This window comes from Carcharodon carcharias, chromosome 2 (assembly GCF_017639515.1).
Source record: "Carcharodon carcharias isolate sCarCar2 chromosome 2, sCarCar2.pri, whole genome shotgun sequence".
In the NCBI taxonomy this organism is placed as follows: Eukaryota; Metazoa; Chordata; class Chondrichthyes; order Lamniformes; family Lamnidae; genus Carcharodon; species Carcharodon carcharias.
The window spans coordinates 218829139-219982571 of NC_054468.1; the positions used below are offsets into that span (position 1 = coordinate 218829139).

Here is a 1153433-nt window from a genome sequence, read left to right on the forward strand (position 1 = left end):
GGTGTAAGGGTATGAAACTGAGTCCTTTGCTGAGCACTGAACGTTCAGCATCGGAGAGGGGAAGGTCAGGGGGTATAGTGAATACACGGCCGGGGCTGGGATAGGAAGACGAGATGGGGTCAGCGGGACGGGCAGGGGTGGAGGGTCCTGGATGGGCGTTGGTGTCGATGAGTTGTTGGAGCTTGTGTTCCTTTGCACCTGAAAGAAAGAGACAAAGTTTCTTGTTGAGCCATCGGCTGAGACGAAGAATAAAATGAAACGAGGGGCAAGGACGGCTTAGAGATAGGGTGAGTTGGTGCTGCTGGAGGGAGAGGTCGAGTGTGTTCAAATGGCAGCGCGTGGCACTGAGTCCGAATCTCAGGATGTGACGAGAACAGCAGTCCGAGGAGCATTGTATGTCCCGGAGATACCTGTAATCCTGGGTGGGTTTGAAACATGAGGGCTGAAACTTCAGCTGGAATCCACGTGGGGTAAGTCGGAGATGGAGACAGTCACTGAGGAAGGAAATATGACTGTGAAAGCGAGTCTTAGTAAACACCTTGTCAAACACCAGGAGAGAAATGGAAAGTAATGAAGGTGAACAGGACAGAAGAGACAAGCGGAAATATTGCTGGAGAGAAGAACAGTACTTCTTCAAGGTAGGCATTCCTGGAAGAGAAGTGGCAGTCAATTAAACACTAAGATAAAAGCAAAATACTGCGGATGCTAGAAATCTGAAACAAAAACAAAAATAGCTGGAAAAACTCAGCAGGTCTGACAGCATCTGCGGAGAGGAACACAGTAAATGTTTCGAGTCCGTATGACTCTTCATCAGAACTAAAGAAATATCGAAATGTGGTGAAATATAAACTGGTTGAGGCGGGCTGGGACAGGTAGAGCTGGATAGAGGGCCAGCGATAGATGGGGACAAAGAAGAGATTGCCAAAGATGTCATAGACAAAAGAATAAAGGAGTGTTGACAGTTATTATCTAAGGAATGTGCTAATGGTGACATTAAGGCTAGAAAACAGGACAAGCAAGTGCCAGGTGCTCCTAGTGGGGGTGGGGTGGGGGCAAGGGATCGAAATGGGCTAAGAGGTGGAGATAAAATGATAGATCAAAATTAATTTAAAAATAGGTGGGAAAAAAAAGATATATTTAAAAGATATATATCACCGTCCAAGGGCCCAAACACTCCTTTCAAGTGAAGCAGCACTTCACTTGCACTTCCCTCGATTTAGTCTACTGCATTCGCTGCTCCCAATGTGGTCTCCTCTGCATTAGAAAGACCAAACGCAGACTGGGTGACCGCTTTGCGGAACACCTTCGGTCTGTCCGCAAACATGACCCAGACCTCCATGTCGCTTGCCATTTCAACACTCCACCCTGCTCTCATGCCCACATGTCTGTCCTTGGCCTACTACAATGTCCCAGTGAAGCTCAACGCAAACTGGAGGAACAGCACATCATCTTCCGACTAGGCACTTTACAGCCTTCCGGACTTAAAATTGAGTTCAACAACTTCAGATCATGAACTCTCTTCTCCATCCCCACCCCCTTTCCAATTCCCCTTTTTCCAATAATTTATAATTTTTAAAATATATCTTTCATTTCCCACCTGTTTTTAAATCTATCGTTTTATCTTCACCTTTTAGCCCATTTCGATCCCTTCCCCCCACCCCACCCCCACTAGGGCCATCTGGCACTTGCTTGTCCTTAATGTCACCATTAGCACATTCCTTAGCTGATATCACCACCATCAACACCCCTTTTTTCTATTTGACATCTTGGGCAATCCCTTCTTTGCCTCCACCTGTCATTGGCCCTCTATCCAGCTCCACCTGTCCCACCCCCCTCAACCAGCTTACATTTCACCACATTCCTACATTTCTTTAGTTCTGATGAAGAGTCATACGGACTCGAAACGTTAACTGTGTTCCTCTCCGCAGATGCTGCCAGGCTTGCTGAGTTTTTCCAGCTCTTTTTGTTTTTGTTTCAGATTTCCAGCATCCGCAGTATTTTGCTTTTACATTAACATGGGAGATCCCCACAATGTTAAAAGGAGCATGTTCGGAACACATTGAGGACCATGCTGCTGCTACTAGACAGATATCCCTAATTGTTTATCAGTGAGTGAACTTGAAGAAAAAGTAAGTGAAGAAATTAAAGGAAGTGTTCATTCCGTTGGTGTCACCGAGCTCCACCTGGCCCATACCCACTATTTGCATGCTGTACAGCCTGCCTCCTCACTGTGCTTCAATCTTTTGAGTTTGGCAGGTTTGCTGGAATTCCCATTTCTCTCGGTGATTTTGTGCATCCTTTGCCTTTTCAAGCAACTGCTCAATATTTGGAAGTAAATGTTATCAGGACCTGATCTGCAACTTTTTCTAGAGATCTGAGCAAGGGGAACCAAGTGACAGCTTCTCCATCGGGCCAAACCTGTCGGAAGCTGGGCCGTGGGCCAGAGGTGGTCTAGCAGGCATGGTTCACCAACTTAACTTAAAGTTTGGAGAGACCAAACGTAATCTGGGCGACTGCTTTGCAGAACACCTGCGGTCTGTCCGCAAGAATGACCCAAATCTCCCTGTCGCTTGCCATTTTAACACTCCACCTTGCTCTCTTGCCCACATGTCTGTCCTTGGCTTGCTGCATTGTTCCAGTGAAGCCCAACGCAAACTGGAGGAACAACACCTCATCTTCCGACTAGGCACTTTACAGCCTTCTGGACTGAATATTGAATTCAACAACTTTAGGTCGTGAGCTCCCTCCCCCATTCCCACCCCCTTTCTGTTTCCCCCTTCCTTTTTTTTCCAATAAATTATAAAGATTTTCCTTTTCCCACCTATTTCCATTATATAAAAAAAAACACCCCCACTAGAGCTATACCTTGAGTGCCCTACCATCCATTCTTAATTAGCACATTCGTTTAGATAATATCACCAACTTTAACTTTAACACCTATGAGTTCTATTGTACTATTGTCGTTGACATCTTTTGATGATCTGCTTCTATCACTGCTTGTTTATCCCTACAACCACACCTCCCCCCTCCACCTCTCTCTCTCTCTATCTCTCCGTCCCCCACACACACACCTTAAACCAGCTTATATTTCAACTCTTTCTTGGACTCGAACTCAAGTTCTGTCGAAGGGTCATGAGGACTCGAAACGTCAACTCTTTTCTTCTCCGCCGATGCTGCCAGACCTGCTGAGTTTTTCCAGGTAATTCTGTTTTTGTTTTGGATTTCCAGCATCCGCAGCTTTTTGTTTTTATAACTTAAAGTTTCCTTGTTGGACGTGAAGAGCAGGAGGTCTCTCGCCTGTGAATGAAAGAATTCCAGAAACTTGAGCACAAAATTCAGGCAGTACTGTGCTGTTGAAGGTGGCATTTTTCACTTGAGATGTTAAAATGAGACCTGTTCTGTCCTACAGGTGGATCCCCATGAAAAGCAGCCAAAGAAGAGCACCTCCCTTGAGTACGGCTTGTTGCTGGGAGCACAGGATCTCTGGATTTACCCGTCCATTTTGTTCTACCGACTTTCCTTTTCATAGGTTTTATTAAAAGACGTTTGGTTTTTACCCCTGCCTAATAGAACCTGGCAAAGTGATGCTGAAGATGGCAGAGTTCCATGACTTCGTTATAAGTGAGGAATAGATTCAAAAAATGCTAGCAGCCGGATTTTCTAAGCCAAGAGTGACAATCCCCAGGGAGCTCCCACCACATTGGGTAAAGTTATTTTCTGAAAGGATAGATGAAAATAACGTTTTGCAAGATTCTTAAATGGTCATTTTGAGGCAGGAAGTGGAATGGGTTATTTCTGTTCTTGCAAACCCTGTGGTATGTCATGACATCTTTTTGATGTGGATTATTTCACCACATATGCTTGACAAATCTTTTTCTCACTTGATTTGCTAACATGCTTTATTGCTGGAAAAGGAGACATTTTTTGTCGAAGCTCTTCGTCTTGCACTCATCAGGACAATTCTCAAGAATACCAAATGTGAAGGGAACAACAATTTACACTATATGGGTGAAAGTGCTGATTGATTGGCAAGTGGACTCTGATTGGTAGAAGTGTTGCCATGGAGAATGCATCATGTTAACATGTTTTACTAGTGATGATGCTCACCAGATGTTGTAGAGGAAAAGAGGAAGGACAAGAAAAAAAGGGAAGGCAATAATTCTGCTATTCTCATTAATACCTCCTCTAGACGCATCTTTTGTTTCTTTACTTGAACCATTACCACCCCCTTTTGTCATTTAATCTTTCCCACATTCTACCTTATCACAGACCTTCCTTTTTGTTCTTTCCATCTTTCCACCTTTTCCTGCCTCTGGGATTGCTTGAGATCTGTGACCTCTCTAACTTCTTCCAGTTCTGATGAACGGTTGTTGAGCTGAAATGTTAACACTGGGTTGAATTTTTCGGAGGACCTCAAAATTCCGTCGCCAAGCCTGAAAGCAGGAGCCACATCCCCGCTTTCAGTGGTCATAGGACTCTCTTTCCCCCTAGAGCTACCAGCCTGATCAGATGGCCAGCAGCTCAGCAGGGCCATCGCTGGTTGCAGTTCCAGGATGAGTGTTTATTGCTGAGGTGCTATCAAAGAATGCTGAGTTTGGTTTGGAGAAGCCAAGAGGTGGGACCTGGTGTGATCAGTGGGGTGTGGGCTGGGGTTGTTGAGGTGCACCCTCCATCAGCGTGGGCACCCCCCATCACCCCCATCCCTCCGAACCTGCTTGGGCGGCTGCCAGGATTTACCTGGCAGTCTCCCCAGGTGATTGTGGGCATTCCCCACGTGGGCAATATGCCCATAGGAGTATAAGTTGCCCTTAATTGGCCACTGAAATGCCTCAACTGGATATCCAGAAGGAGACCATGCCACTGCGGAGCCCACTGCTGGCAACATGCCATGGCGGCATGAAGACTTCGAGCTCCCCTCCCAAAGCCTTCCTCCACCATCTTGCCAACCCACCTCTTTCCTGACCTGACCCCAACGGGCCAAGGAAATTCAGCCTCTGTTTGTCGCTCCACCAACCTGCTGAGGGTTTCACACATTTTCTGAATTTAAACCGGGTCTGCAATGGCTTTATGTTTTCTCCTAGGATTTCCAGGAAATCCTGGAATACTGAGATCCAAACACTGCTAGAAGTTAATAGCAGGAGAGTCGCACAATTGATTTATTTTCTTGCCCAACATTCTGCATCCAAGATAATCAGTTCAACTGATACAAAACAAGCTAGGCTTAAGGGTTTTCCTCTGTCCTCCAATAGCATGAGAACCCCATTGTACCTGGAAGACTGTAAGTTACTGAATGCTTTCCACATTACGTTTTAGAAAATCTGATTATGTTTTTCAAAGAAAAATATAAATGTTCCATTTTAAAGGAAGGGAGAGATATTGTGAATGCAACCCAACACTAGAGGGAGAACTAGTTGTATACCATTGGAACAAGGACCTTGTGGTGATTGTATCAGTTGCAATAAACAAAGCAAAAACAAAGGCTATTCCTGCAAAGAAATAATCAGTGTTTGCAAAGAGAAAAGTGCAACACTGCCCAGGGAGAAATCAATAGCGGGTGGCAGAGGTGGATTGGAGGATAATGCAGCAGGTGAAGTCGATGAGGGGAGCCAATTAGGAAAGGAGGGATGGTTCGCTCACGTTGAACGCAGTCAAGTTGATTTGTGTCACAGGTATAGTCGAATGACTTAAACATGATTATGCAAGTCTGCGATTTGGCTCTTTGAACTTTGTGAACACTTCAGGACCAAATTGGTAATCCACTAAGTCCAGGACTGTGGGTGGTTTTAGAAGGAAGAACAACTGAAGCCTGACAGCTAGTGGTCAATGAAAACCTGGGTGGCCCAAGCAGCCCATGGTAATTGAGAAAGTGTACGCTGGCAACCATTGCCATTTTTCCCAAAACCTCCACCTCACAGCTTGGTCTTGGACCTCACACACAAACAACACACAAGAATAGAATATTTATACCTGAGGAATTGCACAGCTTAACTAAGTATTGTCAGAATTCATGCCTTAGGTTTTTAGACCCATGCTGTGATGTAATGCAGTTATGAATGTAACAAAGAGTTCACAACATATTTATTATCTCCTACACTGTGCCCTGGGCAATATTTATCCCCCAACCAAGACCTGATAATACTTTCTGGTTATTATCACATTGCTGCTTGTGGGGCCTTGTTGTGCCAGGTTTTCCCATTGATTACGAGTCATTAACAGTGAGTACAAGGCAGGAGTGAGCACACTTTAAAAGGACTTTGGCTGTAAACTGCTTTGGGACGTGCTGAGGTCACGAAAGGTCCTTTTTTCGAGGTCTCTGTTGGTCTTCCATCAAAGCTATGGTGGGTGACTGGGAGAACTCTGCAGACATTCATCCTTTCACCCTCTGGCTTTTACCAACTATCAGACCAATTACACTGGCTGGGTACCGCTGGCAGAATAGAATGGCTTTCTAGTTATTCCTTTTGCCTCAAGATGGACAGAAAGCAGCAACACCCTTTGTAGCTGTAGGTGGAGATATTTAGTTCTTGTTCTCTCTCCCTCATTCTCTAAAGATTCCTCTGTGGGGCAGCACATGTACCTCCAAGCCCAGAGTGTCATTTTGTACAGGATCATTCATGCCCTCCAAATAAATGTCATTCTTTTCTTTTTTATGTGAGTTTTAGGGTATGCATTCAGGTCCAGAAAGTAAGACAGTGGGAAATCAGAGCAATGAGCAAAATGAGCTATCATGGCAGTTTTCTTTCATGCACCTGAGTGAGTGAGTGTATGAGTGAGTGCGTGAGTGAAGGTTGGCATGGCAAACTCCATTCGTGTCCTCAGGTCCCAGCAGCTGTTCCCCTTAGTTGAAGGGCCAGTTATGAGGGGACATAAGTTCAAGGTGAGGGGCAGGAGGTTTAGGGGGGATGTGAGGAAAAACTTTTTTACCCAGAGGGTTGTGACGGTCTGGAATGCACTGCCTGGGAGGGCGGTGGAGGCGGATTGCCTCACATCCTTTAAGAAGTACCTGGATGAGCACTTGGCACGTCATAACATTCAAGGCTAAGGGCCAAGTGCTGGTAAATGGGATTAGGTAGATAGGTCGGGTGTTTTTCACGTGTCGGTGCAGACTCGATGGGCCGAAGGGCCTCTTCTGCACTGTGAGATTCTGTGAACCAACAGGATATAATCACCTAAAAACAGAAGGTGCTGGGAAAACTCAACAGGTCTGGCAGCATCTGTAGAGAGAAAAACAGCTAACGTCTCGAGTCAATTATGACTTCTTTGGAGTTGAAAGAAGGAGAAATGTGATGGGTTTGATTCTGCTCGAAAGGGGGAAGTGGGGAGGAAGAACAAAAGGAAAGGTCTGGGATAGTATAGAGGGTGGGAGGGATTCAATGACAAAGATGTCATGGAACAAAAGGCAAAGGGAGTGGTAATGGTTATCGTGAAGAAACAAAGCATTTGTCCAGGGTGAGTGTGAATGGCAGAATAATGGACAGCTCTGAGTGAAAGCAAAAACATGAAAAACAAATTCAGACCAGCACATGGCAAAAAAATGGAATCAAAATGAGGGACAGAGTTCATGGCTTCAAATTGTTGAACTAAATATTGCAGGAAGAATAAAAAAGGAAGCTTATTATCTAAATGGTGAGGGATTGTAGAGCTCTGAGATTCAGAGGGATCTAGCTGTCACGAAAGGTTAGTATGCAGGTACAGCAAGTAATTAGGAAAGTTAATAGAATGCTATTGTTTATTGTGAGGTGAATGGAATATAAAAGTAGGGAGCTTAAGCTTCAGTTGTACAGGACACTGGTGAAACCACATCTGGAGTTCTGTGTACAATATTGGTCTCCTTATTTAAGGAAGAATGTAAATACATTAGAAGCAGTTCAGAGAAGAGTGACTGAACTAATGTCTGGAATGGGTGGGTTGTCTTATGAGGGAAGATTGGACAGGTTAGGCTTGTATCCGCTGGAGTTTAGAGGAGTAGAGGTGACTTCATTGAAATATATAAGATCCTGAGGGGTCTTGACAGTGTGGACGTGGAGCGGATGTTTCCTCTTGTGGGAGAATCTAGAACTAGGGGTCACTGTTTAAAAATAAGGGGTCGCTCATTTAAGACAGAGATGAGAAGAATTTTTTTCTCTCAGAGGATAGTGAGCCTTTGAAACTCCCATCCTCAAAAGTTAGTGGAAGCAGAGTCTTTGAATGTTTTCCAGGCAGAGGTAGATAGATTCTTGATTATCAAGGGGGTGAAAGGTTACTGGGGTAGGCTGGAGGTTACAGTCAGATCAGCTATGATCTTCTTGAATGGCAGAGCAGACTTAAAGGACCAGACGGCTTATTCCTGCTCCTAGTTCGCATGTTCATATGTATGAGTCCAGAAAGCTGTAAAGAGCCTAATCGGAAGGTGAGGTGCTGTTCCTCAAGCTTGCACTGAGCTTCACTGGAACGCAGCAGCAGGGCTGAAGATAGAAACGTGGGCACAAGGTGCTGACTTAAAATAGCAAGCAACTAGAAGCTCAGGGTCATGCTTGTGGACTGAGCGAAGGTGTTCCACAAAGCGGTCACCCAGTCTGTGTTTAGTCTTCCCAGTGTCGAGGACACCACATTGTGAACAGTGAATACAGTAGACTAAGTTGAAAGAAATACAAGTAAATCGCTGGTTCAGCTGGAAGGAGTGTCTGGGGCCTTGGACAGTGAGGAGAGAGCAAGTAAAAAGGCAGGCATTACACCTCCTGTGATTGCATGGTAAGGTGCCGCAGGAAGAGGACAAGGTGTTGGGGATGATAGAGGAGTGGACCAGGGTGTCAAGGAGGGAACGGTCCCTTTGGAATGTTGACATGGAGGGGAGGGGAAGATGTGTTTGGTGGTGGCATCATGCTGAAGGTGGCGGAAATGGCGGAGGATGATCCTCTTTGAATGTGGGGGCTGGTGGGATGGTAAATGTGGACTAGGCAAACCCTATCACGCTTCTGGGAGAGAGGGAAAATAGGGAGTGCAGAATTGTGGGAAATGGGTCACACACAGTTGAGGGCCCTGTCAACTATGGTGGTGGTGGGGGGTGGGTGGAGGATGGAATCCTCAATTGAGGAAAAAGGAAGACATAATAAGCATTGTTGAGAAGAGTTGCATCATAACAGAAGCAACAGAAACTGAGAACCTGGGGGAATGGAACGGAGTCCTCACAGGAAGCAGATTGTGAGGAAGTGTAGTCCAGGTAGCTGTGGGAGCTGGTGGACTTACAATGGATATTAATAGACAATCTAAGATTAGGAAGGAAAAACTGGTAAAACTTGGAAATGACTGGCATGATCCGAACTGGAGTTCCATTTTAAGAAATACAAGACCAGGTTGGACCAGTATCAGTCATTTCCCACGTCTTACTAGTTTTTCCTTCTGACAGAGAGGTCGAGGAAGGGAAGTGTCAGAGATGGACCATGTGGAGGCGAGAGAAGGGTGGAATTTGGAAGCAAAGTTGAAGTAGTTTTTCTTTTCCAGGTGAGAGCAGGAGGTGGCACCGACACAGTCATCAATGTACTGAAAAAAGAGTTGGGGGAGGGGGCCTGAGTAGGACATAACCACCTGCTTCGTGCATCAGTAAGCTGCAGATGGATTCACATTACTGATGTTCACTGCTCCACCTTAGAGCTAATGGAATAGAAAATCAGCTGGAATATAAAACAGATGGCTGATATGCTATCAGCCATTATGTACCACTGCCAAAGATCGATTTTGCTCCTGAGGTGTTTGTTTTTAAGAGGCAGGCGATGAAGCACCTAGTTGACAGAATTTCCTTAGTCTTTCCACCTTATTTATATACAAAACTTATACCATTCATTTTTCTCCGATATTATTATTATTTCCGTTTTACTCTCTTTTCACAATACTCTTGGGCAGTCAAACTGTTCCCAAGCTCTGCTGAGTTCTCTCTGAAATCACCACTAGATGGCGTATTAAGAATGGACAACCCTCTGTCCAATGTTCCTTTCCCTTCTGAGGAGAAATGTTTAAGGCTGCATTTGCTGCCAATGCCGTACACGCACACTTGTACTGTTTTACTCCGTCACGTCATTGGGAGCAATGGAGGAGGCAGTGGCCAGGAGCCGAGATGCTAATCAAATAGTTATTAAGGACAATGATTTAAAAAGCTTCACCTTCTCCGAGTCACTGAGGCGGAGCGGAGGAATGGAGCCGGGGATCGGGATGGGAGGCTTCTGATCTAACCGGTGACAGCCGCGCTTCCGGAATACACCTCCATATCCCACATTTGCAGCTCCGGGGCCTCTTCCGGTTCACCCAGTTTCTGAGCCCCGTGGCAGGGGGTCAGTTTCTGAATCTCCCGCTCCAGAGCCTCTTTTCCTCAACCCAGGCCTGTCACTGCCGGGAGGCCCTGACTGCCTGCCCACCACGGGGGCTCAGAAACTGGGTAAACGGCTTCAGGATCCAAATAAGATCCAACCGGCACTGAGTCTCCTGCAAATAATATCATTGGTTTCCTGCACAAGTGCGGACAAGTGCGTATGCGCAGACAGTTATCGGTGACCATCTTGTACAGCCATTTTGCATTGACAGGAGACACAGTGAATGTTAAAAGCCTCACTTACAGCACCGGCTTCTCTTCAGTAACATCACAATGAAGAACCTTCTACAGAGTGAGGCTTCTGCAAATACAAACTCTACTGTAAGTCAAATTTACAATGCAAATTTATTTTAGTTATTTAGTAGATACATGTTGCATTTCTTTTGAATATCCTGAATACAATTTGCAGCCACAATGTACAGCTTGCCTACATGTCTTAGTATTCAAGGTTTCCAACTTTACTGTTTACTTTCTTACACCTCTGTCAGAAATGCCTCAATTCTCTCTCTATGTCAACAGCAAATCATGTAAAAAGGTAATGCACGTTAAATGTGAAAAATGGTACAGCCATTAAAAAAAGGCTAATTTTATATTGGAAGAATTAACATGATGTGGTCGTTTGCATTCCTCTGTAAAACCATTTGTGCCTTCCACACATGCACCTGTGGGCATGACTTTGTTTGGTTGCTCTGTATTCGTGAAATTGTAAACATGGTGGAAGGATTTCCCTCGATCACAGTTACCATTAAAACCACGGGCTGGATCCTTAGTCCCTGCTGGGAGGTTTGGAGGTGGGGGGGTGGTGGCGGCATGGTGGAGGGGCGCGATGGTGGTGGTGGGAGTGGAAGTGGATGGGTGCGGAATTCTGTGCCGCTGGTGTGCTTGCCAGTTCCCCAGTTCCATTTCCCCCCCTCCCCCCCCCACTCCAGGCCATTTTCCCAGAGTGGTGGGGATGGCAGGGGGGCAGAAGCCCACATGAAAAATCTGCCTCTCTGCCTGATTTTCCTCTTGGTACTACACACACACAATCTTTGTACTAAAACACGTTGGGGATAATTTGCCCTGAAATCACCTCACCACATTTACACTGCAATGAGTGATAGTGACCACAGGACTTCTCTCCACGTTTACACCACAACCAGTGATCGTAACCAGAGGAAATCTACCCATTATGCTTAATCTGTAATTTACAGCACTGAAGGCAGCAAGCCTCCACACTGTGGTTACATTATAACTAGTGTTTCTTTCTCTAGTAAGTGACCAAATGGTGCCTGCCACATTCCAGACCTAGCCACAGCACTGGACTGTATAGCATCAAGTGTAACGTATTCTGATTTGTAATCTGATGAACTCCAACACCTGATTTGCCTTATTGATAATTGCTTCACACTGATTAGATGACTTTAGGGTATTATCAATGAGCACTACCCAACCCTTTTTCTTTATTTGTCAATGTTATACAAGCTATATTGAAACTAGCTGCTTCTATTCGTCTTGCCCCGTCTTATCTTTATCCTCATGCAAACCCGTCTGTCAAAACTTGGGTTACCTATATAATTAGTACAAGTCTCTTTGAAAATAACCATCTTCCTTTTTTACTCATTAGCTTTGCAAGTTCACAGGGACAGGACATTCTGTACGGTGACTCTATAAGTATCTTTAACATGGGACAAGATACGAGCAGCTGCACTTGGAAGGCATAGGTATTTAAGGAATATGTCAATGGAAGACTAACAAGGACAGCACTGGATAAATTATGTCTGGAGATCACTAAAATGCTCAGTAGCTGTGATGGACACTGCCACCCAAAATAAAATCCCAGGTCCAAATCATAATAAACCTCCTTAAATAAATATCAATTTATATTCTAAAAAGAAATCGGCTCACTATAGTGACATCAGGGCAGTTATTTTGGATTCAGAAGTAATTATAAGCTCAGATGTTTTACAGATCTGCTTTATGATTAGATTCCATTCTAGTAGTCACTCCTGGGTATCTTATATTTCCCCAGTAATTTATTCCTATTAATACATTATTTTCAAATGGAAAATCCAATGTAATAGATTACAGAGTGTATGGGGTAGAAATTAGTATTTTCAATGCCTCCAGCACTTGATGCTCTGGCAGCACGTTGTGTTACGTAGGGATAAAGATAGATATTTGCAGGATTTATCCAGTAGTTCTATTCTGACCTCTGACGCATCCCTAATTTTCATCTTTCCACCATTGGTGGCCATGCCTTCAGCTGCCTTGGTCCTATGTTCTGGAGTTCCCTCCCTAAACCTTTCCACCTCCCTCTCTCCCTTTAAGACACTCCTTAAAACCTATTTCTTTGGCCAAGCTTTTAGTCACCTGTTCTAATATTTCCTTATGTGGCTCAGTGTCAAATTTTCTTCTGTGAAACGATTTGCTACATTAAAGGTGCTATATAAATGCAAGCTTTTGTTGTTGTTGATTTGTTAATGGCTATCTCGCTCAGTAAATTAGTAGCTATTGTGCTTTTCAGAGTTGAATAGGTCCAACATTTTTACTTTCTATCTCTTAGGTTTGAATGCTCATGCTCAATTAAGCAATAGAGGAGATATTGCCCCTCTCGAATCCAACAGCGACCAACTAGCATGACCAAGCTGCTTTGTGACAGAAGTTTTGATCTCTTTTCACTGTTTATAGAATATAACCATAATTCCACACATGCCTGTGGATACAGAAGCAGCAATACAGGCAAAAAGTATTGCTCTTGTTAAATATCTCTATAGGTTTCATGCAGTATTCTCATGCAGTGGGTTACAGGAACTGCACTATACTTGAGATCCATTTTATATGCAGTGATCAATATGAACCAGGTACAAATTTTGCATTTATCTATTTGGTTTTAAACACAGCAGAGAATGATGATTAAATCCACTTTTCACTGTACATTGGAAATATTTGACTTTTGCTCCTATAGTGGTATTCAGATTTTTCATGCCTGTGGCTTATTAAATTTTCTGCAGTGCCTACTTGTTTGAATGGATACTGTTGAGATTGAGTTGCAACCCATAATAGTCATCCAGTGAGACTGATTTTTATCTGATCAGTCAGTAGTCTCTAGGGTAGAATACTTGTACACCAAAGACCTACCGCCAACACAATCCTGGAAGTTTATCTATGCAGATGACATCTGCTGCAGCATACACATCAGGCTTTCCCAGTGCTGGAAGATGCACTAAACAACAACAATGCAAAGCTGGCTGACTCCTGCAAGACATGGCACCCAAAACCGAGCACCAGTAAAACAGTCTCTAGCACATTCCACCTTTACAATGCCAGTGCGAAGATGGAACTGAACATCACCCTGGATGGCCAGAGACTGAAGCAGGATCCTCGCCCTGTTTATCTAGGCATCGCCTTTGACAGGCCCCTTGTGCACAGACAGCATCTCATCAAGAGAGCAGAAAAAAATTAAAACCCACAATAACTACCTCAGTAAACTGGCTGATACCTCATGGGGATCACAGGCCAAGGCCCCAAGCATCTCTCCTCTTGCCAGCACATACTCAACTGTAGAATACTGTGCCCCAGTGTGGCACCAACCTGCTCAGACTAAACTTATCGATATGCAACTCAACTCAACAATGCACATCATCACAGGTACTCTCTGACAAACTCACCTTCCCTGGCTCCCTGAGCAACATTGCCCCACTCCATCCCCTCTCCCCCACCCCACATCAGGACTGTAATTGCAATAGGCAAACTGCTCAAGAAGGTCTACTCTAATCTAAGCCTTACTCAAGGACCTCCTCAACCCACCAGCAGTACCCCATCCTTCACACCACCCCCATATGGGTTAAACACATTATGCTGGGGACCTACAGCAGGAGGATTGGCAGGAGAAAACATCCACCAGAAATCGCTCTCTCATTGTAGACCCCCACTGCTTGTCCGCCCGGCTTTGATCTCCCATGGCAACAGTGGGCCCTTTGAAACTGTTTCTGGCTGGCCAAAGCCTCTGTGCAGCCACCCAACATCCAGACGGCAGCTGTACTGCAGTCCAAACATGACTCACATTGTCAAGAAGTGTCCACTAACTAAAACTGAAGGTGGGCTTAAAGAATTCCATCTAGCCACTGACAAGATTATTGCTTGGCTCTGTTACTATGCCCGCACTAAATAAATAAATAGTAAAAGCTTCTGTTGGGTACTTATTTGGAGGTTTAATTGAGCTAAAGAAGTGAAGCACTGACTCATTAGGTGTATTTTACCTCTGGGCACTGGTACTGATGATATCAAATTAGCTGCACATTAGAAACTCCACCCTAATTGCCCTACTGTTAACTGCAATGGCACAGAGAATCAGGTAGGATTAATAATGGGTGGCTAATTTGATATTGCTAGACTTAGTTGAGGTGAACAGCATAGATGTGTTTAAGGAGAAGCTAGATAAGCACATGAGGAAGAAAAAAATAGGATATATTGATAGGGTCAGAGGAGGTCCATGTGGAGCATAAACACCAGCAAAGACTAGTTGGACCAAATGTTTTTGCACTGTAATTCCTATGAAATTCTATGCAATACACCAGCACTCAAACTAAATTCCACTGCCTGGATAGCTGAGATCAAAATCCTTTCAAGGATACTATACCGAGCAATATTCTTAATGAATGCATGGTTGTGCTTGCATCAGTTGCCTCTGTGCATTATCCTAATATATTTGTGAACTCATTTACTGTAAACAGGATAATCAATACGATTAAAGATATCACGGAGTTGAAGTTTCAACTGAGCACTAAGCTCATTGGTTACAAATGTCAGTGTCAGCAACTTGACCTCAAAACTCACTAAACCTTTGAAGTACAGACTGACTGACTGATTAACTGAGATCTAACTTTCACTAGCTCTCTGAACAGCTAATGGATCCATTAGACCAACATAGAAAGCAGATTGGCTTTTGAGAATCATTAAACTGGTGGTATCATTTTCGTGAGTGTACTGTGAGGAGACAACATTCTTTACCACAGTGCATGCTGTGTATCTTTATGGCTCGTCTTTTTCTTAAACAATGGGAATGCTGTATGTAAACATTGTATCGAGGCTGCCTTCTTATTTTGACAATTTTCCAATAAAAGCTGCTTAATAAAAAGAAAACCTCAAATACTATGATTCTGAAATTGAAACCAAGTGCCTGAAAAAGCACAGGGTGTCAGTGTCTGAAAGAAAAAGGAACGTTAATTATTCTGGTAGGACATTTATCGCAACACTCCGATCCTAAATAACCTACTGTGCATTTCTACTATTTTCCATTCTAATGCCTGGTAAAATATTTAAAGGGGAAAAAAGCTGCAGGGTTATGGGGAAACAGCGGGGAAATGAATGTAACCAGATTGTTCTTTGAAAAAGCCAGTGGTAGATGGAATGTCCTCCTCCTAATGTGATATCTTATTCTATGGTTCTATTCTATGAAAAGCTATCACTTCAGACATATACTATGCAGGTCTCAGTGTCCGCTCCTGTGGATTTGCATTATAATTTCAGTGTAAATTATGTGCTCCTGGAGTAACACAGTTTATTAAGCCAGGTTGTCAGGCAATGCTTTCAAACAGCAAGGTTGAAAACAAAAATAAACCCGTAACTGTATGATCTCAACATATTTTAACATTCCTACATCTCCCATCTGAACCCATTGTTTTATTACAACAGCAGCAGCATTGGTGTTGGAGGAACCTGTATTAATTTGGCTCCTGCAGCTCCGTTCAAGGTAAGGCAATGTGACAATGGATGGATAATTTGATTTTTTTTGTGACTTAGGTTGGGTGATAAATATTGGCCAGGGCAGGAAGGAGTTTGATTCATGTGAAACCAGCCTGCCTGCTGGGTGCACTCATTGGGAATTCCTAAGCACTCTCTGCAGTTCCTGAATGAGATGCTTGTAACAAATGTAAAGTGCATGTGTGACACATATACCAGTGGCTATTTTGACATGGTGTGAACTGTTGCCAGGCAAGATGTAATCTGATTTGCAAACATTAAAGAATGAGGGAGGAAGGGATGAAGAGGAGGAAGAAAAGAAGGAAAAGAAAGGCAGCAGCCAATCTGTGCGCAGCATGGTGCCACAAACAGCAATGTGACAATGGATGGATAATTTGATTTTTTTTTGTGACTTAGGTTGGGTGATAAATATTGGCCAGGGCAGGAAGGAGTTTGATTCATGTGAAACCAGCCTGCCCGCTGGGTGCGTTCATTGGGAATTCATAAGCATTCTCCTCATGATGTCCCAGCATGTGTTCCTGATGGGCTAAGCTCCACGCCAGGGCACACAATGGGAAAATTGGAACTTAAGTAGTTTCAGCTTTGCATCAACTAGACTGTATGCTGTAATTCGCTTAAGAGCACTTAGCCAAGGGCCTAGGACTACCCTAAGAGTTAGGCTCACATTGGGTACACTTTGTCACAATATAATGGTGCACGTGTTGGTCAGCAAAGTTTGTCATGTGCAGAAGTCTGCTTGGACTGACCATAGAGGTGAGAAAAACATTCCTCCGATCTAGTTACTCTGTATTAGTCTCAGCAGCCACTAGTCTCAGGCCAGTACATAGGATCATACAGCAGTGAAGGACACAATTGGGTCTATCGTGCCTATGCCAGTTTCTTGAAAATGGCCTCCTTCTAGTCCCATCAATATTCTTTCCCCAGTGCCCTTCCTTTTCAAGTATTCATTGATTTTCGATAGTTACTATTGAATCTGTTTCCACCACCTTTCCAGGCAATTCTAGACAGTAACTACTTGCTGCATTAAAACATTCTCCTTACCTCCCCTCTGGTTCTTTTGCCAATTATTTCAAGCGTGTCCTTTGGTTACTGATCTACCACCAGAGAAGCAGCCTCACTTTATACATTCCATCAAAGTCTCTCACAACTTTGAACAACTATATTAAAACTTCCCCTTCATTGTTTCTGCTTAAAGGAGAAGAAGCCCAGCTTTGATAATCTTTCCACGTAACTTAAGTCCCATTTTCAACATTTCTATAACTAAGGAAAAGTATTCAAAGAGCATGAAAAAAATGTAATTTTCTGTAAAGTGATTGTCCTCCTGGGTTGCTCTCATCGGTATTTAGGAGGCTAACCTTCAATTCTAGAACACTCCAGGGCAATCCTGGAGGACGGCAACTCTACTCGCTGAATTAGAAATCAGTTAGTCTTGCCCCCATTTTCTTGGTGGTAAACAGGGACACAACATACCACTTTTGAGGGGTGGGAGGGGCAGTGGGGCTATGCCATTGTCCCCAAGGTCACCTGAAATACGGAAGATCCCATTTTGTGTTGGGTGATGTTCCAGGCATTGGTGGTGGCTATCTGGGAAATTGGACTGCTTTGCTCAGGTTTCCCTGCTGTGGATGTGGCCTAGCAAGTGGCCGCCACTAAAATGGTAAGAACAGCACTTTTTCTACCGCTTGATTGGGAGCCAGGAGGAGCTGAATGCCACTGAAATGGATGTTTCATTTCTGTTTTTCATTTTTGGGATCATCAGTTAATTGCAGTGACAAGGGGCTGAATTTTTTTCATTCAGGGCAGGTAAACAGGAGCTGGGACTGTTTATAGATCCCAAAACCTGCCTGCACCACCACCCTCCCCCTCCAACCTAGTTGGGGGGGGGCAGGAGCAGTCACTTGGTGGAATTTTGACCAGGATGACCCCTTAATTGACATCGAGATAAGTTACCTGCCCAATTAAGGGTGGTAGGTGGGCTCTTGAAGCTGGAAGGCGAACCAGAGGCCTTCCAGCTTGAGAGAAGCAGCAGGCTGTAATAAAGGGTAAGTAACTCAGTGGGCACTTCAACATGAAGGTGACCTTTAACCTAACTTTAAAAAAAAAATCAACTCTGGGGAGGAGGGGATGGGGTGGGCCACGTAGGCCTGCCTGGTGCACTGCCCCCGCCCCAGCCTGCTGCTGAGGGCCCATTGCCAGGCAAATGAACTGCCCCCTGACATGTCAGGAAAACCCTCAGTCGGCCTCCCTTAACAAGGCTCTTAATGAGCCTAATCGGCAAGGCCCTAAAATCCTGCCCAAGTTGTAACTACATTTTTATATTCCACACCCATGTCTTTCCCCGCCCCCCCCCCACCCCTGCCCCCCCCACTCCCACCCCCACCAAACATCCCTGGCAGGCGTCTTCAGGTTAAAACCAATGGGGCGAGGGTGGCCCAAAACTGATCCGTTAGAATAGGTCTGTGAATGCATGAAACCTGCCGTCAGCTCACACAAAGTATTTGAATGGGGTCTGGGGATGAATTTTAGGATGAGACCTGGGCTCGTTGCTTTGGTCACAGACTGACAGGGGTTTCCGGTCACGGGGGATGTGGCAGGTCAGCCAAAAGTCCATTGCCTTCCGGCGGGACTGGAAGACGCCAGTGGCAGGCGGGGCTGAAAAATCCCAGCCACCCAACTGCAAGGCCATTGGTTATGCGCTCAACAGCTTGCTTGGGGACCAGTCTCAGGACTCTTCCAATAGGCTACATTAAAAGAAATCTTGTGCAGTGAGCTCCTGATTTCAATCATGTTGCAGGATCAGGCTGCCTACTGCCATTTACACTTAGGCTATGGATGCTGCAATAATGTAATCTACCAGTAGCGTGCATGTTCTCTTGTTGAAGCACAGGAAAGGAGAGGAAGCAGCAATACATGCCAGTTCTGTTGACACCACTCAGCCAGGAAAGCCTTGAGGCAAGGTCCATGGAGCAACAGGGGCTGAATTTCGCCACAGCCCCCCCCCCACCCCACACCCGATCGGGGATGTGCCACCATTTTACTTGGGCCAATTAAGGCCCACTCAGCGTGACGCTCGCCCGGTCCCTGTGCGGGCTGAGGGGGGAATCCCTGAGTCGTTCGCACATGCAAGCCAAAGAGCACAGAGATCTCCCTGAAGCACGGAGGTGCCTCATGGAGATCGGTTTGACGTGTGTAAATTTAAACAAAGGGAAATAAAAACTTTTAAAACATGTCCCCTCATGTGACACTGTCACATGAACTGGGACATGTGAAAGAGTTATTTTAAAAATTTTTACTGACTTATGAAACACTCCATGAAACCTCATTCCTCACCGTGGGTGAGGTTTCATGAAAAATGCGAAGGTCGCCTGGGCTCTTCGCCTGCCCGCCAACCTTAAGGTTGAACGGGCAGCTCAGCTAAGTGCATTAATTACTATTTAAATGGCCGTAATAGGCCTTTTGACAGCCGACTTGGCTGCCCGCCTGCCGAACTGAAAATCTAAATGACGCAGAGTGACATCGGGACGCCCGCCCAGCGTCACCATGCGTCATTTTACACATCGGAGAGTGGGCCCTGCCCCCGCTCGCCGACCAGAGAATTCTGCCCCAGATCTTTTGAGGACCTTACAGTGTAAATGAAGGCATCTGTTGGTGCCCCCAAGTCATGTTAAAAGTGGTACTAGATGCAGAGAAAAGCCCCATTTCCCTTGCACCAACTATGTGCATTACTTGGTTCAGAGATTTAAATTGGCTGGCCTCCCAACATTCTGTGCAAAACAGACAGACAGATAGACCGACTTGTATTTATATCGCACTTTTCACAACCACCAGATGTCTGCAAGTGCTTTGTAACCAATGAAGTGCTTTTTGAGTGCAGACACTGCTGCAATGTAGGAAACATGGTAGCCAATTTGCAAACAGCAAACTCCTACAAGAAGCAATGTGATAATGACTAGATAATCTAGTTTTGTGATGTTGACTGAGGAATAAATATTGGCCAGGACATTGGGGATAACCCTGCTCTTCTTTGAAATAGAAGCATGGGATCTTTCTACATCTACTTGAGTAGACCTCAGTTTAACATCTCATCCAAGATGGCATCTCCAACTATGAGTTTTGTGCTCAAGTCCTGGGGTGGGACTTGAACCCAGAGGCTCAGAGGCAAAAGCACTACCAACTAAGCCACAGCTTGACAATGTTATTGACAATCTAATGCTACTTTGATGCTGGGTTATCGGTTGCCATGTGCTCTAAACTTACATGCCTTAGAAAATAGATCGATAATCTGTACTGAAAGCAGAGTGTTATTTTATTCAGCTTCTATTTATTGGGGGCTAATCTACTTAGATAAAAAACTGGAATAATAACTGTGTAACAGATGGCAACTGGAGTGTAATTGCATTTAGCAGCCAGCACAAAATAGGCCAGTCGCCAATCCACCCTCATGGACAGCGGAGAAAACAGGAGAAAAATATACAGAGGGAAGCTATTCTTGAATTATCATTTCAAAATTGGGGACAGGGAGCTTCACTTTGGCTTCATAGGGGTTGAAATGGTGCTGTGTAATGTTAGTAAAACAGACTTCAATCCATTTAAACAAATGCCTGGGTTATAGCAATGAACAAAGGAATCCGCTATCAGCATGTTAAGTTTTTGTTAACATTGATCAGTGAGACTTAAACTCATTTAATTTTGATTGTTCCATTACACATGGAGTTTTGTAGCTGCTTCTATGGTTACAGTATAGTGCAGGGACTCCTCCGTGACAACTACTGAGTTACCTAATCTACCTTGCTTCAAGGGTGGCGTGGATACTTGGCCCCATAAGACCATTGAAAGATTGCTCGTTTTATATTATCATTTGAATACTTTGGTTATTTTTTTATAAATGGGTCAGACAAGATGGTTATCCTTAACCCAAAGCTAAAGCGAAAACTTCCAGTACTTTTCATCAGGGTAAATCTCTTTCCCCCCATCATCTCAAAGAAATAGGAATGTTTCACCCAGATAAAATTAAGATGGTTTGGGTTGATATGTTTGAAGTTTCAAGCATTCTGGAAAAGTGTTTATTTCTAAGTTTCGGGCATATTTGGAGTTCCAGTCTCTCATAAACACCGCCTTTAGCTCCTCGAGAATGGTGGCTTTGCTCATCCCACTCCTGCTCTGTTTGTGCTCAACGACCAGGCTCACACCCGTGTTATCCACAAAGTCGTCCCCAACCCAGTCAGAGGTACCTGAAAAGTAGCACAAAAGAAGTCTCAATTAGTAACTCCATTCACCCATCTGATAATCTGGGCCAAGCTTCAAGCTGCAAAGAGGGTGAGGCAGTGAAGGTGTGACCCGGGCTTCATTTATGGTGAATTTTTGCAATAAAAGAATGTAACAACTTGCGACTAAAGCTACTTTTACACTGATCAGAAAGGAAAGGAGCTGCATTTTTGTTTGGCACTTTTCACTACCATAGGACATCTCAAAGTATTTACGGCCAATGAAATTTTGAAGCGTAGTAAAGATGATCTTTGCAAACCCTTCAGTGGCAAAGGGAAAGGAGCACAGCAGCTTCTAAACTGAAAGAACTTATAAAAATAACAATATTTAACTGACACAAGGACTGACTTAGTCTACTTTTCCACAAGGAGTATCTGGACAATGGTCTCCAAGGTGATGGACCAAGTTAGGAAGCAAACTTCGATACTTAGACACAGTGAATTGCTTGGATGAGTGCAAGAAGCTACAAAGGCACAAAGACACCTGTGTGATTTTCAAAAATTGTCTAGGTTCTGGAATGGTCCCAGTGGATTGGAGGTTAACAAATATAACACCACTACTTAGGAAAGGAGGGAGAGAGAAAACAGGGAACTATAGGCCAATTACCCTATTATCAGTCTTTGGGAAAATGCTGGAATCAATCCTGAAGTGAGAGGTAACCAGCCACTTAGAAAACCATAATTTGATTAGGCAGAGCCAATACTGTTTTCTGAAAGGAAAATCATGTTTAACAAATCTACTAAAGCTTTTTGAGAATATAACTAGCAAGGTAGATTAAGGGGAACCAATGTATGTCATTTATTTGGATTTCAAAAAGCATATGTTAAGATGCCATATGAAAGATTGTTGCACAATATAAGGGCTAATGCAGTTGGCGGTAATATGTTAGAATAGACAGAGGATTGGTAAAAGGACAGAAAACAGGAAGTCAGAACAAACGGACCTTTTCTTGGTTTGGCAGACCATTGCTATTGAGGTACTGCAAAGATCAGTTTGGGGCCTCAGTTATTTACAATCTATATTAATGACCTAGATGAAGGGACCAAGTGTAATGTATCCAAGTTTGCTGACAATACAAAACTAGGTGGGCATGTAAGTTGCGAGGAGAATACTAAGGGCCTGCATAGGGGTATGGATAGGTCAGGTCTGTGGGTAAGAGGGCAGCACATGGAGTTTAATGTGGGGAACTGTGAGGTTATTCACTTTGGTAGTGAGAACAAATAAAAATGTTTTAACTGGTGAGAAACCATTAAATGTTGGTGTTCAGAGGGATTTGGGTGTCCTTGTATGTAAAACATAATAATTAACATGCAGGTACAGCAAGCAATGAGGAAGGCAAATGGCAAGTTTGCCTTTATTGCTTTATTGGCGGGAGCCCACCAACGAAAAGGCAAGCTGCCCGGCAGCCATTTTATGATTGGAGAGGCGTTAATTGGCCCAGGGTAGGACTTCCAGCCCCATCTGGAGAGGAGGTCCCGCCTTAGAGAGCTTCCAGCCATTCTGATTGGCTGGCAGCTCTGTAGTCCCAACAGCACCAGGGTGGCCATTGCTGGAATGACAGGCAGTCCCCAAGAACAGGTGGTTATGGAGCCGGACTTCAGTCTGGGGCATTGTTGGGGGCTGGCTGGCAGGTTCCAGTGAGGAGGGTGCAGAGGTGGGGTGGGTTAAGGGGGGTATAACTTAGGGAGGCACCAGGGGATACCTCCCATAGGCACACGGGATTTCCCGAAAGGAGGTTCACCCTTTTCTTGCCCGACATTAGCTTGCCGACTTAAACCTGCCAGACGACGCACTTAGCCTTGCACCCTCTCCCGCCCCCCCCACCCTCTCCCCCCCACCACCCAAGGCCTCAACAGGCCCAAGAGTGAGCAGGCCACCCAACGCCTCCATCAAAATGGCGGCCAGGCCACATGCTGCATTTTATGAGCCCCCCTGCCTTAAAACATACTGGTGGGCCATAAAACCCAGCCCATCAACTCTTGTTTCTCTCTCGGCTGATACTGCCAGACATGCTGAGCATTTATAGCATCTTCTGTTTTTATTTCAGAATTCCTGCACCTGCTATCTATTGCTTTTTATTTCAAAGGAATTTTTCTTTTCATTCTTTCATGGGGCGTGGGCATCGCTGGCAAGGCCAGCATTTGTTGCTCATCCCTAATTGCTAGGTCATTTCAGAGGGCAGTTAAGAGTCAACCACATAGCTGTGGGTCTGGAATCACATGTAGACCAGACCGAGCACAGATGGCAGACTTCCTTCTCTAAAGGACATTAGTGAATCAGACGGGTTTTTACAACAATCAATGATGGATTCATGGCCACCATTACTGAGAGTAGTTTTATATTCCAGATTTAAATTCCACCAGCTGCCTCCATGTTCAGGTGCCCCTGAATAGAAGGCAAGTTTGTTTAAATATAGTGTCCTATGCCTACTCCTATTTTTATGTTCTTATTAGTCTAGTCATCAGACTTTGACTCCAAATGTCATGAATCTTCAATGATAGATAACTGACTACAGGTACTGCACTCTGAGAATCTCATATCTGATTAAGTGCAGTCCACGTTTTGTAAACTGATTTCACTGCAGAGAAAACAAAGCAATCCTTTGATGACATCCGCACAAGGTATGGCACAAATAGTGTGCTATTTGCTTTGAATCTTTTCATCTATTGGAAGGCTGGAGGGAGAACAATTCTCTCCAAATATCAAAAAACAATTAAGATTATTTTATCATCAATGTCATTGGTACAATTGAACTCTCACGAAGGGCTTGCTTTCAACTGCAAACTTGGATTGAGAATTCTGTCAATACCGTATCTAAATTGGAAATTTTCAGGTGGTTTTAAAAACCACTTAATTCTTCCTTCACTGACTGCACTTGGACAAAAATTAATCTAACCTAAGTGAGATTAAGTCAATACTCTGCACAAACCATGTGCCAACGTCAATGAGTCTCGCAGCAAGAGGCAAGGTGAAAGGGTTGAGTCCCAGCAGATAGGGAGAGGTCCAGGGTCACATGGATTAGCAGGTCCCCTCAAGAGGAAGAGAAACCCTCAGTTCATATTAACAACACTGTCTAAACAACAGCAATACTGTTTACTGATATGACTAAACTCTTAAAGCAAATCAATGTGAAAACCATTTTGAGACATTTCAGAGGTAAGATACTGTACTAGTCCCATGTATTTCTTTCTAATATAATCACAGAATGGTTATAGCACAAAAGGAGGCCATTCAGCCCATCATGACCATGCCAGCTCTCTGCAAGAACAACTCACTTAGTCTCACTCATCCCCCTTTTCCCTGTAGCCCTGCAAATCTTTCCTCTTCAGATAATTATCCAATTCTCTTTTGAAAGCCTCGATTGAATCTGCCTCCACCACATTCTCAGGCAATACATTCCAGATCCCAACTATTCACTGCATAAAAAAAAAGTTATTCCTCATATCACCTCTGCTTCTTTTGCCAATCATCTTAAATTGGTGGCCTCTGGTTCTGGATGTTTATGCCAATAGGAGCAGTTTGCCCTATTTCCTTTGTCTATGCCCCTCATGATTTTAAGCATTTCTATCAGATCTCCCCTCAACCTTCTCTTCTCCAAGAAGAACAGACCCATCTTCTTCAATCTATCCTTGTAACTTGTCTTTGGACTGGATTAATAGGTTGAAGACTGGGCGTGAAGCTCAGCCCTACTTAATACAGGGGAATTTCATAGAACTAGGGTTCCAAATTCCATTAGCGCTCAAAATGCACCCCCAGCTGAGGTTGGCCAGGAGTTAGGCATCATGGTAGCAAATTCATGCGGGACTTGAAAACGGAAGATCTCTGCCCAGGTGGCTTACTGCAGGCAGCTTCCGATGGTGGTGGACGGAATTTCTGTCTGTCCTTTCATTGTCCATGGGAGAAGGTGGAGCTGGATGGAAGAGTTTTCTACAGCGGAATTTCCTGACTCTTCTTCAAGAAGAACCGGTCCCTCTACCGGCTGATGTGGGGTCCATTAGGATGTCCAAGCCAAGAGCATGAGCTGAAAAACTCTGGAAATGTTGTAAGGGCATGTTTTATGCACTAGTATAAATTTCATTATCTGGGGCCTAACATGTTTGGGTGATGAGGACAGTAGAATTCTCTCCCTGAGTACCATCCAGTACCATATTTCCTGCCTCCACAAAGCAGGAATACTGACACGGGCAACTGCCAGAGACATAATAAATGAGCTGACCCCACCATGACTCCAGCAAGGGCAGGTGTGGATTCTCCAGCTCAGAATCATTTGATACTCACATTTTGTGCATATTTTATTTGGAAGTTTGTATATTGGAAGCAGATATGAAGCAGTGTGGTTCATTGTAATTCTGCACAATGAGAGGCGTGTGTTGAGAGTTAAATGTGGTAAGTTCTATACATTGGGAGTGAGTGGGAGTCAGTTCAGTTTATTGGAATTCTGCAGAAAGCAGTTTTGTACTTGGAAATATGCAGAATGGCAATGAAAGTGAAACTGGTTAGTTGATTAAACTAATGGGTCAGAACTATGGTGGGATCAAGAAAGTGCCAACCTCTATAAAAGTTATATTTAGGGGGAGATGATGGTGTAGTGCTGATGCCACTGGAGCAGTAAATCCAGAGGCCCAGGCTAATGCCCAGGGCCCATGGGTTCAAATCCCACCATGGCAGTTGGTGGAACTGAAATTCAATTAATAAGACCTAGAATTATAAAGTTAAGTCTCAGTGATGGTGACCATGAATTGGTTGCCATAAAAACCCATCTGGTTCATTATTGCCCTTTAGGGCCAGGAATCTGCCATCCTTACCTGGTCTGGCCTACAGGTGTTGTCAGACCCACAGCAATGTGGTTGGCTCAACCTCTGAAATGGCCTAGCAAGCCACCAGTTCAAGGGCAGTTAAGGATGGGCAACAAATGCCAGCTTTACCAGTGAGGCCGACATCCCAATAAAGAAACAAAAAATAAGTTAACATAGCGATTATGCTATTGGTCTAGTAATCTAGAGGCCTGGACTAATGATCCAAATAACAGTTCAAATCCCAGCACACTAGCTGGGAAATATAAACTCAATTAATTAAATAAAACGGAAATAAAAAGGGAAAAAAAAAGGTAGCATCAATGATGGCAACCATAAAACAACCATATTGTCTATAAAGCCATCTGGTTCACTAATGTCCTTCAGGGGAGGAAATCTGCCCTCCTCACCATATTTGGCCTCCAGACCCACAGCCATGTTGTTAACCCTTTATGAAATCGCCTAGCAACTCTGACAGTTGTATAGGGGTGCATACTAAATGCTGACTTTGCCAACGACACCCACATCCTGTGAATGAACAATAAAAAAATATATTTTGCGTTCTGAATCTACTGTGCACTTTACAGAACGTACTGAGAATTATTCTTGCAAGTACCAACTGAAGCAAAAAGAGCCTCCAATTCATAAAAGCTTAAACATTGAAATCTCTCCCTCTCCATTTTTAAAAATGATTTTTTACCACCTTTTACAAAATGGTAGTTCAAACCCTTCAGAAAAACATTAGGTTAAGGAAGTGTAAAATTTGAAAAAGGAAAGAGGCATTATCAAAAATTTATTCATAACAAGATGAAAGATGGCCCAAAAGAAGGTTCCAGAGATTTCCTCCACTTTAATTACCTTGATGAAATGGGAATAGCAAATGGTTTGGGAGAGGAAAATAAATCACAATGCAGATTAAAAATGTAAATGTGTGTCTGAAATATTAGACACAATCCTACATTTGATGATGATTGAGGGCTCCCAACCTCTTTCCTGCTACAATATTTTATCAAGCAGTTCACGTTTCTTGGAGGAGAGAATGCTTTTTGCCCGTTTCAATGTAGCTAATGCAAATGAGTAATATGAAATAGGCAGCCGATATCCATCTATCACCTAAATTAACCTCTGGCAGAACAAATTTGCCTCATCTTTCAAGAAACAATTTTTAACTTGACAAAAATGAAAACATATACTTAGAGTTTTGCACTGGCACAGTCCAACTTACCCACGTGTTGCGGGGAAGCGATGCCGCTACATTGCAAAACATTGGCCGCCTTTTAGCAAATGCGAAATTTTTGTCAATCCGAAAAGGCCGAGCTACTCAGAACATACACGGTGCACTTCACTATCTCAAAACAAAATTGCATTCAGGAAAAAGCCTTTAGATGTCATTCCTTTTAAATCTGGTCTTCCCATTGCTATAGCACTCCAGCTATGAACATTTTGGTCCCTAACTGCTCTTAACCATTTCAAGGATCTGCTTTTCTTTTACTATTCCCAGCTCAGCAGTTTGGTTTCTTCAATCTCCTATTACCAGGGTCAGAGGCAGCGGAAAGTATAGGCTTCCTTCCCACAGGCCAAGCAATCAAACTGGTCAAATGGAACCGGGTGGATGGTGCTGGGAGAATATGGGCTGGATTTCTGGTCCCACAGAAGGCAGTAGGAGCATCACCTCGCTTTCTTATCCTTTATTACACCTTGCTGCTTCTCCCAAGCTGGAAGAAGGTCTCTCTCTGATTGGGCCTCCAGCTTCCAGAGCCTCCCCCACCATCCTTAACTGGATGACGAGGCCATCTTCAGGCCAATTAAAAGGACTCACCCAGTAGAATCACTGCATGACTGCTTCCCTCCTTGTCTCAGATCGACACAGTTCCGACCTCAATTTTCCACCCCTGCTGGGAAAACTCAGCCCTTTACGGTTCTGCTTGGTCGCTGCTCCTCTGGTGCCTCAGCATCAATATAAAAGCCCGTCATGATGGCAGTGCATACTACAAGCATTCACTGTAGTGCCAGATTCACTAGTGGAAACACATAGTCATACTGAAATGAAAGGTTACAGGTTTTCACCCCTACCCATGGCCAGGTGATGAAAGGGAGTATTCACCAGGAACTCCTCATGAACAGTAAGATAAGCAGCACAGCCCATTATAAAATGTGCAAAGGCATTGCCATCAGCTTTTTGACTGTCATGTGGGCATATACCATCGCCTAGTGAATGTGATCCCAACAGCTGGTTTCTACTCCAGCAGCGAGTTTGGTTCCGTTAGTAGCAGACATGTCTCTGAACCAGAAGGTTCATGGATCCAGGCCTTTCTGGAGGGCTTGACCATGTAGCCTAGGCTTATAATTAAGTGCTGTTGTGAGGTACTGCTGCAATGTTTGAGGTGCCGTCTTTCAGATGAAACCTATCTATTCAGATGGATGTAAAAAAATCCTAGCCACTACCTGAAGATAAGCAGTGTCATTCTCCCAGTGATCTGGCCAATATTTAGCCTGCAACCAACATTACCAAAACAGATTAATTGGACACTGATCTCACCGCTCGTGAGACTTTGCTATGTGTACAGTGTCTGCCAACATAACTCACAAAATTAATTGGCTAATGTGCATTTTGGGATGTCCTTAGGCCATGAAATGTGTAATGTAAACACAAGCTCTTCCTTGTCTAAATTGGAATGATGTATTCTCAAGTACCCTTAGAGCTTTGTGGTGTTCAGAGTGCACATGAATGGATACCGATGATAGCTGATTGAATATTTACCTTGCCAGGTTACCACCCACATGGTGAACACAATAATTTACCCCATCACCTCCAGGTCTAAGGTTTTGGGAAAAGCTGATAAATGGTAAATATATTAATTGAAAGACACTAAAAGACAAATTCAACAGAATCATGTTATTGTGAAGTGAGTCAACCTTTTAAAAAGTTATTTAATTAAAAAACTTATTGTTGGACAATTAGAAGTAGTTCAGAGAATGGTTACTGGACTAATACCAGGAATGGACAGGTTGTCTTATGAGGAAAGGCTGGACAGGTTAGGTTTGTATCCACTGGAACTTAGAAGAGTAAGAGACAACTTAGTTGAAACCTTTAAGATCCTGAGGGGTCTTGACAGGGCAGATGTGGGGAGGAGATTTCCTCTTGTGGGAGAATCTAGAACTAGGTGGCACTGTTTAAAAATAAGGGGTTGCTAATTTAAGAGCGAGATGAGGAGAATTTTTTTCTCTCAGAGGGTAGTGAGTCTTTGGAACTCTTCCTCAAAAGGCGGTGTAAGCAGTGTCTTTGAATGTTTTTAAGGCAGAGCTAGATAGATTCTTGATTAACAAGGGGGTGAAAGGTTATCGGGGTAGGCAGGAATGTGGGGTTGAGGTTACAATCAGATCAGCCATGATCTTATTGAATGACGGAGCAGGCTCGAGGGGCCGAGTGGCCTACTCCTAATTCGTATGTTCATACATTCGTAAATTTCAGTTGTTGAGTGAAAAGAAATTTTTCAGGATCATTTTAAGTGATTTGTGAGTGAGTTACAGGAAGTCAATGACAGGCAGTTAAAAATCTTATTTGAGTGCAGAACATTTTACATTGTAAAGGTTTCCTACGGGAAATCCATTGTAGTTTTCAGGGACCTACATAATATATTGCCAGAAGCTGTGACAATAAATGGATCAAGACAACCTGATCTCACTGAGACAGCTATTGACCATTTTAGAATGAAACATTTGCCTTAGCAATGGATTAGCCAGCCTCTGCCACGAGTAGTGAAAATGTGAGAAAACGCCTTGTTAAATTTAAAACATTTTTAAAAAGCATTACTGATGGCATTAAGGGAATGCCACAGTGGTGGAGTGTGGATTTTCTGAAGGGCTTTGATAGATTTTAATTTAATGCTGAAGCTGGGAAAGTAAAATAGCCTGATGTGGGATGAGGACATTTTTTCTTTAAATGCAACAAGTTATGATTTTGAATTCACTGTCTGAAAAGGTAGCGGATGATGATTCAATAGGAACTTTTAACAGGAAATTGAATAAACACGAAGGGGACAAAATTGCAAAGCGATGGAAAAAAGGGCAGGGGAATGAGCTTAATTGTTCAATTCTTTCAAAGGACTGGGACAGGTAAGATGGGCCAAATGGTCCCCTTCCATGTTGTAATATTCCATGAGTAAATAGGTTAACTGTCCAGCGCTATCACATTGACTGCTATCATTGCCAGGTGCTGTGGTGCTCCTGAAATACTTACATTCATTCTGATTCATTAGATGACCTGTTTGTCATTTCAAAATTAAAATAGGCAACACAAGTAAGTTCACAATTGAATCTGGATTCAGAAATAAGCAGATACTAGGGGTAAGATCTCTAATATGCATTCTGTGAAACTTATGTAAATCTGTGGAAGCCAGACCTTTGTCGTCCTGGCTCCCTTTGGGACTCAGAAGTGGAGCATTCATTGAGGTTAATGTAGCAGTAACCTTTGACTGGCTTTCCTGTTTAAAATTCAGCTGCAAAGTTTGTCTCCTTCCCATTGCTATCTCATATCAGCCCAGGTCGATAATCAGACACAGGCTGGCAGTCCGACTGCTGATCAAGCAGGTGGGACAGCTGATGGGGTTAAAATGTTACATTCAAAATGGCAGCGATATAAAATCTTATGCTTCTACAAAAGCCGTAACCAGTCTAGCATGGGAGTCACAATTGCATTTTAATGATATTTTGGCTGCACAAGCTGAATATATGAATATTTCTTCCAGGCTTCTGCCCATATTTAATTGAAAAATCTCACATTAGCACTTGTTGATGAATTCTTTGAACATAGAGCAATGCCCAGAGTGGTAAAAGAATCATATTCCTAAGAATAATTTCAAATGTTATTTTATACTTGTTAAAAAGACATAGAAGGACCCAGTGGCACTATTTGAAAGAAGAGCAGTGGAGTTCTCCCCAGTGTCCTGGCCAATATTCACTCCCTCATTACAACAGTAACTATAATTCAAAAGTACTTCATTGGCTGTAAAGTGCTTTGAAACATCCAGTGGTCATGAAAAGCTCTATAAAAATAGGAGTCTTTCTCAGTCAACACCATTAAAACAGATTATCTGGCCACTCTAACGGTGCTATTTGTGGGATCTTACATTTGTCATATGAGACCAAATTGGCAGCCACATTTGCTACAACAGTAACTACACTTCTAAAGTACTTCATTAGCTGTACAGTGCTTTGGGGCATCTTGAGGTCATGAAAAGGGCTATCTAAATACTATCTTTTCTTTCCATAGCCTTATAATGTAATTAGTATGTACCTCTGTAACTCAGTGGCTGCTGTTATTTCTTACCTACAATGCTAGTATGCCCTCTGAGAAGCTGTCTTACCATAGTTCGTTAAACAGTGTCACACCGCAATCTCACTGTTTGAGAGTTCTTTACAATGCCCAAGCTTGCAATGAAAATACAAGTTTTTAAAGTAACTAATTGAATTTAATTCAATTCTAGGATTAGTGGTTGAAGAAGAAACTATGTCAACATTCAGAATCAGAGTAGATAGATGAAGCAAAAGGTGTTGAAGAGATAAAGTGGAAAAACGTAATTAGAACTATATACTCATGTATAGAGTAAAAGCCAAATGAGTGACCTGTTTCTATGTATTTTACATATATATTTATACATAGCAATCCTCTTTCATGTCTATGGCCATGTAATCAAACCAGATTGTAACTTTGACAATTCTCACTTCCTTCTAATATATTTGACCTGTGGGGATATGAATGATCAGAGTATTTGAACTTTAGAAACATTTATCAAGCTAAGCTGTAAGCAAGAAACAACTTTAGTAAAAGTCATAATAAATCTTAATGCATTGTATCACACATCTCATTAATAGCTACCTTACTGACAGCAGATTACAAACCAGGCAGAGTAGTGAGACAAAAGCAAAATACAGCAGATGCTGGAAATCTGAAACAAAAACAAAAAATAGCTGGAAAAACTCAGCAGGTCTGACAGCATCTGCAGAGAGGAATACAGTTAACGTTTCGAGTCTGTATGACTCTTCATCAGAACTGAGGGAATATAGAAATGAGGTGAAATATAAGCTGGTTGAGAGGGGTGGGACAGGTAGAGCTGGGTAGAGGGCCAGTGATAGGTGGAGGCAAAGGAGAGCTTGCCAAAGGTGTCATAGACAAAAGGACAAAGGGGTGTTAACGGTGGTGATATTAGATAAGAAATGTGCTAATGGTGACATTAAGGGTAGAAAGCAGGACGAGCAAGGTACAGATAGCCCTAGTGGGGGTGGGGTGGGGGGTAGAGATCGAAATAAGCTAAAAGGTGGAGATGAAACAATGAATGGAAATACATTTAAAAATAATGGAAATAGATGGGAAAAGAAAAATATATTTAAAAAATATAAATTATTGGAAAAAGGAGGATCGGAAAGGAGGTGGGTATGGAGGAGAGAGTTCATGATCTGAAGTTGTTGAACTCAATGTTAAGTCCAGAAGGCTGCAAAGTGCCTAATCGGAAGATGAGGTGCTGTTCCTTCAGTTTGTGTTGAGCTTCACTGGAACATTGCAGCAGGCCAAGGACGGACATGTGGGCATGAGAGCAGGTTGGAGTGTTGAAATGGCAAGCGACAGGGAGGTCTGGGTCATGCTTGCGGATAGACTGAAGGTGTTCCACAAAGCAGTCACCCATTCTGCATTTGGTCTCTCCAGTGTAGAGGAGACTAAAAGGGAAGTGCAAGTGAAGTGCTGCTTCACTTGAAAGGAGTGTTTGGGCCCTTGGACAGTGAAGACAGCGGAAGTAAAGGGGCAGGTGTTGCACCTTCTATGGTTGCATGGGAAGGTGCCATGGGAGCGGGTTGAGGTGTTGGGGGTGATGGAGGAGTGGACCAGGGTGTCCAGGGGGGAATGATCCCTGCGGAATGCCGCCAGGGGGAAGATGTGTTTGGTGGTGGCATCATGCTGGAGTTGGCGGAAATGGTGGAGGATGATCCTTTGAATGTGGAGGCTGGTGGGGTGATAGGTGAGGATAAGGGGGAACCCTATCAAGGTTCTGGGAGGGAGAGGAAGGAGTGAGGGTGGATGCGCAGGAGATGGGCCAGACACGGTTGAGGGCCCTGTCAACCACCATGGGTGGAAAACCTTGGTTAAGGAAGAAGGAAGACATGTCAGAGGAACTGGTTTAGAAAGTGGCATCATCAGAACAGATGCAACGGAGGCGAAGGAACTGAGAGAATGGGATGGAGTCCTTAAAGGAAGCGGGGTGTGAAGAGCTGTAGTCGAGGTAGCTGTGGGAGTTGGTAAGCTTGTAATGAATATTGGTGGACAGTCTATCACCAGAAATTGAGACAGAGGGGTCAAGGAAAGGAAGGGAAGTGTCAGAGATGGACCATGTGAAAATGATGGAAGGCTGGAAATTGGAAGCAAAATTAATAAATTTTTTAAATTAGTAGTGGGACTATGGGTTAAGTCCTTTCACATGTCCCATGGATTGAATTTTGATTCTTGCCACTGAGTTGCAGAAGAGTTTTACATTAGGCTGGATTACACACTGAGGATGGGCTCCCCATACCGGAGTGTAAATTTTGGGGGCGAGCCCACGTCCACTTGGCAGGTGCACCCTGCTTTAAGTTTTCGGGTGATGGTCCTTTAATTAGTATGAGATGGATCTTCAATGATTTTGCGCAAAGGCACTCCATTCCGCCCATTATCACCAGTGCCATTGATGAGGCACTGGGAAGTAACCATGAAACGGCATCCCAGTAGTAATCAATGACTTAGTCGAGGAAACTGGAGGGTGGGAATTGATGTTTTGCGCCAAGAAATTTGGGGTTGCCTTGATACAAATTCATTCTAAATAAAGTTTTAAAGTACTTCCAGGTAAGGACACTCATTGAAACACTCATTTGCCCCAAATGGCACAAACACTAGTGCAACACTCCCTCAGTACTGCACTAAAATATCAGCCTGGATTACATTGCCAGATCTCAGGTGTCAGCCTTGAACCCATCACACTCTGGCTTAAAGCCAAAAAAAGTGTCACCAATGAGCCAAGGCTCATGGTATTTACCTTTGACTGGCTGATTGCCAGGGCCAGGTTCCAGAAGCCCTAAAATTATTGCCTCGATACCCTTATAAACATCAATCCCATTCCTAATCTGACATTTTTCCAGCTCTTCTCCTTTGGTTCAGTTTAAGAACATGAGCAATATGATAAAGCCATCAAGGGTTAACTTTACAGAAGTGAAAAAGAAAAGCAACGTGGAATTAAAATTCATTAGGGTTTGTGGCTGCAATGTTTGTATGACTGACATAGGATCCAGATGCAATTATCAAGTACAACACTCATTGGTCACTGGCGTAGAACAGCCTACCCAGCAGTCCTAAAACAACAAGCAACACTTTTTAAATGATTTTTTTGAGGGATCGGGAAGAACATTTAATGCTCCATCTGGTCCACTCAGTTCCCTCTCTGTGGAATGTTTCCCACCACCACCCCACCCTCCCACCACCTTCAAAGTTGCATATCTTGCTCGGCTCTTAGGAGGAACTGCCTCAATCATACCCAAATCCCTGGCAGCCTGCCTCACCCTCCGTCACAATGAGTAAGTTGCCTGTCAGTGCTAGTTCACCACTGGAAGCTCACTGGGGTCACTCAAATGACACCTGGCCACAAAAGTGGTTCCAGACTCTCACGGGTTCCACCTGGATTTTCAACATTAGACTTCTGTTCAACGGTCATGGTCACATGAAAATCCACCCCACTGAAAGCCCACCCACTCACCGCCACTGCCATGCTCAATGGAACATCAGCTATTTATTACATTACAGGTACCCTTTGTTACCTGTAAATTTGCAGGTACTGGGCCCCAATGTATAGGGCTTCAGTGCTCCTAATCGCTAATTCCTAGCCAGAAGAGCATGGGTGAAAGGTTCACTACAGGAATTGCAGGATATTCATAGAATTGTTACAGTGCAGAAGGAGGCCATTCAGCCCATTGTGTCTGCACCAGCTCTCCGAATGAGCATGACTCATTGCCATTCTCCTGCCTTTTCCCCGTAACCCTGATCATTGTTTCTATTTAAATAATCAGTTAATGCCCTCTTGAATGCCTCGACTGAAACTGCCTCCACCACACTTCCAAGCTGTGCATTCCAGACCTGAACCACTCGCTGTGTGAAAAAGTTTCTTCTCATATCGCATTTGCTTCTTTCGCAAATCACTTTAAATCGGTGCCCTCTCGTTCTCGATCCTTTTACTTGCGGGAACAGCTTCACCCTAATTATTCTGTCCAGCCCATTCATGATTGTGAACACCTGCATCAAATCTCCTCTCAGCCGTCTCCTCTCCAAGGAGAACAGTCCCAACTTCTCCATTCTATCTTCATAACTGAAATTTCACATCCCTGGAACCATTTTCGTTAACCGCTGCTGCACTCTCTCCAATGCATTTACATCCTTCCTAAAGTGTGGTGCCCAAAACTGTAGACAATACGCCAGCTGAGGTCTAACTCATGTCCTATACAAGTTCAGCATAACCTCCTTCATTTTGTGTTCTGTGCCGGTATCAATAAAGCCTAGGATACTGTATGCTTTATTAACTGCTCTCTCCACCTGTCCTGCCACCTTTAATGACTTATGCACATATACACACAGGGCCCTCTGCTCCTGCACACCTTTTAGAGTTGTACCCCTTATTTAATATGGTCTCTCCATGTTCTTCCTATCAAAATTAATCACCTCACACTTCTCCACATTGAATTTCATCTGCTATCTGCCCAATCCACCAACTTGTCTACATCCTTTTGAAGTTCTATACTGTCCTCCTCACAGTTTACAATGCTTCCAAGTTTTGTATCATCTGCAAATTTTGAAATTGCCTCCTGCACACCAAGATCTAGATCATTAATATATATCATGAAAAGCAAGGGTCCCAATACCGACCCCTGGGGAACTCCAATACAAATTTTCCTCCAGCCCGAAAAATATCCATTAACCATTACTCACTGTTTCCTATTACTCAGGCAATTTTGTATCCACTTTGATGCTGTCTCTTTTATTCCATGAACTATAGCTTTTCTCATAGATCAGTTGTGTGGCACAGCACTGTATTGAATGCCTTTTGGAAGTCCATATACATCACAACAACAGCATTACCCTCATCAACCCTCTCTGTTAACTCGTCAAAAAAACTCCAGCAAGTTAGTTCATGCGACTATTAATTCTATCCCGAATAACTGTTTCTAGAAGCTTCCACAACAGTGAAATTAAACTGACTGGCCTGTAATTGCTGGGCTTATCCTTACAACCTTTTATGAACAAGGGCATAATGTTTGCAATTCTCCAGTCCTCTGGCACCTCCCCTGAGTCTAGAGAAGTCTGAAAAATTATGGCCAGTGCCCCTGCAATTTCCACACTCACTTCCTTCAATATCCTTGGATGTATCTCATCCAGTCTTAGTACCATGTCAACTTTAAGTACCGATGGTTTATCCAATACTTCCTCCTTATCAATTTTGAACCAGCATATAGAAGACCTTGGGATTCCCTTTTATGTTGGCTGCCAGTCTTTTCTCATAATCCCTCTTCGCTTCTCGTATTTGCTTCTTCACCTCCCCTCTGAACCTTCTGTATTCAGCTTGGTTCTCAATTGTATTTTCTACCCAACACCTGTCCTAAGCAGACCTTTTCTTCTTTATCTTGATTTCTATCTCCTTTTTCATCCAGGGAGCTCCAGATTTTTTTGCCCTACCTTTCCCTTTTGATGGAATATATCTTGATGGTGCCCAAACCATTTCTTCTTTGAAGGTAGCCCATTGTTCAGCTAGAGTTTTTCCCTGCCAACCTTTGGTTCCAGTCTATCCGGCCCAGCTCCTTTCTTGCCCCACTGAAGTCAGCTCTCCCCCAGTTAATTATTCTTACTCTAGATTGCCCATCGTCCTTTTCTACCATCATCCCAAACCTTACGATACAATGATCACAGTCTCCTAAGCGTTCCCCCACTGATACTTGACCCACCTCATTTCCAAGAATCAGATCTAGCAGTGCCTCCTTTCTTGTTGGATTGGACACAAACTGCTGTAGAAAATTCTCCTGAACACAATCTAGGAACACTTGCCCCTCTCCACCCTTTACACTACCACTGTCCCAGTCTACATTCGAGTAATTAAAGTACCTCATTATAACTACTCTATCATGTTTGCATCTCTCTGTAATCTCGCTGCAGATTCGTTCCTCTACATCCTTCTCACTAGTTGGCAGTCTATAAACTACACCAAGCAATGTAATTGCACCCTTTTTGTTCCTTAGCCCTAGCTAAGTTGATTCTGTCCTTGAACAGTCTGGGACATCCTCTTTCTCCAGCACTGCAATGTTCTCCTTAACCAATACGGCCACCTTTTTCTATCTCTTCTGAACACCTTGTACCCAGGAATATCTAACACCCAGTCCTGACCTTCCTTGAGCCGGGTCTCTGTTATCGCCACATCATCATATTTCCGCAAGGCAATCTGCGCCTGTAACTCACCAAACTTCTTTACTATACTCCGTGTATTCACATACATGCATAGTAACCCTGATTTAGAGTTTATTACTTTCTCTCTTACTCCAACTCTACCTATTAATTTAGTATTCTCTATTCTAGCGCTATCTCCCAGTCTCTCCCAGTATTTTGTGGACCTTGGTGTTACTCGCTAATATTCTCTCCTGGTTCCCACACTCTTGCCGAGTTAGTTTAAAGCCCTCCCAACAGCACTAGCAAAATGCCCCGCAAGGAGCTCAGTCCTGGCTCTGTTCAGATGCAACCCACCCGGCTTGTACAGGTGCCATCTCCCCCAGATCCAGTCCCAGTGTTCCAGGAATCTAAAGCCCTCCCTCCTGCACCATCTTTCCAGCCACGCATTCATCTGCCTTATCCACTTATTTCTGTATTCACTTGCATATGGCACTGGGAGTAATCTGGAGATTACTACTTTTGAGGTCCTGCCTGTGAATTTTCTACCTAGCTTCCTAAATTCTATCTGGAGGACCACGTCTCCCTTCCTACCTAAAGTATTGGTACCAATGTGGGCTATGACCTCCAGCTGTTCACTCTACCCCAGAAGAAAGATTTTCTCCAATTCATCAAGGCATCCTCGATAAATGGAAGAGGCATTGCAGTAGTTATAACTACCCCCAAGCTAACAAGCAGGTCGCCCTCTGCAATAGAAGGAACTATCAGAAAGAATGGTCATAGGCTGTTAGGTAATGGAATAATTAAGCCACAAGCACTTAGGCAATTCCCATTGGCTTGGTTAGGCTTGAATGATGTTACAATAAAGACTCATACATTTCAAAAGAATGGTTTTGTAGATGGCTGCTGTCTTATTTCATAGAAACATAGAAAAGAGGAGTAGCTCATTCGGCCCTTTGAGCCTGCTCCGCCATTCAATATGATCATGGCTGATCCTCTATCTCAACGTCATACTCAGCGCTCTCCCCATACTCCTTGATGCCATTAGAGTCCAGGAATCTATTTTCTTCTTAAACATATTCAGTGACTTGGCCTCCACAGCCCTGTGGTAGAGAATTCCATAGATTCACCACCCTCTGAGTGAAGAAGTTGCTCCTCATCTCAGTCATAAATGGCCTACTCTGTATCTTGAGACTGTGGCCCACTGTTCTAGACCCCTCCCGCACGCCCCCCCCCAACCACCACCGCACACCCCCCCCACCCCACCCCCCCACCCCCCCCGCCCCCACAAACCCACCCAGCCAGAGGAAATACCATCCCTGCGTCCAATCTGTCCATCCCTGTCAAAATTTTATACGTTTCAATGAGATCTCCTCTCATTCTTCTGAACTCCAGTGAATAGAGGCCTAGTCAGCCCAATCTCTCATCCCTGTCATCCCAGGAATCAATCTGGTGAACCTTCGCTGCACTCCCGCTATTTCAAGTATATCCAACATCAGATCTATGCAGTAGTTGTTGACAAATGGGACCCACTGAGGGTGATCAATCAAAAACTACTTTAGTTATTGGAATTGGTCCCTATTAGTCCATCATTGTGTCAGCCGAATGCTTTAATGGCTGAACGATATTTGAAACCCTTCAATGAGACATGGAAAGGTCTCCCTGGTAAACAGGACTTTGTTTTACACAAACGGCATCCCTGGTTTTGCCAGTAAGTTTTTGCTGTGTAATTACAAGGGCTTCAGGAGCCATCCGGCAGGTTGAAGCAAGTGATGCTCTATTTATAGTGCAGAACCAGGTCCAATTGGACATTGAACATAGCATCATTCGATCAGTGTGAGAAGTTTTCTCTAATCCATCGCTGTTATTCACACCTCCCCGAATATTTGAGCAGAATACGTGATCCACTCCAAAGAAAATTAAAAATGGAAGTCGGATTATTGACCTGGGAATTTTAAAAGTCCATGGGCGGAATTTTCTGCTCTGGAGACTAAATGCAGTGGCAGGCGGGAAAGTCGGAATGTCTCCCGTTTGCCGGTGGGGCGGATTGCCGTGCCAGATTGTGCGCTTTTCACCTCATTATTTACGCATAAGCTAAGCAGCTTGTTGCATCTCGTGGTGAAGCAGGCTGGGGTTCTATCTACCCTGCTATTACCTCATCAGGTCAAAGTTCCGGGCGTCATCTCGAAGTGGCGCCCACACACACACGTTCACTCTCTGCAGCCTAGGACTTGTTGTGGCGAGTGATGGCCCCAAGAAGAAACAAGTCCTCGGTCCCCAAGTTCAGTGACAGGTGCCTGGAGAGACTCCTCCAGACAGTGCAGGACCGGCAGGAGGTCCGCTACCCCCATAAAGGAAGCTGGAGTTCCACCAACCCCACCACGCAGGCTTGGGAGGAGGTTGCAAGGGTGATCAGCCGCTGTGGACCTCAGGAGAAAGACTGCCCTCCAGTGCCAAGAAAAGATGAGCGATCTCATCCGCTCCTCCAGGATAAGTCAACCTCCTCCTCACTCTCAACTCACACTCTCATGAGCCAAGCAGGCACTTGGAGGGTTACCGTCCACAGGGATCTCTCACACTACCAGCAGAAGGGGCATCACCACTGAATCTCTCTCACACACATCAACATTTTCATCTCTTGTGACGTCCCACACAAGTCGTGTCTTCAGCTCTTACACGGGTCCACTCGGCACACACTGAAGGCATGCACGCTTATCATCTGCTCTTGCATCCGTCCTCATCACAACTTATCCATCTGTCTTATTTGAAGGACAAGATCACCCACAACAAGAGGGAGAGATCCCAGAACCGGGGGGGACGAGGTGCCAGAGCTCAGGCCCTTTGGAGGAGCAGGCGACAGAGGACAGGGACTATTCCTGCACCAAAGGCGAGATCGGCATCTCCCAACAAGCCAGCGAGAGTCTACCTAGTCGGCAATACCCACCTGCTGATACTGGGAGGAAATTTCCGGTCCCTCTGCAGCGGGTTTAATGGCCCACGGTGGTGGTGGGGGGCTGGGGGAGGGGTGGTGGTGGAAAAATTGGTTTCCCACCAATGTAAAATGAGGGCAGGGAGTTGCTTTCCTGTCCGCCACAGTGGCTCCCCATTCCCACCAGAACATCAGCCACGTGGATCTTCTCTGTGCAGCAGTGGCCTGGAGGTGGTTGGTCTCGGCACAGCAATTTCTTCCAGGGTTTGGATCTTCAAGCAGCAGGTGGGCAGCTGCAGGAGGTACTGATGGTCTGTGCTGGGGTTGGGTGAGGGGGGGGGGGGGGGGGGGGGGAGGTGGGGAATGAAGAGGTGGCGGGGGGAGGGGGGCACATGTGCAGGTCCAGAGGGTGGGTGGGGGAGGTTGGGGTGGTAGGAGAAAGGGAGAGATTCTGCAGGGGTGGTGGAATGGGTGAGTTGGTATGGAGCAGGAGGGTGGGAAGGGTGGTGCAGGAATGTGGGTGGAGGTGTGCAGGGCCATGGGGGTTGTGCAGGTGATAATGGGCATGCGGGGCGTGTTGAGGTGTGGACAGGCACAGGGGCAGAGGGGAAAGGGATTCAGAGGGAAGGGTCAGTGGGGTCAATGGAAGAGTCCTGGGGGGGGCACACTGAGGGTACTAGTGATAGGACGGAATGATGATGATTAAAGGGGGCAATGGGAGAGCCAGTAGGGTGGGAGGGTGAGGGTTCAGCAATGGCAGTTGAAAGGGCGCTGAGGGTTGTTGGTGGGGATACGAAAGCTAATAAGGATTTGGGGGGGGGGGTGGGCATGTCCGTTGCAACAGGGATGAGCTGTTCAGGAGGATAGAGGGCTTCAACATTAATCTGCAAGGGATGGAAAGTGATCGGGGAGGGTTGAAGGATGACCTTGGGGAGGTCAAAAGTGATTTCTGAGCAGGTGGGGGGTTCAAGGGTTATGGTGGGGGGGGGGGCGGGTGCAGGGTGGGGAGGTGTGGGTGATGGGAGGAAGGGAAAAGGTATTAGACTCTACCTTGAAGGTGACAACAACAAAGCTACTCGCAACTATGCAGAGCCTTGTGGTGGAGATCTCGAGATGCTGCATGAGAGTTGGGTCATCGGGGGTGGTCGGAGATGCAGGTCATCTCAACTGGACAACTGAAGGGGAACCTGCAGCATGTAGTACTTACAATGCTAGGGCATTGCAATAGATGAGATGTGAAGGACAAAGGCTCAGTGTGTGTGTGGGGGTCTCCTTGCACATGGCTCACAAGGGCCCTGGTGAATACCTTTGCCTCTCTGCAAATTCCTGATTCTGGGGGACACTATAGCAAATAAACCACATTAGACATGATTAAAGTGAAAGTGGACTATGTTTACAAAAGTGTCATAAGATTAACCATCATAGTGCACCCGTGCAACCACACGTGAAATCAAAACTTTTCTTTCCCTGCTATTTCTTCCAAGTGCTCCCCCAACATCTGCAGCAGGGGTGGAGGCAGCCTGCTGAGCAGCTGGCCCTGTTGCCTTAGATGACCTTGGCAGCCGTTCTCTTGAAGACCCAAGGCCTGGAGGGCCCCAGCTTACTTTGGCAGTCCTGCTGTGGGACAGCTGCCCTCTCTGCAGTCACAGAGGATGACGTTGAAGGTGTCACAGGCAGAGGGGATTTGGAAGGGCCTGACTCCCACCGAGAGTCCTGAGGGGAGGTCTCAGGGGTGTCCAACTGCCGCTCCTCCTCTCTTTGGGTGCCCGAGGGCCCCTACCTGACTCGTTGAGGGGATGGGGCACCTGGAGGAAGGTGCCCCACCTCCCTCTCACATAGCCACAAAGCTCACCCATGGCTACAGTGATGGAGTGCAGGTCTGCGCGCATCTCTGGCAGAATCTGCTGGACGAGGTTCTCCATGGAGTTCACCACCCTTCCCATGGAGACCCCCATGGTGCACAGGTTGGCACCACTTCATCAGCCAGCAGGCGGACAGACTCCTCCACTTCACATTCCGCTCTGTTGAGGGCCTCTGACTTCTCTGCCTGATGTTCCCTGTCTCTTGCTGCCTCTCCAGCCTCTCTTGGAAGGCCAATTCCAGAGGATTGCCATTGGGCGCGAGCCTTGCAGAGGCCTCTTCCCCAGCACTCCTCCAAGCCCCAGTACTGGATTAGTATTCCAGAGACCCAGAGTAATACTCTGGGGACCCGGGCTCGAATCGCACCACAGCAGATGGTGAAATATTAATTCAATAAAAATCTGGAATTAAAAGTCTGATGGCAGCCATGGATCCATTGCTGATTGTCATAAAAATCCATCTGGTTCACTAATGTCCCTTTAGAGAAGGAAATCTGCCATCCTAATATAAAAACAAAAAAACTGCGGATGCTGGAAATCCAAAACAAAAACAGAATTACCTGGAAAAACTCAGCAGGTCTGGCAGCATCGGCGGAGAAGAAAAGAGTTGACGTTTCGAGTCCTCATGACCCTTCGACAGAACTTGAGTTCGAGTCCAGGAAAGAGCTGAAATATAAGCTGGTTTAAGGTGTGTGTGTGGGGGGCGGAGAGATAGAGGTGGAGGGGGGGGGGTGTGGTTGTAGGGCAAACCCTGCCGTCCTTATTTGGTCTGGCCTACATGTGACTCCAGACCCACAGCATTTTAGTTGACTCTTAAAAAATGCCCTATGAACAAGGGCAATTCAGGATGGGCAATAAATGCTGGCAATGCCCACAGCCCATGAACGAATAAAAAAAGCCCATCTCTCCATCTCCGCAGACTCTGACCCGCTCCTCTCCTACCAGCTGGGCTGCCCACTCCTCGAAGTCATTGAGGCCTTTGAAGTATGGCCGGACCCTCACCCATCTTCTCCCTCTCTTTCCTATTATGGTTTAACTTATCCTGCACAAAGAGACTAGATGGGGTTGAGAACAGTTGGGTTTCAGGCAATAACCCACTGGATGCAGTGCTCCCAGGGTACCTCACACAAACCTGCACAATCTGCTTTCGGTGATCAGCTGCACGTTGAGAGAGCGAAAGCCTTTTCTATTGATAAATCAGAGTGGCTACAACCAGGCAGCTCTTAACGCCATGTGTGTGCAGTCGATGACACTGCAAATCCCACTGCTCTGGCAGCCTGGCTGGCTTCATCCAGGGAGAACTAGACATCATTGCGTACATTACTGAATAGGGCATCAGTGACCTCTTGTCTGCATTTATAAGTGGAGGATTGTGATATTCTGCAGAAGTCCCCAGTGGAGCCCTAGAACGAGTCACCCACAAAAAAGTCAAGTGCAATGGTCACCTTTAGAACCAGTGACAATGGATGGCCTCCCTGTCCGTGCGGCATCAGATCCTCCTGAAGAATGAATCAAACGTGGGCCACCACATCCCTTGATAGGTGAAAGCATCTCCAGCACTGTCTCTTGCTATTCTGTAAGTGTGAGAGGCATCTTCAGCACACGCTGGGTCGTGACAAACATCTCCATGGAAGTGGTGTCTCCTCCTCAGCTTGTGGGTCTTCATGGGGCCCCGCTGGCCCATGTTCCTCAGGGTGAGGCTCTTCCCTTTGCTCTGCCTGATGGCGATGAGCCTCCCTTTTCCTCCTCAGTTGCATGAGAGCCATGAAGGAGGCAGGTTGCCAGCTGCCTACGTTCTGCACTCCTCTTCCTGTCTGTGGAAGAATTGAGCATGAGTGAACATCACCCTGCGATGATCAACATCCATCGACAAGCCAGGGAGTCATTGTAAAGCCCTTGGGCTGCCCTCATTCCAGACATTCTATCCCCAGATCCTCCCTTGCAACTGTAGCACAGCCTTACGGATCCCTGGTAGCTGAGTTTCTCCACCATTCCCCTTGCCCAACCACCACCACCCCCGCCCCCACCGCACCCTTTGCCATGCTCCCCCCAAGCTAATGATTATAAAGGCCTTTTCTTCCCCCTTCATCAATCTTGGTTTTCACCGCAATTGCTGGGAAAAAAATGAGAAATCAAATTACTCTTCGCTTGAAAATCATTCAATTAAAAAAACCCCACAAAAATACCTTCCATCCATTTGAGAAGTAATTTAAATGTTGCTGGAGTTGCAATATGTTGAGATTGCCTGTAGCCCAGTCGTCTTTTTTTTTATGGTATATATAGAACAAAACTTAAGATGTAAACAAAGTTCAAACAGGTCCATTGCAGCGGCAGTGTGAGTTCCGGTCCCCCTCATTATTTCTGCTGCATGACAATGTGTACACTCAACCTACGAAGTTGATCACCACTAGATGAAGGATGGTGCTGGCAAAGAGGAAGTCTGCAAATGCTCACTCAGGTGAGATGCCAATGAAATCTCCTTTGTTCTGAGCGTTAATCTGTATCTGCAAGCAAACTGCCAGCACAAAGACCCCCCACACAGGCGATGAATCCGGACAGGAAGGAGATGAAGGGGAAAGTACCGACCAGGGCGTAAAAAAGGAACTGAGCTACTCCGCTCAGCGCCATGTCCAGCAGGTACAAGTCCAGCAGGTACAAGTCCAGCAGGTACAAGTCCAGCAGCTTCAGCCGGAGCGCAGACCCCATCACGTATTCCTGAGAGAAGCAGCTGAGCACTGACAACATCCGAACCATTATTACATCATTACAGGGAGGCCGAGCCAGGTCTGTTTTCACCTCTAGAGCTCCACTTCAATAGGCATTTGAGTCTTCCTAGCATGCCTCAGCTGAGCCTTGTTCTCCATGTCCTGAAATGGTAATTGTTAGGGTGCCCTTTCAATTGGCCCTAGAGTGCAGAAGTCGACTCCTCCCACAAGTCCTGAGGTCTCTCCCCGAGTGATTTGTTTTCCAAGGTTATTTTTCAACTACGTCATTGCATCGGTTGTCAAATGGTGTTGCTCCGCTTCTACCTACTCCAACCAGCTTCCAACCCACTCCTGTCACCATCCAAGTCCCTCCTACCATCCTGGAAGAGCATCATGTGCAGTTTCCCTCCATCCAATCACTCTTCTGCCTCCCCCTTTAAGCCTGAAGCCCATCATTATTCTACTAGATATCCCTGTCCTCACCCCCAAACCATTTTTTCTGGATGCCCCCATGTCAAACACACCTCTCCATATCGAGGCCCTGTACACAGTGACCTACCGGGCCCCCGCCCCCTGCAATGAAACCACCGAATGCCCCCCTCATAGTTACCAGTTCCCCATTTACAGGCTGTAGGTGCTTCCCCTGAGTTAGCTGTGGCTGTGCTATCTGCCACCCAGTACCAAGCCACCAACCCCTGGACCCAAATGTGAGAGAGACTGACCACACCCTGACCATCATGCCATGCATGACCGACAGAGCACAGATAGGCCCACCCCCTCCCTGGACTGGGACCAACAATGTGTGCCAGACATAGCCTTGTAGCATACCCCTGGACTGCCTTTACTTTCTGGCCCCGACTACGTGGTGCACATTGTTGCGGACTATCTCAGAGTTATCTCCTCTCTTCTTTTAAACCACCATTCACAGTCATGTGTCTCTGTCCGCCCCTTCTGTCAGAGGCTCCTTCCCACCCCCCAACTCCCCAACTTCCCTTCCCCCTGAGCAGCCTTGGCACGGATACAGAGCAGCCACAAGAGCAGCGCAGTGTAATGCAGACAAACGCTGTGCGTACAAACTTCAAAGTCGCGAGTGAAGTGCAGTCCGCCAGGTGCATGCCACTCATGTCTGGTCGTGAATCAGACCGGTCTAATTATCTACTGATGGGGCAATTAAATTAGGAGGGTGAGCGTGATTCCGGCGAGCTGGGTTTTTTAAGAGCATTCATGAGATGCAAAGGCGTTTTCTGACAGGACACAGCGGGAAGCCTGACAACCAAAGGGGAAAATTGCAAGCTAGTTTCCTGCCAGCGGAAAACTGACTTTTGGCCGCACTCCGAATTTTCTGTTCCTGCCCATCGCTGGCGGGACAGGAAAATCCCTCCCGCCCTACCTTTCTGGCGTCTGGAATGATATAGTTAAGGTTAAAAATTCTCCAAGGTAAATTTTCAGCTTCACCACCTTTTCTTTTAATTCATGCATGGGATGTGGGTGATGCTGGCTGGGCCTTTGTTCAGAGGGCATTTTTAAGAACCAACCACATTGCTGTGGGTCTGGAGTCACACGTAGGCCAGCAGATTTCCTTCCCTAAAGGGCATTTGTGTGCCAAATGGGTTTTTACGACAATGGTTTCATGGTCATCATTAGACTTTTAATTCTAGGTTTTTATTGAATTCAATACCACTACGCCATCACCTCCCCTCACCTGGATGGGGATCTCACATGGATCTTTCAAGTTAAAGCCAAGAGGCTCCACTTCAATACTAGCCCAGGTGGTGAAGATAAAAACTCATCCCGCTGTGGTCCCCCACAGCATAAGGAGCTGTAAGGAAAGAGCAGCCGTGTGATGAAAAGAACAACTACCCTTCAAATCTGAATGGGGCTCATTTGCATTATTTGCATAGCCGAGTTTCAATTAGAAGCTTTCCAATCAGCACTGCCAGCTTGATGGAGACAGGCTCCTCACTGCAGAAGGGAGATAAACCTTGAGTGAATACTGTACATCGACTGAAATGAAAGAATTAGAAAGAAACGGACTTGTCTATATAACACCTTTCACACCCACAAGACACCCCAAAGTGCCTCGCTGCCAAATTAAGTACTTTTGAACCACAGTCATTGTTGTAATACTGGAAACGTGGCAATCAATTAGGGCACAATTTGTTCCACAGACAGCAATGTGATAATGACCAGGTAATCTTGTTTTTTAGTGATGCTGTTTGAAGGATAAATATTGCCCAAAATTCTGGGGTTTAATTCCCTTTGAAATAGTGCCATGGGCCCTTTCACATCCGCCAAGGGGGCAGATGGGGCCTCAGTTTAACATCTCATCTGAAAGACCTCGTGTCCAACAGTGTAGCATGCCCTCAGTACTACACTGGGAGTGTCAGTCAACACTTTTGCTTTCAAGTCTCTGGAGTGGAACTTAAACCCAGAACCTCAGACTCCAAGGCGAGAGCGCTACCCATTGAGCCACAGCCAACACACAATGGGCTGAATGGCCTTTCCTCATTGCTATTTTACTAGGTTGGCACTGTGTCCCAGGGATACATAATTAACTGCCAAGCATTGAGCCAATCAATCGGGACATCAAGAAAGTCTTTGGGAAGAACGGAGTGTCACTGACCAGACTGCATGAAATTCATGACAGAAACCCTTGGTTGGAGCAACACCAATATAAAAGCAACTACAGTTCCTGGACAGTTATTGATTTGATCTTCCCAAATTTAATACACTATGGGGTTAACTTTAACTTTGTGCGATAGTGTCTAACAGGTGAAGTAAATGGAAATGAAAGTCAAGAGAGATGTAAGGCGAGCTGTTGATTTACTATCACCTGGTTAAACCAGCCCCCACAGTCACACGTCTCTTTCAGCCCTTTCCCTCCAAGGCTCCAGTCAACCATCCCCCGCCCCCAGTCAAGCATGTGCCTTGTGCCTCCCCCCCTGCAACTTCCTTTTCCGCTGGACTTGCCTGAGCAGCCTTGGCACAGAGACGGAGCAGCTGCAAGAGCAGCGCAGCGTAAGGTAGGCAAATACTGCACGTACAAACCTCAAAGTCACGAGTGAAGTGCAGTCCGCCAGGTGCATGCCACTCATATCTAGTTGTGAATCAAATTGGTCTAATTATTTGCTGACGGGGCAATTAAATTCAGAGAGTGAACGTCATTCCAGCAAGCTGGGTTTTTACATGAGCATTCAGGAGATGCAAAGGCATGCAAAGTTCTCTCCCCCATCCTGCAATTTGTCCAGCCACTATCTGGAGATCCTGATGACTTTTAACACAAGGACAAAATTCAGGATTTAAAAAAAATTTCTATTTCTAATGGTTCTAATCCATAAAGTAGGCTTTGTGGAGACCCATGCACACTGTGCAGGAGTTATTAAGTCCTGCTGCAGCTGTTTCAAGAGCTGCAGCAGCTGTTTTTAGTGCTTCCAATGAAAATAAACAGAAGAGGGACATTTGAGGAGGATAGTTTAAATCTATTGGACTAAAGGCTACTCATAGATAGAATTAGGCACTGCTAAATCTGGCTCCATTCTCTTGCTGACACCCTCATAGAATAAGTTTTTCATGGGTCTACAAGTCTATTGTCGGGATATGAAAGGTGGAATTTTCAGCATAAATGCCAGGAGCTGGTTCATGTTTGCGAGGCTTTCAGAATCCAAATTAAATGGGGGCCAATATAAAATCCATTCACATTGGCTCCCATCTCTGTCTAACAGAGCCAAATTGGAAACATATTGTTAGTGCTAAAATCAAATAATTCACTAGTTAGATTGAAGTTAGAATATAAATTAGGATTTTCCTGGGTGTACCCCCAAGTGCACTGGGAACAGCGATTATTGGGAAAAATGGCAGGTTGGAGCGCACTCTTGAAGAAAAGCAGCATACTTTCCTGTGTTTAAATGGAAGGAATAATGGTGCAGTTTTCTTTGCTAATGTGTCCTCTAATCCATCCAATATTTCAATTATTTGAGCCTATCCATTGTGACAGGGTGGAGAGCCAGGAAATCTCCCATTTTGCATCCAGATGTGGACATTTCCCTTATGGAGGGGGTACAGAAGAGATTCACAAAAACGATTCCGGCAGTGAGAAGCTTTAGTGATGAACATAGACTAGAGAAACGAAGGCTCTATTCCTTAGAACAGCAGAGGGCAAGAAAAGATCTGACAGAGGCATCAGAAATAATGAGGGGTTCAAAAGGTACATTGGAAAACAAAATCCTGTAGCCAGTGAGTCAGTAATTAGAGGGCATGCATTTAATATCATCCTTAAGAGAGCAAAAAGGATTTCTAAAGATGGTTATGGGGAAATGGATTGACAGTAAGTAAATAGCTTTTTCAAAGAGCTGACACAGGTGAGATGGGCTGAATGGCCTCCTTCAGTGCTGTCATATTCTATGGTTCTATGAATGAACTTCCAGTTTCTTGGTCTAGTAGTCACATATAGGCTTCATTGCACCAAATAAAAAATGGCAAAGAGAACTAGAAAAGCTAGTCAGATGTACCTTATACCATTTGCAGCTTCAGTGTTTTACTCAATCTTTTGGTGACCATAAGACTTATGTCGTAGACCTGTTTGGCAGCATGACACTTATTCTTGGATTACAGTCCAATCCCCTCCCAATTGTACTTAATGGGCATGGTCTTCCAGTGCCAGATTCCATCCTCTGCAGTTTGATAGTGATGAGATGAGATGAGCTATGAGATGAGACAATACTGTTAGTCTAGTAAAAGAGGATGACTTAAATCACGCACATGTTGTCCGTGCTTAAGACAACCCTCTTTGCCTGTACCAGAAGCAGATGAGCTGCTTTAGCAGTGTCATATTCTTCTACAGAATGACACAAAATGCCAACTAGAAACCTTTGTACAAAGCTTCTCCTTTCTGTGGATTTCTCCCTCCCAGTCTGTCAAACTCCATCTCGTATATACAGATATATAAATGCATCGTTTATTGATCTTGGGTTGCTGAACTACATATTGTCCATTAGTAGATAACATAATTTTCTAAGTCCTCACCAGGATCTAACCTGTAGCAAATTCTGCACTGCTTTGCTTGGTTCCACTACACTCCCTTATCAAGGTATTTAGTAAATAATCTTAATTGCCTTGATAGTGCTTCATCATAATAATGGAATAGGGAACTGTGTATCATTGAAAACTCAGTGAGTCTATTAGTATTTCAGCAAGGCTCAACATTAATCATCAAATCAGTGTTAGATTCAGCCCACTTTTTTGTCTTAAAAAGTCCCTCCTTCCAATCAGTCTCCATTCTGATAAAAACAAAAAAACTGCGGATGCTGGAAATCCAAAACAAAAACAGAATTACCTGGAAAAACTCAGCAGGTCTGGCAGCATCGGCGGAGAAGAAAAGAGTTGACGTTTCGAGTCCTCATGACCCTTCGACAGAACTTAGGGTCATGAGGACTCGAAACGTCAACTCTTTTCTGCTCCGCCGATGCTGCCAGACCTGCTGAGTTTTTCCAGGTAATTCTGTCTCCATTCTGGGTTGTGCATAGCTCATAGCACTGCAGCTCATAGCATTTGTAGCACTGCAGGAGATCCTGCTGACTTTGAATACAAAGACCAAATTCAGGGTTTAAATATGTTTTCTATTCCTAGCAGGTTTTTGCCCATAAACTGAGCCGTCATTGGAAAAACACACACATTGCTGCAACTCTTGAAAGCAGCTATTTTAAAACTTCCAATTAAAATCAACAGAAGAGTGATGTTGGGGGAGTATGATATGGCTGATTGAATAAAAGGCTGCAGCGAGAGATCAATGAGGGAAAATGTACCACCACTCACAGTCACACCAAAACCTGACTGGGGAAATTCAAGCAGGTGAGTTAGATGTGCATTTGGTAGGTGAGGACACGTTCAAATACTTTGAATTGGAAACGGAATTTAGGATTAATGTTCTTTCTTAGCTGAAAGTGATTGCAAGGACTGAGGCGAAGTGTGTTTTTTTGATGAGGGTTTTGATAGAAGTAGTTGTGAAAGGGTGTCAGTCATCTGTTTGATACGGTTCTGGGCCGCAAATTGTCTGACATTGCAGATGTTAGCCTGGAAGAAGACAAGGGGGCAAATGGCCTTTACTGCTACTGGTACTTCCATACCTATGGTGGAGATTGTCTGTAGATCTCCTTACAATGCATAAAGCATCTCTAAACTCAAGTCTGTGGAGACAGCCCTCCCCTATCATTGCCAAGTAGCTGCGCTTGGGTGTGTAGACACAGTTTGTATGTCTAATGTTTACTTTTTTAAAGCATAATCTGGCCTGGCTTGAGACCTAGAGAAAAGACACTGATCAGTTACTTACTGATATACGCTGCCTTGTCTGTCACCATATATTTGTTGCGGTTAACACTGGAAAACATAGCCTTCTCATCCCGTTCAGAAGCAGGAATTACAAAATATTTCTGCAAAAGATAAGCATATAACAAATTCTTGAAAAAAACCCATCAACACAACTTTGAATATAAAACTCAGCAGGTCTGACAACATCAGTAGAGAGAGAAACAAAATTGATGTTTCAAGTCTGTATGGCTGTTCTTCAAGCAGCAAGACCTGCTGAGTTTTTCCAGCATTTTCTGCTTTTGTTTCAGATTTCCAGATCTGCAGTATTTTGCTTTTATATTTGAATATAAAATGCTTTCCTATCCACTCAACGAGGAGAGAAAATTAAGCTGCTTAGTCTCCCTGAATACAAGTAAAATACCATCACCAACAAAATTACAGTAAGTGATGCTGAAGAATAACTAATAATTCACATAAATGCTGATTACTCACTTGAATGAATTATAGCTTAGCCATGCTGTTTATTCTCACAGTATCAATTACACTATTTTAATGATGTTGAAATGGGTCCAAGTATGTGCAAAAATGATTCGACTTCAGATGGAAAGTCAAGGTAAAAATAAAAGCCAGTTGATCCAGGAAACTTCATCACCCTAATTTCCTCATCACTATTTCTAATGCTCCAATTCCTTTCACGCGACCTTCTGCTTGGTAGACCATTCCTATGGGTCTGTAGGGATTGTCCCAATAGCTTAGGGCACTTGCCCTGGAGAAACTGCATTAATGCTGTTTTGCCAAATTTACAGCAGGAGATTGGGAGCGTCTTGTGGAAATTCTCCCACTGCCATTTGTCACACTCCAAAAGAACCCAGTTCTCTTGATTTCTGTTTTCAATTTCTCACCCATTTCAATCTTCACTGGGCACCTAAACATTCAATATGGCAAACAGGGATTCCACACTCATCACATGCTGCAAGTGTGCACCCCAGCAAGCTGGTGAAGACAAAAGAGATGATCCCAGGACTGTGCCTGAAACAGGCATTAGAGTCTCTATGCATGTCCCGGCCATAATCATTGCCTGATCTCCAGGAAATAAAAATTATCAGATGCTATAATTGAATCTGCACAATAAAATTACCACGGCCCCAGGTTTGATCCCCAGTTTGCACAGTGTTAAAATATATCCAATGTTTACAGCAAATATATTGTACAAATAAAAAAGTGCTCTGAAGCAAACTTCAAGATTATAATCTCATCTCAGGTTTTAGATGGCTGCAATAAACATTTATATAGCACAATCACAAAATGACCCCGAGCACATTGAAGTCAATGAAGTATTTTTAAAGTGTACTCACTGCTGTAATTCAAGGAAATACAACAGCCAATTTGCACAAAGCAAAGACCCAGCACAAACAACAAAACATTGTTTCAATAATCTGTTAATCTGTTTTTATTTTTGTTTGAGGGATGTGTATTGGCTAGGACTTCATTACTCTGCTTTGAAATAAGCCATGGATCTTGGATATTCACCTGAGAGGGCAGACAAGATCTTAATTTAACATCTCATTAAAGTCAGCACCTATGACAGTGCAGCATTCCCTTGGCGCAGCACTGAAGTGTCAGCCTAGATTAAGTGCAGTCCGAGACTGTAATCTGCAACATCTGACTCAAAGGTCAAGATTTGCCAAGGCTGATAAACCCTCATGCAAAACCTCCATTCATGAGATCATCTAAATTCCTCAATTGCAGCCCTGCAATCACTACACAATATCCTATTTTTCTCTATGCAATAAATACAATTAAGAAATTACACAGGAGAAATTCAGTTAAAGAATACAATTGTGAGAGTGGTTTATAGTATTATCAGCTAATCCGTCAACTAAATTAGTGCCTTACATTCAGTTCCAGGTGCCTGTTTTACTGAACCTGCTGCAAAGAGCTCAAGTGTTTTACTGTCCTGGCAAAATGCCATTTCCAAACACTCAGTTTGAGCTTTTCAATTTGTTTTACTGCTGTTTCAAATAGCCTGCTACATGTATTTAACTTTCTCAAAATAACCAATTAATGATGCTATGTTTTAAAGTAATTTTAATTAAAATGCATTATTTTAGATATTAAGGATTATAGGCCATTTTAATTTACAGACTGAGTCTATGGAGAGCAACCTTCAGGCTTCCATGTCAAAACTGCAGCTGCGTCAAAGGTCTCACTTTGAATCGAGGCAAAGTGCATTCCGGGTGCCTGGATTTTATGCGGCACTGTAGATGTCCCCCTCCATGGCTCCCCAGGTGGGGGAGGGGTCATGCCTGATGCTCGGAACAGGTGCCCTGCATCAATTAAATGGCTAATTGGCTATTGAGTGAGTTAAAGCGGAACTCTTGCCCCTCAGGAATAGGAAATCCCAGCTCAGAGAGCTACCAATGAGAGGCCGGCAGCTCTCCAGTTCTGGCCATACCACTGGGACCGGTGGCCACTGCTAGTACTGCACTTGGGGCTTGATGAGGCATTCAGCACTGGATCAGGTTGTGGTAAATGTTTAGGGGTGCAAAATTTAGCCCACGAATTCAGTAGAGCTGTGACTGATTTGTCTATGCCAATGCATAATTACATCATGATGCGGTCAACAGATGATATCATGGCATGCAAAAGGCCTCAGACATTTTTTGGGCACTTCACATCATGAAGTGGAGGTAGAGCGTGTGTAGGAGTGAGGAGGTTGGTTGCTTTCACGATGATGCCACATTGAGAAATTTTTAATGCAAACTCACTTCACTTCTGGAATTAGTTTAGCTGCAGGTTTGAGGCTGAATATTAAACCAAGTGCATTCATTATTCGTGCATACAGCTCCCACAAACAGTAGGTGTTTAGAAACTAGATATAGTTTTGAGTTTATACCTTTTTTATTTATGTGTTAAGAAAGTTAAGAAAGTTGAAACCTGGGTTTGGTTTTACTTTAGTCTTTTTTGAAATGGAGTCAGGAAGTCTCCAGGCTTTATTTGTAAACATGCATTCATCTCAGCCTCCTCCAGAGGTCCCCAGCATCACAGATGCCAGTCTTTAGCCAATTCAATTCATTCCATGTGATATCAAGAAATGGCTGAAGGCACTGGATACTGCAAAGGCTTCTGACCCTGACAATATTCTGGCAATAGTACTGAAGACTTGTGCCCCAGAACCTGTCAAGCCCCTAGCCAAGCCGTTCCAGAACAGCTACAACACTGACATCTACACGTCAAATGGAAAATTGCCCAGGTATGTCCTGTACATAAAAAGCAGGAGAAATCCAACCTGGCCAATTACCACCCCATCAGTTTACTCTCTATCATAGTAAAGTAATGGAGGGGATCATTAACAATGCTATTAAGTAGTGCTTGCTTAGCAATAACCTGCTCACTGACACCTAGTTTGGGTTTCACCAGGGCCACTCAGCTCCTGACCTCTTTACAGCCTTAGTTCAAACATGGACTAAAGAGCTGAACTCCCGGGGTGAGGTGAGAGTGACTGCCCTTGACATCAAGGCAGCATTTGACCAAGCGTGGCATCAAGGAGCCCTAGCAAAATTGGAGTCAATGGGAATCAAGGGGAAAATTCTCTGCTGGTTGGAGTCATACCCAACACAAAGGATTATGGTTGTAGTTGTTGGAGGTCAGTCATCTCAGTTCCAGGATGTCACTGCAAGAGTTCCTCAGGGTAGTGTCCTTGGCCCAACCATCTTCAGCTGCTTCATCAATGACCTTCCTTCCCTCATAAGGTCAGAAGTGAGGAGGTTCACTGATGATTGCACAATGTTCAGTACCATTCGCGACTCCTCAGATACTGAAGCAGTCCATCTCTAAATGCAGCAAAACCTGGACAATATCCAGGCTTGGGCTGACAAGTGACAAGTAACATTTGTGCCACACAAATGCCAGGCAATGATTATCTCCAACAAGAAAGAATCTAACCATCACCTCTTGATGTACAATGGCATTACCAGCACTAAATCCCCCATTATCAACATCCTGAGGGTTACCATTGACCAGAAATTGAACTGGATTAGCCATATAAATACTGTGGCTACAAGAGCGGTCATAGGCTAGGAATCCTGCGACGAATAACTCACCTCCTGACGCCCCAAATTCTGTCCACCATTTACAAGGTACAAGTCAGGAGTGTGATGGAATACTCCCCACTTGAGTGCAGCTCCCACAACACTCAAGAAGCCTGACACCATCTAGGACAAAGCAGCCTGCTTGATTGGCACCTCAACCACAAACATTCACTCCCTCCACCACCAATACACAGAAGCAGCAGTGTGTATTATCTACAGGATGCACAGCAGGAACTCACTAAGGTTCCTTAGACAGCATCTTCCAAACCCATGGCCACTACCATCCAGAAGGACAAGGGCTACAGAAAGTTGCGAATACCACCACCTGGAATTTCCCCTCCAAGTCACTCATCATCCTGACTTGGAAATAAATCGCCTTTCCTTTACTGTCACCCTGTCAAAATCCTGGATCTCCCTCCCTAACAGCACCATGGGTGTACCTACAGCACATGGACTGCACCAGTTCAAGGCGGCAGCTCACCACCACCTTCACACGGGCAACAAGGGATGGGCAATAAATGCTGGCCCAGCCAGCGAAGCACACATCCCATGAATGAATTTTAAAAAATGATGTTTTCTTGAAGTGAAAAGGTGGGTTACCAAGGGGTCAGTAGGCTTGAAAAGTTAAAACAAACACAAAAAGCAGGGGGGGAGAAAAACCATGCTGTTGCCTAGCAACCGGGAATGAGTGAGTGACTCAGTGACATGGAGAGGCAGAAAGGCAGATTTTAGTTCAGTTATTACGTGTATACCACACAGAGAAGACAGAAAAGGTCTAAGACTCTCTCTAGCTGGAAACGGTAACAGACTGCTGAGGATATGAGTTTAAGGAACTCATATATATTGCTCTACAATTAAAGTGACAGTGAATTTAGAGTGAGTTTTCTGGTTATCTCAAGGGAGATACGAATGATGAAGGACTTCTAGTGAATGTTCAGAAATCTACAGGAAAAGAAACCTCTTTGCAACTGAACCAGCTTTACCCTCGGTGAGGAAATAGTGGTATCTCTTCACTGGAGTGTTGGGTCTGTAAGGGTATTGATGGGATAAAAGGGATAGTGCAAGTTGAATCAATGTTGAAATCTTTCCAACCTTTCTGTTGTTTAGTGTAATATAGTTAATGTTTCTTGTTTAATATCTTTTTGTTAAAAAGTCAACTGCAAACTCCTGTGAATTGTTAGTACTCTCCACGGTTTAAAAAAAAATTATGGTCTATCAAGCCAGGTTCCATTCTGGGATCAGATGTGTCCAGTAATAACATCAGCTGGGATCATAACATAGGCCCAGAACTGCCTGATGACAGTGGGCACAAATGCAGGATGATGTTTATTTTTCTGGCTGAAACAGAGAGTGTTGATTTAATCGAATGCAAATTGGTCAGATTTCTTTCAGAAAGTATTTTGGAATATGTGTAATTTAGGAAATGTTACATTAAGGGCCTGTGTAGTAGACCTAATGCAAACTGAGCATGACAGTGGAAGGAGCTACATTGTTCCTTGCATTGTGAGCACACAGTCCTGGAGATTATAAGATAAACAGGCATGCATTCTTGGGAGGAACAGGTGACCATGGATCGATAGATCCCAAAGCTTTCTACCACTGGGTGTTTCCTCACCTCATGTCTGGGTCAATTGTAGACTAATTGATAAAGATTGATTGCTACACTATAGATTCATAGAATGGTTACAGCACAAAAGTGAGCCATTCAGCCCTTCATATCCATGATAGATCTCTGCAAAAGTGACTTGGCTATTCCTACTTCCCCACCTTTTCCTCGTAGCCCTGCAAATTTTTTCTCTTCACATAACTGCCCTTTTGAAAGCCACAATTAAATTACTGTTGTATCATCAACCGCCAGGAACGTAGAAGGCAAACCAGATGAACCTTGGGTCTCTTACTACCTGGCCACTTCAATGTTACTATTTACATCTCTGCATGTCTGTATATCTTATAACCTCCAGGATTGTGTGCTCACAATGCAAGGAGCAATGTAGCTCCTTCCACCATCATGCTCAGTTTGCATTAGGTCTACTACACAGGCCCTTAATCTCCTTCCTACTCTTTCAGTGGACAATTCCCACAATACCTGGTCCCTTGGTGAGCAGTTTCATCCTTGCCATCTGTTGCCCCCTTCCCATTCAGGGCCTGTTTAGTCTCCTATATTTAATAGTGCACCTGATCCTACAGCCAGATTACTTGCCATTCTGTACAGGGGTAGGGTTTCCTAAACATTTTAGGTCTTGGTGAGTCATGTTTTCCCCCTCCACTTCACATCATGCACAATTTTCTGTTCCATTATCTTAAAATTGTGAAAGGTTCACTACTGCCTGTTTCTCGTCAGCTGACTGGAGTTAAAATTACTCTCCTGTTGGACTAAGCTTTCATCTATACCACCTGGGCACAAAACCTTGCCTGGGTGGGACACAGAATGGAAAATCCAGCTGGGGTAGATTCCGTACACATAGCATATCCTGCCCAATCACAATTTGCATTTTTATACAGTGCATTTAACTTTGAAAAACATCCCCAAAAAATTCTGCGCCAAGCCACATAAGGAGATATTAGGACGAGTGACCTAAAGCTTGGTCAAAGAGATGGACTTTAAGAAATGTCTTAAAGGAGGGGAGAGAAGTGGACAGGCGGAGAGGTTTAAGGAGGGAATTCCAGAGTGTTGTGCTTAGATAGCCAGAGGTAAGGCAGCCAATGGTAGAACAATGAAAATCATTGATGCGGAAGAGACCATGAACTTGCAACCCCCAGTCCCCATCCCCCAGTCCCCCAATTGCACTCACCACGTCAAAGCTGCAGTTGATGGGCTCACCACAGAACATTTTCAGGGACCACAGGAAGTTGAGCATTGGTGCATAGGTTCCCTTCCAGCAGCTGACCAACATTCGCACTCTCACTTTCCGCAGAAAGAGAGCTTCCCGTAGCCCATTATCTATCAAAGGCCAGTACCTGAAACACAATTAAATTATTGCTTGCCTTGAACGGAACAAATGGAACAGATATTCTGACTATTAACTCTGGTGGTCTCTATTTCCAGTCTCAGCTGGCACAGTGCTTTCTGGACTCTAAGGGAAGAGATAGAAGTGAAAGATGTGAAGGTATTGTTATGGTCCACGTAGAGACCAATAACTTTTAAAAAGAAATTCAAATTCCCAGTGAATAGCTGAAAAGACAAGATTTCACCTTTTAAGACATTTACTGTAATAAATAAACTAACAGCAACATTGACCAAGCACTATTTCAGTAGGCATCTTATACTTTAAACTACAGAATTTTTCCCTTTTACTTTTAACACAATCGAAAATTCCACTCCACGGTTATACTTTACACTGTCCCTAAAGTAGACATTCAGTTCTCCTGGAACCAGTCCAAAGTGCTCCTTAGCTTCTGAAAGTTTACTTCTGTTCTTTTCCTTTTCCACCTGATAACTTTTTATTCCAGAACTCTTTCATAGCAAGGTTTTCCTGGAAATTCTCCCTCTAGCTCAAGCTAGGTGAATCTTCCAGCCTCATTTCAAATCCTCATGAGATTGGTACTTTCAATCCAGGTGAGAAGTCCCACCTGCATGGCAAACCATAGAGACTTACCACCTCTATCTGCTTCCTCTCTCTCTTTCTCAGGTCCTGGCAGACAGACCTCTCTGTGAAATTCAAGGATATCTTTCAGAAGAACCTTGTAATCCAATCCCACAATGGCCTCTTATGTATCCTTCCCCTCTCAAAGCTCATCTCCATGGTAACATGAATCACATGGGCCTTGTATCCAGGTAGACATGCCAATTAGCTATCCTTTGGACCCCAGCTTCATTATATCTTGAAATTAGTAGACAGTTACAGTATAACAGTTTACAAAACTTGACATTCTTAAAACCTTCCCAGGACTTTGGAGACTAACAGTCTACCCACTGTCAGCACAGAGGCTTTTGCTATTATCTACAAGTATGAACATCCTGAACTTGCTTCCCAGTAAAATAAACTGGTACCCCTTTAAACTTTAGCAATCAAACCACTCAAATTTGCTGTCAGTGAACCCAGAACAGATCACACGACCCCCTTCATTCCTCCATTTCACCCAATGTTAAAACACAGTCCCAAAACATAACCATCCTATAAAACCTCACATTTGTTACAGTATGTGGTCGACAGTTAAAGGACTGAGTTTAAAAGGACTCTGAATTGCAACCAGCTTTGCTATTTAAACACAATTTTCTTGAAATTGGGAAATGAATTCTAATACCAAGTTCTGAATGACAACAGGGATCAAAATATTTCCTTTTTCCAACTGAAATAGGTTTATTCCTTACCTAACAAGTCTCTATTGTACATCAAGATTCAACCAGTGCTCAAGGAATCTTCATCAACAAAGGTCTTTCAACTGCAGAACACTATATCTACCTTCATTGTATTCAGGTTCTAAGAGGCAACCAATAGGTTAGGTATGTTTATTATGAAATTTCACATCCCCTAAAGATGATTTTAGGGATAAAGAGAGCACAAGGGTGATTATCCATACAGTTGTTCAGCAATATAGAGGCAACACAAGCAGCTAAGAACAAACTTGCATTTCTGCAGCATCTTTTACAGCCTCAGGATGTCCCAACGCACTTTACAGTCAGTGAAGTACATTTTGAAATGTTGGTGCTGTTCCGAGCAACAACTTTACCATGGCCTTCTAACCAAGAACGTTGGTAAATCAAGCCGAGGTCGATTTTTTGATGGCCACTCTGTAGGACTGACCAAATGGAATGGTGACGAGCTGCTCTACCCAATCATGTACACAATGTGTTTTTAATAGCCTAGAAATTATTGTTTTGTCTATTAGCAGATAAACATAGAATCATAGAAAAATAGCGCACAGTGAGGCCATTTAGCCCATTGTGTTTATTAGGTTACTGGCTCTTTGGAAAAGCTATTCAATTAATCCTGTTATGGAAACATCTGTGATAGAAACAGGTTACATCATCAACTATTTTAATACAGTTGAGAATCATTTATTTTAATTAAGTTGATGTCTCTGTAAAATAGCAATGTAATACTTTTAAGACAACACCCTTAAGCTGCAGTAATTCCCTACTTTTCATGTATGCTGAGCAGTAAATAGTGGTTTCCTCAATCTCAGTGTTAAGACACTCCATTGTTATTGAACAGCATCACTTACTGCCCCAAGTTTTTCACAAAAGACTTCAACCTGAGGCACCGTCTGCCCTCTCAGGTATGATATAAAAGATTCCTCGGCACTATTTCAGAGGAACAGGGAAATTCTCCCCTGGCCAATAATTATCCCTCTATCGACATCACTAGAACAGATTATCTGCTCATTATGGCATTGCTGTTTGTGGGAACTTTCTGTGTGCAAATCAGCTGCTGCGTTTCCCAAATTACAACGGTGACTGTCCTTCCAAAGTACTCCATTGGTTTTAAAGTGCTTTGCTGATGTCCTCAGCTTGTGACAGGTGCTCTGTAAATGTAAATTCTTCCTTTACAGAACAAACTGGCTATCATTTTATTTGTTCCATTTTTCCGACATCTTCACTAGCCAGCATCTACTTCCTCAGCTGTTTCAACTCATGCGCTATTCTTACCCCCACAGTGTGTCTATGTGCCTTATTCGTTCACCTAAGTCTCTGAATTTCTAAACCTCCACCAGAAAGATTGCTAGATGTCCCTTGAGCCCAGATTTCGGTGGCAGGAGGGTTGCGATTAATGACAAACTATCAGTATTCACTGTCATGGCCTCTCCGAAACGGACCGCAGCTTCAAAAAGCAATACGGGAATCCTGAAGTTGCAGTCTGTCACTCAATGCTCCACCATCGTCCCTCCCACATTCCCTCAGAGCCAGCAATCACTGAAATCAACAGGATCATCCCCTTTTCTGTGCTGACGTTGGTTTTAGAATCCCCATAAAATGTTATACCTTGTTCAATCAGGTTTAACTGGGTTTTTAAACAGAGACGTGAGTGTTGTTAAACGTCACAATTATGATTGATTCGATTTTTTAAACTGAATTCGAATTTTATTCAAAATAAAATTTGCTTGATATAAACATGTTCGAAAACAATTTTATTTTACTGTTTTGTTTCCGCGTTGGCTGCCCATGGAAATCCTTTAATGCTATTGCCTATTTGACAGCTTGATGACAATATTGCAATTCCACACTCAGAATCCCCAGTAAAGAATGTTACAATTAGTTGCAATACCACAGCAGGGCGATAAAGAGTTAAATTTCTCACCACAGAGTTTGCTAGATTTCTCAGCAAGGTTTACTTTGCTAACTTTACTCCAGGCCAATAGTCTTAACCACACAGTCCCAGTTCCAGCCCCAAGAGTGCCCAGCACATAAAAGCATAATCAACCTCATTACAAACTCATCTCTCTCCGTGTTTTGTTCGAGATCTGTTCTACGTTCCAGTATAAGCTTTCATTTTCTTGAGGCAGTGATGGGGACAATGGGCTGAAATTGTGTTAGATGTTTATACTTTTAGCCTTGTGTTATAACTGACATTTAGAGTGATTGGCGAAATTACCCAGAAAATGAAAGTAAATCAAGTAATTGCCAGGATTAACCAAACTGTCACTCCAAGCACTTGTGTGGGCTGAAAGGTCATTTGCTGTTATACCCAATTTGTCAAGCTGTTTGAGCTCTTCTCTACTCCCAGCCCATGGGATTGATAAAATGACCACAGCTAAGTTCAAATAGAATAAATCGTAAAGACAAAAATACTAATAAAATGTTTTAGAGGTGATGAATTAAAGGAAAAATATATATATATATTTATTACTTTCAGCTTTTATAATCAGGAAAGAGGGGAGAGATGCATTTCTGTCGCACCTTTCATTATTTCAGGATATCCCAGAGCGTTTTACAGCCAATGAAGTACTTTTTGAAGTGTAGTCACTGTTGTAATGTAGGAAGTGTGGCAGCTTCTTTTGCACACAGCAAGGTCCCACAAACAGCAACTGATAAAGGTCAGAAAATCTGTTTTTGTGAGGTTAGTTGAGGGATAAGTATTATCCAGGGCACCAGGGAGAACTTTCCTGCTGTTTATCTGGTATTTAGCACACTGCTGTTTGTGCGAGCTTGTTGTTGGCATATTGGCTGCAGCTTCATTACAGCAGCAACTACAATTCAGAAAGTATTTCATTTGCTGCTAAGAGCTATGGAAATGCCCTGGGGCATCTGTGGAGAGAGAAACAGTTATATGACTCCTCTACCTCTCTTTAGCTCTGAAGAAATGAGATGAATTTTATACTGTTTAAGAGGGGGTGGAGCAAGTGGAGCAAAATAGAAGGTCAAGGATATAGATGAGAGCTCAGGGGAGATTGACAAAGATGTCATGGACACAAGACAAAGGGAGTGTTAATGGTAGTGTTAAGGACTAAAGAAGGTGCTGATAGTGGCATAAAGGTAAGATAGCAGATTGTGTTAATAGCAGAACAAGGGCAGGACACCATCTGCTCTCTTAGTTACTGAGCAATGTGTAATGGGGAGGGAGGAGACGAGCCAGATGGAGGACAAGATAGTGTGTAGAAGTGAGGGGAACATTTGCAAACAGGAAGACTTCAGGAATATAAAATCTGGAAGGTTAAATCTCATAGTTTGGATGAAAATAAACAGTATTGTTTGCATACACAAGCATTAGGGAATAATGAAAGTCTTGATCGTAAGAGTCCAAATTATTCTCCATTATTTATTTATGAAATTGGATATCTAGTCCGCCAGTTCCCAGAAAGCTTTACTGCACTTACAGTACACCAGACTGCATTTAGTGTCATGTAGCTTCCTGCTACATCTAAAAAGCATCTTGTATTTATACCACATTAAAGTGCTGTCCAAAGACAGGAGAGAATGCACGCTTACATTTCTGTCCATTTACTAAACAAGTTAAGCCAAATGTCGGAAACCTCATGACAGAACATGTTGGTAAAATGTCTGGGCTCGATTTGAAAACTGTTCAAAAAAAGTGGATTGAATGAAGGCGGGGGCACTGAGGGAGGGGAGCTGCTTTTAACCTTTACCCCAGCATGTAATGGGCAGTTAAAACTGAGCAGGTCACTGACCTGTTCACAACCCGATCCTTCCTTCCTGTTTTTGATATTAACTTGCAGGGTTCAGCAGGTGGATGAGGTGACCACCTAAAGCAGGCTTGAGCCACAGGTTTATGTAAATTGGTGTTGTGTTATGTTTTTGGGACTCTAGTGGAATTTTAACTAGGATCGGAGTGCAGTGGCCTTCCCAGAAGGCTGGCAATTAACGGGGGAAAACAATGGGCTTGGAAAAACTTGCATTTACCTCACAGGGTCCCACAGGCAGAAATACAATAAGGACCAGATGTTCTGTTTTTAGGTGTTGCTTGAGGGATAAACATTGGTCAGAATGCCAGTGAGAAGTCCCCTGCCCTTCCCAACAGTGCCATAGGATCTTTTTCATCCATATGAAAAGGCAGACAGTTTAACGTTTCATACAAAAGGTGGTAGCTTCAACCGTGCAGCATTTCCTCAATGCTGCACTAGAGTGTCAGCTAGGTTTCACACTCGGGTTTCTGATCTCTGGAGTGGGACTTGAATCTACAACCTCAGCGTGCCAGCCACTGAGCCACAGCTGAAGGACAGAGGGGCCCTCCATATATGGACAAAACTTTCCTTTTCAAGGCCCAGAGGAGCAGGTGTGCTGCTCTGAGCCCAAGGAGGAAAGTTGCAGCCTATCCTATCCCTGACTCTTCCTCCCCAACCAGGCCAGAAGACCTTCCCAAAACACCCTCACCGTTTCTTTTCTGGAAACTGGTGAGTGATCCGATTATTTCCCATCAGCAGTTCTCTGTATCCTCTTCTCAACCAGGAATAGACCAGCAGAATTTAAATGAGACCAAATGTTAAACGGTTTCCTGCTGCCTCAGATTACATTAACACCGCACTGTGATCCAATACATAGAATCGTAGAGCACAGGAGGAGGCCATTCAGCTCATCATTCCTGTGCTGGATCTTTGAAAGAGCTTTCCATGTGATCTCTCTCTCTCTGTTCTTTCCCAATAGCCCTTCAAATTGTTTTCCTTCAGGCAGTTAACCTACTCCCTTTAAGATCTTCAGTACTTCAATAAGATCTTCAGTACTTCAATAAGATCACATCTAAGCCAGTGTAAACATTCTTGCAATTTATCTTCATAACACAGGTACCCAAATCTATTTTACAACTCAATTGCCCTTTTGTGTGTTCCCTCCAGGCCCTGACATCCAATATTCGGGGTTATGCTTACAGTTTGTATGTAATATTTAAAGGCAGAGGGCTGGACCAGTGCTTTGTAGAAACTAATTATGACTTCCTCTGATGTATGTCAATTAGCTTTCTATCATGTGTATCCGTCACTGTTAAATGCACACAAAGGCTTTATGGATAAACTTTATGGGCAAAAGAATAGAATTTGAAAAGGACCAACTTTTATTGACAGGGGCATTTCCTCAGACCTTACCTGATTCCCAATGCATACAAACTGGTATTAACTGAGAAATGGAACAACTTCATTCTACCCAAACTTGCTGATTAATCTTGCTTAAATGTTTCGACTGGCTTGTGAATCTTTGTGAATTGATTTAATTGGCATGTGAACATTAGGGTTAACTACCATAATTTATTATAAAACATTGTTTACAGCAAAACAGCCATATCGTATGTGAGCTACATACTTGGAAGATTTCCGTTCTTATAGGAGTGAATAGAAAATGTGTGCTTTCTAATTTATCTATTGTCTGTATAAGGAAATACGCTTAGCAAGGACACAAGAATAGAATGTAAAAGGCCATCTGGTCTATCAAATCTATTCCACAAATGTTTGTTACCTTCAATCTAATAACATCAATGTTTTAGTAGAGGTTAGATTACTCATCAAGACATGAAAGGGAAACCATTTAGAGGGCTAAAGAGAAAAGAGTAGATGAATGGGATTAATAGGCTAGCTGTACCAAGAAACCAGCACAGGCACAATGGGGCGATCAGCCCCCTTCTGTGCCATATCCTTCTATGATTCTAGCAAAAATGGAAGAAAATTTACAGCAATGTTAATCAATTCCCTGCCCCTATTCATGGTGTAGTGGTAATGTCACTAGTAATTCAGAGACCCAGGTTAATGCTCTGGGGACATGGGTTCAAATCCCACCATGGCAGCTGGTAGAATTTAAATTCAGTTGACTAATGCCCTTTAGGGAAGGAAATCTGCTCTACATGTGACTCTAGACCCACAGTAATGTGGTTTACTCTTAACTGCACTCTGCAACAGCCAAGCAAGCCACTCAGCTCAAGGGTGATTAGGATAGGGATTACCAACATTGCCCAAATCTCATTAATGAATAAAGGGAAAAAAAAGTTCTGGTGATGCACAGGCAAATTAAAAAGTTTACTCAACTCATTAATGACAGCCAAATCATACAGGAAAGCAGTGCAGAAGATAATTTGATGAACACTGGCTTTCCAATATGAGAGAAGACTGTCTGGAATCAATTTTTTTTAATGACAGCCGATCACTGTACTGTGATCAGTGACCTTGTGCCATCAGATACTGTATTATCCTTGGCACAGCTGCTATTAGGTTTCAGAATGCACTCAATGAGAAATATAAAAACCAGCTTTAAAAATGATGCATTAAGAATGTGGGCTGATCAAAAGATTTCAACTATAATGTCTCAAAAGCCTCCAAAATTAGATATTATCTTTGCAAATTACTTTCTAAATAATGTAGTTCTTTTATCAGTAAGCTATCTGGCTTTTGAGTATCTTGGTTTCCTGTGTACTATTATCATAATGAGAATTCAATTGTTTAGTCTCCCTGCAGCACCCGCAACTAACGAAGTAATTTCAGACTGGAAATGAGCAGTAAATTGCATTGATTTGTTGAACCTGTGTACAAAGCAGATCCAAGTTCACATTGCCAGTTTTATGAACCATGGCTCTTGTATATTAACAATAAGGGATACTACACTGTACAGTACACTTGTATTAACTTCACTGCTAGGTTTGTAAACTGTCTTTATTTCTTAATCTTCCACTCTCACCCCCACCCCATTCTCTGTTGAAGGAATGGTCTGATGCTGGGGTATGACTGCATGATGCTGCCTGTACCCTCTACCATTCTTTCATCTGTGAGCAGCAACAGGCACCTTAAGCATTGCAATCAAGTCCAATCCACATGTCCAAACAGTCATACTTTTGAACGAAAGAGATCAGGAGCAACGAGTCTGTTTGCCTTTTGCCGTCTCTATTCCAGATTGGTAATTGTGGTATTCAACAGCTACTCTTGACTGTTAACTCAGCACCCACTGGGAACCAAAATCAAAACTTAGTGTGAGCACCGATGACATATTTAGTTACAGGAACATTGGGAGCCAATGGAATCCCATGGAAAATGTGAGAGTTCCAAAAATAAATTGCACATTTCTGCTGGTAAAATATCTAAATTAATGCAGATAGTGAACAAGTCTTACTGACCTCTGAACATTAGTGCGGTTGATAAGAGGCAGAAAATCCATGACAGCCACATGAATGAACCTCTGAGCATTGGCAATAACCTTGAGAACAGCATCAGTATCTTTGGTGCGGCCACTGGGGCATAAAGGTGCAGGAGAAGTCTATCAAGAAAGAAAATGTGAATTAGCAGGCATCAAGCAAGGTTACAACAATTCTTTGCAGTCATTTGCTCTGGTCTCATTCACTTTTCTCAAAAGTGACCATGGCTAGTCTTGGACAGCTGGCCATGATGTATTAAGTACTCTCTCTCCCTCGGCAAAGCAGAGCTTTATCTCTTGAATGCTAGCACCTCCAGAGTTCTAGTGCACCAATGTGGCTCACATCCTTCACCATGAGCTGCAATGCAACATGCACAAAGATGGATGTCTCTAGTGGATTGTGTGTTGACCATGGCAAAGGGAGCAGGAACCAACACGAAAACTAAGCCAGCTGCACTCAGTGCTTAACACTTACTTCTGGGATTAACGAGTGGTCTCACAAAGTGTAAAACTACTCCATTCTCTGAAAAAGCCGCCAATACAGGAGCATCAAAATGAAACTTTACTCACAGCCAGATAGACCTCAGCCTCCATCCCATTCAGCTGTAATTTGAGAGGGGAATGCAAGCTAGAGATACCGAATAGCTTCTTCGACCAGATTTCGGGTGCAGAGTCCCGGTATTCCAGCTGCCAATACACAGAGAAGACTTTATGCAGGTCCAAGCCAAGGCAGCTGCAGTTGTACATGATGATTCCCAACTCTTTCATCTGTGGAATTGAAGTGAATTCTGCTCAAGGCAAAGCAGCAAATGGGAATTGTCAAACTTGCTCCCTCCAATGACATGTGCTACAACTAAAAGCCTGCAAGTGTATTGAACTTCTCTGGCTGAATATCTCAACTGAAATGGTTCTGAGATGGGGAGCCTCCAGTCTGGACAATATTGGACCTGGCAGTGCTTCAGAATGAAAAGGACTCACATTTATACAGTGACTTTTATGAACTCAGGACATCCCAAAGTGCTTTACAGCCAACCAAGTACTCTTAAAGTGTGGTCACTGTTATAATGTAGGAAATGCAGCAGCCAATTTATGCACAGCAAACTTCCATAAAGGGCAATGTGATTTTTGTTATTATTCGTTCACAGGATGTGGGCACTGCTGGCTGGGCCAGCGTTTATCGCCCATCCCTAATTGCTCTTGAAAAGGTGGTGGTGAGCTACCTTCTTGAACCGCTGCAGTCCATGTGGTATAGGTATACCCACAGTGCTGTTAGGGAGGGAGTTCCAGGATTTTGACCCAACGACAGTGAAGGAATTGCTATATATTTCCAAGTCAGGATGGTGAGTGGCTTGGGGGGTGCAGTTGGTGGTGTTCCCATGCATCTGGATAGCTCCTTGAGTGTTGTTGGAGCTGCATTCATCCAGTGGAGAGTATTCTATCACACTACTGACTTGCACCTTGTGGATGGTGGACAAGCTTTGGGGATGTCAGAAGGTTAGTTATTCACTGCAGAATTCCCAGCCTCTGACTTGCTCTTGTAGCCACAGTATTTATATGACTGTTCCAGTTCAGTTTCTGATCAATGGTAATCCCCAAGATGTTGACAGTGGGGGATTCAGCCATGGTAATGCCACTGAATGTCCTGGGGCGATGGTTAGATTCTATCCTGTTGGAGGTGGTCATTGCCTGGCACTTGTGTGGCACAAATGTTACTTGCCACTTATCAGCCCAAGCCTGAATGTTGTTCAGATCTTGCTGCTTATGGGCATGGACTACTTTACTATCTGAGGGAGTCGCGAATGGTGCTGAACATTGTTCAATCATCTGCAAACATCTTCACTTCTGACCTTATGACGGACAGTAGGTCATTGATGAAACAGCTGAAGATGGTTGGGCCGAGTACACTACCCTGAGGAACTCCTGCAGTGATGACCTAGAATGGAGATGATTGGCCTCCAACAACCGCAACCAATCATCTCAGTTTGTGCTAGGTATGACTTCAACCAGCAGAGAGTTTTCCCCCCGATTCCTATCGACTTCAGTTTTGCTAGCGCTCCTTGATGCTACACTTGGTCAAAAGCTGCCCTGATGTCAAGAGCAGCGACTCTCATTTCACCTCAAGTTCAGTTCTTTTGTCCATGCATGGTCCAAGACTGTGATAAGGTCAGGAGCTGAGAGGCCCTGGCAGAGCCCAAACTGGGCATGTCAGCTGGATATTGCTGAGTAAATGCTGCTTGATATCACTGTTGATGACCCCTTGCATGACTTTGCTGATGATTGAGAGTAGAGGATGGGGTGATCATTGGCTGGGTTGGATTTGTGCTGCTTTTTGTGGACAGGACATACCTGCGCAATTTTTCACATTGCTGATTAGATGATAGTGTTGTAGCTGTACCGGAACAGCTTTTCTAGGGGCATGACAAGTTCTGGAGCACAAGGCTTCAGTACTATTACCGGAATATTGTCAGGGCCCATAGCCTTTGCAGTATCCTGTGCCTTCAGCCATTTCTTAATATCATATGGAGTGAATCAATTGGCTGAAGCCTGGCATCTGTGACATTGGGGACCTCAGGAGGAGGTCAAGCTGATCATCCACTCGACACTTCTGGCTGAAGATTGCAGCAAATGCTTCAGCCTTCTCTTTTGCCCTGATGTGCTGGGCTCCCCCACCATTGTGGATGGGAATATTTGTGGAGCTGCTCCTCCAGTGAGTTATTTAATTGTCCACCACCATTCACGACTGAATGTGGCAGGACTGCAGAGCTTAGATCTGATCCGTTGGTTGTAGGATCGCTTACTCTGTCTGTCACATACTGCTTTCGCTGTTTGGCATTCAAGTAACCCTGTGTTGTATCTTCACCAGGCTGACATGTCATTTTTAGCTACGCCTGGTGCTGCTCCTGGCAAGCCCTCCTACATGCTTCATTGAATCAGGGTTGATTCCCCTGGCTTGATGGTAATGGTTGAGTAGGGAACATGCTAGGCCTTGAAATTTCAGATAGCGGTTGAACACAATTCTGCTGCTGCTGAGGCCCAGATAATCCGTTTTTGTGATGCTTATAGAGAAATAACTATTGGCCAGGTCATTGGGGATATCTCTCCTGCTCTTCTTGAAAACACCACCTTAGAAAGCAAACAGGCCTCAGGTCACCAGGAGTCCTCGGGTTTAGGTGCTTAATTATAACAATATTAGGCAGAAACTGAGGAATCTAGACTGGAGGCAGATGTTTGAGGGCAAATCAACAACTGACATGTGGGGGGCTTTCAAATGTCAGTTGATAAGAATTCAGGACCGGCACATTCCTGCTAGGATGAAGGATAAGTATGGCAAGTTTCAGGAACCTTGGATGATGAAGGATATTGTGAGATTAGTCAAAAAGCAAAGGGAAGCATTCGTAAGGGCTAGAAGGCTGGGAACAGATGAAGCCTGCGGAGAATATAAAGAAAGTAGGAAGAAACTTAAGCAAGGAGTCAGGAGGACTAAAAAGGGTCATGAAAAGTAATTGGCAACCAGGATTAAGGAAAATCCCAAGGCCTTTTATACATATGTGAAAAGCAAGAGGGTAGCCAGGGAAAGGGTAGGCCCACTCAGGGACAGAGGTGGGAATCTGTGTGTGGAGCCAGAAGAAATGCGAGAGATACTAAATAAGTACTTCTCATCAGTATTCACCCAAGAGAAGGACTTAGCAGTTGATTTGTCTAGGGAAGAGTGTGTAGATAGCCTGGATCATGTTGAGATCAAAAAAGAGGTGTTAGGCGTCTTGAAGAATATTAAGGTGGATAAGTTCCCAGGGCCAGATGGGATCTACCCCAGAGTACTGAGGGAGGCAAGGGAGGAGATTGCTGGGGCCTTGACAGAAATCTTTGTATCCTCACTGGCTACAGGTGAGGTCACAGAGGACTGGCGAATGGCCAATGTTGTTCCATTGTTTAAGAAGGGTAGCAGGGATAATCCAGGAAATTACAGGCCAGTGAGCCTTATGTCAGTGGTAGGGAAATTATTGGAGAAGATTCTTCGTGACAGGGTTTACTATCATTTGGAAGCAAATGGGCGTATTAGTGAGAGGCAGCATGGTTTTGTGAAGGGGAGGTTGTGTCTCACTAACTTGATCGAGTTTTTTGAGTAAGTGACAAAGATGATCGATGATGGAAGGGCAGTGGATGTTATATACATGGATTTCAGTAAGGCTTTTGACAAGGTCCTTCATGGCAGACTGGTACAGAAGGTAAAGTCGCACGGGATCAGAGATGAGCTGGCAAGATGGCTTGGTCATAGAAGACAGAGGGTAGCAGTGGAAGGGTGCTTTTCTGAATGGAGAGCTGTGACTAGTGGAGTTCCGGAGGGATCAGTGCTGGGACCTTTGCTGTTTGTAGTACACATAAATGATTTGGAGGAAAATGTAACTGGGCTAATTAGTAAGTTTGCAGACGACACTAAGGTTGGAGGAGTTGCAGATAGTGAAGAGGGTTGTCAAAGGATACAATGGGATATAGATCGGTTGGAGACTTGGGCAGAGAAATGGCAGATGGAGTTTAATCTGGACAAATGCAAGGTATGCATTTTGGAAGGTCTAATACAGGTAGGAATTATACAGTAAATGATAGAACCCTTAAGTGCATCGACGGGCAGAGGGATCTGGGTGTACAGGTCTACAGATCACTGAAAGTGGCAACGCAGGTGGATAAGGTAGTCAGGAAGGCATATGGCATGCTTACCTTCATTGGCAGGGGTATTGAGTATAAAAGCTGGGAAGTCATGCTGCAACTGTATAGAACCTTGGTTAGGCCACGCTTGGAATATTGCATGCAATTCTGGTCACCACATTACCAGAAGGATATGGAGGCATTGGAGAGGGTGCAGAAGAGGTTTATCAGGATGCTGCCTGGTCTGGAGGTTATTAGCTAGGAGAGGTTGGAGAAACTCGGATAGTTCTCACTAGAGTGATGACTTGATAGAAGTTTACAAAATTATGAGTGGCATGGACAGAGTAGGTAGTCAGAAGCTTTTTCCCAGGGTGGAAGAGTCAATTACTAGGGGACACAGATTTAAGGTGAGAGGAGAAAACTTTAGAAGAGATTGCGGGGCAAGTTTTTTACGCAGAGGGTAGTGAGTGTCTGGAATTCGCTGCCAGAGGAGGTGGTGGAAGCAGGTACGATAGTGGTGTTTAAGAGGCAGCTTGACAAATACATGAATAGGATGGGAATAGAGGGATACGGACCCCGGAAGTGCAAAATGTTTTAGTTTGACAGGCAAAATGATCGGCGCAGGCTTGGAGGGCCGAAGGGCCTGTTCCTGTGCTGTACTTTTCTTTGTTCTTTGCTCTTTGTCACCGTTTCATCCAGAAGATGACACCTCCAGCAGTCTCTCAGTTCTGCCCCTAGGGTGCCAATGCTAAGTGGGGTTTGACCCACAACTTTCTGAATCAGAGACAGAAGTGAGTCATAGCAGACACAAGAAGGCACAAGAATGCATGCCTCCCAAAATTGGACCAAAAAACACACTTAAGAGAAAGTGAAATGATTTTTGAATGACTAATTAAAAAAAAGTACACAGGGATATTATGTTAGGGACATGGTAATGGCACTTAGAAAATCAGAATATGATTAAGTAGAATCAGGATAGATTTAGGAAAGGGAAATGATAGTTGACAAATTTGTTAAATTTTTAAATAATAGGATGGATAAGAGGAACCATAGTGCATTTGGATTTTCAAGAGTCATTTAATAAGGTGAAATATATTTGCATGGATTCAGGATTGATTAACGGACAGAAAACCGACAGTAGGAATAAATAGGACATTTCCAGGTTGGCAAGTTGTAACTACCGAGATACCACAAGGTATATGGGCCTCAGCTATTTACAATCTATATTAATGATTTAAGTGAAAGGACTGAGTAAAACATATCCAAGTTTGCTAACAATTTGTTTTATTCCTTCACTGATGTGAGCATTGCTGGCAAGGCGGATATTTATTGCCCATCCCTAATTGCCCTTGAACGAGATGGCTTGCCACACCATTTCAGAGGGCAGTTAAGTACACCAGATTGCTGTGGGCCGGGAGTCACATGCAGGCCCGACCAGGTAAGAATGGCAGATTTCCCCCCTTACAGGGCACTGGTGAGCCAGGTGGGGTTTGAAAACAATTGATGATAGTCTCATGGTCACCATCACTGAGACTAGCTTTCAATCCGAGATTTGTTTGAATTTTAATTCCAACAGCTGCTGTGATGGGACTTGAACCCATATCTCCAAAGCCTGGCCCTATGGATGAGCAATCCAGTGACATCACCACTATGCCACCACCTCCCATGCACATTTAGCAGGTGGTAAACAGTGAGGAGGATGCAAGAGAGATTATAGGTGGGTTGGGCAGATGGAATATAAGGCAGCAAAGTGTAATATTATCCACTTTGGTCAGAAGAATTTTAAAAAGCAGAATGTTTTTTGAACGGTGAGAAGCTGGGTAACCTCGCATTCAAAGACATCAGGGTATTCCTGTACATCAATCACAGAAAGTTAACATGCAGGTACAGCAAGCAAGACAAATGGTATGTTGCCTTTTGTCACAAAGGGGTTACAGTACAAGAGTAAAAAAGGTTTTACTACAGTTATATAAGGCATTGATGATGTCATACCTGGAGTAGTGTGTGTACTTTTGGACTCCTTACCTAAGGGACAACATACTCGCCCCAGAGGAAGGGCAACTAAAGTGGTTCCTGGGATTAAGGGATTGTCCTACGAGGACAGATTGAGTAGACAAAACGAATATTCTCAGTTTAGAAGGAGAGCTAATCTAATTAAAACATAAAACATGCTTCAGGTGCTTGACAGTATAGATGCTGAGAAAATGCTCCCTTGGCTGGGGAATCTAGATGACGGGGGTGACGGTCTCAGGATAAGGGGTTGGCCATTTAGAACTGTGATGAGGAGAAACTTCCTCAGTCAAGGGGTTGTGAATCTTTGCTGCATCCAGAAAGCTGTGGATGCTCTGTCACTGTGCATATTTAAGAGAGAGAGGCTGAATTAAGGAAAGGGAATTAGGGCAAATCTGGATGCTGCAGGAAGGTGGAATTGAGTTAGAAGATCAGCCATGACTTTATTGAATGGCAGAGCAGGCTCAAAGGGCCAAATGACTTACTATTGCTCCTATTTCTTATGTCCTTGTGTTCCAAGAAAACACAAAGCCATAAAGGACAATATATATTCGTGGTAAACTTGAACAGGCAATGGATCATTTTTATGGGAATACAATTGGATACAGACCAGAAATTCTCATCTGGCATCTGGGGCTTAAATAAAAATGAAATATTAAACTTCAATCTCATTTAATTACATTCTCTGTGGATTGTTTCAAATAGCTTACAAAAAAGAAAATGAGCTCAGTTTGTGTTAATACGTTAGCTGGAAGTATTACATTAACTGAAAGGCTGATCTGTCTTAAGCAGCCTGTGACGAATGTAGAATTTTAATTTCAGGAGACTCATATCTAAATGAATTTTAAAAGCAATAGTCAAGCATTTTCATAATGAAAAATAGGAGACAATTGTGCTGCATGAAAAAAAGCAGATTCTTTTTAAGATGAATTAGTTAGTTAAAGCTGTTTGGACTATACTATATAGTAAGAGGGAATTGGCAGTTGGGTTACCAACCCTCCAGGATTAGCCTGAAGTCTGCAGGATTTGAAGATTAATCTCCAGAATGCTGCTGGAAGCAACCCAAGAGAAAAAGCATAGGGACATTAAAAAATATTGTGTCGAAAAGAGAGACATGTTGCCGAAGCTCTTTGTCTTGCACTCATCAGGACAAACACTAGAATGCCAAATTTCAAACAATCACAACAATTTATACTACAGGAGAAAAGGGTGCTGATTGGTTGGTGAGTTGACTAATTGTACCTTTTTAAAATTTTCTTTGAAGATTTAATATTGGAGATGGGATGAAAGGCTGTTTGAGTGATGGTGTGTTGGGTGACTGATGGCAGCAGTATGAGGATGGGGCAGTGACTAAACCTCCAGGAATATGTCCAACCAGAGTAGCCAACCCCATATGGTGGGTTTTGAGACTTTGGATCCAGCCAACATATGGTTGTCCAGTGGTTATGGTGCTGGACTAGCTAATCAAGGGTCATGGAGCTCATCTTCCATTTCCACCTGGATCGAGCATGGCCACTGAGACAGCCACAAGGCTTACCCGAAGCCAACACAGAAGCCTGGAGTGAAGGACTAAATTATTTTCTGTTCACGCCTCATCTGAAAGACTGCTTGCAAGTTCTGGGCCCACCAAAAACTCACCAGCTATAGAAAGGGTGGGAAAATGGAGAGAGCAGAGCTGACCTGGAGGGAGGGCCTCGCATGAGTCAGCAACAAGCTGACGGTTTGCTATATGGCCTCAGGAGGAGCAGCTTTACCAGTAAACTTTAACCACACCACTGAAGGCATCTCAAACTCCTAGTGCAGATGAGCAGAGTGTACACAGTTACACGCTCCAGCCATTTCTATTTGATGATTGCTGTACTGGTCGTACCAATCGGCATTGGACTCCAATGTGCAAATTTAAGTAGACTCCCATTGGAAACAGGTGGGCAAGCTAAGTTGCATCAGACAGGCCTTGGGCAATGGGACAGCCATTGTTCCCAAATTTTCAAAAGTCACTGCATGGTGGTGTAGCAGTAATTTCACTGGACTAATAATCCAAAGGCCAAGCTAATGTTCTGGGAACACAGGTTCAAATCCCACCACCTCAAACCGGTGGAATTTAAATTCAATTAATAAAATCTCAAACTGAACACTAGTCTTGGTAATGGTGACTATGAAACTATCATTGATTGTCATAAAAACCCATCTGGTTCACTAATGCCCTTGAGGGAAGGGAATCTGCCATTTTTACCCAGTCTGGTCCACATGCAACTTCAGACCCACAGCAATTTGGTTGACTTTTAACTGCTCTCTGAAATGGCTTAGCAAACCACTCAGTTCGAGGACAATTAGAGATGGGCAGCAAATGCTGGCCTTGCCAGTGACACCCACAGCCCATGAAAGAACACATTTTTAAAAATCTTCAGGAGAAGGTGACTAGTTAAAAATCACCTTTGCCCATCCCCACCTCACGTGAGTTTATAATGCTACCGTAGCCTGCTTTGAAATAAAACTATAAAAATCTGGTAATTTGTGAGCTGACCAGAAAGTGTCTGTGAAAGCCACAAGTTGGTCATTAAAAACCCAATTGATTTACTAATATCTCGCAAGGGAGGTAACCTGCCACCCATTGTCGGGCCTTGATGCATCTGTGGGATTTAGTCTTAATGTCGCCAGCGTAACTAGGGTATTAAATATTGCCTTTCCAGCATCAATTACATCCCAAGAATAAATATTCTAAAACAAAGTAAGGTAGTTCTCCCATTCAAACATTACATTGTCTAATAATTTGGTTTTATTCTTTTCTGCTTCCAAGAATCATTCCTAATCGCAAATAATTAGTGACTAACCTGCTTTTAAAATTGTAATATCTTCTCTTATTTGATCTGACAGGAGATAAACTACATATCCTACATGCTCTCCAGTAGAAAATGAACTACCTCGATGTTAATTCTTAGACCCAAACTATGCTACACTACCTCAGTAGCAGAGAATAAAAGTTATAGGCTTCAGTTCTTAAGAGTCACTGTATGCTTATAGCCAACTCTGCCAAGCTACTTTCATTTGGAAACAATGTTGTACAAGGCAAAATGTAACACATTCATCATTCTCTTATTTGGCCAAATTTGTTAATGTGTTTTCTTCCCTTCTAGGCCTCCACACACACAGTGCAGAGAATCTGAGCAAAGTACAGTAATTGCCCCTTCCATACAGGAGGAGAGGGGAACTTCTATGGAATGGCATGGTTCAAGGGGGGGCCAAAATTTTCTGAATCTTAGAGCCACATATGATAACCTTCAGACATCTGAGAGCTGCCAAGACCGGGACAAGCTTCACAGACACATTTTTATTACTATTGCGCACACTTTTGTGAGGAAACCTCCAGCTTTTTCTTCTCTAATCCTCCAGGCTTCCTTCACACACCATTCAGATAGTGGCAAAAACAAATCTGCTTCACTGACGCACATCAGAGCTAACACATGCTCAATGCTTAACTAAAAGATTGATTTTACTTGGAAAAAATAACATTGTAGCCTCCTACTGAAACAAGAAATTTGAATCAGAGTAATTGTGTCCCAATACAGTACATTCTTACATTTCCGTTCTGTATTAAACCATTCCCTCCCTTCCTAGACAGAGGCCACAGGTTGAAGGGTCAGCAGCGAGAGGATGGGTTAGGGAACCAGAGAAAATGATGCCAAGGGTCACACAACCCAATGAGAGACCGGTGAGAAACCACAAAAGAAATCTCACCGCAGCGCTGGAACAATTCGTTGATCTTAACCCTCCTCCCTCTCTCCACCCAGAGCTGCTGCCTGTTCTCTGGTTCTCTCCCTCTATGAAGCTGTTCATGGCCAAAGCTGCACCAGCTGTTTACCTCCCTCCAATGCAACAGTTTAACAGCTTTCACAGCACCAGGAATGAGCCGTCAAACTCAATGTGTGTCAAACAGCCACATGTGGCTCCGTGAGCTGCAGTTTGGCCAGCCGCTCAAGTCACAAAGTCACTGTAGAGTAATTGACTTGCAGTGCAATCTGTCAAACCACTCCTGCTACACCAAGAAGAAACTTCCAAAATCGCCCAGTGAGCTTACACAGTGATTCACTGATCTCTGCGGATCAGGCATGATTTGATTCCCAGTCAGTGCTGAGTTAACTGATCTCAGTCATGGCAATACGAGGGATATGCTACAACTGGCCTCCACACTTTGATATGGGGACGTGGAGGGAGGGATAAATTAGCCGAGGTTCCCACTTCAGATCGCTATCTGACGACGGCTGCTCAAAGTGCATCAGGCTGGACGACAAAGAGGACAGCTTCACACTTGCATGATGAGTCACTAGAACAAGGGACTGAAGAACAACCAACACCCTTGGAATTGTCTCCATCAAGTGCCCAATGCCTTCCAGGGAGGGGAGGTGATGGGTGGAAATGAAAGGAGAGAAAATTGGTGAAAAACCCTAGATGAAAACAGTAGCTTTTCTTGGTGTGACATTGTGGAGAACTATGGCCTCAGTATTGTATCATCTGGATCTCCATAACTCTGCAAACACTCCTCTGAACTCAGAAGTTATTTCCCCATCAATTCTCCCAAGAGCGTTGTGTGTCAGCCTTGCTTCAGTAGAGGCATTCTTCCCTACTAGTCAGAAGCTAGTGGTTTGAAGCCAATTGAGAGATTCGAGCAAAGAATCCAGGCTGACACTTAAGTATTGAGGAAATGTTCGGTGCCATACTTCAGAAGTATTAAACTGGAGCACTGTTTGCTTTCTCAGGTTGAGTGTAGTACTATTCACATAAGAGCAGGAGAGTTCTCCCCAATGTCCTGGCCAATATCCTCTTGTCCTCTTAACCAACAGCAAAAACAGGAGATCTGGTCATTTATTTCATTGCTATCTGTGGTATCTTGCTGTGCGCAATTTGGTTGCCACATTTTCTTCCTAGAATGGCAGCAATGGTTAATCATAGGCTTGGTTAATATGTTACTGTTGTAAGACATGCCAGATACGGTTATAAAACATTGACAATGATTGGCCGTCTGCAGAAGTAATAGGATTTGATCGATATCATATTTTGTTATTGATCCAACGCTGCAGGTGTCAGGAATTCTCCAAATTACTGCTCAGTTTTGCCAGAGGTTAGGTTTTTTGGCTGATTTAGTTTTGTCGGGCCTATTTCCAATGCTGTGTGAAATGTGATAATTACACAGTTTTAACCACTTATCAATGCATGGGTCCAATTTACATTTGACTTTTACAATCATTCATTATTACTACATGGACAGAATTTAGACAGTATCAGGCCAGATTTTAAAAGAAAATCCAGACTGTAAAACTGAGAGACTTTTGTAAAACAATTCACTATAAAAAGTAAGTTATGACTTTTTCTCATTATGAGTGACAAAAACATTAAATGCATGAATTATGAATGCTTGCTAAAATTTCACAATGTAAATCTCATCACAACAGTTAAATTACATTGCCACAAAGAACGATAGTCTTTGGAATACCTACTTCTGAAAATTTATGGGTATCACGTGTGTGTGTGTGTGTGTGTGTGTGTGTGTGTGTGTGTGTGTGTGTGTGTGTGTGTGAGAGAGAGAGTGAGTGAGATAGTCAGGAGTCTGATGGAATACTCTCTACTTGCCTGCATTTATGCCATTCTAATGCCCCATCCAAGAGAAAGCAGACTGTTTGATTAGTACCCCGTCCACCACCTTAAACATCTATTCCCTTCACCGGTGCTGCAAAGTGTGTATCATCTACAAGATGCAACGCAACGACTCACCAAGACTTCTTCAACCACACCTTTCAAACCTGTGGCTGCTGCTGTCTAGAGGAACAAGGGCAGAAGATGCATGAGAATGCCATCAAGTATCCCTTCCAAGTTACACCCCAGTCTGACTTCCTTCACTGTGGCTGGGTCAAAATCCTGGAAACCCCCCCCCCCCCCCCCCCCCCCCACACCCCCACCCACCCCCCGACACCCCTCTCCACCCCTGCCCTGTGGCCCCCGCCAACACACAAACTGCGCTGTGGGTGTACCTACACCCAATGGACTGCAGCGGTTCAAGAAAGTGGCTCACAACCAGTTTTACAAGGGCAACTAGGGATGGGCAATAAGTGTTGAACTTGCTACTGACACGCATGTCCCATGAATGAAGAAAAAAAGTAAAAAAAAAGAAATTTGGATGAGCTCAATTTATGGAGGATGGGAGGCCAGCCTGGAAAGCATTGAAATAGTTAACTCTAGAGATGACAAAGGTAGTGTAAGTGAGTTTTGGCCGATGAGCTGAAACAGGAGTAGAGTTTGGTGATTTTACATAGTTGGAAGTAGTTGGCTTGGTGTTTGACTGGGTGTGAGATTAGAAGCTCATCCTAGGGTTAAATGTGAAACCAAGTTTGGCAACGGTTTGGTTCAGTTTCAGGCAATTGTCAGGGAGAAGAATGGAGTCGGTGACCAAGGAATGGAGTTGCTGACAGGGACTGAAGAGCAAATTTTTGGCTCATCCAATATTGGATCTCAGACAAGCAGTTTGAGGGACCGAGCGAAGTGGTGGTGAGACAGAGCTTGGCGGTGCAGTTGAGTCTAATCCTGCTCTTATTAATGACTATGTGTGCGCTGCAGCAACTCACTAAGGCTTCTTTGACAAACCTGCAACCACAACTGCCTAGAAGGATAAGGGCAGCAGGTACACGGAAATACCATCACCTCTAACAAGTCATACACCATTCCAACTGGGAAATATAATGTCGTGCCTTCATCATTGCTGGGTCAAAATGTTGGAACTCCCTCCCTAACAGCACTGTGGGTGTCCTACACCACATGCATGGACTGCAGCAGTTCAGGAAGGCCGCTTAACACCATCTTCTCAAGGGCAATTAGGGATGGACAATAAACAATCAAAACAAAAAATGCTGGAAATACTCAGCAGGCTAGGCAGCACCTGTGGAGAGAGAAGTAGAGTTAATGTTTCAAGTCTAGATGATCTTACATTTCTATCTTTCTTCAGTTCTGATGAAAGAGCTTTTAAGATAGTGGAAGGGGTGAGGGGGCAAGAAGAACAAATGGGAAGGTCTGTGATAGGGTGGAGGGCAGAGGAGATTAAATAACAAAAGATTTCATGATGCAACGGCCAAAGAAAGTAGTAATGGGTATAGTACAGAACAAAAGATGTTTCCAAATGAGGCATGAATGATTTCATAGCAACCACCTGAATGCAGCATGAAAGGCAAGAAACAAGACAAGGCCAAACCTGCAAAACAACGAAAAAAAGACAAAAGAAAAAGAAAAAAAACCGCACAGAACAAGATGGAGGCAGAGGTTATGATCTAAAGTTGTTGAACTGCCAATGTGGAGTTTAGAAAGCTGTACAGTGCCGAGCTAAAAGATAAAGTGCTTTCCTTGAGCTTGCATTGAGCTTCACTGGAACACTGTAGCAGGCCAAGGACAAAAAGGTCAGTGTGGGAGCAAGGTGGAGAATTAAAATGACAAGCAACTGGAAGCTCGGGGTCATGTTCGCGGACTGAACGGAGGTGTTCCACAAAGCGGACAGCCAGTCTGCATTTGGCACCCCCCCCCCCCAGCATAGAGGAGGCCATGTTGTGAACAGTGTCCGCAGTATACTAAATTGAAAGTAGTACAAGTAAATCGCTGTTTCGCATGGAAGGAGTATTTGGGGTCTTGGACGGCGAGAAAGGCGCAGACGAAAGGACAGGTGCTGCATCTCCTATGCTTGTGCAGGTAGGTGTCATAGAGAGGGGAGAGTTGTTAGGGGTGACTGAGGAGTGGACTACGGTATCACAGAGGGATTGGTCCCTTTTGAATGCTGAAAGGGGAGGGGAAAAAGTGCTTGGTGGGGGCATCACACTGGAGTTGGTGGAAATAGCAGAGGATAATCCAGCAAAAAGGGAGGCTGATAGGGTGGGATGGGATATCGTGATTCTTGGAGGGACAGGAAGGGGCGAGAGTAGAGGTGCATGAAATGAACTGGACACATTGGAGGGCCCTTTCAACCACACTGGGTGGGAATCCTCAGATGAGGAAAACCAAATATCAGAAATACTGGTGTGGAAGGTTGCATCATGTGCAACAGAGACAGAATGAAATGGAATTGTTGGTTGTAAGGAAGTGATGAAAGGTCATCTCAACCTGAAAGGTTAACTCTGTTTCTCACCACAGATGCTGCCTGATCCGCTGAGTATTTCCAGCATTGTTTTTATTTCCGATTTCCAGCATCTTTCCAGTATTTTGCTTTTGTTATTTTGATGGACAATAAATGCTGGCCTAGCCAGTGACGCCCACATCCCATAAACGAATAACACAAAATAGCTAAATGTTGGCCTTGCCAACAACCTCCACATCCTGTGAATGAATATGTGTATATTTGCAAGATGGTAAAATCCATGAAATACCATCTAAACAAAACACAGAGCTCAAAGAATGAAGTAGGGTTATTGGGGAGAGATGATTCAAGGCCACATCAATGTAATAAATGTTCAACTTCTTCCATTACAAATAGATACAAAAAGCAGAAAACTAGTGCATCTCAAACACTTTGAGTGTAAAGATGTCATAATATAAACCTTGCCCTTATAATTAAAGCAATGCATTCCTACAATGAATATTGTTGCCAAATGCACTCAGAGATTTATGGATATAACCACACTTTATAATTCTATGAAACAAGACGATCTCAATCACATGGCACTGTACGTGAATATGTACATGAGAGTAGGAGCAGCATGACAAAAGGTGGATGCCTGAAACATGGGATTCCTGCAGTAGTTCAACAGACATGGCTCCATGGCCAAGACAGGAATGATATTCAACTTTATGAAATGGAACTTTCAAAACACATCTGTAATATCAGCAATAAATCCTCTTGTGGATCAATTTTTTTTAAGTGCTTTGGAGTGCTGTTGTATAAACCTGTGGAACATGAACATTTGTAAGAGTGGAGCTTTATATTAAGGTCTCCTTGAATAACAGTGTACAACACAAGTTCCTTTATACAATTAACTCAAAAGTGCCCAAATGCCAACCTACTTCATCTTCGCTGTGTTTCTCCTGGGCAATGCCATTCTGTCTCCTACTGCTTCCCCTCAGGGCAACGTGTGGGCAAGTATGACAAGACATAGAGGGTTCATCATATCAGGCTGAACGCTGAATAAACTGAGCTTGACCTCCCCTGGAGGCAGCTTGCTCCTGCAAGAGACTTTGCTTGCCTCCTCTCTAGAGTTTGAGTTTGGGCATGCGAGTGTCACTTTCCATGTGCCACCTGTGTAGCATTCTGACAGGGAAGGCGAGAGGTGTGACTGGTGCTACTATCCTGGGAAACAGCAGCAACCTGCAAGTCTCTTCCAGCTACTGCCATCGGGCCCTGAATCTGTGTTTCCACTGATCAATCCACTGGCTGACCCAACTCTGCGAGCCTTGAGAGACAGCAGTCTACAAGTTGACCTCTAGAGTATGAAAGTTAGTACAAAGGGTACTGTTTAATCTAACCCTTACTGTAGAGCTGCAGCCTGTGCTTCCTTGGAGATGATGTCACTCACTGGCCTCTAGCTGTTTTTTAGATGGAGGCTGTTTACTGGTCCCAGGGGAGCTCCCACAAGCTCCAATGATCTATATATTGATGGTTGCAGAGTCAGAGTTACTATATGCTTCAGATGTTCAGAGGCTGACTTCAAAGCCTGCACCTAAACATGATATTCCTTCAACGTCCTTCTTCTCAGCTGAATGCTCATGAGATGTAGATCCCACAGTGCCAGGAGCATGGATTCCTCAGCCTTTGCTGGAAAGGTACCACATTCTCACCCACCTTTTCAGCTTCCTTCTGGCTCTGTGAATCACCTGGTGTTTAATATCCTTACTAATTCTATTGAATTTGCCTTGGGTGATCACATTCGAGCTAATGTGTGAGAGTGAAGAAGTGAGTGACACAGGATGCGAGATCAAGAGGTTTGTTATTAATTGTGTTTAATTGGATGTAGATATTAACAGGGGATTCACATGTGTTCCTTTAGATAGGAACAGACTAAAACTGTGACGGTTGGGTTAGGAGGTGCATGTTTGTAAAATGTCACTCTGTGAACAAATGTTTATAAAAGTGTGTAAAGATAGGCTCCAGGTCTGTATTCCACCACCAGGTTTTCTGGAATATAACACTTGAGGCAGAGGATCCTGCAACAGAATCTTGCTCTTGGGACTTAAGTGTTGCCCTGTCCTCAATATCCTTTTCCTCCTCATCATCACAGTTTACGAAGAATGAGTTTCTTCTCTCTAATTCCCCTCATCATCATTATCATCCTTTTTATCATCATCCTCTGTTCCCATCCCTTCCCATTGCTCTGAAGATCTACGGAAAAGGAGGGTATAAGCTAAGAAAGGTTGGAAATATCCCTCTTGGGAACAAGGAGACAGAAAAGGATGTGGGAGTTTAGGCTGTTTGCTGCTTCACAAGCATGTCATGGCTACTTTGAAGGTGCGCACCCATGAACCTGCTGCCTATACAGGTCCCATCAATCTCATTATCTCCCATGGCTACAGCACAGTGCATCCCCCACAGCTCCATGGCTTGATCCTCATAGGAAGGTCTGGCTTCTAATGTTTAGAATGCCCCACAAACCCATACATCGGAAAAATACAGAGTGCTGCAAAGAACAGATGGTACAGTAAGCTTGGTCACAGATCAAAAACTTCATCTTTCTTGACCCGTCACAACTTGCACTCCTCAAAAACTCAAATGCCTGCATCCGAACTCACAACAATTTGCCCATCAGCTCTGTGCTCATTGACCTATGTTGGCTCCCAGTCTAATATGCCTCAATTTTAAGATTCTCAACCTTGTTTTCAAACATCTGCATGGCCTCACAATGCCAGCCAACTCCCTCCCTCTATTTACCCCCACCCCACCATCCCCCCACCCCAGCCCCTGAATCTCTGCAACATCCTCCAGCCCTAGAACCCTCCATAATTTTTGCGCTCCTCCAATTCTGGCCTCTTGTGTATCCTCAATTTTCAAGGCCTTCATCTACCCAAAACACTCGAATTCCATTTCTCTCTCTCTCTCTATTTCATTCCTCTTTTACTTTGTTCTTTAAATCCTTCCTCTTCAGCCAAGCTTTTGGTCACCTTTCCTGATACCTCTTTATTTGACTCAGCCTCAAATTTTGTCTGATAAATTTTGTCTGAACAGCGCACTTTTCCTTTCAATGTGTTCAGCAAAACTGCATGATTCTTAAATCCTTAACAATGGCTTGTTTTTGCCCCATTAATCACTTCAGCAAGGCTTAATTCTCACCCTTCTTTCTAGCAGAGGTAGTTATAAACTAAATAGATCAGAGCCCTGCCATCTGGATATTGGAAACATAATATGGCAGACACTAGAGAAACAATATGATTATCCATTTTGTGGCTGATTGGATTGAAAGCTAATAGGATCCTAATACCATCAGCAAGAGCATAACTAGGTCTGTTGGACTGCACAAATAAAGTCAGCTGAGAGTGGGAGCTATCCTTGAGTACTAATTTCAATGATTTGTGACAAGCATCCTACATTAGACCTGTCTTCGGGTCAGACAGTGGAAGTGTCAGACATTATTTTCCCCAATGCAAGAAAAACTCTGTCCAAGTTTCAATTCAGAGAATGGTGATCTGGTTTTAATGCTGCCACCTAATTCACATCTTATTGATAATGGCAGCTGATGACATAGGGAAAATTGCATTTTCATTTCCCATTGCGAATATAACATACTTCAATTGTGTTCATGTCACAAACAGTGCTGGTTGTGTTTAATAGAAAAATACCGTGTCTAATACGTAGTCCTTCCAAGGGATAATTCTGCTTTTTGTAACAGGGCCCCCACACCGGCACTGCACATCTCTCCAACAATAACTTGGCCTTGCCCTCCACTATATATTGATCTTGTTAATTTCTATGATTAATTATAGCGCTGTGATTGAGAGAGAATGGGACCTTTCAAACACAAACGTAAATCATGCCCAGACGCTTTGTACCTACTTGTTCAACTGCAGGAACTAACAGCCTTATTTCTCCAAATTGGGTCAGGTGGGCCAAACTGAGACAAGTCAATTTGCAGTTTTAATCTTTCACTGGAAGCCAGGAGTGACAGCACATTTTCTTTTTCAGCCATTTGTCAACACTAGTCCATTCCATATAGCTGCAGCTTGCACTGTTCATTGCGCATGTGCATGTTTTGTCCAAAGGTTCGCATTCAATACTGATGAGACGTGCATACTATAGCATTATTATTTCTCAATGGGATGCTGCATACATTCAAACCATGTAAGTATCAAGCTTGAAAATACGACACAATTATCTTTATATCAGCCTGTTGGGTATAAATTACCTGAGACAGAGAACGCCAATCCATGTGGGCACTGCCAATGTAAATGTGCTTCTTGTCCACCACCCAAAAAGAAGAATGAAGCTTGCCACCAATAATAGGAGTCATGTTGATGTATTTCACCAGTGCACCTGGATGTTAAACAGCCAATAACTTAACCATTAGCTGCTACTTATCAACATCTTCAAGCTATACCATGAAACACATAGGACACAATATGAAGATCTCTCACCACTGAGTCAAAAGGTTGTGGGTTTGATGTTGGAGTAAGTTATCAATATTATCGCATAAACATTCTTTAAAAATTGAGCAGGCATAGGGGTAGAAATATTATAACTGGTGGTGCTCGAAAAAAATCTTGTGCCCTCTAGTCTTCTAGTGAATTCAAAACTCTCTCTTTATTGGTCGGTACGCTGTTTGATAAGGTCAGCAGTTTGACCTGACTAACACTATTACCTGACTATGTATTTTCAGTTGGAGTTGTATTTAAACCTGCTCCTTTCAGGCCACAAAGTCCAATTGCTGTAAGTGAACCAAGCCTGAAGCCAAAGTTTAATTGCAGTTCAGTGAAGGAAGTTTGCAAATTAGGAGATGGTTGTAAATTTCTGACTCCAAGTCAGAAAAGAAAGCACAAAATTGTACATATTTTTGACACTTCGAACATTCACAGCTGAAGGGTGGCATGTGAAGTATGATGAGACTCTGAACGTTTGCATAGACCAATGCAAAACCTATTGGTTTATTCAAAGCAATTGAATACTATAATGTCAGACACAATGTATTATATGGAATTCTGTCCCTTTAAGGACACAAATTCACCGAACACCCTCATTGTTTCCAGTATTTCACACTGGAGGTGATAAGGGACGCACAATCTGGTTGCTCATGAAATGAGTAGGTGTACTGTAATACTATACATGTAAACATTTTCCATTATTTGTGCCACAGTAATGCTGGGTGCAACGAACGCCTTCATTCGTCCGCTATTCTTCCTGTATAGCTATGGGCAATGAAGGGAAGCTTTTTAGAATTTAAGTAGGCAAAAAAAAACAGTTCATGCACACTGCTGCAGAGTAAGTGAGGCATTAGTTGGCATAAGAAATGATAAGTCAGCAGCTTGAAATGACTGCTCAAGGGTTAAAACCATCTGAACAATTACAACCCCTTACTGAAACCCAGCACTATACTGCAAATGTAAGCAGAGTCACTGAATTATGAGCCAGCTCCAGATTTTGGAAACAAAAGAAGAGGCTTAACAGAACGCTATTACTCCTTACTATAATTGGTGGTGGTGCTGTTAATGTGTACATCATATATGGCAGATAATCTTAAGGACGTGCAGGAAGTCAGAGAAAACCATTGCAAATGAGTAAACAGACAGCCTGCCCGTTTCAGGTGTATGGCTGCTTGAATAATAAAAGGTAAAAATTTATGGAGCACCTTTCATGACCTCTGGACAGTCCCTAAATACTTCACAGCCACTGAAGTACCTCTGTAGTATAGTCACTGTTCTAATGTAGGAAACACAGCAGCCAATTTGCATAAAGCAAAGTCCTACGAAAAGCCCTGGCATAATCGTCAAATAATCTTTTTTTGAAATCGTGTTGTCTGAAGACAAGGGTTAAGCCAGTTTTAGGAGCCTGTTTACAATTTTCTGGTACAAACGTGCAGGGAGTATGCAACTCATGCTCTGACTGTTTGTACACAGGAGTTCAGAAGAATCAATTCCATGTGCTCTGAATATGAAAGTATCATTACAGCTGGTGACTGAATCATACAGAGCCAGGGGATGCAGGTTCAATTCCTAATCTGTTATGAAGTAATCTCACATGGCCAATATCTATGACTGGCTTTCATGGTCATTGTTAGGGAGGAGACATCTGGTCAGAGTTTTCTCTCTTCCCGATTCCCTGCAGGAAGTCTGGGCCCCTGTAGATATCAGGGGAAGGAGATGATACAACTCCACTGTGACGTTCCCTGTGGACAAACAGCCCCTCAAGATTGGGAAGGTCCTTTACCAGCTAAATGCTAAGCTTCTCCTAGGCAAAATGCCGAGAGAAACATCAGGCAGGGAGGATTGCGTGTAATTAGCAGAGGCCAACTGATCTTCCTTCTATTTAAGTTAATGGAGAGACATTCCATTGTGATCTGTGAGGAGGTGTGACTCCCTCCACTCAGTGGTATAGACAAAAATGTACCACCCATCCCCTCCCCTGCCCTCCCGACTATCTACATATTGAGGAGCACTAAGTGCCAGTGGAACCAAACCCCAACAAGGTGCCAACACCATCATGGCAGGAGAACGAGAGGTGTGGAGAATTGATGGAAAGAGAAGAAAGTAACGAAGAAAATACCTAAAGGACACTGACACTAACTCCTAAATACATCCCCAACAGGAAACGAGACAGCTGCTGGTTTCATCAGATTGATCATAAAACTTTCACCAAATATATTAATATAGGAAGGGGACAGTTAATTAACTAATTATTGGAATATATGGTGCTTAGCTTTAGCATGCAGAATGTTACATAGAAAATGTCAGGAAGTATTTCCAAAAAAATAAACAGACAGCAGCTACAGTATTGCCCTGTGAGAGCAAAAACCCAAGGCAAAATGATGGTAACAGTACAGAATGCAATTATCTATCAATCTGGAGCAATTATAACCCTTAAGTTTGAGAGGAACACAAATAAGTCTTTGCTTAGTCAGCTTTTGATGGCATTATCATAAATGTCACAGGGGAACTACCTGGCTGTCTGCAGGGAAATTAAATCTCAGAGTTACTCCACATTATGGGAATGGGTGTGAGCTTGGAAAGGACATAGTCCTCTTGTCCTTTAGTTCCAACAACCAGAGAATTAATCTGAGGAAGCAAACGGGGGTTTTCATGATCTGCTTCTATCACTGCTTGTTTGTCCCTACAACCACACACCCCCACACCCCCCTCCACCTCTTTGTCTCTCTATCTCTCCGCCCCCCACACACACACCTTAAACCAGCTTATATTTCAACTCTTGGACTCGAACGCAAGTTCTGTCGAAGGGTCATGAGGACTCGAAACGTCAACTCTTTTCTTCTCCGCCGATGCTGCCAGACCTGCTGAGTTTTTCCAGGTAATTCTGTTTTTGTTTTGGGGGTTTAATTATGCCTATCAAGGATCACAATTAAAATGAGGTCCGATCAATTGTTCTCTTGCTCAGGCAGTTAGTCTTGTGTCAGCCATGACTCAGAGGTAACAATTCTCACCTCTGTCGAAACGCTGAGGGCTGAAGTCCCATTCCAGGAACTTGAGTAGCAAAGTTAGGCTGAGGAAATGCTTACCCTGTCAGGGGCATTGTCCTTCAGATGAGATACCGTATCAGACAGAGGCTCCACTTGCCCGCTCAGGTGATTGCATCCAATGGCACTATTTAAAAGTAGAGCAGGGGAATTCTCCCTAGGCGTCCTCATCAATGTTTATATCTTGCATAGCATCACTAAAACAGATTTACCTGGATATTATCTCACAGCTGTCCGAGGGACCTAGCTGTGCACTAATAAGCTGCCATGTTCCTTATGTAACAGCAATAACTACACTGCAAAGTGTTTCATTTGGTGTAAAATGCTTTAGGACATCCAGAGGCCATAAAAGGTGCTATATAAATGCACCTTCTTCCTTTCCCTGATGGTTAAGCAAATTTAAGTTCTTCAAGGAACTTCAATTTTAACTTGGAGGAAATGAATATTGGGTTCTAACTGGGCAATATGTTCCACCCAGGACAATGTTAACCAATGCTACGGGCAGAATTGTTTGTCCGGCAGGCGAGCGAGCGCGTGCCTGACCGAACGGGAGTGCAATAGCGTGTGATCTTTTGGTCGGCGGGCAATCCCGAGAGGTGGCAGCACGACTGCCAACAATTAAGAGGCCTGTTAAGGGCCTTAAGTAATTAATTAAGCTGTACATTTCACTGCCCGCTCAACTGTTCACTTGGCGGGCGGGCGAATGGGCCAGGCGGCCTTGGCATTTTTAACGAAGCCTCATCCACAGCTGGGATGAGGTTTCCGGCGCTTACCAAGAAAGAAAATCAAAAAATTTTTTAACATCCTTTTTCACACGTCCTTCTTCATGTGACTGTTTATTTTTGTATTTAAAATCTGTCAGCTCCCAGGGGCAGCTTGGTGCCCTCAGGAAGCTGTCAGTGGGCAGTCAGAGCCCGGTCACAGGCGGCGGTCATTCTCACGGCCGTTCCCAAGCCCACCCACCAGACGAGGGAAGAATTCTGCCCTAAGCATCAGCAGCTCCAAGCGCTTCTGAAACATCTTTTCACCTTGGCGGTTACTAGTGATTGTCAAGAAATAGGCTTTCAAAATCTTTAAAAGAAACATTTCAGCGTCAGTTCCACAGAGAACTCACACATAAATTTAACTTTCCATCAACGGTGTCCTTTATATACTCACTCTATTCCCATTTGTTCACACGCGGGAGGGAATGGTTCGTTCCATCGACATCTCCACAGATCCGAACAATTCCATGCCTCAGTAAACCTACTGCGAGATTCCAATCTCTCCCTCCCTCTCTCCACTATCCTGCTCTCCTCATCACACGCAGCAAAGGTTACCGTATTGGGGAAAATTGAGAAGGAAATCAGGATTTAAAACTCAGACCTCATAGTTGGCACTGAATTTTAGGGGGAGAGGGCCGGCAGCTCTCACTACCCCAGCACTCAGTAGTGGGCACTGCAAGCGCTCCCTCGCTTGGGGAAAGCATGGATTCTGGAGAGAGGCAGGTCTGAGATAATGGATGGGTAGGGATGAGGGAGGATAGTGGGGAAGGGGTGAAGGGGGGCGGTGGCAGTTTTCGGAGGCCAGCCCAGTGGTTGGGTGGGGGAGGGGGTGTAAAGAAAGGGAGGGGTTGCCCCAGGGCACCCTCCAAAGGACATACCCGACTTCCTTTCCGCCTTTTAAGCAGTTTCCTGAAAAAGGTAGTCTGCCCACACCAACCACATGACAACATGGGCGGCCCATTATTCCACTCAACTGGATTGCAACAAGTTTAACTGACCATCAATTAGTTATTTAGAAACGGCAGGCAGGCTGCGGATTTCGGTGCCGGCTCACCTGCCATGTTATAGGGGACAGCTCGGGGGGTGGGCAGCAAGTTGGTGGGCTTGCCACCCCTCGTATTTCGTATGACCCCCACCGAAGACACACCTGGTGGGGGAGGCCCTAAAATCCAGCCCTTGCAAATTTAAATGTTTTAACATTAAAGCAACATGTCGACTAAATTGGAAACATGAATTTGTTTTTTTGGGGCAAGTATTTAAAATGTTCCTGATTGAGGAGCTCCATTAGTTTCAAACCTAGAAATTCTTTTTGAACAGTTTTAGTCCAGACAGAGGTTACTGGAGACCAATGTTGACCAGTAACAGTGGATGAGCAGTGTCAATTACTAGTTGATGGACCACTTGATTAGCCACAATCTTAAGGTGAAATATCTACTCACCGTTGGCTTTCAGATTTGTTGCATCCTGGGACCCATATTGGAATTTATTAATTGGGATTCTCAGACCAATGTTGCGAGTTTTCAATTCCTGTAGCTTCTCAAATACCTTTTCACCCTGGTAAGGATCATTTATAGACAAAATAAAATTGGTTTTCCAAACATTAAAAGGAATATTTCAGTCTCCTTTCTATCTGCTCCATTTGTCAAAGCGCAATTTTCTAACGTGTACTGCATTTTACTGAAAAAGACATCTTGTCGAAGCTTTTCACCATCACCTTTTCGTCTTGCACTCACCAGGACAATTGCAAGAGTACCAATGTCAAGGGAAGCAACAACTTTAAAGTTCTTGCTCCCCCTGACATTGATATTCTTGCGACTGTCCTGATGAGTGCAAGATGAAAAGCTTTGACAAAATGTATTTTTCAGCAATACTCAAGTTCTGTACTACATTACCATATTTTTATATTTTCCTCCTTTTGAGGTAAATTTTTAGGTTGACCTCTTCCTATTTGTGAGGAGCTTCTGTCCATCAAACTGGCCAGATGCATTTGGGTTCCCTCTGGTAGGATTGGTGCTTTACAAATCCAATAATGCTGCCCACCAGAAGCCATTCACTATCTGCACTAAGTTCATTCTCACAAATGCACAAGAGGTTAACCAGCTGCTTAGTTGCCAATTCTTGCATAATCTATAAACATGATCCTTCTTGATATCGCCCGTAAAAGATAAGATAGGATGGCTTTTTTGACCAGAAGCTCACTTCACTGAGATAATCCTACTGCTTTAGAAACACAACCCCATGTAAAGCTGTGCACAAAAGGACCATTACTTGAAGACAACCATCAAGGCACTGCAGAAATGAAACTACAAATGCTTTACTACATTAAACAGTTTAAAGTACTGAAAATATTGTCATTGAAACCCACATTTACTAAAGCCACATATGTCACTGTATAAACTTATCATGGTAAAAGTGTTTTTTTTTAATTGGGTACAACATCATCTCCACTACATATCTTCCAATCCCATGATCTATCAACTAGAAGAGCAAGGGCAGCAGGCACAAGGGAACACCACCCCTTGCAAGTTCCCCAAGCCATACACCATTCTCACTAGGAAATATATTGCCATTCCCTCAGTCACTGGGTAAAAACGATAGACCTCCCTCCCTAACAACACTGTGGGTGTATCATCACAGGTGGCAGTAGCTTAACATCCTGACAACAGTTTCCATAAGTAAAACATACCCACCCCAATCTGAAATGTGCGTCCTTTCACTTCCTACCCTGTAGAGAGAATTGACTCAAGCATTATCAATGATCCCACTGTAATATTGCTTCATGGCTAGGTGACACCTAAAAAAGTAGCTCACCATCACCTTCACAAGGCAATTAAAAAATACGTATTACAACTCTGCTTGCTTTTTTTCAAATGTGATTTTATTTTTTAATCTTTCTAATCTGTGTGTGTAATATTTTCTATAGAGGAACAATGGAACAGGAGTAGGCCATTTAGCCTTCCCACCCCCGCAGCAGCACTGTAGGTGTTCCTATAACACACGGACTGCAGCAGTTCACCATCACCTTCTTAAGAACAATTAGGGACAGGCAATAAATGCAGGTCCAGACAGAGACGGTCACATCCCATGAACGAATAAATAATTTTTACAAAGACCCTTGAGCCTGGTCCAACATTTAATGAAGTTACAGCTGTCCCACAACCTAACTCCATATTCTCTATCTGCAGTGAGTGTGGGAATAACCTGTCGCCTAGCCTTGAAGCAATATTACAGTGGGATCATTGGTAATGCTTGAATCAATTCTCTCTACAGGGTAGGAAGTGAAAGGATGCATATTTCAGATTGGGGTGGATATGTTTCACTTATGGAAACTGTTGTCAGGGTGTTAAGCTACAAAACAGCGTAAAGGAGCCTGGCATGCAAAGTGGAGAGAGGACATCTGAAGTGGTATTTAATGTGTCATGGTTAATTGACCCTGCTAATAATGTTCCACAGAAAAAGGCAGTGTACAGCAACATGTCCTATGGTGGTACCAGTGATGGGCAGCCGGGAGAGGGAAGCAACAAAATGAAATCCATTTGGAAAGATCATGTTGGTCTATATAAGATGGAAGTAACCTTCTGTTGCAGAGCTTCGAGGAGACGTGCCTTTCTGCAAGTATCAGGTGCTACCGGATTCCCCGAGCAGCTAACATGAACAAGTGAATGCACAGAGAACATAAATTTTCCACATCATTACATTCAAAATATTGCCCTAAGTCACTTGTAAGCCTCTGCCTCAGAAGATCATGAGTTCAAGCCTCTTTATCAAGACTTGAACACAATCTAAGCTGACATTTCAGTGCAGTACTGGAGAGGTGCTGCACTGTCAGATGAGACAAGATGCCATTTGGCCTTTGTTTTTACAGCTGTTGCATTTAATTTCTAGCCCAAAGGATTAAAATGAGTTGATGGTCAACGTACCAATTTTTGTAAGGAAAACTAGATCCCAGAAGTAGGCTTTCATGCCACAATAGGTGAAAAGTATCTGTGAAGGCCAGAGTTTGTCTGCTTTGATGCCAAAATTCTTTTGTGTTAGCATGATGAGATAACTTTATTTGCAGATACACAGCCTTTCTTTAAAACATCATGTTTTAATGTCGTTGAAACATTAACCTCAGAATTCACGCTTTGTTGATCGCTATTACATTTTATGGTTTAAAATGTCTTCCACAAATTGTAAAATGCAATTTTCTGCCTCTACTTGCTGATTTGGTTGTGTCACTTACCCAGTGGGTTAGTGAATGATTTTGGTCCTGGTTACCATTTCTTAGAGCCCAGTTGGAAGAGACAATATCAACACTGCGCAAAGCCGCATCCAGCAAGTCCATCCAACCTTGGAACAAGGAGATGCACTTAGTCGTGTTCTCTGTATCGTCCAGCCCATCTGGAATGTTTTCAACAAGATGGACCCTGAAAAGGAATGCAGAATTGCTTCAGGACTTTCTTACAAGATTCAAGGAATGACTGACAAAAATGCTTACCTTCCACTTGGCTGGAAAAAAACCACTGTTCAATACATTCCCAAGTTCATTTTTAGCTATATATAAATACCGTCAGAATTGGGTACATCAACATTTAATTTTTAATCAGCCATACACATTGGTGTATGATAAAATATATACGCACACATATCATTGAACATTAAATATTGGTTAAAAAAGCCATGTACTGCGAAGAACACTCTCTCATGAGAAGACAAGGACTGAAATACAGACCAGAAAAATGCCTGAAGTTACAGATATTTGTATTTTATGGATTGAGTGGTATCGCCATTGGAACAAAATATATGAGTGAGCGAACTTAACCAGTGGAAAGTAAGCAGGAGGATTGTTTTATAAATCGCTCAAGTTACTTACCCATGGTAAAGCAAACAGGTTCCAGTTGAGTGAACAGTGCTAATGAATTTGACTGTAGCACCTGTCAGATTAGATTTACAGATTGGCAGTGTACATGTATAATGCAATTATCCAAACAGACAAAGTGTAGCCTGTGAAGTCATTTGCCAAATCTAAGGCTACGGGCTCACCCATCACCTGCAACCCTTAAAGAACAAGAAGTTCAATACCATTTGTCATTGTTTTAAAAATATAAGTTAAGGTCTTGGCCCCAGTTTTATCCCAGAGACTGTTTTGGGAGTCATTTTTACATTTGTTTTTAGGGAGGAGCAGGAATTCGCATATTTCGCCATTTGGGAAGCAGGAAAGATCTCTCCCGTGTCCTGGCCAATATTTTTATCCTCAATCAATATCATGAAAGAACAGACAATCTTGTTGTAATCACATTACTGTTTTGTGGGAGCTGGCTGTGCACAAATTGGCTGCCACGTTCCCTATGTTACAGCAGTAATGACAGCTACACTTTAGAAGTACTTCAATGGCCGTAAAGAGCCTCACGACATCAGGAGGATGTGTAATGCGCTATAGAAATGCATGTTTTTCTGTTTTTAGTCTCCCCTGCTGCACTCTTGCCAATTTTGAGCGGCACCCACACAGAAGCTGCATGGCAGCCGGACCCTGCACTTAACAACCCAGGAGGGAAGTCAGTCAGTGGGATTAAAATAACGCTCGGGAGTTAGAAGTGCTTGGGTTTCATATCTGGAGCAGCAGATGTGTTTTCCATCTGTAACCTCTGCTCAGGCATCCAAAACAGTATCTGGGATAAAACTGGGGCCAAGACTTTAGCTTATATTTTTAAAACAATGACAAATGACTTCTTGTTCTTTAAGGGTTGCAGGCGATGGGTGAACCTGTAGCCTAAGATTTGGCAAATGACTTCACAGGCTACACTTTGTCTGTTTGATAATTGCATTATACACTGCCAATCTGTAAATCTAATCTGACAGGTGCTACAGTCAAATTCATTAGCACTGGTCACTTAGCAGCAAGATTCACTTAATAAGGAAGGGTTCTTTGACATGAGCATAAGTCTTTTGGAGCAATCAGTTCGCAGATATGAACCTTGAACTGAGTCCAAGATAATGAGTGGGGCAGGCAGGACTTCCACTGATGGAATTGCCACTGTTCCCAGTCACCTCTTTGCAGTCAGCTCCACCGGAATATTTTGGGCAGGCTCGCACAGCAGTGTTACTGTTTGCAATTGCCACTCCACAGGAGAGAAACAGAGGAGAAGCTACTTCAAGTACCAGCTACCTCCAGAAGCAACTTTAATAAAAACAGAAAAATTCTGGAAATATTCAGCAGCATCCGTTGAGACAGAAAAAGAGCTGATGTTTCAGACAGCAGGCAGGGTTTTGACCTTTCATCAGAGCTGGTAAAAGTTAGAAATGTAATTAGTTTTGAGCAAGTGAAAGGTGGCGTTTTTTGTTGTCTGGTGTACTGATCTCTACCTAGCAGGGGCTGAATGCCAATTTTCTGACACTTCCTCCTACTTCCTCCTGGACCATGACCCCACCACCAAACATCAAGTCACTGTTTCCAGGGAGGTCACTGATCTCATCTCCTCTGGAGATATTTCTTCCACAATCACCACCCTCATAGTCCCCCAACCCTGAACAGCCCACTTCCACCTCCATACCCCAAAATCCACAAACAGGAATGCCCCAGTTGACCCATCATTTTAATATCTTCCTGCCCCACTGAACTGATTTTACATAGATACATAGGATTAAATACTAGGATACATGATGCAGAAACAGGCCATTCGGCCCAACAAGCCTCAGTGTTTATGCTCCACTCGAGCCTCCTCCCATCTTTCCTCATCCAAATCTACCATTGTAACCCTCTATTCCCTTATTGCTTCCTATCTCAATGTTATTTTTATCTTCTCTTCTCTAGTTTCTTTCCACCTACGTCCATGGCTCTTCTGATGCCCTCCATCACTGGGGGAGGTGGTGGCGTTGTGGTATTGTCACTAGATTAGTAAACCAGAGACCCAGGGTAATGCTCTGGGGACCCAGGTTCAAATCCAATAAAATTTGATTTCAATCAAAATCTGGAATTAAAAGTCTAATAATGATTATGAAACCATTGTCAATTGATGTAAAAACCCATCTGGTTCGCTAATGTCATTTAGAGAAGGAAATCTGCCATCCTTACCTGGTCTGACCTATTTGTGACTCCCAGACCCACAGCAATGTGGTTGACTCTTAACTGCCCTCTGAAATGGCCTATCAAACTGCTAAAAGGTCAATAAAAAGGAATGAAACCACATGGACCACCTGTCATCAATCTAAAGAGCAAACTCAGCCCCGTTGGCTCTGCAAAATCCTCCTTACTGGGGGTTAGTGCCAAAATTAGGGTGACCTGACTCACTGACTAGTCAAGCAACAGCCTGACATAGTCATACTTATGGAATCATATCTTACAGATAATGTCCCAGACACCACCATCAGAGGTGGCAGCACAGCAGTATACAGTCAGAAGTGAGTTGCCCTGGGAGTCTTCAACATCAACTCTGGACCCCATGAAGTCTCATGGCATCAGGTCAAACACGGGTAAGGAAACCTCTTGCTGATTACCACATATCACTGATGAATCAGTACTCCTCCATGTTGAACACCAATTGGAGGGTGCAAAATGTACTCTGGGTGGGTGACCTCAATGTCCATCACCAAGAGTGGCTCAGTAGCATTTCCATTGCTGAATCCCCCACTGTCAACATCCTGGGGGTTACCATTGACCAGAAACTGAACTGGACTAGCCATATAAATACTGTGGCTACAAGAACAGGTCAGAGGCTAGGAATGCTGTGATGAGGAACTCACCTCCTGACTCCCCAAAGCCTGTCCACCATCTACAAGGCACAAGTCAGGAGTGTGATGGAATACTCCCCACTTGCTTGGATGAGTGCAGTTCCAACAACACTCAAGAAGCTCGACATCAACCAGGACAAAGCAGCCCATTTGATTGGCACCCCATCCACAAACGTTCATTCCCTCCACCACTGATGCACAGTGGCAGCAGTGTCTACCATCCACAAGATGCACTGGATGAATTCACCAAGGCTCCTTAGACTGCCCCTTTCTCACCCATGACCACTACCATCCCAGCTGCCATGATAGGGTTTGACCTTTTATATTCTACAAACTACAGCAACTATTTACGTCTGTAGAACAATATCCTAAAGCACTTCACAGAAGCATCAATTTCAAGCTAACTTTGTCGAGCTTACAGCCCATCACCCACTTGCTGTCCTTATAAAATTGTGCTGCAAGTCCTGCTTTTTGACCTTTACTTTACTACCGAATGGGTTCTGACTAGAGTTCCAAAGAAGAGTCATATTTGACTCAAAACGTTAATTCTGGTTCTTTCTCCACAGATGCTGCCAGACCTGCTGAGCTTTTCCAGCACTTGGTAATTATTTTAGAATTTTACTCTCCTGAGCTGAAGTCCATAATCTGTGACTTCTGGGTCACATAGCAGCCTCCAACATTGCCACACTTTTTCCACCCCATGAGTGACTGTGTGCACCAAAGCTCCTTAGACAGCATCTTCCAAACCCACAACCACTACTGTCTAAAAAGACAAGGGCAGAAGACACATGGGAACACCACCACCTGGAAGTTTCCCTCCAAGCCACTCATCATCCTGACTTGGAAATATATTGCTATTTCTTCACTGCTGCTGGGTCAAAATCCTGGGACTCCTTCCCTAACAGCACTGTGGGTGTATTTACACCACATAGACTGCAACGGTTCAAGAAGGCAGCTCACCGCCATTTTCTCAAGGGCAATTAGGGATGGGCCATAAATGTTGGCTTAACCAGTGACGTCCACATCCCATGAATGAATTTTTTGAAAAGTTTGGCCTAGCAGTTATCTTGTCACCATGGACATGCAACCCCTCCATGCCTCCAATCCCAGCAGGATAGTCTGAGAGCTCTCTGCTTCTTCCTTGAACAGAAACCCAACTAGTCCCCATCCACCACCAACTGGCTAACTTGTTCTTCTCCGATTCCACTCACTACTGTTAACTAAAATGTGTTGTTATGGGTGCCCACATGAAGCTCTGTCTGCCTTTTTGTGGCATACGTGAAACATTTTTTGTTCCAGTCCTCCTCAGGCTCCTTCCCTCAACTTTTATTCCAGTACATTGATGACTGTATCAATGCTGTTTCTGCTGTCACCCTGAACTGGAAAATGACTTTGCTTCTAATTTCCATCCTTCCCTTGCCTTCACATGGTCTGTCTTTTACTCTTCCTTGTTTTCAATATCTCCATTACTGGCAAAATTCACTATCGGCCCACTGACTCCCACAGTTACCATGACTACAATTCCTCACACCCCACTTCCTGTATTAATTCCATTCCATTCTCCCCAGTTTCTCTGTCTCCATCACATCTGTTCAGATGATGCAACCATCCATACTATATTTCCAATATGTCTTCCTTTGTCCTCAACCAAGGATTTCACCCCATCATGGTAGATAGGGCCATCACCATGTCCCATCCATTTCCTGTGCTTTTGCTCTCGCCCCTGCCCCTCCCTCCCAGAACCACGCAGGATCCCCTTGTCCTCACCTTCCACCCCACATTCAGTGGAACGTCCTCTTACATTTCTGTTACCTCCAGCGTGAAGCCACCATCAAACAAATCTACCCCTCCCTTCTCAGCATTTTGATGGGTCCATTCCCTGCATGAGGCCCTCACAGACCTGATACATCAACTCCATTTCTCTCTCCACAGATGCTGAGCATTTCCAGCATTTTGTGTTTTTATTTCAGATTTCCAGCATCCACAGATTTCTGCTCTAGTTCAGAAGCAGCTTCATTGCGTCGCAGGCGAGAGTTCGAGCAGAATGGCAGCAAGGGTACTTTCAGCACGCATATCCCTGAAACCTTTAGAACCTAAGATAATGGTTAAACTGGCCCAAATCAGGATGAGTATTGACATGTTATGGACACTGAGTAGGTCAACCAACGGAACAGTCCAGGTCCCTATAGAAAGAGTTTGCTTTGGAAGCAAACCTCACCTCTGGATGCCCTCTCCAATTACAGTAGTCAGGCTCAACACTGAGTCTGCCATTAACAAGACCTGGGAAGTTGAGCGTGTTGTAGTCCTTCCTTCCAAGAGACATATACAACATAGCCTGATACCAAACACCACATCAACCCGATTACATTGTTTCTTGGAGGGGATGATTTGCAGGATCTTTCTTCAAATTTTCAATTCACTCCTACAGAGGCCCATTAAAATGGGCAAATACCTTTGAATTAATGATTACAATTGATTTTGAGGCAGCCCAATGGCATGCTCCATAAAGCGCCATGCCAAATGACAACTTGGACAGCACTCAGCACTGCTCAGATCTCGCCAAAATACATAAACTAGGCTTGTTTTCCCTATAATATATAAAGTAGTAGAATGTGGAATTCTCTCCCCCAGAAGTAGTACATGCTAGCTCCATTAATAATTTTCAATCTGAGACTGACAGATTTTTGACAGGATATGTTACAATCCCTGTGGGGATCCATAAACCCAAAGAACCAAATTTACCCAACAATCCCCAAATTAAGAAATTACCAAAGGAGGTTTTTTTTTGTAACATTTACTTTAACATGAATCAGAATCAATGTATATTAAACATAAATTAACAGCAAAATCACAGGAGGTACGAGCTATAAATTACACATGGAGTAGCAGATACACCAAAGATAGATCCCGGGGATTTTCTACCCTGCCTGTTTGGCACCAATTTCAGCCTCAAGAGTTCTTCCAAGCTCAGATCATCTTTGGGCAGAATTCCAGTCCTTTTTCTTCAAGGACTTAGCTGATTCTCTGCTGGCAACAGCTTCCACATAAACAGGGTTATGCCTGTGCAATCATTTCTACCCCCTGTCACGCTCCTTTCCAGAACTTTCTCAGCTCTCAGCTCCTTTCGGTTGTGGGAGTATGGATCTACCAGAATCACCTTTACCTTCACATGGTATGGCCAATTCTGGGCATTCATTCACTTGGAAGTGGAAGAAACAGCAGCAGCAGTCCTATAAATGTTTTCTGACCACTCAGGAATCCATCTCTTGGTTTATTCTCTCTCTCTTCTCTTTCTGTCTTCCATGTGGTCTCCATATTTTAACTTCCTTCTTGTTGGTACTGCTCCATGGTCACAGGTCGCCAGGTCACATGGACCAGTAATGATTATCCAAAAATTACAATTAATCCTTTTACAATTGATATAAACTCTTAAAAGTCCTTTCCAAACATTAAAAAATAAATTACATACTCCCCAAACATTTTAACCATCATGATAATGAAAGAAAAACACCAAATTGCGTCCAGAAATACTGGACTTTACAAATAATACTTGCGTTTTTAAAAATACACACAAGCCACTGGCTGGAATGTTGCAGGGTGACTCCCTAAGAGGTAATGGAACCCCACCCTGTTGCCAGACAAGGTACTTCTAAAGCCATCCAGAAACAAATTGCTCCCTCCAGTAGAGACAATGGGACATAATGGGAGATGAGTATCATCTCATCAAGAAATCCTGTGAGCAATGCCCAGACAGATTTATGAATTTGCTTCCCACTTTGAATATACAAAGAAGGGGTTAAAAGTGAGCTGAAAAGACAACCCGGTGTCTGTCTTTTGGCGGATGTTCTGAGAAAAAGTAAGTGCTGAAAGTTTGACTCAGAAGTAACAGCCACGCACATTACCCCTGCAAATCGCCATTTTGCAGGTATCCTGATTTCTCTCCCTCTCTACCAAATTCAACACTACTGGGACCTCAAAAGCGACTATTCATCTACTGGAGTCAATTCTACTGGAATCTCAAATCACAACAGCCACAATGCTCAATCATCTACTCCCCATGAGTCAGGGACTGGTCCGTTACCTTTTTTTTTTAATATTCACTTACTTCAAGCTGAATTTTATTTTTTATTTGTATGACCATATACGCATGTGTTTTATTCTTTCTTGCCTTTAGTAGTTAATAAACTTGCTCTTACCTTTAACTCAAGAAAGTCTGGCTCAGTTGGCTCCTTCAAAACCAGGACGATTGGGTCTGAGAAAAAGGTATCCGCAAAAGGGATCCTTATTAGATTAAAATTGTGTTGAAACCAACAAGGGGGGGTGGGGGGAGGTGGCTGAACAAAGACAGGGAGCCAGTTCATCCCTCCTCACCCAGGGTATAACAATTTGGAGATGTCCCATCCAGACGGTGACAAATTGAGGTGTCTCGCCTGGATCAAAAACTCTGGAGAAACTCACCCGGGAGTGGGTCATAACAAAGCAATTACAAACTTTCCTTACTGTTACCATTTCCAGGTCAAAGGCCAGTGCAGATATAAAAGGATTTGGAGTAAAAGCAGGTGGATGGAGTTAGGATGCAGATCAGCCATGCTCTGATTAAATGGTGAACAAGCTCGAGGGACTGAATGGTCTACTCCTATTCTTATGTCTTATGTTTCAGCTGGGTTAGTAAGTGTTACACAACAGTAGAAGGGAAGGGGTTAAAAACATGAATATGGCTGAAGAGAGAGACATATTGCTGAAGCTATTCATCTTGCACTCATCAAGGCAAATGCCAAACTTCAAACAATCACAATAATTCATATTACAGGAGAAAGGGTGCTGTTTGGTTTGCAAGTCAACTCTGATTGGCTGAGGTGTTGCCATGGAGAAAGCAACAGTGAACTACAGGCTCCCCATGCTTCCAGGTAATTCAAGGCACAAGGCTTGAAAGTATTCCTTTTATTTACAGAGAACAGGACTCGGCATATGAATTAACGTATGTAGCTTCTAACAAGCGTAAATGAGCCACTTGACTGATTATCTTCAGCTGGTTGTTCAGTGTAGCTATTAGCACACTCAGGATTATCGAGCAAGTATATCGCAGAATCACATCTAACAGTTGATGTTTTGTTGTGAGTTTTGCAAACATGGGCTGGCCAAGTAAGGTCTGTACTCTGCCTATCACAAACAACCTGAGGAACATGTTTGATTCAAATAGTCATTTGGTAGTACAGAACTTGAGTATTGCTGAAAAAAAGAGGCTTTATGTCAAAGCTAATTGTCTTGTACTCGTCAGGAGAATTCCCAAGAATACCAATGTATGAGAAGAGAATACTGATGGGTAGCAAGTGGATTCTGATTGGTGGAGGCATTGCCATGGAGAGTGCATCAGTTGATGGTGACTGATAGTTAACTGCCAAGCATTGAAGTTTAAACCAAGTAGCTTGAGTCTGATTGATCAAGGCATTACCCAGAGGAATGAACCAGTGAATGGCTGTCACTGAGTTTTGCAAGCATGGGCCAGTTGGGTACAGTGTGTACCTTGCCTATTGCGAACAGCAGAAGGGACAGGCTGTTTGATATGATCTGCCAGTCTCTGGGACATACGACCTAAATACCTAGCATCACACTGGCACTGAAATTCATATTGCACATTACTTATTTGTGTGATAGTCAGAACTCGCAGCTCAAATTCACCTTTGAAATGAAGCAGTCAAATGAACTCCCTTTGCTTGATGTGCTAGTTGAGAAATCTTCCAGGGGTTCTCTACGACGGTCTACCGTAAGCCTAGCTTCACTGGTCAATATATGCATTGGGATTGTTACAGTTCCACAAGCTATAATATTGGCCTTACTGGCAACTACATAAGTAGGGCCTGAGCCATTTGCTCAACATGCAAGCTTGATGCTGCAATAGGCGCATCAAAGGTATCCTGCAAGATAATGGCTACCCTGATCAGATCATTTTGCACTGTATTTTGCACAAACTCATGAATGAAGGGCAAGGTATCTCAAAAACTTGAGCAACAGGTGAACAGGTTTCAGTCTGGTACCATGCAGCAGCAACACAAGTGGTAATCGCCACTAACTGGATGCTCTCATCAAGCCAAAAAGACGTTCTACATATCACACAAATGTGTAATGTGCTATATGAATTTTAGTACCAGCGTGATGCTAGGTATGTAGGTTGTATGTCCCAAGGCATGCCCCTTCTGCTGTCGCAACGGGCAAGGTACAGACTGCACCCAACCAGACCACACTTGCAAAACTCAAAACAGTGTCCAACATTAAATGTGATTCCGTGATTGGACAAGATTTGCTAAATAGCCCTCAGTGTGCTAAGAATTACGCTGACAACCAATTTAAGATAGTGTGTCAGCCTCAAGTGTGGCGCATTTGCGTGTATTGGAAGCTGCATATATTAATACACAGGGCCCTTGCTCTTTGCAGACAGAAAGAGCATGTACACACATTGCATCTGTTTCAGCTAAGCAAAATCAATGACAGCCATTTGCTGGTTCATTCCTCTGGGCAATGCCCTGACCAGAGCCTGGCTTAAATTTCAAACAATGTTTGGTAGTTAACTGTCAGTCACCATCAGTCACTGGTGCATTCCCAATGGCCACGCCTCTACCAATCAGAGTCCACTTGCCAACCAATCAACACTTTCTTCTCAAACAGTATAAATTTGTTGGTTTCCCTCGCATTGGTATTCCTGCAAATTGTTCTGATGAGTGCAAGATGAAAAGATTCAACAAAATGTCTCTTTGTTCAGCAATGTAGTTTGATTTAATCAGCCAATTCTTGGGGTTTACAGTCTATATACAATGGCACTGGCACTGAAATTTATACACAATGTTGCTCAGCTGTGTGATAGATAAAATATCTTTTTAGACTTCGGCAGGATCATGTTAATGGAAAGTACCACTTGCGTAGCCACTGCACAGTAGCAGCGAGAAACGGCTTGCTTAACCAGTTGGCCAGTTCAATTGTTGAGATACTTAGCCTTTCCAGGGTAGAAATACCTACTGTTGGAGTGGGTCACAGAATCACATCTAATTTTGAATGTCAACAGAGTTCCTACCTCAAACGCTAACCCTAGGAGTGAGTTCTAGGGGGAGATGATGACGTAGTGGTAATGTCACTGGCCAAGTAATCCAGAGACCCAGGTTAACGTTCTGGCGACATGGGTTCAGATCCCACATCAGCAACTCGAGGAGTTTGAATTCAATTAAATCTGGAACTGAAAGTTAGTTTAATACCATTACTGGAACTGCCATTAATTGTCGTAAAAACTCATCTGGTTCCCTAATGTCCTTCAGGGAAGGAAATCTACTGTCCTTACCTGATCTGCCCTCGATGTGATTCCAGGCCCACAGCCATGTGGTTGACTCCTAACTGCCCTCTGAAATGGCTGAACAATCCATTCAGTTCAAGGGCAATTAAGGATGGGCAACAAATGCTAGCCCTGCCAGCAAAGCCCACATCCTATGGAAGAATAATCTACTGCCTCGCGACTGGCATCAAGAAGTATGTTCTGTCCTCTCTTCTTAATCTTTAAGATCTAATTTGTATCTATGGCCCCCTGTTCTTAACATCTCAATTACTAAAAACAATGGGCTACCCAGGAGCAGGTGGGAAAGCTCAAGGTGGACAGCCTGACCCCACCGTCCCCCACCCCCCCCCCCCCCCCCCCCCACCCACCCCCCACCACCACCCCCCTCACCCCCCGCCCAATTATGTTAGGGGCAGGGAAGGTCACAGGTCATCAGCCTTACAACCTGGAGGCCAATTGAGCCCTTAAGAGGCTATTGGCAGGCAGAGGTGGGGGTGGGGTAGCCTGGGCCCCTTTGGCAACACTCCTCCTCCTCCCACCCTTTGCTAAAAGAACCCACCGTGTCCTCCACAGCTCCAATCTAATTCTCGCCAGGCCTCCTTGACTACCCTGACGAACCCGCCCCACCCACCTCTCCTGGGGTCTCCAACGATGATACTGGTCAGGGGGCTGCTGCAATCCTGCCAGTGGCCACCTCTCCCAGTGGCACTGCTGGGACTGAAGAGCTGCCAACCCTCTGATTTGCCAGCCGCTCTTAGAGTGGTCTCTTTGTCTTTAAAGGTGTGGAAGCCCGGACGGCAAGCAGTTACCTGCCAGATGGGTGTTTGGTTCTGGCGGGGCTCCCAGAACTGGCCACGATGTGGTTGCCACCAGCTTTCCGGCTGGTGGACGCGACCCGTGCCACGACCGTTAAACTCAGCCCTGCGTACTTCCATCTATCCCCTGCGTACTTCCATCTATCCCCTGCGTACTTCCATCTATCATGTCCCATTCCTTCATCATATCAAGCACCCTATTCTATTCATACCATTGAAGTTACGTGTGTCTGGAGTGTCTGGTTGGCACAGAACAATCATATTTTAACAAGTTGTTGAATGTTATTGTTGACATTTACACAAGACAAAGTTTAAAAATCAATGGAATCAAAAGACAGATAAGCAAGCACAAGGAAACATTTCATTACTAAAATGTCACATCCTAGCTGGCCAAATAGGCCACGACCAGTTGGCAAAAGCTGAATGCAATCCAAACTTGCATCAATAGCAGAGGAGAAAGGGTGGAACACACTGCATCACTGCTGACTCTGTGGCTACACTTTCCTGCACAGAGCGGTGCTGAGCCTTTTGGCCGTAAACCTTCCAGTTTTAAATTCCAACTCAAGCTGTATTATCAAATTATGGTTATGGCAACCTTAGTAGGGCTGTGAAACAAAAACAGGATTACTTGGAAAAACTCAGCAGGTCTGGCAGTATCGGCGGAGAAGAAAAATGTTGACGTTTCGAGTCCTCATGACCCTTCAACAGAACTGAGAAAAATTAGGAGAGGGGTGAAATATAAGCAGTTTTTTGTTTTTATCTTAGTAGGGCTGTGATTGTTCTCAACATGCATGGGTGTGGAGGATGAGAAATGAACAGGTGTCCTGCTTATGATCACTGACCCATGTCCTGAGCCGTAGAGGGTACAGGCAGGCTCGACTGTGATACTTCCCATAAACAGAAGCGTGTCACTTGGAGAAAGTACATGAACGTCTGGAACCAAACCTGATGTATGGAGCCATATTGGTGATGCAATTCTGCGCTTTCAAGGGAAGAAGGGAAAAGATGAGAAGGAAATTTAGAGGCAATGTATTGATGCAAGCGCCTCAAGCAAACTCATTCTTACCGGCAATCCCTGTTGCAGTTATCCTCTGTAATGTCTTCTGTGTCACTGCTGCTGCCTGGAATGTCCACAGCTGAAAATATTAGTGCAACAGAGATGGCGAAACAACACACCAGGGCAAAGCCTACGATGCACTTCTGCTGTGACTAAGGTGGAGAAAACAAAACAGAGTTGTATGAATATTGGCTCAGTTAGAGCAAAGTAAAGAACAACTTAAGGATTTTTTTTATCGTTGTTATGGCACAGCCAATGGTAAATGCTGAGTTGTTCAAATCCCAAAGGGAAACTTGAAACAACTGCCAGAACTTGTTTTGCAATTTGTATAAATTCTGAGATGCATACCTTGAATTCAGTATTAATAAGACCACCTAGTCTTATAGGTTTTCTACAAAACTAGATTAAACATTTATTAAGAAAAATGAGTTTTAAGCACACACATAGATCTACAAATTACTACTATGATAACTTCTAAATCCCTTACTTAATCTGGCTCCCAGTTACTCTTTTGTTAAAGCAACAGTAAAACACATAGATTTTAAAAGACCCAGCAAAGGTGGCACACAACGCCCTGAGCCAGGCGAGTTCAAGTGAGCTTCCTTAACTTCAATTCTTTGTAGACAGCAGCTTGAGGCGTAGATGCTGAAGGCTTTTCACACCTGTTAGATCTTAAAAATGCCCACCCTTACACACAACCTTTGCTCCTTTATACATATTTTCCCCTTTGAATGTAAATTCACATTGTTTCACTATGTTTTTGGACTTTACCTTTATGGTAATAAAAATCACTCATAGTACTAAATTTTACCAGTACTCTTTGGGAAAAATAAACACACTGTTTCTAAACTTCACCTGGCTAGGTGACACATTTCAATTCTCCTTTGAAAACAATATAGTCTGGTTTATTTTAAAATGCAAATGTCCATTTACACCTTGCATTCTAAACTTCCCCCATATTTACTATGTTTACATCAAAGCCTTCAGACCAGCTGCCTTTAATCCAATTAGTCTCTCACACACATCAACACACACAGATGCCACTATTTTACAATAAACCTCAATAACATTATTAGAATTATATATTCCTGACAACCGTTAAAAGAAAAGAAAGCAAGGAATGAGAGGAGGCCATTTGTCCCATCAATCCGGCTCCTTATAAAAGCCATGTACACATTTACCCCACCTATTTAATCTTACAAAAGGAGGCACTGCATAAATAAACCAAAGTGAATCAAGCATATTGATTTTCTTATTGCCACTAATCAGCCCTGTCTTTCCACAGATCCCATTTCCACAGTCCCAAAAACAAGCCTATTCAATGGGTTAGCAACAATTTGCCTTTGTATAGCACCTTTAACAAGGGAAAAGAGACCAAGACACCTCTTGATCATCTTCAATTCTATAGCGTTTGGAGTTTGTTAGAGACGTGGGCATTTTATGCGGGTGATTAGTGTTCATCAAGATGTTAAAACCAGTTAAAAATCAATTAAATGTAACTTTATTTTCTGATTGCTGTTTGTACCGACTTTGTAAAGAGCCATTTATGGAAGGCTCAGTCCAGGAACCAGAAACTCAACCCCTCTCCCACAATTCTTTCAGCTGCTGCTGCAAAAAAGTACCATCTGCTACAGGGCAAATCTTGGAAGCACAGTCTCTAATTCTTCCATAACAAAGCACAATAATTCAAGCAGTAAGTGTCAGAAGTAGTATTGAACTACACGCATCATACAGGCAGATCCTCAGCTCAATTGCCAGTTTTAACTGATTTCGGCCCAGGCAGCAGTAGTGATGGTACAACTGGCCTTGGTGTCTCTCGGGAATAAATGGGGACAGTAGGGTAATGAGGGGAAAATCAACCAGAGTTCCTACCATTAATAAAAATATACAGGAACCACTGCTGAAAAACTGTGGCTATCTACATTAAACAAGCTAAAGCATCAAGTAGCAGCAGACCCAGGCTTTGCTGTATTGCCTCCCCCGGCCCATTCCAATGGTCTTTCATTTATTATTACATCATTCAAGTTTGAGGGTTGAGTCTATGCTTTCAGCAGGTAGCAGTAGTCGAAGGGGGAAAATGGCGGGAAATCATGGGCACACAGCCACTCAATGAAGTTAAAACTTCCCAGAATGGAAGTGCCTCTCTATGTTGGGAAAGAGTTCTATATCAGAAATTATCACTGAAATCACCGAGCAAAGAGCTAACCTCGATTGAATCGGTGTAGCTCCCTACACATTCATTCATTGCCTTGTAATCAACGGCTCATGTGCCATCTTGCAATGTGCTCTCCTGACTACTCAGCATCTATCTGTCACTGAGCATCACCCACTGACTGCCTTCAGTTTTATTAAAAGCAAACCCACAGATTGTACAGCGCCAGCTAGGAATGTAAGACATATCAAAATCTAAAAAGTGTATAAATGTATATCTTTCGTTAAGCTCACAAATATTTGAAGAAATCAAATCATATAATGCACACGATGATTAGTATTTGACCATTAGGCATTTAACAGGTACATTTCTAGTTCCCTTTTTTTAACTTTACCATGCCTTGCTCACGCACTCAAAGAAAATTCAGGAAATATCGATATTTGCTGAAAAAGACATGTCCAAGCTTTTCATCTTGCACCCATCAGGAAAGGTACATGAATGCCAAATTTCAAAGGGAGCAACAATCGACACTGCATGAGAAAAGGGTGCTGACTGGTTGGTAGGACGACTCTGATTGGTTGAAGCATTGCCATGGAGAATGCACCATAGAACTATTATTCCCTACACTTTTGGTTTAACTTTTTAAAAAAATTACGATGTCTGGACATGTTCCTTTTGCCTGCAGAGGACAGGTCCCTGTGTATGAATATATGCAGCTTCTAGCAAGCATAAGTGAGCCACGCTCAACTAGTGTCTCTTTTTGATAAATGCCCTCATGATTCTCCAAGAAATAGACATTAGCTGATTACTAAAAGTTTCATGAATGTGTTCATTCCATCAAACCTGTTCCAGTTTAACAGCCCTTCTTTTTGCTGTTATTAAACACTGAACAGTAATTTTTGTCATGTCAGACAACAAGAGTAGAGAAAGATCAGAGAAAAAGAAACTCTCTTTCAAACAATTATGTAGCCTGCAATGGACAGCACATTCTGATGCCGTTGGACAATGAGCTTTATTCAGAATCCCTCAAGAACTACTTCTTAAGAGTAATGGAACTCGAAAGCATCCTTCAATCCTTTTAAAGTAAACTGTCCCACACTTTGCAGACCTTGCTCCTCGCATTTCAGAGTTAAATCCAACCAATGATTGATATTCTTCCATTGGCAAATAACAACAGTGCAAGTGGATCATTTACGCTATCCCAGAGATTTTCTTGTGCCCATTAATTCGAATAGAACATACAGATATGAAGAGTTCCTTCCTTCCAGGCAAAATAATTCTCAAAGCACTGTGTGTTATAGGAATCTAGGAGGGCAACTCACTTGTCAGGGGTCTTCTTTCATGTCATTTTTCACCCACTCTCGTCATTCCTTTAATCGGGTATACTCATACCTGTCAAGAACGATTATTGGTTCTTTCCAAAAATGGAACTAGAGATGTCAAAACTATTTTAGATAGCTACATTGAAACCCAATCTGAAAAACAGAAACTCTACAGAGACAATAAGGTGTTTGCAGAATTATCATTCAATGTAACTATCGCTGCACACACTGATTGAAGTGCTACGTTGGCCACAATTCACAATTATGAAATATGCGTGTGTCTGACAAAAGCATCAATGATTTCCCTATAAATGGTGGACAGTGAAAATCTCCCCTTTTAGGAGTCACAATAAAGTGCTGACATTGGCAAATGGCGAAATCGCAAATGGTGAACATGCTTTACAATGGGAGTCAATTAGATAGGTTCCAGCAATGCAAGGGAAACATTGATTTGTGCACTGCTGGCCACAACAGCCCTGCTATCAATTTCTCATTTTCAATCCCATACCGATATTTTTGTACCTGTATGCCTGTGCATAATAGCAATCTACTCAGCACAGAATGAGCCACCTTTGCAACTGTGGCACCTCAATTTCACCTGTGTGTAAGGAGGCACAAATCCTTTGAGTCTGGTAAGATGTGTTACTTTTAAGACATCTTGCTTTTTTTAAATTCATTAATGGGTGCAGGAATCACTGACCACCAGTATTTATTGCCCACCCATCCCTAATTGCCCTTGTTCAGGAGGCATTTAAAAGTCAACCACATTGCTGTGGATCTGGAGTCACATGTAGGCCAGACCAGGTAAAGACATTAGTGAACCAGAAGGGTTTTTGCGACACTCGGCAATGGTTTCAGACTCTTAATTCAAGATTTTTATTGACTTCAAATTTCACCATGTGCCGTGGTGGGTTTCGATCCCCGGTCTGGAATGATTGTCCAGTGGTAATACCACTATGCCACTGCCTCCTTTGTGTCTTCAGCAAGAAAGGGAAAAATTTAAACCTCTAACTTTAGGAACAGTGACAGTCTGTTGTCAGACTAGCTTGCTTAGCATTTAAAGTGTGCCTTTAATCCAAGTTGAATTAAAAACGAAGCAAGTCCTGCCCATTTCAAGTGGGGCATGTTGATTAAAATTGAGCCCCATGAGTAAAGAATTTAAGGCAACTATGAGACTACAAGGGCAATTTTTATTTCCAGTGTAAATCAGGTTTAAAACCGCAGATAAGTGAACAGTCGGGCCTGCAATGGGCAACCTGGTGTACAAAGGCTTTAGCGTGGGTAAATTAATATGCAAAGACAGAACTTTACTGTAACAAAAACAAAAATATCTGGAAAAGCTCAACAGGTCTGACAGCATCTGTGGAGAGGAACACAGTTAACCTTTTGAGTCCGTATGACTCTTCATCAGAACTAAGGAAAACTAGAAATGAGGTAAGGTATAAGCTGGTTGAGGCGGGGTTGGACAGGTGGAGCTGGATAGAGGGCCAGTGATAGGCGGAGGCAAAGAAGAGATTGCCAAAGATGTCATAGACAAAAGGACAAAGGGGTGTTGATGGTGGTGATATTAGCTAAGGAATGTGCTAATGGTGACATTAAGGGTAGAAAGCAGGATGAGCAAGTGACAGACGACCCTAGTGGTGGTGGAGTTGGGGGAAGGGATTGAAACAGGCTAAAAGGTGGGGATGAAACAATGGATGGAACTTTACTGTATGTTCCTCCATGAGATGGGATTTTAGCACATTAGTTGATGCACTATTTTATTGCAGTCTTGTACCTGTTTATTGTAAATGTGCTCTGTTAAAGTAGTTTGGAAGAGAATTCATCATAAACATTTAACCAGTGTGCTAAAAATAACACAGAGTAAGGTAAACCCAATAGAATAATAACTTTGCATTGCTCCACAATGACACACAGTTTGGTGGAGTCTCGTACCAAACTACGTCCCAGGTTTGTTCCCCAGTCTGTGTTCGTGTTCATTGAGGCTCTACCATTGAGGCTTTATAAAAACAAATCCTTCCTGGGATGTGGATGCTGCTGGCAAGACTGGCATTTATTGCATATTCCTAATTGCTCTGAGACGCTAGTAGTTGGCTTTCTTTAATTGTAGCAATTTGAAATAAGCGAGTACCTTTTGCTAGGCCACTTCAGAGAAAGTTCACCAATTGATGTGGGACTGGAGTTCCATCTAAGCCAGACCAGGTAAGGCTGACGGGTTTCCTTCCCTAAATGAACATTAGCAAATGGTTGGGATTACACAATAAATGGGAATATACTAAGAGGGGTAGATGAAGTGAGAGATCTTGGCGTACATGTACGCAGGTCCCTGAAGGCAGCAGTTCAAGTAGACAAAGTTGTAAAGAAGGCATATGAAATGCTCTCCTTCATTGGCAGAGGTATAGAATATAAAAGTAAGGAATAATGTTGGAATTGTATAAAACACTGGTGAGGCCACAACTGGAATATTGTGCGCAGTTCTGGCCACCACATTACAGGAAGGACGTAATAGCTCTGGAGAGAGTGCAGAGGAGGTTTACAAGAATGTTGCCAGGGTTAGAAAAGTATAGCTACGAGGAGAGATTGGATAGATTGGGGTTATTTTCCTTAGAACAAAGAAGGCTGAGAGGTGACTTGATTGAGGTGTACAAAATTTTGAGGGGAATAGATAAAATGGACAGGATAAAATTGTTTCCCTTGGTGGAGAATTCTAGAACCAGGGGACATAGATTCAAGATAAGTGGCAGAAGGTGTAGAGGGCACATGAGGAAGAATTTTTTTTATGCAGAGGGTAGTGGGTGCCTGGAATTCGCTGCCCAAGTTGGTGGTAGAGGCAGAAACTCTAAATTCTTTTAAAAAGTACCTGGATCTGCACCTTAAGTCCTATAAGCTGCAGGACAATAGGCCAGGTGCAGGAAGGTGGGATTAGAAAGGACACCTGGGTGTCCTTGGGCTGGCATGGACAAGATGGGCTGAATGGCTTCCCTCTGTGGTGTAACTTTTCTATGGTTCTAAGGTGGTTGCAAACTACCCTTTTAAAACACTGCAGCCTGAGTGCCCTGGGTACTCCCAGGGATATTAAGTAGGCAGTTCCAGGATTTTGACCAAGCAATAATGAAGGACCAGAGATACCTTCTCAATTCAGGATGGTGTGTAGTTTGGAAGGCAACTTGCAGATGGTGGCGTTTCCGTGTACCTGCTGCCCTTGTCCTTTGAGGCAACAAAGGGCACAGGTTTGGAAGATGCTGTCAAAGGCTTGACGAATGCATCTTGTAGATGGTACACACTGCAGCCAGTGTGTGCCAGTGATGGAGGAAGTGAATATTTAGGTTGGTGGATGGGGTTCCAATCAAGTGGCTGCTTTGTCTTGGATGGTGCCGAGCTTCTTCAGTGCTATTGGCATCGCATTCCTCCAAGCTAGTGGAGAGTATTCCATCAAACTCTTACTCTGTGCTTTGTAGATGGTGGAAAATGTTTGGGGAATCAAGAGGTGAGTCACATGCTGCAGAATTCCTTGTAGCTACAGTATTTATGTGGTTGGTCCAGTTAAGTTTCTGGTCAACGGAAAGGCCCAGGATTTTGATAGTGGGGGATTCAGTGATGGTAACGCTGTTAAATGTTAAGGGGCGATGGTTAGATTCTCTTTTGTTGGAGATGATCACTACTGGCACTTGTGTGGCATGAATGTTATTTGCCACGTATGAGCCCAAGCCTGAATATTGTCCAGGTTTACTAAATGCGGACCTGAACTATTTCATTGTCTGAGGAGTTGCAAATTCAACTGCACATTGTTCACTGATGACCTTGTGAATAAGGAAAGGTCATTGATGACGCAGCTGAAGATGGTTGGGCCTAGGGTATGACCCCGTGGGACTCCTGCAGTGATGTCCTGGGGCTGAGATGACTGACCTCCAACCATCACAACTATATTTCTCTGTGCTAGATATAACTCAAACAAGTGTTTTCCCCATGATTTCCATTGACTCCAATTTTGCTGGGGCTCTTTGATGCTTGGTCAAATGTTGCCTTGGTGTCGAGGGTGGTCATTCTCAGTCTCACCTCTGGATTTCAGCTCTTTTGGGCCAAGACTGTAATGAGGTCTGGAACCAAGCGGCCCTGCCGGAACCCAAACTGAGCATCAGAGAGCAGGTTACTGCTGTGCAAGTGCCACTCAACAGCACTGTCAATAATACCTGCCAGCACTTTACCAATGATTGAGAGTAGACTGATGTAGCAGTAACTGACCCTAATTGGGGTTTGTCCTGTCATTGTGGACAGGACACACCTGGGCAATATTCCACATTGTCAGGTAGATGCCAGTGTTACAGCTGTACTGGACCAGCTGAGTCAGAGGTGTAGCTAGTTCTAGAGCACAAGTGCTACAGTGGGGATGTTGTCAGGAGAAATAGGTTGAAGAAAACTCACTTTGAATTGGATTGTTCAGGGTATCCTGTTTCTTTACCTGGGTCTTTTAAAACCTGTGTGTCTTACTGTTGCCTTAACAAAAGTGTAACTGGGAGTCAGATTAATTAGGGGATTTAGAAGTTATCATCGTAGTAATCTGTAGAAGTAAGCCTTCACTGTATCCGGTATGCTCAGCCATATATGTCCTCTGACCTCCTGCTCCCCTCCATTTTTTTAACTGAAATACTGATTACTCAACTTCTCTTACAGGTTGATACTCTTAATGGTTCCCTTGTTCAGGTACCATCCCCACCCTTGCCCCTTTCAAAGCTGCCTTCATCACTCCTCTCCTCAAAGAACCTACCCTTGACCTCTCTGCACCTGCATAATACTGCCCCTTCTCCAACATCTGCTTCCTCTACAAAATCCTTTAACGTGTTGTCATTTTCCAAATTTGTGTCTGTTCTGGCACAGCTGATGGTAAATGCTGAGTTGCTCAAATCTCAAAGGGAAACTTGAAACAACTGCCACAACTTGTTTTGCAATTTGTATAAATTTCGAGATGCGTGCCTTGAATTCAGCAGTAATAAAACCACCAAGTCTTACAGGTTTCTTACCAAACTAAATAAAACCTTTATTAATAGAAGAAATGATTTAGAAATATATATAGATCTACAAATTACAACTATGATAACTTCTAAATCCCCTAGTTAATCTAACTCCCAGTTACACTTTTGTTAAGGCAACAGTAAGACACAAAGTGAGTTACCTTAACTTCAGTTCTTTGCAGACAGCAGCTTGAGGCTTATATGCTGAAGGTGTTTCACACTTGTTACATCTTAGGATGCCTGCCTTTACACACAGCCTTCTCTCCTTAATACATTTTTTCCCCTTTGAATGCAATTCCCATTGTTTCACTATGTCTTTGGACTTTACCTCTCTGATCATAAAAATTTATCATAGAACCAATTTTACCAGCAATCTTTAGGGAAAATAAACACACTGGGCTGAATTTTGCATTTGTCGGGCGGGCAGGCCCGACCAAATCAGGGGGGGGAGGGGAGCCAATCCCCGCCGCCGAAATGGGCCTTAATTGGCCCACCCAGCGCGTTTCAGTCTCCTGTGTTCATCGGGAAAATTAAATCGGTGGCGGACGTGTTCAGACCACTGGTTCCAATGTATAAACAACGGCCAGGCAGCCCCCTTTAGGCTGTCGATTATGGCCAGCGACCAGGTACCACAAGAGGTGAGGGCAGAGGAGGAGATGGGGGGCAGGCTGCAGGGTAGGCCAGCGGGGGGTCCACTGTGCCCCTCGGTTCTCCGATGCCTGCCTTGCTGTCCTCTTCCAAGAGATGTCCAGCCATCGGGAGGTGTTGTTTCCGGAGGATGGGAGGAGGGGGGCCCCCCACGTGACCAGGCAGGCGTGGCAGGAGGTGGCAGAGGCTGTTAGCTCTCGAGATGCTGTGCGGTGCACAGGAACACAGTGCCACAAGCGCTTTAATGATTTGTTGCGCTCTGGAAGGGTGAGCACCATGTCAGCCTTCGCCATTTTACCCAGCAGGTAGCCTCAGCCTTTGAGACCACCCCCCCCCCCCCCCCGCCTCATGTCTTAGTGCTGTTACTGCATTGGGCAGTTGGCGCATGCTGGGTGGGCAGACAGATAGTGACCATGTTTACATCAGCCTTAGTGGTTGAGGAGAAGATGGGTTCTCCCCGCAGCATATGTTGGTGTTTGTCGCATTTGAGTAGTCTGGGGGCAACCTGCAGGGGAGGCAGCTAGACACATACTCAGAACTCCAACACATGTCTTATTGATGGTGATGAGATGGTGGAAACGGAGCCTCAAGGTGTCGTGGCCAAGAGCCATCTGCTGGCCTCAGCGCCATACCTAGTTGCGCCTCCTTGCCATGGGCACTAAGACCCGTGTGTTATTCAAAGTGAGGATGCTGAATGTGTCCAAGGTGGCCATTGGAGGAGGGGGTTGGGAGCAGCCATACTATCTTCTGGGGACTGATCCCCAGTAGTGTGGACAGGAGCCGCTGAAGGCCTCAGATGGTTGGGATGCGGTGTGCACGTGCAGAGTACATGAGTGATCAGCCCCAATAAATGCTCTTCTCTGTTTTGCAGGCATAAACTGAGAGCAATATCCCGGAGTGTCAGCGGACTGGTGGTGGGCACGCCGTGCTGCAGCACCTCACCATGTATGAGGAGCAGGTCATGGAGCTGGGGAAGAGGCAGGCGACCAGGTTGGCAGGTGTCGGCGAGGCTGGGGTGCAGCAGCCAGGTATTTGAGGGCCACAGTCCCATCCACTCTGTCTCCCCACCATCCAAAACACTGATGATTACTGCAATTGTTAATGCTGCAACACTGCTCATTCACAGACTGATACAGTCAGATGCACGGATCATACACAAAGGTTCCGCGGCCCCTTGAGGATGCGCGTCTCTAGCGCCTTCCAAAGTCGCCTTATTCCATTTGTGACCACTATCCCCATGGCCTAACATGCCATGGCATCGCTGCTGCACATCCAAAGACTTATTGCATCTTAGGAGGGTTTGTACCTCCACCACCCTTTCAGCCAGTGGGTCCCACATTACTCTGTCCAGAGTACCTCACCTGTCAACCTCATGGCACTCAACTTAAATAAATGCCACCACGTTAGTCATCCCTGCCCCAAGGGGAAATGTTGCCTTCTGTCCACCCGTTCTATGCTCCTCCTAATGGTATGAAGGTCAATAATGTGACCTGTCAATATCCTGTGCTCCACAGCAAATGTCACAAGTGTCTGCAATGTTTCCTCATAACTCCAACTCTCCAGGCCAGCATGCATCCAGGTCAGGAATCTCTGCACTCTCCCCACTCCAATGACATCCCTCCCATGAAGTGCAGGTCACAACTGAATGCAGAAGCGTAGATGTGGCCTCGACAGTGTTTTCTGCACTTGCAACATGACCTCCCTTTTCCTACATTCTATTCCTCGGCTAATAAAGGCAAGTCTGGCTTCGACCTTGTTAAACGCCTTACGTTCCTGTTCTGCTACCTTATCGGGCCTGCCCAGCAAGGTCCCTGTAATCGTCGTGACTTCCCACGGTCCTACCATTACTCATGTATTCCCGTACCTTGCTAGTCTTGCCCAAGTGCTTAACTGCACACTTATCCACATAACATTCCATGTGGCATTCCTTAAACCATCTGACCAGCCTGTCTGTATGCGCGTGTAACGTTTCGGTCTCCTCTAGATAATTTACCACCCCACCAATGTTCGTCTCCTTAGGCTCTTGAAGGGTGAGCGACTTATGAGGCTGGGGTGGGGGGGAAGGGATGAAAGGTGTTACTGACTGAACGCTAACTGATGCACTGTCCTTGTTATTAATTTCAGCATCATTACTGCATGGCCACCAGGAACAAGTCCAGAGCCCCCCTCCACACCTGAGAGCCAACACTTGCAACTTGTGTCACATCCTTTCAGCGAGCCAGGCACCAACGCAGTGACAAACACTTCAGTGGGGATTATGACGTCGGCTAGGGTCCCGGGGCACATTGGAGAGGGCACTTCACAATCGCTGGAGGAGATGGTACGGACAGAGAGTGCCGATGGCACCAGCAGCCGAAGGACTGCAGGGGACCAAGCATATGCTGAGTGATGATGTGGCTCTGGAGATGTCAGCCAAGCAGCAGCTGCAGGGCAAGCGGCAGGGTGCGGGGGAGCATCTGCCAGGGTTGCATGAGGGTCTCTTGGTCTCTGTGGTGGAGAAATCCAGGCAGAGTGTCAGTGATGGCATGAACCTCAGGTCAGAGCTTCAGGCTTCCTCCATTGAGAGATTCGCGACTCTCATGGAGAGGGGCTTCCAGCAGATTGAGAATCTTCTGATTGGGTTACGCTCTGACCTGCAAGCCCTCACAGCGCTAATGCTAAGGTGGTCATTCGCAATGTGGAAGATGTTATGGGCACCAAGTGTCTCAGTTCAGTGCCCATTCATCTGCGGTGAGCAGGGAGGTCCAATGTGACCTTAGGTTGGCGCAGCAGCTGCCTGTCATCGCTGCGAATTCCTCTCAGGGCGCTCCGGATGAGGGCAGCAGCTCCTCCGCCCCTCTGCCAGTGACCATTGCACCCGTTGAGGCTGCGACAACTGGGCAGGTGCCAGTTCTGGAACTGGTCACTCCCTCCCAGGCACAGCCAGCACAGGCGCAATGGGCCAGAGGACGGCCGCCAAGGTCATCGAGGCCAATAGGACAGCAGAATCTGCACGCTCTCTCACAAGCCACTCTGAGCGATGGGGCGGCACCAGCAAATGTAAGCATAAGGCACATTAGGCACTCCATGGGTTTGTCACTGGTGATTTTGTGTTGGCCCTAGATTAGGGAATATATCATTATGTACGTCTGAGTGACATTTGTGCTTTATTTTGGTGGGAATAAAGTCCAGTTTTCTGACCATGTCTGAGGGTGTTTCCTTTATGCTGCATTTGTACGTTTCACAGACATCTCATGAGTGTTTGAGTAGACATTGATGTTTCTGCACTAAGCCCTTAGTTGCAGCTGACAAGGTGGAAGATGTAGCACCCAAGTGCTATGTGTGGAAGCGCCAGGCAATGCTAGTCCTGCTGATCCATGTGTGTGGAGCTAGCTGAAGTTTTGCTGGATTAAAGTGTCCCGGATGTCCCTGCCTCCTTGGTGTAGTAGCGGGTCAGCGTGCTGCCCCTCATCATTGCCCTGTGCTTCCTCATCCTCTGAGCCACTGCTGGATTCATCATGCGCAGCCGCATCCACTGCATCAAGATCTTCATCATCAAATACATCCCCCCTTTCCAGCGCAAGATTGTGCAGAGCGCAGCATGCTACCACTATCAAAGAGACGCGATCTGGGGGGTACTGGAATGCGCCCCCTGAGCGGTCCAGGCAACGGAAGCGCATCTTGAGAAGACCGATGGCTCTCTCCACCACAGCCCTTCTGGTGCCATGGCTCCTATTGTAGCGCTCCTCAGCTTCTGTTCTTGGGTGGCGGAGAGGCGTCATGAGCCACCTTCGGAGGGGATAGCCCTTATCACCCACCAGTCAACCATCCAGCTGAGACGGAGCACTAAAGAGCACCTGCACCTGGGAGTATCTGAGCTGCTTGGGTACCTTGCACAGACTTGCAAAATCTGCATCCTGTGATCACACACTAACTGCACGTTCATGGAGTGGAAGCCCTTCCTGTTGACGAAGGCACCAAGCTCACCTGCTGGCGCCACGATGGCCACATGTGTGCAGCCTATAGCACCCTGGACGCGGGGAAGCCAGCAATCACCGCAAAGCCTCTGGCTCGCTGTGTCTGACTTGCCTGGTCGCAGCAGAAGTGGATGAAGGTCAATGCCCGTCTGAACATGCTTGACACAAGTGTGGACAGCTGATTGGGAGACACCGCAAAGATCACCCACCAAGCCCTGGAAGGAGCCAGATGCATAGAAGTGGAGGGCAACTGTGACCTTCAGAGCCGCTGGCATGGGGTGTCCACCCGCACAGTTAGGGGAGATCTCAGGGCCAATCATCTGACAGGTACAGTTGACTGTCCCCCTTGACAGCCGGAACCTCCTTCGGCACTGCACCTCAGTCATACTGAGGTAGCTGCTTCACCGCCTGAATACCCTGGCAGCAGGATAGTGGCTTCTTCTGCGGCCCCTTCCACCTTGGACAACCTCTTGGGCCTGCGGCTCTGGTGCCTGCGCCTGGCCTCCCAAAGGTGGCTCCCCTGGAGGCTGATTGTCCACTCCTGGCCCCCTCCTTATTCTATCCCTCCCTTCCTCCTCGGAGTAGCTGCCTCCAGTGGAGATGTCAGAATCCATACCCAGGCTAAATGAGAGCCTCCAGAAAGCTGCAGGCCCGATAAAGATTACTGTCTGCAGACAGCTGAGCTGAAGCTTCAAAGCACAGAGAAAGCTATCGGAAACCGATCTGAACTGCTAACAATCACAGAGGCAAGTTTAAAACACTTTCTGCATTAAATACTTCAGAAAAAACATTAACAACCCCTCTGAGACCCACATACCCCGCATTTGGATGAGGTTTGTGCGCTGAGGCGAAGATCGCTTCAATTGCTGAGTTAAGGGCCTTAACAAGGCTTTTAATTAATGGCGGGCGCGCGTCACACTTCATAGCGCCCGCCCACCTAAATATCGCGATGCTGCGTGCTGACGTCTGGACACTCGCGCGACATTTTAAGCGCTGGTGTGAGGGTTCCACTACCCACACGTCAGCCGTAAAATTCTGCCCACAGCTTCTGAGCTTCGCTCGGCTTGGTGACACATTTCACCCCTCCTTTGAAAACAAGCTATTCTGGTTTATTTAAAAATGCAAGTGTTCTTTTACACCTTACATCTACCTGCTTAACATTTCAAACCTGGCTTATCTTCTGACACATCGAAGCCTTCAGACCAGCTGCCTTTAATCCAATTAAGTCACACACACATGACTTTTTTTTTACAGTAAATTCCAATAACGTTATTATATCTTCCTGAAAATGCCGATTTTTTTCCACAATTTTATATTCAAATTCCTCTAATCAGATTTCTGGCTTGACCACAGTATTGAGATAGCCCTTGTTAACGTCGCAAATTAGGTTCTTTGGACGATGACCATGAAAAGCTATTCCTCCTCGTCCTTCTTGACCTGTCTGCAGCTTTTGATGCAGGTGCTCATATTGTTTCCCTCCAATGCCTCTCCTCCAGGTGAGTGGAACGTCCCTATAACGTGGTCCCATTCTTACTTTTCTATAATCGTAGTCACCGAATGGGGAGGGGGGTGCTGGTCAGGGGCATAGTGGTAATGTCACTCGACTAATAATCCAGAATCCCAGGCTAATGCTCTTGGGACACAGGTTGAAATCTCACCATGGCAGCAGGTGGAATTTAATTTCAATTAATACATCAAGAATTAAAAGCTAGCCTCAGTAATGGGGACCATGAAACCACTGTCGATTGTCGTAAAAACCCATCTGCTTCACTAATGTCCTTCAGGGAAGGAAATCTGCCCTCCTTACCTGTTCTGGCCTACATGTGACTTCAGACCCACTGCAATGTGGTTCACTCTTAAATGCCCTCTGAAACTCATTTGTATCAAACTGCTACAAAGCAACCCGTACCATCAAGAAGGCCAAGGACAGCAGAAGCATGGGAACACCATCACCTGCAAGTTCCCCTCCAGGCCACACACCATTTCACTGTTCCTTCACTATCACTGGGTCAAAATCCTGGAACTCCCTTCCTAAGGGCACTGTGGGTGTTCCAAAACAATGGACTGCAGCAGTTCAAGGCACCTCACCACCACCCTCTCAATGGCAATTAGGGATGGGAAATAAATGCTGGCCTTGCCATCAATGCTCACATCCTGTGAACAAATAGCTGTCCTTCTCACTCTCATTGTTACCTCTAGAGTTCATCAAAGATCTTCTTTGGCCCCTATCCCTTTCTCATTTACATTCTACTCCACATCGAGAATATCTGAAAACACATCAGTTTCCACATATATGCCGACACCACTTTGCTCTATCTCACCACCAACTCTTGGACTCCTCCACTGCCTCAGTGCGGTCAGACTGCTTGTCTGACCTCCAATATTAGAGGAGTAGAAATTTCCTCCAACTAAATATCAGGAAAACCGAAACCACTGGGGAGCCAGTGGGTAGCGAACCTCCTTTTGGCTCAGAAACACCCGGTCCGTGTCTCACCCCAGGACTTGATGGCAATGGAAGGTGCATTTATAACATGGCCAAACAGGTTGGTTATCAATCTGTAATTCCTTCCAATATGCCTATGGCTAGCAGTAAGAGCGGGAGAATCTCCTGGTCAGCCATGCTTGCTGTGAAGTGGTGCCCCTCAAGCTATAGGTTCCAGGCAACAGGTTCCAGGAAAAACTAGCTCCGGAAATAGACATAAGCATGTGCTTTGGCTGCCTCATGTGTCACTAGACATGGAAAGCTTCTAAGTCTAAGAAGCAACTGGACTGAATTTTCCAGTCTCATGGAGGTGGATTAGGAAGTGGAACTGGGAGCAAGATTGGAAGAGCACGTGCGTCAGCCATCTGATGCATTCCTGCCTCTGTGGAATTTTGCTGGATGTAATTAGCAGAATAGATAAGGGAGAACCAGTGGATGTGGTGTATTTGGATTTTCAGAAAGCTTTTGATAAGGTCCCACGTAAGAGGTTAGTGTGCAAAATTAAAGCACATGGGATTGGGGGTAATATATTGGCATGGATTGAGAATTGATTAGCAGGTAAGGAACAGAGAGTAGGAATAAGTGGGTCTTTTTCGGAGCGGCAGGCGGTGACTAGTGGGGTGCCACAGGGATCAGTGCTTGGGCCCCAGCTATTCACAATATATATCAATGATTTGGATGAGGGAACCAAACGTAATATTTCCAAGTTTGCTGATGACACAAAACTAGGTGGGAATGTGAGCAATGAGGAGGATGTTAAGAGGCTGCAAGGTGATTCAGACAAATTGAAGGAGTGGGCAAATACATGGCAGATGCAGTATAAACATGGATAAGTGTGAAATTATCCTCTTTGGTTGGAAAACAGGAAAAACAGGAATGGCAGAGTATTATTTAAATGGTGATAGATTGGGAAATGCTGATGTACAAAGTGACCTGGGTATCGTTGTACATCAATCACTGAAAATGAGCATGCAGGTGCAGCAAGCAGGTAAGAAGGCAAATGGTATATTGGCCTTCACTGCAAGAGGACTCAAGTACAGGAGTAAGGATGTCTTACTTCAGCTGTACAGGGCCTTGGTGAGACCACACCTGGAGCATTGTGCGCAGTTTTGGTCTCCTTACCTAAGAAAGGATATACTTGTCATAGGGGGAGTGCAGCGAAGGTTCACCAGACTGATTCCTGGGATGGCAGGATTGTCGTATGAGGAGAAACTGGGCCAACCATGCCTGTATTCACTGGAATTTATAAGAATGAGAGGAGATCTCATCGAAACGTATAAAATTCTGACAAGGCTGGACAGACTGGATGAAGGGATGATGTTTCCTCTGGCTGGGAGGGGTGGGGGGGTCTAGAACAAGGGGTTACAATTGCAGGATACAGGGTAGGCCATTTAGCACTGAGATTAGGAGAAACTTCCTCACTCAGGGGGTGGTGAACCTGAGGAATTCTCTATGACAGAAGGCTGTGGAGGCCAAGTCACTGAATATAGATGAAGAAGGAAATAGATTTCTAGACCTTAAAGGCATCAAGGGGTATGGGGAGAGAGCCGGAGTATGGTGTTGAGATAGAGGATCAGCCGTGATCATATTGAAACACGGAACAGGCTCAAAGGGCCAAATGACCTATTCCTGCTTCTATTTTCTATGTTTCTATGAAATGAATGTGGCAGAGACTATCTAGTCAGCAGTGGCATGTAGCCAATTAGGCCCATTCTTCGGCCAATTGTGGGAGGGATGCCACCACTGCCAGGATCCTCACAACGGTGAAAGGGTTCCCGCTTAGGCCGCAGCCAATCATTTAACTTGAGGCAACACCCTGAGGGCAGGCCCAGGACACCACGGCCCCCCTCCATCAGCCCAGCATGGACTCACTGGGATGCAATGGTCACAGATATGGATGGATCCCCCTCCACACTGATCACCCTGACAGCTGTGATTATAAGGAATTTTTAACTTATATAAGAAAGCACCTCCATTTTGAGGCACCCTCATGGTCTCCTGCCTGTCTCAGCAGCGCACACCTCTCACGGTGGAGCTGCCACTTGGACCTTGCTCTGGGCTCTTCCATTGGCTCTCCCACTTCACTGGTCTGCCCACTGTCCTTAATCAGATGAAGTTTTCAGCAGCAACTTCTCAACTGACTGTTGCCGGGAAGATGGCGAGTCACATCCTGCCATAGCCACTGCCAGGACCCAGACCTGGAATTGAAGCCAGCATCAGAATCGCAACGCAACCAGGAAAATCCTGTCCCATCTTGTGTTCCATTCCCTGCCCACCATTTCCATTTCTAGGAACTGCCCTAAGGTGAGTAATACTATTTTCAATCTTGGTGCTCTATATGACCTTGAATTGAGTCGATGACGGCACTCCTGTACCATCACCAGGACTGCCTATTTCCATCTCCCTAACACTTGACTCTGACCTTCCCAAAGCTCATCTGCTGCTGAAACCATCATCCATATTTTTATTACCACTAGACTTGACTTCTATGTGCTCCTTACTGGCTTCCCATCCTCCACCATACCTAAATCTGTGTTCATTCAAAAAACTCTGCTATTCCCGTATCTCAGCCTGCTCCAAATCTCAATCCCGAATCACTCCTGTGCTTGTTGGATTTCATGGTCACTGTTCAAAAACACCTCAACTTTAAATCCTCATCCTCATTTTCAAATCCCACCATGTCCTGGCCTCTCTCTATCTATGTAGCTACCACCAGCCCTACATGCTTTTGTGATCTTTGTGCTCCTCCAATCCTGGCCTACTCAAGTATCCCTGATTTTAATTGCTCCACCAAGCTTTCAAATGTATGACCCTAAATTCTGGATATCTGTCCCTAAACCTCTCTTCTCTTAAAGATGCCCCTAAAGAATGTACCTCTTTGATCAAGCTTTTGGTCATCTTTCCCGATTTCTCCTTCTATGGCTCAGGTGACAAAAAATATCAAAAATATTTTTAAAATTGATGTTGCTCTCATTAATTGCCTTGGAATGTTTTACATTTATATAGCACCTTTAACATGGTAAGTTGTTGTTATTTCCCCCCCTCGTGTTGGTTCTGTCACCACTTGCCACAAGCCTAGTCTGTAGCCAGTGCTGCTACTGAACCATTCTTGGTGTTGGACATTCTGTGCCCTTGGTACTCTGTGTTTCTTCAAAATGGTATTCAATATGGAGGAGCACTGTTTCAGCTGAGGAGGGTGGTAGGTGCTAATCGGCAGGAAGTTTCCTTGCCTATTTGACCTGATGCCATGAGATTCATGGGGTCTAGAGTCAACATTGATGACTCCCAGGGCCACTCCCATCCGATTGGTATACCATGGTGCTGCCACCTCTGGCGAGTCTATCTTGTCCCACCAGACATACCCAGGGATAGTGATGGAGTCTAGGACATTGGCTAAAAGGTATGATTCTGTATGACTATATTAGGCTGCTGCTTTCTAGTCTATGGGACATTTCTCCAAATTTTGGCAAAAATCCTCAGGTATTAGTGAGGAGAACTTTACAGGGTTGACTGGGCACGTCTGGTAACTATGCTGATGCATTTTTATGCTTTTTGTAGCAGATTGGTACAACAATGGCTTGCCAAGATATTTTAAAGGATAGTTAAGATTCAACCACATTGCTGTGGGTCTGGTGTTACATCCAGCACGTTACATCTTTCCTAAAAGACATAAGTGAACAAGATGAGTTTTTACAAGACTCCAGTTGTTTCGCCATCACCTGAGTTGGTTTTTATTTCATTGACAGAATTTAAATTCCCCAGTTACCATGGTGGGATTTGAACTCATGTCTGGATCATTAGCCTCTGGATTACTGGTCCTGTAACATAACCGGTATGCTACTTTATCCATAATTATCAGATTGTGATCTCATTGCTGTTTGCGGGACCTTGAACACAAATTTGGCTGCACTGTTGCTTGAGATGGGCTGCTCCCAGCTCTCAAAAATAAGTCAAATATGGTACACAGCAAACAATGGACAATAGAGGTCAGAGATTTCATCCCATAAATTGAGAATGGATGAGGTGCTCCCAGAATATAATCACATTGTGTCTAATTAAGAATGCCTGCTTGTGTTCAGTTTGGAGACTGTGAAAGTCAAATAATCTCTTTATTTAGTCCTGAAGCTGCCAGTAAATGAGACTTGTGAATCTCAGCTTCAGATTGTAATACTAACATACCAACCTCTTTTGCTACGAATGCTGGACTTTACAAGGCAATTATGTTTGAAAATATCTTCTTTCACTGAATATAAAATTGGCAATTCCAGAAGCATCCCAGCTCAGAGACAGGCCTATGTGGTCTGGTTGCCAGGGGTGAAACGCAAGCAGAAACCTACTGAAATCGAACGACAGTTTTCACACCTGACCACAGTGGGAAGAATTTTCGGGTCAGCGAGGGCGGGGCCAGCTTGCCGATGCATAAGATGACACGCGGTGACGTCAGGCGTGCATTCCGACGTCACCACGCGTCATTTAGATTGTTAGTTCAGCAGGCATGCAGCCGAGTCGGCTGTGCACCTGCCAAAATGTCAAAGGCCTATTAAGGCCATTAAGAAAGTAATTAAAGCTGTTAAGAATGCTGCCCGTCCAACCTTAAGGTTTGCAGGCAGGCGAAGAGCCCAGGCGGCCTTCACATTTTTCATGAAACCTCATCCACGGGTGGGATGAGGTTTGATGAAAGGTTTATTAATGAAAAATTTTTGAAAAAATTAATGGACATGTCCCAGCTTATGTGACAGTTTCTCGTGAGGGGGCATGTCCTTAAATTTTTTTTTTAACCTTTCTTCAATGTTTCATAAGCGAAAGTAATGTCCCTAAGGCACCTCTGTGCCTCAGGGAGATTTCTGCGCTCTTTTGCACACATGCATGAAAGAGTGTAGGCCCCGACTCAGGGAATCCGCCTCCACCCCCCCACCCCCACCCCGCACAGGGAGCGCACAGTGCTTCTGGGTGTGCATCACGCTGGGCAGGCCTTAATTGGCCTGCCCACGTAAAATGGCGGCACTGATCGGGTTCTCGCCTGACCCTCACAACCCCCACACCCCCCCCTCGAAGGGGGTAAATTTCTGCCCAGTAACTCATAGTAAAGGGACAGCTGCTTTGGGAGATACAGGGAGAGTGAATAAGCAACTACTACTGTGTGGAGGAACAAAGCAGCTACTGTTGTGGGGAAGCAGCATCTTTGTAAGAGTTTGTTTTCTCTCCAAAAGGAAGGGCCCAGAGCAGATGGGCCTTCTAGAGATTTAAGGAGTTGCCGAGCTGGGCCTTGTTGTTAGAAGTCAGATCTGAAAGACTCAGAAATAATTGTAGGGGAATCATTTTACCAACATCTACTAACAGATATATTAAAAGCCTAAAAATACCACCACACTTGTCTAAGAACAGCAAAAGGGACTGCTTATGCCCCCTCATGACAAACTGTCACATGAGCTTGGACATGTCCATTGATTTTTTCAAAAATTTTTAATTAATAAACCTTTCATCAAACCTCATCCCGCCCGTGGATGAGGTTTCATGAAAAATGTGAAGTCCGCCTGGGCTCTTCGCCTGCCTGCAAACCTCAAGGTTGGACGGGCAGCATTCTTAACAGCTTTAATTACTTTCTTAACGGCCTTAATAGGCCTTTGACAGTTTGGCAGGCGCACAGCCGACTCGGCTGCGTGCCTGCCGAACTGACAATCCTAACCGACATCACCGCCTGTCATTTTACACATCGGCAAGCTGGCCCCACCCCCGCCAACCCAAAAATTCTTCCCACTGTGGTCACGTGTGAAAACTGTCATTCGATTTCAGTGGGTTTCTGCTTGAGTTTCACCCCATGGCAACCAGACCACATAGGCCTGTCTCTGAGCTGGGATGCTTCTGGAATTGCCAATTTTATATTAAGTGAAAGAAGACATTTTCAAACATAATCACACCAGGCCGAGTGGAAGGACACTGGTAGCTTTGACCTAGCATGGCAGAGAGAAGTGAGCCTGCTGGAGAGTGGGAGAAACACTGGACTTGTCCTTGTAATGTTACATATCTGCTACAAATGCTGTGCACAACAAAATGGAATTGTAATACGTATCTTGATTGAGTCAGTTAGTTAATGCAAAAGCACCTTTTCTTTAGTTGCCTGTTAATTAATGTTTGACTAAGTTGATTTTAGCTTGTTTGTTACAGTAAAAGTTTTAGAATGTGCAATCTTATTCTTCGGTTATTTCCATTGGTTGTTTTGGAAATTCATTTCGTTTTTAAAAAGTTATTTGTTTCTACAGGGATCATAACACTTTGTGTGTTTAAGTTTAATTTTTCTGCTACCAACCACCTACTTAAACCCCTCTCCTCTACAACTCATTGCTGTTTGTGGGAGTTTGCTGAATGCATATTGGCTGCCATGTTTCTTACATTACAACCGTGACTACACTTCAAAAAAAGCTTCATTGACAGTAAAGCACTTTGTGCTGACAGTGGCCATGAAAAATGCTACATAAATGTAAGTTTTTTTCACATCAAACAACAAAGAGAATGACCTCTTGGATTTTTGCATTAGCATCAAGATAGAGACAATCCATTCAGCTGCCTCTGCTGCTTCTATCCTTTCCCTTTACCCACTAATCTGAATCTCTCCCCTGCCCACTAACACTAGCCTTCAGTCCCTATCTTCTTTCTAGTCTCTTTCACCTCTCTCTCTCTCACCTCCGTTCTCAGCTCATTTCATCTATTCCCTGCTCCCTCAAACCCATTCCCACTGACCTCCTGATCATCCAGCTTATCTTCTTCGCCCGCACGTGAGCTGTCACTGTAAATGGTTCCCTCTCCTCAGGTACTGTTCCCCTCCATTTCAAAAGCACAGCTGATACCTCTATGCTTAAAAAACAAACCTCTAGCAAACATCTCCAATCTATTTTTTCCCCCTTTCCAAAGACTTTGAACATACATACAAATTAGGAGCAGGAGTAGGAGTGGGCCATTCAGCCCCTCGAGCCTGGTCCTCCATTCAGTAAGGTCTTAGCTGATCTGATTGCAGCCTCAACTCCACATTCTGCCTACCCTCAATGACGTTAGATTCTTGACTAACAAGGAAGTCAATCTACCTCAGCCTTCAAAATATTCAATGACCCTGCCTCCACCACTTTCTGGGGGAAGAGCATTTCAAAGACTCAACCCTCAGAAAAAATTTCTCCTCATCTCCACCTTAAATGGGAGACTCCTTATTTTTAAACTGTGTCCCCTAGTTCTAAGCTCTCCCTGCCAAGTGCCCTCAGGATCTTACATGTTGCAGCAAGATCACCTCTCATTCTTCTAAACTCCAACGGACAGGCCCAACCTGTCCAACCTTTCCTCATAAGATAACCACCCCTGTCCCAGATATCAGTCAGGTGAACCTTCTCTCAATTGCTTCTACTGCATTTATGTCCTTTCTTAATAAGGAGACCAAAACTGTACACAGTACTCCAGACGTGATCTCACCAGCATCTGGTCAAACTGTAGCAAAACTTCCCTACTTTTATATTTCATTCCCCTCTCAATAAACAACATTCCATTTGCCTTCCTGATCACTTGCTGTACCTGCATACTAACTTTTTGTCATCATCTTCCAGGTGCATGCCTGTCTCTCCTGAAACATCCTGTATGAATCCCCTGTAACCAGTTTCCTTGCTTGCAATAGTACAAAATTGTCCTAACCAAAGTTACAAACAACATTTTCTATGACTATTACCATGTTATATTATCCCTCCTTGTCTTTCTCAACCCCTTTCCAACTTTTGACACAACTGACATTCAATGCATTTCTTTTGTATCCTGGTTCACTGGGACTCCCCTTGCTTGATTATACACTTGCCTACCTGATTGTAGCCAATGAGTGTTCAGCATTTGCAAGTTTTCCCATCACCTCAAGGCCAGCGAGGACATATTCTTGGTCCCTTCCTTTCTCATTTACATGCGCTCCCTTGGTGACATCATCTGCAAACACAGGGTCGACCTTCATGTTCACATTGATGACACCAAGTTCTACGTCTCCAGCATCTCTCCCTCAAACTCACCACTGCCTCTGTGCAGGGGTGCTCTTTATCCAATATTGTTTAGCTGGAGGAAACTGCTGCTCCAATGGGAAGACTGAAAAGATCAGAACAGATGGTGGTGAAGTGGTAATGCCACTGGACTAGTAAAACAGAGACCCAGGTAGAATGCTCTGGGAGCACAGGTTCAAGTCCCACCTCAGTAGCTGGTGGAATTTTAATTCAATTAATCAAATCTGGAATTAAAAGGTAGTCTCGGTGATGATGACCATGAAACTATTGTTTTAAAAAAAAAACAGCTGGTTCACTATTTCCATCGAGGGAAGGAAATGTGTTGCCCTCAAGGTCTGGCCTACATGTGACTTCAGACACACAGCAATGTGACTGAGTCTTAACTGCCCACAAGCCATTCAGTTCAAGGGCAATTAGGGATGGCCAACAAATGCTATCCTTGTCAGCGACACCCACATTCCAAGAAAGAATAAATAAAAATAATTTTCAGCCGCTGGCACAAATTTCAAGCCCTTGCCCATGACCCCACAAGACTGTTTCCAGTTCCATGGTTCCAACCTCATATCCTGCCCATAAAAAAGACCACCTGTTTCCAATCGTGTAACATCAAATACCTCTGCTCCTACTTCAGCCCATCTGCTTCCCAAACCCTCAACCTTGGCACCGCCATCGACAGACTTGACTATTCCAATACTCTTGTTGTCAGCATCCCAACCTTTGCCCTCAATGAACCAGCTCATCCAAAACTTTGCCGCCTCTTTCCTATCTCACATCAAGTCCCACTTACCCATCATCCTCAATCCTCCACCTGGTCCTCCAATGTCTCAAATTGAATATCTTTCATTCTTCTTTTTAAACCACTCAAAGGCCTTGCCTCTCCAAATCTGTAAACTCCTCCTACAAAACTCATCTAAACTCACCCTATTCCTCTGGACTTTTGCACATGCCCTCCCTTTGCTCCACCATTTGTGACCTTGCTTTCAACCACCTAAGCATTATGTTCAGAACCCCTCCGCCCTGAACACCTTCTTAAAACTCATCTCTTTGACCAAGCTTCTAATATCTCCTTTTGCTCAGTATTCATCTTTCCCCCTTTCAGCTCTGCAAAGTGCCTTAAAAATCTCCTTTTTACTTTAAAGAAGTAAGTTATTAATCAGAATTTTCATTTTATTTGCTTCCTTTCTATAGATGTCCTCTAGAGTTTCCAACTGTGATTAAAATTATTCCTGGGGATTATCACATGACTTGCCCCCATGCTCCAGCCATTAGTCAGCTAACACATCCATCCTTGTGACTTACTGGCTTCCTACACCAATTGGAAAGCAAAAAGACTCATTACCCAATTGGATGATGCTTGACTGTCAGCCAAATAGCTGTTGTGTTTTTCCATTTTCAATATTTTTATATCTGCTAAAGAGAAATGTTCAACTATCTTTTTTAGTGCCCTGATGATTTTTCTTCAAGGTTGCACACAGCAGCATCCTGGAGATTGATACTGAATTCCTGGATACCCCAAACCAATCCTGGAGAGTTGGCAAACCTAGTCTCCTCAGATGGGTGACCTTCACCAGAGCCCAGAGGACATTATTGACCAAAGTGTGACTCAGTCTCTGATTTTCATCCCTCTCTCTGGGAAATGAGTCCAGAAGCTCACTTAATATGATGGACAAGAGTGAGAACTACATGCATGAGGAAATCACAGGCAAGATCCCATGGTCCACCTGAATGGTATAGGATGTGTCGTGTAGAAAGCTGATGATTAGCTAAGAACAACAAACAGGATATTCACTTAATGCAACTGGACAGTATGGAGCAGCTACCTGGCTTGAAATTCACTGAGTTATAGCCCAGTGAATAGCCTGCCAATAGAATAAAATTTTGCTCTTGTGTATTGGAAAGAAGAGCTTGTACCTACCACATACTAATGTAATTAGTGGACGCTTCCATTCAAGTAAGTCACCAAATATGCCACTGATCAATATTTTTGTCCCAACATGGGTAAATTTAAATGCCACTCACTCCAACTCAGCATGAGGTAATATTACCAGGCTAAAAGTTCACTCCCATCAGTTTGTCTTCTGAACACCTACACCCCACCCCCAACTGCCTTCCCTCCCCTCACCCAAATAAAATCTGGTATCATCAACTACTGCACGTTTTCCCACTCATTCTAGGAATTTGCAGGGATTACATTGGTAAGGACTGCTGCTCTGTGTTAAAACAAGCCTCTGAACTGACTCTACCTGGGGAATTCCTCTTCACCTGACTTACATTTGCCACTTGGTGTTTTAAAAACACTTCAGTCTTCAACAGCAACCGGAAGTCTACTATTCCCTGGCTGCTTGCATAAGGCCACTGTTAAAAGTTCCATATCATAAGTAACTTTAGTTCAGGGGCTTTGAGCTATCCTGGATATATTTAGGCATAATTGCAAGTAAAAACAAAGAGAACCTGAAACTTTGCGGTCAGTAAAACACAGATTTCATTGTTATTATCATCTACTGTGCTTCCATACCATGCACAGAAATTTAATTATTTAAAGCATTTCAATTATTTATCAAATATTGCATGCTTCAATCCAATAGCCCCTCAACCCCCTTATATTACCTCTGCAAATCTCCCCTTTACCTTAAACCAAAAATAGGACAAATGGCTTACATGCTCGCTTTTCCCCCTGTTATTGAGATAGACTGAAACAGTATAATCCTTCTTCTTGGTAGCACTGTACAAGTTAGAAGCCCCTCGAGTAGGGTTCTGAGACGCCTCCTTCGGTCCTGTTTTTAATTTCAGCTGATCGTACGGTTCCTCTGGCAGTCGGTCGTGCTTAACTTCCATTTTTCAGAGAGAGAAAAAAAATAAATAAATCCCAATCAGTGATTTCTGAGCGTTCGCATTTGGGAACGGGGGAGGCGGCGGGACAGGACACTGGAAGTGTCTCGGCTGACAACTCAGGTACGCGTGGTGGTGGTGGTGGTGCTGCTGCTGCTGCAGCTCATGCCTGTTGAGGAGATGCAGCAACAGCAGCAGCACCGATCGAAGGGCTATGTACAGCTTAGTGGGAGGGGCACACGTTTTGTGTATGTGTGGCGCAGTGAGCTGCAGGAGAAGGGGGGGCGGGGGGTGGAATTTAATACAGCCACATTATCCAGGAACGGTGTGGTGAAATGAAGTGTCAAATGAGCAGCTCTCATCATGTTATTCGGTGCCAACTAGGATGTGCTTATGGCTAAGGTGGAATTCAGTTAAAAGCAACATCCTCACAGAGTTACTGGGTGATCAATTAAGGGACAACAATCAAAAGAAAATAAGTAAGGAGATTGACTGATTGTGATGCAGGCAAGCTCCAGAAATGTTAATAAAGAAGCAAGTTGAGGCCAAATGATCCTCTCACTTAGCAGCTGGCCGTTAAGTTCATGCTCTCTTTTGCCTCGACATAATATGTCACTGAAGTGCCAAGAGGAACATGATGTGGAATGCTACAGCCCAGACATAGGGCCGTAGTTGCTATGACACAACAGTGAAGAAACACTGGTACAAGGGGCACAGGCGAGCATATATCAACGCACACATTCTTACACTGTGGCATAACATTGCTTAAATAATTTTTATTTGGACTTCATAGGGGTATTTGGTGAAGTTTTAAAATCATTTTTAAAATCCTTTATTCTTTGCTCGTTTGGCAGAGAGTGTATGTAAACTCCCAATGCCACTTGTATATTTAACTATTGCCACAAATGACTAAAGCAGAAAATGCTGGCAATACTCAGCAGCTCAGGCAGCACCTGTGGAGAGAGAAACAAAGCGAATGTTTCAGGTTGATGACTTTTCAACTGTGCTTCACTCTTCACAGAAGCTGCCAGACCTGCTGCGTATTTCCAACATTTTCCTGCTTTTATTTCCAGCATCTTCAGTATTTTATTTTTGTATTAGTCACGGATGGCATCCTCTCCAACTGCATTATCTCTCCCCATCCTCCTCAACTTCCCTCAGTCTTTGGAATGATTGATCACACCATCCTCCTCCAACACCTCTGCCCTGTTACTTAGCTCAGTGAAACTGTCTTTATTTAGGTCTACTCATACCTATCCAATCATTGCCAGGACATCTCCAGCAATTGCTTCTTTTCCCTCCTTATCACCATGATATCTGGAGTACCCCAAGCACCTACCAATGGTCCCCTCCTCTTCTCATTTTCATGCAGGCCCTTGGCAAAGTCATCTTCACACTTGGGGTCAGCTTCCACATGTGCCCTGATGAAACCCAGCTTTAGCCCTTCACCACTTCCCTCGCTTGTGCTTCTCACCACTGCTTCCGTGGTGTCAGACTTCTTGTTTGGCATTCAACCTTCGATGAGGCACAAGTTCAAACTTTGTCACTGGCACCTCAGTTCCCCATTTTCAAACTATATTCCTCCTTGACTTGAAGCTAATTTAAAAAAGAATTATGTCCCTTGAGTGGGCACTATATTGCCTTGAGTGGACCATCGCAAAATTCCTGAACCTCCTCACCAACCTAGTCAACTAACATCAGGAACATAAATTGCTCCAGAAGTAATAATGAGCGATGGGCATTTCATCCCTTATGAAGTCAAACCTTAATGTCATTTGGAGACATAATGCAAAACCTAAGTTTATTATTACATTGACATTGGCATATAGATATAAAAGAAAGACTTCCGTTTGTATAGCATGACCACAAGATGTCTCAAAACACTTTACGGCCATATTAAATACTTTTGAAACGTGGTCACTGTTGTAGGAAATATTGTGCATAGTAAGGTCCCACGAATAGCGACGAGTTAATGACCAGATAACCTGACATTTGCAATGTCAATCAAGGGATGAATATTGGACACTGCCCTGGGAAGAACTGCCCTGCTTTTTTTTGAAACAATGCAATAGGATTTTTTTGCGTCCACCTAAAAAGGACAGGCGTGTCTCATCCGAAAGACTTTCAACAGTGTAGCATGCTTTCAGTACTGCACTGGAATGTTAGCATAGATCTTGTGCTCAAGTGTCTGGAGTAGGTATCACAATTTTCTGACTCAGAGGCGAGATTGCTGCTCACTAAGACATGGCTGTCACCATATTTAACTCATTCATTTACACAGAGTAAAATCAGGCCCAGTATATGCAACGTACAATGTCTTATTCCCATTTAATAAATCTGTTATTAATGACACATTTAAACAATAATCAAATTGCTTAGCATCCCTCTAGTGCCAAATGTGTTTTTTCTTTGCAGACTGACTGTATGTCCAGCATTCCAGTATTCATTGTAGACCTGATTTGCAGGTTTTCTATGTTTTTTTTCAAATTTCCCTTATTTTTATTCATTTGTAGGATGTGGGCATTGCTTTCAAAGCTAGCACTTACTGCCCATCCCTAATTGTCCTTAAGAAGGTGGTGGTGAGTCAACCTCTTGACTGTAGCCCACATGGTTTAGGTACTCCCACAGTGCTGTTAGGGAGGGAGTTCCGGGGTTTTAACCCAGTGATGATGAAGGAATGGTAATAGTTCCAAAACACTATAATATGTGGCTTGAGGGGGACTTGCCAGTGGTTGTGTTCTCTTCTGTCTGCTGCCTTTGTCGTTCTAGGCAGTAGAGGTTTTGGGTGCTGTCAAAGAAGCTTTGGCAAGTTGCTGTAGCGCATCTTGTAGATAGAATATACTGTTGCCACTGTGCACTGGTAATGGAGTGAATATTTAAAGTGGTAGATGAGACGCCAATCAAGCAGTCTGCTTTGTCCTGGATGGTGTCAAGCTTCTTGAGTTTTGTTGGAATTGCACTCATCCAAGCAAGTCAGGAGTATTCCATCACGCTTCCTGACTTGTGCCTTGTAGATAGTGAAAACAATTTGGGGAGTCAGGAGGTGAATCACTTGCCACAGAATACCAAGTCTCTGGTCTGCTTCTGTAGCCACAGTATTTGTGTAACTGGTTCAGTTAAGTTTCTAACCAATGGTGACCTCCCATCCCAGGATGTTAATAGTGGGGAATTTGTCAAAGTGAGGTGGTTAGATTCTTAGAGATGGTCAATGCCTGGCACTTGTGTGGTGTAAATGTTACTTGCCACTTATCAGCCCAAACATGATTACATACATATGAACATACGAACTAGGAGCAGGAGTAGGCCACTCAGCCCTCCAAGCCTGCTATGCAATTCAGTAAGATCATGGCTGATCTGACTGTAACCTCCCGTCTATGCCCAATAACATTTCACCCCATTCTTAATGTTTCCAGTTCTTGATACATAACGGCACAGACAGCTTCATTACCTGCGGAGTTGTGAATGGTACTGAACACTGTGCAATCATTCCCGCATTTCCCCAATCCTGATCTTATGATGGTGGGAAGGTCATTGATGAAGCAGCTGAAACTGGTTTAGCCAAGGACAATGCCTTGACGAATTTCCACAGGGCTAAGATGATTGGCTTCTTACAACCACAACTAATTTCCTTTGTGATATGTATGACTCTAACAAATGGAGAGTTTTCACCCTGATTCCTATTGACTTCAATTTTACTCAGGAATCTTGATACCACATTCAGTGAAATGCTGCCTTGACATCACAAACAATCACTCTGACCTCACCAGTGGAACTCAACTCTTCTGTCCATTTTTAGACCAACGCTATAATGAGGACTCGAGCTGAGTTGTCTTGACGGAAGCCAAACTGAACATCAGTCGGCAGGTTACTGATGAATGAGTGCTGCTTGATAGCACTGTCAATGATACCTTCTGCTGATTGAGAGTAGACAGATGGGATAGGATGGAGAGGTGGTGGGGGTAATTGGCTGCATTGTGGACAAGACATACTTGAGCAATTTTCCACTTTGTTGGGTAGATGCTGGTGTTGTAGCTGTACTGGAACAGCTTGACTAGATGTACAGCTATTTCTGGAGCCCAAGTCATCAGCACTATACAGTGGGAATGTTGCCGAGACCCATAGCTACTGCTATGTCCAATGTACTCAGCTGATTCTTGATTTCATATGGGGTGAATCAAATTGGCTGAAGGTTGGTTTCGGTTATGGAAGGGTCCTCAGGAAAAGGTCGAGATGGATCATCCAATCAGCACTTCTGACTGAAGATGGTTGCAAATGCTTTTGCACTCACATGATGGGCTCTGCCATCATTGAGGATGGGGTTGTTCAATGAGCCTCCTCCTTCAGTTAGTTGTTTAGTTGACTACCAGCACTCACAACTGGATGTTGCAGGACTGCAGAGGTTTAATTTAATCTGTTAGTTGTGGGAACGCTGAGCTCTGTCCATAGCATGCTGCTTCCGCTATTTGGCATCTTGTGTTTTAGCTTCACCCGATTGACGCAACTACATTGACATGCTTGGAGTTGAGCCTCTAGCTTATCTGCCCACTCAAACAACGCAGAGGCATGAAAATGCCACCAAGTGCTCCAGAGCTTTTCACCCCTCAGGCACAGACTGCAAACCAATGATTGTTTTAGTGGACCACAGAACAGTTGGATGACTGCACACATTGTACAAACACCTTGCAAAAGCTGGACGTGGAGCAGTCACTGGTGGAGGCGCTCACAGCCATTTGCAACGTCATCATTCTGGTTTAGTCCAGTCTCCCCCATGGTTCAAGCTAACAGTGCAGCCTTGCAGTGCAGGTTAGGAGAATACCTGCACCTGAGCTGAGAGCACAGCATGCAGTCCAATGGGCAAAGCTGCTGCCAATCAGTCAGGTGGAGTGGGCAGAGGAGGGTGGGATTTTGGGCAGCCATGCAGTGCACTAAACTCTGGCTATCCAACTGATGGCCAGCAGTCTCCGGGATGTGTTAAGGGGCCTTCAGACTTAACCAAGAGAGGTTCTTAGAACACCCAAGCTAACTCAGATGTCTATCTCCTTCATCCTGCAGGAGGAGTACATCAGGAGCATGGAGCATGGTATACTAGCTATAAGCCTCATGGCATACAGACAGCAGAGACGGCAGAAAAGAGAGTGGCGCAGGCACCTGGCTGCACTGAGAGAGGAGCAGCACCCTCAGGAAGAAGGGGTGGCTGGGGCTCCTGCGCATGCCGCTGAAGAGCCACAGCGAGCTGTTGCTGGTTGGCACCTAGCTAGACCCAGTGTCTACAGATGCTGCCTTTCATTCCTGCAGATGACCAAGGACCAGTGTCACCGAAGACTGCGCATGCCTAGGGAAGTGGTTGGTCTCATCTGTCAGCTGCTGCAGGATTTGGCACCATGGGGATTTAGAGGGCATCCTCTGCCTGTGGCCGTGAAAGTGACAACGGCGCTCAATTTTTACGCCAGTGGCTCCTTTCAGGGCTCCACAGGTGACCTCTGTGGGATATCACATGCCTCCACCCACAAATGCATCCATGATGTTATGGACATTTTTATACACGGCTGATCCGGCTCTTGCATGCTCTTCTACATTCCTCATTGTACTAGGGTAAGTTCTCAGGCTTGATGTTAATAGCGGAGTGAGGGATATTCTAGGCCATGAAGTTACAGAGTGTGGTGGAGTATAATTTTCACACCAATTTATTTTGGTTGTTCTGTCACTGATGTCTCTATTCACACATTTTTTTATTTTTTAAATGTCACTTTGTTGTTGCACTGAAGTGACCTTTTATATAATTGCAACATGCCAGCAATTAGATGGAACTGAATTGACATTCAGAGCTTTGTATTAATTTTTTTTTTGTAGCTGCTTGGCTAAGATAATTAGAGCGTGGCACTAATAACACAAGGTCGCAGGTTCGATTCCCCCATGCTGGTCAACGTGCCTGTTCTGAAAGAAATCTTATCAAATCTTCACATTAATTATTCTTCCTGCTTATAACCAGGAAAATCCCCAGATTCCATCCAAATTTTAATAAATTAAATAATTCACAATTTTAATGTCAATAAATGTACAAGAGATAGATAGGTGCCCTGTAATATTAAGCAGGGCAGGATGATCTTCTGGTACTAGTTTTGATCGACTAAGGTGATCGGGAGAGGAATTTTCCAACCACCCTCTGCCCCCCCACCCCTCAATTTGCCTGGGTTTTTAACTGGTTTTTCATCTCCCCCAGGAGATTATCATAAGATCATTAGAAATGGGAGCAGGAGTAGGCCATTTGGTTCCTCAAGCCTGCTCTGCCATTTAATAAGATAATGGCTTGTCTGATTGTGGCCTTAACTCCACTTTCCTGCTTGTCCTCCATAACCCTTGACTCCCTTGTAGGTCAAAAATCTAACTCAGCCTTGGATATATTCAATTTCCCAGCCTCCACTGCTCTCTAGGGAAGAGAATTACAAAGGTTAACAAGCTTCTGAGAGAAGGAATACCTCATCATCTCCATCTTAAATGGGAGACCACTTATTTTTAAATTGTGGCCCTTTGATCTTGACACCCCCAGGGGTGGAAAATCCTCTCAGCATCTACCCTGTCAAGCCCCCTTAGAATCATATGTTTCAACAAAATCACCTCCTATTCTTCTAAACCCGAATGAGTATAGGCCTAACCTGCCCAATCTTTCCTCATAAAATAACTCCTTAATTCATCCCTGCAATCAGTCTCCCTAGTCCTACTCCCACTCCTTTTCCCCGTAGCCCTGTAAACTTTTTCTCATCAGATAATTATCCAATTCCCTTTGAAAAGCGATTGAACCTGCCTCCATCACACTCTCAGACAATACATTCTAGACCCTATCCATTCGCTGCATAAAAAAGTTTTTCCTCATGTCATCATTGCTTCTTTAGCCAATTGCCTTAAAACTGGTTCTCGACCCTTCTGCCATTGGGAACATTTTCTCCCTATCTACTCTGTTCAGACCCCTCATGATTTTGAACACCTCTATCAAATCTCCTCTTAATCTCCCTTCTCCAAGAAGAATAGGCCCAACATCTCCAATCTACCTACGTAACTGAGGTCCAAAGCTCATCACAGGATCAAATGTGACATCAAGGTGGTGGACAGACTGGTTTAATCTCAGACTGATCTCTGCTTTAAAGACAGCCCATTGTTCTGTTACAGTTTTGCCTGCCAATCTTTGATTCCATTTTACCAGATACGTTCTCACCCTATTGAAGTTGCCCCTTCCCAATTAAATTATTTTTGTTCTGGATTGCTCCTTGCCCTTTTCCACAGCTAACCAACACCTTATGATACTAAGATCACTGTCGCCTAAGTATTACCCTACAGACACTTAATCTACTTGACCTGCCTCATTCCCAAGAACCAGATCCAGCAATGCCTCCTTCTTCGTTGGACTGGAAACATGTTGATGTAGAGGGTGAGTTCAATTTCCCCATTACCAAATACCAGGAGTAAACAAAACGGGGGTTTCCACCTGGACTCTTAACGTTAGCATTTTTTTGTTTAAGGATCCTCATCCCCCATATCTGAATTTCTTTCACACTGAAGTCAACTGGAGCAGGTTTGAGACAAAGGCAAGAAAAGTCTTTAGTTATGTTTTCATAGGTTAAAAAAATTCTCACTCTAAGCCTAACTATTTAAGGTTTCATTAACTCCTCTGTGAGGTCAAAAGATATTCATTGTAATGTATAAAAATGTAATGTTATCGCACCCATTTTATGGGTTTAAAACAATAAGCTTAGCAGGCCAGGGTTGACATGTCTATATCTGTGTGTGTCATAAGGATGTATAATCTGAGAGTGCGTGAGTGTGACACAGGACAGGAGATTGGAGAAAATATTATAGATTGCAACAGATGTTATCTCCAACTACATGAGATAATGAGAAACCTCAGGTTGCCAATGTTGATTTTCAGATGCAAAGCTGAAAGCATAAATATATTAGGTGTCATGATTTTCTACCACTGCATCCTGTTTTAACTTTTTGAATATTGTAACAACATCTGAGAACAGAATTCCAGTCAAAATATAGGAGCAGGTGTCTAAGTGTTTGTACTTACTATCAGTTGTGATATTTGGTACTTAATTGATTGAGAAGGCTAAGTAAAAGCCAAGAACCATAATGTAGCACATCACCCTGAACTTAATAACATGATGATAGGCAGGGGCAGGGCACAATTTTAACAGTCAATTGCACTCCATGGGCTGAATAATAGGGAGGGGTGGGTGGTGGCGGACAGTTCTCCCCCAGCACGGAAGCAATGTCAACATGGATTCAGCATGTTCCATGCCAGCCCGCTCCACAGCCATAAAGCACTGTGGGGCAGCTAAATGAGGGTTAGGTGGGGATGAATTCCTGCTCTCTTGAGCTGCCAGCCAATCCGATTGGCCTGCACCTTAGACAGCATCTTCCAAACCCACAACTGCTACCATCTAGAAGGATAAGGGCAGCAGACACATAGGAACACCACCAACTGGATGTTCCCCTCCAAGTCACTCACCATCCTGACTTGGAAATATATCACCATTCCTTCACTATCACTGGGTCAAAATCCTGGAGCTCCCTTCCTAATAGCACTGTGGGTGTACCTACACCACAGGGACTATAGCGGTTCAAAAAGGCAGCTCATCACCACCTCCTCAAGGGCATTTAGGGATGGGCAATAAATGCTGGCCTAGCAAGCAATGCCCACATCCCAAGAATGAATTTAAAAGTGCAGCTCCGTCAATCCCAGCAGCACCAAGAGCAAGGAGTAAGAAGAAGAAGACCCATGGATCTCCAGTGCAGGTAAGCCCGGGGTCTTGGGCAGGGAGGGTTTGGGCAGGTCAGGGAGGGGGCGGAGGTACTGGGTTTAAGGCTGTGAGTGGGTAGGAAGGAAGCGGGGTTCAATCTTAGGGAGGCCTCTCTGCCCCCCACGTCTGGGAAAGGGAAGCCCCCGTAGATCGAACCCCCTTCCTTCCTGCCCTTTGAAGAATTTGGTTAAAAATAAATCGGGCTGCCCACTCCTACCTGACTGCCCAGGCCAAATGCTCTATGGAATGGGCAGCATATTATTGGGATCAATTGGCTTGGCAACAAACCTAATTGACTTTTGATTACTTATTGAATATGATGGATGGGCTGTGGATTTTGGCACCCGCTCACTCCTCCCTCGTATCGTGGGGGTGAGCTCAGGGGTGGGCGGGAAGGAGGTGGGTGGGCACCCGCCCGATTTTACGTGCCCTTCCCACCCCCTGCCAAAATACACACCTGGTGGGGTGCACATAAAATGCAGCCCTATAAAACTAAAGGGGAAAAGGAGAAATAATGAGTAGGGAATGCTATACTTTTGATGTTATAGAATGACCAGATGCCCAGTTAATTTTACAATGTTGAGAACAATATTGCTTCTGGCAGCAACAATTGACTGCATTAAAATATAGGCTAACTTGCCAAATTATCTGAAAAATAAGAAGAGAATATTATACAGCCATTCTTTAGGTTTTACCATCTGTTGTGCTCAGATTGCAAAGTTTTGCAAAATTAAAGGAAGATCTTGTTACATAAAGTCAATGGTTCAAAAGGAAGGAAAGAGGAAAGAAGTGCTTAAAATGAATACAACGACTTTCCCTACATTACTACAGTGCCTGCACTTCATTGGCTGTAAAAAGTTTGGGACATTCTGAGATTGTGAAAAACACTGTAAATGCGAGCCTTCCATTTACATAAAAAACTACAGTATGCATAGTGAGCAGTAATAGATTATTGACAAGTGCTACAAACCTCAGGTAGATTGCTGAAATACATTATGTTAGATCCATATGCATGTTTAGGCTGATAAGATTCAGTTAGGCTGGCCAATATGCTGTTGTACTGCCATCCATTATTAATATGAGTAATGTCTCTCTGTGGATCTTATAACAGCCTAACATCATTACTCATGTCCGATGTAATTACATAGAAATGGGATGCGTAAACAGATGATCTTTGTGTGAAGAAGTAAATCAGATTAAACAATAACAACAAAGTAGCCTTGTGATCATTGTCAAAGCAATTCATAGTTGTTCTTTTTGATTATGGTTGGAACCAGGACAGGTCGTAATGTAGTCAGTACATTGAGTATAGATATAGGTAGCATAGCTGTCTTCTGTTAGAACAGACCTGTGAAGAAGTGAGCTTTGTAGCCACTGTCATTCTTGATAAATACTTCGTCTGCATCTTTGAAATCATTAAATTAACTTACTAGTGAGCCGGGTTATCTGGTGTCCAAAACCATAAGAGCTATCCCTAGTCATTGGAATATGTGAATATAAAAACAAGAGTAGGCCATCCAGCCCCTTGAGCCAGTTCTACCATTCAATTAGGAACATAGAACTTAGAAGCAGGAGTAGACCACTTGACCCTTCGAGTCTTCTCTGCCATTCAACAAGATCATGGTTGATCTGGTTGTGGTCTTAACTCCACTTTCCTGTCTTCCCCCCATAACCCTTGACTCCCTTGCCTATCAAAAATCTATCTAACTCAGCCTTGGATAAATTCAATGACTCAGCTAACCTCCACTGCTCTTTGGGGAAGAGAATTCCATATACTAACCACCCTCTGAGAGAAAAAAATTGCCCCCCCTACAAGTGGAAACATGCTCCTGGTATCTATCCCATCAAGTCCCCTCAGGATCTTACTACAGCTGTACAGGGCATTTAGTTAGGTCAAGACTGATCTGTACCTCTCATCTTCGCTCCATATGCCTTGATACTCTTACCTAACAAAAATCTAGTGATCTCCAGCTACAACCATTGGTGTGAGAGAATTCCAAGTTTCCACTACCCTTTGTGAAAACGTACTTCTGATGTCATTCCTGAACAGCCTAGCTCTAATTTTAAGATGTGGGGATAAAGGGAACCTTCTCTGATTGGCAGGAGGTGCCAAGTGCAGTTTCCCAGGAAGCTGAACTGTCTCCTCATAAATGTCAATGACATGGATGAAATTCTGCAGGTGACACTAAGTTAGGAGTCATAGCAGGTGATGCAGACAGAAACAGAAAGTTACCGAGGGTCATAGGCAGATTAAGTGAGTGGCAAAAATGATACCAGCTGGAGTTCAACATGGGGATGTGTGAGGTCATTCACTCTAGATCTCAGATGAGAAGTCAAAATATTTTCTTAATGGGGTAAGTTAAGAACTATAGAATATTAGAGTCGTGGAGGTCTACAGCACAGAAAAATGCCCTTTGGCCCACTGAGTCTGCACCGGTCAGACAAGTACCTAACTATTCTAATCCCATTTTCCAGCACTAGACCCATAGCCTTGTATGCCATGGCACTGCAAATGCACATCCAAATATTTCTTAAATGTTATGAAGGTTTCTGCTTCTATCACCCATTCACGCAGTGAGTTCCAGATTCCCACCACCCTCTGGGTGAAAAGATTCTTCCTCACATCCCGTCTAACCCTCCTGCCCCATACCTTAAATCTATGCCCCCTAGATTTTGATCCCTTCACCAGGGGGAATAGTTCCTTCCTGCCTAGCCTATCTATGCCCCTCATAATTTTATACACCTCAATCATGCCTCCCCCCTCAATCTCCTCTGCTGCAGGGAAAATAACCTCAGTCTATCCAATCTCTCCTCATAACTAAAACTCTTCAGCCCAGGCAACATCCTGGTAAATCTCCTCTGCACTCTCTCTAGTGCAATCACATCCTTCCTATAATGCAGACTCCAGAACTGCATGCAATACTCTAGCTGTGGCTTAACCAGCGTTTTATACAGTTCCAACATAACCTCCCTGCTCTTATATTCTATGCCTCAGCTAATAAAGGCAAGTATCCCATATGCCTTCTTAACCACCTTATCTACCTGTCTCGCTACTTTAAAGGACCGGTGGACATGCACACCAAGGTCCTTCGATCCTCGGTACTTCCCAGGGTCCTACCAATCATAGGGTGTTCCCGTACCTTGTTTGTCCTGCCCAAGTGCTGTGGAGGAGCAAAGGGACTTAGGTGTCCACATTCACAAACCACTAAAAACTAGGGCAGAGGTACTAAAAGTAATTGAAAAGGCTGATGGAATGCTGGCCTTTATTTTTGAATGAAAAACAGGAAGTCATGCTTCTGTTGTGCAGAGAGTTGACCAGATCCCATCTTGGGTATGGTCATTTTTGGGCACTGAACTTCAGGAAATATATATTGGACTTGGAAGGTATAATAGAATGACACCAAGGGTTAAATTATGAGGCCAGGTTGCACAAACTTGGCTTGTGTCCCCTAGAGTTTAAAACATTGAGGGATGATCTAATCAAGGTTATAAAATGATTTTTTAAAAAGCAATTCCATGGAATAGAGACAGATAAGTTATTTCCTCTGGTGAGGTTATCTGGTGTCCAAAACCATAAGAGCCATCCCTAGTCATTGGAATATGTGAACATAAAAACAAGAGTAGGCCATCCAGCCCCTTGAGGGGCAGGTGGTTTAGAGGGGATGTGAGGAAGAATCTTTTCACCCAGAGGGTGGTGGGAATCTGGAACTCACTGCGTGAATGGGTGATAGAAGCAGAAACCTTCATAACATTTAAGAAATATTTTTAATGTGCATTTGCAGTGCCATGGCATACAAGGCTATGGGTCTAGTGCTGGAAAATGGGATTAGAATAGTTAGGTACCTGTTTGACTGGCGCACAATCAGTGGGCCGAAGGGCCTTTTGCTGTGCTGTAGACCTCCACAACTCTATGATTCTATAATTCTTAACTTTCCCCATTAAGAAAATATTTTGACTTCTCATCTGAGATCCAGAGTGAATGACCTCACACATCCCCATGTTGAACTCCAGTTGGTATCATTTTTGCCACTCACTTAATCTGCCTATGACCCTCTGTAACTTTCTGTTTCTGTCTGCATCACCTGCTATGACTCCTAACTTAGTGTCACCTGCAGAATTTCATCCATGTCATTGACATTTATGAGGAGACAGTTCAGCTTCCTGGGAAACTGCACTTGGCACCTCCTGCCAATCAGAGAAGGTTCTCTTTATCTCCACTCTCTGAACGCAATTTTATGTGGTGGTAGGAGGGGGGTGGTGGGTGAGGGAGCACCCAATGTCTACATTGGGACCACATGCGATTCTCCAAGCCTCCTAATTGGCCATTGCTGGATCCACTGTCCAATTAAGGACATTGGGCAGGTTCCAATTGGGGGCTGGAAGTTCCAGAGTCCCAGCAGCACCACCAGGAGAGTTGGCTGCTGCTGAAACAGGCTGTACAGCATGAGGCGGCCTCAAAAGGGAGACACCCTGCTAAGGTAATTTAGTTTAAAAACATTAGGTAGCCCTGGGTGGTGGGTCCCATCAATCGGAGGGGAAACTCCCCCAGCAGCAGTGTTGGAGCTGCAGGGTTGAATAGATCCCAGCCTCTGTCTCCTATCTGCTAATCCTTTCCAGGCCTATGTTACAAGGTTACCTCCAATTCTATGCTCTCTTGCTTTTGTTAATAAACTATGCATCATAAATCCACGTTTTCTTTGATCAGATACTTGTCGAAGTGCTCAGTTCCTGATGATTGATTCTTTTATCCTTATGCTTTATAAGAATTTCATCATATAACCAGTTCATCACAAGAGGAAAGGTAACTTCACATGGGACTGACAGTGGACTGTGCTCACTGAGAACAGTAAACCTGGCAAACATTGACAAACTACACCGTCTGTTCAGCAGCTGATAAACCTCACTGAGCTCATGGGTCAAGGTAATTTTCGCACGTCAGGAATGGCTTGAAAAGGAAGATACAAATTCAAATTAACATATAAATGCACGAAATCAATGACTAATATTTAGCCCTTAGTTCTAATCTTGTGAAGAAGGTTCATAGACAGTGCAGTGGATCATGGTGAATCCAGATTTTTAAAAAAACATATCTTTAGAAGAAAGTGAAATTAGGTTGACAGCACCAAGATTACAGCCCGAAGGTCATGAGGAAGTTGGGGACGGAGCATGTTATTAGAGCAACTGGGAAACACGCTAACCTGGACAATGTGGAGCGGCGGGATCACATTTAAATTTAGAGGCTGACTGGCTTTTGGGGGGGAAAGCCTCTACTGGAAGATACTAAGTTGAGGGACAGGGAGGAGGGATGGAGATCTCTGCAGGTTGAAACATTGTGCCTGTGGTGGGGAGCGGAGGGGGCAGCCACAAGGCAAAATGGTTGAGATAACCGTGGGGATTTGGAGATATTGCGGGTGGGGTAAGATTGTGAATTGAGGGGAGATCACAGATTGGGGATCACAGATTGGGAAAATCATGGATCCACGTGTTTGTGGAGCGCAGGTTGAAGGGACTTTGAGTTAGGGGATCATGGGTTGGAGAATTGAGGGTTGGGTTGTAGTTTGGTGATTGTGGATGTATCGCAGATTAGGTGTTATGTGGATTGGGGATCATGGATTTGGGGATCACGGATTGTGGGGGGCACGGATTAGGGGGGGTCACGGATTGGGGGACCAAGATTGGGGGGATTGCGGATTGGGGGATTGTGGATTGGGAGGATTATGGATTGGGGATTTCAGATTGAGGGATCATGGTAGCATGGATTGCAGGCTGGCAGAGATTGTTAGTTTGGGGGATTGCTGACCGATAGAGATTATGGGTGGTAGGACCTTGGATCATGGTTTGGTGGGTTCTCGAATTAGGGGAATCATGGATTGGGAAGGTTGCGGATTGGGATAATTATGATTTAGAGAATTGTAGTTGGGGAAATAATGGATTGGGAGAGAGCATGGGCCAAGCTTTTAAAAAGCCAGAGGTTGATTGGGAAGAGGAAAGCATGTTAGCTTAGCGGGTGGTGGGGGGGCTTGCTGGGTGGGGTGGATTGGGTGGTGATGTGGGAGCACCCCAGGCCCACAGCAGTGCCGAAAAAGCACTGACTTGCTGGATTCAGCAGCTCTTGTCTCCCTTCAGCTGCCAGGTTTTCCAAACCCTGGGAAATCTGGCCAGCAGCTAATAAATCCACAAGGCTGCTAAAATCCAAGTCATACAGCCTCATTAGTGTACTTGGATAACGGACCTGCCTCTCGAGGGGCTGTCAGTCACTGGAGTTGAAACAAGAAGAGGGTGTGTTCAAGGTGAATTGGGATTGTGTTTCAGATTTTTGAAATTCTTAACACAACCCCATGCCTCCGCATCCTTTTCCCGCACTTTGGGGCAGGGAGGGAATATTACCCTCTACATTTTAGTGTTACTTCCTCAGATTTTTCTGATGTAGCTTGGACGCCAGATTAATAAGTCTCCGAAGAAGTGTCACATTTGGCTTGAAACATTAACTCCAGTCTCTCTCTGCAAATGCTGTCAGACATGCTGAGTATTTCCAGCACTTTCTGTTTTTATCTCAGGTTTCCAGCATCCGAAGTATTTTGCTTTTATCATGATAAATCCCTCTGCTTGTGTAGAACCTTGGTGTGTGTTATGTAGTGAGGGTGCAGGGGGATTGTGACAGTGAGGCAGGAACAGACTCAACTGCTGGGACAGTGAAGTACAAGGTGGATGATAGAAAGCATCAGTATGAAAACAGAATGTGAAACACGTATTTCATAGAAAATGCCTAGAGCACTGGGATAGTGCAGTAGTAATTAGATTTTTAATGGCTGGGTCATTTGTCATTTTGCCAACCAGGCATCACATAACACACTCCTCTTTTAAAAAAATAAATCCTCACTCTCTTGAAGACATGGACTCATATTCAGGTACAGTTGCACTGGTACAAGCTTCTCTCTAGCATCTCCCTGTTTGAGTCTAGAATGTGAATTTTTGTCAGACTGTTCAATAAAGGGACACATCACATTAGTGACCAGCATTGTCCTCACCTGAGCATTTCCCAGCAGATAGCAGGAACCCCACCTGGCAATTCCTCATCATAGTCCAAAAGGCATCGATGGCAACTATAATGTCTTCTTGACCACCTTGACTGAGATCTGCTAATTTAACACAGACTGAGGATTCACGCCAGGATCTTCTTGCCTCAGCCCAGTGCTGAACACAACAATTTTGTATTCAGCCACTTGCAAAGTCCCTACAGATTACTCCTCTCAGTCAGTTATATTTACATTATGGTATTACAGAATTCCTACAAACTAGGTTTTATCACGGATCCTCATATTTTAACTGCAGAGACAACCCATCCTCAGCTGAAGAGCATTTGCATCTCAGAAATGATTATACTCCTCCACAAACCATGCTTTAGGTAAACCCAAATTATGTACTTATCTGCACATCATCCAAAATGCACACTTTGAAAATGTAAAGAGTAATTTAGAATCATAGACTCTTACAACATGGAAGTGTTACATTGTCAAGGTTTGTTAATTGCATTGTTAAGGTTAAGAGGAACAAATTATGGTATTAATAGTCTTCGAGCACATATAAAATAGGGGGTGTGCCCCACCAGGGGCTGTCACCCCTCATTGATTTTTAGCTTAAGTTATTGATTTTGTTTCTAAAAAGAGTCTATAAATAGGGGCTAGTTGGGACAATGGGGTGAGTTGGAGGAGAGCTATGAGACTGAACAAGTAAATAAACTCTCTCAATAAAGTAAAGCTCTGTGTCTCGGTTTCTGCTGCACCAGATGGCTTATTAACAAGAAGGGGGCCATTTGGCCCACTGTGCCCGTGTTTGGCTCTTTGAAAGAACTATCCAATTAGCCCCACTCCCCTGCTCTTTCCCCAAAGCACTGCAATTTACGATCCTATATAAATAAATATATATCTAGTACTGTAATCAATGTTAATTCAAAGCTGCAGGTCACACAAGGGACATGCACAGGACATGTGCCATTTCAGTGTACATTAACATGCAGTGGCATTTTAACTATATGTTATATTATACATGCACCATTACAGTATTGAGCAATTCAAATCTGTAAGATTTGATTTGCAAGAGTTTCCTGCTGAGTTTGTTAAAAATAGTTCAGGGCTACAGTGAGTTAGCTAGGTCAAAGTGCTGGAACTTCCTTCCTAACTATGAGGGGACCTTCACCACATGGGCTGCAGCAGTTCAAGATGATGGGTCATCACCAGCTTCTCGTGGGTCACTGGGCACGGGTAATAAATGTTAGCCTTGCTGCTGACGTCACAGCCTGAGAATGAATAAAGATTTTTGAAGTTTTTTGCAGCACCCTAAGATAGGTAGAGGGAGAGCTCCCCCTATTTCCTGCTCCTGATGCCTATACAATCATGCTTGGGTTTAGAAACATAACCAAAATACTGAGGATGCTGGAAATCTGAAGGAAAAAATAGAAAATGCTAGAAATACTCAGCAAGGTAATGGCAGCATCTGTGGGAAGAGAAACAGAAAATTGAATAATTATCTGAAGAGAGAAAATTTGTTGAGCTATAGGGTAGGGTTGGGGGGTGAGGTTGGGACTAGCTGAGTTGCTCTTGCAGAGGGCCAGCATGGAAAAACGGGCTGAATGGTCTCCTGTGCTATATACACTCTAGGATTCAATTATTCTATAGGTCATTGACCTGCCTCTAGAACACTTGGGACTAGATTTGATTTCTGTTGCATAATCCGCCATAATTTCCGAGTCTAGGCTTAAATGGTGATTTGGATGAGATATGAGAAAAAATGCTCATATATTTGAACAATGGCCAGGAATTTTCTGAGGTGGCAGATGTCCTGCTGCTGTGACAGGAAGCAGGGGCGACCCCACTTTGACAGGAGCCCGGGCCACATTTTACAGTAGCCCCTCCATCCAATTACGGATGACGACCTTCCTGTACCCACACCACCACACACACACACACCCTCCCCCACCAACCCCCTGCCCCGCATCAAAAAGCTGCTGAGCCAATTAGAGGACTGGCAATTCAGCAGCCTCAACTGTGCCACCAGGACAGGAGGCCTTTGCTTGAGCTGCATCTGGAGGCTGAGGGCACCCTCACAGCCAGGTAAGTCAGGTCTAGGGGCATCAGTAGGTAGTCACTGTGAATGTTCATGGGATGTGGGATCACTGGCCAGGTTAGCATTTATTACCCATCCCTAGTTCAGAGAGCATTTATGAGTCAACCACATTGCTGTGGGTCTAGAGTCTCTGGAGTTACATGTAGGCCAGACCAGGTAAGGACAGCAGATTTCCCTAAAGGGAATTAGTGAACCAGATGGGCTTTTAATAACAATTATTTTAAAGACCATTTCCAGATTTTTATTGAATTCAAATTCCACCATCTGCCATGGCAGGATTCAAACCAAGGTCCCCAAATCATTACCCTGTCTCTCTGAATTACCAGTCCAGCTACAATACCACTATGCCATTGCCTCCTCTGATGCTGTTGCTGTGGTAAAATGCCAGCGGAAGCAGAAAGAGGTTACTTAGGTGGCTTATTGTGCTCTGGGCGGGTGTGACATCTACCACCCTTTCTGCCACTGGCAATATGGCTTGGCAGCGGAAAGATTTTGGGCACCACAATCAACGCCTACCATGCCATTTTGCCAGCCATTTCGCCTCCTATTCTGCCCTCAAAAGGTCCAGAAAATCGCAGTCATGATTTCAAGATAGCTGACGTCACTACCAGTTTAGGAAACAAATGACCATTTCTGAACACAGAAATTTCACTTTGTCGATACTGCAAGAAGTGTGATTTGTAATCTGAATTTCCTTTCACACATGATCCAATTTTGTTTCCCATTGAAGTTTGTGGGCAAATGCACTATCTTGTGCAGTATTGAGAAACTCAGGCTTGTAAGGTTTGATTTTCAGCTCTGCCTGCTGAGTTAGCTGAAAATATCTGTGGACTCTCGATGTGCTTCTGCAATGTCAAATTTCACCCCCATAATTATCCTTTTAGTTTTTAAAACAGCAAACTTCTAACTGAATTTAGACAACTGTGGGTTTCCATAACTGCAGCACAAATTGGCATTTGAAAGCAATTACCTTTTAGCAGTGCAGCCATATGCATTGCTTTCCAAAAGATGTCAGGGGAACTGGAAAAAGGAATTCTCTCCACCGGACCACAACTCAACTGCAAAATGGGAAAAATTGGACATCTGTTTCGAGATATCCTGAAGGCAGGCTGGGAAGGATGGACTGTCACGCACTGGTGTAAAAGTGTACAGATAAGAAAATATTCCGACCACACTGAAGTATAAAAGCTACATGGCTTGTGTCTGGTATATTGGATTTGATGAGCTACTCACTTTCTCTTTACTAGTAATCAGGTTTGTCACATCTTGGCCAGGTCAAAAGGAATAACTCTGTTGCAAAATAGTTCTGTAGGGTCTTGAACATCCACCTGAAAGAACAGACAGGGCCTCAGTACAGCACCTTATATGAAACTTTCAACAGTATAGCACTCCCTTAGTACTACCATTTGGAAGCAAATGGGCGTATTAGTGAGAGGCAGCATGGTTTTGTGAAGGGGAGGTCGTATCTCACTAACTTGATCGAGTTTTTCGAGTAAGTGACAAAGATGATCGACGATGGAAGGGCAGTGGATGTTATATACATGGATTTCAGTAAGGCCTTTGACAAGGTCCCTCATGGCAGACTGGTACAGAAGGTAAAGTCTCACAGAATCAGAGGTAAGCTGGCAGGATGGATACAGAATTGGCTTGGTCATAGAAGACAGATGGTAGCAGTGGAAGGGTGCTATTCTGAATGGAGAGCTGTGACTAGTGGAGGTCCGCAGGGATCAGTGCTGGGACCTTTGCTGTTTGTGGTATACATAAATGAGGAAAATGTAACTGGGCTAATTAGTAAGCTTGCAGATGACACTAAAGTTGGAGGAGTTGAAGATAGTGAAGAGGATTGTCAAAGGATACAACGGCATATAGATTGGTTGGAGACTTGGGTGGAGAAATGGCAGATGGAGTTTAATCAGGACAAATGCGAGGTAATGCATTTTGGAAGGTCTAATACAGGCAGGAATTATACAGTAAATGACAGAACTCTTAAGTGCATCGACGGGCAGAGGGATCTGGGTGTATAGGTCTACAGGTCACTGAAAGTGGCAACGCAGGTGGATAAGGTAGTCAGGAAGGCATAAGGCATGCTTGCCTTCATTGGCAGGGGTATTGAGTATAAAAGCTGGGAAGTCATGCTGCAGCTGTATAGAACCTTGGTTAGGCCACACTTGGAATATTGCATGCAATTCTGGTCACCACATTACCAGAAGGATATGGAGGCATTGGAGAGGGTGCAGAGGAGGTTTACTAGGATGCTGCCTGGTCTGGAAGTTACTAGCTATGAGGAGAGGTTGGAAAAACTCGGATTGTTCTCACTAGAGCAACGGAGATTGAGAGGCGACTTGATAGAAGTTTACAAAATTATGAGTGGCATGTACAGAGTAGATAGTCAGAAGCTTTTTCCCAGGGTGCAAGAGTCAATTACCAGGGGACATAGATTTAAGGTGAGAGGAGAAAACTATAGAGGAGATGTGCGGGGCAAGTTTTTTTACGCAGAGGGTCATGAGTGTCTGGAATTCGCTGCCAGAGGAGGTGGTGGAAGCAGGTACAATAGTGGTGTTTAAGAGGCAGCTTGACAAATACATGAATAGAATGGGAATAGAGGGATATGGACCCCAGAAGTGCAAAATATTTTAGTTGACGGGCAATATGATCGGCGCAGGCTTGGAGGGCCGAAGGGCCTGTTCCTGTGCTGTACCTTTCTTTGTTCTTTGTTCTTTGTACTGCACTGGGGTGTCAGCCTGGATTTTTGAGCTCAAGTCTCTGAAATGGGACTCAGGGCTTAGGTAATAACATTGATAGCCACACCAAAATGCAGGAATGAATAAACAGTCTTACTGATTGGGTAGGTAAGTGGAAAATAAAGTTCAACTTAGTTAAGTGTGAGATGGTTCGTTTTGATTGGAGGAATAAGGAGGTCACTTATTCCTTGGGTAGAGGAGCAAAGATATTTGGGAATATGGATGTATTGATCCCTGGAAGTAACAACAGGTGTTGACAAGTAAGGCATAAAGAGTGCAAACAGGGTACTGCGGTTTATTTTTAGAGCAATAGAATACAATTACAAGCACATAATGTTAGATTTCTAAAGAACTTTGGTTAGACCGCACTAGGAGTACTGTATGGAGCTCTGGTCTTCATATTACAGAAAGAAGAAAGTGCAGCAAATATTTACAAGGCTGTTACCAATATTGACAGGATGCAACAATTGAAGCACATCGGGATGTTTTATTAAGTTAAAGATGCTATATAAATGCATGTTGTTGCTTGATACCCTGGAAAAGGGGAAACTAAGAGCAAACATGTTGAGGTCTTTAAAGTCACGACAAGGTTGGATGTGGAGGAACTGCTTCTATTTGTTAGTGAGCCTAGGATAAAAGGGGAATATTTATAATACAGTCGCTAATAGAGGAATTTCTTTATGCTTCAAGTAGTGGGAATATGGAACTTGCTGCCAAATGGAGTGATTGAAGCAGACAGCTTTGATTCATTTAAGGCGAGATGATGTATATATGAAGGAGAAGGGACGAGCGGGAATATGGGGCAGAGTTGGAAGTGGTAATTAAGGGACGTATAGTATAAACACCAGCAGTTAAGCCAAATAGCATGCTCAATGCAGTAATTCCACATTAATCCTATGTAATTCTGGGTCAATCTGTACTGTGATTTACTGAAATATATATCATGTGCTGCATTGACTTTGGGAAAACAAAAAAGATAAGTCCACAGCTCAGGCTACAAATCACTCAACAATTTCATTGATTGTCTTTAAAACTGTTCTTTTACAAATTTTACAACAGCGCACTTAAAGGAATTCCTACTAATCTATTCAAAATGCCAAAACACAAGATATAAGCCCAGCATTAAGCTCCAGTACAAAAGTGATTTTTGAAATGTTGTTTCTTACATGGATGTCACCCTGGGAGAAATTGCCAAGTCCAAAGAGCCATCAAGAATCTGAAGATCAATAAGGCACCTGGGATTGATGAGATACCAGCAGAGCTATTGAAATATCACAGCAGAGCTCACTGATCTGTTCAACAAGATCTGGGCTGTGGAGAATGTCCCGAATGACTGGAGGCAAGGAGTAATCATCAAGTTGCCAAAGAAAGGGCAGTCAGTACCTGGCAAGATCTTCAGCACAGGGCTCCTCAACAAATTTCTGGGGTGGCAGATCATGCTGTGGGCAGATTTTTACGCGCAGGAACATCATAGAGCAGATCCTAGAGGATCAGAAGCCACTTGTTATCAACTTCATTGATTTCAAGAAAGCTTTCAATAGCATCTATTGGCAGTCACTCTAGTACATCGCAAGACAGTATGGCATTCCGGAGCAGTATATTAACATCTTCAAAGTCTTACACTGTGACTCCAGTTGCTGCATCAAGACTAGCATGGACTACTTCAAACATTGTCACAGGAGTACAGCAAGGCTGCATACTCTCCCATTCCTTTTGCTCTTGGTTATCAATTTCATCATGAGGAAGTTGATGTGGGGTAGGGGTAGGGGAGCACAGTCTTTGGCATCCCAGGGCAACACTGCCGGTTGATGACCCTGAATTTCGCAGATGATATTGCCTTACCAGCTGAAGGATGGCACGTGCCCCAAGACATGATCACCAACCTTGAGAGTAGCAACTCTAAGGTTGATCTATGCATCAGCTATGAAAAGACCACGATAGCGACAATGGGATGGCAATGTGGCTCCCCCATCACCATCAAGCAACAGAACATTGAGGATTATGACCACTTCCCCTACTTAGGAAGCAACATCTCTGGGGAGGGCAATGTAGAGATTGATGTCCATATAAGAATCAAGAAAGCTCCGTGCTCTCTAGTCATCCAATATCATCGACTTGGCCATGAAGCTGCAACTCTACATGTCCATAGTAATGCCATCTGCAATCTATGTCAGCAAGACATGGAATAAAACAGCAAAGGTTTCACATAAGTTGGACATCTTTCACTAGCGTTGCCTACATAAGAGCCTGGGCATCACATGGAGAGACAACATCAAAAGCGAAGAAGTGCTACAGATGACAGGTCAGAGGTGCCTGCACGACATCATGATGGAGAGACGGCTGAGACTGGCAGAACACATATTTCGCCTCCTGGATGTACAGTAGAATGGACACCACCAGATGGAAAAAGATGAGGCTGGTCAAAGAAGATCTAGTGAAGTACATTTAAGGAGGACCATCAAGAACAGTCTTGATGGCTATTGTCTCACACAGGACCAGAGGAACTAAGTCCACATCTAAGTAAGTTTCTTACATGACTAAAAACAGTTATGGGGTTCTATTATTAGGCTTAGGCCCCTGACTGAGCAATTCCACTTCAGTACTTGAGTGAAAAAATAAAGGTTGACACTGTAGTGCAGTACTGAGGCAGTGCTGTACTATTTGAAGTGGGTCTTTTGTCTGAGATGTTAAAGCTCTTTCAGGTGGATGTAAAAATCCCAATGCACTATTTGAAAGAGCATGGGAATTCTCCCCAGTGTCTTAATACTTACCACTCAATCAACAATACAAAAACAGATTAATTGGTTGTTATCACAATGCTGTTTGTGGGTGAATGCTGTGCTTCCTACATCACAACAATGAGAACTGTTCAAAATGCACTTTGTTGGCTGTAAAGCCCTTTGGGACGTTCTGTGGTCAGAGTGCCAGTGATCAAATATAAACCCACAAATACTCTTGTCATCAATCAGCCAAAAGCTGAGCTGGCACATTGGAGGCGATGATAAATTTTGTTGTCTATGTTTGCCCCCATTAAGAAGTGGCTCTCAAGATATTGGAAGTGGTTCACATTTTCCAGGATCTCAATCAGTGGGTGTTGCTGTGGTGCTGTGGGAGCTGGCTGGAAGTGGACCTTAGTTTTCCAGTTGTTCAGTGAAAGGCCCATATTTTTTGGAGAAGGAGCTCAGTTTCTGAGCAAGGGTGCACACAAGCATCATCTACATACTGGAGCGCAATGACTGAAGTTGGAGTGACTTTGGTTTTGGATTGAAGGAGTATAGGGTGAACAGTTTCCTGTCAGTTGTGTAAATTATCTTCACATTTGGGGGTAGCTTGCTGGAAGTGAGGTGCAGTATTGTAGCGAGGGAAACTGAGAAGAGGGTTCGTGCGATGAGCCAGCATTGATTAACCCCGGTCTTCACTGAGATAGGGACTGTGGTGGTTCTGTTGGTGAAGATCATCGCTTTCATGTCCTCGTGGAGTATATAAAGGATGGCAAAAAATTTCTGAGGGCAGCCAAGTTTGAGGAGGATACTCCATAAAGGTCCGCAATTGACAGAGTCAAAGGTCTTTATGAAGTCGAGAAAAGTAATGTACAGTGGTTGGTCCTGTTCCTTGCATTTTTCTTGGATTTGCTACACATTGAAGATGACATCTGTGGTGTTTCTCTATGAGTGAAAAACACACTGCGACTCTGCAAGGAGCTCTTTGGCAATGGGGAGGAGGAAATTAAGGAGAATCCTTGCAATAATCAGACTTGTCTCCCATCTTGAATACAGACACGATCACAGCATCTCCGAGATACCCCGGTGTGCACTTCTCTTCCCAGATGACGTACATGAAATTATGCGACCATATCAGGAGTGTACCTCTGAAGTGTTTCAGAATTTCGGCAGGGTCCCCATCTACTCAAGGTAAACCGAAGAAGTGTCATATCGGCCTAGAACATTTAGTCTGTTTCTCTTTCCTGAGATGCTGCCAGACCTGCTGAGCTTTTCCTGCACTTGCTGTTTTTATATCAAAAAATTAATTATTTCTTCTAACACTGGTCCGTGACACAGTAATCGCACTTCAAAGCATTCAATAACTTGCGACTTCATTTGCCAAAAAGTCCCTGGCCCAATTTGCTTTTAGAACAACGTTCATTCTATAGAACAAGCAGTCATGAAAGTACACAGTTTTGTCCTAATTTCAAAATTTGACATATTTTACTGAACTCAGGTTTGCTCTCAAAGTCAGAAACATTTAGGGGCAGAATTTTGAAGACATCAGGCAGGCGCGTTGGGCGGGCCTGGGAGCGGCTGGGAAACAGTCCTCTGCCCCGATCGGCTCCCAAACTCAATTTCACACTGGCGGGCCAATTAAGGCCCACCGAGCACGAATGCTGGCTCCTCAATGGTTGGGAAGATGCAGGCAGGGGCCTGTCGGCTGCTGGGTCCAATGGTGACCTGGCGACCGGTTTAAAACTGGCACAGTCAGGCCCTTGAAAGGTTGCTGGTGATGAGGACAACTCCAGTGTTATGACATGGAGAGTATAAATTATGGAGAGTAATGCAGCTGCAGACACTAGACGGGAGGGCAAGTTGGGTGGACACTCGGCCCACTAGTTTTCTGATTGGTACCTCACGTTCCTCCTGGAGGAGGTGGCTGCCAGGAGGGACACCCTTGTCCCCAGAGATGGAAGGAGGAGGCCACTGCACCTAACAAAAAGAGCTTGGGAGGAGGTGGCAGTGCTGGTCAGCAGCCAAGATGTGGAGCGGCGCACCTGGGTCCAGTGTTGCAAAAGGTTTAACGACCTGCTGCACTCAGGAAGGGTGAGTACCGTGTTGGCATGGATCAGTGCGTTGAAGTGTTAACGGCCGGCCCTCACCCCACCCACCGTGGAGCTCAGGGGTGTCGGAGTGTGAGTGCCAATTGTCAGTGATGCCGGAGCTGGCCAAGGGGGTGAGCCCTGGCTGCTTGGACTGAGTGCCTTGCAGCTTGAAGGCCATGACTTGGGCGTGCCCTTGGGTGTTCCTCAGGTGGGGTTGACCAGGCTGCAATGGTGCTGCAGGTAGAGAGGGGACTAATCTATGCTCCTCTATCCTTTCAGGAGAAGACGGCCCACAACAACATTGAAAAGTCGCAGAACGGTGGAGGCCCTCCCAATCCTTTCCAAATACGAGCAGGATATCTTGGACCTGGAGAGGCACCACGCGCCTCAGTCAACCGGCCGCAGAGAGGCTGGAGTGTCAGTTGAAGGTAGGAGTGCAGTGCAATGCACAGAGGTGAGTTTCAGATGCTGCAAACATTCTTGTGTAGTCTCATCATTGATGGGAGCCACAAAACTGCATTCCTCAATGATCATTGAAAGAGGATGGCACCGTGATGCAGATCTCCATGGGCTTACCAGGGTACCTGGCATGCACAGTGACACTGTGATGACTTAAACTAATGACGTCGTTGTTTTCCCTTAGATTTGCCACCAAGCACCCAATCACAGGACGCTGAAGACCCACTCCTGATGCCAGAGGCTCGCCAGGCTCCAGAAGCACCTACATCACACCTGCTCTCTGAACCAGGCACCAGCACAGATACCAGCATCTCATTGACGTTAAATCTTCAGCTGGAGTGTTGGTGCACAGTAGTGAGGGCATTTCACGCTCGTTTGAGCAGCAGGCGGAGGCAGAGAGTGCCCAGGGCGCAGGCAGTCGGAGGACTGCTGGAGACCAGGACAATGCTGAACCAAAGGCAGATGATGAACCTCTGGAGTTGTCCATTAGGTGGCAGATGCTGGATGTCCAGCGAGAAGTCTGGGAGGATCTGATGGAGATCCAAGAGGGTATGCGTGGCATGGTCTCTGTTATGGAGGAGTCCATGTGGAGCATGAGCACTACAGTGACCCTCATGGCTGAGCACACTTTCCTCCTCCATTGAGGGAGTGGAACTCTCATGCAGAAGCAGCTCCAGGAACAGAATCAGGTGTTCCAGGGGTTGCGCTTGGACCTGCAAGCCCTCACACAGGCAATGACAACTGGTCAGTGTCAGTGTGGGAGATGGATTGGTCACCTAGTATCCCAGCTAGGTGTCCGTCCATCAATGGCGAGCAGGGAAGTCCAAAGCGACCTCACATTGGCGCATGAGCTGCTTGTCATCTCTGCGGGCTCCTCTCAGGGCACTCTGGATTATGGCAGCAGCTCTTCCACCCTTCTGCCAGTGGCCGTGGTATCTGATGAAGCTGCAATGGCTGGGGAGACGCCAGCCGTGGCACTGGCTGCTCCATCCCAGGCGGGGCCAACACAGGCTCCACTGGCTAGAGGACAACTGCCAAAGCTCATCAAGTCCAACAAGACACCAGAGTCAGCAGGCTGCCTCCAATGCTGGTGCCAGCGAGGGGGCAGCACCAAGGCCCAGCACTCGCAAACGTAAGTTTAAGGCACCATGAGGCACAAGAGAGCCTAGTCACGGGTGATCTTTTGTTGCGCAATGTTTTGTTTATTTAACTGGTCTGGTGTTGAATAACAGAGAAGGTTCTGTTAATTTGTTGAGAGTCAACCTGAGATAAATTTTCTTTTGTTGATAATGGCCTGAATATGCTTTACCTTTTTTAGTTAATGTGGTGCAGAGTCTGCCAGTAGGGAATGCTGGATGTGGGTGGCTCGAAACATTATTGCACAGGCACTGAATGGACTTTGGACGCAAATGAAAGGGTCATTTCAGCCATCTGGGATGGAGGCGGCAGCCCTGGCGTGAGGAAGAAGCTGACCTTTGGTAGCCCGGCTGAAGGAGCATTGGATCAAGGCATCCCTAGTGTCCCCGCCTCCCTGGAGATTACTGAGGTCTGCCTCCATGCCTTAAGCCTTCTCTTCACTGTGCTCGTCTTTTGACTCACTACTGGACTCATCATCTGTGGCCTGTGCAGTTGCGTCAGGATCCTCTTCCTCCAGTGGGTCCCTCCTTGCCAATGCCAGATTGTGGAGATCGCAGCATGCAATCACTATCAGTGACCTGCCCTGAGGGGTGTTGCACTGCTCCCCTTGAACGGTCTAGGCATCGGAAGCGAGTGTTGAGAAGACCCATGGTCCTCTCTATCACCGCCCTTGTGGAGGCATAACTCATTTTGTAACACTTCTCTAGCTCTGATCTTGGGTGGCGGACAGGCGTCATGAGCCAATCTTCAATGGATAGCCTTTGTCACTCAGCAGCCATCCATCCAGTCGGACTGGAGCACTGAAGAGGCTTGGGACCTTGGAGTGTCTCAGGACGTAAGCGTCATGGGGGCTGCCAGGGTACCTTGCACAGACTTGTAGAATCTGCATCTCGTGGTCACACATTATCTGCACGTTCATGGAGTAGAATCCCTTCCTGTTGACGAAGGCACCCGGCGACCCACTGGTGCTTTGATGGCCATGTGTGCAGTCAATTGCACCCTGGACGTGGGGGAACCCAGCAATCGCTGCAAACCCTCTGGCTTGCTCAGCCTGGCTGGCCTTGTCTGTACGGTAAAGAATAAAAGGTCAGTACCCGCCTGAACAGATCTTCTGTCACCAGTTTGATGCATTTATGGGCCGCAGATTGGGAGACTCCACAAAGAGCCCCCATTGACCCCTGGAAAGAGCCAGAGACATGGAGGTTGAGGGCCACTGTGACCTTCAGAGTCACTGGCATGGGATGTCCACCCACACAGTCGGTGCTGACCTCAGGCCCAATCATCTGACAAATGGACGTCACTGTTTCCCTTGAGAGACGGAGTCTCCTTCGGCATTGCACCTCGGACATATTGAGGTAGCTGCATCGCCGCCTGAAAACACTGGCAACAAGATATGGCGTCTTCTGTGGCCCCTTCTGCCCTGGACTTCCTGCTGGCCCTGCGCCCCTTGTGCCTGCGCCTCTCCTCCCACACGTCCCTCCCTGGAAGCTGAATTGGGACATCTGGCCTCCTCTCCCTTCTGCCCCTCTCTTCCTCCTCAGAGGAGGTGCCACCAGCAAAGACCACAATCCCCATTACCAGGGTAACGGAAGGCTGTCTGATACCTGTAAGGGCCCACATGGTCCAATTCTTCCGGGGGCCTTTGGAGACACCAAGGAGTCCTGAAATGAAGCCTGGCAATGCTAACAATGAAGCCCTGAACAGAGTTGAAGCTGCCAAGTGCCAATAAGTTACCAGCAGCAAACTATCTACCAAGCTCCTTACTACTCACACTGGCAATGCTGCTGTCCCTTTTTATCCCACCCTTGGATAAGGTTTTTGAAATTGTGGGCTGCCCACCTGCCCATTTTGCCCGTGCAACGAGCACGAAATCGCACGGGCAACAAAAAAAATGTCAATTGGTTTTTTAATGGCCTTAAGTGTCTTGTTAATTAATGGCGGGTGCCGCTCTGGCAGTCGCTCGTGCCCACCGACCGAAATATCGCACGAGTGCATGATGACGTCGGGACGCTCGCCCGACGTTATTGCGCATTATCTTATGCCCGACTGGGTCGGGCGCGCTCCCATCTGTGGGGAGTAAAATTCTGCCCTTAGTTTTAAGAATTATTAATGGCATTTTGTACTTTGAAAACAAGAACATTTTTCACTGGAAACTTACCTCATCTTCGGATTATGTCGTGAAAGGGCAGCGAGGAGATGGGTAAGAGCAGAGGGGCAGAGAATGGATCCTTGGGGTACTCCTGAGGTAACAGCATGTGGGCATGTGTAGAAATCCTTACTAGAGATGCTTTGCCAAAGATAGGTTAGGTAAAAGCGAAAATAAGTGAGAGCAATATCATTGAACGGGACAACAAAAGAGAACAGTTGTATGTGGATGCCTTGGTGATTCACGTCAAAGACTTCAGAGAAGTCAAGAAGATTGAGGTTGGATAGTACGCCATAGTGACAGTCACATAGGATGTGGTCTGTGTCTTTGATTAGGGTTGTTTCAGTGCTGCAACATGAGGCAGTGGTAGTGGAAAAAAATAAGTGGGGGAAAAAAAAACTAAGTTAACCCTGGAGTTGTGACCAGTTTTGTAGAGAGTACTAAAGGCTAATAGCACTTGATGTGGCTCAACCAGATCTGTTGATGGATTTCTAAACCAGCTATGCTCCAGATATGCTTAAGCCTGCACCTCTTAGACCTGAGGAAGCAAAGATGGAGGTCTACCAGGAATGGCAAGGAATAGATAGTGAAGATTTTGCTTGGAGCAAGGGCATCAAAGGTGGATATGAAGAAATATCATGACTGCTATGCATGCTACACCCATATTGTTAACTTAACACTACTGTTTACTTTGTTATTCTTTGACAGAACATTCTAGGTGGTCTGGAATTAAAAAGGCAACTAGCTGAGTTTATTTGGATATAATAGTGGCAAATGAAAAGCCAAAGCCTAGGCAGCTGGGAGGTTGAAAATGCAATTACAAGTGGCACAATTTGAACTATGGCCACAGCAGAATCATGAAGGCAGAATGCACGTTGACCAGAAGTAACCATTTGAATTAATGTTTGAATTCACTGGTCCTGACGAAAGGTCATCTCTATCTGAAATGTCAACTCTGTTGCTCTCCACACATGCTGCCTGACCTGCTAAGCCTATCCAGCATTTTTCTGTTTTTGTTTCAGAGTTCCAGCGTGCACAGTATTTTGCTTTTGTATTTGAATTCACTGTCACAAATTCCAGAATGGAGCCAGTCACAATTAAATGCTCTCTCCAAAAACTATTTTACCTCTGGCCTACACAAAAAATCCACTGCCCACCTAGAAATGTGATGTTAATATTCCGACATCCAGTACTAGACGTGCAGAAATTTTCTTCCAATTAAATATTGGGAAGTCTGAAACCATTGGTCTTGGTCCCTGCTCCAAACCCAGTTCCCTATAAATTCCATTCCTCTCCCTGGCAACAATCTGAGATTAAGCCAGTCTATTTGCACCCTTGGTGTCATAGTTGATCCTGAGATGAACTTCCAATATCACACACGTATCATTTCTAAGACCATCTATTTTCCATAATAATAAGTTCATAACATTACTCGACTTTTCCTATCTCAGCTCACCTGGGTACTAAAATCATCATCCATGCCTTTGTTACCTCTAGGTTCGACTGATCCAACGTACTCCTTTCTGGTATCACACTGTCTACCCTCGGTAAACTTGAGGTCATCCAAAACTCTGCTGCCTGCGTCTTAACTCGCAGTAAGTCCAGTACTCACTGACTTACATTGGCTCCTGGCCAAGCAACATCTTGATTTTAAAACTCTCATCCTTATTTACCAAATCCTTCCATGGTTTTGCATCTCCCTATCTCTGTAATCTCCTCCAACCCCCAACTCTTCAGGAAATCTGTGCTCCTCTAATTCTGGCCTCTCCTCCATTATAATTGTGTCACAATTGGTGGCTGTGTCTTTGGTTGTCTAGGCCCAAGCTCTGGATTACCCTCCCTGTACCTCTCCACCTTGCTTTCTTCTTTCAAGAAACTTAAAACCTATCCTTTTGACTAAGTTTTTGAACATCTGACCTAATATCTCCTTATGTGGCATGGTATTATACTTTGGTTTTAAATTGCTCCTGCGAAGCACCTTGGGATGCTTCATTACATTAAAGGCACTATATAAATTTAATGGTTGTTATTGTTTCCTTATGTAAACTGGAATAGGGTGCTACCAAGCATGGAATCTTTTCACTGTTGCTAAGTACACCATTGCTGTTGGCAAAAAAAAAGTCATAGACCACGATTCAGGTTGAAATTACAATCAGAAACAAAATAGACCAATGAGCAGAAGAGGGATTGTAATGGAAGTTAATTTCTTACTATAAATCAATTCTAAACCAATAGACACTTCAGTTTTCCTCAAAGCATGAAATTAGATTTTAAAATTTTGACACATATGAATGACTCCCATAATGCCGGTTATCTCCAATCAGTATTGTGGTAATGCAGGATGAGGCTCAAGTTAAATTTATATATCTCCATTTCGAGAAAAAAGAGAACACACAAGTACCTTCACCATATTTGAAACAAGAACTTGTGATTATATTGCCTTTTGTTCAGAATCATCTTACAGCCAATGGCTTGCTTTCAATGGAGCTGCTGAAGTAACAGTCAATTTATGCACAGCCAGGACCCATGAACAGAAAATGAATAAGTAATGTTTTTTAAAAAATGTTGTCTGGGACGCCGGGAGATCTCCTATAAGAGAATTGTTTTTCATACCTTTGATGTATTAATACCCTTTATTTACCTTACATTTGCCCAGTGGTTCAACAAATAAGTCGTTGGCAATATCCTCCAGGAGTTTTAAACTGACTGAAGTCCAACAATTTGCAGGATCAAATTGCACACAATCAACACAAGTTCCACTCACAGTACAACATGGTCTTTTCCTCAAGTTGTTAGCATTATTTCACTCTTATTCCTCCAATAGGAAACGCACCTTTTAGGCATTGTGTTTATTTCAAGTGAGGAGCAAGGGTTCTTTAGGTTATATATTTGAATTTTTTTCAAAGAAACCGCAATATTGGATCATTTATGATCATCATTCCATTTATTACGAGTTAGCTCGACAGCGATAGCGTTGGGATTTTTTTCGTATAAATTGTACACTGTCACTTCTTGATTTCTGCAATGGGCAGCGTGTAAAAATTAAAACTGCAGGGTTAGAAATTTGCTTCGAGTGCTGGAGCAATCCAGGTGCGATCAGGTTGGCCGTCTAGCCCATTACATGCAGCATCTGAAATGCAATTCCATTGCAGTCAATGGAATTAAATTTCAAGTGCTGCTTGTAACAGGCGACCGATCCGATACCACCTGTTTTGCGCTACCATCCAAGACGAATTTCAATCCTGTAGATTCTTGAAACACTAGGTGATGCACTAAGCTGCGGAAGAGAAAATAGCAAAATGAAACGACATTGTCTTAGGAATTAATTGCCCAATATTAGGTGTTAATTTTTTTAATTACTTTTTCCAAAAAATTATAGTCACAAACCAAACCCTTTCAGTTGAATCCTGTAAATCAATACTACTAACTTTCCATTTAGGTGAAATTTAGGAGAAGAAAAGAGTTGACGTTTCGAGTCCTCATGACCCTTCCACAGAACTTTTCTTCTCCGCCGATGCTGCCAGACCTGCTGTGTTTTTCCAGGTAATTCTGTTTTTGTTTCAGATTTCCAGCATCCGCAGTTTTTTGTTTTTATCTTAGGTTAGCAGTAGTTAAATCTACAATGTACAGCTTTTAGAAATGTGGATTACAATTTGCACTGACGTGACGAACCCAGATGCAGAAATGGTGTTTCCTACATACCATATCAGCTTGCGACAATGGGCATTCATTAAAATTGTTCCAATATATATATTCAAACATGTCAAAATGGTCTCTTTCCGCTCAGCACAATAGATACCTCATTGAACCAGTCAGGTAAGCTCAATGCGAGGAGTGATTTCTGTCCTAGGTTGTAATGTTGATTGGCAACTTAACTAACCAATAGCTAAAACAAAAGCAGAATTACCTGGAAAAACTCAGCAGGTCTGGCAGCATCGGCGGAGAAGAGGAGAGTTGACGTTTCGAGTCCTCATGACCCTTCAACAGAACTAGGTGAATCCAAGGAAGGGGTGAAATATAAGCTGGTTTAAGGTAGGTGTGTGTGTGGGGGGAGGGGGGGGCGGATGTAGTTGTAGGGACAAGCAGGCAGTGATAGAAGCAGATCATCAAAAGATGTCACAGACAACAGAACAAAAGAACACATAGGTGTTGGAGTTGGTGATATATATCTAAATGAATGTGCTAATTAAGAATGGATGGTTGGGGCATTAAGATATAGCTCTAGTGGGGGTGGGGGGAGCATAAAAGATTTAAAAATATTTAAAAATAATGGAAATAGGTGGGAAAAGAAAAATCTATATAATTTATTGGAAAAAACAAAAGGAAGGGGGAAGAAACAGAAAGGGGGTGGGGATGGAGGAGAGGGTTCAACACCCAAAGTTATTGAATTCAATATTCAGTCCGGAAGGCTGTAAAGTGCCTAGTCGGAAGATGAGGTGTTGTTCCTCCAGTTCGTGTTGGGTTTCACTGGAACAATGCAGCAAGCCAAGGACAGACATGTGGGCAAGAGAGCAGGGTGGAGTGTTAAAATGGCAAGCGACAGGGAGGTTTGGGTCATTCTTGCGGACAGACCGCAGGTGTTCTGCAAAGCGGTCGCCCAGTTTACGTTTGGTCTCTCCAATGTAGAGGAGACCGCAATAACCAATAGCTAGATGTGTAGAACTGGGGTGGGTGGCAGGGTGATATGGAAATCAAGCCTTTAGCTTCCTGTTCAGCTAAAGGAAGTTCGAAACAAATGATCAAGGGATCTGGTATCAGGGTTGCCAACACTCCAGGATTGGCCTGGAGTCTCCAGGAACTTAAGATCAATCTCCAGGGCACTGCTGTGTGCAACCCTGGAGAAAAATCATATGGACAATTAAAATTGTTTTTTTTGTTATTTTTTTCATTCCCATTACCAGATATTGATATATTGAAAATAAGACTGTTTGGCTGACAGTTAAGCATCATCCAAATGGGTAATGAACCTTCTTACTTTCCAATTAGCATATGAAGGCAGTTTTCACAAGGATGGATGCATTGAACGACAAATGGCTGGGGCATGGGGCAAGTCATGTGATGAATCGTTTATCCACAGGTGGCAACCCAACTGGCACTCATGCCTGTCAAAGAAAGTGAGGGTCCCCTGCTTAACCTTAGTGCCATCCAGTTAAGAAATTATTGGTCAGAAAAATGTTTTTAGTGCACTAACTGGGTTAGCATGCTTCAGTATGGTACAAAACACGCAACAGACCTACTCATTTACGTATTATTTGCAAAATAGTCTATTCATTTACAAGCGTCTGCCTCTTAGGTCAGTCATGGCTCAGTTGAAAGCACACTTGTCTCTGAGGTTGGAGGGCTGTGGGTTCAAGTTCCACTCCAGTACTTGAGCACAACAATCTGGGCTGATATTCTGGCACAGCACTGAAAGAACATTGCACTGTCAACAGCTGTTATCTTTCAAATTAGACATGTTCCCATCTGCCCTCATAGATGGACGTAAAAGATCCCGTGGCACTATTTTGCAGGGGAGTCAGACCTCATGCCCTGCCAAAATTTATCCTTCATCACCAAAACTGATTATCTGGTCATTATAACATTGCTGCTGTAGGAGCCTGCTGTGTGCAAATTGGCTGCCACATTTCCTATGTTACAAAATCGACTACATTTCAAAGTTCTGTAAAGCACTTAAGGATGTCCTGTGGCTGTGAAAAGCACTATAGAAATGCAGCTTTTTTCTCTAGATGAGATTACAGTGGGCAATTCAGATAAGAGGTTTTCAGTGCCTGGGTCTTAAGGCTGAGACACTAAATTGGGCATTCCTGATAATTGGCAGAGGGTCCACTAGATTTCGACCAATAAAGTTGAAACAGATTATCAAATGTTGACCATAAGTTTTTAATTGCTAAGTTTACACTTTTTAAAAAAGTCTGGTACCTTCTTAACTTTCAACATTCTGCAGTCAAAGTCAGAAGCGGAAGACAGATAACTTGCGTTCAAGCTTTGGCTCACTCTGCTCATGAGCTGCCCATTGACAATATTCCTTCCACTTTTGTCTCCACATGAATAAATGCCCACAATCCAATTTGTGACATTCTATAAAAATGAGGCTCACGACTAGGAACTAGGCAAAAAGCCAATGCAGTGTGGAGGCAAGATAGGAGAGATCAAGAGAACTAGCTCAGGAGCTATTGTATTTGAAGCCTGGTGTTCACTTTGTTGTATATCAGCTTGCAGTCATCAATGCTTCTATGAACTTATTCATCGTTGGTATTGTAATTCAAGCATCTGAAGGACGCACCAATGTGGGCAAATAAAACCTGCATTTTATCACTAACAAGTCATGACACCCATCACATATCAGTCAGTGATGACCTTTTTAATTTTGTAACAAACATTCTTTGTGGTAAAGATCTGGGAAAAGAACTTTATTTGAACACATTAGAAATGTAAAAATACAAATTAACATACATAACCAAATAAAAATAAATAGAGCCAATATGTTCGTACAAAATCAGGAGAAAATTATATAACTGCAAAACAAAGACAATATTACAAATTACAACACAAATGTGTAAACACATGAACCAACACAAGAAAGTGAAGTGCTTAGCTAGCATGTTTAGAAGTTGGAAAACTCACTTCATTGCTATTTACTATAGAAGCTCTGTAGTATACCATCTCATACTTGTCCATCTATGGGGTAAAAGTCTGCTTTTGCTATTGTAATAGCTTCTAGCCAAAGAGAGAGAAGGGTGGGGAAGAAAAAAATATAGGCAACATTTCGTAGTCTCATTATCCCTTTCTCAAAATTCAGAAAAAACAAGCACTTATTTCAATCCATGGGCTGACATTGGTTTAATATTGCACAGTGTTTTGCATCACTGAATTCACACCATTAATTGGTATGTGGTAAGCTCCCACCTAGTTTACATTAGCTAGAATATCCAGATCAATTTTGCTGATCAAAGTGATGGAATATTGCAAATTAAACTTGAGAAATATACATATTCGCACCACAGGTAGCTCATAATACAACAATGTTGTAATTGAACAGAGATGTTTGAGAAAAATGATATGTCAATGCAAACATTCCTCATAAATATTCACCTTGATTATTGCTTAGTGTTCAACTACTGTTATGTTTTTGAGTAAAAGCTCCAGTGTTAGAATGCCAGTTAGTGGACTGGGGTAATCTGGACCAATGCAGAGTCTGGTAGAAGCTACAATAACAATGAATTGAAGACTTTTTAAAGAAGGCCTATCCTGCTTGTATGCAAAGCTGTTGGCACTCAACTCAAAAAAACTTCTATGCTTTGTGAACAACAAAATGCCTGGGGTTATTCTTTTTTGTAGTATTTGAATCAGTTTAATATATAAAATGAAATTAGGACTGAAGGTACTACTTTTTTAGTACACCTTTGGATTATCCACACTTACAAGTATGATATTGCATGAAACCCAAATGGAGTTGGTGTTGCTCTCTCTCTTTAACTTCCTTTCTACAATTCTCCTGCATCACTGCACAACTGATGCTGGATCATACAGCACTCTTTACTGCAGCCCCCCACCCCCGCCCCCCCCCCCCCCGCCCCCACCCCCAACCAAAACTACACCATAAAGGCAGAATTTGTAGAAAAAGCAATCAACTTTTAGACCCTTCAGTAACAAAGCCAGGCAGTACTAACTGAATTATCACCACTACTCAAAACAAGACCCAGCATCAACATTGATTTATACAGCATTCAGTCTGTCAGTTTCATTTAGTATACTACAATTTAAAAGCAAGTTTGCTGGGCATTCTATGGTTGCAGTGCACTCAGTGCCAAGAATGTATGGCTCAGAAAGGCGTGATACAGATCTGAGTTTCTGCCACTGCCAAGTTCAATTGCAATTAGATTGTTAGACGGACCAAAAAAAGTAAATAGGAGACTAGGCTATGCTCATAGCAGCAAAGTCACAGCAACATTAATGAAAAGCCTGAAGTATATAACGTGTCTTTCTGAACACAGAGTGCATGATTCAGGGAGGGAGCAAGGAACTGGTTGGAGTAAAGGAATTGGTTCCACCAAAATACAAAGATTAATTTAAACTAGTCAAGGCATTACTAAACAGATATAAATTATTAAACTTTAAATGGGTTAAAATTATTGTTTTCTTTAATGACAAATATGGAACTTTAATTTGTTTTGATCAACACAGATAACACCAGTTATGGAGAATACAGCTTACCTTTGCTACCCAGTTTTGACATCAAAAGCTCTCAGGAAAGACATTGTTTGGATCTCTAACATCTTCCAACTACATATCCTAAACCCAGCCTCAGAATTACACATCCTATTTGCATAATTCAGGCTTCATTTTCACTGGAGTTATTTATGCAGCTTCTGAGTGACACTACAAAGTAAAAGTGAGTCACAAACTGTTCTGCACTGTGATTTTGTGATTAGGAAATGGATTGATATTGACAAAGCTAATTTTACTTGGGGGAGCAGGATGAGGTTCTTCCCACTGCTTTTTTGGATGAGTGTGAAGCTAGGAGGGAGATTTTCTATTCCCTTCAATAATAATAATTAAGGTAAGGGACATCACTGATGTAGAATTGGGCACTTTTGCCACCAACTCAGCATCAAAACACAGCTGGATATGGAGTAAACTTATCTCTAAAGTACACTGCTGAGTAGTGTAATCAGAATCCCAGTATGATATTATTCCCTCTATGCTTGAATGGACTGCCCATTATGGGCAATTTTATCATCTTGACTTATGACCAAAAAAAGCTGCATTGAGAATGCCCTAAACAAATTTGACATTTTTGAGGCAAGTTCACAAGTGAAGACTTTCCTCCATCAGGTTACATTAGATGCAAAGCTATGCCAGAGAAGTGAAAGTATGTGCTGCCTCACAGTGCCCACTTAATCCATTAACAGTTTGTTTTAATACTTCATATGCACTGATGCTGTACAACTAAAGTTGGGTGACTGAGATTTTGCTAGGAGTGAATCACTTATAGGACATTGATTTGAAAGTGGCCCTCCAACAGGTTGATCAATGCAGAACAATGGAAAACATCTCAATTATTCTTCTGAAGAACTGGCTAATCCTGTGCGTAACCCTGTAGCCAAATTCTACAAAGTTAATACAATTATTATACCAATTTTTGCTGGTTTATGATTGTTTAAATCTGATAGGTAAAGAAAACCAAAACTCAATTGTCAATGTAATGCTCCCATCCTTTAGCTCACATGTTGTTGCTAATAGTGCAATCATGTATAATGCTAAAAATGTTGCAATCAACAGGACTTTTTAGCATTACATGTCATCAACCTACTTCTGACCATAGCATAAAGCAGAGATTTTTTTCCAATATTACAATAATTGCTGAATATGTTTTCTACTTTGTACAGTTAAGCAATATCCTATGTAGGGTCTGTGGTTTACATACTAAACACAGATAAATAACAAACAGCAGCTCTCTGATTCAACAGAATGTTGTTCAACTGACCAATATACTGAGCAGTTTGGCACCGATGATTTTGTTTTTGATATTCTTAGCTTGTGTTGCCTATACATTAGTCCATTTTACACAGTGCTTAAAACACAATATTTCTATTCCAGTTTCAATAATAATGCCAATTTGCTTCTCCATTTTGTTTTGAAGATGACACATGAAGGCTAGGACAGCTGTCGATGTGGTTCACATTTCAATGCACACATCTGACAATGTGACTTTTCTTCTCCCTAATGTTTCATTATTGGATGGATGCAATGCTTATAGCTGCAGCAAAAGTAACGTGGTGAGGAAAGCACCACAGAAAGCAGGAAAATACCTCAAGGCTAGTTAAGTGGCAAGCAAACTGTTCTCAATAACACAGGCCAGATGAAAAATGCTGAGCCTGTTGATACATGCTATGCCACTTTAAAGAGACTACAAAAAATAGTGTTACTCATGCAAAGAATTATCTTTGTCCTCCCCATTGTGTTCATATTGGCTAAAATGGTTGCTGTAGTCAGAGTTAGAGGCTGTGATCTGAAGACTTCTGGTTGAACTGGTCTTGTGCTTGGCTTGTTCAGGCAAACTGGGACTTGAAAGTTTCAGGCCACATGCTGAATCCAATGCGCCATCTGGATCAATCATCACACTGATGGCTAAAAAGGAAGAACGCAGTGACTGTTAAATAGGTGTGATTTCAATGGATCACAAGTAACAATGATAAAGCTGTCAGATTTTTTTTTTCCCCACACTTTTCTCTCAATTTGCATTTCATGTAAAATTAATGCTCACTATCATTGCCGGAGAGCATTAATTTTCTAAATACACATTCCAGCTTCATAACACTATTCTTGCAGTGGATCCACAAGTTGGCTAGCCTCACTAAAATATATTCAGAAAGGCATTTAAGATATTTCTTAGGTCCAGAAAATTTTATTGAAACAAGAGGTCATATGACACAGCAGTAACTAAGTTATGCCAAACTCGCTCTGAGTGGGTTGAGAAGTCTTTTGAACTGATTTTCAATGACAGAGGCTGAGGAAAACCGGTATATTTTAAATTATGTAAAATGCACAGTTAGACTAAGGCATAATAGAAATCAAATATAAATTCAAAGTATATAGAAAGAAAGAAGTAGGGAGAATAGATGTAGCATGTTTATTCTTTAACTTTTAATTGCACAGCATATTTTCAATACTACATTAATAAAATTACACCCAAGTAGCCTTATTTCTGTAATATTTGGTTATGCTTCAGTAATAATTTATGGCTTGAAAGCCTTAAAAATGGCCTGGAAAATTGGAATATCTAGATCTGCCAGCTCACCGGGCTCTGTAGAATGTGAAGATTATTTGGCTTGCAATATTGGACCAAGATGATTACAAAAAATATGAAACAACCAATAACAGAAGACATTTTTCTCGCATTTCTAAATTACGTTGAATCATGTCTGAAACATAGCTAGTATTTTGCAGAATGCCAATGAGATGCCTGATGGAAAAAATTGAAAACTGTAATGCAACTTACCTTGAAGCTGTTTCTCTACCTTTTTCAACTCCTGCAGGATTGATGAAATCTCCTTCAAAAAAAATTAAGGCGTGTAATTCATGTGTTGTGAACTTCTGAAACAAACTTAATATATTAACTATTTTAATTCAGGTCTCAATACAGAGACAAACTGATCAGTTGCAAGACTGAACACGGTACTCTTCTGGAAAAGATTACAAAGAGAAACTATACTGTAAGCGAGAGGGAATGAAATAATAATTCAGCTGTGGTTCTCAGATCTGAATAAAGATTCAGTGCCAAAATTTCTTGAGATTCAGGGGCAGGAATCATTTTCAGATTTTATAAGTATGCTACTGCTAAGCAGTGGGCTAGGTATTGCCTGTTATAAAAGAAGAAATGTAGCTGTTTAGATGATATAGGTGTTATACTATGAGATCCAATTCCATTACAATACACTTTGTTTTATTCATTCATAGTATGTGAGCATCGCTGGCAAGGCCAGCATTTGTGGCCATCTCCAGCTGCCAGAGAAGGTGCTGCTAAGTTGTCTTCTTGAACCACTGCAGTCCATATGGTGTAGGGACACCCACAGTGCGGCTAGGAAGGAGGTTCCCAAATTTTGGCCAGTGATGGTGAAGGAGCAGCAATATGATTCCAAGTCAGGATGACGCATGGCTTGGAAGGGAACTTGCAAGTAGTGGTGCATCCGTGCATCTGCTACCTTGTCTTTCAAGGTAGGAGAGGTCATAGGCCTGGAAGGTGCTATCAATGGAGCTTTGACGAGTTGCTGCCCTATGCACTGTGATGAACAGAAAGGTTTAAGGTGGTGGATGGGGTGCCAATCAGCAGACTGCTTTTTCTTGCATAATGTCATTGAAGTTGCACTCATCCAAGCTAGTGGAAAGTATTTCATCACGTTCCTGACTTGTGCCTTAAAGATGGTGGACAGCTTCAGGGAGTCAGAAGATGAGTTACTCACTGCAGGATTCCCAACGTCTGATCTGCTGTTGTAGCCATAGTATTTATATAACAAAATTCGTAACTACCAACTGTACTTATATACTAGAGAATGCACTTCATCTTACAGTAAGAGAATGATTTAGATTATTTCTGCCATACTGAAAATAGTTGAATTTAATTATTGACCAAACATGATTAATGAAACTAATTGTAGGTCTGTAATACTAATGAGGGATCTCACCCAAGTACATACGCCTTCATAAATAAGATAGATTGCTTCATTTTCAGCTTACCTTAAGATCGTGTGTTTTTTTAAAATAAAATTTTATAGGAACAGTAATTTTCCATTCTTGCCATTTTCGGCAAGTGATAATAGAGCAGCAGAGGCTTCTTCTCCCCCACAATTAAAGCAGCTGGGGATGGATGTATTACATTGGAGATTAAGATAGAGGAAGAGAACAAAAACACAAAAAGCTTACCAAAGTATGTTTCGTCTGAATGATCAAACCAGTTCTTTACCCTGTCCATACTACAATTCTGATACCATGTCCACATTTGAGTGCAAATAAACTACACGTGGATCTTTCAGGTTTACTACTGTTACAGAAGCATCTCTCAATCTCAACATGGTTAAAATGATGCAAGTCATTGTGTGTTAAAATTAAAAGAACAACACTTCGATATTGGGGAGATGGAGAAGGACTGAAATCGGATAATCATTCGTGGCTTCAAATTTATTAGCCCAACTAACAGATTGTTGGGAAGTTTTAACTTGTATCTATAAAAATAAATAAAATATTTTCTGAATATTATGTAATCAACTGAATGTGAGCACACAGAATCACCCCTACTTTAGCGATAGAAGTATGGCAGTAATATTTCACACTGCTGCAAAGTTCTTTTCAGCTACACAGTAATTCATGGTAATGGCTTTTTTATTGCTGTATTTGACAAGTGTCATCAATCTACTGAAACTTAAAGTCTAAATTATTGCTATTATTGCTAGTCTAACTCTTGCAATCCCTTGTCTAAGTCATGATGAAATCTCTTCAATCCAGTCAGTACAGTACCAATGGGACAAATCTGTTCTGAACCAGATAAGAGTTTCCATGATAAAAACAGAAAATGCTGGAACTACTCAGAAGCCTGGCAGCATCTTCAGAGAGAGAAACAAAGATAATGGTTCTGATGAAAGCTCTGAAAGAACTGATGAAAGGTCATCAACTAAAGACATTAACTCATTTCTCTCTCCACAGATGTGGCCAGACCTACTGAGTATTTTCTGTTTTTATTTCAGATTTCCAGCATTTGCATTATTTTGCATTAGAGTTTCTATGAACTATTTAAAGAGCAAAAAGTGGTGCAACGTTGAAGTGGAAATTTTTAGGCAATCTATACAGATCCGAACCCACACTATCAGCCAAGCACACACCAGAATGTCACTGGGACACAACTAAGTATATAGGTTAAACATAAACATGTCACTCATACACAAGAAAGGCAAGCCCACAATAAAACGTTCTCTACAGACCCATCTGTTCATTAAATCCTGGTGCCTTGCCATAGCATCTCACTCCCACCTGGTGCTCAAAGACCAAGTGGGCTTGCCTAACATAAGTAGGAGTATCCAGCTTTTTAAATAAAAATAAAATACTGCAGATGCTGGAAATCAGCAATAAAAACACAAAGTGTTAGAAAAACTCAAAGCGTGGTAATGGTTGTGGCTTTGTTTCTTTACTACAACCATTACCACTCCCTTTGCCTTTTGTTCCATGACATCTTGTCATTTAATCTCTCCCACCTTCTAACTTATCCCTAACCTTCCTTTTTGTTCTACTTGACCCTTTTCAACAGCATAAAAAAGTCAGCCCCTTTTTCAACAGCATAAAACCCATCACATTTCTACTCTCCAGTTCTGAAGAGTCATACTGGACTCAAAACATTAACTATGTTTCTCTCCCCACAGACGTTGCCAGATCTGAGTTTTTCCAGCACTTTCCATTTTTACTCCAGCTTCTTTACATCCAGCACCAGAGAACTCAGCCCTTGCACTATCCTTGTTGCAGAAAAAACAAAATGACATGGTCTACTGAAGGGCAAAAGGAAAAGGTTTTGCCAAGTGGTTCATAAACACCAAATCGAACCTCTTATCTACAGTTAACCAACAACTACTTAATTCCCACAACCTGTAATCTCACTACAGAAACAAAAATAGTTGTGCCACCTCTCACCATTTCTCTTAGTTTTGGCTGTCACACAGTGCACGATAGATATCTGCACCAAATAATCATGAGGTCACCATGAGAGAGGTTGTGCATAAAATTTCACTTTTAAATGCAGGCTGTGTCCATGCATCCATCAAGTGTATTAAAAGATTCAGAGTCCTCATGACATAAACCTTTGTAAAAAGATGGTTCAATAGACCTACACTCATCACTACCAATGCACTTGTTTAAAATGATAACTTGACAAGAAACTTCCAAATCTATTCCAAATGGTCCCAATCAAAATCGCTGGATCAATCTTTACTAAACCAGATTAAAAAAAGGCCATCAGATTCCTTGGGAAGGACAAGGAAATTTCAAATACAAGATACAGAGATAGTTTTTTGTTAGATTTTCACAATGCACACATTATAGTCCTTCAGATGGCAACAAGTTTCATATTCCTTCAAACATTCTGAGCATACTACAAAACTCCCCCATTCAAGTGTGAATCATTTAACCATATTGTTCAGTGAATATCACAATAGTTTCTCAGTGTGGGTAATTCTACCCATGTATTTAACAGTAATATTCCCCTACATCTTACAATCTGGTCAGTTTCAGCCTTAGCTTGTGGCAGCGCTCTTACCGTGGAATCAGAAAGCGAGGGAATGCTGCGCCGTCAGTGGTGCAATTGTTTAGATGATACATTAAACTGAGGCCCATCTGGCCTCTTAGGTAGTGTAAAAGATCCCATGAAACAATTCAAAGGAAAGCAGGAGAATTCTCCTGATTTCCTGGACAATGTTTATACCTCAACCAGCTCTCAAAATAGATGATCTGGTCATCTATCATATTGCTGTTGTGAGGCCCTAAATTACACAATGTAGGAAACACAGCTTCCAATTGTAACAGTGATTACACTTCAAAAGAAGGTAATAGTTAAGAACTTTGGGATTTATGAAGTCATGAAAGGCCCTATATAAATACATGCTCTTTCTTTGCTTGGCACCTTCATTTTCAAAGATCTACCTGGGATTGTGAACAAGGCAAGTGGGAAATCATGAACACAAATGCAATGCCTTACCATTCAATTTGTAACAGTGCAAAATTGTTGAATGTTAGAGTCATAGAGGTCTACAGGATAGAAAAAGGCCCTTCGGCCCAATGAGTCGGAGCCGGTCAAACAAGTACCTAACTATTCTAATCCCATTTTCCAGCACTAGGCCCATAGCTTTGTATGTCATGGCATCATAAGTGCACATCCAAAAACCTCTTAAATGTTATGAGGGTTTCTGCCTCTACCATCCTTTCAGGCAGTGACTTCCAAATTCTCACCACCCTCTGAGTGAAAAAATTCTTCATCACAGCCTTTCTAAACCTCCTGCCCCTTACCTTAAATCTATGCCTCCTGGTTATTGATCCCTCCATCAAGGAGAAAAGTTCCTTCCTGTCTACCCTATCTATGCCACTCATAATTTTATACACCTCAATTATGTCCCCTCTCAATCTCCTCTGCTCCAAGGAAAATGACCCCAGTCTATCCAATCCCTCCTCTTAACTAAAATTCTCCAGCCCAGGCAACATCTTGGTAAATCTCCTCTGAACTCTCTCTAGTGCAAACACATCCCTCCTATAATGTGGATTCCAGAATTGCATGCAATACTGTAGCTGTGGCTTAACTAGCAACTTATACAGTTCCAGCATAAACTCCCTGCTCTTATATTCTATGCCTTGGCTAATAAAGGCAAGTATCCTATATGCCTTCTTAACCACCTTATATACCTGTCCTGCTACCTTAAGGGACCGGTGGACATGCACACCAAGGTCCCTCTGATCCTCGGTACTTCCCGTGCCTTGTTTGTCCTGCCTAAGTGCATCACCTCACACTTATCCGGATTAAATTCCATTTGCCACTGATCAGCCCATCTGACCAGCCCATTTATATCCTCCTGTAATCCAAGGCTATCCTCCTCACTATATACCACCCCACCAATTTTTGTGTTATCCACGAACTTACTGGTTAACCCTCCTACATTCAAGTCTAAATCATTTATATGTAACACAAACAGTAAGGGACCCAACACCGATCCCTGTGGAACCTCACCAGTCACAAAAACACACCTTGCTCATCATCCTTTGCTTCCTGCCACTTAGCCAATTCTGGATCCAATTTGCCAAATTGCCTTGGATCTCATGGGCTCTTACCTTCGTTACCAGTCTCCCATGTGGGACCTTATCAAAAGTCTTGCTAAGCCCAAGTAGGCTCAGTCAAATGCACTGCCCTCATCTACACACCCGGTCACCTCTTCGAAAAATTCAATCAATGTGGTCAGATATGACCTCCCCTTAACAAAACCATACTGACTGTCCTTGATTAATCCCTGTCTCTCCAAGTGCAGATTAATTCTGTCCCTCAGAATTGCTTCCAATAGTTTCCCCACCACTGAGGTTAGGACTGACTGTAATCCCTGCCTCCCTTCTTGAATAATAGTACCACATCAGCTGTCCTCCAGTCCTCTGGCACCTTTCCTGTGGCCTGCGAGGTAATGAAAATTATTGCCAGTGCCCCTGCTATCTCTTCTTCACTTGCCTCACTCATCAGCCTGGGATACATTTCATCCGGTTATCTACTTTTAAGCCTGCCAGACCTGTTGCGTGGCTAGGATTGGGAATAGAGATAGCAAGATAAAGATGTTTATCAATTGTTGAAATTAATGTGATTTATTATAACTACTCTAAATGTTAATTGACTACATCAATATTATCTATATATAAATTACTGGCATGAAATGAGGTTTTGGTTAACAGGGTTACCCTCCTAAAATTACACTAAATAATTCTGTGCAGTGGAGCAGCAAGCATCTGAACCAAGTGTTGTAATTCTACCATGAACAGTTGAAAAATGAATAGTGATGCATTTTTGAGTGCTTAATGGCCAATTTAAAACACAGGAAATTCAATTTGTAGCTGCAATTATCCTGGACTATAAACTAACTTTCGATCCCTCATTTTGGGCATATTAAATTTCCTTGCTAAACTGTCTCTTAGCAAGTGTTCAATATGTCTTGTCCATTGTGACAACTGAATCACTATCACTGAGTCATAATTTATTAAAATAATTCCAAGCACTAACAGCATCCTTTATAAATCCTGTTGAACCAATCTGTCCAAAAACGCTATAATACTAATTATCTTCCTTAAATTTAATTTCAAAATTGTTCCCAATGTTAAGAATTACGACTGGCACAATTGGCATTAAAGGAAAACTCCAAGATCCCCTTTGCAGCTTAAACTGCACTTACTACTTTTTAAAGACTGTCTATTTTTCAAATTTGCTGCTTTACTGTTTAGAAATTAAACTTTAAATGACCCATGCAACACCATAACTATCTGTTTTACATCTATAGCCATTGCAAGTTTACTGATATTAGGAGGCTCCAGTCTGATAACACAGCTTCATGGTCAGTAAGCAAGCTAAGAGCAGTGATTACTCAATGGAATGAGAGAAAAAAGCAAAGAGCCAAAACACAATTATAAACAGCCCAGGCTATTCAGGGTAAACTATTCTTTTCTCAATAATTATTTGCTTTTAAAACCTTGAAACAAGATTTTTCTCTGAAAAATCTTATTTCTGTTTGTTCTCTTGTGAGGCCAAAATATCAATTCATTTTTACGTAGGGAAAATGCATAAGAGTATTTGACAGGATTGTATTAATATAAACAGCATTGGGATCATATGGAATAGTCAGCAGGAATTTAAAAGCAAATCACATATTCTTACATGTAATGTAAATTTACCCATCATTTTTGGGTGTGAAAATGAAAAAAAAATCAAGACTAACTTTCCAAAACTTCAGGAGACTAAATTAATTGGATGGAGTTCATTAAGAAAGCACTTCCTCATAAGTGAATAAGCGTTCTTACATTGTTAATATCACAATGTCATTCCAAGATCAATGAGACTCTGCTCCAACACATCTAAGGTGAATGCGAACTATCAAGATCATGGATCTTCTGTAATCTCAATTCTTGAGTCTTGTTCAAGGGATGATATTGAGTTGCTTGAAGGCAGAGTTCAGCAAGAGATATTTATCAAGAAAGCAGAGGGTTGTTGGTATAATGGGATGCACAGCACAGCCATAAACCATTCTAGCTTTGCTCTTATGCATCAAGTTTAAACTCTGATAGTTATAGGGGCAGCATTATTACTACTGAAAATTAACCTGCAGTTATACAAAGAAACTGCCTACAGTCTAGCTGAAAAAAGGATAAAGAATGGTTGTCTTCTGCAAAGCTGCAAACATAACAGCCTAGAAATTAGTTTGCAACCAAATCTAGAGGTCAGAGGATGATTGAAAGTTGGTTCTCAGGCCTCATTAGCACTAACAGCTCAGCCAAGTATGTTGAGTGCACCTCTACCAACAGCTTCCTGCAGCAAAGACATCAATGCAGAGCCACATACCTCACTGGCAGTGGCCCTCAGGCAAGGTACAGAGAGGGAGCAGTAGAGACTCCTGCAGCTAATGAATCTCTAACCCAGGTTATCAATGACTAATTTCTCAATGTGAACCTTGAGCAGGGATGAAGTCCCTAATTTACATAATTAAATTTAGCAGTGGGATTAACACTGCACAAATGGACATGAAGTATTCCATTGACAAACTGGAACACTATGTCCTTTTTATGCCTGAGAAACAGGCATTACACAAACCAATTTCTAGTATTAAACTTCTTTCACCAACGTTAAAGTGCATTCACACATCCTACAATAGTTCCACAGGGTGAAAACCCAATATCCACACACTAAATTTGCTCACAGCAAATATTCAGCAAGCAAGGCTCTGGTGACATTTTCAACTGGAGCCTAGCCAGAAAAAGACTGTAAAGCACAGGTTTACAAATTAACAAGGAAGCAATTATCAGGTACACTGAAGTGGTGTGTCTCCTTCCCCACCTTATTTGACGTTTTCAAAATAGGAACTTCACTCTCAGATCGCATTTTGTTTTCAATTTCTTCCCAGTTTCTGTCTTCATTCTTGAACAAAATCCTACAAACAGAAAGTGTAAAGTTTTGAGTACAAAAAGTGGAGGAAAAGAAATGAACAATTAATTTTTCCCTAGTATTGTCATTTACATACATGCTTATAAATGATTATCCTTAGCAACACAAAGCAACCTCATCTCAAACAGCACCCAGAAAAAGGGGAGGAAAATGGTGGCTGAATTTGCTAACTTGACTGGGTGGATTAGTGGTGCTTTTTCACTATTGATTACAAGTTTTCATATCTGTTTAGAATGGAACTGTGTATCTAAGGCACTAACAACTTTCCTTTTGACCTATTTGTGATATTTCCGAAGCCACATTTTCAGGTGTGATGTCTTTGAGAGGTACAACACTGCAGAAGAACACCAAGTTAATGATATAGATGCTGCAAGGTAAACTGTTCAAAGGGTTTTCATATTGATTATTTTGCTGCAATTGCTTTGCCACGGAGATCAATTGTGCAACTCAAGCATGAAATACATTTTTTTATTCTTTTGTGGGATGTGAGCGTCGCCACTTAAGCCAGCATTTGTTGCCATCCTTCACTGCCTTGAACTTAGGGTCTTGCTAGGCCATTGCAGAGGGCAGTTAAAAGTCAACCATCACATGTAGGACAGGCCAGGTAAGGTTGACCTGATGGGTTTTTATGGCAATCGACACCAGTTTCATGGGCACTATTATTCGGACTAGCTTTTTTTATATTCCAAATTTTTGACTAATTGAATTTAAATTTCATCAGCTGCCATGGAGGGATTTGAACCCATGTCCCCAGAGCATTAGCCTGGGTCTCTGGGTTACTAGTCTAATGACATTACCACTAAGCCAGTCTCCCCACTGCATTACTGTCTCTCCTTGTAACATAAACAGACTTGAGGGCATACCCTATTGTGGGAATTCCCTCTGGATCTTTCAGTTACACATATTGATTTTCAAAGGTGCAAATGAAAGATAAGTTCCACTGCAATGCATTAGCAACCACTGAAACTGCTCATCTACTTAGGGTCAGTGCAATGGACAAGCACTGCTTGGTACTCTGGAGACTTCAATGTAAGAGCAAGAGCATTTCACAATTCTATAAATAATGGGTGCATGAACTAGTAAACAGTTACAGATTAGGCCAGGTCGAATGCTCTGTTAAGCCATACACTATTCTTGCTACTGTAATATGTTTGCTTAATAGATGTCTTATGTAGTTATACTATTGCAATGTTGTAAAATTAATTTTTGAATATCACAAATCACTTCATTCATTCTATTATTCTATTCACTTAATTAAATATTCTATACTAAAATTTACGATGCAAGGTTCATTGGTGACATCTCCAGGGTGCATAATCTTCAGAATATTTACCCTACTGTACAATGTTAGTTTATAATTTGATCCATGGATGATTTATAATATAGGAGGAGCTAGAGCCATCCAAAACTAATCCTACTGATATGTTAGATCAAAAGTTCAGTATTGACCAAGGTTTTAAAATGATCATTTTTTTTAATAACACCCCTGTGAGATGTGGAGAGATATTTTACGATATTAAAGAGACGATAAAATGCAAGTTATTGTTGTTTGTGAAACATATGGAGCTTCAATTAATAGGTGTGCCAGCGTCTACAGCATAGCACTTAATCACCAGAAAATAGGAGGTACCATAAATTGCATGACCTGTGCTCAATTCGACAGTTGTAGAAGACTTCACCTTGCAAAATGTATTCTTGCTAGGTATCCCCAAGACACTGATTATAGAAAGAGCCTGGGTAAGCTGAGGCCTAAAATTAGTTGGCTTAAAAGAATAGAGGGCAGATTGGGTAGACAGACTGAGGGCTGAAATTAGGCTGCCACAAATGGGTTGGGCAGGCAGGAAGGAAGCCTGCAATTGTAATTACAATATGGCATATCCTAACAATAAAGTAAAATTAGTTCAGAATAAAACTGAATATTCTAAGAAGCACCTCTATTTAGAAACAATCTGGAAAATGTAAACAAGCTACAGACTGCTGTAAAAATACCAGTTTTTAAAAGGAAAAACACTGCTTTGTTCACCTCCTTGTGTAGTTGCATTTTACACATACTGGCAAAGCTACTTTACTGGCTCGTATTTCCTCAGCAGTAGAAGATTTATGATTCTGTGCAAATTCAAGGAGGTGCAGATCTGTTAGAATTGAAGTGGAAATCAATCCTGCTAACCTGAACTGCAAAAGCCCTTCAAATCAATAATCTAAATAAACAGAACATGAAAAACACTTGCTTCTGCTGAAAATCACTTACATTTTAAAACCAGTACATTTATGGCAACTAGAAAATTCACACAGGGCAATTCTGGCAGCTATGCACTTCAGGTCTTGGTCAGCTCAGTTGGTGGTGTGCTCCTGAGCTACTTTTGGTGGTGGACATGGAAAGCCCCCTGTTTATTCTATTCCCTTGTTGCCATTAGAGCTCCCTCCAAGCAATATTATGCATGGAGCAACACTGTTTTGTCAGTAGTGAATGGTCATGTTAAACTTAAAACAAGAGACATCATGGGGTCCAGGGCCAACGGTGAACTGGACAAAATGAATGGACAGCGAGCTCACTATCCTGTCAGTGTGCCAGGAAATATTCAAAGATGTAAATGAAACAGTCTGGAATGTTGGCCAAGGGCAATTATCAAAAGATATTGCTTGACCAATCTATAGGCCAATTTTTGGAAATGATCCTTGGATCATCTGTGAGGAGGATTTCACAAGTACAACTAGTCTGAGACTACCTAAGCCTCGCCTAGATATGATGCTCAGGGCATTGCCAATACGTTGGTTTATATTTAAAATATACTTATTTGAATTTAGCAGTAATATTTACTAAGTTACTTCAGAGAGAGAGGGTGGGGGGTGGGGGGTGGTGGTGGTGGTGGTGTTGCGTGAGAGTTGGGGGGTAGCACTCGAGTGGGGGAGGTGGAGTGTGGCGAGGGGACGGGGCTGTGAGGGGGTCGGGAGCATGAGAGGGAGAGTGTGAAAGAGAGAGATCACATACAGGCTGCATGATGTAAACATGGCATGTTCCCTTCTCTGAAGAATATTTGTGAACCAATCTGTCCAGCCGCCAAATTCAAATTCATTGTCCATATAAAAAGGGGTTCCTTTTTATTCATGAAATCAGGATGGGATTTTCCCTGGCTGGTGGAAGCAGAGGGGGGCCTGGGAAAATTTCAAAAATGCCATCAACCTGGTATCTTGATGCCCTCCCACCTCCTTCTGTCTTTCCCGGTGGGGGGGGTTAAGGAACCCCCATGGCTGAGGTGGGACACCAATGAATGTTGTTAAGCAGGGAATTAAGAGGGATTTTGTGCATAGACAACTCCTTTCCCAACAGGGGATCAGTCCCATGTTGTGTCTCCAACCTAGCAGGGGGAAGGAGGTGAAAGCACAGTGGCTGGGACTTCCTCTTTGTAACTGACAAGCTGGGTAGGCATTGATCAGTTACTCTGAAGAGCTGCATGCTTGGCCAGGTGAGAGGCTACTTTGTAAAGCACTCCTTCTGCCATTGTGCTTTCACTGCAAGGTAATTACCAGCTCATATGAACATTACGAAATAGGAGCAGAAGTAGGCCATTCGGCCCCTCGAGCCTGTTCCGCCATTCAATAAGATTATGGCTGATCCTTTTGTTTTGAATTCCACATTCCCATCCACCCCCGATAATCTTTGATTTCCTCGCCTAACAAGAATTTATCTACCTCTGCCTTGAAAATATTCAGTAAACCCGCTTCGACCACCTTCTGAGGCAGAGTTCCAAAGTCGCACAACCCTCAGAAAAAATTTCTCCTCATCTTTGTCCTAAAAGGGTGACCCCTAATTTTAAAACAGTGCCCCCTAGTTCTGGGCTCACCCACAAGAGGAAACATTCTTTCCACATCCACCTTGCCAAGACCATTCAGGGTTTTATTTACTTCAGTCAAGTCACCCCTCACACGTGTAAATGCCAGTGGAAACAAGCCCAGCCTGTTCAACCTCTAATCATAAGACAATCTGCTCATTCCAGGTATCAACCTAGTAAACCTCCTCTGAACCGCCTCCAACGCATTAACATCCTTCCTTAAATAAGGAGCCCAATATTGCTTATGCTATTCAAGATGAGGTCTCACCAATGCCCTGTATAACTGAAGCATAACATTCTTAGTTTTACAAAATACTGTGGATGCTGGAAATCTGAAATAAAAACAGAAAATGCTAGAAAAACTCAGGTCTGACAGCATCTGTGGATAGAGAAACAAAGTTAACTTTTTGAGTCCATATGACTCCTCTTCAGAGCTGAAGCATAATATCCTTACTTTTATGTTCAATTCCTCTCGTAATAAAAAATAGCATTCCATTAGCCTTTTGAATACATGCTGTACCCGCATACTAACTTTTTGTGACTTGTGCACTGGAACACCTTGATCCTTCTGAATCTCGGAATTCTGCAGTCGTTTAAATAATGCTTTTTATACTTCTTGCCAAAATAAACAACTTCACATTTTCTCACATTATACTGCATCTGCCAGATTTTTCCCCACTCACTCACTCAACCTACCTACATCAGTCTGCAAACTCATTGTCTTTTTCACAACATAATTTGTGTCTTGTGTAAGTTTAGCCATCATGCCTTTGCTCCCCTCATCCAAGTTGTTGATATAAATTGTAAAAAGTTAAGACCCCAGTGGGACTCCACTCATCACATCATGCCAATCAGACAAAGACCCATTTATGATACTCTGTTCTCGGCCAGCCAATCTTCTATCCACGCTAATATGTTACCCCCATGCCATGAGCTGTTATTTTCCACAATAACCTTTGATGTGGTACCTAATCAAGTGCCTTCTGGAAATCCAAGTATAGCACATCTATAGGCTCTCCTTTATCCACTGCGCATGTTACTCCTTCAAAGAAGTCTAATAAATTAATTAAACATGATTTCCCTTTCATAAAATCATGCTGACTCTTCCCGATTACCTCAAGTTTTCTTAAGTGCCCAGCTATAACACCTTGCTCACAACAGACATCAGGCTGATAGTTTCATGTTTTTTGCCTCCCTCCTTTCTTGAATAGAGGGGTTATATTTGCTACTTTCCAGTCTGATGGAACCTTTCCAGAATCTAGCGAATTTTGGTAAATTAACATCAACATATTTACTACCTCATTTAGCCACCTCTTTTACAACCCTAGGATGAAATCCATCTGGACCCAGAGACTTGTTAGCCTACAGCTCCATTAGTTTGCTCAGTACCACTTCCCTAGTGAGCGTAATTACACAAAGTTCCTTTCTCCCTTCCACCTCCTGATTGACAGCTATTACTGGAATGCTTTTTGTATTCGCTATCATGAGGAAAGAAGCAAAATATGTTCATTTCATCTGCCATTTCTTTATTATCTATTGACTCCCCATTCTCACTCTAGAGGATCAATGCTCATTATACTTACTCTTTTCCTTTTAAATACCAGTAGAAACTCATGCTGTTTTTACATTTCTATCTAGCTAGTTAGCTTCCTCTCATGCTCTAATTTTTTTCTCCTAATGAACCTTTTAGTCATTCTCTGCCATTCTTTATATTCTGACCAATCATCTGACCTGTCACTTATCTTTACACAGTTATATGCTTTCTCCTCAAGCTTGATGCTTTCCTCAGCTTTAGTTAACCACGGATGGTGGGTCCTCCCTTTAGAATTTTTCTTTATAGCAAGAATATACGTATTCTGAAATATCCCCTTAAATGTCTGCCACTGCTTCTTTATTTATCTATCCCCTAGCCTAGTATCCCAGTTCACTTCAGCTAGCTCAGCCCACATAGTTGGCATTTGAGTTTAAAATACTAATCTTAGGCCCACTCTTCTCCTGTTCAAACTGGATGTAAAATTCAATCATATTGTGGTCGCTGCAATCTCAGGGTGCCTTTGCTCTGTTGTCATTAATTAATCCTGTCACATTACACAATACCAAGTCTAATATAACCTGCTCCCTGGTAGGTTCCAGAATGTGATGCTCTAAGAAACTACCTCAAAAGTATTCTATGAACTCTTCATCTAGGCTACTACTGCTAATCTGGTTTTTCCAGTTTATATGTAAATTTAAATCACCCATGATTATTGCTGTCCTTTTATCACAAGCACCCAATATTATTTCTCATATGTTTTGTCCTACATTGTCGTTGCTGTTACGATGCCTGTAGGCTACTCCCGCTAGTGGCTTCTTTCCCCTACTATTCCTCATCTCCATCCAGATCGATTCTATATCCTGATCTTCTGAACCAATGCAGAGGAATCAGTGTGTCTTCGTGCATGACTCGCAAAAGGCTAGTATGCAGATACAGCAGGTATTTAGGAAAGCAAATAGAATGCTATCATTTATTGTGAGGGGAATTGAATACACAAGTAGGGAGATTATGCTTCAGTTATACAGAGCACTAGTGAGAACACATCTGAAGTACTGTGTACAGTATTGATCACTTTATTTAAGGAAGGACGTACATGCGTTGGAAGCAGTTCAGAGAAGGTTTACCAGACTAATGCCAGAAATTAATCTGCACCTTAAGTGCTGTAAACTGCAGGGCTATGGGCCGGGTGGGATTAAAAAGGGCACCTGGGTGTCCTCGGGCTGGCACGGACAAGATGGGCCGAATGGCCTCCTTCTGTGCTGTAACCTTTCTATGGTTCTATGGAATGGGCGGGTTGCCTTATGAGGTAAGGTTGGACAGGCTTGGCTTGTATTCACTGGAGTTTAGAAGAGTAAGAGGCAGCTTGATTGAAACAACAAAGATCCTGAGGGTCTTCACAGGATGGATGGGAAAGGATGTTTCTTCTTGTGGGAGAATCTGGAACTAGGGGTTCTAGGGGGTCACTTATCTAAAAATAAGGGGTTGCCCATTTAAAACAGAGATGAGGCGACATTTTTTCACTCACTCAGAGGGTCGTGAATCTTTGGAACTCTGCTTCCACTACCTTTTCAGGAAGAGAGTCTTTGAATTTTTTTTAAGGCAGAGGTGGATCGATTCTTGGTAAGCAAGGGGGTGATAGGTTATCAGGGGTAGGCGGGATGCAGATTCGAGGTTACTATCAAATTAGCCATGATCTTATTAAATGATGGAGCAGGCTCAAGGGCCGAATGACTTACCCCTGCTCCTTGTTCATGTGTACCAAAGTCATCTCTAACTATTGCACAAATGCCATCCTTGATTAACAGTGCCATCCCTTCACCTTTATCTAACTTCCTATTCTTCTGGAATGTCATAGACTCCTCAATATTCAGGACCCATCCTCGTCACCCTGCAGTCAGGTCTCTGTAATGGTTATCAGATCATATTTATTTACTTCACTGCGCGTTATTTATTTACTTTGTTATGAATGCTATGCACAGATAAAGCCTTTAGTTTAGTCTGTTATCTATGTAATATCTAATGTTGATTGTTGGTGCATTAAGTTTTCTTGTGTCCCTTCCTGCCATTGTCTGGCCGTCATTTCCCATATTACTATTTTCTTCTCTTACCTTGCTTCTACTCTTTGATATACTACATCTTGACACATTTGATAACTCTCTACTTCCCTAGTCATACGGTTCGCAAGAACACTGGTCCCAGCACAGTGCAGGTATAGACCATACCAACAATACAACCCCCACCGCCCCCAACTTTTCCCAATACCGGTGCCAGTGCTCCACAGCTCCTTGGAAGATATCTGACCAGCTGGCTCCTCAACCACATTCAGCTGTACTGTTCTGCCTCCAGCCTTCAGACAGGCATGGGAACATCTTATGTAGCTCCACTGTCCAAGTTCTGAGGATCTAGGGCAGGGGGCTCACCATTGCAACTCGCTCCAGCTCCAACAGGAGCAACATCTGCAGAAGCACCAGCTGCCTTCACCTCAGCAACATGACTCTCCACATGGTGGGGGCAGATGGCCAAGGAGTTTCTCCTGGAGGGAGATGTGACCCTGACCAAGTGTTTGCAGGCAGTGGACCAACAATCCCGAGATGGAGGGTGGGCATGCATTGTCAGTAGCTGACAAGGTGCCTGCCTGTCACTGAAGGCTGCCACACCCACCAACCATGTATCTCTCTCTCTCACCAAGTTGTATGCTCTCTTCTGCAAGGAGAGAAAGCAGAGAAATGACAGTGGTCATAATGGCTTGTGCGTAGAGCCCTTAAAGCGACCATTTGCAGAGAGCAACTCTGAAGCATGGTCACAAGCGTTCTGATATCACTAAGGTAATATGCAAATGAGAAAGTAACCAGGATGTACAGCAGCATGTGACCAGCAGCTAGCAGCAGTTAGTGTAGGAATTGAAGCTGTGCTGTCCCTGTGAACAGTTGCTAATTCTGGTGAGCTATCCTGTAATGTTTCTTCAAATAAACTGAACCTACATATAGTTTACCAGTCTTGGTGTGAGATTGGTGAGTTTGTGTAAAGTAGACCTCGAAACACGACGGTGAGAGGGCAATATGGCTGAAGATGACTGAGTGTTGCCTGTTCAATTTAGCTGAACTGACGGCAGGGGATGGAGTAAGTGGCAAGGTGTGCTGACCTGAGGTCTGCTTTGCAGGAGAATGTTGGGCAAGTCAATGTGGGACTTGGTAAAGGTGCTGTGCCACTCGTGTCATTGTTCTCCTGAGGTCCTAGATGCTCTTGGCACATGGTATCCAGGTTAGAGGGGGGACACACTGTTGCTTTCCACTTCTTTAGCCAATTCCATCCATTTTGACTTGGTTGGAGAGTCATTCTTCTTCCTACCATCCTTGTGATAGCTCATCTTGTTCCAGTGCCTCAGCTGGATCTCCAGGTAAAAAAGGAAGACCTAGGGTGCAGCCTTAAAAACCAACTACTAGTAATTTTCTCTGCAAACACTTAAAATACTGAAGTTCCTAACCAGTTCCAAGATTTTTTTTTAAAAGTTTGCACCGCAGACAGCGCCAAGTAAAGGTGCAGGATTTCCTCAAAGGTTGTCTGCTGCCACTTGCTGACATTCAATCTGGCCAATTTATACCCCACTCCAGTCCTGACATTTTTTTTTAATTCATTCTTGGGAGCTGGGCTTCGCTGGCTTGGCCAGCATTTATTGCCCATCCCTAGTTGCTCGAGAAGGTGGTGGTGAGCTGCCTTCTTGAACCACTGTAGTCCGTGTGGTGGAGGTACACCCACAGTGCTGTTAGGAAGGGAGTTCCAGGATTTTGACCCAGCAACAGTGAAGGAACAGTGATATATTTCCAAGTCAGGATGGTGAGTGACTTGGAAGAGAATTTCCAGGTGGTGGTGTTTCCATTTACCTGCTGCCCTTGTCCTTCTAGATGTTAGTGGTCATGGGTTTGGAAGGTGCTGTCGAAGGAACCTTGGTAAATTTCTACAATGCATCTTGTAGATAGTACACACTGCTGCTACTGTGTGTTGGTAGTGGAGGGATTGAATGTTTGTGGATGTGGTGCCAATCAAGCAGACTGCTTCGCCCTGGACAATGTCAAGCTTCTTGAGTGTTGTAGGAGCTGCACTCAGCAGGCAACAGGGGAGCATTCTATCACACTCCTGACTTGTGCCCTGTAGGTGGAGGACAGGTTTTGGAGAATCAGGTGGTGAGCTGCTCGTCACATAATTATTAGCCTCTGACCTGCTCTTGTAGCCACAGTATTTATATGGCTAGTCCAATTCAGTTTCTGGTCAATGGTAACCCCCAGGATGTTGATAGTGGGGGATTCAGTGATGGTAATGCTATTGAACCTCAAGGGGTGATGGTTAGATTCTCTCCTGTTGGAGATAGTTATTGCCTGACACTTGTGTGGCACGAAGGTTACTTACTACTTGTCAGCCCAAGCCTGGATATTGTCCAGGTCTTGCTGCATTTTGACATGGATTGCTTCAGTATTTGGGGTGTCGCGGATCAGCAAACATCCCCACTTCTGACCTTATGATGGAAGGAAAGTCACTGATGAAGCAGCTATAGATCGTTGGGCAAAGTATACTGCCCTGGGGAACTCCTGCAGTGATGTCATAGAGCTGAGATGACAGACCTCCAATAACCACAACCATCTTCCTTTGTGCTAGTTATCACTCCAACCAGCGGAGAGTTATCACTCCTACCAGATTCCTGTTGACTCCAGTTTTGCCAGGGCTCCTTGATGCCACACTCGGTCAAATGCGGCCTTGATGTCACCTCACCTCAGGAGTTCAGCTCTTTTGTCTATGTTTGAACCAAGGCTGTGATGAGATCAGGAGCTGAATGGCCCTGGTGGAACCCAAACTAGGTGTCAGTGAGCAGGTTATTGCAAAGCAAGTGCCGCTTGATAGCACTATTGCTGACCCCTTCCATTACTTTACTGATGATCAAGTGTAGACTAATGGGGCAGTAATTGGCCAGGTTGGATTTGTCCTGCTTTTTATGTACAGGACATACCTGGGCAATTTTCCACATAGCTGGGTAGATGCCAGTGTTGTAGATGTACTGGAACAGTTTGGCTAGGGGCGCGGCAAGTTCTGGGGCACAAGGCTTCAGTACTATTGCCGGAATATTGTCAGGGCCCATAGTCTTTGCACTATCCAGTGCTTTCAGCCGTTTCTTGATATATGGAGTGAATTGAATTGGCTGAAGACTGCAACAAAAACAAAAATTGCTGGAAAAACTCAACAGATCTGACAGCATCTGTAGAGAGAAAGAGTTAATGTTTTGAGTCCAGACGACGTCTTCAGAACTAAAGAGAGGTAGAAATGTGGTGAAATATAGACTGTATAAGGGGGATGGGACTGATGAAGTTGGATAGAAGGCCAGTAATAGGTGGAGGCAAAGGAGAGTTTGCAAAAGATATGATAAACAAAAGGTTGAAGGGGTGTTGATACTGGCTAAAGGAAGTGTTAATGGCGACATTAACAGTAGAAAGTAGGATCAGCCAGTTATAGATGGCCCTAGTGGGAGTGTGGTGGGGGGAGCGGAGAGTAGAAGGGTCGAGGGTAGAGGGCTGAAGACTGCCATCTGTATGCTGGGGACCTCTGAAGGATGACGGATGGATCATCCACTTGGCACTCTGACTGAAGATTGTAGCAAATGCTTCAGCCTTATCTTTTGCACTGATGTGCTGGACTCTTCCTTCATTGAGGATGGGGATATTTGTGCAGCCTCCTCCTCTAGTGAGTTGTTTAATTGTCCCCCGCCACTCACGACTGGATGTGGCAGGGCTGCAGAGCTTAGACCTGATCCAATGGGTTTTTTTTTTGCAAAAATATATTTTATTCATAAAATATCTTCAACCACATTCCAAACCATTTCAAAATCACCATTACAAAAGTACAATCAGGTTCAACTTTTACAACATGTATCACAAGGTGCATCAGTACAAACAATGAGTATTACAATCATTTGCAGACATTCATTTTGAGCTGTACAGTCCAAGGGGCTCTACATAGTTCCCAGTCCCTTGGTGCACTGTGGCAGAAATGTCTTAGGCAGCGACCCTTCCCCATTGCACCTTTGCGGCAGCTGCCCCAAGCTTTAGTGCATCCCTCCGCACGTAGTCCTGGACTTTGGAATGTGCCAGTCTGCAACACTCAGTCAGGGACAACTCTTTGCGCTGGAAGACCAACAAGTTTTGGGCAGACCAAAGAGCGTCTTTCACCAAGTTGATGATCCTCCAGCTGCAGTTGATGTTTGTCTCAGCGTGTGTCCCTGGGAACAGCTTGTAGAGCAGAGTCCTGTGTCACAGAACTGCTCAGGATGAACCTCGACAGAAACCACTGCATCTCTCTCCAGACCTTCTTTGCAAAGGCACAATCTACAAGGAGGTGAACAACGGTCTCTTCCCCACCACATCCACCTCGAGGGCAACGTGCCGAGGGGGTGAGACTCCTGGCATGTAGGAAGGATCTGATGGGGAGGGCCTTTCTCACCACCAGCCAAGCTACGTCTTGGTGCTTGTTGGAAAGTTCTGGCAATGAGGCATTCTGCCAAATGACTGACAGTATGCTCGGGGAACCATCACACCGGATCCACCCTCTCCTTTTCCCTCAGGGCCTCTAAGACGTTACGTGCTGACCACTGCCTGATGGACTTGTGGTCAAAGGTGTTTCTCTGCAAAAATTTTCCCACGAGGGACAGGTGGTGCAGCACGGTCCAACTACTTGGAGCATTCCGCGGCAGCGTGGCCAGACCCATCCTTCGCAACACCGGGGACAGGTAGAACCTCAACATGTAGTGACACTTGGTGTTTGCATACTGAGGGTCTACGCACCGCCTGACGCAGTCACACATAAAGGTGGCCATCGGTATGAGGGCAATGTTGGGCACCTTTTTTTCCCCTTTATCTAGAGGCTTGTATGTTGTGTCTTCCATTTTCGACCTCCAGATAAAGCGGAAAATGGCCCAGGTGATCGCCACCACGCAGGAGTGTGGAATGGGCCAGACCTGCGCCACGTACAGCAACAGCAAGAGTGCCTCACACCTGATGACCAGGTTCTTACCCGCAATGGAGAGGAAGCGTCGCTCCCACATGCCCAGTTTCCTTTTCACCATAGATACTCGCTCCTTCCAGTTTCTAACGCATGCCCTGGTCCCTCCGAACCATATTCCCAGCACCTTCAGGCCGTCAGCCCTGACAGTGAAGGGGACAAAGGATCGGTCAGCCCAGTTCCCAAAGAATATGGCCTCGCTCTTCCCATGATTTACCTTGGCTCCCGAGGCCAGTTCAAACTGGTTGCAGATGTGGATCAGTCTGCACACCGACAGCGGATCCGAGCAAAAGATGGCGACATCGTCCATGTACAGGGAGGCTTTGATCTGAGTGCTTCCACTGCCTGGGATCGTCACTCCTCTTATGCCCGGATCCTTCCTGATGGACTCAGCAAAGGGTTCTATGCAACACACGAAAAGAACAGGCAAGAGAGGACAGCCCTGCCTGACTCCAGATTTAATCAGAAAGCTATCTGATTCCCACCCATTGATTGAGACTATGTTACTGATGTTAGTGTAGAGCAGTTGGATCCGATTGCAAATTCTCTCCCCAAATCCCATTTTGGAGAGCACATCCACCATGTAGGTGTGCGATATTCTGTCAAAGGCCTTCTCCTGATCCAGGCTGATGAGGCAGGTATCCACACCCCTGTCCTGTACATAGGCAATCGTATCTCTGAGCAGCGCGAGGCTGTCCGAGATCTTCCTGCCCGGCATAGTGCAGGTCTGGTCGGGGTGGATCACCAATTCCAGAGCGGATTTGACCCAACTGGCGATGACCTTGGACAGAATCTTATAGTCCACATTCAACAATGAAATGGGTCGCCAATTTCTAATTTCCTCCCCTTCCCCCTTGTGCTTGTAGATGAGGGTGATAATGCCTTTCCTCATGGATTCTGACATACTGCCGGCCAGGAGCATACTCTCTTACACTTCTAGTAGGTCTGGGCCGATCCAGTCCCATAGAGCCGAATACAACTCCGCCGGCAAGCCGTCGCTTCTGGGAGTTTTACTCTTCTTGAAGGACTCAAGGGCCTCAGTCAGTTCGTCAGGAGTTAGCGCTTTGTCCAGGCTCTCCCGTGTACTGTCGTCTAAGACCTCCATGATAGAGGACAGGAAGGACTGGGAGGCCGAGCTATCTGTGGGCTTCACGTCATACAATCCGGCATAAAAGGATTTGTTGATCCTCAAAACGTCGGACTGTGACGACATTACTGAGCCGTCTTCTTCCTTTAGGCTGCTGATCACAGAGCTCTGTGTGTGTACCTTTTGGAAGAAGAAACGTGAGCATGTCTCATCCTGCTTCACGGAACAGACTCTGGAACGGAAGATGATCTTGGAGGCCTCCGAGGCAAAGAGCGAGGCTTGCTGGCTCTTCACCTCTTGGAGTTCCTCCTTGACATCAACCCCCATCGACAGCAGCTGAAGCGGGTTCTGCATGTTTTTCTGAAGTCAGGACATTTCCCTCTGTTCCTTTCTAGCTTTCTGGGTGCCTTTGAGGATGAAAAACCTCTTGATGTTTCCCTTGATCGCTTCCCACCAGTGTGTCAGGGACTCAGAGGGATTTCACGGTTCCCCAACTTTTGTAATCCCTCTTGAGCTCCTCAATGTTCTCTGGGGTTAGCAGTTGCATGTTTAGCTTCCATGCCCCCCTGCCCGCCCTCTGGTCCTTCTCTAAGTGGCAGTCAGCCAGTAGGAGGCAGTGGGCAGAGAAGAACACCGGCTTGACGTCGGTGGATCTGACTGCGAATGCATGGGACACAAACAGGAAGTCTATCCTGGAACGGACGGACCCGTCAGGCTGCGACCAGGTGTATCTACGCTGCGCACTGTCTGCAGGGTTGCTGAAGACGTCATGCAGCTTGGCATCCTTAACTGTTTCCATCAGGGATCTGGATGTAGCATCCAATCTGCTGTTGGCCCTGCTGGATCATCCAGCCTCATTGATGATGCAGTTGAAGTCACCGCCCAGAATGACCGGCCTGGAGGTCGCCAGCAGCAGTGGGAACTGCTGAAAAACCTCCAGCCGTTCAGCCCCTTGTGACGGGGCGTACACGTTATTAACTGGAGTGGAGCGAGCGTTCACGTACATTACGTCTGCTACGAGGAGGCGCCCGCCCACCACTTCCTTAACCTCGGAGACAGTGAAGTTGCCTCCCCGCAGCAGACTACCCAAGCTGGAGGAACGAGAGTTGTTTCCTCCCGACTAGATCGATGGCCCGTGGGACCACCATCGTGACCATTGCCTGTAGGAGCTGAGGTGCGGTATCGCACACTCCTGCAGAAACAATAGGTCAGCTTTGACCTTGGCAAGGTAGTCCAAGGTCACAACACATCGCGCAGTAGATTTAATGCTACGCACATTTATGGATACAATCTTTAAACCCATTTTAAAGCATTTATTCTCTTACCAAACCTGTTGTCTCTGAGAGTCCCAGACCTTTAGTCTGCTCCTTCATACCCATAGTGTGCTCAAATTACCTCACTTTGGATGGTCTGAGGAAACTGTCCTGAAACTCCCCATTGGCAGTGTTCTGCTCGGGTGACATCTGGGGGTCCATGCAGAGAGCGGGGTTTGAAATGACCTTTGTTGGAAAAGCTTCTCCAATCCTCTCCCCCTCTGGGGCGTTGCTGCCCCTGGCTTCCCGGAGCTGGGGTGCGCTGAGCATCTCACTGCTCCCAGATTCCTGGAGCTGGGGTGCGCTGAGCGTCTCACTGCTCCCAGATTCCTGGGGCTGTGGTGCACTGGCCTCTTCGGGTTGTAGGTAAAGTTGGAGTGCGCTGGTCTCCTCATTGTCTTCAATGTTCTGGAGCTCGGGTGTCTCGTCCTCCAACTCCCTAGAGCTTTGCTGCTTCTTCTGTCAGTGCAGCCCTGGCACTTCTTCGTCCGAAGAGCTGCTGCCCTTGTCATCCGTGTCAGATGGGAGACGCCTCTTGCCACTTGTCTGGGAAATGGCTTAGTTCCTTCTTAGCCCCTTCCTCCTTTTGACTCTCTTCACCAGGTGCCAGTCCCCCTGCTGCTTTTCCACTGCTGCCTCCTCCTCCTCCATTGATTCGCTCTCCTGGAGGACTAGGAGGTTCAGGGGGCAGTGCTGTTGATTGGCTGTCTGTTGCCTCAATCTTTTCCTCCACCTTGTTTCTCTCTGTGTCTTCCTTTGTCCCGTTGTACTCACTGTGGGCCTTGGTGGTTGGAGTGTTGCAAATGTCCTTGGTAGTAGTGACACACAGCATTTCCTCTGCTTCCCCCTCATTGGCTTTGGCTGCCTGTGCATAAGTGAGGCAGTGTTTGGGGCAGGTCCTGTAGACCTGATCCATTGGTTGTGGGATCGCTTAGCTGTCTATCACTTGCTTCTTATGTTGTTTGGCATGTGTTATAGCTTCATTAGGTTGACACCACATTTTTAGGTATGCCTGGTGCTGCTCCTGGCATGCCCTCCTTCACTCTTCATTGAACCAGAGTTGATCCCCTGGTTTGATGGTAATGGTAGAGTGGTGGGATATGCCAGGCCATGAGGTTACAGATTGTGTTCACGTACAGTTCTGCTGCTGCTGATGGCCCACAGTGCCTCATGGGTGCCCAGTCTTGAGTTGCTAGTGTCACAACTCGCTGGGGATAGTGCACTCTAATATCAAGCCCCACAGTTCCCTGAGCCATGACAAATGTGAAAAGTTTGATCAGACCACCAAATTGCCCCAATTCTGCCTAACCGTTTAATTTAGGTTAACAGAATATGAGCACCAGGTTTGTAAACTGAATATGTAAATAATTGTTTATTGAACAAACTGTCGTTAACCAGTGGCAACAGAAAGAAATATGAACTGCTAACTTCTAACTCTATAACTTAAAACTCTACCCCTTCTTAAACCCCTATATATACACACACTCGTGCCACACATCATGATGGAGGGTATCCTCAATGTGATTATGTTGATGTGAATCTAACCATTTTGAATTGAAGCAAACTGCACAAGTATACAACTTTAACGTGTCTGTAATTGTCTCCCTCTTCACTTTTTCCCTTCCATTAACAAAAAAACATATGTAAAGTTCTTTGGTTACCTGATCTTCAGAGCAGTTTTCTCCATTGCGTGCCTTATTTTTTGTGACAGCTGGGATACAGAGGTCAGCATCAAACTGTCTAGAACCGCCTAAAATATAAAACATATCAAAGAGGGAATATGGTTGTAAAATCAAAGAAAATTGTTATTCAAATGTGACTGGAGCCCAATTACTTCATTACATTAGATCAAACATTACATTTTTATACCAATATCTCACTAGTCTTGTTGGTACTCAAAGATGCAAGTAGTAAAAAATAAAGAGGTTACTGTCAAAAGGTGTGGACTTAGGAGCTATTTTTTCATTTTCCCACTACAATTGTTCGGATCGCCTCTATGGATTAATAATAATCAATTGCCTGGATTTTGCAGTCAACAGTGAAAAGAAGGTGCTTGTCTTTGACTTGAAAAAAGCTGCCCACAAAGACCTAGCAATCTCTGTGGCGCCCATGTCACCTTTCATGATATTAGTTTGAATTTGGCGCATGTCAAAGGGGTCTCCATATGTCCAGCAACACTGATGTCATTAAGCATGATAAGCAACCAAACACATTGGAGAATTTTCACAGACAACAAATCAGCAAGTTAAAAGAATGGATAATCCTTCACTTTTTACTCACTGTATTTACAATCTATATCAATGATTTGAATGAAGAGACCAAATATAAGGTACCTCAATTTTCCAATGGTGCCAAGATAGGTAGGAAAGTAAGTTGTCAAGAGAAGGTAAAGAGTTTACGAAGGGATAGAGCTAAGTTAAGTGAGTGGCAAAATTTTGGCAGATGGAGCAAAATGTGAGAAATGTGAATTTGTCCACTTTGGCAGGAAAAATAGAAAAGCAGCATACTATTTAAATGGAGAGAAATTGCAGAATTCAGTGGTAGAGGGATCTGAGTGTCCTGGTGCTTGAATCACAAAAAGTTAGTACATAGGTACAGCAAGTGATTTAGAAGGCAAATAGAGAGTTGACTTCTGTTGCAAGGGGAATGGAAGATAAAAGTAGAGATGTTTTCCTGCAGCTGTACAGGGTCTTGTTTAAACCACATTTGGAGTACTGTGTACAGTTTTGGTCTCATTTTTTAAAAAAAGGGTATAAAATTGTGTTAGCAGTTCAGAGAAGGTTCACTCAACTCACTTCTAGGATACCTTATGAAAAATGTTGGACAGGCTGGGCCAGTACCTATGCATTGGAGTTTAGAAGAATGAGAGGTGATCTCATTGAAACATATAAGATCCTGAGGGATTTGTTGGATGAATACCAGGAGGATTTTTCCTCTTGCTGGGGAGGCTAGAATTAGACACCACAGTTTAAGAATAAAAGTCTCCCTTTTAAAATGGGAATGAAGAGATTTTGTTTTCTCTGAGGGTCATTAGTCTGTGGAATTCTTTTCCCCAGAAAGCAGTGGAGGCTGGGTGACTGAATTTATTCAGGGCCGAGTTAGATTTTTGATAGTCAAGGGAGTCAATGATTATGGGGGGTTTTTGGATGAGCTTAAGTTTAGAGGGCGGAGGTTCAGTTAGAAGAGATTAGTGGTTGAGTCTGGAGATGACAAAGTTTTGTAGGAGGGTTTTAGCCTGAGTTGGGCTGAGAAGGGGCATAGGCAAATGATAGCATGAGATGGAAGTCGGCAATATTTGTGAAGCAGAGTACATGTGGCTCAGCAATCATTCCTTAAATTTTTATTTCCTATTTCAATGAATCAGGAAGCACCCCCCACCCCCCCCACACACACACACACACACACACACACACACACACACACACACACACACACACACACACACACACACACACACACACACACACCACAAAGCATCAAAGAAATCTAGAACTCTCTCTGCCAATTGGAGACAATTTCAAAGTTTGCAGACAACACGAAACTTGGGAGAATTGTAAATTGTGAGGAAGACAATGTAGAACTTCAAAAGGATAGCCACATTGGAGTGGGCAGATAGGTGCCAAATGAAGTTCAATGCAGAGAAGTGTGAAGTAATACACTTTGGTACAAAGAACATGGAGGGACAGTATAAAATAAAGGATACTATTCTAAAGGGTGTGCAGGAGCAGAGAGACCTGGGTGTATATGTACATAAGTCATTAAAAGGTGGCAGGGCAGGTAGAGAGCTGTTATTAAAGCATACGGTATTCTAGGCTTCATTAAAAGGGGCATAGAGTACAACAGCAGGGAGGTTATGACGGACTTACATAAGACATTGGTTAGACTTCAGTATTGCGTTCAGATTTGGGCACCACATTATAGGAAGGATGTGAACGCATTGGAGAGTGCAGAAGAGGTTTACGAGAATGGATTCCGGGGATGAGGCACTTCAGTTATGAGGGGAGGCTGAAGAAGTTGGGACTGTTTTCCTTGAAGAGGAGAAGTCTGAGAGGAGACTTGATAGAAGTCTTCAAAATCATGAGAACTGCATCACTTGTTGGACAGAGTAGATAGGGGGAAACTATTCCTGCTTGTAAACGGATTGAGAACCAGAGGGCACAGTTTTAAAGCGTTTTCCAAAGGAAGCAAATGTGAGGTGAGAAAAACTTTTTCACACAGCGAGTAGTTAGGGTTTGGAATGCACTGCCTGGAAGTGTGGTGTAGGCAGGCTCAAGAGGGCATTGGATGATTATTTAAATAGAAACAATGTGCAGGGTTACAGGGAAAAGGCAGGAGAATGGCACTAAGTTAAAATGCTCAGAGAGCCAGTGCAGATGCAATGGGCTAAATGGCCTCCCTCCTTATACGCCTTAACAATTCTGTGATTCTGTGAAATGACTGTGGATGCTGTGTCAATTGAAATCTTTTGAGGTGAAGATCAACACATTTTTGCTAGTTAAGGTTATCATGGGATATTGAGAAAAGAAGTAAAGGTATGGTTCAACTGTGAATTAACAATGTTAGAACATGTTCAAGCAGCTGAACGGCCTACTCCTGTTTCCATCTCTATAATAGCAAGACAATGTTCCTTAATTAAGATCAATTGCTACACTACAATTCTTACCTCATCCCTACTCCATGTCTTTCTTTTTGTAGCCTGATCAGCAACTTCTAAAATCCGAGATCTGGAGTCACTTGGTCTGCCATTTCCAGCTGGTAGTTTTATACATGGCACTGGAGGGATTTTTCTAAAATTCAAACTTTCATCAAAAACTCGATCAACCAACTGATCAGGAAAAAATGAAAATAAAGGTTATTGCACTTCCTTTTACATGAAAGGTAAAAATTATTTTTTTAGTTTAAAAACACTATGCAAACTTATATTTTGCACCAGAAACGTCTGAAGGATTCCAAACCCACTCTCCACCACTGCTGGAATTAGCAGCTCTGCATTTGGCCAGCAACAATGTCCGACTCTCTAGCTAAAGGTGATTCAACAATCCCACTGTTTCACAAGTCCAAGCTCTGGAATGTTGAAATAATAATTACACCAATTTCTACTTGTATTAAGTGCACAGCAGGATTAACTTTCTGGTCCTTCAAACTTTTCCAGTTAATGTTAGTAGTGAAACCTGGACTGAGTTCATTTAATGACAGCTGGTAGTGGCATTCAGAATTTTATTTGTATCAAAACTGTAATGAAATTAAATCTTCATATTTATATAGATGATCAAATTGAAATGGACATAAATTCAACTCAACCACTCAAAGGGTAAATTGACATTAAGTTATGGAATCATATATTTTGGTTAGTTCACCTAATAACTAATCAGCATAAGTTTCACTAATTTAAATAGTAAAATGCAAAATATAGCAAGCAAACTGAAGGATAATTGATTTTTGTTATATATGGCTTTATATAATTGCAGTGCTACATGACAGGTTTCCAGGAAAATAAAAACTTGCTTTAAACAGCTAATATTTAGAAGTAGTTCTCTTTTTCTCCAAACTCCTTAAGTGGAAAACATTGTAAAAAAAAATTCCAAAATATGACACAGCATGTGATGCAGTCTTATGGCATAATTTTTTAAAGCAGATATCAAGTAATTTGTCCAGCTTATAATCATATTATTTAGCAGAATTAGCAACAGTCTTGACAGCAGCTGGTATGAACAACACACCATTTGTGCGTCACAACACTTGTACAATTAAATTTAGTACATTTGAGAAATTAAATCTCTTTAACATCCAAGATTACAACTGGAAAGCAACATATTGCTCACATCAAGTGACCACAAGTACAAACACATCAAGATGCATGCTCTTGTATCTGATTCTGGAATTCTATTTGCAGGAATCCAATTACAATCCACAGAAGGTTAAAGTACTTTGTTGCAAAGCATGATTTACAATCAGTAATAGTTCAGACCTTAAGAAGATTGCAGTTTTTATGGTTTTGTTTAAAATTGTGTTTACAGGAGAGGGTTATGCATAAGGTTATAACAGCAAATTATAACCTCATTCTTCCACATAGCCATTAAAAAACTTTTTCATTTAGCACCACATATATAGCCTAAGATCCCAAATAGACACCATCAGGATTGGGAACATGTAGAATGGAGTCTAAAATTTACAGCTTGTAAAGCAAATTTTAATTAGAAATATTACATTTACAATTATTTTATAGTTATAAAATAGTTTAGCTGCTATATTACTGCAATTTGTAGATCATGAAATGTTTTGTAAAATTTCCAATGTAAAAAGGCACTATATTTTAGTCCTATTAAAAACTATTACACAAATATTACACAAAACAATCACCAAGATTTCAACAACTTGATGAGAACCTATAAAAGCCAACACTCTTACAAATGCTAAGATGAATAGTTAATCTAATTAGTGAGGGATAAGACAAAACAAATGTATCTAATGTTTAAATGTTAAATGAAAAATACAATAAACACTTTAATTTTGCCAATTTTCTAACTTTTCACTTGAGCAACTGAGTTTTAGTTTTAAAAATTTCATGTTGAACAGCAATTACAAAAATTAATGTAATCGTACATCAACAATTGTCCATCAAACAATTGAACCAAATGGCTAAGAAAAGCTAAGGAAAATGAAATGTGTTTATAGTACTCAGGATGGAAAGCTAGAACTAAAAGGAAATAAAAAAAAGCAAGAACCTTAGGCATTCCTTCATGAAGGTCTCCTACCTCTTCCCTTGTGTCAATGGTTGAACCAGGGGTGGTGGCAGCAGTGCTTACTGTGGTACTAGGGGCAGTGCCCGATGAACTCACAGAATCTATCTCACCTGCCACGTCATGGATTTCACGTGCAAGGATGGCCAGGTCCTTGGCCAGATCTTGACTGATCCTGATCATGAGAAAAGAAATGCACACCAAATCCTGAAGAATTACCCATTACAAAGATTACCAGCATTAAAAATAAACTATTACTGAGTTAAGAATCACAAGTCAGTTTGATCTTCAGAAATACTGTACTCAATTGAATAGAGAGCAACCCTGGATTGTTTTTACAGCAATTGCCTCATTTATGTAATGCAAACAGTTTAGATTCTTCCCAAGTCTTTGAAAGAAATTTAAGCTCCACTTATAATTAGGAACTGCCACCCTGTTAAGGATGTTGGCTTTTAAGTAAATTCACATCCAGTCACCAAATGATTTCTCTCCCACTATGCTGAACATAAAACAAAGTTGGTACAAAGGAATAAGGCTAGTAAAACTGAGCTGTGTTAAACCACAAAGCCAACAAGAAATAGGTTAGAACGGAGCTCATATATAGAAGCTGAACATCTTTCAAAGAATGGGAAAGTTTGAAACAGAAAAGCATCAGTTATCCTGTTAAATGCCAATTGTTAGCCCAACCTGGGATATCATTCATGCTGTAGGTTGAAATGATGGTCCTACACCAAGTCAGTGGACAAATGCATAAAATTTGTATAAATTTCCAAAACAAAGATTTTCCTTAATGCCAATAACAATTGATTACTGTAACTTCAGTTGCCCCAATCTGGCGCATTCAAGGACCATGTCATCAAACAGAAGTCCAGGACGTTACAGTGCTAGACTACATTATTCAGGATCAGCAGATGTTGTCTTCACAGATTCTGAGTGGGTCAAACATTTATTGGCCCAACAACCAGTGTTCAGGGGCTAGTAACAGGTGACTAGAAGGACCAACCTTGTCTTCTCCTAAATTATATGTTTTTTTAAAATTCATTTACAGGATGTGGATGTTGCTGTCTAGGCCAGCATTTATTGTCTGACCCTATGTGCCCTTGAGAAGGTGGTGGTGAGCTCCTCCTTGAACCGTTGCAGTCCATGTGGTGTATACACAGAGTGCTTTTAGGGAGGGAGTTCCAGGATTTTGACCTAGCAACAGTAAAGAAATGGCGATATATTTCCAAGTCAGGATGGTGAGTGGCTTGGAGGGGAATTTCTAGGTGATGGTGTTCCCATGTATCTGCTGCCAATGTCCTAGATGGCAGTGTCGTGGGTTTGGAAGGTGCTGCCTAAGGAGCCTTGGTGAGTTCCTGTAGTGCATTTCATATATGGTACACACTGTTGCCACTGCTCGTCAGTGGTGGAGGGAGTGAATGTTTGTGGAAGAGGTGCCAGTCAAGTGGGCTGCTTAGTCCAGGATGGTGTCAAGCTTCTTCAGTGTTGTAGGAGCTGCACTAATCCAAGCAAGTGGGGAGTATTCCATCACACTCCTGACTTGTGCCTTGTAGATGGTGGACAGGCTTTGGGGAATCAGGAGGTGAGTTATTTGTTGCAAGATTCCTAGCCTCTGACCTGCTCTTGTACCCACAGTATTTATATGGCTAGTCCAGTTCAGTTTCTGGTCACTAATAACCCCCAGGATGTTGATAATGGCGGATTCCGCTATGGTAATGCTATTGAATGTCAGGGATGATGATTAGATTTTTTCTTGTTGGAGATGGTCATTGCTTGACACTTGTGTGGTGTGAATGCTACTTGCTGCTTGTCAGCCCTAGCCTGGATATTGTTCAGGTCTTGCTGCATTTGGACATGGGCTGTTTCAGTATCTGAGGAGTCATGAATGGTGCTGAATATTCATCAGTGAACATCCCCACTTCTGACCTTATGATGGAAGGAAGGTGTTTGATGAAGCAGCTGAAGATGGTTGGGCCAAGGACACTACCCTGCATTGATGTCCTGGAGCCGAGATGACTGACCTCCAACAACCACAACCATGTTCCTTTGTGCTAGGTATAACTCCAACCAGTGAGAGTTTTCCCCGATTCTCATCGACTCCAGTTTTGCTAGAGTTCCTTGATGCCACATTTTGTCAAATGCTGCCTTGAAGTCAAGGGCAGTCACTCTCACCTTTTGTTCTATGAATGAAAGAACAGGAATCTCTGTTGCCAGAGCACTGGTATACCATCTAGGGGCATAGTTGTTACATTCTGCAATTCTGAACAAGCCCACAGTAGCCTCTGGTTGCACAATGCTGATGTGGAATGACCACCTGTGGGTAGCCCTAGCTATTAACAGTCGGATTGATTGGTCAAATGGAATCTTCATTGATGCAGTTGCATTTTTCTCCTAATGGGAGTACTGCAACCTCATTTTACACCCTTGAAAAGTTCTGGGCTTCAAGTTCAGACTGCACCCCCGAGGATGATATCTGTAGTGCATTGACTTACTGGACACATGAAAGACTAATTGGTTTACATCTTCAGGTACAGCTTAATGTTTGGTTCCTGAAGGAGTTTGCTGTTAACTTAGCTCAAATTTGTTTGTATCCCTTAACAAATTGGAAGATCCCAGACTTCCATTATTCAGGTTCTTCAGATACACTTACTACCCTGAGGGAGAGATGGTCATCAAGGCTACTTCTGGAATCAAAACTAAGTTTTTGTATGATGTCAACCCATTAAATCTAAAGAAAGTGTAAATTTTGCAGCGAAGATGAACTCCAATAGCTGAATTTCATTTTTTTTTCTTTAGTCTTGCCTTCTGATGAGCTTTACAATTAATTTGGGTGAAATATAACTAGATTGTTTTTTCACTGCTTGAGGAGGCATAATAGTGCAATGGTCTTCTTTCTGGACTAGTAACCCAGGAGCCCAATAATAATCCAGACAGAGTGACTTCAATTCCACCATGGCAATTTGAGAACCTGAATTTAGGTTGTTTAAAAATCTAGAATCTAAAAAACTATTATTATTAAAAGGTGACCATCACTGAATCCCCCCACTATCAACATCCTGGGGTTACCATTGATCAGAAGCTGAACTGTTCTAGCCATATAAATACGTGGCTACAAGGGCAGGTCAGAGGCTAGGAATCCTGTGGTGAGTAACTCACCTCCTGACTCCCCAAAGCCTGTCCACCATCTTTCTACAAGGTACAAGTCGGGAGTGTGATGGAATACTCTCCACTTGTCTGAAGAGTGCAGCTCTCACAACATTCAAGCAGCTTTACACTGTCCAGGACAAAGCAGCGTGCTTAATTGGCACTACACCAACAAACATTTACTCCCTCCACCACTGACGCACAGTAGCAGCAGTATACACCACCTACAAGGTACATTGCAGAAATTCACCAAGGCTCCTTAGACAGCACCTTCAAACCTATGACCACTACCATCTAGAAGGGCAAGGGCAGCAGGTGGATCAGAAGTTCCCCTCCAAGACATTCACCATCCTGACTTGGAAATATATCACCATTCCTTCACTATCGTTGGGTCAAAATCCTAGAACTCCCTTCCTAACAGCACTATGGGTGTACCTACACTGTATGGACTGCAGAGGTTCAAGTAGGCAGCTCACCACCACCTTCTCAAGGGCACCTAGGGATGGGCAATAAATGCTAGGCCATCTCGTGAATGAATTTTAAAAAAGCTGTTGGATTGTTGTTAAAAATCCAAATACTAATTGTCCTTTAAGGAAACCTGCTGTCCTTACCCAGTCTGACCTGTGTGTGATTCCAGATGTAGTTGGCTCTTAAATACCCTTTGAAGTGGCTTGGCAATCACACTGTATCTAAACCACATAATTAGTTCAAGGTCCACCTTCACCCTCTCAAAGGTACTAGGGATGGGCAATAAAATGCTGGCACTGTGATAAACAGGCATGCAGCATTCAAAATACTTTTAAGATACTGGGAGGATTCAGTGATGCAATAGGATATAACATAGTAGTCTTACAGATGTTAAACTCATACCAGACTGATGGGATTAGTGGGTGTTGGCTTACAACAGAAAATATGTCACAACATGGTAGTCTCAGTTCAGACAGGCTATAAAGATACCTTGTGTGGACAGAAAAATTAATTCACATATATCCTAATATTAGGTTAGAGCATGAAGGACAAAAAAAAATCAGTAATGCACTCTAGTACCACATAATTCAATAAACCAATAATCTACAACTGCTATATTTTTCTTCATTTCTTTAATGACAGTCACCAACATTCCTTAAAAAAGAGCAGTTAGAGGAACTTTTAAAGCAGAAATTTCACACCTGAAAATGTTGCATTATATAACCTGGAAAATACGGAGTGATGTTAAAATAAATTGATTAATGTCTCGGAGAGAAGAATTAATAGGAACACATTCAGCATCCATATGATAGCATCTTTTGAATTAACCAGGCACAATCACAGCTTGGAAAACTTTGGCTTCTAAATAAAGAGGATAAAAATTTCTATCAGGTAGGTAGAATGGCCGTATGGGAAATATACTTTTCTGTCTATTAAAAACAAAAAACTGCGGATGCTGGAAATCCAAAACAAAAACAGAATTACCTGGAAAAACTCAGCAGGTCTGGCAGCATCAGCGGAGAAGAAAAGAGTTGCCGTTTCGAGTCCTCATGACCCTTCAGCAGAACTGGGTGAATCCAAGGAGAGGGGTGAAACGTAAACTGGTTTAAGGTGGGCGGGGGGTGGGGGGGGTTGGGTCAGGAGAGAGAAGTGGAGGGGGGTGGTGTGGTTGTAGGGACAAGCAAGCAGTGATAGGAGCAGATCATCAAAAGATGTCACAGACAAAAGAACACAGGTGTTGAAGGTGGTGATATTATCTAAACTAATGTGCTAATTAAGAATGGATGGTAGGGCACTCAAGGTACAGCTCTAGTGGGGGTAGGGGGGGTATAAAAGATTTTAAAAAATGGAAATAGGTGGGAAAAGAAAAATCTATATAAATTATTGGAAAAAACAAAAGGAAGGGGGAAGAAACGGAAAGGGGATGGGGAAGGAGGAGGGAGTTCAACATCGAAAGTTGTTGAATTCAATATTCAGTCCGGAAAGCTGTAAAGTGCCTAGTCGGAAGATGAGGTACTGTTGCTCCAGTTTGCATTGGGCTTCAGTGGAACAATGCAGCAAGCCAAGGACAGACATGTGGGCAAGAGAGCAGGGTGGAGTGTTAAAATGGCAAGCAACAGGGAGGTTTGGGTCATTCTTGCGGACAGACCGCAGGTGTTCTGCAAAGCGGTCGCCCAGTTTACGTTTGGTCTCTCCAATGTAGAGGAGACCGCATTGGGAGCAACGAATGCAGTAGATTAAATTGGGGGAAATGCAAGTGAAATGCTGCTTCACTTGAAAGGAGTGTTTGGGCCCTTGGACGGTGAGGAGAGAGCAAGTGAAGGGGCAGGTGTTGCATCTTTTGCGTGGGCATGGGGAGGTGCCATAGGTGGGGGTTGAGGAGTAGGGGGCAATGGAGGAGTGGACCAAGGTGTCCCGGAGGGAACGATCCCTACGTAATGCCACCAGGGGGTGTGAAGGGAAGATGTGTTTGGTGGTGGCATCATGCTGGAGTTGGCGGAAATGGCAGAGGATGATCCTTTGAATGCGGAGGCTGGTGGGGTGATAAGTGAGGACAAGGGGGACCCTATCATGTTTCTGGGAGGGAGGAGAAGGAGTGAGGGCGGATGCGCGGGAGATGGGCCGGACACGGTTGAGGGCCCTGTCAACGACCGTGGGTGGAAAACCTCGGTTAAGGAAGAAGGAGGACATGTCAGAGGAACTGTTTTTGAAGGTAGCATCATCAGAACAGATGCGACAGAGGCGAAGGAACTGAGAGAATGGGATGGAGTCCTTACAGGAAGCGGGGTGTGAGGAGCTGTAGTCGAGGTAGCTGTGGGAGTCGGTAGGCTTGTAATGGATATTGGTGGACAGTCTATCACCAGAGATTGACACAGAAAGGTCAAGGAAGGGAAGGGAAGTGTCAGAGATGGAGCACGTGAAAATGATGGAGGGGTGGAGATTGGAAGCAAAATTAATAAATTTTTCCAAGTCCCGACGAGAGCATGATGCAGCACCGAAGTAATCATCGATCTACCGGAGAAAGAGTTGTGGATGCAGGCCGGAGTAGGACTGGATCAAGGAATGTTCCACATACCCCATAAAGAGACAGGCATAGCTGGGGCCCATGCGGGTACCCATAGCCACACCTTTTATTTGGAGGAAATGAGAGGAGTTGAAGGAGAACTTGTTCAGCGTGAGAACAAGTTCAGCCAGACGGAGGAGAGTAGTAGTGGATGGGGATTGTTCAGGCCTCTGTTCGAGGAAGAAGCTAAGGGCCCTCAGACCATCCTGGCAGGGGATGGAGGTGTAGAGGGATTGGACGTCCATGGTGAAGAGGAAGCGGTTGGGGCCAGGGAACTGGAAATTGTTGATGTGACGTAAAGTGTTAGAGGAATCACAGATGTAGGTGGGAAGGGACTGGACAAGGGGAGAGAGAAGGGAGTCAAGATAACGAGAAATGAGTTCCGTTGGGCAGGAGCAAACTGACATGATCGGTCTACTGGGACAGTCCTGTTTGTGGAATTTGGGTAGGAGGTGGAAGTGGGCTGTCCGAGGTTCGGCAACTATCAGGTTGGAAGCTGTGGGAGGAAGATCTCTAGCGTAGATGAGGTCAGTGACAGTCCTGGAAAAAATGGTTTGATGTAGACCGATCGTGTCAGCTTGCTCGTGCCCCACGGAACTCATTTCTCGTTATCTTGACTCCCTTCTCTCTCCCCTTGTCCAGTCCCTTCCCACTACATCCGTGATTCCTTTGACACCTTACGTCACATTAACAATTTCCAGTTCCCTGGCAACAACTGCTTCCTCTTCACCATGGACATCCAATCCCTCTACACCTCCATGCCCCACCAGGATGGTCTGAGGGCCCTTAGCTTCTTCCTCGAACAGAGGCCCGAACAATCCCCATCCACTACTACTCTCCTCCGTCTGGCTGAACTTGTTCTCACACTGAACAATTTCTCCTTCAACTCCTCTCATTTCCTCCAAACAAAAGGTGTGGCTATGGGTACCCGCATGGGCCTCAGCCATGCCTGTCTCTTTATGGGGTACGTGGAACATTCCTTGTTCCAGTCCTACTCCGGCCCCCTTCCACAACTCTTTCTCCGGTACATCGATGATTACTACGATGCTGCTTCATGCACTCGTCGGGACTTGGAAAAATTTATTAATTTTGCTTCCAATTTCCACCCCTCCATCATTTTCACATGGTCCATCTCTGACACTTCCCTTCCCTTCCTTGACCTCTCTGTCTCAATCTCTGGTGATAGACTGTCCACCAATATCCATTACAAGCCTGGAAAAACTCAGCAGGTCTGGCAGCATCGGCGGAGAAGAAAAGAGTTGACGTTTCGAGTCCTCATGACCCTTCGACAGAACAAGTTCTGTCGAAGGGTCATGAGGACTCGAAACGTCAACTCTTTTCTTCTCCGCCGATGCTGCCAGACCTGCTGAGTTTTTCCAGGTAATTCTGTTTTTGTTTTGGATTTCCAGCATCCGCAGTTTTTTTGTTTTTATCCATTACAAGCCTACTGATTCCCACAGCTACCTCGACTACAGCTTCTCACACCCCGCTTCCTGTAAGGACTCCATCCCATTCTCTCAGTTCCTTTGCCTCCATCGCATCTGTTCTGATGATGCTACCTGCAAAAACAGTTCCTCTGACATGTCCTCCTTCTTCCTTAACCGAGGTTTTCCACCCACGGTCATTGACAGGGCCCTCAACCGTGTCCGGCTCATCTCCCGCGCATCCGCCCTAACTCCTCCTCCTCCCTCCCAGAAACATGATAGGGTCCCCCTTGTCCTCACTTATCACCCCACCAGCCACAACATTCAAAGGATCATCCTCCGCCAACTCCAGCATGATGCCACCATCAAACACATCTTCGCTTCACACCCCCTGGTGGCATTCCGTAGGGATCGTTCCCTCCGGGACATCCTGGTCCATTCCTCCATCACCCCCTACTCCTCAACCCCCACCTATGGCACCACCCCATGCCCACGCAAAAGATGCAACACCTGCCCCTTCACTTGCTCTCTCCTCACCGTCCAAGGGCCCAAACACTCCTTTCAAGTGAAGCAGCATTTCACTGGCATTTCCCCCAACTTAGTCTACTGTATTCGTTGCTCCCAATGCGGTCTCCTCTACATTGGAGAGACCAAACGTAAACTGGGCGACCGCTTTGCAGAACACCTGCGGTCTGTCCGCAAGAATGACCCAAACCTCCCTGTTGCTTGCCATTTTAACACTCCACCCTGCTCTCTTGCCCACATGTCTGTCCTTGGCTTGCTGCATTGTTCCGGTGAAGCCCAATGCAAACTGGAGCAACAGCACCTCATCTTCTGACTAGGCACTTTACAGCCTTCCGGACTGAATATTGAATTCAACAACTTTAGATCTTGAACTCCCTCCTCCTTCCCCACCCCCTTCCTGTTTCTTCCCCCTTCCTTTTGTTTTTTTCCAATAATTTATATAGATTTTTCTTTTTCCAACTATTTCCATTATTTTTCAATCTTTTATGCCCCCCACCCCCACTAGAGCTGTACCTTGAGTGCCCTACCATCCATTCTTAATTAGCACATTAGTTTAGATAATATCACCAACTTCAACACCTCTGTGTTCTTTTGTCTGTGACATCTTTTGATGATCTGCTCCTATCACTGCTTGCTTGTCCCTATAACCACACCACCCCCCTCCACTTCTCCCACCACCCCCACACTTTAAACCAGCTTATATTTCACCCCTCTTCTTGGATTCACCCAGTTCTGCTGAAGGGTCATGAGGACTCGAAACGTCAACTCCTTTCTTTTCCGCTGATGCTGCCAGACCTGAGTTTTTCCAGGTAATTCTGTTTTTGTTTTACTTTTCTGTCCAGTTCAGTTCTTTTCTTTTCATTTACAGAAGTTAAATTAGAATCTTTTATGAAATGGACTTCAAAATTACACACTATATAATCTTGTCATTTTACAAGCAAGTTTTAAATTTATATTTGCAATATAGATTATTTTTGCCTCCAGTTTGCTCAACAGGCAATTGCTATCATTCTAAGCCATGAACCCAGCAAAAAAAGCCTCCAAATTAAATCAATGATCTGTGTGCTTGCTTATCTGATCTCAATCTGGATGACTATGGAGATGCTATAACTGGCTTCAGGAAAGAAAATGTAGCAAAGGGCAGAGCTTTTTTTCCTCAATGACTGCTATTCAGTCTTCTCTGCTGAAAATGAATGCTGTAAAGACAAAGACAAGGTCTGATTCAGCTGTGACAGCACTCACGATCAACTTGCTCAGCTAGTGTAACTGCTCACACCAACATGTATAAAATGACTAAGTAGCTAAGGTATCACTGGGATATCACTATCCACAGATTCAATCCTTACTTGGAAATTCAGAGCAGATGAGTAAAAGATTGGGATTGAACTAATTAACAATGGTTGATTAATGGTTCAAATTATAAAAATGAAAATACTAGCAGCCCAAACTAGAACATTCCAATTCGTAATTACATCACAAGTTTATGAACAAAATTAGAACACAGAGCACCTACTTTGATATTGAAAGATACCTGGCAATTTCCTCACTGTGAGCAGTCCAATCTCTTATGTAGTCATCTTGCTCCTTCATTTTGTTTTTCAGGAGCATGTTGGTTGATGATGTTACATTACTGTTTGGTAGTTTAGCGCTCCTCAGTGCCGTACTGGTTCGTAAGCGGCTATGTTTAGGCGAACTACGATTCGACCCAAATTCATCTTCGGAAGTTGAAGCATAATCTGTAGGGAAGCGTCTCCATCGTGGACCTTGCAAAACAACTAAATGTATAAGTAGCAAGGACAATTTTGGTACACAAGTGTATACAAGGAAATGAATGTTCAACAAAAAATGCAGTTACAAACATCGTGATACATAGTTTAATCATGGAGCTACAGGATTACAAAATCTCCAAAAGTAAAAGCCAAATTACTTAAATGACATAGCATGCAACATAAAATGCATAAGAAATATTTATTTATTCAATGCAATAATTAAGAGAAAATACTTAATTAGTAAATGATTTAAAAAATTGTCGTAGAGATGGTTTTACTTTACAAAAACATCCCTTTTCTATTCAGAGGAAATAAAAATCTCACTTTTGTAAGTAGCAAAGACATTAACTGTTTCTTCCTTCATTTGGTAAATTACCAAAAGTTCTTACTAGAATTGCATGGAGTTTACCTGATGGAGAACCGTGTCCAGCTATTGATGCTTTAGCTTTAGAAGAATCAGGCATTCTTGAAATGCTGTTAGCACGAAGTCTAGGAGAAACTTTGCTATCAATTGCCGATGTGCCACGTAAGTTACTCCGAATGGAGAAGTCTCCACTTCGATTAACATTACTCCGAGTTATTGTTGCTTCAGAGTCACTGCGAGCTGATATAGAACCCAGCCGGTTGCGACGCGGTTGTGCAAGGAGATCTAATCTAGAGGGTGTTTTCCTGCCAGAGGGTGGCTTTGATGTAGTTGAACTGGTTGTCGATACTTCGGACACGACTGAAACTTTATCCACATCTGCCAGTTCATTATCTGATACATCGCCAAGACGTGCCCGACGTAAAATAGATGCTCTGGTTGGGCGAGGCTTGGGTAAAGTGGTTGATTTGCTAGCTGAGCCAATAGCAGTAGTTTTTGTTTTGGATAACTTATTTCCCTCTAGTTTGGAATGTAACAGGTCATCTGTGGATGTAAACGACGTCCGCCCTTGTGATCGGCTGGAATATGCCTCTTGGTCGGAAGATAGAAAATCAGAGATAGTCGATTGAGGAAAGCTTGATGTTTGGTCATCATCTGTCAAGTCAAAAGAGGCCTGTCTTGCTCTGCCAGTCGGTTGTACAGGTTTGCGAGGTTCGGATCTAATGCTAAGGTCAGAAGCACGACCTTTGATTTTTCTGTCGGCAAGTTTATCTCTAGCATTGGTTACAGTAGTCTTAGACGAATCCTTGGGAGATTTTGTGAAGCTTTTCTCCTTGTGAAGGTTACTGAGAGTTCTTCGCTTTTGAAGAGACTTCTTTTCTGCATCTCCACTAACTAAGCTAATAGTACTAGCAGTGTCAACATCTGATTCAGGGGAAATGGAATCGTCCCTGTGGTAGCTTGGGGTTTCATCTCCACCATCTACCCTGTTCTCATCCTTCAGCTTTGCCTCAAGAAAAGCCATCACTGATTCTGTATCTTTCAACAAAATAGTAGTGTCAATGGTGGAGTCAGTTCCATTAGAATTACTTCTCTCTCCACTCCGTGTGGATGCGTCACCTGGTGACCCAGATTGCCTACTAATACGAGGTATAAGCTCTAAAGGTACATTACTACTTGGTTTTTCTATGGTGAAGCTTCCCTGTCTGACCAAAGGCCTGGGAGAGTCCTTTTTCTCTGTGTCTCCACCTTTGGAAGCGTGTCTTCTAACAGACTCTTCTGACTTCTTCTGTTTCGCTTCAGGTTGAACCTCTGCTTTGTCCAAAGTGCTTATTGCAATGGCCTGCCTGGACTCCCGTACATCATTAGCTTTCTGCGAAGCCACTTGTCTTGGTGATACTTCTCTGCTTTTGTCAACCAGGTTAGTAGAGTTAACTAGAGGCTTACTGGCAGATGTTGTTTTAGAAGAGCTCCGTTGATACTGCTGTTGAGTTGTAGGTGAAGACTGCCTTGCTGCTGATATTCCTTTGAGTGTTTCAGCTTTCGCTTTAGTAGGCTGAGTGTAGCTGCTGGATTGAAACACTACACCTTCCTTGCTATTCATTGTTTCACTGCAAATATCTCCAGCACCATCAGCTTTGATGGCAGAGCCACCTTTTGACCGGCCAGTCTTTGAAAAGCTTCTAATGTGCTCCTTTTGTTTGTCTTTCTGGTGAGGTGGAGTTGTAGTTTCTTTCTCAGGAAGCTCAGTGTCTTGTTTTTCATCTATTTCACGTCTTGGTTTTGCTAGGTTTAAAGTAAGGGAACCTTTTGATCTTAGGCCCTCAGCCGTTTTATCCTCTGTTGGAAGCTGTGGAAGTGTTCTTCTCTTTCTCTCACCCACACTGGCTGATGCAGTTTCTGATGTGGTTGATGCGCTTTTTGCTGAGATACCAGATTCACTAATATCTGCATCTAACAAAAGAAAAACTCATTTTTTACTGCAATGAATTTAACACTTTTTTCAAACAACAGCTAGTCCTTGGAAAAATAACCTTCAATAGACCTTCGCTTCCTATCCATCAAGCGTTGCAATTAATTGTTTCCCTCTGAGATGTGTTCAGCAAGTGTAACTCTTTCGAGTACAAACACGTTTCCATCTGTTTTTTAGATGAAGTTACATTGTTTCATAGTTTGCCATTGTGAGATTTGAACTCTTGATTCATAGTTTGCCATTGTGAGATTTGAACTCTTGATCTTGGGGTTACAAACCCAGTACCATAACCACTTAGCTATTTAGGCCAAGCTAAATTGTAACTCTTTCGAGTACAAACATGTTTCCATCTGTTCCTATTCAGATGAAGTCACATTGTTTGATAGTTTACCATTGTGAGATTTGAACTCTTGATCTTGGGGTTGCAAGCCCAGTACCATAACCACTTGGCTATTTAGGCCAAGCCTAATATTTTTGCCATTGTGAGATTTGAACTCTTGATACTCTTTCGAGTACAAACCTGTTTCCATCTGTTTTAGATGAAGTTACATGTTTCATAGTTTGCCATTGTGAGATTTGAACTCTTGATCTTGGGGTTACAAACCCAGTACCATAACCACTTGGTTAAAAAAAATGATGTAACTCTTTTGAGTACAAACCCATTTCCATCTGTTTCAGATGAAATTACATTGTTTCATAGTTTGCCATTGTGAGATTTGAACTCTTGATACTCTTTTGAGTAAACCTGTTTCCATCTGTTTCAGATGAAGTTACATTGTTTCATAGTTTGCCATTGTGAGATTTGAACTCTTGATCTGCGGGTTACAAACCCAGTACCATAACCACTTGGCTATTTAGGCCAAGCCAAGTGTACTTGCTGCAAATTTACAAATTAGCATTTGGATTAATCCTGGTTACTAATCAGGAGGTATGAGTGTCAAGAAATGTAGTAATTGTTCAATAAAAAAACCAGCAGCTGAATTCATTCCTAAATTAACTGGTGGAATAATCAATTGGTATGCAAACAAGAGAACATTACTTGAATCACCTGCAAAATAAAACTTCTTTCAGAGAATATGTATAAACATAGTGATTGGCCATTTTCTTCTCCCTCGTTGGTCATGCCTTTTCTTTCCCATTGTTTTGTATGCTTTATTACCTCTGCCACTGAAGATGGGAAAAGTAAATGTTTTTGCCCCTGTTTGTAAATTATATATCTCAAACATGGGCAAGGAAACCTTCTGCCGATTACCACGTACTACCCTCCCCTCAGCTGATGAATCAGTGCTCCTCCATGTTAATCATCACTTGGAGGAAGCACTGAGGGTGGCAAGGGTGCAGAATGTTCTCTGGGTGGGGGACTTCAAAGTCCATCACCAAGAGTGGCTCGGTAGCACCACTACTGATCAAGCCCTAAATGATTTTGCTGCTAGACTAGGTCTGCGGCAGGTGGTGAGGGAACCAACAAGAGGGAAAAACATACTTGACCTCATCCTCACCAACCTGCCTGCCGCAGATGTGTCTGTCCATGACAGTATAGATAGGAATGACCACCACACAGCCAGTGGAGATGGTTCCGCCTTCACATTGAGGATACCCTCCATCGTGTTGTGTGGCACTACCACCATGCTAAATGGGCTGGATTTCAAACAGATCTAGCAACTCAAACTGGGCATCCATGAGGCGCTGTGGGCCAAGAGCAACAGCAGAATTGTACTCGAACACAATCTGTAACCTCATGGCCCGGCATATCCACATTGTACCATTACCATCAAGCCAGGGGATCAACTCTGGTTCAATGAAAAAGGGCATTACCATCACCAAATCCCCCACTATCAATATCTTGGGGATTACCATTGACCAGAAACTGAAATGGACTAGCCAGTATAAATACTGTGGCTACAAGGCACACAGGCTACTGTGCCAACTGCATTGAAGACTTGTGCTCCAGAACTTGCTGTATCTCTCGGCAAGTTGTTCCAGCACTGCTACAACACTGGCATCTGCCCAACAATGTGAAAAATTGTTGCTCCTGCTCTCTACCCTTAATTAGCACATTCCTTTAGTTAATATCACCATCTTCAACACTCTTTGCCCTTTTGTCTGTGACATTTCTTGGTTACCTCCACCTATCATTAGTCCTCGTGTCAGCCTGTTCCTGCCCCATGGAACTCATTTCTCGTTATCTTGACTCCATTCTCTCTCCCCTTGTCCTGTCCCTTCCCACCTACAACCGTGATTCCTCTGACATCATACATCATATCAACAATTTCCAGTTCCCTGGCCCCAACCACCTCCTCTTCACCATGGACGACCAATCCCTCTACACCTCCATCCCCCACCAGGATGGCCTGATGGCTCTCCTCTTCTTCCTCAAACAGAGGCCCGAGCAATCCCCATCCACCACTACTCTCCTCCGTCTGGCTGAACTTGTTTTCACACTGAACAATTTCTCCTTCAACTCCTCTCACTTCCTCCAAATAAAAGGTGTGGCTATGGGTACCTGCATGGGCCCCAGCTATGCCTGTCTCTTTATGGGGTATGTGGAACATTCCTTGTTCCAGTCCTACTCTGGCCCCCTCGCACAACTCTTTCTCCGGTACATCAATGATTACTTCGGTGCTGCTTCATGCTCTTGTCTGGACCTAGAAAAATTTATTAATTTTGCTTCCAATTTCCACTCCTCCATCATTTTCACGTGCTCCATCTCTGACACTTCCCTTCCTTGACCTCTCTGTCTCAATTTCTGGTGATAGACTGTCCACCAATATCCATTACAAGCCTACTGACTCCCACAGCTACCTCGACTATAGCTCCTCACACCCCGCTTCCTGTAAGGACTCCATCCCATTCTCTCAGTTCCTTCACTTCCATCGCATCTGTTCTGATGATGCCACTTTCAAAAACAGTTCCTCTGACATGTCCTCCTTCTTCCTTAACCGAGGTTTTCCACCCACGGTGGTTGACAGGGCCCTCAACTGTGTCCGGCCCATCTCCCGCGCATCCACCCACACACCTTCTTCTCCCTCCCAGAAACATGATAGGTCCCCCTTGTCCTCACTTATCACCCCACCAGCTTCTGCATTCAAAGGATCATCCTCCGCCATTTCTGCAACTCCAGCATGATGCCACCACCAAACACATCTTCCCTTCACCCCTCTGTCAGCATTCTGTAGGGATCGTTCCCTCCATGACACCCTGGTCCACTCCCCCATCACCCCACTACACCTCAACCCCTTCCCATGGCACCTTCCCATGCAACCGCAGAAGATGCAACACCTGCCCCTTCACTTCCCCTCTCCTCACCATCCAAGGGCCAAAACACTCATTTCAAGTGAAGCAGCATTTCACTTGCACTTCCCTCAACTTAGTCTACTGCATTCGTAGTTCCCAATGTGGTTTCTTATACTTTGGAGAAACCAAACGCAGACTGGGTGACTGCTTTGCAGAATACCTTCGGTCTGTCCGCAAGCATTACCCAGACCTCCCTGTCGCTTGCCATTTCAACACTCCACCCTGCTCTCATGCCCACATGTCCGTCCTTGGCTTGCTGCATTGTTCTAGTGAAGCTCAACGCATAATGGAGGAACAGCACCTCATCTTCCGACTAGGCACTTTACAGCCTTCTGGTCTGAATATTGAGTTCAACAATTTTAGATCATGAACTCTCTCCTCCGTCCCCACCCCCTTTCCGATTTTTCCCTCTCCTTTTTTGTTTTTTCCAATAATTTATATAGATTTTTCTTTTCCCACCTATTTCCATTATTTTTAAAAGTATTTCCATCCATTGTTTTATCTATACCTTTTAGCCTTTTTCAATTCCTTCACCCCACCCCCACTAGGGCTATCTGTACCTTGCTTGTCCTGCTTTCTATCCTTAATTAGCACATTCCTTTAGATAATATCACCACCTTCAACACCTCTTTGTCCTTTTGTCTGTGACATCTTTTGGTTATCTCCACCTATCACTGGCCCTCTATCCAGCTCTTCTTGTCCCACCCCCCTTTTCTATTTTTCCTTAGTTCTGTTGAAGAGTCATGTGGAATTGAAATGTTATCTGTGCTCCTGTCCACAGATGCTGCCAGACCTGCTGAGTTTTTCCAGGTATTTTTGTTTTTGTAATGTGAAAAATTGCATCAGTATATCCCATCCACAAAGAGCAGGACAAATCCAAGCCAGTCAATTATGGCCCCATCAGTCTACCCTCAATCATCAGTAATGGAAGGGGTCATCAACAGTGCTACCAAATGGCACTTGCTTAGCAATAACCTGCTCACTGACGCTCAGATTCGATTCTGCTAGAATCATTCAGCTCCTGACCTCATTACAGCCTTTGTTCAAACATGGGCAGAAGAGCTGAACTCCAGAGGCGAGGTGAGAGTGACAGCCCTTGACATCAAGACAGCATTTGACCGACTATGGCATCAAGGAGCCCTAGAAAAACTGGAATCAATGGGAATCGGGGACAACTCTCTGCTGGTTAGAGTAATACCTAGCACAAAGACAAATGCTTGTGGTCGCCAGACGTCAATCACCTCAGTTCCAGGACATCAGTTTAGGAGTTCCCCAAGGTAGTGTCCTCAGGTCAACTATCTTCAGCTGCTTCACCACTGACCTTCCTTCCATAAGGTCAGAAGTGGGAAAGGTTACAATGTCCAGCAACATTCATGGCTCCTTACACTGAAGCAGTCCATGTCCAAATGCAGCAAGACCTGGACAATATCCAGGCTTGGGCTGACGAGTGGCAAGTAACATTCGCACCACACAAGTGCCAGACAATGACCATCTCCAACAAGTGAGAATCTAATCATCGCCCCTTCACATTCAATGATATTACCATTGCTGATTCCCCTATCATCAACATCCTGAGGGCTACCATTAACCAGAAACTGAACTGGACTAGCCATATAAATACCGTGGCTACAAGAACAGGTTAGAAGCTAGGAATCCTGCAATGAGTAATTCACCTCCTGACTCCCCAAAGCCTGTGCATAATCTACGAGGTACAAGTCAGGAGCGTGATGGAATACTCTCCACTTGCTTGGATGAGTGCAGCTCCAACAACACTTGAGAAGCTCGACATCATCCAGGACAAAGCAGCCTGCTTGTTTGGCACCCCATCCACTACCTTAAACATTTATTCGCTCCTCCACTGATGCACAGTGGCAGCAGTGTGCACCATGTATAAGATGCACTGCAGTAACTCACCCAAGCTCCTTCGACAGCACCTTCCAGAACCCCCACCGTCTACCAGGGGCAGCGGCTGCACGGGAACAGGGGCAGCGGCTGCACGGGAACAGGGGCAGCGGCTGCACGGGAACAGGGGCAGCGGCTGCACGGGAACAGGGGCAGCGGCTGCACGGGAACAGGGGCAGCGGCTGCACGGGAACAGGGGCAGCGGCTGCACGGGAACAGGGGCAGCGGCTGCACGGGAACAGGGGCAGCGGCTGCACGGGAACAGGGGCAGCGGCTGCACGGGAACAGGGGCAGCGGCTGCACGGGAACAGGGGCAGCGGCTGCACGGGAACAGGGGCAGCGGCTGCACGGGAACAGGGGCAGCGGCTGCACGGGAACAGGGGCAGCGGCTGCACGGGAACAGGGGCAGCGGCTGCACGGGAACAGGGGCAGCGGCTGCACGGGAACAGGGGCAGCGGCTGCACGGGAACAGGGGCAGCGGCTGCACGGGAACAGGGGCAGCGGCTGCACGGGAACAGGGGCAGCGGCTGCACGGGAACAGGGGCAGCGGCTGCACGGGAACAGGGGCAGCGGCTGCACGGGAACAGGGGCAGCGGCTGCACGGGAACAGGGGCAGCGGCTGCGCGGGAACAGGGGCAGCGGCTGCAGGTTCCCCTCCAGACCACACTCCATCCTGACTTGGAACTATATCACCGTTCTTTCACTGTCTTTGGGTCAAACTCCTGGATCTCCCTTCCTAACAGCACTGTGGGTGTACATAAACATTATGGACTGCAGTGGTTCAAGAAGGCAGCTCACCATTACCTTCTGAAGGGCAATTAGGGATGGGCAATAAATGCTGGCCTAGCCAGCAACACCTGCAACCCATGAACATATAAATGTAAGAAAAAGCTTTATTTGGCATCTTGTTCCTCAGTATTGCCACAAGTAAAATGTAGGGCTCTGTAAAACAACTGTTATTCTGAAAAACATATTGTTAGATAAAGCCAGATTCAACAGGCGGCCTGTGAGCCAGAATCCAGCATGCCACGCCACCAAAAATATGCGGTCCACTAAACATTGTCCAAAGTACGCCGAAGAAAAACCAAGTAGATTTGAAAGGTGCTATAGTGAGCCTATCAGCAGCAAGCATGGGGAGAAAACAGCCCGTGACTGGACGAGCAGCAAGCAGTGGAAAGGTAAGTAGCAGTGATCAGTTCCCAGTTTCCAAGGCACTGCAGTGAGTCTACAGGTGTGTGATGCACTGGGGAAATAGCGAAGCCTGCCAGCCATTGGCTGGAGAAATATTGTGGGGAAGGGGGTGGAGGTATGGAGGGGTTGGGCAGAGAGAGGCCCACTAGCTGCAGGCTGGTGAAATGCGGTGTAAGGGGTCAGAGAGAAGCTTCCACAAGGAATAAATTGAAATATAGTCCCTCTGGTGTAAAGGATTGATAAAATAAAGATTACTCCTGACAGATGGGCATCTGCCTGGAATACTTTGCAGTGCCACATCAAGTGTATGGGCAGGCATCGACTTCTTATGCAAGCAAAAACAATGCCAGATGTCATCAGTGTTCATTATGATGCGGAGAAGGTAAGGCGATAATTTAGTTCTCATCTGAAGATTGTTCATAAAGATGCAGATTTTTGTTGTTTGGATTCATAGCAAGATAAATTTCCATTCATCTGTTTCCTTTTCTTCTTAAAGCTTGCACACCAGTCCCCCCAAGTGAAAAAAAATTGAAAAGCGGCCCCTCACGTGAAAAGGTTGGACAAGCCTGATTAAGATCATAAAAATTAGTAGTGTTTAAATAACACTTTATAAACTACATAAAACACAACCAGCACTTAATTCCTCAATTCTTAATTCCTTAATTAATGCTGGAACCAGAGCTGCTCTTCAACCAGCTAAGATATACATTACAAATACATTAAACAGGAGCAATATAACTAATTTGTCCACTGAGTTTCTTTCATGATTGGTTTTAGAAGAGGGAAGGCGGAAAACATAGTGCATACCTTGACAGTAATGTTGAGATCAGTAACTTATGGAATGGGAATTCGTTAATCAAACCTATTACACTGACTATGTTGCGCCAATAACATACTACAAACTGTAATTTTTATTCTATTATTAAAAGCTCATTGTATCCAACTTCAGGATTATCAATACATGGACAGATGGCGAAGGAATGTCTGCTGAATAGTTACCTTGGTCATGAGCACCAAAAGTCGTTGGTGTCAGGTCATTGGCAGCTAAATTTGCCCATTGGGACAGCCACCTGGGGCTGCTGGATGTAAAGGAGCCTTCTTGACGAGTCTGTGAAAAATAAATGCATCAATAAAATTAATCAAAAATGATTTTAAATTGCAAAAACATCTGTGAAAAATATCTTCTGCAAATTTCTAATTCATTGATTCAACAAATATATTACAATTGAAAGCACATTTCACATGTTCACAATATTTCAATTCAGGGTAAGCCTTTCTGAAATTATTCTTCAATGCTTATCACTTTGTAATGGCACATGGTCAATTTTCAGTAGAAACGCTTCATAAGAGACACCATAAGACACAACCTTCACTTAAAATCTCTAAAGGCCAAAATTAAAGGTTGCTCAGAACTTAGTATCCACCAAAACATCACAGTCCTCAAAACAGGTTATTACATTTTCTCCTCAGTTCTTGTTCATTAATTATATGGATTCTTTTTGCAATAGTTACTGACAACATCTTGATAACCATCAAGTTGTCATTATTTGAGATATAAAATACTGTGGAGTCTTGACAGGGTGGATGTGGAAAGGGTCTTTCCTCTAGGGGTCACTATTTAAAAATAAGGGGCTGCCTGTTTAAGACAGACGAGGAGAAATCTTTTTCTCTTCAGGGTCGTGGATCTTTGGAACTCTCTTCCTTAAAAGGCAGAGTCTGAATATTTTTAAGGTAGAGGTAGATAGATTCTTGATAAGCAAGGGAGTGAAAGTTTACCAAGGGTAGGCCGGAATGTGGAGTTGAGGTTAAAATCAGCTTAGTCATGAATTGCTGGGTAGGTTCAAGGGGCCAAGTGGCCCACTCCTGCTCCTAATTCCTATGTTCCTAAGAGTGAGCCTTGACAATGGCCATTTGACCATGAAAGGTGTTGGCTGGGTAAGGAAAATAAAAGCATAGCTGAGCCGACCTGTTCCTCACCTGGCAGCTGCACATGTTGAACCGAAGTCGTTATCATTAGACAGCACTGGGATACCCAGAAAACTTACGACAGCAGCCAAAACAGTAGGTGAAAGGGACTGCCATTTAACTCCTTAAAATATCACATACTAGGCCTGATCAACCATTTCAAAAAATGGTTTGTTCATCATGGCAGACTCCTAGGTCTTGATTCACAGAACAACTGGCCCTTGAATGCAGTTCTTAGCTAATGGCCATTTCTTTTCCCCCCATCTGCAAACCCCAGGAAATTAAGTAAATGGCATGCTGAACTACAAGACTAGCTAATCACAAAATAATTCAAAGTCAATGGAATGCATGGAAATAGTCGAGGCTAGAGATAGCAAAGACATAGATGAGAGTTACAGCAGATGAAATGGGGCAGGGGCAGAGTTGGACGATGTTACCAAGGTGGAAATCAACATCCTTAGGTGATAACATGGTTATTTGGCTGGAAGCGCATCTCTGGGTCAGGTATGACATCAAGATTGCTGACCATCTGGTTCAGCCTCAGTCAATTGCAAAAGAGAGAAACGCTGAACCTGAGAACATTTTGAAAAGTTACAGATTCTTCCTTCCTGATGCAATAATTTGCTTGGTGATAATTAACTTTCTCATTCATCACATACAAAAAATGAACAAAACATCAAATTTAAAAAAAAATTGTTATTGGGTTATAGCAAAGCTGGCAAGGCCACATTTATTGGCCATCTCTAGTTGCCTGAAGGATATGTTTTGACTTTTCTCGGGAGCAGTAATTGATTGTACAATTGACTGTCTTGCTAGATTACTTCAGAGAACAGTAAGAGTTAACCACACAATGTGGATGAGTGTTTATATGTTGGCAGACTAAGGGGGTAGCATCTGCTCTTCTCTGCAGACATTAGTGAACCGGTTGTGCTTTTAGACAAATCTGGAAACTTCAATGGTCAGTTTTCTCTGTAGGTTTCTATTTTATCTCAGTTTTCTTTTATAGCACATATCAATTTGCAAAACGGTCCAGAACATTGTGAAGAAAATATAGCAATTCAGCAACTTATTCTGATCTAGACTGTGCTTCAGTGATGTCACTCAAAATGGTTGCTTACTTTCGACGACCCAGATTTTTAGGAGCAAAACCACCCACTGATAGTTTTGCAAAACTATCACAGTCTCTGCATCCAAACTGCCAGCTGTCATTTGTTTTCAGACTTCATTAAGTAAACGCATCATTTGTCAGGTTAAAAAATGAAATAGCAATTAGTCATGTTGAAATGAATTAAGAATTCGTAATTGGGTCTAAAAATTAATGCCCATTTATGATAGTGATTGCTGTTCTTTAATGGGAACTGACAAAGTTTGCTTTGTAATGGTTCCCTCCAATAGTCAAAAGAACAATTCTTCACCCAAACTAATTGCAGATCCTTAAACTGGGACATCATGTTGCACCAAAAGTCATTTGATTTACTTATTGGTTACTATCATGCAAATTGATTTAGGTACTTCTTGTTTGACTTTTTTTTAAAGTCTCCTGCAGTGATCCAACAGTTCAAGTTAAAACTAATAGTGCTTATAAAATAAACATAAGTGAAACATGTGTACTCATTTTCAAATTACATTTAGTACATTATTTCTACCCTTAGACAAAATTTCAGGTACCTATAACTATAATTGTGTTATTGCATTAAAGCAAAGAAAAATAGATAAAGCAGCAGTAAGCTTTTCCAAAAATTAAATCTAATTAGACAGAAAAATATATTATTTATTTTGAGCCCCCCTTCAATAATTTATTAGCAACATAGATGCTCCTCAGGATATCATCCATGGCCTGACCATCTTCAGCTGCTACGTCAATGACCCTCTCTTGATCATAAGGTCAGCAGTAGCACTCTTCACTGATTCCACACCATTTAGCTTTATTCACAACGCCTCTAATAATGAAACAGCCTATGCCAGACTGTTGGACAACCAGAGATCATCCAGGTTTGAGCCAACAATGGCAGGTAACATTTGTGCCAAGTAAATGCCAGATACTTGTCTTCAACAAGAAAAGTCCAACAATCTAACCCTAACTTTCAGCAGCTTCACCACTGCCACATCAAGACCATCCAGAGAAGAATAGGATGAATGGCAGATGGGGAAGTAGGCAGAAGGAATAGATATCAAAATTGAATTTTAGTTTGTCTATATAAATTATTTAAAAATGAATAAGCGTATAGTATCTTTGCTTGCAGTTTCATTCTTGTCTACCGAGAAAAGTTTACTTGTTGAACTTTCAATCAATTTTCAAGCATTAGTCCTAAAATAAAATGTATTTTTGATCATTTAAAAAGTAGAATGCTGTAAAACTAAAGACTTCATGGAGTAGGCAGTGAAATACATCCAAAAGTCCTCTAGAGACTGCCTTTTATTAAACTAATCACTCATTCTTTGATATCTGCCACACAAATCTACCTAATACACTTTAGCCAATTCCCATGGTGTATAACAGAGTACTTAAAGTATCCATTAGATCTATTACCCACCATTCCATTTATCAGAAAAAAAATCTAAAGAATCAAACTCATCTACTTAAATCGGAGTTATATACTTTTACGTTTGCATGAACCTTTCAATTGGATACAGAAGTTAGTTCAGCATAGCAAATGCAGGTGAAATGCAATTTTGAAGAACAATCATACTTGACCCAAAACATCAACTTTGTTTCTTTCTCCACAGATGCTACCAGAGCGGCTGAGTTTTTCTAGCACTTTTTGCTTTTTTTAAAAAGATTTCCAACATCTAGAGTATTTTATTTTTATTATATAAATGGAGGGGTTTGCTTTAGGTGCAATATATCTTTTGGCAAAACAATTTCTAACAAACAATTAGGAATGCAAATGTTGACCTTCATATGGTAATAGCCTGGTAAAAGAACTTGGTCACTGTCGCTGCTCGAAGATAATATTTTGTGATGGGAAATGATTCCGTTTAGCTCAATAGAAAAGTATTCAGTGTGTGTCATTAGCAGGCATTCCAATTTCCAATATTCATGCTTTATGAAAAAGCAATTTGTAATCTTCACAAAAGGTCACAAACAGTATTAGCTGTAGGCAAATGAATATCTAATTTATTGAAAGTATATCTTCTAACTGAATGATGCATGGTGAAGAGGATTCCTATCAAGCAACAGCCACATTTAAATTCCTGCAGCACCACCTTCTCCAGAATGAACCAAAATGGTTATGAATTCAGTATCAACTGCAAGAAATGGGGAATACTTCATAAAATTGTAAACATCTGTGGGCTTTATTTACTTTAATTATATTGATCATTGATAACTGTGGATATGATATCCATCACCCCATGTTTTGAGTCCATTGCATTTTGTCTCAGATGCAAATTAATTCTTATATTTAAAATTGAATGAAAACAGTGCAGAGAACCGAGAACCTGAAACTCTGTAGCTTTTTGCCTTCTAATTGATCTGAGGAATTCACTAGTATCTACAATTATCTACATTCTGACAGCCTGCTAGTTTAGCCTCAAAGATACACACCAGGTGAACACTAAAATGTCACAATCATGCTCCAGCAACCAGGGTAACCATTGAGCAACACCACAGGAGATGCACAAAATTCTTCTATCCACCATACAACAATCGCGTCACAACTAGTAAGCAAATATTTACAGGGTACTGGATCAAATTTCTAATTTACATGCAATAAACCACAAGCTGAGGGGTAGGGGACAAAAAGATCAATTATGTGGAAAACAAGTAGAAAAGCTACAAATAAGGATCTAACAGCAGCATATGAAAACAAATGTAGCATGAGTAGTCAGCAATGCTTTTCAAGTTACAAGAACCTGATTTAAATTTACTCTGGTTGGTAAAATGGGTTGGTAATATTTGTGCCACACAAGTGCCAGATAATAACCATCTTGAACAAGGGAAAAATCCAACCATCTCACGTCCGTCAACAGCATCACCATCACTAAAACCCCATCATCAAAACCTGAAGGACCACTGAGATATATTAACACCATGGCTACAAAAGCAGGGCAGAGGCTAGGTACTCTGCAACCAGGTGGCTCATTTTCTGACTCTTCACCATTTATCAGGCTCAGTTCAAGGCAGTGATGAAATACTCATCAATTACCTGGATACATCAGCAGCATCATTCAAGAAGCTCCATACCATTCAGGGCACAGTACTTAATTTGACGGATGACCCTTGGACTCAATATCCATCACTTCATCACACATGCACTGACGATAGCATACATAACAGGGCACACCAAAAATTCACTAAATTTTGCTATGATAGCACTTCCTCCTCTTACAACCTCAAACAGACAAAAGTAGCAATGTCATTGCATATTACCTCCAATTCAGATGCTGTTTTGACTTAGGTAGGAACATTACCAATTTCATCATTATTGGGTCAAGTTACTGGAATTCATTATCTAACAGCATTGATGACATGGTCCCATTATAACCAAGTCTGCTCCCACCATCCTTGACATCTTTACTAGTAGTAACCTTAAACATGACGTTAAAGGCACTTTCCATAATCAACATTCTTAGTTAACGGTCATGAAATGTTGGTGGTCATCATAACCACAACTGAAGCATTTTAGAGATACATGAGTGCATAATAAAACAGAGAACTGAGAGAAAAAAGCATATGGTTTACATCCTCTCCATGAATGAAATGGATCTACAACTCCACTGGGGAAATCACTATTCCATTTTAAAAAATTCTATCTAGTTACCAATTGATAAAATGTTAATTCATCAATATTTTACTTCTCATTAGTTGGTAATTGAAATTGAAAATGTATTGTCATTTCAAAATAAAACTATAGGAGTCAATAATGTAGATCAATAAGAAACGTTGAAAATATTGATTTGAGGTCTGATTTTCAGGATGTGCAAGCAATATTTGGCAAAAGTGGAAAAAGTATATATTTAAAGTAAAACTTGAAAAATGTACGTTTAAGTTCTTTGTCAAAAATATATCTCAAATCAACATTAGAAATTGGATCTTGATTACACATGCACAATTGATTCCTGATAATCCTGCAAATTTGCCAATAAATTTGTTTATTCATATCTTTCTAAAGCTCACAGTGCCCTCTGTTGGGAAGTACCATACCATACAATAAGATTAAGAATCAAAACTGAGAAAACATCTGATTTGGTAACAAAGGTAGCTTTTACACTGATAAGCCAGAGTGGTATGGTGAGATTGTACTTACATTCAGAATAAACACTATTAATGTTTATCTAATATTGCTCAGAGAAATGTTGTTGAAGCTCTTCACCTTGCACTCATCAGGACAAATGCAAAAATGCCAAAACTTCAAAAGATCATAATCTATAGTGCGCATGTCCACCAGTCCCTTAAGGCAGCAGGACAAGTAGATAAGGTGGTTAAGAAGGCATATGGGATACTTGCCGTTATTTGCTGAGGCATAGAATATAAAAGCAGGGAGATTATGCTGGAATTGTATAAAACGCTGGTTAAGCCACTGCTAGAGTATTGCGTATAGTTCTGGAATCCGCATTATAGGAAGGATGCGATTGTACTAGAGTGCAGAGGAGATTTACCAGGATGTTGCCTGGGCTGGAAAGTTTTAGTTATGAGGAGAGATTGGATAGACTGGGGTTATTTTCCTTGGAGCAGAGGAAATTGAGGGGGGACATGATTGAGGTGTATAAAATTATGAGGGGCATAGTTAGTGTAGACAAGAAGGAACTTTTCCCCTTGGTGGAAGGATCTGTAATCAAGGGTCATAGATTTAAGGTATGGGGCGGGAGGTTTAGAGGGGATGTGATGAAGATTTTTTTCACCCAGAGGGGGATGGGAATCTGGAACTCACTGCCTGAAGGGTGGTAAAGGCAGAAACCCTCAACATTTAAGAAGAATTTGGATGTGCACTTGTGATGTCATGGCATACAAGGCTATGGGCCTAGTGCTAGAAAATGGGATTAGAATAGTTAGGCCCTTGTTTGACCAGTACAGACTCGATGGGTTGAAGGGCCTTTTTCTGTGGTGTAGACCTCTGGACTATACTACGGGAAGAGAAAAGGGTGCTGCTTGGTTGGCAAGTCCACTCTGATTGTCCGAGGCATTGTCATGGAGAAAGTAACAGGCAAGTATAGACTCCCGGCTAATTCAAAAAAGATGTGAGGCTTAAATGTATTCCTTTATTACAGAGAACAGATCCCGGTTTATAAATGTATGTTTCTTCTAGCAAGCGTAAACGAGCCACGTTACAAGCTTGACTAATTATCTTAAATTGGGGTTGTTAGTGCAGCTATTAACGCACTCAGGCTTGTTCCCCGTTGCTTTCTCCATGTCAATGCTACGGCCAAAGTTGAATCAGTAACCCTTTCTCTTATGGTGCAAGTTGCTATGACTGTTTGAACTTTGGCAGTCTTGGCATATTTGTCCTGGTAAGTGCAAGACCTAAAGCTTTGGCAACGTGTCTCTGTTCTCAACAATGTTCAAGTTCTCTACTACTAAGCAACTAATTATCTCACAGCTCATATCAGCTGCTCAAGAACTCATGCCAAAAAACTGTATACAATAATGCTAATATGTTAATCTAAGTAAACACTTCTCTCCCAAGCTATGTTCTATGTTAGAGAGTCTATAGTTCTTCTATTCTTAGATTGCCCAAGTAGTAGGAGATTAAAATGGTAATTGAAATCAAATTAGGTTTAAACAATGTACAAAGGATCTTGCAGAATGACACTTAAAACATAAATTAACCATAAATTTGAATTGAATCACAATTTTCATTGTTTTGGAATACAAATACATGCTTCAAACCTGAAGTACTTACCCTAACTGAGCATTCTTGTAAGATAGAATATATAGCATAGAAGCAGGCCACGTGGTCCAACAAGTCCAAGCTGGCATTTATGCTCCACTTAAGACTCTTCCCATTATTTCTCATCTAATGCTCAGCGTAGATTTCTATTCCCTTCTTCCTCATGTGCTTATGTAGCTTCCCCTCAAATGCATCTATACTATTTGCTTCAACTACTTATTTTTTCCATGGGATGTGGCTAGGCCAGCATTCACTGCCCACCCCTAAGAGCCCTTGTGAATAATTCCTGGAACTTCCTTCCTAACAGCACTGACAGTGTACCTACACCACATGTACTGGAGCAGTTCAAGGCAACGGCTCACCATCACCTTCACAAGAGCAATTAGGGATTGCAATAAATGCTGGCCTAGCCAGCAACGCTCACATCTCATGAAAGGATAAATAAATAAATAACACAGTGATAGCAAGTTCCACATCCTCACCACTTTCTGGGTAAAGTAGTTTCTTATGAATTCCCTGTTTGATTTCACCGTGACTATCTTATATTGATGGCCTCTCGTTTCACTCTTACCCACAAGTGGAAACACCCACTCTGTGTCTACCCTATCAAAATCTTTCAGAATTTTAAAGATCTTTATGAGGTCGCTCCTCAGCCTTCTCTTTTCAAGGAAGGGAACTCAGCCTATTTATCCTTTGTGAATGGCTATAACCTATATCGTAAATTATTTTTTGTCAGAGGCAGATTTATTCCTTGAATCAAAGAATGCATGCATCTGATTATTACATTTACAAAGCAACTAGAGATCTTCTGGAATCGTCAGCTGAAACACCACAAAATAATTCGACTATTCAACTTTAGCACAAATCTCAGGGGTGAAGAGAGGTTGACGGGGCAGTGACAGCTTCTAGTTCAACAATTAGATTAGTCTCAAAAGTACAGTACAACACACCTTTTAATGTAATGATCTGTTTCTGCCCAATTTTAATCTAATGCAGATTGCTTACACTAAGCTTTGCATTAGGAGTACCATTAACAAAAGCAGTCTTATTTCTATATCACTTTGAACTGAGGGGTAGAAAGGACCTTTCAACCTCAATGGAAACCCTAATTGTTTCAAAGATGAGGTACTGTTTACTTTTAATGACCATCTGGAACCATTTTCCAAGATAGTTTTTAAGGTTCTGCAGGTGTCTATTGAAACTTCCAGGATTTCTCAATTCCCACTAGCACTGTTTAAAATGGATCTCAAGAAAATGGATCTCAAGGTCAACAAGAAAACACAAAATTCCTAGCTGGCTTGCTTGCAGAGCATAAATACCATGGGCAGTAAACTTTAGTGTGTAGTGTTCTACAGGTGAGTATCTCTCCAATCTGTAAATCTTGTGCTTTTTTGAACTTTTAAATGTGAAGTGCAGTCTGATGGCTAACTTGTGGATGATGAAAAAAAAAACAACTAACACCTCCTGGGATTATAACATGCCATCCTTGAAAGCTTGGGACGAACCTTGTGACACAAGTAGTTTCCAGATAGCTTCCAGCACTGGCTGTTCTTTGTATTGCGAGAAATATGTAGTGAGATGAAACAAGTGGATGTGGTGCAGTATACCAGTGCCCATAACACATAGTGGTAGAATGGAGCTTTGTTATTCTCTGTTGAGCTTCAGACCTTGAGAAAGTTTCAGGTGCAAGTGGAAGCCTGAAACAATGGGTCTTCTCAGCAAAGAAAACGGATTGATTTAGATTAGCTCCTTTTTGTAATATAGGGAAATAGGGAACTGAAGGAGGTAAAGTATACAGTTTGCATTGATGGGAATGAGAGAGTACTAAATATTAAAAATATCCAGATATACTTCCATTATTCGTGATTTTTTGTAATTGAGACATAACAGTTTAATAAATCCATTTTTTTTTCTTTTGAAACTCAGTGCACAGATGAAAGTCAACAGAAGGTGTCTTATTAACTCCACAAGAGGGCACTTGCACAACATGCACTAATAAAGAACTGCACTACAACATTATATAAAAGCAGAAAATGTTAACAGTCAACAAGGTCAGACAGCATCTGTGGAGTGAAGAAACTAGGATTAACATTTCTGGTTGATGTCCTTTTATTAGAACCCATGACTTTGAATGTCTATAAATATGAATTTAGAAAGGAGGAATTACAAACAAAAGAAATATTAGCCATCTTTGCAATGAGCTACGCAAGGTTGAGCAACCTCTAGCACATGGGCAGGTAGGCATGTAATAGAAGTTTGAATAAAGAGACTAGTATGTTTACATGGAATGCTGCTCACAATTGGAAAAGTAAATTAACCATCAGCAGCAAAAACACTACTGGGCAAGGGCTGCTACTAATCCAAATGGTACATGGACTTCAGTTTACAACTATGTTACACCATACATGAAAACAGTATTCCACATTTTTAATAATGTGGCTGCAGACTGCATTGTCTACACATACATCATAAATGGATAAAGAAAATCATCTAAAGCAATCTTTGGAATTTGCAAGGTTAAAAAAGAACTTGCTGAGCAATGTTCCTCACTAAACCATTTTTATGGATTCTATTTGCTCTGTACAACATGATAAAGTTAGAAAGGTCTATGATGATCAAAGCCAAAGAAATGTGAATATGCCTTAAGTCAAAGCATTCATAACATTCTCTGGCCTTTGATAAAAATAATTTCAGCTTCCTGTTATAAATAGTGCAAATTTGAAAGGATGTCATGAACAAGAGTGGTTAGTGAGTTATACCTCTATTCTATTTGAAAGTTATGATCTCAAAATTTGGCATTAGTGTTGTAGAGCCAGCTGCTAACAGGAGTCACAGTAAAACTAACAGTACAGCCAAGATAAAGAACATGAGATGTAGTGGGTATTTTTTTTTTTTAATTGAATGTTGCCCCAAGGCCTTAGGTTCCAACCCTGGTCTCGGCCTGGATGGTGTAAGGACAACAGAAACTTCAAATTCAGACCTCCGTACCATTGGGTGAGGGAAGGAGGAAAAAGTCACTATTCTCGTCTCTAATTGCCAAAGATTTCGCTGTGTGTTTATGGATAGGATTGGGCTTGACTGTGATGCTTAAAGCTTGTAAAACCTGCAGACACTGGATGTCTTCTCAAATTAAAGCATTAACAGAAGCTCCTAGAAGAACTTATCAAGAAATCAATAGCTTCAAGGAAAGAGGAGTTCGGAAATTGGCAGAAATAAGAAAGAGCTAAAAAGCGAAAGTAGAACCCACAAGACTATTCCTAATTGTATTGTATGTAATGTACTCGTCCAAGTTAATTTGCAATTCTTGGAGGTCTAACAGAGTAAATAAGAAACTGTTTCCACTGACCAGAGGACACAGGTTTAAGATATTGACAAAAAAAAACCCAATTTATTTTTACACAATGAATTATAATTGGGAATGCACTTCCTGATAGGATTATGGCAACAAATTCAATAGTAACTTTTAAAACCGTACATACTTAAAAAGAACTAGAGAAGAACAGTGAGACAAGTGGGTGAACATCTTCCAGCAAGAGAGAGAGAGAGATTGAGAAAGGCAGATAGAGGCAGCTGACGAAACTAATACAGTCTGAAAACTCCCAATCAGTATACAGTTCTGAATACATATAAGAACAGCAGCTCTGCAGAGCAATCACAAGGAAAATCACAGCACTGTGGTGTGCACTTACACAAGTAGATAGAAAAATAGATACTCAACAGCAGGAGCAAGAGTGCAATAGCAGAGTTTGTAAATATAAAGCAGAGTTCAAATAGTGTGTTGCTTCCTGGGTGCCAGGGTTAAGAAGACATAACGGAGCACAGGTCCATAAACTCTTGGGGAATTAGCTGGAAGATGTTATGTCAAAACCAATGGCTTATGGGAGAACAGGTTTTAAGTTCAGAGAGGAAATTTCCTGGGGTGTGGAGGTATATTAAGTAAGAGATAAAAGTAGTGCGACATGCTGGCCATTATGGGAACTGCCAGATTAGAAAGATAAATAAACGTATGGCTTGCAGTGTGGATAGGAGAGTTCTGATTCCTGGAGCATTGATCTCAGTTGTACCATAGCACAGAATTGTGGTGAATAGAACTAGGACCAAGATTCTTGCAAGGAGATTAACTTGAGATGTGAAGAGAGGTCAAAACAGTTGAGTTGATAGCTTGAGAAGAAAAATAAAATGTGAATACACAAGTAGAAAGGTTGAAGAAATTAAACATGACAAGACAGTCAGAAAAAAAAATACCCAGGGAAATATAAAAAGGAAAGGCTGCCAAACCAGGGGTATCCAGAGTAAAATGCATGTACATTAATGCACAGAATACAATGAACAAAATTGGAGATGTGGAATGCAGTTGGTCCAGGGTTAGAATTAAATGCAGCTGTGTGTAATACTTTCAAAAAGGGTAGAGAAGGGAGAAAAGTATGAGTATTTGTCATACCTGCAGAACTTTGCACAAGTGACATGAATTTTGCATGCGTGACAGGCATTTCCTCAACCTCTGGGCATGTGTTAGATATAAGATTTTCATATAGTATAACATCACTAGCTTCACTGCTGACCTATCATTGCTTGGGATGCATGACTATTTGTTTCCGTGTCAGTGCTGCTTTTGAAGAAAATGTCATTACTTCAGCTAAGTAAAATTATTTCCATAAAACAAGTTGACAGCTTACTTAAAAGTGTTAATTAAGTTATAATTATTGAATGTTATCTTTACTAATTAGATGTGACAAATAAATTAAATGCATAAAATTTACAAAATAGGACCTGAAACAAATGGCAAGGAGTATTACACAACCACCTCACCCTATAGTCCAATCGTTATAGAGAAACTAAGATAAATGTAGCAAATTAAGAATGCTTTGGTACCAATGTACTAAAATCACTCGGCACAGAAAGACATTCAACCATGTCAGTGATGATTCTTCAAAAGAACTATCAAATTAGTCCCATTCCCCTGCTCTTTTCCCCCCAGTTCTGCTCTGGGGAAATGTTCTCAAGAAGCACTCTGGCCTTGGTCAATGAGTTGAAAATGATCCAGTGAAAATGCACACCTTTCGTGTAAGCAGCAACTTTTTGAGATTGCATCAAGTTTTTTGAAAAAAATGTCAGCAGAGCAGTGCATCTCAACAGCGGCAACAACATTAACTGACTGATAAAAGAATTGTCAAAGTATCCTTTAGCCACCCTCCAAGTCAACACCATAATAATCGACCCATTGCAGCTAATTCAGTTTGACCATCCAGCTAACTATTAAGTCAAGAATTAGACAGCAGGCATTGACGATATCAGAGACTGCACTTCCCAGGGCACTGGAGATATCAGAGAGTGCACCTCTAAGGGTGGAGAAACAGAAAAAAACAATTCTTGTGGACGCTGGAGAACCATTCAGTGGTTTTCTGGAAACTTTCCAATACCAAGTGAGTAATTTCATCTCTGCCAGTGAGTAAATACAGATTTTTTTTTTTAAGTTCTGGGGAGGAAAGTCAGCCAACGACAAGCATCCAAACTGCATTTGCAAACTGTGGGCAATGTCACATGATAAAACCTTCAGAAAGACATCCAACTAGTGTTAGCACACTTGCATCTGAGCAGGATTGCCAACACTCAGCTAAGGCTGACAGAAGGCTCTCAGATGGATGTAAAATATTCCATGGCACTATATCGAAGAGCAAGGAGCTATCCCTGGTTTCCCAGCCAACATCTACCCCTCAAATCAACATCACTAAAATCAGATTATCTGACCATTAACACATTGCTGTTTGTGGGAGTTTGCTGTGTGCAGATTGGTTGCTACATTACAACAGTGACTACATTTCAAAAAGAAAGCATTTTGGGACATTCTGCAGTCATGAAAGAAGTTATGTAAATGCAATTTTTTAAGGCAAAGATTTAGTATATGTACTTTCACAAAACCATTAACTCAGGTCATCTGAAGGATTTAGCTCTATATCTGTAAATTTGTCTGCCTCACAATAATATAGCTAGCAATTCAGTTAGTTCCTTAAGTAATGATTATTTGTCGTAGAAGCAGAACATAGTGGAAGCCAGAATGATCTGTGGTATCTGTTGTGGCTATTTTTATATATATATATACATACAGGGACATAAGCATTGCTTGACACCAAAGACTGACACAAAACAAAGTGCTGAAAATACCCAGCACATCTAGCAATATGTGTGGCGAGAGAAACAGAGTTAACATTTCAGGTCAATGACCTTTCAGCAGAACTCAGATTTCCAGCAACTGCAGTATTTTACGTTGGATTACTCAGAAAATAAAGCACAGAAACAGGTTATTCAACCCAACCAGTCCATGCCAATGTTTATGCTCCACTCAATCCTCCTCTAAACCTACCATCATAACCATCTATTCCCTTCTCCCTCAAATGCTGGTCTAGTTGCCTCTTAAGTGCATCTAAACTATTTGTTTCAATTTTGCTCTTGTACCAGTGATTGGCACTTTTTGCAATTAATTTTTTTTCCAAATTCATTAATGGGGTGTGGGTGTCACTGGCCAGGCCAGCATTTATTGCACATCCCTAATTGCCCTTGAGAAGATGGTGGTGAGCTGCTTTCTTGAACTGCTGCAGTCCCTATGGTGTACGTACACCCACAGTGCAGTCAGGGAGGGAGTTACAGGATTTTGACCCAGTGACAGTGATGGAACAGCGTTTTTTTCTAAGTCAGGATAGTGTGGGGCTAGGAGGGGAACTTCCAGGTGGATGTGTTCCCGTGAATTTGCTGCCTTTGTCCTTCTAGACGGTAGCGGTCATGGGTTTGGAAGGTGCTGCCTAAGGAGCCTTGGTGAGTTCCTGTAGTGCATCTTGTAGATGGTGCACACTGCTGCCACTGTTCATTGGTGGTGGAGGGAGTGAATATTTGGATGGGGTGCCAAGCAGGCTACTTTGTCCTGGATGGTGTTGAGCTTCTTGAGTGTTGTTGGAGCTGCATTCATCCAGGCAAGTGGAGAGTATTCCATCAAACTCCTGACTTTGCCTTGTAGATGGTGGACAGGCTTTGGGGAGTCAGGTGGTGAGTTACTTGTCACAGGACTCCTAACCTCTGACCTGCTCTTGTAGCCACAGTATGTATATGGATCGTCCAGTTCAGTTTCTGGTCAATGGTAACCCTCAGGATGTTGATAGTGGGGGAGCTCAGCGATGGTAATGCTATTGAATTTCAAGGGGCGATGGTTAGATTCTCTCTTATTGGAGATGGTAATTGTCTGGCACTTGTGCGGCGTGAATGATACTTGCCACTTGTCAGCCCAAGCCTAGATATTGTCCAAGTCTTGCTACATTTGGACATGAACTGTTTCAGTATCTGAGGGAGCCATAAATGGTGCTGAACATTGTGCAATCATCAGCGACATCCCCTCTTCGGACCTTATGATGGAAGGAAAGTCATTGATGAAGCAGTTGAAGATGGTTGGGCCTAGGACACTACCCTGAGGAACTCTTACAGCAATGTCCTGGTACTGAAATGATTGACCTCCAACAACCACAACCATCTTCTTTTGTGCTAGGTATGACTCCAACCAGCAGAGTTTTCCCCGATTCTCACTGACTCCAGTTTTTCTAGAGCTCATTGATGCAACGCTCTGTCAAATGCTGCCTTGATCTCAAGGGCAGTCACTCTCACCTCACCTCGAGTTCAGCTCTTTTGTCCATGTTTGAACAAAGGCTGTAATGAGATCAGGAGCTGAGTGATCCTGGCGGAGACCAAACTTGAGCGTCAGTGAGCAGGGTAGTCATGACTGCCTGTTATAAATGTGTAGTTATGACATTATAGGATTTTTAAGGACAACTGTTTGAAAAGTACATGCTCACTAAAAAAAAACTTTTAAAAAACAAAGGGATGTATGGACAGACAACTTGGCACCTGTGTTGGTTCTAAAACCTTATCAAACTGCTTATCTCAAGAAGAATCACAAAATACCTTAAGATAAAAGCAAAAAACTGCAGATGCTGGAAATCCAAAACAAAAATAAAAATACCTGGAAAAACTCAGCAGGTCTGGCAGCATCTGCAGAGAGGAACACAGTTAATGTTTCGAGGTGTATGACTCTTCAACAGAACTAAGTAAAAATAGAAAAGACGTGAAATATAAGCTGGTTTAAGGGGGGGTGGGACAGGTAGAGCTGGATAGCGGGCCAGTGATAGGTGGAGATAGCCAAAAGATGTCATAGACAAAAGGACAAAGAGGTACAAAATACCTTATTCAATGAGTGTTGCACAAGTGTAAATGAGATCCTTCCACTTGCTGGTCTTCTTTCAGAATAAAGATCTGATAAAGACCTTAATGAAAAGCTTAAAAACCCAGGTGGGAGAAAGGCTGTTTGAATGGCCAATATCCAACATGGAAGCATGATTCATCAGTATGGGGACAGCCATCTTTGGATTCATAAGGCTGTAAGCTGCCTAAAGAAAGGACCATCTTGATCGTCATGAGAGAGACACCTTGAAACAGAAACTGCTTCTCAACATGGAGACACCAAGGAAGGTTTCCCGAAACAACTACTGGACTGCTGTCCTAAATCAGGCTACCAAAAGCAAACACCTGCAGTGATGTAAGTGAAAACAGGAGCCTTCACTCACTCCCAGGACCTGTTCTGCTTATTGAGTCCACCTGCAAAGGCAAACTCCAATTATTCAACTGCAGAAGCCATTGTAGCTGCTAAAGCAAACCTCGAGTTTCAACTGCTTCACTTCAAAAAGATGGAATTCAAGCAATGGGCTTGCAACAATTTCCCAGAGACCGATTTGAAATCTCCCCTTTAAGTTTATTTTACTTTATCGGTATTTTAAACTTTGAATCTGTACTTTACTTAACTTTATCACTTTTACCCAAGTAACTTGAAGCAGTAGTTTTTGCAATAAACTAATCTTCATCTCGTTTGAGACCAAGACTTGTCCGCTGGGTTATTTTTTTAATTGAACCACTCAAATTACAAGGGGGTTACAGACATACACACAAATTCTTACCTCACGAACCACTTTAAGAAAACGCCTTTTTACGTGGTTGTGACACTGCTCAAGTCACCAACCGATAGGACCTAAAAATTTCAGTTTTTATCTGGAACTCTCAGATGTGCAAAATGATACTCCTGTTTACAACAGAGGTAACAGGTGGTATACTTAATAGAACAAAAACAGAAAATGCTGGAAAAACTCAGCAGGTCTAACAGCCTACGGACTCGAAACGTTAACTGTCTTTCTCTCCACAGATGCTGTTAGACCTGCTGAGTTTTTCCAACATTTTCTGTTTTTGTTTCAGATTTACAGCATCCGCAGTATTTTGCTTTTATACTTAACAGACTTGGGTTACGAACATACACATGAGGAGTAGGCTAGTCAGCCCTTCGAGCCTGCTCCACCATTCAATAGGACCATGACTGATCTGATTTCAACCTCAACTTCACATTCCTGCCTACCCCTGATAACCTTTCACCTCTTTGCTTATGGAGAATTTACATACCTCTGCCTTAAAGTTATTCAATGGCTCTGCCTCAACCATCTTTTGAGGAAGAGAATTCCAAAGTCATTCAACCCTCAAAAAGTTATTCCGCATCTCTATCCTAAATGGGTGACCCCTTATTTTGAGGCAGTGACCCCTAATTCTAGATTCCCCCACAAGAGGAAACATCCTTTCAACATTCATCCTGTCAAGTCCACTCAGGATCTTTCATGCTTCAATCAAGTCGCCTCTTACTCTTCTAAACTCCAGCGGGTACAAGGCTAGTCTGCCCAGCCCTTCCTCATAAAACAACCTGCCCAATCCAGGTATTAATCCAATAACCCTTCTCGGAACTGCTTCCAACGCATTTACATCTTTCCTTAAATAAGACGACCAATACTGTACACAGTACTCCAGATGCTGTCTCACCAATGCCCTCTTGAACTGAAGCATAACCTCCCTAGTCTTGTATTCAATTCCCCTTGCAATAAACAAAAACATTCTATTAGCTTCTACAAGCTGCACCTGCATACTAACCTTTTGTGATTCATGCATGAGGACACACAGATCCTTTTGCATATCAGAGCTCTTCAATCTCTCACCGTTTAGATAATGTGCCTCTTTTTATCTGTCCTGTCAAAATGCACAACCTCACATTTTCCCACATTATATTCCATTTGCCAGATTTTTGCCCACTCACCTAACCTATCTATATTCTTTTGTAGCCTCATGTCCTCTTCACAACTCACATTCCTACTTATCTTGCCTCATCAGCAAATTTAGCAACCATACCATCAAGCTCCTCATCCAAAACATTGATTTAAATTGTAAAGAGTTGAGGCCCCAGCACTGATCCCTATGGCACATCACTTGTCACAGTCTGCCAACCAGAAAGTGAGCCATTTATGCCTTCTGTTTCCTGTTATCTAGCCAATCTTTTACCCATTCCAATATGTTAGCCCATGCTTGCCTGATTATATGGACCAACTATTTCATGCCGTAATGTTTCACATTTTCTTCACTAGCCGTGTAAAGAATAGGTTTTTCTAAACATATACACAGATCAGAAAGGGCAGTCTAGACTTTGATCAAGGTTAACATTTGCTTTCGTCAAGTCAGTGCATATTTGGCGCTGCCTTGAAAATTTTCTTTCCTCCCCTCTTGGTATTTACTCCTCTTCAGGGTATGGTTCCATTGTGTTGGTTGCCCTCTAGTGCCTTTAGTAGTAACTGTTGACAAACTGCTTGACTGTGGAAAGCATCAACAACTTGCATTTTTATAGCACCTTCAGTAAGTAAAACGTCCAAAGGTCCTTCACAGAAGCATTAACAAACACAATTTGACACAGTCACATAAGGAAACATTAGGACAAATGACCAAATGATTGATCAAAGAGGTGGATTTTAAGGAGCCTCCCAAAGGAGGAAAGAGAGGTAGGGAAATGGGATCAAACTCCAGAGCTTAGGGCCCAGGTAGCTGAAGGCATGACAGCCAATGAAGCAATTAAAATCAGGGATGTGCAAGTAGTCAGAATTGGAGGAGCGCAGATATCTGAGAGGATTGTAGGGCTATAGAGGTAGGAGGATGAGGCCATAGAGGAATTTGAAAACAAGAATGAAAAGTTTAAAGTCAAGGTGTTGCTGGGTGGTGAGCCAATGTAACTCTTTCGAGTACAAACCCGTTTCCATCTGTTTCAGATGAAATTACATTGTTTCATAGTTTGCCATTGTGAGATTTGAACTCTTGATCTTGGGGTTACAAACCCAGTACCATAACCACTTGGCTATTTAGGCCAAGCCTGGTGAGCCAATGTAGGTCAGCATGTCAGGGTGTTAGGTCAATGAGATGGTGCAAGTTAAGATACAGCAGCAGGTGGCCAAATCCTGGAGGACATAGCTGCCGGACTGCGTCTGTGACAGATGCTGAGAACAAGCAACAGGGAAAAATTGACTTGACCTCATCCTCACTGAACCATCTACCATAAAGGCAACTGTTCAAGACAACTGGTAGGAGCGATCACCACACAGTCCTTGTGAGAAATCCTGTCTTCACAGAAGACGCCCTTCATCGTATGTGTGGTAGTGAGCTAAATGGGGTAGATTCAGAACAGATCTAGCAGCTCAAAACTGGGTATCCTGAGGCACTGTGGGCCATCAGCAGCAGAATTGTCTTCAAACACAATTTTTAATCTTATGGCTCCACATATCCCTCAGTTTACCATTACCATAAAGCCAGGATCAACCTTAGTTCAGTGAGGATTGCAAGAGAGCATGCCAGAAGCAGCACCAGGCATACCTAAAAAATGAGATGCCAGCCTGGTGAAGCAACAATGCAAGACTACAGGCATGTTAAACTGCAGAAGCAGCGTGCAATAAACAGAGCTGAGTATTCCCACAACTAACAAATCAGATAAAAGCTCTGCAGTCCTGCAGCATTTCAGTTGTGAATGTTGGTAGACATTTAAACAACTAACCAGATGAAGAAACTCTACAAACATGCCCATCTTCAATGATGGGGAAGCCAGGCAAAACAGCGCAGAAGACAAGGCTGAAGCATTTGCAAACATTTTCAGCCACAAATGCCAAGTGGATGAGCCATCTTAGCCTCCTCTTGAGATCTCAAGCATTACAAATGTCATGTTTTAAACCAATTTGATTAAGTCCACATGGTATCAAGAACAGGCTGAAGGTACTGGATATAGGGAAGGCTAAGGGCCCTAACAATACCTTAGTGTTTTACTGAAGAATTGTGCTGCAGAGCTCTTCCTGTAAAGCTACAACAGTGGCATGTACCAGACAATGTGGAAAATTCCCCAGGTATGCCCTGGCCACAAAACGCGGTACAAATTTAATTGCTGCCCCAGTCTACTCTCAATCATTGGTAAAGTGATGGAAGGTGTCGTTGAGTGTGCTGTCAAGTGGCACTTATTCAGCCATACCTGCTCACTGATGCTCAGTTTGGGTTCTGCCAGGGCCAATAGGTTCCAGAGGTCATTACATCATTGGTCCAAACATGAACAAAACAGCTGAATACCAGAGGAGATGAGAGTGGCTACCCTTGACATCAAGGCAGCAATTGACAGGACATGGCATCAAAGAGCACTAGCAAAATTGAAATCAATGGGAATCTGAGGAAACTTTCTACTGGCTTGGGTCATACCTATCACAAAGAAAGATCACAGAATCCCTACAGCACCGGTGGTGGTAATTGGGTCCATCAGGTTTGTGCTCACCCTCTGAAGGAGCAATCTGCCTCGTGCCACTACCTACCCACATTGCCTTTTCCTCTACATTGTGGTCTCCTCTACATTGGAGAGGCCAAACGTAAACTGTGTGACCGCTTTGCAGAACACCTGCGGTCTGTCCGCAAGAATGACCCAAACCTCCTTGTCACTTGCCATTTCAACACTCCACCCTGCTCTCTTGCCCACATGTCTGTCCTTGGCTTGCTGCATTGTTCCAGTGAAGCCCAATGCAAACTGGAGGAACAACACCTCATCTTCCGGCTAGGCACTTTACAGCCTTCCGGACTGAATATTGAATTCAACAACTTTAGGTCTTGACCTCCCTCCTCCATCCCCACCCCCTTTCTGTTTCTTCCCCCTTCCTTTTGTTTTTTTCCAATAAATTATATAGATTTTTTTTTCCCACCTATTTCCATTATTTTTAAATATTTTTAAATCTTTTATGCTCCCCCACCCCCACTAGAGCTATACCTTGAGTGCCCTACCATCCATTCTTAATTAGCACATTCGTTTAGATATATATCACCAACTTCAACACCTATGTGTTCTTTTGTTCTGTTGTCTGTGACAGCTTTTGATGATCTGCTTCTATCACTGCTTGCTTGTCCCTACAACCACACCCCCCATCCACTTCTCTCCCCCCACCCAACCCAACTACCCCCCCCGACACACACACGTTAAACCAGCTTATATTTCACCCCTTCCTTGGATTCACCTAGTTCTGTCGAAGGGTCATGAGGACTCGAAACGTCAACCCTTTTCTTCTCCGCCGATGCTGCCAGACCTGCTGAGTTTTTCCAGGTAATTCTGTTTTTGTTTTGCCTTTTCCCCTGTAGCCCTGCAAATGTTTTCATTTCAGATAATGATCCAATTCCTCTTTGAAAGCCCCAGTTGACCCCATCTCCACCACACTCTCAAGTAGAGCATTCCAGATCCTAACCACTTGATTTTTCTCATGTCACAATTGCTTCTTTTGCAAATTACCTTAACTCTATGCCCTCTGGTTCTCGATCCTTCTACAAATGGGAACAGTTTCTCCCTCTCTACTCGGGCAAATTTTGAATTTGAATACCTTTTCAAATCTCCTCTCAACCTTCTCTTCTCCAAGGAAAAGAGTCCCAACTTCTCCAATCTTTCTACAAATGAAGTTCCTGGGATCCCTGAAGCCATTCTCCTAAATCTTTTCTGGACCCTGTCTAATGCCTTCACGTCCTTCTAAAGTATGGTGCCCAGGAGTGGATGCAATGCCGAAGTTGAGGCTGAACAGTGTTTTATGGCTGTTGTTGCAGGTCAATTATCTCAGCCCCAAGGCATCCCTGCAGGACTTCTTTGGGCAAGTGTCTAAGTCCAACCATCTTCACCTGTTTCATCAGTGACATTCCCTCCAACATAAAGTTCAGAAGTGGGGATGTCCACAGAGTGTTCAGTACCATTTGCAATTCCTCAGATACTGAAGCAGTCAGTGCCCATATGCAGAATGACCTAGACAACATCCAGGCTTGGGCTGATAAGTGATAAGTAACACTTGTGCCATACAAATGCAAGGCAATGGTCATCTCCAATAACAGGAGAAGCTAACCACCTCCTCCTAATGTTCACTGGAATTGCTAACGCTGAATCCACCACCATCAACATCCTGCAAGGGGCGGGGATGGGGCGCTACCATTGACCAAAGGCTTAACTGGACCAGCCATATAAATACTGTGGTTACAAAAGCAGGTTGGAAGATGGCAATTGTGGTGGGGAACTCATCTCCTGACTTCCTAAAATCTATCCACTAACTACAAGGCACAATTTAAGAGTGTGATGGCAAAAGGACAAAACCTGAAATGTTAATTCTGTTTCTCTTTCTACAGGTGAAGCTGGACCTGAGTATTTCCAGAATTTTTTGTTTCTATCTCCAATTGCCTAGATGAGTGCAGCTCCAACAACACTCAAGAAACTCAACACCATCCAAATAAAAGCAGTCTGCTTGATCGGCATCTCATCCACCACCTTAAATATTCATTTCTTCCACCACTGGCGTACAGTGGAAGCAGTATGTACCATTTACTAGATGCACTGTAGCAACTCAAAGGGTCCTTCAACAGCAGCTTCCAAATGAGCAACCTCTAAAACAAAGGCAGCAAACACATGGAAACACCTCAAAGATGCACAACATCCTGACTTGGCACTAACTCGCCATTGCTTCACTGTTGTTAGGTCAAGATCCTGGAATGTCCTCCCCAACAGCGCTGTAGGTGTACCTATACCAAGTGGTCTGTAGCAGTTGAAGGCTGCAACTCACTCAGCCTTCTCAAGGGCAACTAATAAATGCTGGCCTTTTCAGTGACGCTCAAATTCCATGGACAAATAAAAAGAAAAAGCAGAGGCTTGGACAAGTTCAATTTGTGGGGGTGAAAATGGGAGGCCAGCCAGAAAAGCATTGGAACAGTTAGCTCGAGAGATAACAAAAGTAGTGTAAGAGAGTTTTGGCAGATGAGCTGAGGCAGGGGCAGAGTTTGGTGATTTTATATTAGATGGAAGTAATCAGCTTAGCGTTTGATTGAAAGTCTGGTTGGAAGCTCATCGCAGGGTTAAATATGAAATTACGTATGCCAACTGTTGTTTCAGCTTCAGACAATTGCCTGGGAGGGGGATGGGAGTTGGTGATGAGGGAATGTAGTTGCTGACAGACTGAAGAGGAAATTTCTGCTCATCTAATACTGCAAGTTGGATAAGTAGTTTGAGAGACAGAGAGGTGGTGATAAGGCAGAGATTGGTGGTACAGTTGAGTCTAATCCTATACTCACTAATTACACATACACACCTCTAGCGGGTCAGTGAATAGCAAGCAAGAGCAGTGGAATTTTTTCCTTTATGGTTGCTTAACACACATTGGGAATAAAACCTGGGATCATCCTGGACTACATGGTCTGGCTGCTTACTGAATAAAGTTTCAGCATTCAGGGACGCAGCAAGACTTGCTTTTAACTGGCATAAAAGGTGCTTATGGACAGCGCCTTATTTTCAAAAATTCTCCTGATGTTTGAAATATTTGGGACAAATGTATTCATGAAAATGGTAGAAATTTGTCAATGTTTCTTCAGATGACTCACCTCTGAGTCATTCAAAAGTTCTTTACTAAGTTCTCCATTTCTTGCATCAGTTGCTTGTTCAGTAGAATTTGGCTGCCACTTGATCTTTTGTTCAGCAATGACTGGCCTTGTTATACCACAGCCAGAGTAATTGGGGGAATCTACTACTCCAAATACCTATTGTAAGAATAAGCAAAATTTATTAGAAGCATAAACTGCACAAATAAAGCTAATCAAAAAATAAGGGCTGAGAAGTTGTTCCTTGTCCCAAATGGTTTTTAAAATACAAAATAAACAGCACAGTACTATATGCTACTAAAATCAGACCAATTAAAAATTAAATAGGATACAGTTAGCGTTTGTGTGCCTTTTTTACATATAAGCAATGCAACTGAATAAAAGGAAAGAATGGAATATTCAATTTAAGTGCAAAGCTTCCCATCATTATAAAATTTAGAGTGTCCCGCAACACTCAAATAATAATCTAATTTCTCACCACTTACAATTTCCTAATGACAAGAGAGGATGTGATATAATCAATCTTTTGGGAAATTGAGATGTTCCTTTCCATTAGCACGTCAAATCCATCAACCTCAAAATCCTCAACTCCAGAATAGAAAGAATCAATCTGATGGGTGCAGCTGCTGACCTGAGCCATTAGCAGGTATTGAGACAACCAACACAACAAAATAACCTTAGTGATTGTTCCCTTACCAAACTATCACAGATATATCTAAATACAAAAGTTTTGGTAGGACTATCCACCTTTCAGTCCTTCAAAATCAAAATCTCATCTTTATATTGAGAAGATCCTTCAACATATCTTGTGGCACTACAACTGTGCTAAGTCAGACTAGAAAGGTATAGATCTAGCAACCCCAAGCTGGACATTCGCATGTGACCAATAAACACCAGAATTATACACCACAGTTTATAAATTAATGCTCCAGCATATTCCTCATTCATCATCATTAAGCCAGGAGATTAACTCTGGTTTAATGCAGAATGTACAATGATGTGCTAGGAAAGTACCACACATATATTAGATTGAGACACTGACATAATGAAGATTTTATAGTGTTATCTGCATGCTAAACAACAAAAACATATCTATATGCTACCACAGTCAGAGAACCAAAACAAGGTTTACCATATCCTGTCAACAACAGTGGTAGACAATCCAGCAACAGAAAGGGGAAGGAGGCTTCATGAACAGCCCAATCCTCAATCATGGTGTAGCCCAGCCTGAGGGTGCAAGAAACAATGCTGAAGTGTTTGCAAATCTTTTCAGCCAAAAGTGCCAAGTGGATATTTCTATCAGGCCTCTCCCAAGATGCCCATCTTTGTTGATGCCAACGTCTGATCCATTTAGTTCACTTAACATTTCTTTCAGAAGTTGCACACTACAATGGCGATGTCAGAGGCTTTAGGTACTGTTAATACTCCAACTATGGTGCTATGGTACACCAAAATTAGCCAGTTTCCTAGTCAAACTGTTTTAGTACAGCTAGGAAACTGTCATCTACCTGATAATGTATATGTCCTATTTACAAATGGCAGGCCAAAATTAACCCAGTTAAATACCACCCCAGCAGTTTTTTAATCAAGTATCAGTAAAGCAATGGAAGAAATCATCAGTAGCGCAATCAAGCAACACCTACTCACTGATGATCTGCTTGTTGAGACAGTTCAAGCTCTATCATAATCAGTTCACATCTGGAATCCATGAAGCAGATCGAGTTACCACCTTGATCCAGAAATAGGCACAACAGCAGAATGCCAGGAGAGTGGTGACAGTAGTTGCTTCTGATATCAAGGCAGCATTTGACCTGGTATGACTGTCGAGGCTAATCATTACAACACCAGGATATTACTACAGGATTTCCTCAAGACAGCATCGTAATCCCAGCGATCATTAGCTGCTTCATCGATGATGATTCTACTGTTTAACTGCACATCCCTCCTCCAACACACTACTCTACAGCAGGCCATTCAGGTTTGAGCAGACAGCCAGCCAAGTAATTTGTGTGGCAAGAATAAGTTCCATTCAGAGAAGATCTAACCACATTCCTGATCTTCAACAGGATCTCCATCATGGTCTCCCCTACCATCAACATCCTGAGGTTCACCACTGACCAGAAGCTTAACAAGGCTAATCATATCAATAACATAGCTACAGGAATAAAGTAGAGGCAGGAAACTCTGTGGATCATTTTCTAATCCTTTAATGGCTTTATCCTCTACAAAGCCTATGCACAAGTCAGCCATCAATGTAGCCTGCTGTAAATGCCATGTGTGAAGATCCCATGAGATCAATGTTAAGTCATTATGAGATTTTTCTCTTCAAATGAGTTCTGAAAAGTTCTTTAAAATTTGACAAGTTGTCTATGGTCAAACAGTTGAGTAAAAAAGGAAAAAAAATGTTTGCATAGTGCTGCTTCAAGCAATTCTAAGCAAACTACGTTGATTCCCTAGGTGTTGGCAATGACACCAATGAAGTAACCCATGTAGACCATATAGCTGGCAGCATAGTCTGTGTAGTACCATTTGAAATAGCTGTGCGTGAATAAATTTCCCCACAAACTTTTTGACAATTTTGTTTCAATGTGTTATCTTAAAAAGTTACAAAGTATTTACAGTACAGAAACAGATAATTCGAACCAACAGACCCACAGCAGTGTATATACACCACAGAGGCGACCTCCTGCCCTTCTTCATCCACCCCCATCAATGCATCCTTTTGCCCCTTTCATCTTCACATGATTATCTAGGCTCCTCTTAAATGTAGCTATGCCCTTTAACTACTTCAAGTTACCAAGTTCCACATTCTAACTATTCTGTGTAAAGAAATTTCTCCTGAATTCTCTACTGGATTTATTAGTGACTACCTTATATTTATGGTTCCTGGTTCAGTTTTTAACTAAGAAGTAAAAACCCTTTCATAACCTTAAAGACCTTTGTCAGGTCACCCTTCAGCCTTCTCTTTTCTAGGAAAAAAAAGCCCAGCTTGTTGAGTTTTCTTGATGGGTATTACCACTGAGACACTGGAAAGGTGCGAAAAAGACTTACCAGAATGTTACTGGAACAATGTCCTTGTTATAATAGACCAAATCTGTTCACAGTATTCCAAATGTGGTCTAACCAAGGTTTGATACAAGTTTAACATCATTTCTCTATTTTAATTCTCTACACAAATCAATCTTTAAAGACTTTATTAACCTGTTTTTATGGTCTTAATGTGTGCAGTTGTAATGTTTAATTTCATTGAGGATAAAGTACAAAACATAACTAATACAATGACTAAACATACGTTTTTGAAGGAAGCCTGGTGATGTAGAAAATTACAACATGTCAAACCAAAGAATGGGAAGTGAAAAAGAGACTTCACCAACTCACATCAAGTTTCTGATTGAAATCTAAATTGGCAACAGGAAAAATTGAAGTGATTGCATGCAAAGAAGGAGGTTTTCTGCTGCACAAGTTTTGAAAATAAACTTAAGCTTTTTTGACAATTGATAAACATGTTATTATTTGGTGGATGAAAGACAAAGGGAAGAAGGGAAATGGGAACAAGCCTAATAAGTGATTAGGGCCATATGCTTGCATGCTGACACAACTGGTTGAAGCGTTGCCATGTTGTAACTTCTAATGCATGTATTTCACTATTAATTTTTTTTTCATTCATTCATGGGATGTGGGTGTCACTGGTCAGCATTTATTGTCCATCCCTAATTGGCCCTGTTCTGGAGTGCATGTAGGCCACACCAGGTAAAGACAGTAGATTTCCTTTCCGAAAGGACATTAGCGAACCAGGTGGGTTTTTACAACAATTGACAATGGTTTCATGGTCATTATTAGACTTTAAGTCCAGATTTTTATTGAATTCAAATTCCACCATCCGCCATGGCAGGATTCAAACCCGTTACCCTGGGTCTCTGGATTACTAGTCCAGCAATAAACCCACTACACCATTGCCTTTCCCTAACAGAAATCAAAAAAAATACCAGCATTGAATTTAGTGATCAGGTGTTTATTCCTTTTGCTTTGATTAAATTGTCAGGACTATAGCTGTGCAAATGGAGCAATCTGAAGTCTACCAAAAATAAGTTAAGAATTTGTAATTGCAAAAAGTCAAAGAAATTTCAAATGGGGCCTTAGTGAAGTTGGTGAATATCAGGCAAGCCAAAAAGAGATCAAACCCAAAGCCTAAAAAAGGGAAACTGAATCAAAAGAACAATTTCAGCATTGCCAAATATATCAATGTACTGTCTTTTCAATTTTCACAAAATAAATTATGATTGGAAGATATGAACCGAAGCATCAGCAAAAATTCTGGCAGCAAACCCATTGATTTTTTTGTTTTCAATACCGTAAGAGGAATCCGTAAATGGAAGGTAAGTGAGTGCAGCTGAGGGACTGAGTGAATACCTAAGAGTTTGGTGAGTGGAAAGTGTTGGTTTCCTTTTGCTTTTTCTACCTTTCTCACCCTGTAGGAATTGGTTCTTAGTCTACTACAGGGAAAGGAGCTAGCTGTTTGCTGAGTATCTGGTAAGTGGTTAAGGTCTGCTCCATTCCTAAAGTTTAAAATAGTATGCAAACTGGTGGTAAACTTAATAAAATATGTAAAAAAAGGCAACATAAATAAGTCAATAATATTACTAATTAATTAAAACACATTACCTGTCTTGCCATCCATCCTTAATGCGTCAAGGCTGCAACATGTGGGAGCTCATGGATGCCAGTGTGATCCAGGTCAAACATGTCTGCAGTAAGTGTTTGCAGCTCAAGGAGTTTTAGCTCAGAGTCATTGAGCTCGAGGCTGAGCTGCAGACACTGCAACACATCAGGGAGTGGGGGGAAGATACCTGGATGTTTTGTACCAGGAGGCAGTTACGCCACTTAGGATAGGGTCTTCTGATTTGGTCAGTGGTCAGGGAGAGGAGGGTGTGATTGCGAATGAGGCTGGTAAGGTGACCCAGAGGGCAGGGTGGCAAGAGTGTCTGTCCCAGAAATTGTCCAATAGGTTTGAGGTTCTTTCAGCTTGTCTGGATGAGAGTGGGGGCTACAAGGCGGATGAGTAAACTGACCATGGCACTATGGTACAGGAAACTAGTCAACTGACTTCGGGACATCTGCTCAGGGCTGGAGAGGAACTTGCAGTGGGAGGGGGAGGATCCAATTGTCCTGGTCCATATAGGTACCAATGGCATAAGTAGGACCAGGAAAGAGGTTTTGCATAAGAGTATGAAGAGCTGGGTACTAAATTAAAAAGCAGAACATCAAAGGTCACAATCTCTGGATTATTACCTGAGCCACATGCAAAATGGCATCAGGTACTTAAAATTAGAGAGATGAGTACATGGCTCAAAGACTGGTGTGGGAGACGTGGGTTCCTGTTTATGGGGCGCTGGCACCAGTACTGGGGAAAGTGGGGACCATACTGTTGCAATGGTGCACACCTGCACCATGCATAATTAGGGAAGTAGAGAGGGTTTTAAACTAAATAGTGGGGGCAAGGAATCAAATGTGAGTAAATTTGGTAAATCAGAGAGTAGAGATAAGGGAATAGAAGGAGGCTTAATATAGGAAATATTAAACAGGCTGACAGGAAGGGACAGAGTACATGTCTAAGACTAAGTCAAGGCTAGAGGTTACAAAACTAATAAAAAGACAAAACTTAAGGCTCTGTATCTGAACGCACATAGCATTCTAAACAAAACAGTTGAATTGATAGTGTGAATAGGAATTAATAAGTACGATCTAACAGCCATTACAGAGGTGGCTGCAGGATGACATAGATTGGTACCTGAATATTGAAGGGTATGTGACTTTTAGGAAGGACAGGAAGTTAGGATAAGGTGGGGGAGGGTTGCGGTTCTGTTAATTAAAGACGACATTAACACAATAGAGAGGATGACCTAAGTTCATGAAACCAGGATATAGAAGTGGTTTGGGTAGAGATGAGGAATGATAAAGTCAAGAAGTCACTTGTGGAAGTGGGTGTGCAGGTCCCCTAACAGTAAACTCACGGTATGGCAGGATATCAAAGAAGAAATAGTGGAAGCTTGTCAGAAAGTATGGCGATTATCATGGGGGATTTTAATGTCCATATCGATTGGAATAGTCAGATGGGCAAAAGTAGTCCAGATGACAAATTCATAATGTTTTCAGGATAATTTCTTATAACACCACATTCTGGAGCCAGCCAGGGAGGAGGCTATGCTAGAACTGGCATTGTGGCAATAGGATTAATTAATGGCCTCATAGTGAAGGCACCCCTAGGTAACAGTGATCATATGATTGAATTTTGCTTTCAGTTTGAGTGACAGAGAAAAGCGGGTCAAAGACTAGTATTTTAAACTTAAATAAGGGCCATTATGAGGGCATGAAAGCAGAGCTAGTGAAAGTGAACTGCTAATTTAGGTTAAGGGATAGGTCAATAGAGGTGCAGTGGCAGACATTTAAGGGGCTATTTCAGAATACACAGAATAAATACATCCCAAATGAGAAAGAAAAATTCCAAGCAGAGGACCCACCGCCCTTGGTTATCTAAAAAAAAGTTAAAGGTAGTATCAAACTTCAAGAAAAAGCATATAATTGCGCAAAGATGGGTGGCAGATTAGAAGATTGGACAGGATATAAAAATCAGCAAAGAATGACCAAAAGATTGACAAGGAAGGAAAAAGAATGCGAGAGAAGGCTTGCTAGAAATATAAAGACAGGTAATAAGAGTTTCTATAATATTTAAAAAGTTAACAAAGTGAGCGTTGGTCCTGCAGAAAGCTAGTCAGGGGGTGGGGGGGGTGGGTGGGGGGGGTGGTGGTGGTGTAATCAATGGAAATGAGGAGACGGCAGATGAATTGAACAGATATTTTGCATGGGTCTTCACCACAGTGTATACAAGCAACATCCCAGAAGTGGCTGAGAGTCAAGAATTGGAAGGGATGGAGTAACTCAGGAAAATTACAAATCACCAGGGAAGTGGTACTTAGCAAATTATTGGAGATAAAGTTGCAAATTGACAAGTCCCCAGGTCCTGAAAAATTTCATCCTATGATATGAAAAGAAGTGGCTAGTGAGATAGTTCATGTGCTGGTTTTAATTTTCCAAAATTTGCTAGATTCAAGAAAGGTTCCATTAGATTGGAAAATAGCTAACGTAACTCCTTTATTCAAAAAGAGAGGGAGACAGAAAGCAGGAAACTATAGGCCAGCTAGCTCAACATCTATCATAGAGAAAATGTTAGAAGAACACTGCACTTAGATAAATTCAAGGTAATCAGGCAGGGTAAACATGTTTTTATGAAAGAGAAATCATGGTTAACCAATTTACTGGAATTTTTTGAACAACTAACAGATGATGTGGATAAAGGGGATCTGGTGAATGTATTGTACATGCATTTTCAGAAGGCATTTGATAAGCTGCCTCACCAAAGGTTATTGCAGAAAATTAAAGCTGATGCAATGAGAGTGACATACTAGCATGGATAGAATATTGGCTAACAGGAAACAGGGGGTAGGCATAAATGGTCATTTTCTGGTTGGCAGGATGTGACAAATGCTGTGCCACAGGCATCAGTGCTGGGGCATCGACTCTTTACAATTTATATAATTGATTTGGATGAAGGGACCGGTGGTATGGTTGCTAAATTTGCTGATGGCACAAAGATAGGAAGGAAAGTAAGTTGTGAAAAGGTCATATTGAAGCTACAAAAGGATATAGATAGGCTAGGTGAATGGGCGAAGAACCGGCAAATGGAGTACAATGTGGGAAAAATGTTTGGTTGTTTATTTTGGCAGGACAAATAAAAAAAGAAGCATATTATCTAAATGGTGAGAGATTATAGAGCTTGCAGACGCAAAATGATTGGGGTGTCCTCACGCATGATTCGCAAAAGGTTTGTATGCAGGTGCAGCAAATAATTAGCCATGCCAATAGAATGTTATTGTTTATTGCAAGGAGAATTGAACACAAGAGTACAGAGGTTATGCTAAGGCATTAGTGAGACCATATCTGGAGTACTGTGTACAGTATTGATCTCCTTACTTAAAGGGAAGGTGTAAAAGCATTGGAAGTTCAGAGGAAGTTTACTAGATTAATACCTTGAATGGGTGGGTTGTCTTATGGAGGAAAGGTTGAGCAAGCTAGGCTTGTATCTGCTGGAGTTTAGAAGAGTAAGAAGTGACTTGATTGAAACATACAAGATTCTGAAGGGTCTTGACAAGGTGGATGTGGAAAGGATATTTCCTCTTCTGGGAGAATCTGGAACTCGAGGTCACGATTTAAAAATAAGGGGTTGCCCATTTAAAACGAGACAGAGATGAGGTAAAAATTTCTCTGAGGGTTGAGACACCATGTAATTTTCAACCATTGGATGATATGAAGGAAAAAGGTGTTACTATTAAATGGATTTAATTAATACACTCGAGTAACTTTACCATTCATTTACACTTGATAAAAAATTTATAAGAAGTGAAATTTCCAAGGAAATTTTCTGGAAATTCCAGAAAGATGGACTGTCACATGAACTGGGGGCAGGTGGAGCAAACCAAAACACTACCTTTAAGATTTGGTCACCATACAGAAACTGTAACAAATCCTACTAAACGGAACTTACAACCTTACTCTGCAAACATATTTTAATTCTTTTGAAGGAGAAACAAGTAGCTGAAAAGGCACTTAAGAGAACCAATTGTAGGGAGGAAACTGACTTGTGCCACTGAAAAATGAGGAAGCCAATACCAGAGATAATCTAACGCTATACTTGATTGGTTTCGCCTTTACTTAGAAATGAATTATGTCCAATTAGTAGAGGAAGGCCATCTTGTGCACCGCAGTACCATTAGAATTGACAAACCAAACCAAAGATGCTTTATATATGCATGCAAATTAAACCAAGCAGCAGTTTTGCATCAAAATAAACCCCCTCCCTGACCTAATGTGTGGCCATTGCATCAGCAGAATCAATTTAAGCTTTTTCAGGTGAATTGCTAGCTGAAAAACAGCACCATACAGGCCACTCACGCTTGGCCTAAATAGCCAAGTGGTTATGGTACTGGGTTTGCAACCCCAAGATCAAGTGTTCAAATCTCACAATGGCAAACTATGAAACAATGTAACTTCATCTGAAACAGATGGAAACAGGTTTGTACTCGAAAGAGATACAGGCCACTCACTAAGCCGAAATATACTCAAATAGCTTTGGTTACATGACTACAAAATAAAACAGCTGAGATGGTATTAAATTTGCGATCTACACTGAGAAACAAAGCAATTCACACAAAATAACTTCTCACAGAATATTCATTGAGTGGTAGGTAAAATTTCAACACTGCATTTCCTGAGACAAATGAAGTTATGGTTTAAACAGCAAACGAAACTAATAATGTAAAAATACATTGCAATACCATAAGTTGGCAACAATAATTATCTACCAGTACCAGTCAAAAAAAAAATCAACTAAAACTTTAGAAGTTTTTTTTAAACATACCATGCAAAGGGTTTTGAAAAAAATATTGATAACAGTAAACAGAAGTTGACAATGTAAGGCTAAGCTGAACTATAAAGAAGCCTTTCATGATTTCCTTGTAATAGAATGATTTGGTGCTGAGATCAGGAGTGAATCAATCTGTGTACACGCCCAGAATGAAGCCCTACAAACATGAGTAGAGAAAGAATATTTGATTTGCATAGCTACAATTTTAGTGTTCAACAAGCGGCCACTGTCCTTGTGGTGGCCCTACACTGAGATTTACATGTACATATTTATAAATAAGGAAGAAACAGCAATCACACACTATTAAACATTGTACAGCAATATGTTGCAGTATTTATTAACTGCTTCCCAGATTTAGAGGGTAGTTGAAGGAAGTCACAAAGATAATCTGATTTTATTCATGCCAGACATGACTATGATCCAGGACAAGGCTGCAATGATAATTGTTCAGAAACTACAGAAGAAAGCAAGTTTTCAAAATGTAATTTCCAGTGGAATGAAGGGAACACAGGAAGAGAAGTAGGGCATTTAGCTCCTCACTTCTCTTCCTCCATTCAATGAGATCATGGCTGATTTGCGACCTAAGTCCACATGCCTGTCTTTGCCCCATATCCCTAATACCTTTGACTAACAAAAATTCTATCCATCTCAGATTTTAAATTAACAAATTGATCTAGCATCAATTACCATTTGCACAAGAGAGTTCCAAACTTCTACCACCCTTTGCATACAGGATTGTTTCCTAACTTCATTTCTGAAAGATTTGGCTCTAATTTTTTGACTGTGTTCCCAAGTCCTTGACTCCCCAACCAGTGGAAAAAATTTCTCTCCATCTACCCTATCTGTTCCCCTGAATCAATTGACCCCTCACCCTTCCAAATTCGAGGGACTACAACCCCAGTTTATGTGATCTCTTCTAGTACTTTGATTTTTGATGTCCGGGTATTAATAAGCTGTGCTCCCTCAGGTGTGGTGGAAAATTTGCTCAGAATAACCAGTGCTTTGTATAACTGAAGCAGGAGTTCTCTACCCTTGTATTCCAGTCCTCTAGATAAAAAAGTCAACATTCCATTAGCCTATTTCATCTCATTATTTTCTATACCTGTTCATGACATCTTAACAATCCTCAAGTATCTTTGGACTCAACTGTATTCTAGCTTGGCCATGAAATTAGAAGAGAATTAAAGACTGTATATTAAAGAGAAGAGAAAAGCATGTTCAGGGCACATTCAATTATTTTTAAACAGCCATGATCTAAAAAAGTTCAAAAAATCAAATGCAAGTTGACATCACAGATATCAACAAACAAACAGGATAACTCCCAATGCATAGGTAGAACTGAATCCTCTAACTTCCAAGTTGTTCCAAGAAAAATAAAAGCCCCTACAATTGTGTTTTTCTTATGTGCTTTTCACTTTAACCTATCATATCTCCAAATATGTGCTTTGATTAAATAGGAAATTCACTAAGTACATCTAAAAAAATGTTTAACAATACTGAAGGTGCCATGTTACTTTGCTAAGCACCATCTGCAATCACCACCTTACTGAATTAATCTCATGTCACTCCCATGTCAGAGTACTCGCTCACTGAGAGGCTTCAAAACAGATATTTGGCAAAGCAATTTCTTTTGCATTTAATGCAAGAGTTATTGGAATTGGAGAATGGAACATTTCAGACAGTCTCTCTGACCAAGATCACTAACTTTTTGCAATTGGTGAACCCAACCTGTGCTGTGCTCAGGCCCAACTAGGTTGAGAGTAAGATCGCCTATTCAGAATGCTGCTAGAACATTCTGCCATATAACAGACTGATAAGCCCATGTAGATACAGGTATGTAAAAAAAAAAATTGTCCTCAGGAGGTAAGCGAGGCAGCATTTATTGCCCACTCTTGTCAGGCAATTGAGAATAACAAGGATTACCCGGAGCTACATTTATCCTCAACTTCACCAAAAGCGGATTACACGAGGCAAAATTTTTAGCTGAGCGGGCGGGCGTCCGACCTGCTCGAGCATAAAATGATGCACAATGACGTCGGGCAAGCGTCCCAATGCCAATGTGCAGTCGCATGATATTTCGCTCAGCAGCATGCCCAGCAATAAACATGTTTTATTACATTTTTCATATCTTTATTTTTTTTTAAACTCTTAATCTCTGAGGCAGCTCTGTTCCTCAGGGAGATTATCAAGCGCGCACATGCCAAGTTTGCGCTCGCCACAGCTCACCCTCTTTCCCCCGCCCACACAGGCAGCGCTGAGTGCTAAAAACAAAGATAAAAACAAAAAAACTGCAGACGCTGGAAATCTAAAACAAAAACAGAATTACCTGGAAAAACTCAGGTCTGGCAGCATCGGCGGAGAAGAAAAGAGTTGACGTTTCGAGCTGCCGCTCATGATTCATGAAGGGCGGGTCTTAATGGGCCTGCCAGTGTAAAATCGCCTTCAGGCCTCAATCGCGGGCAGCGGTCGGCTTCCCAACCGCCCCCACTCAATAAGGGCTAAATTCTGCCCATGGTCTTTTACCTCATTGCTGCTTGTGGGACATGGCTGCATTCCCCTGCAACAGTGACTGAACTGCAAACGAGTACTTGAACAAAAGCAAAATGCTGTGAATGCTGGAAATTGGACTCAAAAATAGAAAATTTGGTGCCACGCTCAGGTTAGGTAACAAGAGAAATAGTGCAAATGTGGTGAATTTCTACCCCCCTAAAACAGTAGGTTGGAGTCAGGTGGGATATTAAAATTTAAAAAGTCTCAAATCTAACCCTTTTCCAACTCACCCATTTCTGGGTTAAATGGAGGTGAAACAGGATGTCAACCCACTCCCAGAAGGCGGGTTAGCAACTTAAATATTTAGCAGGCTGGCAACCTCTGATTTAACCCACTTTTCTGGATTTCTTCGGTCCAAGTTCACCAATCACACAAAGTTCGTAATCTCAGTCAGAGAGACTGCATGATGGTTTGGGAACAAAAAACTGTCACACTGGTGCAGTGGAGTTGCTCTTCCATAGTTGATGTGGCTGAAGGGAGGCTAGGACAACTTCAGGAAGATGATTATTGGTTTTGCTTTACTGCCTGAAGCAGCAGGAATACTCCACCCGTCATACAAAGATCCCAGGGGTTGAAGATCACAATCTCTCCCCTCCTCCCCATCCCAGGTCAGGGATCAACTGCCTCTACCACATCAAACTCCACCCCCAATCACACTCTTTAGCAGTAGATGTAGGCTCCCTATGTGCTCCTATGGCTTGCTCCAGACAATTCCATGTTCAGGCTGACTTTCGACAGCGAACCTGTTCTGGAGAACAATTGCAAACTGCCAGGAAATCTGAACTTGCAGGTACCCTGTCTGATACTCAACACACTCTGTCTACATAATATCCGGGCCAAAGTTTCAGGTCAATGGCTTATGGTTAGAACTAGTAAAAGTTACAGATTTAGCAGGTTTAAGCAAGTACAGAGTGGTTGAGAGGTGGTGTGGCAAAGTACAAAAGGGAAGATGTGATAAGTGGAAAGCAGGAGTAATTAAATGACAAAAAGGCTGATGGTGTAAGACAACAAAGGGGCGGTACAGAGACAGGCAAGTAAATAAATAAAAGAAGGGTCTAGAAGGGATGCAAACGGCAACTGCGTAACCATTACCAGCACCTGCTGCCCAAAAACATAAATGGGAGCAGTGGTTATGATTCAATCAATCATACCTTTGACCCTATCAGACCTGGACTTCGGTTTTTTCCTTCCCCTACTCTCCTCGACTCTTTCCCTGCTGTTGTACATACTTAAAACCTATTATAACTCTAACTTTTGCCATTTATGACATCTGGAACGCATTGGTTGAAAGGATGGTGGAATCAGATTCAATAACTTTCAGTAAAAGGGCACGTTAGGAAACAGGCAACTATGTCGGAGTAAGACTGAGACCGAGCAAGTAGTGAATTAGGTTCAAGTGGGAAGCTCTGATTAGTCCATAAGTAACAATGGCAGGACACGTGTTACGCTGCAGCTGTGGAATGTGGCAGCTTTTGGACGCCAAGGTGGGCCACGACAAACACATCTGCAGAAAGTGTAAGCAGGTAGAGAAATTCTGGATCAGGATTATTGATCTTGAAGCCGAATTGCAGACATAGATACAGGAAGGGGAGAAATGCCTGGGCACTTTGTTCCAGAAGATGGTCACACTTCAGAAAAGGGTTGTCTGTTTTGGTCAGCAGTGAGAGACAGGAGGATGTGACCATGAGTGAGGCAGTTAAGTGGACCGAGCAGACAGTGGAGGAGGAGCCTCAGATTTGCAATTGTCAATGCTCACAACCTGTGTGGACGAAAGCGAGGTCTGCAAGGTGGTAATGAGCAGGCTGGTCATGGCACAGGGTGCCGTTCAAGCAGGGGGAGCAAACAAATGTAGTGGTAGTAGGGGACAGTATAGTGAGGGGGATTGACACTGTTTTCTGCACCAAGAGCGAGAGTCCAGAAGACTGTGTTGCCAGGGTTCAGGACATGAGCTCAGGGCTAGAGAGAAAGTTGCTGTGGGAAGGAGAGGTCATGGTCCATGAAGGTACCAATGACATAGGCAAGACAAGGAAAGAGGTTCTGCAGAGTTAGTATGAGAGGCTATGCACCAGATTAAGAAGAAACTCAAAGGTAAGAATCTCTGGATTATTACCCGAACCACATGCAAATTGGCATGGGCAAATAAGAGTAGAGACATGACTATGTGACTCAAAAACTAGTGTGGGAGAAATAGGTTCCAGTTCGTGGGGTACTGGCACCAATACTGGGAAATGTGGGCTCTGTACCATTAGGGCAGCTTACACCTAAACCCTGCTGGGATGAGTGTTCTTGCGAATCGCATAACCAGGAAAGTAGAGAGGGCTTTAAACTAAATGGTTGGGGCGGGGAGTGAGGGAACAAGCTTGGGTACATATGGCAAATCAAGGGGTAGGGTACATTGAAGGCAGGAAACTATATTAGTGATATGGGACAAGAGGGTCATAGAATAGCGAGAAGGGACAGATAAAACCTAAGAACACACTAAGAGTCCAGACTAGATGTTACAAACATAATAAAAAGACAAAACTAAAAGCTCCGTACCTGAATGCTCGTAGCATTCATAACAAAATCAATGAATTGATAGCATACACTGAAGTAAATAAATATGATCTGATAGCCATTACAGAGACATGGCTGCAGGATGACAAGGATTGGGTCCTGAAATTTGAGGGATATATGACATTCAAGAAGAATAGGAAGGTTAGGTAAAGGTGGAGAGGTTACACTGTTGATTAAGGATGGCATTGGTGCAATAGTCAGAAATGACCTTGGATCAGGAGATAAGGATGTAGAATCAGTTTGGGTGATGAGGAGGAATAGTAGGGGAAAGAAGTCACTAGTTGGAGTGGTCCACAGATCCCCTAACAGTAAGCACAACGGAGGACAAAACAAACAAGAAGAAATACTGGTTCATTGTGATAAATGGACAGCAATAATCATGAGTCATTTCAATCTACATATAAGACTTTGTGGGGAAGGTGTTAGAATCAATCATTAAAGAGGTTATAGCTGGGCACTTAGAGAAACTCAAGGTAATCAGGAACAGTCAGCATGGTTTTGAGAAAGAGATATCATGTTTAGATCATTTATTGCAGTTCTTTGAAGGAGTAACATGTGCAGTGGATAAAGGGGGGCCTGTAGATGTGCTATACTTGGATTTCCAGAAGGCATTTGTTAAGTTGCCACATCAAAGATTATTGCGGAAAAAAGCAGCTCATGGTGTATGGGGTAACATATTACCATGGATAGAAGATTGGCTGGATGGAAGAAAACAGAGTATGCATAAATGACTCTTTCTGATTAGCAGGATGTGACAAGTGGAGTCCCATAGAGATCTGTGCTGGGGCCGCAACTTTTTGACAAATAGATGAGGGGAGCGAAGGCATGGTAGCTAAATTTGCAGATGACACAAAGATAGGTAGGAAAGTATGTTGTGAAGAGGACATAAGAAGGTCGCAGACGTTTATAGATAGGTTGAGTGAGTGGGCAAAAATTGAGCAAAAGGAATATAATGTGGGAAAATGTGAAGTACTTCACTTTGACAGGAAGAATAAAAAAAAAGCAAAGTATTACTTAAATGGGGAACAGCTGCAGAATCCCGAGGTGCAGAGAGATCTAGGCATTCTAGTGCAGGAGTCCCAAAAAGTTAGAATGCAGGCACAGCAAGTAATTAAGGCGGCCAATGGAATGCTATCCTTTATTACGAGAGGAATCGAACACAAAAGTAAGGATGTTATGCTTCAGTTACACAGGGCATTGGTGAGACCGCATCTCAAATACTTTGTACAGTATTGGTCTCCTTATTTAAGGAAGGATGTAAATGCGTTGGAGGCAGTTCAGAGGAGGTTTACTAGATTGATACTAGAAATGAGCGGGTTGTTTTACGAGGAAAGGTTAGACAGGCTGGCTTGTTTCCACTGAAGTTTAGAAGAGTGAGGAGTGACTTGATTGAAGTATACAAGATGCTGAATGGTCTTGACAAGGTGGACATGGAAAGGATGTTTCCTCTTGTGGGATAGATGGGAATGTGGAATTCGAAACACAAACAGAAGTCATGATCTTATTGAATGCAGGAGAAGGCTTGAGGGGGCCAAATGGCCTACTTATGCTTCTATTTCATATGTTTGTAAAAGGGAAGTTGATAAACATTTGAAGAGTAAAACATCGTAGAGTAATGGGGAAAGAACAGGGGAGTTGAACTAATCAGCTAGCTCTTTCAAATAGCTGACAGATCTGATGGGCCGAATAGCCTCCTTCTGTCCTGTATCTTTCTATGATTCTATGAATTCAGTTTCACTATCCACAAATGTTTCCAATATTTTATCTCAAAAATACTTAATTGGTTATAAAGTGCTGTAAAGCATCCTGTGGTCACGAAACGTGTTACATAAGTCCAATTTATGCCCATCTTGCTTTATTTCTGATGTCAGCTTTGAAATTGCCAGATTTATTAAATTCAATTTCACAAATTGATTTGACACCTAGTCCACTACGCTACAGTACCCAACATTGAGAAAAAGTGTGTGTCCACCTTCAATTAATGACAGCAAAGGTGATTGGTTTTAAATTAGGCTATCATGAGAGCTTCTGGAGAAATGAACATTGACCTGGGTAATTCAGTGCTAGTGCTTACGCAGAAGTACAGCACTGAAAAAATATTTTTTGGGTGATATAAAATGGCATTGCACAGTGGCCCCAATGGAAATGGATGATGCTCACAATACTCTGGACTGTGAGAAAGTTAGGTTTATTTAATGGTTTTACCCTCTCATGTTGGTCACTAGCAAGTGTAGAGCCATTCTCTCTCCTTAATAATGGGCCTTTGATCAAGCTGTGGGGACCACATTGAACACCTTGTTAGTTTGAGTGTGTATGGTGTTTTACCATCAAGTGCCGAACCTTCTACTTAATAGGCCTTTCATACAAATTGGCTTTAGTAGCATTCAACCTATGCATTTGTGCTACAATTTATATCAGATGGGCATTGGATTATAAAAACAGCTATGCCAAAACAACTTACATTTATATAGTATTTCACAAAGATATATTTAGGAAAAAAGTTATAGCCCAGATTCCTTTCTTTTTGGAATGTTATGAATCCCAACATTGTAAACAAGTTAATGGAGATGCATAGTGTTTTTGTGAATATCTAAAAATCTATAACAAAGGCATTCCTCCCATGCCAGTCATATCAATTTGCAAAAATCTTTACACGGTTATGGTAGTTCTGTGGGGAAGAATGAAATAGCACTTTTAATGTGTTTCATTGTATTATAATTTGAAACAAACATTGCATAACTTTTGCAGTCTAAAAATGATCTCAATTCAATGAAAAATATAATCCTACCTTTTGGATCATAGAAATCTTTTATTCAGTATTGAAAATTTTGTTTATTTTGCCATACTAATTCAAATATTCCCTTCTCAAACAGCTCTCAAGATAGGAAGCAATTTGTATAAAGATATGTTGCTGTCAATGATGTATTGTTCTTGGGTAGTTTCCTGACTCTCCACTTTCCAGATGCTATCTCACATTGTCACTAATTTTCCTCACTTACTCCTTACTACTTAAATTCTCATTAGCTCTTACTACGACCATCAAAATAATTTTTTCTTGATTGTTCTTGATTTGTTCTCCGAGAAGAGTGACCTCCTCATTCTTGGCATGATAAAACCATACAAGTCAGGGAACTGTTTAATCAGTATTAAATTGGATTCCATAGGAACTTTCAAAAGGCAAATGAACATGCACTTGGAAGAGGGCACAAATTTGCAAGGTCATAGGAAAAAGCGGAAGAATGGAACTAATTGAATTGCTCTTCAAAAAGCCAGCGTTGGCATGATGTTCTCTAACTATGATTCTAAGAGCTTTAACTGTTATGTCTTGTGAAGAAGCAGAAACACTAAAAGGAAATGGCAAGTATGAGTAAAGGAAAAGGTTGGGTAAGGCAAGAGTTCAATCTACTAAGTGAAAGCAGAAAAAAATCTCAAATTTAGTAGGCTAGTGTAGTGATCAGGCTTTGTTTATTATATTTGGAGTCAGAGATTCTGAGACCATCCTTAAGACTTATGCAGTAGCACAACGGTCATTAATACCTTTGTCTTGATATTCTGAGAAAGCAACGGTAAACAGTGGCTCAAGTATGACTAAAAAAGTTGTTGTAAAACATGTTGCAATAACTATCTTATACTAATTTTAAAATCCAATTATTGGATGCATAGAATAGTTGCCGAGTATATCGCAAATAAATTCAAGTCTTCCTGATGCTCAGATCTTACGAACAAATAAAAACAGAAATGTCTCACTCAAAATAATTTGCAGGACACAATATGCATTCTTTACTCTTACCGTGTCAATCATTCTACGAGCTTCCTCTTCTTCTGTATTGGAATTTTCAAGCTCAATAGTGTATGTTCCTTTATCACTTTGATCATCGTCATTTTCCTTTGTGGCTGCCGGTGAAATTATTTGTTGTTCCAGCTGTTGACTATAGTTCTGTCTGTGCCCAGTGCTACCAGAACTTCTCAGCTGTGTTATTTGAGCAGATACTAAAGGAACGGATGGTACATCAGGTTTGTGTTTTTGCAAGTGTTTGGTTTGATGAAGCTCATGTACACTGTGTGATGATTTAGCATGAAGAGGACTAGGCTGATGTGTTAAAGAAGTTGTCTTTGATTCAGCTGCAATACCTTTTGGCCTGTCTGGTTTTGCAGGTGGAAATGGATGAGGACCTTCTTGGGGTATAGCTGCTGCAATTTGTGTGAAAGAATAGGATCGTCGCTTGCGTGGATTATCCTCATCAAAGAACTCTATCATAAAGGCAGTCCTACTCATTGAAGGAACCTCATGGGCCTTTTCTGAAGTTGCAGTCTTTTGGTGATGAAGCCTCTGTTGTTCTGCACGATACATTCTCAATTGACCTTCAAGTGAAGCAGGTTTGTGAGCACGCCTTTGACCATTTCCGTTTTCTGTATCACTTTGCGTTCCATCGTCATGTTTACTTCCTAAACAAGAAACCAAGCATGAGAATATAATTTCTAAAAAACGCATAGAAATATTTGCGCGTGTCTTATGTTCAGTGAAAGAAGACCATGGCAAGATAACATTTAGCAATTCCTCACAAATATGCAATGTCAGATTTGGTGTGTGCTGCAGTGATGGTCACAAACATTACGTAACATAGTCCAAACAATAAACCTTTAAATAAGTGAACAATGGCTTGTGGGTAGAACTGAGTTGCTATTATTCTCCAAACTCTTGCTTTTGCCCAAGTAACAAACCAAGTTGCTGTCCTAGCACAGATGAGCCAGGAAGTACAGCTGTGCTATTCTTGCTTTGTGTATCATGCTTACCAAGCCAAGGCTAATTCATTACTTTGTTTTCAAAAGGAAAAATGCTAAATGCTACAACAAAATATATGTATCTTGTTAAGAGACACTTACTATAATAAAAACTACATTTACAAAGGGAGAAGTAGCAATTTCAAAACAAATGATAACAAAGTTTGCCAAATACTTTTTTTGCTCTTGATGACCATGCTATTTAAAGAAATCCCACTAATAATTGTTTGAAATGTTCTTCTCTGCCCATTAGTAATAATTCCTTGACTCTACCTAAAAATGTTAACTCAGCAGTTAATAAGCACTGAAATATAAAAAAACTAATCAAAAAGCACTTAAGTCTACAGGCTGTCTCCCCATTTTGAAAAAGTGACGGCCGCAAGATACTTTTAAAAAAGGTAGAGGAAGCAAAACAAAGGCATACACTTTAAAATAAACTGAGAGGAACAAGAACAAGTAGCATATGGATTGCAAATTAACAGCACTGATTGCGTGTTCAAAAGGGCCCAAACATACTGGAGACAGTAAAGAAGTCAGTTGTTTGATTTATACTGCTGAAAAGGAATAAGTGACTTTACTTGATCCGAATATCAATTTTTCTATGGAATATGCAACAATCCTCACTCAAAAACATGTCAAAATATTAAATCTAACTGTTCAGCAGAAGTTCTGAAGAAACGTTCTTGACCTGAAATGTTAACTGTTTCTCTCTCCACAGATGCTGCTGGACCTGCTATTTCCAGCATTTGTTTTTATTTCACAAGGGATGGTCAAACTTTAGGAATTCAAAAAGAATGGGAGGTCTTCCAGGTATCAGATAAATAATGTCTAACTGTGTATTAATTTAACAAAATGAATTTGGAGTTGCTAAGTGATAAATAAATAATCCAATTTAATTCTTGCATGCAACAACTCTGACATCTTAAAACTCACCCATCAAGCTCTGGGCATGTGGTCTCTTGTGCTGCTGCTCTAAATATTCTTCTGGGTTTACTTCCTCTATTATATACTTTCATAAAGCATCCTCAGAGACCCTTCTTTCTCTCTCTATCTCTTTGAGACTAAGGAACACTGGATTATCACATGGTTTCTCAAAGCTGGAAGTGGGCAAACAGTATTTTGCAAAAGTGCACACATCTCTTTAGCAACTGAAATCACAGTTGCTTGAATGCTCTGTTTAGTATCCTTGCTCATGCGCTCAGTTCTCATCTAGCAATAGCAAAGAACAAGACCAGAGTAAAAACTGACAGGCTCCTCCTAATGGAAATATGAATTGTATACTCAGTTTCCATCTTCCCAAAATATAAAACTTTTCTTTTTGGACAAATTCATCAGTTAGTGAACAGACTTGAGCCCTGAAACATGTGGATGGGCACCAGACTTGTTCATCTGAATTTCCTCTCTCCACCATGCCAGAGAAGATGATTCATCTACTTTAAACTGGCTAAAATCAAACAAAGAAAAGGCCAAATAGATATGACAAGCATTCATATACCATTATACTTCTGAACAATTTTGGAGCCCTTTTGTGCTTAAATGCTCCCACCACCTGCCACATCATGAGTTTGTGTAAGTTGCAATATTTTTCATCTTAGCTATGGGTGACGACCTTCCTAACTTTAGGAAGGAAGCATGGATTTCTTGCAGGTTGAAACAAGGTTAAATTTAGAAAAAATGGTTGTTATAACTTGATTTTTTACTGGAGGGAGAATATAATCTTGAATGTAGAGTTATTGAATATTAATGTTCATTAATGAGTTTGACTTTAGATTTCACTTTCTGTATTGTGAACCAGCACACCCAAGTTTCTCAAATTGGCTGCCACAGACATCAGAGTTGTGCTTTCTCTGCCTAAGCCCTTTCCTCTCTCCATCTATTAGTTATAAAAATACATTGGGTATGTCTTTTTTCCATAATAAACTGGATTGGTACCAACTGAAGAAAAAGTTTGGTCATTTAAGTTTAGGATGTTCCATTCTTCATGCTTTGATAATATTGATAGGATAAGGTGTTTTTATTTTAACTAAGTGAAAGCAATAAACCAAGTTCATTCCCTGCTACAAATGTCATTAGGGCGCGTATTCCCTTTCTTTTAGATGCATTGTTTGCCTTGCAGAAATTTTCTTTTAAAAATGGACCTCATTTTGAAATCTAAATCTTTCCATATTCCGCACTTTTCTTCAAACATCCCTCATGCCTACCCTGGCCTTGTTGTTAGTGACCTCAAGATTTATTTTGTTACCCTCCTATTTTGACAAAGCATTGAACATTTCACCCTATGTGTGATACTAAATATACCTTTAAGGTAACTTAGGAGATTGTCCTGATGAAGAGTCATCATGATCTAAAACATTAAATCTTGTTTCTCTCCACAGATGCTGTCTGACCTGAAAATTTCCAGCATTTCCCCTTTTTATTTAGTATAAACCAAATTGCAATTTCCCAAATTGACTATTCTACATCACAGGTTAGGAAAGAGATGAAACACCTCAGTATTTCCTGTTTCTAACTAGTAAGGCATTTGAGACACTGTTTGTCTCAGCATTTTTTGGCCTATAATATTAACGGAAAATAACTCATTCTCAGTTCCTCATTCAGTATTAGAAGAATGGGTATGATTATATGGACATGTCACAAGATACTTAAAGGTACAATTTCAACAAGCAGCTTAACTGTATTCTGACATTTTTGATATATACATGCACCTAGTTATGTTGAAATATTTTGAAGCCAAGCCATCTGTTTCAATTTGTAGATAACCAAACCATGGAAAGCTAAACTTTTAATTTTAACAGGGTCAATTAACTAATTATTGTTCTGTGATATATCTATATACCCTTGACATTTTATAATTGCCTGGCCTTCAAAATATATTGCAAAAGGTGATCTTTCAAAAAAAAAATCAACATTAAAAATGATACATTTAGTTATTAATCACACTAGATGGTGTTCTTACATAGAAACCAAACATATTTAAGTTATTTAATGCACTGGATTAACTGCATCAAAATAGTAACTAAGTACAAACTACTTAATGGGTGTACATGAGGAGAGATAGATAAAATAAACGAACATCCATTAACTGGGGGAATTAGTAGTCCTTTCAAATTTCACACTCTTATGAAGCAATAAATCAATAAACCAGTCCTTCAAAAAGTAAACAACTTGCATTAAAATAATGCTTTTAATTTAGAAAACTGTTGCAAGTTACTTTGAGATGTAATCAGCTCAACATGGATGCCAGAGAAGGGTACATCAAGAAGACCAACAAAAATCTTGGATTATAAATTGGATCTTAAAAAAAGATGGTCATGGAGTTTAGGGGAAAAAAATCTAGACCATGGGTCTTCAAAGACTGAAGGCACAGCCTCCAATGTTGAGACCAAGATAGGGTGAATGCACAAAAGGAAGGGTTGAAAGAACAAAGAACTCTGAGTTGCTGTATGGCTGGAAGAAATCACCAAGACGGGAGAAGCAAGGCCAGAAGGAATGAAAACATGAAAATTTTAAATTGGAAGGCTGAGGCCGCAGGTAAATCAGTATGGACACTGGTGAAGGGTCAGCAGTATTTGGCACGGGATAGGATAAAGGTAGCAGTGTTTTAGATAAAATGAAGTTTACATAGTGTTGAAGATAGGTGGTCAGCCAAGAGAACTCTGCCTCCTTGACGTTCAACTATTGCAAATAATGATTCAGTGTTTCTACAGCCAATAGACATAGGCAAGATGTGTTATGGAGATGGTAGAAGATGATCTGTGTGATAGTGAAGATATAGGACTGAAAGTTCAGTTTGGCATTGAGTAGGATGCAGAGGCCGCAAACAAAGTCAGATTCAAGCTGAGACAGTGGTTGGGGGAAGCAACGGGTTCCCAAAGTTTAATTGGAAGAAACTGCAATTCATCCAAAACTTGATGTCAGATAAGCGGTTGACAACATAGTGCATGCACTGAGGCAGCTTGTGGGGAGACAGAGTGGAGTGCAATCATTATACATGTTGACATTTACCCCATCTCTTTATATAGTGTTACGAATGGACAACATGTAGATGAAGAAAAGGAAGGCAACAATTATAGATCCTTGCAGAACTCTAGAGTTAATTCCAGAGGGACAGAAAGAAAAACCATTCTGCTATGAATGAACAGGTAAGACTGGAATCAAATAAAGGCAGTCCCATTGAAATGGACAATAGAAGGACAATATCAGAAGACGATGATGCAGTCATCCATGTCAAAGATTATAGTGAATTAAAGGACACCAATGGGAAAAGCACCAGTCATGGGATTTGCAACTTTGATTAGGGCCAATGCCGTGCTGTAATTGTAGCTTTGGAAAGGACAGGGAGGTTTGAGACAGTGAAATGGATGGTCTCAATATTAGTGAGAAAGTAGTTCATGAGCTTAATATTTGTGGTTTGACATGGGAGTTGAAGGGATATGATAAAGGGTTTTACTGTGACAACTGATGAAAAGTGAAGTTGGGGTTATCTTAGCCCTTCAGGATGATTGGTAGTTGGCATTTTTAGAAGAGCGGAATGAGGTCTAAAAGCACTTGATATGGCCCAGTCAGGTATGATGATGGGCAGTTAACTCAGACATCAAAATTAACAGGTAACCTTTTTAAAAGGGTGCACATCAGATTTTTGATAACTACTAAGAATTTTACCTTTTAATCGTCTCATCTGAACTGTGAGGTCACTCTTTATGCTTTTGCAATCATCATCCATTGACTCCCGTCTCATTCTAGGTGGATCGTTTTGTGCCAACCAATCAGCCACTTTACTTTCTGCTGCTTTCATTGCAGCCTGGAGTCCAGACAGCTCTTTGGTGGCTGGGGGAGATTTTTTCTGCTTGTGACGCTGGTCAGGAGTGAATTTAGTGACGTGGTCTTTGATTGTCACTTTGCCTGGAGTATGATCATCAAATTCAATAGTAAACGAAGCATGCCCTTGAACGACTGCACGAGAGGTTTCTGTATCCTTTGTAGGAATTTCATGAATTGAGCTTTCCACTGCTAGAGCAGGCTGATGAAATTCTTTCGTAGGGATTTCAAAATAGCTTGGCTCTCTACACAATGGATAAATTACTTCCTCTCCCAAGTCTTTGCTATCATTGCCAGGTTTACTGACTTCCTTGGCATCTTCTGAAAAAAAACATTAGGCCAGTGAAATTCATTTCTTAAGGGCTGAAGTCAAAAAAAATCCACAAGAATTAAATCTTTCATGGAGTAGCTGTCAAAAGCATTTCTTTCAAAGCTGTACCATTTCCCATACAGAATCAGAAGTGACAACATTAATACTGTTCAAGGTTTGAGTGAAGCATGACTGATGACGTACAATTTACAAACAAAAATCTAATTCTTTATTTTTCAGTGGAATTGTGCCTATGCAGCTTTCTTCAGCTTTTATTCATGAAATTTCTTGTCAATTGTCTAAATACAAAACCAAGTACAACAAAGTTTATCCAAATTCTAGTTCATATTAATGAAAGAGTTTAAAATCAATTATCTTGCATTAATTAGAATAATAATGTAGCAACCTAATCTTGCAACATGATACATTAGAAGTTGACACTCTTAATTCCCCACATGAATTCTTTTCTTCAAATGGGAGAGGTTTCAATGGAAGCCTAGCATTTGTGGGAGGGAAACAAAACAAACAAAAATCTTTTCCGAAGTTTTATTTTATATAGCCAGGATGCAAGCGTGGGAAAATACCTATAGCAAGTGGAGGAGAAATCAACAGCACAACACAAGTTGAATGTTAATTAAAAACAAAGTACAGCAAAAACTCAGGAGGTCTGGCAGCATCTGTGGAAATGAGCCGAGTGTTCTCACCCGAAATTTCTTGAAATATTGTTGGCGGATGCACCATATCTGTGACATCATTACAATTCCCGAACATCCTTCAAGAAGCCTACAGATAATGGCTCAGTTGCAAACTATTTTACTCGTAGAATTTTCCTGCAAAAGCAACTGAAATGTACGTCTGTCACGGTTACTCTATAAATAGCTGCCTACAAGTTAGTACTGTAGAGACTCACCACTTGGGCTCCCACCACCTGTAGCACTACTTTCCATCTTCACACTCCTGGGCTTGGGATCTTGCTTGCTTGAATTTTCATCATCTGCATCATCTTCACCCCACCAAGCAGGCTGTCCATATAGAGGGGTACCACGGGCTACAGGCAGAGCAGAAATATCTACTGGACATTAGGAAAAAACACCAAGGGGTATTAGTTCTCATGAACCATGTCTGCCAGCAAAGAAAATTGAGCGTGAATCAAAATGTAAATAACATAATGAATTTGCGGAGAAACAATTCAATAAGCTGAATTACAGGATCATTCAGTTTGAATCACAAAAAGCACACTTTCCCTGTGATAATATTCTCTTCAAGCAAGTTCAGCAAAAGGTTAAATCTATACTTACTAAATTTGTATTCCCTTGCTGATCAGCAGGACCTGTCTTATTACTTACTACAGAGGTACAGTAATCTTCTACGACACATAAAAACAGTCCTATCACAGAAGTAAATATCTGAGCTTTTCTATGATATATTTTGAAGAGTTTAACACTGACTGAAGTTTGTTCACACTTGCATTGGCCACCTTGTGCAAATTGAGAACCATTACATCATTCAGCAGATTGCTTACAGCAAAGTGGCTGAAAAAGCTTTAGGCAGCTGACCACTTTTGAAACTCTAGCTCACAGCTACAACAGCAGTTTCAGTCCATGAAGCGTATCTTCATTATTGTAAACATTCTGCCAGTTAAAATTAGGACCTTGTGCAAATAAAGCACAGTTCGAATCAGTAAAGGTTGAAACAGAAAAGCTTCAATGGAAAAAAAAAGGGAAATAAATGCAAGAAGAATTGATAAATGTTCATTAAAAGGATAGAAAATTTTAGAAGGAAGAAAATGAAACCAGGAAATTTAAAAAGTAATTGCAGTGCATCTCAACTCTAAAAAAAAAACTGTGCTGGCTACAGAATGTAATGCTATCAGCTACAAATTATTACATGTAATAAGTATAAAATTGGAGAAGCTGAAGTTTTGTCCTTAGAGTACAGAAACCTAAGGGGAAATGTGATAGAAGAATTTCAAATCAGGAAGAGTTTACACAGAATAAATAAAGGAAACTGTTTCCAATGGTAAAAAGATCGATAACCAGAGACCACAAATTGGAGGTGACTGGCAAAAGAACGAAAGGTGACATGAGGAAAAGGCTACTTGCTCATCGAGTAACTCAGAAATGGAAAGCACTGCCGCATAGGGTAGTAGATATAAATTCAATAGCAGCCCTCAAAAGGGAATTAGACAAATATCTGAAAAGAAATATTTGCAGGGTTATGAAGAAAGAGTGGGACAGTGGGACCAACTGGGTTACTCTTTAAAAGGGCTAGTAGACTTGATGGCCTGAATGGTCCTCCTTTTGTGCTGTAACATTATATGAAAATCACAATTCTTAGCTCTATAGTGTGAATGTCCTCTATGCAGAGAGCATGGATGGGTGCAGGTAATAATCAGCAGCAACAGCAGCTGCTTGCAAAAAAAAAATAATGCATTTGATAACTGCATTTTTAAGGTTTCAACTGTTTTAAAACCTTAGGAAATGATTTCAAGGATGTAATCTAGTCTCAGAATTCAGATAATGTTTTAAGCCACTCCAGATCCACTCATGCTTCTTTTGATTAAAACTCGTTTGAATGTGTTTGAGGCAAAACAGCTGACAATTCTCTCAGTGCGGAGACCCTGACAAAACGTGGAAGAGGAGATTGCATATTTTTGGTACGTGATCTGCATTGTCAAGGTCAATTTGTAACATATATTATGTATCATAGCTGAATTTTGTATTGTATAATGTAGTTATACTTTGTATTTTCAGAATATATTGGTGAAAGTTAGCTGTGAACTGCAAAAATCCACGAAACATGCAACCCTGGTAATAAGTAGTAACAAAACTAGTAACATACTTAATCTAAAAGCTTTTTAGAAACAACCTTGAAGGGTAAACTGCAGTCTTCAACACGTGGCTGAACAGATGGCATAGGAGGGAGGGTTTCCGATATCTGGAGCATTGGGATCTCTTCCGGGGAAGGTGGAACCTGTACAAGAAGGACGGGTTGCATCTAAACTGGAGGGGCACCAATATCCTGGCTGCGAGGTTTGCTAGTGTCACTCGGGAGGGTTTAAACTAGTATGGCAGGGGGGTGGGAACCAGAGCAATAGGTCAGCAGGTGAAATAAATGACTGGGAACCAGTGAATATGGCCATTGGACTAAGAGGAAGAGCAGGCAGGGAGAAATTACTGAACACAGTGGAACTGGGAGTCTGAAATGCATTTGTTTCAATGCGAAAAGTATAACAGGCAAGGCAGATGAGCTTAGAGCTTGGATTAGTACTTGGGACTATGATGTTATTGTTATTACAGAGACTTGGTTGAAGGATGGACAGGATTGGCAGATAAACGTTCTAGGATTTAGATGTTTCAGGCAGGATAGAAAGAGTTGTAGAAGAGGTGGGGGAGTTGCACTGCTGGTTAAGGGGAATATCACAGCTGTTCGACAGGAGGACACCTTGGTGGGCTCATGCAGTGAAGCAATATGGGTAGAGCTCTGGAATAGGAAGGGTGCAGTCACAATGTTGGGGGTTTACTATAGGCCTCCCAACTGCCGGCGGGAAATTGAGGAACAGTTATGTAGGCAGATTTTTGGAAAGATGTAAAAGCAATAGGGTTATTGTGGTGGGTGATTTTAACTTTCCCTATATTGACTGGGAATCACTTAGTGCTAGATGGTGCAGAATTTGTAAGGTGCATCCAGGAGGGCTTCCTGAGGCAATATGTAGATAGCCCAACAAGGGAAGGGGCAATACTGGACTTGGTATTAGGGAATGAACACGGCCAGGTGGTCTAAGTTTCAGTAGGAGAGCATTTCAGGAAAAGTGACTATAATTCATTAAGTTTCAAGGTCCTGGTGGATAAGGATAACAGGAGTCCTCGGGTTAAGGTGCTTAATTGGGGGAAGGCTAATTATAACAATATTAGGCAGGAACTGAGGAATCTAGACTGGAGGCGGATGTTTGAGGGCAAATCAACAACTGACATGTGGGGCACTTTCAAACGTCAGTTGATAAGAATTCAGGACCAGCATGTTCCTGCTAGGATGAAGGAGAAGCATGGCAAGTTTCAGAAACCTTGGATAACGAAGGATATTGTGAGATTAGTCAAAAAGAAAAGGGAAACATTCGTAAGGGCTGGAAGGCTGGGAACAGATGAAGCCCGTGGAGAATATAAAGAAAGTAGGAAGAAACTTAAGCAAAGAGTCAGGAGGGCTAAAAAGGGTCATGAAAAGTCACTGGCAACCAGGATTAAGGAAAATCCCAAGGCCTTTTTTACATATGTGAAAAGCAAGAGAGTAGCCAGGGAAAGGGTAGGCCCACTCAGGGACAGAGGTAGGAATCTGTGTGTGGAGCCAGAAGAAATGGGAGGGATATTAAATGAATACTTCTCATCAGTATTCACCAAAGAGAAGGACTTAGCAGTCGATTTGTCTAGGGAAGAGTGTGTAGATAGCCTGGATCGTGCTGAGATCAAAAAAGAGGTGTTAGGCGTCTTGAAGAATACTAAGGTGGATAAGTCCCCAGGGCTGGATGGGATCTACCCCAGAGTACTGAGGGAGCCAAGGGAGGAGATTGCTGGGGTCTTGACAGAAATCTTTGTATCCTCACTGGCTAGAGGTGAGGTCCCAGAGGACTGGAGAATGGCCAATGTTGTTCCATTGTTTAAGAAGAGTAGCAGGGATAATCCAGGAAATTACAGGCCGGTGAGCCTTACGTCAGTGGTAGGGAAATTATTGGAGAAGATTATTCATGACAGGATTTACTACCATTTGGAAGCAAATGGGGGTATTAGTGAGAGGCAGCATAGTTTTGAGAGAGGGAGGTCGTGTCTCACTAACTTGAGCGGGTTTTGAGGAAGTAACAAAGATGATCGACGATGGAAGGGCAGTGGATGTTATATACATGGATTTCAGTAAGGCCTTTGACAAGGTCCCTCATGGCAGACTGGTACAGAAGGTAAAGTTGCACAAGATCAGAAGTGAGCTGGCAAGATGGATACAGAATTGGCTTGGTCATAGAAGACAAAGGGTAGCAGTGGAAGGATGCTTTTCTGAATGGAGAGCTGTGACTAATGGAGTTCCACAGGGATCAATGCTAGGACCTTTGCTGTTTGTACATACATAAATGATTTGGAGGAAAATGTAACTGGGCTAATTAGTAAGTTTGCAGACAACACTAAGGCTGGAGGAGTTGCAGATAGTGAAGAGGATTGTCAAAGGATACAACGGGATATAAACCGGTTGGAGACTTGGGCAGAGAAATGGCAGATGGAGTTTAATCCAGAAAAATGCGAGGTAATGCATTTTGGAAGGTCTAATACAGGCAGGAATTATACAGTAAATGGCAGAACCTTTAAATACATCGACGGGCAGAGGGATCTGGGTGTACAGGTCCACAGGTCACTGAAAGTGGCAACGCAGGTGGATAAGGTAGTCAGGAAGGCATATGGCATGCTTGCCTTCATTGGCAGGGGTATTCAGTATAAAAGCTGGGAAGTCATGCTGCAGCTGTATAGAACCTTGGTTAGGCCACACTTGGAATATTGTGTGCAATTCTGGTCGCCACATTCCCAGAAGGATATGGAGGCATTAGAGAGGGTGCAGAGGAGGTTTACCAGGATGCTGCCTGGTCTGGAGGTTAGTAGCTATGAGGAGAGGTTGGAGAAACTCAGATTGTTCTCACTAGAGCGGCGGAGATTGAGGGGCGACTTGATAAAGTTTACAAAATTATGAGTGGCATGGATAGAGTAGATAGTCAGAAGCTTTTTCCCAGGTGGAAGAGTCAATTACTAGGGGACATAGATTTAAGGTGAAAGGAGAAAATTATAGAGGAGATGTGCGGGGCAAGTATTTTACGCAGAGGGTAGTGAGTGTCTGGAATTCGCTGCCAGAGGAGTGGTGGAAGCAGATACGATAGTGGTGTTTAAGAGGCAACTTGACAAATGCATGAATAGGATGGGAATAGAGGGATACGGATCCCGGAAGTGCAAAATGTTTTAGTTGAAGGGCAATATGATCAGCGCAGGCTTGGAGAGCCAAAGGGCCTGTTTCTGTGCTGTACTTTGTTCTTTGTTCAATACGGTGCCCAACCCCCCTCCCCCACTGCACCACACACACACACACAAACAAATAAACTTCATATGTACTCTTCCCAACATTTCCATCCCCCTCTCTGACCCGTGTCTCAGGCTAAACGTATTGTTCTTAACCTCAATCTCACTTCTAATTAAAATTAGTGCTTACTGTGAATTTCTCTGTTTATTAATTAGTGAAACAAGTATAACTAGCCTTTACATAACATAGCTAAAACATCCCAAGCCACTTCACAGGAGCAAGAGAGGACAAAATTTGACAGTCTCTGCTTACTCATTCAATATCACATGCACGAACAACAAATACATTTGAATAACTTTACAGATGCAAGGGTATCAAGGCTTTTTACATACCACTTTTAGCCAAGTTATCAAAGTTTGATACATAAAACAAAATATTTTTCTATTTAATGAGCAAGTGTCTAGTGTTACTGTATACACTGAAATTTAAAAAATTCAACTTCATATGCCAGAAATTCTAACACATGGACAAAACAGCAGCTGAGCATAGTGAATTGTGTAATTTTAATTTGGCTGAGGTCACATTCAGCTGCAAGCATCTGATTTATTAACAACCTTTACTAAGTAAACTGATTTGGTTATGGAATCTACTACAGCTCATCATAGTGGATGATTGAGATAATTATAAAGATATACAAGACTTAAGTTTGTATGTGTTCAAAACTAGTAAAGAATTAAATTACTATTCATTACTTTGGTATATTATTCACCCCAAGTACTTTCTTATTCCCATTTCTGGTTCCTGAAAAATGGATGGCAACAAAGCAAAGTGAACTCACTGCATAGGCAGAGCCCTTCAATAATGAACAGATGTGATAGCACAGATGGAACAACACAACATGCAGCTAACAGGAGTTACAAAAGACATTTCAATACAGCAATGTTTAAGTGACCAAAGGTATATAGTTAAAATTATAAAAATAAAACTTATTCAATAATGTTAATGTAATATTTAGCAAATTACCTGAAGCTTTATGCATTTCTACTACACTAGCCATCAATTCAGCTTTGGCCTCCACAGAGCCGTCTGGTGCCTCCTTTGATCCTTCAGCCTCTGGAGGTTTCTGCGGTAACTGCAACTGGCTCGTAAACTTTTCATGCTAAAAACAAGATTTAATTATTTCTGAAAACTCTGCTTTAAGGGTTCAGATGTTGTATTTTCTAAGAAATACTTAACGTCCAATGCCAAAAAATAAATGCAAAATATTTTATCATATAATTTCACACAGGCAGTTTTCAGGCAACCTTCGCTAGCCTTACCTTAAGTGCTTCCTCTGGGACCCGCAGTTCCCCTCTTGCCACAGTAAACAAATTGGTATGTAAGGCATGTTAAGGAAAAGAAGGAGAAAACAGCAGCATTGCGAAATAAAATATATGTAAGCATTGAATCGTAAATGTCAAATTTTATGATTGTTGCTAGAGATGTGGCAGGGAAACTAGCTGAGGACATTCAGCAAATGTGCCCACCATTCTAAATGATGACTTGCGGAATCCTACTGATGGTCTGCCAGGTTAAACTATATATCCAATAAATATAATGATTGCATAACACGCAATGATTTCATACAGCGCATCAGTGAAAGTCTTAACGGTTAGAAAGCTTTTTGAAAAGAGGAGGAGGAATCAAGTAGGATTTCTGTTGCTCATCACTATCCAATGATCCTTGCTGGCAAGTATGCACGAGGGAAGGATCAAGTTCAGCTGTGATGACTTTCCATTGTCATATAACCTGTTGAAACATGAAGATCAACCACAACTAGTATTGAGGGTCTGTTGGGACCCAACGAACCACAATACAGAAATCATCACCTTCAAGACAGGAGGGGAGAAAATTAGGAGTAAAAATAAAATCAAAGTGGAAAATCTCCTTGCATACCCCTCAAGCCCACTAAATTATACCAATTATATTTACAACAAATAGTAATTTAAGAAATGGCATTTAAGAGAAGCTAGAGAACCACAACAAGAAGAAAAGATTAGAAGGAAATATGAATTCTGTTGGAAGAGGGGTGGGAGGCACTTTTTGTGGAGCATCAATGCCAGTGTAGACAGGTTGGACCGAATGGCTTGTTTCTGTGCTGTAGGCTCGATGTAACTCTATTTGCAACATTTTATTGTTTACTAACTAGATAGCTTTTTTTTGGAAAGGATATCATACCCAAATCGAAGTTTATCATCAATCTTCAAAGTGATATAGGTTTGTTCTGGTATTCGGACTTCATTTACAAATGTCTGAAAACAAAGGCACCTTGGTCAGGAATTAATGAAAGATTCCCTACTTCATCAATCTGAAATTTTAACTACATTTCTGTCTTGGCAAATTTTATTTAGTGTGGTTCTCTGAATCTTTTAAAGAGTAAGCATTAGAAATTGCAATATTTTCCAAGTGTTACATATATGCATTTTGTATAGTGTTAAAAATATAATAAAAAACTTCAAAAATAAGCTCAAACAAAAATGGTGTCAAAATCACTGACCAATAAGCAATGGCTTGTCACATACCCCATTTAGACTGCCAAGATCCTTTACTTTATGCTCATCTTCAGCAGCGTTATAGTTGACAACAGCATGCTGCTTGTCCACACTGCGGGACTGTAAAAGAAAACAATTCCCCACTTTTGTTTTATTCAGAGGGCAAATGAAAAGACACAAATGAGAAAACACATTAAAAATTTACCAACTTCTACTAACCGAGTGGAATCTTTTTTTCTCACTTAGCTTTTGAAGAGTGCTCAACACAGCACCGAGTTCAAATTGCAGCACGCTTTATTATATTAATTTTACAGCTCCTGGTTTAAATTATCTTCATTTGAAATATTAAGTTATCTTCATTTGAAATATTATTTCACCAAGGAGATTACAGAAAGCATTGTTAATGGCTCATCAACTTCATTTACATCCACCTTGCCTCCTCCCCGGATAATTTTAAACTCCTTCTCAAAACCTCTCTCTTTCACTGTGCCATGTTCTTGATTTTTCCTTTTGCCCTCCAGCTTGGAATCTTCCTTAATCTAAAGTACTTTGAGATGTTTTCTTGGATGTGATGACATCAGAGAATTATTTGCATGGACCAGGCCGCTCATCTAGTCTATAGGTTAGGATCTTGATCATTAATTGTATAGTCAGGGAAGATCTATGTCTCCTGTACATAATGGAGGAATTTCAATAGTACTGGAAGCCTTGCAAAACTCAGATTAACTATTCTGCCCTGAGGCTTCCAGAAATTGGAATTTTTCACCATATGCTGTCTAAAACTGGGGCTTCAAATGCCTGTGCAATTGGAGAGTTTGAGAGTTAGAAGAGGAGATTGGTTAGGTATTGTGAAGCTTTTCATTGCAAAGCTTTGAGGAATAACACCAAGTTGCTATTCAAACTGGCAGACAACTGTAATAGCCTGCCCCGGTACTCTTTCTGCCCATTCTTGCAGGCTCACTCAGTGCCCCTTTCCCCAAGTACAACAACACATCCACTGATAGTGAATGATAGCTGCAACCAACTTGACATTAGTAAGGAGGGACTTTGCATCCTGTCCTCATTTCAGCCCAAAACTAATACCCCAAACTAAGCCTATTTTCAATGCCCTGGACACAAGCACATCATGCCAGTATTAAATGTTTTAAAAAATAAATTGAAGGAATTCTATACTACTGCTGTTAGTAGAAGTGACCTACAATCTCCCAGGCCACAACTGACACCAGCTTTTGATTAACATAATTATATCAATGTAATCCCACTCAGTTAAAAGCAAAATACTGCAGATGCTTGAAATCTTAAATAAAAACAGAAAATGCTGGAAAAACTCAGCAGGTCTGGCAGCATTTGTGGAGAGAGAAACAGAGTTAACATTTTGAGTCCATATGACTCTTCTTCAAAGCTAAAGAGAAATGGAAATGTGATGGAATTTATACTGTTTAAGGGAGGTAGAGCCGGTAAAGCAGGATAGAAGGTCAGCAATAGGCGGGGCCCAAGGAGAGATTGACAAAGATGTCATGGACAAAAGACAAAGGGAGTGTTAATGATAGTGGTAAGGGCTAAAGGAGGTTCTGATAGTGGCATAAATGTAAGAATGTGTGAATAGCAGAGCAAGGGTCAACAGTCTGTGAAAGAACAGCATTGAACATGCGATATATGGCCCTTTTGGAGGGGACTGGGGGGGGCATTGGTTGGGGAAAAAGTATTGAAAAAAAGGGATGAAAAAGGAATTAAAGGGATAAAACAATGAATAAAAATTTTAAAAAGGGGTGAAGATAGAGGAGAGGGTTCATAGCCTGAAGTTGTTGAATTCAACGTAAAGTCCAGAAGGCTGTAAAGTGCCTAATCAGAAGATGAGGTGCTGTTCCTCCGGCTTGTGTTGGGCTTCACTGGAACACGGCAGCAGGCCAAAGATGGCCATGTGGACATAGGAGCAAGATGGTGTGTTGAAACAGCAAGCAACGGGAAGGTCTGAGTCATGCTTGCAGACTGAGTGAAGGTGTTCCACAAAGTGGTCACCTATTCTGCATTTGGTCTCTCCGATGTAGAGGAGACCACCTTGGGAGCTGCAAATGCAGTAGACCAAATTGAAGGAGGTGCGCATAAAGCACTGCTTCACCTGAAAGGAGCGTTTGGACCCTTGGACAGTGAGAAGGGAGGAGGTAAAGGGGCAGGTGTTGCACCTTCTGCAATTGTATGGGAAGGGGATGAGATGTTGGGGGTGATGGAAGAGTGGACCAGGGTGTCCCAGAGGGAATGGTCACTACAGAATGCTGACATGGGGGAGAGTGAGGGAAAGATGTGTTTGGTGGTGGCATCATGTTGGAGTTGGCGGAAATGGCAGAAGATGACCCTTTGGATGCGGAAGCTGGTGGGGTGAAAAGTTAATGCAAGGGGGACCCTATCACATGGTCCTGGGAGGGAAGGGAAGAGGTGAGGGAAGAGGCATGGGAGATGGGTCGGACACAGTTGAGGGCCCTGTCAACCACAGTAGGAGGGAAACCTCCATTAAAGGAAAAAAGAAGACATGTCAGTGCTCCCAGTCAGTGCTCAGTTATAACACTGGCTGTTCGGCTGGGTTCAAAGGCCTAAGTTAGAAAAGGCAAAGGGTGCAGAGCACCACAGGAGACACTTCAGATGATTTAAACAGAGCAGCAGAATGTCAGAAAGAAAAAGATAAAAAAAAAGACACCTATGGTGACATCACACATGGGAGAGAGTTGGTTATTCCTGGTGCCACAGGTCAGTGAATACAGAAGTAGGAGGAGAGTGCAGATGAATGCATGGCTGGAGAGATGATGCAAGATGGAGGACTTTAGATGCCTGGGGCATTGGGACCAGTTCAGGGAAGCTGGGGCTGTATAAACCAGAAGACAACAATATGCACCTCAACTGAGCCAGGGATAATATTGAGGTAGCTAGATTGGCTAGTACTGTCCAGGAGAGTTTGCCAGCTTGGCAGGGAGAGAGGGGCTTGAGCGAAGATTAAGAAGGGAGAGAAGCAAGCAGGAAATGAAAGACAGAAAATTAGTAAAGCAGAGGAAACAAAGGGTAGAAAACAGGTAAAGGAGTCTAACAGTGCTTAATGGTATATACTTCACTGCAAGTAGTCTCTTGAATAAGGCAGAAGAACAGAGGGCACAGATAGACCGTTGGAAGTTTGATATCATTGCCATTACCAAAAAATGGCTTAAAGGTGGGCAGGAATGGCAGCTCAACACTTTTGGTTACAGAGTTTTCAAACGCATCAGAGGCGTTAAACAAGGGGGGGGGGGGGGTGGAAATCACACTATTGGTTAAAGAAACAATTACAGCTGAGACAATGGATTAATAGGTTAGAAAGATCATGAAATGAGGCCATATGGGCTGAACTGAAAAACAAAGATGGCAAGAACAAAGGACAATCACATGGCTGAGAGTGTACAATAATGTCCTGAACATCCAAAGGGGAAATAGTAGAATAAATATGTAGGCAAATTTCTGAGAAGTGTGCACAACTGGGCTGTAATAGTAGGGGATTTCAACTACCCTAACTGGGATGGTGTAAAAGGTATAGAGGGTGCAGAATTTTTAAAATGCATTCAAGAGAAATCCTTTAAAAATCAGTATATAGCAAGCCTAACAAGATAAGCTGTTCTGGACTTAGTATTTGGGAATGAAACTGGGCAGGTGGAAGGGGTATCAGTGGGAGGGATCATAATTCAGTTAGATTTAGCATAGTTATGGAAAAGGCCAAAGATTGATCAGGTGCGAGAGTCCTCAATTGAGGAAAGGCCAATTTTATGGAGTTGAGATGGGATTTTGCAAAAGTGGACTGGATACAGCTAAAGCAATCAGTGTCACAGCAGTGGGAGACATTCAAGGAAGAGATATTGAGGGTTCAGAACAAGTATGTTTCCACAAAGAAAAAGAGTGGGACTTCCCAATCTAGAGTCCTCTTCTGCATTAAGGAGATACAGGGTGGGAAAAGGCAAAAAATGCAAGCTTATGTCACATACAGAGAACTAAATAATACAGAAAGCCTAGAGTACAGAAAGTGCAGGGATGAAATTACAAATGAGATCACAATATTAGTTACATAAACTATTACAGCTGTGAGGAGAGAGAATATGCCAGCTAGAACAATCATCAAACGAAGCCAACTTTAACTTTGTTTCTCTCTCCACAGATGCTGCTGTATTTCCAGTATTTTCTGCTTTTATATCAAATGAGACCTTATGGTTTGAACTGAAGAACAAAACGTTTCAGAAATCCATAGAGAGCCAGAGGATGACTAAAGATAAAAAGTAGAATTTGGAGGCGACGGCCCTGGTTCTCAAGAAATTACTTAGTATCTGTCTTGACAAAAGATGGGGATGATGCAGATCCTGTAGTTAAAGAAGTGGGTGTGAAATATTGGACGGGATAAACATACTGACAGAGAAAATATTAAGGGGTTTAGCTTCTTTAAAAGTAGAAGAATCACCAGGCCCAGACCTCCTTCTGTGACATAAGCTTCTATGAGAATGAGTACTGTTAATGGGATTTAGCAATTCACCCAAATGTGTTTGGCTGAATATTATCTGCCATGTCCTATTTTTACCTGTGTTAGTTTTACATTGTGTTCAGGGTGCTTTGTGTAAATCAGTAATACAAGGAGAAGTTGGCATTCCTGATTTTTAAGATTTGTGTCTGGAGCCAAAGAATGTATTCACACAGAGATCCTCACAAAATAGCCCCTCATGGTTTTTAACCCTTGCATCATACATGCAGATTTGAGCAATACTTATTCAGTATATCACATGGTTTTGGATGGTATGGGACATATATGGATTATGATTCACAAGGACTGCAATTGTGGGGGCAGTCTGAGTGGACCAGAGGTTCTTTACCCGTCCATCATTGTTCATAAGTTTATATATATCCAGCAATTTAGTATGAACTGCAGCTCTCTGCCCCAGGATTTTTATTATGTTCTACTATTAAGCATGATTGTCCAAAGTATTCAGTAGCTTAGTGTCTAATTTTGGTAAAACAAAATTGGACATGGTTGAATAAGATTTGCTGCTGGAATAAAATAAATTTAAAAGGACTATTGTTATTCCAATAAGAGCAATGAAAGTAAAGAAAAAACATTTTTAGAAAATACTAAGTGTTCAAGAGCTCATATGGAGCGAAATTCAGTTGTACTGAATGGTCTATTTCTGGGCTGTAGGATTCTATACATGTTCAACTGTATCAATAAGTCTGGAGCACATTTCATACTTTCAAGTAAATTCACACAATGACAAAATTTGCCTTTGTAGTAAGCATGCAATGCTTTGTTTAAATTTAAAAACAAGAATCAATTCAGAATACTTGTACAGACTCATGTTGATAGGTAAAAAAGTCTTGGTGAATGTCAGTTTTATTGTTTTATATGCATAAGCCCAAACTGCAAGGCACTATTTTCTTTTGAATCCTTTAAGTAGTTAGTCAGTTGCATTTTGCACTGAGGTAAATGGACAGTTAAAGCATTCATTTGTAAAACAGCTTAGGATCAATCTCATAATTGCAGTATTGTAGACTATTTCTGGTGAAAGGACAGCCCATTAGGAAAGTAAAGCTGCATGCATTGTTAGGCAACAATCTGGTCAAGGTGTCTCCCCCATGCTTCTGAATCAAGCTTCCCATAAGTCAATGAATGAACAGTGCAACTGGAATCTTTAGAGCTGCTTTTTCTGATGTAGTCCAATTGTTTAAGTACAAGTTGAAAAGTCCCAGGAATTCCCAAGTAGAAAAACATCCACGCGTACAAAAGCAAAAAGCAATATGCTAGTAACAGTGACATTAAGAGATTTTTAGCTAAGAGCTCCTAATTTGACTTTGCAAATGCTTCTGCTCACATTTAGACAACAAGCAGTAAAATTAGGTTAACTTAAAAGAGCTACTCCAATCCATCCAAAACACAGGTGATATGGTCTAAAAGCCGAAACAGAAGATACCTCTTCAGGCTTGCTATACTGGCACATTTAGTGGTCTGGATTTTCCTCCTTACAGCAAAGCAGCAGCATTCCACCCTTGCTTCCCCCCAAAAAAATCTGTACTTATCTCTTCAGTAGACTGCAGTGAAAATCTCCCCTTCTTCCTGCAGCGGAGCCTAGCATCAGGACAAGCAGTGAGGGCTTCCAGCACAACGCTTTGTCAGTAAACCACACCCACTTTTGGTAACAAGCTGAAGACAAGCCTCTTAAGGTCAGTCTTCAGCTCAATGACAGTAAATTTTTTCTAATGATTAATATTTTCAAACATCTGGGGCACTTTTAAAAATCTTATAAACTTTAAATACTTTAACACTTTTATAACAGTTTTTAAAAGTTTGCCAGTTATGTACTTTGGCTTTTCTTCAGCACCCCAACTCTAGGAAAGTTTATTCCCCTCCAAGTTCTGTTTCTGTCATCGGTGAAACTGAAGAGCTGGATGGGTGTGGTAGCTAGAGGAGCGAGGGGAAGTCAAGGGCAGGTAGAAGGGATTGGGCGGGGGGGGGGGGGGGGGGGGGGGGGGTGGGATGATAATGAAAGCCATTTTTATTCACAATTAACAGCCATCTGTTTATTTTGTGGATGGGTTCATAAACATTTGGAGAACTGAGTCCTGGATTTACATCCCTGATTATCAGTCCTAACTACTTGCACAAAAAAATTCATCCTAGTTGAAGGCAACAGGAAAAGCTTTAAAAATAGACACGGTGGGACAGGAACTGCTTAAGGTGCACTGCGATTCCAAATTTTAGTGTAAGTGAGCACGCCAGAAGTTGCGGTACTATCGCATCCCTCAACAGCGCTAACTTCTTAGCTCTCGCCGCTACTGAGAAAAGAAAATCAGGCCGTTACACTTTATAAATCATGGTATTTAAATGATTCAACAAAAGACATTAATAGCTCTGAAATTGTTATAGTGTAAGTTTTCAATTGGACATCCAAGTGTTGTTAATTTCATATACAAAGAAGCTAAATCAGACCAAGTGCAGAAGCTTCAGGTATTTTAGGTGCAAAGCTACAAACATAGAGCAGGAATTCAAGAACAGCAGCAATTTCTAAAGTTACACAAACATCTAAATTGGACAGTTGCTCAGAAGAAAAGGTAAACATTTAGGTTAGATCACTTTAGTCATTGAAGCAAACCACACAACTCTCTGCAAGACTCAAATTCCAACCACATTCTCACTACATCACAGAATCACAATTGTTAAAGTGCAGGAAGGAGACCATTTGGCCTATTGTGTCAGCACCAGCCCTCTGAATGAGCAACCCTTCCTGTGCCTTCTCCCCATAACCCTGCACAGTCTTCTTTTATAGATAACAGCCTAATTCCCTTTTGAATGTTTCAGCTTCAGCTTAATCTGCCTCCACCAGACACTCAGGCGGTGCATTCTAAACCCTTACCACTCACTGCTTAAAAAATTCTCGCGTCATATCACTTTTGCTTCTCTTATTAATTACTTTAAATCAGTGCAGTGCCCTCACGATCATTTTACGAGTTTCTCCCTATCTGCTCTGTCCAGACCCCTCATGTATTTGAATATATCTATTAAATCTCCTTTCAACTTTCTTTTCTCCAATAAAACAAGCCTAACTTCTCCAATTTATCATCATAACTGAAGTTCATCATCACTGGAACCATTCTTGAGAATCTTTTCTGCACCCTCTCTAATACCTTCACATCCTTCCAAAAGTACGGCACCCAGAACTGAAGGCAATACATGAGCTGAGACTGAACTAGTGACCAAAATGGGCGGAATTGTGAGGAGGATGCAAGGAGGATTCAGGGCGATTTAGACAAGTTGTGTGTGTGGGCAAACATATGGCAGATGCAGTATAACGTGGATAAATGTGAAGTTATATATTTTGGTGTGAAAAACAGAAAGGCAGAGTATTATTTAAATGATGATATATTGGGAATGTGGAGGTACAAAGGGATCTGGGTGTCCTTGTACACCAGCCAATCAATGAAAGCAAAAGAGGCAGGTGCAGCAAGCAATTAGGAAGGCAAATGGTATGTTGGCCTTCATTGCAAGAGGATTTGAGTTCAGAAGCAGGGATGTCTTACTGCAGTAACACAAGTCCTTGGTGAGACCACACCTGGAGTACTGTGTTTTGGTCTCCCTACATAAGAAAGGATATACTTGCATTAGAGGGAGTGCAGCGAAGGTTCACTAGGCTGATACTGGGAATGGCAGGTCTGTCATATGAGGAGAGATTGGTTCGATTGGCCCTGTATTCATTAGAGTTTAGAAGAATGAGAGGGGATCTGACTGAAACATAGCTTGGCCTAAATAGCCAAGTGGTTATGGTACTGGGTTTGTAACCCCAAGATGAAGAGTTCAACTCTCACAATGGCAAACTATGAAACAATGTAACTTCATCTGAAACAGATGGAAATGGGTTTGTACTCAAAAGAGCTGACTGAAACATATAAAATTATAACAGGGCTAGACAGGCTGGATGCAGGGAGGATGCTTCCCCTGGTTGGGGAGGCTAGAACCAGGGGCCACAGTCTCACGATACGATGCAGATCATTTAGGGCTGAGATGAGGAAAAGTTTCTTCAGTCAGAGGGTGGTCAACCTGTGGAATTCTCTACCACAGAAGGCTATGGAGGCCGGGTCACTGGGCATATTCAAGAAAGAAATTGATAACTTTTTGGATATTAGGGGCATCAACAGGTATGGAGAGAAAGTGGGACTATGGCATTGAGATAGAGGATCAGCCATGATCATATTGAATGACAGAGCAGGCTCGAAGGGCCAAATGGCCTACTCCTGCCCCTAGTTTCGATGTTTCTTATACATATTCAACATAAGCTCCTTGCTCTTGCACTCTGAGCCCCTAATAATAAAGCCCAGGATACTGTATGCTTTATTAACTGTTCTCTCAACCTGTCCTGCCACCTTCAATGATTTATGCACATTTACACCCAGGTCCCTCTGCTCTCCACCCCCTTTAGAGTTGTAGTCCTTATTTTAGAGTTGTACCCTTTATTTTACACTGTCTCTCATGTTCTTCCTACCAAAATGGACCACTTCACATTTCTCTGCATTGAATTTATCTGCCACCTGTCCACGCATTCCACTAAGTTGTCTACATCCTCTTGAAGTTCTACACTATCCTCCTCAGAGTTCACAATGCTTCCAAGTTTTGTGTCGTCCGCAATTTTGAAGTTGCGCCCTGTACACAAAGGTGTAGGTCATTAAGGAAATGCAAGAGTCCCAACACTGAACCCTGGGGAACTCCACTACAAACCTTCCTCCATCATGAAAAATATCCAATTTTTATCAGCCAATTCCCATATCCATGTTGCTACTATCCCTTTTATTCTATGAGCTATAACTTTGCTCACAAGACAGTTGTGTGGCACTGCATCAAACGCCTTTTGGCAGTCTATGTACACCACACCAACAGTCATGACCTCTTTAATCCTCTGTTAACTCTTCAAAAAACTCCAGCAAGTTAGTCATGATTTTCCTTTAGGAATTTCCTCTGCAATTTCCACACTCACTTCTCTGTGTCCTTGGATGCATCTCATCCGGTCCCAGTGCTCTAACAACTTTAAGTACAGATAACCTATCTAATGCCAACTCCCTTTCAATTTTAAATCCATCTATGCCTGAATTGTCCCATCTTTCATGGCCTGGGTTGCATAATCTTCTTTCGTAAAAACAGGTGCAAAGTATTCATGTAGTACCTCACATCCTAATAACCCCCATTGCAATTTATTTATATTCCTTCAGCATACACAAGGTGCTGCATTGCAAACAGTATGCAAACATTGAGTTTGGGTGACCTTTATAACCCACATCTATTAATTCAAATTAGCTTAATCAGATAGACTGCATTATTTGAATATGCTTAACTGTATTGCAATTGCTTATTTGGAATTACTGGACTGAAGAAAAACAACTGGATTAAACAGTAGACTATGTTCTGTTTATACAATGAGATTACAATAAAGATTTACTAAGAAGTGGTAGGAGGGCCAAAAAATTTTGCATAGGCAGGTCACCCAGCTATTGGAAATTTTTAACTGCATTATTCTTTTCATACCTTAGTGTAGTGACTATATTTCAGCAAACAACGCATGACTGAGAAGACCACAATGCGATCCTCACTTCAGTTTCAGCATTAAACACTTCCAAGTCAGGTGTAGCATAGCACCACCAGTCAAAGTAAACCCTCCCTTTAATTAATTCAAGAATATACTGAGAAGAGCATTGCATTCTGCAACAATAAAGCATTTAGGATTAATTGATTAGCTCAGTGAAGGTACCGCTGGGTTGTAGTGATCGTAATATGATTGAAGTTTACATTGTTTTGAGGGAGAAAAGAGTGGTCCAAGACAAGTATTTTAAACTTAAATAAGGGCAATTATGTGAAAATGAAAGCAGAGCTAACTAAAGTGAACTGGGAAATGAGGTTAAGGGATAGGTCAATAGAGATGCAGTCACAGACATTTAAAAAGATATTTCAGAATTCACATTCCAACGCGAAAGAAAAATTCCGAGAGAAGGACCCACCATCCGCAGTTAACTAAAAATATTAAAGAGAGCATCAAATTTAAAGAAAAAGCATATAATTGCGCAAAGATGGTGGCAGGTCAGAAGACTGGACAGAATATAAAGAACAGCAAAGGATGACAAAAAGATAAATAAGGAGGGAAACATTAGAGTATGAGGAAAGGTTAACTAGAAACATAAAGATGGATAGTAAGAGTTTCTATAGGTACCTAAATAAGAAAAGTGTTAATAAAGTGAGCATTAGCCCCATAGAAACTGAGTCTGGGGAATTAATAATGGAAAATAAGGAGATGGCAGATGAACTGAACAGGTATTTTGTGTCCTCTAGTAAAGACTGATGCAAGTAACATCCCAGAAATAGCTGTAAATCGGGAACTGGAAGGGAGGGGGTAACTCAGGAAAATTACAATCACCAGGGAAGTGGTACTTAGCAAACTGTTGGAGCTGCAGGCTGGCAAATCCCTGGGTCCTGATGGATTTCATTCCTAGGGTATCAAATGAAGTGGCTAGCTAGTGAGATAACTGATGTGTTGGTTTTAATTTTCCAAAATTCTCTGGATTCAGGGAAGGTTCCGTTAGATTGGAAAATAGCAGATGTAACTCTTTTATTCGGAAAAAGGGTGAGACAGAAAGCAGGAAACTACAGGCCAGTTAGCTTAACTCTTGTCATAGAGAAAATGTTGGAAGCTATTATATGTTATTGCAGGAATCTTGGCAAAATTCAAGGCAATCAGGCAGAGTCAACATGATTTTGTGAAAGGAAAATCATGTTTAACCAATTTATTGGAGTTCTTTGAAGGAGCCAGATTTTCTGTGGATAAAGGGGAACTGGTGGATGTACTGTACTTAGATTACCAGAAGGCATTTGATAAGTTGCCACGTCAAAGGTTATTAGAAAATAAAAGCTAATAGTGTGGGGGGTAATATATTGGCATAGATAGAAGATTGACTAGCTAACAGGAAGCAGAGGGTAGCCATAAATGGGTCTTTTTCTGGTTGGCGGGAAGTAACGAGTGGTGTGCCACAAAAATCAGGCCTGGACCCTCAACTTTTTACAATTTATATAAATGACTTGGATGAAGAGATCGAAGGTATGGTTGCTAAATTTGCTGATGATACAAAGATGGGTAGGAATCTAAGTTGTAAAGAGGACGTAAGGAGGCTATAAGAGGACATAGGTTAAGCGAATGGGCAAAGATCTGGTGAATGGAGTATAAAGCAGGAAAATGTGAAATTGTCCATTTTGGCAGGAAGAATAAAAAAAAGCATATTAACTAAATGGTGAAAAATTGCAGAACTCTGAGGGAGATCTGGGTGTCCTAGTGCATGAATCACATGGCGCACATTTGAGGGATAAAACGGTGTGTGTTTGGGGGGTAAAAAGGCATGAGTGGAGACATAGTTGGGAAATTGAAAACAGTGTGAGTACAGAAATGTAAATTTCTAAACAAGCGCAGGGAAAATAAGAATTTATAGGTACAGGAGGGGGAGCTGATTTGTAAGGGCGAAGAATTTCCACTTTCTACTGGTTGCCAGTTTATAGTTAATAGTACAAAAGTAAGTTTAAAGTAAGTTAAAGTAAGTAAAAGTAACTAAAATTAAAGTAAGTAAAGTGATTTAAAAGTTTAAGGCATGGCAGGACAGTTCAGCCAAGCGGAATGCCTGTCCTGTGGCATGTGGGGAGTCATGGACACTTCTCGTGACCCAGGCAATTCCATGTGCAGGAAGTGTCACCGGCTGCACAAACTTGAGCTCCACGTTTCAGAGCTTGAGCAGCGGCTGGAGTCACTGAGGTGCATCCATGAAGAAGAGAACTATGTGGGCAGCACGTTCAGAGAGGTGGTCACAGCACAAGTTAGGGGCAAGCAGGCAGAGAGGGAATGGGTGACAGCCAGGCAATCCAAGAGAAACCAACAGGTAGTGTAGGAGTCCCCCAATGGCTCACTAACCAGTTTTCCATTCTGGATTTCAGGTGAGGGCAATGGATCCTTGGAGGAGTGCAGCAAGAGCCAAGCCCATAGCACCATGGATAGCCCAGCTGTACAGGAGGGGAGGAAGAGTGGTAGGGCAGTACTGATAGGGGATTCTTTAGTTAAGGGAGCAGACAGATGTTTCTGCGGCCGTCAAGGTGACTCCAGGATGGTTTGTTGCCTGCCTGGTGTTAGGGTCAAGGATGTGACAGAACGGCTGCAGGACATTCTAGTGGTGGTTTGGGCAGGGGGGGGGGGGGGCACGTGAACAGCCAGAGGTCATGGTCTACCTTGGTACTAACAATATAGGTAGGAAGACAGATGTGGTCCTGCATTCAGAATTTAAGGAGAGGGTAGAAAATTAGCAAGCAGGGCCTCAAAAGTAATCATCTCTGGATTACTCCCAGTGCCAAGTGTAATTGAGTACAGAAATAAGAAGGTAAGATAGATGAATGCGTGGCTGTAAAGATGGTGCAGGAGGGATGGCTTTAAATTCCTGGGACAGACTCTGGGAGAGATGGCACCTGTACAAGCCAGACAGGTTGCATCTGAACAGAGCTGGGACTGAGTTCCTTGTGGTTTTTGCTAGTGCTGTTGAGGAGGGTTTAAACTAACTCAGCAGGGGTGTGGTGAAAATATTTGAAAGTAATATCAGGGTGCATGGAATTCTGGGAGAGGCAGATATCACTAAAATAGAGAACAGTAAATTAATAGATGGAGTTAGAGTAAGGGAGCAAGTAATGAAGGGTTACACTGTGTGTATGTTAATGCATGGAGTATAGTTAATAAAAGTGAGGAGTTACAGGCACAGATTGCCTTGTGGGATAATGATGCTGTGGCAATAATGGAGACTCGGCTTAAGGATGGGCAGATCTGGGTGTTAAATATTCCTGGTTACAAGGTATTCAGAAAAGATAGGAAAGGGAAAAAAGATGGGAGGGTTGGCATTTTTGGTTAAGGAGAGTATTGAACTACTGGAGAAAGAGGATGTGTCAGAGGACTCAAGGACAAAATCAATTTGGCTAGTGCCAAGGAATAAGAAGGAATTACATTGCTCGGTGCAGAGGGACAAATCTGCAAGGAAATTGCAGGGACATGTAAACACCAGAGTAGTTATAATGGGGGACTTTAATTACCCGTATATAGGCTGAGATAGTGGCAGTGTAAGGGGCAGTGAGGGACGAGCGTTCCTAGATTGTGGTCAGGAGAATTTCCTACAGTAGTATGTGTCCAGTCCAACAAGAAAGGAAGCACTGATAGACCTAGTTCTTGGGAATGAGGTGGGCCAAGTAGATCAAGTGACAGTGGGGGAACTCTTAGGGGACAGTGATCATTGTATCATAAGGTTTAGGATGACGGTGGAAAAGGACATTGGTCAATCTAGAGTAAGAATAATCAACTGGCAGAGAGTGGACTTCAGTGGGGCAAGAATGGAGCTGGGCCAGATAGACTGGAACCAAAGGTTGGTGGGAAAAACAGTAACTGAACAATGGGCTACCTTCAAAGGAGGAGATGGTTTGGGCACAGTTAATGTATGTTCTCTCAAAAGGGGAGGGTAGGACAAACAAATTCAGAGCTCCCTGGATGACAAAGGAGATAGAAATTAAGTTAAAGAAGAAAATGTGTGCTTACGACAGGTGTCAGGTAGCAAATACAATTGAGAACCAAGCCAAATATAGAAGGTTCAGAAGGGATGTGAAAAAGCAAGTATGAGAAGCAAAGAGGGATTATGAAAAAAGACTGGCAGCTAACATGAAAGGGAATCCCAAAGTATTCTATAAGCGCATCAATAGTAAAGAGGAGGAGTAGGGCCGATTAGGCACCAAAAATGGGATTTACACATGGCTGAGGTGTTAAATGAATACCTCTGCATCTGTCTTTACCTGTCAGGCAGATACCAGGCCATGGTGACAGAGGAGGAAACTCAGTCACCAGAAGGGTTTAAAATTGATAAGCAGGTAGTATTGGATAAGCTGTCGCTATTAAAGTTGATAAGGCACCGGGACCGATGAGATGCATCCAAGAATATTGAAAGTAGTGAGAGTGGAAATTGCAGAGGCACTGGCAATAATCTTTCAATATTCCCTGGATTCAGGGGAGGAGCTGAAAGGCTGGAGAATTGCAAACATTTTGCACTTGTTCAAAAATGGTTGCAAAGGTCTGCCCTGCAAGTGCAGACCAGTCAGTTTAACTTTGGTGGTGGGGAAGCTTCTAGAAACAATTATTCGGGATAGAATTAATAGTCACATGGAAAAATGTGGATGCAGAAGAGTCAGCATGGATTTAAGGGAAATAGTGTTTAACTAACTTGCTGGAGTTTTTTAAAGGGGTAACAGAGATGGTTGATGAGGGCAAGGCCGTTGATATGGACTTCCAAAAGGCGTTTGATACAGTGCTACACAACAGACTTGAGGAAAAATCATGGAATAAAAGGGACAGTAACAACATGAATACAAAATTGGCTGAGGGATAGGAAACAGGGAGTAATGGTTAGTGGGTATTTTTCAGGCTGGAAGAAGGTTTGTAGTGGAGTTCCCCAGGGGTCAGTATTGGGACTCTTGCTCTTTCTGATATTTATGAATGATCTCGATCTTGGTGTGCAGGGGACAATTTCAACATTTGTGGATGACACAAAATTTGGGAGAATTGTAAACTGTGAGGAGGACAGTGTAGAACTTCAAAAGGACATTGACACATTGGTGGAGTGGACAGGTAGGTGGCAGATGAAGCTCAATGTGGAGAAGAGCGAGGTGATAAACTTTGGTACAAAGAACTTGGAGACACGGTATAAAATAAAGGATACTATTCTAATGGGTGTGCAGGAGAAGAGAGACCTGGGCATATATGTACAAAAGTCATTAGAGGTGGCAAGACAGGTAGGGAGAGCTGTTTCTAAAGCATACAGTATTCTAGGCTTCATTAATAGGGGCATAGAGTACAAGAGCAGGGAGATTGTGATGAATTTATATAAGACATGGGTTAGATCTCACCTGGGGTACTGTGTACAGTTCTGGGCACCACACTATAGAAAGGATGTGAACACATTTTAGAGAGTGCAGAAGAGGTTCACAAGAATGGTTCCAGGGATGAGACACTTCAGTTACAAGGAGAGATTGGAGAAGTTGGGACAGTTTTCCTTGAAGAGGAGAAGGCTAAGAGGAGACGTGATAGAAGTTTTCAAAATCATGGAGGGGTCTGGACAGAGAAGATAGGGAGAAACATATCCCCGCTCGTAAATGGATCAAGAACCAGAGGGTACAGTTTTAAAGTGCTTTACAAAAGAAGCAAATGCGAGGTGTGAAAAAACTTTTTCACACAGCGAGTAGTTAAGGTTTGGAATGCACTGCCTGAAAGTGTGGTGGAGGCAGGTTCAATTGAGGCGCTCAAGAGGGCATTGGATGATTATTTAAACAGAAACAATGTACGAGTTACAGGGAAAAGGGAGGAGATTGGCACTAAGTTAAAATCCTCAGAGAACCGGTGCAGACACGATGGGCCGAACAGCCTCCACCTACACCGTAACAATTCTGTGATTCTGTGAAAAGGCTAGTATGCAGATGCAGCAAATAATTAGGAAAGTTAATAGAATGTTAGCATTTATTTCAAGGGGAATTAAATACAAAAGTAGGGAGGTTATGCTTCAGTTGTACAGGACATTGGTGAGACTACATCTGGAATACTGTGTACAGTATTGGTCTCCTTATTTAAGGAAGGATGTAAATGCAATAGCAGTTCAGAGAAGGCTTGCTCAACTAATACCAGGGATGGGCAGGTTATCTTATGAGGAAAGATTGGACAGGCTAGGCTTGCAGTTGCTGGAGTTTAGAAGAGTAAGAGGCGACTTGATTTAAATATATAAGATCCTGGGGATTCCTGACAGGGTCAATTTTGAGAGGATGTTTCCTCTTGTGGGAGAATCTAGAACTCAGGGTCACAGTTTAAAAATAAGGGGTCACCCATTTAAAACAAATGAGAAGAAATTTTTTCTCTCAGAGGGTAGAGTGTCTTTGGGACTCCCTTCCTCAAAAGGCAGTGAAAGCAGAGTCTTTGGATGCTTTCAAGGCGAGGTCATAGATTCTTGATAAACGGGGTTGGGGGGGTGGGGGGGCAAAGGGTTCCCAGGAGTAGGTAGGCAGTTACAGTTAAATCAGCCATGATTTTACTGAATGGCAGAGCAAGCTGGAAGGGCTGACTGACCTGCTCCAAGTCCCTCCGTCCATATGTTCACCTTTCACATCAAGTTTCCTTTGGCTTGTTTGAGTAAGACTGCCAGTGTAATGCCAAATTAGTATCAGATTTTGACTATAAGCCTATGTCCACTAGAAACTGGATTGACAGTTCCTAGCCTCTTTTTACTTACAAATCCTTCTGAGAGAATAGATATTTATCCCAGCTGAGTTTGACTGAAATCCAGGGCAATCGTTCCAAGGCACACTACACCACCCAATTCCTCCTCTAGAACATTTAGACAAACTTGAATACTTTGGACTAGAAGGTTTCAAAAATTATCCTTTAAATGTTGCAAAAAGAATTATGTATTAAAAAGTGAAGCACAATGAATAAAACATGCAACCTTACAAAGGTTGAGTAATAATTTCCTCTAATCATTCATTTTAAACTAAAAAAGGTTCATGCCTGCACATGTTTGTGCTGAGGGAGGAGAAGGAATACAAGAGAAGTGTAAATGCTAATTCACACCGCACTAAATCCTTGTGACAACGTTTTTTTAATATGAAGTTCTATTCCACTAAAATGTGATACACAACTTTAGGAAACAAATTCCAATCCTAAAAGAACTTTTATATTCTTCCTACTCACTCGTATCGGCAGGACTTTGCACACTTTGGCCATCTGGAAAAAATTTAAACACGCAGTTATCCAAAATAAAAATGCATAAAGAGGAGGGGAAAGAAAACAAAAGCTTTAGAAATGCTGGCAAACACTTGGGGGTTAACTCTTTTGGAAAATCATAAAAACAGAAATGAACTTGTGTGGCATACATAGAAATGATAATGAATCCATGTTGAAAAAAAACTACACCACGAGCCTAATTAAATTTGAAGTCAGGAAAGTTGGATTTCAGACAAATATTAGATGTGGCAGTCATAAAGCATTTAATTTTGGATTCATTCAAATCTGCTGCTTTCCTCTTCCAAGCTGTATACAGAGAAGAAATCATATTCAGTGTCAAGTCATTGTCTAAAGAGTTTCAATTCCTTACTGGCTGATACGGTCTACTGTAAATGGTATAAATTATTTTAGTAAATGCCTTCAAGAGATTCAGACAAAAAGAAAAATCGGTTAAACTGAACCATTTGCTGGCAGTTTGAGTTCCATTGTGTATACAGCTTCATCAAAAGCTATAAGACTGTCCTAGCGAGGCTTTAGATGCACTTTCCTTAAGCAAGTTACCTGTAACATCAATTCACAGTCATCCCGGCCTACGAAGATCATCTCACGTGGCAGCCGGTGACGTGTGCCTCCGCTGCTCACCAAAAACCAGGATGTTAAGCTCATTTTCTGCCGTTACTAAATGCTGTTTCAAGGCTACGTCATCCTACGGAGAGAAAAAATATATATTAGGTTCACATATCCTTCACAGTACTACTAGAAGCATATTATGCATCCTTCCATAAACATTGGTGGATTCTGTGTGCTGATTAAAGCCAGATGTCAGAAGCCATCACAGGAAATGACAGACTCTGCAGGATTGAAGATGGCTGGAAATTTATATACAAGCCACCAGCTGTTATGAAGTGCAGCTGCTTGATACTTGCAGCCTCTGAAAATTAACAGCCAATGAAAAAAACAACAGAAAAAGCAATTAATTTTTTTATAAACACTGCTCTGATCTCCTGTGGAGTTATGTTGTATGTTGCATTACTCTTCCCACATAACGTTTAAGACTCTTTTGTAAACTGAATCATTTCATTACATCACAACAGATGCATAGCTTTGAACCACTTAAATAGTGGCTTTATTGTTTGACATTTGTGAATGTGCTGTATGACAGACTCTGAATGGCTATTATATGAATGCATCATTGCTGCAGCAGAAAAAGACTGCCTCAGAGGGAGTTGTTTTAAGGTCTTGTGGAAGAGTAGAAATATTCAGCCTTCTTTAACAAAATACTAAAGTTCCAGAATTACTTTGCAATATCTGTTCCTTAAAAAACATGAATATTATTAGGATAACAGTTTATAGTATATGTTTCGCTTTAAATGTGTGCGTAACATAAATCTAAGTGCTGGGAATCGTCATTTCCTAATTTTTGTACGAAGAAAAATGGAACCCATAAATTGACACCCATTTCCTTCTATAGCAAAGGGTCTGTTGAAATATCTCTGAAATCCCAGGACACCCTGCAGTTCACAAACATGAAGAGCAAACATATGAATAGCAAACATGGACTGCACCAGTTCAAGGCAGATGCTCACCACCACCATCACCTTCTCAAGGGCAATTAGGGATGGGCAATAAACGAAAGCCTAACCAGTGACACCTAGATCCCATGAATGAATAAAAAAAGCTTCTTTTCACACTGATCTTATCAGCTTCACTTGTCATTTTTCTCTAGATGGTGTTCACACTCTACTAAAACTCAGTACACTAGAACGATACTACTGATAATTTTCCTATTTGGCCACCAAATTAAGAGGCTGATAATTTCAGTTTTAATAAAACGCTAAGAAAATTGAAAGCACTATGGAAAAGTTTACAAATAGTGCAACAATATTTCAGTTCTTGAAATTCAAGTTCAAACAGGCAGGTCATCATGCTAGATGAAACATAGTTGACTGATCACATAAACCTAACTCTTCGTTATCCATCCAACAGAAGCCAGTGCCACAAAAGTTAATGTGCAAAATAAGCGTTTCAGTATGAACTAAAAAGTTAAGGAAATATACACAAGTTTATGAACTTCAATAGAACCTAATATAAATGAAAATTGCATATAAAGTTTCAGTAAATTGGAATTTGATTCCTTTGTGTACAATACAGACCAATTCAATTTACTGCACATATATTACAGTATCAAATAGACACACGATAAAGTTGTTACGTGCACCAAATTGGGAGACATGGCTCTCTGTGAGGAACAGTGAAGGCGATTGTAGGAGGATAGCCAAGTCAGCAAAGAGGTAGATAGGTAGCACTGCAATTCGATTAAGTAAAAGTAAGAAAAATATCAGCGAGGGGAATTATACTGTACCCTAAACAGTAAGATCACTAGGAAGGTGGAGGAAAACATCTGAGTGCATATGCAGGGTTCTTAAAAATGCAAGCACAGGTAGAAAGGATATTAAAAAAAACAAGTGGAATTGTGCGTTTTATTGATTCTGCTAATGTGCATACAGCAATTCTGGGAACCTCATCACAAGAAGGATTTGAAAGCCACAAAGTAGGCAGCAAAGATTCATTAAAATATCATAGGACGATACGAATGCACTGCAATAAAGCTAGAAAAGAATATGAGAGAAGGAAAGAGAAGGATATGTTGATTGGATGAGATGAAGGAAATAGAGTGGGAGGAGGTTTGTGCACAGCATCAAGACTAAGGGTAGAATTTAGCCCTTGGCTGGCGGGCGGACCCCACCGGCTCGGTGGCAGGTGAGCCGCCGAACCCTGCCACCGAAATGGGGCCCGTCGCCATTTTGAGTGGGCAGGCCAATTAAGGTCCGCCCAACAGGATGCGCTATGCGCTTCCTTGCGGAGGTGGAGGGAATCCCCATCGGTCAAAGTGCGCTCATTCACATTTGTGTGAAAGAGCGCATTGCTCCCTGAGGCAAACTCGTGTCTCAGGGAGATTCGAGAGTGGTAAGTAAACTCTAAAAATAGATAAATATTAAAATTAACATGTCCCCCTCATGTGACAATGTCACACAAGGTGGGACATGTTAATAATAAACACACAATTTATTAAATTTTTAAAACTTCATCCCGCCAGTGGTTGGCTGGGCCAGGTGTTTAATAAGGTTAATTAGCCTGTCAATGGCCTTAATTGGCCATTGACACGTCGGCGGGTGGACAGCTGATTGCGCTATCCACCTGCCTTCCTGAATATTTAAAGGGACTGAGATGACATCGGGGGTTCGTCCTGATGTCAACTTCCCCTCGGTGAGCAGGCCCCGCCCCCAAATCGCCGAGGGGAAAATCCTGGCCTAAGAAACAGAATTTACAGCATGTAAAATGGTCTACATAATTCTACGTAAGACCTTACATAGAATTCTATGCAAGAACTAGATTAGGCCACTTTGATCCATTTGGGCCTCTACAGAGGAAACGTCAGTAATGAGGAGTTATGGTTGAGAAGAAAGTTTTGAAAAATCAGGCTTCCTTCAACTGGACCAGTTAATATAATGGAAATTCCAGAAGATGTTTTCAAAAACCTGAAAGATCTTGTGAAGGTACTGATCGTTTCAACTGTTTGGTAAATTGGCATCAAGGTCTAAATTTAATACCATTACCAGAAAAATGAAAGATGAAGATAAAATAATTCTTTCCCCTGGAAAAAAGGGTTATTGGAACAGTGAATGTTTTACCAGTGAATGTAACAAACAAATTAGATAGGTATTTGAAATGAAGAATGAGAAAAAAAATGGGGCAAAAGCTGGGAAATGGACCTCATAGATAACTGCAGTTAAAGATCTGACATGATTACAATAGCCAGACACTTCCTTCTAACTATAGTCAGGCCCTATAATTCTACATCATATTATTCAACTTAAACCAAAATTGCAGTAAATACCACATGCTTTACATTCCTGACATTCAGAAGTACTGGATTGGCAGTAGTATTTCAAGGACTTCTTGAGATTACAACAAGTACGTATATTGAAGGTTTTTCTTTAATGCACAGGAATGAGTTTAGCAAATTCACATTTTAAGGAATAATAAAAGGAAAATAATTTGGATAAGACTTCCACACCCCTCTTATGGTAAGTTATAAAAGGTGAATTTTTGATGAATGTATTATCATCAATATTAATGCCCAAATCTCTTTACGAGCTGGGCGTTACTTTTCATAAAGAATTAAGGGGGAGTTTTCAAATTTGTAACTCTAAAAGAAGATTCTATATTTAAAAAGGAATCCTATCTTCATTTTTCACTAGCATTCATGCTAACATTAAGCGCCAAAGTGACATAGATCTGGAGTTTTATTCCAACCATTGGTTGGAATGTTGAATTGTTACTGCAATAAGCTTTGACATTCATTTGGTTCCCCATGTATTTATCCATGACACTACAAATGAGAATAGCCTTCCTTCTCATTTGTCGTATTTATCTCCATTATGATCAAACAGTAGAAGCCATTTCATAGAGAATTTGTTATGACACAGCAGTTGGTAAGATGTTTAAATCCCAGAGGGAACCCTGAACAACTGTCATAACCTATATTTTCAATTGGTACGTTTGAAATGCAGCTCTGAATTCAGGACTAAGACCACCGAGCCTTGCAGTTTTTTTTACATAAAACTAAATTAAACATTTATTAATTTAATAAATTAAACACATACACATCTACAAATTACTACAATAACTTATAAACAAATCCCCAAATTAATCACTCCCAGATAAATCTCCAACAAGGCAACAGTAACCCTTAGACTTTAAACAGACATGAGGCAAAGCACATTTGACCTTTCAAATTCAAAATGAGGTTCCTTGAAATTTGGTTCCTTTTCAGACACAGTTGTAGGCTTACAGGCTGGTTAGATCTTAAATGCCTCTGCCTTATACACACAAACTTCTTTCAGTTTACATCTAGCTTTTCCTTTGAATGTAGATTTTCCATTGTATACTAGGCTTTTAACATCACATTTTCCAACAATAATATTTTCATCCCACTTTTTTTTAGTAATAGAAACACATTGCTTGGCATCTCCCAGCTAGGTGCAAGATTTTACTCCCACTCTTGAATGCTTTATTCAAGAAATGAAAACGTACACTTAACCTTTTTATCCTCCTTACTGTTGACCCAATTAACGTCTCAAACTATGAGACATCAAAGCACCCAGACTAGCTGGCTTTAATCCAATTAAGACACACAGACATAGACCCCACTACAATTCTAATTTAAAAGTAATTTCCAATAACATTATAGACATTAATAACTCTTCATGACATTTGTGAAGAGTCACGCTCACTATCTGTTGCATCAGAAGTCTATTGCTGCAAACCTACAGATCACGGTGTTAATGCATATCAAGTTTGGCATTCTGGGCCTATTTTTGAAGGTCAAAACCTTGGACCTTAACTTTCTACCATTCAGAAGCTGGAAAGTGTTGCAGCTTTCCAAAGGCTATAGCACCAGGACATAAGGCAATTCAGACAAGTCTGACTGACATGTTCTAGTTCATATTTGACATCTGAGGAAAATAGCATGTCAGAGATAAATCACTACTTAGTGTTACATGGATGAGTTTCCAACTGAAATCAGGGAGAAAGAGTTGCTATGATTGCTATTCATCTGTCAGGTTAATAACAATGAAGATTCTTCAAATCTAAACCCAGCAGAGGTGTGTCTCAGCACCAAAATGGTAATCCTCAACATTTTAGCAGATACCCTTTACATGGCACTAGAAGGAAAAGTCTTAGGGTCCAAATCCCAGAACTGAACTATACTCTTGTGATTTCCCTAGTTGTCAAATGTAGAATATTTCTGTTATGCATTCATCTAATGAAGTGGATTAAGACACTGGGCATGGAAGTGTGTTTTGGTGCACAAAATGTCACATTTAGTTGCTTTTGGAGGAAACCCAATTTTCCTCCACATTCCCAATCCCATGCCGTTTTTTGTAGGTCCAGAATGCCTGGTGCATAAAACACATGCCTGCCTCCCTTGAGGTCGGGTTCCCCATTTTAAAATGGAGTGCAAAAATCTGATTTTCTCCCACACACCATTTTCATCTGGTGGTCTTGGGTTTTGAAAGCCAATTAAAAGCACATGATGTTTGACAGTTCGTGAGGGAAAGCTTGTTGAGGAGTCTGGAACATTTTCTCACTTTCGAGCATCGCTATTAAGTGCTGTGCTGTAATGCAATATGTTTTTAATACAGTAATTCATGATAGGGATCCGTCTTTCAAAGGTAATTTGACCCTTAAATTGACCAAACTTGTACGTTTGTTCACATGCCTTACAGTGCTTGTCAAATGGAGAAAGCACCTTAATAGTGAAAAATATTACAAAATGTCCTGTCAGCCTGTGCTGTCGTCTTTTCCACTGTGATTTAAATGGCTCTGGCTGATTAAAAAAATCTGGTTTTGACACTTGAAAAAAATCTAACCATCCATACACTGATTGACAGGCACCCTGCTTTGAAACTGAAATAAGCATCTGCTATCTTTCCTTACCAGAGAAAAGATTACTAATGGATAGCTGTGACTATTATCAATACTTCACTGAATTTCAAGTCCTAATGGGTTTCAGCATAGTAGGTCTTCCATTCAGCTGAGAATGAATGACAGTTCAAGAAGTTGTAATAATATTTTGTCCCCGAGGTGGTTCCTTGTTGACAAAAGCAAATAGGATTACAAGTATTAGAAGATTTTTTCAACATAGCAGAGTGCAATATTTTCACTATGATATGGTGTTTTTTTCAATCGGATGGTGAGAAGTTTATTCCCTCCCCCCAGCAACGGATGTGAAATACTTTCCATTGATACTGCATGGAATTTGAGGACCGTACGTAGCCAATCACCAAGTATGCATTATGGAGGATACATGAGGGACACAGGTGGCATGGGTGATTTGAGGGGGCATGAGCTAGCATGAGGGATGGGTGGGGAGGTGAGGCCGGTGAGAAGTGAGGTTTAGGGGGTCTTCAAACACTGTTGGGAGCTGGAACAGTGTTGGAGAACCAAAGCAGGCCTTCTACGTGACCCCCCACTCCCCCCCTCCACACCCATCCTCGTCACATAATCCAACGAGGCTCGTAAACTGCACTCTGAACCTGGCCCCAGTGTGAAAAGACAAAAATGGTTTGTGAAGTCACACATGGGTCAGGTGTGCAGGTTGCGAACTGCATAGGAGCACAAGGTGGGTCTTTCCAAGCCTAGAGGAAGATTCCGTTTAAAGATAATCTCATTCAAGGCCAAAAAGAACACAGAATACAATGCTGCTTCTCATAAATTATTTTGATTCTACTGTTTTTCCTCCCTTAAAATTTACCTAGTCCTTAAAACTGTGACTAAGAAATTTCATAACGTTGCAATTTTTCTATACTACTGCCTGCTGGAGTTAGTCAGATGGCTTTCACCATGTTAAAAAAATTAAGTCATCTAAGACAACTCCTCCACAATTCAGATCATAGTTAATTTTAAAAACAGAAATGAATGTTACTCCCTTAGAATTCCAGTTCCTCTTAATGTCCAAGCACAAAGGCAGTCTTGTTTCTATGGTTTAAAAAAACAGTATAGTCCACATAAAAGAATTGCATCAGCTGAATAATATGGCTCTCACCAATCTGAAAAGCTGATAATCTTTAAATTATTTTTTGAATAAAAGTAATTTTCTCCTGCCATTTATAGGCCTGCAAATGTTTTTGTGTCACCATTGTTTAATCATAAAAGTTGCACTTCTTAGATGCTTATGGGGTTAGTTTACTGAAAGTTTAAGAGCTTCAACAAGTCTGCACATATTAATTTTATACAATAAATTTGCACTGTGACTACAGCTGTACAGTTATATCAAATAATAACTGACTATGTTGAAAGTAAAGCCAGCATCATTAATTCGTTCTCCAACAATTGTTTTAGCTTCATAAAATCAGTGCAAGCTGAGAAAAATATTAAACAGCAATATCTTTGGATAAAATTGTACAGTCACAGGATGATGCAAGAGCTTGTAACTGGCCAACATCATCATTACTTCATTGTTCACCCATAAGCCAGTGCATTGCACAATTTTACAGTAGTATTCAGCCAGAAATTAAAGATCAATGTTGCTGCAGGATTCTGCAGCTCACCTGTGTGACATTCTATTTTTCCTTTATTGTTTGATGAGATGTGGGTGTTGCTGGCAAGGCCGGCACTTGATAACCATTTCTGATCACCCTTGAATGGAGAGCAGTTAAGTGTGAATGACATTGCTGTTGGACTGGAGTCCCATGTAGGCCAAACCAGGTAAGGATTTGTTCCCGAAAGGGCATTAGTGACCCAGTTGGGTTTTTACATCACGATCACCATTACTGAGACTAGCTTCATATTCCAGTTTTATTTACTGAATTTAAATTCCACCAGCTGCCATGGTGTGGTTTGAACCATGTCCCCAGAGTGTTAGGCTGGGCTTCTGATTTACTAGTTTAGTGACACTACCAATATGTCATCGTTTCTCCCCTCTCTGAAGAAGAAATGCTTCATAAGAATACAGTGTGGTCCAAAGACTGGAAATATGCCATTTAGCAGCAAGTATTTATCAGATTGATAATCAAATAAAAAGGACATGAATGAAAATAACAAGGCACCATGGGTTACTCTTTCACACCAAGCAACTTCAAAAGTGCACTGGAAGGGCCTATCTACAACTTGCCAGCCTTTCCATCTTGACCAAGGAGTGGTAGGTCAGGAAAAATGAAATGTTGTCATAAAATTCAGCAAGGAACAAGGTCAAATAGTAAGTGTAAACATTTACAACATATTTTATTCTTAGTACAGTAGATTTTAAATTATGCTTAATTCACTGAAGCAGACTTGCCATAGGACAAAAAGGGGAATTTCTAAAAATGCAGGTTTTTGGGGGATTTATCTAATGTGAGCAAATCAATTCCATCCAACGGATTATAACTCATGACAGCCACAAGTGACCATAACATAATTAAGTTCAGTATAAAAATTGAACAAGACAGCCAAAGATAAAAGATACTTGATGAGAACAAGGCTAATTTCAGTAACATTTAAAAAAAACTATCCTAGGAAAATTAAAAAGAAAAACTGGCAGATAAAAGAGATTGGACAAACAATGGTAATCAATGAGGTTGACCTCAATAGGGGGTGCGGGGTACACATGGCATTTGCAGTGTCAGGGATGCATGCCAGAAACAAGCCAAAGGGAAAATAACATGATGTCCAGCTGGTTTTAGCTTCCAGGTCTTATTTAAATAACCCAGGAATGTCTTCCACCCAAAACCAGCAGTGGTAGCATCAAGGTTGGCAGACCGGCGTGAGGATGTCAGGGATCTAAGGAAATAGCTCCCACCATAAAGTTAGCACAATGCAGGGCATTTGACATTCAATGCAAACACTAGGAGGGAAAGGCATTGGATCAAGGATGTCCAATGCCACCAACTTGCACTTTTGTGTGTTTAACACAGCAAAACACCCCAAGATACTTCACAGAAAATGAGTTATTAAACAAAATTTGGCACCAAGTCACATAAGGAAATATTAAGACATATGGCTAAAAGTTTGGCCAAAGCAGACTTTAAGCAGTGGCTTAAAAGGAAGGTTTAGGGAAGAAAATTCCAGATCTTACAATCCTGGCAGCTGATGGCACCATCACCAATAGTGGCATATTTAAAATCATGGGTGCCTGAAAGAACAAAATTGGAGGTATGTAAAGACTGGAAGAGATTACAGAGATTGGGAGGGCAAGAAAACAAGGATGAGAATTTTAAAGCAAAATACTGAGAATGCTGGAAATCTGAAATAAAAATTGAAAATACCAAGCATGTCTGGCATTATCCATAGAGAGAATCAGAGCCAAAAGTTCAGGTTTGTGACTTTTCATCATAAGTCTTGTTACAAAGGTCACTTTACATTCTCATAGAGAGCAGAAGTTGGGAACTCCAAGTTCGACAGTCCTCAGGGTTTCCACGCAACTGGGAGCGGACTGCACATGCACAATTCAGCAATCTAAGTTCTTCTGGCCAAGAATGGGCCCTATCATACCCGTGCAGAAAGGGAAAATGGCATGTGACCAGGAACAGAGCACCATTGCGGGCAAGTGTCCCAGATAATGGATAGAGATAGGTTCCAGTTAAGTTAAAAAGAGAGGAGCACAGAAAGAAGCTCCAAGCAGTTAGCAGGCTCTAAGTGGCAAGGGCTCAGGAGAAGCTGTGGTGTTCGAAGAATGTGGCAGAATGTTGGTGGCTCTGTGCTCCGGGCTGTCGCAGCAAAGGTACCTTTAATGGAGCAGTAGCGCTCTTCCCAGTGTGGCTGAAGAGTTGAAGTCGTGCTTGTGAGTTGGTGTTTGAGTGCAGATTTGGGAATTCAGGGGAACAGAATCTCAGGAAACAAGATTGAAACCCTCCGAGGTGGGCCATTGTTGATGCCGGCTGAGTTGGAGCAACTTTTGGAGAGAATACCAAGGTTAGATCTTTGTAGGTGAAGACTGGAATCCCTCGTGCAAGAAACAGAGTTTCACTTAAGTTGGTTGACTCAGCGTTTTCTGATGTCTGGGTGAGTTATTGAGAAATCCATGGACTCTGCCTTGGTTGCAGTTGCCATTTAGTGTGCAGTGTGGTGTGTTCGACCACAATTTGCCTGTTTATTCACGTGTGCTTCATGTCAACCCTGCGTTAGGAAACAGAGATAGCTTAATTAAGTTATATTTCATATTTGTGGTTGTTAGGAATGTGTTTTAGCTTTAATGTTTAAATTTGATTTATATTTCTGTATTTGTGCATTAAGGTCAAATCGAATTTTAGTTTCACTTTAAAAGGTGCCTGCATTTTATAACTGCTGTAGCTAAATTAAACAATCATGAGTAGAGAAACTAGGCTGTTGCCTAGCGGCAGGAGTCTAGAGAGGCAGGTCCCTCCTGCAGACACACACAGAAGAAACTAGAAACAGCAGTTTTATTTGGAAGCTGTTTCAGTTCAGTTGGTTTTGAAAGTAGCTGTCAGGAGAGACTGGAGCAAAGGGGGCAGATAGCCAGTGAAAAAAGTTCCTGAATCCAGAGGAATGGAGCAGGAGAAAGTCCCAAGCAAACCATCTAGTCAAAGAAATGGCAACAGGACCTTGTGAAGAGTAAAGAGCAGACAGAAAGGTTCCAAGCTTCAGGTTTAAAGAGCCAAAAGCTGCAAAAAGCAGGTTTAAAGCGAGAATAGCTGGCAAGAGGCAAGAAAGTCCAGAGAGATGGTTGATGGTCTATAACTCTTTGTTATGGGTATGTGAAGCAGTGGTGTAGTATTGACGGCTGAGTCAGTGCATGGAAGTCAGCTTGAATACATGTGGTGACCCAGGGGAGAGGAACATCGACAGGAGAGTTCAAACCCTGGAGGTGAACCCTTGCGGAAAGCATCTGAGAGAAAGCAACAATTTGGGAGAAGATTCCAAAACAAGTTATTGAAGAGGGGAGATTGGAAATCATCATGTGACAGATAGAGTTCAGCAAGTCTGCTTGTCTCATGGTGGGACAAGTGTCTGGGGGGGGGAGTTGATGAGAGATCCATAGCATCTGGTTGAGGTGGCATCTGTCACTTGGTTTCAGAGTGTGGTGTGTCTGACCACAGGATGTCTATTGGTTTAGATGGACTATGTACTTATTGTGGACATTAGAATACAAGATACTTGAATCTCAAACTTTGTCTACTTCAAACAAAATATTATTGGTCCCTAACAAACTTTTAAAACCTGGGTATGTGGTCTTGGATCATAACAGTCTTCATATCCTTCCTAAAGTGTTCTGCCCAGAATTGGACAATACTCCAACTGGGGCTGAACTATCATGCATAACATCCTGGCTTTTGTACTCTATGCCTCTATTTCTGAAGTCCATGATCCCATATGCTTTATTAACTACTTTGTTAATCTGCCCTGCCACCTGCAAAGATTTGTGCATAAACAGTTAGAAACACTATAAAGCCTTACAGCATAGAAAGCAGCCATTTAGCCCATTGTGTCCATGTTGTGCTTGTATCGTCTCCCCTCATTCTTCCTTCCAAAATCCATCATTTCACACTTTTGAATTTTAATTTAATCTTCCAAACGTCCACCAATTCCACCAGACCAGCCTATGTCCTTTTCAAAGTTTTTTTCTATCTTCCTTCCTGTTTATTACACTTGCAGGCTCCATGTCATATAAAAATTTCAGAATTGTGCCCTGTCCATCCTAAGTTTGAGTCATTAATGCATATCAAAAACTGCAATGGTCCTCTTTTTAAAACTTAATCATCACTGTATATCACCCTCCAGTCCAAAAATAGCCATTCAACATTATGCCTTCTATCCCTTTCTATAATTCTACTGCTGAGCTAATTTTATATCTGTGCTACTAGTTCCCCTTTTGTCACATGGGCTTCAAATTTGCTAACAAGCTTATAAAGTGTTTGGCAAAGTACCCCCCTTTTGAAAGGCCACATATATTTGCTGTATAATAACTTATATTTATGTAGTGCCCTTAACATAATGAAACACCCCAAGGCTCTTCACAGGAGCATTATAAGACACAGTATTACACTGAGCCACATAAAGAGAACCAAAAGCTTGGTCAAAGAGGTAGGTTTTAAGGAGCGTCTTAAAAGGGTGAAAGTGAGGTAGAGAGCCAGAGAGGTGTAAGGGGGGCATTCCAAAGTTTATAAAGGAATTATTTATAGCTTTATTGAACAAAACACACTTTTCCCTTCTCGTGATATAACCAGAAATGACCATTAATAAGATTTGAACACTATAATGACAGTGATTAATGAAGATCATGGAAAATAAAGCTGCAAATGGAAGTCTCAAGACACAAAAGTGCTTTTCAAAGAACTCAACTCATGTCAGAAAATAAAAATCTCCACTAGTACTTTCAAGGTTTTGATAACTGCATAAACCATTTCATCTTTAGTCTGAGTTCATAATGTCAAACAGTAGGTCTTGTGTTTTCTCCTCACCATCCCCAATCCCTCCACCCCATCCAATTTTCTTTCCTCTTCTCCTGAGGAATTTGTCTGATTCATGCTGGGCTCCATGGCCGCTCTCAGGGAGCACTGTAGGCATGAATGGTTTTTTCCAGCATGCTAAGGCTAGCTATTATAGCACAGCAACAATTGATTTTCACTGTCCCCAATATTGTCATCACATGAAAGAACACTGACTGCATTTTTTCCCTTCCATAGTCCAGAGGTGCTCAGGCCAATTGCAGCACCCAGGCTAGTTCCGTAGTCAGGACCTGTGAATGAAACACGTTTTATGCATATTTATCAAATGAGCATTTTCACAGACTCTCAACACTATCGCAACCATTTCTTATAATTCATTCATCAAATGTGGGTATCATTGGCTAGGCCAGCATTTATTATCCATCCTTAAGTGCCTTTGAGAAGGTGATGGCAAGCTACCTTCTTGAACCGCTGCAGTCCATATGGTGTAGGTACACCCACAGTGCTGTTAGGGAGGGAGTTCTAGGATTTTGACCCAGCAACAGTGAAAGAACAGCAACATATTTCCAAGTCAGGATGGTGAGTGGCTTGGAGGGAAACTTCCAGGTGGTGGTGTTTCCGTGCGTCTACTGTCCTTGACCTTCTAGGTGGTAGTGGTCATGGGTTTGGAAGGTGCTGCCTAAGGAGCTTTGCTAAGTTTCTGCAGTGCATCTTGCAGATGGTACACACTGCTACCACTACATCGGTGGTGGAGGGAGTGAATATTTGTGGAAGGGGTGCCAAACAAGTGAGCTGCTTTGTCCTGGATGGTGTCAAGCTTCTTGAGTGTTGTTGGAGTTGCACTCATCTAGGCAAGTGGAGAGTATTCCATCACACTCTGACTTGTGCTTTGCAGATGGTGGACAGACCTTGGAGGTTCAGGAGGGTTCGCAGGATTCCTAGCCTCTGACCTGCTGTTGTACCCATGGTATTTATATGGCTAGTCCACTTCAGTTTCTGGTCAATGATAACCCCCAGGCTGTTGACAGTAAGAGATTCAGCGATGGCAATGCCATTTCTAACTTAACTTCAATCATTGACAGATATCAAGCCAGGAAAAAATACCACGATCATCACTGGTAAACAATAATATCCACTGAATTATTTTTCTCATTAAAAAACTGAAATATCAATAATAGATTCCTTCCATCTGTTCATAACCTTTATAGCTCTATAAAATGCATTTGTATGAAACTACTATCTTAGCACCATATCATGGCAAAAGCCCAAGCTATTTGCACCAATAGAAGCTCTGCTTTATATTCATAAGGCAAATTACTTTCAAAATATCCAGCTTTAAATTCAATTTGTACCAGAATTGGAAAGCACAAGAGACAAATGAACTCAGATTTTGAATTATGGCATGACTCTGCAAACATTTAAGCTGAACACACCACCAGCTTTGCCACATGTAAGAGAAGCACGGGAATGGTTTAACTTAAAGCATGGTACTTTGTAATACACAACTAATGACACATTTTCATGCTTGAATAGGAGTGAGATCTATTATGGAAACCATACTGAATACTATTAATTTTACCAAACAATTATTGTCTCAAAATGTGTTGTTCACATACTGAAGTTGAAAAATCTTTACAGATGTATTAAAGCACATCAGTTTCTTAAACTTAATTTGGCATTTAACTGTGCAGACTTCCTGCCTCAAAGGTTATGCATAACTTTCACTGTTCAGTTCCAATAGAATTATTTGCAGCCTTCATGCTACAGATTTTAGAAAATCTGATTTATATCCCTTCTGTTTTCATGACTTTACTTTCTGATCTTGCTTCCTTACCTGCCAGACTCTGCTTCCACTTTCTCATCTACCTGATATTAATCTCACATCAATTTCAAACTTGCCAATGACATCTTCACTCAACAGCCTACTGGCCAAGGCCAAAATGTATCCAGTGATAAGTACAATTACTTCTCTTGACATCAAATCTACATTGAACTGTGCAGAAGGGGAAAATCTAAATGGAATGTTATTCCCATTTTAATAAATTGAAATCTGTGCTACTTTTAAGTATCACCAAATGTTAGGAAAAAAAAACTTCTGCTGTGTTTCGAAACAACAACTTATATAGCACCTTTAATGTAATAAAATGTCCCAAGGTGCTTGACAGAGGCATTATAGAACAAAGTCTGAAACTGAGCACGTAGGATATATTAGGACAGATGACCATTAGCTTGGTCATAGAGGTAGGTTTTAAGGAGTGCCTTAAAGGAGGAAAGCGAGTTAGAGAAGTTAAGGGAGTGAATTTCGGAGCTTAAAACCATAGCCATTAGGAGGCAACACCAACAATGCTGGAGCAATTAAAATCAGGGATGCGCAAAGGCTGGAATTAGAGGAGTGCAGATATCTCAGAGGATTGTAGGGTTGGAGGAAATTACAGAGATAGGGATGGGCGAAGCCAGGGAGGATTTTGAAAACAAAGGTGAGAATTTTAAAATTCAGGCACTGTTTAATCTGAAGCCAACGTAGATCAGCAAGGATAGGAGTATGAATGGGATGTGATGCAAGTTAGGACACGGGCAGCAGAGTTTTGGATTACCTCAAATTTACAAGAGGGTAGAATATGGGAGGCCAGCCAAAAGAGAGTTAAAATAGTCTACTCTAAAAAGTATTAGGTTCGATACATGGCTACTGTGTACTCACATAACACAAATCAGTGTCGCACAAAGTATCACTCTGAAGATGGAAAAATACAAGAAAATCAATTCAAGGTGTTTAAGGGAACTGAAACTACAGAAAATGTCAGAGCTCAGGAAGTCAAATTTCTGTTAACGAACATATAGAATATAAACTGTATAATAAAACAAATCTACTATTTCAAGAGCATCAAGAACTTGGCTCATATTTCTATTCATTTTATACTGTATGATTCACGTTAAACAAAACTATTGACTTCAAAGCGGTAGGTTATGAGGGTGAACCACAAAGAAATAGTTAACTTTCAAGAAACATATTTCTTTGTTCCACTGATCTAATTTGGCATTAAATAGAAAGGAAAATAGAATATTATAGTCACAGTTTTTGCGAGGTAAAATAGCTACATTATATGCAATCTAATTAGTGCTGTCACAGATTAAGTAAATTGAATAAGATTTGTACCTGTAAGGATTACATTTGTAAGTCATATCTGAAAACAGGCAGTGGTTTCACTAAAAAAACAAATTTTAAAGCATAGCTTCCTGCTGGTAAATTAATACTTCCAATTACAGCTTTTATATCAGGAGTCGCCATTTCAAACAATATGCATCCAGATGTATACCACTACCTACATAATTGGTACATTAAGGCACTGCACCATTGAGTTCTTGACAGTAATTTGCCATCCACTAAGTTCGAGACCCCAGAGAACACCGACAAAACAGCCTTATGGAAAGAGCATACTGAACCAAATTTAAGATAATTGTTAGAATCTTCCACATTTTAATAGGTTAACACTGCCACTATAATGAATATTTTTACGCAACTAAGAAACATGTATTGCAACATGTTCTACAGATTTTTGTAGCATGTGTGGGTGTAACTCGTCAAATGTGGGTTTACACTCAATTCAAAACCTTTTATATGGCATAAAGTGTACTAAGATGTTTCACAGAAGCGTAATCAGAAATCAACATTGTACCAAAGGAGTTATTAGGTGTGACCAGCAGCTTAGCCAAAGAGGTGGGTTTGAAGGAGTTTTAAGGTAAGGCAGAAAGGATTAGTGAAAAGATGCCACAGTTTAGGGAACAGCAGCAGGAAATGGTTGAACAAGGGGAGCAGTGGATGCAGAGTCACCAAAGGACTGCGGAGCTGGAGGTTTTAGAGATTACAAAGGGTGATGCCATGATGAGATTTAAACTCAAGATGCAAATTCTAAATCCGAGGCAATACTTAATGGGAAACAATTTAGATCAGTGAGCACAAGGGTAATGTGCAAGTAGGAATTGGTGCAGGATAAGATAATTCACCATATTAAAAGTTTTCAATTTTTAAATATAGAGCATTGAGCGAATAACAGAAATTTCGAGTTTACATTCTGGTTTTAGAAAAGTAGAAATGTCAAATTAAAGAAAATATCAATTATTTCCTGCAATCTAACTAAGATTCTTGGAGAGCAGTGGGAAAGAGAGAGGAAAGATGAGGGAAGAAAAATAAGGATAACCAAAGATCAGGTGAATGCAGAGAATATTGATGGTGCTTGAACTGAACCAAAGAATACATGGAATAAATCTAAATCAAAAAGCATTCATTCACTATTTCAAAGAACATTGAGGTACTTTTGAAAATTATTTAAACTAAAAAGTTGGCAGGGGGAAGGGTCTGGATGGAAATCAGATCCTAAACAATGATGAAAACATGGATGCTAACAGGTGTGAATGAGTTCAGTAACTCAAGAATATATTGGAATCAGTTATTAGTAATTGATAGAAAAAGCAAAAGGTGGAGGCAAATCTACAATAAACTCCTACATTAGAGGTAGTTCGATAGCAAAATCCTTCGCTGAGAGTTCTAATGCTACAATGGCGATGAGGCCTGAAGCCCAATTACTGGTAAGGATTAGGCCTCACTAGTCAGGCACAGGGAAAGTTCCCTGCACCTGAATTTTGACCATGGAGTTCAGGAAATGGAATTGTCTAGCTCTAGTAGATCAGGATAGACTGGGAGTCTCAAGAAGTAGATCATGTATGAAGTAGAACACTATAAGTAAACTATTCTTAATATAAGTTTTCATGTGAAAGAAAAAAATATATAAAATTAGGAAAATGCCATTAACTAGTAAAGTCAAAATAACATGAGAAATGGACAGATAAAAACAATGTGAAACCAGGAAACACACCTTAATAGGAGAATCTCAATTGACCGAATTAAAAATTGGAATGGCAGAGTCGTACAGAGTCTGAGTCAGAAATCAAGTGCATGACTGCTTCATTACCCAGTGTTCAGGGAAATGTGATGCAATATACATTTCAATTTCATACTAAGTGAATAAATAACATACAGGAAATGGAAGTTATTCCACCTCCAAGTGATCACTAAAATAATCAAGTTCCATTCATTTCCTATACTTCAAAGTACCACTCCACCCTGCTCTCTTGCCCACATGTCTGACCTTGGCTTGCTGCATTGCTCCAGTGAAGCTCAATGCAAACTGGAGGAACAGCACCTCATCTTCCGACTAGGCACTTTACAGCCTTCCGGACTGAATATTGAGTTTAACAACTTTAGATCTTGAACTCTCTCCTCCATCCCCACCCCCTTTCCGTTTCTTCCCCCTCCCTTTTGTTTTTTCTAATAATTTATATAGATTTTTCTTTTCCCACCTATTTCCATTATTTTTAAATGTATTCCACCCTGTTTATTTCACCCCACCCCCACTAGAGCTACCTTGCTTGTCCACTCTTAATTAGCACATTCTTTTAGATAATATCACCACCTTCAACACCTCTTTGTTCTTTTGTCTGTGACATCTTTTGGTTATCTCCTATCACTGCTTGCTTGTCCCAACAACCCTCCCCCCCACCCCCCTCCAAACCAGCTTATATTTTACCCCTTTCCTATTTCTACTTAGTTCTGTTGAAAGGTCATAAGGACTCGAAACGTCAACTTTGCTCTTCTCCGCCGATGCTGCCAGACCTGCTGAGTTTTTCCAGGTATTTCTGTTTTGTTTAGGGTCCAACAGTGTTACTCACAATAAGTGCTTGTCATGGAAGAACGAGTCCAAAGCTGATCTTTTACCTTGAACAGGTTTATTCTAAAAATGGCTCTGCAGTGTAGCAGACTCTCCCAGTCCCTTCCTGTTACAGCCATTTATAACTCTTGAGAGTCAAAACCAAATAAGCTAAATTAGCATTGATGAATCAATGGCCATCACCTGTTTTAACAAGCAGTTGTCTTAACAATATAATTGCTATACAATGGAATTGCTAGTCAACAAGATGATTATTAGACCTTGACAATGTAATAACTGATACATTGACACACAGCATGTTAATAATTTTTAAAATTGCAACTTTAACCAAAAGAGAGGAGAACTTAAGAAAATTGGCTATTATTTAACAGCACTTCAACACAGGGCAAACAAAATAACTTTACAGGCATACGTGTTGATCATGCAGGATAAGTGCAAACTGAACAAGTGTAATCCGAAATGGACCAAAACAATCAGAAGTAAGGAAAGTAAGTCAAACCATAAAACTCCTCCTTCCTTCCTTCCAGGAAGGTGAGGTGAAACAAACAAGGTGAAGATAACTTTCAGAAACATGTTAAAAAGGTGGCCAAAGGAGAGAAGAAAAACTTGAAAATTAATCTAACTGCAGGTGTGAAACAGAATGTTGAGAAATTTCTCCAGTAGTTTCACAGCAATGAGCAACCATAGTCAAAATGGGAGAGCCCTAAAGAATGCAAATTGGCCAAAATGGAAGATGAACAATAAAATAATTAACGTACAAAGTAATCCACATAAGATTAAAGACTGATGAAAAAGTAATCGACCTAATACATTAACTCAGTTTCTAACTCCACGTATGCTTCCTGATCTGTTAAGGATTAGCGGCATTTTGAGTTTTTATTTCAGGATTAAAGAAATTCAATTTTAATCAATGTGGAGATCCAAGAAGAGTTAAAAGAGCTGGATGGAATTTATCCTGTGGAAGTGCAACAGAATTTCATCTACATTGTATTTTAATGTGGCTTATTTTATTACTGGAAGCAGCATTTGAGGTTAAAAACAAATAGTCGTTTGCTAGTATGGAATTTGAGTATTGCTAAAAAGAGACATGCTAAGTTTTTCATCTTGCATTCGTCAGGACAACTCGCAAGAAAATAACAGTAAAGGGAACAACAATTTATATGCAGGAGAAAAGTGTGCTAATTGGTTGCCAAGTAGATTGATTGGTAGAAGTGTTGCCGTGGGGAATGCAGCAGTAAACAGTTAACTGCCAAACTTTTTGTTCAAATTCAAACCAGGCAGGTTGACTCTGAGGTCAAGGCATTGACATGGGGAAAGAACCAGCGAATGACTATCCCCCGAGCTTTTGTTTATACAGAAGGAGCATATCCACACATTGTGCCTTTTTCAACTAAAGTTTGGGGGAAATTGCCATTCTCTGGCTCTTTCTTCATGGCAATGCCTTGATCAGAGTTGACCTGCCTGGTTTGGCAGTTAACTGTTTCCTGCTGCATTCCCTGTGGCAACGCCTCTTCCAATCAGCAATCACTTCTCAAGCACTATGCTGTTGTATTTTCCTGTGAGCTTTCATGAGTGCGAGGCAAAAAGCTTTGATAGCATGTCTCTTTTTTCAACAATACTCAAGTTAAAAACAATTCATACATAGGTATGATTGGCCATTTTACGTTGTTTTCTGCAAGAGTGAAACAGTTTACATTAATATCTGCCATGCAGAAGGATCAATTCAAAAGTAAAGTTAAAACAAAAAATGCTGGAAATATTCAATAGATCAGGGAGTATCTGTGGAAGAAAAACAGAGTTAATGTTTCAGGTCAATGCCCATTCACCAGAATTACACATCAGAGAGGCACTGTTCTTAAGAAACACTTTGTCAAAACGTCCTTCATAGAATAATACAGCGCAGGATGAGGCCATGTGGCACAATGCGACTGTATCAGGTTCTTGAAAAGGTTGTGTTTATTTGTGTCGCAACATTAGGGGAAGCGTTTCCTGCACATACAGTGTCAGCTGCTACATTAAAACAAACAAGGTTGCTTGACACAGACTAACAATATAGTGCAATCCTTGACCAATTGCAAGTTCTTGTATCCATTTTACCTATCATTTATCAGCTATCCCCTCTTTAAAACAAGCTTCTGATGATTCAGTGAATGAAGATGAAATATAATTGGAAATTGCAGTAAATGGGATTCCCAACTTACAATGAACTCAGACTGTGGAGAATTCACTAATATTTTTGTTAAAAATCAATAAAAAATATATTTTATAAAATTCTGAAGAAATTTATTATCTCATATAGGACTCAATTAATTGGATTAAGAGTCCAATTATCATCCAACTGAACTATCTGACCTGTGAGGGGCTCCCTTCACAAAGCCTTAGCATGCCAGGGGAAAAATAGCATTTAAATAAACATATTTATTTTGTTTATTTTCATGGTCTGAAACTATCTCAAAATATTAAAATCTTGAGTAGATCGCACAACCATGAAACATTTTACAGATGTAGTTGAGAGTACTATCCTTTTTAAATGCTCTTTGTACTGTTGTCTGAGAAAAGTTGACTCTAAGGGTTGTTGAACCAGACTGAAAGGATATTTGATGAGTGATCTCTCTTGATGAAATCTGTTCTCAAAGAATCTTGCCGAAAGTAAAGAGTACTATGAACAGTGAGAATCACCCCTTGGCTCAGTATTACTGCTGGATGCGTTCAGGGAAAAGGTTAAAATCTCTCAGATGCAGGACAAAATGGTTTTTGAACTCACTCGTGCTTTTCTCCACAAGAACTTTCAACAGATGCTGATGAATGGATGATGATTTACCCTCATGATGGGACTAATTTTTCCTATTCCTTACTCCTTGTCAATTTTATGGTTTTACTGTGTCATTCATTATTTTAATGTGCAGGAATAATTTTTTAAACATATTTAATCAAAGTTAGACTTTTGTGATGGGGCAATTTTCTATTGTTATTATTCACACGTAACTTTTTCATAAATGAGCAATGCACCCAAAATGAATTTCCAATGGACAACAAACTGAATTTGCATTTTGTCTGATTTTTTTTAAAGGATTGTGGCAAGTCACTGACGTTCTATGTGGGATGTTTGATCTCTGTGTAGATGTAGCCATTTTACCACCTCAATATCATTGCACATCTTTTGCCATCGGTGTCAGGAACAGTTGGCATGCACCAGCAGCCAGTGTGGATTGAGTGTGCATGTGCAACTGTTCCAGCCACACTTCTGGTCGGTAACAGTGTTTTCAAAACATTGTAATCGCTATCTGATTATTCCCACTCTTTTCCCACAGCCCTGTAAAATTTTCCTTTCAAATATTTATCCAATTTCTTTTTCAAAGTTATTACTGAATCTGCTGCCACCACCCTTTCGGACAGTGCATTCCAAATCACGACAACTCAGTGCATACATTTTTTCCCTTGTGTCCTCTGGCTTTTTAAAGGTAGTTGGCAGCTTTTTAAAGGTAGTTGGCAATCGGTCTCCTTTGGTTACCAACGCTACTGCCAGTGGAAGTAGTTTCCCTTTGTTTACTCAACACCTCTTTCAAATCTCCTTTATCAAATTTAGTCTATTCTATTCAATTTGCTTAGCTTAACATGTTGCTTGCAGATAGTTAGGTTAGAAAATATCTCAATTTTTCCCTGGAAATTGCAATTCCATTTATTGGATGAGAAAGTAACTGACAGCCCGAACATGGCTTTATAACTTCAAAGAGATTTAAATTGCATTTCTGTTATCCTGCTTACTTATTTACAGTTTTCAGCATTCCAGTCAATAGAATGGTTCTGGAAAAGCTAGGCCAGTTTCAAACCAGTTTACTTCACAGCAAAAGAAATGAGTTTCTGTTTTGAAGTTTAATTAAGGGGAGAAAGCAAGCGGCAGCTTTACTATATGAATAAAAAGTCTTCCATTTATATAGTGCTTCTCATGACCACTGGACATCTCAAAAGGCTTCACAGCCAATGAAGTACTTTTTGAAATGTAATCACTGCTGTAATGTAGGAAATGCAGCAGCTAATATGCACTCAAACTCCCAGAGACAGCGATATGGTGATGACCAGACAATCTGCTCTTGGTGATGTTGATTGAGGAATCAATATTAGCAAGGACACTGGGAATAATTCCCCTGCTCTTCTTCCAGAAATGCCAAGGGATCGTTAACATCAGCCAAGCAGACAGATGGGGCCTTGAAACTAGAAAAACACCCAGGTAACATACAAACATGTAATACAAACATAATGTTTGGTTCATTGTATAATTTTATCTAAACAGTTTAATTTAAATAAAAAGATTTCCAGGTCCTGTTTATCAAAATGTGACAAAGATTTTGTACTGGATTTTCAATTACTGCGATGGCAACTTTGAGCCTCTTGCTCAGGCTTCAAAGTGGTCTATCTGCCTCATTTAGAAAAAAAGGATATCACAGCAGTGCAACATTGTAAAATCACGTGTCCTGCAAAATCTACCAAATGGACTTAATTTACAAATATACTTCAGACAAGAATATACATGCCAATTGCTGTCATAAGTTAAAAACGACTTGTCGATATTCAAGAAAGACATATATGGGGAGTTCTGATTCCACAATCAGCCCATATTTGCAAAACCCAAAACAAATGTCTGCTATTAGATGTGATTATATGATTGGGCAGCACTTGCTGAACAATCCTGAGTGAGTTAATCACTACTCTATCAAGTAAATTAAGATAATCAGCTGAGCTTGTAATGTGGCTCATTTGTGGTTGGTTTAAGTGACATATATTCAGATGCAGGAACTAGTTCTCTGTAAACAAAAGAAACATGTTCAAGCCTTGCACCTTCATCGAATTACCTGGAAGCCTGTAGCTCCCCATTGCTTTCTCCATGGCATCGCCTCGCCAACTAATCAGCACCCTTTTCTCCTGTAGTATAAATTCCTGCAATTGTTTGAAATTTGGCATTCATGCATTTGTCTTGAGTGCAAGACCAAAAGCTTCGGCAACATGTCTATCAGCAAGATTTTAGATTGCAAGAAAAAAAAAAACAGTTCACTTATACAGACAGTCATCAGGGCATCTGAATGATAAAAGAGTGTTTTAAAAGCCTGAATTACAACGGTGCCATATGGTTGGCTGAATCCTGCACTTGTCAGGTAAAGGGACCTTCATTGCTCATCCATCTAAACCATTGATACATTTGTATAAGTTACATGATTAATCTATTTTCAAAATTACATTTTAACTTTAAAAAAAACAAATTTTTGAAAGGTTTGAATACAGGATTTTGTGGGCACCTAAAATTTACTGGACCTTGCATTCAAGAATTGAGAAAAAGTAAAGTTGTAATTGTGAAACTCTTATAGATAAATAATTTATTCAGGCTGACAGAACAGGAAGGTAAATAAACTATTACATTAGTACTTTGTTGTGTATTAAACTTACATGGTAGAGATAAAAGTGTCTTCAGGCACTGATTGGAAAACAATTCCACTCCCCATCCCCACACCAACCCACCACCCACACACCCCCCCCCCCAGCCCCACCCCCGCCTTTCCATTTTCCTTCAGTGAGTAAAATTACTAAATTTACTTGTTCTCTTTCCATCTTTACTGCCATGAGTATAGTGTTTTAGATTGGTAGCATCCAAAATCTTGCAGGGGAACCAACTCAAAATGTTCACCTACGATAATCAATGGAAGTATAATTTTTCAAACCCATATGCAATCTAGATCATTACTGAATAAGTAGTCTGCCAATTAATGGAATATATTAAGTTAAAAATTGTAAAATGTTCTAGTTAAATATGAAGATGACAACCACAAAATTGTAACTGTACTATGAGATTGTTGTGTTTTGGAACTTTGATCTTTAAAGATCAATGGGAGGCCCAGGTCGATTTGCCGGGGCAATGGTGTAAGGTTTTCACAGTTGGAGACAATGGCAGTAGCCTCTGAATTCACAATAAGCAGACTCGGAGTCTCCCAAAGTCACAGTGTTAGGAAATAAGAGATGGTTTAAGTAAGTTATATTTGTAGGTGTTAGGAATGAGTTTTAGCTTTAAAGTTTAAGTTTGATTTGTGTCTCTGTATTTGTGTGTTAAGAAAAGGTCAAATTGAGTTTTAGTTTCACTTTAAAAGGTGCTTGCATTTCTAATAAGAGTTTTACGACTTAAAAAGTTAAGCACACACAAGAGTAGAAAAAAAAGAGTGCTGTAGCCAAGCAACAGGGGTCCAGAGAGGCAGGTCCCTCCCACAGACATACACGGAAAAATAAAGAAACAGCAGTTTTGAGTTCAGTTTGAAGCTAGGACTCCAGAGAGACTGGACATTGGGAGAGGGAACTGCAGGTTGAAAACAGATTTCCCAAAAGAATCTAAAGGTCCCAAGGCCAAAGGAGTGAGACAGAAACAGGGGAAAGGCCAAAGCAGACCTTCTAGTTAAAGAAAGGACAGGAACCTGGAAAAGGTCCTGTTAAGTGAAATTAAGAGTGAAGGGCAGAGAGAAAGGCTCCAAGCTTCAGATTTAAAGAGACAAAAGCTGCAGAAAGCAGATTTAAAACAATAATTGAGAACAGCTTGCAAGAGGCCAGAAGGTCCAAAGAAACGGCTAAAGGTCTGTAACTCTTTGCTATGGGCACATAAAGCAGTGATGCGCTGTTGATGGCTGAGTCAGTGATAGAACATGGAAGACAGCTTGGTGACCCAGGGGAAAGGAACATTGGATGGAGAGTTCAAAACCCTGAAGGTGAACCCTTGCAGAGAAAGCATTGATTTGGGAGCAGATTCCAAAGCAAGTTCTTAGAGAGTGGAGATTGGAAACCCTCGTGTGAAAGACGGAGTTCAGTGAGACTGGTTGGCTCATAGTGTAACAAGAGTCTGGGGAGAGTTGAAGAGAGATCCATAGCATCTGTCTGGGGTAGCATCTGTCACTTGGTTTCAGAGTGTGGTATCTGACCACAGGTTGCAAATTGGTTTGCATGGACTATGTACTTTTTGTGAACATTAGAATATAAAATAGCTTGTGTAATTTGTGTTACCCTTACACATCTGTGTAAATGTGAAAAGGTATAGATGTTGGTGAAGGAGTATTGTGAAATAGTTCTTTGTTTCTTATTTAATAAATGTTTTATTCTTTTGTTAAAAGTTCATTAGCTAACTCTGTTCAGTAGCGCCTCTCCACGTATCTAAACAAACAAATAAAAGTTAGGATCTGTCAAGCTGGGTTCCACCCTGGGATCAAGCTTGTTCAGTCATAACCTCAGCTGGGGATCATAACAGAAAAATGTTACAAGTATTGTCAGGAAGAGATATTAATTGTACATTGTATATAATGTTACTGGAATTTTTTTAAAATAGATGTTTAGTCTGTGTGTGTTAATTGGATTAAAGCCAGTTAGTCTGGGTGTTTTGATGTATAGTAGTTTTGAGGTGTAAACAGTAAGGTAGAGGTACATTTGCATTTTGTTGAATAGAGCATTCAAAAATGGGAGTGAAATCTTGCACCTAGCTAGGAGACACCCAGCAATGTTTATATTGCTAATAAAATTGGTACTATGAAAGGAGTTTTATTGTTTGAAGAGGTAGAGTTCAAAGGCCTGGTGATACAATGAGAATTTGCATTCAATGGGAAGGCTAGGTATAACTTGAGGGGAGTGTGTGTGCAGGTCAGAGGCATGTAAGATCTAAGCTTGTAAGCCTACAACTGTCTGCAAACAAACCAAATTGAAAGGAACCTCATTCTGAATTCCTAAGGTGAAAAATGCTTTGCCTGGTGTCTGGTAAGTCTATTGGTTATTGTTGCCTTAGTGGAGATTAATTTGGGAATTTGTTAAAAAATTATAATAGTAATTTGTGGCCATATGTGTTTAATTTGTTGTAAATTAATAAAAATTTCATTTAGTTTAATATAGAAATCGAGAGCTGGTGGTCTTATTCCTGAATTCAGAGTTGCATCTCAAACAAACCAACTGAAAATATAGGTTATGACAGCTGTTTAAAATTTCTCTCTGGGATTTTAAATAACTCAGTCTTTATCAACTGCTGTGTCATAACAGTGCTGAGTTGTAAACTGTTGTACTATAAAGTGTCGATTTACTTCTAAGTTAAAAGAAAGTTGGAGTCAAAAATTGATAATCAGCATTTCTATCTGGAGTCAAGGCTAATGTGTTTCATGTTACTAAAAGGAAAAAGTGCAGAGGAAGCCAGTTTTAAGGTCAGGTTACAGACTTCCCTACAAATCAATGAATATCACAGACAGAGCAGTTTTGAGTGGTCAGCAGAGAGGAAAGGCTGCTTTGTTTTGCAAACTACCAGAGCCTGTGAAAGGGAGATGTTTTCTAGTCCAAGAGATGCATCCTGCAGCAATCTAAGGATTCTGGGAGATTTGTCTTGTCATGGCCAGAGGGGAAGAATCATCAGGATAAGCTTTACTGCTGGTGGTGCATTTAGGAAAGTCTCCTGAAACTGAGAAAATACAAACCCATCGGAAGCTGGGAGCAACTGTGGACTGTTTGCTATAAGTATAAAGATTGTAATTCTGTGGAGAATGCGATGTGTGATAAGTATAAAAGGGGAACAATCCTTTGTGGTTTAAAGTATGAATTGCCTTCAAAAATAGTGTTTATTTAACAGTGTTTTCAGTCATCTGTTACAGTAAATGTCTTAAAACGCGAAATCTTTGTCATTCCTTCAGCAATTAACTGGACGTTTAATTTTTTTGAAAGAATTATTGGTCTCTGCAGAGATCGTAACATTGTGCTAATCAACTACTAGAATCTTGAATGGAATCCTGCTGATTCAGCATCTGAAATAAGTTGTCTGGGCAATACAAACATCATTGCTAGGTCTTGCAGTATCCGTAGGGAGAGAAACAAAGTTAACATTTCAAGTCTGTGACCTTTCATAAGAACCCATCCAAATGAAACATTGGCTCTGTTTCTTTCTCCACAGATGCTGTCAGACTTGAGTATTTCCAGCATTTACTGCCTATATTTCAAATTTCCAGTAATCGCAGTATTTTCCTTTTTAGGTGTTTATAAGTCAGTTAACAAAAAATGGTTATTTACTTTTATAAATAATAATTATCCCACATAAATTAGAAAAACTGCAAATGATATACCCCTGCCTGTAAAACCCTCATAGAAACTTCTACAGTGCACTCCTTAACGACTATGCTGCTCTTTTTTGGGGTGGTTTATCAATAAAAACTTTGAGTACATTATTTTCTGACTAAAAATTACACTTGAAGATGCAGTCACTTCACATACATAATGCTCCTAGACGTTGAAGAGCCTTTGTAATGGTTACTAGGTTAATAAAATGGATACAATACATACAACCTCAGTCTATTCACCACTTAAATCCTCATCCAAACCTTTGTCACCTCAAAAATTTCAATGCTCCCCTAGTGGGTTTCACATCCTGCACCCTTGGTAAATTTCAGTTTATCTAAAAACTCAGTTCCTCATAACCTCTCCAACTCCAGAACCTGGTCAAAAAGAAAGTCAAGCATTTATATAACATCTTTGATGACAACAGGATGTCCGAAAGTGCTTCACTGTCAATGAAGTCATTCCTGTTTAGGAATCACAGCAGCCAATTTGCACACAGTAAGTTCCCACAAACAGTAAATGTGATAAAGACCTGTTTGTGTAATGTTGGCCAGATCACCAAGAATAACACTCTGCCCTTCTTTGAAATCATGTTATAGATCTTTTATGTCCACCTGAGGGGACAGATGGGTCAATATTTTGATGTCTCATCTGAATGATGGCCATTCATGGATTCCTGGTCCCCCAATTCAAATTTCTTATCCTCTTGTTTCTCAAACATTCTTTCTGCTGATTCTGACTTTTTATGCGTTCCCCTTCTCCTGGTTTTTGTGTCAACAATAAAACTGAAAAAATTTAAAATCCAGGCTTAAAAATGGGCAACAATAGTGAGTTAAAGTCTCCACTTTGAACTAAGGATTAGTTAAATGTATTAGAAGTACAAAAAGCAAAAAAGAATTAGAGCAATAAGTAAAATGCACTAGATCTTATTCTGTTATGCAGAAGATGTTAAATGTGCATGATATTCTTTGGTTTATGGGAATGCCCAAGCTTTTTATCTTCTCAGACCACAAAGTTGCATACAGCAAGAGTCTTGAGTCTGTATTTCATATTTCAATCTATGATACTAAGGTAGTGCCGTAGTGATATTGTCACTGCACTAGTAATCTGGGGACCAGGGTTCGAATCCCTTGGAATTGCCTCTGGAATTAAAAGACCATAAAAACTAGGGAAGGAAATCTGCTGTCCTTACCTGGTCTGGCCTGCATGTGACTCCAGACCCACAGGAAAATGCTCTCTGAAACAGCCTAGCAAACCACTCAGTTGTGTCAAAACGCTACAAAGCCTAAATGGTCTGTACCAAGCTAGCAAAGTCCTAAAGAACGTAGCTGCAAGACTAGCAGGTGGTGAGGGAACCTATAAGAGAGAAAGCATGCCTGACCTCATCCTTACCAACCTGCCTGCTGCACTTGATGCATCTGTCCATCATGCAGTCCTTGTGGAGACGAAGTCTTGACTTCCCATTGAGGATACCCTCTATAGTGTTGTGTGGCCCACTATGACCGTGCTAAGTAGGATAGATTTCTAACAGATCTAGCAACTCAAGATTGGGCAACCATGAGGTGCTGTGGGCCATCAGCAGCAGAACTGCACTCAACCACAATCTGTAACCTCATGGCCTGGCATATTCCTCACTCTACCAGTACCAGCAAGCTTGGTTCAAAGAAGAATGCAGGAGGGCATGCCAGGAGCAGCACGAGGAACACCTAAAAATGAGGTGTCAACCTGGTGAAGCTACAACAGAGAGCTACTTGCAGGCCATACAGCATAAGCAGCAAGAGACAGACAGTGCTAAGCAATTCCAGTGGATCAGGTCTAGGCTCTGCAGTCCTGCCACATCCAGTCATGAATGGTGGTGGACAATTAAACAACTCACTGGAGGCGGTTCCACAAATATCTCCATCCTCAATGATTGAGGAGCCCAGCACATCAGTGCAAAAAATAAGGCTGAAGCATTTGCAACAATGTCAGAAGTGCCAAGTGGATGATCCACCTTGGCCTCCTCTGGAAATCTCCAACAGAAGAGATGCCAGTCTGCAGCCAATTCAATTCACTCCATGTGATATCAAGAAGTGGCTGAGGGCCATGGATACTGCAAAGGCTATGGGCCCTGATAATATTCCAGCAACAGTACAGAAAACTTGTGTTCCAGAACTTGCCACACCCCTAGCCAAGCTGTTCCAGTACAACTACAACACTGTCATCTACCCAGCAACATGGAAAATTGCCCAGGTATGTCCTATACACAACAGGAAAAATCCAACACAGCCAATTACCACCCCAACAGTCCACTCTTGATCATCGATAAAGTGATGGAAGGGGTGATCAACAGTGCTATCAAGCAGCACTTGCTTAGCAGTAACCTGTTCACTGATGTTTAGTTTGGGTTCCACCAGGGCCACTCAGCTTCTGACCTCATTACAGCCTTGGTTCAAACATGGACAAAACAGCAGAACTCCAGAGGTGAGGAGAGAGTGACTGGACTTGACATCAAGGCAGCATTTGACAAAGTGTGGTATCAAGGAGCCCTGGCAAAACTGGGGTGGATAGGAATCAGAGGGAAAACTCTCCGCTGGTTTGAGTCACACCTAGCACAAAGATGGTTGTGGTTGTTGAAGGTCAGTCATCTCAGTTCCAGGACATCACTGCATAAGTTCCTCAGGGTAGTGACATCGTCTCAACCATCTTCAGCTGCTTCATCAATGACCTTCCTTCCATCATTAAGTCAGAAGTGGGGATGTTCACCAATTGCACAATTTTCAGCACCATTCGCAGTACTGAAGCAGTCCACATCCAAATGCAGTAAGACCTGGGCAATATCCAGACTTGAGCTGACAAGTGGCAAGTAACATCACGCCACAAGAGTGCCAGGCAATGACCATCTCCAACAAGAGAGAATCTAACCATCACCCCTTGGCATTCAATGGTATCACCATCATTGAATCACCCCACTATCAACATCCTGGGGTTACCATTGACCAGAAACTAAACTGGACTAGCCATATAAATATTGTGGCTACGAGAGCAGGTCAGAGGCTTGGAATCCTGCAGTTAGTAACTCATCTCCTGACTCCCCAAAGCTTGTCCACCATATACAAGACACAAGTCAAGAGTGTGATGGAATACTCTCCACTTGCCTGGACAACTGCAGCTCCCAAAACATTCAAGAGCTTGACACCATCCAGGGCAAAGCAGCCCACTTGAATGGCACCTCTTCGACAAACATTCACTCCCTCCACCATCAACGAACAGTGGCAGCAGTGTACACCATCTACAAGATGCACTGCAGGAACTCACCAAGCCTCCTTAGGCAGCACCTTCCAAACCCACGACCACTACCAAGTAAAAGGACAAGGGCAGCAGACACATGGAAACATCACCACCTGGAAATTCCCCTCCAAGCCACTTACCATTCTGACTTGGAAATATATTGCCATTTCTTCACCATAGCTGGGTCAAAATCCTGGAACTCCCTCTCCAACAACACTGTGGCTGTCCCTATACCACATAGGCTGCAGCAGTTCAAGAAGGCAGCTCACCACTACCTTTTCAAGGCCAATTAAGGGTGGACATTAAATGCTGGCCTGGCCAATGATGCCCACATTAGGTGAATGAATAAAACAAACTATGAATTTGTATACATTTCAAGTTACTGATACAAACAGATCTTGGCAATTGAATTTAGAATTTAACATTTTATCTAAACCTTTGGGTTTACAAAATTCAAACAGGACAAACCAACAAGTTAAGACTTAGTTGACTGGACTTGAATGACTAGGCTATCACAGCTTGGCTTATTTGTGGCTCAAGACAATTTTTGATATGCATATTGGTGAGTCCTTATCATTTTCAATTACCACTGTCAACGAATGGCTGTTCCATCCAACTACTTATACTCTTTAGTAACATTCCAATTAACTTTTTCTCTAAAAAAAATCAAATACTAAAAAGTCCCACCATGACCACTAACTTTTCTTCCATCTTATATGACTGAAGTTTTTTTCCTTGCCCCTTCCCTTGAAACCACGGCACAATAATGCATTGTTTCACTGTCAAAAATACTGATGTCCGCCTGACTGAAATAAGTGGGACCCAGCCTACTTGAAAAGTGGCTCGAGAGAAGGCACACACAGGAAAGGAACACATTGCTGAAATGAAAGCCGAAAAGGAAACACTCCAGCCAGTTTCATGTGATCCTATTCCTTAGCGGGAACGCACAGGAAGGGGAAACATTTCCTGTGAAACGTTTCTGAAGAATTTTGTAGATGAAATGTACTCTGTTTCTAATGCAGTATAATACTTTTGAGTGTTTTTTTAAATATAAAGGCCAATGATTCAATACAATACGATCTAATTACAATGTTTCAAAATAACAGTGGCGAAAAATCTGTTCCATAACATTTGCCATGTCCCTACTATTGCTGGCAGTCTGCCAGAAATGTGCTAATAGTCGCTACCCAGCTATGCTATCAATGCACGACTGTATTTTTCGAACAATCCAAATGGATTCGGTTAAAAGATCATCGATTAGGATGCGTCTGCTGAAATCAAAAGCCTTGACTTTCTATAGATATTCAATGCCCCGAATGGTCGACAAAAAAAAACATTGATGCAGACCTTAGGAATTCCGTGGTATAACCCAAAGCTTCCTTTGTTCGGAGGGGGGGGGGGGGGGGGCAACAACAAAAAAACCAAGAAAATAGCCAATACAATGGCAATTTACCGGGTTTCTGTTTCTGAATTTCGGATCTCCTGATATGGTTAAAGGGAAACTATGCAAATTTAACCAAAAAAATAATAATCATGATTTAAAAACCCGTTAAATTGAAGGAGAGGAGAGGAGGAAAATACAAAAGAAAATCAAAGCTCGGCATAGCTTTTGGACTAAATTCAAGCAGACCGATTGCACACAGCTTACAAAAAGGAACGAATAATAAATAAATTTGGGGGGTGGGCGAAGGGTAGGTGGAGAACTGTCCTGTTTGCAAAATAAAGTAACGGTTTGCCATCGGAACCCTTCAAACGCCTTTTCCCTTCCTGACACATCCCTTCGTCTCAATGGAAAAAAAAAACGGTAGGAAAGTCGACGATCCAAAAAAACATAATTTGAAAGAGAAGCAAATTAAAAAGTCAACGCACCGCGGACCTGTCATCGGTGATTGCGGGGACGGCCGCGTCCATATCAGACACCCCTCGGCCCGCCCGCCCGGCCGGCCGGCCGCCGGCCGGCTCCCCCCCGCCCACCGAGGCCGGCGGCATTTCATACACAGTCCTCGGAACAGCTCTTTGATTTTTTTAAAAAAAAATATTATAACCTGCTCCAAAGGCGTGCGCTCAGCCACAGCCGTTAATTGTCCCTGTGAATGTATGAGGCGGACTCACCCTAACAGTGCAGCCGCCCTGCCCAGGCTCTGACAAACATCATCATCCCTCCCGTTGCTCGGCTATAACGTTATTCCACATAGCGGCCGCGCTGATGGGGATGGGGGCGGGGTGGGGATAAAGAATGGGAGATTGATTAACGCATGCGCGAGGCGTGAGGGAGGGGGCGGGGCAGCCACTGGGAAAAAAGCAGAGCCCTCAACGGGCGGGGATTTGAACTGTTCCCTTGATTGACAGGACATCCGACCAACCGTGAATGTTTATGTGACGTCAAAGGCACCAACGGCGCTGGTCGGCAGCCGAGGGTAGAGCACGCGACGTCGGCGCGAGAACAGATGGGAGGGCGGGAGGAAATGGTGCCGGGCGTCCCTCCCCTTCGCAAGCATATCTGGGAATTGTAGTTCTGCCTGGCAGCGACCGCTATTTTATTAAATGTGCGTACCCACGCACGCTGAACTACAATTTCCATCATCCACTGCGGCGATGCGTCCGTCGGCTGGATGTCTCTATGGTGAAAGGAAGCCGAAAGTTTAATTTGAAATCGGTGCCGATTGGTGTAGGGGCGGCGTCCTGTCAGCGGCGCTGGAGTTTAACCAAAGCCGTACAGAGCGTTTTAAATTATCGACCCGTTTTACTGTAAACATTTTTCTTTTGATTGAAAGGTATCTTTAACGTTTCGTTGTTAATTCGGCCACATGAAGACCTCCTGTGAGTCCGACGTCGAGGAGGATTTGGACACGTATTTGAAAGGTTTGAGAGGTGAGCGACTTGACGGTGGAAGGTTCGTTTGTAAGTGAAGACAGCTGACGGTTAAAAGGCTCTGATAAGCAAGGCCGAGGTCGGTCTGCCGGGAGCAGTGAGCATCTTTATGCGCTGATAAGTTGCATGTTGAATTAAACAAATCTTGTGTATTCGCATTGCATCAAAGTGTTGACCATGCAGAGATGAAAGTTTGCCCGGTGAATTTTCTGGAGTTCCTACCGGCTCAGCTGGTAAAACCTACTGGAATGTGAATTTTAATTAAATTACTGTGCTGTGATTAAATCACTTTGTTTATAAGAAATAAACTTTTACCACTTTTCTATTTGTTTACAAATATGTATCAGGACGAAACCCAACAATGGTTTATCAACCACTTTCAGTACTCATTATAGATTCATCATCCAAAGTACACAATATAGATTGTGGCTTTGCGGGAAAAAATGTCGAGTTGGTTTCATTTGAGCTATTTTGGGTTATTTTACAACGATGGTAATGGAGTAAAGAAAAAAATAAAAATGCACTTTCAAAAATGTGCATTAACAAACAACTTGTATTTATATGACATTAGAATAGCAGCCCAACAAGCCACTGCATCAACCCAGGAGTGCCTTATCCAGAATGCTCTCCCACTCTCATTTGGAGCTCCCCTTTTGATGTCGCCATTCTCTGTGGCCTCCCTGTGTTCCTCACCTCCCACTTCTCCCCATTGCTTTCCAATCCCAAAACTTTCTATATCTGTTCCTGGGAAAAACTATATTCCAAGTTGTTTACGACTGCACTTTGTAAATCCTCACTGTCATCATTGTGCTGCTGTAGCCACCGACTTGCTTAACCTGTATCTCACGTCTGACTTTTCAACCTATCTAGCACCTCTCTCCCTTGCCACATTCCCACCATTCACATTCGAACAGTAGCCAGATTGTGCTAGGTGTAGGACTGAGATAAAATGGATCTAATCCATGCTGATATTTGTCAGCAAACTGACAGTGCCCCCAAAATGCATTATTGGTATGCAATGCTAATGGTTGGCACCACTCATTATGCTAGTCCAACATTCAGCACTGGATGAGCAGGAACTTCCTCCAATTATATATTGGGAAGACTTCAGGCGGTGGAAGGTCAGAAGATTGGGCAGAATATAAAGAACAGCAAAGAATGACAAAATGATTAATAAGGAGGGAAAAATTAGAATACGAGAGAAAGCTAGCTAGTAATATAAAGACGGATAGCAAGAGTTTCTCTAGATATTTAAATAAGCAAAAAGTTAACAAAGTGAGCATTGGTCCTGTAGAAAATGCGTTTAGGAAATTGATAGTGGAAAGTAGGAGGATTTGGTGCACAAAACACTAAAGGGCTGGTGTGCAGGTACAGCAAGTCATTAGAAAAGCCAGTAAAATGTTATCCTTTATTGTGAGGAGAATTGATTATGAAAGTAGGGAGGTTATGCTTCAGTTGTACAGGGCACTGGTGAGACCATATCTGAAGTATTGTATACAATAGTGGTATCCTTATTTAAGGAAAGATGTAAATGCGTTAGAAGCAGTTCCGAGAAGGTTTACTAGACTAATACCAGGAATGGGCAGGATGTCTTATGAGGAAAGGTTGGAGATAGGCTTGCACCTTTGGAATTTAGAAGAGTAAGAGGCGACTTGATTGAAACCTTTTAAGATTTTGAGGGGTCTTGACGGAGTGGATGTGGAGACGATGTTTCCTCTTGTAGGAGAATCTAGAATTAGGGGTCACTGTTTAAAAATAAGGGATCACTCATTTAAGACAGAGATGAGAAATTTTTTCTCTCTGAGGGTAGTGAGCCTTTGGAACTCTTCCTCAAAAGAAGATGGAAGCAGCGTCTTTGAATATTTTTAAGGCAGAGCTAGATAGAACCTTTCACCCCCTTGTTAATCAAGAATATTGGGAGTAGGCAGGAATGTGCGGTTGAGGTTAGAATCAGATCAGCCTTGATCTTATTGAATGGCAAAGCAGGCTCGAGTCGCCTACTCCGCCTAATTCGTACTTTCGTATGTAATACTCCGATACGATCCATTCCATAGAGAAAGAAACACTCTACAAAAAAGATGCACCATCCATGACTAACTAAGGAAGTCAAAGATAGTACCAAATGAAAGAAGAAGTGTTTTATTCCACAAAGATGAATGGTAGGTTAGAAGATTGGACAAAATTTAAAGAACAACAAGGAATTACTAAAAGATTATGAAGGTGGGAGAAATTAGAGTACTAGAGAAAGCTAGCTAGAAATATAAAAACAGACAGTAAGATTTTCTACAGGTATTTGAAAAGAAAAGGAGTAATTAAAGTGAGCATTGGTTCTCTAGCGATTGAGCCTGGGGAACTAATATTGGGAAATTAAAAAATGGTGGATGAATTGAACAGGTATTTTGGGTTTGTCTTCACTGTAGAGGATATACATAACATCCCAGAAATAAGTGTGAATCATGAAGCGAAAGGGAAGGAGAAACTAAAAACAATTACAGTCACCAGGGAAAGGGTACTAAGAAAATTATTGGAATTAAAAACTGATAAATCCCCAGGCCCTGATGGACTTCATCCTGAAGTTTTTTTAAAACAAAATGTGGATTGTGTAGATGCGTTTGTTTTGGTTTTCCAGAATTCCCTCGATCTTGGCAAGGTCCCATCAGATTAGAAAATAGCAAATGTGACTCCTCTAATCAAGAAAGAAGGGAAACGGAAAGGAGGAAACTACAGACCATTTAGCTTAACATCTGTCATAGGAAAACTGCAGAACTCTGAGGTATAAAGGAATCTGGGTGTCCTGGTACATGAATCACAAAAAGTTAGCATGCAGGTGCAGCAAGTGAATAGGAAGGCAAAGGGAGTGTTGTATATTGCAAGGGGAATGGAATATAAAAGTTGGGATGTTTTGCTACAGGGCGTTGGTGAGACCACATCTAGAATGCTGTGCACAGTTATGGTTGTCTTATTTAAGAAAAGATATAAATGCATTCCAAGCAGTTCAGAGAAGTTTCACTCAGCTGATACCTGAGATGAAGGACTTGTCTGCTGAGGAGAGGTTGGACAGGTTGGGCCTGTATCCATTGGAGTTTAGAAGAATGAGAGGTGATCTTAATGAAACATGTAAGATCCTGAGGGGACTTAGGGTGGATACTGAAAAGATGTTTCCTCTTGTGGGAGAGTCTAGAATTAGCAGACACAATTTAAAAATAAGGAGTTTCCCATTTAAGATGGAGATGAGGAGAAATTTTTTTCTCTCAAGGGAATCATAATTCTTTGGAACTCTTATTCCCTGCGGAGCGGTGGAGGCAAGGTCATTGAATATTCTTAAGGCAGAGATAAATTCTTGACTAACAAGGGAGTCAAAGGATATCCGGTGTAGGTGGGGATGTGGAGTTGAGGTCACAATCAGATCAGCCATGATCTTATTGAATAGTGGAGCAGGCTTGAGGGGCCAAATGGCCTTTTCCTGCTACTAATTCATATGTGCTATTGAAATACAAGTTGTTCTTGCTTGGCCTAAATAGCCAAGTGGTTATGGTACTGGGTTTGTAACCCCAAGATCAAGAGTTCAAATCTCACAATGGCAAACTATGAAACAATGTAACTTCATTTGAAACAGATGGAAACGTGTTTGTACTCGAAAGAGTTACAAGTTGTTCTTGTAGGAATAAAGACAGAATCTGACTGTCTTGTCATTAATATTCATTACTTTTCTCAAAGGGTTGTGAGCCTGTGGAATTCACTACCTCAGAGTGCAGTGGATGCTGGGACACTGAATAAATTTGAGAAGATAGACAGATTTAGTAATGGGTTGAAAGGTTATGGGGAGAGGGTGGGAAATTAGAGTTGAGGCCAAAATGAGATCAGCCATGATCATATTGAATGGCGGGGCAGGCTCGAGGGGCTGAATTGCCTACTCCTGCTCCAAGTTCTTATGTTCTTATCACATTTAAATGCAAGTTGTTGTTGACTACTATTATATAAGCTCATCTATTCTTTTCAACATTTGAATTTACACGGTCACCATGGTATGATGAAGAATAGTGACAGAAGAGCAAAGTCCTTTCATAATTTGCAAACACATTTTCTTTATTTGTAAATGGCAGTGCTCATAAAGATATTTTGCAGATCATGTCTATTTGTCCATTCTGTCTTTCTTAAATTACCATTTTGCTACCATTACTTGCAGAAAGAGCTAACAAAAGTATCCAGAAGCTGAAATGTACTCTAGAAGAAAAACACCACTCAGAATACTCTGAACCATCTCCAGTGGATGACACTGTCCAGCCAAAATCAATAAGTCCCCCAGGGAGGAGAGAAAGTCATGGTGAAGTGGCATGGCAAGAGCTACAACACAGTCATGCAGGTGACCACTGATTAATGTTTATTAACTCTGTCGCTAAAGGTGAGAGGAAGTAATGTTTTCACCCATGTTTGTTAGTCTGTTTGCCTGTAAAAATATATCACAAAAACTAATAGATGGATTTCAATGAAACTTGATATATAGATAGGGTATTGGCCAAGGAAGAACTGATTGGTTTTTGGCAAGATATGGATCTGGATCCTGGAATGTTTTTTAAAGGATTCATTAACATTGAGAGGGAGGGTGAATTGACTCTTTTTTAAAATATTGTGGATTTTTTAATTTAGAATGGTATTGTTTGTTTTGCAATATTGAGAATTGTTTGAGGCTACAGTGGAATTTGTCACAGCTGTCAAAATTGAGTAGAGTTTTTAGAGCAGGTTGTTGAATGTGGGTTTGCCTGAAGTCTCCTTAATAAAAAGATTTATTTTTTCAGTTTTAAGTTATAAAGCATCAAATAGACAGGAAAAAACCTCCAGTAAGAGCTGTGCAATTGTAATAACATTGAGCAAACAAATTGTGTTGGAGGTATGCACTCTATTGAGTGCCCTCTTCACTTGTTACAGAGTTTGTTTCTCTTGTCTGAACTCAAGTTTTAGCTTTGAGCTTGAAGCTTTGTTCTTTTGTGGAATTATTGTCTACCTCTATAATTTGTTTTTGTGGACTGTGATATGTCTTTGGGTGGATTGTAGTTATTGCCTGTATCAGTGCCTAGCAGCAACAGTTATGCGTCCAAGTGTGCAAGTTTTACAAGGGTCTGTTGCTGGGACAGCTAAACTGATATTTTTCTTGCTGTTTTAAAAAGTTTTACTTTCCTTTTTATTTTTTTGGTTCAAGGGATGTGAGCTTCACTGACAAGGCTAGCATTTGTTGCTCATCCCTCATTGCCTTTTAGAAGGCGGCGGTGAGTCACCTTCTTGAACTGCTGTAGTCCATGTGGAAGTATGTTGTTAGGAAGGGAATTCCAGATTTTTGACCCAGTGACAGTGAAACATCAATATAATTTCAAGTCATGGTTTGTGGCTTGATGGGGAACTTGCAGATGGTGGTGTTACCATGCATCTGCTGTTCTTGTAGAGGTTGTGGGTTTGGAAGGTGCTATCTTAGGAGACTTGGCAAGTTGCTGCAGTGCATCTTGTAGATAGTACACAATGCAGCCATCGTGTGCTGGTGCTGAAGGGAGTGAGGGGTTAAGGTGGTGGATGGGGTGCTGATCAAGCAGGCTGCTTTATCCTGGATGGTGTCAAGCTTCATGAGTATTATTGAAACTGCACTTATTCGGGCAAGTTTAGAGTGTTCCATCACCCTTCTGACTTGTGCCTTGTAGATGATGCTCAGGCTGAGGGGAGTCAAGAGGTGAGTAACTCTCTGCAGAATTTCCAGCCTCCGATGGTATTTACATGGCTGGTCAAGTTAAATTTCGTTGGTCAATAGCACCCCCAGGATGTTGCCTTTTAGTGTACTTTGAAGTTCATTTATGTCATACAATCACGGAATGCTTACAGCACAGAAGTAGACCATTCAGCCTATGGTGTCTGTGCAAGCTTTCTGCAAGAGCAACTGAGCTAGTCCCACCCTCCTGCCTTATCCCCTTCAACCTTCATGTGCTTTTCCAAAACTCTCTCGAAAGCCACAATTGAATCTGCCTCCTCCGCACACTCGGGGGCATTGCATTTCAGATCCTAACCATTCCATAGAAACCATAAAAGCATAGTAAAGTAACAGCACAGAAGGAGGCCATTCGGCCCATCTTGTCCATGCCAGCCCGAGGACACCCAGGTGCCCTTTCTAATCCCTGCACCTGGCCCATAACCCTGCTCGCTGCACAAAAAGTTATTCGTCATGTTGCCATTGGGTTCTTTTCATAATAACTTAAAGCAGTGTCTTCTGGTGCTTGACCCTTCTTCCAATGGGAACAGTTTCTCTCCATGTACTCTGTCTAGACCTCTCATGATATTGAACACCTCTATCAAATCTATTCTCAGCTTTCTCTCCTTTAAGGAGAACAGCCATAGGTTCTCCAATCTCTTCACATAACTCAAGGTCCCTCATTTCCATCAATTTTTTTCTGCAGCTTCTCTTATAGCCTTCACATCCTCCTTGAAGTGTGGTGCCCAGAATGAGAAGCAATACTCCAATTGTGGCTAAACCAGTGTTTTATAACGGTTCTTCATAACTGGGGAGCTATGTGAAGCAGGTGAACATCATTGTGAAGAGACTGGAAGGAGTGTGAAGCAGGTCAGCAGCACCAAAGAGAGAGAGACGGAAACAAAATCAAACTGTGACCTCACTGGAAAGTTATGAGTTGATTGGCTGATGAGTATTGTTATTGCTTTTCCTTTCACCAAAGTTAGACTTGGTGAAAGGAAATAGCGAGAGCTGAGCGAAGTATCCGCTGCCACTAGGAGCCAGTCTGTGTTCAGAAAGAAAAATCGAGGTGTGACATCACAGGGACGCAGGTAGGTGATCGACTAGCAAGTATTTCCTATTTATCTTGTCTAAACAAGGGAATAAACTGGTGTCTTTTTTTAAAGTAAGGTTTATTCCTGCTAGTAGGATATATTAAGTATTATTAGGGTTTATCAGTATTAGTAAGGTTTATTATTAGTAAAGGTTTATTAGCAGTAATAAGGTTATTAACTACCAGATAGAGGAATTGCAGGGCTGCTCCAACCTCTAGAGTACACATCTTGTGCAATGTGAGAACTCCAGGATACTTCTCGTGTCCTGAGTAACCATTTGTGTAGGAAGTGTCACCAGTTGCAGCAGCTTGAGCTCTGGGTTTTGGAACTTGAGCTGCAGCTGGTCTCACTGCAGTGCATGCATGAGGTTGAGAGCTTTGTAGATAGTACATTTATAGATGCAGTCATCCTGCAGCGTAAGACTATGCAGGGAGAGAGGGAATGGGTGACCACCAGACAATCAAGTAGAAACAGGCAGGTTGTCCCTGAGTCCCCTGCATGCACCCCACTCTCCAACCAGTATTCAGTCCTGAATACAGATGAGAATGATGGTTCATGTGGGGACTGCAGCCAAAGCCAAGTCAGTGGCACCACAGGTGACTCAATTGTACAGGGGGATACAAGGAAGACTGGAAGAGCAATGGTGATAGGTGATTTGACAGGCAGGGGAATGGACAGGCATTTTCTGTGGCCACAGATGTGAATTCAGGATGGTGTGTTGCCTCCCTGGTACTCCAGAGCGCCCTGATGAGAAAGGGTGAACAGCTAGTATTCATAGTACACATTGGTATGAATGACATAGGCAGAAAGTGGGTTGTGGACCTGCAGTCAGCAATCAGGACCTGAAAAGTAGCATCATCCAGATTACTCCCAGTACCACACGCAAGTGTGTATAAAAGTAGGAGGATGAAGCAGATGATTGCGTGGCTGGAGAGATAAGCAAGAGGGAGGGCTTGAGATTCTTGAGAAATTGGGACTGGCTCTGGGGGAGGTGGGATCTGTACAGGCCAGATGGGTTGCACCTAAATAGAGTCAGGACTGAGTTTCTTGCAGAGCGATTTACTAGTGCTATTGGAGAGGGTTTAAACTAACTTGGCAAGGGCATGGGAACCAGGAGAAACTATTAGAGAAGAATACCAAGGTGCACAGAATACTGGAAGTGATAGATAACACTTGAGTAAGAAATAGTAAGTTAATAGGTGGGGTCAGAACAAAGGAAAAAGTAATAAAGTCTAAATCTGGGTTAATGTGCATCTATGTGAATGTATGGTTAATAAGATTGGTGACTTACAGGTGCAGATTGACATTTGGAAATATAATGTTGTGGCTATAACAGAGACCTGGCTCGAAGAAGGGCAGGACTGCTTGTTAAATATACCTGGATATTAAAAGTTCAGGAATGATAGGAAAGAAAGGAAAGGGGAAGGAGGGGACAAAGTTATTATTACCAGAGAGAGGAATAGCAGGGTTGCTCCAACCTCTAGAGTGCATATCCCATGCTATGTGGGAGGTCCAGGATGCTTCCCATATTGTGGATAACCATTTGTGCTGGAAATGTCATCAGTTGCAGCAGCTTGAGTTCCTTGAGTTTTGGAACTTGAGCTGCAGCTAGTGTCATTGTGGTGCATGCATGAGGTTGAGAGGTTTGTGGATAACACATTTATAGATGCAGTCACCCCGCAGCTTCAAGAGAACATTGCAGTCTTGAAGAGACAGGATATCTCAGAGGGGTAAAGGACAAAATCTATTTAGTTAGAGCTAAGGAACAAAAATGTGAAATTTCATTGCTCAGTGTAGTCTGAAGGCCATCAACTAGTGGAAAGGATGTAGAGGAACATATTTGCAAGGAAATTACAGAAAGGTGCAAGAATTATGGAGTAATTACATTGGGAGACTTTAATTATCTGAATATAGACTGAGGTAGGAGTAGTGTAAAGGACAGAGAGGGATAAGTGTTCCTAGAGTGTGTTTACAAAAATTTTCTACAGCAATGTATTTCCAGTCCAACAAGAAGGGAGGCACTGCTTGCCTGATTTTTGGGAATGAGGTGGGCCAAGTGGGTCAAATATCAGGAGGAGACCATTTAGAGGACAGCGATCATTGTATCATAAGATTCCGGTTGGCTAGGGAAAAGGACAAAGAACAATCCAGAGTAAGAATAATTAACTGGGGGAAAGCTGACTTTAATGAGGTAATGGGCTTCACTTGCACCTCTTTCAATTTAGTCTACTGTATTTGCTGTTCCCAATGCGATCCCCTCTACACTGGGGAGACTAAAAGCAGGCTGGGTGATCGCTTTGTGGAATGCCTTCACTCAGTCTGCAAACATGACCCAGGCCGCCTTGTTGCTTGACATTTCAACACCTTTTTAAATCCAATTGGATTTTTTTTTAATTTTACTTTTTATTTTCATTATTTATTTATTTATTGATTTAATTTTTTTTTTACCTTTTTCCCCAATACCACCTGCAGCCCCCCCGCCCACCATCCTCTCCTCCACAGGGCCATCTATCACTGGTTTCTATGTTGTGCTTTCACAGCACTGATCCCTGTTGAGCTATTAACGCATTCTGCTCTTATCTTTATCTCACTTTCAGCACTTTCTTTAGTCTTTATCACTACTGTTAACACTCCCTTTGTCTTGTGTCCATGACGCCTTTGTCAATCTCTCCTTAGCTCCCACCTACCCTGATCTTCTATCTTGCCCCACCTGCTCCATCCCCCCCCACTTAAACAGTATAAAATCCATCACATTTCTACTTCTCTTTAGCTCTGAAGAAGTCATACAGACTCAAAAATTTAAATCTGTTTCTCTCCCCACAGATGCTGCTAGACCCGCTGAGTTTCTCCATCATTTTTTGTTTCTATTTAAGAATGGATCTGGGCTGAATAAGTTGGAATTCAAGGTTGGCAGCAAAAATGGTAGCTGTGCAATAGGTTACCTTCAAAAAAAAGATAGATAATTTGGGCATAATCAAGGTATATCCACTCAAAAGAGAAAGGTTGAGTAAACAAATCCAGAGCTCTCTGGATGACAAAAGAGATAAAGATTAAGATGAAGACAAAGTATGCTTATGACTGATATTAGGTGGATACTACAATGGAGAACCAGGTTGATTATAGAAGGTTCAGAGGGGAAGTGAAAAAGCAAATAAAGAAACAAGGCAGGATTATGGCAAAGACTGGCAGCCAACATAAAGGGGAATCCCAAAGTCTTCTATAGGCATATAAACAGTGAAAGGTTGGTAAAAGGAGGAGAAGGGCAGATTAGGAACCAAAAAGGGGATTTTAGCTTGGAGGCATGGGGAATAGCTGAAGTCTTATATGAATATTTTGCATCTGTCTTTCAAGAAAGAAGATGCTACCCAGGCCACAGTGAAAGGGGAGATAATTAATACATTAGAAGGATTCAATATTGATAAGAGGTGTTATATAGGCTGTCTATATTTAAAGTTGACAAAGTACCTGGATCAGATGACATGCATCCAAGGGTAATGAGGGAAGTGAGATTTGAAATTGCGGAGGCACTGGCCATAATTTTCCAGTCTTCCTTAGATTCGGGGGTGGTTCCAGAAGACTGGAGAATTGCAAATGTTACAGCCTTGTTCAAAAAAGGGTGTAAAGATAAACCCAGCAACTATAAGCCAGACAGTTTAATTTTGGTGGGGATACTTCTAGAAACAATCATTTGGGACAAAATTACTAGTAGCATGGACAAATCAGATTAATTAAGAAAAGCTAGCATAGATTTGTTAAGGGAAAATTGTGTTTAATTAACCTGCTAGAGTTTTTTTTGAAGAGGTAGCAGAGAGGGTTGATGAGGCCAATGCTGTCGATGTGGTGTGTATGGACTTCCAAAAGGTATTTGATATGGTGTCGCACAACAGACCTGTGAGCAAAGTTATAGCTCATGGAATAAAAGGGCTAGTAGCAACATGTATACAAAATTGGGTGATGAGAGGAAACAGAGAGCAGTGGTTAATAGATGCTTTTTGGACATGAGGAAGGTTTGTGGCGGAATTCCCAAGGGGCCGATGTTGGGACCCTTGTTCTCCCTGATATATATTAATAACCCAGACCTTGGTGGTTAGAGCACAATTTAAACATTTGCGGATGATACAAAACTTGAAAGCATTGTGAACTGCGAGGCGAATAATGTGGAACCTCAAAAGAACATAGACAAATTGGTGGAATGGGTGGACAACCTTGAAGTGGGTGCAGGAGCAGAGGGACCTTTGGTGTATCAGTCATTGAAATTGGAAGCACAGCTTGAGAGAACTGTTAATAAAGCAGTAGGTATCCCAGGCTTTAATAATAAGGGCATGGAGTACAAGAGCAAGGAGGTCATGTTGAACTTAAAAAAGACACTAGTTCAGTCTCAGCTAGAAAGTTGCATCCAGTTCCGGGTGCCACACTCTAGGAAAGATATGAAGACATTGCAGAGCATGCAGAAAATATTCACAAGAATGGTTCCAGTGATGAGGAACTTCAGTAATGAAGATAGATTGGACAAGTTGGGACTGATCTCCTTGAAGAAACAAAGGCTAAGAGGAAATTTGATAGAGGTATCCAAAATCATGAGAGGTCAGGACAGAGTAGATGGGGAGAAACTGTTCCTACTCGTGAAAGGATCAAGAATAAGAGGATATTGATTTAAAGTAATTAGCAAGTGAAGCAAAATGGCTGGGGTCTGGAATGCATTGCCTGAAAACATGCTGGAGGTAGGTTCTATCGAGGCATTCAAAAGGGAATTAGACTGTTATCTGAAAAGAAAGAATATGCAGGGTTATGGGGACTAGGTGGGGGAATAGCATTCGGTATCTATAAAGCCCAGGATCATGTATGCCTTTTTAACCACTCTCAATCTGTCTGCCATCTTCAACAATATATGCACATATAAGTCCTATGACATTTGAAATGGTTAGGATAACATTTCAAAAGTTCGCGAGGTGGCAATGGGCTGTTCATTATTTTAAAAGCAGTTTGAGGGGGTGGGTAGAGGAGGCAAGGCAGGCCTTTGCTTCTCAGGATAATTTTGTATTAGGTGATTTGGCAGAGGAAAATGAGTTATAGTAGAGCTTGACATGGTGGAGCCAAATCTGACAATTGACAACCAAGCTAGTTGTGCAGTGGGCATACTTGTTTGTAGCACTCTGATCTGAGGGAGCAAAGATAGATGTGTAGTGAGGAAATGATGAGTGGGGGGATGGGGGGATATTGCTTTATTTTCCACAAACAAAGGTTTTAGAAGTTGGCAATGAAGGAATTGTTTAGTAGGTTGACAACAACAGTAATGAGTGGAGGGCTAAAGGCAAGTAAACTGGGAGTTACAGAGAGTTAGTGAAGGATGTAGGGGAAACATTTTTTCCAAAAATAAATGTTGACAGTAGTGGGTTTGGAGGGTGATAGCTGGGACAAGCAAGTGATCAAGACCTTGCACCAAAGCAATAGGATACAAGATTCACCTGATAAGAGGGTTAAGGTAGGATTAAATGAAGTATAGGATAGCAGAGATGTACAGGCTAGGAGAGTTCAGGTGTAAGTTACTAAGTCACTTGATGCCAAACCAAAGGGAGGATATCTCCATGGAGAAGTCAGCATGGGACTTGGAGAAGGGATACCCAGCAGGATTTTGAATGAGAGGTGGAAGGATCGAACAAAGTGAATGCTTGAAGGCAAAGCAGAAGAATGACATGGAAGATAGAGAGTTCTTGTCACTCAAATGTTTCATAGCATTTATTAGGTAATGCTAACCTGATATGCAATATCGTATTTCAGGTCTCTGAACTTTCATCAGAACGTTCTGATGAAAGGTTATTGATATGAAATGTTAATTGTTTCTCTCTGCTAATCCCACTATTTCCAGCATTTTCTGTTTTATTTCGGATTTCTATCATCCGCAGTATTTTGTTTTTGATAAAAACATAATACCCTGCCGGCTACAAAAGTGACAAGCCTTTGTATGAGTCTTTTCCTAATAACTAGAAAGCTATTGTAGGATCATTTTAGTTGTGGGCCAAATATTACTTTTATCCTAAATTACACTGCAACTGAAAATCACTTAAATTGTATTATGTTGGTATCAATGGCAAAAAGCCCTGTTAGATAATCAATTTCATGTTTGCCATTATTCAGGCTGGTGTTGTGTTTAACTGGTTGTGAGTGTATGTCCACTTATTTATTTTTCATGTACAAAGTACATTTTGTGTTCAATGAGCTTTGCGATTAAACCAGACCATGTTAAATCTTATCATTCCCTTGATACAGTTAATGAGCTCAGAGCCCTGTTGCGACATCAGGAAACGGAAGAAAGGACAAGTTCAGCATCTGTGACCAGGAAATGTCTCATGGTAATAAGCAAGTAACTTTGAACATGCAGTTGTTTATTTAAGCTTTAATAATTTTTTACAGCAGTTTCACTTGGGTTTTAGACTGCAAGTTTTCTATACTTTCCAAGTGCAAAGCTATCAGTTTACATTTACATAATTAGCTTAAGACAGAAAAGCCTAAAATTTGTTCAGTGCTGGCATAGTTGCTTTAGTTGTGGAATACTGGATTTCCAATCAAGAAGGTCATGAGCACACCTTTAACTATCATTTAGATTGACACATTGCATTAGTGGTCCATTAGTTCTAAAGCAAGTCAACAGAATAATGTGCAGCAAAAGAGCATTCCACGTTGGGGATTTTCTGTTTGTCCATGGCCACCTGCATCCCAGCCTTGCTAAAGGAAGGAATACAATAGTGAAATGTAAGAATGGAGGAGCCAAAATGTTTCACCAAATTTTCAGTAGACCGTTGTGCAGGGTTTCTCAACTGTATGAAAAAAGTTATCTCATGCATACATATTTTGTGGTGCTAGCACTGTCAAAATAGTCTCTTGCCAATTGACCATGGACCTCCATCAACAATGATCACAGTCGGGTCTCTTGTCTGGAATATCCCTGATGACATGAGACCCATAGTGAAGAGAATTGGAAGAAAATAAAGAACAGGGGCCTCCAGTGCAAGAACTTCCTCATAGACTTGACTTGTCAGCAACCTAATGTTTAAACCGATTTGATTTCTCTTTTTAAATCATGACCACAATTATAACTTGTACACAGTGGTTGATGCCTCTGAGGCAGGCAAGAATGTTTTGAGACAGAGGCAAGTAGTTGGGAACAACAGCATGTGCACTCCAGCATGTGATGTTGAAGGGAAATAAGATGTTTAGGCATTATTTAATTAGAAGTTGATAGAATTATGTAGTAGATTGCTAGAAAGAATGATGGAAACCGAAAGCCAAGTGCTCTTGTGTGGAAGCAAACACAGTGGTCAACTGGTAGACACCAAGACCCGATGAACAAAAAATAAATGAATGACCAGATAATCTATTTTTGGCGATGTTAGATTTTGGTGAAGGATTTTGGTCAGAACTCCCTTACTATCTTTGAGTAATGCCATGGATGCCTTCAAATCCAGTTGAGCTGACTAACAAGACTTCGACTTAACATTTCACCCCATAATGCAGCACTCTCTGATCTTTCGTCCTAGATTGTGTGTTCAAGTCCATAGATATCTTTGAACCTACAGCCTTCAGAAGAGGAGGTGACAGTGCAACCAACTGTCGTTCACTTTGTACCAATGTATTACATCCAATATTATATCTGAGTTTCTATGCATTTTATTATCAGCAATATACATACTTTAAATCTTCAGTTTGTCAAATGTGTGTTGGGTTTCTGACAAGTCAAGCCTATGAGGAGGTTCTTGCACTGGAGGGCTCTTCTTTATTTTGTACTTTAGTTCATTCACTGCGGCCATTGTGGTTTCATATTTTCTGCTTGAAAGTATTATAGTAATTTTCCCTATAGAACCATCTTCTTCAAACAACAAACCCATTGGATTATTTGTGTAAACTAGATCTCTGAATGCATTCACTTAAAAGTATTTAACATTACCATTACCTCTGCACGAAGCTACAGTTCAATTGAATTTCAGTACATTTTGTGCCCCTACACAGTCCCTACACCCACTGAAAACAGAGCCTTATACCACTGAATTTCTCACTTGCATCTTCTTTAGCCAACAATATTATCAGCAATTGAAGAGGATTATGCCATTGTTAAGTATGATAGCTGAGAGTAATTTATTATCACAGTCAGTAATTTGTTACTTATTTCGATATTCCACTATCACGAGCAAAATACTTACATTTATTTTCAAAATGTACAGTATATAATTGTTACTTTTTTCTATCATATTGTTAGCATCAGAACTGGCAATGGGTCCCCCATGTGGTTAACAATAGTACTGAATTAGCTAATCATTCATATTTGACTGGATTTGCAATTATGAGAAATTAATTCCCATTTTCAATCTCTTTTATGTTATTTATATATATTTGATTTAAGCTTGTAACTCTAAGTGCATTAAATTTGGTAAGAATATTAATTTGAACTTTGATCGGAACACACAACTTTTGCAACTAAATATAAATGCATGCCATAGTGAAATGCTTTTACAAAACTTCCACTTTGCTTTCTGCATGGGAGATAATGATCTGCTTAACTGCTAACAGTGACTAGCTATGATGAAGCATTAGGATTTATTTAGAGTTGCAAGAGAATACGGACAAGATGAAAATCGTCAGAATAATAATAAACTGTCTTTGTGCAGAAATTTAAGAGTTGATACATTTCAGACTGGTGTATTGTTACAACAAGAATTGCTCTACTTTTATTGTGATCTTGAGAAGAGGGCATGTTTATGATGCAAGATGAAAATTATTCAGTAGTTTTTTATTGGTGACGGAACAAATTTAGATCAACACCAGGCTTTGCAGGAACTGAGAAAATAAATGACCTACATCATGATATACAGTGAATTAAGGATATATTTTTATAAAGATTTGACCATTTCTTTTCATGTATAGAGATCAAGAAATGATTCAGATTGCTCACCATCTATTGAAGATCTTGTACCTATTATTAATGACCAATCAGAATATATCCAACATTTGGAGGCAGAAGTCAAACTTTTCAAGGTTGGTTGCATGCATACTTATTCTTCAAATGAATTATTCCTTGAGGAGGTTGGGGAAGGGACTTAATATGTGAACTTGGCAAATTTTAGCATGTTCATCAGAAAGTAAAAGCTCACAATTATTCTTTTCTTAGACATGATGCTCCCGAAATTGCTTGTGGCCATTACCCTGAATATTTATTCTCATTTTGTGAACTGGAAGTCCCACTAAATATTTATTAATTTAGGAGTAATTAACAGTTCTTCAGAATGTAAGATAAAAAGCTATTATGAGTAGAAAAAGACCATTAGGCCCAAAATTGAGCATACTGCATCTGAAATGGCAACTCGTAATTGTACAAAATCTTTAACACAGAAAACTTTCCAAGCTGCTTTGCAGAAGGGGAGAGAGAAGTTTAAAATGATTAATGAACCATAGTGTACAAGTTATAACCGAAAGCTTGGTCAGAAGGGCAGGCCGAAAATCGAGGGAAGAATAATGAAGTGAGCAGCCTTTTAAATAACAATTATGACAAAATTAAGATTTTTAAAAATCTGTATTAGGTTATTGATTTGTTTTCTCTATTGCTGGCTACAATAAACACAATTAATATTAATATTGAGGTCTTGCTCAGTACTTTTAACTCAGAGTCACTTAATTCTAATTATTGGATAATTCATTTTTTATAAGTGGGTAACTGACATTGAATTGTCAGGAGTAGAAAGCATTATTTAATCTGCCAGGCTGAATTAATAATATTATAGATTTGGTTTCTGTCAAACAAAGGTCGTTCAGTGTGCTAATGTCTGTTCAAGTCTTGGGTTCCACTATTGTTTTCTCATCAATTTGGAAGGTAAAAAGCACACTACAGTTTGCAGCAAATGGGAGATTTGCTTATGAAATCATCAGTGATGCTGAACCTGATCACAACACCCATTGTAAAACACACAAAAGAGTAAATTGAATAATTGGTGACACCTGAATGGAATCAATATCCTGATTCAGAAATGAACCCAATACATTGACAATTATTTCTGATATTTACAAGAAATGGAAACATCTCTAAATAAGCCTGTTTAAATTGAGAGAGTATGCATAGCATGACCCATTCTGCTGCATAAACCACTATGCTTTGTCCCTTCTAGGCATTGATTTGAAATTTGAAAATCAATGTTTCTTTTGTTTCAGTAATTTCTTGAAAATTAAAAATATCAAGATAAAAGAGGATGGAATGTGCTTCTTTGTGTAAATATTCTATGGGACTATTTATACTCCCCAGCACGTTCATCAGAAAGTAAAGGCTCACAATTATTCTTTTCTTAGACAGGATGCTCCAGGAATTGCTTGTGGCCAGTACCCTGAATATTTATTCTCATTTTGTGAACTGGAAGTCCCACTAAATATTTATTAATTTAGGAGTAATTAACAGTTCTTCAGAATGTAAGATAAAAGGCTATTATGAGTAGAAAAGTCTTGAGTACTGTGGTGATACTTGGCGTTTAGCTATTGATATTTTGAATTGCCAGGTTTCATGGTGTATTCTCTATTTTGCGAATGATATTGTTTTTTAGGTTACTTGATTACATTTCTTTAATATTTTGCCATTCATCTGATAAAGGCTGTTCAGGCTATTTTTAATTCTGTCCCTTTCTTCTGAACCTCCTACTTCTCTAGGACCCTCTGCTGATTGCAAATTTAGATTTTCAGTATTGATTTTGTGTAAATGGTAAAACTTCCAGAAAAACCTATTTTTCAGCAATTTATTATCCAATTTGCAGCATCTTTTTCATCTGGTTATTTATTGCATGTACAGTGTAAGAATTGTACAAATTATATTAGTAATGACGTGCATGATTAATGTTTTAAATTCTTGAGATTAGATGCAAGAGTTGTCATGTGATTGGAAGAAAGCCCTTGTTTGATTGGAAAAGGCGGTCTGGCTTTTCTGTTTTATAGAAGTTATGTGGTGTTGAGATGATGTGCACAAATGTGTTCATTTGCCAAGGAGGTTGTGATATGGTGACGGGTTATTTGCTAAGATCCAGTTCTGAATCCTTTAGCATCAGAGAGTCTACATAGGGTGATTTCCTGGTTCCCTGCTAATATACATGGGGATGATATCTGTGTAACTTGCTCTTACATTAATGAATTGTTGTTAATGCAGTAAAGTGACCATCCTATTCCTTTTTTTCCCCAGTTTCACCCAGCCCTGCTTGTGAGGAAGGCCTTGGACCTTTGTCTATTGTCTTCCCAAAATGACAGAGTTGAGGGCAATACTTCATTGAGAATTTGCATTCTACCAGTCAAGTACTATACTGCTCTAAATGCAGACACCGTGAACTGCTTGCCACAGATCACTTAGATGTATCACCTCCCATGATAGATCAGTTGGCTTATCCAATGAGTAGCTGACCAATATATGCAAGAAGATCACACAGGTTTGATTCCCAGCCAGTGCAGTAGAGCTGCTCATAAGAAATAGGAATAGAAATAGACCACTCAGCCCATCAAGCCTGCTCTGCCATTCAGTAAGGTGGTGACTAATCTGATTGCGGCCTTAACTCCACTTTCCTGCCTGGTCATCATAACCCTTGACTCCCTTAACAATCAAAATTCTGTCTAATTCAGCCTCAAATGTGTTCAATGACCCAGCCTCCACTACTATCCGTGGAAGAGAATTCCAAAGACTAAAGATCCTTTGAGTGAAGAAATTCCTCTTCAGGCCTGTCTTGAATGGAAGACTGCTTATTTTGAAACTGTTCCCTAACTCTAGATTCCCCCACAAGGGGAAGCATTCTCTCATCCTTTCAAATCCCCTCAGTATCTTATGTTTCAATAACGTAAGTATTGGCCCACCTGCACAACCTTTCCTCATAAGCTTCATCCCAGGAATCAGCCTAGTGAGGATAGGGAGTGGAGTTATAATAGGAGGTGATGCACATACAAGTATGGAAGGAAAAACCAAGTCAGTCTGGAAGGCAGAGCGTATATAATCAAGTTAAAGCACAAGGGAGCATGGCATGGCTGGATGGCATTTAATTTAATGCAAGGATGCTTGCAACTAAGGCAGATGAGTTGAGGGTGTTGATTAACACAAGGGGATACTGAATGGCAGAGCAGGCTTGATCTGCTGAATGGTCTATTTCTGTTCCTATTTCTTATGAGCAGCTCTACTGCACTGGCTGGGAATCAAACCTGTGTGATCTTCTTGTATATATTGGTCAGCTACTCATTGGATAAGCCAACTGATCTATCATGGGCGGTGATACATCTAAGTGATCTGTGGCAAGCAGTTCACGGTGTCTGCATTTAGAGCAGTACAGTACTAGACTGGTAGAATGCAAATTCCCAATGAGTTATTGCCCTCAGCTCTGTCATTTTGGGAAGACAATAGACAAAGGTCCAAGGCCTTCCTCACAAGCAGAGCTGGGTGAAACTGGGGAAATAAAGGAATAGGATGGTCACTTTACTGCATTAACAGCAATTCATTAATGTAAGAGCAAGTTATGCTTGCTATCACAGAGACATGGTTGAGGGAGGGGCAGGACTGGTAGCTTAATATTCCAGAGAATAGAATCTTCAGACAAGACAGGGGAGGGGTGTAAAAGAGGAGATGGGGTCACAATATTGATCAAGGAGTCAAGTACTGTAATAAGGAGGGATGATATTTTAGAAGGTTCCTCGAATGAGGCCATATGGGTAGAATTTCAAAACAAAGAGGGGACAATCACCTTGCTGGGGGTATGCTATAGACACCCAAACACAGTGAGTGATAGAAGGGCTGATGTATAGGCAAATCTCAGAAGTGTAAAAGTAACAGGGTAATAGGGGATTTCAACTTGCCCGATACTAACAGGGATACACAAAGTTTGAAAGGCTTAGAGGGGGTGGAATTCTTAAAATGTATGCAAGAGAGCTTTTTAAGCCAGTACATAGAAAATCCTAAAAGAGAGGGGGTGGTGCTGGACCTAATTTTAGGGAACAAAGTCAGGCAAGTGATAGAAGTGTCAGTGGGAGAGCATTTCGGTGATAGTGACCATAACTCAGTAAGATTTAAGGTAGTTATGGAAAAGAAGAAGATGGACCGGAAATCAAGGTTCTGAATTGGGTGAAAGCCGATTTTAATATGATAAAGATAGGATCGGGTCAAAGTGGACTGGGAGCAGCTACCTGTAAGAAAATCTACATCGGGGCAATGGGAATCATTCTAAAAGGAAATAGTGAGGGTGCAGGGCCAACATGTTCCCATTAGAGTGAAGGGTGGGACCAACAAGTCCGGAGAACACTGGATGTCGAGGAGTATACAGGATTGTTTAAGGAAAAAAAGGGAAGCTTATGGTAGATACCAAGGACGCAAAACAGCGGAAGGCATAGATGAGTATAAAAAGTGCAGGGGGTTACTTAAAAAAGAAATTAGGAGAGAGAAGAGGGGGCATGAAAAAACACGCGGGTAAAATAAAGGAAAATCCAAAGACATTTTATAAGTATATTATGGGCAAGAGGATAACCAGGGAAAGAGTAGGGCCCATTAAGGACCAAAATGGCAATCTCTGAGAGGAGCAGGAAGACTTAGGTGAGGTTTTAAATAAGTACTTTACATCTGTATTCACTATAGAGAAAGACGGTGTAGGTATAGAAATTAGGGAGGGGGACCGTGATATACTTAAACAAATTAGCATTGAAAGGGAGAACAAATTAGCATTGAGAGGGAGGAGGTATTAGCGGTTTTAGTGGGCTGAAAAGTGGACTCCCAGGCCCAGATGAGATATATCCCAGGCTGCTGTGGGAGGCAAGGGAGGAGATTGCAGGGGCCCTGCCATTAATTTTCATATCCTCTAAAGCCACAGGAGAGGTGCCAGAGGAATGGAGGACAACTAATATCATACCATTATTCAAGAAGGGATAAACCAGGGAACTATAGGCCAGTGAGTCTAACATCAGTGGTAGGGAAACTTCTGAAAAAATTGAGGGACAGAATTAATCTCCACTTGGAGAAGCAAGGATTAATCAAGAATAGTTAGCATGGGTTTGTCAGAGGGAGATCATGTCTAACAAATTTGATTGAATTTTTCGAGGAGGTGACTAGGTGTGTGGATGAGCTTGGTGCAGTTGATGTAGTCTACATTGACTTCAGTAAGACTTTTGACATGGTCGCACATGGGAGACTGGTCAAGAAAATAAGAGCCCATGGGATCCAGGGCAATTTGGCAAATTGGATCCAAAATTGGCTTAGTGGCAGGAGGCAGAGGGTGATGGTCGAAGGTTGTTTTTGTGACTGGAAGCCTGTGTCCAATGGCATACCGCAGGGTTCGGTGTTGGGTCCCTTGCTGTTTGTAGTGTACAATAATAATCTGGACATGAATGTAGGAGGTATGATCAGTAAGTTCGCAGATAACACCAAAATTGGTGATGTAAATAGCGAGGAGGAAAGCCTTAGACTACAGGACGATATAGATGGGCTGGTCAGATGGGCAGAACTGTGGCAAATGGAATTTAATCCTGAAAGGTGCTAGGTGATGCATTTTTGGAGGACCAACAAAGCAAGGGAGTACATGATGAATGGTAGGACCCTAGGAAGTACAGAGGATCAGAGGGACCTTGGTGTGCATGTCCACAGATCCTTGAAGGCAGCAGGACAGGTAGATAAGGTGGTTAGGAAGGCATATGGGATACCTGCCTTTATTAGTCAAGTCATTGAACACGAGCTGGGAGGTTATGATGGAGCTGTATAAAATGTTAGTTAGGCCACATCTGGAATACTGTGTGCAGTTCTGGTCGCTGCACTACAGGATGGATGTGATTGCACTGGAGAGGGCGCAGAGGAGATTCATCAGGATGTTGCCTGGTCTGGAGCATTTCAGCTATGAAGAGAGACTAGATAGGTTGGGGTTGTTTTCCTTTAGAGCAGAGAAGGCTGAGGGGAGACCTGATTGAAGTGTGTAAAATTGAGGGGCATAGATAGGGTAGATAGGAAGAAACTTATCCCCTTAGTGGAGGGTTCAATATCCAAGGGGCATAGACTTAAGGTAAGGGGCAGGAGGTTTAGAGGGGATTTGAGGAAAAGTTTTTTCATTCAGAGGGTGGGGGGGCGGGTGGAGGGTAATTTGGAACTCGCTGTCTGAAAAGGTGGTAGAGGCGGGAACCCTCACAACATTTATGAAGCATTTCGATGAACATTTGAAATGCCATAGCATAGAAGACCACAGGCCAAGTGCTGGAAAATGGAATTAGAGTAGATAGGTGCTTGATGGCTGGCACAGACACGATGGGCTGAAGGGCCTCTTTCCATGCTGTAAAACTATGACTCTATGAACCTTCTCTGAACTGCTTCCAATATAAGTATATCCTTAAGTAAGTATATACTTGGGTTACTCCTTAAGTAACAAGACCAAAATTCACAGTACTGTCATTACTCTACTCTCACCAATACCCTGTACAGTTGCAATTTGACTTCCCTATTTTTACTCTCCTTCCCCCTTGCAATAAAGGCCAACATTCCATTTACCTTCTGTTATGAGTACAGCCGATGTTAATTGCTGTGCAAACCAAATCCCAGAGGGAAATTTGGCTTACGGGTCATACTTTTTAAATTCGTATTCTGAAAACAAGAAGGGAATGTACTGATCTCAGCAGTAAGTAGTCCAGTAACACTTTTTGGGATTTTAAAAATTAAAAGTAAAAATCTTATTAACAAGAACAAAAGAAAACTTAAGCATACAATATTACAGTTATACAGTTAAACCTAGTTTTATGAAACATTCCATCTGAAAGACACTCTACTTGGTCAGACCCATAAGGAAACAGCTTCTGGGCAACACTCCCTTATAGATGTTTAATTATAAAAATCCAGTAATATTACCCATGGCAAACTTTTGTGGCTCTAATAAAGGCATACCACATGACCTGTAACTCTCTTCCAATCTGCTGTGAAAATCTAAACTTCAGAATAAAACTGCATTTTATAGCCCAAGACTTTTCTGGCTTGACTGAATGGCTGTTTCACACCTGCATCTTCTCCCAACTCAGCGCCACAGCTCAGCAGCAATATCTCACAGCTCCAGCTCAACCACCCAACAACTCAAATAGCTCTCCACAGTAACTCTAAAATATCTTTTTTCCCTTTTATCTCAGGTTCCATTGTTCTCACACCTCTTTGAAACTCAAATCCTTTAAAATATAAGATCTCTCATGTTTCCATCTTGTCCTTGCTTTCGGGTCAATAAAATATAATACCTCCTTTCTCTTTCCCTGCGGAACTTCTGCAAGATGCAAACATGTTTCTTATCACCTCCAACTTCCCTTTGATATTCAGTCAAACTCTCAACTTATCTAAAAATACAAATGTTAGATCCAACCTATTTACTTGTACCTCAAACCTAACACCTCTATCCTTTTTCATGTTTTAAAGCTACTCCCCAGACAACCTGTTTCCAATTAATTTGTGCCCAGCTTAATTAAGTCTCTCACAAACAGACACACACACACTCAGCCCTTTTCACAGAATAACAGTATTCTGCAAAAATATTTTAAAAACATCCTTTTCTCACACTTCCTAATTACTTGCTATACCCCCATGCTAATTTTTCGTGATTCATATACAAGGAGACCCAGATCCCTATGTCCCGCAGCATTCTGCAGTCTCTCTACATTTAATAATAATCTGCTTTTTGATTCTTCCTGCCAAAGTGGACAATCTTACATTTTCCCACATTATATTCCATCTGCCAATTTTTTGCCCGTTCATTTAACCTGTCCATATCCTTTTGCAGAGTCCTTGGGCTGGATTTTCATCCTCAAGCCAGGTAGCAGGAGTCAGGAAAATTCCCAGCTCAACCAACCCGCACTGGGAGAAAAGACAGTGAAAGATGGGATTTTCATTATGGGGTGCAGGCGCAGGCTACAGTTGGGCCTGCTGATCCAGAAAAAGGATTGGAGGCAGCCGTGGGCTGTCGGGTGCCGAGGCGAGCCATTTAAAAGGCCTGCCTCAGTGCTGTAGGACTTTGTCCCAGTTATAATGAAAAGAGTAAAGCCAATAGCTGTCAACCCTTACCTCCCCCATATACTTCCCATGTACCATCCATGCCATCTCATGCTCCATAAGTGCTAACTGAGGGAAACAGAAGTTGAATTTTATGCTGGAGGCTGAGGTTCCAGCCCTCATGGAAAAGTTAGGGGTGTACCAGCTTGCGCTTGGCTAGCTTGCCCAATAGACATTAAACAACCAACAGCCCTTTCATTGACTTGAGGTGGGACATCTGTCCCTTACCAAGAGGAAGTGCTGTCTCAAAGAGCTGCTGGCCAGTTGGAGAGTTGGCAGCTCTCATGTTCTAGCAGCACCACCAGAGTGGGGTATTGCAGGGACTGCAGCGAAGCTGAGATGAAGGCATTCAACACTGGGGCCGGGATGTAAGGTGAGTCTGTGGTTTTGCTGGGGCAGTCTGGCAGGCTCCAGTGGGGGTAGGGGGTGGTGCAGCATGGTTGGAGGTTGGAAACAAGTGGGGCAACGGGATAGCCTCCAGTGGGTATGGGTGCCCATTAAGGAGACATCCTGCCACCCCACTGGCAGCCTGGTAACCAGGCATGGACCTCTCCTGCTGTGGGTAAAATCCCAGTGACAGTGGGAGGAGGTCCTTAAGTGACCATTAATTGGTTACTTAAGGGCTGTGAGCAGGCTACCCGATGCCACCTCGACTATTGGTAAAATTGCAGCAGGGGCATGTAGACAACGGGAACATTTGGTATGCTGCCCATTTGACAAGGGAACTAAGATTCTGGCCAGAGCATCTATGGCCTAAGTGAGGAGGGCAACTAACCAGGTATTCCCTTAACCAATGAGATTTAACGATGGGGAAACTAACAGTGAAAGGAGTGAGAGAAAGGGTGAATTCAATGTAAAGTCAGGCACAGAAAGAAGAATAAAGGAAGTTCAAGATTGTACAGAGAGAGAGAGAAAAAGAGACAAAAGAAAAATGGGGGGGGTTGAAAATATCCTTCAAAAATTTGAAAACTAGAATAATGAGAATCCACATTTGTAAGTCATTAATAATTGGCAGTAATTAACAATTATCCTGTCATCAAAATGATACTTAATAATCGCTAGTCCTAAATATCTGCACTAGCTTTAGTTCATATCCACTGCAAATTATACAATGGCTGTACCACAGAAGGAGGCCATTTGGCCCCTCATGTCTGTGTCCTGTACTGCAACTTCATGATATTTAATGTAAGTTAATAGTGAAACAGGCAGAAAAATGCCATTTTTGTGTATCTGGTACTGGAGTGGTGCAATTCGGACCACGTCTTGGTATAAAAATTTAAATGCATATCTGCCACTCTTAAGTTGCTGTACCATTTACACAAATAACATGGAGCGCCATTAGCATCACAATTTTTGACAGTAAATTCTAGTCTATTATTTCATAAAACCTGCTTTGAAACAGAAGAGTATTGAGGTACAAATTTATGATTGTTAAAGGGAATTTATAATTAGGCTTGCAGCCCTCATTCTGCTGGTATTTCCCATACTGATGACTCTTTGCTGAACAAATATAAACAAAGAGAGGAATTTTTAGGAACACAAAAGCCATCAGATCCTACAGATAATGTCATTTAACTGGCTACTGTAGCAAGAATAGTAAAATTGTAAACAAAATTACAATATGATTGTGGAGAGGAATCCTTGTCCCATGTGGCAATTTTGAAGTCATAAAGCTCAAACTGAAATTATAATGGAATGGATGGGGTACCTGTTATCTACAGGTACTGTAAATCGAGGCGTTTGACCCAGCGTATAAGCTTTTTGCCAGCCCTAAAATTTTATGATTTTACATATACTTCACATATAAGTTGAACCTTCCTTTGTAGCCAGGACATGCTATATTCGCATTAGTAGTCAGCCTCAATCTTTCACCCCACAAATGCAAGTTTTAATTATTGGTACCTTAAAACTGAGTATAAGGGATAAAGCAGGTTATAAGTGCTGTGTTGCGTAGATATGTGGGATTTAATATACATTCTTTCTTTGCGTCGGATGCTGATGACATTTCAAAATGGCAACCACCCAGACCCATGCTGGCGGTTCACTTTTATACTCAGTGTATAAATCGAACCCCATTTTTGGAGGGATTTTGAAGCCTGCAGAGGTTGATTTATAAGCCAACATTTATGGTACCTACCAAACATAGGTCTCCTTGAACACCACACAATGCCTACTTTCAAGAAGGGCTTATTTCTTGTGTGCTGTGCTATTTCTGTAAAATCAGGCACATTTTAACTTGCTCTTTTGTAGAAACAAAAGAATGCCAGGAATTTAATCTTCATGTGTTTCTCTGTTTAAAAGAAAATAAAGGAAGTGTTCAGAGATGGCTCGAGACATGAAAAATTGTACATTGAGTTACCTATATCACAAGGAACAATTAAATCTCAAATTTATGTTGACTACATATGCATTAGATTAACAAAGGACCTAGTTTTTTTCTGTCCTTGGAATCCATACAGTCAAGTAATGCCACAATTAACACTTGTTGTCTAACTTCTGCTCACTCTGAATATAGTTATGTGTCCTCCAGTCCACCAAACCCTTGCTTCAGCTTCCTTCTCCATTTCAGCCTTGACATTCCTCTGATCAGCCCTGTCTTTGAGCCTTAGGATCAGAGTTGAGCTTGACCTATTTTAAGAGCTGTGATGGTACTCAGGGTTAACTCTTATCATGGAATGTCAAAATAATAAAAAATACATATTAAGACCTAATGTGGCAGCAATAGAATGATATTGGCACTGCCATGAAATCACAAACAAAGCTGCAATTCAGTATTATTAGTATTTTAAGATGATTTGGTCTTAATACATTGCAGAAAATAACCAGCAGTATTTGACTCTGTATTTGGTATTTGAAAACAATGTCAATGTCCTTGATGAGTCACATGAACCTTATTATTATAAAGAGCACATCCTCTAGCATTGCAATGACAATGGCATTCCTACACCCACAGAACAATGGTTAGCAGTAGTGGGGAATTAATTCCCCAGGAAATAAAATACATCACTTAAAGGAGAAGTATCTTGTTAGGTAAAGGCCATGATAAATGTACTGGACACAGATTTTTCATCTGCCATAAAATTGGAATTTAAAAAAATTATATATATTTTTAAGAGTATTGTACATTGACAAGAGGTTCTGGACAGCTGTTTCATTAAAAGGCTTTCTTTGTCTTTGTGTCAAGGGAGCGACCAAGCAAAGGCCTAACTGATAAATATAAAGTTTCAACAGGAGTCACCCAACTTCCTGATCATATTCGTGAATGAAAAATCTGGTCCGTTATCCATGTCCTAACACAATTAAATCTCATACTTATGATGACTACATATTATGCATTAGATTAACAAAGGACCTAGTTTTTTTCTGTCCTTGGAATCCATACAGTCAAGTGGTGATACACAACGGTGATACAGTCCATTGTCAAACATAAGTTATTCCATTGTGAAAGAAAGACTTTACAATAAGGGCGCCCCATCGTGGCCAACCAAGGAAGTTAAGAATGGCATGAAATTGAAAGAAAAGATGTACAATGCTGCAAAGTATAGCTATAATCCAGAGGATTGAGAAAATTTTCGAAACCTGTAAAGGATCACTTTTTAAAAAAAAAAGTAAAAACGGAGAAATTGGGAGTATAAGAGAAAAAGAAAAATATAAATCCAGATAGCTAAAAACTTCCACAAGTATATAAAAAGGAAGAGTAGCTAAAGTGATCATTCGTCCTTTGGAGGGTGAGATTAGGAAACTAATAATGGGAAACAAGGTAACAGCAGAGATTGAACAAGTATTTTGTTTCTGTCTTCACAGTAGAAGATACATAAAGCATTCTAAGAATTGTAGAAAAGCATTGGGCAAAAGCGAGCGACCAAAAGCCCCTCAAAATTTTCCCATCTTGCCTGTGATGATGCCCGCTGCTGGCCAGATTTGAAACTCTCTCCCTTAGGATAAATGGCTCATTTTCAGGTTGGCAAACTGTAACTAGTGGAGTGCCACAGGGATCAGTGCTGGGCCTCAACTATTTATGATATATGTTAGTAATTGTAAAGAGGAGAGTAAGTTGTGAAGAGGACATAAAGGTGCTAGATTTTCATGGACTCAGGGAGACTCTGTGGTGGGGTGAAAATGGCAGCTTGGACCCAATTCTAGGATTCCAACCCCATCCCTGGGGTTTCTGATTTTTAACAATACCTTTTAAGGCTGCAGGCTGGTTTGGGTCATAAACCAGCACCCTGCATCCCCGAATTGGCTGGTTTCATTGCAGGGATAGACATGTCCTAATCCTCTGCAATTTTCATGGAGTTGGACCAACTTTTCAGAGAGTCATGGTTCAGGCACTTCAGAGGTGTCATGAACCATATTTTTCATGAGGGAATCTTTTGAAAGTTAAGTTCAAAATGTCTTTCTCATGCCCCCCTCCCCACCCCACCCCTGTGGTCTCTAATGTTCCCCATGGCAAGGTATGTCCTCCCATTTCCCCCTATAACCCCTCAAGCCCCCCATGCTAAACAATGACGCTTCCATGCCCATTCACCCACAATTCACTGTATAGAACCAATGAACTCTCTTGTGACAATAGGATGTGCAACAAAAATGCTTTTTTTAAAAAAAAAAATATTCATTGATAGCTTTCCACTTTCTTAAAATAACTCCTTTTTTACTACAGGCCAATAAAAGCTTGTCAATCATCCAGACCCTTTAAGGTATCAATAGCAGAGCTAAGAGCCCAGAAATCCATTACAGTACAGAAACACTTGAGTCTTAGGGAAAATATTGCTTGATTGACAGCTCTGGCTCTCTGATCTTTGGTGTCGATTGCACAATGTTTATTTACACAAGATAAAGGTTTCAAGTGCTTGCACTTTCAGAAACATCGTAGCCAAAAATCCTTTGATCTAAAGGGTGCATGGGCAAGTCTAATTGTCAACAGATGCCATTAGATGCCTTCCCATAACAAAATCTGGGCCATTATATTTCAAGCTAGCAATATTGGAAATTATATTGAGTTCAAAAGTTAATGTTGAATTGAATTTGACATTGGGGATGGACTAAAATATTCTCAGAAATTCCAAGTGTTTCCTGATTTTAAAAATGTTTTACACAATTTAGTCTCTAACTTTATACAGTAACTATATACAACACTTAAGATTTGCACTTCCAGGTGTATGCCATTTACTCAGTACTATAATTTCAAAAATCACTTGGATTATTGAATTTATCAAAATTAGAAATAAATGAACAATATGCTTCAGTTTTTGCCCTTTAAGAAGCAAAGAAATTTAAAAGCCATGTTCAATATTTAGGCCTTGCCCTAAGCCACAGAGTAGTGGCAAAAGACTCCCTTTGTATTTCTACATCTCTGCAATATTAAATCTTCAATCGCTGCAGCAATTACTGAATTGGGAAAATATAGCTTTGTAACTCTAACCCTGTTGCTGTTGAGAAGCAACTTGGAAGTTACCATTGGTAACTCACTCACATATGGAAAAATCTATAGGTTAAAACTGATGAATATAATAGATTGAAAATCTTAACATGGGGCCGAATTTTCCAACTCCCGATGTCATCCTATGTCATCCTGTGTCATTTTATGCATCGGCGAGCGGGCCCGGAGCCCCGCTCAACAACTGGGAAACCCTGGCCATGGTGAATTGTTCAAGATTTCTGACTTAGAAACTTGGCCATTTTGAACAATCTTTCTTTTCAGATTTATTGTGTTAAAACAAATATATTTTTGCAAGAAAATATTTATTTGTATGTAGAAAATATATTGTATTCTATGTTTAAACTAGATCAACTGATTCTTTAAAGTGCAATATTATTAAAAGCAGATGAAAATGTTCATGTTAAATTTAGATATAATTAAGTGTCACCCTTAGAACAGGAAGTGTATGTGTTAATTATATAACTCATCACATATTGTAATTCTTAGGTAAAATAATTTTCATATTGGTTTGATTGTCTGGTAAAATAGTTCTACTGTATTGGTATGTAAAATAAGTAGTGAGAGATACTGCAGCAGGACATTTTTTAAAACTGCCATGAAGACACCTTTTATGTTTTCATCTATTCTCATGATGTGTTATTAATTCGGGTTTTCTGGTGATTTATGACAGTCAAATATTCTATCATATTCAGATATGATGGCACATTTCAAAGTGTGGACAGTTATACAATTTTGATGGACTTATTTTCAAAAGATTCTAATTCAAAATGTAATGATGAATAGTCGCTTGAAAACTGAGCGGGAGAAAACTAAGTATGACTGCACACTGCATTGTGCATATTTCAGTTTTTCAATACATTGATAAACTTTCTTACACACCATATTTTATAATTGATCAATTCAGGAGGAGCTTTCAAGTGTGAAACAACGGGTACAGGTTGTTGTGGTTGAAAATGAAAATCTTCACGAAGAACTGAGATCAAGAGCTGTTCAGGCTACCATGAATGAACCATCTGTCTGTCCTTTTTCAGTAAGTCTGAATTTCCCAGTAGCATGCAGGAGCTAAATGGCATCTTTTGTACTAAATTTAATGCAAAAGTCATGAAAGTCACTTTATTCTTTGGTAAACCATGAAAAATTATATTGCAAATGAGAGTTTCATGGCACAACATTTGTAGTTTGAAATACTTATGTTGCTTATGCTCTGTATGCAGAAAATGACAGTACTAAAACAGTGGCCATTGTTCCCAGCATAGTTTGCATAAATATTTGCATACTTTTCTAAGAAATTAATTTCTGAATTCCACAGCGGCCTGATAGATTGCATTGTACTGAAGCTTTCTTGCACAATGAATTTCTGAACTCAGCCAGATCATCTGAGGTGGATTGCTCTACATTTGTTAGTGGGCTGGTTTAAAAACTGCATAACTTGCATTGTTTGTGTGCTGGGCTGAAGGTAGTTGCTGTGCTTAATACATTAGGATCCCAGAAAGCAGAAAAAAATCAAATGGAAAAGACTGCATAAGGAATGAAACCTCCTTAGCAGAAGGTAGCTTAATCTGTGCCATTAATATGAGGAGGGAGTCACTTTATGTGTGCTATTTCTAGGAGTGCAAAGGGTATTTGCATGCAAAATTAGACTGGTCATCTGGCCTATCTTAATATTCCACCAATAAGTGTACTTATTCTCTGTAATTTAATCCTGAATGCATCTGCAAGTTGGTTCCTAATGGGATATTTACAACAAAAATAAAAAATAATTATGTTTGCAAATTAACTTAGTTGTAATTTGATATTTATGAACACTTAAGTAGGGAATACTGTGGCTTTATCGCATCTGTACAAGGAGATCATGGCTAAACAGGCAGCACATTTTTTTAAGACAGAGTGTTAGATGACTGAGAACATTGGATGGGTACTTGAGGGAAATAAACTTACAGGGCTGTGAGATAGAGTTGGGGAATGGGACTGACTGAATTGCTCTACAGAGAGCTGGCATGAATTCAATAAGCCAAATGGTCTCTTTTTGTCCCATAATGACTCTATGGGCTGCTTTAGGGTATGATTCAATGTTATCTTCTATAACGCAGCAAAGGTTCGTGTAGAAAGTAACCTCCAGAATTACTAATGGGTTCTGAAGCTTTTCAGAGACCCATACTTGAAACAAAGGTTTAGATTATTTTGCTTTTTTGTATTCACCTTCATACTGGTGCAAATCCCATGGGATTCTACAGTGACTGTGCATACTCTTTTTAAAAAAAAAATCTAATTATTTTGGATGCACGCACATCTATTTGGAATTTTCAAGAATGGATTCACTATGGCCAGAAACTTCGGGTCGGCATGTGGGGGCAGGCCCTGCTTGCTGACGCGTAAAATGACGCACAGTGACATCAGGCATGAGTCCCTATGTCACTGCACGTCATTTAGATCTTCAGTTCGGTGGACACGCATTATTGACTGCGCACCCGCCAAACTGTCAAAGGCCTATTAAGGCCATTTAAATAGCAACTTAAATAATTAACATAGCTGCCCGTCCAAACTTAAGGTTGGAGGGCAGGTGAAGAGCCCAAGCAGCCTTTGCATTTATCATGAAACCTCATCCATAGGCAGGATGAGGTTTCATGAAGGTTTTTAAAGTTCAGTAAAAATTTTAAATGAAATTCATAGACATGTCCCAGCTCCTTTCACGTGAGGGGACATATCTTAAAAAACTTTTCTCTTTATTTAAATTTTTAAAAATCAAACTAATCTCCCTGAGGCAGCTCTGTGTCTCAGAGAGATTTCTGTGCTCTTTCATGCATGTGCGCAAAAGATCGCAGGCCCCAACTCAGCCTACTTTCCTCACCCGCACAGGCAGCGCTTGGCACATCCGGTTGCGTGTCACACTGGGCAGGCCTTAATTGGCCCGCCATGTAAAATGGTAGCGCACAGCCGATTGTGGGCGATGATCAGCTGTGTGCCCGGTCCCACCCAGCAACACCCCCCCCCCCCACCCCCAACCCCGGACGGGGAGAAAATTCTCCTCTATACCTGAGACCTTTACCATATATTTTGCTGAATGTGTTCCCACTTCATTTTGTGCCATTGTAATGCTATGGTGCTCTTATAGAATCATAAAGCAATATGGCACAGGAGGAGGCCAAAAAGCCCATCCTGCCTGTGCTGTCTCTTTTGAAGGAGCTATTCAACGAGTCCTAATTCGCTGCTCCTTCTCCATAACCCTGCATTTTCTTTTTCAAGTATATATTGTAAAGAATAAATTTTAATTTTCCTTGGACTGTGGCTTTAAAAACTACCATGGCTGCAGCTTAAAAGAGATGTTCACTGGAGTGGGAAGAAGAAAATCTACAAGGTCACTATCTCCTGGAACATTGTGTGCCAGTTTGGACAGAATAGTGATGGAAAGGAGACCTGGTTTAAAAGTGAATTGCCTAGTGACGCCGTTTTGATTGGCTCCTGACCAAGTTGCCAGGTTCTGTGTGAGGATAGTGCAGTAAATCAGCTCCTAGCCTGAACAGAGGAAAGACCTGAAACCCCTCTCTCCTGTGTTTTGTAAGACTCCAGTAACCCAGCCATTGTAGCTAGCTGACTATTCCTCACATCGCTGTATCCTGCTTCCTTTGAGAGACTCCTGTCAGGAGGAAAAGGGGGAAAAATCATCAGTAGAGACATTAAAAGCAAGTTTCAACCAGAGAACCGCAGACTGGAAGTGGTGGGAGACCACCTCATGTCAGCCATAACAACCTGCAAGGAACTTGGAAGAAAGCAATCAAAGCCAACCCATCTAATCCTGAACTCCGGATTGGTGCTGTTGAACTGTTTTATCTCACCCTTAAAATCAACTGGGGGGTGGGGGATGTTTTTGTTTGTGTGTGTTTTTGTTTGTGTGTAGGAGTTTAAGAAGGGGCAGAGTTTAAGTTATAGTGTTAAAAGTTAGCAGTTCATATTTCTTTCTTTTGCCACTGGTTAAAGTCAATTTGTTTAACAAACAGTTATTTACTTGTTAATTTTACAAACCCGGCACTCGTATTCTGTTAACCTAAGTTAAACAGTTATGTAGATTTGGGGCAATTTGGTGGTCTAATTAAACTTTTCACATTTGTCTCGACTCATGGAGCAGTGGGGCTTGATGCTATAGCGGACCATCCCCAGTGAGTCGTGACAATATCCAATTCCCAATTTGAAAGTTGATTTTTGTTTGAAATGAACCTGATTCTGCCACCTTTTTTAGGCAGTGCATTCCAGATCATAAAAACATGCAGCATTTTTAAAAAGTTCTCATCTCTCTGGTTCATTTGCCAATAATCTTAAATCTGTGCCATCTGGTTACCAATCCTCCCAGTAGAAACAGCTTTTTCCTTATTTATTCCAGCATATTCCTTCATAATTTAGAACACCCCTATGAAATCACCTTATAACCTTCTCTCCTTGAAGGAGATCATACAAACATATGAGTTAGAAGCAGGATTAGGCCAATCAGCCCTTCGAACCTGCTCCTCCATTCAGTAAGATCACGACTGATCTGAACGTAATCTCTCACCTACCCCCAGTAACCTTTCACCCCCTTGTTTATCAAGAATCTATCGACCTCTGTCTTGAAAACATTCAAAGGCTCGGCTTCCATTGTCTTTTGAGGAAGAGAGTTCCAAAGACTCAATACCCTCAGAGAAAAATATCTCCTCACCTCTTAAATGGGTGACCCCTATTTTTAAACAACGACCCTCAGTTCTGGATTCTCCCACAAGAGGAAACATCTTCTCCACGTCCACCCTGTCGAGATCCCTCAGAATCTTATATGTTTCAATGAAGTTGCTTCTTATTCTTAAAAACTCCAGCAGATACAAGCCTAGCCTGTCCAATCTTTCCTCATAAGACAAGCTGCCCATTCATGGTACTAATTTAGTAAGCCTTCTCTGAACTGTTTCTAATGTGTTTACATCCTCCTTCCTTAAATATGGAGACCAATACTGTATGCAGAATTCCAGATGTGGGGTCTCTAGTTTCCTGTGCAACTAATGCATAACCTCCCTACTTTTATATTCAATTTCCCTTGTAATAAACAATAACATTCTATTAGCCTTCCTAATTACTTGCTGCATACAAGCCTTTTGTGATTCATGTATTAGGACACCAAGATCCCTCCAAACTTCCAAGTTCTGCAATCTCTCACCATTTAGGTAATATGCTTCTTTTTTATTCTTCCTGCCAAAATGAACAACTTCACATTTTCCCACATTATATTCCATTTGCCAGATCTTTGTCCACCTGCTCAACCTCTCTATGTCCCCTTATAGCCTCTTTATGTCATCTTCAAAATTTTCTTCCATACCTATCTTTGTCTCATCAAATTTGGCAACCATACCTTCTGTCCCTTCATCCAAGTCATTTATATAAATTGTCAAATGTTGAGGGCCCAGTACTGTGGCACACTGCTTATTACATTCCACCAACCAGAAAAAAGACCCATTTATGGCCACCCTCTGTTTCCTGTTAGCTAGCCAATCTTCTATCCAAGCCAATATGTTACTCCCTGCACCATGAGCTTTTATTTTCTGCGATAATTTGATGTGGCACCTTATCAAATGCCTTCGGGAAATCTAAGTACAGTACACCCATTAGTTCCCCTTTATCCACAGGACACGTAAATCCTTCAAAGAGCTCCAATACGTTGGTTAAACATGATTTCCCTTTCACAAAACCATGTTGACTCTGCCTTATTGCCTTGAATTTTTCGAAGTGCCTTGCCTTAACATCTTTAATAATAGCTTCCAACATTTCCCCTCTGGCAGATGTTCAGTGAACGGGCCTGCAGTTTCCTGCTTTCTATGTCCCTCCCTTTTTCAATAAAGGAGTTATATTTGCTATTTTCCAATTTAATGGCACATTCCCCGAATCTAGGGAATTTTGGAAAATTAAAACCAATGCATCAACTATCATCCTAGCCACTTCTTTTAAGACTAAGTCCATCAGGGCTGGAGATTTGTCAGCCTGCAGCTCCAACAATTTACTCAGTATCATTTTCCTGGTGATTGTAATTTTCCTGAGTTCTTCCCACCCTTCCAATTCCTAATTTACAGCTATTCCTGCGATGTTACTTGTACCCTCTATAATGAAGACTGATGCAAAATACCTGCTCAATTCATCCGCCAAATCACAGAATCACACAGTGCAGAAGAGGCCCGTCAGCCCATCGAGTCTGCACCGACACGTGAAAAACACCTGACCTACCTACCTAATCCCATTTACCAGCACTTGGTTCATAGCCTTGAATGTTATGACATGCCAAGTGCTCATCCAGGTACTTTTTAAAGGATGTGAGGCAACCCACCTCCACCACCCTCCCAGGCAGTGCATTCCAGACCGCCACTACCCTCTGGGTAAAAGTGTTTTTCCTCACGTCCCCCCTAAACCTCCTGCCCCTCACCTTGAACTTATGTCCACTCGTGATTAACCCTTCGACTAAGGGGAACAGCTGCTCCCTATCCACTCTGTCCTTGCCCCTCATAATCTTGTACACCTCAATCAGGTTGCCACTCAGTCTCCTCTGCTCCAATGAAAACAACCCAAGTCTATCCAACCTCTCTTCATAACTTAAATGTTTCATCCCAGGCAACATCCTGGTGAATCTCCTCTGCACCCCCTCCAGTGCAATCACATCCTTCCTATAATGTGGCGACCAGAACTGCACACAATACTCCAGCTGTGGCCTCACCAAGGTTCTATACAACTCCAACATGACCTCACTAATTTTGTAATCTATGCCTCGATTGTTAAAGGCAAATGTCCCATAAGCCTTTTTCACCACCCCACTAACATGCCCCTCTGCCTTCAGAAATCTATGGACACACACCAAGATCCCTTTGTTCCTCAGAACTTCCTAGTGTCATGCCATTCATTGAATACTTCCTTGTCAAATGACTCCTTCCAAAGTGTATCCCTTCACATTTTTCAGGGTTAAATTCCATCTGTCACTTCTCTGCCCATTTAACAATCCCGTCTATATCTTCCTGTAGCCCAAGACACTCAACTTCACTGTTAACCACCCGGTCGATCTTTGTGTCATCCACAACCTTACTAATACTACCTCCCATATAGTCACCTATGTCATTTATATAAATGGCAAATAATAGGGGACCCAGCACAGATCCCTGTCACTAAAGCAGCCTTCTGTCATCACCCTCTGTCTCCTACAACTAACCCAATTTTGAATCCACCTTATCAAATTACCCTGTATCCCATGTAAATCCTTATTTTCCATTATTAATTCCCCAGACTCACTTTCCGTAGGACCAGTGCCCACTTTGTTAACTGTTTTCTTTTTTAAGTATCTATAAAAGCTCTTACTATCCATCTTTATATTTCTAGCTAGCTTTCTCTCATACTCTAATTTTTCCCTGCTTTTTCATTGTTTACTCTCTTTATATTCTGTCCAATCTTCTGACCTGCCACCCATTTTTGTGCAATTGTATGCTTTTTCTTTAAGTTTGATGCTATCTTTAATTGTTTTAGTTAACCACAGATGGTGGGTCCTCCCCATGGAATTTTTCTTTCTCATTGGAATGTATCTACTTTGTGTTTTCTGAAATATCTCTTTTACATGTCTGCTACCGCATCTCTATTGACTTCTCCCTTAACCTCTTTTCCCAGTTTACTTTAGTTAGCTCTGCTTTACTTCCCACATAATTGCCCTTAGGTAAGTTTAAAATACTCGTTTTGGACCCACTCTTCTCCCCTGCAAACTGAATGTAAAATTCAATCATATAATGATTGCTGCTATACTGGGGTGCCTACACTGAGGTTATCAATTAATCCTATATCGTTGCACTATACCAGATCTAGTATAGCTTGCTCTCTGGTTGGCTTCAGAATATGTTGTTCTAAGAAACCATCCCGAAAACATCCTATGAACTCCTCATCTAGGCCCCCACTAATTTGTTTAAAACCCCCACAATTCCCTTGTTACACAGCTCACTAGAACACCAGTTCCATCACAGTTCAGGAGTAGACCATCCCAATGGTACAGATACCATTTTCCCCAATACTGGTGCCAGTGCCCCACGAACTGGAATCCACTTCTCCCACACCAATCTTTTAGCCATGCATTCATTTCTCTAATCTCATTTATCCAGAGATTATTATCTTTGAGGTTCTGCTTTTCAATTTAGTGCCTAGCTCCTCATACTCTCTATGTAGATCCTCTTTCCTAGTTCTACCTATGTGGTTGGTACTTACATGCACCATGGCAAGTGGATCCTCCCCTCCCACTGCAAGTTCCCCTCCAGCCTTGAGCAGACGTCTCAAACCCTGGCACCAGACAAGCATCACAGCCATCTGGACTTTCGCTCTTTGCTACAGAGTATCAATCTCCCTCGCCATGCCATTCCCTGCTACCACTGTGTTCCCTTTTGCTCCCCCCACTTGATTGGCTTCCTGTGGAATGGTGCCATGGTCATTTTGCTCATCTGCCCTGCAGCCCCCACTCTCATTCAAGCAAGCTGAGAGAACCTCAAACCTATTGGACAATGGCAAAGGTTGAGGCTGCTGCACTCCTGCCCTCTGGGTCCACTTATCCGCCCCACTCGCAGGAACACCATCCTTTCCTGACCACTGACCAAATCAGAAGACCCTATCCTAAGTGGTGTGACTGCCTCCTGGTACAAAGCACCAGGTAACTTACCCCTCCCTGATGTGTTGCAGTATCTGCAGCTCAGCCACCCGCTCAATGACTCTGAGCCAAAACTCCTCAAGCTGTAAACAATTACTGCAGATGTATTTGCCCTGGACCACACTGACATCCAGGATCTCTACATACTGCCACCATGACACATCACCTATCCTGCCACCCTTAAAATATATTAATTAGCTATTTAATTATATTATTCACTGATTTGTTTTTCTTTCATCTATTTGTTTACCCCTACCACCAATTTGTATTATTTTTAAACCTTAGGAATAGAGTACACCTTAACCGCTTACTGTAACTTTATAAACTATTTATTACAATTAGAATAAGTAAAATCGCTTACCAGTTACTCACCAATCAGCTTCTTCCCTTGTACCAAAGTAAGAGCCAGCTACAGGAGGCAGAAGAAGGTAGGAAAAGAAAGGAGCATGTCCTGCCCCTCCGCACTGAACTCCCTCTCTCACCAAATTCCCATTTTACACTCTATGCACCCAGCGCAGCACCCACAGTGCAGACAAGGCAGCACTGAGTTCCCTGACAAACAACTAATTCAATCTTCTGAAAAACCAGTTTAAGCTACCTACCTAATTAAGTAGCTGCTGCTGCTCTTAGAAAGCTTGTATACCCCTGTCTTAAGGTTGGAATAGAACTTAACATAACTTGGATGTTAATATTTACTTAATTGCTAATTTTAAGGGAAAAATTAGACTTCAGAAAGAACTGAAGACTCAACATAATTAAGGTCTCTCATCTCTGGTACCATTCTGGTAAATCTCTCCATACCCTCTCGAAGGTCTTGGTTTCCTTCCTAAAGCATTTTTTAAAATATTGAATATATATTAATATATACTTTCATTTGAAGTTTTATAATTCCCATCTTGAATTCCTTTTCCTAAACTTTTCCAGCCAAAATCAACTTGCGTAGTGGACCCAAAGACCATCAAAACAGTGGAAGCATTGGAGTCAACCTCACCAGCAAAATACCTGAATCATTCATGTTTTACTCCGACACAACCAGAGAGCAAAACTGTTACAGAAGAAATAAAGAAGTTGCAGCTAGAAGTGGTGAGTACAGTGTGTGCATGTGTGTAAAGAATAAACTTCAAATATTGTCAGTCTAAAATAATGACAGAAAATCATGGAAATATGCATTTGATCAGTCAGCATCTGAAAGGAGAAAAAATGAGTTACTGATTTTTCGGCTGTGAACGATGCATCGGAATCAGAGAAATGGAGATTCTTTCTAACATAAGATCAAGTACCCAAAACATTAACTCATATTTTCTCTTTGCAACAAAAGTTCAATAGATTGAGTCCTGGGATGAGAGGTTTGTTCTCTGAAGAAATATTGAGTAGAAATATTTCTGGAGTTTATTAAGAGGTGATTTCATTGAATCCTGTAAAAATCTGAGAGGGATTGACAGGGTAGATGCAGAGAGGCTGTTCCTTTGGCTGGACAGACTAGAATTAGGGGCCATAGTTTCAGGATAAGGGATCAGCCATTTAGGACTGAGATGAAGAGACCTTCCTTCACTCAGAGGGTTGTGAATCCTTGGAATTCTTTACCCCGGAGGTTTGTGGGTTGGTTGTTCAGTATATTCAAGGCTGAAATTGATAGATTTTTGGACAGGAAAGTGGTTTTGAGGTCAAAGGTTAGTCATGATCGCAATGAATGGTGAAACGGGGTTGAGGGGCTGTATGGCCTAATTCTGCTTCTGGTTTCATGGTTTATTATGTTAACGAGTTACAACAAATTTGCTATGTATTCCCATCATTTTCTGTTTTTATTTCATATTATACATTTCCAGGTTTAAATAATATAGCAAATAAAATTAACATATGTAATATTCAGATATAATTGTATTTGATACATTTTGTTATTCTTGAACCAAGTGAGATTTTACATAGGGATAGAAAAAAACATAGGAAATTTGATATGAAAAACAGGAACTACTGGACATGAATAGCAGGCCAGTCATTTTCTAAAAAGGAAAGCTAGAGTTTTGGCTGGGTGGGGATCCATCATTAGAACTGGCATTCGCTGTTTTTTTTGTACTTATTTGAAGTCTTGTTTATATTGTGCCATTTCAGATTATAATTAGCCCAGTGTCTAGTCCAATGTGAATTCTGATGCACGACTGTCAAGTAATTGTTATTTACACAAGAACACAAGAAATGGGAGCAGGAGTAGACTACGTGGCCTGCTGAGCCTGCTCCGCCATTCAATACAGTCATGCCTGACCTTGGGCTTCAACTCCATTTTAAGGTTTTAAAATTTCTCATGGGGTAGTGGTGGTGATCGGTTTTATGGCGCTCGGTAGGTGAAGGCAGCGTGGAACTGAACCTTTTGACAGGAAGTCTCCTGTTTGATTCCTGTTTTGTGCTAAGTCAGTTATCTCAACTGGAGTAGCAGCAAGGACACAATCATTAGCCTCAACACCTCTATGCTAGTGAGGGGAAAAAAGAAATCAGCTGAGGTTGTTGCTCCTGATTTCTAGATATCCTACTATGGCTTCTGTTTGAAAGTGTGTTAATGAATGGCTGGTGAGGATTGGATTGAGCTAAACTATAGGAACCTCTGGGTTTTTATATCTGCTAACATTCACTGAATAGACTATGGCACTTGGGCAAAGAATGAGAGGATGATCAGTGCCTATGGAACTGTACTTCAACAGCAATTGGTGTCTAGAGAAAGGAGAAAATTGGCACAAAATAAGATCTTGTGTGCTGAGGTCCCTTCCTCTAAATTCTGTGCTGTAGTTGAAGGATTCTTTTGTCTCAAAGAGTAATAGTTTGATAGAAAGTCTGTTTCCATAAATTGCTCATTTTCATTTTCAGGAAAATCTGAATATTCTTTACCAAGGGAAGACTGAAACACTGGAGTCTCGGGTTTCTTTACTAAGGTAATAATATCCAGGGTAATAACTAATTGCAATAATGTACTCAGTACTTAAGTTCTGTGTTATCTGGCCATCACAGATTTGTATTAAAACTTTTCAGGCGAAAAATTCCTATTGCTAAAAATGCTATTGATTTGATGATTAGAGCCCTTTTAAGATCATGTTCTCTTGTTCTGCACTTCTTTACCAGAGGAAATAGTTTATCTCTATCTTACCAATAAAATCCTTTAGTCATCTTTAAAAACCCAATTAAATCACTTCTTAATCTTCTATATTTGAATCTATGCAACCTGTGCACATGATTTAACTCCTTTAGCTCAAATATAATTCTGGTGAATCTGTGCTGCACCTGCTACAAGGTCAATATATTCTTCATGACATTTTGCCTGGAACTGAAAGTAATACTCCAGATGTCGTCTAACTAAAGCTCTACACAGCTATAGCACATTTGCCACTCCTTTGTATTTCAGCCCCTTTGAGATAACAGCTAAAATTCTATTAAGCTTTTTTTGTGTGTCCACTAGTTTTTAGTGATTCCTGTACATTTCTCTTCTTCACATTTCCTAGCTTCTCACCATTTAGAAAATAATCTGAGCCCCATTTGAGTCCAATGAATAACCCTGCACTTTCCCACATTGAACTTCGTCTACCATGATTGATGTCTGGAATTTGGAGTTACCATGGGCTGAATCTGTTGGTTGGCGTATGGGGGTGGGCCGACATGCAAAATCACAGGCGATGACGTCAGGGCATGTGTCCTGACGCCACTGCGTATCATCTTGATATTTCGTTCAACAGACATGCTCCAGAGGCAGCTACGCGCCTGCTGAAGTATTAACAGCCTATTAAGGCCATTAAGAAAGTAATTAAATGAGTTAAGAACGCTGCCCATTCAACCTTAAGGTTGGCAGGCAGCCGAAAAGCTCAAGCAGCCTTCGGGTTTTTCAGGAAACCTCATCCACGGGTGGGATGAGGTTTCCTGAAGCTTTTACAAAATCAATTAATTAATTTTCCCACCTTCACAAACATGTCCCAACTCATTGGGAACATGTTTAAATCAATTTTTACACCATTTATTGAAATGTTTCATTCTCTATTCAATCTCCCCAAGGCAGTTTTGTTCCTCAGAGAGATTGCTGCGCTCTTTCGCAGGCCCCAATTCTCCCTCCTCCCCCCGCCTGCACAGGTAGTGCTGAACGCTACTGGCTGCGCATTACGCTGTGTGGGCCTTAATTGGCCTACCCACGTAAAATGGCGGCGTGCAGTCAATCGCAAGCAGCAGTTGGCTCTGTGCCCGATCCCACCCGCCATAAGTAAAATCCTGGCCCTTGTTTTGAAATGAATTTCTGAGCTTAACTGTGGGTTAGGAAGAGAGCAGAATGAACAAAAATGAGGGTTTCACTGATTTTTAGTATTTCAGTAACATTTTTGATATCCTGCAATGTTACTGTTTTATTATGAACCATAATGATATGGAAGAAACCTACTCATTGTTCTGTATCTGCATTCCTGCAGAATGATATTGTTCATTTTCACAAGAGGCATTAAGAGCTTACCGTGCCATTGATGTTCCCTATAGATGCTTAGTGAGCATTTGACAGTCAGTTTATTGGTTTGACAGTTAGCTCTACTGGGATATATTTGAGAAGTTATTTATTAAATTGATTTCCCTTACCCCTAAACCCACTTCTCCTTCATGAATAAAAGGATCACAGCAGTCCACTAACCTGTTGCCAATTTGGTATTAGAGTAAATAGTTTGATTTGTGCTCCTTGAGTAGTCCACACATGAGTTGATCATCTTAATGCTCAGAGCCATTACTCTGTATTTCTAGAAGTTTTTCTGCAAAGCTGTTCCCTAATTGCTAACCATAATTTTGGCAGAAGAGTCATGGAAACCCAGGAAAAACAATGAATAGTCGCTTGGTCATACAGAACTTGAGTATAGCTGAAGAAAAAGCTTTGGAGCCTTTTGCCTTGCACTCATCAGTATGGATGCAAGAATGCAAATTTCAAACGAAACAACAATTTATACTTTGTGAGAAAAGGAGTGCTGATTGGGTGGCAAGTCAACTCTGATTGGTCGGAGACGTTGCCATGGTGAATGCACCAAGGATGCACCGTGTTTTTGTTTATTCAAAAAAGGTGTGGTGTCTGGATATATTAGTGCTTAAAGTATTCATCTTTAATGACCCCTTACCTCCTAACCCTTGCATATATCTGATACATAGATGACATGGTTGAATATATTTGAGTCTGCAGCTTCATGTAAGAATTTCCTTACTCACCTTAATTGCACGTTCAAATTCACCTTTAAGATGGAGCAGTCTAACAAACTCCCTTTCCTCAACATGCTAGTTGAGAAATCTACTAATGTGTTCTCTTCTCCTGTCTTACCACAAGTCTACCTTTGCTGGTTAATATATGCGTTGAAATTCCTACAGCTCCACATGCTACGACTGGCCTCATCAGTAATCTCATAAATAAGACCTGAGCCATTTGATCACTGTGCAAACTTGACACCGAAATAGGGCACATCAAAGCTATCCTGTGGGATAACAGCTACCCTGATCAGATCATTGCTCATTGTGTATCACGGATGCTCATGAATGGGCCAAAGGCTGCCACTTTTGAACCTGAAAAGTTCCCAATCTACCTCAAATTATCCCGGAAGGGTAAAGTATCTCAAAAATTTGAGCAACAGGTGAAGCTAGCTATTTTATACTGCTACTATGCAGGAGTAACAGAATGGTATTTTCCACTAAGGGACTGTTGCCATCAAGTCAAAAAGACCTTCTGCTTACCACACAAATGAGTAATGTGGTGTATGAGTTTCAATGCCGGTGCGATGCCAGATATGTAGGCCATACATTTCAACAGCTGATGGATCATATCAAACAGCACATCCCTTCTACTGTTCGCAATAGGCAGAGCACTGACTGTACTAACCAAACCAGCTTGCAAAACTCAGAAGATAATGTCTAACATTATGTGTGATTCCGTGATTTGGCAACATTTGCTGAATAATCATAAGTATGCTAAGAATTACACTAGCAACCAATTTAAAATTATAAGTTGGGCTCTCAATGTAGCTCACTTATGCTTTCAAGAAGCTACAAATGTTCTTATGCAGGGACCTGTCCTCTGCAGGCAAAAGGAGTATGTCCAGACATTGTACCTTTTTGAATAAACCAAGCATTGCGGTCAATAGCTCCCTGGTGCATTCACTACAGCAACATCTCAACCAATCGGGAGCTGACTTGCCAACCAACCAGCTCCCTTTTTCTCACAAATTGATGTTCCCTTTGAAATTTCTCATCCTTGCATCTGTCCTGATGAGTGCAACATAAAAAGCTTCAACAGCATGTCTTTCGTTTCTGGCAAAAACAATGGAGACATCATTTCTATGGCTCTTTTGCCAAAGTTTTGGCACGTGATCGGGAGGGCCCCTCAGGATATTTAATTCACTATCTTCAGCGTTGAGAAGATCAAATAAGCAATTTTGTCAATAAGGATAAAATCACCCCTGTCCTTAAGCACAACAAAGATCATCTGTTACAAACATTTCAGCCACTTAATTTGCTAATCAAATCTATACTGCGCTAAAATTGATAGAGATGGCTGAAAATGCTGGAAGAATCTTGGTATGCTAAAGAAACCTTAGCCTTGCTCCTCATTTCTGGCAACTTCAATGCTATTTGAATTCTAAATATGTCCAGTGATAAAATGTAATAGCCCTACTTGGCAGGTTGTAGAGAAAAGTAATATGTTACTCCTGGACTTAGACAGCAAAATAAGGAAGCCTGAAAAGAGAAAAAAGGCGGCCACTGAAACATCAAGCAGACCCTGAGTGAGAAACTGGGCTCATTAGCTTTATGGGTGATAAAAGTGTCTAAAATGGCATCTGTGGCACATACTCTTGCGTGGTGAATCGCTCTGAACAACATATTGGCATAGACATTAAAACATGTGCGCGACTGTCTACCAGAAGTTTGCAAAGCAGGCAGATCATGAAGTCAGTCAGTGTGCAACAACTCCAGCCAATGCCCTGTCTTAACCTTGCACAGCCTAACATACATTTGGCAGCAGGAAGGACCCCCATCAACAGTGTTTAAAAGGATCATCAACTACTTGCAGGTTAGTTGGTGGTTAATTTCTTCTGCCTGCCACTACAATTCTACAAGTGTTTGCAGACTTCAAGGTTTCTGTTCAAACTAGTTGCCCCCAGAATACAGTATGACTTGTAGGAACAACAGAGGCTACAGAGAAAAGAACAAGCAGCTGGAAGAGGGCAGAGATGGAGAAGGATTATCAGGAGGGGCTGTGTCTGCCCAGGTTGTTCAGGAACCTCCGTGAAGAATCATGCTTGAGGCAACTGTGCTTCAGTAAAAAGGAACTAATTGAAATCTGACACCTGTTGCAGCCACAACTCCAAACTCAGAGCATGGCAAAGTCTACATTACAAGTCTGGCGCACTGACCTCTACCTCGCAGAGGCTGAGCATCAACTCGCAGACACTTCCTCCTACCTCCCCCGGACCATGACCCCACCACTGAACGTCAAGACATTGTTTCCAGGACTGTTACTGACCTCATCTCCTCTGGAGATCTTCCTTCCACAGCTTCCAACCTCATAGTCTCCCAACTTCAGACGGCCCTTCTACCTCCTACCCAAAATCCACAAATAGGACTGTCCCGGCAGACTGATTGTGTCAGCCTGTTCCTGCCCCACGGAACTCATTTCTTGCTATCTTGACTCCATTTTCTCTCCCCTTGTCCAGTCCCTTCCCACCTACACTCATGATTCCTCTGACACCCGACATCATATCAACAATTTCCAGTTCCCTGGCCCCAACCGCCTCTTCTTCACCATGGACGTTCACGCCCTCTACACCTCCATCCCCCACCGGGATGGTCTGATGGTTCTCCGCTTCTTCCTCGAACAGAGGCCCGAACAATCCCCATCCACCACTACTTTCCTCCGTCTGGTTGAACTTGTTCTCACACTGAACAATTTCTCCTTAATCTCCTCTCACTTCCTCCAAACAAAAGGTGTGGCTATGGGTACCCGCATGGGCCACAGTTATGCCTGTCTCTTTGTGGGGTATGTGAAACATTCCTTGTCCCAGTCCTACTCAGGCCCCCTCCACAACTCTTTCTCCGGTACATCAATGATTGCTTTGGTGCTGCTTCATGCCCTCGTCTGGACCTGGAAAAATTTATTAATTTTGCTTACAATTTCCACCCCTCCATCATTTTCACATGGTCCATCTCTGACACTTCCCTTCCCTTCCTTGACCTCTCTGTCTCAATTTCTGGTGATAGACTGTCCACCAATGTTCATTACAAGACTACCGACTCCCACAGCTACCTCGACTACAGCTCCTAACACCCCGCTTCCTGTAAGGACTCCATCCCAATCTCTCAGTTCCTTTGCCTCCATCGCATTTATTCTGATGATGCCACTTTCAAAAACAGTTCCTCTAACATGTCTTCCTTCTTCTTTAACCGAGGTTTTCCACCCACGGTGGTTGACAGGGGCCTCAACCGTGTCCGGCCCATCTCCCACGCATCCGCCCTCACACCTTCCTCTCCCTCCCAGAACCATGATAGGGTCCCCCTTGTCCTCACTTATCACCCCACTAGTCTCGCCATTCAAAGGATCATCCTCCGCCATTTCCACCAACTACTTTCCCTATATCACTGATCATCAATCACAATGTCTGCTTGGCAATAATTCAAAAATAAAAAGCCACTACAAAATAAACCTTTCAAACCAAATCATTTCTCATTGCTTACATAAGTCAACTAATTACCTTTGTGGATTATTCCTTTGTTGTCTCTCTTCCATGTGCCTTTGGCTGTTCTACTTACCTACTCCGTGCTATGCCAGTGGTTGCAGCATAGCTGGTGGCAGGCTGCTGACTTTGAGGTGACCTTGGGAGGATGACCTAGAAGGCTGGACTGCAAACCATACCATCTTGGCATGGGCTCTCTTGTTGGCTTGCAGGCAGCAGCAAGGGCACTGGTGGAGTGGTGGGGGTTATGAGGTCAAATGTTTGAGAAAGGACAGCAGATACGTGCTCCGTGGTATCACTTCCAATACCCCAGGGCGACGCCTCACCAGTTCTGGTAACCTGTTTGAAGATAGATTGCTGGACCTCTGTGATACCCCACCAGCTCCTTTGCACACTGGTCATGACAGTAGCAGTCTGAGCTTGAATGGCAGGAAGCTGACGAGCATGGCAGCAGTCTCAGCTTCCACTGCAGAACTGAGACATTGGGTTCTGAATTTTACCACAGGCTTCAGCACCCCAGCATCAGACCAAAATGTGGTTCCTGAGCCCACACTTGTCAGCATTGGGATTAGCTCAACAACTTCCCAAACTGGCAAACAGGCTCCTGATGCTGCTGCCCAATCAGAGAGCCAGCAGCTCTGAAGCCTCTGCTGCACCACTGGGAGAGGTAGGAGATACTGAGACATGGGTTGTGTGACTTTGGAACTCTCTGCCTCAGAAGGTGGTGTAGGCGGGGTCATTTAATATTTTTAAGGTGGAGGTAGATGGATTCTTGTCAGGCAAGGGAATCAAAGGTTATTGGGGGTAGGTGGGAATGTGTAAATTGAAACACAATATGATCAGCCATGATCTTATTGAATGGCGGAGCAGGCTCTAGGTGCCGAATGGTCTTATGTTCTTAATTGACCTCAAATCAACTAACTCCTGTGGGAATCTGTTCTACATGACCACTAGCTTTGGGAAATGGTTTGCTTTGAAACTCTAATTTTGTTCAAAGCTTATGATTTTTGCACTTGTGTTCTTTAGTTCTATGATCATTGTCCAAGTTAAGTAGCTAGCTTACTTCAAGTCTATTTATACGGCTTAATGAACTTGAAGTCCTGTACCGTTCCCCTTTATTGGTTTTTATTCTCATTGCAAAAATGTTTAGTCACACAAGGCCTTCTTCATAACTCCCCTTTCTGGATCCATTCATGTTGTACTAATGTTTGTTGTTCTTCATTCCTTTTCATGTATCCACATTAAAAAAATCTTGTTTGACAAGCCATGTGTACAATGGATAACCAATCTCTTTTATGCTTATTTCCTACCTATATTATTTCTTGTCATCAGCAAACTTAATACAATTCTCGCATAAACCTTGTTCCAAACCACTCAAAAATTATTAACAGCAGGGCTTCCAGAACAAATCACTGTAGAACAGCATTGGTTACTTATTACCATGCAAAACATTTTTCATTTATCAGCATCCTAAGGCGATTCTCAATCCACTTAGACAATCTGCCCTCTATTCCATACCATTCCCTATTCATCTTGGATGAGAACTTCATCAAATGCCTTTTGAAATCTAAGTGTACTGAACAACTTTCTTCTATCAGTTTCATTATCTCTTCAAAGATTCCCTTATGTTTGTAAGGCATATTCAGTTACTTATGAAACCATGCTGATCATGCTGATTTGTCTCCATTTTGCCTGTGCTATCCAGACCTCAACTGAGAGCACCTGTAAAAGCCCATGGAATGTTCTTCCCACTGCAGATGTTAGGCTAACCTGTAATTACCAGGTGGTATTTTACTATTTGTTGAATATTGAAGCTACTTTTGCTATCCTCTGACTTTCAATATTTATGGAAAATTTAAAAAACATCAAAGCATTAATAATTTCCTCCTTTAATTTCTCAAAGATTTGTCTCATCTAGCCTTCTGCCATTTAATCATTTCACTTTCTTCATTGCATATTTGTTATTAACTTATTTTCATGTCATATATTCTACCCATGTAAATTGAAAATACCTATAGCTCTTTGGTGAAAATTTGAATGAAGGATGCAGTAGATATATCTGCCTTAACACAATGATTTTTATTATCTTTACCTTTAATGGATCCACCTTTCATCTACTATTGATGTGCTGTTGTTTTAAACATTTTAGACCATTCTTGCTGCTCTCTAATTTGCCTTTGTACTCCTCTAATTTTCCTATTAGGAAAAAGTTCCTTTTTTCTATGAATTCCAATTTACCCTACGTTTTGCTTAATTTTATATTTTTTAAAGCATTTATTTATTTAGTAGGTACAAAAGTCATGTAGACTAGTGACCATGATGGGGATGATCTCCTGATTGGCAGTTCATCTGCTCCAAAAAAATGGTGAAATCACCTTGTCACTGCTATAAATCTTGTGTCACTGCAAGAACACCTTTGTGGGGACCTATCGCCATAAGAACTGCAGTGCTTTAATGAGAAGGTTCATCGCCATGCAGGTAAATTAAAGGTGGGCAAATTTGACTCTGCCAGCGTCATCCACAATCTGAGAGGAACAAAGTAGCAGCAATGAAGAGAGAGGGAGGTGGCATTTGAAATCGGCGTTGTTGGCTGTCCCTCAATTTGAGGATGACAACTACCTACGATCACGAGTTTCTGCCCTGTGACTTTGTGACTTTGTGACTGAACAGTCCGATTCTTAACCCACAGAGCTCTGGGCACTTGGGGCAAGATGTCCCACGAGGTTGTGGGACCGGAAGGCAGGATTTGCTTCCTTTTGTTTCCTTCTGTGCTGTGCTCTGCCTCATTAAGACGTTGTGACTAAAAGCATGATGCAGCTTGATGGACAAGTTGTTGCCATTTTGAAAGAATAGTAGCAAGCTCCTCCCAGTTATTAATGTCAATGCTGCCATGCTTCGAGGAGAGCTTCAGAGTGTCTTTGAAGTGTTTTCTTTTTCCTCCCCCAGACAGCTGGCCGTTTGAGGGTTGAAAAAACAGGACTTGAAGGGGGTGACTCTTTTCAGCCATCTGGACAAAATGTCTAGTTCATCAAAGTTGATTTTGCAGGAGTTTTGCCTGAATGCTTGTGTAGCTCGCTTCAGGAAAGATACCAGCGTTTGTTCAATGGTCCTCCCGTTGAATCCAGATGAGACGGTGGAGAAATTGCCGATTGAATTTCTCTACAGCTCTTATGTGTTGCTCATGCCCAGTCCAGGTCTCACTGGTGTACAGGAATGTGATGATGACAACTGTTGTGTACATTCAGACTTTTGTTGACTTGCAAGGATCTCTGTTGTCAAACACTCGCTATCATAGTTTGTAGAAGGCTGAGCTGGCACAGCTGATCCAATGTTGGATCTCCTCATCAATGGTGGTCTTTTGAGAAAGGTGGCTACCAAGGTATGGGAAGTGCTCAATATATTCCAAAGTCTCTCCTCCTTTATGTATGGGAGATGGAATATTTGGCTGGTTTGGGTTCATACATGAGTTTTATTCTTGTAAAATTCAAGGACAGGTTGAGTTTCTTGTATGCAGAATTGGAAGATCAAGAGTGGCATGCAAATCTGGTGCAGATGGGCAACAACGCCACAGTCATCTGCAAATTTTAGATCATGTAGATCTATGGTGGTCAGTTTAGTTTTGACACGTAGACAATTGAGGTTAAAGAACTTTCCATCTAGGCAGTATTTATTATTGATACCAGAGGGCAGTTGATTTTCGATGAGGCGAATAGCCACTATCAGGTATATTGTAAGCGATGGGAGCGATCACACAGCCTTGCTTGACTCCTGTCCAGATGTTGAAGGCATCTGTTTTAGATCTCCCACTCAACACAGTTTCAGTCACAATGTCATGAAGCAATTGGAGGATTGTGAAGAAGTGCCTTGGACATCCAAATCTTTGGAGTACAATCCACAGAGCCTCATGATTTACTGAGTAAAATGCTTTGGTTAGGTCAAAATACAATGGAAAGTTCCCAATGTTGTTCTTGATGTTTTTCTTTGACTTGTCTGTCAACAAAGACCATGTCAGAGGTTCCTCTGGAAGGTCTAAAGCCACACTCTATCTCTGGGAAGTAGGTGATTAAGTAGAACGCATGTCAGGATTTTCCTTGCTACAGACGAGAGGGAACTAGCTCAAAAGTTCCCACAACTTGATTATCTTCCTTCTTAAAGATTGTTGCATTTCTGGAGTGGGGTAGGGGGTTGGGTAGGGTATTTTTCCTCCCAAATCCTTAGGATGAATGCATAGAGTCTTGATGTGAGCAAAAGTCCGTCAGCCTTGTAGACCTCAGCTGGAATACCATCGGGGCTGCAAGCTTTGTTTTTTTTCATCTGTTTGATTGCTTGTTGCAGTTCACCCATGGATTCGATCACAGGATACTGGGGGAATAGCTCAGATAGCTCACAGAAGGGGAGTTGTTGAAAATTATTTTCCACCATTGACTGATGGCCTTGTTGTCTTTAAGAAGAGAAATGCCATCCTGTTAGCAAAGGGGATATTGTCTGTTTGACTTTGGTCTATAATGGGCCTGGGGGCTTCAAAAAAAAGTTTTGCATATGATGATGGTCAGCATATTATTGAATCTTTCAGGCTTTCTCTTCCCAGCACATGCTCTTTATCTTCCGGATTTGTGTTTGGGTGTCAGCCTTGAGCCGTTGGAATACTGTCTTCTTGACCTGTGACCTTGGGTTGTCCTAGCAGGCAGTGAAGGCTGCTTGTTTTGTTCTAGGTGGTCACGTCTTTCAGCATCATTTTCATCAAACCAATCCTGGTGATGACGATGCTCAAACCTAATGGTCTGGGTACAGGAGTCTAGTACAGCTGAATTTATTTGATCCCACTGGTCTGGAATTGATGTGTGAAGATTTTCCAGACTGGTCGTAAGCTGCACTTGGATTTCCTTTCTTCGGCTGGACTGCTTTAGGACTGATACATTGATCTTCCTGTTGGGCCTTTGGGCCTTGCGAAGCCTTTGCACTAGGTGGATGTTCATCACCAATTGAACAAGCCCAGCAGGCACTGGTATCCTTTATGGCTCAGGCAATACAGACATCACTTGGATCTTTAAGCCAAACAATTGCATAACCTAGGAGGTACCAATACTTTGATCTAGGATGCCTCCATGTGGTTTTGTCCTTCTGGTAGAAGATAGTGTTTGTTACAATGAGACCATGCTGAGCACACTTTGTTAGCAGGAAGATGCCACTTTTGTTGGCTTTTCCCACCCCTTGCTTTCAAAACCATGAACAATTATGGACTACAGAATTAATTATTAATGAAATGAGTCAATAGATTACTTTTTAAAACGCTAGTTGTCCATCATGTAGATTATTCAATAGAATTCTTCACAGCAGCATTTCTCACACTTGATCGTTTAAGCTTCATAGTTATGCAGTTTTTGTTTGGTGATAATTAAGTTGTGTTTTCTTTTCCACTCTTGATTTATTCCTATTCAATTGTGAATGCAATTGTTAAAACCTTTTATTATTTGCAATATTTTAGAAAAGACCTGTCAGAATCTCAAAAGGAATGTCAAGAGCTGGAAGAACGATTAAAGATTCAACAGTCTTTGCTTGCAATGGACAGTTCAGAACGTGTTGCTGGCCTGTGTTTGAAATGTGCCCAGCATGAGGCAGTTCTGGCCCGGACTCGTACTGATGTAGAGTTGAAAGCTGTTGATAGATTAAGAAAGTAAGTATTTTTTTTAATTGTTTGAGATGCAGGCAATTTTTTCCCCATTAATATTTGAAGACCCCTCTCTGTTGCTTTATGTCTTAGTAAGTAACAAATAAATGGAATCAAGCTTGGGGGGGATTTACTCTCCAAAAATTAGATTCGGAAGCAAAATCAGAAAGCGTGATTTAACACCCAAAGGTAGTTGAAATTTGGAGCGCTCTCCCTGGAAAGAATGTGGCTGCTAGGACAATTGGAGTCCTCAAGGTTGAGATGGATGGTTTCCTTTTGTTAAGGATATCAAGGAAAGGTGCGAAGGTGAGAAGATGGATTTGAGATTAGCTGTGATCTAATTGATAGTGCACGAGTCAAAGAGTTTGAATAGCCTACCCCTGTGCAGAATATCCCTCTACCTTTAGAATAATTATAACATCTCCAGATTTTGCTTTGATGAAATTCTGTATACATGGATAAACTAAAACCTGAGCTCTGCAGCCTGTATCATCATGTGCACCAAACTCTGGATACTCATTATAATAATAATAATAATAAAAACAAAAAACTGCAGATGCTGGAAATCCAAAACAAAAACAGAATTACCTGGAAAAACTCAGCAGGTCTGGCAGCATCGGCGGAGAAGAAAAGAGTTGACATTTCGAGTCCTCATGCCTATAGTTCCCTGTTGCTTTCTCCATGACAATGCCTCGGCCAATCCAATTCGACTTGCCAATCAATCAGCACTTTTTTCTCCTGTTGTATAAATTGTTGTGATCATTTGAAATGTGGCATTCTTACATTTTGATGAGTGCAAGACAAAAAAAACTTTAGCAATGTGTCTCTCTTTTCAGCAATATTCAAATAACTAGTTCACAATTCCACAGAGAAGCAGTTTGTTTAATCAAGATTAGTTTTTTCTGTTACAGTAATTACATAACCATAACCAGAGTTAACATGAATTATTGTATTAGCTAAATTACATTTGTTGAATAGAAGCATTTGACCAGTGTCATTATGTGAGGTTTTGGGTTTCGCAAGTGCACAATCTAAAAAGAAGAAATACTTTCTGTCATTATGACTTTGGCCTTTGACTGAGGAAGGGAAACATTTGTCCATTGGTCAATACCTACTGCTTACTTCTAGAGCATAAAATTGCCCCTGAACGCATTATTAATCAAAGCTAAGCTGGTAATCATGTCCCAAGAGACTACATAATTGGCTGATGTGGAAAATGGAAAAAAAAATCTCACTAGTGCAGTGCCGTACACTGGTCATTTGAAGATATGACTCATGTACATTGTTAAACTAGAATAGATATGACTTGACAGTCAGGCATCTTGCCTATGTTATATCTGATCAAGTAGTGCTTGATGCTAATTCTGGGCGCCTAAAGTAGAACAGTATGTTTCCCAGTGCCTGCACTGATTTAAGAGAAGCAGGTATTTTAATACCTGGGAACAAAGCTGGTACACTGATGTTAAACTTGAAGATTTGTAGCCCGATTGTCTACGTTTACATTTGGAACTGTCAAGAATTATCAAGAATAGTCAGAGTGAAGGAAATTTAACTATGCTGATAAGTCCTATGTCTCACCCATGTCACCCAAAGTTTTGTACAGCTTGGCATCCCTCAGTTTGACCATGGAAATGTACTGGAATTTTTTTTTTTAATTATAGCAGAGCCAGGCTACTGACAAGAGTCTGGCTACTGAATAGGATAGACCGATCTCTTGGGAACAACTTGCAAATACTGTGATTCTGTGAACCTTCCATGCAGAATTTCTGTAACTAGAAGTGTCTTTCTGAATCCAGGTTGTTTATGTAGATCAAAAACAGAAGTGATTCCAAAAGTAATCCCTGGGCACTTCGTTCTCCATAACCTGACATTAATCTTCTATCAAGTGCCTGCTGCTTCCTCAGTTTCAGCTGATTGCTTTTGCACTTCCAAGTTTTATCTGGAACACCCATTCCATAAGTCTATTGAGTAGTTTTGCATATGGAAATTTACTGAAGAATTTCTAGAAGCTTAGTTTTTATACAGTATGTTAAAATCCAGGTGATTCCCTTTGAAAATTCCCTTAAATGAGCACGGAGCCTTCTGGCTTTGTGTACTTCACTGGCTACTTTTCAAAAGAAGTCCACCTTATTTCAAGGAGTAATATTTACTGCTGCTTTCCATTTTTAAAAATTCATTTGTCGCAGAACCATGACATTCTTTCAAGTTATCTGTGACATTAATCATCTTCTGAGAGAATCAGACTTCCACGATTATAAATTAAATGTTCAGCTCCAGAGAGGTTGTTCAATAGATTTTTCACTACAACATCATTAAAAACTTATTTGCTCCTTTTCCCACAAGCTCAAACTTTCCCCTGTTTTTAGAATAGTGGGCAATTAGCCGAAGTTCACGCCATAACATTAATTTCTGTGCAGATTCCATTGGTAAAAGCTGCAACAGTGCAGCCTGTGGAGGAGAGAAACAAGGTATCAATGACAGCAACTGTTGGATTTTTCCATTAAATTATGCATGTACAATTGGCAGAAACTGCTGACAGTTTTAGTCATTAAAATCCCCTTATGAGTGTTTTTACATTTTAAAAAAATGTTTTATAATTTAAAATGAATCAATAATAAGGTTATAATTCATTTGCTTTGTGTAGAGAAAGAGATGACTTGATGAACATGCTGGCAATTTTGAGAAGCAACGTTAATGAAATGCAGGCCAGGGAAGATTCTGCATGTCGGCAAGTGAAACAGGCTACAGAAGTAGCAGAAGAAGCCAATTTGGAGAAAATACAGGTAATAAAAAGACAAAGTAGGCATGACTGAGTAGATATAATACCCATTGTTCTAAAAGTAGAAAATGCTGGAAATATTCAGCAGGTCTAGCAGCATCAGTGGAATGAGAAACTGAGCAAGTGTTTCAGGTTGATGTCAGAGTGTACCTGATATGAGAGTGCTTCATGGGAAGTGCTGAGAAAAAAAGAAAGGCTTGTATTTATATAGTTCCTTTCACAACCTCAGACTCAACAACATCACTAAAATAGACTACCTGATCATTATTTCATTGCTGTTTGTAGGACCTTGATATGCTCAAATTACCTGCCATGTTTCATACATTACAACAGTGACTACACTTCAGAAGTACTTCATTTGGCTGTAAAATGCTTTGGGAAGAGGAACCATCCCCATCACTAAAGCCCTCACCTTGATCAGCACAAAAATATCCACTGATAGAAAGAAGAAGTTAAAGTTCAGAATGAATTTGCGTATTCACAAGTAATGCTTCACCATTAAATAGAAAAAATGTAAAACCTTAAACATATTATTTTAGTTTCTATCTTTTTAAAATATCTGTGACATTAATCATCTTCTGAGGGAATCAGACTCCCACGATTAAAAATGAAATGTTCAGTTCCAGAGAGGTTGTTCAATAGATTTTTCACCACTACGTTATTAAAAACTTAGTTGTCCCTTTTTCCACAAGCTCGAACTTTTCCTCTGTTTTAAGAATAGTGGATAATTAGCCTAAGTTCACACCATAACATTGATTTCTGTACAGATTCCATTGGTGCAGGCTGCAACAGTGTGTGGTCTGTGGAGGAGAGGAACAAGCTATCAATGACAGCAACTGCTGGATTTCTGCATTAACTGTGCACGTGCAATTGGCAGAAATTGCTGACGGTTTTAGTCATTAAAAATGGCGAATATTGACAGCCACCCATTTATTATTAGTGCAGCAAAATCCAAGCCATTGAAAGGCAATAAAAAGACTTTCAATGCCCACATTTGAAATGAGGGTAGGAAATAGGGCTATTAATGATGAAGGACGCAAGCTTGTAATGGAGAGTGAGAAAAGAAAAAAGTGCTTCAGATTTCACCGAAAAATGGATATTAACATGTAGAACCACTAGGGCTGGTGGGGTGAATGTATTTAATGGACCTTATTATTCAAAGAAAATTGGTGTTAAAGAAGTTATTTGAGGCAGACATGTCATTAGGACTTAATGGTTTACATTAGAGGGTGCTGATAGAAATTATAGGCCAGCTAGCCTTACTTCAGTCATAGGTAGACCAGGAGAGATTATAGTGCTGATGAAGTTGTGTTAATTTTTAGTCAAAGTCATATACTTGGATTGTGTGTACAATGCAATTTATTGCTGAGCCCAATGGTAGCATTGGTATTAGGGAGTGATGACTGAACAGAGAGCGAGAGAGAGAGACTGACCACTAGAGCAGTGGCTCCACCCCTAGGCTGCATGCCTATTACCTAGTGAACATATGCTTTCAGATGAGAGAAATGTTTTAAGTAATCTTTTCTGTTTTTATTTCCAGGACCTTTTTAATGGGCTTCTTTGATGGGATTTTTTCATAGTTTTCTCTTTCAGAGACATTTTTGTTTTTAAAAAACATATTTTTGATAAACCTTTTAGTATGACTTTTTAAAGTTTGTTATAAAAAGGTTGTTTGATAAACTTGTTTTCAAACCAAAATTACAATTAGATAGTGCTTCAGACTACTAATGGGAGCATGAGGCTTTTGTTCATGATTCAGAGACAGCTCAGAGTTGTTTACTGTGGTGAGATGGAGGCAGGATGGATTGGTTTCACCTTCTGTGTTATGTGTCAGCTGTGGCTTAATTGGTAGCACACTTGTCTCTGAACCATAAAGTTCATTTATCAAGTCCTACTCCAGGGCTTGACCACAAAAGTGGAGGTTGACACTCGTGTGCAACACTGTATTGTTGGAGGTGCTGTCTTTCAGGTGAATGACCCTTCAACAGAACTAAGTAAAAATAGAAAAGAGTTGAAATATAAGCTGATTTAAGAGGGTGGGGATGGGTGGGACAGGTAGAGCTGGATAGAGGGCCAGTGATAGGTGGAGATTGCCAAAAGATGTCATAGACAAAAGGACAAAGAGGTGTTGAAGGTGGTGATATTATCTAAGGAATGTGCTAATTAAGGGTAGAAAGCAAGACAAGGTACAGATAGCCCTAGTGGGGGTGGGGTAGGGTGAAGGGAAGGGATCGAAATAGGCTAAAAGGTAGAGATAAAACAATGGATGGAAATACATTTAAAAATAATGGAAATAGGTGGGAAAAGAAAAATCTATATAAATTATTGGAAAAAAAGGGGGGGAATCGGAAAGGGGGTGGGGTTGGAGGAGAGGGTTCATGATCTAAAATTGTTGAACTCAATGTTCAGTCCGAAAGGCTGTAAAGTGCCTAGTAGGAAGATGAGGTGCTGTTCCTCCAGTTTGCATTGAGCTTCACTAGAACAATGCAACAGGTCAAGGATGGACATGTGGGCATGAGAGCAGGGTTTAGTGTTGAAATGGCAAGCGACAGGGAGGTCTGGGTCATGCTTGCGGACAGACCGAAGGTGTTCTGCAAAGTGGTCACCCAGTCTGCGTTTGGTCTCTCCAATGTAGAGGAAACTGCATTGGGAGCAATAAATGAAATAGACTAAATTGAGGGAAGTGCAAGTGAAATGCTGCTTCACTTGAAAGGAGTGTTTGGGCCCTTGGATGGTGAGGAGAGAGGAAGTAAAGGGGCAGGTGTTGCACCTTCTGCAGTTGCATAGGTAGGTGCAGTGAGAGGGGGTTGAGGTGTAGGGGGTGATGGAGGAGTGGACCAGGTTGTCCTGGAGGGAACGATCCCTGCGGAATGCCGCCGGGGGTGGGGGGTGAAGGGAAGATGTGTTTGGTGGTGGCATCATGCTGGAGTTGGCGGAGGCTGGTGGGGTGATAAGTGAAGACAAGGGGGACCCTATCATGGTTCTGGGAGGGAGAGGAAGGTGTGAGGGCGGATGTGCGGGAGATGGGCCGGACACGGTTGAGGGCCTTGTCAATGACCGTGGGTGGAAAATCTCGGTTAAGGAAGAAGGAAGACATGTCAGAGGAACTGTTTTTGAAAGTGGCATCATCAGAACAGATGCGACAGAGGCGAAGGAACTGAGAGTTTGGGGTGGAATCCTTACAGGAAGCGGGGTGTGAGGAGCTGTAGTCGAGGTAGCTGTGGGAGTCGATCGGCTCTTAATGAATATTGGTGGACAGTCTGTCACCAGAGCTTGAGACAGAGAGGCCAAAGAAGGGAAGGGAGGTGTCAGAGATGGACCATGTGAAAATGATGGAGGGGTGGAAATTGTAAGCAAAATTAATAAATTTTTCCAGGTCCAGACGAGAGCATGAAGCAGCACCGAAGCAATCACTGATGTACCGAAGAAAGAGTTGTGGGAGGGGGCCAGAGTAGCACTGGAACAAGGAATGTTCCACATACCCCATAAAGAGACAGGCATAACTGGGGCCCATGTGGGTACCCATAGCCACACCTTTTATTTGGAGGAAGTGAGAGGAGTTGAAGGAGAAATTGTTCAGTGTGAGAACAAGTTCAATCAGACGGAGGAGAGTAGTGGTGCTTGGGGACTGTTTGGGCCTCTGTTCGAGGAAGAAGCGAAGAGTCATCAGACCATCCCGGTGGGGGATGGAGGTGGAGAGGGATGGTGAAGAGGAGGTGGTTGGGGCCAGATGTCGGGTGTCAGAGGAATCACGAATTTAGGTGAGAAGGGACTGGACAAGTGGAGAGAGAATGGAGTCAAGATAGCAAGAAATGAGTTCCGTGGGGCAGGAACAGGCTGACACAATCGGTCTGCCGGGACAGTCCTGTTTGTGGATTTTGGGTAGGAGGTGGAAGCGGGCTATCCGAGGTTGGGAGGCTATGGGGTTGGAAGCTGTGGAAGGAAGATCTCCAGAAGAGATGAGGTCAGTAACAGTCCTGGAAACAGTGGCTTAATGTTCAGTGGTGGGGTCATGGTCCAGGGAGAGTTAGGAGGAAGTGTCTGCGAGTTGACGCTCAGCCTCTGCGAGGTAGAGGTCAGTGCAGCAGACAACAACAGCACCACCCTTGTCAGCAGGTTTGATGACAATGACAGGGTTAGACCTGAGTGAACGGAGTGCAGCAAGTTCAGAGAGAGACAGCTTAGAGTGGGTGAGAGGAGCAGAGAAATTGAGACGACTAATGTCGCTCTGACAGTTCTCAATGAAAAGATCAAGAGAAGGTAAGAATCCAGGTGGAGGGAGTATATTGGAGGCAGGTAAAAGGATCCGTTGAATGGGGAGAGGACTCCTGCCCAAAGAAGTGAGCACGGAGACAAAGGCGGCAGAAGAAGAGTTCAGCACCGTGCCGAGCCCAAAATTCATTGAGATGAGGGTGCAAGGGTATGAAACTAAGTCCTTTGCTAAGCACTGAATGTTCAGCATCAGAGAGGGGAAGGTCAGGGGATATGGTGAATACGCGACTGGGGCTGGGATTGGAAGATGGGATAGGGACAGGCAGGCAGGGTGGAGGGTCCTGGATGGGTGTTGGTGTCGATAAGTTGTTGGACCTTGCGTTCCTTTGCACCTGAAAGAAAGAGACAGAGTTTCTTGTTGAGGCGTCGGATGAGACGAAGAATAAAATGAAACTGGGGGCACGTGCAGCTTAGAAATAGGGTGCAGCGGTGCTTCTGGAGGGAGAGGTCGAGTGTGTTCATATGGCGGCGCATGGCACTGAGTATGGATCTCAGAATGCGACGAGAATAGCGATCCGAGGAGCATTGTATGTCCTGGAACTAGTCGAAGGGTCATGAGGACTCGAAACATCAACTTTTTTCTTCTCCGCTGATGCTGCCAGACCTGCTGAGTTTTTCCAGGTAATTCTGTTTTTGTACTGAGGAAGGAAATATGGCTGTGAAAGCTGGTTTTAGTAAACACCTTGTCAAACACCAGGAGAGAAATGGAAAGCAATGAAGAGGGATACCGAAATCCTGCTTCATTTCCTACATTACAACAGTCTACACTTCAAAAGCACTTCATTGTTTTTAAAATGCTTTGAGGTATCCAGTAGTCGTGAAAAGCATTGTATAGTGCAGGTCTATTTTTGTTATGGCCACTTTGATGTCCGCTGAAAGGAAAGAATGGCTCTAGTTTAGTGACTGAGATGTGTATATTTTATAGTTCCTTCGGAGAGGGAGAGACAAAAAGAAGCATTGTGGGCAGTTGTCTTAGAAATAGGAAATAGAAATTGCTGAGCTTCGTAAGGGAGAAAGTTGTTTTTTTATTCTTTCATGGGATCTGAGCACCGCAGGCAAGGCCAATATTTGTTGCCCATCCCCAATTGCCCTTGAGAAGGTAATGGTGAGCCACCCTTTTTCAACTTCGTCCACCTAGAGTAGGTACACCCACATTGCTGTTAGAAAGCGAGTTCCAGGTTTTTGGCCTAGTGACAGTGAAGGAATGGCAATATAGTTCAAAGTCAGGCTTGTGTGGCTTGTAGGGGAACTTGCAGTTGGTGGTGTTCCCATGTGCCTGCTGCCCTTGTCCTTCAAGATGGTAGATGTTGCAGGTTTGGAAGGTGTTGAAGGCTTGGTGAGTTGCTGCAGTTCATCTTGTATATCCTGCACACTGCTGCCACTCTGCACCAATGGTGGATGAGGTGCTGATCAAGCAGGCTGCTTTGTCCTGAATGATTTTTTAAAAATTCATTCATGGGATGTGGGTGTCGTTGGCTGGCCAGCATTTATTGCCATCCTGAACTGCTGCAGCCCATTTATGTAGTTAACCCTTTGTGCTGTTAGGGAGGGAGTTCCAGGATTTTGACCCAGCAACAGTGAAGCAACGGCGATATATTTCCAAGTCAGGATGATGTGTGGCCTGCAAGGGCACTTCCAGGTGGTGGTGTTCCCATGCATCTGCTGTCTTTGCCTTTCTAGATGGTAGCAGTCGTGGCTTTGGAAGGTGCTGTGCAAGGAGCCTTGGTGAGTTCGTTCAGTATATCTTGTAGATGGTGCACACTGCTGGAACAGTGTGTCGTTGGTGAAGGGAGTGAATTTTTGTGGATGGGCTGTTTTGTCCTGGATGGTTCATCCAGGCAAGTGGGGAGTATTCCATCAGACTCCTGACTTGTGCCTTGTAGATGGTGGACAGGCTTTGGGGACTCAGGATTTGAGTTATGTGCCGCAGGATCCCTAGCCTCTGACCTGCTCTTGTAGCCACAGTATTTACATATCTGGCCCTATATATTTCCATATTTCCTCCGTTCTGGTGAAGAGTCATACGGACTCAAAACGTTAACTGTATCCCTCTCCGCAGATGCTTTCAGACCTGCTGAGTTTTTCCAGCTATTTTTATTTCTGTTTCAGATTTCCAGCATCCGCAGTATTTTGCTTTTATTTGCATATTTAGCCCAGTTCAGTTTCTGGTCAATGGTAACCTTGAGGATGTTAATAATGGGGGCGATGGTTAGATTCTCTTGTTGGAGATGGTCATTGCCTGGAACTTGTGTGGCACGTATGTCACTTGCAACTTATCAGCCCAAGCCTGAAAGTTGTCTAGGTCTTGCTGTATATGGGCATGGACTGCTTCAGTATCTGAGGTGTCGTGAATGGTACTGAGTACTGTGTAATCTTCAGCAAACATCCCTACTTCTGACCCGGCGATGGAGGAAATGTCAGAACTGTTAAAATATTTGGTATCTTTCTTTTCTTTTCTTGGCAGTTCTATACTGCCACTAACATACTGCACCCACAGCTACATCCAGTTCACCAGGCATTTCTGTTGTTACCGCGAGCTGTTTTGAGTCAAATTTGCTGCATTTGGCTTTCTGTAAACAGTTCTCAGATTCACCTCTACTGCTATAAAGCAAATTCACAAGTAAAAAGATCAAATAATTAGAATAAAATAAGCAAATGAGATCTTTAATATTGCTTTGTATCTAAAAACATAGGACATGATGTTGAACTTGTATGACACTTTTAGTTCGGCCACAATTGGAATATTCTGTGCAGTTTTGGGTATCCTTTATAGGAATAATGTAAAAGACATGGAAAATGTACAATATACTTTTAATGAAATGTTATGATGAAAGACTTGAAAAGTTAGGATTTTTTTCATTAATGCTGATAAGGTTAAGAAGTTTTCAAGATGATGAAGGTTTCCAGTAAGGTAAAGAGTGATAATGTGATTTCACTGTTTGACAAGACAGCAACAAAAGAATACAGTCTAAAGGTACCCCAAAAAGAATTTAAGCAGACATTTGAAAAGTTTCTTTCCAGGGAAGGTGGTAGAAATATTGAACTCTTTGACACAATCCTTTTTTGAAGCAGCATCCGTAAATTATTTCAATAAGTATTAGATAATTGTTCAAAAAGCAGGAATATTAAAGGGCTTAAGAAAGAAAGTATGGGAATAGACCATGGAGCTTGTATGGAGGGAATAAAATATGGCATTGACTTGATGGGCCTAAAGGCTGAATCTGTTAGCTTCTAATAGAGAGAAGAGTGTACTGCCAGCTGAAATTAACTGAAACATGAAGGCAGTGCATCTTCATTGGCTCAACATTTTAATTCTGCAATAGTATTTTGTCCCTGTTAACCTTTGATTTCACTGTACTAGGTAGTGTATCTTCTGACCATGGTTTCTGAAAACTTCTCACGTGGCACAAACCAGCTACTGCTGTTGTATTATCAAATGAATCATAAAATAAACTGATCTCTATAAGAACCATGATGGGTGAAAAAGAAAACAAAATGTGGATGCTGAAAATTTGAAATAGAAACAAAATGTTGGAAATACAAAAGCTGAAGTAACATCTGTGGAGAGAGAAACAGTTAACGTTTCAGGTCGATGACCTTTCATCAGCACTGTTCAGGTGGAAAAACAACCCCTTTTTAAGACAAACTTTCCAAAGTGCATTTATTGACAACCAAGGCAAAATAGTCATTAACATAATGTGCTCCCATTGTTTCTACCTCTAAACTTGACCACTCCTGGACGGTCTCCTTCATTCTATCCTCTGTAGACTTGTGATCGTCCAAAATCATGCTGCCCAAGCTCTAACCAAACCCTGATCACTTATCACCCCTGTGATTCTTTTATTAATTCTTTCATGAGATATGGGCGTCATTGGCAAGGCCAGCATATCTTGCCCAACCCCAATTGCCCTTGAACTGAGTGGCTTGCTAGGCCTTTTCAGAGGGTAGTTAAGAGTCAACCACATTACTGTGGATCTGGAGTCACATGTAGGCCAGAACAGGTAAGGACAGCAGATTTTCTTCCCTCAAGTGAACCAGATGGGTCTTTATGACAATTGATGATAGTGTCGTGATCACCATTACTGAGACTAGTTTTCAATTCCAGATGTGTTAATTGAATTTAAATTCCACCAGACGTGGGAATTGAACCCAAAGCCCCAGAGCATTAGACTGGGCCTCTGGATTACTAGACTGGTGACATTACCACAATGCCACCATTCCCCCCAATGTGGGCTTGCTGGCCCACATTGTCTCCCAGGCAAGCAACATTTTGATTTCAAAATTCTCATCCTTATTTTCAAATCCCTCCATAGTCTTGCCACTCCCTATCTCTGTAATCTCCTCTAAACCCCTGCTGAGGTCACTGCCAGTGTGTGGGCTTGCAGGTCCGAGCATAGCCCCAGAAACTGCTGATAATGTTCCTGGGGTTGCCTCTCCATGAGAGTTGCCACTCTCTCGATGGAGGAGGCTGTGCGCTTGGAGCTCCAGGTCAATACAGTGCTCACACTCCACATGGATTCCTCCATGACAGGGACTGTGGTATGCACACCTTGGGGATCTCTGCCAGATCCTGCCATGCATCCCGCTGGGCTTCCAGCACCTGCTGCCTGATGGACGACTCCAGAGGCTCATCATCTGCCTCAGACACAGCATGGTCCTTGTCTCCAGCAGTCCTCTGCCTGCCAGCCTCCCGGGCACTCTGCCTCTGCCAACTTCTCAAGCGAGTGTGATGTGCCCTCACCTCTGTGCACTACCAACTGAGCAGACACGCTATTGCCCACTGATGTGCCTGTATCTGCACTGGTACTTGGTGCAGAGAGAAGTTGTGACATAGGTGCATCTGTTGGCGGCTCCTCAGGTGTCAAGGGGGGTCCTCGGGGTCTACAGAACGTCGTGAGGATGATGCATCTGAGGGAGGAAGAGAATATGTTTGGTGCAAAAATCATTCCTAAGTGACCGTGAATGCACAATGGTTGCTTGCCACAAAGGACAACTACCTCACTGAGGCATTGTGATTGGACAAGCAATGGGTCCTCTGAATTTGAACTTCTCATTCAAGATGCCACGGCCCTACCTTTTCTTGCACACTCCCCAGTCTCTCATCTATCCACTGGACTTTTACTGTCCTCCAAGACCCCTGCCTCTCTGCGACCTGTGGACCTTGCTCCTCACTCGCATTCCATGTCCATGTCCATGTCAAACTGGAAAGGATCAGGATGTTGGGCACACTGCCATCCATTCGTGCATGCTCCAGCGCATTATGGCTTCTCTTCTGTACGGACAAAAGTGCATGCGTTTGTCCATCCTCAACATGCAACAATCACACCAACCTCATTCCCACCCACCCTAACCCTTTGGAGAGCCAGAATGAAATATCTGTCAGACTGGCACACCTCACTCTTCTATGCACCCAAAACAAGCAGAAACATCTCCCAGCCTTGGCCAGCATAGCGAAATATGCTATTTGGCACTCTTCTTCTCACACCCCTGTGTGCTACGATGAACATCCATCTTCCAAAGCATCTATACGTAGTTCGCTGCAAGGTTGGTATTCACCCTTGCAGATCACTGAAGATCATTGAACCTTTTTCGGCACTGGGACTCTGTCGGTGCACATCATCATGCCTGCTCACCTGGGCAGCCACCTCCATCAAGGCCTCCTTTGGTGGGGTGGTCTCCTTCTGCTATCCCACAACATCGAATATCATGCCAGGCACTCGCTGCCTCCACAAGGCACTTGTCAGAGAATCATGGGGCAGAGTGTCCATTGGCATTGCCCTCCCACCTGCTGTGCCCAGCACATGCTGAGGCCAGATTTTAGACTCTCTCCTGGACAGCTTTCTGAGGCTCCTCACCAACTTCTGGCAGCCTTCAGGGAGCGGCCTGTGCAGTTTTTATATCCCTCCTCTGGGTCCTCTTTGGACCTGGGCCCGTCACGCTCCCTCTCTCGCCCCCACCGGCAGCGCTGTGTCAATGTCTCGGGCGCGTTTCACGCAGGCTGGGCCTTAATTGGCCAGCCAGAATAAAATCGCGTGTCAGTTGCGGTTGTGGCCAGAATCAATATCGCGTCCACTTCTGGTCCTGCTGATCGCACACGCACAATGCGTGCAGAATTCAACCATTTTTTTCATATGGAGTACATTAATATTATATAAGAATAAACAGAGCAATGTGATTTAAATATAAAAAAAAATCTGTGTAGTGTTTGGGAACTCAGATAGATTGGAACTCGCATGAAACTACTATCTAGCTCCATTCCCAAAACAAGGTACAATGCAATAATCTATTAGCCTGTCATGTTCTGATTAGTTTCAAAGAGCAGTTTTATTTTCCTTTTCTCTAGGTTCTGGTCCATTGTGAGCAGCTGAAGAATGAGATGTTGCGTCAGAAAGAACGGCTAGAAAGGGAGCTAGCTTCTCAGCAAGAAAAAATTACAAATGCCAAGAAAGCAGTGCATGAAGAAATGAGGAAAGAAAGAGAAGGCTTGGCATCAAAGGTAAGAGTGTTGTTGTTTCACATTTAAAGAAAATGACCACTTCCTCAAAGCAAAATAATGCTGCATTGATATTCTTAACCACGTGTTTCAAACATAAACCAAATTTATTTGAATAATGCATCTGTTATTAGAAATTCATGTTATGGGATAACAAAAAAGAATCCTGTACATACACTTGTCACGTTATTGATGTTGTTTCTGTTACGGCCATTAGGTGGGGATGGTGGATGGTGGATGGTAAGATAGAATTCAGTTCTGTAGGGCAATTTTGTGGGTACATTCTACAGTTGAACGAAGAAAAGTTTTATTGAGGGGTAGGCACAACAAGTTGTGTTGCAACAAAATCTGCAGTTTGAAACTATGTGATATATGTATATGTGATCCATATACCTACATATATTAAGGTAAAAGCCAAAAACTGTGGATGCTGGAAATCCAAAACAAAAACAAAAATACCTGGAAAAACTCAGCAGATCTGACGGCATCTGCGGAGAGGAACACAGTTAACGTTTCAAGTCTGTATGACTCTTGAACAGAACTAAGGAAAAATAGAAAAGAGGTGAAATATAAGCTGGTTTAAGTGGGGGGGGGAGGTGGGACAAGTAAAGCTGGATTGTCTGTGACATCTTTTGGTTATCTCCACCTATCACTGGCCCTCTATCCAGCTCTACTTGTCCCACCACTCCCCCCCAACATCCCCCTTAAACCAGCTTATATTTCACCTCTTTTCTATTTTTCCTTAGTTCTGTTGAAGAGTCATACAAACTCGAAACGTTAACTGTGTTCCTCTCCGCAGGTGCTGTCAGACCTGCTGAGTTTTTCCAGGTATTTTTGTTTTTGACCACATATATTATTTTTCTAACCAAATTACAGATTTAAATTAAAAAATACATTTGGAGCTGGGGCATTTTTTGTCTTAAGCTTGTTGATTTGCCTGCTTTTGATTTTAATAAGACTTGGGAAACTTAAACCTGTTGTCAAGCTGGTGTTCATTATTTCAATATGTACTTTGAACATCCATTTAATAGAATGGATTCTGTACTGTCTCTCTCTACTTTAATAATGTATTTACTCTGTCATATCTTTCCACTCACAATATAATGTTCTGGACTGTAAGTCCCCTAGCCCTGTCCGCTATCATATTGCATTATTCTGAAAATGGGCAGATAAAATAGATGCTTCTTTCTGTCCATATGTACCTATCTAACTCTATGCTTGCTGCCGCCATTGGAGATTACAGGTAGTTGTAAAACACAACTCAACATCTTCTTAGGTTTGTAAGTATAAAAGCTATCTGAAGAAGGATACTAATGTACAGTGAAAAACACTTTGTAAAGAACATACCTTTTTATTTTCTGTTGGACTGTGGATTAAGATTGTAATAGCTGCAGGTTGAAAGACATGTCTACTGGAACAGGATGAGAGATATATACAGTTATGCAGTCCTGCATTTAATTGGCTCCTGACCAGGGTTTGTGTGAAGAGCAAGGCAGCAGAAGAGCTCCTGGACTGAAAGGCACAAGACTAAAACCTCTTTCTCCTGTGTGTGGAAGATTCCAGTAATTCCACAATAATAATTAGCTGGCTTTTCTTCTCATATCTCTATAACCTGCCCCCTCTCTCTCTGAAAACTCCTGTCAAGAGGCAAAAGGGAAAATCACCATTAGAGACATTGAAAGGCAGGTGCTCAACCAGTGAACTAAATACTGAAAGTGCTGGAAGACTAGTTCATGTCATCAGCAAGAACTGAAGGGAATTTGGAAGACATCGAACAAAATCAACCCATTGAATCCTGTACTCCGGAATTGGTGCTATTGAACTGTTTTACCCCATGCCAGCATTTATTGTCAATCCCTAATTGTCCTGTTCAGAGGGTATTTAAGAGTCAACCACATTGCTGTGGGTCTGGAGTCATGTGTAGGCCAGACCAGGTAAGGATAGCAGATTTCCTTCCCTAAAGGACACTAGTGAACCAGATGGGTTTTCATGACAATCGGCAATGGTTTCTTGGTCATCATCAGACTTTTAATTCCAGATATTTATTGAATTCAAATTCCACCATCTGCCATATCTGCAGAGCATTACCCTGGGTCTCTGGGTTACCAATCCAGTGCCTTGTATGTGTGTATATAGGGATTTAAGAAGGGAGTAGAGTTTAAATTATAGCATTAGAAATTTGCAGTTCGTATTTCATTTTTGCCACTGGTTAATGACAGTTTGTTCAATAAACAGTTATTTACTTAAGTTTACAAACCTGGTGCTCGTATTCTGTTAACCTAAATTAAACAGGTAGAATTGAAGCAATCTGGTGGTTTGATCAAACTATTTTCACATTTGTCACAGCTCAGGAAACAGGGGTTTAGTATCATAACACACTATCCCAAGTGGGTCGTGACAACTTATTGCAGCAGATCACCTCGTTTTAGAGAAAAGAGGAATCACTGAAGGTAGAATGAGCTAACGTACTTACTGCCACTAATCACACCCATGGAGTTAGGCTTACGGTATTTATATCTTGAGGTCAAGTAAGACAAAATGAAGAAAATAATTACAGTATATTAGAATATGATTGGGGGTCATTTGCCAAAAAAGAAAATAATTCAAAACTATTACTTTGAATAGAATCTGTAAGGGACATTAGTAAGTTAAGGGCTGAAATAAAGGCTGGAATTTTAAACCTCCATGCCACCACCAAGAGCAAGCAGGTAGGTGGTGGGTGCATGGGTGGGCGGATGGTACTGTGCATGTCACCTACTGGCTTCTGGTATTTTACCAGTGGCGAGGTAGGTGTATGGTGGCCTGCCTGCTCTTGGGCCAATTAAGCCTTAAGCTATTTTACCCGGGGGTGGGGGATGTGCCCATGTAGCCTTGTGGGCTGCCTACGGGCTTGGGAAAGGTCTCCTGAGTGGGGTCTCCTGAGTGGGCATCTTGTGCACCCCAGTGGAAAGGGACCCAAGACTTGGACCAGCCCCACCCCCACCGCACCGGCCTTCCAGTCAATGGCCCCTCCCTCCCTGGTCAAGGCCTGCTTGACTGTCCTCAGCGAGGCCCCCAACTTATCTCAAACTCCGGCCTCCAGCAACACTCTTGCTCAGAGAATGACTCCAGTCCCAACAGTGGCCACTGCTCCTGGTGGCACTCCTGGGATTGGAGCGCTGCTGTCTCTCTGATTGGCCTCTTGGAGGTAGGACATCTTGCCTCACATGGGTGGAAGCCACAACGTTAGGCAACTAACTACCTGACAAACGTAAAATATGGCCATGGCTTCCAGGGTTGGCGGAGGTTCTGATTTTTCAGCCACTGGTTGGGGGTAAGGCCTCTATGTAAAATTCAGCCCAATGAGAACTGATGAGATTGATGGCCTATAGTCCACAACCTATGCTATTAATTGTAAATTAATGTCAAGGCAACTCTTTCAAGATCCATTGATAAAGGAATACAAAATGCAGAGCTCAACACCTATTTATCTTCTGGTACAGTGAAAATTTATACCCGTGTTACAGTTCCCCTTCCCCTCCCTCTCAAATGCATAGTATTGGAAGATTGAACATACTGAAGGTAAATTTGTGTAGGTTTTAATAATCGTTGAACATTCAAACTAGTTTTAAAAGAAACCATAAAGTGCCTACTACTGTACACTGAATAAATCAATGAAATTTAAGTACTGGAGAAAAACGGTAATTTAATCCCAGGGAGCTATAGGGATGCAGGAAATAAATGCATTTACTTTGCACATTACAAATGTAATAAATTATTTGTGCAGCTCTCGAGGAAGTTATTCCAGAGCAATTTTTATTGCGATAATCCACTCTTGACATCCGACTGATCCTCTGAAATTACTTATAAATGTCCTCTGTAGCCACCTGCTGGAGAAGTAAGATACTTATTGATTTTTGCTGAGAAAAGGGACATGTCGAAGAAATATCAAAGGCATCCTGCAGGATAATGGCTACCCTGATCAGATCATTTAGCGCTGTATATCACGCAAACTCATGAATGGGCCTAAGGCCTTAAGCCGTGAAAAGTGCCTAGTCTACCTCGGATTACTCTGGAAGGGCAAGCTATCTCAAAAATTTGAGCAACTGGTGAAACTAGCTGTTTTACGTTGCTACTATGCAGAAGCAACACATTCGCCACTAACTAGATGCTGCCGTCAAGCCAAGATGACATCCTACCTATCACGCAAATGAATAATGTTTCTTTTATTCATTCACGGGATGTGGGCTTCGCTGGCTGAGCCAGCATTTATTGCCCATCCCTAGTTACCCTTGAGAAGGTGGTGGTAAGCTGTCTTCTTGAACCGCTGCAGTCCATGTGGTGTAGGTACACCCACAGTGCTGTTAGGGTGGGAGTTCCAGGACTTTGACCCTGCGACGGTGAAGGAACTGCGATATATTTCCAAGTCAGGATGGTGAGTGACTTTGAGGGAAACCTCCAGGTGGTGGTGTTCCCACCTATCTGCTGCCCTTGTCCTTCTAGATGGTAGTGGTCGTGGGTTTGGAAGGTGCTGTCTAAGGAGCCTTGGTGAATTCCTGCAGTGCATTTTGTAGATGGTATACATTGCTGTTACTGTGCATTGGTGGTGGAGGGGGTGAATGTTTGTTTGTGGATGCAATGCCAATCAAGCCGGCTGCTTCGTCCTGGATGGTGTCCAAATTCTTGAGCGTTGTGGGAGCCACACTCATCCAGGCAAGTGGGGAGTATTCCATCACACTCCTGACTTGTAATTCCAGATTTTTTTTTCTGGAATTTCAGTGCCAGTGTGATGCTAGGTATGTAGGCCACATCCCAAAGACTGGCAGATTGTATCAAACAGCAAGTCCCAGCTGCTGTTCAGAACAGGCAAGGTACAGACCGTACCCAACCAACCTGTGCTTGCAATACTCAAAACACAGTGTCCAACATTAGATGTGATTCCACGGTTGGACAACATTTGCTAAATAATCCTCTGTGCTAAGAATTACGTGGACAACCAATTTAAGATTGTCAGTTGACCATGCAGTGTGGTGCATTTGCTTGTACTGGAAGCTATATTAATATACACAGGACCCTGTTCTTTGCAGACAGACAGAATGTGTACACATACTGCACCTGTTTCAGCTAAACAAAATAAGTGACAGCCATTTGCTGACTCATTCCTCAGGGTAATGCCTTGACCAACAGGGTTAAGCTGCCTAGTTTAAATTTCAAACAATGCTTGGCAGTTAACTGTCATTTGTTATCACTGGTACACTCTCCATGGCAATTCCAGAGACACAGGGTAATTCTCTGGGGACCCAAGTTCAACTCCCACCACGGCAGATGGTGAGATTTGAATTCAATAAAAAAAAAATCTGGAATTAAAAGTCTGATGATGACCATGACAATTGTCGTAAAAAAAAACCTATCTGGTTTAGGGTTTCCTCCTCCTCTAGGGAAGGAAACCTGCTGTCCTTACCTGGTCTGGCCTACATGTGATTCCAGGTCCACAACAATGTGATTGACTCTTAAATGGTCTCTGAACAAGGGCAATTAAGGATGGGCAATAAATGCTGGCCTTGCCAATGACACCTACATCCCATGAATGAATAATTTTAAAAAAATCAGAATCCACTTGCCAACCAATTAGCACTCTCTTCACATACAGTATAAATTGTTGTTTTCCCTTATATTGGTATTCTTGCAAAGTGTGCTGATGTGTGCAAGATGAAAAGCTTTGACATGTCTCTCTTTTGAGCAACATTCAAGTTCTGTGCTACCAAATGACTACTTATTGACTTATTGATCTTGATCATCTTAGAGTTGCTTTTTATTGTTCAGTTTACAAGGTGAATTGAAGGTAAACAGCTCCTCAAATTAATCTACAAATTATATCAAATGAATCAACAATTAATATTTATACTCTTCAGAATTAACAATGTCATGTCAATATCATGGCTTTGAAATTACAATGAGGATAATAAAATAAATAGGTTAATGTCTCCATAAATAAGTAAGCATTTACTAGTAATCAGGGCCAGGACTAATGATTTATTTCACCAAACTGAACAATATTTGTATAATTCACAAGTTTTTATTCTCAAGTACCAGAGCCATCTGCTTTGCTCATTTTATCTGAACTGCAATTCTTGCCTTTGTTACTCTACACTTGACTTCTCCAATGCACTCCTTGCTAGCTTCCTGAATCTGTTAGTGTGGGTTTATCTTGGGATTTGTTGTTTTCTTACTCAAGAAGAGATCTTGCTGGAGGCAATGTTTTTTTTTGTTCAAAAACATTTATTTACATGTTAACTATTTAAAAAGGTTAAATAAGATTAAGACATAGCTGGGGCAACTCTCTGAGGTGCTTCACACTCCTCTTCTCTATGAGTGACTTGACTATGACATAGCTATTGAGCATATGTATAAGGTGCTATCATTACTCTGCATTTTGCCCTAGAGTCTTTATCCCTATATTATTATGCACACATTCTCCTACACCTCCTCCCAAAGTCTCTTCTCTTAAAAGGAAAGTCTCTTTGGTGACTTCACCGTTATTTCTGAATGAGTGTGGAGCTCCTTCCAAGGTAGATGGGAATTCTGTTCCTCTGAGGTCAGCTCGTGGGTGTTGTCACTCCTGGTTTTCCTCATTTGTGGTTCTTAAGGTGTGACATTCTCTTGAGGGTCAGGGTGCTCTGCCCATGCTGTTAATGGTTTTCTGTTTATTGAAATTAGGGCAGATCTGTTCCTTCGAATTATATCTAAATGTGTCTTGACCAGATACGATCTCAGTTTCTGTAGCTTGTCAATTACTGTACAAGCATGGGTCTGGTCTCTGATCATGCATGGAGTACTCTGCCTCTGGTTAAACATACGAGCTTGACTCGCTTGATAGGCTTCTCCCTTCTTCGTAGCTCAATCATGGTCTTCCTATTTGGAAACAAAGTGGGGTGACCCTGGTGGCCTGCCTATGAGATTAGAAGGGGCCTCCTGATTGGGCACCTTATGTGGAAAGGGGCCTCATGCTTGAAATAGCCCCCACCCCACACCACACTGCCCTCCCAATTACCGGCCCCTCTATCCCTAGCCAGGGCCTGCTTGACTGGCCTTGGCAAGGCCCCCAACTTACCAGCCTCCAGCAACACCCCTGTTCAGGGACTGACTCCAGTTCCAGCAGTGGCCACTGCTCCTGGTGGCACTACTGGGACTGGAATGCTGCCGTGTCTCTGGCTCGGAAAGGAAGCTGGATCTTTAGCCTGCAGCCCATCAGAGGTTCGCATGGGGAAAACCCATTATGCAATTGTGTGGAGTGATACCTAAGCAGAGCGAGCTCAGAGTCATCATTCTTCGTCAGTAGGACTTTTATAGTGCATACTCCTAGCTCAGCTTCTCCATTAGACTAAGGGCATTTTGGGGAGTTTGTGGCATGCACAAATCCATACAACCCTGAGAAGGATTGGAAGCACTCGTTGGAAAATTGTTATCTGTTATCAGAGATGACAGTGTCTGGAATGCCATGTGTAGAGAACACTTACTTCAAGGAGGTAATAACGGCATCAGAGGTGAGGCCATGTAGCTATTTTGTTTCTTATTTTTTCACGGGACATGGGCAGAGCTGGCTAGGCCAGCACTTTTATTGCCCATCCCTAATTGCCCTTGAGAAGGTGGTGAGCTGCCTTCTTGAACTGCTGCAAGTCCATGTGGTGTAGATACACCGACAATGCTGTTTGGGAAGGAGTTCCAGGATTTTGACCCAGTGGCACTGGAAGAACGGCAATATAGGTCCAAGTCAGGATGGTGTGTGGCTTGGAGGGGAGATTGAAGGTGGTGGTATTCCCATGTATCTGTTGCCCTTGTCCTTCTAGGTGGTAGAGGTCATGGATTTGGATGGAAGGTGCTGTCGAAGTAGCCTTGGTGAGTTCCTGCAGTGAATCTTATAGATGATGCACACTGCTGCTATAATGCTTCGGTGGTGGGTGGAGACGATCTCTTCAATAGAGTATGAAATTCCCTGGCTCCCATACTGACTGCTGTGCCCTGGCTCAGCATTTGGCTTACCAAGATATCCTTGGTGCATCTTCCGGAGGTCTTCTGGTCGGAAAGCTTGTGGTACCAGCACCCTTGCATCGTCTACCAGGAGGTCGTCTGGTTGTGGTGAAGTGATGACATGAGGTGGGGTCGTTTGGAATGTATGTGGCCATCCTACCAGGGAGTACATGTGAATCTGGATGTATTCTTCATCTTGCCTTTGGGCTGTGTGAAATTAGAGCAACTTGGTCAGAATATAAAGAAAGGCAGAGAATAACTAAAGGGTTAATCAGGAGAAAGAAATTAGAGTACGAGAGGAAGCTGGCTAGAAATGTAAAAACAGGCAGTAAGCGTTTCTACAGGTATTTAAACAGGAAAAGAGAAGGTAAAGTGAATGTTGGTCCTCAAGATAGTGAGATTGTGGAGTTAATTATAGATATAAAGAAATGGTGGATGAAATGAACTAATAGTTTGCTTCTGTCGTCACTTTTGAGGATACAAAAAACATTCCAGTAATAGCTGTAAATCAGGAAGTGGAGGGGAGAGAGGAACTTGGTGAAATTACAATCATAAGGAAAGCGATACTGAGCAAGCTGATGGAGCTGCCGGCTGACAAGTCTCCTGGCTCAGGAAGACTTCATCCTTGTGTCTTAAAAGAGGTGGCTAATGAGATGATAGATGCAATGGTGTTAATTTTCCAAAACTCCCTAGATATTGGAAAGGTTCCATCAGACTGGAAAGTAGCAAATATAACCCCTCTATTCAAGAATGGAGGGAGGCAGAAAACAGGAAACTAATGGCCCGTTAGTCATGAGGAACGTGTTATAATTGATCATTAAGGAGGTTATAGCTGGGCATTTGGAAAAACTCAAGGTAATTGGGAAGAGTCAACATGGTTTTGTGAAATGGAAATCATGTTTAACCAATTTATTAGCGTTTTTTGAAGGAGTAACATGTGCCCTGGATAAAGGGGAGCCTGGAGGCATACTGTATTTGGATTTCCAAAAGGCGTTAAATAAGATATCACATCAAAGGTTACTGAGGAAAATAAAAGCTCATGGTGTAGTGGGTAACATATAGCCTGGAAAGAAGATTGGCTGGCTGGCCCAAATAGAGAGTATGCAAAAATGGGTCTTTGTCTGATTGGCAGGATGTGACGAGTGGAGTTCCGCAAGGGTCTGTGCTGGGGCCTCAACTTCTTACAATTTACATCAACGACTTAGATGAAGAGAGCAAAGGAATGGTAGCTAAATTTGCAGATGACACAAAGGTAGGTAGGAAAGTATGTTGTGAAGGGGACAAAAGGAGTTTGCAGACGGATATCGATAAGTTGATTGAGTGGGCAAAAATCTGGCAGATGGAGTATAGTGTGGGAAAATGTGGAGTTGTTCACTTTGGCAGGAAGAATAAAACAAGAGTATTATTTAAAAGGAGAATGACTACAGAATTCCAAGGTGCAGAGGGATCTAGGTGCTCTTGTGCATGAGTCATAACATATTAGTATGCAGGTACAGCAGGTAATTGAGAAGGCAAATGGAATGGTATCCTTTATTACGAGAGGAATTGAACATAAAAGTGAGGATAAAAACAAAAAAACTGCGGATGCTGGAAATCCAAAACAAAAACAGAATCTGTCGAAGGGTCATGAGGACTCGAAACGTCAACTCTTTTCTTCTCCGCCGATGCTGCCAGACCTGCTGAGTTTTTCCAGGTAATTCTGTTTTTGTTATAAAAGTGAGGATGTTATGCTTCAGTTATACAGGGCTTTGGTGAAACCACAACTCGAATACTGTGTGCAATTTTGCTCTCTTTATTTAAGGACAGATGTAAATGCGTTAGAGGTGGTTCAGATGTGGTTTATTAGATTGATACCTGGAAGGGTTATGAGGATAGATTGGATAGCTGGGTTTGCTTCCATTAAAGTTTAGAAGAGTGAAGGATGACCTGATTGAAATATATAAGATCCTGAATGGTCTTGACAAGGTGGACGTTTCCTCTTGTGGGTGAGTCCAGAACTAGGGGGCACTGTTTTAAAATTAGGGGTCACTCTTATAGGCCAGGAGATGAGGAGAAATGTTTTCTCTCGGAGGGTTGTGCAACTTTGGTACTCTCTGCCTTAGAAGGCAGTGGAAGCAGGGTCACTTATTATTTTTAAGGCAGATGTAGTTAGGCAAGGTTATTGGGGAATGTAGAACTCTACACAAACAGATGAGGCATGATCTTATTGAATGGCAGAGCAGGCTTGAGGGGCTAAATGGGCTACTTCTGCTCTTATTTCATAAGTTCGAGTCTGTTGCTGACAAGTATTTGGTAGTCAAGGTTGTGAAGTCTTCAACTTCTGCTATGAAGGTTTTATCTTCCTGTACTGGATAAGTGGCGGATAATCTGTGTAGTATGAGTCTGGTATATACAGGGTTAATGTGGGACTGAGGACAGTATTGGCCCACTTGGTGATGTAAGAAGGCACATGACCCAGAGCTAGAGTCAGTTTAGTGTTGGCCAAAAATGTGTTAAGACTTAGACATGGAGATAACTCTTTGCCTTTACCTTATATATGTATATAGTTACAAGTTGTTAATAAAGACTTGCTGTTAACATACAGAAGACCATGAAGACTTTCTCAACAGACATGTTCTGTAACCAACACCATTACAACATGCTGACAGCTGGGGATCAAAATAACCTCAACCTCACAAGAATGCTGAAATACTTAGAAAAAAGAAAATCTTCAGTGAATTCTCAACTGAATGAAGCTCCCAACTGAAGCTACAGACAGAGAAAATTCACCAGAAAAGCTCCAAAGTGAAGAGCCTGGAAGTCTTACTGCAGCAGAAGACTCCACAGAATTTCCCTTGGAAGTCCAGCTTCTGCACACAGTCCCCAGCAAGGTTGAACTAAATCCTTTTAACTTTCAGGCTGCAGCCAGTCCCGCAAAGCCCCTTTTACTAATTCAGTTAGAAACGCCATTTAAACGAAACTCATCACTAACCCTGATCCCTGACTCCGAGCCTCAACATGTGGTCTCCGAGTTGAAAAGAAAGAGCAACAAGTAAAAAATGAATAATTAACTTGCTCAACTCTCTGGAACCTCATGACTGTACGAATCCTTAAACAACAAGCCTGCAGTTAATTTAAATGCCTCACTGCTCACGATGCTACATCACTGAATAAATCAATTTTACAGACAGCCATCCCAGTCATTGTTAAAGATTCTTCTTCCAGAAACCTGGTGCCACCATTTTGCGAAGCCCACAAAAACCAGCAAGTGCAGGAAATCCATTGTTCTGCAGTGAACGGTGACACCATCTTGGAAGCCTGTAATCTCTTAAAGTTGTACCCACACTTTAAAAATCTTCAACATGAATCACAATTCCATACTTTCAACTCTACTGGGACTCACCCAAGACCCAGACCAGGCACAAAATTGTAGTCTTTGGAGGAAAATATTTTAAAGATGCTGCATTGCTCCAGGTTTAAATAAAAAATCAGAAGAGTAACAAGTAAACACACTTCCTTACTCAATAGGGCCAATTTTTTGTTATTCTTTCATGGGATGTGGGTGTTACTGGAAAGGCCAGCATTTGTTGCCCATCCCTAATTGCCCTTGCTCTGAATGACATGCTAGGCCATTCCTGAGGTTAGTTATGAGTCAATCATGTTGTGGGTCTGTATTCATATGTAGGCCAGACCAGGTAGGGATGGCAGATTCCCTTAAAGGACGTTAGTGAACCAGATGGATTTTTACGTCGATTGATGCTAGTTTCATGGTCACAATTACTAGCTTTTTAATTCCAGATTTTATTAACTGAATTTAAATTCCACCAGCTGCCATGGTGGGACTTGAACCCGTGTCCTCAGAGCATTAGCCTGGGCCCCTGGATTACTTGTCCAGTGACATTGCCAGTCAAAACCCCAGCACCGCACAGATAGCCCAAAGGTAACCCATCAGGTCAAGACCGAAAAGTCAGAAGAGACACAGCCATGTTTCTTTTGTGAGATCAAAGATTGTGGTTCTTCATTTTGGAATGTTTGACATCATGGTCAATTGTCGTCTTAAAAAATTTTAAATTTGATTCGAGTGCCAGCGTCACAGTCCTGTCAGTCAAGGAACCGTGGCTCAAGGACCTCTAATTTCAAACAATGGACACTTCACTTTATGCAGCAGGAGGACTCTGCCTTCCAGTCAAGGGCATCCTGCATGTGGCTCTGAGGTAGAAGGACAAAACAATCCAAGCAATCCTCTGCAATGGATTGATGAGGTCAACTGGCAAGGGCCTCACTCCAAATACACACGAAAGTTCCTGAAGTTCTTTGTGGCACTGGGCTGCCTGAAAAATGCCTACAAGATTACGCTCAAGAGTGACATCAAGCTGGTATGCATTTTCAATCCACAAAAGGTCCCCCACCCTCCTCATGAAGTAAGTACAGTGGTAGCTGGATAAGATGGTGAACATAGGAATCGTTTCCCCAGCCAGGCAACCTATTGCATGGTGCTCAGGGATAGTGCCAGTCCAAAAACCAAATGGGTCTCTCCATGTCCGCATAGACATCATACAGTCAGAACAAGTCAGTAGCCAAGGAGGTCCATCTCAGTGGATGAGAGCCTGATTAAGCTTTCAAGGAACAGTGTTTTCCAAACCAGATGCTGACAGCAGTTCTGGCAGCTTTCCTCTGAGGACTCCGGCTCCTAACTACATTTATTACCCCCTTTGACAGATTTTGCTCCAGATCTGACCTTTGGTGTTACGTCGGCACCAGAAACACTCCAACGCATGATGTTAGACATCCTGCAGGGCCTTTAGGGGGTCATTTGTCATATGGATGATGTCTTGGTTCATGGAGTCACAGTGGAAGAGCACAATGAAAGGTGCGCAGCAGCCTTGGAGCGACTGCAAGAGGCAGGGTGAATGCTGGACAATAGATGTGAGTTTACCAAGATCTCCATTTGGTTCTTGGGCCACATCATCAGCAACAAAGGCATCACAGCAGACCCGCATATAACCAAGGCGATCACCGACTTCCCCACCCCTTCCTCTGTCCCCAACCTCCTGTATGTCCAAGGGATAGTGAACTAGCTGGCGAAGCTGCAAATCACTGAACCGTTGAGACACCTGTTCAAGAAAGACCAAGCTTGTTGTTGGAATTCCCAGCAAGAGCATGCATTTGCCCGCATCAAGGAGATGTTGCTCTCCACCAATATTCTGGCCCACTACGTCCCAGCCCTGCCCACCACCATAGCGGATGATGCTTCATCCAGGGGCCTCAGGAAGGTTCTCTTTCAGAAGCAATTCGAGCTTCCAGAGGGCTGTCATACACAGAAACCAGATACACTGTCATTGAGAAGGAAGCTCATGCAGTCACGTGGGCTGTGAGAAGTTTTCTGACGACATCATCAGCCTGGTTACAGTCAAGACATACCATAAACCATTGGTCTCCTTACTAAATAAAAAGTAGCCCATAAAGGTGCCTTCTTGAATCCAGAGGTTTCGCCTGTGCCTCGTGAGATTTGCCTGCAAGACCATCTATGTCCAGGGGTAAAATCAGGTGACAGCAGATACTCTTCTCCAAGGGTCACTGTGGGCCTTCTGACCAAACAGGACATCAGCTTTGTTGCTGAGCTGGAGGCCTACTCCCAAACCTCTACCAGACATCTGCTGACAACCACAAATCAGGTGCCAACAGGTTCACCAAGAACAGCTCTGCGATGAAGAGTGTGCCCGCATCCGCACCCACTGCCAACGAGGGTGGCCTCATCAGAGACCAAGCAGTAGTATAGCCAAAATGTGGTTCAAACATCAGAGCCACTTCACAGGCGTAGATGACCTCCTGGTCTATGATGTACATCTGGTCATTCCAGCCTCTCTGTGGACAGATGTCCATCAGAAGATGCACCAATGTCATCTGTGCATCATGAAATGCAGGGTATGGTCTCAATCCATTGTCTCTGGCCGGGTATCTCCCAAGCAATACAGGGAACCATCGTGAATTGCCAAGTTTGTGTGTGCATCACCGGGACCAAAGGGCGCCACTCATTCCTATGCTCTTCCTCAACAGGCTGTGGGAAAGGTTGGCCATGGACCTGTTTGTCTGCAATGGCAAATCCATCCAAATTGTCAAAGATGACGACTCCAGGTTACTTCAGAGATGTTTGCAAGTCATGGCACCCTGAATAAGTTCATATCTGATGGTGGCCCACAATTCTCTAACGAATGCTTTGGCACTTTGCAGCCATAGCCAGCTTCTGCCACTGTACCAGCTCCCCAAGATACACACAGTTGAATGCTGAAGAGGAATGAGGGATTTGTGCGGTGAAAGCCCTGCTGAAGAAAAACAAGGACTTCCTCACCTAACTGCTCACTTGCAGGTCCATCCCCTTATGGTGTGGCCTGGCCCCATTTGAGCTCCTGATCCTGCTGAAGAAACTCCTGCCAGGTTTGGTAGCCAAGGACCGCCAGGCCATACAAGCAAGAGAGATGTCCTACAGTCTTACAACAGATGCCACCGCACCAGACACTTGCCACGGCTACAGCAGGATGATGGGAAGAGAATCCCTCAACTCTGGAGACAAGGAACAGTCCTCTAACAGAAGGAGGAACAACCCCTGTCCTACCAGATTAGCATGCCAGAGGGCACAATCAGATGCATCAAGAGCTGTCTCTGCCCTCCATTTAGACAGGCTCCTCCATTGCATGGTGGAGAACTATTGAAGAAGCTAACCAAATGGCAGTCCAGCCTCCAAGCCAACAAGAAGAATCAGAACCAACAGAGCCTGCCACTCTTCCAACAAAACGGTGAATGAGATGTGGAAGGCTTATAAGGCCTCCAGACTGCCTGAGTTTCTAATTTGAAGAGGGGAGATGGGGTAATGAAAATGTTGTTGATCCTAAAACTGTAACAGCAATAATGTTGGAATAGAATTAAAGTTGTAATAATGTCAATGTATAAGACTTGTAAACAATGAAGTAAGCTAGTGTAACTCTATATGCATGTGATAAAGTCAGGGGGGAGGTATAGTATAAGGGTCTGATATATACAGAGTTAATGTGGGACTGAATACAGTACTGCCCACACAGTGATGTAAGAAGGTGTGTGATCCAGGGTCACGTGTGGTGTTGGCCAAAGATGTGTTAAGATATAGACATCGAGATGGCTCCTTGCCTGTACCCTTTACTGTGTAAATGTAGATAGTTACAAAGTAGTTAATAAAGACTTGCTATATACATACTGAAGACTATGAAGACTTCCTTAACATGTTCTGTCACCAACACCATCACAACATCCTGGACAGTGTATCAGCCTTACTCTGTTATTTACCCTGTATATACTTGGTAGTAGCGACATATCGCTCGAGCCTTGGTTCAAATCGCTGAATCCTGGGTGGCATCTTTGCAATTTATTTTGTGCTCAACAATGGCTTTTGATTAGTTTAAGACTGATACATAAACACAGATTTCTTCACATGCCCACGCCTCTGTGAGGACATCCTTTTCTATAATGCATAACACTGTTCAGCCTCAGTTAATGACCTGGATACGCAATAAACAAGTCTTCTTTTGCTATCACTTTGGACCTGGAATGGTACTGCTCCTAGTCCCATTGTAGATGCATTAGCTGCCAAAATCGTGGGAAGTTTAGGGTCATAGTGGCTAGGACCTCCTGGGGATGTTAGCATCATTTTGAGTTGTTCGAATGACTGCTGATGCTCAGTCCAGCACTAAGCCTAGTCTGTTGTAAAAAAAAAAATGTCTCAGGAGTTCATTTATTTGGGCTAAGTGAGGCAGGAAATTACCTAGCTGATTAACCATGCCCATAAACCTATGTAGCTCTGTTATGTTTCTAGGTGGTAGGAATTCCTATATTGCCTTTGTTTTCTGTGGGTCTGGGGTAATCCAAGTTGCTCTAGGAACTTCATCATGGACCTAATAAACTAACATTTGCTATTGAGGGCAAGCCAGCCTCTTGCAGTGTTACTAAGACTTCCCTGACCTGTTTGTCGTGTTCCTGTTTTGTCGACCCATGGATCAAGATGTCATCTATGTGGCATATGACGCCTTCCATGTCCTGCAGTATATTGGACATTGTCCTTTGGAATATTTCAGGGGGCTGAAATGATGCCAAACGGCAGACAGTTAAAGCAGTACCGTCCAAAGGGCATAATGAAGGTAGTTAGGAGTTTTGATTCCTGATGCCAGAATCCGTTGCTGACGTCAAGTTTGGCAAAGATTGTGGTTTTTGCAAGATTGACCAAGTTCTCATCTACAATTTTTCTTCCCATGGCCTTGTTGAGGTGTGTTAGATCAATGCAGATTGGAATTGAGCCATTAGGCTTTGGGACCGGTTCCGTACCAGAGCACCAGTTGGTTGGTTTGGTGACTGGTGAAATTACCCTTTGTTGCAGCAACGTCTCTGTCTCACACCTGACTCTTTTTAGAAGTGGGTGTGGGGTCTTCCTTGGTGTAAATAGACAAATGGGTTTAGTATCTTTCTTAAGTGTAATGTGATACATGGTCTTCAGCTTATCCAAGCCTTTTAAAATGTGTGGGAATTCCCTCCTAAATTCATTACTTTGTATTTTTACATTGACTTCACCAATATTTAAAAACAGGTTCAGAGCTATGCAAGCGTTTTGGTCAACAAAGGTTCCTGATTCCTGATAACATACAATATTTCAAAAATTTCATTATCTTTGTATTTTAGTGTTGTTTCTAGCTGGCCTTGAACTTGATTGCCCCTGGACCTTGGAGTTGAACAAAGGAGCATTGTAATGTCAATTTAGTCAGCCTTGAAATTCTGTCAGATGACATTGACACACCAGTTCCTGGGTCTAGCTTCAATTCGGTCAGATGCCCATTTATATCTCTGTCAGCACTCAATACGTTTTTTTTGTTCTCCTTTATTTCTTCTCAGAAGGTTCTTTCCTAGTTGTAAAGGTCTTGAATTTCTTGAATGGATGTTCCTTTAACAGATTTCTCCTTCTGCCTGGTAAATACAGATTTCCTGGAAAGGCAGATCACTTTAAAATGGCCTAACTTGCCACACCCATGGCAGTGCACAGTTTGAGCAGAGTATTCTTCCCACCTGTGGACCTTTTTCCTGCCACAGTAGGGACATCGGAAAATGGCAGTTAGCGTCTTTTAGGGTGTTCCCCTGGTTGTTGCCTCGTTACAATTTTGGTGTTACAACCCACAAATTAAACTTCATCAGGCTGTTCATGGAAAATTTCCCATGATCTGTGACAAAAGCCTTATTCTGCCTCCGCTCTTTGGCCTGTATGGCCAGTTGTACAGCTTTGCTTAAATTTAAATCTTCCCGAGATTGTCAAAATCAGAGGGATACTCATCTAAAATGCCAATGACTCCTCTATCTCTGATCAGGTCGTCTTTTCGTGTTCCTTACTCTCAGTTTTTGGCTAGGCGGTGCAACACATCGATCAATGAGTCAATCCATTCACCCTGTTTTTGACTGTGGTGATTAAATTTGCCCCCTCTATCATATTTTTATGAAAACTGAAGTATGAGTCAAGGCTCCAATGACATCATCATAGGAGGCTGCCTCTTTGTGCATCCCCTGTCTGGCCAGCTCGTTGTCTGCTATGCTCCCAACAGCGTATAACAAAGTGCTAACTTGATCTTTGTTCTCTTTACTCATTTACTCACAAGGCTTGACGCATTGTGGTACTGGGTAAAATTTCTTGGCCAATTTTGCCATTGCTCAGCCTGTCTGGGGGCCCTCTGTATTTTGAAAGGATTCTGGTAGAGGCAAAGTAGCAACCATTTCTAGGTCAGAGTTTTCTTTTCCTGCGCTGCTTGTCTTGTCAATCGCTGGGGTGCTTTCATTATTTGGTCATCTCCCATGTGGTTGCTGGGTTGGCCTCAAAGTACTTCACCTGCTGCTCTGTACTGCTGGTTTTCCCTCGAAGGTTTTTAAGGGAAGTTTTCCTCAGTGGGCATAGTCACTGCTGCCACTGTCTGTTATTGTGGGCTTATGTCTGGGATTCATTTGCTTCTTGCTCTAGAAGAGATCTTGCTGGAGGCAATGGTCTTTTGTTCAAAGACATTTATTTACACGCTAGCACTTACAAAGGTTAAGTAAGTCCAAGACATAGCTAGAGCTACTCTGAGATGTTTCATATTCATCTTCTCTCAGTGAGTGACATCACTATGACATAGCTCCTTACACACATGCTCAGTAGGTATCATTAGAGTTAACCCTTTATTCTACACTGAACACTTCCCTCCACAAACTCCAAATTGTCCAAATCTTGAACCAGTCACATCTTATATATTAAACGTATGGTACCCATTAGCTTTGCCCTCCCAGACCAATTTCAGAGATTCTTCCTGTCCTGATTGAGGATCCAAGGTGATCATGAAATCATTTGAGGACATCATACTGCTCTCAACCCATGAGAAAACGCTTGGAAAGGACTTTTGTTTGCCAACTCTACAGTGAAATATAGTCAATTCAATCAGGAATTCCGACTTTCCTTCTCCCTGATCTATTTGTTATGCCATAAATCTGGCTCTAATTGTCTGCAGGGCTGCTTGCCAGATTTTGATTGCTATTGATGTATGAGCAAGTTGCTGGAGAGTTCACAACAGGAGTCTCCACTTAGTTTGGTTCTTTTTTTTCCCAGGGGATGTATAATGTTAGGTCATGTCTGTACAGTAATTATATCACCGTAGTGTTTACTAGAGGAAGAGTACTAGCCAGGGCTCCCCAGGTAGACAGTTTTTTGACACCGAGTGAGTGTTTTTCAGCTGTTATAGTATTTCTAGTTAGGGATTTGGTTGTACTTCAACTGGACTTGCTTTACAATGGAGTCGAGGTAGGATGTTTATTTTTGTTTCAGTCAGCAATATTCATTAGGGACTTAAGATTATTAGGCTTATATTTATAATTGGTGAAGTGGAGGTGAGGCTTCTAAATATCTATGAAAGGAGAAAAGAAATGTATTTTTTAAAATCTAAAGATTGCAGACACCTTTAAAGAGTGAGCACATTTTTCAGAAACTTCATGGGATTATTCGGGGATGCAAGTATAGTAGCTTTTGAGCTATATACGCTAGATTACTTTGGTCTTTAGATGGCATCTGACAACTTTTAAAGAAGAAGAAATTAAAGGCAGCTTCTAAATAAATATCTTATTTTTTCCTGAAAGGCAGGAGCAAATTTTTGTAACATATTTTGAGGAACAGATAAACCTGCCGTTTTGCGTCCTTGCTCTCCCGCCAAACTTTTCCAAGAGCTTTGTTATAGAAATAGCCTGCATGTATTGTAGAATGGCTCAATAGATTTTAATAGATGCAATAGATTTTAATGCAGGCTGATTCTTAAACAGAAGTGGCAGGCTGCTTCTTCAACAGTGGAATCACTGGACCTGGGGAAAGAAGCATCACCAGCTACCAATAAACATTATACAAAAAAATCCTGACTCTAAAAAAAAAACCTTGACAACTGAAGGAGAGCCCATAGCCCAGAGAAGGTTGATAATGCCGATTCCCATCAGCTGGTGCTTATGCATCCTAATAGATGTGACTTTATTTTCATTCACGATCTGAATCAAAAAATCATTAAACACTCTGCTGTTCATCTTACTGTTCTTGCAACAAATGTACAAAATGACTCAAGTACCCATGCATATGGCGTGCAGATATTAAGTAATGAGATCACGTAGTCAACAAAGATTGATTGCCAAACATCCAGTCCTGGGCAAGCACAAATTTTCTCCAATTAAACATTGGGAAGACTAAAGCCATTGTCTTCGGTCCCTGCTACAAACTCCGTTCCATAGACACCAATTCTACACCTCTCCCTGGCAACTATCTGAGGCTATATCAGACTGTTCGTAATCTTAATGTCATATTTGGCCCTGAGATGAGCTTCTGACCACATAGCCACTCCATCTCTAAAACAGCCTATTTCACCCTCCATAATATTGTCTGACTCTGCCCCTGCCTTAGCTCATCTGCTGCTGAAACCCTCATCCATGCCCTTTTTACCTCTAGACTTGACACTTTTAACACACTACCTCAAATTGACAGAAGTCTGGTCAGTAATCCAGAACTTTGTTGCTCATGTCCTAACTCACACGAGACCCATTCACCCTTCACACTTGTCCTCACTGATTGACATTGGTTCCCTCCAATTTAAAGTTCTCATCCTTGTTTACAAATTCCCCCATGATCCTGTCCACCCCATCCCTCTGTAATCTCCTCCAGACCTACAACTCTTTGAGATATCTGCACTCCACTAGTTCTATCCTCTTGAGCACCCTGATTTTAATCACTCCACCATTCCCATGGCCATGCCTTCAGCTACCAAGGACCTAAGCCATTGCTTCCCAAACATTTTCCTGATGTGGCTCCATTTTAATGCCTCAGGCTTCATGTGATCCCACAGTGAAATTGTTGGGGGCAGTGGGAGGAGGGTTTGAGAGCTGTTGATTGGGCCAGGACTGTGAATTGTTGAACAGGTGGATGTTGTTGAGCAGGGATGAGGTGGTTAGAGGCCTGTTGAGTGTGGTGGAGGTTGACTTGGGGAGCCGGTGGTGAGAGTTGCTAACCAGGGAGGGGGCAGGGGGAAGTAAAACTGCTGGATTTGCTTTGAAAGAAGCAAAGAAACACCCTTTTACAGGCTGTGGTTGGAGCAGCAACAGGCCTCAGAGAACAGGCGATTAAGCTGCACCCACTGACAGAAAAAAAGCACTAGCATTTAAAGGGCTTCGCAACTGTCAAAACTCAGTCCAGGTTCCATGATTGCCATTGCTGCCTCAGAGCTCTCAACCACAAAATCTCGTAGTGGGGCCGCGATCCACAGTTTGTGAATCCCTGCCCTGAGCACTGGAACTTCATACCTGAACTTTTGCATTTCTCTATCTCTCTTTACTCTTTTAAGATGTTCCTTAAAACCAACTAGTTTGATCAGAGTTTTTGTCACTTATCCTTCGTTATCTATCGTTATGTGGCTCAGTGTCAAATTTTGCTTTAATGCCCCTGTGAAGTACCTTGGGATGTTTTATTGCATTAAAGGTGCTATATAATAGCAAATTATTCATAGTGGTGTTGGTGTCTATTATTTGTTTTATTTACCAATGGGAAGTACAATTAGCCATGTGTTAATTCAAATTCTTGTTTTGGTTATCATATTGGTAAATACTGCTGTAAAAGAAGATTGAGTCCTGACATAAGGTTTTCTTTCCCCACAACTACTGCCAGACCTGCTGAATATTTTTAACATTTTATGGTATCCTGTTTCTTTGCAGGTGACCTGCTTGTCAGAAAACGTTGCTTGTCTTGAAGGTCAATTGCAGAGGCTGGTGAGAGAAAGGGATTCAGCGTGCAACCAATTGGAAGAAGCTCAGAACAAGTTAATAAATCATGAGATGGAGATCAATAAGGTACAAAATCGATAATTATCCAAACAGGGCACAAAATAATCTTATGATGTTAGACTGTGATAAATGTGCGTGTTTGTAAATTTATGCTGTGCAAATTGTGGGGTCATTCCCTTTCACAATCATTTTCCCTTAGTGAGCAGACTCATAGAATGTAACAAAGTGAATTGCATTGCCTGCTGTTTCTCTTCTGTAAAGCACCAGAACCAGCATGTCTTTTACTTGATATGCATTCACGTAAAGAAACGTATTTTCAAATGATGTCTTTCAAATTTAGGAATGAGTTAAAGCTGCTGTATATGCTTCCCTTTCACCTCCTATTGAGGTCATTTGGCGCAAATCTTAATATAGGCTTAGATCTTTCGGTCTCCAGATAGACGGAAACTGGAGATATCCCAAAAGAAACACACGGTCCCATCGGAAGTCCTGACATAAGCACATCCTGCACCTGACTACCACCCCAACTACATCCCACAATCCCACTACGACCACACACCCCTGATTACCTCCCTGACCACCCAACCATCCTACCCACGTACCTTACACACTTATCTTCTGTCCTGTCAAAGTGGCTGGGACTTTTAAACTTATCCAGTTTACAGCAGCTTCAACCGTAAAAAGAGGACATGGCCTCACTTCCTGCGGGTCCTGAGTCTGGGTGAGAAATGCACAGCTTCAGAATAAGGTAAGTAAAAAGGTGCAGAGTTGCAATCCAATGGCGATTGCCATTCCACGGAAGTTCTGGGCCATGGTTTCTCATGTGGTCCCATGCAGCTTTTGGATCGTGGAACTATCAGTGTATTTTATGTGTGCCAGTCCTCTGTAGTGAGGAAATGCATACCATGATAAGGGAGGAAAGAATGAGTAGGTTTTAATCAAGCTTGTTGAACCTTTTCACGAATAAGTTTGGCACAATATTAAGCATGAATTTCAAAGAAAAATCAATGTCAAACCATAAACTGATGATTTAAAAGAAAGTGCATTTAATAAAAATGACCATTATAAAGTGCCAAAGCAGCAGAGTTAACCAATAAAACCTCTTTTGGACTTTTTGTTTAAGAAACAGTGCTGGAAAGAGATAGACTTGGCCCCAAATCCTGGTCACCGGGGAAGGTGTAGGGACCAGGGCCGAGCTAAGGAGTTGAGTTTAACTAACATTGACCTTGCATTTGCCTCTGATGGCATGCACTCCATGCTGGCCTTGGCAGAATTCATACAAAACGGGTGTTGGAAGTGGGTTGCCTTTCAATCTAGGATTTACCCCTCTCCTGGCCTGCTTTGTGGATAGCTTTTTGGGAAGGGAAGGGGAGGAGGGCTGGCTGTGTGTGTCCCTGGCTCACTCCGGTCTCAGGGTTCTTGCTCTCACCCATTCATTCACCCAGGCTCACTCACTCATTCAAGCTCACCTGGACTTGGTCACTCACCCGGACTCGGTCACTTACCCGAACCCACTGTTGGATCCAGTGCCCTTGGTTTGTTGGGGGCTAAAGTGTCCAGGTTGTACACTTGTTTCAGGGTGACCGAGTTGGTACAGAGACAGAGAACATCAGTAGATCGTTGTTAGAATAAACACATGCTGTTTATTTACAAATGAAACTCAGCAGCTACACTTGTGTGCTCACAATTCAAAATTCAGTCTTCACTCCTCAGTGTCTAACTCAAGATTCTCTCACAGAGGTAGCCTGCGCTACTCTGCTGTTGGGTGTTAAGATCATAAGATCTTACATTACAACACTTATCTTAAATGTATATTACACATCAGATTACTGCATCCCTCACCCTTTACTGAAAAATACTTTTTACAATATTTTCAATAATTTACAAAGTCAGTCTCTCTGGGGGTTTCCTTAAGCCTGTAGAACGTCTCAGCTCTACAACTTCTGAAGTTTGATTTGGAACTTCCATTACTGGAGTCATCTGAGCATCTGGTTCTCCAGTAGGTACCTGTAAATCTGTTTCTTCGACTCTTTCAGGTATAGTCAGCCCTTCAAACACATTTGTTCTCGGTTGAGTTCTTTCCACAGGAGATTTTGATTCAGTCTCAAGCACTGGTGGCATCATTTCTGGATACTTGGTTTCTCCTCTTCTTATATGATCCACATATCTCCTTATTACTCAATCTTCGACTTTCATGTGGTAGGAAAGAGGTCCCGTTACAGCACTTATTTCACCAAACAACCATGCTGGTCTTCCTCTAAAATTTTTCACTAATACCTTCTCTCCTACACTAAATTTTCTGTCCCTACTGTGACAATCATGTCCCATTTTCTGACTTTCCTGCCTTCTTTCTACCTTCGCCCCAAGTTTGGCATAATTAGGCTCAGTCTTGATCGGAGATGGCGCTTCATCAACAATTCCGCAGGTGTGACAGCTGTTGTCGTATGAGGGATGGTTCTATAATGGAAAAGAAAGCATGCTAATTTAGACGCTATTGAATCTTCAGACAATTTCTTCATACCAGATTTGAATGTCTGAACTGCTCTCTGGCGAGTACATTTGAAGAAGGGTGGTATGGAGATGTTTTCACATGAACAATACCGTTGAGGCTTGTAAATCAGTTAAGTTCGTGAATACTGTTCCATTATCTGATATTCGCACTTCAGGTAGTCCATTAATTGTGAAACTTTGTCGTAGTTTGTCTATTGTAGTGGAAGTTGTGGGTGACCTCACTTCGTATATGTCCATCCATTTTGAATGAGTGTCTATGATAAGTAGAAACATTATTCCCATATAAGATTCCACATAGTCGATGTGTACTCATACCCATGGTCTTCCTGGCCACTCCCAGGGGCGTAACGGAGCTGTTGCGGGTAATTTTTATACTTGTTGACACTGCATACAACAGTTAAGTTTTCTATTTCTCCATCCATTCCCGGCCACTACATATAGCTTCATTTTGGAAATTCCAGGATGTGCACTGTGAAGTTCAGATAACAAAGGCTTTCGTCCTTTTGGAGGAACAATCACTCGAGTTCCCCACAGTAAAATACCTTCTTGGCTGGTTATCTCATATCTTCTCTGGAAATATGTTTTCTTTTAATCAGATTCTTGTTTTTGTGACCAACAATGAAGAACTTGAATTCTCACTTTAGATAAGACTGGGTCTCGGTTGTCCAATCTTTAATTTGTCTTGCGTGTATCGGTGATGAGTCCAGGAAGTTCAGTAACAAAAAGAATTCCTGAGGAATTGGAACATCCTCATCTTTTACTTGCAAGGGTAAACAACTGCGTGTATCTGCATCTGCAATTTGACCTCCAAGTCTATGAATAAAAGTATACTCATACGCTGCCAAGATCAATGGTATTGTTTATGCTTCTGTGTCTTCTTTCAATGGGCATTCTTCTTTCTGACACTGACTTGATTCTTGGCTGCCTTTTCGACTTCCATATTGGCCAGACTAATCTCAGATGTAAGCTCAATTTGAGTGAATTCAGTGATAGAGTTTTCCAGAATTTCACCATCTGTCTGCTTCATAAAAAATTCTGTGGCTTTTGCCTTATAGCCTCTTTGGTTTCACATAGCTGATTTTTCAGCTCTTCCATTGCTTTTTTGCATTGGTGTACTGCCTCCTGGAAAATTAAGCATTGTCGTGTCTTCACTGCCACTTCATCCTTCATTTTACTTAGAAGAGTACAGATCTTTTTCTGTTTCTCTTCATGCTTTTCCAGAGGTACATACTTACACAGGAGGGAAACTGGCAGTGTGTGAAGGTCTTTCAGCAGGTTTTCACTTTTCTTTTGGAATCTCTGTGACAAGCCAAGGTTGATTTCCCTCAGCCAGTTTCATCCTAGTACACTTGGCCCTCTGCCTGCTACCATCATCAAGGATAACTTCACTGTTTGACCTCTGTAGTGTGCTGTGACTTTACATACGTCCTTGACTTGTATGTCTTCTCCCATGTAAGTTTTTAATTTGTCATCAGTTTCTTGTAAATTCAGCTTACATTCTCCATGATTCAGGTATTTAAAAGTATGCCCACCAATCGCCGTAGTGGCTGCACCAGTATCTATCTCCATTTTGATAGGCTTCTCATTCACTCTCATCGTTACAGAGGCTCTGTTCTTCCTACCTTTAAATTATCTAATGAATAGATATCAGAATCTATTCCTTCAGGCTTTTCAATGCTGTTTATCTCATTGGGTTTTTGCTTTTGTCTGAAAGTCTGCCTGATTCTATCTTTACGATGTCTCATGAGGTGTCCATTTTGATGGCAGAAGAAACATTCGATCCATTGCCAGAGCGATTTCCAATACCTTCTGAAAATCTAAATTTGTTTTAGCCAGTAATCTCTTCTGAATCACATTTTTGTTTATGCCGCACACCAAACAATCTCTAAGTATATCATTGATACGTGTATCAAACTCGCAATATTCAGTTAATTGTTTCAGATTTGCCACATAACAAGCAACTGTCTCCCCCACAGCTTTATTTCTTGAGTTAAATTTAAACTGTTGCATCGTCACTGATGGCTTGGGCTGGTAATGATTCTTTCTGATGTTCATTAAGTCATCAAAACTTTTCAAATCTGGGGCACTGGGTGCCAACAGATTTCGAATTAGTCTATATGTCTGTCTTATACATGTAGACAGAAGGATGTGGTGCCTCTTCTCCTCCCCCGCAATGTTGCTCGACTAGAAGAAGAATGCGAGGCATTCAACATAGTGAGACCAGACCAGCCATCTGAGGTTGGATCAAAAGGCTCCACTCTTCCAAATTGCAGCATGCTCTGAAGGGATTACTTCGATGATCAAGAAGGAAATTTTCTTTTACTTACAACTACCATGCGAGGTATGGCCCGATTTTGGTTCTTCTGATTTCCTTCGTTCTTTCTCGCTTTTTACCTTGTTTTTTCCATACTTTTCTATGCTTTTACTCTTGTCGCCAGTTTGTTGCATCCAGTGCCCTTGGTTTGTTGGGGGCTAAAGGATCCGGGTTGCATGCTTGTTTTGGGCCAACAGAGTTGGTACAGAGACAGAGAACATTAGTAGATTACTGTTAGAATAAACAAATGCTGTTTATTTACAAACGAAACTCGGCAGCTACACTTATGTGTTCACAACTCAAACTTCTGTTTTCACTCTTCAGTGCCTAACTCAAGACTCTCACAGAGGTAGCTCACGTTACTCTGCTATTGGGTATTAAGATCATGTGATCTTACATTTCATTTGTCTTAAAGGTATATTACACATCAGATTAGTACACTTGCTCGCTCACTCCCCCAGCCTTACTCAGGTTCGCTCATTCAGACTCACTCTCACAGACTCACTCCCTCACACAGACCTGGGAGGTTTGGACATATCATTGGGAGGTAATCAAGATATGAAGAGATGAGTTTTCTCACTCATCCCTGCCTGGGACACCAGCTGCCCCGGGTGGGCGGGGAGCCTGGTGGGCATGGTTGCTTTGACTCCGCTGTCCTCTCCCGCCCTCTTGGCCATCTTGACCCCTGGGCTCCTTTTGGGGGCCACTGCCTGCACGGGAGAGCAAGTGAGCGCAGCCAAAAGCAGAGAGTGCGTGCACTGTGGAAACAAAGAGAAGCGGCGACTCCTCCTACTGCTCAATCCTCCTCCAATCAGAGACTGTTTTCTTTCCAAAAGTTGGTGAGCCTATCAGCTGTAAACGTAGGCGAGAAATAGCCTGTGATTGGAGGAGCCGCTCCTTGCAGAATCTTTAACTGAACGTAGCCGTAGTTTGAACAGTGGCTCCATGGGTCTAATATAGAGGTTTGGCGGGTCACTTCTGGCCTAAGGGCTGGGAGTTGGACAAGCCTATTTTTAATTATAGGAAGCTAAAGGTGGGAATGCAGGGAAACTGGGAGAGCAGTTAAATTTAATTAGGTGCCCCATTATAGCACACAGTACTAGCCTAATCAATGTTTTGCATAAATTCTTATTGCTTTTCCACTTTTGCATTCAATGACCTATTTACAAAACCCAAAATTCTATTTTCCCTTCTTCATTGCTTTATCCACCTGTCCACTACCATTCTTTCTTTATTCTCCCGTATTCTATTATCTCACACTTAATTCTCATTAAATTGCATTTGCCATTGTCCATTTTGCTAATTTTAGTGTTTCACATATTCAAGTCCAAATAATTTATATTAACAAGAATGAAAGTGGACCCGGCATTGCTCTCTGGTCTTCTCTGTTTCCAATCCAAGCAACGCCAATTCATCCTCTGTTTCCTTTTAAACAACCAAATTATTAATGCTCGCTGTCACATTTCTTCTTAAACTACATGTTATAGCCATGCCCAACCCTGTCCTCACCTGAGCCCTTTTGCAGGAGTTGCTAGTTAGCAGTCAGAAACATGAACCATGTCTGATTTCTCTAATCCATGCGATATAAGGTCATTTCTGGTATCTTTGTCAGCATGCCAGCTGAAAGCTAATGGAAAGTTTCAGGCTTAAAGCTGGTTTAAATGGCTAAGATTCTCATTGGATGCAATGAGCTACAGTTGAAGGAGAGAACGTGTGGTGATGGATTTAGTAGGGAAGGGAAGCACTCTGGGTTCCTTTTAAAATAAAACAAGCAAGATACGACTGCAAATAATCTTCAAAGCTTATTGATTTTAACACATGAATAACTGAATATTCCCCACATCTTCCAGTTTACTATAATAAATAAACATAAAAAGTGCTGGAAATACACAGTAGGTCTGCCAGCAGCTGTGGAGAGAGAAACAAAGTTAGTGTTTCAGGTCATGACTTTCATTAAAACTCAATTTCAACTTACTATCCCTCTTCACATTCTCAGCTCATGCCAATAATTAAGCTGAAAACCACACTTTCACTGTGCCTAGAAATGATAACAGGCCATCTTAAGTACTTTACAATACTGCTGGCCACACATGCACTAATCCAAGCATTGAACAATACAACACCTCAGTGAGCTAAAACTGTCACAGAACTTCAAACATTTAGTGTTGATTAAAATATTCTAGATCACTTTTGTAATATTCCTTCTCCAAACAACTTCCTCCCCCCCCCCCCACCTTCCATTTGATTTTCATTGTTCCTGCTTTGTAGTTAGCATATCGTAATTATGCACTTCACATTTTCCCTCTTGAGCTGACAATTGCCATTTGAGAAATGATGGGCAGAGATGATGCCTTTTGTGTTTGCTGATGATATCCGTGCTATGCCTTTTGTCTTTGGTGTATTCTGGGCCGCATTCATGACTGATGCTTTTTGTTTGTCTAAGTAACCACATCCTTGAGGTGCCTGAGCATGCTGTGAAGCCTGAAGGATGAATAATAATGTATCATTACTCCTACAGTTGTGGCATCTCCAGGTTATAGTTGGAAATGGTTAGAGCCCTTTTTACTGATGATCTGACCACTCTAAAGTTGACTAGGTTGGAAGCAAGAAATTAAATGTAAAAGTGAGAGGCACTTTCTGTATATTTAAAAATTCAAAATGTTCTACTTTTTTTGGTAGTTATAAATATTTCAAAGTCTTCCAATTTTCTCCAATAATCTGCATGGCAAGTTAGATGGAATATTGCATCATAAATAGGTCATTATAGCTATATTAAGCTCTGTAGAAGCCCAACTTACACTGCCTTTTAGATGCACTGATATTAATATTTTAGTGAGCGCCAGCTGTGATTAATGACCTTGAGTCTTCATTTGCCATGGAGTAAATTTTTCACCAGTAATGAAAGCTTTCAAGACTATTAATTTTATTATATTCCCTGCCAAATAAGTGTGAATGTGTTATAGAAATATTACAAAACTCTCTTTATTATGACAAACAGCTTGCCCCTGAAACCGTTTTAATATGATTTGTATGTTTGCCCTGTGAGCAACCACTAGAGGGCCAAACATCACATACTACAGAGAAGGCAAAAGGTGCTTACAGTACTTCAGCAAATGAGTGCTTTAAGCTCGCATGCATACTACTTGAGTTTTTTTTGCATGTTGCATTGTGGGCCTAAAAATATAATCGAGCCAATATATTTGACATTTAAATTTTCAAAGGCTAATTATCCACTGACAGTATCCATGATCATACTCAGGTACGTAAATTTCCCAGCAGGATTGTCTTGATAGAAACGCTGCCACGCAGAGCAAATTCTTTTAATCCAGTAATTCGACTTTGCCCAGTTATTAATATTCGGCAAATATTTTGAACGAGGTGGGGGTGGGATGAATGGCTGATGTAATATTTCTTAAGTCGGCGCTATTGTAAGCAGGTGAGCAAGGTACTATATCATCGTAAATAGAACTTTTTTTTTTACAAGTCATTGGTCCCTTCATGTCATGTGTTTGAGCTGTGGACTTTTATTGAACACACTGTATCTACTTCCTGTCACATGACCAAATAATAGCCGGCATTTTCAGAAGAGTTCAAAGTTGTATAAAACTTGACAAAATTACTTCGGCTCTGTATATTCTACAATGGCTGTCTTGGAGAGAGTCCTGCGCTATAATAATCTTGAGTGTTTTACAGTCTGGTTTTACTCTTGCCTGTGTGGTAGCAGGTGTGCAACGGCCACCGCACGTTTAAAAGAACTCATGCGCAGGTATCTTCCACCCCCTTAAAATGAAGTTCGGGGACGTGGAACATAAGGACCCTCATGGACAACCCCAACAGTGACAGACCAGAATTGCATACTGCTATCGTTGCCCAGGAGCTCAGAAATTTCGACGTTGACATTGCCACCCTAAGTGAGACCCAACGGGCAGGGGAAGGCCAGCTTAAAGAACAAGGTGGCGGTTACACCTTCTTCTGGAAAGGAAAATCAGTAGAAGATCGCAGCCTCCATGGAGTTGGCTTCGCCATTAAAAACAAACTGGTTGGCCATCTCAAAGATACCCCTTGCGCGGTAAATGAGTGCCTCATGACCCTTCGGTTCAGCCTAGCCCAGAACCAATGCGCTACAGTCCTCAGAGCGTATACCCCAACACTAGACGCTACAGGCAAATCTAAAGAGGAGTTTTACTCCATCCTCGAACAATGCCTGGCCCGAGTCCCAGTGGGCTATAAACTGATCCTCCTTGGTGACTTCAAAGCCAGAGTTGGGAAGGACACAGATCTCTGGGGAGATGTAATTGGCAGAGAGGGGGTAGGGAAATCCAATGCCAATGATACCCTGCTCCTGACAAAATGCCTAGAGCACAGCCTTGCCATAACCAACACCTTGTTCCATCAGAGAGAAAAGTACAAGGCCCCATGACAACATCCTCGCTCCAAGCACTAACACCTGCTCAATTACATCATTGTCCGAACAAGGGGCCACAGGATGTACATATCACCTGTGCCATGACAGGAGCTGACGACTGCTGTACGGACCACCACCTAATTCACTCCATCATCAACATCAACATAGCCCCAAAGCAGCGATGGCAACAGAAACAATGCCGCAGGAAAATCAACACTGAGGCACTTGAGGACCCTGATAAGAGATCCCTATTCAGCCAGCACCTCACTGCCAACCTGGCGACTCCCGGTGACCCAGGGATGCAGAGTGTCCACAGTGCTTGGTCTTCCCTCAAGGCCTCCATAATCAGCACCTGTGATGAGATGCTTAGTCACTCGACCTGGAAACACCAAGATTGGTTCGATGACAATGACTAGAAGATCGAGGAGCTAATCCGTAAGCGCAAGGCATTTCTGAACCTGAAACAGCAACCCAACTTGAGAGCAAAAAAGCAGCTGTACAGATGGCTGAAGGCTGAGGTCCAGCAAAAAACCCGTGACCTAAAGAACAGATGGTGGGTGGAGAAAAGATCCAACAGTTAGCCAACAACCATGACGTGTGCGGTTTCTTTAACGCAGCCAAGACCACCTACGGCCCAAGCCTCACTCCATTGACCAAGAACAGAGAGGTGCTCATCAAGACAGAGAGGCAGTCAGTGCCCGCTAGAAGGAGCACTTCGAAAATCTTCTTAACAGGGACACTGTCTTCAATGTGAGTGTCCTCGACTCCATCCTGCAGCATACTACCCGCCACCATCTCAGCACAACCCCAACCTGGCATGAGGTAGAAAAGGTCATTGGTCAACTAAAGAGCAACAGGGCATCAGGAGTGGATGGAATCTCCACTGAAGCACTAAAGTATGGCAGAGAAGCATATTGGCACGAATACATGGCCTCGCCTCCCTTATCTGGAAGGAGAAGAGCATGCCAGGAGATTTCAGAGATGCTTTAAAAATCGTGACCATCTTCAAGAGGGGTGATAAATCTAACTGCGGTAACTATAGAGGAATCTCCCTGCTGTCGGCCACAGGGAAGGTCATTGCAAGACTCCTCCTCAAATGTCTTCTCCCTGTGGCTGAAGAGCTCCTCCCAGAGCCGCATTGCAGATTCTGCCAACTAAGGGAAACAACGGATGTGATCTTCACTGCGCAACAACTGCAAGAGAAATGCACCAACCTCTGTACATGGCCTTCTTTGACTTCACAAAAGCCTGCAATACTGTCAACCACAAAGGATTATGGAGCATCCTCCTCCATTTCAGCTGTCTCCAAAAGTTTGTCACCACCTTCCACATACCCCACAACACGCAAACCGTGATCCTGACCAGCAGATCCACCATAGAACCAATACACGTTTGGACCGGGGTCAAGCAAGGCTGTCATTGTACCAATGCTCTTCTCAATCTTCCTTACTGCAATGGTTCATCTCACCCTCAGCATGCTCCCCGTTGGAGTGGAGCCAAACAGCAGAACAAACAGGAACCCGTTTAACCTCAGCCGTCTGCAGGCCAGATCCAAGGTCATCCCATCCTCTGCCATTGAACTACAATATGTAGAACAAAAACAGAATTACCTGGAAAAACTCAGCAGGTCTGGCAGCATCGGTCATGAGGACTCGAAACGTCAACTCTTTTCTTCTCCGCCGATGCTGCCAGACCTGCTGAGTTTTTCCAGGTAATTCTGTTTTTGTTTTGGATTTCCAGCATCGCAGTTTTTTTGTTTTTGCAATATGTAGACACTGTTTGCATCTGCTCACACTCAGAGGCTGTGCTCCAGGCCATTATCAACACCTTCACTGAGGTGTACAAAAGCATAGGCCTTACACTAAACATCCGTATGACAAAAGTCCTCTCCTAACCTGCCCCCTCCATACCGCACAAATCCACGACAAGGCCTTGGACAACGTGGACCACTTTCCATACCTTGGGAGCCTACTGCCAACAAGGGCAGACATCGACGACGAGGTTCAACACTGCCTTCAGTGTGCCAGTGCAGCTTTCAGCCACCTGAGGAAGCGAGTGTTTGAAGACCAGGACCTCAAACCCGGCACGAAGCTCACAGTCTACAGAGCAATAGCGATATCCGTCCTCCTATATGACTCAGAGACGTGGACTATGTACAGCAGGCACCTCAAAACTCTGGAGAAGCACCACCAGCGCTGCCTTCACAGAATCCTGCAAATCCATTGGCAGGATAGATGCACCAGCGTCAGTGTTCTTGCTCAGGCCAACATCCCCTGTATCAAAGCATTGACCAAGCTCAATCAACTCCGCTGGGAAGGCCACGTCGTCCAGATGCCTGGCACGAGACTCCCAAAACAGGTGCTCTACTTGGAGCTTCATCACGGCAAGTGAGCCCCAGGAGTACAGAAAAAACACTTCAAGGACACCCTCAAAGCCTCCTTGGAAAAAGTGCAACATCCCCACCGATATCTGGGAACCCCTGGCCCAAGACCGCCCAAAGTGAAGGTAAAGCGTCAGGGAAGGTGCTGAACACCCAGACCCATTGCCAAGGGCTAGCTGAAGCCAAGTGTCGATAGTGAAAGGAGCGCATAGCAACCTGGGCACCCCACACACCCGTTCCCCTTACCACTGTCTGTCCCAACTGTGACAGAGACTGTAGGTTACATATTGGACTCTTCAGTCACCTGGAAACTCATTTTTCGAGTGGAAATAAATCATCCTCAACCCTGAGGGACTACCTAAGAGAAGAGAAGACTCTTTCAATCATTGCGATCCTTACAATTTTATAATTCACCCAACAAATATTTTTTGAAATTGTTTGTTTTCATTTGCTTATAAGTTTAATTTTGTTGTGACTTTTAATTCAGTTCATGTGATAAATACCAAGCAGTTTAGTAGTTTTTAGGATCTGACACAGACCAGCAGAATTCTGTAGCTGTCGGTTTTACTTGCTACTGTTCTAGAAATGCCTAAAACATAATTATCAGGTAACATTTTGGGAGAGGATACATCTACTTCAATTCAAATTTCAGTGTAAAATGACATGTGAAATGATATTCCCAGGGAAATAACATAATTTTATTCCTTTAACACTTCATTTTGATTGTGATGATGTGTGTTATTTCACTTTGTTATGTATATACATTGTGTGGCACTTGTTTCTGTCCAAAAAATGTGCATTTAAAATCATTTATTGTTCATTTTTAACAACACAGGGAATGCAAGGGAGATTGGGTTGGACCATTTTTATTGGAGCTATAATACCTGAAAGAAATGTAAAGGAGAAAGAGAAATAAGTACATTTTTTACATATTCAGTATTGGTCCTGTATAATATGGTGATTTCTGAAGGGAGATAAACATTTTATGAAGTTCTAAATGATGTAGTATTTAGGGAAATAAATTTCTAAATGGCAACATCCAACAATAACCCAGAAATATGGATAGGATTACAAAAAACAGTCAGTGCTAAATTAAGGTCAATGCGTACCCAGTATGTCACATATATTGCGTACCCAGTGAATACATAAAATAAGGGGAGGAATTCAAACTCATGTTGCTGTTTTACTGGGTTAATAATGAATGTTATGGGTGAATGAATTTTGCTTATGATTTCTCATGCCTGATGATCTGTTGTTGGATGCTGTCGCCAGAATGAAATTAATGTTGGGGCAGGTGAAATTCATGCCACGAGGATCACTAAATCTACGTGGGTAGCTTTCTTCAAGGTCAGCAGTGGGTGCCATTATTTCACCGCTGACCACAAAATCTGGGCCATTGGAATGGAGCCAGAAAGGAGCAGGAGTGCTCTTCCTGGCTTCACAATTTACTATATGCTGCTGCAAGCCCAGGTTTGCATCGCCCAATTTTGAATGGGCCTGGAATGAATGGGCATTCCTTCAGATTGCGCTGACCATGTTGTCCCAGCCTCCACTACGAGTTGAATTGCTCCCCTTGTGACTTCACAGTTATCTTTGAATCTCTGTTTTATTTTTTCAAAATCTTTCCATTCGGAAAATGCACATTTTTATGCCTGCTGTGCAGCCTGTTGATTTTTCGACACACAATTTGCATTCATCAGTTTCATTGATAAATCCTTTCATTGACAAATAATGCAACCCCCCACCCAACTCTGCTGTGAGCATGAAAATTAGGAACAAAGAGTAGATTTACATGCAGGGCAGTACTGTGGGCAGCACATTGTATAAGACCATTGGCAATCTAACCACTGAACCTGCTGAATCTGATCCAAATGGGTGGTCTGATAGGCTCTCCTTCATGACAGCTGGCAAGAGTTTTGTTCTTTATTGGTTCTTTTTGTTCTTTAATCTTCGCAAATATTTAGGAAATCTCATTCTGTGTAGTCAATCTAGTGAGGATGATCAAGACTATTGCAAGAGGATGTGGTTTTGCAGAAAAAGGATTCAGATGATTGATGTGCATTATGCTGCCTATAAGATCTTTGCTCTAATGCCAGAATGTAATCATAAAGCTGCCAGTGAATGTTAACATTGAGTAGGCAAGTTCTCCAAGATGTGGCTTCCCCTCATTTTACTTTGCTTTGGCTGCAACACAACTGCCGCTGGAACAAAGCTCATATTTTAACCTGCCCTTTTAAAGCACTGTTGGCATGTGAGTAGCATCTCAAAATTTAAATGATTGATTCAAAGGAACTGACTGCTCTGTCACCACTTCTTAGACTAAAGAATCTAATCTGTATCTGTTAAAGGCTGATGAGTAACACTTTTTCAATTCACATAAATATATGTAAGCACAACCTGCTTTCGTCCCCCAGCACACAGCAATGAGCGTGAGCAGAGTAACCATCACTCCCTGTTCATTATTGCTGTAGTATTACATAGTGCATCTGAATTCACCATATTCAAAGTCTAATACGCAGCGATGTTATCAATAGGGAAAAATCCTTTTTTTGTTCATACTGAACTTGCGCATTTTTGTTCTGTTATATTGATTTAGATTAGGAATATAATTTTTTACTTAACAAAATCTCCAATTAATATTGTGCTTGTGATAACATTCTGAGTCAGAGATTGTGGGTTTAAGTCTAATTCCAAAACTTGAGCACAAAGTCGAGGCTGATGCTGAGAATGTGCTGTATTTAGACTACATTATTTTAGACAGCACCTCCAACAGGCAGTACTTTCTCAGTACTGTGTAAAACGAGGCCCAGTCCGCCTGTTTAAGTACATGTAAAGAACCACAACATTTCTTTAAAGAGCCCTCCTTCCATTTTGGCCAACATTGATCCATCAAACCCAACACTGCCAAAAGTAGATGAACTGGCTGTTTATTTAATTTCTGTTTGGGAGATTTGTGATGCACAAATTTGCTGCCCTATTCGTCTGCAAAACAATAATAACAATTACTCAAAAATAATGAACATGCTACACTGCACTTTGGGGTGGCTGAAGAATAGTAACTAGTTTTATACAAATGCAAGTTATTTCTTTTACACTCCAGGATGATTAATTTTATAGTGCAGGCAGGAGAATTTGTTGTCATTTAACGTTATAAGGTTAAGTCTCAATGTTTTTAATGTTTAATAGCTCACACATCAATGGTTCTCAAGCTAGAGGCTCATAGAGATTTTACAGGGATCCTCAAATTAAATTTCCTTCATCACAAGCTTCACGTGGCACATATTTAGGTAAAAAACTGTCTAACTAGAGACCACTTCCCTCACGGTAAATTAAATGTTATTACTGTAACCTGCCTTCACGGCCCAACCAGCTTGATTAGTACCACCCATCCTGATTGGTTGGAAAGCTTTGGACTGGAAATCACCATTCATTGGTTCATCAACAGGTCAATTGTACGACATGTTAAAGTCCATTTTTGGGAGAGGAATAGGTAGAATTATACTTTAAAAGCTAGGGGTGGGGATTTTCTGTGCCCGCTGGCATTGGGCGTCATGGCGGGTATGAGTGGACAATGTGGCAGGAAGGCTAAAAATTGGTTTCATGACGTTGTGAAACCAGTTTGCAATCGTCCGCTCTGCCCATCAGGAAGAAAGATAAGCTGGGCCTCCTGCACATGCCGCTGAAGAGCCACAGCAAGCCATCGTTGGTTGGCGCCTTTCATTCCTGCAGATGACCGAGAACCAGTGTCGCCGAAGACTGCGCATGTCCAGGGAACTGGCCGGTCACATCTGCCATCTGCTGCAGAATTTGGCGCCATGGGCACATGGATGACATCCACTACCAGCGGGCGTGAAAGCGATCGCTGTGCTCAATTTTTACACCAGTGGCACCCTTCAAGGCTCCACAGGTGACCTCTGTGGAATATCGGCAGCCTCCACCCACAAACTCATCCATGAGGTCGTGGACGCCACCTTCGCAAAGGCATACGACTTTGTGCATTTTGCTTGGGATCAGGAAAGCCAGGAGGCAAGAGCGCTAGGATTTGCCCACATCTCAGGTTTTCCACAGGTACAGCGTGGTGCTCAGACCTCTGTGGCAAAAGCAGTCGACTATGTTAACCACAAGGGCTTCCACTCACTGAGCGTTCAGTTGGTGTGTGACCACCACAAATGCATCCTGGAGGTCTGCGCACAGTTCTCAGGGAGTGTCCAAGACTTCGATTCTCGGTCGATCTCAGATCTCTGACATTTTCTAGGGTCAACAGAGAGATAGCTTCTCGGGGACAAGGGCTACCCGCAGAGGACATGGCTGATGACACCCGTGCGACGGCCTCAGAATGCAGCAGAGAGAAGGCACCACAAGGCTCATGCTGCAATTCGCACCTTGTTGGAGGAAACCATCAGGATGCTGAAAATGAGGATCCAGTGCCTGTACTAGTCTGGTGGAGTCTTGCAACATAGCCCACAAAGGGTGTGATGCATCATCATCACTTGCTGCATCCTTTACAGCCTGGCACTGCAACAGGGAGAAGAACTGGCTGAGGAGGAGATGGAGGAGCTGGATGTCTCCTCTGATGAGGTCATCAACGGGGATGAGGGTGAGGAGGTCCTCAAAGGTGATGATCACGGTGATGAGGCCATCGCACTGGCCAGACTTCGGTCTCAAGGCTGTACAAAGCACAGGAAGAGGCCCTGGACTAAGACACCTGTCTTCGTCTTGTGCAAGAACCAAGGTTTCGCATCTGAGTGACACGAACACTGCTCATCAGAACAAGGAGTCGTAGGCAAGGAGACATCCTTGGGAGTTTATTTACAATAATGAATATTACGTACAAGTGATTAACACATGTGGCCAGGCTGTGTACTCCTGCGTGGGTTCCCGGGTCTGGTGGCGATGGGGCGCGTGACCCCAAGCTGGTGGTACTACTCAAAAGGGTGAACCTGCCAGAACCCCAGGGAGCAGTACATCTGTGAGGGTTGGAGGTGGTGACTGAGGCCTCATTGATGGAAGTCTTCCCAGTCCCCAGCATACCCCGGAAGAGGCGCCACCCCTCGGAGGAGGAGGACTCTGCGGCCGATGAGGATGGGGATGTCTCCCCTCCTGTTGGGAGAGAGCTGGCATCTTCCCCTCCTAAGTCCTCATTCTGCCCTCCGGGTGGAGGGGATGCTGAAAACCACAAAATATCACTACAGTCCCCTGAACAGGGTGCCCACCTCAACCCACCTTGCACCCCACCCCTGAGATGCCACCTGGCCCAAGGGACTGTGGCAGCCCCTTTACTGCCCCAAGCGCTGGGTCATTGGGTGGCGGTGGCAGGGAAGACCTCTTCACTCCCTACCGACCTCTACCGCCGGACGCCTCCGTCCTGGATCTGGAGCTTTTCCTGGATCTTTTTCCGGACTCGCCAGGTGATCCGGTGCCTGGGGAGGAGCGAAGTCCTGAGCTGCCGCCACCCTGTGTCCCAGCACCATGAAAGGAAACCAGAGAGGAATCCTCTGGCCTTAATCCAAGGGGTGGGGTCGAGGCAGAGGTAGAGCCAGCTGGCGGCTCTGAATCAGCTCCAGGACTCAATGCGGGAGAGGGGTTGGAAGCCAGAGGTGACGATCTGGAGGAGGAGGTGGCGTCCATAGCAAGCACCACCGATGACCTTGAGTGTCGTTGGAGCCTGGTGAGGTGATGGGGGCTCTGGTGCCTGCTGTTGACTCCTCCCTCATCCCCATTGGGGAGCTCCAGGACTTTCTTGCGAACATTCGCAGTTGCCGAGACAGGATCCAACTGGCCTTGTACCAGTGATGTTTATTTCTGATGGTGGTCTGGTCTGCCCGTGAGGCCCTGGAGCTGGACCGGAACTCCTGGCCGAGGGTTCACATGTTTCTCACTGGGCTTCTGAAGGAGAGGAAGGCTTAAAATCTGCTTGCACATGAGAAGGGGAGAGACCTTATCCTGAGTGAGGCACAGCCAGAGTGAGTGTGGGTATTAGCAATTTGGTGCACAGTGGGAATTCGGCGCAGAGGGCAAGAGGTACTCTTTGCATTTTTTTCTTTGCTATCCAACTTCTTAAATCTTCAGAGAGTGGTCTTGCCCTGCTGCAGCAGTAGAGGCTAGAAGGGAGAGGAATGACTGGTAAGTGGTGGGTAAGGTCGGGTATGTATTCACTACTTTTATCGCTTACAGTTTAAGGTCTTTTTGTGGTTTATAGTTTATATATTCTGTAGTAATGAGGATCAGGAAAGAAGGTCCCTAGAGTAATTGATTTGAAAGGTTTAATTTAAAGACGGGAGAACTCAAAGCCATGGTGTGCTCCATGTGGGAAGCCAGGAACATTTCCAGTGCCCGGGACCAGTGTGTGTGCAGGAAGTGTGTCCAGCTGCAGCTTCTGGAAGCTCGGGTTTCAGAGCTGGAACAGCGGCTGGGGACACTGTGGAGCATCTGCGAGTCTGAGAGCAATGTGGATAGTATGCTTAGAGAGGTGGTCACACCGCAGCTGAAGGGACTTGAGGAAGGAAGGGAATGGGTGACCACCAAGCAGTCTAAGACAAACAGGCAGGTAGTTCAGGAGTCCTTTGGGGGCCCGCTCGCAAATCGGTATTCCATTTTGGAGGCTGATGGTTCCTCCAGGGAGTGCAGACAGACCCAAGCTTCTGGCACCACAAACAGCCTGTCTGTACAGGAGGGGAGGAAGAGCAAAAGTAATAGGGGATTCTACAGTCAGGGGAATAGATAGGCGCTACTATGGCCGTCAGCGTGACTCCAGGATGGTGTGTTGCCTCCCTGGTGCCAGGGTCCGGGATGTCACTGATCGGCTGCAAGGCATCCTGAAGGGGGAGGGTGATAAGGCAGAGGTCATGGTACATGTTGGTACCAGTGACACAGTTGAAAGAGGGATGAGGCCTTGCATCAAGAATTCAGGGAGCTAGGCAGTAAACTAAAAAGCAGGACCTCTCGGATTATAATCTCATGCCACATCCTAGTGAGCACAGAAATAAGAGAATAGCGCAGATGAATATGTGGCTTAAGAGTTGGTGCAGGAGGGAGGGTTTTAGATTCCCGGATCAATGTTACCGTTTCTGGGGAAGTGGGGCCTGTACAAGTGGGACGGTCTACATCTGAACCAGAGCGGGACTAACGTCCTTGCGGGCGGGTTTGCTAGTGCTGTTGGGAGGAGTTTAAATTAATTCGGCAGGGGGAGGGGACACAGAATGTTAGCAGAATAGGGACACATCATAATACAGTAAAACAATCAAGTCAGAGGGAGTACAGCTGCATCAAGTACAGAGGGAGAAAGGCAAGGCTGGATGGCCTCTACTTTAATGCCAGGAATATTACAAGTAAAACGGATGAGTTAAGGGCGAGGATTGACGCATGGAATTGTGATATAGTAGCCATCACAGAGACGTGGTTGAGGGAGGGGCAGGGTTGGAAGGTCAACATTCCTGGATATAGAATCTTCCGGCACGACAGGGGAGGGGGTAAAAGAGGAGGAAGCATTGCATTATTAGTTAATGAGTCAGTTACTGCAGTAAGGAGAGATGATATCTTGGAGGGGTTGTCGAATGAAGTTTTGTGGGTAGAGCTTAGGAATAAAAAAGGGGGAGTCCCTTTTATAGAGCCCCCAGATGGTGGGAAATTGAGGAGCAAATATGTGCACAATTTGCGGAGGTGTGTAAAAACAATAACAACAGGATAATTATATTAGGCAATTTCAACTTTCCCAACATTAATTGGGATAGATGTAGTGTTAAGGGCTTGGATGGAGTGGATTTCTTGAAATGTGTACAGGAGAACTTTTTAGGTCAATATGTAGAGAGCCCAACAAGGGACAGTGCAGCGCTGGACCTAATTCTGGGGAATGAAGCTGGACAGGTGGCTGAAGTGGTGGTGGGGGAGCATTTCAGTGATAGCGAACACAACATGGTACAATTTAAAGCTTGTTATGGACAAATAAATAGGCAAGTTGTAAAAAAATGTTTTGGATTAGGGGAGAGTGGATTTTAGTAAAATAAGGCTGGACCTGGCCAAGGTAGACTGGGAACAGCTACTTGTGGGGAAATCTACAGAAGAGCAGTAGGAGGGTGTTCAAAAAGGAAATGGGGAGGTTACAGGCTCAACATGTTCCCTCTGTGGTGATAGGAAGGAATAACAAGCCCAGAGAACCATGGATGACCAGAGATATTCAGGATATGACAAGAAGGAAAAGAGAGCCTTTTAGCAGGTACAAGGGGAGCAAATCAGCTGAGGCATTAGTGGAGTACAGAAAGTGCAGGGTGGAGCTTAAGAAAGCAATTAGGAGAGCAAAGAGGGGAAATGAGAAAGCTCTGGCTGGTAAAAGTAGGGAAAATCCCAAGATATTCTATAAGTATATCAATGGGAAGAGGATAATCAGGGAAAGAGGGCCCATTAGGGACCAAGAGGGCAATCTATGGGTGGAGCCAGAGGACATCAGTAGAGTGTTGAATGAATATTGCACATCTGTCTTCACCCAAGAGAATGAGGATGAAGGTATGGAACTCGGGGAGAGAGACTGTGAGGTTCTTGAGCAAATTGATATAGGGAGTGACAAGGTATTGGAGGTGTTGGCAGACTTAAAAGTGGACAAATCTCCAGGTCCGGATGATTTGTGTCCCAGGCTGCTGAGGGAGGCAAGGGAGGAGATTGCAGGGGCTCTGACCCAAATTTTTAATTCCTCTCTGACCACAGGGGAGGTGCCAGAGGACTGGAGAACAGCTAAAGTGGTTCCACTATTTAAGAAGGGTTGTAAAGATAAACCAGGGAACTACAGACCAGTGAGTCTCATGTCAGTGGCAGGGAAACTATTGGAGAAAATTCTGAGGGAGAGAATCTATCTCCACTTGGAGAGGCAAGGTTTGATCAGGGATAGTCAGCATGGCTTTGTCAGAGGGAGATCATGCCTAACAAATTTGATTGAATTTTTTGAGAAGGTGACCAGGTGTGTAGATGAGGGTAGTGCAGTTGATGTAGTTTATATGGATTTCAGCAAAGCCTTTGACAAGGTCCCACATAGGAGACTTATAAAGAAGGCAAATACACATGGGATACAGGGTAATTTGATAAGGTGGATGCAAAATTGGGTTAGTTGTAGGAGATAGAGGATGATGACAGAAGGCTGCTTTAGTGACTGGAAACCAGTGTCCAGTGGCGTACCACAGGGATCTATGCTAGATCCCCTATTATTCGTCATTTATATAAATGACATAGATGAGTATGTGGGGGGGTAGGATTAGTAAGTTTACGGATGATACAAAGATTGGCCAGGTGGTTAACGGTGAGGTAGAGTGCCTTGGGCTACAGGAAGATATAGATAGGATTGTTAAATGGGCAGATAAGTGGCAGGTGGAATTTAACCCTGAAAAGTGTGAGGTGATACACTTTGGAAGGAGTAATTTGACAAGGAAGTATTCAGTGAATGGCATGGCACAAGGAAGTTCTGAGGAACAAAGTGACCTTAGTGTGTGTGTCCATAGATCTCTGAAGGCAGAGGGGCATGTTAATGGGGTGTTGAAAAAGGCATATGGGACACTTGCCTTTATCAATCGAGGCATAGATTACAAAATTAGGGAGGTCATGTTGGAGTTGTATAGAACCTTGGTGAGGCCACAGCTGGAGTATTGTGTGCAGTTCTGGTCGCCACATTATAGGAAGCATGTGATTGCACTGGAGGGGATGCAGAAGAGATTCACCAGGATGTTGCCTGGGATGAAACATTTAAGTTATGAAGAGAAGTTGGGTTGTTTTCTTTGGAGCAGAGAAAACTGAGGGGCAATCTGATTGAGGTGTACAAGATTATGAGAGGCGTGGATAGGGAGCAGCTGTTCCCCTTAGTTGAAGGGTCAGTCACGAGGGGCCATAAGTTCAAGGTGAGGGGCAGGAGGTTTAGGGGGCATGTGAGGAAAAGCTTTTTTACCCAGAGGGTGGTGACGGTCTGGAATGCACTGCCTGGGAGGGTGGTGGAGGCGAGTTGCCTCACATCCTTTAAAAAGTACTTGGATGAGCACTTGGCACGTCATAACATTGAAAGCTATGGGCCAAGTGCTGGTAAATCGGATTAGGTAGGTAGGTCAGGTGTTTCTCACATCGGTGCAGACTCAATGGGCCGAAGGGCCTCTTCTGTATTGTGTGATTCTGTAAAACAGTCTTCTGCTTCTGTAACTTACACTAATCATGGTGATGGTAGCACATGCTTCTGAAAAAGAAGACTACATCTTCTTAGCCACCCTAATCCTGCCACTATGTCTTGGTACTCCCCCGATATCCACTATTGAGGTGGAGGCAGCCTGCTGACTGCTATGTCCTATCTGTGATGACCTTGACAGGTGTCCTCTGGAGGGCTGAGACCTGGAGGGCCCTGGCCTGCTTTCTGGGTCCTGCTATATAGCAGTAGCTCCCTCCTTGGCTGCAGAGCTGGAGCTGCTGGGCACACAGGAAGAGGGGATTCAGATGGGCTGGACATTTCCGGAGTCATCTGGGTGGATGACCCCGGGGTGTACACCTGCTGATCCTACTCCCTATGGGTGCCCAAGGGCCCCTTCCTGTCTGGAAGCTGGAGTGTGATCGAGCTGTCCCGCTCTTGTTGACATTGTTGGAGGCCAACTATAGCATTAGCGATGGAGTTCAGCCCACGCAGCAATGCAGGACTGATGCCCTGGACTACGGTCTCCATTGCGGCTGTTATCCTGCCACTGTTGACCTTGCTGCATTGGCTTGCTTGCGCTATCACCTCAGACTGAAGGCGGATGGACTCTGCCATCATGCCTTGAAATCTGAGGAGTGCAATGGACATCCATTCCTGATGTTCCTAAGTTTGCCTTTGCAGCTCCAGCATCTGAGGTATGACCGAGCCCAGAGGCTTGGACTCAACAGATTTCTGGCCTCCAACAGTCCTCCAAGTGCTGTTAACCTGGGAAGTCCCTGCCTCCACCTGCTGTGGATCAGATAGTGTGATGTGCTCACCAGATTGTGATCCCGAGGCTAGCTAGAACTAGGTCCCACCATGGTGTGTGTCTCTGTGCTGGTGGAGGGTCTAGATGAACACTGTGATGGTCTTCAATGAAGGTGCCTCCAGGTGTCTTTGGGGCTTGATTGGAGGCCCTGGGTCGTGGACTCTGTCAGCTGTTTCCCAGATGTGCCTGCAAAAGCAAGGAGAGATAATTAGTGCATGGCAATGGCTTGTGAAACAGGACACATCACTCACAGCATGGTTGTCTGATGGATGTTGCACTGCTAGATCCTCACTTGATAGAATATCGCCAACCTTGCAATCAGCACAGGAAAGGCCCAGATCTTTGCCGGCCAGCTGGATGAATCGATTTGTCACGCATTCCTCTACCAGTCTGTGACCTCTCTCTCTTGTGTGCCAGCTTGTCCTCCATGAATAGAGATGGAGAGAGTGTAAGTGGGATGTCTGAGGGCAGATAATAAGTATGCCTGGCCTGTGTGGTTGGTGAGTGGTCCCATGGATGGGCTGAGGACAATGAAGGTGTGTGTGAGACAGTGAATGATGATGCTCTTGAACTGTCAATGAGTGAGATCCTTGTGGATGTGTGATGGGTTTGTGAGTAGATAAGTCGAGAGTGATGAGAAGAGTGGCTTACCCTGGTGGAACGGAGGAGATCATTCATCCTCTTGTGGCACTGGATGGCTGCCCTCTTTTGCAAGGCAATGGCACTGACTATCACTGCCACCACCTCCCAAGCCAGATTGGTAATATTGCTGCCCCTCCTACAGCCAGTGTGGGGTTAGAGGACATAATGGCAGGCCTTCACGGCATGCAAAAGGCATTTGTTTAGGTTTAACTTTCAATTAATGGAAACAACGCTGCAGTGCATCTATTTATAGTTAATGTTTAACTGTTGTAATATACATACTCTCCTACATATTTTCTTTATATATAATTATTAGTGTTTTTTGAACAACCCATAAGATTGTCCTCCCCTTTTTTCTGATTGGTGAGAGACCAATCATTGGAGCACATTGATTGAATTAAGTAGCAGTCAATCATTTACAATCATTGTCAAACAAGGATAGACAGAGGACCAGGTCTTCAAGCCAGTGGAAATGCTGGGCGCAATGCCACTGCCTGCAAAGTTTACTGTGCCTTAACTATATTGTGAATTTTCAGCTGGGACTTCCAATCCCAGCTGTAGCAGAAATGGGCCAGCGCAGCCACTCCAGAGCAAGACAGGTGAGTGTAGAAGAAGACAGACGAACAGAGGACAGGCCCCTTTTTTACAATTGTAGCTGCTGTATTCAGGTAAATTTTTAAAGGTCTCAAGTTTTTCAATGAATGAGTGGATTCAGAAGTGGGTGAGAGAATGAGTATTTGGACAGTTGGGTTGGGTGGGCATGGTCAGGTCGGGAGTGGTTAGCCGGGGGTGGTGGTGGTGGTCACGTCTTGGTAGGGGGTTAGTCGGGTCGGTGGCGGGGGGAAGTGATTAGGGGTGTGTTGCTTTTTATGGCTCAGTTCAGTTACACTGGTTAATTTCTGAGTTACGTCAGAGATTAAACAGCATAACATTTCCAGGGTAGCAAGGCCTTTTTTAACTTTGTAAACACAAACGGTTAAAAGGCGGGAAGGAAAGAGGACGTCCTTGGGTGCCCTGTGTACATCAGGAGCACCCCCCATAATGTTACCAACCCCCCACCTTTGTTCCTGCCGGCTAGCCTCCAAAACCCATTCCCACACTCCCCTTGCTCCCCTCTCTAGGCCCCTGCACCCTACCTATACAATACCCAAGACTTAGCTTGCTCCAGAGGCCATCTCCTGATCATCCCAGGGCCTACTTGCACTTCCAGCAGCACACACTAATACTGAGTTTAGGCACTGCTGGGCCAGAGCTGCTGGCCAGTCAGATTGGGCAGCAGCTACTGAGGGCAGGACTTCTTCCTTACGAGGAGTGGAAGTCTGACCCTCACTTCCATAAGGTTGCCCGGAGCAAGTTATGGCTGCAGGGCCACCTGTTGAACGTCAGTACACACCACCACCACCACCACCACCCAGCCCCTTGCCCTTGTAAAATTCTGCCCTAATCTCTTGACTCCCAAGGAGCTTCAAGCTATGTAAAGGCTAAAGTTGACACAGTCTCTTAGCTGTTTTTTGCAACATTAACCAGTCTTGCCTGTTGGCTATACACTAACTGAATTCACAGAGATAATGCAAAACAAAGAACATCACTAAACTCCACACATCTCCATGACAACGTGACACACCTGTTCCCAAATAGAAATGCAAATTAATTGCCTTTTAATTCCAAAATTTTCCTTAATTCTGGGAAACCACATAAAAAAACTCATCCCTTATTGGAATTACTGCAAACATCATGGCCTGGATTTTCGCTGAGTCGAACAGGCTCCAATTCCAGGATTCCTGGCCCCATTACTAGGCTGTTTGACTTTCAAAAGTTCCTTTTAAGGGTGCAGGTGGTTCAGGTCACAAGCCTGTACCTGGCACTCCAATCCTAGCCAGCTCCATTGCAGAAATAGCCATGCCCTAATCCTCTGTAATTTTCACGGAGTCGGGCCAGGATTTTAAAGAGTCCTGGCTCACGGCACCTTCAAGGTGTCATGAACCATGATCTCCATGAGGGGATATTTTTAATAGATGAATTCAAAAGATCTTCCTCATGCTCCATATATCAACCTATGCCCCTCCACCCACCCTGGCACCTCATGCCCTGTATGCAAAATATGGCACTTCCATGCCGAACCACCCATTATATACTGTATAGAACCAATAGACCCTATAGTGACAATGGGGTGTGTTTTTTTTTAAATGCTTTACACAAAATGGTCATTCATTCATCACTTTACACTATGTTTAAAAACAGTCCTTTTACTACAGCCCAATAAGTGTTAAACATCCAGACCTTTTAAAGTATCAATAACAGAAGTTGCAGGACTTGTAACCTATTATAAAATAAAAATTGTGAAATTGACAGCAGAGATTAGAGAGCCAGGGCTGTCAATTAAGCAATGTTTTCTCTGGGGTTCAGGTGTTTCATCAGAGTAATGGATGTGTAGGCTATCAGCCAAGAATACATAATGAATACATAGCTTGGAATAGCACACATGAGGAGCCATGGGGATGGGTGGAGTGGCATAGCTTGACATAGGTGTCATGGGCCATGGGTGTGTTCAGGGCATAGTTTGGCATGGATGGGGCATGGGGAGTGTGTGGAGGATGACAGGATGTGAGGGGTGAAGGCTAGAGGGCCCTTGTTTTTATTTCAACTGGGATGTGGTCCCACAGCACCAAGGCAAGTTTTTTAAACAATCCACTTCTGCACCCAACAGCCCTTGTGGCTACATCCAACCTCTTCCCCAGTCGGCTGACTGCAGCCTGCCCCTGCCTCCCAGCAATGAATATTCTGCCTTTACAGGCACATTCTCCTGAGGTGAGTGCCCGAGCTGGCAATTTTCCCAACTCCTGCTACCCACCTCAGTGATGAAAATCCAGGCCCATGTCTCCAATTCTTTAGCTAAGTAAGCCCACCTGCTGTTTATGATCTTACCTTTCTAGCTGTTAACCTTTTAAGTCAACATGGCCCCAACCTTGTAAGCATAATAAACTAGAAGCTTGTTTGAATTATGTTTACTTCAGGGTTGCTTTTACCAGTTTCTCAACTAAAAACCCCATATTATAAGGTTAAAACTTTAATTCCTAAAACTAAAAGTTATGTTCTAAAACCTATGTATGATGAACTAGATATTCACAATATTCTGCAACCATCTTCCCCTTCCTTCCAGACAGCAGTCATTTTTATTTGCCTAACTCTTGTCACGATCCTGGTTTTCAGTGCATATGACTGGCTTGATAACCCTAAAATTAAATTGCATTACTATTGACGGTGTGCTTCTGAGAAGTACAATAGATAATGTATTTTTAAGCTTGTCATTTGCGATTTTTCTTTCTCTCTCTCAGGATGTCTCTCCAATTTTGTTTTGGAATTCTTTGTACTGAGGCTGTTATTTTCTGCTTCTCAACTTGGTTTGATTGCAGATTTTTCCTCCCTTTTTTTTGCATTTCTATGAACATGTCACTATTTCTTGTGCTCTCTTATTCATCACTAAGTCTTTATTCCATTCAATTCAGCATTTCAACTTTTTTTGGTTATGCATCTTTCTTAAGTCATTTTTTTTGCCTTTTTCTCCTTTCTGCCTCTTTGTTGTTGAAAGCACAGAATCTTCACATGATACCTGCTAAAGTAAGAGTGAGAAACCTCAGAAACACAGACCTCTATCATAAGAAACATCACTGGTTCACATTTCACAAAATCATGTATGCCTTATTTTCTTGGCTTTCCAGCCAGCCATTTTCAGACTTAATTATGCACTGAGATTGCTCAGGGTAAGTTGGACAATATGCATATTGAATGGCGGAGCAGGCTCGAGGTGCTGAGTTGCCTACTCCTACTTCTAAATCGTATTTCGTATGTATTTATATAGCACCTTTATTGTAATGAAATGTCCCAAGGTGCTTCACAGGAGCATGATAAAACAAACTATGACACCAAGGTACATAAGGAGATGTTGGCCGAAATCCTTTGGGCCCGTCTGCAGCGGGAAGCTTGGCAAGCAGGGGAGCTTAGTTTGGCAGGAGGCCAAAAATCAGTTTCCCAACAGAGGGATGAGCCTTTGCAATTAAATTTTTGGGACTATAAAGGCAGGGCGAACCTCCCAACGAGCAATGTCATGCAGGTTCATTAAAAGGCCAGCTTGCCAGAATTGACTGCCCCCTGCAAATTAAGTTCTCCACCAGTGAGAAATTAGAACATTCACATTTATGATTGCATATAAGTGGCTTGCACCTGGTGAGGTAGACTTCTTAAATGCGTGTAGCAGTGCGTAACTGCTGCATTGCCCTCTTTGGGGTCCGCCTGTAAACGCCACACAATGCTTAAGGTTATTGTGTGGAGGATGACCAAGGAAGGGAGGAAGGCTTAGCTGGGAAGGGTGGATCAATAGCCGGGTAAAGGTGGGAGGGCTAGTGCAGACTGTTCATGGTCAAGAGAGGCACACTAATATGCTCAATTGGGCATTGGTTAAGCTTGTGGTTGGGGGAGGGACTGTCTGGGTAGTGAAGGTGGAATAGGAAGCATCTAAAGGTGGAGCTGTAGATGTCATGTTTTGGGTCCTGAGGGTTAAGACTAGGGTACTGAGGGGTCAGTGGGTACGGTGACAGTGATGAGGTGGGAGTTGGATCCAGTAGGGTGGGAATGGCAGGGTCACGGCCGAGTACTGTCAGGTTTCATGGGGCAGGTCATGAAAAGTCAGGTCAACAATGGCCTTGAGAATAGGAGGGTGTTGGGGTCAGAATGGACATCTGCACTTGGATGCTTAAGGGCCTAGGGGGAGAGCAGAGATAAAGACAAAGTATTACATGGTGAAGGATAACTAATGGGGGAGGAGCAAGGCGAATAGTGAGAGATGAAGAATAATGTGTTGGTAAAGGAAGATGGTGGGATCTTGATGGGTGTGAGGGGGAGGGTAGAAGATGCTGGACTTTTGTTGATACAGGATGCAGGCCATTGTTTTACTTGCAATGTTGTGACACAGTTCCACACTGAGAGCCAGGACACACTGGAAGGGTGGTCTTCAGTGGTGGGTGGACTTACATGTGTGCTTAGTGGGCCAACTAAAGAGACACCCTAATAATCATTAGCCAGCTGGATGGAGAACCATACTCAGGTGCGTTCTCATCCCTAAGATCAAACCCCCAAGACAGCAGCATTCCTCCATAACTATGGGTCTCAATGCAATGTCATTCCAGCAGGGTTTGGAACAGCAGTGAAGCTTGAGCTGAAGGCTGTCTCCTCTTGACCGAGGCAGGGACATCTGGGATGGGCAAGAGAAGTGGAGCTCCATGCGCAGACCAATATTGTACACTGGCCTTTGCATTGGGTGAATTGAACAGGGACAGAGGAAAGTTTCAAATGATGTGATAACTACATGGGTCACTGCAATGTGTTCACAGAGCACCGAGGATTGCCCAGCGATTGGAACAACAACAGCCAGAGCAGCAAGAGGCAACGACTGCAGAGGCTGCTCAAAAACCATTCTCACAGGGATCCTAATCGAGTGGCCAGTACCTATTGGATGACCAGATTCATACCAAGGTCTCAACTTCAATAGTGATGCCCAAGGATGCCTCCTATACAGTTCAGGATCTTTATATCTTGCAGAACAGATGATGAAGCAATAACTGGTGATTGCATAGGCTCACATCATCCACGGGTGCTTGGGATTGAAGTGCGATGCCCTTAAATGCCCATAATAATTTCAGCAACTAGCAGCATTATGAGAATACAACAAGCATAAACATAGTGCAATTCTTCATTTAATAACAATTGTGATTGATATTTATTGTGATAGTACACTCGTTCCACCTTTGTGCCCTTAATGTTTCTTTATCTTTCTTTCCCTAACTACGCCTAGGTGCAGCCCCAACATTCACAGCTGAGGTGGAGGCAGCCTGCTGAGCGCTATGTCCTGCTGACTGTGAGGACTTTGGCAGGCATCCTCTGGTGGCCCAAGGCCGAGAGGGCCCCGGCCTGCTAAGGTCTCCTGCACAGGTGAAAGTGCACCCTCCTTGGTCTGACCTGCGGGAGGCAATGGGAAGTTGAGAGGCAGGGCACCATTGGAGTATCCTGGGTTGAAGCCCCTGGGGTGACTTGTTGAACTTCTCCTCCCTGTGGGTGCATGATGGCACCTGCCTGACTCCTCAAGGAGAAGGGGTACTTGAGAGAGGTCAAGATGCCCCATCCCCATCTTGCCTAGCCATTGCTGCACTGCACCTTTGGCTAGAACAATGGAGCACAGGTCCTAGCATATATCTGGCGGCCACTGCATGTTCTGCTGGATCTGGGTCTTGAAGGTAGCTGCCACCATTTCCATGGAGGCAGCCAAGCACTCGCATGCCAGAGCCACGACAGCAGACAGAACCTGGACAAGCTCCTCCAGCATTAGATCCAGCCTGCACATGGCCTCTGGCATCTCTGCCTGATGTTCCCTTGCCTGTCTCTGCATCTCCAACATGTCTCTTATGGCTTAGTCCAGAGGCTCATCATCTGCATGGGGCTCAGCAGGAGCCTGGTCTCCCATGGTCCTCTGAAAGTCAGAGACCTCAGCTATCACTTCCTCCACCAGCTGTGGATCTGTGTCTGTGAGCTGCTCACCAGATTGTGGCCCCGAGCCGAATCTAAAACATGCATCCACCATGATGATTGTCTCTGTCTGATGGAGGGTGCTGTGACCTTGCTTCCCCTGAGGATTCTGAGGCATCATCCTCAGAGGTGGGCTTGGAGCTGGAACTGTGGGTGGCCTCCGTTTTTGCCTCCCCGTTTTCTTGCTGGAACCTGGAATGGAGAAAAGTGGATGCCTAAGCAGGTGCCCTTAATTATGTTTCACTCTGTCGGCATATTTTGGCAGGAAGAATAAAAAAGAAGCGTACTATCCAAAAGGTGACAGATTGCAGAGCTCTGAGGTTCAGAGGGATCTGGGTGTCCTAGTGCATGAATCGCAAAAGGCTAGTATGCAGGTACAGCAAGTAATTAGGAAAGCTAATTGAATGTAATCATTTATTGCAAGGGAAATTGAATACAAAAGTAGAGAGGTTACGCTTCAGTTGTATAGGATACTAGTGAGACCACATCTGGAGTACTGTGTACAGTATTGGTCTGTTTGTTTAAGGAAGGATGTAAATGCGTTAGAAGCAGTTCAGAAAAGGTTTATTAAACCAATACCAGGAATGGGCAGGCTATCTTATGAGGTAAGGTTGGACAGGCTAGGCTTGTATCTGCTGGAGCTTAGAAGAGTAAGAGGCGACTTGATTGGATCATGTAAGGGACTGAGGGGTCTTGACAGGGTCGATGTGGAAACTATATTTCTTCTTGTGGGAGAATCTAGAACTAGGGGTCACTTTAAAAATAAGTGGCCACCCATTTAAGACAGAGATGAGAAGGAATTTTTTCTCTGAGAGCCTTTGGAAAGACTCTTCCTCAAAAGGCAGTAGAAGCAGAGTCTTTTGGATGACCTCAAGTTTATGGAAGGTGAAATGTGGGAGTCCACTGAGGGTTGCATTGGAAGAGTCAAGCCTAGAGATAACAAAGGCACAAATGAGTGTTTCAGCTGCAAATGAACTGAGATGGAGGTGAAGTCGGACCATGTTCCGGAGGTAGAAATAGGTGGTTTTAGTGATGGCATGAATGACATTGAAAGCTCAACTTTGGATCAAATGTGACACTAAGGTTGTGAACAGAATTGCTTAATCTCAAACTTTTGACAGAACAAGTTGAGAAGGCTGTTAAAAGTAAATGGGATCCTCGGTTTTATAAACAGATGTGGATTAAAAAAACAAAAGTTATTCTGAACCTTTATAAAACACTAACGACTCTAGCTACAATGTTGTGTCTAACTCCAGGCACCATATTTCAGAAAAGAAGGATGTGAAGGCCTTTAGAGAAGTTGCAGTGATTTACTAGAATGGTACCAGGAATGTGGAACTTCAGCTCAGTGGAGAGATGAAAGAAACTGGGGTTGTTCTTGGAGCGGCGAAGGTTATGGGAACATTTAATAGATAAGATCATGAGCATTTGATAGGGTAAATAAGGAGGACCTGTTTCCACTGTCAGAAAGGTCAGTTTTTAGGTGACACAGATTGAAGATAATTGGTAAAAGACCCAGAGACGAAATAAGAAGAACCTTTTTTACGAGGCGAATTATGATGTGGAAGCAATTCAATATTAACTTTCAAAAGAGAGTTTGATAGATACTTGATGAGGGAAATTTCGCAAGGCTAAGGGGAAATGTCAGATGAATGTGACTAACTGGATATCTCTTTCCAAGAGCTGGCAAAGCATGATGGGTCAAATAGTCACCTTCTATCCTGAGAGATTCTGAGAGTTTGTGAAGCATTCAAAATGCTGCAATGTAATTTAGAAAAGTGTATTCTGGATCATAGCATAGAAGAGTATACATAGGATAGTAATCATTTATCATAGAGATAAAGCTTAATATAATCAGTTGAGCTTGTAAAATGGCTCATTTACACTTGCTGGAAGTGACATATGTTCGTACGTGGGACCCGTTCTTTGCAAACAAAAGGAATATGTTCAAGCCTTGTGCCTTTTTTGAATTACCCAGGAGCTTGGGGAGTCTTTAGTTCCCTGTTGCTTTCTCCATGGCAATGCCTTGGCCAATTAGCGTCAACTTGCCAACCAATCAGCACCTTATTCTCCTGTAATATAAAATTGTTGTGATCATTTGAAATTTGGCATATTTGCATTTGTCTTGCTGAGTGCAAGACAAAAGCTTCGGCAACATGTCTGTCTTTTCAGCAATATTCAAAATTGATGAGTTGCCCAAATTAGGGTAAAAAATAATCGCCATCTGCTAACCTCAGACAGGCAAAAATGTGGAAAACATCAGGCTGGTGTTTATCCCCAAAGGATCCGATCACAAAAAACATTGCTTCACAATTACCATAGCAGCCATAATTTTTTTGTTAAAAATTGCTTTGGAAAGGAACAGTTTACCACCTTACATCCTGTGCAAAACTTTAACATCTGGATTTATTAGCATTTAATAGCACTTTCTTTTTCTCTTCTTCAGGGAAAACAGTGCTTTTTAAAATACCTTGCAACCCCTTTGGGGTTCTGATGAAAGGTCATTGATATGAAACATTAGCTATGTTTTTCTCTCCTCTCAGATGCTGCCAGACATTTTGAGTATTTCCAGCATTTTATGTTTTTAATACAGATTTGAAGCAGCCGCACTATTTTGTTTTTACAGCCTCTTTGTCCAACAGAAATATCTTTGAAAAGCAATAGAAATGTCACTCCTAAATTTATCAAACTTCTGTAATTTTATGATTGACATTTGGAAAGAAATGAACATATTGGTCCAACTGCTCAGCCTGATTTCAATTCACCAGAATTGGAAAGGTCAAACGATATGCTGGTTCCCTCACCCAGAAGACTCATTTTCTGTGATACCCTAAATTCCAAACAATTTTGGAAACTTTATTTACCGTTAGATGTTTTCCAGTGGCATTGCTAACATAGAAATGCGGGGTTTAGAGCATGATTTTAATGTTTAGGTGCAAGCCTCACCTCACCTTTTAAGAGGTGCCAATTACAGATGTATGTTGTGTGTGTGTGTTGTGTGTCTGTTGTGTGTGTGTGTGTGCCTGTGTATGTAATGTGGCACTGGTGACATTGGTATTCGACATGATGTATAATAAATGTAGCTGAAAGCTTGTATGAGCGAACTTTTTTCACTCTGGCGTTAGTGATAATGAGTTGAAGGATGTATTGTATTTGTAACAATAGGGATGCTACCAAGAAAGCATGCCAGGGAAAGTGTTGCAACGAATAAGCATGATAGAAAATTCACAATATATACATGCATATACGTGTATAATGTGGGTGTGTAGATGAAATATAATAAGGCTGTGGATGCAAATGTACATCTGTATCATGTTTCATGCATGCGTACATATACGGACATAGGGATTTAGGTCCTTTGTGGTTTTGCTTTCACAAAATTACATATTTGTTTCACATATATCGCTGAACCACAAACAAATATGCCTCATTGAAATACATCATACCTTATTTTTTTACAAAAGAAAATACTGCGGTTGCTGGGAATCTGAAATAAAAATAGAAAATGTTGGAAATGTTGGACCAGGCAGCATCTGTGGAGAGAGAAACAGAGTTAACATTTCAAGTTGATGACAGATCATCAGTTCAAATCTTATTGCAACAGTGTCTACAATTCAAAAGTACTTCATTGGCTGTAAAACATTCTGGAATGTTCAGTGGTGCTGAAAAGTGCTTATTAAATGTAAGTGGTTTGTTACAGACAAGAAGGGGGTTTAATTTAAACAGCACTAATTTCTCTTCTCACCACCCATCTGTAAACAGAAAGGTGTTTTTGATTTTTGATTTCTCCCTTAGTGTATTTCCTAACCCTCAGTTTTGGTGTGATCCAATTTCTATTAATAACCCCACAGCAAACTCAAAATAGAGTGAGCTAAAAGGGTTAGTTTATTTTGCACACACTCAAAACGCATGGTGGGGTGTTGCAACATAACCCCTAATACATTCATACAATAAAAGAGGGATAAGGGAAAGAAAGAGGTACAGGGCAAAGACCACAGAGAATATAAGAATTATTGTTTCACATGAGCCCAGAGTCCAGAATCAAAGTCCAATCATGTACTCTTTCAGAGTCTGCCAGCTGAAGACTGACACTGAATAATTCACTTTTCCAGTAGAGATGAATTCCATGATGAGATGGCCCTATAAGATGAGATAGCCTTGCAGGCGCTAGTACAGAAGTTCCAGTAGAAAACAGTGTAGGTGGGGAGCCAGGTGTTCAAAAATCTGGACAGAGCCCTTTCTCTGCTGCTGTATGCTAGATGGAAAAAGGCAAAATCTGCCTTTTTTCAGCTACACGAGGCAATATTACAGGATCTAGCAGCTAGGGGGTGGTAGGGGATGTGTCATGTAGCATGACTCCCACTTCTCCACCTTGGTTTGGCCAAAGGATTGTCTGGATTTTTGGGAGGGTTAATGTTTCACCTATTACAAAGTTCACTAGAGGTTTCAGGGTTCATTTGTCTTCACAGACTGATTATCGCTGTTGGTCAGGGGCCTGGCCTTAGAAATGTAAAGGGCCTTTGTACATGTTCTGGGGTATATATTTTATAAAAATATAATGAGGTCTTAGTCCCTTACACTTTTTTTCTTTCTAACAAAAGACCGTCAACCTGCTACGTGGGGCTGGATTTTTAAGCCCCTTGGCAGCAGCTTTATAAGTGGAGTGCCTGTAATATGCCATGGGCACTCTGCCCACCGCCTACCTACCCATCACTGCCTCTGCTGCAATTAATGGCCACTTAAGGACCTCATCCCATGGCCACTTGGAATTAACTAGAAGTGGGAGAGGTCCACGCCAAGTATCTAGCCCGACTGACTGCTCTGGTTGTGCAGGCTGGTGGCAGACAAGGGGAAGTAGTGGCTCTTTAACAGGAGTCCTGGACACATTGGAAAGCCTCCCAATCCTGCCCACCACAGTAATTATGGGCCTTTTAGCCTGGTTCCTGAGATACTCCCCTACCTGACCTCACTTTTCATCCTGGCTCTTCGGTGTTGCAGGCTGTTATGGCCTCAGCAGTGGCCACCATTCCTGCTGGCACTCGGAACCCAAAGAGTTGCAGGCCATTTGATTGGCAGCTCTCAGAGGTGGGACTTCCCCCTAGATGGGTGGGGGGCAAAAGTCTGCCTTGAACCAATTAACACCCCTCCAAGTGTTTAGGGGGAGATGGTGAAATAGTGGTAATGCCACTGGACTAGTAATCCAGAATTGAAAATTCGTCTCAGTAGTGGTGACAATGACACTATAATTTATTGTAAAAACCCATCTGATTCACTAATATCTTTTAGGGAAGGGAGTCTGCCATCCTTACTTGGTCTGGCCCACATGAGACTCCAGACTCATAGCAATGTTGTTGACTCTTAACTGCTCTCTGAAATGGCTGAGCAAGCCAATGAGTCCAAGAGCAACAAATGCTGGCCTTGTCAGTGACGCCCACATCCTATGAAAGAATTTTTTAAAATGCCTGCGGGGCAAGCCGAACCTGCCCTCAACTTTCCCCTAGTGGTGGCCAGGAACCCGGTGCCATGTAAATGACAGCCCAAGAACTCTGTTTCCTTCTCCACAGATGCTGCCTGATCTGCTGACTATTTCTATCCATTTTCTGAATTTACATACCCGATCTTTTACTGTTCTCTATCATATAATGCCAGAGTATATGATCCATGTTTATTTGCACAAGTCAAGTATTTGTTTCTAATTGTTGTCAAGAGTGATGCCTTTGAATAATCTCCTGTTGAATAACTCAACTTACAGATTTGATTTGGTTAAGATCCAGTAGATCCCAAAGCTGCATGGCAACTGAATGCTTTTACTGCTAAATTAATCTCAAAAATGTTATTATGCCTGCGATTTATGGATATCTGATTATATAAGATTTAGGAAGCTTCCATTATTTTCCTCTGGGTGGCACTATGAGGCCATTTTGTTAGTGTAAAGATTGTAATGAATATTGAGAAATGAATGGAATTCACAGATGAACAATTGACTCTTTAACCTTTAGGAATCTGGTGAATTGCGCTATCAGCTGAACCAAGTCAAAATGGAGAAAGAAGAGGTTGAGAAGGAATTCAGGGAATACAAAACAAAAATGTTACGCGAATTTGAACTCCAAGAACAGGTAGGAGCCTCCATTAGTTGCAAATGTGTGGATCTGTTTCCTGAGAGGTAAGTATAGGTATAAATATATAAATATGCAGAAAGTTGTGGGGGGTGGTGGGTAGGGGGAGAGAACTAAGAATATAACAAGAAGTGAAACACTGGCTTTGTGCCATCATAGTTGCAGATTGAAATTCTAGTGGTAAAAGGCCTTTCCAGAAGTATTGTGTCAGGCTTGATCTTCAAAGGGCCTCACTCTGCTTAAATTTCTGAAATATCAGTATTATGGGTGAAAAGTGTTTGTTGTTGTTTGATTTCCTTTTAGCCAAATGTTTGCAACCTTCCAATCCAAGAATGTGGTAACATCTGCTGGAATTCATCCAACCATGTGTAAAATTGAGGTCTCTATATCTAATATTACAAAACATTTGAATGACCTAATGTATCTCAATGATGCTCTTGGTTTAGTCTTCATCTTGCATTCCTTAAGATTCATTTTTAATTTGGAATGAAGGGCCATAAATCTCAACTGATATATTCTTAATTGGGTTTTATTATGTTGCGCAAAGGCCTGTTTTTGCTTGATTTTAGGCCTGGATTGTCTTCAATTGTCTTTAAAATGTTGAAATGCGTGACTTCTAGGCTAGTGACAAGTGCGATAGTAAAAGTGCACTAAAATGAGATTGTGATACTGCTGCATCAGATCAGTTTGTGACATGCAGAGCTTAATGCAGTTATAGGATTTTATCATTTAAGAGCCTTTATTGAAAGAGCATCATTTTCATTTTCAGATCTATTGTATATTAGTGATCAGATTTACAATTGATTAGTAATTTTGAATTTCATTACCAATAGTAGATAATAAACATATACCTTTGGACCAGTTATACAATTGGCATTACAAACAAATAACACAAAATTATTTTCCTTCAAAATAATGTTGCAAAATGACCACTGATATGTATAACTGACTTGATAATGTTAGTACTGTAAAGTTGGACTTGTAGTTGCCTATATGTGTCTATCAGTAATGAACTTTGGCAACTGAGTAAGGGGAAAGGGACTAGATGAAGTCTGTGCAAACCAGGGTTGATGGAGAGAAGAAAGGGAAAGTAACACTGATCTCACAAGCAAGCGGGGATCTCTGCGCAAATGGTTATTCACCAGTTGTTTTTTTTACAATCTCAAACCCAGATTTTACCACTAATTTATTTGAGGAACAGAATGTAATGTGGGAAGAATAAACAATCAGCAAAATATGATGTTCTTAAGCAAAACAAAAATGTAAATGGGAGAGATAAACAAACAAAATAGGCAAGACAAAGGACAGAAAGAGTAAGTTTTTTTGGCAGATATGGTAAAATGAATAGACAATGTAGTTAAGAATATTGCATTGTACTGACACTGCCTAATTTATTGGTGTGTATCTGAAGCGCACATTTTTTCAAAAAATGCTGTTTATAAATATACTCTGGCATAGGATTCAGATAATCTATGGAAATATATTGTGATGCAGAGGTCAACAAATAAAATAGGTAAGTCAAAAGTAAGGGCAAAGCATAAGCTATAAAGAGAGATACAGTTTAATTAATAGAAAATGTAGTTAAGAATATTACATTGAACTGATACTGCCTAGTTTATTGATGCGTACCCAGAACACACTTTTTTGTTTAAAAAAAAACTGCTTACAAGTATCCTGTGGCATATGATTCAGTTAATTTATGGAAATATTTTGTAATGCAGAGGTCTTTGTTAGCGAATGTTTGACAACAAAAACCTTCACAAATCAACATAAGTCCTAGTGTATCGAGCAGTTGTCGTCATCTTACTCCTGTACTTCAGTGGATTGGACACTATGTCCAGATATGTGAAAAATGTCTCCCCCACCAGGTCCTGTTCTCTCAACTCTCAAATGGCCAATGTTCCACGGGAGGATAAAGAAAACGCTTCAAAGCACTCTGAAGCTGATGTTAATGACTTGTAGGAGCTTGCTATTAATTGTTCAGGATGAGGACACCTGCTGCATTACACTTTTGAGTCCCAATGCCTTAATGATGAAGCAGAGCAGCAGCAATGTCCTGACCCAAATGCAGGTCGAGAACCGGCCTATTTTGTCACATGAAGACCCATGGCAGAACCTTGTGACCCTAAGCAGTCGCCAGCCTCGAATCGAGAGACAGTGGATGACGATGATTGTGATGCAGTTTCAGACTACTTTAGAAACTTAGACATAGGACACTATATGTATTGAGATGTTAAGCTGATGCTTTCATAACCACAGTTGCATTGGAAAAGAACAGTTTTACCTTTACCAACTTCATTGGTGTGCAAAGGTTGCCAACCTTGTGATGATTGTGCGAGCAACAAAGATTAGGGTATGGATGAGTACAGGTCGAAAAATCTGTGACACAGTTACAGATATCATGGCCTTTTCTTTTCTAATTTACTATTTTATGCCATTATATGTATTACTCTTTGGAATTGTTGATGTTTTTTGAAGTTCTTTTATAAAACCACCTCGTCTTTTTCTCATGTTGACCTTGCAACCATTAACTACAAGCTCTCTCTTGTCTCTATATCTCCCATTTACTTTTCACTACAGTACAATATCATGAATTACCTTACTCCTTAAGTCTCGTTTGGCTGTTGCTTACACAAGACACGAGTAAGGAGAAATTACATTGTGCAAGTGTCAAAGTCAGTTGAGTCAGAAAGAACTTCCTTGTAAGTGAAATTGGAATCCCAGTGCTCTTCACTGTGAATTATAGTCCTAATAAGTCAAAAATGTAGTTTGATATTCAATACATTTTTTTGAAGTTCCAAAAATAACAGTGTTGCATACATATGGTTTGATTTGTAATGATTGTGAAGTGTGGTTTACTCTCCTGAAATCTCTGGTCCTTGAAGTGGACCATATTTATTTAATACTGCAATACTAACTTAAGATTTCTTTAATATTTAAGTGATACATACTTGATTCATATTCATACTTTTTTATCTCTAGTTTCCTTTACTTTTAGTATTCTGTACTCTTATACTATTTTTCTTTCATTTTTCTCTTTCATGCTGTCTCTTCACATTTTCTTTTGTTTTCTTGCACATTCAACAACTTTCTTTTATGTAGATCCCTTTGCATAATGCAAAGTCCCGAAGTGTTTTACAGAGCGGTGTCATGGATTCCAAGCAGGAAAAAAGAGAAAAATTGGCAAAATGACTGAAGGAATAATCAAAACAGTAGGTTTTAAAGAGGAGCTAGATATTTGGAATAGTTTAGGGAGAGACTTCTAGTGAGCAGGGACAGGGTGGCTAAAGGTTCTGCCACTGATGGTGGAACAGAGATAGCGTACACAACAGATCGAAGTAGAAAGAGCGAAGGATATTTGTTGTGCAATGTTAGTGAAGATTGTATTTGTAGGAATTTAAGATGAAGAGATTTAAAAATGAGGATAGGGATGTTAAAGTCAATTTGCTAAGGAATGAGAGCCAATGGAAAGTTGTAAGGACTGAGATTGCAGGAGTGAAGGATTAGACATGAGGGGCAGAATTCTGGACAAGCTAGACTTTATGCAAGATGGAACAAGACAGATCAGAAAAGTATTGGAGAATTTAAATCTGGAAGTGATGTAGACATAATGTGCTGGTAGTAGGGATAGGATAAATGGGATATATTTAATGACGGATGTTGCATTTGAAATTCAGATTGGAATTGAGCAGGATATTGAGATTTTGCACTGTTGGTTTCAGCTGAGTGAGCAGCTGGGAAAGGATATGAAATCAAAGCCTGAAGCGTGCAGTTTCTGGCATGAGCTAAACAACATGATTTTACTCGCCAATCTTCAACTGAAATAAAGTTTGGCTGATTCATTTATTTGAAGCCAAACGGGCAATCAAACAGCACCTAAGGAGCCATATTACCAAGAAAGCTAACTCTCTGCTTGGTGAATCCTGTCACTGAAGGACAACATGCTCAGGGTGAGAATAATGGCACTTTGGGGCACACTATGCAGTTGACCATTCAGTATGTGAAAGTCAGCCATTGAAGATTGACTGACTGTGTTGGAATAATAGCAGCTGACACAATGTTGGGGAAGTACTGTGGAAGTAGATCACTGGGACAAGGTGGTTGAAGGTGGGTGACAGAGTGATAAATTTTCGATTGTTTTCAGTATAATTCAAGAAGGACAAAGAAAGATCACAGTCAATATTTCACCAGATATACTGATGGTTTTTTACCAGATTGTTCTCAGTGCTGTGAAAACCAGGCTGAAACAACACAGAGTGGTCAGAGTTGGCATCTTCATGTTTAATGTTTTTCTGTTCTGTACATGTGTGCCCTAATGACAGTGGTTTGCTTTTTGTTAAGATGAGTACATTGACTTTTCCATGTAAGGATAATTCTCACATCCGCTTATGATATTATTGTTCATGAGTTAAGGTGCCATCATTTCAGATGAAATATTAACATAAATTTCTGAATATTCCAATATTTCCCTTCAGGGGAATACCCTGGAACTTAAGCAAAACCCGCAAGGTTGCAATGGGAATGTGCTGCCTGCCAACCTAATGATTGATGTACTATCCATTTCTTCCCACCTGTCTGATTTCTGATGATTACACTCATTGCGTCCACAGATGCCAAAATTTCCCATGCAATCAGCCCATCTCACGTCTTCCTCTCAGGGGATCTTCAATGCCAGATATTGGCGGGTAATGGGGCTTCTGTGGCTGGGGTGGAGCCAGTTTGAATTTTGATCTTGGGGAGTAAAGACCTAAAAGGCAGTTTTAAATTCTATACCTGTGCAAGTGTCTGCTATGCCATTTTTATTTCTATCATATGTAGGAAAGTCTCAATGAAAATTAAGCACCCTCATAATATCGTTGCTCCCAAACCTCTTGCTGTACTATTTGTGCGCCTACTCATGATTATTCTGCCAACTTTCCTAAAATTCTGCTGCTTTCAGAATTTTTGTCATTGAAAATCGTCAACATGCAACCAGAAAAATTGCCTCTGTTACTGCTGATTCCACTGAGGCTCCCACCATTTTCATCACTGTTGCCTTGATGTTACCACAAAAATCACATCCCACATTGTTAACGCAATCACTAGGAACATGGGTCTTTCGCCAGTTTTCAAAGCAACATCTGTTGTCTGGAATTGTTTCACTATACATCCTGGTGACGAATTAAAAACATTGCATTCACACTATAAGGGAAGTATTATTGAGGCAGACAGAAGGCTCATTTGAGAACAATCACATTAATCACAACACCTGCAATAGTTTGTTTCTGTGGCACTGTTTCAGAATGGTGTTGACAAGGACGTTTGGCGCAATGAAAGTGAGGAGCTAGGAGTTATGGTGCCAGTGGCAGTGGACAGGGGGCCCTAAGTTTTTTTTTAGTCTTTACTGGGTAAGTGGTTCCATTTCAGCAATTTTACAGCAGAGATAATTGCTACAGACGGTAGATATGCAGGAAGGTAATTACAGTAATGTATGCTATTTTGCACATGCACTAAATCTTGTTTTGCGCAATATGTAAATGAACCCTACAAGAAAGTAATCAAGAGATCCTCATTCAGTGTGACAGGATCCTGCTGGTTGCTGATTTCTGTTGCTTTGAGGCCCAGAAATTCGGTGAATATGGTGCATATCCTTTTTACCAGAAGCCCTTGCAGCAAATAATATATAATTGTTTGAAAAAACCTCTGGACTACCAGCAATACATCTCTGCCATGGTCATCATTGTTTAAGTTCAATTAGCAGCAAGCCTATAGCTGGTAAATTATCGCATCGGTACTACTCAACAATGAGATTGGCTCTGTTGGACTCTGAAATTTACCTTCCAGTTATAATACTTATTTTTGGAGACAATTTATAAAATGCTCTTAATCATTATTTCCACGTTTGGCTAGAAATAAATAAGATCTTTTATAGCTGATACAAAAAATAGTAGTGAAGATTATAAGTGTTGATGATAATAGAAGGCAAATAGATTCCTCACTTTTTTCCCCACTTACCTGTACCCCTGCTAGCACTCTTAAATGTTAGAACAGTGAATTGATCCACCCACTGGAAGTCCTCCTCCCAGTCTAAGAAAAGGAGATATCTGTTTTTATGGTGCCTTATCTCTCTCAAAAATCTCAGTATTTCACATTAAATAAAATACTTAAGTGCACATACAGTTGTGTAGGCAAGCATGGTAGACATTCTTTGCCAATAAAATCACACCAATAGTACTGAGATGAATGATCAGTTGACCATTTATCATATTAATTGAATGAGTAAGAATTGGCCAAGACGCTAGGTGAAACACTGCTGTTCTTCGAATAGTGCTATGGAATTTTCAATGTCCACCTGAGCACGTCATCGGCAATCCTTTCAGACGGTTGGGTAGACACCTGAGCTGCCAGAACAAGTTGGACAGCGCCTCAATTTAATATGTCTGTCATACCCTCCAAGCCAAATTATGCTCCTCTGCCCACACCCCATAGTCCCTCATACCTGCCTTGCCAACCTATGCCCCTTTACCACCCACCATTGCCCCCCACACCTTCCAGGCCAACCTATGCCCCTCTACCCACCTCAATGCCAGTCAGTGCCAATTCATGTCAACCCATGCACCCCCACCCATCACCCTTTGACCTTACAAATACCGTGCCAACTCACCCAGTATCCATCATGCAAAGACCTCAGGACCCATGCTGAGATTAAATAAAATAAAATTCCAAGTGCCTATTGCAGACTTAATTTAAAAAAGCACTCTCATTTATAAAAACCCATTCACTATGTTTACATTCCTTCAGCTACATCTTTATAAAAACGAACATTTCACTGAAGTGCTTAATCCTTTATAAAAAAAATAGAAATTCACAGTCCCAGTTCAAAGTGTCTATTACCACTTGCAGCTGTCATTCAAACTGCGAAATGTAAGCACCCAACTGTGATAAAGGGGGGTTGTGAAATCAGTCATGCAGCACTAATCCAGTAATAGTAACTCTCAGGCTCATGTCCAGAGACAGAGTGAAATAGCAAGCAATGGTTTTTTTCTAAAGCACTCCAGACATTTTTTCAAAGAGTAGCTCTTGACTCACAACAAAGATATGTATCCCAGTGAGAAAAAAGGATCCTAGGAAGGGTATAAACCAACTATGGTTAACCAAAGAAGGTAAAGATAGTATCAAATTGAAAGAAAAAACATACAATGTGGCAAAGATTAGTGGTAAGCCAGAGGATTAGGAGAGTTTTAAAAACCAACAAAAGATGACCAAAAAAATAATGAGGGAGAAAATAAACTTTGAGGGTAAACTAGCAAGTAATATAAAAACAGACAGTAAAAGCTTATTTAAATATATAAAAAGTTAGAGGCCAAAATGAACATAGGCCCCTTAGAGAATTAGGCTGGGGAAATAACATTGGGGAACCAGGAAATGGCAGAGGAGTTGTATAAATACTTTGCTTCAGTCTTAATCAGGGAAAACATATTTTTAAAAAAGTCATAAACACATATATGGATGCTGCCACCGCCTCTGCAGATTCTGCTGGTGCATTCAACCATGGTCTCAGTGGCAGGACTTTTCTTCCATCCTTTTGCCGCCTTGTTATAGCTGGCGTAAAACACTCCCAAACTTTTTCACCTCTGACACCCAAAAAATGCAGCAGACAACGAGAAATTGTGGACAGTTGGGTTGTTAACATGCTTATTGGCTTTCAAAATGGCAGATGGGCTGCCTATTTCCATGTCAGTAATTTTATAGACTGGCATGATGATGTCATAGCGGGGGTGGGCAAGGGGGTGGTAGTGGTGGCCTGTCTGCCCAATTTGTGAACATAAAATCCAGCCCACGTTTCATTGTTGGTGATAAATAGGGCTGTAAAATGTACTACTTTCTAAATGGTTAACCATAGTACTCAACATTAAGCAAGGACTACAGAAGATTAATTAATACTTAACAAAAATGATGATGAATTGCTGGAAACTGGTATTTTTGGCATTGAGGACTTTTGGTGGTCTTTAAGCAATCATGGTCTTCTGTCACAGCACGAGACCAACAAGCTGTTGGTCTGAAATCTTTGTTGGACTCGGGGTTTGATTTGGGCCCACTTGCATTTCTGGTGATGATGTAACCATTTTGATGATGTTCAAGGACCCATTGCGATGCATGACTCTCAAGATTGGGCCAGTGGCTGGCCTCAATTGTGATGGCACATTTGGTCTTGGGCATTTTCTTCAGGACGGGATGATGACTCCTTCCATTCTTGCACCAGTTTTTTCACTGACACAATTCTCTCGCTACACAGTTATTTGACGAGTTAACTGATGTTATGACTTTTGGATTGAAAGCAGCTTTCTGCTTCATTCGTTTTGCTGGGTGACCCTTTCTGATCATCATTTGCAATGCCATGCGCAGTCTTCTTTGTCAGCATGTCTTAAACTCATCTTCGAAACACAGTCTGCATTGCCTGCTTGATCCCATGCACCGACTTACAGCATAAGGTATGCAAAACATGCATTTCAGGGGTGAAAAACTTATGCTGGCTGTTAATACAAGTATGGTATAGCATTTTGTAGCTGAAAGGAGGGGTCGACTGCAAAACAGTTTTTGGTGCTGAATAAGGTGAGGTCATTTTATACTCCACAATCAAAGGTATTCTAAAATAAAACTTAGCAACTTTACATAAAATGGGATATTTAATTGGATATTTCAAGTTTTTAATTTTTACTTTTTTTTAAGTCAGTATATTTTTTAAGCCATTTCAGCTAGTATTGTGGCTCCTGCTCGTTTTCACTTTCGTATTTTATTGTGGCAACAATGTACATCTGTCTGTTTAAGATTATTGATATGAATTTCTTGTTACCTGTAACAATGTCTCAGGGTAATTTGACTTCCTGTAGCCCAGAGAAGGATGATTACTATGTATTTGAATCTTTTCTGTGAAGTAAAAGTGTTTCTTTAAATGTGATATAGACAGAATGCAGAGATGTATTTGATCCGTGCAATCTTTGGTGGCTGTTAAATTCCAATTGTCACAGATATATTAACTATGGCCATTGTCCAAGAATGACTAGCCATCAACTGTAAGCATGAGAAAAATCATTCTTTGTGACTGGACCTTGTTCAGTACACCTTCAAAGGAATTGTGATGAAACTTCTGGAGGTAAGTTTGCTCAGAAATTGGTCCACTTTCAGGCCCCAACCAGCTGTTGAGGGCCTCTTTTGGTTTGGCCCTGTGACAGTGGTTCAACATGCAAGAGGTGAACATCCATTTTACGATTCGTTGTAGGTAGGTATTTTAGGTCAACAAAACTTTTTTTCCCCTGATGTTTTCAACTGATTGTCAAGCGGCTAAATGCCAGTTGAAACAGTGGAAAAAATGTGATTTAAAATCAAAAATAATAATATTTGACACACCCAATTGAATTTTCAGCATTTTACTTGAAGGCTCACTGAAGCTCATTCACAGACCAAATATCAGGGCATCCTGCCACATAACATGTTGTTTGGCTGCATCCCCAGATACAGCATATAGTGAGGCCTTGTGTGTTCAAAATCTTGTTTAGCTATAAAACCTATGCCTATCGTAAAACAGTACTAGGTGTACCATTTTAATGTATCTTAAAGGATGTTTCTAATGTGCAGATTTATGTTAATTAGTGTTTGTTTAGTTGTTTTATTTAAGTGTTATCTGCCACATTTCATATCAAGATATTTTCACTTTCAGCCTTCGCAATAAGCGACTTTTCATCCTCTGATTTCAATCTCCATCTCAACTCATCATGCCCTCAATCCTTTGAATTCACTGCCTTCTACCATCCCTTAATCTCTCCCTTCAATAAGTCCCAATCCATATTCATGTTCTACCCCTTGACCTTGCATTCTTATGTCGTCTTTCTACTCACATCATGTAGATCTTAGGTGTGACCATTTCTGATCACTTCCTTGTATACCTCTTCTTTCACATCTCCTTACAAACCCCACTTCCTTTTATCTCCATGCCTGGAAAGGTCTCTTCCCCCCCCAAGTAACTTAGAACAGCATTTTCAAATTTCCAAGTGAGGCATTGGCCCTTCATTCACCATCACATTTCTGCAGCTAGCAATCTGCTGCACAGGTAACATCCCATGAGGATACCTGCCCCTAGGGAATCAATGTAGTCTATGTAGCACCACAATGCAAACAAATTTTTAGCCCAGATATCTGAGTCCCCATTAAAACGATTACTCTCCCTCACCCTGGTCATTCCCCATAGAACAGTCCTCATCTCTGCTCCCTTAAGTCTAAGCAACAGAGAGTTGAACATTTATGGCAGACAATGGTTATCTTTTGAGGAAAGATTGAGCAGGTTGGGCCTATACTCATTGAAGTTTAGAAGAATGAGAAGTGATCCTATTGAAACATATAAGATTCTGAGGGGGCTTGACAGGGTAGATGCTGAGAGGGCACAATTTAAAAATAAAGATTGGGATTTTCCAGCCCTGTTGGCATTGAGCATCATGGTGGGGTGGGGTGGGGCATTGGGGGGGTGGGAATATGGCGTAAAGGCCAAAGACTGGTTTCACACTATTGTGAAACCAATTTGCGATTGTCCTCTCCACCCATCAATGGCGGGCTGTATTTCCTGCCCCAGACATCGGGAACCTGATTTCAACACTTTAGCATCACATTATCAGCACTGCTCGGCAGAATCACCCTCAACACTGAATCATCTGGGCATGTTGGCGTGATTGCATGCTGATGTGTTTCACAACTATACATAAGCAATGTGCACCTGGCGAACTGCACTTCACTCGGGACTTCGAGGATTGTTTGCCTACCTTGCTTCGAGCAGCACTCGCTGTCATCAGCTCCAGGCTTCACAGGCAGCACTACATCACTTCTAGGGAGGCTCACTGTCATGAAAGTATAATAATTTTCATCATGCTTTTCTGGTTTATTGTAAAGTAGGTTTATGGAGGTAAGTATAGTTAGGCCTGTCTGTGTGTGATTTAATTACTTTTGAAGTCAAGTAGACTGCAAGCTTTCACTCATCAAAAGAAGCTGCTTGATATGCCAATGAGTAAATACAGATGTTGGCTTAGCATGTAAGGTGTGAAGGAAATTTGCATTGTTAGATAAATGAAGGGCGAATTGGATTTCAAAGGGAGCTCAGTCTGTTTACAACTAACCAGATAAACAAGGCTAATGAATGTGTTTATTTTTCTCAAGGGTTACTGACAATATATAGTGACAACATGAAAGTTTTTATTATGAGGGAGATACAGTTTCAAAGACATATGAAACAATAGAATTTACATATTAAAAAGAGAGAAACGTATATAAAGGAGAATGAGGCTATGTGTCAGGAGAAGGCCATGTGAGATCTAACAGGAATGTGTGAAATAGCCTTAGTGAAGCCTCCAGTATTTGTGTATAAGCCTGTTGTCTACCGAAACTGAAGCTGGAGAAAAGCCATATGGAATTCCACTGTCCAGGGTATTGTATTAATTTGCCGGATCTGTTTAAAATTTAAAATATATTTTTGGACCGTTGGGTGTAACTGGGAGTCAGAATAATTAGGAATTTTAGGAATTATTATAGTAGTAATTGTAGTCTTATGTGTGTGCCTGACATCTTTTATTTTGTTAATAAACATTTTAATTTTTTTTAAATCTCTAGAAGTCTTTGTGTACTTATTATTTCTGAATTCAGTGCGTGCATCTCAAAATAAATACAAATTGCAAAACCATTGTGATAGTGTGATCAAGTTTCCCTCGTGGATTTAGTCCACCTGGTACACATCATCTGCCACATCATAACACTCTCGGGCCTCTCTACAGCTGGTCTGGTAGGTAAGGCGTGGTGGCTTTTCAACGGCTGCAGTCTTGGGGCTGCTTAGGGAAGGAGAAGTAGTCTCTGGCAAGCGAAGAGGCTGCAGGATGAGGGGCTGTACTGGGGAAGGCGGGTATCCCAGGGCGTGTGTGGGGGCACATGTTAATCTGTGCAAGTGGCGTCAGGATGGCGAGGGCTAAGGAGCCAAGAGGAGATGAAGCCAGTTGGAGATGTGAGGATTTGAGAGAGAGAGAGAATGAGTGGTGATGTCCCTTGAGCTGCCAGTGAATGTGAGATGCCAGTGAATGTGTGATGGCCTTGAGAGCGTGAGTTTAGAGTGATAAAATGGCTGCCTTACCCTAATGGCACAGATGAGATCATTCATCTGTCTTCTGCACTGGATGGCCGACCTCTTGTATGTAGCATTGGCACTGGCCACCTCTGCCATTGCCTCCCAAGCCAGACTCGTGAGACTAATGGGCCTCCTGCAGTCAGAGCAGGAGTAGAGGACATCACAGCATGCTTCCACAATGTCCAGAAGGTGTCCCAGGGATACGTCACTGAATTGGTGGGGGGCTGCGCTTTTCTTGGCTTTTGGGACTATGTCTTCACCAGAGCAATCCTGGGCTGCAAGCATTGAGAAGTGTGCGCGCAGCTGTAATTTAAATATGCGCCCTGCATGAAGAAGCTGCAAGGTAATGACATGGGCAAATCAGAGGCCGCCTGCCAGTGAGATAGTGTGTTTTATGTGGCTGCAGAATTAATATGGTGGGAATGGGACAATATGACGCAACAACCTGCCATTGCGGCTGGCAGGTAAAACAACTTTTTTCCTGCCTGCTACCGCACTTTGTGCAAATCTGGGACAGTTCCCCCAAAGGGTCTCCCATTTAAGACACAGATGAGGAGGAGTTTCTTCTCTCAGACAGTAGTTAGTCCTTGGAATTCTCTTCCACAGGGAGCAGTGGAAGCTGGGTCATTGGATATATCCAAGACTGAGTTAGACAGATTTCTGATCTACAAGGGAGTCGAGGGTTATGGGGGATGCAGAGCAGAGCAGGTTCAAGGGGCTAAATGGCCTATTCAAGCTTCTATTTCTTAAGATCAACTTGTTTAACTGTTAATCATCAGACCTGGTTGGACTACACATAAAACAGTATCAGTTTCTGATCACCTCTGCCAAAACTGTTTGCAGTTTAGGATAGGAATAAAAATAAACAAACGCTTCTCTTCTCCACTGCAAATCATCTTTTTAAACTCCTTTCACCTGCCTTATACCCAAAAACAGGGGAAAAAAGCTCCCAACAACAAATGTGAAGAGCTCATGGACCTCAATCACTGAGATAGAGATCATCTGAACAGCAGCCTCTGCCACATTCCTCCCTTCTCCCATCCCACCAAGCAAAATCTTCTCTAATGCTCCCCTTGCCCTAGTCCTGAACTAGTTTCTCTCCTATTTCCCTTCATGCCACCTCCAAGCCCACCTTGTTTATGAGGTCCATCTCCTTCTCCCTCGATCCTATGCCCACCAAGCTACCACCTAACTTCCCTTTCTGGCCCCCATGTTAGCTGATATTTCTAATGGTTCCCCCTCCTTTGGTACTGTCTGCCTCCATTCAAATCTGCCATCAACACCCTCCTCTTCAGAAAATCCACCCTTGATCCCATCATCCTTGTAAGCTACCACACCATCTCCAATCTCCCTTTCCTGCCCGAAGTCCATGAACATGATGTCACCTCCCAATTCCTGCCCATCTTTACTGTAAATCTTTGTCTGAATTCCTGCAGTCAGATTTCTGCCATTGCTACAGCACTGTGATGGTCCTTATTAAATTACATCCTATGCTGTGATCATAGGACACTATTCCTCTTTGTCCTTCTTAACATACACGAGCTTCATTTCTCACTTCTACACCATTACCTCTGGAGCCTTCAAGAGCCTAACTTTGGACCCCTTTTTCTCAGCGATGTGCTGTCATAGGAAACATCATCTGAAACCACAATATCAACTTCCACATGTATGCTAATGACATCAAGCTTTATCACACCACCACCGCTCTTGATCTCTCCTCTGTCTCTAATTTGACATGCTGCTTGTCTGACATCTTGTCTTGATTGAGGAGAAATATCTTGTAACCAAAGTATTGGGAAGACAGAAGCCATTGCCCTTGGTCCCCACCACAATCTCTGGTCGCCAGCCACTGACATCATCCCCTTCCCTGGTCACTGTCTGAGGCTGAACCAGGCTGTCCACACCTTTTGTGTCCTATTTGTTGTTTAGCCGCTCCACCATCAAGATTGCCAATTCCATTTCTTAACATCACCCAACTTTTCCCTCCTCACATGCTGCTGAAACAGTCATCCTTGATCCTCCCTTTCTTTGTAACTTCTCTATGAGATTTCATTCACCTCTAATTCTAGCCCCCCGTTGTGCAGTTTTGATTTTGATTGGTCCACCATTGGTGTAGATGCCTTGAAGTGCCTGAGCCTTAAGTTCGGGAATTTCCTCCCCAAGCCTTTCCACCTCCCATATCCTTCGACATCAGTTAAAACCTAGCTCTTTGTTCCAAACCTTTGATGATCTGCTCCTTATGTGGCTTGGTGTCAAAGGGCTGAATTTTACAGCCTCTCCAAGGGTGGGGTGGAGTGTAAAATCGGGCACCTTGACAGTGGCGTCATGCCCACCCCTGGCCATACCAGCCTGTGGATGATTTACCTGTGGCTGGGGAGGTGTCAGGTGGCCCATTTGCCAGTGGGTCAATTGAGGCCCTTGTGTGGCCAATTAATGGCCACTTAAGGGTCCCCTTCTGTCGCTGCTAGAATTTTTCCCATGGAGGAGGTGGCCCACGCCTAGTGACCAAGCTGCCTAGTAAAAACTGGTGGTTGGGCTGGATGTGGGGAACGGTTTCTCCTGTTTGTCACCCTGTCAGAAGCAACCCCGGCTCCCATCCACATAGCCGGGGCCTACCAACATGGACTCACTTTGTTCCAGGCTCCTAACTACTACACTTCAGGGGACTCAATTTAGTCTGAGCAGCAGCCACCACTCCCAGTAGCAGTGGTGGGATAAGGGAGCTGGTGGCCATTTGATTAGCCAGCAACTCTTGCAGGTGGGACTGAGTCTGGGACGTGGGCAGGAATCCTGTCTCAGGCCAATTAAATGTCCGACAGTTGTTAAATGGCTACAGGGCAAGTTGGCAAAGCGCAGTTGGGCTCTCCCCCCAATTTTTACCCTGCCTCTCTGTACAATTCATCCCAAGTTTTGTTTGATGACTCTACTGTATGCAAGATGTTGGTTTGTAGTCTAAGGGCAGAATTTTCCCCCCTTTGGGTGGGTTGTGTGAGGGTGGGCATGAACCCGATCAACGCCCCCAATCGGGTCCGCAACACCAATTAAGGCCCACCCAGCGTGATGTGCACCCGGAAGCGCTGTGCGCTCCCTGTACAGGCAGTGGGGCGGGGGGAGGTTCCCTGAGTCGGGAGTGCGTTCTTTCGCGAAAGGGCGCAGAAATTTTAAGTTTTAACAGTTCAATAAAGCATTGAAAACTTTTTATGACATGCCCCCTCATGTGAAACTGTCACATGAGCTGGGACATGTACATTAATTTCAATAAAATTTTTTGAAAAAATTTAAAGTCATTCATGAAACCTCATCCAGCCCGTGGATGAGGTTCCATGAAAATGCAAAGGCCACCTGGGCTCTTCGCCTGCCTGCCTGCCAACCTTAAGGTTGGATGGGCAGCTCTGTTAATTATTTTAATTGTTAGTTAAATGCCTTAATAGGCCTTTGACAGTTCGGTGGGCGAGCAACCGAGTTGGGACGCACGCCTGACGCCATGCAGCGTCATTTTACGCATCAGCGAGTGGGCCCCGCCTCCACTTGCCAAGCAGAAGATTCTCCCCTAAATGTCTGATAGCTTGTATGTACCCATGAAGTTGAGGAGAATCATGTGATGCCGCAAAACATATTCTAGTAAACTGGCATACATTGGTAACTGTTATTTGTTTGATCTCTGGTTTTGCTGTCATTTACCGAATATTGGATAGTTATAAAGCACACTGTAGTTTGGAGGGAACGGAAGTAGTCCGTGGCATTGAAACAGAGTGCAGCATCTAGCATAAAACCCAAGAACATCAACGATACCAGTGAAACACTGTAAATCATAATGGCATCATATCCAGGGTCTTGAACCTATTAAATTTTATTTGGTTAAAATGAATTCTGATATTGTGCCAATTTTGTTTTTACAGCAATGCTACTCCAGTGGTTTGATGAATTCTGCTGCAGAGTTCATTTAAAAAAGATTAAGTACAGCTGTTACATCAAGGACTTTCGTTAATACTAATGCCCAGATGATTTTGGCCTCTAACGCTATTTCAACAGGCTTTGAAATGTACTTTATCTGAGCTTTCAAATATTTTCAATTAGAATAGTAAGCAATATGGTAGTGGAAGTAGCTTAATGGCAATAACTTTAATTATTTTTTTACAAGAAGAATCTTTTATGAATCTTTATGAAATTAATAGAATTTTTTAGTGAGATCTCATTTTTTTTATTTCAAGGGTCAGGAAATTACACTCAGCTTACAGACAGTTACCATATTTGTCAGAAATTCTTGTGTCTCTGCTTTTAGATATGTGCTAAGCCAATATTAAAATAGTGCAGGATGGAATCTCATTTGTGCCCTGGTATCCCAGAGCACAATTTCAAGCCATACGCTAATAGAAATGCTAAAACACCCCACTACCTTAGGGTTCTCCAAATGCAACTATATTGAAGTTTTCCTGTAAGTCTACATATAGTATCTCCTATTTCTTTCTTTATCTCACATGATGACCATAATGCAACAACCATTTGTGTGTGTTTTTGCCTTTAACATAATAAAACATCCCAAGGTGCTTCACAGGAGCCTTGTAAAACAAAATATGACATCAAACAACACAAGGAGATATTAGGTCAGATGACCAAATGTTCTGTCAAAGAGGTAAGTTTTAAGGAGTGTCTTAAGGGAGGAACACTTTGAAGAGAGGCAGAGAGGGGGGTGTTCCAGAGATCGGCCCAACCAACTGAATGCGTGGTGAATAAAATAAGGGATGTTCAAGAGACCAGAATTAGGTGAACACAGATATCTCCAAGGGTCTGGGACTGGAGGAGATAGGAGGAGGGTGAGGTAACGGAGGGATCTGAAAATAAGGATGAGAATTATAAAATCAAGAATGTAGGTCAGCGAGCACGGGCAGTAGGACTTGGTACGAAGTAAGACACAGCAACAGAGCTTAGGATGACCTCAAGTTTGCAGAAAGTAGAATATGGGAGACCAGACAGGAATGCTTTGGAATAATCAAGTCTAGAGGTAATGAAAGCATGAATGAATACAGTTCCCTGTGTATGAACAGTAAGTGAAGAGGCAGCAAGGCTTCCTATTTTTTAACAACCATTGTCCAGGAATCAAGCTATCTCCTAGCCAATCAGTACAGAGCTACTAAGAGCACTATCAGCTCAGAGTAGTTTTTATAGAATGCAGGAAGAATCAAGTCACGTGCAGTTATGATCCAATATTGTTCACCATGACATTCATTCCATCAACAACTCCATATCCCACTGGAAAAGCCTGAAGGTCCTCTGCTTCTTCCTTAAACAGAGGCCCAACCTGTCTCCATCCTCTTCCTGGTTGAATTTGTTTTCACATTGTAGGGCTCCTCCAGAGCAGTCCAGGTCTGTGGTATCATGGCTTTTATTATACACATATACATGCTGGCTATAAGAAGAAGAAGAGTCACATGGACTCGAAACGTTAACTCTTTTTTTTCTCCATAGGTGCTGTTAGTCCTGCGGAGTTTTTCCAGCATTTTGTGTTTTTGTTTCAGATTTCCAGCACGCGCAGTATTTTGCTTTTATCTTACATGCTGGCTATATGTGGTTCGGTGAAATCATCAGCCAGTTGTTAAGTGGATAACCCTTATCGCCCAGCAGCCACTCTGTGGTTTGACATGTTAGCTGAAGTACCGAGGAAAGAGTTACTGCCATAGAATAAATGCATTATGAACTGTTGCCAGGATAGCATGCATTCATCTGCATGGTGCACTGAGTGTGGTGACACACCAACTGCACATTCAAACAATGGAACCCTTTCCACTTGCTGTACACCTTGGCATTTAGTTGCAGCACTCGCAAATCAACATGTGCAGTTGCTGGCATCCTTCACAATGGGGATGCTGGTTATCCTGACAAAGTCACATGCAAGGTTCACCTGCTTCTCTCTGCTGAGAGTAAAAACGATGAACTCCCCCTCCTGGCAGAAAGAGCTCAGTCACCTCCCTTATATATCAGTGGATGGAAAACTGGGGGATGTTACAGATGTCACCAAATCCTAATGCTAAGCAATTCAGGTCTATGGTCACCTTCACAGCCAATGTCATTGCTGTCCTTGTCCTCTTCTGAGGTTGCAGGTCTGCCTGCAGGAGGTGGTAGATGTCCCTGAGCACCTTCATAAAATGGAATCAATGCACAGACTTCCCCTGGCCTTGGAGGAGGTATGAGAATGCTCGTAGAAGACCTTACTGAGTGTGGTCCTCCTTCTCCTCCACCCTCTGTGAGCAGAATATTCTCTTCTGTCCTGCCTCTGCTCCATCTCTCCCTGCATGCTGCAGGCCAAGGGAAATGGTAACCATGGAACCTTTAACTGGGAACAAGTGGTCTGACCAAAACCCTTGAAATCAAAACCTATGCCTTCTCTATGTGCAGTGTCTTTGTAGAGTAAAGGGTTAACACAAATGAATACTACTCAGCATGTGCATAAGGAGCTATGTCTTAGTGATGTCACTCACTCAGAGAGGGTGTGAGAAACATCTTAGAGAATAGCAGTAGCTCCGTCCTGATGTTCTATAACCTTGTAAATAGTTAATGATGTAAATAAAGATATTTTGAACAAAAGATTGTTGCCTTCAGTAAGACCTCTTCTTACCAAGGAATCACAAGACACACCCACAATAACCGAGTCTTCGCCAACTTTACATAACTGCAAACCACCAAGCATTTCTACAAACTCAGACAACTATTAGTAACTAATAAACAACTAGTCTGAGAGTGACTGATGATCCACTGATGAGCAGGAAGGGAGTCCTTCTTGCTGCTGAACACATGTTCAGCATTGCATGTTTAAGAGAAGACAGCTGGAATACCAAAGTTTGAAAATGGCAGGACTGGGGTCAAATCACTGTCACATGTCGACTGATGTCATGACATGCCTACTCTGCATATTTGTGATGCATGCTCTTAACACTTGCGCTACTGACCTCCCCAAAATGAAGTCGACATGAGCCACACTGGAAGTGTGCATGCACATTAATGCTATTTTGGAGCCAAAACAATGGGGCATTATGGAGCCAAATTATGCACCTTGTTAGTCATTCCATGTTTTTAAAAAACATAACTAAAAACGATATCAATTAGAATAGCTTTTATTTAAAAAGTCGCTTAGCAGTGCAGAACTTGAGTATTGCTGAAAACAGAGACATGCTATCTAAACTTTTCATCTTGCACTCATCAGGATAGCTTGCTAGAGATTACCAAACTGTAAGCAGGGAATAACAATTTATATTGCATCAGAAAACAGTGCTGATTGATTAGCAAGTGGACTCTGGTGGAGGCAGTGCCATGGAGAATGCATGATTTGAAAAATCAAAAATTTGAGCAACAGGTGAAGCTAGCCATTGCACGCTGTTACATTGCAATCGCAACACGAGTGGTATCCTCCACTATTAGGATGCTGCTGTCAAGCCAAAAAGGTGTTCTGCCTATCACATAAGTTAGCAATGTAGTATATGAATTTCAGTGCCAGTGTGATGCCAGTTATATAGACCATACATCCCAACAATTGGCAGATCATATCAACAGTACATCCCTTCAACTGTTCATAACAGGCAAAGTACTGACTGTACCCAATCAGCCCATGTCTGCAAGACTCAAAACGTAGTGTCCAACATTAGATGTGATTCCATGAGTGGACGACGCCTGCTATACAATCCTGGTTGTGCTAAGAATTACACTGAAAAGCAATTTAAGATTGTCAGTTGGGCTCACAGTATGGCTCACTTATGTATGCTAGAAGGGACATATGTTCACACAGAGGGCCCTGCCCTTTGCAGGCAGAGGGAATGTGTACACACTTTGCACCTTTTTCATCTAAACAAAAGCTTAGGGAATGGTCATTCCCTGGTTCATTCCCCAGGGAAATGCCTTGACCAATCAGAATTGACCCTGCCCGACTTGAATTTGAACAGATAACTGCTCCATGCTGTATTCTCCATGACAACGCCTCTACCAGTCAGCACTCTCTCCTGATGCAGTACAAATTGTTGTTCCCCCGTTACAGTTTGGTCATTTCTTGCGAGCTATTCTAATGAGTGCAAGACGGAAAGCTTAGATAGCGTGTCTCCTCTTTCAGCAAAACTTGTATTTACATAGCAGCTTTAACATAATAAAACGTGCTAATGTAGAGGAACATTGTCAAACAAAACCTGACACTGAACCACATACGGTGATATTGGACCAAATGACCAAAACCTTGGTCAAAGAGGTAGGTTTTTGGGAGGGTTTAAAAGGAGGAAAGTGAGGTAGCGAGATTTAAGGTGGAATTCCCAAGGCTCAGGGTTTTGACAGCTGAACACTGCAGTGATGGGGTAAATGAAATCAAGAATGCTTAAGAAGCCAGAATGGTGGAGCGCAGAGATGTTTGAAGGGCTGGAGGAGATCCACAGAGATAGGGAGGGGCTAGAGCATGGAGGGATTTGAAAGCAAGGATGAAACTTCTAACATGAAATGTTGCTTAACCAGGAGTAAATGTAGATCAATGAGCATGGAAGATGGATGATTGGTACAAATTCGGGCACAGGCAACAAATTTTTAATGGCTTCAACTTTTTGGAGGGTCGAACTGTAACGTTTTGGGCAGGAGTGTGTTGAATTAGTCAAGTCTAGAGGAAAAAAGGCACAAATGCATATCAATATATCAATGTATGAACTCATAATTTTTTTGTAGTCAAATTATTTAAAATTGCAGCTGTTTAAAAATTTTTGACATTACACATATGAAAGTAAACTAGCAGTGATTTTTAGCAAAGATGGCCAGAAACTTGTGGTGGTGACAGGGGTCACATCTACCTGCTAGAGAGCCAACGACAGCCCAACATCACGTCTTTTCGGGAAGGCATCTTGTTCCTTGACAGGCAAGTGCCAGGCATTTTTCCTTGATTTAAGGACTCTGGGGTGGAAGCCCCGCCTGCAGAATGCTGCCAGCCAATCAGAGGCTGGCAGTTCAACTGAATAGCCGAGCCACCCTGCTACTGGTATGACAACCACCTTCGGCCTAGGATCATTGCTGGATCCCTGGTCACAGGTAAGTGATGGCAGGAGGAGTGTCATGGATTGTTAGGAGGGGGGGCGTCAGCAGCAAGGGCTGGGGGGTGGCTGTCAGTCCCCCCTCGTTCTGATCGAGGAACTCCTCCTCGGGAGCCTACTAGCAAACAAGGCAGGATTGTTTGTCATGCTCCCTGCATGGCATGGCCCCACCCACTGCTGGGTTAATACGTGGCAGTGGGGTGAGGCCCTTAAGTAGGCATTAATTGCATCTTGATTGGCATGGATGTGGGAAGGGGCTGGGGTCCCCATGCACCATCCTCCAGCCTGATGAAATGCCCCCCGCCCACTCGACCGGGCACCAAACTTGCCACAAGGGAGGGCACAAGATTCCACCCCATTTGTCTGATTTTTATATTTTCGCATCTTTAGTAATGTATGCATCATCTATCTGCATGAACAGTCTGACCATCTGTTCTGGACAGTGTTGTGTAAAGGCCAATGACATTATCTAAGATCGATGTCCAGTTATCTATCGGTAGGATGATTTTTAAGCAGTAGCAGCAGGGAAAGGATTTACAGTGTCTAATTAGTTCCAAGATATCACAGTCAGTACTTGCAATGCCCTCTATTAGTGATCATCTTCATTCCCTGGTTATTTCAACTATCTCTGTTTTGTACGGTTTCTCAAAAATAGATTTGTGTGTCTAATATCCAATTTGAACTACAGAGCAGCTTTTTGAAAGCCATGCTGCATTTTTGTGGTACTATCTCCAGCTGTTAGGCCTGCTCCAGTCTTACTATGGATATTGCAGAATGAAGGGTTAATATCTGAAATATACATGATGCTGATGTGATAATGATATCAGATCATGTGACTGAGAAGTGTGAGAATCTGGAAGGAGGAGAAGCTCAAACCTCGTGGAGAGGTCCAAATGTAAAAATGCTTGCTGTAAATAAAGAGTAATGGTTTTGAGAAACTACAGACTCGAACAGCAGACCTTCGAAGAATAGACAGTCCCCAAAATTTCCGTCAAACCCCAAGTACACAACGAAACATGGTGGCAATGAGTAAAAGACCCAGCAAACCTTAAAAAGAAGATACAGGGCTGGCAAGGAAAGAGACCCTCAAAGGAAGGACACAAAAAAATTTAAAGCTCATCAAGACGTTGGGACATCGCAGGAGTAGTGGATACAAGCTGAGACACAGACCCAGAGACTGGACAGCAGTGAGCACAGGCCTGAACCGGAAGCAAGAACAATTCCAGGGCTCAGCAGAAGCATGGAATCTGGACTACTACTTGCAGAACTATTTCAAATTGTAGAAGGCTTCCAACCAGCCCAGAACTGGGACAACTGGAGAAAAGGGTTCACAAGGTACAGACTGCTTCAGGATTACACAGAAAAGATCAAAAATACCAGGTCAGTACGTTACTTTATGCAGTAGGATCTATCGCTGATGATATGATAGCAAGGCAGAGGGTTGATAAGATTTCAACTTCTTATGAAGAAGTCCTACAAGCTTTCAACTCTTATTTTAATGTCCATCAGAATTTAATAATAGAGGGCTAAGTTAAATAAAATAAATCAAAGACCAGGTAAAAGCATGGATTCTTTCATCAATGGTCTGTATAAGCTGGCAGGGAACTGCGATTATGGAACCTTAAAAGATGAACTGATTGAAAACAGAACATATTCAGGGTCCCAGATGAATCAGTGTCAGATCCCTAACATACAAGAGAGGATGTAACATGAATGAAAGCAGTGCAGGTTGCGAGGCAAATGGAACTCAGGAAACAGAATTAGGTGTTTGTTCATGGGAAGGAGAGGTCCCCTGGAGAAGACATTCAGTTTGTAGTCCATAAAAGAGAGAGTGCACCAAAGCCTAAGGCTGCCAAAGTGTGGGAAAGCGTGCCAAGCACCATTTTGAAATATCTTTGGTGTGGCGAGAACAATCCACACAACCTAGAAGAATGTCCAGTGGGGGAGGCATGAGTGATACAACTATGGAAAAATAGGCTACTTCAAAACTGTTTGTCGCTCAAATGCTGGCAACCTGTGCAAAGAGTGAGAAAATTTAAACAGAGCCACGTGTAAGAAGTGGAAAGGAATTAGCCTTCCTGGGGGAAGTAAATAATACTGAAAACAAGCATTGGAGTAATAAACTCGAAGTGGATTGACAGCCCACAGATTTTAAACTAGACACAGGAGCAGGAGTTTCTGTTTTATCAAATGAAGTCAAATGGCACAAGCAATTTATATCATAACCCTCAGCTAAGCTCTGCAGTCCTGCCACACCCAGTCGTGAATGGTAGTGGGCAATCAGACAACTCATTGGAGGAGGAGGCTCCACAAGTATCCCCATCCTCAATAAAGGAGGAGCCCAGCACATCAGTGCAAAAAATAAGGCTGAAGAATTTGCAACAATCTTCAGCCAGAAGTGCCAAGTGGATGATCCATCTCAGCCTCCTCTGGACGTCCCTAACTTCACAGATGCCAGTCTTCAGCCAATTCAATTCACTCCATATGACATCAAGAAACGGCTGAAAGCACTGGATACTGCAAAGGCTATGGGCCCTGACAAAATCCCGGCAATAGTACTGAAGACTTGTGCTCCGAAACTTGCCATGCCCCTAGCCAAGCTGTTCCAGTACAGCTACAACACTGACATCTATCTGGCTTGTGGGAAGTTGCCCAGGTATGTCCTGTACACAAAAAGCAGGACAAATCCAACTCGGCCCATCAATCTATTCTCGATCAACAGTAAAGTAATGGAAGGGGTCATCAACAGTGCTATCAAGCGGCACTTGCTTAGCAAAACCTGCTCACTGATGCCCAGTTTGGGTTCCACCAGGGCCGTTCAGCTCCTGACATCATTACAGCCTTAGTTCAAACATGGACAAAGCAGCTGAACCCCCAAGGTGAGGTGAGAGTGACAGCCCTTGACATCAAGGCAGCATTTGGCTAAGTGTGGGATCAAGGAGCCCTAGCAAAACTGGATTCAATGGGATAAAAGCAAAAAACTGGGGATGCTGGAAATCCAAAACAAAAACAAAAACATCTGAAAAAACTCAGCAAGCCTGACAACATTTGCGGAGAGGAACACAGTTAACGTTTCGAGTCCGTATGACTCTTCAACAGAACTAAGGAAAAATAGAAAATAGGTGTAATTTAAGCTGGTTTAAGGGGGGGTGGGACAAGTAGAGCTGGATAGAGGGCCAATGATAGGTGGAGATAACCAAAAGATTTCATAGACAAAAGGACAAAGTGGTGTTGAAGCTGGTGATATTATCTAAGGAGTGTGATAATAAAGGTACAGATAGCCCTAGCGGGGGTGGGGTGGGGGGAAAGGATCGAAATAGGCTAAAAGGCAAAGATAAAACAGCGGATGGAAATACATTTAAAGATAATGGAAAAAGGTGGGAAAAGAAAAATCTATATAAATTATTGGAAAATGGAGGATCAGAAAGTGGGTGGGGATGGAGAAGACAGTTCATGATCTAAAATTGTTGAACTCAATATTCAGTCCGGAGGCTGTAAAGTGCCTAGTTGGAAGATGAGGTGCTGTTCCTCCAGTTTGCATTGAGCTTCACTGGAACAATGCAGCAGGACAAGTATGGACATGTGGGCATGAGAGCAGGTTGGAGTGTTGAAATGGCAAGCGACAGGGAGGTCTGGATCATGTTTGCGGGTCAGTGGGAATCAGGGAAGACTCTCTGCTGGTTGGAATCATACCTAGCACAAAGGAAAATGGTTGTGGTTGTTGGAGGTCAGTCATCTCAGCTCCAGGACATCACTGCAGGAGTTCCTCAGGGCAGGGTCCTATGCCCAACCATCTTCAGCTGCTTCATCAATGACCTCCCTTCCATCATAAGGTCAGAAGTGGAGATATTCTCTGATGTTTGCACAATGTTCAGAACCATTTGCGACTTCTCAGATACTGAAGCAGTTCATGCCCAAACGCAGCAAGACCTGGACAATATCCAGGTTTGGGCTGACAAGTGGTAAGTAACGTTCACACCACACAAGTGTCAGACAATGATCATCTCCAACAAGAGAGAATCCAACCATCGCCCCTTGATTTTCAATGGCATTACCATCACTGAATCCCCCACTATCAACACCCTGGGGCTTACGATTGACCAGAAACTGAACTTGGCTAGCCATACAAATACTGTGGCTACAAGAGCAGGTCAGAGGCTAGGATTTGTTCGATGAGTGACTCACCTCCTGACTCCCCAAAGCCTGTCCATCATCTACAAGTCAGGAGTGTAATGGAATACTCCCAACACTTGCCTGGATGAGTGTAGCTCCCACAACACCCAAGAAGTTGGACACTGTCCAGGACACAGCAGTCCTTTTGATTGGCACCACATCCACAAAAATTCACTCCCTCCATCACCAATGCACATACCATGAAAGTGCACCATCTACAAGATGTAGTGCAGGAATTCACCAAGGCTCCTTCGACAGCACCTTCCAAGCCTGTGACCACTACCACCTAGAAGGACAAGGGCAGCTGATAGATGGGAACACCACCACCTGGAAGTTCCCCTCCAAGTCACTCACCATCCAGACTTGGAAATATATCGTTGTTTCTTCACTGTCGCTGGGTCAAAATCCTGGAACTCCCTTCCCAACAGCACAGTGTGTGTACCTACACCACATGGACTTCAAGAAGGCAGCTCACCACCACCCTCCCAAAGGCAACTCAGGATGGTCAATAAATGCTGGTCCAGCCAGGGAAGCCCACATCCCGTGAATGAATAAAAAAAAATCCAATTACAAGGTTCTGATGGGACAACTTTAAAAGTGAAAGGGCAACTCATGGCAAAACTGAAATATAAAAAATCTTTGAACCTGTCTGTGTCATTCAGAATCAAGAGTGCTCTCTACTAAACAGAAAGACATGCCTAAAACTGAAATTAATCAAAAAGTGAAGTTGCTGATAAGAACTACAGCAGTCCATTTTGAAGTGAATATAGTCCTTGGGAAGGTAAAGACCGAGTATCATGTCACCCTGCGAGCTGTGCTAAACCAATTTATTTCTTCACACTCAGGAATGTCCTTCACCCACTCTTTGACAAAACCAAAAGTGAAATTGAAAAGATGCACCAGCTAGGGGTTATCTCACCGATGACCATGTCAACAAAATGGTGTTCAGTAATGATTACAAAGCCAAATAGCTCCATAAGAATCTGTGTGGATTTAATAAGCTAAACAGATCAGTGGAATGTGAGTTCCACCTGATGGCCTTAGTGGATGAGAACCTTGCCAAACTAGCCAAGAGTAATTTATTTACGAGATTGGATGTGAACAGTGGATTTTGGTAATTACTTCTCAACAAAGAATGCAGATTGCCGACCGCATTTATAACACCATTCAGCCATTATTGTTTCAATAGATTGCCCTTTGAAATAGTATTTGCTTCAGACATTTTCCAGAGAACAATGTCTCATTCTCTAGAAGGCATGGAAGGAGTAATAGGCCATTTAGATGACAAACTTATACATGGCTCCACGAGAGAAGAGCATGACTGCAGATTCAGAGCAGTCCTGAGAGCCTTATAGATGCAAGCCTAATATTGAAAGAGAAATGTGAGTTCACCAACCTGTGATCAAGTTTTCATGTCACATAGTACAAGCCACTGGAATCACAGTTGATCCAGAAAAAACAAAAGTAATCATAGAATTTCCACAAGCCAGGAACATAAATGAGGTTCAAGTGTTCCCTGGGACACTCAACCAAATAGGGCAAGTTCCTACCGAATTTAGCAGGAACCCTTGAGACGGCTTTTGAGACTGAGTGCTGGAGTGTGGACCAGCAAAATGCTTTTGGAAGGATAACACAACTTATCTCTTCTGAAATCTTGGTGCATTATGATCCAAACTTACTGACCATAGTAGGATGGATGCGTTGTCTCCTGCTCTAAGGGCAGTACTATTTCAAGTGCAAAAATATGGCAAGCATAGGCCAGTCTATTATGCCTCTAGGTCACTGATAGAAACAGAGCAACGATACGCCATGATAGAAAAAGAAACATGGGTAGCAATGTGGGGGTGTGAAAAATTTTCAGACTATGTTATGGGATTGCATTTCAAAATCAACACTAACTATAAGCTACTAGTCACCCTTCTGAACATGAAAGAAATTGCCAAGATGCCACCCAGAATCCAGCAGTTCAGACTATGATTGAAGAGATATGACTCCATCATAGAGTATGTGCAAGGGAAATATCAAACATCAGCAAACACACTGTCATGAATACCATCAGAAAAAACAAACAAGAGGATTTACACTTCTTCGAAGAGATTGAAACATATACATCCTTAATCATTTAGCACTTAACAGATAATGCAAAAAAGTTGCCGGAAATGAAACAGGCCAAGCAACAAGATGAAGGATGTCTCAAAATCCGAGAATATCACCTGAAAGGATGACCAGGCTCTATCCCCACTAATCCAACAGCATGGCAGTACTTTGAACAGCACAAGCACCTGACAGTCATTGAGGACTTACTAGATTTCAACGAAAGGTTAGTCATACCGAGAACACTAGAATCACAGAATCACACAGTGCAGACGAGGCCCTTCGGCCTATCGAGTCTGCACCGACAGACTATGGCTTGATATCCTTCAAAGACTTCACTAATGTCACCTAAGAATAGCAAAATGTGCAAGAGCACAGCAATCAGTCTGGTGGCTAGGCATTACTCGCTCTATAGAAGAAATTATTTCTAACTTTCTTTCTTGTGCCACAAACAGCTAAGAACAAAAAGAACCATTATTACCTTCTACTGTTCCAACAAGGCTGTGGGAGTGCCTCTTGAATGTGAGGGGGAAAACCTTCTTTATTGTCATTGATTATTTCTATCCACCATGAGTAGTGAACAGATTGCATAGTATCATAGCAGAAACAGTCATCCAATAGTCACCCTTCTGTTGGCCTAGCCAGCGACACCTACATCCCAAGAACGAATTTTTTAAAAAATCTCTAAGAAAATGTATGCAACACATGGCATCCCGGACATCGTGGTGTCTGACATTGGGCCACAGTTTGCTAATGAGTTATTCCCTAATTTCTCAAACAAATATGGCTTTGTTGGTGTAACCAGTTCATCTCGTAATCCTCAAGCAAATGAAGAAGCTGAGAGAGGGCTACAAACAGTCAAGATTTATTGAAGAAAAACAAAGACCTTAATCTAGTTCTTCTGAGTTATTGAACTTCCCCACAACAAAATGGTTTTCCAACATTAGAGTTACTAATGGGTAGATGAGTACGAACACATTCCATCTCTGGAATAATAACTCAAACCCAATATCACCACGGATGGCCACGAGAGGGTAAAACAACGTGACGAAGAACAAAGAAGCAACCAGGCTCAGAACTTTAATCACAGACATAGAGCACACGAGTTACCAGTGCCGAAGCCCGGGGAGAGAGTATGGGTCTGAGACCGACAGAAGGATGACATAATTACTGAAAAAACTCCACAACCAAGATCGTACAGGATTGAGACAGACCAAGGTATCATAAGGAGGAACTGCAGAACCTTAATATCCTTGGAGAGAAAGTCAGTAGAAACTTGGGCTTGAAAGCAATCTGGTGCCATACATCACCATATGTATACACTTGACCTCTCTCTCCAGCAGCACCAACTCTCTATCTCAAAGCTGTCCTTATCCCCAGTTTCATTTTATCCTTTGTCTCACCCAAAGTCTTAAATGAGAAACTTTTTCTCTTCCTTTCAGGTATTAAGGAATGCAAGCTCCAAAAGCTTATCGATACCAATGCCCATCTGGGACACTCCATCCCTTCTTCTAATCCCAGCCCTTGCCGTGTATTCAGTATACCCTCTGACTTTTCCTTCTCTGATGCTGAATATTCTGTACTCAGCAAAGGACACAGTTCATCTCCTTAACCCCTCACCTCAATGAATTTCAGGCCAGCATGAAGCTGAACTCTTCTTCCCTCGCCTTTGTTTCCGTGCTCACTTCTTTTGTCTCCTTCTGACCTTGCCTCTTCCCATTTGACGCATCCTTTCACCCACCTCTTGTATTCTCCCTCTACCCGGACCCCTCCCTCTGGCCTCTTACCTGCTCTTGATCTTTTAATCGGGAATTATCAGCATATCATTGGCCGTCTTAATTTCTCTGCTCCTCTCACCCGCTCCAACCTGTCTCCTTCTGAACTTGCTGTGCCCCATTCTCTCTGGTCAAACTCTGACTTTGTTATCAAACCTGCCAACAAAGATGGTGCTGTTGTTATCTTGTGTACTGACCTCTACCTTCCAGAGGCTTAATGCCAACTCTGAGACACTTCTTCCTATCCCACCCTGGATCATGAAACCTCCACTGAACATCAAACCATTGTTTCTAGGACTGTGACTGACCTCGTCTCCTCTGGAGAGCTTCCCTCCATAGCTTCCAATCTCATACTCTCCCAACCTCACACATCCCGCTTCTACCTCCTTCCCAAAATCCACAAACAGGACTGTCCTGGTAGACCCATTATGTCAGCCTGTTCCTGCCCCACAGAACTCATTTCCTCCTATCTTGACTTTGTTCTCTGTCCCCCCTTGTCCAGTCTCTTCTCATCTACATTCACGATTCCTCTGATGCCCTACGTCATATCAACAATTTCCAGTTTCCTGGCCTTAACTGCCTCTTCACCATGGAAGTCCAATCCCTTTGCACCTCCATCCCCCACCAGGTTGGTCTGAGGGCCCTCCGCTTCTTCTTTGAACAGCGGCTCGAACAATCCCCATCCACCACCACTATCCACTGCCTGGCTGAATTTGTTCCCCCACTGAACAATTTCTTCTTTAACTTGTCTCACTTCCTCCAAATAAAAGCTTTAGCTATGGGCACCCGCATGGGCCCCAGTTATGCCTGGCTTTTTGTGGGGTTTGTGGAACATACCTTGTTCCACTCCTACTCAGGCCCCCTGCACCTCCATCACAACTCTTTCTTCTCTACATCGATGACTGCGTAGATGCTACTTCATGCTCTTGTCTGGACCTGGAAAAATTCATTGATTTTGCTTCTAATTTCCACCCTTCTCTCATCTTCACATGGTCCATCTCTGACACTATCCTTCCTTCCCTTGACCTCTTGGTCTCCATTTCTAATGCTAGATTGTCTACCAATTTTCATTACAAGCTCGTCATCTCCCATAGCTACCTTGACTATAGCTCCTCACACCCTGCTTCCTGTAAGGACTCCATCCCATTCTTTCAATTCCTCCGCCTCTGTCACATGACACCTCCAAAACACTGCTTCTGACATGTTTTCCTTTTTCCTTAACCGAGGCTTCGTCCGCACTGTGGTTGACAAGGCCCTCATCCGTGTCCGACCCATTTCCCGCATATCTACCCTCACCCCTCCCTCTCCCTCCCAGAACCATGTCCTCACTTTTCATCCTGCCAGCCCCCGCATTCAAAGGATTATCCTCCGGCATTTCCGCCAACTCCAGCATGATGCTACCACCAAACACATCTTTCCCTTAGTCCCCACTGTCAGCATTCCATGGGACCATTTCCGCCTTGACACGCTGGTTCACTCCTCCGTCACCCCTAATTTCTCAACCCCTTTCCATGGCACCTTCCCATGCAATCACAGAAATTGCAACACCTGCCTCTACATCTCCTCCCTCCTCATTGTCTAAGGCTCCAAACACCAAACACTCCTTTCAGGTGAAGCAGCGGTTCATTTGCACCTCCTTCAATTTGCTCTATTGTATTCATTGCGGTCTTCTCTACATTGGAGAGATTAAATTCAGACTGGGTGACTGCTTTGCGGAACACCTTCGCTCAGTCCACAAGCATGACCCAGACCTTCTTGTCGCTTGCCATTTCAACACACCACTTGTTCTCATGCCAGCCTTGGCCTGCTACAATGTTCCAGTGAAGCCCAACGCAAACTGCAGGAACAGCACTTCATCTTCTGATTAGGCACTTACAGCCTCCCGGACTTAACATTGAGTTCAACAACTTCAGACCATGAGCTCTGTCCTCCATTTTTACCCCAGTTTTAATCCAATTGCTATATTTTTAATTTTAAGTTTAAATTTATTTATTTATTCTTTTTTTCATTCCTTTTCCCCAACTGCACCCCAGCTCCCACCACCACTCCCCACAGGGCCAGCTGTCATTGATTTCTATGTTGTTCTTTTACAGAGCCCTGACCCTTGATCTGCTATTAACACATTCTGCTCTTACCTTTATGCCATTATTAGCACCCTCTCCAGTCTTTACCGCTACCATTAACACTCCCTTTGTCTTGTGTCCATGACATCTTTGTCAGTTTCTCCTTTGCTCCCTCCTATCCCTGACCTGCTATCTTGCTCTACGCCCTCTTGCACAATATAAAATCCATCAGATTTCCACTTCTCTTTAGCTCTTAAGAAGAGCCACATGGACTCGAAACGTTAACTCTGTTTCTCTTTCAACAGATGGTGCCAGGCCTGCTGAGTTTTTCCAGCATGTTGGTTTTTATTTCAGAAATTTGCGTGTACTACTCAGATCCTGATGAAGAAGACATAATACAAACTCTACAGCCACGCAGGAGAAGATCACTCACACCGACAAAAAGGAGAGTACAGAACACCCTCGGTCATAACGAGATCAGGGGGATTGGTCAGGCACCTCAGACCAACGCTGTGAAGTCTGAGACTTTGGTGGGGAGATGTAGGACAATGTAAGTATAATAGGGATAAAGTCTTTGGGGGAGACATCGATTAAAGGGTTAAGATCGGAAGCATACATGATGCTGATGTAATAATGATATCAGGTCACATGACAGAGAAGTAAACAAGATCTGGAAGGAGGAGAATCTCCAACCTCGTGTGGGGGTCCAAATGTGTAAATTCCTGCTATAAATAAAGAGTAATGGTTTTGAGAAACCACAGACTCAAGCAGCATACTTGGGGAGAATAGACAATCCCCAAAAACCCTGTCCAGACCCCGACCACGCAATGAAGCAGATATATATGATACCTGAAATCCTACTGTTCTCGTTCCACCACCCAACCCCTCCTCCAGCCCCCTCCCCAACCCAACATAAATGGGAGTGCAGGAGTTTTATTAGCCATGTATTGTAGCAGGTGTAAATATGCAGTAAATTGCAAAGTAAATATGTTCCTTCTTTTAAATGTTTGCCTCGTCTCCCACAAACAAATTTTCACAAATATGCGGAAATGGTTATAAGAGATTCCCAATGCAGGAAAGAGTGTAGGAAGATGGGGTCAACTGATGGTTATGTTTCCGTCTACTGTTGAACACTTTTGTCGTCGTCCTGTTTGTAGTGTGAAAAGAGCAAAATTGAAGCCGTATCCAGGCACTATGAATTTCAGACCAGAAAAGTCAATTTTTTTAAAAAAACTTGCACCCCAATAATAGCAATCAATATCCAAATGAATTGGTTGCCAGTGGAAGTAGGTCTTTATGTATTCAGCCCCTCAGAATATCTCATTAGTGTCTAAAAGCTGGATTGAAATGAGGCTATATTGAAGGGTCACAGTAGAGAGTGGTTTACTCTGCAGCTGGCTGTGCTGTACCATGCCTAAGTGATAGCAACACTGGCTCCATTTCCTAAACTGATGCCTTTACCTTGATTCGCAAGGAAAAAGTAGCCAGCCTTGCATGTGTTTTCACATAGGAGAACTATATTAACTATTCATATCAGTAAATACTTGTGGGTGCAAAATGACTGCACTTCCAATTTGATTCTTGCATTATGAAAGAGAGAAAGAAATCCATTTGCTGATTGTTTGATCATCTGTTGCAAGAAAGGCTTGCATTTATAGAGTGCTTTTCACAACCAAAAGATGTCTCAAAGCACTTTACAGCCAATGAATTACTTTTGAAGTGTAGTCACTGTTATAGGAAACACGGCAGCCAATTTGAGCATAACAAGCTCCCATAAAACAGCAAAATGATAATGACCAGATAAGCTGTTTTTGTGATGTTGATTGAGGGATAATTATTGACCAAGGCACAGGGGATAACTCCTCTGCTTTTCTTTAAAATAGCGGCATGGTATCTTTTATGCACACCTGCAAAGAAGACAGAGCCTCAGTTTAACATCTTATCTAAATGGTGGCACCTCCGACAGTGCACATTCCCTGTTATATATTGGAGTGTCAGCCTTGGTTTTTGTGCTCAAGCCCAGAGTTCGGACTTGAACCTGGAACTTGTGACTCAGAGCTCACTGCTACCAACTGAGTCACTGCAGGCATATACATGTTCTGGTCTATGTCCAGATCAATTTAATGGTGTGGGGCAGGGGTTAACAGTTTAAGAATTAAGCAATAGAAGCACGATTAGGCCATAAGGTCCCTTGAGTCTATGGCACCATTTAATAAGATTAAGGCTGGCCCTTGGCCTCAACCCTATCTTCCCACCCAATCTCCATATCCTTCAGTTTCCTTAGGGTCTAAAAGATCTATCAGTCTGAGCCTTGGCAGAGCATCCACAGCCCTCTTGTGTAGGGACAAGGACACCCAAATTCCTCTGAGCATCAACATTTAATCATTTGCCATTTAAAAAGTGTTCAATTATTCTGTTCTTCTTGGTGAACCAAATAAGCTCACATTTCCTACATCATTGTCCATCTGCCAACTTCTTGCCTACTCACTTAACTACCCATATCCATTTGTAGACTCTTTGTATTCTCCTCACAGCTTACTTTCCCACCTTGCTTTCTAATGTAAACAAGCTTGACTACATTACACTCTGTCCCTTCACCTAAGTCATTAATATAGATTGTCAATATTGGAGTCCCCAGCACTGACCCTTGTGACAGCCTACCAACCTGAGAATGACCAGTTTATCCCTACACAGTTTTCTGTCCTTTAACCAAACCACTATCCTTGAATGCCTTGCAATGTCAGCACCTCAGATTTCAGTTCAACAACTGTGAATTGATATTTCTGGAGATGCAAACACTTACTGTAGTTATGATTGTCCAAGATCATAATGCTTTTCACAAACACTACCTCTACTGCCATCCCTATCTAACCTTGTATATATTTTATTACTATGTATTTAATTGACTTAGTGTTATGGCACAGCCAATAGTAAATGCTGAGCTGCTCAAATTCCAAAGGAAAACTTGAAACAATTGCCACAACTGTTTTGCAATTTGTATAAATTTTGAGATGCGTGCCTTGAATTCAGTTGTAATAAGACCACCGAGTCTTAAAGGTTTCCTATAAAACTAAATTAAACCTTTATTAATAGAAGAAATTATTTTAAGCACACATTTAGATTTACAAGTTATTATTATGATTGCTTCTAAATCCCCTAGTTAATCTAACTTTGTTACACTTTCATTGAGGCAACATTAAAACACATAGATCTGAAGAAGCTTCTAAACTCTCTAGTTAATGTAGCTCCCTGTTACACTTTCATTAAGGCAACATTAAGACACATAGCTCTTAAGAAGACTCGTACAGACTCGCAATGTTAACTTTATTTTTTTCTCCACTGATTCTGTTAGACCTGCTGAGTTTTTCTAGCATTTTCTGTTTTTGTTTCAGATTTCCAGCATCTGCAGTATTTTGCTTTTATCCTAGATTTTAAAAGACCAAGGTAAAGAAACATGATACCCTGAACAATCCAATTCAATGTGAGTTTTCTTAACCTCAGTTCTTTGTAGACAGCAGCTTGAGGCTTAGTCGCTGGAGGTTTTCACACTTGTAAGATCTTAAAATGTCTTTCCTTGCACACAGCCTTCTCTCCTTTATCCATATTTTCCCTTCTGAATCCAAATTCCCATTGTTTCACTATGTCTTTGGACTTTACCTCTCTGATAATAAAAATCTCTCATAGTACCAATTTTACGAGTAATTTTTGGGAAAAATAAATGGACTGTTCCTTAAATTTCCCTGGCTAGGTGACACATTTCACCCCTCCTTTGAAATCAATCTAGTCTGGTTTATTTAAAATGCAAATATTCCCTTTACATCTATGTTTACCTATTTAACATTTCAAACCTATCTTATCTTCCACTGCATCAAAGCCTCCATAACAGCTGCCTTTAATCCAATTAAGTTACACACACAAAGACACATACACACAGCTCCCATTATTACTGTACTCTACAATAAATTCCAATAACATTATGAGAATTATTAAATCTTCCCAACATTTAGTTGATAGTTTTTTAGTCTTTGAACTAATGACTTGGTCTAGTTTAAGTTACAGGTAGATCAAGTTAAACATATAGCTATAGTACGAGTATTTGAGGCAAAAAGCAGCACCCTCTCTGCATCAAATTCTCACTTGCACCAAATACTGTTTTTGCAATGCACTCTGTGTTGACATGATGAACTAAGGGTGATCACAAGAAATAGGAGCAGGAGTAGGTTATTTAGCCCATTGAGCCTGCTCTACTATTTAGTAAGATCATGGCTGATCTGTTTGTGGCCCTAAATCCACGGGCTGAATTTTATGGCCCTTTGCCAGTGTATTTGAAGACTGGGTGCTCATAAAATAAAATGGGTGGCCTGCCCACCACCTTCCCATTCACCCACAACCAGTTTACCATATTACAGTGGCCAATAAGGCGTCAGGCAACCCATGTGCCCATGGGCTGTTCAAGAGGCCAATTAGTAGCCACTTAAGGGCCTCATTCCATCTCTGCTGCTATAGCATGGCAGCAGGGGAAATTGGAGGCAAGGCAGGTAGCCTGGCAGCTTTCACTGCGCAGGCTGCTGTCAGGCAGGAAAGGGGGGGGGTATCTCCTTTGGGGGTCCCCTGAGCCCATCAGAGGCAGCCACCCCCACATTCCAAACTGCCTTTCAGCTCCTCCACCAACCTCTAAACTTGGCCCCACTCCCCCCACCCCTCACTGAGGCCTACCAGGCAGGTCTGCCCAAAATCTCCGGATTTACTTGAAATCCAGGATTTATGACACTTCTTGTTCATGGACTGCTTGCAGTCCCAATAGTAGCCACTACTCGATTCGGCCACAGCTGGGACTACAGAGTTGCCAGCCAATCAGATTGGGTGGCATCTCTCTGGGTTGCGACTTCCTCACAGATGAGGGCAGAAGTCCCACTATGACTCAATTAAGGCTGCCCCCAGCATTTTGGGTTGACTGGCTGACCACAGACTTTCCAGTTAAGGGGACAAGGAAGAACACCACCCCATCCCTCAGCCCCTTTTATAATCCTTGTTCATTGCTGGTTCTGCTGTGCTCCCGTCTATCGTGTGCCACCTGGCCCTGCAAAAGAGAGGGAAGAATGCCAGTGACAAAAACGGAATTACCTGGAAAAACTCAGCAGGCCTGGCAGCATCAGCGGAGAAAAAAAGAGTTGACGTTTCGAGTCCTCGACAGAACTAGGTGAATCCAAGGAAGGGGTGAAATATAAGCTGGTTTAAGGTGTGAGGGGGTGGCTGGGTTGGGTGGGGGGAGAGAAGTGGAGGGGGGTGGTGTGGTTGTAGGGACAAACAAGCAGTGATAGAAGCAGATCATCAAAAGATGTCACAGACAACAGAACAAAAGAACCACATAGGTGTTAAAGTTGGTGATATTATCTAAACGAATGTGCTAATTAAGAATGGATGGTAGGGCACTCAAGGTATAGCTCTAGTGGGGTTGGGGGGAGCATAAAAGATTTAAAAATATTTAAAAATAATGGAAATAGGTGGGAAAAAGAAAAATCTATATAATTTATTGGAAAAAAACAAAAGGAAGGGGGAAGAAACAGAAAGGGTGTGGGGATGGAGGAGGGAGTTCAAGATCTAAAGTTGTTGAATTCAATATTCAGTCCGGAAGGCTGTAAAGTGCCTAGTCGGAAGATGAGGTGTTGTTCCGCCAGTTTGCGTTGGGCTTCACTGGAACAATGCAGCAAGCCAAGGACAGACATGTGGGCAAGAGAGCAGGGTGGAGTGTTGAAATGGCAAGTGACAGGGAGGTTTGGGTCATTCTTGCGGACAGACCGCAGGTGTTCTGCAAAGCGGTTGCCCAGTTTACGTTTGGTCTCCCCAATGTAGAGGAGACCGCATTGGGAGCAACGAATGCAGTAGACTAAGTTGGGGGAAATGCAAGTGAAATGCTGCTTCACTTGAAAGGAGTGTTTGGTTCCTTGGACGGTGAGGAGAGAGGAAGTGAAGGGGCAGGTGTTACATCTTTTGCGTGGGCATGGGGTGGTGCCATAGCTGGGGGTTGAGGAGTAGGGGGTGATGGAGGAGTGGACCAGGGTGTCCCGGAGGGAACGATCCCTACGGAATGCCGACAGTGGGGGTGAAGGGAAGATGTGTTTGGTAGTGGCATCATGCTGGAGTTGGTGGAAATGGCGGAAGATGATCCTTTGAATGCGGAGGCTGGTGGGGTGATAAGTGAGGACAAGGGGGACCCTATCATGTTTCTGGGAAGGAGGAGAAGGCGAGGGCAGATGTGCGGGAGATGGGCCGGACACGGTTGAGGGCCCTGTCAACGACCATGGGTGGAAAACCTCGGTTAAGGAAGAAGGAGGACGTGTCAGAGGAATTGTTTTTGAAGGTAGCATCATCGGAACAGATGTGACGGAGGCGAAGGAACTGAGAAAATGGGATGGAGTCCTTACAGGAAGCGGGGTGTGAGGAGCTGTAGTCAAGGTAACTATGGGAGTCGGTAGGCTTGTAATGGATATTGGTGGACAGTCTATCACCAGAGATTGAGACAGCGAGGTCAAGGATGGGAAGGGAAGTGTCAGAGATGGAACACGTGAAAATGATGGAGGGGTGGAGATTGGAAGCAAAATTAATACATTTTTCCAAGTCCCGACGAGAGCACGAGGCAGCACCGAAGTAATCATCGATGTACCGGAGAAAGACTTGTGGAAGGGGGCCGGAGTAGGACTGGAACAAGGAATGTTCCACATACCCCATAAAGAGACAGGCATAGCTGGGGCCCACGTGGGTACCCATAGCCACACCTTTTATTTGGAGGAAGTGAGAGGAGTTGAAGGAGAAATTGTTCAGTGTGAGAACAAGTTCAGCCAGACGGAGGAGAGTAGTGGTGGATGGGGATTGTTCGGGCCTCTGTTCGAGGAAGAAGCTAAAGGCCCTCAGACCAATCCCCATCCACCACTACTCTCCTCCGTCTGGCTGAACTTGTTCTCACACTGAACAATTTCTCCTTCAACTCCTCTCACTTCCTCCAAATAAAAGGTGTGGCTATGGGTACCCGCATGGGCCCCAGCTATGCCTGTCTCTTTATGGGGTACGTGGAACATTCCTTGTTCCAGTACTACTCCGGCCCCCTTCCACAACTCTTTCTCCGGTACATCGATGATTACTTCGGTGCTGCCTCGTGCTCTCGTCGGGACTTGGAAAAATGTATTAATTTTGCTTCCAATCTCCACCCCTCCATCATTTTCACGTGTTCCATCTCTGACACTTCCCTTCCCTTCCTTGACCTCGCTGTCTCAATCTCTGGTGATAGACTGTCCACCAATATCCATCACAAGCCTACCGACTCCCACAGTTACCTTGACTACAGCTCCTCACACCCCGCTTCCTGTAAGGACACCATCCCATTCTCTCAGTTCCTTCGCCTCCGTCACATCTGTTCCAATGATGCTACCTTCAAAAACAGTTCCTCTGACATGTCCTCCTTCTTCCTTAACCGAGGTTTTCCACCCATGGTCGTTGACAGGGCCCTCAACCGTGTCCGGCCCATCTCCCGCACATCTGCCCTCACCTTCTCCTTCTTCCCAGAAACATGATAGGGTCCCCCTTGTCCTCACTTATCACCCCACCAGCCTCTGCATTCAAAAGATCATCCTCCGCCATTTCCACCAACTTCAGCATGATGCCACTACCAAACACATCTTCCCTTCACCCCCCCCCAGTCGGCATTCCGTAGGGATCGTTCCCTCCGGGACACCCTGGTCCACTCCTCCATCACCCCCTACTCCTCAACCCCCAGCTATGGCACCACCCCATGCCCACGCAAAAGATGTAACACCTGCCCCTTCACTTCCTCTCTCCTCACCATCCAAGGGCCCAAACACTCCTTTCAAGTGAAGCAGCATTTCACTTGCATTTCCCCCAACTTAGTCTACTGCATTCGTTGCTCCCAATGCGGTCTCCTCTACATTGGGGAGACCAAACGTAAACTGGGCAACCGCTTTGCAGAACACCTGCGGTCTGTCCACAAGAATGACCCAAACCTCCCTGTCGCTTGCAATTTTAACACTCCACCCTGCTCTCTTGCCCACATGTCTGTCCTTGGCTTGCTGCATTGTTCCAGTGAAGCCCAACGCAAACTGGAGGAACAACACCTCATCTTCCGACTAGGCACTTTACAGCCTTCCGGACTGAATATTGAATTCAACAACTTTAGGTCTTGACCTCCCTCCTCCAACCCCACACCCTTTCTGTTTCTTCCCCCTTCCTTTTGTTTTTTTCCAATAAATTATATAGATTTTTCTTTTTCCCACCTATTTCCATTATTTTTAAATATTTTTAAATCTTTTATGCTCCCCCCACCCCCACTAGAGCTATACCTTGAGTGCCCTACCATCCATTCTTAATTAGCACATTCGTTTAGATAATATCACCAACTTTAACACCTATGTGGTTCTTTTGTTCTGTTGTCTGTGACATCTTTTGATGATCTGCTTCTATCACTGCTTGTTTGTCCCTACAACCACACCACCCCCCTCCACTTCTCTCCCCCCACCCAACCCACCCACCCCCCCCCACACCTTAAACCAGCTTATATTTCAACCCTTCCTTGGATTCACCTAGTTCTGTCGAAGGGTCATGAGGACTCGAAACGTCAACTCTTTTCTTCTGCGCCGATGCTGCCAGACCTGCTGAGTTTTTCCAGGTAATTCTGTTTTTGTTTTGGACTTCCAGCATCCGCAGTTTTTTGTTTTTATATAAGAATGTCAGTGATTGTGTTACACTGAGTTGGGTGATGTACCTGCCTCAGCTAAATAGCTGGAAGACTGCAGAAACAGTGGGAGCTGGATGTGAGGCTGACATCGTTTGAATGTGAGGGTGAGGTGAAGTGTCTGTTTTGTAGTCTTGAGTCCAGAGTATCAGGGACGTCTGAAGGTGAGTGATGGGGATGAAGTGTGAATGGCTGTCCTCATCTGGGCACATCTTTTGTTTCTTCACTTTACCCATTACCGCTCCATTTGACTTTTGTACCATGAAACCTTTCATCATTTAATTTCTTCCGCCCTCCACCCCATCACAGACCTTTCTTTTTGCTGAAGAAAGAGACATGCCTAAGCTTTTTGTCAAAACACAGTGGCCAGGATTTTCCGCGTTTGGTGGCGTGAGCAGACAATATGGCGCGATCGATTTCACAACAGCGTGAAGCCAGTTTGCAATCGTCTGCTCAGCCCACCGATGGCGGGCCACATTCCCCACCGTTGGATGTTGGGAACCTCATTGTAATACACCATTGTAATATCATTATTAGGCCTGCCTGCCAGAATTGTCCTGTTTTCCCCCCTTCCCACTCCAGCTGGTCGACCGTCCATGTCAGCAGGAAAACACACCATCTTTCACAACAGTACATAGCGACGTATACTTGGCGGTTGCCTTCACTCAGGACTTCAATGTTTGTTTGCCTACCTTGCTTCAGTCAGCACTTGCAGTCACCAGTGCCAAGCATCACAGACAGCACCACACCACTTTTAGGGTGGCTCATGGCAGATCTCTACCTACCAGATCAGCCATATGTGGGTGGCTTTTCAATGGCTGCAGGGCCAGGGCTGCTTGGCGAAGGGGGACAAGTGGCCTCAGGCAAGGGAAGAGGCTGAAGGAGGGTATCCCAGGGGGTGTGTGGGGGGCACATTTTGATCTGTGCAAGTGGCCTCAACATGGTGATGACAGTCTCCAGAGGAGGCGAGGCCAGATGGAAATGGGAGAGTATGTGTGTGAGAATAGCTGATGATGTCCCTTGAGCTGGCAGTGAGTGAGATGCCAGTGAATGTGTGATGGGCTTGAGTGTATGAGTTTAGAGTGCTGAGATGGTTGCCATACCCTGGCTGCATGGATGAGATCATTCATCCTCTAACTGCATTGGATGGCCAACCTCTTCTGTGCAGCATTGGCACTGATCACCACTCCCATCACCTACCAAGCCAAAGTGATAATGTTGCTGCCCCTCCTGCAGCCAGAGCAGGGATAGAGTATATCACAGCAGACCTCCATGGCATCCATAAGGTGCTCAAGAGGTGCAGTCTTCTTGTCTTTTGGGGAAATGCCTTCTTTGCTGCAGTCCTGGGCTCAAAGCACTGAGCACAGCTGTACTTTAAATGTGGTGCCTGGCGTGATGAAGCAGCAAAGTGACAGTGTGGCAGGCGAATTCGAACCCACCCACCATGGAAATGCCAAGCATAAATAATATGGTGGGTTTGGGGCGATATAGCATGAAAGTCCGCCATCGCAGCCGATAGGTAAAATGTTGCTTTTCTGCCCGCTACAGCACTTAATGCAAATCTGGGACGATTCCGCCCAGTCACCAACATTAGATGTGATTCTGCAATTGCACAACATTTGCCAAATAATCCTCAATGTGCTAAGAATTACTCAGACAACCATTTGCATGTACTGGAAGCTACATGTATTAATACACAGGGCCCTGTTCTTTGCTGACAGAGCATTTTTTTCTTAATTCTTTCAATGGATATGGGCATCGCTAGTAAGGTCAACATTTGTTGGCCTTGAATCGAGTGGCTTGCTAGGCTATTTCACAGGGCAGTTAAGAGTCAACCATTGCTATGGGTATGGGCCACACGTAGGTTTCCTTCCTGAAAACCAGATGGGTTTTTACAATGGTTTCAAGGTCACCATTACTGAGACTAGCTTTTCAATTCCAGATTATTAATTGAATTTAAATGCCACCAGCTGCCATGGTGGGATTTGAATCCCTGTTCCCAGAACTTTAGCCTGGGCCTCTGCATTATCACCAAGTCTCCCCAGATACATTGTGCCTGTTTCAGCTAAACAAAGTAAGTGACAGCCATTTGGTGACTCATTCCTCAGGGCAATGCCTTGACCAATGAGGGTCAAGCTGCCTGGTTTAAATTTCAGATAATGCTTGACAATTAACTGTCAGTCACGATTATTAGTGCATTCTCCTTGGCAACGCAACTTGCAATCAATCAGCACTCTCTCCACATACAGATAAAATTGTTGTTTTCCCCTTACATTGGTATTCTTGGAAGTGTCCTGATGAGTGCAAGACGAAAAGCTTAGACATGTCTCTATTTTTGTAGCAATGCTCAAGTTCTGTATGACCAAATGGCCTTTTTTTTCATTCTCCCCACACCCTTTCACTTAAGCAAAACTTATTATATTTCTATCTTTCCTCAATTCTGATCAAGGGTCATCGACCTGAAAGTTTAGGTTTGGACTTTGCTAGAATTTCGTCAAGGAGACGGGTGTCAGGAGTTGGAAATTTTCCTGACCCCATGATCCCATCTCAGAGGATCTTGCCCAATCTATTTTCATGTCAGGGAGATGAACATGGGCTGGAAATGGACACTTCGCCTCTGGCGGCAGGCCCGAGGTAGCAACGGAGACAGGCAGGTGGTGAGCCCGACAGGTTAGAAGGCCCACCTCCATTTACTTTGGCACCAGCCCAGTTGTAATCATGGTTGTTGGATCCTCTCACCCTGAACCCCTCAACCCCCACCCAATCCATGCCCCCTCCATACCCCTATGCCCTCTCCATGCCCCGTCACATCCCCCAGGCCCACTCACCCAGTGTGTACTAAGTACACAATCAATGAGCCATATAATCACACTGCCAAGCCTTTGAAATGTTCCTTAGAGAAAAAAACCAAGCCATTCAGCATTCCATTGAAAAACATTGCCCCCTTCCCTTCTGAAAAAGCTGTCAGTCAACCATAGGCAGTGAATGTCTCATTGAGGAAACCTTCAATCCACTTCACACACCTCAATATTGCCCAAATACATACTCAGGCATTGAAGAACTTCACCAAAGAAAGATCAGGTGATTATAAGATGATGTCAATCACACAAAACTAACACTCCCCTTTGCAGCTGAGTAAACAGATCCCTGCTGAGCTGAGTGCATTAGCTATTCTTGGAGCTCAGCCAAGCATTCATAAGGACATCTAGCAATTGCATCAATAAAAGCAGGTTGAGCAGAAGGCCAGACATCAATTTTTTCAGATGACCTAATTATAAGGTGCTATGAACTACGTCTCCTAACAAAATGAACCCAACTCCATCAAAATTGCGAGCAGTTTAAAATGCCCAACTCCACAATGGGCAGGGGTAGAAATGCTGCATGTGGCCTCACTACCTACTCCCTTATCCCACACCAACAAAAATTGCCCAAAATGGTATTCAGGGGTGGGAATTGTGGCATCTGGTCCTGCCCACCATTTTTAAAGCCCTTCTATCTTCCTCCTAACTTCGAAAGAGGCATGAAAATCTGGGCTGTTAACTCTGTTTCTCTCCACAGATGCTATCTGATCTGCTGAGTGTTTCCAGCGTTTTCTGTTCTTATTTCAGATTTCCAGCATCTGCAGTATTTTTCTTTTGCCTTAGCACAGTTTATTTGTTTTGTAAGCATCTTGCTTTCCCATCACACTTTCTCCTGATTTTCATTTTAAAAAAATGATCCTATGAGCTAGTCTCATAGAAAGTATACAGTTTGCTAGGAGTGTAGTGAAACATATTAAGTTAAGAAATAGGTTGTCATTTTGATAATGAAAAAGCAGCATTTGGATACAAAGTACTTTATTCTAAGAACAGTTCTAACCTATAAAACTCGTGTTTCGTAATTGATTCCTCATGGCTTTACCTACATGCCTTAGCTCTGTATGTTGAAATACTCGTTTTCCAGACCATAATGACTCTTCAGTTGATTAACTGAAACATAAAGCAGAATTAATGTGCAATTTGATGACCCAAATGCTCTATGATGGGATCATTCTGTCATGCTGTTTTTGAACTTGCATTTACTTACTAGATTGGAGCAAAAGGACAGCATATGGCCTTCAACAGACTTAAGATGTGTATGTGGCTTCTTGGCTGGCAGCTTTAAATACCACATTCAGCTGTCTTCACAGAATAATAGCGTCTACAGTAGTCATAACTCAAATGCTATAGGCATAAAACAGTATGCTTTAAGGATCTAAGTCTGGTTTGAATGATGTTTTACATTTCAAAATGACAAACACATAATAGGTATGCTGACTTAGGTATGCTGACTTCTAAATGTCAGCCTCAGCTAGAGATCCTTGTACATTCATATGCAAGTATCCCATTCTAATAAATGATTATGAAAATACATTTTTCCATACTGCAATTGAATTAACATTATCAAAAGTTTTCCAAAATATGCATTCTGTCCACTCCAGTTGCACACAAATTGACCTAATTAAATTTAAAGAGAGGACATGAAGTAGGTTGGACTTTCTGATTGATAATTTTCCCTGGAGAAAACTATTCTCAGGTGCAGCACCTGTGCCACAGCTTCTAAAGGGAAACCTTTTCTATTACCATAAATTGCTGCCTACTGCCTACCATGTGTACTTTCGGCTGTTCTCTCATCAGCTGGCAGCATTGGGTACTTGCAACCTGAATTAAATGTAAACTGACACCAAGGATATAGGACTAAATGCAGACAAGGGGAAGTTTGAAGGAATTGTAGAGAAAAGGCTAAAGGAATTTTGAAGTGACTGAAAATTAGAAATGAGTGACAGCCAGATAAACAGAGCAGTTAAAATGCAAGTGTGGGAAAATTGATGGACTAGCAAGAATGGAAAGAAAGGGAGAATAAAAACTAGAGAACTGAGAAATAGAAAAAAGGCTATCTGAAGACTAAAATTGAACAAATAAATCAAAGCTTTATAAAATCTTTTAAAAGTTATTTTGAAAGATGTATTAAAGTTAACTAGTAAAATAATCAGTTTAAAATATTTTATCTTTCTAATTAAGTTTAATTGTATAACTGAATGCCTTTACAAGATTTTTGATTTCCACTACCCCCCGACCCCATCCCCCAAGTAATTACTGATATTTCTGTATGACCTTTATTAATTTATGCCCTTTATTTATCACTTGAATGCACCTTAAGAATTCTGTTTGCTCCATTCCTTTCACACTAAAACTATCCCAGTTAATATCGGGTAGTTAAAATCCCCTAGCATTTCTGTCCAATGGGTTTTGCACATCTCAGGGATTTGCCTACAAATTTGCTCTTCTATCACCCTTGACTGTTTGGGGATCTACAGTACACTCCCAGTAATATGACTGCCCCTTTTTATTACCTTAGCTCAATCCCTCTGGCCTCATTTGATGATCCTTCCAATATATCATCCTTCCTCACAGTTGTAACTGTTTCTTTGACTAAAATTGCCAACCCTCTCTTATTTTAGCCTCCTCTAACTATTTGCAGCTGTTTATTCAAATAATTATTTAAGATTAGTCAAACACAGCTTGCTTTTTCTTTAGAAATACACACTGCCTGTCCCTAATTAGGTCCAAGGGTTTAGTGTTAAAAGTAGCCTTGATCAATATGTCACATTTCAAGCACTAAAGAAAATGCTGCATTTTTTTGTGCACATATTTCAATCCCCATTTCTTTGTCAGATTTCAGATCCAGGTACTGTTGGTCAATAGCTTGTTTCCATGTGTTAGAGCTTATCTTGTTAAAATCAAATCTTATTCAGCTCTTTTAATGTTATCATTGCTGCTGTCCTGTGGCCTTGCTTTTTCCCGCTAAAATTCCAGGCTTCACTGTCCCATCACTTGGTTCTCCTTCCATTCCAACTGCCTATTCAGAGGCATTGGCCTTGCTACTGCAACGGCCAGCTCACACCTGTTGACCTCAACACCTTGAGTGCCAGTTCAGACTCAAGGGGACTCTTCAGTTGCAGTACTGATTCCCACCTGGAATTCTTTCCAGTATAAAGATGACTGATTTTGGGTAAATGAACAAAGGAAGGAAACATGGGAACAAATGAAAAAAGAGGTAAGTAATTATTTTTAAAACATTGATCCTGACCTTCCGATCAGTGTCAATGCTGAGAGTATTGACGCTGCTTGCGAAGATTTCTGCAACCCCACCCTTTTACGATTTTTCAGCTGGAATTCCTGCTGAGACATCAAAGGGTCGATGCAGCCATCACCAGAGAAAATAGTCAGTGCCAAGAAGAGACGGAAGAAGGGAGGGCATGCTCCCTTTTTACGACAGTAGCAGTTGTATTCAAAAATGTTTTTAAAAATCCAAGTCTTTCAGTAAGTAAGTGAGTGGGTGAATGGGTGAGTGGGTTAGTGAATGGATGAGTGGCTGAGGGATATGAGGTGGGTGATTGGGTAGTTGAGTCTGTGGAGGGTATAGTTGGATGGGGGGGTAGTCAGGTGGTGGGACATTGTTGGTGGATAGTTGGGTCAGATCGAGCGGGGTAGTCAGGTGATCAGGGGGATGGTTGGTGGGTAGTCAGATTTGCTCAGTGGGATCATTGGAGATCAGTTGTGTTGCTCAGTTCAGTTGCACTGGCTTATCACTGAGTTACATCAGGTATTAAACAATGCAACAAAAACAGAAAATGCTGGAAAAACTCAGCAGGTCTAACAGCATCTCTCCACGAATATCCAGCATCTGCAGTATTTTACTTCTATATTATGTAACATTTTCTGGGTAATGCAGATGAGTCCTGTGTGTCTGGGTCAAGTCTCCACCCTGAGCTCAGAGTCAGAGATTTTCACAGAGCATCCTGGGCAGCAAAAAGTCCATCGGAAGTTTAAACCTCCTGGACAATTTCATCATGTGTGTGTATCAGGACTTCCGAGGTGTCCTGACATGCAACTCCCAACTTGTATCCCATCTCTGATGATTCAGAGATGGAAGATTTGGCCCGTTATTATTTTCTATGAAAATAGATCAAAATATATTAAATGTTTCACGGCCTAAGAAGGAAAAAGTCCATATTGAAGCATCAGTAATGAAAAGCAAAATACTTCAAATGCTGGAAATCTGAAACATAAACAGAAAATGATGGAAATACTCAGCAGGTACATAGCATCTTTGAAGAAAAGGGAAAAAAGTTTAGGTTAATATTTTGGGTCTATGACCATTCAACAGAACCGGAAATTAAAGCAAATTGAATTTGTTCATTCAAGAATCTACATCATAACAGAATTTAGAAAGAGCAACAGGAATCATTAAGAACTAATCTTTCGATGCCTCATTTACCCTGGGTGACACGTATCATGCAAAGACTAACTTCTAACTGCAGAGTAAACTTGCTGATCTCTGTCTTCTAAACTGGTTCTAGCACTAAATGAAACCATTTGTAAGTTTAAGCTAGATTTCATACCAGGTCATAATTGAAGGCAGTCGAATACGCAACCTGGTGATGAGCAAAATGGAGGAGATGTAGTCGTGTCCATTCTGTACTGGTGGTTATATTAATAAATGTATTTTTCTTTGACTTGCATAGTTTCAACATTACTTGTTACATGAGATTAGCTTTTTGCAAACCAGAAATGCACACTGTTCTTTCCACTCAATCCAGCAGATGCTGACTTGCATACTGAGAATGGATTAAGAATTGCTAATCGTCAAAATTTTATCTTAAACTAAGATTTCATGATTAATTTCATCTACCTGTACAAAATATCCATGATTGTAACCAAGAAATGTCCCAATTAAATAAGGTAAATATTTCTGTGTTTGCGTCTGGTCAAATTTTGTCCAAGGCTGTAGTCGTAAATTACTCATGGCTGCAGTAAAGAGTTCCCCTTTCCCCCTATTTTCATATTTAACCACTAAACAACCTTCTGTACTCTGGCTCTGAAACACTGAACCCAACTGTAGTATAAGCCCAGATAAAATCAACTAACTCAGTGCACACTGGGTCCGTTTGTCTTAGCTTCTTATTGGATAAACCTATAAATTATTGAGGCGCTCTTAGAATGTTTTGAGAAAGCAACAAATTAGCATACAGTGTAATGCAAACATTTAAAACTTGCTGATATTTCTATGTTACAAACTGACAAATATGTAAGTATAATTAATAAGGCTGTTATTGATGCTCTTGACATGACAGCAATATTTTTATCTTGTGACATGCCTGGTCTGAACAATAATCTTGTTCAAGCTTCAGTGTGTATTAGAATATCATTTGAGAGAAATATGAAGGATAATGTCTTTGGGCAGGTTAAGATAATAACTTAATGTAACTATTTTAATTGGATTACACTGTTCAAAACCATATATGTAAAATCAGGCTGGAAATAGAGTTTCATAGAATGCTAAGTTGGAAACTAGTGTGCCATTGTTTGAAAATATCTGGCTAGCGGTCGAATTAGGTTCCTCGTCATTAAGTCTTTCCCCTTTGGTGAACTTTTAAGTTCTTAAAAATCTTTATATATTCTTTATTATACTTGTATTTTTGTTATAGGCAATATAATAATCTAAATACCAAGTGTCAGTGTATACCAACTAGGATGTTGGAATAAATGGAGTGACATTATTTTAGCTGTTTGCATGGCATTCAGCAGCTGAAGGTAAGAAGCTGGAGGGCTTTTTGGATCCCAAAATGTTATAGCTCTTCTTATTTGCCTCCTTCACACAATCTTGACTTGAAGTACAGAGATATAGGCATGCCTACAAGGAGGGAATTGACTGTGTTAGGGGAATACAAATCTTGACTTTGTTTTAAAAATTTCACTTGTCAGATGTCTGAACCTGAAGTGTGAATTCAGATTTCATCAAAGTAATAGATTTTATTGGCACCGTTAACCATTATCTGTCCTCACCTGAATTGTGTAAAGGTGATAAAATAGGATAGAATTAATTGAGATTACTTCTATGCAGGTTATGGGAATTAACTGCAGCTAGTGAATGAAGGGATGTGACAATTGAGTCATGCAGGAAAAGCTTCTGGCAAGTTTGAATATTGATTAGATGTTCAGGATGATGGCCAAGAAACAAGGTCCATGGTTTGGGAGAATGGGGTGAAAGAGTGGAGAGTATGAAAGGCAGGGCAAGTACAGATAGTGAGTTGGGAAGTGCAATCCTCTGTTCTTGTGAGAGGGAGATCCAGCAGACATAAAAGAGAGAGGGGAACTCCTCACTAAGACCATGAGTCATTCACAACCACAGCCTTGTGCAACATTTGACCAGAAATACTTACCTTATTTAATTGGAACTTTTTTTCAACTGTAACCATGGGTATTTTGTACAGGTAGATGAAATTAAACTTTCTTTGAGATAAAATATTCACAATTAGCAATTCATAATCAGTTCTCAATATGTAACTCATCATTTGGTGGATTGAGTGGAAAAGGATAGTGTGCATTTCTGGTGTGCAAAAAGCTAACTTCATTGTTGAAACGGACAATTTTTACATAACAAGTAATGTTGAAAATGTGCAAATGAAAGAAAAATATAGTTATTAATATAACAACCAGAACAGAATGGACATGATGAGCGGAATGGATCACATATAGCAATCAGTTTGGGAATATTACTTAGTAAACCTTCTCTGAACTGCTTCTGATGCATTTACCTCCTTCCTTAAATAAGGAGACCAATACTGTACTAAGTACTCCAGATGTGGTCTCACCAATGCCCTGTATAACTAAAGCATAACCTCCTTACTTTTATATTCAATTCCCCTGGCAATAAACAATGACATTCTATTAGCTTTCCTAATTACTTGCTGTACCTGCAAACTAACCTTTTGTGATTCATGCACTAGGATACCTGGACCCCTCTGCATCTCAGAGCTCTGCAATCATTCACCATTGAGATAATACGCTTCTTTTTTATTCTTCCTGCCAAAATGAACAATTTCACATTTTCCCACATAATACTCCATTTGTCAAATCTTTGCCCACTCACTTAACCTATGTATATCCCTTTGTAGCCTCCTTATGTCCTCTTAACTTACTTTCAATACCTATCTTTGTATCCAAATAGTTGTTTGGTAGTACATAACTTGAGCATTGCTGAAAAAAGAGACATGTCTAAGCTTTTTGTCTTGCACTCATCAGGACACTCTGAAGAATACCAGTACAAGGGGGAAAACAACAATTTATACTGTGCGTGGTGAGTATTGATTGGTTGGCAAGTGGTGTCGCCATGGAGAATGCACCACTGATGGTAACTGACAGTTAACTGCCAAGCATTGTTTGAAATTTAAACCAGGCAGCTTAATCCTTATTGGTTAAAGCATTGCCTTGACAGTGGATGGCTATCACTTAATGTGTTTAGCTGAAACAGGCGCAATGTGTGTACATGTTCTTTCTGTCTGCAAAGAACAGGGTCCTGTATAGTAATATATGTAGCTTCCAGTACATGCAAATGCACCACATTGCAATCTTAAATTGGTTGTTAGGGTAATTCTTAGCACACTGAGGATTATTTAGCAAATGTCCAATTGCGGAATCATATCTAACGTTGGACACTGTGTTTTGAGTTTCGCAAGCACAGGCTAGTTGGACACCGTCTGTACCTTGCCCATTGCGAACACCCTTTTCAGTTATTAACTGGAAGTCCAAATGTTTTTTTAAAACATTATTGGTCTCTACGGGTATCATAAGAAAATTTCTGGTTGTCATACAAAAGAAATGCATGCTTTGTACAGAATATGAAAGTTTTTGATTTAATTTGTTTTGAAATTTTGATTGTACATATAAATTCATTTTTATTTAAAGAGAGAGAGTGGAAGAAGAATTATTGGAGTGGGCTTTATTGCTGTTAGTGGATTTGGAAATCCCTCCAAAACTGGGGAAACTCTGAGATAGTCACTTGAAGTTACTACTCTGCAAAACAGATAAACATGAACCCCCTGGAAGCTGGGAACAACTGCAGACTGTTTCCTATAAGGAATGTAATGATTTCCAGAAAGCATTTGATAAGGTGCCACATCAAAGGTTATTGCGGAAAATAAAAGCTCATGGTCTATGGGGTAACATATTGGCATGGATAGAAGGTTGGTTAGCTAAAAGGAAACAGGGATTAGGCATAAATGGGCTTTTTTTCTGGTTGGAGGATGTAACAAGTGGTGTGTTACAGGGATCAGTGCTGGGTCTTCAGCTGTTTACAATTTATATAAATGACTTGGATGAAGGGATCAAAGGTATGGTTGTTAAACTTGCCAAAGATACAAAGATATTGTTGCAAACCTACCTTCACTGTTCAATATACGTGTTGGGATTCTTACAGTTCCTCACACCATAAGATTGGTCTTAAGAGGCAACCTTGTAAATAGGGCCTGAGCCGTTTGCTCACCATACATTCTTGATGCTGAAATAGGATACATCAAAGACAACCTGCAGGATAATGGCTACCCTGGTCAGATCATTTTGTGCAGTATATCATGCAAACTCATGAACGGGCTGAAGGCCATCATTTCCGGCCCTGAAAAGTGCCCAGTCTACCTCAGATTAAAGGGTAAGGTATGTCAAAAATTTGAGCAACAGGTGAAGCTAGCTGTTTCACGCTGCTACTTTGCAATAGCAACATGAGTGGTATTTTCCACTAACAGGATGCTGCTAATTGTACATTAATTGTGTTAAATTGTATGTAAATGGTGACTATTAATTGGGGATTCACTTGTGACCCTATAAATTGACACAAACTGAAACTTGGTGGTTGAGTTTGGAGGTGGATGCTTGTAATGTGTAACTCTATAAATAAATGGTTATGCAATTGGCTTGAGTTCTGTCCTTCATCAATTGGCTTTTTGGAATATAGCATTTGAAACTATAAAAAGTAACTGTTTTTGAGGAATTGCTTCTATTTCTTCATCCTACTTTGAAGAGTAGCATTCTCTTCTTAACTTAAGTAATATTTGAATTTAGACAATCAAATCTGGCTCAGTTTTGATCAATTTGCAAAACTGGTTTGCATTTCATTCCTGACAATGACACCCTGACTACAATTCCCCTTTATCTTCTGACCCTCAAAGCAAAGTGAAGAAAATTTGAGGCCAGAAGAAGGGATTTGGAATATTACAAATATTTTAATATTGATTGAAATATATTAAAAATTGCAGGCTTCTGTTCTTTGTGGAACTATTAAAAATCCCAAGAACCTCTATGCATAAAACAGATAATTTTTGACATTTTAAAAAATATTTATTTTAGCGCAGTCAAGCAGCTTAAAAAGGCAGTAAACAAAGACAGACAGCACCAGATGGAACATGAGCTGTTAGTTAGTGAGACGCAGTGCGGGATGGAGCATAAGCCAGCAGTCAATAGGAGAATGAAGAAATGTGGAGGAAGATGCAACACCCTGGTCCAACTGGGATCAGATGTTCCCTTCCCTCCCTAGTTAAACCAGTATAAAGTCTGTGATTAATCCCTTGTTATATTAAAGAAGCCAGCATGAGTGAGGCACATTAAGCAGTATCATCTCGCTTGCTCCAGTTGGGTTTTTTATACTGTAGTCAATAGCACTGTGGTTCCTTCTGAAACTTGGAGCATTAAATATACATGCAGGCACTTGTGTGCAACTCACAATGGTGCATGCATCTACCTGAGTGTAGAAACTGAAGCACTCTACTTTGACTGACTGCATTCAGCTAAACCTATTCATCAGCTTATTGGAGGAGGCTTAGTGGAGGCGATGAATTGCGCTAGTCAGTAGATAGGAGGGTCTCACTTGCATAACACACATTGGTTTCTGTAGGACTGTGCCTGCTCCAGTTCCCATTGTGGAGCTGGCATAGTGCTGCTGCAGTGTCAAGCCACCTATCAGTAGAGGCAGGGCAACCAATTGAGAATGCAGTTCCGGTGCTCGATACTAGGAGTTTCATGCTGAATCCATGCTGTTGCATAAATTAAATTTGAAAATATTATTATAACAGTGACTGACTTTTTTGTGTTTTGAAAAATGTGTTTCTCAACATTTGAGGGAAAGTTGAACACTGGAAAAAAAATATATGTGAAAAGAGAAGGAAAATGGATTACAACAGATAGTTTTAATGTCGAATCAGCACAGCCACAGTGGACCAAATGACCAGTGACAACTTTGATGCATTATATTTCAGCGAACCAAGACCCTCAGTCAGGCAGTCTAATGGGGCCTCAGTGTTCAGTCACCATTTAACTTCTGTTAAAGGATTTTTTTTTTCAATTTTCTTCACCCTCTTGGCTCTTGTTGGATAACCGTTCCATGGATACTGTCAGAACTCTAGTACTTCACCCTAGAGAGCATTGTTAAGATGTGAGACAAGACAAGGGAATGTAATGAGACTATTACCAAGGAGCACAGTACAATCTGAAAGTGTAACTAGTATTTACATGAGGGGAAATTAGTGGTTGTAGTATATTTCAATTTTCAAAAAGCATTCAGTAAGTGCCACTCAAGAGGCTGTGGGACAGGATTTGGCTCATGAGATTGGTGGTATTACATTAGCTTGGATAGTGGATTAGTTAACAAACAGAAAACAGAGTAGGACTAAACAGGGTCATTTTTGGATTGGTAGAATATGGGCAGAATTTTCTGCTTGCCGGGCGGGCCCGATCCAATCTCTGGCGGGTGGGGAGCCGATCCATTTTACGTGGGTGGGCCAATTAAGACCCACCCAGCGTGACGTCCGTCGGGAAGCGCTATGTGCTCCCCGTGCGGGCGGGGGGGATTCCTCAAAAGTGAGAGTGCGCTCTTACACGCATGCGCACGAAAGAGTGCATATCTCCCTGTGGCTAGGTGCTGCCTGAGGGAGGTCGTTGACACTTTTAAAAACATTAAAAATGGAAAAAAAAAATCCTTAACATGTCTCTCTCATATAACAATGTCACTTGAGATGGGACATGTGCATAAATTATACTAAAATTTCATTAAACTGTTTAAAAGCCAACATGAAACCTCATCCCTCCGGTAGATGAGATTCCATGTTTTTTCTATTGCCCGCCAGAGCTCCTGGCCTGCCCGCCAACCTTAAGGTTGGACGGGCAGGTCCTTTAATTGTTTTAATGATCCTGTCAATGGCCTCAATTGGCCATTGACAGGTTGGCGAGCGCACAGCTGATTTTGCTGTGCCCCCACCTTTCTGAAAATTTCTACCAATCCAAAAATGACCCTGTTTAGTCCTACTCTGTTTTCTGTTTGTTAACTAATCCACTATCCAAGCTAACGTATTACCACCAATCTCATTTCATGCGTCGGCGAGTGGGCCTCGCCCCCTGCTCGCTGACGGCAAAATTCAGCCCTATATCTTGTGGGATGTTGCAAGGATCACTGCTTACCCTTTAGCTATTTACAATCAATATCAATGACTGAGATGAGGGGGTTGAGTGTAATGTCTGCAAGCTTTCTGACAATACAAAGCTTGGCGGGATTCAAACAAAGAGGCTGCAAAGTAATATGAACAGCTTAATTGAGTGGGTAAGAAGGTGGCATGGTGTATAATATGAGGAAATGTGAAATTATCCACTTCAGTAGAAGAAATAGAAAAGCAGACATTTTTAAAAGTTGAGAGGCTGGGAAATATTAATATGTAAAGGGGTTTGGGTGTTCTTATACATGAATCATAAAAAGTTAACATGCAAGTACAGCAAGCAATTTGGAAGACAAATGGTATGTTATTCTTTATTTCAAGGGGTTGGAGTATATGAGTGAGTTTTCTTGCAATTACCTTGGCTTTGGTGAAACCACAGCTGGAGCACTGCGTGCAATTTTGTTCTCTTTACCTGAGGAAGAATATACTTGCCTAAGAAGGGTTTCAAAAAAGACTTCACTAGATTGATTCTTGAATTTTCCTATGAGGAAAGAATGAAGGGAATGGGCGTATGTTCCCTGGAATTTGGAAAAATGAGAGGTGATCTCCTTGAAATGTATAAAATTCTTCGACAACTGGACAGGATAAATGCTGAGAGGCTGTTTTCCCTGACTGAGAATCTGCAGCTAGGTCATAGTCTCAGGATAAGTGATTGGCTATTCAGGCCTGAAATTTCTTCACTCAGAGTGTTGTGAATCTATAGAATTTTCTACTCCAGTCAATGAGCATATTCAAGGCCTAGATGGATAGATTTTTGGACCTGAGGGAATCGAGGGAAATGAAGTTTGAGGTTGAAGATCAGCCATGACCTTATTTGGCACAGCAGGTGTGAAATTCATGATCCTGCTCTGGTTCAAAGTCAGTTCTGATCCTGTCCACACCTGCATCCACAAACACACATTTTGCAGTCTGAGTCGTTGGATACTGATGAGGTGGAAAATTGGCTGGTCAAAAATTCCAGAAACAATGAGACCAATTTTTAAAATGGGTCTTTAAATAAATAAAATTGTTGATTCCTGTGCTGAAGGAATATTTGTTTTATTAACAATATTATTGGATGCAGAGAAATTTGAGAAGCTTGTCCTGACTTTGCAAGTAGTTTAACAAATAAAAACATAAAAATGAAATATTTCAGCTAGAATATATGATTGAACTATGTCTTTTCATTGTTCATCGCATTATCACATCAACATTGTCAAATTAATGACCTTGGTTCATAACTGGCCATGTCCTATTTCTCTATGAATCACTCACAACTACCATAAGTATGAGGCACAAAAGATCGTATGCTATATATGTTCCATTACACCTCTACTCCACAAATCTGGATTTTCACTACTAAAGCAGGTAGCTCGAGTCAAGAAACTTCCCGACTAGCCAGACCTGCCTTGGTTTAAAGGGCTCCGTTAGACCCAATTTTCACTCTGAGGAGGTGAGGCGACCAATTCGGGCCAACTGAAAGCAGATCCTAGCTGGCCATGGGGTTGGGGGCGGTGTGGGTGAGGTTGTGTTAAGTGCCAAGGCAGACTGCTTAGTCCTAGAGAAATGAGGTTGGCTTTCTGTGTCCCACTTGTTTAGAATCTATAATCCCTCTAGCCCTCACCCCTCATACCCTCCCACCACCCTTACCCATCCTCCATGGCCCCTCATACCCCCATGACGCTTCCATGCCAAATCATTCCCCCATCCATTCCCAGACCCCCTTATAGCCTCCATGCAACCTTCATAGCTACTCACCCTGTATCCACCATGGGTAGACCTCAGTAGCCATGTGGAGATGGAAAGAAAAATAAACTTCCAACTATCTAATACAGCTCTCACTCATACATACTCGATGGTGGAAAATAAACTCCTATTCACGAAATCTATTCAAAGCTTTTAAATCTTCTCAACTGGTTAATCTCTTATAAAAGCAAATTCCATTCAGACCCCATATCAAATACAGCTAATTCTTTAATAGCCTCTTTAAACTGTCGATCAACTGTGAACTCAGAACCCTCTGCTGACATAATTGTAGCTTTTGAAACTCAGCCAAGTATTCATAATATAATAGCACTTGTGAAATGTCAACAAAGAACTCCATTGAAACTGCACAAACAGATGATAAAGTTTTTTCTAACCTACCCCAGATGGCCTGTCAATCAAAGCAGTCTTGCAGACAACAGCTTCAGCCTGTTGTTTTCATGCTTAAAGAGCAGATGATGTTAAAAATTTGAGATAATGGCACTTAAACAAACTTTATCCATCAGGAGCATTTAGATCTACTCCATAAACTCATGACTTCCACAATGTGGGTTAAGGCCCTCGGAACAGACAAAATGGGGTCTGTTTGAACTCCGCACTAAGTTCAAATGCCCTGCTGAGTTAGGGTTTCTCTCTTGTATGAATCACACACTGACCCCTTCCCGCTGCTGGCAACAATGGAATCTGTTGAAAATGGTTTGGATGACTTCTGCATTCAGGTCCCGCCCACCATTTTTAAGCATCCACAGAATCTTTGCCACTCAGCCCATAGTTTCTGCTTAATGCTTCTAGATTTGAGTTTTGTTGGTTTCAGTTGAGTTGACATCTCCAGTGATGGTTTTAAAATGTTGGCGAGTTGTATTATGTTTATTTTTTTTCCTGCTCAAAAAGCTTCAATTGTTTTAAATTGTTTTTTGCTTTTAATTTAATTGTTTTTTGTTATTTTGAACTTCTACATAATGTGCAGTTGAAGGAGAGCGATCAATTCTAAAGGGAAGCAAAAAGAGGGTTCAGGAAGGCAAAGTAACGAAATCTAAATGCAACCAAGAAACAGTAAAGAATTTTGTAGCTAAACTAGTCTCCTAAAATGCCACAAAGGTTTGTTACAGTTTTAATTCTCACTCTTCCACCTTTTCCAGAACTGAAGCTGCAACATCCCCTTACTGGCTGACTTGTCACATTAATACATTTAAAATGAGCCAGCTGGCATTGTCTCTGCACTTGGGCAAAGTTTGCTTTGGGGCTCTGTCAGCAAGAAGATTATTGAAATAATATAAGTTAAAAATTGATGAGGATGAAACAAGAATTCAAATGGGTTAGCATGTACTGCTAACTTATTAATCATTGTAGTACCAGATGTATAACAAGGTTGTTTTTTTAACATTTCTGCAGGGAATGCTAATCAATCCATGGTAATGTATATATCTCTCATTCTAATCTTTTAAGTGTTTGAAACTTAAAGATTATTTTTGATAGTGAAATTCAGGTGGGTTTTGAAAGCAGATCCTCCAACATTAATTATCAAATGGTTCATTGAACTTGAAGAACATTTTATCAATTTGAAACAAAAGAAAAATATTCCTTAGGAAAGTTGTAGATATAGTGAAACATAACACCAGGAGCTGCTGTGCAAGCAAGAATTATTCAAATCATTTTGCACAGATCAGATAACCATTTCAGATTTTCACAGTAATTATGAAAATTTTTGTATAGAAAAGCTTAGGAAAACCAAATAAAATCAGAGTCTGCTGGAAAGAGGTTATATAAAATTTTAACTATCTTGTTTCTTACAATCGCACAACTAAGATCCAGCTCTTTCTGTTATGGCTTTTCCCCCCACATACACTGGGATTAAGCAGCCTATTACTGCTACGCTCCAGAAAAAAAACCTACAAGCTTTTGCAGATTATTTCTGTATATTTTCTGCATCATCCGCAAGGTCAGAAAATGTTCCAAGGTAATAAAATAGAATAGAGTACAGTACAGAGGGAAGTGATCCTGGAAAGCAGTGTCATGTTAAAATATGCTCAAAGGCTGTTTATTCTTAACTTATATTACCATTTTTAGTCATCAGAGGAATGAGGATTATGAAACAAAGTATTATTTAAAACTCTATTGAAGTTGTGATTTTACTGGTAACGAGTGTATTCACCAGTCACTACATGTAGTGCACAGAGTAAAGAGAGCTGAAGTGAGGAATGCCAAATAATTGCTGTTAAGGTCACAGTCCTCCAGTGTTCAGTATTTGTTACATGTAAGGCTGAGAAGGTTGCCCTTTGCTGTACAGATGGAATAATTAAAGACTATTGTTAAAGTATAATTACTTTGAAAGTAACATTTATTAATCAAGCTTTTAAAAAAAAATCCACCAGTGAGAATGACCATAGCACACTTTGGACTTCTATCACAGAAAAGCTAACTATTCCTATTTATCACAGTTTACTGAAGTTTGTGCTCATTTCTTGTATGCAGATTGTTGTCTCTTCGTAGGCAGTAAGTTACCTATTTATTTTTCCCAATGTACTTCTACCTTCTGGTGTCAATTGGACTACTTTTCATTGCAGCTTTCCTCATTCTTTCTCTGTAGTTTAACCAACATGCACTCTTCTCATTAGGCTTTCTGAGCAGGAACACTTGAAGACTGTATAGATCTTTGTGGGGGCAGGACCTATTTTCAATGCCATTAGCATTGGCCAATTTCTTGGCTGTTACTGGAGTGTTTGTCTCTGGTTTAGGGCACAGTGATTGGGGCAAGGGAAATGTCTGCTTCACTTTGCCACAGCAAAGCATGGCTGGCGGTGCCAGCTGAATATCTATTCTGAATTTGCTGCTTCAAATAAGCAAGAAGAGCGTGGTGTTCCTGGCACCAAGTACCATTAAGGTATGTCTTATATTGTCAACCGCTATTTGAGCAGACATATTTATGTGCAGTTGTGTCTACTGGTTTAAATTCCAGAGGGTACCAGAGAGCTGGCAGAACAGCTCCCTGGCTGATTTTACAATCACGTTCCCCCAGGATTCACAGATTTATGGCATAATTGAAGTGGAAAACCTGTCCCTCTGTTCTTTTTATGAGTATTCCCACTGTACCAATTCAATCTTTCTGCTGCCTTTAGTTTTAAATAAACTTGTAGGGCTCCAGATTCAGGCAACGTAATGTGATGATTAAAATGTTAGAGTTCAATCTCCCATGATTTTCCCTTGTTCAGATGACAGTCTGTTTGAAAGTCAAGGTTGAACTACATGAAAGAATAAGAAAGACCATGGGAAAGGTATTGCTAAATGAACAGCAATAACACTAAATTCACAAGTAAAGTAAAAAAATACATCAACCTCACACGAATAGTGTTGGTTAGATGGGGACAGATGCTCTTTGAAATTTTGTGGCATTAGTTTCACGTTCCCAGATTTTATAGTAGAGGGAGAAGAGTCTCTTAGCTTGTGGCTCATGCTTCTAGATTTGTTTCAGCACATGTTCTGAAACGGCTGCTTTTCAATCCAATATTTTCTTGATTGCAAATTGAATTTTAGCAATGTCAAGTGGGATGACAAAACAGTCTTGCATATATACTGGCAGTCTGTAATTTTGTGCATCAACATATACTGTGGAGGGACAGTTGAGGTCTTGCACTATGCTTCCCGCACTCTGGAGGATATTCTGACTGCTTTGCTTGGTCATAAGAGCTTTGGTCTTACATCCAACTAAAAAAAAAAGTTGAAGTCATAGTTCAGCCTATATCTGGCCATCCAGTCACATTCACCATGATTATGATTAATAATGTACCTCTGAAGGTCACAAACCATTTCTGCTAGCTCAGAAATTTTCTCTCATGGACCATCACCATCCAATGTTAAGAACTTAACATAAGAAGTAAAAGCAGGAGTAGGCCATTTGGCCCCTAAAGCCTGCCCCCGCTATTCAATAAGATCATGCCTGACCTGTCCCAGGCCTCAACTCCTCTATCATTGCTAGCTCCTCATAGCCCTCAACTTGCTGATATTTCAAAAATCTATATCTCCTCTTCAAGTACTTTCTGTAATCTAGCCTCCGCAACTCCCTGGGGTAGAGAATTCCAGAAATTCACTACCCTCTGAGAGAAGAAATTCCTTTGCATCTCAGTTTTAAATGAGTGCCCCCTTATTCTGTAACCATGTCTCTTAGTTCGAGATTTCCCCCACTAGTGGAAGCATCTTCTCAACATCTACCCTGTCAAGCCCCCTCAGAATCTTGTACGTTTCAATAAGATCACTCCTCATTCTTCTAAACTCTAGTGAATAAAGGCCTAAACTGTTTGGCCGTTTTTGATAAGTCAACCTCTCCATCCCAGCAATCAGCCGAGTAAATCTCTTTTAAGCTACCTTTAATGCCAGTATATCCTTTCTTAAATACGGGGACCAAAACCGTACACAGTACTCCAGGTGCAGCCTCATAAACACCCTGTACAGTTGTAACAAGACTCCCCTATTTTTAAACTCCAACCCCCTAGTAATACGGGCCAAAATTCCATTTGCTTTCTTAATTACTTGCTGCATCTCCACTCTAATGTTTTGTGCATCATGCACAAGAACACCCAGATCCCTCTGTACTTTTTTGGAGTCTCTCTCCATTTAAATAATAGTGTGCCTTTTGACACTTCCTACCAAAGTGCATGACCTCACACTTTCCGACATGAAACCCCATCTGCCAAGTTTTTGCTCACTCACTCAACCTATCTATATCCTCTTGCAGATTCTTAATGTCCTCATCACGACATTAAGACAGACCATCTTTGACTATGTTATTATGTGACAGGTCCCAGTGGCTAGATAAAGAATGCACCCATGTGATCTTTTACTTGCTGACTTGTTGAACCATGATATTGATGATGGCTAGCTGTTGTTCCATGAAGGTGGCCAGAAGGAGAGTGGTGGGACAGGGTGTCTAACATTGATGTCCTCAAGTGTTTCAATATAACTGGAACTGAGGCCATGATCAAAAATGTCCAGTTCCCTTCGGATGGATACATCATTTAGATGCTGATTACGTAATTCCTAAAGAAGTGAGCAGATGAAACGTTATAAACGCACACCAAAGACCACCTTAAAATCTTGCTGTATTAGCCTCATCACTTGGGAAAACACAGCTACTGACCGACAACAATGATAGCATGCCTTGCTGTGTTGGTTTTAATGAGATTGGAAGAACTGATTGCCAAGCACCTGCAAATAAGGTAACTCATCTATCTGGCTTTCAGTATGGAATTAGCCTCTTTTTCCGTCAGCTCACCCATAACAACCGAGGCCCTTCCAATGATTTGATGGGACATTCCATCTCTAGATATATATTAGGTGCTTTTCACTTATGTTGGGGAGGAAGTGTGCCATAGAGATACCTAAAATTTGCTGCCTTAGTCACTTCCTCTTATGCCATCTAATATCACTGCTGTATTAATGTTGCTTTTTAAAAAAATAAAAACAAAATGCTGGAAAAACTCAGCAGGACTGATAAAGAATCATACAGACCAGAAACGTTAACTCTGTTTCTCTCTCCACAGATGCTGCTAGACCTGCTGAGTTTTCCCAGTATTTTCTGTTTTTAATTTTTTAAAAAAGCAACATTAATACAGCAGTGATATTAGATGGCATAAGAAGTGACCAAGGCAGCAAATTTTAGGGTTTCTGTATGGCACATTATTTCAGATTTCCAGCATCCGCAATATTTTGCTGTTATTTGATTTTTTTTTTGTTGACCTCAAGCAGATGCACAACAGAAGCCAGCATTCAAGTTTCCCTTCTTGATTCAGATTAGGAGCTGAGCAGAGCTGAATATCAAGCCTTTGTCCTTTGTGCCTTTCAAGTATTTGATGAGATTTCATCTAATTGCTGAACAGTTTCTTCCCAGGCCTGCCTCCTACTCTGTGGGTTAGTGGGGCTGATATCTGTGCTAAATATAATCAGTCTTGCCCATATTGACCTTTACTACCAGTTCTGCTTCCCACAATTCTGAATTCCCTTTTTAGTTATTTCCCAATCAGTTCTGCCATTGGATACTTAGTAGCAATCAAAGATTCTACACCTGCTTTGTCTAGCTCCCAAACAGTAATTATCTCTATTGAACAAATTCTTACTGCTGATGACAATTTGAAACTCAGGGAAACTGAAAATAGGGCATGTCCTGTTCAATTGTATATGATTCCAGCAGTTATTGTGTTTGAAATCCTTTTTATCAGAGACTAATAACAGTACCTGGTATTTTGAAAGTTGCAAGGGCAGTTTGTGTACTCTCAAGGTTGCATTAGACTGTATCAATCAAAAAAAAGTGAATTGATTATTTAAGGAATGTTTGTGATTACTAAAATATTGTAAAGGTAAGTTCTGGTGTCAGTTTTTTTGACAGCAGTAAGCAGATGATTGAACCATGTATGGCATCCATATGTATGTGAGTCTGTTGGGCTCAGACAGCAAGTTTGTCAGATTGTGGACTGCAAATCACTGCCAAATGAGACTGCTAAAGATTTTTTCTTGAAAGTGTTGTGAGCTGCTATGGGTTGGGAGAGGTCCCAGTATATCACTCCAATGCTACTTCTGTTTATTAGTATTGCTGTTCAGATGTCAGTGCCAAATATGCTGAAACATCTGTCAGTTTCACTGAACTGCAGTCTAGAATTTTAGTGTTTGCGAAGCTGCATTTTTGCGACAGCTATCCAAAAATAGGGGTAACTGTATTAATTGTTTTGAACAAATCCAGTCAAATCATTCAGTTCTCTTTCAAAATAACATTATTGTTTATTTTTCTTCTATGTATTATTGTTAATATTTCAATTGAGTGAAAAAGTAAAACATTTTAGTAACATCAGTAAATTAGATTGATTCCAGAGATGCGGGGCTTGTCTTATGAGGAGAGATTGAACAGTTTAGGCCTATACTCCCTAGAGTTTGGAAGGATGAGAGGAGATCTAATTGAGGTATATAAGATGCTAAAGGGGATAGACAATGTTGACGTGGAGCAGATGTTTCTCCTTGTGGGGCATTCAAGAACAAGAGGCCATAGTTTTAGACTAAGGGGTGGTAGATTTAAATCAGAGATGATGAGGAATTGCTTTTCTCAAAGGGTCGTGAATCTGTGGAATTCACTACCTCAGAGTGCAGTGGATGCCGGGACGCTGAGTAAATTTAAGGAGGAGATAGACAGATTTTTAATTAGTAACAGGTTGAAAGGTTATGGGGAGAGGGCGGGAAATTGGAGTTGAGGCCAAAATGAGATCAGCCATGATTGTATTGAATGGCAGGGCAGGCTCGAGGGGCTGAATTGCCTACTCCTGCTCCTAGTTCTTATGTTCTTTCAGCCAAAGTTTTTTTTAATAAGTGCCACCAGATTTCCAGGATGTAGATCTCTTATGAATTCCATTGCATTACTGCTTAATTGACTGTTTATTAACTATATAGTCCTATACAGTAGGAATGAGGAATTAGTAGAAATAAAACTTAGTTATTGAGCAAAAAAAATAATGTGATTCCTTGGGGAAGTGGCGGGGGGGAGAGAAAATTAGTGAGAAAAAAATTAAAAATCGGCTGAATTCAGCACCCATTTTGTGGAAGTGCTGTAAGTAATTCAATCCAACCATAAATGAACACCATGTCAAAAACCAACAAGAGATGTCTGCCCCTGCATAGTAACAATAATAATTGATATGTAAACATTGCCAGTACCTGAGCTATTCAATACCGCTAGACCATAGGTTTTCAAACTAGGGTCCACACACAGTTGTTGGAGGATAAATGATGGGAGCACAGGATGTCTACACAGTCATTCTACTTCTGTGTATGTTGCATTCTAATTCTGTGCTGTATTGAAAATGTTTGCTATAATGGCTGTGCTTTTTTCTTATGAGGAACTGACCCTCTTTATGATGTTAAGACTGGATTTCCAGATGTGTTAATATTTCCAGTGATTCCTCGCTCAGAAATGTTTGAAAGCCAGTGTGTTAAGGCAGCCATATCAATATAGAATGCAGCATTATGTTCTCTAGAGAGGTGACACAATAAAGGCCTTCAAGATTACGGAAGGGTTTGATAGGGTAGGTGTAGAGAAATTATGGAGGAGTTCTAAATTAGGATGCATTACTATAAGTTGGTCACCAGTAAATCCAATAGGAAATTCAGGAGGAAATTTTTTAACCAGTGAATAGATAGAATGTGGAAATCACTACCTCAATGAGTAGTTGAAGAATATATGTTTTGTTTGGCTGGGGAAGCAGTTATAGTTCGATGTTGAGGTTAACAATCCATACAATGGCTTCAGCTGACATGTTGTGAATGGTTGAGATGCCACCAGAAATGGATCCTGAGAGCAGCAGTTCATTATGGGGATGATGGTCTGACTTAGATGGCCAGAGTCACTCTTCAGCTGTTCCACTTGTGGAGCAAGTAGTCATATCTTCTCTGGCCTGTCCTCAAGGGTTGAGGGTTGTCCAAATTTTCTGTGGAAGATTGAAACCTGGATTTGATCACTTAGATTAGTTAACGGGTTGCGGTTGGTAATGTTTGCAGTCAACCAGGAGGTTTGCCATCGCAAGGTAGGCTGTCATCAGTTTGTCGGTTGTAGAATGTGTTCCAGTTGGGGCTATGGGATTTCAGACGGGTACACGGGTTTTCTTTGAGCTCCTATGTTAGGCATTGCACTTCCTGGTTTGCTTTGCTGTCTGTGAAAATATTTTAATATAATTGACTGCTCACTTTGCTTGATGACATCACTTTTGCTGGACGCCTGGAAATCCCGTTGATTTGGTGGCAGATTTAAACTGTTATCAATAAAAGAGAAATCCACACCCTAGCAGTCTCAAGATTTACCAGTGACTGCGAATTCCAGGTCAATATAATTCTGTGTAATTACAGTATTAATAATTAGAGACTACAATGGAAATAAATATAGAATCATAGAATGGTGACAGCGGAGAAGGCGGCGAATTGGCCCATCATGTCCATGCCGGCTGTCTGCATCAGCCATTCAGTTAATCCTGCTCCCTTGCTCTTTCCCCTTAGCTCCACAAATCTTTTCTCAGCTGCTTATCCAATTCCATTTTGAAAGCCAAGATTCAATCTGCCTTCACCGCATTCTCAGGCCATGTATTTCAGATCCTAACCACTTGCTGCGTAAAAAGAGTTTTGTACTCATCATCATTGTTTTTTTTTGCTCATCAGTTTAAATCGGTCACCTCTGGATATTGACTCTTATGCCAATGAAAGCAGCTTCTCCCTCTGATGTGGATCCCTCATGATTTTGAAAACTTCTATCAAATCTCCTTTCAACTTTCTCTTCTCTAAGGAGAACAACACCAGCTTCCCCCATTTATCCCTGGAACTGAAGTCCCTTATACCTGAAACCATTCTCACACCTGGAAACAGTCTTGTAAATCTTTTCTGCACCCTCTCTAAAGCTTTCACATGCTTCCTAAAATGCAGTGTCCAAAATTGGATGCAATACTCCAATCGAGGCCAAACCATAGTTTTATGAAGATTCATCATAGCTTCCTTACTTATGTACTTTATGCCTGTTTAAAAAGCCCAGGATTCCATATGCCTTTTTAACCACTTTCTGAACCTGCCCTGCCACCTTTGATGATTTGTGCATATGGATGCTGAGGTCTTGCTGTTCCTACACCCGCTTTTGAGTTGTATCCTTTATTTTATATTGCCTTTCCTCATTCTTCCTCCCAAAATGCACCACTTCACACTTAGTCTACACCAAACTTCATCTGCGACATGACTGCCCATTCCATCAGCCTGTATATGTCATCTTGAAGACTATCACTATTCCCAATGCTCCCAAGTTTTGTGTCATCTGCAAATTCTGAAATTGTGCCTTGCACACCCAAACGTAGGTGATTAATATAAATCAGGAAAAGCAATGGTCCCAGTTTCGAACACTGGGGAAACACTGTGCATACAGTAAGTCCTCCCTATAAGTTGCCCTGCTTAAGGTCATTTTGTTTTAATGTCATTTAATCTTATGACTCTTTTTGGATTTGCGTTGCCTTTTTTATTTTGACGCTGTCTGCTCTCTGGTCTCTGCCCCCCCCCCCCAAAACCCCCAAACCATGCTGAACTCTGGGGCAACTGCTGCCACATCCTGATGTCAGAGCAGCCGCTACAGTGACCAGAGGCCCAGCTTGCGCTGAGAGAGCAAGGCCTGAGATCCAGAATCAGAGGCACAGGGTAGGGACAGGAAGCTGTCAGCTGCTGATTGGGTGATGCACTGTTAGTAGCCTGGAGCAAGTTGGGGGTGGGAGTAGCCCCCACCCCCAGCTGCTTCTGCACCAACCCCCTCCGCCCGGTTCCTTGTATGGCCCCCCTAACTCCTTGTGTGGCCCTCCGAGCTCCATCACACAGCCCCTGTCTCCCGCTTCTGCAGATCAGCGCAGGACAGGGGCTAGGCCCTGCAAATTCCAGGCTGTGGAGCTGGGGACAGGGTGGGAAAGGATAGAGAGAGTAGGAAAAGGTTAGAGAGTGAGAGGGAGAGGATAGAGAGTGGGAAAGAATGGAGAGAGAGTGTGGGAAAGGATGGAGAGAGGGTGTGGGAAAGGATGGAGAAAGAGAGTGTGGGAAAGGATGGAGAAAGAGAGTGTGGGAAAGGATGGAGAAAGAGAGTATGGGAAAGGATGGAGAAAGAGAGTGTGGGAAAGGATGGAGAAAGAGAGTGTGGGAAAGGATGGAGAAAGAGAGTGTGGGAAAGGATGGAGAAAGAGAGTGTGGGAAAGAGAGAGAGAAATGGAGACACAGAGTGGCAAAGGAAAGAGAGATGGATAGGAAAAAAGGCAGAGAGAGAGACCCAGTGGGAAAGGAGAGAGAGCACGGAAAAGGAGAGAAAGAGAGAGAGTGGGGAAAGGAGAGAAAGAGAGAGAGTGGGAAAGGAAAGAGAGTGTGGGAAAGGAGAGAGAGAGCGAGATGGAGTGGGAAAGGAGAGAGAGAGCGAGATGGAGTGGGAAAAGAGAGAGAGCGAGATGGAGTGGGAAAAGAGAGAGAGCGAGATGGAGTGGGAAAAGAGAGAGAGAGCGAGATGGAGTGTGCAGGGAGAGAGAGAGATGGAGTGGGAAAGGAGAGAGAGGGTGAGATGCAGTGGGAAAGGAGAGAGAGGGAGAGATGGAGTGCAAAAGGAAAGAGAGAGTGGGAAAGGAGAGAGAGGGAGAGATGGAATGGGAAAGGAGAGAGAGGGAGAAATGGAGTGGGAAAGGAGAGAGAGGGAGAGATGGAATGGGAAAGGAGAGAGAGGGAGAGATGGAGTGGGAAAGGAGAGAGAGAGAGGGGCTTAGTGGGAAAGGAGAGAGAGGGGCGTAGTGGGAAAGGAGAGAGAGGGGCGTAGTGGGAAAGGAGAGAGAGGGTCAGAGTGGGAAAGGAGAGAGAGGGACAGAGTGGGAAAGGAGAAAGAGGGACAGAGTGGGAAAGGAGAGAGAGGGACAGAGTGGGAAAGGAGAGCGAGGGACAGAGTGGGAAAGGAGAGCGAGGGACAGAGTGGGAAAGGAGAGCGAGGGACAGAGTGGGAAAGGAGAGCGAGGGACAGAGTGGGAAAGGAGAGCGAGGGACAGAGTGGGAAAGGAGAGCGAGGGACAGAGTGGGAAAGGAGAGCGAGGGACAGAGTGGGAAAGGAGAGCGAGGGACAGAGTGGGAAAGGAGAGCGAGGGACAGAGTGGGAAAGGAGAGCGAGGGACAGAGTGGGAAAGGAGAGCGAGGGACAGAGTGGGAAAGGAGAGCGAGGGACAGAGTGGGAAAGGAGAGCGAGGGACAGAGTGGGAAAGGAGAGCGAGGGACAGAGTGGGAAAGGAGAGCGAGGGACAGAGTGGGAAAGGAGAGCGAGGGACAGAGTGGGAAAGGAGAGCGAGGGACAGAGTGGGAAAGGAGAGCGAGGGACAGAGTGGGAAAGGAGAGCGAGGGACAGAGTGGGAAAGGAGAGCGAGGGACAGAGTGGGAAAGGAGAGCGAGGGACAGAGTGGGAAAGGAGAGCGAGGGACAGAGTGGGAAAGGAGAGCGAGAGAGAGAGAGAGAGTGGGAAAGGAGAGCGAGAGAGAGAGAGAGAGTGGGAAAGGAGAGCGAGAGAGAGAGAGAGAGTGGGAAAGGAGAGCGAGAGAGAGAGAGAGAGTGGGAAAGGAGAGCGAGAGAGAGAGAGAGAGAGTGGGAAAGGAGAGAGAGAGAGAGAGAGAGTGGGAAAGGAGAGAGAGAGAGAGTGGGAAAGGAGAGAGAGAGAGTGGGAAAGGAGAGAGAGAGAGAGAGTGGGAAAGGAGAGAGAGAGAGAGTGGGAGAGAGAGAGAGAGTGGGAGAGAGAGAGAGAGTGGGAAAGGAGAGAGAGAGAGAGTGGGGAAAGGAGAGAAAGAGAGAGAGAGTGGGAAAGGAAAGAGAGAGTGGGAAAGGAGAGAGAGAGTGGGAAAGGAGAGAGAGAGTGGGAAAGGAGAGAGAGAGTGGGAAAGGAGAGAGAGAGCGAGATGGAGTGGGAAAGGAGAGAGAGAGCGAGATGGAGTGGGAAAGGAGAGAGATAGCGAGATGGAGTGGGAAAAGAGAGAGAGAGCGAGATGGAGTGGGCAGGGAGAGAGAGAGTGAGATGGAGTGGGAAAGGAGAGAGAGGGTGAGATGCAGTGGGAAAGGAGAGAGAGGGAGAGATGGAGTGCAAAAGGAAAGAGAGAGTGGGAAAGGAGAGAGAGGGAGAGATGGAATGGGAAAGGAGAGAGAGGGAGAGATGGAGTGGGAAAGGAGAGAGAGGGAGAGATGGAATGGGAAAGGAGAGAGAGGGAGAGATGGAGTGGGAAAGGAGAGAGAGAGAGGGGCTTAGTGGGAAAGGAGAGAGAGGGGCGTAGTGGGAAAGGAGAGAGAGGGTCAGAGTGGGAAAGGAGAGAGAGGGACAGAGTGGGAAAGGAGAAAGAGGGACAGAGTGGGAAAGGAGAGAGAGGGACAAAGTGGGAAAGGAGAGCGAGGGACAGAGTGGGAAAGGAGAGCGAGGGACAGAGTGGGAAAGGAGAGCGAGGGACAGAGTGGGAAAGGAGAGCGAGGGACAGAGTGGGAAAGGAGAGCGAGGGACAGAGTGGGAAAGGAGAGCGAGGGACAGAGTGGGAAAGGAGAGCGAGGGACAGAGTGGGAAAGGAGAGCGAGGGACAGAGTGGGAAAGGAGAGCGAGGGACAGAGTGGGAAAGGAGAGCGAGGGACAGAGTGGGAAAGGAGAGCGAGGGACAGAGTGGGAAAGGAGAGCGAGGGACAGAGTGGGAAAGGAGAGCGAGGGACAGAGTGGGAAAGGAGAGCGAGGGACAGAGTGGGAAAGGAGAGCGAGGGACAGATTGGGAAAGGAGAGCGAGGGACAGAGTGGGAAAGGAGAGCGAGGGACAGAGTGGGAAAGTGGAGCGAGGGACAGAGTGGGAAAGGAGAGCGAGGGACAGAGTGGGAAAGGAGAGCGAGGGACAGAGTGGGAAAGGAGAGCGAGGGACAGAGTGGGAAAGGAGAGCGAGGGACAGAGTGGGAAAGGAGAGCGAGGGACAGAGTGGGAAAGGAGAGCGAGGGACAGAGTGGGAAAGGAGAGCGAGGGACAGAGTGGGAAAGGAGAGCGAGGGACAGAGTGGGAAAGGAGAGCGAGGGACAGAGTGGGAAAGGAGAGCGAGGGACAGAGTGGGAAAGGAGAGCGAGGGACAGAGTGGGAAAGGAGAGCGAGGGACAGAGTGGGAAAGGAGAGCGAGGGACAGAGTGGGAAAGGAGAGCGAGGGACAGAGTGGGAAAGGAGAGCGAGGGACAGAGTGGGAAAGGAGAGCGAGGGACAGAGTGGGAAAGGAGAGCGAGGGACAGAGAGAGAGTGGGAAAGGAGAGAGAGAGAGAGAGAGTGGGAAAGGAGAGAGAGAGAGAGTGGGAAAGGAGAGAGAGAGAGAGAGAGAGTGGGAAAGGAGAGAGAGAGAGAGAGAGAGAGTGGGAAAGGAGAGAGAGAGAGAGAGAGAGAGAGTGGGAAAGGAGAGAGAGAGAGAGAGTGGGAAAGGAAAGAGAGAGAGAGAGTGGGAAAGGAAAGAGAGAGAGAGAGTGGGAAAGGAAAGAGAGAGAGAGAGTGGGAAAGGAAAGAGAGAGTGGGCAAGGAGAGAGAGAGAGAGAGAGTGGGCAAGGAGAGAGAGAGAGAGTGGGAAAGGAGAGAGAGAGAGAGAGAGTGGGAAGAGAGAGAGAGAGAGTGGGAAGAGAGAGAGAGAGAGTGGGAAGAGAGAGAGAGAGAGTGGGAAGAGAGAGAGAGAGAGTGGGAAGAGAGAGAGAGAGAGTGGGAAGGAGAGAGAGAGAGTGGGAAGGAGAGAGAGAGAGAGTGGGAAGGAGAGAGAGAGAGAGTGGGAAAGGAAAGAGAGAGAGAGTGGGAAAGGAGAGAGAGAGTGGGAAAGGAGAGAGAGAGTGGGAAAGGAGAGAGAGAGAGAGTGGGAAAGGAGAGAGAGAGAGAGAGAGTGGGAAAGGAGAGAGAGAGAGAGTGGGAAAGGAGAGAGAGAGAGAGTGGGAAAGGAGAGAGAGAGAGAGTGGGAAAGGAGAGAGAGAGAGAGAGAGTGGGAAAGGAGAGAGAGAGAGAGAGAGTGGGAAAGGAGAGAGAGAGAGTGGGAAAGGAGAGAGAGAGAGAGAGAGAGAGAGTGGGAAAGGAAAGAGAGAGAGAGTGGGAAAGGAAAGAGAGAGAGTGGGAAAGGAAAGAGAGAGAGAGTGGGAAAGGAGAGAGAGAGAGTGGGAAAGTAGAGAGAGAGAGTGGGCAAGGAGAGAGAGAGAGAGAGAGTGGGAAGAGAGAGAGAGAGAGAGTGGGAAGAGAGAGAGAGAGAGAGAGAGAGTGGGAAGAGAGAGAGAGAGAGTGGGAAGAGAGAGAGAGAGAGTGGGAAGAGAGAGAGAGAGAGTGGGAAGAGAGAGAGAGAGTGGGAAGAGAGAGAGAGAGAGTGGGAAAGGAGAGAGAGAGAGTGGGAAAGGAGAGAGAGAGAGAGTGGGAAAGGAAAGAGAGAGAGAGTGGGAAAGGAGAGAGAGAGTGGGAAAGGAGAGAGAGAGTGGGAAAGGAGAGAGAGAGAGAGTGGGAAAGGAGAGAGAGAGAGAGAGAGTGGGAAAGGAGAGAGAGAGAGAGTGGGAAAGGAGCGAGAGAGAGAGAGTGGGAAAGGAGAGAGAGAGAGAGTGGGAAAGGAGAGAGAGAGAGAGAGAGTGGGAAAGGAGAGAGAGAGAGAGAGAGTGGGAAAGGAGAGAGAGAGAGTGGGAAAGGGGAGAGAGAGAGAGAGTGGGAAAGGGGAGAGAGAGAGAGAGTGGGAAAGGGGAGAAAGAGAGAGAGTGGGAAAGGGGAGAAAGAGAGAGAGTGGGAAAGGGGAGAAAGAGAGAGAGCGGGAAAGGGGAGAGAGAGAGAGAGAGTGGGAAAGGAGAGAGAGAGAGAGAGTGGGAAAGAAGAGAGAGAGAGAGTGGGAAAGGAGAGAGAGAGTGGGAAAGGAGAGAGAGAGAGAGAGAGTGGGAAAGGAGAGAGAGAGAGAGTGGGAAAGGAGAGAGAGTGTGGGATAGGAGAGAGTGAGAGAGAGTGGGAAAGGAGAGAGAGAGTGGGAAAGGAGAGAGAGTGAAAGAGAGACAGCGGGAAAGAGAGAGAGAGACCGTGGGAAAGGGAGTGGGAAAGAGAGAGAGTGGGAGGGAGAGTGGCAGAGAGAGAGAGTGGGAGAGAGGCAGTAGGAAAGGAGAGGGAGAGCGAGATGGAGTGAGAATGGAGAAAGGGACGGAGTGGTAAAGGAGAGAGAGAGAGACCGAGTGGGAAAGGAAAGCAATCAAAAGCTGAACTGAGTTTCAGGTGTGCTGTTGGTGAGACACAGAAGATGTGCTACTCAGAGCTCATTTGGGTGATTTTGTGTTATCTAATAGTATTTCCGTTCTATTCAGTGACTTATAGTATTTTGCAAGTTATTCCATCTAGGAATGCACAGTGCTGCACATGTGTTGTACAGAGGCACACTGGCTTTTCCAGAAATATCCAAGGAACCTAACTCCAGCTTTAACAATGATTCCTATGGAAATCTATGATCCATATTAAGTTGTTCCACTTAACGTCACAATTTTCAGGAACTCGACCACAACTTTTAAGTGAGGACTTACTGTACCTTCTTCCAGTCCTGCTGTTTCCTGTCACTCAATCAACTTTGTATCCATGTGCCAATTTCCTTATATTTCATGGGCTTCAATTTTGCTAGCAACTTTACTCATAACCTCCTCTTTATTAATTTATAGCCCATCCAGGATTTCAACTACCTTCTCTTTCACTCTGACTTTGACAGCACCTTCTTCCTTGGTAAAGACTGATGCAAAGTTCTCATTTAGTACCTCAACCATGCCCTCTGTTTTCATGCATAGATCCCCTTTCTGATTTGTAATTGACCCCGCCCTTCCTTTTACTACACTCTCACTATTTATATAGCAGACTTTTGGATTTCCTTTTATGTTAGCTGCCTATCCCTTTACATTGTCTCTGCCTCCCTCATTTCCCTTTTCATTTCCTCACTGCATTTTCTCTATTTATAGAATAATAATGTAAATATTCAACAGAAAATTATGCAAGTTGACTTGTGAGGCTAGAGGTTGTGTATTGATTTAATTGTTACACATTTCAAATGCTAGGATGTATTTCATCTTAAAAATATATATTTGCATGTAATCTCCCACATTTTCCCCTCCCAATTTTCTGTCCTGCTCCTCCAGGTTATGTACCAGTCAAGAGAATGAGTAGCCTGCCCGTAATGTACTGTCAGTGCTTTCTGGAACTAGCTGCTAGAAAAACAGGGTCAACTTGACTGCAAATTTCCAGTCCCTGCATGCAGAAAATGTCTAACCTCTCTTTAAAATTTCTCCCTACCAATATGACTGAAACTAGGGACTGTTCCTCATAGAGAGAGGAATCGAATCTGCATTCCACCACTTCCTGTTGCCGCTTGTGCTTCTGTGGGCTACATAACAGTTCTGTTCCTCAGGTGAATTATTTTTTGAAATCCGTGTATTTAGACAGTATTGAAAAACCTTATAAAATGTATTATGATTTTGAACAGAAAAAGCTATTTCCATAAACAGCCTACGAAAGAGATCCAAGTGTCGCAAGTTCTTGAATCTTGAAGGCCCAAAATTGTAGATTTTGACAACAAGTCAACAACTCTGACAGACAAGATTATATTTTTTTAATTAAATTGGGCCTCTTGTGTGTTCAGCTTGTTGGTGTAACCATGTAAAGGAAATATGTCACAATGCAGAAGTGATGCCTTCAATGTGAAATATTCACATTGAACCTTTACTTAACTGTTTTGTATAAAAATAGTTGTGGTTCTGCAATGTGAGCTTCACATGGTGTTTTTTTGTAACCAAATCAGCAAATTTATATCTAACCCAACACTGATTATACTTGTTGTTTCTAATTTTTTTCAAAGTAATTAAATTTATCTTTTTGAATTAACCTTGTAATCAAACCTCCTTTTGTTAAAGAGGTAAGGCTATTAGCAATCTATATGAATCAGTAAGTGTAATTATTGCTGAATGATTAACTGAAATTCGCATCTCGTATACTACTTTCTGAATTTTTATTTCTAAAGTGTAGGTTATGTGATGTTTGTGTAATTCATTCAAAAGAAAATACTTGGACTGGGTAATGAAAACAGAATAAATTGAACAAAGTCAGAGATTATTTGCTTTTTCTGCCCAATAAAATTACACAAGACTAATAAATATAATTTGCGGTCCCAAATAAGCATTAAACAATAACTTGCATTTATATAACATCTTTATCATAATAAAATGATGCAAAGTGTTTCATAATGTTTTATAAATTAAAATTTTACAATGAGCCATATAAGATGATATTAGTGCAGATGGCCAAAAGCTTAGTTAAAGAGGTAGGTTTTAAGGAGTGCCTTAAAGAAAGAAAGAGATTTAGGGAGAGAATTCCAGAGCTTAGGGCCTCGGCAGCTGAAGGCACAGGCACCAATGGTGGAAAAATTAAAAGCAGGGATGCTCAAGAGGCCAGCATTAGTTGAACACAGGTATCTTAATTGTGGAGTTGGAGGAAATTCCAGGGGAAAGGCCATTGAGGGATTTGAAAAAAGGATGAAAATTTTAAAATCAAGTCTTTACACACTTCTCAGTTTTGTTTTGTATCATAGGGCTGGATTTTATGGGGAGTGAGGGGGCCCGGAAGGAAAGTCAGCCATCAGTCTTCAGAATCACACCCCACAGGCATGTCACACTGTGAGCAGGCTAGGCTAAGTGATAGTGGAATTTCTGCCTCTCATTGGGAGGAAGTCCCACCCTCAAGACCTGCTGGCCAACCTGATTGGTCAACAGTTCCAGCAGTCCTGGCAGCACCAGAGCTCAGTAATGCTTGGTGCTGCAGGGACTGCAAGCAAGCTTAGGAAGAAGAGAAGATTGATGCCAGAGCCAGTTAAGATGGGCCTTTTTAGATGGGGAGGGATTGGGCAGCTTAGGGAGGGGACTTTAGAGCTTTGTTTTGGAGGCCAAGCGGGAGGGAACAAAGGAGGACGTAAAATGCTGGAAGGGTATGCCCCCGATGCATACAGGGCATTCCCCAAAGGATGTGCCCCCCCTTCCCACTTTTTAAACTCACGCTCGCCTGTCCATGCCAACCCTATTATGGCATGGGCAGCATATTATCCGGTTCAATTGGCCCTTAATTAGTTATTTAAAAACGGCAGGTGGGCTGCTGATTTTGCCACCCACCCACCTACTGTGTAAGGGGGGACTGTTCATGGGTGGGAAGGAAGGTGGCGCACTTGCCGCCTATCATATTTTATGTGCCCACCCAGCCCCCCATCCAAAAATACGCAGGATCATGACATCCAGCCCATAATGTTGTTTCCCATTTCTGCTTGAAAGTGAATATTTAAGTAAAATAACAACCTTAACAATTTAAACTGGAATGAAAATTTAAAGATCGAATTATAATCCTTTAAATTAATAGTCTCAATAGTCATATTAGCCATGGATAGCTGTTTATGTTGTATTAAATCAATCAAAAGCTATTTTTTAATTCGATATTTTCTTCAATACTATTTGACCTAAAGAAAAAAAAATCAATTAGCATTCAGCTGTCATCTGTCATTGAATTCCTGGGCAGAATTTTCTGCCTGTCGGGCGGGTGAGTGGTGTGGGAGCAGGCGCAGGCGTGGACCCGATCGCCACCCATGATCAGGTCCGCGCCGCCATTTTACGTAAGCGGGCCAATTAAGGCCTGCCCAGCGTGAAATGCGGCTCCTGAGGACAGTGGGAGTGGGTGGGCGGCGGCGTGACTGCAGTGACTGCAATGACAGCCGGGTCCAATGGTGACCCGGCGGCCTGTTTTAAAAAGCTGCTGCAGCCTTTCAAAGACTGTGAATCATGGCTACTGGAAGGGCTCCCCAGAGCACTGCTGCTGAGCAGGCCAGGCAGGAGGGTAGGGCAGGGGGGCACTGTGCCCCTCGTTTTTCTGACGATTGCCTTGCTGCCCTCCTTGAGGGGGTGGCAGCATGGCAGGAGTGCTCGTACCCCAAGACAGGAGGAGGAGGCCCCCCCCACATGATCAAATGTGCATGGGAGGAGGCAGCAGAGATCGTGAGCTCCCACGACGTGATGCGATGCACCTGGATCCAGTGTCGTAAACGCTTGAACGACCTGTTGTGCTCGGGAAAGGTGAATACCATGTTGGCATTGGTCATTTAACCCACCATGTAGGCTTTCCCCCCTGGCCCCCTCAAGCCTGAGTGTAATGACTGCTGAATCATTGATGGCTTGTGTCCTTCGCTGGTTGGGCCAGCAGATATTGCCCATGCCGAGGTCACCATGAGAAGGTGGTGAAGAGATGGGTTCTGCACCCACAGCATGTGGTACACTGAGACCCACAATACTGTTTTGGGGGCAACCTGGAGGAGCAGTGCTGGAACGCCAGGACATGTCAAAGTCAGAGTGATTTCATGCTGGGAGGAGAGCTTCAAGGTGACATGGCACCGATCGATCTGCTGTCTTCTGCGCTCCACATGCTTGCGCCTCCTTGCAATGGAAGGTTCGACCGTGTGGTGCCTAATGTAGTGTAGGCAGCATTTGGCCAAAGGTGGGTGGGGTGGGGAACAGGCCTTTGTGTGAGTGTTCGGCAGCGCGTGGTAAAGAGGCACGGGAGCCCTGCACTGTCCCACTCTGGTTGGGGTGGGCTATCCGCGAAGAGAATCCAGGTACAAGAAGTACTAATCAATGCTCTTCACTCCTTTTCAGGAGAAGAATGCATATAATGCCGCCGAGCAGGTGAGGACTGGCGGAGAGCATATCCAGTTGGTGATTCTCAGCTGCTTCGAGCAGGAGGCTCTAGATTTGGAGAGGTGCCATGCGCCCAGGTCCACCGGTGTCGGTGAGGCTGGGGTGCCACGGGCAGGTAATTGTGCCCAGCAGTGAGGTCACCATTGCCCTCCCAACAGCCATGGCAGTGCTGAATGTTCAGAGATTGAAGTTTGCAACATGGCTTGACCATTGCTTTTGGAAGGATGAGCGCATAATAATCTGGGGGACAGGGATGCAGATTGACATTGTCTCCACATTAACTGATCCAATGCCCTTGTTCTTCCTTTCAGCATGAGCAGAGCAGGGCTGGGACGAGTAGTGGCAGGGGCCCCCTCTCACACCTGAGGGCCCTGAAGTCACGGACTCACCACTGTCACATCATCTCTGCCAGGCAGGCACAGATACTAGCACCTTGATGGGAATTAGAACATCAGCTAGTGTCCCGGGACACAGCAGTGAGAGCACTTCACAGTCGCAGGGGGAGCTGGCAGAGACAGAGAGTGCCCATGGTGCCAGCAATCGGAGGACTGCAGAGGATCAGGCACATGGTCGGTCAATGGCTGATGATGTACTTCTGGAGTTGTCCACGATGCAGAAATTGCACAAAATGTGGCAGGGTGTGCGGGATTATCTGTTGGAGATACACGAGGCTATGCTTGGCTTGGTGTCCGTGGTGGAGGAGTCCATGTGAATTCTTGTCGATGCAATGAGCCTCGTGGCCGAGTGCCGTGTGTCCTCCATGGAGAGAGTGGTGACTCTTGTGGAAAGGCTGGTCCAAGAGATCAATCAAGGCTTCCTGGGGATGCAGTCAGACCAGCAAGCCCTCACATCAGCATTGATCTCAGCTGGTCAGTGCCAGTGTGGGAGATGGTCTGGGCACCAAGTTTCCCAGCTTGGAGCCCATTCATCTATGGTGAGCAGGGAGGTTTGAAGCGACCTCACGTCAGCGCAGTAGCTGCCTCTCGTCTCTGCGGACTCCTCTCAGGGCATTCCGGATGAGGGCAGCATCTCTTCTGCCCCTCTGCCAGTGACTGTTGTATCCGATGAGGTTGCGACAACTGGGGAGATGCCAGCTGTGAAACTGGCAGCTCCCTCCCAGGCGGTGCCAGCGCAGGCAGCTTGGGCCAGAGGATGACTGCCAAGGTCATCGAGGCCAACAAGACAGCAGAGTGAGCAGGTTGTCTCAGATGCCATTCCCAGTGAGGGGGCAGCACCAGGACGTAGCACCCGAAAATGTAAACATAAGGCACCTTAGGCATGCCACGGGTTTATCACTGGTGCTTTTGTGTTGACCCGCAATGAGGTCTTTATGAGTTGGTGTGATTTTTAACACCTTTGTCATTTTGTTTTCTTAAGTTCCTTTGGCTGTAATATTAAATTCAGACATGTCACCATGGCTGGGGATGCCCCTTTTCTCCTGCAGGTGGATTGTTACCAATAATGTTATGGGTGATTTGTGGGACATTCAGCTTTATTAACAAGGCCTTTAGTTAATTTTCCTATTCAGGCAAATTTTGCACTTGGGAATCAAGAATGGAGCCTGCAGCCTAGGCTTGTCCTAGAGGTCCATATGTGGTGTGCTAGCTGAAGGTTCGTTGGATTAAAGCCTCCTGGGTGTCCCTGTTCCCTGGAGTATGCCCAGGTGAGTGTCTACTCCCTCACCATTTCCCTGTGTGCGCTCATCCTCTGACTCACTGCTGGACTCATTGTGTGCAGCTGCAGCCACTGCATCTACATCTTCATCGTCCACAGTGTCCCTCCTTTCCAGTGCAAGATTGTGGAGAGCGCAGCATGCAACTATTATCAGCGATACACGATCTTGGGGGTACTTGTGGAGACGTGGCTCCTATTATACCACTGCTCAGCATCTGTTCTTGAATGGCAGAGAGGCATCGTGAGCCACCTTCTGAGGGGATAGCCCTTGTCACCCAGCAGCCATCCATCCAGCCAGGCTGGAGCACTGAAGAGCCCCGGCACTGGGAGTGTTTGAGGATGTAGGCATAGTGGGAGCTGCCTGGGTACCTTGCACAGACTTGTAGAATCAGCATCCTGTGACCACACACTATCTGTATGTTCATGGAGTGGAAGCCCTTTCTGTTGACGAAGGCACCGAGCTCACCTGCTGGCGCCTTGATTGCCATATGTGTGCAGCCTATTGCACCCTAGATGCAGGGGAAGCCAGCAATCACCGCAAAGCCTCTGGCTCGCTGTGTCTGGCTTGCCTGCTCCTAATGGTAGTGGATGAAAGTCAACGCACGCCTGAACAGAGCATCTGTAATCTGTAGACAACTGATTGGGAGACACCGCAAAGATCACTGACCGAGTCCTGGAAGGAGCCAGAGGCATAGAAGTTGAGGGCAGCTGTGACCTTTAGAGCCACTGGCACGGGGTGTCCGCCCACACAGTTTGCAGAGATCTCAGGCCCAAACATCTGACAGATATAGTTGACTGTCTCCCTCGAGAGATGGAGCCTCCTTTGGCACTGCACCTCTGACATCTTGAGGTAGCTGCTTCACTGCCTGTATACACTGGCAGCAGGATAGTGGCATCTTCTGCGGCCCCTTCCGCCTTGGACTACCTCTTGGTCCTGCGCCCCTTGTGCCTGTGCTTCTCCTCCCAAAGGTGGCTCCCCTGGAGACTGAATGTGCACTCCTGGCCTCCCCCCCCACTTCCAGCCCTCCCTTCCTCTTCATAGGAGGTGCCTCCAGTGGAGAGTTCAGCTCCCATTCCCAGGCTAAGGGAAGGCTTCCTGAAACCTGCAGGCCCAAAAAAGATTCCTCACTGCAGAGTGCTGACCTGAAGGTTGAGAGTCCAGTTCCAATCAACCTGTATGCATTTTGAAGTATTGCAGATCACACAGGCAACTTTGAAAATCAAATTTGACAGAGCACATTCGTGACCCCACTGAGCCCTCTTATCCTGCCTGTGGATGAGGTTTATACAAATGTCCTACCCACCTGCCCGTTGCACCCGTGTGCCGAACCGAAGATCACACGGGTGCTGAAAAATTGACGTCAATTTGTACCTCAAGGGCCTTAAGTGGCCCGTTAATTAATGGCGGGCATGCATCGGATATCATTGTGCGCCTGCCTAATGAAATATCGCAACAGCGTGCGGTGACATCGGGACGCTCACCTAACATCACCGCGCGTCATTTTAAGTGTCGGCGTGTGGGTCCCGCCCCCGCACGCCAATGGGAAAATTCTGCCCTCTGAGTTTCTGTACCACAGCAGCCACCATAGGAAAATCCTTTGAATTTCACATGAATATCTGCACAAAATGACTTGAGATTATCAAATAATTGGCGTAACATCAAAGTTCACCTTCTGCCTAATTTTTTCCTTCCCCGTTCAATGGTGTTGATTCTTGCTAGCACATAATTTCCATTGGCATTGGAAGCCCTTTACAACCGTATCTATATGTTCATAAGTCTAGAGTTCAAGCACAACTTAGAGTCTATTGGTTTATGGAAAACATCAAGACGGACCATGGCTTTCCCCAACATGTAAACATAAGAATGTGCGAGACTAGAAAAGACCACAGTAACCCATCCAGATACTGTGGAGAACTCCCCTGCTCTTTGAATAGTGCTATGGCATCTTCTGTGTGTCCACCTGAAAAGGCAGACAGAGCATTGGTTTATCATCTGTTACGATCCGGTTAGCGACCAGTAACTCTTATATTTAAAGTAGAAAAAGTTCAAAGTACCAGTTATCCGCTAAGAGAATAAAGCCACCAGATTCAATGGTTTTAAACAAACAAAATAAATTTTACTATACAAATTAGTAAAGTAAAATCATTTACAATATCTAACATTCAGTATTAACATGAGGTGAATATGAATTAACAGGAAAACTGTGATCAAACACACCACGCTGCTTATTAAATGGCAAGTGCAACTAAGACAGATCCCATGGATTTCTCAGCAACCCACCCAGACATCAGTGACCACTGAGTCATAAAATCTCATTAAAAGGCCGTCACCCTCATGAGGGGTTTCAGCTCTTCATTTTCGAAGATCTAGCCTCTGAACTGCCTCTCAAGCTTCTCTGACTCAGACTGCCTCAATGACTGCTCACCTCCCAATGGTTTAATCTCCTCCTGAGACTGCATTCAATGGGATTTACAAAGCTGCACTCCTGCCTCTAATTACCTGCACAATTCCAGCTCTTTCACAGACTGCTAGCTTCATTAAGCTGGCACTGCCCCTGGTTTCTCTGAACTACAGTCTCCCAGCTGCACTAAGCTACAGGTGGCTCCCAGGGCTTCTTCTGAGTCCTAATCCCTTCCAGCACAGAATCAGCGACCTTTCGCCACCTTCTCAGCTCCCCAGGATATCTCCTGAGCCCTAACTGCACCACACAGCTCCCAGGGTCTCTTTGTGAGCTGCAAACCATACGAGGTCCAAACTGCAACTCTCAGCTGCACCAAACAGCTCCCAGGTCTTCTCTGAGCCTTAACTGCCGGAATCCTGCTAACAGTAGCACCTTTTCAATATGACCTCTTCCCCAGCTGCAGAATACTCGGATAAATTGAAACCAGAGAGCCTTCTTAAGCTCCACCTATCACCAGGACAATGTTGCCTGCTCAGGCCCATCCTCAAACTGACCTCCAAGCCAATTATCCCTCCTTTACAATTTCCCAAACTAATTAAGCCCACCTGCTGTTTTATAGCTCATCTCCTATTCTGACTTTATTAAACAAACATTGATAAATTTTTGAACCTGCCATTTCTTTTAGGTATTCTGGCAGTTTCTAAATCCCAGCATTTTGGGTACCTTACCTTCACAATAATGATCTTCTCAGAACTAATCATTACCTCTAAAATATTAACAGGACCTACGAGCTAGATATTCGCAACACGCCTCATCTAAAAGACAGCACCTTCGATAATGTAGTTCTGCTTCAGTACTGTGCTGAAGCATTAGCCTAGATCACATGTTGAAATCTCTGGAGTGGGACTTGAACCCACAACTTCCTGGTTCAGAGGTGAGAGTATTACTGAGTGAAAACTGGCATGTTTGGGTTTCTGGTATCCTTCTGTACCGTGAAAGTTGTTTGGTTCCTTTGACTTTAATTACCAGAAGGTTGTTCCTCTGTCTGTTTGTACATAAAGTATGAGTTGCCACCTCAATCGATTGTTTTTGTTTAAAAAGTGAGGAAATCAATTGTAAAGTTATTAAAATTTGACCAAATGTTCTTCATAGCTTTGTAATTGTTTTCTTACATCATACAGTAACAAAAACTACCTCTATAGTAACCAGTAATAGTTCTGCTTATTTGTCTGTAAATTTGCTATGCTAAAGGCTAGTTTGTTATCTCAAAATCTGAAATGCATGCTTTACTTTCACCAGACTTCAATTGGGTTGTCTTGTCTGGAAATCTTTTGAAAATAGGCTTTTTTGCATCTAAATGTGCTTGATACATTGCAGCCATAGTAACTCACTACATCTTTAGCATATGTCAGAACTGATTTCCTCTTATCACACTTAGAATTTAACACCGTTTTCAATGGTTTGTGCTATGTTTTTGGTGAAGATTGCTAATTTTACAACTGCGAGATAAAGTTTAGAAAGATATTTGCACGACCTTTTATCCTGCTATAGTTTCCTTTTTGGAAGCTGAACAAGTAGTCTGTTGAAACATTCATCAACATCTGTTGAGTTACACACTGATTGTGTAACAAAAAAAAAAGTGGAGCCCTACAATTTGTGAATCCTAATGAAATAAATACACAGGGTCTGTTCAAAATGGTAACATCATTAAGGCAAAAAAAGGGTACAGAAGCATTAACTGAATACAGCACTCTGCAACAACGTTTGGAAGGAGGCAAAAAACAGGTTACGTTTTAAAGCTCCATGTTGCAAAACTCATCTACTTAGCATTTATGAATATGTAAGTCCTAGACATGCCAGTTTCACTGACAAGCAAACAATAAGCTTTTCAACAGTCATGAAAGCAAGATAAAATAACTAGTTCAGATTCTGTTTATATAAAAGAAAAAGGATAATCTCTTGTTGAGGCTGCATAAAATTTTACGTGGCCATCTTAGTAAACCAAAAATGTCAGGCTTGTGTGAGAGCTGTTCCAGGGAATTCATACTAGTTCATTTTGTAAAGGAGTAGATGATGCACAAGAATTGAGAGAATAGAACTTGGCCGCAGGAACTTCTTAAAATTCTGACACTGATCTTCAGGTAAAGATGTCACCCATGTGCAAGTTACCAAGATATTGTTCTTCTCCTATAACCTGAGTGGGCAACACGGCCATCCAATCTGAATAGCTCAACAAAAGAGAATAGTGTTTCTCTGTATTGTTCCTTGGGAATATGTTCCTTCACGTTTAGGCACTGAAGTCCTTGGGTTTTGTCTGACTATTAATATTTTTTATCATCATTTGACACATTGATGAACTAAGTTACTTAAATTTACTCCCAGGTAAATTAAATGGAGGAATCCAAGTCAGCTTTAATGGAACTAAGGATAGGAGCTTTGTGTTTTTATTTTGTACAGGAGTAGAGCTTATCTACAAATGAGGGGAAACAAAAAAAGCTTCGGTTGAGAGGAAACCTATTAAGCTAACAACTAAAAAAATAGTTATTGGGTTGTGGAAGAGATACTATAACTGAATGCCGTGCTAGGGCACAACAGATGTAAGACCCTTCTGGTTTTAACTCATTAAGCAGAATTGAAGAGGCAGACTGTACAGTACATACACTTCAACCTAACCTCCTCAGGCAAATCTCATTCTTCATCTGTTGGAAACCTAGTTGCTGTAAACATCATGCTTTACAAGAGTATGAGGCGAGATCTTTGGAAATTGAAAACAAGGATGAGAGAAGGTTTGAATAAGCACTTAATTTTTGAGGCTGATATGTCTGCTTCAGAACTGATTAACCAGTCATCCAGATACATGTGGAATCCTGGATACCCAGAAACCATAGATGAGCTGCAACTGCTGCAAAAATACACCTTTAATTGCCTGATGATCTGAAGCTAGACCAGATGGTAGAGCTTGTAGGGATAAAATATCCTAGTCCGCAAAACCTGAAAAAGCCTGTTGTTTTCTGTGCCGGAATGTGGAATAAGTATCCTTCGGGTCCACAGCACAGAGATAGTTGTCTGGTTGGATGACTTTCCTAATTATGCCTAGGGATGCAATATTAAAATACTGTGTGAAGATGCCTGTTTGAATTTATGAGGTCAAGCATAGGGCAATACAATTCTGATGTCTTGCAAATTAAGAAATGCCTAAAATAAAAGCTTTCACTAGAAGGTTCAGCTGACACATGCTCCAAATGTAGTTATTCATTTCTATGCAATATTTGCTGGTTGTTTTATTTAGTGACTATCACTGTTAGGCAACTGATTAATATTCCTCTATTTAAGACACTCTAATTTATGTTAATTTATTCCTGACATTTTATTTTTAGTTTGCAAATGTGGATAACTGATATATCTGTGGGATTATAGTTCAAACATAGAATCTCCCTCTATGGCATTCTGACAGAATCAATGAGACTCAAATGGCACAGGAACGATCATGTTGCAGTTACAATACCTACCCATAATCCTATTTTATATGAATTTTAATCTCTGAAAATGAAAGTTGTTGAGGCTGAGAATGGAGCCACGATCACAAATTCAGGAGAACTGACCAGTCAATTTTGGACTTCAGCCTTGCTTTGTTGGTTACATTCATCAGCAGACAAATAGTTATTTTTAATGATACTGTTCGATGACCTCTGCCTGCCTCTTGTGCACAATTGGCAATGATAAAGGACAAGGAATGAATCATTTGAGTGTGTGTGTGTTTTCTTATGTTTATTTCAATGATCATGTGAGAATTTTCTATTTCTGGTTTGATAACTTCTAACTAGCTTTTTGACATAGTCAAACTGCTGCAGTGTTTTGGCTTTCTGAGGGGAGGTTGAAGTGTTGCTTTATTCTCCATTTAAAAATATTGTATGAGAAGAGTTACCCTGCCTCACTCTCCTGTTTCAATTTTCATTGATTCCTTTCACAAATAATGTTGTATAATTATGTGATAACCATGTGCAAAATGCAGAATATCAAGCCAGTGAAGGACATTTTTTCTTTGCCTCGAGGGAATTAAAACATGTAGTTATGTAGTTTCATCTCAGGGAGCCTGAACCTCTGAAGTTTTGAAAGGACCGAGCATGGTTGCATGTGCTTTTTTGAATGGTGAGGTGACTTCAACAGTTTAACTCGTCCACTCTGAACAGATAATAACATTGAAAGCCAGCTGAAAGTATGAATAAGATATTAAGACTGTTGAGCCAATTAAAAAATTCAAGGGACATTCTAGCTTTTAAATAACACCTTTCATGAGCTCAAGATGGTTCAAAGTGCTTTACAGCCAATTTAAGCACTTTTGAAGTGAAGTCACTGTTCTAATGTAGGGAAATACAACAGCCAGGTTCGTGCTTAGCTGGGTACCACAAACTAATGGATTTTTTTATGTTGATCTGAGAGAACAAAAGGGGTCTCAGATTAACATCTATTCTAATAGTCTAGCGCTCTCAGTAGTGCACTTAAGTGTCAGCAGATATTACTGGCTCTACAATAGGACTTGAACTCGCAAGAGGCAAAAGTGCTACCACTAAGCCAGGGTAATGTTACAATCCTTGGCCAGATGTCAGGACATTGGGGGGGGGGGGGGGGGGGGGGGGGGCTGGCGAGGGCATGGTTGTAGATCTGGTTATGGACAATAACATTTTGTTTATTGTAAATAAAGTTTGAGATTCAAAATGCTTAGCAAGTGAATAAAGTCTCAAGATTCCACAAGTTTTGAACAAACAAAATTAAACTTTACTATACAAGTTCAGAAAGATAAAACAATTTACAAATATTTACTTTATACTCTGTTATAGAGTTGATCTTCCATACAACTTTTCTTAGTGGAAACATTTAAATTTATTTACAACACAGCAGTAGCAACAACATGTGTGCATCAAACTCCATAACTAAAGTACTCCCTGTAGAGGTTCCCTGTGCAGTTAAGACATTGCTTTACACAGATCATGTGATCTTACAACACAGGATTATTCTTAAAGCTACGGTCCTACATTTCCCAAAACTATAATTACTGCATTCCTCCCCCTTTAACTTTTCTGTATATTTTGTATTTACAAGGATATTTATCTCATGACATTACAATATTTACACAGGTCATTAAATTACAAGTTTAGTCTTTCAGGTGCTTTCCTGATCCGCATGCAACATCGCAGCTGGACGACTTCAGATTTTTTTGCAGGAAACACATTCTCTAGAACTGCATTAACATTAGGTACCTCATTAGGCACATGCAGTTCAATGTTTCAATGTCTTCCACTCCGACAGAGACGTCTAACATGGCTGTCCTTGGTTGAGCAACTTCAGCAGGAACCACTGGTTCAGTAATGGTTACAGATGGCACATCATTTTGTTGGGGTATCTCTCTTTCTTTTAAATGATTCACATGCTTACGGGTGATCCAGATCTTCACTTCCACATGGCACAACAATAGTCCGGTCACAGAACTTACTTTACCAGGTAACCACTTCGGTCCTCCACCAAGATTCTTTACATGTAGTGCTTCTCCAACAGTAAATTATCGCTCACAACTATGCAAATCATGATTCGCTTTTTGGTTCCCTTGAATTTTCTCCACCTTCCCCTCCAAATTGGGGAGTATTAGGCCTATACTTGTTCCAAGACAGAGCCTCATCAGTAATTCCTGCATCCTCTTTCTACGTGTCTTCTTCTTTTTACCACAGAATTTAGTCTCTGCTTTTTGACTTCATTGTCAGCCAGACTTCTCTCAGATGCAGTCTCAACTTGTCTTAGTTCAGTAGTTGAATTAGTCATGACTTCATTATCTACTTACATCTTGGAAAGTTCTACAACTTTTGCTTTCAAAGCCTCTTTAGCTTCATTTAGCTGGTTCTTCAGCTCTTCTATCTCCTATCTGTTGGCTTCCTCTAAGAAGCTTGAATATCGCTGCGTCTTCTCTGCCAACTGGTTCTTTAGTTTGTTCAGAGAAGTGTTAGATCCTTCCCCTCTCTCTCCATAATTTTTTAGAAGCACAAACTTTGACCTGAGAGATGCTTATAGTGTGTGAAAGTCTTTCAACAGGTTTTCCTTTACTTCGTGAAGCTCATTCACTTCATTTTGAATTCTGTAATTCAGCAATGTCTCCTTGAATTTCTTCTGCTGTTGTTCTTCCATGTCATTGTTTACAACAGTCTTTATTTCTTCAGGTTGCTGAATGTTTACACACCCATTCTTCATCCTGTTGCGGTCCTTGGACTCTCTAGGCTCTTTCTGAAGTACCTTGCCTTGTTCCTTTTTCAAGACAGGAACTCTTCGAGCTTCCTTTTGAAATCTCACTGGCCAATCAAGGTTAATTTCCCTCAACCAATTTCGACCAAGAAGGCTTGGTCCTTCACCTTCTCCCACTGTCACTGGTAGCTGTGCCGATTGGTATCTAAAATGAACAGTTGCTCTGGTGATAGCTTTTACTTGGATTTCTTCACCTATGTGCATTTTCAACTTGGCAGATGTTTGTTCCAAATTTGATTGTTGATCACCTTTATTTAAATATCTGACAGTGTGTTCTCCCATTACAGTGGTAGAAGCACCTGTGGTTACTTCCATTTTCAATGGTTTACCATTCACTTGCACTGTAATAAAAATTGGCTCTGTCTTCCCAACTTTCATGTTGAATAATGAATAAATGTGAGAATTGGTTGTTTCTGGCTCTTCTACACTATAGACTTCCTTTGTTATTTGGAGGCCTATTTAAATCTCGCTTTGCACTGCCTCATTATGTGTCCACTTCTGTGACAAAAATAACATTTCTACTTTTTAAAAGTGCCAAGTTGCTAAGCTGTTTCCTCTCATTTTCCGGTTAGCAGGGCTGTTTCCCACTTTGCGGCCTAGTCCCAGCTTTTCGCGCCACTTTCGGCTGACTGTTCCTGCCCGACTAGGAGAACAGCACCATTTTGCACCCCTTAAATTGCTTGTTAATCCCTTACAGTGCTTTCCATCGCCAGTGCTATTTCTAACGCTTTCTTAAAATCAAGATTCACTTCAGCCAGCAATCTTCAATGAATAGTGCCTTCTTGTTCGCCACGTACTAAACGATCTCTGAGCATGTCATTCATGGTTTCACTGAAATCACAATATTCCGTTAGTTGTTTTAATTTCACCACGTAAGTAGCAGTTGTCTTCCCTGGGGCTCTCTTCCATGAATTGAACCTGAACCTCTGCATTGTGACTGAGGGCTTGGATTGAAAATGTGCCTTAACCAGGTCTACTAATTCACTGAAAGTCTTTGAATCTGGGGCACAGGGGGCTGTCAAGCTTCAAATTAAACTGTAGGTCTTGTTCCCACAAATACTCAGGAGAATTGCTCTCCTCTTTTCTTGCCCTGTTATTTTGTTTGCTCGAAAGAAGGATGCAAGACCTATGTATTGAGACCAATCGTCTGTGGCTGGCTCAAAGAGATCAATTCTGCCAAACTGTGGCATTTCAGGTAAGTATATCTTCGTTTATCCCGCCCGTGGATGAGGTTTCCAAAAAAATGCAAAGGTCGCTTGGCCTTTTTGCCTGCACGCCAACTGTTAGGTTGAATGGGCAGTGAAATATTATGAACAATTGATAACTTAGTGGCTTTAATAGACCTTTTAATTGTCAGCGAGTACGCTGCTGGCTCCGGTGCACGCCTGCCAACCGAACTGTCGCGAGAGTGTTGACATCGGCTGAGCATGCCAACGTCAATGCGCATCATTTCACACTCAGTCGGATCAGGCGTGGCGTGCGCCTACCTGCCAGCTAAAAATCCTGCCCAGTGTGTTTATTTTTCCCAAAGATTACTGGTAAAATTGGCACTATGAGAGATTTTTTATTATCAGAGAGTTAAAGTCTAAAGACACAGTGAAACAATGGGAATTTGCATTCTAAGGGGAAAATATGTATAAAGGAGCGAAGGCTGTGTATAAAGGTAGGCATTCTAAGATCTAACAAGTGTGAAAACCTCCAGCATCTAAGCTTCACGCTAGTGTCTACAAAGAGCTGAAGTTAAGAAAACTCACTTTGAATTGGATTGTTCAGAGTATCACGTTTCTTTGTCTGGGTTTTTTAAAACCTGTGTGTCTTATGTTGCATTAACGGAAGTGTAACTGGAGGTTTAGATTAATTAGGGAATTTCAAAGTTATCATAGTAGTAATTTGTAGATCTATGTATGTATTTAAAATCGTTTCTTCTATTAATAAAGGTTTAATTTTGTCTTGTCAAATCTGTAATACTTGCTGATCTTATTACTACTGAATTCAAGGCACACATTCAAAATTTATGTAAATTGCAAAACATTTGTGGCAGTTATTTCAAGTTTTCCTGTGGGATTTGAGCAACTTGGCATTTACCATTGGCTGTGCCATAACAGAGGGCTCTTGCAGACGATGGTGTTCCTATGTTTCTGCTGCTTTGACCTTCTAGATGGTAGTTGTCGTGGGTTTGGAAGGTGCAGTCGAATGAATTTTGGTGAGTTCCTGCAGTGCATCATGTAGATGGTGCACACTGCTGCCACTGTGCGTTGAAAAACAATGCACTCTGTTGCAACCAACTATTGCCTGGATCTCCTGAGCAGCGGTAATGATAGATTGCTGCTGCGCTCGAAAACTGCCCTAACTTGGCGCTGCTTCTCCTGGGATTTTACAAGCCTGGCTTTTTCAGAAATGTGCAGCGCAGCATCCCTCAGCGAACTCCATCAGAGCAGAGTAGAGTGGGGGGATTACAGAACACGCCCCTCTTTTATGGTACTAGCTGTGATCTGGTAAGTTTAAAGGTCCAGTCTGAATGTTAGTGAATGGGTGGGTGGGTGGGTATGTGGGTGGATAGATAAGTCAGTAGATGAATAAATGGGTAGGTGAGTGAGGTCATTGGGGGAGTGTCATTTGTGGAGTCACACAGGTTTTAACCTTTAACATTTCCTGGGTAGCTATCCAGGTAAACATTGCAGAACTGTTTGAAGTCTTCAACTCCAGCACAGAGAAGCTTTTTTCCAACTTTTTAAAATGTATTCATTAAAGGGATGTGAGCCTTGCTGGTTAGGCCAGCATTTATTGCCCATCCCTAATTGCCCTTGAGAAGGCGCTTGAACCGTTGCAGTCCATCTGGTGTAGGTACACCCACAGTGCTGTTAGGGAGGGAGTTCCAGGATTCTAACCCAGCAACAGTGAAGGAACGGCAATATATTTCCAAGTCAGGATGGCTTTCAGGTGAACGTCCAGGTGGTGATGCTCCCATGTATCTGCTGCCCTTGTCCTTCTAGATGATAGTGGTAGTGGGTTTGGAAGGTGCTGTCTAAGAAGCCTTGGTGTGTTTCTGCAGTGCATCTTGTAGATGGTACACAGTGCTGCCACTGTGCATCAGTGGTGGTGGAGGGAGTGAATGTTTGTAAATGTGGTGCCAATCAAGCAGGCTGCTTTGTCCTGGATGGTGTCAAGCTTCTTGATTGTTGTTGGTGCTGCACTCACCCAGGCAAATGGAGAGTATTCCATCACGCTCCTGACTTGTGCCTTGGTCAGGATTTGGGAGTCAGGAGGTGAGTTACTGACCACAGGATTCCTAGCCTCTGACCTCTTGTAGCCATAGTATTTAAATACCTAGTCCAGTTTCTGGTCAATGGTAACCCCCAGGATGCTGATAGTGGGAGATTCAGCGATGGTAATACCATTGAATTTCAAGGGCCGATTGTTAGATCCTCTCTTGTTGCAGATGGTCATTGCCTGGCACTTGTGTGATGCATATGTTACTTACCACTCGTCAGTCCAAGCCTGGATGCTGTCTAGGTCTTGCTGCATTTGGCCATGAACTGCTTTAGTATCTGAGAAGTTGCAAATGGTGCTGAGCATTGTGCAATCATCACGCGAACATCCCCACTTCTGACCTTATGATGGAAGGAAGGTCATTGATGAAGCAGCTGAAGATGGTTGGGCTAAGGACACTACCCTGAGGAACTCCTGCAGTGATGTCCTGGAGCTGAGATGACATATCTCTAACAACCACAACCATTTTCCTTTGTGCTAGGTATAACTCCAACCAGTGGAGAGTTTTCTCCCTGATTCCCATTGACTCCACTTTTGCTAGGGCTCCTTGATGCCACACTCAGTCAAATGCAGCCTTGATGTCAAGGGAAGCCACTTTCAACTCACCCCTGGAGTTCAGCACTTTCCCCCATGTTTGAACCAAGGCTGTAATGAGGTCAGGAGCTGAGTGACCCTGGTGGAACCTAAAATGAGCGTCAGTGAACAGATTACTGCTGAGCAAGTGCCGCTTGATAGCATCCTTGATGATCCCTTCCACCAGTTTACTGATGATCAAGGGTAGTCTGATGGGGCAATAATTGGCTGGGTTGGATTTGTCCTGTTTTTTGTCATGAAGCGCTATTAATGTATATAATATATTGGAAAGTATTTTTCTTTTAAGTTAGAGGTTTACTCTGCGGGTATGCCTTAATTGGATTAAAGCTAGCTAGTCTTGGTGCTTTGATGGGCTAGTTTGCTATATAAACAGAGCAATAGTGTGCATTTGCATTTTTTGAATAGAGTATTCAAGAAGTGGGGTGAAAACTTGACGCCTTTCTAACAGCTACCAAGAAATATGTTTATATTACTAATAAAATGGGTGCAATGAATGGAGTTTCATTGTTAAAAGGTAAAGTTCAAAAAGATTGTTGATACAATGAGTGTTAACATTCAATGGGGCTGTTAGGTATAACTTCAGTAGTTTTTGGGTGTGCAGGCAGAGGCAATGTAAGATCAGAAGGCAGCTGCATGCCTCCAACTGGCTCCACAGTGGAAAGAACCTCATTTTGAATTTGTAAGGTGAAAATGTTTTGCCTGATGTTTGGTTAAGTCTGTGGGTTGCTGTTGCCTTAATGGAGATTAGTTTAGGAATTTGTTAAAAGTTATGATAGTAGTAATTTGTAGCTATGTGTATATATTTTAACATGTGTAAATTAATAAAATGTTTCACTTAGTTTAATGTAAAATCTTGAGAACTATGGTCTGAATCCTGAATTTAAGGTCGCATCTCATACATAACACTTAAAATTATTGATTATGACAGTTGTTTAAGGTTTCCCTCTGGGATTTTTAAATAACTCTGATTTGCCAACTGCATTGGTCATAACAACAGGACATACTGAGCAATTTTCCACATTACTGTGTAGATGCCAGTGTTATAGCTGTAACTCTTTTGAGTCAAAACAAATAAACTAAATTAACAAGTCAAGGGACAAATTAAAAGGCAGCCCCTTAAAGGGAAACTGCTGTACTGGAACAGCTTGGCTAGGTGGCAAGTTCTGGAGCACAAGTCTTCAGTACTTTTGCCGGAATATTGTTAGGGCCCATAGTCTTTGCCTCATCCAGTACCTTCAGCCATTTCTTGATATCACCTGGAATGAATTGAATTGGCTGAAGACTGGCATCAGTGATTTTGGGGGCCTCTGGAGGAGGCTGAGATGGATCATCCACTCGGCATCTCTGGCTAAAGATTGTAGCAAATACTTCAGCCTTATCTTTTGCAGCCTAACTAATGCTTTTTCATAAATGCAGCATTTTATTAATTCACCCATTAGTAGTGAAGATCTGACTACGTGCCCTGTCCTCATTTTACCTCTTGATTTCTATCTCTGCTGGGAGTTGACTTATTTTGCAACTAGCCCTGAGTCTGTTCAGCTTTGCATATCAGATCAACTTAAAATTTGTGCACCTTTTCACTATACCTCCTTTATTCTTTTTAGAAATATCTCAAAATACTTTCAGTTATCCAGCATGTCACAATATTTCCCATATCACATGTTTTGGCACTGAGAAGCTATGATATTTCTGGATATACATCCATGATATAATCAGGAGTATCCTAATTCTGCAAATACAACTGACCTTTTTTTTGGGATAGCACTTTAGTGCCCTTCTAAAAGCCTGGCAAGATCCTAATTTTGAGTTGAAAGGGATTTACAGATGATGCCACCAAATAATACAGCATATGCAGTATTAGCCTGGCTGTTTTTTAGATCATAAATTATCACTATTTATCACTTTTAAAGGCAATTGACAAAAATAATCTAAGCAAGTTATTCTCTATGGCAATAAGATTCACATATTAAGGAGCATAATTTCAGCAGGTGATGGGATAGAAATGTTTTTTGCATGAAGTGTGGCAGAGCTGGAGAAGGAGTTACTGGGAAAATTCGTCGAAATTAATAGGTTCAAGAGCCAATGTGTTTATTTCTGGACAGATAAAGGATTGGGGGATGTGATGAGACAGTGCGTTTCAGATCAAAGTAATGGGCGTTATGGGTTATATAGAATTTCTTCTATTCCTGAATGATGATGTTCATTACTGGAGGGTGGGTACATGGCTTGTAATGCATCATGCACTAAATGGTATTTATATTCCAATTTCCCTCAATTTTTTTAAGAAGTGGTATTGAATGGATTTATACTGTTTACTGTGCAATGCTATGAATTGAATTACATAGGAGTAGTCATTTCAAGTTACACTGGCCTGGAGAATTAAATCCAATAAAAAGAACATAAAGGGTGACCCCATTGAAACATATAAAATTCTTAACGGTTTTGATGGAATAGATGCTGGAAGGGTGTTCCCTCGGGTTGGGGAGTCTAGAACCAAGGCTTGCAATCTTAGAATAAGAGGCAGAATGTCATTATGGCATACAAGGAGGCCTTTTGGCCCATTAAGTCTATGCCACTTCCAAGGGCTGCTACTTAGGACTGAAATGAAGTTTAAATTGAAGTCATGGTTCAGGAGCTAGAATTCTTGGCGGACCTTGGAAATTCTGCACATTTGCTAGCTGAGAAATGGCTGCATAAGTGCAGTTCATGCTTTTTTACGATCTTCAGGCCTTCTGTACATGATCCGGCCAGAAAAGGGCCACACATGCACAGTTAGCCTTTTTACATTATTTAGGTTGGGAACCAGCCCTGCGTGTATGCACAGAAGAAAAGGAAGCAAAGAAGTGAAACGGTGTGAAGCTACAAGTCAGGTGACCTGAACAGGAGCTCCATTCAAGAGGAGGTGTCCCAGGGAGCAGGACACAGGGAAGGGAGAAGGTCCCAAACCAGGCAGGGACAAAGACAGGGATAAAAGATAGATCGCATTGAGTCGAGATAAACAAAAGGAGCAGAGAAAAAGGCTCCAAGATAAAGAAAGATTGTGGAGAGCGGACTTGAAGCTCGAGAGAAGCCCAGAAAATCTGGGAGGGCAGCTGAAGGTTGCTGATTCTGTGCTGTGAACGGCAGGGGCAAAGGTACCCTTTTAGAGCAGTGGTGTTCTGCTTGGCAAGGCCGAAGATCTGAAATTGGGCTTGGAAGGTGAAGTTTGAGTATACATGGAGAGCCAGGAGAAAGGGGTCATGGAAGCTGAGATTGAAACCCTGGAGGTGGATTCTTGTTGAAGCCATTCAAGTGGGAGTAACCTTTGGAGAGAATTCCAAGGCAAGATCTTCAGATGTGGAGATTGGAACCCCTCATGAGAAAGACAGAATTTCAGTGAGCTGGTTGGCTCATAGTGTGACAAATTTCTGGGTTGTTGGAAATCTGTAAAATTTGCTTTGCCCACATCTGAAATTTACTTTACAGTGTGGTGTGCCTGATCACATTTGCCAGTTAGTTTACATGTACCAGACATTTACCCTGGATATTAGAGTATAAAATAGATATGGTAAATTGTTTTAACTTTCCAAATTTGTATATGTCTGTAAAGGTACACATGGGGTGAAGGAATAGTGAATATTTGAATGATTTTCTCCTGCTTGTATTGAGACCTTTCCAACCTTTTTGTCTCGTGTTATATAGTTCATTTTTCTTGTTGAATAAATGTTTTATTCTTTGTTAAAAGTTCATCAGCAGACTCCTGTGAATTTGTTCAGTAACTTACTCCATGGTTTCTTCAAAAAATGAAAAGCCAGGAACTATCAAGCCAGGTTTCACTCTGGGATCTGACATGTCCATTAGTAACATCAGCTGGGATCATAACAGGAGAAATATTTTCGTTCAAAGTGTTATGGATCTTTGGAATTATCTATTCTAGAGCACCATGAATACTCAGTTGTTGAACATGTTCCAGACAGAGTTTGATAGATTTTTTGGATGCTCAGGGAATTAATGGATGTGGTGGCAGTGCAGGAAGGTAGAAGATCAGCCGTGATCATATTGAAAGGCGGAGCAGGCTGAAAGGACCAAATGGCCTAGCTCTGCTCCTTATGTTCTTGTGTTCTAAGTTGTTGGCATTACTTTGCCTGGGGATTGGGGGAAAAGGGTGTATCTAGTTGGTCGTGAGTTGAGGTGCTGTTTCAGCAGAAGTTTGTTTCACTAACATTCATTATGATTTAGCCCTGATAAATACATAACTAGTTCCCCAAAAAAAGAGTTCATGCCAAAATTGAACTTGAATCAGGATTTCTGTAAACTGCAGATAAAAATCAATTTGCAAATCTTTGTACCACAGCTATTTAAATGATTCATTCAGGAATTTAATTTAATTTAAACAAGCACAGCAGAAACGCTTAACAAAACCATATATTTTACACTGAAATGATTAGACTTGTAAAATATGCCTTCTGTAGATATATTTGGCAGCAGATTGACTAAGCTTAGTGCACTGCAGATAATTGAGGACTGTTTGGGTCAGGAACTCCATACAGAAGGAGGGAAGGGAAATTATTTGGTGCATAGAATTTTTGAATCGTATTTTTTAAATGTTTCAATTGCGTGTAGTCTTAAGATGATACTGTAAAACAGAAGAAACAAAACCTGGAACCAAAGTTGACTAACTAAGATGGAGGAGCACAAGATCATTACTTCTCATACATTTTTGCATAGGGGACCCTCTGAAAATACACTATTGACAGACCCCATGCAAAAATTGAATGTTCTGGGGCCCCTTCAAATTTCTGGTCAGCACCAGAAGGAAGTACTAATATGTTACATAAAATGTGTTTTATTGATTATACAGTAATAGAAACGTTATAAGTCAACAGTTGGAGAAAAAATAGAATTCTCAGTACTCTGTATTCACAGCATGTGGTATGCCCGGCCCCAAAAGGACATAAAGCTCATGTACTCACAAACATCTTAAGGTCTACATATCTTCGTTTGCAAGTCTGTTCATTCAAGAAATTTTGTAGAATTGTTTTTTTATACTGGCTTGGGTTTTTTTTATATGTTTTGTTTTACCTCTCCCAGCAGATTATATGATGAGGTGATGAGTATATAATGTGGGATAGGTTAGATGGGCCAGAGGGTCTTTACCTGTCATTGTTCATTTTTTTTTGTTACATATGGTCGTAGATCTCATTCCCTCAAATTACACAAACTGGGCCTTGTTAAATTTGGCTTTTTTTATTTCTCCATCTTGTACATCCAAAGAATATTATGATTTATTGGTACCTTTCCAATAATGCTCTATAGCTTCATACTGCTAGAAGCCAGCTACAAAATATTTCTTAATGAAATGCACTTGATTTCAACCTGTGACATCATCTTTTCATAAAAGCAGATTTTTGCAGTGCATTTATTTAGCATAAAATGAAATTTAAGGTTAATTTATAGCATCAGCAGTGATCCTTTCTCTAGTTACCCATCATGGCTGAAGCATTGTCTACTCTGGTTATGTTTTATTTTTGGTTAAGATGCAGAGCCTTTCCACTTTGGCCAGAATCTAACTGATACAATGTTTGCAAAGTTGATAAAAATGGCTGGTGTATTTCATAAAGCTTTATGCATCTATTTTATAAGATAGAAGTTTTAGATATACCATATATTGTCCATCATATTATTGTGCCCATATAAAATTCTGTGATAAAAACAAAAAAAACTGCGGATGCTGGAAATCCAAAACAAAAACAGAATTACCTGGAAAAACTCAGCAGGTCTGGCAGCATCGGCGGAGAAGAAAAGAGTTGACGTTTCGAGTTCTCATGATCCTTTGACAGAACTTGAGTGAGTCACTCAAGTTCTGTCGAAGGGTCATGAGGACTCGAAACGTCAACTCTTTTCTTCTCCGCCGATGCTGCCAGACCTGCTGAGTTTTTCCAGGTAATTCTGTTTTTGTTTTAAAATTCTGTGGCACGCTTGCAACTCACTATTTGAAATGTTGTGTTCACGAAATAATGACAAATCTCAGGAATGTGATTTTTTTTTATTATTCATTCATGGGATGTGGGCTTTGCTGGCTGGGAGTTCCAGGATTTTGACCCAATGACAGTGAAGGAACAGCGATATGTTTCCAAGTCAGGTTGGTGAGTGACTTGGAGGGGAACTTCCAGATGGTGGTGTTCCCATCTATCTGCTGCCCTTGTCCTTCTAGATGGTAGTGGTCATGGGTTTGGAAGGTGCTGTCTAAGGAGCCTTGGTGAATCCCTGCAGTGCACCTTATAGATGGTACACAGTGCTGCTACTGTGCGTAGGTGGTGGAGGGAATGAATGTTTGTGGATGGGGTGCCAATCAAGTGGACTGCTTTGTCCTGGATGGTGTCAAGTTTCTTGAGTGTTGTGGGAGCTTCATTCATCCAGGCATTCATTCATCGCACTCCTGACTTGTGCCTTGTAGATGGTGGACAGGCTTTATTTATATGCACTGCATTTATATGGCTAGTCCAGTTCAGTTTCTGGTCAATGGTGAACCCCAGGATGTTGATAGTGGGGGATTCAGTGATGGTAATGCCATTGAGCGTCAAGGGGTGATGGTTCATTCTCTCTTGTTTATCAATTGATACAACGCAAATGAGAATGAAAAGTACCAATCAGCAACATGCAAAAATTTCCAAACAGAAATTGGCATAGCGAGGAACAGTCAGTGAATCAATGGAATTGTTCTAAATGTTTTTTGAGAATATTTTTGACTGTCACATTAGTTTCTACACTAAGGTGATAACTAATAGAATTTGTAGCAAAATAATGGCATAAAAATATAGAATAATTAAACATATCTGTACAAAAGCAAAATTCTGTATTTGAAATCCCTCAAAGCTTTCCATCAGTGCCCATGCCTTCCTAACAAGCTGAGGCTAGATTTGATAATGTTTTTAAGAATCATCATCATTAATTAAAAATACTTAATAAGAAGCAAAGAAATATTTCTAGCTTACCCCATGCCTACAATTTTTAGAATACTTTTTGAGATGGACAACAGATTGACAAATTAGTGTTGTTACCAAGACTTACTGTTTATAAGGTTTGCCTTTTTTACATCTCCTACATTTCAGTGGAAAGTTTAGGAGGACCAGAATCTCTGAGGGAAGCCACTTTTAGAAACAGTGAAAGTAAATGATTTTCTTTTGCATTGAACATCCAAATTAGGAAATACATCAACCCTCAAACTGTTTCTAAGGATTTTTTCCCCCCAAAAAAGCTATTTACGAATGATGTCTTGAAGTAGTAATAAGGTGTGATACTTTGAAGTATGATATGCCAGGTGAAAAGTTTATACTAAAACAAAATACTCATCGTGGGTCAGGGGTTTTGCTGTTGCAAGGGGATGTAGCTAGGTAGGGAGTGGTGTATGGTATATACATCTCTACTGAAAATGTTTAGGAAACATTTGTAAGAGATCAGGCCATCCAAGAAGAACAGAATAGCTCAAGCTTTATTTTGTGTATAGGCCATACTACATTTAACCTGTGAATGTTTAATGCTGACAACAGATGGAAAAATGTGGTAAAGCATTCCAATTTCTATCTTGAGTAGCACATAAAATATTCCAAAATAATATAAATTAAATCATTTGTCACTGGAAATCTGTTTGGCCCATGTTGCCTATGGAATTGGCCAGCAAACAGTTCCATTAAACAAATGGTAATCAACATTTCTTTTTGTTCCTGGATATCCGTTTGAAGCATCAATTGATAGTGGCTGAGTACAAAATTGCAAAATTGTTATGCACTTTCTTTTCACTTTGTAGATTATTCTTTCCCCTAGTCCTTAGTCAAGTATCTGCCCTTGCCTAACCCCAAAGCCATATCCTTCATAAACTTGGACTCTAATTTTGTCCATCACCTTTACTTTTAATTAAGTTGACTACTTTCTCAGTAACGTTAGCATATTATTGAATTACATAAGAGGAGAGATGAAACACTGCAGGTGAGGTTTTAACTCATTCAAAACCCATCCCTTGGGATAGTCTACACCCGAACCATGCTGAAACCAGTGTTCCAGTGAGCCGCATAACGAGAGATGTAGAAAGGGTTTTAAGGGATCAAATTTGGGAAGATGTGGTAAATCAAAGAACAGAGAAAATGCAAGAGAGAAAGGTATTAATGTGGGAAATGATAAACAACCCATGGCAGGAAGGGACAGAGAGTACAGGGAGCACAAATCTAAGAGTAAATCAGCAGATAAGGCTTAGAAGTTACAAAAATAATAAAAGAACAAAACTGAAGGCTCTGTATCTGAATGCACCTAGAATTTGAAACTAAACAGATGAGCTGAGAGCGCAAATAAAAATAAATAAGTATGATCTGATAGCCATTACAGAGACATGGCTGAACGATGACATAGATTGGAACCTGAATATTGAAGTGTAGGTGACATTTAGGAAGGAGAGGAAGCTAGAAAAAGGTAGAAGGGTGGCTCTGTTAATTTAATTATGGTATTAGCACATTTGAAAGGGATGACCTAAGATCAGGAAACCAGGATGTTGAAATGGTTTGGGTAGAGTTGAGAAATGGTAAAAGCAAGAAGTCACTTGCAGGAGTGCCCAGGTGCCCCAATGCTAGGAGGGTTATAAAGGAAGAAAGGTACGATGATAATCATGGAGGATTTTAATCTGCTTATAGGCTGAGAAAATCAGATGGGCAAAGGTAGCCTCAATGAGGAATTCATAGAATGTTTTCAGGATTGTTTCTTAGAACAGCACATTCTGGCACCAACCAGAGAGCAGGCTGTACTAGACCTGGCATTGTGCAACAGGAGGATTAATTAATGACCTCATAATGAAGGCACCCCTAGGTAACAGCAATCATAATATGATTGAATTTTACATTCAGTTTGAAGGAGAGAAGAGGAGGTCCAAGTATTTTAAACTTAAATAAGGGCAATTATGAGGGCATGAAAGCACAGCTAGCTAAAGTGAACTGGCAAATTAGGTTAAGGGATAGATCAATAAAGATGTAGTGGCAGCCATTTAAGGGGATATTTCAAAATACATAGAATAGATACATTCCAACGAGAAAGAAAAAATCCAAGGGGAGCACCCACCATCCGTGGTTAACTAAAAAAATTAAAGATAGTATCAAACTTAAAGAAAAAGCATAGAATTGTGCAAAGAAGGGTGGCAGGTCAGAAAATTGGACAGAATATAAAAAACAGCTTAGAATGACCAAAAGATTGACAAGAATGAAAAATTAGAGTACGAGGGAACATTAGCTAGAAATATAAAGACAGATAGAAAGATGATAGCTTCATAAAAAAGAATAGAGTTAACATAGTCAGCATTGATCCTATAGAAAGTGACCCGGGGAATTAATAATGGAAAATAACGAGATGGCAAATCAATTGAACAGGTATTTTGCATCGGTTTTCACTATGGAGGATACAAGTAACATCCCAGAAATAGCTGCAAATCAGGAAATGGAATGGAGGGAGGGACTTGGGGAAAATTGCAATCACCAGGGAAGTGGTACTGAGCAAATTGTTGGAGCTGAGGGTTGACAAGTCCCCAGGTCCTAATGGACTTCATCTTAGGGTCTTAAAAGATGTGGCTAGTGAGATAGCTAATGTGTTGATTTTAATTTTCCAAAGTTCCCTCCATTCAGGGAAGGTTCCATTAGATTGAAAAATAGCAAATGTAACTCCTTTATTCAAAAAGGGAGGGAGACAGAAAGCAGATAAGTACAGGCCAGTTAGCTTAACATCTGTCATAGGGGAAGTGTTAAAAGGTATTGTTAAAGACATTAAAGCGGGGCACTTGGAAAAACTCAGGGTAATCAGACTGAGTCAACATGGCTTTGTGAAAGGGAAATCATGTTTAACGAGTTTATGGGAGTTCTTCGAAGGAGTCACATGTGCTGTGGATAAAGGGGAACCAGAAAGCATTTGACAAGATGCCACATCAAAGGTTATTGCAAAAAATAAAAGCTCATGCTGCAGGGTGTAACACATTGGTGTGGATAGAAGATTGGCTAGCTACCAGGAAACAGAGGGTAGGTATAAATGGGTCTTTTTCTGGTTGGCAAGATGTAATGAGTGGTGTGTCACAGGGATCAGTGCTAGGGCCTCAACTTTTTACAATTTATATAAATGATTTGGATGAAGGGACCAAATGTATGGTTGTTAAATTTGCTGATGACACAAAGGTAGGTAGGATAGTAAGATGTGAAGACGACACAAGGAGGCTACATAGGGATATAGATAGGTTAAATGAGTTGGAAAAGACTTACCAAATAAAGTATAATATGGGAAAATATGAAATTGTCTATTTTGGCTGGAAGAATAAAAAAATAAGCATATTATCTAAATAGTGGGAGATTGCGGAGTTCTAAGATGCAGAGGGATCTATGTATCCAAGTGCATGAATCGCAAAAGGCTAGTATGCAGATAAAGCAAGTAATTAGGAAAGCCAATAGAATGTTATCATTTATTGCAAGAGGAATTAAATACAAAAGTAGAGAGGTTATTCTTCAGTTAGAAGCAGTTCAGAGAAAGTTTACTAGACTAATACCAAGAACGGGCGGGTTGTCTTATGTGGAAAGACTGGACAGGCTAGGCTTGTATTCACTGAAATTTAGAAGAGTAAGAGGTGACTTGATTGAGACATATAAGATCCTGAGAGATCTTGACTGGGTGGATGTGGACAGGATGTTTCCTCTTCTGGGGGCATCTAAAACTAGAGGCTATTGTTTAAAAATAAGATCTCCCATTTTGGAAAGAGATGAGGAGAATATTTTCCTTGCAATTCTTTGAGTCTTTGGAACACTTTTCCTCAAAAGGCGTTGGAAGCAGAGTCTTTGAATATTTTAAGGCAAAGATAGGTAGATTCTTGATAAGCAAAGGGGCGAAAGGTTTTAGAGGGTAGTTGGGAAAGTGGAGTTGCAGTTACATTCATGACCTTACTGAATGGCAGAGTAGGCTCAAAGGACGGAGTGGTCTACTCGTGCTCCTCGTTCGTATGTTTGTATTGAATTACACATATTTAAAATCGAGTTTTGTGTATCAGTGTGCAAAAGAAAATAGATTGGTTTGCATTCAGTGACAAAATCACTGCATCCCAATTAAATTTGTAGTGTAAAATGTCATTTGTTCAAGCTAGACTATAACTCGAATGCGTCAATTTGTCTAAGCTGTAAGATAAATAGATTCTATAATCTTTAAGGCATAAAAGAGGAAAATATTTAAATCAATAAAATAAAATAGACTGAACTTGCCATCTGAAGAATGTGTAAAAATGAGAGTAATAAGTTATTTTCATTGATTAAATAAGATAATAGTCCACCACCAATGGCATGTGTTTAATGCCCGTCTTGGTTGTGGTGGTTCATGGAGGCCTGCCTCCTTGCCCCGTGCTTGCAGGGTGGTGCCCCTCAAGTATATATAACCAACTGTCTCTTTCTAATGGATAGAGATGCCTATGGCCCTTTGTGAACTATGGCTAATTACCAACACCACAAAGGAAAGCAAACTGAGAATACTCACTGGTCTGTGATTTTTTTTATCCTGTACACATAGTTGTGAAAACAAAAATGGTTATGTTTTAAAATTTCTATTATCTTTCTTCTCAGATTGTGCAGGATCATCACCAGAGTTCTGAAAGTTAATGTAATTTAAAAAGAAATGGCTACTAGTTTTTGAAAGTTTTAACTTTTTTTCCTAATGCACCCAACATGGCAAACAGTGTAGTTAAGTTTACTTAATTGAGATTTTCACCTATCATAGTTTTACAAAGTGGAATTTGGTGTTTTGGAATTTGTTTTATATCTAAATTTCCTCTTTAGGAGCTACAGAAACTTGAGTTGAAACTAAATGAAACTAAGTGCCATTTGGAGCATGTCCAGCAGGATGCAGCAAGATCGAAGGATGAATGTCTAAAGCTGATGGAACTACTGAGCAAATCTGAGCACCAACTGCACCTCACCAGGTACAAATAATCCTGTTATCTGCCAGTGGCACTTCATAACGCCAGCTTCAAGCTGCCTGTCTCTACCGCAGGCAATAAAACATTTTGCAGATATTTTTGGTGCTTTTCAATACCAACTGTTCACATTTTTGCCTACTAATTGCTGCAGTATTAACAGGTGAAGCTATTAAAATACCAAACTGCAGGTATGTAATTATAGAAAACCAAATGTGATGATTTTTCTAATCTGTCTTAAGGGAAAAGCAGCATGATGTTTGTAACATATGGACGGGTGATGGGATTACCAGATGTTCTGAGGTTTTTGTTTTTTTTAATATTCTAAGATCTCTTGTATTCTGTCAGTTTGAGTTGTAATGATGTGGAGAACAGCACAATGTACAATATTGTATCATGATAAATGGTCTTAATAAGAGGTTGTTATAACAGGATGAGTAAGCCATTTTTATAATCATTTTTGGTTTTTTTTGTTAACTTGTCAACCTTTGTTTATTTTTCCTGTTGTACCAACAGTTACAGTACCTCCTTAAATTCACTACTACATCTCAGTCTGTGATTGGCATAGTCAAAATGAGTTAAGTCACAATTCAGTAATCAAACATTCGATATTGAACCACATTTGAGGGAGTAGGGATACTGTATAGTGCCATTTCACAGTGGTAGGCAATTTTAAAATCATTCAAATGGTATAAAATTCTCAGCCTTGAATTTTCCCCCATCTTTTCGCCAGACCCTTTTTCCTGAACACAGTGAATCGTGCTGGGTTATTGTTCTTTGCACTTCAGTTACGCTCCAGCATCTTTCTCAATTGATTATTCTTAGTCAATGTGAGATTATCACAGCCAAATGCAGTCCTGCCTTTGTCTGTTATCCACACAAGAGTAGTTGTAACAGAAAGCAAAAGAACAAGCTTGCATTTAACACGAGCCTCATTCTCTTCCCCCTTTGTGTAGGTGCTGAGGGCAATTGCTGTACACTTACTTTGATCCAGCTAAATCAGCATATAGTAGAGTGGTGCATTTAACCCCTAAGTTACATGCCCTTTTTCTGATTAGAGCTTAAACCATCCATAGATGAGTTGGATGCCCTGCTTCCTGTTCTCTGCCGGTCAGCTCCTTAATTGCTGCCGAACCAGGCTTGGGAGTGTCCCATGAGTGCCCATTCTTCAGATTTTCTCTTTCTCTGCATTAAGAAGCTGTGCATTTACAAATTCCATTCCGCAACCATGTGGCCATGATTGAGAACTTAACAGTATGAAGGTTTATGGTGCAAACTTGAATCCAGAAATCCTATTGACATTTTTTTTATTTTGGCTGCTGCATTTCTCTTTTCTGTTATTCCTGGCATTATGATAACCATCCAAATAATATTGCAGCAACAAAGGTTTCAAGCTTATTTGTAAAATTAGAAAGAAAGACTTGCATTTATATAGCATTTTTCATGACCATCAGACGTCTCAAAGGGCTTTATAGCCAATGAAGTACTTCTGAAGTGTAGTGCACAGCAAGCTCCCACAAAGAGGAATGTGATAAGAACCAAATAATCTCTTTATTTTGTGATATTTTTTGAGGTATAAATATTGGCCAGGACACTGGGGAGAACCGCTCTTCTATTCTTCAAAATAATGCCATGGGATCTTTTACATCCACTCAGCAGGCAAATGGGACCTTGTTTTAATGGTTTATCCAAAGGATGGCACCTCTGACAGTGCAGCGCTCCCTCAGTGCTGTACAGCAATGTCAGCATAGATTTTGTGCTTAAGCCCTGGAGTGGGACTTGAACCCAGAACCTTGTGACTCAAAGGTGAGTAAATTGCTAAATCAGCTAGCTCCAGTGGTGCTGCAGGGCCAAATTTTTCAGCATGTAGTTGACAAGTTACTTCTTCCATTTCAAGGCCATTTCTCAGCTTTAGTGTGTTAATTCTGTTGGCCTGAATTTTTCCTGCATTGGGCGGGCTCGGCGGGAGCAGGTGGGGGCAGTCGCGGAGCCAACTGCCCATGATCAGCTCTGCACCGCCATTTTATGCAGGTGGGCCAATTAAGGCCCACCCAGCATAATACGCGAACAGTAGCACTAAGTGCTACCTATGTGGGCAAGAGGAGGAGGGAGAGTCGAGGCCAATGCTCTTTCGCACATATGCGTGAAAGAGCACTTCAATCTCCCTGAGGCACGGAGCTGCCTCAGGGAGATTGAAGCGCTTTTGAAAACAATAAATAAAATTTAATGAAACATGTCTCATGTGACTGTGTCACATGCAATAGGGTATTTTCTTATTTTTCAGGAAAATCTTTTATTTAATTCATAAAAGCTTTAGGAAACCTCATCCCGCTCATGGATGAGATTTCCTAAAAAATGTAAAGGCCACTTGACCTTTTCGCCTGCCCGCCAACCGTGAGGTTGGATAAGCAGCGTAAACTTGACATTAATTACTTTGTTAATGGGCTTAATAGGCCTTTTAATTATTGGTGGGCGTGCAACTGACTCCGGTGCGCACCTGCCAAACGAAACATCACAAGACAGCTCGATGAAGTTGGGACATCCGTCTGGCGTCATCACGCGTCATTTTACGCGCCGCGTGCTGGGCCTGCCCCCGCATGCCAACTGAAAAATCCTGGCCGTTGTTTTTATTGTAGCCAACATTCTTTCTCCCAACGTAAAGTACTTTATACTTGCCTGCATGAAATTTTATATTTAATTTGTTTGTCCATCTGGTTAACTCTTTTGAATTCCTGTGCAAAATGTTAACTTCTGATTTACTTGGAAGGAATGCTATGCATAGCTTTGGAACTTTAGAAGCTAGACAGTAACATAGGCTAAGTGATATGTAGCCATTAAATCATACGTACTATATGTAATATCACTGTGTCTCTACATACTGACTGTGCACACGCATAATATAATGACAGCAGAGGACTCAAATGGATAAGCATGCTTATTTTCTTGTTATATTCTACCTGCTCTTTTCACAGAGCAAAAAGAGCCAATGGTCTATACTGAAGGCTACCTTGACAGTGCTAACAGAATATCTGGCAGGCCTGCCAAAGCCCCTAGTATCTTGAGATTGCTGATAAACATGCACACCCTGTATGATGCCCCATCAAAGTCCTCATCTGAGTCCACTGCAGAACCTATGTTTGACCTTGTTCTCTGGCAAGCTGACAGGAGGGCCTAGATCTGGACCTGGATCCAGATGTCCCGCCTCCATTTCTGACTGACCTTATTTTCAAATGGGGCGAATGGGGGCGGGATGTGACTCACAAATGAGGGAAACATGAACTCAGCAGGATCATTTGAACTCCATGCTGTGTTCAAACAAACCCTATTTTACTGGAGCTAGGCCTTAACCGCAGTGTGGGAGTTTTGAATTTTTAGAGTAGACATAAATGTTTGTGAAGGGTGGTATAAGGTTTCTAGAACTGTCAAGTTGCAAAGTTTTTTAAAAAGAGTGCCCTTTAACAATTGAAAAAAACTGCCTAACTTGTGTCTGTGTGTTGAAAAAATTCTGTTAGCAGTTTCAATAGATGTTTGTTGACACAACCCTAAGTGCTATCATTATAGCATTATTGCTGCTAGACTGCTTTCCATAACCTATCATTGTCACAGTTCACAGTTTGACTGACAGCTCAAAGAGGTTATTAAAGGATTAGCTGTATTTGATGTGGATTTATGAATACAAATGTTGTTTTTCTACGGGATTTATTACTTGAGGGGATTTAAATGCATTGATTGGGCTTTCATAAATGAGAATGTTTTTTTTAATGAAGTGAAGTCTGTAATAGATATATGGAATTTTATTTTATTTCAGCTCAGCATGGCTCCTGAGGTCAGCCTATGGTGGATACTAGGTGAACTGGCATGAGTGGTGTAAGTGCAAAGGGTAGTGGGTAGGGAATCATGAGTTGGCACGAGTTGACACTAAGCTGCCATAGGGGCTATAAGGAGCCATGGGGAAGAATGGGGGGCATATGTTGTCATGAGTTGACATGTATGGGCATGGGAAATGGGTGGAGGGTGAGGGGGTGTGAGGAGTGAAGCCTAGAGGGCTGAATGTTTAAGAAACTAACAGAGACAAAGTCCCAGACAACTGAATTGGGCCTTTTAAGTAGCCTGCCTTAGCACTTAGTGGCTCCTGTGGCCACCCCCTTTCTGAGTTTGGGGGTGACGGGCCTGACTCCATCCACGATGGGGGTGTGGTATCTTGAATATCATGAGAGACTGGTGGTACAGTGGGTAAGAGATGACAGGTGAAGATGCGTTCCCCTTTCTTGACCAACTACGTGAGATTATTAAACTTCTTGCAGCACTGCTGCTAGTTCCTCAGGGCCAGACTCCAGGCATTGACTTCCATGGCCACCTGCTCACATTCCCCCCAGAAGATGTTCCTTGGGGGCATCCTGGCCCCCATGACCTCTCTCCTCCTGTCAGTCTGCACCACTGGGGCTTCCAGCACTGCATCCATAAACCTAGGAGTTCTCTCCCTCCCCTGGTTCTCCATTTGTTCAGTTTCAACTTGTAGCCAATGTCAAATAAGCCAATCAGCAGCAGCTCCTTTTATTGAGTGCAACTCCCCTTTAAGAAGGCCAGACTGCCTTTAAGAGTTGGCTGGGCTGTTCAATGTGATATCAGAGCACACTACCCACCCCCCTGCTGAGCACATCAAGTTGTTTGTTGCCTTCCTGAACAGGAATGGGTGTGGGCAGGCCGTCAATTGAACCTGTGCCCAAAAACAGGGCTAATTTTAGCCCTCAGTGGTAATATAACATGAAGAGGCAATTAATAAAGCAAATAGAGTATTGTGATAGCCAAAACAGTGGAATACGAGCCTACAGAGGTTATGCTGAGACTCTATTTTGCACGGCCCAGGCCTGGCCTCACTTGGATTGCTGGGCATGATTCAGTGAGGCCGGCAGGGGGCCCGACATCCACCACCAAAACTGGCGACATCCCCACTGACCTTATCTCCAGGAACTCCGGGGGAATTAAGTCCCTAATTGGCAGTTCACTGCTCCATGGAGGAAATTTAATTGCTGCACTTCTCCCAGCAGAGTAGAAATCTCACCCTCTAAAGCTGCTGGCCAATCAGAGACCAGCAGCTCTCCATTACCGGCAATGCCACCAGAGCGGTAGCTGCTGTCAGTAATACGGTGAGCTTTCTCCAGGGATTCCTGGAGGTCAGGATGGTGATTGCAGAGGAGTCATCGCCGGCAAGAGGAGGATTGGCGGAAAGGGCAGGGGGATGGCTCTAGCGGGCACCCATTCCCTATGCCAGATCTCTCATCAGGCATTGAGCCCCTTTGAATGAGGGGACCCCCGCCCCCCAGTAGGCTGCAAGCAAACCAGACAGGGTTTGAATACCAGCGGCAGTGGAATAAGGCCCTTAAGTGGGTATCAATTGGCATCTGGGCAGGAATGGCACATGCAAGCTTTCCTGTCTTGGATTTAATCGGGGTAGGGTGAGATGTGGTGGGTTCTCCACCCCTCATGCGTCCACCCAATCACACGGGCCCCCCCACCCCACCCTCCTCGGAACTTGCCTCCAAGGATGGCATTAAATTCTGCTCACTGTTGTAAAACTGGAGAAAGATAAATTTAAAACATCTTACTTTTTTAATCAAAGGAGACATGAGCTAGGACAATATAGCAGAGTAAGTTAATGATGTAAAAAAATATAGTTGGCTGGTAGGTTGGCTGAGTAGAAACATTAGAAAGATGAGTATGATTGGTTGGAAGGCCTTTATGTTTATTGATTTCTCTGCTTATATTCTATGATATTTTTGTGAAGGTACACAATCTCTTCTTTTACATATGAATCATTTTCTTAAATACAAGAAAGTGATTTGAACCATAGGAACTCCTTCCAGCAGTGTATTCTCTTTGGTCATCATGCTATTTATGATATAGTTTACATAACCCTGTTACTTTGATTTTTACTTTCTTCTCCTTTCCTTGCTAAACAAGCACATATCTGTTTAACAAGCACATAATCTATTTTTTACTAACTAAACTTGCTTTCAAATTGTGCTTCAGCTGCCAGTTCCAATACCACAGAGAGAGCAAGGCAGTTGCATTAGTTTTGAATTGTTCAAACAAAGTGCCAGCCCAGATAAGATGGGGCAAATGGTCTCCATCCTGTGCTCAATGGTTCAGCCAGATTGAGATATGAACGTAAGCTTACTTTTTTTCTTTTAAGAGAACAGCCTGACTAACTAAGTATTCACAATAGCCATAGTGTTTCATTGGGCCAGTAAATATGTTGCTGATGCAAAATCATGACATCAGCATATGTACTTATTGCATGACAGAACTATTATGGTCAGTTTGTGCATGCGCTAATGGACCAAACGTTGTAACCAAATTATAGGGCAATCAGTTGAATTATCTACCTCCCATTTTGGGAGAGAGGCATGGAGAAGTCACTCAAAACCCAACTTAAATATGAAATAAGCTAGATGATCCATCATTTCCATGTCTGTTCTGTGTTGCTACCTTATGCTGTTTTTTAAGTATTGCAGATTTTTCTATATCTCCTGATAGGGCCTCTGACTAGTGGATACTGAGTTTGCATCCTAATCTTACAAATCTTAACTCTGTAACATGCTTTGAGTCTTCCTCCACACCAAAAGATTCTGTTGTTCCTGCTTTTTGCAATTCAGGGCCCTATGGGGACAAAAGCAATTCTTGAAAAATTGCAACTCAGCCACATACAGATGCTGCACTCTACAGATGGATTATCTAACCTTGCATCATTTTTGTTGACTAAGTTGCTCATTAGGTGTTTAAGCACATTATGGGATTGTTCTTACTAATGCTTTTTGATAAGATTTTTCTTTTGCCTTTCCTAAAATGCAAAGAAATTTTATATCTCAAAATGGAATGCTCCTGCCATTTTGTTAGTAGTTTGTAAGTTACAGACAAAAAAAATGGAAAATAGTTACCAAGTTCCCCCTACTATGACTGGGAATGTCTGTAAAGTTAACGATATAAAATATTACTTAAAAAAATTATTTGGCACACCTGTTTAATGAAACTCACCATCTGAACTGAATCAGAAGACAGCAATGATTTTGTCTGAGAGTAAAATTAGAAATTGTGTAACTCAGAGTACCCATATAAAACACACAGATTGCTCAACTTTGAAAATGTGCTGATTTGTATTGCTAGATAATATTTTTAATATTCTAGATTGTATTTTGTTAATTTGTTAGGGTGTAGATTCATGTTGTGGAATATCAATCAAGTAAAATATTTTCATATTTCAGCTTTTTAGACAAAGACTTCTAATATTTTACTTAAATGTATACTTAAAGAGCATAGAAATATTCTGTGGGCCTAGGCTGAAACAAAGTTATTGGCGTGCTTTTTTATTACTGAACTGATCAAACATTTCTTTGATTGCAATATATAGCATTGTGGTCCATAGGCTTGTCTATGATGTGTTCAAATCTAGTAGAAGGCTTTTAAAAAAAAATAGAATGGCTACTTCATTCAGTAAATTGACAACTTGTTTTATTTAATTCTGTGGAACAGATAATTATTTCTGAATTGTAATCATTTGAACACAAGAACAGAATGAAGTGTATCTCCTTTGCTGAAAAAGGGTGGGAATTTGAAAATTAATAAAAAAGTGAACAGATGCAGTAATATGCCAGAGGGAGATTAATGTGGAGAGTAAAATCTGTGTGCAACAAAACTGCAGCAAACATAGTCAGTGGGAGGTGGTTGTACAATCAGAACAGGGATAAAAGAGAAATTACAAACAACCCTGCACTTGTCAAAGTAGTAGTAATGAAATCCTGATTGTGCCAGCAGCAAGAACCTGTGTTAGCTCTTTGGGGTAAGGCAAGTAGCTGGATGCCAGGTAGGAGGGCAGCATGCATTGCTGGGCAATAGCCATGTTGTCTATAACAGATGGCAGGCAAAGATGGCAGGGGAGGGGCTGCTTAGCAGAACTAATCAGACAGTAACAGATAGGGCAGCTGGGAGGACTGACCACAGAGATGGGATCTGCTGGGCAACTGCAAAGTGCTGTGATGTTTACAGTGGTGCTCCTAGTGGCCTTGGGTGAGACCTTGCATTGTCTTTACTGATCTTTACTTTCAGTCCAGACAACACACAGAAAATGCCTCAGCATCTAATGACCCACTGTTCAGATACTCTCACATGAAACTTAAAATCACCAGTAACTGTTAATTACAGAGCTAACCCTTTGAGTATTCACACATTTGTAGCAACATGTTTCTGTGGCAAAATTCTTCCTTATTTTTAATTAATTTTCCAAAGATGAGATGGGTAAGGATGTAGAATATTGTTTTCTAAATATTTAAAAATATATAAGCATAGACAGGAAACAAAATGTGTTAATTTTGACCTATTTTTGCTGTAAATAATCTAGGAAAGATATAGTTAAGTGTGTGCGCGATTGGGGGTGAGGAGTGGTGGGGTTGCACACGGGAAGCGTGTGGGAAGATATTGTCTATTGCTGTGTGAGTTAATGAAGAATCTGATTCTTTCCCCCGAAGGCAAAATTAATTTTGGATATTTTGAACAAGCCTTATTAATTGAAAAGAACTAAGAATATAAAAAAAATTTAAAACATTTTTAATCATTCTCCAATGTAAAAAGTCTAGTGTTACCATTTTACAGAATATTTTTCTTAAAAATGAAACAGAAAAAATTATTCTGCTCCATGCTGCAAAATGTTTTTCTTTCAATCAAATGGTGCGTGAAAACTGCTCTTGCTTTGGTCAAAATGAAATGCGAAGCTTGATGCTGCTCTTACCAGAACAAGATAGACCAATGTATTCTTTCTGTATTTATACTTACTGGATCATTGTCACAGAGTTGCTTTCTAAATTCTCTGACTAATTGATAAGCCATGAAATTGCAATGTGGGGTCTGTCAGTTCAGTCTAAATGAGTCAGCAAACCAACAGGCTCCTACAACCACCACAAACAATTGTGAATCCTATTTGTAAAATTGTACCAGAATGATGCAGAAGAAAACTGTTTCATGATAACTCACAGACAGATCCAGCTCATCAAAGTGAAATCCAAAAAAAATCTGCATCTACATCCTGTCAAATGCATTCTTTCCACAGCAGCGTTAGAACAATAATAATTACTTTACACTTAAAGAATAATTGAAAACCATTCCACTGGAGGTGTTGCAGTGGGTTATCACATCATTCTCTCAACTCCGAAGCCTAGGTTTGAATCAAGTCTCAATGACGGAGATGCTATTCTCCTCTCTCTGGTGATAGTATGTAGTCTGTGGAATTAAACTCAGCTGCCTTAACCTTGTTCCCCATGTGTGTCACTCCACAGCATAAAACAGCTCACAGTTCTGTTCAAATTTGTAATGTTACCAAGAGGATAGTTGTTGTGGGAAATGGAAAATGTCACATTGGTGTAATCTGCTGAAAATCATGTTTAGGCATACAGTTGGACCAGAATGATGGACTTTTACCCCACGTTTTGTCATGCCACATCTGACATTGAATTGTTCAACGCTGACACATAAAATGACCAAAAGAACTGCTTTATGACAACTCAAATGCTGACCAAAGTGGAACATATTCCATAGCACCATGCAATGTCATTACCATTTGTATAACACAAAATTAGCATTTATAATGACTGCCTACTCCCATAGCAGGGCCAAACAGCAATGTGCAATTGTAGGTCCAAGTTCAAGTGCAGACTCACTTATCAGCCTAACTTTCAAAGCATCCATGCACCAATTTCAAAACAGTGAAGCAATTCTTGCTTCCGTGGACTGCCACATTTGAATCATTTAAACTTGTCTTGATAGCAAATTTTCTTCAGAATTTACAAAATCCATCTGAATTCGAAATTATCAATTCTAAGATATAGTTCTGAAAAGTGAAACAAAGTAAAACATGATTAAATAGAATGAAGCAAATGTGATGTACTCATACAGCTGGTAAACCAGACTACCATAGTGCACTCATAACTATTTCACTCTTGTGCTTGGCAGTCATGATAACTCATATAAATATCAGATCACGCCAAGAGCCATGGGGTATGTTCTGCGTAAATTGCACATCAAGCTTGTATTGCAGATGTTCAACACAGAGCAACCTTTATCCATCTTTACATTTCTAGTCTGTGAAGTCTATATCTGTCAAATGGGTTAATGGTTGCCTAAAGCCGTTTCTTGTAAATGACAGTTCTGAATAAGATACAATTAGTACATGGTAAAATTAGTGTGTGTTGTTGGCATATTGTATTGCAAGATAAAATTTATTTCTAATGGTCTACTGCAATATTTTGAACGTAGAATTACCTTTGTGTCACACAGCATTCATCTGTAATTGTATATCAGTAACATTAATATTGTTCAGCCAGTTTAAAATAAAGAACATATTTGCTTTGCATAATCTAAGAAATTATCTGCTTCCCATCTATATAATGCGTAAACTTCAAAAGATTAATGTTACTGAGTTAATTTTGCAAATATGTACTTTGTTCTGTTTAGCTAACAGTGGGGAATAGACTAAAGACAGCACATTTTCCAGTGACCTTGAGGAGCTGTACTACTTCAAGAAGCAAGAAGTAGCTTCTGGTAAACAAAGTTCACTTCTGACAGATGGATTGAATGACAAAAAGATTGTGTGTGCCAGAATAGCCCTGGCAGAGGAGGAAATCTTTAGTGGAATCCAACAGGAGAGGAGGTGTGAACAGGTGCGGGACTGCTGACGGAAGGGGAACCAGATGGAGGGAGCCAGAGCCAGTTTAGTTAGAGGAAGGGAAAGAAGGAAAGGCTATGGGATAGATGGCTAAATATATGCACAGAGGAGGGTAAATAACACAATAATCAAAGCCACCCGTGGGGGAGGAGGTTTGAGTGCTTAGTATAACAGAAAAATATAGTAGGGTTTAGTTTGATTAATGTTGTTTGTGCATAAGAAGCTGATGATTAATGTGTTATGTGCAATGCACAAAATGCAGACAAATTAACAAAACTAAAATTGTTTAAATTAGGTCTTTGAAGTATTCAGTGCTGTAGCAAGTTCTGCCTGCTGTCGTTCAGAATTTTGTTCATTAATGCATAAGATAGTATAATGCATTGGATAGGTTGTTGTTTTGCACTCCACTTTCAAAGAAGACCTATTTAATACAAGTGAAAAAGAAATATATGTGCCATACTTGATGAATTTCTATGCAACATCTGATATATCTTTTTTTGTAGAGTTTTATATAGCTATGTGCATTTAAAATACTTTTTTTAGTATTAGAACTTTAGTTCACCACAATACCTATTCTTGGGGAGAGGAGCTGGGGGATGCAGGAGAGGGAAGATTGGAAAGAAGCTGAATGTTTAGAAATTCCTGCCATTGTTGTGCATATCCTACTGTCAGTTGCCCTTGGTTTTAAAAAACCTGTATGGAGAACTCCCTTGTTGTTGTGAATCAACGGCAAATGCTGACATACTCCCAATAGCTCTCTGTTCTAACTTCTGAAAGCCAGAGTCAGATTTTTGCAGAGTCAGGAAGGTTGTGTGGACCTTTGAAAACGGCAGGCAGGACCAGAATGTGGAAAGCCCACACCCAGTTCCAACAGATCCAACTTTTGACAGTAAGGGGAAGGGCAGGGCATGATTCACACAAGAGGGAAGCCAAAATACAGCAGAGCCATTTGAACTCGGCTCTGAGTTTAAACAGACCCCATTTTGGCTTTAGCAAGGGCCCTAACCTGCAATGTGGGAATCACAAATTGATGGATTAGATGTTATCGTTCTTGAAGGGCAGATATGGTGTGTATATCTAACGTGATCTGAAGATTTTTAAATTCCCCGCTCCTTAAACTTTAAAAAAGGCTGCAGCTGTCACTCAGAATTATTTAAAAAAAACCTTCTGCCTGACTGTTTTGAATGATGGGCCATCAACTGCAGGGTTGGGAAAAAGAAAACTAGCATCTGGCCATGCTGTTTCAGTAGCATTCTTTTTTGGCATTTCATAATGGCTATTATTAAGTCGTTTGGAATGCTTGGCTGAGTTTCAAAAACTAAATTTTTCACAGTTTGACTGTTTAAAGAGGCTATTAAAAGATTAGCTGCCTTTGATCTGGAGTCTGAATATAAGTTTGTTTTTATAAGAGATTAATCACTCGCGATTTAAAAGCCTTGAATCACTTCTATGATAGGGAGTTTTTTTCACTATCAAGTGTGTAGAAGTGAAAGCCAAATTATATTGTTATAAGTTTATTTTTTTCATCTCCACATGACCCCTGAGGTCTGCCCATGATGCATACTGGACAAGTGACTATGCAAGCGCCATGGAATGCATGAGGGACCATGGAGGATGGGCAGGGTCATGAGTTGTTATTGAGTTGGCATGGAGAATATGAGGGGCCATGAGGATGGATGGGTGGCATGTGCTGGCATTGAGTTCACATAGAGTGTATTAGGGCCCATGGAGGGTGGGTGGGGACATGAGTTGTCATTGAGTTGACATGGGGGCTGTGAGGGGTCGTGGGACTGGTTGAGGGGGGCTTGAGTTCTCATTGTGTTGATATGAGGCTCTGAGGGGCCATGGGAGTGGGTGAGGGGTGGTGAAGGAGTGTGAGGGGTGAAGGCTAGAGCCAGAGGACCAAAAGGTTCCCGAAACAACTGGGACAAAGTCTCAGATAAAAAATGAGCCTTCTAACTAACCAGTCTCAGGACACTCCCACACCCCCTCTCCTGTGGCTGCTTACACTCTGTTTCTGGGATTGGCAGGCCTGACTGTGTCCTGTACCTGCCTCCACAGAGCAAAAGTTATGCAATTTGGAGTAATTTTTACTAAGGAGGGTCCGGCAACTCAGGAAATTTCCCAACTTGAGCTACCCGCCTCGGGAACATCTGGCTTCCAGCATCTGTAATGAGTAGGAAAATAATGTTAGTAACTGCAGCAAACCTTAAGAACAAATTAATATATAACAGAAGCACAGAATTAATAAGTCAACAAATGAAGAAATCTGACAACAGACAGCAAACTGATTACAGGGAGCTCAGTATTGTAGTTTGAAAATTTGTGTGTGCGTGTGTGTGTGTACTGGATATTCAGGTGTTTTCCTGTTGAGCAGAAAGAGGGTACCACCTCCCTCAGAATGAGAGACGGTGGAGAATGAGTTTCTTCGCGGAGTATTCTTGTACGCCCAATAGTGATCAGTTTAAGAGTGTCAATTGTGAGAGACATGATGGGAGGTTGCTAGCCTATCCTTAGCTGAGGAATGATGGCTCTTTGAGATTTATATAGGGGCAAAAAATTAACAATACTCAAGCCAAATTGTCTCTTGGCTTACACAGTGACCTCAAACATGGCAGCAATATTTGTGCACAGCAAGGTTCCACAGGAGATGAAAAGGACCATTTAATTTATTTTAGTGATGATGATTGACAAATGAATATTGGCCTGTACACTAGGGAGAACTCCCTTGCTCTTCTTTGAAACTTCTCATGGGATCTTTCACATCTACTTGAGAGATGTCAGTTTAAGACCTCATCCAAAAGAAGGCATCTCTAACTGTAGTACTCCCTCAGAACCACACTGAAGTATTTGTCTAGAGTATGTGCTCTGGAGTGGATTTTAATCCAATTTTCCTGACTCAGGCGAGAAGCTACTACTGAGCCACGCCTGACACTTAGTAATACACTGTTAATCTCTTCTACAAACAACCCTTAGGGCTATGGTTTATTGCATTTGTCCTCAGTAACCAACACAATTTGTATTTTAACTGGAACATTTAATAGCTTCTGCATAAAAACATTATCGGATTTTATTAAGTGTCAACCATGGTTCCTAAATTAATCACAAAATACAAGCATCTCGTGTAAGAACATGCTGTTTTCTCTTTGAAATAAATTAAATTCATAGGATGGTGTTTATAATCACGCAATTGTTTTCACAGATTTAAATGTAGCTAATATTTAAACAGTGATTGCTGGAAAAGTACATTATTTTTGCAATCTGAAGGTGTCACTGATATAAAAAACAGTTTTTTTGCTGCCCTATACTTTTGACCTTGTTGCCTCTTTCAGGATGGAAAAGGACAGTTTACTCCGTAGTCACAGTGATGATGTCAAGGCCCTGGCCTTTCAATCCCAACAACGTGAGCAAGAGCTAACAGAAAAGATACAGCAAATGGAGGCCCAGCATGATAAAACTGGTAGGTGGTAGGCATAGATTAGAGCCAGGACACCTCTCTTGCAGGCCAGGCCCACACCTCACTGTGAAATGACATCAGGAACACCTGTAACCTTTGGCTGGCCAAAGGGAGCAGATGCTAACTTCACCGGAGATCCCGAATTACATATCAGTTAGCGTTTAAAAGGGAAATGAAAACCATTGCCCACTGTCTGTTGATTTCACAGTGCTGCTCTCACATCTGTTGCACCATCTGGATTATGAGTTTATTTACCTGTGTTAAGAAACTTAAAGTAGAGTGTTGCCAGCATAAAGTACAGAACAAGGGGCTTCTCTTGGCTTGATTTTAGGGCACACATGTTACATGAGGAAAATCGCATCAGAAACTCAGCGGGAAATGCTGCAGGCTTATGTTTAAAACTCTGTTTGAATACCATCTTGCTATTGCCATATAAATTTGGAAGAACTATTCTTAACAGGCTGACGACTTGGAATTGATTTCTGAATTGGAGTTATTCTTTAGGTTTTTAGTCATTATCTACTATGTCAATTCCATGAAGTGAAATAAATACAAGTTTTAAAAACGTACAGCAACCAGCCAGATTGCATGCCTAAAGCTTTATTCTTCCCATCTCTAAATGTTATTTTAGTCATCATTTGCACATTGCGCATGAAGCTGTTTACATTCTTTTTCTCTGAAGGGTAACTGTAGTATTGACAAGCTGGTGCACTGAGTGAACATGCAATGCTTCCTTTGGATTTCATAATGCCATATTATAATTATGCTGAACTACCAGAGGGAAACTCAAGAAATGCCACTTTTTTTGTTAATCAAGACAATACCAGTATAGATATTTTTAAAATGTACATCATCTTGAGGATATGGATGTGAAGAGTAAAACTGATCAGTGCTCAGTTATGAATCAGTACATTCATTTACTGATTTTTTTTTTCAAGCAGTGATCCCATATGCAGACCTAAAAGATGGTCTCCAATCATGCTGGTTTTATTTTTCTTGTACTGATGGTAAAAAATTCTGATTTCGAAGGACATACCGTGATGCAGAATAAAAAGGCAAAATTTCATTCCGAGTAAAATACAAGTGTCTGCACCTGAATAAAACTATGAATTTTGTAACTCTACTGTCATAGCAATAATAACAATTAAAATTCCTCATTTTCACAATGGGACTTGTGTTACGTAGGTAGGATCTATGAGGCTTTTGTAGAAGGAAGCACCGTTAGCAATGGGGTTTTTATAAAGGTTAGCACCTTTAGCTGTTGTAATGAAATTTTTTACTTATCATATTTGAATGAAATCTAACTCTTAACACATTTTCAGGAGCACTCCAATGGCTAAGTTGTTCAATGCATGGCTAAGTATGGGAATGTGCTGTGTAGAACGGAAGATGCCAGAAACAATCTTTTGCCAGAATATGTGCAGTGAAGGGGATGGGGAGGTGCGGGGGGGGAGGTCCAGTGGTTTTGGTGGTTTCTAGTGCTAAAATTATGGCTCAGTATCTCTAGGCCAGAGAGTGTTTTTTAAAAAAAGATCAGCCTAGGTTCCCACTTCTGATGGTTATCCTTTGACTTCTGCTGGAAAGTGCCTGTGGGTGGACATCAGCTGAGGACAGCTTTCTGTTTAACTGTGATGCTAACCATGGGTGGGTAGCTGCCAACATTCGATGTTTAGGTTCATTCATGATGATTGGCTATTTGGGTCAGGCATTGCCTGTTATCATACACCAGCCATTGCCTTCAGGAGAGGAGGCAAGAAATATACATAAATTATAAAATGATGTGAAATATATCCTGATATCACTGGTGTTCAAGTGCAGAATTGATCACACACCTTAGGCATGTATTTATTTTCAGCCATGTAGCTATGCCATGCAGCCAGCAAAATGAATAACAGTGGTATTTGATTTTATAGAATGTTCAGGATGTGCTCCAAGGCACTAACATCTGAAGGTTTATCTGTTATTTCCTTGTTACATGTTGCAGGCTATGCATTATATCTCATGTCATATAAACCCAGGAATCATACAACCATATTATACATTCAAGGCATCACAGTAGCCTATTGGTCTATAATCAGTACAGTGCTTTCTTTTATTGACACTTTTTATGACACTTTTATTGGGCTGTCAAATCATAAGGTGTATAGATACTGGCTTATAGAATTAGTGTGGGAGTAATCTAATATATGACTCAGCAACTTACTGCCAATAATGGTACTAAAGAAACCACAATGATATCTTCCCAGTGAACTAACGTGACTGAAACCTACATTTTTCATTGAATGCAATTTCACTTCTAATTTCAAATACCCTTTTATTGACATAATCAAAAATTATGTTTATCAAATCATAGATGGTAACAGGCCAAGGTGAGGCTTCTCTATCCTAGCTTTTAGTGGCATCCAAACTATTGCTCTCCCTGTCAAGGGATGGTCTCGATAGTTGCATCCTGAGGCTAATTGTTGAGGTATGTGTCTAGATTGATTTCTGTTTGGGGAGAGGATTTTTAAAATATATTTGTTCCTGTGATGTGAGCATCACTAGCAAGACCGGCACTTGTTTGCCCAACCTTGATTGCCCTTGACAAGGTAGAAGTGAGCGCCATCTTGAACTGCTGCAGTTCATCAGGTGCTTTTTGGTAGTGAGTTCCAGGTTTTTGATCCAGCAACAGTGAAATAATGATATTATTCCAAGTCAGGATGGTGTGTGGCTTGGAGGGGTGCTTGCAGGTGGTGCTGTTTCCATGAACCTGCCCCTTATCCCTCTAGATAGTAGAGGTTAGATTAGTTTAATTATCGAAGTAGAAAATGTCTGCCTTTCTTTGGCACATTAGAGGTAGACTAGACACAAGACTTTTCTATATATAAATGATTATGGCAGGTGATTTGTTGCCATGTAGATCTGCTCAGAAATCAGCTTTTTGCCACATTGCACTTTTGGGGAAACAAATTGCAGTTAGTGTAAAAATTTTTGAGATTTGTTACATGACATTGTACTGTGCCAATCACTTGCCTTATCGTGATGGGAATAAGCTTATCTTTCTCCCTCTCTTTGACCCCCAGCTCTGCTCCATATTACAATGCATACAATAAACGATTTATCCCTTCACACTATTTCACTGTTGCCAAGGTTACAGAATATTTGAGTAATTCTAGCCTGTATACAGGAAGATTCTTCCCTCTGTATGATCTTTTATAATGTCATCTCACCATCATCACCATTGCTTCCTGATCATTTGAGAGTGATCTTGTGATTTTAAAAGTGTTTTGACAATTCCAAATTTGGCAATTAATTGCAGTACCATTCATAAGGTTAGGAAATGCACTTTGAATACATTTATGTATAACATAGAATTCTATTATACTTCAGCAACAATTTTGGTGCAATAAGGAGAACTGATAATGTGTAGATTAGTTAAGTGACTAGCTGATTCCCATGCCATTGTTCATGGGCAGTGGACACTGTATGACACTCATGACATTAGTGTCACAGGTTAATAGCAGTAAAGGGTGTGCACGCCATAGGATGCAAGGATAGGGAGACCAGTTGGCAGGAAGGGGAATATCATACGAGGAGTTAATAGTAAATAAGAATTACAGAGCCCTGAGAATAGGGGAGGTTTGCAGAAATGAAAGCTCCTGAATGTATGGTAAGAGGTTTTGGCTAACTGTATTGATAAGTTTTATTTTTTTTTTCCAAGATCTTTCAGTACATTTTTATTAAACTGTAGAATAAAATCAGAAAATGCTGGAAATACTCAACAGGTCTGGCAGCATCTGTGGAGGAAACAACCAAGTTAAAATTACAGGTTGACAACTCTAAATTGGTAAGCCTGCAAGGCTCTCTTTATGTCGAAGTGCTCATTTTCCCCACTAACATATTCAATTAGTTGGACTTGTCAGAGATAGATTCAGTCTATGTCAAGTTGAGAAATTGAATTTGATATACCTGACATTTTTGATATTTTTGTTTTCAAATGTTGGTTAAAATTTAAAAATTTTTTTTATTTGGCTGCATTTTTTAAAGCGAAAATTTAAGTAGAGAAGAATAACAGCAACAGTGAGAAACCCAATCACTTGGTGCATCGTTGGTATTACAGGTAATCCTATGAAAAGCAGGCATCCTCCTGCTCTCAGCAGTGTATAAATTCATTTTAAGGTTGGCTTTTCAATAAGCCACTGATCTGGAGAACTGTTGGGCCATTTGGTTTCTTTCCACCCCACCTTCCTAATTTCTTACTTTCTGTTCAATGTCCAGATCTTCCTCTTGCAAAGTGTTCTAACATGTTCTTTTATGTGAGGTCTGCTATATAATTGTAAGATGTTGTTGCTATTGCTGAACAAACTGTACTTCAGACAATACTAAACTAGATTCCTGTTGCACAGCTTTTTTTGATTCTTTTTTAAAGCTATAAATTTTCACATCTGTACAATAATTTGTGAACAAGCTGCAAACATGCAGGATGGCTACTCCAAATAGAAACATAAGTACATGTACATTTTAAAGTTAAAAAAGAGTGGTGAAGAGAAATAGAAATTCAAATTAACAAGCTATTCAGATATATACTAGCTAAGCTAGTTCCTGGCTATTAATTTAAATGTTGACCTTCAAAGACACTTTCAAAATGATGGACAGTATCTTCTCAAGTGAGCTGAAATCTGCTTCATGGCGGGTATTAAGTGCTTTCTGTGTTTACAGTAACCCACACTGAAGTAAAATTGATTTAGTTAGTGTTTTCTACTGTTTTCATATTTAATGCAAATAATTATAAGTAAAACATTGAGTACAAAATTGATCCCCATACTGAGTTGACTCGCAGAATAAATAACTTATAATAATTTCCATATTAAGCAACATGCCTTTCAGTGTCTATAAAAATTGCTGCAAGTGTTACAGCTTACTATGCCCCTATTTTATATTTGGTCATTATATGCAAGCATTAGGTGCCTGCTTTTTTCAAATAATTTGGCATAAATAATTGGATGAAATGTAGACATAAGATAATTCAAAGGTGTTGCATTATTTGGTAAAATGATTTTAGTAAATTGTTATTTGCAAGTGTCACACTATTTATAGATATTTACACTGCCCATATTTTGAAGCAAAAGTTATCTTTCAGTAACCAATATAAGAATTAGCCATAATGCAGCCTGCAACCCTATGTGCTGGCCAGTTGTTGTGCTGCAGACTGTATCCCACTTAATTCTGATTTTTGTGTTTGACATTTTTTTAACCCATCCCTGAGTTTCTGATTATTTTATAATTTCCTTGACATTTCTCTTTTTTCAGATTATTACGCAAATGTGAAAATTCATTTTTAAATATTCTTTACAAAATTATATCTGCATGAAATTTGGATCGGAAATTGAAAGGTTAGCAAAATGTGTTCAATCTCAACAATAACTTACATTTACATGGACCTCCTTTCATAGAGGTGTGTCTCCAAGCTTTTTACAAGGTGTGTGGGGTTGATGGTTGGGGTATAAGATATCATACAATAGTAAAGAATTTTCGGGTAGATAAAGCACACAATTGGGATAATTCTTAAGAGGATTTGAAATGGGACAAACAGTATTTGCAGCGAAGGGGAGATAATGTAAGTATAGGCATTTACAGCAATCATATTCATTAGCCTAACTACATGGAGAGCATTCTAACAGAGATACCATTTCTTTAGGCTGTACAGATGATGGGAAAGCATTTATTGTATGAGTGTATGGGTTAGCAACTTTAAATGAGCTTAATGTATAACCATTTAATAAGGATACGCAATAAATGTTCTCCAGGGCATTGACATTATGCATTGGAATAAATAATATCACTATTATGCAGAAATGAATTCTCATTTTATCTTTTATGTCATTTTTTTATTCCAACGCAGTAAATACTGGATTTCAGGTTTAATGTGCCCCTAATTGCAGTGCACTATTTAGCTGTCTCCTGAGCTCCAGGCTCGAATAAAAGGCAACTGTATTTTAGTGCTGTGTGTTGTATTTTTCATTAATGGGTGAAGCTGAAGGGTCAAAGAGATTTTGGATAATCGGATCCCAAGTGGATTGAGTCTGGCTCACCCCACATTCTGCTTGGCTTTTTTTTAAGCAGTTGCTAACAGTCGCTGACAGGAACTAGCAGACTGTGAGAGGACACATTGATGCGATTGATGTGTACACTGGAACCAGAAGGTTGCCACTTTAAATAAGTAGCGTTTTAGTGATGTATTAGTGCTTCTGGTTGAGATTGTGGAGTTATGTTCCATCTTTATCTACAGTTTAAACAGTGACATACAGCTTTTCAGAGATCAGCGATCCAATTATCCATTTTTCAGTGAGATGCATTTTGAGTACACATGTTTTTAGTCAGGTTTTGTTGAGCATAATTTTTGTGTTCTTAGTTGGTAGTAGAATTATATAGCTTTATTACAGATAGTTACAAAGTGAGTATTTAAACACATTTGAAACTCAGTGTGTTGTACTTTGCATTTAATTTGCAATTAATTTAATTCAAATATCCTCAATCTATCAACGTACTGAATTTTTCCAGCTAAATAATTTCCACAAGGCTCTCATTTGAGTGTGTTTTATCTTTGGTGAACATGATTTTTTAACATACTGTTTTCCATCTGTGGCAGTAAACTGCTTTTATAAATTCTACTAGTTTGTGGAGGAGAAAGCAACAGTAAATGTAAAATTGGCATACATTTGAGACATATATTCCGCTGTGCTGAATTTACTATTGGTTATAATGTACTTAAGTGTATAGAGTCCGTAATTAAGCAGTTATAAAGTCAACCTAAGTAACAGAATTTGTGCTTGATTCTTTATGGTGTAAATTAGAGTTATCCAAGTTTTTGTTTTCATTGGGCTCTTTCTGCTCATAGACTATGAAAAGGCAGATTGACTTGAACTTAGTGTAAGAATGATCCCTGCAGCTCAGCAGGTAGTCACACCCAATATTGGACCTGGACCTCATTTAAACGAGACTGGTGAGATGTGGACACTGGCTAGCTGTCAACCAGGCAGCTTGCCAATGAAGAGGCTTAGAATTTCAGGCCACTGCAGCAACACTTCTCGGGTCATTAAAGAGGAACAATACAATCAGCAGAGAGACAGACGGTAAAGGGGGGAAATTGGGAGGGGGTGTAAAGCAGGAAAGGGAGGATGATTAGAAGGGGAAACCTGGAAAGGATGGGCAATCGGGAAGGGATAACCAGGAGAGGGGCAGCCAGGAAAAGAAAGATATTTGGAAGAGTGCGACTAGGAGATGGTCCATCAGACAACCGAAACAGGATGGGTGCAAATGGGACAGGGTACGAGACATTGATCAAGGGATGAGGCAGGGCAGAGATTAGGAGGAGGGCGAGCGGTGGCTTGCAGCAACCCACGGTTTTAATTTGATGTTTCAAGTTCAGGTTTTTTTTTAATAAGCTTAAGTGTTTGCTGAAAGCCTTCAGCTCTCCCTAAAGGCTGCTGGTAAACTGAATTTCCTTAAGGCAATCGGCCTGGTATTGGCTGCATTTAGGGCAACCAGATCTTGCATGAGAGTCTCAAACTGACATTCAGGTCTTTATTTGCATATACAAAGCAATGCATGGCCCTTGATGTTCTTTTTTGCCTATACCGATATGGAGGGTGCCACACTTCCAGCTGATAATGAGTACATTCTTTTTGACTGCCATATTGGAGACGTAGACAGCCGTTTTGCATTTAAGAAATGCCATAGCACCATCATTTGTCCAGGCCACCAAGTTTACCGCCCTGCTCCCACTAATTGCATATATATTACTGATTTTTGTCATCGGCCTTCTTCCATCTACTTGAGATGCCAGACACACAGCAAATCCATTGGCACATGGTGCACTTTTATTGATGGCTGAAGTGACCAATCCACAAATGTTGTGTATGAGGTGATTATCAGGTATCACTGCGGGGTGCTATTTTCAGCATTGGCACCTGTTGTCAAATTGCTGTAGCTAATAATCATCATGATGGCATATGCCAGCCCACAGGCAATGTTGCCATTTCCCTCTGTTGGCTAGTGTCTCCCACGCATGAAAATCAATGTTTAGGGCCTTCAGGTCACACTTCCAAGCATCCTTGAAGTGGAACTTTAGGTGTCCAACTGGTCTTCTGGCTCCGGCTACCACCCCATACAGAATTTCCTTGGGAGCGCCCATCTTTCATCTGCGAACATGCTTGAGCCAGCAAAGTTGCCTCTGTTTGATGGGTGCTAACATACTTGGGAGATTTGAAAGAGCTGTCACAGTCATGATTTTGTCCTTCCATGAGATGCAAAGAATGTTATGCAGACATCAAAGATGAAAATTGTTGAACTTCCTTTCTTGATAGTTGTAGCACCATGTGTCGCAGCCGCACAAAAAGGTACTGAGAAAACAGGCCTCATAAACCAGCATCTTGGTCCTAAGGGTCATCTTTTTGTTTTGTGAGTCAGTCAAAGGTGGCCGCCACTTTCCCTATGTGTGTCGAGTTTTGCATCAAAAATCAGATTGTCACCATGGACCTAAGTTAGCAGGATTTGTTAATTACATCCAGTGGAGTGTTGATTAGTGCAATCGAGGGTAGCGATGTGACACCCTGCTCCTTAACCACAGTTTTCTTGATCCTGATAGTAAAGGGAGAACAAATTACAGACATAGGAAAGACAATCCATTAGTCATTGTAGTTGAGTTTCCATATGGACAACTAGGGCAGCATCTTCAGTGTAGTTGAGTTCTCTGATCAACACATGCTTTTTTCTGTCTTTGTTTTCAATCTGGACAGAATGTAGAGCTTCCCTAATGATCTAGTATGCATTTAAACTTCTTCAATTTCTGTAGAGAAGTAAAGGTCAGGAGCAGAAGAAAATATCAAACAAAGTGGGATCTAAGAAATAGCCCTATTTCACTCAATTTTTCAACCTGAAACTGTCAAAAATGGAGCTGTCAAATTGTACAGTACTGTCTATGTTGTCATGAAAGGAGCAGATGAGACTAAGGAGCTTTGCAGCAAGTTACTAATAGTAATTTCATTACTGATACAATAGTGCTAAAAGCAGCCCTTTCCAGACCTACAATCCCATAACATTCAAACAGGACAAGCTAGAAAATTTTAAAAAAAGAACAATAGGACTGGGTTACTTAGGTTTTCAGGATTGATTGTTTGGGTTTGGGGAGCCATTTGTGGCACTGGGGCTACAGGATGTTTATCCTTGTTATGAATGAATCTTTTACAACTGTAGAATACATTTTATAGCAGGAAGAAAATTGACTATAAGGCCAAGATTTTCACTCCTAGGTCGGGTGCGCAGAGCTGGGAGAATTCCCAGCCCAAGAACTTGGCTGCCTGGACATCAGATTTTCAGTCCGGGGTCAGGCTGAATTAGAGGTCTGAGCAGGTGACCCAGGAGGAACTGAAGACGATATTGGGTGCAGAGGTGGGATGGGCAGAAGACCTGCCTCAGGGCTCCAGCACTGTATCCTAAATTTGAAAATAAGGATCAATACATGAAACATCCCCTCCAGCCTTTAACTCTCACTCTCATGCCAACTCACCTAGTGTCTGCCATGGGCAGACCTCAGGACCCATACAAAGTTGAGATAAAATAGAGTTCTATAAAATAAAGTTCTAAGTGTCTATTGCAGACTTAACTTTATTGGAAAAAGAACAGTAATTAATAAAAACACATTTACTACATATGTCCCTTTAACTAAATAAAGCCTTATAACAACAAACATTTCATTCAAGTGCACAACCCCTTATAACAACATGCATTGGAATTCATAGTCCTAAATCAAAGAGTCAAGAACTACTTGCAGCTGTCAATCAAACTGAAATGGGAATCCTCAGGCTTATGTCAACAGTTAGGGTGAAATAGCAGGCAATCATTTCTCTTTAAACACTCCAGCCATTTTTTTCAAAGATATACAGGGCAGGACTTTTAAATGCCTTGACAGGTCTCTTTGAAAGGTGCTTCTGACGGTTTTGACAGGTGCTTATGATTGCTTTGGCTGGTCCTTTTGGCAGGTGCTTTTGACAGTTTTGACAGGTGCTTCCAACAATTTTGACAGGGGCTTCTGACAGTTTTAACAGGTGCTTCCAACAATTTTGACAGGTCCCTTTGATAGGGGCTTCAGATAGTTTTACTGATGATTTTGACAGCTCTGTTGACTGTTCCAATTAACTTCTCAGTAATGAGTTTATGCACATTGTACATATATGGGGCAGAATTTTCCCATTGGTGTGCGGGAAAATGACATAAAATGACACGCAGTGACGTTGGGCGAGCATCCCGATGTCACCATGCGCCATCACAGTATTTTGGTAGGCGGGCACGCGATGATCTCTGATGTGTGCGCGCCATTATTTAACGGGCCACTTAATGCCTTTGAGGCACCAATACACAGGAACTTTTCGGGGCCCATGCGATCTTCAGGTTGTTGCATGGGCACAACGGGCAGGCGGGTAGAACACATTTGTATAAACCTCATCCACAGGTGGTTTAAGAGAGGCCAGTGGGGTCGCGAATGTGCTCAGTCAGATACTTAATTGGAAAGTTACTGATACTTGCCTGTGTGAGCAGAAATACTTCAAAACTTATACCGGCTTCTTGGACAGGAGTCACAACCTTCAGGTTAGCACTATACAGTGAAGACCCTTTTTGGGGTCTGCAGGTTTCAGGAAGTCTTCCCTTAGCCTGGGAATGGGAGTTGTGCTCTCCACTGGAGGCACCTCCTCTGAGGAGGAAGGGAGGGCCAAAAGGGGGAGGAGGCCAGGAGTGCACATTCAGCCTCCAGGGGAGCCACCTTTGGGAGGAGAGGCGCAGGCACAAGGGGCGCAGGGCCAACAGAAAGTTCAAGGCGCAAGGGGCCGCAGAGCACATCACTATCCTGCTGCCAGGGTATACAGGTAATGAAGCAGCTACCTCAATATGTCTGAGGTGCAGTGCCAAAGGAGACTCCATCTTTCAAGGGAGACAGTCAACTCTATCTGTCAGATGATAGGCCCTGAGATCTCCGCTGTGTAGGTGGATACCCCATGCCAGTGGCTCTAAAGGTCACAGCTGCCCTAAACTTCTATGTCTCTGGCTCCTTCCAGGGCTCAGTGGGTGATCTTTGCGGTGTCTTCCAATCAGCTGTCCGCACTTGTGTCAAGCAGGTAACAGACGCTCTATTCAGGCATGTATTGATGTTCATCCACTACTGCTGGGATGATGCCAGCCCGACAGAGCGAGCCAGAGGCTTCGCTGCAATTGATGGCTTCCCCCGCACCCAGGGTGCAATAGACTGCACATATGTGGCTATCAAGGCGCCAGCAGTTGAGCCCGGTGCCTTCATCAACGGGAAGGGATTCCCCTCCATGAATGTGCAGATGGCATGTGATCACAAGCTGCAGATTCTGCAAGTCTGTGCAAGGTACCCAGGCAGCTCCCACGACGCCTACATGTTCATACACTTCCAGGTGCCGGGGCTCTTCACTGCTCCAGCACGGCTGGATGGATGGCTGCTGGGTAACAAGAGCTATCCCCTCAGAAGGTGGCTCATGATGTGTCTCCGCCATCCAAGAACAGAAACTGAGCAGCGGTACAATAGGAGCCGCACCTCCACAAGGGTTGTGGATGAGAGAACCATCAGCCTTCTCAAGATGCACTTCCGATGCCTGGACCATTAAGGGGGCGCACTCCAGTACCCCCCAGATCTTGTGTCGCTGATAATGGTTGCATGCTGCGCTCTCCACAATCTTGCACTGGAAAGGAGGGACACTGTGGATGAAGAAGATGCAGATGCAGTTGCTGCAGCTGCACACTATGAGTCCAGTAGTGAGCCCGAGGATGAGCACGCACAGGGAAATGCTGAGGGGGTAGACGCTGACCCGGGCATGCTCCAGGGAGGCAGGGACACCCGGGAGGCTTTAATCCAATGAACCTTCAGCTAGAACACCGCAGATGGACCTCCAATAAAAGCCTGTGCTGCAGGCTCCATACTCAATATCTGAGTACTAAATCTGCCTGGATAGGAACATTAACTAAGGGCCTTGTCAATAAAGCTTAGTGTGACACAACTCATAACATCATGGGTAACCATCCACCTGCAGGGGAAAAGAGGCACCCTCAGCATGGTCACATATCTAAATTTAATGATATAACAAAATGAACTTAACGAAACAAAATGACAAACTAATCATGACCTCATTGCAAGGCAACACAAAAGCACCAGTGAGAAACCCGTGCTATGCCTAAGGTGCCTTGAATTTACGCTTTCGGGTGCTACATCTAGGCCTCGCTGGCACTGGCATCTGAGACAGCCTGCTCACTGTGCTGTGCTGTTGGCCTCGATGACCTTGGCAGCCATGCTCTGGCCTGTGGAGCCTGTGCTGGCCCCGCCTGGGAGGGAGCGGCCAGTTCCACAGCTGGCATCTTCCCAGTTGACGCAGCCTCATTGGATGCAACGGTCATTGGCAGAGGGGCGGAGGAGCTGCTGCCCTCATCCGGAGCACCCTGAGAGGAGTCTGCAGAGTCAACAGGCAGCTGCTGCGCTGACGTGAGGTCACTTCAGACCTCCCTGCTCACCTAGATGGATGGGCACCGAACTGGGAAATTTGGTGCCCAGACCATCTCCCACACTGGCACTGACCAGCTGAGGTCAATGCCAATGTGAAGGCTTGCTGGTCCGAGTGCATCCCCAGGAAGCCCTGATTGGCCTCCTGGAGGAGCCTCTCCACGAGAGTCGCCAGTCTCTCCATAGAGGAAGCATGGCGCTCGGCCATGAGGCTCATTGCATTGGCGATGGTCTGCGTAGACTCCTCCACCATGGAGAACAAGCCAAGTAAAGCCTCATGTATCTCTGCTGGATTCTCCCACACACCCTGCTGGACTTCCGGCATTTGCTGCCTCATGGACGACTCCAGAGGCGGATCATCAGCCACTGACTGGGCATGTGCCTGGTCCCCAGCGTCCTCCGACTGCTGGCACCATGGGCACTCTGTCTCCGCTAGCTCCTCCAGTGACTGTGAAGTGCCCTCACTGCTGTGCCCTGGAACACTAACCGATGATCAAATTCTCACCAAGGTGCTAGTATTTGTGCTGTTGCCTGCCAGGGAGAGATGGTGTGACACTGGTGGGTCAGAGACTCAGGTGTGAGAGGGGGCCCATGTGCATCCTCCTCCCGGCCCTGATCCGCTAATGCTGAAAGAAAGAACAAGGACATTTGATTAGTTAACGTGGAGACAATGTCAATGTGCATCCCTGTCCCCCCGGATCATTATGTACTCATCCTTCCATAAGCAATGGTCAAGCCATGTTGCAAACTTCAATCACTGAACATTCAGCAGTGCCATGGCTGCTGGGATGCTAATGGTGACCTCAGTGCTGGGCTAACATATCTACCTGTGGCACCTCAGCCTCACCGAGACAGGTGGACCTGTGCACATGGCCCCTCTCCAGATTGAGAGCCTCCTGCTCGAACCTGGTAATGATGGCCAACTGGGCCGGACCTCTGCCAGTCCTCAGCCACTTGGTGGCATTATGAGCATTCTTTTCCTGAAAAGGAGAAAAGAGCATTGATTAGTGCAACTTGTACCTGGAATCCCTTCGCTGCTGGCCCATCCCAACCAGTGTGGATCATTGCAGGGCTCCAGTGCCTCCTCACCCCGCAGCTGCCACACACTCATGCAAAGATACCTGGCTGTCCGCACCCCCCACCCTCCCCCCCCCACCCCCCCCCCAGCAACCTTGGCCAAATGCAGCCTACATCACATTTGGCACCACGTGGTCCAACCTTGCAAAGCAAGGAGGCGCAAGCACGTGGAACGCAAAGGGCAGCAGATGGATCAGTGCCCCACCACCTGGAAGCTCCCCTCCCAGCATCTCAGCACCCTGACTTTGACATGTTTTGCAGTTCCAGCACTGCACCTAGGTGCAGATCCTCCAGGTTGCTTCTAAAACAGTAATGTGGGTGTCACTGTACCACACGCTGCGGATGCAGAACCCATCTCATCACGACCCTCTCAGGGTGACCTCGGCAGGGGCAATATCTGCTGGTCCACCCAGTGAACGACACATGCCGTCAACGATTCAATGGAGTAACTGCACTCAGAGTTGGGGGGTGGGAAGGCCAGGGGGGAAAGCCTACCTGCTGGGTTAAGTGACCAAAGCCAGCATGGTACTCACCCTTCCAGAGTGCAAAAGGTCATTGAAACGCTTGTGGCACTGGATCCAGGTGCGTCGCACCACGTTGCGGGAGCTCACAACCTCCGCCACCTCCTCCTAGGCACGTTTGTTCATGTAGGGGGACATCCTCCTCCTGTCCCTGGGGACATTTACCTCCTGCCATGCTGCCACCTCCTTGAGGAGGGCAGCAAGGCACTCGTCTGAGAAAAGAAGGGCACAGTGCCCCCCTGCCTGGCCTGCTCATCAGCAGCGCCCTGGGGAGCCGCTCTGCTCGCCATGTTTGACAGCCTTTGCAAGGCTGCAGGAACACTTTTAAACAGGCTGCCAGGTCGCCATTGGACCCGGCGGTCCTAGCAGTCCCATCAGCCCCCTCCTGTTGTCCGCGGGAGCCATGTTTCACACTGGGTGGGCCTTAATTGTCCCGCCCACATAAAATGGCTGTGTGGACCCGATCGCAGGCAGTGATTGGATCCACTCCCGCACAGCCTGCCCGACAGGCAGAAAATTCTGCCCATGTATGCCTACTTTTAACAATTCCTACGCCAAAGGTGTCCCACCATCATATCCAAAAGGAGTATTTTATCTTTCCAAAAGGTTTCCAATGGGTTTCCAAATTAATCAACAAAGTTCAGGCCTGCTCTTACCTGGTCTAATCTGCATACTTCAGGTTTTACAGGCCTGGCATTCCAAAATCCAACTTCAGTGAAAGCTGCTGATAATTCAAAGGGACCGCTTTTGAATGAAACACACCCATCCCCGTGAAACTCAGAAATTCGGAGCGGGAATTAAGATTTTTGGGCATTTCTGCTATTTTCAACATGACAGAGAGCCTCTCTGGGTCTGAATGTTTAAAACTTGAATTAGCACATAAACATACAAACCAAATCGTCAAAAGAAATTACCAATCCTTGCCATTAACCTACTTATTTTGGTGTAGAACCCACTCTGTCGACTTTGCCCAGCATGGGCCTGTCACTTTTTCTGGGCTATTATGTTCCAGTGATTGTAGCATTTACCTGGGCTTTCCTGCTAATATTTTCTCGGACCTGTGTATTCTCCTGCTCAGTTTTCATCCTGTGATAATTAGGGAACTGCCATTCTTGTGTCTGGCAAAATCTCACTCCTGTAGCTGTAATAAATAGATGAAGTCAGGTGCTTCAATGTCCTGACTCTTTATTTGGCAATAGCTATTTCAAACATAAAGACTGAAGTTCATGCAGTATAACTTTACTTTTTTGCAAAATCTACTCTGCTAATTTAAATCCAGGAGCCACAAACTCAAAGTAAGTCTCTGGCAAGAGATTATAGAATAGTCAACAAACAGCACAGAATCTCCCCACCTCAAGTCATAATAAATCCCCCCAGTCCTCATCCCCAATGATTCCAGGCCCCAGCTTCCTTCCCCAAGTTCAGCCGCAATCCAATCCTCCTCAGGGCTGCCAGGACAGAGTCCTTTCACCTTTCAGCATTGCCAGCCTCTGGCACTCCCACCATCAAGAGCTGGTTGGCCCAAACTCTGTCTCTGATTGCTGAAAGGAAGACCCTTCCTAAAAGGTCACTGCCACCTTTCCCCTAGTACTCAAAAAGTTCAGGTTCACAACTCCATTGTGTTATGGTGTCAGGGTACAGTACCTCCAGTTATGCTATACCATATTCCTGAGTAGGCATGATAAATGTCACACCTATCCCAACCAAATGCTTCAGCCTCCATTCACTTCAAGAGCTATCAGAGTGCAACTCCCTCCCCCAGCACTGCCTTCCACCCACCCACCCCCAAAAACTTCAGCACCCTCTCTCCACATTGTTGCCTTCCTGCCCTGTGTTACCAAGACCAATTGCACTTTGTTAAATCTACAAGCCTCTGGGAACTGTGCTGCCAAACACCATAATTTGTTTCTCCAAATGCTTCAAATAACCCTTTCCCCATTGATTCAAGACCCCAGCTCTCCCCTCCCTATGGTGGTCAGCCCTTGCACCCGAGTCTTGTCAGTTCTTCCCTCGGTCTGAATGCTGTCATGGGCACAGTCCCTTCCACTCCTTTGAATGCCCCCATTCCCCACCACCTGTGCAGATACAAGCACCTCAGGGGGGGCCTTAACTAACTGTAGAACTTGTGGCTGTTTTGTTGTGTGGTATGGGTTTAGATGGAGTTTGGTGATTGTCTTATCTCCCAAAAATATGCTGCTTGAGTCCATGGTCTTTATAACCCGAAATATGTATTTGCAGCAAGTGTTTACACATTTAGGCTTCCAGATGAGGTGAGAACTTCTGCTCTCTTCAAAATCTCTCTTACTAATCATTCATGTGATTTAACATCATTATTAAGCAGCATCATGTATGCTTCTGATGTTAACCCTTTACGTTACAGTGGCACAAGGTCAGCATCATGCCACATGTGAACAAGAGATGAAGGTAGAAGCAGCTGTGGACAGTCCCCATTAGATGAAGGCGGACATCTCAATCATAGTTACCCAGCAGGAAATAATGAGCCCTGGGGGGGCCATTTATAAAGTGGGTGCTTGTGGAACAGCATAGGGAGTCCAAGACAAAGCAGTCTGCTTGACTGGCACCACATCCATAAACATTCACTTCCTCCACCACCGACATACAGTAGCAGCAATGATACCATATACAAGATGCACTGCAGGAATTCACCAGGAAGGTGAAGGAAGGCTCCTTAGACAGCACCAAACCCATGACCACTACCACCTAGAAGGACAAGGGCAGCAAATAGATGGGAACACCACCACCTGGAAGTTCCCCTCCAAGTCTCTCACCATCCTGACTTGGAAATATATTGCTGTTCCTTCACTGTCACTGGGTCAATATCCTGGAACTCCCTTCCTAACAGCACTGTGGGTGTATCTACACCACATAGACTGCAGTGGTTCAAGAAGGCAGCTCACCACCACCTTCTCAAAGGCACTAGGGATGGACAATAAATGCTGGCCCAGCCAGCAAAGCCCACATACCATGAATGAATAAAAAAAAAAGATATGTGGACATTTGTCAGAGTTTCCTGAGGCACAGAAAATGGAGGAGTCCATTCGTGACATGAGCATCACAGTGTTTCAGGCATATGAGCACATGAGCTCATCCATTGAAAGAGCACCCACCCTCATGCAAGAGTCCACTGAATGGATGCAGAAGCAGTAACCTGATCTCAACAGATTTTATGATGCCTTCTGTAGCATTGGCTGGTCTCAAGCAGTGAAGACACAGGGATGCTTGCATGTCCAATCAGGTGATCTCCTGCACCTGGTAAATGCAGATGTGCAAGTGGGCTGTGAAAGGGTTGAGGCAGGAAGTGTTGATGCCAATGGTGCCAGTGTTCAAGGGACCCGCATGTTCTGAAGCTGACCCCACCATCCCATGACTGAGGGTGCCCCTGCACAAATGCAACTGCCACAGCCTGTTGCAGTGCCCTCAGGAAGGGCACCACAGACACCTCAGCCGTTGGGACATCCCCTCAAGCAGCCTGCATCCATATGCAGCCGCAGGGGGAACACCATGAAGATTTCTCGCAAGACAGCAGAGAAGCAGTGGGAGCATCACATTGAATTTCACCTAGGTGCAGGTTAAAAGCTTTTGTTCAGTGCATGTAATGAAAGGGGCTGTGCTTAATATCTAATATCTTGTCATATTTGTAATATTTGTTTTGGGAAATTGGACCTTATCGTAAGCTCACACCTTTGTGTGAGGTCTGAGTGTGTCATGGGCCTAAGTGCTCTCGCAGGAGAATTATTGTGTCATCAGTGCTAACCCCCTGTGAGAAGTGGATCTGATGTTGGAGCCTGGATAGTGGCTGCTATATATAAACTGGATATTTGAATTATATGTTTCCATTGGAGGATCTGCTCACCTCAGGAGAATCATTGCTGGATCAGGAAATCCCAGGCTTCCCTGCCATCCTGGCGAATGTGCTGCCGCAGGAAGCTGAGCTCTGGGTGGCCTTGCTTTGCCACCAGCTGGTCCTCTTCAAAATCCTCATTCTCTGAGGAGGTAGCCGCGGTGTACAAAAAAGCAGCAGACCAAAACAATGCAGGAAAACCTTGAAGGGCTGTACTGAAGGGCACTGCCTGACCTGTCAAGGCACTGGTACACATCTTCAGGACATTAATGGCCTGCTCAATGGTGGCCCTTGTTGTGATATGGCAGCGGTTGTATAGCTAAGTTGTGGGGTTCCGTACAAGTGTCAACAGCCATCTGTTCACCAGGTATTCATTGTCAGCTAGGAGCTATCTACGCAGGCTGTGAGGTGGAATGAAGTGCTGTAGCACCTGTGACTGCCTCAGGGTGAACGCATCATGGCAACTGTTAGGAAACCTAGCAGATATCTGAAGGAATCGCTTAGATGTCCTGAGATTATGGGACTTTGATGGCTGTATGGGTGCCCTGCACCTGAGGGAATATTGCCAGTGAGGCAAACCCCATGGCCTTCTGTACCTGACTGGCTGCATCTGTGTTGAAGACAACTAATTTGGATGCCCTCTCAAAAAGTGCATTCACCATCTGAGAAATGCTGCTGTGGGCAGCTGATTATGAGATCCCACAGGGGTCTGTTGCTGATCTCTGAAATGAGCCAGATACTAGAAAGTTCAAGGGTATTGTTAGCTTGACAGCTACTGGCACAAGATGCCTTTCTGCTCCTTGTAGCCTAAGGTCATCCTCCAGGATTGTACACAACTCAGACACCATCTCCCTCAATAGGAGCCACTATCGCAGGCTCTGCTGCTCTGATGTATTCAGGAAGCTGATCCTTCGGCGATACAGTCAGTTCTGCAGGTATCACCTTCTGGCTCCTGCTGCCTCTCATCCAGCACCTCCTGCATCCCTCTGCAGTTGGATACTGTCTGTGTTGCTGTGCAGGCTTCTCCTTATCACTGCTGCTGCCCAGTTCTGAGTAAGTGGCTGTCCTCTCTGAATACAGCCACAATCACAAGCTCTTTATGTGCAGAAATAACCTGGCACCTTATTGTGACCATGATTAAGCACAAATCCAATTACATCTTCCCTGACCCCCACCCCCATCCCCATCTTTCTGCACTCTCAATATGACAGCTTGACTTCCTCAGCAGTAAGTCTGTAGCTACACATGACCTCTTTTAAACAAAAAGTTAAATGGCTGACACTTCACACAATGGCTTTCCACTGTGGAGTCACTTCATCTACTTGGAGAACAACATAGCGTGTGGCATGTGCACTGCTGGAAACGTTGCAGATGTGAGGAAATAAAGCACTCTGAAGGTTAATAATGAGCCTAATTGATGTCCCACCACTTCCCAGCTAGCAGCCCTCCTCTCTAAGATACAACTTTCGGAAAAATCTTGGGGTTGCAGTGATGATTGGGAGAAATATGTTTATCACGGGGGAGATATTACACAAATGGAAAATTAGACCAATTGAGAGAATGGATAACATGAAGCATGTACACTGGAATCGGCTAAGTAAGATAATGCAAAACAAAGTACAATTGTAAAATAATATACAATGAATGTAAATGATCACTTTTGAGTTCATTCTTGGGAAGTGGGTGTTGATGGCAAGACCAACATTTATTGTCCATGCTTAATTGCCCTTGAGAAGATGGTCATGAGTTGTGTTCTTGCACTGCTGCCTTCCAGGTGGTGTGGGCACTCTGACAGTGCTGTTAGGCAGAGAGTTCTATCATTTTGATCTAGAGGCAATAAAGGAATGATGGTATGGTTCCAAGTATAGGAAGTAGATCGGTGAGGATAAGATCAAGTAGGTTTTTCCCTCTGGTTGTCTCACCACCTGCTGCAAACCCAGCCAGGCAGCTATGGTGGTGTTCACATGTGTTGCTACCATTGTCCTTCTCTGTGGGATAGAGGTTGGAAGATGCCGTCGAAGAGTTGCTGTAGGGCGTCTCAAAGGTGGTACATACTGCAGCCACTGTGCTCCACTGGTGGAGGGAGTCAATGTTTAAAGTGGTGGATGGAGTGTAAATCAAACAGGTTGCCTTGTTCTGAATGCCGTTGAGCATTTCAAATGTTGTTGGAGCTGCAATTTTCCAGTCAAACAGAAAGTATTCCATCACACTCCTGACTTGTGCCAAACATCCAGCCTCTGGCCTGCTCTTGTAGCCACAGTATTTATACGGCTGATCCAGTTTCTGGTCAATAGTAACACACAGGATGCTGATGGTGGGGAACTCAGTGATGATAATCCCGTTGAATGTAAAGGGGAAGTGGTTAGTCTTTCTTTTGTTGAAAATGGTAATTGTCTGGCATTTATGTGGTGTGAATGTTATTTGCTACTTTTCTGCCCAAGCCTGAATGTTGTCCAAGTCTTGTTATGTTTGGACAAGTTCATTTTACATGGAGACGGTGGCTCTGCCCCACCCCTTCCAGGCTTAAAGGTTGCCCTGAGCTAGTTTTACTGTTGTTAGCTGTTAGTTAGCTTAAGGAAGGACTTATGCCTCCATCTGGGAGGATGTTCACCTCTGAAAGTTGCTTGCCAATCAAATGGCCAGCAGCTCACTAAACCCAGCAGCATACTTATAGTAGTGACCACTGCTGGGACTACATCCAGTCCCCAGTGACAAGGAGCCATGGACCTGGACTAGAAGATAAGTCAGGGGGTATCACAGGGGCCAGGCTGTAGGCCCTGGCAATGGGGGAGAGGAACTAGGATTAGGAGGGCAGGATGGGGTGGACAGAAGGTGGTGGGAAGTCCTGGGGCTGGAGGCCTCCTTTGGACACAGGATGCCTGAATGGGAAGGCCCCTCTCACCTGAATCCCACCCCACCCTTCAGCCTGCATTAAGGCCTCCACAGGGCTCACCTGGCAGCCTCATCATGTGTGTGTAGTATAGGTGTGTTTGGGCAGAGCAAGGGTTAACATGGGACTGGAGAACAATACCATTCATGGTATGATGTAGAGTTACAGGATAGACTGCAAGTATAGTACAAGATTCTGGAAGAAGCCAGCATGGAGACATGGAGATGTATATGGTTATGAGTTGTTGACAAACACTTAGGGTGGGACTTTGCACCCTGCACGCCGCCGGGATCATCCAGTCCCACAGATAGTCAATGGACTTTTGGCTGGGTTGCCAAATCTCCAGCGGTGAGAAAAAATCTCAGCCTTAATGTTCAACCATACAAGCCTCCTGATCTCTTAGTGAGATACCAAATGACCTTACAACATGGTGACAATGAAGGATGAACCCCAAAACCCCAGAGAAGCTAGAAAGGAACCCAGAATCTCAAAGCATGAAGAAGTAAAGAAACTGAAGCCTGACCAGAGCAAAGTGCACCTAAAGGCAAAACACAGTTGGAGATCACCTAAAAAGAAGCTCCATTGCAGACATGTATGCCAAAGGACTCGACCAGGGCACATGGAGGTCCATTGCCAAACCTGACTGAACGCAGAGTCGAGGGACCTAGCTAGATCACAAAAGGCTGAGCAAAATTCAAAAGAAGAAAAAAGGCTGAAAGTTAGAAGAAGAATCCACTGTGCAGATGAAAAGAAGAACCTGAGTGAATGCAGTCAAGAGACCTAGCCAGATCACAAGAAGGGTGAGCAAAATACAGTAAAAAGCAGAAATTACCTTTTAAAATAGGCAGCAATCAGGATCAGCACTAGCATTCCAGAGTGCAACTGCAAGAAAGCTGCAGCAACTGGTCCACAGCCGGCACCATAACACATAGCAGCCGAACTCGACTGAATAAGGAAAAAAATTTTAAACGGTAGGCAGAGCTACAAAATCATCTTCCATTTGATTGCCTGGCTTAAAAAAGCAAGTATTTGGCCCAAATAATTTGTTTTGAAGGTTTCCTGTGGAGGGAATATATTTTAAAAAACAGCCCTATTAGCGCAATAGGAGCCTGCCAAAACCGGGCAAGCGTGGGAAGAGCAAAGACAAAAATTAAAAGGAAGCTGTGGAGCCATCTTGAAAAAGAAAAAAAATTAAAGATATACTCCCCTGTTATGAAAAAGGAACATGAATACTAAAATAAGACTACCAGCCCAATTTAGGCGAAGGCAAGGGCCAAACCAGACCGAAAATTGGGCATCATGGGGAAGAAAATTTTTAGAATGCAGGAGTACTTCAGGACTAAGTAAGAAGTCAGAAGAAGCCCAACTTAATACATTTTTATACTTGTTTGGTGAATTTGCTGATGCAAGGCATTGAGGAATCCTCAGCCAGCTTTGATGAAATATTAAAAACCTTTGACAAATCTTTTAATCTCTAAGCGGTGGAGAGCGCAGACATTAAAAAGAGGAATAGAAAACTCCAGTGAAGCAACAAAAGGGAAAAAGACATTACCCAAGCAAATCACATAATGGCGGAAGAGAACCATCCAAAATATATATTTTTTAAATCCTATAACCCAAAAGAAACAAACCCCGCAAAAGGAAAATCTGATAAGATCAGAAAATGTTTGTATCAAAGCAGGGGAGGTGATGGTACAGTGGCATTATCACTGGACTAGTAATCCAGAACCTGGGGTAATGCTCTGGGGACTCTGGTTCGAATCCAGAATTTGAATTTAATAAAAATCTGGAATTAAAAGTCTAATGATGACCACAAAACCATTGTCGATTGTAAAAACCCATCTGGTTCGCCAATGTCCTTTAGGGAAGGACATCTGCTGCCCTTACCTGGTCTGACCTACATGTGACTCCAACAATGTGGTTGACTCTTAAAAAATGCTCTCTGAATAAGGGTAATTAGGGATGTGCAGTAAATGCTGGCCTAGCCAACAACACCCCACATGCCATGATCAAATTTAAAAAAAATTGGAAAACTTAAAACTCAAGCAGAGTAATTACCTTTGAAAACACATGATAAACTGAAGTCTTCAATGAACCAGACTGTTCAAGGTCTGAACAAACAAATTTCTGAGATGTCATGAATGTACAAAGAGACTTTGAAAGAAACAGAATGTAATAAGCAAAAATCTAAATCGTGTGTGGACTCGAGAAAAGCACAAGGAGGAAGTAACAACTCTGAATTCCATTGTTGGCAAATCGAAGCAGGAGTTGGAAAAACTCAACTAGCAATACAGCCAGGCACAACAGCAGGCAGAAGAGTTACTTGAAGTAGTTGCTGCCTTGAAAGACCCTTTGAGGAATCAATACGTACCCCTGGATAAACATGAGTTAAAAAAGATATTGAATACTACTTCAGAAAAAGCTATGTTTGAACTAGCAGTAGTGACAAAGCAATGCACTGAAGGCAGAGTGAGAAGGCAAGAGCTGAACAAGAAAATAAACAGTTGAAAGAACAGTTGATTGTCCTTCAAGATCAAATGCAAAAGGAGTACTTCAGCAGCATGAAGAAATGAAGACTGCTTGAACAACAGAATGGAAGAATAGCAGAACAAAGTAGAGGAGACTCTTTTCAATTACAAGAAAACTCAAGACAAAGCAATTGAGTTCTGCAAAGTCAAGGAAAACCTATTGAAGGACCTTCACACGCCACAAGAATCCCTCGGTTCAAAGTTTGTTCCTCTGGAAAAATACAAAGAGAAGTAAAATGAATTGAATGTCACTCTGAAAGAACTGAAGAATCAGCTGGCAGAGAAGACTCAGCAATGTTCTATATTCTAGGAGAAAGCCAAGAGGTACAAGAAAGAGATTGCAGAGCTGAAGATCAATGACTAGAAGGAAAAGCATTGGATGCCTCAAACTTGCTGAGAACCATTGACTTGTTGAAAAATGAAATTGCTGACATGTAAATCAAGGACCTAGAATGGCAAGAGAAAGCACAAAAAAGTGTGAAGACCCTCAGAAACAATTAGCAGAAATGCCATGCAAGAATTTGAGCTTGAAGAATAGCACATAGGAATCAAGCTTTGCTAAGGAAAAATGATAGAGAACCAACTTGCACGATGAAAAATTAGAACTGGGTGAACTTCAAGTATCAGAAGTATATATTAAGTATTGTGAAAAATGCCTGTAACAGGAAAAGGAATTGCTGACGAATCAGAACAGTTGGTTGAGTGCAGAATTAACAACCAAAACTGATGAAATGTTGGAACTTCACCATGAAAAGAGCAATGAAATTCTTGAACTTGGATCCAGTCTGACAAACATGAAAGATGAGATGCATAGTGTGGAAGGACAAATCCAGACTTGAAGAAGTAGATAACTCTGAAACAAAGACAACTTAATGCACCAGAGTGGTTGCTGAGCTGAATGAAAAGATTCATAAGCTTCAAAAAAATTGGAAGATAGGAGAGTAAACAAATATTGAGCTGAAATTGTGAAGCAAGTGGAATTGAATTTATTTTTGAAACACCAGATTCCAGGAAGATTATGGTGGATCGCATAGAAAAATAAAACCTGAGTCCACTCTAGGAATGAACGGAATAAATATTCCCTGCGGAAGGAGCTGGACAAACCCAGGCTGTCCAAACAAAGCAGTTGGGTTGTTGATAAAGAGAAATGCAACTCAAAGGTGTGTAAAAAGTGAATCAAATGGAGATAAGCAAGTACTGGAAACACCGAGTACGACAATTTCAACACCAAACTGAGGCATCAACCCAAAGCAACTGAGACTAGGACCCACCATCCACAGTTAACAAAAGAAAAATTAAAGACAGAATCAAACTTAGAGAAAAAGCATATAATTGCACAAAGATTGGTGACAGGTCAGAAGATTGGACAGAATGTAAAGAACAGCGAAGAATGACAAAGATTAATAAGGAAGGAAAAATTGTATGAGAGAAAGCTAGCTAGAAATATAAAGATGAATAGTAAGATCTTTTATGGGCAGAATTTTTCACTGGCGTGCTGGCACTTGCCTGACACTCTCGAGCATAAAATAACGCGCGATGACGTTGGGTGAGCGTCCTGATGTCATAGCGCACTTGCGCCTGGTGGGCGCGTGCGGGTGCCACAGTCACACCCGCCATTAATTAAGAGGCCAGTTAAGGGCATTAAAAAGTCAATTGACCCCGATTTTTAATTGCCTGTGCGATTTCGCACAGTCAATAATTTCATAAAGCTCATCCACAGTCGTGATATAAAGGGTCAGCAGTATTGCTAGTATGAGCAGTGAGGAGTTTGGTAGATAGTTTGCTGCTGGTGACTTATTGGTATATGGCAGCTTCATCTATGTTCAGGGCTTCATTGTTAGCATCTCCAGGCTTCATTTCAGGGCTTCTTGGAGAAGGATCTTGGAGAATTCAGACTGTGGACCCTTCCAGGTATCAGACAGCCTTCAGTTACCCTGGTAATGGGGATTGTAGTCTCCAGTAGTGGCGCGTCCACTGAGGAGGAAGGGAGGGGCAGAAGGGAGAAGAGGCCTATGCAGCTTCCAGGGGAGCAACCTGTGGGAGGAGAGACGCAGGCTCAGTGGGTGCAGGGCCAGCTGGCAGTCCCAGGGGAAGAGGCCACGGAAGACACCGCTATCCTGCTGCCAGGGTTTACAGGCAGCGATGCAGCTACTTCAATATGTTTTTGGCGCAATGCCGAAGGGAGACAGTGACCTCCATTTGTCAGATGATCGGGTCTGAGACCATCTCCAACTGTGTGGGTGGACACCCCATGTCAGTGTCTCTGAAGGTCACAGTGGCCCATGCCTTCTATGCTTCTGGTTCTTTCCAAAGGTCAGTGGGGGATCTGTGTGTAGCCTCCCAATCAGCTGTCCATAGTTGTGTCAAGCTGGTGACAGGAACTTTGTTCAGGCGGGTATTGACTTTCATTCATTTCCGTACAGATGAGACCAGCCAGGCTGAGCAAGCCAGAGGCTTTGCAGCGATTGATGCGTTCCCCACATCCAAGATGCAACTGACTGCACACATGTTCATCAAGGCGCCAGCAGGTCAACCAGGTGCCTTTGTTAACAGGAAGGGATTCACACCATGAACATGCAGGTAGTGTGTGACCATAGAATGCATATTCCGCAAATGTGTATAAGGTACCCTGTCAGCTCCCATGACGCATACATCCTGAGATACTCCCAGGTTCCGAGGTTCTTCAATGCTCCAACCTGACTGGATGAATGGCTGCTGGGCGACAAGGGCTATCCCTTGAAAAGGTGGTTTGTGACGCCTCTTCCCCACCCAAGAGCCAAGAGCAGAGGCAGAGCAGTGGTATAACAGGAACCATGCCTCAGAAGGGCTGTGATAGAGAGGACCATAGGTCCACTGAAGACTCGCTTCTGGTGGCTGGACCGTTCAAGAGGAGCACTACAATACCTCCCAGGGCAGATGTCACTGATAGTGGTCACATGCTGCGCTCTGGCATTGTCAAGGGGGTCCCACTGGAGGAAGAGGATGGTGATGCAGCTGCACAGGTCACAGATGATAATCCAGCAGTGAGTCAGAAGAAGAATATGGTGAGGAGAACACTGAGGGCATGGAGGCAGACCTCCAGGGAGGCAGGGACACACCAGGGACGCCTTGATCCAACACTCCTTCAGCTAGGCTGCCAAATAAGCACTACCACCTCATGCCTGGGCTGCCGTCTCCATCCTGGATGTTTGAAATGGCCCTTTCCTTTGACTCCAAAATCCACTCAGTGCCTGTGCAGTAAAGTTTCGAGCCACCCACATCCAGCATTACATACTGGCATACCCTGCACCACATTAAATAAAGGTGAAGCGTACTCAGGCCATTATGACAAAAGAAAATTTATCTTATATTGACAGTCAAAACAAATTAACACACCCTTCTCTGGTCTTCAACCCCAGACCAGTTAAAATAAACAAAGTATTGCACAACAGAAGATCGCCCGTGACCAGTCACTCTTGTGCTCATGGTGTCTTATACTTATGTTTGGAGACGCCTTGGTCTCCAGCTATGTCTTGGTGCTCCCCCCTTCATTGGCACCAGCATTGGAGACAGCCTGCTAACTCTGCTGTCCTGTTAGCCTTGAGGCCTTGGTGGTCGTCCTGTGGCCAGTGGAGCCAGAACATGCTGGCCCTGCCTGGGAGGAAGTGGCCAGTTCCATGGCTGGCAGCTCCCCAGTCGCCACAGCCTCATCAAATGCCACGGTCACTGGCAGAGGATCAGAGGAGCTGCTGCCATCATCCAGAGCGCCCTAAGAGGAGCCCGCAGAGACGACGGGTAGCTCGTGTGCCAACATGAAGTCGCTCTGGACTTCCCTGCTCACCATTGATGGACGGGCACCTAGCTGGGATACTGGGCACCTCATCCATCTCCCACACAGACACTGACCACCTGAGATCAGTGCCTGTGTGGGGGCTTGCAGGTCTGAGCGCAACCCCAGGAATCCATGATTCTGTTCCTGGAGCTGCTTCTCCATGAGTGCGCTCGGCCATGAAGGTCAACGTAGTGCTCATGCTCGGCCTGGAGTCCTCCATAAGGGAGACTACGGCACACATACCCTTATGGATCTCTGCCAGATCCTGCTGCACACCTCGCTGGACATCCAGCATCTGTTTCCTAATGGATGACTCCAGAGGCTCATCATCTGCCTTTGACTCAGCATCATCCTGGTCTCCAGCAGTCCTCTGGCCCAATGCCCTGGGCACACTCTGCCTGCACCTCAAGCAAGTGTGAATTGCCCTCACCACTGTGCATCGACATTCTAACTGAAGATCTCACCCCCACCGAGGTATTGGTATTTGTGCTGGTGCCTAGTTCAGAGAGCAAGTGTATCCAGATGTAGGTGCATCTGGAGCCTGGTGTCAGGGGTGGATCTTCAGGGTCCTGCGATTGGATGCGTGTTGGCAAACCCAAGGGAAAACGACATGTCATTAGTTTAAGTCATCACACTGTCACTGTGCATGCCAGGTACCCTGGTGAGACCATGGAGATCTGCGTCATAGTGCCTTTCAAGGATCAACATGGAATCTATTTTTGAGGCTCCCATCAGTGATGAGACTACCCAAGAATGTTTTCACCATCCGATACTCTCACCTCTGTGCACTGTGTTCTTACCTTCATCTGACTTCCCAGCTTCTCCGTGGCCAGTTGACTGAGGTGCATGCCGGCTCTCCAACTCCTGCTCGTTTCTGGTTAAGATTAGGAGGTTTGGGGGGCCTCTGCCTGTCTGAGACTTTTCAATGCTGTTATGGGCTGTCTTCTTCTGAAAGAACAGAAGAGCTCTGATTAGTCCACTTTCTAACTGCAGCGCCGTTGCAGCCTGGCCAACCCCACCTGAGGAGCACCTTGCAGGGCACATCTGAGTCGTGGCCCTCGAGCTGCAAGGCACTCAATCCAAGGAGCCAGGGCTCACCCCCTTGGCCAGCTCTGGTGTCATTGACAATTGGCACTCACACTATAACACCCCTGTGCTCCGCGAAGGGACGGCCAGCCCTTAACAGTTCAACACACTGATCCATGCCAACACTGAACTCACCATTCCTGAGCACAGCAGGTCATTAAACCTCTTGCAGCACTGGACCCAGGTGCATCGCACCACATCATGGCTGCTGACCGGCACAGCTAGCTCCTCCCAAACTCTTTTTGTTAGGTGCAGTGGCCGCCTCCTTCCAGCCCTGGGGACAAGAGTGTCCCTCCTGGAAGCCACCTCCACCAGGAGGACCACGACACACTCATCAGAAAAACAGAGAGCCGAGTGCCCACCCATCCTGTCCTCTCGCTTGGCATCCGCAGCCACATTTGTATCCATAATTTTTACCCTCCTGCTGAAGATGTCTTCATCACCAGCAGCCTTCTAGGGCCAGTTTTAAACTGGCTGCCGGGTTACCATTGGACCCGACGGCCGACAGACCCCCGCCCCTTCCCGACCACTGGGGATCTGACGTTCACGCTTGGTGGGCCTTAATTGGCCTGCCAGCAAGAAATTGTGGTTTGGGGTGATCGCGGGTGGCAGACCGTTTCCCGATCGCTCCCGGACCCACTGACCACACCTACCCGTCCACCAACCTCAAAATTCTGGCCTATAAATACTTAGAAAAGAATTAACAAAGTGAGTGTTGGTCCTGTAGAAAGTGGGTCTGGGGAATTAACAATGGACAATAAGGAGATGACAGGTGAATTCAACAGGTATTTTGCATTGGTCTTCACTATAGAGGATACAAATAACTTCCCAGAAATAGCTGTAAATCAGGAAATGGGAGGAAGGGAGGAACTCAGGAAAATTACAATTACCCGGGAAGTGTATTGAGCAAATTGTTGGAGCTGCGGGCTGACAAATCTCCAGATCCTGATGGACTTCATCCAAGGGTCTTAAAAGAAGTGGCTAGTGAGATAGTTGACGCTTTGCTTTTAATTTTCCAATATTCCCTAGATTCAGGGAAGGTTCCACTAGATTGGAAAATGGGAAATGTATCTCCTTCATTCAAAAGGGAAGGGAGACAGAAACAAGAAACTACAGGCCAGTTAGCTTAACATTTGTCATCAGGAAAATGTTAGAAGCTATTATTAAAGATGTTATGGCAGGGCACTTAGAAAAATTCAAGGCAATTAGGCAGAGTCAACATGGTTTTATGAAAGGGAAATCATATTTAACCAATTTATTGGAGTCCTTTGAAGGAGCCACATGTGCTGTGGATAAAGGGGAACCGATGGATGTGCTGTACTTAGATTTCCAGAAGGCAATGATAAGGTGCCACACCAAACGTTATTGTGGAAAAATAAAAGCTCATGGTGTAGGGGGTAACATATTAGCATGGATAGAAGATCGCCTAACTAACAGGAAACAAAGAATAGGCATAAATGGTTCTTTCTCTGCTTGGCAGTGTGTGCCACAGGGATCAGTGCTGGGGCCTCAGCTTTTTACAATTTATATAAATGATTTGTATGAAGGGACCGATGGTATAGTTGCTATATTTGCTGATGACACAAAGATAGGCAGAAAGTAAGTTGTGAAATGACATAAGGAGGCTACAAAGGGACACAGATAGATTAAGTGAGTGGGCAAAGATTTAGCAAATGGAGTATAATGTGGGAAAATATGAAATTGTTCATTTTGGCAGGAAGAAAAAAGAATGTTAAGAGATTTCAAAGCCCTGAAATTCAGAGGAATCTCAGTGTCCTAGTGCATGAATCACAAAAGGCTATTATGCAGGTACAGCAAGTAATTTTTAAAAAAATTTTATTCATTCATGGGATGTGGGCTTCGCTGGCTGGGCCAGCTTTTATTGCCCATCCCTAGTGCCTTTGAGAAGGTGGTGGTGAGCTGCTGCAGTCCATGTGGTGTGGGTATACCCACAGTGCTGTTAGGAAGGGAGTTCCAGGATTTTGACTTAGCAACAGTGAAGGAACAGCGATATATTTCCTAGTCAGAATGGTGAGTGACTTGGAGGGGAACTTTTAGGTGCTGGTTTTCCCATCTATCTGTTGCCCTTGTCCTTCTAGATGGTAGTTGTCGTGGGTTTGAAAAGTGCTGTTGAAGAAGCCTTGGTGAATTCCTGCAGTGCACCTTGTAGATGGTACACACTGCTGCTACTGTGCATCGATTGTGGAGGGAATGAATGTTTGTGGATGTGGTGCCAATCAAGTGGGTTGCTTTGCACTGGACGATGTCAAGTTTCTTGAGTGTTGTGGGAGCTGCACCCATCCAGGCAATTGGGCATGAATTATTATTCCATCATGGTCCTGACTTGTACCTTGTAGATGATGGACAGGCTTTCGGGATCAGGAGGTGGGTTACTCGTCGCACTATTCTTAACCACTGACCTACTGTTGTAACCACAGTATTTATAAGGCTAGTCCAGTTCAGTTTCTGGTCAATGGTAACCCCCAGAGTGTTGATAGTGGGGGATTCAGTTTTGGTAATGCCATTGAGCATCAAGTGGCGATGATTGGATTCTGTCTTGTTGGAGATGGTCATTGCCTGACACTTGTGTGATGCGAATATTACTTGCACATTTCCTTTATTAGGAAAACAAATAGAATATTATTGTTTATCATGAGGGGAATTGAATATGAAACTGGGGAGGTAATGCTTCAGTTGTACAGGGCACTGGTGAGATGACACCTGGAGTACTATGTACTGTATTGGCCTCCTTACTTAAGGAAGGATGTAGTTGGGTTTGAAGCAGTTCAAAGAAGCTGTCTTATGAGGAGAGGTTGGACATGTTAAGCTTGTATCCAGTGCAGTTTAGAAGAGTAAGAGATGACTTGATTGAAACCTTTAGGATCCTGAGGCGTCTTGACAGGGTGGATGTGGAAAGTATGTTCCCCTTGTGGAAGAATCCAGAACTTGGGGTCATTGTTTAAAAATAAGGGATCGCTTTTTAAGGCAGATGAGGAGAAATGATTCCTTTCAAAGGGCTGAGAGTCTGTGGAACTCTCTTCCTCAAAAGGCAGTGGAAGTAGAGTCTTTGAATATTTTTAAGGCAGAGCTAGATAGACAATTGATAAGCAAGGGGGTGAAAGATTATTGGGGGTGGGTGAGTGGTTACAATCAGATCAGCCATGATCTTGTTGAATGGCGGAGCAAACTTGGGCCAAATGGCCTACTGCTGTTCCTAATTCATATATTCGTATGTATGCTCATATGTTGTTCGCGTGAGACCCATCCCTCCAAACATGGAAAAAACGAGACCTGGAAGAATTGTTAAGCCTCCAGACCATCTGAATTTATAAAGTCAAACTTAAGGGGTTGGCAGGGGAGAAGGGGTAACAATGAAAGAAGAATTGTATTATAAATATATTCGAGTAAGGACTTAGTGGGAGGTGTAGTATAGGTGTTTGGGCAGAGCAAAGATTATTATGGGACTGGAGAACAGTACCTTCCATGGTATTATGTACAGAGTCACATGATAATAGACTGTGGGTACAGTACAGGAGTGTGGAAAAAACCAGCATGGAGATATTACCCATGCATAACTGTACCTTGGAGGTATATATGATTATGAGTTGTTAACAAACATTTAATGTTCAACCATACCAGCCTCCAGACCTCTTAGTGGGACACCAAACAACCATACAACAGCGTGGGCTTTATCCGCCACTGGTAAAATATCAACAGGAGCAGGAGGAGGCCCCTAAGCGTCCAATAACTAGCTTGGCCAGCCTAAGTGCATCCAGAAGCTGCTGCAGTATGGTTGGATGGAAGAGACACTGTAGCAAGGAACCCATGCAATGGGAGGCCTGGAGCCTGAGCTACTTCTGATGCTTAATCAGAGACCTGGGCACATAGAGCAGTGGTAACCCAGAAATTTTATTTTTTGGCATATCTTGGGAAGAAAAACATGCCCTTAGTGTTAATGCAGTCAAAGTAAGATTGCTCCATTTTCTGGCAGCCAACACCTGTGGCTGGACTTTTAGGCCCAACTTGGGGTGGGAAGACATGGAGGTCAGCAGGTGGAGAATTTTGCACTGCCAGCTGCTGTGCCATTTGCCCAGCTCCATTTCGAACCCGGGCCATTTTCCTGGGGACGGGGTCGGGGACAGCGTTGGGACAGGTAGACTATTAAGTTAATTAAAGACCCATTAAGGCTTAATGTCAGAGGCCAACTGGGATTTCACATTTGACACTCTAGATGACTGCAGATGATGGGAAGCATGGAAGGCGCCTGATGGTGGCGTCCCAATGACGGACTTCATTTTCAGCCACAGGCCGCCATGTGGAGGAGTTCCACAACCATCCTTTCCCACCACCGTAATGATGACCCGGTTACTTGATCTTTTATTTTAGCTTCTAACAAGTTGGAGAGATGGTGCCTCCATCTTGGGGCACCCTCTCTTTTACTTGCATGCCATGACATCCTGTTGCTTCTTCAGTGCTGGAGGGCCTTCTATTGGCCCTCCAGCTTCAAGACCTGCCCACTGTCCTTAATTGTTGAGCCCAACCGCTGGCCATTAATTGGCCGATTCAGGAAAAATCACATTGAGTGGATGTTCCCCACACAATGTGGACTTCTGACTCCCATTAAGCCTGACAGCGGGATTTTGAAGCCTGCAGGGAAAATCCTGTCCATGGTCTTTTGCACACAAATAAAAATGAATTTTTAGTTGAAAGTTAAAATGAGTTTTCATTTTATCTAGAAGCTACTAGTGAGGACTGAATTCCTTGACACTAGGAGTCCAGGAGCAAAGAAATTAGTTATTAATGAACCAGCTCCACATTCAGCGTTGGGACAACAGCAGAAATTTGGTGTTTTCTACTTGTGTTCTACTTTTGTTTAAGCTGGGTGCGTCGCTGGAAGCTACTGGACAGGAGCAGGAGAACAGCACGGACTAAAACCTGAGCAGGGATGGAGTGACGAGGGAGTGGAATCCAGCTGGACAACTCAGGCCAGCCCTACTGGAAGGAAGGGAGCAGCAGTAGAGTGGTTAGGATTGGGTGTAAGAGGAAGGGAATGAAGGCAGAGCCGGAATGTAGGCAGAGCCGAAGTGTAAACAGAACCAGGAATGTGTGTGGGCTCATTAGAGTCACAAGCTTGTGAAGACCTAGGCAGATCTACATCAGAATTCTATAAATGCAATTGCAGAGCTAATCTTTCTACCATTTTATTTCTATGATATTATGGTGATCCACTCACCTCAAAATTCACAATATTTGAAACAATATTGTTTAGGATCTCAAACTGATTCACAGTAAGATGTGTCATAGCAGCTATAGCTTGAGGGATTTATTTTTTAGCTTCAGTGATGGAAAACCAAGTTTTGTGTTAGATAGGGTAATAATGCAGAAAATAACTCAATGGAAAAGAAAAAATACAGATTTATGTACTTAACTCGTGGAAAAAGAAAATTAACTGGCAGCTTCACAGTCAGGATGCAGGCAACGCAAGTTTTGCTATATTTATAAAATAGCAGTGCGTACCACGGGAAAGTAGGACAATGGAATTGATATCCTCTGACAAAGAGCTGACATAGATAATATGGCCCAGTAGCTTCTCTCTAAGGGTCTATGATCTGAAATCTAAATGTAACACAATATTCTAGGCTGCTCTGCAACTTACACAGTGAACTTTGGAAAAAAATCAATCAGAAGCTATTCAAATAATTTCTGCTTATATGACAATCTTTCTATCTTACGTACATGATATGCATGATATATTGTAGGATAACAAGCTATTAAAACAAGTTTGGATGGCAACACAGACATCGAAAGTAACAAAATTATCGCAAGCATCTACTAACAATGCTAAATTTCATACTACATCTCATGTTAAACACAATGACCAGGGGCAGCTAATGGTAGGAAGTTGGAATCTCAATTTGATTATAAAATTTGAACCTAATTCTCAAATGGAGTTTAGACCTGCTTAACCTTCTTAAATGATTTTACCTGAATTATCTATAAGTACAAAAGCAAAAATTTTGCAGATGCCAGAAATCTGAAAAAAAAAACACAGAAAATGTGGTAAATACTCAACAGTTTAGGCAGCAGCTAAGGAGAGAGAAACCAATTTAACGTTTCAGGTTGCCAACCATTCGACAGAACTCAATTTATATGGTTTGTCTGAAATGAACATTTAAATTAGGGATTGCATATTAATGCTAATTCTATTAAAACATGAGTAGAATGAAAGCATTACAGAAAAATTAGCATTTTAGAAGCCAGATCATAAGTCCAAAATGAATGGATTACCATTGGTGTTTCAAATGGAAAACATATGCATTATCTGGAACAGATTTATCTCACTTATTTTACTTCAGATTGTCACACCCTCAAGAGGTAGCAGGATTGAGAAATGAGAGACAAATTTCAGATGGAAAGTCTAATTTCCCTTATTAGACTAATGTAATATAAACTCTTCTGCTTTTATTCTAGTTAATGAACTGGAGGTACTGCTTAGTTCCCAGAATACACTCATAAACAAATTGAAAGCAGAGTGTAATACTTTAAACCAAAAGCTGCAAAAGATTACAGAAAAAAACAGGTAGGATCCATTTCTGACATTATCCCAGATGCTGAGTTTATAATTATTGCGATAAAGAAAAGTAATTTCTAACTATTTCAGCACTGTTTTGTGGAATGTGATTATTCTGATCTCAACAATCAAAACTTAAGATGCCTAGAAATTGTTTTCTGTAGCAGATATGCTGCACATCCATAATTCGTTTGTAATAACAATGTGTTTGTTATTTTGTCTTCTATGATTTCATGTCTACTGACTTGCAAGTAATATCTTTCAATGTACACACAATAAAGATTGTGGTTCCAGAGTTTGATGGCCTAAGGTTCTGCCATTGCAAAGCAGTTGAATAATACTACTGGAAGAACAAAAAAAAATTTGTATTCACCAATATTAACAATGAATTTTTACTGTTTAACAATAGTAGACTGTCATCCAGAACAAGACCGGTAGGTTTAACTAACTTGGAGTTTTTTTGATAACGGAGAGGGTTGATGAGGGAAATGCCATTGAAGTGCTTTACATGGACTTTCAAAAGGCATTCGATAAAGTGCCGCACAACATTCTTGTGAGCAAAGTTATAACTCATGGAATAAAAGGGACAGTAGCAACATGGATACGAAATTGGCTGAGTGACGGGAAACAGAGAGTAATGATTTTTCAGACTGAAGGAAGGTTTGTAATGGAGTTCCCTGACCTTCCTGATGTATGTTAGTGACCTAGACCTTCGTGAACAGGGCACAGTTTCAAAATTTGTGGATGAAATGAAACTTGGAAGAATTGTGAACAGCGAAGAGGATAATGTAAAAGGCCATAGAAAGGTTGGTGGAATTGGTGGGCAAATGGCAGATGAAATTTAACACAGTGAAGTGTGAAGTGATTAATTTTGGTAAGAAGAATGCGGAGAGACAATATAAAATAAAAGGTACAATTTTAAAAGGGGTACAGGAGCAGGGGGACCTTTGTGTATAAGTCATTGAAGGCACAGGACAGGTTGAGAGAGTGGTTAATAAAGCATACAGCATCCTAGGCTTTATTAATAGGGGAATGGAGTATAAAAGCAAGGATGATACGAAACTTGGAAGAATTGTAAACAGCGAGGAGGATAATGTAAAAGGGCATAGAAAAGTTGGTGGAATGGGCTTCTCTGTATTAAATTTCATGTTAAAATTGTATAGAACACTGGTTCAGCCTCAACTGGAGTATTGTGTCCCGTTCTGGGTGCCACACTTTAGGAAAGATGTGAAGGCATTAGAGAGCATGCAAAAAAAATCATGAAAATTGTTCCATGGATGAGAAACTTCATGTCGACAGATTGGAGAAGTTGGGAATATTTTCCTTGGAGAATAGAAAGTTGAGAGGAGATTTGATAGAGATATACATGAGAGGTCTGGACAGAGTAGATAGGGAAAAACAGTTCCCATTGGTTGAAGGATCAAGAACAAGAGGCCATAGGTTTAAGATAACTGGCAAAAGAAACAATGAAGACATGAAGCAAAACTTCTTCAAACAACCAGAAAGGCCAAATACAAGTTTTGTGTAGCTGCAAATGTTATGTTCTCTACTCTGAAGCCACTATTAAAACAAAGATGCGCCCACTGTTTTGTACTTCTTAAGTTGTTTTCTCCACATTCTCTTTTCTCTCTTCTTCCCATGAAGGTTGCAGATTTTGGGATGCGGGTCATTAAGTACCTGCTACCCTATGGTACCTCACTTAAGTGGTGATTCTTAATGCACAGATTACGACAGCTTATCAGCTGGCAATTCGTCTTTGGAGGCATCACAGCAGATACAATTCTTTCCTCAGTCAATGCCTACAGACATAACTTCTCTTAAATTGGGTAGTGGGGGAAGTCATCGGATAATAACTGAGATCAGGAAAAGTGGAAGAAAATTCATCTCCAAACACAAGAAAGCAATTAAGTATGCTTTTTCTGCATCAAATGAGTTTGGCCATCATTATCTCAGGAATGTGATAAAAACCCAGGTTCTGCATCATCAATGATGTTCAGTTGTTTAACATTACCTATTTCCCTATTGAGCCATTTGAGGAGCATTATTAGTAAATGATTCTAAGCATCAAAAGCAATATTTTGCGGGTCTTGTAAAAAAAAACTGTTTCTTTCATCTCTTAATGAATGTTAATGCTGATTGCTGAACGGTGTGAAGAATTCCTCTAAATTGGCTTGTACTTTCTGGTCAAAATTGACCTTGGCTTTCAAAAGCTTGAATCTGGCCTAATGAACAAAATCATGAGATTTCAATATGTTTCCGTTCAGCACAGTATTATTAGATGTCCTTGTCCCAGAAGTCTATTAAGATCATAGAGATAAATTTGCCATGTTTCCTCCATCAGCCAAAGATTTTCTGAGTTTCCATACACCTATGGGACCTGCTAAAGATGTCAGAATGAAAATGCTAAGTGGAAGATATATTGTCTGGGAGAGTCCCTAATCATCTAAATCACAAAGGAAGTAAGAAAGAAGAAGGACTTGCATTTATACAGCACTTTTAATAGCCGCATGCCATCTCAAAATGCTCTACAGCACTTTTGAAGTATAGTCACTATTGTAATGTAGGAAATGTGTCAGCCAATTTGCACACAGCAAACTTCCACCAACAGCAGAGTGATAATGATCCGATAATCCATTTCAGTGATGTTGATTGGGGGGTAAGTATTGGCCAAGACACAGGGATATCTCCCCTGCTCTTCAGTGCAATAGTACCATGGGATCTTTTATATCCATCTGAGAAGGCAGACAGGGCATTGGTTTAATGTCTCATCCAAAAGACAGTACCACTAACAGTGCAATACTGTGTCAACCTTGATTTTTGTGTTCAAACCCTAGAGTAGAACTTGAATTCACAAAATTCTGACTTCGAGGCAAGAATGCTACCAACTGATGAGCAATTTGCAGTCAGTGCTCCCCATACTGGAATAGATGGGAGATAGGAGGGAAGCAGGTACAGGTTCAGATGGGAGGTAGGAGGGAAGCAGGTTCAAGCCTATGCAGACACAATGGGCCGAACGGCCTCCATGCCATTAAAAATTCTGTGATTCTGTTTGATCATAGTCATCTATTTAGAGTAAACAATATTAAAAAGAACCTAGTTTAGGACCCTTAAAGGCAGAAATATAGTAATAGGCAAATTAACATTAAGGAGAGAGAGTGTTCTAGGTGTTCCTACAATCCTGGACAAAAAATTGGAGTTAACTGAAAAACTGAAGGAGTTGGCCAATAGTTAGGTGCATATGAAACAAAATGGAATTGATGAATACTTGGGATTCTTTTCCGGATAAAGGGTGGAGGATTTTGCCTAAATAAGACAGACATTACTAATGAGAATTATTTAAACTAGAAGGATGGTGAAAGGTCCAGACCGTGCACAAGAACACCAAGACCAGCAATTTCATCAGGAAAATATGGAGGTGAAGACCATAATTCAAGCAGAAAATCCTTAAGGTACAGGCTCAATATATTCCCAAAAAAAGCTACCAGGCTGCAGCAAAAGCTGTATGTCTTGGGGTGGGTAGAGAAGTTTCTTTTTTTTATTCATTCATGGGATGTGGGCTTCGCTGGCTGGGCCAGCACTTATTGCCCCATCCCTAATTGCCCTTGAGAAGGTGGTGTTGAGCTGCTGCCTTGAACCGCTGCAGTTCCATGTGGTGCAGGTACACCCACAGTGCTGTTAGGAAGGGAGTTCCAGGATTTTGACCCAGTGACAGTGAAGGAACTGCAATATATTTCCAAGCCAGGATGGTAAGTGAGTTGGAGGGGAACTTCCAGGTGATGGTGTTCCCATCCATCTGCTGCCCTTGTCCATCTAGATGGAAGTGGTCAAATAAAATGAGCCTTAAAAAAGGTGTGCAAGAGATATACAGCTAATAATAAAGGAAAACAAATAAAAGTATAAAAATATAGAAGGAAAGTCAATATTATTAGATAGTTAAGGGGCATGGCTGATTAGAGATGAAATCAAAAATATTATATTTTGGAGGAATGGCAGAGATACGAAATGAACACTTTGCCTTGGTTTTCACAGTAAGTGGCACAAAGGATGTGGCCCAATTAGATACGATAATCAAAGCTAAGGAAATAGTACCACAAAAAAATGATGGAAGTCAAAATGCAGAAATGTACTGGGTCCTGATGACATGAAGCTTAGAATGCTAAGTGAGTCAACCGAAAAATAGCAGAGACCGAATGTAATCTTTCAAATAACCTTGGATATGGCAGTTGTGTCTGTGACTGGAGGGATGCCAATGTGACACCTCTGTTGAAAAAGAGAGAAAGGGATTATTCAGATAACTATAGACTAGTTAGTAGTGGGTAAATTTCTGGACGCCACAGCATCAGATAAAATTAAAGCACAGAAAGACATGATGCAACCTGGGACCTGCATCATCTGAAATAAAAACAGAGAGTACTGAAAATATTCAGAAGGTCAGGCAGCATCTGTGGAGAGAGAAACAGAGTTAACAGGCTGAACTTCATATAAGGATTGGTCATGGTCGTGTCAGATGTTAAAATGCAAAAAATCTGAAGGGACCCAACCCGCCTCGAATCTGCCCCCTGATTTTAACAGTCTGGATGAGGGGTGGGCAACCCAACTGCTCGCAGAAAGTGGGTGGGTCGTTTAAATATTTTAATAAAGCTGCATGCCTTTATTTTAATAGTTAATCTGTTTTTAACCCAGGTGACTGGTTTCTTGGGCCACAGATAACTTGTCAGCTTAAAGGAGGTAAGAGGGGCTGAATCCATAAGCACTGCTTTTGGTCAAGAGGAGCAGGAATGTTACCTCCAGGTCCAACAAGCTACCCAGTAAACACCACTCCCATCCCCACAATCTGTCTCTTCCCCAGCCGCTATCCAACCCACCCGGCCATTTCTATGATCCATATCTCTGCTCCCCAAACCCTAATTTTCAGAGAGCCTGTGATAAGTGTGGAGCATTTGACAGACTTCACAAACTAAGTTCAGTGGTATTGAGAATAAGACATGGATGTGAAATAGTAATTAGCTACAGTGAGAGAGAGCAAGGTCAAAATGAGGAAGTATTAACTGATGTGTCCCACCTACAGATTAGTGTTGAGATCTGTCTTGCTCCTGGTATGTATGAGTGACCTAGATTTGCAGTTTCAGTGCAAAGCAGTGAAATCGCAGATGACACAAGCTCAGAGGAGGCAGCCAAAAATTTTACAAAGGGAGATCAATGAGGTGTGCAGCTGGCCTGATCAGTTGTAGATCAATCCAGACAACTTCAGAGTAAAAATAACAAGCACATGTAGTTTGGGTGGATTACTTTTTACTAAGGATCGAGTTGAAAGCGACCTAGGGATATTAGTTTGTTTGCCACACATGATATCCAAACAGCGTGAAGTAGTAAAACAAATAGGATGCTGGGTTACATTGCCAAATCAGTTGAGTTCAAGTCCCTAAAGGTTGTGATGCAGTTGCATATTGCCCTTATCAGGCTGCAGCTGGAGTACTGAGTATAGTTCTGACTAATGCAACATAAGTGGTTCATCCTGGCTTCAGAAGCAGTGCACAGAGAAATAGCCTAGTACCAAAGTGATGAACGATGAAAAATTATTAGATAATTAGTGTTATTCAGCCTCAAAAGACATATCTCAATGGGTGTTTATGAACCCCTATTATTTAATGATAATAGAGATTTAAAACCAGGAACAAAGATTTCAGATCTACCGGTAATCTCTAGGTACACAAGTAGGGCATGAGGACATAGCACCAGAACTGTGAAAGGGCATGTTTAAGACAAGCAACAGAAGTGTTTCCTTAAATAGAGATCAAAACCTGGAGTGGGTTGTCAGCAAGCGTAGTTGAGGCCATAACATTGGACTCAATTCAGAAGCAGCTGGATACAGTATTGCGAGATGATGTGGTTGATATTCTAGAAAAATGAGCTCAGGTAAGCTGACAGGCCAGCTTTATCGACTTGATTTTATGATGCAATTAGCCAGCAATGCTTTCAGTCCTGTATCAATTTCAGCAGTGTTGTCACAGTCACAATTTTGAATTCTTATCAGAGTACTTCATTAAATGAATGGCTCAGGTGGATTAGGTAGATGACTCTTTTCAAAAGCAGTAAAAATACACATTTTAAGACACAGATTTTATTTCAGAATTATTAGTCAAACAGTTTTCAGATGACTCAGCTACATCCTCTTCCAACATTATCCCTGATTCCACTAATTCTTCAAAGATATCAAGAGGAACAGGATAAGGACTGATTCCTATATAGACAGAGCCCTGCCCCATGTGACTCTGACAGCCATAATTCTCATCTGGTCTCCTTCATAAAGAGAGAATCATTTTACCTTCCCAACAGGCAAGAGCTTCTCTCTGAGAGTCTGGCACCGTGAAACATTCAGCCTCCAGCTGCTGGCTTGGCTGTTGAACAGGAATGGTTAAAAAGCCCAGGGCTTATGAAAGGAAGTGATAGAGATCATCATAGCTGCAAGGAAATCTTCCACACAGTCTGTTTGTAACAGTAAGTGGAAAAGGTTTGCCATCTGGTGCCAAGATCATGGACAGGATCCCGTGCTGTGTAGGATCCTTGTGATTCTCGACTATTTGGGTATTCTGGTAGAATCTGGACTGAAGCCCAGTTTGATCAGAGTACATGCAGCAGCTTTCCTAGTGTCAGTATAAAGGAACCAGGTGGGTGTTCGTTCTATGCTGTCACAGTTTACAAAAGGAGTTTGGAAAGTCAGAACTCCGCATAAGTTATTTTCCTCTATTGTGGGCTACATGCTTTTTTTTTATTTGATCTTAAACCTCTTTTCTCTTTGTGGGCTTTCACCTACATAATGCACATTTCCTGAATGGGAGGGCAAGATGAGAATTTGTTCCTAGGTCTTCACCACTTCTCCTCTGTCACCTGCCAGCAGGGGGTGTACAAGTGTGACTCAAGGTGACAGGTCTGCCTATTTTCCTTTCTTTCCTGTGGAGAAGCACCTGTCCTTCACTCAGTGGTTTCTCACTGTGGCCCCACTTAGGAACAGATCAGAAACTCATCCTGGGGGAAGAGCTGCTCTAATGTGTTTGCAGTTTTGTTGTGCATAGTAATTGCTGCAATTTTCTTTCTTCCACCTCCCTCCCCCCACCCCAACTTTCCCCTCACATGTGGGGAGTCATTGACATCAATTCATCTCACACTGCTTTACAGAGTAGAATATTGACGCTCTACTCCACTACCCACAGCTTCAAAAGCCTGAAGCTCTTGCAACCTCTTTTGAAAAACGTACATTCCAAATTAGTGATCATTAAGTCAGTAGCTAACCTTCATTGTGTCCAGGCATTTGAGAATAGTAAACGCAGTAACGCTTCTCCAGGTTGAATTGCATTTGCCACTTCCCAATCACATTTCCTTCTTTCTTGTCTCTCACTGGTCAGTGAAGGAACATATGTTCAGTTACTTTGAGGTGTGAAAAAGCATGTTGTTCTTACCTGATCAGAACAAAATCTCTGAGAATACACAGTCAAAAGGTTTTTTTTTAATTTGTTTGTGGGATGTAGGCGTTGCTGGCTAGGCCAGCATTTATTCCCCATCCGCAATTGCCCTTTCTCAGAGGGTATTTTAAGAGTCAACCACATTGCTGTTGGTCTGGAGTCATATGTAGGCCAAACCAAGTAAGGATGGCAGATTTCCTTTCCTAAAGGACATTAGTGAACTAGATGGATTTTTACAAGAACCGGCAATGGTTTCATGGTCATCATCTGACTTTTAATTCCAGATTTTTATTGAATGCAAATTTCACCATCTGCTGTGATGGGACTTGAACCCGGGTCCCCAGAGCATTACCCTGGGTCTCTGGAATACTAGTCCAGTGATAATACCACTATGTCGCTGCCTCCCCGCAGGGTGGTAAAATGGTAGCTTTTACACTGCCCCAGGATGGTGGGGCCTGGAGGTGGATTGAGGAGGATTGGGAAAATGGGGGGAGCCAACTCAGAATGGCTCTGTGAAGGCAAGCAGCCAATTAAACTGGATAAGGCCCCAATTAGGGGCAATTTTGTGGCCTCATCATCATTTTCCTGCTAGGAGAATGACCACCTGCCACACATGGAGGTCAATGAAGGCAGCCTTATTGTGGCAGGGGCCATCAGAGCCGAAAGCTCCATGGCCCAATGATGGGGCCACACTCAAGGTCCAAGCAATTCCTCTGTAGGGGTTTCCCTTCCATTCCATGTGGCCTACCGGTGTTGAGGTTGTGTTTCACAACCTGTCTCAGCAGCATTCCCTTTCCCAGTGGGGCTGCCAAGGCTGCAGAGCATTGAGAGCCCACCCATGGCAGGACAGAGGCAGTCAATTAGGTCATTTCCCAGAAGATTGCACGCCATTCTTACTGCTGCTATTTGCAGCTACGTACGAGCTCAGGACTGTCATTCGAGGATGTGAGAGAAAGGATAAACTGTCACTTAGAAAGGCACAGATTAAGCAAGGATAGTCAGCATGGATTTGTTAAGGACAGATTGTGTCTGACTAACTTATTGAATTTTTTGAGGAAGTAACAAGGTCGATTGATGAGGGTAGTGCAGTTGATATGGTCTACATGTGTTTTAGCAAGGCTTTTGACAAAGTTCCACATGTTAGGCTGGATAAAAAAATAAAAGCCCTTTGGCTCCAAGGAAATATAGCAAACTAGATACAAAACTGGCACAGTGGCAGGAAACAAAGGGTAATTGTTGACGGGTGTTTTTGTGGCTGGTAGGCTGTTTCCAGTGGTGTTCCGCAGGGTTCAGTCCTAGGTCCCCTGGTTTTTGTGGTATGGAATATTTGGACGTAAATGTAGGGGGCTTGTTCAAGAAATTTGAAGTTACCAACGTACTAGTCAGGTGGGCAGAGAAGTGGCAAATGGAATTCAATTCGGAGAAGTGTGATGTGATGCATTGAGGGGGGTGGATCAAACAAGGCAAAGGAATACGCAATTAGTGGGATAATACCGAGAGGTGTATAGGAAGTGAGGGACCTCGGAATGAATGTCCACAGACCCCTGAAGGTAGCAGGGCAGGTCGATATGGAATCCTTTTCTTCATTAGCCAAGGTATAGAATATAAGAGCAGGGAGGCTCTGCTGGAACTGTATAAATCATTACTTAGGCCTAAATTTGAGTACTCTGTGCAGTCTGATCACCTCAGAAATAGATGTAATTAAGAAAGGATGTAATTACATTAGAGAAGGTACAGAAGAGATTTACGAGGGTGTTGCCAGGACTGGAAAAATGCAACTATGAGGAAAGATTGGGATTCTTCTCCTTGGAACAGAGAAGGATGAGGGGAGATTTGATTGAGATGTATAAAGTTGTGAGGGGCCTGGATGGGAAGGGCCTATTTACCTTCGCAGAGAGGTCAGTGATTAGGGGGCATAGATTTAGAGTGATTGGTAGAAAGATTGGAGGGGAGATGAGGAAATTTTTTTTTCACCCAGAGGGTAGCAGGGGTCTGGAACTCACTGCCTGAAAGGGTAGTAAAGGTCTTCAACTAATTTAAAAGGTGTCTGGATATGCACCTCACGTGTGTAACCTGCAGGGCTGTGGACCAAATGCTGGAAAGTAGGATTAGGCTAGGTGACCCATTTTTCAGCCAGCACAGATATGATTTTTTTTATTATATTCATTCACGGGATGTGGGCTTCGCTGGCTGAGGCAGCATTTATTGCCCATCCCTAATTGCCCTTGGGAAGGTGGTGGTGAGCTGCCTTCTTGAACCGCTGCAGTCCATGAAAGGACACGTGACCTCTTTCCGTGCTGTAAACCTTCTATGATTGTATAATTTGGTTCTGACTTAAGGGTCCAGAAGTCTACGGGAAAATGCAGCCCATTTTATATTAGGATACCACCTGTTAAGCTCAAGTTTCAAGTCTAGCTCAGAATGAATGGTTAAAAGCTTTTTCTCTAATGACTTTGAATGATTTGTGAAATGAGCTTTGTTATCTCAATTCAATAGATGGTAGGCATAAACTGTCCATAATTTGCAACTAATTAGTGGTCTCTTTCAGAAATATAAACAGGGAGGTTGCAGTAAAAACATTTTGATAAAACAGTATAAGTGACAATGTTACCATTTTTGACCTGGACCTGGGTTAATTTGAGAGACTTGAGAGTAAAGTTTGGGAAAAACCTGCATTTCTTTGTAATGACACCCTTCATCTGCTATAAACAAGCCATATGAACAAGGAACAGAAGTAGGCCATTCAGTCCCTCAAGCTTCTCTGCCATTTAATAACATCATGGCTGATCCGATGGTAACCTGATATCTGCATCCCACCTACCCCCGATAACCTATCACCCCCTTGCTTACCAAGAATCTATCTACTCCTGCCTTAAAGATATTGTTTTTATTCCAGTAGCCATCTCTTTTTTTACATTTTCCTTTTCTGCTATGGGTGATCATTTATTTTAAGCTGGCAGCATGCTTTGTACTCTTTCCCTTTAGCTGTTTACCTTTAATTGCCTTGTTATTTCTTTTTCTTTTCTGATGATCTCTCATTGTTTTTCTGATGATCTCTCATTGTCATCCTTCATGAATTTGATAATTCTTCCTTTTTTATTTCCTTTGTTCACTTAGTACATTTTGCTTCCGATGTCTCAGATTTGACTACAAAAAAGTGCCCTCTCCCTCCATATATTGGCATCTCTTTGCTTCCTATTACATCTCCTCCCTCTACTTTCTACTTATTGTATATGCTTGCCCTCTGTTCGTTCTCTTCTCACATCAGCAGCCTATTCTTCTTTCATCAGACTTAGATCAGCCACCTTCTCTCCGAGAGTGTCACTAATTTTGAGGGAATAACTTATGCAAACTCTTTCCAGTCATAGAGGTCTGTGGCAGCTTTCTGTCTTGTAAGATGACGGTTTGTGCCATGGTGGTCAACTCCGTGTTAAACATCTAGTGTGGCTCAGGAGCCCCACTCTGGCATGGTAGTCTCTGCCACATTTGCTGCAGAGGAAGACAGTAGGCTAAGAAGGTGCAGTATTCGCTGGCCTCTGTATTCTCTCGGCTCTCTTCTCGTCCAGCTGAGCTTTCTGTTTCTGCCTGCCTCATCCAATGCTCTTCCAAACAGTCAGCCTCCAGAGGTCACAGCGACTGTCTCCCATTTGTCAGCGTCAATATCTGCCATCTTCATTTCTTGCTTGCAGGTGTCCTTGTAGCGGAGTTATAGACACCCAGGAGTCACAGAGATGCTTAAGGCTTCCCACCCTCCCAGAATGGCTGAGAGTCTACTGGAATAAACATAAATCTCCCGTGGCTATTGAAAGAAATCCGGGAGAATTTAAAATGATATTTTAAACACATAAATTAGTATGCCCAATAAATCATACAGCAAAGCTCATCGTTCATTGTAAAATGTTAGCCTGATTGCATACTTGGCAGCATAACGACATAAAATGTGAACCTGTACTGATGCAGATTACACACATGTACTGTACTCATGAATGTCGTTGCCTGTTTTTTGCCGCTGAGCAGGAGGGACTCCAGACGAGGAGGTAAAAGGAGTGAACACTGGGTTGCTGGGAGAAAAATTGCATATCCTGCTAAGACTTGGGATAAAAGGAGCACTGATTTTTGTCCTAGTTGGTTTTTTAAAAAAATGAAACTATTGTACATATTGATGAGAATTTATTCAGCAAGTTTTAGCTGGTATAAAGTGGGTTTTTGCAGTGGGATAAATAGAGGCCTCAGTGTGTTTTCCTCTCTCTTAGAACCTGCTTGCGCCACGCCACTGACTTTCCGTGACTTCAATTCTGCTAACATCTCCTGGACTATGCCCAGCCAGAGTTGGCAACCCTAGAAGTGCTCAATAAATATACTGTCCCGCTGGGTGTACAGCACCTATGAGGGTTTCAAATTTAGGTAACAAATTTGATAAAATGGCTCACACAAGAATTTTCAACAGATACATTAACCCATGCACTAAAATAGCCTACAGAGGAACTTAAATTTCGAGAAATCTTGGTAAGCTGTTTCTTCAGGCACACCTTGAGCAAAAAAGTGAACAGTGACATCACAGGAAAGCTGTAAGCTGATTGGTTGGCAAGTAACTGCACTTATGGTGTGTATGTAAAGAGCTGGAAATTAGAAAAATGTAAATTTTTAAATAACCCTTAAGTAGTTACTTTATAATTAATTAAGAGATACTAATAGAAGGGAAGTGAGAAGCCTGTTTTTTAAGTGGTAATGGTTTATTGTGTTACTAAGGTTTAAATTAATACAGTAAGTGGTGGTGAGGAGAGGCATTAAGTAAAATTTAAAAGTTAGAGAAATAATTAATTAGTTAATTTAAACAGAATAAGGATGGCAGGGCAGGTGATATGTTGCAGCTGTAGTATGGTGGAGCTTGTGGACACATATGTGATCCACAGCAACCATACGAACATATGAATTAGGAGCAGGAGTAGGCCACTCGGTCCTTCAGGCCTACTCCACCATTCAATAAGATCATGGTTGATCTGATTGTAACCTCAACTCCACATTCTCGCTTATCTTCGATAACCTTTCACCCCTTTGCTTATCAAGAATCTATCTACCTCTGCCTTAAAAATATTAAAAGATTCTGCTTCCGCTGCGTTTTGAGGAACAGAGTTTCCAAAGACACTTAACCCTCTGAGAGAAAAAAAATCTCCTCATCTCTGTCCTAAATGGATGATTCCTTATTTTTAAACAGTGACCCTTAGTACTTGATTCTCCCACAAGAGGAAACATCCTCTCCACATCAACCCTGTCAGGACTCCTCAAGATCTTATATGTTTCAATTAATTCACCCCTTACTCTTCTAAACTACAGCAGATACAAGCTTAGTCTGTCCAACCTTTCCTCATAAGACAACCCTGGTTTTAGCCTAGTAAACCCTCTCTGAACTGCTTCCAATGCATTTACATGTTTCCTTAAATATGGAGACCAATACTGTACACTATACTCCAGATGTGAGCTCACCATTGCCCTGTATAATTGAAGTATAACCTCCCTACTTTTGTATTCAATTCCTCTCACAATAAGTGATAACATTCTATTAGCTCTCTTAATTACTTGCTGCACCTGCATACTAGCCTCTTGTGATTCAAGCACTAGGACCCCTAGATCCCTCTGCACTTCAGAGCTCTGCAATCTCTCACCATTTAGACAATGTGCTTTTTAAAAAATTTATTTTTCTTTCCAAAATGGATAATTTCACACTTTCCCACATTATACTCCATTTGCCAGGTCTTTGCCAACTCACTTAACCTAATCTATATCCCTTTGTAACCTCCTTGTGTCCTCTTCACACCTTAGTATCCTACCTCTCTTTGTGTCATCAGCAAATTTAGCAGATATGCCTTTTGTCCCTTCACCCAAGCCATTTATATAAATCATTAAAAGTTGAAGCGCCAGCACTGATCCCTGTGGCACATCACTAGTTACATCTTGCCAACCAGAAAAATACCCATTTATGCCTACCCTCTGCTTCCTGTTAGCTAGCCAATCTTCTATCCATACCAATATGTTACCCCCTACACCTTGAGCTTTTATTTTCATCAATAACCTTTGATGTGGGACCTTATCAAATGCCTTCTGGAAGTCTAAATACAGTACATCCACCGGTTCCCCTTTATCCATAGCATATGTTACTTCTTCAAAGAACTCCTAATAAATTGAGTATTGCTGAAATAAGAGATATGTCTAAGCTTTTTGTCTTTGCAATCATCAGGAGACTTGCAAGAATACCAATATAAGGAGGAAAACAACAATTTATACTGTATGTGAAGAGAGTGCTGATTGGTTAGCAAGTAGTGTTGCCATGGAGAATGCACCACTGATGGTAACTGGCAGAAGGAAGGAGTGCAGGAGCCTTAGCCATTGTAATCCTCCAACAGATCTGTGGTTCTTTCAGCTTGTATGGATGAGAGCAGTGGCTGCGGGGTGGATGAGTGAACTGACCATGGCATCATGGTATAGGAAGCCATTCAAGCAGGAGTGGTAAATATGAATGTAGTGGTAGTAGGGGACAGTATAGTCAGGGGGATAGATCACAGTTCTCTGCAGCCAAGAGCGAGAGTCCAGACAGCTGTGTTGCCTGCCTGCTGCCAGGATTTGGGACATCTGCTTGGGGCTGGAGAGGAACTTGCATTGGGAGGGTGGAGAATCCAGTTGTCATATTCCATGTAGGTACCAATGACATAGATATAACTAGGAAAGAGGTTCTGCTCAGGGAATATGAGCAGCTAGAGGCTAAATTTAAAAAGAAGGAACATCAAAGATAATATTACCTAAGCTTCTCGTAATCTTATTTACTCTACAATAAGATTGGGGAGTTGAATGTATGGCTCAAAGATTGGTGTGGGAAGAAGGGATTTTGATTCATGGGGCACTGACACCACCACTGGGGAAAGTGGGAACTGTATCATTGGGACGGTCTTCACCAAACCGTGCTGGAACTACTATTCTTGCAAGTTGTAAAACTAGGGCAGTAAAGGGGACTTTAAACTAGTTAGGAAGAGGAGGCATCATGTGAGGGAAGATGTGATGGATTAAAAGGAAAGGCCAAGGCAATAGAACAAGGTAGCAATAAGAGTAACAATAATGAAAGTATGGTAGGAAGGGACAGAATGTACAAACTTAAGAGTGTGCCAGCAGATAAGGCCAGAGTTGCCAAAGCTAGTAAAAAGACAGAACTAAAGCTTTTGTATCTGAATGTATGTGGCATTCGTAACAAAATGGATGAATTCATAACAAATAGAAATAAATATGTGTGACCTGGTAGCCATTACAGCGACGTGGCTACAAGGTGACCAGAACTCGGACCTGAATGTTCAAGGGTACTACTTGTCATTCTGGAAGGACAGGAAGCTAGAAAAAGGTGGTGGGGTAGCTCTGTTAATTAAGGATGACATTAGTACAACAGTGAGAGATGAGCATAGTTCTAAAGATCAAGACGTAGAATCGGTTTGGGTAGAGATAATAAATAGCGAAGGTAAGAAGTGTCTTATGAGAGTAGTTTATAGGCCCCTAACTAACTACATTGCAGGATGGAGTATACAGGAAGAAATAACCGGGGCGTGTAAGAAAGAAACTGCAATAATCATAGGTGATTTTAATCTACATAGATTGGATGAATCAAATTGGCAAAGATAGCCTGGAAGATGAGTTCGTAGAGTGTCTTTGGGACAATTTCTTAGGGCAACACTTTCTAGAGCCAACCTGAGAGCAGCCCTTTCTAGACCTGGTAGTGTGCAATGAGACAGGGCTAACTAATGACCTTGTAGTGAAGGAGCCTCTAGGTAGAAGCAGTCATAACATGATTGAATTTCACGTTCAGTTTGAGGGTGAAGAGAGTGATTCTAAGTGTTTTAAACTTAAATAAGGCAATTACAAGGATATAAAGGCAGAGCTGGCTATTGTGAACTGTTAACTTAGGTTAAAGGATTAAAGAGTAGAGATGCAGTGGCAGCCATTTAAGGAGATATTTCACATATTCAGCAAAGATACATTTCAGTGGGAAAGAAACACTCTAGAAGAAGGATGCACCATCTATGGCTAACGAAGTAAATTAAAGATAGTATCAAATTGAAAGAAAAAGTGTACAATTCTACAAAGATTAGTGGTAGGTCAGAAGATTGGACAGAATTTAAAAACCAGCAAAGAATGACTAAAAAATTAATAAGGAGGGAGAAATTAGAGTATGAGAGAAAGCCATCTAGAAATAAAAACAAACAGTAAGAGTTTCAACAAGTATTTAACAAGGAAAGGAATAACTAAAGGGACCGTTGATCCTCTAGAGAGTGAGAATGGGGAACTAATAGTGAGAAATAAGGCAAGCATTGAACAGATATTTTGTCTCTGTCTTCACTGTAGAACTCACAAATAATATCCCAGAAATACTTGTAAATCAGGAGGTGAAAGCGGGTGAGGAACTAAAAACATTTACAGTCCCCAGGGAAAGGGCACTGAGAAAACTATTAGAACTAAAGTCTGACAAGTCCCCAGGTTCTGATGGACTTCATCCTTGTGTCTTAAAAGAAATGGCTACGGATATAACTGATGCATTGGTTGTAATTTTCCAAAATTCTCTAGATTCTGCAAAGGTCCCATCAGATTGGAAAATAGCAAATGTAACTCCTCTGTTCAAGAAAAAAGGGAGACAGAAAGCTACAGGCTAGTTAGCCTAACATCTGTCATAGGGAAAATGCTAGAATCTATTATTAAGGAGGTGTTTGGAAAATCTTAATGCAGAGCCAAGAATGCATAATGAAGTGTGGCTGAGAGCCAAGATATCCATTAATCTGTGGAAACAGCTGTACACAAGGGAAAATTGCTTGATCGATAGCTCTTTTTCTTTGGTCTATTTTTCTGATTTCACAATGTTTATTTGCACAAGATGAAGAGGTATCAAGTGCTTGGAAAAACTCAGCAGGTCTGGCAGCATCGGCGGAGAAGAAAAGAGTTGACGTTTTGAGTCCTTATGACCCTTCAACAGAACTGAGTGAATCTAAGGAGAGGGGTGAAATATAAACTGGTTTAAGGTTGGGGGGGTGGGGGGTGTTGGGTGGGGGGAGAGAAGTGGGGGGGGGCGTGGTGTGGTTGTAGGAACAAGCAAGCAGTGATAGGAGCAGATAATCAAAAGATGTCCCAGACAAAAGAACAAAAGAACACAGAGGCATTGAAGGTGGTGATATTATCTAAACGAATGTACTATTTAAGAATGGATGGTAGGGCACTCAAGGCACAGCTCTAGTGGGGGTGGGGTGGAAAGGCTAGCAAGGCATATAAGATTTAAAAATAATGGAAATAGGTGGGAAAAGAAAAATCTATATAAATTATTGGAAAAAACAAAAGGAAGGGGGAAGAAACAGAAAGGGGTTGGGGATGGAGGAGGGAGTTCAAGATCTAAAGTTGTTGAATTCAATATTCAGTCCAGAAGGCTGTAAAGTGCCTAGTCAGAAGATGAGGTGCTGTTCCTCCAGTTTGCGTTGGGCTTCACTGGAACAATGCAGCAAGCCAAGGACAGACATGTGGGCAAGAGAGCAGGGTGGAGTGTTAAAATGGCAAGCGACAGGAAGGTTTGGGTCATTCTTGCGGACAGACTGCAGGTGTTCTGCAAAGCGGTCGCCCAATTACGTTTGGTCTCTTCAATGTAGAGGAGACCGCATTGGGAGCAACGAATGCAGTAGACTAAGTTGGGGGAAATGCAAGTGAAATTCTGCTTCACTTGAAAGGAGTGTTTGGGCCCTTGGACGGTGAGGAGAGAGGAAGTGAAGGGGCAGGTGTTGCATCTTTTGCGAGGGCATGGGGAGGTGCCATAGGTTTGAGGAGTAGGGGGTGATGGAGGAGTGGACCAGGGTGTCCTGGGGTAGAGGGCCAAATATTAAATAAAACAACTGGGACAAAGTCCCAGTGCACCAAGGTGCGTGTGCCTTTTAATCAGCCCACCACGCAGTCTTGTGGTTGTCTCTGAACTGTTTCCAATGGCAGCGGGCCTGACTCCCGTTAGCACCAGCCCTCCCCCAGAATACAAATCCCAGTTTTGCAGGCACTTTCTCCTGAGGCAGGCACGCGGAGCTGGGAAATTTCCCTAGTATCGCTACCTGCTAGGATGAATATCCAGTCCTGTGTATCTACATGCTTTGCAGGAGCATTATAAAGCAACATTTCAGCTGCAAGAGCTGCTGCAACTGCATTGTCATGTTCTCGTGCGCTCAAGTGTCACACTTGTGGGCCCTTGTTATTCCATTTTTATATGATTATGTCTTTGTGGAGTGTCTTGGGATGTTTTCCAACATTAAAAATTGTACATAGGCAGCTGTTGCTTTGTAATATTTAAAAATACATTCAGGCTCTTGTAACTAAAGATTTAAACATCACTTCGGCCTGTGGAACTTTCGTCCAGATCGTATCATTGCCTAAAACCCTGTCAAAGATAAAATACAGACCTAATAACCACTTGCTAAACCAGGATTAGACCAATCTTTAGGCTGTGGGAAATCTGTGGTTTCCTTCTTGACATTTCTCTGAATCCTTTTGCAATCAGAGCTCTGCAAAAGACTTCAGGAACAACCAAAGTTATGTAGACTTTTGTTCCTTTTATATATGTCTGCCGCAGCATTTAAATAAACAAAGCAACAATTATTTATTTATTGCTAAATTATGTTACGATGCAATAAGTTAGTTTGAATTACAGTCACTATTGTTATTCATGTAAACATAGCTGCTGTTTTGCATGTAACAACATGTCCATAAAGGGCAATGAAATTAGTCTGTTTCTACTGGTATTAGTTCAGGCAAGAACATTGGCTATGGCATTGGGAGTACCAGATCTTTGAATAATGATCTTTAATATATACCCGATGACAGGAACCTAAAATTAAAATCTCATCCACAAAAATGAATATTGAATAAAAATAGCCATACAGCTGGGGAGTATTTCTAAAACTATCACTTGGTGAAGTGCTATGAATTTATTCACCATCACTATTATTCTTGACTAAATCTATCCTCTTCCAAGTATTTTGAATTTGGCAATAGAGTTTTGTTTTCATTTGATAGTTCTGAAATTACTTAATTTAGATGAACCAGATGTTCCAGCTTTTGCACTTGTCCTGTTGTGGTTTGGTGAATTATTGTTTTAAGAACAGATGATTTTTCTTTATTTGTAGTCCTGCACAAACCCTAGAGAAAGCTCAGTAATTCAACAAGCTAATTGGACACTGAACTGTTGATTTTTTTTTTTTAGATGCTGTGATCTTCTTCATATGTTGCAAATAAACCTATTCCTAGATTGATCATTTTATTCTCTTGTTATCTGTGTGAGCAGTTGGTTTATGGGGTTTTTAAAATTCTGGTTGTCGACAATTCCCAAACTACCCTTTTGTCATTTAATTACTCCATTATTGATAGAATATCACTGGACATGCTTCAAAGTAATGTGTCACTTTCTGAAAAAGATCAGAAGGGTCGGTAACCAGATTTCAAATTATTGGCAAAAAAGCCAGGGGAGAGATGAGAATTTTTTTTAATGCGGTCACCTGCTATGATCTGGAATGCAATATCTAAAAGGATGAGGGAAGCAGATTTAATAGTAACTTTCAAAAGGAATTGGATCTTTACTTGAGCCTATGCGGGGAAAAAGCTGGGGAGTGAGACTGTTCTTTCAAAGTTGACACAGGTATGTCAGATGAGTCGTCTCCTCTTGTGCTGTATTTTGTGAGGAATGTCAGTGGCGAATGCAGTTTTTTTCCAATTTTTAGCAGCCAGTGTCAATATCAGGTAGAGCACTGGCAGATCCAGATTAAAGATTCCTTTTGCTTCCCTAATAATATAGCTTTAACTCATCCCAGAATGCACAAGTGTGGGTTTACCTATTTTCTACAGCAATGATCCGATGATCTCTGAATGGAATTTGCAACTTTAAAGGCAATTTGTAGCAATTCAATTCTCATGCTATGCTCTGGGCCAGTGCCCGCTAGGAATTTGCTTGAAACTGGCCAAATTAATTTCACGTTGGACTCAGACAGCTAGCAGAGAATGGACATTCACCCCATCTGTCTACGCTGGATTAGAACTCCAAGGTTAAAAATAGTGTGCTATCAGTTTGCATTATTTTATATATTCCTTTGCTAAAGCACACAATTTATTCCTGGTGAAATACATCACACCTTTGCTTTACTCACCATCTTTCTGTGCTAGCAGATTGCTACCAACCCAATTCAATGGGGCAAGTTGCTTACACCCACAAAGAAAATTGAATAATTCCAAGTAACTTCCTAGAGGGCGGTTTAAATTGTCACTGGCAGTAAATTACAAAGCAATGGATCTGAGAAGTTTCTACTTGTAGGTCAGTGGTAAATGCAAGTGGTTAATGCTCAGTCAGAACCCAAAGACTCTTGAGGGTGATTTTAATCATGCTGCCTGCATGGCAAGAATGGATGTAGAAAGGTGATTAAAATCACTGTAGAACATTTGACACTGCAGTCCCACCAATGTCTATTTTGACCTCAGTTTATTTAGACAGTCGAGGTGCCCGTCTCAATATACTTGCAGATTGAGATTCTATGATGTGTAATTAGACCCTGACACTACTTTAAGGTATAAATCATCAAAGTGCTGTCTAGTACCCAAATTACTAATAAACCCTAGTTGGATTGGTCACTTGGAGCTACTGAAGCAATATTTGAAGCAACTAATTGGATGATTGGATCTGTGTGCCATTGTGCAGTTTAGATTGCCAGAGTTTTCAGATTCACTTTTTTTCCTCATAATTTCTTTCTTATGAACAGTGCTTATGTAAAGTCTGCAGTACACAGCTGTATTAAGCAGGTCATTAATGTAAGCAGACTGCTCCATATTTCCAATTGTAGTGCTAAAATACCTTGACACATTTTCCATTACCAATTCCATTCAAATTTTCTGTGAACAATGTATGATACTTGCAGAACATTCTGTCCTGCTGCTACGGTGCTTTATGGTATCTAGGTGTCCACCTGGAGCTGAGAAGATTGTTTCTTAACTTCATAATGGTTATTCATGCACTCCCCAGAATAGTACTTAAAATTAACGACATTAACTCTCAAAAATCAACTACACTCAAAGAAGCTTGGCTTAAATAGCCAAGTGGTTATGGTACTGGGTTTGTAACCCCAAGATCAAGAGTTCAAATCTCACAATGGCAAACTATGAAACAATGTAACTTCATCTGAAAAAGATGGAAACAGGTTTACTCAAAAGAGTATCAAGAGTTCAAATCTCACAATGGCAAACTATGAAACAATGTAATTTCATCTGAATAGGAACAGATGGAAACGTGTTTGTACTCGAAAGAGTTACACTCAAAGACAATAGGCAAGGGATTTATGTAACACATCCTATCCTTTGCCTTACTCATTAAGAGATTAGTTACAGCAGTGTAGGTAAGTTTGAGTATCCAATTAATCTGCTGCTCCTCCATACCCACCCACATAGTGAAATACGCTTGGCCTAAATAGCCAGGTGGTTATGGTACTGGGTTTGTAATCCCAAAATCAAGAGTTCAAATCTCACAATGGCAAACTATGAAACAATGTAACTTCATCTGAAACAGATGGAAACGGGTTTGTACTCGAAAGAGTCACATAGTGAAATACAATTCCTGTAGTGAATTGCTTTGCTGCCCCCAAAGAACTCTGCTTCTTGACACGAGTAAAGCAACTTTAGTCCTTAATCTCTGTGCCTATCTCCTGTGTGATGGCATGGCATGAGAACTGTATCTCTGGAAAAAAAAAATGGCAATTGTATTCCATATAATCCAAGGGCCCTTTTTACACACGTCATGTTAAATATGCGATATATTGTTCCATAATTAGAATTGAGACATTGACTGAGTTTTTCTGGCCCCGCTGGCGGCCTTGGTCTTGTTAGCTATTCTGCGGTACTGCTTGCACATTGCTTGAATAGAGAGTGTTACCCGCTGTTGGCAGGTGGCAAAAAGCTCCATATCACAATAAATAGAATTTTACCAGGATGATAGCCAATTCATACCAAAACCTGAACAACATAGGCACATAGGACAATTGCAATTCAGCCATAAGGAATCACCCATCCATCTTGCTATACAGCCTTGACCTTGTTGCTAAGGCAGGCGTCCAATTAAGCAAAGCTTGTCTAACTTTTGTTCTTGATACACACCTTATTGTTCTTCCCATAAACAAATGTTCCTACTGTGTCGTGTATCAATAGTATAGATTACCCCTAAAAGTAAAAAATAACAAGTTATGAGAAAGATAGTTTCATTAGTCTCAAACATTTTAGCCATCATCCTTCGCATGATTACATTCTCCTAATTCCAGTTTCCATTCTTTTGGACTGGTGTATTTGCTCTAGTTAGTGAGTAGGTTGGTGGCTGTTTCATTCATCAAAAAGTTTTCTTACCTGTTTGGGTATATGGATGCTTTAAAGAACAGTTGCCTTCAGGCAGACCAGTTTTGCAAAGGAGTCCTCAAACAGTAGTTAGGCCCTTTTATGCATAATCAGAGCTTAATACCAGTATCATCCACAAGACCCAGAGACTGCTTTTACCAAAATTGCAGCAGAACAATTCCAGCATGGAATGTGCACTTCTGATTGCCTGCCATATTGGATGCATTGTTGCCTATTTTATGCTTGTTAAGTGACTGGGGGTAGGTGAGATAAATAAATGGACCTAACTGTAACATACTTTGGAACAATGATGCCAGTGTGTGGAAATTGTCATGATGGGGAGCCTGTCCATCGTTTCGAAAACCAGTCGCAACACTGTTACTGCCATTTTTGGGAGGTCTAATGGGATTAAGTTCCAATCTGGCATTTATCTTCCCACTGTCAGGCTTTCCGGCTCCTTTGAGCTGGAACCAACGGATCAGATCTAAGCTCTGCAGTCCTGCCACATCCAGCAGTGAATGGTGATGGACAATTAAACAGTTCAGCAGAGGAGGAGACTCCACAAATATCCCCACCCTCAATGATGGGGGAGCCCAGCACATCAGTGCATAAGATAGGCTGAAGCATTTGCTACAATCTTCAGCCAGAAGTGCCAAGTGGATGATCTATCTCCGCCTCCTCCTGAGGTCCCCAGCATCACAAATGCCAGTCTTCAGCCAATTCAATTCGCTCCACTTGATATCAAAAAATGGCTGAAGGCACTGGTTAGTGCAAAGTCTGTGGTCCTGACAATATTCTGGCAATAGTACGGAAAACTTGTGCCCCAGAACTTGCCACGCCCCTAGTTAAGTCGATCCAGTACAGCTACAACACTGGCATCTACCCAGCTATGTGAAAAATTACCTAGGTATGTCCTGTATACAAAAAGCAGGGCAAATCCAACCGGGCCAATTAACACCCCATCAGTCTATTCCCAATCATCAGTAAAGTAATGGAAGGGGTCATCAACAGTGCTATCAAGCAGCACTTGCTTAGCAATAACCTACACACTGACGCCCAGTTTGGGTTCAGCCTGGGCCACTCAGCTCCTGACCTCATTACAGCCTTGGTTCAGACATGGACAAAAGAGCTGAACTCCCGAGGTGAGATAAGAGTGACTGCCCTTAACATCAAGGCAGCATTTGACTGAGTGTGGCATCAAGGAGTCCTAGCAAAACTGGAGTCGATGGGAATCGGGGGAGAAAACTCTCCACCGGTTGGAGTCATACCTAACACAAAGGAATATGATTGTGGTTGTTGGGGGTCAGTTACCTCAGCTCCAGGACAAGATTGCAGGAGTTCCTCAGAGTAATGTCCTCAGCTGAATCAACTTCAGCTGCTTCATCAATGACCTTCCTTCCACCATAAGGTCAGAAGTGGGGATGTTCGCTGATGATTGCACAATGTTCAGCATTCATGACTCCTCAGATACCGAAGCAGTCCATGTCCAAATGCAGCAAGACCTGGACAATATCCAGGCTTGGGCTGACAAGTGGCAAGTAACATTCATGCCAGGCAATGACCATCTCCAACAAGAAAGCATTTAACCATTGGCCCTTGATGTTCAATTGCATTACCATCACTGAATCCCCCACTATTAACATCCTGGGGGTTACCATTGACCAGAAACTGAACTGGACTAGCCATATAAAACAGTGGCAGGTCAGAGGGTAGGAGTCCTGTGATGAGTAACTCACCTCCTGACTCCTCAAAGCTGGTCCATTATCTACAAGGCATAAGTCAGGAGCTTGATGGAATACCCACTTGCCTGGATGAGTGCAGCTCCCACAACACTCAAGAAGCTTGACACTGTCCCGGACAAAGCAGCCAGCCTGATTGGCACCACATCCACAAACATTCACTACCTCCACTACCATTGCACAGTAGCAACAGTGTACCATCTACAAGATGTGCTACAGGAATTCACGAAGGCTTCTTCACCAGCACCTTCCAAACCCAAGACACTACCATCTAGAAGGACAAAGGCAACAAATAGATGGGAACACCACCACATGGAAGTTTCCCTCCAAGTCACACACCAACCTGATTTGGAAATATATCTCTTTTCCTTTACTGTTGAAGGGTCAAAATCCTGGAATCCACACCCCAACAGCACTGTGGGTGTACCTACAACACATGGACTGCAGCGACTCAAGAGGACAGCTTACCACCACCTTCTCAAGGGCAACAAGCGATGGTCAATAAACGCTGGCCCAGCTGGCAAAGCCCACATCCCGTAAATGAATTTTTAAAAAATCAGAGGCCAATCAGACGCTGACAACTCTCCGGTACCAGCAGCACCACCACAAGTGCTGACTACTGCCGGTTCTGTTGTACAGCCTAGGCAGAGAATTGGCAATGGAGCCATGAAGCCTCAGGAATAAGGTGAGTGGGCCAGACATGGAAGCCATGGTCAGCGGGTGGGGAGGGGGTGAGGGGGTGTCGATTTGAAGGTCAGATGGTGGTCTTACTCAGGGTCTGTCTGTTGCCTCCATACTAGGTCCCACCAGGGTATTCCTGGCAATAGGCCCATGTTGCTTGCTCCAAAGCCTCACCAACATCCCAAGGAACTCATTAAATACCAAAAAAAGCAGTAGAATGAGGCCCTTAAGTGGCTACTTAAGGGCCTCAATTGGCCACTGGGTGGGTAAGGCTGTTTCGTAATTAATTGGACAGCAGTTGATTGCACATTTTCCCTGCCTCCAAATCTGCCTCCGAGGGGTACTTTAAATTCAACCTAATATGTCTGAATTGTGCAGTGCTTTGGTCCATAATGTTACACAGCACCTGGGTGTTGCTGTTGATTTTCTTGTATTCAGTTCATTCTTATTACAGTCCATAGTAGTAGTCACTGTGCTATACTGAAGTTGGCAGCCTAATAATTTTAAACCAGACAGATGTTTTAAATATTCATTCACAGGGTGTGGGCTTCACTGGCTGGTCCATCATTCATTGTCCATCCCTAGTTGCCCTTGAGGAAATGGTGGTGAACTGCCTTCTTGAATCGCTGTAGTCCATGTGGTGTAGGTACACCCATAGTGCTGTTAGAAAGGGAGTTCCAGGATTTTGACCCAGCAACAGTGAAGGAACGGTGATATATTTCCAAGTCAGGATGGCAAATGACATGGAGGGGAACTTCCAGGTGGTGGCGTTCCCATCTATCTGCTTGCCCTTGTCCTTCTAGATGGTAGTGATCGTGGGTTTGGAAGGTGCTGTCTAAGGACTCTTGGTGAATTCCTGCACTGCATCGTGTAGATGGTACACACTGCTGCTGCTATTTGTTGGTGGTGGAGGGAATGAATGTTTGTGGATGTGGTGCCAGTCAAGCGGGCTGCTTTGTCCTGGACAGTGTCAAGCTTCTTGAGTGTTGTGGGAGCTGCATTCATCCAAGCAAGTGGGGAGTATTCAATCATACTCCTGACTTGTGCCTTATAGATGGTGGACAGGCTTTGGAGAGTCAGGAGATGAGTTACTCATTGCAGGACTCCTAGCTTCTGACCTGCTTTTGTAGCCACAGTATTTATATGGTGAGTCCAGTTCAGTTTCTGGCCAATGGTAACCCAAGGATGTTGATAGCAGAGGAATTCAGTGATGGTAGTGCAATTGAACCTCAGGGGCAATGGTTGGATTCCCTCTTGTTGAAGATAGTCATTGTCTGGCACTTGTGAGGCACGATTGTTACTTGCCTCTTGTCACCCCAAGCCTGGATATTGTCCAGTTCTTGCTGCATTTGGACATGAACTTCTTCAGTATCTGAAGAGTCGTGAATGGTGCTGAGCATTGTGCAATCATCAGCGAACATCCCCACTTCTGACCTTATGATGGAAGGAAGGTCATTGATGAAGCAGCTGAAGATGGTTAGGCTGAGGACACTACCCTGAGGAACTCCTGCAGTGATGTCCTGGAGCTGAGATGACTGACCTCCAACAACCACAACCATTTTCCTTTGTGTTAGGTATGACCCCAACCAGTGGAGAGTTTTCCCCCTGATTCCCATTGACTCCAGTTTTGCTAGGGATCCTCGATGCCACACTCAGTCAATTGCTGCCTTGATGCCAAAGGTAGTCACTCTCACCTCACCTCTGACCTCACGTTCATAAATTCTGGTTTCTCAATGCTGGACTTCTTCACATCACCTGGTGGCTCTATGTTTACTTATTCTTTGTTTGATTGTTTTTCAATTGGGAAATGAATGTGAATATTTAAGGTTGCCACCAAAGCTGAAAGAGCAAAAAAAAACCAGGTGAGGCAAATCAGAAAGTAGTGATTGGGTGATGTAAAACTTGATTTTAAAAAAAACTTGAAGATTATAGGGGTAAGGAGAGAATGAAGGAGGTAATGAATCCAACAAATTTAAGATCCTGTTGAAGACTGTGTTGTACAATATCAGGGTTGCCAGCACTTACAATGTTTAAAAAGAAGCCTGTCCCAACTTTAAAGCAGGAGTCTTAAGATTCCACTGCATCTAGACTCCTGCCTTGATGCTACATCTAGAGCCCATTACATAATTGCAAATGTTGCCAACACTAGATGAGTCTTGATTTCAACAGATTGGCAAAATAAGGAAGAGGAACAGTGTGGCAGATGGTGAATCTGCAGCTTTGGAGGAACCAGAGAGGAAATTTCAGAAGGGCACTCAGAATACTAATGATGAAAAAAACAGTTGTTATGGGGTGAAGGAAGAATTGCCTACCAGATGACCAGCTTGTTCTTGTTTTCTATCCTGGGATTTAACTGAGGAGTTAAAAGAACCTCTCCAGATGTAAGAATGGTACTCATTTCTTGGGTTGAGGCTTCGCAAAGAATAAAGATTTTTTGAAGGAAAAGAATGTTTAACATAATAGAAGAAATAGAGCTTCTTGGAGGAAGCTTCAACAGATATGGCAGATTTGAGATTTTGGGAAGCACAGAGACCAAGAGTAGTAATGGATGAAGAAAGATTAAGATTCAGGACTATTGTTGATTGGTAAATATTGTTAGATTGGCAAAAGATGATAAAACCATATTCAGTAAAGTATTAAAAGAAAGAAGGATTTCATTGTTTTATGGAAGAAGTGAAGGAAATCAAAGTAAACCTCCATGAATTGAGCATTTACAGCCAAGAACATTGATGAATGTAGAGTAGAATCATCAACAAAAGAGGGGATATTGGAAGAATAGTGGAGGAGATCATTAATATAAAGGAGCAGAGTCAAAGGGCTGAATTTTCCAAGTTCTGTTGTGGCGGAATTGGAGACAGATGAGCCAAGAAAATATGAGGGAGCAGCGTCAGGACACTCCCTCGCATATTCTCACAGCCAAGCAACTTTCCTGGGGTGGGACCGGAAGTAGGATTGGCTACCTGCTCCACTGAGGCGGGCGGTTAGCTGAGATAATAAAGGTCCCAATTAGGATTTAACAAGTTTGCTGCTGGCAGAGTGGCCCCTCCACCATGTGCGGAGGCCAATATTTCAATGGAGCCATCCTCCCAGCAGCAGGTCATGGGGCCATCAGAGGCTTCATGCCACACAAAGAGAGGACTGCTCAGGAGAAGCCACAGCTGCAGGCCAAACTATGGACCCAAAGGGATTTCCCCTCCACTCCAAGGGCCCAACAGTTTCACTCTAATAAGATTTACTTTAAATGCGTGCCTCTGAGGGAGCCTCCATGTTGAGGCACCCTCACGGTAACTGACCTGCCTCGGCAACACCCACCTATCTCAGTAGGGCTGCCGAGGCTCCAGAGCTGCCACCTGCTGGCCCTCTGATTAGGCCAGCATCATCAGGACCCTGCCTGAAATCCTTCATAAGATGGCCAATGCAGAGGCAGCCAAGTAGGAAGCTGCCTCCAGGAAAGTTGTACTGGAGGAAGCTGCCGGTAAATGTGGTTCAGGATCCCCATTTGGTCCCAACGTCAGGTTCCCAATGCCGACAGTAATATCTGGCCCTAAGAGAGGACCTGGCCCTGGGGAATCCCTGAGTTCATGGAAACATGAACTAACAGTAACAGCACAAATAAACAATGTGTAAGGAAACCAGTTGGACATGAGTATAACTTTGGTGGGAGTCTATAGAATGGCAACCTCTGTAGAAGTATGAGATCAGACATAATCAGGGGCTTTGGAGATGTTTGTTACAGTGACAAATGATTTATCAAAGAAAGGTTACAGAAGTGTACAACAAAGGCAATGTGACCATAATTGAATGGATACCAAAGAATGGGTCTGCAGATACGCCCGCAAGCATTTGATTTGAGCAGGACTCTTACAGTGATGGATAATGTAAAAGTTAATTTGAAATCCAGCCAGACTTCCTTATACAGACCAGAAAGATCACAGATTTAATTATATACTGTGATTTGTTAGCTGACTTTCACTGTTGTGGTAGTATGAAGCTATAACTGGCCCTAATCATTCTTGGTTAGAAAGGGCAAAATTGACCAAGGTGGGTTGGATTATACACTTAGGGCAGGCTCCCCAGACCCCAGCGCAAATGTCAGGGTGAGCCCTTCTGCTTCGCCATCTTACCCCGCTTTAATTTTTGGCTGACCGGCCTTGAATTATTATGAGGTGGGACTTTCCCTGCTCTTCAGGAGGAGGTCCTACCTCATAGAGCTGCCAGCCAATCAGAGGATGACAGCTCTGCAGTCCAGGCAGCACTGCAAGGAGTGGTGGCCAATGCCAGTATTGCAGCTAGGCCAAGAAAGAAGGTGATCGGTGATGGACCCGAACCTCCAAGGAGCTCAGGCCGTCTCTAGTGAGGGTAGAGATAGGGGTATGTTGGACAGGGCAGGGTGGTTGACACGGGGAGGGAAAACTTTTGTTGGGGGGGCCTCCATTGGCACCGAGGACACGGAAAGGTGGCACCCCCTTTCACTGACCAGCAGCCCATAGGGTCAAACCTACTGGGCTGCATGTTGGACGCAGACCTCTCCTGCTGCCCAGTAAACCTGAGCAGCAGTGGAATGAAGCTCTTAAGTGGCCAAAGCTTTCCACTTAAGGGCCTCAATTGGGCCATGGACAGGCAACCCACCCAAATCTCCCCCATCACTTGTAAAGTCGCAGTTGAAGCGGGTTTGGCTAATGCCCTATTTTATGGGTTCACCTACCTGCTTTCTAGCCGTGTAAATCTAACCCCAGTCTTTATACAGTGGTATTCCTGTTGTTAATGCTTGTGTGTGATCTTAGCCTTGATGAAAGCTAACTGATGGATAACTAACCTTCATTGAACCAATGCCTTCAGAATGGAGCAATTGGAAATGTATTGATCAAAAACACATGCCCAGCTCGTTCATCATTTTGTATTACAACATTGGAGCCAGAGTTAAATTCCATTGATGCCTTTTATTTGAATAATTTGCAATGTTAATCTTGTAAAAGTGCATGCAAAAAGAGATGATTAAACTACTGCATGATGTTTATGCTGGTTTGATGGTGTCAATCATAAATCTAACCAGTTCACCTTCTTTGTGTTGCAAGCAGATGTGAAAGTCCAGGCATACCTATGCTACAGATGTGAAATTCCAAGCATACGTGTGAGGCAGGTGTGAAATGCTATGCATAGCTGTGCTGCAGACGTGAAATTCTATGCATAGCTTGCTGCAGATATGAAATCCCATGCATAGCTATGCTGCTGATGTGAAATGCTATACATATGTGTGCTCCATAGTAAATTGAAACAAGTAATTTCTAGCCTAATCATCTAAAAGGGTAGGACTAACCTATTGCAATCCTACACAAGTCTTCTTTTTATTAAGAGGGAGCATTTGAAATTCCAATAAATAGTAACAATGTATGAATCTGAAAACAAAATCAAACTCTTGACTTGAAATGTCACAAGTTGCTGCAAAGTTGTAATCCAAAATGATGAACGAGCTGGGCATGTGTTTTTGTTCAATACCTTTCCAATTGCTCCATTCTGAAGACATTGGGTTGCTGCAAAAGAGAAGCATTCATTGTTACTTACTTTCCTCAGAGCTACATTATAGTAGGGGAACTATTCTCAGAAAATAATGGATTTTGAAAGTAGAGTGTGGTCAGATATTCACAGATTAAGAATTAACCTCCATCTCTAAACTACTGGTTGATGTTTGTTTACATGGAGCTGATTCTGATTCGACAGATGTTAAGAGTCTAGGCTGACACTTCAGAGCAGGACTGAGGAAGTGCAACGCTGCCAGTGGTGCAGTCTTTCAGATGAGATGGCAAACCACTCTGTCCTTTAAGTATCCTGGCCAAGATTTATCTTTTGAACAACAACTCTGGGATGGATTTTACGGTTTATGGCAGGGTGAGGGAGGCAGAATGAAAAGTGTGTGGTCCCCTTGTTCCCGTCCCTGCTGTGTCAGCATGGTGAATCAAGCATCGGATGGCCAGTTAGCGGCTGCCCGGTAGGAAGGCAACCAACTAACAGTGCGAAGGGTAGCTTTATGCCCTATCGGGAGTCTAGCGCAGAGGGGTAATGCCATGAACAGGAAGTCAGACATGGCTACAAATTTAAAGACCCCCTGCCCTCTTAATCTTATTTCTCATGGCAGGCTCAAAACAGTGAATAAATGAAGTCAAAAAACATACAAATGCAGCCACCTTTACCAACTGCTTCTGCTGCTACATACAGCCATGGTCCCAGTGGAAGGCCTTTCGTTCTGTCCTTGTGCTACCTGCTCATACCTGGCACAAAGCACTCCCAAATTTTTTTCCCATCCAACACCTGAAAAACGGAGTGAGCAACAAAGAATTGCAAACAATTGGCTCTAACAAGCTCAATAGCTTACTAACTGTTTTTTTTTCAAAATGGTGGGCAGGCTTCTGATTTCCACACCCACTTGCCTTACATAATATCGGCAATAGCCTAGACTATTAACATCTGTCAAATTAGCTCCATGTAAACAAACATCAACCAGTAGTTTAGAGATGGAGGTTAATTCTTAATCTCTGAATATCTGACAATATTCTACTTTCAAAATCCATTATTTTCTGAGAATAGTTCCCCTACTATAATGTAGTTCTGAGGAAAGTAAGTAACAATGAATGCTCTTTTGCAGCTCTTTTGCAGCAACCCATGTAATTGATTTAACTTGTGACAACATATGCTTGCTGACCTGACCTCATCATGCATGTATTTTATGTATGCATGGGTGACCATAAGACATAGGAGCAGGAATTAGGCCATTTGGCCCATTGAGTCTGCTCCGCCATTCAATCGTGACTGATAAGTTTCTCAACCCCATTCTCCCACTTTCTCCCCGTAGCCTTTTATCCCCTTACCAATCAAGAACCTATCTATCTCGGTCTTAAATACACTCAATGACCTGACCTCCACAGCCTTCTGTGGCAGTGAATTCCATAGATTCACCACTCTCTGGCTAAAGAAGTTTCTCCTCATCTCTGTTCTAAAACGTCTTCCCTTTACTCTGAGGCTGTGCCCTCGGGTCCCAGTCTCTCCTACTAATGGAAATCTTCCCCACGTCCACTCTATCCAAGCCTTTCAGTATTCTGTAAGTTTCAATCAGATTCCCCCCTCATCCTTCTAAACTCCATCGAGTATAGACCCAGAGTCCTCAAATGTTCCTCATATGTTAAACCTTTCACTCCTGGGATCGTTCTCGTGAACCTCCTCTGGACCCTCTCCAGGGCCAGAACATCCTTCCTGAGATACAGGGCCCAAAATTGCTGACAATATTCTAAATATGGTGTGACCAGAGCCTTATAAAGCCTCAGCAGCACATCCCTGCTTTTATATTCTAGTCCTTTCGAAATAAATGCCAATATTGCATTTGCCTTCCTAACTACCGACTCAACCTGCAAGTTAACCTTAAGAAAATCCTGGACTAGGACTCCCAAGTCCCTTTGCGCTCTAGATGTGTGACCCTCCCGTTTGCAGCTGTAACATCCAGCCCTCTAAAACGGATTTTTTGGTTGTTGATCTCATCACTGTTCAGGAGACCTTGCTGTACATAAATTGGATGCTGTATTTGCCTACACACTAACCATGACTACCCAGCAAAAGTAATTAATTGGTTGTGAAGTGGTTTGGGTTGTAGATAAAAGATATATATATATATGCAAATTCTTTCCTCCTTACTTTCACACCTCAACTCTTTCCAGTTTTTCACTGGGTTAGAAGTTGTATCCTCCTGGGTCATAAAATTAAATGATATGTAGCTTTGCATTAAATCTATTTTAGGACTTTTTATTTATTAAGATAAATATATATGTTGTAAATAAAGTAAAATATTACAATAAGTAAATCACATGAAAACAATTTTGGTTATATCAATGATTTGGATGAGGGAACCAAAGTTTGCTGACGACACAAAACTAGATGGGAATGTGAGTGGTGAGGAGGATGTAAAGAGGCTGCAGGACAATTTACGCAAGTTGACTGAGGGAGAAAATATATGGCAGATGCAGTATAACGTGGATAAGTGGGAAGTTATCCACTTTGGTAGGAAGAACAGAATGGCAGAGTATTATTTAAATGGTGATAGATTGGGAAATGTTGATGTACAAAGGGAGCTGTTGTCCTTGTACACCAATCACTGAAAGCAAGCATGCAGGTGCAGCAGTCAGTTCGGAAGGAAAATAGTATGTTGGCCTTCATTGCAAGAGGATTTGAGTACAGGAGCTAGGATGTCTTAATGCGGCTGTATAGGGCCTTGGTGAGACCACATCTAGAGTATTGTGTGCAGTTTTCGTGGTCTTAACTAAGCAAGGATATAGTTGCCACAGAGAGAGTGCAGCGAAGGTTCACCAAACTAATTCCTGGGATGACAGGATTGTCATATGAGGAGAGATTGGGTCAGCTAGGCCTGTAGTCACTGGAGTTTAGAAGAATGAGAGGGGATCTCATTGAAACGTATAAAATTCTGACCAGGCCGGACAGACTGGATGCAGGGATGATGTTTCCTCTGGCTGAGGGGGTTCTAGAGCAATGGGTCACAGTCTTAGGATATGGGGTAGGAGATTGAAAACAGCATGAGAGGAGAGGCAGCCAGTAGATTGAAAATAGCGCAAGTGCAGAGGCATTCAGGAGTGTGAAAACAGCGCAAGTGAAGAGACATTAGGCAGATTGAAAACAGCGTGAGCAGAGAGGCAGTCGGGAGTGGAAAAACAGTGCGAGAGGAGAAGCAGCTGGGAGATTGAACAACACAAGTCTTACAACACATACTTGTTTAATTAAGAAATGGATAACTTTTAGTTGTATTTGTAGATGGAACTAGCATTTAATAAACACAGTAAATTGTGACACATATAGGAATTATTCTAACTTAATTAAGAAAATATTTAAAATAAATGGGTAAATAAATACTGTAGTAAATACTTTATATGAAGTTTAAGGTATGTCAGTAGAGCTCGGCCATGTGGGATGTGCATCCTGCAGGATGTGGGAAGTCGTGCGGGCACAAGGCGCTCTTGATGACGACAGCTGCAGAAACTTGAGCTCTGAGTTGTGGAGCTTGAACGACAGATGGAGTCACTGTGGTGCATCCGCAAGGCTGAGGATTACATGGATAGCACATTTAGAAAAGTGGTCACACAGCAGCTAAGGTGTTCACAGGCAGAGAGGGAGTGGGTGACCACCAGAGTATTGAAGAGAAACAAACAGATAGTGCAGGCTGAGAACACTACCCTGAGGAACTCCTGCACTGATGTCCAGGAGCTGAGATGACTGACTTCTAACAACCACAACCATCTTCCTTTGTGCTAGGTATGACTCCAACCAGTGGAGAGTTTCCTCCCAATTCCCATTGACTCCAGTTTTGCCAGGGATCCTTGATGCCACACTCGGTCAAATGCTGACTTGCTTTCAAGGGCAGTCACTCTCACCTTGGGAGTTCAGCTCTTTTGTCCATGTCTGAACCAAGGCTGTAATGGGGTCAGGAGCTGAATGGCCCTGGTGGAACCCAAATTGGGCATCAGTGAACAGGTTACTGCTAAGCAAGTGCCGCTTGATAGCACTGTTGATGACCCCTTCCATTGCTTTACTGATGATCGAGAGTAGACTGATGGGGCTTTAATTGGCCGGATTGGATTTGTTCTGCTTTTTGTGCACAGGACATTCCTGGGCAATTTTTCACATAGCCAGGTAGATGCCAGTGTTGCAGCTTGTCTAGGGTGCAGCAAGTTCTGGAGCACAAGCCTTCAGCACTATTGCCAGAATATTGTCAGGGCCCACAGCCTTTGCAGTATCCAGTGTCTTCAGCCATTTCTTGATATCACATGGAGTGAATTGAATTGGCTGAAGACTGGCATCTGTAATGCTGGGGAACTCCGGAGGAGGCTGAGATGGATCATCCACTTGGCACTTCTGGCTAAAGATTGTTGCGAATGCTTCATCCTTATCTTTTGCACCGATGTGCTGGACTCCTCCATCATTGAGGATGGGGATATTTGTGGAGCCTTCTCCTCAAGTGAGTTGTTTAATTGTCCACTACTATTCACAACTAGATGTGGCAGAACTGCAGAGCTTAGATCTGATGCATTGGTTGTGGGATCTCTTAGCTTTATCTATCACTTGCTGCTAATGCTGTTTGGAATGCCCTGTGTCATATCTTCATCAGGTTGACACCTCATTTTTAGGTATGCCTGGTACTGCTCCTGGCATGCCCTCCTGCACTCTTCATCGAACCAGGGTTGATCCCCTGGCTTGATGGTAATGGTAGAGTGAGAGCTCTTCAGAGGACTGTAGAGTCAGGTTAGTAGCACTGCAGGTGGCTCAGCTGCACAGGAGGGGAGGAGGAAGAGTGGAAATGCTATATTAGTAGGGGATTCTATTGTTAGGGGAGCAGACATATGTTTTGGTGGCTGTAGACAAGACTCCAGGATGGTATGTTGCCTCCTTGGTGCCAGAGTCAAGGATGTCACAGAGTGGCTGCAGGACATTCTTTTGGGGGAGGGCGAGCAGCCAGAGGCTTTGGTCCACATTGCAGCCACTGACATAGGTATGAAAAGGGATGAGGCCATGAAAGCAGATTTTAGGGAGTTAGGAAGGGAATTAAAAAGTAGGACCTCGAGAGCAGCAATCTCAGGATTACTCCTATTACCATGTGCTAGTGAGCATAAGAATAGAAAGACTGAACAGTTCAACACGTGACAGGAGAAATGAAGTAGAAGGGAGGGCTTTGGATTTTTGAGACATTGGAACTGGTTCTGGGGCAGGTGGGACCTGTACAAGAAGGAAAGTTTAAACCTTAACAGGGCTGGGACTGATGTCCTTCTGGAGAGATTTGTTAGTGCCGTTGGGGAGGGTTTAGACTAGATTGGCAGGAGGATTGGAACCTGAGAGGAAATTCAGAGTGGAATGGAGAAAAACTGGCAGTGGGAAGTAGAGAAATATCAATTGATAATGAGGATATATCAAAGAGTAGTATCAAGATAAATGGAATACTTGGAGAGTTTGGTAGAATTTAGAGAAAGCAATAGTAAGTTTTTAGATTAGGTTAGAATAAGGGAGGGACATAAAAAAGCCTAAATCAGGACTAACGTGCATGTATGTGAATGCACGGAGTGTGGTTAATAAGTTTGGTGAACTGCAGGCACAGATTAACAAATGGAATTATGATATTATTGCTATAACCGAGACCTAGCTCAAAGGGCAGGACTGGGTGCTAAGTATTCCTGGGTACAAGAAGAGACAGGAAAGGAAGAAATATGGGGAGGGTGGCAATATTGATGAAAGATGGCATTACAGTACTGGAGAGGGAGGATATCCAGAGGAGCCAAAAACGGAATCTCTCTAGCTATAGGTAAGGAATGAAAAATGTGTTATAACATTGATTGGGGTAGTATATAGACCACCAAATAGTGAAAGGGATTTGGAGAAACAAATTTGCAAAAAAATTACAGAGGTGCAAAAATGATAGAATAATCATAATGGGATACTGCAAATAGCCAACTATAGACTGGGATAGGAATAGTACAAAGGGACAAAAGAGTTCCTGGAATGTGTTCAAGATAGTTTCATGCAGCTGTATGTTTCCGGTCCAATGAAAGGGCATGAACTTTTGGACCAGGTTCTGGGAAATGAGTTGGCCCATGGGGATCAAATATCAGTGGGAGATCCTCTCGGGGACAGTGACCATTGTATCATAAGGTTTAGATTGGTCTTGGAAAAGGACAAGGAGCAATCCAGAGCAGGGATAATTAATGGGGGAAAGCCAACTTCAATGGGATGAGAATGCATCTCAGTCGTGAGTCGGAATCAAATGTTGGCAAAATGGACGGAGGTTGAACAATGGGCCACCTTCAAAGAAAAGGTATTGCAGGCAATGTCAAGGTATATTCCCTTGAAGCAGAAAGTTAGGACAAATAAATCCAGACCACCCTGGATGCCGTGAGAGAGGTGAAGATGAAAAAGAAGTGCACTTGACAGATGTCAAGTAGAAAAGACAATGAAGAATCAGGTTGAACATAGAAGGACCAGAGGGGAAGTGAAGAAACTAATAAGAAAAGCAAGGAAAGCAGCTAACATAAAAGGGAATCCCAAGGTCTTCTCTAAGCATGTAAATAATAAAAGGGTGGTAAAAGAAAGATTAGGGCCAATATGGTAGAAAAAAGGGGACTTGCATTTGGAGACAGGAGAAATAGTAAAGGTATTGAGTGAGTACTTTGCATCTGTCCTTACAAAGGAAGAAGACGCTACCCAGGCCTAGGTGAGAGAGGAGGTAACTGGTACACTAGAAGAATTTACAATTGAGTAAGAGGAGGTGTTAGAAAGGCTATCTTTACTTAAAATGGAAAAGGTACCAAGACCAGATAAGATGCATCCAAGGGTACTGAGGGAAGTAAGAGTGGAGATTGCAGAGGCACTAGTGATAATCTTCCAGTCTTCCTTGGACACAGGGGAGGTGCCAGAGGACTGAAGAATTGCAAATGTTACACCTTGTTCAAAAAGGGGTGCAAGGATACATCTGGCAACTACAGACCAGTCAGTTTGACCTCAGTGACAGGGAAACATCTGGGTCAGAATTTTGCCGTCGGCGGGCAGGGGGCGGGGCCCGCTTGCCGACGTATAAAATGACGCGGGATGATGTCGGGTGGACTCCCCAACTTCATCCCACCCCATTTAAATGTTCAGGAAGGCGGGCCCACAGCTAAATCAGCTGTGGGCCTGCTGTCCTGTCAATGGCCAATTGAGGCCATTGACAGGATAATTCAAACAATTAAAGGACCTGCCCGTCCAATCTTAGGTTGACGAGCAGGCCAGGAGCCCCGGCGGCAAATAGAGAAAACGTGAAACCTCATCCACAGGTGGGATGAGGTTTCATGCAGGGTGTAACAAATTTTAATGAAGTTAATCTGTAAATTATGAACATGTCCCATCTCATGTGACATTGTCACATGGGAGGGACATGTTAGGGATTTTTTTTTTCTATTTTCAATGTTGTTCAAAGTGGCAGCACTTAGCCTCAGGGAGATGTGCACTCTTTCGGCACATGCACGAAAGAATGCATTCTCGCTTTTAGGGAACCCCCCCCCACCCCCTCCACCTGCACAGGAAGCGCATGGCTTTTCCCGTCGGAAGTCACGTAAGGCCTGCCCACGTAAAATGATGGTACAGCCCGTTTCGCTGGCGGGGATCAGCTCCTCGCCCGTTGGAGATTGCATCAGGCCCGCCCACCTGACAGGCAGAAAATTCTGCCCCTGGAAACTGTAGTTTGAGATAAAATCAATAGTCACTTAGACAAGTGTAGAATAATTAATAAAAGTCAGCATGGATTCACTATGGGGAAAATCATGTTTAATTAACTTGCTGGAGGTTTTTGGTGAGGAAACAGAGAAGGTTGATAAAAGAAATGCTGTTGATGTGGTGTATAGGTGTATATGGATTTTCAAAAGGCATTTGATATAGTGCCATACAACAGATTTGTGAGCAAAACTCTAGCTTATTGAATAAAAGGGAAAGTAGGCACTTGTAAAAGAAATTGGCTTAATGACAGGAAACAGAGTAGTAATAAATGGTTGTTTTTAGGATAAATAGTGAGAAGCTGTTCCCACTCTAGAGAGCATCAAGAACCAGAGGACACAGATTCAAAATAATTGGCAAAAGGAGTAAAAGTGATGTGAGGAAAAATTCTTTTCACCGAGAGAGTGGTTGGAGTCTGGAACGAACTTCCTGAAAGAATGATGGAGGCAGGTTCGATTGAGGTATTCAAAGGGGAATTGGATTGCTACCTGAAAAGAAATAATATTTTGGGATAAGGCAGGAGAGTGGGACAAAGTGGAATACTCTTTCAGAGAGCCAGTGCAGACTCGATGGGCTGAATGGCCTCCTGCACTGTAAAGATTCTGTGATTCAGGACTGAGATGAGGAGAAACTTCTTCACTCAGAGGGTGGTGCACCTGTGGAATTCTCAATCACAGAGGGCTGTGGAGGCCATGTCACTGAATATATTTAAGAATGAAATAGATTTCTAGACTCTAAAGGTATCAAAGTGTATGGGGAAAGTGGGAATATGATGTTGAGATTGAGGATCAGCCATGATCATATTGAATGGTGAAGCAGCCTCAAAGGCTGAATGACCTACTGGTGCTCCTATTTTCTATGTTTCAAATTGGAAATGCATGCTTAGTTTTTTCTGTTTGGAAACTTGAAGATTTTTTTTCTTTCTGTAATGTTTCCTTTATTTCTCTCCTTTTGTCTTATTCCAGATCATTTGACGCTTTTCCTCTCTCTTATAGACTGCTTAATATTTGATGGGGAAATCTTGCCTTTATAGTTATACATCTGTGACAATTTTAAAAAACAAATCCAGGTGTGCAGGTGTTAACCAAATAGCTTGGTTAGTATTCTGCTATAAAGGAGTGTACATGGCAACTGAGTATTTGGGTAACAGCATGTTTTTGTTATCCAGAGTACATCAAAAAAACAGCCTGACAATCAAATCGATCCAAAAAAAAGCACATAATGTGGGATTTATTCCCCTTTTCAAACACTGTTGTTTGATATTTCTAGGAAAGCAAGTTTCTTCACTCATTAGTAAATGAAAACATTTTTCCTGAGTAGGTTTAATGTGAGCATGTCTTTTGGACAGTTTTCTTGGAGTTGGTATCCTCTTTAAATGTTGTAGCCAGATTTGGTTACTCTGTAGCCGAGGCATCTGTTAACTAAATAGCAGCAGGAGTCAATCCTGAGTTAAATAATTCTGAATTGATTACAGGACAGTTTTTCTTAATGTTATTGCCCATACAACAGATGTGCAGATTTCTGCACATGTGGTATTGCAAATGATATGTAGCCTATTGCACACAAGCTTACCATAATTTGTTTCATCATGAGTGTTGCCAGCTGTCTTTAGGACATGAAAGAAATAGGCTTTTTTTCACAGAAGAATTAATTTTGTTACACTTCGACCATATATTCACAGAACCACAATTTTTGTAATCCTTTGCTTCACAGTAATAGCGTAGATGTTTTTGGCAGCAAAAATTTTCTTAAATCTAACCCATTTAACTCTTTCCTTAAAACCTTCTCCCCTGACCCTTCCCCGCTCTCACCTTCAACAAACGCGAAGAGCACGTGATTCTTTGTCACTAAAATTAAGACTATTCAGCTGCTTTTGCTGCCTGTCACCACCCCCCACTTCCTGTTCTCAGGAAGTCAAACTCATCCCTCGGGTTGCCCCATTCTTAGCTTTGAGCTCCTATCTTCCCTCGTACTTTCTATGAACTCATCTGGTCGATGAGACCCATTTCCTTTCTCAACCTATTCCACTAAACAGCTAACCATCCAACTTTCCATCTTGTCACTGCCTCGCTTTAACCACTCCATTTCCTCCATGTTGTCAGCCAGCTTGGCTGACATACAGTCCTTGATAAGCCACTATTTTGTCCAATTAAACATTGGGAAGTTCAAAGATATTTTCTTCGATTTTGCAACAATTGCCGTTCCCTTGCTTCCCTTGCCATTGATTTTATTTACCACCCCCAGCCACTGTCGGAGGCTGAACAGATTGTTCATAACATCAGCGCCTGACTGTTTCTGCGACCATAGACGTGACTCCAGGATGCTATGTTGCCTCCCTGGTGTCAGAATCAAGGATATCACAGAGTGGTTGCAGGACATTCTTTTGGGGGAGAATGAGCAGCCAGAGGTCGTGGTCCACATTGGGACCAATGACATAGGTAGGAAAAAGGATGAGGTCTTGAAAGCAGATTTTAGGGAATTAGAAAGGGAATTAAGAAGCAGGACCTCAAGAGCAGTAATCTCAGGATTACTCCCAGTGCCACATGCTGGTGAGCATAATAATACAAAGATTGAGCAGTTCAACATGTGGCTTGAGAAATGGAGGAGGAGGGAGGGCTTTGGATTTCTGATACTTTGGGTCCGTTTCAGGGGCAGGTGGGACTTGTACAAAAAGGACAGGTTACACCTTAACAGGATTGGGACTAATGTCCTTGCCGGGTGGTTTGCTAGTGCTGTTGGCGAGGGTTTAAACTAGATTGGCAGGAGGATGGGAACCTGAGGGGAATTTCAGAGTGGAGAGGAAAAAAACTGGCAGTGGGAAGTGGAGAAGTATTAACTGATAAAGGGTATATATATCAAAGAGTAGTATCAAGGTAAATAAAATACTTGGAGAGTTTGATAGAATTAAAGTAGGCAATAATAAGTCATTGGATAGGGTCAGAGTAAGGGGAAAGTAAAACCCAAATCAGGATTAATGTGCATGTATGTAAATGCATGGGTGTGGTTAGTAAGATTAATGAACTACAGGCACAGATTGACAAATGGAATTATGATATTATTGCTATAACAGAGACCTGGCTCAAAGAAGGGCATGACTGGGCGTTACTTATTCCTGGGTACAAGCTGTTTAGGAGAGACAGGAAAGGCAGAAAAGTGAGGAGAGTGGTAGTATTGAGGGGTCAAGGATGGAATTTCTCTGACTAAAGGTAAGGAATGAAAAAGGTGCAATAACATTGATTGGTGTATGATATAGACCACCAACTAGTGAAAAGGATGTAGGGAAACAAATTTGCAAAGATATTTGAGAGGTGCAAGGATTATAGAGGCGATAGGATTAGTGCAAAGGGACAAGAAGGTCATGAGTTCCTGGAATGTGTTCAAGATAATTTTCTGCAGCAGTATGTTTCCAGTCCAGTGAGAGCACAGGCACTGTTGGATCTGGTTCTAGGGAATGAGTTGACCCAAGTGTATCAAATAGCAATGGGAGAGCATTTGGGGGACAGTGGCCATTGTATGATAAGGTTTAGGTTGGCCATTGGAAAAGGCAAGGAAAGTTCCAGAGCAGGGATAATTAATTGGGGGAAAGCCAACTCCAATGGGATGAGAATGCATCTCAGTCAAATGAGTTGGAATCAAATGTTGGCAGGAAAGACAGTGGCTGAACAATAGGCTACCTTCAAAGAAAAGTATTACAGGCAATGTCGAGGTATATTGCCTTGAAGGGGAAAGGTAGGACAAATAAATCCAGAGTGTCCTGGACGGTGAGAGAGATAGAGGTCAAGATGAAAAGGAAGAAGTGCGAAGTATGGCAGATGTCAGGTAGAAAATACAATGGAGAATCAGGCTGAATATAGAAGGACCAGAGGGGAGGTGAAAAATCAAGGAGAAAAGCAAGGAGAGAGCATGAAAAGAGACTGGCAGCTAACATAAAAGGGAGTCCCAAAGTATTCTATAAGCATATAAATAATAAAAGGGTGGTAAAAGAAAGAGTAGGGCCATTTAGGGATGAAAAGAGGGACTTGCATGTGGAGGCAGGAGAAATAGTGGAGGTATTAAATGAGTACTTTGCATCTGTCTTTACAAAGGAAGAAGATGCTACCCAGATCAAAGTGAGATAAGAGGTAACTGGTACAGGAGAACTTACAATTAAGAAGGAGGAGATGTTAGAAAGGCTATCTTTACTTAAGATAGATAATGGTACCAGGACCAGATGAGATGCATCCAAGAGTACTGAGAGAAGTGAGAGTGCAGATTACATAGGCACTAGTGATAACCTTCCAGTCTTCCTTAGATACAGGGGTGATGCCAGAGGACTGGAGAATTGCAAATATTACACCTTCTTCAAAAAGGGGTGCAAGGATAAAGCCGGCAACCACAGACCATGAGTTTGACTGCAGTGGTAGGGCATCTTCTGGAAACTATGGCTCAGAACAAAATCCATAGTCACTTAGACAAGTACAAGATAATTAAGGAAAGCCAGCATGGATTCATTAAGGGAAAATGATGTTTAACTGATTTGCTGGAGATTTTGAGGAAGTAACAGAGAAGGTTGTTAAGGGAAACAATGTTGATTTGGTGTATATGGATTTTCATAAGGCATTTGATACAGTGCCACACAACAGACTTCTGAGCAAAATTCTAGCTCACAGAATAAAAGGGAAAGTAGGCACTTGGATAAGAAATTGGCTGAGTGACAGGAAACAGAGAGTGGTGATAAATGGTTGTTTTTTGAGATTGGAGGAAAGATTGTAGTGGAGTTCTCCAGGGGTCAGTGTTGGGACCGTTGGTCATCCTGATATATATTAATGACTTTAATTGTGGTGAGCAGCGCATGATTTCAAAATTTGCAGATGATACGAAGTTTGGAAATATTGTCAACTGTGATGAGGATAGTCTTGAACTTCAAAATGACATAGACATTTTGGTGGATTGGGCAGACAAGGTGCAGATGAAGTTCAATACAGAGAAGTGTGAAGTGATTCATTTTGGCAGGAAGAATATGGAGAGAGAGTATAAAATAAAGGATGAAACTCTAAAGGTGGTGCAGGAACAGAAGGACCTCGGCATATACATACAAAGGTCATTGAAGGTGGCAGGGCATATTCAGAGAGCAGTTAATAAGGCATATAGTATCTTAGGCTTTATTAGTAGGGGCATTGAGTTCAAGAGTAAGGAGGTCATGTTGAACTTGTATAAGACAGTAGTTAGGCCTCATCTGGAGTACTGAGTCCAGTCCTGGGAGCCATACTTGAGGAAGGACATGAAGGCATTGGAGAGACTACAGAGAAGATTCACAAGAATGATTCCAGGGATGAAGAACTGTAGCTATGAGGATAGATTAGAAAGGTTGAGACGGTTTTCCTTTGAGAAAAGAAGACTGAGAGGAGACTTGATAGAGCCATTCAAAAACCTGAGGGGTATGGACTGGGTAAATAGTGAGAAAATGGAAAGAAAGAATGTGCAAGTTTACGGGGATAAAACAGGGGAGTGGGACTAGGTAGAACACCCTTTCAGAGAGCCAATGCAGACTTGATGGGCTGAATGGCTTCCTTCTGCACTGTAATAATTCTGTGATACTTCACCCAAGGTAAAATTCCAAGCCACACATCCTGTCCAGTCACAAAGGCCACCATCTTCGTAACAATTCTAATTGTAAATGGAATAGATTATGTAATGAGGCGTACAGTTGAGGTGAGAGTCAAAGTGATCATGCAGTTTGTGAGCAACAACTGAACCCTAACTTATGGTACTTTACAGCAGTTAAAATCATTGTTCTTGTTTGGCTGTCTTACAAACGATGGTGTTTGCAGCTTTGAACAGGAGCCTTAAGTGGTGGTTTCTGCCATAGTTTTCTCAGAGGAGTCCCGTCGTACATGTTTTTCATAAAATTAGAAAACTGCAGTTAACACCGCTTACCTCTTTATCAAGCAAGAATTGAGTCTCATGACTTTCACCCCTCCCCATTAGAAACAAACCAATTGGCTAGCTAATGGAGACTGCAAAGATAATCTTCAAGTTAATTCCTATTTGACACAGTTCCTCAATGGAGAACCATAGAAGTTTATAGCCTAAAAGGAGACTATTTAACCCATCCTGTCTGTGTTGACATTTGATAGAGCAAGCCAAAACCACTTCTACTGTCCTGCTCTTTCCCCACAGCCTTTGACTTTCCTTTGCTTCCAATTTTTTCCTTAGACCCTGACTCAACTATTTCATGTGATATGTTCTATATATAGTCTATTATACATCATCTTATCAAATGTCTTATGAAAATCCATATATACAACATCCATATCATTCCCTTTATCTGTGAATCCTAATTTCCTTATAAAGTCTAAATTAAATTAGTTAATTGTGCCTTGTGTCTTAAAGTCCATGCTGAGTGTTTCTGATTAGCCCATGACCTTTTCAAGGTTTATTACCAGGCCCTTCAAGGTGTTTATCCTTCTATTGTATGAGATGAAATTGCAACAGAAGAGTGGGAATGTCTCTTGCCACCTCATTTCTATGCTTGTACTTGCATGCTCAGGTTTGCCTCTCCAGACAAGCCCTAGAAATATTGTGCAATGTAATAGGGACAGATTTATGCTATAATGGGTTCCCAACCCTTTTCCTATCCATAGTGCCAGAGAACAGAGTACTCCTAAGAAAAATATCAAGGCCTAGAAGTCTACCCAAAATCTGCAAGACTAATTGGCCTATAATATCCTAGCTTATTCTTTTCACACTGCTTAAACAGGAGTGCAACTTTTGTCAAAGTCCACTTTAGCACAACTATTGTTTAGAAATGTTTATTAGTAATGTTGATATCTATTCTCCAGAGTCCATCAATAGGCAGGTGCATATACCTTTCTATTTTTACTGCTGTTAACTTCCTAAACACAATGTCCTTTTGAATATTTATCCCCAGTTGTGATTTTTCCACAGCCTTCACAAGTGTTCTTAGAATCCTATCTTTTATTCGTAAAACTAAGGAAAATACTTGCAAATATCTACCATTTCCTCAAAATACATGATGGTGTTCTTTGTCTTCATTTATTGATTTTTTTGTAAAAGGCTCCCAAACTTATGTTCAGCAGCTTATAAGTTAAAATGTGGTGAGAAAAAAGTTAAAACTCCAAAGAATAAAAATGATGGCGTTATTGAGGATGAGAGGAATATAGTACAGTTAGTTAATGGCCATTTTCTGGAAGCATTCACTAATGAAATACGGACTTGAAATCCAATTATTTTTGTATACCTTAGAGAATCTAAAATCTTTGAAGAGGAGCTATTTGATCGATTAAAGGGATTGAAGACTATCAAATACCTTGGGCCTAGTGCCATGTAGCCTAAGATGCAGAAGGAGAATGGGGGTGGAGATCAGATTTATAGTCATGAAAGAGTAATAGTGCATAACTCCATAAGATTGAAAGCAAGCAAATGTCATTCATTTAAAAAAAGAGACCTCGCCTGATCAGGGAAACCATCTCAAACAAATTTATGTCAATATCTGCATATTTTGATTTTAAAAAAGTGAAATCCCGGTCCCTATTATGCACATTACTTCCTATTTATGTTGACATTGATATACACTCTGGAATACTTAATTTAACATTTTTTAAAAGTCTTTAACAGTGATGTGTGAAAATAAAATGTCAATCATGAATCTCGAGCTGTAAGTGCCTTTTCTCTCAAGATCCACGTTTGCAGTGAGAAAGCAAACCTCTGAATGATTGACCATCCAGGCCTAGAAGATTAGGAAAAAAAATTGTTATAAACCTGTAAAGAGAGGTGGGCGAGGCAGCAATGGAAATCTGCCGACTCATCTTTCATGTTGATAACCTGTTCTTGCTGACAAAATCAGACAGAATGGTTCTCAACATGTCGACATAAATAGGACTATACCACAATCAATAATGAGCCTTAAAAAATGGAAACCATTCTAGGGAGTATGCTGGAGAAGTAGCTGCATAGCTGTAGCTCAATGAGAAACAACCAACCTTGCTTTAGAAGGAGAAAAATCTGTTTGCAAAACCTTGATTTCTTTGAAGCTTTTTTCAAATCCTTATGATGTCTTTTATTTGAATTTTCAGAAAGCCATTGACACAGTTCCATATGAAAGATTTATAAAAGAAAACTCCTAGAAAGCCTGGGAATCTGAGGTGGCATACAGGACTGAGTAAAACATTTTGACATAAAATAGGACACAGGGACTGCTGATGAAAGCTATCATCCCAGACTGGCGGAAGGTATTGAGTGGAGTATGGCAGGAATCAGTATTCATATCTCCATTACTTCCTATAATAAAAGCAAAATACTACGGATGCTGGAAATTTAAAATAAAAACAAAGTACTGGCAAACTGCGCAGGGCTGGCAGCATCTGTGGAGAGAGAAACAATTAACATTTTGAGTCCAATATGACTCCTCATTGGAACTATTATTTTCTATTTGTACAAATGATAAGTACGGTATGCAGAAACTATTAGTAAACTTGTGAAGTTTTCAAAAAAACACTAAAACAATGATGGAAAATGCAGCTAACGTTTTGCAAAAGAATTTGATTCATTTATGCAATGAACCAGAAAACTGGCAAAAGGACTTTAATACTGGCAAATAAAATTCACTGCATGTTGGACAAAAAAGATGTGATCTAAATACAAAATGAAAAGAATCAGAATGACATTAGAGTACTTAAAAGGCAGCAGGCAATAAAATATTTGCCTACAATGCGGAGAACTATTTAGAAACAAATAAAATATTGGAAAGATAGCCAGAACGGTGGAGTAAAAGTCTATAAAAGTTGTGGTGAGGTTTTATAATGCATTCTTCAGCCCATATTAGGAAAACTGTGTGCAATTAACATTCATCTGCTTAAAAAGAGCAATTTATATATTATAAATGATGCAAGGAAGAGCAGCAAGGAGTATTTTACGTGTAAATGAGATGAACCATGAGGAATGATAGGAAAAGCTTAGGCTGTACGGCCCATAAAGGAAAAACTTTGAGGGTGGACATCCTCAAAGTACAAAAAAATGATATGCGCAAGAGATCCCAGAATATTATTCCAAGGTAAAATCAGGTCAGTATGCCCAAAGAACATAAAATTAAACTAGTGGAAAGTAAATTCAAAGTGGATATAAGGAAAAGCTTTTAGAATAACCAAATAGGTAAAGTAGCGTGATGTCAAAGAGCCCTAGCAAAGTTGAAGTCGTTGGGAATCAGGGGGAAAATGTTCTAATTAGTTGGAGTCAGACCTAGCACAAATGAAGATGGTTGTAGGTATTAAAGGCCAATCATCGCAGTACCAGGACATTGCTGCAGGAGTTCCTCAGGGTAGTATCCTCGACCCAACTATTGTTAGTTGTTTCGTAATAACATATAAACATATGAAATAGGAACAGAAGTAGGCCATTCGGCCCCTGCATTCAATAAGATCATGGCTGATCGGTTTGTGTTTCAAGTTCTACGTTCCCACCTACCCCGATGTGGCAGGTGCAGGAAATATAGCATGATCTGCTTCACGACGGCATGAAGGCAGGTCGTGATCGTCCGCTCATCCCGCCGATGGTGGGCCGCGTTTCCCACAATCGGTTGGTGGGGAGCTAATTGTAATACATCAGCATATAATTAAAAGGCCATCCTGCCAGGCTCTTGGAGCCCCGCTGTATTGTCCATCCACACCGGCATGCTTTCCTGCTGACGTGTTTCACAAAAGCATGTAGGCAAAGTGCACTTGGCGGCCTTCACTTTGGGGAAACTGAGGTGAGTGAGCAGCAGCATTCTTCACAGCTTACCCCTTGTTTACAGGCCTCAGGGGCACCGGAGGGCAGGGAACAGATGATGCCTGGCCCAGGAGGCGACTGCTGAGGGGAAGGGTGTCCGGGGGCAAGTGCTGACCAGCCTCGGATGCAACTGTTGTTGGTGGTGGGTCGGGGTCAAGTGCTGCCCTGGTGCTGCATCCTGCACAGAGGCAATCGAGGTGAGGGTCATGGTAAGCGAAGGAAGTGGCCATGCATTAGGGACACCTATATAAACTGACCATGCCTCTGCAACTGAGAAATCAGGTGCAGCCACAGTGATATGAATAGAGTCAGGCTCCTAGCCTGCCCGCCCATGCAAGCAATACTGTAGCACCAAAGGGCCACCAAGTGCTCCATAACTTAGCCCCCCCCCCCCCCCCCCCACTCCCGGCACAGACTTCGAGTTCGCCACCACTTTATTGGACCTCGGAGCACTTGGACTGCACACGTTGTACAATTTCATTGACAATGCTGGCCTTGTAGCAGTCGCTGCTGGAGGCGCTCACAGCCCCTTGCAATCTCAGCGTCCTGGTTTGGACCAGTGCTCCCCATGTCTCAGGTTGACAGGGCAGCCATGCAGTGCACTCATCTCTGGCCATCCAAGGGGTGACAAGCACTCTCCGGGAAGCATTAAGGGGTGGTCACACGGGGCCAGGAAAGGTGCTAAGTACAGCCATGATAACCACATCTCTCTCTCTCTTTCATGCTGCAGGAGGACCACATCAGGATCATGGATCCTGGTGACCTAGCTGTATGCCTGATGGCCAACAGAGACTGTAGAAGACTGAGAAGAGAGCAACTGAAGCTCCTGGCTGCGCAAAGGCGGGAACAGCAACCTCATGAAGAAGGGGCAGCAGGAGTTCCCGCACACGCTGCCCAGGAGTGACAGCGAGCCATGGTTGGTTGGTGCTACGCGACACCCAGGGTCTATAGACGCCACCTGCCATTCCTGCAGATGACTGAGAACCAGTGTCGCCGACGACTGCACATATCTATGGACCTGGTGGCTCACATCTGCCACTTACTGCAGGTCTTGGCGCCAAGGGGACATGGAGGGCACCCACTGCCAGTGGCTTTGAAAGTGACTGCGGCACTCAATTTCAATGCCAGTGGCTCCTTTCTGGGCTCCACAAATGACCTCTGTGGGATTTCACAATCAGCCACCCACAAATGCATCCATGAGGTCATGGATGCCATCTTCTCCACGGTACACAACTTTGTGCATTTCGCCTGGGACTGGGACAGCCAGGATGCAAGGGCCATTGGATTTGCCCTGATCTTGTGATTCGCTCTGATCTTGGGATCCCCACAGATGCAGGATGCAATTGACTGCACTTATGTGGCGCTTAAGTCTCCATTGCTACACTCAATGGACTTCATCAACCACAAGGGCTTCCACTCACTGAACATGCAGCTGGTATGCGCATGGTTTCCAGGGAGTGTGCACAATGCCTACATCCTGAGTTGCTCGCAGATCCCTGCAGTCTTCCAGGGTCCACAGAAGCTGCAGGGTTGGCTTCTTGGGGATAAGGGCTACCCACAGAGGCTGTGGCTGATGACACCCATGTGGCGGCCTCAGACTGCAGCAGAGCAATGCTATAACGAGGCTCATGCAGCAGCTTGCAACTTGATGGAGCAGACCATCAGAATCCTGAAGATGCGGTTCCGGTGCCTGGACCGGTCTGGTGGAGCCCTGCAATACCATCTGCAGAAGGTGTCGCACATCGTCGTTGTCTGCTGCGCCCTTTACAACCTGGCACACAAACGGGGTGATGAACTGGTTGAGGAGGAGCTGGAGGTCTCCTCGGATGAGGAGGATGCTGACGGGGATGAGAGTGAGGGGTCCTCGGTGGTGACGACGACTGGGATGAGGCACTTGCATTGGCTAGATGAGGCAGGCATGCTCTGGAGGCCCACATAGTTGCCAGATTTGTAGAGGATCATAAGAACATAAGAACTAGGAGCAGGAGTAGGTAATTCAACCCCTTGAGCCTGCCCCGCCATTCAAAGCGATCATGGTTGATCTCATTTTGGCCTCAACTCCAATTTCCCACCCTCTCCCCATAACCTTTCAACCCATTACTAATTAAAAATCTGTCTATCTCCTCAAATTTATTCAGCGTCCCGGCATCCACTGCACTGAGGTTGTGAATTCCACAGATTCATGACCCGTTGAGAAAAGTAATTCCTCCTCATCTCTGATTTAAATCTGCCATCCCTTAGCCTAAAACTATGGCTTCTCATTCTAGAATGCCCCACAAGGGGAAACATCCACTCCACGTCTACTTTGTCTATCCCCTTTAGCATTATATACCTCAATTAGATCTCCTCTTATCCTTCTAAACTCTAGGGAGTATAGGCCTAAACTGCTCAATCTCTCCTCATAAGACAAGCCCCGCACCTCTGGAATCAATCTAGTGAACCTCCTCAGAACCACCTCCAATGCAACTACATCCTTTCTCAAGGAAGGGGACCAAAACTGTGCACAGTACTCCAGGTGCGGTCTCACCAATGCCTTGTACAGTTGCAGCAACACTTCCCTATTTCTATATTCTATTCCTTTAGCAAAAAATGCCAAAATTCCATTTGCCTTCCTTATCACCTGCATACTAGCTTTCAGCGATTCATGCATGAGGACACCCAGATCCCTCTGCACTGAAGCATTCTCAAGTTTCACTCCATTTAAATAAATCATCTTGTTATTCTTCCAACCAAAATGGATAACCTCACACTTATCCACGTTAAACTCCATCTGTCAGATTTTGACCCATTCACCTAACCTGTCCATATCCATTTGTAAATTTCTTATTTCTTCATTGCAACTTACTTTCCACCCATTTTGGTGTCGTCTGGAAATTTAGCTATAGTACCCTCTATCTCTGAATCCAAGTCATTAATATAGATTTTAAATAGTTGGGGCCCAAGGACCGAACACTGTGGCACCCCATTAGTTACAGCTTGCCATCCAGAAAAAGACCCATTTATCCCGACTCTTTGCTTTCTGTTGGTTAGCCAATCCTCTATCCAAGCTAATATATTACCCCTAACTCCGTGTGATCTTATCTTGTGTATTAATCTTTTGTGCGGCACCTTATCAAAGGCCTTCTGGAAGTCCTGATATACTACATCTACAGGATCCCCATTATCCACTTTGCTTGTCACATCTTCAAAGAACTCTAGCAAATTAGTCAAACACAATTTACTCTTCATGAAACCATGCTGACTCTGATGCAATGCATTTTGACTTTCCAAATGCCTCATTACTACTTCCTTAATAATGGATTCCAACAATTTCCCAATGACAGACGTTAAACTAACTGATCTATAGTTTCCTACTTACTGCCTCCCCCCCCCCCCCCCCCCCCCCCCCCCCCCCCCACCACCCCACCCCACCACTTTTTTGAATAAGGGTGTTATATTAGCATTTTTCCAACCCACTGGAACCTTCCCAGAATCCAGGGAATTTTGGAATATGCATCCACTATCTCCGCTGCCACTTCCTTTAAGACCCTGGGATGTAGACCATCAGGTCCTGGGGACTTGTCACCCTTTAATCCCAATAGTTTGCTCAGTACTTTTTCTCTAGTGATGGTGATTGTTCTAAGTTCCTCCTTCGCTATACCCTTTGCACTACCTGTTACTATTGGGGTGGTACTAGTGTCCTCCACCGTGAAAACTGAGGCAAAATATTGATTAAGCATCCCTGCCATTTCTGAGTTCCCCACTATTAACTCCCCAGTCTCATTCTCCAAGGGACCAACATTCTCTTTCCTTTTATATACTTGTAGAAGCTTTTGCTATCAGTTTTTACATTTTGCGCTAGTTTTTTTTTCATAATTTACCTTTGCTCTTTTTATTATTTTTTCAGTAACCCTTTGTTGATCTTTAAAAGTTTCCCAATCTTCCAGCCTGCCACTGACCTTTGCAATTTGGTATGCTTTAGTTTTTGCTTTTGTTATCTTTAACTTCCTTGCTTAGCCATGGATGCTTTTCCCCCTCTTACCATCTTTCTTCCTCTTTGGAATTTATTTTACTTGGGAGGAGTTGAATATCTCCTTAAATATCAGCCACTGTTCATCAACTGTCCTACCTTGTAGTCTTCCTGCCCAGTCCACTAGGGCGAAATCTGCACTCAAGCCTATGCAGTTACCTTTGTTTAACTCCAGAACACATGACGACATGTGGTGAGACATCCCCATAGATCCTCACACCGCAGTTGTGAACGTTTGGCTTATGGCAGTGCCAGTACCCTCTGTGAAAATGCTCCTGTCATGGAGATGCAGTGGAGGGCTTAATAGTTGCTCGATTGCAGGAGGATGTTGACACCATGCAGTGAGGACACTCCATAGATTTTCACATAACCTCTGAGAATGTCTGACTCCTGTCTGGCTGAGGGCAGCTCACTTGCGTGCCATGATCAGGGCCATCTCAGGGCAGCCATGAAACTTAAGACACATCTGATGCTGTTTCCACTTTCAGCACCTCAGCCCTTCAAGAACTGGTACACAGCATCACTGGTCCCAGATGCTGGTGTGATGGGGACCAGCCCCACCTTAAAGGTGCTGAGAGCACGCAGAGAGAATGAAAGAACTCTGTGGTGTCTGCCCACCACATTCTGGCAGCAATGACCAGCACCGCCGAGGTGCAGGCATCAGTAATATTCTCAGGGAGTGTGAGGCTGGACCATCACTGTGGTCTGAAGGTTGCACAGAGCACAGGAAAGAGCCCCTGGACTGAGACACCTGCCTTTTATCTTGTACGGAAAGGTTTCACATCTGAGACATTCTTGGGAGTTTATTGATAATAATGAACAGTATGCACAAGTGATCAACACCTGTGCCCAGGCTGTGCAACTACTTTTACTTAACTTTCTTAACCCCGCCGCTACGACTTGGTGCTCCCCGGACATCACAGCAGAGGTGGAGGCAGCCTGCTGACTGCGACATCCTGTCTGTGATGACTTTGGAGGGTGTCCTCTGGAGGGCTGAGACCTGGTGGGCCCCAGCCTGTTTTCGGGGTCCTGCTCTGTGGTAGTGGCACCCTCCTTGGCCTGTGAGGTTGAAAGTTCGGAGATCACTGAAAGAGGGGATTCGGGTGGGCCAGTCACTCCCAGAGTCACCTGGGTGGATGGCCTCAGAGTGTGCACCTGCTGATCCCCCTCCTATAGGTGCCCGAGGGCCCCTGGCTGGCTCCATGAACAGAAGGGGTAACTGGAGTGAGATCGAGCTGCCCAGCACCCCTCTCGCATACACACTTTTGGAGGCTGACTATGGCATCAGTGATGGAGTTAAGCCCACGCAGCAGTGCAGGAGTGACGTCCTGGACCAAGATCACCATGGTGGCCGCCATCCTACCAGTGTTGGCCTCGGTGCATTGCAATGCCGGCCTATCACCTGAGCCTGAAGACAGACAGACTCCTCTATCGTGCCTTGCAATCTGAGGAGTGCAGTGGACATCTCTTCCTGGTGTGCCCAAGCTTGCCTTTGCAGCTCCAGCAACTGTGACGTGACCAAGTCCAGAGGCTCATCATCTACCTCGGACTCAGCCACGTTCCGGCCTCCAGCAGTCCTCCTGGGAGGAGGGGACCTGGGAAATCCCTGCCTCCGCCTGCTGCGGATCAGAAAGTGCGATTGCTCACCAGATTGTGATCCCGAGGCTACTCTAAAGCTAGGTCCCACCGAGGTGTGTGTCTCTGCATTGGTGAAGGTTATGGGTGAGCGTTGTGACAGGACTTCAGGGAGGGTGCCTCCAGATTCCACTTCAGAGGTTTCTTCAGGGCTTGATTGGAAGCCCTGGGTCATGGACTCTGTTGGCTGTTTGGAAGATGTGCCTGCAAAAGCACGGGGAGATAATTAATGCATGGCAGTGGCCAGTGAAAGAGGACACATCACTCATGGCATGATTGTCTGATGGATGTTGCACTGCAGGATCCTCACTTGGTACAGCAGCACCGACCTCACCATCAGCACAGGACTGGTCCCAGTTATCGCTGGCCAGCTGGATGGCTCTGTTTTTGAATTCTGTGAGAACTTTGATCTCCGGCATCCCTCCACCTATCTGCTACCTTTCCCTCTTGTTGTGTGCCAATTTGTCCTGCATGGATAGAGATGAGGAGAGTGTATCAGGATGATAAGTACACCTGGCATGTGTGGGTGGTGAGTGGTCCCATAGACAGGATGAGGACAATGACGGTGCGTGTGAAAGAGTGAATGGTGTTGTCCCTTGCTCTGGCAGTGAGTGAGGGCCTTGTGGATGTGTGATGGGTTTGTGAGTGTGTGAGTTGGGAGTGATGAAAAGAGTGACTTACTCTGGCGGAACAGAGATCATTCATCATTTTGCGGCACTGAGTAGCTTTCCTCCTCTGCAGGGCGTTTGCACTGACCACCGCTGCCACCGCCTCCCAAACCAGGTTGGTGACTTTGCTGCCCATCCTGCGGCCAAAGCGGGGATAGAGCACGTCCTGGCGGGCCTTCACAGCATCCCGCATTCATCCAAGGGACCCGTCATTGAAGCGGGAGCTGCTGCCTTTTTTCCTTTGTTGGCCATGTCTCCCAGGCAGCGGTGGTGAGCTGGCAGTGATGAGCGCTTTGCTGTCTTTTAAAGATGGCAGCCGGCATGATGCAACAGTGGGGTGATGGTGGATGGGCGAATGACAGCCCACCTGCCATGGAAACGGCATGTTTCGTGGGCATGAATAAATAATGAGCTCGGGATGATACAGCATGAAAATCCGCCATTTTCGTCAGCAGATAGGACTACATTTTATCTGCCCGCTACCGCACTTAGTGCAATTCTGGGAAAATTCTGCCCCTTATGTCTTCTTCACTATAAACTTTCCTACCTATCTTTGTGTCGTCTGCAAACTTAGCTACCATACCTTCGCTTTCCTCATTTAAGTCGTTGATGTTAATTGTAAAAAGTTGAGGCCCCAGCATAGACCCCTGTGGGTCTCCACTAGTTGCACCCTGCCAATCAGATAAAGACCTATTTATGCATACTCTCTGTTTTTCTGCCAGCCAGCCAATCTTTTATCCATGCTAATATGTTACCTCTTACACCATGAGTTTTTATTTTCTACAATAGCCTTTGACGTGGCACCTTATCAAATGCCTTCCCTTCATCATCAGGTCAGAAGTGCGCATGTTCGCTCATGATTGCACAGTGTTCAGTACCATTTGAAACTCCTCAGATGCTGAAGCAGTCTGTTCCTGCATGCAGCAAGATTTGGATAACATTCAGGCTTGGGCTGATGAATGACAAGTGACATTAATGCCTCACAATTGCCAGGCAATGAGAGAGATTCTAACTACTTTCCTTTACATTCAATGGTATTCCTATTGCTGAATCACAAACAGCAAGGCTCTTCATCTTGCTAAGCTCAACACCGTGGAGATCACCCTCCAGAAAATTCAAATTATATAGGCAGGCCATGTCTTCTGCATGGATGACTACAGAACCCCCGAGCAGATCTTCTATGGGGATTTGTCTGAGGGCAAACAATATAAAGATGGTCTTAAAAACATCCGCATTGCAAACCACCTGTCTTGGTAAAACACTGCAGCCAACCAACCCATGTGGGAGTATTGGTTCAGCATATTTTGAGGACCATCAATGCTAAACATGCAACATCCAGGGTGCCCAGAGCAAGGCCAGAGGTGGCGAAGCTGCAGAAGTTCCTTCAAACACCAACAAGGGCAATATGTACTGCCGGTTCTGTGGGCATCCATACCAATCTCGTGTTGGATTCATCAGTCATGCAAGGATCCACATAAGATGAAGTCACTTACAGCTTGGACATACTCAAATAACGAGGAGTGTACCACCACTATTGCTGAATCCCCACCATCAACATCCTGGGGGTTACCAATGTTCAGAAACTTAACTGGATGAGTTAAATACTGTGACTAGTTCTTAATCTAAGAGTAGTTAGGAATTTACCACCCAGTTTTTGCCTAGAAGTTGCTGATGCCTAAACTTGGCTCATTGAATTGTTTGAGTTATATTAGTACTTACACTGCCAATCTCCCATCAGTATTTAGGTAAGCTACTGGGTGACTGAACTAATCTTTACTTATCAAAGAGGTCACACAACAAAATCATAAACTAATAATTTTTTATTAACTTTAGAATCATATTTCATAGCATTTGAACATGAACATCGAGTTTGCAAATAATTACTCTAAAAGAGTTAATTGATGAAATAAATAAGTTACAAAAGCAGTTCAGTTCTTTCAGAATAATTCAGCAGTAGCTATTTTCTACTCATATATTTACAGTTTCTGAGATTGATATAAATTGATGATTAATTTAGGATTTGGCTCCATTAGATATCTGACAAATTAATGGCATTAGCTAGCCAGCAGTCTATTGAATAGATTAAAGTCTATATGATTGTAGTTAGCAGTGTTTTCAGAACTAATGAAACCTCACAAGCTAGATGAATTGGTTTCCTCATCTCCTCTGAAAGGATGGTGTTAACCTTCTGAGACATCAGAGTGATGAACGTCCATCTGTAGAGGTGCTATTCATTCCTCCTGGATCTTCTGTTCCTGAGTAAATTCATCTTCTCTGTCGGTAGCTGTAACTGGACTATCTGGTTTAATTCTCACTTTCCTTGATCTCAGGGAAATTGCACACTTGTACAGGCTCATATATTTGCATAATTTTAACCCTTTCTCACTCTCTAGCTGTTTAATTTCCAAGCATTCAAACTGATTACTGTCAGGGACAGGTAAGACAATCCTTAGGGCGTTCCTCCTGCAGCAGTTATTTTAAAGGGAGAAGTCAAGTCATGCAATTCAAACCCAAACATGCTTAGTGATTAGTTCAGGTAACTCTATGATGGGGAACTTTTTCAATTGAACATATAGTTATATAAAATTCTGGTCTTTGTACCACTGAAAATCAAGAGAAGTGTTTAGGTCTTCCCTTGTTGGAAATTTTTATCGACTGGCACTCATGTGACACCAACATTACCTGCAATTATCAGCGCCAAGGTCCTGCTGTAGGTTGGCGTAGGCTGTTGCACAATTACGGGAGTGGAGTGAAACACATCACAGTAGAATTATCGGTAAACAGACCCACTCCTGTCCTTATGATGGATGGAAAGGCCATTCATGTAGCAGTCCATCAAGAGTCTTGCACTGATGGCCTGGGGCTATGACATTTGGCCTCCAACAACCACAACCACCTTCATGTACAATTCCAGGTGCAGAGAGTTTTCCATATACCCTCATTGACTTCAATTTTGCAAGAGCTCCTTACTGCCATACTTGGTCAAATGTTGCCTTTGTTGTCAAGGAAAGCTATTATCATTTCAGGATAGTGTGGTCAAACATGTCAGATGCCGCAGAGAGTTTAAGGAGGATTAATGAACTATCGTCATAGTCACAGAGAATGTTATCTGTGACTTTGTGTTTTGAGTTGGACAATTTGTAATGAATAATTAATGAATTACATTTTCATTCATCATCCTTACCCCTTCCCATTTCAATACATTTGCACAGTATTGTTGACTTTCTCATTCAGTGTTTCTTTATTGCATTTGGTCTTTCCTCAACTATTCTCACCGTAAAATTATATATTCCAGGTCAGAGGTTGGCCAACTTTGTCAGGATAAAGAGTATTTACAGGAAAGATTAGAGAAACTCCAAGCAAGAAATGATGAAATGGAAAACCAGTGTATCCAGCATGGAACAATGCATGAGAGAATGAAGCAAAGGTATGTAGCATTTGCACCCTCTCTGTTGAATGTTGTTATTCTGAATTTCCTCCTCAGCATGTTCTCTTTTTTGATTAGATGGAAGCACTTGATTCCTATAACAAATTTTATATCTTGTACCTTGGAATAGAACACTATTGTATTCAGTATAGTTATGATTACGTAAATTTAATTTTGAAACCAAGAAGAAAAAACACAAGTTGACTTCCAGATAAATAAATACCTGATCAAAGTGCAGAACTCTACTAAACTGATAATGTATAATTCCTGGTCGAGAAATAACCCTTAAAAGTACAGCCCTATTACATTATTAAGTAATCTCCAATTATATGTGTTTTTTTTTCAAATCTCTTATTATGAAAAATAAAATCTGAAAACTATAGTGATCAAAATGCCTAGGCATTGCATTATGGTGGTGTCTACAGTTCATGCTTTCAGACAGTCACCATTGGAAATGTTGAAACAGGATTGACTTCATTTTTCTAGTACACGATCTGTTTCTTTTAAATGGTTTTACTTAAGGAAAAGGATATAGTTTGAGATTAATTGCTTCTCAAAGTACTTTTGTTGACTTTAGGCCTCCCTAATTTAGTGTCATGCTGTTGCTTTACAGCCTGTCACTAAAACTACAGTGGTAAGTTTGTCTAGAATTGATGAATCACTATAATTTTTTATTTAACTCAACCCTGTTGCATAAACTGAACATGTGTTAGGTATTGTTTCGAGTCTGTATGTCTTTTCTTCAGAACTAAGAGAAGTAAAAATGTGGTGAAATGTGGTATACCCTGCTTCTTCCTTGAACAGAGGCCCGAACAATCCCCATCCAACGCCACTGTCCTCCGCCTGGCTAAACTTGTCCTCTTACTGAACAATTTCTCCTTAAACTTGTCTTCAAATAAAAGTTGTGGCTATGGGTACCCGCATGGGCCCCAGTTATACCTGTCTCTTTATGGGGTATGTGGAACACTCCTTGTTCCAGTCCTACTCAGGTCCCCCTCCCACAATTCTTTCTTCGGTACATCGACGACAGTTTCAGGGCCACTTCATGCTCTTGTCTGGACCTGAAAAAATTTATCAATTTTGCTTCCAATTTCCACTCCTCTACCAAGTATCTTCCAAATGGTTTATTTAAAGGGGTAAGTCATGACAGGAGAGCTCAAAGCCATGGTGTGCTCCTCCTGCTCTATGTGGGAAGCTGGGAACATTTCTAGTGCCTGGGGCCAGCATGTGTGCAGGAAGTGTCTCCAGCTGCAGCTCCTGGAAGCCTGGGTGTCGGAGATGGAGTGGCGGCTGAGGACACTGTGGAGGATCTGCAAAGCAGAGAGTATCATGGATAGCACGTATAGAGAGGTGGTCACACGCAGGCTAAGAGTCCACAGGCATGAAGGGAATGGGTGACCACCAGGCAGAGCAAGAGGACCAGGCAGGCAGTGCAGGAATCTCCTGTGGCTATTCCCGTGCAAAACAGGTATACCACTTTGGATACTGTTGAAGGCAATGGCCTCTCAGGGGAAAGCAGCAACAGCCAAAATCGTTGCACCACAACTGGCTCTGCTGCACAGGGAAGGAGAAAAGAGTCTGGGAATGCAATAGTTATAGGGGATTCAATTGTAAGGGGAATAGATAGGCATTTCTGTGGCCGCAAACGAGAATCCAGGATGGTATGTTGCCTCCCTGGTGCTGGGATCAAAAATGTCTCAGAGCGGCTACAGGACATTCTGAAGGGGGAGGGTGAACAGCCAGTGGTCATGGTACACATTGGTACAAAAACGACATAGGTTAAAAAAGGGATGAGGTCCTAAAAGCAGAATATGGGGAGTTAGGAAGTGAGCTGAAAAATAGGACTTCAAAGGTACTGATCTCAGGATTACTAACAGTGCCACGTGCTAGTCAGAGTAGATATAGCAGGATATATCAGATGAATACATGGCTGAAGAGATGGTGTGAGGGGGAGGTTTTCAGATTCTTGGGACAGTTCTGGGGGAGCTGCGACCAGTACAAACTGGACGGGTTACACCTGGGCAGGACCGGGACTGATGTACTAGGGGGATTATTTGCGGGAGTGGTTGGGGAGGGTTTAAACTAAAATGGCAGGGGGATGGGAACCTATGCAAGGAGTCAGAGGAGGGGGAATCAAGGACAAGAACAAAAGACAGAAAGAGGAATAAGAAAAGTGATAGGCAGAGAAATCAAGGGCAAGAATCAAACAGGGCCTCAGTGAAAAATAGTGGGAACGGGACAAGTGATGTTAGAAAGACAAGCCTTAAGGCTTTGTGCCTTAACACGAGGAGCATTCGCAATAAAGTGGATGAATTAACTGTGCAAATAAATGTAAACAGGTATAATATAGTTGGGATTACAGAGACATGGCTGCAGGGTGACCTGGGAACTGAACATCCAGAGGTATTCAGTATTTATGAAGGACAGACAAAAAGGAAAATGTGGTGGAGTTGCATTGCTGGTTATGGACGAAATTAACACAATAGTGAGGAAAGATATTACTTCCGACGATGTGGAATCTGTATGGGTAGAGCTGAGAAACACTAAGGGGCAAAAAACGTTAGTGGGGATTATATATAGACCCCCAAATTGTAGTGGTGATGTTGGGAATGGCATTAAGCAGGAAATTGGAGATGCATGCAATAAAGGAATATCTGTAATTATGGGTGACTTTCATCTGCATATAGATTGGGCAAATCAAATTAGTAACAATACTGTAGAGGAGGAATTCTTAGAGTGTATACGGGATGATTTTCTGAACCAATTGAGGAACCAATTAGAGAACAGACCATCCTAGACTGGGTATTGTGTAATGAGAAAAGAATAATTGGCAATCTAGTTGTGCCACGCCCCTTGGGAATGAGCGACCATAATATGATAGAATTCTTCATCAAGATGGAGAGTGATGTAGTTGATTCTGAGACTAGGGTCCTGAATCTTAATAAAGGAAACTACAATGGTATGAGGCGCGAGTTGGCTATGATGGACTGGGAAACGTTACTTAAAGGGATGACGGTGAATAGGCAATGGCAAACGTTCAAAGAGCGCAAGGGTAAACTTATGCTCCTATTTTCTATGTTCCTATGAATGGAAATAAATTTTAAAAATAATAATAGAAATAGGTGGGAAAAAATATATATAAAAATTAAAAAATAAATATTTGACAAAAGGAGATCAAAAAGGGGTGAGAATGGAGGAGACAGTTCATGATCTGAAGTTGTTGAACTCAGTGTTAAGTCCAGAAGGCTGTTAAGTACCTAATCAGAAGATGAGGTGCTGTTCCTCCAGTTTGCATCGAGCTTCTCTGGAACATGGCAGCAGGCCAAGGACAGATATGTGACCAAATTGAGGGAAGCGCAAGTGAAGCAATGCTTCACTTGAAAGGAGTGTTTGGGCCCTTGGACAATGAGGAGGGGGCACAGGGCATTCCCCCGGGACTCTCTGGTCCACTCCTCCATCATCCCCAACACATCAGCCCCCTCGCATGGCACCTTCCCATGCAATGGCAGAAGGTGCAACACCTGCCCCTTTACCTTCCCCCTCCTCGCCGTCCGAGGGCCCAAACACTCCTTTGAAGTGAAGCAGCGCTTCACTTGCACTTCCCTCAATTTGCCCTATTACATTTGCTGCTCCCAATGCGGTCTCCTCTACATTGGAGAGACCAAACGCAGACTGGGTGACTGCTTTGTGGAACACCTTCGGTCTGTCCGCAAGCATGACCCAGACCTTCCTCTCGCTTGCCATTTCAACACACCATCCTGCTCTCATGCCCACATGTCCATCCTTGGCCTGCTGCAATGTTCCAGTGAAGCTCAACGCAAACTGGAGGAACAGCACTTCATCTTCCATTTAGGCACTTTACAGCCTTCCGGACTTAACATTTGAGTTCAACAACTTCAGACCATGAACTCTCTCTTCCATCCTCACCCCTTTTTATCCTCTTTTTTCAATATTCATTTTTATTTTTTCCACTTATTTCTATTATTATTATTTTAATAATTTATCTTCATTTTTATTCATTACATTATCCCCACCTTTTAGCCTATTTTCGATCTTTTTCCCACCACATTCCCCTACCCCCACCATACCCCCACAAAGGCCATCTGTCACTTGCTCATGTTGTTCTTTCCAGAGTGCTTACCCTTGTCTGGCTATTATCACATTTTGCTTTCTATCCTTTATGTCACCATTAGCATCTCTCTTAGCCAGTACCACCAGCGTTAACACCCCTTTGACCTTTTGATTATGACATCTTTGGCAATCTCTCCTTTGCCTCCACCTATCGCTCCACCCCCCTTAAACAGTATAAATTTCACCACATTTTTATTTCTCTTAGCTCTGAAGAAGAGTCATATGGACTCGAAACGTTAACTCTGTCTCTCTCTCCACAGATGCTGTCAGACCTGCTGAGTTTTTTCAGCGCTTTTTGTTTTTGTTTCGGATTTCCAGCATCTGCAGTTTTTTGCCTTTATCTATGCGTTAGGTATCTGTAGTTTCAAAAGTAACAGTGTCACACTTGTCATGCTAGGCATAATGCACTTGTTCTATGGTGCTTGCTTATGTGGTCAGATTCAACACGATTTTTCATTAGCCAGCGATCACTGATATATACTATACATTGATCACCCAGTTAGCAACCTTTTCTGAGCAAATCTAGCTTTTTGAATTTTCAGTTACTGCACATCTGAGTGTTGTAATTCTTTAAGATTTAAGCCACCTTTTTCATACTGCAATTCTGCTGTGGAAAGGGCAAAGTATTTTCATTCAAATTCAGGAGTAGTGTAAGTTGGATGAGATTCAAGTATTATGAGCTGGTTGTTTTCCTTACAAACAGTCTATAGAGATCTTTACACATAACTCTGATCCAAATGTAACATTTTTTGGCAAGCTTGTGATTCATTAATCAGGATTCAACTGCAGCCCAATTAGGGATATAATAACCTATTCCATCGTAAGCATTCTGTTCAGATTGATTAGAATACACCCACACTTTTCAATCTATATAAATTATTTAAAAATTAAAAACTTTCATTTAGAAATTAACAAAGAGAAAAGAATAAATGTATTGTTGTTTAATTATTCACTGCACACAGTCGGTTCTTTACATCTGCAATAAATATTATACCTGCCACCTTACTCAGTCCAAACTTTATGATGTCAGTAGTGCTTGATAGTGTATCAGTGTTAAGGTAACCACTTCACTATTAAAGTGCTTATTATTTGAATTTGTGTTTTGCGCAGTACTCATTTTAATTTTATTTTACTGTTCTGTTATTTCATTACTTGTTAATGATTTGATATATTTTCTTCAGGTTAAATTATATTAACCTTTATACAAAGCAGTCTTGTTGCAACTTGAATTGAGTGAAGCAAATTAAATTCCACTTGCCAGAATTGTCACAGATCATTTTGATACAAAGATGTATTAGCTAATGCTACTTTTTGAAAGCAATATCTTTGGTAGCACACCTCGCACCATCAGAAAGGTAAACCACATTACATTATGTACTTGTATTTTCATGTATTTTCAGTAAACTGTGTGGATTATCTTGGGTGCAACTGTAAGAAAGAGAAAGATAGAACTTGCATTTATAAAGCACCTTTCATAACATGCCAAAATGCTTCACAGCCAGTAAAATACTTTTAAAATTTATTCACTGTTGTAATGTACGAAACTGAAGTTCATTACAATATCTCAGCTTTAACTGGGTTTTCCATAATAACAGTATTGCAGTGCAATGCTCAATTACCAAGATTAAAGAGCAGCAAGGCAAGGTTAAGTTTGCGATTTGCACTCAATGTGTTCAGTTTCCAGCATTTAGCTGTAATATGAGCCTGATATTTGCCCTCTATGTTCCAATAGGGTTGGCTGCTGTAGCACGAGATAGTTTTGCCTCCTCTGGGATGCTTGGCTACACTTTTCTTTTGCCTGTGCCCAGATTACGAGGCTTAACTTTAATTGCTTTCCAGGGCTCTTCCTTGCTTTGTACTTTTTTTTTTGCAAGACCCTTTTAGAAGGTGCTGGGCGTAGTTCAGTAGGTCTTATCAAGGTATTCGTAGTTTTAGGTTGTTCAACAGTAAGTATTTATTAACTACTGGAAACTTTATACATAGGTACAATAAAGATCCAAACTAGGAGTCTCTATGCTTGCTTCTACACAGCTTTGCCCAACACTACACTGACCCCTAGGTTCAGGTCATGTGTTCTCTTACATCACTGTGTGGGTGGTATTCTACTCAGTCCCACGTTCACCCTTTATGTGCTGGACCCTTATACTACACCCATCTCCAAGTCTTTATCCAATGTATTTACAAGTTATCCCAGTTTACTCCATGAATTTAGATCATTACTACTCCCCCCTCTAGTCTCTGAGTTCATATGTCCAGGTGGTCAGGAGGTCTTATAACCCTTCCATATTGTGTTCTCACTCCTGTCAGAGGAGTGGTAGGCTCTGTTGCTGCAGGTAAACTTTGTTGAATCAGAGGTTGTTCTGGCATCTGGGTGTCCTTTCACCCCTTTTTTCCATTCTTTAGCATTGAATCACACTTTGTTGATTTCCCACTTGTAGTGCAGCTAGATGGTGGGTGGTTTATCCCAGTCCTTATGGGAAGACAAACTCTGGGCTTGTCTCTATAGTGTTTTCTTTCTCCTCTTCCTTTGTGCGGCTCGCCATGACGAACACTGGAATGAAAGATGGCTCTTCCTGTTGTGAGGTTGTGACATGGTAGTAAGCTGACCTTTACGTTTGGCTGTGTGGTGTACTGTCATCAATGGATGGCAGCTACTTGGTTCCAGCATCATTTGTGGCACTCTCATGCTGGCTGGGGATTGCAGCATCTGCTCTATGGTCTCAGGGCTTATCTCTCCAACTGGTATCGGAGCTGGAAGTTGAGGCTCTTCTTGTTGTTGGTTCTTCTCATGACTGTCATCTTCCCAAGGTGCCGTGGGAACCATCTGAGTGGTTGGCTGGTCTGACAAATGAGGGGCTTCTGACACTTGTAATGAAAGTGGACAAACCTGCTCTGCAAAGAGAGAAGACAGTTCAGAGATGAAGTCCCAGTTGAGAGAATCTTTCTTGTCGGAGCTCTTGGGAGCTTGCAGTTCTGTATAATTTATGAAGCGTTTGTCTTGACATCTTTTGCCAATTTGAGATTCAGGGCTACACAGGCATCTCTGCTCAAGAGAGGAAAAGACTGGCTCCAGAATCATGCCTATGATCCGGAGTCGGATTCCTCCAGGCCCATAAAGTAATCTGTCTGTTGTTCATAGACAGAGGTCTCTCAGCCACAGTCCTTTTCCAATAGGACCGTAACACTGGCTACCATGTCCAACTTAAAGCTTTAACCAAGATATCCACGTTCCAGAATGAAAATCCAGGATCGCTGACCTCACCCAAGAAGCGTGGTGTGTGTCCTCTTGGTATGTGGTCTCAACCTTGTATATCTTCGTGGGATCTTCTGTGTGTTTTAATGTTTTGGCTTTGCACAGCTTCCTGAAAGTATTGGACTGAAATTGCTAGACAGTAACCACGCCTGTGGGGACGCTTTGCTCCACAGTGGTTGCAAGGTCATTGTACTGGTCGGTTAGAGTATTGCTGCCCGTGGCCTGGAATGTCCCTGTTTCTATGCTGTTTCACTAGCTGGACAGTTGGATTAATTTTGTTTGCTTTCTCCCCTTAATATGGATCTGTGCTGCAAACGGATTTCAGATTGCCTTTCAATCTGGATTCCTTTCTCAGGGGTTAGATCTTCCTTCGCTTGGAGCATGTCTGAGAGTGCATCATCTGCCACTCCTACAAATATTCTATCCTTGATTAGCTCAGATTTTCGGTCACGGTAATCATAGCCTTCTGTCATTCTGTACAGCTCAGTGATGAATGAGTCCACAGGTTCCCCTGGCTGCTGGACACATTGATTGAAGTTAACCTTTTAGGATTTTACTTCTGAGGTTAAAATAAATATCGAATGATCTTAGAACTTCATCAGATTTTGCAGATGATTCGTTGTTTCCTTGTCTAGCTATTATATCGTTGGTTATTGGGCCTACCAAAATGTTTTATTAGTTCATGGCATGTGGATGTCACTGCCTAGGCCAGCATTTATTGCCCATCGCTAATTGCCCTTGTTCAGAGGGCATTTAAGAGTCAACCACTTTGCTGTGGGACTGGAGTCACATGTAGGCCAGATCAGGTAATGACAGCAAATTTCCTTCCCTAAAGGACATTAGTGCACCTGATGGGTTTTTATGACAATCAGCAATGGTTTTGTGGTCATCAGACTTCTAATTCTAGATTTTTATTGAATTCAAGTTTCATCATCTGTCATGATGGGATTTGAGCCCGGGGCCCTCCAAGAGCATTACCCTGGGCGTCCAGTGATAATACCACTTTAGCTTTGCTCTGAACATTGCTCTGAAGAAGAGTCATATGGACTCAAAACATTAACTTTGTTTCTCCCTCTACAGGTGCTGCCAAACCTGCTGGGTTTTTCCAGCACTTTCTGTTTTTATTTGTGTGCTATGGCATTTATTTCCTTCTTTCTTTCTTAACGTTATCACTATGCAATGGAAGCACTTCAGGAGACTTAGATTATGTTCCATTTTGTTGAGACATGTGGCTAAAATCTGCCATTTAGACTTACCCATGTGATCCTTAACAACTGAGGCATATGAGGCTGCTGAAAACCCTATGATCAATGTCAAAAATTGTTAGTCATCTGTTCATAAGATCATAACAAATAGGAGCAGGAGTAGGCCATTCAGCTCTGCCATTCAATAAGATCATGGCTGATCTGATTGGGGTTTTAACTCCGCTTTCCTGCCTGTCCCTCCATAACCCTTGCTCCCTTATAGATCAAAAGCTGTCTAACTCAGCCTTGAATATATTCAATGACCCAACCTTCACTGCTCTCTGGGGAAGAGAATTCCAAAGACTACTGATCTTTGAGAGAAGAAATTCCTCCTCATCTCAGTCTTAAATTGGAGACCCCTATTCTGAAATGGTGCTTCCTAGTTTAGGTTTTCCCACAAGGGGAAACATACTCTCGGCACCTACCCGATCAAGTCCCCTCAGAATTTTGTATGTTTCAATGAGATCACCTCTCATCCTTCTAAACTCCAGTGAGTATAGGCCCAACCTTCTCAACCTTTCCCCCTAAGCCAACCCCTTCATCCGAGGAGTCAACCTAGTGAACCTTCTTTGAACTGCTTCCAATGCAAGAATATCCTTCCTTAAGTAAGGAGATCAAAACTGTATGCAGTACTCTAGATGTGGTTTAACCAATGCCCTGCACAGTTGTAACACAACTTCCCTATTCTCTATCTCCCTAATAATAAAGGCCAACATTTCATTTGCCTTCCTAATTACTTTCTGTACCTACATGCTAAGTATTTGTGATTCATGTACAAGTACACCAAGATCCCTATGTACGGCAACACTCTGCACTTTCCCCATTTAAATAATATTTTCCTTTTCGATTCTTCCTGACAAAGTTCTCTTTGTACTCTGTCAAATTTTTGTCCGCTCACTTAACCTAACTATATCCCTTTGCACCTCTTTGTATCGTCCTCACAACTTGCTTTCCTACCTATCTTTGTATTGTCAACTAATTTGGCTATAATATAGTCAGTTAAACTGTATACAAGCACAAATAAAATGATGAGCTTTGTAATATTATATCCCTTAATGTTTTATTATTAAATCTTAGTTGCAGGTATTTTAGATTCCACTTTGTTATTCTCTGTTTATAAATAAAGATATTTATTGAGCCACCATGAACTGGAACTTGCATACACATGGTGAACAGAATCTTGTCTTAGAGGTTGGGTGGAATCTTGCAGAGGTGACGAGGGTCGTGGCCACTGGCTGGAGAGCTGGTGAGACCCACCATGTTGTCTATTTTCAAGAAGGCCTGCCGCACCTTTTGCCACTCAGACACTTGATAGGCCAGTGGTGGGTCTTCCCCCGGGATCAAGCACCCTGGGGGTGGCAGTCACGCCCACTCAGAAGCTCCTCTGTATTCAGCAGAACTACAAGCAAGGCGGTGGCTGCTGCCGATGCTACTCCCACCCGAGGCCTCAGATCAAGGAAGGCCACAGGTGAGTGACGGTGGGAAAGGGGGTCACGGGGAGGGGGATGTTGGCAGCAAGGGCAGAAAGGTGGCTCTCAGCAGTCCTCCCCTCTTTCCGATGCTCGGTCCCTCGATCAGGCACTGTACCTTTGAACGAGGGACCACCTCATGAGTCAGCAAGCAAACACATCAGAGTTTGCTTTTCATGTTCCCCATATGGAGAATCTCGCCCTCCACCCACTCCCAATACTGGGTTAATACCAATTGATGGTGGGGCGGGAAGGCTGTCCATGGGAATCCCACCATGAACATAATCAGGGTGGAGGCAGGAAGGTGATGTGGTCCCCACTTACCGTCCTTTTGCCTGATTAAATGCCCCCCTACTACCAAAAATGCCGTGGGAGAAAGCACAATATTCCACTCATGGTGTGCAAATGCATTGATTGTGACCCACCCTATAAGATTTAAACTTTGTTAATTATGTGAACATTAGTTATGTCCAATGCAAGCGTAAGCTCCAGTTATGCACCTTCATAGGGCACTTGAGTCTATTTTAAAACCAGCAATTGAGTGCAATATATACAACTTTCAGCTTGTCATATGAAGTATTTTTTTAGTGAATAAAGATTTAGTTTGGTCTTTAGTCAGTTTAAATAAAACAGTAACAGAATTACCTGGAAAAACTCAGCAGGTCTGGCAGCATCGGCGGAGAAGAAAAGAGTTGACGTTTCGAGTCCTCATGACCCTTCGACAGAACAGTACTAGCTACACCATCACACTCTGCCTCAGACATAGCACATTTTACTGAACAGATTGTAATTAAAATGCTTTTTTCACTATTTCAGAAAAATATGCCTCCACTCTTTATAATACTTGCAACCTTATGCTTTACATCATATTGGAATTGTATCCAGTCACTTCTAGTTTCTTTCAAAATGGTCAGAATGCAGCCAACTTATTTGTGAAGATTTTCACCCCAGAATTCACTGATATTATCAATGTACTGGTGAGCTTTAAGCTAGAGCATTTGCTGGAATACTTCACCACAAACAGTCAAATGCTGCATCGGTGACCACTACAAAGCCATATGACAGCAGATGCTGTATTTATTTCATCACGTTGAGATGTACTTTTCTAGCATTTATTCTGTTTTTTGATTGAAGTTTATTTTGTATTTCCAATTGGGCCACTGGCTTAATTTAAAAACAATTGGCTGATCCTCTTTGGAGTGGGATGCAGTGGATATGTGCCATTTTTATCATGATATTGTCACGTACAAGTGTTTGATATATCACCAAGTCATGCGAGTGTATACAGTCAGAAACATTATTTACCAGTCATTCTTTCATGAAGAGCATGCCCATTTAATGAATTGATGCTTTCTAATCTGCCACCTACATGTCAGAACTAGAAATGTGATTGACATTGGTGACTTTGACGAAAGAAATGGAAGCAGAACAGGCATGAGAGGCTGAATGGGCTCCTTCTGTATCAATATTTGTGTGATTCAGCTTCTCTCCACCTCTCCATTTAGTCTATGTACAACTATCAAGAAAAAGCTGTACACTAAAGAATCTGGTCAAAAGCATCCTTCATATCTAGAAATTACAGGATCATTGTTTACAATCTAATTGCTTATCTTTTTATATATCAGTGTGCCAGATTTGATAAAAGTTTCATCAAAAATGCACCCTACCATTAAAATATACAGAGGGAATCTTTAGATCATCATTGTTATCCTAACGGGTTTGGGTTCTAACCTGCTGTATTCCAAGCTCACAGAACAGTCTTTTGGAACAGCAGCAACTTTGAGCTATACTAAAAAACATTACTGTTTCCAGCTGTTATATCACTTATGAGCCTGAATGATCTACTACACAAGGCACAATCCAAAAACTCAATGGCATGGCTGTTATTCACCCTAAACTGAAAATGGTTTCATGCTCTTTAGGCATTTTATTCACACCCAGATAAATCTAATCTAGAGAACAATTATTCCATTTGCATGTATTAGGACACTCTGAATCTATGTTGATTTGGCAAAAATCTGCATGATATTCATTGTTTCTTTCATGCGGAAAAGTAGGTCACCTAATTACTGAACAATGGCTCTCCAAATGAATGACAGAGAGCATATCACTTGGCGACTCACTAACTAATAAGGCTTTTGGGAATTAATTGTTTCTGTTCTAAATTATGGTTTCTTCCTTTGCAACTGCAGTGGCTCTTCTACAGGAGAAATTTGTAAATTAGATACATGACCTTCACCAAGTTCTTTCTTGGTACTGTAGATTGTAATTAGTGAGATGGCAATAGTGCTCAATCACTGGCTGCAAATAGGCTCAATCACTGCCTGCAAATAATTGTTCTTCATTCTAAAACCATTAGAATTAATTCAAATATAAGGAATACATACCAATACTTTTCGTTCAAAGTATTTTAACCAATATTGGCCATAAGTGTTTCACATATTCATATTCTATTCCTTTACCTGCCATAACACAATCCATTAAGCATTGATCCATCAATACCAGCAATTTTAATGGCCAGAATTTCCTTTGGCTCTTGAGGAAAAACAACAGTTTTCCTAGGTAGCTCTGATAAGAATCTCCCATCTATGAGCAGTTCCACGGGAAACAATGGGCCGATTGGATCTGCCGGATTAGTAATTAAGGTACTTAAAAATTAAGAATTGTTTCAACCCTCAATTATGGGTTAATAGCCAGGACACCAGTTTCTGGAAATGTCAGCAATTCACAAGAATCACCAAAGCAAAAGTACAGCAGGAAGAGCTTCTTCAGTGAAACTGACAAGCTGGGAAGGTTTTGATCAGTTATACTGAAGAGCCCCAGCCATGGCCAGATGAGAGGCTACAATTCAAAGCACCTCTTCTCCCAGAGGGTATTATACTATTTAAAAGGTGATTGCCAAGTCTTGGAGGCACTTCACCTCTCAGCACTTAAAGCATCTTCTGCTGCCAGCCTTCATCATTGAATGGGAGCAGTTTATGGAACTGAACCTTGCACCCCTGATGAGGGACAAGCATAGAAACAATACCACTGACAAAAGTATCAGCAGAAGCACCTTCTCCAATTGCCTTCTCCTCAGCCGCAAGTCCCTCCACAGAGCAGAGGGGATGGAAACCGAGATCCAGCTAGGACGAGACAAGACCTCCAACACAGAGTCCATAAGCAGTGAATCAGTTCTCCAACAAGTCTGAGCACCAGTCCTTGAGGAGGTCAGGCTTTCATGGCAGGTAACTACTGGATCCTCCTCACTAGTGGAGCAGGTGAACACTTATTGCTAGTGCCAACTCTTTCAAACTTTAAATTAAAAAATGGTTTTGCAGCCAGGTTACCGCTGTGTGGTGGGGATCCCCTCTACAGGGCAGCCTATGGCTGCTCCTGAATCCAGACAGGGAGGACCTCTCGGCCTGCCTGGAGAGCTGGTCCCCCAGCCTGCCACTAGGAGGGTGCCTCCTGGCATTTAAACAGGTCCTCGCCACTACAGGAACCTGGAGGCCGAGTGGAAAATTCCCTGCTTGCAGCTGACCCTGCTTCCACAAAAATGGCCTGGAGGTGGGATGGATCCACTGACCTGCAGAGCTATTTTAGCCCCCATCCACCCCAGATCTCAGCTTCAGCACGTGCTGAAAGTCCAGTTCCTAGAATTCTCAGTAGCCTTGATGTTTCCTGTATTTGATGCTGTAACTATTGGAGCTCCCAAGAATTTCCTCACTAACTAGAACTGCTTATGTACGGTGTGTGATAAAAGTAAATTATTTGGGAAAACTATAAAATGAGCTGAAACATAGAACTGTTATCTATGCATATAGCATTGAAGAAAGTTGCACATTGCTTTAAATTGCTATAAAAACAAGTGTATACATTGCACCTGCAGCTTTTATGAATGACTGAGTTGCTCCCACTCCTACATTAAGTCAAACCTTCAGGTTTGCAAATTGCCAAAAATCTATGTTAAGGTAAAACATGTATTTCAGAATTTGTCAACTTTCTACTAATAAGTTACCAACATGAAACCATGTCAAAAAAGGCTATACAAGATAGCTGAGTCCTAACTTCTACCAACATCAGAGTTTTTATTTCCCAACAGTTTCAGAAAGATATCAACCTGCCAAGGTTTTATAGAGTAGCTCTTTAGTTAAGAATTATTGCTGTAATATTTTTCCCTAACCAAATCTGTGGAAGATGTAAAGGTTCTGCTCCAGAATATTGAAACGACCCTACTCTACTAATTCTAACTTTGAGATAAAAACACTATGGGCAGAATTTAACAGATGGCGGGGTTTCCCACCCCACCACCCAAAGAGCCAGCAAGGAACATTTCCCCACCGCGGATTACAGCTGCGCCTCAAACATTTAACGTTACAAGCGGTCCCACCAAGCAAAGTGCCAGAGCCCCAGGATGCAGGTAAAACCGGGGCCTCATGGCAGGGTCGGGAGAGAAGGTCTTGGGGGATTGGGCAGAAGGGGTGGGAGTCCTGATGATAGGGCCAGAAAGGGAGAGAGTATGTGGCTCGGGGCCAATCTTCGGGGAGGGTGCCCAATCTGGAAAGGGGGCTATTGATGGAGGCATTATCCTCTATTCCTGCCCAAAGCCCGAGCAGAGTAACCTACCTGGCTTTCTACCCATCCCTGAACTCCTGCTGTTCTCAAAATTAATTGAGTGCTTTAGGTCTTGAACTGAGACAAAGCCAGGCAAGCGCACCTCGCTTACCCCCATAAAATTGGAGACAAGTTGGGGGCGGGTTGGAGGGTACCGGGTAGACCACCCGGGGAATTTTACTGGTCCCCTGTCTGCAAACCCCTCTGGTGGAGGCCCATTAAATTCTTCCACCTCAGTCCACTAGTCTTAATGTTAATGATTTCCAACCTTACAAGACTCTGGTATCTGCATTTCTTCAATTCTGACCTCCTGCAAACCTCAAAATTTAATCACTCTACCATTGGCTCTCGATTATGCCTTCAGCTGTTAGACCCTAAGCTCTGGAATTCCTTCCCTAAACAATTTCACCTTTCTGCCTATCCTTACTCTTTTGATATGCTCTGCTAAATCAACCTCTTTGTCCAAGCTTTTGTCATCTGCCCTAATATCGCCTTATATGGCTTGGTGTCAAGTTGTGTTTATTTACACTTCTGTGAGGCACCTTAGGGATTTTAACTATATTAAAGCCGCCATATAAATGCAGTTTGTTTTTGCTGATTTCTTAGATTAGATTATTTATTTTGGCTCAAACATTAATCTTCATTGGAACTAGCTACAAATGCATCTAAGGCATTTTGTTTTGATTGAATTCAGCAGTGGGATGTCTTTTGAAGGTACTCTGACTTTATCTATAAAAAATTCTGGTAGTTGGTTTGAATAGAATACTTGCTTCCAGTCTACCCTGCAAGCATTTCATTTTCATGTGGTAATTTGATTTAGCAACATGGGAAGATATTCCTGGTGGTTACAATATTGGGGACGTGACATATGGTCGTGTAACTAGACAGCCTATCCGTTCAATACGTAAATACCATTCACGTTAATGGATTATATGTAGTCATTTTAATTACTTCGTTTTTAAAAAATAAGAACGTGAAAAGACTGCAGAGAAGTTTCTTGGTACAATAGGATTAAGTTAGCCAAAAGAAGTAGACTTATTTTGTAGGGTTGAAAGTATTGAGAAAAATATCTTATTGTTTTATACCTGCCCAGATTTGTTAAGAGTTTTATGGGGGTATGACGTGAACTTGAGGTAAAATGGGTTTGCTTTCAAATCGGTCAATTAGATTATGTTTGCTTTTGTGTAGCGTTAACTTGGAAATATATTGCTGTTCCTTCACTGTTGCTGGGTCAAAATCCCTTCCTAATAGCACTGTGGGTGTGCCTACACCACATCGACTATAGCAGTTCAAGAAGGCGGCTCATCACCTCCTCAGGGCAATTAGGGATGGGCACTAAGTGCTGGCCTAGCCAGCGACGCCCATATCCTGTGAAAGAATTAGAAACAAATAGCATTTAAAACTTAGCAAAGTACTGATACTGATTTTTTAAATGTACTTTAAATCTATTTAAATCCATGTGATTCCTAGTAAACTGTGCAAATCTCCAGAAAAAAAAATTGGTGTGCCATCTTGAAACTCATTACAGAACGCTATAATTTTATATGGTTATACTATATCTGTGTATATATTATGTATATTTTATATATGAGTGTCTTGTAGTATTGCTCGCAATAAGGTAAATACATTTTTTTCATTTAAGGACTGGAACTTTAGACCATGCAAAACACAATTTAGTTTTCTTTTGCTAAATATGTTTATGTAGATATATGTCCCTTTACGACTTCAAAACCTAATTGTTGTTAAGTAAATAATGCATGAATTCATAACTGAGAGGCAGTAGACTTTCTCAGTCTGGTGATTTGAGTTGTTTAATACTTTCTTGACGTGGGGCACAGAAATTTGAGAGGGATGACGTTTGACAGATGTGTTCCGGACATAGAGGACTGGGTTAGTTAGAAGAAGAGTTATAATTTTTTATTGTAAGGTTGAAAGTATCCAATGAGAAGAAGTATACTTGTTTGTAACCTCTCTCACATGTTTGTTCATTTGCGAAATAGTAGGGAAGTATTGGAAAGATTAGCAGGCTGATTATCAAACCAGTTGAACCATGTCATAAATGCTCCTCCTGTAGCCAACAGGTCCAGGTATTTAATGTCCTCCCCAAGGTGAGTTTGGTGGCAGGTGGGCATTTAATCGGGTGGGAGGGTGACTCATGACGGCCTTCCTGCCTTGCTGTCAATTAAGGGATTTAAGTGGGAAATTTATGCCCACTTAAGGGCCTCATCCCACTGCCGCTGGTATTCAACCAAGAGCAAATGGAAGATTTGCCATGCAGGAGTTCAAAAAGCTCTTGGGCTTCAAGGGCTCCTTCATTCAAAGGCATTTAGTACCTAATCAAGGGATCCAGCCTCAGGAAGTGGATAGGAATGGGTGTCCGCTGAGTACTACACCTTGCCCTTGCTGCCAAACCCCTCTTCTGTGACTCCCACCCCACGACCCACATTCCACCATCTCTTGCTTGTGGCTTGGGTTCCTCGGTGATCTGGGCCTTGGGTAGGTGTGTTACTGGCAGCAACCACCAGTCCCCTGGTGACACTGCTGAGCAATGGATCGCTGCTGGCCTCTGATTGGCCAGCAGTCTTGGGGCCGGGATTTCTGCCCCCAGGGTCCTTGATCTCAAGGAAGGGCCAGTGCTGCCCCATTAAATGCTTGATTAGCACTTAATTCAGTGAGCCTTCCCAAAATGAGGTAACATGAGGCTCTCACTTGCTCTGAGGCAGATACTCAGCCCCTGAGTTGGGGGCAGGGGACTACCAAATGAGCCATAAACCTCCTGGAAAAATTATGATATTTTGTTAAAATTGTCCAGATTTTTTACAACAAATATTGTGGATTCAGCTCAACCCAGCCTAGCCTCCTCAACAGACACAGGCTCCTGGCATCAACTGAGCCTGAAGGAAGCCACATGTGATTAAAGTTTTCACGTTTATTTCAAGCGTTATTAATTAAGGTAAGAGATCTTGTGCTCAACTCCTAACTCTGAGCCAAACGATCCTATTCAAGTCCCACCCCAGGACTTGATGGCCATGGAAGGTGCATGTGTTGCACGATTGTCAACCTGTAAATCCTTCTGATGTGCCTATGGCAGGTGGTAAAAGCAGGAGAATTTCCTGGTCAGCCAGAACTGTGTGGTAGCTGTAGCGCAACAGCATCTACACGTTAAAAGACTCCACACACAAACTCTTGCCACAGGCTCTGTGGCAAAGTGTCTTCCTTGCTTCGAGGGACTGCTAGAGAGGGAAAATTGAGGTGAAGTGCCTGTCAGACATTCAATCTATTGAACCTCTATAACAATAATGGTAATAACTGCAATTCTTACTTCCTCCAGGAGTAGTGCTGTTATCTCCCTTTACCTACTAAATCAAAAATAGCTCCAAGATACCCTGGGCTAAACTTTGTTACCTCAGCGGCCTCCAAACCTGCTAATCTTTCAGCAGTGACAGACAGGCTTATCCTGATGTAGCCCCGCCACACTCACCCCCCCTAAGTCTTGCAGGGCCCAGTTCTGTAGGGGCAAAAATTCTTCTTCATGTATGGCATGGTATGTTGCAATAGTATGCCTGTGAGGAAAACACAACCTTTATTGTATTTTCAACCATTTACACTATTTAAATACCCTACACAAGAGTTTGCTGTTTTGGTCCAGGTGTCAAGTGTTTCATGGTAAGCCGATCGGAGGGGCAGAACTCTGAGTATTGAAGGACCATCCAAATACTTATAAGGAACTCTGCTTAGCACATGCTGAAGAAAGGGATTGACAGTCTTTTGCTGGGAGGAAATAAAGCTGCCAATTTGTAGGAAGCATGGAGCACATCACATCTAAACTTTGTTCCCTTTTAGCAGAGGCTAGGTAGGCCACCTCCAACATGATAATTACGCTGGTGCTAAGGCCAATAGAGCATCTCCATAACAGGCAGATGTCACATGTCCTGCCAAATATGACCTATTAAAGGGGGACAGAAAGCCTAGCACACCATTTCTTCTGACTAATTGTGAGCAATACAGGAGATTGACCAGTTACTTTATGAAGTTTGCAGACAGAATTTGCAGGTGGCTTTATTTTACGGAGCCTTGAGAATTGGTAGGCTGTCATGATAGGCTGTCACACGATTTGACTGGCAGAGATAGCAGCATTAATTTCACAGCATATCAAAGGAATAAAATGTAACCCATGTACACTATTAGAACTTCTTGTTCTTGTTATTGTTGGAACAACTCCTAGATCTCTGATCCTTGGTCGAAAGAGTGGGTGGAAAACCTGCTGCTGGACAGCAGATGAGTTAACAACAACTAGTAGTTACATAGTCTTTATAAAGTAGGCTTAAAGGAATAATAATTTTCATATCAAGATCTAGGTCTGATTTCAGATCATTTTAAAATAGATTTCAACTGGCTTTAGTTGTCAAAATTATCATTATCAAAACAAATATCAGTTTAAAACCTAGTTAACCACTGTTTCACAGCACTGTGACTGCCAGAAACTTATAGATCTCATGAACCATAAATAACTGTTTATAAATGATCAGATCTGGAATGTAAAACAACTGATGGAGTAAAATGCCATTTTAATTTTACATGGATGGTCACCTTGAACTTTTATAAATATCGGCTCTATATTTTGTTTTATTCAAAAATAGGTGAATGCCCTGTTTTTTTCCATTATTATTTGTGACTTGCTGACAAAATGGTGGGATTTTATTACATTGAAATGTGTCTTTTTCAGGAATGAAACTATGGCGATAGTAATATGGGTGGGGGAGACACAATTATGAAGCAGCGTATTGATGATCTTTAAACAGCTAATGAGCCATATAACTAATATAGTCAAGTTAACGAATATAAGATGGATTGAATTTTGCTTTTTCATTCATATGATGAGACTGTTGCTGGCAAGGCCAGGATTTATTGGTCATCCCTATTTGCCCTTTAGAAGATGGTGGTGGGCAGCCTCCTTAAACTGGTGCAGTCCATCTGGTGCAGGTGCACCCACAGTTTAGTTAGGGAGGGAGTTCCAGGATTTTGACCCAGCAACAATGAAGGAAAAGCGATATATTTCCAAGTCAGGATGGTGCCTGACTTTGAGGGGAACTTGCAGGTGGTGGTGTTCCCATGCATCTGCTGCCCTTGAAAGTCAAGGTGGTAGACATTGCGTATTTGAAAGCTCAAATGGAATTCAGATTCACTGTGACACAGTGCCATGCATTTTATTTTCCTCCAATGGAAATTTCGGGGCTGTCCTGCCCTGGAATTATCATGTCATTTGTTCATTAAAAAGGTCAAAAGTATATCAGGAGGCAATTCTTAAATTTAGCTTTCCCCTGTGGTCACTGATATTTTTTAAAAAGATATGCTCATTGATTGTGGTTGTTGAAGGTCAATCATCTCAGCCCAGAATATCACTGTAGGAATTCCTCAAGGTAGTGTCCTAGGCTTAACCATCTTCAGCTGCTTCATCAATGACCTTCCCTCCAACATAAAGGTCAGAAGTGGGAATGTTCACTGATAATTGCAGTGTTCACTACCGTTCGCAACTCCTAAGATACTGAAGCAGTCCATGCCTTCATGCAGCAAGCCTGGACAACATTCAGGTTTGGGCTGATAACTAGCAGGTTATGTGACATCCCCCCACACCCCCCGAGAACCCTCCTGAACCCCCATGGGACCCCCCCCCGACAACCCCTCTGCCACCCTGACCCCTCACATGAAACCCCGACTATCCCCACTCCGCCAACTACCCTCTGTACTCCCCACAGGAACTCCCAATCATTCCAACTGCACCCCCAACCCCCACTCCTTCCTGATTACCTCCCCAGCACCCCCACCCAATTACCTTCCTGACCCCACCCCTAACAAACCTCACTCTCCCCAAACACCCCCCACCCCGATTACCCCCTGAGACTCCTGACCACACCCCATTCACCATCTTACTATGGTCCACTGACCATCCGAACCCCCACTGACCGCCATCTTATCCACTTACTTTATACACTTACCTTCTCCCTGGCTTCCCAAATTGGTTGGGACCTTTACACTTATCTGTGTTACAGCAGATGGTGCCATAAAAATGGGGCATGTCTTCCTTCTCCACCCCCCTCCCCCAAACTCTCCTGTACTTGACTGAGAGGATTCCTGGACAGCTGCACTGCGTTATTCTCACCTGCCCGAGTTGGAAGGTCAGCCAAGAAAGGTGTGGTTGCATTCAGTTCAATTAAGTAGGAGAAGAATGGCAGTCCGACTGTGATTGCAACTCCATGGAGGTTCTGGCCCATCAAATTTAAAGCAACACTGACCTGTATATCAGGACACAAAGTAGAACAAGTGGTGAACTATACAGCACAAAAAAAATGCAATGTGTAGGAGGCCAAACCAATAGATTTATTTGAGAGAGACTCTCCAAGGGCCTGTGGATGCTGTAGGGTTGCAAAGGCAAAATATTACTTGTCATATTAATCTCATATTCAGGGATGTGCACAATGTATTACATCACTGTGTCCATATATACTATGCATGTAATAATGACAGAGTACTCAAATGATAAGTTCTTTGTGTCCTCATCCATACTTTGGGCTGTATTGTCCCAGATTTTCACTAAGTGTGGTAGCGGGCAGATAAAATGATGTCTTACCCGTTGGCCGCGATGGTGGGTTTTCACACCATATCATCCTAAACCCACCACATTGCTTATGCATTCCTGGGAAACACTCCATTTCCATGGCGGGTGGGCTCTCATTCACTTGCCATGCCATCATCTCGCCGCTTCAGCATGCCAGGCGCCAGCTGTGCGCACACATCTCAGTGCCTCCAGCCCATGACTGCTGCAGGGAAGATGACCATGAAAGGCAAAAAGACTGCAGTCCTCAGGTTTAGCGGCTTGACACTGATATGCCTTTGGATGCCATGGAGGCCTGCCGCAATGTCCACTAACCCTGCTTTGGCTGCAAGATGGGCAGCGGCATGACCAACCAGGCTTGGGAAGCAGTACCTGCTGTGGTCAGCGCCAACGCCCTTCAAAAGAGGACAGCCACCCAGTGCCGCAAGAAGATGAATGATCTCCTCCATTCTGCAAGGCTAAGTCACACCTCACACTCTCAACTCACACACTTACAAACCCATCACACATTCACAGGGATCTCACACTGCTAGTTCGAGGGACATTGCCATTCACTGTCTCTTACAAACCTTCGTTTCCCCTCCTCCCATCCATGGGACCATTCAGAACCCACACATGCCAGGCATTCTTATCACCTGGCCTGGCAGGCGTCCTGCTTGCACACTCTCCATCTCTATTCATGCAGGACAAGCTGGCAAACAAGAGGGAGAGGTCGCAGACTGGTGGAGGAATGCCTGAAATCAAGTTCCTCACAGACTTTGAAAACAGAGCCATCCAGCTGGCCGGCGACAATCTGGACTGTTCCTGTGCTGACGGTGCTCTACTGAATGGGGTCCAGCAGTGCAACATCCATCAGACAACCATTCTATGGGTGATGTGTCCTGTTTCACAGGCCACGGCCATGCACTAACTGTCTCCTCTTGCTACACCAGGCATATCTGGGAAACAGCCAATGGAGTCCACGACCCAGGGCCTCCAATTGAGCCCCAAAGAAACCTCTGTTGAGGAACCTGAAGGCACCCCCCTTGAAGTCCCATCACAGCGCTCACCCACACCCTCCTCCAGCGCAGAGAGAGACACACCTCAGTGGGACCTAGCTTTAGAATAGCCTTGAGATTACAATCTGGTGAGCACATCGCACTGTCTGATCCACAGCAGGCAGCAGCAGGGACTTCCCAGGTGTCAGGCACTCGGAGGACTGCTGGAGGCCAGAAATTTGCTGAGGATGAGCCTCTGGACTCGGTCATGCCACAGTTGCTGGAACTGCAAAGGCAAGCTTGGGAACATCAGGAAGGGATGGCCGCTGCACTCCTCAGATTGCAAGGCACGATGGAGGAGTCTGTCCACCTTCACTCTGAGGTGATAGTGCCAGCATGCCAATTCAGCAGGCTGCCTCCACCTCTGCTGTGGATGTCTAGGGAGCACCAAGACATACCGCAGTGTTAGGAAAGTTAAGAAGATATACCACACAGTCAGGGCACGGGTGTTAATCACTTGTACATACTGTTCATTATTGTCAATGAACTCCCAAGATTGTCTCCCTGCTTATGGCTCCTTGTACTGATGAGCAGTGTTCGTGTCACTCAGCTGTGAAACCTTTCTGCACAAGATAAAGACAGATGTCTCAGATCAGGGCTTCTTCCCTGTGCTTTTTGCAGCCTTCAGACCGAAGCGATGGTCCTGCCTTTCAGCCCCTGGACACATAACTGATGCCTGCACTTCGACCATTTTCGTCATTGCTGCCAGAATGTAGTGGGCAGGTGTCTCACAGTTCTTTCATTCTCTCAGTGTGCTCTCAGAACCTTTTAAGGTGGGGCTGGCCCCCAATTGGTCAGCATCTGTGACGCTGTGCTCCTGGAGGGGTCAGGTGCTGAAGGTAGACAAAGTTTCAGGTTTCATGGCTGCATCTCTATGATGTGACCCTGATGATGAAGCGTGAAACTCTCTGTAGACTATATTGCAGGGCTCCACCAGACAGGTTTCAGCATGCCAATGGTCTGCCCCACTAAGCTGCAAGTTGCAGAATGAGCCTCATGGTACCCTCGCACAGCTGCAGTCTGAGGCCACCCCATGGGTGTCATCAGCTGCGTCCTCTGTGGATAGCCCTAGTCCCCAAAGAGCTATCCCTGCAGCTTCTGCGGATCCTGGAATACAATAAGGGATCTGTGACCGACCAACCGAGAACATAAGATTCGATGCACACTCCCCGGAAACCATGCACACACCTGCAGGATGCATTTCTGGGGGTCGCACACCAGCTGCACATTTAGCGAATGGAATCCCTTGCTATTGATGTAGTTGACCGCAAGTTGTGACGGAGACCTGAGGGCCATGTGGCTGCAGTCGATGGCACATGTGGGAAACCCAAGATCTGGGCAAATCCAATCGCTCTTTCAGGCTGGCTGTCCCAGTCCCGGGTGAAATGCACAAAGTTGTGTGCCCTCACGAAGATGGCATTTGTGACCTCATGGATGCATTTGTGGGTGGCAGCTTGTGATATCTCACAGAGGTCACCTGTGAAGCCCTGAAAGGAGTCACTGGTGTAGAAACTGAGCATCGCTGTCACTTTCATGGCCACTGGCAGTGGATGCCCCAGTGGGTCCCCATGCCGCCAAATCTTGCAGCTGGTGGTAGATATGACCGACCAGTTCCCTAGTCAAGCACAATCTTCGACTGGTTCTCGGTCATCTGCAGGAATGAAAGGCGGCATCTATAGACCCTGGGTGTCGCTAAGCGCCGATCAACGACAGCTCGCTGTGGTTCTCCGGCGATATGTGCAGGAGCCCCTTCTTATGGAGGGTGCTGCTCCTCACTCTGCACAGCCAGGTGCCTCAGTCGCTGTCTCCTCCATCATCTTTGCTCTCAGTATGCCATGAGGCATACAGCTAGTTCACCAGGCTCCATGATCCTGATGTTGTCCTCCTGCAGGATGAAAGAGAGAGATGTGTGGGGTAGTATGGGCATACTAAGAACCTGTCCTGATTAAGTGTGAAGGCCTCTTAACATATCCTAGAGAGTGCTGGCCACCACTTGGATGGCCAAACATTTGTGCGCTGCATGGCTGCCCGAAAACCCGCCCATCTCTGCCCCAATACTCCTGACCGATTGGCGGCAGCTTTGCCCATTGCACTGCATGCTGTGCTCTCGGCTCAGGTGCAGACATTCTCCTAACCCACACTGCAAAGCTGCACTGTTAGCTTGAACCATCAGGGAGACGGGTCCAAACCGGGATGATGGCATTGTAAGGGGCTGTGAGCGCCTCCACCAGTGACTGCTCCATGGCCAGAGTTAGCAAGCAGATTGTACAACGTGTGCAGTTGGCCAACTGTACTGCAGTCTACTATAATGCACATTACTTTGCAGTCTGTGCTTGAGGGGTGAAAAGCTCTGAAGCACTTTGTGGCACTTTGATGCCTCTACATTGCTCAAGTGGGCAGATAAGCTAGAAGCCCAACTCCAGTCCTATAAATGGCTGTGCCTGAACTGTCTCAGTTGCAGAGGAATGGTCACTTTATATAAGGTGTCCCTAATGAGTGGCCGCTTCCCTCGCCCACTCTACTCCCCCCACCCCGAAGGCTTCTATACTAAGTTCAATTGCAGGGCAGCCCTAGACCACCCCCCTTACCCCCCGCAAATCACCTCAACTGCAGGGCTATCCTTGCCCCATCCCCCCAATGTGCTTCAAGCTTGAAGCCCAACAGATGACCTTGGTAAGCACTGCGCAACGTTACTGTGTACTGACCTCAGAGTTCCCCTCAAAGTGTAGCCTGCCAAGCGCACACCTTTTATATGGTGTTGTGAAACATGGCATGCTTTCCTGCCAACGTGGGCAGGTGATCTAGCAGATGGGGGACAATTCCAACGGGCAAGCCTAATAATGATATGCAGATGTGTTATAATAAAGTTCCTGACATCCGATGGCAAGAAATGCGGCCCACTATTGGCAGGCTGAGCAAACCATCACAAACTGGTTTCACCATCGTGAAACCGATCGCGCCATATTGTCCACTCACGCCACCAAACACACCCGACGCCAGAAGGCACAGAAAATCCCGGCCTTTGATTAGATACACACTCAGATTGAGGTAGGAGCACTCTATACTTACAGAGATTGGGTGGTGAAGCAATAACTGGCTGGGAAGTTGAAGAAGTACTAGCAGGTGCAGGGCAGAGGTCAAGCATGCAGAGTTGTACGAGGATACAGAATTAGTGGAATTATTTTACATTCCATTAACGTAAAATCATAAGCTTTGGGTAAAGCAGTCACTTGCCTCCATACACACTACAGTGCAAGGTGATATGATTAGATTGGACCAAAAGTGTATATGGATACTGTGGAACAACAGTTGTCTGCACTGCCATGTGACAACACAATGTTATCTGTAGCAAAGACCATAATGACACTACTATTGAGGCTTTGTTGTTCAAACTGCATCACCAACTGTAGAAGGAGAGGGATGCAGACATGCAGCTTAAATGGTTCTCAGCAATCAAGAAGGTTGGATTCACAGATCTCATACATGCCTTGTATTCTTGTTCAGAATCAAGGAGCAGTCAGTGGATATGCCAGTCAGCAACAGTTTTATGCCATCATGTAGCCCTAATCAAGTGACAGTAGGCAACAACTCTGAAAGCAATGAGCCCTCAGCAATTCTATTAATGGACACTCTGACACCAGTGCAGGTGCAGCAGTGTTAGCTGCAGATTTATAAGGAGTAGGTTTTGTGCCTCCTGTGCAGTCAGCCAGTGCTACTCTCTCATCTAGTATAACACTTAGTTGGGAACATCATCAACCAGGACACACAGGTAGCAAACATGCCACCAAAACATATTAAATACATGCACCACACCACTGAAGTATGTAATATAATGTGTAGTATTCATTTTCACTTGGAAAATATTTAAAATATAAATTGATACAAATGGCAATGTGCTTTTGGAGTTCTGTTTTCGCAACCCTATTTATGGAAAAGTATGCCTTGTTTTCCTTAAGTTTGACAATCAAAATTGTACATTAAAAATCATATAAGCTCTCATGCTCACTCCAAACAAGTATTTTAAAGAAATATTATGGGATGGGGCACCCTGAAGATGTCCTGAACAGCACTCTGTTTTCACCTCTGGGGCATGAGTTTGAATCCATCCCAGAAAGTCTCTTCACTGGGCCAACAGTAAGGGTTCTACATAAATTGAGTTTTTAATAGTGTCACAACACCATGACATCTGTCACAGCTGCCTTAATCTACTAATCATTATGAGCCTGACCACTCCTTTCTTCTATAATCCTGCAGCACGCAATGCCAAGGAGTGCTCTGAGTTTCAGAGCCTCACTGCGTAATCCAGCTGGTGAAAGTGAAGTGAGATCAGGAGTGCCTCAGTAAAATGGACTTAGTCAGAGGTTCATAGCAATTGCAAGCAATAGGTCTGTCATAGATATCAACTTTAGCCATGCAAATTAACACTGCAGAGAGGAATCGAATTGCACAATAATGGAGTACAAAATATTTCTGTAACTTCATTGAGCATTAGATATCTGGTATGTTAGATGATGGTATGTTTTAATCTCTTTTTCTACTGAAAATGGTAATTCATATTAGAGAAGCTAGAAAATGAGGCTCTGATAAATTGCAGGTGATGCATCCCTACATGATTGCTTGGATGTCCTCGCCTTTTACCCATCATCTCCTCACACAGCCAAAGTTCATGGAGTCCTGTAATTTAAGTGCCTTTGGTGGGCAAGAGGCGCATCTGGGGCAACCCACCACCCCTAACCAAAGAAATTGGAAAGTCTGGATGACAAATGCAAGTCCTGGAGGAAGGAGGACCCAGGATCCTTCCCTGTTGCCAGTATGTTTGAGTATGAGCCAGTCAAGCCCAGCTTTGTTCTTAGTTATTATTCACACAGGTGCACTTTCTAGCAGTGATCCCTGGCTCGGGATCAGCAATTGGAATTCACACTTGCCCAGCTCTCATCGAGGACAGCTGTGATGAGCTAATTCAGCAGTCCAGGGGTCAAACCCTTGGATTTGTGTGACTCAATACCACCATCAATCAGCAGTTCTTCCACTGAGCTACTGTTGGACAGGGAGATGGGAAGCCTTTTGTCTCTATTCCTTTCAGGAATCCTGTAGAGATGCCAGCTCACACTTAACGCTGCTCCCAATCTTTGTGCATAGTTGTAAGCTTGAGATACAGGAAGAAAATGAGCATGAGATCTTCTTGAATGACTCTAAAGGATATAAGAGGAACAGGAAAGCAGTGCAGTGGAACTGAGTAGAGTACAGATGCGCACATGCAAACACACCTGTTCTGATCATACTTACAATTAATTGGGATAGCTTATATATTTCAGAGAATGGCTCATTGGCTGGAGATGGATAGAGGAGTATGTTATGTTTGCACCCCATTCCCCACCCTGATTTACGGATCTGTGTATGAAGCCCACAGGGAACAAATGAAGTTCTTGCTAAAAACATTGGCAATTTAGTTTTGTAATCAATAAAAACTAAAGCCTTAAAATTGCACTACTTTATCATAACCAGAGAATGTCTTGTGCCATAAGAACCATTCATCAGTTTCTGATGTGTTTTATGTGCTTCCTTATTATTGCAGCACACAAAATAAAACAGGGATGCTGTGTGGAATTTTCTGCCCTCTGAAAAATTCCAGGCCTGGGACCGACATTTGGAATTTTCCAGGAGGCTGCCAATTGTCAGGCCGCCTCCTTGTTTCACATCCAAATAAGATTCCTGAGGCGGGAAGCCAAAGCAGAGGGCCCGCAACACTGGAGGGTCAGCAGCCCCCATTGGGAGAGATGGACGCTGCTGAAGCAGGTGGGAAACTTGAGGGTGCCCCAAAATGGAGGCACTCTCTGAAGCATAATGAAAATTTAAAAATAAAGAATGCTTGCAGCTGCCAGGACCATCAGTGTGAAGAAAAAACCCCTCCAAAGGATTGCTCCTGACTGCGGCTTTGGCTGTGGTCTTCTCATCCTAGTGGCTTCGTGATTGAGCAACTGAGACAATGTTCCACTGAGAACCTGGCTTGCTGTGGCTGCCTTGAGGAAGATGCTGGCGGCAGGTTCTGGAAATTGCACCTAAGTTGGACCTTAATTGCCCTGATTGACTGTCCTTGAAGCAGGTTGCCGGTTCCTGTGGCAGCCTATCTCCAGCAGGGTCAAACAGAGGTGGGAACACATCAGGGAGATGATCTGATGTGCAAGTTTCAAATTTTGTTCCTAGCCTCATCTCCAAACCTGCCTCTGCAGGGTCAGGATGATTCTCGCTGCTGAATCTCTTGCCATTCCTACAAAATCTGGTTTCTTTTGATAGATGCTGATGGATGGGCTATGAGTTTCAGCATTTTATGTTCTTATTTCTGCACGATTCATTTTTACAAATTACTTTAGTTCTACTCTATTCATTTTTTTGCAATCTTGGTTTTACATAATGCCTTCTTTGACCAACCACTGCTATATTTTAAATCACTCCTCCCTGCCCACTTCCATATATCTCCACATGGGACATCCCAACTCTTCATCCAGATGTAATCTTCCCCAATGACTCAGTTTCCTTACTGACCCCCCAGTCCCCAGCTCTCTCTCTCTTCCACCACCAGCCCTCCCCCCCCCCCAACCCCACAACCAGCCTTGCCCCCTGAAACCCAACAATAAGACTCGAGGCATGTTGATGTTCAAGTGAAAGCATTTATACACTCAACCTGTTTTTTCCAGCAGGAAAAAGAAGTTATGAAATGAGCAAGCAATGAAAAAACAGCATAATTTTATGAAAATAACCCATGGATGAACATTTAAAAGAGAAAAATAATAATTTAACAGAGGAGGACATACTTTTTTTAATTTCAAGGAAATCTTAACTCTGATTTATTTCTGATTAATTTACAACTTAGTTTTCCACAAGTGCTGGGTTTTTATATCTGTGGCACTTGAACCATGTGAAGTCAATAGAAAGTACACAGTGAAATAAGCCAAAGGTGACTGTATAGGGCTCTATTTAAACTTGGTTCCATTAAGATGTCAGATTTTATATCAATATTCAACCTTCCATGTGATGGAGGCTGGCATTAATTTTCAGAAACTTGCATTCCAGTCATTTTAAAAGTTGTGCATTGAGTCAAGGCATTGTCTCTTTTTCAGTACCCAAAGCAGGTTCTATAAAGTGCTCCGTAGTTTATGGATGGGAGAGATGACTGAGCTGAAGCAAGGCAGTTCCCCAGAGGATAAGGGATAAATGTGGCCTAGTCCATCTTCAGCTCTCTCACACACTGCTACAGCAAAGGAAAGGAAATGCTGAGGGAGTGCTGCACTGTCACAGAGGCCATCTTTCAGATGAGGCTTTGTCCACCTTGTCAGTGGACATAAAAGATCCCATCACACTATTTCAAAGAAGAGGAAGAGAGGTATCCCCAGTTTCTGGTCGATATTTGTCCCTTAATTAACATCACAAAAACAGATTATGTGATCATTATCATATTGCTGTTCTGTGCAAATTCACTGCCACATTTATTTCATTACAACAGTGACTACATTTCAAAAAGTCATAAGGTTGTGAAAAGCACTATGTAAATACAAGTTTTTTCTCCAATTGTAGGTTGCATCAGTGAACACACATTTCTTATACCATAATATTTTCCAAAAAAAATTTGAAACACTGAACTCTTCCAAATTTAATATAACATCTTAAATAAGTGAAATTATTAAATAGTTCAGTCAGCATACCAGATTTTTTTGAGGGTATGTATGTACTGAGGTTTATTTATAAAACAGAATTACTTCAATGAAAACATATCAACAGCATTACCATCCCATCATTTTAATTATTCTAAGTAGAGCTCAAATACAAATTGAATATGTCCAATGTTTTTCTTCCACCTGATTTTTAACTTTTAACAAAGTACATGAATATTTAAAATTATTGCAAACAGTTGGAAATTTTTCTCCACAAAAACTTAATTAGTTTGAACTTGCAGAGATACGATTTTTCCAAGATCCTGCTGAATAAGATCTTAATTTTTTTCTAAATCTAGAAAGCACTTTTTTGATATTAGCATACAAATGTTTAATATGTTGTTAGCTCTGTTAACATAAATGTTAAATCTTTAATGTCTCAATTGAAAGAGAAGACAGAGGAATGTCAGGCACACACACTGAGCAGCTGCAGTTTAAAACCGCAGTCATTTCTAGTCTGTAAATGGGCATGATGCGTATTGTGCATGAGGTGAAATTCCTCTTACAAAATTCAAGTAATATTTTTCAAAATGGATGCCAGTTGCTGAATGCCGTCATTAATTCCATGCTCATACAAGCTTATTTACATAGCACTATTTATCCCCATACCAATTTATCCTTTACAAATTGTGAACCAGAATACTATTGTGCAATGAAATTGAACAGAACTAATAAGCATATTACCAACATATTTATCATAATATCCTTTTTCATGTACTTTTTTTGTTAATTTTTAAAAATTTGTACTTTAGCAGTGAAGTTTCTTCAGTATTTTTCTGTCAAAATATTTTCATTAACACACTCTCATCTTCATTGTTCACACATTTCAAAAAAAAAGCTGTTGGACCTTTAAGGAAAAAGTAATCTACAAGCAGATGTGCTGCTAAATCTACAGGCTTCTGTCAACCATATGGCAACTTAAAGAAAGATGGTTAGAGCGTCTGGATTAGCAAATAGTCAGAATGGGGAGCCATGTGTCGTTTTGGTGCAGGCAGTTGTTTTAGCTCTCCGCAAAAGACTTCAGGAGATTGTGTAATGGAACAAATGGCATTCGTAGCTATAACAGCCTTACCGCTGCTGGAGAGGCAACCAGCCCGAGGCGGGCACTGCTTCATCTGGTTTTTTTTCTAACCTAAAAGAAAACTACAGGAAACTTTGAGAAATTAGTATTCAAACTTTTGTCTGCTTGCCCAAAAACTGCTGAGCAGAAGCATTGCCGCAAGAGGAATTCTTATGTATGAAAGAAAGTTGTGGTCACAGTTAGTGCCTAGCGAGATTCATTGAGCTAACTTGAAGTCACCACACACTATATTATTGAAGAGCTTGAGTGCTTAAATTATTAGGGTAATGTGGTAAAATATTTCCATTTTTGGACTCCATTTTATATTTGATATTTATACTAGATTTTAGTCTAGCTAATTAACGCTGAGATATTCACGAGGATTTTAATTTCATGGATTTTATTTTTCTCCCATGAACTTACAGGCACACAAATATAAAGGGATCTATAGTAGCTTCTACTTCTGTTAATTTAATAATATATGTAAGTCTTTATGTGCTAGTTTTAATTATTGGTTTATTTTAATTTCTACTATGATTTCAGAATATCATAATTGAAGAACATGACAGGATATATTCCCTGCCTTTTCCCCCCTTCTTTTGTGGCTTTCGTGCTCTACTTACAGCAGACATGGTTTATCCAGATAAAGACAGAAATTGGTGAAACTATATCGGCTCGAAACCTAGTATATTGAAAGTTACTTTAAACTGGACGTGATTATTGATCTGTTTGAACACACCAATAACACGTACATTGCATTTCTGTGCAGACATCAACAATTCTCCCTTGTTTTCAACTCTTCTCCACCTTACTCAACTCACTCACTCACTCACCCCTAGCCGTTCCCTGTTGCTCCTCCAAATTTTGAACACTTAATCCCTCCCAACCACATCCCCAGCTTCCTTGATTAGGCAGTTTAGTTTTCTGGCGACTATCTAACTCCTCCCAAGTGCCACTCGCCAATGTCTGTAGTGTTAAAGGACATCCTTCTGTAGCAGCCATAATAGTGCCACGCCATCTGTTGTTAATGGTTTGCAGTGTATGTTTGGATGTTTGTGTGTGTCTGTATGGTCCGAACCGTCAACCATTTCTGATTAAGGTAACACTCTAACCAAGTGCTGGCAGTATTTCTTGGGATTACAAATAGAGTTGCAGGTTGTTTCTTTTTCAAATTAGGCAGAAAGCTACATATTCATGAATCACTACTTAAAATAGAATAATTGTATTAGATATGGTGTTATTTTTAACAGACCAAGCTATTTGTAATATATTAAGTAAGTTTTTCCAATCTTCTGTGTCCAGATATTTTGTAAAGCTAATTCCTTCCATGTAAAATTTTGTAGGAGATTTTAATTTTATTAGGAAACCTTTTGCATACTCTTGGTGTTAACCCCTAGCAGACTGCTGTTAAAACAGAATGTTTCTTCCCTGATCATTCAGTGGCTACATGTACCACCTGATGTGGCACTAAGCCGAACAGGCTGGAAGATCTCAGGTTCAACCCTGGTATGAAACAAGTTTGCCAGTTTTAGCTGGGGAGCCCTTACATTTGGCCTCGTATCCACTCAGCTAGGGAAGGGAGAAACTGGCCAAGGATCCTATTCCTGATTTCAATCCAACCAACTCAGTTGGACACTGGTTGAGAACAGAATGGGTTTCGGCTGTGTTGACCCGCCCCCTACAGTTCAACATGCTGCTGACACTCACAAAGGAAGAATGTCCACACAGACAGGTTACTAGCACCTGTGGAACTCTCGCCCAGCATCAGCCACTGCATTCAGAAGATAGAGAAAGAAATTGAACTAAAATGTAAAGCAAATAAATCAGTGATTTTCTTTGGGAGCAGTTCAATCGATGTCAATATTTGTCAACCATATTACACAACTGTATAAAACAAAATTTCAGAAACTAGGGTCAAAGCAAAAAACTGCGGATGCTGGAATTCCAAAACAAAAACAAAAATACCTGGAAAAACTCAGCAGGTCTAGCAGCATCTGTGGAGAGGAACGCAGTGAACATTTCGAGTCTGAATGGCCCTTCAACAGAACTAAGTAAAAATAGAAGAGAGGTGAAATATAAGCTGGTTTAAGGGGGGTTGGGACAAGTAGAGCTGGATAGGGCCAGTGATAGGTGGAGACAATCAAAAGATGTCACAGAGAAAAGGACAAAGAGGTGTTGACGGTGGTGATATTATCTAAGGAATGTGCTAATTAAGGGTAGAAAGCAGGACAAGCAAGGTACAGATAGCCCGTGTGGGGGTGGGGTGAAGGAATCGGAAAAGGCTAAAAGGTAGAGGTAAAACAATGGATGGAAATACATTTAAAAATAATGGAAATAGGTGGGAAAAGAAAAATCTATATAAATTATTGGGAAAAAAGGGGGGGATCGGAAAGGGGATGGGGATGGAGGAGAGAGTTCATGATCTAAAATTGTTGAACTCAATATTCAGTCCGGAAGGCTGTAAAGTGCCTAGTCGGAAGATGAGGAGCTGTTCCTCCAGTTTGCGTTGAGCTTCACTGGAACAATGCAGCAGGCCAAGGACGGACATGTGGGCATGAGAGCAGGGTGGAGTGTTGAAATGGCAAGTGACAGGGAGGTCTGGTAAGTGCTTGCGGACAGACCGAAGGTGTTCTGCAAAGTGGTCACCCAGTCTGCATTTGGTCTCTCCAATGCAGAGGAAACCGCATTGGGAGTAATGAATGCAGTAGACTAAATTGAGGGAAGTGCAAGTGAAATGCTGCTTCACTTGAAAGGAGTGTTTGGGCCCTTGGACGGTGAGAAGAGGGGAAGTAAAGGGGCAGGTGTTGCACCTTCTGCGGTTGCATGGGAAGGTATTGTGGGAGGTGGTTGAGGTGTAGGGGGTGATGGAGGAGTGGTCCAGGGTGTCCCGGAAGGACCGATCCCTGCGGAATGCTGCCGGGGGGTGGGGGGGGGGCGTTGAAGGGAAGATGAGTTTGGTGGTGGCATCATGCTGGAGCTGGCAGAAATGGCAGAGGATGATCCTTTGAATGCGGAGGCTGGTGGGGTGATAAGTGAGGACAAGGGGGACCCTATCATGTTTCTGTGAGGGAGAGAAAGGTGTGAGGGCAGATGGGCCAGACACGGTTGAGGGCCCTGTAAACCACCGTGGGTGAAAACCCTCGGTTAAGGAAGAAGGAAGACACGTCAAAGGAACTGTTTTTGAAAGTGGCATCATCAGAACAGATGCGACAGAGGCGAAGGAACTGAAAGAATGGGATGGAGTCCTTACAGGAAGCGGGGTGTGAGGAGCTGTGGTTGAGGTAGCTGTGGGAGTCGATCAGCTTGTAATGGATATTGGTAGACAGTCTATCACCAGAAATAGAGACAGAGAGGTCAAGGGAAGGGAAGTGTTAGAGATGGACCATGTGAAAATGATGGAGGGGTGGAAATTGGAAGCAAAATTAATAAATTTTTCCAGAGGTGAGAGAAGGGGATGAGAGAATTTGCTATCTTGACTCCATTCTCTTTCTCCTTGTCCAGTCCCTTCCCACCTACATCTGTGATTCCTCTGACACCCTACATCATATCAACAATTTCCAGTTCCCTGGCTCAACCGCCTCCTCTTCACCATAGACGTCCAATCCCTCTACTCTTCCATCCCCAACCCAGCATGGTCTGATGGCTCTCCGCTTCTTCCTCAAACAGAGGTCTGAGGAATCCCCATCCACCACGACTCTCCTCCATCTGGCTGAACTTGTTCTCACACTGAACAATTTCTCCTTAAACTCTTCTCACTTCCTCCAAATAAAAGGTGTGGCTATGGGTACCCGCATGGGCCCCAGCTATGCCTGTCTCTTTATGTGGTATGTGGAACATTCCTTGTTCCAGTCCTACTCTGGCCCCCTCCCACAACTCTTTCTCTGGTACATCGATGATTACTTCGGTGCTGCTTCATGCTCTCATCGGGACTTGGAAAAATATATTTCACCCCTCTCCTAATATTCACTCAGTTCTGTTGAAGGGTCACGAGGACTCAAAACATCAACTCTTTCTCCGGTACATCGATGATTACTTCGGTACTGCTTCATGCTCTCGTCTGGACCTGGAAAAATTTATTATTTTTGCTTCCAATTTCCACCCCTCCATCATTTTCACATGGTCCAACTCTGACACTTCCCTTCCCTTCCCTGACCTCTTTTTCTCAATTTCTGGTGATAGACTGTCCACCAATATCCATTACAAGCTGATCGACTCCCACAGCTACCTTGACTACAGCTCCTCACACCCCGCTTCCTGTAAGGACTCCATCCCATTCTCTCAGTTCCTTCGCTTCCGTCGCATCTGTTCTGATGATGCCACTTTCAAAAACAGTTCGTCTGACATGTCTTCCTTCTTCCTTAACCGAGGTTTTCCACCCACGGTGGTTGACAGGGCCCTCAACCGTGTCCGGCCCATCTCCCGCGCATCTGCCCTCACACCTTCCTCTCCCTCCCAGAAACATGATAGGGTCCCCCTTGTCCTCACTTATCACCCCACCAGCCTCCGCATTCAAAGGATCATCAACCTAAATGCCTATTAAGGCCAGTGCCGATTGGATTTTTCCAGTTGGCATGCTTGTCCACCACTGAGGCCAAGAACTGGCTCCTGGTGCATACTGAGGGGCAGCCTGCACTCCATCCTACAACTTAACACCCCAGCCCCGAAGCCACGATTCGCAGAGGACTACAGCTGTGGCCTCTGGCCATCCTGCAAAACGGTTTCTAATGATGGCAGCCAGCAATGGCCTCTTTGTATTTTTAACATTTTAAAAAACCTTCAGAGGGTGCCTCCATCTTAAGGTGCCCTCTCTTTCATCCGTCTACATTGGCAGCTTCCATCAGTGGCGGTGGGGTTACTGATCTATTTCTGCTGGATGGCCTCCATTGGCCCGCCAACCTATGGAGCCCAACTACCATTTGGACGCCTCTTTAAAAATCACCTCAAGGGTCCTGACGCCAGTAGTTCTGGGTTCCCATCCAAGAATTCAGCCTGGTATTGGGAACCAGACCTTGAAACGAAAATCTAGCCTACAGGTTTGGCAGATTCCAGTCAAACCAATTTTGTGTTTTGGTCCAGATTAGTAATTACTTCCTGCATACAAAATTTAATATCAAAGAAGCAGGATATTTCTTTTAAAATAGATAGCAAAAAACAACACTAAGGTTCACGTTTTCAGGATTATACGTTATTCAGGTGGTTAGTCTGATGTGTTGTATTTTCTGCCTACTTTACACTCAAGGAAAAGGGTTGTTAGCAAATGCATTCAACAATAAAATAACAGATATTATAACCGCTGTGTTATGGTGCTGACCTACCAGGTTACCATTCCATGGAGTGATAGCGCACAGCTTTCAAGCTGTAATTTCCCTCCATAGTAAGTTCCTGATCTCAGCTGAGCTGTGACATTGGAGGCTAGTTACTTTTCTGTAAGCAAAAAGACAAAGGGACCAAGTCTATTCGGACTGCTGCTGGACAAATTCTGGCAACTGGAATAGTCAGTGGGAGAGAACTGCAAACTTTCCGCTGTCCCCTCTACATCCCAGTCACAGCATTCTCTGATCAGGGAATGGAAAGCTAAGGAGACTCCCAAACAAGGCAAAAGAAATTTGTGAAAATGAAGAGTTGAAATATGTTTCATTGCTTATGACATATTTAGTAATACAAATACAAAGTGAGGAACTGCAAATACTGGAAAGCTGTACTAAAAACAGAAAATGCTGATGATGCACAACAGGATCACTAGCCTCTGAAAAGGGAAGGTAGCATTTCAGCGTAGAGCCTTCCCTCTTTTCAGAAGCTGACAGATTTGCTGTATATTTATAATATCTGTTTATGTGCAGTATGGCTGTATTTGGTTGTGTTGTAGTGATAGAAATTACTTAAGCGTTGAGAGAACTGAGATTGCACCGTGGACACCAGCTTACAAATAACACTTTCATCTCAAGTTCCTCTCTCCAATTTCATCAAAAGTGTTAACCTGCTTTTGAATAGAAGGTTCACTTGATCCATTAAAATAGAAGAGCAAGGAATTTTGGACAAATGCGTTTAGCATTCACGCATTGGTATTAAATAAGAGGGTTGTGGTTTTTGGCTTTAGTGGTTATGTTCATTATTAAAAGATTTTTGAAGCTGACGTGCAAGGAACTAGTCGAAGGAATTTATTTTCATAAAGATCAGTACAAGCTGGACTTGATGAACCTGATTATGGATGCTGTTGAAATCGCAGTTAAAAATATAGAGCTCCATCTGTTTCAGTAGAGACTTTTGAACAGCATGAAGCACAGCAAAAACAGCATTTTCAGCAGATGCAGGTCAGAATTCAGTGTTCAGATAAGTAAGTCATCTATTATAATCTAGTAGCAGAAACTAGGAGGATTTTAAAAAATCTCTGAGCCAGGAGAATTTAGTCATACTTACTGTTGAGAAAGCTCATACAGTATATAGAAATGTAGAGAAATGGAAAGGACCATTGAAGACCAGATCTGGAAATATCACATTCTATTACTCATTTCCCTCAATCACTTCCCTCACTAAGTCTCATCTGAGGGGCTGAGTCTGTTGTTAAAAATCAACTAAATAATTCAAGCAAAGGGATTATGGAATTAACATAATTTTTATGCAGTTTAAGGTTGGATATTAATGTTTACTTACCAAATTCATCACCTTCAAGGCTGCTGTAAGAAAACTGAAGGTGAAACATTTTTAAATGTTTCTGGAGATCCCTGCTGTAAATATAGGGTAAGCTGAATCCAATGAGCTGAAAGAGTTTGCACCAACAGTTTTCTTTACAAGAAAAATAATAAAGGCCTGACATATAATAATATATTGGCACAAAGTCAGGGTAGCACTGTACTTTGGAGATGGTGTAATAGAGGCTTGCATCTGTGGTTCCCCATGTTGTGTGTTCCCAATTTTACCCATTCTTCTGGGAGCTCCAGAGACAGTTCTCTGATGTATTTCAGTGATATGTGGAGTGGGAGATTGGCAAAGAGGTATGACATGAGCTAACTGGTCTGCCTTCTCAGGCATTAGTTGGTGAATAGACTGGGACAGGCACCTGGAAGCAGAAGAACAGTTGAGATTGAGAAGTAGCCTGTATTTACTGTGTATTATCAGGCAGAGAGAGGAGAGGATGTAGAGAAAAATTTGGATCAGAGCACTGCAATAAAATGGTGAAATGGTACAAAAATAAAATGGTGAAAACTTATAGATTATCGTGTTGCTCTAAAAAAAATTGCCTTTGATTGTTGATTAAAACAAATTGTAAAGCTTTAAATATATTCATTTGACCTGAACCATATGAGCAAGGAAAATGTGAATTTGATACCCAGCTATTGCGGACTTATCTGATCTCAGGACAACATCTCTCAGATTAGGAGTGTAAAATTACCATGGCTCCCACTCTTCCTTGCTGTCCAAGAGTCCTGGCTGAAAATGGACATGTATGGTCAATGAGTGTTAATAGGGCTCATCTCTGATGATCTCCATAGTCTGGAGGTATGCCAACACTCAACTATCCAGGCTTACACATGATTAATTGTTCATTTGGATGACCATGGAATCAATAAGGAAGTCAATCCCTTCAGAAGGAAAGACAAGTTACACACTTAAAAATAAAAAGCATTTGTAGAAGCCAATTGTGTTAATGTTTTGGGACATGTTGAATTTAAAAGAAATCTAACTCATATTCCTCCCTTAAAAAGACAAAAATGCACAAGCGAAGCATAAACTGCAACACCCAGAGCCCACGTCAGAACCAGGGCCCACATCTCCATAATTGAACTGACACATGAGTACACAGGAGCGTAATTGAGGGAATGTACTTTTTAGTGTACTACGCATTTAAGCTCCACCAAATTGTTGGAAGCCTCAACGTCCGTGATATCAAAAGGAATAGAATTGAGAGAGAAATTGTGAAAGCCTTTTATTATGCTGAATTTTTCTTATGTTTTTTCTTCCTTACTAAGCCATTGCTAGGGCAATATTCTTCTTCCAAAAGATAATCCTAGGATTATATGTCTGTACTGAGACAGAAGCAAATTCTATCACATTCCAAGGCAGCACTACAAACATTTGGTTTGTGTATTTCTTGTTCACCCTGGAGCCTTTCAGTTTCTTCCATCATTAGGAGTCTTGCGTGCATAGTTTCCACAATTAATGTTGAAACTATGTCACTTTAAATAACATTTACACTGGCACTTGGAGCTCAGCTGTCTCACTCTAACTTCCTCCAGGTAGCAGTGGAAGTGTCTAAAGTGGTGTGATATTTAACAAGAATTATCTGGGTGGAAGTACTTCTGATTTAAAAGTTTTTTTTCTAAGTGTTCCTTAAAAGCACAAAAATAATGGGATTATTTCTCTCATCCAGAAGGACAACTTCCACCTTTTATACAATGTCAAAGCCATTTCTTGATTTGTGTGGTAGGTCTGCCATCTGCACTCTCGTTACATCAATCAGGAAGCTACAACTTTGCTGCTCTTAGATGCCAGCTAAAAAACCTAAAACTAAGGTTTTAATAAAATAGTAGTAATTGAGATTTAACATGGAGTTTCTCCTCTTGGGGAGGGATTGTTTGTTCTCTTTTGGCCTGGAGAGTAGTTCAAAGTAACTTTTCATCTCCAAGAGAGTGTGATAACACAGACATTCCTGTGTGCAGAAGAAAAGTCTGCTTAATATTTTTTCCACACAAGGGTAACTATCCCACCTCTACCACTTGCTTGCATCAGTCCTCTCTGTAGGTAGGTGAGAAGTTCAGAGCAGTGTATTCCAGAAAGACAATATTCAATATTAAGCTCGATGCCATGTTTGGGGATTGAAGGCCTTTTATTATGCTGAATTCTTCTTATGTTTTTCCTTCTTTACTAAGCCGTTGCTGGTGCAGTATTCTCCTTTCAAAAGATAATCTAAGGATTAACCGGGCGGGCCGTTGTGGTCTCTTCTGGCCCTGTGTATTCCTACTGTACCCCAGTCCCCACCTAGCACCACCTTCCTCCACTTGGCTGAACTTATTCTCACATTGAACAAATACTCAACTCACTTCTTCCAAATAAAAGGTGTTGCTATGGCTACCTGCATGGTCCTAGGTGCACCTGCCTTTTTGTGAGATATGTGGAACATTCTTTGTTCCAGTCCTATTCAGAATTGCTCGCTCACCCCATTTTTCAACACATTTATGTCTGTGTCGGTGCCATTTCCTGCTGTCACTCTGGATTGGAATATTTCACCAACTTCACTTCCAATTTTCACTTTTTGCCATCACAAGGTCCAATCCCAACTCTTCCTTTTCCTTCCTTGACTTCTCTGTCTCCATTTCTGGGGAAATCAATATTCATTGACTCCCACAGCTTCCTTGACTACAATTCTTCACAGCTGAATTGCTATAAGGACTTTATTCTCCCAGTTTCTCTGTCTTCATTGCATCTTTTCAGATGTAGCAACCTTCCATGCTAGCACTTCCAATATGTCTTCATAAGTCCTCAGCCAAGGATTCCATCGCAGCATGGTTGACAGTCCCTTCGACCATGTCCGTTCTATTTCACGCATTTCCGCTGTTACCCTTTCCCCTCTCTTCTAGAACTATGATCAGACTTCCCTGGTCCTCACCTTCCACCACACCTGCCTCCACCATTTCCACCACCTTCAGTGTGATGCCACCAAGTGCATCTTCCCCTCCCCTCCCCTTTTAGCATTCCAAAGGGACCGTTCCCTCCATGATACAAATGTCCACTCCTCAGTCAGTCCCCAGCACCCCCTCCTTTTGCTATGGCACTTTTCCATGAAAGTGCAGGAAATGCAAAACATGCTCTTTTACCTCCTCACTTCTCATCATCCAAGGCCCCAAAATCTCCTACAAGGTGAAAGAGCAATTTATTTATTTTTTCAATTTAGTATACTGTATTCACAATTCACAATGTGGGTCTCCTCTACATTGGAAAGACCAAATGCAGACTAGGTGACTGCTTTGCTGAACACCTTTTTCAGTCCACAAGCATGACACCCAGCTTCTGTCAGCTGTCATTTTAATTCTCCACCTTGCTCCTACTCTGATCTTTCTGTCCTTGGCCTGCTACAGTGTTCTAATGAAGCTCAACAAAAGCTCGAGGAACACCATCTCATCTTTCAACTGAGGACTTTACTGCCTTCTGAACAATAAACTTAATTTTAGATCATAACCTCTGCCACCATTTTTTTTTTGCTGTCTTTGCTGTTTTTTTTATCCTTTACTTTCGGATCGCAGCTTTTCAGGACTTAGCTACTCACAGCTCCTCTAGGCACATTATTTAATCCTTTAATTGTCTTATTACCACTCTCTTTGTCCTCAATTGCACCATGCAACCTTTTGCCATTTAATCTCTCCTGCCCTCAACCCTATCACAATCCTCCATTTTATTCTTCTACTTACACCCCCCACACCAACGCCCCCCCCCAACCCCCTTTTACTCACTAAATACCCATTACATTTCTAACTCCTCCCAGTTCTGATGGAAGGCAACAGATCTGAAACTTTAACTCTGCACTGAATTTTACAAGCCCTTTGGGAACAGGCTAGAAGGCGAGAAGGCTGGCAAAATGTCATGGAAAGGTCTCAGATGCTGTGTCCGACACCTTCCCACTACCATGCCAGCAACGGGAAAGGTGGCAAACAGCCACATAGAACCCAGTTGAGCCAGTTGAATGGCATTTTGCCAATGGGTATGGTGGTGAGGATTCTCTGCTACATTGGGAGACTGCCAGGTAAATCCTGGTGACCTCCCTGTGGGCTCCTGGGGAGGGGACACCCTCCTCTTTGACCCATGGAGGGACCGTCTTCAGCGACCACCACCTCCCACCCATCCCCCTCATCTGGGCCTTCCTGACAGGTCTTAGTGCCCCCAGACCCTACTTATCTAGTTGCAAGGGTACATGTCCATTGATGTTTGTTTTCCTCCGGGTGCATCCTCAGCAGTGCTGCTGAGCTGCTGGCCCTCTGGCCCCAGCATTGGGACCCTGCCACCTCAGCAAAATCGCAACCTCTGTTTCTCTCTCCAAGGATGCTGCCAGACCTACTGAGTATTTCTAGCATTTTCTATGTTTGTTTCAGATTTCCAGCATCCGCAGTAGTTTGCTCTTGTAACTCTGTGCTGCCTGTTTACTGGATAGAACAGAGTGGCTAGAAAGTTAATTGAAATTAATTGCCATCAGTACAAGGCTCTTGTAAACCAAATTTCCACAAAGCAATTTAAATCCTTAAACCATTTTTTTTACCATCTCTACTCTCCTTGCTGGAATCTGAATGTAAAAATAGTGTGAGAGCAGATTCTTGAACAGTGAGTTCTGTACTAATTTTTCATTTTGGTGCTGTTTAATTGGGAGAATGCAGTGATCCAAAGCCACTTGTATAAATGAGACTTGAGAAACATTTCAGCTTAGTAATCGTGTAGACAGACTGCCCACCAGTTAATTCAAATGAAACATCACTATTTCCAGGATATATCTGTCCACAGGGCTATTATTCAAAATCTGATGTTTAGCGAGTTTATTCTGGGCTCCTGCACCCTCAGTAGGAAGTCATGCTGATAGGGAGTGCAGCTTAAAGAATTAGGGCTACTGTAGCCAATCTCCAATCTGCACTCCCTCCCTTTTAGCATGGTTCCCCTTCCGGGAGTGTGGATTTACTCCTTATCAATTATTCTGATCTGACAATTAAATCATTCCTTTATTTAAAAGTGCTTAAGGCTATAATATATGGAATTGATCAGATTAATATCTCAACTGAGTTGGACCAACTGGAATATATTTTCATCCCCTTCCCACAGCACCTACCCATGCAATCGCAGAAGGTGCAACACCTGCCACTTTACCTCCTCCCTCCTCACTGTCCAAGGGCCCAAAGCTCCTTTTAGGTGAAGCAGCACTTCACTTGCACCTCCTTCAGTTTGGTCTACAGCGTTCGCTGCTCCCAAAGCGATCTCCTCTATTTTGGGGAGACCAAACGCAGACTGGGTGACCACTTTGTGGAACACCTTTGGTCTGCCACAAGCATAACCCAGACCTGCCTGTCGCTTACCATTTCAACACACCATTCTGCTCTCATGTCCACATGCCCGTCCTTGGCCTACTGTAATGTTCAAGTGAAGTCCAACGCAAACTGGAGGAACAGCACCTCATCTTCAGTCTTCCGGACTTAACATTGAGTTCAACAACTTAAGACCCTTTTTTAAAATTTATTTTTGTTTTATTTACTTATTTTTTATTCATTGTTTTATCCCCTTTTTAACCCCCCTCTTTATCCTTTTCCCCAACCACCGCCCCCTCCCTCCACCCCACCCCCAAAAGGGCCATCTGTTACTTGTTCTATGTTGTTCTTTTACAGAGTGCTGACTCTTGTTCTGCCATTCACACATTCTGCTTTCTTACCTTTACGCCACCTTCTTTAGCCTTTACCACTACCATTAACACTCCCTTTGTCTTTGTGTCCATGACATCTTTGTCAATCTCTCCTTAGCCCTCACCTATCGCTGACCTTCTATCCAGCTTCACCCTTAAACAGTATAAATTTCATCACTTTTCTGCTTTTCTTTTGCTCTGAAGAAGAGTCATACAGACTCTAAACGTTAACTCTGTTTCTCTCTCCAAAGATGCTGTGAGAACTGCTGAGCTTTTCCAGCATTTTCTGTTTCTATTATGGAATATATGTTCGTTGAGTAATGCTAACTAGGCATTCCGGTATTTATCAGCTTTAGGCACTGTTTATGTGAAAAATTACCTGTTCCAAGTTAGAAGAAAAATAAGAGCATTTGCTTGCATTTGGGTAGCAACTTCTCAATATCATCAAATGTCTCAAAGCACTCCACACACAAATTTACTTCTTTTAATTGAAAAGCTGTGATTATCTGGGTAAACTCAGCAACCATTCTGTGCTCCAGTCGGGAATGAGGAAGGAATATTGGTCAGGAATTTCACTTCTGATCAGCTTGAAATTAATATTGAGAAGTGAAATTTGCATTTAAAAGTTTCAAAATGCTGCAAAAATCACCAGATTTTTGAGAAAAGAGTAATTGCAAATCAGCAAAACTGTACTATATCTCTGCCTGTCTCTGGTATTTGTAAATTACACACATTTTTTATTGATGGATTTGTGTTCTGTTTTATTTGGTGCTGTGGGATTCCTTGTTAACTCACTCCCTGATGTTCTGTCACTGTGATTTTATTACTCTGTTTATTACGGAATTTAAAAATGTCTTTGGTTCTCAGCATTTTTTTTTCTTTCTGCTCTACGTGGAACCTGACTTAAAGCCTTCAGTTAGCATGGGAACCACCAGATGGGGTCCTTTGACAAGGGTCAGCAGGGAAGCTGCCACTGCTGCTTATAAAGGGTGGAGCTCAGGGCTGCGCTTTCAGGAATAACAACACTGCTTTGTTTGGCCAAGGCTAGTTATCAGCTTTTCTACATTAAAACCTAATTAAGATGTGTGCCAGTAAAAGAAGGGCAGTTATTGTATTTGTTAGTTTAGCTGTTGGACATTGATATAATTTAATCAGCCTCCTACAGTGAACTCTGCCTCGCAGAATGTCTAAATTAGGTTTTCTTCAGAAATAAAGGACGTATAAATTATAGCTTTAACCTGTAACATTTGTGACAGTGACTGACAGCCAGAGAATGTTAAAGAGCATGACTAACCCCTTGAGTACTCAGCATGACACCAAAGTGCTGTTTTATTGTCACAAAATATGTAGGAGAATGAGGTCCAGACTCTAGACTGCTTTAAAAAATGAGTACAACATGTGATATTTTCCAGAGCTAGTGAAAATAAATCTTTCAAATCTTTAAAAATTGTCAAAAAAATATTCAGAAGGTTAAATTATTGAATTTTAAACAAAGGGATATTTGAAATACTATCAAGTGGACCTGATATTCTGACATCACCTTGGTCTTTATGATTGTTAAATGGTTCACTCAGCAGTGAAATAGTAAACCCTTCAGCGCAGAAGCATATGTCAGGTTGGTTCAGTGATAGCACAATAGAGCTGAATCTTAACTCCCAAAAAACATTTTAAATGCAAAAAATCTGAAACAGGAAGCAAACATACCCATTACCAGTTTTACAGAGGCGGTGACCAACCCGCTCATGGGATGCAACTTATTCATTTGAATATTATAATGAGGTTGCATGCTTTCATTTTAGCAGTCATTCTATTTTTTAACCATAGGTTTTTCAGCTAATGAGAAACTTGTTAGCTTAAAGGAAGTGAGAAGGGCTGAATCCATGAGCATTGCATGTGGGCAAACAGGAGTACGATTGACTAATGAGCTAACCGGGTAAATCTCCCTGCCCCCTGCAATCTGTCCCCTCCAAACACCATTGGACCTCTAGGCTTCCATAGGTCTCCCCCACCTCGATTTGGCCCCACCCATGCACCCACCACAACCAATATCCCTCCCCCATGATCTCTTTCACTTCCTCCAGTACATCTATCTGCTCTCGCAGGCTTTGGCCCAGCAAAACAGGTTTCCTGCCTTAAAGGCCTCAAGCTTGTCAAACCCACTTAAAGAGCCCTGCAATTAAATTCTGCAGGGCATTTGGGAAACTTGTTCTAGGTTTCTTGACCACAATAGTCTCCCATCTCACCTGCACAGGGACTTTCTTAACTAAAATCCATGTCTTCACCTCTTGAATCAGGAGGTTGTATTTTCAAGTCTCACTCCAGGACTGTTGGAAGAGCAGTCATCAGGATGAAACATTAAACCGAGGTTCCGTGTGCTTTAATCCACACCTGCCTCTTTTGATGGGCTTTCAAATAATTACTAAAGCTTGCAAGACACCATCTAAAGAATAATGGTAGGTCTCTCATCCTCCTGGGCAATATTCCTCCTGCAACCAAAACCAATAAAGCATATTAATTGTGGGAGCTTGCTATATGCATAATGCCTGCCTCATTTTCCTACATGCCAAATATTTCAAAGTAATTATTTGAATGTAAAAATGAGGTTTTATTTATGTAAATGTTTGTGGGCAATTGCATACTCGATTATTTCAGTCCTTTCCTCCCATCCTCTGCCTTCCATAACTTCAGCGCATCCAAACCTCTACTGCTCATATCCTATCCCGCAGCAATTTACCACTAATCTATCATTCCTATCTTTGCTATCCTACACTGGCTCCTGGTTTCCCTAAATGGCTTTAGATTAGACTGCCTTGCCCCTCCCTATCACTATAACTCTCCACTTCCCGAAATATCTGTTCCTCTAACTCCGCCCTCTTGTGCATTCTCCTTTCTTTCCTTTCTACCTAAATGGCCATGCCTTGAGTTGCTTAGACCCCATGTTCTGGAATTCCCTCCCTAAACTCCTTGACTGATCCTCCTTTAAGAACATTCTTCAAACACACCTCTTTGACCAAGTGTCACAATTCACTGGGGTTAGGACGGTGTAATATCAAGCCCCACTCTTCCCCGAGCCACAACAAATGTGAAAAGTTTGACCAAACCATCAGATTGCCCCAATTCTACCTAACTGTTTAATTTAGGTTAACAGAATACGAGCACCAATTTGTAAACTTAATAAGGCATTGTTTATTGAATAATTGTTTATTGAACAAACTGTTGTTAACCAGTGGCAAAAGAAAGAAATGTGAACTGCTAACTTCTAACACTATAACTTAAACTCTACCCCATTCTTAAATCCCTATATATACACACACGACACATAAGACATACAAAACATGGATTTTAAGGGTGGGATAAAACAGTTCAGTAGTATCAATCCGGAGTACAGGATTCAATGGATTGATTTTGATCGATGTCTTCCATACTCCTTTTAGTTCTTGCTGATGACATGAGGTGGTCCTCCAGCACTTTCATTATTTAGTCCATTGGTTGAGAACTTTCTTTTCAATACCTCTACCAGTAGTTTTCCCCTTTTCTTTATTTACAGGAGTTTTCTCAGAGAGAGAGCAGGTTATAGAGATATGAGGAAAAGAAATTTTAGATGTTTTCTCTTTGTAGGCCAGGAGCTTTTTGCTCTACTGCTGTCATACAAAATCTGGTCTCCTGGTCAGGAGCCATTTAAAATGCTAATGTCAGACCGCACCCTTGGTCCAGGACTCCTTTCCAGCACCATCCTGTCTTTCATGGCATACTCCATTCCAGGTCTGCAACATTATATATATATCTCTCGCAAAACAAAAACAAAATCACCTGGAAAAACTCAGCAGGTCTGGCAGCATCGGTGGAGAAGAAAAGAGTTGACGTTTTGAGTCCTCATGACCCTTCGACAGAACGTGAATTCGAGTCCAAGAAAGAGTTGAAACATAAGCTGGTTTAAGGTGTGTGGGAGGGGCGGAGAGAGAGCGAGAAGTGGGGGGGGGCGGTGTGGTTGTAGGGACAAACAAGCAGTGATAGAAGCAGATCATCAAAAGATGTCAACAACAATAGAACACATAGGTGTTAAAGTTGGTGATATTATCTAAACGAATGTGCTAATTAAGAATGGATGGTAGGGCACTCAAGGTATAGCTCTAGTGGGGGTGGGGAGAGCATAAAAGATTTTAAGATATTTAAAAATAATGGAAATAGGTGGGAAAAGAAAAATCTATATAATTTATTGGAAAAAAAGGAAGGGGGAAACAGAAAGGGGGTGGGGATGGGGGAGGGAGCTCACGACCTAAAGTTGTTGAATTCAATATTCAGTCCGGAAGGCTGTAAGGTGCCTAGTCGGAAGATGACTGATGATCTGCTTCTATCACTGCTTGTTTGTCCCTACAACCACACCCCCCCCTCCACTTCTCTCTCTCTCTCTTTCTCTCTCCGCCCCTCCCACACACCTTAAACCAGCTTACATTTCAACTCTTTCTTGGACTCGAACTCACGTTCTGTCGAAGGGTCATGAGGACTCGAAACGTCAACTCTTTTCTTCTCCGCCGATGCTGCCAGACCTGCTGAGTTTTTCCAGGTAATTCTGTTTTTGTTTTGGATTTCCAGCATCTGCAGTTTTTTTGTTTTTATATATATATATCTCTTATCCTGTTCCAGTGGGCATGTCTCTCAAATTGCAGCCATTGCAATCCCAATCCACAGTCCAATAGAAAGATATGTTCCTTACACAAACTTTTGTCTACTCTTTATAATATGTCCATTTTTGGCTCAAAATCCAGTTCTTAAAATTCTGCTTTACTGAAATACCATGGGACGCTTTCCTATATTATAGAATTTGAAGTTATTGTTTTTTTGTATTGATAAAGTCATTTGTGATAGAACCTGTGTTGTTTGATGTTCCTATCTTAGCTGCTTTATGTGGTAAAAATTAAAAAGTTGGTAATATTTTGGGATTCGTTCATTAAAATTTAGATAGGAATCCACAAAGATGCAAAGCCTACCATTTCAAATCTATCTAGGTATTTGATATGATTGTGGTCAGGATTCTTAATTAGGATTTATTCATTGTCATGCACTTATTGTATACAGCAATATTTACTTGATACAATAACCTTACTTAAATGAATTAAAGTTGTTCCTTTGCAAAGTTGCAGCAGTAGTTTTGACAGCAGTTTCCTAGGTAAAATCTAGCAGGTTGCCAGCAAATCCACAGTCACTTCTGTGCACTTTGTTGTGGAGTAACTTAGGGAGCAGCCGAGTCCTGCCATTCCTGCTGGGTTAATCAACTCTTTGCGGAGGAATGACTCAGTCATGGCACGGCACGAAAAGTGTTTTGATAAGCATGTGAGGATGTTTTCAGGTAACATGGTGCGCATGTGGCAAATATATCAGACAGTATGTTGGGAGGTCTGGATAACATTATATATTTATGAAGTAGGCACACAGGACTACTGACAGGAGAGTACTCTTGATATAACTGGATACTTCCACATGGAGTGTATGCTTGTGCTTTATTTCATGTAAGGAGAAATGTTGCTTGTACTATTTAATTCATATCCAATTTCACATTTAAAGGAGGTCAAGACTTTTAACATATCTCCACTCTAGCACACGCAAATGTTCATTTTGTTTTACTAAATGTACCTAATGTTCTCAGGAAGGATGTGCTGGCCCTGGAGAGAGTCCAGAGGAGGTCAGGAGAACGATCCCAGGAGTGAGAGGACTCTGGGTCTATACTCGATGGAGTTTAGAAGGATGAGGGGGGATCTGATTGAAACTTACAGAATACTGAAAGGCCTGGATAGAGTGGACATGGGGAAGATGTTTCCATTAGTAGGAGAGACTAGGACCCGAGGGCACAGCCTCAGAATAAAGGGAAGACCTTTTAGAACAGAGATGAGGAGAAACTTCTTTAGCCAGAGAGTGGTGAATCTATGGAATTCATTGCCACAGAAGGCTGTGGAGGCCGGGTCATTGAGTGTATTTAAGACCGAGATAGATAGGTTCTTGATTGGTAAGGGGATCAAAGGTTACGGGTAGAAGGCGAGAGAATGGGGTTGAGAAATTTATCAGCCATGATCGAATGGTGGAGCAGACTTGATGGGCCGAATGGCCTAATTTCTGCTTCTATGTCTTATGGTCTTAATGTTAATATGATAGAAGAAAAGCAGACCTCAAGCCTATAGAGACCTCTAACATCTGTCAGCAGATAAAGTTGAAGTTACTTGATGGATTTCCCATCTTACAGATGGTTCTGAGATCCTGCAGCCCCCTCCCCATGTATAGTTCATATGGAAAAATGGCTGGTTATTGAACCCTCAGGCACGTGCTAACAAAACTCTGGAGTAAAAGGATTGAGTGGCTGAAAGCTAACAATGCCAGAGAAGCATAGTGTGACCATACTTGGAGAGGGTTTTAGATGGACCTCAGAGCCAGTTCATGCAAAGTGGCGAGTTGGTGTGAGTACAAATGGAATCCCTGCTGATGGTGGACATGGTACACTTGTTCACAAGTTCCACGTCGTGAGTAAAACCAAAATAATACTACCTAAGTTTGTTTAATTGTGTAAACATTTTTCTACATAAAAATAGTTGTGTTGGTTTACAAGAGTCCATGGAATTTTTATAATGTGGGAGGGGGGCCTCAGAAGTAAATAAGCTTGAAAACCCTTGTCCTAGGTGATCTGCTTGTATTCTATTAATGCAGTTCTGACAGTGATCACCAAGTGGTGCACAAGAGGATCAACTATCTTTAATTCCCTCCGGGAAAGTATTTATGCCAGGACCTTGTAGGGGCGATAAAAATTTCAGCAGAGTGGAGGTTTGAAACTGCCTGCAGCCAACTGCTGCTGTCAGTGCTAGCATTCTATGGGCAGAATTTTCACTAAGAAAGCAGGAGACAGAAGCCAAGTTTGTTTTTGGGTCAGAAACCCATCTTTGGTGGGAAACAAATTTAATATTTTTGTAACGGAAAGCCCTGAACTGATATGGAGGCACGTTTCCTAGCCACAGAGCCAGTGAAGGTGGGAACGGAGGCAGGCCAGATGAAGTGTGGGATTCCCCACAGCACCCATCACTGAGGCTGTTGGTTGCCCTGAGGGAGTGATCTGCCAATTGTGCCAAAGCCTTCCACTGCACCAAAGGGAACTGAGATGTCACAGGAGAACTGGAGACTTGGCATCCAAGGCAAGGCAGCGCCTCACTTCATCGACTCCAACTAATGCTGGAAGATGTGAGGGGGGGGAGGAAACTCTTCTTATTGAATGGTAGCAGGAGGTGGCCACCATCATGCAGCAAGGGCCCCTCTCTGTTCACCATCATCTCTTTCTGCCTCCTCCTCTCTCAGCTCCTACTCAACTCCCGATTAGCTGTCTCCTGCCAGGACATTATTGTCCTCAAGGCCCACACCTCTCTGGTGGGCCATGTAATGGAAATTGCAGCAGACCACCACAATGAGCGAGACCCTTGAAAGAGGGTATTGGAGGGTACCACCTGACTGGTCCCTCATCTTCTGAAGACTGATGGCCTGCTCAGTGGCTGTCCTACTCAGCAGACTGCATTGATTGTATTGATTTTGTTGCTTTCTGGTGCTCCCACAGAGCAGTCAGTAGCTATCCCTAGGGGAAATCCTTTGTCCCCTAGTATCCATCCACACACTTTGGGGGTTAGAGTGAAGATCTAAGGTAGCCTGGACTTGTGAAGAATGAAGGAATCAAGAAAGCTGCCAGGAAAGTAAGCACAGACATGGAGGAAGCTCTTGGTCACAGATCAGTTGGATATTGAGGGAGTAGAAGCCCTTCCTGTTGATGGATCTCACTGGTCAGTCGACGCATGCTTTGGAAATCCAGAGAAGTAGGTGAAGCCCATTGCCCTCTGTCCCTGCGAGTCCTTTCCTGCCTTTAAAGGAATGTGCTGTCCAGCCTTGGCAAAGAGGGCATCAATGACCAGCAAAATGTAGTGGTTTGCAGCTGTTTTTGCTATGTCCCTAAGTTCCGCAGCTAATCCTTTGGAAGAAGCCAGAAGCAAAGTAATTCAAGATCACAGTGACTTCAACAGCCGGTAGCAGGGCATGGCAACTAGTGCTGCAAAGTGTGACCATCTGCCTGGAGAATCGCAGTCTCCTGTGGTACTGGTCTCAGTCATCTTCAGGTAGCTCCATTTATCGACGGTAGATCCTGTATTAAGGATTTGGCCTCCGTTGCCATCCTGCCCCTCTTTTCTCTCCTGTGCCTTCCTGCTGCTGAGGTTCTGCCCTTCCTGCAGATGGTGCTGCCTCACATTGCCACTGGCTGGCAGTCACGCCTCATTGCCAGCTGGGCAGATGGCAGTCCACTTGTCCTTGGCGGTCTTTCCCCTTGCAGTTCTGTCCTGCAGTGCTAGTTGGTGTGCTGACCTCATTAAAATCCTGGGTGCTGAATGTCCTCCTTTGCCCTGCTGATCCTCTTATGGGGCCGGGCTGATACCCTGGGGCAGCCATGACTGGGTCCCCAGTCTTTGCCTGCTGCCTACCTTCAGCTGCTCTTTCTGAAGGCGAGGGTAATTTATGCACCTTTTTAAAAGCTTGAACCTTGACAAACTCTTAATAAGCTTTTTAAGCAGCTTTAATTAGCCTCAATTGGTACGTGAGTAGGAGACTTGTCCCACCCTCCACCGCTCTGGTGATGATTGACAATGCCAAGAATTGCATCTTGAAATTGGCATGCCACCTGATACCAGTATTTTCAGGGCCCCTCTGTCTCCAGTAATGAATTTGGGGACCCCGAAAATTTTGTCTCACAGACCAAGATCTTTGACCAAGATCTGATCACCCATCATAATTTCTTCTACTTTGGCTCAACATCCATTTTTCCCATACCTCTTGGGATGCTTTTCTGCATTGAAGGTGCTTGATGAATATGGGTTGTTATAGTCCACTTGAACCATAAGCTCAGATGTTTATATTGAATAGCTTCCGGTGGCAGTGTGGTGGGGCAGCTGATGCTCTGAACTTATCGCATTTACATTGAGAAGAAAATTTGAAACACAAGTCACAACTCTGAAGTAACTGTGCAATTGCAAGGTCACGGGTACAGTTTTATTTGCGACTATCCCTCCCAGTGTGGTGTTTGCCATTGGAAATCCATGTCCAGAGCTGTTCTCAGTGCTTTTGAGGAGACTGGTGGGGCTTTGTTTACCCCCTAGCACTATAATGTTAGCACAGGATTTAAATGGGTGGGCAAAAGCCCATTAGTGGTTAGGTTTGCATTTGTTTTAAGTGCCCCGCTCACTTGCTTCAGGAAAATGCTGCTGACTCTGCTAAGTGATGTCGCCAAGGAGATTTTGCACGAGTAACCGCAGGAGAACAGCTAGGGCTCATAGTGTTCTTCAGTGATGAAGAAGTGGTAACAAAGGGAATGCTGTGACAGAATTGCCCCAAACGTTAAGTACACAACTTATTTCTATTCATACAAAATAAATTGCTGGAATACAAGAGCGAATGTAAGAGAATTTTAAAAACATCAGTACCATGCATTAATTATCTGCACAGACAGGTACTGATGGCAGTGCATGGGTCTGATAACCAATATCAGAGAATAGGGTCAGGCAATGGCTTGCCACTTCCTTAAAATGAGGAAAGATACTAGAATGAAGAGTCTAGTGCATATATCCCATTTGTACCTCAATTACTGCCCAATGAGCAAGTCAGTAAGTCTGCAAAAGAAATTACATTTTTCATCTGCAGCCTTCCAACACCTTACAGAAATTATCATTCTTCATGTCAGTGTCAATCACAAACAAAAGCAATTCTGTCTTTAAAACTGACGTGCACTTTCCAGCAGGGGTCACTGGATAGCTATCAGAAGTAGGGACTGTGATTTTTTTTACATTCTGGAGCAGTTCAGCTGCTTACACCAATTTGAACCATCCGAGGTCATGTCCTGGGCCAACCTTTAAACATGCGAAGATTGAGGAAGGCTAAATAATGATACATTTACAAAGTAATATAAGAAAACAGAAACATAAAAGTGGAGATTTAAAAAAAAATCTTGCTGGTCTTAAAACGTAATAAGTGACTTTTTTCCATCCTATTTGCACTGTGTTGATTTCAGCGTTCACAACAATTCTGGGAGGGCACAGCATCAAAAGCATGTCCATTGTTCTGTTTTTGTAAAAAGCACGTGATAATTGACAGAAACGAGACTGCATACATTTGTGGCGTTTGGATTTTAAAAAATGATTGAAAGATCTTTTATCAAAAAACTTGTGTCAAAGGATTTTCTTCTCTGTATGATTGCTACACACTTTTAAACAGTATGTTGTAAACCTTAATCACTTAATTACAATTTACTTAATACTAAAGTTAAGCATAATTAAATTGAAAGTGTCTAACTGATTAACCCTCTATGACCTGTGCTAATAACTTTAAGATGTATATACACACACACCTTCCTGTTTTGCTGTGGCTGAAGATTACATCCATATCAGAAGGGAATAACACACTTTCCTCTGCTTTGGTTTGCAGAGTAAATTGATTAGATTTAATAATTAAGTTTGAAAAAGATATTGCTAATGCCTGATTTTAAAAATTAGTCTTTAAAATGAGCTCCTAGTTTGGAGAGGTATGGAGCCTCCTTCCAGCCAAGTGGTGTGAACACAGCAAATGTCACAGCACAAGGTTTAACTGTTACATCCTTTACCTCTTCCTTCAACACAGTTTACCTTTGTGAAGTGTAACATAAGTTTTGCTGTTAAAATTTGGAAAAGAGAAAACATCTTTTCCGAGGCAAAACGAGCTTTCCTGGCTGCTTAGCACCAAACCAAATAGATTTATTTTTCAAAACGCATGTTTATTTTTCATTGCTTTACCATGTATTCACTTTTACACTTTAGGGGGTGGGTGGGGGCATTATGGAGAAACAAAGTTAAGTGAAAGCACTATAGGCTATGATTTTTATGGTTTATAACAAAGTCGCTTAACAACTAACTGTATAACTAATGCTTGAAAAGTTGGATTTTCTATTTAGGTTATGATAGTTGTGTTTGCCTTCTTTTGTGCCAGATTTCTTCCCTATCCTCTGATGCTAATGACTCCTTGCTGGGTGGCTGGGGTTACAGATTGAGGGATGCCCGGCATTCTTCAGTACTCTGCCCAAGTAGCCAGTATTCCTTAGTGAGCGCCGGCAGACCATCCAACTACCTGGGGCATCACAATTAGGGTCCCTTTGCTGTTTCAGCCAGTTTAACAAATTAATTTTTGAGTTTTTGAGTTTTGATCTCAGGTCTGTGTTAATTTATCGGATCTTATTGCAATGGTGGTAGGAACAGTACAACTGGTTTTAGGTAAGGGAGACTGGCCAAGGTTTCCACTTCCATAACTAGCCCATTGAATACATAATAGACACATACAGGATGTCGGTCAAATATTATTCCTGAATAGAATTCAACTCTCAGCTCCCACATCTGTATTAGAATTCTGTATAAATGGAAGAGGTTTTAGTAAATTGAAATTAAAACATCAAAAATTTCCACTTGCATAGCAAGACTAATGTAGAAAAATATTTCAGTTGCTTGGGATCCTGGGTTTTATAAATAGAGGCATAGAGTACAAAAGCAAAGAAGTTGTGGTAAACCTTTGTAAAACACTGGATCAGCTTCAACCGGACGGTTGTGTCCAATTCTGAGCACCACACTTTAGAAAGGATGTGAAGGCATTAGATAAGGTGCAGAAAAGATTTACGGGAATGGTTCCAGGGATGAGGGACTTCAGTTATGTGGATATATTGGAGAAGCTGGGCTGTTCTCTTTAGAGAAGAGATTTAATAGAGATGTTCAAAATCATGAGCGATTTGGACTGAGTAGATAGGGAGAAACTATTCCCATTGGCAGAAGAGACAAGAAGCAGATGACACCAATTTAAGGCGAATGGTTAAAAAAAACAAAGGTGACATGAAGAAAAGCTTTAATCGCAATGAATGGTTAGGAAAGGGTGAGGCATGGGACTAGCTGAGTTGCTCTTGTGGACATATGAACATACAAATTAGGACTCAGGGTAGGCCAGTGAAGAGCTAGCACAGGCATGAAAAGCCGAATGGCATCCTTCTTTGCTGTAACCATTCTATTAGGAGGGGTGACCAAAAGCTTGGTCAAAGAAGAGGACTTAAAAGAAGAGACAGAAATGCAGAGGCAGGTAGATGGAGGACCATAAAATTCTGACCATAGATCAGATGGGATTTGAGAGGGAATGAGGGTGTGAACCTGAGAAAGATGCAGGTTCATGACTAAGCACAGGGGAGCCAGTGGAGAGGTTTGTCTCTCTAATCAAAGAGAAGGAAGGAAGCAGCAAAATCAGCTGAACAGATGGTTTCATCCTGGTGAGAAAAAAGTCGCTGAGCTTCTCACACTTGTTGGAAATGAGAGCAGAAGAGGCAGGGGAGGAGTGGTTAAGGTTGATAGTAAAGGAGACGAGCTATCTTTGGTTTCCAGAATGATCATGGGTGGTTTTTATAGATGACAGGGAGATCTGACAGTACTTGATGTGGTCCTGCCAGATTTAGTGCTGGATGGTTAAACTAGTTGTGTGCCAGATACAGAGACATCTGTGCCTTGGATTTGAGGGGAAATGATGAGTGTAGAAGAGAGTTAAAGGTTTTAATGGAGACAAGGAAATTGTTAAGCAGGTGCATAGCTTGTGACAAATGAAGATGGAAAAGAGCACCTGCAAATGACTTGTCTTTTTTTCAGGGACAGACATGGAATGAAGTGGACTGGAAGGGGGTAGGAAGATTTAGGTGGTAAGGGACACAGGTTGGAGAGGTTCTTGTTAGTAATGACCATGGGATGTGGCAAGCCCAATTCCGCCCAGACCCAGCATCCATAAATATATAATTCCAATAGGGTTCCTTGGATAGTAATCAGGGATGGGAATACTCGCCCCCTTCCTGAAGTCTGCTATTTACTTCCTAAGCTCTCTGTGGCTTCAGGAGCTGAATGGTTTCCTCCTGTTCCTATTTTCTTAAATATTGCCATTTTAAATTGAATTCATGATGTCTATCAGTGAATCTCAGCTTGTAAGCATGATTGTATTGATTGCTTTGGCAAACAACCTTGAATCTGTAAGTGTGGGTGTTGAAGAGCTTCAGCAAAGTGGTCTACTGGTTCCAGTCATGACAGATAACATTTTTTATAAATCTTTGAAATGTGACAAGGACAATTTGAACATAGTTGTACACTCACCTCCTATGATTAGTCTGCTGAATAAATAATAGACTCAAAGAATGTGCTTGTGTTCTTTTAATAGTCAAAAAGAAACACATGTAGATAGCAGAACTCAGCCAGCTGAGTCCTGATAAATGTGTAAGTAATTTGCCAAGAAATGTTATGCTTTAATTAGGATTTCTTACAGATTGCTTGTGCAAAATAACCAATTTGTACTGAAATTCATCTAATGACTCTTTCTGCAAGTGAAGCTAAATTAAACAACCACAAACACCAGTTTTCTAACATATTCGTGCCTTGATGTGAAACTGGAAAATGGATTGACGATAATTAGAGTGTTGAACATTGAAAACATGAATAAGGAAGAAAAGCATTATTCCTTGGATGAAATTCTACTCTTTGCTGCTACATCTGGATTAGAATTCTTTTGAAAGGAATAAATAGTAAGTGATTTTAGTAAATTGGAATTGCAAGTTCAGGCAAGCACTTGTTTAGAGGATGACAGCTGAGCTGCTAATGAAAATTATGGTCTGCCTTCATTCCTGGAATCATCCACACGTTCTAGGATTAGCCTTGTATTGAACAAGATTTTTTGGGTGATCATGAGAACAGGTGTGTCACTTTAAGATGTTTGAATTCTCTGACAACATGGCGTGCCCATGTGGTCATCTTATCAGTCATAGCACTGGACCTCATGGGTTACACCCTTGGATATAAAAGGAAGTTGCTACAGAGATCATGGATGCACTGGTAGTAATCTTCCAAGAATCCTTAGATTCTGGAAAAGCAAAGCAGTGACAGCAAGCAGCAGATTTTACCTTCCTATGCTGATTTTAATATAAACATGATATCTGAATGTGAGTTACATCCCTCCTGAAAGGATGTACTGAGTTTCAATTTGTAACTATCAATTATAGGAAGATGGACTTAACTTGCCAGAACTAAAACAGCAAAAAAATTGTACATTAATTAGCAGTTTAATCAGTTGGCCTGAAACAAAGCCAAGATCAGACGAGGCTTAACTGAATGCGCAAGGGTGTCCTGGCCAATTTAAATTGATATTGAACTCATTTAAGTTACAAAACTGTGTTAGCACTAGTTACTGATGGCTGCATCGTCTGGCTCTCCTTGCAGGGTTCAAACCTGAAGCACTGATGTTTGTGGTTTAGTGGGTGCTGGCCATACTGGTTATCATTGAACAACTACAATCAAATAGGTTTGTCAGTAATATTAGATAAAACATAAGCTAAAAAAAAAATCTGCTTAGTAATAAATGAAAAAAGGAGCAGAATTGAAGATTCCTAAATGGAAAGTACATAAGGAGAGCGCTCTGTTTTGGGTAAAGTGGGTCAGTTATCTGAACCTTTAGAGACTGTAGCTATTTCTGAAAGGAAATCAAAGAACATTGAGTCTCTAACTACAGACATTCCTACTCAATGTGCTTTGTAGTTATTGGCTAGACATCTCCATATTGATATTTTCAAGCTAAAGTGAAGAGCTCTCTATACTAACCTGTTCAAAGCCTCTTTGATACTTGACTCTACCAGATTCAGTTAACAGCTCTAAAGAGTGGTATGTCTGGATCAGATGCACATACAATCTAAGGACACTTGCAGAAGTGAGCACCACTTTAATCGGAACTGCACGTGTCTGTGGTATGGTGCACTTGGAGCAGCCCTGCTGGATTCTTGGTCGATATCCTTTTCTCCCCCTGTTTTGAATAGGTACTGTCACATGCAACATTTTACCTAAAGCAAAAACAGAATTACCTGGAAAAACTCAGTAGGTCTGGCAGCATCGCCGGAGAAGAAAAGAGTTGACATTTCGAGTCCCCATGACCCTTCAACAGAACCGATTTTTGTTTACAAGGAGAGGGGTGAAATATAAGCTGGTTTAAGGGGGAGGGAGAGAGAAGTGGCGGGGGTGTGTGTGGTTGTAGGGACAAGCAAGCAGTGATAGGAGCAGATCATCAAAAGATGTCACAGACAAAAGAACACAGAGGTGTTGAAGTTGGTGATATTATCTAAACGAATGTGCTAATTAAGAATGGATGGTAGGGCACTCAAGGTATAGCTCTAGTGGGGGTGGGGGGGCATAAAAGATTTAAAAATAATGGAAATAGGTGGGAAAAGAAAAATCTATATAAATTATTGGAAAAAAATAAAAAGAAGGGGGAAGAAACAGAAAGGGGGTGGGGATGGAGGAGGGAGCTCAAGACCTAAAGTTGTTGAATTCAATTTTCAGTCCGGAAGGCTGTAAAGTGCCTGGTCAGAAGATGAGGTGCTGTTCCTCCAGTTTGCGTTGGGCTTCACTGGAACAATGCAGCAGGCCAAGGACAGACATGTGGGCAAGAGAGCAGGGTGGAGTGTTAAAATGGCAAGCGACAGGGAGGTTTGGGTCATTCTTGCGGACAGACCGCAGGTGTTCTGCAAAGCGATCATCCAGTTTACGTTTGGTCTCTCCAATGTAGAGGAGACTGCATTGGGAGCAACGAATACAGTAGACTAAGTTGGGGGAAATGTAAGTGAAATGCTGCTTCACTTGAAAGGAGTGTTTGGGCCCTTGGACGGTGAGGAGAGAGGAAGTGAAGGGGCAGGTGTTACATCATTTGCGTGGGCATGGGAGGTGCCTTAGGTGGGGGTTGAGGAATAGGGGGTGATGGAGGAGTGGACTAGGGTGTCCCGGAGGGACATGTTTTGGATTTCCAGCATCCGCAGTTTTTTGATTTTATCTCTGTGTTTAATTGACTGCCACTGCTCTTCAAGAAATGCCTACCTTGAAGAAGTTCTGTTCGTCTCTACGACAAGATTTCTGTATCTCCCTTTTGCCTTGCTCACCTGCATTGTTTTCCATTTCTCTCTTGGTGTTTGACAAGGTGTTTACAAAAGCCTGCTTTCACAGCCATATCTCCTTTCTCAGTGACTGTCTCCGTCTCCGACTTACCCCGCATGGATTTCAACTGAAATTCCACCCCTCAGGTTCAAACCCACCCAGGATTACAGGTATCTCTGGGACATAAAACGTTTCTCGGACTGCTGTTCCCATCACATTGAGATCCACACTCAGTGCCATGCGCCGCCATATGAACACACTCGACCTCTCCCTCCAGCAGCATCGCCATAGCCTTTTTCAAAGCTGCGCGTGCCCCCAGTTTCATTTTATTCTTCATCTCATCCGACACCTCAACAAGAATTTTTTCTCTTTCTCTCAAGTGCTAAGGAACGCAAGCTCCAACAATTCATCGACACCAACACCCATCTAGGACCCTCCACCCCTGCCTGTCCCTCCGTCCCCACCCCATCTTCCAATCCCAGCCGTGTATTCACTATACCCCCTGACCTTCCCCTCTCCGACGCTGAACATTCAGTGCTTAGCAAAGGACTTAGTTTCATACCCTTATGCCCTCATCTCAATGAATTTCGGGCTCGGCACGATGCTGAACTCTTCTTCCCCCGTCTTCGTCTCCGGGCTCACTTCTTTGGGCAGGGATCCTCTCCCCGTTCAACGGATCCTTTTACCCACCTCCAATATTCTCCCTCCACCTGGACCCCTCCCTCTGGAATCTTCCCTTCTCTTGATCTTTTCATAGAGAACTGTCAGTGCGACATTAGTCGTCTCAATTTCTCTGCTCCGCTCACCCATTCTAATCTCTCTCTCTTTGAATTTACTGCACTCCGTTCTCTCAGGTCCAACCCTGACATTGTCATCAAACCCGCTGACAAGGGTGGTGCTGTTGTTGTCTGGCGCACTGACCTCTACCTCGCGGAGGCTGAGCGTCAACTCGCAGACACTTCCTCCTACCTCTCCCTGGACCATGACCCCACCACTAAACATCAATCCATTGTTTCCAGGACTGTCACTGACCTCATCTCCTCTGGGGATCTTCCTCCCACAGCTTCCAACCTGATAGTCCCTCCAATCTCGGACTGCCCGCCTCAACCTCCTACCCAAAATCCACAAACAGAACTGTCCCGGTACACCGATCGTGTCAGCTTGCTCCTGCCCCACGGAACTCATTTCTCGTTATCTTGACTCTACTTCCTCTTCCACTTCACCATGGACGTCCAATCCCTCTACACCTCCATCCCCCACCAGGGATGGGCCCTTAGGCCCTCAACCGTGTCCAGCCCATCTCCCACACATCCGCCCTCGCACCTTCCTCTCCTTCCCAGAACCGTGCTAGGGTCCCCCTTGTCCTCACTTATCACCCCACCAGCCTCCGCCTTCAAAGGATCATCCTCTGCCATTTCCGCCAACTCCAGCATGACGCCACCACCAAACACATCTTCCCTTCACCCCCCCTGTCGGCATTCCTTAGGGATCGTCTGAGGGCCCTTAGCTTCTTCCTCGAACAGAGGCCTGAAAAATCTCCATCCACCACTACTCTCCTCCGTCTGACTGAACTTGTTCTCACACTTAACAATTTCTCCTTCAACTCCTCTCACTTCCTCCAAATAAAAGGTGAGGCTATAGGTACCCGCATGGGCCCCAGCTATGCCTGTCTCTTTATAGGGTATGTGGAACATTCCTTGTTCCAGTCCTACTCTGGCCCCCTTCCACAACTCTTTCTCTGGTACATCAATGATTACTTCGGTGCTGCTTCATGCTCTCGTCGGGACTTGGAAAAATTTATTAATTTTGCTTCCAATCTCCACCCCTCCATCATTTTCACGTGGTCCATCTCTGACACTTCCCTTCCCTTCCTTGACCTCTCTGTCTCAATCTCTGGTGATAGACTGTCCACCAATATCCATTACAAGCCTACCGACTCCCACAGCTACCTCGACTACAGCTTCTCACACCCCGCTTCCTGTAAGGACTTCATCCCATTCTCTCAGTTCCTTCACCTCCGTTGCATCTGTTCCGATGATGCTACATTCAAAAACAGTTCCTCTGACATGTCCTCCTTCTTCCTTAACCGAGATTTTCCACCCATGGTGGTTGACAGGGCCCTCAACCATGTCCAGCCAATCTCCCACACATCCGCCCTTGCACCTTCCTCTCCTTCCCAGAACCATGCTAGGGTCCCCCTTGTCCTCACTTATCACCCCACCAGCCTCCGCATTCAAAGGATCATCCTCCGCCATTTCCGCTAACTCCAGCATGACGCCACCACCAAACACATCTTCCCTTCACCCCCCCTGTCGGCATTCCGTAGGGATCGTTCATTCCAGGACACCCTGGTCCGCTCCTCCATCACCCCCTACTCCTCAACCCCCACCTATGGCACCTCCCCATGCCCACGCAAATGATGTAACACCTGCCCCTTCACTTCCTCTCTCCTCACCATCCAAGGGCCCAAACACTCCTTTCAAGTGAAGCAGCATTTCACTTGCATTTCCCCCAACTTAGTCTACTGCATTCGTTGCTCCCAATGTGGTCTCCTCTACATTGGAGAGACCAAACGTAAACTGGGCGACCGCTTTGCGGAACATCTGCGGTCTGTCCGCAAGAATGACCCAAACCTCCCTGTCGCTTGCCATTTTAACACTCCACCCTGCTCTCTTGCCCACATGTCTGTCCTTGGCCTGCTGCATTGTTCCAGTGAAGCCCAACGCAAACTGGAGGAACAGCACCTCATCTTCTGACCAGGCACTTTACAGCCTTCCAGACTGAATATTGAATTCAACAACTTTAGGTCTTGAGCTCCCTCCTCCATCTCCACCCCCTTTCTGTTTCTTCCCCCTTCCTTTCATTTTTTTCCAATAATTTATAGATTTTTCTTTTCCCACCTAGTTCCATTATTTTTAAATCTTTTATGCTCCCCCCACCCCCACTAGAGTGTGTGCCCCTTGTGTGCCCTACCATCCATTCTTAATTAGCACATTCGTTTAGATAATATCACCAACTTCAACACCTGTGTTCTTTTGTTCTTTTGTCTGTGACATCTTTTGATGGTCTGCTCCTATCACTGCTTGCTTGTCCCTACAACCACACCACCCCCTCCACTTCACCCCCCCACCCCCCCAACCTTAAACCAGCTTATATTTCACCCCTCTCCTTGTAAAGAAAAATCGGTTCTGTTGAAGGGTCATGAGGACTCAAAACGTCAACTCTTTTATTCTCCGCCGATGCTGCCAGACCTGCTGAGTTTTTCCAGGTAATTCTGTTTTTGTTTTGGATTTCCAGCATCTGCAGTTTTTTGTTTTTATTTTACCTAAAGCATTTGGATTGTGGCTTACTTCATTGAGGCGTCCGAAATTTGGTCAGGCCATAGCCCTTAAAGGGTTACAACTCACTATTAAAAGGGAAGTTGATAGAAATGTGAACTAATGCCATGTCACAGTGGAATGGCCACAGGAACAAGAATGGCCGTCACTGATATTGAATAGTTCTGTTTAAGCTTGATATCAAGCCTCATGGTGCGTCATTTTGCTTGTGACTGTTGAATTAATTAGATATAAATATCAAAACTATACGAATAAACATCAGTTCACACTAACAGAGCAGAGATTTTCTTCTGAAGTGTTTTTTTCTGATTGTTTTATCCTTTGCAGACTGCAACAGTTGGATCAGCACAGTCAGGCCAGTGCACAGCAGGTGGTGGAACTACTACAAAGGCAGAATGAGCTGTTAAAGGAGAGACAGGCCCTGTTGGAAAAGGTGCAGTGCCTGAAATCATCAGGAAATGTCACAGGCAAAGTAGGATTCGTCTGTTATCTGTTACATTAATCTGAGATTACTTCAGTAAACAAATAACATCAAGCACAGCCAATTCCCAGTGTTGCATTTTAGGTGCAGAACAGCAGTCTCAACAGCAACCTCTTACTTACTTACACAGTCAAATCCACATAAAGATGAAGGAAAGACAAAGGGAGAGGCTTTTTATTGAGTAAACAAACTGCCACAAAAATAATGTCCTGGTATTGACAGGGAGGTCAGATCCCTGATTTATGGGGCGGTAGGATGAGTGGATGGGGTCAGGAGGGTGTGAAGTGGGAGGGAACAAGGTAGCTAGTGCTGGGTGGAAGCACTCATGCTCCTCATGGTCCACAAGCAGTGCTGAAGCTGTCCTCGCTTCCTTTGAGCTGTTGGGTTTCCCAAGGTCTGGGAAAGAGGCCAGCCAAGGTTAAAGTTGTAAAAGCAAAAAATTGCGGATACTGGAAATCCAAAACAAAAACAAAAATACCTGGAAAAACTCAGCAGGTCTGCAGCCTCTGCGGAGAGGAACACAGTTAACGTTTCGAGTCCGTATGACTCTGAGTCAGACCTGCTGAGTTTTTCCAGGTATTTTTGTTTTTGTTCAAATTGTAAGGCAGGTTACATGCCAAGCTGCCAACCTCATTATAATATTGAAATGTCCAACCAACTTCCAAGAATGGGTTGACTGCACACCCCTGCTCCACCTCAGTTAAACCCAGGATTAGGTGGGTAGGGGGGTCAGGCTTGAGATTTTTTTAAAAATTCTCTCTCACCTGCCACTAAGCACCAAAAACAAGTAGGTTAAAATTACCACCCAGCGTTTTATTTCCAGGTGACTGTCTCGCGAAATCATGCTACAGCTGAGCTACCTCATTTCTCATTGTACAGAAATTCACCACGTTCATTCAGCCCCTCACTGACACACCAGGTTCTAAAGCTATCTCCAGAAATTGCGCTAAGCCTGAATATGGAGATTTGCTACTGGATAAGTCATCCAGGATGCACTGAGATGGTCTGATTGCATCCTCCCATTTATTTTGCCCCAGTCTCCACTTGAAGCTGCTGTCATGATTCAGGTTTTTTCCAGATACTTTCCATTATTCCCGGGCAGAAGTCACCTCCCGTAATCAAGTTTTCATTCCTAAGTTTCACCACATGTGTAATCTGGGATAGCCAAGTGCAGGGTGAACAATTAATTCCTTTACAACTGAGGTACATAAGAGCACATATGCAGGTTGTCACTGTTATGCTCTTCACCTCTGACTGACAGCTAACATTCTGAAAGACCATATATCTCAGACAACATATACAATGTTAATCAAGAGGCAAAGTTATAGGGTATTATTTTGGTGAACTCAGACACTGAATGGTTGCTGTGTTAATCAAACACTTTTCTCTGAAAGTTTAGTTTCAGCGTGCAATTTTGGTCCTATGTGCTAATTACCATAATTTGAACTTGTCTGGAGATGCTGAAAGACCCCAGCAAATTTAGTACTCAGACAATGATTAAAGGTAATTTTCATGAAACAGTGTATGTGCACTCCACTCACCTAGTTCCACTGAAGGTATAGAGTGCACTGGCTGACACACAGCAGTATGTTGCAGGATGGCTCAGGAACCAAGTCACACATTCTTGGAAGTGACACTGGAGGTCCAGAGGAGGAGGGATATCCTTTACCTGCAGTGGTGGGGAGGGGTGCAAGGGGTCTGCCTTGCCTTCCTATCTCTCTCTCCTGCAGCAACTGGTGCTACTCTGCCTGGCCTCATCTCTACCTCCCATTCCTCCGGCAGACCAAGGGGGATTCCTAGCAAGATCCAACGACCGAGCACTCCCTTTCTCCTAGTGACTCTATAAGGTATCCAATAAGGTTGAGTAGCGCAGCACTTACTCTTTCTAGGCAGTCCATGTCCGAATGCAGCAAGACCTGGACAATATCCAGGCTGTCAAGTGGCAAGTAACATTCGCATCACACAAGTGTCAGGCAATGACCATCTTCAACAAGAGAGAATCTAGCCATTGCCCCTTGACGTTCAATGGAATTACCATCACTGGATTCCCCACTGTCAACATCCTGGGGGTTACCATTGACCAGAAACTGAATTGGACTAGCCATATAAATACTGTGGCTACAAGAGCAGGTCAGAAGCTATGAATCATGCGACAAGTAACTCACCACCTGACTCCCCAAAGCCTGTCCACCATATGCAAGGCACAGTTCAGGAATGTGTTGGAATACTCTCCACTTGACTGGATGAGTGCAGCTCTCACAACATTCAAGAAGCTTGACACCATCCAGGACAAAGCAGCCCACTTGATTGGCACCACATCCACAAACGTTCACTCCCTCTACCGCTGATGCACAGTAGCAGCAGTACGTACCATCTAAAGAGGTACTGCAGGAATTCACCAAGGCTCCTTCCACAACCACTACCATCTAGAAGGACAAGGGCAGCAGATAGATGGGCATGCCACCACCTAGAAGTTCTCCTCCAAGTCACTCACCATTCTGACTTAGAAATATATTGCCATTCCTTCACTGTTGCTGGGTCAAAATCCTGGAACTCCCTTCCTAATAGCACTGTGGGTGTACCTACACTACATGGACTGCAGCAGTTCAAGAAGGCAGCTCACCACCACCTTCTCAAGGGCAACTAGTGATGGGCAATAAATGCTGGCCCATCCAGCGAAGCCCACATCCCATGAATGAATGAATAAATAAGTGAAATCTTCAGATAATTTCTGTAATAAATGTTGGTAGAATGTTGAAATCTTGACAATGTGCTCCAGAAAGTCTCCCAATGTGTTTCAAAAGTCCTCTTCAAATTCCAGCAGCAAGTAAACACTGAGGGACAATATACCTTAAAGTAAGGCTGAAAAATGCCTGTAATGACTTGTTTACTCCCAATTGGTTGGAGGGGGTAGGGTCAGGTGCTAGTCGCCAAAATGTCATGCAGTCTCATTAATTAACGCTAGCAGGAAATTTAAGTGGCAGTCAGCCCCTCAACAATTCTCAGTGAGGCCATTTCTAGTCAAAGCTTCAAATCCTTTACCAAGGAGTCTTGTGCAAAACTTGGGCTTTAAACCAGCATTTCAGCTTAAGACCCATCTTGGCCACCTTGGAGGTTCTTTAATGCTAAAGTATTTTGGGAAAATCACCCTCTTAGTCTCTTAGATCTCTGGCAAGTCTTTGAAGTAACAACTGTTTATGATTGAGAGTTTTTGTTGAGACTGGTTGGTCATTCAGTGCCCCAGTAGCCCTGACTCCTTAGCTGCTGGACAAAGTAGAAATACTCTATAAAAACAAGGAATACCCTGGATTAGAAAGATCAAAAATATTATTCACAATCAGTTGAAGCTGTCAATCAAAGTGAGGGTTAAAGGCACAAAGCACAGGTTTCCAGATCCAATTTTTTTAGATCTGTAGGATAAAGCAACACTGTCACAATGTGTCATTCCAACCCCTCCCAATAGGATGACAATGCAGATGATCTTGGTATTTGGAATACATGTTGAGTAATCTGCATAAACAGGGGTCAGAAAATTACTTTGAAGTGTATGGATTTGCTCCCTCACGCAGATGCAGACTGCTTCCATCTGCCACAGAAGACTAATTTTTTGTTAGATACAGAATTGACATTGCCACAAATTTCCATCAAAATATATAATATGCAGATTCCTAAGATCTGAAACAGGACAGACCCTGATCAGACACAGCTGCTTCTGGTGGGAGTGCTCTATCTAGGGGAATCCTCGGTCTAACAGTCAGAAGATGAAATTGAGATTCTGGTCTCCTGCTCCTTGATGCAGCCATAAATACATTGCAGTACCAGGCACATGGCAGTACAGTCACTGGTCTCCTGTCTTCAGATTAATTGCATTTTTCTTCCACACTTAGTTAAAGGAATAGAATGACTTGCCTTGATTCTCCATCCACCCTCCCCGGTTTAATATTACCGAACAAAGTAAGGTATTAATTTTGGGACATAATTTTCTTTCATTATTGACCCCAGTTACTTCATTATTTTGGAGCAACATTTATATACTTGGGACTGCATGTCGTTTTTTTTATCAATCAATCCCCATCACTCATATAAACTCCACTGGTTAGTGGTTTAGATATAGAGCTGATGTACAGTACAAGTAAAACAACCTTCCTTTAACAGTATTGAAATGTTTTGTATTGAAACCAATGTGTATTTGGCACTGGGAATATGGTGGTGTAGTGATAATGTCACTGAACTAGGAATCCAGAAGCCCAGGCTAATACCCTGGGTACAAAATCCCACTATGACAGCTGGTGGAATCTGGAATATGAAACTAGTTTCATGGTCACCTTATTGAGACTATCATAGATTGTTATAAAAATCCATTTGGCTCACTGATGTCTTTTAGGGAAAGAAATCTGCCATCCTTACCCAGTCCAGTCTACATGTGATTGACTCTTAAGTGCCCTCTGAAATGGCCTAGCAAGCCAAGTTCAAGGGCAATTAGGGATGGTCAACAAATGCTGGCCTTGCCAGGCAATGCCCAAATCAATGAAAGAATAAAAAAACAAGAACTAATTTGATAACCAAGAATTAAATATAAAAAGGACAGGAGCATATTTTAAAAATTTTGCACAGCAGTAATTGGGATATCACGATTTTTGGTTTGCAGTAAATTTAGCTGAGAACTAGTACTGTGAAGGTGTGTCCCTTCAACTATGTCCTTCACATCTTTCTGTTAACCTATATATATAATATATAGAGATCAATATTTTAAAGGAACAGCAGTGCACCCTGCTGTATGTGCATCCTATGGTGTCAAATATCAGGTTTAGTTTCAGAGAGGAGGGTAATCAGTGCTCTTTTCATGCAGTGATATTTAGTATCAGTGCAAGTAAGAAGGCTGTCATTAGACCAGCCAATTCTGAGTAGGCAAGCCAGATCCTTCTCGGTCTGCCTGGCTGAAGTGCCAAACAAATATTATATCTGTGCTTTAATTTTAGAGCATGTTTACCCTCTGTCTACTTGACGTTTTGATAGCCGCACATTTGAGAGGTTGGGTTCCAAGTGCCATCTCATCTCTCGCAATTGCAATGTATGCAGTCTATTCATTTAATTCAAATTATTAGATAATTAATTTGTTTTGGTGTTTAATTCAAGTTTTTAAAAAAACTCTGGAGTAGATTGTAGCATAAAAGCTGCTTTGAGATTTATGGCATCATTTTGTGAGACTGAACTGTGAAGGTCAGAATGTGAGTGTGAATATTGATTTTTTTGTTCCTGTTAGGATGTCATTAACAACATAGGTTAGGCAGAGGGGTGCTGTGCCTCCTACCTCAGGTTTCTGGTCAGAGTGGAAAAAAAATCAGATGAACATATCACAAAAGTGGCCAGAAATGGAAAAAAAATCCTACTGGATTTTGGTCTTAAAAAAAGCTAGAAGAAAAATAAATGGCAGATTGTGTATCAAACTGCGAGATTAACTCGTGTGTCTGTACTATAATCTTAAAGACGTACTAACAAAGCTGACAGTGGCAGTGTCTATTTCACAGAACGGAAAGTAAATGTGACTTTCTTTTCTTTCTTTCCTTCATTTCTTTCTCATCCAATCAAAAGGAATCCAAACTTTGAAATGAAACCAGAAATACACAACAAGTCAGTCACCATCCACACAAGAAGAGACAGGTTAATTTTCTAGTTTTATTTCATACTTCTTAACATTTCGCTTAATACTGTTGCATTAAACTTAAAAGTCCTTTCTCCTTAAAATCTTTTTCTTGCAGACACAAAATTCTTGTTTTTGTCCAAACATCCACCACATAGGACAAAAATGTTGGTAAAGATTATACAAAGACTTTTTTTAACCAGAATATTATTTACTGTAAAAGCTGACTTGAACATGACATCTGCATCATCTGTTATTCCTCTTTTCATACGGACACAAGCTCTTGCTTCCAATCAACAGATTCCTGTTGATATCCATGGCTTGATTCTCCCCAAGAAATGGCACCAAAACTGCCAGTCAGAACTGCAACTACCGAAAACTGGTCCAATTCTCCTCATAGTACATTTATTATCTATTCATATCTATCTATCCGTGTCCTTTAAGGGGTATCTGTTTCAGTGGGACAACTGGTAGGAAGAAAATCCAGTGCTGTAATAGCAACTTTAAGGGCCAGCAGGGCTGCCATTTTGTGTTGGTAACAAAGTGTTCACTTCAACATATGAAGTGTTGTTCCTTCAGGACGCTGAACCCACAAAGTTAAACACTCTTCAGCTGAGATGTTGCTGTCTGTAATCCAGCAGAGGAAGACTCATCAGCCCAAGGGAAGGATGAACTAGAAAGGAGAATGGTAGTAAATGCCACCTCACTCCCGTTAAGGAGTGGCCTCTGAAATTAGATATATTTGATACTGAAAGGATGTGTGTAGAACAGGGTTGTGGCAAGAAGAAAAAAGCAAAATACTGCGGATGCTGGAAATCTGAAACAAAAACGAAAATACCTAGAAAAACTCAGGCCTGACAGCATCTGCGGAGAGGAATAGAGTTGACGTTTCTAGTCCGTATGACTCCATCAGAACTAAGGAAATAGAGAAATGAGGTGAAGTATAAGCTGGTAGAGGGGGCTGGGACAGCTAGAGCTGGATAGGGGGCCAGTGATAGGTAGAGGCAAAGAAGATATTGCCAAAGATGTCATGGACAAAGGGGTGTTGACAGTGGTGATATTATCTAAGGAACGTGCTAATGGGGACATTAAGGGTAGCAAGCAGGACAAGCAGATGGCCCTAGTGGGGGTGAGGGATCGAAATGGGCTAAAAGGTGGAGATAAAACAATAGATCAAAATAAATTTTAAAATAGGTGGGAAAATAATATATATTTTTAAAAATTATAAATCATTGGAAAAAGGGGGATCGGAAAGGGGTTGGAGATGGAGGAGAGAGTTCATGATCTGAAATTGTTGAACTCAATATTAAGTCCGGAAGACTGTAAAGTGCCTAGTTGGAAGATGAGGTGCTGTTCCTCCAGTTTGCATTGAGCTTCACTGGAACTTTGCAGCAGGCCAAGGACAGACATGTGGGCATGAGAGCAGGGTGGTGTGTTGAAATGGCAACAGGGAGGTCATGCTTGCGGACAGACCAAAGGTGTTCCGCAAAGCGGTCACCCAGTCTGAGTTTGGTCTCTCCAATGTAGAGGAGACCGCATTGGGAGCAGCGAATGCAGTAGACTAAATTGAGGGAAGTGCAAGTGAAGTGCTGCTTCACTTGAAAGGAGTGTTTGGGCCCTTGGACAGTGAGGAGAGGGGAAGTAAAAGGGGCAGGTGTTGCACCTTCTGCGGTTGCATGGGAAGGGGTTGAGGTGTAGGGTTGAGGGGCGATGGAGGAGTGGACCAGGTTGCCCCAGAGGGAACGATTCCTGAGGAAAGCTGCCAGGGGATGAAGGGAAGATGTGTTTGGTGGCATCATGCTGGAGTTGGTGGAGGATGATCCTTTGAACGCGGAGGCTGGTGGGGTGATAAGTGAGGACAAGGGGGACCCTAGCATGGTTCTGGGAAGGAGAGGAAGGTGCGAGGGTGGATGTTTGGGAGATGGGTTGGACACGGTTGAGGGCCCTGTCAACCACCGTGGGTGGAAAACCTCGGTTAAGGAAGAAGGAAGACATGTCAAAGGAACTGTTTTAGAATGTGGCATCATCAGAACAGATGCGACAGAGGCGAAGGAACTGAGAGAATGGGACAGTCTATCACCAGAAATTGAGACTGAGAGGTCAAAGAAGGGAAGGGAAGTATCAGTGGTGGACCATGTGAAAATGATGGAGGGTTGGAAACCGGAAGCAAAATTATTAAATTTTTCCAGAGCCAGACTAGAGCATGAAGTGGCACTGAAGCGGTCATCGATGTACAGGGGAGAGAGTTGTGGGAGAGGGCCTGTGTAGGATTGAAACAAGGAATGTTCCACATACCCCATAATGAGACAGGCATAACTGGGGCCCATGCAGGTACTCATTGCCACACCTTTTATTTGGAGGAAGTGAGATGAGTTTAAGGAGAAATTGTTCGGTGAGAGAACAAGTTCAGCCAAACGGAGGAGAGTAGTAGTGGATGGGGATTGTTTGGGCCTCTGTTCGAGGAAGAAGTGGAGAGCCCTCAGACCACCCTGGTCCATTCCTCCATCATTCCCTACACCTCAACCCCCTCCCACGGCACCTTCCCATGCAACTGCAGAAGGTGCAACACCTGCCCCTTTACTTCCCCCCTCCTCACTGTCCAGGGGCCCAAACACTCCTTTCAAGTGAAGCAGCACTTCATTTGCACTTCCCTCAATTTAGTCTACCGCATTCGCTGCCCCTAATGCGGTTTTCTCTACATTGGAGAGACCAAACGCAGACTAGGTGACCACTTTGCGGAACACCTTTGGTCTGTCCACAAGCATGACCCAGACCTCCCTGTCGCTTGCCATTTCAACACACCACCCTGCTCTCATGCCCACATGTCTGTCCTTGGCCTGCTGCAATGTTCCAGTGAAGCTCAACGCAAACTGGAGGAACAGCACCTCATCTTCCAGCTAGGCACTTTACAGCCTTCCGGACTTAATATTGAGTTCAACAATTTCAGATCATGAACTTTCTCCTCCACCTCCAGCCCCTTTCCGATCCCCCTTTTTCCAATAATTTATCATTTAAAAAAAATATATTTTTATTTTCCCACCTATTTTTGAATTTATTTCGATCTATTATTTTATCTCCACCTTTTAGCCCATTTCGATCCCTTCCCCCCACCCCCACTAGGGCCATCTGCCACTAGCTTGTCCTACTTGCTACCCTTAATGTCCCCATTTGCACATTCCTTAGCCATCAACACCCCTTTGTCCTTTTGTCTATGATATCTTTGGCAATCTCTTCTTTGCCTCTACCTATCACTGGCCCCCTATCCAGCTCTACCTGTCCCACCCCGCTCTACCAGGTTATATTTTGCCTCATTTCTCTATTTCCTTAGTTCTGATGAAGAGTCATACGGACTCAAAACGTTAGCTGTATTCATCTCCGCAGATGCTGTCAGACCTGCTGAGTTTTTCCAGGTATTTTCGTTTTTGTTGTGGTAAGTGGAAGGTCAGCACAAACAAATTTTAGAATGATCTCCAAATGTAAACTTTGCTATTTGAGGAGGAAAGCTGAATATTAACAAATAAATGAGCTCATTTTATTACTAATTATGTTAAAATTCAAAACCATGACTATCAGGCAGGCTTAAATTTGGACCTTGACACAACTCAGATGCTGGACAACAAAGGTTAGGCAGATTATTCTCTGATCTCGAAGATGAACTAGCCTCATATCCACTATAACTTCTTCCAACTCTAGTCACTGTATGTTCCTAATCCTTCTAGTCCACAGAAGGTGGCACAGCTGCAGTCTTTTCATCATCATACCTCTTCAAAAATCTTTTTAAAACCTGTATCTTTGACAATGTCTTCAGTCATCTCTAACTCCACCTTTGACATGTTTTTCTACTTAAATATGCAATATAAATGTTAGTTGTGGTGGCTGTCCACCCAACCATATAGTTAGAAAATGGTAAACGGTGGCTCCAAATAAATTAATCCTACAAAACTGTGAGTTTAAAATATTTAGAATACAATGTACTCCCCATCTTTGTAGCAATTAGAAAGAACCATCTAAAGATCCTCAACATTGTAGATTTATGGTGGCAGAAGTAGAGCAGGAACATAATATTTTTTTCAAAGTAAACATCTCAGACCTTCAGCACAGTCCACTAAGGACAGCAAGGGAGTGCCAAGAGGCAGGGGCTGGTACAGGCAGCTCGACCCTAAGCCATAACTACAAACTTTTTAACTGCTGTTGCTATTGGAGCCTGAATTACGAGGGCTGTCACCAGACCCACCCTCCAATAGAGCCATATTAAAGTGTGCTCATTCCAATTACAGAGCTTCAAAAGAGTCCTCTTTTTGTCACTGCCTACTGAGTCAGGAGTGGGTAATGTGTGTGGCTGCTGTCTTCCTGTAAAATGGCTTTGGAAAAATGAAAGTATAGCATCTAGCCCTTTAAGAACTCCATCACATAAACAAAATGCATGTCATGATCCAAATCAGCTGTGCTTTATTAACACTAATTGATTATAATATTTAAGTTAAGCTCTTGCACATTTTGTGTAAGAGAACCTTAGGCTGATTGAAAGATTGTATGCTTTGTGAATCAAGTGGTGGGCCTGCAAAAGAAGGATTCCCCTGCCTGATCTTTCAATGCCAATTTGGGACCAAGCCAACAGATGGAAAATATACCCTATCCTATTTGCAGCCTGCTAAATAGGGCTATAACACTTCTTCAATAGAAAAATAAGTTGTATCACTCTACTGCCAAAATTTAAGCTAGTTTTCTTGAGGATTCTTGCACATTAGCTTTTTCAGCCATTTGTTTTAGTATAGATCAGATTTAATTACCAAGAAGAATGAGCTAAATATTTTTAAGAGTAGTTTGCAGTCTTTACATAGGGCTGCAAGTGAGAGCAAACATGTCATGAGCTACTTGCCTCAAGATTGTTGACGGATCTTTCGAAGGACAGACATGCTCCATGTCCCAGTTGCTTCACTCACTGTAGAATTTTTGTATACCTGCAGATGCAAATTAGCTATGTGGCCTTGCTTGGCTTTCAGGTTGGGATTTCACCAAGCTTTAGAGGTAGTGTAACAGAGGAAATCAGCTTCACGGTATCAGTAAGCTGACTCATACATTCCACCAAGATTTTTTTGCATTATTTCTGAAACGGTAGACACTTCAGTGCATCATATCTGTTTTGCAGGAGCAATATTTATTCCTTAGACAGCAATGAAAAACTCTCATTGTAAAAGTTATCTAAAGTATTTATACAGTATGTAACTAAATTTCTTAATGTAAATTCCAATAGTAAATGGGTTAATTCTGATACAAATCTATAAATTTGTTTTCTGTATATTTTATAGATAATAATTTGACTGATTTTAGCTAAATTGATGCAGAATGAGAGAGTTATTTAGTTATGGGAACTTTGTCGCTCCATTATCAGCTTTTTGCAAGACGTACAGGTACCAAATTATAATTTTTTAATATATAAAGCTGCTGAAACAGGTGACTGATGTCATAGGATCAATGGGTTGATTAATGAAAAGAATGAAATCATTATTTTCTATAAAATTTACAATTTTTAGGTGTTTACCATTAATAATTAATTTTTTTTTTTAGAATTGAGAGAGAATCTAACCATCTCTCAATGGCATTACCATTGCTGAATTCCCCACTATCATCATCCTGGGGGTTACCATTAACCAGAAACTCAACCGGACCAGCCATATAAATACTGTGTCCATAAAAGGAAGTCAGAGATTGGGAATTCTGAGGCAAATAATTCATCTCCTGACTCCCCAAATGGTAGAAGTCTACCATCTACAAGGCACAAAGAGGAGCGTGATGGAATACTCTCCACTTGCCTGGATGAATGTGACTGCAACAACACTCAAGAAGCTTGACAGCAGCAAAGACAAAGCAGCCCACTTGACCAGCACCCCATCTACCAACTTAAACAATCACTCCCTCCACCACTGATGCACAGTGCAACAGTGTGTACTACAAACAGGACATACAGCAACTCAGCCCCATTGACACCATCTTCCAAAATTGCGATCTCCGCCACCCTGAGAGACAATGGCAGCAGATGCACGGGAACACCTGCAAATTCTCTCCTACCATGCACCATCCTGCCTTGGAACTATATCATCGTTCCTTCACTATCCGCTGGATCAAAATCCTAGAACTCCCTTTGTAACTGCACTGGAGTATTCACCGCCACCTTCTCAAGGGCAATTAGGGATGGACAACAAATGCTGGTTTAGCCAGCGACATCTACATCCCATGAAATAAAAAGTGTTAAATTAACTGTATTCCTAATACACCTTTACCATATAGCTGTGTTGCAGACTGCAATCTCAGCATGATCACTTTTTATACCCATCTCATTTACGGGATGTGGGCGTCACTGGTTAATTGTCCTTGAGAATGTGGTGGTGAGCTGCCCTCTTGAACTGCTGCAGAAAGCTTTAAATAATATTAAAAACATCAATTCTAATCATTAGAAAGACAGCAGGACCAAGAAAATTCCTTATTGCTCTTGTACAATTCCACCTGGGCTGTCTGACATTTCACCTGAAGTGCAGATACATGCACTTTCCAATAGGGGTCATTATGTACTTACCTGGCAGGAGAGAGACCTTCATCGCGTTTCTGCCAGGGAAAGAGCAATGGCTATAACCAGTCGAACTCCTTACCATGGGGTACCTAACACCATCCGAGTCATGGTGAAGGGCAGCGAGCAAGGAACAGGAATGGATAGGACCTTCTTCACCAAGAGGATCCTATTCAAGCTGTGTGGTTTCAAGGCTGTGGAGATCTACTGCCTACAGGATTTCCCCAGCGCTGGATTTTTTGATGTGACTTTCAAGCAAGTGGCAGCTTGCGTCAAACTCCTGAAGGTGTTTGAGGAAAAGAAAGACCTGCCAGAAGTGAAGATCCTGACGGCGGAGCCGCTCTTTGCTCTGCCGTTGCAACGAGAATGGGTTGCGATGGTGTATCTGTACAACCCCTACGTCCCTGTCGCTGACGTGCTCACCTTCCTTACCAGGTACTTCGATAAGGTTGGGAGCTGCACCGTGGTTAGAGATGATTTGGGTATCTGGACATGTAAACACTAGGTTAATGTAACACTCAAGACCGACGGTAAGGGAGCTGTCTTCCACCCCCCTTCCAGATTCGCTACCGGGAGAAGCCGTGGCTACCTTGTCTACGCTGGGCAACCCAAACTTTGTCGCTCATGCGGCAAGTCTGGTCATGTGGCGGCCAACTGCAGCGCCATCCTCTGCAAGAACTGCAAACAGGAAGGGCACCAGACAAAAGACTGTAAACAGGCTAAGTGCTGCAACCTGTGTGGTGAGGCAAGTCACCTCTACAAGACCTGCCCCAAACGTTGCCGTACTTATGCACAGGCAGCCAAAGCCAACGAGGGGGAAGCAGAAGAAATGCCTCGTGTCACTCCAACTACCAAGGTCCCCAGGGAGAACAACGGGACAAAGGAGGACACAGAGAGAGACAAGGTGGAGGAAAAGATTGGGGCAACATACAGCCAACCAACAGCACGGCCCCCTGAACCTCCCACTCCTCAACAGAGCGAATCAACGGAGGAGGAGGAGGAGGCAGCAGTGGGAAAGCAGCAGGGGGAGTGGCAGCTGGTGAAGAGAGCCAAAAGGAAGAAGGGGCTAAAAAGAAACCAAGCCACTTCCTAGACAAGAGTCAAGAGGCGTCTCCTATCCGACACGGACAACAAGAGCAGCAGCTCTTCGGACGAGTGGCCAGGGCGGCGCCAACAGAAGAAGCGGCAAAATGCTAGGGAGTTGGAAGATGAGACACCCGAGCTCCAGAACATTGGAGACAGTGAGGAGGCCAGCGCACCCCAACTTTGCCGACAACCCAAAGAGGCCAGTGTACCACAACCCCAGGAATCTGGGAACAGTGAGGCGCTCAGCGCACCCCAGCTCCGGGAAGCCGGGAGCAGCAACGCCCCAGAGGGGGAGAGGATTGGAGAAGCTTCTCCAACAGAGGACATTTCAAACCCCACTCTCTGCACAGACCCCCAGATGCCACCCGAACAGAACACCACCAATGGGGAGGTTCAGGACGCCTTCCTCAGCCCATCCAAAGTGAAGCAATTTGAGCACACTACGGGCATGAAGGAGCAGTCCAAAGGCCTGGGTCTCTCAGAGACAACAGGTTTGGTAAGCGACTAACTGCTTTTAAATGGGTGTAAAGATTGTATCCATAAATGTGCGTAGCATTAAATTTACTACGCGATGTGTTGCGACCTTGGATTACCTTGCCAAGGTCAAAGCTGACCTGTTGTTTCTGCAGGAGTGTGCGATACCGCACCTCAGCTCCTACAGGCAACGGTCACCATGGTGGTCCCATGGGCCATCGATCTGGTCGGGAGGAAACGACTCTCGTTCCTCCAGCTTGGGTAGTCTGCTGCGGGGAGGCAACTTCACCGTCTCCCACGTTAAGGAGGTGGTGGGCGGGCGCCTCCTTGTAGCAGACGTAATGTACAAGAATGTTCCACTCCGGTTAATAACGTGTACGCCCCATCACAAGGGGCTGAGCGGCTGGAGGTTTTTCAGCAGCTCCCACTGCTGCTGGCAACCTCCAGGCCGGTCATTCTGGGCGGTGACTTCAACTGCATCATCGATGTGGCTGGACGATTCGGCAGGGCCAACAGCAGATTGGACGCTACGTCCAGATCCCTGATGGAAACAGTAAAGGATGCCAAGCTGCATGACGTCTTCAGCAACCCTGCAGACAGTGTGCAGCGTAGATACACCTGGTCGCGGCCTGACTGGTCCGTCTGTTCCAGGATAGATTTCCTGTTTGTGTCCCGTGCATTCGCAGTCAGATCCACCGATGTCAAGCCGGTGTTCTTCTCTGACCACTGCCTCCTACTGGCTGACTGTCACTTAGAGGAAGACCAGAGGGTTGGCAGGGGGGCATGGAAGCTAAACGTGAAACTGCTAACCCCAGAGAACATTGAGGAGCTCAAGAGGGATTACAAAGGTTGGAGAACCATGAAACCCCACTTTGAGTCACTGACACACTGGTGGGAAGCGATCAAGGGAAACATCAAGAGGTTTTTCATCCTCAAAGGCACCCAGAAAGCTAGAAAGGAACAGAGGGAAATGTCTCGACTCCAGAAAAACATGCAGAATCTGCTCCGGCTGCAGTCGATGGGGGTCGATGTCAAGGAGGAACTCCAAGAGGTGAAGAGACAGCAAGCCTCGCTCTTTGCCTCGGAGGCCTCCAAGATCATCATCTGTTCCAGAGTCCGCTCCGTGGAGCAGGATGAGACATGCTCACGTTTCTTCTTCCAAAAGGTACACAGAGAGAGCTCTGTGATCAGCAGCCTGAAGGAAGAAGATGGCTCAGTAAAGTCATCACAGTCCGACATTTTGAGGATCAGCAAATCCTTTTATGCCGGATTGTATGACGTGAAGCCCACAGACAGCACGGCCTCCCAGTCCTTCCTGTCCTCTATCATGGAGGTCTTAGACGACAGTACACGGGAGAGTCTGGACAAAGCGCTAACTCCTGACGAACTGACTGAGGCCCTTGAGTCCTTCGAGAAGAGTAAAACTCCCAGAAGCGATGGCTTGCCGGCGGAGTTGTATTCGGCTCAGAGACTGGATCGGCCCGGACCTGCTAGAAGTGTACGAGAGTATGCTCCTGGCCGGCAGTATGTCAGAATCCATGAGGAAAGGCATTATCACCCTCATCTACAAGCACAAGGGGGAAAGGGAGGAAATTAGAAATTGGCGACCCATTTCACTGTTGAATGAGGACTATAAGATTCTGTCCAAGGTCATCGCCAATCGGGTCAAATCCGCTCTGGAATTGGTGATTCACCCTGACCAGACCTGCACTGTGCCGGGCAGGAAGATCTCTGACAGCCTCGCGCTGCTCAGGGATACGATTGCCTATTTACAGGACAGGGGTGTGGATACCTGCCTCATCAGCCTGGATCAGGAGAAGGCCTTTGACAGAATATCGCACACCTATATGGTGGATGTGCTCTCCAAAATGGGGTTTGGGGAGGGAATTCGCAATTGGATCCAACTGCTCTACACTAACATCAGTAGTGCAGTCTCTATCAATGGGTGGGAATCAGATAGCTTTCCTATTAAATCTGGAGTCAGGCAGGGCTGCCCTCTCTCGCCTATTCTTTTTGTGTGTTGCATAGAACCCTTTGCTGAGTCCATCAGGAAGGATCCGGGCCTAAGAGGAGTGACGATCCCAGGCAGCGGAGGCACTCAGGTCAAAGCCTCCCTGTACATGGATGATGTCGCCATTTTCTGCTCGGATCCGCTGTCGTTGCACAGATTTATCTACATCTGCGACCAGTTCGAACTGGCCTCGGGAGCCAAGGTAAGTCGTGGGAAGAGCGAGGCCATGTTCTTTGGGAACTGGGCTGACCGATCCTTTGTCCCCTTCACTGTCAGGGCTGACAGCCTGAAAGTGCTGGGGATATGGTTTGGAGGGACCAGGGCACGCATTAGAAACTGGAAAGAGCGAGTGTCTATGGTGAAAAGGAAACTGGGCATGCGGGTAAGAACCTGGTCATCAGGTGTGAGGCACTCTCGCTGTTGCTGTACGTGGCGCAGGTCTGGCCCATTCCACACTCCTGTGTGGTGGCGATCACCCGAGCCATCTTCCGCTTTATCTGGAGGTCGAAAATGGATCACGATGTACAAGCCTCTAGATAAAGGGGGAAAAAGCGTGCCCAACATCACCCTCATACTGATGGCCACCTTTGTGTGTGGCTGCATCAAGCTGTGCGTAGACCCTCAGTATGCAAACACCAAGTGTCACTACATGCTGAGGTTCTACCTGTCCCCAGTGTTACGAAGGATGGGTCTGGCCACGCTGCCGCGGAACGCTCCAAGTAGTTGGACCGTGCAGTACCACCTGTCCCTTGTGGGAAAATTTATGCAGAGAAACACCTTTGACCACAAGTCCATCATGCAGTGGTCGGCACATAACGTCTTGAAGGCCCTGAGGGAAAAGGAGAGGGTGGATCCTGTGTGATGGTTCCCTGAGCAGACTGACAAAGTCATCGCCAGAACTTTCCAACAAGCACCAAGACGTAGCTTGGCTGGTGGTGAGAAAGGCCCTCCCTGTAAGATCCTTCCTACATGCCAGGAGTCTCACCCCCTCTGCACATTGCCCTCGAGGTGGCTGTGGTGGGGAAGAGACCGTTGTTCACCTCCTTGTAGATTGTGTCTTTGCGAAGAAGGTCTGGAGAGAGATGCAGTGGTTTCTGTCGAGGTTCATCCCGAGCAGTTCTGTGACAGAGGACTCTGTGCTCTACGGGCTGTTCCCAGGGACACACACCGAGACAAACATCAACTGCAGCTGGAGGATCATCAATTCGGTGAAAGACGCTCTTTGGTCTGCCCGAAACTTGTTGATTTTCCAGCGCAAGAGTTGTCCCCGACCGAGTGTTGCAGACTGGCACATTCCAAGGTCCAGGACTACATGCTGAGGGACACAGTTAAGCTTGGGGCAGCTGCCACAAAGGCACAATGGGGAAGGGTCGCTGCCTAAGACCTTTCTGCCATAGTACACTGAGGGGCTGGGAACTGTAAAGAGCCCCTCAGGCTATACAGCTTGAAATGAATGTCTGCCAATGATTGTAATATTCATTGTTTGTACTGATACACCTTGTGATTCATGTTGTAAAAGTTGAACCTGATTGTATTTTTGTAATTGTGATATTGAAATGGTTCAAAATGTTTTTGAAGATTTATGAATAAAGTATATTTTTGCAAAAAAAAGTCATTATGTATTGATCAAAAGTTGGAATCTTGATTAATCCATGGGTACATTGAGGTTAATTGCATGACCCTCACAGTGGTGAACCTAGGACTCAGTCATTGGGGCTGCCTAGTGGAAATATTTATTTACTTGAAGCCGGCAGCCCTAATGCCTTCCTAACTGCTAGTTGATCCACTCATGTACTACTGCTCCCTAGGGACACCAACACTTTTTCTTCTTTGCTTGGTCTTTTCAAACTAAATTTCATGCGTTGAATGTTTTATCGGATATTCTATTAAAAATTATGTACATTTTACTAAAATGTATTACTAGACTAAAATGGGATGGTTTTTCTCATGTTATCTGCCCTATTGAACAGAGTCCACTTCCTGTTTTGCACAGCTGCACAGTCTGATGCGAACCAAACTGGTCATGGTAAACAATATTTGTTTCTTCTTTCCTAGAAACAGGAAGTTCAACAAAATGTGCCTGAAATTAACTTTTGTCACTATGTGATTTCACTACTTCGAACACAATCAATCCCTTATCTACTGAAACTCGTTTTCAAATGCAAAGGTTACTTATGCACTACATATTTACTCAAGTGAAGATGAAAATCACTAGCATGACAGTCTGTTTTTCAGGGGGTGATTTGCAAGAGACTAAAATGTGAGGTTTTCATGAAGCACTTGTTTACTGGAGCAGCAATTCTAACCACTGGTGAAATTCTAAGAATCCAGCAGATGTGGGAAATGGTGCTGTTAATAAGGGCTATTTGCTGAAAACCAGACTTAAAATATCCATTTTTTGTCTCCTTCTTTAGCTTCCTGTTATGTTGTAAGACCAGTGAACCAACAAATGATCAACTGGACGTCAGCCTGCAGCAATATAAATAATCATTTTAATTGATTAGTTTTGTACATATTTTTGATATTATATGACTAAATACAGATATACTGTAAATATATTATAAAAGGTTAAATGTGGCCACTTCATACAGGTATACCACCATCATGGCGAGGTTTAGTTTGTACATGACAATCACCATTGTAAGATGTCTGAGTGCTTGACTTGAGTTGCAGATAAATATTTCTCATCTTGGTCAGACTCACTTAGTAGTGTTTCTTGAAGTGATGTACATGATTTTATAAAAATATGTTTCTTTGCTTGTGTCTCACATCACTTTATAATAGTCAATGATCCAGTTTAAAAGGAGTATATTTTGCTGAGCACATAGCAACTATAGGCAGCAACATTCTGTTACAAAAGTTGCACGTAACTGTGCACACACAAACCTTTTATAACATGTTTACCGGTTATGTGATCTTTAACCTGGATTTCACAGACAACTTGATATCAGCCTTCTTCAGTATTTTGATTCTGTATTGAAAAGATATTTGTATAAAACAATATCTGTGTAGATTATTTCAATTTATCTTAATTGAAACACAACTAATGTAAACTTTGAGATGCTATCAATTTAAAATGTATGTAAAAGGTGATAACTATTTTGAGGTTTACATTAAAATGTATTTTCCTACAAGCTCTAGAAATGTGAGTAGCCTTCATTCTTGTGTGTAACCAGATGTAAAATGTTGCACTTTGATCTAGAATATTTTCGCACTTTTCACTGTCTTTCCAGTTGGAATATGTCTTGCTGAAGAGTGCATTATCGAGAGTCATTAAAAATGTTTGTTATTCTAATTCCCCCATTTTACATGCAGATATTTCCTAAATTATTTTCCTACATCTGGGTAAATATGAAAGCTCTATAAAAATAATCATTTACAGACAGAAATTGTAGTAATATAAGTAGCATTTATCACCTCATTTTTCCTTATACAATTATAACTTTTGTCTCAGGCTACAATTTTTTTTCCAAAGTTCTTAGAAAAAAATTGTCAAATAATTAATGAGTGGCAAATGTGACACCCATCTTCAAAGGAGCATACCAGGATCAGCTGTACCATTATAGCAATTATTCTTTAAGTTACTTGAGTAATGCAGGATGAAAATACAAAAGTACTTGGAGAAACACAAGCCATTCAGAATCTGAAAGGCATGCTTGACAAACTGTACAGAATTATTTGAAAAAAAAAACACAAGCAGATGAAGGAAATATAGGAGATGGTTTCTTATGGATTTTCAAAAGCATTTGATAACATGGCACCTAGAATTAAGGGGAATGCAGCTTCATGAGTATGTTGATATTTAGAGGGCTGAAAGAAACGTGTAGGGTTAAAAGGAAGCTTCTTGGGTAGTAAGGAATTGGTAAGTGAACGGAGATGTTTCACAAGGCAGTCAGCCAATCTGCATTTGATTTCCCCAATGTAGAAAAGACTGCATCATGAACAGCTTGGCCTAAATAGTCAAGTGGTTATAGTACTGGGCTTGTAACCCCAAGATCAAGAGTTCAGATCTCACAATGGCAAACAATGAAACTTCATCTGAAACAGATGAACAGCAAATACAGTACAATAAGTTGAAAAGAGTACAAGTAAATTACTTTCACCTGGCAGGAGTGTTTGGGCTCTTGGGGGTTGAGAAGGGAAAAAATAAATTTAGTGTATTTCAGATTTCCACTTTTACAAGCACATGGGCCAGCTTGAGTTGGAATACTGTTTCAGTTACAACAATAAAGGGAGGATCTAAAAGCAAGGGAAAAGGTGCAGAAGGATTTGAAAACAGGGATGAGGGATCACATTATCAAAATAGGCCTTAGAAGTTGCAGTTTTTTATTTTCATGAGAATAGAGAATGTTAAGGGAATGACCCAACAGATTTCATGCAAAATTAGAAAACATTATAACATTAATAGTCATGCATTGTTAAGGAGGTCAGGGGAATCTTTTTGAGAGAAGTTAGAATGTGCAGTTCTTTGTTACAAACCAATGTTGAAGCAGAGTCCAAGGCAATTATATAGCTGTTTGAAAAAACATGATTAAAAATGTAGGAGGAACAAGCAAAAAGAATAGGATAAGCCTAGGTAGCTTGTGGATAAAAACAATAAAAATTGGCCAAGGGCCTGTGTCTGTGCTGTAATGATTCAAAATATCAAAACTGAGAACTGGCTTATTAAAATGAAAAACTGAGACTGATTTAACTTTTGAATGTCTTATGCAAGTGAAATCTTTATTGTTAAAAAGTTTAAATTCCATAATAGCAATGCAAAAAAAGGGTTAATTTTCTAGGTCCTGTTTATAGACATTGACATAGGGTTGTGTGTACATGTATTTTGCAAATAGAATGGGATTGAAAAGCTAAAATAGCTGCTAAATGAACACTACAAAAGGCAATTTTAAAATATTTTAAAACATGGATGAGTTTTTTCCCAATGGCATCATAAAATTACTCTTAAAATTGTCATTATATGCTTTTAATGTAGATTATCTGGGTACACATTACCGAAGGTAGATCATCTTAATTTTCTTTCTTTAGAGTTGAAAATCTGTGATAGTTGCCAAGAAATTTTACTGCTTAAAAGTACTGTAGTTTTTGCTCCCCTCATTATTCAAATCTATTTATAATTTTAATCATTGATTATTGATAAAAGCACACGTATACCGCACAATGCTTCAGGTAAAATCCTACTTGTCGGCGTCTCATTTCAGACAACTAACTGGCTCTGGAAGTGGAACAGCACATGAGGGTGCTGGCAGTTTTGAAAATAGAAAAGGACTGCCAATTTTCCTTTTGTTTTAAACACAACAACTTTACAGTATGATCCTATTTTTGTAACTTACTGCATTGTAATATATTATAAACAATATTAACTAACGGTGAAACTCCAGTTACACCATGATTTCTGTCTGGGATAATTTAAGCTAATTTTTATTCTCTTTATTGCACAATAACATTGCAGACACCATCCACCTGATTGTAGGTAAAGTTCTTCTGCTGCCACTAGAGGCCCCTACTATATATTATAAAATAGCATGAGTGTGACTTTCCACACATTATTATCTCTCAAATTCTCCAAGTCATTCCATTTCTTATCTGTGTGCTGCCTCTTGGAAACATCAAAGGCATGTCAGGTCCCACATCTATGCTGATGATATTCAGCCCTAGCTCACTACCGCTTCTCTCAACCATCCAACTCACCACCCCTCACCAGCCACCACTACCACCTTCAACACATCTTTGTTCTTCTGTCCGTGACATCTTTTGATTATCTGCTTCTATCACTGCTTGCTTGTCCCTACAACCACACCCCCCCTTCTCTCCCCCCACCCCACCTTAAACCAGCTTAAAATTCACCCCTCTCCTAATATTCACTCAGTTCTGTTGAAGGGTCACGAGGGCTCGAAACGTCAACTCTTTTCTTCTCCACTGATGCTGCCAGACCTGCTGAATTTTTCCAGGTAATTCTGATTTTGTTTTAGATTTCCAGCATCCGCAGTTTTTTGTTTTTATCTCTGCTTGTCCAGAGTTCAAGATGAGCTGGCATTTCCTTCAATTACTGATGCCATTGTCTTTGTAGTCCACCACAAACACTGTATTGTAGCCACTGATTCCATCCCTCTCCCTGGCCACTGCTCAAACTGAACCAGACTGCTCACCTCAAGCATCCATTTTTAATATTCATTCATGGGGTGTGGGTGTCACTGGCTAGGCCAGCATTTATTGCCCATCCTTAATTACCCTTGAGAAGGTGGGTGGTGAGCTGCCTTCTTGAACCGCTGCCATATCTGCTGCATCACAAAGATCGCCTATTTCCACCTCTGTAATATCGCCAGTCTCTGCTCCTGAAACAGGCCACCTGCTGCTGGAAACCTTATCCATGCTTTTATTATCTAGAATATTCCATTGCTTCCCTGACTGGCTGCCTACCTTCCACTCTCCATATATTTGATCACATTCAAAATTTTGCTGACCGTATCTGAACTCGCATGAGGTCCTAGTCATTCATCAACTCAATGCTCACTGATCTATAATGGCTCTAAGTCTGGCAACAGCTCAATTTTAAAATTCTCATCTCTGTTTTCAAATCCCTCCATGATCTTTGTAACTTCCTCCAGCCTGCACCAAGAGAACTCTGCTTTCCTCCAACTTAGGACTCTTGTGCATCCCCCACTGTCATTGACCCAGCATTGGTAGCTCTACCTTCAGTTGTATAAGCCCTAAATTTGAATTCCCTACTCAAACATCTGTTGCTCCACCCCTCTGTTCTTGTTCAAATCTGCTTAAATCCACCCTCTTTAATCAGCCCTTTGGTCACCAGTAATAATATCTCCTTTTTGTGTAAGTCAATTTTTTCTGATACTGCTCCTGTGCAGTGCCCTGGGATGTTTTACCATGTTAAAGGAACTACATAAATACAAACTGCTATGTGGATCTGACTTTAAAAATGTAAATTAAGCATGTTATTTGACTTGGAATAATTAAAGGTAAGTATTTGCAAGTTTCAAGAAAGTAGCAGCAGCAGAAATCTTAACTTGCCCTCCGCCCTTCCCCCTACCCAGGCAGAAATCATAACATGTACGTCTTTCACTCTCCTCCCCGCAACCCCAGTGTAATGGATATATGAAGTTGAAAAAAGATCTGGTACATCAATTAACTCCTTTAAGAATAGTTGGGTAAATAGATACATTGGCATTGAAGATTACTGGATTAAATATAAACCAAAAGTATTAAGCCAACAGAAATAAAGAATATAGGAATACTTAACACATCTTAAGTGACAATTAGTATTTTGCACATATATGCCCAGAAGTGTGCCCAAGTCTTTAAAATAAAAGGGTCTAAAAACAAATTTACTCAACTATAGTTTTCAATTAACACCTGTTGCAGGCAAAGTCTTGAAAACAATCGAGATCCAGTAGTGAATACTTGCTAAAGGATAGTTAGCAAGGGTTCAGGAAATGGAGGTGATTAACTGTTAGAGTTTATTGAAGACTAGTACTGACATCTAATGAATGAGAATGCAGCTGATATATTCTTGGTTTTGAAAGTATTCTACATCTATTCTTAATTATTAAGGTAAAAACTCTCAGATTAGTAGGTAATGTATGATGCTGTATAATTTGGAATCATTGAAGTTGGAGATAAGTTACAAGGTTATCTCAAGTCAGGATCTTGGCACCATTTCCTGCTTCTAATATATACTTATCAATTTCCTATGACATTGTCCTGAGAGTTAAATTCAAGGGTAGTCTTCAGGGCAAGGATGACCAGGGCACATGTATGTCATTTAATTTCCTTTATGAGTCATAACCCTGTCCTCATCTTTTAAAATATTAAAGCTTATTAAAAAAAAAAGTAAAAGCAACTGCACTATTGACAAAAATTGAGTTTACATAGGAATTTAATGAAAATGATGCAGACATACCTTTATATAGTCAATCTTCTATGGCATTGCATTCTAGTCAATATTGCATTTAGTCCAGATGAAGCAGAGTTAGAAAATTGGAGATCTAACGCGGTGCCAATTTTAAAGCCACACATTTCATCCCTATTTTGATAGACTTTTATTTGATATTATCTAGTTAAGGAAAAGAATGAACTTGCATTTAGATACTGCCTTTTACAACCTCAGCATATCCCAAAATGCTTTACAATCAATGTAGTGCCTAAGCGTAATCACTCTTGTAATGTAGGAAACAAAGTTACAGCACTTCAGGAATCTGAGAAATACAACATTGGTTGGAGCATAGGAGATTCTCTACAATAGTGGCTGAGGAGCCAGTATGCACAAAACTGAATGCTCCAATGCCATTAGTGGCAAATGGGTATGGTTACAGCATAAGATTACGAATGCAATTTCTATTATAAACATGAACTTAGACTTTTATGGAGGCAAGTTAACACAGGAAGTTTTTGCAGATGTGAGATTTTAATGTATCGATTATTGATAAAATTATCAGATATATAAAGCAACTCTGTCAATGATACTCAATACAGGACAAATAATAAAGCAATCAAATTCAAAAGGAATAGTCCCTTTTTACACTTGGCTCCTTACCTGAGCTGGAGTTGTGCCTGCCATGACCCAACCCCCAGGTCTTTGTGCCTGGAGGAATGCAGTTTGGATATCCTCTAATATAGATGATCAGATGAGCTTAATTTTTCTGAGTTTGCATAAGAGTTTGTACTTGCAAAAATTATGTGGCACTGAAAACAGAATAAACAGGTATAATGGGAACTCATTCTCAAAAAGTATCCCTGGCCCTCTATGGATTTTGAAACTGGTTTTGTCACCTTCAACAGAATAACCGAAAATAAATTGTTAAATTGAGGTAACCCTTGGTGGGCCAGTGCTAAGGTATAGCAAATGCTGGCATTGGTAGAATCATGTCAATTGCTAAAAAAAAACTAAATTCAAATATTTAGCTGAAGAAGTGAAAAGATTTTAAAGTTATTACACAAACATTGCTAAACTACAGTGAAATAAATGATAAATGGCCATGATTAAACTTCTGTTGTGTGTGGGCACTTGATCATGATGGCTAATGAAACAGCATTGTGTACAGCAGGGAGATGTGGGGTTGGGAGTGCTGGAGGCAGGAAAAGAACACCGTCAATTGTAATGGCACAAAGCTCTTAAGGGGACAGTTTTCCAAAATGGATTTTCCCCTTCCCTTTGCAGAGTAATTGGTGTGTGGAAAAAGAACACAAATGAAAGAATTCTAATTTTCAGAGCACGTTTCATGGTTGAAGCAGCAAGTATGGGGGTGAGGGTTGGGGGTGGTGGAATCTCTCCCTCAGTTATGCAGAGCTTCCATTTAACAAAATATCAAGTATACCAAGAAAGATGGCTCAGTGAATTTGGCAGCAACTACACTAAGCCATATAGAACAAAGGGCACCAGGTACAATTCCTGGTCTGTACTGAGTTAACCTGAACAGCTAGGATCCTAAATTCAGCTTTAGTACCTTGGGCCAGGGAGGAAAGAAAAAAGTAAAGCCAGGGTATTCCCACTTCTAATCATAGATTTGAATGAATTTAGGATCTGAGGTTTTTTATTCGTTCATGGGATGGCTAGGCCAGCATTTATTGCCCATCCCTAATTGCCCTTGTTCAGAGGGCATTTTTTTTTTAAAAAAGAGTCAACCACATTGCTGTGAATCTGGAGTCACATGTAGGCAAGACCAGGTAAGGACAGCAGGTTTTCTTCCCTAAAGGATATTAGTGAACCAGTTGGGTTTTTATGATGGTTTCATGGTCATCATTGGACTTTTAATTCCAGATTTTTATTGAATTCAAATTTCACCATCTGCTGCGGTGGGATTCGGACCCAGGTCCCTGGAGCATTACCCTGGGTCTCTGGAATACTGGTCTACTGACAATACCACTATGCCACCACCTCCCCCATTTTATGATTTTAATGGTTTTAAGTATGCGAAAACTCACCATATAAGTTCACATCTGGATAAAGGCCTGCTGGCACCCACAGCAGGATAAGAGTCAATAACTTCAAGGAAGGGTGGGGGGAATTGTGGAAAATATTATGCAGAAGTTAAGATAACTTCACCTATTCATTAGAAACAGAATCGGTATTTGCAAGATTCGCAATCTGTAATATCTTTACAAAAGATATAATTAATGTTGATCACAATTCAAATTTTCAAGATCCAAAGAAACAGGGAAAACTTCAAGAAGGGAAAAATAAAATCTATACATCTAGTAAAACACCAAATACTTGTACATTTACAGAAAATCATCTTACGCTTTATGTATGATTGGAATATACAAACATTATCACTCCAACCTCACTCAGCTATTTACAAAGGCACTGCAGTGCTAACACGGCAATGACATTCATTGAACAGTATTTTAATTACCCTGAAGAAATTACATGGTTTATGGCCTGACATACTGTTGCATTAACTTACATAATTACAACAGTTAAACGTTTGATTTAGAGATTTGATTATGTAAAAGCTACAATCTAGCTGAATAAAGTGAATGGCATCTTTTTTTTTCTTGACAAACTGCTAAAACAATGAAAAAAATGCAAATCTAAGTTTTAGTTGAATTTGGAATCATAAACTAAAACTTTGTATAAGTATCTGAAAATTAGCAGCGCTGGAAATACATTACAGTATTTATAGACCAACATTTAATCCATGATTTTGAAAAGATTTCCCCAACTGGTCAGAGGCAAATTTCATACGCTACTGCCAAACAGACAGACACAAGGTCAACAACCAAAATTAGTAAGTAGTAAGGCTACACAACCCAATAGCGGATTGATGTAGTGCTTTATTTAAGCAGTCTGTAAGAAGGAAAATAATGTGCATCCCTATCATATACATTTATGTGTAAAAATACTAAGGATGTACAGTGTACAAAAACATTTTGTTGCAGTTTTTCACATCCTTGTGGGTCTTATACTTAAAGGAAATAAACAGTTAAATTTTACCAACAGTAATACAGTTCACTAAGGTTCTTAGTCCCTTCTGCTTACAATCCTTAACCATATGACTAGATCTTTATGCATTTAATGATAGAACTAGCAAGGTCAAGAACTTTCACAAATCCTAGGCTACACAAGAGGCAAAATTAATGACCAATTTAAGAATTTAAAATAAATACTTTACATCTTTTTCATGCTCATCTGTAATACACTACTAGTAGCAGATACAGGAAGTTCTATTTTAGACAGTACAAATAGTAGCAGCAAAGTGTGTACATTGAGGTGTAATATATAGACCCTGCAGTTAGTAGAGGACCCCACCTTGTCACCTTGCCAGTATACTGTAGTAGCAATGCATTGCCTCAACAAGGAATGGTAAACCTTGTGAAGCTGCAAATAAGGTGAATACATGTGTTATAGTCATAAAAGCATTTAGATTCAAAATGCCACAGGAATGTGACAACAAATGGATTAGTGTTAAAGCAAAGCTATGGAATCTTCACAATCAAACAGGAATGGCCTGTTTGCCCAAAGATGGCTGCAGTACAAGAGGGCATACTCAGTCAGGTAAGGTCATTTCAGACTGAATCCTTGAAGATCTAGACTTTGCACAGTAAATATATGAAAGCCAGTAAGCTAAGCAAAGTACAAAACCTTATGGATTGACAGTATGAAAAAACTTGTACAAAAAAAAACTAGCACTGTAAAGTCGGTCAACCACCATCATCTGCAAACTTCCAGTAATAACTCTTCACTGATGATGGAATTTCTGACACAAATGATCATTACTACTAAAAATAAATACTACATCTGTTTAACATGTGTACATTCAAAATTAACACCAAAAAAAATAGCTAGTCCACAAGTTTACAGGCAAACATTGCTGTTTACCAACCAAGGCTGGATGGCACAAATACTCCACCCACATAAATTTGGTGAGAATCATAAATCTGAACACTATGCCTGTCTATATTCTTTAGCCATCATAAAACATACACAGGCAGAGGTGTGGAGTATCCAAAGTTGTAAAAAAAAATCTGCGATTGCACTTGATAAGTCTATAACAAGTCTGCTGGACTGACTAAAGTTGAGCCTTCAGGTACATGGGTTGGTACTAACTTTAACATTGACAGGGATTGAGTCCTGGCAACTGATCACAAATACCCATTTTCAGCCAGCTATTAGTGACACCAGCTCATTTCTTCAGTGATATGTCGAACAAAAACCTTGCATACTTGCCATACATCACAAACAAATGCTTGCTATGAACAGCAGAAATGAATATAACAAAAGGTACACAAGTTGCATCAGGTGCTTAAATTTCATTTTTTGTCATTATTGTGAAATTTTGCCAAATGCCTTCTTCAGCCTCTATTAAAACTCTGTTCCATTTACAGGCTGAAATGCATAAATGCTGCATCATGTACAATACATCCTATTAGGACTTCATATGTTTAAAAATACTCTTTGCAGGACATTATGTCAAAATAGTAGGAGGTAACAGCTTGAATCTTCAGACTGACATTTAGATTCATGCAAAAAACATTCAACTCGAAATGATTCCTGAAGATGCCCTGCCTCTGAAATCAAGTATAGCTCAAACTCTTATATTGTTCAGGAATGATTTCCAGTGATACACCATGACGACAGCTGAGCAGCAAAAAAACAGAAAAGACTTGATGTCCTATTCTCTTCCACTGGCAGAGTATGAGAACTGGGGGAAATGTGGCCGTCTTTCATTGTCCATGCAATCCATACCATCCTCATCATCTGCAAACAATCAAAAAAAGTTATCTTTCAGGTATTTATTTAATGACAGATTTTACCAAGCTTTTCTTCAGAACCTTGATAACTTGCAGTTTTTCTTTAGCATTTCTTGAATCTGAATTGTTTAGGATTCTGCTCCCTTTATGATTATATATCCCACAGGATATATTAAAAAGTATTCTAGCAAGCCACACCAATTAACCAATACAACTGCTAGTTTTAGTTATACATTAAAACAATTCAATAACAATTAGGACTAGAATATAAAAATAGAAAACGCTGGAGAAACTCAGCAGATCTGGCAGCATCTGTGGCGAGAAAAACAGAGTTAATGTTTCAAGTTTATATGATTTCTTCAGAGCTGAGCAGAGCTTCCCAGCTCTGAAGAAGAGCCCTATGGACTGGAAACGTTAACTCTGTTTTTCTCTCCACAGATGCTGCCAGACTTGCTGAGTTTTTTCAGCATTTTCAGCTTTTATTTCAGATTTCCAGCACCTGCAGTATTTTGCTCTTATTTTAGGACTAGAATATACTTGCTGCATCATAATATGAGAATACTTAGAACCAACATGTTTACATGAAAAGAAAATTTTCATTACATCCAATATAAATCCAATTTCCCAGGCACAATATAACACAACTTCTTGTTATTACAGCTAATAGGCTGGCACTTAATTATATGCCCAGAGTCAGATTTTCAAGCTTCTAATGACCAGCAGAGGTAAAAATATTATAATAAATATTATATCCATTTTTACTTGCGCCATATCAAAACCTACATTTATCTGGTAGTATCTGAAATTTAACATTTGTTTTACAATAACATCACTCATAACATAAAAACACGCATACTGTTTAGTACAAATTGGAGACTTGCATCAACATTGTAAAAATAAATTACTTTGTGCTAATTGAGGCAGCCTGTTTCTAACTTAACAGCACATTAGATGTATTTTGAAGGAAAGGTTTGATATAGTAAGCTTTGACAATTTTTCAAAAGGAAGCTGAGACAATGGGTGATAAGGATAAAAATAACAGGTGCCCTTCCTTTGGCTCCTTGTGTTACACATACAAAACTGTTTCTGTATTCAATCCTTGCTCTCAATTGTTTGAACTTTAGCAGTAATGTGTTGCTCTTAGAAAATTGCTGCATGTGGTTCAGGGTGCTATTCTGCTTCTCCCTGAAAAGGAATGAAGTGATTCTGGAAATAACTGTTGTTACAGTATTTGAAAATAAATTTGCTACATGTATTGGCAAAAGTAGTTCTAAAAATTCAGAAGAGTTTTACCTTTTCCTAAAATTCTAGTCACTGCAGTAGATGGACAAATATATTTGCCCACCCTCTTCGAATCCTCAAGTTTGTATTGACATGATACAAAGAACTGATACATAAAACATGATAAAAATAGATGATAGTAACACTATCTGGAATTAATATATGCTTCACTTGATTTTTTTATTCCTTCATTGTGTTGATTCTAATATTAATTGTTGTATTGTAATAACTGCAGATACACTTTCATTCAACTGCTACCTGATACTTTCATTATGCTGGGTCAGCAGCAGATACAATTCCTTAACGTTAATTAACCATGTAGAAATTAAATGCTGCATCAATTAGACAACTTATTTTCCCATTAGTTGATGCAGTGGGAGGGGATTTCAGGCACATTTTGTGGCAAACAGAACTTCTTTTACAACACTACAAAATAAATTGGTGCATGTTGCCAGCCAAAATCAAAAATAGGGAATTTTAAACACTGAAATGTATGTATTATCTGAAGTGCAGGCTCCATTAGTGCAAGAGCAGTGATTTATCTTAATAAAATGGAAAATATGCAAAATGAAGGTTTGCCACCCGTTGATCAACCAACAGTCATAGCCCATGTCCTTGACATTGATGCTGAGGTTACAGAAATTTAAAACCTGAAACAAGCCACTGGTTTCCTCAAGACAGGCACCAGAATGAATGGTTCAATATAAATCAATTACTAATTTCTTCAGTTGAGCAAATCATACTTTAAAGAAAATGTTGTCCTTTAGCAATGACAAGCAAATCTGCAATTATTTGGGTATCCGACCCTTTCCTGTTAATTCTATTTATACTAATGAGATCAGTCACACTTCATTGCCCTTGTGTGTACACAATCAGATTAATCCTTTATTTTTTAAATATGATAATAAACTCAGTTTTTGCTTCTGGAATTGTCAAAATGTATATTGGAAAATCTGTATGAATATTATACTCTCGAGCTTAGTGTTCTCCTTAGCTGGCAATGTATCTCAATTCTGACAGATTCCTGGGTTTCAGGCATATATCTCATGATCACAAGTACAAATATATGGTGATTCATCCCTGAACTTGCTCAGAAGTCAATGGCCAACATGACTCTATTATATCATTGTTTTCTTGCTGGTTATATGTATCTCATACAGAAGTGGCAGTATAATGACACAGATAAACCTAAAGAACTTAAACTGTATATTTTGCTGCTATATTGAGATGGAAAGTTTGTTTTGTAATTTCTTTTATTTTACTTTACGAATCTCCACACACCCTCCTTTCTGGATTGGGGAGGAAAAGAAACAGTTAACCAGCTCCAAGAATCTTCTTTTTATTTATTCTTTCAAGGGATGTGGGCATCGCTGCCCATCCTTAATTGCCCATGAGAAGGTAGTGGTGAGCCACCTTCTTGAACCACTGCAGTTCATATAGTGTAGGTACACCCACAGTGCTGTTAGGAACAGGGTTCCAAGATTTTGATCCAATGACAGTGAAGGAACGACGTTATGGTTTCAAATCAGGATGAAGTGCAGCTTGGTGGGAAACTTGCCTATGGTGTTCTCACGTGCATCTGCTGTCCCTGACATTCTAGATGGCAAAGGTTGCAGGTTTGGAAGGAACTGTTGAAGCAGGCTTGGTGTGCTGCTGCAGTACATGTTGTAGATCATACACACTGCTGCCACTCAGCATTGGTGATGGAGAGGGTGAATGTTGAAGGTGATGGATGGTGTGCCAAACAAGCAGAATGCTTTGTCCTGGATGGTGTTGAGCTTCTTGAGTATTGTTGGAGCTGCTCACATCCAGACAAATGGGGAGCATTCTATTACACTCCTGATTATGTGAAAATGGATGTTATTTAATATTTTTGGGATTATGGTTGTATTCTGCAAAGAAGACAGTGTGTGTGTATGTGTCCATGGTTTATTAAACTGGGGGAAGGTTCATAGAGACAGCTTGTCTATGGCAATTGAAAGGTGAAAGGGAAAGGTGCTAGATGCATGTATTTGTAATGAGAGGGTATGATGAAGTTGAATGTACAAGTAAACAGGTCGGGTTTTAAAATTTGCATTGAGAGGTAGGGACTTGACTTATAAGCTGTTGAATTTCAAGGGGTAGTAGAGATGACAAGGGATTTTTACAATTTACAAAGGTTTCATAAGTATACAAGGGAAGGTTATTCATTTTATTTGACCTGAAATTGGAGGCAATAGAAAGACATGAAAGATTTTTATATCTTGGAAAAGTTGAGTTCAAAGAGGTGCTGAGGACAATGGAGTCTAGGATTAAAGGGAAAAGAAGATATTTAAGGAAAGATGTTTAGTTGAGTTGAGATGGCTGTTTGGGGGTGATGTCCTGAGACCAGCTCTGTACTGAGAAAAGTTGCGAATGTGAAGCAGCAATCCAGTTTCAAGCCAGAGAAGTCTTTGTTTTCAGAAAGCAGTCTGTTTCTCACCTTCATTTGATTTCCACAGCAGAGTGAAAGAAAGTGAAAAGGCATGTGGTATACTTTATTAAAATAGCAGCAGCTTTTGCCTTGGGTAGTATTACTGGATTTCTGCGGTTAAAAATCTATAAGGGAGCTGTTGCCAAGTAGCTTACTTATATGTTTTGACCAAGTGGGTTTTTTGGGGAATGTTTTGTAAGACTATTTAAGACCCTAGGATGAAGTCCATCAGGGCCTGGGGACTTGTCAACCCACAGCTCCAACAGTTTGCTCAGTACCACTTACCTGATGATTGTAATTTTCCCCAAGTTCCTCCCTCCCTCCCATTTCCTGATTTACAGCTATTTCTGGGATGTTACTTAAATCCACTATAGTGAAGGCCGATGCAAAATACCTGCTCAATTCATCTACCATCTCCTTATTTTCTATTATTAATTCCCTAGACTCAATTTCCATAGGATTAACACTCACTTTGTTAACTCTTTTCTTTTTTAAATATCTATAGAAACTTTTACTATCTGTCTTTATATTTCTAGCTAGCTTCATCTTGTACTCTAATTTTTCCTCATCAATCCTTTGATCATTCTTTGCTTCTTTTAAATATTTAGTCCAATCTTCTGACCTGCCACCCATGTTCGCATAATTATATGCTTTTTCATTAAGCTTGATATTATCTTTAATTTTTTTAGTTAACCATGGTCCTCCCCTTGGAATTCTTTTCTCAGTTGGAATGTATCTATTCTGCATTTTTGGAAATATCCCCTTAAATGGCTGCCAGTGCATCTCTATTGACCTATCCTTTAACCTAATTTGCCAGTTCACTTTAGCGAGTTGTGCTTTCATGCCCTCATAATTGCCCTTATTTAAGTTTAAAATACTAGTTTCGGACCCACTCAAACTGAATGGAAAATTCAATCATATTATGATCGCTGCTACTTAGGGACACCTTCGCTATGAGATCATTAATTAGTCCTATCTCATTGCACAATACCAGGTTTAGTATAGCCTGCTCTCCAGTTGGTGCCAGAACGTGCTGTTCTAAGAAACTATCCCAAAATCATTATGAATTCCTAGGCTACCTTTGCCTATCTGATTTTCCCAGTCTATATGAGATTAAAATTCCCCATGATTATCGCAGTACTAAGCTCCTATTATTTCTTCCTTTACATTCCATCCTACCATATGGTTACATTAGTGGACCTGTAAATCCCTCCCAGCAATGACTCCTTACCTTTATCATTTCTCATCTCTACCCGAACTGTTTCTACCTCATGGTTTCCTGAACTTAGGTCATCCCTCTCGACGGTGCTAATACCATCATTAATTAATAGATCAACCCCTCCACCTTTTCCTAGTTTCCTGCCCTTACTAAATGTCACGTACCCTTCAATTTTCTGGACCCAATCTATGCAGCCATGTTTCCGTAAGGGCTATCAGATTGTACTTATTTATTTTTGTGCCCTCAGTTCATCCGTTTTGTTTTGAATGGTATGTGCATTCAGATACAGAGCCTTTAGTTTAATCCGTTTATTATTTTTGTAACCTCCAGTCTTATACGCTGATTTACTCATAGATTTGTACTCCCTGTACTCTGTCCCTTTCCATCATGGTCTGTTTATCATTTCCCCATTATTACCTTTTTTCCTTGCCTTTTCTCTGCTCTTTGATTTACCACATATTTCCAAATTTGATCCCTTACCCCCACTATTTAGTTTAAAACCCCCACTACCTCCCTAGTTATGTGACTTGCTAGAACACTGGTCCCAGCACGGTTCGGGTGTAGACCATCCCAACAGTACAGCCCCCACTTTCCCCAGTACTGGTGTCAGTGCCCCACAAACTGGAATCCACTTCTTCCAAACCAGTCTTTGAGCCTGCAATGAGGTCAGGAGCTGAATGGACTTGGCAGAACCCAATTGTGCCTCTTACAGCAGGTTATTGCTGAGTCAGTGCCACTTGATAGCACTGTTTTTTTTTTTAATTTGTTCACAACATGTGGGCTTCGCTGGCTGGGCCAGCATTTATTGCCCATCTCTAGTTGCCCTTGAGAAGGTGGTGGTGAGCTGTCTTCTTGAACCGCTGCAGTCCATGTGGTCTAGGTACCCCTTACATCGCTTTGCAGATGATGGGGCAGTAAATGGCTGGATTGGATTTGTCCTGCTTTTTGTGGACAGGACATACCTGGGCAGCCACATTGCAGGGTAGATGCCAGTGTTGTAGCTGTACTAGAACAGCTTGGCTAGGGACACAGCTAGTCCTGGAGCACAAGTCTTCAGTACTAATGTCAAAATGTTGTCAGGACCCATAGCCTTTGCAGTATTTGGTGCCTTCAGTCATTGGTATCATGGTGTGAAAAGAATTGGCTGGACTGGGATCTGTGATGTTGGGGTCCTAAAAGGAGGCCGAAATGGATTATCTACGTTACTTCTGGTCGAAGATGGTTGAAAATGCTTCAGCCTTGTCTTTTGCACTGATGTGCTGTGCTCCATCATAATTGAGAATGGGAATATTTGTGGAGCCTTCTCCTCCTGTTAGTTGTTTAATTGTTCACCACCATTCAAGACTGGATGTGGCAGGACTGCAGAGCTTAGATATGATCCATTGGCTGTGGGATCACTTAGCCCCATCTACCACATGGTGTTTATGCTGTTTGGCATGCAAGTAGTCCTATGTTGTAGCTTCACCAGGTTGACACCTCATTTTTAGGTATACCTGGTGCTGCTGCTGGCATGCTCTCCTTCACTCTTCATTGAACCAGGTTGATCCCTGGCTTGATGGTAATGGCAGAGTAGGGGAAATGCCAGGACATGTGATAAATTGCACTTGATTACAATTCTGCTGTTGCTGATGGCCCATCAAGCCTCATGGATGCCCAATTTTGAGTTGCTACATCTGTTCAAAATCTGTCAGATTTAGCACAGTGGTATTGCCACACAACACGATTAAGCGCCTACTCAGTGTGAAGACAGGATTTCATCTCCACAGGGTTTGTGCAGTGGTCACTCCTACCAATCTCAACCAGGCATTAAGCAATGCATAACAGCATTCAAAGGCAACTGGCCCTCTGATTTCTGCTCTGTACCAGTTAGGAAGAAGCCTTTTTGTCACTTAAATTGACAGCAAAAACTTGCTATATAAAACACGGATTGTAAACACACATCCTAGCATGCTATAGCATGTTGCAAAATTTGACTAAAAGATGTCACTTTTTTTTCCTCCATCCCCAGTAAAGGATCCAGCCTCCATTCTAAACTTAACCGTTGAATATGAACTGAAGCCTATTAAGTTCACTGCAACTCCAACATACTGTTTCACCATGCCACACTCCAAGGAACCAGTTTTTTTTTTGTATTTTTAATGTGATAACAGGACTGAACAGGTTTTTCTCATTCCTTTATTCTTACGATATTATGCTGAGTATCTACGCCTCAGCCATGTATGTGTGGGAGGAAATATCTCAGGAAAACAGACAGCAGGATTAAGTCAGGTATTGATATTGACTTGATTGTCTTCCATCAACTAAGCCTTTGTGCTTAGAACTTTGTAACAGCTCCATGCCAGAACAACCTCTATTCAAATATACAACATCTCTGCCTGTGTTGCTAATACTTTTTTTTATTCTTTCAAGAGCAAGGCCAGCATTTGTTGTCCATTCCTAATTGCCCTCGAGAATCACTACAGCCCATTCCGTTGCAGTTTGGCTTGCTAGGCCATTTCGGAGCGCAGTTAAGAATCGACCACATTGCTGTGGATCTGGAGTCACATGTAGGCCAGGCCAGGTAATGAGGACAGATTTCCTTCCCTAAAGGACATTAATGAATCAGATGGGTTTTTACGACAATCGATGATAGTTTCATGGTTCACCATTACTGAGACTAGCTTTCAATCCAAGTTTGGATTCAGCACGGTAATCAGAAAAGAATGATCTATATTTTGATCTCACAATGAATATGTTGAGAGGCTTTTTACAACACTTAGGGGAAACTTAATAAAAATATTTTCTTGATATATATTAATGACCTAGCCTTGAATGTACAGGGCACAGTTTCAAAATGTGCAGATGAGAGAAGTATCATGAACTGTGAGGAGAATAGTGAGAGACTTCAAGAGGACATCACAGGCAGATGGAATTGGTGGGCATGTAGCAGATGAAAGTTAATGCAGAGAAGTGAGAAATGGTACATTTTTATAGGAAGAACAAGGAGAGGCATTATAAAAAAAAAGACACAATTATGAAGGGGGTGCAGGCACAGAGGAACCTGGTGATATACATACCCAAATCACTGAAGGGCTGAAAGGTCACAACCCAAAATTTTAACTCTTGTTTCTCTCTCCACAGATGCTACCAGACCTGCTGAATATTTCCAGCATTTTCTGTTTTTTTTTAGATTTCTAGCATCTGCAGTATTTTGTTTCTGGAAGTTACAAATGTACGTTTACAAACCTTCGGTTCGGCCTCAACTGGAGAATGGTGTCCAATTCTGGGCACCACACTTTAAGGAGGATGTGAAGGCTGAGATGATGAGAGGATGCAGAAAAGACTACGAGAATGGTTCCAGGGACTTCAGCTACATGGATAGATTAGAGCAGATGGGGTTGTTTCCCCTTAGAGAAGAGAAAATTGAGAGATTTGATACAAGGATTTAAAATCATGACAGGTCTAGACAGAGTAGATAGGGAGAAATGTTCTCATTGACACTAGGGTGGAGAATCAGAGGGCAGTGAATTAAGGTGATTGGCAAAAGAACCAATAGCAACATGTAGAACGCTATTACGCAGCAAGTGGTTAGGGTCTGGAATGCACTACTTGAGATGTGGTGGAGGCAATCAGGGCTTTCAAAAAAGGAAATTGGATAATTAACTGAACAGAAAAATTCTGCAGGACTACAGGGAAAAGGCAGGGAAGTGGGAACAGCTGAGTTGTTCTAGCAGAGAGTTGGATTTTGAGCCCCAGCTTCACGCAGTCTTCATGGATTAGGAAACTGAGGGCATTCGTGGCCAGGTTTTGAATTTCTCCCAGGATAAGAGATCATGTAGTCAGGAAGATGGTGGAAATTCACTCATATAATGATGAGTTTTACTGATCACCCTATCTCACCCATAATATTTATTATCTTTCTAGCAAAGGTGCAAATTCATACTTTTCGGTTGTATAAAAACCAGCCGCTTTCAATTCTCCGTCACGGATAGGCTGGCAAAGGAGCTTGGGTCTCCTTGGGGATTGAGTCAGTTCAAGAAGGGCACACCTCGGAACAGAGACAACTCTGAGAGATTCAGTATTTTGAGGGCTGAGGCAGTTATGTGATATTTCAGAAACCTGGTGCACTTAAGAGAACTGACACCCCTACAGCATTAATTCTTTTCAGCTCCACCAAACTGTGCAAGCCAAAAGAAAGAAGAGGCTTGCATTTATAGATCGCCTTTCACCATCTCAGAAGCTCCAAAGTGCTTTAAGCCAATGAAGTGCTTTTGAAGTGTATTCATCGATGTGATGCAGGAAACACAGCAACCATAGCACACCAAAAGGGCCACAACCAGGAAAGAGGTAGCAATCAGATAATCTATTGCCTACTGCTTCAGCTCAATGGTGTAGCTGAGTTCAGACATTTGTATGCAATTCCTGGTACCTTGGGCCGTGCCACTTACCTCATAAAACACATAGTACCATTCATTCAAAATTATCCAGACTTAGGAGAATGATGTCAAAAGAAAAGTTAATCTGAGCTGAGCAGTTTAAAGTACATATAAATAGTGAATTACAATAGAGCATGGTATACTTAAATATAGTAGTTATATCATTCAAGTTAGATATAGCAAGAATGTCAAAATTTAACTCATTGTGGGATATTCTGCATATTTAAAGTCATGTTTAGACATTTGAATTCTTTTATACAATTTCATGCTTGATACAATTAAAGACTGAGCAGTGATCTGATTAATTTGAGTTCCATAGGACAACTTTATACAACTTCACAATCAATTGTAAAATGTCGATAAGAGTTAATCTAGTCACAATTTAAGAATGCTCAGCTCATAAAATGTGATTATTACTGTATATAAAATTAACATTTTAAAAACATAAAATCAAGTACTTTTGCCTCAAGAACATTAGTACACTGGTACATTTCAGATAATTTACTTTGATACAAAGTTTGTGTAATAAAAGTGAATTAATTTCCCCAAACAAAAGCTAATTTTAACTACAAATATGGCAACTATAGTAGATTTGGAGTAAATTAAACCTACATTTTCAAATATTGTTTTCATTTATTCCAAATCTTCAATATGTTACTTTCTTGAATACAGATTCTGGTAAATTCGTAGGCCAGAATTTTAGTCCTTCGTTGGTGGGTTTTTCAGCATTGGGGCCCATAAAATTCCATGGGTGGCCTTCCTGCTGCCTGCCCCGATCTGCCTGCAATTTTATGTGGGGTGTGCAGCCTGCCTGGCTTCACCCGATTTGAGACAATTGGCCTCTAAAATGCTGCTTCCACCTGGCCTCAACTTTGAGACTGCCAGGAGGGATTCTGGGGGTGGGGATAGGCTCAGCAGGTCAACCTTCACAGGCTTCCCTCAAGGGCCCCCTTTTCAAATTCTGCACCCCTCCCCAAGGTCTGCCCCGACAGGTGCTCCCTCTCTCCCAGGCCTCTCCATAAAGATCCCCACCTCCCCATCCTGCCATGGGATTCCTCATGCTTACTTGGTCCTGGATTATAGGACTTGGAATAAGGGGATGTTTGTAGTCCCAGACCAGGCCATTGCTGCCGTTAGTGCTGCCAGGATTACAGAGCTGCCATGGCAGATCTCTCAGGTGGGACTTCCACCCAAATGGTGGGCAGAAGCCCATCCTTCAGCCAATTAATGTTCCTTTAAGTTTTAAATGGTTGTGGGGCTGCTGTGATCAGTGGGGATGCATTACCCACTGACCTTTGGATGGCGGGGCAGGAAGCCATGCCATCTAAATATTCTTGCCTATAGAAATAAAAAAGTTTTGTTGTAAGTCCAGTTTCCATGCTCCTGCTCTTCCTGCAACCTGCTTTAGCAATACAAATTTATGTTCATTTGCCATGTTCGTCTCACCACACTAGAATGAAGCCAAAGGTGGTAAATTGAATGTAGCATAAACATTAACTTAATAATGGAGCTGGAAATGAAGTTCTAAAAGCTTCAATTTTCAGTAAGCTCAAGGTTAAGATCTTTACAGAAAGGACATGTTAGGCAGAACCACATTTACAACCTCATGCTATGAGCTAAAAAATACTGTTACACATGATGCAGAAAGAAGTATTGACTATTTTGCATTGTTACTTACATTTTTCAGGAGGAGTTATTGTAATGGTCTGAGCTGTGAACTCTTCATCAAAATATCTTGTATCTGTCTCAGATGAAACCTGAGGCTTGAAAGGAGGCAAAAGCTGTAAGAGAGGAGGGAGAAAATAAAAGGAATACAGATGGTTACTGATAGGACCAAGCACTTCTCAACTACTCAAATCATCACAGTTACTCCATTCATGGCTATTTATATATGAAGATATTTAAAATATAATTATGAACTGTTAAGATCTCAGTTAGAGACCAGTAACTTTTTTAAAAAAAATTCCAAAATCTCAGTTATTGACTGAAAGAATGAAGCCACAAGGTTCAGCAATTTAAAACAAGAATTTTTACTGCACAAGAGTCGAACAAAGCAAGCACTAAATATTATCTTAGGTAACTACCTATACTTTAAAACCCAGAAGCAACATAAATTAAACATGAATTAACAGGCACATTGCAGTCAATTAGAAACTATAAACTACACATTAAATGGCAGATACAACTAAGACAGATCTTATGAATTGGCTCTGCAGTTTACTCAGCTTATAGGTCATCAAACTCATCACAAAGTCCTTCAAAACTCAGTCTTCCTTACAAAGGATTTCAGCTTCTCTCCTTCTCGGAGCTAGCCTGATTCCTAGCTGAGAGTAGCACATAACCAATCTGAGTTCCAAGGTCATGGTCTTCACCAAAAATGGCACACGTCTGCAGAACCTCCTCAACTTGGTCTGGATGGCACAGATCCAATGTTATCTTCAGGTAACAGAAACGCGTGCAGCAACAACATATTTGCTTATTCTCAGCTTCTTGATCTAGCCTCTGGCTTCTTCACCATGCCTGCACTGCACCATTGAACGCCAACTTCCACTGTGCTCCGATGGCTCGGTCTCTTTTCATATAGTTTCAATGAGAAGTTTTGGCTTCCAATTCTCAGTTTCAATCTCGAGTTTCCTTAGCAACTGGGAGGGTCAGATTCCCTTTTCAATTAGGGTCTGTCTCAAAAGATACAACCTTAGTCCTAGGCCCAACCATCTTCAGCTGCTTCATCAACGACCTTCCATCCATCATAAGGTCAGAAGTGGGAATATTCGCTGTTGATTGCACAATCTGCAGCACCATTCACGACTCCTCAGATACTGAAGCAGTCCATCTCCAAATGCAACAAGACTTGGACAGTATTCAGGCTTGGGCTGACAAGTGGCAAGTAACATTCATGCCACACAAGTGCCAGGTAATGATCATCCCCAACGAGAGAATCTAACAATCGCCTCTTGACATTCAATGGCATTACAATTGCTGAATCCCCCACTATCAATATCCTGGGGGTTACCATTGACCAGAAACTGATCTGGACTAGCCATATAAATACTGTGGCTACAAGAACATGTCAGAGGCTAGGAATCCTGCGGTGAGTAACTCACCTCATAGCTCCCCAAAGCCTATCCATCATCTACAAGGCACAAGTCAGGAGTGTGATGGAATACTCCCCACTTGCCTGGATGAGTGCAGCTTCAACAACACTCAAGAGGCTTGACACCATCCAGAACAAAGCAGCCTGCTTGATTGGCACCCCATGAAAAAATATTCACTCCCTCCACCACCGATGCATAGTGCTAGTAGTGTACACCATTTACAAGATGCACTGCAGGACCTCACCAAGCCTCCTTTGGCAACACCTTCCAAACCCACAACCACTACCATCTAGAAGGACAAGGGCAGCAGATACATGGGAATACCATCACCTGGAAGTTCCCCTCCAAGCCACTCACCATCCTGACTTGGAAATATATCACCGTTCTGTCACTGGGTCAAAATCCTGGAACTCCCTTCCTAACAACACTGTGGGTGTGCCTATAACACATGAACTCCAGCAGTTCAAGAAAGCAGCTCACCACCAACTTCTCAAGGGCAATTAGGGATGGGCAATAAATGCTGGCCAAGCCAGCGATGCCCACATCCCATGACTGCATAAAAAAATTCCATCACAGAGCCACATCTGTTCAGCTATCACATGTGACCTTTGAATGCCTATGCACTAAGGGCAAATTTCAAACCTCTGCGCAAACATCCCACGGTACTGCCTGCCTGGATTACTGAGCCAAAATGTCAAAGGCCTTTTTGAGGCTGCAACAGAATTAAAATAGTACATTAAGCACAAAACTGTAGGCTTCTGTAACTAATCTAGCAATCATGATTAGACAAAGGAAGGTTCTACCACATAAGATTCCTTCTTCTAATAGGTTCCAAGACTGCAACCCTCAACTGATATGCATAGAAATTCGACAGAGCTCAAAGCTGTGACTTTGAGACCTTCAATAATCTATTTGAAGCCTGATAACTGCAGCTGAAAAATTTCCCAAGTACATTTTTGAAACAGTTAGCTGTACAAAACTGGTATAGTTAAGGGCAAACTTCCATCACCCCATCCTCGAAATAGATTAAACTGTTCTTCCCATTAGTTGGGTTTTTTTTCTTTCTAAACCAGTAAACAAAGACCAGAAGTTCAGAATATGTAATTAATGTTGCCAATTAACATAACCAACAGAGACTGAGAAGGAAAATACATTTTGCCTCAGTAAGCAATGGGGCTTCTACACTATACCAGTCCTGTCCTGACTATTTTTAGGTGCCTATCAAGAAAATATCGAAGTGGAGTTCTAAAATTCTTCAGAAAACATTCCAATCGTTGAAAAGCATCATGTAAAAAAAAAACTTGTATGGCAGTCCCCAAATAGAAAACTCTTACCTGGCTATATATTTGATATCAATTCCCATATGTTAATGCTTTATTTTGTTAAGCAGAAAATCTATCAAAACTAAAGTTTTGTTGTTTTTTTTTAAAAAAGAGTGCCGATCTGTTGCAAACCGATTTCGGTATTAACATTAGGGGACTTCACACCAGCATCTGCACCTGACTCAAGGTTTTGGATCTTCCCAGTGGCTTTTCTCACAAGCAACAAGTCTGATTTAAAACAAAGTATTATAAAGCATTTCCTTGTTCTTCTTGTTTTTGGTATGTTTTACTTTGTAAGAATTCTGTTGCGCATTGAAATGCTTGATGTTATACATTGAGAGAAGGTAACGTATCACACATATCTACTTAAGTGAATCAAAAGTCTTGCAGCAACATTTTAAACTCAATGCTATTTCTTCAACTTTACACAATTGTTCATAGTATCTTAAAATAACACAAAGGTAGAATTTAACTTCAATTCCAGGTTTTTACGTTCAAAATCTTAAGCATAAAATCCAGAATAACACATTTTTTAATGGACTTTTCTACCTGCACATCCACCTTTAAAGATATTTGTATCCACATTCTTAAGTCTCTTTCTCTTCCTCAACTATGGCAAAGTTCTTACCAATTTGTATATGCTTCAATGAATATACTCTACAATGCATTTCTTTGTATTTATTCTAATGACTGTATGTCCTGCAATTTTGCTCAATTCACCGTAAGAAAAAAAGTTGTAATTTATATATTTTTTATGGCTTCTGGATGTCCTGAAGTGTTTTGTAGCCAATCACTTTGAAATACAGAAACTAATTACACATGGTAAGGTCACACAAACAGCAATAAGATAAAACTACAGGACAATCTGTTTTTAACTTTAGTTGGCTACAAAATTGGGAAAACTTTAATTCTCTTCTTTGGGACCTCCATTTAGCTTGTACTGAAATATCAGGCTAGATTATCTATTCATGGACCAACATGTTCTAATGAGGGCTGACACATGCCCCCTAATTTGATTTTTTTTATATTCATTCATGGGATGTGGGCATCACTGGCCAGGTCAGCATTTATTATATATCCCTAGTTGCCGCCTTGTTCAGAGGGCATTTAAGAGTCAACCACATTGCTGTGGGTCTGGAGTCACACGTAGGCCAGACCAGATAAGGACTGCAGATTTCCTTTCCTAAAGGGCATTAATAAACCAGATGGGTTTTTACAACAATCGACAATGATTTCATGGTCATCATTAGACTATTAATTCCTGATTTTTATTGGATCCCTCCATCTGACATGGCGGGTTTTGAACCCGGGTCTCTGGATTACTGGCCCACTACACCATCACCTTGCCATTACTATATAAATGAATTTAATTACTACTCTTCCTGAGCTCATATTCAAATCATTGGTATAATGAAATGGAGGCACTCAACACAGATCAGTATCTTTATCTACTCTTTGCTTTCTACTTCCAAGCAACCTTTGTACATATAGCCATGCACCTTTTCCATAACAAACCTCTTATGTAGAGCCATTTGAAAATGTTGTAAAATACCCACAGCAAACCCTTTATCTGTACATAAACTGGGAATTCCTCAAAAATTTTAGTTAAATTAATCAATTCTAATCTACTTTTTATATATCCTTGTTGCATGCCCCAATTATCAATGCCTTTCTGTAATCATTAATTTTATGCTACATCCTGGACTCCTGATGTCTGCCCAAAAACTAAGGGGGTCTTTTTAGAGCTTCAAACATGAGGAAGCCATTTTACTATCTAAAACTGTCAAGTTAGTTAGCAAGTAGGTTGAGTCTCCAAAAATATTTTTTAATCCTGGCTAAAACCAGCATTCTATGGCAAACACCTGAAGTTGTAAACAGTAATTTTATGCATGCTAAGGAGCCTTTATAAACTTGACTCCATTTGATTTGTGACATTTAGATGATTAAAGCCACTCCATAACATACAAAGTGTGGTTTATCATAAATTACATATCATCTGTAAAAATTACCACCATTAAAAATTATCCACAACTAAGATTGAACACAATCAGTACTGGGATTTGGTAACATAGTAGTTAAGATACTGAACTAGCAACCTAGAGGTTCAGGGTTTAAATACTATGTTCAAAATACAGTTTACGCTTAATGGTCTCTAATTTGGCCTCACCAGCCGCTCAGTTGTACAAACATTTGTTACTCACAAGGTAACAAAGCATTTTGTAATAAAGTCTTGCCAGTTTCACACATTTTGGGAAAAAAAAAGAAATTTACAACTGATCACAGAGGTTTCCAAAATCAGCTAACCCATTGATGATACTTGATGAATTTACATAGAAAACATTAAAGTCAAACATCATATCTCAATATGCAAAAAAAAAATTTTTGATTACAACCTGACTGCTTACATTCTTCATTAAAAAATAGGATACCACTGATGATCCTGATCACTTCATAAACATTGAATCTGTTTACCAGTTTTGACCTTGATGGTGACATCATGAATTAGTAACATCAGGGATATTTAAGCCGAGCCCAACCCAACATCCAAAAATAACAGAAAATGCTGTAAATGCTCTATAGGTCTAGCAACAGCTGTGGAGGGAGAAGTAGAATAAACATTCCAGATCGATGACCTTCATCAGAACGGGGACAGGTTAGAATGTAATAGGTTTTAAGTAATGGCAGGGGAGTGGGAGTAGTGAAAAAGAACAAATGAAAAGGTTTGTGATGGGCTGAATGGTAGAAGAGATTAAATAACAAATGTTTGATTTTGTAAGGCCAAAGGGAGGTAATGGGACAAGTAAAGAAACATAAGGTGTAGATGACAGAATCATGAATAGTTGCTGTCTGAAAGCAAAAGAACAAGAGAGAAACTAACATTAGGGATCACTGAGGAATGATAAGGAACTGTAATGAAGACTGATTTCCCCAAGGTCTGTGAAAAGTTGTACCAACCTGTTAGTGTAATACCTAAGAACATCTAATATAAGATGACCAGAAGAAAAATTCAGTTTACCGTCTTGAGTCATCGCATGAGACCCAGGGCCGGATCCCTGCTATTGAGTCCTGTAGCTCGAGTCGGGAAATATCACAAGTCAGCAGAAATGCTTGGCATAAAATGCCTCTTTACACACTACTTTCACTCTGGGGAGGAGGCGCTGGGACAGTGTTGGGGCGGGCAAAACCGGAAGTGCATTGGAGGCAGCCACAATGGCAGCTGAATGCCAAGGCAGGTTAAAATTATGAATGAGTGGCTTCTTTCTAAGCAGCTTCATACATGCCATTATTACCATGGGGTTCATGAATTCTGTACATAGGGATACTGGGTGAATGGGCAACGAACAACCATGAGTTGGCATGGAGGATTATGAGGGGCCATTGGGGTGAGTTGGGGGCATGTGTTGGCATGAGGCATGAGCAAGAACTTTTGTCATTACCTTTCAACTTCCTGATTTGCATACCAGAAATAGAGGGTAACCTAGGGGCTAAAAAGAGTGAGGAAATTAAGGTAATTAATATCAGCAGAGAAAAAGTAGTGGAGAAACTTAAGGGACTAAATCTGACAAATCCCTGGGACCTGATTACCTACACTATAGAGCTCTCAAAGCGATAGCTATGGTTTTCCAAAAATCCTTAGATTCAGGACTAGTCCCATTAAATTGGAAGTTGGCAAATGTAACACTGCTTTTCAAAAAATGAGGGAGAGAGAAAACAAGGAACTACAGGCCAGTTAACCTAACATCAGTCATTTGGAAATGCTGGAATCTATTGTTAAGGAAGTCTTAATGCATTTAGGAAATGATAGAATGATCAGAATAAGTCAACATGGTTTTATGAAAAGGAAATCCAGTTTGACAAATTTGTTAGTTTTTTTGAGGAGGTAACTAGCAGGGGAGATAAAGGGGAACCAGTAGATGTAGCATATCTGGATTTCCAAAAGGCTTTCGATAAGTTCCTCACAGAAGGTTAATAGGCAAGATAAGGGCACATGGAGTTGGGGTGATATATTAGAATGGGTAGAGGATTAAGTAACAAACAGAAAACAGCATGGGCGTAAACAAGGCATTTTCAAGTTGGCAGGCTGTTACTAGTGGAGTGTCACAAGGGTCAGTGCTGACCCTCAGCTATTTACAACTTAATAATGATTTAGATGAAGAGACAAAGACTAAGTTTGCTGACAATACCAAGCTAGGTGGAAAGATAAGCTGGGGAGTACATAGAGGGACCACAAAGAGATCCAAACAGATTAGGTGAGTGGACAACAAGATGGCAGGTGGAGTATAATGTGGGGAAGGGTGAAGTTATTCACTTTGATTACAACAATAGAAAATCAGAATATTTTTTAAAAGGTGTGAAACTTGTAAGTGTTGATGCTCAGAGAGACTTAGGTATGCTCATACAAGGAATACTGAAAGTCGGCATGCAGGTACAACAAGCAATTAGGAAGGCATATGGCATGTTGGCCTTTATCACAAGGGCTTTGGAGTGCAGGAATAAAGAAGTCTTGCTACAGATGTCCAGGGTTTTGGTGAGATCACATCTGGAATTTTGTGTACAGCTTTGTTCTCCATATTTAAGGAAGGATATACTTGTGTTGGAGGAAGTACAACACACGTTTACTCATAGGTCCCTGGGTTGACAGGATTGTTCTATAAAGAGAGGCTGAGTAAATTGGGCCTTTACTGTCTGAAATTTAGAAGAATGAGAGGAAATCTCATTAAAACATGCAAGATTCTGAAGGGACTTGATAGGGTTAGATGCTGAGAACACGTTTCCACCTTTTGGGGAATCTAAGATGCAGGGTACAACCTCAGGAAAAGGGGCCGATCATTTATAACTGAGATGCTAAAAGGTTAGTTAAGAAAAAAGTGGGACCCATCAGAGATGAAGATGGAAACTTGTGTGTAGATGCAGAGGCTGTGGGAAGGGTTTTGAATGAATATTTTGTCTCCATGTTTACAATGGAAAGGAAAGGGAAGATGTTGCTATAGTTGTCCAAGAGGAACACTGTGAGATATTGGACGGGATAGTCATAAAGAGGGAGGAAGTGGGTGATAAGTCACCAGGGCCAGATGGATTGTTTCCGAGGCTGCTGAAGGAAGTCAGGGAGGAGATAGCAGATGCTCTGAGGATGATTTTTCAATCTTCACTAGATACAGGGGAAGTACCAGAGGACTGGAGAAATGCAAACGTAGTTCCATTGTTTAAAAAGGAATCAAAGAAATGCCAAGCAATTATAGGCCAGTTAGTCTTATATCGGTGGTGAGCAAATTAGTAGAATCAATCCTGAGAGATAGGATTAACGGTCATGTGGAAAGGCATGGACTACTCAGGGATGGTCAGCATGGATTTGTTAAAGGAAGGTCTTGCCTCACAAATTTGATTGAATTATTTGATGAAGTGACAAGAAGGGTTGAATGAAGGTAGTGCAGTGGATGTTGCGTACATGGATTAAAGGCATTTGACAAGCTCCCACATGGCAGATTGGTCAGGAAAGTAAAAGCCCAGGGTAGTGTGGCAAACTGGATAAAAGATTGGCTTTGTAACAGGAAGCAAAGGGTAATGGTCAATGGATGCCCTTGCGAATGGAAAGTTGCCTCAAGTGGTCTTCCACAGGGCTCGTTGTTGGGACCCTTGCTGTTTGTGTTATATATTAATGCTTTGGACATGAACCTGGGGGCACAACTGGGAAATTTGCAGATGACACAAAGATTGGCCGAGTAGTGGATAGTGTAGAGGATAGCCATAATCTCCAAAACAATATAGATGGGTTGATGGAGTGGGCAGTAAAGTGGCAGATGTATTTTAACATAGAGAAGTGTGAGGTCATACATTTAGGGAGGTCAAACAGTTACAGGGATTACACAATAAATGGGAATACACTAAGAGGGGTAGATGAAGTGAGAGATCTTGGCATACAAGTACACAGGTCCCTGAAGGCAGTTCAAGTAGACAAGGTTGTAAAGAAGGCATATGGAATGCTCTCCTTCTTTGGCAGAGGGATAGAATATAAAAGTAAGGATATAATGTTGGAATTGTATAAAACACTGGTGAGACCACAAGGAGCTATGAGGAGAGATTGGATAGGTTGGGGTTAATTTCCTTAGAACAAAGAAAGCTGAGATTGAGGTGTACAAAATTATATGGGGAATAGATTGGATAAAATTGTTTCCCTTGGTGGAGAATTCTAGAACCAGGGGACATAGATTCAAGATAAGTGGCAGAAGGCGTAGGGGGGACATGAGGAAGAACTTTTTTTTACGCAGAGGGTAGTGGGTGTCTGGAATTCGCTGCCCAAGTTGGTGGTAGAGGCAGAAACTCTAAACTCTTTTAAAAAGTACTTGCATCTGCACCTTAAGTGCTGTAAGCTGCAGGGCTATTGGCCAGGTGCAGGAAGGTGGGATTAGAAAGGGCACCGTGTGCCCTCAGGCTGGCATGGACAAGATGGGCTGAATGGCCTGCTTCTGTGCTATAACTTTTCTATGGTTCTATCTCTGCCTCCCTAGCCCTCTTGCCTCTTTAATGATGCCCCTTAAAATACTCTATCTAGGTCATCTGCCCTATTATCTCCTGATGTGGCTCAGTGTCATATTTTATTTGATAATGCTCCTATGAAGCTTGGGACATTTTACTATGTTAAAGTTACTACATATATAATTACAAGTTGTTGTTGAAACTGCTCAATTTACCTATTGGCTTGAATCCCTACTCTTTTGTGTGCACAAATCAAAAAGGATTCAGTAGGTACTTCAGTTTTATTCAGAAACTCTGCCACTGCCTATATCCAAGCACATACACGTGCCACATGGAGCAAGAACTTTTCCTGCCATTGCTCCACTCAGCTCCCAGCATTCATTTGCAGAACATTACTAAAACATGTAGGCAAAAATAAGGTACACCTGTCATTGGTTTAAAATAGACAAAACAATCTTCAGTAACAGAGCCACACTGATTAATGCAGGATATTTCCATGAGGCTGCAGTTACTTCCTGTCGGAAAGGACTTCCTTTTGAAATAATATTTCATCAGTCCCTGACATAAAACTGAGGTAAGGAAAGTAAGTGAAGTAGAAGGATCAATACTTAACCTGCCTCTTGGCAGGTTAAACAACAAATAGTATTCATTTGCTCTTTTATAGAAAGCACAAATGCACTGGGCTGATGGACACAGTGAGAAAATAAAATTAAACTAAACTTTGCTTTATATAAAATATAATTTGCTTTATTCTTTTTTAGGTTTCCTATTTAATTAATTGTCTTTTAACTAGGAAAGCCTACACTAAATTTCTTCACAGCTTTCTTCCTACACTGCTCTGCACTTATCCATCCATTACTCTTTTTGTTAGATCATGCCAACTTTTTATACTCGGAAGTTCCTTGTTCTGCCATGACAGCCTAATCTATTTGGTGAACAGCTAGAAAAGTAAATTTCTGTGTTCATGAAATTCAATGTCAGAAAGATTTTGTATTCTTACCAGAATCTGAAACTAAACCAATAGCTACTCTTCCCTAACAAAAGATATAGGGAGAGATAGATGTTTTTAAAATATATATTGCCAGGCTTTAAATTCAAATTTCAATGTCATGGGGAGTTAAGTGAAAAAACACTAATATTCAATGCTGTAGTAACCTACTACTCTCCACTGATCGCCGCTGGTTGCATAAAATAATATAATAAATACAAAACAATTCTCCAATCCATGCAGCTATTTTGGCCAAAATTTCCTCAATGTGATTTACGCTGCTGTTGTATTGGCCTCTCTATATGGAGGTTCACCCAAGTTTCCTGGGTATGGTTGAATCATTGGTGTAAAACTGGTGCAAGCAACTGAAATAGCAGGAAACTTTTGTGCAGCCTTTTAATCCCATTCTCCAGCTTGCACATTTCAGCCAAGCACCGGCAGACAAACAGTAAAGCAGGAAAGCTGCTTAGCTCTTTCATTTCCCTCTCAAATTTCTTCACTCCACATCTTACCAATACTTTTATTATGCTTGGGTATCATAATGAATATTTAAATGTCATCTGTGCCCAGAGGGCATTAGGACATAGCACAAAGAATGTATGCCCTTCTCTCATTCAGACCTTCAAGCCCTCTTCTAAAGTACAAGGCAAGAAAATTAAACTGGGGGGTGGGGGGGGGGGGGGGGGGGGGGGGGGCGGGTGGCGCGCGCAGTGGAGTGTAGATACAGCTACAATTTATATTTGTATAGTGCCTTTAGCATAATGAAATGTTCCAAGACATTTCATTGAGCCACATAGGAGACATAGGTTGGATGACCAAACTTACGAACAAGGAGGTAGATTTTAAGGAGCGTTTCAAAGGAGGAAATTGAGTTAGAGAGGCATAACAGTGTATGGAGGGAATTCCTAAGGTTGGGGCCTAGGAACTTAAGGCATGATCACCAATGGTGGAGCAATTATAATTGGGAATGCACTAGAGGCCAGAATTAGATGAGAGCAGATATCTCAGAGGGTCGCAGGGCTGTAGAAGATTAGAGATAGGGATACCACCAACTCATAGCATTATTTTCATGCCTCCTGGAGGTAGGTGGCAATGGCACTGACTTCCAATCCCTCATCCCAATACTATAGAAGAGTGCTACAAGAAGTTCCATATATATTGCAGGCAAGGCAACACAATGCACACCACTCCATTTTCTTTTTTATCCAACAGGGTACCAGGACCCTATTAAAAGCACAAATACTCACAATGCTCTCTGGTTAAATGCCCCAACGCTCTATTCTGCATTATAGTTAGACAGCTCCCCAAAACACAATACCAAATCCTTTCCTCCATAATATCTTAACCATCCCCACATTTACTATTTCACCTCTCCCATGCTGTTTGCCACAAACTCAACTGCCAGCTTTACTCTCATTTACCCATCCTTTTACAGGGGAAATTGGTGCATAATGCCCTAGCAGGCAAGCAGAGGGGCTTTCCCATCTCAATCCTTTTAAGAACATTGGTTGCTTGTGGGTAACCACTCTGTTTTTGCTTCACAAAATGCCAATGTCAGGGCGCTCACTATTGGCCTGGCATGCTTACACAGAGCATAAGCAGCCACAACCTTCTACCCAATTCTCTATCCAAGAGGAGGATGCTCACACATTCATTCCTTCTACCATTCCTTCCTGAAAATTTAGCTGCTTAACAGGCAGTACAGCTGGAGGGATATGATGATGTGGACCAAGCCGGCCAGGATTTACAGCTGCATGTTATGCTATTCTCAGGACAGCAGCTGCTGCCCGGTTGCAGGCCAACCACCTCAGAACATTCTCAAACCATAAAGGCAGAAGCAGCAGCTCTATACCAGGTGTCATGGGGCTAAGATTCATTCAGTGTGGTGATGTGTTTGTGCAGTATTAGGATTCATTCGTTCCCTGCAATTATGGCTCTGAAGTGAGACCTAAAAGAAGAAAGGAAATAGGTGCCCATCAGGAGTGTCATACTTGCATCCGAGTGTCTTAATGTTGGTTGGAGCAAGGCGTGCAAAAAGAAATTTGCTGTTGCTTGGACTTTGAGAAGCAGTCAGAAGGAGGTACAGTTGTCCTTCGGCCATTCACAAAAAATATGAGAAAAAGTTTCCTACCTTCGATGGTTGCCTATCAGGAACCCCTCATTTCCACTTTTAAAGTCAATTCTGACAGCTGCTGCATCTAATGAAACAGGTGTAACTTACCCGAATATATAATAGGCGCAGGATAAGTCCAGGAAATGTCCCAATGGCTACCTGGCAGCCACTGGTAACTGATTTGCAGATCACGGAACGGCTCCAGAGTTATGATGAAACTTGGGGCAGGAGGGTGGGGAAGCAGTTTAAAAGTGCACAAGTGCCAGAAACAGCTCCTCACAAGTTTTCCTGATGGAAAAGTGGTTAGGAAACATTGAGGAAACCAGGTGATCTTCTGTAACTTTACTCAGTTTTTAAAAAAAAAATCAAATTTTCATCCTGTGACTGCTCATCTCCCTCTTTATCCTGATGTCTATCTCACTTTCTTTCATTGACTCATTACATCTTAGTTTGTCCAAATCTCTCTGCTGCACATTTACACTCTATGCCTTTTCCATTTTTTCTCTCATATAAACTGCTACGCTGTAGGCCTCTCACAAACTTTATACATCTCTCCGCATAGTTCTTTTTCGCTCTCTTTTTCCTCTTCCCTTTCAGAGACTTTAACTAGGGACCCACATCTCTCTCGCTAAGTACAATACAAAAACTAAAACAGAATTACCTGGAAAAACTCAGCAGGTCTGGCAGCATCGGCGGAGAAGAAAAGAGCTGACGTTTCGAGTCCTCATGACCCTTCGACAGAACTTGTGTTCGAGTCCAAGAAAGAGTTGAAATATAAGCTGGTTTAAGGTGTGTGTGTGGGGGGCGGAGAGATAGAGAGACAAAGAGGTGGTGGGGGGGGGTGGGGGTGTGTGGTTGTAGGGACAAACAAGCAGTGATAGAAGCAGATCATCAAAAGATGTCAACGACAATAGTACAATAGAACATATAGGTGTTAAAATTAAAGTTGGTGATATTATCTAAACGAATGTGCTAATTAAGAATGGATGATAGGGCACTCAAGGTATAGCTCTAGTGGTTTTTTTTTTATATATATAATGGAAATAGGTGGGAAAAGGAAAATCTTTATAATTTATTGGAAAAAAAAAGGAAGGGGGAAACAGAAAGGGGGTGGGGATGGGGGAGGGAGCTTACGACCTAAAGTTGTTGAATTCAATATTCAGTCCAGAAGGCTGTAAAGTCCCTAGTCGGAAGATGAGGTGTTGTTCCTCCAGTTTGCGTTGGGCTTCACTGGAACAATGCAGCAAGCCAAGGACAGACATGTGGGCAAGAGAGCAGGGTGGAGTGTTGAAATGGCAAGCGACAGGGAGGTTTGGGTCATTCTTGCGGACAGACCGCAGGTGTTCTGCAAAGCGGTCGCCCAGTTTACGTTTGGTCTCTCCAATGTAGAGGAGACCACATTGGGAGCAACAGATGCAGTAGACTAAGTTGGGGGAAATGCAAGTGAAATGCTGCTTCACTTGAAAGGAGTGTTTGGGCCCTTGGACGGTGAGGAGAGAGGAAGTGAAGGGGCAGGTATTGCATTTTTTGCGTGGGCATGGGGTGGTGCCATAGGAGGGGGTTGAGGAGTAGGGGGTGATGGAGGGAGCGATCCCTACGGAATGCCGATAAGGGGGGTGAAGGGAAGATGTGTTTGGTGGTGGCATCATGCTGGAGTTGGCGGAAATGGCGGAGGATGATCCTTTGAATGCGGAGGCTGGTGGGGTGATAAGTGAGGACAAGGGGGACCCTATCATGTTTCTGGGAGGGAGGAGAAGGCGTGAGGGCGGATGTGCGGGAGATGGGCCGGACACGGTTGAGGGCCCTGTCAACGACCGTGGGTGGAAAACCTCGGTTAGGGAAGAAGGAGGACATGTCAGAGGAACCGTTTTTGAATGTAGCATCATCGGAACAGATGCGACGGAGGCGAAGGAATTGAGAGAATGGGATGGAGTCCTTACAGGAAGCAGGGTGTGAGGAGCTGTAGTCGAGATAGCTGTGGGAGTCGGTGGGTTTGTAATGGATATTGGTGGACAGTCTATCACCAGAGATTGAGACAGAGAGGTCAAGGAAGGGAAGGGAAGTGTCAGAGATGGACCACGTGAAAATGATGGAGGGGTGGAGATTGGAAGCAAAATTAATAAATTTTTCCAAGTCCTGACGAGAGCGTGAGGCGGCACCGAAGTAATCATCGATGTACCGGAGAAAGAGTTGTGGAAGGGGGCCGGAGTAGGACTGCAACAAGGAATGTTCCACATACCCCATAAAGAGACAGGCATACCTGGGGCCCATGCGGGTACCCATAGCCACACCTTTTATTTGGAGGAAGTGAGAGGAGTTGAAGGAGAAATTATTCAGTGTGAGAACAAGTTCAGCCAGACGGAGGAGAGTAGTGGTGGATGGGGATTGTTCGGGCCTCTGTTCGAGGAAGAAGCTAAGGGCCCTCAGACCATCCTGGTGGGGGATGGAGGTGTAGAGGGATTGGACGTCCATGGTGAAGAGTAAGCGGTTGGGGCCAGGGAACTGGAAATTGTTGATGTGACGTAAGGTGTCAGAGGAATCACGGATGTAGGTGGGAAGGGACTGGACAAGGGGAGAGAGAAGGGAGTCAAGATAACGAGAAATGAGTTCTGTGGGGCAGGAGCAAGCTGAGACGATTGGTCTACCGGGGCAGTTCTGTTTGACCCCACCACTGAACATCAAGCCATTGTTTCCAGGACTGTCACTGACCTCATCTCCTCTGGGGATTTCCCTCCCACAGCTTCCAACCTGATAGTCGCCCAACCTCGGACGGCCCGCTTCTATCTCCTACCCAAAATCCACAAACAGAACTGCCCCGGTAGACCAATCGTCTCAGCTTGCTCCTGCCCCACAGAACTCATTTCTCGTTATCTTGACTCCCTTCTCTCTCCCCTTGTCCAGTCCCTTCCCACCTACATCCGTGATTCCTCTGACACCTTACGTCACATCAACAATTTCCAGTTCCCTGGCCCCAACCGCTTACTCTTCACCATGGACGTCCAATCCCTCTACACCTCCATCCCCCACCAGGATGGTCTGAGGGCCCTTAGCTTCTTCCTCGAACAGAGGCCCGAACAATCCCCATCCACCACTACTCTCCTCCGTCTGGCTGAACTTGTTCTCACACTGAACAATTTCTCCTTCAACTCCTCTCACTTCCTCCAAATAAAAGGTGTGGCTATGGGTACCCGCATGGGCCCCAGCTATGCCTGTCTCTTCATGGGGTATGTGGAACATTCCTTGTTGCAGTCCTACTCCGGCCCCCTTCCACAACTCTTTCTCCAGTACATCGATGATTACTTCGGTGCCGCCTCACGCTCTCGTCAGGACTTGGAAAAATTTATTAATTTTGCTTCCAATCTCCACCCCTCCATCATTTTCACGTGCTCCATCTCTGACACTTTCCTTCCCTTCCTTGACCTCTCTGTCTCAATCTCCGGTGATAGACTGTCCACCAATATCCATTACAAACCCACCGACTCCCACAGCTATCTCGACTACAGCTCCTCACACCCTGCTTCCTGTAAGGACTCCATCCCATTCTCTCAATTCCTTCGCCTCCGTCGCATCTGTTCCGATGATGCTACATTCAAAAACAGTTCCTCTGACATGTCCTCCTTCTTCCTTAACCGTGGTTTTCCACCCACAGTCGTTGACAGGGCCCTCAACCGTGTCCGGCCCATCTCCCGCACATCCACCCTCACGCCTTCTCCTCCCTCCCAGAAACATGATAGGGTCCCCCTTGTCCTCACTTATCACCCCACCAGCCTCCGCATTCAAAGGATCATCCTCCGCCATTTCCGCCAACTCCAGCATGATGCCACCACCAAACACATCTTCCCTTCACCCCCCTTATCGGCATTCCATAGGGATCGCTCCCTCCGGGACACCCTGGTCCACTCCTCCATCACCCCCTACTCCTCAACCCCCTCCTATGGCACCACCCCATGCCCACGCAAAAAATGCAATACCTGCCCCTTCACTTCCTCTCTCCTCACCGTCCAAGGACCCAAACACTCCTTTCAAGTGAAGCAGCATTTCACTTGCATTTCCCCCAACTTAGTCTACTGCATCCGTTGCTCCCAATGTGGTCTCCTCTACATTGGAGAGACCAAACGTAAACTGGGCGACCGCTTTGCAGAACACCTGCGGTCTGTCCGCAAGAATGACCCAAACCTCCCTGTCGCTTGCCATTTCAACACTCCACCCTGCTCTCTTGCCCACATGTCTGTCCTTGGCTTGCTGCATTGTTCCAGTGAAGCCCAACGCAAACTGGAGGAACAACACCTCATCTTCCGACTAGGGACTTTACAGCCTTCTGGACTGAATATTGAATTCAACAACTTTAGGTCTTGAGCTCCCTCCCCCATCCCCACCCCCTTTCTGTTTCCCCCTTCCCTTTTTTTTTTCCAATAAATTATAAAGATTTTCCTTTTCCCACCTATTTCCATTATATATATATAAAAAAAAAACCACTAGAGCTATACCTTGAGTGCCCTACCATCCATTCTTAATTAGCACATTCGTTTAGATATCACCAACTTTAATTTTAACACCTATGTGTTCTATTGTACTATTGTCATTGACATCTTTTGATGATCTGCTTCTATCACTGCTTGTTTGTCCCTACAACCACACACCCCCACCCCCCCCCTCCACCTCTTTGTCTCTCTATCTCTCCGCCCCCCACACACACACCTTAAACCAGCTTATATTTCAACTCTTTCTTGGACTCGAACGCAAGTTCTGTCGAAGGGTCATGAGGACTCGAAACGTCAACTCTTTTCTTCTCCGCCGATGCTGCCAGACCTGCTGAGTTTTTCCAGGTAATTCTGTTTTTGTTTTGGATTTCCAGCATCCGCAGTTTTTTTGTTTTTAACAATACAAAAACTGTTTCTCAAACTCCTTTTGGAAGATTCTGCTTCCAAGAGGCACTTCAATCAAATTATAAACCAGGTAATACCTTCCATCAGGTATCAGTCTTTCAATTCCATTTCCAGTCTCATCTATTTGGATGGTTTGTTGATTTTTTTCTTGGAAAATTGGAAGACTGAAGAAAAGCTATTGTCCTCCTTTGCTGAATTGCTGCAAGGAAGCTTCAAATACCAGATTGAAAGTAAGCAGCCAACAAAAAATCTTCAAAGAAAAATGCAGGGCTTTCAGATGTCTATAACTTAAACAACTATATCTTCATTTGCTTTCACAAAGTATGATTTACTCATGAGTAAAGCCAAGGGTACATATTGCAATGACAGTCAGCATATATGGGTGAGAGAGAAGTTCACAATATCTTTACAGCGCAGGAGGCTATTTGGCCCAACGAGTCTGCGCTGGCTCTCAAAGAACAAACCTAGACCCAATCCCCTGCCCTATCCCAGTAACCTTGCACATTCTCTCTTTTCAGGTAGCAATCCTGAATACCTTTTGAATACCTCGATCGAACTTGTCTCCACCACCCTTTCAGGAAGTTTGTTCCAGACTCCAACCACCCTCTGTGTGAAAAAAAACTTTCCTCAAATTACATTTACTCCTTTTGCCAATTATTTTGAATCTCTGTCCTCTGGTTCTTGATGTTCTCTTGAGTGGGAGCAGTTTCTCACTATTTACCCTGTCCATATCCATCAGGGTCTTGAAGGACCTATAAAGTCTCTTCCCAGCCTTCTTTTCTCCAAGGAAAACAGTACCAACCTCTCCAATCTATCCTCAAAGCTACAGTTCTTAATCCTGGGAATAATTCTTGCGAATCTCCTCTGTACTCTCTCCAATACCTTCACACCCTTGTTGGGGGAAAAGGGGATGTGGGGAGGATCATAGCGAATGGAGTTTAGACTAGGGACTGGGAGACAGGTCTATGAGTCAGGAGAAATATCCTCATGAGTGATATTAATAAGAAAGCAAGGTTCAATCAGAAATAATGGATATAAATATATTTATATTTACACCTGTACACAAATCTAGTGTCATGCTCAGTACAAGCATGAGGATGTTGAATATCACAGACTGAAAGATCATATTTTGTGAAAGTGGTCACCAAACTTGTTAAGGTGGCTACAACTTAACACGTGACTATGGGCATTTAAACTGCGGACAGTGTTCATTTCTGTGACCAATATTTAGTTAAACATGGACCTGAATCAGGGTATTTCACAGCCACCTGTTAAGTTTATCATCTCATTGTTTAAGGATGAACTAGTGTTTGAAGAATATGGGATCTCTAGAATGTTGTTTAATATGGCATTCAAAGAATAAAGGAAAATATGAGAGTTCAAGTTGGGGTCGAGATAAGAGTGAAAGACCATTGTCAACTGCTATTGTATCATGGTGGTCTGGACCCCAGAAGTGTTAAAACCATGCAATCATATGACTGAAACTAACTTTTAAGAATTGCAGTTTAAAATATCTTGAACAAGGCAAATCCAGAGGAACATCTGAAATCCCAAGAAACATCTGAAACAGCTGAACCATCATAGCTGAAAGTGTTCTAATGCAGCCAAAGTTCAGTGCTTGTTCCAATTTCCAAGTCCAGCTGAGAACTAATCTACTGGCTATTCACCTACAAGTGGCTTTGCAGCTTCATGAAAATCCTTTGATCCTGAAAGACCTTCGCTCCAACTAAAGGATCAACTTAACTAAGAAGACATAAGGCCTACATCTTTTAAATTACAAGAAAGCATGGGTGGTTATAGTTCCCTTTTGTCATCTCCGTGGCAACACCTTGGCAAATTAGAGTCAACTTGCCAAACAGTCAGCACCCCTTTTCTCCTGTGGTATAAATTTTTGCAATCAGTTGAAATTTGACGTTCTTTCATCTGTTCAGGTGAGTGTATGATGAAAACCTTGGCAACATGTCTTCCTCTTCAGCAGTATTCAAATACTGTACAACCAAGTGATAACTCAGAAATAGGGCTACAATACTGTAAGTTTTGATTCTTCAACCTGTGCCTTCGGCAAGCTCAGCTTCCCACTGGCCTCACAGGATCAAAATATTTTTCATCATTCATTAATTTTTTCCCACTTCTCTCCTCAAAGGCGCCAACTTATCCAGGGTATGTCTCAAGTGTGACAATTGCCTTCTGTTAACTCTCAAGTGACAATTTCACTTAAGTGTTTGCAGGTTATTCAGTAATGGGGAATACCAGGGCTAATACAATCCTGTCTTCTCTCAGAGTCTCCCTCCCATTCTTTCTAGCAAAAGTCATTGGATAGCAAGCTTGCATAAATGAATTTTATTTTTTTCAGTCCAGGGGTTTGAGGTCAGTTGAAGTGCTCCTACTACTGCCCTGACTGAGATCAAACAATGCAGCCTAGATCAGAGCTTAAAGATGCGACATTTCTGGTCTGCACAGCTCAGTTGTATATTGTGCAGCTATATACTAACTGGGCCAATAATGGAGCTTCATAAGATTTTAATAGTTTACAGATAATAGAAAAACTCCAGAAGGAAATCTCACATGGTAGTTATGGTTAATATTCGCATCAAATTAGAAAAATAGTGACAGATTGTAAGTGAATAACAGAAATACAATATTTAATGTAAATGGGCTAATTAATAAACACCTGGCACCTATAAGTTTAAAAAGCTTAAATTGACATATTGGCAAAATTCAGTCTTTGTTTTTCAACTAAAATATTCCAGAATCAAACAGATTCCACCTTACTACAGAGAATAATCCACTGAAAGTAAGGGAAACAATATAAACATGATATTTAAGATTTCAAATTGATTAAGCATAATTTGAATCAAGCAACATTCTAACTGCAAGAAATTATTAAATGTTCACAGATATTTCAAGTGGAGATTTACTTTAATCAATATATTATTTTTCTAACTGCTGATTAATGAAACCATTATCTGGTTGACCCTGAGTTGGCATGCCAAGAATGGATGAATAAAGTACACCAACCTTTTTGTCATAAACATCTTGCCAGTTGATTCCACTAAAAAAGCTGTGCTGCATGATGTCCTTTGCATCTTCTGGACCTCCACCAAGCCTGATGACAAAAAAAAATTAACAGTGCATATCCAATTTGTCAAAACAATTCCCCTTCACTCCTTCATGATTCCGGTGAGGGGCATTTGGTACTTGCTTCACAATATAACTAGATTGTGTTACTTATTTGAAATTCATAATTACCTTATAAAACCAAAAATTAAAACTAAACCACAGTTATGCCTTTAAAAAAATGTTTTTTTTAAAGAATTTACCAATTTGTTCATTCTTTTCACAAGCTACAGACCACCTTCTGCTGAGAGATGAGGATGCAGTGAACTCCCAATCCACCACAAATGCCTGTCAACTCTGGATGATGAAAATGTAAAACTGCAAACCCTGGATAAGATTTCCTCCAATAAATATGTTCCCTCCTCTCAAAAATTATTAATAATCATATGGCAAGCTAAAAAACTGCTTCAGGAATTTAAAAATGAGCAGTACAGTGATGAAGCATTCTAGCACACTGGGCCATTAGGAACAGAGCCAGAAAAGCTATGGTCCTCTACTGTAATGCCTGGTAGTTGCATACATAATGGTGTTAGTCTGAGATGAGATCATCACCTAAACATCATTTTGACTAAGGAGGTAGAAGTTAAAAATGGAGGAGAAAGACATGGATTAGCAATATAACCTAATTTATTCCTGGGATCTTCATTCAGTTCTATTTCCGATGGATGAAATGGGCTGCAAAGATAGTTTTAACACACTATATTCCAGTGCTGCTTCTGGTAGAAGGGAACAGTTGCTCCTGAGGTATTCTTCTTCCGCAAAGTATACTAGGTCTTGCAAGTACCAACAGCAAATACCTGCTGCATCTCGTCACTGGTACTATCTTCTTTGTTCTGCTTGCACTGTGTTGCAATACATTTTAAGACTGCTGCCCTTGCCCAATATCAGTGGAAGTCCAGGGCCAGAGTGGTAGCTTTCTAGATGGATTTTTTGACACTTGCACCAGTAAAAGCCATTCCACAATGTAAATAACTTATTAGCAAAGCACTTTGAAGCCAATATCTAGCAGGCATACATACATACCAAAGAAATGTCTGTAATTTGACACTAATTGTCAGTCTCACTCAGGAGCCACAAGGAGAACAGGTGTGGGAAATAAACATGAGTTTAAAGTGTTGGGAGGAAGCCCGAATTATAATTACAGGCTCAAAAAAATAGTTGTAGATTGGTTATGCTGGGACCAGGGATAAAAAGCAAAAGTGATCAAGTAATAATTCAGTATAAATCACAGCATTCCACCAGCTGGACCATGAAGTATAAAAAGTCCTAAAATAATATCAAGAGGTATTTTGCAAGAGGCATATACAGAAGTTTAACTAGGCATCTCATCTGTGCTATACCCGATGTGGATATAGATGTTGGAGGTGAGAATAAACTCAAATTCCCCCACCTTGATCAAAACAAAAAAATTAAAAGAAATGAACAATGGCCAAAATGTGACCTACTCAAAATTTACAAATAAAAGGGACATTAGTTTAAAACTTTAAACTGGCTAGACTTGGCGCTGGATTTTTTGCAGGATTGGAAGAACTCTGGAGCCATTTAAAAACAGCAGGCAGGACCCAATTCTGGAACTCCTGCCCCCAATTTTTGCTGGTGTGGGATAAGGGTGCAGACAGCGAGCACTCCTGATCTGACTGGTTTCATCATGGGGGTAGGCATCGCCTAGCTCCCCTGTAGTTTTTGTGGAGTAAGGCCAACTTCTCCATGACTCATGGTTCAAGGCCCCTAAGAAGAGTTGTAAACCATACATTAAGTCCCCATTTAAGTAGTCTCATTTAGTGACATTTCACTTTAGCATCGTGCATATAATAGGGTCAGTATGCGCACTTAATATCAGGACTTTCGCTTTAGCGTCATTTCACACCAGAGCCGAAGGAGTGTGTGTGACCCCACTTTGGAGTGGCTTCTCCCACTCCCCGAGACTCCTTCCCGCCAACTCTCTCCCACTAACCAACTATCTCCCTCCTGCTGCTTCCCTGCCCGACCCTCCCACTTGCCACTCCTCTTCCTTTCCTTTGCCCTCGCTTGTAGCAAGATGTGGTGGCTAGTGGGGGAGAGTCGGTGAGTAGGATACAAGTAGAAAGAGTTAATATATTTCTTATATATTTTTAAATTTATTATATTTAAAACATTTTCATTTACAAATATAGGAATTGAAAATGTACATAATGTTTCAATGCTTTGTTCTGATGGGAAAGGTCCAACAGAATGCAACTACAGCTTTCGTGTTGGTCGTAATGGAAAAATCTGATTCACTTAAAGTAATACCTGTGCTCTGAAAAGCGCAACTTTTAAGTGAAACAATGCTTAAAGTTGTTTCACTTAAAAGTTGCACTTTTCAGAACACCGCTACAACTTTAAGCAAGTAATTACAGTAATCTGGATTCACAAGAATACAAGAAATAGGAACAAGAGTAGACATGGCTCATTGAACCTGCTCCGCCATTCAATATGATTAAGGCTGATTTTGGGCTTCAACTCCACTTTCCCACCCACTCCCCATATTCCTTGATTCTCCAAGAGTCCTAAAACTCATCTATCCCAGTCATAAATATATTCAACGATGAAACATTCACAACACTCGGGGGTAGAGAATTCCAAAGATTCACAACCTTTTGATTGAAAGAATTCTTCATAGAACCATAAAAGTTACAGCACAGAAGGAGGCCATTCGGTCCATCTTGTCCATGCCAGCCTGAGGGCACACAGGTGCCCTTTCTAATCCCACCTTCTTGCACCCGGCCCATAGCCCTGCAGCTTACAGCACTTAAGGTGCAGATGCAGGTACTTTTTAAAAGAGTTTAGAGTTTCTGCTTCTACCACTAACTTGGCAGCAAATTCCAGACACCCACTACCCTCGGCGTAAAAAAGTTCTTCCTCATGTCGCCCCTACGCCTTCTGCCACTTATCTTGAATCTATGTCCCTTGGTTCTAGAATTCTCCACCAAGGGAAACAATTTTATCCTGTCCACTATCTATTCCCCTCATAATATTGTACACCTCAGTCACCTCTCAGCCTTCTTTGTTCTAAGGAAAATAACCCCAACCTATCTAATCTCTTCGTAGCTACACTTTTCTAACCCTGGCAACATGCTTGTAAACCTCCTCTGCACTCTCTCCAGAGCTATTACGTCCTGCCTGTAATATGGTGACCAGAACTGCACACAATACTCCAAATCTCTCACTTCATCTACCCCTCTTAGTGTATTCCCATTTATTGTGTAATCCCTGTAACTGTTTGACCTCCCTAAATGTATGACCTCACATTTCTCTATGTTAAAATACATCTGCCACTTTACTGCCCACTCCATCAACCCATCTATATTGTTTTGGCGATTATGGCTATCCTCTACACTATCCACTACTCGGCCAATCTTTGTGTCATCTGCAAATTTCCCAATTGTGCCCCCAGGTTCATGTCCAAAGCATTAATATATAACACAAACAGCAAGGGTCCCAACAACGAACCCTGTGGAAGACCACTTGAGGCAACTTTCCATTCGCAAGGGCATCCATTGACCATTACCCTTTGCTTCCTGTTACAAAGCCAATCTTTTATCCAGTTTGCCACACTACCCTGGGCTTTTACTTTCCTGACCAATCTGCCATGTGGGAGCTTGTCAAATGCCTTTAATCCATGTACGCAACATCCACTGCACTACCTTCATTCAACCCTTCTTGTCACTTCATCAAATAATTCAATCAAATTTGTGAGGCAAGACCTTCCTTTAACAAATCCATGCTGACCATCCCTGAGTAGTCCATGCCTTTCCACATGACAGTTAATCCTATCTCTCAGGATTGATTCTACTAATTTGCTCACCACCGATGTAAGACTAACTGGCCTATAATTGCTTGGCATTTCCTTTGATTCCTTTTTAAACAATGGAACTATGTTTGCATTTCTCCAGTCCTCTGGTACTTCCCCTGTATCTAGTGAAGATTGGAAAATCATCCTCAGAGCAACTGCTATCTCCTCCCTGACTTCCTTCAGCAGCCTTGAAAACAATCCATCTGGCCCTGGTGACTTATTACGCACTTCCTCCCTCTTTATGACTATTCCGTCCAATATCTCACAGTGTTCCTCTTGGACAACTATATCTACATCCTCCCTTTCCTTTGTAAACATGGAGACAAATTATTCATTCAAAACCCTTCCCACAGCCTCTGCATCTACACACAAGTTTCCATCTTCATCTCTGATGGGTCCCACTTTTTTCTTAACTAACCTTTTAGCATCTCAGTTATAAATGATCGGCCCCTTTTCCTGAGGTTGTACCCTGCATCTTAGATTCCCCAAAAGGTGGAAACGTGCTCTCAGCATCTAACCCTATCAAGTCCCTTCAGAATCTTGCATGTTTTAATGAGATTGCCTCTCATTCTTCTAAATTTCAGACAGTAAAGGCCCAATTTACTCAGCCTCTCTTCATAGAACAATCCTGTCAACCCAGGGACCTATGAGTAAACGTGTGTTGTACTTCCTCCAACACAAGTATATCCTTCCTTAAATATGGAGAACAAAGCTGTACACAAAATTCCAGATGTGATCTCACCAAAACCCTTAATCTGTTTGCATCTCTTTGTCGTCCCTCTATGACCTCCCTGCAGCTTACCTTTCCACCTAGCTTGGTATTGTCAGCAAACTTAGTCTCTGTCTCTTCACCTAAGTCAATATTAGGTTGTAAATAGCTGAGGGTCAGCACTGACCCTTGTGACACTCCATTAGTAACAGCCTGCCAACTTGAAAATGCCTTGTTTACGCCCACGCTGTTTTCTGTTTGTTACTTAATCCTCTACCCATTCTAATATATCACCCCAACTCCATGTGCCCTTATCTTGCCTATTAACCTTCTGTGTGGAACTTATCGAAAGCCTTTTGGAAATCCAGATATACTACATCTACTGGTTCCTCTTTATCTCCCCTGCTAGTTACCTCCTCAAAAAAACTAACAAATTTATCAAACTGGATTTCCTTTTCATAAAACCATGTTGACTTATTCTGATCATTCTATCATTTCCTAAATGCATTAAGACTTCCTTAACAATAGATTCCAGCATTTCCAAATGACTGATGATAGGTTAACTGGCTTGTAGTTGCTGTTTTCTCTCTCCCTCATTTTTTGAAAAGCAGTGTTACATTTGCCAACTTCCAATTTAATGGGACTAGTCCTGAATCTAAGGATTTTTGGAAAACCATAGTTATCGCTTTGAGAGCTCTATGTTGTAGGTAATCAGGTCCCAGGGATTTGTCAGATTTAGTCCCTTAAGTTTCTCCACTACTTTTTCTCTGCTGATATTAATTACCTTAATTTCCTCACTCTTTTTAGCCCCTAGGTTACCCTCTATTTCTGGTAAGCAAATCAGGAAATTGAAAGGTAACGACAAAAAGTCTTGCTCATGCCTCATGCCAACACATGCCCCCAACTCACCCCAATAGCCCCTCATAATCCTCCATGCCAACTCATGGCTGTTCGTTGCCCATTCATCCAGTATCCCTATGTACAGAATTCATGAACCCCATGGTAATAATGACATGTATGAAGCTGCTTAGAAAGAAGCCACTCATTCATAATTTTAACCTGCCTTGGCATTCAGCTGCCACTGTGGCTGCCTTCAATGCGCTTCCGGGTTGTCCGCCCCGACAGAGTCCCATCGCCTCCTCCCCAGAGTGAAAGTAGTGTGTAAAGAGGCATTTTAAGCCAAGTAGGTCTGCTGACTTGTGATATTTCCCGACTCAATAGCAGGGATCCAGCCCTGGTCTCATGCTGATGACTCAAGACAGGAAACTGAATTTTTCTTCCGGTCATCTTATATTAGATGTCCTTAGGTGTTACGCTAACATGTTGGTACAACTTTTCACAGACCTTGGGGAAATCAGTCTTCATTGCAGTCCCTTATCATTCCTCAGTGATCTCTAATGTTAGTGCACATTTCTGGATATGTAGTTTCTCTCTTTTTCTTTTGTTTTTACACAGCAGCTATTCATGATTCTGTCATCTACACCTTATGTTTCTTTACTTGTCCCATTACCTCTCCCTTTGGCCTTACAACATCAAACATTTGTTATTTAATCTCTTCTACCTTTCAGCCCAACACAAGCCTTTACATTTGTTCTTTTTCAGCCCAACACTCCCACTGCCCTGTACTTACTTAAAACCTATTACATTCTAACCTGTCCCAGTTCTGATGAAAGGTCATCGATCTGAAACGTTCATTCTACTTCTCCCTCCACAGCTGTTGCTAGACCTGCAGAGTATTTACAGCATTTTCTGCAATTTTTGGATGTCAGGTTGGGCTCAGCTAAAATATCATTGATGTTACTAATTAGCTTGGTTGTACTCACCATCGAGGTCAGTTCGGGAAGGGCAGCGGCGGAGAATGGTTGCTTGATGGAATCTGTGGCCAAAGCTTGTATCTTATGAGACAAACCCTAGCCAAAAAGGGAAACCTAACTGACCCTCCCATTTGCTAAGAAAATGGAGATTGGAACCTAAAGCTTCTGATCAAAACTATGTAAAAAGAGGCAGAGCCATCAGAGCTCAGTAGTAGATGGTGCAGTACAGGCAGTCTGATGAAGACAGGCTATATCCAGAATTTGCCAGTTAATTCATATTTAACTTATATTGATTCTAGGTTATTACCCAAGATAGTATTTAGAGACTGCTTTGTTCAACTCTTGAATAATAAAAATGCTTCCATTTTAAACTGTGGAAGCTTGTGACTTCATTCTTTTAGTAAATAACTGGGATTTCAGATTTCTTCTTCCTTGCTCTGTCATTTGTCTTGATGATGGCTGACCTTCAGCTTCAACTTTGTTTTTCCGCCTGCTGCCCATATCCCTTGATTTCCTGAGACACCAAAAATCCGTCCATCTCGGTCTTAAATATATTTAATGGTGAGCATCCATAAACCCCTATGACTGGTTTCCTTTAATAATTTTTTGGTCAACAACTGATATTTATATAGTGCCTTTAAAGTAATAAAATGTCCCTAAGTGTTTCACAGGAATATTACAAAATAGGAAACCAAGCCACATGAAGAGATATTAAATCAGATCCAAAGTACTGATCAAAGTAATAGGTTTTAACACGCGAAAGGCGGAAAGCAAGGTAGAAAGGCGTAAAGGTGTAAGGAGGGTATTCCAGAGCTTAGGTCCTCAGCAACTGAAGACACGGCCACTAATGCTGGTTCTATTAAAATTAGGGATGCTCAAGAGGCAAGAATCAGATGAGCACAAATGTCTGAGGGCAGTGGGGCTGGAAGAAATTACACAGGTATGGTGGGGAAATGTCACGGAGGGATTCAAAAACATGAATTTAAATGAAATAAATTTAAATGAAAATATGAATTTAAAATCAAGGCGCTGCTTGACCAGGAACCAATGTAGATCAAGGGTGACAGGACTTGGTGAAAAGTAGTACATGGGTAGCAAAGTTTTGAAGGACCTCAAGTTTACAGAGGGTTGGAGAAGGATGTTATGGTCAACAGTGTCCAAAGCTGCAGACAGGTTGAGCAGGATGAAAAGGGATAGTTTACCTTTATCGTTTGCAGCTTTGATAAGACTTGTTTCAGTACAGTGACAGGATGGAAACCTGATTGGCCAGATTTAAACATGGAGTTCTGCAAAAGATGGCCATAGATTTGGGAGATGACATGTTCAAGGACTTGAGGAAAGTGAGGTTGGAGGGGGGTGGCAGGAAAGGGAGGTTGGAGAGAGCAGAGTCTCAGGATAAGGGGTCGATCATTTTGAACTGAGATGAGGAGGAATTACTTCACTCAAAGGTTTGTGAATCTTTGGAATTCTCTACCCCACAGGGTTGTGGATGCTCCATCGTTGGATACATTTAAGGCTGGGGTAGATAGATTTTTGGTGTCTCAGGGAATTAAGAGTTATGGGGAGTAAGTGGGAAAATGGAGTTGAAGCCAAGGTCAGCCATGATTGTATTGAATGATGGAGCAGGCACGACGGGCCATTTGGTCTACTCCTGCTCCTATTTCTTGTGTTCTTGAGATGCAGTGGAGTTTACAAGCACAATGAGGTCAAGGGTTGGTTTTTTGAGGAGATGGGTGATGATGGCAGATTTAAAGGAGTGAGAAACAACACTGAAGAGAGAGAATTGTTAACAATATTGGTTAGCATAGAGGCTGGAAGAGAAAGGTGGGTGGTCAACAGCTTAGTGGGAATAAGATCGAGGGAGCAGGTTGTTGGTCTCATGGACAAGGTGAGCTCACAGAGGTAATGAGGAGACTGGGAGAGAAACTAGGTGTGTGATGCAAATGAATCCCAAATATTTTATACAGCTACTAGCAGATCTGTTTGACCCAGCTTCTGATTATTTAAAAACTAAAATTTAGGATCTTAAATGAACAAATATTTGCTAAAGTGATAGAACAAATGTTATGCATTACACTGTGTAATATTCCTGCCCTTATAAAATAGCACATCAGCTAACTTACCATAAGTAATGCTGCATGAAAGGCAGGAATATTAAAAACAGCATGTTTGTTCACACGCACATCACATTTCATGACAGATGCAAAGCAATCTTAAAATACTGTGCGCTTCTCAGCTGCAACTTGAAACTGACAAAACACATTTCAATCACAATTCTTTGGCCAGTTAAACCCTGGGCTTGTGTATACTTAACGGTTAGCTGTGTGGCCTTAAATAATGAAGATCCACCTTAACAGAATAACTGTTACATAACATGACACTCCTGTTCTTATAAAACAGCACATCATCTAACTCAACATGAGCATCGCTTCAGTAGATCATTTTTAAATAAATAAATTTAAAGTATTGTCCCCTGTGTACGTCCACCATTCTCGGGTGCAAAACAATTGTAAAGAAAAAGTCAGATACTTTGTGTTCTTCTAAGCATGAATTTACTAGCAATGTACTATGCTCTAACTGACATCACCAATTTATACATTTACAATTACAAGGACTCCCACTAGGAGTAGTTAAGCAATGGCTTCCAGCTCCTAGGTTAGCAGATAATTGTGACTGTCAATCTCCAAACCACCTGAGAGCAATGATGTACAACTCCACTAGTATGTTATTCATCTTAAATTTGCACTGAGAAGTATATTCATAGCCTTTTCCGAAAAATTTATTGAGATAGCACTTCATTCCCAATTTTAACCAAATGAATGAGACAGGTTCGGGTCAGACACGCTTTTACACCCCAGCTGATCTTGCATTTTGTAAAATTGGATGGGATATATAGCAGGCTTCCTACCTGAACCACACTCATTCTATTCTCGCCAGGTGGGTAAGGTTAGAACCATAGCATTGGTTCATGCACTATAATGAAATTACAACATGGAAATTCTATTCAAGCAATCCAAGCTGGTTGTATTTTCAGTAATTATATTCTGGCATGCACAATGTTTCTTACCCAATCCTGATTAAACCAAGAAGCCTCAATCTAATTTCTAGCACTGACTTTAGAATATTCACCAAATATTAACAATGTTTTATGCACAAGTGAAATTTTAGCCCTTTTTCTAAATTGCCCAAGTTTTCTACTGTACAAAGATCTTAATACCAAAGTTCATACTAAACATTTTTGTACAGATTAATATTGATAGACGTATATGCAACTTATCTCACACTGCAAACAAATAATTCCCCCATAAGTCCCAGAAGAACTGTTCATAGAAAACTAGTCACTTCAGATTCCTGTAGCTTTACATTCAGCCAATACCCTGAATTCTACCATCTTAGAAATTTGCATATCTGGAAAGACACTACACATTTAGCAGATTATAGGCCACAATGTGGAATAAAAATTTTAACAATTCTTAAGGAAGTTTTAGCAGAGGGGTCATATAATTAATTACCTTTTATTTGGATCTTTTATAAGCAATCCAGAAAGTAATGATTTTGCATCAGATGAAAGAGTTCTGGGAAACTTAATGTCCTCCATTAGGATCAATTCAAAAAGCTTCTCATGGTCCTGGTTGTAAAAAGGTAGCCGGCCACACATCATCTCATACATAACAACACCCAGGCCCCACCAATCAACAGCGCGGCCATAGTCGTTGTCTTCTAAAACCTATGCAAAAAAGTAAACAAAGGACATGTTTGCCATAGCTTGAATACCAATTTTGAGTTTTCATTTTACCCAAGATATTAATAAACGTTCAGACAACTTTCGAATTAAATGTCACTAAAATCACATACATTAAAATAGCACTATCATAAAGTAAAGAATTCACCGGAGGCTCTCATTCTCACTAGAATGCATAGTTTTATGCATAAATGAAATTTTAGCCTTTTTTCTTAAACTAGCCAAATTTTCTGTATAAAGATTATAATATCCAGGTTTATACTCCTTGTTCATCAGCCTAGCAAGAACCCAAAACATTTTTCACATTATTTCTAATATAATTTAAACGGTCTTATAAGTTTTCCTTAGCAGGGTGCATTCAAACTACAGTTCAATGCTAAAACATTCTGCTTGTACTTCAATTCAATGAAGGGAGTAGCAGATTGTGCCAAAATTTAGACAGATATAGCAGGATTTTATAGAGATAGAGTGAGAGATATCACAGGAACAATGAAAGCTTGCAGAGGACAGAGTTGCCAGAAGTCAGTTTGCCAGCAACATGTCTAGACAATTGATGTTGTTTGGCATGATGTCTCAGATTTGATACAAGATTTTTTTAAAAATGAAGCCATTATAATATAATTTTGACATCATTTGCCACCCTTGCTAAACAGCAGAATTCCAAGTCCACTTTCAGGAACCAACTTTTATCGCAGCTCCAATATAAATTGTTTTTTTTCTTCTAAACTGTAGCCCATATGCAAGTTAATGTGTAAAAAAAGCCTCCTTTTCAGCTATTGAAAGCTTCACATGTGATATTCCAACAGTGTACCAAACAACATACCAACTGTCTTCATTTCTCCCATCCCACCTTTTTTTGGAAAGGGGTAGAAAGTACATAGAATTACATAGAATATACAACACAGGAAGCCCAACCAGTCAACACTAGTATTTATGCTGTACTCTAACCTGCTCCCACCCTTTCACATCCAAATCTACCATCGCAACCATCTAGTTCCTTCTCCCTCATATGCTTATCTATTTTCTCTTAAATGCACCTATGCTATTCAATTCAACCACTCCCTCTGCTAGTAAATTCTACATTCTGCCGCTCTTTGGATAAAGACATTTTTTTTAGAATTCCCTATTCAATATCTTGGTGACTACCTTTTATTACTCGCCTACGGTTATGCTTTTCCCAACAAGAGGAAACATTGGACTGAATCTTCAGAGGAGTGGCAATCCAATCACAGTTGCATTGCCACTCCGCCCCTATTTTTTTTTTTACACACAGCCGGAGCTCCAGGTTTCTGCCCAGACTTCTGAACCAGGCCTCTTCAAAAATGTGGAATGTAGTTGTCCTTGGGAGTTCTTTGTAGGGCAGGATATTCGGGAGAAGCCAAGCCATGTCCCCTTTTTACAGCATTGGCTGTTGCATTTTGGCTAAGTCTTCATTTGCTCCCTCAGTGAAAATCTTTGGGGCATTTAAATAGCTTTTCAGTGCGTTAATGAATGAGTGTGAGGGGTAAGTGGGTAGGGTGGCAGGGTGCCAGCTGGGTAGAGTGGCAGGGTGGATATGGTGCCAGCTGAGTAGGATGCTGAGGTCAGGGAGAGGCGTCAAAGGGTCGGATGGGAGGAGTCGGGGATGGGTCAGTTGTAGTCAGGAGTTAGATATATTTCTTCCTCTCTAACATTTCCTGGGTAAATATCCAAGTAAGTGAGTTTGGATCCTCTGAAGTCTCAGACTCTAACTCAGAGTTGCTGATTTTTCTGGAGGGTTCCGGATGCAGAGGAACTTCCCATCAGAAATTGAAATTTCCTGGGCCATTCCCAAAGAGTCCTTGCATTGGAATTTCCAAGGGAACCCCCAGCACATCATCTAGGGTATGAACATCCAGAGAACGGAAGATCTGGGCCATTCTCTCTATTTCCATTCTATCAAATCTTTTCAAAATTTTAAAGGCCTCTATCAGGTCACCCCTCAGCTTTCTTTTTTCAAAAACAAAGAGATTCAGCCTGTCAATTCTTTCTTGATATATATACACATCATCCTTGTAAATTTTCTCTGCATCCTCTACAGTGCCTCTATAACCTTTTTTATGACGACCAGAACTGCATGCAGTACTCATAGTCTGGTCTAACCAAGGTTTGAGACAGGTTTTTAAAATTCTTTCATGGGATGTAGGCGCCGCTGGCAAGGACAGCCTTTGTTGTCCATCCTTAACTGCACTTGAGAAAGTGGTGGTGAGCTGCTTCTTGAACCGCTCCAGTCCATGTGATGTAGGTACACCCACAATGCTGTTAGGGAGATCCAGGATTTTGTATATGGCAAATACTGTTGTGACAATGTGTCAGTGGTGGAGGGAATGAATGTTTAAAGTGGTGGATGGGGTCTCAGTCAGCCAGGCTGCTTTGTCCTGCATGGTTTCAGTTCAGTTTCTGGTCAATGGTAACTCATGTTTGCTGCACTTGGTCAAATACTGCTTATTGTCAAGGGCAGTCACTCTTAGCTGACCTTGAGTTAATTTCTTTAATCCATGTTTGGAACAAGTCTGTAATGAGGTCAGAGCTGAAGTCAGGAGGTTTATCATAACTTCCTTATTTTTCGATTCTATCCCTCTATTTTTCGATTCTATCCCTCTAGAAATAAAGCCTAGTGTTTTGTTTGCTATTTTTTATGGCCATGCTAACCTGTGACATAATATTTAGTGATTTTGGCATATCTGCACTCCAAAATCCCTTTGTTCCTCTACCCCACTTAGCCTTGCATTCAAGTAATAAGTGACCTCCCCATTTTACCAACCAAAATGTACTGCCACAAATCTGTGTTGAAGTTCATTTGCCAATTATTTGCCCATTCTGCAAGTTTATTAATGTCCTCCTGTAATTTGTTTCAGTCCTTCTCAGTAGACTATCACACCAAATTTGTCATCCACAAATTGAGAAATTATGTCAAATTTGTTAGTGTAAACTGAACAGCTGTGGTCCTTGTGGAACACCACTTCCCACCTTCTGCCACTCTGAACAACTAGCCTTTATTCCCACACTCTGCTTTGTCTTGAAGCCAGCAAGGAATCCACTTGGCCACTTGCCCCCTGACTCCAAATTTCCTGATCTTATTCATTAGTCTATTAAGGGGTACCTTAACTAAGGTTTTTGAAAAATCCAGATAAATTACATCTACTGTATTACTATTGTCTACTGTCTTGTTACCTCCTCAAAAAATTCAATAATATTGATCAAACAGCCTCTTGACAGTACAGAACTTGAATATTGCTGAAGAGAGAAATATGTCACCAAAGCTTTTCATCTTGCACTCATCAGGATAAACACAAGAATGCTAAATTTCAAATAATCACAACAAATTGTATCACAGGAGAAAAGGGTGATGATTGGTTGGTTGGCAAGATGATTTGGATTGGCTGAGGAGATGCCTTGGGGAAAGCAATGGACAACTACAGGCTCTCTAAGCTCCTGGGTAATACAAAAAAAGGCTCAAGGCTTGAACAAATTCCTTTTTCGTCTGCAGAGAACAAGTCCCTGCGTATGAATGTATATTCTGGCAAGCCTAAATGAGCCGCATTACAAGCTTGACTGATTCAAATAGTTATGTGTAGCTATTTGCATCCAATGCTGCCCAATTGCAGAATCACATCTAACATTAGATGTCTTGCTTTGGGTTTTGCATGGTGGTTGAGCATGGTCTGTACTCTGCCTATTATGAACAATTGAAGGAACATGCTGTTTGACTCTATCAACCAATTGCTGGGACAAACAGCATTTTAAAAAATTCATCTTATGGAATGTGGGCATTGCTGACTACGTGGTGGTAAGCTGCCTTCTTGAACCACTGCAGTCCATGTGCTGTAGGTACACCCAAAGTGCTGTTAGGGAGGAAGCTCCCAGGGTTTTGACCCAGTGACAGTGAACTGTAATATCGTTCCAAGCCAGGATGGTGAGTGATAAACCTAGCATCACACTGACATGGAAATTTATACATGATGTTGCTCAATTGTGTGGTAGACAGAATGGCTTATTGGACTGCTGGTGTAAAATACCACTCACATAGCAGCAGCGTGCAACAGCTTGCCTAACCTGTTGTTCACACTTTTGAGATACTTAGCTTTTCCAGGCCAGGCAATTTTCAGGTCTGAAAGTGGCAGTCTTTGGCCCATTACTAATTTGTGAAATATACAATGGCCTGATTAGAATAGCCATTACCCACAGGAGAGTTTTGACGTGCTCGGTTTCTGCATCAAGCTTTCAAGGTGAGCAAATGGCTAGGGCCCTATTTACAAACTGTTGGTCAAGCAAGATTTTCCTTTTTGAAATCTATGCTGTCTATTTGTTATTGTGTTTTTCATTTCTAGATGTTCTTCTACTCTTTCCTTTACGAAGGATTCCATTATTTTTTCTACCACTGGTGTTAAACTGACTGGTCTATAATTTCCTGGACATATTTGTCCCCCATCTTAAGTATAGGAAGTACATTAGCTATCCACCAGTCCTCAGGCACTATAACTTTCTCTTACAAATTATTAAATATAACATGTCTATCTTTTCCCTAGATCCTTTTAAGATATGTGAATACAATCCATGCTGACCAGCAGCCTTATCCTCTAAGTTTTAGTTTACTCAACGCGCTCCATTTGTTATTTTAAATGCACTAATTTCATTACTCATTGCATCATTCACTCTCATTTTACCCGTTCCAACACCCTGGAAAATACCAAAGCAAAGTAATTATTTAATATTGTTGCCCTAGTCTATCATTACTTGGCTATTATCCTGTCTATCCCTTAATGGTCCTATGTCCATCACCACCTTCCTTTTCTTATTTGTATGCCTGTAAAATATATTGTTTTGTTTCATGTTCCTTGGTAGTGGTAACAGTGATCATGAACTCTACTATATGTCTGAAGCATGAGTGAGAACACTTGACAGTCAATAAAAAGAACATTACTGAATCTTATTATAGATAGTGCATGGTTATAATGTAATCTAACACTGACTATCTGTGCTCATAACATATGAACATAACATACAAAATCCACTTTCTGTCCAACCAGGAATGCATGCAGATGAAGAATCATCATTCTGGGCTATGTTAGGATTCCTGATTAAAGGTCACATTTTTAACCAAACAGTTACTTTACAAATTTAAGTAAAATCCTTTTAATGATAGAAATATCCAAAGCAACAGTTAGTGAAATAAATGAAAAGCATTGTAAAATGGTCTGGAGTACAATCAGAATAGAATAATAGTAGGCAAATGACAACTTGCATTTATACAGTGATTTTTAATGTAATGAAACAACTGCATCACAGGAGCATTATAAAACAAAAGCTTACATCAAACCGTATAGATACATTAGAGCAAAAACAAAGTACTTTGAGTGCTGACATTCTGAAATAAGACCAGAAAATGCTGGAAACACTTAGCAGGTCTGGCAGCATCTGTGGAAAGAGAAACACGAGTTCATGTTTCAGGTGGATGCCGAGGGCTTCAGCGACAGATGAGCTGAGGCAGGGCCAGTGTCAGCTCCAGGCAATGTTAATGAGGCAGAAATAGGTGACCTTAGTGAAGGCATGGATGTCAGAAGCTCATCTTCAGGTCAAGCATGACATCAGGTAGGTGGTGGTGGTGGTGGTTGGTGGTGGTTGGTGGTGGTGGTGGTGGTGGTGGTGGTGGGGGGGGGGGGTGTTTTACATTTTAACCAGAAAAAAAAGGTTTTGGTTAGGTTACTAGGGGAGGTGAAGGCCTGAAAATTCAATATCCTGATGCAAGTCAGCCTTCAACCAGCTTTAACTAAGGCAGGAAGGTGGATGGGTGACCAACCCCCTTCAAGGTGTTAGCACTTTAAATATGATCATTTATGTTCTTATGAGGCTGACAGCCCCATTGTCATTCAACTTTTTAATGTTAAACATGGACGGTCATGTTTCTGGACAGCGGTGTGGATGCAGGTAGTGAGTGACTTTAACCTTCTGGAACCCACAATACCGAGCACTTCTGTGGACCTTCCACGAGGCCTGCGACCTTTCCTGCCACCACTTCCCCATATCCCTTCCCAAGGCCTCCAAGCCCTACTCGGTCCCTCCTCCGGGATCCCAGAAAAGGGAAACCCCTAGGATAAGCCTCCCAACACCTGATCAGCACCCACCACGACAGACTTACCACACCTTACAGCCTCCACTGACCTGCACTCCATTTGAATGAAAGCCAAGCTAATCAATTTGGCTAGTTCCTGGGTGGGAAACTGATTAGTGTCATCTGCATGCTGTGAAGCTAAAATTTCACAGCATGTGGAAAAGTTCCCCACTTCGGGGCTCCCTGCACTTTGTTGACCTCTCTGCTCCCGGCTGGTCAGGTGAGTAAAAAAAAACCAGGCCTAAAATTGCAAGCAATCTAGTTCAGCTTCAGAATTGCCAGTGGGAGGGATGGAATCGGTGGCTTGAAAACAGAGTTTGTGGCATCAGCCGAAGACAATTGGTCTTTCCAATATTCAGCTGAAAGGAATTTCTGCTCATCCAGTACTAGATGTCAGACAAGCAGCTCGACAATTTACAGATAACGAGGGGTTCAAATGAGAGCCGAGGTAGAGGTGGGTGGAAACTGATGCTGTGTTTTTGGATGATGTTGCCAATAGGTGGCATGCAGTTGAGAAATAAGCCGGAGGGGTGCAAGGATAGATCCTCGTGGGATGCCAGAGGTAGCAGTGGAGTGGGAAGAGACACCATTGCAGGTGATTATCTAGCTATGATTAGATAAGATCGAAATGGAACGAGGTGAGTGCAGTCCTATCCAGCTGGTCGTCAGTGGAGAAAAATGATATGGTCAACAGTGTCAATCGTGGCAGATTGGAAGTGAAGGATAAGAAGAGATAGCTTACAATGGACACGTCACAATGTCATTTGTGACTTTGACAAGAGCTGATTCAGTACAGTGGCAGGAGCGAAAACCTGAATGGAGGAATTCAAGCAGGGAGTTCAGGGAAAGATGGAACAGGTTGGGAGGATACAACACAGTCAAGGACGTTGGAGAGGCGGCTTGCTAGACACAATTAGGTAAATTATTTGACTTGAGTCAGACTTTGCCACGACATTTTTATTCCCTGTTAATCTAAATTCCAGTTTCAACTGAAATACTTATAACAGCACAACAAATGCTTTTGACAAATTATACTTTTGAAACATCATGTCATTCACAGCTACATGAAAAACAACTCATACCAAATTTACCAAATGTTTCTATGCCTACCTCTTAACACAGATTAAATATAAATAATTGTCTCAGGGGACCAAAGTAGAAAAAAAACAAAGCAACGTATAATGCAATACCTTATTAAATGAACTGTATATTTAGCTGCATTGTTTTTTCAAAGCTGTGGTACAAACCTTGAAAATCTTGTGATGGTGAGGTGAGCAAAGAGGAAACAGTTTAGAAAATTAATTTAAAACAATAAGCCAAGATTCACTATAGCTGCAGCTTTCTGTCTTGTAAGATGATGGTATGTGCCATGGTAGTCAACTCTGTTATGCTTTGCCTGGTCTTACTCAGGAGTCTCATCTGGCATTGCATTCTCAGCTGCATTTGCTGAAAGGAAGTCAGTGGGCTGAGGTGGTGAATGATGCGCTGGCCCCTCTGTTTTCTCTGGGTCCTCTTCTGAGCCAGCTGAGCTTTTCGTTTCTGCTTGCCTCTTCCAATGTCATTCCAGTCAGCCAGCCTCCAGAGGTCACGTCAGTCAGCGACTATCTCCCAACTGTCAGCATCAAAATCCATCATCTTCATATTTGGCTTGCAATTGTCCTTGTAGCAGAGGTAAGATGTCCAGCAGGCTGTGACCCAATGGCCAGTTCACCGTACAGGCGGTTTTTGGATATATGGCCGTCATCCATCCAATGCACATGACCAAGCCAGAGCAATGAGTTTGTGGTGACTTGTGACATTTTAGGTCCCCTTATGTAAGGAAGGATGTAGTTGCATTGGAGGCGGTTCAGAGGAGGTTCACTAGATTGATTCCAGAGATGCAGGGCTTGTCTTATGAGGAGAGAGAGAGAGCAGTTTAGGCCTATACTCCCTGGAGTTTAGAAGGATGAGAGGAGATCTAATTGATGTATATAAGATGCTAAAGGGAATAGACAAAGTAGATGTGGAGCAAATGTTTCCCCTTCTGGGCATAGTTTTAGGCTAAGGGGTGGTAGATTTAAATCAGAGATGAGGAGGAATTACTTTTCTCAAAGTGTCGTGAATCTGTGGAATTCACTACCTCAAGAGTGCAGTGGATGCCAGGACGCTGAATAAATTTGAGGAGATAGACAGATTTTTTAATTAGTAACGGGTTGAAAGGTTATGGGGAGAGGGTGGGAAATTGGAGTTGAGGCCGAAATGAGATCAGCCATGAGCGTATTGAATGGCGGGGCAGGCTCAAGGGGCTGAATTGCCTACTCCTGCTCCTAGTTTTTATGTTATGTTGACATATGGATCAAAGCTTTGTTCTACAGCATTCAAATTATGCAATTATACAATGTGACAGCTTTACAAAGACAAAACCAATTATAAATGTGAATATCAAAATTTATAATAAAAAGCTAATGACAGAAATGACAAATGTGAAAACAGAATTGTTAATAAGATATTTGTTGTAGTCTCCTATATATAAAAAATACCATATCTAGTATAATAAAAATCTTACATCTGAATGTATTTCCTGTCTACAAAGCTTACATCCTCATGTTGTCATTTTGTCAGACTTCTGTATCAACTTTTACCAACATCAACTCCCATGTCCACTTTTAATGGAAATTGTGTATGTAAACTTGTTAAGCTGTAATTATACTGGCCTGCTAGTGGTGTTTCCAACTCCTCAGCCTGTACCACAGAGAAAGTCCTACACTCCAATCAACATCACTTCTCTGGTTCCGAAACCGTTGAAATTTTCCATATAACTGATTATTAGCATGCAACCAAAGAACATTATATAGAAAGAGTGAATAGAGGCTATTTTTAAATCCATTCCAGGGTGTAGCTATTGCTAGTAAGGCTGGCATTTATTGTCCTAGATATCTATGAAGGTGGTGGTGGACCTTCTTGCTGCAATTATTCTTTGTAGCAGTTTAATTCAACTTAGTGACTTGCTGAGGACAGTTAAGAGTCAACTATGTTTGTGTGGGACTGCAATCACATATAGGGAGGACTTCATAAGGTTGGCAAGTTTTCTTCCAGTTGGATTTTTTTTAAGCATAAATCAGACTGTTACATAATAACTTTAACTAGTACAGTAATCTAACCACTACACTAACATACCTATTTTATGTTTGTGCACCCTGTCTCAATTATTCCCTTCCCTCTATCCCTCTGAAGACTAACCAAATACAATTAGTAGATCAGTTTGGCATTGTCACTGTGTTATCAGGGGAAGCCTGCTCAGATGAATCAAAGTGGGATAGGACATCTCCACGAAAATGGAGATTTACAAGGGATCGCCACTGGGATATAAAGTAATTATTTTTTGATTAGTTCCCAAAAATTAAGTGAAAGGTATCTTCCTTATACACGTATAAAAGTAAATACATTTCCTCCTGTCCTTATATAAATAAATAAATTGCTGGATCAGGTACGACAGTGTAGCTCATTGCTTGTTTAGGGATTTCTTTGAGTGATTTTTTAAGAGAATGCCAAGAAAAAATGTAAACTATTTTGCATATTTCCTATTTAGACAATCATTTCCTCAATAATTAGTTATTGTAATAATACTCTGGGCTATTTTTTAAATTCAGGTCTTTTGTGCAGAAACCTCTTGAAATGTGTACTAAGCACTTCCCATTGTTTACATGAATCATTTTGTTTTCGTACAAAAACAAAAAACTGCGGATGCTGGAAATCCAAAACATAAACAGAAATACTTGGAAAAACTCAGCAGGTCTGGCAGCATCGGCGGAGAAGAACACAGTTGATGTTGAGTCCTCATGACCCTTCAAAAGAACTAAGTAAAAATAGGAAAGGGGTGAAATATAAGCAGGTTTAAGGGGGAGGGCGTTTGTTGGGACAAGCAGCCAGTGATAGGTGGAGACCAAAAACTGTCACAGACAAAAGAACAAAGAGGTGTTGAAGGTGCCAATTAAGAGTAGAAGACAGGACAGATAAGGGACAGATAGCTCTAGCTAGTCTTCCGACTAGGCACTTTACAGCCTTCCGGACTGAATATCGAGTTCAACAATTTTAGATCTTGAACTCTCTCCTCCATCCCCACCCACTTCCCGTTTCTTCACCCTCCTTTTCGTTTTTTTCCAATAATTTATATAGATTTTTCTTTTCCCACCTATTACCATTATTTTTAAATGTATTTCCACCCATTGTTTATTTCTACCTTTTAGTATTCCCCCACCCCCACTAGAGCTATCTGTACCTTATCTGTCCTGTCTTCAACTCTTAATTAGCACATTCCTTTAGATAATATCACCACCTTCAACACCTCTTTGTTCTTTTGTCTGTGACAGCTTTTGGTTATCTCCACCTATTACTGGCTGCTTGTCCCAACAAACCCCACCCCCTTAAACCAGCTTATATTTCACCCCTTTTCTATTTTTACTTAGTTCTGTTGAAGGGTCATGAGGACTTGAAATGTCAACTGTGTTCTTCTCCGCCGATGCTGCCAGACCTGCTGAGTTTTTTCAGGTATTTCTGTTTCTGTTTTCATTTTGTTTTCCTGGTTGTTTGAGCTTTGAAGCAAGTACAAGAAATGCAGCTGGTGTAATCATTTAAAGCACATTACAAAATATGACTTGCTTCAAGTCATTTCAACCCAAGTCTTTTTTGCTCATGTACTTTACTATAAATGCCAACTAAAGCTGTGGGTTATTGGATTGCAAAAAGTATACAGAACTTCAAAGTTAACTCAAAAAAGGTTACATCATGCATTGTTTGTTCTATATGGAAACCCTCCTTAATTCCAATGTTCCTTAAAAAAAAGCGCTCCTGGGGATTTTCAATGGGAGTGAAGCAGGAAGTAGGATTCATAATCTGAAAACACTGAAATGGTTATTCTTTCTGCAAATCATGAAAAACCCTATCATGGTTCTGGTCCCCCTCGTCCTCAATTATCACCCCACCAGCCTTCGCATTTAAAAGATCATCCTCCGCCATTTCCGCCAACTCCAGCATGATGCCACCACCAAACACATCTCTTCACCCCCCCCACCCCCCCGTGGCATTCCGCAGGGATCGTTCCCTCCAGGAAACCCTGGTCCACTCCTCCATCACCCCCTACACCTCAACCCCCTCTCGTGGCACCTTCCCATGCAACCACAGAAGGTGCAACACCTGTCCCTTTACTTCCCCTCTCCTCACCGTCCAAGGGCCCAAACACTCCTTTCAAGTGAAGCAGCATTTCACTTGCACTTCCCTCAATTTAGTCTACTGCATTCATTACTCGCAATGTGGTTTCCTCTGCATTGGAGAGACCAAATGCAGACTGGGTGACCGCTTTGCAGAACACCTTCAGTCTGTCCGCAAGCATGACCCGGAACTCCTCCCTGTCGCTTGCCATTTCAAAACTCCACCCTGCTCTCACGCCCACATCTGTCCTTGGCCTGCTGCATTGTTCCAGTGAAGCTCAACGCAAACTGGAGGAACAGCACCTCATCTTCTGACTAGACAATTTACAGCCTTCCGGACTGAATATTGAGTTCAACAATTTTAGATCATGAACTCTCTCCTCCATCCCCACCCCCTTTCTGATCCCCCGCCTTTTTTCCAATAATTTATATAGATTTTTCTTTTCCCACCTATTTCCATTATTTTTAAATGTATTTCCATCCATTATTTTATCTTTACCTTTTAGCCTATTTCGATCCCTTCCCTTCACCCCATCCCACACGGGCTATCTGTACCTTGCTTGTCCTGCTTTCTACCCTTAATTAGCACATTCCTTAGATAATATCACCACCTTCAACACCTCTTTGTCCTTTTGTCTATGACATCTTTTGGCTAGCTCCACCTATCACTGGCCCTCTATCCAGCTCTACCTGTCTCTGCACCCCCCCACCACCCCCCCCCCCCCCGCCCCCCCCACCCACCCCCACCACCAGCTTATATTTCACCTCCTTTCTATTTTTACTTAGTTCTGTTGATGAGTCATATGGACTCGAAATGTTAACTGTGTTCCTCTCTGCAGTTGCTGCCAGACCTGCTGAGTTTTTCCAGGTATTTTTATTTTTGTTAAGGAAATATTAGGTCAAAAGACCTAGGTAGGTTTTAATGAGTGCCTTAAAAGGAGGAAAATGAGGCAAAGGATTGAATGGAGGGAATTCCAGAGCTTAGGGCCCATGGAACTGAAGGCATAGCCTCCAAAGATAGAGCGATTAAAATCAGGGGTTCTCTAGACAGAATTAGAGCGGCACAGATATCTTGAAGGACTGTGGAGCTGAAGGATATTAGATAGATGGCAGGGGCGGCATTTGAAAACATGAACGAGAACCTTATAATCCAGATGTTGCTTGACCAGGAGCCAATGTAGGTCAGTGAACACAGGGTGGTAAAGTGACATAGTGTTTCTATTAATCCTCAGTTGCGTGAAGAAAGCAAGATGGTCATCAAAAGCTTTCAAAAACAATTTGGGCCAATTTTGTCTCCCTTTTTGCTGTTTGTTATGGGCAGGCACATTTTGCCTGCCAAGTCTTTTGTTTGAAGAAAATTGCTGATTGGAGTTGCTATTCCTGCTTTCCATGCACTGATGGTACATTCATTAGCTGTTCAGTTGTAATTTATCCGCTTCCTACCATCCACTTACTCCCATTACTATCTCTTCTGAAATCAGCATCACACTCCTTCTAAAGCTCTCCACCTTAGTCATTGCCTCCATCCCTTTTTTTGATTGTTCGATAACATTGAAACAAACTATACACAATCTCCATGCTCTGTTCAATCCAGAGCTGAACATTAAGTCACAAATTCTATCCACCCCAGAGGCTGCTTCCAAATCCATATTACTCAGGTCTGGCCCAACCTTATCCCCTGCGACAGCCACACATCTTTACCCATAACTTCATCACCCCTAGACTCAACTTCCGCAAATTCCTTTTTGCTGGCTTCCTGATCTCCATAAATTCTAAATTGTTTGAAACCTTGCTGTCTGTATCCTCTCCCACACTGAGCCCTGTGAATTTGAATGGAGCAAAACTAAAATCAATGACCACAAATTCCTCCATGGTCTTGTCCCAGTCGCTGATAAGATTCTCCAGTCTTTCGCTTTATGGTCTCTTCTCCCTCCTCCCATTTTAAGTCATTCAGTTTGCTTCCACGCATAGCCCTTCCTTCCTCCCAGCCGCAATGGCACAGTCTTCAGCTACATCGTACTTAAACGTTGGAATTCCATCCTCAAACCCCTCTTTACCTTTCTCACCACCTTTACAATGTCTTTAAAACGATGTATCTTTGAGAAACCTTTCAATCACCTAATTTGCCTGCAGGGACATAGGCGGTCCCCCCCAGCTCTCACCTCGTCCATTCATTTGTGGAGTAACTTGGGGTATATTTCTATATAAAAATGCTACACAATTGCAGGTCTTTACCTTAGCATGCTTTTCCAATATTCAAAAAGGGAACTCCAGATAATTTGGAAATTTGACAATAAGTTGGAAAGCAAGATAGTGATGTTAGAAGCTTAAAAAAATTATATCCATCTAGTCAACCTTCAACACTTTGATTCACCTTACAGAACAACAAAGTCATGAGTAGATTTGTGATTAGTGCCAAAGAGATTTGTGCAAATTTTTCAGGGCTTTGATACCATCTCTCACATATAGGAATTTGCTGCTCTGCAGATAATGAAATGCTCTTGCTTAAAGCAGATTCCCAGTCTGATCTGGAACTAGAGGTCTGCATATCTTGGAAAACAGTACAACATTTACACATGCACCTAAAGGAATTAAGCTCTGATATCTTCACTTTTGCTTTCCAGTGAACAAAATGTTCATGTTAAAATCTTTTCCTGAGTTTTAAAAAATTGAGAACAGATGCTGCAGGTATCTGCAATAGTCTACATGACTTTTAAAACTTAAATATGAATCTCTTTAACATATCAATCTAGAGATAAATTGGCTGGAGTTAAACTGACTTAGTTGCATCTTTGTGGGTTAATATCAAGTTAATGCCTGGCTGGCCATGGTAATTGCAGTTGTGTGCGCAGACATGAAATTTTACCAGATTTTTAAAAAACATTTCATGATCTGCATACATCATACCATCTTATATATAGTGAAGAAAAACTGACTTTTTCAGGTTGTTACTGATAAGTTACAAGTGAAAAAAAGAGTAGAGGATAATGACTAGAAAATGGCCTTATAGCCTTGGTATAGAAGGAAATGACAGAGGATCACTCCAACAAAATGGCAAGTTTGATTTTACCCCTGCTGGATAAGAATAATTCTTACTTTTTAAGTGCATTTTCTTTAGAGAAAATATACCTATTTTTCTAAATTGTTATTGTAAAAAAAAATTATGAAAAGTAAATGTTTTGCTTAAAAATACCTTTAAAGAATTTCCAAATTTTTTGTTTGTTGCATGTAACAAAGAAACTCCACTTAAGTTTCTTTGACTTTGTTATAATGCAAATCAAAACTCCAATGCTTAAATCAAACCTTTGTAGGATAATGTCTAAAGGCTATATAACACAAGACATTAGAGATTGATTGGACTGGCCCTCATTTCACATTCACAATCTTCTCACTGCTCAGTTCCTGGCCTCACTTGCATTATTACCAAGTAGAAGCCTAGTACTTTTCCACAGGGTGAGAGAAAAAATATCTGATTAACTTCCAGGTCATTTACATACACGTTCTTGTGCTCTGTTTATAAGAAGAGGCCTGAAAGTGGGTTGCCTGACAACCCCCCTCTTAGCCAGAAATAGTGCATGACACAGGGAGGCCTAAATAAGGAAAAGTGTGAAAATGCTTTTAAAGTAGGAAATGCTTAAACACATATATCGTATATATCGATGAAAGCAAGTAAACCAAGATGGTCTCAAAATTTTACCCCTAAAATATAACTTATCTTCATATTTTGCAGTTTCAAGAAGTAGCTAAATACCAACGTCCAGAAGAAACTTAAGAAAAACAGCATAGCAATGAAACAGAGTTAATGTTTCGAGTCTGTATGAACCTTCGAGGGTCATATGGACTCGAAACGTTAACTGTTGCTCTCTCCATAGATGCTGTCAGACCTGAATTTTTCCAGCATTTTCTGTTTTTATTTCCGATTTCCAGCAACCACAGTATTTTGCTTTTAGCATAGCAACGAATACGGCCAACAATAAATCAAAGAATATAACTAAAGGACAAAGAGAGAGAGAGAGAGAGAGCGCGCACGAGCATGAGGTTAATCTGTCAAAAGAAAAATGCATAATAGAGAAACCAAATGATAAACCTAGAAGCAAAATGCATATGGATAAAAGAGAACATAATCAAGCAGCCAAAGTAAAAGAGGCAAGAGGTTACACTAGGTCATAAAGCTAACAGAAAATAAACAAAACGCAAGTTTCAGAACAAGACAGAAAGGGAAGAATTGGGAAAGGTCATTAGACAACTGGGTTTAATATTTCATTTTTAATTAAATGCATCTCCTTGACAGATGTTATAATCCTGGATCAGATTCCCAATGTTTCTGTTACGACCCATTTAGGGACCAGAATCTTTTTGTTTAAATAGTCAAAGTTTTGAGATCCAAGATACTTGCTAAGAGAATAAAGACACAAGATTCCATGGGTTTTGAATGAATAAAAATAAACTTTACTATACAAGGTCAGAAAGATAAAAACAATTTACTATATTTATCTTATACTTTAGCATTCAGGATTAATATGAGGTACACGTGAATTAACAGGCAAACTGTGGTCAAACACACCACACTGCACATTCAATGGCAAATGTAACCAAGACAGATTCCACAGATTTCTCAACAGCCCACCCAGACATGAGTAAAACCAGTCAACCAATCTTGTTGAAACTCTATCTGACTCATGAGGGATTCCAGTCTTCACCTTCGAAGATCTAACCTTGGAATTCTCTCCAAAAAGTCGCTCCAACTCCAACAATTTTAATGACTGCACACATTGCAGGATTTCAATCTCGTCTCCCGAGGCTCCGTTCCCTTAGATTCCCAAGTCTGCATGCCAGCACCAATTCATAAGTACAACTTCAGCTCTTTAGTCATGCTGAGCAGGACACAACTGCTCCAAAAGGTTACCTTCGCCTCAATGGCCCACAGCATGGAGTCAGCGTCCTTTTGCTGTTGCCTCCAATTGCCAGGGCTTCCCCTGTGCCCTTTTTCATTGCCAGGGCTTATCCTGAGCCTTTTCCACTTAAAATCTTCCACTTTTCTGCTTGGAGCCTCTTTCTCCTTAACTGGGGCCTATCTGTCCCCTCTCCTATTAAGACCTCTCCCTGCCCTCCTCCCTGGGATTTCCATTGGGACCACTCCCTATCCCCTCTCCCCTGCCTAGGGCGCTCTTTATTATGGCACTCCGCTCCCAGTCTCATGATCTTTTTTTCCTTTTTGTGCAGATGCCCATCCTCGGCCTGAACAACTTCAAAACGCCATATTGTGCATGTGCAGCCTGCTCCAGGTCTGCACTCGCTGACAAGCTAAGTCTGGACTTCACAACACAAAGGATTAATTTACATTGCTCATAATATCTGAAGATGACCATCACATTTATGATCAAAACACTGATTTCAGTGAACAAAAAGGACTGATTTAGTCATATATATTTTATTATACACTGAAATAAAATCTTGTTGACAGATTAATTAGAAGTTTTTTTTCAGAATGAATTAAAACTCCTAGAATATTTTACTCTAAAGTGTAGATTTTAAGTAAACAGAACACTAAAATGTCATGTGACTCTGTTCACTTAATGCAATATACATAGTAGAGGTGACTCAGCACTTCAAGCGTAATAACACCTTTTATCCCTTGTTTAGTAGCTTGGCAATAAATGATAATTAAATTTGTTCTAATATGTTTAACATATGGTTATCCAATCAACATCTTATTCTGTTGTACTGCAGTACAAAATATTAGGTAATCAAAAACAGGTTATGTCTGGGGCTAAATTGCTCATTACACTGCCATCATTCAGAATTCAATTCATCTACATGCTTATCAGTGATTCCATGCCCTTATGATAAAGCACACAGAGGCAGTTTGGCCTCTCACTTAACCTGTCAAAGCTAAGACGGCATAGGCTTTTAAAACACAGGCTACAAAAACACAGATCACCCAGAAAAAAGCAAGAAATCTAAGCTGAGTTCTGATGAAGAGTCATACGGACTCAGTGTTCCTCTCCGCAGATGCTGTCAGACCTGCTGAGTTTTTCCATCTATTTTTGTTTTTGTTCAAGAAATCTAAGTGTTTGGAACAGTCCCTCCAAAGTTTCCGAGATGAGAGGGCTTAGCCTGCTGAGCTGTCAATCAGTTACAACCTGAGGTAATGTCTACATTCTGACGAGTTAACAGGAGAACTCTAGCCATCTGTCTTGACTAAGTAGTCTTGCCATAGCAACATTTGATGGCACAGGCAAGGAGTGATCTATTCACAATACTGTGAACTGAAATCTTTGATATTAGACATATTCTAGCTCTATATAGCCACTTAACAGCTCAAAACACAAAGGTGACCCTAAATGAACTTCCATATTGCTATTTTTTGTTGTGAAGCAGCCTTGAGAGTTAAGCTTTTATAGGCTGACTCTAATAACACCGAAATACAAGGTAAAAATAATTAGCTAATGCAATCCACGCAAAATCCAATTCATCACAGGGGATAACATTTTGGCTCAAATTTTGTTTGGAGTTTTAAGGTGAACTGTCAGGGTTTGTCATCATTACTCCTCTGAAACTTAGCACAACTTCAAAATTTAGTGTACGGATGGGCAGGAAAGGAATGGCAGGCTGGGTCTCTTATCTCTCAAAAAAAGCGCTGAGAAGTGACCTTACAGAGGTCTTTAAGATTGATAGAAGTGGATGCAAAGAGAACATTTCCTCTTACGGGGACCAGCATAACTAGGGTCTAAGAATATAATCAACCAGAAATTCAAATAGGAATTTGGAAGAAACTTCTTTACCTAAAGTGGTGAGACTGTGGAACTCACTACCAAAGGGAGTAAGTGAAGCAAATAATGTAGATATATTTAAGAGGAAGCTAGATAAGCAATTGAGGGAGAAGGGAATTGATGGTTACAACGGTAAAATTAGACGGGAAAAGACTGGAGGAGGCTTGAGTGGAATATAAACATGAGCATGGGCCTGTTGGGTCAAATGGCCTGTTTTTGTGCTGTATATCCTAGGTAATCCTATGTAATTAATGTAGGAATCCTGAAATTGCAGTCTATCACTCATTGTTCAGCCACAGGTTGCTCTGTGGACCCCTCAATCCCCCAGAGCAAGCAACCAGTGAAAATCAGGTGATGTGGCAAGAATTTCTCTTCCACTCAAATAGTATTGTTGGAAACTCCATTAAAAATACACCTTGTTCAATCAGATGTAACTGGGTTTTTAAACAGGGATATACAGAATAGCTATTGCTGAACAACAGATCTGATCCTGAAACTACAATTTAATATTTGTGGAGTGCTGTTAAATGTCTCCATTCTGATTAGTAGCTAGATTTTTTAAAACTAATTTTTAAACTGATCTTTAATAAATTTTCCATGATATTTCAGTTTCTACCTTTACCCCATATGTCTCAATTTTTATTTTGCTCTATGTAATTTCTCTTAAAAACTAATTTTATTTTAGGAGTTTATTTAGGAGTAATCTGACTGGGTACTTGGATAGCTTGCTGACATCACTGCAGATGCCCATTAAACTTCTCCATAATCGGTTGCACATCAAGAGAGTTAAAGTTCTTGCAATAGAGATTGCTAGCTCTCTCAAGCAAGGCTTTCACTGAGGTCAGCAATGAGTGCACTTGCTTTGCTGCTGACAGCAAACTTCAGGCCCTTATTTTTTCCCTCATTTTTCAGATACTCGCCTTTAAGGAAAGTCCATCACCAACACTAATAGCTAAAGGATGCATTCACCTCAAATGATACTGGTCATATGACCTGGTCTTTGCATTGACACATTAGGCACCATAAAGGATCTTTGGAATCCAAGTAATAATTTTCTTGCATACTCCACATTACCAAGAATTCCCAATTAATGAATGATTAACAAACAATATCAAAGTCGGCTTTGAAGTCCAAATAAAATTATATACTGTAGTAATAGGAGTCAAAACTCAGGACAACACTCTGAGCAATTACAGTAGGTACAATGCACAATACCTTGCAGCAGCCCTCAATAATGTTCAAAACACCAGTTTCTCTTCTCACATAAAAATACCAAGGAATTAAAAAAACAATTGTAGCAATAATAGTTATTTGTATTCTCACTGTGCTGACATGCTTGGAACTGTGCCATCAGGTTGACATTAAATTAATTTTTGGAAAATCTTTTAGGATATATCTTTTCTTATAATGTTGAACTAACTACAATAAGTACATTCTTTATACAATTATTTCTCATGCATCATTCGTTATGTGGATATTTTCTGAAATAAGGTTTCGTGCAACTTAAATCACTTAACATACTGTTTTAAAAAGAGGCATAAAGATGCAATATGTTGCTGAATGAAGTGGGGTTTGGAGATAACAGAAGGTCTTACCATAATCTTCCCTACATACAGGGTAGGAGCCAGAGGATTGGAGTGTCCCAAATCTGACACCTTTATTCAAGGGAGGATGTAAGGGCAGTCCAAGCAACTACAAGCTAGTTAAACATCAATTGCGGGTAAGGTTTTAGAAATAATAATCATGAACAAAAATCAAAAGGCACTTGGAGTGGTTTGAATAAATGAGAGATAGCCAACACAAATTTGTAAAAGGTAGATCATGTTCAAGTATCTAGTTGAACTTTTTAAAATCAAATAGCAGAAAATATTACAAACATACAAACGAATTACGAGTCGTCGGCCGCTCGGCCCCTTGAGTCTGCTCCACTATTCATGGCTGATCCAAATGCAACCTCAATTCCACATTCCCGCCTACCCCCCAATGACCTTTCACTCTCTTGCTTATTAAGAATCTATCTACCTCTGCTTTAAAAATATTAAAAGACTCTGTCTACTTCCACTACCTTTTCAGGAAGAGTGTCCCAAAAACTCATGACCCTCAGAAAAAAAATGTTCTCTCATCTCTATCTTAAATGGGTGACCCCTTATTTTTAAACAATGACCCCTCGTTCCATATTCGCCCAAAAGAGGAAACAGCCTCTTCATATCCACCCTGTCAAGACCCCTCAGGACCTTATGTGTTTTAATCAAGTTGCCTCTTACGCTTCTAAACTCCAGATACAAGCCTAGCCTGTCCATCCTTTCCTCAAGACAACCAGCCCATTCCAGATATTAGTCTGAAATGCTTCCAACACATTTACATCCTTCCTTAAGGTACCGTACACCAGATATGGTTTCACCAATGCCCTGTTTAACTGAAGCAAAACCTCACTACCTTTGCATTTGATTCCCCTCGCAATAAACAATAACATTCTATTGAATTTCCTAATTACTTGCTGTACCTGCATACTAGCCTTTTGCGATTCATGCACTAGGACACTAAGGTCCCTCGGCATCTCAGAGCTCTGCAATCTCTCACTATTTAGATAATAAGCTTTTTTTAATTCTTCCTGCCAAAATTGACAATTACACACTTTCCCACATAATCCTTCATTTGCCAAATTTTTGCCTACTCACTTAACCTATCTATATCCCCTTGTAGTCTCATGCTCTCTTCACTACTTACTTCCCCACCTATCTTTGTGTCATCAGCAAATTTAGCTACCATATCTCCAGTCCCTTCACCCAAGTCATTTATATAAATTGTAAAAGGTTGAGGCCCTAGCACTGATCCCTCTGGCACACCTCTTGTAATGAGTGTAACATTCTGCCAACCAGAAAATGACCCATTTATATGTAACTCTGTTTCCAGTTAGCCAGCCAATCTTCTATCCATGCTGATATGTTTCCATGAGCTTTTATTTTTTGCAATAACCTTTGATGTGGCACCTTATCAAATGCCTTCTGGAAATTCACCAGTTCCCCATATCAATTGCATGTTACTTCTTCAAAGAACTCTAATAAATTGATTAAACAAGATTTCCCTTTCACAAAACCATGCTGACCCTGCCTGATTGTCACGAGCTTTTCTAAATGCCCTGTTATATTGTCTTTAACAAATGCTTCTAACATTTTCCCTATGACAGATGTTAAGCAAACTGGCCTGCAGTTTCCTGTTTTCTGTCTCCCTCCCTTTTTGAATAAAGCTGTTTCATTCGCTATCTTCCAATCTAATGGAACCTTCCCCAAGTCTAGGAAATTTTGGAAAATTAAAACTAATTCATTAACTATCTCACTAGGCACTAGGTTGATGAAGTGAATGTAGTGGATGTTATCTATATGGACTTTAAGTGTTTAACAAAGTAGCACATAAAAGGCTGCTTAACAAAACTAAGGCTCATGCATTAGGAGGGTCAGTGTCCAATTGGATTTTAAAAATTGGCTTAAGGGCAGAAAACAGCAAGTTGTGGCAGATGGTGATTTTTCAGACAGGAGGATGGTAGACAGTGGTGTTCCCCAAGGCTCGGTGTTAGGACCTCTGCTTTTTTGTTATATATACAGAACTTGGATTTTGGAATACAGAGTAGAATTTCAAAATTTACTGATGATACCAAACTTGAAGGGGAACGGACAGCCCAATGACAGATGGAATTTAATATAGAGGTGTGAGTGATGCATTTCAACAGAATAGAGAAGGGAAAGGGAGAGGCAATGTACACTTAATGGTACAGTTCTAACGAGTGTGCAGAAACAGAGGGGTCTGGGTTGCATGTGCATTGATCTTTGAAGGTGGCAGGACATATTGAGTTGGTGGTTAGCAAAGTATATGGGATCTAGAGTTTCATAAATAGTGGCATTGAATACAAAATCAGGAAAGTTATATTGAGCCTTTATAAAGCTCTGGTTGGACTCCAACTGGAATACTGCAACCAGTTCTGGTCACCACATTTTAGGAAGGATGTCACGGCCCTTGAGAGGTGCAGAGGAAATCTTCTGGAATGCTCCAGGATTAGGAATTTTAATTGCCAGGTTAGGTTGGAGAAGCTAGGGTGTTCTCCTTGGAGAAAAGGAGATTGAGGGGAGATCTGATAGAAGTGTACAGGATTATAACAGGTTTGGATAGGTAGACAAGGAAAGACTGTTCCATTGGCTGATAGTACAATGACTAGCTGACTCAATTTAAGGTTTTGGGCACAGGTTGCAGGGGGAATGTGAGAAAGAACTCTTTTTTTTTGCACAAGTGGTAATGATTTGGAACTCACTACCCATGAAGGTGGTGGAAGCAGAGACAATCAATGATTTCTAAAGGAAATTAGATGGGCGCTTGAGGAAATAAACTTGCAGGGTTATGGGGATGGAGCAGATAAATGGGATGGACTGAACTGCCCCATGGAGAGCTGACATGGAGTCGTGGATCGAGTGGCCTCCTTCTGTCCCATAAATGACTCTATGCTTTAACAAAATTACAAGCAAGTAAGCTCCTAAATGACTGTGGGAGGGAGCTGTGCAAAAATCAGGCAATTCTCCATTAGGCTGTGGAAAATTTCAGGATGAATATTATCCCCATACTACTCTTCCAGGCCATCTAACAATTTGTTGACAATAACAATGACTGCATTTTTAAGTAAGAGCACCTGTGAAACAATGCAAAAAAGGAGCTGGAGCTATGCTGCTTTTCTTAATGTTATTCTACTGCTGCCAATCCGCAAAGGCGCAACTGTGAAACAAATGCAAGCTTAAAAGAAATAATTCCTCAAGGTACAACAAAACAAAATAAACTTTGATCCACTTTTGTGGTAATGCAAAAATGAAAATTAGCAATTTTTTTGGTTGGATATCAAACTTGACCTAGAAAAACATTTACAGCAACATTTTCCCATAAGCAACATAACCCTCTGTATCTGCTAACTAATTACACTCAAGGTTTGACATTTTTTTTAAACATGCTCTGTTCACTGGTATGGTTGTATTCCCTCTCAGATACTAACACTCTTACAAATGAAAAACCTGAATGAACAATGACAATGGATAGACAGCTGCAGAAACTGGCACAGGGAGCACACAACCATGTCTATAGTCAGTGTGGTCATGACCAACTGCATGAACTAGCAAACTGATTGTAACAAATTGATTCAGACCCAGCCCATTTGGTGAGGTATATACCTGCTTCAGAACAAATTAGATTTAAGGATTTCATAAATTTTAGGTTCTGTAGGACTTCCAACCTCTAGGTTCTGAGCAACATTTTTATCTCTTTTATTTCCTATGAAAACTGTAAATGATTATGATTGCGTTATTGCTTTCATTGAATAAGAGTGCAATACTGATGAAGAAAATCTGGAAATTTAATTTTAACCTCATCACATTTTAGGCATGGTAGAAAATAGTGAAGCGTAAAGTTAATCACTTGGTTCATCATCAGGCCATTCCTTACAAAGAACCTTTGATAACCTGGTAAACATTTCACAATCTACAGTCTTTGGTGCATCCTGTTTTCAATCAAAACAGAATATATGCTGGCAACAAGAAAGTTTTTACTATTTTACAACAGCTCTGTAAAGCATTTTACTGGGTTTCACAAGTACCTGTACCACCCTTCCCATCTGTCACCATCTGCCATTATTTAGCATCCACTTTTTGTGAGAACACATCATGATGCAAATATCACACAGCACTTAAGTTATTTGTTGGCATCATCGAGTGTTAGGCCTCAAAATTTATTTTCACATTTGAAGTTTTTAAAAAACACAAAGGCAGTCTACTACATTGGATTGGCAAAAAGCAGCTTTTACTAAGCTCCTCATTTCTGAAATCCAGAGAATGAAAATTGCTCACCTCAGTTTATACTGGAAAAAAGTGCAACTTGAAACTATGTATGATTTAAAAATATATAGTACGCCAGTTGCTGATGTCTATCTCAAATTTACCATAATAATGTTTTATACCATTATCTCCAATGTACCATTTTGACATGCTGCATGTAGAAGTAGCATTAGTTTCATAGGTTTTAGACTGTGAATTAATTGGAATTTCACAAAATCTGCAAAACATTTTCACAGATGCCTTGAGCTAAATGCAAACAACTTTCCCATTTTGCTTTTCTTTGGAAGTCTACCTCAGTCATGCATCATTTACTGACCATGAAGGCAACTTGTTTTCAGTTCTCTACCAGTGTTATTTTGCAATTAGCATTAGAAAGTGTGAAAGAGTAGACTTGATTGCCCAAAGAATTGTTTCCCAACTCCCAACCTCCTCTTGCACATATGAACATACAAATCAGAAGTAGGCCATTCGGCTCCATGAGCCTGCCCTGCCATTCAATAAGGTCATGGCTGATCCGAATGTAGCCTCAACTCCATATTCTGCCTAACCCCAATAACCTTGACTCCCTTGTTAGTCAAGAATCGATCTACCTCTGCCTTAAAAACATTCAATGAGCCTTGCCTCCACACTCCTTGGGGAAGAGAGTTCCAAAGATTCAGGATCCTCAGATAGCGAATTTCTCATCTCTGTCTTAAATGAGACATCCCTTATTTTTAAATTGTGTCCCCTAGATCTAGTGTCTCCCACAAGGGGAAACAGCCTTTCAGCATCTACCCTGTCAAGTCGCCCTAGGATCTTATATGTTTCAATAAGATCACCTCTAAATCTTCTAAACTCCAATGGAAACAAGCCCAACCAATTCAACCTTTCCTTGCAAGATAACCCCCCAACCTATCCCAGCTATCAGTTGAGTGAAATTTCTCTGAACTGCTTCTAATGTATTTATATCCTTTCTTAAATAAGGAGACCAAAATTATACACTGTATTCTAGATATGGTCTCACCAGCACATTGTACAACTGTAGCAAGACATCCTTACTTTTAAGTAATATATTCAAAGGATCATCCTCCACCATTTCCAATGTGAAGACTAGACGCAGACAGGTTGACCGCTCTGCAGAACACCTTCTCTCAGTCCACAATCATGACGCTGACATTCTTGTCACTTGCCATGACAATTCACCATCTTGCTCTCGTGCTCACATTTCTGTCCTTGGCCTGCTACAACATTCCAGAGAAGTGCAACACAAACTGGAGGAACAGTACTTCATCCTCCCATTAGGCAATTTACAGCCTTCTGGACTTAACATTGAGTTCAACAATTTCAGATCACGAACTCTGTCCTCCATTTTAATTTTTTCGACCCCCCCCCCCCCCCCCCCCCCCCCCCCCCCCCCCCCCCACCCCCCTTGCCTTCCCCCCACAAAAGCCAGTCTGCAACTTGTTCTCATGTTTTGCTTTCAAGAAGTGCTAACCCTTGTTCTGCTATTACATTCTATCTGACCTTTATTCCACTATTAACACCTGCCTTAGTCCTTAACACTATTATTACCACTCCCTTTGTCTTGTGTCGATGACATCTTTGTCATTTAATTTCTCCTGAGCTCCAACCTATCCCTGGCCACTATTTTGCTCCAACTGCCCCACCCCCACTCTTCTACAGGATAAAACCTATGACATATATCTTTCTTCAGCCCTGAAGAGTCATATGGGCTCAAAGTTAACTCTATTTCTCTCTCCACAGATGCTGCCAGACTTTTCTCCGGCATTTTCTGTTTTTATTTTAAATTTCCAGCACTGCAGTATTTTGCTTTTATTCTTACTTTTATATTCCATTCCCCTTGTAATAAACACCAACATTCCATGTGCCTTCTTAATCACTTGCTGTACATGCATACAAACTTTTTGTAATTCGTGTATCAGGACACCTCAGAGCTCTGCGATCTCTCTCCATTTAAATAGTATACTGCTTTTCTATTTTTCCTGCCAAAGTAAACAAGTTCACATTTTCCCACATTATACTCCATCTGCCAAATTTTTGCCCACTCACTTAACTACCTATAGCCCTTTGCAGGCTCCTTATGTCCTCTTCACAATTTACTTTCCTATCTATTTTTGTGTCATCAGCAAATTTAGCAACCATAAACTTGGTGCCTTTATCCAAGTCACTGATATAAACTGTAAATAGTTGGAGCCCCAGCACTGATCCCTGTGTCACTCCACTCGTCACATCTTGCCAACTCGAAAATGACACATTTATGCTTACTGTTTCCTGTTAGTTAACCAACCCTCTATCCATTTTAATGTTATTCCCTACACCTTGAGCTCTTATTTTGCATAGTAGCCTTTGATGTGGCACTTTGTCAAATGCCATCTGGAAATCTAAGTACAGCACACACATAGGTTCCCCTCTATCCACGATGCTTGTTGCTTCCTCAAAGAACTCCAATCAATTAGTCAAACATGATTTCCCTTTCACAAAATCATGTTGACTCTGCCTAATTGCATTGAGGTTCATTATCTGTGGGTTATTGTTTGTTCTTTTACTTGGCACAGCCTAGATCTAAATTCACCACAATGGTATTTTCAGGTATGAACCTGCATTTTACTTTTTTTTGGTAAATCACCTGGTATTGTGTCAAAGTACTACCTCTAATATGGAACTTCTAAAATTTTATCTTGTCATCTACATCAGACAACATACTTTGTGACCACCAGCTTTTGATAATCTTAAACACAGAAAGCTTGTTACAAAATCACAACATGATAGGACTGTTATTTCTGGATTTTATTGCTTCTTGAAATACATTGTGTAAATCTGTTCCAATTCTGTGTACAAACAATTAGTAACCAAAAAAATCAGATTGTTTTTTGAAAATAGGGGATAGCAAATGCACATTTTGTTAATATTAATGAAAAGTACTCAAAGCTAAAAATTAAATATGTCAAAATTAGGACTAGCTTATTCACTCAACAACTAAAGCAAACCATTCTAAATGCTAAAGCAAAACGTCATTTATTAAGTGCTCCTAAAAGACTCTTGGAATGGATTTCAGAATGCAGCTTGAAGCAAGTACTAGATGTCTGAACCAGACATGATTATTTCATCTCTAAAGGGTCACTGATATTTCCAAAAAGAAACATCTTATTGCGAAAACCATTCTTTTAGTGTTCAGTTTTAACAGGACAATTTCTCAGTTCTGTATTCGATTTATCGAGAATTAAAAATTAGGTTATTCAAAAATAATTTCAGCAAGTTATTTTATAATTGCCTAGATTTAAAGGGGGCTTTGTCAGGATGTAGAGATTTATATCATTTTTTTCAAGATAATGTCACAAGAAAAGTGATGGAATGACACACTGCAATAAAATTTATGTCACTATGTTGTATGTTTGGCAAACAAAAGATAATAGTTTAGCTAATCATCTTTTCATGAAGTTGATGTTCTTAAAATTTAACATTCTGAAATAATTTTAGCAGCTTTCAGAAAATATTTCATCTCTGGCCTCTGCTAGGATATCAGCATGAAAACATAATGCAGCAGAACTCCACAAATCAGCATTGGAAGATCTGGTGACTTTAATTATAATGATCCTACCTCAGGAGCCAAGTATTCTGGTGTACCACAAAATGTCTTCATGGTAGCAGCGTCTGTAATTCCTTCCTTGCAAAGTCCAAAATCTGTGATTTTGATGTGACCATCTTTGTCTAACATTAAATTCTCCAGCTACAAAAAAAAATCCATTTAAATACTAATTTTTAAAAATAAGCAATACCAACTGTCGTCAGAACCTAAGACAATGGGGAAGGGAATCTAGGAGGGGTACATTTTATTCTAAACCCTCTATCTTATAAAGTTGACTGGAATATTGATTTTTTTTTATAATCAACTTTCTTACTGGCATGAACAGAGAATCTAAAGTTGAGTTTTCTTCTCAGCATTTATATTATTCTGGTGATAAGACTAATGGAAAGTGCCCTGCAACTCCATTAGAAAAGCAGGGAGTGTGACTTTAAACTGGCCCTAGTGTTGTAAAACCCCAAGAAACCAAACTACAGGAAATGGGTACAGTTTGCACAGGCTCTAACATGGCTTCCTGGTGTTGTACAGCTCTCAGGCCGTTTTGAAGTTGTGCTCCTGCTGCTTCTAAAGAAGCTGCACAGGGATATTCTCTATGTCAATTATATAATTGAAGCAGCCTAACACAGGAGGAGACTATGCCTGAGAATTCATATGTCAGTAAGGGAACAATGAGAACATTTTCTTGGACTAATATTTTATTCTATAAAATGGAGGACTACTTTGAACAAATACTCATTAAGATAAAGTACTAATTTTTGCAGTTTAAATGTCCTCCCCAAGAGAAAATGGCAAAAACTAAATTGTAATGCACTCTAAAAATGTTTTATCTGACTAAGTTCTATCAACGAAAGTTGGTTTAATCATCTTATAGGTTTGGAATTCCATTTCATTGCTCGTTCTGTTATTCTGATCACTAAAGACAATTGCAAGCCAGAATACAACAACAGCTTCCATTTATATAGCACCTTTATCAAAAAACACCTAAAGGCACTTCATAGAAGTCTAATCAGATAAAAATCAGGCCACACTAATGACAAGGATAATAGGGAGGGTGTCTGAAAGCAAAGTTAAAGATGTTGGCTTTAAAGGAGAGGGAAAGGAAGAGAGAGAACAGGAGAGACAGCGAGGCTTAAAGAAAATTCCAGAGTAAAGGGCAAAATGTAAAGCTGCCAATTGTGGGGCAATGGAAGTAGAGGTATAAGAGGTCAGAGTTGGAGGAACACAAGAGCTCTCAGAGGGTTGTAGGGAAAAACGATGTTTTCTTCTGGGCAGGCAAGGACTTCATTTCTGAGTGCATATATCTATAAGAAATTAAATTTAATATTCCTTTCATTTGTTCAACAAATTAGAGTTTAGACAGATGTCATAAAATTATAATCTAAAACTCAATTTTCAACACATCTTACAAATTGAAATGTGCTCATTTATAATGAACCATGATATGTTATGAAGTTCGAGTACCATAAAATCTCATTCAACCCATCCCATTAGAAAATGTGCTAAAAACATTAGTTAGCAACAAATTTTAAAACATGAAGCAAATATGGCAGTCAACTCTTCCACTGATATTTTGATTATTTGCACGATTTTTATCTTAATGCTCCCTTCATCCCAACATTTCTTTATCAAATTTACATACTTAACCTCTCTAAAAGAATTACACAAACCAGCCATGGCTAGACATAGTTTCTATTGGTTGCAACAGAAGCTATATTACAGCCATAAAAATTTAAAGCCGCAAAAATTAAGAGCACAACATTGTCCATTTAGCCCATAAGTGTCACCTTTTTGTGAGAGCAATCTAAAACTAACCAATTGTCCAGCTCTCTGCACAAAGGCATGCAACTTCCTCTGTTATTCAATTGTCCCTTAAAAGCGAGGGTCTCTCTGCCTCAACTATCCCATGTCAAAGCAGTCCATGTTTGAATGAATCTCTGAAGAAACTTTTCATAACCTATCTCCTCACTCTTAATGACAATTTTAAATTGATGACCACAATTCACTGACTTCTGTTTTCTGCAGCTTAGGCCCCTGTACTCTGGAACGGACTCTCAACACTCCAGCTCACTATCCTCCTTGAAGACCCTCCTTAAAACCCACATTTCTAACTAAACTTTTGATCAACCCTAATGTCTTTTTCTTTAACTTAGCATCCATTTTTTTTGGGTTACACATGTGAGGGGCCATTTGGAACATGTAATTATATTGTACCTTTAAAAAGAAAACAAATTGTTTTAGTTGAACTATATCAGTTACAATTTGGAATGCATATATTAAGTGTTGCATGCACACTATATTTAAATATCTATTAGATAAAAATAAATAATACCCAGTGGATTAGTGTATGATGCTAAAGTTTGCATCCAAAATTCATCATTTAGGCAAGCTCACTATTTCAACTAGTATTGGCTGGAAATTTAACAAGATCACCAACACACTTCTTCAAAAGAAAATGGATATGAAATGTAAAGGAACAAACAACTTGTTTTATTTGTCCACACTCAGTAGTGACTCATGATGAAATGTTGACAGGATGTGGATGTAGGCCACTGCCTGCAGCTACAGTTGAAAGTGAGTGTGGGAAATGAAAAAAATTTAGGAGATAAAGTACAAAAATGTCGACTATAAAGTTTGTTTCTAAAAAGGCAAGTGATATTTTAAACTGTCTTTCAAATCCTAAAAAGAAACCGTGTTTATTATTACAATAATCTGTGGTGGGAACAGCAGGTTCAGCTGTTGCAAGTAGGCTATGAATAATTTCAAGTATGTTCTTAGTGAGGTAAAAAAGGAAAAAAAAAGGTACAAATTCTGATTACATTGTTACCTTGAGATCTCGGTACACAATCTTCTCGGAATGCAAATAATCTAGAGCCGAGACAATTTCTGCGCCATAGAAGCGTGTGCGGTCCTCTGAGAACACTCGTTCTCTCGACAAATGGAAAAACAGCTGCAGGGTAAACAGCGGGGACAGTATTGTAATAATTACTGATTTAGTGGGGAAAATTAACACAAACATAAAACACCTCTCATCACCATATTGTGATGATAGATAGTGCACCCTTGGTAGATACTGATGGCTCCTAGACGGCAGCTGGTTTATCTTTCAAAGTTTCCAAGGGGAAATGTGAGCTGCTAAATCAGCTTTTTAATCAATATACCAATCTTGTTCTAGACATTCTGTGCACTGCCTATTTAACCTCCTACTTACTCCTGAAAAAAAGTGCAGCAGTGCGATCTAATTATCCTTTTCATATTGTCAGATGTTGAGCTGCATTGTCAAATACCTGTATGTTCACACTGTCATAGGCATTGATACAAATTACCACTGTTACCTTCAAACAGTCCCATATTAATTGACCTGCCATCAAAATTTGCATAAGAAAGACCTGAATGTGTCAAACAGGGATTAGTCATCCTAACTAATCTACTGCTGTAGCTAACAAATTTCACATATTGGAACTAAAGGGTCCACTGAGTCAATCCAAATCTTTTGAGTTTTATTAATAAGACTTTGTGAACATTTTGCTAAGGAAAAAAACTAAATTATGCATTTTTCTGTGATTAAAACCAGTTGAATAAAATTATCCAAACTATTATATTTTAGAAAAAATAATTTATACTGATTCTTTTAATGGATTTACACATAGGAATATAAAAATAACCTGAAACTAATGATTAAATTGTGACTACTTAACATTTTATTTTAAGATAAAGCTAAAAGTATAATTGCTTTATATAGGCAGCATGGAAAACCCATGCTATTATGTAGCCAAGTTATAAAAAAAATCTAATTTTGGATTATTGTGTTGAGAGCAAAAGCAAGCTAAATGGTCATGATCTCATAAACTTAAATGCATAGACATATAAAATGCCATTATTTTGGATTAGTAAAACAGCATACAAACTTAAAACTAGCAAAAGTATTGAATAAAATAAAATGTAATTAGTTCAAAATACAAATAAACTATTCAAAAATATTCTTAAATACTAAAATAATTAAATATATATTTGATACATTTAAGTCCAAGTTGCAACTTAAGTAAATTTTACATTCATTCCACTTGTAATATCAAATGTAAGATCCTAATGATCAATTATAGTCAACTGCTGAATTTCTTTGATTAAACATTTCAGTGCTATGGTACCTTTTACAAATCTACTGGTTTTTTTTTTAACTGCATTTGATCATTTATTAGTAGGTAATATTATGAGGTAATTACAGATGAGGAAGACAGGCCATTTGTCCCATCTGAGTTCATTCATCCAAGAAGCCACAGAAGTCCCATCGTCACATTTTATTGCTTCTTAAATTATTCCAGGGTTTTTACTTCTCCTGTTTTATTATCCTTTACTTAAAATATTAAGTATCAGTCCCAAGTGCAAGGCTCATGAACAGTCAGAAAAAGATATTCTGCATAGATATACAGACCAGCAGGCAAATAATTTTCCTTTAACTTAATGAATTGAACTTGGATGGTATTGAAATTACCTGTAAACTGGAATTATTTACCAGGGATGTCTGAATTTTAGGTCGTTCAAAGTCAGGAATCAGCATGAGTTCAGGGGAGTGCACCATAAATGGTGAAATTACATTGCAAGTATTACCTGTTAGTGAGTTGCTGTTTTGGCCCTCCTCATGCATGCACTACCTTCCCGTTCCCCCCCACTCCCCCGCCATTAGCATAGCCTGCTCTTTACTATCCTAGGTCTAGCAGATCACTTCTCAAATCCATCTTTCCAATGTTCAAAAACTCAACTTTCTCTGGTTTTGCTTCATAGCATATTGTTGCGTGATCAGTCATTAATCACGTAATACTTGGCATAGTCAAAAGATAGGAGGTAAATCCTATTTCAAAATGCATAACTATCAACTGTCATCATCCGTCCATCAACTGTCTTTGAGATGTTTCATTAGATTTGTCTCTAGGTGGTGCTGTGGCAGTGGTGCTGAGACAGTAGTTTTTAATAACCTAACTGCTAATAGCTGCCTATTTATATTTGGTTAATAGCCCCAATATTTCCAGGGAAATGGGTTAGTTGAGTGGCAGAGTGTCGTAAAATCCGTTAAGGCTTAGGTCGGGAAGGTCCTGCTGAACTTAAAACCAACACATCTGCCGTGTGGTGCAGCAGAGCCCAATGTGTCTGCATGTAGTTGCAAACTTTGGTCATCAGGTGTTGTTGTGGAGCAACTGAGGTTTCTGAGTCTTCAATATAGTGTTAGCCACATTTGTAAACTACAGTAAGCTTAAAAAAGCAGGAAATTTTAACTATAAATTTAAAGAAGATTTAAAAATTTTGCATCAACAGAATTGCCTGAAGCCTCCCTTTTGGACCATCTTCCCCAGGATTCCTTGGGTCGTTACTCTCTCATGCCTACAACCTACAGAGCTCCTGGGTTCAAACAATTTCAAAGCATGTTGCTTTACCCCAACACACAAGGTGAAATTCCTATCAATTCTGTTGGCTGCTCTTCCCAGTCAGCTTTCCTGTCACCTTACCTTCTCCACATATGGCAGTTGTAGCAATTCTCCGATCCTAAATGGCATTCATTTGTTACCCACAACCTGATGAGATATGTCACTGTATCAACTTGTCCTAACTGTAATTTTATATCACTGCCTGAATGCCCCAATTTGGTAGAAATCATGAAAACAATTGTAATTATTGTCTAGCTGTTGTATTTAGGTGGATTTGAGAAGGGAAATATCAAATATTGAGTCTGTGTGCAAACAGTTGGGATTCAAAGTAAGTCTTACTTAACGTCTTTTTTTATATGCATATACAATGAAACAAAAATCACAAATTACATTCATTGAAACTTATATCCGTCCAAATCATATTAAAATATATTTTAAAATTGATATTTATATACACTAGTTGTATATGAATCCGATCTGGCTTCCTTCCCACAGCAGCTCATTCTGCCAAAAATCTTAAAATGAAGAAAATGAATACACCAAAGAATTCAGTTTTCAATGTGGCTGGCTTTTGAATCAAATCATAATTTATTTATAAATGACCAATGTAATACTTTCAGAATGCTTTCAAGAGAGAAAATGCTTTTGATTTTCCTGATTTTGTCTTCAACCGGTCTTAAAGCTCTCATAACACATCACTAGTTATTTTAATTGTGTAAAATGCTATGCAGTGTTTCCTAGTGGTTTAAATGATCTGGAACACATATGGCCTGTTCTCTCAGCCTTTTGCCCAGCTACTGTTTCTCCTTCTTCAGATTTCAAATCCTCTCTCCTAAAGCCGTCTGCTTTGCTCCCAGTTCTAGGCGTCATCTCCTGTCACTCGAGGACGAGTTGTTGTGTTTTATGAATGAAATAAAGCATGAAGACATACAGGATAAAACTAAAAGCTGATTTTAAAAAAAGCAGTCAGAATACCTAAAGGAGTTACATCAAGCAAAGCTACTTAAAATGAATGGGTGATCCTTTAAAAACATGTAGGTAAGACAGTATCGAGGAAGAAAGGCCAGGATGTTTTAGTCTTGATGATGTAATGCCAGAATAATTCCAAAAGGCAGAGTTGTAGTGCTACAGAGTGCAAAGAAACTCCAGTAGAGCAGAGAAGAACTTTCCTTTCTCAGCATGGTAACTTAAATTTGGAATGAACAAATTATATTGCCATTTCAAGTCATCTCTTTACAGTTTGATGCCCCAAATTAAGTATAGCATTGGGCTGGCTCAAATACCCAAGCTAAATTTGCACACATTGCTTTGGATACATTTGACAATTATATTGTGCTGTTGTTATAGGTTTTTCCACTAAATATTCAGATTTTTTTCCCCGGTTTTGCACTTATGTTCAGGTTTTACAAAGTATGCACTGACAAGCTTTGTCTTCCAACAAAGTTATTTTTAAAATTTAAAAAATGCTAATGATAATTTACACAAAAAAAGCAAAGGAGTGAGTATGAAACAGAGAAGCAGAAATAAGGGGGCAAAAAAATTTAAAATATAGTATGTCATTTTAACTTAAAACTCCATACGAAATGAAACTCTTGCTGCTTCTCCCCTTAAAAAGACTTTTTGCTATTTCAACAAGACTGACAGCAGGACATCTCTAGGTTTCGGAGTGGACTACAGATTCTGAACATGGGGAGAGCAGATGTGCAGGTCTGAAGCTGAAGATAACATTATTTTCAGGATTTATTCCTCGATGCTGGAACTACCTTTAATTTTGAACAACTTTAAATGTACGCTTATGCTTGATGACCACAATATGCATCCATAAAGGAATCCTGCAGTCTACCATTGTACCCTGCAGTATGGCATTCATTAAGTATACCTGTATTGAAGAACAGCAAAACATTCTGGGTATATTAAGTTAACCCTACAGAAAGCATTATTTATTACATATCATAATTCCAATTCTCTCAAAGAATCTTATAGATTCATTTGGGTATACATTACATTCGTATTTTACACATTTCGTCTATACCTGTTCGAGAACTTCTGCATTACTGTGTCTTGATCCTCATTACATTCACCTGTTTAACAGTGCTTTCAACTCTCCAAAAGTGAGATAAGCAAAATTGTATGTGTAGGTTATACATTACATAACATTATGCATATATGTAGGAGGTGAGTGACTTTCTTTTTGAGAACAGTAATTACTGCTGCAAGGAAATGTTAGTTTGCTTGCTATTGGTATAGTTTTCCTTATTCTTTGAAATAAATTCAAATTCTAAATATAGATGCATTGCTGTCATCCCACAAAGGAGATGAATCACTTGAAACACAAACCATTTAAAGAGGGATTTTTCTGGGCCAAATCCTTTGTCCTTTGCAAGAAGGTAACAACCATGAAACAGCAAAAACCTGCAGCAACGTTAAAACATTAATAAATCAGCACAATGCCTAGCAAAGGCAGAGCAAGGGAGAAAGCCAAGTCAAGAGTGATTTATATAGAGACTAAGCTTTTCAAAGAACAATGATGATGATATCAACAGTGCATAATCTATCATTTTTCCCTATTCATTCAACCTTTACATACAAATTGTAGAACACCAAAATAACGCAAAACTTAGTGCTCAAAATCCTACTGCTATCTTCAGGATAGCTAGGAGCACAGCAGCATCAACACATGCAAAACACAAAAAAAAACTCCAGATGCTAGGAATCCAAAACAAAACCGAAATCACGAATTCTGATGAAGCCTCTACAGCTGAAATGTTAATTTTTGTTCTCTCCACAGATGCTGACTCACCTGCTTAGTGTTTCCACCAATTTTTATTTCACACCAGACACCACTTTGGGTTTAATTTGATCTAAATATATTGGTTGTGCCTTAACTGAATGTCAGTTTCTCTCTAAAAAAAACATTTGCAGGAAAGTATAGCCTTACTCATGGAACACTGCAGTGATACATAATCATTAAACAGTCAAAGCTGAATAATGGTTCAATAATGGCACTAAAATATTTGTAACCCCACTTAATGAGCATGTAATTGCTAGAAATGTAGCTCAATATTTCAGTCCAACTTTACTGAGTGCAAATTGGAGCATTACTGGAAGAAGCAAGGCTTAAAAAGGCCTGATGTACAGATGAGGTGCTGTAAATCTTTGTGGATGGTTATGTAGGAATGATGAAACACTAATTCAGAAGGGCATCCAGTACAAAAAGAGAGTCAAGCAGGGTGGGAAACAATCACAGAGGAAGAGAACGCAGCTTCAAAACATGGAGCCTGATAAGTGTTTTATGAGAGAAAAGTGCCAAATTAAGCAATGAGGATCACAGCACACTACAACACAAACTACAACGCAAACATAACAGATATTTCTATCAATAATTGACAATCCAACAAAGTTGCTGTTGATAGCTATGTTTCACTGAATAGTTTTGCATAAAAGCAAGTTTGCCTGAATGAATCCAGCAACTTGCTTAAAGTATGATGCAAATGAGAATGGGTATATTTCACAAGTACTATAATACGCTAGAAGACCCATTTATGCTCTCAAACTTGTTGGCTCACTTTCCTTTCACACAGGTAAATCAAACTTGGACTGTTTTATCAACATCAACCAAGGTGCTATCCAAAATTGCCTCTTGCAAAACCTACCAATACATTTTATTATACAGCTGTTACTTTACAAGGAGGATATCAGAACTGCAAGGTTATATCCCTCAGGAAATGATGAACAGGCGGTTCGGTACTTTTGAAAAGAGAAGGCTTGAGGGATGACCTAATAGAGGTCTTTAAAATTATGAAAGGTTTGAAAGCATAGACAGTGTTTCCACTTGTGAAATACAAGATATCACCAAGAAATCAAATTGGGAATACAGAAGAACCTTCTATGGCCAGAGAGTAGTGCAAAAGTGGAACTTGCTACCACAGGAAGTAGTTGACATAAATAGTATAGATGTATTCAAGGGGAAGCTAGAAAAGCATGAGGGAGAATGGAATAGAGGGTTAGCTGATAAGAGTTAGATAAGGAAGGATGGGATGAGGCTCAAGTGGAGCATAAACACCACCATGGACTGACTGGGCTGAATGGCTTGTTTCTATGCTGTAAATTCTGCATACTTTTCTGTGTAAAATTACATCTCAAATAATATGTGCTGATCTTACTTTTGCAGATGAAGACCTGCAAGAGTCACCATGCCAAGACTGCAGTGGCGTACAGCAAATAAAAACATTTGCCCAATCTGAGGAGGCCATCATAAATTGGGAAGTGTATTGCATGAGGTTTCTGAAGTTTTTGGAGACAATAGGCGGAACTTTCCACTCCTGTTTGCAGTGGGGGTCATGGTGGGGGGGAGGGGCCAAAGAGTTCGGTGGGAGTGACAGAAATCAGTTTCATGCTGGCATGAAATCAGAGCAAGATCATCCGGTAGTGTCCGCCATGGCAGATGACAAATCCCGCTGGAGGTCGGCATAAAACCGATTTGCGTCTTGTAAGGCCCAACCAGAATCATCCCCCCACGCCCGATTTACAGTTACGCCAGCAGGAAAACATGCTAGTCCAGAACACATCTGGACAAGCATGACATGCAGAAGTTGCGACTTAACTTTTAGGACCTTGCTCAGATGGCAGATATCCAAGGAGATGATGCTGGAGGAACACGTCAATCGCATAGTGGGTGGATCCTCATGTACATGGCTCTGCTGCAAGGCAGCTCCCAGAAGGTGGGAGCCCTCCATGCAGCAGCTTCAACTTTGCCACGGGCTTGTACCATCGCCCAGGGGCTCCGCCATGGGCTTGCACCGTCGCCCAGGGGCTCCGCCAGGGGAAGGTATGAATGAATGGTGAAGGGTGGAGGGGAAAGACTAAGTGTGAGTGGGACAGGAGGGTGTTATGATGATGGGTGGGGGGCACAAGGGTGTCAGGGGAGGTGAGTTGGGGGGTGCGGGTGTCTTATGAGGAAAGGCTGGACTTGTATCCACTGGAATTTAGAAGAGTAAAAGTTGACTTACTTGAAACCTTTAAGATCCTGAGGGATCTTGACAAAGTGGACTTGGAGAGGATGTTTGCTCTTGGGAGAATCTAAACTAGGGGTCACTGTTTAAAAATAAGGGGTCGCTTATTTAAGACAGAAGTGAGGAGAAATTTTTTCTCTGAGGATTGTTGAGTCTTTGGAGTTCTCTTTCTCAAAAGGCAGTGGAAGCAGAGCCTTTGAATATTTTTGAGGCAGAGCTAGATAGATTCTTGATTAACAAGGGGTAAAAGGTTATTGGGGATAGGCAGGAATGTGGGGTTGAGGTTACAATCAGATCAGCCATGATCTTACTGAATAACGGAGCAGGCTTGAGGGGCCGAGTGGCCTACTCTTAATTCATATGTTTGTATGTTCTGTGAAGTCAATGTGAGCAGCCTAGGGAGCAAACTCAGGGGTGGGCATGGTAGAATGGAATGGTGAGTGAGAGGAGGCAGAGGGAGCCGGAAGGGTGAGTGGGTGAGGGTGCGTCGATACCAGAAGGGTGCAGCGATGGTGGTTGAGGGGATATGGAGGCAAACACAAACCCTGGGGATGGGAAGGTGATGGTTGGAGAGGACAATGTGGGTGGGGGTGGAATTTTCAGCAAGAAAGGAAGCCTGCACATTCACCTGGACATTCATGAAGGAGAATGGTTTGGGGTGTAGGGTAACAGTGGGGTGGTCAAAGATGATGATGGGGTTGGGGGGTGGGGTTTGACTATGATGGAAGAAAGGGTGTGGGTGACTTGGGGGGGGGTGGGGAAGGACCGGGAAGCTGATCAAAAACATAACGTCTACCAAACTGTGCAAATCAAAATGAGTGGAGCCTCGTGTTTGAAGGGCACAGGTGCTGCATGAGAGTGCAATCAGTGGGTGGGTGGAGATGCAGGTCAGCTCAGATGGACAACTGAAAGAGGACCCAGCAGGAAGCACTGAAAATGCTTGGGACAGTGAGATGAGAGTGATGGATGAATGTTCAGCATGCGTGGGAGTGTGCTTGAACGAGGCTACGAAAGGCCCTGCCACACACACACTTCTCCCTTCAGATCTCCAGATTCACTCCTGGTCCGGCTGCACACATCTGAACTGCCAGGGGGCTGCCGGGCGAGCACTCACGAAGCCTGTCAATTAAGCTGAAAGACAACATTACACATTATTCAATGCAAGTGAATATATTTTCAGATTATAAAGTGACGAAATGTGTTTCCCGTGCAACCACTTGTGATCAAAATTTCTTAACTTTTCTAGGCCTACCATTTCTTCCAGGGGGTTGCCCTAACACCCGCAGCAGGGGTGGAGATAGCCCGGGCAATAGTTGGCCTTGTTGCCTCTGATGAACTCGGTATGCGTCCTCTGGAGAGCTGAGGCCTTGAGGGCCCTGGCTTGTTTTGGCTGTCCTACTGTGGGCTAGCTGCTCCTTCTGCAGTGACAGAGGATGAAGTTGAGGGGGTCACAGGCCAAGGGGACTCAGAGAGAGTGGGCAGCCTCAGCTTCCTGAGCGGATGACCCAGGGGTGTCCAGCTGCCGCTCCTTGTCCCTTCAGGTGCCGAGGGCCCCAGCCTGATTCCTTGAGGGGGAAGGAGCACCTGGAGGGGGGGTCGAAGAGCCCTGTCTCTCACTTGCGTTGCCACTGTAGGAACTCACTGATGGCTACTGCAATGGAGTGCAGGTCTGTGCACATATCTGTGCTCTGCTGCACCACGGTCTCCGCCATCCTTCCCGTGGAGACCTCCATGCATGCACACGTGGGCACCACTTCATCAGAGAACATGTGGATGCACTATTCCGACTCACATGCCACTCTGTTGAGGGCTTCCACAGCTCTGCGTGAAGTTCCCCCACCTCTGCTTACTCTCCAGGATGAGTTGGAAGGCCGAATCCAGAGGCTTGTCATCTAACTCCAACCTGACAGATGCCTCTTCCCCAACAGTCCTCCAAGTAACAGGGAGATCGGCTGAACCCGCCTCCTCCTGTTGCAGACATATGTCCTTGCGGTCACCACCAGTTTGAGAGGCCGGGCCTGCTATAGATCCAGGTCCCACCAAGGTGCGTGTGTCTGCGCTGGTGGAGGGTGTGGGTAAACACTGTGACAGGTCTTGCAAGCTGCTTATTTCTAGTTCTTCAATGGAGATGGTGTCCTCTTGGCTGGAGGTGAGGACCTAGATGGAGCTGAGGGAATGGCTGGCTGAGGGCATCGGTTGCTTGGTAGCGCGCTCTGTGAGCCAAAGTAGAGATAATTAGTGCATGACAGCAGTCAAAAACAGGAAAAAGCACTCTCGGTGGTGTTGATGAAGGGTGATCTGGTGCAAGATCCTCACATGGGTGTTCGCCAATGACCTCACTATCTCTGCAGGCACGGTCCAAGCCCTCACCAGTGTGACTGCATGATCCTCAGAATTGGGTGAGGGCCTAATATCAGCCATTGCACCCTAGGTCTGGGACTTCTCCCTCTTGTTGTGAACCAAGTTCTCCTGCATGGAAACAGTTGGAGATCGAGAGAGCAGGATGCATGCCACAGCAGATGATAAGGGTGTGCAGAATCTGTGTGGTGAGCGGAGCCCTGGGCGGTATAAGGACAAGAGCTCCAGAGGTACATGAACCTGATGGAGGGGTGTGTGTGTGTGTGAGAGAGAGAGTTAGTGGTGTTGTCCCTTGAGGTGCGAGATCCCTGTGGATATGTGATGGGATTGGGAGTGTCTGTTGAGAGTGATGAGGTGGTCAACTTACCCTGGCGGAATGGATGAGATCGTTCATCCTCTTCCCTGTACTGGATGGCTGACGACCTCTGTACTCCAATGGTGCTGGCTGCCACTGCCTCTCAGGCTGGATTGGTGACTCTGACGTGCCTCCTGCGGCCAGAGCAGGGGTAGAGAGCATCGCAGCAGGCCTCAACAGCATCCAAAAGGCACCCTAGTGAGGCCTCACTAAATTTTGGGACTACTGTCTTCTTTGCTTTTGGGGCCATCTGTCATTGGAGCAGTCCTGGTCTGTAGACATGATGTATGCTGTTCTCTGGTACGCTTAAATATGATGCCTGGAGCAAGGAAGCACTGAGTTACAGCGTGGCAGGCAAATCTGAGCCCACCTGTCAGCGATCTGGCACGGTTACTATGAATGCATTATTAATGAGGTGGGACCCGCCAGGAAGTGGAAGGTATGGCACAAAAACCCACCATTGTGGCCAGTAGGAAAAGCATAGTTTTTCACGTTTGCTACCGCACTTAGTGCACTTCAGGGACGATTCCGCCCAATACCCTCAGTTTGTGAAATGCTGATCACCACTGCTACCGTGTAATGATTTTTTTTTCATGGATTTCAATGAGGTGCAAAGCTGTGTTTTCATTCTGGCACAAGGTATAGGATATACTGTCATTACAAAACATGTTAATAATATCTATTTTGTGTCATTTATCTTGTACCTTTTTTTAAGGAACAGAATGCTCAAATGCTCGAGGAAGAAGTCGATAATACAGAATCATCATGCTCACCTAACAGCTGCGTTATCAACATCACTTAAAACAAGTGCCTGCACAGACACATAATTCAGATGATATTAGTGAGGTTCAGGAAAGAACACAGGGCAACTCCATGATCACAGGTGACAAAGGGGAGAAGTGAAAGATAAATAAGACCTAGCTCTTGCTGTGTGGTCTGCAGCATGGACACAGACCTTATTGAGTTAAGTTACAATTCCAACAGGCAGAGGCATGACAGGCCAAATGGTCATTTTCTGTAACAAAAACAGAAAATGCTGGGAAAACTCAGCACGTCTAGCAGCATCTGTGGAGAGAGAAACAGAGTTAATGTTTCAAGTCCATATGACCCTTCTTCAGAGCTGGAGAGAAGTAGAAATATGAAGTTTATACTAGTGCGGTGGAACATTTTGAGCCCGTGTAGACTCTTTTTCTGTGCTGGAATTTCTGACTGTGATGTCATCAGACACCACCCAACCTAAATGAAACACAGGACAAGTGCAAAATAGTATACAAGGTACTTAACTCATTTTGTGAGACATTAAAGTGTTCTAACTAAACAATTGTTTGCTCTGCAGAATGTTATTAAGAAGTACACATAAGTGGTATCTATAGAGATGATGTCATGTCACAGGAAGCAAACAGAAGAAAACGCCCCAATGATGATTTTGAGTGTTGAAATCTAAGAAGTGATATGGAAATTAGAAAAGTCACTTTTGACTTCTTAACAGGGCTGATCATCAAGGGTGGGGGGGGGATTCAGAGACCTGGAAAGTTTCAAAGAGCAGTGGGCATCGCAATTACTTCATCACCAGCAGCAAGAGCACAGGAATAGGTGAATAATAGTTCTCAAATTGCTGCTAAGTTCCTGCCAGCACCAGCCTTTGGATAAAGACAGCACAGCCTTCCCACTCATTCAACACAAAAGGAATGAAGAAACTTCTTAGTTAAGGCACAAGAACTTGATATTTGTGTCTCTTGATATTTTACCTTTATTAATAAAAAAAGACAGTGGTAATAGCATTGGCAATCTTTGGATCACTGACAATGCCTTTCATACGTTTTACTGCAGGAGATTTGTGGAAGTATGCCAATATTACAAGAGGGTTCCCTAAAGAGGAATGTTTGAAATCACTGTGTTTTGCTTGGAGTGGCTTTCGCGTGTTTTTAAAGTTTTGAGGTTACTCTGACCCAAGCAAGACATTGCCTAAAAACAGCAGCCCCGTCAAAGCTCAACCATCTGTACAGGTGGCATAGGACAAAATGTCCTAGCTCCTGTGTCCATTAGGAACAGCAGACTGCCATTGCAGCTTAAACAGAATTACCTGGAAAAACTCAGCAGGTCTGGCAGCATTGGCGGAGAAGAAAAGAGTTGACGTTTCGAGTCCTCATGACCCTTCCACAGAACTGAGTGAATATAAGGAGAGGGGTGAAATATAAGCTGGTTTAAGAGGGGGGGGGGGGGAGAGAGAGAGAGAGAAGTGGGAGGGGGGGTGTGGCTGTAGGAACAAGTAAGCAGTGATAGGAGCAGATCATCAAAAGATGTCACAGGCAAAAGAACAAAGAGGTGTTGAAGGTGGTGATATTATCTAAGCGAATGTGCTAATTAAGAATAGATGGTAGGGCACTCAAGGTCTAGTGGGGGTGGGGTGGAAAGACTAGCAGGGCATACAAGATTTAAAAATAATGGAAATAGATGGGAAAAGAAAAATCTATATAAATTATTGGAAAAAACAAAAGGAAGGGGGAAGAAACAGAAAGTGGGTGGGGATGGAGGAGGGAGTTCAAGATCTAAAGTTGTTGAATTCAATATTCAGTCCGGAAGGCTGTAAAGTGCCTAGTTGGAAGATGAGGTGCTGTTCCTCCAGTTTGCGTTGGGCTTCACTGGAACAATGCAGCAAGCCAAGGACAGACATGTGGGCAAGAGAGCAGGGTGGAGTGTTAAAATGGCAAGCGACAGGGAGGTTTGGGTCATTCTTGCGGATAGACCTAAGGTGTTCTGCAAAGCGGTCGCCCAGTTTACGTTTGGTCTCTCCAATGTAGAGGAAACCACATTGGGAGCAACAAATGCAGTAGACTAAATTGAGGGAAGTGCAAGTGAAATGCTGCTTCACTTGAAAGGAGTGTTTGGGCCCTTCGACAGGCCCATTCGTTGCTCCCAATGCGGGAGCATATTTTATGCCCTGCTAGTCTTTCCACCCCACCCCCACTAGAGCTGTACCTTGAGTGCCCATCCATTTTTAATTAGTACATTCGTTTAGATAATATCACCACCTTCAACACCTCTGTGTTCTTTTGTCCGTGACATCTTTTGATGATTTGCTCCTATCACTGCTTGCTTGTCCCTACAACCACACCAATCCCGCCCCCACTTCTCTCTCCTGTCCCCCACCTTAAACCAGCTTATATTTCACCCCTCTCTTTATATTCACTCAGTTCTGTGGAAGGGTCATGAGGACTCCAAACGTCAACTCTTTTCTTCTCCGCCGATGCTGCCAGACCTGCTGAGTTTTTCCAGGTAATTCTGTTTTAGTTTTGGATTTCCAGCATCCGCAGTTTTTTGTTTTTATGCCATTGCAGCTTAGCTGTATGGCTAGTTTACAAGATAAAGGCAGATTAAGAAGGCTATTCCAACTTTTTAAGTCTTCCATCTAGAAAGGCTATTGTTTTTCCTCCACCATTTAGTTGTTTCTTAAATAATTTCAAAGTTTTCAACTCCACTTAGAAACATATTCAATGTGGACAAGGACTTCTTGGCAGTTTTAAAGTTGCCTTTAATGAATTTGAACATGTGGCCTCTTATCCTACTATCGCACTTCAGTTTGAGTAATTACCTGCATTTACATTACATTTTATGTGCCATTTACTATTTTCTATATCACTAAGTTCATTGCTCAGTTGCTTATTTTCAAGAATGAAAGGTCCAAGTTTCCCAGTCTCTGTTCATACCTCTGCAATTGTGGATCAGCTTTATGGTTTTTCTGCTTTTTTCCACACATTATTTAATTTCTTATTCATTCCCATTAAGTAAAAGAGCAGAGCAGAGGATCTAAGTTTTATTTTGAAGGGGAGCTAACCTCCAGGCTGCACAAAGCACCTCACTTATCTACTAGCCTAGATGGGTGCAGCCACTAAAACACTTGAGGATTAATTTCCCCAAATATCTTGGGTATTAAAAAGCCTCCATGATAGCCAACATGGGGATCTTGAGCTAAAACGATGGTTCAGCCCTTGTTTTACCACAAGACACTACCTTGGTAAAGGGGTTGAGGCGAATGCCAAAAATTCCACCTGGAAAATCGCTAAGGAGCAAATGGCAATTAAATTGCTTGCTAGTGTTCGTTAATAAGGCTGCATGGCATTCTGGTTGATAGCACTTGGTTCTGGTGAAACTGCCTGCAACAGCAAACAGCTGATTGGGAAATCATTGCAGAAGTTTGAGTGTTACTTAAAAGGTGGCAGTGACAGCTTTCCATCTCATAAGATGATGGCGTACGCTGTGGCGGTCAACTCTGTGTTAAGCATCGCCTGGTGTGATTCAGGAGTCCCACTCTGGCATGGCAGTCTCTGCTGCATTTGCTGCAGAGGAAAACAGTGAGCTGAGAAGGTGCAGGATTTTCTGGCCTCTGTTTTCTCCGTGCCCTCTTCTCAGCTAGCTGAACTACGGCTAGAGATTTGAAGAGGACTTTTGAAATACACTGGGAGACTTTCTCGGATAGTCTGTCATGACTTCACTGACATTCCTTCAACATTCTGCAAGTTCTGTTAGGGCTCCACCTAAAAAGAGTAATTGCCGTGCTGCTGTCTTTTTGGACACCTTATAGAGTCACTTGGAGAAAGGGAGTGCTTGGTCATTGGAGCTTGCTGGGGATCCCCCTAGGTCTGCAGGAGGAATGGGCTGAGAACATGAGACCAGGCAGAGTAATGCTAGCTGCTGCATGAGTGGGGAGATAGGAAGGCTAGGTGGACTCCTTTCCTTTTTGAGGTGGCAGGGTAGCATACCTCCTCCAGCAGGACGTTCAGTGCTGCACCTGAGAACCTCTTTGCCCTCTCAGTCCCTAAGTTACATGAGGGCTTGAGGCCTAATAAGCCTAAGATTTTGACAAACAAAGATAGCCAGCATCCATGGATAAGGTACCACAATTAACTTTTAGGCAAAACTTTAGATCATCTTTTTACCACTGATGGAAACTCACTGCTGCATCAGTTTGGCTGGGAGAAAACCAGTAAGTGAAAAAAGCTCCTTTGCAGGTAAAATGTTAAGAAATAGGGCTGAACCTAAAGCATAAATATTACAAAAATCAGAAACAGCCAAAACTAATTAAATACTCTAGGCTAATAAAAGAATGGATCTCAACTTGGTTATGGTATATAAGGGAGAGTTCAACATTCATGGTACAGGACTCTCGTAGGTTAAAACTCTTCAAAAATTTGATTAGACCATCAAGTGAGCAAAGAGGTGCGCATATTCACCTAACTGTAACAACCTTTAACACTTACTTTAAAGGCTCAGAGGAAAATTACAGATAACTCTGACTTATGGGAAGGATGTCACAGAACATATATTATTTTAATAAGCGTGCACTCGATATAATCTTTTCCAGTGTGAGTGTTACCTCCTCTTCCTCCTTCAAGTGCCATGCCCCAGGAGTGCGTTGGCAGCCATGGATTTCCATTAGACTGGTCCATGATTATGCTTGGCAAAGTACTGTAGTGATTTGCCATTGTCTTCTGCAGCATGGCTGACTAAGAAACTCTCTTGTTCTTTACTGCCTGCCATCAGGCTCATTGGAAGGATTTACAGGCTAATACTCAACCTGTTTGGCCACATTAGGAATGCACCTTTGACGGTCAGCAAGTCCTGAAGCGGGACTCAAGCTGGAGCTTCTGGCCCAGAGGTAGGGAAGCTACCAATGCACCACAAGGCCTCCTCGAATGTTACCTATTTTATTTAAAAAAAACATGACATTATTAAAATATAATTAAATTATATGCTTTATGAATAATAATCCTTCAAAAAGATAAGTTAAGAAAAAGGTAAAACCTCACGGTGTTGTAACCTCTTAAAAATGCAAACATTCATGACTTACACTTCTCTTTTGTGCTGTTTACTTGAAAAATATTTGTTTAAATGGGCAGGCATCATTGGATGTATTGGCTTACTGTCCTGACCATGTGAGAGATTAATTGACATACAACTGATGCTGAATTACCTGGGCTTGTGAATTAACCTGAGTGCAGATTGCCATTTAGTCAAATTGACTCCTTGGTATCAAACTGTTTAAAATGTTTTACCCAACTGTATCCCATTGCTGCCACTATAATTTACCATCTGTTGTCAGCTGGGAATGGGGCAAGCATTAAATGACAGGTAGGAAAGGTGATTTTATTCTTCCCCCTCATCAATATGTTACCTAGTTATTCATTATTTTGATCATTACAAACTAATTCAAGTTTGAAGGAAAGCAAAACAAATTTTGCTTCTTAAAACAAAGACAAGAAAAAATAGAATTCAGAATCTTTAATCATTGTAAAATTAATATAGAGAACACTGCACTGTACACCATAGTGCACTTTTTAGAAAAATAAAGCTTACCTCTCCACCATTCACATACTCCATGACAAAACATAAACGATCTTTAGTTTGGAAAGAATACTTCAAAGACTGCAACAAAGAATTGTAAGCGTACAGAATGTTATTTGGGTTATTTAGCTTTGATAGTTTTCACATTGCTGTATAAAGCAAAATAGCGCAAGATTTTAATACTACAAATATATTTTCCTGTAAGTGGCTGCTGTTTAATAGTTATTAGAAAGCTGTATTTAACCTGAATTAAACTCTCCAAGCAGCTCTAATAATACTGAATAGTGATGAAGGTGCCAAATGCAATTCCAAATGGGAAACAGCTGATGGTACTCTCTTCTCAGATTAACTTTCATTTGCCAGTTATTTAGTGAGATTTTACCCTCACAGATCTTCATAAGTGTGAATAGAATGAAGATGAAAATTAAAACCATGGAGAATACCTTCTACTACCAGATATTGTTAGTTCACTTCGGTGTAAAGTAAAAGCATTTTCAAAGCTAGTTAGAAATATCAAAATTATTGATATTTATAAAGGAGAACAGAAAATATGACATGAAGAGGACATTCACTGTCTCATCAGGAAATGTGGCGCAAACTTTTTCTTTTGTTTGCATTAGCTATAAGAGCTAAGTATCACTTTCATCATAGCGATATCACCAAGTCATGGCTATTGAAGTACCTGAACACAAATTAATAGTGTTGTATGCTTGCAAAGATTTGCTAAACATGTTTTCATGGAATTCATATTTTTATAATGGACCACAAAACTGACCACACCACGAAATTTTTTTTCATAGAAGAGTGAACTTTGATCTCATTAAATGATATTGCAACCATGAAATTTTAAATTGCAAATGGAATCATTGTGCATGAACTTTAAGAAAATTGTAATTAGGCTCAAAGGTAAAATGCCTCAAGAAATAAAGAACTTATTTTGTTATGGCGTCATTATAACCTGATACAGTTTGCCTTTGGCTATGGTCTGCAACTGGTTGTTGCTACAAGAATTGCAGGTAGTTTTCTCACATTATATTAATTTTACTTTATAAGGCCTGTTCCAATGTATTAATTCCAGTACAGAACAGATGTTGACATACAATTTTGCAGCTATGTTATAAGTGTGACAGTCACTGTGAGCACCAATTATTCTCTCTAGGTCTGGTTAGTACCAAAATATTTTATAAATTTAGTATAGAAACAAAACAGCACTTAGATCTTATATTCATTAAGGTCTCAATAGCAGTTTTTTTTTACAGTTTTATAGTACTTACCGTTAAAAACGGATGCCTAGTGTTTTTTAATACTCTGCTTTCTGTAAGTGTGTGCGCTACCTCATCCTAATAAAAGGGAAAACAATTTTTAAGTACTGTATAGCTGAGCTCTAGCATAAATTTTAAAATAAACCTTCATTTTAATTTTGTTACAGGTTTGACGAATTTAAATTACATATGAGGACCAAAAATATTGTACGGTACAAAATAATTAGAACTAGCACAATTAAAAAAATCTAGTGGGCTATTCACATCCTCTGAATAGGAAGTAATAAAAAGATATGCTGTCAAGATTTTTTCTTCAGACTGTTCTTCAGCCTCCTGCTCAAAAAATTAAACTGATGATTCTGTTTGAAAAGATTCTTCCTCGAACAATAGGTACAGGATTTCCCAAGATTCAAAAAGGAAGGAATCTAGAGGTTCAGTAAAAGTAACTACTGAGGTCCCATATTTCTGGGACTGTAATGCATAAATGCAAAATGGGTAGTGTTATGTACATACACACAATTATATATAATTGAAGTTAAAAAGGGAAATAATGAAAAAATAAAGTCAAAGAATGTTATAAATACAACATAGTTATCACAGGTCTTTATCCTAAATATTCCCATTCAAACTGCGAGTTGGATGGCTACTTAAATGCATTAATTATTTTAAGTAGTAAAAAAACCACCATATTTAGTATCAACATGTAACATTATAATCAAGACAGCAAACTACAAATAGCTATGTTTCATTTTGATTAAATAGAAAATATACAAATTTAAAATTATAAGCCTGTGTTTCCTGCTAAAAAGTTACGAATGTTCATTATTTAACATAACATTTATTGTTTGGTGGCAAGTGTTTCACCCTCATTACATCATCGCCATTTGCTTGGATCTAGGAATACTGCAGCAAGAGGAGCAATGATCACGATGGTACCATGCATAAATGATAACTGCAATCAGGTACACAGCCTTGAACCTTCCCCCACTGAATCGTCAATGTGTTGTAAAATGCATGAAGAAATAGGTCTGTAGAACATTTAGACACTGCAGTAAAACTAAAGCAATATTTTTAAATGTCGAAATATTTAAATTCAAAGATTGCATGCAGTTTTACTGTAATTTGGTGAGTTTTCTCTGGGTGAAGGGGCACAGTGGAGCTAACGACATATTTGCACAGGGCCTCTGGTGAAGATGATCGCATATTAAGCTACTGGCCTCCAGGCATGAGCTCTGCAGGTGTTCATTCTTGCCAGCAGTGAAAGCACATGCATATGAAGTTAATGTAAATAAAATAACTATGACACACCCTATGTCAAACATAAATTTTTACCTGAATATTATGCCACTGCATAATTAAGTAATCACTTATTAAATACATCTTACAAATTTAGTAAAGGTCTGTGAAAAAGAGGAGGAACAATCACACCGATTCTGCAAATGTTTTACTTTTCTCTGGTCTCTTCCCACTGCACATTTTCAAAGAATCCGCAAATATAAAGTTTTTATTAATACAAGTTGCTACTTCTGCTGCTCCACAACCAATTGTTAGAAGGAGCAAGCAAGTGTCATACAATGATTGGCTGTTAATTTATTAACAGGTGCTTGGTTACCATTTAGGAGCTTCTCACAATGTGTACTTGAAACTGAAAACTTGCCATCTAGGAGAAGTACAGAAAACGCTGTCCCATTATTTAGTGATAGAGCACATTGGAGAATTCGTGAAAGTGGTTTTGAGTTGAAGTCATCAGCAAAAAGTTACCAAGTAAGATTATTGTGTTGAGGTGGACAACTCAAAGTGTAAAGGTGCAATAATCCTATTTAGCCTGCAGAAAAAAAAATCAAGACTCTTTATTTGCAATGTTTCACAGGAACCTCATTAAGATCTGTTGCATATGTTTATATATTGTATTATTCCGTTGATCTATACTGTTATAACTTAGGTAAGTGTATGTTGGTACAGTGCAGAGCAATGAGTGGACATGGTTAAGGTTGAAAGTTATGAAAGCTGAAAATTGACTTTTACACATGAAACTGGTATACCTTTCCAAAGAATGTTATATATTTGATATACTGATTTTGAATTAAGAAGCCAGCTGGGAGGTGTTATGCTCCATTGAGAGAGGCAGAATTTGGCTCGATTTGTTGCCCTTTTCATAACATGTTAAAGTATGAGTCACTCCAACCTGGCTGTGAAAGTTGTAAGAGCCTTACCTGCTTGTTGGGAGTGATTACTTCTTATGCAGCTGTGCAAGGGCATGTATTCTGTTCTCCACTGTGCCTTGGGTAGGGGATTGCTAAATTTATATTGTCACCTCAAGCACTGCTGCAATGCTCCACAGCATTGTGCAAGATACCATGAGGAATGAACAACAAAGTACTAATCAGAGTTGGAGTTAGCAAAATATAAAAATGGTTGTTTCTTCCCCACATGTTTCTGGTGTGTCTCTTTAAAGTTTTTCCCCTTTTGCATGGAGTTATTTTTGAAGCAGAAGCTTGATATTAGAATAAAATTTATCTGATGAGTACAGTAGCAAAAACTACAGTACATAAAATAGTCACTGAACAATTAATTGACAGGAATTCTGCACTTGCAATCAGCAAGTAGTTTAAAACCTAGGAGGCAAAAAACACATCAACACACATTTTAATGTATTGACATATTTATAGTGTCGATCAATATATTTTAACAAAATATTGATAAAGCAATCCTAAACTCTACCAAGGTATTCAAGTAAAATTTTTACATTTGTTTCCTGTATTTTTCTACTTCACTTGAAAATTCCAACTACAGGAATATTAAAGTTTGCTTCTAAAATTAGTGTTTGAGAAGTGTTGCTTCAAAAAAAAATAAACAACTTGTGCCTACCTTTGCAATAATAATTTCTTTCTTTAGAATCTTCATTGCATAATATTTCCCAGTTGCCTTTTCCTTGACTAAAATTACTTTTCCAAAAGTGCCTTTTCCCAGTAGTTTTAAATAATCAAAGTCATTCATAGTCTGTAAATAAAATGAGGTGGAAAAAGTCGTCAAAATAGGCCTGTAGCACAGATTGATATTTGAAATTCAATATATAGAACCAGTTGCCAGGCTTGAAAAGCAAGAACACTCGCTGAAATGCATTCAAACTAATACAAAATGAACAATTAACCTAATGAGGACAGATCACTTGTTGTTTCTTTGGGGACATCAGCTTTATACGTTTATACCTTACATACTGCGTTATTGGGAAAAATATTCAATACAGGAATAAAACTCAAACATCAAGTGTAATTTTATTACTGTATTAAAAATATACAGATAAACTCAAACTAAAACAGATTGGGGTAGCAGTGCATAAGAGGTTCAGAGTATAGTGGGGAGTGGGGTTAGAGATTAGACAGATAAGGCCATGAGGAATTTAAACACCAAGTTCCCCACTAATTGTGGGTTTCAGCTGTCTTAGGCATTGTGGATACTCAGTTGAGTACATTCAAGACAGAGGTCAATAGATTTTTGGATATTAAGGGAATCAGTCGATTTGTGGATAATGTGAGAAGGTGTAGCCGAGGTAGATGATCTTATTGAATGGTGGAGCAGGCTCAAGGAACTAAATGTTCTACTTCTAAAACTATTTTTCATGTTCTTAAATAAAATTAGTGTTTGAGAATTAAATTAATGCTTTAGTTTCAGTCTTCAGATCGCATAAACTTGTTTGAATTCCCTTCATTACATAAAATTGAGGGGTGATCTAATCCAGCTATTTAAATGAAAAATGCATTTGATAGGGTAGATAAAGAAAAACTATTTCCTCTGGTGGCAGAATCCAGAACAAAGAGAATAATCTTAAAATTAGAGCCACACCATTGTGAGAAGATGGCTCCTGATTTCACTCAGAGCGTAACAGAATCATGGAATTTTCTCCCCCAAAAGGCTATGGATGCTGGATAAACAAACTTTCAAACTCAGGCTGATAGAATTTTGTTAAATAAGGATATCAAGGGATATGGGTCAAAAGCAGGTAAATAGGGTTGATGCACAGATCAGCAGTGATCTAGCTGAATGGTGGTATAGGCTCAAGGAGCTGAATGGCCCACTCCCTTTTTCACTTGTTTAAATACCTATTTGTGTAATGGATGGCTGGGATTGGGTCTTTATTTTACTTCGAATTTTTTGAGTCTGCCAGAGAGTTAACCTTTTGTTCTATTGCTATAGAAACGATTCCAGTCCTTAAAACATGGATTGAGAAGTCACTTTCACATGGTATAGCAAGTTTCAGAATAGCTCCTTGTTCCAAGGTCCAATCCTCATTTTACATTTGCAAATATATACTCTAGACATATACTATGCTATGAAATAAAATGGTTACATAAAAACTAAGTAAACTAAAAATAGAGTGTCATATGACAGATACTGGAGCCTCAGCAGTGTTCCATCCTTTACTCCATTTGTTATATCTGTGCTGTGCCGGTATGCTTACTTTGAAAGTTATTAACACCACCCTTCCTCAATAAAATCAGTTACAAAGAAAGCATCCAAATTCTCTGATAAAACATGCAGATGAAGGAGGCAAGGGTATTTAAAATATTATGGTACTGGATTAGCAACCTGGAGCTCACATGGGAGAAATTTGTTTTGAGTCCTGCCACTTCTAGCGTTCTCCATTGACAACATTGAGAAACACCTAATGGGCTGCACAGGTAGCAGCCCCCTGTGCTGCCTGCCCCCAAGGAATTGGTGTAAGCTTGCATAACCCTGCTTCCAAACAAATTTCTTCCCCATGAGTTTAAATCCCAAATTAGCAAGTTGCAAAGTGAAAGGAAACAAAAAATCAGGTAATTTCTGGGCTAACAACAGAAATATAACCACAAAGACTTTCAGAAAGCGGTTAAAAACACAATTGGTTCATTAATATCTTACAGAGAAGAGCGCTTGTCACCTCAACTTGGTCTGGTCTATATATGGCTTCAGTCTCGTACTATGTTGTTCATTTTAATTAGCCTAGCAACTATCACAATAATGCAATATAGGAAAAAGGAAATCGTACAGAACGATCAAACAATGTGTAAGCATACAGCTAGCTCAATCTTACATAGTCCTTTTAACTAGCATCCGGAGGCTGGATTCATAATCTAGAGAATTTGAGTTCAAATCTTACCATGGAGATTACACTTCAGATAAACAGAGCTGGTACTAGTTTAAAAAAAAAATGGCCGTGAAGCTGTTAAATTATCAAAAAAATCCAATTAATTCACTCAGTCCTCTAGGGAAGGAAACTGCCATCTTTACCTGGTCCGAACTATGTGACTCCAATGTCACATCAATGTGGTTGACTTGTAATTGCCCTCTTGCTAGGCTTGTTAGGCCAACTACTTGCAACTAGGGGTGGCAATGAATGTGCCCAATGAATTTTACATTCCCTCCCCAATCCCCCCCACCCCAAGTATTTAATATCCAGTTTCTCAGTTTCTTCAATCACCACTGGGCACTTCCTGTCCCACTGGTAGATAGACCTATCAGAAATGGGAATGCAATGATACACCAATGAATGGTTTCTCAATATTGAATCTAAACCTCATGATGTTTCATGCTTTCAAGTCAAATAAAGTCAAGGAAACCTCTTGCTGATCACCACCTATTGCCCTGGTCTACCCTCAATTGCTGAGCTGTTACTCTTCAATGTTGGAATAAGTTCTAAGAAAACAAGGGAACAAAATGTAATCTGAATGGAAACGTCAATGTGCTCCCAAGACTGACAGGGTAGTACCACCACTGGCCATTCTGGCTGAGTCTTGAGGATATAGTTATCAAACTTGGCCTGCAGGTGGCAAGGGGGTTAACTTAAGCAAGCAGCCTACTGGATATCATCCATGCCAATTTTGAAATACTTGAGTCTATGGCAGCATTGGCAGAAGTGACCACCACAATTCTAAAGATGCGACACTGCCTTCACAAAAGCTTACAATGGCACTACATCAATGCTAAGTGGAATGGACCAAGAACATACCTAGAATCCAAAACTGGGAATCCATATGAGGCACTGAGAGTCATCAGAAACAACAGAATTGTATGCTACCATAATCTGTAGCTTTGCGGCCCTGCAAACTCCTCACTCTGTTTATACTTAACCAAGGTTGCACCCTCGCTTGATGATAAAAGTATAGAAAGAAGCACCAGCAGGAGCACAAAGTATAATTTAGAATTGGGTGCAAACCTAGTAAAGCTCCACATAGGATTCCAAGCATGCTAAATACCAAAAGCAGCTGTCTGTAGACAGAGCTAAGGGATTAGACCAAAGTTGCGTAGCTCTATAGATCTAATTGAGAATGGTGGTGGTTACCAAGTTACTAACAAAAGGAGGTGTTACACGAACATCATCTTCAGGGCAGTAATTGGTCAACATCCTTTCAAATTACAAAAGGTACTTTGGGATATTTTATCACATTAAAGGTGCTTTATAAATATAAGTGGCTGGTGTTGACAGAGGAAAAAAAAATCAATAATGACATCAAGAAACAACCACCTACTAACAACCTAGTCACTGATGATCAGTTCAGATTCTGCCAAAACTAGTGAGCTCTACAGTTTATCTAGAAATGGGTGCAAGAACTGAATGCCAAAGAAGAGGTGAGAATAACTGCTTTTGACATTAAGGCAACAATCAGGATAGAATGGCACCAAGAAGCCCTAGCAACATTGAAGCTATTGGTGTTCAAAAGGAATACCATCCAATGCCCGATTTAATTAGTTCCTTAGGGGAGCATCCTAAGCCAAACCATCTCTGGCTGCTTTATTAATGACTTTTTCTCCATTATAAAGTCAGCTGTTTGGTGATTCCATTTTTCAGTTTCATTCACAACACCTTTGATGAAGCAGCTCACAACAACCTACAACTGAAGCTGGTTAACACCTGGGCTGATAACCAAATGTCCCAAAGGTCGTAAGGATCATCATAGAATGCTATGCTCTGTACAATTTTGCAATGAAGGCAGGCCACAATTTAGTTTTGACACTAAGAAACCAGTGTTGCCCAAAGAAAGAGAGTTGCAGGCCACAGGGATTTGGGAGGATGAACATTTGGACGGATTGGTCCTGAATGCTACAAAAGCCACCTGAAATCAAACTAAGATGTGTTCAAACACTGATCAATTTTGACAGTATACTGCACAGTCCCCTCCTTCTGGATCAGTAACCAAGAAAATCCTTAAAACCACGACCCATGCTGAACATGACTTCTGAGCAGCACTTGATATCCCAACAGCTCTGTGCCAATTCATTCATGAGGGATAAATGACCATGCCAGCAGAATTCTCCCTTTCAAACATGTTAATATCTAAGAACAAGGTAGAAGATCAGTGCAAATGTACAGTAATAAACAAGATATTTTCTGTGTGAATCTAAGTGCTCAGTATTTGCATCAAGTCCCTGATAATGAGATGTCACATGCTAGCCCTTCCTCTGAAAACCATGGGCAGGAGAATGGTGGCTTTCATGTGCTGTATGATAATGGAATTAAGATGGTCCTCTGCTCATGGCAGCTGGCATTTAACAAGCTGCTGCTAGTTGCATCTCTGGAGGACAGCCCAGTCTTACCCGCCACTATCTGCAGACATTATGCACTGAGGGAGACTGAAGTCCTAGCATTCGTTCATGTCCTGAGAAATGGCAGTACTGGACACAAGGATAGGGGGGATGGTGGTGTGGTGGTAATGCCACTCGACTAGTAATCCAGGCACCCAGGCTAATGCTATGGGGGCATGGGTTCAAATCCTACCACAGCAGTGGGTAGAATTTCAATTTCTTATAAACATCAAAGGATATGGGGATCCTGCTTGAAAATTTTGTTAAAGTAAATGATCAGCCAAGATCTCATTGAATGGAAGGGCAGGCTCGAAGGGCTGAATAGCCTACTCCTGCTCCTATTTCTAATGCTCGTAGGGATTTCAGCCACTGCTGCAAACCACAAATCTTTTGGATGACTAGTCTAATGGCAGCTATCAGATCTGTTTAACACTGAAACTTAGCTTCCAAACTGCCATGTATTGCCATGTATAATGATGCATTCCATTCTGTCCCCAACTACCTTTAGAGATGATGTTTTGTCCTTCTCTGCAATTGGTCCCTGACTGCCTCTCATATCGGGCTCTGTTGCAGTTGTCACTTGCTGCTTAATTGGTCGCAAATGGTGCTGAACATTGTGCAATGATCAGTGATGTGAACATCCCCACTTCTGACCTTATGATGGGGGAAGTTCATTGATGAAGAGGCTGGAGATGGTTGGGCCTAGGACCCTACCTTGAGGAACTCTTGCACTGATGTTTTGAAACTGATGATTGGCCTCCAAAAACCACAACCATCTTCATTTGTGCTAATTATGACTGCAACCGGTGGAGAGATATCCCCCCACCACCCCGATACCTATTGACTAATTTTGCTGGGTCTCCTTGATGCCACGCACGGTCAAATGTTGCCTTGACTTAAAGGGTAATCACTCTTGCCCCACCTCGAGTTCAGCTCTTTTGCCCATGTTTGGCCCAAGGCTGTAATGAGGCGAGGTGCTGAGTGGCCCTGGCAAACGCAAACTGAGCATCAGTGAGCAGGTTATTGCTAAGCAAGTGCTGCTTGAAGGCACTATTGATTTACTGGCGGCTGAGAGTAGGCTGTCGAGGCGGTAATTGACTGGGTTGAATTTGTCCTGTTTTTTGTGTACAGGATATACCTGGGCAATTTTCCACATAGCCGGGTAGATGCCAGTATTGTAGCTGAACTGGAAAAGCTTGGTTAGGGGCACAGGTAATTCGGGAGCACAAGTCTCCAGTACTATTGCCACAATATTGTCAGGGCTCATAGCCTTTGTAGTATCCAGTGCCTTGAATCGTTTCTCGCTATCACGTGGAGTGAATTGAATTGGCTCAAGATTGGCATGTGTCATGCTTTCTCGAAAGGAGTCCTGAGATGGATCATTCACTGGGCACTTCTGGCTGAAGATGGTTGCAAATGCTTTAGACCTGTCTTTTGCACTGATGTGCTGGCTCCATCATCATTGAAGATGAGGATATTTGTGGAGCCGCCTCCTCCAGCAAGTTGTTTAATTGTCCACCACTATTCATAGCTGGATGTGACAAGATTCCAGAGCTTAGATCTTATCTGCTGACTGGAGAATTTCTTGGCTCTGTCAACTGCATGCTGCTTCCACTGTTTGGCATGCAAGTAGTCCTGTGTTGTAGCTTCATCAGGTTGATATCTAATTTTTAAATATGCCTGGTGCTGCTCTTGGCATGCCCCCCATGCACTCCTCATTGAACCAGGGTTGATCCCTCAGTTTGATGGTAATGGTAGAATGGAGGTTACATGCAAGGCCATGAGGTTGCACACTGTGGTTGAATACAATTCTGCTACAGATGGCCCAAAACGCCTCATGGATGCCCAGTTTTGAGTTGCTAGATCTGCTTAAAATCTATCCAATTTAGCACAGAGGCAGTGCCACACAATACGATGGAGGGTATCCTCAATGTGAAGATGGGATTTCATCTCCACAAGGACTATGCAGTGGTCACTCCCACCAATACTATCACAATTGGATGCATCTGTGACAGGTAGATTGGTGAGGACAAGGTCAAGTTGGTTCTACCTTCTTGTTAGTTCCCTCACGACCTGCCACAGGCCTAGACTAGCAGCTTTGTCGTTTAGAACTCAGCCAGCTTGGTCAATAGTGGTGCTACTGAGCCGCCTTTGGTGACAGACATTGAAATCCCCCACCCAGAGTACATTCTGTGCCCTTGCCACCCCCAGTGCTTTCTCCAAGCAGTGTTCAATATGGAAGAATGCTGATTCATTAGCTGAGGTGGGCAGGGGGTGGGTGGTGTTGGAGGCAGTAGGTAGTAATCAGCTGGAGAATTCCTTGCCCATGTTTGGCCTGATGCCATGAGGCTTCATGGGGTCCAAAGTTAACGTTGAGGATGCCCAGGGCAATTCCCTCCCGACTGTATACTGCTGTGCCGCCAGCTCTGACGGACCTGTCCTGCTGATGGGACAGGACATACTCAGGCATGGTGATGGTGGTGTCTGGGATATTGTCCTAAAGGTATGATTCGGTGAGTACGATTATGTCAGGCTGTTGCTTGACTAGTCTGTGGGACAGCTCTCTTAATTTTGACACGAGCACCCAGATATTAGTAAGGAGGACTTCACAAGGTAGAGAAGGCTGGGTGTGCCATGGTCATTTCCAGTGCCTAGGTCGATGCTGGGTGATCCGTCGCGTTTCATTCCTTATCGACTTTTCTATCGCAGTTTGATACAACTGTGTGGCTTGCTGGGCTATTTCAAAGAGCATTTAAGGGTCAACCACATAGCAGTGGATCTGGAGTCACATGCAGGCCAAAGCAGGTAAAAGATTTCCTCCCTGAAGGATGTTAGGGAACCAGATGGATTTTAGTTTTTTAATTCCAGATTTATTAATTGAATTTAAATTCCACCAGTGCCATGGTAGGATTTAAACCCGTGTCCCCAGAGCATTAGCCTGGGCCTCTGGGTTACTAGTCCAGTAACATTGTCACTAAGTCCCTGCCACCCTTAGGTTGTATGAAAAAACAAAAATTTCAAGTCAATCATCACTCCTGATAAATGCTGCACATCCTGAGAGATTATGAAAGAGCCTACACATATGAAATATGTTGCCTAACAGCCTTTTTTTGACCCAGATGAGATCCCATGAATTCCGGGTCCCACAACGCCAAAGTCAATTGCATCCTTCTCCTCAGACTGCACAATCTTTATCCAGATCCATGCTGGAAGATTGACCAGTGAGACCTCATTAGCCTCACTACATACATTTGGGTGGGACTCAAAGTTGGTGACTTGGAATGGGGAAGAAACGCCCACAAATGACAAACTAGGCAGGGTTGGGAATGAGGTATATAGGGTGGAATAGGTCTGCTGGGTGAATATTGTGGACTTGTGTCTGCCCTCTTCTCTTCCACCCCAAGAACTACCACTTTTCCATTCATTGCCAAGGAATGGGCTCTGGTTCACCTCTTTTTCCCCAGTCCTCTTCTGTCATTGGAGTCCCCACTTTGCATAGTGGATCTGCAAGGCAGGGTGGCAGAAGGTTACTATATTCTTCCATCAGAATTGGGGAGTCATGAGGAAGAGGGTGGAAGATTGAGGTGTGGGGTAATGCTATGGGCTGCCAGGGCAATGATATATGTGTTGAGGTGCAATTTTAATTCTGGGAATCCTCTGATAGCCACAGTATCGTTCATAGTCATGGGACCATGAATTCCCTGGATGTCACCAGGCTCTTTCTACTTGGAAAAGACAGTGGGGGCGAGGGTATGGTGAGGTTCAGATTTATTCAGGTGGGAATATTCCTGCTGGTGCTAAGTTTGTGAATATTACGAGCCAAATTTGTCTGCAACAAGATAAATGAGAAATAGGTTTGCAGTTAAGGAGTATGTGGAAAGAGTAATGGAGGAAATAAGGTCAGAGGGGCTTCAATTTGGGTATGTCCTAGAAGAAAGTATTTCAAGGTGGTGCAAGGTGCCTGTCCTGTGTTGTGGATACATGTGGCCACTGTGTAGAATAGGAGCTTAAGCAGGGCACAGTGTGAATAATTAGTTAAAAACAAAAAAACTGCGGATGCTGGAATTCAAAACAAAAACAGAATTACCTGGAAAAACTCAGCAGATCTGGCAGCATCGGTGGAGAAGAAAAGAGTTGACGTTTCGAGTCCTCATGACCCTTCGACAAAACTTGAGTGAGTCCAAGAAAGAGTTGAAATATAAGCTAGTTTAAGGTGTGGGGGGTGGGGGGGTGGGTAGAGAGAGAGAGAGAGAGAGAGAAGTGGAGGGGGTTGGTGTGGTTGTAAGGACAAACAAGCAGTGATAGAAGCAGATCATCAAAAGATGTCACAAACAACAGAACAAAAGAACACCTGGTGTTAAAGTTGGTGATATTATCTAAACGAATGTGCTAATTAAGAATGGATGATAGGGCACTCAAGGTATAGCTCTAGTGGGAGTGGGGGGAGCATAAAAGATTTTAAAATATTTAAAAATAATGGAAATAGGTGGGAAAAGAAAATTCTATATAATTTATTGGAAAAAAAAACAAAAGGAAGGGGGAAACAGAAAGGGGGTGGGGATGGAGGAGGGAGCTCAAGACCTAAAGTTGTTGAATTCAATATTCAGTCCGGAAGGCTGTAAAGTGCCTAGTCGGAAGATGAGGTGTTGTTCCTCCAGTTTGCGTTGGGCTTCACTGGAACAATGCAGCAAGCCAAGGACAGACGTGCGCAAGAGAGCAGGGTGGAGTGTTAAAATGGCAAGCGACAAGGAGGTTTGGGTCATTCTTGCGGACAGACCGCAGGTGTTCTGCAAAGCGGTCGCCCAGTTTACGTTTGGTCTCTCCAATGTAGAGGAGACCACATTGGGAGCAACGAATGCAGTAGACTAAGTTGGGGGAAATGCAAGTGAAATGCTGCTTCACTTGAAAGGAGTGTTTGGGCCTTTGGACGGTGAGGAGAGAGGAAGTGAAGGGGCAGGTGTTGCATCTTTTGCGTGGGCAAGGGGTGGTGCCATAGGAGGGGGTTGAGGAGTAGAGGGTGATGGAGGACCGGACCAGGGTGTCCCAAAGGGAACGATCCCTATGGAATTCCGACAGGGGGGGTGAAGAGAAGATGTGTTTGGTGGTGGCATCATGCTGGAGTTGGCGGAAATGGCGGAGGATGATCCTTTGAATGCGGAGGCTGGTGGGGTGATAAGTGAGGACAAGGGGGACCCTATCATGTTTCTGGGAGGGAGGAGAAGGCTTGAGGGTGGATGCGCGGGAGATGGGCTGGACACGGTTGAGGGCCCTGTCAACCACCGTGGGTGGAAAACCTCGGTTAAGGAAGAAGGAGGACATGTCAGAGGAACTGTTTTTGAAGATAGCATCATCGGAACAGATACGACGGAGGCGAAGGAACTGAGAGAATGGGATGGAGTCCTTACAGGAAGCGGGGTGTGAGGAGCTCTAGTCGAGGTAGCTGTGGGAGTCGGTGGGTTTGTAATGGATATTGGCGGACAGTCTATCACCAGAGATTGAGACAGAGAGGTCAAGGAAGGGAAGTGTCAGAGATGGACCAGCACTGCCGTACCCTTTTTCAAAGCTGCGCATGCCCCCAGTTTCATTTTATTCTTCGGCTCATCCGACGCCTCAACAAGAAACTTTTTCTCTTTCTCTCAAGTGCTAAGGAACGCAAGCTCCAACAACTCATCAACACCAACACACATCTCGGACCCTCCAACCGTGCCTGTCCCTCCGTCCCTACCCCATCTTCCAATCCCAGCCCCAGCCATGTATTCACTATACCCCCTGACCTTCCCCTCTCCGATGCTGAACGTTCAGTGCTCAGCAAAGGACTTAGTTTCATACCCTTACGCCCTCACCTCAATGAATTTCAGGCTCGGCATGATGCTGAACTCTTCTTCCGTCGTCTTCGTCTCCGGGCTCACTTCTTTGGGCAGGAGTCCTCTCCCCGTTCAACGGATCCTTTTACCCACCTCCAATACTCTCCCTCCACCTGGAGCCCTCCCTCTGGATTCTTACCTTCTCTTGATCTTTTCATTGAGAATTGTCGGCGCGACATTAGTCGTCTCAATTGCTCTGCTCCTCTCACCCATTTTAATCTCTCTCTCTCTGAACTTACTGCACTCCATTCTCTCAGGTCCAACCCTGACATTGTCATCAAGCCCGCTGACAAGGGTGGTGCTGTCGTTGTCTGGCGCACTGACCTCTACCTCACGGAGGCTGAGCGTCAACTCGCAGACACTTCCTCCTACCTCTCCCTGGACCTTGACCCCACCACTGAACATCAAGCCATTGTTTCCAGGACTGTCACTGACCTCATCTCCTCTGGGGATCTTCCTCCCACAGCTTCCAACCTGATAGTCGCCCAACCTCGGACGGCCCGCTTCTATCTCCTACCCAAAATCCACAAACAGATCTGCCCCGGTAGACCAATCGTCTCAGATTGCTCCTGCCCCACAGAACTCATTTCTCGTTATCTTGACTCCCTTCTCTCTCCCCTTGTCCAGTCCCTTCCCACCTACATCCATGATTCCTCTGACACCTTACGTCACATCAACAATTTCCAGTTCCCTGGCTCCAACTGCTTCCTCTTCACCATGGACGTCCAATCCTTCCACACCTCCATCCCCCACCAGGATGGTCTGAGGGCCCTTAGCTTCTTCCTCGAACAGAGGCCCGAACAATCCCCATCCACCACTACTCTCCTCCGTCTGGTTGAACTTGTTCTCACACTGAACAATTTCTCCTTCAACTCCTCTCACTTCCTCCAAATAAAAGGTGTGGCTATGGGTACCCGCATGGGCCCCAGCTATGCCTGTCTCTTTATGGGGTATGTGGAACATTCCTTGTTCCAGTCCTACTCCGGCCCCCTTCCACAACTCTTTCTCCGGTACATCGATGATTACTTCGGTGCTGCTTCATGCTCTCGTCGGGACTTGGAAAAATTTATTAATTTTGCTTCCAATCTCCACCCCTCCATCATTTTCACGTGGTCCATCTCTGACACTTCCCTTCCCTTCCTTGACCTCGCTGTCTCAATCTCTGGTGATAGACTGTCCACCAATATCCATTACAAACCCACCGACTCCCACAGCTACCTCGACTAGAGCTCCTCACACCCCGCTTCCTGTAAGGACTCCATCCCATTCTCTCAGTTCCTTTGCCTCCGTCGCATCTGTTCCAATGATGCTACCTTCAAAAACAGTTCCTCTGACATGTCCTCCTTCTTCCTTAACCGAGGTTTTCCACCCACGGTGGTTGACAGGGCCCTCAACCGTGTCCAGCCCATCTCCCGCGCATCCACCCTCAAGCCTTCTCCTCCCTCCCAGAAACATGATAGGGTCCCCCTTGTCCTCACTTATCACCCCACCAGCCTCCGCATTCAAAGGATCATCCTCCGCCATTTCCGCCAACTCCAGCATGATGCCACCACCAAACATATCTTCCCTTCAACCCCCTGTCGGCATTCCGTAGGGATCGTTCCCTCTGGGACACCCTTGTCCACTCCTCCATCACCCTCTACTCCTCAACCCCCTCCTATGGCACCACCCCTTGCCCACGCAAAAGATGCAACACCTGCCCCTTCACTTCCTCTCTCCTCACCGTCCAAGGGCCCCAACACTCCTTTCAAGTGAAGCAGCATTTCACTTGCATTTCCCCCAACTTAGTCTACTGCATTCGTTGCTCCCAATGTGGTCTCCTCTACATTGGAGAGACCAAACGTAAACTGGGCGACCGCTTTGCAGAACACCTGCGGTCTGTCCGCAAGAATGACCCAAACCTCCCTGTCGCTTGCCATTTTAACACTCCACCCTGCTCTCTTGCCCACATGTCTGTCCTTGGCTTGCTGCATTGTTCCAGTGAAGCCCAACGCAAACTGGAGGAACAACACCTCATCTTCCGACTAGGCACTTTACAGCCTTCCGGACTGAATATTGAATTCAACAACTTTAGGTCTTGAGCTCCCTCCTCCATCCCCACTCCCTTTCTGTTTTCCCCTTCCTTTTGTTTTTTTTTCCAATAAATTATATAGAATTTTCTTTTCCCACCTATTTCTATTATTTTTAAATATTTTTAAATCTTTTATGCTCCCCCCACTCCCACTAGAGCTATACCTTGAGTGCCCTACCATCCATTCTTAATTAGCACATTCGTTTAGATAATATCACCAACTTTAACACCTATGTGTTCTTTTGTTCTGTTGTTTGTGACATCTTTTGATGATCTGCTTCTATCACTGCTTGTTTGTCCTTACAACCACACCAACCCCCTCCACTTCTCTCTCTCTCTCTCTCTCCCCCCCACCACCTTAAACCAGCTTATATTTCAACTCTTTCTTGGACTCACTCAAGTTTTGTCGAAGGGTCATGAGGACTCGAAACGTCAACTCTTTTCTTCTCCGCCGATGCTGCCAGACCTGCTGAGTTTTTCCAGGTAATTCTGTTTTTGTTGTGAATAATTAGTATTTGATTTGATCGCGAATGTTTGAAAGTGTGATGATGCTCAAGGAAGAAAGGAACAAAGTGCTTTGAATCTTACCTTGTCTGTCCTGGTCAAACTGTTGAAACTTTCAGTATTGCTGTGTAGTCGTGTGTGTGAGGGAATTGGCATCGAGTGCCTAGAGGCTAGGGTATTTCCAGCTGTCCACTCACCTCCCTCCGGCTTGCTGCTTCTATACCTGAGCCTCCCACTTGCAGCCCCTCTCGCTCACTTCCTCCCTCTCCTGAGCCCTCGTTCACAACCAGGGTTCAGGTGAGGGTGGCTGTGAGCAAGAGTTAAATAGAAAGAAGAATTTATTATGAGTGAGCAATGCCTCTACCAATCAGAGTCCACTTGGCAACCCATCAGCACTATCTTCACATAAAGCATACATTGTTGTCCCCTTTACATTTGGTATTCTTGCAAGTTGTCCTGATGAGTGCAAGACTAAAAGCTTTGACAACGCGTCTTTTTTCAGCAAAAATCTAGTTACTAGTGTGTTTATCTTTTATAATTTTTTTGTATTATATGTACCAAGGTATCTTTTAGAAGAAATAAATCACAATGAATCTATAATTATTTTTAAATTTTTACTTGCAGCTCAATTAAAATTTTGAAATGCCCAAATGGGCCTCACTAGTTTTCTAGTGAATACCACTGGCCTGGACTATCTCCTTCCATGCAGTAAGGCTGACACTCCTGGATGGCTTGCTGCCTGGCTTATTTAGGAGTCTGTTTCTGTCTTCAACCTCTTCCAAAAGAGAGATTGGCGGTCGTCCTGTAAAAAATATACAGCCCTTTAAAGCTTGGGGTCATGATGCCCAGAGGTCAAAATAATTCCTCCTCCACATCCCACCACTTGCCCCTGGGGTATTGAGATTTTCTGAAGGGCCACTTTTTGATTTTAGAGGCTACTTTTTTGGTTTTTATGCATGCCTTTTCATTTCCACTAACTCATTTATTAGGTGATATAGTCCCATAGTAACATTAAATTCTGTATTTGTGTTGATGTATGGGGTAATTAGACTCACACAGAAGCAGAATTAGAAGAATTCATCAATATCCTCAATAATCATCACCTCTCCGTTTAACTTAAAACCATAACACACAAAGAAATCATTAATTTCCAATACACCACAGTATTTAAATTAAGGAAATAACAGGCATAAGTTAGCAACAAAAGTTGTTTTCTAAATAACGGATGTAAACTTCTACACAGAAAAAGCCATCATCCTAAACAAGCCTTCCATAGATTAGTGAGGTTACAGCTAAAGCATTTTCATCGCATATGCACAAAGCTGGAAGATTGTAACCAAACCTTTACTACTCTTTTTACTACATTTATGATCTCAATCTCAGATTTAAATTTAATTGATCCAGCATTAATATTGATCTAGCATTAATTGCTATTTGCGGAACAGAGTTCCGAACTTCTACCGCCCTGTGTGTTAAGTGTTTCCTAATTTCATTTCTGAATGGTTCTGATTTTTTAAGATTATGCTCTCTAGTCCTAGACTCCCTTAAATTAATTGATCATTTACCTCATTACATTTACTTCATTGCAACACTTCCAAAGCACTTCATTGACTGTAAAGCACTTTGGCACGTCCTGAGTTCATAAAAATCACTACAAAAATGCAAGCTGTTCATTACTGCTTGGGGTCTTATATACAAAATGGTTGCATTTTTGTCTCTACTAGTCACTGCACCTCTAGTAATTTACAGTATACTAAGCGCTTTAAGATGTGATAACACAAATGCAAATCTTTCTTATAAAATAAAACTTGTGTTAAATTATCTCTCCCCATCACAGCCTCTCCACCTCACTGCAGCTGCTTCCTCACCACCTCTGCCCCCATCTCACAGTTGATCCCCACCACTATAGCCGCTCCTTTGCCATCTCTACCACTTCACAGCCACTCCCTCACCACCTTGCCCCCACTGCAGCCGCTCCTTTGCCACCTCTCTTCCCTCTCAGCCCTGCAGCTGCTCCCTCGCCACTTCTTGCCGCTCCCTCGCCATAGCCTCTCACTGCTGTTGCTCCAGTGCTCAGGCCTCAGGCCAAGCACCACTCACCTTTCCAGTACTCCTCCAATCACAGGCTGTTTCGCTCCCTAGATAGGCTAGTGAGCCTATTAGCAGCACGTATGGGAGAGAAACAGCTTGTGATTGGAGGAGCAGCTTCTTACTCGGTCACTTCAACGTACGGATGGCTTTTCTGATTGGCCGCCCCCATGATTGAATTTTTCCATAGCTTTTGGGGGCGAATTTGCTGCCACCCCTTTGAATTTTGAACGCTGATGGTGCTTCTTGGGCACAACTGCCCTGTGGCTGGCCAAGGCAAGAGCACTCAAGACGAAAATGGAAGAGCATTTAAAATGCCAAGGGGTCGAGGAAAGAATGTCTGAAACATTCCCTTGTTGACCTTAGGCATGTTGATTTAAAAAATAAGAGTCGTTAGAGGCTGGAATGGTTCTGCATTAAAGGCTCTCAGGGCCTAACACTTCACAGCATCTTTACAATGCTATTATGCCATTTCATGTGCAAATAAACTTACACAGGAAGTTTTCATGGTATTAGTGAATGGTGTTACTTCAAGGTGTTATAACAGTACAATGGACATGAAGTGCTTAGAGTTCATAAAAGATTAATTCCTTGTTTCACCTTTCTATATATTAGCCCAAAAAGACCTAAAAGATGACAGAAGTCTGTCTATACAGTGCTTTATAGGTAATTCATTCATTAAATACTATTCAATTTTCTATCACAGTAAACTAGTGTTCAAACAATTGCAGGGTTAATAATCAATCCAGTTGGATGAAGAATATGAAATGAGCAGTGAGGGTTAAAATCCCCAAGAGAATAAATGAAAATAACAGACAGGAAAAGACCCACTGGTTCACCTAGCCTGTTTCACAGAGTCTTGATGCCTTATGCATCACAATACAGCACTTCCTAACCACCCTGAAGCCATTTGATCTCCTGGGAGAACAAAAAAATATAAACACAAAGGTCAATAAGATGGAAAATTCCTTTTCGACCCCTTTACGTAATCAAAACTAGTCAAGGCCATTACATTTGGCCCTAAGTTTATATTAACAGGTACCTGTTAATTAGCATGACCCTATGAGGAGAGGGGAAAGACAGTGGAGTATAAATACCAACAGATAAATTCTGTAAATAAAATGCAATATTGTTACTTGAATGGAATTATGCATTGGAAGAAAGACAATGGGTAGAGTCGATGTCCTATTAATTATTTCATCCAGTTAAGGGTGAAATGGAAAGTGATGCAAGCTGCTTTTAGAATTCAGCTCAGATCAGCAAACTAAGTCAGTTGCTCTCCCATTTACAATAGGCAGTGATATCAGCCACATGAACCTGGACCATTACTCCCTCCCCCATTCAGGCCGGCGACTCAATTCCAAAAAAACCAGCAACATTGTAGGGGCCAGTGCCGGCAAGTAAATAACATAAGCTACAGCTCTGCAGCTTTCCCCTTAATTACTGTGAACATTTTTTTTTGGAGCAGTCATCCTACATATCAGTTGTCCTGAAGAGGCTCAACATTCTACCGATGTGCTTGGCTGGCTATGACATTTTGCATCTGCAATAACACCACATTATCTCTGCTGAGGTATCAGGATTCAGTGAGAGACATTTGCAGACAACTCTGGCACAATGCAATAACATGTTAATCCACCGAAGTATTTTAAAATAACATACGGCCCTGGCCGTGTATTCACCATACTCCCTGACCTTCCCCTCTCCGACGCTGAACGTTCAGTGCTCAGCAAAGGACTTAGTTTCATACTCTTACGCCCTCATCTCAATGAATTTCGGGCTCGGCACTGAACTCTTCTTCTGCCGCCTTCGTCTCCGTGCTCACTTCTTTGGGCAGGAGTTCTCTCCCCGTTCAACAGATCCTTTTACCCGCCTCCAATATTCTCCCTCTACCTGGACCCCTCCCTCTGGATTCTTACCTTCTCTTGATCTTTTCATTGAGAACTGTCGGCTTGACATTAGACGTCTCAATTTCTCTGCTCATCTCACCCACTCCAACCTGTCTCTCTCTTAACTTACTGCATTCTGTTCTCTCAGGTCCAACCCTGACATTGTCATCAAACCTGCTGACAAGGATGGTGCTGTTGTTGTCTGGCGCATTGACCTCTACCTCACAGAGGCTGAGCGCCAACTCACAGACACTTCCTCCTACCTCTCCCTAGACCATGACCCCACCACTGAACATCAAGCCATTGTTTCCAGGGCTGTTACTGACCTCATCTCCTCTGGAGATCTTCCTTCCACAGCTTCCAACCTCGGACCGCCCACTTCTACCTCCTACCCAAAATCCACAAACAGGACTGTCCCGGCAGATCGATCGTGTCAGCCTGTTCCTGCCCCACGGAACTCATATCTTGCTATCTTGACTCCATTCTCTCTCCCCTTGTCCGGTCCCTTCCCACCTACATCCGTGATTCCTCTGACACCCTACATCATATCAACAATTCCCAGTTCCCTGGCCCCAACCACCTCCTCTTCACCATGGACGTCCAATCCCTCTACACTTCCATCCCCCACCAGGATGGTCTGATGGCACTCTGCTTCTTCCTTGAACAGAGGCCCGAACAATCCCATCCACCACTACTCTCCTCCGTCTGGTTGAACTTGTTCTCACACTGAACAATTTCTCCTTCAACTCCTCTCACTTCCTCCAAACAAAAGGTGTGGCTATGGGTACCTGCATGGGCCCCCAGCTATGCCTGTCTCTTTATGGGGTATGTGGAACATTCCTTGTTCCAGTCCAACTCCGGCCCCCTCCCACAACTCTTTCTCCGGTACATCGATGATTACTTCGGTGCTGCTTCATGCTCTCATCTGGACCTGGAAAAATTTATTAATTTTGCTTACAATTTCCACCCCTCCATCATTCTCACATGGTCCATCTCTGACACTTCCTTTCCTTGACCTCTCTGTCTCAATTTCTGGTGATAGACTGTCCACCAATATCCATTACAAGCCTAACGACTCCCACAGCTACCTCGACTACAGCTCCTCACACCCCGCTTCCTGTAAGGACTCCATCTCATTCTCTCAGTTCCTTTGCCTCCATCGCATCTGTTCTGATGATGCCACTTTCAAAAACAGTTCCTCTGACATGTCTTCCTTCTTCCTTAAGCGAGGTTTTCCACCCACGGTGGTTGACAGGGCCCTCAACCGTGTCCAGCCCATCTCCCACGCATCCACCCTCACACCTTCCTCTCCCTCCCAGAAACATGATAGGGTCCCCCTTGTCCTCATTTATCACCCACCAGCCTCCGCATTCAAAGGATCTTCCTCCGCCATTTCCGCCAACTCCAGCATGATGCCACTACCAAACACATCTTCTCTTCACCCTTCTGGCGGCATTCCACAGGGATCAATCCCTCTGGGACACCCTGGTCCACTCCTCCATCACCCCCTACACTTCAACCCTTTCCCACAGCACTTTCCCATGCAACTGCAAAAGGTGTAACACCTGCCCCTTCACTTCCCCTCTTCTCACCGTCCAAGGGCCCAAACACTCCTTTCTAGTGAAGCAGCCTTTTACTTGCACCTCCCTCAATCTAGTCTACTGCATTCGCTGCTCCCAATGCGGTTTCCACTCCATTGGAGAGACCAAACGCAGACTGGGTGACCGCTTTGCAGAACACCTTCGGTCTGTCCACAAGCATTACCCAGACCTCCCTGTCGCTTGCCATTTCAACACTCCACCCTGCTCTCATGGCCACATGTCTGTCCTTGGCCTGCTGCATTGTCCCAGTGAAGCTCAACGCAAACTGGAGGAACAGCACCTCATCTACCAACTAGGCACTTTACAGCTTTCCGGTCTGAATATTGAGTTCAACAATTTTAGATCATGAACTCTCTCCTCCATCCCCACCCCATTTCCAATTCCACCCCCCCCCCAACTTTTTACCAATAATTTATATAGATTTTTCTTTTCCCACCTATTTCCATTATTTTTTAAATGTATTTCCATCCATTGTTTTACCTCTACCTTTTAGCCTTTTTCGATTCCTTCACCCCACCCCACCCCCACTAGGGCTATCTGTACCTTGCTTGTCTTGCTTTCTACCCTTAATTAGCACATTCCTTAGATAATATCACCACCTTCAACACCTCTTTGTCCTTTTGTCTGTGACATCTTTTGGTTATCTCCATCTACCACCGGCCCTTCCCCCCCAACCCCCCAAAACCAGCTTATATTTCACCTCTTTTCTATTTTTACTTATTAACTGTGCTCCTCTCCGCAGATGCTGCCAGACCTGCTGAATTTTCCAGGTATTTTTGTACTTCTTTTAGATTTCCAGCATCCGCAGTTTTTTGCTTTTATCGAAGTATTTTATAAACTCATTCAATTGAAGTCAGGAAGACCCTGCCATTGCCACTGTGAGATGAGGCCTCTGGTTGCAGAAAACCCTTGAAAATAGCGGCTAGCAGTCAAAGAATATAAAAATGGCTCTGCAGAAACTTAACATGGACAACCACTGTAGAGTAGAAATGAATTAGCTACGATTGAAAGCAAATAGTATGTTATACTGTATACTGTTTAATCAATAACATACACAAGTTGCTGAAACTGTACAGTGTTCTGGTCAGACTCCACATTTGCTACTATGCCCTGGTTTGATCAACACCACATTCAAACTCTATTGCGGTGCGCACAAGCTCTTCCCCAACTAAAGAATGGAATTATGGTTGGATTAATGGGGTACTATGGACAAAAATCATGATGTAATTTAGCAGTTAAGTGGATGTTGTGAGGAACTGTAGATTTTTATAGATAATGAGCTGAATGGCTTTCCTCATTCACATCTATTTTGTAATCTTAAAGTTACTGTTTCCTCTGACTGAATCTAATTATCAGACCTAATATAACCTTGGATTCCTATGGAAATGCTGCCTAATCTTCCAACATTTAGTGCTCAGTTGCATCTTCTCTAAAGCAATTCTTGTGGCAATAAACAAATGGCTGAAGCGCAAGGGTGTGTTTATTGAGAAACAAAAATTTAAAAACACAATGAAAAAAGACTCAAATGGATATGGGGTGGAAAAGGAGAAAAATTACTGTCCAACCTAAGTTTACAAACTGCAGCACTGGTTATCATTCATTCCCTTTAAAAAGTTTTAACAGAATATTGCTGAAAAGAGAGACCTGTTGCCAAAGCTTTTAATCTTGCACGTAGCGTTTGAAATTTGGCATTCTTGCATTTGTCTTGATAAGGTGAAAAGCTTTGGCAAAACATGTCTCTTTTCAGCAATATTCAAGATCTGTATGACCAAATGACAGTTCGAACAGATTTCAAATGGTTACAATCATTTAGAAAAGAAACAGACACAATTACAGGGTAGGTTTTTTCAGTGGATACAGATTTTGAATTTAAAATTTGTTCTTTTGGTAGTACAGAACTTGAGTGTTGCTGAAAGAAAAAGCAGACATGCCACCAAAGCCTTTCATCTTGCACTCATCAGGATAGCTCACGAGAATTTTCCCACTGTAACAGGGGAACAGCATTTTATACTGTATGAGAAGAGAGTGCTGACTGGTTGGCAAATGGACTCTAATTGGTGAAGATGCTGCCATGGAGAATGCAGCATGGAACAGTTAAACTGCCCAGCTTTGTTCAAATTCAAATCGGGCAGGCTAACTTGGATTAGTCAAGGCACAGCTCTGGGGATTTGAAGCTAGGCAGTCAACTGTTCCATGCTGCATTCTCCATGCCAAGCCTCCACCAGAGTCCACTTGCTAACAATCAGCAGCCTCTTCTCGTGCAATATAAATTGTTGTTCTCTTGTTATGGTTGGAAAGTTCTTGCAAGCTATCCTGATGAGTGCAGGGTGAAAAGCTTTGATGGCATGTTTCTTTTTTCAGCAGTACTTAACATTTGTTCCGAATCAAATATTTTTCTGAAAAAGAGTAGAAGTTCGAAAGCTTAGCATCCTTAATCAAAATACAGCTTATAGCTCCCAATTACAAACTGAGTGTTATAAAAATATTTATTCCTCCATTGGCAGCAGGGTCAGTAACCAGAGAATGCAGATTTAAGGTAATTAGCAAATGAGCCAGAGGTGTGATGAGGAAAAAAAATAATTTAGGCAGCTAGTTATGATCAAAAATGCAATGCCTGAAAGGTTAGTGGAAGATGATTCAATAGTAACTCTCAAAAGGGAATTTGATAAATCCTTGCAAGGGGAGAAAATTGTAGGGCTACAGGGAAGGAGCAGTACATGGTATTAATTTGATAGCCCTTTCAAAGAGTCGACACAGGGACAATGGGCTGAAAGGCCTCCTGTTGTGCTGCAAGAATCTATGAAATAGGTGAGTGCTAAAGCAGCCGATGCCAAATGGGACCATTCTCAAAATACAGGACAGCTGGGAATTTGCACCTCTTGGAAGAAAAACTGCCAGATAATTTTCAACTGCATGACATGTCAAAGATAACTGAACAAGTGCTTTTTCCTAAGGAATTGCTTGCAGAGAAGGTAAGAGAGGGAGAAATCAAATGAGTCTATGTGCGAAGCTGCTCCTATAAATGAACAATGGAAATGTGCATAATATTTGGGCATGTTAAACGAAAACATGCAAATTGAGACTTAGAGGGGAAGCTTTGTTGTGATTCCTTCCTAACAGCAATGCAGATGTACCTACGCCAGATGGACTAAGAAGACGGCTCACCATCATCTTCTCAAGGGCAATTTGGGATGGGCAATAAATGCTGAGCTAGCCAGCAGCACCCACATCCCATGAAAGAATAAATTTAAAAATTACAAGGAAGACAGGGGAGGTAAATATGATTTTAAAGATAAACTAGCTATTGGGCATCCAGTTGGTGAAAACTATTAACATTTTGTTAACCATTAGGAATAATATTTTAATTGTAGAAGTAGATTTGAGAGTCTGAATGGGTTTTTCTCATTCATATCTTTATTTTGTTCTTAGATGATCTGGAGATTGATATGTCATTTAATAAATATCATGGAAACTTAAAATAATTTGATATCAAATCAACCAACATTTGTGATACACACAAGACAGGAATTAAGACCCAATCAATTTTCAAAGAAACCCCCAATTTGTCTGATGACAGAGGTTCCTCAGGGTAGCATCCTAGGCCCAACCATCTTCAGCTGCTTCATCAATGACCTTCCTTCCATCATAAAAGGTCAGAAGTAGGGATGTTCAATGCTGATTGAACAATGTTCAGCACCATTCACAACTCCTCAGAAACTGAAGCAGTCCATGTCCAAATGCAAGCAAGGCCTGGACAATATCCAGGATTGGGCTGACAAGTGGCAAGTAACATTTGTGCCACACAAGTGCTAGGCAATGAATATTGCCAACAAGACAGAATTTAACCATCGCCCCTTGACATTCAGTGGCAGTACCATCACTGAATCCCCCACTATCAACATTCTGGAGCTTACCATTGACCAGAAACTGAACTGGACTAGCCATATAAATAGTGTGGCTACAAGCGCAGGTGAGAGGCTAGGAATCGTGCGACGAATAACTCACCTCCTGACTCCCCAAAGCCTGTCTACCATCTACAAGGCACAAGTCAGGAGTGTGATGGAAAACTCTCCATTTGTCTGGTGCTGCTCCAACACTGAAGCTTGACACCATCCAGGACAAAGCATCCCACTTGATTGGCACCCCATCCACAAACGTTCACTCCCTCCACCACTGACGCACAGTGGCAGCATTGAGCGCCATCGACAAGATGCGCTGCAGGAACTCACCAAGGCTCCTTAGACAGTATCTTCCAAATCCATGACCACGACCATCTAGAAGGACAAGGGCAGCAGACACATGGGAACACGACCGCCTGGAAGTTCCCCTCCAAGCCACTCACCATCCTGACTTGGAAATATATCGCCATTCCTTCACTGGGTCAAAATCCTGGAACTCAGTCCCTAGCAGGATATTGGGTGTACCTATTGCATATGGACTGCAGCGGTTCAAAAAGGCAACTCACCACCACCTTTTCAAGGGCAATTAGGAATGGACAATAAATGCTTGCCTAGACAGCAACACCCACATTCCATGAATGAATAAAAAAAGGGTGGTATTTAACAAACCCGAGTAAAATATGACGATGCATTTTTGAAAACATGCTTGATAATTATATTGTTGTTAGATTGATAAACAATGCTATAATAAACTTTCTAATTCCAAATTATATTACTATGGGGAAAACGAAGGGTAAAGTTGTGTTATATTAATATCAGATAAATGCAAATATGTTTACCTTCCTAGTTGTAACAATGTAGTTGAAATTTCTTGAAGTATCAGTTCTTTGCAACTTATTAAAATTAATCATTTTGAAATCTCATGTTTAAAATAATTTCAGTCCTGCTATAGTGACTAATTATGTCATTAACTTTCATTCAGCCTCTGGTCAAGTCACATGATCAGGGTAAATGTAGCAATAGTGCTAACAGCTCTGACAGGAAAGCAGGATTGTTTGCTTCACTTAGCAATTGACAGTAGGTCCAAACCAAAGCAGTGCCAAAACAATTTGCAGTGGAGACTAGGTACTGGACAATATTGTGCCAAAGCAATTTACACACTACTTTTTGTCACTTCAGATGTCAAAGCAATGACAGAGCTTCCCCAGACAACACACAAGGTAGCTTAACAGCTGCCTGAAGCTACCTGCAAACCATTTAGAGTAAGCAACTAATTATACCCAACAGATTGCATCATCACTCTTAATCAGAATTGATCAATAGAATAAAAGAAAAACATGTCACCTCTGAGAGACAAGTGAGATGCACTAACAAAAGAGATTTAAGGAAAGTTCTTTAGCAACCAAGCTTGATGCATTCTTTTCATCATGGATCAGTAATATACATGAGCTGCATGTTAAACAATTTAGCACTAGTTTCACAAAAATACATTTGCTCAACTCAGTCATGAAACTGCTACTCTTCAAATATCTAACTTCCTTCTATAAAGTGGTTTTGTTTTAGTTGTGCTTTTTTTTAATGCTCAAGGTGGCAAATGTAACAAAGATCTTATAATATGCATTGAAGTTATTTTCTTGCTTCCAGGATGTCCCGTAACTGGTTTATCTTAAAGATAACAAATTATGGTGCAATACTTTTATCTTACAGACTAGGTCTAAACGCAGAGCTTACGGAGTGCTGGGTGAATCTGCTAAACGGAGTGGTTTGCTGAAAGGGTGATGACAGGAATCTGGTGAGATTGGGAATTTGGTGTAGAGGTAGGAGGCCCCAAGTAATGTCAACAAAGGGGCAACGGTGAATATATGAATACTGTGTTATTTAATTGGATATAAGGAGATAAAATTAAAAATGAATGAACAACTTGCCAGGGTGGGGAACTGAGTTGGCTAGAAAACGAGAGCTATGCAACAAGCTGTTAGGATTTAGAATGTGCTGTGTGTTGTAAGGTTGTTTGGTATCACTATGAGGTCCAGAGGCTTATACAGTTGAACATAAACTGTTTATTGGTAACCCAGAACTATATACATATCCAAGATACAGCCCTACATGGGTGCTGTCTCCATATTGGCTCTTTCCAGACTCTCCTATACACTCTGCCATCATGTGACTCTCTACATCACTATGTGGGCAGTACTGTTTCCTCTAGTCTCACATTAACCCTTACTCTGCCCGAAACACTGGCAGTTATAACTGATATGCCAAGTGTGGTGGAAACAAATTCAATAGTAACTTTCAAAAGGGAACGGGGTAAATACGTGGAGAAAAATAATGCTGGGATATGGAGAAAGAGCCAGAGAGCAGGACTAAGTTCTGGAAAGTTCTTCCAAAACTCAGGAGCAGATCTGACGTATGGCTTTTTTTTGCTTTACTGTTCTATGGTGGTATGAATAAGTTGTGCCCACAAACCCATTACAATCCTCCAAGTTAGTTGATATAATTCACTTATAAAATTCCTTATATATGCTCAAGAAAGATTGAGGTTCACAGAAACAGCAGCAAATGAAACAGCAAGATTGCAAATTGATCCAGTGCTAGAAAGAAAGTAATTATAAATAGCTCTTGAAAAGGAGAAACATTTTGCATGGTTCTGTTCTGGGTCCCCTGCTGGTTGAAATATGTATTAGTCACGCAAGTTATATAATTTGCTGCTGGTGAACAGGCTCATAGCATTTTAGAAGATCTGGAATAATTAAGTTGGTCAGATAAGAAATGGAGGGTGGGTGCTGAGAAGTGTAAAGCTGTGCACATTGGAAGAGAAAATGAATTCTGTTCACAAGCGAATGGAATTTGTTTTGTCACGTCCATTATCTAAAGTTGAACAGGAAAATGATTTGGTGGTGATTATTAATTAAATCAGCAACAGTATACGATCAATGTGAAGCTGCTATCCACAAAGCACATCATGTACTGTAGTAAAAGCAAAATACTGTGGATGCTGGAAATCTGAAACAAAAACAAAACTAGCTGGAAAAACTCAGCAGGTCTGACAGCATCTGCAGAGAGGAACAGTTAACGTTTCGAGTCCGAATGACTCTTCATCAGAACTAAAGAAACATAGAAATGTGGTGAAATATAAGCTGGTAGACGGGGGGTGGGGCAGGTAGAGCTGGATAGGGGGCCAGTGATAGGTGGAAGTAAAGAAGAGATTGCCAAAGATGTCGTAGACAAAAGGACAAAGGAGTGTTGATGGTGGTGATATTATCTAAGGAATGTGCTAATGGGGACATTAAGGGTAGAAAGCAGGACAAACAAGTGGCAGATGGCCCTAGTCGGGGGGAAGGGATCGAAATGGGTTAAAAGGTGGTTATAAAACAATAGATTTAAAAACAGGTGGGAAAAGAAAAACATATTTTAAAAATATAAATTATTGGAAAAAGGGGGATCAGAAAGGGGGTGGGGATGGAGGACAGAGTTCATGATCTGAAGTTGTTGAATTCAATGTTAAGTCCAGAAGGCTGTAGAGTACCTAGTCGGAAGATGAGGTGCTGTTCCTCCAGTTTGCGTTGAGCTTCAGTGGAACATTGCAGCAGGCCAAGGACGGACATGTGGGCTTGAGAGCAGTGTGGTATGTTGAAATAGCAAGCGACAGGGAGGTCTGGGTCGTGCTTGTGGACAGACAAATCCCCAGAGCTGTGCCTTGACTAATCCAAGTCGGCCTGCCCGATTCGAATGTGAACAAAGCTGGGCAGTTTAACTGTTTCATGCTGCATTCTCTATGGCAGCACCTTCACCAATTAGAGTCCATTTGCCAACCAGTCGGCACTCTCTTCTCATGCAGTATAAATTGTTGTTTCCCTGTTACAGTTGGAAAATTCTAGTGAGCTATCCCAATGAGTGCAAGATGAAAGGCTTTGGTGGTATGTCTGTTTTTTCTTTCAGCAACACTCAAGTTCTGTACTACCAAAAGAACAAATTTTAAATTCAAAATCTGTATCCACTGAAAAAACCTACCCTGTAATTGTGTCTGTTTCTTTTCTAAATGATTGTAACCGTTTGAAATCTGTTCGAACTGTCACTTGGTCATACAGATCTTGAATATTGCTGAAAAGAGACAAGTTTTGCCAAAGCTTTTCGCCTTATCAAGACAAATGCAAGAATGTCAAATTTCAAATGCTGCATGCAAGATTAAAAGCTTTGGCAACAGGTCTCTCTTTTCAGCAATATTCTGTTAAAACTAGAGCCATCTGCCACTTGTTTGTCCTGCTTTCTACCCTTAATGTCCCCATTAGCACATTCCTTAGATAATATTACCATCGTCAACACTCCTTTGTCCTTTTGTCTACGACATCTTTGGCAATCTCTTCTTTGCCTCCACCTATCACTGGCCCTCTATCCAGCTCTACCTGTCCCACCCCCCTCTACCAGCTTAAATTCACCACATTTCTATATTCCTTTAGTTCTGATAAAGAGTCATTTGGACTCGAAACGTTAACTGTGTTCCTCTCTGCAGATGCTGTTGGACCTGCTGAGTTTTTCCAGCTATTTTTGTTTTTGTTTCATGTACTGTAGTATTGTACAACAGTATTTCGCTAGAACCTGAAATTACTTTGTCCTTACATTGACCACTGGTGAAGCCACATTTGGAGTACTTTGTGAAATTCGGACACACGCCTTCAAATGAACAATCACTGAAGAGGGTTACAGAAAAATTGAGGAACATTTGAACACTAAGGGCTCAAAATTATGAAGAGAGACTCACAAACCTTGTTTCCATTGGATAAAAGAAACTGAGAGTAGACATGGTCTCTTTTAGAAGACTGAAAGGAATGTATAGTTCCGGGCACAAGCTTGTACTGAAAGTACAGAACTGGAGGGAATACTTATGAAACTAACGAGGCTCATCTATATAGATTTATAGGATAGGCATAGCAAAATGGAATAGGTTATATAGGTTTTGTTTTCTTACTCCATGCTTATGATAAACTTTTTTCTTAAAAAAAGACATCATCAATTCTGAAATAATGAGTGAAAAATAATTGAAACTTTCATTATAGTGAGGCAGTACCTCTAACATTTTTCATCAACTCCACCTCAAAACAGTGACTCTTCTGGTAGCTGCTTTCTGATACCTCAAAATTGGTCAATTTTCTCTTGAACCCCGATGGAGCTCAATTGTGAATATCATATCACATGATATTCTTCTTTCCAGCAGAAGTTGCTGGATAGTTACTCTGGTCACCCCTGAGCTGGGGATAGAGTCTAATTGTACCACCCTGGAATTTAAGCTGAGATGAGAGAAGTGCAACCAGCATGCACAAGTTTTAAAATATTTCTAAAACTTCACAATAGAAGTGCATCTTAAAAGTAAGATTGATGTGTTTTAATTGTGCATGCGTATGCATACATGTATTTTTTAAAAAATCTTTTGAAGTATCTGATTTACTTCTATACTTCCAGGGATCGTTTCTGATGAGACATGTATTCTAAAGTGCATGGTCTCAATATAATCATCACACCATGCTTGTCCTTCCGTGTGTGTGTGTGTGTGTGTGTGTGTGTGTGTGTGTGAGAGAGAGAGAGTGAGTGAGTGAGTGAGTGAGTGAGGGAGGGAGAGAGCGAGAGCGAATGATCACTGATCTTGTGCTTTCTCTGGTCCTTATGCTCAGCTTCTGTATGATGCAATATATGATGATATCCCTGGTACATGAATCACGAAGTTAGTATGCAGGTACAGCAAGTGATTAGGAAGGCAAATATATTGTTGGTGTTTATTGCTAGAGGAATGGAATATAAAAGCAGGGGAGTTTTACTACAGCTGTACAGGACCTTGGTGAAACCTCATCTGGAGCACTGTGCACAGATTTGGTTTTCTTATTTTAAAAAATTGCTTCAGAAGCAGTTCAGTGAAGGTTCACTGGACTTATTCCTGGGGTGAAGGAGCTTTCTTATGAAGAAAGGATGAACAGGTTAGGTCTATACCCATTGGAGTTTAGGAGGAGGAGAGATGATCTTATTGAAACATATAAGGTCCTAAGGGGTTCTTGATGCGGTGGATACCCAGAGGATGTTTCTTCTTGTGTGGGAGACTAAAACTAGAGGACATAGTTTAAAAATCTCCCTTTTAAGACAGAGATGGGAGAAAAGGTCAAAGGGTCATTGGTGCATGGAATTCCCTTCCCCAGAAAGTAGTGGAGGCTGGGTCTTTGAATTTATTCAAGGCAGATTTAGACTGATTTTTGTTTGGCAAGGCAGTCAAAGGTTATGGAGGGTAGACATGAAAATGGAGCTGAGACCACAACTAGGTCAGCCATGATCTTATTGAATGGTAGAGCAGGCTCGAAGGGCCAAATGGCCTACTCCTGCTCCTATGATCATTTGAGTGATCCATGGGTCAAAGTACTAAACATATAAAAATGTCAGCAAATAAATTAGTAATGTTAAACTTGGTTAAATTACTGAACATGCCACTTTCTTTACTTCCTTTTCAAGCAATAGCTCACATTTAAATTACAATACTGAAATACCATTATCTTTAAATACAATGCAGTAACTTCATGAGTACTCTTTTTGATTAATGTAACTTTGTGCTTTTTTTTTTAAAGTTCATTTTTTTCATATCCTGTACATATCAATTGATGGGAGCCATTCTTAGCAATCATGTCTTGTGTTCTAAGTCATAACTGTTCTTATTTTGGTTAGGAAAAGTTGCATCAGGTCCTGAATAAAGTATCTTTTAACAATGGGGTGTGAGAAATTGGGAAGTTAAAAGTAAACTGGTCTGAGCCCATTCTCCCCTGTTTATATAGTGCCTTTTCTAGCTAATTAGCACACAGTTTTAAAAATGTACCAGTCTCTGTGTTGCAGGATAGTGTAAGGTAGCATTGCTATATCATTATCAAAACACAGTTGCAAGTTTTTATTTGGGAGATACAACTACAATGGGGTTATTAAAATAACATTCCTTTTAACTAATAACATTTTAAACGTAGTTTGGGAGCAAAGGAAGAAAATACATTATGTAAGAGAAATCTCAATGTTGTACCTGATTGCATCATGCATAGGAAAACTATTAGGATTGTCCACCCCATGTATATATCAAGTTAGATTTAAACTATAGATTTGTTTTCCAACAATGCTAAAGTATGAATTTTTTCTTAGCCACTTTTTGCTACAGATAACCAAGAATATTTCTTGCAGACAGCAGCAAAGGATTTTCAAACAGTCATTGGTCAAACTCCTACCAACGCTCAGTTAGTGCATGTTTTTAACTGATCAGATTTTTTAAAACTCTCAATGTGTGGTTAACAGCAGTAAAACAAAATCCCAACATTAATCTTCTATGGCATTGCTCACTGCAAATCAGAAGGTGACGTTATAAGGAAATGGATGTGATGAGATATTAACTTTAACAGTTGAGAAACTCTTAACAAGAGCTGGTTATTTGATGTATAAGTTTTTCAGAGGGCTCCTGAAGTAATGAACTGAGCATTGATAAGGAATCTATGAGCAATTTTTGTGAAGGGCAATTGGTACTTGAACATAGTCATGAAGCGGGAAGGAAAAATGGTTGGTAGTTGAGGTGGTCGAGGAAATAGTGAGGAGATACAGATTTTGGTTGTGAGAGGAAAAAAAAAAATGGTAGGAAACAGGAACTGAAAATGATGATAGGAAAGAGGAATTCCAAAAGAAAAGGAATGGGACCCCAAACTTAAAATGGTGGGAAACAGGTGTTGAAAAAAAAATGCATTTGGAAACCTTAAACACACTCAAACTGAAGGAAACAAAAGTAGAGCTGAGAGAAATAAATACACAAGGGAGTACATAAAAAACATTACACAATGGAGTTAAAAGGAGAGCAGGAAAATAAAGAGTACAACAAGAATATTGGAAAAAAAAGTATTTGGAAAACACAAACCAGGCAACAGGCCTTGGAAAAAATGTTTGAAAAAGATTATAAAAGCAGCAAACTGTACCTATAGAGAGCTGTTGCTGCAGTTAGGCATACTGATTGCAAGGGACTGAGAGAATCAAAGCTGGTCAATCATATTATCCACTCAGCCAATCATAATGAAATAGATTCCACCAGAACACTAACTTATAGACTTAGCCAGCAGAACTAAATCACAGATCAGTGCAAATGAAAAGTGTGACAGAAAAACAGAATAACATTGTATGACGCAATTCTCAAGAACGAAGTGAAATGGAAGTTTCAATATATAATTGATGGAGAAGTGATCTAAAATAACTTAATATTCCATAGGTCCTATAGCACCCACCTAATAAATGCCATCTAAAGCAGAAATACTACAAAAATTACTGAATATCTAGCAGATCATGACCAACTTTGCTCTCACAATTTACATGATCTGAATTGTCCAATTGGATTACTGCTCGTAATCTGTTGTGACACATCCAGCAACTAAAAGAATATTTCAAAGACATATTTTCAGTGCAATAGAAAATGAAACTACGATTTTCTCTTTGTAATAGATTATCTGGACTTCAGCAGGAAATATTTTACAGAATAATGCTTTAGGATTAAAACTGATTGCAAACTCATTTGCCAAAAACAATCTCTCATCCTATAAAAAGTAACCCACTGAGCTTTAAAATATTTTCAAAGTAAAGGCCAGTCCAGTTGTTATTTTTCAGTAGTTAGTGACAGGTCACATAATATCATGCTCCCCCATCATAGCATCTCCATTCTCCTCTCCTTTTGCAAAGATCACTGTCAATTGTATCTTTCATCATTACAGTGAATTCCTCAGATTTATTTCCACATGTGGTGAGTGCTATATAAATACAAGTTGTTTTGGTAAAATTATTGCAAGATTTAAATTTTACAGTTTATTTTATAAATAACAGTAATTGTTCTTACCACTCTGCGTTTGGGGTGACTAAGAGATGTGTCCATTTCATCCTCCCCTGTAATATCTAGATTAGGACTGGAACTGCAGTTCATTCGATCTTCCTCTTGCCTTTGAAGTCTATCTGCTACTGCTTGGATAGCTTCTGTCCATTCTTCCCTGATCAGACAAAACAAAAGAAGTCTTTGGTATTAATGCAAACACTCATACTCAGTGGTAGATTTGTAGTAGCTCAAAACCAATAACCATGCAGATTTGTGCACTCCCACATGGCTGTTTTTCCTTTATTTTCTGAATAGAATCCAAAAATAAGGGCTGAGTGGTGAATTGTTATTCAGATGTAAATCTATTTTTGAAAGTTTGATTGCTAATAAAATCCTTGCAAGGTCAGTTTTTCTATAACACTGCATGGCTTACCATAAACCTAACTGAATTTTGCAAACAGATTTCACGTGCAGATATTTTACCATTATTAACGAAGTGATTAGCTGTGTAGGTATAATTTTTTAAAAACTGGTTTGTGGGTTAACAAACAAAAAAACTAATAAAAGTAACTGCAGAAGGATTTCGTTTATATTATGGTTGTCCATTAATTGCATAAATTAACTGTAAATCATGAGTTAATTTATTTGGTGATTAACTTTTTTACAAAAAAACTAATCACAGAAAGTTATGCAAAGAACAACTCGAGTAACCTGCAGCTTTCAGTGCAACATACATTTCTGAATAATTCTGTGTACTCCCAGCCAGTATGTCCTTCTGAGCATGTGAGCAATTGCTTGAATGACAGTAGTGTGAGTGCAGCAGTATTGGTGTTGCTCAGCTGAGAGCCTGAGGCCAGCTAAAGGCATCCTTCTCCTTCAGCCCTGGGCCTAAGGAGACATGTAATTCCATGCATTCTCAATCATGCTCTGTAGATTGAGTGTTAGATTAATTCAAAGAAGATTTTAACTAATTAAAAATTTTAAATGACAAGATTTATCACAAATTTATTGTTTTAATTGCTTGACAGCCCCAATATAAATATACATCTTCTGTGTAGGTAACACGCTCCATTAAATTCCCTATGCAAAACATTTGCAATGGGAATTCCATGTTAACATGTCAACACCTACACTATTACCAATCATGCCACAAATAAATTCTCAGTAATTACTTTGAACTTGAGAAATTTCAATGTCTTAAACAAAATAAAAAATTAAAGGTATTTCAATTTCTCAGTAACACAATTATATTTGGTGTTCTTAATATTTTCATTTGAAGGACTCAGTTTATCTTAAAAGCCTGGGTTAACTTCATAGTTTTACTCAGAATAGCAGCCCTACTAGCTGCTGTACTAACTGATTGCAGATTAAGTAACATGAGTAGATCAATTTTCAAGAATGCATTGGTATCTTTCAGTCAACTGAGCTACTGTAACATTTTTCTTCAACATCCAGCAGATCCTGCTCAATTGTCTTTGAATTAATTTGAGAAAACTGGGGGGCAAACTTTTAAAAAAATGTTTTAAAGTAAAAAAGAGAGGTTGGCTGTATGTGAGAGAGGAGAGGGAAATAAATGACAGACTGTAGTATTTTCCTCCCAATTTCAAAAGACATTAAGCAAAGATAGATTGCCATTCTCCTAAATTGAGTTCATTTTTCAAAAACACAGAACTTTGGAGGAGAGAACTTCTAATTATCACCCATGATTAGTTCACAGAAAATGTAAATATAGTATTTTAATTCCTGATACCTGTGAGAAACAGACATGGAGACACAGGCAGACATTACATTCTTCAACCTAAACCCAACTGAATTTTGAAAGCAAGCAAAGCCTCTGAGGAAACTCATGAATTAGGAGAGCGCGAAAAGGGAAACATGCTGAAGGTGAGGAATTGCCTGGTTTCTTGACTGCTATGTAGTCAGTGTTGATTGTCATGTTAGCTCCCTTTCCATCTCATCCCCCAATCACTGTTCTCACCCCTGTCCCTGTCCTCTATTCCTTTACATTACCATTATGCATTTCCCTTCCCAACTCCACCACATTCATTTCACTATCCATGGGGTGGGGAAACAAGCAAAAGGCAGGAAAAGATGAAGAGACACTGGTGGATGGGATAGGTTGTATGGCAATGGTAAAGGGCCAATTTTCCTCTTTGAGGGACGGCATTGGGCCAAGGTGCAACTCTCATCTCCATCAGAGACAGCATTTTTTTTCCTCGTATCTTCTATGGCAGCACTTCATAATTCTATCCCAACATGAACTGGAAGTGATTCAGAGCTAGTAAATTCCTCACAACATTTACTACACAATTAGTTGCAGTGCTTCTACCAGCAGCTTCATGCAGATATCAAACTCAATAAGTACTTCTCCGTAGTTCACAACTCCAGTACAATTTCATCATGGAAAGATATGACGGGTTGAGGGAGAATTCGTACATCAGCATCCTTGGGAAAACAGGCAGGTGTTGAAACAGTAGAAATATGACTCTAGGTGAGCTGAAGCTACAATGCCACAGGAATATCAGATTTTCAATCTACATGGAGAGGAACAGCAATCAAGGCATAAAGCACGTTTGCATATTATGCTTAAGTTCAAGAATCAGGAACAAAAACTAGTTAATCTGAAATTTGCCCTCATCTGCCCAACCTTGCATGTAAAAGAAATGTGCCAAACTAGGCTGAAAACATTATTTAATTTAGTGGCCAATTTACATGGGGAAACAACTTATATTTATACAGAACCTTTAACGTAGTAAAACAGAATTACAGAATTGTTACAACGCAAAAGGAAACCCATCCCAAAGCACTTCACAGGGCCATTAAAATTTGACATCGAGCTGCAAAGGAGATATAAGGTTGAAATATGAAGACCTATCAGGTCAAGTGAATATTACTTTATAAAAGCATTCAAGTCAATTCAATAACTGTACTACAATTAAGCAGGAAGCTTTTTGAATACTCGGCTCAGAAATGGTAATTATAAAAGTAGCATGAGGTTACGTTTCACCAAATAGTTTTGACCAGCCAGGAAGTAACAAATCCATTAAACTCCCCTTTCAATTAAGCATATCATAGTTTTACCCAACATTTTGTTTCTAAATAAAACAATATGTACAAACACACAACTTGGAATTATATAACACTTCAGAGGAAACAGCTATTAGCAGGACTGGCCAAAAGCTTAGTCAAAGGTGTAAGTCTTAAGTCTGTCATCCAAGGAGGGGAATATGAAGTAGCAGAAGAGCTTTAGGAGAGAATTGCAGAGTATGAGGTCTAAGTGGCTGACAGCCACCGATGGTGGGCTGAAGGGAGGGGAAACACGAGATTAGAGTGGGAGACACAGATTTGGGGGCAGAGGTAGCGTTGGAAGACTTGTTCCAAATTTGAAGCAGTGGAACTGGTGTAGGTCAGAAAGTGCAGGGTGATGGGTGAGCAGGACTTAGTGGAGGTTGAATACAGAAAAAGAGGGGTTTTGGATTAATTGAAGTGTATGGAGGATGGAGAATGGGGAGGCCCGCCAGGAAAGCATTGGAATAGACAGGACAAATAACCTCCTTCTGTGTTGTAACTATTTTGATTCCAAAAAGGTGACAAACTATGAGGAAAATCGAGGCCATTTTGAAGACCTGTCCTGGAGCTAATACTGACCAGTGGTTTCAGGGTTTGGAATTAAATGAGAATGGTCTGATTGTCACTCATCCAAGATAGCCACAATAAAATAGTGCTTAAAAATTCCCTAGCCTAAACTGTTATTGAAACTGGATATCCTAAAACTCTACACACCCAGTTAGCAAAAGTGAGGAGTCAAAGATCCTGAAACATAAGTCTTTATTAAAATTAATACAAGAGCAAAGTAATGATGTTGGAAATCTGAAACAACAAAAAATGTTAGAAACCTGCTTAGTGTTCCTGGAATTTCCAGTTTTTATTTATGAAAATTATTTGCTACATAAAAAGGTGACTCAATTATCAAATTTGCTGACATTTTTATTTGATTAATCCATTTTGATGTAAGACTGAGTACTCAGAAGTTGAAGTTCTTCCTTTCTAAGGATACGTTACTGTTCAAGGAAATGACAAACTAGTATCACTTTCCTAGCACCACCTCTCCAAATTTCTTGATCAGAACCCAACAAATTGTGGTTAAAATGCAAAACTGAAAGAGTATTCCATTTTTCTTTGCATTTTAAATTTATACAGTAATTCAATCTAATCTATTACAGTAGATTAGATGATTATTTTGTTTTGATTTGTTCCCAATTGAACAAGCTTGTTTGCAGGGGCCTTACCCTAAATTTGAATATTACAAATATTCCACTTCACCTGTCTGAATATTGTGCCCAAAAGAGTTGGAAAGTTTGGGGGAGACGGGAACATACTGGTAATGCTCTGGGAACAAAGGTTCAAATACCACCCACTGCTGGAATTTAAATTCAATTAATAAATCTGGAATATAACAAGTTAGCCTCAGTAATGGTGACCATGAAACTATCGATTGTCGTAAAAACCCATCTAGTTCATTAATGTCCTTTAGGGAAGGAAATCTGACATTCTTACCCAGTCTGGCCGACATGTGGCTCCAGACCCACAATAATGTGATTGATTCTTAACTGCCCCTGAAATGGCCTAGCAAGCCACTCAGTTCAAGGGCACTTAGGGATGGGCAACAAATGTTGGCCTTGCCAGCAATGCCCACATCCCATGAAGGAACAAAAGAAAAGTCCTTTAAATGACATTGAGAGTAAGGAAACCTATGTTTTTCAATTACATGTTTCATGGAGTGTTGCCTTGACACTAAATACCACAGCTGAGATAAGAGTTTGGAACTTACCTTTCTAGCTGAATAATCCAAAAAAAAAAACAATTCTGTACTTAGAGATTTAACCTCATGTGGCTTAAGGAGTTATTTCAAATTGAATGTTCACATTTTATATTAGTTTACTCCAATCCTTTTCCTTAGGCTCTCATGACATTATAGTTTTCCAACTAAGCAGACAAACAAGTGACATAATTCTGAAGCACTATTCAGGCAGAAGAACTTCTTGGGTACTCACTTTGTTTTCGCAGCTTACAAGTAGGGAGCTTCATTCCCTCCATACCATTTTGTCCACATAACCCAATTGAAACTGGAAACTAAATAAGTACAGAAAACGTGCAATGCATCATTTTCCAATATGTTTTGTCACCCCACGATCTGCCCATAGCGGGCCTTCATTCTGCTGTAAAACATTTAAAATTTGAGACCTTGCAATTTGAATTTTTTAAAAGCACCAGGCTGTTCACACGTAAAAGGCCATTTACATTAACTGTCATGAACAACAGCCCCTTTTGGACATTCCTTCCTTCATCAAGGCAGTTGTGATTGCAAACACAAACATTAAATGCCAAGACTCTGCAAAGTGCTTTAACTGTCAAGGGTACACAAGTATTTTCATATATTTACAAAAGCAAGTTTTTACACCAAGCATGTTGTTTGTAGAATCATTTAATAACATGCACTTCAATATTTAGAAACAAGATTACTCACCTGAACATATACTTCCCAGCCTTTTACAATAAGTGAGATTAGAAGTACTGTATCCAGTAATTTTAGGTTGATCCTGTAGGTGTAATTTTCTCATTCTTTGAACCGTATACATAGAATATTTCACCAACTGTACAAGAGAAAATGATCTTGCAAATTCGTCACTTCAAATTTTTTGTATTTCTAACATTCCATTCAGCTTTACCATTACCCTCATCTGGAACACATCCTCATTTTCTCCTGACTGGAACAGTCAGTAAAGCTTTTTACTTTTTGAATTCTAAGCCACAGTAGTTCCACACAAAAAGGTCAGATGAAATATGAAGGATCAGGAAATGAAGGAGCTTTTCATATGGTGACTGTGCTGCATAAAGAATTAAAACTACCCCTGTGATGGGCAATTTCTTCTTCCGTAATCAATTCCTTATGGGAAAAATGTATACCAAAGTAATTCAACAAAATAGAAGTGGATCTTCAGGGTTCAGACCATTGTAATCCGGACAAAAAGGCCAAAATTAACTTTGCTGGGTTGCAACAATCTTTAGTCCAGAGGTGGTGAGTTTGACTCGATCTGAACCAACAGTGCAAAATACCTGTCTGACCAAAACAAAAGTCCACAGAAAGCAACATAACATATTGAGTTTTGAAACACATACATCCTCCTCAACTAAACAAAAAAGAACTTCAAGCTTAAAACCTGCATTGAAACTGAACAAACAGAAAATGAATCAATCACCAAACAATTAAACTTAAGTGGTGTTGGATAAGCAATGAATAGTGCCCAGGACTCCATGAGAGCTCTCGGCTCTTCTTTGATTGCCGTAGCACAAATCTTAGCCCACCTAAGAACGATGGAAACTTAGTACTGCACAGAAGTGTCAGTCTAGATTATAATCCCAAATTCATAGTGGGTCTTGAGCCCAAAACCTCAAACTCAATGACAAGAATGCTACTAAGTGAAATAAGCTGACATTTGTCCTATCTTGTTGAATTCATTCTTTACAGAGCTAAAAGTAATGCATTTAGAATCATTCACTTTCAAATATCCCCTCACAAAGATTGGGGATGAGCATGGTGGGGGAGGTTTCTAGGTTGTTTAAGAGGGGTGCAAAGTCATGGATATTGCAAAATAAAGAGAAGAAAATTTGAGTATATACCATACAGACCCGCATGCCAAAATCAATGTAGGGCAAGCCTTAACCATAGTTGAAACTCAGGAGTTCCTCCAAAACGAGGACAAACATAAAACAGGTATTTTCCTACCCATACACTCATCATGGAGTTTCATTCTAGAAATTTGAACTGCTGCACAATCCAAAAATAATAGAGATTGTTCTGGAGAACTATCTCAGCTGGATCAATTGAGTGATGCAAAATGTGAACGACTGCTAACTAACAAAGGGCAACACTTTTACTCAGGATGATGACTTCTGAATTAGATTCCAAATACTCCAGGATATCAGGGAAGGAAGCTACAGATATAAGGAAAACAGGAGGCTCAATTCATTAGCCCCTGAAAACAGACAAAATATCCCAATGCTCGATTAGATCATCTGTTTTAGCAATGCAGGCAGTACAATAACGTTATGCTGCATGCTCATTTGAATGACCTCTGTCCAGCCAACATTGAATGTCTTATTCATTGGCTGGGCACAGCAGCAGGGGGCCAATATTGAGAGTGGCTCATATCACTTAAAGCCAGCCTGCATCTCCTCAAGGGGAGGCGCATTGTGGTTGGAGCAGGTGCTGGAAGTCATGGTTGAGAAGAATCTGACCTGGGAAAGATTAAGGAATGGCACCAGTGGGGAGATGCAGCTCCAAGGTTTCTGGAAACTGAACTGGAGATCTCGGTAAAAGAGGTGGAAAAGAGAAGAGATTCCTGCCTCTCCAGAGCTTAGGAGGCCCTCCAAACACACACTCGAAAGACAGTAGGTGTAGGCAGTCGTGAAGATCAGTGCCAGGAGTTGAGCCCCAGGCATCTAGGCGCAGTGTTGCAAGAAGTTCAAAGACCTTACACAAGTGGTCATGGTCACTGCATGCATCTTCAATTATACGAGTAGACTCATCCACTGCTCAGATCGCCATACCTACATCACTCACCTACCAACAACCTCTATCAATCAGGTCTCATAACTAACATTCATGTTTCACCTCACCCTCATGCATTTAGCGCAGCTGCAAGCCTCAAACCCACCTCTCAGCCGGCACACACATTACCAGTTATTTCAATCATGACAGCCACATCTGTCAAATAGATTGCCGATACTCACCAACACTTCTCTCTCTCTTGCAGGGCAAGGTGGCAGGCAAATGGAGGCAGCAGGAGCTAACCAGATCAGGGACAGGCATGCCTAGAGGAGATATTGCTAGCCATTAATGAGACAGTCATTGCTGAAGCCATGGTCAGTGGAAGGGCTGAAACCAAAGACAACTGTACCCTCATCCCAAATACTTCTCATTCCCCACTTAGCACCCCCCCCCCAAAAAACTTGCTTCCAATTTACAGGCTGCAGATTGAGTAAGCATGTGCCTCTTATTTGTCCCACCTCCACAGATTACAACCTTACCCTTCTGAATTCCAAGAGGCTCAATTTGGCCAGACAGTGAGGAACACCAAAGAGAGGGTAATGAAGACATAGCACCATCACTAGGTCTCACACTCGCAGCCACCAGCTCAGGTACTGACAGTGCCCCTATCATGATATGGGTGCTGGTATTGCACTCGGATAAGTTTTCCAAGGACAGCGCTGGGAAAAAGGGGGTGACTAGATTGCCTCCTCCCCTATTTTTCTTCCTCAGCTGCATACTACATTGTTGGTGGCAAAGGCTGTACCTTTATTCTGCTGACCAAAACGAATCTTCACACCTCCTCTGCCGAATACCACAGGGCCCTACCAGAGCCCTGGAGTGATGTTTCAGCCAACAGTGTGTCCTATACGGTTTTGTGTAGCAGCATTGTATGTACTTGGCACACATGTTTAGCTGTGCAAGGTTAAAAGAGGACATAAGTGTAGTACTACATTCAAATTGGTGCTGCATGCTAATGGAGGTCATGATTTACCTGCTCTACATACATTACCGAACACATATTAACACAGCATCTGCCTGGCAATATTTGTTCTGTAAGCCTTTCTGCGCACTGCAAATGCCATTTTGGAACTCTAAGAGCATTCATGGCACCAAAAAAACTGATGCCATTGAAAACGTACTCATCATAGTGTCATGCCAAGAAAGTAAGAAGAAAAAACATCTTAAATTTGTTTCTCTTCCATATTCTCCTGTTTAATTGTTTTTTAAATGGACAATTGCTGGGCTGATAAAATGGCCACAGTTGGTCACATGCCAGTATTTCTGCAAGGTTCTAAGCCGTTCCAATGGACAAAGGCTAACTCATCATCCTCCTGGAATGCAACACCCCTTTGCATTGTATGAACATTCCAGCCAAGCCAACACAAAGGATTGGTAGACGAGACATCGGCCCGAGCCAGCAGCGGACAAAGACAGAGCTATGCATGGCTCATCTCCAATGTTGTGCTGATGGTTCAATAGTTATCTGCTCAAACTGCTTTGGGTTTTAAAGAGGATCCTTAAAGTACGTAGTTAGTTGAATAGCTCAACCTGAAACTACCCTGTCACATGACTTCAGCTGTCTGGATTGCTTTAATTATACAGCTTTTGGATTTCATCTTCAGTTGCGGTTTAATCTCAGAAAAGAAAAACCAGACTCCAGGCAAGCAGCTGACCTCCATCTCTCTCAAAGTCGGATCCCTAGAAAGAATCCTGTATTTTCCTAGAGTGAACCAATTCCCAGAATACAAGAATACTTTGCTGCATCTTAACTACATCAACCGAATTCCTAGGACAACGACAAGGAATTCTGCCAAAGCAGACTGAAAGAACCTTCATTGGACATCGACTTACTGGACTCTACTCACATGAATTAATGCCAATACCTTTTTGTTTTTTTTTAATAACTTGCAATTTGAAACTTCTTTCCTTTTCTTTCTCTGCTTTTGTGAAGAGGACATAAGGAAGCTACAAAAAGGTATAGATAGGTTAATTAAATGGGCAAAGATCTGGCAAATGGGGTATAATGTGGGAAAATGTGAAAATGTCCATTTTGGCAGGAAGAATAAAAGAGATGCATATTATCTAAATGGTGAGAGATTGCAGAGCTCTGAGATGCAGAGGGATATGGGTTTTAGTGCATGAATCGCAAAAGGCTGGTATGCAGGTACAGCAAGTAATTAGGAAAGCTAATAGAATGTTATCATTTATTGCAAAGGGAATTGAATGCCAAAGTAGGAAGGTTATGCTTCAGTAATACAGAGCGCTAGTGGGACCACATTTGGAGTACTGTGTAAAACATTGGTCACCTTATTTAAGGAAGGATGTAAACGAAGCAGTTCAGAGAAGGTTTACCAGGCTAATGCCTTGAGTGGGCGAGTTGTCTTATGAGGAAAGGCTGGACAGGCTAGGCTTGTATCCATTGGAGTCTAGAAGAGTAAGAGGCAACTTGACAGAAACATAAGATCCTTAACGGTCTTGACAGGGTGGTTGTGGAAAGGATGTTTCCTCTTGTGGAAGAATCTCGAACTAGAGGTCACTATTTAAAAATAAGGGGTCGCCCATTTAAAGTGGAGATGAGGCAAAAATTTTTCTCAGAGGGTTGTGAGTTTTTGGAGCTCTCTTCCTGAAAAGGCGGTGGAAGCAGAATCTTTTTGAATATTTTTAAAAATGAAGGTGGATAGATTCTTGGTAAGCAAGGGAATGATAGGTTATCAGGGGTAGGCAGGATGCAGATTTGAGGTTACTATCAGATCAGCAATGATCTTATTGATTGACGGAGCAGGCTCGAGGGGCTAAATGGCCTGCTCCTGCTCCTTGTTCATATGTTTTACCTTGTATGCTTATGAGTATGAATGTGTGTCGCGATCCAACCCTCAGGTTTTGAATGTGTTAATAAATCATAATTTTGTTTCACCTTCAAGAATTTGCTGTGGGGTTATTTTTAACATTGGACCTCATAAACCGGAGTTTAGGTAACACACCATGGCCCATTTCAATAAGGAAAAGGATACTACAGGAAACAAATTAAATTAGAAATTAAAACTATCACTGTCACAGACAGAAGAAGGGAACAGTAATAATAATTCAATCCACCTCGCCCTCGTGTATGTAACAATAACTTGTACAAAGGGAGACTTTATGCTTTTAACACACTTCTCCAAACACTCAATTTTGAAGCAGCACAATTGCTTAAGGTCAGCAATTTAGAAATCAAGGCAAAAGTTGTGTCAGAGATCTACCAGCTGCCTCAGAACAATTGAAAAGAAAATAGCATTATCACATTCGAGACAACTGTTCCATAGGCTAGAGTATGACAACGAGATTCACCAGGCATCTCTCCAAAACCCATGCTCAAGCAGATTGTATTCTACTCCATCATAGGTCTATCATTATCTAAAATGAAGAACAACCAGATTCAGCTTAGCCATAAAATATACAATATTGAGAAGTTGCCAGACATTGTCAGAGTAATTCTCACAAATTAAGTCTGGTTCATCAAATTATTCAAATGAGTTTCAAAAATTTTCATAAACATTTTGGAATAATGGAAAAGAGAAATAGGCCAGTACCAGATATACCCAGGATCATTGTCATTTTTCAGTCAGGGTTGGAGGGATTTAAGTGCCTTTCTACATTATGGGTCACAGCAAGCATTAGCAATTACAAAATACTTTTAAGAGTAAAAGTGCACGTGGTAAGGAAACCATCGAAGTGAGGAGTTTTGTTACAATGAAGAGACTTTAAACTTGGAATACACCATCTATAGGATATGAACTATATGATTTTGGATGTACCTTCCATCCAGGCATGAAGGCAGAATGAGCAAGTATTCCTGATCGCATGGGATTGCTTTGGCTTTTGATTTATACAGGTCAGAATGAACTTAAACTCATAGTGGATGCCCTCTGAACTAATGACAACTTAAGACACTTGCACCTACCCGGCCTCCTTCAAGCACATAATAATCAAGTTTATCACCATGTTTACAGAAATGTGCATTGGTAAGTCACATCTAAGTAATAATTTTGATAATAACCTTGGGTTCATTGCAGTCGAGCTTCACACAATATTAGAAATCAAATGAGACTGGCGAACTGTGGACATTTGCTGGGCAACCCAGGCAGCTGGCCAACAAAGAGGCTTTGAAACTCAGATCATCGAGTCACTGGTATCCACCCTCAGGTAAAAGCTTAAAAGGAGAATGAAAAGCAATCCAATGTGGGCAACTGAAAAGGGGGTGGGGGAGAAGAACAAACTGGGATATTGGATATGAACATGTAAACTTCTCTTGTGGGGCCCAGTATAACACTCATTATCTTTCTGGCCCCACAAAGAGGAACAAAAAAATTAAATTGAATGACCTCTTTAGCACCTGATCCTCTTCATATTTGACTTTAACTGGCAGGAAAGCAGCTGTGGTTTAACCCCTCAGGGTGTATGGTCAGCCATATCACCAATGCATTGTCCAGAAATCTTCCAGAAACACACAGGAACTTTATACACCAGTAAATTTTGGTCACTGCCCAATGACATTGTCAGAGCACAACTTGCATAAAGAAGGACCCTGCCAGTTTCAGGAGGTGCCAATACTACCTGCTCAGAAGAGCAAGTTAAACCTTGAACAAGGTGGGATCACAGGACATCGCCTGGTTGATTTTAAGTGCCTATCCGTTCGATTTCTGAACAGGTAAGGTTAAAAGCAACTCCTTCGTCTCATTAAGAATTAGTGTCTTCAGGAAAGACGTCTAAATCTTTGATCTCTTGCACGAAATAGAAATTAATGAAGGCTTAACAACCAAGAATCCTAAATCTCCAAAATAATTTTTGAATATGCTTTTGTCTCAATGAAGTCATTTGAATACCCTCATTCTACAGTGAAGAGGGTCTGGCAATTGGTAATAAATTTGACCTACATAGGCAAACATATCAAACTTCTTTTTGTGAACTATATAGAATTTGGCTGTTCTCTGCTGATACTAGTAAGCAGTTACAGGGATTAACTATTGCTCTAATTTCTTAATTGCATTATAAAATGGCTTGATGCTTCCAAGCGGTATTCAGGTTTGTGATGGCCAATGTCAGATAACACCAAAGTGACAAGTTGGTTCATATCGCTGCATACTCCTGCGTGGTGGCGATCATCCGAGCCATTTTTCACTTTATCTGGAGATCAAAAATGGACTGTGTTCGCAGGGATACTATATTCTAGCCTCTGGATAAAGGGGGTAACAATGTGCCCAACATTGCCCTCATCCTGATGGCCACCTTTGTGTGTGGCTGCATCAAGCTGTGCATAGACTCTCAGTACGCAAGCACCAAATGTCACTGCGTGCTAAGGTTCTACCTGCCCCTGGTGCTGCGAAGGATGGGTCTGGCCACACTGCCGTGGAACACCAAGTAGTTGGACCGTGCCGTACCGCTTATCCCTCGTGGAGCAATTTATGCAGAGAAACACTTTTGACCACAAGTCCAACAGGCAGTGGTCGGCATGTAACTTCCTAGAGGCCCTGCGGGAAAAGGAGATGGTGGATCCTGTCGGACGGTTCCCTGAGCAGACTGTCAAAGTCATTTGGCAGAACGCCTCATCGTCAGAACTTTCCAACAAGCACCAAGACGTAGCTTAGCTGGTGGTGAGAAAGGCCCTCCCAGTCAAATCCTTCCTATATGCCAGGAGTCTCACCCTCTCCGCACGCTGCCCTCGAGGCGGCTGTGGTGGAGAAGAGACCATTGTTCACCTCCTTGTGGAATGTGCCTTTACAAAGAAAGTCTGGAGAGAGATGCAGTGGTTTTTGTTGAGGTTCATCCCGAGCCGTTCTATGGCATAGAGGTCTGTGCTCTACGGGCTGTTCCCAGGGACACTCAGCAAGACAAACATCAACTGCAGCTGGAGGATCATCAACTCAGCGAAAGAGCGCTCTTTGGTCTGCCCGAAACTTGTTGGTCTTCCAGTGCAAAGGGTTGCCCCCAACTGAGTGTTGCAGACTGGCACATTCCAAGATCCAGGACTACATGCAGAGGGGTGCACTAAAGCTTGGGGCAGATGCCGCAAAGGCACAATGGGGAAAGTTTGCTGTCTGAGACCTTTCTGCCACAGTGCACCGAGGGGATGGGAACTGTATAGACCCCTCGGGCTGTATGACTCAAAAGGAATGTATGCAATGAAAACTACACGTGTCACAATTGTATTGAAGCACCCCAGAGTGCAACATGATCTATGTAGATAACTTGAGTACCACTGCACTGTCTGTAGTGACCACGCTGAGATGTCTGTAATGTTCATTGCTTGTACTGAAGTACCTCATGATCTATGTGGAAAAGTCAAATCCAATTGCACTTTGTGATGGCCATTTTGAAATGCTCTCAGATATTTTATGAATAAAGTATATTTTTCCAAAAAAATCTCAGCATACTTTGAAAATTTGGTCTCCAAAGGTTAAAAAAAAACCATAGCTAGGACTTTTCACAGGCTGAGGTTTAAAATTGATTTAAAATTTGATTTAAATTTCAAACAATGCTTCGCAGTTAACTGTCAGTCACCATCACTGGTACATTCTCCATGGCAATGCCACTTGCCAACCAATCAGCACTCTTTTCACATTCAGTATAAATTTTTGTTTTCCCCCTTATGTTGGTATTCCTGCGAGTGTCTTGATGTGCAAGACGGAAAGCTTAGACATGGTTCTTTCTTCAGCAATACCAATTTAAAATTGTTAATGCGATCAGATGGCCAGCTCTGAAAATGCAGAGTGTGAATCCTGGTACTGTTGTTTTTCTACCAGGTCCAGACACAAAAGTGGGGGGGGGACTTAAACAATTTAACAACAAAATTAAACTATATATAACTCTTTCAAAAACAAATTCAGTTTATGGAACACGTTCAAACCTTTGATCATTATTCCCATGACTATTCCTGTGCATGTCAAAAACTCAGCAGATGCTAACATTGTTAATACATAGTCTGCAGAATCCACATATAAATACTTAAAACTAAACTGAGGCACATTTATGTTACAGCATTTCTCCATTAATCTACAAATATAGCTTAGGTCCTGATTTTTTTTGGCCCTCTATTGGTTTTAAGATAAATTTAAATTTGAAAGATGTATTTTCATCAACTTTTGTTTAATTACCCCGAGAAGGAACTATCATACAGAAATTGACAAGACATAAATTACTTGCAACTTTTTGTTTGGCAGTAGGTTCAAGCATCACATCAGAATTTCACTATTCGCCTGCCAGCTCTTGACAAAAACAGCTGACACTGGGAGCAAATATGAAAGGCGTTGACTCTCTAGATAACACTCATAACATTTTGAACTAAATGGTCTGGTCTCAGAGCTGCCAATTTAACATTAACAATCTTGAACCAGGTGACCTTCCACCCAACAACATCTATAAACCTCAGTGCATCCACAGCTGCCCATTTCTATTCCATACAAAGTTCCACTCGCCTATCATTCCTGTTATTGTTCATCCTAACGAATCATATTTAAAATTCTCATCTGTGTTTACATTCATCAATGGGCTCTCCCTTCCCGGTCTCCTCCTCTATTCCTGCAGTGCTCCTCCCCACCTGCCCCATCACCCCACCCTCTCAAAAATCCACCGATGAAATCAATTCTAGTTTTTTTTTTGAGAGTTCCGCCACTTCCTTCATTTCCGCATTGGTGGCCAAACCTTCAGCTGCTTAGGTCTCAGGCTTTGGAATTTCTTGCCAAAACCACTGCACTACTCCAATCCCCTTTACTACTTTTAAGATCCTCCTTAACTTTCTCCTCTTTCCCCTTCTTTGGTACAACCATTTATTTTGAGGAAACGGTATGTGCACAAATTGTTGAAGGTCAAGTTGAGAAAGCAGTTAAAAAGACATGGAATCCTGGGTTTTATAAACAGAGGCATAGAATACAAAAGCAAGGAAGTTACGTTGAACCTTTACAAAACACTGGCTTGGCCTCAACTGGAGTGGTGTGTCTAATTCTGGGCACCACACTTTAGGATGTGAAGGCGTTTTGGAAAAGATCGCAAGACTGTTTCCAGGAATGAGGGACTTCAATTATATTGATAGACTGGAGAAGCTGAGGCTGTTCTTCTTAGAGAAAGTTGAGAGCAGATTTGCTTGAAGTATTCAGAGTTGGTAGAAGGATCGAGAACCAGGGGACATCGATACAAGGTGAATGGTAAAAGAAGCAATGGTGACATGAGGGAAAATATTTTTACTCAACAAGTGATTAGGATTTGGAACGTGCTGCCTGACGTGTGTAGTGGACGCAGATTCCATCATGGCTTTCAAAAGGGAGTTTGATAAGCACCTGACAAGAAAAAAATTACAGGGCTACAGGAAAACAGCTGAGAAGTTGGACTAGCTGATTTGCTCCAGCAGAGAGTTGACATGGACACTGCAGGCTGAATGGTGACCTCCTATGCTCTAACAATTCTATGGTTGAAGTATCTTGGGAATTTTTTTCTACATTAAAGACACAATATAAATACAAGTTATTGCTGTTAGACAATAAAAGATTCATTTTCTAAAGCTGGATTTAAATAAAGCCCTCTTCATTATATAGTTTATTTGGTAGCCTTCCACCTCTTGAGACGATGGTTTGTGCCTTGGTGGTCAACGATGTTAAACATTGCCTGCTGTGGCTCAGGAGCCTCACCCTGACATGGCAGGTTCTGCCACATTTGCTGCAAATGAAGACAGTGGGTTGACAAAGTACAGGATTTGCTGGCCTCTGTTTTCCCTGGGTTCCCTTCTGGGCAAGCTGAGTGTTCCGTTTCACTTTGCCTCTTCCAAAAGCCCTCCAGAGGTCACATCTGTTGGCAACTGTCTCCCAGTTGTCTGCATCAATGTCCACCATCTACATCTCACTTGCAGGTTTCCTTGTAGCGGAGGCAAAGACATACAGCAGATTGTGATCCAGTGGTCAATTCACCATACGGAAGGTCTTTGGGTATATAGCAGTCATCCAATTGATGAACATGGCCAAGCAAGCACACATGTCATTGGCTTAACAATGACTGTTTTCTAATGGAATTAGCACATTCCAGGACCTCTGAGTTGGTGACCTTATCCTGCCAATAGATGCCAAAGATACATCTGAGGCAGCAAAATGGAAAATGTTCAACTTTTCTCCTGCTAACATATGTTTTCCAGGTCTCACTACTATAGAGGAGCACACAGACTTGGTAGACTCTCAGTTTGGTGTTCTCATCAGGTTGTTGTTGTTGTTTCACACTCTTAAAGAACTTGGACATAATAGCTGCAGATTTTGCAATGTGTTTGTTTATTTCAGCAGCAAGTAACAGATTGCTGGTGACTGTGGAGCGTAGATACGTGAAACTATCAGTACCTCCCAGCATCACATTACCAATACAGAGGAGACCACATTGGAGAGACCAAACGTAAACTGGGTGACCGCTTTGCAGAACACCTGCGGTCTGTCCGCAAGAATGACCCAAACCTCCCTGTCGCTTGCCATCTTAACACTCCACCCTGCTCTCTTGCCCACATGTCTGTCCTTGGCTTGCTGCATTGTTCCAGCGAAGCCCAACGCAAACTGGAGGAACAACACCTCATCTTCCGACTAGGCACTTTACAGCCTTCCGGACTGAATATTGAATTCAACAACTTTAGGTCGTGAGCTCCCTCCCCCATCCCCACCCCCTTTCTGTTTCCCCCTTCCTTTTTTTTTCCAATAAATTATATAGATTTTTCTTTTCCCACCTATTTCCATTATTTTTAAATTTTTAAAATCTTCTATGCTCTCCCCACCCCCACTAGAGCTATACCTTGATTGCCCTACCATCCATTCTTAATTAGCACATTCGTTTAGATAATATCACCAACTTTAACACCTATGTGTTCTTTTGTTCTATTGTTGTTGACATCTTTTGATGATCTGCTTCTATCACTGCTTGTTTGTCCCTACAACCACACCCCCCCCCTCCACTTCTCTCTCTCACTCTCTCTCTCTCCGCCCCCCCCACACACCTTAAACCAGCTTATATTTCAACTCTTTCTTGGACTCGAACTCAAGTTCTGTCGAAGGGTCATGAGGACTTGAAACGTCAACTCTTTTCTCCGCCGATGCTGCCAGACCTGCTGAGTTTTTCCAGGTAATTCTGTTTTTGTTTTGGATTTCCAGCATCTGCAGTTTTTTTGTTTTTAATCACATTACCAATGCTGATTGATGGTGAAATTGCAACATCCTGGACCATGACATGTGTCTTCCTGATGCTGATGGTCAAACCAAACCCTTTACAGGCATAAAAGAATCTGTCCATTTGCCACTGAAGGTGTTCCTCAGTATGAAATGCTAGCAAGGCATCGTCGGCCTAGAACAACTCTGATGACTTAGTACACTTTTATCTTGAATCTGAAGCAGGCAAGAGTGAGCAATTTTCTATCAGTTCTGGTATGTAAGTCAACACCCTCTGAAGATGGACTGAAGGCATATGACAGCAGCAAAGAGTATATGCTAAAGAAGGTTGGTGCCAGAACGTAACACTGTTTGACCCCACTGCAGATCTCAGAGGGTTCTGATGTCGCCCCTTCATAGCAGACCTTGCCAATCATGCTGTTATGGAAAGAGGAACTCACGCTTGTTACAATTATGAGGTTTAAAAGATTGTTATATTTTGGGGCTGTAGCTTTAAATTTAGGGTAAACAAAGGAGTTATGTGACCTGTTCTGCAGTCTGCCTGACAGTAAGCCGCTGTGGTTTGATTGTTAGAGATCAAAGGAGGGATTAGATTGTTTTACTGAGATGAAGAGATAAGGTGGAGACAATGGCAGCAGTCTCTAAGTTCACAATGAATAGACTCCGAGTCTTCCAAACTCCATGGAAGCTGTTATAGGTATCAGACTGTAAACAGTCGTGCTGTAAACTGGCCATTTACTTGGGAGGAAGTCGAGGTCAAGAATACATAATCGGCATTTCTACCTTAATGCAAGGTTGATGTGTTTTTCATTGTCATGGGGAAAAAGGACAAAGTAAGCCAATTTTGAGATCAGATTACAGGCTTCCCTACAAATTGATGAATATCTCTGACAGACAGAAGTTTGGTACGGTCAGCACAAAGAAGAGGCAGCTTGGCTTTGTGAGCTACCACAGCTGGATATGAGAGGGAGGCAGTCTCTAATTGAAGAGATGCATCCTGCAGCCATGCAAGGATTCCAGGGGATTTCATCCCGGCATGGCCAGGTGGAAGAATCATTGAAACAGGCTTTACTGATGGTGGTTTTCAGGAACTCTCTGAAAACTGAGACAGCACCTGGAGACAGTCACTCAGAGTTACTAATTAGTGAAATGAGATACAGGAGCCCGTTGGAAGCTAGGAACAACTGTGGACTGTTTGCTAAAGGTACTGTAATTCTATGGAGAGTGCGATGAATGGCAAGTACAAAAGGGGAATGGCACTTTCTATAGTTTAAAGTATAAGTTGCCTACAAAAAGAAAATTGTGATTTAGGCCATAGTGCTTTTAGCCATTTCTTACAATTAAGGCTCTAAAAATGAAATATTTTGTCATTCTTTCAGCTAGTAATTAGAAGTTTGAAACTTTTTACAAGTTGTGTGGCTACAAAGTTCGTAACACAGAGCAGCTTCTGCAGGCAGCCAATTATTTTCAGCAGCTTAAAACGGCATTTCTGTTGCAGATGCTGGACTGAGATGATCATGTCAACTGTGGATCTTCCAGTTCTAAAACCATACTGGGAGTCAGGATTAGTGTATTCAGTAAAGATCTGTGGTCTCACAGGGCAATATGGTAATTACGCCAAACCTCCTGAATGCATCAAGCATGAGAAACCAGCATTTCTGCAACATCTGCATGAACTTCTCAGTCTCTGCCAGAGGAGGCAGTGCTTCAGGATACGCATGATGGAAAGATTGTGACCCTGTACAGGAACAAGGGTGATCCCAATTATTTGTTATATAGCTGCTCTGATTGTTATCAACCAGTAATGTTATGATCAGGTGTGAAATGTTTTGCAAGAAATTCTCCATAGTGAAGTTAAGGGTGCAATTTGAAACCTGGCTGCTTAGAACAATGTACAAGTAACCTACGGTAATATTTAATTCTGCGTGAAAACACTGATAAACCAAAAAATAATGAACGAAATAGGTGGTGTTTAAAAGTGGAATATTGAATTATTCTCAGATAATGCGTTAACTTCATACCTAAACTTGATGTTTTGATCTCTCACATTTGACCACTTGATCCACCGGTGCGCTTGAAATGTTCTACAACTGGTGGGCACATAGGACATGAACTCTTTAATTAACAAATTGTTATTTAAGCTTGCCAGCATGCTGTACTCAATAACATCCGGACAAGATGAGATAAGACTGTTCAACTGTCAGGTGAGGATTAATTGAATCTTGAAGGTTTGCCAATACTTGGAAATCCCATAAACTTCATTTGGCTCAGATATGACAAAGTTTTTAAAAAAAAAAAATCAACAGATTTTTTTTCAATTAATATTATTTTTGCTTTGGTTTTAGGATTAAAACCACAGTACTTTGAGGGCTAGGCTTTCCCAACTGGAGTTCCTAAGTGTAGAAATGTAATAGGCAGAGCGATTTTTGGAAAAGAATCCCAAAGGAACATTGATTGACTATCTGAAGTCTGTCAAATCTAGCAAAAATACCATGCTATCAACAAGGTGGTAAAGCATCTGATTAAAAATAAGCATTCTCTAGTAGGAGCTTGCAACACCATCAATGATATGAGCAGAATCCCAATACTTTCAGAGCTACAGTGATACTCCGTATATGTGAAAATAAAACAAAGGCGGCTATAAAGCCAACCATCATTTTTCTACTTGGGGATCTTGCTGTGGCTGTTGCATTTCCTACACTGCAACACAAGTAATTCCTTGGCTGCAAAAGAGCATTGGATGTCCTGAACTCATAGAAGGTGCTATAGAAATGCAAGTCTTTTGTTGTCTTTCAGATGACTAGGAGAACGGGTAACTATACTGCAGAGGATCCCCAGGTTGACAATAAAGGAATTGTCAAGAGTATTATTTTCTAATACTGAAAGGTTCTAATACTTTCCTTCTGTTTTAAGGACCATAAAAGCTGTAAATTTTAATAATAATTATAATTCATCTTTTTTCAGAGACAATGTTTTCTTTTGTTACCAAGGACTAGCCTTTATCTCCCCTTTTCTGTTACCACAACAAAATCTGTTTCTGATTTTTTCATCTCCCTCACAGAATTACACAAAATACGTCAGCTGATGCAAGTCTGGTAAGACATGCATGGAGACCTGTTGAGAAACTCGAAGGGAGCTGGAACATAATGAGGCTTTAATCATTTGAGCTGTTCAGAAGTAGAGAATTTCCACTTCTATATCCCATGACAGTGGATGAGTTGTAGCAGCCTGTAAGAGGCAGTGTTGCATATAAACCTACAGATAAGATCAAGTGCTTCAAATAAATGAAGGCATCAAAGATACATTCAATAAAAGTAATGAAGGGAATTTTTGCAATTGATATGGTAAATGAGATCAAGACACAAATTTTGAGAAATACCACTTTTTAAAACTTATGCAGCAAACATTAAAAATGTTTGGCATATTTAAAAATGACTCCGTTGTTCCATTTGTTGGAAACCTACGCAAAGGCTGCAAAATAGGGTTCAATGACAGACTAAAAGTTATAAAAATCCTGCCAAAATATACATCTGTTCCAAAAATCAGCATTTCCTTTCACCCGTAGTGCTGTTCAGAAGGGAATTACAGGATTTTGACCCTGTGACGGTGAAGGAACTGCAATAAAGTTCCAAGTCAGGATGGTGTGGGTGACTTGGAGGGGAACTTGCAGGTGGCGGTGTTCCCATGCATCTGCTGACCTTGTCCTTCTACAACATTGCAAGTTTGGAAATTGTTGTCAAAATAGCTTTGCTGAGTTACTGCAGTGCATCTCGTAGATGGTACACGCTGCTGCCGCTGCATGTCGGTGGTGGAGGCAGTGAATGTTGAAGATGGTGGATGGGCTGTCAATCAAGCAAGCTGCTTTGTCCTGGATGGTGTTGGGCTTGTTGAGTGCTGTTACAGCAAGTACTTAGGAAAGCTAATAGAATGTTATCATTTATTGTGAGGAGAATTGATTACAAAAGTAGGGAGGTTATACTTCAGCTTTTTCGGGGATTGGTGAGACCACATCTGGAGTATTGTGTACAGTACTGGTCTCCTTATTTAAAGGAAGATGCAAAAGCATTAGAAATAGTTCAAAGAAGTTTTAATAGACTATTACCAGGAATGCGGGGTTGTCATACGAGGAAAGGCTAGACAGGTTAGGCTTGTATCCACTGGAATTTAGAAGAGTAAGGGGCAACGTATTTGAAACCTTTAAGATCCTGAGGGGTTTTGACAGGGTGGATGTGGAGAGGATATTTCCTCTTGTGGGAGAATCTAGAACTAGGGGTCACTGTTTAAAATAAGGTGTTGCTCATTTAAGACAGAGATGAGGAGAATTTTTCTCTGAGGATAGCGAGTCTTTGGAACTTTTCCTCAAAAGGCAGTAGAAGCAGAGTTTTTGAACATTTAAGGCAGAACTAGATAGATCCTTGATTAACAAGAGGGTGAAAGGTTATTGGGTGTAGGCAGGAATGTGGAGTTGAGGTTACATTCAAATCAGCCATGATCTTATTGAATGGCAGAGCCGGCTTGAGGGGCCGAGTGGCCTACTCCTGCTCCTAGTTGTATGTTCGTTGGAGCTGCACTCATCCAGGCAAGTAGAGAGTATTCCATCATATGGTGGGCAGGCTTTGGGGAGTCAGGTGGTGAGTTACTCTCTGTAGAATTCCCAGCCTCTGACCTGTTCTTGTAGTTACAGTATTTATATGGTTGGTCCAGTTCAGTTTCTGGTCAATGGTAACTCCCAGGATGTTGATAGTGGGGGTTTCAACAATGGTAACGCTATTAAGTGTCATGGGGAGATGGTTAGATTCTCTCTTCTTGGAGATAGTCATTGCCCACCACTTGCAAGGCACGAATGGTACATGCCACTTGTCAGCCCAAGCCTGAATATTGTCCAGGTCTTGCTGCATATGGACACAGGCTACTTCATTGTCTAAGAAATTGCAAATGGTGCTGATGATTGCACAATCAGCAGCGAACAACCCCACTTCTAATCTTATGATGAGCAACTGAATATGGTGGGCCTAGGACACTATCCTGAGGAACTTCTGCAGTGACGTCCTGGAACTGAGTTGAATGACCTCCAACAACCACAACCATCTTCCTTTGTGCTAAGTATGACTCCAACCAGGGGACGTTTTGTCCCCTGAATCCCAGTGACTCGAGCTTTGCTAGGACTCCTTAATGTCACACTCAGTCATATGCTGCCTTGATATCAAGGGCAGTCACTCTCACTTCACCTCTGGAGTTCAGTTCCTTGGTCCATGTTTGGACCAAGGCTTAATGAGGTCAGGAGCTGAGTGACCCTGGTGGAACCTAAACTGAGCATCAGTAAGCAGGATATTGCTGAGTAAGTGCCACTTGATAACACTGTCAACAATCCCTTGCATCACTTTGCTGATGATCAAGAATGGACTGATGGGGCTGTAAGTGGCCAGGTTGGATTCATCCTGCTTTTTGTGGACAGGACATATCTGGGCAATTTTCCGCATTGCTGGGTAGATACCAGTGTTGTAGCTGTACTGGAACAGCTTGGCTATGGATACAGTTCTGGAGCACAGGTTTTCAGTATCATTGCTGGAATGTTGTCAGGGCCTATAGCCTTTGCATTATCCAGTGCCTTGAGCAGTTTCTTGATATCACTGAGTGCATCGGATTGGTTGAAGACTGGCATCTGTAATGATGGGGACCTCAGGAGGCCACATGGAGCATCCACCTGGCACTGTTGTTTGAAGATGATCGCACATGCCTCAGCCTTGTCATTTGCACTGATGTGCTGCGCCCCCCCATCATTGAGAATGGGGATATTTGTGAATCCTCCTCCTGTTAGTTGTTTCATTGTCCGCCACCATTCACGACTGGATGTGGCAGCATTGCAGAGCTTAGCTCTGATCTTTTGGTTGTGGGATCACTTAGTCCTGTCTATTGCATGCTGCTTCCGCTGTCTGGCATGCAAGTGACCCTGTGTTGTATTTTTAGGTACACCTGGTGCTGCTCCTGTCATGCCTTCCTGCACTCTTCATTCAACCAACCAACTTCGTAGCAGTTTGATACAACTGAGTGGCTTGCTAGGCCATTTCAGGGAGCAGTTAAGAGTCAACCACATTGCTGTGCATCTGGAGTCGCAAGCAGGCCAAACCAGGTAAGGATGGCAGATTTCCTTCCCTAAAATACATTAGTGAACCAAACAGGTTTTTTTACGACAATGGTTTTGTGGTCATTAAACTAGCTTCAAATTACAGGTTTTCTTAAAATTAATTTTTGAATTTAAATTTCACCAGCTGCCATGGTGGGATTTGAACCCATGTTCCCAGAACATTAGCCTGAGCTTCTGGATTACTAGTCCAGTGACATTACCACTGCACCATCACCTCCCTCTAATTGTTACATTTATGAGGTTTCTAAAGAGTATACTTTGGACTTTGATCTTCAGATAGAAGGTAAAATGAAGGGGGCCATGTGACCATTCTGCATATAAGCTGACGAGAAGCCTGGCTAAGTTGAGGGACTTGCTGAGAAAGGGGTGAAGTTCTTATACCTGGGAACAAAAGGCAAGGGCAGCTGCTGGCTCCAAGCTGTTGGGCAGGAGAAAAGAGAGGAAAAGCAGTTGATGTGGTCAGCAGAGAGAAGAAGCTGCAGGTTCTTTGCGAACGACTGGAGCCAGATGCAGAAGGAAGACGGGTGCCTCTAGTCAAAGAGCTAAGGAATCCGGAGATTCATCCTGGTGTAGCCAGGGGAGTAGAACCATTGGAGCAGGCTTTACAGCTCACAGTGGATTTGGGAAACTCTCAGGGAAAACTAAAGGAAATGCCTGGAGATGATTAAAGTTATGATTGTGGACTGTGCTGTAAAGACTAATTTTGTGGAGTGTGATGTGTGATTAAGTAAAAACGAGGAATGTTCCTTTCTGTAGTTTAAAGTAGAATTTGCCTACAAAAAGTGCTTAGTTCATTATTGTTTTTTATAATTTGTTACAGTAAAAATCTTATGAAACTTGCTGCATCGTCCTTTTGAGCCATTAACCGGAAGTTCAAATTTCTTTTTCGGCATTTTCAACCTCTACAGGAATTGTAATATAATGCAAATCTCTATTTTAGGTCATTATATGTAGCTATTGATAGAAGCAAACCCCAAAATTCTTCAAGCTAGCCAAGATTTTAAACAAACGTTTGTTACACTGTTTGATACACTGATTGAAATGTTGAGGTGCAGTACAGTTCTGCAGGCCTTCTCTAAGGATAGGCATTCTTGGAAAAAGTACATCAACACTTCAAAAGCCATTTTTATATTGGAATCACTATTGGGTAACAGTAGAATATCATGAGTATCACAATTTCACAGAATCATACAGCATAGAAAGTTACTTGGGCCATTGTGCCCATGTTGGCTCTTTGCCAAGAGCTACTGAATTGATCTACAACCCTGCTCTTTACACATTGCCATGCACATGTTTTCTTTTCAAGGAAATATATCCAGCTCCTTTTGAAAGTTACCATCGAATGTGTTTTCACCATACTTTCAAGCAGTACCTTCCAGATCATACCAATATTTAATCTGTAATTACATATGCCTCAAAGTATACAATGCATTGAAACCCTTTGTATTATAGTTAAGCATGGAATAAAAGTAGCCTCTGCAGGTAAGAAAGATGGGGTCACTTCAGACTCCCATAACTTTGGCGCTCAATCAGCCCAAGAAATGCTGCTCAACCTGTGACACCCAACCGCCTTGCATTCTATTTATCTAGTAATCGTTTAAAAAGAACTGTAAAATGTATGCATAGAATCCATTTACCATGAAAATTTAAAAATCTCTCCAAAAGGTTGACAGTATTTTTTTTTTAAACACATTTCAACTGTGCCTGCAGTTATGGGGAAATTAAGAGTTACCTTTAAACAAAGTGCAATTGGAACACAAACCAGTAAGTACTTTGCTTTACAATCACTGTCACATATTAGACCTGCAATGAACGTAAGACAACAGGAGATTTTAAGTATCACTCACACCTTTCTTCAGGAGTGTCCACATGAAAGGTTCTCTCTATGACAGTGGTCCATTGCAAACATCTGATAATAAACGTGTTCGGCCTTGGTCGTTCTGTTTTCATTAGTTGGCATTCTGCAAGAAAAAATGATAAGATTTAACAGTTACCTTCAATTCCATTATCTTCAACTTCAGGTAGTTAACAATGCTATTTATTGACTATCGGTATCACTACAAAAAGTTTGAATAATGAACAGTGACCCATACGTCTTCTGCATTCAATATAATGGCTCAGTAGGTACCAATAGTTAAATTTGTTGGAAATCCACACAAAGACAATGAAATTGTGTTCAATGACATAGTAAAAATAAATTATCATAGTAGAGACAATTATAAAGGAAACTTTTCTCACAAAATTCACCTTTGTGATGCTTTGAGAACAGTGCATTTGGATAAATGGTAGAATAGAAACAGGCAAGTCATACATTTCCCTAATGACTTGGACATGCCTAACAAAAATAGGAAACCACAGTTAACACTGAATAGCAGAGCAGGCTCGAGGGGCTGAATGGCCCACTCCTCTCCTAGTTTGTATGTTTGTTAAAGTAAGCAAAGCCTTTCTCTTCCACATACGTTGTTATAAAGTCCAATCTTTAATGGACTCTGTTCAATCCAGTTATTTTCCAGAGGAAAGCTTACTTCTTTTCCACCTTGCCCTCTTCTTTGAAAAAAAATTCAGCAACATTCAGAATATTACACTCATCTACGGTATCATTATCTGAGGCTTCAGTTTTGTGGGAGGAATAAATACGGAAAGGCAGCCAAAATTACTCTCAACTTTCTAACAAGCACAAGTAATTTTGTTAATTTATTTAAAAATATGAATACGTGAATATAACCTATTCCAGAAAGTGAGTGTATGCTACTATCATTAAAAGATAAAGGAAATGTTGATTTTTGGAACAGATGTATTTTGAGTACTCTATATAGGAGTACTATGCAGGCTTTTGGGATTTGAACAGATGTTAATGAGATACAACAGCATAAGTTCTTATGGTCTTAGCATAAACTTTAAAGTCTGGTTGAAGTACTAGTAACCTTGTTTTGGTTTAACCACAGTCTTACAGATGAGTGACAGTCCAGGATAATTTCTTTGATGTGGTCAAGGGTACAGCATAAAAAGTAGACATTCACAACACATAAGCAATAAGCAACTTATGCAATTCAGAAACAGATGTCAATTTCAACATTTGAAAACTGGAAAGAGTGCAGCAGGACATGGGACAGGTTCTAGTCAGCTCATATGTAACAAGTACAATTCAAAGGTAATTAAATGTGAATTAGCATATCTTTGGTTGGAAAAAAGAAAATGGAAATGTATTCAAAATTACAAAATTCTCACCAGAATGGAGGAATGGAGAGAAAGCAAGGCACACACTTTTTAATCTTTTAGGTGGAAAAAGTCAAATGAGATTCTGAATTATACATATACCATTTAGAACATACAGCATAGTTATGGGCCATTTGGTGCAACTACTTGGTGCTAGCATTAACACTATACATGAATCTCTTCCTTTCCACCTACCCCATCTCAGCTTTTCAGCACGTCTGTTTTCTTCTCTCTCATGTAATCATCTAGTTTCCTTTTGAAAGCAAAGTTATTTTCCTCAACTACTTCCTGTGATCGCGAGTTCCAAAGTCTAACCACGCTGAGGAAAGAAATTTCTCCTTATTCTCCTGGATTTATAACTAACTAATTATATATATGGTCCCTACTTTTGGATTGTCCCAAAAGAGGAAACATTCAGATCTACCCCATCCAATCCATTCATAATTTTAAGGAGCTCCATCACATCTCAGTTAAATCTTTTCTAAAGAAAGAAGTCCCAATCTGTTCAATATTGTTAATCTCCCAGTTCTAGGACCATCCTTATAATTTTCTCTGCAGTTTCTCCAGTGCTTCTATGTCATTTTTTATAAAATGGAGACTAGAACCACATGTGGTACCCCAAGTATGACCTGACCAGCGAACTATACAAGTTTACGTGCTCTTAAATTCTGTACCCTTAGAACATCAAAATACAACTGCAAGAAGATGACACTGAACTTGATTGGTTCGGCCAAAATTGGAACACCACACAAGGTTTGCACTCAATGATAAGGAGGATGTTTGGAATCATGGGAAAAGTACACATATCATTTTTGAAAGGACACAGGGGAACACAGACAGATTAGAAGATATATGTAGTAATGGAGAATCAAAATAAGTGCATGTGAAGTAGTATATCTTGAGCAAAAAAAGAAGAGTTTTAGGTGAAGGGTTCACAAATCAAAGATTAGTACTAAAAACATATTAGGGGAAAAAACAAAAAAAAATTATGGCACTGAATATGTTAATGCAAATTTATTACTGAAGGAGAGACACTGAAAGCATTTAAGAATAAAAGAGAAAACATGAAAGTGCACAGGGAAAGAGTGGTGAAATTATATTACTGTCATGAAGCTATTGGTGTATATAATATTTTGGAAAATATCTTTCTTTTAAAATAGAGGTTTAGTCTGCAGGTGTGTCTTAATTGGATTAAAACCAGCTAGTCTGAGTACTTTGATGGGTACCAGTTTTGATATGGAAGAGAGATAGTGTACATTTGCATTGTTTGAATAGAGCATTCAAGAAGTGCAGTGAAAACTTTACACCTATCTAGCAGATACCAAGCCATATGTTTATATTGCCAATAAAACTGGTACTATGAAAGGGGTTTCATTGTTAAAAGGTGAAGTTCAAAGAGACTGGTGAGACAATGAGAATTTGAATTCAGTGGTGGTATAACTTCAGTAGTTTTCAGGTGTGCAGGGCAGAGGCAATGTGAGATCAAAAGGCACAGCAAGCCTCCAACTGGCTCCACAGTGAAAAGAACCTCATTCTGAACTCGTAAGGTGAAAATGCTTTGCCTGGTGTTTGGTTAAGTCTATGAGTTGTTGTTGCTTTAATGGAGATTAGTTTGGGAATGTGTTAAAAGTTATGATAGTAGTAATTTGTAATCATGTGTATATATGTTAATCTGTGTAAATGAATAAAATGTTTCAATTAGTTTAATGTAAAGCCTTGAGAACTAGTGGTCTGATTCCTGAATTTACAGTCGCATCGCAAATATAAATTTAAAATTATAGGTTATGACAGTTGTTTAAAGTTTCGCTCTGGGAAGATTAAATTACTCCGCTTTACCAACTGCATCAGTCATAACAATTACAGTGCAGCTAGAAAGATGATAGAAACAAGTATATGTCTCCAATGTAAAGCTGACAGTGACACAGGAAAATAGCCTCTTACTGTGAAGTCTGATTTCTTTAACATGCAATAACTTGCACCAATTTCCATCACAATAAATATAACATAAGTGAATGGCAACAACATTACACAATCTGTTTGATAACATGGTGGTTATGGTACTAGACTAGCAATCCAAAAGAATTAAAGCCCTGTACTACAGATTACAGGCTGCAGCATGAACACCCTCCTCAGTGGTTCAAGTCCAAAAGGGAAAATTTTGGCTGGACAGGAAGCAATTTTCTGACTAGAATGATTCATTTAGCTATAAAAACAAAAAAACTGCGGATGCTGGAAATCCAAAACAAAACCAGAATTACCTGGAAAAACTCAGCAGGTCTGGCAGCATCGGCGGAGAAGAAAAGAGTTGACGTTTCGAGTCCTCATGACTCTTCGACAGAACTTGAGTTCGAGTCCAAGAAAGAGTTGAAATATAAACTGGTTTAAGGTGTGTGTGTGGGGGGCGGAGAGATAGAGAGAGAGAGGTGGTGGTGGGGGGGGTGTGGTTGTAGGGACAAACAAGCAGTGATAGAAGCAGATCATCAAAAGATGTCAACGACAATAGTACAATAGAACACATAGGTGTTAAAGTTAAAGTTGGTGATATTATCTAAACGAATGTGCTAATTAAGAATGGATGGTAGGGCAATCAAGGTATAGCTCTAGTGGGGTTTTTTTTTTATATAATGGAAATAGGTGGGAAAAGGAAAATCTTTATAATTTATTGGAAAAAAAAGGAAGGGGGAAACAGAAAGGGGGTGGGGATGGGGGAGGGAGCTCACGACCTAAAGTTGTTGAATTCAATATTCAGTCCGGAAGGCTGTAAAGTCCCTAGTCGGAAGATGAGGTGTTGTTCCTCCAGTTTACATTGGGCTTCACTGGAACAATGCAGCAAGCCAAGGACAGACATGTGGGCAAGAGAGCAGGGTGGAGTGTTAAAATGGCAAGCGACAGGGAGGTTTGGGTCATTCTTGCGGACAGACCGCAGGTGTTCTGCAAAGCGGTTGCCCAGTTTACGTTTGGTCTCTCCAATGTAGAGGATTCATTTAGCTGTTCTTTCTGGGGATAGCATTAAAAATACCTCCAAAACTGATAATATTAATTTTGTAATGTAATATGTGTATGTCTTGATGTCACCACGCAAATGCCATGATGTCATCAAGCAAATAGATCTCAACTACTCAGATGGGGACATTCCAGCACTCCAAATTAGCTCGAGAGCCACTCAGGATTCAATCATCAGTAAATGTATGCACAATTAGACTACACAAATTCTCTGTTCTGATAACATATTTTGTTTTGTTTCCCTTGATGTGTCCCAATCATTCAAGACAGCAACACAGTTTATGCAAGATTATCTATAAACTGAAGCAATCTATTCAACCAGCTGTTCTTAATGACTTGTTTAAACAATGACAAAGCTCAGACAGCAACATAGCTGGAGAATATTTTTCAAATTATACTTGGATTTCCAGTTGTCTCCTCTTTGAAGAGTGCACTGTTGAGAGAAGCAAATTACTAACACAGGGTTCCCATTTTGTATACCTGCATTTAATACCTTTAAAAAAAATCATGTAACTTTTGCATACTTTGAAAGTTGACGAGGAAAGTTCAATACACTTTTGGAATTTTTAACCCCAAATCTATTAAGAGCTACAAAGAGTTCTTTTGGGAAATATGGGAAATGAGCAGGATAATGGCAAGAAGGGACAGAGAGAAAAAACCTAATAATGCACCAACAGTCAAGGTCGATGTTACAAAGATAACAAAAAGGCAAAGCTAAAGGCTCTGTATCCAAAAGCACATAGCATTCATAATAAAGTAAGTTAATTGATAGCACACATTGAAGTAAATAAATATGATCTGATAGACATTACAGAAACATTCCCGCAGGATGACAAGGATTGGGTCCTTAATATTGCGGGGCATATGGCCTTCAAGAGGAATATGAACCTAGGAAAAGGTGGAGGGGTAGTGATATTAATCAAAAATAGCATTGGTGCAATAGAGATAACCTTGGTTCAGGAGATCACAGGATGTAGAATCGATTTGGGTGAAGATGAGGCATAGTAGGAGAAAGAAGTCACTAGTAGGGGTGATCTACAGGCCCCCTAACAGTAACCACAATGTAGGACAAAGTATACAAAAACAAATGCTGGGTGCTTGTGATAAACGGACAGCAAAAATCACGGGTGATTTTAATCTACATACAAACTGAAAAAATCAGAATGGCAGTAGTAGCCTGGGGATAAAGAGTTCATAGAATGCTTTTGAGATAGTTTCTTAGAGCAGCACATTCTGGAACCAACCAGAGTGCAGATTTTATTAGAATTGGTATTGTGTAATGAGAATGGATTAATCAATTACCTCAGAGTAAAGGCACCCCTAGGTAGCAGCGACCACAATATGATTGAATTTTACATCCAGTTTGAAAGGGAGAAGAGTGGGTCCAAGAATGGTGTTTTAAACTTAAATAAGGGCAACTATGTGGGCATGAAAGCCGATCTAGCTGAAGTGAACTGGGATACTAAGCTAGAGGATAGGTCAATGGAGAAGCAGTGGCAGACATTTAAGGGGATATTTGAAAATATTCAGAATAAGTAAATGCCTACTATAAAGAAAAATTCTAAGGGGAGAGCCCACCATCTGTGGTTAACCAAAGAAGATATGGAAAGCATCAAACTTAAGGGAAAACCATCTAACTGCGCAAAGATGAGAGGCAGGTCAGATGATTGGTCAGAATATAAAGAACAACAGAGAATGACTAAAAGGTTAGTCAGGAAAAAGGAATTAGAGTATGAGAAAAAGCTGGCTAGAAATGTAAAAATAGATAGCACGAGTTCCTACAGGTATTTAAAAAAAAGAGTGTATGTCCTCATGAGTGTGAGAATGGTGAGTTAATAGTAGATAAGGAAATGGCGGATGAAATTACAAATATTTTGCTTCTGTCTTCACTATGGAGGATACAAAAAATATTCCAGTGGTAGCTGTAAAATCAGGAGGTGGAAGGGAGAAAGAGACTTGATGAAAATACAAATCACTAGGGAAGTGGTACTGAGCAAACTGATGGAGCTGAGAGCATCCTAGGGTTTTAAAAGAGGGGGCTAATGAGGTAGAAGATGTGTTGGTGTTAATTTTCCAAAATTCCCTAGATTCTGGAAAGGTTCCATCAGACTGGAAAGTAGTAAATATAACCCCTCTATTCAAGAAGGGGGGCGGAGGCAGAAAACAGGAAACTATAAGCCAGTTGGCTTGACGTCTGCCGTGGAAAGGATGTTAGAATTGATCATTAAGGAGGTTATAGCTGGGCACTTAGAAAAACTCAAAGAAAATCGTGAAGAGTCAACATGATTTTGCCACAGGGGAGTCATGTTTAACCAATTTATTGGAGTTCTTTGAAGGAGTAACATTCACTGTGTATATAGGGGAGCTTGTACTTAGATTTCCAGAAGGCATTTGATAAGGTGCCACAACAAAGGTTATTGCAAAAAATAAAAGCTCATGGTGTAGGGGGTAACGTACTAGCATGGATAGAAGATTGGCTGGCTGGCAGAAAAAGTATTTGTAAATGGGTCTTTTTCCAATTGGCAGGATGTGACGAATGGAGTCCCACAGGGGTCTGTGCTGGGGCCTCAACTTTTTGCAATTTATGTCAATGACTTAGATGAGGGGAGCAAATGCATGATGGCTAAACTTGCAGATGACACAAAGATAGGTAGGAAATTATGTTGTGAAGAGAGCAAAGGAGGATATCGACAGATATACATAGGCTAATTGAATGGGCAAAAATCTGGCAGATGAGAGTATAATGTGGGAAAATGTGAAGTTGCTCACTTTGGCAGGAAGAATAAAAAAGCAGTATTACTTAAACAGAGAATGCCTGCAGAATTCCGAGGTGCAGGGGGATCTAGTTGTTCTAGTGCATGAGTCATAAAAAGTTAGTATGCAGGTACAGCAAGTAATTAAGGCTAATGGAATACTATCCTTTATTACAAGAGGAATTGAACATATAAGTAAGGATGTTATGTTTCAGTTATACAGGACAATGGTGAGGCAACATCTTGAATACTGTGTGCAGTCTTGGTGTGCTTACTTAAGGAAAGATGTAAATGTGTTGGAGGCGGATCAGAAAACACATACTAAATCGATATCTGGAATGAGCAGTTTGTCTTGTGAGGAAAGATTAGGCAGACTGGGCTTGTTTCCACTGGCATTTATAAGTGTGAGGGGTGACTTGATTGAAGTATATAAGATCCTGGACCTTATTGACTAGGTGAACATGGAAAAGATGTTTCTTCTTGTGGGTGAGACCAGAACTCGGCAGCACTGTTCTAAAATTAGGGGTTGCCCTTTTAGGATAGAGATGAAGAGAATTTTTTTCTTTCAGAGGACAGTGCAACTTTGGAACACACTGCCTCAGAAGGCAGTGGAGTCAGGATCATTGAATAATTTTAAGGTGGAGGTAAATAGGTTCTTGTTAGGCAAGAGAATCAAAAGTTATCGGAGGTAGATGGGAATGTGGAATTCAAAACACAAACGGATCAGCCACGATCTTATTGAATGGCGGAGCAGATTTGAGGAGCCGAATGGCCTACTTCTGCTTCTATTTCAAATGCACATGTGTATGTCCTTAGTATTCTCAATTGTGAAATGCTCATTCTATTTCATGTAAAACTGTTAATAAGCCTCAATGTTTATTTTCCCTTGCTTTTTAAGGCATCTGCTTTCTTAGCTACCACAGTAGCACATATTGCCATCTTTGGGCACTTAAGAAAAATTAAACATATCTTTTTATAAAGTATAATTGTCTTCTATAAGGCTGTTGGAGCAAAATAGCTTTTAATTTTTTTCTTCCCTAGAAATCATTGAGCGGATCAATTTTTTACCATTTGTTGTAAAGGACTATTTCATAATTGAAGAATCAGCAAATATATTATTTGACAGAAGTTTGATCTCAACTGAGTAGATTTAAAGAATTATATTTTCATCACAAAATTGGATAATACCTACTACATTAAGTAGATGTGAACTGCCAAAATTCAGTTAGGTAAGTAAGAAAGGTATCTATACAACCAGTGGTGCTCAATGCAAAAAGAAATAGCAACAAAAGAAATGGCAGGGAAGAAATTTTGTTCCAGTTCATGTCATCTCGATCTGTGAAAGTAAAAGTAAGGCTAATAGCTGCCACTGTTATTAATGTGCAAACTGGACAGCAACTGGCTGTTAGTTAAATTTAGTTAAGTATAAAAATCAGGAAGGTGCTGTCCGAGATTCAATGTTCCTTCATAAGCCTCTCAAACAGCAGCTTGCCAAATAGGCATTACTTGTTTCTGCTCACAGCAAAACCCAGCCCAATAATTAACACAGTAAAATACAAAATATTTCTGAAGAATGATAAGCTCTTTCATTCCCAATTAAAGAGCACTGATAAACTTTCTAGAACATTAAAAAGGCATAGGAGATGTGGTAGTTAAACTAGAGGATAAGTTGATTCATAATAAATATATATACTATATTATTTAACAATAATGGAAATGGTTACATTTTTATAGACCATTTCCAACAGTTGCATTTGATATAATAAGCATAGCTCATTTAAACTAATTAGTGAGTCAAGTAGCCAGTTTGTCTGAGAGGGGTGTCGGAGTGAGAGGCCAAGCCACTGATTGATGTACAAATATCTTTAGGGATTTGTTCAAAAATTAGATTTGTTATTTTATTTGAAAAGCTGCTAATCATTTAAACTTGCTCAGCTCTGGTCACTTTTTAAAGGTATTAATGTCAGTCTTCTTCAAATTAGAGAATTTGTTTGAAGCCTCAAGGATAGATAATCAGGCCAGGTAGCTACGACAGATGGCAACAGAAGGAGAACAGGTCGGTAAGAATACTAGCTAACTAAATTTATGTTACTACTACTATTCACTTCCTTATCTAAATATTAAACAAGAATAGAAAATTGTAATAGTTTTGCCTTTTTGGTTATGGAAATGCCTTTTTGGTTAGTTTCTTGACTTCTTTCCTGAAACAGATGTACCTTATGGTCATTTTTGCTTTTTGTGTGGCATACTATGGCAACCTGGAAAATCGAGAACTAAAGTTAATTAGCTTTTGATTGTAGCGCTTGGCTCCCTTTGTACATGAATGTTTCATCCCTGAACAAATGGGACTCAGACCAAGGAAATCTTGACACAAGCCAACTTCTAAATCTCATCCAATTCATCGAGGTTGACTACGAAAACAGGACTAATCATAGGCACAATCTACATGGATTTATCTGTTGCATATGGCATGGTCAATCATTGGATTCTTTTACAGAAGTGATTCCATATAACCAAAGATATCAGCTCAGTCAGTCAATCTGGTAAGCAACATGCTGGCCAACAGACATTTCTTTGCTGACCCCTAAATGACAAGAGAAGCAGATAACGCAGACAGAAAAATGATTTACCCCTGGTAGTGTTCTGCAACTTGCTGTTCAATGTTTATACCAATGACCAGCTCATTCATCCACATACCTGAAGCTTCTTCTCTGCTGATAGCCTATGCATAACATCTCAGGACCAATCTTTTGATACAGTAGAGAAATCTCTTGATGATGCACTAGCTGAGCTAACCAACTACTTTACGATTAGTCATTTGCCAGCCAATCCTAAAAAGACACAGATCAGTTCTTTTCATCTTAAGAATAGAAATGCAAAGTGAGAACCTAACATACACTGGCATGGGAGAACAATAGTACACAACACCAGTTTACTTTGGAGTAATGTTAGATTGCATTCAAAGCTTCAAAGATCATGTCAAAGTGCTGGCGAAAGTGGCAGGCAGAAACAACACCTTAAGGAAGCTAGCCAACTTTAGATGGGGAAGAATCTGAGAACATTACAAACAATTGCCCTCGTCCTGCTATTCAGCAGCTGAAGATGCCTGTCCAGCCAGGGAATGCTCTCTCCACACTGCAACACAACATGCAGAGCTATTACCAGCTGTGTAAAACCTACTGAATTGGACAACCTATAGCTGCTTGCTGGTATTACTCCATCTGTCAAAAGGAAGAAAGTTATATAAGAGCAAAAACAGACAAAGCAAACCAGAAACCCTCATCGCCCTCTCTTCCAGAAAGAGCCAGCAAAAAATGGCCCAAATCAAGGGCAGCTTCTTACATACTGTCCAGCCCCTAGTCTGTAACTCCCACAGCTGCCACCCTGAAGAAGACATCTACAGACAAAGGCACATGAGCTGTCTAATGATCCGAAGTAATCTTCCCTCCTACCAGGAGCGAGCAAAACATGGATGACTCAGCTGTGCCTCAACTGTCTCAGGACCGGTGTCAGCCACTGGAAAGCCCTTATGCAGAAGTGAGTACGCAGTCAAACGAGTTCTGTCAACTATACTGCAGAGAAGCATCCCAAACAATGTAACATGTCTAGAATTCCCTCTAGTACCAGAGCCATGTATCCTTGAAGAGTTGGAGTTCAACTTTTGAGCCAGAGCTCACGTGGAACAATGGCAAGGGAAGTAAAAGCAAAGTGCTAGAAAAACTCAGCAGGTGTGGCAGCTTCTGTGGAGAGAGAAACCAAATTAGCTTCGAGTCTGTATGACTCTCCTTCAGAGCTAGTCATACAGACTCAAAACATTAACTCCGTTTCTCTCTCCACAGATGCTGTCAAACCTGAATTTTTCCCAGCGCTTTGTTTTTATTTCAGATATCCAGCATCTGCAGTATTTTGCTTTTATTTTAATGGCAAGGGAAGGTTTAGTGACATGACAAGAGCCCTTTTTGGTAAAATGCTGATTAAAGCATCTTGATCAGTGCTAAATCATAGTAAGTATTTTGAAAACTAATTATATTGTGCTGGTGAATCATATTAAATCAAGCAATATGATAATATGCTTGGATGGCATTAAATGAAACTGTGAACCACTCTGACATTAATTTACTCCAAGGCCAATGTGAAGTACAGAGGAAATATGTTGTGCATATTTCACATTGATACAAAAATGAGGACCGTAACACTTTCACTTCAGTAAAGTGGCTTTTATTCTGCAGTAACTTTCCACCAAATGTGATTTATTTTGGGCTTAAGAAAACAATCCATTTCGGATCCAGAGGGAGTGAGTACAAATCCAGAAAGCCAAATTTTCCTGTCTTTGGTCAAACTACAACAAATCAACTTGATTTGAGTTACTAAAAAAGAAAACAAGCAATTTATATAGTCCCTTTTATAACCTAAGACTGTCCCGAAGCACTTTAAAACTTATTAAATAATTGTGAAGCGTAGTCACTGTTGTGATGTAGAAGGCATGGCAACCAATTTAAGCACAGCAAAGTCTCACAAACTGCAATGTGATAATGACCAGACTATCTGTTCCAGAGACACTGGTCACATTGACTTAGTGTGAAGGTGGAAAAACTTGTAAACAATGGCAATGGGCAGCTTGCTGACTGTGGATATTAGGGCGGTGGGGGGAAGAGTGAAGCGAGGGCAGGGGGAAAGAGAGTTGGAGGGGGGGAGAAAATGAGGCCGAGAGAGAGAGAGAGGCAGAGAGAGAGAGAGAGAGAGAGAGAGAGATAGAGAAAGGGGCAGAGAGAGAGGCGGAGAGGGAGAGAGAGAGAGGGGCGGAGAGGGAGAGAGAGAGAGAGAGAGAGAGGCGGAGAGGGAGAGAGAGAGAGAGAGGCGGAGAGAGAGAGAGGCGGAGAGGGAGAGAGAGAGAGGCGGAGAGGGAGAGAGAGAGAGAGAGGCGGAGAGGGAGAGAGAGAGAGGCGGAGAGGGAGAGGGAGAGAGAGAGAGGCGGAGAGGGAGAGAGAGAGAGAGAGGCAGAGAGGGAGAGAGAGAGAGAGAGGCGGAGAGGGAGAGAGAGAGAGAGAGAGAGGCGGAGAGGAAGAGAGAGAGAGCGGTGGAGAGGGAAAGAGAGAGGGGCAGAGAGAGAGAGAGAGAGAGAGAGAGAGAGAGAGGCGGAGAGGGGGAGAGAGAGAGAGAGAGGCAGAGAGGGGGAGAGAGAGAGAGAGAGAGAGAGAGGCGGAGAGGGAGAGAGAGAGAGAGAGGCAGAGAGGAAGAGAGAGAGAGAGTCAGAGAGAGAGAGGAGCAGACAGAGAGAGAGAGGGGCAGACAGAGAGAGAGAGAGAGAGAGAGGGGCAGACAGAGAGAGAGAGAGAGAGAGAGAGAGAGAGAGGCAGAGAGAGTGAGAGAGGGGCAGAGAGAGGGGCAGAGAAAGAGAGCGAGAGAGGGGCAGAGAAAGAGAGCGAGAGAGGGGCAGAGAAAGAGAGCGAGAGAGGGGCAGAGAGAGAGAGAGAGAGAGCGAGAGAGGGGCAGAAAGAGAGAGAGCGAGAGCGAGAGAGGGGCAAAAAGAGAGAGAGCGAGAGAGGGGCAGAGAGAGAGAGAGCGAGCGAGAGAGGGGCAGAGAGAGAGAGAGAGAGAGTGAGAGAGGGGCAGAGAGAGAGAGCGAGTGAGAGAGGGGCAGAGAGAGAGAGAGCGAGAGAGGGGCAGAGAGAGAGCGAGAGGGGGGCAGAGAGAGAGCGAGAGGGGGGCAGAGAGAGAGAGCGAGAGGGGGGCAGAGAGAGAGAGCGAGAGGGGGGCAGAGAGAGAGAGAGAGCGAGAGGGGCAGAGAGAGAGAGAGCGAGAGGGGCAGAGAGAGAGAGCGAGAGGGGCAGAGAGAGAGAGAGCGAGAGGGGCAGAGAGAGAGAGAGAGCGAGAGGGGCAGAGAGAGAGAGAGCGAGAGGGGCAGAGAGAGAGAGAGAGCGAGAGGGGCAGAGAGAGAGAGAGCGAGAGGGGCAGAGAGAGAGCGAGCGAGAGGGGCAGAGAGAGAGAGAGAGCGAGAGAGGCAGAGAGAGAGCGAGCGAGAGGGGCAGAGAGAGAGAGAGCGAGAGGGGCAGAGAGAGAGAGAGCGAGAGGGGCAGAGAGAGAGCGAGAGGGGCAGAGAGAGAGCGAGAGGGGCAGAGAGAGAGAGAGCGAGAGGGGCAGAGAGAGAGAGCGAGAGGGGCAGAGAGAGAGAGAGCGAGAGGGGCAGAGAGCGAGAGAGCGAGAGAGGCAGAGAGAGCGAGAGGGGCAGAGAGAGCGAGAGCGAGAGTGGCAGAGAGAGAGAGAGCAAGAGTGGCAGAGAGAGAGAGAGAGCGAGAGTGGCAGAGAAAGAGAGAGAGCGAGAGGGGCAGAGAGAAAGAGAGCGAGAGTGGCAGAGAGAGAGAGAGCGAGAGGGGCAGAGAGAGAGAGAGCGAGAGGGGCAGAGAGAGAGAGAGCGAGGGGCAGAGAGAGAGAGAGCGAGAGGGGCAGAAAGAGAGAGAGCGAGAGGGGCAGAAAGAGAGAGAGCGAGAGGGGCAGAGAGAGAGAGAGCGAGAGGGGCAGAGAGAGAGAGAGCGAGAGTGGCAGGGAGAGAAGAGCGAGAGTGGCAGAGAGAGAGAGAGCGAGAGTGGCAGAGAGAGAGAGAGAGAGAGAGAGGAGCAGAGAGAGAGAGCGAGAGGGACAGAGAGAGAGAGAGCGAGAGGGACAGAGAGAGCGAGTGGGGCAGAGAGAGAGAGAGCGAGAGGGGCAGAGGGGGAGAGCGAGAGAGGCAGAGAGAGAGAGCGAGAGGGGCAGAGAGAGAGAGAGCGAGAGGGGCAGAGAGAGAGAGAGCGAGAGGGGCAGAGAGAGAGAGAGCGAGAGAGGCAGAGAGAGCGAGAGGGGCAGAGAGAGAGAGAGCGAGAGTGGCAGAGAGAGAGAGAGCGAGAGGGGCAGAGAGTGAGAGAGCGAGAGGGGCAGAGAGAGAGAGAGAGGGGAAGAGAGAGAGAGAGCGAGAGGGGCAGAGAGAGAGAGAGAGCGAGAGGGGCAGAGAGAGAGCGAGAGGGGCAGAGAGAGAGCGAGAGGGGCAGAGAGACAGAGAGCGAGAGAGCGAAAGAGGCAGAGAGAGCGAGAGGGGCAGAGAGCGAGAGGGGCAGAGAGCGAGAGGGGCAGAGAGCGAGAGGGGCAGAGAGGGGCAGAGAGAGAGAGAGAGTGGCAGAGAGAGAGCGAGGGGCAGAGAGAGAGCGAGGGGCAGAGAGAGAGAGAGCGCGAGAGGGGCAGAGAGAGAGAGAGAGCGCGAGAGGGGCAGAGAGAGAGAGAGCGAGAGTGGCAGAGAGAGAGCGAGGGGCAGAGAGAGAGCGAGGGGCAGAGAGAGAGAGAGAGACAGAGAGAGCGAGAGGGGCAGAAAGAGAGAGAGAGAGAGTGGGAGACAGAGAGAGCGAGAGGGGCAGAGAGAGAGAGAGAGAGAGCGAGAGGGGCAGAGAGAGAGAGAGAGAGAGAGAGCGAGCGAGAGGGGCAGAGAGAGAGAGAGCGAGAGGGGCAGAGAGAGAGAGAGCGAGAGGGGCAGAGAGAGAGAGAGAGCGAGAGGGGCAGAGAGAGAGAGGGAGAGCGAGAGGGGCAGAGAGAGAGAGGGAGAGCGAGAGGGGCAGAGAGCGAGCGAGCGAGAAGGGCAGAGAGCGAGCGAGCGAGCGAGAAGGGCAGAGAGCGAGCGAGCGAGCGAGAAGGGCAGAGAGCGAGCGAGCGAGCGAGAAGGGCAGAGAGCGAGCGAGCGAGCGAGAAGGGCAGAGAGCGAGCGAGCGAGCGAGAAGGGCAGAGAGCGAGCGAGCGAGCGAGAAGGGCAGAGAGCGAGCGAGCGAGCGAGAAGGGCAGAGAGCGAGCGAGCGAGCGAGAAGGGCAGAGAGCGAGCGAGCGAGCGAGAAGGGCAGAGAGCGAGCGGGAGCGAGAAGGGCAGAGAGCGAGCGAGCGAGCGAGAAGGGCAGAGAGCGAGCGAGCGAGCGAGAAGGGCAGAGAGCGAGCGAGCGAGCGAGCGAGAAGGGCAGAGAGCGAGCGAGCGAGAAGGGCAGAGAGCGAGCGAGCGAGCGAGAAGGGCAGAGAGCGAGCGAGCGAGCGAGAAGGGCAGAGAGCGAGCGAGCGAGCGAGAAGGGCAGAGAGCGAGCGAGCCAGAGGGGCAGAGAGAGAGCGAGCCAGAGGGGCAGAGAGAGAGCGAGCCAGAGGGGCAGAGAGAGAGCGAGCCAGAGGGGCAGAGAGAGAGCGAGCGAGAGGGGCAGAGAGAGAGCGAGCGAGAGGGGCAGAGAGAGAGCGAGCGAGAGGGGCAGAGAGAGAGCGAGCGAGAGGGGCAGAGAGAGAGCGAGCGAGAGGGGCAGAGAGAGAGCGAGCGAGAGGGGCAGAGAGAGAGCGAGCGAGAGGGGCAGAGAGAGAGCGAGCGAGAGGGGCAGAGAGAGAGCGAGCGAGAGGGGCAGAGAGAGAGCGAGCGAGAGGGGCAGAGAGAGAGCGAGCGAGAGGGGCAGAGAGAGAGCGAGCGAGAGGGGCAGAGAGAGAGCGAGCGAGAGGGGCAGAGAGAGAGCGAGCGAGAGGGGCAGAGAGAGAGCGAGCGAGAGGGGCAGAGAGAGAGCGAGCGAGAGGGGCAGAGAGAGAGCGAGCGAGAGGGGCAGAGAGAGAGCGAGCGAGAGGGGCAGAGAGAGCGCGAGCGAGAGGGGCAGAGAGAGCGCGAGCGAGAGGGGCAGAGAGAGAGCGAGCGAGAGGGGCAGAGAGAGAGCGAGCGAGAGGGGCAGAGAGAGAGCGAGCGAGAGGGGCAGAGAGAGAGCGAGCGAGAGGGGCAGAGAGAGAGCGAGCGAGAGGGGCAGAGAGAGAGCGAGCGAGAGGGGCAGAGAGAGAGCGAGCGAGAGGGGCAGAGAGAGAGCGAGCGAGAGGGGCAGAGAGAGAGCGAGCGAGAGGGGCAGAGAGAGAGCGAGCGAGAGGGGCAGAGAGAGAGCGAGCGAGAGGGGCAGAGAGAGAGCGAGCGAGAGGGGCAGAGAGAGAGCGAGCGAGAGGGGCAGAGAGAGAGCGAGCGAGAGGGGCAGAGAGAGAGCGAGCGAGAGGGGCAGAGAGAGAGCGAGCGAGAGGGGCAGAGAGAGAGCGAGCGAGAGGGGCAGAGAGAGAGCGAGCGAGAGGGGCAGAGAGAGAGCGAGCGAGAGGGGCAGAGAGAGAGCGAGCGAGAGGGGCAGAGAGAGAGCGAGCGAGAGGGGCAGAGAGAGAGCGAGCGAGAGGGGCAGAGAGAGAGCGAGCGAGAGGGGCAGAGAGAGAGCGAGCGAGAGGGGCAGAGAGAGAGCGAGCGAGAGGGGCAGAGAGAGAGCGAGCGAGAGGGGCAGAGAGAGAGCGAGCGAGAGGGGCAGAGAGAGAGCGAGCGAGAGGGGCAGAGAGAGAGCGAGCGAGAGGGGCAGAGAGAGAGCGAGCGAGAGGGGCAGAGAGAGAGCGAGCGAGAGGGGCAGAGAGAGAGCGAGCGAGAGGGGCAGAGAGAGAGCGAGCGAGAGGGGCAGAGAGAGAGCGAGCGAGAGGGGCAGAGAGAGAGCGAGCGAGAGGGGCAGAGAGAGAGCGAGCGAGAGGGGCAGAGAGAGAGCGAGCGAGAGGGGCAGAGAGAGAGCGAGCGAGAGGGGCAGAGAGAGAGCGAGCGAGAGGGGCAGAGAGAGAGCGAGCGAGAGGGGCAGAGAGAGAGCGAGCGAGAGGGGCAGAGAGAGAGCGAGCGAGAGGGGCAGAGAGAGAGCGAGCGAGAGGGGCAGAGAGAGAGCGAGCGAGAGGGGCAGAGAGAGAGCGAGCGAGAGGGGCAGAGAGAGAGCGAGCGAGAGGGGCAGAGAGAGAGCGAGCGAGAGGGGCAGAGAGAGAGCGAGCGAGAGGGGCAGAGAGAGAGCGAGCGAGAGGGGCAGAGAGAGAGCGAGCGAGAGGGGCAGAGAGAGAGCGAGCGAGAGGGGCAGAGAGAGAGCGAGCGAGAGGGGCAGAGAGAGAGCGAGCGAGAGGGGCAGAGAGAGAGCGAGCGAGAGGGGCAGAGAGAGAGCGAGCGAGAGGGGCAGAGAGAGAGCGAGCGAGAGGGGCAGAGAGAGAGCGAGCGAGAGGGGCAGAGAGAGAGCGAGCGAGAGGGGCAGAGAGAGAGCGAGCGAGAGGGGCAGAGAGAGAGCGAGCGAGAGGGGCAGAGAGAGAGCGAGCGAGAGGGGCAGAGAGAGAGCGAGCGAGAGGGGCAGAGAGAGAGCGAGCGAGAGGGGCAGAGAGAGAGCGAGCGAGAGGGGCAGAGAGAGAGCGAGCGAGAGGGGCAGAGAGAGAGCGAGCGAGAGGGGCAGAGAGAGAGCGAGCGAGAGGGGCAGAGAGAGAGCGAGCGAGAGGGGCAGAGAGAGAGCGAGCGAGAGGGGCAGAGAGAGAGCGAGCGAGAGGGGCAGAGAGAGAGCGAGCGAGAGGGGCAGAGAGAGAGCGAGCGAGAGGGGCAGAGAGAGAGCGAGCGAGAGGGGCAGAGAGAGAGCGAGCGAGAGGGGCAGAGAGAGAGCGAGCGAGAGGGGCAGAGAGAGAGCGAGCGAGAGGGGCAGAGAGAGAGCGAGCGAGAGGGGCAGAGAGAGAGCGAGCGAGAGGGGCAGAGAGAGAGCGAGCGAGAGGGGCAGAGAGAGAGCGAGCGAGAGGGGCAGAGAGAGAGCGAGCGAGAGGGGCAGAGAGAGAGCGAGCGAGAGGGGCAGAGAGAGAGCGAGCGAGAGGGGCAGAGAGAGAGCGAGCGAGAGGGGCAGAGAGAGAGCGAGCGAGAGGGGCAGAGAGAGCGAGAGGGGCAGAGAGAGAGAGCGAGAGGGGCAGAGAGAGAGAGAGCGAGAGGGGCAGAGAGAGAGAGAGCGAGAGGGGCAGAGAGAGAGAGAGCGAGAGGGGCAGAGAGAGAGAGAGCGAGAGGGGCACAGAGAGAGAACGAGAGGGGCACAGAGAGAGAACGAGAGGGGCACAGAGAGAGAACGAGAGGGGCACAGAGAGAGAGCAAGAGGGGCAGAGAGAGAGAGCAAGAGGGGCAGAGAGAGAGAGCGAGAGGGGCAGAGAGAGAGAGAGCGAGAGGGGCAGAGAGAGAGAGAGCGAGAGGGGCAGAGAGAGAGAGCGAGAGGGGCAGAGAGAGAGAGCGAGAGGGGCAGAGAGAGAGAGCGAGAGGGGCAGAGAGAGAGAGCGAGAGGGGCAGAGAGAGAGAGCGAGAGGGGCAGAGAGAGAGAGCGAGAGGGGCAGAGAGAGAGAGCGAGAGGGGCAGAGAGAGAGAGCGAGAGGGGCAGAGAGAGAGAGAGCGAGAGGGGCAGAGAGAGAGAGGGAGAGTGAGAGGGGCAGAGAGAGAGAGAGCGAGAGGGGCAGAGAGAGAGAGGGAGAGCGAGAGGGGCAGAGAGAGAGAGAGCGAGAGGGGCAGAGAGAGAGAGTGAGAGGGGCAGAGAGAGAGAGAGCGAGAGGGGCAGAGAGAGAGAGAGCGAGAGGGGCAGAGAGAGAGAGAGAGAGCGAGAGGGGCAGAGAGAGAGAGAGCGAGAGGGGCAGAGAGAGAGAGAGCGAGAGGGGCAGAGAGAGAGAGAGCGAGAGGGGCAGAGAGAGAGAGAGCGAGAGGGGCAGAGAGAGAGAGAGCGAGAGGGGCAGAGAGAGAGAGAGCGAGAGGGGCAGAGAGAGAGAGAGCGAGAGGGGCAGAGAGAGAGAGAGCGAGAGGGGCAGAGAGAGAGAGAGCGAGAGGGGCAGAGAGAGAGAGAGCGAGAGGGGCAGAGAGAGCGAGAGGGGCAGAGAGAGAGAGGGGCAGAGAGAGAGAGAGGGGCAGAGGGAGAGAGAGCGAGAGGGGCAGAGGGAGAGAGAGCGAGAGGGGCAGAGAGAGAGAGAGCGAGAGGGGCAGAGAGAGAGAGAGCGAGAGGGGCAGAGAGAGAGAGAGAGAGCGAGAGGGGCAGAGAGAGAGAGAGAGCGAGAGTGGCAGAGAGAGAGAGAGAGAGCGAGAGAGCGAGAGAGGCAGAGAGAGCGAGAGGGGCAGAGAGAGCGAGAGGGGCAGAGAGAGCGAGAGGGGCAGAGAGAGCGAGAGGGGCAGAGAGAGCGAGAGGGGCAGAGAGAGCGAGAGGGGCAGAGAGAGCGAGAGGGGCAGAGAGAGCGAGAGGGGCAGAGAGAGAGAGGGGCAGAGAGAGAGAGAGAGAGAGAGAGCGAGAGTGGCAGAGAGACTGAGAGCGAGAGTGGCAGAGAGACTGAGAGCGAGAGTGGCAGAGAGACAGAGAGCGAGAGCGGCAGAGAGACAGAGAGCGAGAGCGGCAGAGAGACAGAGAGCGAGAATGGCAGAGACAGAGAGAGCGAGAATGGCAGAGACAGAGAGCGAGAATGGCAGAGAGACAGAGAGCGAGAGCGGCAGAGAGACAGAGAGCGAGAGCGGCAGAGAGAGAGAGCGAGAGGGGCAGAGAGAGAGCGAGAGGGGCAGAGAGAGAGAGCGAGAGGGGCAGAGAGAGAGAGCGAGAGGGGCAGAGAGAGAGAGCGAGAGGGGCAGAGAGAGAGAGCGAGAGGGGCAGAGAGAGAGAGCGAGAGGGGCAGAGAGAGAGAGAGCGAGAGGGGCAGAGAGAGAGAGAGCGAGAGGGGCAGAGAGAGAGAGAGCGAGAGGGGCAGAGAGAGAGAGCGAGAGGGGCAGAGAGAGAGAGAGCGAGAGGGGCAGAGAGAGAGAGAGAGAGAGAGCGAGAGGGGCAGAGAGATAGAGAGCGAGAGGGGCAGAGAGAGAGAGAGAGAGAGAGCGAGAGGGGCAGAGAGAGAGAGAGCGAGACGGGCAGAGAGAGAGAGAGCGAGAGGGGCAGAGAGAGAGAGAGCGAGAGGGGCAGAGAGAGAGAGAGGGGCAGAGGGAGAGAGAGCGAGAGGGGCAGAGGGAGAGAGAGCGAGAGGGGCAGAGAGAGAGAGAGCGAGAGGGGCAGAGAGAGAGAGAGAGAGCGAGAGGGGCAGAGAGAGAGAGAGAGAGCGAGAGTGGCAGAGAGAGAGAGAGCGAGAGAGCGAGAGGGGCAGAGAGAGCGAGAGGGGCAGAGAGAGCGAGAGGGGCAGAGAGAGCGAGAGGGGCAGAGAGAGCGAGAGGGGCAGAGAGCGAGAGGGGCAGAGAGAGAGAGAGAGAGCGAGAGGGGCAGAGAGAGAGAGAGAGCGAGAGGGGCAGAGAGAGAGAGAGAGAGAGAGCGAGAGGGGCAGAGAGAGAGAGAGAGAGAGCGAGAGGGGCAGAGAGAGAGAGCGAGAGAGAGAGAGCGAGAGGGGCAGAGAGAGAGAGAGGGGCAGAGAGAGAGAGAGGGGCAGAGAGAGAGAGAGGGGCAGAGAGAGAGAGAGAGGGGCAGAGAGAGAGCGAGAGGGGCAGAGAGAGAGAGAGAGCGAGAGGGGCAGAGAGAGAGAGAGAGAGAGCGAGAGGGGCAGAGAGAGAGCGAGAGGGGCAGAGAGAGAGAGAGCGAGAGGGGCAGAGAGAGAGAGAGCGAGAGGGGCAGAGAGAGAGAGAGCAAGAGGGGCAGAGAGAGAGAGAGCAAGAGGGGCAGAGAGAGAGAGAGAGCGAGAGGGGCAGAGAGAGAGAGAGAGAGAGAGAGAGCGCGAGAGGGGCAGAGAGAGAGAGCGCGAGAGGGGCAGAGAGAGAGAGCGCGAGAGGGGCAGAGAGAGAGAGCGCGAGAGGGGCAGAGAGAGAGAGCGCGAGAGGGGCAGAGAGAGAGAGCGCGAGAGGGGCAGAGAGAGAGAGAGCGAGAGGGGCAGAGAGAGAGAGAGCGAGAGGGGCAGAGAGAGAGAGAGAGCGAGAGGGGCAGAGAGAGAGAGAGCGAGAGGGGCAGAGAGAGAGAGAGCGAGAGGGGCAGAGAGAGAGAGAGCGAGAGGGGCAGAGAGAGAGAGAGCGAGAGGGGCAGAGAGAGAGAGAGCGAGAGGGGCAGAGAGAGAGAGAGCGAGAGGGGCAGAGAGAGAGAGAGCGAGAGGGGCAGAGAGAGAGAGAGCGAGAGGGGCAGAGAGAGAGAGAGCGAGAGGGGCAGAGAGAGAGAGAGCGAGAGGGGCAGAGAGAGAGAGAGCGAGAGGGGCAGAGAGAGAGAGAGCGAGAGGGGCAGAGAGAGAGAGAGCGAGAGGGGCAGAGAGAGAGAGAGCGAGAGGGGCAGAGAGAGAGAGAGCGAGAGGGGCAGAGAGAGAGAGAGGGAGGGGCAGGCAGGCAGACAGAGAGGGAGGGGCAGGCAGGCAGCTAGAGAGAGAGGGAGGCAGGCAGCTAGAGAGAGAGGGAGGCAGGCAGCTAGAGAGAGAGGGAGGCAGGCAGCTAGAGAGAGAGGGAGGCAGGCAGCTAGAGAGAGAGGGAGGCAGGCAGCTAGAGAGAGAGGGAGGCAGGCAGCTAGAGAGAGAGGGAGGCAGGCAGCTAGAGAGAGAGGGAGGCAGGCAGCTAGAGAGAGAGGGAGGCAGGCAGCTAGAGAGAGAGGGAGGCAGGCAGCTAGAGAGGGAGGGAGGCAGGCAGCTAGAGAGAGAGGGAGGCAGGCAGCTAGAGAGAGGGAGGCAGGCAGCTAGAGAGAGAGGGAGGCAGGCAGCTAGAGAGAGAGGGAGGCAGGCAGCTAGAGAGAGAGGGAGGCAGGCAGCTAGAGAGAGAGGGAGGCAGGCAGCTAGAGAGAGAGGGAGGCAGGCAGCTAGAGAGAGAGGGAGGCAGGCAGCTAGAGAGAGAGGGAGGCAGGCAGCTAGAGAGAGAGGGAGGCAGGCAGCTAGAGAGAGAGGGAGGCAGGCAGCTAGAGAGAGAGGGAGGCAGGCAGCTAGAGAGAGAGGGAGGCAGGCAGCTAGAGAGAGAGGGAGGCAGGCAGCTAGAGAGAGAGGGAGGCAGGCAGCTAGAGAGAGAGGGAGGCAGGCAGCTAGAGAGAGAGGGAGGCCGGCAGCTAGAGAGAGAGGGAGGCAGGCAGCTAGAGAGAGAGGGAGGCAGGCAGGCAGAGAGAGAGAGAGAGAGAGAGGCTGACAGGCAGACAGAGAGAGAGAGAGAGGCTGACAGGCAGACAGAGAGAGAGTGAGAGAGGCTGACAGGCAGACAGAGAGAGAGAGAGAGAGGCTGACAGGCAGATAGAGAGAGAGAGAGAGGTTGACAGGCAGACAGAGAGAGAGAGAGAGAGAGGCTGACAGAGAGAGAGAGAGAGAGAGGCTGACAGGCTGACAGAGAGAGAGAGAGAGAGGCTGACAGGCAGACAGAGAGAGAGAGAGAGAGGCTGACAGGCAGACAGAGCGAGAGAGAGAGAGGCTGACAGGCAGACAGCGAGAGAGAGAGAGGCTGACAGGCAGACAGAGCGAGAGAGAGAGAGGCTGACAGGCAGACAGAGCGAGAGAGAGAGAGGCTGACAGGCAGACAGAGCGAGAGAGAGAGAGGCTGACAGGCAGACAGAGAGAGAGAGAGAGGCTGACAGGCAGACAGAGAGAGAGAGAGGCTGACAGGCAGACAGAGAGAGAGAGAGAGAGGCTGACAGGCAGACAGAGAGAGAGAGAGAGAGGCTGACAGGCAGGCAGAGAGAGAGAGAGAGGCTGACAGAGAGGCAGGCAGGCAGACAGACAGAGAGAGAGAGGCTGACAGAGAGAGAGAGAGAGGCAGACAGACAGACAGAGAGAGAGAGGCAGACAGACAGAGAGAGAGAGAGAGGCAGGCAGACAGAGAGAGAGAGAGAGAGGCAGACAGAGAGAGAGAGAGAGAGGCTGACAGGCAGACAGAGAGAGAGAGAGAGAGGCTGACAGGCAGGCAGAGAGAGAGAGAGAGGCTGACAGAGAGGCAGGCAGGCAGACAGACAGAGAGAGAGAGGCTGACAGAGAGAGAGAGAGAGGCAGACAGACAGACAGAGAGAGAGAGGCAGACAGACAGAGAGAGAGAGAGAGGCAGGCAGACAGAGAGAGAGAGAGAGAGAGGCAGACAGAGAGAGAGAGAGAGAGGCAGACAGACAGAGAGAGGCAGACAGACAGAGAGAGGCAGACAGACAGAGAGAGGCAGACAGACAGAGAGAGGCAGACAGACAGAGAGAGGCAGACAGACAGAGAGAGGCAGACAGACAGAGAGAGGCAGACAGACAGAGAGAGGCAGACAGACAGAGAGAGGCAGACAGACAGAGAGGCAGACAGACAGAGAGGCAGACAGACAGAGAGGCAGACAGACAGAGAGAGGCAGACAGACAGAGAGAGGCAGACAGACAGAGAGAGGCAGACAGACAGAGAGAGGCAGACAGACAGAGAGAGGCAGACAGACAGAGAGAGAGAGGCAGGAGGGGAGCGAGGAAAAAGGGGGGAGCGAGGAAAAAGGGGGGAGTGAGGAAAAAGGGGGAGTGAGGAAAAAGGGGGGAGTGAGGAAAAGGAAGGGGGGAGCGAGGAAAAGGAAGGGGGGAGCGAGGAAAAGGAAGGGGGGGAGGAAAAAGGGGGGGAGGAAAAAGGGGGGGAGGAAAAAGGGGGGAGGAAAAAGTGGGGGAGGAAAAAGGGGGGGGGAAAAAGGGGGGAGGAAAAAGGGGGGAGGAAAAAGGGGGGGAGGAAAAAGGGGGGGAGGAAAAAGGGGGGGAGGAAAAAGGGGGGGGAGAAAAAGGGGGGGAGAAAAAGGGGGGGAGAAAAAGGGGGGGAGAAAAAGGGGGGGAGAAAAAGGGGGGGAGAAAAAGGGGGGGAGAAAAAGGGGGGGAGAAAAAGGAGGGAGAAAAAGGGGGGGAGAAAAAGGGGGGGAGAAAAAGGGGGGGAGAAAAAGGGGGGAAGGGGGGGAGGAAAGGGGGGGAAGGGGGGAGAGAAAAAGAGGCAGGAGAAAAAGGGGGCGAGAAAAAGAGGGGGGAGAAAAAGAGGGGAGAAAAAGAGGGGGGAGAAAAAGAGGGGGGAGAAAAAGAGGGGGGAGAAAAAGAGGGGGGAGAAAAAGAGGGGGGAGAAAAAGAGGGGGGAGAAAAAGGGGGGGAGAAAAAGGGGGGACGGGGGAGAGGGAGGGAGAGAGAGAGAGAAAAAGAAAGAAAAAAGAAGAGGAGAGTGTGTGGGGGGAGAGGGTAGAGAGAGGGAGACATGAGGCCATTCAGCTCCTCAGGCCTGCCCCACCCTTAAGATTATGCCTGATCGGTTTGTGTTTCGAAATCCACGTTCTCACCTGCCCCCCAGTAACCTTTGATTTCCTTGCCTAACAAGACTCTAACTCCATTTTAAAAATATTCAATAACCCCACCTCCTCTGCCATCTGAGGCAGGGTCTTCCAAAGTCACACAACCTTCAAAAAAAAAAAAATTCTCCTCATCTGTCCTAAAAGAGCAACCCCTAATTTTAAAACAGTGCCCCCTAGTTCTATACTCACTACAAGACAAAACATTCTTTCCTTGTCCAACTTGTCAATACCATTCAGGATCTTATACACTTCAATCAAGTCACCCCTCACTCTTCTAAACCCTAGTGGAAACAAACCCAGTAAGTCTAACCTTTCCTCATAAGGAAACCTGCTCATTCCAGGTATCAATCTAGCAAACCTCCTCTGAACTGCCTCCCATGTACTTATATCCTTCCTTAAACAAAGAGACCAAAACTGCACATGATATTCGAGATGTGGTCTCACCAATACCGTGTAACTGAAACATAACATCTTTACTTTTATGTTCAATTCCTCTCTTAATGAAGGACAGCATTCCATTAGCCTTCCTAATTACATGCTGTACCTGCATATTAACTTTTTGTGACTCACACATGAGAACACCTAGATCCCTCTGTAGCTCCGAATTCTGCAGTTGCACATGGGATCCAGTCCCTGTAGTTACATCTGGATATAGATGGGTTAAGTGATGGGAAAAATTTGGCAGATGGAGTATCATGTGGGAAAATCGGAGGTTATCCACTTTGACAAAGAATAGAAAAGCAGAATATTTAAATGGAGACTACAGAATGCTGCAGTACAGAGGGATCTAGGTGTCCTTGTATATGAACCTTAAAAAGTTAGCATATAGTGCAGCAAATAAAAGCGGCACTCAGAGCACATACCTCTACCATGCAGGGTTAACTCAACTTTGTGATAATTACCCAGCTCTTCCTTAAGGCTTTTGTCTGGCTCATGCTCTAACTACATAGCTAAAAAAAAAATCTTTTTACTAAGAGCTTCCATTTCACTGAAGAGGCTTCAGGCTAATCCACATCCAACAACCTTCTCTGAAAACTCTGCTCTCATTTTGACATGGTGACAAGCTGTCTCAGTTGCTGTGGTGCATTCCGCAAAATTCTAGAACAAATCAACATTCGAAATTAAAACCCACAACATTCTTTAAAAAAGTCGTATCTCCCTATTGCCCAATGTTAATGGAGCCTTTGAAAAAATTCCAGGATACGAATCTTCACCAAAAAGCTTCAGTTCTTCCATGGGTCATAGCTATCTGCGTACCAAGTTTTGTTGAAATTCGTCCATGAGTTTTAGAAATATATTGTTTAGAAACAGACTAACAATCAGGGACAAAAACATTCCTATTATCTCTGTCCACCTTCAGAAATAATTAGAAAAGCAAATTGAATATTGGTCTTAACTGCAAAGGGAATGGAGTATAAAAGTATGGAAGTCCTGCTACAACTGCACAGGGCATTGGTGAGATTACATCTAGAGTACTGTATAAAGTTTTGGTCTCCTTACTCAATGAAGGACATACTTGTATTGGAAGCATTTCAGAGAAGGTTCACTCGACTGATTCCTGGGATGAAAGAGTTGGTTTATGAGGAGAAGTTAAACAGGCTGGGCCTACACTCATTGGAGTTTGGAAGAACGAGAGGTGATCGGATTGAAATATATAAGATTCTGAAGGGCCTCGACAGGGAAGATGCTGAAAGGATATTTTCCTCTCTTTGGGGCATCTACAACTAGAGGACACAGTTTAAAAAAAAGTATCTCCCATTTAAGATTGGGATGAGGAGGTATTACTTCTCTCAGGAGGCTCTTTAGTCTTTGCAATTCTCTTCCACAGAGAGTAGTGGGAGTTGGATGATTGAATATATTCAAAGGCTGATTTAGACAGATTTTTGGCTTCCAAGGGAGTAAGAGTTATGGGAGTCAGGTAAGAAAGTGGAGTTAAGGCCACAATCAGAACAGCCATGATCTTATCAAACAGTGGTGCAGGCCTGAGGGGCTGAATCACCTACTCCTGCTCCTATTTCTTATAATCTCATTCAACAATTACAACTTGCATTCATATGGCACGTTTAACACAGTGAAACATTCCATGAAGCTCACAGGAGTAATATCAAACAATAACTACAATTAATGCCCCTAGAAAAGTCATGCTAGGAATGCCAGCCCAAACTTTAGCAATGGTAATGTAAAAGATGGTATAATTTCCATCAAATAGGCGAGGAGTCAATGTGTGTAAATGGTTTCCATGGGCACTATTTCTGCCTACGGGTGGGCTGAGCACTCAGCCCACAATGTAGGACAGTATTGCTGTTTACATATTGGCAACTTGTACAAATCTTACCTGACATTGGTAAAGACCAGCAGCCAGAAAGCAAAAGTCTCATCTGAAATGCTTAAACAACTGCAAATATTTCAGCTTACACATTTACTGCTTTCTGTACTTTTAAATCCACCCTGGAATGTAACTGCAGCAGTTTGGAAGATTATGGAATTCAAATCAAATTAGCAAGTAAATCACCATCAGTATTCGCTTAAGGGCAATAAATGCTGACCTTGCCAGTGATGCCCACATCCCACGAACAAGTAAAAGCATTAGTTATGATACAATTTTTCACAAAAGTGTACAACCAAGTTTTTACACTCTCCTTGTAACCTCCTCCAAATGCCTCAGCCAGTTTAGTCAGCAATTAGCAAAGTCATACAAACTGAAAAAAATCTGTTATGCGGACTGACCTTACCCAGGTTAGAACTTGCCTCAATAACCCTGGTTCTGCTCAATCTGCTAGACTCCTGTCCCCACTCTAGCAAAACTCTGCTGGAAGTGCCCATGTAGATGCTGGGCGAGGACATAATTGTCTCAATAATAGTATTCCCACCCTCCAAGTAAAAGAGATCACCAGCTTTCAATATTGAGGCTCAAGCATGAGCAATGGCCACTTTACTGAGGTCCTAGAGGGCACCTTGCACTTGTGAAATTATTCCATATCATGGAATCAGCACCTTCAAGGAAGGTGAAATGGAGGCAGAAATTCGACATTACACAATGGTAAATTTAGCTTCTCCAGGTCAGTGAGGTTGTTTAGCAGTCATTATGAAGTGATTACACCATTAAAAACAGTTACACCTAATCAACAAGGTGTGAATTTTAAAAGCATTTTTACAATGAGATTAACAGCCTAAAGGTGAGAGCTCTAATCAATTTATAGATGTTTTAAAAAAAATGTATTTGCTCAAAGGGTGTTGACGTTGCTGAACCGGGCAGTATTTATTGTCCATCTCTAATTGCGCTTGAGAAGGTGGTGGTGAGCCACCTTCTTGAAACTGCTGGGGGGGGGGCATAGTGGTAGTGTCACTGGACTAGTAATCCAGAGGCCCAGGCTCATGCTCTGGGGAGAGAGATTCAAATCGAATTATGGTAGTTGCTGGATTTGAATTCAATTAATAAATCTGGACCATGAAAGCAATGTCAATTGTCATAAAAAAAAATCTAGTGACACTAATGCCCTTTAGGGAAGGAAATCTGCTGTCCTTACCTGGTCTGGCCTACATGTGATTCCAGACCCACAGCAATGTGGTTGATTCTTAAATGCCCTCTGAAATGGTTTAGCAAGCTACTCAGTTGTCTCAATTCATAAACACACCATTGATTGCAGTCTGGGGGAAGAACACCTTAACAGCACATGGTATGGAGAAGCATAGAATCACTGACAGCAGCTTCTGGATTTTCGTATTATTTTGTGCGAGTACTCTGAAATTTGATGTCAGTTTCAATGGCATAAAGACAATTGCAGAATTCAGGCTAATAATATGTGATATACAATTATATTACACAATTAGCTGTTGTGCATAAGATAGCAAAAAGAAAAAACCTGCACATTGGTCAACTATAGCACAAGATATATTGTTCCTGATGGCTTCTGAGCCATATGAAATAACAATGGATAAACTAAACCACCTAATTTGTCAGCTCTCAGCTGGATTTAGTGATGAGTTTTATATTTCCACTTCATGCCATTGCTTGGAACTGCTGTGCAGATAATTTAATTGCAAAGACCTCAAAGAATCTTTCATCCTATAGCATACTTATGGCTGCCATTAACCTCAAAAACTACACACAATTCTAATGGTAGAAAACTTATTTAAAATGGGCTCTGTGATAGAAACTGCCTAGGTGTAACAGGTAGTTTTGACTTGAGGAAAACATGTGTCACTTTCATGGACTGGTAAATCGTCACTTTTATGATGTCTTGAGGAGGAGATATAGAGATAATCAATGAAATAGGAGGTGATATATATGCGCAGATTAAAGGAATTTGCCATTACAGACCAGCACTTCGTAAACACTTAAGTTCTGACAAAGCAGCAAACAAAACAACAATCACTGATTATGGACTCCCTAACATTATGCCTCAAATACTTCCTATGTAGACATATGTCAATGTCAAGCACAAGTCCTTGGGGGTTCACAATATCTCAGAATTTTAATAGCACACAAAGAGACCATTCGCCCATCGTATCTGCACCAGCTCTCCAAATGAGCATTCTGACCTACTGCCATTGCCCCATATCCCTGCACACATTGTTTCTATTCAAATAATCACCTAATGCCTTCTTGAATGCCTTGATTGAACTTGCCTCAACCACACTTCTAGGCAGTGCATTCCAGACCCAAACCACTCGTTGTGTGAAAGTGTTTCTCCTCATGTCACATTTGCTTCTTTCGTAAGTCACTTTAAATCTGTGCCCTCTTGCTCCCTATCAATTCCCTAAGACATACTTGTTGAATGACTTGTGATTACATCAAAAAAGTTTGTACCTTTCATTCAGGGTCAGGAGTTCAATAGCACATAGATCTAGGAACAACAAAGTACCAAAAGTTCTGTTGAAGAGTCATGCGGACTCAAAACGTTAACTGTGTTCCTCTCCACAGATGCTGTCAGACCTGCTGAGTTTTTCCAGATATTTTTATTTTTGTTTTACCAAAAGTACAACATTGATTTATCCTGGCCTAAGCCGAAAGATGTTTTATGTTCCAAGAGAATAAAAACAAAAGCTTGTTTGAGGAAGAAATGGACTTCCATAACCTTGGAAGAGATCCTGTTAAACTGAAAGGTAGCACTTAAAGGTTAGCAGTTTAAATTACTGCAAAAGAATAAAATAAAACAAGCTGTCAGGAGGTTATAATAATTCTCAATGTCATTGGAATTTATTGTAAAATAGTGATATATGTTTGCGTGTGAGAGACTTAATTGGATTAAAGGCAACTGATCCGAAGGCTTTGATGTAAACATGGTAAACATGGAGGAAGTTTACCAGGTTTCCTGAAGCAATACCTTTAAGGAACATTAAAACAAAGCAAATTATGGAAGAGTTAACTAATTTTTTTTTCCACAAGATATGGTTTACCTAAAGAAATACAATCAGATCAGGGTTCAAATTTGTGTCACTGCTGTTTAAGGAAGTAATGAACAGTTTGGGGATAAAACAATTTAAGTCAACAGCTTATCACCCTGAGTCACAAGGAGCTTTGGAAAGATGGCATTAAACTCTAAAAAAAACTATGATAAGGGCACATAATTAGGCTTATCCACAGGATTGGGATGGGGGAGTTCCATCCTTGTTATTTGCTATCAGAGACGACTGGTTTTAGTCCTTTTGAACTAGTTTATGGTCGTGAGGCGAGAGGGCCACTGAAATTGATTCATGAGAAACTGGTGGGTCAAAATTCAGAAACTATTCTCCTGGATTATGTATCAAACTTCAGAGAAAGATTGGACAGAGGATGTGAGTTGCTAGGAAACAATTAAAGATATCACAGCAAGTGACGAAAGTGAAAGCAGACAGGAATGCTACAGCTCGGAATTTTGCTGCTGGGGAGAAAGTGCTAGTTCTGTTACCAGTACTGGGTGACTCATTAAAGCCAAGATTTAGTGGGCCTTACAGAATTGAAAAGAAGCTGAGTGAAGTAAATTATTTAATAAATACTCCAGATAGAAGAAAGAAGCAGGGGGTGTGTAATGTGAATATGCTTAAAAAATACTTTGACAGGGAAAAGGACTAAAAGGAGGGAGTAGTGGTGGTAGATAATGAGAAAGAAGTAGAATTGCAGGATTCTGAAATTGATTTTTCTCTAATCAAATTGAATAATGAGGGGGTACTTGAAAATTTAAATATAATATTGAATTACCTTCCAGACAAGTGCCAAAGTGATTTGGAAAAGCTATTGCAGTCACACAAAAATATTTGAGGAAATAAGCTGAGAAGGACAAATTTAGCTATACATAATATATGCATACAAGTTTCATCTTCGTTAAGGCAACATCCTTATAGATTAAATCCGACAAAATTATCACAAGTACAGAAAGAAATCGAATTCATGCTTCAAAATGATATCAAGTCTAGTTGCAGCAACTAGGGTTCGCCTCTTGTGCTGGTACCGAAACCAGATGGAACACAAAGACTATGTGTGGGCTATTGAAAGGTGAATGTGGTGACTAAAGCAAATTCATATCCTATACCAAGGTTGGAAGATTGCATTGAGAAAGTGGGACAATCAAAATTTCACAAGGATTGACTTGCTAAAAGGATATTGGCAAGTACTGTTATCAGAGTGAGCAAAGGAGATATCGGCTTTTATGATGACAGATGGACTATATCAGTTTAAAGTCATGCCATTTGGTATGAAAAATGCACCTGCAATATTTTAAAGACTGACAAAGTAATTGCAGATCTGAGCAATTGTGCTGTTTATATTGACAACTTGATAGTTTTCAGTCCTACATGGGAGGAGCTTTTACAACATCTGGAAGAATTATTTACTGTATTACAAGAAGCTAATTTGGTGATGAACTTGGCTAAAAGTGAACTTGCAAAAGCACAAGTTACCTGTCTAGGCCATACCACTGGACACGGTAAGGTGGCTCCGAGAGATGTGAAAGTCAAACCTATCGTGGATTTCCTGACGCCTACAACAAAACAAGAAGTTCTGAGATTTCTGGGCATGAGAGGGTTTTATCGGAAAGTTGTACCAAATTTTAAGCAGTGTGTCTGCTCCACTGACTGAACTATTAAAAAAGAACAAGTTTCAATGGATGCAGGAGTGTCAGAAAGCATGCCAGTTTGAAAACTGTATTAACTGCGACACCAGTTTTGGCAATGCCCAATTACGCCAAGCAATTTAAGTTGGCTGTTGACACAAGCCATACAAGCATCGAGGTCGCACTGTAAGATGAAAATGGAACTGAAAAACCAATAGGGTATTTTTCACGGAAGTCGAACGTACAACGGAGAAGATATTCAACAATTGAAAAGGAGACTTTGGGTTTGGTGCTGGTAATGCAGCATTTTGAAATTTACGTTGCAAACAATTTGTCAGCAACAATTGATTATACAGACCACAATCCTTTAAAGTTTCTGAACAAATTTTGAAACAGAAGTGCAAGGCGATTCAGTTGGAGTTTATTACTGAAACCATTTAATCTACCGATTATACATGTTGCTGGATGAGAAAATCTGATGCAGATGCTTTATCAAGAGTTTGGAGCTTAAAGGGAAAATTTGACATTTAAAAACTGGACTCTGAACTGGAATGATTTCTGTTGATACGATGGATTTTTATATATATATTATGTCAATGCATGCATCTGCTAATATAATAGTGTAAATATATAGCTAAGTATAAGAGGTAGTGTAAGATGGATTAATAAAAATGAAGCAGTCTTTTTAAATTATGACGGTTCATTTTTAAATAAGGAGGGGGATATCAGGAAGATATAATAATTCTCAATGTTATTGGAATTTATTGTAAAATAGTGGTGTCTATGTGTGTATGTGCACATGAGAGACACAGACTAATTGGATTACAGGCAGCTGGTCTGAAGGCTTTGATGTAAACATGGTAAACATGGGGTAAGTTTAGAATGTAAGGTGTAAAAGGACATTTGCATTTTTAAATAAATCAGACTTGATTGTGTTCAAAGGAGGGTTGAAATGTGTCACCTGGCCAGGTGAAGTTCAGAAACAGTCTATTTATTTTTCCCCAAAGATTACTGGTAAAATTAGTACTATGATAAATTTTTATGATCAGGAAGGTAAAGTCCAAAGACACTGTGAAACAATGGGAGTTTGCATTCAAAGGGGAAAATATGTACAAAGGAACGAAGGATGTGTTGTAAGGGTAGGCAAGTGTGAAAAGCCTTCAGCATCTATGCCTCAAGCTACTGTTTTCGAAGAACTGAAGTTTAAGAAAACTCGCTTTGGATATTGGTTCACAGTATTGTGTGTCACCTTGCTGGGTCTTTTTTTTTAAATCTGTGTGTCTTACTGTTGCCTTAACAAAAGTGTAACTGGGAGTCAGATTAAGTAGGGGATTTAGAAGTTATTATAGTAGTAATTGTAGACATATGTGTGCGCTTAAAAATCATTTTTCTTGTTAATAAACATTTAATCTAGCTTTGTAAAAACCTATAAGGCTTGATGATCTTATTACTGAATTCAAGGCACACATCTCAAAATGCATACAAATTGCAAAACAAGTTGCGGCAGTTGTTTCAAGTTTCCCTTTGGGATTTGAACACAGCATTTAATATCGGCTGTGCCATAACAACTGAATGTTTAGATAAAAGCATACTCATCAGACCATATCTCGAGTAGGTTTTCCAATGTCAATCACCACGATGCAAAAGAGATGTTCAAAGCTAGGAAGCACTGAAGAAACCACAAGTTCCAAAATTGGAGATAGAGTTAGATGGGAGAAGCAGGAGTGCTAAACTTTGAAAAGGTTACTGAGAAACCCTTGTGGAAGTATTACAAGATAATAAATGGTGTAGAAAAGGTAATCTGAAAAACTATTCCAAAGTAAGCAATTACAGCGGGACAAGGAGGCACAAGGTGAATCCAACAAAAGGCAAACTTAAGAATAAGTGATTAAATAGATGGAATGGCTATCTGCATAAGGTAGCATTAATAAAGATTTTTCAACCATTTTAAAAAAAGCTAAAATTGTGAAGGCCTAAGAGAAGCTGAAGTGAGAAATTGATGAGATTCTATCCAGTCAGACAGGTTATTTGAGATGAATAAGGATCTTGCAGCATCCACATAAAATCTTCAGGCAAAGGGATAGGTTGGATGTCATGAGGTATTTCAACCTCACCCTCCTCCCACACCAAAGATTCATCCTTCTCAAACTATTATAAAAGCATGGGGTGAACATGGATTCCCTGAGAGAGGATGGCTTTTAAAAAAAAAAATAAATTCATTCATGGGATTTGGGCTTCGCTGGCTAGGCCAGCACTTATTGCCCATTGCAGCTGGTGAGCTTGTCTTGAATAAGAACAAAAATATAAAAACAAAAAACTGCGGATGCTGGAAATCCAAAACAAAAACAGAATTACCTGGCCAAACTCAGCAGGTCTGGCAGTATCGGTGGAGAACAAAAGAGTTGACGTTTCGCGTCCTCATGACCCTTCAACAGAACTGATCTTTCTTTACAAGGAGAGGGAAATATAAGCTGGTTTGGGTGGGGGGGGAAGGGGGGGAGTTTTTAGGATAGGAGATCATCAAAAGATGTCACAGACAAAAGAACAAAAGAACATAGAGGTGTTGAAGTTGGTGATATTATTTAAACGAATGTGCTAATTAAGAATGGATGGTAGGGCATGCAAGGTATAGCTCTACTGGGGGTGGGGGAGCATGAAAGATTTAAAAATAATGGAAATAGGTGGGAAGAGAAAAATCTGTATAAATTATTGGAAAAAAACCCAAAAAAACAAAAGGAAGGGGGAAGAAACAGAAAGTGGGTGGGGATGGAGGAGGGAGCTCAAGACCTAAAGTTGTTGAATTCAATATTCAGTCCGAAAGGCTGTAAAGTGCCTAGTTGGAAGATGAGGTGCTGTTCCTCCAGTTTGCGTTGGGCTTCATTGGAACAATGCAGCAGGCCAAGGACAGACATGTGGGCAAGAGAGCAGGGTGGAATGTTAAAATGGCAAGCGACAGAGAGGTTTGGGTCATTCTTGCGGACAGACCGCAGGTGTTCTGCAAAGCGGTCGCCCAGTTTATGTTTGGTCTCCCCAATGTAGAGGAGACCGCATTGGGAGCAACGAATACAGTAGACTAAGTTGGGGGAAATGCAAATGAAATGCTGCTTCACGTGAAAGGAGTGTTTGGGCCCTTGGACGGTGAGGAGAGAGGAAGTGAAGGGGCAGGTGTTACATCTTTTGCGTGGGCATGGGGAGGTGCCATAGGTGGGGGTTGAGGAGTAGGGGGTGATGGAGGAGTGGACCAGGGTGTCCCGGAGGGAACGATCCCTACGGAATGCCGTTAAGGGGGGTGAAGGGAAGATGTGTTTGGTGGTGGCGTCATGCTGGAGTTGGCGGAAATGGCGGAGGATGATCCTTTGAATGCGGAGGCTGGTGGGGTGATAAGTGAGGACAAGGGGGACCCTATCATGTTTCTGGGAGGGAGGAGAAGGCGTGAGGGCGGATGCATGGGAGATGGGCCGGACACGGTTGAGGGCCCTGTCAACGACCATGGGTGGAAAACCTGGGTTAAGGAAGAAGGAGGACATGTCAGAGGAACTGTTTTTGAAGGTAGCATCATCAGAACAGATGCGACGGAGGCGAAGGAACTGAGAGAATGGGATGGAGTCCTTACAGGAAGCGGGGTGTGAGGAGCTGTAGTCGAGGTAGCTGTGGGAGTCGGTAGGCTTGTAATGGATATTGGTGGACAGTCTATCACCAGAGATTGAGACAGAGGGGTCAAGGAAGGCAAGGGAATTGTCAGAGATGGACCATGCGAAAATGATGGAGGGGTGGAGATTGGAAGCAAAATTAATAAATTTTTCCAAGTCCCGACAAGAGCATGAAGCAGCACTGAAGTAATCATCGATGTACAGGAGAAAGAGTTGTGGAAGGGGGGCCAGAGTAGGACTGGAACAAGGAATGTTCCACATACCCCATAAAGAGTCAGGCATAGCTGGGGCCCATGCTGAACATCAAGCCATTGTTTCCAGGACTGTCACTGACCTCATTTCCTCTGGGGATCTTCCTCCCACAGCTTCCAACCTGATAGTCGCCCAACCTCGGACGGCCCGCTTCTACCTCCTACCCAAAATCCACAAACAGAACTGTCCTGGTAGACCAATCGTGTCAGCTTGCTCCTGCCCCATGGAACTCATTTCTCATTATCTTGACTCCCTTCTCTCTCCCAGTGTCCAGTCCCTTCCCACCTACATCCGTGATTCCTCTGACACCTTACATCACATCAACAATTTCGTTCCCTGGCCCCAACCGCTTCCTCTTCACCATGAACGTCCAATCCCTCTACACCTCCATCCCCCACCAGGATGGTCTGAGGGCCCTTAGCTTCTTCCTCGAACAAAGGCCCGAACAATCCCCATCCACCACTACTATCCTCCGTCTGACTGAACTTGTTCTCACACCGAACAATTTCTCCTCCAAATCCTCTCACTTCCTCCAAATAAAAGGTGTGGCTATGGTTACCCGCATGGGCCCCAGCGCTGCCTGTCTCTTTATGGGGTATGTGGAACATTCCTTGTTCCAGTCCTACTCCAGCCCCCTTCCACAACTCTTTCTCCGGTACATCGATGATTACTTCGGTGCTGCTTCATGCTCTTGTCGGGACTTGGAAAAAGTCACACCTGTTCCGATGATGCTACCTTCAAAAACAGTTCCTCTGACATGTCCTCCTTTTTCCTTAACCAAGGTTTTCCACCCACGGTCGTTGACAGGGCCCTCAACCGTGTCCGGCCCATCTCCCACGCATCCGCCCTCACGCCTTCTCCTCCCTCCCAGAAACATGATAGGGTCCCCCTTGTCCTCACTTATCACCCCACCAGCCTCCGCATTCAAAGGATCATCCTCCGCCATTTCCGCCAACTCCAGCATGACGCCACCACCAAACACATCTTCCCTTCACACCCCGTCGGCATTCCGTAGGGATCGCTCCCTCTGGGACACCCTGGTCCACTCCTCCATCACCCCCTACTCCTCAACCCCCACCTATGGCACCTCCCCATGCCCACGCAAAAGATGTAACACCTGCCCCTTCACTTCCTCTCTCCTCACCGTCCAAGGGCCCAAACACTCCTTTCACGTGAAGCAGCATTTCACTTGCATTTCCCCCAACTTAGTCTACTGTATTCGTTGCTCCCAATGCGGTCTCCTCTACATTGGGGAGACCAAACATAAACTGGGCGACCGCTTTGCAGAACACCTGCGGTCTGCCCGCAAGAATGACCCAAACCTCTCTGTCGCTTGCCATTTTAACATTCCACCCTGCTCTCTTGCCCACATGTCTGTCCTTGGCCTGCTGCATTGTTCCAGTGAAGCCCAACGCAAACTGGAGGAACAGCACCTCATCTTCCAACTAGGCACTTTACAGCCTTTCGGACTGAATATTGAATTCAACAACTTTAGGTCTTGAGCTCCCTCCTCCATCCCCACCCACTTTCTGTTTCTTCCCCCTTCCTTTTGTTTTTTTGGTTTTTTTTCCAATAACTTATATAGATTTTTCTTTTCCCACCTATTTCCATTATTTTTAAATCTTTCATGCTCCCCCACCCCCAGTAGAGCTATACCTTGCATGCCCTACCATCCATTCTTAATTAGCACATTCGTTTAAATAATATCACCAACTTCAACACCTCTATGTTCTTTTGTTCTTTTGTCTGTGTCATCTTTTGATAAACCAGCTTATATTTCCTTCTCCTTGTAAAGAAAGATCAGTTCTGTTGAAGGGTCATGAGGACTCGAAACGTCAACTCTTTTCTTCTCCGCCGATGCTGCCAGACCTGCTGAATTTGTTTAGAAAATATAGATCAATGTTGCACATGGCTGCACCATACCCAGATGGGATGCATTTGATGGGCAAACAATCTTTCCCAGCTGTCTTTTTGTATGTTCGTACAGACCAGGCAGTTTAATCTCAGTCCTGGAGAATCTGCTAGAAATGATAACTCAGGACACCATTAATAGTCACTTGGGCAAATGTGGGTTAATTAACAAAAGCCAGCATTGATTTAAGGGCAAATCATGTTTAACTAACTTGGAGTTTTTTTGAAGAGAGGGTTGGAGAAGGTAATGCTGTTGATGTAATGTACATGGACTTCTAGATAAAGTTTGATAAAGTTCCACACATCAGACTTGTGAACAAAGTTATAATCACTGGATAAAAGGGACAGTAGCACCATGGATGCGAAATTGATTGAGTGACAAGAAACAGAATAGTGGTTTAATGGATTTTTCCAGACTGGAGAAAGATTTGCAGTTTTGTCCCCCAGGGGTTGGTGTTAGGACCCTTGCTCTTCTGATATATAGTAATGACCTAGATTTTGGAGTACAGGGCACCAATTTCAAAATTTCACATGATATGAAACTTTGAAACAGTGAGGAGAGTAGTGTAGAACTTCAAAAAGGACATACACAGGTTGGTGGCAGACAAATAGCATATGAAATTTAATGCAAAGAAATGTGAAAAATAATTAATTTTGGCAGGAAGAAAGCAGAGAAACAACATAAAATAAAAGATACAGGAGTAGAGGGACTTGAGTGCATATGTGCATAAGTCATTAAAGGCGGCAGGACAAGTTGAGAGCGCGCTTAATAAAATACACAGCATCCTAGGCTTTATTAATAGGGGCAAAGGGTACAAGAGCAAGGATGTTATGTTAAACTTGTACAGAACACTTGTTCGGCCTCAACTGGAGTATGGTGTCCATTTCTAGGTGACACACTTTAGGAAACATGTGAAGGCATTAGAGAGAGTGCAAGAAAGGTTCACAAGAATGGTTCCAGGAATGAGGAACTTAGGTACAAAAATAGATTGAAGGGGTTGGGAAGGTTTTCCTTGAAGAGGAGGAGTTGAGAGGAGCTTTGATTAAGGTATATGAGATCATGAGGAGTCTGAATAGAGTAGATAGGGAAAAACTCTTCCTATTGCTGGAAGGATTGAGAACAAGAGGGCACAAATATAAGATCAAAGAATCACAGAAATACACAGTGCAGAAGAGGCCCTTTGGCCCATCGAGTCTGCACCGTCACGTGAGAAACACCTGACCTACCTACCTAACCCCACTTACCAGCATTTGGCCCATAGCCTTGAATGTTATGATGTGCCAAGTGCTCATCCAGGTACTTTTTAAAAGGCGTGAGGCAACCCGCCTCCACCACCCTGCCAGGCAGTGCATTCCAGACCGTCACCGCCCTCTGGGTAAAAAAGTTTTTCCTCACATCCCCCCTAAACCTCCTGCCTCTCACCTTGAACTTATGTCCCATTGTGACTGACCCTTCAATTAAGGGGACCAGCTGCTCCCTATCCACCCTGTCCATGCCCCTCATAATCTTGTACATCTCGATCAGGTCACCCTTCAGTCTTCTGTGCTGCAACAAAAACAACCCAAGTCTATCCAACCTCTCTTCTCTGCTCCAACAAAAACAACCCAAGTCTATCCAACCTCTCTTCATAACTTAAATGCTTCATCCCAGGCAACATCCTAGTTAATCTGCTCTGCACCCCCTCCAGTGCAGTCACATCCTTCCTATAATGTGGCGACCAGAGCTGCACACAGTACCCCAGATGTGGCCTCACCAAGGTTCTATAAAACTCCAACATGACCTCCCTACTTTTGTAATCTACGCCTCGATTGATAAAGGCAAATGTCCCATATGCCTTTTTCACCACCCAACTAACATGCCCCCCGCCGATAATTGGCAAAAGCAGAAATGGAGATCTGAGAAAACTATTTCATGCAGCAAGTGGTTGGGATCTGGAATGCACTGCTGATTTTGGAGGAGGCAGTTTCAACTGATCCATTAAAAGGGAAGTGGATTATTATCTGAAAAGGAAGAATGTCCAAGGTGACTGGGAAAAAGCCAGGGAGTGGAACTAGGCAAAATAATTTATTGCTTTTGTGGTTTTGCTCATTATACACAATCATAAATATCTGATTAAACAGAACGTACAACACAAAGTAAATGCAAAACTGATGTTGGTTTTGAAAAACTGCTTAAAAATTCTTAAATTTAGAATTTGTTTTACTGAAATTTTAGTGACAACAGGGACAATCTTTAGAAAGAAAAAAATTGGCCTGCCTTTTGACATGGGTAGGAGATTTGCTGCTTGAAGCTTGAGTGATTTGCCTAGCAAGATGTGCGTGACTGTTTTCAAACTTTCTGCATCCATGCTGCTTGAAGATGACTGCCTCATTATGTCGGAAAAATACTCAAGGATAAGTTTTGGCAGCAGAACTTATGTAACTGTATTTGTTCCAAACGTTTGTCTCAAGGCCATCATTTCAGGTCAATAGTTGACATTTGATTGATCTTGATATTCTATGGTAACAGAATGTGCCTTGGGTTATACGGAAAGAAATTTGATAGTGATTCCTTCAATTAGCAACCTAAGGAGCTACATGATTTACTGAGCTCAAATCTTGCCACCCTTTAAAGTATTTAAACTGTATGACTCTGAAGTAGTCGCCATCCCCAGTCTAGTCTAAATCTGGGCTACATCATCAATATCTATGGTGCAAATAGTTAGCTATTCTAGATGACTCAACCATCTTATTCTCAGCTATGTTTTGAGAAAATGATTCAACCAATGTACTTCTAACTAGATTATTTCCCTGAATGGCTTCAATGCACAGTGAAATCCCTCCTTTACCTTCATCTCTCCTTCTACATGTTGGAACTAGAGCATAACAAAACTGCATGCAATTAAAGATTATTCTTCCAGGAAATTTAATGTTTACTATTGGCCCTATGAACCCATCGCAAGCTGTCCAATTAAGGAAATGATGCATTGTTGACAGACAACAGAAGCATTTCTCAGGCTGTCAGTGACTGTGAAAAATCCATGACAACACAGATCTTGAAACCAGGTGTCAGCATGGACGAAATACACCAAAGAAACATAGCCTTCAGAAGGTAATGTTCCCAGGCCCTCCTACTCCAGCATTGCTAAAGAGAGGAACAAAAAAATAAGAATGAACTTGTGTGTCTTTGTTTTTGCATGGGAAGTAAATTCAACTCAATTCAAAAGACCAACAGCTGCTTTGATTAGAGACTTAAAGCAGACAATATAATATTGTGATTTATTCAGGGCAAATGTACTTCACGAACTGTACCCTTTATAGATTGTGTGTGTTAAGCTTCATCAGAATGCTGCTTGATTTATTCCTGTTTTATCAGTGAGCTGGAAATTAGGCTTTTCTGAAAAATAACCCAGACAACCCTAAAAAGGAAGATAATCCTTTTATTTTCACATCTAAGAAAAATATTCTGTAAATGTAATTGATAAGCAAAACAAATACACTCAGCTAATTTGAAGAAGCAGTCATCCTATCCTTGAGTAGGACCACATGCTGAAAATTAAATGTATGATGAAAATACACTATGGGCGTTCAGATCTAAAAAAATATTCAAGACCGGATGAGTTGTACGCAGACTAACCTACTGCACTGAACTAAAATACCCTGTCATCACACAATTTAAACAGAGTTTCATCACATTTTCCAGGAGAAAAACATTATCAAAGCACCACCATTATCACAATGTTATTTTCATGGAGAAACATAGAATCTTGGAATGTGATCGTCAACATGCCAATTAAAAACCCAGAAAACTCAGGTAATAAAAATGGATTCAACTTACTTTGTAATCTTATATCAGGATCTTCATTAAAAATTTAAAACAATATGTTAATTCGCTCTGCATTAAAGTCCAATAATGATTCACTTCAAAAGCACTTCAATTCATAAAACATGTTGTTTTATGCAACAAGTGCCCTGAACAAAATTTTTTAGAAATCAACTATAAATAGAATATCAACATTCCAACCTGCACAGATTACATAGAACATATCTTACATTCAGATGTTGGCAACTGCTACGATACAATTCCAGCAACATGCAATGTTACCCAAGAACCTTGCTGCCATGTTGTTCATTAACTCCAAACTATAGTTTTTTCTATTTAAATTAGTGTTAGCACCTCAATCAATCAGTAAAGTGCACAACATCGTGTAGTAACAAACCATACAGGCCAGAAAAAAACTTTATCCAGTTATGCCAACTACTGACTTAGCTAATCAAACTCATGGTAGGAGTTCTTCTGTTGATCTTAGCGTTGAAGGAGGTAAAACAGCCGTAGTTCCAGATTTTGACAGTTATCCAGCAAACCCATGTGAAGGTTGGGAGAGGACACAATTAATTAGGCACTACTACGGTACAGTTTCACAGTCAAATAGTCATCAATACTCATCATCCACACTCACCAGTTAAAAAAAGCAAGTCAATTGGGTGAACCACTGCAGAGGAGTTGAGCCATAACTAAAGCATACAGCACTACTTTCAGGAAGGAAGAAAGAAAGAACAAGGGGAGAAAAAAGTAGAATATGAAACATGCAATTGTCTAAGTATCTTTGGAAAACAATTTTGACATTTATACTCTGCTCAAAATGTAGAGAATAACATTTTTTCCTAAATTACCAATAACACTAAAAACTTTCAAATTAGTTTGGTGACCTTAATTAGTTTTCAATAGAAAACTGATGTTTTGATGCTCCCTAACTGGAAATTAGTGAACAAAGTGAAGTCCAGTAATCTCAGTTTCCCAACACAAATTCTTGGTACATGCAATCTATGAAGAGAAGACAAATGTCTACATTCCAGTGAATTATATACAATGTACATCAATGTAATTTATGCAAACTAAATTGAACTTTATGGGGGCACTGTTTTAATTGCATGAAAATAACCAGAAATATTACACCCACACTTCTTCCCCGCCCACCCCCTCACCCCTCACAACCCAAAAACATCTTTATCTCAATAAATTGTCTCTATTACAGTGTGCAACTATTCTGTAATAATCAGTTTGTCACTTGTAAAACAAATTCTGGTCTGGTTTATGCTATTTCTTTTATGAAGGAATTTCTGCAGTGTTCTCAAGGATTAACAACAGAATTCTCAGGAATGTCAGGTAAACAGTACAGTTTTGCAAAAGTATTAAAAATTCCTCAAGCAAATTCTTAGACTTTACAATTACTAATTCTTTATGATTCTTACATAGGGTTTACTTTAAAAATGTGATCATCTATCTTTATTATTCATGAAACACATATATTCTGAATGAGTAGAGTTTAAAAGCTACTCAAAAGTAATTGCAAAAACTGCAACAAAATGAAGTAATCTCCAAACTTCAGCATTCATCCTGCAGGATAAAATTATTGGCTTTGCAGGGCCATATTGATTTAGTATTGTAAAACTACCAATAATTTTAGCGAAGATTGTTGACAATTCTCAAGCTGTAATAAAAATCTAAAAATATTGTAAATACATTCACACGCAAGTTTCAAAATAGCTTGAAGCAACATCAATTAATGGGGTTCAAAGCTGTGATGCCCTATCGCTTACCAACAACAGAGACCCCAATTCTTGTAGCGGATAGTCATTTGGTAGTACAGAACTAGAGTATTGTTGAAAGAGATATTTCTGTCAAAAAATTTCATCTTTCAGGACAATTCACAAGAATACCAAATGTAAAGGGAACAACAATTTATTTTATATGAGAAGAGTGCTAATTGATCAGCAAGTGAACTTGAATCGCAAGAGAGTGTACATAGCTCTAACAGCCTGTTTCAGTACAGCATTGTCCTTTTCACTTCTTCCTCTCTCCTGCTTAAAGGGGTTCCCCTGAAATACCTTGTTGGTTGTATATTCAGGAAGGGCTTGATTAATTCATGTCAGCTGCAGTTATTGTTTCAGAACAGGTTTTGATGTCTCATCTCAGTTATTTGCAAAGTCTCCGTGGTGTGAATGGTTAGGAGATGGGATCTTTCATGCTCACCAGGGGGTTGATACGTCTGTCTTCATTCTCATTTTGTAGAATGCAAAATTGCGCTTTGTAGCAGCACGGCCTTTTCTAAAAATTAATTCATGGGATGCGGGCATCGCTGGCTAGGCCAGCATTTATTGCCCAGCCCTAAATGCCTTTGTTCAGAGGGCACTTTTAAGAGTCAACCACATTGCTGTGGGTCTGGAGTCATATGTAGGTCAGACCAGGTAAGGGTGGCAGTGATGGGTTTTTTTTTTACGACATTCAGCAATGACTTCATGGTCATCATCAGACTTTTAATTCCAGATTTTATATTGAATTCAAATTCCACCGCCTGCCAAGGCAGGATTCAAACCTGGTTCTCGAGAGATTTACCCTGGGTCTCTGGATTACTAGCCCAATGACAATACCACTATGCCACTGCCTCCCCACCAAGCCCTGTTCGGGCTGTTTCTGTTCGGGCTGTTTCTTTTTAAAGATAACTAAGGTCTGTATAGGGTTCTGGTTTAAAATCCAGCTGGTATAAAAAATCAGAAATCATATCTTCAGTAAAGCACATCCTCTTAATACCTCCGTACCACACAGAATGAAATAAGATTCACTCATTTCATTACAAGACTGGGAAAGAACCAGTCAGAACACAATCGGAACTATCTGAACTTTACTATTTAAATCACATTTCATCAGACAGTTCCTATTGCAGGGCAATTGACCATTGGAAATCTGAACTTCCCAGGTGGGGCGTCCCTAGCTCATCTTTGAAGTAACCCCAGATACACTGCCCCGGAGCTAGGAAGTTACAGGGCATTATTTTTCCCTGCAATGTGGGTAACTTTTAAGTGATATGGTTGGAGAAACAAACTCCAACAAAATTGTTTTGCATTTTCGGTTTTGAATTTCTCCACAAAGGTCAGGGAATTGCAATCCATTGAGACTGCAGTCTCTCCGTATCCATTTCAGACAAAATTCTCAAAGTTTGAGAGCCAGTAATAATCCTAAGATTTCTTTCTCCACAGTGGAATATTGTTTCTGGTGTTTGTTCAATTTCTTGGAGAAATACCCAATCTGTCTCTCTGTGCCTAACTCATCCTCTTGGAGTAGGACAGCTCCCACCCAGAGGTCACTAGAATCGATGGCTACTTAAAATGCTTTGTTAAATCTGGAGCTGCTAAACATTGGTTCGTTTACTTAAATGGCTTGACAACCACATCTCCAAGCTACGTCACCTCAGCTTTAGTGAACTCACTCTTTGTGAGATTGACCACTAGGACAGCTGACCTTTGGTAGAGAGTTTTTCCAGTTATTCTAGGTTTCCCAGGTAAACTACACAATTGGGCAGGCCCTCTACTATCTGGTTCATCAGCCTTTAAAATGTGGCTGGGGCATTTCAGAGACCAAATGGTGTGACTCAACACTGGAACAACCTTTCTGGATTTACGAAGGCGGAAATCTTTGCTCAGGTGGTCAAAGGAACCTGCCAGTAGCCCTTTAATAAGTCTATCTTAGTCACGTAGGCTGCGTTACCTACTCTACGCAATCTTCCAGACAGGGAATCGGATAGAAGTCAGCTCTGATCACTTTCAGTAGTCAATGCAGAGCCTTGTGGAGCCATCCAGCTTAGGTTCTTACAACAATGGACACATGGTTTAATTGAGTTCAAAATTCACCATCTGCTATGGTGGGATTCACACTCAGGTCTCCAGATTACTAGTCTAGTGACAATACCTCTACACCACTGCCTCCTGCCACGAGCACAACTGGGGAACTCCATCTGCTGTTGCTGGGCTCAATTAGTTTGTGCTTCAACATATATTCAATTTTCTCCCAAAGCTGTGTCAGTTTTTCTGCGTCTAGACAGTAGGGATTCTGCTTAATGGGAGGGGTCTCTCCCACATCATGTAGAGCTAAATTGGGACAGTCTGGCTTGTCTCTACAGAGGTTGTTAACTGCAGTGAGCAGCCTTGCCAGGTCTCCTCTTCATTCTGAATTTAAATGGGTGAACATGGTGGCTAATTTCTCTAAAATTTCCGTGTTTGCTAACAGGGCAATAGGGGGTTCAATTTGAGCCTCATCCAGGCCTCCCTCTAACTCATCCTCACTGTCCCTTTCATCCTCTAGGTGTTTGTCAGATAACAAAAGAACTGAAGTTCTGTAACCTGCAAGGCTACAGACTGGGTGCTGGAAGGGTGGGATTAGAATGGGCAGCTAGCTTTTTATTTTTCCGCCAGCCATATTCCCACTCTCCTTATACCCCTTGTCACCTTTGGAGTCCAGAAATCGATTTCCTTCTTAAATACATTCAGTGACTTGGCCTCCACAGCCTTCTATGGTAGAGAATTCCACAGGTTCACCACCCTCTGAGTGAAGTAGTTTCTCCTCATCCCAGTCCTAAATGGCCTATCCTGTATCCTGAGAGTGTGAATCCTTGTTCTAGACCACACCCCCCCCACCCCCACCAGAGGAAACATCATCCCTGCATCCAGTCTGACCAGCCCTGTCAGAATTTTGTATGTTTCAATGAGATCCCCTCTCATTCTTCTAAACTCCAGTGAATACAGGCATAGTCAACCCAATCACTCCTCATACAACAATTCTGCCATCCCAGGAATCAGTCTGGTGAACCTTTGCTGCATTCCCTCTGTGGCAAGTATATCCTTTCTCAGGTAAGATGACAAAAACTGCCCACACTACTCCAGGTGTGGTCTCACCAAGGTCCTGTACAGCTGCAGTAAGACACCCTTGCTCCTGTACTCGGGTCCTCTCGCAATGAAGGCCTTCTTAACTGCCTGTTGCATCTGCATGCTTGCTTTCACTGATTGGTGTACAAGGACAGCCAAGTCCCTTGGTACATCAACATTTCCCAATCTATCATCATTTAAGTAATATTCTGCATTCTGTTTTTCCTACCAAAGTGGATAACTTCACACTTATCCACGTTGTATTGCATCTGCCATGTATTTGCCCACTCACTCAACTTGTCTAAAACATTTTAAAGCCTCTTAACATCCTCCTCACCACTCACATTCCCACCAAGTTTCATGTCATCAGCAAACTTAGAAATATTACATTTGGTTCCCTCAGTGATATATACTGTGAATGGCTGGGGCTCAAGCACTGATCCCTGCCGCAGCCCACTATTCACTGCCTGCCACATTGAAAAAGACCCATTTATCCCTGTTTCCTGTATGTGAACCAATTCTCAATCCATGCCAGTATATTACCCCCAGTCCCATGTGCTTTAATTTTGCACACTGATCTCTTAATTGAGACTTTATCAAAAGCTCTCTGAAAATCCAATACACCACAGGTTCTCCCTCATCTATTCTGCTAGTTACATCCTCAAAAAACTCCAGTAGGTTTGTCAAGCATGATTTCCCTTTCATAAATTCATGTTGACTGTCTAATCCTGTTGATATTTTCCAAGTGTCCTGATATCACATCCTTTATAATAGACACTAGCATTTTCCCCACTACTGATGTTCAGCTAACTGGTCTGTAATTCCCCGTTTTTTCCCCTCCCACCTTTTTTAAATAACAGGGTTACATTTGCCACCCTCCAATCTGCCAGGTCTGTTCCAGAGTCTACAGAATTTTGGAAAATGACAACCAACCACTATTTCCATAGCCACCACCTTTAGTACCGTGGGATGTAGATTATCAGGCCCTGGGGATTTATGGGCTTTTAGTCCCAACAATTTCTCCAGCACTTTTTTAGGCTAATACTAATTTCCTTCAATTCCCCCTTCTCACTAGACTCTTGGTTCCCCAGCATTTCTGGAAGTCATTTGCGTATTCCTCTGTGAAGACAGAACTAAAATAGTTGTTTAATAGCTCTGCCATTTCCTTGTTCTAAATTATGTATTCTCCTGTTTCAGACTGCAGAGAGACCCACATTTGTCTTTGCTCATCTTTACCTTTTTACATATTTATTGAAGTTTTAATGTTCCCTTTTATGTTCCTTGCAAGTTTACTCTCACTATTTTTCCCTCTTAATCAATCTCTTGGTCCTTCTTTGCTGAATTCCAAACTGCTCCCAATCCTCAGGCTTGCTATTTTTTAACTCTTCTTTGGATCTAATACTATCCTTAATTTATTTTATTAGCCATGGTTGGGCCGCTTTTCCTGTTGTGTTTTTGTGACAGGAAGGAATGTATAACTGTTGCAATGCATACATTCGTTCCTTAAATACAAGCCATCGTCTATCCACTGTCATGTCTTTTAATGAAGTTCCCCAATCTATCTTAGCCAACTCACACCTCATACCTTTAGTTTCCTTTGTTTAGGTTTAGGGCCCCAGTTTCGGATCAGACTACACTTTCCAACCTAATGACGAATTCTATCACGTTATGGTTATTGTTCCCTAAAGGGCCCAACACAAGAATATTATTATAAGAACAAAAAAACTGTGGATGCTGGAAATCCAAAACAAAAACAGAATTACCTGGAAAAACTCAGCAGGTCTGGCAGCATCGGCGGAGAAGAAAAGAGTTGACGTTTCGAGTCCTCATGACCCTTCAGTCGAAGGGTCATGAGGACTCGAAACGTCAACTCTTTTCTTCTCCGCTGACGCTGCCAGACTTGCTGAGTTTTTCCAGGTAATTCTGTTTTTGACAAGAATATTATTAATTGACCTCTTCTCAATGCACAATACCAAAACTAGGGTGGCCTGTTTACTAGTTGGTTCCTCAACATACTGGTCTAAAAAACCATCTCATACACACCTCAGGAATTCATCCACCTCAGTATTATTGCTAATTCGGTTTGCCCAGACTATAGGAGAGGTGGTAACATAGTGGTACTGCCACTAAAAGGTATTCCAGAGACCCAGAGTAATGCTGTGGGGACCTTGCTTCAAATCCCACCAGGTTTTTTTTATTTCAGATTTCCAGCATTCGCAGTATTTTGCTTTTATATCAATACATCTCAAAATGTTTTATAGCCAATGAAGAACTTTTGGAGTTTAGTCATTATTGTAATGTTGGAAACACAAAAGCAAATTTGCCTGCAGCAAAGTCTCATGAACAGCTATGTGATGATGGCCAAGCAGTCTGTTTCAGTGAAATTGTTCAAGGGATAAATATTGGCCAGGAGATCGAGGAGAACTCTCCTTTTTGAATAATGCCATGGGATTTTTGCATCCACCTGAAGGGGCAGACTTTAACCCATAACTTTCTGACTCAAGGGCCGGGATTTAATGTGAGCAACGGGAATCTCAACCATCAAAGGCAATAGGGTCTCCAATGGTTTTAAAGAAGCTGAGTGAGATCAGGGAAATAACACAGCTACAGGAGAAAATCCTTGGCATTTTACCTGACTGCATAGTGACCTGATCTATGGCCAAACAAGCTCAATCAGAGGAGGCAGATGGATGATCCTATCATCTGGTTATCCAAAATCCTTTTTAGAGTCTAAAGAACTCTAAGGAAGTAGTGAGTAGGTGTTCCTTGGTTACGGCTCAGCAAGCCCACCCAGTGTTAAAAAGTTGGTATAGAATGCCCAAACAGAAGCTGAAGCAGAGGGAGTTCCAGAGTGCTACTATTTTAAAAATTAGCTGATGAGGAAGTGGAGACCTCTTCAAAGACCTGAAGACAAGAAGTGTACAGTGATCCACCAGGTAGTGGTGCTGCCAAAGTACCGTGGGGAAATATTGAGGATAGCCCACGAAATCACAATGGCTAGGCATGTATATGAAAAATCCTAGCATGCGTAAGCCAGCATTTTTACTGGCCACACCTCCACAAAGATGTGGAGAGGTTCTGCAAAACCTGCCACACCTGTCCAGTTGTGGGGAAGCCTCACTTGCAATTAAACGTGCACCTACGATTCCCGTACCAACTTTTGGGGAAATATTCGGCAAGTTGCTTGTGGATGGTGTTGGAGCCCTGCCGAAAACAAGGGGCTGCCAGTATATTCTTACTATTATGGATGTGGCTACCTGGTTCCCAGAGGCTGTTCCTCTGAGAACACTCTCTGTCAAGGTAGGGGCGGAGGGATTAGCACAATTCTTTGCCCAATACGGTTGTCAAAAAAGATCCCGTTGGATCAGGGTTCATATTTTATGTCCAGAATATTCCAGGAAGTTATGGGTAACCTGGATGTAATCCAGCTGAAGTCCTCAGCATACTACTACAGTCACAAGGGGCTTTAGAATGGCACCATTAGACCCTAAAAACAATAATCAAGCCACACTGCCAGGAGTGCCCCCATGACTGGGATTTCTTCTGTTCGCCACCAGGGACTCACTCAGTGTGTTCACTGGTTTTACTCCTTTTTAATTAGTTTATGGACACCAAGTGAGAGGTCTTCCAACCTAATCAAGGAGACACTTTGACAACAGAAGAGGTCTCCATGTTAGACTCCATATCTGTGTTTCGTGAGCGACTCGAGAGAACCTGTGATGTGGCTTAAGAGCACCTACAAACCTCCCAATTAGCTATATAAAAAAAAGCAGGTAAACAAACATGTCAAGGCCCGAACCCTTCAGCCAGGAGACTTGGTGCTCGTACTCCAACTGACACAAGGTGAAAAGACAGGTGAAAAGGAAGTGGGGTGGCATTGTTAGTTAAGGATGAAATCAGTGTAATAGTGAGAGGGGATATTAGCTCAGAAAATCTAGACATAGAATCAACCTAGGTGGAAAACAAGGGAAAACACTAGTTTTTACTAGAACACTATAGGCCTCCAAACAGAAGTGGTAAGGTAGGGGATAGCATTAAACAGGAAACTAGACATGCATGTAACAAGGGTGCTACAGTAATCATGGGTGATTTTAATATACTTTTTTTTATTATTCGTTCATGGCTAGGCCAGCATTTATTGCCCATCCCTAATTCAGAGGGCATTTAAAAGTCAAGCACATTGCTGCGGGTCTGGAGTCACAGTAGACCAGACCAGGTAAGGATGGCAGATTTACTTCCCGAAAGAACATTAGTGAACCAGATGGGCTTTTACGATAATCAGCAACAGACATTTAATTCCATGATGTAATTTCATCATATTTTTACTTCTCTTTAGCTCTGAAGAGGCGGCACACGGACTCAAAACCTTAACTCTTTTTTTTCTCTCCACAGGTGCTGTTAGGCTTGCTGAGTTTTTCCAGCATTCTGTTTTTGTTTGAGATGTACAAAGGTTTTTAAAAGGTGCTATATAAATAATTTTAGAGAAAAAATTTCAATCTAGTAATACGTGAGTGAGCAACAGAGAAATAACCACAAAAATTGCCAGATTGTCTTAAAAACCCCATGTTTCACTAATAAGTTACAAGGAAGAGAAACTTCCACCCCTTCCTACCCTACAAGGGATTCCAATCCAAACTACATGGTTAATACTTAATGCAGTCAGAGCAACCACAAGTACATAATAAATGTAGTCTTACTGGTATCCCACACATGCAAAGAAGAAATTATTTTTAAAAATCTACTGTCAGGAAGCATTGCATGTTCATTAATTTGCAACAATGCATGAAAACTGATTGGGTTCATATAAAAAAATGAATCCAATCTTGATTGTGGTTCTTTATGTTCCCTTTACACAAAGAAAGCAGTTCAATGTGCAAGGGAATGTAGGGCAGGGTGAGTGAAATCCCCTAAAAGCAAGACACAGAAATCACTTACAAGAGCAGGTGACATAATTGAACCCAGAAGATATATACAGCAAACCCAAATTTATAACAGCTCTATTAGTGAATGTTTTACAAGGACAAGGAATAAATTACCAACTACTGTCATCAGTGGGATATAACAATAAATGCTGTTAAGTAGAAGTACTCAATTCCTGGATAGAATCTGATGTCTCACTTGCAAGTCCAGACCTCGGCTATCCGGCAAGGTGATGCTGACCTTGTTTGTATCCAGTCAGCTCAAATAAAGCACTGCCGAAATGATTGGAACCAAATTATTAGAATTACTTCTGTCTGGTGTGAACGTGGTTTCTGCAGCATTTTTGAGCTTCAAAGAAATGGGAGGAAGATAGGCAGGCACATCATCCATATCAGCCTCTAATTTCCAAGTAAATACATTGCTCATCTTGTAAGAAAGAGGCGGAGCTGATAACTATATGCAAATAGCTCCAAACCCAAACTTCAATCAATCCTATGTCGCAAAGATAACTCAAGAGAATTTAACATCCATGAGGATAAACAATCATACGATTGGAAGTATCTGCTGTTTTACTGTTCAATCCAGCTAAGAAAGAAATCTAATTATGCACCAATGTGTCAGTTGCACATCATCCTGATGAAGTTTATGAGATTAAGTATCGCTTCATTATTGACATAACAGACTGCCTATAATATCTAGCTCTCTGCTCAAATGTACACTTGTATGTTGGTTTCTTGGTAGCTGGTGAGGCTCATCTGATTTTTGTTTTACCTGGTCTGTGCCTTTAGGGCTACTGGGTGTGGCTGAACCCCTGATGTGGTGAATAGGCTATTGAATAGTTACACTTGAAGCAAATTAATTGACCATTTTCTATTGCCTGTCACTGCTTATCCAGAATAACCCAGGGCAGATAAGTCCCCCACTTCTTTGAGTACCAAAGAACCACATGCATTGATAAAGCCCCAGTTTATGTCCCAAAGAACATCACAGGAGCATTATCAAACAAAATTTGACTCCAAGCCAAAAGAGAAGATATTAGGGCAGATGATCTTGGTCAAAGAGATAGGTTTCAAAACCTGAGTGGAAGAGAGGATCAGGGAGGTCATTCCAGAGCTTAGCAGTCAGGCAGCTGGAGGAATATCTGACAATGGTGGAACTAAAATTTGGGGTATGAATTGTATGAGTGCACAGATCTCAGAGGGTTAAAGAGCTGAAGGAGGTTACAGAGATGGGCAAAGGATGAGCTATGGAGGGAGTTGAAAACAACGGTGTGAACTTTAAAACTGTGGAGTTGCTAGACTTGGAGCCAATGTTGGCCAGCAAACAGTGGGGTAATGGGTGAGATGAGAGTTAGGATACAGGCAGAGTTTTAATTAGCTCAATTTTATAAAGGGTGGGAGGCCACCAGGACAGTAGTCAGTCTATGTCATTCTTAGTGCTACAAATTGATGGTTACCTGTACATCCTCAGCTTTTCCCATTGGGGAGACGTCAGGTGCATTATGGTCAGTAGAGGCCTGCAAGCAATGATTGATTTATTACAAAACAAAAACAGAATTACCTGGAAAAACTCAGCAGGTCTGGCAGCATCAGCGGAGAAGAAAAGAGTTGACGTTTCGAGTCCTCATGACCCTTCAACAGAACTGATTTATTAGATTTATTAGGTGTTTATTAGGTGGTTTAAATCTACTATTTTGCTAGTTGTATGATAGGGTGTTTGGCTTGGCAAGTTTGTCAAGAGCTAGAATACCTTAAGAAACACAAATTAGTTCATTCTCAAATCTATTTGCAAAAGCACTGACTGCTGCACGTTAGAATGTTTGTTCATGGATGCATTAATATAGATTACCCTATACTTTCCTGTAACTGCAGATCCAGGATCACTATAAAGTAAGCCAGTGCATCTTCTGCAGCATTGCTAGTAGGGAGCCAGTCCCTATGTAATGCACAAGCAGCACCATGAACAGCTGGAAGAGACATTGTTTTGTGCTATGTACAGAAAATATATCAGATTCATTCATTGATAGTGATTAAGGAAGTCACACTGCATTGTTATTGTAGGAGAGTTTGTGGTATTTTCTGGCTCCAACTCTTGGATTATGTGTACGCTCATGTGAAAACTTCAGATCAGTGGCCCTGATCACGTTTAAAGGTTTAATTGTGTAACAAATACTCTTACCTATTTTTGAAGCTCTAGATGTAAGGAAGATTTTACAAGTTGCAGGTAGGAAAGACAACAAAAGGCTGGATGTAATTTGCATGCTGGATTGCTTGAGAGGCTGAGTTAATAGTGATTCTGGGATATAGATGCATGAATAAGGATGTAGGAGCATTGGGAGTGGTGGTAACAGTTCTGGAAAAACTAAATGATGTGGCTATCATGTTTGGAAATACTGTAAACAGAACAGCGTCTAGTAGGAGTGAAATCTCTAAAAAGGTTTCCCTAACAGTAACTGAGAAAATCTGTATGATTTAAAATAAATATTGCTGGGCATTTCTTCAACCAGACTGCACCTTTAAGATGATGGAAACTGCATTTATGCAGGCAGAAGTTGAATGAATAGGGAAGAACCTAGCTGATATGATGGAATTGCAATGGTCGAAACATAAGCAAGTTACAATCACTGGGCATCAAAGATAGCATACAGTATATAAAATTTTATGGAGAAACCTCAGCAGCAACCAGATGTTGGAAAGGTCTCTCAGCACCACTTTAGTTATGGATATTCCTTCTGGAAAAGAATAACGTGTTATTAAACCAGTCAAACAAACCTAGATCTGAAATTGTAACTTTAACTATTGCACCAAATAAACTATTGCACCAATGAGTCAAAACTTACAGCTAGATACTGAATATTCCAAAAATATAAAACCTTCTAGAAGCCATGACAATCCATTACTGAAGGGAAAATTGAAGTCAGTGGCAGTCCACCTGTAGGCGGAGGTCATTCCAAGGCATAAGGTCTAATCATTAGAATATAGGAAGAGGAGATAATTCATTTTTACTAAAGAACAATAAATCAAGGCTTATTGTACAGGTGTGTCCTACAAAGTTGTGAGAAGAAATTGAGAAAAGAAATCCAGCCCTTGTAAATTTTCATAACACACAGGGCGTGTTATTTGGTTGAAAAATGTGACCCCATGTTTTTCAGATCAGCTGGAAGCTTCTCCCGATGTTCAGTATCTGATGACTCTGTTGAAGCCTAACCCAATTAAAATGATCACAACCACAGTTACAATGGAACTCTGTTCCAAAACAAGGGAGAATACAACAAAGACTGTTGCTGAGAGATTGAGCCCTGGAGACTGATTTTAAGTCTGCCAAAAGGTAGGTAGTTCTGTCCTGATTTAGCTTCGTGGAATTTCCTTTAATTCAGTCACAATGAAGAGTGTTTTTAAAAACAACCACATGTAAAAGGCCATATCTCTAGCCTAAACCAATACAAATGTCGCAAAGAGAGTCTGACATGATCCTTCTAAAATAGTACAGCTGATGAGATAGTTTAATATCTTCTCTAAGGGACAGCACCTCCAATAACTAGTCAAGATGCTTAAGTTTTCCTTTCAGATGAAGGTTTCTCAAAGGGAATCAGAAGCATAAGATACCATTCACGGTAAATTTTTTCCCCCACTTTCCTTGTTAAACCCAGAGGACCCTAGCCTAAGTCAATACAAATGTTGCAAGGAGTCTGGTCTGATCCACCTGAAATAGAACAGGCAGATCAGATGTCAATTTATTTTGCTAGAGAAAGAGCATCAGAACTGCGTGACGAAATTCAGCACAAGCTTTTTTTTTAAAAAAAACTTTCCTTTGTGGAGCTCAAGGGACAAGTGCCTCTCCAGGTTCTTCAAGGAAAGTTTAGGCCTCACCCCCAATTCCCTTTTCTATCATCAGATGCTACAGGAATCTCCATTCCCATACTTGATGAGTGGCCAAGCCAGCTATCATTTTCAACTCTCATTTTACCCATTCAAAAAGTCAGCCAGTGGCATGTTAATGAGACCCCAAAGTTTAAATAGTCATGGTTTCATTCTGCTACATACAGGCAGAAAATTAACTCATGTTGTGCAGTTTCCACTGTTTCTGAAAAACAAAGCATAGTACAGGGCTTCCCAAACTGTGATCCATGATTCCCCAATTGGGTCATGGGACAAGATTTTGTGGTCACGGGCTCAGAGGCAGCAATGGCTGATTTCCAACAGCTGTGAGGTCCCTTTAAATCATCGCTTTTGTTTGTTGGTGGGTGCTACCTAATGGACTGATCTGAGGCCCAATTGCTGCTGTAAAAAAGGTTTTTTTGTAGAAAGCTTGCCTTTTCATTAATTCCCCCCATGCTCAATTCCTGTTCCCTTCCCCCAACACAAAAGCTGAAGCCCCCCCCAACCCCAGCCCCTCACTCAATAGCTGAAGCCACCCACCACCTTTTCCACCCACTCAAGAACTCTTGTTCCCAAAGCAGCCCCAAATTTTCACTCTGGGGTCACACAAAGTCTGATGCATTAAAATGGGGTCACATCAGGAAGTGGTTTGGGAAGCTCTGGAACAGTACAAAGGTAAATCTTGTTTTGCACAAATTTAAAGCACTAGACTGGAATTTCCACTTTGGGCACAGTGATCCAATACACTAGTTTTAAAAAGCTTCCCCCCCCAACCCCCCAAAGTCATTTGCACATCATTAAACAAAATCTGCTATGAACCAGCACAATCAAGCAGTGTTTTAAAAGGTAATCTTTGTGTTAAAAAATAATCCTTGATATTCAGGTAAAATACTCTGGAAGAAAAACAGTGCAACCTAGCAGAAATATCAGGTCAATAAGTGACACAACTTGATTGCAATCTAGTGTAGAAATAATTTGAGATTAGGAAAAAAAATTGTTGCAACGCAACATTTTCACAGCTGAGATTTAAAATATCCATTTGTACTGAAAGTATCTATGGATAAAGTAGTTTCTGTGGGGTGGAAATCTAATTTTACCCGCAACCTCAAAGTAACATTAAATATTACAAATAATTCTACTTTTACATACACAAGATTACAAAACCTTTCAAATTACATCTGCTTGTCACTTGAAGTTCAAAACTATATTGCACTTTCAATAACAAAGTTTCACTGACATCGCCATTAAAACAAAAAATAAACAACAGTTTTTACAACAGAGGATAGGGTGGAGTAGCCTGTCAGAACAATGCCACTACACCTCTGGGACACCAAGGTATAAATGCAGTCCTTTTGGACTTTGGGCATTTGGTTTAAAAATGAATAATTGTAATTTTAAATGTAATAATAAAGGTAAAAAGTGACAGCTTCTACAATTACTCAAATATACAAAAATGTTGACCCCTCCCAGTAAAAAAAAATCAACTTGCATGCAATAGCTCATCTCTGCCACAGAATGCCACTAAACCATCATGATATGAAGCAAGAAGACTGCCTCTATCTTACTGAAAACAACCAAGCAAGAAATTTGAAAACAGCTAAAAATTTGAAAACACAATTGTTTATTCTGTTATTATTTGGATTTTTTGTTGTTAACTAAAGCAGGGGCAGGAGTTTTCTTGCAAACAAGTCAAGCCAGACATTTATAAAAATTTTATGACAGCAAATTTTTCAAAGCAGCTCCAAACTGCCAAGTCTGTTTCTACCTCAAATTAAATTCAAGTTCCCAACATCCAGCACAATATGTTGAACATATCAAAAGCTTTGGAGTAAATCCAGGGCAATTTAATTTAAACTGCAGTAAAACAAGAGTCATCCACTTATTTCTCTTTAAACCTTTTGCAATCTACTTTTTCCCCCCAATAGTTTTCAACCCACTGGTCAAAGGATCCCAAGAGAGCAACACAATTCTCTACAGTTTGCTATTGGAGGCCAGAAGCCTATGCTTCCCCCCGAAATAAATTCCCACTCACATGAGAAATCAGAGAGGGGACAAGAGGAGTTGAAGTAATGTATATCCATTCATGACTTCAAGACATGCCAAAGCACTTTATTGCAAAGATTTTTTTTGAAGTGTTGCAACTGTTCTAACATAGGAAACACAGCAGCCAATTTATACACAGGAAAATGCTAACAACCAATTAATCTGTTTAATGATGTTGGTTGAGGAAGTGGACTGGAGCACACTGCATTGTCAGTCCAGATTTCTTGTTCAAGTAACTGGAGTGGAACATAATCCCACAACTTTCTAATTCAAGGGAGAAGAGGGAATGAGGACAAACTGCTCCAAAGTGAATGCACTACAGGAGTAGGGTTCAAAACTGAGGTGTAACCTGGTGTTAAGAACCACAACAGCACCACAGCAATTTGGTGTTTTGGGCAAGTTCAATACGTCAACGGACTCATCCAAAAATGTTGTACATTAGCATTATGTAGAGGAAAACCTATCAGTTAATTAACATACCTGTAGGGAAAGTTTATTCACTTAAAACATATGTTCAACACTGAACAGCTGTGAGCTTTAATAGGCATTTATTAAGATGCTTATTAAACACAATCTGCATTATAAGCAATATGCAGATTCATTGCTTAGAAAAACAAAACAGCTTTTCAAAAAATGAACTATTATATAAATGTAAAACTGATGAGTTAAATTCAGAGATCACCATGCATTTTTTCTAGCTTGACATTAAAATATCAGTACCTTTCTGGAAGGTTTGGTGTTGCTCTAAGATTTTAGACTAAATGGCATGATTAGTAAGCCCTAGGAAATACATTTCAAAACAAAGTACTGCACATATACTTTAAATCTTACAATCATATAACAGCTGTCAAAATATTGCACACCAGGACAATACGAGTGAGATATCACAATCTCTTGCTCTCTAACCCAATTCCATTACTGGTGACACAACCTTCACCCACCATGTCCTTGCACTCTGGCATTCTAACTTCAAGAACAGATGAGATTCTGGAGCAGAAAAAGCAGATTTATTAGAGCTTTTTAAAAATAAATTTACCTCTGAAGTCACCAAGTTTGTACCTTCAATTCCTTCCTCTGCTGCCTCATGGCAAAATCATCCAACATGGAAGGGATCAATTTCTGCACACTGAAAACATCTAGCTCTACCTCGCCACCATCTCTCCACCACTACAACTCTTATTGAATGCTCAAATCCAATATACAATTGTACACATGTCACAATTTACAACAGTTAAACATTAGGAAGTCTGAAGCCTTCATTTGTAGCCCCCACCACAAACTCAAAATGCTTGCTACTGATCCACCCCCTCCATGGGCATGGCCTTAGGTCTTTTTTGCAATCTCGGCATTCTATTCAAGCCCCATCTAACAAAGAACTGGCACAGGTAGAATGGACCAAGTTACCTCCTTCAGCGCTGCAAACTTGTATGGCTTATTGTAAAGTGCATAGAACAATTTCCTTAATGAGTGAAGAGCTTTATAAATCAAGTACTCTTTTGTTCTCTCAACCTGAACCCACTGATATTGGAACCTTTGTGCCCTGATCACAATTTCAAGCCAAGTTTCAGAGCCACATTTAATCAAGATTACTCACTTATTTACTCCCCTACCCTAACAAAATCATGACTGAAATATTTATCAACAGCCTTGCTAGTTTGTGTGCCCTGCAAAATTCCAACAAAGCCTTCATCCAATTTCAAATAAAGGAGCAAATATTCATCACCCAGTGCTCTGAGCCCTCCCAATACGCAGCACATCAACTTCAAAATTTCATCCCCATCTTCAACTTCCTTCATGGCTTTACTTCAGTCTAACTCTGCAATTTCTTTAAGCTCTACACAATTTCCATTGGTGGCACAGATTTCACCCACCACATCTTTATTCCAGAATTCAAAGATTCAATGACTCATACGACACACCAAAGTAGGCCATTTGGTTCATTGTATCTGTGCAGGCTGCTTGAAAGAGCTATCTAATTATCTCCACTCCTCTGTTCTTTCCTTATAGCTCTGCAATTTTTTCCTTTTCAAGTTTATAAACAATGTCCTTTTGAAAGTTACAATTGCATTCCAGATCATAACACTAAAAAAACACTCCTCATTTTCACTAGTTCTTTTGCCAATTATCTTAAATCAGTGTCCTCTGTTTACTGACCTTCTTGGCAGTGAAAACAATTCCTCCTTACTTACTCTCAATTTAAACACCTCAATTAAATCTTCCCTTAACCTTCAGTTCCAGTTTCTCCACGTAACTTAAGTCCCTCACTCCTGGTTGCATTCTAGTAAATTTCTCTGTGCTCTCTCCAAGCCCTTGACATCCTTCCTAAGTGAGGTGTCCAGAAATGAGCACAATGCTCCAGCTGAAGCCAACCTGCGATTTACAAAGCTTTAGAATATCTTCTTTGCTTTTGTACTCTGCTCAATTTATAAAATCCATGATCCCAAATGTTCCCTTTTAAAGCAGCCTCTTCAACTTGTCCAGCTACCTTCAAAGGCTTGTTTACACGAACCTCCTGGTCTCTCTTAAATTATACTATTTAATTTACATTACTAATTTTTCCTACTAAAATGTATCACTTCACCCTTCTCTGCATTAAATTCAATCCGCCATTTGTCTGTTCACTTCACTGTTCTTTGTCCTCTTGAAATCTGCTTCTACTACATTTCCAAGTTTTGTATCATTTGTGTCCTCAATTCCAATCTTAAAATCCTCACCTCAGCTTCAAAAAGCTGCTCAATAATTACGTTTAACTTTTCTCACACTTGCAGTCAGTGAGGTATTGCTTCTGTAAGACATGTTGGGACACTTTGAAAGGTCCTGTATAAATGTATTTGTTATTTCTACTAAAGAGAACAAAGATGATGTGGCTCCAATCAGGTTTCCGCCCGTCACAGCACTGAAACAGCTCCTATCAAGGTCACACACAATATTCCATGGGACTGCAACTCTGGTGCACTAATGCTCTGTGGTCACAGCTGATCACATAACGACTCGTCCAACATCTCTCCTCCGTTGTTCAGCTAAGTGGGATTGCCTAGCCTGGTTCCAGTCTTACTTATCCATGTTGTAGCCAGAGACCTCTTCCAGCCCCCACACAATTATATTTGGAGTTGCCCAAGAATCTTTCCCCATTCCACCATCCCCACTTCTCATCTGCATGCAGCACCTCTAATCAACCACTGAAAAACATCATATCAAGTTCCACATTTAAGCTGACAATAGCCTGCTCTATCTCACCAACATCTCTCAATTGCTCCTGCCTCAGTATTGTCAGGCTATGTCCAAATTCCAGTTCTGGATGAGCCAACGCTTCCTCCAATTAAATAAACACTGGGAAGACTGAAGCTATTGTCTTTGTCCCTTGTGACTAACTTTGTTCCCCAGCTACTGATTTCAGGTTCACCCTACCCTGGTCATTGTCTTGGGTTGAATCGAACCATCCACAATCTCAATGTCCCATTTGACCTTGAACTGAGTTTGTATCCTCTGCATCAAAGACCTCCTACGTTCACATCCATAATTACACTCACCTCCACCCTTCGTGTCAATCAATCTGCTGCTGAAACCTTCATCCATGCTTTTAAAAAAATCTCCAAACGCAACAATTGCAATGCTGTTCTAGCCAGCCTTACAGCTTCCATCCTCCATATACTTAAGTTCATCAAAAACTCTGCTGCCCATATTCTATTTTGCACAAAGCCCCATTCACCAATCACTCCTGTGCCACTTCTGGCCCAACAGCCACGTCCATAGAACCATAGAAAAGTTATAGCACAGGAGGAGGCCATTCGGCCCATCTTGTCCATGCCAGCCCGAGGACACACAGGTGCCCTTTCTAATCCCACCTTCCTGCACCTGGCCCATAGCTCTGCAGCTTACAGCACTTAAGGTGCAGATCCAGGTACTTTTTAAAAGAGTTTAGAATTTCTGCCTCTACCACCAACTTGGGCAGCAAATTCCAGACACCCAATAACCTCTGCGTAAAAAAATTCTTCCTCATGTCCCCCCTACACCTTCTGCCACTTATCTTGAATCTATGTCCCTTGGTTCTAGAATTCTCTACCAAGGGAAACAATTTTATCCTGTCCACTCTATCCATTCCCCTCATAATTTTGTACACCTCAATCAAGTCACCTCTCAGCCTTCTTTGTTCTAAGGAAAATAACCCCAACTTATCCAATCTCTCCTTGTAGCTACACTTTTCTAACCCTGGCAACATTCTTATAAACCTCCTCTGCACTCTCTCCAGCGCTATTACATTCTTCCTGTAATGTGGTGACCAGAACTGCACACAATACTCCAGTTTTGGCATCACCAGTGTTTTATACAATTCCAACATTATATCCTTTCTTTTATATTCTATATCTCTGCCAATGGAGAGCATTCCATTTGCCTTCTTTACAACCTTGTCTACTTGAACTGCTGCCTTCAGGGACCTGTGTACTTGTGCGCCAAGATCTCTCACTTCATCTACCCCTCTTAGTATATTCCCAATTTCAAACTTCTCGTACTCATGTTCACAGCCTATCTATTCAATTTCTCTAACTTTCCTTTATGAACTGTGTACCTTCGCCCCACTGTTGCCAGCTGTGCCATCAGCCATCTAGGTCCTAAACTCTGGAATTCCTATCTCCTTAACAACAACCTCTTTAACAAAGCTTTTGGTCACCTATCCTAAAGTCTCCTTTGTTGGCTTGGCGTCAATTTTTGGCTAATTATGCTCCTGTAAAGCATCTTGGGTGGTTTCACTAAATTAAACTCACTTAGACTTGTCCCCATGCAGGACAAGGGGCAGTAAGACTCCACCACTGGCTCCAGTCCATCAGAATCTCTTCCTTCCAGCCCAGGTGGTATCCCGCTCTTGGGAGGTCCCCCTTAAATATATTGTACCAGGTTTTGTTTGGCAGGCCCCATCTTCTTCTTTCATCTGTTGGTGTCCATTCTGCCACTCTGGTAGGGCTTACACCCAGGAGGCAAAATACATCTCCTGTCAGCCTCAGTTGTCTCTCCATCACTATGTCCCGCAGGCACCTCTGACCAGTTATCTGTTGCACCTTTTCATTTTTGATGCTCTCTATGCCCAGGATCATACATAGACAGCGCTGGTAAAAGACATCCAACTTACATCACACCTCCGCTGTTCTTTTCTGTGTTTCACTGGCAGTGATTGCAGTTGGTAATACTATGGACACAGAGTAGCAGCTTCATGGCCGTGCTGGAACCCCAGACCCTGTGGAGCCATTGGAAGACTCCTGCTCCTTTGCTGAATCTTGCATGGGCATCAATCTCTACATCACCTTTCCTGGGATGTTGCTTCCTAGGTAGGGGAAGTGGTCAACGCCCTTGATGTTTTGCTGTCGATGACGATGGGAGAGCCTTGTTGCTGTCCAGTCATTATTACCTTAGTCTTTTCACAGCTGATGCGTAGACTAACCTTGGCATCGCTACTCTAAAGGCTGGTGGTCATATCTTAAAGCTTGCATATTAAGTTAAAAGTTAAATGCAAACTTGTTGTTGTGCCAGCCTGGATTACATGCTCAAGGGCATATGTTATGGTATTAGGGCTTCAACCCAAAACAAGATACATGTTAAGAGACATATCCAAAGACCAGATGGAATTATAGGGTATGTGACAACAGAGGTAGAGAGTTCCTTGGATGACAGAAAGCAAAGATAAGGGTAAAATACGGTTGCTTGAAATGGAAAGGTATAGTGTTAATGTACAACAGGGTCAGTGTTGGGATCTCTCTACTTTATATATCCATCTGGACTTGGGAATTAAGGAACAATATGATGTGTGTTGATGGTACATAATGGACAATAGTGAAATTTTAAGATCGGCGGGGGGGGATGAATAGGCTAGCAGGTGGGTAGCGCATGCAATGTAATGAAAATATATGTATATTTTGAAGAGAATGAGCAGAGAATGGAAGTAGCTCTGTGTGGGGTGGGGGGGGGGGGGCAGACATACAAAAACCCGCTTTTAACTGTAAGTGGAACAGGAAACCTGAATTGTATATATATAGGGGCATAGAATACAAAACAAGATGAGAAATAATCTGTTAGATATTGGTTAGGTCACAGTAGAACAGAGGTTGTTTGTTTTGGTGGGAAGACTGGAAGAGCAGATTATTATTTAAATAGAGTGGGTTTGCAGAACGCTGCAGTAGAAAGGGATCTGGCTGTCCTTGAACATGGATCACAAACAATTAACAGGCAAGTACAGAAAGCAATTAGGAAGTAAAACAGAATGCTGTCTTTACTGTAAAGGGGATGGAGTATAAAAGTAGGGCAGTCTTGTTACAACTGTACAGAGATTGGTGAGGCCACATATAGAATACTGTGCATAGTTTTGATATCCTTGTTTAAGGAGGGATAACACTTGTTTGGGGGCAGTTCAGAGAAGGTTCACCAGGTTGATTCCTGGGATGACGGGATTGCCTTATGAGGAAAGGTTAAGCAGGTTGGGCCTATACTCATCGGAGTTCAGAAGAATGAGAGGCGATCTTACTGAAACAAAGATGCTGAAGGAGCTTGACAGGGTAGATGCTGGAAGGTGTTTCCCCTCATGGGGGACTCAAAAGTAGGGAGCACAGTTTCAAAATAAGGGGTCACCCTCTTAAGATGGAGATCAGGAATTTCTTTTGAGGATAGTTAATCTCAGGAATTCTTTGCCCCAGAAGGAAGTGTACTCAAGGTTGAGCTAGACAGATTTTTGATCCACAAAGGAGTTGAGTGTTTTGGGGGGCAGGCAGGGAACTGGAGTTAAGGACACAGTTAGAATAGCCACGATCTTTAATTAAATGGTACAGCAGGCTCTAGGTGTCAAATGTCCTACTCTTGCTATTTCCTATGTTCTTATATAAAAACTATATTCAGTTTTGGGCATATTTTATTTACATTATTTGTTTTCAAATTCCTCCATGGTTTCACCCCTATCTCTGTAACCTCCAGCAGCCTTACAACCCTCTGAGATTGTTATGCTCCCCCAAATGTTCACTTGCATATCCTCAATTTTGATTGCTCCACCACTGGCAGCCATGCCTGCAGCTGCCCAGGCCCCATGTTCTGGATTCCCTTCCTAAAGAACATATGAAATAGGAATGAACCAATATGCCCCTCGATCCTGCTCCTCCACTCAATTCGATCATGGCTTATCCTCCAGTTCAACTCCATTTCATGTCCACTCCTTTGATTCACTAAGAGAATCAAATTTAATAACATAAACCTCTACATCCTTCCATCCTCCTCCTGCACTCCTTAAAATTTATCTCTTTCCTGCCCTATCATCACTAATGTGGTTCAGTCACATCTCATTTAATATTGCTCCTGTGAAGCACTTCAGGGCCTTTTACTACTTCAAAGATGCTATATAAATGCAAGGTGCTGTTTATGTAGGAGGCTCATGTGCAGTATAAACACCTGAATAAACCATTTCAGTTAGATGGTCTGTTTCTGTGCTGTCTATTATCTCTATATTTCAAATATTGTGTCAGTGACCCCAGTTTTTCTTTCTATCCAGTATGCAGCTATATGAAAAGAATGTGGAATAATGTGTTGTGTTTCACATATAGAAGCATGTATATTAATTGCAAAATAGCTACTACATACGAACATATGAATTAAGAGGAGTAGGCCATTTGGCCATTCGAGGCTGCTCCTCTATTCAATAAGATCATGGTTAATCCGATTGTGGTATTAACTTCACATTCCCTACTTCTGGTAACCTTTGACTCCCCTTTTAGTCAAGAATCTATCCACCTCCACCTTAAAATATCCAATGACCCTGCCTTCACCACTCTCAGGGGAAGAGCGTTCCAAAGACACACAGCCCTCAAAAAATTTCTCATCTCCAACTTAAATGGGAGAATCCTTATTTTCAAACTGCGTCCCTTAGTTCTAGTCTCTCCCACAAGGAAATTTCAAGAAACTATTTCAAGTCCATTATTTTAGTTGGAAATAAACAAGACAACCATCATTCACAATACACCATTACAACAGTGGCAAATAAAACCTCTTCAGATAACTAACACGCACAAGCAATATAAAGTCTCAGTCTTACACAGCCCTTCCACTATGCTATACAGCCTAAACCTTTCACATAAGAGAGCTTGATAACCTATTCAAAAGACTTATTGAAGTGTGAGCTCTACGTTTACAGTAAAAGACATATTTTAGTTGAGGTCAAGTTCAATTTCCACTTTCTTTTGTCTGTTAATGGTACCAGCTGCTCATAGATAATGAAATTATCCATACCAAACCTTTTTCCTTTCTAACTATCACATCACAAGCAGTGGGCCTGCTCTGACTGGCTACCACCACAATGGGTAAAAATACATTTTTATTTGGCTAATGAACTGATTTTGAAAGAAGACAGGATAATAATCCTCTGTTTAATAGATTCCTAAGCACACATGAAACCCAAAATTTCTATTTTCTTTAATAACTAAGACATATACCACGGAATTCATTACAAAACTGTTATTCTTGGAATATGCATTAAGGGTACAAAAAGCACAAAATGTACTCAGGGAGACTTCACTGTTAATCACCAACAGTGGCTTGGTAGTACCACTACTGACCTGATCCTGAAGAACATAACTGCCAGATTAGCAGTTGGGTGGTGTGAACACCAACTTGAGAAAGAAATTTACAGTTCTAACTAATCTAACCAGCCTAAATGCAACTATCTATAAGGGTATTGGTTGGAATGGCCACTGCATTGATTGTGGAAGCAAAGTCCTGTCTTCACATTGAGGACATCCCCAATCCAACATTGTGTGCCACTACCACCAGGCTGAACAGGATAGATTCAGGAAAAATCTAGCATCTCAAAACTGGGTACCCATGAGTCACTAGGGTCCATCAGCAGCAGCAGAATTGTAATCCACCATAATCTAGTCTCATGGCCTCACATGCCTCTCGCTCTAACATCATCAACACAGATCACTAATCCTGGTTCAATGAGGAGCGTAGGACAGCAATGCAGAGCAGTACCAAGTATACCTGAAATTAAAACCTGGTGAAGCTACAATACTACTACCTGCATGCTAAACTGCAGAAATAGCATAGAGTCAAAGCCAAGTAATCCCAAAAGCAAAAGATCACATCAAAGTTGTGTAGTCCTGCCATATACAGCTGTGAGTGGTGGTGAACAATTAAGCAACTCATGAGAGGAAGCAGCCCCATCCTCAAAAATTACTGCAAAGTAATGGAAGCTATATGCTATCAAATGGCAATTGATCTGCTCACCAGTGCTCAGTTTTGGTTCCTGGCTCTTCAAAGTCTTTCAACCATCTACAAAGCACCAAATCAGGAATATGCTGTAATCCCTTCTACTTGCCTTATTGAATGCAGATTCAACAACACTTAAAAAGCTTGACACCATCCAAGGCAAAGCAGCCTGCTTGATCAGCACCCCATCTACCACATTCAACATTCACTCCATGTGCCACCAGTGCAATATAGCTGCAGTGTGCACCATCTACAAGATGCGCTGCAGCACCATGCCATGCCTTCAACAGCTTCTCTCAAATGTTCGTAAGTAAATTTATCATTTCTACCATCTAGAAGGACAATGGCTGCAGACACTTGGAGATATCACCACCTCTAAGTCACACACCATCTTGACTTGGACATGCACTGCTCTTTCTTAATCATCACCAAGTCAAAATCTTGCAACTCCCCACAGTGTGAACTCCTTCACCACAGACTATAGCAGCTCATAGCAGCAGTTTACCACCACCTCCTCAAATTTATTTAGAGATGGACAACAATTGCTGGCCTTGCAGCAACACCCACATCCCTTGAATGAAAAAAACTGTGGAATCCATGATAATGGAGGCAAGGCAAAGCCAAGTATCATCACCAAGTGTTCACCCCATGTTTCCTGATCACGTAATAAGGGGCAACATATGGCTAGCACAAAGACAGAATTTTGGAGGACAACCGAGAGCATTGGAGGAGATGGCATTTCAGTTGGTGTAGTGGCCACAGCTAGGTTGATAAGAAAGGAACCAAGCAATGGCAGTGCCATGGAGGATCAAGGACAAGACACTCTGGAGGAACCTGGTATAGTTACTCCTGTCAAATTCTACAGAGATTAAAGAGAGTTTTAATAACACCATAATCATAGTCACCTAGACCATTATTAGTGACTTGATTGAGCAGGAAGAAAAACCAAAAGGAGTAGCGTATATGGAGATATTTAGTTGTGGCATGTTTCAGTACCTTGGAAAGAAAGATAAAGAAGATGTTGGGATGTCAGTTGAAAAGCACGAGGGGGCAAGGGTAGCCTCTTTATAAAAATGTATATATATAATGCATTGGAACAGGGTTTGAAGGAAACTGTACATGAGAAAGGGAGTACTACACCTTAAGCAGAGTCCAAGATGATCAAATGAGCATAAAATGGAGTTTTACATGAAACGAGATTTGTGACAGAGAGACAAGAGATAAACTGAAATCAAAGAATGTTGTGACATTGGAACAGGGGCAGACAGTGCACCAAGCTACATATACAGTTAAAGTGAAAGAAATGTCTCATGATTGTAATTTTTATTCATATCACTGTAGAAGAAGCTGATAGCCTCACTTACAATTTTAAAAAATCAATTCTATTGTCAACAGAAGAAATGTGTGGTGGTGTCTCCAACAAAAACAAAGATATTTGCCCTTTAGACTTTCCTTTCCCTTTAGTACATGTTGGTGCACAAAGGATAATAGCATTCCACTATGTCCAGTAAAAGCACCTCCAGCAATTTGAGTAGCAAACCTACTAACTCAATACAAATTAAAGGATATGGTAAAACATAAGAGTGCAGTGCATTTGACAGTCACTGAAAATCACATTGAAATAATATCAGGAAAACTAAATATGATTGGGCAAAGACTTACTTGCTACTGAGAAGTTATTTAAAGGGTATGGTAGATCTGCATCTTGAGGCTTCTCCTTATATCCTATGAAGGATCCATCTGTCTTCAATAGAAAGTACCTTGGTCTCCAGTTTTTGATATATTCCCCTACCAGGAAAAAAAAAGTAAAAAATGCTAAGCAACTTTTCTGAATAAATAAACCACTAGAAATAGATTAAAGCCTCTGTCCAATTTCAGAAATAAAAATTTAGAAAGACATTGCCAAACTAGAAATTTCAGTAAAAGGACCACCACAGATGTTCAAGCTGGGCTAGATCGTTATTAGAGAAAATGAGTAGTACAGGAGGCCATTCTGTACTTTGACATTCTGCCAACCACAAAAGAACTATCCAGCCTAATCCCGCTTTCCAGGTCTTGGTCTACAGCCATGTAGGCTACAAGTGCATATCCAAGTACTTTTTAAATGCAATGAGATTTTCTGCCTCTATCGCCCTTTTTAGGCAATAGGTTGCAAAATCACTACCACCTTCTAGGTGAAAAAAAAATCACCAACTTCCCTCCAATCCTTCTGCCAATTACCTTAAATCTATGCTCCTGGTTACTGATCTCTCTTCTAAGGGAAATAGGCCCTTCCACTATATCCAGGTCCCTCATATTTTTACTAACTGCCCAGTTTCCAAGATGACTTATGCAACACATATTCCAACTGATATAAGAGGTAACTGTTTTTGAATTCTCTATTCTAAAGAAATAAGTGCTGTGGTACTGATAACTCAATTCCCAATATGTCCTAAGTTAGCTGATCTCAGCCAGTGGAAGGTTCACAACTAGTCTGAACATGTGGAAACAGAACCCAAAAACCAGGGTCCCACACACTATCCCAATAGAGTGCTCGTACTGAAAAACACATTGCAGATGATGACAGAACTGGGCTTAGCTGTCATGTCCCCTTCCTCCCACTACCTACCTGTTTGCCAGCACTTCGAATTTACATATGAATAGTAAAGACAACTACAATGAGGTGGAAAAACATTAGAAGATAATGGATAGTTGAAGTTCCATCAGTTTGCATTTATAAGTTAGGTTAGTAAGAAAGCAGTCTAGTTCAAAACCAGCAAGTCTTACATCAGAAATAAAAACAGTGTTGGAAAAACTCAGCAGGTCTGGCAGCACCTGTGGAGAGAGAAACAGAGTTAACATTTCGAGTCCAATGTGACTCTCCCAGAACTTTGTTTTTATTTCAGATCGCCAGCTGGATATCCAGTCTTTTGCTTTTATTTAAATGTTTACATGTGTTGTCAATCACACTATGGCAGCATCCTTTCAGTCACATGCATTAATTTTTTGTGGAAAATCCCTCAACTCAAAACTGGCACTTCATTTGTATTTCTAATAAACATCTGCCCATCAGTGCAAAATATGTCTCACCAAAGTTTGAAATGGAATGAATTTATCTGACACAGCACATCTTTGTGCAGTTTCTGGATTTTGTTCAACATTTTGGGCTTTAATTTTAAATCAGTGATTGCTGAGATTGTTGACTCTTACAACAAGATGCACTAGACCCACTCCAGCTCTCTATCCAGAACACAGTTGGATGTTGTCTACCCTTTGCCATGACATGCCTTGTTGAAATTTCTAGTTATTGCTTGTGCTTACAGCATTAACTAGTTGAGTTGACCAGTTGTTACGACCAGGATGGGAGGAGTGCGCTGTCTCTAATCCCACCAAACCATGGGTCACAGCATATATTTAAATGTTTCCAACTAGCTATTTGGCCAAATGTGTGCTTTCCATATTAAATCGCAGAATAACCACCCAATGACCAAGTTTCTTCAATAAACAACAATTAGTTTATTAGAAAACTAACCTTGTCAAACAGAAAGGCAAAGCTTAACATACAGTATTAAATGTGAGAGTATACTAATTGCTCTTTCGAAATACCCTAATTCTCTCACACCAAAGATAAATAAAAATAGAGGAATTCTGTCAAAAGTTAAAAGACAATGGTTCAAGAGAAAAGGATAGACGGTGGAGTCCTTGAAATGGTGCCCGGGTTATATGGTTGGTCTCTCAGCATCGATCTGCGAAACGATCGATGACTCTTGCTCATCTTTCCAAGTGGACTCAAGAAACACTTGAAAGTACTCAATTCCGGCACGTTCAGCAACTTAGGAGCAACTTACATTCGCATCAGGTTGTGGACTCGCTCTGGACTACAAAAAGGCTGCTCTCTTCTTTTCACAAGCAGTTGGTCCTTCTTTAAAGCAAAACCAAAACTAACCTTTAAACAGTTTTCCCAAATATGTTTTATTTTTCAGAGCCATAAACTACCATGTGACTCCCCTTTGTACATAGTCCACCACCAGGGTCAAGAGGTTTCCAGCTTCTACTATGCAAACCTGAGTCTGAGATCAAATATTTAACAACAGTGCCTGTTCCTTATTATTTAACCAGAAGTGCGATATTCCATATCTGGATTCTCAATTAGCTACATGCGGCCAATATATCAAACAACTCTTCTACATGGGAGTAACTTTTGCACACATAAGTATGGTTACATATCTTGAAAAATGGATTCAAAATTGCCTTTATGGATTAATGTATTATGGAAAAAAATTAGCCAATCAGACATTCTATCAAGTCAAAAGAATACAGGTTCAACTATCTAGAAATTAACACTTCTTCAGCATAACATCACTGTGTATTGTATTGGAACATTCAAATCTTATTTACTCATACCATCAGTCATTTAAAAATCGATAAAAAATTGATAATGTAAAACATCACACTATATGACAACTAGGTTAACTTTTAGACTGCTCAATACAAATTCTTGGGCACAATAAATCACAATCTACTGATACATTCCTTCACTGTTGCTGGATCAAAATCCTGGAACTCCCTCCCGAACAGCACTATGGTTGTACCTACACCACATGGACTGCAGCAGTCCATGAAGGCAGCTCACCACCACCTTCTCAAGGGCAATTAGGAATGAGCAATAAACGCTGGCTTAGCCAGCGACATCCACATCCCATGAATATAATGCATTTTAAAAATTAGATACATCAAAGTCACAAACTTAAAAACATGTGGAAAAGACAACATACTAAGTTTACTTGTATGGAAAATATCGCTACTGTTACGGCTCTCACCACTAAATGTTAAAAGACTGATGACATTGCATGCAATGGAAACATAATTGTGCAGGAGACTATTGGACTTTAAAATGTACATTTGAAAGTAAACATTCTTGAGGGCATAGTGAATCTCTAATTCATTAGGAGAGTGAGGTCAAACCTGGGTCATTTGAAGACTACATTGCAACATCATGTTAGACTGACTGTTATACCACAAGGATGAAATGACAGCTATTGTGGTGCTGTAACACTGAATTGGGCCATCATACCATCAGCTGCAGGAATAACAGACTGCTATTACATATGATTTTTCACTGAAATTAGAACCAATGTACCAAATTTAATATAAATAGGTACTGTGGAAAGAAGTGCAAACTATGCAAACTTAAGTATTTCATCTCAAGTGCTTGATGTCCAAGTTTTATTAAAACGTTCTTAGTTGCTCAAGTTTTATTGGACCTTAAATTTTAAATTCATACTACTTGCATTTCCTTTAAAAAAGACTTTGAAACATGCATTTCTGAACATTACAGCCTGAATTACATAGTCAGCAATGCAACAATGCTGCTTGCCACTCACCTTGAAGAAAGCTGCCCACAAAGGACTAGCAATCACTGTGCTGTGGATTTTCCCTTTCCCCGTGTCAGTTTGAATCTGGTGCCAAGTCAAGGGGATCTCCAGGTTCCCAAAAATGGTGACGTTATCAAGCAGGATAAGCAGCCAATTACATTGAAGCATTTTCAAAGGTACCAAACCAGAAAGTAAAAGTGTGAATTGTTCCCTTTTGATTAAAATTTTAGAGCAAAAGATATGAACGAGATGTACACATGGGGTTAGGGTAGTTTACACATCAAATCTTTTAAAGTCTTTAAAAATTTTAAAAATGTGCAATTTTATAAAAGGAAACTTGACATTACACAATTTTTTTCTTTCACAGGATGTGGGTGTTGCTGGCTAGACCAGCATTTGTTGCCCATCCCCAACTTGCATTTCCTCCAACTTAGTCTACTGTATTCGTTGCTCCCAATGCGGTCTCCTCTACATTGGAGAGACCAAACATAAACTGGGCGACCGCTTTGCAGAACACCAGAGGTCTGTCCGCAAGAATGACCCAAACCTCCCTGTCGCTTGCCATTTTAACACTCCACCCTGCTCTCTTGCCCACATGTCTGTCCTTGGCTTGCTGCATTGTTCCAGTGAAGCCCAACGCAAACTGGAGGAACAGTACCTCATCTTCCGACTAGGCACTTTACAGCCTTCCGGACCGAATATTGAATTCAACAACTTTAGGTCTTGAACTCCCTCCTCCATCCCCACCCCCTTTCTGTTTCTTCCCCCTTTCCCTTTGTTTTTTCCAATAATTTATATAGATTTTTCTTTTCCCACCTATTTCCATTATTTTTAAATCTTTTATGCCCCCCCCACCCCCACTAGAGCTATACCTTGAGTGCTCTACCATCCATTCTTAATTAGCACATTCATTTAGATAATATCAGCTTTAACACCTCTGTGTTCATTTGTCTGTGACATCTTTTGATTATCTGCTCCTATCACAGCTTGCTTGTCCCTACAACCACACCACCCCCCTCCACTTCTCCCCCCACCCCGACCTTAAACCAGGTTATATTTCACCCCTCTCCTTGAATTCACCTAGTTCTGTTGAAGGGTCATGAGGACTCGAAACGTCAACTCTTTTCTTCTCCGCCGATGCTGCCAGACCTGCCGAGTTTTTCTAGGTAATTCTGTTTTTGTTTTGGATTTCCAGCATCCGCAGTTTTTTGTTTTTAACCCAACTGCCCTTGAGAAGGTGGTGGTGAGCCTTTTATTTTCAGTCATTCATGGGATATGGGCTTCGCTGGCTGGGCCAGCATTTATTGCCCATCCCTAGTTGCCCTTGAGAAAATGGTGCTGAGCTGCCTTCTTGAATTGCTGCAGTCCTATAAAATTAGTTGTTCAGTGACAGGAAGGCTGTTCAGCAATAACTATGAAAGTATGTCATAAAAACAGTTACACATCATTCAAAAGGGTAGCTTTTCAAGGGCTTTATAGTGAGATTAATAATGCCCAAGAGTAAATTCTTATCAGGTCACTGATTTCTACTTGATTGCAGTATTGGGGGACTTCACAGCATTCCCTGCAAGAAAGCATGGAATCACCGGCAACAACTTGGTAGAATTCAGTGGCTCAGCAGAGGTGCCTATCACTGTAAACTTCCAGGGTCAGTCTGAGCAGCACGGAGATCTGGGAACAGGATATTAGTAGACAGGATCAATTATTTCAGAAGCCTCACAACAGCCAGATCTAGTATGAAAGGGTGTAGGTTCTTATTTACGAGTTACTTCTCAGAAGGATAGGGTTCAAAGCATTTATTGCTGATGTTACAAATGTGAGGTTTATGTGATTATATTTCAGAACAATATCTTTTGGTTTGTAGGAGTGTTATAGTTTGAGACTAGAACTTTAAATTTCAGGTAAAAGAAAGGGGTCACGCGAGATGTGCTGAAGTTTGCCTGACAGTAAACCTCGGTGAAATGGAAACAAAATGCTGGAAAACTCAGCAGGTCCAGCAGCATCTGCAAAGACGTAAACAGGGTCATATGGACTCAAAATGTTAACTGCGTTTCTCTCTACACAGATGTTGCGAAACCTGAACTTTTCCAGCATTTTCTGTTTTTATTTCAGTGTCTTCAAGTAAGGTCTATTGCACCTAGCAAAGTGTGTTAATTATTCAGATTTATCAGTACTATTAAGGTTTATCAAGAGTTTTAAGGTTTATCAAGTTAGGGCCAAGTAAAATAAAGTTAATATAAGTAAACAAAAGTAAAATAAAGTTAACATAAGTGACGTAAAGGCAAGACATGGTAGGGCAGCTCAGTCTTGTGGAATGCATGGCCTGTCGTATTTGGGAAGTCACGGATGCTACCGGTGACCTAGACGACCACGTTCAGGGAGTTTCACCAGTTGCAGAAACTTGAGCTCCAGGTTTCGGAGCTGGCGCGGTGGGTGGAGTTGCTGTGGTGCATCTGCAAGGCTGAGAGCTACGTGGATAGCATGGTCAGAGAGGTGGTCACACACAGGTTAGGAGCATGGAGGCAGAAAGGGAAGGGGTGACCACCAGGCAATCCAACAGAACAAGGCAGGTAGTGCAGGAGTCCCCCAAGGTCTCACTCGCTAATCGGTTTTCCATTTTTGATGCTGATGAGGGCATTGGTTCCACAGGGGAGTGTAGTCAGGGCCAAATTCATGACACCACAGGTGGCTCAGCTGTGCAGGAGGGGAGGAAGAAGAGGGGAAAAGCAGTAGTAATAGGGGATTTGTCAGTTGGAGAAACGGACAGGCACTTCTGTGGCCACAGACATGACTCCAGGGTGCTACGTTGCCTCCCTGGTGCCAGGGTCAAGGATGTCATGGAGCGGCTATAGGACACTCTTCTGGGGGTGATGGACAGCTAGAGGTCGTGGTCCATGGTGGTATCAATGACTTAGGTAGGAAAAGGAGTGTTATCCTGAAAGCAGATTTCAGGGAGCTAGGAAGGAGATTTAAAAGCAGGACCTCCAAAGTAGTAATCTCAGGATTGCTTTCAGTCCTAGTGAACACAGAAATAGGAGAATTGAGATATTGAACACATGGTTGGAGAGCTAGTGTAGGAGGGAGGGCATCAGATTTCTGAGGCATTGGGACCAGTTATGGGGCAGGTGGGACCCGTACAAGATGGACAGGCTGCATCTTGGCAGGACCAGGACTGAAATCCTCGCAGGGAGATTCACTAATGCTACTTGGGAGGGTTGAAACTAGATTGGCAGGGTCATGGGAACCGGTGAGGGAGCTCAGAGCTGAGGAAAGCAAAACTGTTCAAAGGGACGTAGAAAAGAAGAAAGCAAAAATAAAAGACAGATGAAGCATAGGCCATAAGACCATAAGACATAAGAGCAGAAATTAGGCCTTACGGCCCATCAAGTCTGCTCCACCATTCAATCATGGCTGATAAGGCAAGCATCAAACAGCATCAAAGTGGAGAATAAAATTTTATTTTTTTTTTAAAAAAAAGAGTTAAAAGCACTCTGAATGCACGTAGCATTCGCAAAAAAACTTGATGATTTGAATGCATAAATTGAGGCAAATGGGTACAATTTAACTGTCATTACGGAGTCGTGGCAAAAGGGTGACCAGGATTGGGAACTCAATGTCCAAGAATATTTGGCATTTAGGAGGGATAGGCAAAAAGGAAAAGGAGGTGAGGTAGCACTCTTAATAAGGGACAAGATCAGTACATTGATAAGACAGGATCATAGAACGAAGGATCAAGATGTAGAATCAGTTTGCGTGGACTCAAAAACAGCAAAGGGCAGCAGACATTGGTGGGAGTTGTTTATAGGTCACCAAACTGTAGTGGTAATGTTGGGCACAGTATAAATCAGAAAATTAGAGATGCATGTAACATGGGCGACTTCAATTTGCACACTGACTGAGTTAACCAAATCAGCACTAATGCTGTAGAGGTTGAATTCCTGGAGTGTGTATGAGATGGGTTTCTGGAGCAGTACATTGAGGAACCAAGCTATTTTGGATTTAGTGTTGTGTAATGAGAAAGGGTAATAAATAACCTTGCTGTAAAAGGAACCTTTGGGAAAGAGTGACCATAACATGTTAGAGTTTCACATTAAGTTTGAATGCGATATAGATCATTCTGAAATTTGGGTCTTAAATCTGACGAAAGGAAATTATGAAGGCAAAAGGGGTACATTGGCTATAGTGGATTGGCAAAATACACTAGAAGATTTGAGAGTAGACAGGCAATGGCTAGTATTTAAAAAGAATACTACAGTCTACAACAGATATACATTCCTTTAAGGCACAAACACCAGAAAGGAAAGGTAAATCAACTGTGGTTAACAGAAGTAGTTAATGGCTGCATTAAGTCAAAGGAAGCGGCTTATAAGGATGCCAGAAGAAGTTATAAGCCTGAGGATTGGAAGCAATTTAGGATCCAGCAAAGGAGAACTGAGAAACTGATTAAGAAAGGGAAAAGAGAAAATGAATGCAATCTAGCAAGGAGCATAAAGATAGACTATAAAAGCTTCTTTTGGTATGTGAAAAGGAAAGGATTAGCAAGGACAAACGTGGGCCCAAGGCAGGTGGGAACAGGAGAATTTATAGTAGAGAACTGGAAAATGGCAGAGAAACTAAACAGTTACTTTGTGTTTGCCTTCGTGGAAGAAGATACAGAAAATCTCCCAGAAATACTAGGCAACCAATAGACGTATGAAACTGAGGAACTAAAAGAAATTAGTTTTTGTAAAGAGATAATACTTGAAAAGTTAATTGGGTTGAAGGTTGATAAATCCACTGGACCAAATGAGCTTCATCTCGGTGTTGAGAGAGGTGGCTAGGGAGATAGTGGATGCTTTGGTAGTTATCATTCAAAATTCTATAGATTCTGGAGATGTTCCTGCAGACTTGGAAGTAGCAAATATAACCCCACTATACAAGGAGGGAGGAAGAGAGGGAATGGAGAACGACAGACTTGCTAGTTTGACGTCAGTGGTCAGGAGAATGTTAGAATCTATTATAAGGAATGCAATAACTGGACATTCAGAAAAGAATAGGTAAAATCGGGCAGAGTCAACATGGATTTATGAAAGGGAAATTATGTTCGACAAACTTGCTGGGGTTTTTTTTGAGGATGTTACTTGTAGCATAGATAAAGGAGAACCAGTGGATGTGGTGTATTTGGATTTTCAGAAAGCTTTTGATAAGGTCCCACACAGGAGGTTAGTAAATAAAATTAGAGCATATGGGATTGGGGGAAACATACTAGTTTGAATTGAGAATTGATTAGCAGACAGAAAGCAGAGAGTAGGAATAAAGAGGTCATTCTCAGGTTGGCAGGCTGTTACTAATGGGATACCCCAAAGTTCAGTGTTAGGTCCACAGTTGTTTACAATTCATATAAATGATTTAGATGTGGAGACCAATTGTTACATTTCCAAATTTGCTGATGACATCAAACTGGGTTGAGGAGGCTTCAAGAGGATTTGAACAGGTTAAGTGAATGGGCTACAACAAGGCAGATGGAATTTTTCGTGAAAAGTGTGAAGTTATGCACTTTGGCAGAAAAAACAGAAAGGCAGAATATTTCTCAAATGGTGAGAGGTTGGCAAGTGCTGTGTCCAAAGGACTTGGTGTCCTTGTTAGTGAATCACTGAAAGCTAGAATGCAGGTGCAGCAAGCAATTTGGAAGGCAAATCGTATGTTGGCCTTCATTGTAAGGGGATTTGAGAACAGGAGTAAAGATGTTTTGCTGCAGTTATATAGAGCTTTAGTGAAATGTCACCAGGAGTACTGTGCACAGTGTTAGTCTCCTTATCAAAGGAAGGATATACTTGCCATAGAGGGAGTACAACGGAGGTTCACCAGATTAATCCCTGTGGCGGTAGGGTTGTCGTATGAGGAGAGACTAAGGAGACTGGGTATGTATTCTCTAGAACTTTGAAGAATGAGGGGTGACCTTATTGAAACTTATAAAATTTTTATGGGGCGTGACAGGGTGGATGTACATGAGATGTTTCCCCTGGCAGGCAAGTCTAAAACCAGGGAACATAATCTCAGGATAAGGGGTAGGCCATTTAAGACTGAGATGAGGAGAAATTTCTTCATTCAGAGGCTGATGAACCTTTAGAACTCTCTGCCCGAGGGCTGTGGAAGTTCAATCATTGAGCACATTCAAGACAGAAATCGATAGATTTATGGAGACTAATGACACCAAGGAATATGGAGATATTGCGGGAAAGTGGCATTGAGACAGATGATCAGCCATGATCCAATTGAATGGCAAAGCCATTCAGCCAGTAGGCTGAATGGTCTACTCCTGTTCCTATGTGATCTTCTTTTACCTAATAACTGGAAGTTTGATTTCTCTTCAAAAGTTTATCAGTCTCTGCAGAGGCCGTGATACTGACCTTCGCAGATTTAATAATTATTGTTCACAATAATTACACGCAAGACTTAAAGCGGTTATACCAAGATCTCGCAAGTTTGCCGGGAAATTTAAAACACCTCACTGGTTAGCAGAAATCCAGTCACAGATTTAAATTTACAATCAAGCATCAATTGCCATTTAGGAAAGAGCTAAAACGGTGACCATACCATGGAAGAATTTAGCATTCTGTCTGAGTGTGAGAAACTTGGGTTAGAAACAATTGTGCTAAACTTAAATAAGGGTAATTACCAAGAAACAAGGGCAGAGTTGGCTTGAGTGCACTGGGAAAGGAGCTTAGCAGAAAAGACGATTGATGAACAATGGCAGACGTTTAAGAAAATAGTTCATGACTCACAACAAAGATAAATCCCAGTGAGGAAGGAGGATTCTAGGAAGGAGCTAAACCAACCATGGTTAACCAAGGAAGTTAAGGATAGTATCAAATTGAAAGAAAAAGCATACAATGTGGCAAAGATTAGTGGTAAACCAGAGGATTGGGAAAGTTTTAAAAGTCAATAAAAGATGACCAAAAAAGTAATAAAGAGGGAGAAAATAAACTTTGAGGGTAAACTAGCAAAAAATATAAAAACAGACAGTAAGAACTTCTTTAAATATATAAAGAGGAAGAGAGAGGCCAAAGTGAACATAGGCCTCTTAAAGAATGAGGCTGGGAAAACAATAATGGGGAACCAGGAAATAGCAGAGGAGTACAATAAATACTTTGCATCAGTCTTCACTGTAGAAAACACAAACAGTATTCCAAAAATACGAAATAATCAAAGGGCAAAAGTGGGGGGAGGAAATAAATACAATAAATTATCACTAGAGTAAAAGTACCATGGAAACTAATGGGACTAAAAACAATAAGTCGCCTGGGCCTCATGGGTTGCATCTGAGGATGTTAAGGGAAGTAGCTGCAGAGTAACTGGATGCACATGTAGTCATCTTCCAAGAATCCGTGGATTTTTGAAAAGTTCCAGAGGATTGGAAAACTGCCAATCTAACACCTTATTCAAAAAGGAGACAAAAAACAGTTAACCACAGGCCAGTTAGCTTAACGTCTGTTATTGGGAAAATGTTAGAGACTATTATAAAGGATATAATAGCAAAGCTGGGGAAATAGGCTAAGAGGAAGGTCAGTGGATGAGCAGTGGCAGACATTCAAGCAGATACTTCATAACACTCAGCAAAAAGTTATCCCGGTCAAAAAGGAGGACTCGATGAGAAGGATGAGCCACCCATGGTTAATTAAGGCAGTCAAGGAGAGTATCCAATCAAAAAGTAAGGCATACAAAGCGACGGAAACTAGTGGTAGGCCAGAGAATTGGGAATTTTTTTTAGGAACCAGCAAGGGATGACTAAAAAATTAATGAAGAGGGAGAAAATTGATGAAAGTAAATTGGCAAGAAATATAAAAACAAACAGCAAGAGCTTCTACAGGTATATAAAAAGATTAGCTAAAGTGAATGTGGGACCCTTGGAGGATACACCTGGAGAATTGATAACAGGGAACAGGGAAATGGCAGATAATTTAAACCAATATTTTGCATCAGTCTTCACGATGGAGGACATTATAAACATTCCAAAGGTATCAGGTAAGCAAGGAGGAAAGATCTTGTAACAGTCTCCATCACGAGGGACAAAGTATTTGAGAAACTAATGGGACTAAAGGCAGACAAGTCATCAAGACCCAATGGCCTGCATCCAAGGGTTTTAAAGGAGATGGCTGCAAAGATAGTGGAGGCATTGGTCAAAATATTCCAGAACTCACTGGATTCTGGGAGGTTCCCAGCGAATTGGAAGATTGCTAATATGATGCCACTTTTCAAGAAGGGAGGGAGACAAAAAGCTGGAAACAATAGGCCAGTCAGCTTAACATCTGTTATTGGGAAAATGCTTGAGTCCATTATTAAGGAAGAAATAGCAGGACATTTACAAAAGCTTAACGCAATCAAACAGAGTCAACAAGGTTTTGTGAAAGGGAAATCATGTTTGACAAATTTTCTAGAGTTCTTTGAGGATATAACAAACAGAGTTGATAAAGGAGAACCGATAGGTATAGTGTATTTGGATTTCCAGAAGGCACTCAATAAGGTGCCACATAAAAAGGTTATTGGACAAGATAAGAGCTCACGTTATTGGGGATAATGTATTAGTATGGATTAAGGATTGGTTAACACACAGAAGACAGAGTCAGGGCTAATGGGTCTTTTTCAAGTTAGAAAGACATAACTAGTGGAGTACCACAAGGATCAGTCCTAGGGCCTTAATTATTTGCTATCTATATTAATGACTTGGTATAATCCATCCAAATTTGCTAATAGTACAAAAATAGGTGGGAGGGCATGTTGTGATGAGGATATAAGGAATCTGCAAGGGGATATAGGCCAGTTGAGTGAGTGGGCAAAAACTTGGCAGATGGAATTTAATGTAGGAAAGTGAGAGGTCATGCACTTTGGTAAGAAAAGGCAGGCTCAAATTTAAATGGAGAGAGACTCCAAAAGAAAGTGCAGCACAGAGATCTGGATATTCTTGTGCATGAAACACAAAAAGTTAGCATGCAGGTGCAGCTAGTAATTAAGAAGGCAAATGGAACTTTGGTCTGTATTGCTAGGGAGTTAGAGTTTAAAAATAGGGAAGTCTTGTTACAGCTGTACAGGGTGTTGGTGAGGGAACATCTGGATAGCTGTATAAAGTTTTGGTCCCCATATTTAAGAAAGAATATACTGGCATTGGAGGCAGTTCAAAAGAGATTCACTAGGCTGATTCCTGGGATGAAAGGGTTGACATATCAAGAATGGCTAAACAGGTTAGGCCTTTATTCATTAGAGTTTAGAGGAATGAGGGGTGATCTTATTGAAGCGTACAATATTCTGAGGGGGCTTGACAGGCTGGATGTTGAGAAGATGTTTCCACTAGTGGAGGAATCTCGAACTAGGGAACATAGTTACAGAATAAGGGGACACTCATTTAAAACTGAGATGTGAAGAAATTTCTTCTCTCAGAGGGTGGTGAATGTCTGGGATTCTCTACCTCAGAGTTGTGGAGGCTAGGTCACAAAGTACTTAAAAAGGAGGTAGGTGGATTTTTAAAATATTGGGGAGTTGAAGGCTATGAGGAGCTGACACGAAAGAGGAGTTGAAGCCTGGAACAGATCAGCTGTGATCTTATTGAATGATGGGGCAGGCTTGAGAGGCCGAATGGCCTACTCCTGCTCCTATTTCTTTTGTAAATGCATAACATAATCAAGCAGAGTCAGCATGGCTTCATGCCTGACAAATTCATTAGAATTCTTTGAGGGAGGAACAAGCAGGATAGATAAAGGGGAACCAGTAGATGTAATGTATTTGGATTTCCAAAAGGCGTTTTATAAGATACCAACCATAAGACCACTTAATAAGATAAGAGCCCATGGTGTTAGAGGTAGTACACAAGCATAGATAGAGGATTGGCTAACTAATAGGAGACAGAGTGCTGGGATAAGGGGGCCATTTTCAGGATGGCAACCTGTAACTAGTGGAGTACCACATGGATCAGTGTTGGGGCCAAAATTATTTACAATATACATTATTGACTTGGATGAGGGAAGTGAATGTACTATCACCAAGTTTGCGGATGACACAAAAATAGGTGGGAAGGCAAATGGTGAGGATGATACAAAGAGACTACAGAGGGATATAGTCAGGTTAAGTGAGCGGGCGAAAACTTGGCAGATGGAATATAATGTGGGAAAATGAGAGGTTATGCACTTTGGCAGGGAAAATAAGAGGAGCTGAATATTATTTAAGTGGGAAAGGCTGCAGAAAGCTGCAGCATGGAGGGATTTGGGGGTCCTTGTGCATGAATCACAAGAAGCTAGCATACAAGTTCGGCAGGTAACAGGGAAGGCAAATGGAATGTTCGCTTTTATTTCAAAGGAAAGAGTATAAAAATAGGGAAGTCTTGCTAAAAAAATGCAAGGCACTAGTTGGATCACAGCTGGAATATTGAGAGCAGTTTTGGTCCCCTTTTCTAAGCAAAGATATACTGGCATTAGAGGCAGTCCAGAGAAGGTTCACTAGATTGATCCCAGATATGGAGGGATTTTCTTATGAGGAGAGGTTGAGTAGGTTGGGCCTGTACTCATTGGAGTTTAGAAGAATGAGAAGCAACCTAATTGAAACATAAGATTCTTAGGGGGCTTGACAGGGTAGATGCTGAGAGGTTGGTTCCCCTTGTGAGACAGTCTAGGATCAGAGGGCAAAATCTCAGAATAAGGGGTTGCCCATTTAAGACAGAGACTAGGAGAAATTTCTTCTTGGAGGATAGTGAATCTGTGCAATTCTTTACCGTAGAGGCTGGGTTGTTAAGTATATTCAAGTCTGATATAGACAGATTTTTAACCAGTTAAGGGAATTTAGGTTTATGGGGAAAAGGCAGGAAAGTGGAGCTGAGAATTATCAGATCAGCCATGATCTCATTGAATGGTGGAGCAGAGTCAATGGGCCAAATAGCCTACTTCTACTCCTACGTCTTATTGCCTTATAGCTACAAACTTCTGCCACCATTTGCAAGTAGAAGTGTTTCCACATTTGACTCTCGAAAGGGTCCAATTGTTAGTCACTGCCCCCTAGTACTGGACTCACCAAACAGCAGAAATAGTTTCTCTCCATCTACCCAGTTTCCCTCCACAGCTTGAAACCTTTAATTAAATCACCCCTCAACCTTCTAAATTCTAAGAAATACAACCTTTGTTTAATCTCACCTCTTTTTTTATTTATTCCTTCATGGGATACAGTCGTTGCTGGTTAGACTAGCATTTCTTGCCCATCCCGAACTGCCCTTGAGAAGGTGGTGAGCTTTGTTCTGAAAGTGCTGCAATCCACACATTGTAGGAACACACACACAAACACACTGTTGTTAGGAAGGAAGTTCCAGGATTTTGACCCAGCCACCGCGAAGGAAAAGCGATATCGTTCCACATAAGGATGGTGTGTTAGCTGCACTCATCCAGGCAAGTGGAGAGTATACCATTACACTCCTGACTTGTGCCTTGTAGATGTTGGACAGGCTTTGGGGAGTCAGGAGGCGAGTTACTCGCTGCAGAATTGCCAGCCTCTGACCTGCTCTTGCAACCACAGTATTTATGTCGTTGGTCCAGCTCAGTTTTAGGTCAATGATAACCCCTAGGATGTTGATAGTGGGGGATTCAGCGATGGCAATACCGCAACCACTACTATCTAGAAGGACAAGGGCAGCAGATACATGGGAACACCACCACCTGCAAGTTCCCCTCCAAGCCACTCACCATCCTGACTTGAAAATATATCACCATGCTTTCACTGTCACTGGGTCAAAATCCTGCAACTCTCTCCCTAACAGCACTGTGGGTGTACCTACACCACAGGGACTGCAGCGGTTCAAGGCATCAGTTCACCACCACCTTCTCAAAACCAAATTAGGGATGGGTAACAAATGTTGGCCTAGCCAGCAATGCCCACATCCCATAAATTAATAAAAAGAATGTTAAGGAGAGATTCCCCTGTTGGAGATGGTCATTGCCTGACATTTGCAAGGTGTAAATGTTACTTGCCACTTGTCAGCCCAAGCCTGAATGTTGTCCAGTTCTTGCTGCAGATGGACACTGACTGCACAACATTCAGCACCATTCATGACTCCCTCAGATAATGAAGCAATCAGCGGGCATCCCCATTTCCGACCTTATGATGAAAGGAAGGTCATTGATGAAGCAGTTGAAGATAGCTGGGCCTAAGACACTACCCTGAGGAACTCCTGCAGCGACATCCCAGGGCTGAGATGATTGGCCTCCAACAACCACAGTTATCTTCCTTTGTGCTAGGTATGACCCCAACCAGTGGAGAGATTTCCATGATTTCCAATGACTCCAGTTTTGCTAGGGCTCCTTGATGCCACACTCGGTCAAATGCTGCCTTGATGTCAAGGGCGGTCACTCTCACCTCACCTTGAGTTCAGCTCTTTCGTCCATTTGGATGAAGGCTGTAATAAGATCATGAGCTGAGTGTCCCTGGTGGAACTCAAACTGAGTGCCAGTGAGGTTATGGCTTTGCAGGTGCCATTTGAAAGCCCTATTGATGACACCTTTCATCACTATGTTGATGATAGACAGTAGACTGATGGGGTGGTATTTGGCTGGGTTGGATTGGTCCTGCTTTAGAGGATAGGACATAACCAGGCAATATTCCACATTGCCGGGGAGGTGTCAGTGTTGTAGTTGGACTGGAACAGTTTGGCTAGGGGCACAGCTAATTCTGGAGCACAAGTACTATTGCTAGAATGTTGTCTGGGCCCTTTTGTAGTATCCAGTATCTTCAGCCATTCCTTGATATCATTTCCAGTGAATCGACTTGACTAAAAATTGGCATCTGTGATTCTGGGGCTGAGAAGGACATCCACCTGGCACTTCTGGCTATATATGTTTCAGCCTTGTCTTTTTCACTTATCACTGAGGATAGGGGATTTGTGGATCCTCCTATTAGTCGTTTAATTGTCCACCACCATTTATGTCTGGGTGTAACAGGACTGTAAAACTTGGATTTGATCTGGTGCTTGTGGGATCGCTTAGCTCTATCACATGCTGTTTCCACTGTTTGGCATTCAAGTAAGCCTGTGTTGTAGATTAGATTCACCAGGTTGACACATTTTTAGTTATGTCTGGTGCTGCTCCTGGCATGCTCCCCTGCACTCTTCATTGAACCAGGGTTGATCCCCTGGACTGATGGTAATGGTAGAATGAGGGATAAGCCAGGCCATGAGGTTACAGATTATGGTCAAATACAATTCAGCTGTTGTTGATAGCCCATGTGTGCCCAGTTTTGAGATGCTAGATTTATTTGAAATCTATCCCATGTAGCATAGCGGTAGTACCACACAACTTGATGGAGGATATCCTCAATGTGAAGATGGTACTTCGTCTCTTCAAGAATTGTGAGGTGGTTACTCCTACCATTACAGTCATGGGCAAATGCATCTGACAGGTCGACTGGTGAGGACGAGGGCAAGTGGATTTTTCCCTATTGTTGATTCCCACACCACCTGCCAAAGACAAAGTCTAGCAGCTATGTCCTTTAGAGCTTGGTCAGAATTGATGCTACCGTGTCACGGTTGGTGATGGACATTGAAATCCTCTGCCCAGAGTACATTCTGTGCCCATCCCACCCTCAGTGTTTCTTCCAACTGATGTTCAACATGGAGAAGAACTGATTCATCAGCTAGATGGTAACCAGCAGGAGGTTTCGTTATCCATGTCTAACCTGAAGCCATGAGAATTCCTGGAGTCTGTAATCAATGTTGAAAACCCCCAGGGCAACTTCGCACCCCCCGCCCGCATACCACTGTGCCCCCACCTCAGGTGGATCTGTCCTGTTGGTGGGACAGGGCAGAACACCCAGGGATGATGATGGTGGTGTCTGGGGGGACATTGTCTGTAAGGTACGATTCAGTGAGTATGATTATGTCAAGCTGTTGCTCGACTAGTCTGGAGGGCAGCTCTCTGAATTTTGGCACAAGCCCCTAGATGTTAATAAAGGAGGATGTTGCAGGATCAACAGGGCAGTTTGCCATTGTCATTTTTGGTGCGTAGGTCAATGCCAGGTAGTCCATCTGGTTTCATTCCTTTTAGGCTCTGCAGTGGTTTGATGCAATTGAGTGGCTTGCTAGGCCATTTCAGAGGGCATTTAAAGGGGCATTTAAGAGTCAACCACATTGCTGTGGAGTCACATGTAGGCCAGACCAGGTGAGGACGGCAGATCTCCTTCCCTGAAGGACATACATGAATCAGATGGGTTTTTACAACAGTCGTTTCATGGTCATCATTATTGAGACTAGCTTTCTTAATTCCAAAATTTATTAATTCAATTAAAATTCCAGCAGCTGCCATGTTGGATTTGAACCTGTGCCCCCAGATTATTAGCCTGGGCCTCTGGATTACTAGTCCACTGACATTACCACTATACCAGCACCTCCCCAATAACCCTTGGAATCCAAGTTCAATTCTAGTAAATCTGTGTTGCACTCCCTCCAAGGCCAATATATCCTTCCTAAGGTCTGTGCAGAACAGAACACATACCCTAGGTGTGGTTTTTTAGCAGAGTTTTGTATAGCTGAAGTATGACTTTTATCGTAGTCCGCGATATAAAGACAGGCATTCCATTGGTCTTTTCGATTATCTTCTGTACCTCTTCGTAACATTTTGATGATTTCTCATGAAAAAAGCCAATGGGTGACCTAATAGTGGTATCTAAAATTACCAAAGGTTTTGATTAAGCAAATACTTGTGCAGAAGAGCTTAACACGAGGCCATCAATATAAGATAGTCACCAAAAAATCCAACTGGGTATTCAGTAGAAACCTCTATATCCAAAGAATGCTGAGAATGTGAAACTCACTACCACAGGGAGTGGTTAAAACAAACAGTATAGATGCATTTGAGGAGAAGCTAGACAAGCGTATGAGGGGGAAGAGAATAGAGGGTTACGATGGTATATTTTGATGGGGAAAGATAAGAGGAGGGTTGAAATGAAGCATAAACAGAGCCATGGTCTATTTGATAAAAACAAAAAACTGCAGATGCTGGAAATCCAAAACAAAAACAGAATTACCTGGAAAAACTCAGCAGGTCTGGCAGCATCGGCGGAGAAGAAAAGAGTTGACGTTTCGAGTCCTCATGACCCTTCAACAGAACTTCAGTTCTGTTGAAGGGTCATGAAGACTCGAAACATCAACTCTTTTCTTCTCCGCCGATGCTGCCATGGTCTATTTGGCCTGGATAGTCTGCTTGCGGTATATGTCCTATGTAATCCGATGTAAACTGCTGGATTTATGCCTTTCATTGCAGAATCCAGAAGTAGTAGTTAGGTTTGGGGGGGGGGGGGGTGCAACAACAGCGATCGCTGACAGTTTCACCATCATTACTACTGCAAAATTTGGGTTACCTCTGTAAATATCGAAAAATTGTGAGGTTACAATTGCATGAATAAATCTGGTTAGCTATGCTACTGCATGTTTCCTTGTCCTTCTGATCTAATAACTCTCTGCATGTGCATATAAACACATGATCCCTTGCCAATGGTGCCAGCATTTAGGTATAGAGTAAGGGAATTGAAGCTCAACCGAATCAATTTGTGTGGGTGTGAATAAGCACTTCGCACCCAATGAACCATGTTGAAACAGTCTCAGTTGTATAGATCAACTTGGATGCCAACTTGCACACAGCAAGGTTTCACAAAACAATGTGATAAATGATCAGTTAATCTTTTCAAGTGTTGGTTGAAGGGAAGAGGGTGGCCAGGTCAACCAAAATCCACGATCATCTTCAAATTGTGCCAAGGTATCATGTGCAACAGCATGCATTTTATAACAACTTACATTTATATAGCACCTTACAAGACATTTCATAGGATCATTACTATACAGAATTTGACATCGAGCCACATGGAGCTCTTAGGACAAATTATCAAAAGTTTGGTGAGGTGATTAAAATCAAGGGTGCGCAAAAGGCAAGAATTGGAGCATCTCGGAAGATTGTAGGGCTGGCAGAGGTTAGAGATGGGAAGAGAATGGAGCAATTTAAAAATGAGCATGATAATTTTAAAATCAAGGCATTGCTGGACCAGGAGCCAATTTAGGTCAGCAAGCACAGGGGTGATTGGTGAATGGGACTTGGTACAAGATAAGATTAAACAAGCTTTGGATGAGTTGAAGATTATAGAGTGCAAGGTGGGAGGCTGGAAAGGAGACCAAATAGAATTGTCAAATTTATAGTGTAAGACCACCGACACAGACAGATGGGCCCCGTATCTCAGGAAGGATGCTCTGGTCCTGGAGAGGGTCCAGAGGAGGTTCACGAGAACGATCCCAGGAATGAAAGGCTTAACAAATGAGGAATGTTTGAGGACTCTGGGTCTATACTCGATGGAGTTTAGAAGGATGAGGGGAGATCTGATTGAAACTTACAGAATACTGAAAGGCCTGGATAGAGCGGACGTGGGGAAGATGTTTCCATTAGTAGGAGAGACTAGGACCCGAGGGCAGAGCCTCAGAGTAAAGGGAAGACCTTTTAGAACAAAGATGAGGAGAAACTTCTTTAGCCAGAGGGTGGTGAATCTATGAAATTCATTGCCACAGAAGGCTGTGGAGGCCAGGTCATTGAGTGTATTTAAGACCGAGATAGTTAGGTTCTTGATTGGTAAGGGGATCAAAGGTTACAGGGAGAAGGCGGGAGAATGGGGTTGAGAAATTTATCAGCCATGATTGAATGGCAGAGCAGACTTGATGGGCCAAAGGGCCTAATTTCTGCTCCTATGTCTTATGGAAATGGGTAATCAAAGGCCAAAACAGCTACACTACAAGTCAAACTCCAAACAAATGCTATAGGTATGCTTTTTGAGAGGAACATTAGACAATAGGACTCGTGGGTTTTTACAGAAAATCTCTTCAAAATATGACACCTCTGACAATGCAAACAGTAATGCATTGAAGCATTAGCCTAGATTCAATGCTTAAATCCTGAATTTGAGCTTAAACCCCAAACTTCTGCCTTACAAGCTAAGAGAGCTGCCATTGAGCCACAATGGCATATACTTTAGTAGTTTTACGATTGTATGGAAAAATTACAGAATTGGAATTATAAAATCTGCCATGGCTAACAAAATAATGAAGGCTGAATGGCTGTCTGTTTCTATATGGTCCACCATCTAAGTAGACCTGCTGGATTGGTTACTTAATCTTTGACTTTGTCATGAGACAAAACTATAGGAAATATATAACTGACACCATTCCCAACTTGCTTCATTTAAGATTCCATGGAACTTTTGGATTCAACAAGGATCGATATACTGTCAACCACCGTCATTCGCAAACCCCTGTATCGTAAATTTGTTTGCCTACGCAAATGTGCATGTACACCAAATTGCAGTTACCTGCCCCAAAACTTTGCTGAGATTTCGAATGTTAAACTCTCACCTTTCCCATGACTTTCCCATGTATAAAGCACGCACTGCATAGGTACTATCTCTACGCATGCGCAAGTTCACTGTTCACGATTTCACCCTTCACGAGATTTTGTGGAACCAGAACATTCACGAACGACGGGAGTTGACTGTATTAAAAATGGTGCTCCACTCTCCGTGTGATATTGGATGAAAATGTGACAATTTCTAGACCCAAATGAAACAGGCATTCGATACAGTGCTGCACAACAGGCTTGAGAGAAAAGTAATAGCTCATGGAATTAAAGAGACAGTAGCAACATGGATACAAAATTGGCTGAGTAATAGGAAATAGCAAGTAATGGTTAATGGATATTTTTCAGGCTGGAAGAAAGTTGGTAGCGGAGTTCCCCAGGTGTCAGTACTGGGACCCTTGCTTTCCTGATAAATATTAATGATCTAGACCTTGGCGTGCAGAGGGCAACTGGAAAGTTTGCGGGTAGTTCAAAACTTGGAAGCATTGTAACAGTGAGGAGGACAGTGTAGAACTTCAAAAGGACTTAGGCAAGTTGGTGGAGTGGACAGATGGGTGGCAGGTGAAGTTCAATGCAGAGAAGTGGGAGATGGTTCATCTTGGAAGGAAGAGCATGGAGACACAACATAAAATAACAGGTACAACTATAGAGGATATGCAGAAGCAGAGGAACCTGGGTGTATATGTGCATAAGTCTTTGAAGGTGGCAGGACAGGTGGAGAACAGTTAATAAAGCATATCGTATCCTAGGCTTTATTAATAGAGGAATAGGGTAAAGAGCAAGGAGATTATGTTGAACTTGTATATAACAGCTCAGATCTTACTGCTGGAGTATTGATACAGGAAGGATGTAAACGCGTTGGAATGCAGAAGAGGTTTACAACAATGGTTCCAGGGATGAGAAATTTCAGTTATGAAGATAGATTGGAGAAGTTGGGGCTATTCTCCTTAGAGATGAGAAGGCTAAGAGGAGATTTGATAGAGGCATTCAAAATCATGAGGGGCCTGGACAGGGTAGATAAACGGATCAAGATCGAGGGGGCACAGGTTTAAAGTGATTGGCAAAAGAAGCAAATGCAATGCGAGAAAAAACTTTTTCACAGTGAGTGGTTCGGGTCTGGAATGCACAGCCTGGAAGTGTGGTGGAGGCAAGTTCAATTGAGGCATTCAATAAGGCATTAGATGATTATTTGAATAGAAACGACGTGCAAGGTTACAAGGAAAAGACAGGAGAATGGCACTGAGTCATAATGCTCATTTGAAAAACCAGTACAGACACGATGGGCCAAAATGCCGCCTCCTGTACCATAACGATTCTGTGAGCAACAGCCTCCAGATGACCTTAAAGACTCACCCAATTTGAACACAAAATCAAATGCAGTTTATAAACAAAGATCTGCAATTCACCATTGCTGCGTGGCAAAACAAATCTCAGTTTTACATGCAAAAATACCCCCAAAATCACATGATTGCAAAGGTTCAAACTGTAGCTCCATTCACTTAAGAACTAAATTAAAGGTTCCAACTAGAAATAAATGAAAGCCTACAGGGGCAAAACTTCCAAATAGTTTGCATAAAACTAACCACTGATCCTTGTTGAGCCAAACATAAATGGATTGTAAAAGACTGAAACAGCTCCAATAGAACTTACAGGCTACAAAAAAGGCTGCAGACACACTTGATTGTGAGGGCAACACACAATAGGCCTCAGTTTTAAAGAACATAGCATAAACTCTTCACATTTAGTATCGACAGCCATATTAGACACTCTATGCAAACTGACCATGTATCTAGCACGAAAGGTAGGTCATTGTTCTAAAAACAAAAAACTGCAGGTCCTGGAAATCCAAAACAAAAACAGAAACAGAAATACCTGGAAAAACTCAGTAGGTCTGGCAGCAACGACTGAGGAAAGCACAGTTGACATTGAGTCCTCATGACCCTTCAACAGAACTAAGTAAAAATAGGAAAGGGGTGAAATATAAGCTTGTTTTGCGGGGGGGGGGGGGGAGTTGAGACAAGTAGCCAGTAATAGGTGGAGATAACCAATAGCTGTCACAGACAAAAGAACAAAGAGGTGTTGAAGGTGGTGATATTATCTAAAGGAATGTGCTAAATAAGGGTAGAAGACAGGACAGATAAGGTACAGATAGCTCTAGTGGGGAGGGGGCGGGGGAATACTAAAAGGTAGAGATAAACAATGGATGGAAATACATTTAAAACTAATGGAAATAGGTGGGAAAAGAAAAATCTATATAAGGTATTGGAAAAAACAAAAAGTAAGGGGAAGAAACGGGAAGTGGGTAGGGATGGAGAAGAGAGTTCAAGATTTAAAATCGGTGAACTCAATATTCAGTCCAGAAGGCTGTAAAGTGCCTAGTCAGAAGATGAGGTGCTGTTCCTCCAGTTTGCTTTGAGCTTCACTAGAACAATGCAGCAAGCCAAGGACAGACTTGTGGGCAAGAGAGCAGGGTGGAGTGTTGAAATGGCAAGTGACAGGGAAGTCTGGGTAACGCTTGTGGACAGACTGAAGGTGTTCTCCAAAGCGGTCACCCAGTCTGCGTTTGGTCTCTCCAATGTAGAGGAAACTGCATTGGGAGCAACAACTGCAGTAGACTAAGTTGAGGGAAGTGCAAGTGAAAAGCTGCTTCACTTGAAAGGAGTGTATGGGCCCTTTGACGGTGAGGAAAGAGGAAGTGAAGGGGCAGGTGTTGCATCTTTTGTGTATGCATGGGGAAGGGCCCCCCCCCCCCCCCCACCGGCTTAAACCAGCTTACATTTCACCCCTTTCCTATTTTTACTTGGTTCTGTTGAAGGGTCATGAGGACTCGAAACGTCAACTGTGCTCTCCTCTGCCAATGCTGCCAGACCTGCTGATTTTTTCCAGGTCATTGTTCTAGCAGGGTTGAGAGAGAGATAGTTTAAGTAAGTTACATTGGTATTTGTGGGTGTTAGGAATGAGTTTTAGCTTTAATGTTTGATTTATATTTCTATATCTGTGTTAAGTAAAGGTCAGGTTGAGTTTTAGTTTCGCTTTTAAAGGTGCCTGCATTTGTGATGAGAGTTTATGATTTTAAGTTAAGCAAACACAAGAGTAGAATAACTGGGCTGTTGCCGAGCAACAGGGGTCCAGAGAGGCAGGTCCCAGCCACAGACATACACAGAAAAAACTAGAAACAGCAGTTTTGACTTGGCAAGCTGTTCCGAGTTCAGTTGGTTTTAAAAGTAGCTACGAGGAGAGACGGGAGTAAGGGGGACAGATAGCCAGTCCCAAGCTAAAAAAAGGACCCCAAAATCCAGGGAAGTGGAACAGGACAAAGTCCCAAGGCCACCTTCTAGTCAAAGGGAAGGACAGGAATCTGGAAAAGCTCCTGTTAAATGAAGTTAAGATTGAGAGGCAGGAAGAAGGGCTCCAAGCTTCAGACTTGAGGAGACAAAGGCTGCAGAAAGCAGATTTAAAGCGAGAACAACTTGCAAGAGGCAAGAAGGTCCAAAGAGACAGCTGAAGGTCTGTAACTCTTTGCTGTGGGCATGTGAAGTAGTGATGTACTGTTGACAGCTGAGTCAGAGTGTGTGTGGAAGACTACTTGAATGTATGTGGTGATCCAGGGGAGAGAAACCCTGGACGTGAACCCTTGCAGAAGGCATGTGAGAGAAAGCGTTGGTTTGGGAGAAGATTCCAAGGCAAGTTCTTGGAAAGTGGAGATCAGAAACTCTAGTGTTGAAAGACAGAATTCAGTGAGACTGGTTGGCTCACGGTGTAACAAGCATCTGGTGGTTGCGTGTGTGTGTGTGTGTGTGGTGGTGGTGGTGGTGGTGGTGGTGGTGGTGGGGGCGGGGGGGGGGGGGGTTTTGAGGAGAGATCCATCTGGTTGAGGTGGCATCTGTCACTTGGTTTTAGAGTGTTGTGTGTCTGACACCACAGGGTGCATATTGGTACGTGGACTGTATACATACTGTGGACATTAAAGTATAAGTTAGCTTTTGGAGCTTGTGTTATCCTTACCAATCTTTATATCCGTAATGGTATAGTTGTGGGTGAAGGAGAATTGTAACATAGTTCATCTTTTCTTGTCGAATCAATGTTTTACTCTTGCTAAAAGTTCATCAGCTGACTCCTGTGACTCTGTTCGGTAGCTACTCTCCTCGAAACAAACAAAAGTTAGGATCTATCAGGGGATCGGGTTGTCTAGGGGTAGCCTCAGCTGGCGGTCATATTCCTCAATTCACTTAGTGTCCAACAGTATGTAGATCTCAGCCTTTAATATACGAACAAGCAGGCACACCGGGTACAAAATTCCAAAGTATTAACCCTTTTAAGTGAAGAAATTTCTCTTCCTGTCTTAAATGGCTGACCACTTGTTGAAGTTTTAAAAAATTCTTTCATGGGATGAACACCTCTCTGACAATGCCATCATTTATTGCCCATCCTTAATTTCCCTTGAGAAAGTGGTGATGAACTGCTGCAATCCATCTGTTGTAAATACACCCACACAACAGTTAGGGAGGGAGTCCCAGGGTTTTGACCCAGCAACAGTGAAGAAACAGTGATATAGTTTCATGTCAGGATGGTGTGAGACTTTGCTGCATGACCACTGACTGCTTTAGTATCTGAGGAGTTGTGAATGATACTGAACACACTGCAATCAGCAGCAAACATCCCCATTTCTGACCTTATGATGGAGGGTAAGCCACTAATGAAGCAGAAGATGGTTGGCCTAGGACACCACCTGAGGAACTCCTGCAGCAAATGTCCTGGGGCTGAGATGAGTGGGTTCCAACAACCACAACCAACTTTTGTGCTAGCTATGACTCCAACCACTGAACAGTTTTCCTCAGATTCCCACTGACTTCAATTTAACTTGGGTTCCTTGATGGCACATTCGATCAAATGCTGCTTTGATTTTGAGAGCAGCCAGTCACCCCTCATGTCCAGTTCTTTTGTCTATAATGACGTCAGGAGCCAAGTTGCCCTGGTGGAATACAAACTGGGCACTGGTGATCAGGGTATTGTTGTGTTCTGTTCAGAACTGTTCTATTGAAGGGTCATTCGGACTCGAAACATTAACTGCGTTCCTCTCCGCAGATGCTGCCAGACCTGCTGAGTTTTTCCAGGTATTTTTGTTTTTGTTTTGTAACCTCCCAGCACCTGCCTTGGCAAGCCCTCTGAACATTTTATACGTTTCATTGGCATCATCCTTCATTCTAAATTCCACAAAACATAGCCCCCATTTACTCGATCTCACCTCATAAGACAACCGTCTCTTCCCACAAATTAATAGTGAATCCCCCCCACCCACCCTCACCACAGCATGTATATCCTTCCTTAGGTATGGCCACCAAAACGGTACACAGTACTATGATGTGGTCTCATCAAAGCCCTATATGATTTCTGTGACTTCTTTACTGATACTCCAACCTCCTTACAATAAAAGCTAATATATGATTTTCCTACCTAATTGATTGCATGTTAACTTTGATTCATGTGCAAGGACCACCAAATGCCTCTAACATTTACTAGACTCACACTTATTAAAAAGTGGCCATTATATAATTTTCCTGTGAAAAATTCTCATCTTGATTTCAAAATCCTTCATGGCCTTGCCCCACCCTCCGGCACTGCAACCCTCATACCTGTACTCCTCCAATTCTGGCCTCATCAGCATTCTACTCCAGTTCCTGCTTTCAGCTTATGATATCAATCTATTAATCTCAACAAACAATATAATTATTACAAGAAAACCTCCTTAAACAATCTGAAAAAGTAATCCATTGGTTCTGAAGAACTTTAAGATGTCCTGAAGATATAAAATGCACTATATAAACACAACTTCTTTCATCCTTAAAATGGCAAGTTCCTCAAACCTGTTCACTATAAAAAAGCCTTTCTAAAGTGTTGCTCCGATTGCAACTGGGATGAGTGCAACACTAAGCATAGCCACATCATTGCACCCTTATTGAATTTTTTCTAACTATTTATCAAACTTCCTTGTACCCAGACACTACTAGGAATACAGTGACATGTGGAAATATCAAAGAAGCAATCTTATTCCTCCTAAATACATCGGCTATCAGAATTTTTGCTAGTAAATGGGATCCAGTCAAAAGTAGTTTTTCTTGATCATCCTCACATTAAAGACATTCTTCAAAAACTAGTCTGTGTAAGAGCTATAATCTGCTGGAATGGTCCCTCACCTTTTCAAGCACCAACAGCTTGTAACAATGGATGCTGCACTGGCTACTGCTGGACACAGGCATCCATAATCTTGTCTCCAGAGGCCTGGCTGCTCTTCCTTATTATCCAGTCCTATAAAAACAGAATCACAGAATCACACAGTGCAGAAGAGGCCCTTTGGCCCATCAAGTCTGCACCGACATGTGAGAAACACCTGACCTACATACCTAATCCCATTTACCAGCACTTGGCCCATAGCCTTCAATGTTATGACGTGCCAAGTGCTCATCCAGGTACTTTTTAAAGCATGTGAGGCAACCCGCCTTCACCACCCTCCCAGGCAGTGCATTCCAGACCGTCACCACCCTCTGGGTAAAAAAGTTTTTCCTCACATCCCCCCTAAACCTCTTGCCCCTCAACTGGAACTTATGTCCCCTCGTGACTGACCCTTCAACTAAGGGGAACAGCTGCTCCCTATCCACCTTGTCCATGCCCCTTATGATCTTGTACAGCTCGATCAGGTCGCCCCTCAGTCTTCTCTGCTCCAACGAAAACAACCCAAGTCTATCCAAACTCTCTTCATAACTTATATGTTTCATCCCAGGCAACATCCTGGTGAATCTCCTCTGCATCCCCTCCAGTGCAATCACATCCTTCTTACAATGCGGCGACCAGAACTGCACACAGGACTCCAGCTGTGGCCTCACCAAGGTTCTATACAACTCCAACATGATCTCCCTAATTTTGTAATCCATGCTTTGATTGATAAAGGCAAGTGTCCCATATGCCTTTTTCACCACCCCACTAACGTGCCCCTCGGCCTTCAGAGATCTATGGACACACACGCCAAGGTCCCTTTGTTCCTCAGCACTTGCTAGTGTCATGTTGTTTATTGATTACTTCCTTGTCAAGTTACTCCTTCCAAATTGTATCACCTCACACTTTTCAGGGTTAAATTCCATCTGCCACTTATCTGCTCATTTAACCACTCTGTCTATATCTTCCTGTAGCCCAAGAAACTCAACCTCACTGTTAACCACCCAGCCAATCTTTGTGTCATCCGCAAACTCACTAATCCTACCCCCCACATAGTCTATGTTGTTTATCAAAGCAATCTAAACTTCTCTTTGAACTTCAATATAGCATTAGAAATCGTCAATGGGGATTCATGCCCTCACCAACGTGGATAGAGACTTTTGGTGCAATTGGAAGACTACTGTGTAATGTCAAGCAAGGGAAGGGGAAAATCCATTATCAGAGCATCACACTTATTCACCCATTTGTAATGCATTTGAGTGAGGTGGGAAATAGGAAGGAAATTTTCATTAATTCAGCCACAAGGAGTAGATTCTCCAGCTACAAGTGCACACATGGAAGGGATAGTGAAATGCTGAGGACAGCATGGTCCATGGTAACTTTCTCCAATTCATCTAGTAGTGAAAATTTGGAGAAAGTGACAAAAGACAAAGTGCTTTCTTCTACCCCAACACCAGAACAGTCTCTCTCCATAGATGCTGTCAAGCCTGTTGAGTTTTTCCAGCGTTTTCTGTTTTTGTTTCAGATTTCCAGCATCTGCAGTATTTTGCTTTTGCCAGAACAGTACCTTTTTCTTTAGCTCTATACTGATTTTAAGTTAGTTTTTTTTTAAAAAAGAGATTTGTATGTTCTAGTCACAACTTCCAGGCAGATTGATATCACTGAATAACTAACTAAATTGAATTGCCAAGGTGATTAAAATAGTAGTTACCCATGAGAATGTTTACTACTTCTCTCATTAAGCACTGACCAATGTTTTCATGGGCATAACCAAACCTACCTCCTCCAATAGTTTCCCTAATTGGCTGTTTTTCCATGTGGAATCTAGGTGAAAAAATTGGAAAGGGGAAAACTTGCCCAATAGGGCCCCTCTTGGCTACTGATGGTATATGCCATGTGGACTGTGAAGTGGGGAGGTAGTGCTGCTCTAATAACAAACTGCTCCATTACAGACAATGCGTAAGCCAGTTTTGCATTTATCTAAACTTAAAACATTTTGAAGTCGTTACATAACAATAGCACTTCAAAAATGAATTGCCACTGATCGCTTGATATAAAGTAATCATGTCAAAAGATGAAACTTCAATATAGGATGCAAAAGAATTCACTTTTTTTCCCAGTAACCTGCTTCATGGCATAAGTAAAATAATTGGGTTGTTTTCAGTGCCCCAAATGGAAAGGACATATGGTATGCAGTGATTCAGTTCCTGAACCCTGTGGTTATTGTTAGTTTGAGCATGACTCTGAGCTAAATGAGACTCTGGGATCCTAACATGGTGTTAAAAACCCTGCAGCTGGGAGTCTTATAGTTACTGTTGATTTCTAACAAACCTCCAGGTCAATCTGATTGGTACAACAGCATTTTTTTTGCCATCGTTAAAATGTAAGCAGGTTACCACCAAGCTTGATTCTGTGTGGAAAAACATTAATTTGATATGAATTTTGTAAAATAACTGCTTAGAATGATAAGGAAGATACACACACACACACTTACCTCATGGTGTTGCTCATGTAAAGGATCTGAGGGGTACAGAACTGCAAGGATAACTTAAAATCAGAGCTGGGCATTCAGGTGTGATGTCAAGAGGCACTTCTCACAATAGGTACTGAAAGATTTGCATTTCTGTAGCACCTTTCATGATTTCTATGTCTCAAACTGCCCTACAGAAACCACGACAGCCAATTTGCGCAGTGCAAGCTCCCACAAAAGCAATATGATCGCGCAGCTAATCTGTTTACAATGAATGAGGAATAAATGAGACACAGGAAAACAGAAATAATTCCCCTGCTCTTGTCACAGGATCTTTTACACCCACCTGAGAGAGCATACGGGGCAATGTCTCATTCTTCAGCACTATACTGGAGTGTCAGCCTAGCATTTTGTGCTCGGGCCTCCAGAATGGGGCTTGAGCCCACATCAGTCTCAACTTTCCAACATTACTACAGGGACTGTACTTCAAAAGTGCTTCATTGGCTGTAAAGCACGATATCCGGTGGTCATGAAAAGCACAATATAAATGCAAGTCTTTTTTTTAAACTTTCACGGGATGTGGGCATCGCTGGCAAGGCCAGCATTTGTCACCCATCCTTAATTGCTCTTTCTCTTTCAAGAAGCGAGCGTGCAACCCAATGAATCGCCGGATTAGAGTCAGTTTTACCAAAAAGACAGTGGAAATTTGTAACTCTCTGACTCAAAGTTATTGAGGCTAGATCAATTAAAAATTTCAAATCAGAGACTGTTAGATTATTAGGCAGGACATTAAGTGATATGGAACCAAGGCAGATAAATGGAGGCAAGTTGCAGATCAGCCATGATCTTACTAAATGGTCTACAGTACTCTTGTTCCTATGTAGGAAGATCGAAGCCTGTAACTTCTTGATCACTCCTAGTAGAGGCAAAGATGAATTTGGCCAGTGCTATCCAATAGAAATTGCTGACTATCCATTAGCATGGCTATAGTGCTGTTTTTAGCCACGTGGTAATTATCTAATTTTAGTGAAAAACACTTTACATACAATAGAGGTAAATGTATTTCCTGCGTGTATTTACTAACAATGACCATTCAATCTTTCTTTCACCAAAGTTTGAAATTGTTATGAATTACAGCACAGTTTAGCTTTGATATTTTTACTCAGCAGTCACAAATAATACTTGGATTTCAATGTGATTCCCCAGAAGGTTGACTTCAGTGTTCACTAGAATGTTGACTTACATAATGAATGTATGACCCACCCTTGCTCTCCATCCAAAATGCTGCTGGATGGTCCTTGTCCTTTGTCATGGCTTGCCCTGATGGAACTGTACGTTATTTGTCTTGACCTGGAACAATTATATTGGCTGAGCTGACCAATGATAGATCCCCTCTCCATGCAATGTTACTGATGTTTCCATTGGGCTGTAGTTTTTAAACTGTGTTACACATACTTAGCAGATAACCAATGAGCAGCAGCTGAGGAAGTAAAACAAACTTAATGATCAAAAACATTCACAATCTCTGCATTTTGTTTTACCAACAAATGCACACAAAGATAAAAGTGTGCAACCTGGAATTTCTGCTCAATTGCGATTCTGACACAATTTCCCCCAATATCGGCATAACCCCACAAAAGATCGCAGAGTTTTAAGTGCAAGTTGAGTTTCTGACATCTTTTGTGCTAGTGTTAAAAACAGTGCTGGACTCTGCCCAACAAAGTGCCCACATCGCTAAGGTGAATTAATCAGCATTGGGTGTTTTCATGAATTGTGTTCCTCTCAAGGCTGTCAAGGAGGCTCCAAAAATTAAATTGGAACTTTTGAGTACAAGGACACTAATAGGTACCTTCTGAAAGATTTTGAATAAATTTTCTCTTTACTAAGGTATTGTACCCCATTATAGCTAGAAAATAGCTTTGGATTTTTTAAAATAAGTAATTTTCAGTAATTTAAAGTCACATTACTCATAGGTGGTAAATTGACATGAGTTTAAAATGCTTATTTTTCTTTGCTCAACCAATTAGCTGTATTAATCAAGCTTTATCGCATTACCATGCTGAAATATATCAAGAGTTTTTTTTAAATGAAAAATTATTTATTTTTAAAATACAACCCAATGGCACTGGTTCGTAAAAGAACTTGCATTTAGTGATATACAAATGAGTTTCAGCAGAAACTCTGGGGCAGGCAGGGGGCGGAGGAGGTGGTGGGAAGAACACTTCAAAACAAGCGCAATTTGTGCTGGAGTCGCTAATTAATTGCACCCGTGGCAGAAACCGTATCCATACGCATATGCTATGGGACATATTAAACATTGAGAGCATGCACCCAATGATGGGTGTCTATTACTTACTTTAATTTAATCAGAAATGTAATTCCCCACATCTGGATTCCCATTTGGTCACATAACTAACACACTGAACAACACTAAATCAGGTGTTAATAAAAAATATTCTTCTGAAAAAGCATTTAATTTAAATATCTACCTGCCACCTGTAAACACTCATGAGCAAAAGTCCACATAAAAAAGGAAAAGTTTTAAATTGGAGACAAACAGATAAAATGGTAATGGTTGGGTTTCTTTTATCCTGTGAATCAAACTACTCAGCAGTATAAACAAAGCAGTAGGGAGAAATCCTCAATCTGTAGCATAAACAAATAGCCTTCTCAAACCTCATATCTGCACTCCCTCCAGCAGCATGCATCACATCAATCTTGATCAAGTGACTACCTAGACAATGCAAATTATATAACATGTATACAGTTGCCTGCTGTTCATCTGGAGTCTGGGACTACCCAAGTTTTATTCCACTTAAGGCAAGGAGGGGGACTGGAAAGAAGAATCTTATCCTATGTTTTAACTTGACACAAGGTACAAGCATAACATTGTAATAGGTACTTTTACACAAATGGAAATACAGCCGTATAATCAATTTCATCAGCTGCACAAAGTGGAAGCACGAATAGCACAACAGATCTAGAAAATGAGTCTATAATTCTACCACAAGGATTGGGGAGCTGATTTTATTGACATAAACAAAAGGAGCCAGTAAACTCATGTTTCTTGTCTATGAGGCTCCATACAAAAGACAAACATAACATGGAAATGGAAACTAACTTTCCACTCCAAAATAAAAATATGGACAGTGATGAGAGATGTTGTTCTCCCAAAATTGTACCCACTCATACATGTAGATAAAAGCACCTTAAATGTGACTGAATGGCATTCCCAACTGGCATCAAGTTTTTGTTTGGTAACTGTAGCATTTATCAAGCTCCTCTATTCAGTGTTGCTGGCTGAATTTTGTAATTATTCTTAAATAAGCTGCCAGGTACCATATAATGCAAGGAAACTCAAATAATAACCTGGTTATATGATACAATCACTGCCAGTCAACACCACTGATTTTAGAGACCAGGGGTTTGGCTTTAACAACAATGTCATTTGGAAGACATGGTCTCAATATTACCCAATATTTTAGCATGTGCAAATCAATTTTTCAAGATTGTTCAAAAAGAATGTAATTCTTGATGAACATAGTTGCACATGTATATATGCTTCTGAGCTCTGCTTCCCTTGACTAACATCAAATGCAAATAGGCAATAAAATTACAGGTGCCTGCTGGCACTATACTTAATGTTCCCATTATCCAACCTCTTAGTGTTGTATAACTAGGGCTTCAGTTTGAAGCTTGCAGTTAATCTTCAGTGGTTTAAATTCATCACCATTAGGAAGAAAAAGGCTAAAGAATTGTTCAATTGTATGCAATATTTCTCAAAAGCAGGGGAGCTGTTTATGCATTAACTCAAAAATGCAGATCAACCTACGGTTTTTGGCTCACCCACGATAATCGGGTAGCTTTACTGTAATATTTCCCCAACCAGGGGATGCCATTACAAACAAAAAAGGGATGTCTTTATAAAAAAAAGAGCAAAACTATATAGCACTGACAATAGCACCTACAAAGAGACTATGACAGAAAACGAGAAACAATAAGCAGGGTGTAGAAGATTAAAGCACATATGTTAATCTTTACACTGACCTAAATTCATTTTTAAGGAAGAAACCACAAATTGTAAATTTGGCCAAATAATTTTGGCAAAATTGCCACTGATGTACCCTGCCACACATGTGAAACAATATTTGATGTTCAATGTAGCATGAAACAATACTTGATGTTCAATGTAAAAGAATTATAGCAGAAATACCGAAAGTTGTTGGATGAAATAGATATATTGCCATAAGACACAGCATTATAGAGCATTTTGAACTCTTGTCAGTATGCTGTTTGACATCTGCACATGTTTATGCGTCTCTCCAATAAGCTCTTGAACACCCTGCTGGAGCTGTCATTTTTTATTCTTCCTATCTGGCAGATGGCAAGTCAACAATCGACATCAACAGCAGCAATGCCTCACCGCAGAATTGCCTGCTCCTTGCGTCACAGACACAATAATAAACTCTTTGTTGTTGCCCCACAATACAGCTGCTTAAACCACTTTGGTATGAAGCCGGTCTGTTGAAAACACAAACTCCCTTCTGTCAGGGGTTTGTTTAAAAAAAACGGCAAAATGTTAAACAACCAAAGCCACAACACAGCTGCAAACAACCAGATACTTCAAAAGCTCCTCCCTAACAAAGACCCTGAAAAGGGGCTTGTCTGTAGCTTATGGAGCAATTAAGAAGTATGACAGCTCGTTTTGTGCTTACAACAACTGGACAGACAAATTAACTGCAGAATGTAAAATATGAACCAGCCATTTCCCGATTTGATAACTTTTAAAAAAATCTATGTACAATTTCTACAGTGAGTATAGCGAACACAAAATAAACAATTAACACATTTTAATAAAACTGTAGTGTCAAAAGTCCATGCTCAAACTTGAACATTTTGTTAACATTTTTCTCCCATCAAGCAATCCCAATGCCACTTCAAGTAGTTATTTCTGACCGTGGCCTTGGGGTCAGTCAACTGGACAAAATTAACTTGGCTCACTAACCAAGCAGATTCCATCTATCTATCCTTTCATAAAGCTTGAAAAAAAAGTGTACAATTTCTAATCATCACTATTTGAATCAAACTACAGTAACCACTGCGAGTAAGGTATTATATCAACGGCCAGACACATCGTCTATCAGTACTGCACTGAAAGCTGAAACTTAATCTGTGACCTGTTTATCCACTTTCCCAGATAGAGGAGGATTACATGGAGGTCAGCAGCTGTGAAAAGGAAGAGGAGATCAGTTAAATAAGCTAGACAAGGCCATAGTGAGACTTGTCTCTGTTAAGCACATTTATATTGCGTTTCTGATTCCCTCAATGTCTCTGTAATTCCACTGAACTACAGTTTTTTTTTTGCTTTACTACTGCATGCAACCTTCATTATGGCTCCTTATGTGCCAAAAACAAATTAATTAAAATCAACATTTGTTGACCTCCCAGGGTGTTGCACTTGATCAAAAACATAGTACCTTAACCTGGGTTTGTATAGAAAAGTGTGGCTTGGTCAAGCTCTGTTTAAATAAAGGGGTCCTGACCCAACCAAAGACAATTTAACTCAGCACTTTCATTTCATATCTAAAGCTCCAAGCTACACTCTAAAAACAGAGACCATATCCAAGTTAAGACTCCTGTACAGTCCTGAGGGAGTGCTACATTGTTGGAGTTGCTACCTTTCAGATGAGGTGTTAAACCATGTGATCTTGTTTCAGGAAGGATCCCTTTGAGCTTTGAATAATGTGTTGATAGACCAACCACATGGTAATTGGGAATCCTCCCTCTTCTCATGCAGTCCCTCTGGATCAAGGATGACTTGCTTCCACTCAGGTTCGGCGAATTCTGAGATGGCTGGTAGGTCAAATGCACAATCTGCATACTTTGCTACATGTGGAGCAGGTGATGCTTGAAAGGTTGGGTAGATGAGCTATCTGGAGGTTTGTGTGCTCACTCGAACACCTCAACTGCACTTCTGCACATTCCCAAAAAAGTCTCTCAATGCCTTCCCAGATAAGCCTTCTTCATTTTGGTTGTTCACGAGTCAGGGACTTCCATGAGTCAGCAGGAATGTTTGATCTCTTCAGGTATGCTTTGAGAACATCCTTAAAGTATTTCCACCATCCTCCTGGGATTCTCCTGCTGCAAGTAAGTTCCAAGTAGAGCAAATGTTTTAGGAGTCTGGTGTCAGGAATACAAGTTGCATATCCTGCTCAGCAGAGCTGTTTTGAATGATTAGCACATCGATGCTGGGCAAGTTAGCTTGGGGAGGATGCTGTTGTTGCTTTCTTGACATTGGATTTGGAGGATCTTGTGAAGGCACCGCTGGTGGTACTTCTCCAGTACTTTGAGTTGCCTGCTGTATGTTGTCCAAAGCATTTAGCAGTGCAGGGATCACTGCTGACCAGTAAATACACTCTTAGTCTTGAGTTTGAATCCTGGTCCTTAAATACTCTTTCCCTCAGTAGGCCTGAGCTAGCACAGTGGAGACTGTGGCGAATTTCATCATCTATGTCTGCCTTCGTTGAGAGGAGCTCCATAGGCATGGAACATGGTCTACTTTTTCAAGGATCGCGCCATTGATCTTAAATCAGTGGGGGAGGTATGGTACTGTGGGAGCTGGTTGGAAGAGGATTTTAGTTTGTCAGGTGTTTACAGAAAGGCCTGTTTTCACACATGCTTTGGAGAAGAAGTTGACAATGACCTGGAGCTCAGTTTCTGAGTAAGCGTACACACAAGTGTCACATGTATACTGAAGCTCTACGACGGAGGCTGAAGTGGTTTTGGATTGAAAGCTAAAATTAATACATGTGGTTTAAACAGCATTACATAGCTACATTTGTGGCTAGTCACCAAAATCTATTGGACAACAATGGGATATTGCCCTGGAGAGCATGGGGTAATTTTTTAAAAATTAACAGCAAAAGAAAATACTAAATGCAGGGGCAGCTATTTTACTAAACTTTAAACTAAAAAAGTGACAAGTATGGTGGCTGGTGTTGGTTTCAAGGAGGAAAAAGACAGGTTCTTGTCATTGGATGGGATCCATTACTAGAAATGCAGATGAATATCATGGATAGGTGGACTAGACGGACATACAGCATTTTCTTGCCTGAAACAGTTAGTATATTATGCTTCTCCTTTAATCATCATCACAATAGATTAACTGGTGATTCAGGTCATTTGCTGCTTATGGAATCTTGCTGTGCAAATTAACTGCCATATTCAACCATGTAAGGGACTAACTATATTTCAAAAAAGTTATTCATTGGACATAATATACAAAAGTTCTTCTTTTCCAAAAAATGGCTGCTGCTTATCTACCATTCTTCAAGTATCCCAGTTTATGCCTTTTTGATTGCTCACTGTGGGTGTCTGACACACATACCATTATTGCTTCTAACTATTTGTCTCCACCCATCTCCCCTCCATATGTCTGCCCTTCACTCTTCTTTCAACAGGTTCTGCCTATATTGTTGCACTTACTGTAATTCATGGCAGGTGCTGCAGTTTACAGATGTTTGAGATGCACTAAATCTAAATATTTATGTTTTTGTCACCTATAGTCTCGATGTGCTACTCATTCACGTTCCTTAAAATAGGACCTGTTAGAGGTGCTATCTTTCTATGAGACAGTAAACTATGACATCTGTCCTTTCAGGTGTATACAAAAGATTCCAAGGCACTTATTAAAGAGCAGGAAGTTCTCCAGGTATCCTGGCCAGGATTTATCACTTAATCAAGTTATTTATTTCATTGCAGTTTGTCACACTTTGATGCATCCTGGCTGTCATGTTTGTCTACATTGCAATGATTACATTTCATTGTAGAATTTCATTAAGGTGATTTTGATCAACATCTACTGATGTTGCCGTGGAAGATGCTACATTAATGACAGACTTTAGCTTGCTAAGGTGTTGTCGTCACCACCCTGCCATATGGCAGTGAGACATGGGTCACCTACCAAAGGCACTTCAAGTCACTGGAGAATTTCCACTAGTATGTCTCTGCAGGATACTCAAATTCAAGTGGGAATGCAGGCAAACAAACTCCAGCATCTTCACCGAGCCAATTCCTCCAGCATCGCAACCATGCTCATGTGAAATCAGCTCTGCTGGTCTGGACATTGCATCTGCAGGCCAAATAATCAGCTTGCGAAGCAGATCCTTTTTTCACAACTTAAGGATTGCACTCAATTTTAAGGGAGGCCGAAAACATTTTAAAGACACTCTGAAGGCTCCATTGAAAAGGGTACAATTTGACAATGGTGCATGGGAGAAACTTGCCATTAACTGTGCCATGTGGTGACGTTCCCCCCCCCCTCCCCCGCCAATGCCACCAATCCTTGTGTCATAGCAAACTTGGGTATGTGGCTTTCAATCCCATCGTCTAATGCCATCATCTTCCTCTACTTTAAACACTGATGCAAATTAATTATTCAACATGCACACCATTCTACCTTCACTGACAATATTAGTTAAGGGGTTCTTCTTTACACAGTGAGTGGTTAGCATCTGGAACACTGCCTGTGTAGTGGAGGCAAATTTAATTAGGGCATTTAAGAGAACTGGATCATTGTCTGCAAAGGAAAAATTTGCAAGGCTATTGGGAAAAGACAGGAGAATGGAAGCAGGTGAATTGTTCTTGCAGAGAGCTGGCATTGACATGGCAGGGCAAAAAGTCTCTGCCTGTGCTGTAACTATTCTACGATCCTAGGAGTCTTACAGCTCCTGACCACCTTAGTTTTTCTAATATAAGTTTGTAAAACGGTGATGATTTTGATATCCATTACAAGTTTCTTTTCATAATCCCTTTCTGTAGCTCTTACTATCTGTTTTGTTTTCAAGACAATTGAGTTCATAGAGTGATTTCAGGATAATTTCTTAAAGCAGCATACTCTGGAGCCAACCAGAGTGCAGGCTATTCTAGCATTATGCAATGAGACAGCATTTATTAATGACCTCATGTCAAAGGATCCGCTAGGCAACAGTGACCATAACATGCTCAAATTTTGCATTCAGTTGGAGGGTGAGAACTGGGGGCCTAGTGTTTTAAATTTAAATAAAGACAATTACAAGGTTACGGAGACAGAGTTGACTAAAGTGAACTTGGAAATTAGGTTAAAATGGTAACACAGTAGAGTTGCAGTGACAGACATTTCAGGAGATATTTCATACTCAACAAAAACACATTCCAGTGAGAAAGAAAGACTTTAGGAAAAGGATGCACCATCCACGGCTAACTATGGAAATTAAATTAGTATCAAATTGAAAGAAAAGGTGCACAATTCTGCGACGATTAATGATAGGCCAGAAGATTGCTGTTTTTTAAGTTCTGTCCAAAGAATAGCAAAAAAAGGGAGAAATTGGAGGGGCAAGATTGTTAGCAAAAAATATAAAAACATATTAATAGTTTCTACAAGTACTTAAAAAGTAATAGTTTCTACAAGTATTTAAAAAGGAAAATAATAATTTAAGTCATCATTGGTCCTCCAGAGAAAATGTCTAGGAAATTAATGAAATAGGAAATGGCGGAAGCATGGAACGGATATTTTGTGTCTGCCTTCGTTGCAGAAGACATAAATAACATCCAGAAATACTTGTAAATCAAGGTGAAAGGGAGGGAGAAACTTAAAACAATTACATTCACCAGGGAGATGATGTTAATAAAACTATTAGAACTAAAGGCTTACAAGTCCCCAGGATCTGATAGCCTGCATCCTAGGGCCTTAAAAACAGTGGCTACTGAGGTAGTTGATGTATTGGTTGTAATTTTCCAAAATTCTCTAGATTCTGGAGAGGTCCATTCAGATTGGAAATAGCAAAAGTAACTCCTCTGTTCAAGAAAGGAGAAAGACAAAACAGGAAACTGTTAGGCCAGTTAACCTAACATCTGTCTTAAGTAAAATACTGGTATTTATTATTTAGAAGGTTATAGCAGGCCACTTAGAAAACTTAATGTAATCAGCCAGAGTCAACATTGTTTTGAGAAAGGGAAATGTTTGATTAATTTATTAGACTTATTTGAGGAAGCAACAAGCAACACAGATAAGGGGGAACCAGTAACTATGGTGTACTTGGGTTTCCAAAAGGCATTTGATAAGGTACCTCAAAAGGTTACTACGGAAAATAAGAGCTCATGGTGTAGGGGAAACATTAGCATGGGCAGAGGATTGGTTGCTAAAAAAAGAGAATAGAGATAAATGGGTCATTTTCTAGCTTGGCAAGCTGTAACTTGTCCTCACTTATCACCCCACCAGCCTCTGCATTCAAAGGATCATCCTCCGCCATTTCTGCCAACTCCAGCATGATGCCACCACCAAACACATCTTCCCTTCACCCTCCCCTGTCGGTATTCCGTAGGGATCGTTCCCTCCGGGACACCCTGGTCCACACCTCCATCACCCCCTACTCCTCAACCCCCACCTATGGCACCACCCCAGGCCCACGCAAAAGATGCAACACCTGCCCCTTTACTTCCTCGCTCCTCACCGTCCAAGGGCCCAAACACTCCTTTCAAGTGAAGCAGCATTTCACTTGCATTTCCCCCAACTTAGTCTACTGCATTCGTTACTCCAAATGTGGTCTCCGCTACACTGGAGAGTCCAAACGTAAACTGGGTGACCGCTTTGCAGAACACCTGAGGTCTGTCCGCAAGAATGACCCAAACCTCCCTGTCGCTTGCCATTTTAACACTCCACCCTGCTCTCTTGCGCACGTCTGTCCTTGGCTTGCTGCATTGTTCCAGTGAAGCCCAACGCAAACTGGAGGAACAACACCTCATCTTCCGACTAAGCACTTTACAGCCTTCCGGACTGAATATTGAATTTAACAACTTTAGATCTTGAACTCCCTCCTCCATCCCCACCCCCTTTCTGTTTCTTCCCCCTTCCTTTTGTTTTTTCCAATAAATTATATAGATTTTTCTTTTCCCACCTATTGCCATTATTTTTAAAATCTTTTATGCTCCCCCCACCCCTACTAGAGCTATACCTTGAGTGCCCTACCATCCATTCTTAATTAGCACATTCGTTTAGATAATATCACCAACTTCAACACCTATGTGTTCTTTTGTTCTGTTGTCTGTGACATCTTTTGATGATCTGCTTCTATCACTGCTTGTTTGTCCCTACAACCACACCACCCCCCTCCTCTTCTCTTCCCCCCCCGCCAACCCAACACACACCTTAAACCAGCTTATATTTCACCCCTTCCTTGGATTCACCTAGTTCTGTTGAAGAGTCATGAGGACTCGAAACGTCAACTCTTTTCTTCTCCGCCGATGCTGCCAGACCTGCTGAGTTTTTCCAGGTAATTCTGTTTTTGTTTTGGATTTCCAGCATCCACAGTTTTTTTGTTTTTAAGCTGTAACTAGTTGAGTGCCACAGGAATCAGTCCTGGGACCTCAACTATGTACAATCTGTATCGATGAATTGGATGAAGGGTCTGATTGTGTCATTGCTAAATGTTCTGATGACACAAAGATAGGTAGGAAAGAAGTTGTGAAGAGCACATATGGAGTCTGCAAAGAGATATAGATAAGTTAAGTGAGTGGGCAAAAATTTGGCAGATGGAGCATGTGAGAAAGTGTGAACTTGTCCACTTTGGCAGAAAGCATAGAAAAAGTAGCATATTATCTAAATGGAGAGAGATGCATAACTCTCAGGTATAGAGGGGTATGGGTGTCCTAGTACATGAATCTCAAAAAGTTAGTATGGAGATACAGCAAGTCATTAAGGCAGCAAATGGAATGTTGTTGTTTAATGCAAAGGAAATGAAATGTGACAGTAGGGAAGTTTTGCTACGGTTGTACAGGGCTATGAGACTACATCTGGAGTATTGCTTAGAGTTTTGGTCTCCTTACTTAAGGAAGGATTGCATTAGCAACTTAGAGTGTTTACTCAACTGGGATGAAGGGATTATCCTATGAGGAAAGGGTGGACAGGTTGGGCCTGTATCCATTGGAGTTCAGAAGAATTAGATATGATCTTACTGAAACATAAAAGATCCTGAAGGGACTTGACAGGATGGATAATGAGGGGATGTTTCCCCTTATGGGAGAGGCTAGAACTAGGGGACACAGGGTCTCCCATTTAAGATGAGGAGAATTTTCTTCTCTGAGGATCTTTAGTCTATGGAATTCTTTTCCCCTCAGAGCAGTGAAAGCAGGATCATTGAATACTTTAAGGCCTAGAAAGAAAGATTCTTGATTGACAAGGTAGTTAAAAATTGTATGGGGGATAGAGAATTCTGTCCATGACACCATTAACAGATTTGCCCGGCTTACTGTAAACAGTTTACCTCATACCTCAAAAATTCAGTAGCCATTCTGCATTTCTCGCTTTCATACACCAGAGTTGAGACTACAATCAGAACAGCCATGATTTTATCAAATGGCAGAGCAGATTCAAGGGTTGAGACTACAATCAGAACAGCCATGATTTTATCAAATGGCAGAGCAGATTCAAGGGGCCAAATAGCCTACTCATGCTCCTAATTCATATGCTCATGTGTTTTGGACTCCTTTCATGTCTTTTATATCCCTTCCATTTTCCAGGATCTGTGCTATTCTTCACATTTTAAATGCTTTTTCTTTTGGTTTTATGTTGCATTGTACCTCTATAGTTGTACCTGGTTGTTTTTTTCAGCAAGTAGAGTGAGTTCTTGATCCTTAGGATATAAATTAGTTCTGAATCACACTAAATTCCTTTCTGAGCACCTACCACTAACATTGCTGTTTTACGCATTGTCATCCACAGTAGAGGCATGAAGGTATTACAAATTTTAAAGCTGTATTTTTTTTTTAAATGGACACAATCCTTAAGATGTCTGACAACACTGTGTGACTTTGACAATATCGGCTCCAGACAAGTCTTGACACTCAAGCAAACATCTCATTAAAATATGAGCAATCCCAGCCACTTGTGAAACTCGCATCTTCTTTTGTTAAGGGTGAACTATAAACAACCAGGACTATGGTACCAGCCAATTAATCATCCTGCCTCACCATGGACAATAAGGACATTGAAACCGAATGGGTGTTAGACAAATATGAAATGAGTTTCATCAACCTTTCATAGTATTGTGATGGCCCCTCATCTCAAAACACTCCAAGTGTAAAAGGCTGCAACACAGGATGTGTATCCACCCAATCCATTACCTAATTTGGGGAAGTTCTTTGGGACTTATATAGGTCACATGGTTAGGCAGCCATGTTTGCAGCTGCTTTTAAAAGTTACAGCAGAAGCTATTCTGATCAGAGAAACCTCATGAAAGAGACCATCTGAAAGACCATCGAACCAGCTATAAGACAAGGCAGCCAAGGTAAAACAATTATACCTTGAAAGTGGGAGAAGGATTGTCCCCTAACCAGTTCTATTTTCAAGTTCACCCGAGAGCCAACCTTCTGGCAATTCAACTATAAGCAGCTCACAGTTTACTGAGGATTTACTGCATTACATGCCCCCACTCCAGTCAAAGCATTAATTCATTTAAGAAACTACAGGCCTGCTACAAAGGAGCCGAAATAATTACTGCTTGTAATTATACTGCTTTTTTTCTTCATCTGCGTCTAACCTTTGATAGTGCATGTGTAACATCATGTTTTAAACCTCTGGGAAAGTATGCGTTAATAAATAATCTTCATTTTTCAAATTCACAAAAAAAAACTTGTTGCTGCCAATTATTTAAACAGGACAAACCGCTCTGAGGGTACTAAAACACACTGACCTCATACAAAAATACTTCGATCATGGATGACAATAAAACACAAACTCTGTCCGTGACACCATTAACAGATTTGCCCAGTTTACCTGATAGCACTGGAAGTCAGGCTTAGCTAAATCTAAAAACTCCTCAGTAGCCATTCTGCATTCCTCACTTTCACACATTAAACTGAACTCTATTACAATATGATCATTAATAGATAAATGTTCACTCGTTATTAAGGATGTCAAGTAAATCTGGCTCATTATTCATTACTAAATCTAATATGACATGCCCATTGTTGGTTCTAGGATATGCTATTCTGAACAAACGCAATAAATTTATTCTCCTTCCAACATGAGCAAGGTTGCTTATCCCAAGCCATCCAAACGAGACAACTCATCCACTCTAAGCATTGGCAGCAGTTCCAGTGTCTCCTCCCTCTCGATTTTCAATCCATTGATGACCTCTACCATCTCCACTTCTACTGATATTTTAATCAACATGCTCACCCGTAGCAAGGGCCAATACAAAATACTCATTCAAGTATTCTAACCTTGTCTTGCACCTCTAAGCATATATCACCCTTTTTGTACCTAAGAGGGTCCACTCTGCCTCTTACTATCTGCTTAGTATTTACATGCCAGTAGAAAATTTTTGGGTTCTCTTTATATTGACTACCATTCTATTTTCATACTCACTCCACCAACCTTCTCAACCTATTGTATTGGACTTGGCTCTCACTTGAAGAATTCGCCTGACAGGCAGCATAGAGTCTTTTTGTTTCATCATATTCTGTATCGTCCTCATCATCCAAGGAGCCCTGGTTTTGGTTCTCCTACCTTTCACCCTCGCTGGAATATACCAAGCTGATATCGGAAGTAATTTTTCTTTAAAAGATCACCCAGTCCGTTACAGTTTTTCCCATCAGTCTTTGGTTCATTTTACCCTGGCCAAATGCACCCTCTTCCAGTAAAAATTCGCCCTCTTCCAGTGAAGACGTTTCTTCTGCATAATTAAAATAAATCTTATGTTACAATGATCACTCTTAAGTGTTTCCCCCACAGACATGTGGTCGATTTGGTTCACTTCATTACCCACCACCAGATCCAGCAATGCTTCATTTCTAGTTGAGCAAAGAACATTACTGATCAAGGAAGCTCTGAACACATTTCAGAAATTTCTCCCCCCTCCTTATCCTTTGACCCATCCTAATTGATATTTAGGTAATGTCACCCAATATCACCATATATACATATTGGGAAGACTATAGTTATTACAACTTGCCTGTGATTTCCTGCAGATTTGCACCTCTATCTCTCACTATTTGGAGGCCGATAGAATACCCAAAGTAGCGCAATAATACCCTTTTTATTTCTCAACACTAACCAAATGGATTCTGTCCTAGTCGCCTCAAGAACATTCCCTTTTGCCAACACAATGCCTTCGCTGATCAGTACTGCCACTCCCCATCCTGTCTCTTCTCTTAACACTTCTAAGCACCCCGGCCTCGCCATTTTTCAGCCATGTTTCCATTATTACCACTACATCATATTCCCGCATGGCTATTTGTGCCTCCAGCTTACCAATCTTATTCACAACACTTTGTACATCTGCATACATGCGTTGTACATACATACAAACATACATATTAGGGGCAGTAGGCCATTCAGCCCCTCGAGCCTGCTCTGCCATTCAGTAAGATCATGGCTGATCTGATTGCGGCCTAAACTCCATATTCCGCCAAGCCCCAATAACCTTCGACTCCCTTTTCAGTCAAGAATCTATCTACCTCTTCCTTCAAAATATTCATTGACCCTGCCTCCACCCCTCTCTAGGGAAGTGAGTTCCAAAGATTCACAACCCTCAAAAAAAAAATTTCTTCTCATCTCCATCTTAAATGGGAGACCCTTTATTTTTAACATGTGTCCTCTAATTCTAGTCTCTCCCACCAGTGGAAGCATTCTTTCAGCATCCACTCAATCAAGTCCCCTCAGGTGATCTTATTGAAACATAAAAGATCCTATCAATCTTCTAAGCGCCAATGGATACAGGCCCAGTCTGTCTAACATTTCCTTGTAAGATAACAAACCCCACCCCCCCGGCCATCCCAGGTATCAGTTGAGTGAACCTCCACTGAACTGCTTAATAAAAAAGCCAAAACTGTACACAGTATTCTAGATGTGGTCTCACCAATGCCCTGTACAACTATAGCATCCCTCTCAGTCTGCTCCTGTCTATCATGGAACTACTTCCTTCTCTAGGAATATCCAACACTCACTTTATGCACCTTATTCCTCTTATCTACTTGCAAATGTTGGTGCCTACTCCCCCTGCCAATTTAGGTTAAACCCTCCTCAATATAATCTCACTCAACCCCAAAAACATATAGAACCTTTAAAGAAATATAACATCCCTTGGCGCTTCTCAGGTAATAAAACAAAGTATGAGGACCACGCCACACCACACAAGACATTCAGTCAGATGACCAAAAGCTTGATCAAAGAGGTAAGTTTTAAAAACTGCCTCAAAAAGGGGTGCAAGGTAAAAAGGCAGAGAGGAATAGGGAATCCTCATTTAAAGTTGTCACTGCATTCTTAAAAGTCGTCACTTTAAGTGAATCATAGATTCCCACAGGAATCAGTTAGGTTCCTTTGGGCATTTCTTGCCCGGAAAAAAAATGTACAAGTTGAAATAAATAACATACACTATGCATTCCTGATTGAAATAACTTGCAAAATAAAATGCATTACTAAACATAAAAGAAATACACTATACAATATAAAATGTTTAAGAATTACAGTACACTCACCTAAATAACACACAGATTTAGCAGGCTCCATCTATTGGCAGAAGTTGGTCAGTGCAGGCAGCAGCTGGAGTGCTAATCACCAGTTTCTACCACTAGATAGAGCACAGGGCTTCAGTGCAAGATTGGGGGTGGGTGCCCAGGAAGAGGGGCAGGGGTAAGAGCAGAAGCACTGCAGGAAAGGTCATGAGGCAAACTACATTAAATTGAAACTGGCAACATTAAATGGGTATAGTTACACTAGTTTATTAACAATGTTAAAGTGAAGCAATGTTAAGCAAGTGCTTCCAGAACTTAGGACCGATGCAATTGAAGGCACAGACATTAATGGTAGAGCAATTAAAATGAAGGATACTGAAGAGGCCAGAAGGAGGAGCACAAATATCTGAGGGTTTGGAAGCCATAGGAGATTAGAGATGGAGAGGAGCAAGGTCATGGAGGGATTTAAAAACAAGGATGAGAATTTTAAAAATCAATAACCACACACACCCCTCCTCTGCTTAACAGCACCTACCTTTAAGATCTCGTTCTCATCCACAATTTCTTTTTTTCTCCCCTCAACAGCAACTCTCTCAAACTTCTATTAAAATTTCTCTTCCCCTCCCCTTTTTTCCACCCAAGAGAATCTCTATTTTTTCACTGTTCACGAAAATAGAGTTCTGATCAATGAGCTTGGTCCCCCCCCTCCCCGAAAAGGCCTTCTCATTCCCGGCTCCACCCCCAGAAACTGTTCCACACCCCAATCTCCCCTCAACATGATGCTTTTCTCCTCTGAACTATATTTCTTCAGCCATTTTACAGGTACTCCTCTCCCCTCAAAAAGATCCCCATCACCTCCTCTTAAAGCACTTGATACCAAATTCGAAACAAACATAGGAGCTACTTGAAATAGGACTCCTTACTGTTTTTTATAGTCGAAGATTGTAAGTAGTTCCCAAAAGGGATAAGAAAGCCAAAGCTCTAATACTTTTCAATATTACTGAACAAAAAGCAAGCAGGATTGTCTTTTTAAAAAGATTGTGCATATAATTAAACACCATTTCTTTGTGTTGTTTCAGATCAAATATACATCATACAGCATAGAAAATAATTTGAATCAGGACTCTTCCCAAAAGATGCAATTGTTAACTGATATTGATGTGTAGTCACTGACAGTTTTAAGTATTAATGACTTCGTAACGTCAGAGATACAGACCCCATTTTTAAAAATACAGCCTATGTAAATGATTTGAAACAACACTTAAAACAGGTCCTTTCTTTTGGCAGATGTTGACATTCAGCTCCCAAAATGGCAGAGACAGGATATACTTAGACCTCTGATTAAAAACCCTTTTCAATTATCAAAAATATTTACAGAAGTCTATGAACAACCAGTACCAAACAAGGAAGTTTTTTTTATTTAAAGCAGTCTTTGTAGTAAGTCCATAATTTTTCATGGATCAAATCGTTTGCCTGGCAAATTTAAGAGACTCAAAAGACTTCACAGCTGTTTCAGTTATACAAAAGATACACTACATACAGATCTATGCTTTACAGATCTACCATTCCACCCCAAGAAAATGTACTCTCACCTCCTTCTCACCGCACCACGAGTTTCCCCCCCACCTCGAATTATATTTCTTCATCTGTTTTACAGATGTTTCTTCCCACTCCCTTAAAAAGATATCCATCACAGCCTCTTAAAATGACTAGATACCTGATTTAAAAGAAACGCAGGAACACTGCTTGAAATAGGACACCTGGCTTGGAAATGATAAGTAGCTCCAAAAGGGATGAGAAAACCAAGGCATAGGCAAAATACCTGAAGCCAGTTAAGTTAGCAGACAGGACATTAAGTACCTGATAATAAAAAGGTCCCTTTTTAAAATACCAAAGCCATTGTTCTCTGGAAAACAGTAAACATGTACATTCAAAAATAACCCCAAAAAGTTCTTCATTCTTGAAATGATAAACAACTTTCACATCGGCGGAGATGTTGTACAAATATAGCACAACTTTCACAGGTTCTGGGGAAATAACATTCATTAAAATGTCTTCAAGGTGTTGCAGATAGGTAGTGCTCCTATGTTATATAAATCTCTTGGACTTGCACTACTGTGCCAGCTTGTAATGCTGAACTAACAACTTACTTATGTCTTGTAGTGGTACAGGACAGTAATTCATCTTTATTCCACATCTCTCTCACAACAACAAAGTAAGACAACTTTTTCGTGCATGTGTTGCTAGGTGTAGTAAGACAGGGGAAAATGAGAGTCCTTTAACTCCCAACTGGAGCTGCCAGAACCCATCTGCTAAAAGGTATTATCCTGTGAAGTTATATCGAGAGTCATGTTTAGTGAATGTGCAAAAATTGCTCTATATTGCAATCCTTACATACTATGAATTGGAACCCTCTGGGGGTGATGCCATAAAGGAACTATGAAATGGGTGAAATGACCCACCCTGAACTTCTTCCCTGCAAGATGAGGTTTTTTAAATCTAATTGGAACTGGAAAGCAACTTTGAGTAAAATGCTAGCATTTTAAGGACTGCCTTGTCAGAATGTCAAATTGAATACAGCTGATCTGTAATAAAAGCTGGCAATTTATTAACGGTGAGCTGAAGCTAACACTAAGTGTTGTTTTTCCAAACCAACAACTTAAACACTCACATTCAAAGATTTTTGAACGAGGTTACTTAATTTGCGAAGAACCAAATTAAGATCTCAATTAGGAAACAATGAGGAACTAATTCTCAATTTCTATTGAATTTGCAGAAAATAGGACACAGACAATCCCCTAATGGTTCAAACAGAAATGGGTCATGAAAGACTGAAATAGGCACTAGTTCAAGCAGAAATAGGTACCTGTTGCCTATAACTTAGCTCCTGCAAACTGAACCAGAGGAATGCTTGCCAGTGTTGAAATGCTCGTCAGTCAGCGTTCTTGGCTAGCATTAAAATACACATCTTCCAGATCTACAGTAGCAACTAATACAAGGACATCTTGACCACTTCCTTTCATCGTCAAATATACTACTTCTGCCCCTAACTCACCCTCATGCCTTAATCATCTCCAGCTTAAGTTTTTCCTTTTTTTTTTACTGACCTTCTGATTTCCACCCTAATTACCACGACCCATGCAAAATTTCATTATCCACATGCTTTCCCACATTAAATTCAATATGTTGGGGGACAGACAAAGTTCTAAACTATATATCCCACTATGTCTTCGTCCCACACCATCTGCAATCGTCGTCAGCATCGTGTCACCACTCACTTGCTCCAAGTTTTTGGCCTTCCATGTAAACCCTCTTTCTTGTGCTCCCCCAATGGCAGAAGATTCTTTATGGTCCTATTCTTTGGAGACCCCGCTTTAATCTATCCACTTACCTTTTTCTCAGTCTTTCAAAGCATTCTCTTTAACCAAGCTTTTGGCTTTCTAACTCTCCCATTAAGGATTGGTATCTGTTTCCTCTGTGAAAGACCTAGTGATACTCTACGAAAGACACTACGTAAATAAATGCTGTTTAATAGAAATTCTTCCCCCTTCCACCACCACTATTCCACACGCACACCACACCGATTCGGTACTGACTATTTTGAGTGCCACATGAAGCTGAAACCTCTTATTCTGAGGGGGTGGACTCTGATATTAATAGTTTGCCCGCTTCAAATTACATTCAATTGCTCTATAGAAAGATAGGTGCAATTGTGCTAACATGGAATGCAGTGCCAACAATCACTTGGTACTAGTCAATCCTTGGCATCAATGGACTTTAAAAAGGTTTGAGACGCCATTAGAGTCTCCACATCAACTCAAGTCTGAGTCATCGGCACAATTCCGTACTAGAATCTGCTTGCTCCGCCAATTGATATAGCTGCGTGTTCAGACAATCTGATTCAGCGTGCGTACATTTCTTAGCTTACTTTCCTCATCTTGTTCTGAATAAGCAACAAAATACCAGCTACCTTGAACAGAGCAAAAATGTTTCAAGTAATTCACAGATGAAAGGGAGTGAAAACAGAATAGAAATGGAGAGCAGCTGCAGTGTGGTAACAGGTGGTTTTGAGGACACTTTGAAAGTAGGGTGAGATGGAACCAGGTGCCAAGGGTTAGTGTGAATGCAGAGTGCATTGTAGTGATGCTAAAGTCTTTGCCACCAGTAATGGAGTTGGATCGAGCAAAAGGAGAGCACAGGACTGTAAGAAATTGCAGAGGGCAGTTGAAAAGATTTGTAGACAAGGTGAGTAGTGGTCCTGGATAAGTTGAAGTTTGCATTCTTTGTAATCGAGAACGCTGAATGAGGAGAAAGTCTTGAGAGATTGAGCCTAAAGGTGAAAAAGCTCAGAACTAATCTTCCAACAATACAGTGGAAATGAGATAGAAGAAAGACAGGCAGAGGTGGAAATAGGTGTTCTAACAGAACATGATGTAGGGTTTGAAGCTCAGCTTAAGGTTAAATAAACCCTAAAAAAGCAGGCAAAGAGGCGAATGAAACAGAGGAAGCTATAAAAGATTTCTGGCAAGAACCAACCAGGATGGTTTTGGTCTTGCTGGTGCTTAGCTGTAGGATGTTCTAACTAATTACTATCAGCAATGAATGAGCAGTCAATCAACACAGCTGCAAGTATTTGGGAGCACAGGAAAAAAAAAGAGTGGGAGACCAGCATACAAGAGGGGCGAACAGATCTGAGGATTTGTAGCCAGTGGGGCAAACAGTAAGGTCAGAGAATTGGAAGAAAGTTCTCTCTTGGGAGGAGTTCTGCAATGCAGCACTGATTGGTCTGAAAGAAGAGGTAGAAGCTCCTGAGTGTTAAGTAGTCATCAAGGTAAGCAGCCCAACTTTCCAAAGATGGTGCAGTGGAAAACAGAGTCACCATGCCACCTAACTTGGGGACAGAGCTGCAAGATCCCAGGGAGGTAAATAATTAACAGGTTAGGTTAGGCATGGGAGATTGGTGTGGCAGACTGGATGAAATGTTTATTTAGTGCAGCAATTATTTGCTGGACATTTTAATCATAAATGAATGGAGAGGTTTTGCTGAGACCTTAAGATTTACACAGTATAACTTTTCTAATGTAGACCTCTACTGAAAAGGATAACCTAGCCTTTTTTTTGTAGAGGTTCTTCTCTTCCCACCCCTATTCCCCCAACACCCCATCACAATGCCAATGTTGAACTTGTGAGTAAACTGAAAATAAAACAAATAGCCTGACTGGCTGGTGTAGACAGCAGAATACTGGATCCTCTGGGCAATGCAGCCCAATACAAAAAGAGCCTAGAGATTTTATTCCAAACTTTGGCAATCAGATGTATGATGCAAATAGCTCACAGCTTTAGATAGGGAAGAATGAAGTAACACAATGGCAAACATCCTGAGGATTTATATGACGCAAGCATTGGGCAATACAATTTCTCACGTATTTTAGCAAGTAGATTCCCTAAAACCTATCAAGCTAGGCTAATCTCCCATGGCATCTTATCTGACCCAAGCCAAGCTTCTGTTCCCATTATCCTCTCCATCACTAAGACTGCCCACTTCCAACTCCAAAACATCACCTGCCTCCACCATTCCTTCAGTCCAGCAGCAGCTGAAACCTTCATTCCTGCCTCTGTTACCTCCACACTCAAATATTCCAATAATTCCCTGGGCACCTCCCATTTCCTTCATTGGCTCTGTCAATTTTTGTCTGATTATATTCCTTTGAAGTGTTTTGAGATGTCAAAAGATACCATATAAAACAAACAGGTAGCTGAAAGATCTGATAGGACATTGCTGAAGCTATATATCCAACTTTTGAACTCATTTCTCAAAAGACAAAAGTAAATAAGCAGTTTGCAGTCTGTCTCAATACAGGAAGTAAAATTCCTCATGGCCATGGTTTCCCAGAACTCATTCTGATCGACTTTAGGGCTCATGGAAGGATTTTTCCAGAATTTTCTTTCCCCCAAATTGCCTTAGTATTTGTCTCTGCCAGGACATTGCATGGATGCTGGTGAGTGGAAGCCTGGTGACAGGCATTACAATGCTTACTTGCAGAACTATATGGAACATACTTGATGGACCAGCTGTCATACCCCATTTGTCATTTTCATATGGCCTTAAATCAATAAACACCTCACATTCGTTATCTTGGATTCCTAAGTTCTCAGCAGGAATTATCTATCATAAGCCCTCCCCTGAAGCTATAAGAAATAAGAAAGAAATAAAAGTAAAGATATAAAAATAAAAGATATGCTCACTGACAGTCAAGTTTTTAAAATAGAAAGCTAAAGGCTTTCAGAAGATTAGAATGCAGATGTTGGTTGGAAGTCATTTTCCTTAAATCAAGCAAAACTAGCTGTTCACGTATGGAAGCATGGCACATTCATTATTTTTATTATTACACAAAGATAGATTTCAGTGATTGTACTAGATGTGTTCAATCCTAAATCCTGCTCAGTTTGGTTACTTGCTATATGAAGCTGCTCATTGACTTTACTTTTGCAGTCCTCCTTTAAAAGATTGCAGAGGCTCAAAGTGGGCTACTTGCAAAATATATGAATAGCTACTTCAAATCAGACGGTTGTACTCTTGTAACACTAGGTTATGCTGTTCGATATTGGAAAATACAGACATTCCCCAAATGCAAGACATTCAGGATGCTTCCAGGAGTGACTTGCATTGGTGTCTGGAAAAGGATATCTAAGGCAACATTCAAAATTGTAACACAACAACACGGAATGATATGACATGGATCCATGCCAGTAGTGACCTGATATCAACTGCATCATGGCGAAGAGTTGCTGAGTGACCCTTTCACTTGCACTATGAAAATGACTTGTCAATTTTTCCTGTTGGAAATAAAACTGAATCTGAGCTCCAGCAATATTCCATGGTGTTACGATCTGGCTAAAGACCAGCAACGTGTTTAGTTTTTTTTAAGAATCCAAAACCCCAGGCATTCACTGAAAAGGATGAAGCCACAAAAGTACACGGTTTAAAACAAAATAATTTTACCATACCAAAATCAAAGAACATGAATCCTAACAACTACATTAATGTAACTGACTATTTAAAATAAAGATTTTAAATGTACAGTGAACTCTGTTACTTATAATCTAAATTAATCTGCTTAAATCCACTTTCCTTCTACGCCAATTAGACTTGCACCCCAAAACTCAAGTCAGTTGATAACTTGGTCTGAGTACTGCTTTGAAGGTTTGTATAAGACATGAGATTTCTTGAACTTCTGCTTACTTCTGGCAAAGGCTGCCCTTTCAAATCTCCCCATTTAACAAAAGCGTCATTAGCGTCTTAACTCTCATGGTTCTAATATTCTTTAACTCTTGATTTGTGTAAAACACTGGCTCTTAGTGTAGCTATACCCACTAGTTCAACTCACTATTGCTAGTCCTTCAGTTAAAAAGAGTTTTTTGTTCTCTTTTAGCCAACGCAAAATTTCAACTTAATTTGAGAGAGATATTTTCTTTTCCTGCAGCCAGCTTGGTCAAAAAAAAATTAAACTGCTTAAACACAGAACCAGCCCCTATAATCAACTTATGTTGAACTATTTTTTTCTATTGTTTTATCTCCCAGGTAACCTGGTCACATGATCATTTACTGGACATCAGGTGCTTTACCATAAATCAGATCCTAGAGAAACCTAGTTCTTAAAGGGATCACCATCCCACATATAGGTTTCCACCCCCAAAAAACAGACCCATCACAATAGCCAGAAGAGCAGTGAATGAAGACCAAGTAAACAAACAGCTTGTGTTAAACGGAGAGATTTGAAGGGGCAGCCTTTGCCAGAAGTAAGCAGAAGTTCAAGAAATCTCATGCTTTATACAAACCTTCAAAGCAGTACTCGGACCAAGTTATCAACTGACTTGAGTTTTGGGATGTAAGTCTAACTGGCCTAGAAGGAAAGTGGATTTAAGCAGATTAGTTTAGATTATAAGTAACTTTTAGGAGTCATGGGTGAGAGAAGGGGCTTAAGCTGCAAGTGGTCCTTAACTGTATTGGCAGTACACTAAAAGATCACATTTTGAATTAAAAAGTAAAGGTGTCATTTGCTGCAGAACTGAAGTGTTCCAGTCTATTCTAGATCATCGGTCAGACCTCAACTAGCATTGCAAGTGGATGCTCTAACCGGACTCTGCTCCATTGCTTTGAAATGCAAGGAGAGCTGGCTAAGGGTCATGCTCCCAGTTGCTATTCTGGATCCTTAGTTGAAATGTATATGTAAATAAACTTGAGTTTGAATGAAACAGCCACTATAGTCAAACAACCTCTTCCAAGTTAACAGATGAAGAACAAAATTTAAATAGTTATTGGACGAGTTACTCTACTCTTTAATAGGGCTAAAGAAAACTCCAGGATAAGGCTATGATGAAAAATTAAATTATGTTCCAAGGAAGAAAATGTTCTTTTGTCCAAGAATGTTATTAGAAGACATCTTGCTGTAAAATTCCTTCTGTTCATTCAATCAAGATCAATTATAGAAAGGTTCAAAACGTTCTACTATTTTGAACAACTATTCCTAGTACAGGAAGTGCCAGCAGCAGGAACGTTTTGTTCACCGTTATATCATCCCTAAAATGAGGTAAACTAGTGAATCCACAGTAGTTCTCAGAAACTCAAATGTTTATAACTGATGCCAGTACGACTATTCAGTTGGACAACAAGTACCAAACACTGGAATAGCACCATGAATATATTAACACTGACACATATGCATGTACAAACTATATATCTTTATTTTTATTATATACATTGGTGTATGAAAACTGTTAGTACAGCAAGAACTAATCTGACTTTGAAAAGAAAATGAGTACAAAAGCGCACATGCTTATCCAGATACAGTTAATTTCACTGCTAATGTCAAAAGTTCCTCCTTTATAATTATGATAGCAAAGCCAAATATTCCATGCTCCCCAATATCTTTAAAATCCTTATCTATCTTTCCTTTTAAATTCCTCTGTAGCCTCACACTTCCCCAAAATGATAAAACCTCAAGCCTTACAACCACCACTCTCCCACTTCCACCAAACCCTATGTGGCCACCACCAACCCCCACAGCATGTTTTCAGTTACCCAGGCCCCACACTTTGGAACTCTCTTGTTGAAATCACTCTCGATCTTCCTCTCCTCCTTTTAAGCCTTAAAATTTGCCTCTTGGACCAAATTTGAGCTCAGCCCAAAAACAATCTCTTTGACTCAGCATACATATCTTTTCCATAGCACAGTGAAGTGCCTTGAGATTTTTTTCTTATATTAAAGACACTATACAAATGTAAATTTGATGATGAAATTGACTGGCATTATAAACAAGGATGACATGACATCAATTATATATCGAAATAAGTTGATAGAACCCAAATTTTATTTGAAAACTTAACATTTCCTATTCCTAAAAATAATTATTTCCCCGTTCTTGATTGGATTTTAGAATCAAGACTTTAAAATCAAACCTCAAGATTTTAAAACCCGACCTTCAATACAAAATTCCCATGCTCTCTGAATTGGAGTTAAACTTTCCATCTAAGTTTAACAGTCCATCAATATATTACCAATTTATATTCCAGCTATAATTAAAAAGATACAAGACAACCCTCAAGAAAAACATCAATTTTCCACAGAAATATCCCAAATAATGTATATTACTGTACCTCCTGTATTCATTTCCACTGACAAAAGGTAGGAAAAATAGCTGATTAGCTGTTAAAATTTACAACCTTAATTCAAACTGTAATACAGCCCCTCTGCAATTATTACTTTTTAAATTATAATTAAGTTTTTTTTAAAAATCAACTCATATTCTGATAAATAATACATCAACGGAAAAGATGATAAGCTCCTACAGGGTCCAAACTTGGATCACTTTGCGTCACCATGGCCAGGATTCTGACAGACCAATGAGGCCTTGCCCACTGGTGAAAGAATCAGCAGGAAACCCCTGTCAGTTCTGTGGGGGGGGCCCAACAGAATCAAGTGTCCTTTAAACACTAAGTGCCCACTAGCATGCCTTCACAGAAATTGAGGTCCCCAACAGTGAAAGTCCCATCTGAGAGCTGCCAGCCAGAGACCAGCAGCTCATCACTGCCACCAGTGCCAGGGTGAGCACTGCTGCTGACAGCACTGCATCCACCAGAGGCCCAGGATCATAGTGGTATCCAAAGTGTTAATGCACAGCCAATGATAAATGCTGAGTTGTTTAAATCCCAAAGGGAAACTTGAGACAACTACCACAACTTGCTTTGCAATTTCTATAAATTTTTAGGTGCATGCCCTGAATTCAGTAGGAATAAGACCACTAATTCTTTTAGGTTTTTACAAAACTAGAATATTAATTTTTAGAAGAAATTACTTTAAATACAAAGAGATCCACAAGTTACTACTACAATAATTTCTAAATCCCCCAATCAATCTAATTCCCAGTTACACTTTTTTTAAAGGCAAGGCACAGGTTGTAAAAGACCTAGGCAAAGAAACACCATACCCTGAACAAGTCAACTTCCAAGTGAGTTTTCTTAACTTCAGTCCTTTGAAGACAGCAGCTTGAGGTATAGATGCTGAAGGCTTTTTCATGCACTTGTAAAATCTTAAAAACGCCTTCCCTTACACACAGTCCCTGTTTCTTCTCTATACATATCTTTCTCGTTAAATGCAAATGCCCATTATTTCACTATGTCTTTGGACTTTATCTCCCTGATAATAAAAGCCCCTCAGAGCACTAAGCTTTACTAGTAATCATTGGGAAAAATAAACACACCATTTCTAAACTTCAGCTGGCTAGGTGACACATTTCAACCCTCCTTTGTAAATAATCCAGTCTGGTTTATTTCAAAATGCAAATGTTTCCTTGACACCTATGTTTCTAAACTTCCCCATGTTTATCTAATTAACATTTCAAACCTAACCTCTTCTTAGATCAAAGCACCCAGACTAGCTGCCTCTAATTCAATTAAATCTCACACACACACCCCCAGACACATACAGATCCCACTATTACTCTATTTTATAATAAATTCCAATTACATTGAGAATTATTATATCTTCTTGATATCCCCCTCTGTACTGAAAGATGAACTGCCATAATTTAAAAAGACGGCTTCATTTTTATTGACCCTTCTTATACTATCTCCTATATTTATCTATATACTTATACTATTACATTACCAGATGCATGCATTAACATAATATATATATTTGTGTCAACAGAAATCATTTCAGTTCAGAGTGCAGGTTTCTAAATGTCCAATTTTCCTTTTAAGCTTCAAAATCTTGATAAAGCATCTACAATCAGATTCTCCCATCCAGCAACCTGTATGTCTATTAAATGGTTTTACTAATAAACTCCATCTAAATAGCTTTGCACTTGTCTCAATATTTGTCCAGAAACTTTAAAGGATTGTCGTCTGTATAAACAATTGTTTCTGATTAATTGTTTGCCACATATGCTGCAATGCTAACACCAAACCCAAAGTCTCCTTTTTCGATCATTGAATATCTTCTCTGTTGTGCATTTAACTTCTGTGAAAAATACCCTATTGGTTTTTCAATTCCAGTGTCGTCATCTTGTAATAGTGCGGCCCCAATGCCTATATCACTTGTGTCAACAGCCAACTTAAATTGCTTGGTGTAATTGGGTACTGTCAAAACTGGTGTCATAGTTAATACAGTTTTCAAACTGTCAAATGCCTTCTGACACTCCTGCATCCATTGAAACTTCGTGTTCTTTTTTAATAGTTCAGTCAGTGGAGCAACCACACTGCTAAAATTTGGTACAAATTTCCAATAAAACCCTCTCATACCCAGAGATCTCAAAACTTCTCATTTTGTTGTAGGCACTGGGAAATCCATGATAGCTTTGACTTTCACATCTCTCAGAGCCACATTACCATGTCCCAACGGTATGGCCTAGATACGTAACTTGCACTTCTGCAAATTCACTTTTAGCCAAGTTCATCACCAAATTAACTTCTTATAATAAAGTAAGTAATTCTTCCAGATGTTGTAAATGCTTCTCCCATGTGGGGTGTAAATGCTCCTCCCACATGGGGCTGAAAACTATCAAGTCATCAATATAAACAGCACAATTGTTTAGACCTGCAATTACTTTGTTTGTCAGTCTTTAAAAGGTTGCAGATGCATTCTTCATACCAAATGGCATGTCTTTAAACTGATGTAGCCCATTTGGCACCACAAAAGCTGATAACTTCTTTGCTTTCTCCGATAACAGTACTTGCCAATAACCTATTAGCAAGTCAGTCCCTGTGATAAATTTTGATTGTCCCACTTTCTCAATACAATCCTCCAACCATAGCATAGGATATGAGTCCACTTTTGTCACCGCATTCACCTTTTTATAGTCTCCACACGGTCATTTGTGTTCCATCTAATTTCGGTACCAGTACAATAGGCAACATCTTAGCAAAAAAAAAAATCAACAAGAGTTACAATAGGCAAATTCCAATTACTGCAACTAGATTCAATTATATCATTTTGAAGCATGAAGTCAATTTCTTTCTATAATTGTGATAACTTTGCCAGGTTTAATCTATAAGGATGTTGCTTTACCGAAGATGGCAACTTCTACAGACACATCATGTATAGCTAAATCTGACCTCCCCAACTTATTTCCACAAATAGCTTTATGTGACTACAATAGCTTTTCCAAATCACTTTAATACGTGTCTGGAAGATAAATCTATATTACATTTAAATTTAAGTACCCCCTCTTTATCCAATTTGATTAAAGGAAAATCAATTTCAGAATCCTGCATTTCTACTTCTTTCCCGTTAGCCACTACTGCCTCCTTTTGGTCTTCTTCCCTGTCAAAATACTTTTTAAGCATATTTACATGACATATCCTCTGCTTCTTTCTTCTATCTGGAGTATTTATTAAATAATTTACTTCACTCAATTTCTTTTCAATCCTGTAAGGTCCACTAAATCTTGCCTTTAATGAGTCACCTAGTACTGGTAACAGAATGATAAGCTGTTGACTTAAATTGTTTTATCCCCAAACTGTTCATTACTTCTTTAAACAGCTGCAACATACAATCAGATCATGCTTCAAATTTTATTTCCTTAGGTGAACCATATCTTGTAAAAAACATAGTTAACTCTTCCACAATCTTCTTCGATGTAATGTTTCTCAAAGGACTTCTCAGGAAATCTGGTAGACATCCATTATTGTCAGTAAATACTGATTTCCACTTTTAGTCTTAGGGAGGGGTCCTACACAATCAATCATGGCCCTAGTAAAAGGCTCTTCAGATGCTGAAATTGGAATTAAAGGTCCCAGCTTAATCACTGCTTGTGGTTTCCCTATCACCTGACATGAGAGATATGTTCTACAGAATTTGACTACATCCCTATGCAATCCAGGGATTCTTCACCTGTGTCTAATTCCTAAATGCCCTCCCCCACCCCACAAAACTGGAATTTCATGAGCCACCCTCTGAAACTCATTTCTATACCCAAATGGGATAACGATCTGGTGTGCCTCCCTCTGGCTTTCATTTGCTGGAACATAAGGCCTCCATTTTCTTATTAAAATATTACCCTGAATAACATTCTGGAATTCATGATGCCTCTGTTTCTGATATAAATGTTGTATTTGCAAATCTTTTTTTCTGTAACTCCACTAACTGCCTTGAGTTAAACTCTTCAACTGAATTGTCCTTTAGTCTTTCTTCTTGAACAACGTTATCAAGCACAGTGTCAGCTAATTGGACTTTAACACCTTCTTCCTGCCTTTGAACTGCCTGTCCTCCCTTTTTTCTTGTTTTAACTTATGAGTCCGTGATATAACAATCTGGAAACAATCCAGGATGCTCTCTCTGTAACACTTCTGTTGAAGACACCTCTACAGGCTGCTCAACTACCATAGGCATTACCCATATTTGTGATCCAGCTACATTAACCAGAATAAACTGAACCCCTGCAATGGATAATTTTTCTACCACTCCAACAGTCACTTAGCCTGCTTTCCACTTACTCTTTAAATTTAGTTTCCACAATGGAATAGGTTTAGCATCTCCATAAACCCCACTTATTATCACCTGTTTCTGCAATACCTCCTTTGAAAAACAAATATCACTATCCCAAAACATTAAAGGATTGACAAGCCCATGTCTCAAAATTTTAAGATCTTTACCTACTTCACTCTGTACACAAAGACTTTCCTTTCACATACAAAATCTTTAAACATCTCTGCAACCTGCTCTTCAGAATTCTCTTGGATAATGTGAACACATTCGCACTTCTTTATCTATCACTGATTCTTCCTGCTTATCTGTACACAAACCTCTGGTTTCTCCTGCGCCTGAACCTCAGAACCCACAGTACTCTTACTTCCAGTACTTTTCTGCATCCTTTTAATTCCAATAGATTTTCCCAACAATTTCCAGCACACTGACTTTGTGTGCCTAGCTTTATTACTATGAAAACACCTCAATTTTCAAATGTCGCTTCTACCCTCAGCACTTTCCTTTCTATTGAGAAAAAACTTCCTGGGCATTTCCACCATTCCTTCCCTGACTACCCACCTTTCTTTCACCTTCCCACTTTCTATCCCCTTCCGACTTGAAAGAGTGACGACAAAAAAGGTTTAGCTCCATGAACTAACTCAATCATCAGCTATCTCTGCTTATCTTACCATTTGAACCCTCTGTTCCTTCACATGAGCTCTCACTACCAAAGGCATTGAATCTTTAAATTCTTCCAAAAGAATTACTTCTCTAACAGCTGCATATATTGTTTATTTTTAATGCCTGTATAAACCAGTCAAAATTACTTTGTTTTACTCTTTCAAACTCAATATAAGTTGCCCAGGCTGTTTTCCTATATTCCTAAATTTCTACCTGTATGCCTCAGGAACCAACTCATATGCACTCAAAATAGCCTTTTTTTAGCCACAGCATAATTCACTAACATTTCTTCTGACAGCAATGCATATACCTCATGTGCTCTACCCACCAACCTGGACTGCATCAACAATGTCCAGTTTTCCTGTGGCCATTTCATCTGTTTAGCTATCTCCTCAAATGAAATAAAGAATACTTCAACATTTTTTTCCTCAAACTTTGGAAGAGCTTGTACAAATTTACAATCTCCCCACTGGGTTTTAAGTTAAAGGTTTTTCATCATCAGAACTTTCCTCAGAATCTGGAGGTGGCTTTTTTAACTTCCAGCCTTTTAAGCAGATTTTCTCTGTCTCTTTCCTTAATTTTCTCTTCCATTGCTAACTTTTCCCTCTGGAGACCAAGTTTTCACATTTCAATTTCTTTTTGAAATGATCATCTTCCCTTTTTTCTGCTGCCTCTAGTTCCAGTTTTTTTCATTTCCAATTCTTTCCCTTTTCGTTTGCCTCCAATTCAAGTTTTCTCAGTTCCTTTGCTTGTTCAAATACAAGTCTCTTCATTTCTATCTGAAGTCGCACTACCTTCAGCTGTGACTCACTAATGTCGGGTATCACTTCCAACTTTAAATGCTGTGCCATGCCTTCAATTGCTTTCCTAGTCCCCACAGATAACCCCAATTGTAATTTATCCACTAATTCCAGTAACAGCTTTAGTTACCTTTTGCAAACCAGCCAAAGTTATAACTTCAACTCCCAAACCAGTCTGAGCAATTGCCTAAGCCATATTGTAGTCCCACCACTACAAAAAACCTCACCCCAACTCCTGAATTCGACGTGCTTCTCATACTTGTCACCTTAATACTCACCAACTCCAACCTAATCAAGGAATTTCAAATGTATCATGCAAAGAGGCCTCAACCATGTATGGCACAGCCAATGGTAAATGATGAGTTGTTCAAATCCCAAAGGGAAACTTGAAACAACTTGTTTTGCAATTTGTATAAATTTTGAGATACGTGCCCTTAATTCAGTAATAGTAAGAACACCAAGTCTTTTAGGTTTTCAGAAAACTAGATTAAACATTTTTAAAAGAAGAAATGACTTTAAATACATATATAGATCTACAAGTTACTACTACAAAAATTTCTAAGTCCCCCAATCAATCTAACACCCAGTTACACTTTTGACACAGACTGTAAAAGACCTAGGCAAAGAAACATGATACAAAGATACCTGATCAAGTCAATTTCCAAGTGAGTTTTCTTAACTTTAGTCCTTTGAAGACAGCAGCTTGAAGCATAGATGCTGAAGGCTTTTTCACATGCTTGTAAGATCTTAAAAATGCCTTCCTTTACACACAGCCCGTTCCTTCTTTATACTTATATTTCTCTTCAAATGCAAATACCCATTGTTTTTCTATGTCTTTGGACTCTATCTCCCTGATAATGAAAGCACCTCAGAGCACTAAGCTTTACTAGTAATCTTTGGGAAAAATAAACACACCGTTTCTAAACTTCAACTGGCTAGGTGATAAATTTTACTGCTCCTTCGAAAACAACTGAGTCTGGTTTATTTCAAAATGCAAATGTTCCCTTGACACCTATATTTCTAAACTTCCCCATGTTTAGCTATTAACATTTCAAACCTAACCTTTCTTCTTAGATCCAAGCACCCAGACTAGCTACCTCTAATTCAATTAAATCACATACACACACATAAGACACACTCCACTATTACTCTATTTTACAACAAGTTCCAATGACATTATGTGAATTATTATATCATCTTGACAGAAGCCAAAAGGTGAGCAAGCGTAGGATGGGGATCAGAGGCAAGGGGTGGCTTTCAGTGGCCAACACCCCACACGGTGCTGGGTCCCTTGATCGGCACATAGTGCTCGACCACAAGGAGCAGCCACCCCCTCATCCCCTAATGCAGCCTTTCAAGGACATGGGAAAGCCATGCGGCCCTCATTTAACACCAATAAAATGCAGTGGGCTCTGGGATAATGGGAATCAGTTGTTTCATTAATGACCCTAATTGAAAATCCACCACTGCTGGCCAGCAATCCCGCATCAGCCCCCTCTGCCCTCCCACTAAATTGGGAGAGGATTTGCTGCTGCCAGATGGCTAATGCGGGGCTGTCACTCGCAATTAAGTGTGCCCACCCCCCAAGCTTCCTGTCATGACAGGTTGCATTAAATCCTGCCCTATATCTGCTTAAACTGACAATACAGTTGTAAAGCCACCTAACAACTTATTCTCTGGGCAAGTGCTGCACCACAGAAGTTTTTATGAGCAAGTAAAACTGACCAAGCATGGGAGGTCAGCTAAATATGGAATTTCGCTCACATGACCTATTTGAATGAAAGCAATAGGTTTGCATAATCACATCCCCTCCTTCAAAATATTTCACTTCTTTACAAGAAAAAAGGACCTTTAAAACGCACATTTTCCCTGACATCTGCATTTTTAATTTTACAATGCAACCATGATCAAACTTTAATCAGTACCCAAGGAAAAGAACTAAGACATAGAAAGATGAAAAAATTTAGTGTAAGTTCACTAAAATGTTACAGTTATGAAAGGATATTTGAGAAGTTAAAACTTTTCATTAGAGTTGAAGGCTTAATGGCGATTTGACAAATAGCGATGCACTGGTTTCAAGGGCTGGCAAAGTTGTTATAAAAAGGTATAAAAGTCAACCTCTGGGTCACTAATCCAGTACTATTCACCACTAAACTACCATAATCTTTGTCCTGAAAAAGAACCTGTGCACTATGACAGGACCTAAAGAATCTATCTCAAAGAAAAGAACTTCATCCTTTAATTAGACACTTTACAGCCTTTCAGAATCAATATTGAGTATAATAATTTCACATTATAATCACCGCTCCCATTTTTGGACAGCAGCTATTGGTAATGATTCTGTTATTCATAGCTATACCCGCTCTGGAAACATTTTTGTTTCTTCACTGTCTCATTACCAACACCTTCTGCATTGCCCCATCATGTCTTTTGTCATTTAAGCTCTCCTGTCTTCTGCCTTATCACAAACTCTTTTTTGTTCTTTCTCTCCTTCCTCCATCTTTGTATTTCCTTCCCCCACCTCTGTACTTTCTTAAAACTGGTTACATCTCTAATTTTTTCCAATTCTGGTGAAAGGTTATTGATCTGAAACATTAACTCTGCTTCCCTCTCCACAGATGCTGCCTGATTTGCTGATTTTTTTTTCAGCATTTTCTGCTTTCATTCTGAGCAATAAAGCAAAATGTGTGGTGGGAGTGCTTTAAGGTCATTTGCTTTGCTTCCTTCATTGCTGGCTAAAATGGTGAGCAACACTGAAGAAGAACAGCAGCCTTCAGCATCATGGCAACAACCTATGAAGAGGGGAGCTGTCATGGTCAGCTCAAGCATTAATGAGGGGAGCTGTCATGATCAGCTCAGGGCAAAAGGAAGCAAGTCAGTCTAGTAATAAGCATCTCCAGTAGGAAACATCCTGTCAAAGGGTAAGCAGCAATTAACCATATTATGAATATAAAGAGCAGAGCAGGTCTGGTATGGCTTGATGTGAAGTCAACATTCTCAGCAAATCACTATGAAATCAGAATAGTACTCACAACTGCTGGGCAGGAACCCAGAAATTGCACTGAGATGTGCTGTTCCTGCTAAATTCATTCTATTCCAAACTTTGATGAAAGAGCAAGAATAGAACTTGTTTTTGTTCAATTTCTGATTTTCTGCTGTAGAGATAGATTTCATCATCTTTCTTCTCAATGCACTATCAAGTTTCTTGCATTCTTACAATCTCCTAATACTGCCGAGTTGTTTTCTCCCCTCTATACATGCTATACCCTTCTGACTTGAAGTTCTTTTGTCCATTGCGCTGGGATGGGTTTGCAGGCCAATATTTCATAGGTACAACTGCTTTTCCAGGCTTATAACTGCTTATAGAGTGCAGCAGACTGCATGCAACTTGTTAAAGTACTAAGACATCTGTGCCATCGCCATCACCACCACCACTTATGAGATGGTGCAGTTACAACAGAGACAGTCTTGAAATGTGCATGCTTAGAGAAATACAGACTCTTAGCACAGGCAAATTTCAAATGATTATAATTTATACCACAGGAAAAAAAGGTGATTTGTTGGCAAGTCAGCTCTAATTGCTTTCTCCATTACAAAGCCAATACGGAGCTTTAGGCTCCCGTGCTTCTGGGTATTTCAATAAAGGCTCAAGGCCTGAACATATTCCTTTTGTTTACAGAAGGCAGGCCCCTGCATATAAATGTATGTCGCTTCTAGAAAGCATAAATGAGCCTCAACGCAAGCTTGACTGATTATCGTAAATTGGTTAGTGTAGTTATTAGCATTCTCAGGATCGTTCAGCAAGTGCTGCCAATTGCGGAATCACATCTAATAGTAGACAACTTATTTCGGGTTTTGCATGCGCAGGCTGGTTCAGTATGGTCTGTACCAAATTAAGATAAATTAGTAGAGCTCATAGTGTTGTTCATTCTTGCATTTGTCCTGATGAGTGCATGATGAAAAGCTTCGACAACATTTCTCCCTTTTCAGGAATACACAGACACAAGTTCCTTTGCCAAAATGCATGTTTAAAAAGTGTTTCTCAACAATATTCAATTGAATAAAGGTTTCAAATGATGTGAGAGAAGGATGATAACATTCTTAATCTTAATTCAAGAGGGCCTTTACGTGACATTTTTTGTTTTTTTTAAATTTTTTCCCCCCCACTTCTCTTCTGCTTCCCAAATTTTTCCCCATACTGATTTGGAATCAACCACTTTCCATAAAACCAGCTGAGCTTAATGTGACAGTTCCCATGGAGGCCAATAAGGTGAAAGAACCAAACTTCCTAAACAACCCCAATGGAAGAAACCAATGGACAAGATTTCACTTTTCAAAACTTTAACCCTAAAAATAATATACTGCAACCCAAAATCAACATAAGTTAAACATGAATTAATAGAAAAATTGGATTCAGTAGAAATTATTACACTTTAAGTAGCCAATACAACAAAGACGGATTTCAATTTCCCAATTAGCTTCCATTTACCCAGCAACCCAAGCCACAGCTGATTTCTGAGAAGTCTAATGTCACAGCCAGGAATTCCAATTAAGAACCCCCTCCCAAAAACCTATTTATGTTTGTGAGGGACTGTCTCAAAAGAACACAGGCTCTGAATCCATAGTCACTGCAAACGACGGCTTGCCAACTACTGACTTCATCACACTTGTCTACCTGAGAAAGTACATCCACTCAAGCAGAACTTGAAATACAGAGAAAATTTCTGTGGAATATATTCTTTAGTTAAAATGAAACATGGGTGACTTACAACTACAAGGAAAAGCAGCTCAATAATTTCCATCTTTGCTGCTGGTGGCTCATTATGGCTATATCCTGGAAGGAGGACGAAATGACAAATGCGGTAGTACTCTCAAAGGCAAAGCTCCCATTTGTATTTGGCATTAATCAAACAGAAGCAGCTTTGATGGATCGGGCAAGTCTACAGGATGGTTGACAGTCATGTACCCAAGGACCTTCTGTATGGTGGTGAGGTAACCAGAGCCAGACAACTAGTGGGGCACCTAAGGCTCTGCACCAAGGATGCTTGCAAGTATGGCATGAATTCCCTAAACATCAACTATCGCACCTGGGAGTCACTAGCTGGCGAAAAAGGGAATGGTGATATGTCCTGTGGGCTGGCGTGCACTACCATGACTACCACAAGTTACGGCAGCTTGGCAACAGGCACCAATGCTGAAAACAACAACCTGCAACATCACCTGTTAGCTTCACGTGTGGCAGAGTCTGCTTCTGAAGAATTGGCCTTCACAGCTGTCAAAGGTGCACCAAATGAAGAAACGCCACCTAAATAAATTGTTTGTTGCATGTCCATCATTGGAGCACTACATTGATCCTGGTTCTTAGATGTAGGCAAGAAAAGCAGTGCCAAGTTCACAACAGCTCTTTCACTGCACCCAGACAATATCATCTGAAAGCAGAGCATTAGTATTCACGTGAATGCCAACACGACCCAATTCTACCTCACCTCTACCTCCTCAACCCCTCCACCATTGCTAGATTAACAGACTACTTATCCAACATCCAGTACTGGATGAGCAGAAATAATTCTCCAAATAAATATTGGGAAACCGAATCCACTGTTTTCAGTCTCCACTCCAAACTCTGTTCCCTTGCGACCACCTCCATCCCTGACAACTTGGTGTCACATTTGTCATATCATAGATCAGCTTCTGACGATATATTCATGCCAATGCTTAGATAGCTTATTTTCATCTCCAAATAGTCGTACTGCCTCAGTTCATCCACCACTGAAACCCTCGTTCATGCCTGTGACACCTACAGACTTCACTATTCCAATGCACTTGTGGCTGATCTTCCACAGTCTATCCTCTGTAAATTTGAGGTCATCTCTGCTGCCCATCAACTCTCACTAAGCCCCGTTCGCTATCACTCCTGTGCTCACTGACGTTTAGTGGCACCCAGTCAAGCAAAATCTTAATTTTAAAGTTCTCTTCATTGTTTTCAAATCCTTCCATGGTCTCGCTACTCCCCAACCTTCTGAGACATTACTCTACTTCTGGTCTCTTGAGCATCTCTGATTTTAATTACACCATTGATGGCCACACTTTCCATTGCCTTGGCCCCAAGTTCTAGAATTCCCTCCTTACACCTCTCTGCCTTTCAACCTTACTTTTCTCCTTTAAGACACTTGTTAAAACTTTTGACCAAGCCTTTGGTCATCTGACTCTATTTCCTTATACGGCTCTGTCATTTTGTTTCATAATGCTCCTGTCAAATGCCTTGAGACATCTAATTACACCGAACATAATAGTAGTAGTAAAAACAAAAAAACTGCGGATGCTGGAAATCCAAAACAAAAACAGAGTTACCTGGAAAAACTCAGTAGGTCTGGCAGCATTGGCGGAGAAGAAAAGAGTTGACGTTTCGAGTCCTCATGACCCTTCGACAGAACTTGAGTGAGTCCAAGAAAGGGGTGAAATATAAGCTGGTTTAATTAATCACCTTAAATCAGCTTATATTTCACCCCTTTCTTGGACTCACTCAAGTTCTGTCGAAGGGTCATGAGGACTCGAAACGTCAACTCTTTTCCGCATAATAGTAGTAGTTGCTGATGGACCACAGGAGAAATTTTGAAATAGCCACCAGTTTGTTTACATTGACAAGTGCTGCATGATTACTCAATTTTGCTATTCATTTCAGGTTTCTCTAACTACAAATAGGCTATATGATATTATTGCAGGACTCAAAAACCTACACTACCTTAAATTTGTTATGTGCAAGGAAAACTTCTCTCTGTTGAGGTGGTCAATTCTCTCAGCGCGTACTGCAACACAGGGGCAAAGGAATGCATAGTTTGCTTAGTGTTGTGTTTCAGGTTAACTTTTGTTGATGTGGTTTTGCAGCTTTGTTTAAACTAAATAGCATAAATACCTGTTTTCTCACATTTTATGCTCAATTTTGTTTTAAAACAAGTACACAGGATTTTTTTTGCTTTAAGTCTACATCAGGAGGAAGAAGTCCCAATACTATTTCATGGTACTATTCTTGCAAAAAAACAAAATCTCAGTCTCCATAGATGTTTTGAACATTAAACTTCTAGTTTTCTTGCCAAATACATTTCCTCCCCTTCTGAGGGTATTTATTCCTTGCTGGTATATGGATCCAGACACCAGGTACCCTCTTTTGCCTCACCCAAGTAACCATACAACAAGACTTGACAATGAGCATTATCAAGCTGTTCTATCAGGTCAGCAGAATACAAGCCCAATCCTCTCCTCTCCAATGAATTCTATTTGAAAGTAATGAGGAGTGGGAATTCAAAAGTTTCTCCTCCTTGAAGCAGTGCTGCTGAGCAATTGCACTGCATCTATCCAAGATCTAATCTAGTACTCACTGAGCTATCAAGGGAGCTACTAAAGCTCCAACTTCAAGAAACTTTTATGCCATCACATGAGCACTTACAATTTGACAAGTGCAATAGGCTTTTAAGTTCTGTTCTGGCAACAAAGGAACCACAATCTAAGGTGCCACTGATAAAGCATTGTTTGTCTGTGAGTAGTTCATAACTTTGATAACTTACAAGCATCATTCATAAAGTGTCAATCCTTGGTTAAAAATAAGAATTCAATTTCCATTCTGTTTAAAAGTCTTTCAGAAGAGCAGAGAAACATACGAATCTTTATAGGATATGGGGAGAATTGCATGCTGATACACAGATTGCATTCCAGATAATTTTGCTCAAAGTGCACAAATGTGGTTGAAATCACTGCAACTGCTGAGAGGTAAAGATATCCATCAAAAACAGACTTTTGAGGTAAGCCCCAGTCTCTAAGTAAAAACTTTAATGTAGATTTTAAAAGACAAAGATAATTAACTGGTAAAATTTTCATCAAGATATAATAAAAAATAAAATCTTTAAGGATTAAATGAGAAACTTTAAAAACAAACTTTGTGAAGTCCATAGAGTTCCACCGAGCCTACTGCACATTTATTTCTTAAAATTAATTAGCAACCAAAGGAAGCCATAAAACATATTTTAAATGCATACATTTCTGTGGATTTCAAGAGGTTCACATTGACCACAGAAAGTAAAGTTATTCCTGTGCTAGTCCAGAGGCCATAGAAAATCATCTGAGCTGAGCCAAACTGAGAAGGTTCAGAATTGGAGCTCTAATGTCTTAGGCCAAAACTGCTAACTCAGTATAAAAATTACACAATCTTTTGAAGCTACTGCATGTATTTTCTCAAGAACACACGAACAGATGTAGCTATTCATCCCGTCAAGCCTGTTCTACTTTTCAATTATGCCATGATTGTTCTGTACATCAGGAGCTGGGGGACCCAATATCATTCATTCACAGTACTGACATTCTCACAAAGATACCATTACAGTTGTCTTAGATGTTTTAAACACAAAACTTTTAATTTTTCTTGCCAAATAGCTTTCGTGTCTCAAGATATTCATTCCTTGCGGGTATATGGATACAGATGCCAGACATCCTCTTTTATCTCACCCAAGTGACCATACCCCAAGTTTCCAGTGAACATCATCAAGCAGTTCTATCCAGTCAGCACAATGCAAGCCCAATGTTCTCCTCGCTCAAGCTCTGATTCACACTCATGCATGCACACAGACACCTTTTCAGGAGAGAGAATTCTAGATTCCCATCACCCTTTTGTGTGAAAGAGGCTTGCTAACTTCACTCAAGAAAACCTCTAATTTTAAGATAGTGACCATTGTTCTGAATTCACCACCAATGGAAATAGCTTCTCTGCATCAAGCTGATCAAATTCTTTAATCAATTGCAGCACCTCAATTAAATCGCCCCTCAGTCATCTGAGGCCAACTCACAAGTGATGTCACCATTTTCCTCTGTCATCAGCAAATGTCTCCCAGGTTCAAAAAAATCAATGTTTAGGTCCTTCATGTCATGCTTTCAAGTATCCTTGAAGCAGGGCTTTGGGCATCCTACTGGTCCTCTGGCTCCAGTTACCTCGCCAGACAGAAAATCCTCAGGAATGCAACCATCTTCCATCCTGTGGACATGCCCTGCCCAGCGAAGTCACTTCCGTTTGATGAGCGCCAACGTACTTGGGAGATTTGCCTGAGGGGACTGCTACATTTGTAATTCTGTCCTTCCATAAGATGCCCACTCCACACCTCAAACAGTGAAGATGAAACTTGAGGTAAAAACAATAAAACTGCGGATGCTGGAAATCCAAAACTAAAACAGAATTACCTGGAAAAACTCAGCAGGTCTGGCAGCATCGGCGGAGAAGAAAAGAGTTGACGTTTTGAGTCCTCATGACCCTTCAACAGAACTCAGAACTGCCAGACCTGCTGAGTTTTTCCAGGTAATTCTGTTTTTGTTTAAGATGAAACTTGAATTTCCTTTTTTGAAAGCTCCAAGGCCAATATATCCCTTCTTCAGTTGCACTGTCCAAAACTAATGCATTCCATCAGATGGGGTTTGAACAAGACCCTGTATAACCAGAGAACCATTTCCTTTTTGATTAAAAAAGTTAGTGCACCGGTACAAAAGTAATGATTGTGTGTACCTGGACACCCAAATTTATTTCTTCCTCAGTTCCCAATCTTCCTTGGATTCAAAGTGGATGATCTCACACTCCCCACAATGAACTCTGGGTCACAATTTTGCCATTCATTTAATCAATCTACATTCCTTTATAAATTATTGCTTCCATCTACACAATTTATTCTGCCTTTAAGCAGGAGGTAGTAGCGTAGTGGGATTGTCACTGGTATGGTAACCCAGAGACCCAGGGTAATACTCTGGAGACCGTGGCAGATGGTGGAATTTGAATTCATGAAAAAAAATTCTGGGATTAAAAGTCCAACGATCACCATGAAACTTTGCCAATTGTCTGGTTCACTAATGTCCTTTTGGGAAGGATATCTGCCGTCTTTACTTGGTCTGGCCTACATGTGACTCCAGACCCACAGCTATGGGTCTTAAATCCCCTCTGAACAAGGGCAATTAGGGATGGGCAATAAATGCTGGCCTAGCCAGCGATGCCCACATCCCAGGAACGAATATAGAAAAGAACTTAATGTCAACTGCAAGTATTGAAAAAAAATGGTGAAAGGCGGAGGCTGCAGTACAAATCCCAGGGGCATACCACTCATCACATCAAATCAAAACTTTACCTTAAAGTGTCCTACCTCCCAAAAGTTTCCAAACTACGTTACAAGGTTCCCTAACTCAGATTTTTTTTTCATGGAATGTGAGCATCACTGGCTAGGCCAGCATTTATTACCAATCCCTAATTTGAGGTGGCGATGGTGTGCTGCCTTCTTGAACCACTTCGTCCATGTGGTGTAGAACACCCACACCGTGTTGTTAGGGAGTTCCAGGATTGCAACACAACAACAGTGAAGGAATGGTGATATAGTTCCAAGTCAGGATAGTGTGTGGCTTGGAGGGGAACTTACAGGTGGTGGCATTCCCATGCATCTGCTATCCTTGTCCTTCCACGTGGTAGAGGGCATACTTTTGGGAAGGTGCTGTCAAAGGAGCTTTATTGAGTTGCTGCAGTGCATCTTGTAGATGATACAACCATCTGCCACTGTGCATCAATGGTGGAGGGAGCAAATGTGGTGCATGGGGTCCAATCAAGCAGGCTACTTTGTCCTAGGTGGTGTTGCTTCTTGGGTGTTGTTGGAGTTGCACTCATACATCCCAGTGTAAAGTATTCCATCATACTTGTGGGTGGTGGACAGGCTTTGGGGGAGTCAGGAGGCGAGTTACTTTCCGCACAATTCCCAGCCTCTGACCCACTCTTGTAGTCACAGTAGTTAAATGGCTGGTCCAGTTCAGTTTCTGGTCAATAGTGACCCCCAGGAGATTGACAGTGGGGGATTCGGCAATGGTAATGCCATTGAATATCAAGGGAAGATGGTTAGCATCTCTCTTGTTGGAGATGGTCATTGCCTAGCACTTGAGTAGCAAGTAACATTTGCACCACACGTCAGCCCTAGCCTGACTATTGTCCAGCTCCTGCTTCACATGGACATGAACTGCTTCCTTTTCTGAGGATTCGCGAATGGTGAACATTGGTGGATGGTTACACAACATCTCCACTTCTGACCTTATGATGGAGGGAAGGTCATTGATGAAACAGCTGATATGGTTGGGCCTAGAACACTACCTTGAATAAATGCTGCAGCGATGTCCCAGGACTGAGATGATTGGCCTCCAACAACCATCTTCCTTTGTGCTAGCTAATAGTGCAACCAGTGGAGAGTCTCCCTCCGCCCCAACCCCATTCCCACTGACTCCAGTTTTGCTATGGTTCCTTGATGTCTCAGTCAAATGCTACCTTGATGTCAAAAGCAGTCAATCTCACCTCATCCCTGAAGTTCACCTCTTTTATCCATGTTTAGACCAAAGCTGTAATGAGGTCAGGAGCTGAGTAGCCCGGTAGAACTCAAACTGAGCATCAGTAAGCAGATTATTGCTGAGTAAGTGTCCATTGATAGTACTGTCAATGACAGTTTCCATCACTTTGCTGATGATCAAGGGTATACTAATAGGGCAGTTACTGGCCGGGTTGGATTTGTCTTTTTTTGTGGCAGGACATGCCTGGGCAACGTTCCACATTGCCAGGTAGATGTTGTTGCTTTTGTTTGATCCAAAAGATCTGACAAAGGGATCCACAACAAAAATACAATAGATTAAAGTTTTATTTTACAAAAAACCCATAGTTTTGTTTGTTTAGAAAAAAATTATGTTTACCAAAGTTTAAAAAAGGTTTGTCTGTAGGCCAAAGAGGTATCTGAAAAATTAGCACATCTACAGAACAAGAATAGCTTAGCAACATAACATTTAAAAGACAGCTAAAGAGATCAACCAAATATACAACGAAGGTTCAAATAGTGGATAAATATAAAATAGCAAAAAATATAAATTACTTCTTCCAAGCTTTCAAAAGGGAAGTACAAGCAATATGATCAACATAACCAGCAACTCTCCAAGATTTTGACTGGCATAAATGAAATGAAAGTCTTAGACTAAAAAAGTTCAAAAGTGGAACTCCATGGATGAATGGTACAACAGGATGAGATCTGTAAAATAGCCATTTTATAAAGATGTTGCAGAATCACAGTGCAGAAGAGGCCCTTTGGCCCATCAAGTCTGCATCATTATGTGAGAAACACCTGACCTACCTACTTAACCCCATTTACCAGCACTTGGCCCATAGCCTTGAATGTTATGATGGGCCAAGTGCTCATCCAGGTACTTTTTAAAGGATGTGAGGCAACCCACCTCCACCACCCTCTCAGGCAATACATTCCAGACCATCACCACCCTCTGGGTAAAAAAGTTTTTCCTCACATCCCCCCTAAACCTCCTGCCCCTCACCTTGAAATTATGTCCCCTTGTGACTGATCCTTCAACTAAGGGGAACAGCTGCTCCCTATCCACCCTGTCCATGCCCCTCAATCTTGTACACCTCCAACAGGTTGCCCCTCAGTCTTCTCTGCTCCAATGAAAACAACCCAAGTCCATTTACTCTGGTGAAGTTCCACTACAACCGAAACAACACAGAACTAGGCAACAATAGACACAGCAGTGACTAATCAATAGAAGTAATATTTGGTCTAATGCACTTGTGTCCACTTTCTTTTTTAATTTTTTTATGGGTTATGACACCGTTGGCATTGCCAGCATTTGTTGCACTTCCCTAATTGCCCTCGAGAAGGTGGCAGCAAGCCACCTTTTTGAAGTGCTGCAGTCTATGTTCAAAACCATTCTGATTTTATCAACATTTCAGATTAATTTTGGTTCATGGGGCACTGGCACCAGTACTGGGGAAGGAGGAAGCTGTTCCATTGGAATGAGCTCCACTTAAACCAGGTTGCAATTAATGCCCGAGTGAATCGTATAACTTGGGCTATGGATAGGGCTTTAAACTTAAGTTTGTTGGGGAAGGGGTTAAGTGAAGGGAGATTTAGAAATTTACAAAGTCAAAGCAATGGGAAACACAGAAGAATAAGAGCAGCAGTAGACCAAATGGCCTATCAAGCCTGCTCTGTGATTCAACACGATCATGGCTTATCTTGGACTTCAACTCCACTTCCCAGTCTACTCACCTTATCCCTAGACATTAAAATTCTGTCTATTCCAGCCTTAAACATATTCAACGACTGGGCATCCACAACCCTCTGGGACAGGGAATTCCAAAGATTCACAACCCTTTGACCGAAGTAATTTCTCATCTCAGTCCTAAACGATCGGCCCCGTATCCTGAGACTGTGCCCCAGGGGCACAGGTCGTTATCCCAACCAGCTGAAACAATCTCTCAGCATCTACCATATCAAGCCCCTTCAGAATCTTGTATGTCTCAATGAAATGAATGTAGCTTTTTAGATAAAGACATTTATGGGGCATTTAGCACAGAGATGAAAAGAAATTTCTTCACTCAGAAATTGTGAATCTTTGGAATAATCTACCCCAGAGGGTTGTGAATGCTCCATCCTGGAGTATATGTAAGGTTGAGACAGATGGATTAATTTTTGGTTTCTCAGCAAATCAAGGGATACAAGGAGCACGAGAGAAAGTGGATTTAAGGCAAATGATCAGCTGTGATCCTAATGAAATGGTGCAACAGGTTCAAGGGGCCAAATGATCTATTCCTGCTCCCAACTCTTATTCCCTTATCCTGTTTGTTAATATCAAAGAGTACAAATCTGATTGAAGGAATTCAAACCTGGAGTTCTAGGAAAGGAGGTTACAAATCTGGGAGGTGACAAGGACTTTGGAGGGGAAAGGGGGGGTTGGAGATGGGGTGGTAGTATGCAAGAGCAGGGAGATCAAAGGTTATTTTTGAAGAGAGGGTGATAATGCCAGATCTGAAGTAGAGAACAGCATTAAAATGTCAGTTAACATGGGAGTCAGGAAGGGACATTGGGTGGTCAGTAGTTTAGTGGGAATAGTGTCAAGAGAGCATGAAGTGTGTCTCATGGGCAAGATGAGCTCAGAGGGCATGAGGAACGAAGGGGATTATAGAGAAGAGAAAACAGAAATATAACAGATTGAGGAATTAAAAAGGGAAAGGAGACAACAATGACAGAGAAAAGAGAAGAAATGGTGAGAAGGAAACAGCCAAGACAAAGTATGCAAGGTCAGAGGAGAGAGGGCACAGAGGCAAGAATGAAACAGCATGAGAAAATGCATGAGGGCACATGCAAGAACAGGAATAAAGGAGGAGTAAGAAATACATACAGGACATTCCTAATGACTGCAGGAAATGAATGAGAGAAAGGCACATCCTGTTGAGCGTGGAGGTTAATGGGTAAAAGAGTTTGATGACAGGAGCAGCAGCTGCTGGGACATAGGAGGTTCCCCTCAGACTTTGGACCTATATTATAAACAAACTAACTTCAAATGCAGCAGAAGCAATGCTAATGAGATTTGGTATCAATGGGAAAAGTTGCAGTTGTAATTATGTATAATTACAAACCAACAGAAATGGGACAATATGAAATAAATGTTTCTAGAGAAGTGAATAAACATTGATGTATTATAATCCGCCTTATAACTGAATAAAAAAAGGTGTAGTGACAACTTTTAAATTGCACTTCAGCTACATTATTCATTTTTTCCCTCTTGGTGATGACAGCCTGGTTTGGGGTGCATGCAAACTCCATATACCATATCATCACTCGTTTTGTATCCATGAAGTAATTATTAAGCACTTGCATCTTCAAACATCAGCAGGATACCCACATTTATCATTTCGATACTATTGATTTGTCCTTTAGGGAAGTAGTAACGTAAACAGATCTAACCCACATGTAACTTCTTTAACAATTATCCACATTAGTACATGCCACACAAACAGGTGTTTCATTTCATAAGCAGAGCTAGGGTTATGCATTCAAGCAAGGAAATCGCGAATTGTGATGGGAGGTACAAATAAGGCACCAACTGGAAGTTTGTTGCAAAAAATTGGACGTTTGGTTGTTTTAATATTGTACTTCAACCTTTGAGTAGAAAGGCATCATGAAAACAGTAAAAGGAAAAGACATTTATAAAATTTAGAGATCTATATATGAAAATGAATGTGTAGGTCAGTCATACAACATTTTGAAAATTTGAAAATAAACATATCCTACAAAAATTCCAGTGCTATCATTTCCCTCAACCCCTTTCGGAGATCTAGCTCGAACAGAATTACCAGAGTAATTAATCTAACCACTGACACATAATGATCCCCCGTTAACACCATCACATGGTGCTTTTTTAATCCTTAGGATGGTCAATCTAAACTGAATGAGCATATTTGGTGACCGCATTCATGCCTTCGGAGATGACGTTTAGCCAGTTCCCCCATCAGCATGAGGCAGATGCGATATGGATCTCCTTGGCCAAGATAGTATGGCGCTTCTTGTAGTGAGAGGTACAAGGGCTCGGAGGCGATGTACTCAAAAACATCGACAATGACGGAGCTCATGACACTCACGGCCCTGGACGAGATCCCGGTGGAAGGGTGGACCTGGTTCAGCCCCTGTACAGGCAAGTGGAGTAGCTCAGCTTGCGAGATATCCTCTACTTCTTGGGCGGCTTCTTAGATTTTTGTCAGCAACTACTTCAATGCCTTGCAGGATACACCACCCTTAGCCACAGGCACTACCTCAGGCATTCCACTCAATTTGGATCAACACAAATCCAGTACTTTAACCCACAAATCATTCCAAAAATAATTTGTTCACCTTCATCCACCACCACATCCTCCACTCAGTTTCTGCAATTAAAAGTCTAATGCAAGTTCTTTCAAAATCTATATTCCATAACATGATTAAATGTATTATTTGTATTGTCTCATGTTAACCATGGCTCAGTTGGTAGCACTTTGGAAATCACAAGATTCCAGGTTTAAATCCCACTCTCGTGCTTGAGCACAAAAATCAAGATTGACACTCCAGTGCATCACTGAGGGAGCATTACACTGTCGGAGGTGCCATCTCTTGGTTGAACTGAGGACCCATCTGCCTGCTTAGGTGGATGTAAGATGGCACTATTTTGAAGTAGTGCAGGGGAGTTACCCCTGGAATCCTGGCCAATATTTATTCCTCAATCAACATAATGCAAAAAAAAAATTCTGGTTATTATTACATTGCTGTTTATGGGAGTTTGCTGTGCACAAAATTGGCTGCCGCATTTCCTACTTTATAACAATAACTACACTTCAAAAGTATTTAATTAGCTGTAAAGCTATTAGAGGTATTTTGTGGTCATGAAAGCTGCTACATAAATGCAAGTCTTTCTTTTAGACAATTACAGATTCATGTCTCAGCCTTTACCAAAAGCTTGGATTCTGACTTGGTGTTTTTGCTGAGGGTTGTGATTCTGTTAGTTGAATGCAGATTATGCAGTCTGAATATGTACAGTACACTTAATATTCCTGGTCACATTCAGTATAATTCAATCAGGTCTACAGATAGAATAGTTTTCTTCAGTTTCTAATGAGCTGTTTTTCAAATTTGCTTTAAAAAGCTGCAGACAAGTTTTAAAACCTTTTATTTTAATGCTATTGAGGGTAAAATGCGACAAGAGATTAACTGATACATTTTTTTCAAGTCTTGATCTGCGCATAATTACTGCTGTCACACTTCTGTATCATGTTTGTGAAATTTTCCAATGTCCAGGTGTCACACTTCGTATCATCTGATTAACATTTGCAATTCAGTTTTCCACTGGCCTTCCCTCTAACCAGTTTTGCATGTGACCCTGTTCGCCCAGCTCCCTTATAAGGTAACACTGATATTTCCGGCACCGCTGTCAACTGCTTGACTATGGCATGAGGCTTACTTTACATCTGCTACCCTACCCAGTTCTTTCTTTGCCAAACCAGCTCCTTTAGCCTGTCACTATTTTCAACCTCTTCTACTCAGCACCTGACTTGACTGACAAAAATAAGGCATAAAACTTGAATGAACAATTAAATATGTTTTTCTAGGCACCGAGTGTTAGCCAAGACGTAAAGGCAAACTCTGCTCTTTTACATTACCCAAGCAGGAAGACAAAGCCATGGTTAAGTCTCATCCAAAGGATGAAACATCCAGTAATAATGTACCTTCCTTTGCCATACGTGCTGAGTGTTTCCAGTGTTTTCTGTTTTTGTTTCAGGCTTCCAGCAACTGTAGCATTTGTTTTTGCATGCATTTAAATCGAGATAAACATGAGGGAGAAAAATAATAGGTTATGTTGATAGGGTTCAATGAGGAGGATGGAAGAGTCTCATATGGAGTACAAACCCAAACCCATTTGGGCTGAATGACCTGTTTTTGTACCTTACATTCTAAACAATGAGAATGAATCAGCAGCCTCCACAATGGAAGAGGCTTCAGCAAGAAATTAACCAGTGATCTTAGGATAGCACTAGATAATAAAAACATTGATTGGGGAGTGAGCAACATTGAGCTGCTCAAAGAAAAGTCAACAGCTAACAGTGAAACCTGGAACCTTGTGAACAGCCATCTGTCAAAGACTGCGGTATATAAGTTGATCTTTGCAGCCTCAGAAACTCCTTCCAAAAACATTTGTCAACTTACATCCCAAGTATAAAATGTGAACCACCAGTGTTCCTGTAAGTGGTCACCATTTTGAAATGTTAAAAAAACATAACACTGGTAATACAAATTAAATCAATCTGACATGTTATATCGAATGAATAAATTCTACAAGCACACATTTAACCATAAAAACATTTTAAAAACTGTGAAATTTATAGTCTTCGACACCTAACCCAAACAGTTCAAAGTAATTTGAGTCACTTAAAAAAATGAGAGAGGAGCAGGCCTCTCAAGCCTGCCCCGCCATTCAATAAGATTATGGCTGATCTGCCCCAAGCCTCAACTCTTCTTTCGTGCCAGCTCCTCATGGCCCTCAACTCCCTGATATTTCAAAAATCTACCTACCTCCTCCTTAAATACTTTGTGATCTAGCCTCCACAACACTCTGGGTTAGAGAATTCCAGACATTCACTACCTTCAGAGAGGAAATTCCTTCGCATCTCAGTTTTCCACATGTCCCCTTATTCTGTAACTATGTCCCCTAGTTTGAGATTCCCCCGCTAGTGGAAACATCTTCTCGACATCTACCCAGTCAAGCCCCCTCAGAATCTTGTATGTTTTAATAAGCTCACCCCTCATTCTTCTGAACTGCAATGAATAAAGGCCTAACCTGTTTAGCCATTCCTGATAAGTCAACCCCTTCATCTCAGGAATCAGCCCAGTGAATCTCTTTTGAACTGCTTCCAATGCCAGTATATCCTATCAAATACGGGGATCAAAACTGTACACAGTACTCCAGTTGTGGCCTCACCAACACCCTGTACAATTGTAACAAGATTCCCTATTTTTAAACTCCAACCTCCTAGCAATACAGGCCAAAATTCCATGTGCCTTCTTAATTACCTGTTGCACCTGCATGCTAACTTTGTGTTTCATACACAAGAACACCCAGATCCATGTGTTCTGCACTCTTTTCAATTCTCTCTCCACTTAAATAATAGTCAGCCTTTTAATTCTTTCTACCAAAGTGCATGACCTCACACATACCTACATTAAATTCCACCTGCCAAGTTTTTGCCCACTCACTCAAACTATCTATAGTCCCCTGCAGGTTCCTTATATCATCACAACATGCCCTCCCACCTATTTTTGTATGGCCAGCAAATTTGGATATTTTACACTCTGCCCCTGCCTCTAAGTCATCAATGTAGATAATAAATAATTGAGGCCCTAGGACTGATTCTTGTGGCACTCCACTAGTTATGTCTTTCCAATCTGAAAAAGACCCATTAATCCTAACTCTGTGTTCTGTATCAAAAACAGAATTACCTGGAAAAACTCAGCAGGTCTGGCAGCATCGGAGGAGAAGAAAAGAGTTGACATTTCGCGTCCTCGTGACCCTTCAACAGAACTGAGTGAATATTAGGAGAGGGGTGAAACATAAGTTGGCTTTTGGGGGAGTGGGGGGGGGGGGGGGGGGGGGGGGGGGGGGGGGGGGGGGGGTGGCGGAGAAGAGAAGTGGGGGGGATTTGGTGTGGTTGTAGGGACAAACAAGCAGTGATAGGAGCAGATAATCAAAAGATGTCACAAAGGAACAAAGAGGTGTTGAAGGTGGTGATATTATCTAAACGAATGTGCTAATTATGAATGGATGGCAGGGCACTCAAGTTACAGCTCTAGTGGGGATGAGGTGGAAAGACTAGCAGGGCATACAAGATTTAAAAATAATGGAAATAGGTGGGAAAAGAAAAATCTATATAAATTATTGGAAAACACAAAAGGAAGGGGGAAGAAACAGAAAGGGGGTGGGGATGGAGGAGGGAGTTCAAGATCTAAAGTTGTTGAATTCAATATTCAGTCCGGAAGGCTGTAAAGTGCCTAGTCGGAAGATGAGGTGCTGTTCCTCCAGTTTGCGTTGGGCTTCACTGGAACAATGCAGCAAGCCAAGGACAGACATGTGGGCAAGAGAGCAGGGTGGAGTGTTAAAATGGCAAGCAACAGGGAGGTTTGGGTCTTTCTTGCAGACAGACCGCAGGTGTTCTGCAAAGCGGTCGCCCAGTTTACGTTCAGTCTCTCCAATGTAGAGGAGACCGCATTGGGAGCAACGAATGCAATAAACTAAGTTGGAGGAAATGCAAGTGAAATGCTGCTTCACTTGAAAGGAGTATTTGGGCCCTTGGATGGTGAGGAGAGAGGAAGTGAAGGGGCAGGTATTGCATCTTTTGCATGGGCATGGGGAGGTGCCATAGGTAGGGGTTGAGGAATAGGGGGTGATGGAGGAGTGGACCAGGGTGTCCCGGAGGGAACGATCCCTACGGAATGCCGCCGGGGGGGTGAAGGAAAGATGTGTTTGGTGGTGGCATCATGCTGGAGTTGGCGGAAATGGCGGAGGATGGGTCTACTACATTCGTTGCTCCCAATGCGGTCTCCTCTACATTGGGGAGACCAAACGTAAATTGGGCAACCGCTTTGCAGAACACCTGCGGTCTGTCCACAAGAATGACCCAAATCTCCCTGTCGCTTGCCATTTTAGCACTCCACCCTGCTCTCTTGCCCACATGTCTGTCCTTGGCTTGCTGCATTGTTCCAGTGAAGCCCAACGCAAACTGGAGGAACAACACCTCATCTTCCGACTAAGCACTTTACAGCCTTCCGGACTGAATATTGAATTCAACAACTTTAGATCTTGAACTCCCTCCTCCATCCCCACCCCCTTTCCGTTTCTTCCCCCTTCCTTTTGTTTTTTCCAATAATTTATATAGATTTTTCTTTTCCCACCTATTTCCATTATTTTTAAATCTTGTATGCCCTGCTAGTCTTTCCACCCCACCCCCACTAGAGCTGTACCTTGAATGCCCTGCCATCTGTTCTTAATTAGCACATTCGTTTAGATAATATCACCACCTTCAACGCCTCTTTGTTCCTTTGTGACATCTTTTGATTATCTGCTCCTATCACTGCTTGCTTGTCCCTACAACCACACCAACCCTCCCACCCCTCCACTTCTCTCCCCACCCCCCTCCACCCCCCTTCTCTCTCCTCCTCCCCCCACCCCCTTAAACCAGCTTATATTTCACCCCTCTCCTAATATTCACTCAGTTCTGTGCAAGGGTCACGAGGACTCGAAACATCAACTCTTTTATTCTCCGCCGATGCTGCTGGACCTGCTGAGTTTTTCCAGGTAATTCTGTTCTTGTTTTGGATTTCCAGCATCCGCAGTTTTTTGTTTTTTTTTATCTCAGTGTTCTGTATGTTTACCAATGTTCAATCCATGCTAATACATTGTCCTCAATACCGTGAGCTCCTATCTTGTGCAATAACCTTTTATGTCACACCTTATCGAATGTATGTCATCAAGGGTGTCCCACTTTGGAGCAGATTTGGCACTTTTGGTTTCAGAATCATCCTTTCACTACAAATCATCTTCCTCTCTATCCACTGAATTGTACGTTCTGTATTTTTTAGAACAATCTGATGACAGTCTGTGCACTAATAGCATCCCATGATTTGATGAAATCACAAGACATCAAGTGGGACAGCATGCATACTTCCATTCATTGTGAGGGCTTTTCCTCAATTAACTATTCACCTATTCCATTCAGTGTGAACATGATCCTCGAATGGCTTGTTGGGGCACAGATCCAAAGGTTGAACTACATACATGAGCCATTTGGAAATGAATCTTTTCTAATTAATCACAAAATTGCTAAATGACAACTGAGTGACATACTTCTGTGACTGTAATCCACAAGGGGGACATGTTTTATTTCTTTAATTGCACATATGACATTTAAATTTTTTTTAAATTTTAATTTGTGGACAATGCTGTGGGGTTTCCACTAGTAGGGAGAATTTGAGAGAAAATTTTCTTAAGGGTGGTATTTAAGACGATTCACTTTACTGTGATGAAGATCCCGTTGGATTATATTTGCTGCAAGGCAGAGTACACATTTTTGGTTAAACTCAAAATTCCCTCGAGATTAACAATGTTTTCAGCTACAGTTTTGCTATTTTAGTGACAGGAATCCAGTTTGATATGCCCATGACGTAATTGCTTTGAAGTTGATAGTTCTCTTGCATCTTATGACAGGAAAACTGGATTTTGCAACAGTTATGATAGACCACGTTACATCAACCTATTTTAGCAGGGAAACTCAAACTGCTTTGCATATGTATGGTTTTACAAACAATATTATGAAAGAAGATAATCTTTACTATTTTGCAAAATAACCTGCAGCAATCAGATTTGAATTTTTCTCATCATGCCTCAAAGTAACAGTTGTAAGTTGGTATGGTTTCTGCTAGACTATTTGGAAGTTACTTTCCTTTACTGCAACTTTGTTCAATGTACTACGGACTTGGTTCCTCCAATCTCTGATTTTTGACAAGGATTGAAACTCGGACAGCAATTTATGGATACTCATTGCGCAGCTCCTCGCCTGCAGCTGCCATAACATTTCTAGAAATAACAGGAAGCAGCTACGTCATAGTTGACAAATTCTAGCCCCAACTATTTCATAACAGATAATTCCAAGTCCCCAATATACTAAAAAGGCTAGAGATTACAGTTAACAGGTCTAAAAGAGGTCTATGTATTTTCATAGCACTTTATCACATTCTCAGGACATTCCAAAACAACTCAAAACAAATGAATTACTTCTGAAGCAGAGTCAACTTTATGTAGATTTCAACCTATGATTCTACACGTTTTCAGAGCTACAAAGAAAGGACAGGGGAAGTGGGATTAACTGAGTTGCTCTTACAGAAAGCCAGCACAGACACATTAGGCTGCATTGCCACCTTCTGTGCTGTAATCGTTCTATAATGCGATGGGTTAATTTATTTTGTATTCGGCAAGGTCGTACAAAATTCAATAAGATGGATAACTACAATTTTTTTTGGTGTTGGTTGATGGACAAATGTTAGCCTGAACAGCAAGAAAACTCCTCGAGCTTCTACAAAATTAGTACTATGGAATGTTTTATATTTATCTGAGCAGACAGAACCTTAGTTAACATCTCATCCCTAAGGCAGTACCAACAATAGAGTAGGTCTTGATCAGAGTATTGAATTGTCAACCTAGATTAGGTCCTGCAGTGGAACCTTCTGACTCAAACAAGAGTGCCACCAGAACAAATTTAACACTTTAGAGCTAGCAACCCTCAATCTAAGAAATTAGATTCTCTTTTAAAATCCAACTGCCCTCCGCCCACAAAGTAAATGTGTTATTAAAATTAGTTATTGCTAGTTTGTTCAACTCATTCCTTCACAATACATGAAATAAATACCTCAAGAAAAGATTTGAAGGCTATATAGGAGTTAAATAAAGATGTGGGTTTACAAGGATTGGGATCACTGGTGCAGCATCACTGTGGAAAGAAAATAATTAAGTCCAAATGAGTATTTTAATGTCAGATTGAGATTTTGGGCTTTTTACTCAAATACTTAGTGTTGTGTCTTTTTCACAACTTCTTCTAGGTGGTGTTGGGTTCCTACACATAAGAACTCCAACACGGTATGCTCAAAATGTTATCCTTATTGCTATTTTTAAAAATTGACTTTTTGCTGAACCAAAAAGATGGCAGCTACAAGACACCTTACCACAAGGGTGGCCATCTGTCCGAGAACCACATCTAGGAGTCAAGAACAAAATCATTATTTTCTCAGTCTCTGAAATCTCACGCCTCATTGTACAGACCCCTTGTAATCACAAAGGCCAGAGGCTTGCACATTCAACTTGGTATGCCTAGAGAACTACTAACAGACTCAAATCATACCTGGGACTACGAAAACCCACTTCAAAAGTAATCACAGGAACATCATTTACATCTGATAAACTCAGATGCTAGCGAAGTCAGTGGGTCTGCTTAGACAATGGTTTCCCAAACACCAGTATCATCATAGATTTTAACTCTTTCAACAACTAATGACTAGGCCATTATCAACCCTGAAATCAAAGCCAATTCCAGACATTGGATAAACATCCCTTCTTGAAGTTGTGAAGGAATGTCACATGACTCCATTGACCATTTCAAAGTCCCTATATGCCTTTGAGAACTGAGAGATTGCTAGTCTACTTTAACATCCATTTGGCGAGCCACCAAGAGGCATGCCCCTCTAGACAGAACAACAGCCTGTACCTCGAAACCTGTCTTGTTGGAAGATTTCGTACCATCACCTACAGAACCGACCCAGTCATTGCGTACCTACTTCCTCTTGTGGTCAGCACCAACTGAAAAAAGAATACAACTCTGGTCTTCAGCCAGCTGAGCTCAAACGCCTACATAACAAAATTCTTCGTTGAACTCTGACTTTGGACTCTGGAAATCACGTGAACTAATATTCATTTCAGTGGTTCTTGTACTGTAAAACTCCTCTTCTCTATCCCCTTTACTGTGTGCGAACGTGCTTGCACACTGCGAACATTCCTTCCAGAGTTAATCCTAACTCTAATTTGCTGTGGATTATTAGTAAAGTTGGTTCACAAAAACCGAGGGATTGGGAAAACATGCCGCCTCTTATTTTTAAAAACTAACTCAAAACACCTTCTGCTTACAGACAAGTGGTAAGAGGAAATCAGTGCAGTATGTCGGTTTCTCTCCTGTCCATAATAGAAGCTTTACTTATCTTCCTCATCCCTTAGGAAACTAAACAAGTTGGAAAATTCAGAACGGTGCACATGTTTGTTCTATTGAGAGAAACCAATTGCATGGCTTTTGTTGTTGCTGCATACGTTCTTTAGGCATCTACAACTCCTTCAGAATTATTCTGAACCATTGGCTGTATAAAACTAAAGTGCTTACTACAAGAGGCCTACCATCAAAATAACAGTTTGTTGTAAACTGCACCATTTAGCTGAAGCAACTTTTTATTGCATGCATCAGTGACGGAGCTTTTTCACCATTATTTCCAAAACTGCACCAGTCTACATTTGAACCAGTATTCAAAATTAATACAGTATTCAAATAAGAATCTATCATAGAAGAATTATAAAGGCTCACATAGAGGAAAAACATATTCACACAAAAAACTGAGAATGTAAAACAATGTCCCAGAAAGCTATAGTTTCAAAGTCAATTGAAGAGTTTCCAAGTAAATATTATTTATCTTGTAAAGAAAAAAGGTATGAAATGGAGATTAAAAAGATATGATTGTCAGCATTAACAAAAAGTAACAAAGCAGACCAATTGAGCAAATGGTCCATTCCTATCCCAATTGTTCTATTTATGATAACTGGTGCACAAATATTCCAAAAACTAGTCTTAAAAGTCAAATGGTAAAATATTTATTTAACCAGTGTCAACTACTGCTATAGATCCATTATGATCCCTCATTTACTTTAATTGGTATGAGTAAACTTGGAGTATTATTTCATCTTATAGGCATGTAGAAATACCTTGATCAGGGAATTTCCCAAATAAATTGCCCATACTTTCTTATACTAGGTGCAATCAGAAACTTTACAATAATGTAAGCAATTCTCAAAGTCAGTGAATACCAAAAAGAACAGTTGTGACCAGAATCTGGAAAAACAAACTCAGGCCATGGCGATTTAAAAGCACTTCAGGAAACAGAAACCCATGCCCAGGCGGGTGCTTTGAAACCATATATTTTTCTAATTAAAGAACAAATGTCTTTCCACAAATCACTAGATTAACTCAACCAAGTCAGACACTGAAGTGAAGTTGTTTTTCCAATAGAAATGACATGAAAACAAAAGAAAAAAAAAGACAAGACTCATTTCCATCTTGCCTTCCCAGTAGCTTAGATCCACCCACAGGGGCATAAAATTGACATTGTAGCCTGAGAACACATCACATTATCTTAAATAGGACACTTCCCTCTCATATTTATTTGGGCTATTGGGTAATTCTTTGTTCCAGGATTGTTATTCAAAGAAACTGAAATTACAGCTGAAAAAAATAGATCTTTCACATATTTCTACAATTTCATATTACAGAAAAGACCTTTACCCATTTTAGTTACTTTCGATCTGAATTATGAAGCCACATTATTCATGGTAAATCTCAGAACACAAAGCAATCGCAGATGAAGACCTAAACTGTTCTCTCCCCTTCTAAGATGAGACCCTAGCTAATTGCTTGCTCCATCTAGGAACAGCCTACATCTAGTCAAGCCATGCATCCCACAAAGCAGGGGAACGTTCTCTACCTAAACCTACAGGAGACGTACTCTAACAGAGACAATGGTCAATCTGAAATATTAATTCTAACTTCTCTCTTCATAGATGCTGAACATTTCTGGCATATTGATCTTATTTCAGATTTCCAGCATATGCAGCATTTTGGTTTTTTGCTCCAGGAAAGGCCACTTCTTCCTGAAGAAAATTCCATTTGCCTTGTTATACACTATGACATAACACAAATATCTACATCTCAGTTACCCTACAGCTCACAGAAGTTAATCTTTCACACAGCTCTGGAAGCCTGTTTTCCACGGTAACCCAGAACTCCTATTCTTAATTTTGTATCATGTAGATCAACCCTTAACTAAGGATCCCATACCTCTCCCACATCATCATCATCATCGAAAAATAGTAGCCTTCCTGTCTTGTCAAACAATTGTACCATGGTGTCGTGGCTCAGGAGCCCCATTCTGGCATGGCAGTCTCTGCTACATTTGCTTCACATGAAGACAGTAGGTGCACGATTTGCTGGCCTCTTTTCCCTGGGCCCTCTTCTTGGCCAGTTGAACTTTTCTGGTCTCCTCCAATATCCTTAAAAACAGTTCGCCTCCAGAGGTCACAGCCATCAATAACCAACTCCCAGCTGCCAGTGTCAATGTCTGCCATTTTCATGTTATAGTTGCAGTTGTGTTGGTAGTGGAGGTACAGACCCAATGGCCAATTCACCGTTCAGAAGGTCTTTGGGTATACGGTCATCAGCCATTGATGAACACGGCCAAGCCAGTGCAGACGTCGTTGGCTTAGTAATAAGTTTATGCTGATTGAATTAGCACGCTCCAGGACCAAGTTGGTGACCTTGTCCTGCCAAGAGATAGAGGCTACATTGGAGATGAAGGTGGAAACTGTTCAGCCTTTTCTCCTGCTGAGCATATATTGTCCAGGTCGCACCACTGTAGAGGAGTGTGCTGAGAATTGTAGGTTTGGCGGAGGCACAGTTTAGTGTTCTTGGTCAGGTTGCCCCTGTTCCACGTTCTTACTCAGCTTGGATCTAATATACATCACAAAAGTTGCATCTGTTGATTTCAGCATCAAGTGACAGATTGCTGGTGAACGTGGAGCTCAAAAGTACGAAGCTAACAACCTTCAGCATCACATCGTCAATAGTGATAGATGATAGTATGGCAACATCCTAGACCTTGACATTGTCTTCCTGATGCTAATGGTCAAACCAAAGTTCTTTAAAGGCATGAGAGAGTCTGCCCATTTGCCGGTGTTCCTCGGTATGGAATGTTAGTGTAGCACTGTCAATGTTGACCAACTCTCTGATGGGTTCTTGGCGCACCTTTGTGTTGGATCATAGGTGAATCTTTCCATCAGTTCTGGTATGTCAGTGTCGTCAACTATCCTTGATTCGAGGATGTCTATTCAGTCGGAAGTTTCCGTCATGGGTCTTGGGCACATGGGGCAGGACATCCACGAAGTGGTGGGATCCAGAGTGCAGGATTTGTTTCTAATTCTTTCCTTCCCTGGCATCGCTCTGCCTCATCATTAAGGTATTTGGAGTCAAAGCATGATGCAGTCTGATGCCATTTAAAAAGACCGGTAGCAAGCTCATCCCAGTTATTAATGTCAAATCTGCCATCCAAAGAAAGCTTCAGAGTGTCTTTGTTCTCTCCAGAACACTGGTGATTTGAGTGTGAGAAAATGGGGAAAGGTGGTGGAGGGGGTGTTTTTCGGGCATCCAGATACAATGTCCAGTACATCATAGTTGATTTTGCATGAGAATTCATGAGATCAAGAATGACTGGCAACCCTGGTGCTGAGTGGGCAACAACACTGCAGTTGTTCGGAAACAGTAGATCATTTATGTCTATGGTGGTCAGTTTAATTTTGGCAGGGGGGCAACTGAGGTTAGAGTTTTCCATCTAGACTATTTAATACTCAGAGGGCAGTTGACCTTTGATGAAGTAAATAGCCACTATCAGGTAGGTTGTAAATAATGTGGCTATCACACAGCCTTGCTTTACACCAGTCCAGGTTTTGAAGCGGTCTGTTTAAAACTTCCCACTCAAGACAGCTGCAGTCACATTATCAAGAAGCAGTTACAGGATTGCAAAGTTTCTTCGACATCCAAATCTTTGGAGCGCAATCCACAGAGCCTCATGATTTACTGAGCAAATGCTTTGGTCAGATTGATGAATACAGTGAAGAGTTCCTGGTGTGGTTCTCAGCATTTTTCTTGGATTTGTCCAGCAACAAAGACCATGTCGAAGATTCCTCTGAAAGGTCTAAAGCAATGTGCCTCTGGGAGGATTTCCTCACACATGAAGTAGACAATTGAGGAGAACACATAACAGGGTTTTCCATTTTATGGGCAAGGAGGAAATACTTCAATATATCCCACAACATGATTTATCTTCCTTCTTGAAGACAGTTACATTTGTCACATTCCTGACATGATGGGGGGGGAGGGGGGTTTGGTGTGTGCAAAACAGCGTGGAACAGGGTTCATTTTCCCTCAAATCCTTAGGATGAGTGCATAGAATCTTGATGTGATCAAAAGCCCACCTGTTTTGAAGAAACCATCAGGGCCACAGGCTTTGTTTTTCATACATTTGATTCCTTGTCATTGCTCTTCCATTGATGGTGGTTCACCCTTTGGTTCTACCACAGGATACTGGGAATAGCCTGAAAGTATCAGCTGCTACTGTAGATTCACAATTGAGGTGCTGTTGAAAATTTCTTTTCACTGTTGACAGATGGTATAGTCATACTCAAAAAGAGACACACAATCCTGTGAAAGGGGATTTTGTCAATTTGACCTTGGTCTAGAGATGGCCCTGGTGGCTTCAAAAAAGTTTTTCACGTCACAGCATACTGTTGGATTTCTTGTGCTTTCTCTTCCCACCACTTGTCCTTTATCTTTCAAATTTGTCTTTAGGTGTCAGCCTTGAGCTGTTGGAATGCTGTCTTGCAACCTTGGATTGTTCTGCCAGGCAATGAAGGCTCCTCATTTTTGTTCCAGGAAGTCACATATCCTATATACTCAAGTAATGGTCGATCTTGTGTAAAAGCTGACACCTATTTTTGGCCAAAAATTCCAAACTCTTGCTACTTATCCCCCACTCGCTACCAAAGTCAAACTCACCCTGGTGCAAACCTGCTTATTTGTAGAATAATAGCATGCTATTAAAAGCATCTGTTCAGTTCCTTGCATCTGTACACTAACACATCCTGTCAAGGTTACCACTTCACTGCTGAGAACTACATTCCCACCAATCCAGCCCTCAAATATGATAATATGGCATCAAAAAGAAAAAGCCGACACACAGCCCAGTTCAAACTTAAAGTCGCTGAGATCGCAAATAATTGTGCAGCAGTTAGAGAATTCAAAATATCAGAGAAGAACGTTAGGGATTGGAGAAAGCTCTCTACACAGCTTAGGCAGATACCCAAGAATAAGTGTGCAAACAGAGGAAAGCTTAGCATGTGGCCACAGTTGGAAAATGAAGTTGCAAAACGTCAATGAAAAATATCACCAGAATGAACTCCAGTTTCTCACAGGTCTATCCAAATCTTTACCCTGAAACAAGCAAAAAAAATTAGTCATTGCAGATTTCAAAGCCAGCCACGGATGGTGTACCAGGTTTAGAGAAACAACACAAAACAACAAAAAGTGCTGGAAAAACCGCTGTTCTGAAGAAGAGATGAGAGTCATACAGACTCGAAACATCAACTCTGTCTTTCTCTCCACAGATGCTATCAGGCCTGAGTTTCTCCAGCACTTTTTGTTTTGTTTCAGGTTTCCAGCATCCGCAGTATTTTGCCTTTACCTTAGATAAATAACAAACAGGTTTAGAAGAGAGAAAAAAAAACTTTGTACTGCAAAAGAAGACCAAGATTTCAACATTTTTAAAAAATTCAATACTGAAAATACTTTTTGGCTCCTTTTGTGCTACTTTTAGGGACGGGATTAGCAGGAACACAGTCTCCCACCTTGCAACTCGGTGATAGCAGGATGATGGGACAAGGTGGATTTCAAAACCTCAAAAATATTGCTTATGTAAAAGTTGACAACCCCTACTTTTTGGCTAAACATTTACTGACTTTTACACAAGTACATACAGCATTTCAGCGTAGTTTCATCGAACCATTCCTGGTGACAACAATGCTCAACTCAATGGTCGGGGCAGAGGAATGCAGTACAGCTGACTTTATTTGGTCCTACTGTTCTGAAATAAAGTTGGACGGGCGACAATGTTCCAAATTGGTTGCAAGTTTCGCTTGGAACTTCTCCTCCCTATTGGGCTGCTTTAGGGCCGAGACATCAATCTTCTTCCTCGTGGACTTTTGGTTCATGGGATGTCTTGGTGCTGGGTGGATGTCCATCATCAAACAGGTCAATGATCAGTCCAGCAGGCAGCAGTCCCCCACATGGATCAAGTGATACCAACAACGCTTAGATCTTTGACTTGAACAATGACATAATCCAGGAGATGCTAGTGCTTTGAACTAGGATGCCTCCATGTGGTTTTGTATTTGCCCTTCTGGCAGAATAAGCATTGTCATAATGAGACTATGCTGAGCACACTTTGCCAGCAGAACACCATTTGCATTGGATTTTCTCACCCTGTTTTTCCCCAATGACTCCTCTCCAGACATCGGAGTCACAGCCAACCCTAACCCTAGGGGAACAACGCCCCTCAGAAGGATGATCTTTCCTTCTATGGGATGGCAGTGAGGACACAAAAGGTCAAAATAGAACTTTTCCTTTACATCTTCATCAGAGTCAAGGGTCAGAGCATAAGTGCCAATTTTGTTTTTAATTTATGCCTATGCTAGTCACAGACCCAAGCAATAGCCTCATCATTGGCGAAATGGAGTTCTTTTTAACCTTGGCTTCAAGTTTAGTCAGCAGACACTTCTCAACAATGAGTCATTATTTGGACTGCACCACAGCTGCAGTCTGGATGGTCTTGGCAACCACAATGATGTTGGGTGGCTGCACAGAGGCTTCAGCCAGTCCTGAAATGGTTTAAAAGAGCCCACTGTTGCCATGATGGCAAGAGCAGAGGTCCTTAGGGTCTTGGCCTGTGGTCCCCATGAGACACCCGCCAGTTTACTGAGGAGGGTATTGTAGGTTTTAATTTTTTTCTGCTGTCTTGATGAGGTGCCATCAGTACACGAGAGGTCTATCAAAAGTGTTGATTTGATTAACAGGACGAGGATCCTGCTTCGGTCTCTGGCCATCCAGGGTGATATTCAGTTCCCTCTTAGCACTGGCATTGTGAAGGTCAAATGTGCTAGAGACAGTTTTATTGGTGGTCAATTGTAGATACCATGTCTTGTAGTAATCAGCTAGCTTTGTAACATCATTGTTTAGCATAGTTTCCAACTCAGGGAAAGTCTGAGCCTGTATTCTGCAGTAGATGGTAAACCTCCAGTACCGGGTATGGCTGAACTGTAGGTGAAGGGACATGAGCCTTTCATTTATACAGTTGGTGTGTTCTGGCAGTGTATCCAAGATCCTATTTTGGGTGGCAAAACCAACACCACTGTCAGGAAGGTTGCTGTCAGCCTTTCCTTTCCAGTAGGTGGTGGTATCCCCCAACTTGTTTGTTCAGGAGACCCCTCCCCAGGAAGGCGAGTCTCACTGAGGGCACTGATGCTAATCTGGAGTCTACTTCATGATTGTAGTTCTTCTTTCTGGACTGCCACACTTGCAATTATCCATTAGTGCTCTAACATTCCAAGTTGCAAAACTTGAAGTTTTTTTTTGACCACAAACATGTTGATCCTGCAGGGTGTGCTTCCGCAGCCAGCAGAAAGTGGGACAGCCTATTTTTACAGCAGCTTTTATAGCTCCTTCCCCATTTGGGTTGAGCAGAAAAGATATCCTGACAACTCCTTAGTCACAGACGCTGCTGCTCAAAGATACCTCTGTCCCAACACAGGTTGAAGCATTTGCTACCATCTTCAGCCAGAATTGCCAGTTGGATGATCCATCTCAGGCTCCTCAGAGGTCCCCAGCATCACAGATGTCAGTCTTCAGGCAATTCAGTTCAATTCACTCCACGTGATATAAAAATTTGGCTGAAGGCACTGGATAATGCAAAGGCTATGGGCCCTGACAACATTCCGGCAATAATGATGAAAAATGTGTGCTCCAGAACTAGGCATGCCCCTAGCCAAGCTGTTCCAGTACAGCTACAACACTGGCATCTAGTTGATAATGTGGACAATTGTCCAATTAAGTTGTGTCCACAAAAAGCAGGACCAATTCACCTCAGCCAATATTTGCCCCATCAGTCTACTCTTGATCATCAGCAAAATAGTGGATATTGTCATCTACAGCGCTATCAAGCAGCACTCACTCAGCAATAAGTTTTTCCACTGTGGGTCTGATATCCAGCTTTGCCATGACAAAGAAGTTATCTACAGCATCCTCAATGAAGTGTTCTCCCTAGAGCACAAGGTGGTGTCCCACCCATCTCTCCAGCTAATTAGTGATGACTTGCCATGCCTTAGTTTTCAATGGAGCCATTTTCTTTGCTGATGGGCCCATTACTTTTTTGATCCCTCCATACATGTCCCTGACATTTCCTGTGATGAAGGAGATCAAGATATTCTGGCAGAGTTGCAATTAGTCATTGGTGCACAACCTAGCAGTTTGTTGGACTTCACTTCAAACAACTCAGTGCATTCAGAGTCTTGTCATTTGGATCTCAACTGTAATCAAGAGCGGACTGCTTGGCTTCAATGACAGGTTCCATCACAATAATGCTAGTCTCAAACTAGTCAGCGTTGTTCCACTCTTGCTTTCCATATGTTCAGAGTGCAGTATTGTAGACGGTGTCTTGTAGTATGTTGCATTTCACTTCTACACTATGGGGGAATGCCAGACAGCACCTGCTCAATCAAGTTGTAGAACTACTGGTTTACATCTGGGTTGGCAATATGGCTGATCTGGGACAGGATTTCTATTTTGAATGAAACAAGCCTCATCCTTGTGCACATCAGGGAATGATCTGTATTAAGTCAGTGCTGTGGTAGCTGCATGTGTAAGAACACCGTTCAGTATCATGTATGGTGATGATTTAATCCAGTTGGCGTCAATGCCCTGATCTTGGATGTCTCCAGGACACCCTGTGGCATGGTTTGTTCTGAAAGAAGGTGTTAGTTACACTAAACTCGTGGTAGCCAAGCTCAAGTCTTCTTTGTCTGATCTCATTTATCTTTCCCCATCCATGATGTCCAAGGCAGGAGGGTCATGCCTCACTGTCTGCACCCACTCGTGTTGAAATCCTCCAATAGGTAAAGATGTCCCTACTTAGGGATCCTGCTGATAGCAGTGTCAAGCTCCTCATAGAATTGGTCTTTTGCCTCTGTAGTGGAGCACAGCATCGAAGCACAGGTACTCATGAGGTTAACCGGCCCTGTTTGAGTTGAGAGGGGGATGGAGAGAACATGTTCTGAACGACTTGTAGAGGGTTCTGTCATAGAGAGTAATGAGTTCTTGCAGCACAGCCTACACCTTGCTTACATGTTTCCTCTGAACTCTTCCACTGCCAGATGAATGTGTAATGCTTTTGTGATCCTGGTCTCTTCTATGAGATGCTATGTCAACGTTCAGCCTATCAAGTTCCATGTTGATCACAGGTGTTGTCTTGCATGTATTACCGACCGCAAGTCATCTGTCAGTCCGGTGCACGTTTCTGACATTCCAGCTTGCCAATCAAGAGCTGGCATCTTGTTTGTTTGTTTGCCTGGTGCAATGGATTCTGTCCACTTGTTAAGCAGAGACTCAAAGCTCCAAGCACCCATTGAAGCAGATGGGCCAAAGCAGAACAGCACTTTACTAGTTGGGAGCTGCCCAATTTGGGGTGGGCAGTGGCTGATCAGTGGGACACTGTGGTCCCTCCCACCAGAGAGAGCCCGTAACATCTGTTCTCTATGCAAATAGAGTTGGGCTTATCATTCATAACTGCTGTCCCCCATGTTTCATTAATGCTGAGCAGTGAAACTGGAGTGTCCTCTCCAGGGCACAAGCCTGGACAAAATTTAAGCAGATCCTGGTCTGCTCAAACATCAGGGTCCTCCTCTCGAACTCCCTGGTTGAGTCCAGAGGAATGCAAATCACAACGTTTGACACTGGCTTGGTTGGAGTTGCCGGAAGGATGATATACTGAGACATCAATAAGCCTTTGGGCTCCACTCCAAATTTTGTGTCAGGGTTTACTCCCTTAACCTTCAAATCTCCCAAGGTATCCACAAGGCAGTGGGGCTACTTGTCCATAACTGGGAGTTTGGTTTATGAGTGCCAGGGCATGTCCAAATGCTAGCACGCCTGCACGCTGCATGTCTCAGAGCCAATCTCAAGAGTTCCTCTGAAACTTTAGCCTAGGGTTGCAAGGGACCCAGTAGTCAACCATGGCTTAGCTGGTAAAACTCTTTCCTTGGAGGCACAAGGTTCCAGCTTCAAATGCCACTCAAGGGCCTGAACATGAAAATCAAAGCTGACACTGCAGTGCAGTACTGAGGAAGGCTGCACTGTTGAAGGTGCCACCTTGTGTTTCCAACAGGTCCATGTGATGTGTCTAGTGTGTGGGTAAAGAGAGTTAGCATGCTTTCCACTTGTGTGCTAGTTTGCTCATTTTCAGCCCACACTGCTGGCTAGCAGCAATGCTACAGAGAGCCAGATCTGTCTCTCTCTGTCAGTGCACAGCCTCTCCATTGCAAGTCCTCAGCTCTGCCTCCACATGGTAACACACTATCCAAGATTATTAAGGTTACCTTGAGTTAAGTCATCACTATTACCTTGGTTTCAGTTTGGGAAAAAGGGACAAAGTAACTGCTGTGTTAAAAGCTACACTAATTGTGTGTCAAAATATAAACATCAATCTACAAAACTGTAGCTGAATTTCAACACTGATGTTAGAGAGTTTCAATTTTCCAGTGCTGAAAGTACAGCTATTAATATCTTTAATAATTATTTTTGTAATAAACTTGTTCTGAAATGCTTTCACAGAAACAGTCCTATTGTACAAGCGCCTGTGATCTGTTTTCGTGAATGCAACCTCGTCAGGGAAAGAAAACTACGCCATGGTCCAAAAACAAAATGTTTGTTTTTGACAGGTTAGTGCCACTATTTGCATCCGAATAGCGGCACTTTCTTCACCAATTATATAGCCTGCTTTTGGAAACTGCCAATTTTATGAGCACTTGTATTTTCAACAATCCTTTGTTTTGTTTAATCCTAATGCATTGCTTGAGCTTTACACTACTCACAGTAGCTAGCCATGATTTGAATGCCAATTAGCATACTTCTACAGGCACCACACAACCCTATGACTAAAAGGGCATTCTAGGGTCAAACAACTGTCTGGACCACAGTATTTAACAACCCAGGACAGATCTGCAGCCAACAGCCATCCATGCACGGTACTTTATTGAAACAGCAATTCATTCACTAGGTTGATTTTAAAATCTGGCTGCCATTGAAAGAATTGTTGCTAGGTTCCTTGTGACTTTCCACCTAAACGTCAAAAGCTAAATATTCCACAAATGTATTCAGGAGAACTACGGAAGGAAAATAGTGGAGATGGGGCTGGCAGCATTGATCAAAGGCACTGTCACCACCCTGGAAAGGGATGATACTCGAGGGTTTAAAGATCAAATCTGCAAATAAACTTCAGACAAATCTGAAAATAGAATATGATAATTATCTGAACATTGATAGACAGAAACAATAGTGTCAGGGCAAGGTGGGTGAGGAATTCTAGAAATGAGTGCATTTGTTGACTATTGCCAGCCCAATGAGGAAACCAGAAATGTATATATGCCCTTTGCCTGATTGGCAGGATGTGTCGAGTGGAGTCCCACAGGGGTCTGTGCTGGGATCTCAACTTTTTAAAATTTACATCAATGACTTAGATGACAGGAGCAAAGGTATGGTAACTAAATTTGCAGATGACACAAAGATAGGTAGGAAAGTATGTTGTGAAGAAAACATAAGGAGTTTGCAGATGGATATAAATACAAAAGTTGAGTGAGTGGGCAAAAACCTGACAAATGGAGTATAATATCGGAAAATGTGAAGTTGTTCACTTTGGTAAGAAGAATAAAAAAGCAGAGTATTACTTAAACGGAGAATAACTGTAGAATTCCAAGGTGCAGAGGATTCTGGATGTCCACCTGCATGAATCACAAAAGGTTAGTATGCAAGTACAGCATGTAATCAAGGTGGCTAATGGAATGCTATCCTTTATTATGTGAGGAATTGAACATAAAAGGATGTTATGCTTCAGTTATATAAGGCATTGGTGAGACTGCAATCTCGAATACTGTGCACAGTTTTGGTCTCTTTATTTAAGGAAGGAGGAAATGTGTTGGAGGCGGTTCAGAGGAGGTTTACCAACTTGATACCTGGAATAAGTGGGTTGTTTTATAAGGATAGGTTGGACATGCTGGGCTCATTTCCACTGGAATTTAGAAGAGTGAGGGATGACTTGATTGAAGTACATAAGATCCTGAATGGTCTTGACAAGGTGGATGTGGAAAGGATGTTTCCTCTTGAGTGAGTCCAGAACTAGGGGTTGTCCTTTTAAGACAGGGATGAGGAAAAATTTCTTCTAAGCGTTGTGCGACTTGGAACTCAGCCTCAGAAAGCAGTGGAAGGAGGGTCACTGAATATTTTTAAGACAGAGGTAGAGAAATTCATGTTAGGTAAGGGAATCAAAGGTTATCAGTGGTAGATGGGAATGTAAAACTCGAAACAAACAGATCAGCCATGATCTTACTGAACAGCAGCGAAGGATCGAGGGGCCGAATGGTCTACTTCTGCTCCTATTTTGTATATTGTCCATATGTTCATATAAACAAAAAAATGCTGCAAATACTCAACTGGACAGCATAAATGAGTTAACATTTCAGGTCATTGGCTTTTCAGTGCTTTGATGAAAGGTCACCAACTTGAAATATTAACTCGGTTCCTCTCTCTACAGATTCTGCCAGGCTTGCTAAGGATTTCCAGTATTTTCTGCTTGTATTTCAGGTTTCCAGTATCTGCATTATTTTGTGTTTGTATGAGGAAAGCAGCAGCCCTGGGTTTAGTTCTAGGGAATACTGAGCATATTTCAATGAGACACCATTTGGGAAACAATGGTCACAAGATCATTAAATTTAAACAAGGAACAATGAAGACAAAATACCGAAGTGGAAAACCACTGGCAAAGCAAGCATTTGTTATCCATTCCTAATTGCCCTTGAGAAAGGGGTGGTGAACTGCCCAGTCCAAGAAGTGTAGGTACACCGACAGTGCTGTTAGGAATGGAGTTCCTGGTTTTTAACCCAGTGACAGCAAAGCAGCAGAAATAGTTCGAGCTCAGGATGGTGAATGACTTGGAAGAGAATTTGCAGGTGCTGTGTTCCCATGCGCCTGTTTCATTCTTCTAGATGGTAGAGGTCGTGGGTTTGGAAGGTGCCGTCAAAAGAGCCTTGGCAAATTACTACAGTGCATCTTCTAGGTGTTACACTCTGCTGCCAGTGTGTGCTGCTGATGCCAAGAGAGTGAATGTTTAAGGTGGTATTGCAGCCTTACCAGGTTGGCATCTGATTTTTAGGTTATGCTGAGTTCTGCTCCTGGCATGATCACATGCCTGCATCACTGAACCAGGGTTAGACCCCCTTTCAAAATGATAATAGTAGGTGAGGGAAATATGCTAAGCAATGTGGTTATGGATAGTGATTGACTACAATTCTGCTGCTACTGATGGCCCACAGCATCATGTGGTTGTCCTATTTTGAGCTGCTAGGTCTTTTCTCAATTTATTCCATTTTAGCATGGTGGTTGTGCCACTCAACAGAATGCAGCGTGCCCTCAGTATGATGGTAGGACTTCATCTCCACAAAAGACTATGCAGTGGTCAAGCTAGAAATCTATTACCCTTAAAGAGCTGGGGCCATGTTGACTTAAGGGATTAACAGCTAGAAGAGATAGAGATATAAAACAGTAGGTGGGCTTATTTTGCTAAAGTCATACGCTGCATCCCATCTGGACCAGGTAACTCCTCTACTTTGAACATTGTCAATCTGTCTACAACGGTTGCAAAGAAGTGCATTTCAGAGAGATGTTTTTGTTTTGGGAGTTATAGCTAAATTAGTTTAAAAGCATTCAGTAAACCTTGAGAGGCTGTAAAACACATTTACTTCATCAGATCAAACAAATTGTAAATAAGAGATAGTTAACCTAAAGATCAATTTTAGGACATCCTAAAGCAGGCTATGTCGTCATGGAGATGGGTGGAACTTAGGAAGGTTCTTTGGTTTCAATTTGTCGGGGTGTTTGCTGAGAGTTAATTGCATATTGGACCTCATGTGGTTTGCAGCTCACAGAGAAGAGATAAGCAAAGCAAATTACAGTTAGATAGATCTGCAATGTGAGAAGAATGAACATTGTTGACTGTGTGAGTGAGGCTTAATCTCAGTTTGAATCTTGAGGGAACAGAAGCTAGAAGATTACCTAGTCTGAAGCTAATGGAAGAATCGACTTTGGGCCTCAATGTCTTATTGCAAAAGGAAGTAATCAGCTGAATTAGCTTGAAGGTATTGCAAAAGCAACCAGGACAAAGGATAAGGCATCCACAGTCAAGAGATGAAGCCAAGGAGAATTCTCTAGAAAACTGTTGCATAATTCTGGGTGGTCCCAACAGAAGTAAATAAATTTAAGATTGATGTGTTTTATAAGAGAATTCTTGGGGGAAGTAAGAAGTAAACCTGAGTGCATAACAATATGTTTTATAACTATGCATGTTAAGTGATTAATGGTTGTTTTAATTCTTTAATATACAATAAAGTTTGCATTTTGTTTAAAAGGAGTGAACTTTTGCAGTGCAGTTCTATTGGTTAAAACAACGTGTTTGGATTTCTCTTTAAATGTTAACAGTCCTTAACTGGAACGTAACAGGTTGACAATGTTCAAAGTAGAAGAGTTACCTGGTCCAGATGAGATGCATCGTATGGTGCTATGAGAGGTAAGGATAGAAAACCACAAACCTGCAATACATATTAGATACAAAATTGGTGCCAAAGAACTGGAAGGTGCAAATGTTGCATCATTCCAGTCATGAATGGTGGTGGATAATTAAACAACTCACTGGAGAAAGAGGCTCCACAAATATCCCCAACCTCAATGACGAAGGGGCCCAGCACATCAGAGCAAAAGACATGGCTAAGGCATGCGCAACAATCTTCAGCCAGAAGTGCCTACTGGATGATCATCAAGGCCTCCTCCGGAGGTCCCCAGCAATCACAGATGCCAGTTATCAGCCAATTCGATTCATTCCACATAATATGAAGAAATGGCTGAAGGCACTGGATACTGCAAAAGCTATGAGCCCTGACAATATTCTGGCAATAGTACTGAAGACTTGTGCTCCAGAACTTGCCACACCCCTAGCCAAGCTGTTCCAGTACAGCTACAATACTGTCATCTACCCAGCATATGTGGAGCATTGCCCAGATATGTCCTGTACACAAAAAGCAGGACAAATCCAACCTGGCCAATTACTTCCCCATCAGTCTATTTTCAATCAGCAAAGTGATGGAAGGGGTCCTGAACAGTGCTATCAAGAGGCACTTACTCAGCAATAACCTGCTCACTGATGCTCAGTTTGGGTTCCACCAGGGTCACTCAGCTTCTGACCACATTACAGCCTTGGTTCAAACATGGAGAAAAGACCTGAATTCCAGAGGTGAGGCGAGTGTGACTGCCCTTGACAGCAAGGCAGCATTTGATCAAGAGTGGCGTCAAGGAGCCCTTGCAAAACTGGAGTCATTGAGAATCATGGGATATCTCTCCGCTTGTTGGAGTCCTACCTAGCACAAATGAAGATGGTTATTGTTGTTGTTGGAAGTCATTCAACTCAGTTCCAGGACATCACTGCAGGAGTTCTTCAGGGTAATGTCCTAGGCCCAACCATCTTCAGCTGCTTCATTAATGACCTTCCTTCCATCATAAGGTCAGAAGTGAGGGTGTTCACTAACGATTGCACAATGTTTAGTACCGAGTAACCCACCTCCCGACTCCCCAAAGCCTGTCCGCCACCTGTAGGGCATAAGTCAGGAGTGGTGGAATACTCTCCACTTACCTGGATGAGTGCAGCTCCAACAACACAAGAAGCTTGACACCATCCAGGACAAAGCAGCTCACTTGATTGGCACCCCTTCAACAAACGTTCACTCCCTCCACCACCGACGAACACTGGCAGCAGTATGTACCATCTACAAGGTGCACTGCAGAAACTCACCAAGGCTTCTTAGGCAGCACCTTCCAAACCCACAACCGCTACCATCTAGATGGTCAAGGACATGGGAACACCACCACCTGCAAGTTCCCCTCGAAACCACTCACCATCCTGACTTGGAAATATATCACCATTCCTTCACTGTCACTGGGTTTAAATCCTGGAACACCCTCCCTAATAGCACTGTGGGTGTACCTGTACCCCAGGGACTCCAGCGGTTCAAGAAGACAGCTCACCACCACCTTCTCAAGGGCAACTACGGATGGGAAATAACTACCGACCTAGCCAGCCATAAATGAATAATAAAAAATTCAAAAAAAAGGGGAAAAACCAGGGAAACTGGATAGGGAAGTTTTTAGAGTGTAAAATTCAGAGCAAAGTTAATTGTTATTAGAATAAGAAACAATATTAACTAAATTGCACAATGTTACATGTGGTGCTGAAACAAGAGACATGGGAGTTCGTAAACACATTCTGAACATGGCAGGGCAGTTCATGCAGCTGTTAAAAAAAACTTGGGCGTTATAAATATAGAGACAGAGTACAAAAGCAAGAAAGCTATGCTAAGTCTTTATAAATCACCACTTAGGCCTCAGCTCAAGTAATGTGCCCAATTCAAGGAGAATGTGACGGCCTTGGAGTGCAGAGGAGAGATACTAGAATGGTAACAGGCATGAGGGACTTCAGTTTTGTGGGGTCACCAAAGAAGCTGGAATTGTTCTCCTTTGAGCAGAGAAAATTAAGGGTGATTTAATCAAGGTGCTCAAAATTATGAAGCGTTTTGATTGAATAAATAAGAACAAACAGTTCCCAATGCATGAGAGTCATTAACTAGAAGACACAGGAGTTAAGGTAATGGCAAAAGAACTTGGAGACACAAGGATAAACTATTTTATGGAGCAAGTCTAAAATGCTCTGCCTAAGAAAAGGTGCTGAAAGTAGGTTCAATACTAACTTTCAAAAGGCAACTGTGTATATACTCCAAAAGAAATAAAATTTTAGGGCTAGAAGGAGAGAAGCAGAAAGAACAAGACTAATTGGATAGCTCTTTCAAAGAGTTGGCACAGCTACAATGGGTCAAATGGCATCCTTCTATGCTGTATAATGCTATGGTTCTATAAAGATAGGAGCAATGAAGGGATCAAGAGGCACTGTGGATAGGTAGTGCTCAGTTTCATGCAGATGTGAAAAAGAAAAGGCCAAGGAGAAAAAGAAAGAGGTCCTGTGAAACTCCAGAAATATAATACAGGATAAAAAGAGAAACTGTTGCTATAAGAGTTCGGACTATAGTTAAATACATAAGATTGCAAGCAAACAAGGACAGTCCGACTGAACAGTACGAGATATTAAAAGGAAGGTAGCGTAGGTAACTGTATCAATGACCGAGAGGAATGAAACAGAATAGTGCACCACACGGAGTTATAGAGAAGGCAACGTGACTTTGATTAGGGCCAATTCTATGCTATGGCAGGGGCAGAAACCCAATTAGAGATTCAAACTTGAACATACAGGAAAGATGAGTATGGATGCAAGGACTATGGAGAGGAAAGGGAGATTGGAGATGGGTAGTACAACGTAAAACTTTAAAAGAAAGCCTGAAAATCAGACAAGTTGCTGGTGATCAGATTCTTGGCTTACACAAGAGAAAATACACATTTCCTTAATATTTTCAAAGGAAGGTCAAGGGCAACTCCAACTATGAATTCTGGCAGCATTGCAAAAACTGTTTCCTACATTTGGGAATTCCTAACTGTTCTACGCAAAATGGCAAATTAAGTCATTTTTGCATTGCAGAGTCCGATAATGTGGCCACCATGGAATTGAGATTCTTTTAAAGAACTTGTTTAGTATCCATTGTAGTGTTTGCCTAACAGGTAATTTTCACATTAAGCACAGGAATATACAAGTTATTTAGAAATGTGTTACCTCAAAGAATACGCTTCTAGTTTCATAATTTAACCATCACAAGACTGAATAGCTATATTTGCAAACTCGTGCAAAACTTTGCAATTACATATCCTGTACAGAGCAAAGTAATTTTAAGTTCATAATGCATTCACATATAAGTGCATTATTTTATGTAGTTTTTGATCACCATACTTCCCCACCCATTTGAAACAATGAGGTAATATTAGTAATTGTTTATCCTTGTATTGTTCTTAACACTAGCAGATTTCCCTTGGATTTTCTCATGGTGAGTCAGAAATTACACTGTTGCACATGAGTGGGGACACTGGAATGTGGAAGGAATGGAAGAAATTAGATAAGGCATCTTACAAAATACCACATATTTATTTTCCAGGAATCATTCAAGAAACATTGGTGCCGATATTTACGAGGAGGTGGAGAGGGTGCAGATGAGGCTAGGAGCGGCCGAGGAACACAGAATGGACAGGAAGTCAGAGGTCCTGCCAAATTTAAGGGCAGGGCCTTTATCATTTTCTTCGTGTTTCCCATCCAGCAGCCAGCCAAATTGATAACGGTGATAAAACCTGCCTTTGCAGCAGGGGTGAGGGTGGCACAAGGCAATGAGGGGTTCCTTGAGGGGCTAGAATGTACAAGACCTGGTAGTCCTGGTCCACAACGAGCATGATTAAAAAGCACTTGTGTTGTAGAGGGAGTAGCTCCCACCTCCCTTTCATTACTAGATTTCCCAGAGGTTGGTTTGTGGCCAAAAAGATTTTCAAAAAAAGTGCAGCATTTTTTTTTTAAATTAAATATTAACTGCCCATTTTTAATTCATATCTTTGGAGCCTCATGTTTGGAGAATTGATTCCTGCTTGTTCAGCTATGATTCATTGCTGTTTTACAAATTAAATGTGAGATAATCAGATGCCAGTGTGACAGAAATTTCCAGATAGCTCGGCTCACCCAAAAGATAGAATGTGCCCTAAACATATCATGAAAACAATGCTTGGGACTTTGTCCCTACCAAACAGACTAGAAAGTCTTAGCATGAAAGCAAAATACTGCAGATGCTGGAAATCTGAAATAAAAACAGAAAATGCTGGAAAAACTCAACAGGTCTGAACAGTCATACAGACTCGAAACGGTAACTCTGCTTCTCTCTCCACAGATGCTACCAGACTTGAGTTTTCCAGCATTTTCTGTTTTTAGTAGGAAATCTTAGTACTTATTAGATGTAGAATACTGCACTAAAAATTACAATTGTAACTGGTTATTTCATTAAGAACATTCATTGCTAGGTTACATTCCATGAAAACGGTTAGTTTGATTTAAGAACTTTGTTTTTGAAGTTGTCAACTGAAAATATACAAATGGTGGGTCACAGCAACAAATTATGGAAGCTTACATGATCACACCAGCGAAATTATTATTTATACCCAAGCAATTATTTCATACAGATCTGGAAAGTTTGCAGTATTTTCATTTCAAAGAAGCTCTGGCATCTGCATTTGTAGAATCATTTTTTTTTTAACATGTAACATTGCCATCTGACATGCACAATTTAACAAGGCTAGAATTTGTACAATAAGTGCCACAGAAACTCAAATGCCACAATGGGCCTTAGAAAGTTTTCAGGCTGCACAGATTCTACAAAGCTTAATGAACTGCTCCACTTCCGTATGGCTTAAAACACCTGTGTGCTGAAAACAGGTTTTCCATTGAAACTTTTGCCACTGAAAACCCATGTGCAGATTGATCAAGGCAAGGGAAAAATCCAAGTAAAAGGACAGAAGAATTTAATTTAACAACTTCCACTGTGCTATAATAATTTTTTGTGCAGGGAAACAATCCACCTCATTTTTAAGTTTCCCAATTCTTGGATGGTATTGCCAAATTAACCACAAACTTATCCATCTGATGGGATTTTATCAGTCAAATCAAGATGATTTAACCTTGGTTTATATAAACACACCGACTACCAGAAGATGCTGTTAATGTGGTGCTTTCAGCAAGTGTAAATCACACTCATAGGACTTTTTCTCCCAGAATTGAAGATACATGTCATGATGGAAAGCCAGGAAAAGTTGAGACTCAAAAGCTGGCAACTCAAAGCAACCCATGGATATTGCTTATGGCATGTAGTTACACTGAATGTGCAGTGGTGAATGGGCTTGTCATAACACAAGTTGCAGATATATAGAGGCATAGGAATTTAAAAGATTGGGACTGGCTGCATTTTTTTTCATCCAAAGTCTCTCAGTGTCAGAAATTACAGTTATGCTCCCTCATTTTTTGTGCAGAAAGTGTAGGCTGAGTTTTTGTATTCATTCTCAATTTTGCAAAAGAGTCCTTAAATTGTTTTGAAGTAATTTACAGTATATGGCTTTCACGATGATTAAGGAAATAGCCTTCTCCTTCAAGACCAGAGAGGCTTTTCCTCACCCCTTCAAACCTCAATTCATTCTGGCACAATTCTCCCTTTCTAACCACTCAGGTGACAGCAATAACCACCCTCCACCTCCCATTCAGATTACAATGCTATTCTTAGCTTGGCCTAACTAGCCAAGTGGTTATGGCACTGGGCTTGCAACCCCAAGGTCAAGAGTTCAAATCTCACAATGGCAAACTATGAAGCTTGGCCTAAATAGCCAAGTGGTTATGGTACTGGGCTTGTAACCCCAAGATCAAGAGTTCAAATCTCACAATGGCAAACTATGAAACAATGTAACTTCATCTGAATAGGAACAGATGGAAACGTGTTTGTACTCCAAAGAGTTACAATGCTATTCTTAGCTTGGCCTAAATAGCCAAGTGGTTATGGTACTGGGCTTGTAACCCCAAGATCAAGAGTTCAAATCTCACAATGGCAAACTATGAAACAATGTAACTTCATCTGAATAGGAACAGATGGAAACGTGTTTGTACTCCAAAGAGTTACAATGCTATTCTTCTTCACCTTCAGCCGAGATTGGTACTCTTCTTCCTGCAGTTCAAGCAGTCTCCTTGCCTCTCCCTACCGCTGCCCCCACTTTCACACTCAATTCCCAACTTCTTGATCTACCCATTAATTCTTCACCTCACTCCCATCCTGACCTCTGTCTTCGGCCTCCTACACTATTCTGAAGAGGTTCAAGGCAAGCTCAAGGAACAGTACCTCACTTTACAACTTCTGAAGTCAAGACAGAGTTCAGGAATTTCAGATCATAACCTTGGCCCCATTTTTTTTCCTTTGTATTTCTTACTTTTAGATAGCAGCTGTGGATGAATTAGCCATGCACAATAACACCTCTTCTAGACCCGTCTGTTTATTTCTCCATTACTGTCCCCTTTTGCTTTGCACCATCATTCCTTCTAATCCCTCCTGCCCTCCATTTTATCATAGTCCTTCCCTTTTGTTCTCTTCTTTTCCTGCTGTTGTACTTAATTAAAACCTGTTACATCTAACTTCTTCCAGATCTGATGGAATGTCAAACTCTGTTCCTCTCTCCACTCATGCAGCCTTACCTGATATTTTTAGCAATTTATCTTTATATTTTTAGTTTCTTTACCTCAGTACTGTTGTTTCAGAGGGCTGAACAGTGCTGCTGACTGAAATTCCCAATCTCGTGACAGCCCCACTTGCAATGGGATCGTTATTTAACTCCTTGAATATCAGCAAGTGAGGAGGGTACTGCATGTGGTGAGGGGGAGGAGCAGAGTGTCTTTATTATTCATCCTCTAACAAATAACGGGATACTGCCATGAAAACATCAACTGTCCACGTGAAACAATTGCCTTGTGCATAGCAATAAGCCACTGACAGACAAGTGGCTGGTAAATGATACTTGCCATATCGAATACACAACATAAGGTTACAAATATTAATTGCTGCAATGAAGCAAAGTTCCACAGCAAGCTTCTTGTACAAGAATGCAAATCATGCCTCTCAAATACTACAAAGGAATTTTGGAGCCTTGAGATCATCAACCAACATTTATTGGAATGCATCTAATTAAATACAAAATAATTATAGCAGTCAAAAAGGTGAACCAGAGATAATGCTGCTGCCTAATATAATTTAGCATACTGAGAAGTGCTTTCCTTTGTTAAACATTTATTACAGCTTTTCACAGTCATCCAAAGACAGTATCAAATAAAGTTTTCAGCTAATCAAATGCAATTAATTAATCTTCCAATCCCCTGAAATTTTGTTCACATAAACAAAAAACTTTTTACATTGAAGGAAAATGTTGACGTGTTTAGTACTCTAACCATTGATAACATTCAGTATGATAGACTGTTCTAATGAAAGGCCATTTTCATGAGACGCTATTTGCTTTTCATTTAACTGTAAATGCACCGTTGGATTTTATTGCTTTGTAGACCTGCAACTAGTCTACATTGAGAAACTTGGCTTCACCAAGGGCATGACTGGTCACAAAGTTCTGATTTATAACATTCTTTTAGGATTTGTTGAAAGCAGAAAGAGGGCGTGTGGCACTTCATAATAAGGAAGAGAAAAAAGATATTGAAAGTATATTGATAAAATCTCTGTTGGTTTAATAAAAAAGGAAATGCTAATTCTTTCAAGTCACCAAGTTGTTTGAAACAAATGTGTGAGAGAAACATGTAGAGTTTAGAGAGATGTATAGAAATAGTAGGGCAATAATAACGAGACCTTAATTATCCAGAGATGGCTTGGGAGAACACGAGTGATTAAATGGAGAGAAACTTACAAAACCGCACAGTAAAATATGCACTATTAGACCTTGGTTCAGGTTAATGAAGTCACAGACATGAGAAAAATTAGGGGGTGTGCGATCGTAACATCATGAGATTAAACGGTTAAAGCAGAAGGGGCAAAAAAAAAAATCAAAAAAGGTTGACTTAAATGAAGAGCAAACTATAAAATGATAAAAATGTGAACTTGGAGGGAAAATTAACTGCTTAAATATTGATGCAAATGTCACAATGATGTAACTTGTGCATGAGTGCTATTAATCTGTAATTTCACCCATTGGCTAAACACATACTGAGTTGTTTAAGAAGGAGTTTTTAAAAACAAGACACTGACTAAAGATGGCTGCCACAAGTCTTCTGACATCTGGTATTGCAAGCTGACCAGCTTCTGGGAACTCCACTGAGAGTTGCAATTCAGACATGCACAGGCGTCCTTCGTGGAATTTCACACCTGAGGATGTCAAGAACTACTTCAAGGAGATTTACTGAAAAATGTACCAGACCTAACATTTACATTTCTATAAGATGACCTCTCCAGCAGAGACAGAAAATCTACTAGGACAATGGTTATATGGAGACTTGTCTTCTATCTCATCAAGATGGGTAATGACTCATTCAGGGGGTTAATGGCTGAGATACTACAGAGTCTACTCATCACCCCAACCCCTAGCCATGAAACAAAAGCGACCATCAATTCGTACATCAGATAAACAAACCCCTTCTGAAAATATTATGGGGTCATGTGACTGAACTAGCCATTTTGAAATCTCTTTAATATACACGAAAGACAGAAGCTGTGAGTAGTCTTGAGAAGCTGCCAATGAAGCAGTAGGGAGGTCCCTTCTCTTCTCTCCCAAGTTAAGACCCTATCACTTAGTTTAAAAATCCAGCACAGAGATAAGGAATTTTCCATCGAAAGAAACCTCAGGTGTAAAACTCATTGACTTCTGGAAGAGACAGACTATGGAATAAAAAGTAGTCGTCCACAGCAATTGTAACTACATGAGCTTTAACTCAACTCTTGGAATCTAAAGGAACTTAGAAAAATTTCTGCCACAGCCACAGTGACCAGCCAAACACTCAAACCGTGAACTCAAGTTCTTTATCTTTCCATATTGAACTGTAATTTGGCGAAGAAAGTGACTACCTACAGTAAAGCTTGCAAATTTTGCATGCTTACGCGAGAGAGAATGTGGGTCGCAAAATTTCGAGAAGGGTTTACCTTTTTAATTATTTTGCTATCTTTACCTGGATGAGTTTTTAAACTCAAAAACTAATTCATTTTTGTTTTAAACCTCTAGAAAGCCTATCAGACTTCTTTCTTTGCAATGAGTAGTAGATAGTTTAATACCAACACGGAGTAAAATTCCTTCATCCTTTTGAATTCACAAAAAATCTGTTACAGTCAGACCTGGACAGGGGTGTCATCTTTGTGACCATAACACAAATATGGAAAATATTTAAGTGTGGTGATTGGTACAGCACAGTCTAAGAACCCTGCAATGTGGGGAAAAAAAGGGCTGCATCTAGGAGTCATGGCTCTATGGAATAGTTAAGATTAGAATGAACCTGATGGCTACCAAAGCTACGGCTAGAATGAAAAGTCAAAAAAAACTAAAGATGCAACTAGAGCTAACAGGGGATTAAAAATTGCAACAAAAGTAAAAGAGAATTACCAAATGTTATGTAATAAAAACATTAGACAAAAGCAGAACATGAAAGAGGTAAGTGAAGCAGAATGGGTATAGCTGGGCAAACAAATTGAACCATTGCATACTTTCAGAAGGAAATCAGAAGTTTTTTTTTTATTCATTGATGGGAAGCATTTATTGACAATCACTAATTGCCCTCAAGAAAGTGGTGGTGAGCTGCCTTCTTGAACTGCTACAGTCCATGTGGTGTAGGTACAGCCTGTGCTATTTGGGAGGGAATTCCAGGATTTTGACTCAGCGACAGTGAAGGACCTGCGACATACTTCCAAGTCAGGATGGTGAGTGGCTTGGAGGGGAACTTCTAAATGGTGATGTCCCCATCTGTCTGCTGCCCTTGCCCTTCTAAATGGTGGCAGTCATGGGTTTAGAAGTTGCTGTCTAAGGAGCCTTGATGAGTCGGTGCAGACTCGATGGGCCTCTTCTGCACTGTGAGATTCTATGATTCTGAGTTCCTGCAGTACTACTTTTAGAGAGAGTGCACACTACTGCCACAGTGCATTGGTGGTGGAGGAAGTGCCAAACAGCATGCTTTGTCCTGGATGGTGTCAAACTTCTTAAGTGTTGCTGGAGCTGCACTCATTCAGGCAAGTGGAATGTATTCCATCACATTCCTGACTTGTACCGTGTAAATGGTGGACAGGCTTTGGGGAGTCAGCAGGTGAGTTATTTGCCACAGGATTCCTAGCCTCTAACCTGCTCTCGTAGCCACAGTATTTACATGGCTAGTTCAGTTCCATTTCTGATCAACAGTAACCCTCAGAATGTTGATATTGGGGCAGTCAGCGATGGTAATACCATTGAATGTCAAGGGGTGATGGTTAGATTCTCTTGTTGGAGATGGTCATTGCCTGACACTTGTATGGCAGGACTATTACTTGCCACTTGTCAATCCACACCTGGATATTGTCCAGGTCCTGCTGCATATAGAAACGGACTGCTTCAGTATCTGAAGAGTCACAAATGGTGAACATTGTGCAAACATCAGCGAACATCCCCACTTCTGACCTTACGAGGGAAGGAGGGTCATTAATGATTGGGCCTAGGACACTACCCTGAGGAACTCCTGCAGTGATGTCCTGGAGCTGAGATACTTGGCCTCCAATAATCACCTTCATCTGTGCTAGGTATGACTCCAACCAGCGGAGCGCTTCCCCCGATTCCCATTGACTCGAGTTTTGCCAGAGTTCCCTAATGCCACACTTGGTCAATGCTGCCTTGATGTTAAGGGCAGCCACCCTCATCTCATCTCGGGATGATTCTCCATGATTGAACCAAGGCTGTAAAGAGGTCAGGAGCTGAGTGACCCCAGCAGAACCCAAACTGAGCCTCAGCAGGAAGGTTATTGCTAAGCAAACACTGTTTGATAGCGCTATTGATGACCCCTTCCAACATTTTACTGATCAAGAGTAGTCTGATGGGGCGGTAATTGGCTGGGTTGGATTTGTCCTGCTTTTTGTGGACAGGACATACCTGGGCAATTGTCCAAATTGCCAGGCAGAAACCAGTGTTGTAGCTGTACTGGAACATCTTGGCTAGGGGTGCAGTTAGTTCTGCAGCATATCAGGAAATAAGGAGAAGTAGGCCATTCTGCCCCTCGAGCCTGCTCCACCATTCAACAAGAGTATGGCTGATCTGATTGTGGCCTTCGATTCCCTTGTTAGTCAAGAATTTATTTACATTTTATGTTATATATTATTTCTTTTTTTACAATTCCAAGGAAAATAAAATATTGAATCGTATGTATATATTAAACTACCCTGGACTTAAGATATGAAGGGTAAATAAGTTTTATTATACCAGACTAGAAATAGCAGAATACTACCAGAAAGAATGCTGAAGACTAAAGGAGGGCATGAATAGATCAGAGAATGGGCAATAAAGTGACAAATACAGTTTTATGCAGAAAAAGAAAATGCATTTTGGGAACAAAATTAAAGAATGGAAATATACCATTAATTGCAACTTTATCAATGCAGGGAAGAGCATAGGGGTCTAGGTATAAAGAAGCCGATCCTTAAAAGCACCATATAAGTTTTAAAACTATTTTAAAAAGCAAAAGTTTAGGGGGGGTTGTATTGAAAAGGAGCTGAATACAAACGATTAACAATGACTACACAAAATGAGGGGATAAATCTGGAATATTACATACAATTTTGGGTTCCTCCATATGACTGGAATACAATGGAAGAAATGCACACTGTCTTTGCAAAAAGACACCAGCACAGCGAGGTCTACGTTACAAGGATAAACCTAATCAAACCAAGAAGGTTCATAGGCTGGGGTGAAATTCAATGGGGATATTTAAAATGACAAAATAAAACAACAAATCAAAAGGATTACGATCAAGATAAGCATTATACATCTAAAGGGGAGGATTTTTAAAAGTTCACAGAATTGTTCTGTGGAATGCCTTGCAACAAGTGGCAATGTTAACTCAACTTTAATGTTCAAATAAAGGTAAGTACTTAATATAAAATATAAGGAGAAAACAGGAAAATGGACTTTATTTGAACAGAAATCAGGAAAATCAGACTGTAAAGTCCATCCACAAGAAGAGTCCACATTTAACACCGGCAAAAGAACTGACTGGGTGCCTCCTATGCTAAAATTATGGTTTCTAAAATACCACACTATTTTTACTTAGATTTTCAAATTATTACAAAAATAGACTGGATTTTGGTTAACCATATCTTAACTGAATATGGTAGTGTGTAATTATCAATAGTTTGACTTAGTTTTCAATTCTTATTCATTATTGCTTAAATTAATCCAACAACACTTGTCAAGATTGGGCTGTAGCATCCCAATCAAACTAAAATTCAGCTGCTTCTGCCCATAGTGCACAAATTAAGTTACTTGCAATATAATAGGTCAAGAAAGTGAAAAATCAGGCAAAATTGTTATGTTTCAGGATCTTTTGATTTTTTTTTCCACAGTAATGATTTGGAAAGAGGTTAAATGTGCTTTAAAGTATAATATATTCACACTTTTTAAAAAAAAACAGGTCTAAGGTGGTTATTGTTGCTTATTTAGAGTCTGTGGGGAAGCAATCTGTTAACCTTGACTCAAATTGAAAAATTACTTCATGCCCAAGTAGTGAAAAGTTTTTAATCCAACTTTCTGATGGAACTGCAAGAGATAAAAAAGAGTTAGGCACTGACAGGTAGGGGTTTTGAAAAAGGAAACCTCTGAAAGCAGTTAAATTTGCTAAGGGTTAAAGGCTAGTTAAAAGGTTAGTTTGGAGGATAGTTAGAAATCATCCTGGCCATGTCACGTAAGGCAACCTAATGACATGGGGTAGCATGGCAAATTCTTAATTATGCTAGAGTATATTGTACATTAAGTGAGAGATTTTAACATCTATTCTGTACATTCACATTACTGTGAACTAAAGCAGCTTAGTAATTTGTATTTGGCCTTACCTTAACATGCATTAACTCAGCCCATCTTTGGAGAGTGAAGCAGCATTCATGTAAAAGATCTGAGTAGAGTTCAAATAAACAAGTTGATGCTATTGTTACATTTTAGCTTATGCAAGTACATTAGGGCATTGTCAATAAATTTCAATAAAAGACCCTCAGCCAGTAAATAGATTTGGTTAACATTACAGAACCAAAGTATCTACAGCAAACTCTAATGTTATGTTGGTGTTGTTAATGGCTGCTGTTGGAGGAGATAGGGCTTAACATCAACTTTATGCAAAACAAAGAATAACTACATCTAGAATGAGACTTCATCCTTGCCAAGAGGTTGCAAAAAAGATGATAATCATGTGATCTTACATCACATCCCCATGATATGAGCAGTCTCATTTACATATTCACATTAGACCTTTACACAACACAAACCAAAATTAGTAACAACCATATTCATATCTACACATTTTCCAATTTCATGTACCCGGCGTTAAATTCAGCCATTTCCAGCTGATTTGTTACAGTACTAAGATAAAGTAACTGTGAGGACTAGATTAGAATTGTCCAAAAGAATTTCACATAAGAGCCATAAAAACATCAAAAAAAGGAGATTTTCTCTCATCAGTTTGAGGTGGATTTCAACCTTGGCCCCAGAGGTGTGACACAACTCAACAGGCTGACAAACATTCAACATATCACCAAGGCATAACAATATTATTTTTCTGGCTCTGGGTCTCCTGATCAAAATATTACTCAATCACTTTACAGACATTTGTTACCTAAATTCACAAAAATTAGTTTTTAAAACGCCATTTCCAAATATTAACACAAAATATGTAACTTGAAAAATTACTTTATGATTTTGCAACCAAAAAGTTTCTAATGTGAATCTATTGAGCTTTTGGATGCTATGAATTAGTGCCTGTACAGTATTGTATTATGCATATCACGGCAACTATTAAACTTCTGATGCATTCAAACTCTTTCCACTGTGTCTAGATGATTGCAGCAGAAAAGGTTTCTATTATTCCAATTTAAAATTCAATGCACCATGACAAAAGATACTTTAAAACCTATACTTAGATGTTAAAAGACTCAATTTCATTCTGCATTGAGTTGTTCAGCCAATTATTAAAACAGACTAGAAGAAAGAATGTTCTAATAGCAACAGTTAGGTCATATTCACCACTCCCAGAACCTATTCAATAGATAGCTGAACAGTATGGGGAAAACAGGCTTGTAAAGAAACAGAAGCAAAGACTGGAGAATATGAATCATTTAGTGTAATTTTAAACATCAGTCATGCTTTCCAGCCAATGCAAGCAGTCCAAATTCCAGCATAATAAAGTAGAGTTCTTATTTTATTGCAAATACAATAGTAAACCAAAACCACAGGATGGATGGAGTGTAAATGGTAAGTCACAGCCCTATCACTGCACATCTCATTCAAAAAAAATTACACTATAATATTAGAATAAATTGCATTTAATAGGGATGACAGGAACAGTGCAAAACTATCACAAACTGTAGCTAAGCAAATTCACAGGGTAAGGTTACTCAATTTCACCAACCCTAGATTCTTTAGAAAAAATGTTTTACTCTATGCCGCACATTTTTCAGATCTCAAAAAACTTCCATTTCCTAATATAAATTCTGAAAACAACTGCAATGATTAACTACCAATTATACATTTAAACCATCTTTTAAGTTATGCAAAAAAATGCAACTTAAAGGTCCAAACTCAATCTAATGGTGCAACTAACATTCTAAAGATGGTTCTCACTATTTATCATGTTTATCCCTATGTTTACAGTATAAATTTATCTTATACACAATAATTTGAAACATTAGCACTTTTCATGCAACAGATAAATCACTTGCAAGTTTTTTTCCCCTCCCAATAACTTTGCTGATTTTTCTCTTTTCTCCACATCTTCCAAACATGTTGACTATTCCCAGTTCAAAATTGCTTAATTCAATTTATCCTAAAGTTTCAAATGTTTTGCATAAATTCCTAATTATGTTAATCACAGTGCCTAACTTTAGTTACTGAATCATTCAAATTTTTGAAATGCAATTAAGAACTTTGAATTATCAGAATAAACTGACTGTAGTGTTTAACAGAAACGGACATCCTTCAGTTCTGCAACCTCTAGTAAATCCACAGTATATTTTCATCATCTGGACATAACATCACTCCAGATACTAGAACACTTCAGAAAATAAGAAAAATCTGGAGCAGACTACTCACTTAACTTCCTGTAGGCCACAGCGTACAAGACAACCCCATTTTCTCGGCACCAAAGTTCATGTTTGGGCCTATACTTGGCATAAGTCGACCTCCACCCCTGCCTTTCCATTATGACATGATGTACTCACATTAGGAATTAGCCTCAATGTTTCACCCCAGAAACGCATGTTTTACTCATCTTGAGTTGACAAATGGGAACGAGCAGACAATACGATCAATGTTGCTACGATGATGCATGGAAGTTTAAGACACCCATGCAGAGCAGACACGTATGGTAAACAGCCAATGATGAAATGGGTATTCGGGCAAAATGAATTAAGTACAAAGCCGGTTTCTAGGTATTAAGATTTGCCAACAGTGAAAAACTGTGCAAGAATGGAAGGAGGAGGAATCCACCCTGAAGACAACGCCCAAAACCAAATGCACCACAAAAACAGGGACCAGTCACTGGCCTGATTTTGAGAAGCATGTCCTCGAAAATCATCAGAATGATTACATCATCACTAGAAATGTAATGCGTATATACCCACTTAAGTGGGTCAAATCAAAGACACTGAGTCCAGCAAAGATTTCAGATCAACAGCTAATTGGTGCAGCTTCTTTATGGAACAAAAATATCTCCTGTTGTGGCATATGGCCACAGTCGCTCAGAGACTACCAAAGGACCTCAATATCAAAACTACCAGTTTCCAGCGATTCATCATATTACAGACTAAAAATGCAAGTACTAATTATGCCACATGGTCAACATGGATGAAATGCCTATGAATTTCAAGATGCCAAGCAACTGAGCTGTGGAGAGGAAAGATTCAAACAGTTCTGGTGAAAACCACAGCTCATGAGAAGACAAGATTTATGGTGGTACTAGCCTACATGGCCAACAGAACAAAATTAATGTCTATGACAATTTTCAAACGTAAAACTATGCCAAAAATCAAGTTCCCTGCGAGAGTTTTTGTGCAAGTGCATGACAACGGTTGGATGGATGAGGATGGAGCGAAGTTGTGAATGTGTGTGTGGAATAGGAGTTTGGTTATTAATTGGATCCCAGGCCAAATGAAACTAGACATAAATCCTTGATAATCTGTTTACTTACAGAATGTTGCATTACATATGTCTGCCTTCTACCCCAGTTTCCCAGCCATCTCTCTTTGTAAGTGTTTTGGGTGCTCGCATGTCCCCAAAACATTAAAGAAATCATAAACTATGTAAATCAAACTTGATTCTTTTTTGCTTATTTAAAAATGAACTTTGCTGAACCAAAATATAGCCACCACAAAATTACCTGCTGGCTGGCATTATAAGGTGACCACTAAGGCACATATGGATTGCACTGCAGACATTCCCTGACATATTGCACATGGAATCTCACACCTGGGACTGTCAAGGTCCATTTCAAAACGAAACAATTGAAAGAAAATGGACGTCATTTGTATCTTTATAAGCTTACCCCTCTAGTGGAGTCTGAGGGTCTACCAAGACAATAGCTACCCGGAACAGGTTCATCAATATGGATGATGAGTCTTTCAGAGGCTAATGGCTGAGACGTTATAAGCCACAATACAATGGCCAGATCCATACACAAGATAAATATCCCTTTGTGAAATCCTTGTGGAGGAAGGAGACTAGAGTGACTATTTTGAAATCTCTATATACAGTTGAGAACTCAGAAGCAAGCCAATCTGATTTATCTCCAACCTGCAAACATCTGACAGGGTTCCAGGCTAACCAAGCAGCCTGCAACAAGCCCTCCTCAAAGCCTGTTTATCTGGAAACCACTGGTCACCTCCTGCCAAGCAGACCAAGTCTCCAAATATCAACCTCATACCACTGCAGTGCCATCACATTTAAGGAATTCAGCATTTCTGCCTTCTTCCAGTTATCCACCTGAACTGGAACTTCTGTAAGGGAACCCCCTCTGGATTTGGGCTTTCTGGACTCTGGAAAACATGTGAATGGATATCCATTTCTGTGGTTCTTTTTACTGTTAAGTTATTCATAGTTATAAAACCACTCTTTCCTATCCGCTCACTGGAAACCTGTGTGTATGAAGTTGTGATCATTATCCTTCCCCAGGATTGAATTTGTGAATAAACTAAACTTCAGATTTAATCCTAAGAGTTTGTTGCAAGTCACTTCAAAAATTGACTACACAAAAAGTTTTTGGAATAAGTGCTACATCCTATTTTTAAAAACAAAAAACACCTCTGCTTACAGACAGAAGGTGAGAACATAAAGGAGTTCAGTTTTGCAGTGTTCTCCTCTATGTAACAGTGCTTAGTTATACAATGCTCTTCACCTGTGTATCTTAATACAACTAACATACCATTAACAGACTCCCCTTTCTTTCAAAAACTTTATAACAATCACAAAATGAATCAAAAAAATGCTGACCTTTCCATATTTCATATAAATCATAATACAAGAAGTCCCCCTTCGAGGACCTCTAAAAATTTCTTCGGACAGGTATTCCTTTTCATAAAGCAGTCCAATAATTGGTGACTTGCGTCTACCCATTTTATTTTACAGATCGCTTTTCTTTCTAGCATTTATTTTATACTAGCAAAGTCAATCATTAACTCAATTCTTTTCCCAATCACACTCTGTCAAACGTACATTATCCTATAGGGAACAGTTATCCAAACACCAATGGATAAACTTTTCTCAGTATGCCCCTTGAATAGGATTTCCCTCAAAATGTTTGTTTAAATATAATTTCATATTTATTACTAGAGATTACATATCACACCTGAGCCAATGTTTCTGCAGCTACGGTGCTTTTTTTATTTTCTTGGCTCCCCAGACCAAGGGACAACAATTCTCACTTTCACCCACCAAGAATATTACAACAGTTGTACTCAAATGCCCATCCAGAAGAATGCCATGTGAAATGTCACTAAAAAGGAATGAATTCATGTCTTTTGAATCACCTAAGGCTGGAAACTTGAGTACACATTTCTCAGAATTTCTTTAATGTTTTACTTGCCCTCAAAACCACTTCATTATAGTACTAAGTTCAATATGGCATAACTGACATCGGGTCTTGTTCAAGTAAATAGCCAAATTTAATTGTCTAATCAAGCTTCTTGACTGCTCGGTTTGTTCTCTGGATGTAAGATCATGTTTCTGCAATGTCCTGGCCCAATTTGTCAGGATACGATCAACTTAAATTTCTAGGTATGATTTTTGATTCAAGGTTACTCCAGACCTATGATTAGTGCCTAAGCCTATGTATTTAAAGGACCCTCGAAGCCCGACTTCCAATCTTAAATTCCCCTTTGATCTTATCAATAACAAATTGCTGAAATTCCCCAGAACCTGCCCATAGAAAATCATTGACATGCATCATGCAAAAAATAAAAGCTCATGGTGTAGAGGATAACATATTGGCATGGATATAAGATTGCTTCCTGTTAGCTAGCCAAAGTAGGCATAATCAGGTCATTTTCTGGTTGGCAGGATATAATGAGTGGTCTGCCACAGCAATCAGTGCTGGGGCCTCAATTTTTTAGTTTATCTAAATGACTTGGATGAAAGAAACTGAAGGTATGGTTGCTAAATTTGCCAATGGCACAAAGATAGGTAAGAAAGTAAGTTGTGAAGAGGACACAAGGAGGCTACAAAGGGATATAGATAGGTTAAGTGAGTAGGCAAAGATCTGGCAAATGGAGTATGACGAAGAAAAACACTGAAATTGTCCATTTTGGCCAGAAAAAAATAAATCATTATCTAAATGGTAAGAGATTGCAGAACTCTGAGATGCAGAGGGATCTAGGTGTCCCAGTGAATGAACTGCAAAAGGTTCATATGTGGGTACAGCATGTAAATAGGAAAACTATTAGAATGTTATTGTTTATTGCGAGGGGAGTTCAATACAAAAGTAGAAGCTCATGCTTCAGTTTTACAGGGCATTGGTGAGACCACTTCTGGAGTAGTGTGCACAGTATTGGTCTCCTTATTTAAGGAAGGATGTAAATGCATTAGCAGTTCAGAGAAGGTTTATCAGACTAATGTCTGGAATGTGCGGTCATCTTATGAGGAAGGGTTGGACAGACTTGGCTTGTATCCGCTCGAGTTTAGATTTGATTGAAACATAAGATCCTGAGGGGTCTTGACAAGGTGGATGTGGAGAGGATGTCTCTTGTGGGAGAATATAGAACTAGAGGTCACTGTTTAAAAATAAGGCAGCGCCCATGTAAGACAGGAGATGAGGAGAAATTCTCTTTCTTATTGAGGGTCGTTAATCTTTGAAATTCTTCCTCAAAAGGAATGGAAGCAGAGTCTTTAAATATTTTAAGACAGAGGTAAATAGGTTCTAGGGGTAGGTGGGAATGTGGAGTTGAGGTTGCAATCATATCAGCCATGATCTTATTAAATGGCAGAGCAGGCTTAGGGGATCATGTGGCCTACTCCTGCTTGTAATTCCGACGTTTGTATAAAGATGCCAAGAGTTTCTCCTTGTGAGACCAGTAGAAAATTACTGAATCTGCTTTTTGTTGAGTACAGTCTTTCAACCAGACAGGCCTAACCAAGAAATACCATTCCCTTGACGTATCATTCAATCCATAAACAAGTCTTCTGTCTTAAAAAAAATTCTTAATTTCCAATCTTCACCTTTAGGCAACCATCCTCTGCTACCATTTTAAGTGGATCCCAAGCCAGATGGTAAAGTATGAAACTAGACACAAGTCCTTTTCTTGATTATCGGTTTATTTACTGAATGCAGCATCACATATGCCTGCCTTCAACTCCAATGCCCAGCCGTCCCACTTTATAGTGTTCTGAGCATTGAAATTAACCAGACTAAACAAATCAAATTAACTGAATTAACCAAGCTGACAGCCCCTTAAAGGGGCACTGTAACAAAGGGGTAAGGATTTAAAGGAAACTGAGCAAACTAAATCAAAATGTTGTTTTGGGGGCCAATGATGCACTCCAGCCCCTACAGTGTCCACCGGTCACAAAAGGCTTGAAGCGTGCCGGTGGACACTGCATGCTCCCTCGCCAAGGACACCTGGCCACAAACTTCGGCACAGAAGAGGGGCAGTCGGGCCAGACGACCCCCTGGACTACCTGTTACCCGCACCTATTTATGGCCAACTTGGCCAGGCCCAGGAGCAGATTTACAAAGAGGTCCTCCTCCCTACCTGCCCTTCTCCGCACCCATCACTCTTTATATTTTTATGAATATAACAAATTAACAGAAAATAAGTTAACAAATCAGAGACAAATTAACGGAGCAGCCCTTAAAAGGAATACTGCAACAAAAAAGACAAATCACAAGGGAAACTTACAAAAATGTAATTGTGGGAGTCAATAACGTGTCCCATCCCAGCAGTACCCACCGGTTCATGGAAGGTCTGCAGCATGCCAGTAGACACCACATGCTCCTGCTCTAAGGGCACCGAATGAAATAGATGGATGATTGACAGAGAGAAAAGTCTTCAAAAAGAGCAGAAACATGCATGCTGCCCTGATTGATGTTTTGTGTGGTTTCGTCATCAAGTCAAGGGGAGTTCAATACAAAAGTAGAAGCTCATGCTTCAGTTTTACAGGGCATTGGTGAGACCACTTCTGGAGTAGTGTGCACAGTATTGGTCTCCTTATTTAAGGAAGGATGTAAATGCATTAGCAGTTCAGAGACGGTTTATCAGACTAATGTCTGGAATGTGCGGTCATCTTATGAGGAAGGGTTGGACAGACTTGGCTTGTATCCGCTCGAGTTTAGATTTGATTGAAACATAAGATCCTGAGGGGTCTTGACAAGGTGGATGTGGAGAGGATGTCTCCTCTTGTGGGAGAATATAGAACTAGGGGTCACTGTTTAAAAATAAGGCATCGCCCATGTAAGACATGAGATGAGGAGAAATTCTCTATCTTATTGAGGGTCGTTAATCTTTGGAATTCTTCCTCAAAAGGAATGGAAGCAGAGTCTTTGAATATTTTAAGGCAGAGGTAGATAGGTTCTAGGGGTAGGTGGGAATATGGAGTTGAGGTTGCAATCATATCAGCCATGATCTTACTAAATGGCAGAGCAGGCTTGGGGGACCATGTGGCCTACTCCTGCTTGTAATTCCGATGTTTGTATAAAGATGCCAAGAGTTTCTCCTTGTGAGACCAGTAGAATAGGGACCAGGATGCTATTGATGCACAAATTGTCATCAGATTGTTCAAAAAAATGTGGAATATCCAATTCAATGGATGAAGAGGATGATGATTTGTTGTGAAGGGATGATTCGGAAACGGAAAGTGCAAAATCTGATCCAGAGTGGAATCCTTACAATGACAAGTTTAAGGGTTAAATTATATCTAAAGTCTAGGCTTTCTTTAATTTAGCAATTAACTAAAAGTTGCTGTTAGGGTTGGAAGATGATGAGTTTTAGTCCAGCCTTAAAACTGGGCTCATACAGGCTTTGTTTGCAACTGAAACTAGTTAATTAGATAATTGGCTTAATCAGGCTTTCAGAGAGTATAATAGTAGGCTATCTTATAGTCTGCACTGGAATGCTGTTTTGGGTTGCAGTAGAGTGCTTAAGTTGGAGTTTGGTGACTGAGGGAGTTCAAGGAGGAGGTGCTCCTTTCCTTTTCCAACTTCCCTCAGAAAGAAGAACGGCGGCCTTGGTAAGTAGGGCCTGGTGAGTAAATTAGAAAAGTGTAATTTTTTAAACAAGTAACTATACTTAGATTTAACTGAGAATAAGGGAAATATAAGGTCAATATAATAAAGGAATATAAATAATCAAAAGTAGAATAAAGTTAACATAAGGAAGTAGAGTTAAGACATGACAGGGCAGCTCAGTCAAGTAGAATGTGCGTCCAGTAGTATGTGCAAAGTGATGGATGCTACCAGTGTGCAGGAAATGTTGACAGCTGCAGAAGCTTGTGCTCCAGGTTTCAGAACTTGAGCAGGGGCTGGAATCACTGTGATGCATCCGCAAGGCTGAGAACTACGTGGATAGCACATTCAGAGAGGTGGTCACACTGCAGCTTAAGGGCCTGAAGACAGAGAGGGAATGGGCAACCACCAGGCAGTCCAAGAGAAGTAGGCAGGTAGTCTCCTGGGATCCCGCTCACCAATCAGTTTTCCATTTTGGAAGCTGGAGGGGACGATGGTTCTTCAGAGGACTGCAGTCAGGGCCAAGTTTGTAGCACCACAAGCGCTTCGGCTGTACAGGAGGGGAGGAGGGAGAAAGGAAGAGCAATAGTGGTGATAGGGGATTCATTGGTTAGGGGAAGAGAGAGGCATTTCTGTGGCCACTGACGTGACTCTAGGATGGTACGTTGCCTCCCTGGTGTCAAGGTCAAGGATGTCACAGAGTGGCTGCAGGACAGCCTTCTGGGGAGGGTGAACAACCAGAGGTCATGGTCCACATTGATACCAATGACTTAGGTAGGAAGGGGGATGTGGTCCTGCAATCAAAATTTAGGGAGCTAGGTAGAAAATTAGCAAGCAGGACCTCAAATATAGTAATCTCTGTATTACTCCCAGTGCCACACGCCAGAGGGTACAGAAATTGGAGGATAAAGCAGATGAATGCGTAGCTGGAAAGATGGTGCAGGAGGGAGGGCATAGATTCCTGCGACACTGGGACTGGCTCTGGGGGAGGTTGCACCTGACCAGAGCTAGGACTGAGTTCCTTGGGGGGGGGGGGGGGGGGGGGGGGGGCATTTTGCTAGTGCTGTTGGGAGGGCTTTAAACTAACTCGGCAGCGGTGTGGGAACCAGGAGAGAATATTAGAGAGGAATACCAGGGTGCACAAAATACTAGGAGGGACAGATAGCACTAGTATAGAGAATAGTAAGTTAATAGGTAGAGTCGGAGTGAGGGAGAAAGTAGCAATCTAAATCAGGGTTACTATGCATGTATATGAATGCACGGAGTATAGTAAATAAGATTGGGGTGTTACAGTCACAGATTGTCAAGTGGAAATAGGATGTTGTGGTAATAAGAAAAACCTGGCTCAAGGAAGGGCAGAACTGGGTGTTAAATATTCCCAGGTACAAAGCGTTCAGAAAAGATAGAGAGGAGGGGTGGCATTATTGGTTAAGGAGAACATTGCAGTGCTGGAGAAAGAGGATATCCTAGAGGGTTCAAGGACAGAATCAATTTGGCTAGAGCTAAGAAACAAAAAGGGTGCAATTACATTGCTAGGTGTAGTCTATGGCCACCAACTAGTGAGAAGGACATAGAAGAATAAATCTGCAGGGAAACTGCAGAGAGTTGCAAGCATTATAGATTATTTATAATGGGTGACTTTAATTACCCAGATGTAGACTGGGACAGTGGTAGTGTAAAGGGCGGAGAGGGGCAAAAGTTCCTAGATTGCATTCAGGAAGACGTTCTATGTGTCCAATCCAACAAGAAAAGACGCACTGTTGGACCTGGTTCTTGAAATTAGGTGGGCCAAGTAGATCAAGTGTCAGAGGGGGAACATTTAGGAGACAGTGATCATTGTATTGTATGTTTTAGGATGATGATAGAAAAGGACAGTAGACAAACCAGAGTAAGAAAAATTAACTGGAAAGGAGCCAACTTCAATGGGGCAAGAACTGAGCTGGGCTGGATAGACTGGAAAAAAGATTGGCTGCAAAAACTGTAGCTGAATAATGGCTACCTTCAAAAAACAAAATTGTTCCAGCACTGTCGAGATATATTCCATCGAAAGGGAAAGGTGAGGCAAACAAATCCAGAGCTCCATGAATGAAAAAAAAATCGAAATCAAGATAAAGAAGAAAGTGTGCTTATGACAAGTGTCAGGTAGAAAATACAATTGAGAACCAAGAGGAATACAGAAGGTTCAGAGGTGAGGTGAAAAAGCATATTAGAGAAGCGAAGAGGGATTATGAGAAAAGACTAGTAACCAACATGAAGGGGAATCCCAAAGTCTTCTCTTGGTATATAAATAGTAGAAGGGTGTTAAAGAAGGAGTAGGGCCGATTAGGGACCTAAAAGGGAATTTACACATTGACAAGGGGGGCATGGCTGAGGTACTAAATGAATACCTTGTCTGCGCCTATACCAAGGAGGTAAATGCTACCTAGGCCATGGTGACAGGCGAGGAAACTCTGTCACCAGAAGGGTTCAAAATTGATAAGGAGGAAGTGTTGAACAGACTGTCGGTACTTAAAGTTGACAAGGCACCCTGACCAGATGAGATACATCCAAGGATATTGAAGGAAGAGAGAGTAGAAATTGCAGGGGCACTGGCCATAATTTTTCTGTCTTTCCTAGACTCAGGGACGGTGCCAGAAGACTGGCGAATTGCAAACATTACACCCTTGTTCAAAAAAGGCTGTAAGGATAAGCCCAACAATTGCAGACCAGTCAGTTTAACTTCAGTGGTAGGAAAAATTCTAGAAACAATTATTCGGGATAGAATTACTAGTCACATGGAAAAGTATGGGTTTGATAAGGAAAAGCCAGCCTGGATTTCTAAAGGAGAAATAGTGTTCAACTAACTTGGGAGTTTTTTTTGAAGAGGTAACAGGAAAGGTCAATGAAGGTAATGCTGTTGAGATGGCGTACCTGGAATTTCAAAAGGCATTAGATATAGTGCCACACAACAGACTTGTGAAGAAAGCTATTGCTCATAGAATAAAAGGGACAGTAGCAACGTGGATACAAAACTGGAAACAGACAATAATGGTCAATGGATGTTTTTCAGGCTGGAAGGTTTGTAGTGGAGTTCCCCAGGGGACAATATTGGGACCCTTGCTTTTCCTCATATATATTAATGATCGGGATCTTGGTGTGCAGGGGACAATTGCAAAGTTTGCAGATGATACGAAGCTTGGGAGTGTTGTAAGCTGCAAGGAGCACAGTGCAGCACTTCAAAAAGGACATAGACAAATTGGTGGAGTGGGCAGACAGGTGGCAGATGAAGTTCAATGCGGAGAAGTGTGAGGTGGTGCATTTTGGTAGGAAGAACATGGACTGGCAATATAACATAAGGGGTGAAATTTTGAAGGGGGTGCAGGAGCAAAAAGACTTGGGCATATACTGCATAGATCATTGAAGATGGCAGGACAGGTGGAGAAAGCAGTTAATAAAAGCATTAGTATCCCAGGCTTTATTAATAGGGGCATAGAGCACAAGAGCAAGGAGGTTATGCTGAATTATTTTATATAAGACAGTTGTTAGACCTCAGCCAGAATAATACGTACAGTTCTGAGCGCCACATTATAGGAAGGATGTGAACACATTGGAGAGAGTGTAGAAGAGGTTTACAAGAACGGTTCCAGGGGTGAGAAACTTCAGCTATAGAGATAGATTGGAGACATTGGGACTGTTCTCCTTGAAGAGAAGGCAGCTGAGAGGGGATTTGATAAAGATGCTTAAAATTACGAGGGGGGGCTGGACAGAGTAGATAGGGAGCTGCTCCAGTTCGTAAAAGGATCAAGAGCGAGAGAGCACAGATTTAAAGTGATTTGCAAAAGCAGCAAATATGACGTGAGAAAAAGCTTTTTCACAAAACAGGTGGTTCAGGTTTGCAATACACTGCTTGGAAGTGTGGTGGAGGCAGGTTAAATCAAGTTATTCAAGAGGGCATTAGATGATTATCTGAATAGAAACAACGTGCAGAGGTCCAGGGGAAAGGTAGGCAATGACACTGGGTCATAATGCTCATTTGGAGCGCCGGTGCAGACTTGATGGGCCAAATGGCCTCCTTCTGTGCCATTAAGATTCTGTGATGCCGCATTGATTTAATATGAATTTCGGTGTTTTTTTTTCACATTAAGATGGTAACCACCCACATCAACACCGGCAGTTCACATTTTATGCTTTGATACAAAGCAACCCCCATTTTTAAGAAGATTTTGAGACTTCAAAGATCAACATACGCCGCAATCTACGGTATTTTCAAATGTCAACAATAACCAGTCACAATTTCCCCTTCAACACACTAGGAGGCACTGTGCAAATTCATCTCTGAATGTCCAAGCCACTTAGCTTCCTCTACTCTAAACAAGTCTTCGCCAGCTGCAGCCTTTTCCAGCTTTACAGTACAATAGTATACTTATTACTGCAGTTATTTTTTGCAAATGATTCCTTTCAACATTTCTTTCCATCGCTGCCTTTTAATTTGGTTCCAAATTGACTGCCCTGTAAATTTTCCCTTTGTACTTGTTGAGACACCACAGTTTTCTCCCATTTTCAGATTTCCTGACCAATAGATATTATGCATCCCAGCATGTATTTCCTGGACTCTCTCCCAATTACTGGTCTCTCTACAGCCACAGATTTACTCAAATTTGTCATACTCACCCACAGCCCAATTACTGGCCTCTCTGCAGCTACTGCCCCACTCACTGATTACAGGCATAGCCTATTAACTGCAATTTGAAAATTACTTTTGCACCCTCTCTGCCTCCACCCTGATCCTCAGTCCAGAATTAATATATTTATAAACAAATAGATAAATGGGCCCACCATGCTGTACAAAGAAATGAACCTTCTCCTACAAAGAATATACAAATAAATAGACCTGGCACCAGTGCAACTGTTCACTAATTTCAAAATCATTTTCCTCTGTTAGCTTTTCCTAATGCTGCTTGCTTTCCCTACCCTGATTCAATTTCCCACTATCCATTCTAAATCCTATGAAATTAGTATATTCAATTAATCCTTTTTTTCATTTAAATTTATCACCTTCAACTGAGTATACAGGTCAAGTATTCTTTTTACTTCAGGGGGTAACAAGCACAACATGGTAGAATTTCAAATTCAGTTCGAGGGTGAGCAACTCGGGTCTCAAATCAGCGTCCTCAACTTAAATAAGAAGTAAGAAGAAAGGGTTGTCTAAAGTGGGCTGGGAAAATAGACTAAGGGGAAGGTCAGTGGATGAACAGCAGCAGACATTTAAGCAGATATTTCAATACGCTCAGCAAAAATTTATCTCGGTCAAAAAGAAGGACTCGATGAGAAGGATGAATCACCCATAGTTAACAAGGAGAACATCCAATCAAAAACTAAGGTATACAAAGTGGCGAAAATTAGTGGTAAGCCAGAGGATTGGGAAATTTTTTTTTTTTTAGGAACCAGCAGGAGATGACTAAAAAGCTAATTAAAGAGGAAAGAAATTGATTATGAAAGTAAATTGAGAGAATATAAAAACAACAAGAGCTTCCACGGGTATATAAAAAGAGTGCCTAAAGTGAGCATGAGACCCATGGAGGATGCGACTGGAGAACATATATGGGGAACAAAGAAATGGCAGATAATTTCAACCAATATTCTGCATCGGTCTTCACTATGGAGGACACTATAAACATCCTAAAGACGTCAGATAAGCAAGGAGCTAATGGGAGGAAAGGTCTTATAACAGTCTCTATCATGAGGGACAAAGTACTTAACAAACCGATGGGACTAAAGGCAGACAAGTCGTCAGGACCTGATGGCCTGCATCCAGGGTTTTAAAGGAAGTGGATGCAGAGATAGTGGAGGCATTGGTCGAAATATTCCAGAACTCACTGGATTCTGGGAGGATCCCAGCGGATTGGGAAATTGCTAATATGACACCCCTGTTCAAGAAGGGAGAGAGACCAAAAGCAGGAAACTAGCTAGTCAGCCTACCCATCTGTCGTTGGGAAAATGCTAAAGTGCATTATTAAGGCAGAAATAGCAGGACATTTAGAAAAGCTTAATGCAATCAAACAGTCAACCTGGTTTTGGGAAAGGGAAATCATGTTTGACAAATTTTCTAGAGTTCTTTGAGGATATAACAAGCAGAGTCAATAAAGGAGAACCGGTAGATGTAGTGTATTTGGATTTCCAGAAGGCACTTGATAAGGTGCCACATAAAAGGTTATTGCACAAGGTAAGAGCTTACGTTATTGGGGATAATGTATTAGCATGGATTGAGGGTTGGTTAACACAGAAGTCAGTCAGGATTAATGGGTCTTTTTCAGGTTGGAAAGACGTGGAATGCCACAAGGATCAGTCCTAGGGCCTCAATTATTTACTAACTATATTAATGACTTGGAGGAGGGGGCAGAGTGTAATGTATCCAAATTTACAGGAGATACAATAATAGGTGAGGAGGCATGTTGTGATGCGGACACAAGGCATCTACAAGGGGATTATAGATAGGTTGAGTGAGTGAGCAAAAACTCGGCAAGATGAAGTTTAATGTAGGAAAGTGTGAGGTCATGCACTTTGGTAGAATTAAAAGGCAGACTATTATTTAAATGGAGAGAGACTCGAAAAGAGTACAGAACAGAGGGATCTGGGTGTTCTTGCACAAGAAACACAATGTTAGGATGCAGGTGCAGCAAGTAATTGAGAAGGCACATGGAATTTTGGCCTGTATTGCCAGAGGGTTAGAGTTTAAAAATAGGCAAGTCTTGTTACAACTGTACAGGGTGTTGGTGAGGCCACACCTGGAGTATTGTGTACAGTTTTGGTCCCTGTATTTAAGAGAGGATATACTGGCATTAAAGGCAGTTCAAAAGAGATTCACTAGGCTGATTCCTGGGATGAACAGGTTTACTTATCAAGAACAGCTAAACAGGTTAGGCCTTTATTCATTGGAGTTTAGAAAAATGAGGGGTGATCTTATTGAAACGTACAAGATGCTGAGGGGGCTTGACAGGGTAGATGTCAAGATGGTTCCATTAGTGGGGGAATCTCGAACAAGGGGACATAGATACAGAATAAGGGGGCACTCATTTAAGACTGAGATGTGAAGGAATTTCTTCTGAGGGTAGTGAATGTCTGGAATTCTCTACCCCAAAGTGTTGTGGAGGCTAGATCACAAAGTATTTAAAGAGAAGGTAGACAGATTTTTGAAATATCGAGGAGTTGAGGGCTATGAGGAGCTGGCATGAAAGTGTTGAGGCCTGGGGCAGATCAGCCATGATCTTATTGAATGGCAGGGCAGGCTTGAGGTGCTGTATAGCCTACTTCGGCTCCTCTCTCATGTTCTTATCCATAAATCGAACACATCCAAAAGCTGTACCTCCTTTGAACTTCACCAACCTTTAGCGCTGGAAGTCTCTGACCTGAGTTGACACGGACCTCGCCAACCATACCTGACCTTCAGGGTAGGAAGTCTAGTGGTTTGTCTGCACTGTTTACCTTGCGAACCCTCTCATACAAGCAGGATCACAGCTGGTGCCAGGATGGGAAGTTATTACAGGTACCCTGTATTTATTATTCAGTAGTACATCCTACTTTTCTAGCCATTTTATTTACTTTAGACTATTGCTAGCCTAGGCTTTAGCCGTTGTAATGCAAGTAGGTTAGGCCTATATGCGGTATCCAAAAACTGAAATGCAATCAGCTTTGAGGGTTTTGGATAAAGGATATTCAACCTGTAACTCTTTCGAGTATAAACCCATTTCTATCTGTTTCAGATGAAGTTACATTGTTTCATAGTTTGCCATTGTGAGATATGAACTCTTAATCTTGGGGTTACAAACCCAGTACCATAACCACTTGGCTATTTAGGCCAAGCCATATTCAACCTGTAACTCTTTCGAGTACAAACCCGTTTCCATCTGTTTCAGATGAAGTTACATCGTTTCATAGTTTGCCATTGTGAGATTTGAACTCTTGATCTTGGGGTTACAAACCCAGTACCATAACCACTTGGCCATTTAGGCCAAGCCATATTCAACCTGTAACCGTTTCGAGTACAAACCCATTTCCATCTGTTTCAGATGAAGTTACATTGTTTCATAGTTTGCCATTGTGAGATTTGAACTCTTGATCTTGGGGTTACAAACGCAGTACCATAACCACTTGGCTATTTAGGCCAAGCCATATTCAACCTGTAACTCTTTCGAGTACAAACCCGTTTCCATCTGTTTCAGATGAGGTTATATTGTTTCATAGTTTGCCATTGTGAGATTTGAACTCTTGATCTTGGGGTTACAAACCCAGTACCATAACCACTTGGCTATTTAAGCCAAGCTAAATTACAAACCCATTTCCATCTGTTTCAGATGAAGTTACATTGTTTCATAGTTTGCCATTATGAGATTTGAACTCTTGATACTCTTTTGAGTAAACCTGTTTCCATCTGTTTCAGATGAAGTTACATTGTTTCATAGTTTGCCATTGTGAGATTTGAACTCTTGATCTTAGGGTTACAAACCCAGTACCATAACCACTTGGCTATTTAGGCCAAGCATTTTCTGCTGGGTGAAGGGCAGTTGTAACTCTTTCGAGTATAAACACGTTTCCATCTGTTTCAGATGAAGTTACATTGTTTCATAGTTTGCCGTTGTGAGATTTGAACTCTTGATCTTGGGGTTACAAACCCAGTACCATAACCACTTGGCTATTTAGACCAAGCTAGCAAGCATGTAACTCTTTTGAGTACAAACATGTTTTCATCTGTTTTTTCAGATGAAGTTACATTGTTTGCCATTGTGAGATTTGAACTCTTGATCTTGGGTTTACAAGCCCAGTACCATAACCACTTGGCTATTTAGGCCAATCCATATTCAACCTGTAACTCTTTCGAGTATAACACGTTTTTCATCTGTTCCTATTCAGATGAAGTTACATTGTTTCATACTTTGCCATTGTGAGATTTGAACTCTTGATCTTGGAGTTACAAGCCCACTACCATAACCACTTGGCTATTTAGGCCAAGCCATATTCAACCTGTAGTTGCACTGTTCAACATAACAATTTAATTAATTTATCTTCTCTGCACTTCAGAAGAGAATCCGAAAGTTGTCAGTACATATTTATTTTTACTTTTACACATTATTTAATGCAATAAGTTTCTAAATCCACTTCCTGTGTCCCCAACTTAATGTTTGTCTTCAACACCAGTTCACCAGTTTCTAGTTGTATTTTCACCATTCACACCCCTATTTCCAACTTTAAGTGCCCTGCGCTCTCCTCCTCCACCATGAGTTGCTCCCTCTCTTCGCTCATCATCTTCCTGAATGCCATATCCAATTATTCTTCCATTTAGCCCCAGTGCTCACTTCTCTTCCTGCTCACTACTCCCCTTCTGTTTTTCTGCCCTCTTTGGAGGTTTCCTTCCCCATAACTCTCCTGCCCATCTGCTGACAAGACTGTGCTTCCTTGCTGCTCTTCTTCTTGCACTTCCTATCCCTTTAGGCTAAAAACATTTCAAGAGATCAAGTGGAACACTTACTTCTAAAGGCACTTAGTTTCCTAATGAAGACATTTTCTGCCCCAACTTATGATGACATTACTCCCAAACTCCTCTTCCAACCAGCCACTATTTGTTATCTTTCCCTTTGCAAACTTCTGTCTACCACAAGTATTCCCACATACTCAAACCCAATTTGCTTTTGACCTTCTCTCTCCACACTCCATTTAACATTATCAACTCTTCCCTATAATACACTCGCTCAAGTATGTCACTCTCTGGATTTTTGATCTTATTCTGAAGAAAGTATCTAGAATTAGCTAATTTAAATTATGATATGTTAAAGCTTGCTTCACAGGGTGGGAGGGGGCTGGTCCATTTTAATTAGAGGCAGAGTATTTTTTTTAAAGTCACAGTCAGTCCACTGCATAAAGCTTACAGAGACAGGAAACTACTGAAAGAATGGTGGAACCCTGGGTTCCAGGGCAGGAGACAGATTATTCTATTTAAGAAAGATGATTTAACTGGAGTGGAGGGAGCCCATCAAATTATTTTGTTTATGTGAATCCTAGTGATCACAGTATGCATTCAGAGAGATTGAAGTAGTACATGTGCAAAACATAGATATCTGGCTCAAATCACAAGATAATTAATTTAGTGTTTTTAAAAGTATAAAAACATCCTAAGCTTCTTCAGAGACATAACCAAAAAAGAAACGACGTAAAGTTAAGGGAGGAAATATTGGTAAGATGACCACAAACTTGGTTAGAGGTGAACTTTGGGCCGGGGGGGGGGAGGGCAGTGGAGTGGCGATAGGCAAATTGCTCTTATGGATAATTGGTGCAGACAGGGGTCGAATGGCCTCCCCCTGTGCTGTAACAATTCTGAGAGTCTTTGAGTAGCAACTTTTTGGGTGGGTTAACAATGAAAGCTTGGCAGGGAAGGTACTGGAATAGTTAAATCTAGAGGTGAAAAAGACATGAAGAGGGCTAAAGCAGCCAAGGTAGGGCAGAGAAAGATGTTACGGAGGTGAAAGCAAGCAGTCTTTGGATGGACAGAATATGCAGAGAGAAACCCAACTCAGGGCAAATAGGGCATCTGAGTTGCAAACAGTGCAGTTCAGCCTAAGACAAGTGTGGGAGGGTGGCAGATCCAGTCATCCAAATGTTGAGCTGGGGAGAATTATTATTCACTCAAGACTGAATTTCAGAAAAGCAGAATGACAACAGAGCAAGTGCAGGTGTTGATAGAGGAAGGTAGAGCATGATGTCAATGTATATTTAGAACCTGATACCATGTCTGCAGATGTTGTCAGGAGAGCAGCATCTAGATGAGAGAAAGTAGAGAGACCAACACCAGAATTAACATTGCAAGTGGTTAAAGAGAACCCATTGCTGGAGTTGCTCTGGGTAAAAGTGGAGCCAAGTGAGCACAGTGCCACTGAGCATGACAACAGAGGAAGAACACAGAGGAGGCTGTAGTTTGCAAAGACGCAGGGTTGACAACAACACTTTTGAAAGGAAACATTCTATGAGATGAACAAATAATTTGTGATGTCAGCTATTACAGGCAGACATAAGACAGTGCAAGTCAAATCCCATGAAAGAAAGACATTCTGACCACATACAAGAGCAACTGAGCCCAAGAAGGGGACCTATAAGGCAGACTTGAATTCGTAACAAAATATATCAATGCCCAAATAACATTTGGGACCCCTATTGTTCCAATAGGCCAACAATTGAGATCCACTAGGTTTAATTAAGTTTGTTCTGAAAAGATTCCATATGACATTCTTGGGCTGCTCTTATTTTAGTTAAATATTTCCAGCAACATATACAAATTAAAGCTAAAATTTGAAACTCACGTTTAACATTTACAAAAGTTGACAGTAAACAAGAATGAACAAGGCATGTGAAAGATGCCAGATTGAGTTGTGATGATTCTCTACTGCACCTGAAATGGGCAAAATGCTTTTCTTTGGCTCACTTGTTAGAGGCACTTAAAGCTGTAATTAATACATTGTTTCTTGTTCAAGATGAAATTGAATTAATCTCTGAGATTTAAACAGGTCACTATTTAGAATTAAATTGGGATTTGATAAAAAGCAAACGCTGTTTCCCCCACTTAGCCTAATGATTATTTGCTACACTATTTAAAAAGTTAATCCAGTGAAATAGTGCAGAATGAAAACAAACCTTTATGATTTAACTACATAAAGATTCAAACATTAAAATCAACAATTACAGAAACCACAAATATTACCGCATCTAGTTTATTTTAGGTTCCACTAACAATTCAATACTCATGTCCAAAGATAACTTAGAGATAAAAATTTTTGAAACAATTTACAATAATCACCTTTTAAGAGCTGGTAAAATTAAAAGAGAGCTTACCAGGATCAATAGATTAAAAGAATTCTCATCATTTGCTCCTTTACTAAGTTGAAAGTTATAATTAACTTGTTTGCATATAATTTATATTTTGTGGAAAATTACACTAATTGTACATACGAACATACGAATTAGGAGTAGACCACTCGGCCCCTCGAGCCTGCTCTGCCATTCAATAAGATCATGGTTGATCTGAATGCAACTTCCACCCCACATTCCTGCCTACTCCCAATAACCTTTCAGCCCCTTGTTAATTGATCACCCCCTTGTCCAAGAATCTATCTAGATCTGCATTAAAAATATTCAAAGACTCTGCTTCCACTGCCTTTTGAGGAAGAGAGTTCCAAAGACTCATAACCCTTAGGAAAAAATTCTCCTCACCTCTGTCCTAAATGAGCAAACCCTTATTTTTAGTTCTAGATTCTCCCACAAGAGGAAACATTTCTCCACATTCACCCTGTCAAGACTCCTCAGGATTTTAAAGGTTTCAATTAAGTCACCTCTTACCCTTCTAAATTCCAGTGGATACAATCCTAACCTGCCCATTCCTGGTACTAGTCTATTAAGCCTTCTCCTGAACTGCTTCTAATGCATTTACATCTTTCTTTAAATAAAGAGACCAGTACTGTACAAATACTCCAGGTGTCGTCTCACCACTGCCCTGCACAACTGAAGCATAACCTTCCTACTTTTGTAATCAATTCCTTTCACAATAAATGATAACATTCTATTAGCTTTCCTAAATACCTGCTGTACCTGCATACTAACCTTTTGTGATTCATGCAGTAGTATACCCAGATCCCTCTGAATCTCAGAGTTCTGAAATCTCTCACCATTTAAATAATAAGCTTCTTTTTCATCCTTCTTGCCAAAACAAACGATTTCACATTTGCCCACATTATATTCCATTTGCCAGATCTTTGCCCATTCACTTAACCTATGTCACTTTGCAGCCTCTTCACAATTTACAATCCTACCTATCTTTGTGTCATCAGCAAATTTAGCAACCATTCCTTCGGTCCCTTCATCCAAGTCATTTAGATAAATTGTAAAAAGTTGAGGCCCCAGCACTGATCCCTGTGGCACATCACTCGTCACATCCTGCCAACTAGAAAAAGGCCCATTTATGCAAACTGTGCCTCTTTTAAGCTAACCAATCTTCTATCCATGCCAATGTTACCCCCTACACCATGAGCTTTTATTTTCTGCAATAACCTTTGATGTGGCACTTTATCAAATGCCTTCTGGAAACCTAAGTACAGCACATCCACCGGTTCCCCTTTATGAACAGCACATGTGACTCCTTCAAAAAACTCCAATAAATTGGTTAAACATGGTTTCCCTTTTACAGAATCATGTTGACTCTGCCTGATTGCATTGAATTTTTCCAAGTGCTTGCTATAACATCTTTAATAATAGCTTCTAACATTTTCCCTGAGATGTTAGGCTAACTGGCCTATAGTTTCCTGCTTTCTATCTCCCTCCCTTTATTCATAAAGGGGTTATATTTGCTATTTTCTAATCTAATGGAACCTTCCCCAAATCTAAGAAATTTTGGAAAATTAAAACCAGTGCATCAACTATCTCACTAGCCACTTTTTCAAGAGCTTAGGGTGAAGTCCATCCAGACCTGGTGATTTGTCAGCCTGCAGTCCTAACAATATGCTCAATACCACTTCCCTGGTGATCGTAATTTTCCCCAAATTCCTCCCATTTCCTGATTTACAGCTATTTCTGGAATGTTATTTGTGTCCTCTATAGTGAAGACCGTAGCAAAATACCTGTTTAATTCATCCACCATCGACCTACTTTCCATTATCAATCCCTCAGGCACGCTCTATAGGACCAATGCTCACTAAGGTTTCTTATTTAAATATCTACAGAAACTCTTACTATCAGTCTTTATATTACTAGCTAGCTTTCTCTCACTCTCAATTTTTCCCTCCTTATTAATCTTGTCACTCTTTGATGCTCTTTATATTCTTTCCAATCTTCTGACCTGCCACCTCTCTTTGCGTAATTATATGCTTTTCCTTTAATTCTGATACTGTCTTTAACTTTTTCAGTTAACCACAGATGGTGGGCCCTTCCCTTGGGATTTTTCGTTCGCATTGTAGTGTATATATTCTGTGTATTCTGAAATATCCCTTTAAACGTCTGCCACTGAACTTCTATTGACCTATCCCTTAACCTCATTTGCCAGTTCACTTTAGCTAGCTCTGCTTTCATAACCTCATAATTGCCATTATTTAAGTTTAAAATAGTCTTGGAAATACTCGTTTCTCCCTCAAAATGAATGTAAAATGCTATCATATTACAATCGCTGCTACCTAGGGGTGCCTTCACTAGGAGGTTATCAATTAATCCTACCTTGTTGCTCAATACCAGGTCTAGTATAGCCTGCTCTCTGGTTGGCTCCAGAATGTGCTGTTCTAAAAAGCTATCCCGAAAACATTCTATGAACTCCTCATCTACACTACCTTTGCCCATCTGATTTTTCCACTCTATATGTAGATTAAAATCCCCATGATTATTGCTGTACCTTTCTGCCAAGCTCCCAGCTCCCATTATCTTGTCTTTTATACTCTGTCCTACTGTGTAGTTACAATTTGGGGGCCTGTACACAACTCCCAAAAGTGACTTCTTGCCTTTATCATTCCTCATCTCAACCCAAACCACTTCTACATCCTGGCTTCCTGAACTTAGGTCATCCCTCTCTAATGAGCTAATACCATTAATTAACAAAGCCACCCCTCCACCATTTCCTAACCTCCTGTCCTTTCTAAATGTCACATACCCTTAAATATTCAGGTCCCAATCCATGACATCCTGTAACCATGTCTCTGTAATGGCTATCAGATCGTACTTATTTATTTCTATTTGTGCTCAGTTCATCTGTTTTGTTTCAAATGCTACGTGCATTTAGATACAGAGTCTTTGGTTTTGTCCTTTTATTATTTTTGTAGCATCTAGCCTTATCTGCTAGTTCACTCTTAGATTTGTACTCTGTCCCTTCCTGTCACAGTCTGTTTATCATTTCCCATATTAAATACCTGTTTCTCTTGCCCTGTTTTTACTCTTTGGTTTACCAATCTTCCCAAATTTGATCCCTTGCCCCCACTATTCAGTTTAAAACCCTCTCTACTAGTTAGGATGGCTCGTGAGGATACCAGCCCCAGCAATGTTCAGGTTTAGACCGTCCCAAAAGTAGAGATCCCACTTTCCCCAATACTGATGCCAATGCCCCACAAACCAGAGCCCACTTCTTCCACACCAGTCTTTGAGCCATAGATTCATTTCTCTTATTTGTCTGATGCCAATTTGCAAATGACTCAGGTAATAATCCAGAAATTACCACCTTTGAGGTTCTGCTTCTTAATTTGGTGTCTAGCTCATCATACTGACTATGCAGAGCCTCCTTCCTCACCCTGCTTGTAGTTGGTGCCTACATGGACCACAACCACTGGATCTTCCCCCTCCCACTGAAAGTTTCTCTCCAGCCCTGAGCAGATGTCTCCAACTCTGGCACCGGGCAGGCAACAAAGCAGTCTGGACTCTTGTTCTTTGCTACAGAGAACAGTGTGAATCCCCCTTACTATAATGTCCGCTACCACTACATTATTTTTTGCTCCCACCACTTGGATGGCTTCTTGTACCACAATGCCATGATCAGTTTGCTCATCCACCCTGCAGCCCCCACTCTCATCAAAACAAGCTGAGAGAACCTCAAACCTATTGGGCATTTGCAGAGGCTCACACTCCTGCTCTCTGGGTCCCTGACCACTGATCAAATCAGAAGACCCTATCCAAAGTGTGTGACTGCCTCCTGGTATAAAGCATCCAGGTAATTTTCCCCCTCCCTGATGTGTGCAGAGTCTGCAGCTCAGCCTCCAGCTGAATGACTCTGAGCCGAAGTTCCTCAAGCCACAAACACTTACTGCAGACGTGTTTACCCTGGATCATAATGTTATCCAGGAGTTCCCTCATGCTACAGCCTTGGCACGTCACTTGTTCTGCCATCCTTAAAGTGTTTTAAATAATTACTTAATTATATTAATCACTTATGTTGCTTTCTTATATATTTTATTACGTTTACCACCAAATTATGTACTATTTTACACCTTAGGGATAGAATAGAACTTAACTTACCAGGATACTCACCAAACAGCTAGTTCCTTCCCCTGTAGTATAGCAAGAACCAATTTCTATTGGTGAGAAAGAGGAAAAGAACAACTCCTTCTCCCAATTCCCCTCTCACCAAACTCCAAGTCTTCATTCAGTTAGTCGGCTGCACTTCATTTGCAATTATAATTGCAACGATCTCTAGATTGTTGGATTATCCTTGTTTTATGCCCCTAAATGGCTACAGGTCATTTTCTCAGACATTAACCCTCTAAGGCAAACCATAGATACACCAGGCACCCACGTGCAAAGCTGACAAACTCAACATATAGGCCAAAGCCATTCGATTCATGTTCTGCAAGCTGCTGGCTCCTGGTATGTATTTTAAATTTTAAAAAAGACACATGATTTGTTCTTGCGATATGTGCAAAGCTGACAAGTCAGGGTGATGCATGACTTTGGCTGGAGTTGTAGGGAGGAGATTCGATGATCATCTTCCCATGATGATATTCCTCATCTTTCTTGGATTATGGATTTTGGGATGCAGTCTAGATAAACATGTTAATTGAAGAATAGGTTCTGAAACAAGTTAAATATATTGCCTTTTCACCTCTGATCAGGCTAAAATACATCTCAGATTATTGGAATGAGAGCCTCTTCCCTATTGGCTCAAGGGCTTCTACATGAAAGTGAGTTTAGCAGTCTCAATCAAGCTCTCAGCTGGTTCATGCCCAAGTCCAAATCATAACTTCCACATTTCACCACAAACAGATACTAATTGTCACTTTTATTCATGAGCAATAAAATATAACTAGTTCAGGACTAGGATTAAAGCATACTGCTGAAACGCAGCACAGAGCTTCACTGCATCTAATTGCATCATACACCTAACCTCACTGCTTAATGGTGACACTAGGTAACCAAAGTGGAAATATTCCATCTCCCAGCACTGACATCACTCAACTTGATACTGCACGCATATGGAAACAGGTTATTTAAAACACAAAAATTTGAATTTGAAAATGTAAGTTTATATTGAGTACTAAAGTCATGATAAAGGAAAAGTAGCAGCTCGAAAGGGTGTTCCTGAACTTGACAGCATCAAAAACTGCAGTACAGTATTGTTACTCTAGGATCCTTCAGATGATCTAGTTATTACAACAGAGCATTGATTTTAGCTGCTGCATACAACAGGACTGAGTAATTGCAATTAACTTCCCAAATGATTAATTTAAACAGGAATTTGCATAAACATGTCAGAGTTAATCCTGACCCCTCTAAGGATTCCTTTTAAAGTGAATTTATTGTAAGCTCTTTTTTAAAAAAAGATGCAGTACAGTATCTAGGCCATTCGTAGGAAGACTAAGACGGAACTCTTGTCTAGAATATTAGAGTATCAGCATATCCATTCTTTAAATTTATCCAAACTAAAACACTTTTAACCAAAGCAATTCTAACTACAACAGAGAATCTCTCACTCAGTTCTTCAGATTTAAAGAACTGAGATTACTTTCCAAAAGCCCATTAGCCATAACCCTGCAGCTAATAACTTTTGAAACATCATTCATACTGCTTATAAGCACAAAATCACATGACAATTTCAACTCCACATATTATAAGAAGTTGCCAGTGCCAAGAATGGATGTTTATTTGTTCATGGAATTTGGACGTTGCTGGCTAGGCCAGCATTTATTGCCCCTCACGGTGGTGATGATGAGCCACCTTCTTGAACCACTGCAGTCCACGTGTTGTAGGAACATCCACAGTGCTATTAAGAAGGGAGTTTGACCCAGCGACAGTGAAGTTAATAAAACCGACTTCAGCACTTCTGTTCTTTTATGGAACCAATGAAGTATTTTGTTTTTAAAGCTACTGTCCCTTATAAAAAAGGTGTTTCCCCAAGGTTGGGTATACTGATACTGTAACAATGCTGTTTAGAGGAAGATTCTCCAATTCAGCTTGGGGTTGCCACAATGCAGGTTGATCATCATCCTCCATCTCATCCTGTCAGTCATCCATTCTTCTTCCAATCCCACTGCATTTAAGTCTCTTGCCACAACATCCTTCCACCTGCTCTTAGGCCTTCCTCTTCTCCTTCTTCCTGGCAATGCCATCTCCATCATTCGCCTCACCACATCCTCTCTCCCCCAAACAGATGACCATACAATTTCAATCCCTTCTCGGCTACTTTCTTCGATGCTTGCACAAGCTTCACTAACCCTCTAATGTACTGGTTCCTGATCTTGTCCTTTTTAGTCACTCTATACATCCACTTCAGCATCCACATCTCATTTGTATCCAGCCGTTGTTCCTCTCTCCTTGGTGTTGCCCAAGTTTCTGCACTATATAACAAGACTGGTCTCACAACCATCTTGTAGATTCATCCCGTCAGCCTCAGTGGTACTTTTCTATCACACAATACCTCACTGCACTTCTTCCAATTACTCCAACTTGAGCTATACCATTTAATTTCCATTCTCATACTTCCATCTTCTGCCACCACTCTACCCAGGTACTTGAAGCTCCTCACCTTCTCCATAATCTTTATACATTCACTCTGATTCTCTTCCCTAGATCCATATATTGGTTCTTTGGTCTACTGATCTTCGTACCAGTCTCCTAGTGCTTTTCTCCAGGTATTCAGTCATGTTCTCATCATCCCCATCACTTAGCTCACTGTCAGAGAAGGATCCCAGTCCATTAAAGAAATATACAAAGGTTGCAATACCAAAGATGGACAAAAAGATATCTTCAAAATAGTGAGCTTTAGGAATAGATTAAAAAAAAATATGGGAAATATACAAGCAATCAAGGGTGCAGGTGGCTCAATCTTAGTGAATGAGGATGAAAACAAAACAGAGATGAGCCCAATACTTTAATTGCCTTATGAATGAAGAAAACCCAAGAACAAAGGTAGAAGAGGTAGCTGCAAATCAAATATGACAGCTAGCATCAATCTTGGAAGAAATCGGAACAGTGCTGAGAGGATAACAAGGCTGATAGACGTATATATCTATATCCAGGTATATCTAGATACATATCTATAGATTATACCCACACATACGAATATATACTCTTTACTCTTAACTCCTGGTATCCACTGAGAGAATCCAATTAATTTATAAATCACAAGAATGGAACTTCAGCATGAACTGTCAACAAATTTCTGTAAACAAGTTTTATTTGTATGATTCTTTACTATTCATGAGGGTTCAGGTTTCTCTTTTGGAGGTTGGGGGGTGTCTTCCATTTATAGGCATGTACCAAAGTGCCAGTATAGTGCCAAAGATATTCACAGAAGTGAACTATATTTAATTAATTACCATATCAGTTATCATTACATACATAGGACATATTCCAATAGATTACTTACCAAGTTACTATTTACTTAAGTGTTAACATCAAACAGAACATAAAATTAAGCTTTGACTTATGCTGATTTATCTGAAGGCATCATTACAGACTTCTCTTGCCTGTGTGCAAGAGAAAATAAATAATTTAACTGCTGGCCCAGATCTTGTTTTAACACTTAGCATTTACTTCTAAACATCCAGGCGAAGAAGATAGGGTGGGCTGGTTCAAGGCAAGATTTTTTTTGTTTTTGTAAAAAGTTTGAATTTAAAACTAAATGCATTCAACAAACCTATATGTAAAAAAAGTGAAATATTTACACATTATTCAAAACTTGTGTTTTTTCACTCATAAAAATCAAACAAGACATCAAGATTGGGTTGCAGACAGGATTTACTAGAATGAAACTAAAATTCCTTATGCCTGGTTAAGTGGAGAAACTAAAAAAAGATTGGCATTGTTCTCTGTTAGGAATCCATACTTTCCAGAACTCTGCATTTTTAAAAAATGGAAGGACATTGGAAGCAGGAAACTTTCTTAGGAACTGACCTGGAGTTTTTTTTAAAAAAGCATGTTAAGTTCACCTTGGACTGGAAGCAGCCTGCCCTTTTCAAGAAATCACATGACTTCAGCTATATGTCCAACAAAGCAAATGAGATGAGAGCTTTTTGTTTATATGAACTTTAGTTGTTGGAGGAAAAAAACTACTATTTTTTAAAAAGGCAGAGGCCCTAGATTTTCTGGAAATCACCCGACCAAAATGAGTTTTATGTTTTGAACATTTTTTTTTGGGACTCAGTTTTGGAGGAATAAAAAGAGCAGGAAGGCTGCCCTAACTTGCTCTCTCCCTGCCTTGCCTGAAATGTAGTGCAGTTATTGGTATCCAGCCACGAACCCTCATCTCAGTATAACTCATCTGCATTTGGAAACCTGAAAAGCTGAGACAAAAGATAGAGATCCCAAGGATTGATCCGGCTCTATTCTGCTCCATGCCAAAGCTCCTTTGGAAAGAATGTCCAGACAAGCACAGTGGCCAGGGAACTGTCTCCAGACATAGGAACACCAGATCAACTGTGTGAAAATCTTTTGCACTTTATCCTTTTCCATAAAGTTTTCCAATAGAGTCTCTGCAGAGGTTGGCCAATTTGTTTTGTCCTTTATTTTGTGTCTGTGTGCTGGGATTTAGAAAGGGTAGGTAGTTACAGTTCTGGATTACAAATTGATTCAGTTTTTGCTACTTGTTTTAAAAAACAAGTTTCACTGCATAACAAATCAATCATTCTAAATTTATTGGAAAAAGCCTGGTTAAAGTCTCTTTTATTCTGGCTCTGACAATAGCAAAAGTAAACATTTGGCCCTTTGGTGAGTGAATTTAACATTTACACTTGTGGTGCAACCTGTGGAGTCGTGGGGCTAGAGAAACCGTGCACTCTTCCCATCCTGGTCGTAACATCTCCTTAGAGCAAAGAAGGTTATGGGGAGATTTAATAAAGAGGTTCAAAATTCAGAGGTACTGACAGGAAGTAAGGAGAATCTGTTTCCACTGGCCGGTGGGTCACAAAAGAACAACAGGAGATGCGCAATATTCTTTATGCTTCAAGTTCCTATAATATAAGCTACTGCCCAAAAGGCTAGTGGAAGCAGATTCAGGAGCTTTTGTGACTAAAGTATAATAAATTTTCTAATATTATTCTGGTTTATTGTGACGTAGGTTTATGGGTATAAATATAGGTTGTTCTGTCTTTGTGATTTAATTACATTTGGAGTCAAGCAGATTGCAAGCTTGAAATCACCAAAAGAAGCTAGGTGTAGAAATGCGCTTGAGATGCTAATGAGTAAACATGGATGCTGGCATAGCATGTAAGGTGTGAAGGGAATTTGCGGTTTTTTTTCGATAAATGAAGGGACTATTTAGATTTCAAAGAGATATTCGTCTGTTTCCAACTACCCAGGTAAGCAAGGCTAAGGAGTGTGTATTTATTTTTCCCAAAGGTTACTGAATGTAGGCAACATGAAAGTTTTTATATTACAAGGAATATACAATTTCAAAGTCATATGGAACAACAGAATTTACATAATAAATAGAGAGAAACATATATAAAGGAGAATGAAAGGCTGTGAGGGGAGAGGGCCATGTAAGATCTAACAGCTGTGTGTGAAACAGCCTTCAAGAAGCCTCCAGTCATTTATGCAAAAGTCTGATATATAAAGTAACTGAAGTTGGAGAAGCCATTTGGAATGCCACTGTCAAGTGGGTGCTGTGTTAACTTGCTGGTTTTGTTTTAAATCTAAAATCTACTTTGAACTGTTGCCTTAGAGGTGGTGTGTAACTGGGAGTCAGGTTAATTAGGAATTTTAGGATTTGTTATAGTAGTAAGTAATTTGAAACCCTACGTATGTGTTTGAAATCTTATTTTGTAAGAAATACTCTACTTTAATTTTTAAGATCTCTAAAAGTCTTGGTGGACTTATTAATTCTGAATTCAGTGCACACATCTTCTCATAATAAATACAAATTGCAAAACCACTGATAGCATGTCCAAGTTTCCCTTGTGGATTTGGTCCTCCTGGCACACATTATCTGCCATGTCATAACAATTTCAAAAGGGAATTGGATATATACTTGAAAAGGAAAAAGATATAGCAGGGCTAAGGGGAAAAGAGTAGAACTATGGGACTAATTTGATAGCTCTTGCAATTTGCTGGCATAAAGGACAGTGGGTTGAATGTATCTTACAGCACAGAAGACCAATGATAAAATGAAAAATGTTGCAATATATGTTGAGTGCCAAAAAATAAGCAATTTATTTTAAAACACTTCCTAAAGGGGATACTGTTAAATGAAAGCAAACTTTGAGCACATCAAAAATTAGCCCTTTAAATCATGCACCATTTGTACTACCTTATTTACCTGAAGGAAACCCTAAAAAACAAATACAGAAGGTAATGTTACCACATGACTGCATCACCTAAAAAGGAGTTAGAGAGAATGAAAAAGGAGCCCCTGAAAACCAAAACATAGCCCCCCAAAAAAATCAAAAAGTAGCCCCTAGGGGGGGGAAATTATTTTGACCCCTAGGCCTCAGAACAAACTAAAAATTACCTGGAAAAACTCAGCAGGTCTGGCAACATCGGCGGAGAAGAGTACAGTTGACCTTTCGAGTCCTCATGACCCTTCAACATTAGGGTCATACCTTCAGGTGCTAAATCTGTTGGTCTTGCCTTAATTTAAATTCCCCTGCAAATACTTATTATAGCAGCTGCTTTTTAGTTTCTACAATAAATATGTTGCAACAAGCACCAGATGATCATTTTAAACCAAAAAATCACAACTCAAAATGCTTGATTTTATTGCAATTATTTACATGATCAATTTCCTGGAACAATTTTCTTTTTCAATGGAAAATTCTCTTTAAATAGTCAACTAACATTAATTCTGCAACAACAGTTCATAATTTCATGATTTGCAGGAGATTAACACTGTCAGCATTAAACATTGTATATAGGCATGATCAAAATCTAATGGAAAAATGTTGATAACTAAAACAGATCAAAGTTTCTAGTAATTGATTATTTTAATAAAACTAACTTTAAACTCAAGTCCCTGAGTTTTAAGATACAAGGGTGTCACACTTCTGCTTGCAAAGCAGACTAGACTTCCTTCCCTCCTACAATAGCCCAGCCAGATTAAAAGCAATAACAGACAGTAAAGGGATTCTGAAACAACATAACAAAACAAAGCACATTTTTCAACTGAAGTGTAGTCTGAGTTTTACCTATATTTAAAGTGAATGAACATCAATACTTGTAAAAGTCAATCTGTAAAAAAACCTTTTTACAGAAATTAAAATTAAAATCAAATCCACGTCTATTATCTTGTCATTGGAATTTACCTCTTCTATCCAATCACATGCTTGAATATATGTAAGAGCTATGGCTGTTCCTCCCTTAAAACATCAAGACTAGGTTTTACAATTAAAACGCAAGTGTTAGACAAATGCACAACCCCTCCACAGGGAGGAAAGTCACTTAAGTTAACAGGAAATTATTTTGCCATTTCCAAAGTCCCTAATCACTTATTCTATTTTTAAGATCACACAAGCGAATAAACATAAGCCACTAAGGATCAACGGCAAACATTACCTTAAACAATTGAACAGAAAAAAATGGATGGAAGCCAAAACTAATACACAAACAGATCTGTTTCCTATTTTGAGTGCTATCTAATAAATGCACAACTGGAGTAGGCGTGACTCAAAGCAAGTTTTAAAAATCTGATCGAAAATTATCTTGTACCGACGGGTCAAACATTCCGAATTAAAAATGAAACATGTTTACAAGCCACAAATTAAGTGACTATTATGTCGATTACGTCAGTGTTGAAAACACGCTGTCGTGTACTGTTTCCACACACATACAACTCCAATCTGATACTCTCTCTCCTCCCCACCCAGTCTCATTCATCCTTCCTCAAAATCCGGTTCCATTCTTTAATTCGCTGTTAGTTTAGAAGAACATCGACACCAAGTAAAATAATAGGAACCTTACCTCTTTTCTGCACCCATCCTTCCTTCACAATGGTTATATCACTCATATTAGCGGTTCCCCCGAGCCCAGCTAGTTGTCTTTTGGGACTGGCTCTGCGCTTCCCACCGCTCTCTCCTCAAGGCGACTTCCACTCCGATAGCCACCGCTGTCAGGGAAAAACAATACCACAACTTGAAGACGAAAAATGACGCACTTAATGATCACATTATTTCAATCTCAGTCTTGTGATACTTCAATGACATACTTTATCAGAAAATTTAAAACTGAGGGAAAACCGTTTTCACAAACAGGCCTGCACATAACTGGGGGGGTTACATAAGTAGACTTGGTTATATAAATTACTTCCATGCACAATTGCGAATGCAATAAACGATCGGTCCCCAGTGTTATTTTTGGACAGTATTCTTCAGTACTGGTAAATTATTTTAAAACTGCCAAAGGCTTGACTTTACGGATCAATTTTTATTGTCCCAATATGTTGTGGAGCCTTATTCATAAATTCATTCACTTCCACCCCACCCTGCATTGTGTCAGGTCAGGTTGATACGGTATTTTTTTAAACCCTATTTTCAAGGGTTTGTCCTTCATATTTGAGCTATAAACATTTGTAAAAAAAAGTATGAGACGTAAACAGTTTTTTTTTCCACAACAGACGCTGTGTAGTCGCGGTCTGTCTACGCCCTCCACCCAAGGCCATATACTTTTATAAGTTAAAATAAAAACCTCGTTGCTGAGACAATAAAGCAAAATTCAATTTAAAAAAAAACCCAGGAATAAACACCCGTAACAATCTGACACGTATGGAGAAAAAAAAATCAGTCGCCGAATAAGTCTGGTGTTTGAGCATCTCATTAAAAAAAAAGATAAAACGTGTAGGGTGCAAGAAGTGGAAGGCGCTGTCTGGTTGGATTATAAACAGCCGCCGCTTTATTTATTCCCGATCGGCTATGCAAAATTAAAATAAAAATCCAGAAAACGAAAAAAAAATCCATCTCGTTGAAACAAACAGCATACAGGCCTTTACACCCACCAACATCCCCCTCCTCCTCACCCAGACAAAATCAGCACTTGGCCAAAACAGACAGAGGGAGAGGGAGACACACACACACGAAAAAAATACAGTCGTGCAAGATTACTAGGAAACATCGGCAAATAATAAGTTATCGCTGGTCCCCCTCCACCGCCGGTGCAATTGTGGTGTAAAGTTATTGGGGTTAGTTGGTCGTAGTTGCGGTGATGGAGGAGGATGGTTGTAACAACTAGGCCAGAGTCAGAAACCCCTCCTCCTCCTCCTCCATCAGCATCATCATCATTCCCCCAACCTCACCAAAATAAAGTCTCCCACTTCTTTTCCCCCCACAAACACTCAAGGCTCATAACGAATATGCATCGAAAATGGTGGGTGGGGGGGAAATACAGCAGCGGGGAGTGGAAGGGGCCGGGCTCCCCCATCCCGTCCAGTCCCCCCAGTCCAGACAACTCCATCCTCCTCCCTTACCTTTAACACTCAGTGCAGCGCCGGCCGGCTTCACCCGCCCGCCTGCCGGACCGACCCACAGTCAGCAAAGCCGTCCTTCGGAAAACTCAGCTCCACTTCGTTAACCCCCACCCCCCCCCCTCCTCCTCCCGGACGTGTATTTTGATGATGATTGATTATCTTTTTTTAAAAAAATATATGTATTTTAATTGCTTCACAATTCAAACTCCGGCTCCTTCTTGTTCTTGTTGACTTTGAGGGGAAAACTCCTGACGTCACCAGCGACGCGTCTCGTGCTCCGTCCGTTACTGGAATTTTTTTTCATCCTCGTTCGCTCGCGCGCACGCAACCACGCTGCGTCCTCGGGAGAAAGTCTCGCGAGATCCGATGCGCCGCGCACCCGCTCTTCCCCCTCCCCTTGTCGTGCCCGCTCCTCCCCTTGCCACGCCCCCTCCTCCCCTTGTCACGCCCCCTCCCCTTGCCGCGCCCCCTCCCCTTTGCCACGCCCCTACCCTCTTGCCGTGCCCCCTCCTCCCTGCTTGCCACCTCCCTCCTCCCTGCTTGCCACCTCCCTCCCTCCCTTTGCCCTGGCTGCTCCTCACCCTTTATCCCAGCTGTTCCTCGCCCCTTGCCAAGTCCCCTCCTCCCACCCTTTGCCAAGCCCCTATGCCCACTTCTTACACCCACCCGCCCCTTGCCTGGCTCCTCTTCCTTCCCTTGCCACATCCCCTCCTCCCACCCTTTGCTTCCCTCCCCCTCCCCTGGCTCCTCCTCCTCCCCTTGCCACACATCCCCTTGCCACGCCCCCTGCTCCAGCTCCACCATCTCTCTTGCCAAGCACCATAGTCCCCTTACCACACCCCCTCCTCTTGCCACGCCCTTCTCCTCCACTTGCAACAGCTGCTCCTCCACTTGCCACGACCCCTCCACCACTTGCTTTGGCTACTCCTGCCCTTGTCAAGCCCTCTCCTCCCTTGCCCCAACTCCTCCTCCCCTTGCCACACCCTCTCCTATCCTTGCCCCAGTTCCTCCTCCCTTGCCACACCCCCTCCACTCCCTCTTGCCATGCCCTGTACTCTCCCTGTGCTGGCTCCTCCTCTCCCCTTGCCATGCCGCCTTCTCCCCTTGTTCCGCCCCTCCTCTCATTGCTCCAGCTTCTCCTGTTCCTTGCCACGTGCCTTCCCCCTTACTAAGCCCCTCTTCCAATCACCACACCCTGACCCTGGGCTCCTCCTCAAACCCCTCCATTCCTTCTCCCATTTCTTTCCTGCTGACAGTTGAACTGGATCATTGGGGGCATCAGCGCTTGAGAACCAACATTGGAGGACATGTTTTTGTCCTACTTAGAGAAATATTTCATAGGATGAAAGAAATAATAATAGCAACTTCATTATGTCTGTGCTAGCTCTACTTTATTATATATTTAGAAATACATTCATAACGGCCATCAATGAGACTGGCTTCAGGGAGGACTTTAATGTAGATTCTAATCTAAATATTTACATTTAAGACATAAAATTAGTTGTTACTGAAAAGAGCTTATAATTTTTAAAGGGGCTTTGCTGTCAGAGAGAAAATACTTGCATTTATTTAGCACCTTTCAAGACCAGGCATCCCAATAAAGTACTTTTGAAATAAAAACAGAAAATGCTGAAAATACTCAGCAGGTCAGGCGGCATCTTTGGAGAGAGACAGGGCGGAATTTTCAGTGCCCGCTGGTGCGGGCGTGTTTGGTAGCGTGAGCGGACAATATGGTGAGAACACCAAAAATTGGTTTCACAATGCTGTGAAACCAGTTTGCGATCATCCACTCTGCCCACTGAAGGCAGGCTGTGTTCCCTGCCATTGGACGTCGGAAACCTCATTGTAATACATCAGCATATCAGTATAAGGCCAGCCCGCCAGACACATAGCCCCCCTGCTAGATCGTCCACCCACGTCAGCAGGAAAACCTGCTGGTGTAGAACACATCTTGACAAGTGTGACGTGCAGACGTCGGGATTTACCCACCAGGGCCTTGCTCACATCGCGGACATCCGAGGAGCAGAAGATGCTGGAGCCCGACAGCAATGGCAAACTGGAGGAACATCCAAGACATGCTGGGTGGATTCTCATGGACATGGTTCTGCTGCGAAGCAGCTCACTGCATTTGGATAGTCACCATTGATGCTCACAATGAATGATGGTTGAGGGGGTGGGAGAGGAAGGCCCAAGATCGGCTAGGAGGAGAAGAGATGTCGAGAGAGTGAGTTTGGGAGGGGGGAATGAAGGCGTCAGGGAGGTGAGGCTGGGAGGGGGAATGAATGTACCAGGGCGGTGAGGTTGGGAGGAGGAAATGAAAGTGTCAAGGGGAGGTTGGGAGTGGGGGGAGGGAGTATGGGAGAGGAGGGGGTAACGGGGGAGAAGATGACAACTGTGAAGGTGGGTGGAAGGTGTAAGGGAAGAAGTGCAGAGGAGGGAGTAAGGGTGGAGGAAGAAGTAAGAGTGGAGGTAGGAGTCAGGAAGGGGGAGGAGTAAAACTGGAGGAAGAAGGGCTGGAGGAAGAAGTGGGGCTATGGGAAGATGTAAGGCTGGAGGAAGGAGTCAGGAAGGGGGAGGGACTAAGTGGGTGTGAAGCTGGAGGGGTGGGAGGGCTAAAGGGGGGAAGGAGTTCTGGGACGGAGGGGTACGAAGGAGGAAGGTTCCAAGGGGGCAAAGGGTGCGAAGGAGTGTGAAGGGGATCTGGAGCAGGGAAAGAGTCCAGAGGGGGAAAGGGCCTGGAGGGGGGATGTGCAGGTGAACATGCAAGGGAGGAGTCTGATATGTCCATGCCTGCCTCCTGAGGAGTGAACTGAGGGTGGACATGGTATAGAAACATAGAAACGTACAAAATAGGATCAGGAGTAGGCCATTCAGCCCTTCAAGCCGGCTGCACCATTCATTATGATCTTGGCTGATCATCCAACTCAATAGCCTGCTCCCACTTTCGCCCCATATCCTTTGATCCCTTTTGCCCCAAGAGCTAAAGCTAACTCCTTCTTGAAAACATTCAATGTTTTGGCTTCAACTACTTTCATTGGTAGAGAATTCCACGGGCTCACCACTCTCTGGGTGAAGAAATTTCTCCTTATCTCAATCCTAATGGTCTACCCTGTATCCTCAGACTGCGACCCCTAGTTCTGGACTCCCACACCATTGGGAACATCTTTCCTGCATCTACCCTGTCTAGTCCTGTTAGAATTTTATAGGTTTCCCCTCATTCTTCTGAGCTCTAGCGAATATAATCCTAACCGACTCAATCTCTCCTCATATGTTAGTCCCACCATTCCAGCAATCAGTAGGGTAAACCTTCGCTGCACTCCCTCTATAGCAAGAACATCCTTCCTCAGATAAGGAGACCAAAACTGCCCACAATATTCCAGGTGTGATCTCACCAAGGCCCTGTTCAATTGCAGCAAGACATCCCTGCTCCTGTGCTTGAATCCTCATACCATTTGCCTTCTTTACTGCCTGCTGCACCTGCATGCTTACCTTCAGTGACTGCTGTATGAGGATACCCAAGTCACAGTGCACATTCCCCTTTCTCAATTTATAGCCATTCAGGTAATAATCTGCCTTCCTGTTTTTGCTACCAAAGTGGATAACCTCACATTTATCCACATTATACTACATCTGCCATGCATTTGCCCACCCACTCAGCTTGTCCAAAACTCAGTGAAGCATCTCTGCATCCTCATCACAGCTCACCCTCCCACCCAGCTTTGTGACATCTGCAAATTTGGAGATATTACATTTAGTTCCCTCATCTAAATCATTAATATATATTGTGAATAGCTGAGGTCCCAGCACCAATCCCTGCGGTACCCCACTAGTCACTGCCTGCCATTCGGAAAAAGACCTGCTTATTCCTACTCTTTATTTCCTGTCTGCCAACCAGTTTTCTATCATTCTCAAGACACAACCCCCAATCCCATGCGCTTTAATTTTACTTGCTAATCTCTTTTGTGGGACGTTGTTGAAAGCCTTCTGAAAGTCCAAATAAACCAGATCCACTGGCTCCCCCTCATCGACTCTACTAGTTACATCCTCTAAAAATCCCAGTATACTTGTCAAGCATGATTTCCCTTTTGCAAATCCATGCTGACTGTTCGATTCTGCCACTGTTTTCCAATGCTCAGCTATTAAATCTTTTAGAATGGACTCTAGAATTTTCCCCACTACCAACGTCAAGCTGACCGGTCTATAATTCCCTGTTTTCTCTCTACCTCCCTTTTAAAACAGTGGGGTCACATTAGCCACCCTCCAATCTGTAGGAACTATTTCAGAGTCTATAGAATCTCGGAAGATGATCATCAATGCATCCACTATTTCTAGGTCCACTTCCTTAAGTACTCTGAGATGTAGATTATCAAGCCCTGGGGATTTATTGGCCTTCAATCCCATCAATTTCCCTAACACCATTTCCCTACTAATACTGATTTCTTTCAGTTCCTCCCTCTCACTAAACCCTGTGTTCCCCAACATTTCTGGTGTGTTATTTGTGTCCTCCTTTGTGAAGACAGAACCAAAGTATGTATTTAGTTGGTCAGCCATTTCTTTGTTCCCATTATAAATTCCTCTGTTTCTGACTGTAAGGGGCCAAATTTGTTTTCACCAATCTTTTTCTTTCACATACCTATAGAAACTTTTACGATCAGTCTTTAAGTTCCCTGCGAGCTTAATTTCGTACTTTATTTTACCCTTCTTACTCAATCCCTTGGTCCTCCTTTGCTGAATTCTAAACTGCTCCCAATCCTCAGGTCTGTTGTTTTTTCTGGCCAATTTGTATGCCTCTTCCTTTCATGTGAAACTATCTCTAATTTCCCTTATAAGCCATGGTTTGGCCAGCTTTCCTGTTTTACTTTTGCGCCAGACAGGAATAAACAATTATTGCAGTTCACCCATGTGCTCTTTGAATGTTTGCCATTGCCTTTCCACTGTCATCCCTTTAAGTAATGTTTCCCAATCCATCATAGCCAACTCGCTCCTCATATTATCACAGTTTCCTTTATTAAGATTCAGGACCCTAGTCTCAGAATCAACTACGTCACTCTCTATCTTGATGAAGAATTCTATTATGTTATGGTTGCTCATCCCCAAGGGGCCTTGCTCAACTAGATTGCCAATTATTCTTTTCTCATTACACAATACCCAGTCTAGGATGGCCTGTTCTCTAGTTGGTTCCTCAACATATTGGTCCAGAAAACCATCCCGTATACACTCCAGGAATTCCTCCTCTATGGTATTGTTGCTAATTTGATTTGCCCAATCTATATGCAGATTAAAGTCACCCATAATTACAGTATGAAGGAATAGTGAGAATGCTGACCAAGGGCAGAGTGAAGTGGTAGGGTGGGAGGGTGAGGGTTTGAAATAGAAGGGCTGGCGGGGGTGATTGGTGGGGTCTTGGAGGCAGATACAGACCCTTGGGGTGGGAAGGAGGAGCTCGGGGAGGTTAATGTGGATGTGGATGGGATTTTCAGGAAGGAAAGGGACGTGCACATTTACCTGGACATCTCTGAAGGAAAAGGGTTGTGGCTGGTAGATCACGGAGGGGAAGTGGAAGGTGATGCTGCGGGGGGTCAACTCTGATGGGGGAAAGGAATTGGGTGGCTGAGGGAGGAAAAAAGACAGGGGAACTGATGACAAAGCGAATCCAGACCATGCTGTCCAAATTGAAAGTGAAACCACAGTCGTGGTGGGCAAGATTAGCTGCTGCATGGGAGTGTGATTGTTGGGTTGGCGTTAATGCAGGTCAGCGAACCCCAGCAGGCAGCATTCAAAATGCTCAGGACATTGAGGCAAGTATGATACATGAAGTATATCCAAGCATGTGAGAGCACTTGCACGAGGCCCTGATGCCCCTGCCACACACACTTCCCCTCCAGAAACACTGGTGGGCCAGCTGCTCCCTCTGTGGTGACAGAGGACGAGGTTGAGGGGCTTACAGGCAAAGGGGACAAAGAGGGAGAGGACAGCCCCTGAGATTCCTCAATAGATGACCCAGGGGTGTCCAGCTGCCACTCCCCCTCCCTTCGGGTGCCCAGGAGCCCCGGCTTGACCGCTTGGGGGGAGGGAGCACCTAGAGGGACCTCAAGGTGCCCCGTTTCCCTCTCATGTTGCCACTGCAGGAACTCAGCCTGGCTCCTGTGATGGAGTGCAAGTCTACGCATATCCCTGTGTTCTGCTGGACCAGGGTCGCCATGGCACCACCATTGTCCCTGTGCAGACCTCCATATATGCATATATGGGTACCACTGCATTAGAGAGCAGACGGACGCACTCATCTAACTCGTGTGCCACTCTGTTGAGGGTTCTAAACAGCTCTGCATGATGATCCCCCACCTTCTGCTGACTCTCCAAGGTGAGTTGGAAGGCCAAGTCTAGAGGTTCATCATCTGACTTGGGCGTCGTAGATGCCTCCTCCCCAGAAGTCCTCCAAGTGCCTGGGAGCTCAGTTGAACCTGCCTCCTCTTGCTGCGGACCCATTTCTGTGTGATGACCACCAGATTGTGAACACGAGCCTGTTCTAGGTCTAAGTCCCACTGGGGTGTGTGTCTCTGTGCCGGTGGAAGGTATGAGTTAGTGCTGTGACTGGTTCTCCGGATTGCTTATTTCCACCTCTTCACTGGAGGATGTGTCCTCTTGGCTGCAGATGAGCACCTGGATGGAGCTGAGGGACTGGCTAGCTGAGAATGTCAGTCGCTTGGCTCCCTATGAACCAAAGTAGAGATAACAGTGCATGGCAGCAGAGTCAAAAGCAGAAGAGAGATCACTCACAGTTGTGTTGAGGGAGGGATGACGTGGTACAAAATCCTCAGGTGGGCGTTCATAGTCGATCTCACCGTCGCCGCGGGCAGGGTTCACATCCTCACCAGTCAGCGCGATTGGTATGCTCCTCAAAGTGAGTGAGGAGCCTAATGTGGGCCACTTCTCTACAGTCTGGTACCTCTCCCTGCTGTTGTGAGCAGGCTTCTCCTGCATGAAAACAGATTGAGAGTGTGAGCAGGACATATGGCACTGTGTGGAATGTTTGTGTGGTGAGCAGGGCCATGGACAGGATGAGGACATTAGCTTGAGAGAGTATGAGCCTGATGGAGATGTGAGGGTGTGTGTGAGAGTTAGTGATGTTGTCCCTTAAGGTGTGAGATCCCTGTGGATGTGTGATGGGTTTGTGAGTGTGTGAGTTGAGAGTGATGAGAACAGTGAGTTACCCTGGCAGAATGGGTGAGACTATTCATTTTGTTGCGGCACTGGGTGGCTATCCTCTTTTGCAGGGCATTGGCGCTGACCACTGCTGCCACCTCCTGCCATGTTGGATTGGTGATGCCGCTGCCTGAACTGTGGCCAGAGTAGGGATCGAGGACTCCACGGCAGGCTTCCACGGCATCCAAAAGGCATCCCAGTAACACATTATTAAACCGGCAGGCCGCAGTCTTATTGCCTTTCATAGACATCTTCGCTGCAGTAGTCATGGGCTGGAAGCACTGAGATATCTGCGCGCAGTGATGAAGCAGTGACGAAGTGGCAAGGTGATGGTGTGGCGGGTGAATGAGAACCAGCTCGTCGTGGAAATAGCATGTAATCCAGGAATGCATAACCAATGCGGTTTGTTTGGGATGATACAGCATGAAAAGCCGCCATTGCAACCAGCAGGAAAAACATCATTTTACCCATGCGTTACCACAATTGGTGCAAATCTGGGACGATTCTGTCCAGAGGCCGGGATTTTCTGTACCCCCTGGCATCGGGCGTGTTTGGTGATGTGAGTGAACAATATGGCGAGAAGGCCAAAAATCGGTTTCACTACGTCATGAAACCAGTTTGCGAAAATCCGCTCAGCCTGTCGACGGTAGACTGCGCCATCGGACATCAGGAAACTTGTTGTAATACGCCAACATATCATTTAAAGGCCAGCCTGTCAGATTTATCCTACTGGATTATCCACCCACGTCAGTGGGAAAACACTTTGAAGTGTTTCACAACAGCATATATAAGGCGAGCTGCACTTCTCTCGGGACTTCAAGGTTTGTTTGCCTACCTTGCTTTAGTCAGCACTCGCAGTCATCAGCGGCAGGATTCACAGACAGCACCACATCACTTTTAGGGGGGCTACCTACCAGATCATACATATGTGGATGGCTTTTCAGCGGCTGCAGGGCTAGGGCTTGCTTGGGACAGGGAGAGAAGTGGCCACAGGCAAGGAAAGAGGCTGCAAGACATGAGCTGTACTGAGGAAGGAAGGTATCTCAGGGTGTGTGTGGGGGCACATGTTGACCTGTGCAAGTGGCCTCAAGATGGTGGGGGCTGAAGAGGAAGTCTCTAGAGATGAGGTAGGTGGACATGCGAGGGTATGTGTGTGAAAATGGGTGGTGACGCCCCTTGCGCAGGCAGTGAGTGAGACGCCAGTGAAAGTGTGTTGGGCTTGAGTGTATGAGTTTAGAGTGATGAGATGGTTGCCTTACCCTGGCTACACAATGAGATCATTCATCCTTTATCTGCATTGGATAGCCAACCTCTTCTGTGCAACATTGGCACTGATCACCACTGCCATTGTCTACCAAGTCAGAGTGATAATGTTGCTGCCCCTCCTGCGGCAGAGTGGGGGTAGAGGACATTAAAGCAGACCTCCAAAGTGTCCAAAAGGTGCTCGAAGGCTGCAGTCTTCTTGCCCTTTGGGGTCATGTCTTCTTTACTGCCGTCCTGGGCTGGAAGAACTGAGCACGACTGTACTTTAAATGTGGTGCCTGGCACGATGAAGGGGCAAGGTGATGGCGTGGCAGGCGATCGGAGCTCATCTGCCATTGAAACGGTGTGTATCCTGGGAATGTATAATTAATGCGGCGGGTTTGGGATGATACGTCAGGAAAAACCGTCATTGTGGCTGGCGGAAAAAACATAATTTTTCCCACCCACTCACGCACTTAGTGTAAATCTGGGACGATTCCGTCAGAGTTAATGTTTCAGACTGATGCTGCCTGACCTGCTGATATTTTGTGCTTTTATTTCAGATTTCCAGAATCTTGCCTCAGTACTTTTGAAGTGTACAGTAGTCACTGTTGTATCGATTTTGAAGATGAAAGGATACTGCTTGCATGCAAATACAGTGAAAGCTCACTAATAGTATTGTGTGTTGCTGCACTGGTGTATTATATGTTGGTATAAAGATTCTCCCCTACACTCCTATAGTTAATTTATTTGCCCCAAATTTGAAAGAATGAGTTCATACTGCAATGAATATAAATAATTCGGTAGCAACAGCCAATCATTAGAGTGAAACCCCTCATTTTCTGAAGGATTAAGGATGCTCTTGGTTGTTCCAATGTTGAAGACTTAACTAATTTAGGACCAGTTTCTATTTATAGACAAGATATATTACAGGTAATGGCAAGTTGTGGCTATTTCACAATTGTTTAAAGATCACAGGTATAGTCATGGCTCTAAGAATGTAACTCGCTCAGTTAGCACATCTCCATTTCTGTCTGTGACCAAAACTTAGCTGTATTTATGAAATGAAAGCTCTTGCTTCCCTTCTATCTTTGCAGTGAACTTAGTTTTGAGAATATCAAGTGAGAATGCAATAGGAGTGAAATGCGCGCACTTCAGCAATCTCACTCGAGCCGTAATTATCCTTGTAACAGTAAATGGAAAAAGTCATGCTGAAGAATAGTGGCACTCTTCTAAGATTAGAGATAAGCAATATTGTTGGGATAGAGTCGTTAGTGGTTTCCAATGCAATTTGTTTTTGCCTTATTTTTGCATTTTACTTATAAATCAGATGTTATTCATTATTTGTGTTGTATTTTTTTTTGTTACAGATAGTAGGTTTTGAATTTATTGCACAAATTTTCCACATGCAATACTATTTTGGATGAACCTTTGTGATCATCAATGTAAAGCATATCACGGCAGTACCTTCCATTCTGGCATATAAGTTGGGTGGCAAAAGCAGAAACCAGAGTGACTTTCGCTCAGGTGGGGCAGATGGCCCCCCGCGATCTTGCACTCTTCAGCACATTGCATATGCATGGGCAAGGAACACAGCAAATCTTGGGCAGGGTGGGCAGGATGTTGCCCTTACCTCAGGGGGTCGAAGGTCCTGGCACCATATTTAAAGGGCACCCGGACAGCCATTCGCTCGGTGCAGGCCAGGAGCATCAGTCTAGTTGTCATTCAAGATTCTGCCGAGACCAGAATGTTGCAGAGAAAACAACGTGTGGCCCCAAGGTTCAGCAATGCCCCCTTGCAGGTTCTCCTCCACGCTGTCCAAGAAAGGTGGATGGTCCTATTTCCCAGGGATGGCAACAGAAGGCCCTCCTGTCTGACCATGGCAGCCTGGGCAGAGGTCGCAGTGGAAGCTTGCACCCATGGGGCCCATAAAAGAACAGGACAAAAAGCCCACAAAAAGTGCTGAAGCAGGATGAACAATCTACTGTGCTCCACCAGGGTAAATGGCACTGTCTACCCACTTCAAAGTGGCATCAGGCAGTGTTAGTGTGCAATTGCACAGGGATATCAGACAGGAGTTTGAGTTGCAGTACTCAGCAACAGGTGGGACATGTTCACTGAATGTGTGACAGCCACTTCATGCTGCCAATGTTCCGTCAGTTGCAGGACATTGCATTAATCACTTACTGGGGAGGGAGCTGGCATTGGCATGTATGTCCTAAACTGCTCATGCACCCATCGGGATGACACTCAATCCTTCTGTCTGCCTGCAAGACAAGAATGCTCACAACCGAAGGAAGTGGGCCCAGACCAGCGGCTGCATGCCAGACGTTAGAGACATCACCACTTTTGAGATGGAGGCCGCCCAACTAGCCAGGGAGGACCGAGGCTGTGCCTGCACTGAAGACCAGACAGGCAAGGAAGCCACTAAGTTGGCAGTTGCCAGATGTGCTAACAGAATGAGACATTATTTTAATAAGGAAACATGCTTAGGCATCCACTAAATCTTTCACCTCTCCACTCCAGGTACCAGCAAGAAAAGGGGGAGGAAAAGAAGACAGCAGATCCACAGCCCCACCTCTGAGGATGCTGACTCAGAAACCCCAGAGGTTGCACCATCACAGTTTTCACCTGCACCCTCCAACTGCACATATACATTACCTCGGTGGGTGCACGTTCTAGAGTAGGCTTGGGGTCACAATCTAGGAGCACAGACATGGGTTCACAGCTGATGGAAGAAGTGACAGCCGACGTCACTGACATCCGGAGAATGGCTAGAGACCTAATGAACCCCATTTAGATAACGAGTCTCTGGACTCGGCCATAAAAGAAATGTAGGAGACACAGAGACAGGCAGGGGAACATCAGGCAGAGATGCCAGAGGCCATGCGCAGAAGGCTCGAGGAGTCTGCCACGTCGTGGCTCTGGCATGCGAGCTTTTGGCTGCCTCCATGTAAAGGGTGGAAGCCGCCTTGGAAAACCAAGTCCAGCAGAACACACAGTGGCTGTCAGATATGAACTCAGACCTGCACTCCATTGCTCTGGCCATGGGAACAGTGCAGCAATGGCTAGCTGAGAATGGGTGCCCCATCTCAAGGAATCAGGGAGGTGTCATCACACACCCACAGGGAAGAGGAGTGCCAGCATGTCAGGATGCTCCAAGGGTGCCTTGCCACTCAAATTCCCCTCTGCCAGTGGCCCTCTCACTTCCAGCAGGTCAAGCTGAGGAAGGTACAGCTGCACTTGTGCAGGAGACCCTTAGCAGGCCAGGGCCCTCTAGGCCTAGGGCCACCAGAGGAATTCATAACAGTCAATATGGCGTAACGGTCAGTGCGCTGCCTCCACCTCAGCTGTGGTTGTCGGGGCTGCACCTAGGTATAGCAGTAGAAAAAGAAAGATAAGAAAGTTTTGAAGACAAATAGGTGGCTTGGGTGTACAATCATTGTATATAATTTTGGTGCTGGTTAATATAATATACACTCACACATTGTTTCAAAGTTTCCTGGATTTTCATCTTGCTGCTAGTTGTTTCAATGGTCATGAGTATAAGGGTATGAAACTTGGTCCCCCATCAGATTCTGATAATGTCCTTCTATAGAGTCACTTCTCTCGCATTATCAACATTGTGATCACTGAATATTCCTACATGAGGATGCTTTGTGGGTGTGTGGCCTGGGCATGCAATATGCAATCCATCACTTGCAGCTCCCTAGGTTCTGAGAATGAGGTCTGCACATAGTATGCAGCAAAGTCATTATACCTTCCTGCTGCTGCTGCTGCCCTGATGTGAGATATGAGGTGGATGCAAAAAGTCCTCAAGGGGAGTTACACAGGCTGTGTGAGTAGCAGGGAACACTGTATACGCATTGTGAGGGTTAAAAGAGTGAAGCTCTCCACTGTGATCTGAAGGATAGAAAACTAGAGGCTTCCCTGGATGTTAGGAAAATGGCGAGGTGTGCACATCCCTGGCTGTCCTTGTGCAAATGTAATAATGAGCTAACATGCAGGTGAAGGCTGCAAGTAAGGAGGCAACAGGCAAGTTGGCCTTGAATGCAAGAGGAATTGAGTGTAGGATTAAAGAGATGTGTACAGTTGACTACAGCTTTTGTGAGACCTCACAAGGAGAGATGTTTGCCCTGCATATCTCCTCACCAAGGCTAGGAATAGACCTCGCATAAAGGGATTGCAACCAAAGTACACCAGACTTCATTAAAGGACTGGGGTATTATCCCATGAGTTGAGAGTGTGTAGAATGGGCCTTTATGCTAGAACGTGCGGAGGACTGAGTGGCTATCTATGTGAAGCATCAAGAGCTCTTACAGGGCTTCGCCGGGTCCATGCAGAAAAGTTATTTAACTTGGCTGGGGTGTACAGAATGATGGAACTTAGGTGGACTTGTCCCAGATTTGCACTAAGTGCGATAGCGGGCAGATAAAACGACATTTTACCCACCATCCGCAATGGTGATTTTTCATGCCGTATCATCCCAAACCAGAGGAATAATTATGCATTCCCTGAGAAACACAACATTTCCATGGTGGGCTGGCCATCATCTTGCCACTTTATTATGCCGGGCGCCATATTTAAAGTGCAGCCATGCGCACACCTCCCAGTGCTTCCAGCCCCATGAATGCTGTGAAGAAGAATGGCCCTGAAAGGCAAAAAGACTGCAGCCCCCAGGATCAATGACGTGTCCCTCGGACACCTTCTGGATGCAGCGGAGGCTCAGCATGATGTCCTCTATCCTTGCTCTGGCTGCAGGCTGGGCAGAAACATCACCAATGTGACTTGGGAGGTGCTGACAGCCAATGCCCTGCAAAAGAAGACAGCCACCCAGTGCCAAGAGGATGAATGATCGCTTCTGTTCCGCCAGGGTAAGTCACTCTTCTCATCACTCTCAACTCACACACTCACAAACCCATCACACATCCACAGGGATCTCACTCACTGCTGGTTCAAGGGGCATCACTATTCATTCTCTCACACACTTCTTCATTGTCTTCATCCCATCCATGGGACCACTCACCACCCACACATGCCAGGTATACTTATCATCTGGCCTGGCAGGCATTCTACTTACACTCTCTCCATCTCTATTTGTGCAGGACAAGCTGGCACAGGACAAAGTCACTTGCTAGTGGAGGAATGCCTGAAATCAAGGTCCTCACAGCCTTTGAAAACAGAGACATCCAGGTTGCTGGTGACAATCTGGATCTTTGCAGTGCTGATGATGAGGTCGGCGATGCTCCTCCAAGTGAGGATCCAGCAATGCAACATCCATTAGACAACCATGCTGTGAGTGATGTGTCCTGTTTCACAGGCCACTGCCATGCACTAATTATCTCTCCTTGCTTTCACAGGTACATCTGCCAAAAAGCCGGGGGAGTCCACGACCAGCGCCTCCAATCAAACCCCGAAGAAACATCTTAAGAGGAATCTGAAGACACCATCCTTGAAGTCCCGTCACAGCGCTCACCCATACCCTCCACCAGCACAGAGACGCACACCTCGGTGGGATCCAGCTTTAGAGTAGCCTCAGGATCACAATCTGGTGATCACATCACATTTTCTGATTCACAGCAGGCGGCGGCAGTGACTTCCCAGGTGTCCGGCACTCGGAGGACTGCTGGAAGCCAGAAATTTGCTGAGCCTGAGTCAGATGATGAGCTTCTGGACTCACGATGCGTTTATGGTTGTCGCACATCAGCTGCACATCCAGCAAGTGGAATCCTTTGCGGTTGACATAGTTGACCGTGTGTTGCGATGGGGATCTGAATACCATGTGAGTGCAGTTGATGGCACCCTGCACCTGTGGGAAACCCAAGATCTATGCAAATCCAATCGATTTTGCATCCTGGCTCTCCTGGCCCCGGACGAAATGCACAACTTTGTGTTCCCTCGCGAAGATGGCATCCGTGACCTCATGGATGCATTTGTGGGCGGAGGCTTGTGATATCCTACCAAAGTCACCTGTGGAGCCCTGAAAGCAGCCACTAGTGTAGAAATTGAGCACTGCTGTCACTTTCACAGCCACTGGCAGTGAATGCCCTCCATGTCCCCATGGCACTAAATCCTGCAGCAGCTGGCAGATGTGACCTACCAGTTCCCTAGACATGCGCAGTCTTCAGTGACACTGGTTCTCGGTCATCTGCGGGAATGAATGGTGGCGTCTATAGATCCTGGGTCTGGCTAGGTGCCGAACTCCAATGGCTCGCTGTGGCTCTCCAGTGACGTGTGCAGGAGCCCCAGCAGCCCCTTCTTTCAGAGGGTGCCACTACTCCTTCTGTGTAGCCGGTGCCTCAGTCGCTCTCTTCTCCATCGTCTTCACTCTCTGTACACCATGAGGCATACAGCTAGTTCACCAGGCTCCATGATCCTGACATACTCCTCTTGAAGGATGAAAGAGAGAGACATGTGGGTTAGCTTGGGTGTACTAAGAACCTCTCTTGGTTAAGTCCGAAGGCCACCCAATGCATCCTGGAGCGTGCTGGCCACCACTTGGATGGCCAGAGGAAAGTGTGCTGCATGGCTGCCCGAAACCCAACCTTCTTCTGCCCCATTCCACCAGACCGATTGGCAGCAGCTTTGCCCATTGGACTGCACGCTGTGCTCTCAGTTCAGGCACAGGCATTCTCCTAAACCAAACTGCAATACTGCACTGTTAGCTTGAACCATGGGGGAGATTGGTCGGGATGCTAACATTGCAAAGGGCTGTGAGCACCGCCACCAGTGACTGCTCCATGGCCCAGCTTTAGCAAGGAGATTGTACACCTTGCCCAGTCATCCAACTGTTCTGCAGTCCGCTAAAACGCTCATTAGCTTGCAGTCTGTGCCCAAGAAGTGAAAAGCTCTGGAGTACTTGGTAGCACTTTGATGCCTCTGCATTGCTTGAGTGGGCAGATAAGCTAGAAGTCCAACTCCAATCATATCAATGCGGCTGCACCTGAACTGTCTCAGCTGCAGAGGAATGGTGACTTTACACAAGGTGTCCCTAATGAGTGACCACTTCCCTTGCCCACCAACCCCTCCACCCCGCATGTGCTTGTGTGCTACCTTCAACTGTAGAGCAGCCTTTACACCCACCCCCGCCAAAGTCACCTCAACCACAGGGCAGCCATTGCATCCCCCCAACCCATCTCAACCTTGAAGTCCAACAGGCATCCCTCGTGAGCACTCCGCAACATTACTGTGCACTCACCTCCCAGTTCCCCTCAAAGTGCAGCCCACCAAGTGCATGCCTTTTATATGCTGTTGTGGCATCTACCTTCATTCCCAAGGAACCCTCCCACCCTTCCCTGCTGATCTTGCCTCCCTTATTCAGCGTCCGCTCCACCCTTCCCCACTGACCCTGTCTCCCTTGTCCAGCCTCTGCACAATCCTTCCCCACTGACCCTGCCTCCCTTGAACTGCCTTGGCTGCACCCTTCCCTGTTGATCCTGCCTCCCTTACCCAGCCTCAGCTTACCCTCCCCCATTGACCTGCCTTGGCTCTATCCTTCCCCATTGATCCTGCCTCCCTTATTCAGCCTCTGCTCCAGCCTTCCTTGCTAATCCTGGCTCGCTTGCCCAGGTTCATGCAGCTTGGACTCATGGCACCTGATCTCAATCAAGAGGCTGACATTTCCAAGTGGTCCCCATGAAGGACAAGTAGCGGCAACTCATTCCAATGCCCAGGAAGAAGTCAACCTCACCAGGTGCACGCCACTTATGTGCAGTCACAGCACCTTTCTTTTAAAAGACACTTTCCCCCTTCCAAAGAAGTAGAACTATTTACAATACCTGTTCATGTTTAGTTACCATAACATAAGCACAGAGAACTGATGAATCTCAGAGTCTTGAAAGCTTAAAGGTAACCTGCTGGTTTGCTCAGATCCTGTGATGGCAAACTTGTCTGGAGGCTTCTGTAATTGCTCACGGTGATCTGTGGGATTGTCATTCTTGGATGTTGTTCCTGGTTGCATTTTGGATCTTATCCTAGATGCAATAGGACTGTACGGTGGTTAAGGAGCCAGAATGGATCTGATTTGTCCTTGGTTACACCTCATCATTGAGCCTTTGTGTGTAATGTCTTCACAGGACCTTGGTTCTGAACAAATCTTTGTCACTTTGGCTGTTTGCCACATACCTTCTCTGGGATCCTGGGGGCAAAGTTGTTATCCCAACTGTAAACTTGGCAATTTTGTACCTGCATTTTTATTGTGCACATTGGTTATCTTCTATTGTAGTTTTAAAGGATGCTTTCTAGTTTCTGAGAGAGTAGAATGGGTAGGGGTAGGTAAACTGATACATACTGGTCTGCCAAACATGAGCTCTGTCAGTGATGCAATTGTTGCACCTAAAGATGTCGCTCTCAGATGTAACATTGCAATGTATGGATCTTTCTTGGTCTGTCTACATTTGAGAATTAGGAATTTCACCATGTGAATTATTTGTTCAGCTAGGCCATTAGATCTAAGGTAATGAGGAGAATAATTACTGTGATCAATATTCCATTTCTCACACATATCCTGAAATGGTTTACCAATAAACTGTGGATCATCATCTGTAATGACTTCCCTAAGCACATCAAATAAACTGAAAATAGCACTGAGAGTGTGCACAACAGTTGTGCTTGACCTATTGTGCAATTGCCGAATAATGGGTTGCTTGGTAAAGTAGTTGATGATGACAATGAAGTCAGTGCCATGGACATGAAAGAGGTCGGATGCAATTTTGGAACAAGGATGGGTGGGAACTTCACATGGAATCAGTGGTGCTTTGTGTTGACTTGGCGTACGCTGTTGACATGCCTCACACTTCTTGATGCCAACTTCGATGTCATTGTTCATACCCGACCAATAGACTGTCTCTCTTGCAAGTCTTCCTGTCCAATCTATGCCCATGCATGAGTGATGAAGTGTTGAAGAATATCAAGTCCCAAAGATTACAGTATGATGACATGCCTGCCTTTACAAATGACTCCCTGGGAAACGCCTAGCTCGTCCCAATAAGGCCAGAATGGTCTCACCTGTTAGTGGACATGCTGATTTGAATCAGGGCATCCTTCGATGATGGTTTTCCACAGTTTCTGTAATGTAGAGCATTCCGCTGTTTCTTCTTGTAGCTGCTGGAATTTGTGTTGCGCAAAATGTACCAGATCAATTTGGAGAACATCTTCAAGTTCAATGCCAATGAAGTGAACTAGTATATCTAAGGTATATCTTCAGTTTTCTCTGGTTTAGGCAAATTGCTAAGTGAATCTGATGTGATCATCAAGTGACCTGGCTTGTACCTAATCTCACAGTTGTGGCCTTTAACCTTTATCAATAGACATTGCTATTTTGGCGGTGCACTGATCAATGGTTTTCACCAAATTATCTCCAGTGGCTTGTGGTCGGTCCCCACCTCAAATATTTTGCCAAATATAAGGTATGAAAACACATGATTCCAAACACAAGAGTTAATGTTTCTTGCTCGATATTGGCGTAGTTCGTTCTGTTACAGGCAGAGATTTTGAAGCAAATGCAATTGGTTTGTCTTTTTGCAGTATGCATGCTCCCAGACCTTTCTGTGAGGCTTCTATCTTTGGGGTAGTTGTTTCCATATGACTGTAAAATTGCCATTTTGATGCTTCTGATAATGACTGTTTCAGTGCTTCAAAGAGGTATTGGTGGTCTTCATTCCACAGGAAAGGCACGTCCTTTCTCAACAATGCTCTTAGCAATGAAGATTTTTGAGAGAAATTGTGAATGTATGGGAACAAGAAATTAAAGAGACCTAGACATCTTTGAAGATTATCCTTACCTTGAGACAGGGGCAGGACTAGGAGGCGGTCAAGGAACAGAGTGGAATAGTATGGAGGAGGATGGGAGTTACTTGGAGGTTGAAGCTGGTCTCATAGACAAAAGTCAGCAGCACCATTTTCGATCTCACCTAAGAATGATGTAGTTTTAAAAACAAGCTAGAAAAATATCGATTGGAGAGGAGTCTCTGGGCTTGTGGGAGGAGTTCAGCACAGCAATTTTTGTCCAAAAGAAGGGCACCCTATAAATGTCCTGCTCAAACCACGGAGACCATGGCTCAGCTGAGTGCTAGAGTGTTGGGGGTTGGCGGGAGGGTTGGTGGGTGGGGGGTTCAGTTTGGACCCTTGAATGAACATGAGACTTTCCATCAATTAGTCATTCAATACCTGAGACTTGGAGAGGGGCAAATGCAAACTATATTTTCAAAAGTGCAGATTATATAGTGAATGAACACCCATGCTACCATGGAGCATCCAAAAATTTTTACATTTTCTAACCCTACTGCAATATCCAGGTGCTGCGCCAACATCCATAGCAGGGATGGAGGCAGCCTGCTGAAAGTGGGCAGCCTCCTCCATCCTTCATTCTAGCCTGGTGTCGGCCTGTGACAACATGCGCCTGATGTTCCCCTGCCTGTCCCAGCATCTTCAACATTTCCCTCAGGGCTGATTCCAGAGGCTTGTCATTGGACTCAGACTCAACAGGGGCCTAGTTTTCATCAGTCCCCCAAGTGTCAGAGACCTTGGCTGCCACTGCTTCTGCCTGCTGTGGGCAAATGTGGACCATGCAGTGACAGGTCGTCATCTGATGGCTGCTCTGCCTCCTCATCTGAGGTAGTCTTGGACTGGGGCTGGGGTGCTTGCTGGAGCTCTTCCTCCACGTTTTCTTGCTGGTAGCTGGAATAGAGAGAAGAGATAATTAGTAATTGACTAGGTAGTGTCCGATATTATAGATCACTCACAGTTATTGTTTTATGTGGCCGATGTATACTGGATGTTGGGGGAGGTCAATCTCAACTTGCATGCAGGAATGATCTCTGTGCTCACCAGCAAGCTCTGCTGCCTGCTCCTTGTGGGAGGAGAGTGCCCTCAGCTCTGGGCTTCCCACTGTGGTCTTCGCTCCCTCCCTTCTGTTGTGCGAGATCTTGTACTGCATCAAGACATATGGATTTATTGTGAGCACTATGGACGAGAAAGCAGATCAGAAGTATGCATGTCTGTTGTGTCTGCTGTTATGATCCCAGCTGAGGTTACCCCTAAACAAGCCTGATCCCAGAGTGGAACCCAGCTTGATAAATCCTAACTTTAATTTGCTTGTTTACATACGTGGAGAGTGGCTACTGAACTGAGTCACCAGAGTCAGCTAATGAACTTTTAACAAAAGAATAAAACATTTATTCAACAAGAAAAGATGGACTATATTACAATACTCCTTCACCCACAACTATACCTTCACAGACGTATACAGATGTGCAAGGATAACACAAATTACAAAGCTATCTTATACACTAATGCCCACAGTAAGTACACAGTCCATGTAAACTAATAGGCACCCTGTAGTCAGATGCACCACACTCTGAAACCAAGTGACAGATGCCACCTCAACCAAAGGCTATGCATCTCCTCAACTCCCCCCAGATGATTGTCAAACCATGAACCAACCAGTCTCACTGAGCTCTGTCTTTCAGACAAGGGTTTCCAAACTCCACTCTCCAAGAACTTGGAACCTTCTCCCAAACTGATGCTTTCTCTCAGACACCTTACAATACCCCCAGGATTTCCAACTCTCCTTCTGATGTTCCTCTTCCTTGAGTCACCACATGTATTCAGGCTATCTTCCATACACTCGCTCTCACTGATTCAGCTGTCAATAGTACACCACTGCTTCACATACCCATTGCAAAGAATTACAGACCTTCGGCTGTCTCTTTGGATCTTCTTGCCTCTTGCAAGCTGTTTTCACCTTAAATCTGCTTTCTGCAGCTTTTGTCTCTTTAACTTTGAAGCTTGGAGACTTTCTCTCTGTCCCTCACTCTTAACTTCACTTAACAGCTCTTTTCCAGGTTCCTGTACTTCCTTTGACTAGAAGGTCTGCTTGGGATTTTCCCCTGTTCTATTCCACGGCTTTTTGGGGGGTTTTTTAGCTTGGGACTGACGATCTGTCCCTCTTTGCTCCAGTGTCTCACTGGCAGCTACGTTCAACCAACTTCAGCATGGAGCTGGCTATCTGCCCATTCCAGGCTCCTTCTCTGGCAGCTATCTTCAAAACCAGTTGAACTCTAACAGTTTCCAAAACAGGACTGCTGTTTTGCTTCTCCTGTGTCTGTCTGTGGGAGGGACCTGCCTCACTGGACCCCTGTTGCCAGGCAACAGCCAATTCTTCTACTCTTGTATAAAAACAAAAAACTGCGGATGCTGGAAATCCACAACAAAAACAGAATAACCCGGAAAAACTCAGCAGGTCTGGCAGCATCGGCGGAGAAGAACAAAGTTGACGTTTCGAGTCCTCATGACCCTTCAATAGAACTAAGTGAAAATAGGAGAGGGGTGAAATATAAACTGGTTTAAGGTGGGGGGGTGGGGGGAGAGAAGTTGGGGGGGTGGTTGTAGGGACAAGCAAGCAGTGATAGGAGCAGATAATCAAAAGATGTCACAGAATAAAGAACAAAGAGGTGTTTAAAGTGGTGATATTATCTAAAAGAATGTGCTAATTAAGAATGGATGGTAGGACACGCAAGGTACAGCTCTAGTGGGGGTGGGATGAAATAAGACTAAAAGGGCAAAAAAGGTATAGATTTAAAAATAATGGAAATAGGTGGGAAAAGAAAAATCTATATAAATTATTGGAAAAGACAAAAGGAAGGGGGAAGAAATAGAAAGGGGGTGGGGATGGAGGAGAGAGTTCATGATCTAAAATTGTTGAACTCAATATTCAGTCCGGAAGGCTGTAAAGTGCCTAGTCGGAAGATGAGGTGCTGTTCCTCCACTTTGCATTGAGCTTCACTAGAACAATGCAGCAAGCCAAGGACAGACATGTGGGCAAGAGAGCAGGGTGGAGTGTTGAAATGGCAAGCAACAGGGAGGTCTGGGTCATTCTTGCGAACAGACCGAAGGTGTTCTGCAAAGCGGTCGCCCAGTCTGCGTTTGGTCTCTCCAATGTAGAAGAGACCGCATTGGGAGCAACAAATGCAGTAGACTAAGTTGGGGGAAATGCAAGTGAAATACTGCTTCACTTGAAAGGAGTGTTTGGGCCCTTGGATGGTGAGGAGAGAGGAAGTGAAGGGGCAGGTGTTGCATCTTTTGCGTATGCATGGGTAGGTGCCGCAGGTGGGGGTTGAGGAGTAGGGGGTGATGGAGGAGTGGACCAGGGTGTCCCGGAGGGAATGATCCCTACGGAATGCCGCCAGAGGGTGAAGGGAAGATGTGTTTGGTGGTGGCATCATGCTGGAGTTGGCGGAAATGGTGGAGGATGATCCTTTGAATGCGGAGGCTGGTGGGGTGATAAGTGAGGACAAGGGGTACCCTATCATGTTTCTGGGAGGGAAGAGAAGGTGTGAGGGCGGATGCGCAGGAGATGGGCCGGACACGGTTGAGGGCCCTGTCAACAACCGTAGGTGGAAAACCTCGGTTAAGGAAGAAGGAGGACATGTCAAAGGAACTGTTTTTGAAGGTAGCATCATCAGAACAGATGCGATGGAGGCAAAGGAAATGAGAGAATGGGATGGAGTCTTTACAGGAAGCGGGGTGTGAAGAGCTGTAGTCGAGGTAGCTGTGGGAGTCGGTAGGCTTGTAATGGATATTGGTGGTCAGTCTATCACCAAAAATTGAGACAGAGAGGTCAAGGAAGGGAAGGGAAGTGTCAGAGATGGACCATGTGAAAATGATGGAGGGGTGGAGATTGGAAGCAAAATTAATAAATTTTTCCAGGTCCCAATGAGAGCATGAAGCAGCACCGAAGTAATCATCGATGTACCAGAGAAGGAGTTTTGGGAGGGGGCCGGAGTAGGACTGGAACAAGGAATGTTCCACATACCCCATAAAGAGACAGGCATAGCTGGGGCCCATGCGGGTACCCATAGCCACACCTTTTATTTGGAGGAAGTGAGAGGAATTAATGGAGAAATTGTTCAGTGTGAGAACAAGTTCAGCCAGACGGAGGACAGTAGCGGTGGATGGGGATTGTTCGAGCCTCTGTTCAAGGAAGAAGCTACTATTTCTACTCTTGTGTTTGTTTAACTTCTCTTTATGAGTTGTAAACTCATTAGAAATGCAGGGACCTTTTCAAACTGAAACTAAAACTCAATTTGACCTTTCTTAACACACAGATACAGAAATACAAATCAAACTTAAACATTAAAGCTAAAACTCATTCCTAACACTCACAAATACCAATGTAACTTACTTATACTGTCTCTATTTCCTAACACTGCTGAGTCCACTTGTGTAGGATCTTACATAGACTCTGAGCTTAACGTGGTTGGCAGACATTCAGTGCTGATGTCCCACCTGCTGGTCATGTGTGACATCCCTGTGGACTCTAACCCTTAGACTGCTTGATGCCCTTGTGAGTGTGATTTTGGAGTGAGTAGAAGTTTCAATTACCCTGGCTGAACGTGTCAGATCATTCATTCTTTTCCTGAATTTCAAGGAAGATCTTTTTTGTTGGCCAGTGGTGCTGATCTCCCTGGAAACCTTCTCCTAGGCTGGCGTGGTCAGGTGGGAGGACCTCCTGCTCCTATCACGAGGAAAGAACACCTCCCATCTTCCCTAGATGGCCAGGAGGAGAATCCCCAGGGAGGACTTGCTGGACTGTGGAGCCATGGGTTTTGTCATTTTAGGCACCATGGTGAAGCAGAACTTAACAACACACCTGGCCTGCAGTGAGTGAATGTCTGTGCAAGTGCCATTTAAATATGGTGCCAGGATCTTCAACACCACCACAAGATTTGACGAGCTCCTCATTGATGCATAATTAATTAACTGAAAAGCAGAAAATCACGTGGATTAATCCAACCCGCTGCCTGGTGGGATCACACTGACTTTTCAGCCCATCACCGCACTTAGTCCCCAGAATGGAAAATTCCACCCCATATTTTTTGGAGATCCTTTAGCTCTTCTTCTGTTAATCCTGACATGTTCAGCGTGTTTAGACCTTCGTTCCCAATTGCTAGTTGAATTCTTATGGCTTGCTTGTCTGGTTCAGAGACACACCTGAATCAAGAAACCATTGCTCTGCACGCTGTTTAAATGTTTTGAATTTAACTAGTAGATTAGCTGCATCCCAACTTAAACTGAGGAATTTTATGGATATTCTGACAATATCCCTTTGACCTTCCTTCTTATGTAGTACCTGGGATGAGTGTCCCTGTCGCCACTTTTGCACGCTTTTCTGAAGCTCCACCCATGAAGATGAATTGTGGCGGGAATGCACCATGGATTGATGGTATCTTTGCTTTTTATTCTATTTATTATTCAGCAATTCCTGGGGCTGCCTGTAATAATCGCAACCTTCTCTGGCCTGACATTTATGCCTTTTTTTTTTGCTTGACCCTCATTTGCTCACTATCAATCTGGCCTACGCCTGGTTGCTCACCTTTCCTGACTGACCTAACCTGGCGCTGGTCCTCTAGACGCGCTGTCCCATTCACAGAACTGACATCTCCAAAGCTTTTCTTCACAGTCAGCACACTGTGTCTTCAAAACCCTCCGACACTGCGGCTTTGTTGTGGCCTGACCAAAACATTGAGAGTCGTCTCATGCCATGTAGCACAATCTAAGGCTGTTCACCATGTTGCAGCTCTACTTAAACTTGCCGTCACCTGTCTCATCACCGCTGATCACCAAATCATGTTATTATAATGACATAACACCATGGGCTTATTTACTGTACATGCACCAATTGCTCATAAGGGATTGGATAATTAAGACTAGGCAAATGAGAACAATTATACATAGGTATAAAGCTTGAAGGCATCAGGGCAGTGTGTGTGCTCTGCTCAAAGCGAAACTGAAATTAAGACTGGATCACATGACACATTTCCCTTCTAATGATGTCATACTGATATTTCTTAAAGGCATATTACAACAACATGTAGCCACAAAGTCCTTCACAAGCCTGTCTTCCTCAGGTAGAGTTCAACTCTATTTCTTCATGCAGGATTTGGCCATTGAGTCGCCTTCAGTAGTAGCTTTGCTCCATCCAAGTTCGACGAATCAGTCATCACCAAAAAGGCACACTTCTGGAGAACCTCCTTAGTTCGGCTCACAACATTCTTAATGGCATGGATTCCCCAGAGTCACCTTCATCGGATTACTCAGTATGGCCCCACTGCACAGCATGACTGGCTCTGGTAAAATAACTGAACCAGCAACAGAGGTAAGGATTTTATGTCCTGCAGGAGGGTGCGCACCCAACCTGAATGGGCATGAAATCGCGCGAGATGACATCAGGCGAGCGTCCCGACGTCATCGTGCACTTGCGCGATATTTCACTCGGTAGGTGGGTGTGCGCAAAAGTCGGAAGAGCGCCCACCAACAATTGAGTGGGCAATTAAGCCCATTAATGGCCCAACTGACAGTGATTTTTCATGGCCTGTCCAACCTTATGGTTGATAGATGGGCCAATCAGCCAGGTGGGCTTTACATTTTTGATGAAACCTCATCCAAGGGTAGGATGAAATCCCTGTTAGGATTGAAGATAAAAAATAAATATCTGGGGACTGCTTTTTTGATGAGGTCTGCTGTAAGGTCCTTGATTGTGCTGCATGGACACTTTCTGCAGCATTTTGGGGCTTTATTTGCTTATTTGGAGGTCTGCAGCTCCCTGAGGCAGCTGTCTGCCTTCAGGGTGCTCTCTCGGAGCACTCACCTGCACTCATCCGAAGATGCCCGTCCTCTTCCCATCCCCAACAGCAGTACTGAACGTTTCTCTAGGTGCATTCCATTAACTGGCCAGCCAGTGTAAGATTGCGTTCGGGAGCCGATCGCAGGCAGAAGCGCATTTCATGTCTGCTTCCGGGCCTGCCGATCGCGTGTGCCCGACAAGCGTAAAGTTCAGGCCTTTATTTCACCACCCCTTGCTGTTAAACCCAGCCTTCATTTTCCTGTCTTTTTAGCTGTTTCACACACACCCACCACTCTCCGTAACCTGCCTGCGCTGCTCTTGCTGAAATCTGATCTCTGAGAACTCTTTTTGTTCCCCTATCAGCTTCATTTCCTTAGAAACCTGAGGCCACATTCTGATTTCCCAGAAATCTGATGTCATGGTCAAGAATCCAAAGTCACAACCCCCCTTTCCCAGATACCTGAAGTTTCAGTTTCTCTTTCAGTGAGGGACAGTCTCAAAAAAAAATAAACTTTGAAATTTTGAGATTAGTGTGGGTACATACCATAGCTTGCACATGCTTCCCCTAGTCTTGCAAATCATGGATTTCATTAGAATAATGCAAAAGTTAGTTTAAGTATCAATTTTAAAATATCAGATTGTTATATTTCCTTTTTCGCTTAAACTCAATATTTCTTCCCAGGCAATTTCCCCCACTAATGGCCTTAGTGGTATTGAAACATTTTATTGTTTTACAGCTTTGTACCTTTTAAAAAGGATGAATAATTATATCTTGTAATATACTTTAGCAAATGGATATAAAAATTAGATTCAAATAATTATTCAACTGATAATGTGGCACGTAGTAAAAGTACATAATTCCATGAAAACTTATTTCACGCTTTAAATTAAAATTAAAATATTATGGCTATCTTACAGCTAAATGCAAATGTTCTAAAAGAACAGGCACATTACAGCTGTGCTTGTGCTTCCTGCTTCCAATTGCAGTAAAATATGTTGTTCCTCTATTTCTGAGTGTATCAGCTATTTAATACTTTGTGTTCCAGATAATATTCATTAAACCTTTGTTTCAACAACAACTTATACTTATATAGCACGTTTAATATAATAAGATGACCACAGGAGCATTATAAGACAAAATTGTCAGTGGTTTATTTAAAGTACAACTTAATTTGAAGGAAAAACATAAAATTAGTCTGTTAAATTGATTACAGATGGTGTTGTTATAGCAGCATCCTGTGGAATTGCTAATATATAATACCATGAATGTCATTTTTTACCAAATGTTATTTGCCTATTCTGAGCAGTCTATTTTTAAGTCATTTGATTAGTGCATGGTACTTCAAAGTGTTAATGTTATGGAGTGATATGATTGTGATGATGAATTCCCGACACAGTGAGTTACCAATTTACTTTCTGTGTCATAGGGAGATGGAACCTACTGCTGCAGAGGCCGGGTGTTTCCCTAGAAGGAGGGAAAACTGAAGGGTGAGTCATTCCAGGTAGCATTTAAATGTATAGTATGATCAGTCCAAGTAGATGCCTACTCTCACTGTTGGCCAGGTTTTGGAAAGACATAGAGAGAAGAAATGCTACCCTCCCAGTGACAAAATGCTGTCACTTCTTAAAATCATATTTCCATGTGAATACTCTGAGCCACTTTGAGGGTCACAAAAAACATATTTGTTGAAATATAACTATGCCTTTGATGCGTGTGCAAAATGTTAATTTGGACACTCTTTGCTTTATTGCTCTTTTAGTCATTTGGCCAATGGCTTTTCTGTAGCATGGCTGTTTCTTCTCCGTAATCTTTTCCAATCCTGTCTCACTTATTGAGGAACAGTTCTACAGGTGACCAGCCCTATCTGACATTTCACCATAATTATTATTCTTCACATATGAGCCATGACAGTAATTGCCAATAGGCTGTGTAATCACAAGCACCACACATAAGCTCAGCTTTGTCCTCAGCTAGGGTGATGAACCCAGCCTAAATCAAGATGCTACACACATGCTGAGAAGAATTGCCACATTTATACTGCCACCTCAACTAACTCTGTAGATTAGAGATCCAAAGTGGTACTTCCTGTCCTGTATGTTTAGCTGCTCCATAGATAAATTCACTGAGCCATCAGGAAACCCACACGGCAGTTTTAGAAAGCTTATTCTTATACTAACCCAAATGATTAAACCAATGAATTGTAATATTACAGCAGTAACTGCACCTTAAAAGAATCCAGTTGGCTGTAAAGCACTTTGGGATGTCCTGAGTTTCTGTAAGGCAACGTTCTTTTCTTTTTTCAAAATATATTTCATTATATACTTGGGGGTTTTTAGGTACATTTTTTTTATGTTTCCCAACGTGTTTTGTGTTGTGGCATACAAATAGCAAAAAAACTGGATCCTATAGTAGACATAAATCATTTCACTTGTCCTCTTTGTTTTACTCGCCCATCCAAACCCCCAGTCCCCATCAATTCATTAAACTAAAATTTATGCTTGTCTTGTGTGTTATACAATTGAAGCTTTTAATAATCTTGTCTTGCTTTTATGATAGTATGCTTGTACCAACACAAGTAATGTCTATTTTCTGACAAACAATACTGTTAGAATATGCAGAAATAATACTACAGTACTTTTAATTTCTCTCGAGGCTGTTTTTACTTCATTATTGTCATGAGCAAAAACCTGCTACAAGAAATATCAGTCAAAAATAACTAGTTTTAGAGTCAAACCATTTAAATACATATATATTTAACAGACACAATTAGCTTTATCTACAAGTATTACATGTGTAATCTAACTAGAACTAGTTAAATCAAAAGTTTTAGATTGCAAGCACAGGAGTACAGGAATAATGGGCAGAATATTGCTCTTGATGTGTGGGGCCAGGCCCAACACACCAACATGTAAAATGATGCGCGATGATGTCAGGTGTGCATCCCGATGTCATCACGCATCATTTCGATATTTTGTTTAGTGGGCGTGCGCCAGAGGTGGCTGCGTGCCCGCCGAACTGTCAACGGCCCATTAAGGCCCTTAAGAATGCTGCCCATCCAACCTTCAGGTTGGCGGGCAGGCAAAGAGCCCAAGCGGCCTTCATCTTTTTCAGGAAACTTCATCCACGAGCCGGATGAGTTTTCCAGAAGGTTTTATAAAATAATTAAATAAATTTTGCAGACTTCACAAACATCTCCCAGATCATGCGACACTGTCACATGAGGGGGACATGTTTAAATAATTTTTTACTTTACTTATTCAAAAGTTTTATTATCTATTTAATCTCCCCGAGGCAGCTCCGTGTCTTAGGGAGATTGCTGCGCTCTTTCGCGTGCATGCGCAAAAGAGCGCAAGCCTCGACTCTCCCTCCACCCCCCCTTGCACAGGTAGCGCTGCGCTACCTTTACGCTGGATCATATTGTAATTGCATTGCTGCTCGCATGAACTTTGTTCCCTCCGTGATACCCTGGTTCACTCCTCAATCACCCCAACACCCTGTCCACATCCTACTTCCATGGAAATGCAGGGGGCGTAGCACCTGCCCTTTTACCATCTCTCTATTCACAATCCAAGGCCCCAAACACTCCTTCCAGATGAAGCAATGATTTACGTGTACTTCTTTAGGTTTAGCTTACGATATTTGCTGTTCATAAAGTGGTCTCCTTAACAGTGGGGAGATCAAATGCAGATTGGGTGACCACTTTATGGAACACTTCCATTCAGATCAAGCTTCCGGTGGCCTGTCTTCTTAACTCTTCACCTTGCTCTCATGCTGACATCTCTGTCCTTGGCCAACTACACTGTTCCAGTGAAGCTCACCGTAAGCATGAGGAGCAGCACTTTATCTTATGATTAGGCATTTTGCAGCCTAATAATAAAACCTTCTGGACTCAATATTGAGTTCAACAATTTTAGGCCATAAATTCTATACTGCCCCATCCTCCCCAACCCCCCCCCCCCCCCCCCCCGCCCCCCACCGCCCCCCCCACCGCCCCTCATTTTGTATGTTTCCTTTTCTTTGGATGTCTTGCTTTTTTGTCTTACTTTTGTTTTCAGATAGCAGCACACCTGCTCTAGGCACATCTTTTGTTTCTTTGGCCAGAACATTGCACTCGTCGGGTGGGCACGCACTCGAGTGTAAAATGACACACGAGCGTCCTGACGTCATCGTGCAGTCGCACAATATTTTGGTGGGTGGGCGCACGCAGGAGTCGGCAGTGCGCCCTCTGACAATTAATAGGCCTATTAAGGCCGTTAAAGTACCAATTAAATGAAACTTTTCACTGCTCGTCCAATCTTATGGTTGGCGGGCAGGCAAAAAAAGCCAAGCAGCCTTTACATTTTTTAGGAAGCCTCATCCATGGGTGGGATGAGGTTTCCAACAGCTATTAAAAATAAAATTAAAATTTTAAGATTTCATTAATGACATGTCCCTGCCCATGTGACAGAGTCACATGAGGGGACATTTTTTTTAATATTTTAAAATTCTTTATTTTTAATTTTCAAAACTCTTCATGTCCATGGGGCAGCTCTGTGCTTCAGGAAGTGTTTCCTGGACGCAGGCACAAAGGTCCCCACTCACCCCCTTCCCCCGTCCTCCCACACAGGCAGTGCTGAGCGCTGCAGCGTGCGTTTCACACCAGGCGGGTCTTAATTGGCCCGCCAGCATGAAATCACAGTCGCAGGCGGCGGTCAGCTTCCCGACCGCTCCGGCTTGCCTCCTCCGAGCCCCGTCCGACAAGGGCAAAATCCTGGCCTTTGTTTCTTTTCCTGCCGCATTATCATTCCCTTTGGCCCTGTAAGACTAACTCTTCTGTCATTCGATCTCTTCTGTCATCCCTATCAGAGGCCTTTCTTTTGTCCTTGCTCCACCCACCCCCCCTTGCTCAAAACCTTTCGCATCTCTAACTTCTCGCAATTCTGATGAAAGGTCATCAACCTGAAATGTTCACCCTGTTCCTCTCTCCACAGATGCTGCCTAACCGGCTGAATTTTCATATTAGTAATTTTACTTCATCTGGCAAATACAGTAAAATATTACGATCAATTTTACTGTATATGTGTTTTTTTAATATTTGTTCATGGGAGGTTGGCATTGCTGGCATCCCTAATTGCCCTTGAGAAAGCTAGTCTTCCCCTTGAACAGCTGTGTGTAGGTATACCCATATTGCTGTTCGGGAGGGAATTTCAGGATTTTGACCCAGCAACAGTGAAAGAAGAGCAATATATTTCCAAATCAGGTGGTGCATGATTAGGAGAGGAACTTGCAGGTGATGGTGCAAAAGCAAGATACTGCAGACGCTGGAAATCCATTTCCGCCACCTACAACATGATTCCACCACAAAACACATTCTCCCCTCCACTTTTAACATTCCAAAGGACCATTCACTCTATGCCTTGTTTATTCTTCATTCACCCTCCGCCCCCCCCCCCTCCCCTTCCCATGGCATCTTCTCATACAAGCACAGGAGATTACCTCCTCCCTTCTCACTGTCCAAGGCCCTAAACACTCCTTCCAGATGAAACAGTAATTTGAATGTGCAGTTTGAATTTACAGTTTGGTATGCTGTATTTACTGTTCACAATGAAGTCTCCTCCACACTGGGGAGACCAAACACAAATTGGTTGACTGCTTTGCGGAACACATCCCTTCAGTCTGCAAGCACAACCCTGGGTTCCTGGCTGCCTGTCATTTCACTTCTCCACTCACTCTCACTTTGGCCTCTCTGTCCTTGGCCTCTTATACTCTTTCAATGAAGCTCAACCTAAGCTCAAAGAACAGCACCTCATCTTTCAGTTAGGCACTTTACAGTCTTCTGGATTCAACAGTGAGTTCTACAATTTCAGATCATAAACTCTGCTCCTACTTTTTTCTTTTTGTGTGTATTTTCTGTTTTTCTTGCTTTTGGACGGCGATTGGTGATGATTCTGCTTTGCCTATTTACATTTGCCCCAAGATCCACCCTTTTTTTCTTTACTTTACCATTACCATCACTTACTGCCTTCCACCATTATTCCTTTTGTCATTTAATCACTCCTGCCTTCCAGCCTATCACAGGTGAAGGTCAGAGCCTTTTGCTCTTTCTGCACTTTTCCTGCCTCAGTACTTGCTTAAACCTGTTACACCTCTAACTTTCTCCAGTGCTGCTGTAAGGTCATCAACCTGAAACTGTTTCTCTCTCCATAGATGCCGCCAAGCCTACCGAGTATTTCCAGCTTTTTCTGTTTATTTCAGGTTTCCAGGATCTGCAGTATGTTGCTTCTGTAAAACAAGTTATTAAAATCTGAAAATTGAAGCTTCTTGTAAAATCAGCCAAATAACATGCAATTTTCACAATCAGACATTTAGTGAGGAACCTTCCCAGGCAAGGAGAGATGGGTTTATGTGTGTGTGGGAAGTTAAATCCTCTAAAAGTGACCCTGGGTTCTGAACCCACTTGCAGGTTTCACCCAGGAAGGTTTGAAGGTGAGCAGGGAGCCTCCATGCAACTGTCAGATAAGTCATTTTTATATTAAAATAGCTCATTAAGTGTCTTTTAACAAGGATTCTCGCCTTAATAGCCAGTGGACCCATTTCCCAAGTCATCAGAAACTCTCCAGGATCATTGAGGTGAGTCCACAGTGGAGAATACTTCTTCAATGAAACTGACTGACTGGGAAGCCTTTGATATGTGAAGCTGAAGAACTGCCATCATGGCTATGTGAACTCCTTGCCAGAGACTGCTTTCCGTGCTCAACAGGTTATTGCCAACTTTTTGGAAGTCACTCCACCTGTCTTATCTTCACTCAGCTTCAGTTGCATTTCTCTGCTGTAAGCCTTCACCATAACATGGGAGAAGCTTATGCAGCTCTACCTTGTACCTCTGATGAAGGCCAAGAAAAGCAGCAACGTCAACACTGACAGCAACAGTCAAGTGACAACTGAAAGAGGGTGAGTGTGATTGTTGGCTGCTCAGATGAGGATGTGTCGCTGAGAAAGAAAGGAATGAGTGCATATGCGAGATGTGCTGTTCTGCAGAGTGCTAAGCAGGAGAATGTTGGGAAGGTCAGAGTATGGAACTTGATGCCCGAAATTGCTATGCCACTCTCCTTTTCTGCTTTTATGAGGTCTTGGACCCACTTAATTCACTGTCTCCAGGTTGGGGGATACTGTACCTCTGACTTCCTCAGCCATTTACATCCACACCTGCACGGTTGGAGATGTTGCCCTTTTCGTCCCATCCTTTGGAAAGATCGCCTTGCTGTAATCCCTCAGATCCTCAGGTAAAAGTGAGAGACCCAGCGAGCAGCCTTCCCAGGACCCTCTCCATTCCTGTAGTTGCTGCAGCCTCAAAAATCCAGGTCCAGTTGATCTATTCTAACTCATGACATGGTCCCTTTATATAGAGATCCTTCTGATTTATAAATCTAACTGTCATCCTGCCCACCCGCCCTGTTTGGTCGGGGAACCTTGAGGCAGGGTGCTAATGCCTTGGCTCAGTTAAAGAGCCTCAGCAAAGCTCTCTGGAAACCTCATTGGGTTCCTGATCCACTTATGGCCTCGCCATTTCGGCAGGGACTAAGAAAAGAAGATTCTGCCCTTTGTGCTCGTGCTTTTAAATTTTTATTCCACCGTTGAGCTTTCCATAGATCTGATTACAGACCACTTTCCGAAAACAAAATCCGTGACTCAATTTTTAAGCTAACCTCTTTTCGACCCATTTCTTTTGGTCTGCCAGTACTAGCACAGACAGGCGGTGAAGTGTCAGCAAAATTGCTAATGTTAGAAGTTTAGGATTTATTGCTGCTTGGCTGAAAAGCCTAAAGCAGAGGAACAGTTTTGCATCACAGCTAAACCACTGATGGAACTGTGGATGGATGATCATGTCAATTTGCAAGCAGACTCCCATTTCCCAGGCAGCACACATTATAGGCAGGTTTTCAAGTTAAGTTCTGTGAAGTTCTTCCAGCAACTGACTGATGTTTTTTGATGGACGACAACAAAAATAACTTCAAATGTGAGAGTTGCTTCCATTTCTCCAGAAAGTCATGTCAAAAAAGAAATGAATACACCAAATACCCTTGCAGCTTTGAATGGTTAGCTCAAGGCCTTTTACTGTGAGTCAATCTTCAGAACTGTATCTGCAGTCTAAATCTGAAAAAATAAACTGGTTACTGATTGAATTCTTCAGCATAGCATGCTGTGGACCCTAAGTCAGCTGAAGTCTTCAAGAATGAAATCAACAGATTTTTGTTAGGTAAGGGTGTCAAAGGATATAAAGCAAAAGCAGGTAAATGGAGTTAAGGTACAGTGCAGCCATGGTCTAATTAAATGGCAGAACAGCCTGAAGGGCTGAATGACCTGCTTCTGGTCCTGGAATGAACTGTTCAAGAACATTTCTTTTTCTTCCAATGCAACAAATTATTATCTCTCACAAAAACCATTTGTATCGTCAGATGTTGAAATTCTGCAGGAGCATCTGCCTAGAAGTCCTCTGTAGCAAGAATATATGTTGTTATTTTACATATTGTTAATATTTTAATGTCTTTTTCCTGACCATTTCCTCAGGTTTAACATCTCTGGCCATTCCCCTGTGACCAGAGCATCTAGGTAAATATTGTCACTATTCTCCCAAGTTATTGAAATACATGAAGTGTCAGCATATGATCACCTTGTTTCTAAAGTCCTTGTGGAACTTTGAACTTTAATAACTTTGGATGTACACATAATAGAAATCTTTTGCATTCCATTGTTAATTGAATTCCTATGTGTTGCATTTTTCCTATAATGAGTAATTAATTTTCTTCTCAGAGCTGTTATGGTCTTTAGTTCTGCTATCTGTTACACACAGTTCATATTTCCTAATCAGGAAAAGATGAACACAGCTCAAACAGCCTTAATATTTAAAAAATCGTAATGAATTGTGCTATCAGATGCCCATTACAGTTTTCTTCTGTTATGGCCAGGATTTTTCCTATAGTGGGCAGGGGCAGGGGCAGGCACAGAGCCGATCGCTGCCCGCGATTGGCTCCATGCTGCCATTTTATGTGGGCGGGCCAATTAAGGCCCGCCTAGCGTAATATGTGGCCAGTAGCGCTCAGCACTGCCTG

The 1153433-nt window shown here is 42.2% G+C and overlaps 4 protein-coding genes and 1 pseudogene across 25 annotated transcripts; 1 reads left to right on the top strand and 4 right to left on the bottom strand.

The window, feature by feature from the left end:
• Positions 1 to 20910: 20910 nt before the first annotated feature.
• On the bottom strand, positions 20911 to 133341 carry LOC121288797 (inactive phospholipase D5-like). Its single transcript, XM_041207528.1, has 13 exons — positions 133165 to 133341; positions 106929 to 107071; positions 94245 to 94428; positions 91459 to 91573; positions 90898 to 90992; positions 90219 to 90326; positions 87535 to 87670; positions 85980 to 86107; positions 67543 to 67740; positions 66956 to 67095; positions 58265 to 58430; positions 51404 to 51503; positions 20911 to 21318 (listed from the first exon to the last, which is right to left on the bottom strand). The coding sequence occupies exons 1-13, from the start codon at positions 133339 to 133341 to the stop codon at positions 21098 to 21100; spliced, it is 1911 nt and encodes a 636-aa protein (XP_041063462.1). The 3' UTR covers positions 20911 to 21097.
• LOC121272827 lies at positions 44758 to 45127 on the bottom strand (annotated as a pseudogene).
• Positions 133342 to 170159: 36818 nt separating the features above from the next.
• LOC121272269 (centrosomal protein of 170 kDa-like) lies at positions 170160 to 330176 on the bottom strand. Of its 12 annotated transcripts, none has more exons than XM_041178866.1 (21): positions 330101 to 330175; positions 312589 to 312621; positions 297499 to 297643; positions 296905 to 296937; positions 279617 to 279706; positions 279268 to 279346; positions 278375 to 278433; positions 278079 to 278214; positions 271924 to 272085; positions 270548 to 271024; positions 264894 to 265549; positions 246523 to 246678; positions 222923 to 223031; positions 213610 to 215517; positions 212963 to 213206; positions 203323 to 203482; positions 201231 to 201392; positions 198229 to 198317; positions 181655 to 181748; positions 173552 to 173603; positions 170160 to 172680 (listed from the first exon to the last, which is right to left on the bottom strand). In XM_041178866.1, exons 3-21 carry the CDS (start codon positions 297601 to 297603, stop codon positions 172475 to 172477), a joined length of 4977 nt encoding a protein of 1658 aa, XP_041034800.1. In that variant the 5' UTR covers positions 297604 to 297643; positions 312589 to 312621; positions 330101 to 330175; the 3' UTR covers positions 170160 to 172474. The 12 variants fall into 12 exon arrangements, with proteins under 12 accessions (XP_041034800.1, XP_041034790.1, XP_041034770.1 ...); XM_041178856.1 differs by having other exon boundaries at positions 212945 to 213206; positions 330101 to 330174; XM_041178836.1 differs by having other exon boundaries at positions 203293 to 203482; positions 212945 to 213206; positions 271924 to 272082; positions 330101 to 330173.
• Positions 330177 to 330593: 417 nt separating this feature from the next.
• Positions 330594 to 744888, top strand: sdccag8 (SHH signaling and ciliogenesis regulator sdccag8). 5 transcript variants are annotated; one of them, XR_005945612.1, is made up of 19 exons: positions 330594 to 330859; positions 335046 to 335222; positions 343949 to 344031; positions 346598 to 346708; positions 361070 to 361195; positions 369758 to 369916; positions 371690 to 371754; positions 383033 to 383221; positions 385860 to 385998; positions 396610 to 396762; positions 418012 to 418146; positions 453866 to 453982; positions 556386 to 556528; positions 570566 to 570693; positions 605487 to 605595; positions 662535 to 662666; positions 725824 to 725968; positions 731570 to 731638; positions 744169 to 744888. XR_005945612.1 is itself a non-coding variant. In XM_041209153.1 (18 exons), the coding sequence occupies exons 1-18, from the start codon at positions 330796 to 330798 to the stop codon at positions 744184 to 744186; spliced, it is 2193 nt and encodes a 730-aa protein (XP_041065087.1). In that variant the 5' UTR covers positions 330594 to 330795; the 3' UTR covers positions 744187 to 744888. The 5 variants fall into 5 exon arrangements, 3 of the variants coding, with proteins under 3 accessions (XP_041065087.1, XP_041065105.1, XP_041065115.1); XR_005945613.1 differs by having other exon boundaries at positions 725824 to 725929; XM_041209153.1 differs by lacking the exon at positions 731570 to 731638.
• Positions 744889 to 752496: 7608 nt separating this feature from the next.
• On the bottom strand, positions 752497 to 1119546 carry akt3a (v-akt murine thymoma viral oncogene homolog 3a). 7 transcript variants are annotated; one of them, XM_041216720.1, is made up of 15 exons: positions 1119104 to 1119151; positions 1117777 to 1117921; positions 998889 to 999000; positions 971613 to 971738; positions 904261 to 904372; positions 878540 to 878687; positions 847054 to 847185; positions 844198 to 844263; positions 842936 to 843004; positions 826264 to 826386; positions 823455 to 823583; positions 795674 to 795888; positions 785726 to 785813; positions 765508 to 765610; positions 752497 to 754469 (listed from the first exon to the last, which is right to left on the bottom strand). In XM_041216720.1, the coding sequence occupies exons 5-15, from the start codon at positions 904359 to 904361 to the stop codon at positions 754384 to 754386; spliced, it is 1260 nt and encodes a 419-aa protein (XP_041072654.1). In that variant the 5' UTR covers positions 904362 to 904372; positions 971613 to 971738; positions 998889 to 999000; positions 1117777 to 1117921; positions 1119104 to 1119151; the 3' UTR covers positions 752497 to 754383. The 7 variants fall into 7 exon arrangements, with proteins under 7 accessions (XP_041072654.1, XP_041072611.1, XP_041072628.1 ...); XM_041216677.1 differs by lacking the exons at positions 998889 to 999000; positions 1119104 to 1119151 and adding an exon at positions 1119275 to 1119545; XM_041216694.1 differs by lacking the exon at positions 998889 to 999000 and having other exon boundaries at positions 1119104 to 1119152.
• Positions 1119547 to 1153433: the final 33887 nt, after the last annotated feature.

Coding starts and splice junctions, on each gene's coding strand:
- LOC121288797 (XM_041207528.1), bottom strand. CDS start 133,341: ATGGAAGTTAAGCACGACCGACTGCCAGAGGAACCGTACGATCAGCTG. Junction 107,072..133,164: donor ACAGGGGGAAAAGCGAGCAT/GTAAGCCATTTG, acceptor TCTCCACCTTAG/TCACAGCAGAAGTGCATCGT. Junction 21,319..51,403: donor AGACAAGGCAGCGTATATCA/GTAAGTAACTGA, acceptor GCTACTTTTCAG/GTACCTCTGACTGGGTTGGG.
- LOC121272269 (XM_041178828.1), bottom strand. CDS start 297,603: ATGAGCTTAACATCCTGGTTTTTGGTGAGCAGCGGAGGCACACGTCAC. Junction 278,215..278,374: donor TCCCAGAGGAAGCACTTAAG/GTAAGGCTAGCG, acceptor TCTTGTTTTTAG/CATGAAAAGTTTACGAGCCA. Junction 223,032..246,522: donor AACTTTTGAATGACTCAGAG/GTGAGTCATCTG, acceptor TATTTTTCACAG/ACTCGTCAAGAAGGCTCCTT.
- sdccag8 (XM_041209153.1), top strand. CDS start 330,796: ATGAAGACCTCCTGTGAGTCCGACGTCGAGGAGGATTTGGACACGTAT. Junction 383,222..385,859: donor GCTGTTGATAGATTAAGAAA/GTAAGTATTTTT, acceptor TGCTTTGTGTAG/AGAAAGAGATGACTTGATGA. Junction 556,529..570,565: donor CACCAACTGCACCTCACCAG/GTACAAATAATC, acceptor TGCCTCTTTCAG/GATGGAAAAGGACAGTTTAC.
- akt3a (XM_041216677.1), bottom strand. CDS start 1,117,822: ATGAGTGATATAACCATTGTGAAGGAAGGATGGGTGCAGAAAAGAG. Junction 843,005..844,197: donor CTAGGCATCCGTTTTTAACG/GTAAGTACTATA, acceptor TCTTTGTTGCAG/TCTTTGAAGTATTCTTTCCA. Junction 754,470..765,507: donor AATAACTCCTCCTGAAAAAT/GTAAGTAACAAT, acceptor GATTGTTTGCAG/ATGATGAGGATGGTATGGAT.